At 43.2% G+C, this 997,077-nt stretch overlaps 1 protein-coding gene, 2 non-coding genes and 2 pseudogenes across 4 annotated transcripts; 2 read left to right on the forward strand and 3 right to left on the reverse strand.

Moving 5' to 3' along the window:
- Positions 1–15,079: 15,079 nt before the first annotated feature.
- LOC126162306 (neuromodulin) lies at positions 15,080–957,732 on the reverse strand. 2 transcript variants are annotated; one of them, XM_049918728.1, is made up of 5 exons: positions 957,625–957,732; positions 552,297–552,363; positions 285,244–285,487; positions 78,314–78,435; positions 15,080–17,099 (listed from the first exon to the last, which is right to left on the reverse strand). In XM_049918728.1, the coding sequence occupies exons 3-5, from the start codon at positions 285,476–285,478 to the stop codon at positions 16,944–16,946; spliced, it is 513 nt and encodes a 170-aa protein (XP_049774685.1). In that variant the 5' UTR covers positions 285,479–285,487; positions 552,297–552,363; positions 957,625–957,732; the 3' UTR covers positions 15,080–16,943. The 2 variants fall into 2 exon arrangements, with proteins under 2 accessions (XP_049774685.1, XP_049774686.1); XM_049918729.1 differs by lacking the exons at positions 552,297–552,363; positions 957,625–957,732 and adding an exon at positions 738,038–738,184 and having other exon boundaries at positions 285,244–285,405.
- On the reverse strand, positions 30,472–30,546 carry Trnat-ugu (transfer RNA threonine (anticodon UGU)). Its single transcript has one exon. It is a non-coding gene; the product is annotated as a tRNA-Thr (tRNA).
- Positions 44,487–44,604, reverse strand: LOC126163216 (5S ribosomal RNA; annotated as a pseudogene).
- Trnas-cga (transfer RNA serine (anticodon CGA)) lies at positions 325,722–325,796 on the forward strand. Its single transcript has one exon. It is a non-coding gene; the product is annotated as a tRNA-Ser (tRNA).
- Positions 739,960–740,077, forward strand: LOC126163639 (5S ribosomal RNA; annotated as a pseudogene).
- Positions 957,733–997,077: the final 39,345 nt, after the last annotated feature.

Here is a 997,077-nt window from a genome sequence, read left to right on the forward strand (position 1 = left end):
CTTAGGTTAGTTAGGTTTAAGTAGTTCTAAGTTCTAGGGGACTGATGGCCATAGATGTTAAGTCCCATAGTGCTCAGAGCCATTTGAACAGTGCTTACATGAATAAATATAGTGTCAGGAAGACAATTTCGAACGTTTTTCTCTTCTTTAATGTGTATTTGCACTAGTAATAAGACACATTTGACCTCGTTAATGTAACGTGTTGTTTCTTGATATATTTCGAATAACCAAGCAGAGAAGGTTATGATGCGAAAAGTATGTTTTCGTAATCCATGTAATTTCAATTTTACTGTATTTGAGTTGGTAGCAAATGAAGTTGGAACTCCGAAACCAACGCTTGTGTTTTTGTTGGTACTGCTTCTTGTTCGTTACATTTTCAGCTTTCATCTAGTATTGTACAACATTTTGAATGTTACTTTTGCAAAAAAAGTACCTAAGAGTTCTTTGTTAGCCCACAAACTTGTGCAACGAGGACAGAAGCAAGGCGTGCTATCGATCTTGGGCATGTGGACAAAGTGGACGATTACTGAAATGCCAAAGAAACAAATGCGTGCAGAATAGAGTTCTTGTTTTATTGGTTTATCAGTGCATTAATCTGACTGTAGTTCACACGTCTTCTCACTCTGAAGTTTATCTATGATGTGACACTCAGTGTGTGGCCAACACCAGTAATTTACAGAGTAAAAAACCGATATAATTTTTTAAAACCATTTCCAACTTTGCACAGTGCTATAAATGTGATGAAGGAAATGGTCTCAAACGCTTAGACCCCGTAAAGTGTATATTTTGCTTTAACATGTAAGTAAATATTTTTTTTAGTAATGATATCCTAACCTGTGTAACATTTAGACTTACATTTCCAGCAGTAATCTGTTTGTTTCTTTTCCCAGAATTTTTCCCGTCAGTAATATTGTCAGTTTCTCAGGAATAACCAAACATATCACAACTCATGAGAAACGTTTACAGCTTAGTTGTAAATTTTACTTTGCTGTCTGTCAGGTATTTTGTATCACTCGGTAAATGATCAAAACTTTTGGTTGCAGCATTATGAACCCCTGTTTGTGCTACTGACAACCTTATTGTGGCTTAATAAATATCATGTTTTTCTTCTGATATTGTTATTATGTACATCATTGTCCCTTTTGAACTGTAGTGGATTATTTACAACAAACGTCCTGAGGAAATAACTGTACTGTGAAGCGGATACATTGCTACTTACAAGCCGAGCAGCAGGCAGGCATGACGAAAGGAGTGTTCGCACGAGTTTTCGGCCAAAGCTTTCTTGAGAAAGGAAGCAAAGCGCGCACACACGCACATATTCACACGCACAAAACTGACACACACATGACCACATGTTAAGCCATGATCTTTTTTAAAAGGGAGCAAATGTGAACAATGAATAATTATCGGTGGGAGAAATTTAGAGAATGAAATGATTGCTGCACCAACAATCAGAGCTGTCACGTAGCTGTAGGTTGTGCGGGATCCGAGCAGGAAATTCGATAGTTATTCTCAACGGCCGAAACGGGGCATGGACACATCAGAGTGACGTCACAGGGAAGTATCACCGCGGTGAACCATGTATGTATAAATGCGGTGAACCTAATGTTTTTGGGCTACATGAGATGCAGGACATCGGCTTCAAGTTTGCGACTTAGTGACAACTCCCTTTTTTTATTTACATGGGTATTTGCAAATAAAAAATATCTGTTGCTCCTTTCACGTATTTCGATTTTCATTCTTATCAGCAGTGATTATTCACCATTACTGGTACTAATAAGTAAACGCATAAAAACAATACAAATACGTTTAATATTGAAGTCTCGGTGTACTGAGTAAAGTGAAAACAGCATGCTACAAGACAAATATCGTTCCGTGTTGGCGATATGTGTAGTACGCCATGATATCTCCGTAGACATTACCATTCCGTGTGGAATAAGCATGGTGGTAAAAAAGAGGGGAGGTGGCATTACGCTACAAACTTGAAGCCGACATCCGCCATCTTAACTAACCCAAAACATTAGATTCATCACATTCATACCCCATAATTCACCGCAGTGACACTTCCCCGAGACGTCACTCTGTGTCGTACTGCTAGAGAAAATATGTGTTCAAGAACAGAAAAACGTTCGAAGTTGCCTTCCTGACACTATGTTATTCACGCAAGTTCTACAGTTTTTAGTATTCAAAGTTGTTGCGCGCACACGACAGAAATATTGAGCAAGAAGCACTCGTAAGTACTAGTCTACTAATGTTCTGGACTACTTAAAATAGCGCCCACTCTGGCTTCAAAATAACGTAAAGCGTTAAGGCCACCTCCCTTCCTTTATTACTTCCATGGGAGTAACGATGGAGGTCAAAAAAAGAAGGGAGTTGTCATTTTGTCACAGACTTGAAGCTGACGTCCGCCGCCTTAAGTAGCCGAAAACATGAGGTTCATCGCAGCGAGACGTCCCTGTGACGTCACTCTGACGTGTCCATGGAATGTGATAAATATAGGTCTAAGCCTCACTCTCACTTTTATTAAAGATATTTGCTAAAATCTTCGTGCTACTACACTGTCAAGGAGTTCATCTAAGGGCTTTGACACAAACAAACATATATCTGTGGGCTGTGCTAAGTATTTACCGTTGGCCACGAACACTACGCTGCTGACGTCACACAACCGTGCGCTTTGGGCTGCATTTACCGTAGGCGGCGGACGTGCTCGTGCCTAGTTTCGAACTTGTTGGGTGCTTTGACTGTGTGGAGTCATAGTTGTTTCTTCGCAAATGCCAACCTTGCATTGTTCACGGTATACTAATCGATCCGATCATAATCTACAGTTTAAAGGAATCACACAAATGGTGCCGTTCAAGCAATATTTTCTTTTGTATACATGAATAGTGGCTGCACTTTTCAGTTTTATTGTAGTGGTTTTATTTCTGCCATTTGACTCTAGATTTGCCTTACTTTACTCAACGTTATTTCTTTCTCTTCTTCCCTGTGGTTTTCATTGCCTTCTAAATAGCAAACGCTCCGACATACGAGCCACACTGTATCAACGGTCTCGTCCCCGCACAACACACGGCTACGTAACCGCGCTGATAGGTGGGACAGCATGTCATGCCCTAAAATCCTCCCACCGCTAATTATTCATCGTTCATATTTCCTCCTCAGTTAGAAAGGTTCTGGCTAGGACAGCCGAAGACAGCGGTCATGTGTGTATGAGTTTTCTCTGTATGATTGTGTGAATGTGGATGTGTGCTTTGCTTCCTTTCTGAAGAAGACTTTGGATGAAAACTTATGGGAACATTCTTTTCGTCGTGCGTGCCTGCTGCTCGGCATGTGAATAGCAGTCTATCCCTATCACAGCATAGTTATTCCCTCATGAAGTTTGTTGTAAATAATTTCAAGAGGAACAATGATTTACGTAATTACAATCTCAGGAGAAAAAAATTACATTCATGACGTCACATTAAGATTGTCTGTAGCACTAACAGGGTTTCAGAACTCCCAATCAAAAGTTTTGATCACTTACCCTTTGATATAAAATGCCTGACAGGCACTAAGGTAAAATATGAAACTAAACTGAAAACGTCTCTGTTTGACAGCTCCTTTTATTCCGCAGAAGATTGTCTATTACTGTAATGTTAAATTGTGATGGGTAGGTATTACTGACTAACATCTGTTTTTCTTTAATAAAAAAATGAGAAAAACTAATAAATGATCAGCGTGGAGGCATACATACAAAAGAACCCTGACGACATTTGTAGTGTTTCGGAATATATGTAAACATACCAACTCACCATTGGAAAGCCGTCGAGAAGAGATGTTGTCGTTGTTGTTGTGGTCTTCAGTCATGAGACTGGTTTGACGCAGCTCTCCATGCTACTCTATCCTGTGCAAGCTTCTTCATCTCCTAGTACCTACTGCAACCTACATCCTTCTGAATCTGCTTAGTGTATTCATCTCTTGGTCTCCCCCTACGATTTTTACCCTCCACGCTGCCCTCCAATACTAAATTGGTGAACCCTTGATGCCTCAGAACATGTCCTACCAACCGATCCCTTCTTCTGGTCAAGTTGTGCCACAAACTTCTCTTCTCCCCAATCCTATTCAATACTTCCTCATTAGTTACGTGATCTACCCACCTAATCTTCAACATTCTTCTGTAGCACCACATTTCGAAAGCTTCTATTCTCTTCCTGTCCAAACTATTTACCGTCCATGTTTCACTTCCATACATGGCTACACTCCATACAAATACTTTCAGAAATGACTTCCTGACACTTAAATCTATACTCGATGTTAACAAATTTCTCTTCTTCAGAAACGCTTTCCTTGCCATTGCCAGTCTACATTTTATATCCTCTCTCCTTAGACCATCATCAGTTATTTTGCTCCCCAAGTAGCAAAACTCCTTTACTACTTTAAGTGTCTCATTTCCTAATCTAATACCCTCAACATCACCCGACTTAATTCGACTACATTCCATTATCCTCGTTTTGATTTTGTTGATGTTCATCTTATATCCTCCCTTCAAGACACCATCCATTCCGTTCAACTGCTCTTCCAAGTCCTTTGCTATCTCTGACAGAATTACAGTGTCATCGGCGAACCTCAAAGTTTTTATTTCTTCTCCATGGATTTTAATACCTACTCCGAATTTTTCTTTTGTTTCCTTTACTGCTTGCTCAATGTACAGATTGAATAACATCGGGGAGAGGCTGCAACCCTGTCTCACTCCCTTCCCAACCACTGCTTTCCTTTCATGTCCCTCGACTCTTATAACTGCCATCTGGTTTCTGTACAAATTGTAAATAGCCTTTCGCTCCCTGTATTTTACCCCTGCCACCTTTAGAATTTGAAAGATAGTATTCCAGTCAACATTGTTAAAAGCTTTCTCTATGTCTACAAATGCTAGAAACGTAGGTTTGCCTTTCCTTAATCTTTCTTCTAAGATAAGTCGTAAGGTCAGTATTGCCTCACGTGTTCCAGTATTTCTACGGAATCCAAACTGATCTTCCCCGAGATCGGCTTCTACTAGTTTTTCCATTCGTCTGTAAAGAATTCGTGTTAGTATTTTGCAGCTGTGGCTTATTAAACTGATTATTCGGTAATTTTCACATCTGTCAACACCTGCTTTCTTTGGGATTGGAATTATTATATTCTTCTTGAAGTCTGAGGGTATTTCGCCTGTTTCATACATCTTGCTCACCAGATGGTAGAGTTTTGTCAGGACTGGCTCTCCCAAGGCCGTCAGTAGTTCTAGTGGAATGTTGTCTACTCCCGGGGCCTTGTTTCGACTCAGGTCTGTCAGTGCTCTGTCAAACTCTTTACGCAGTATCGTAGCTCCCATTTCATCTTCATCTACATCCTCTTCCATTTCCATAATATTGTCCTCAAGTACATCGCCCTTGTTTAGACCCTCTATATACTCCTTCCAGCATTCTGGCTCTGAGCACTATGGGACTGAACATCTATGGTCATCAGTCCCCTAGAACTTAGAACTACTTAAACCTAACTAACCTAAGGACAGCACACAACACCCAGCCATCACGAGGCAGAGAAAATCCCTGACCCCGCCGGGAATCGAACCCGGGAACCCGGGCGTGGGAAGCGAGAACGCTACCGCACGACCACGAGATGCGGGCTCCAGCATTCTGCTTTCTCTTGTTTGCTTAGAACTGGGTTTCCATCTGAGCTCTTGATGTTCATACAAGTGGTTCTCTTATCTCCAAAGGTCTCTTTAATTTTCCTGTAGGCAGTATCTATCTTACCCCTAGTGAGATAAGCCTCTACATCCTTACATTTGTCCTCTAGCCATGCCTGCTTAGCCATTTTGCACTTCCTGTCGATCTCATTTATGAGACGTTTGTATTCCTTTTTGCCTGCTCATTTACTGCATTTTTATATTTTCTCCTTTCATCAATTAAATTCAATATTTCTTCTGTTACCCAAGGATTTCTACTAGCCCTCCTCTTTTTACCTACTTCATCCTCTACCGACTTCACTTCTTCATCCCTCAAAGCTACCCATTCTTCTTCTACTGTATTTCTTTCCCCCATTCCTGTCAATTGTTCCCTTATGCTCTCCCTGAAACTCTGTACAACCTCTGGTTCTTTCAGTTTATCCAGGTCCCATCTCCTTAAATTCCCACCTTTTTGCAGTTTCTTCAGTTTTAATCTACAGTTCATAACCAATAGATTGCGGTCAGAGTCCACACTAGCCCCTGGAAATGTCTTACAATTTAAAACCTGGTTCCTAAATCTCTGTCTTACCATTATATAATCTATCTGATACCTTTTAGTATCTCCAGGGTTCTTACATGTATACAACCTTCTATCATGATTCTTAAACCAAGTGTTAGCTATGATTAAGTTGTGCTCTGTGCAAAATTCTACGAGGCGGCTTCCTCTTTCATTTCTTAGCCCCAATCCATATTCACCTAATACGTTTCGTTCTCTCCCTTTTCCTACACTAGAATTCCAGTCACCCATGACTATTAAATTTACGTCTCCCTTCACTATCTGAATAATTTCTTTTATTTCATCATACATTTCTTCAATTTCTTCGTCATCTGCAGAGCTAGTTGGCATATAAACTTGTACTACTGTAGTAGGTGTGGGCTTCGTATGTATCTTGGCCACAATAATGCGTTCACTATGCTGTTTATAGTAGCTTACCCGCATTCCTATTTTCCTATTCATTATTAAACCTACTCCTGCATTACCCCTATTTGACTTTGTGTTTATAACCCTGTAGTCACCTGACCAGAAGTCGTGTTCCTCCTGCCACCGAACTTCACTAATTCCCACTATATCTAACTTTAACCTATCCATTTCCCTTTTTAAATTTTCTAACCTACCTGCCCGATTAAGGGATCTGACATTCCACGCTCCGATCCGTAGAACGTCAGTTTTCCTTCTCCTGATAACGACATCCTCTTGAGTAGTCCCCGCCCGGAGATCCGAATGGGGGACTATTTTACCTCCGGAATATTTTACCCAAGAGGACGCCATCATCATTTAATCATACAGTAAAGCTGCATGCCCTCGGGAAAAATTACAGCCGTAGTTTCCCCTTGCTTTCAGCCGTTCGCAGTACCAGCACAGCAAGGCTGTTTTGGTTATTGTTACAAGGCCATATCAGTCAATCATCCAGACTGTTGCCCTTGCAACTACTGAAAAGGCTGCTGCCCCTCTTCAGGAACCACACGTTTGTCTAGCATCTCAACAGATACCCCTCCGTTGTAGTTGCACCTAAGGCTATCTGTATCGCTGAGGCACGCAAGCCTCCCCACCAACGGCAAGGTCCATGGTTCACAGGGGGGGGGGGGGGGGAGAAGAGACGCTCGTGAGTAAATGGATAAGGATAAGTGTAGTGGGAGAGGGAAACTGTGCGTTTCCTTTCTTGTATGCAGTGGATGTGGAGCAGTGGTGGAGCTGGCGAGAAGGGGACCAGTAAAAATGGTATTAAATCCACTGGTCGTCCGAGAGTCATTTGTGCCATGGTGCAGCAAGTGCCTGCGTCCGAGAACCATGGAGTAAACGACGCCGCAAAAACAGTGTAATGAACAATTGAAGAGTTGGTTTTCTGGTTTTTCTCTCAAGTCATACAGTATGCATGTACGCACGTTTGAAAGTACTCAAGAGAGTGGTGTTACCGCAGCAATTGTTAGTTGTGTTGTGAAAAGAAATAATGAAAACGTCGGGCCAAATAGACCCCTGTTTGTGAGAAGTGTGGCTATTTATTTAGTAGCGTAGTGGAGATAACTTGTGGAAGCATTCCAGGGATCTTCACCGCAATTGGATCGACAGGGTGGTGGCACGGAAGGATCCGGACCACCAAAAAACTGCTCTGAGAAGAGAGGATAAAGGTAATATTACTTTCATCTGGCGGTGTATTGGGGTCGGCAAAATACTGCCATATTATATCGGCCAGGGACACAACTTCCCGCTAGTGCTGGTATAAGACCTACCACAAATCTTACAAAACAAACAACATCCCACATTACATAATGAGTCGTTCCATAGCATTAAGATTTACCTTGTAAATGATAAATGGAGCATGATACTAACTAACTAGCTAACTAACTATTGGTGTATCAAAAAGCATCGTATAGGCTTATATACTTCGAAAACTTCAAAATGAAATTCAAAAGTAAAACCAGTCAGATGATCAAAGTAAACGTCATTACATGTCTCTTACGTACATTCCATGTCTCGTTATTCCTGAAAAACTGACAAGAGTTACTGGCGATAAATATTCCGAGAAAAAAACAAATGGTCTACTGTTTAAAAGGTAGGCATACATGTTACATAGGTCAGACTACCCTTACTAAATATGACTCCCATACATGTTAAAGCAAACTATCCATTCTAAAGGGTCTATGCGTTTGACATCATTCTCTTAATCAGTTTTATAGCGCTGGACAATGCTGGAACATATTTAAAAAAATTTTTTTTTACCCTTTAAAGTGCCACACACTGAATGACATATCTTAGGGAAGATTTCAAAGTGAGAAGATGTTTAAACTACATTGAGACAAATGCACTGGAAATCTAATAAAACAAGAACTCTACTCTGCATGAAGGTATACCTCTATGCAGTTCTGTTTGACAGTTTAATAATCGTTCACTTTTTTGACATGCACAAGGTACAATAGCATTCCTTGCTTCTTTCCTCATTGTACACGTTTATAAGCTAACGAAGCACACGTAGATCCGTTCCTTGCAAACGTGAATACTAAAAATGTTGTGCATACGAGTTGAAAGCTGAAAATGTAACGAACAAATAAGTATTGGTTTCGGAGTTCCATCTTTATTTTGTTATCGACACATATGGAGTAAAAGTGGAATTAAATGGATTACGAAAGCATATTTTTCACACCACTTCCTTCTCTTCTTTGTTTTTCGAAATGTATCAACAAAAAAATAAGTTATATTAACGAGGCAAAATGTCTCGTATTACTAGAGCAAACACGCGTTCAAGAACAGAAAAACTTCCGAAATTGCCTTTCTGACACTACGTTATTCATGTAAGCACTGTAATATTATGTATTGAAAACACGTGTTGCACGCACACGACACAAAAATGAGCAAGAAGCAATCGTAAACAGTAGTCTGCTAATGTTTTGGGCTACTTAAAATGGAGGCAGACGGCACCCACTCTGGTTTCGAAACAACGTAGAGCATCAAGTCTATAGTGCCAGCTCCCTTCTTTTTTTACGTCCATGGGAGTATCAGCAACAGGGACAGCAGTAAGCACATTCTAACATAACAGTCGCGACACTTCGTCTAGGTTTTGCTACTCCCGGCAACACCACCGTCCCAAGCGACCAGTAAGCGACGTTTCTGAGTACGTTATAGGATGAGTGCGAATACTAACTTTTATGCTGATTTACAAACATAATTCTTACAATAGGGAGTGTATGTAGTGACATAAAAATCGACAATAACTAAAAAGTTACGTCACATTATTTACTGTCTTAAGCACTGGGAGATACGAAACCGTGAATTAAAAGGCAGTTTATTGATGATTCTCTTGTAACGTACAGACATTTCCTGAGGAATGTCGTTTTGTTTTAATAACAAAAAATTGCTGGTAAACACCAGAAGTCCTGACCTTTTACGAAAAGAAGCTGTATCTCTATCCCATAAAGTAGAGTTTTGTTCCCTACATTTTGAATCAAATGAGTGAATGTGGAACGTAGGAAACCTACATGGAAGGTAATATCTACATTATTTAACTTATCAAATATCCTATCACAACTGTAGCGTAAGGGAAAACTACACATAGGTAACAGTAAATCGTCAAAAGTAATAAAGCTGTTTCCCAACACAGTAGAAACCAATTCCACAATTGTTGCTAAATGTGGGCCACAAACGGCAATAATCTTTCACACATTCTGTTTTGAAGCAAAAGTAATTACAAAAAAAAAAAAAATGGTTCAAATGGCTCTGAGCACTATGGGACTTAACATCTATGGTCATCAGTCCCCCAGAACTTAGAACGACTTAAACCTAACGACAGCACACAACACCCAGCCATCACGAGGCAGAGAAAATCCCTCACCCCGCCGGGAATCGAACCCGGGAACCCGGGCGTGGGAAGCGAGAACGCTACCGCACGACCACGAGATGCGGGCAAAGTAATTACATTTACAAAAATATTCGTGTATTAAAAAGTCCAATGAACTGTAAGAAAGGGTGAATCGATGGAATCCATAATTTTTTTAATTATCAAGGAAAGTGCTAATGATAATAACAACAGACAAGAACAGAAATATATGCTTCTCATGCATGAAATGTGTTTATATTCTCTTGCTTTCAACGGAATAGGATGCAAATATAGACATATTTGAAAGCATTTCTTCATGAGTTAGTTGTAGCTTATGTCACTGAATCATTGTGATTCGGTTGTTTTTATAAGTACTTCGCGATAATTCATGCCTCTTGGTAATTTACTAACGCATGGAACGCAAAAATATAACATCTGTTTCTTTAAGTAAGTAGAACATAATTAAAAACAAACTCTATCCTTATGACGCATGTGACCGTTTGCTTTCTCGACTCTTGAAGCGCTAGCGTTGCTCCACCTGTCAAACGGTAACAAATTTCGCTCTAGAGAGTGTCGTGACTGTATTTATTAGACTGTGGTAGTAACTCCGACTGGGAAATTTGTTCATGTCACGATTAAAAGTTGAACCGTATTAGTAGAGTGTAAAATGAATAGATCTTTACTCAGACGAATCAGTAAAGATTTTGACTGTGAATGTGGAATGTGAACAGCTTCCTTCTTTCTCTCTTCATATTTTTGTCTCACCGTTGTTCGTAGTCAGGAATCATAATAGCTGTTCGAGACCATATTCTGAAGCACATAGTTACTGTATGAGAGGTAAGCGAATTTGTACGAGTGTTCAGTAGATTTAGTATGTACTTTGCAGTATTTGCATGTATTCACTGAATTTCGGGGACGGACTACTAAACACTATACAAAGTGATTCTGAACCCTGCAAACAAATTTTCAGAAGTTGTTCAGAAATGTTTAGTTAGTGACATGATGTGAGGAATTTATGGTTACTGAAATTTCTTCAGACTCGTTGTTGCCGTCTTGTATGATAATGATTCAATAATTACCGAAAGACGAAACGGCACTGACTGGCATAAATTCTTTTATTTTTCTACGACACCAGCGGTGCCGAACTAGTATACCAAAATCAATAGACAGTAGTGTAGTGCATAGTTAGAACTGAGTATGATCTACTCGGTTGGCTGTTATTTGATCCTGAATACTCGCACATAGGGAATCCACAACTGTCGGTATCTGTTTTATTAAACGGCAACTCCGGTTGCAATACACTGTGTTCATTTACGTCTCTGGTCCAGGTCTCTAGGCTGTTATCAACTGGTCTGTTATTTATCATAACAGAAAATCTGTCATTACTCGGCTAGTGCTCAGGAAACACAACTGTCCCTTAATTATGCACATCCAATCTGATATCGGCGACTACCCGAAGAAATACAATATTTCATGGCACCCACGGTCGATCTGTAAAATCGTTATAATCGTTTGGTGGCTATATTTCCCGACAGGCTAAAGACGTCGTCCAATCAGCATTTATTGGACGTGTAGTCCTATATTTTCGGGAAATTGAGCCACACACCATTCTCGAATTTAAATGTTGTCAACATAACATGGCATGTAGAAACTTACAACGCGATTTTAGGGACCACGAAAACTTACAGCGGTGTGGAACTATTAACTAGTCGTGGCGATGTCACTTTGATATCTCGGTCACTAAATATTAGGTGCGGCGCGGGAACCGCTTTATTTAAAAAAAAAAATCATAAATCAGGAAGTATTAGAGACATCAATTTAATTTTTTCTTTACAAAGAGTAAGATCTGAAGTTTTTTCCCATTAAGTATTGAAAATGATATCTTGAAGGTGGCCTCCGTTCTGCTCAATGCATTTGGAGAGTCGAAATTGGAAGTTTCGGTCCACTGTTTCCAACATGTCTCTGTCGATGTAGGCAACAGCAACATGAATATTGTTCCGTAGCTCAGCCAGGGTCTGCGGACGATTGGTATATACCAAGGATTTGAGATAGCCTCATAAGAAAAAATCACATGGCGCTAAATCTGGCGAGCGTGCTGGCCGCTGGAGATCGCCTCTCAAAGAGATGAGACGATCGGGAAAGTGTTCGCACAACATGATCATCGATGTTCGTGCCGTGTGAACTGTGGCGCCATCTTGTTGGAACCAATCACCTACATCCATTTCTTCAAGTTCTGGAAAAAAACTGTTCAATCATCTGAACCTAATGTTCAGAGGTGGCGGTCACTGCCTTATCGTTCTCTTCGAAGAACCATGGGCCAATAATGCTAACTTCAGATAATGCAAAAAAATGGTTCAAATGGCTCTGAGCACTATGGGACTTAACATCTGTGGTCATCAGTCCCCTAGACTTAGAACTACTTAAACCTAAGGACATCACACACATCCATGCCCGAGGCAGGATTCGAACCTGCGACCGTAGCGGTCGCGCGGTTCCGGACTGAAGCGCCTAGAACCGCTCGGCCACCACGGCCGGCTCAGATAATGCACACCAGTCACAAGTTCTGTATGCACGGGCTGCTCATGAAGTTATCGGGGTTTCGTGCGGCCCCAATACCGCATATTTTGTTTATTTACGCAGCCAGACAAATGAAAATGTGCCACGTTGCTGAAGAACATTAAGGCGTCACGAGGCAGCTCATCGATCAAGGCTTCACACGGATTGTTTCGTGAAACAACATGACGTGGCTGAAGTGTGTGCACCACTGACAGTTTATATGGATGAAATTTCAACTCTCCATGAACTCTCGTCTCACTGTGCGTTCAGAAATTGCAAGGACAGCTGCATATTTGCTTGCAGATCGCTTGGGGGTATTCAGAATCGACATCTTTATCCTCTCGATGTTTTCAGCCGCCGTTCTGGTGGTTCTTGAAGGTACTGGTTTCTTTTTCTGCACACTCTCAGTATCCACAAAGTTATCTACCCACATAACAATTGATTTCCCATCAGGAACACGACCTGCAGGCGCGATGTTGAACTGTTTCCTGAATGCACGCTGAGTTCTGATGACCGAGTGTGCATTCGAAAAGTAGGCCGCAACGGTGAACTCGTGGAACTCTCTTGCCCACTGCATGATCGCTGCTAAGCTAACCTTAAAAAAGTTAAGTCTCGCACTTTTTATTGCACTAGAATCTTCCCAACAATGAGTAACAGCCGCTGTGTGCCGCGCGTTTCAAATGAGGAAGTTCCCGCGCCGCACCCTGTATCATGGGGCCAGCTTCTTTTTGGGTCATATAAAGAATCTTGTCTGCAGTCTGGAACCAACAACAGCGTACACTAGGCTTCTGGGACTGTCACAGCCACTGAAGTCTTGCTTCATTCTACTGGGACAGTGTCGCTGTACTGTCTGCCGTGAGCAGATGGTTGACGTCGTGAACGGTTGTTTTAAAGAGATAGTTCACCGTAGTGCAGACTAGTGACAGATCGGCCGTTAAAAAGTACTGAGAAAATCCGAATTTGCTATAACTGATGGTTTTTGAATTACTCGTAGTTTGTATTGAAAATTTTTGTTTTCTGTTCTGTACATGTGATATTACAATCGTCAGGAAGTAGTAAAGAGATTATTGATTGATTTGTTAATGACGAAATCTAGCTGCCACAATCCTGAAATTTATTACATATCAAACACATCGACAGCCAATTACTCTGAGTGGAGCCGAGGGGCATATCAGCCCTGCAGATATCGCTGAAAAAACCGTGAAAGTTTACAGTGGAATTAATATCCCTACTGCAACTGTTGCACTACAAATGACAATTGGATTTCTGTTCTTTGCATATTAACACCGATAACCGATAGTGCGGTAGACATTCTTTCTCTCCTTCCTTCTTTTCCTCTTTACTGTTGCAGCTCCCCCATTCCTCCCCCTCTTTTCGATCACATGGAGCTGTGACAAAACATATCCCTCATGATACAGGCGCTACCACATGACGTAATTAAATGCGCGGCAAAGTCACTGACTATCAATGGTTCGTGAACTAAACGATTATTGCCTTTCGGCAGGTATGGGCGAGCTCATCAAGGCGAGCTACTGATACTGATCTTAACTGAGGGATGATGGAAACTGCTGGCGGGTGTGATCAGTGAGTAATATTGGTTTAGAACTACGAAACAAGCGCGCTGAAACAGGAGGCAAACCAAACGTTTGTTCACATTCGATTTTGAGAGTTCCATCAGCTATCATTCTTCAGAAGACAGAATGATTTCCAAAGTCCGGAAATCTGATGCATCGATCTGGCGTACAGCTTGAGTAATCATGGCTTCGGAAATGAAGACAGTGACGATTTTCCTTAGGGAACGACCATAACAAATAAGTACAAAGTGAACACAAGGTCGCAGATTGACGGGATTCTTCTTAGTGTGTGTGTGTGTGTGTGTGTGTTTGTGAATTTCTAAGGTTAGTTATAATCCGTTAGTGACGCAGCATGTGAAGATTGCTGTGTGTGGACGGGTTTCTCCTGTAACCGAAACTGCAGATCTGAAGATGGTTCTAGACGAACCGAAACCGGTCATGTGAATAAACATTTTTGCAATCAAAACGGATTATAACTAACATTGTATAACCAGTGATTGCGGTATGACATCAGACATTAAGTCTGTTTTTGCAGAATTTCTAAGGGACCAAACTGCTGAGGTCATCGGTCCCTACACTTACACACTAACTTTAACTTATGCTAAGAACAATAAACAAACCCATGCCCGAGGGGGGACTCGAACCTCCGAGGGGGAGGGCCGCCATGGGTAGGTAATGAAATGACTTAGACAGCCATTAGGAAATCCTAATGCTAAAATTTCAGAGAGGTGAAACTTATCGTAACTTTACCATCGTAAATGTAACTTTGCGAGTGCCTAGTGATTAATTTTAGACATTTTATCGGGTTGTCAAGAAGATAAATATGTGCATTTCCGCTAGAAAGCTAGAAACCAGAATGTGAGGAACAGCTGCAGGAAGCTTTAACGTGAAATGATACGCATTAAGATTTATAATAATGTTTATTTACTTTATTTGTGTATTACAAAGAACAACATTAATCTCCAAATTGTTCAAAGACATAATATTTCATACCTTGTATACTGCCTGTTGCATGATTTAATTCCTGCTTTTCTCCCCTATCGTATAGTGATGTGATAAAGCATAATGAAAGACACAACACTTGTTACTTTAACTTTCAATAGAATTAAAATTCGACTAACAATATTATTAGTTCTGCAATATTAACATTAGGAAATTAATCTTATGAATAGCAATCATGGATATCTCGAAAGTTTATTAACTTCACTGTTTATTCAACGGTTTTCAAAAATTCTTACAACTCATTCTTTATTCTGCACATTTGCCTCATTAGCCTTCTATGTAGCCCTAAGCTATAATGCGTTATAAGAACGAACGGAACGAGTCAAGTAAAATATTTATTATCCAACTTATTAGAGCTATTCGAAATCTTTATACTTTTTACCTGCTGCTGCTTAGGTGCCAAACGAGTCCGTGAATTTATGAACATCTTTCTGATAGAGAAGTATTGAACAGCCTCCTTTCGTATTTGTTCTTGATTTCTGTTTTTTCATGTAAATAGCGTTCATTTATTCCATTGAAGAAAGAGAAACTGCTGTACAAGCCTCTATAAGCGCCGAAGGAGCAAACCAGAAGATTTAGAAATGCTCTAGAAGCACAAAGAAATGTAGTCGATAGTACAGAGTCATTAGAGATTTATAGATCTATGTTATTTGTTACAGTACATGAGAAATGTCTTACTTTTTTTAATATTGATGAATGAAGTTTAAGTTTATTGTATATAAATAACAAGTAGATTGTGTCGTGTAACGCACTCTTCCCTTCTTGAGCAAGTGCATAGTGTTTGTTCTGTGGTTTAGATAAATAAATGTATCTGAAGTATTCCTGTTCACGTAGGTACATTGGGGTTTCTGTATTTTTACTGGCACTCTAGTATTTTCTGCGAGGGCAATACGAATTGGAGGCCGGAGTTGCAGGCGTCTCGACCACCAATTAGCATAGCCCCGTAATGGTGGAGAACTAAAGAAACAAGGAACGAGCGTTACTATTTGAGTTATTGATAGCTGTTTAATTTTTTGTGCTACTTCGAATGACGGGTGCGACTGTGGGCGGACACCCAATCGAGGGAAGAGCATGCTCCATGACGAAAAGAAGTGACTTTTAGATGAAATTGGGATGGGTTAGTAAATAATACACAAGGAGGAGGCCCCGCTGCTGCCTCGAAATACTCGTCTCCGCTACCGACCTTACACTTAGGAAAACGTCGGAAAGATTTGGCGCCTGATACAAAATAAACTACTTCTCCATTTCAATTCCTTGACATTCAGAGATATTAGTCACTGCTGTTTTCCATTCACTACCAAACTTGGGCAGTATTCTAATATCTTTAATGACGAACGAGAGGTTTCACAAAAAATATTGTCCTGTATTGCATATTTGATCCTATATTGAGACTGTAGTTGGAAATGAAACAATGTTGATAACATATTGAGTGGGTCGTTATGAAAGACCCAGCTTCTGTATGCGTTCTTCATATGACAGTGTTACTGACGGCTGTGAATGGGTGTGTAGATTGGTTCTGCGATGCTCCCGCTTTAGGCTCGAGATTCGTGACTGAGAGTGACTCGACGTGAGTTGGCAGTATCTCGTTCGCCAGCTTCCGGGCGCTCGGTGCGGACCTGTGGGGGAGTCTGGAGGTAGCGGAGGCGGTGCGGCGGCGCCGGGCGGCGACCGCGAACAGGTAACAAGCGGTCACCAGCCGGCGCGGCGGCGGTGGTGGGGGCGGGGGCGGCAGCTGCGGGGGCGGCGGGCGGCGCGGGGGCGGCGCGCTCACTGCGAGGCGCCGCCGGAGTCGCCGGCCTTGCCGTCGTCGCCGCCCTCTTTCGGGTCTCCCTCCTTGCGGGCCTTGTGGCCGCGGAACGACGCCTGGATCTTGGAGGCCGCCTTGTGCAGCTCCGGGTCCGTCAGGTCGATGTCCACCTCCTCCTGTCGACAAACCGGCACCTGTGTTACTACCTCCAGTATTAGTCAGAATTTAAGAGTTCTGGATGACTTGAGATCAAATGAAGCAGAAGGGACAGATAATATTCCAACGGAATTTTTAAAACCGTTGGGGTGAATGTCTTTCACAGAAATTTAGATCAAGCAAAGGCCTTTTACAGGGCTGTCCCATGTCACCATCATTATTTAAAATCTATATAGATATTAGCCTTAGAACATGGTCTCGTAAATGTAATAGTATGGGATTAGAAATAAGAGATGGAGTTTACCTACATCATTTATTATTTGCTGATGATCAAGTAGTCGTAGCACAAGATGGGGAGGATGCTAACTATATTTGCAATCAACTAGCAGTAGCATACAAAACTTGGGGTTTGTAGATTAATTACCAAAAAACAAAATACTTGACTAATGATTCAGATGAGCTATACATTGAAGGAAAAAAAATCAAAAAGATCCATTTTAGAAATCGAGGGAAAATCAGAGTCAGAAATCAATAAAAGAATTAGTAGCGGACGGAGGGTTATTGGGATGCTTAACTCAGTCTTATGGAGCAGGAATGTAATGAACAGAACTAAAAAATTAATATACAAATCCATATTAGAGAGTGTGGTTCTGTATGGAACGGAGACCTGGACAATTAACATGAAGCACATTAAAAAATTACAAGCTCTAGAGATGGACTTTTGGAGAAGATCGGCAAGAATCTCCAGGAAAGAAAAGATATGGAACACCGAAGTAATAAGGAGAATGGAAATAAAAGAAAGAATATATGAGGTAATGGATAGGAAGAAATTACAGTGGTACGGGCATGTACGACGAATGGAGAAAACCAGAATACCAAAATTGATACTGGAGTGGAAACCGGAGGGGAGAAGAAGAATAGGACGACCCATGACCACCTGGCTCCAGAATGTACAGCACACAATGAGGATAATGGGCGCAGAGGAAGAGGACACACAAGATCGAAACACCTGGAGGAATATTTTGAGAATATAGTTTAAGAACTTTTATTGTTTGTATTGTAATTTCCAAGTAAATTATTATGTTGGAGGTAAGCCGCTGTAATGAGTAAAAGCTCAAAATAATAAAAAAAAATTTTTTTAACCTTTGGGGTGAATGTCAAACAAAGGACTATTCCACTAGGTTTTTAGAATCTATGGCCCTGGAGCTATACCATCAGACTTTCGGGAAAATATCGTCCACACAATCCCAAAGACAGCAAGGCCAGGTAAGTTCGAGACCTAGCACACAATCAGCTTAATACACTACTGGTCAATAAAATTGCTACACGAAGAAGAAATGCAGATGATAAACGGGTATTCATTAGACAAATATATTATACTAGAACTGACATGTAATTACATTTTCACGCAATTTGGGTGCAAAGATCCTGAGAAATCAGTACCCAGAACAACCACCTCTGGCCGTAATAACGGCATTGATACGCCTGGGCATTGAGTCAAACAGAGCTTGGATGGCGTGTACAGGTACAGTTGCCCATGCAGCTTCAACACGATACCATAGTTCATCAAGAGTAGTGACTGGCATATTATGACGAGCCAGTTGCTCGGCCACCATTGACCAGACGTTCTCAATTGGTGAGAGATCAGGAGAATGTGCTGGCCAGGGCAGCAGTCGAATATTTTCTATATCCAGAAAGGCCCGTACAGGACCTGCAACATGCGGTCGTGCATTATCCTCCTGAAATGTAGGGTTCCGTAGGGATCGAAGGAGGGGTAGAGCCATGGGTCATAACACATCTGAAATGTAACGTCCACTGTTCACAGTGCCGTCAGTGCTAACAAGAGGTGACCGAGACGTGTAACCAATGGCACCCCATACCATCACGACGGGTGATACGCCAGTATGGCGATGGTGAATACCCGCTGCCAATGTGCGTTCACCGCAATGTCGCCAAACACGGACGCGACCATCATGATGCTGTAAACAGAACCTGGATTCATCCAAAAAAATGACGTTTTGCTATTCGTGCACCCAGGTTCGTCGTTGAGTACACCATCGAAGACGTTCCTGTCTGTGATGCAGCGTCAGGGGTAACCGCAGCCATGGTCTCCGAGTTGATAGTCCATACTGCTGCAAACGTCGTCGAACTGTTCGTGCAGATGGTTGTTGTCTTGCAAACGTCCCCATCTGTTGACTCAGGGATCGAGACATGGCTGCACACCCATCCGCTGCAGCCATGTGGATAAGATGCCTGTCATCTCGACTGCTAGTGATACGAGGCAGTTGGGATCCAGCACGGAGTTGCGTGTTGCCCCCCTGAACCCACCGATTCCATATTCTGCTAACAGTCATTGGATCTCGGCCAACGCGAGCAGCAATGTCGCGATACGATAAAATGCAATCGCGATAGGCTACAATCCGACCTTTATCAAAGTCGGAAACGTGATGGTACGCGAGGCATCACAACAACGTTTCACCAGGCAACGCCGGTCAGCTGCTGTTTGTGTATGAGAATTCGGTTGGAAACTTTCCTCATGTCAGCACGTTGTAGGCGCCAACCTTGTGTGCATGCTCTGAAAAGCTAATCATTTGCATATCAGAGCATATTCTTCCTGTCGGTTAAATTTCGCGTCTGCAGCACGTCATTTTCGTTGTGTAGAAATTTTAATGGCCAGCAGTGTATTTCATGCATCCTAGTCGCTGACAAGAATAATGTAGAAAAGTGTGGAAAAGAAAATGGAGACTTTGGTAAACGACGATCAGTTCGGCGTGAGGAAAGACACCAGAGAGGCAGTTCTGACGTAGGGAATCGACCTAGAAAAACCATTCGACAATATAAACGGGTGTAGGACGATCGAAATTCGCAGGCGAACATGTGTAAGCTATGAGAAAAGACGCATAATCTTTACCACCATATAAAGAGACAGATCGTTGTTTAACTTTGTTAACAAGAGTTTGGAAAGGTTCTTGACTGATTTTCTTCAGATATTTACACAATCCTCTAATAGACATTTTGACAGACATTGCTTATATACATTTTTCATATATATAATACATAAACGTATGTAATACAAAAGATGGAAACGTTGTTAGCAAAAGTCTACAAAAGTGCTTGACTGATTTACTAAGAATTCGTATACGATGCTCCAGTAAATATATTCATACTAAAATAAGCTACATATGTTTTTAACAATTTTCAGTTTCTTTGTTAAACCTAACTGGGAAAAAGAAAATACTGTGCTGTGAAAACGTACAGTTTCAAATGGTTCAAATGGCTCTGAGCACTATGGGACTTATCTTCTGAGGTCATCAGTCCCCTAGAATTTAGAACTACTTAAATCTAACTAACCTAAGGACATCACACACATCCATGCCCGAGGCAGGATTCGAACCTGCGACCGTAGCGGTCGCGCGGTTCCAGACTGTAGCGCCTAGAACCGCTTGGCCACCACGGCCGGCGTACAGTTTCATTAACATTATCGCAGTCAGTTTTAATTGCGATAGTAGGACATTTAAACTATTAGACGAATAGTTTCTCTCAAACATATTCATTCTCCTTATATAGAATTTTAAATAATCATTGTATACACAATAATGTGCCGTTTTGTTTTTTTCCTTCACAACTGGTTTTAATGCAAAACATAAAAGTAGTTTCTTTGGTTTATTGGTTAATGTTTATAATACTATTATGGAATATGAATAGTCCGAAGCTTTGTAATCCTAAACGTTCGCAGATTAAAACTACGCAAAATACTGTCATTGCAGTACTATTCCCACAGATGTAGCAGCTGTAGAGGCCTCTCTCATATACGGCATAACAATGATATCAACCATGTTCCCATTCATTTTAAGCGAATTCAATTCCAGGTCGAGGTTGCATTTGCAGATAAATGTAAACAAGGCTTGAGGTCAGAGAGAATGTGGAAGAAGAGTTGGACAGTGGGAGTGGGGGGGGGGGGGGGGGGGAAGGAGAGGCAATGGAGTGGAAGGAGGAGACTGCCAAAGAGAAGGGGAGGAGGAAATGGAAAGACGGGGGGAGGAAGTTATGGACAGAGAGAGAGGACAGAAGGAGATTAGGTTCAAATGGCTCTGAGCACAGTGGGACTTAACATCTGTGGTCATCAGTCCCCTAGAACTTAGAACTACTTAAACCTAACTAACCTAAGGACTTCACGCACATCCATGCCCAAGGCAGGATTCGAACCTGCGACCGTAGCGGTCCCGCGGTTCCAGACTGAAGCGCCTAGAACCGCACGGCCACAACGGCCGGCGAAGGAGATTAGGATGTATATCCAGTTCCGCTAGTATAGAGCAGTACAAGAACCAAGAGGAAAAAATAAAAATGGAAGGCCAAGAACGCATTACTCTGATACAAAAGGGTGCAAGGTGGGGATGGAATCTTTCGCCCCTACTGTTCAATCTATACATCGAAAAAGCAATGACGTAAATAAAAGGAAGGTTCAATAGTAGGGTTAAAATACATGGTCATAGGATACCAATGATAGGATTTGCTGATGACACTGCAATGCTCAGCAAAATTAAGGAAGTGTTGCAAGATCTATTGAATGGAATAATCAGATTAAGAGTACACACTAAAGAATAAACCTAAGAAAGACGAAATTCATAAGAAGTACCAGAAATAAGATTAGTAACAAACACTCAATAAAATTCTTCTGGGTTTGAGGCCGCATTGTCAATTATAAAATTCCGGCGTTTCGGTGACTGTTGTCAAGGCGCCTTCCTCAGGGTGTATTGCTGATTGCAACTGAGGAAGGCGCCTTGGCAACAGTCGTCGAAACGTCGGAATTTTATAGTTGAAATGCGGCCTCAAACCCAGAAGAATTTTACTTACTGTGACAACGGCCGCGGAAGCCTACGTTTACATTAGTAAAAAACATAACACAAAAAAGGGGCCACAAAGTGAAGGAATCCCGATACCTTGGAAGGAAAATTACATGCGATGAACGAAGAAAGGAGGACATGAAAAGCAGACTAGCACAAGCAAAGAGGGCATTTGTGACCAAGAGAAGTCTGCTGTAAGAAATACAGGACTTATTTTGAGGAAGAAATTTCTGGGAATGTACGTTTGGAGCGCAGCGTTGTATGGAGGCGACTCATGAACTATGGAAAACACAAAATGAAGAGAAGCGTTCGAGATGTGACGGTGTACAGGAATGTTGAGCATCAGGTGGACTGATAAGAAAAGCAATGAGCAGGTTCTCAGCCGAATTGGCGAGGAGAGGAACATCTCGAAAACACTTACAAGAAGAAGAGACAGCCAAGTAGAATAGTAGAATACATGTTAAGATTTCAAGGAGTGACTTCCGTGGTACCAGAGGGAGCTATAGAGGGTTATAAACTGTAGGGGAAGAGAGATTTGAATAGATCCAGCAAATAATAGAAGACGTGGGGTGCAAATGCTACTCTGAGATGATGTGGTTGACAGGTGAGGGATTTATGGCTGGCCGCATCAAAGCACTTAGAAGAATGATGATAAAAAATTATTACTGTTGTATTATTAACTTGTCGCTTCATCATAACTTACAAGAAACTGCAATACAGGTAAAAAATCATCTGGAAAGCACTTGTAAAAAAAAAAAAAAGGTGGAAGTACCTTCGTTACGCAGTTGTTTTAAGAACTATAAAAGCAACAAACTTTCCACAAGTTAGACTACTTCATAATTAATGTGAAATAAAGGTGTAGTGTACTCTCATCATTATCAGTATTTCCGTTAGCACCGAGACTGCCAACTAATTGCACTGAATTCTGCAAAATGAGCGTATACAGTGGAGCGCGAAATTAAGGACGAAAGTAACGTGCGCATGATGTGTCACTGTAAAGTAGGGGTAGTCAATTTTTTTACGTACCGTCGGCTTTTGTCTCTCTGTTAGTAGTAAAATTTTCTAACCATCCGGCAGCTCCACAGTAATGCTATTTAGAAAACAAGGAAGTAGCTTTCCTTTATAAAACTTATAAAGCAGATATGCAGCATATTAAAACATGTAATAAAAATGGCTTACCAATTACTTTGTCTAAATTTTATGAAAACCTAATGAAAATATCTTTAACTCCCAACCACCTTCCATCCACCATTAAAGCTGGAACGTCCACTAATGGTCGTTAAGAAGCAGGTTGACTAACACTGCTGTAAGGCAATATAGTTCGATGAAACTTGGACTGCCGGCGGGAGTGGCCGAGCGGTTCTAGGCGCTTCAGTCTGGAACCGCACGACCGCTACGGTCGCAGGTTCGAATCCTGCCTCGGGCGTGGATGTGTGTGATGGCCTTAGGTTAGTTCGGTTTAAGTAGTTCTACGTTCTAGGGGACTGATGATCTCCGATGTAAAGTCCCATAGTGCTCAGAGCCATTTGAACCAAACTTGGACTATACATAGAAAGAACTACTGCAGTAAAGCACAGAAGCTAGCTGAAAGGAGTACGCAATGAGGCGAACAGAAATGACACTTTTATTCAAAGATAATAATTACAACGAAGTTACCGCGATATATGATTGTCACCTGGACATCACAAAAGGCGGCAACAGTTCCTAACAGTGTATGTGACCGCCATGGACGGCAGTACACAAGGCCGGTGAGGAGTTGTTGATGTAGGGCTTTCCATTCCCCCACCAGTGTTGTTGGCAACAGCTGGATGGTTGTCAGTGCATGCAGATGTGTTGCAGTACGTCTCCCCAACAGATCTCACACTTGATAGATGGGGTTCAAGTCCAGGGACGGGCAGGCCAGTTCATGCGCCGAATATCGTCCATTGCAAGAACTCCACTTACGTAGTTAGAGGCGGTCACGCGTTTCCATTCATAAAAATGAAGTCATAATCGCACATGGGGAAGGAGTACATCATCACAATAGCGTCGACCGGTGAGCGTACCGTGTTCATAGATTTTGAGGTCAGTACGTACTTGCATGTTCATGCCTCCCAAACCGTAACACCTAGACCACCAAAAGGAAAATGTTCAACAATATTTCCGGATGCATTACGTGTTGCCACCTCTCGCCATAGTAGGATGCGTCCAGCATTATCGACCACGATAATTTTGGAGATCCATAAAAACACTCCTGAAAGGAAGCGCATGGGGAAGCAGTACAGTGTGAGAATAACGTTGACTGGTGAGTGTGCCATGTTCAATGATTTGGAGGTCAGTACGTCGTTACAACATAACGCCTCCCCACATCCAACACGTGGACCTCCAGAATGATCGTGGTCGATAATGCTGGACGTATCCTAGTATGGCGAGAAGTAGGAACACGTAATGCATCCGGAAATATCGTTGAACATTTTCCTTTTGGAGGTCTAGATGTTATGGTTTGGGAGGCATAAACATGCATGTACGTGCTGACCTCAAAATCTTTGAACACGGTACGGTCACTGGTCAACGTTATTGTGATGATTGTTTGTGATGATGTACTCCTTCCACATGTGTGACTCTGACTTCATTTTTATGAATGAAAATGCATGACCGCATCGAACTACAGAGGTACAGGAGGTCTTGCAACGAGAGAATATTCGCCAAATGGACTGGCCTGCCCGTTTCGTCTTCTTACGAGGGTGAGTCAAATGAAAACCTTAAATTTGTAATAACAAATCGAAATTTCACGCCGTTATCCTGTAAGTTGGTAAGCGTGCTACAAACAGCGTGCAGAACGGCCTGTACGTGGCAGCATAATGCAGATGCACACACACCGTCGCAGTATCAGTATAAAGATGGCCGCCCCACTTGCGACTTGCACCAGGGAAGAACAGCGTTCTGTTATTCAGTTTTTGCGTAGTGAAGGTGTGAAACCTATTGAAATTCATCGACGAATGAAGGTTCAGTATGGTGATGCATGTTTGTCACAGCAGCAAGTCTACGAATGGAGTAGGAAGTTCGCAAATGGTGTGACTTCAGTTCAAATGGCTCTGAGCACTATGGGACTTAACATCTGTGGTCATCAGTCCCCTAGAACTTAGAACTACTTAAACCTAACTAACCTAAGGACATCACACACATCCATGCCCGAAGCAGGATTCGAACCTGCGACCTTCGCGGTCACGCGGTTCCAGACTGAAGCGCCTAGAACCGCACGGCCACACAGGCCGGCCGTGTGTGACTTCAATGGAAGATGCTCCTCGTCCAGGTCAGGCACAACGAGTTGTGACCCCACAGAACATTGCAGCAGTTGAAGCAATAGTGAAGGGAAACCGCCGAGTGACAACGAATCACATTGGAGCATGTTTACAGATTAGTCATGGGTCAGCACACCACATTGTGCATGATATGCTCCAGTTTCACAAATTGCCTGCAAGATGGGTGCCACTTCAGCTGACTCCTGAAATGAGAGAACGACGTGTTGATGCTTGGATGCTTCCTAGCAAGTATCGTTACTGGGGACGAAACCTGGCTTCACTTCCACCAACCGGAAACGAAGAGAGCGAGCAAGGGATGGCGCCATTCCTCATCACGAAGTGATTTCCGTATGTTTGGACCACTCAAAGACGCAAAGGGAGGCAGAGGTACGCCACGCGCGGACTACCAAAAGAATTTTTTTCTAAAGGAAAAAAGGAAAGCAGTCTCACATATGCGGATGACTTGGTTGTGATGGCAGATTCGATTGAAAGTTTGCAAAGTAATATTTCAGAGCAAGATCAGAAATGTAAGGACTATGGTATGAAGATTAGCATCTCCAAAACAAAAGTAATGTCAGTGGGAAAGAAATATAAACGGATTGAGTGCCAAATAGGAGGAACAAAGTTAGACAGGTGGACGGGTTCAAGTACTTAGGATGCATATTCTCACAGGATGGCAACATAGTGAAAGAACTGGAAGCGAGGTGTAGCAAAGCTAATGCAGTGAGCGCTCAGCTACGATCTACTCTCTTCTGCAAGAAGGCAGTCAGTACCAAGACTAAGTTATCTGTGCACCGTTCAATCTTTCGACCAACTTTGTTGTATGGGAGCGAAAGGTGGGTGGATTCAGATTACCTTATTAATAAGGTTGAGGTTACGGATATGAAAGTAGCTAGGATGATTGCGGGTACTAGTAGATGGGAACAATGGCAGGAGGGTGTGCACAATGAGGAAATCAAAGAAAAACTGGGAATGAACTCTATAGATGTAGCAGTCATGGCGAACAGGCTTAGATGGTGGGGTCATGTTACACGCATGGGAGAAGCAAGGTTACCCAAGAGACTCATGGGTTCAGCAGTAGAGGGTAGGAGGAGTCGGGGTAGACCAAGGAGAAGGTACTTGGATTCGGTTAAGACCGATTTTGAAGTAATAGGCTTAACATCAGAAGCGGCACCAATGTTAGCACTGAATAGGGGATCATGGAGGAATTTTATAAGGGGGACTAGGGGTAGCGTCTTTAATTCATAATCAAAACGTCTTCGGTCCCGGGTTCGATCCCCGCCACTGATAAATTTTGATAAATAATCAGCCTTGGCGGCCGAAGACTTTCGGCATAAGAAGTCAGCCTCATTCTGCCAACGGCCTTGTCAAAGAGGGCGGAGGAGCGGATAGAGGTTCAGGGCACTCTCTTGTCCTAGGGGTGGGAAATTGCCCCTAAAGGCGGAAGAATCAGCAATGATCAACGACATGAGGATGCAGAAGGCAATGGAAACCACTGCATTAAAGACACGTAACGTGTATCCACAGGACATGTGGCCTGTAATTGAAGAAGTATCATGATGATCTCTCCATTGGCAAAAGATTCCGGAATAGTCCCCTATTCGGATCTCCGGGAGGGGACTGCCGAGGGGGAGGTTACCATGAGAAAAAGATTGAATAATCAACGAAAGGATAACGTTCTACGAGTCGGGGCGAGGCATGTCAGAAGCTTGAACGTGGTAGGGAACTAGAAAATCTGAAAAGGGAAACGCAAAGGCTCAATCTAGATATAGTAGGGATCAGTGAAGTGAAGTAGAAGGAAGACAAGGATTTCTGGTCAGATGAGTATTGGGTAATATCAACAGCAGCAGAAAATGGTATAACAGGTGTAGGATTCGTTATGAATAGGAAGGTAGGGCAGAGGGTGTGTTACTGTGAACAGTTCAGTTCAGCGACCGGGTTGTTCTAATCAGAATCGACAGCAGACCAACACCGACAACGATAGTTCAGGTATACATGCCGACGTCGCAAGCTGAAGATGAACAGATAGAGAAAGTGTATGAGGATATTGAAAGGGTAATGCAGTATGTAAAGGGGGACGAAAATCTAATAATCATGGGCGACTGGAATGCAGTTGTAGGGGAAGGAGTAGAAGAAAAGGTTACAGGAGAATATGGGCTTGGGACAAGAAATGAAAGAGGAGAAAGACTAATTGAGTTCTGTAACAAGTTTCAGCTAGCGAATACCCTGTTCAAGAGTCACAAGAGGAGGAGGTATACTTGGAAAAGGCCGGGAGATACGGGAAGATTTCAATTAGATTACACCATGGTCAGACAGAGATTCCGAAATCAGATACTGGATTGTAAGGCGTACCCAGAAACAAATATAGACTCAGATCACAATATAGTAGTGATGAAGAGTAGGTTGAAGTTCAAGACATTAGTCAGGAAGAATCAATACGCAAAGAAGTGGGATACGGAAGTACTAAGGAATGACGAGATACGTTTGAAGTTCTCTAACGCTATAGATACAGCAGTAAGGAATAGCGCAGTAGGCACTACAGTTGAAGAGGAATGGACATCTCTAAAAAGGGCCATCACAGAAGTTGGGAAGGAAAACATAGGTACAAAGAAGGTAGCTGCGAAGAAACCATGGGTAACAGAAGAAATACTTCAGTTGATTGATGAAAGGAGGAAGTACAAACATGTTCCGGGAAAATCAGGAATATAGAAATACAAATCGCTGAGGAATGAAATAAATAGGAAGTGCAGGGATGCTAAGACGAAATGGCTGCAGGAAAAATGTGAAGACATCGAAAAAGATATGATTGTCGGAAGGACAGACTCAGCATACAGGAAAGTCAAAACAACCTTTGGTGACATTAAAAGCAACGGTGGTAACATTAAGAGTGCAACGGGAATTCCACTGTTAAATGCAGAGGAGAGAGCAGATAGGTGGAAAGAATACATTGAAAGCCTCTATGAGGGTGAAGATTTGTTTGATGTGATAGAAGAAGAAACAGGAGTCGATTTAGAAGAGATAGGGGATCCAGTATTAGAATCGGAATTTAAAAGAGCTTTGGAGGACTTACGGTCAAATAAGGCAGAAGGGATAGATAACATTCCATCAGAATTTCTAAAATCATTGGGGGAAGCGGCAACAAAACGACTATTCACGTTGGTGTGTAGAATATATGAGTCTGGCGATATACCATCTGACTTTCGGAAAAGCATCATCCACACAATTCCTAAGACGGCAAGAGCTGACAAGTGCGAGAATTATCGCACAATCAGCTTAACAGCTCATGCATCGAAGCTGCTTACAAGAATAATACACAGAAGAATGGAAAAGAAAATTTAGAATGCGCTAGGTGACGATCAGTTTGGCTTTAGGAAAAGTAAAGGGACGAGAGAGGCAATTCTGACGTTACGGCTAATAATGGAAGCAAGGCTAAAGAAAAATCAAGTCACTTTCATAGGATTTGTCGACCTGGAAAAAGCGTGCGACAATATAAAATGGGCAAGCTGTTCGAGATTCTGAAAAAAGTAGGGGTAAGCTATGGGGAGAGACGGGTCATATACAATACGTACAACAACCAAGAGGGAATAATATGAGTGGACGATCAAGAACGAAGTGCTCGTATTAAGAAGGGTGTAAGACAAGGCTGTAGCCTTTCGCCCCTACTCTTCAATCTGTACATCGAGGAAGTAATGATGGAAATAAAAGAGAGGTTCAGGAGTGGAATTAAAATACAAGGTGAAAGGATATCAATGATACGATTCGCTGATGACATTGCTATCCTGAGTGAAAGTGAAGAAGAATTAAATGATCTGCTGAACGGAATGAAGTCTAATGAGTACACAGTATGGTTTGAGAATAAATCGGAGAAAGACGAAGGTAATGAGAAGTGGTAGAAATGAGAACAGCGAGAAACTTAACATCAGGATTGATGGTCACGAAGTCAATGAAGTTAAGGAATTTTGCTACCTAGGCAGTAAAATAACCAATGACGGACGGAGCAAGGAGGACATCAAAATCAGACTCACTATGGCAAAAAAGGCATTTCTGGCCAAGAGAAGTCTACTAATATCAAATACCGGCCTTAATTTGAGGAAGAAATTTCTGAGGATGTACGTCTGGAGTACAGCATTGTATGGTAGTGAAACATGGACTGTGGGAAAACCGGAACAGAAGAGAATCGAAGCATTTGAGATGTGGTGCTATAGACGAAAGTTGAAAATTAGGTGGACTGCTAAGGTAAGGAATGAGGGGGTTCTACGCAGAATTGGAGAGGAAAGGAATATGTGGAAAACACTAATAAGGAGAAGGGACAGGATGATAGGACATCTGCTAAGACATGAGGGAATGACTTCCATGGTACTAGAGGGAGCTGTAGAGGGCAAAAACTGTAGAGGAAGACAGAGATTGGAATACGTCAAGCAAATAATTGAGGACGTAGGTTGCAAGTGCTACTCTGTCCAGTAGACTGATGAAAAAAAAAAATGCTCCAGACTGAACGTTGAAAGGCATAATCAGTCTTAAATGATGATGATGAGGAATTTATGCACTTTGTAAGCGCTGGAGGACTTGGATTGAGCGCGGGGGCGATTATGTTGAAAAGTGATACAGCTTTCTACCACTTCTGCACAATAAATAATAATTAAAAATATTTAAGGTTTTCATTTGACTCACCCTCGTAAATCGCATCGACTACGTGTGGAATGCATTGGGAAGAAGTACTGCAGCTCGTTTACATGCACCAACGATGACACAACAGCTTCAAGGATGCTGGTGGAGGAATGGAACGGCCTACTTCAAGAACCGGTTACCAGCCTTGTGTGCAGCATGTGAGCACGATGCAGAGCATGCGCTGCCGTTAGTGGTCCTCACACAAACTAGTGAGAACTGTGTCCCGCCTTTTTGAATGTCCAAAGACCATCATAAATCACAGTAACTTCAGTTTAGTTATTATCTTTGAGTAAAAGTGTCATCTCTGTTCGACTGATTGTGTATGTCTTTCAGTTACCTTCTGTGCTATACCGTAGCAGTTCTTTCTACGCATGGTCTTAGTTTCAACGATCTACGTTATTTGGCAGTGACATATCATGTGGAAGTTGCTGAAGTCCTTTAGCTTTATATATACTAAGATGGTATCTGTTCTTTCGGATAGAACACAACAGATACCATCGGTGACCATGCAGCTCCTTAGAATGAAATTACAATGAAATGAACACCCTTAGCTGCTTACAGGCGTTGCCATACGTCAACGGGGACAGATGAAAAATGTGTGTCCCGACCGGGACTCGAACCCGGGATCTCCTGCTTACATGACAGACGCTCTATCCATCTGAGCCACCGAGGGCACAGAGAATAGCGCAAGTGCAGGGACTTATCTCTGGCACGCCTCCCGCGAAACCCACATTCTCAAAGTATTGCCCCGCACTACATTCGTAGTGCCCCCGCCCATTATACTCATTACTCGCGGCGCGTTGCCGATTCCCATAACAGTTCGGGCACTGTGCATTCGCACAGAAGAAGATGGTCAAGTGGCCGGTGAGCCTTAACTATATGTATACTAAGATGGTATCTGTTCTTCCCTCAAGCAAACTTTATGCAAATATTTGGCATTCTAACGACGAACCACAAACGGAATACGCAGCTGAAGAAAGTTTGCTGGAATGATTGATAAACACTGCTGGCCATTAAAATTGCTACACCACGAAGATAGCGTGCTACAGACGCGAAATTTAACCGACAGGAAGAGATGATGTGATACGTAAATGATTAGCTTTTCAGAGCGTTCACACAAGGTTGGGGCCGGTGGCGACACCTACAACATGCTGGCATGAGGAAAGTTTCCAACCGAATTCTCATACACAAACAGCAGTTGACCGGCGTTGCCTGGTGAAACGTTTTTGTGATGCCTCGCGTAAGAAGGAGAAATGCGTACCATCACGTTTCCGACTTTGATAAAGGTCGGATTGTAGCCTATCGCGATTGCAGTTTATCGTATCGCGACATTGCTGCTCGCGTTGGTCGAGATCCAATGACTGTTAGCAGAATATGGAATCGGTGGGTTCAGGGGGGCAACACGCAACTCCGTGCTGGATCCCAACTGCCTCGTATCACTAGCAGTCGAGATGACAGGCATCTTATCCACATGGCTGCAACGGATGGGTGTGCAGCCATGTCTCGATCCCTGAGTCAACAGATGGGGACGTTTGCAATACAACCACCATCTGCACGAACAGTTCGACGACGTTTGCAGCAGTATGGACTATCAACCCGGAGACCATGGCTGCGGTTACCCCTGACGCTGCATCACAGACAGGAACGCCTTCGATGGTGTACTCAACGACGAACCTGGTTGCACGAATAGCAAAACGTCATTTTTTTGGGATGAATCCAGGTTCTGTTTACAGCATCATGATGGTCGTGTCCGTGTGTGGCGACATTGCGGTGAACGCACATTGGCAGCGGGTATTCACCATCGCCATACTGGCGTATCACCCGTCGTGATGGTATGGGGTGCCATTGGTTACACGTCTCGGTCACCTCTTGTTAGCACTGACGGCACTGTGAACAGTGGACGTTACATTTCAGATGTGTTATGACCCGTGGCTCTACCCTTCATTCGATCCCTACGAAACCCTACATTTCAGCAGGATAATGCACGACCGCATGTTGCAGGTCCTGTACGGGCATTTCTGGCTACAGAAAATGTTCGAATGCTGCCCTGGCCAGCACATTCTCCTGATCTCTCACCAATTGAAAACGTCTGACCAGTGGTGGCCGAGCAACTGGCTCGTCACAATACGCGTCACTACTCTTGATGAACTGTGGTATCGTGTTGAAGTTGCATGTGCAACTGTACCTGTACACGCCATCCAAGCTCTGCTTGAATCAATGCCCAGGCGTATCAAGGCCGTTATTACGGCCACAGGTGGTTGTTCTGGGTACTGATTTCTCAGGATCTTTGCACCCAAATTGGGTGAAAATGTAATCACATGTCAGTTCTAGTATAATATATTTGTCCAATGAATACCCGTTTATCACCTGCATTTATTCTCAGTGTAGCAATTTTATGGCCAGTAGTGTATTAATGACTGTTTTTGGATACAAAATAGCACTCCTGCGTTATTAAGAAATACGATGCAGTGTTCCGTCGGACATACATACATATTGAAAGGAACAGGAAATGTAGCGACTACAGCAGCCAAATAATGTAGGAAATGTATTAGCAATTGCGACTATGAACCACCATCGGTTGTGTATTGGAAAGAGGATAATGAAAATTTGTGCCGGACGTGGACACGAACACGGATTTCCCGCTTTTCGCGAGCAGTCGCCTTAACCGCTTCGGCTATCTGCACACGAATCCCGGCCATGCCTAAACTTCCACACGTCGTCGTTCATGTGTCACAAACTGCACTCGTCAGTTGCAAAGGAAGGACATATTTCTGAGAGCTGAGGACCTGCTATTGGCGAAAAATACGAAATAGCAGTCCCTGTTTTCTGAAAAAGTACGATGCAATGTTCCTTCGGACATGCATGTTATAGGTGAATAAATACTAATCAGCAGTACCTGTGTTATTCAGAATGGAGATGTCACTACCAGCCGTGATGGGACTCCTGGAGTCATAATGTGGGGAGACATCGGGTAACACTGCTGTGCCTTTCCAAAACATTGGAAGAATTGAACTTCTCGTCAGGTAGCCGCCATACCCACCAACGATAGTCAACCAGTGTAAAGCAGAACCACGATTCATTAGTGAAGAGAATGCAGCTCCATTCGTCTGCTGACTATGCTTTATAGCAACGGTACCACTCAACACACAGTCGTTTATGCTGTGTTCACGGCTGCCTACACGTGGGACGGTAATTGCCTAGCCCAGCTGTTGCTAGTCTCCAGCGAATCGTGCAGTATAAGGCAGAATGTTGCAGCGTGTCCATTACTTGTTTTCGGATGGCAGGCGCAGATGGGGTTACGAAGTGTACTGTGCATAATTGGTGGTCCTCTCTTGTGGTTGTCAGATGTGGTCGACCGACATCTTGACGACAAATATGTCTGTCCTCACGTTCCCATGCAGTTCAAGATCAAGTCACTGTGACATCCGTTGCCCCACAGATCTAGATACCGACGATTGGACCAGCTGCCCAAAAGGAAACCCATAATGAGGTTTCTTCCAAACTCTGTAAGGTGCTGACAACGCTGTATCACAAGTACACGGCATCTCTGTGTCATTCACAGTAATCACGTAAAATCTGACACTGTTCACGCCACTTGTACTGGATGTAATGGATATAAGTGAGATATTTTTATACGTAGTACCTTAATGTGTAAAAACCATCAGTGTGTTCGTAACACCATAGTAAGACATTATGTTTTTGTTTTCTTCTTATTAATTATGCTTTGCATGAAGTGTATTTTCTTTAATATGTGCTCTTTGATATGTTGTACTATGTTTTATCTTTACTGGTTAATTGCTTTGGTTGTATTTAGAAATGGATGATTTTGGTTAAATAATTTTGTATTGATTTGTTAATATGGGTAAATGCAATGTTTGCTTATAAATGTTTACTTGCTACTTTGTAACTGCTGATGCTCTTGGTTCATGTTATGGTAAAAGATGGAGTGGTTCCCCTCTAAAACGGAAGTTATTTAGCGCTCGCAAATTGCGGTTGTTGCGAGTGAAAAGGTGGACCTGAGAGTCAGTCGGAAGCTAGCTACCGGACAGTTGGCAGCTAGTGATTGAGAGGTACATTGTGAAGGTTCCGAGTGAGGCTTTTAGTGCTTGGATTTATTACGTCAAAGCCTCGGGTGGATGAATGGATTTAATACAATGTTCTGTGGCCTGAAAGTATTATAAAATCTGATGATCGTCGCCATGAAGAAAATAACAGAACATTTCAATTCCAACGGCAAGTCCATCTGCCGTTATATACCGCCACCAGTATTGCGCAATCATTGTAACAGAGAGGAGGAATCATAGTTTGTAAAGTGATGGATCAGCACATTAGTATGTGCAAATACAAGGTAACTCATACCAAAATTTATGTACCTTACTTGATTTGTGCCTCATCGTATTACCTCTCAGGATCCTCTCCGTTTGAACAATGATTTCCGAGTGTCCAGACTGTGAGAAATGATAATCAAAAAGAAAGACAATTATTTGATTAATTTTGTTTGAAACTGAGTGAAAAAGGCTATCAAAAATTACTGTGAATTTTGTTAAAGTTGAGGAGGAAGTAAGTGTAGCTTTTGTGAAAGCCTCCCAGTGATTGAAGTAATTCATTTTAAAGATTTGTGGAATTTTGAAATTACTTGCTTAGCTTCTGGTTTCAAAAGTAAAGAATCATGATGATAACTAATAGACAACAATCCAATTTGAGGTTAGCTTTAAAGAAATGTTCTTAGAGATTCGTTTGAAATGCAATATCTGGTGAACATATTTACTGTAAAATCTGTTATAAAAATGCATACAAGGTGAGTCAATATTTCAAAAGGAGAATTCCAAAAGTTGGCATTCTTTAAATTATTTATGGAACTGTGTAAGTTTGTTTTACAACAGTGGTCAAGATTAAGGGCTCCCCATTGAAAACTGTCAAAAATACAGGGCTATTACAAATGATTGAAGCGATTTCATAAATTCACTGTAGCTCCATTCATTGACATATGGTCACGACACACTACAGATACGTAGAAAAACTCATAAAGTTTTGTTCGGCTGAAGCCGCACTTCGGGTTTCTGCCGCCAGAGCGCTCGAGTGCGCAGTGAGACAAAATGGCGACAGGAGCTGAGATGTACTCACATCAGTCAGTCATAACAGTGCAACGACACTTCAGGACGAAGTTCAACAAAGATCCACCAACTGCTAACTCCATTCGGCGATGGTATGCGCAGTTTAAAGCTTCTGCATGCCTCTGTAAAGGGAAATGAACGGGTCGGCCTGCAGTGAGCGAAGAAACGGTTGAACGCGTGCGGGCAAGTTTCACGCGTAGCCCGCGGAAGTCGACGAATAAAGCAAGCAGGGAGCTAAACGTACCACAGCCGACGGTTTGGAAAATCTTACGGAAAAGGCTAAAGCAGAAGCCTTACCGTTTACAATTGCTACAAGCCCTGACACCCAATGACAAAGTCAAACGCTTTGAATATTCGGCGCGGTTGCAACAGCTCATGGAAGAGGATGCGTTCAGTGCGAAACTCGTTTTCAGTGATGTTATGTGAAAGATTCTGTGTTTAAACCTCCTCTGCCAAGAAACGTGCCAGAACTGCGAGCTCGCATCAACGATGCTTTCGAACTCATTGATTGGGACATGCTGCACAGTAGTGAGTTTTAAACAGTAGTTTTACTGACAACATGACTCGTGCATGTGATGTGATTTATATGTATTTAACGATGCTGATGCTGATTCCGCATTTTACAGTTGACTATGCCACTATGGCTGCAGTGCATTAGGACTTTGATTTTATGAGACAGATCTGATGATGGTCATTAAAGACCGAAACCGGTAATCTGTTAAACAGAAAAGATTGTGACCATAGACGTAAATTAAAGGAAATATTCTCACTGTTCTTGAAATTTATGTTGAGTTTTATGCACATGGCGTGCTGAAACGTATAATATCAGTTTATGAGCACCCACTTGACCGTTTTTTTCTCACTGAAGGCAAAGTTACTATGGACAACATTATCCATGAATACATTTACTTCTTTGCTTTTAAAGAAAAGTGTGAATATTTATGCAAGTGAAATTAAATTGAATTTGTGCTGTGTAGAAAATTTCTGACAAAATAAGACTAGACCCATGCCCAATTTCCAGTTTAGTATTGGATTGAGTTTATTGTGCTGATGAAGTTACTCAGGTTTGACAAAGTATTTGCAATTGGTGACTGTAACAGTGTCTTTTGTGTTTATGAGGACAGGCATCTTTTACAATAACTGTTAGTATCTCCTTTACCACTTTTTTTGCTTGTGATTGGGTTCATTGCACTTTCGTAGGAAAGAAGTATAGGCTGTGTTTTTCCACTAAAACTGTTTACTTTTTCTTTAAAACAAATGTTACATATCTCTATGCCTAATTAGGCTGGCGACCGTATTCTATTTCATTTGAGCAAGTGTGATTAGTTAAAACAGTTTCTAAATTGGATCAGCTACCTTCAGTGTGTTTACGTAACTTCAATTTCATGTCCGATAAGCAAAACCCTTTAGGCGTTTCACGGTCAATTCTGCAAAAATCCTCACAGAGGGTAACATTATTTTTTGTATACTGCATCTAAATACCATAATTGGTTACAAATATAGTAGCAGTACACAAACGGTGCGGTGTATAGTGTTATACGTGGCTTTTCCCGTGATAGGACTATTTGTTCTGTTAGGGCATAGTGCGTAATAAACCATATTTGATAAATGATAGGACACGTTTAGGCAGTTAATGTTAAATGTTGATTGTTTTATCTGTGTGTCGAACAGTCTTCCCACAAACCCTAAGACCTGATGTTTTCTGCACCGTCGTACTACACCACTAAGTATCAGCTTAAACTAATCGTTTTCATCCACGTGTCCACACTTCAACACCTGACGTGCTGGCTAGGGTAAAATAAGGATTGATGGCTTGCTCTTGTCACATGTACTTAAAAACATACGACTTGTAAAGGCTACAATTGTTAATGTGCAAATGACGTAAACGCTGAAGTAATGTTCTTCAGTACACCGTCCTTAGTCACCAGTAGAAGTATCTGGACTTATATCCCTAACACCCTGTGTACCATATGACTTGTGGCAAAAATAAAACACAAGAACAATACTAACACACTCTGGTGCCACAGTGAGTTGAAACTCTAATGTGGTCGGCAGATACTAAGGGTTAGTTCAGCCGTATAAACAGAAACGGTATTCTTCTCTGAGCACAGTGGTCACTTACCTTCCAATGTGCGTAAGCTGCGTTTTGTTGGTGTAGGTGCGTGCAAAAGGAGCGTGCGCGACTTTGTGTGTGTGTGTGTTTTTCTAGCGTAGTGTCTAGTTTCCGCTTTTTTTCGTACAAAATGGAGAGTGTGAAACATGGTGTAGGCCACAGCCGACTCCTTACAAATAGTGCCCTGGGGACCCCTAAGCTAAATTTCTCATCCGAGAGCTGGATTGACGTCAGTAGTGTCGCAAGCCCTGACTTCACGACACACTGCGGAGACGTTTAGGATTTGATCCAGGACTTTACTCCAATACATCTCCTGCCTTTACCGGCAACACAGTGGTGGTGAAAAAACTACCAAGATTTGAACCGGCTACTCTGAGCCGAGAGCCGCCGCACAGGGCATGCGTTAGCGTATTCAATAATAACTGAAAAGTGCCTGCATTATGTGCACGCGATCATAAATAGCTATCGAGAATATGTAACCGTATTATTGAGAAACATCAGTAATAATGTGATATTTAAAATACCAGATTGAATTGTGCCTCTCATTTATACACGTGTTAAGTTCCGCTACACTTCCAGTATTTATAAACAGTATTTCGCAGTTAGAGCGCATCAGAGTTCACCCGCTTAATAATGGATGATCAATGGTACTGTCTGGACTACAAACGTAATTAACTGCGTAATGGAACTGTAATCATTTTAAAACATACATTCAACTGGTTAATTTCATGGAAGCGTTATTAGATTATACGGAAGTGTTTTTCCGAGCTTCTAGAACGTTATTCGAAAAGTCGCCCTACTACATATGTACTTCGCACTTTCAGTTACGACCTGTTGCACTGCGGACAGTGACTGCAGCCTGTGTAACTTAGAAATATAAATGAGGCAAATAAGCCTTGTGTCATGTTGCGTTTAGATACTAACGAACATATGGTCACCCCACGCAGCTATCAATTCCTAATGAACCCTGTTCGGCTGTAGAAAACACGGTTTAATGTTTTAATAGAACAGTAACCATACCATTCACGCCAGTCGCTTACTGTTTTTAAAGAAAATACATTTCTGTGGGAATGCGTCTAGAGTGAAAATGACAATTATAGGCCGGCCGGAGTGGCCGAGCGGTTCTAGGCGCTACAGTCCGGAACCGCGCGACCGCTACGGTCGCAGGTTCGAATCCTGCCTCGGGCATGGATGTGTGTAATGTCCTTAGGCTAGTTAGGTTTAAGTAGTTCTAAGTTCTAGGGGACTGATGACCTCAGCAGTTAAGTCCCATAGTGCTCAGAGCCATTTGAACCATTTTGACAATTATCGCGAACCATGTAGGAGTGTAAAAGGACCGTTACTGTTCGTTCTATACAGTAATTAGCCGACAGTACCGGTGCTAGCTACAATCTTATACACAAAGATGGTACAGATATTAATCATTAAATTCTATCGTCCGGCCGCGGTGGTCTAGCGGTTCTAGGCGCTCAGTCCGGAACCGCGGGACTGCTACGGTCGCAGGTTTGAATCCTGCCTCGGGCATGGATGTGTGTGATGTCCTTAGGTTAGTTAGGTTTAAGTAGTTCTAAGTTCTAGGGGACTGATGACCACAGATGTTAAGTCCCATAGTGCTCAGAGCCATTTGAACCATTTAAATTCTATCCAGCAAAAATTTTAATAATACCCCGTTACGAAATATGACTCTGACGCGGGCATTGACAACATGTTCTTAAAGCAGATAAATTGAAAGATATGCACTTCAGGAAGCGTAAAAGTGTATTATACTATGACTACCGGTTTAATGATTCACAGTTACCTAGCCAGTCATGAATTGCAGGTATTTGGTACTAACGATGAGTAGGAGTACACTAATTTGCCGTAACATCATGACCATTTACGTAATACCATGTTGATCCACCTTTGAAAAGCAGTACAGCAACAGTTCAGTGTGACGTACCTTAGGTAAGTCCTTGGTGGGTTGTCGGAGGTATGACGCACCAGATGTCTACACAGAGGTCATGCAATTCCGATAAGTTAAGAATGGGTAGTTTGTGGACGCGGAATTGGCGCCCGATAGCTTCACAGATGTGTTTCATTGCTTCCATATCAGGCAAATTTGGTGGACAAGACCTCAACGTGAGTTCACTATCATACTCCTCAAAGCACCATTGCAAGACTCTGTACTGGTGACACGGACAGTTATCCTGCTGCAAGATGTCATTGCTCTCGGGAAACACATCAAGCATGGAGGATCACAGGTTAACTTTCACGTAGTCCACAGCTGCAGTGGTGTCTTCGATAACTGCCATAGGTCCCATGAAAGCCCAGCTGAATGTCTTCCACAGCATACTACTGCCCCCATCCAGCTGCATCCCAGGCGCGGTGCTTGTTTCGAGCAGTCGTTCGTCTGGATGACGGCGTATCCGGACACGCCCATCAACCTGGTGTAAGAACAAGTGTGATTCCTCATTCATTAGAGTAGTGGTCTCATGTTGGTTCTGTGAACTTTCTGCCAACACTTAAGGGTAAGTCATGTAGATGCAGAAGAAATTAACAGGTAAGAGGCCGTTCACTGTGTCCAATGCTTATTATACGATGACGACTTTCATCATAATTCTGTGGGGCCAGTTTGATAAGTGCCAGCAGAATAACGGTGACGTTAATCGCCTTGGGTCTAGATAAGATTTTGCTTTGGATATATCACAGCTATTTTTTTGTCGGCAATGGTGAAGATGAGCTTAACCAAAGAATTTTGCAACGTAAGTCACAAAAATGTATAGGCTCAGTTTCAGGCTTGATGGCTAGTAACAGAAGGACAAGCAGATATCAAGTAATATGACCTGTTAGACGTGGTTACTCTTAGCAGTGTTACAATACAACTATTCTTGGTAAATTTATTCAACAAAATCCTACGTATAAATTTTGGTGTCAGAAGAATGTTTTGCAGACGGTATGTCGAACTTTGAACTTATACCAAAAGTTAAGTTTTTGAAGATATGTGCACTAACAAAATTATGTTACTTTTATGAGCGGTGGTTTGGAAGACACGTAGTTAGCGTGTGTAAGAAAGTATGTTACTTGACCAATATACTTCCATCAGCATAACATGTCAGCCGCCGAATTAACGAAAGAGTGGAATGGTACATGTGGAAAGAGGAAATTTTCAGGGACAACTTAAACACATAAAGCCTTCCAGAGGAGATATGTGAAATGTAGAGCTTTACTAGTGAAGAACATGTTAAATGGCTTGAGGAAACACATGACATCGTATATGATAAAATTACTAAAACCCGAAGATTTTGAGACTCCGGTTCACTTGAAAAATGTAATTACAAACTGAAACATTTCCTAGTGTTCGTTACTGAGTCCTTTTACCTGAAATAGGAAAACAACACAACTACAACGTGACTGAGACGTAAAGCCCACTGACGTATCAGGAACACACAAAAATGACCTAGACTGAAATACGAAAAGCTGCGTACAATATTCTTTGGAAGAAGATTCCCAAGGGTGCACTACATAGCTTTGTTAGAAGGAAATGATATAAAGCGATAAATAATATACCAACTAATTGAAAACCTAGACTCCGATAAAAGTTCAGAATGTCAAAACGAAGGTTCCTCAAAACAAATTCATTTACAACGAATCGGCATAAACATGAAACTGGACTAAAAAGGCAGAGTTTCTGCAATTGAACTCTCCGGCGCTAAAAGCATAAAAACAGGATTGTTCTGTGCTCACCAAGTCGAATATGTGGCCCTGTACTTCTAAAAGAATATACATCACTTGTCAATATACATCACTTGTCTCCTAAATCAATAACAGTATACTTTCAAAGAAAATTATAAAACAGTGCGACTTCGGAACGTACTTACAAATAAACTTTCTTACTTCGAAGAGCAAAAATACTTGAGGACTTCAGAAAGGAAATGTGGCAGGTCCAGTAAATTTTATTGAAAGTTGCATTACACTTCAGGATGACACAGATACAGTGATACAGTGCTTGATTAGAAGTATCCGGGCACATATATTTAATACGGAATTGACCACTGGATGTCGCTACAGATGATCCTTGGCGTATAAAAGGCGGACGGGGGAGGGGGGGGGGATGATATTGTGCCGTCGTTAGAGAAACAGTAACAACATAATGGGTCGCTCAGGAGACTAAACGTTGGACGTCACCTGAGTAACAGATCCACCGGGGACATCTCAACCCTTCTGAAGCTGCCCAAGTTGACTGTTGTTTATGAGACTGTGAAGCAGCAACGCGAAGGAACAACGACAGCTTAGCCAAGGCCTGTCAGATCTCGCGTACAGAGCGGACCAGGGACCGGCGAGCACTACGGAGGTTGGTTGTAAAATACCTCATGAAATCAGCGGAAGGAATCGCTGGTAAGTTTCAAAGTGATACCAGAAATCCAGCTAGTACGATGACTGTGCTTAAGAAGTTAAAAAGAATGGGGTATAAATGATCGAGTAGCTTCTCATAAGCCACACACCTTCGTATGCAGTTCTAAGCGATGATTGAGGAGATGTAAAGAGCGACGCCACTGGACAGGCGGATGGATGGAAACGAGTGATCTGGAGTGAACAATCACGCTATACCTCGTGGCAATCCGGTGGAAGGGTTTGGTTTGGCGAATGTCTTTAGAATGTTACTTGCCGTCAGGCGTAGTGGCAACAATAAAGTACAGCGGAGGTGGTGTTACGATATGGGTGTAGTCCCCCTATTGCGCTTAAGAAAACTGTAAACACGGAATGATGTGGACACATTTTACAGCAGAGGAACAGCTTGGAGACGATGACTATTTGCAACAACATTACGCCCTATCGTAAAGTAGCATCTGTGAGGCAATTGTTCGTGACAGTAACATTCCAGAAATGAACTGCATGTCAAGAGTCCCGACTTGAGCCCAATGGAACACCTTTGGGGATAAGTTCAAACACGTCCGCCGCTCGTGGTCTCGCGGTAGCGTTCTCGCTTCCCGAGCACGGGGTCCCGGGTTCGATTCCCGGCGGGGTCAGGGATTTTCACCTGCCTCGAGATGACTGGGTGTTTGTGTTGTCCTCATCATTTCATCATCATCCAGGAAAATGGCGAAATTGGACTGAGCAAAGATTGGATAATTGTACGGGCGCTGATAACCACGCAGTTGAGCGCCCCACAAACCAAACATCATCATCAAGTTCAGACACCAGCGTCCAACGTCACCACATTCTCTGGTTTCGGCTGTCATTCCTCCACAGACATTGAGACTCCTCACTGAAAGTGTCCTCAGCAGAGTTAGAGCCGTCATAAAGCCGAAGGATGGACACGCTTCATGTTAATACAGGTATTCGTTAATAAGTACCCGGACACTGTTGATTACACAGTATTAGTTGTATAAACTTAATTAATGTGTGCTTTTACGCATCAGTGATGCTGGATTACGAGGCGGTGCAATAAAAAGAAAGAACATCGATAAAGTGATTCATTTCAATGAGACTTTTTCACTACGTTTCTCAAGAATTCATTGTGCATTTTCGAAATATGTTACCACCAATTTTATCTACATCAACATCAAGACTTGATAGTCTGCTGAAAAGTACATGGTTAAGTGTTTGCACTTTCGGTCCTGATCATTTACATGTAAAGTAGGAGAAAAACCACTTTTTTACGCGTCATATACGAGCGACACAGCAGAAGAGCTTCGCAGTCTGGGTGATATGCGGGCTTCCTGATTCACCCAACACCGTCTCGACCCCTTTTTCCCGAAAGATTCCTGTTTCATTTACCTTAACATCCTTGTTACACTGTCTTAAAGGATACATCAATATATTACGGTAACAGGAACTCCTCCCTGTTTTAGTTCAACGTAGCTGCTTTTTAAATTCTCCAAACTTTTGACTTCTATTCTAGAATTGTTGATACCAATGCCTTGTGTTCGCTGTCCTTTACAGATGAAATGCTCTTTGCACTAAACCCACTAACAAGTTCAAATGGTTCAAATGGCTCTGAGCACTATGTGATTTACATTTGAGGTCATCAGTCCCCGAGAACTTAGAGCTACTTAAACCTAACTAACCTAAGGACATCACACGCACCCATGCCCGAGGCAGGATTCGAACCTGCAACCGTAGCGGTCGCTCGGTTCCAGACTGAAGCGCCTAGAACCGCTCGGCCACAACGGCCGGCCCATTAACAAGTCTGAGTTTTCATTCGCATTCCATCCTACGGATTTTATGCGTTCTTTCTATTACTGGTTGCTTCATAGCACTGTGTCTAAATGTTTAAACAACATAACAGGCCCCAAGAGTTCGCCACTAATCTTCTAATAGAAACTTTTGTGTTCTCTCCCTTCGTTAAGCGCATTGTCTTTCGTTTAGCCACATTTAAAGGGAGCTGTTATCTTATGGACCAAGTGGAAATATTGTATAAGTCGTTCTGAAGTTCTTTATCATAGTCCAGCGAGGATACTTTCCTGTGGACCACACGATCGCCATCATACAATTTGAGAGTTCTGCTGCCCCTGTCTCATAATTATGTATACTGAGTAAATTAGCAGGTTCGTTAAGATTCCCTGGGCCGATACGATATCACTTTCGTTTACGTGTTCCATAGATCATCTTAACGATAAACGTTATAGCGTGGAACGTTTCAATATAAAGAAACATATATAATTCAAAAAATGAGAAAAATATTTGTGACTACATGGTGGACATTTACAGGTGGTTTGTGGAAAAATAGTTTAATATTTCGATTAAAGGATTCCTCTATGACATAGAAGGGGTTCTACATCTGAAAACACTTGTATTATCTGCCACATGTTTTATTTCCTTGAGTACATTGTAAAAGAGATTTATGGTTGCATGTTTCACCCATTTTTGAGCCAAATTTAGATTCATTGAAGGGTAATGCAGGTCATTATTTATTCTAGTGTTGTACTTGTGAATATTTCGGTTACTCTCAAACTCAGATGGATTGTCGATGGTGAATTTGATTAGTGAATAAATATAGTGCGAGGCTGTTTTAAGAGATGCGTGCAAGATGTACGTGTGTGAATTCCCCACAAATAATTGTAATTCCTCTCTTTTGTGCAATGAATACTTGTCGCCTAAGTAAGGAATTACCTCAGTAAATTATCCCATAAGACATCAGAGAATGAAAATATGCAAAATATTTTAACTTGCTGACTTCTATAACCTCATGAACTGAACTCTGTCCGAACAGGCCAGGAAAGGCCCAGCGGAGCCGACCGGCCGCCGTGTCATCCTCAGATCATAGGAGTCACTGGATGCGGATATGAAGGGGCATGTGATGAGCACACCGCTCCCCGGCCGTATCTCAGTTTCCGAAAGCGGAGCTGCTATTTCTCTGTCAAGGAGCTCCTCAGTTTTGCCTCACAAGGGCTGAGTACATCCCGCTTGCCACCAGCACTAGGCAGACCGGACGGTCACCCATCCAAGTGCTAGCCCAGCCCGACAGCGCTTGACTTCGGTGAACTGACGGGAACCGGTGTTACCACTGCGACAAGGCCGGTGGCTCTATAACCCCATAGTTGGCATTTATTGCTTAGCTAAAAGTAGCCGAACATAAACGCTTTAGCAGTTGTACTATACGGTTTCTCCACTTTAGTTTTTCATCAATTTCTGTTGAACATTCACTATTCAGTATAACGTAGTGGTGCTTAATAGTCAAAATTTTATCACGCAAATCACATAGACTGTCTGATAAAAGAAATCTGGACACTCCTATGAAAAGTGGGACTGTCCACTAGATGCCACGAGAGATGGACCTGCCAATATAAAGGAGACGGGGAGTATTGTGTTTGTGTTGCCGGCAGAGAAACTCCAACGGTAGGGTAGAGAGGGTCGCTCAGAAGTCCTCCGTGACTTCGAAAGAGGACTAGTTTTCGGATCTAAAGATACAGCAGGGATATTTCAACCCTTCTAAAGCTGTCAAAGCCGACTGTTGATGTGATTGTGAAATGGAAACGCAAAAGGCAACCACAGCCAAACTATGGCCAGGCGGACCTCATATAACGGCAGAGAGGGGCCACCTAGCATCGCACTACATCAGCGGAAGTAATCACTCGTTAGTTCCAAACTGCTAACAGCAGTTCAGCTAGCACAATGATTATGTGACTGGGGTTAAAAACAGCAGGGTACAATGATCGAGTGGCTCCTCATAAGCCGCATGCATATTTAGTGGATGCTAAGGTGAGGTAAAGACCGACGCTACTGGACAGTGGATAACTGGAAACGAATGATTTGGAGTGATGGGCCCCTCAATGTGCTTCACAAAACGCTAAATGCGTAAGGATACGAAAACATTTTACAACATTGTGTAGTAGAGTAGAGGAACTGCTGAGAGACGATGACTAATTGTAATGACAGTGAGAACAACCGTAAATCAGCACGTGTGCGGCTACAGTTTATGGACAATAACATTCCTGAAGTGGATTAGCCTGCCCAGAATCCCGACCTGAACCCTGTGAGTTACAAAGTCGACTTCAAATCTCAGCGTCCAACTGCACTACGTTCTCTGGTTACGGGTTCTGAAGAAGAATGGGCTGCCACTCATCCACAGACATTCAGCTACCTCACTGAATGAGTCCCCAGCAGAGTTCAAGCCATCACAAAGGAACAAGTTGAACACACCCCACATTAACGTCCACTAATCGACGTCTGGATACCTTTGATTAATTGTAATTCAGAAGATACGCCATATGTTGGGTTCTTGGTTATTAGTCGTCATTAAGGTACAGTGAGGAGAGCCTTTCGGAATACTAGGAAGTTGAAACCTAATTTGTTCACCTTCACCTGCTGTTTGCAAGACGTCGTATGTGAGAAAAAAATGCCGCGATTCATGCGAGTAGCTTTCTCTGAACCAAGGCAGACTGTTTGAGACATACATGGTTTTTAACTATATATGAAGGTAGTAACTGTTCCCGAAAGAAGAGATACCGTTGATGACAGTGCAGCTTCTCTAGAATGAGATGATAATTAAACCGACACCTTAGCTGCAAACAGGCGTTGATATACATCATTGGGGACATGTTGAAAATGAGTGCCCCGACCGGAACCTGAACCCACGATCTGCTGCTCACATGGCAGACGCTCTATCCATCTGAGCCACCGAGGGCACAGAGGATAGTGCGCCTGCAGGGACTTATCCTTTGCACGCTTCCCGTGAGACCCACATTCCCAACACGTCCACACCACTACAATGATGTATATCAACGCCTGTTTGCAACTAGGGTGTCGATTTAATTATCATCTCATTCTAGAGAAGCTGTACGGTCATCAATGGTACCTGTTCTTTCGGGAACAGATACTGCCTTCATATATAGTTAAAAAATATGGCTACCCGGCCACTGACCTTCTTGTGCGAGCGCGCACACTATGCCCCAACTCGTACGGGACTTGGTAGATTAATCTGCCACGAGTAATGAATGCGATGGGCAAACATCTATAAGCGCTCTTCGAATGTAGTGGTGTGGACATGTTAGGAATGTGGGTCTCACGGGGAGAGTGCAAGGGTAAGTCTCTGCAGGTGCACTATCCTCTGTGCCCTCTGTGGCTCAGATGGATAGAGCGTATGCCATGTAAGCAGGAGATCCCGGTTTCGAGTCCCGGCTTGAGCAGACGTTTTCAACATGTCCCCAATGATGTATATTAACGCCTGTTTGCAGCTAGGGTGTCGATTTAATTATCATCTCATACATGGTTTTCCCAGAGTTGCAGAAGGCCTATCCCAGTATAACACTTTCTGGGGTGAGGGAAGCAATCAAAAACCAGAACATGTATAAATGTTGGAAAGCCGTATCCAGAATATACGTGTCGTGTTAAACTTGGGAATTTGCTATGACATAAACTTAAGGTTAACAAAGGACTGAGACAATGATGCTGCTTAGCGCCTACCCTCTTTAAAATATTTTTGAACAAAGCACTGAAAAACTGGAAAAGGAAATACAAAAACATGGGCATTTGAGTAGGTGATGACATCCTGTTCTCCCTAAATTTCGCCGACAGTCAGGTCATCTTCGCCGAGGAAGAAGAGGATGTATGTTATACGTTAAGAACGCTTAAAGAAGAATATGAGTACTGGGGCATGAAAATTAACTTTACAAAGACTAAATTAATGGTTGCCGAAGGTATACAAAGGGATCTTACTATATATGATGGATGTATTGTAAAGTGTAGTTGACCATATAACTATTTATGGACAGTTATTACGGATGAAGATGGAAGCAACGAGGAAATAATGCATACAACAGGAAAGGGATAGATGGTAATTAAGCTGTTACACTCCATTACTTGCAATAAAACGTCAAATACATGAAAAGGAAGATATACGAAACTACAGTTGAGACCATTGCTCTTTGTGGTGCTGAACTGTGAGAAGTCTCCAGGGTTAATGAGAAGACATTTAAGGCAATAGAAATGAAGTTTTGGAGACGAAGATGTGAGGTAACAGGAGAGACGAAATAAGATATGAAATGCATCGAGACCAGATGGGAGTTGAAAAAGATATTGTAGACACAACTGAAAATAAACGGCTAATATGGCATGGACATCTTAGAAGAATGCAAGAGGAAAGATGGCCTTCTAAAATGGCGATGGAAGCCTCCACGAGACAGAAAAAGAGGAAGATGCCGGCCAGATTGGAACTATGACGTGAGGCACGCGATGCAGGACAGGGCCATGCAAGAAGAGGAGTGGTAGGATAGAATTACAGGAGGTGGAAACAAGGATGCAAGATACGCCGCACGATGTAGAAAACTCGCAGAAAGAAGATAAGCTATATGACAAAAGTTTCTTTTTCTCCAGGAATGTCAAAATGTTCGAACTTAGAAAGTGTTATAAGATCCTGCAATGTTTTTAAACAAGGAAGTATTCAGAAGTTGCGCACTAATCGTGGATATTTGGTGAATCGACGTACAGCTCTGGATGTCAGTAGTCCATAATCGGATCCTCCAAACCACTAACCAGTGTGGTTAAGACAGTGAACCTATTGCATCACTGAATTTGTTACTTGCTTTGAACAGTGAGACCGGCATCGTTAAGTTACTGCAGTAATGGGCCATACCAATCTGCTTGGTGTCGAAGCTTTAAACGTGAACAGAGTTTGTTAACAGCTTGATACCAAATTAATATTGCTTCCACTGAACGAAAGAAAAAAACTGCTTATCTCCTCCCTATTCACCGTCAGAAGATGAGCCTGCGCGCAGCTTGATTTCACTATTGGGTGAATTTGAGACAGCTGTGGCCACAGTGATTCCTGCCATGCCACGTGGCCCGTATGCGGTAGCCACGCGACCGGCTGCGCACGTGAGTTATTGTAACGACTGGTGGCAAACCGGCCGAATGCCGGCCGTGAGTGATGATGTGCTACTGAATAAGCAAGCGGATCCACGCTCTTCCGCGAATCTAGGACCACACAGCGGGTAAATATGAGCTGCTCGCGTACATCGTGCCATTATAAATCAAAGCATTGCGGATCAAATTAACGGTGTGAGTAATGAGGGCAGTTACAAATATTTCTGAAGCTCGCAGCATGACGAGGTGTATTGCTACAACGCAGAAAATGTTTATGCATTATAAAATGAGAAGCTAGCCTAGCTACGGAAAATAAATGATCTCCAGTGAAGAACCCCTGATTCGGAAGTGGTTTAAATATGAGCGTTCATATAAACCCTAGCTTACTACAGGAGTCTCATAACCTGTTATTAAAAAGGAAAGAGAATCCCATCTATAAAAAATTACATTACTTTTATTTACATTTTGTTAAAAATAATCTACGTTTATATTTCGGAACACATCTTGCGAATCGTGGCGGAAGTTACTTGTAGTACCACTCCCCCCCCCCCCTCCCCCAAACTTCCATATTTCCATTAGCGAGTAGATGCGTGAGAAGAAGGACTTGACGTTGACGACTTGACAAATCTTTCATGATAACCATCACCCAGACTGCTGCGAGCTTTCAGTTTCTGCTTCTATAACATCACTAGACTTTATTGCGTTTCTTACTGCAGTAAATATGCCACCACCATTGGCTTTCAGCCTATCATTAAAATATTTTTCCAATCGAAATTTAGTATTTTGCTGCTATTCACTGCCGGTTTCAGCCAGTTTTCTGTCCCTAATACCAAATAGGCATTGTTACCGTTATCGTTACCTTTAACTAACTTTGGCATATTTCCATGGATGCTATTGTAGTTTGCTAATGCCGTATCTTCCTGATCTGTAAAGAATGATGTTCTCTTCCGAAAGTAACATGGATGCACTTATCGGATTGCGGTAGATGATTCAACACTGACTATGGAGAGGTTCTAGACTTACGAAACGTGAGGTCGTAGAGTTCCTATTTCCCTCCACCTCCCCCCTCCCCACCCTCCCCTCCAGTTTGTGGCGCTTGGGATGTCACCCAATAGGTACTGTTTCCAGTTAGTCATAGACCTAAAAAGTTTGCTTCGAATACTTCCAGATGTTACAGACTTGTATAGAAAAAGACATAGATTTAGCTGCTTGAAAAAGAACCTGTCGTAGCCCTGCGGAGCGACCATTTTATACTACATGGTATTTTAATACATTGATATTGATGACTTAAAAACGGTTATCAATAGTTTGGATGTTGCTACGAGCGACGCTCACGCAGTTTGAAACGTGTCGTGAAATATACTCGTAATGTCCAGAAGCTAACTTATAATAGCTAAAACTTTTTTGTGCGTTACTGGAAATATAAACTGTTGACAGAAAAAGTCAGCAAGCGCCTACACTGGTGTTTAAAATTAAAGCAAGAAACCGCTATTTCCCCATCCTATGTCTAATTCATAATATATTCATATAAACTCTCAACACATGTACGTACGATCGTGTTCTGCACGCAAGATGACATTGTGGTCACCGGACAACCATGCTAGCGATGACATTAGGGTACCTATCAAACCGGTTGGTGTTTGCCGGGTAGCCCCACATCCACAATTGCTCTGTACACAGCCACAGACGGTGCAGTACGGCACAGAGAAGACGCCTGCTAGACTGTCTGTGGTGGGTGGGCATTGGAAGAATGGAAGCAGCCAGTCGCAAACTGATGTGGCCCAATGGCCTAATGTGAATCGTTCTGTTGCTTCTCGGATGTGGTTGTAAGGTGACGGGTGAGCCGTGGCGCCCCGGAATTGTTTTAAGTTCAGAGTTGGCGGGCACCTCTCGGACCGCTCGGCAAGGCGCGTGATGCCGCACAACGGCCGGACCACGTGACCCATTGAGCACGTGGCTGGGAATTCCTTGCGGACGCTGTGTCGATGAAAGAGACTTACACGCCGAGAGAGCCAAAGATGGCGGACTTGGTGAGACCATAATGGCAGACATTTCACAGTTCATATAGAAATTAATAGTAGCCAGATGAATCGTGATACCTCAAAAAGAAACATTTATATTACTATTATATGCACGACGATTCTGATGGTGTAATCAGATTTCCAATATCTTTATTAGTTTAAAGTTTAGTATCTGAAGGTAAATTATACAAGTAACACCCAGCAACGAATTTCCAAAATCTAAACGTTTCATCAGATTTTGTCGATCGACGTGTCTTTAGAAAGCTATTAGTGTAAACCTAAATTGGTATAAATTACAGGCGAATGGAAGATTGATCGCATAGTACCACTACTAAAGCCAGGGAAGGACCATCGCCAGTTGCAAAACCATCGGCCCACCAGCCTCCTGCCAAAGTACTGGGACGATCATACTTCCACTACTCCGTCCAGCCATCACCGAAGGGAATTTGATACGCTCAGACTAGTTCACGTTTCAGCCACTCTTGTAGTTGGAACTCCAGGTCGTCCGGATTATCATATGATCATTGCGAACTATACAGTGGCTGCCTTTCTCTATGCTGAGGAGGCATATGATCGGGTATGGAAAAATAAGCTCCTCACCAAACTGCATGACGTCGCGGCCATCCTGGACTACTGCACGAAGATTATTGAAAGCTGTCTTCACGGTAGGCGCTGCTTTGTCCGAATGGACGGACAGTGGCCCAGTTTCAACAACTGCCGAAGGGCATCCTTCAAGGTTCTGTCCCGTCCCCAATTCAATTCGTCTTGTACGTGAATGACCTACTGTTACTTCCACAAGTCGTCCTTGCACAGTCGTGGACGATACGGAGATCCTTACCAGCAGCCACATTGTCAATGTAGCAGTACATGAGTTATTGGAGGTGAAAGTGGCCGATGACTATCGATCGCGTCAGACCATAAGTACTCCACAGTTACACGAAAAAACGGTAGCAGCATGCTTTTAATATATTTATTCATCTATGTCTTTGTTTATATCCGATATAGACTATGTCCGACCCCCATCCAGTGGTTGGCATCATCAAAGAAGTGCTGCAACTTCTATGCCCACCTGTAAAATACTCGTAGACCACGAGCTGGGATCAGTACCAGGCGTTCCTTAGCAACAATGTTCGCCCCACAACAGACGTATCGGCAACAGTCCTCATACAAAAAACCATCTTCGCATTGACTGAAAAAATCCATAGTGGCTGCTGTCGGGCTACGGCCACATCTGAGCGACGGGCGTTATACAGTGAAAAGTTTCCACCGTTGCTCCAGGACTTGAAGAACCTTAAAAACAGGATGCGAAAACGCTGGCAGCTGAACCGCAACCTCGAGGACCGCCGAAAACTTAAGCCTCTATATAGTTGAACTCCCTAAGAAAAGTGGGAAGATACGATGTCTGCTGTCGCCTTACACAGCAAGCATGAATGGGGCCTGGTCCGGACCCTCTGAAATCCAAGAACACCAAAAGTGGCGCTTCGAGAAACGGCGGGCCATTGCTTTACCCATTAAGCTAGGCAGAATTTTTTTGCCACGACGTTTGCGGCGCAATAAGTCTTAGCATATGAGATCGCCCCGGAAAGGAGGAGATAAGAATACGACGCCAGGCTGATGGAAAGACAGACGGAACCACTACAAACGACACCGGCGGAGGTTCGGTCGATTGTTCGACGACTCGGCAACTACTGAAACCCCCGACCGTACGAGTAGTCGAAGTTGTTGCGCAAACCACAGGTGTTGATATCCCGCTTTTTTTAACAGTTGCCTCCCTGTAGGGTACTTCCCGTCCGAATGGAAGATTGATCGCATAGTACCACTACTAAAGCCAGGGAAGGACCATCGCCAGTTGCAAAACCATCGGCCCACCAGCCTCTTGCCAACACTCTCCAAAGTACTGGGACGATCATACTCCCACGACTTCGTCCAGCCATCACCGAAGGGAATTTGATACGCTCAGACTAGTTCACCTTTCAGCCACTCTTGTAGTTGGAACTCCAGGTCGTCCGGATTATCATATGATCCTTGCGAACTATACAGTGGCTGCCTTTCTCTATGCTGAGGAGGCATATGATCGGGTATGGAAAAATAAGCTCCTCACCAAACTGCATGACGTCGCGGCCATCCTGACTACTGCACGAAGATTATTGAAAGCTGTCTTCAAGGTAGGCGCTGCTTTGTCCGAATGGACGGACGGTGACCCAGTTTCAACAACTGCCGAAGGGCATCCTTCAAGGTTCTCTTCCGTCCCCAATTCAATTCGTCTTGTACGTGAATGGCCTACTGTTACTTCCACAAGTCGTCCTTGCACAGTCGTGGACGATACAGAGATCCTTACCAGCAGCCACATTGTCAATGTAGCAGTACGGCTCCTCCAACATGAGATTCTAGTTACTGAGTTATGGACAGCAGCAAATCGCATTACCCGGAATGTAGAGATGACGCGGGCCATTATGTTTGCTCCCCATCGATCCGAACTCAGAGACTGTCTCACACAGCACAACATTGCACTCCCTTGGACAAAGCAGGTGAAATACCTTGGAGTGGTACTGGACCAGAAACTCTTCTTCAAGCACCATGTTGAGGGAAAACTAACAGGACCTTGCACCTGTTTTACCAATTATACACACTGCTGTCCAATCAATATTCGAACGTGAGGATCAAACTAAGCCTCTACCAAACAACGATCCCACCTTCAGTCATATGGATGCTGCTCCTGGGGCATCACCTGTGAAAGCAATCTCAAACTGCTGCAGGTTATTCGAAACCGATGCCTGCGTTAACCCTTGGAGTGCCTAGGTGGGCAAGGATCAGGGATCTCCATCAGGAACTCCACATGAAGACCATCAGGGAAGCAATCGTATCAACCACTCAAAACAAGCCGTTACCATTGAAGCACTAAGTCCCACTATGAGATATCTTGTTTACGTGGGGTCTGGGGTGGCATCGCATCAGAGTCCCTGCGCCATCATCGAGGCACCCCAATGATATAACAAAGTAACGTAAAAAGATAATGTAACGTCGTGTGACAGTAATGTAAGGCCAAGTGAAACACTATGTGACATTAAATGAAGTGTAATAAAGTAACCAACTCCTTAGGAGGTTAAAACGACCTAATGCTCACACCCTTCTTTTGAAAAAAAAAAAAAAAAAGGTTCAAATGGCTCTGAGCACTATGGGACTTAACTTCTGAGGTCATCAGTCCCCTAGAACTTAGAACTACTTAAACCTAACAAGCCTAAAGCCATCACATACATCCATGCCCGAGGCAGGATTCGAACCTGCGACCGTAGCGGTCGCGCGGTTCCAGACTGAAGTGCCTAGAACCGCTTGCCAACCCGGCCGGCCACTATTTGCACCTAGGAAGTCCGGCCACGAGATTGTAATATTTCTGTGAAATCGCCTGAAAAAAAAAAGGAAGAAGAGTCCGTCCTTGTCCCGTATGGCAAATGTTGCAAACGACAACACACTGGTTTGTTATCCACAGAGTTTCTGCTGCCACGAGAAGAGCGAAATCCGTTACCAGCAGAGCGCACTTCCACGATCACTTCGCTGCGATCGCGGGCACTATTTTTTTACGACGTGCCACCACGTCTCCACTGGCGCACAACATAACCAACTTAACAATTGCCACATTGCATTCGTCATCAGCACGTTGTGTAATAGTATGAGATCCCTTTGGGCACAAAACACGATCACCTCTGGTACGTATTACTTGTCATCTGGACATCAGGCATTACTTTAATGAGTTAAGGCTGGTGAGTGTACGCAATTTTAAAGGTATTTGTAACGCTAGCTTTCAACAAGATAACGGTAGACATATTTTGCCTTTGTTATACTACTCTAAATGGCTCTGAGCACTATGGGACTTAACATCTATGGTCATCAGTCCCCTAGAACTTAGAACTACTTAAACCTAACTAACCTAAGGACAGCACACAACACCCAGCCATCACGAGGCAGAGAAAATCCCTGACCCCGCCGGGAATCGAACCCGGGAACCCATTATACTACTCTGCCCTGTTACACAGAGTATTCCACTACTGCTCTGATCAGCACTCTGCACATTCTCTAGAGCTTTCACCCATTGTACACATCTGGTTCAGATGGCTTTGAGCACTATGGGACTTAACTGCTGAGGTCATCACTCCTCTAGAAATTAGAACTACTTAAACCTAACTAACCTAAGGACATCACACACATCCATGCCCAAGGCAGGATTCGAACCTGCGACCGTAGCGGTCGCGCAGTTCCGGACTGAAGCGCCTAGAACCGGTCGGCCACACCGGCCGGCACACATCTAGTCATGGGTTCATGAGTTGGTAAGAGACGGGCACGTCACCGCTACGATTGTTGACCTGTAGCAGAGAGTTGGGACAGCGAGCTGAACTGAGCTTGTATGACATACACGGATACGTCGCCAAGTATCTGTGCCTGTCATTAAAGCTCAGTTCGAGTCGATGGGCAGCTGGATAGGAGACGTTGTTAGCGCCAGAGATGGCAATCGTATGTATTAAGCTTCACACCATGTATAATCACAAGTCAGTTACAAATTTAAGAATTTGTTGTTCCAACTACACTTTCCTAGTGTTACAATTTAAAAGCCTACAGTGCACTTCCTGCTTCTTGGATTTGATATCTTCATCCTATGTGGGCACAGCTAGGATAACAAGGAAAGCAAATGGGGTGAACTCATCATTATGTTAAAATTTTGTTAAGAAATGAAGAAATGTTAGAAAAGGTGGGGGAGAATAGGAGACAATGCAGTAGCATGAAATTCCTTTACTCACTACTGGACATTCCTTGCTACCACGGTACTGACTGTTCTAGATTCTCCTTTGATTCCGCTGGAAATTCAGGCTGGGCAGCCGTCGCTATAACAGATTTGTTTGGCCGCTCTCTTCGCTCTAGTGGACGCCGTTTGACCTAACGACCGAGAGCGAAAGCGTCGACATATTCCTGCGTGCAGCTCTGGCCCGAACACGTAGACTGAGCGGAATTCTCTTTCCATCTGGTGCTTTGCGAGACGTGGTGGCGACATGGGGACGGAATTAAAACCTGGGCGGCGCGGCGGTGTTACAAAAACTTGCCGGGCTCATTTCAATTTGGCCGGTTTTAATAACGCAGCGCCTACTGCCGGATGAATGCGAGCCTACGTGGTGCGGCTGACAGCCTCGTGACGCAGATGTGTCCAAGTCCTGCCCTGCCCCCAATAGCGGGGCCTCGTCTCCCCTCCTTTCACTTTTTTCGTTGCCGCTACTCTGTACGTGCGCTGTGAAAAAGCTCGCAGTCAGCGAACTTCTTGCAAAAGAAAGCTGCTCCTACGCTGTGGTACATAACCTGTTTAAAGATTTAAACACGAATGGTTAATCGAGAAGGGTATGAAAAAAATCATTAAAGCAAGACTTTGTATCCCGTCGAACGCAGCCACACGCCAACGAGTGTGAACTTAACTTAATCGAAACTTCCTCGAGTATTTAAAATATTTTCCACACCGGGACTCGAACCGGGACCTTTCCCTTCCGTGACGGGTGCTCGAAAATTTACTTCCGCCATGATCTCTTTTCACACCTTCCGAACTTCGCAGAGCACATTCTCCGTACCTTGCTGTACTGGCAATCCTGGAAGAAATTACACTGGAGAGAAATGTCTTAGCCACAGGCTAGGAGATTGTTTAGAGAAGTAATTTTCAGTCTGCAGCAGAGTCCGGTAGGTTTTAATCTGCCAGCAAATTTCAAGTCAGCGCAAACTCTGCTGCATAGATAAAATTTATTCTGGAAACAATTCCCTAGGTAGTGGCTTAACAGATTCTCTGCATTATTCTTTCTTCCAGTAGTACTATTCCCGCAAGATATGCAGGAGAACTTTTGTGGAGTTTGTGAGGCAGGAGAAGTTCTGTCGGAAGTTCAGCAGGTCATGAGTCGTTTGGCAGCGGAGGCACGAGCCCACACGCAAATCCGCAGTGTGCCCCAGTCGACATCGCTGGCGTGGTATATCAAAGGCGCTTGCATTAGATAGTTTGAGGAAGCGCTCTTCAGAGACTCTGATACTGTATATAATGAAATAACGTCGCAACCGAATAAGAAGGATACACTGGCATTTGTCTTTGAATGAAGCTCCGCACGGTTAGTGTATTGTGTTATTGCAACATGATTACAACTATCTGTGCAGGCAACTTAGTGGTATAAGTGCAGGTCTGTTGATGACTGAACTGCATTACATCGGTATTTCCTTCACTTGCTGACTAATAACTATATATATTATGAGTAGTATGTTTTTAGGTGGTTAGTACCTCCAAGTATATAAGGAAAGAGGAAGCCATTAATGTTTATTTTCCCCTGGCAGTAGGTCAGATATTGAACTGTGGTCACATGGACGTAAAACGGTTAGTCTGTACTAGCAGGCGTAGTCCACATCGCGGTGTAGTTACGACCGAGCAGAAAACATACTAAACGCAGTAAAAAAAAACAAAAAACAAAAAACACTGTAATGGGTACGTATTAATGTAGTAATGATCACAATATCTTTACCAATACCCGTAACACCCTGTATAGTGAGAATTTACATACCTATTGCATCAAATATTGTCTTTGTTAAATTAAAGAACACAGAGATGTGCGACATAATTCTGAACTGCGTACAGCAAAAACAAAAATAAATAAATAAACACCAGTTTGGACACCATTATGGTTTGTATCAGTGTGATAATGGACCCTGTCATAAAGCAGCACCTGTGAAGCAATTGCTTTTTGGACAATATAGTTGTTGAAATGGACTGGTCCGCCACCAGTCCCGCTCTGAATACAATTCATCACCTCTGGAATGAGTCAGAACGCTGACTTCGCTCCAGCCCCAAACGTTCAACATCACTACCTTCACTGGTTGAGGAAGACCGGGCTGCCATTCCTCCACAGACACTGAGACACGTCGTTGAAAGTGTCCCGAACAGACTCCAAGCCATCGTAAAGGCGAAGGGAGGACGCTCCCATGCTAGTGGCCACTAACGGGTGTCCGGATACTTTCGATCAGACAGCGTATATTAGGAGGCAGTGGTCCACTTCCTTTATTCTTTCTACATTTCTGTTGACGTTGTCGTCCTTTGAGCTGTTTCATTGTTTTACTTCTTTCTCATTCTTATTTCTAGACGAGAAACATAAGAAGTTAATAACAAGGTAACAGCAACATGTGAAATAATTCCACTAAAAATACAGTAGCGCTCAAAAGTATTTTGACAAACATGTTAAGTGGATTAATTACAAACAAGTACGCAACACGAAAATCAGTAATTTATTTCATTGATGGATATTCAATGTTCTACGGAATAGTGACCAAGTAACCCTTTTTCGCAACATAATAGAGAGTAATTTTTTAATGAGGACAATGGTGGAGCAAAATTATTTTGACATTGTTTAAAAAACATTTTTAACACATATTTATCATCTACCGCAAAAAGAAAATCAATATTTAGTGGAATATCCCTTGGCTTTTATGACAGCCTCACACCGCGCCTGCATTGTGTCGATCAACTTTTGGAATCGATCCATCGGAATTTTATCCCACTCATTTTTGAGAGCTTCAAAAAAAGCGTCTTTGGTCGAATAATTTTTCATTCTTATTCTGCGATCCAACTGCTTCCACAGATGTTACAGAAATTGACCACTCCAAAACCTTGACTTTTTTGCGTTTTAAAAACCACGAATGTAGTTAGATTTGTGCTGGGATCGTTATCTTATTGAAAATATCATTCAGCTGGCGTTTGAGTGTTCAGCGTCGTTTGAGTCTTCAATACTTGTTCGTAAACGAACCGATCCATATTACCTTCAATTCGAACTAACGTTCCGGTTCCAGAGCGTGAAAGACATCCCCAAACCATCCAACTGCCACCTCCATATTTGACCGTGGGAATCTGGTACCGAAAGTCATATCTTTTATTTACAGGACGTCGAACATACTTGATACCGTCAGATGACATTAAATTAAATTTGCTCTCCTCACTCCACAGAATTTTAGACTAGTCTGAACTTGACCATGATTTGTGAAGTACTGAAAACGGAAGTCGGGACTTCCTGTTTTTCGTAGATACTAAAGGCCTTTTCGTCGGTTTTCGTCGATGTACTCCAAAGAATTTGAAGCGTCTTTTGACAATGGAAACGTGAATGTCGACGTTGTCTTTTCCATTCAATTCTCTTTGTATCATTACAGCCGACTTGCGAACATCACTTGTTGATTACTTTTTATGATAAGATCGACTTTAGGAAACGTTTTTTTCTTGGACGTCCCTTGAAATGCTTTTTTTCGACAGTCTTTAGTTTATTATACAGTTTTTTCCATGTACTAACGAGCTGACGAGACACTTTAAAAACATGAGCAACTTCGGTTTGTTTCAGTCCTTGCTTTAGAGCATTTATCACGGCGTTTCTAAAGTAATTGGAATATTCCTTACGCTTCGGTGTACTGAAGTACTCGCTGTAAGTAAATATCAGTACAAATCAAAACTAACAAGCAAGTAACTACCACGAATTCACGGAGCAAACTGCGTATCAAAATACTTTTCAGCTCGCTGAAAGTGACATTCGTCCGGCAGCGCAAAGTGTAAACAAACAACTCGCAACCTGACACGTTGAAATAATCGCTGTTAATGCTCTCCACTATACTCAAGATACTACCAGATAGTGTTTTATTTTAAGAGATATAATAACGAGTTTTATGTTGCCAAAATACTTTTGAGCGCTACTGTAAACCTTACTTTTTATTGTGGCTCATTATTGCAAGATTGCAACTGAAACGCTCGAAGTTGTCCTTGTATTTTCAGTTTTGCTGTGATTTATGGTGTTAAGGTGTGAGTACTAGTAATATTCTTGGCCAAGATGAGCTTTCCTGTTGGTTGAAGAGGATGCAGAGCCCACAAGAACCTAAAAATACCTACTATTTTCTTTATATTGGTTAAACGTTCTATTGGCTATACAAGTTTCTGTCCCGTTCATTGCCAACTTTCGTATTCATCACAACGCAGTAGCATTGTATAGCGCCTTATTAATCACAACGAGTAACCTTTGATGAGAGGCAGAGAACTGTTTCGCGTAGTTTGCTGTTTGTGGGAATATTTCAGTCAGCTGCCTGTGTCATTGAAATAATGCAGAATTCATCCAGGCATTGTTGACATCCTGGCTTCACAACTTAAAAACTAGTACACCATCTGCTCGTCAGGGATTTTATTTGCGGGCTTCCTCTGCTATCAGGTGATACACAAAACCTTACGATACGTTTTCTACTAGCTAAAACAGAGGGCGTTTTTCAACAGAGGAGCACCACACGCGCAGGTAATTAGTGGATCCTCTCACCTGTCTAAAACGTGTCAAAAGGATTTATTCATGAACGTTACGAAGATTTTGTCGACTGTAGCTTATTGCCTCCACTTCAATAGATTAACGGATCGTCGACAGCGATATCATGGAAATGGCGAGTTGGCTCATTTGGAAAAGAAATGATTAAGGATTCCGAGACTGCCTAATAAAAATACCGAGCATTTGAACCATTCTCTTTCAAGAAGTAAGTTCCGAGCCCAAGCACTAAAAGAAATATTTCGTACTTTATTCACCTATCTCCCAGTTTATGCGTTTTAAATAATACGTAATTAACATTAACACTTATGAAGAAAATTTGTTAAATGAAACTAGCTACCCTAATCTGAATAGACAATACGAAGTGATTTCTCCCCAAGCTATTAAGTATAGCTGTTATGAAAGACACTTTTATGTGCCAACCGTACGCCGCTAAAATCTTTATTGTGCAGCAACTAGTATAGACAGTATATTATTGAACGGCACTTTAGAATTTTACAAAGGTGCACACTAAGTGTTCATAGTTCTAAAATATGTATATAGCACAAACCAGATTTATAACACAGTTTAAAATTATGGACATGTAGCACACATCATTTTAAAATTCTAAAGTCTGACCAACAATGGCATACTGTCGATACTACTTGCTGTACAATAAAGAGTTAAGTAAGATGCGGTGGAGAAAAAATAAAAATGTCTCCCAAGGTTCTATAATTCCAGTAATTTCACAAGAGCAAGGTGCGAAAGTGGAAGAAACTAGTATGGCACTAATGGCTGGGCCGCGCGGTTAGAGGCATCATGTCACGGACTGCGCTGCCCCTCCCGTCGGAGGTTCGAGTCCTCCCTCGGGCATGTTTGTGTGTGCGTGTGTGTGATTTTACTAGCATAAGTTAATTTAAGTAGTGTGTGAGTTTCGGGACCTATGACCTCACCTGTTGGGTCCCTTAGGAACTCACTCACACACGCACGCACACACACACTGCTGGCTGGGAGACCCTGAAGCGCAGGCTCAGTAGCGAAGTTGGAAAGGTTATTCTGTTCTTCGCGCCCAGTGAGCCCTTTCCTTGGCTAAGTGTAAGAGTTGTGTGGTTGAGTTTCTCTGGTAAGTGAAGGTAACTGCAGTGTGTGTGTGTGTGTGTGTGTGTGTGTGTGTGTGTGTGTGTAAACGTTTTTGTTGGTTGATGGTGAGAGAACGGAGAGGATGAAACACGATGCTGGCACAGCTCACTTCTTTTGTGGTACCAAAGGGGCTGCCTATCATCTTAAAATTGCCATCCGATGCATCCTATGGACGGATCATCATCAACAGTGTTAGATGCCATCACCTCATGAGACACTGTGGGCAGGTTTGGGATTTAATCGAGGACAACGGCTCAAAGACTGATGATCATTGACTTTGCGTCGCTACCCGTTATCTCCTTTGCCCTAGAGGCAAAGGGAAGGCAGTGAATAGCACATGACGAGCCCCAGTGGTTACCAATCCAAGTACTGGCCACACCCGAAGTTACTTAACGTCGGTGATGTGACGAGAACTGATGTCTTCAACGTGGGAAAGCCATTGGCACAAGGGTAAAGTGAAAAGTCCGCAGTGAAAAACGTTTATTGGCTGAAACACGGTATCGCTTTTCAAGTGAGTATGCCTGATCCAACGTTCCAGGGACCTGATCCACCCCTGCAGAGTGCACTTGTAAAGTCTGCTAAATATTCATCCATAGGTGCACAACTTCTTTGTTCGGCTCAACATACACTCCTGGAAATGGAAAAAAGAACACATTGACACCGGTGTGTCAGACCCACCATACTTGCTCCGGACACTGCGAGAGGGCTGTACAAGCAATGATCACACGCACGGCACAGCGGACACACCAGGAACCGCGGTGTTGGCCGTCGAATGGCGCTAGCTGCGCAGCATTTGTGCACCGCCGCCGTCAGTGTCAGCCAGTTTGCCGTGGCATACGGAGCTCCATCGCAGTCTTTAACACTGGTAGCATGCCGCGACAGCGTGGACGTGAACCGTATGTGCAGCTGACGGACTTTGAGCGAGGGCGTATAGTGGGCATGCGGGAGGCCGGGTGGACGTACCGCCGAATTGCTCAACACGTGGGGCGTGAGGTCTCCACAGTACATCGATGTTGTCGCCAGTGGTCGAAGGAAGGTGCACGTGCCCGACGACCTGGGACCGGACCGCAGCGACGCACGGATGCACGCGAAGACCGTAGGATCCTACGCAGTGCCGTAGGGGACCGCACCGCCACTTCCCAGCAAATTAGGGACACTGTTGCTCCTGGGGTATCGGCGAGGACCATTCGCAACCGTCTCCAGGCGTGAATGGAGGGACGAATGTAGACGTGTCGTCTTCAGCGATGAGAGTCGCTTCTGCCTTGGTGCCAACGATGGTCGTATGCGTGTTTGGCGCCGTGCAGGTGAGCGCCACAATCAGGACTGCATACGACCGAGGCACACAGGGCCAACACCCGGCATCATGGTGTGGGGTGCGATCTCCTACACTGGCCGTACACCACTGGTGATCGTCGAGGGGACACTGAATAGTGCACGGTACATCCAAACCGTCATCGAACCCATCGTTCTACCATTCCTAGACCGGCAAGGGAACTTGCTGTTCCAACAGGACAATGCACGTCCGCATGTATCCCGTGCCACCCAACGTGCTCTAGAAGGTGTAAGTCAACTACCCTGGCCAGCAAGATCTCCGGATCTGTCCCCCATTGAGCATGTTTGGGACTGGATGAAGCGTCGTCTCACGCGGTCTGCACGTCCAGCACGAACGCTGGTCCAACTGAGGCGCCAGGTGGAAATGGCATGGCAAGCCGTTCCACAGGACTACATCCAGCATCTCTACGATCGTCTCCATGGGAGAATAGCAGCCTGCATTGCTGCGAAAGGTGGATATACACTGTACTAGTGCCGACATTGTGCATGCTCTGTTGCCTGTGTCTATGTGCCTGTGGTTCTGTCAGTGTGATCATGTGATGTATCTGACCCCAGGAATGTGTCAATAAAGTTTCCCCTTCCTGGGACAATGAATTCACGGTGTTCTTATTTCAATTTCCAGGAGTGTATTTTACAGACGCAGAGGTTTTTAGATGTGAGAATAAGTGGAAGTCAACTGGGGGATCCAAATCCAACGGACTTTCCAACAAATCGCATCTCAAAATCACTCAGTTTCTTTTCGCCATTGTCATAAAGAAAGACGATGTTTTTCGTAATGGAACCCAGGCATCCTTTCAGCAGGTTACATGAGTTCTAATTGTAGAAATGGCCTTAGCAAATACAGCCTGCCGAAATTACAAATGACCAACAAACACAGGGCATCACTAAAAGTGTTGCTCCTGAAATCTTTGCTTAACTGTAGTGTAAATGTTGAATAGGAAATGCATATCATAGGACGGATCTTCATCGAGTCTTAGAGGTGAGTGACAGCCTAAGACACTGAAGAGTACAAACAATGTGCAAATGAGGAAGTGGGATGTCGGAAAAATAAGATGAGATGATGCGAAGCGAAAAAATCCCCGAAACAGTTTTTACTAAGCCCACAGGCTAGTTCAGCAGAATTGGACTGGAATATAAAAAAGAAGAAAATCTTTAAGTGTGAAGACACTATAATCTCTGCAGTATTAAAAATAAAGGTGTAGTTAGGGAATACTCCGGTTCAGAGGTAAAAGAAGAAAATACGAGAGTGCAAATGATAAGGTACGATGGGTGGAAGTAAGACCAGAATAAATGAAACGGACGTGTAAAAATACTGAAAAATAAGTTCATAAGACAGACGGAAGATGAATGTGAGAAATTTTAGTGTAACTCAAAGGAATGGAAAGTTCTGGCGTGTAAAGGAGAAAACTCTTTCAAACGTAGGAGGAAGAGCAGGTAGACAACAGGAGAACATCAAAAGCTTGTTCGATGAGGGAAAGCTGTCTTGCAGCGTAATCGACGATAAGGCGGAAATGAAAGAAAGAGGTGACCTATAAATACGGTTAGTTTTTGACTGGCCTAAATGAACTGATCTGAAACACGTCAGCAGGAATCGGAGGGGACACTTTAGTAATTACTAAAGTCAGTGCGTACAAATTGTCTGGAATAGGTAAAGCATAAAATCTCCAGAAAAGCACTATCAACCATAGAAAAGTCACGAGCGAATCAATATGACATTTCTCTCTTTTTTAACATTGCGATGTATAGAACAAGAAAAAGAAAACTTGGAGAGGTACTCAACAAAGTCACTTCGGATCTAGGAAACATAATGTAAGGAAGAAGAAAAAAGGGAAGAATGCTTAATTAATTTATGGATGTAAATGAAGTTTCAGCACTAAGATGAAACTTTAAGCTCATCTGAAGGGAAAGACAAGGAACCAGCAAACAATTTTTCAATATTTTTAGCAGATGCAGTAGCAAACTAAGATAAATTACTTCTAGCCCAATGATTAAGCAGTAGTTGGAGGCAATATCAATTGTTACACGCAGACGAATTTTCAGTTTAGTTAGCTTAGTTTAGTAATTTAAGTGGCGCATGCGCCATTTGTGCCATACATCGTAATGGCGAGGAACATGTCAGTTTATGGCTGATTAACATAATTTGTATTTCAATGAGGCTGCACTCTGACTACATACGAATTAGTTAATGTTGTGGTAACAAATATTTAGTTAAATCACAGTGGAGTATAATTTTTTTCTTGTACGTAACCTGCAGGTTCTGAATGAATATTTGCATGTGGAATAAAACTTGGCCCAGATAAATATTTTTTAAAAGTTTGCAAATTGATCTTCGTTATAAAGAGGTAAAGGGCACGACGGTTCCACAGGTTAGTGGCGGTAACCCTACAGCGTCTGTTCCACATGTTAGTGGCGGCTGATCTATAAAACTCAGAAGTGGAACTCTGAGCTTAATCAGACTGAAATCTCAATTTCAGTCACAAACCCAGTCCAAATAAATCAACATGGATACAGCACCTTCAAAGAAAACAGTGGGTCAAATCCCACGGTTGAAAAACCGCAAGTGGTCTATTCGGATTCTGGGAAGACCACAGAAGTGTGCATGGAGGTAAATCGGAGTACCTCAAAACCCCGTAATAACAAAATCAAACCAAAATCTAGAATTTGGCTAATGAAATTTAATGTAAATTCTCTCCTAAAAATGGGTAAACTAAAAAATATCCTGGACAAATCCAGAGAACGTAATATCAAAATTATTGTATTTCAGACATCACGATATACAGATGAAAATCCTTTTGATTCAGAAGGATACAGGATATACAAAGGAAAACCTGGCAAACGAGCCATGGGAAATTGTCCAGAATTTGGAACTGGATTTGTAGTAGATACATCAATACTTGATTCAGGCCGGCCGCGGTGGTCTAGCGGTTCTGGCGCTGCAGTCCGGAACCGCAGGACTGCTACGGTCGCAGGTTCGAATCCTGCCTCGGGCATGGGTGTGTGTGATGTCCATAGGTTAGTTACGTTTAAGTAGTTCTAAGTTCTAGGGGACTTATGACCTAAGATGTTGAGTCCCATAGTGCTCAGAGCCATTTTTTTTAACTTGATTCAGTCTCGACTTTAAAAATCTTACTCGGGTCGGCTCTCCATGATGACAATAAGATCAGCTAATAAGATATACACCCTAATCAACGGACATGCACCAACTAACATCACTAACAAAAACAAAGTAGAAGAAGTAGAAGAATTCTGTAACCAAGTAGATAATATTCTCCAAAAAAATCCCAAATAACCATGTCAGAATCCTTATGGGCGATTTCAATGCACAAATCGGTAAAGAAAAGAAATATCGATATTGGGTAGGTAAATGGTCAGGGCGTACACAGACCAACCGGAATGGCATGCGACTCATTGAAATCTGCAAAAACCACGACCCATTTTTCAAATCAACATTTTTCAAGAAAAGAGACTCGAAAACGAGAACTTGGATCTCACCTAATCCATTACTAGGGGAATATCAGTTGGACCATGTAATGATCTCCCGCGTAAATACAGTAGAAATCATGAAACTTAAGTCCTTAATGGACTAGATCTAGAATCCGACCATTACCCAACAAAATTCTCCCTAGATGTCATTCCAGAAAAAAGAAAATTCTCTAAGAAATCTCTACACCGTAAATATGATATACAAAAGGTAAATGGTAATGAACAATTTACAAAAGAAACACAAAATTTAAAACCACAAAATTGGCAACAACTGCAAGCAGGACTTTTAAAAGCAGCTGAAACTGTAGCACCGCAAACAAGAACACTTAAGCACCCATGGTGGACAGATGAGTGTGACCAACTGATAAATCTCAGACAACAGACGTGGCAAAATTGGTTGTGCAACAAAAATCAAAAAACCCTGGAAGATCTCAAAGATACCAGGAAAACAATCACAAAAGCAATACGAACAGTCCATAAACAACAGGAAGACAAAAAACTGGAAGACATAGAAAATGATTTCAAGAAAAACAATTCCCGAAATTTCTACAGAGTATTCAAACAAAAATTAACAAAGTACTCTCCTCCATCACTCCAATTCAAAAATAAACATGGAGAAATTGACCATACCAACACCGAAAACTGTGAAATTCTTGCAAAATACTTTTCTAAATTACTGAATTGTGAAAAGCCTGCAGAAAAATTTGAGTTCCATCACACACAACAAAACCCAGACTCAAAGCCACCAAGTTTACAGGAGATTAAAGAGATAATTCAGTCACTGAAAAATAACAAAGCATCAGGAGAAGACCAAATCATCGCAGAATTATGAAAAAATGCAAGAGAAAATCTTATTGCAAAACTCAAAGAAATTATACATGAAATCTGGAAAACTGAAAAAATTCCCACAGATTGGAAGACAGCAATCATACACCCTCCGTACAAAAAAGGAAGTAAAACAGACCCCAACAACTATCGTGGAATCTCTTTATTGTCAATAACATACAAAATTCTGTCTAAAGCCCTATTAAACCGAGCAGAACATCACCTGGATTCAAAACTAGGCGAATACCAAGGTGGATTCAGAAAAAGTCGATCATGTGTAGAACAAATCCTTAACTTGAAAAACTCAATGAAATATTTTCATAGTACTTCAAACAATAGTTATGTCATCACGTCTGTCGACTTTAAAAAAGCATATGACAGTATAGACCGAGAATCCCTTTTTGAAGTATTAGCAGAATTTGGACTAGATTAAAAGACAACAAACATCGCAAAGAAACACTCACGGAGACCAAATCCAAAGTAAAATTTATGGGAGAAGTGAGTACAGAATTTGAAATAGACACAGGAGTACGACAAGGGGATGTACTGTCCCCAGTGCTCTTCAGTTGTGCTCTTGAAAAAGTTGTTAGAGAATGGAGAAAAGCAGGTGCACCAGCACACAGACTGGGACCAAGACGTAAGGGCATAGAATTACACTGTTTAGCATTTGCTGATGACATGGCACTGACCGCACAAGACATTACCGATGCACAGAAACAGCTAGAAATATTACAAGAGCAGGCAGCTAAAATAGGATTACAAATTTCATTTGAAAAAACAAAATTTATGACTGACATCAAAGATGCACCTTCTGATCTCAAAATTGGTAATAACTATATATCTCGAGTAAAAGAATTTAAATATTTAGGTGAATGGATTGCAGAAAATTGTAATGAAAAGAAATCTGATAGATCAAGAGTCCAGAAAATGGAGACGGCGTTTCAATTAACAAAAAACATTTACAACGAAAAGAGTCTCTCGTGGAACTGCAAAATACGACACTACACAACAGTAATTAAACCCGAAGCTCTCTACGCATCTGAGACACTGAACCTTCAACACAGAACACTAAAAGAGGAATCAGAAGTGAAAGAACGTAAAATAATGAGGAAAATCCTAGGACTAAGATGATGGTGTGCATTATCCAAAGCTCAATCCATAAATATATAAAAATATCTCCAAAATAACAGACACAATGCGCATGAGAAGAATCCAATTCATGGGGCATTTAGAAAGAATGGACTCAAACAGGTTAACGCACAAAATCCATACATTTTTAAAGAAGAAAACTACAAGACCGAACTGGTACAAACAGACAGAAAAAGGCCTGAGAGAATTAGGGTCTCCAAATCTACACGATAGAAATTAAATCAGAAAAATCACAAACATACGGGGTTTTGAGGAAGAAGAGAGAAAAACTAACCGACATACGCGGTCTACGCAACGAAAGCTAGCCCATTCGTTGTTTATGAAGGAATACTTGGCGAAAAGGAAGGGCAATAAATGTTGATTACGCGTGGTCCTAAGTGATCCATCCGCGAAGAAGAAGAAGAAGAAGGCTATTTTATCTTATTTTGAGATGAATTCATTTTTAAACAGTAATAAAGGCTTTTTCTCCGAGTTTTGTACGCATGGATTTAATTTTCCCCTCAGAACAGAAGGCCTTAATTGTAGCGTGCGTGGTGTGGCCTGTGTCGAAACTTGTAATTTCGTGTCTAATCTGTTGGATGGATCTACAACGAGGATCGAGTCTGACTACGAGTAGTCAGGGCGTAAACTCCTCCTTCGAAGTTAATTTCAATGCCTAAGGTGAGGGGTCACTACTGTGTTGGAAAAACGAAGTGACTTTTTTTAAAAAACTTTCATACTGAAGTAAATTTGTATTCATCCATGCTGTATGGAATTTGTCAATTACAAAAATTATTTTATAAATTTTCAGCCCCAATCACTTTTATTTAGCAATATTTATTAGCAAGACGCATTTCGGCAGTACGCTGCCCTCCTAAGGTGCTTTTCTTGCACATTCCTTAGGAGCGTCATGAGATCCATTTCGTGGATGTGACAGTGAGTTTACGTACCGAAAATCGTCCCTGTCCAGAAAGATTTATATATTTTAGTGTGCACCATTATATGTTTCGTATGTTTGAATAATGTCGGTGATTCTAGAATGAGGTACTGGCGGCAGTGAAGCTGTGAGGGCAGTTCCTGCTTGGTTGGCTCAGTGGGTAGAGCACTTGCCCACGAAACGCAAAGGTCCTGTGTTCGAGTGTCGGTCCTGTACACAGTTTTAATCTGTCATTAAGTTTCAATGTCGGTGATGTTTTTATTTACGTCTTTTTGTCGAATACAGCCTTGTATGGGACACAGAGCACAAGAACAAACACCACATCACTTCATGCTTTCACGTACAGTAGTTTCCATTCCAAAGATAGTTATCTGTTAAAACTTATTTCAATTTCTATGGAAGCGTATAGACTAAGAATACAGACTTTTTTTATATAATCATATTTATGTCGTTACATACATTCCACAGTATAACTGTTTAGTATTTATTGGTCTGTTCAGTATTTTTTTCTTTACGAGATAATTTATAAATCAGTTTTTATGGACTTGAACAAAGTTCGTTTCTACATATAATTGTATGCATCTGGTGACGGCAGCATGTTGTCGAATCGTGTCGTTCCAATAAACATTCGTAAATGAATGTAGTGTTATTTTATACACACTATTTTGCCATAAACTATAGACCTATGTAGTAGACGAATTGTTGAATACTGTTTAGGAACACAGTTTTACTTCGAAAAGTCTCATGCACCAATCTGTATAATGCGGTGAAAATGCCACAGGTAACACCTCTGAAGCACCACTACTACATAGATGAGCTCGCACAAGTAGTAGAAATATTAATACTTCTGGCTATGCGATGATCCCGCACATAGCTGAAATACTAGAATTAGGACACCACGAAATTTCCATTAAAACGACTGGCTAGGTCATATTAACTATTATAATGCTCGTCGTTAATATAACAAATTTCATAACTGTCATAAACTTATAGGCAGTCTACTGTCAGTAAAACGTTGCATAGATAAAGGAAGGTAGACTTGAACAACAGCCAGAGGTATAGATCCGCACTAGGGCTGTATTTAATGATTTATAGACTGGACCAGTAATTCCAAAGAAGATAGGCGTTCGCGGGTGCGAATATTCCCGTGACACCAGTTTTGTAAGACATGGTTTCAAAGTATTGACGCCAGTTATTTACAGAAGACTGGAAGAACCTGTAGAAGCCGAACTCTGAGAAAATCAGTTTGGGTTAGGGAGAAATGTAGGAAAACGCGAGGCAGCATTGACACAACGACTTATCTTAGGAGATAGATTGAAGAAAGGCAAACCTCTATTTATAGCATTTGTAGATTTTTATATAGCTTTCGACAATGTTGACTGGCATACACACTTCGATATTCTGAAGGTAGCAGGGATAAAATAGAGGGAACGAAGGGTTATATACAACTTGTAGAGAAACAAGGCTGCAGTTATAACTGTCGAGGGAGGTGATAGAGAAACAGTAGTTGACAAGGGAGTGAGAAATTTGAAATTTGTGTCGGCCGCGGTGGCCGTGCGGTTCTAGCCGCTTCAGTCCGGAACCGCGAGACTGCTACGGTCGCAAGTTCGAATCCTGCCTCGGGCATGGATGTGTGTGATTTCCTTATGTTAGTTAGGTTTAAGAAGTTCTAAGTTCTAGGGGACTGATGACCTCAGATGTTAAGTCCCATAGTGCTCAGAGCCATTTTTTGAAATTTGTGCTAAGGTCTTATAGGACCAAATTGCTGAGGTCATTGGTCTATCAGCTTACACACTACTTGATCTAACTTAACTAACTTACGCTATGGACAACACACACACCCATGCCCGAGGGAGGGCTCGAACCTCCGACGGGGGTAGCCGCGCGGACCGTGACAAGACGCCCCAGACGGCGCGGTTACCCCGCGCAGCTGACAAGGATGTGAGACAGGGATATAGCCTATCTGCGATGTTGTTCAACCTTTACATTGAACAAGCAGTAGCGGAAACCAAGGCGAAATTTGGAAAGTGAATTAAAACCTACGGAGAAGAAATGAAAACATTGAGGTTTGACGACGAGATTGTAATTCTATAAGAGCAGCAAAGGGCTCGTAAGACGGAATGGATAACCTCTTGTAAACAGTTTATAAGATAACAAAAAAAGTAAAAAAGGCAATGGAATTTTATATAATGGAATCAGGTGATGCTGAGGAAATTAGATTAGGAAACGACTTAATGGATGTAGCAGATGAGCTACTTGGGCAGCAGAATAATTGATCATGAAAAAGTAGGGAGGAAATAAAGTGCATACTGGCAATAGCGAAAAAAGCATTCTTAAAAAGACAAATTGTTAACCCAGAATATAAGTTTAAGTGTTAGGAAATCTTTTCTGGAAAATAGACGATAAACAGTAAAGATAAGAAGGGAATATAAACTTTTAAAATGTGGTACTACAGAAGAATATTGAAGACTAAATAGATAGATTGATAGATAGGTTGGAGAGAAGAGCGGCTGGTAGATAGTTTAGTGCAGGAAGCACGTTTAAAGGAAAGTAGGTTGCAGTAGTTTCATAGAGGAGGAGGAGGAGATTAGTGTTTAACGTCCCGTCGACAACGAGGTCATTAGAGACGGAGCGCAAGCTCGGGTGAGGGAAGGATGGGGAAGGAAATCGGCCGTGCCCTTTCAAAGGAACCATCCCGGCATTTGCCTGAAGCGATTTAGGGAAATCACGGAAAACCTAAATCAGGATGGTCGGAGACGGGATAGTTTCATAGAGACGAGGAGGATTGAACAGGATAGACTATCTTGAAGGGGTGCATCGTCTTCGGAGTCAAGATTACATCAACAACACTAACAACAACAACAATAGACCAAACTTGAGAGTCGGCAAGGACAGCATCTCAGCGCGCATGAACTGATCTTGTCGCAGTCGTAGACAGCGTCATCGTGTGTAAGGGTGGATTATCTCGTCTAATTATGTTGTACACTTTCACTTCAGTACATGGAGATTGTGTCAATTTCGTCACTTTCCAGTGAATTTAACCAATCACTGTCAGGTATTTCTTATTGCAAATTAATTTAAATAGTTGCAATTGGATATTTAACCGACTTTCATCTCTTGCCAAGATTTCAGCTAAGCAACATTAAGCGATTCCTCTCACAAGAAAATTGAGCGTTTTCATCCCTTGCTTCATCTCTAAAGGGGGTTGTGTAAGCCTCTTGCGGCTTGTTAATTAACTCTCTTCTACAGCCACAGCAGCTTGGGAGACCTTGTAGGCCTTCGACAGCGACTTTAATTAATTTTTAGGTAAATATCAAATGTGAGTAACTCATTTCATTACTCTGACTGGCTCAACTGTCTGATGCCGCCACTGCAAGAATTCTCTCCGTAATATTTCATTTCATTGACTGGTGAAGTCGATGAAACCATTATTTTGCTGAAACCAGAAGCGGTCTAAATAGTATCAAACTTCCATAACATACGAAGTAGAGTAAGAAATGGGATTAATTCTTGTTAAAGCGTGGAAACGTATGAGTAGACTCATCTGCACAGCACACCTGCGGAGTCATAAAGACGTGCTGAGGACAGCCAATTTTTTCCTACCCACGCTCATTTTGCTACTTTTTTTTGCCTACACTAAAAAGTATCGCTAAAGGCCACTGTCCCAGGGTGGCGTAGTGGTTAGGGCATCTGCCTAGTGAGCAGCAGACCTGGGTTTGAAACCTGGACTTGGTACAAATTTTCATTCGTCGCTTCAGTCTGTACATATATCTTACTTCTTAGTCTTAATGTTCTATTTTTTCGTAAATTTCTATTTTACACATAGAAATGAAATTGAGTTTCATGTATTAAATGCAAAAAGTATCAAAGTATCATTCTACGAAACAATGTACAAATAAAAAGTCGAAATTTTGATAATACCAACTATCTTACCGTCTGGATAGTAAGTTACAAGTTAAATGGCTGGAAATACGATGGCGGAAGTGATACATCGTGAAGCACTAATCCGATTTTATCAAACGTCGTGGAGATCATCATCACCTAAAGCGTATTAAATGATTAAACTTTCATTTGAGTCTCAACTGATCTCCATTATCATCATCAGTATGAGATGTGACTTCTGCGGGAACGAACAGAATCTTGTATTCCTTATGGCGGTGAATCCAACAGCCCCTAAATGTCATCGTCAGTCTCTTGTCATGACTGAAACGTTGATGGAGATTGATGGTTGGAGGCTGGTATGAAAGTATACAATAATTTATCCATTTTACTTGCTGTTGAGCTCCGTGACTATGGATGGCATTATTTTGAAAAATACAGCAACCAGTCGGTTTTTTATTATTTTATCCACAATTGCGGAACTTTTTTTACACTAGCTGTTCTAGGTTTCAAAATATTACGTACTGGTGGCAAACGAAAAATTTGTGCCGGACCACGATCCGAAGCCGGATTTCCCGCTTGTAGCGAGTGGTCGCTTTGGCCACTTCGGCCATCCGAGCACACTTCAAGGACCAACCCAAACTTCCACATGTCTTACTACGACCCTATCTCTCGCAATTTTTACTTAGATTACCGTCACAGGGTTTCAAGGAGACAAACGTATTCAGTGTTAGTATTAGGATCATCATTTTGCCCGTAGAAGCTTGTAATTCTTAGACCTATTTTTAACAGTGTTTGAAGAAACAGACGTTGATGACTATCTTGCACCGGTACTAAACTTGTGAAATTTATTCATAACTGCCGAATGTTATTGGCATTAGCTGCATTAAGTACGAAGATGTTATTCAGTTGGCGTAACACATTTGAATCTTCATTAAGTACGTCGTTAAATCATTGAGAGCAGTTTGGGTGCTACAGCTGGCCTGTGCAAAATTAATAATTTTGTTTAGCTACTACTCTTCGCGAGTTATATATTTACGAGATATTATTGGTTAGGTGTTCTCACTTTATACTCTGCTTGTTGTTCTGATTTTCGCGGTCACAGATGTGTCACAAAAAGTTTTTTACTAGTATCTTCCACATAAACAGCCCAGTAGCCGCCATGTCGCTGACTAACATCTTTGTTAACGTCGGAAAATTATATCTGTTCTCAAAATTATATTTCATTTACGTGCTCTGAAAGTACTATTCTAGTGTAAACTTCTGTACGACTAAAAAGTGAAAAACTGAAATTGTTTAACATGTAAGTAAAATAAAGCTTTGACCATAGATATAATTTTCCGATGCAAACGAAGATGTCAGTCGGCAACGTGGAGGATACTGCGCGTTTTCGGGCAACATACAAATGAGAAAGTGTTTGTTTCACATCTACAAAGGTAAAAATTGGAATAACAACAGGCGGAGTAAGAAGAAGTAGTAGTAGTGGTAGTAGTAGTAGTAGTAGTAGTAGTAGTAGTAGCGGCAGCTTTGTTCATCCATAGATCTCTTTTCACAAGGATATAGGACATGTCAAAGTATATACAAGCCTAGACCAATTTAAAATAAACTAATTTGTATACACATACACACAGACTTGTAGTTAGAGACAATCATTGATATACTCCTGGTATAGAATGTTGAGCTCAGAAAGAGGAAGAGGTGTTAGTATTGTGCTACTCATAGCTTGGGGGTAAGTTTGTCCAGAAAAGGAAAAAGGAAGGAAAGAAACACAGTGTGAAGGTGTTGTGTGGAATGCTGCATGTTTTATAATCATTATTATTATTTATTTGTATAACTTTTTTTAAACAAACCCCTACTCTGTTTTGTCTAAATAATCCTTCAATGTATCAAATATATTGCATAACAGGTACCTTTTAGCTGACTTTTTAAATAAGTCTATTTTTGCAATTTCTTTAATCTCGTTTTGTAATTTTTGTACAGTTCTATTCCTTGGTAGAAAATGCTGTTTTGAGTTTTATGTCTATTTTTTCTTGGTAAATGTAAGTTGAGTCTAGCTCTTGTTCCATGGTCATGGACAGAGCTATTAGTGCAGTAATTACCAATGTTATTTTTGATGTGTACAACTGACTGGTAAATGTATTCACAAAGAGCAGTTAAAATCCCCAGTGTTTTGAACAGATCTTTACAATGAGCTAGACTACTATTTCTGGTTATTATTCTTATGGCTCTTTTCTGAAAATCATATTTTGCGCATTTGTTCTCCAAAAAAGAGTGCCATAGCTAAGAACTGAGTGTACATATGAATAGTATGTAACTAAAAGACACTGCATGTTACACACTGATGATAGAACTCTGAGGGCATAACATGCTGATGACATTCTGTTTGCAAGTACCTTTGTGTGTTCACACCACTTCAACTGAGAATCAGTATTCATTCCTAGAAATTTAGCAGTTGTTACGCACTCTATCTTCATGGCATTAATTTTCTCCATCAAGTTACCTTCTATTCAGAAAGCTGTTACACTCAGCGACTGTTATATTGACTTGTAAATTATAGATTGCAGCGATCAGTCGTCCTTATTAAATTTTATTGTGCACATCTAGATTTCGGCTAGCTTCTAGATTGCAGCGATCAGTCGTCCTTTTTAAATTTTATTGTGCAGATCTAGATTTCGGCTAGCTTCTAGCCGAAATATAGATCTGCACAAAAAAATTTAAAAAGGACGACTGGTCACTGCAATCTATAATTTACAAAGTAATTTTTTTAATGATCAATGTCACTTTATTGCTTATTGACCAATTGTAAACTTCCTTGAGAGCTTCGTTTGCTTTGCTTTCTGTGCAAGGAGTTCTCTTGTTTTCTCAGTGACTATAATATTGCTGTCATTAGCGAAGAGAAGTTTTTCACCATGAGTAACACTACTCGGAAAGTCATTGATGTATATCAGGAATAGTATTGGTCCTAATATGCTACCTTGTGGAACCCCTATATTAATGTATTTTGGTTCTTAAACTTCCTGGCATATTAAAACTGTGTACCGGACCGAGACTCGAAGTCGGGACCTTTGCCTTTCGCGGGCAAGTATTCTACCATCTGAGCTACCCAAGCACGACTCACACCCCGTCGTCACAGATTTACTTCTGCCACTGCCTCGTCTCCTACCTTCCAAACTTTATAGAAGCTCTCCCGCGAACCTGCAGAACTAGCACTCCTGAAAGAAAGTATATTGCGGAGACATGGCTTAGCCACAGCCTGGGGGATGTTTCCAGAATGGGATTTTCACTCTGCAGCCGAGTGTGCGCTGATATGGTTCTGATAAGTGTTTTACTAAATGTTTAGATCTATTTGAAGTGTGTGTTATCTCTGCTCTTTGTACCCTGTCTGCTAGGTATGATCGAAACCAGTCATTAATTACCCCTCTTATTCCTTATGCTTCTAATTTATTTAATAGAATCTTGTGGTCGACTGCATCAAAGGCCTTAGGAAGACCCAAAAATATGCCTGTGACACACTCATCTTTGTCAAAAGCATCAAGTACAGCTTTTGTAAATTATACTATGGCTGACACCGTATTTTTGCCACCTCGGAAACCAAACTGTGATTCGCTGAAAAGATTGTATTTCTTCAGGTAATTCATTAATCTGTCTTTCATAGTTGCTTATATTATTTTTGAAAATGGTGGCAGCAGGGAAATTGGCCGGTAATTTTCTATGTCTTCACCTAACCAGTAACGTATCGTAAATAACAACTCGCGAATTGTAGTTGTTAAAAAAAGGTATTGTTAATTTTGCACAGGCCAGCAGCAGCATTCAAAGTGATGACGATGTATTTACACAAGATTCAAATATGTATTAAGCAAAATGAAGATGAGTGAAAGCCCGAAATACCTACTGGTGTAAACAAAAGAACATTAAAAGGGGCTGGTTGCTGTATTTATTAAAATAATTAAAATATACGTATTCCCTTTACATCCGAGTCATGATCTATGGTTGACAAATCAGAGGAACAGGGGGCAGCTTAAGAATTCGCCCGTTCCTCAAGTCGATTTTCGTCTGAACTGCATTGTGGAGTCTTGCATTATCTTTCTGGAATATGCCAGTTTGTACCATGACAGCAGGACTGTATCATTCCAGCCACATAATGGCGAGCGTCAACCTCCCTTCAACAGTTACCAGTCCAGTAGCAATCTGCACCATGATTCTAGTAGTTGGAAAGGTTCGACCGAGCTGCTCACAACCTTTCACTGGGCAGTCTATGGACACATTGGTATCGAATCGACCACCAGAAAGAGAATCGAGAGTTATCGCTGAATACCACAGAATGCCAATCAATGTCCCAGTTGACCCTGGCTCTATATTATGGGAACGTCTGTTGTCTGTTTAACAGTCTCAACGGTAAACTACGCATCACAGCCCAAGATATCAGTCGAACTTCCACTAGTATTTTCCCGACGCTTCGTGATGACTCTCTGTGAACCCTACCTGAGTTTAGAGAATATAAATCATCAGTTCACAGAGCCAGTCAAAAAATTCTACGATCTTCTCGTGGTATAGGCCTGTTTTCTTGCCACACAGTTGTCCTGGGTCCTTCTTGTCAACACCCGTTCTGCAGTCATTGTACAACGGCCAACTGCCTGCGAATCTGTCATTGTGATGCTCCCATGCATTTTATGACAATGAACCGACCTTTCTGAAAGTCCGAAAGGTAAGTTGCATGCGCCGGTCTCCCGGAAAGTTGTGTTGCAATCTTCACCTGTAAAGTTCCAATAATGTTAGACACACACAGTGATGTGCTCACGTCATTCTCCATCTGTAGAAATGGCTCTTTTCTGTACTGAAAATAAGTTGTCTTTGTAGACAACATATCGAGCATCAGTTCCGTAGTGTTCGGTCAGAGTGCTCGTGTTTGACACTTTCCGTTTCGAAATGAAAATTAAAGCACCTACAGTCGTCTCTTATGCCTTCAATTTATTTGCGAAACCGGTTTCAGTGTTTCATTACACCATCTTCAGGCCCTTGCCCAACGTAAACTGGGAGGAATCCAGTCTCGTGTGCAATCATAACAGGAGCCTGTCCTCCTGACAGTCATCAGTTAATAATCGAAGGGGTAGTGTCTTGCAAACCAGAGATCTACGGACATCGATTATTTAATATTGGCTCCTGTTATGATTGCACACGAGATTGGATTCCTTCCAAATTCGCCGGCCCGAGTGGGCGAGCGGTTCTAGGCGCTACAGTCTGGAGCCGCGCGACCGCTACGGTCGCAGGTTCGAATCCTGCCTCGGGCATGGATGTGTATGATGTCCTTAGGTTAGTTAGGTTTAAGTAGTTCTAAGTTCTAGGGGACTGATGACCTCAGAAGTTAAGTCCCATAGTGCTCAGAGCCATTTTGAACCTTCCAATTTACGGTGGTCAAGGGGTCCGAAGCTGGTGTAAAGGAACACCGAAACTGGTTGCATAAATAAATGAAATGCAAAAGCGACGGTTGCAGGTGTTAATTTCCATTTCAGACTTGACAGCCGAAGTCCCTGTAACCAGCTAGTACAAGGATAGACAAATATTTCTGTTACATCCTTCAGTTTAAGTGAAAATAGATTTTCTACAAACTTAGTTTCCCAAAAGGAACCAAAACTGTAGGGACTCTACTAAACGATTAGAAAATTTCTTTAGAACTGTATCACTGACCAAGAAATGAAATAAGTAATTTTTTTTTTTTTTTTTTTTTTTTTTTTTTTTTTTTTTTTTTTACAGTCTGCACTCGCATATGTAACGAAACTACTTGTTACGGACTAGTAGACGCACAAAGACGCAGCGTATTGATCCGTGTTTTAGTCTGGCGCGGTGGACATAGTGGTGAAACACGTACCTTGGCGTCTAGTTTCTCCATCTCCTTGCTGAGGTCCTCAGCGGTTTTCTCCTTTGGAGTTGTCTTCCGGGCCATGTGACCTCTGAACTGCGCCTGGATCTTGGTAGCCGCATTGCAGAGTTCTGGAAACAAGAGAGAACAACTCTGAGCAGGGCGTGTAGTTTAGTGGGCCGACCGCTGCGAGCAGCGCCTTCAGCAGGGTGGTATATGAGTGCTGGCTGCGTACTGCCGCGTCGCAGGGGGCCATGAGAAGGCTGCGGAGGAGGCAGAGGGCGTGGCCAAGCACAACCACCGCTCTGCACAGCGGGTGGGGGGTTCTTCCTGGCCATTAGTTCTGTAAGCAGCGGCGGCGCGTCACCGGGGACAGCGCTCTGATTATGGGGTGGGTGATCATCCACAGGGGCCAAGAGTCGCGGCCGTTATCGCAGCCTTCACAATGAGAAATTTTTTTATGCTCACAAGGACTTCTTACTACCTTACACTGTTGTGCGGGCCATAAAGTGAAGCACACTACTAACATAAACAAATATTACAGAACACAAATATTATTTGTGCCACGACATACTCTAAACAACATGAAACTTTTAAAACATGTGCCGCGCGGGATTAGCCGAGCGATCTCAGGCGCTGCAGTCTGGACTGTGTGACTGGTACCGGCGGAGGTTCGAGTCCTCCCTCGGGCATGGGTGTATGTATTTGTCCTTAGGATAACTTAGGTTAAGTAGTGTATAAGGTTAGGGACTGATGACCTTAACAGTTAAGTCCCATACGATTTCACACATTTTTTAAAAAACATGTGCATATTTGGCATCAAAACATACTCCAGATCAGCCAAACTACTCGTATAGCACAACAAAAAATCCGTACAAAATATCCGAACAGATATGCGAGTATATTGAAGATTTTCTTGCGAGTGGAACCTAGTACGTCGTTCTTCTTAACGGGGAGACATCGTGAGAAGCGAAGGTACTGTCTGGCGTACCTCATGGTATTATGTGATAGGGCCACTGCTGTCCACTATGTACAGGGTGAAACCGCATTATACCGACAAAATTCCAGATGTTGTTCAGGGATATTACAGAGTATGTTGGTACAAGGAACCCGTGCTCACTGGTTGCTCGTTACAGAGCAATTGCATTTCGAAATAGATCCGCATTCTGTGACTATGCCTTGACGTCAGCTGTTGGCCACACATGAAAATTTGTGTCAGACCGGGATCCGAAACCGGATTTCCCGTTTATCGCAAACAGTCACCCTAGCCACATCGGCTGTACGAGTACGCCTCCAGGACCGTTCTCGGATAGCCGAAGTGGCTAAGGCAAGCGCTCACAGCAAGAAGGAAATCCGGGTTCGAGTCCCGGTCAAACACAAATTTTCATTGTCGCAAACAACTGACGTCAAGGCATAATCGCAGAATGCGGATCTATTTCGTAATGTTTACCACAGCTGTAATCATCAGTGACAGTGCCTGTTCCGCCAGGCATGTATGCGTGTCTGAAATACATTGTACTGTGAAGACAGAGACGCTTCTTTTCACTCACTCATTATTCTCCGAAATCAAAAAAGAATGTCCTCGGTCCATGCATCCGTAATTACGTCTTTTAGTCTGTTCGCTTATTTTTTGTTTGTTTTCCTTCCTCCTCTGGTAATCACCAACATTCATCTCTCCGTGACATGCTAAGGAATCATCACTTTTTACATGGTTTTTGCATTAAACATCACACTGCGGTACACCATCTTTCCAAAAGGTTTCGAGATTGGATGAATAAAAAAATAGAGAAAAGTTTGTATGGTGGTTTTTATGCTTTAGGTGCTATGCACATTATCCCCTCACTACGTTCATACAACCATGTGAAACTGACCCTTAATGTGACTTCCTGCACTCCGTCGTTTTGTGGTAGATTCGCATTGATAATACCAAGTCTCTTCACGCTAATAATTTTTTTCAGGAAAGATATGTCCGCTGTTTGCATTTCAGTCAAGTCACGAGTCGTTGTTTCCCTTTGAGAGCCGGAGCGTGCGGGACCATATTTGTACACACTTTTCTCTTCTTCAAAACGTTCTGGACAGCGTCTTGAACGCCTGATTTAGAGATGATGCTCCATTGCGATTTGGACACAACAACGTTGACACACTACGGCCGCACGTCCACTAGTTAATACTGCCTACTCATATTGATTGATCGAATGCACACCTGTTGTTCACAGCAGTGATTCAAGCAGGCACCGCACTTATTGTGTTGATGTCGCTTTACGCCAGGATTAAAATCAGATTCGAAACTTTTCTGACGAACGGTGTAAATCAATACTGACAATATACACTACTCGTAAACTTACCTATTCAGACTCAGTGTAAGCTTCATTTTGAAAACTTTAAATAGTTTACGAATAGCTTTCTAAGTTAGGTTTACTCTTCCGTTTCCTTTCGTGTCAGTCCAGCTGGTGTTTTCAACTTCCACAAACATAAAAACTTTTCGACTGGTTCTGTTTAGTTGTTAATTGGCACTTTCATATTTGCGACTCGCCCAGGCTTCGTATGGGTAGCAGTTAGTATCTACGGCTGGTCTACTTCTCTGGCGTGCAGGTAATAAACCGTCAAAATACCTACACTAGTTTCTGAGATCAGTCTTCACATACACAGAAAAACGTGGAGGGGGGACTTCAATTTAGAAATATGTAAAGAAACATTTCCTGGCTCGATCGCAAAATATTTTTATCATCGGTTTCAAAACCTTATGCACAATGAACATTACAGCGTTATATATGCTAGCCATGAAATACATATGAAGGGCTATTTCAATAGTGGTATAAGTCCATTTTTGTTCATATTGAGATACAGAACCCTAAAGTTAAATGAGCGCTGAAAAATCTGCAATTGAGGTACCAGAAATATTCAAGCATATGGCTTGTTGCTGGAGATGAACCTTTCTTTCTGTTCGTTTGGCTCATTAATTTCAGAACATTATAGACAGAAAAGTGGAGGTAATGGACTTGTACCACTATTGAAATAAACGCTTAATATATGAATTGCCCTCATGTATCTTCAAAACCGTCTAAAGAGTCAGATGAAGGTATACCGATAGAAACATATTAGTACTGTTATATGTGGTAAACTTGTGTTTTTGTTTTTCTGTTTAAAATACGTTTTGTAATTAAAATCATAAAACATTTGGTGGAAGAGTTTTGCTAAACAGGCCGGACAGAAGTGAACTCTGTATATTTTTTGCTGTACTTCAATTATTCTCGCCATTCCGCGGCGTCGTTTTTTGTATGGCTATTGTAGAGTAGGCAAACCTACGTTTCTAGCAATTGTAGACTTAGAGAAAGCTTTTGACAATGTTGACTGGAATACTCTCTTTCAAATTCTAAAGGTAGCAGGGGTAAAATACAGGGAGCGAAAGGCTATTTACAATTTGTACAGAAACCAGATGGCAGTTATAAGAGTGAAAGGGAAGCAGTGGTCGGGAAGGGAGTGAGACAGGGTTTTAGCCTCTCCCCGATGTTATTCAATCTATATATTGAGCAAGCAGTAAAGGAAACAAAAGAAAAATTCGGAGTACGTATTAAAATCCAGGGAGAAAAAATAAAAACTTTGAGGTTCGCTGATGACACTGTAATTCTGTCAGAGACAGCAAAGGACTTGGAAGAGCAGTTGAACGGAATGGACATTGTCTTGAAAGGAGGATATAAGATGAACATCAACAAAAGCAAAACGAGGATAATGGAATGTAGTCGAATTAAGTCGGGCGATGCTGAGGGAATTAGATTAGGAAATGAGACACTTAAAGTAGTAAAGGAGTTTTGCTATTTGGGGAGCAAAATAACTAATGATGGTCGAAATAAAGAGGATAATAAATGTAGACTGGCAATGGCAAGGAAAGCGTTTTTGAAGAAGAGAAACTTGTTAACATCGAGTATAGATTTAAGTGTCAGGAAGTCATTTCTGAAAGTATTTGTATGGAGTGTAGCCATGTATGGAAGTGAAACATGGACAATAAATAGTTTGGACAAGAAGAGAATAGAAGCTTTCGAAATGTGGTGCTACAGAAGAATGTTGAAGATTAGGTGGGTAGATCACGTATCTAATGAGGAGGTTTTGAATAGGACTGGGGAGAAGAGAAGTTTGTGGCACAACTTGACTAGAAGAAGGGATCGGTTGGTAGGACATGTTCTGAGGCATCAAGAGATCACCAATTTAGTATTGGAGGGCAGCGTGGAGGGTAAAAATCGTAGAGGGAGACCAAGAGATGGATACACTAAGCAGATTCAGAAGGATGTAGGTTGCAGTAGGTACTGGGAGATGAAGAAGCTTGCACAGGATAGATTAGCATGGAGAGCTGCATCAAAATAGTCTCAGGACTGAAGACCACAACAACAACAACAACATTGTACAGTACGACCACGTGTTCCTGTGTACCCAAACTTCAGATAAAATATAAGATACTTTTTTGAAATGTGTAAGTGGAATTTAGTTGCAGTAAGAAACCTGATTATGTTCCATGATAACAATTCCTTTGTTATTTAATCAATATCGCTAAGCAGAACTACCATGAGATCGAGTTGTGAATAATTTCCTTTCATTTCTTAGACATTTTTTTTACGTAAGAATTGGGGTGGTAGTCGCTTCAGTGACTTGATTAATATTGTTCCTCACGATATTAATAGACAGTAACCTGATAATTAGGCGAATACGTCATCTGTAGCTTTTGACAGTAATCATTAATTTTAGTTATTTACATTTTTTGCTCAGGTTTGACGTCTTTTAACGTTACTCTCGGCCTTCACGAAATTGCTTAATAATCTGTATTTTTATTTTCGATGACGTACTGGGAAAGTATTCTTAGTAGTAATATCTCAGGCCTTTCTCTTGTACTGTTGTATAAATTCTTGAGGGAAATGCTTTAAGACACACAAAATGCTTGTCTATGAACAGCACTCATTGTGAATTCCGGCTTTATAAGCAACACATTTTCTTTTGATCAACTTAATTATACATTATTTTCATCTTACGGCGACTGATTTTCAGGCCTGCTTCCAAATTTTTCTTCTACGTTATTCCAGCAGTTACTGAAGCTTATCTGCATCAATGGTAAACACAAATCTATTAACAAAACGGAAGTGATTCTGATATGTTCCGCGGAAGTATGTTCCTTCTTTGTCTTCTCAGTTTAACGGTATGAAAACTACTTTTACGGCTCTGACCACTGGTTATTCGAAAGAAATCCAGAACTGTCATATCTCGTACTATTATATTATTATTTGATAAACTGCAATTACTTTAATTTATTTGTTCTGTTTGGTCCTCCTCAAGTCAAATTTCTAATTTTTTCTGGAATAATGGATTTAAGATAAAACATGTTATTCTTCTCGACAGTTTCTGCTAATGTATGACCTTCGTCACTTATTGTTTCTCTGAGACGAATCGTCTGCACTTTTTGTTTTTGCTTTCACATTAAAATACCACTTCGTCATCATGTAATGGGATTTGTTTCATGTATCAGTTTCTATAACTAATTTCTAGCAGATCGTAGGAACGAAATGATTCATACGTGTGTGATACTATTCGTATGTGAGTTCATTTCCAGTGATTGGTGTAGGCACCGTATACGATTTTGTTCCACAACGGCAGTTTTTGAGAAAGGAAAGCACACCGCTTCTACCTGAAGAGGCCTCTCTGGAAGCTCCCCATTAGCTGCTAGTTGGCAAATGGCTTGGCAGTCTTCTTAAGCTCTTAAACCCTAGGCTGTAAACTTGGGGCACGGGGAACATCAGTTACCGAAGAATGACAGCGCAGGGTGGAACACCTACACTAAAGACGCGAGTAGATGGGAACCTTTCCCATTACCAGAAGCACGACATAGCCAGACTTGTAAATTACTATTGCATAATGTTTATTAGCGAATTTGTTTCACGGATAGAGAAACTGGCACCAAGGAGACTTAGTATAGGCCAAGAGTTAACATTATATGGGACATCTTCAAACGGGAGACAGGACAGGCAGTCAGTGTACAAGATTCTATAACAATTAAACTAAATGACAGTGTTGTGACTGATAATTCACAAGTTGCAGTTGCTTTTAACAACTACTTTTTAAATATATCAGTAAACATAGAAATAAATTGTTAAGTTGAAAAAGCAAGAGGATATATTAAAATATCATTCCACAAAACTTAACGCAACCAGAAGTAGTACTAACATCCTTCAATGAAATTAATAAATTCTAAAATTCTAAAAAACGAAATCTCTTGAGGGGTTGACGGCATTGCAAACAGACTCCTGAAAAGTCGTTCCAGCTTAATAATGTCCTTAATGACATAAACAATGCATTACTGGCACAGGGAATTTTTCCAGGCAGGTTAAAATGTGCAGTTATTAAATCACTTCATAGGAAAGGGATAAGACTGACTTAAGCAATTATCGTCCAGTTTCCTTACTGACATATTTTTCCAAAATATTCGAAAAAGTAGTGTACTCGAGGGTACTCACAAACTTAATTTACTTAGCATATCAAAATTTGGATTCCAGAAAGGTTGCTCGACTGAGAATGCTATTTATATTCATTCATCAAATAGTACAGGCCTTAAATAATAATAAATTACCCTTTGTTATTTTTTGTGATCTTTTCAAAGTGTTGATTGTTTAGATCATGATACTCTCTAAGAAAAATTCAAGTTTTGCGCAATTGATCGCTTGGTGCACAGCTGGTTTGAATCATACTTGACAAGAAGAATGAAAAACGTTGTGCTGAATAATTTAGTGGCGGGAAGTTAGAAAATTTTAGTGACTGGGGAAAAAGAAATCACTAAGGGAATCCCACAGGGTTCAATTTTGGGCCCGCTCCTATTCCTCATATATATGAATGGCCTTCCACGTAACAACAAACAAGCAAAATTCGTACTTTTTTCAGACGATACTAGTGTTACAACAAATCCTTTCAGAGATAAAGCTAGAGAAGAGTTTGTGAATGATATTTTGTAAACAATTACAAGTGGTTCTCTGAAAATGGGCTGTACTTAATTTTGAAAAAAAAACACACTTAATTCACTTCTGTAAAACAAATAGTCATACCAACTATTGATGAAGCATACGAGCAAGAGTCAGTAAGTAGGGTAGAATGCTCCAAATTTTTGGGTGTACATATTGATGAAAACCTGAACTGGAAGAAGCATATTACTTAGCGTCTGAAATAATTAAGTTCAGTGACTTTCGCTCTTCGTATAACTGCTAATCTTGGAAACAAACGTATCAACCTCCTGACACATTTTGCATATTTCCATTTCATAATGTCGGGGGTAACTCATCACGTAGAAAGAAAGTACTGGAAGGTACCTCTTCGAGGAGCTAGGAATTTTACCTGCGCCTCCACAATATCTACATTCGCTAATGAACTTCGCCATTAATAATCCACCACAGTTTGAGAGGAAGAGTGATGTACATACGTACACCACTAGAGGAAAAAATGTCGCTGCATTAGAAGGACTAAAGATAGTAATATGTTAAGTGATGGATTATTAATGACGAACTTCATTAGCAAATATAGATATTGTGACGACACAGGTAAAATGCCTAGCTCCTCGAAATCCATGGGCGAACATCACATATTATTCTTACTGCTCAATTTTGTGTATATATATTCCCGTAAATTGACCCGTTCCAAGTCATTTCGATAAAAGAATCGTTCAAATGATCTATGGACATGTAACTAACGAACTAACTAAGAGATTAACATGCTCCTTTGGCTGGAAAATGTACCGTAGAACGGGCGAACCAACGGCAGTAAGCCACAGAAAAGAAGAGCAAAGGTAGGAAATCACTTGGTGAGAGAGCTCAGTTCTGACTTCCAGAGGGTTTTACTGTTGTATAGATGAGAAACAAGTCAAACATTTGAACCATACTGGGATAAAACAGATGTGGCGATTTGCAACTACATCTACATACATACTCCGCAAGGTGCGTGGCGGCGGATACCCTGTACCACTCCTAGTTGCTTCCTTTCCTGTGCCACTTCGAAACACACCGAAGGAAAAAAGGCTGTGTATATACCTCCGAACGAGTTCAGTTTCTGTTATCTTATTTTTGTGATCCTTACGCGAAATGTTCGTTGGTGGCAGTAGAATAGTTCTGCAGTCACCTTCGAATGGCGGGCCTCTAGGTTTTTTCAACAGTGCTTCTCGAGAAAAACGTCGCCTTCTGTGCAGGGATTCCCATTTGAGTTCTCAAAGCATCTCCGTAACATTTGGCTATTGATCGAACCTACAAATAACAAATCTAGGAGCCCGTCTCTGAGATGCTTCGATGTCTTCCTTTAATCCGACGTGGTGAGGATACCAAACACACGAGCAGTACTCAAGAATGGGCCGCACAAGTGTTCTATACGCGGTCTCCTTTGCAGATGAACCACATTTTCCAAAACTTCTCCCAATAAGCCGGAGTCGAATTTTCGCTTTCCCTACTACATTCCTTACGTTCTCGTTCCCTTTCATATCGCTTCGCAACGTTGCGCCTAGATATTTAATCCACGTGACTACGTCAAGTTGCACACTACGAATGTTTTATTCAAACACTATCCGATTGTTTTTCCTACTCATCTGCATTAACTTATTTTTTTTTCTACATTCAGAACTAGCTGCCACCAACTTGAATTGTATCCTCCACCACTCATTAAAAGACGACACCTTTCCGTACTCTACACCATCATCAGTCAACAGCCGTAGATTGCTTCTCACCCTGTCCGTCAGATCATTTATGTATATAGATAAGAACGGTCCTTTCTTGGAGCCTTCCTGACGACATTCTTGTCTCTGATGAACACTTGTCGTCGAGGACAATGTAATGGGTTTTGTTACTTAAGAAGTCTTCCTGTCACTCACATGTCTGGGAATCTACTCCGTATGCTCGTATCTTTGTTAACAGTCTGCAGTGGGGCACAGTGTCAAACGTTTTCCGAAAATCTACGATTATGAAGTATGTCTGTTGCCGTTGATCGATGGTTTGCATGATGTTATGTGAGAAAAGGGCAAGCTGAGTTTCACACGAGCAATGCTTTCTAAATCCTTGCTGCTTTGTGGACAAAAGTTTTCCATCTCAACGAAATTCATTGTATTTGGACATTTATTGAACTTTATTTCAACTATTATATTTGAGCTTTTTTCCAGCGCTTGGGACTTTGCGCTGGGTGAGAGATTCACAATAAATACAACCTAAATAAGGAGTAAAACCAAACTGGCAGTCCATACGGACCTGGCGATTTACTTTTTTGAACCCTTTTAGTTGCTTCTCTACGCTAGGGATGTCTATTACTGTGTCCTCCATACGGGAGTCTGTGAAATACTCTAACGATGGTATGTTTCTACGATCCTCCTGTGTGAACGATTTTTTGAACGTGAAATTTAAAACTTCAGCTTTCCTTTTGCTCTCTTCTATTGGCACAACATGTTGGTCAGCGGGTGACTGGATAGAAGCCTTTTAAGTAGGATCAGAATTTTCGCGGGTTCTTGGGCAGAACTTTTGCTAAGGTATGACAGTGGCAGTTGTCTGTATGCTTCGTGCGTCGGTCTTTTTACAGACGCGCCAATGTTTGCACCTTTTGCAAAATGGCTCCGAGCACTATGGGACTTAACATCTGAGGTCATTAGTCCCCTAGAACTTAGAACTACTTAAACCTAACTAACCTAAGGACATCACACACATCCATGCCGGAGGCAGGATTCGAACCTGCGACCGTATCAGTCGCGCGGTTCCGGACTGAAGCGCACCTTTTGCCTATCGTCTTATACACTTTCCCCGTTGGACCGAGTGCAACAGTCTTTGCTCCCTCGGCATTTTCCAGATTTTGTTAATAAACAATGGTGGGTCTTTCCCGTCCTTTATCCGCTTATTCGGCAGATACTTCTCCAGAGCACCATTTACAATACGTTTCAACTTTCCCCTAATTCCTCTACGTCCATCATAGTGGAACTAAATGCTGTGCCATCGTTATCTATGTGGGATGCTGACAACTGTTGTCTGCTCTTTCTAGCAAAAATTCTCTCCTAGCCTTCTCGATTGGTTTATTAATTTTAGTATTGATTGTCACTATGATGACATCATGATCACTAATCCTGGTTTCTTTACTGACACCTGAGGCATAGCGCCTCTACATCGTCCCTCTTGAGATGGGAGATCTGTGAACAGGCGTGCACTATGAGTCACGCGCAAGATAGGTGGCGTCAGTTGGCTCGAGTAAATGTAGTGTCTATGCGGTATGAAAGAGGTCACTAGCGATGGACACTGTCTGAAATGCAGTCAGTTAACTGCTACTATTATTATGTCTAGTTATGAGAGTGAATGAAGGTGTGAATGTGAAATGCAGTTTTATGTTAAGATTTTATACTATACAGTGAAGTAATTGGCCACTTGAGGAACAACCGGGAATGACGTGTGTGTTAGTTATTCGTACCGGGGAATTTGTTATAAACTATTTCGTCAGTTTTGGTAGTGGGGAAATGATATAATGATTTCGGAAAGTAGTTTTGTTAAGAGGGAATTAATTTTATATTTTTGGCTTTCAGAATTTATTTATGGTAATTTACTGTTCTGATTCAGTGACGTATTTTGGTTGGTTCTGTATATATTCGCGGGATTGAGCGGGCTTGCTGCTGCTTTCCTATTAGCTGTGATGTTTCTCTGCCAATCGTAAATGTGAAATTCACAACTTTTGGTGATGTTTAAAATAACTAAATACCACGTGGCGTGTTGCTTGATCGAGAACTTGAAAATTACGTTCCGTGAATCTGATAGCATAGATCATAATTACTATAGACTGGCTACGGTTATGAATGAGGTGTGCAGGTGAACTTTTCGGACTTTATAAAGCTTAGAGTAAGACTTGGTAGTGACTGGTGTATGCAGGTTTATCGTAATAGAGTGAAATACTGTGCGGATAAATACTTTCATTTAACTATTCCTTGCACCGAAAAAACAACTTTAGTGCGGCTTGAGGTTATGACGTGTACAGCCGTTTTTAATAGCTTTTTCCGGAAGAGAACTGCATGTCAGAAGCTTCAGGGAGGCGTGTGTGTAAGAAGAGATTCACCACCAGGTGAGTGAAACTGAAATGCACTGCGCCGATAAGTCAGGCCCGCTTGTAAGTACAGGGTTTAAAATATTTCCGTTGCGTGTGGGTTGTCTGTCTGTTCATGACAGTTTTCGGAAAATACGTTCAAAAATACTTCAGAAGGCTACCTGCCCGTACCTCCTGCAATGAATCCATAGACGTCCCAGTCTGTACTCGGTAGGTAACTAGCTTCCAACTAATATTGGACGAGCTGGGTATTTCCTGCGCTCCTGTGCACAGACTTTCTCACACTGTCACGGCGGAACCGCGTGGCAGGAAAAAGCATCCAATAGTTAGCTTGATTTCACCCTGACCTTTACACGCTCGCAGATAGCTTCACAGTCACACTCAAATTCGACCTCAATACAGAGTCTGCTTTTGTCGACTGTAATGAACACTCCTTGTCCTACGGCGTCTAATCTGTCTTTCTGATAAACGTTCCATGACGCGTTAAATGCAAAACATCAAAGGTGAGGTAATGTTCACACTGCAGGAAGAATATCTGATATAGAAGGCCATACGTAAAAATAAAAGTACGTTCAGTGATCAAAAGAGATATGACAGAAGACAGTATTCAAACTAACTCACAATTTGCCATAAACAAAAAGAAAAAAAATTACACACACACATGCAGTGCCTCACTACCCAACCTCCCTCCATTCCCACCCCAACATTCCACTCTTCTCTCATCCTCTACAACTCCCACGATCCCAGCTCTGAATTACGTGAGCAACAAGATGGTGTGGTACAGCGGTCTATAGATTATGCGTAGTGAAATGTTTAAATGCGAGCTATTAAGCGGAAGAAACCCGTGCCATATTCATCTGGTACATACAGAAATCATCTAGATATACGAAAGGACATAAAAATGAATGTAAGTGCAGAGTACATGACCATATAGTTGTAAGTAGTTAAGTAATTAAATGAACTGCCATGAATCACTAAAGTACATCGTATCAAATTATGTATAATTTTCTTTTATATTAGAGACCACTGAATGTACCTAACATGGATAGGTGAAACATATTTGGTACACGAAAAAAAACATTTAGTTGCACGAAACGGAATTTTTCCTGATCTATATGACAAAGCATAACTGAAGTTGCAGCTGAAGAAAAATCGCTGCAAATATTTACAATATTAGTTGCTAACTTTCATTCCTATTGATAGGATTCACGTAGATCCTTATTTTATAATGCTCTTCCAAAAGCCTTCGTTTCGTCGCAGCAACTTTGTGTTCTCAAAATCGAACGTACATTCTTCATTTAAGCTGCCTTCTGCCACTGCTGATTTCTCTGTTCTAGACGTGCACACGTATTAGCCCACGTATTGGCGGACACATTCACTTGGTGCTTCGTGTCCGTGGTTCGCTAAATTTCAGTGAGTTCTTCCCAGAGCCAAGAATACGCCAGCGGAGAAATGCTCGTTACAGGAGCACAGAAAAGGCGAATATGCTCCCGCTTAAAAGACTGACTGAAAACTGGGATTCCAGCTGCCTCATTCTACCTTCCTCAGCACCTTTAAAAATGTTTGTATGCGAATATACTCGTGCTCATTTTTACAAACAGCTTACCTCTCATTGCCACAAGCCCTGCCCAAGTCGCTTCAATCCCACTTGCCCATTCTCTCTCAGTCATTCAGCCCAACTCATTGTCATTATCTCTTTGTGTCTCTAACATTGTCTCTTGTCTCACAGCCACAGTCTCCTTCGTCGTATACTATTACTACTGTCGCCTCTCATTGCTACCTCCATTTTGCTCTCTTTTACTGCTACTATCTCATTCATTCCTTCCTTCCCATTGCTGTTGTCTCTTCTCACTGCCCTTATCTTTCTCTTCCTCGTTGTCATTGGGATAGACTGTGTCCCTGATTATCATTGGCTCTTACCCACTTCCATTTTCTCCTTCTCTTTATTCCTCACCCTCTGACACTGTTTACTTGACACTTTTTCTAGCAGTGTTCTGTCACTGTCACCTGTTTTCCACTGCTACTGAGTTCCTCTCTTTCCCTTACACTGCCATTGTCTCCTTCGCTCTTCCATCCATTTTCTACTATCTTCCAGTATTTATTACTTTCCCGTGTCTTTCCCTCTGCCACTGTCTTCTTCTGTCTCAGCATAAAAAAACGCGAATATGTTCGCCTGTCACAATTTTTCGGTACGATTTAAAAGAGCTGAGGTAGGTAGAATGAGGTAGCTGGTACGCCACTTTCTACTCAGAGCCTTTTAAACAGGAGCATATTCGTCTTCTTCATGCTTCAATAGGAGTATTTTTCCATTGGTTCCCTTATTTTCGCCGCTACAGCAAGGCATGTCACTCATATGAACTTAATGATACAGTCAAATGTTGATAGTTTCTTACGTGAAACTTAAATAGCGCCAAACTAATTTTGCACCACAGACCAGATTTTACGTGCACAAAAGTCTTGCATGTATTTCAGTACTACAACATGTGGTTCCCAGAACCCTTCTTATGATATCCGAAAGACTTTAACGCATTTTTCCGTGCTACGTCGCTTATAAATGGGTTTCCGTCTCACATCGGATTTTAGGCGCATGTTTTACTTGTAAAAGTAGGGTAACTTTGAACCTCTGACGTCAGAAACGGAAAAAGATATCAAGAAAATTTTCAAAGTCGTTAGAGATTGGGATGTTAGGAACAAATCGCAAAAATTTCAGTCATACGCTGTTGATAGCCCTCTTGGAATCTGCTGCTCGATTTTAGTACCCAAAAACCATGTTTTTGAGGTGTTTCTCGATAGCAGATAAAGATTTTTGAAGACAGGAAGATATCACATCTTCACTTTTTTTCCTATTTTCTCAGGAACCTCTCATGAACTAAACTGTGCCGCCATAAGCTCATTTGCAAAAAAAAAAAAAAAAAAAAAAAAGTTCCGTTTGACTAAACTTGTGGAAGCGTGCAGTAGTCTTTGGCCCTGCACTGCAGGATTTTTACAATGAGACGATCCTTCTGCTGCGTATAAAAATGGACCCTCGCCCAAGGGCTGTGCAGAACACTTGACCCCACGCTTCTGTCACCAGCAAAACCCGGGTGAGAATCCCAGAAACATTCCGTTTTTATGCGATGCGTTTTGGAACAGATTAACAGCACATGCTATCGCTTGCTTACCCATTTTGTCTCCTTTGATTTTGGTGGGAACACTATATTGCTATCACATCTGCCAAGTAGCCTCGCAATGCAAGACAAGAGTGACCCCTCACAGGCAAGAAAAACGAGTCCCTTGTCTCCGTCCTCTTATTCCTGATTTCCTGCACCTGCTCCTTCCTTGAATGCACTTCTAATCCGGGCATCAATGGCCCCACTTTGACGGAATATTTACCCAGCTGTAGTAGCTCCACAGGGACGCTTTCCCTGTCACGCGCCGTACGGACCAGGGTGGATAGCACTACAATTCTCCGCGCCGGATGCTGGGAGTTCAATTCATGAACGTACATGTCTATGTGGATGAACTTCCAAGAGACTGCATAGCTTAGTACACCATCAGCCTTCTTCCATATACAATATCCAAGAAAGGACAACGTCGATTCTCTTCTAGTTACAATGATTTGCTATTTTATCTACTTTTTTCAATAGTTATTACTATCCTAAATGTAATTATCTAGCTCTGTGGTCACATATCCACGGAGTAGGCTGATTTCCGGTTCTACTACAAGACCATCTACTACCAGTTACTAGCGCAACACGCAATTTTTCTAATATAGTAATAAATGCGCATAATGTTGTAAATGAGTCCATCGTCATTATTCGTTATAAAAAAACAGTATATTAAAAAGGGAAAGCTTGATCAAAGGCCCTGTAGCGGATGTCTTCAGATGTCTCACAACTGACGGCTAGGGAGCTGTGGCGGAAAAATAAAATAAAAAGCGTGTTTGTACCCTCTATACATGTCATATTTCCTGGTCCACAAATAAATGCTATGAACTGCAATGAAATAGCAAGCGTAGCATCATTTTATGCAGAATGAAATCAGTCGACCGCTGGCTGTGTGCTATTGAGACCAACCATCATATGTTTCTTCCCCTTCAGTTTGAAGCACATATTGTTTTTCTCTGTCTTTGGTATACTCATGACAAAATTCGACATTACGAGACCAATTTCTTTAGGACTGACTCTTGGCTCAATTATGCCCCAAAACGCATATTTTAACGTCACTCGCTAAAAAATGAGCATATTTTGTTTAGTTTTTTTCGCATGGGTATTGATGCATTTAACGTTCTTATAATAAATTGAAAAATATACAGATTTTGTTTAGAATATGCGCGATGATTTCCAGACTACAAGCAAAGCATGACCAGCATTTGTTCGGAACACTCTGTACATCGCTCTGCAAGAGCTGTGTTAATATGTCCTCTCATGCTTTTCTGAAGTCCCGAAAGATCCGTGCTGACGTCCTCTGCGCAGTATGTCTTCTTAGGATGAGGGCTTCCAAGTTAAGCGAACGAGATTCAAGCCTTGCTCAGTTTCATTCCACTCCGTTTAAGCATCAGCATTTCAAAGTATCAGCAAAGGAGCGGTTCAGAACAGCGTTCTCTCTGTGTATAAATTCAGCAGTCACGACAAAACAAAAAAACTGAAGAATCGATTCACTGTATTTGACAAGTACCGTTGCCATGTATGTGACACTGTTGCTAAGATTTGCATGCTCTTCTTAGGTTTTTTATGATACTATCCTATACCAAAATTCAACGTCCAGTGTACTGTCAATTTTCAATGTGATTAAATTATGTTTCACGTTTCAGCTTCCTCTAGCGTCCAGAATAACTCCTTACATTGCACTGACGCGTCACACTACCGGCAGGACTAATAAAATGGTTCAAATGGCTCTGAACACTATGGGACTTAACATCTGAGGTCATCAGTCCCCTAGACTTAGAACTACTTAAACCTAACTAACCTAAGGACATCACACACATCCATGCCCGAGGCAGGATTCGAACCTGCGACCGTAGCAGCAGCGGGGTTCCGGACTGAAGTGGCTAGAACCGATCGGTCACAGCGGCCGGCGCAGGCCTAAGAGCGATGTAATGACATGGAGGAGTGAGAGACGCAGCAGAATGCACAAGATGGACTCCCGAGAATGGAACCCGACGTAATATGGTTGTCATCCAGAAATGGTTCTGGAGGGCAGAGTGTGCCTGAAACACAAGCAATGTTGGAATCTATTTGAGCGGCAGTAGCAGAATGTTTCTTTTGGCCTGCTGGCGATGACCCACTGTGGAAACAGCAGCTTTGTCCAGTCGTGATGTTACACTTCTTGAATATCTTCAACTGTTCTCGAGGTAGAACACAGATTTGGAACATATGCGATTTCAGTTTTCTCGGCGTACTCCACAGATGAATTCTTCTCGGGTTACCAGTCGAGTGGTGGCGTCGTCTTGTCGCAACGTTTCAATGACGCCACCACTTGGCTGATAACCCGCGAAGAATTCATCAGATTTGGAACATCTTAAGCCGACCCATTACACTTCCATGATCGTAATGATACGGATGACGGGGCGTAGAAGTCTTTCAACTATCGTTAGACGTATGTTACCGTACGCGATAATTACGCAGCTACTGATCTCACAGAAAATCCAGCGAAGCTTTGGTCTGATGTTAAGCTAGTAAACAGATCAGTGGCACCTATCGACACTGTAATGGCATCGGAACAAAGGACGACAGAGAGATGGCTGAAATTCTGAATTCCTTTTTGTAAAACTGTCTCGCTAGGGAAGAACTTACTACAAATACTTCTTTCAATCGGAGCACGATTAACAAAATAACAGACAGGATCATTCAACAGTGGAAGGACGACCAGAGTTGGTGGCATACTAAAACGATTCTACTTATAGAAAGAACTTGCTGCTCTTCTAGCGACAGTCTACTATATGTCACTGGAGGTATGACGTGTGACTGGAAAAATGCACTGGTCATTTAAGTTTTCAAGAATGGTCGTCGAATAGCACTATTTTGCCTATACCGCTGACATGTCATTTGTGGAATTTTAGAGCACATTTAATACACTCATATTAAGGCGTCTATCTCCTTTGTTGGAATCAACTGGGATTCCGCAAACAATGGTCAGGTGAAATCCAGACCTCTCTGTTCGGCCAGGGAATCTAGACGGCATTAGATACCGACCCCCAGATTGATGTTGTGCTCCTTGACTTCCGTCATTGTCGCCTATCGAACGAGATGCGAGCGTACCAGCCTTGTGACTCGATTCATGAGTTTCTAACGAACAGAACACAGAATATAATTTTAACGGAGATAAATCTTCGGACGTAAAAGTAACTCCGGATGTACTGCTAGGGAGTCTTATAGGTCCATTAATGAACACGGTGCATATAAATAACCTAGTAGATAGCTTTGGAATCGCCACGAGATGGTTCGCGAATCATACAGAAGTAGCACCGCCAGAAAATTGTTGCGAGTTGGATTCTAGGCCATACGGGGCTTCACCAACAATAGTTCCTCAAGTGCACCATTTGCAACTGGTACGCGATTGGACGAAGCGGCAGTGATAGACAAAGTGCCCGCTGCAACACTCTACTAGGCGGCTTGCGGACTATAGATGTACATATAAATATAAACAGTGGAGAAAAAAATCGTGATTTTTAAATTTCATTTAGGAACGCATTTAAAAGATATTTTTCTCATAGAAATAACAGACATCACCCATAATGTCAATAAAGTGGTTACTTGCCATTCTTTCTTAACACGATTTCCAGATGAATGATATCGACTGACACTGGTTATTTCATTTACTAATATAGTCAAGTGATATTTATCTCTCAAAAATATGCGGTTTCATCCAGCAGCAGCCATCATAATATCAACGATGTATAAGGGACAGTCAAATGAAAACGAGACAGATGGAAAAAGTAACAAAACTGCTTATTATTTCAAAAGCAATCGCGATAACTTTAATACATTTATTCTACCGTGAGACAAGACGGTCAATGGCTTCATGGTAAGATGTTTGCCGTCGCCTATGCAAGCATTATTGTACTAAAGAGTGTACCTCTTCGTCCAAAGCAAATAGACACCACGAATGTCTTTCTTCAGGGCTTCAAAAATATGTAAACCGCATAGGGAGAGATCGGGACTGTGCAGAAGATATGTAAGAGCTTCCCAGTAAAACTTCTGCAGCGTAATCGAAACAACAGGCACGCCAGCTCCGGGAAAGTCATGATGACCAAATAACGTAATAAATCGCAGAGAGTAGTTTCGAGCCTCATTATCAAATGATTCAATAATCTGTGCAATAACACACATTACGACAGCCATTACTATGATGTACGCTTCAGCAGACATCAACTGCAATGCCGGAAATGTGGTTACTGAGATTTACTACGGAAGTGACTACTTTTTGGCCGGCCTGGGTGGCCGAGCGGTTCTAGGCGCTGCAGTCTGGAAGCGCGCGACGGTCGCAGGTTCGAATCCTGCCTCGGGCATGGATGTGTGTGATGTCCTTAGGTTAGTTGGGTTTAAGTAGTTCTAAGTTCTAGGGGACTGATGACCTCAGAAGTTGAGTCCCATAGTGCTCAGAGCCATTTGAACCATTTTTTTTACTGCTTTTTGGCAATGTGTTCTGAGATGGCCGATGTCAGCTGAAAGTGGTTATTTCTGAAAAATATCTTTTTAAAATGCTCTGTAACTGATTCGTTTCACCATTGAAAGGCTCTCGTGACCGTAGAGCAAATACTGTCTGTAGCAGATTTTTGCTGCTAAGTCAGTTGTATTAGCGCATTTCGGTGTGTCGTTGGTTCAGACCACTTTTCCTTGCCCTCTACCATGTACGTTGCTGAAATACTGCGATCAGTGTGAAATATTATTCAGCTTCAGGGACAATAAAAGTGTAGTATTCTGCAGCACAATGATCTGAGGCGATACATATCTCTCCGCATGGACAGCAATTCCGATTTTCATGGCGAGTTGGTGGCCTAATCAGGCAAACAGAGAGATACTGTATCAAGCAAGGGCCGACAGCATGTCTCAAACGAATACGACTGCTGCTTACATGTACGTCGTTTAGCAGGAGGGCGACGCACTTTACATTTATAAACTAAGTTTTAAAAAGTTCAAATCTTCTTTTCCCAACTATATGTGCGTCGAACTAAGTTTGTAAAAAGTTCAAATCTTCTTTTCCCAACTGTATGTGCGTCGATTATTTGTATCCAGTTTATATTTAGTGAAATAAAAATTAATTACACAGTATTAATCTTTTTCAACAATTTGTATTAGACATTGTAAGCGTTTACAGTATCGTTCGAAAGACTCAAATCGATCTTTCTTGAGACAGAACGTATCATTTTCACTTCTTGACCCAAAGATTTAGTTTCCCTCTGGGCAGAGATTAAGCTCCCGCCAAACTGTTCCATAAGGTGGAGAGGTATCTGGCAGCAGTGCTCCCACTCTCCTGCCGGTTTCAGGTATGTGTGGCCCTCGCCTTTGATGTCATGTGCTTTGACTTTTGCGTTACGTGGCTGCCTCTGTGCGTGCTTGTGCGTCTCCTGTGTCAAGGGCTTTGGTTGGCAGAGCAGCTTCCAGTCTTTGTGACCCTTTGCCGCTGTCCGGCTCATCGGCCTGACCTTCTGTCACGTGACCTATCAAGCTGCGTGTATAGTTATTCCCGTCCAGGCACCCTCAGATTGACTGGTACGAGATGTCATTGGCTGTCTTCTCCAGCTTACTTTTTAACAGTACTTGGTAGATCCGTCTAAAAATGAAACGGGGAGTTTCTGAAGTGCGAGTGCTATTCATACATTCGACTGACTATTAAAATAAATAAATAAATTTTTGTACACGATCTGTAATTGCATGTTGACATTATTTCTCCACTCAGTCGCATCCAAATTTAGACAACTTTCGCCTCGTGAGAGAGGCTTCCTTATTCTTTCGTCACCATACACAAAACTTACGGTATCATGACCTCTCTGTGAAAATGTTATGGGTGGTTGTTCATGAAATCTGAGGACATCTTCACATAGTTCGGAAATTATTAACCGACGTATCTCACATTCGGTTTCACCACCAAGTTCAGCAGTTACATCTGACTGTCTTCCTCAACCACATTCTTCATGCACATATATGCGACCAGCCTTGAATTTTGTGCACCACTCCCTCATAACATTACCACTCATAGCCCTATCCCAATACACATTACACAGTGAATTTACCTTATTTGAAAACTGTTTTCCCCAAAAACTAATCCAGATTAAACCAAAGTCTACAACGAAACCATAAATTACTCGAGGAATGAAGGTATCTCGTCTCACAAAAAATGAACTATATCTGTTAGTCACAAACAGCTCTGGTGTTGATGCTATAGCTGATTACAAGACGTAGTACAAAATATTAAAATTATTAATACGGATATTAAAGCAAATTAATTACGAGAGTAAGATTATCACGACAGATAATTAAATAACAACAGTTTGGGATGTAGTGAAGACTGGTAGAACCAGATATGAATAGAAGCAGGTAGCGTATGATATATTGGTAACAGATGTGAGCGGTGTTGCAAAACTTTTTAACAAACGCCGGCCGTTGTGGCCGAGCGGTTCTAGGCCCTTCAGTCCGGAACCACGCGACTGCTACGGTCGCAGGTTCGAATCCTGCCTCGCGCATGGGTGTGTGTGATGTCCTTAGGTTACTTAGATTTAAGTAGTTCTTAGTTCTAGGGGACTGACAACCTCCCATAGTGCTCAGAGTCATTTGAACCATTTTGAACAAATGTTTCATAGCAGCTACTGAAAATGTCGGCTGTCAGCTTCAACAGTTGCTGTCATAATATATCTCAGCTCAATCATTACTAATAACTTCAGTAATATGAATATGAACCTCATCACAGCAGCAGAAGTGATGTCCACCATAAAATCCGTAAAATCCAAACACCCTAGTGGTTATGATATAATATCAACGAAGTTAATCGAAGAGTGCGCTTGTGAGTTTAGTACCAACATATTAAGCTATGTGTTTAATCAGCCTTAAAACTAGCATCTTAGGCCGGTCACCGACATACTCGGCGTGGTTGCTGCTAAGGGCACCGTGTATCGACAACCGCATCACAGTACAGGTATGCGTCTTAGCTGGTGACGCTGCCTCTCAGTTCTCTCCCTTTTGACTCTACATTATTCTGAAGTACCTCTCTGGCCGCTACTAATCTATAAATTGCACCCTCTCTTCCTCTACAATTTCACTGACTGAGCAAGTAACACTCACTCAGATATACTGTTCGTATCTAAATCGTCTCTCTAGTAAGATTGCTAATCTGGTTCTTTTTGACCGCGACACCATGCTGGCCTTTGCTCTCGATCTTGAGGCTTACCAGGCAAAAACTGGCAACTGTTATCAGCAGCCTGTAGCAATGATTACATTAAACAACGCTGTACCAATTGAGGTAGTCTGCATTCCTATCGTTCCAAACGTTTTCTAAAATCTGGAAATCCCCGAGATATTTAGCATCTGCTTTCGCCATACTCGATACGTAGCGTACCAGCGATCGCATGCTCTCTAATAAAATCTATATTTTTACGATAACTCTTCCCAACATGGGACACATATACAACCCAGGATCCTACATGAAACCACTGTAAACACAAACTGACTTACCCCTGCTGGTATTATAAAGTTCCCTATACTTATACCCCAAATGATGTCTACATTATAAATGGTATTTCTAAGTCCTTACGAGAAACGACTAGGGATGATAAATAACGCCATGCGAAAACAGTTTTGTTCGAGGTAAAATGTTGAATAAGAGGTTGTGAAGTTGGGTCTTTTACTATATTTCCCTGTCTGTACAAGTTTCATAAATAATTTATGTCCTGTATCATCGCATAAACGTATTGCAAAAAAATTAAGTATAGTAAGGAAAAGTGGTAAACGGGGGGGAAAAAGGTCATTAATTGCTGTAGATCTAGGATAATTTATAGCATAATAACAAAATAATAACTGATAGTTTCTACCAGTTCACCTAGAAATGAAATAATCTTTTTATTTATAGTAGACGAACAGAACACATCTACTTTATAAAGCTTATTTAAGTTGGTGCTCAGAAAATTCTTTAGTGATTATACTTATTTCGACTGTATAGCTGTTCCCAATATCCCATAAATCTTCCTTGGAATATAGCTGCGTCAAAGTTCACTGGGAATCAACTTTCATTGGGGACTGTACAAGGTGGCAGCCAGTCAAGGAATATTTAGGGGATTGGCTTCAAAAATTTATTTCAAAAGTCTCAGTCAAATCTTTATCCACAACTCAAGTGTTTTGTCAGCATCTTGTCTTTTAAAGTGATCCAGAGTAATGAAATCAACCCAGAGACTAAATATTTCAATGACTGCTTTTATGAATTATATTTTACTCAACTCCCCTTAAGCAGCTAAACTTCCCATTTTGAATTGTGTATACGTATTAATTTTTCACACTCTTTTTTAATCTTAATATCAGAACTACTTATTGAAGTGGTAAATCTACTAATATTTCACGAGTTGTTATTTTATTGCTACTGTATTCCACAGTTATTGTGGTAGGGTATAAACTCCTGGCACTGTGTTTGTAGCCAGGAATTAGAAATTTTTCCGTTATTCTGAACGGGGGATATGCTGCTTAATATCAGAAAAGATTTTGTACGTCCGTATTTTAACACAGGTTAACGTTGATAAGGTTTCCATGCTTTTTATTGTACAGTAATTCTTGGACTTACTAATTTTTTCTTTATTTTACAGAAATTTTCTTAATATGTTGCACTCTTTGGAACTTTGTGCAACTATTACCTGTAACAAATGCACATAATCCAGTTCTAACACACGTCGGATGTTAACTTTATGCATTGAGTAGATTTATTATGTTTGTCAACGAATACACTGATTTTCAGAGAATTGCGTATTTTACCATGCTTATGACACATATTTTGGTATTTGTTACATTACGCAGCAAAGATATTAATAATTTCTAGGCAACACAAACAACAACACATTTCAAGGGGCACCTGTAAGACTCTAAAAGATCAGAACTGGTTAAGTCTGGCCAGTATCTACTCGTTTACTACACCGAGTTTAGTACTGTAAATCGTAAACTATTGAAAGACTTTTTTGAGTTATCAAAATTCATTCCATTATTGTACTGCAATCATTCATTTACATTTATGACTATATTCTTTACTAAGAATATTACATCCTTTGGACAGTTAATGCTTTACTATTTACTTATGAAATCTGATAAACTTGACTAGATTCAAGTCTGCTGCCACGTATACTAAATGAAATATTGTAACAGATTTCTCCAACAGCATTAAAAGCCCTACAAGGACAAACCGTCTTTCTGCGTAGTGGATGACGCCCTGTTGTAAACAATGTGTGTCCTCACTCCTCCGGAAGGAGGAAGGAATGTACAAGGTGGCAGCCGGTCAATGAACAGGAAATTGATTAAAAAAATTGTTTCAAAGGCCTCAATCAAATCCTTACAAGTTTTCTGCTAGCGTAACTTCAGCCATGCCTGCATGACACGAGCTGCCAGCCTTTCAAAATGGAGGCATTTCTGTCCACTTAAAGCTGCTAACAAGAGACGCCTTGAACCAACTGATGAAGTTGCCACTGAATTCACGCCATCGTCTTCGCCCATAGAGTGCTTGGGAGGCAGGTAGGCAGGGAGGCAGGTATAGGCTCTGGAGGGTTCTGCGTGAGTAGAAGACAGTTGCTTCTCTCTCTTGTGAGCCAGATCTCTAGTAGAATAGATGTCTTTCTTGGGAGACAGCCGCTGTCTCTGGGCCCCACGACCGGCCACAAACAGATCTTAACATGAACCGCCTCCCCTCCCATTTTCCACTTCTTTTAGTTGTTCAGCCTCCTAGACTGGCAACTTCCTACCCTTGGTGCGCCCCATCTATCCCATACACTGAAATATATTCTCTTTATCTGACCTAATTTCCTGTTCTATCATTTAATGTCAGCCCTGAACGTCCAACTGAAAAGTCCTGACCGCTTGACCATATGTAGATTGTAATCAGAAGCAGATTGCAACAATCTTCCCCTCTCTGCATCTGTACAGGACTGTAGAAATAATTCTGTAGTAGAAGCCTCACTTGATAAAATGTTGACTACCAGTATGTTTTGACACAGCTATCGACCAAAGGAATATTTATGGTCCATTGAGAATGACTTCACAGTCGAAACATATATAACAACTAAATAATTTTATGAACAATGACTAAAATAAACTGTACAGTGAAAACGAATGTGCTCACTGATGCTTTCAGCCAGTAACGTGACAAATGAGAATAAAGCAAAGATCTTCGTTTTCCAGCACTTACAGTAATAAATTCTATAGTCTCAGATTACGTGACATTCATGACATTCACAAGGAGAAGAGACAGTTAATAAAATTATTTTTAGATTCAGATTCGCTTGTTGCATTACACGATTTCCAACACAAAAGAAGTATCCAATAAAAAAAAATCTCAGTGATTTTGGAGTTACACATGATCTACAACACTCGGAAAACGATACAAGGAGAGAAACAATTAAAAGTTTCCTTCCATTCAGACTGTCCAGTCACATTAATGTGACCACCTGTCAAAAGTCTAACTAACCACCTTTTGCAGTGCGGACCGCTTGCAGGAAGAGAGTCAATGAGTTCTGGAAAGTACTGAGGTGGATGGGGAGCCATGGCCACTAGTTATGTGGCCAGCTGCGCTAGGTTTCTGGGTTGAGGATCCTTGGCGTGAACAGCCCGATCGAGGAGGTCCCACATATTCTTGGTTGGGTATAAATCCGGGGAATTTGATGGCCAGGGGAGTATGGAAAACTCATCCTGGTGCTCTTTGAACCACGCACGTACCCTGCGACTGTGTCACATGTTGCACTGTCCTACTAGTAGGTGTCACCATGTATAGCAAAATCAAACTGCATGTAGGTGCGGACGTGATCCCCAAAGATATATGCATATTTGTTTTGATCCATTGTGTCTTTCAGAACGTCGAGATCACCCAGAGAGTGCCGCGAAAACATTCCCCAGATCATAAGGCTCCTCTGCCGACCTGGACCCTTCCGACGATTGTTGCAGGCTATTTCTTTCCAGGTCTTTCACATCGTACACAGCCCAGCGGCCATCTGTCAGATAGTACAGAAGGTGGTAGATCTGAAAACGCCACCTGTCGCCACTCAATGGACGCCCAATTGCGATACTGGCGTGAAAATTCCAGCCTTGAATAGCAGTCATCATGGATGCATAAACCAGGCGCCTGCTGCAGAGGCTGTTCGCTGAACAGTCGTTGACAAGACACTGTTGGTAGCCCCTGGGCGGTCAGTTTCTCAACTGTTGCACGTTCATTCGCCCGTACAGCCGTCGTTTATCCCTGTCATCTGTGTCCCGTGGTGCACCACAGTTGCGTCACTTCGGTTCCGAGAGTTCCGCAAACCGCACAGAAAACTGGAATAGAGATAAAAATAAACATAATTTCCACCCTTTTTATTGCTCATGAAAACCACACATTGCATGTTGTACCACCATACAGCGTGTAAGTAGGCTGTTTATGTGTTCTTATTGGCAACGTTACGTAGCGCTCTGTGTGCTAGTTTGCATTGATGTCTGCCATTGTAGTGTTAGGCAGCGGCAGCAGGATGTGAACAGCGCGTAGCGTTGCACAGTTGGAGGTGAGCCGCCAGCAGTGGTGGATGTGGGGAGAGAGATGGCGGAAGTTTTGAAATTGAACTGCTATATATATTATGACTATTAAGGTAAATACATTGTTTGTTCTCTATTAATATCTTTCATTTGCTAACTATCCCCATCTGTAAAATTTTTTGTGGGGAGCGTGGGGGCTATGTAAGTAGGCTGTTTATGTTTTCTTATTGGCAACGTTACGTAGCGCTCTGTGTGCTAGTTTGCATTGTTGTCTGCCATTGTAGTGTTAGGCAGCGGCAGCTGGATGTGAACAGCGCGTAGCGTTGCACAGTTGGAGGTGAGCCGCCAGCAGTGGTGGATGTGGGGAGAGAGATGGCGGAAGTTTTGAAATTGAACTGCTATATATATTATGACTATTAAGGTAAATACATTGTTTGTTCTCTATTAATATCTTTCATTTGCTAACTATCCCTATCTGTAAAATTTTTTGTGGGGAGCGTGGGGGCTATGTAAGTAGGCTGTTTATGTTTTCTTATTGGCAACGTTACGTAGCGCTCTGTGTGCTAGTTTGCATTGTTGTCTGCCATTGTAGTGTTAGGCAGCGGCAGCTGGATGTGAACAGCGCGTAGCGTTGCACAGTTGGAGGTGAGCCGCCAGCAGTGGTGGATGTGGGGAGAGAGATGGCGGTAGTTTTGAAATTGAATTGCTATATATATTATGACTATTAAGGTAAATACATTGTTTGTTCTCTATTAATATCTTTCATTTGCTAACTATCCCTATCTGTAAAAATTTTTGTGGGGAGCGTTGGGGCTATGTAAGTAGGCTGTTTATGTTTTCTTATTGGCAACGTTACGTAGCGCTCTGTGTGCTAGTTTGCATTGTTGTCTGCCATTGTAGTGTTAGGCAGCGGCAGCTGGATGTGAACAGCGCGTAGCGTTGCACAGTTGGAGGTGAGCCGCCAGCAGTGGTGGATGTGGGGAGAGAGATGGCGGAAGTTTTGAAATTGAACTGCTATATATATTATGATTATTAAGGTAAATACAGTGTTTGTTCTCTATTAAAATCTTTCATTTGCTAACTATCCCTATCAGTAGTTAGTGACTTCCGTAGTTTGAATCTTTTATTTAGCTGGCAGTAGTGGCGCTCGCCGTACTGCAGTAGTTCGAGTAAGGGAGATTTTTGTGAGGTAAGTGATTTGTGAAAGGTATAGTTTAATGTTACTCAGGGCCATTCTTTTGCAGGGATCTTTGATAGTCAGATTGCGTTGCGCTAAAAATATTGTGTGTCAGTTTAAGCACAGTCGTGTATAAGTTGCTCAAAGGGGACGTTTCAAGCGAGACGTTCGGAAGTGGTGGTCCAGTTGCTGCACACACCTGTACCTCTAATAACCAACAGCACGTCCTTTTGCATTGATGCATGCCTGTATTCGTCGTGGCATACTATCCACAAGTTCATCAAGGCACTGTTGGTCCAGATTGTCCTTCTCCTCAACGGCGATTCGGCTTAGATCCCTCAGAGTGGTTGGTGTTAGATAGGTTTCATGTCTGGAAAACATGCTGGCCACTCTAGTCGAGCGTTGTCGTTATCCTGAAGGAAGTCTTTCACAAGATGTGCACGAAGGGGGCCCGAATTGTCGTCCATGAAGACGAATGCCTCGCTAATATGCTGCCGATATGGTTGCACTATCGGACGGAGGATGGCATTCACGTATCACACAGCCGTAACGGCGCCTTCCATGACCACCAACGGCGTACGTTGGCTCCACTTAATGCCACCCCAAAACAGCAGGGAACCTCCACTTTGTTGCACTCGCTGTACAGTATGCCTAAGGCGTTCAGCCTGACGGGGTTGCCTCCAAACACGTCTCCGACGATTGTCTGGTTGAAAGCATATGTGACACTCATCGGTGAAGAGAACGTGATGACAATCCTGAGCGGTCCATTCGGCATGTTGTTAGGCCCATCTGTACCGCGCTGAATGGTGTCGTGGTAGTGAAGATGGACCTCGCCATGAACGTCGGGAGTGAAGTTGTGCATCATGCAGCCTATTGCGCACAGTTTCAGTCGTAACACTACGTCCTGTGGCTGCACGAAAAACATTATTCAACGTGGTGGCGTTGCTCTCAGGGTTCCTCTGAGCCATAATCTGTAGGTAGCGGTCATCCACTACAGTAGTTGGCCCTTGGGCGGCATTAGCGAGGCATGTCATCGACACTTCCTGCCTCTATGTATCTCCTCCATGTCCGAACGACATCGCTTTGGTTCACTTCGAGACGGCTGGACACTTCCCTTGTTGAGAGGCCTTCCCGGCACAAAGTAACAATGCGGACGTGATCGAACCGCGGTATTGACCGTCTAGGCGTCGTTGAACTACAGCCAACACGAGCCGTGTACCTCCTTCCTGGTGAAATGACTGGAACTGATCGGCTATCGGACTCCCTCCGTCTAATAGGCGCTGCTCATGCGTCGTTGTTTACATCTTTGGTCGGGTTTAGTGACATCTCTGAACAATCAAAGGGACTGTGTGATTCAATATCCACAGTCAACGCCTGTCTTCAGGATTTGTGGGACCTGGTGTAATGCAAAACTTGTTTTCATATGTGTATAACCATGGCAGCACGCGAACAGTTTACAGACCTAGCATACACACTTGTTGGTCCGAAAAGCAATGATCTTCCTCACTTGGACATCAGATAAATCGCTTCGTTTCCGCATTACGACAACGACCGCAGTGTTGTCCACGCGCCCCCTTTTGACAACAACTGCACTGTTGTTTACGGCCCCCTACATGCTTTATATACCGTGGACTGCTAGTGGTGCCACCTGCCGTCTGCGAGTGGTTATTGCACGTTGATGTCGAACATAGCCGGTGATCTGACTGGACCGTGTGCATGTGGTTAGCATACATTTCAAATAGAAACAAATGAAAAACAAACTGTGAGGTGCAGAGTGAAACATTCGTAGTTTTATTGTTCCTGTACGTGGAGCTACACGCCGAGCACACAACAGAAAACATGTTATATTATTCAGCAACAAGCTCTAACAGAAACGGTATCGATTTCCAAGCAGCTACTGAATAACTGAACTACATGAAACAGGAGGATAACAGCACCAGAGGCTTTCCAGGGAGCGGTAACTAATGTAGACGAACTCTCTAGATATATTTGTTTGCAACGTAATGCCGCAAAGACGCCTTTTTCACTCTTTTACAGGGCTGAACCCTAGGACATGATCTCAGTAGCGCTGATTGTTCTACACTATCTGATGAAAATTATCTGGACACCCATTTGTATTGCGTTGTTGATCACTAGGTGTCACGAGAGTCAGACCCATTAGTGTAAAAGGAGCCAGCAAGTTATGTGCTGTCAGTAAAAGCAATAATAGCAGAATGGTCGGTCACGAGAGCTCAGTGACTTAGAAGGTGGGCTAGTAATTTTATGCCACGTGAGTAACAGATCCTTCACGGATATTCCACTCCTAAGTCGACATTTGGTGAGGTGACTGCGAAGTGGACACGCGAAGGAACAACCAGAGGTAAACCTAGACAAGGCAGACGTCTTGTAATAAGGGACAGATACCGTCGAGCGTTGCGAAGGATAGTTGTAAAAAAAAAAATCTGAAACAGTGGAAGGAAACACTCTCAATTCCAAAATGCTGCCAGCAATCCAGGTAACACAATGACGGTGTTTAGGCGATGCCACGGGGCTCCTCGTAAGCCACACATATCTGAAGTCAATGTTAAACGAAGCGACACTTGTGGTGGTGTAAAAAGCGCAACCACTGGAAAAGAGTGATTTGGAGTGACGAATCACGCTGTACCCTATGGCTATCTGACGGAAGGGTCTGGGTTTGTCGAATGCCTGGACAACATCCTGTGCCATCACGTATGGTGCCAACAGTGAAGTATGGGGGATGTGATGTTACGATATGGGTGTATTTCTTTGGTTGGGGTCTAGTATGAGCATATTGTGGATTGCGTACAACACAGGAAGAGCTCAGAGACGTTGACTGTTCGCATCACTATGACACATTCCTGAAATGAACTGAATGGCTGAGAGCCTCGACCTGAACGTAATGGAACACCTTTGGGATAGAATGTCAAGTTTGCTCCAGACTCCAACTTCATTGTCTTCTCCGGTTTCGGCCCTTGAGAAAGAATGGACTGTCATTTCTCCACATTCATACAACTCACTGAAAGTGTCTCAAACAGCGTTCAGGCAGTCACAAAGGCACAGGGTGGACATACCTTATACTAATGCCCAATATCAGTGTCCAATAACGGGAGTCCGGATACTTTTCGGGAAAGTAAGGTTTAACATACCATCGATGACAAAATAATTTGATATTGAGTGCAAGTCCGAATAGCGTAAAGGGCACACGAACCTTGCAGCGTCATTTTCCAACTAAGCATCCAGCAGTTCAGCTTTACCAAGGAAACCTAGGAAAACCTATACATTTCTGGACGAGAAATTGATGCAGACTCCTCTAGAGTGAGAGTCGAGTGCCTTAAATGCTGCCTCAGTCGGTAGCAACATCGAGATTGCATAATATAAAAGTGGTGAAGGGAATTCCTCTCAGATGAAGCCTGCTTAATAGGAAACAACGAGCAGGATGAGAGGGAAGACAGGAGCCAAGTGGATTGGACAGAGGAAGGATTACTCGGATTTAGGGACGGAAAAAAAGCTGGAGAAATACATCTACATCTACATCTACATCTACATGACTACTCTGTAATTCACAATTCCGTCTTTATAAACGAAAGACAGCGACAGCTGTTAAATGATCCTTTATTAAAACGACCGGTTTCGCAGCTTATAGACGCATCCTCAGGTTTTCACCTGAGTAGAAAAATGGGGAGAAAATAATATAAACAGTATAATCCAAATTAAAAGAGTCCCTTGCCATCTGGAGATAGTCAATTCCATAGTTCGGCGATTTCATTACTTGAATACCGGTCATTCGACGGACGTTTTATTTTCATTTGACTGAGAATGTGGGTCGTCAACTTAAACGTGGTCTGGATTTTATATGAATTGACTGAGTACTCTCTTCAGTTATTTATTACATTCTATTTTAAATTGAGGTGTAGACAGTATTGCTTATTTTGTCCCCCAAGTTTTTGTACTCAGATGTAAATCTGAGGACGCCGCCATAAGCTACGGGATCGGTTGCTTCATTAAGGGATCATTTAGCAGCTTCCGTGGTTCTTCATTTACCATGATGTATTTCCAGAGCTATAGCTGCCTCTAATACAAAGTGTTTTGCAATCACGGTTAAGTGCCTGGTAGAGGGTATGTGCAAGTATACCAATATTCCAGAGATCAGTGACAGAGGATGCAGGAAAAAGATAGAGAATCACCAGTGGAGGATTCAAGAGGAGGTCATACAGAAGCTGTCGGAGCAGGAACGGAGCAGAAGAAGGGAAAGGATGAAGAGGTTCTGGGAGGAGAAGACGAAAATGAAATCAATGAAGGCGCTACCCTCGTCCAACAGAGGTCGTAACAACAGAAGATAAGAAACGCTTTTTCAGCTTACAGAATAGCGCTCGTCCAAACTCATCTGGAGGGAAAATTTGAGGACTACCTATGTTTCCTTGTTTTGGCAGAGAAAATGGGGCTGACGACTCCTAGCGCCCATTTTCTCTGGAGTTTCGTCAGTTATTTGCCATTTCGTCTCTGCATTATGTAGCTAGACTCAATCCAAATAAATGCTCCTCATTACTTCTTTCATGCGACATCCACTGTCAACAGAGAACGTCGATTTGTTTCCTATTAAAAACGAAATTTTCTAAAAATTGTAAATACATGTGCCCATTCGAGAGAGTGCTTCCAGATTTGTCTAGTACGATATTCGGTTTGGCGATATTTATTAATATAAAATGATCAGCCAGAACATTGGGACCACCGACCTACTATCGATATAAACTCGTCCAGGAGATAGCAGCGTCACCTGGCAAGGACTGACTGCTAATCACACAAACGTACGGTGCATGTAGTATCAGTGAGAGTGTTGCCCGTGTGTAGAATGGAGAAAGTGGGCTTTCTGTCTGAGTTTGACAGAGGGCAGATTGTGCTGATCCGGAGGCTCGGCACGAGCATTTCGTAAACTGTACGACTTGTCGGATGTTCGAGGAGTGCTGTAGCGAGTGCCTCCAACACATGGTGAAACCCATGTGAAACCACGTCTAGACGTCGTGGGGTTTGGCGACCATCTCTCATTACAGATGTCGGACGTCGTAGTATGGGCAGAGTGGTAATACAGGACAGGCAGCGAACTGTGGCGGAACTAACATCAGACTTTAATGCTGGACAGTGAACAAGTGTGTCTGAAAACACAGTCCACCGAACATTTCTAATGATGGGTTTCCGCAGCCAACGACCCATGCACGTGCCAATGTTGACACCACGACGTCGGCAACTATGACTATAATGAACACGTGACCATTGGCACTGGACTTTGGCGCAGTGGCGCACAATCTGACGAATCCCGATAACTTCTTTATCCTGACGATGGGAGGACGCGAATCCGTTACCTTCCAGGACAACAGCTGCTTCACACCTGTACTGCGGGACGGAGGCTGGCGGCGTCTCCGTTATGCTCTGTTGGGAACATTCACATGGGCATCCATGGGTCCAGTAGAGCTTGTGCAAGACACCATGACGGCCAAGGAATATCGTACCCTGATTGCAGACCACGTACACCTCTTCATGAGGATCGTGTTTACCGAAGGCAGTGGCATTTTTCGACAAAATAATGCATCATGTCACAAGGCCAGGAGTGTGATGGAGTGGTTCGAGGAGCAGAGTGTTGAGTTCCAGTTGATGTACTGGCCCTCCAACTCGTCAGATCTGAACCCTATCGTACAAAGATGGGATGTGATTGAACGTGGCATCAGATCTCATGCCCCCCTCCCTATCGGTATTTACTGGATTTAGGTGACTTTTGTGTGCAGATGCAGTGCCAACTCTCTCCAGCGACCTATCAAGGCCTCATTGCTCCCATACCACGGCTCATCGCTGCTGTTAGCCTTACCAAAACTGGACATACCGGCTATTATGTAGGTGGTCATAATGTTCTGGCTGATCAATGTATGTATTAATATGGACAGTCAAATACGAGGAACTTGCTCCGTCTGACATGCCGTCATTCCCTGCACTGACTGTTACCCCCATGCAGCAGCGCTGATCTGCCGTTGCTGGAGTACTGGTTATTCGATATATGCAATTCAGAGGCAACCGCATATTTCATTTACAATGTATTTATGAAAATGTATTGATAAGACAGACGGGCTTAAAATACAAAAACATCAAAATATGAACTGAACAGAAATTTATCATGAGATTTGATTTAAGGTTTACAACTCTGGACTTAGGTAATATTTTGTAACTTCTTGGCGCTTTTGTATCGTCGTTTTAACAGTTTAAATGTCGTCTTTTAGATTACACAAATACCAGTACGGAGATATTCCGACCTTGTACATCGAGTGTGATACTTCAGTTGCTTTAGAAAGCTTTTGAAACGGTCGGAAAGTAAGTTAAGCAATGCTGACATATCAGGGGTGTCGGGATTATAGCAAGGAAGGTATATTCCACATAACCTATTATGTCGCTGCGAATAACAGATGTTTCTGACTTCCAATGTATGTTTGTAACACTGGGCATGCTTTATTAATGGGTTTACAAATACAAACACCTGAACCGTAGGAAAAAATCTGAGAAAATAAAAAGAGGAATAAAAGATCAATATGGAAGGAGAGGGATAATTTCGAGCAGTTTTATGTGGTAGTCAAAAGTGTCCGCTGTATTACATAAAAAGCTACTTTCATTAGACAAAAATTAAGTTTATAGTGAAGAAAGGGTCTTCCTTCTGAAGCAATGGATTAATTATAGTGCGAGGACCCACGTCGCTATTTGATTTAAAACAAGAGCGGAGAAAGAGACAGAATTTTGAGTTTCAGTCGGTGAAATGGCAGAAACATCCTGAAAACTTTGTAGTGCCACGAACGCTGGAGGTAAAGGGATGAGTGACTGCAATCATATATGCAATAGATCCACACTTTCTCTTTGCAGACCTTAATGTCGGTTCGTGTCGATGTCCTTCAGCTGAACGAATTTGTCTTGTGAGACCGATGTGCACTACATAATGCGAACTCCCCGAATCTGAATATCATAGATGATGTCTCTGGAGGAAGGCGGGAGACAAATGCTCTGCAACAGGCACCACGAAACACTTGTTCATACACTCACTACTGTTCTTTATCGTGAATGGGAGTTCTTAAGTCGTGTTACTGAAAGCTAGATCGTTGCCCAGACAAGGAAGCTGTGTTCTCTGTAAAGGTTTCTTCTGTGGAAGAGGGTTACTTGTTCTGACGCTTTGCTTTTTCAAATAAAATTTCACGCTTCTACAACTTTTAGAATTACATTTTTTTATTTTATTTATTTATTTATTTATTTATTTTTTTTTTTACCGAGCGAGATGGCGCAGTGGTTAGCACACTGGAAGAACGACGGTTCAATCCCGCGTCCGGCCATCCTGATTTAGGTTTTCCGTGATTTCCCTAAATCGTTCCAGGCAAATGCCGGGATGGTTCCTTTCAAAGGGCACGGCAGACTTCCTTCCCCATCCTTCCTTAATCCTATGATAACCTCACTGTTTGGTCTCTTCCCCGAAACAACCAACCAACATGTTTTTTTGTACCTTGTTATATTCTACAGGTGTTACGATTTTCTTTTACCCTATTTCCAAACACCTCTGATGTAATATTCAGCAAATGTGCCCTTCTTATTTTAATTAATGATTAACCTTTGTTTACTACTGTAAGTAGGCTGTTTATGTTATCTTTATGTAAGTAGGCTGTTTATGTTTTCTTATTGGCAACGTTACGCAGCGCTCTATATGAAAATCACTGGCTGTGCTGTGTGCAGTCTGTGGCTAGTTTGCATTGTTGTCTGCCATTGTAGTGTTGGGCAGCGGCAGCTGGATGTGAACAGCGCGTAGCGTTGGGCAGTTGGAGTTGAGCCGCCAGCAGTGGTGGATGTGGGGAGAGAGATGGCGGAGTTTTGTAATTTATCATGAACTGCTATATATATTATGACTATTAAGGTAAATACATTGTTTGTTCTGTATTAATATCTTTCATTTGCTAACTATCCCTATCAGTAGTTAGTGCCTTCCGTAGTTTGAATCTTTTATTTAGTTGGCAGTAGTGGTGCTCGCTGTATTGCAGTAGTTCGAGTAATGAAGATTTTTGTGAGGTAAGTGATTTCTGAACGGTGTAGTTTAATGTTACTCAGGGCCATTCTTTTGCAGGGATCTTTGATAGTCAGATTGCGTTGCGCTAAAAATATTGTGTGTCACTTTAGTGAATGTTTGAGTACGTTCAGTTTTGCTCAGCTGTTTGAAAAGCAAATAGTGTAAGAGGTTTATCTGCACAGTCGTGTATAATTGTTCTAAGGGGACGTTTCACTACTACAGTAGACTGTCAGCCTTTACAGAAATGCGAGGGTGTCAATAAATAAGTCGCAAACGCCAGAATACCACATAACGTTTTAAATTTCGTGCCTATTTGTATTTAGAATGTGGCAGCACCTGTGGCGTGGAAGGTAGCCAGTACACAGTATTCCGCGGCCAATGGTTAATTATATGCAATGAGACCAAGATGGCAGGTGTGCTATGAGTGTCTAGCCGACTAGATCAACCTGATTTTTGTGAGTCGAGGGCCCGCTCACAGATCACGTCCGTAGCGAAATTCATCCCGTATATCGTTAGAAATATATGTATTTCATGGAAATTTGTGTTCAGTAGCATACGAGAATTCAGCAAGGCAAAGAAATGTCACAAAAAGTACCGTTCTGGCTACCGTGGCTATCCGGTGATGGTACATTGTTTCCCGGTCTAGGGGTATTTCGCTACCCAAGGTACATATCGGTTTTGTGGGTTGCAGCAGTTTAAGGAACCGAATAAACTTGTTACATCCCGAGAGGTCGCTCGTCAGATGCGAACGCTACCACAAGATTCTATGCTGCAGGCCTGCAGGCTTTTCACGCTTTGTCGAACCATGGGATAAGTGTTTAAGTATGTGTAGTATGTTATAAAGAAAAATCAATTTCAGGCTGGCAAACGCGGCTGTGATGTCTCTATCCCAGTTTGCGATTTATTTATTGACTCAAGGTCGTGTATGTAAGAATCTCACTGCGTTGCCTCACTGACAGACAGTCTGTTATGAATGTTAAAATGTAGGCTCTACCGCATTGACAATACAGAAGAAAAGATAGTTAGTTGTGCCTACATTTTAACACTGAGCTTAACAACCACCAAGTCGTATCCATCATGAATAAAATCGAGGCTGTTGTGAAACAAGAATTAATTCCCTGTGCGAGATTATTTACCTTACTGACTTGCATCTATAAAACTTATGATTGCATCATCGGTAGAGAAAATAGATTTACAGATATCAATTACTGTTAATGGGAAATTATTTATACGTCTTAGCAGAAGAGTTGGACCGAGTATGGAATCCTGAGCGACGAATACCCACGACATACCTCCAAACACACGCAAGTACAAGCAGACAATGCCAGAGCCGGAAAATGGCTCGGATACTATTACGGTAGTGCGTCAAGCTGGCATTGGCGAGCCGCACTGTGCTATTGTGCGGTTGAACACTGCCGGACAAACGGGCGCTGATGCGGCCGCAGCTGGTCCGTGGTCGAAGCCCGAGCAGCCACGAATTTACCGGCTGCGGTTTCAGAATGTGCGGCCCGGCGAGATACGAACGGTCTCTGTGCTACGAGACTGGAAACTGTGCAGATTACGGCGTTGCACAAAATTTCTTTCTCTGTTACTAAAAAAAGTGTCTTCACCGACACTGCTAGCAATGAAAACGAATTTGACACCACACAGCAATCGGTCATTACCGGACTCTGCGATAGTAATGACGACTAATTCATAGTGTCAGTGTAGGACGTGTATTAAGACATCAGGGATTAACTTCCGTTGTACTTGACAGCAGCAGGGTATAAAAATTTTGAAAAAAGGTAGAGATGGAATAAGAGAGGCAGTTAAACAGTTTTAATTAGCATCTCGGAAAAATAAAGGAAATTAATTTTTGTTCGTTTGCAGGCACATGTGTGCAGTGTTGGCATATACAGATATCCCCGTGCCACAGTGCTACAAAACGCCGCTAGAGAAGAGAAGAAAAAGGCAGAAGATGCCAAAGACTGTTGATAAAGCGGAATATCGAGAGCTAATTCGTTTTCGAGAGCACGGAAATGTTTCAACCTTGTCAGGCCACTCCAATTGAGTTACTTAGCTGACTGTATTGGCAGGAAACAGCTGCAACATTTCCACTCGTGCCGAAACCAAATTTGCGCACGATATTAAGCTTTTCAGCAGGCTACGCCATTTTGTTTTGACTTTCCTAGCAGCGTGACATGGCGTTGTGGCGCTACTGCACACGTGTGTCTGCAGACAAACAAAAATTACGTAACTTTATTTTTTCTACGTGATAATTAAAACTTCATCGATAAAGAATTGAGGACACTGAGTGGTACTGTTATCAATACTCTGAGATGCACTTCACGGTGTTTTGGCATAGTATGAATGTACATGAAGAGATTTTCGCAGAATAGCAAATCGCGGTGGCCAAGAAAAAGAAAAGCATTATCACAGACTGTATCTAAGCATGCTAATATCCTAATGCAAAGTATAAGAATGTACTCAAAGACTTCTTTCCGTTGACTGGTCATAAATATTTTTCAGAAGTGCAAATTAATTACAAATGGCTCTGAGCACTATGGGACTTAACTTCTGAGGTCATCAGTCCCCTAGAACTTAGAAATACTTAAACCTAGCTAACCTAAGGACATCACACACATCCATGCCCGAGGCAGGATTCGAACCAACGACCGTAGCGGTCGCGCGGTTCCAGACTGAAGTGCCTAGAAATGCTCGGCCGGCAAATAATTACATGTAGCTACTGTTTTGTAGAGAGAACAGTCCTGTATTTATTTGTTCAGCATATGGTACTAAGTATAAGTATTTTTATACTGAATTACGTTACACTAATTCTAAACACTTAATACTTACTAATCAGATAAATTATATGTTCCAGAGACATCTTAAGTCTCAACTTTACCTATAATAATGAATACTAGCCAAAGCAATGAACTGAAATTTGCAGCCGGCCGCTCTGGCGAGCGGTTCTAGGCGCTTCAGACCGTAACCGCGCTGCTGCTACGGTCGCAGGTTCGAATCCTGCCTCGGGCATGGATGTGTGTAATGTCCTTAGGCTAGTTAGGTTTAAGTAGTTCTAAGTCAAGGGGACTGATGACCTCAGATGTTAAGTCCCATAGTGCTCAGAGCCGTTTGAACCACTTTGAAATTTGTATGAAGACCAGGATTCGAACCTGGTCTCCCCCCCCCCCCCCACTAGGCAGATGTGCTAAGGTGCTATTGTAATGTTTGAAAGCCTCTATAATGCTGATACGAGTTAAGAAAGGGGACATCAAGACGGGCTGAGGTGTGAATTGAAGTTTGTATTAGGGAGCTGAACGTCCTAGGGTAATCCGTGCAATAGTGTTAGCCGCAGAGGTTCATACAGCTACCTACTGACAGGAGACCTGAGTTCAAAAGCTGGTTTTGGTGCATATTTTAATTTATTACTTCAGCCTGCATTCATTATCTTACTTAACAATTAATCAGAGGCAAACTTCTTATATAAACGTATTGATGATATTTGAGGTTGCTTTCGGAAATCTCTGAAAACATCGCTTTATATCCTTTGGCACTGCAGCATTCCCTGATGTACTGGACTGTCTGCTTACATGCGCCACACTCGCATCCTGGTGAAGACAGTGTTCCCGATTTAAAAAGTGAATCTACACGCCTTCCGTGTCCCTTTATAAGTCGGCTGAGGATTGACAATATCTTGAGGGTGTGATCAAACCCAGACACTGTCTGAGTAATAGAGGGTAATAAATGGCAGGTTGATGGGCTTTTTGGAACCATTCTATTCTCTAGGAATTGGCGATGTTAACGTCAGTGGGACTGCAAGTGCAAGAGGAGGATTTCTTGGACAAAGTGTGCTGATTCTGGGATCAGAATGTCAGAATGTTCCGGTATCCCAGGGTTTGCTGGTATCCTGTCGTATTCCTTGATCAAGGCTTCTTCTCCTTGCAGATTTGGGGGTAGTACGTGACTCAGGACAGGCAGACAGATGGTGGGAATAAACTTAACTGTTCCCTGAAATATACACATAGTGTTATTAAGTTGGGCATAAATACGGTTTACACGAGCGCTGTTCAACCGTGCCAGAACTCCATCGTCGAGTATAGCAACCTCAGTGCCAAAGCCCACAGAATTGTCGCTGATGATCCTCATGTGGTACCACAAAGTTTTTGAACTAGATTAGTTCTTTTAAGCTTAGCGGCAGTTTTTCCGAGCTGCGCGATGAAAGACGAGAGTTCTATCTAGAGGGCACCCAGATATGTTACCTCCTGTTTTTGGTTAAGGCGCACGTCATCGAAAATGGTCCACATCTCTACGAGATTATCTGTCAATAAGACGGAAACGAGTCGCTTCTGTTTTAGCAGCTCTAGGTCTGAAGCTCTATCTTCGGAAGTATTCTGCCACAATAGAAACATCAGACGTCAGGATTTCCACCTTGCTTCAGAAAGAGTATGCATTGTGACTATGGTCCTACCACCAGCATAACCATACTCTTCTGGCACATCGACAATATAGAGGCTAAAGTGCAGAGGGGATAATACTGAACTTTGAGGTAAACCATTTTGGAGGAATTTCTGGGAACTGGATTTGTTTCCGAAGATGAGCTGAAATTCTCTGTCACCAATCATATTTGTAACTATTTGGCATGGGATTATCTTCATAAGTTTGTAGAGTAGGCTTTGTTTCAGAAGGCTGCTGATAAATCATTGAAAGCCAAATATATCTCACCTTCCTCTGAAAGCCTGCTTCAGTGTAATGTAAGAGCCAATGACTGGTCTTCACAGCATCGGTGAGTAAAGTTTGAACAGTCTGAGGAGATACTCGTTCTAGAAGTTTATATACCACACTAAGCAGTGCTTTGCGAAAGATCTCTGGAGTTATATGGCTTTAGGAGAGCAATTATGTTGTCACTTTTAAATTCTTGGGGAATGTTTCTTGTCTTTAAAAACAAGGTGAAAAATTTTACTAAGCACGTCTTCCTGTGGCTACAGTGGATGGAATAGTAGTGACTGGTATACGACCAGAGCTCGTACAGGCTGTCGGAGAGGGAGAGAGAGAGAGAGTCGATAGCAGGAGGGGCAAGGCGCACTGTCTTCTATACCTATTACTCAGTAATCCGTAATATATTGGTTGGCTCTTCTGGCAAAGGTCGCTCACAATGAACTACATCATGATGCACAACGCCTCTTTTGTATCATCTGCCACATGAATTGGATGAGCATTTCCGTGACACTTTCGCTTCTCCTTCGACCTTCTAACGAATCTATGTTTGCACATTTAATAGCGACCAGGTCGCGAGCACCCGATGCGTGGGATACTTCATTTCTGAGGCCCTGAAGACACAAGCTTTTTAGACACCGACTAATTGGAGTATCTCGATTTCAGGAATACCGCCGGCGCCAAACTGTGGGATGGCGACAGAGCTCGCAGTCCGCCACCGTGGTGTGCAACAACTGATTAGGAGGGCAACAGGGCAGCAGATCACTTCTCAGTTAATTATTTGACAACTAAAAAAACAACACACCAACGACCTTGAGGGTTCTGTCAGATCACCGAAGTTATCTACCGCCGGGCGTGGCTAGCAGTTGGGTAGGTGACAATCCGGGTCTGCCTTGCACTGTTGGCAAGCGACTTGCCCTCAGCCCTTTTAAGGCGAACTGAAGAGCTGCTTGACTGAGAAGTAGCAGCTCCGGTCACGAAAAGTGACAATGGCCGGGAGAGTTGAGTTTCTGCCCCACTTCCCTCCCTATCCACATCCAATGACGCCTTAGGGCTGAGGATGACTCGGCGGTGAGTCTGTGCCGTTGGGCCTTCTGAGGCTTGTTCGAAAGAAGAGAGATAGCAACGAAAATAAAAACAGACTATCCAGATCCACCTTCACGTTATGAGGTATAGAAGTGGACGCTCCATGCATGTCCCTCTTCTGAGTGCAAACCACAGGGTACGCAGGTTAGCATAAACGTGGGAGTTTCGCCGTTAGACTATCGAAAAATCGGACGAATGAATCGCACGATACACATTGGTACATGCCGAAGCATGTGGAAGTATATCGAAAAGCACTGGGAACTGTATTCTTATGTGGTGGATATTTACACGCGAAGAAATGAGGTCTAGACACGTCTACCAGAGTCACTCGTAGTAGAATGATATAGAAACCTGATATCTCATTACGTGAATCCGTTGGTTCACGTTGAGCACGCTCCTGGCAATGCACCAGTCTACTATTGAACTGCGCCAGACTGGCCTTCTCCCTTTTCCACGTTACCTGATCTTAATTCTGTTCACCTTATCTGGGACGCCATCGCGCCCAATGCCTCAAATTTAATTGTCCATAAGTGTACTAAATGTTCACTTTCAGGAGACTCTTAGCCCGGTGGCGGAATGTGGTAGCTGTTTCGATAGAAGTCGAATGGCCCCGGTCTGTACCGACAGCTTTCATGGCGCAGCCAATCTAGTCAACCTTAGCTAGAAAACAACACAGCGTTCAGTGCGTCTACGTACTTTTAAACAACACACGGATTTAAAGATCACAGCAATGTTTTATTTAACTGAGTTTGAAACTAATTTTATTGATACGTTCATTAAACATACTCTTTGCGCGCCGTATTCACAGTTAAAGTTGGTAGCGACCGAAAGAAAACGAATATCGTTCCAAAGTCGTAAAGGGTCTTCCGAGGTCTGTCGCAACAGCTACTCCCGTCAGGCACCGCGCCGACAGTCTACTTAGAGTGAACAATTAATAGATACAGATTATGTACGATCTCTGTTATTACTTACGTTTTAAGAAGTTGCTGGTTCTACTGATACAAGTCTAGACAACACCAGTTGTATCGTTAATAGGCAGCCGCTCTACACACATCAGAAGGCAATAAGTCGGGATGTGCGATATTCGAGTATTATTTCACAAATTATCTTCCCGCACACCATAAACAGAACAGGAAGCGAGGAAATGAAATGATTGTGGTACATTATGTATCCATAACTATGTACCGTGCGATGGTTTGCGAAGTCCAGGACCGGTTCAAATGACTAACCCCCAGTCATCACTACGCTATTTTACATTAGAATTGCTTCCTGTCTGTTCCTAATTTTGATCAGTTTTAATTCTCAGTAAATCGTGTTCAGTACAACGTTTAGTTCTTGCTGTGGTAAACCACACAAAGCAGACGACAATCCACATTAACGGGCACAGGACCGTTTCAACACCAAAATGCCAGAGATGGTTCATTTTATAACCGACTTCAAATCAATGCAATGAAATAACAATAAAACGAAGATAATTGTCGGTTGTCAAGAAATTTTCCTATTCATGATTCTACAGAAACCACTACAATATTAGATTCATTGGTTGTTTCTTACGATTTCGTTTGCTTTCACTGTTTCTGAATAGAGTGTATAAGACTCTATTTAATGATTCTTTTGTTTGGTAATTATTTAACAGTTGTAAATAAACTAATATAAAACATACAGTTTATACGACGGATCTAAAAACACACAACAAATAACAACAGTAGCTACTAAAAGTTCTTAACAGGCAAGTCGAATCATTTCATTGTCACACGTTGTGTTTCCAGGAACTTACAGCTTACGTAGGCAAATAGCACTATAAAAAAAGCAAAGCTAATGGCGTTACCCGTATACGAACTCAACCTAATTTCACATGTACCATTAAAACAGTATTATACAAAGAGATACAGGAAACAAGAGCCTTACGTTTAAGTTGAGAAACGAGCAGAGAGGGCGCCTCTCACTCACTACGTGCAAATACTGCGAAAGAGCCAGAAATGAGCGGCCACTTGGGTGCACTTGTAACTAAATTACTCTGTTCGTCTGGGTCGCCAAGAGGATAATACTCAGAGCTCACATAGCTGCATTGCTGAAATAACATACTGCTGAGAGCTACTTAAAATATACACGTCCAGAACATTTTTATAACAGCGAATCCTCTTCCGATGGCTTTTTGCTACCCATGTGCATCAAGTAGAAATATGATCTTTACTCCTGTTGGGCGTAGAGGACTGGCCTTGAAACGTAGACGGATCTTGCAACAGGAATTTAATATCCGCCTCTTCGCCGAACGGTCGCAAGAAGTGACATAGTGGATGCCCCAGGCATGTGGGGCGCATCAATATTCACAGCGCGCGGACAAGCACGTGACGGGGCGCATTCCACCGTACCTGCCAATGCGAGGACCTGCTGCGCCGCAGTTCTCTCGCTTTGTGTTTCTGTCTCCCACCTGTCCTTCTCCCGTTCACCATTCAGGTACTCCCTCATTCACTAGGGCGCACAAGCACCTGCGTCAACCCACTAGCCCGCCCACTTACCTACTAGCACGCACAATAATATCTAGGTTTATACAGTTTACTGGTAATATTTTAGACAAATAACTTGTGATGTCGCACCCTCAGTGATACCATCATCATCATCATCATCATCATCATCATCATCATTTAAGACTGATTATGCCTTAAGCGTTCAGTCTGGAGCATAGCCCCCTTATAAAATTCCTCCATGATCCCCTATTCAGTGCTAACATTGGTGCCTCCTCTGATGTTAAACCTCTTACTTCAAAATCATTCTTAACCGAATCCAGGTACCTTCTCCTTGGTCTGCCCCGACTCCTCCTACCCTTTACTGCTGAACCCATGAGTCTCTTAGGTAACCTTGCTTCTGCCATGCGTGTAACATGACCCCACCATCTAAGCCTGTTCGCCCTGACTGCTACGTCTATAGAGTTCATTCCCAGTTTTTCTTTGATTTCCTCATTGTGGACACCCTCCTGCCATTGTTCCCATCTACTAGTACCTGCAATCATCCTAGCTACTTCCATATCCGTAACCTCAACCTTGTTGATAAGGTAACCTGAATCCACGCAGCTTTCGCTCCCATACAACAAAGTTGGTCGAAAGATTGAACAGTGCACAGATAACTTAGTCTTGGTACTGACTTCCTTCTTGCAGAAGAGAGTAGATCGTAGCTGAGCGCTCACTGCATTAGCTTTGCTACACCTCACTTCCAGTTCTTTTACTATGTTGCCATCCTGTGAGAATATGCAACCTAAGTACTTGAAACCGTCCACCTGTTCTAACTTTGTTTCTCCTATTTGGCACTCAATCCGTTTATATTTATTTCCCACTGACATTACTTTCGTTTTGGAGATGCTAATCTTCATACCATAGTCCTTACATTGCTGATCTATCTCTGAAATATTACTTTGCAAACTTTCAATCGAATCTGCCATCACAACTAAGTCATCCGCATATGCGAGACTGCTTATTTTGTGTTCACATATCTTAATCTCACCCAGCCAGTCTATTGTTTTCAACATATGATCCATAAATAATATGAACAACAGTGGAGACAGGTTGCAACCTTGCCTTACCCCTGAAACTACTCTGAACCATGAACTCAATTTACCGTCAACTCTAACTGCTGCCTGACTATCCATGTAAAGACCCTTAATTGCTTGCAAAAGTTTGCCTCCTATTCCATAATCTCGTAGAACAGACAGTGATACCAATAATAATTTATCACTCCTTTCGAAGGCATGCTGAAAGCTAATACCTCCGAATCTTTCATGTGAAAACTCTTGAAGCTTTTCAAGTAAAACAAAAGTTATTAACATTCTTCATCTTTATTCTTAGTGTCTACATGTTTGCATCTCTCTGCCGCTAGAGGGCTCCGAGTTGTAGCGTTTATCATGACGGTCTGTAACGTAACTATGGAGATGGTTGAGAAACAACGTACTTTAAGCGAGTTTCGAATCCGAAAAGTTCATCGATACAGAGAGCACCCCTCTCTTTCAGAACGAAAATGTCAGACCACACACTAACGCTCCGACATCTGTAACAGTCCGGCGCCACGGGTTCACCGTCATCGGTCATCCTCCACACACTACCGAGTTCGTCTCATCCGATTTTCATCTGTTACTAAAACTTAAAGAACATTTTCGTTGACTGCACTTTGATAGTGACGAAGCGGTGCAAGCAGAGGTGATGTTGTGACTCCGTCAACAAGTCAAACATTCTATAGTGACGGTATCGACAAACTGCCCTCTCGTTGGGAGATATGTATTCGTCGCCAGAGTGACTATACTGAGAAATAAAGACAGAGACATTAAGAATAAAGATGTAGAATGTTGATATCGTTGGTTTTATTTAAAAAGCTTTAAGTGTTTTCAGATAAAAAATTCGAAGCCGTTACTTTTCAGAACGCCCTTGTAGATTAAAGAATATGAAGCACTTCGAGCTAATAATTAATTCAGAAACTTTGGTAATTTCTGAGTGTGCAAATTTGAATATCAGTTTTATGCATAATGGAAGCGGGACCGAGAGTTGGTAAATAGATAATGCGATTCTTCAATTTCTCCAGACGTATTTTATGACGAAATAAATCTCGGGTGAACAGCCTGGTATGAGTGTGCATAGGATACAATATTTCGGCAATCGACCACGTTGCCATCATCAGGTGCGCTGATGTACTGACCGGCGATGGACCGGCGCCATGTGTATTTAGGAAAATACCCTTCCCGCTCCACCCTCAGGCGCTTCCTATGCCTGAGAAGCGCCTGGGGGAGGAGCGGGAGGGGGATTGTCCTATATATATACATGGCGCCGGTCCATCGCCGGTCAGTACATCAGCGCACCTGATGATGGCAACGTGGTCGATTGCCGAAATATTGTGTCCTATGCACACTCATACCAGGCCATTCACCCGAGATTTATTTCTTCAAATAGATAATAATTATACCTAAGTGTAGCGGTATTTTTCCCTGAGTTTCATGGGTCATTACCTAGTTGCATTAATAAATTATTAATTAGCGCTAATATGGTCATTTCTTACAAAACCAAGTGTTTGCAGGAACTTGAACACTTCCATGTGCAGGAATTCACCAGTAAGGTTAAATTGGCCGTTAGGAGATGCCAGTGCTTGGAAACTTAACGTCCAAGAATTCTCCTTCCAGAACTGCTGCAAAAGATATAGGGTGGCCATGAACAGTAGTGCCACTTTCGTCTGTTGACTGTTTTCTTCGGTAGACGAGGTTATAAATAGCACCCATAGCGATCACTCGCCCTCAGTGTTTGAATTGCTAGGAAGAAGTCAGCATGCATTTCCGCACTGGGTACAGGACCCTCCAAGGCATATGGTTTCGGGAGATATGGTTATTTTGCTGGATGATCGGACGGGGTTCTAGTCCTAGTCCTCCTGAGTGTAAGCCCAGTGTCTTACCACTGCGCTCATCTCTCTCGGTGAATACATTCATTTAACGGCCACAGATTCTCACTTATGGAGTGTTAACAGTAGTAAAAACCGCTCTTTAAACCCCTCATTCTCTTAGTTACGCTTACTGTTACATACAGCTGGTCATGTCCAGATCCTCTTTCTTCCAGAAGACTGCACTGTCGATAGTGGCGGTAGCACTTTGAGTCGCATGTTTAACACGCTGAGTGCCGCACGCTTAGTGGAGATTGTTTCACCTCCAGGTGTGAGGCTCTGCTGTGGCCGGCGGCGACCTCACGACAAACAGCGTGTTAATTGATAGTGAAGATGCCACGAGCTGTGAATTATTTCAATATTTTTGCTCACAGATTCCACCCTCAACGGCCGTAATACCCTTCAGTTCTACAACTGTCCATACCACAAGGTGATAATCATGTTACAAAGACTTCAAGAGCTTGACGAACTCCAGTTGATATCGCTACGGTCGCAGGTTCGAATCATGCCTCGGGCATGGATGTGTGTGATGTCCTTAGGTTAGTTAGGTTTAAGTAGTTCTAAGTTATAGGGGACTGATGACCTCAGAAGTTAAGTCCCATAGTGCTCAGAGCCATTTGAACCATTTTGAACCAGTTGATATCCCAGCCTTAAATCTCGTTTGATCTGGTAGTCAAATCTATGAGCAGACACTGTGGTACAGTCTACATCTACATCTACATACATTAACCGCAAGTCACCATACAGTGCATGGCGGAGGGTACCTGGTACCACTACTAGTCATTTCATTTCCTTTTCCACTCGCAAATAGAACGAGGGAAAAACGACAGCCTATAAACCTCCGTAGGAGCATTAATTTCTTTCATCTTATCTTCGTGGCCCTTCGGTAAATGAACGTCGGCGACAGTAGAACTGATCTAAAAACGGCCTGAAACTCCATTTCTATAAATTTCTGCAATAATATCTCGAGAAAAGAGCGTCAACTTGCCTCCAGAGATTTCCGTTTGAGTGCACGAAGCATCTCCGTGACACTCGTGTGCTGATCGAAGCTAACGGTAATAAATCTAGCAAGACGCCTCTGAATTCCTTCGATGTCTTCATTTAATCCAATCTAATGAGAATCTCAAACAGTCGAGCGGTACTTAAGAGTGTCGCCTCCTTTATAGACGAGCCACACTTTCCCAAAACTTTCCTGATAAAACAAGGTCGAACACTACCAGCTTGATGTGCTCATCCCATTTAATATCACTTTTGCAACGTCACGCCTAGCTACTTAATGGCTGTGACTGTGTCAAACAGCACACTGCTAATGCTGTATTAGAACGTTACAGGATTGTTTTTTCTACTCACCCGGATTAACTTACGTTTTTCCACATTTAGAGCAAGCTGTTATGCGTCATATCAGCTAGAAATTGTGTCTAAGTCAGCTTATACCCTCCTACAATCAGTTAACGATACCTTCCCATACACCGTTCCTTTTCCTGTCTTCTATTGGCACCCCAGACTGGCCGAAGAGTGACTGGATAGAAGCCTTCGACCTGTATTGTGATTCAGCGTACGACGAGAATTTTCTCAGGTTCTTGTCTAGATCTTCTCTAAGGTACGATGATAGTAACTGTGTGCCAGTGGAGATTTGCACGTTATTTTTGAACCGAGAGTTCAACAATCTCTGTTTCATCAGCATTTTCCGTATTTTGTTATTAAACAACGGAGGATCTTTCCTGTCCTTAATCCACGTACTTGGTACATAAGTCTTTAGAGCGTGATTTAAACAGGCCATGTACCAAGTACTAGTGATACTAACTTCACAAGGAAGTGCAAAAGGATGAAGGTGCTTGTTGCCATAAGGGAAAAGTGAGAGTAAACTCGAATGGAATATATAAACGACATTGTCAATAATGAACGGCGGAAGATGGTCTTCGACTGCAGTGCTCCGTTTTTGTGGATCACCTCGTGTCAGTCACAAATCTAAAGTCTCTAGATCTTGAAATGCGTGAAGATTGATATAATAAGTTTGTGGCTGGTTACAGAAATGTTTATTCTAACTAAGAGTGCGTTTTCACAAACTTTTAGACGTTCTCACAACCGTTGGGAAATGGTAAAGATTGTGTAGACTATGTTTTATATCACGACATATCCAGAGCAACAGCACACAGTGTCTAGCTGCGTAGGCATTCGCTGATAAATACACCGCCATCCATAAATGATGGTGGACAATGGAAAGGAAATACACCATAAAATAGCGTTTTATTGTTTTCTACGAGGGAGAGTCAAATGAAAACCTTAAATATTTTTTAAAAATTTATTTATTGTGCAGAAGTGGTACAAAGCTGTATCACTTTTCAACATAATATCCCCTACGCTCAATGCAAGTCCTCCAGCGCTTACAAAGTGCATAAAGTCCTTTAGAAAAAATTTCTTTTGATAGTCCGGGCAACCACTCATGCACCGCGTGGCGTACCTCTTCATCATAACGGAACTTCTTTCCTCCCATTGCGTCTTTGAGTGGTCCAAACATATGGAAATCACTTGGGGCAAGGTCTGGTGAGTATGGTGGATGAGGAAGACACTAAAAATGCAGGTCTGACATTGTTGCAACTGATGTAAGGGCAGTGTGGAGCCTTGCATTGTCATGTTGCTAAAGGACACCTGCTGACAGCAATCCACGTCGCTTTGATTTGATTTCAGGCCGCAGATGATTTTTTAGGATATCTGTGCATGATGCACTGGTGACAGTGGCCGCTCTAGACATGTAACGCTCCAAAATGACGCCTTTTTCGTCCCAAAAGAGAGTCAGCATAACCTTCCCTGCTGATGGTTCTGTTCGAAACCTCTTTGGTTTTGGTGATGAGGAATGCGTCATTCCTTGCTCGCTCTCTTCGCTTCTGGTTGCTGGAAGTGAACCCAGATTTCGTCCCCAGTAACCATTCTTACAAGGAAGCCATCACCAAGTGCCGAAGAAGTTCTTCAAAACTATCAACATGCAGTTCTCTCATTTCAGGAGTCAGCTGCCGTGACACCCATCTTGCAGACACTTTGTGAAACTGGAGCACATCATGCACATTGTAGTGTGCTGACACATGACTAATCTGTAAGCATGCTGCAATGTCATTCAGAGTCACTCGGCGGTTTTTCTTCACTATGGCTTCAACTGATGCAATGTTCTGTGGAGTCACAACTCGTTGTGCCTGACCCCGAGGAGCATCTTCCACTGAAGTCACACCATTTGCGAACTTCCTACTCCATTCGTAGACTTGCTGCTGTGACAAAGATGCAACCGACCGGTGTGGCCGAGTGGTTCTAGGCGCTTCAGTCTGGAAACGCGCGACCGCTACGGTCACAGGTTCGAATCCTGCCTCTGGCATGGATGTCTGTGAAGTCCTTAGGTTAGTTAGGTTTAAGTAGTTCTAAGTTCTAGGGGACTGATGACCTCAGATGTTAAGTCCCATAGTGCTCAGAGCCATTTGAACAAACATGCATCACCGTACTGAACGTTTATTCGTTGATGAATTTCAATAGGTTTCACACCCTCACTAAGCAAAAACCAAATAACAGAACGCTGTTCGCCCCTGGTGAAAGTCGCAAGGGGGGCGGCCATCTTTATACTGATACTGCGACGGTGTGTACATGTGCACTATGCTGCCACCTACAGGCCATTCTGCACTCTGTTTGTAGAACGCTTGCCAACTTACAGGATAATGGCGCGAAATTTCGATTTATTATTACAAATTTAAGGTTTTCATTTGACTCACCCTCGTAGATGTTTATTAAGCTCAAACAATGGCTAAGTAAACGCAAGTATTAAATTTTAGATTCCTCAAAATAGCCACGTTTTGCTTCAAACGCTGCATGCGATGGGTCAGTTAGTCCAGGGTTTCAGTTGGAATTTGTCTCCTTTCTTGCTGCAGGACCTGCCACAAGTCCATCGACTCGTGATTGCCCGTTTTCAGATCCTTCTGTCCAACTCATCCCGTAGTAGCTCCATTGGGTTACAATCAGGGAACTGGGAAGGCCATTGAATGTTTTTCAAAGTTTTCTGAAGCTCAAGAGGATTCACGTTGTTCTGACATAATGCGGATGGCTATTACAAGTCGTTGTGTTGCTGCAAGACAAACCCTTTACCAATCGGACGCAAACCAGATGTCGTGGCATGACACTGAAAAATGCCATAATAATCTTGTTGGTTCATTTTTCCATGTACTTTCACCAAATCTCCGACTTTATTCCTTCCAAAAGATCCTCATCACTATCACGACCCCCCCCCCCCCTCCCCTCCATGCTTCACAGTTGGAAATACACCGCGAGGATACAAGCGTTCGTGGAGTAAACGGCTTACGAACTGATGGCGTTTACTTCCAAACACTTCGAACTTGGTTTCGTCAGTGAATAAGACTCTTTCCCAGTCCCCCGCTGTCCATTGTTGGTGTGTCGTTGTCCACCGTGGAGGTTGTTTTCTGCCAGGCGCCGTGTCACTGTTGGCTCACTCAGTGGTGTATTCCTTGTCGGGTATAGTTCGAGTCACCGACAGTTTTGAATCTATTACGTTTACTGGTCGCTACCAAATCCTTTTCCCGACGTTCTGATATTTTTCTGGGCGCTCTTGAGCGACTACGATCATTATAGAAGCCTGCATCTCGATGCCAGTGTATGGTCTTGAAAACTCCGCCTGTGGAAATCTTCAATTTCTTTGATATTTGTTGGACACTATTGCCCTCTAAGTCCAAAGTGATTTTCTTTACCCATGAGTCATAAGGAATCCGGCACTTCGGGGTCATTTACAGATACTTTCGCTGCGTATGCTACCTTCTTTGGCGGCGTGTCTTAACTTCACACGAACTGAACTACAACTGTACGGAGCTGTAAACAACGTACCTCTACGCACTCGTGCCGTCTGCTAGCGCCACCTGGCGTGTCTAGAGGAACTGCTTGAACGAGGAAGTCAGTTTATATAAAAGTGAGCAGTACTAATATGTGTGTATATGTACCACAGTTATGTGTACAATACCGTAAGAGTCATTGTTGATCGATGCTTGAGCATACTATTCTGTGTTTTAACGAATGTATCATACACCACTCCCATCTTGCTCCTTTGTAAACCGCAGCGTGATGCTTCCAAACTCATGGAGGGTAGTGTATGAGCCAGCGACCTCTGCATCGGCGTCCGTGGCGGCAGTTACGCGTTGTTTCAGCAGAGCCCCGCTAACGAGTGTGTTCTGAGCTGCCGGTTGCGAGACCGCCGGTGCTAATAGGAGCACGGGAAGCGAGGCGAGGCGGCCCGCCAGTGTGGATTGTGCCTCTGGGGACGCCGGCCGCCTCATACGCCTGCCCGGGAAGGCAAAGTACGACGGGGGCAGACACTAGTTTGACGTTCCGCATAGGGTGTGCGAGTTCAAACGTCGGACTGGAGTATGTCACTAGCACTTCTGCGACCGCCTGTAAGTGAGCTAGCTGCGACGCTTAAATTCTTACGTTACCCGCCGTTGCAATGACATCGCAAGAAGGAAATATTTACACTAATCTCTCAGTATATTCACTTTCTTTTGCCAGGATGGTAATACGATTTATGAGCATGTATTAAGACACACGTAAGTATCAGCGTTACATTCTGTAGATATTTCTATTGCGAAAATCGTGTTATCTATGGGACGATAGGTGCAGTGCGTTTTTATCACGTCATTACCAAATGGTTGAAATGCCTCTGAGCACTATGGGGCTTAACTTCTGAGGTCATCAGTCCCCTAGAACTTAGAACTACCTAAACCTAACTAACCTAAGGACAGCACACACATCCATGCCCGAGGCAGGATTCGAACCTACGACCGTAGCGGTCGCGCGGTTCCAGACTGTAGCGCCGGCCGTCATTAACACAGTGTTTTTCTTTCCGGAGGCATATTTATCAACTCTAAAGGTCACTACCACACAATTTAGTTAAATATACAGGGTGAGGCAGCTAAGTGTCATAACACCCCTTGTACCTCCCCAACCATAATAGATACAAAGATGCCGTTTGGACAGTGAATTGCAGGGACAGGGGCTAATTGAATACATCACATTTAATGTTTGGGCTATTTTTCATTACAGAGAAATGAGGCCATCTTTGGTTTTTAAAAATGGCACCCTATGTTAAATTTTAGCGTAACATGATGGGCTTAAAAAGACGGTTTCAAATATGTGTCTATCACAATATTCAAGCGAATAGTTTTTGAGACTCAGATATGTTCCCGTATCGTATTCGTCCTTCGAAGCGGCGTTGTCCAATGCGACCTTTCCTGTTGACCACTGAGGAACTTAACAGGGAAGGTGTTGTTTTCATGCTTCTCGATAACGCCGCAAGGTGACGCACGAACTACCTGGAGTGAAGGGTATAAATGTGCTGCTTGGTTAATGAGACATCTCATTTCCGTCACAGCTTTCTTGGAGCAGACATGTACACCAACGAAGAAAAGTTAGATATGCTTCTAGTGTACGGTGAAAGCAGAAGATATGCTGTTAGAGTAATAAAGCGATATGGAGAGGTGTATCCTGATTGTGAGCGTCCTACGCGCCAGCTTCTTGCATGTATTTGCAAGAAACTACTTGAATCGGGATCACGGATCGCCATACCCAGAAGACAAGGCAAAAGAGCTGAACTGGCGAGGTACATGAAGAGGGCGTTCTAGTGTTGGCTCATAACGACCCTACTGTTTCGTCGCGACGCATCGCCTCGGAATGTGGTATAAGTCAGAGAAGTGTTCTACGCATATTGCACCGTCTCCGACAGGTACAGCATCGGCAACGGTGGAGTTTTAACGTGTGGGGCGGCATCGCCGGAAATGTCATTGTGGTGCCGTACGTCATTCCGAGTATACTAAATGGCAATAACTGTGCACAGTTCCTGCGAAACATTTTGCTGGAAGAGGTACCACTAACTACGCATCAGTGCATGTGGTTCTAACATGACGGCTGTTCTGCTCACTCTTCCCGTGTGGCTACAGAGCTGTTAAATGAAAAAGTTCCCGAATTGTTGGATAGGACGACGTGCTGAAGTGAAGTGGCCAGCCCGATCTCCTGACTTGGCCCCTCTTGAATTTTTTCCTTTGGGAGCAATCAAACATAAAGTTTATGCTGAAATACCAACTACGCCAGACGATATGAAGTAACGTATCATCGAAGCGTGCGCTGATATCTCACGTGACACACTCGCAGCTGTTCACAAATCATTCGAACGGCGACTACAAATGTGCATTGCAGCAGAGGGGAAGCTTTTTGAGCACATACTTCAGTAAAGATTTGTATCACGTACTGTATCTATTTTGCACCTTTGTGTGTATTTGCTTCGTATTGTGATCAATAGGAAATATTTGCAAATAAAAAACAAATACGTACGAAATAACTGTGGCCAATAAGAGCCTCCTCATTTACATTTGTATTTCTGTTACTTAAAATGTATTAATATCTTGTAGTATTTTAATACTGTATGTTGTCTTCTATTTTGGTATCACAGTTGTCAAATAACTGAATATTATTTGGGCGACATCATCAGTTAATTTTTGGGCAAAATATCGCAGTATGTTATTACCATTGTCGGTTAAATGGGCGTGTTTGTGTAACGACGAACTTGCGACGTTTGACTTGTACTCTACACAACAGGAAAGGTCGCATTGGACAATGCCGCTTCGGAGGACGAACACGATACGAGAACATATCTGTGTCTCAAAAACTATTCGCGTAAATATTATGATATACACATATTTGAAACCGTCTTTTTAAGCCAATCATGTTACGCTAAAATTTAACATAGGATTCCATTTAAAAAGCCAAAGTAGGCCTCATACCTCTGTAATAAAAAATAGCACAAGCATGAAATGTGAGGTATTCAATTAGCCCCTGTCCCTGCAATTCACTGTCCAAACGGCATCTTTGTATCTGTGATTCTTCAATTTTTCTAGGCGTATTTTATGACGAAATAAATCTCAGTTGAACAGCCTGGTATGAGTGTGCATAGGACACAATATTTCGGCAATCGAGCACGTTGCCATCATCAGGCACCCGAGATTTATTTCGTCATCTTTGTATCTATTACGGTTGGGAAGATACAAGGGGTGTTATGACTTAGCTGCCTCACCCTGTATATAAACACACTGTTCGGTACAGTAAAACAAAGAAACACGAGTAACAGTACGCCCTGAAGAAGTGAAAGCGAAAAGTATCGGAATACTTCGGTATATTATTCGAAACTTTAGAGAAACGTTTCCTTAACAGCTTTTCCGAGATAATGAAGGTTAATCTCATGCAGTGCGGATCATTGGGGCATGTGAATAACGTAAGTTAAAGTTTATGGTTCAAATGGCTCTGAGCACTATGGGACGCAACATCTTAGGTCATAAGTCCCCTAGAACTTAGAACTACTTAAACCTAACTAACCTAAGGACATCACACACACCCATGCCCGAGGCAGGATTCGAACCTGCGACCGTAGCAGTCCCGCGGTTCCGGACTGCAGCGCCAGAACCGCACGGCTACCGTGGCCGGTAGTTAAAGTTTAAGTCTCACTGGCGTCGAGGGTGTTAGAGAAAACGCTGCAGTACGACTGGCCAAGGATTTGTAAGAAATACATTTCTTTGAAGAGCAGTCCATCTGCGACAAGTTACGTAGGGAAATCAAGGCAATGACCGACGGGACTTTGAAACCCATCCCTTCTGTACTTGTATGTTAGTCAGTACACCACTTCGTTCAATGCGTATCTAAACTGTCCAGTCACATTAATGTTATCACCTGTCAATAGCCCGAATAACCACCGTTTGCAGAGTGGGCGTGCAGGAACTGTATCAGCGAGGTTTTGAAAGGTGCCGACAGGGATGTGGACTCCATTGCTGCAACCAGCTGCACTAGGTTGCTCGGCTGAGGATCCATGGCATAAAAAGCTCGATCGAGACGGTCCCGCAGATTCTCGACTCGGTTAAAAACAGGGGGGTTTGATGGCCAGGGGAGTACGGAAACTCGTTGCGGTGCTCTTCGAAACAAGCACGTAGTCAGCGAGCTGTGTGATTCGTTGCATTGTCCTCCGACCTGGATCCTTGCAGGAAGTTTGTTTTCAAACGTTTCACGACGTAAACGCCAACGGCTATCAGCCCGATGGAGCATAAAACGTGATTCACGTGAGAAGACCACGTTCGCCAATCAGTGGATGCAGGTTTCTGCCTTCGTCGCCGATGAGCAGCAGTCAGCATGGGTGCATGAACCAGGCGTATAATGCAGAGGCCGATACACGGTAACCTTCCTCAACGTTCACTGATCAGGCGCTGTTGGTAGCCCTGTGGTTCATCTGGGCCCTCAGTTGCTCAACAGTTGCATGTCTGTTGGCCCATACAGGTCTCTGGAATCGTCGTTCATCCCTGTCAAAATAGCCCATGGTGCAACACAGTCGCCTCGGTATCGGCTTTCTAAAGCGCCATTTTGCTCTGCACTGCCCTCCAAATTTTTTTTTTCTGTATTGCATTTCTGTAAAATGGCGGAAAGTTGTGGAATTTAAAATATAAGCAACACTGCGGTGACGATGCGAATGAAGACACAAAGGTGACAGGGATAGCCGGCCGGAGTAGCCGTGCGGTTCTAGGTGCTACGGTCTGGAGCCGAGCGACCGCTACGGTCGCAGGTTCGAATCCTGCCTCGGGCATGGATGTGTGTGATGTCCTTAGGTTAGTTAGGTTTAATTAGTTCTAAGTTCTAGGCGGCTGATGACCTCAGAAGTTAAGTCGCATAGTGCTCAGAGGCATTTGAACCATTTTAGACTGGGATAATTAAAAAAAAAAACATGGCGACAGTGTGGTTTCTGTTCGCACGAGATAAAAACACAACTAGCGACAGGATGGTGGTTGTTTGCAACACTGATAGAGGACGCACAACACTGAACATTCACTTATAGCAGCACTATATACAAGACATGGCGGCTGATGAGGGGGGCGGGGACCCGGACCTATGAGGGGGAAAAAGGGGGGGGGAGAGAGGAAAAGAAAAAAAGGGGAAGCCGATGAAGGGAGGGAACATAGAAAAGGGGGGTCTGGGCAGACGCGAGAAGGAGTGGGAAAGGCAGTAAGGCAGTGGAGGGGAGAGCAAAAAGGACTCGTGGGAGATAAGGGTGGCAGAGAGAGGGTATGCGGGGAGAAAACAGGATGAAAGAGGGGGGGAGAGGGAGCCTGAGAAAAGGACAGAGGAAGAGAGGGGGAGGTGAGGATCAGAGTTGATAGGAGGGATAAATGGAGGGAGAGAGGGCATCATCCGGGAGGGGGAGTCGATGGAAGCCACCTTGGGAAAGGAGATGAAGGGTGTAGAGGTGGAGGGTAGGGGGGACACAACGGTGAAGGCGTGCAGAGGGTGGAGTTTAGAGAGGAGAGGAGCAACGAGGGAATGGGGGGATCAAGGTACTGGGAGGTGTAGAGGACACGGATATGTTCGAGGAATAGGAGCAGATGGGGAAAAGGAATCAGGTCGTATGCTCTCCAGAGAAATCTGTTCTTATAAATCCTTGTCCAGGTACGCATGTATGCTTTAACCATGGCAGTGCACGAACAGTTTACAAAAATAGCCGTTTCAGAAATGCTTCCACCCTTGGCTCGAAAGCTAATTATAAAGCCCTTTGGATATCATCGCTCTTTTCTCGCACTACGACAACGACTGCACTGTTTTCCACTTCCCCATACACGCTTTATATACCATGCATTGCTACTGATGCCATCTGCTGTCTGTGAGTGGTTAACGCACTTTGACTTCGGACATAGGTAGTGGTCACATTAATGTCACTGGACTGTGTGTGAACACAAGTACATCAGTGCCGAAATTTTGAAATATTCCGAATGATCACTGTAGGTAACTTACTTTATAACAGAAGTTTCATTCAGGACAGGGGTCGACAACTGCGAATCTTTCTCATGTTGCCTGCAGAGCCATCACTGTTTTGGTGATGATAGACAGTGCAAACACACAAGAAATTTTGTGTGTCTTTCGTTGAAGAAAATGCGTTTAAAACTGCCATTTAGAAAGGGTTTCCGGTAGTTGTATGTGGTCGGTGTCTTACAGTTTTAATACATCTATCTACATCTACATCTACATCTATACTCCGCGAGCCACCTTACGGTGTGTGGCGGAGGGTACTTATTGTACCACTATCTGATCCCCCCTTCCCTGTTCCATTCACGAATTGTGCGTGGGAAGAACGACTGCTTGTAAGTCTCCGTATTTGCTCTAATTTCTCGGATCTTTTCGTTGTGATCATTACGCGAGATATATGTGGGCGGTAGTAATATGTTGCCCATCTCTTCCCGGAATGTGCTCTCTCGTAATTTCGATAATAAACCTCTCCGTATTGCGTAACGCCTTTCTTGAAGTGTCCGCCACTGGAGCTTGTTCAGCATCTACGTAACGCTCTCGCGCTGACTAAATGTCCCCATGACGAATCGCGCTGCTTTTCGCTGGATCATGTCTATCTCTTCTATTAATCCAACCTGGTAAGGGTCCCATACTGATGAGCAATACTCAAGAATCGGACGAACAAACGTTTTGTAAGCTACTTCTTTCGTCGATGAGTCACATTTTCTTAGAATTCTTCCTATGAATCTCAACCTGGCGCCTGCTTTTCCCACTATTTGTTTTATGTGATCATTCCACTTCAGATCGCTCCGGATAGTAACTCCTAAGTATTTTACGGTCGTTACCGCTTCCAATGATTTACCACCTATGGCATAATCGTACTGGAATGGATTTCTGCCCCTATGTATGCGCATTATATTACATTTATCTACGTTTAGGGAAAGCTGCCAGCTGTCGCACCATGCATTAATCCTCTGCAGGTCTTCCTGGAGTACGTACGAGTCTTCTGATGTTGCTACTTTCTTGTAGACAACCGTGTCATCTGCAAATAGCCTCACGGAGCTACCGATGTTGTCAACTAAGTCATTTATGTATATTGTAAACAATAAAGGTCCTATCACGCTTCCTTGCGGTACTCCCGAAATTACCTCTACATCTGCAGATTTTGAACCGTTAAGAATGACATGTTGTGTTCTTTCTTCTAGGAAATCCTGAATCCAATCACAAACCTGGTCCGATATTCCGTAAGCTCGTATTTTTTTCACTAAACGTAAGTGCGGAACCGTATCCAATGCCTTCCTGAAGTCCAGGAATACGGCATCAATCTGCTCGCCAGTGTCTACGGCACTGTGAATTTCTTGGGCAAATAGGGCGAGCTGAGTTTCACATGATCTCTGTTTGCGGAATCCATGTTGGTTATGATGAAGGAGATTTGTATTATCTAAGAACGTCATAATACGAGAACACAAAACATGTTCCATTATTCTACAACAGATTGACGTAAGCGAAATAGGCCTATAATTATTCGCATCTGATTTATGGCCCTTCTTGAAAATGGGAACGACCTGCGCTTTCTTCCAGTCGCTAGGTACTTTACGTTCTTCCAGCGATCTACGATAAATTGCTGATAGAAAGGGGGCAAGTTCTTTAGCATAATCACTGTAGAATCTTAAGGGTATCTCGTCTGGTCCGGATGCTTTTCCGCTACTAAGTGATAGCAGTTGTTTTTCAATTCCGATATCGTTTATTTCAATATTTTCCATTTTGGCGTCCGTGCGACGGCTGAAGTCAGGGACCGTGTTACGATTTTCCGCAGTGAAACAGTTTCGGAACACTGAATTCAGTATTTCTGCCTTTCTTCGGTCGTCCTCTGTTTCGGTGCCATCGTGGTCAACGAGTGACTGAATAGGGGATTTAGATCCGCTTACCGATTTTACATATGACCAAAACTTTTTAGGGTTCTTGTTTAGATTGTTTGCCAATGTTTTATGTTCGAATTCGTTGAATGCTTCTCTCATTGCTCTCTTTACGCTCTTTTTCGCTTCGTTCAGCTTTTCCTTATCAGCTATGATTCGACTACTCTTAAACCTATGATGAAGCTTTCTTTGTTTCCGTAGTACCTTTCGTACATGATTGTTATACCACGGTGGATCTTTCCCCTCGCTTTGGACCTTAGTCGGTACGAACTTATCTAAGGCGTACTGGACGATGTTTCTGAATTTTTTCCATTTTTGTTCCACATCCTCTTCCTCAGAAATGAACGTTTGATGGTGGTCACTCAGATATTCTGCGATTTGTGCCCTATCACTCTTGTTAAGCAAATATATTTTCCTTCCTTTCTTGGCATTTCTTATTACACTTGTAGTCATTGATGCAACCACTGACTTATGATCACTGATACCCTCTTCTACATTCACGGAGTCGAAAAGTTCCGGTCTATTTGTTGCTATGAGGTCTAAAACGTTAGCTTCACGAGTTGGTTCTCTAACTATCTGCTCGAAGTTAATAATAACTAAGCGCAGAGAGGAAACATCACTTTTGATCTTACGGTGGTGGTGTTAATGAGCGGTTGTCTAAGTCACTAATGCATCTCATGTCCTGTAAGGTCGTGTATGAAACCCAGTTCTTCCTGAGCAGCGTACGACATCGGAAGTCGAAGAGCGACGTAAGTGGCGTGATCGGTAGAGATAAGTCTCGTTAAAGGTAAAACTTAACTATCGAACTGTCATCTGTCAATGGTAAAATTTATTTATCGATTCTGTGCCGTCACTGTCTATATTTCAGTAAGTTTCGTGGTTTATTCTTTTCCGATAAAGTTGTCCCTCGTTTAGTATTTCGATGGCTTCTCTATACATCCTTGGATATTAGTTTATGATTGTGGGTAAAAGTTTGGTTTCGGAAAACTTCACTTAATGGTTTCCTGACTGCAGAGCGATTTCTGCTGCAGCTAATTTTTCTACTTTCCCTTGTCGTCAAAGAGTTTTGTGGTCCTTCAGACGAGTATTCACGCTTCTCCTTGTAGTTTCATTGTTTGCAGTTTCATTGTAGACCTTTCCACACTTACATGAAATCTTACATACTCTGCATGCCGACAGAGAAGAACGTTTGCTCTCATTTCCTTTGTTGGTCTACAACCGGTCTGATGCTATGTTCCTGTAAAATGTACTTGATCAGTTACTTTTTTTAAAATGAAATAGCACAATTTTTCTTCCTTTTATTATTTTCTCTTTCTCTCTTTTTCAATGCCCAACGTTCACAGCCGTACAGAAAAACACTGCATATGAAGAATTTAACCGATCTTCTCCTTTACTTCAACCCCGCCTTTCCTACATACTCATTTCTTTCATTTGAAAGCTACCTTTACCATTGCAGTTCTTGACCGTTTTCTTTTTCACTCGCCCAGTTATCTATTAGCATACTGTGTAGCATGTTCTATTTGACCCACCTTGTTTTCACTTTTATAACTTCTTTGTTACGTTCTCTCATTACCTCAGTTTTCTTTGTGTTGCTTTTCAACTGTGCACATGCAGTCCTTAAAGGTTTGAGAGGTTTTTTTTTGCTACAGAGTTATTGTTTTATCTGCAAGCAACATTATGTAATCAGCAAATCTGGTACAGTTCGTCCTTCAGCTTCCAATGCTTGCTCCTTCCTTCTGTACCCCTTGACTATCAAGTCTTTGATTATATGGTAAACAGAGTTGGTGAAAGACAATAAGGCTGTCTTCCTCCTCTCCCGACTCTAAATAAGTGGGTCACGTCCTTTCTTAAATTCACGGTTGCTTTCTTCTTTGTGTGTATCTTTTTAATTAGTCTCTTGTCCTTCAAGTTCATCTTCTTCAATTTTAGTATGTCCAACATCTTGTCCCATTTTTCTCCGACAAAGTCCTTTTCTGGATCTATGAAGAATGAACTAATTCTTTTCCCTCTTTCTATACATCTTTCAGCAACCATTGTAATAAGTCCAGTAGCATCTCTTGTACCTCTCCCATTTCTGGAACCATAGTGCTCCTCTCGTACGTTTTCTTTCATTGTATGTACCCGTTTACAGTTCAATATCCTGAGCAAAGTTTTGGCAACATAAGAGTCTATATGTTTAGTTCTGTTTTCTGTACGTTTCTTGGTACCCGATTTTTTGGAGATTTTTAGCTGTCACTTGCTTGACCACTTTCGTATATCACCGTGAAAAAACCTGTCATTTCTGCTATGCCTTTTTTATCCAATACTAAAATTATTCTGTAGGAAGACCATACAATTCAGCAATTTGCCTATCTTCCACAAGTCGTCCGTATAGCCTTACCATCTGTTACTTCTTCCTTCCTCTTACCATTTTCATCCTCTATTTCTCTTTCCCTACAATTCATTGTTCAGTTATCCGAAAGGACTCTGCATACCTCCTTACAAAGTAGGTCATATTACTCTTCTGTGTCCATGTCTTCTAAATCATCTCATTCTTTTAACAACTGCCCTTCGCTTTTTATATTCTGCTTCTCAACTGATTATTTAGAGTTTTGTGCATTGTCTGACTAATCTCGTCTCCTTTATTTTTGTTTGCTTCTTTTTTTCATTTTTTTTGTCATCTGTGTTGTTACTCATGGTGCCTTTAGTCTTTTCCCTCGGAAGCATCATATTTCATTTTCTGGTGTTTTGGTTACTGCATTTTTCTACGTTTGTCCATGGACCCTACAAAAGCGTCTTTTCTTCAGGTTTCAGTGTTTTTCCTCCAACTGCTCTGCAATAATCATAAACCCTGGGCTAGTTTTAATCAACAATGTTGTTATTATTATATTTGAATAATTACAGTGACCAGTAGCTACACCAGTACAGTAGTAGAAGTTGAAATATTCGTTACACATAGCGAAAATGATAACGTCTGTGTCAAAGACTTCTGACAAAACAGAAATGAAAGACAAGTGCAGACTCCTCGGTGAACAACACATCCTACACCGTTCTGTCCTATTCAGTGTGTGTGTCCGCTGTCAGAGGGGTGGAGCACAGCACAACTGCCAGCCAAACAGAGATGCAGAACATCTTGCCCCGCGAAGTCGGTGACTTGTTCACATTAGACGCTGAAAAAAAAAAAAAAAAAAAAAAAAAAAAAAAAAAAAAAAGTTCAAATGGCTCTGAGCACTATGGGACTCAACTGCTGAGGTCATCAGTTCCCTAGAACTTAGAACTACTTAAACCTAACTAACCTAAGGGCATCACACACATCTGCCCGAGGCAGGATTCGAACCTGCGACCGTAGTGGTCTCGCGGTTCCAGACTGTAGCGCCTAGAACCGCACGGCCACTCTGGCCGGCGTTAGACGCTGCAAACCACCGGCAATCAGCAGTGATCAACTAAAATATATCTGGCTAGCGGTAGGCTTTTTTGAGAAGTATTTGAAACTGTCTGGGGCAACGAAGGCTACCAGCAAATTTACAATACGGGAAGTGGAGAGAGACTTTTTTCGTTCGTTGGAAAGCTGAATGCACTTCTATCGGATAATAGGTCCCAGGTCATTCCTAAGTTGTGAGAGAACATCGTTCAGAGTTCAGAAGTCAAACACATCAGAATCTCGGTACATCATCCGGCGAGTAACACCACAGAACGCTGCATGCGAGTGCTAGGAAGGCTTTGCAGGACGTATTACGGCCACAAACACATGACATGGGCACAGTACGTCGTAGTTTTTGAGGATGTAATGAACAGTACGAAAAGCTGTGCGCCATGATGCACTAAACAAATGGCAGCTAATATGACATATATGGTAGTGTAGGTTTCGTCCGGGAAGGTGATTACAACTCAGAAGCGGAATATACTGATCGGAGAGCACACAGGAGACAAGGCGGGCGACTGGGTCATGGAAAATCACGAAAAAATCTACATCTACATCTATATGATTACTCTGCAATTCACATTTAAGTGCTTGGCAGAGGGTTCATCGAACCACAATCATACTATCTCCCTACCATTCCACTCCCGAACAGCGCGCGGGAAAAACGAATACCTAAACCTTTCTGTTCGAGCTCTGATTTCTCTTATTTTATTTTCATGATCATTCCTACCTATGTAGGTTGGGCTCAACAAAACATTTTCGCATTCGGAAGAGAAAGTTGGTGACTGAAATAATTGGTCTGTGGATTATTTGTTTACACTGGGAAAGTCTGTCAACAAGGCAGGACCTGTGATGGCCAGCGGAAGTCTGCCTACGTACGGCCTGTAAGTCGCTTCTAAATGTGTTTGAAAAATGTTCGTGTGACGCATGTACAAATACCTACGTGTATTCCAGGGCTTACTTAAATTCCCGGAACACTTTTTTATAGACTAACGTTGAACTGTTGAACTGCAGCGTGCTGTAGACACACAGTAAATACTTGCGTGATTTCGTGGACATGCAGTATATTTTCTAAGTGCATTTAATAGACCTGTGATTATTTCAGTGGCACACCACGAGTGGTTAGAACTTTATCTTTCAAAGATTTGCAAGTCTAACTCGTGCACTAACCTGTTGGACATGTCAATCTGCTATTATACTTCCCGACTGCATAAAGTTGTGAAATAAACAATTTAATTAGTAAACTATGACCACTTTTTCCTGCCTGCAATTTAATTAATTTACTTGGAATTTCAGAACAGTACTTAGGCGACGTCTTCGGTGTGGTCATGTCCTGTTCACATAAGAAGCCAACTTCAAGGCATCATACACTTTATTTAGCTCACCTATACATTTTGTACACAATATCCCTGTCGTACTTATCCTGCAGAAGGCACTTACAGTGCAGTATTAGGAGTCACGGTATGCTGTGTTAGATGAACTGATCCGCAATACGAAATGAATCGTGATTCTCTGTGTGCGAGGGTGGATGGACAGTGGATGACACAGTGAGGGGATGGGAGGGAAGGGAAGAGAAGTAGGGAGGGGAACAGGGAGAAATGGATTAGGTGAAGGAGAAGGGAAAGAGGAGAGGTAGAGAGAGGAAGGAGGAAGAGGGAGAGGGGAGAGGGTGGAAGACAGGGAGGGGGAGGGAAGAAGAGGGTCGAGTAGGAGAAGACTAAGGGATAGAGAAGAAGGAGGGGGACAGAGAATGAGACACACAGAGAGAGAGAGAGAGAGAGAGAGAGAGGGGGGGGGGAGGAGGGAGAGAGAGAAGGCTGGGAGCTTCAGCGATGTTACACACAAATAAAGCATCAGAAACACTGCGATTATTCGGTCATACTTTCCGACTTGCCCCCGTAGATAACATTTGCTTGTTTAGAATTTTAGAAACATGAAGGAAAGTGTTTGTTTCTTTAAGTGCTGCGTGCATCAATCTGGATGCAAAAAATTCTTCGGCCACATCTGTTCGGAAAAATTCGTGGCAATGGTCAGCTGATCAGCACCAATAAAAGACTCGGTTGCGAGGCCAATTTTTTCTTCATCACCCAATCTCACTCCTGGGTTCATTCTCAGGAGTAGGTTTTCTTCGTATGACTGAACATAGTATATAGTGGACAGTTATCTGGAGGAACAGTGAGTGTTGAAGCTGTAGGAAAAATCGATTTGCATTTGTAGTTTAAGAGCAAGAGTATTCTAGAGTCCGGTAACTCTCATTTACCGATGAACAGATGGGCCTGAGTTTCTTAATAATACGTGTTTCCGATTGCCGTACATGGTGGAAGCCGCCGTCGCGCCCGACTGGCTATAAATCGCAGCAGCCCTGGCGCGTGTGGCCGGGCTTACGTGGGCGGGCGCAGCAGCGCCCTCCAGCTTATAGCTGAGCCGGTCGTAAAGCAGAGCGCCTCCAGGCCAGCCAACAGCGAGGCGACAAAACTGAGTAACGGCACAACTCCGTACTACTGTGCGCCAGGTGCTCACCGTTTCGACTGCGGCGAACCCGGTTTCATTGCAATCGCTGTTACGTATAAATAAGACCTCACAAGTGACGACTGTGACGTTTAAGTGCTGGTTAGAATATTTAGGTGTGAAGTTTCCAATGATCGTAAGCCTACTTAGGATGTAAATAACTAATATCCTATAAAATTTGGCAGGCATAATTAGCATCAGTAGCTTTCATATAGTTTGTGTCTGAAATTGCTAGTTCATTCTTTCGTGTATTTAATAGTTTGCCATGTTATTTTAAATTAATGGACCATTTAATATACATTGATGAACCAAAACATTATACCCACTTGCTTAATGACTTGTTTGTCAGTGTTCGGAACGAAATACATCCCTGATTCTGCGTATCAGGGATCCGACAGTTCGTTGGTGGGTTTGTGGAGGTATGTGGCATTAGATGTGTGGTATCGATAACTACGAAGCCAGGGCATAGGTGCAAGTTCTTAAGTTGGCACTACGACAGACACCGACGACAGCGCCCTCTAGCCGGCGCTGTGGAGCTCTACGAGCTCCGCTCCAGATTCAACCCATTTGATCACGAGGAGAATGCCTGGAAACATCGCTTCATCTTCAGAGGGTTTTGGCTTGCTATTGAGATTTTGTACTACTTACGACGGGTATACGGTTTCGCACCTACGGGCTCTTCAGTTGCAAAGTTACGTATGTCACTGACTAATATTTTCTGTTAAATGAACTTTCACGTAAAAAGCTGTACCGAGAATCTTACCTCACCTGCTCCTACTCACTTCCTACATTCGGCCCCTACCCATTCAGTTTACCCACGCGCCGCCTTCCACGGGGGACAGCAAAAGATGTCTACGCATTAAGTCAGATAATTCGCGTAAATAACGGGCGCTGTTTGGCGTACGAGGTGATGGCGCCCGATAGCGACCCACATGGGTTCCATAGGATTTACATCAGGCGAATTTGGTGGCGGAGACATCAATGTGAGTTCACTATAATGTTCCTTAAACTACTGTAGCACGGTTGTGGGTCCGAACAACGGCGATTATAGTGCTGAAAGATTGCATCGCCGTCGGGGAGACATCAAAAAAGGATGAAACTGGTTCGCAGCTGTCAGCGTGTCTTTGATTACTAACACAGGTCCCCTGCAAGCGCAGGAGAATGTCTCTCATAGCGTAATACTACTCCCAGAAACCTGCGTCCGTGGCGCGCTACAGGTTTCGAGCCGCCATTCACCTCGATGGCGGCATTTGTGAAGACGACAATCGACCTAGTGCAGCAAAAATGAAGATTAATCCGCGGAGCCGACACGTTTCCATTGATCGACAGTCGAATCCCGATTGTTCCGTGCCCACTGCAATCGTAACTGACGATGTTAGCGGGTCTACATGTGAACACGTGGAAATGGTCTGCAGCGGAGCTCCACGTTCAATAATATACAATGAACGGTGTCCTCTGAAACACTTGTGTGTGCTCCAGCATTGTGCTCTTTCGTCAGAGATGCCACAGATCCCACTTATCTTACTTTACGGAAGAGACAAGCCTCCGAACCCCAAGTTCCTTGAAGAGTCGTGGACGTCCAACCAATTACCGCCTAGGGGTAATTTCACTGTCGTTCTACCAATTTCCGTAGATGCTCACCACAGCAGCACGTGTACATTTGACCAGCTTCACCGTTTTCGAGATTCTCGCTCACAGGCTCTGTGTGAAAGTCGCTTATCTCAATGGATTTCCCCTTCGCTAGGGTGTCCCTCGTCCGTGTCTGCTCCGCTTACGTACTTCCGTTACCGCGTCAAGTGCCCGCTACGCCACTAGGAGCCAACCAACATCGCGGTGGACGGAGGTCAAAATGATTTGGCTTATCAGTGTAGGCCCAAAAATAACATTTCCAAAAATAAACAAACATCAGTTTAAAAGTGGTTCGGAGAGAGGTATCCGAAATTTCAATGATAAATTTTACACTACTGGGCATTATAATTGCTACACCACGAAGATGACGTGCTACAGATACGAAATTTAACCGACAGGAAGAAGATGCTTAGATATGGAAATAATTAGCTTTTCAGAGCATTCACACAGGGTTCGCACCGGTGGCGACACCTACAACATGCTGACATGAGGAAAGTTTCCAACCGATTTATCATACACAAACAGCAGTTGACCGGCGTTGTCTGGTGAAACGTTGTTGTGATGCCTTGTGTAAGGAGGAGAAATGCGCACCATCACGTTTCCGACTTTGATAAAGGTCGGATTGTAGCCTATCGCGATTGCGGTTTATCGTATAGCGACATTGCTGCTCGCGTTGGTCGAGATCCAATGACTGTTAGCAGAATATGGACTCGGTGGGTTCAGGAGGGTAATATGGTATGCCGTGCTGGATCCCAACGGCCTCGTATCACTAGCAGTCGAGATGACAGGCATCTTATCCGCATGGCTGTAACGGATCGTGCAGCCACGTCTCGATACCTGAGTCAACAGATGGGGACGTTTCCAAGACAACAACCATCTGCACGAACAGTTCGACGAGAATATGGACTCGGTGGGTTCAGGATGGTAATATGGTATGCCGTGCTGGATCCCAACGGCCTCGTATCACTAGCAGTCGAGATGACAGGCATCTTATCCGCATGGCTGTAACGGATCGTGCAGCCACGTCTCGATACCTGAGTCAACAGATGGGGACGTTTCCAAGACAACAACCATCTGCACGAACAGTTCGACGACGGTTGCAGCAGCATGGACTATCAGCTCGGAGACCATGGCTGCGGTTACCCTTGACGCTGCATCACAGACAGGAGCGCCTGCGATGGTGTACTCAACGACGAACCTGGGTGCACGAATGGCACGTCATTTTTTCGCATGAATCCAGGTTCTGTTTACAGCAATATGATAGTCGCATCCGTGTTTGGCGACATCGTGGTGAACGCATATTGGAAGCGTGTATTCGTCGTCGCCATACTGGCGTATCACCCGGCGTGATGGTATGGGGTGCCATTGGTTACACGTCTCGGTCACCTCTTGTTCGCATTGACGGCACTTTAAACAGTGGACGTTATATTTTAGATGTGTTACGACCCGTGGCTCTACCCTTCATTCGATCCCTGCGAAACCCTACATTTCAGCAGGATAATGCACGACCGCATGTTGCAGATCCTGTACGGGCCTTTCTGGATACTGAAAATGTTCGACTGCTGCCCTGGCCAGCACATTCTCCACATCTCTCACCAATTGAAAACGTCTGGTCAGTGGTGGCCGAGCAACTGGCTCGTCACAATACGCCAGTCACTACTCGTGATGAACTGTGGTCTCGTGTTGAAGGTGCATGGGCAGCTGTACCTGTACACGCCATCCAACCTCTGTTTGACTCAATGCCCAGGCGTATCAAGGCCGTTATTACGGCCAGAGGTGGTTGTTCTGGGTACTGATTTCTCAGAATCTATGCACCCAAATTGCATGAAAATGTAATCACATGTCTCTTCTAGTATAATATATTTGTGCAATGAATACCCGTTTATCATCAGCATTTCTTCTTGGTGTAGCAGTTTTAATGGCCAGTAGTGTAATTACACGAGACCGTTGGTGTGAACAACGTCGTTCCATATGGTGGCGCTATCGACCTGTAATAACCGCTCATAATGTTCTTGAGTACGTGTTGAAGAAAGCACTGTTGGATTTGCACTATAATTTACACGCTAATTTGGCCATCATGTATATTCTGCGACATCGAGCCACTCTCAGTGGGAGATCAAGTAGCAAAGTAGTTACAATTACAGCACTCGAGAGATTACCTATTGCAGAAAGTAGTGATGACGCGATTGCAGATGACTGTGCAGGCTACAGTCTGAAAACGTCAGATAAACGGCAGTTTTCGGTGCAAATTGGCTGGTCATATCCTTAATAGACGAGTATTTACGAAATGGTTCATGAAGTATGACTTAGCTAAATTTTATTTATCAGGGAAATTCAGTACACACGGTGCCTTAGTATAGGACAGAATGTGAATACCAAAAATAAACGTGTTACTTACCGTAAATTGTGTCTGGCCCATTACAAAACAGGCGTACCTGGACGTGATGAAATTTTGTCTTCTTTTTCTTCCACCAAACGGTAGACACAATGATCATATGCTACAGTTTGTACTTGGTCTGATAACATTCGTTCTGCCTCTTAGGCTGCAACGAAACATTCCTTAAGGTAACTGCACGTCGATCACACTCTGTAAATCTTTTACCATTCATTTCTCTGATCTACAATAGTTTCCTCTACGCTATTGATATTCAGGCAACGGCCTTTCCGCAGTGGATACACCGGTTCCCGTGAGATCACCGCAGTTAAGCGCTGTCGGGCGTGGTCGGCACTTTGATAGGTGACCATCCAGGCCGCAATGCGCTGTTGCCATTTTTCGGGGTGCACTCAACCTCGTGATGCCAATTGAGGAGCTACTCGACCGAACAGTAGCGGCTTCGGTCAAGAATACCACCATAACGACCGAGAGAGCGGTGTGCTGACCCCACGCCCCTCCTATCCGCATCCTCATCTGAGGATGACACGGCGTTCGGATGGTCCCGGTAGGCCACTCGTGGCCTGAAGACGGAGTGCTTTATTGATGTTCAGTTACTGTCGCTACCACAATATTACCACTGTATGTGTGTTGCTTTTGTCCTGTTCTTTTGCAGCTTCTTATTCACTGTAATATAGGATATTCGTGTCAACTATAGTGCTGTAAAACGAAATTAATGTGTCTTTGATGTAGAAAATACCCAACGAAAGAACCACAGCGGCTGATTTTTCCTGCATTGTTCTTTCATACAACTAGTATCGAGCCGTGGCTCAATTTCAAATAATTCACCAGAACAAGGAGCTGTATCGATAATTCAGTTGTGATATGAGCTCCACCGGACAAAAATTAGTCACCGCAGTGCACACGCACAGATGAATCGTTAAACCTTTACAGATGGCGCAGCGATCGAGTCACGTGGTCCACCGCGTGCACTGTCTCTATGTTAGCATAACGCAGTAGCGATCAGTGATGTTTCAAGCGGCCATTGTACCAAAAAAATGAATAATTGTGAGAGTCATGTTGGCTGTGTCCTCGCTCACACGATGTGCGAAGTCGCTGATGTTGTTGGTGTTTCGTAGCGGACCGTTCAACGTGTGTACAGGCAGTGATGTAACACATGGGGACACGAAACGCAACTCCAGAATTTTTTTTAAAAAAGATAGACTTGACTAAGAGGGACAGAAGACGCATTTCATGGCTTATGAACCAAAATCGCTTCCAACCCCGACAGGAATTGTTGCAGGCAGTGAATTTAGGTTTATCCGAAAGAACATTGCGACAGCAACTGCATGCAATGAACGTTTGGAGTCAATCACCTCGCAAGAGGCCATTCCTCACACATGCACATAAAGACGACAATAGCAAAGTTCATCAGGCTGGGAGAATATGTGACTGGTTTTCTTAACACTCCCCTACCCTATAACATCTCGACTGGCCTGCAAAATCATCTGACGTGAACCCTTAGACTTACAGAATACGTGGGAGATGTTGAAACATCTGGTAAAATTCCGACATCAGCATACCCTCAATTTGGTGGAACGCTTGCTCAAATCCTCAGAGAGTGGGTTAACCTGGGTGCGACATAGCTGCACAACATTGTGGATTCGCTTCATAAACTAAAATAGGCGGTTATGAAATCCTGGGCCGGAATTACACGGTATTAAATGATGCTTGTAATGATTTTTCTAGGGGTGACTGATTTTTCGTCAGGTGAACCTAGTATGTTTCGCGCTGTTAATGTATATGTGATATGAGCTTTCAACAATCATAACACCACGTAAAATCATGGGATTTTCTCCTTCACAACACAGATACAAATATCCCAACTTATAGCCAGTATCTACATACTAAGTGAATCAAAACACAAACCTAAATTATTCTTGGACTATAGTGGGCTCAAGGCTCAGTATACATTATACTGACGAGGCAGTGGCTTTTAATACAGAGATTTTAAGTTTACAAATATGTACAAGCTACACTATAATATCTGTGAGGTACTAACTCTCAGCCAAGTCGATAGTTTGGTCTCGTGATCGACCGTAGAGAACATGTCTTGCACAAGCCTACCGTGCTTTCCGAATGTCTGAGAGTGTGGCTTCTTCTCATTGTATTTCGACTAGAACCAAATTTATATCCCAAAACTTTCAGCCATATTGCCAGAATTGAGAAAAACGATATCGCCATACCCATTGAAGTTCAAAATGGTTCAAATGGCTCTGAGCACTATGGGACTTAAGATAGGAGATCATCAGTCCCCTAGATTTAGAACTACTTAAACCTAACTAACCTAAGGACATCACACACATCCATGTAGCGGTCGCGCGCGGTTCCAGACTGAAGCGCCTAGACCGCTCGGCCACAACGGCCGGCTACCCAGTGAGGAAATCACATCAGAGATGCCTGAGGGTGTCAAGTGAGAACGTGCTTATCACAAGGAAATTTTCGTATTTCATGTAACCTCACACAGTTGTACACGACATTATTTTAATTTAATATGTAATGTGACTAACTTCAGCATACGTTTCGGTGCGTACGAGCTCTCAACACGACAGGTTTAATAAATTTTGTGCCTCGAATATCCGCACTTTATTGTCGATAATCAATGGATAAGTAGTTCAGCAACTTTTGGAAATGCGTGCTTAATCGGTTAATTTCTTTGCTTTCAGCATACTGCAGTAAATGATTAAGTAGAAAAACTTATTTTTGCATTTGTCATTTAACTGATATACTTTTCACTGTTAACTATCTTAAATGCTAATTTTAGTTTGCATTCCAGCAGTAGCCTCATTGCTGTCACATGTAAACAAACAGAGGTGAATTAATACAGCGCACGTTCCTGATTTAATTATTCCCATGTCCCAGTGTGCTCTTCATCTTGCTTATGCAAGCTCAGTCGCGCGCTGCTAGTAGTGAACAGATGGATAATATATTTTTGGTCATACAGGTAATGCTCCTAAAGCAAAATTTTTAGACTGAATTATGAATTGCTTTCCCGATGTGTAAATTGCAAGTTGTCGATCTTTACGCTTCTGATTTTACATAATTATTCTTACGTTCAGACTTACGTTTCCAATCAGTATGAAAATCAGTGTACTAGATAAGCGAGTATTTATCATTAAGTGGTACTGAGTATGAAGTTTCTCTCGACGACACTCTTGTAAAAAAATTTCTCGCTAGCCTTACCAAACCAAATTATAATAAAATTATTTTCTGCAGTTTGACGTGGCAAAGGATCGTGATAACTTTACGCATTAAATTATATTATTAAATACTGGCATAAGCTTCAGTTACTTCGCTAAAGATTACTAATAATGCGTAATAAAGGTGCACCACAATAATTGCTGTGCGTGCTTCAAAACTATTACCAAAATGTTCATTGCTTTTGTCCAGTATTTATATGGGGCTTTAATTTTATGCTGCTAGTGATATTGTCCATAGGGATTAGATTCATGTTATCGTCTTGTTTAGGTACTTCTAATTTTATTAGCTACATTCCTCCGAGAGTATAGATCATAAGGTATACCGATAGTCGGGCAGTAAACCCGCCTACAAATTAGCTGCTTGAGTAGCTATTTGGTTTTTTGACAAAATCTTTGGTAATCCACTCCAACAGCTACTAGTGGTAAAATCGTAGAATGATACCAACGGCATATAATTAGTATATTCTGTATTATGTGTTATAGGAGAACACTGCGATCGTGCAGCATACACATAGGCTCACATAGAATGCTTGCAACGTTGGGGAAAGTAGGAAAGTTTCTCAGTTACAGTGGCTGAATGGGCATGCGACAAGAGCTGCGTGCAAGTGGAAGGCGCATCGTTTCTGTTACGTACCGATTCTGCTGTTCCATCCGAGAGATTTCGGTCTCGTCTTACGTGGCACGCCTTTCAGCAGGTGATATGTTGGGAAAGGTAATGGCCTGAAGCGAAAAACTCCTCTAAAGTAGTATCAAAGACTTGCACTACATATAAACTATAGAGCAAACCTAACTGTTGAGGTTCTGTTTTTGTTAGAGTTAGTTGGAGGATATTTGAAAATGTAAACCACTACAATTTCAGTCAAAAACTAAAGTTGGTATTGGTATGGAATATTTAATAAGCTGACTGGACAGAAGATTAGCTGTCTCTTTAAAAGAAGAAGCTGCTCGTTTTGGAACGCTCTAGTGATGTACAACTGGAACTAATGGCTGTCATGTGACCCTGCACAGTAAGACATGGCAGTGGTGTGGCGTGAAACTGCCAGTCGGTTGTAACAAGTCAGCGCATTAATGGAGGTCCACGTGGAGACGTGACAGAACGGCAAAAAGGGTCTGCGTGTTGGGCGCCATGCGATGAATGACATTTCCCGATTTGCTACTGTTTCAACGTGTCCATAAGAAATATTGCACCGGATGCAGCCATGTACACGTTGTTAGAGCTGTTTGTAATCAGTCCTACCCGAGAAGGGCGGAGAAGAGCCATCGAAGGTGCTGCTGTTGACACTGTGACCATAATGGCGTTGAAATGGAGGACGACACAGAAAAGGCCAAAATACTAAACGTCTTTTTCCAAAACTGTTTCACTGAGGAAGATCACACTTTAAATCGCCGCACGAACGAGACAATGGCTGACATCGAAATAAATTACCATGGGATAGAAAAGCAACTCATATCGTACGGTAGAGGAAAGGCCACTAGACCTGACGGGTTATCTGTACGATCTTGCATAGAATATGCGAAAGAACTCGCCTCGCTTCTAGCAGCGTTGTACCGTGGGTCTCTGGAGCAGGGAAGTGTCCCTGATGATTAAAAAAAAAAAGAAAAGCATACTCATTGCTGTTTTAGATTAGGGTCGTCGAATAGACGCACAAAACTATGCTCGCCTGTTTGTAGGAACTAACATGGATTTGGAAATACAACGATAGTGTCAAATCCAGCGCGATCTGTTCGGCCGTGAGACCTAGAAGGCGGTAGACACACCGGCACAAAGATAGATGCCGTGTTCACTGAATTCCGTAAGGCATTCGATACGGTTCCGGACTGCCGCCTAATGAACAAAGTACGAGCGTGCGGAATATCAGACCAGCTGTGTGACTGGATCGAACGGTTTCCAGCATACGGAACACAGTATGTCATTCTCAGTGGTGAGAATTCTTCAGACGTAAAAGTGACTTCCGACATATCCCAAGGGACTGTTATCGGACCATTAATTTTCATAATATATATATATACTCCTGGAAATTGAAATAAGAACACCGTGAATTCATTGTCCCAGGAAGAAGAAACTTTATTGACACATTCCTGGGGTCAGATACATCACATGATCACACTGACAGAACCACAGGCACATAGACACAGGCAACAGAGCATGCACAATGTCGGCACTAGTACAGTGTATATCCACCTTTCGCAGCAATGCAGGCTGCTATTCTCCCATGGAGACGATCGTAGAGATGCTGGATGTAGTCCTGTGGAACGGCTTGCCATGCCATTTCCACCTGGCGCCTCAGTTGGACCAGCGTTCGTGCTGGACGTGCAGACCGCGTGAGACGACGCTTCATCCAGTCCCAAACATGGTCAATGGGTGACAGATCCGGAGATCTCGCTGGCCAGGATAGTTGACTTACACCTTCTAGAGCACGTTGGGTGGCACGGGATACATGCGGACGTGCGTTGTCCTGTTGGAACAGCAAGTTCCCTTGCCGGTCTAGGAATGGTAGAACGATGGGTTCGATGACGGTTTGGATGTACCGTGCACTATTCAGTGTCCCCTCGACGATCACCAGTGGTGTACGGCCAGTGTAGAAGATCGCTCCTCACACCATGATGCCGGGTGTTGGCCCTGTGTGCCTCGGTCGTATGCAGTCCTGATTGTGGCGCTCACCTGCACGGCGTCAAACACGCATACGACCATCATTGGCACCAAGGCAGAAGCGACTCTCATCGCTGAAGACGACACGTCTCCATTCGTCCCTCCATTCACGCCTGTCGCGACACCACTGGAGGCGGGCTGCACGATGTTGGGGCGTGAGCGGAAGACGGCCTAACGGTGTGCGGGACCGTAGCCCAGCTTCATGGAGACGGTTGCGAATGGTCCTCGCCGATACCCCAGGAGCAACAGTGTCCCTAATTTGCTGGGAAGTGGCGGTGCGGTCCCCTACGGCACTGCGTAGGATCCTACGGTCTTGGCGTGCATCCGTGCGTCGCTGCGGTCCGGTCCCAGGTCGACGGGCACGTGCACCTTCCGCCGACCACTGGCGACAACATCGATGTACTGTGGAGACCTCACGCCCCACGTGTTGAGCAATTCGGCGGTACGTCCACCCGGCCTCCCGCATGCCCACTATACGCCCTCGCTCAAAGTCCGTCAACTGCACATACGGTTCACGTCCACGCTGTCGCGGCATGCTACCAGTGTTAAAGACTGCGATGGAGCTCCGTATGCCACGGCAAACTGGCTGACACTGACGGCGGCGGTGCACAAATGCTGCGCAGCTAGCGCCATTCGACGGCCAACACCGCGGTTCCTGGTGTGTCCGCTGTGCCGTGCGTGTGATCATTGCTTGTACAGCCCTCTCGCAGTGTCCGGAGCAAGTATGGTGGGTCTGACACACCGGTGTCAATGTGTTCTTTTTTCCATTTCCAGGAGTGTATATGACGCTGTAGACAACATCGTAAGTCCCACGAGACTTTTCGTGGATGATGTTGTTGTAAACAGAGAAGGCGCAACGCTTCAATGTTGTAGCGAAATGCTGAGGATCGACGCTTGGTGCAGGTAGTGGCAGTCGGTCATCTAAGTAAACAAATGCAACGTATTGCGTGTATATAGACAGAAAGGCCGATTATTGTATGCCTATAGGACTGAAATAAATTTCGCTACTAATAGCGAATATTCTGTTCAAGAATCACAAGAGAAGTTGGAATACTTGGAAAAGGCCAGGAGATACGGGAAGATTTCAATTAGATTATATCATGGTCAGGCAGAGGTTCCGAAATCAGATAATGGGTTGTAAAGGTATCTAGGAGCAAGTAAAGATTCAGATCACAGTTTATTATTGATAAAGAGTTGGCTGAAGCTTTAGAGACTAGTCAGGAAGAATCAATGCACGAAAAAGTGGGATACGAAGTGCTAAGGAATTAAGAGATGTGGTTGAAGTTCTATGAGGCTATAGATACTGCGGTAAGGAATAGCTCAGGAGGCTGTTCAGTTGAAGGGGACTGGACATCAGTAAAAAGGGCAGAAACAGAAGTAGGAAAGAAAAACGTTGGTACAAAGAAGGTAAATACGAGGAAACCATGGGTAACAGAAGACAAACTTCAGTTCACCGATGAGAGAATGAAGTGATAAAATGTTCAGGGAAATACAGGAGTACAGTAATACAGTTCGCTGAGGAATGAAATAAACAGGAAGTGCGGGGAAGCTAAGACGAAATGGCTGCATAAATAACGCGAAGAAATCGAAAAAGATATTGTTGTCGGAAGGGCTGACTCAGCATACAGGAAAGTCAAAACAACCTTGAGTGACATTAAAATCAAGGTTGTTAACATTAAGAGTGCAACGGGAATTCCACTGTTAAATGCAGGGGAGAGAGCGGATAGGTGGAAATAGTATGCTGAAGGCCTGCAAAATGGTTCAAGTCATACCTCGCTAACAGGAAACAAAGGGTGTCAGTGCAAGGGACTAGTGAATTAAGTCATCATCAGAATGGGGAGAAATTACATGTGGTGTCCCACAAGGATCCATCTAAGGGCCTTTGCTTTTTCTTGTGTACATTAATGATCTCTCATCAGTTACACTGCCAGAAGCAGAGTTCATTTTGTTTGCAGATGACACAAGTATTGCAATAAATAGTATGTCGAGTGTAGTTCTAGAAAGATCTGCTAATGATATTTTCATGGATATTAATAAATGGTTTAAAGCCAACTCACTGACATTAAACTTCGATAAGACTCACTATATGCAATTCAGAACCTGTAAGAGGTTTCCACCCAGCGTATGCATAAAGTACGAAGAAGAGCAGATAGAAGAGGTTGACAGTCTTAAATTCCTGGGATTACAACTTATAATAAATTCAGTTGGGAGGAGCACACCACAGAACTGCAGAAACGCCTTAACAAATCTGTATTTGCAATTCGAGTGCTAGCAGACATAGGCGACATAAAAGTGAAAAAGCTTGCATACTTTGCCTGATTTCATTCCATAATGTCGTATGGTATAATATTTTGGGGTAACTCTTCAAGTCAAACAAAAGTTTTCAGAGTCCAAAAGTGTGTAATACGTATTATTTGTGGAGTAAACTCACGGACGTCTTGTAGAAACCTCTTCAAAGAACTGGGTGTACTAACTACTGCCTCTCAGCATATTTACTCCTTAATGAAATTTGTCCTAAATAATATATCTCTTTTTCCAACAAACAGCTCAGTTCATATATACAATACCAGGAACAAAAATGATATGCACAAGGACTTAAAAGCACTTACTTTAGTTCAAAAAGGGGTCCACTACTCAGGAACACTCATCTTCAATAATTTGCCAGCAAACATAAAAAATTTAGTTGCAAATAAAGATCAGTTTAAAAGGAGCCTGAAAGACTTACTAGTGGCAAACTCCTTCTACTCCATTGACGAATTTTTTAATAGAAACAAATGATGTATTGTATATATTCATACTATTAGTATTGTTATTTCAGCTTTAAACAAAAAAAAAGTGACATGTTCCACATCCACGAGGATCTCTTCAACACGGATCTATGGAACGAAAAACTAATCTAATCTAATCTAGAGGGAAGACTTGTCTCATGAGGTGATAGAAGATGAAACAGTAGTATTTGAATCAGAATTTAAAAGAGCATCGGAAGAATTAAGATCCAGTGAGGCAGAACGGATAGATAACATTCCATTAATACTTCCAAAATCATTGAGAGAAGTGGCAACAAAACGACTACTCATGTTGGTGTGTAGGATTTATGAGTCTGGCGATATACCATCCGACTTTCGGATGACATCATACACACAATTACCAAGATTGTAAAAACCGACAAGTGTGAGAATTATCGCACAGTCAGCTTAACAGCTCATGCATCCAAGCTGCTGACAAGAATAGTACACAGAAGAATAGGAGAGAAACTTAGGGATCTGTTAGACGACGATCAATTTGGCTTTAGGAATGGTAAAGGCACCAGAGAGGCAGTTCTGACGTTGCGGTTTATAATGAAAGCAAGATTAAAGAAAAAATCAGACACGTCATAGGATTGGACTACATGGAAAAAGCATTCGGCAATGTAAAATAGTGCAAGATCTATCTACCATCTACATCTACATCCATACTCCACAAGCCATCTGACGGTGGCGGAGGATACCTTGAGTACCTCTATTGGTTCTCCCTTCTATTTCAGTCTCGTATTGTTCGTGGAAAGAAAGACTGTCGGTATGCCTCCGTGTGGGCTCTAATCTCTCTGATTATATCCTCATGGTCTCTTCACGAGATATACGTAGGAGGGAGCAACATACTGCTTGACTCCTCGGTGAAGGTGTGTTCTCGAAACTTCAACAAAAGCCCGTGCGGAGCTACTGAGCGTCTCTCTTGCAGAGTCTTCCACTGGAGTTTATCTATCACCTCCGTAACGCTTTCGCGATTACTAAATGATCCTGTAACGAAGCGCGCTGGTCTCCGTTGGATCTTCTCTATCTCTTCTATCAAACCTATCTGGTACGGATCTCACACCGGTGAGCAGTATTCAAGCAGTGGGCGAACAAGTGTACTGTAACCTACTTCCTTTGTTTTCAGACTGCATTTCCTTAGGATTCTTCCAATGAATCTCAGTCTGGCATCTGCTTTACCGACGATTAATTTTATATGGTCATTCCATTTTAAATCACTCCTAATGCCTACTCCCAATTAGTTTATGGAATTAAATGCTTCCATTTACTGACCTGCTATATTGTAGTTAAATGATGAAGGATGTTTTTCTATGTATTCGCAGCACATTACACTTGTCTACATTGAGATTCAATTACTATTCCCTGCACCATGCGTCAATTCGTTGCAGATCCTCCCGCATTACAGTACAATTTTCCACTATTACAACCTCTCGATATACTACAACATCATCCGCAAAAAGACTCAGTGAACTTCCGATGCTATCCACGGTCATTTACATATATATTGTGAATAGCAACGGTCCTATGACACTCCCCTGCGGCACGCCTGAAATCACTCTTACTTCGGAAGACTTCTCCCCATTGAGAATGACAATGAGATGTTCGAAATTCTGAGAAAAACAGGGGTGAGCTATAGGGAGAGACGAATAATATGCAGTATGTACAAGAGCTAAGAGGGAACAATAAGAGTGGAAGACGAAGAATTGAAATGTTCGGATTAAAAAGGGTGTAAGACAGGGATGTATCTTAAATCTGTTAAGACATCACGGAATAACTTCAGTGGCGCTATAGGGAGCTGTAGAGGGTATAAACTGTAGAGGAATACTGAGATTGAAAAACATCCAGTGAGTGCTACGCTGAGATGAAGACGTCGGCACAGGAGAGGAATTCCTGGTGGGCGGCATCACACCAATTAAAAGACTGATGAAAAAAAAGGAACGATTGCAGAATAATCACTGGACGCCTTCACATAGTATCTAGGAGTATGCGATTTAAATTGGAACAGTCACAGGACAGGCAGGCGCCACACTGAGACTCATTGGAAGAATCCTCAGGAAATGTAGTACACTAAGTAAGGAGGTGGCTTACAAAATCCTCGTTCGACGAATGTTTGATTATTGCTCGTCAGTATGGGATCCGTACCAGATAAGATTGATAATAGTCATACAGAAGATCCAAATGAGAGCAGCGCGTGCCGCTACAGAGTCATTTAATAAGCACGAAAGCGTCACAGGAATGATCAAGAAACTCCAGTAGACGTTGCAAGAGAGACGTTCTGCATCACGGCGTGGTTCACTGTAAAAAGTTCCAAGAGCGTACGTTGCTAGAAGAATCAACAAATATATTGCTTCCTCCTAAGTATATGTAGTGGAAAGACCACTAAGATAAAATTAGAGACATTTAAGCCCACCCGGAGGCTCACTGACTATTTTTCTTCCGGGGAACTATTCGCAACTGGAATAGAAAAAGGGCGGGAAGTGACAGCGTTACACACTGTACCCTCCGCCACACACATCAAGGTGGCTTGAGAAACTGTCGATGACAATCCGTTTCAAATCGATCATAATTGCTAATTTCTATTAAAGCAATTACATGTCAACTGGTTTCTGAGCGGGTAGTACGAATGCAATGGACGTTTGGAGTCGGGTCCCTCGCAGCGATACATAAAGATGCAAGCCCTCAGTGGGACAAACGACACAAACTCTACACGACGAGCCGCAATTTCACCTCTTCAAAACGACAAGTGCACCGACCGTCCAACGAGACGACCAACTTGCAGTGTGTTGTGATGGCAGAGGTGGGCCTGTGATAGTTTGAGGGTGCTTATCGCACCATGACTTGGGCCCACTAATTCAGGTGAACCAGCAGGTTTATTCCAACATACTCGCTGACAGAGTGTTGCACTTTCTTCTACAAATCCATGATGAAATGCTCTGGACACTCCCGTCTTCCAAAATGCGGACGATAGTGTTCAGAGGGCTTTACGAATACGTTCCTGGTTTTAAACACGACTATCATCCAATCTTAGTCCCATAGAAAATATGTGGTACTATTTGGAACAGCGGGTGAACAGGCAACATCCAACAGTGTAGAAGCTCTACGGGATCTTCTGGGTAAGGCACACCTGATGAAACTTGTGGACTATCAAGCCTGGAGTCAGTGTTACTCTGTATTAATGTGCTTACTAAGTGAGACCATTTTTTTTTTCTCAGGCGTGTTTATTACTTTGACATAAAGCCTTTTCTTTCCTCTTAACTGAGCTATATACCAGCCATAAGCAATAGTTTAACCGGAGTTTTTAAACATCGATAATGTGTATGGAATAATATTCATATAATTAACACACACTGAAATATTACGTACCTATTTTAAAATTTGCAATTTATAAAACTCGATAAAATTCATGAGATTTTATGAAATTTCTGATATTCCCTGAGATTTCCCCGATTTTTTGGTCTAAAACGTAATTCTCTGAGAATTCCGCGTTTTCCAGAAGAATCGCCATGCTGCCCATTACTTATCGATTGCATTGGAAGGAAATGTTAGTGGTTTAACGCCCGTCGACGACGAGACACAAGCTTGGACTGTGGAGAATTGGGGAAGGCAATTGTTCTTTGTCTTGGGAAGTTAATAAAAACCACGGAAAATCTAAATCTAGATGGCTGGATATGGACTTTAACTTCCTCTCTAATGCGAGGCTACATAACCACTGTGTTATCCCATGTGATGGAGACGATCAAATTCTGCTGTTGACTGCCTAATGACTGTTAAAACCACCATCACATAAAGTTATTTCCAACTCGTTATATCGACAAAGGACGTTGATCTTCATCTATAGCGATCTTTGACAGCTCTGTAGACTGCCGTATCGGAATAGGACGCCGTTTCTACGGCAACTCTCGCTGTATCTTTGCGAGGGGCATCTTCCTGTCCATTTAGCAACCTTTGGTGCATCTTCGCAGAATAGACGTTAGAACGCAGCATAAGTTTACCTGATCTTAAACCAAGTAACTTTTATAATTTATATTTTATGATGAATAATCATTTATAATGATGTTACGATGTAATAAAACTATAACGCACTTTTTAATCTACTTCTTGCGCTTACGTAATCATAGTCGTCTTTCTGATTGGCTATCAATGATGTCATACTCAGAACTGTGGGCGTGACCAAACGTATTTAATAACCGTTGCCTCCTTGTTCGATTAGCAGTTATTCCAGCGTCATGGGTCGGCGCAACTTGCTCCACTTGAAACGTCCCCTTAGCACAATTATACACGACTGTGCTTAAACTGACACACAATATTTTTAGCGCAACGCAATCTGACTTTCAATAATCCCTACAAAAGAATGGCCCTGACTAACATTAACCTATACCTTTCACAAGTCACTTACCTCACAAAAATCTTCATTACTCGAACTACTGCAATACAGCGAGCGCCACTACTGCCAGCTAAATAAAAAATTCAAACTGCGGAAGGCACTAACTACTGATAGGCATAGTTAGCAAATGAAAGATTTTAATAGAGAACAAACAATGTATTTACCTCAATAGTGTTCAAAAGTCATAATGTATATAGCAGTTCATGATATCCAGCATCACAAATTTCAAAACTCCGCCATCTCTCTCCTCACATCCACCACTGCTGGCGGCTCACCTCCAACAGCGCAACGCTACGTGCTGTTAACATCCAGCTGCCCAACACTACAATGGCAGACAACAATGCTAACTAGCCACAGACTGCACACAGCACAGCCAGTGATTTTCATACAGAGCGCTACGTAACGTTGCCAATAAGAAAATATAAACAGCCTACTTACATACTGAGTCCACCCATCGTTCTGGGTATATTTATTTATTAGTTCTACATTTTGTTACATATACTTACTATTATAACGATCCCTCTATCCGGTAATATGCTTTTTCAGAGTCTGAAGACGGTTCTTAAGTAGAGTAGAAACCGGTCACTCCAATAAAAATAAAAATTTGTGATCAAGACTGTTTTTAATCTTTAAATTTTAATTTTAACGATCGCTGATCTTTTCAAAAATTTCAAATTCTGCTGGATGAAAGCAAATAAAACAATCTACAATGAAGTGGACATGGTCTCTGATGTCTTACACAACGAAAGATCCTAGTGATTGAGGCAGTGGACCTACATGCGAGAAGAACGGACTTCAGATTCCCGTCCAGCTCTCGTGATGCAGGGTTTCAGGTGAGGGGCAGGATTATTCGTTAAAGTTAACGACGGGTCGATTTTCTCGTTCATTCTTGTCAAGTTGGGTTCTTGTTCCGTCTTTAACAACTTCCAAGTCGATGAGACGTTTAGTCATAACCTCCCAGCCTTCCAGTTGATAGCCCCTGGGGAACTCTGCAGCAATAATGAAAACCAGGACTAGGACTTGAGTGCTCCTTGTCGAAGCTAGTCTGGCGCCACGGAGACTGTTGGAGGGGAGGGGGGAGGTTGCCGCAAGAGGCGGGCAGATCTGCTCTGCGGGTCCCTAATCCACTTAGTGTCGACCACTCAGAGAGCCACAACGGCAGGCGGTGGAGATGAGCAGGCCGGCTGCCGGCAGCGGCGAATACTCGCCCAGCCATAACTCGATAAAGCGGATGAGCCCGAGGCAGGCCAGCGCGAATCCGAGATAGCAGCTGCGCCTTCAGTTTATCGCTCGCTGCACCCTAATGGTGTCCATGCGTCCAGATAGCTGCTTCTGAGTTCATGAAGAGGAAAGAACAGTTTCATCACGAAGAAATGTCTCTATGCTGCTTGCCCTGAATAGACTTTGGGTACGTATAAAGGTGTTTACGTTTGGAGTTCAAAAATGGTTCAAATGGCTCTGAGTACTATGGGACTTAACTGCTGAGGCCATCAGTCCCCTAGAACTTAGAACTACTTAAACCTAACTAACCTAAGGACGCCCGAGGCAGTATTCGAACCTGCGACCGTAGCGGTCGCGCGGTTCCAGACTGTAGCGCCTAGAAGTTTGGAGTTCCACCAGTACTTCATTGCAGGAGCTTAACTCTACGTAAAAGTATATCAGATATGTCTTCCATGTGGCGGCACTAATTGAGATGGGGCAGCCTTTAAAAATAAAGCTACGTTATTAATTTTCAATTTGTGTGCAAGTACAGGGTTATTACAAATGATTGAAGCGATTTCACAGCTCTACAATAACTTTATTTCTTGAGATATTTTCACAATGCTTTGCACACACATACAAAAACTCAAAAAGTTTTTTTAGGCATTCACAAATGTTCGATATGTGCCCCTTTAGTGATTCGGCAGACATCAAGCCGATAATCGAGTTCCTCCGACACTCGGCGCAGCATGTCCCCATCAATGAGTTCGAAAGCATCGTTGATGCGAGCTCGCAGTTCTGGCACGTTTCTTGGTAGAGGAGGTTTAAACACTGAATCTTTCACATAGCCCCACAGAAAGAAATCGCATGGGGTTAAGTCGGGAGAGCGTGGAGGCCATGAGATGAATTGCTGATCATGATCTCCACCACGACCGATCCATTGGTTTTCCAATCTCCTGTTTCAGAAATGCCGAACATCATGATGGAAGTGCAGTGGAGCACCATCCTGTTGAAAGATGAAGTCGGCGCTGTCGGTCTCCAGTTGTGGCATGAGCCAATTTTCCGCGGGCTACGCGTGAAACTTGCCCGCACGCGTTCAACCGTTTCTTCGCTCACTGCAGGCCGACCCGTTGATTTCCCCTTACAAAGGCATCAAGAAGCTTTAAACTGCGCATACCATCGCCGAATGGAGTTAGCAGTTGGTGGATCTTTGTTGAACTTCATCCTGAAGTGTCGTTGCACTGTTATGACTGACTGATGTGAGTGCATTTCAAGCACGACATACGCTTTGTCGGCTCCTGTCGCCATTTTGTCTCACTGCGCTCTCGAGCGCTCTGACGGCAGAAACCTGAAGTGCGGCTTCAGCCGAACAAAACTTTATGAGTTTTTCTACGTATCTGTAGTGTGTCGTGACAATATGTCAATGAATGGAGCTACAGTGAATTTATGAAATCGCTTCAATCATTTGTAATAGCCCTGTACATTGGTATATTCGTGAGGCAAATTGTCATCATCTTGTAGTCTTACCGTTACCTGTACAAATAACACCACGGTAGCTGCAGCTCCTTCGAATCTGACTGAAAAGTCGCTGTTTGGAAATGATACAGTGCACACCAAGATTACAGTTGCAACACTTTAATTGCACTTTTATTACTGAACGAACAAATTTTTTTGCCAGATTGAGTCCCATCTACTTAAATTATGCACGGATTATCGGCTAGTCAGATACTACTCTGGTTGATGATCTATAACCTAACAGTGAAGTAATTATCAACAAAAATTCACGCGTGACAAACGAGTAGTGAACAGTTACTGACGGAAGTTCTTACATCACTGACCTTGAAGTCTACCAGTCGTATCAATACGAAAAGGATGTGCACAGTAATTATCATTTGGAAACAATACACTTCATAGCCTGATCCTGTTGTCCCAGTTTGCAGTAAATATTATTGGAAGATCAACGCAGTCCATGAATTAATAAAAAGTGCAAAGTCGATAATTAAAAACAGTCACTGACTCATGGACGAACTCCCGGACATGAAATTTAGATAAATCACGGTACTTTTTTCGACTGGTAATGTGTACTACATCGTCTGCTGTACATTTCCCCCTATTGGTGCACACTGGTCTTGCTACTGTCAAACTAACCGCAGACTGACTTAAGACGGCTTACGGCAACCTTCTTTTGTAAGTTTGGAATAATTAGAACTGATTTTAGCTATTGTTGTTTCCTGGCTTTTCATTAATTACAATAAAAGATTTACATTTATGAGTAACTGAGCAGTCGGGGGATATTCGTTTCAGCTAGTACTTTTAGATATGATGATAATTTCTATTCAGTTACGCCGGCTAGTTGGCCTAATATGGAATTCTATTTCAGAAACAATGTATTTATGAAGGAAATTAATTATCCTAAAACTTATAACTTGCAAAAGTTGATAACATATTTTCGTCATTGGCTGTAGGGATACTTCACTTATTTACATATCTTTTTGATCTCCTTTATCAGAGAGTCAGTAATGTCTGTATACGGGTGTAAAAGGAAATGTCCCGCCTGCCTGACTATCTGACACATCATTGCCCAGTCCAATCCGATAAGGATAGAAATTTTGAGGTGTTGATCTTATACTTCAGGCGTCGTTTAAGAAGGGATTTTTCGAAATTTCACTCTTAAGGGGTTAAATGGGAGATGAAAGGTTTTTTGAAAATGTCTCACTGTTAAGTCAGTCTTCAAGCTTATCTACGGAAACTGGGTTTTCGTTTCAATTTAGAAACAAAAAAATACTTGTTTCAGCATTTGTGGAGATTCAACCACTAAGGGAGGTAAAACTATGGCTGAAATTTTTCTTGGAAATAAATAGTTATTAAAACAACTACTGAAACATTTTTAAGCCTGTATCTATAAAAATTGGTATTTAACTCCTCGGTTACAAATAAAAAGTACGTATTCCAGTATTTTTCGAAACTGAACTCCCTAAGGATGTCAAATAGGGCATGAAAAGGTTTGCGAAAATATTTAATTGTGAAAGCACTTTTAAAGCTAAATGTATAAAAATCTGTATTTCCCTTCTCTGTTAGAAATGAAAAAATATGAGTTTCATTGCTTTTGGAACTTCATACCCTAAGGGGATTAAATAGGGAATGTACATTTTTAAGATAATATTTATTTTAAAGCTAAAACTACGGAAATTGGTACTTCACTCCTCGGCTAGATGTTGTTGTTGCGGTCTTCAGTCCAGAGACTGGTTTGATGCAGCTCTCCATGCATCTCCCAGTACCTACTGAAACCTGCATCCTTCTGAATCTGTTTATTGTATTCATCTCTTGGTCTCCCTCTACGAATTTCACCCTTCACGCTGCCCTCCAATACTAAATTGGTGATCCCTTGATGTCTCAGAATATGCCCTACCAACCGATCCCTTCTTCTAGTCAAGATGTGCAAATTTATCTTCTCTCCAATTCTATTCAGTACCTTCTCATTAGTTATTTGATCTGCCCATCTAATATTCAGAATTCTTCTGTAGCACCACATTTCGAATGCTTCTATTCTCTTCTTGTCCAAACTATTCATCGTCCACGTATCACTTCCATACATGGCTACACTCCATACAAATACTTTTAGAAACGACTTCCTGACACTTGAATCTATACTCGATGTTAACAAATTTCTTTTCTTTGAAACGCTTTCCTTGCCATTGCCAGTCTACATTTTATATCCTCTCTACTTCGACCATCATCAGTTATTTTGCTCCCCAAATAGCAAAACTCCTTTACTAATTTTAGTGTCTCATTTCCTAATCATCACCCGAGTTAACTCGACTACATTCCATTATCCTCGTTTTGCTTTTGTTGATGTTCATCTTATATCCTCCTTTGAAGACACTGTCCATTCCGTTCAACTGCTCTTCCAAGTCCTTTGCTGTCTCTGACAGAATTACAATGTCATCGGCGAACCTTAAAGTTTTTATTTCTTCTCCATGGATTTTAATACCTACCCCGAATTTTTCTTTTGTTTCCTTAATGCCTGCTCAATAGACAGATTGAATAGCACCGGGGAGAGACTACAACCCTGTCTCACTCCCTTCCCAACCACTGCTTCCCTTTCATGCCCCTCGACTGTTATAACTGCCATCTGGTTTCTGTACAAATAGTAAATAGCCTTTCGCTCCCTGTATTTTACCCCTGCCACCCTCAGAATTTGAAAGAGAGTATTCCAGTCAACATTGTCAAAAGCTCTCTCTAAGTCTACAAATGCTAGAAAGGTAGGTTTGCCTTTCCTTAATCTATTTTCTAAGATAAGTCGTAGGGTCAGTATTGCCTCATGTGTTCCAACATTTCTACGGAATCCAAACTGATCTTCCCCGAGTTCGGCTTCTACCAGATTTTCCATTCGTCTGTAAAGAATTCTTGTTAGTATTTCGCAGCCATGACTTATTAAACTGATAGTTTGGTAATTTTCACCTCTGTCAACACCTGCTTTCTATGAGATTGGAATTATTATATTCTTCTTGAAGTCTGAGGGTATTTCGCCTGTCTCATACATCTTGCTCACTAGATGGTAGAGTTTTGTTAGGCCTGGCTCTCCCAAGGCTGTCATTAGTACTAATGGGATGTTGTCTACTCCCGGCGCCTTGTTTCGACTTAGGTCTTTCAGTGCTCTGTCAAACTCCTCACGCAGTATTGTATCTCCTATTTCATCTTCAGCTACATTCTCTTCCATTTCTATAATATTGTCCTCAAGAACATCGCCCTTGTATAGACCCTCTATATACTCCTTCCACCTTTCTGCTTTCCCTTCTTTGCTTATTACTGGATTTCCACATGAGCTCTTGATATTCATGAAAGTCGTTCTCTTTTCTCCAAAGATCTCTTTAATTTTTCTGTAGGCAGTATCTATCTTACCCCTAGTGATATGCGCCTCTACATCCTTACATTTGTCCTGTAGCCATCCCTGCTTAGCCATTTTGCACTTCCGGTCGATCTTATTTTTGAGACGTTTGTATTCTTTTATGCCTGCTTCATTTACTGCATTTTTGTATTTTCTCCTTTCATCAACTAAATTCAATATATCTTCTGTTACCCAAGGATTTCTGTTAGCCCTCGTCATTTTACCTACTTGATCCTCTGCTACCTCCACTATTTCATCTCTCAAAGCTACCCATTCTTCTTCTACTGTATTTCTTTCCCTCATTCCTGTCAATCGTTCCCTAATGCTCTCCCTGAAGCTCTCTACAACCTCTGTTTCTTTCAGTTTATCCAGGTCCCGTCTCCTCAATTTACCACCTTATTGCAGTTTCTTCAGTTTTAATCTACAGTTCATAACCAATAGATTGCGGTCAGAGTCCACACCAGCCCCTGGAAATGTCTTACAATTTAAAACCTGGTTCCTGAATCTCTGTCTCACCATTATATACTCTGTCTGATACCTTCCAGTGTTAGCTATGATTAAGTTATGCTCTGTGCAAAATTCTACAAGGCGGCTTCCTCTTTCATTCCTTACTCCCATTCCATATTTCCCTACTAATTTTCATTCTCTTCCTTTTCCTACTGTCGAGTTCCAGTCACCCATGACTATTAAAATTTCGGCTCCCTTCACTATCTGAATAATTTCTTTTATCTCGTCATACATTTCATCAATGTCTTCGTCATCTGCGGAGCTAGTTGGCATATAAACTTGTACTACTGTGTTAGGCGTGGGCTTCGTATCTGTCTTGACCACAATAATGCATTCACTGTGCTGCTTGTATTAGCTTACCCGCATTCCTATTTTGTTATTCATTATTAAACCCACTCCTGCATTACCTCTATTTGATTTTGCATTTATAACCCTGTATTCACCTGACCAAAAGTCTTGTTCCTCCTGCCACCGAACTTCACTAATTCCCACTATATCTAACTTTAACCTATCCATTTCCCTTTTTAAATTTTCTTACCTATCTGCTCTATTAAGGGATTTGACATTCCACGCTCCGATCCGTAGAGCGCCAGTTTTCTTTCTCCTGATAACAGCGACCTGAGTAGTCCCCGCCCGGAGATCCGAATGGGTGACTATTTTACCTCCGGAATATTTTACCCAAGAGGACGCCATAATTTATCCATACAGTAATGCTGCGTGTTCTCGGGAAAAATTATGGCCGTAGTTTCCCCTTGCTTTCAGCTGTTCGCAGTACCAACACAGCAAGGCCGTTTTGGTTAGTGTTACAAGGCCAGATCAGTCAATCATCCAGACTGTTGTCCCTGCAACTACTGAAAAGGCTGCTGCCTCTCTTCAGGAACCACTCGTTTGACTGGTCTCTCAACAGATACCCCTCCGTTGTGGTTGCACCTAAGGCACGGCTATCTGTGTCGCTGAGGCACACAAGCCTCCCCACCAACGGCAAGGTCCATGGTTCATGGGGGAGGCTCGGTTAGATATAAAGAAATATGTGTTAGGGGATGAAAGGTTCTATGCAGATATCTCCACAAGAACGCAAAAGACATGATGAACAAGAACATTGGACTCCTGCTGCTAGACCCGCGTTTTGCTCAGAAGTGTGTTCGGGGAAGACTATGAAAAAGACCATGAGCATGAAACGCTTGGATGATGTTGCAGTTTGTGAATAACATAAATATACGATTAAAGAAAAGCAAATTATCTGTGCAATCCATACAGTCTACGCGAGCGAAACAGGGGGCGCTAAGCTAGTCACATATATGTTTAAAAACGAAAAAGACAACAAAATCTGAAATTACTGGTGTTTTGTGATTAGCACGGTTCTTAGGCAAACTAACTGTGTCGATGGATTCTAAATAACCAAAAGAAGGTAACAGAGAATAAAGTCAAGTTGGTTAAGCCCTGGTTCAATATTCGAAATTTTTTGATATTGTGCACATGTCCTATAACTGACAGTATTGAAAATAACATGAATTAAGAAAAAAAAATAGTAATAAATTTGGGGTGAGAGAAAAACATTGTAACTGGAAAGAATACACCTGCTTTCTTACACCCTCACCACAAACGTAACACGCCGCTAGAGGACCTAAAAGAACATGGCGAAACCCGCTGTTGAAGCAGTGATGTGTTTTCTGCATTTTAACAGGAATAACGTTGCAGAGCTGCACCGTGGTTCGAAATCCACGTTAAATTGTGGATCCCACTATGACGGGATTGGTAAATCTGTTCAAAGGTCGGAGGAAAGCAACGGTATACCACCTCCAACGGACAGTGCCTAATAAAGCAATGTGGTGTTCAAAATAATCTTAGGACTGACGACTGCTTAATGTTGCAATAATCTAGTCTGTTTTGGGTAGTGTACGGTAACAACGCACCGACGCAGTGGTAAGTTGCCTCAGACAATTACAGTGCAATCACAGAAATCTGAAAGACGAAGAGCGAAGTAGCAGACCATCGCTCTGAGAAGAATCGGAAATTGCTGTACAAATGGAGGCTCTGTCGTTTGGAACGGGCAGACTATCTCAGGAGCAAATTACCGAAATTTCCCGAAGAGATTGGGGGAGGATGTCAAGACAGTAGTGCCACGGGAGGCTACTTAAAGTGTTGTTTTTCCCTTTGCGGCAACGCCCCCAGCTCATTTCGTGCAGAACAGTCAATGCTGCTGCTTTTGACTGTGAAATATTGCCTCATCTCTCTCCCCTCCCCGGCAACTTCTGACACGCCAACTCAGTGACTGAAACGTTTCCCGAACAGCCAGAATGTACATTTCTACTCAAGGTGTCCGCAAGATATCCATAGTCAGAAAAATGTCCCATTGAAGGGTGAATATGTAGAGTAGGTTTTCCCGAACTTTGATAGAACACTTGGAGGAACCTAGAACTGTGATGGAACACCTTGTTTATTTAGAACGTTAAATATTTAAAAAAAAAAGAAAAAACTTATTTTATTCCGTGATTAATTTTAAATCATAACTATTAACACAGATCATAATTAAATTAAAAAATTAATTAATATCGTCAAAGGTCAAAAAATACGCCATGTTTTTGATAATTTTTCACGAAGCAGTATTCTCTTCCTGCAGAACACCAGCGTTACTCGGAGCAGAGTTCGGGAAACCCTGAGGTAGAAGACCGCACTATCGTCAAGTTTCAAGGTCGCAGCTCGATTATTTCGAGATGATAATTAAAACTGTATGAGTATTGCTCTACGTACGATGTAATTAAATTGCATCTGTTTGTGTGACTGAACAGTTGTGGCTCGAACAAAACGGCTTTGTGTGAATGATCAGTTACAGCTCCAATAAAATAGCAGTGTGAGTGACAGCTGTCAGTGACAGTGGCGGTGTTGCTGGCTGTTACACAGCCACTGTACTCAGGCGGTCCGTGTTTGGTTTACCAAGCGAGGTAGCGCAGTGGTTAACGTACTGGACTCGCATTCGGGAGGACGACGGTTCAAATCCTTATCCCGCCATCCACATGAGGTTTTGTATGATTTCCCTAAATCGCTCTAAGCAATTACCGGGATGATTCCTTTGAAAGGGCACGGCGCTCTCCTTCCCCATCTATTCCTAGTTCGAGGTTGTAGTCCGCCTCTAATGACCTTTACATCGATAGGACGTTAAACACTAGTCTTCCTTCCTTCTTCCGCGTTTAGTTCTTTGTCCTCCACTACGTGCAGCCTGCTTTATTTGACAACGCTAAGCGCGTACTTGCAAAGCAGGCAACACAGCGAGCACATGATACCCAAGAAACGGTTATGACTGGATAACGCCTGGCCCCTATCATTCCATTCACTGAAAATTTGTTTTAATCAAATTATCTGTAATTTTGCCTCAACAGTAGTCTGGTTTGATGTGGCTCGCCACTATTTCACCTCTTGTGCTAACCTCTTCATCTCCGAGTGGCACTTCCACGCAACGTCCTCATTTATAAGTTGGATATATTGCTATTTCCGCCTTCCCCTACAGTTTTTTCTCTCTGCACCCACCTCTAGTACGAAGGAAGTTATCCCATGATGTATTAGCACATGTCGTGTCATACAGTCTCTTCTTATTCTTAGTGTTTTCAACATAATTCTTTCCTCGCCGTTTCTACAGAGAACCTCCTCATTCCTTATGTTATTCTTACCATCTAATTTTCAACATCCGTCTTTAGCACCATATCCCACATAAGCACTCCTCCGAATTCTTCAAAGTCCGTGGATCACATGCATACAGTGCTGTACTCCAGACTTTGGCGGGGCGCGTCGTTCTCTCACTATTCATTAAACAATCAGTCCATCTGCCTGGATAGGTTTCGGTTGTCTGCTCCTTCACTCTGCGATAGTAGATACTGGTTTAGCTGACAAAAGGCAGCGTTGACGAAAAATCGACTAAATACCTATCGCGCAAAGGCCACGTAACTCTTGTTCATGGGTAGCAGCTGAAAGTTAGTTGACTATAGAGTGTTCAGAATTCTTGCGTGACTCGTTTGAAAAATGTGTAAAATTTCCTGTAAGCTGGTTTATTGTCTTTAAAACAAGGAAAACGGCTGCCAAGTCCGCATTTAATACCCCAACATCAGTTACAGGATGCCACTGAGTATCTCTGTTACAAGTTCACACCCAAATGCAACCAGAAGATATTTAGTCCGACACGAAATTTTAAACGTTCCAAACAGTCACTAACCCACTACTACTTGCGAGCTAACACACTCAGTCGTTCAGTAGGCTTCTTGTAGAGAAGTGGTCGCGATAGTGTCTCGTATTGTAGAGTTTATATATGACACGAAAGGTTCACACGCGAACATCTCATAAAATAAACCACTCACTAGGCTCAAACTTTCAGAAAGTAAACAATACTGTTGTCGCCTTTCGTCAACGACACGAGAAGTGCTCAAACCTGCGGAGCCTTTGACCAGTGCGGTTTAACACAGGTGTTTACCAGAAGACGGCTTCCGAGCGACTCTCTCGACTCATGGATCTGAGGCACAAAGCCATACTCAAAGGCGCGGAAAATAATGAATCCCTACTGGCTAGTATGTTGAGTAGCCAACCCGATCTTCTCGAGCACTTCTATATTCGCGATATTTCTCATGCCAGCCAATCAGATTATCATGAGTAATTTAGACTAGAAATCTCGTAATTTCGAAAGTAAATAAAATTTCATTAAAACAAAATTCGATTCCTTTCCATAAAATAAATTACTAATAAATTTAACACTCGACGCCCCTTGTGGCTGCCTTTTACAAAATAAAACTCACTCGGACATACGTCACAAATTCCCCTATTGCACAACAAATTTGTCACGGATACATTTATAAAGTTTTTATAACATACCCCGTTCTCACTCTACATATGCCCTCCATTCACTCCCACAGTCCCTCCGAAACAGTCACACAATCAAAAAACTCATTATCATCATCATCATCATTTAAGACTGATTGTGCCTTTCAGCGTTCAGTCTGGAGCATAGTCCCCCTTATACAGTTCCTCCATGATCCCCTGTTCAGTGCTAACATTGGTGCCTCTTCTGATGTTAAACCTATTACTTCAAAATCATTCATAACCGAATCCAGGTACCTTCTCCTCGGTCTGCCCCGACTCCTCCTACTGCTGAACCCATGAGTCTCTTGGGTAACCTTGCTTCTCCCATGCGTGTAACATGACCCCACCATCTAAGCCTGTTCGCCCTGACTGCTACATCTATAGAGTTCATTCCCAGTTTTTCTTTGATTTCCTCATTGTGGACACCCTCCTGCCATTGTTCCCATCTACTAGTACCTGCAATCATCCTAGCTACTTTCATATCCGTAACCTCAACCTTGTTGATAAGGTAACCTGAATCCACCCAGCTTTCGCTCCCATACAACAAAGTTGGTCGAAAGATTGAACGGTGCACAGCTAACTTAGTCTTGGTACTGACTTCCTTCTTGCAGAAGAGAGGAGATCGTAGCTGAGCGCTCACTGCATTAGCTTTGCTACACCTCCCTTCCAGTTCTTTCAAAAAACTATGAAACAATAATTGTACAAAGTACTTTTAATTATATCAGAAATCTGTAGTAATGAAACTGAAGAAAATTCCAGAAAATTAAAGTATATGAACCTATACTCTTGGTTGCAGTTTCAACTGATACTACGGATGAATACATTACAGTCCCTAATTCGGTTTCACAATGCCAGCACGATTATTGTGTGATTTAGGGAAAATTTATATCTCCGGAAGTACTGAATTTATTGATTATCTTGCAGACACACCAGATAATCAGTCTCTGATAGCTACTGAAAGCTATGTCTAACGTTGGCGACAGATTAAGCAAAGGATACAGCGCGAGGGGAATGGACATCCGGCGAGGATTTTGTTGAACCCGGCGTCATTTAAGCTCTTCAGTCCCGCGCTATCATCATGTACGATACCTCCAGGTTTTATTTTTTGCTCGAGCGTATACGCAGCAGATCGTTCTTAGCCTGTGATAACATATAAAAAAATAGGCATCACACTTGCCGAAAATCACTTGTTCGTCGTTCTGCCAACCGCCAGGAGGTGGTAGCACTGATCAGAAACTTAGAATTTTTCAACTGCGCAGCATGTCTCGGTTAAACAAACGTACGGGTTTCATTGCAAGTTTGTATTTTTACCCATCTGGGAAATTGCAATGAATACGGGAAATACTGTATTTAATGCTTACAGTCAGTTTTTATCGTAAAAAAGGAACCCTTTTAGCATTACTTTATCGTCCGTCTGTCTGTCCGACAGTTAAAAAGCTATTTCTCACAAACACGTAGACGTATCGGTTTGAAAATTACACACACTAAGCTCTATGGTTCCTCGTCGGTGTAATAAATGTAAGTCTTTAAGATAGTGTAATCAAAAGTACAGCTCTTATGTCACATATTTTAATAATCGCAAACTCACTTGTCAAAACCTATTTCCCGCTGCCATAGCATCATGACATCTGTCAGAACAAGTAAAGAAAAAAAAATCAGAAATTCTTAATTTGTAATTATATCACACAAAAACTATTTCTTTATCATATTTTATCCGATTTCAACTTGGAAATAAAACATTTCCCAAAGTTTTGGAATCCCGGGACCCATATCTCGCCAGTAACAATGTCGATAACAGACAAAAATCGTCGAGAGTCTCTATACGTAATTAAGTTTGTACGAAACCCTCAGAGCGCAATCCCTACGCACACCTGGCCAAGATTTTTATAACAGAGAAACTTGAAATTGCATGGTTGTACGAATAATTGTCCAGTTTAAGTCACAAGGTATAGTGTATGATAACATCCATAAAAAATTCACTACGGTTTCAAAAATGTATTGGAGATCACTTGTTGCTAACTATCGTTAACACAAAGCAATTAACAGAAATGTAGCTCTCGTGCAAGCTTAAATACACTCCTGGAAATAGAAATAAGAACACCGTGAATTCATTGTCCCAGGAAGGGGAAACTTTATTGACACATTCCTGGGGTCAGATACATCACATGATCACACTGACAGAACCACAGGCACATAGACACAGGCAACAGAGCATGCACAATGTCGGCACTAGTACAGTGTATATCCACCTTTCGCAGCAATGCAGGCTGCTATTCTCCCATGGAGACGATCGTAGAGATGCTGGATGTAGTCCTGTGGAACGGCTTGCCATGCCATTTCCACCTGGCGCCTCAGTTGCACCAGCGTTCGTGCTGGACGTGCAGACCGCGTGAGACGACGCTTCAACCAGTCCCAAACATGCTCAATGGGGGACAGATCCGGAGATCTTGCTGGCCAGGGTAGTTGACTTACACCTTCTAGAGCACGTTGGGTGGCACGGGATACATGCGGACGTGCATTGTCCTGTTGGAACAGCAAGTTCCCTTGCCGGTCTAGGAATGGTAGAACGATGGGTTCGATGACGGTTTGGATGTACCGTGCACTATTCAGTGTCCCCTCGACGATCACCAGTGGTGTATGGCCAGTGTAGGAGATCGCTCCCCACACCATGATGCCGGATGTTGGCCCTGTGTGCCTCGGTCGTATGCAGTCCTGATTGTGGCGCTCACCTGCACGGTGCCAAACACGCATACGACCATCATTGGCACCAAGGCAGAAGCGACTCTCATCGCTGAAGACGACACGTCTCCATTCGTCCCTCCATTCACGCCTGTCGCGACACCACTGGAGGCGGGCTGCACGATGTTGGGGCGTGAGCGGAAGACGGCCTAACGGTGTGCGGGACCGTAGCCCAGCTTCATGGAAACGGTTGCGAATGGTCCTCGCCGATACCCCAGGAGCAACAGTGTCCCTAATTTGCTGGGAAGTGGCGGTGCGGTCCCCTACGGCACTGCGTAGGATCCTACGGTCTTGGCGTGCATCCGTGCATCGCTGCGGTCCGGTCCCAGGTCGACGGGCACGTGCACCTTCCGCCGACCACTGGCGACAACATCGATGTACTGTGGAGACCTCACGCCCCGCGTGTTGAGCAATTCGGCGGTACGTCCACCCGGCCTCCCGCATGCCCACTATACGCCCTCGCTCAAAGTCCGTCAACTGCACATACGGTTCACGTCCACGCTGTCGCGGCATGCTACCAGTGTTAAAGACTGCGATGGAGCTCCGTATGCCACGGCAAACTGGCTGACACTGACGGCGGCGGTGCACAAATGCTGCGCAGCTAGCGCCATTCGACGGCCAACACCGCGGTTCCTGGTGTGTCCGCTGTGCCGTGCGTGTGATCATTGCTTGTACAGCCCTCTCGCAGTGTCCGGAGCAAGTATGGTGGGTCTGACACACCGGTGTCAATGTGTTCTTTTTTCCATTTCCAGGAGTGTATAAGCTTAGGACTGACGTAGTAGGACGTAGGAATAACGCCAGTCGTATCCAAGCTTTGACTGAAACAAGTGAGAAAAAGTCGAAAGCGACGGAAAGTGACATAACATGGCCTAAATACCGACTTCCTGAGAACCATGGAGGACTTTATGCACTCGCGGACGCACACTCAGCACAGCCGCCAGCCGTCGTGCTGTATACACTGTGTCGGCCGCCTGTAATGTCCCGTAGTTGCTGCACACTTTACGTAAAGGCCACTCTACGTGTCTACCCGAAAATTACTCGCGCGATTCAGCTCACACCGCGATATTTAGGAGAGGAGGTTCAAATGGCTCTGAGCACTATGGGACTTAACTTCTGTGGTCATCAGTCCCCTAGAACTTAGAACTACTTAAACCTAACTAACCTAAGGACATCACACACATCCATGCCCGAGGCAGGATTCGAACCTGCGACCGTAGCGGTCGCGCGGTTCCAGACTGTAGCGCCTAGAACCGCTCGGCCACACCGGCCGGCTTAGGAGAGGAGGGAAAGCAAACATTCGGCAAATATAAAAGGGGCCAATTACAATCTTTCCCATCTGAAGTGAATCTTCTATCCTCGTCTCAATCTATATCTAGCTCTCCCGTCCTCCATCCCCACACTTTTGCGAGCGTTACTTCCGCGTCAAAAGGGAGAACGTGAAACTAGTTAAATTTTGAAACGTCCAGTCATTGCGTCCCTGTGCCTCATACTTCGCATTCTTCGTCTTTTCCAGAACAGCGCCCGGCCGTAGGTAGGGGCGACCGGTGTGTATGAAACACACCAATCACAACAGCTTTCTAAGGCAGTGTCTAACTGTCTCTTTCCCGTCCTTCTTCCTCTTTCAAGTCCAAAACTGGTTTGTCTACCGAGTAGTAGGGAGTAATTTTCCTTAGAATTCCAACACGTCAGTGATTCTCTCCTTGGCGATACCACGTCTTGTCATCTTCCTCACCCATAGGCCTCTCCCTCACCACCAAAGTAGCTCAGGTGGCGGGTAGAGACTTTCATTAAAGTTTGCCGTCTTGCTCACGCGAGGCGCGTTTTTTTCACCCTCAAAGTAACGTAAAGTTTCGGGGTGGGGGAAGTTTTCGTTACCATTTGAAAATCAAATCGTCGTTCCAGCCTTTACAGTATTTTTCTATCCTCTGCCACAATGATGCATTATATTCTACCTGCCCACTCAATCGTGTAACTGCAGTCCACATGTAGTGAGGAATACAGGAAATTAGCTGTAATAAAACGCTTACATGTCCCATATTCCTTCCACAAAGCTGTTGGTGCATGGGAAACAAGTCGCGTGGCCAGGATGAGGCACAGACGATACATCTCCTTAATCAGTAAGACAGTGGCTAACCGTTACCTTTCAATGTGAGTAATGTCGGACACCGGTAGCTGAGTGGTCAGTGCTACAGAATGTCAATCCTAAGGGCCCGGGTTCGACTCTCGGCTGGGTCGGAGTTTTTCTCCGCTTAGGAACTGGGTGTTGTGTGGTTCTAATCATCATCATTTCATCCCCAACGACGCGCAAGTCGCCGAAGTGGCGACAAATCTAAAGAGTTGCACCCGGCGAACGGTCTACCCGACGGGAGGCCCTAGTCACACGACAGTAGTGGTAGTAGTAGTATGAGTGATTGTTCAAAAGTTTGAGTTATGTACCAGAGATTTATATACAGGATGGTTATAGTTGCCGGCCGCGGTGGTCTCGCGGTTCTAGGCGCTCAGTCCGGAACCGCTCGACTGCTACGGTCGCAGGTTCGAATCCTGCCTCGGGCATGGATGTGTGTGATGTCCTTAGGTTAGTTAGGTTTAAGTAGTTCTAAGTACTAGGGGACTGATGACCACAGCTGTTAAGTCCCACAGTGCTCAGAGCCATTTGAACCATTTTTTTGATGGTTATAGTTAAACTTTCGCTACTTGATCCAGTGTAGACGGAAAACTATCTATCGTATGGGCACCAAACTTTATAGGAATGACGTTCAGATTAAGCGCTGCAGGATTTCGGTTGTCAACAGTGTTACTGTCATGATTTTCCGTTACATGCTGGTACTGTTACGTCGACGTAGTTTAGAAACAAAAGCATCAGTGTTGCTGACAGTCATGTGGGTCTGGACTAAGTAAGCAGGGCCTTACTCGTAAAGCTGTTTTATCAAAACAACAGCAGTAGTGCTGCTGCTCTACGTGGGAATCGACGCATAACAGGAATACGGAGAGGTCCTATTTCACCACCGCATTAACTAGCGATTTTGGGAATTGTTCCTGGGAGAGGCCGACGGTCCAATTGCGACACTAATTATTGAAGAAGTTACTGTTGCCATGGCTAAGAGTGCTGGACGCAATGTGCGATCTTCAAGCAGTGCACGAAATGTACACTGTTCGAAAAGTGCACCGAACAATCTCTAGTGCGGTTCGAGGCTGTCGTGGAAACAGATAGTCGTCATACTGAGCAACAGTTGTAGCCTGGAATGTAAAGACAATAAGCAGTTAACAAATGATACCTATTAAGTGGAAATTAAAATAAGTTTCTTTCTACAATTTATGCGTTATTTCTCTTCGCATGTCCTTAAAAATGTTTCCAAGAAGTTTTATTGCCTTACGATCTCTCGTTTTTCATAGAGGTCCTCTCAAATACCGAAAGTTTAACTACAACCACCGTGTATTATAAAGCTGTGAATAAAGCACTGAGAAATGAAAATGATTTTCATAGCCAGATGGTACTTTTTCAAATTATAATTTTAATTAATATTGTGTTTATACTGGTTGCTGGTGAGTAGGAAAGTTAGTTATTAGTATTTTATTAATGATCTCATTCATAAGCAGCCATATCACAGCCATCACAGTCGCTCAAGAAAGTTATAATTAAGCTTTGTTTAATCAGAATCGGACGATGACTCTCCTTGTCGGTAGTCTCGATGATTCGAAGCGATCTGCAATCCTCTGCAAATAAAATGTCTTGGTTTTCTTGCGTTGCGTAGTCAGTCGGGAAACCTCAATCAAGCGGAAAGTTTGCTTTGATATAGTTTAATTATCCGATGAAATAATGGAGCTCTTGGATCTAATAATTGCAGGTTCGTTTCCAATTCATCGGAAATTCCCAACGTTCCCAACGAAACGACACCTCCGTGAAAGTTTCCAATTAGAGAATACATATATAATGAAATTTTTTACACACCTTTGATGTAAATGCTCAGTATATATTTTATTGAGTAGCATACAATATATTTTGAATCTATTTCTTCCAGTAGCCTCGATAGCAAAATTACAATTATTCAATGCGGCTATTCGTCACGGATAAGATCCTAGAAGTCCTCTCAACACACCAGCGAGAATATTACAAAGAATAATTATGCGCTCATGGAATAGTAATAGTACTGTACTAACTTCTCATGGTTGGGAGTCACAGTCATATAATATTTATTAAGACATCATAGTCGTCGTTGACTGTATAAAATATTTATTGTTACTATTGCAATTTCGGCCTTGTGACAATTTTCAAGTAACACTGCAAAGTTACATTCTGTCAGAATATAAAACTATCGTCGTCAAAATGCAGCCTTTTGACTGTGAGAGTCCCACAAGATCTGATGAGTACGACACTTATTACATCGTAATATGTTGTTAAATAGATACCTAACTGTCGATGTTACCATCGTTCTAATAATCTATCACACATACTAGTTCAGGTGCACTAGCTCCACATGTTGTCAGTGCACCTGAACTTGTATGTGTGATAGATTATTAGAACGATGGTAACATCGACAGTTCAGTATATATTTAACAGCATATTACGATGTAATAAGTGTTGTACTCATCAGATCTTGTGGGACTCCCACAGTCAAAAGGCTGCATTTTGACGACGACATGTACATAATTTTATATTCTGACAGAATGTAACTTTGCAGTGTTACTTGAAAATGGCCATAAGGCCGAAATTGCAATAGTAACAATAAATATTTTATACAGCCAACGGCGACTATGATGTCTTTTAAGAAGTACTGTACTACTTTGCGCATCGATTCTGTGAGTATATAGATAGTCAAATACGAAACGTAATTCACTCATAGAATTGTGCAGGGATAATTCAAATGGTTCAAATGGCTCTGAGCACTATGGGACTTAACAGCTGTGGTCATCAGTCCCCTAGAACTTAGAACTACTTAAAACTAACTAATCTAAGGACATCACACACATCCATGCCCGAGGCAGGATTCGAACCTGCGACCGTAGCAGACTGCGCGCCTAGAACCGCGAGACCACCGCGGTCGGCAGGGATAATTAGTAGAATAGAAAGAGATATCACAAAATTCGTTGTCAGGTACTAGTTTTATCAGTTAACCTTTTCAGGCTGCTTGAAGACAATGGTGATCAGTTTTGAGTAAAGATGGCTACTCGTCTCTTAGCTATTAGTGAGTCAACAATGGTTCTTGCACATTAATGTCATGCTTTTAGTGATCCCATTTACTGAAATGCTTCTGATCTCAGTTAATTCCGTCTGATCTTAATACTTAATTTAACGTAAGTCATAACAGAAAAGCGTACGTGTGGATTATGTTCTTGTCCGTAGATATCTTGACTGAACTAAATTACATTTTATTCAGTTTGTCGATATTATTCTAGCCAACTAAATGACTCACAGTCACTTCACGCTGAACTACTGACGGTTATCATTTTCGCATTAATTCGTCAGAGGAGCTCACACTGAGTACGCGTTGTCACTTACGGCAGGTTCTCCTCTCTAACACGAACTTACTATCGATCAGAAGACGAACACCAGCAAAAGGAAAAGGCGAGAATATTTTGCGCTTTTGTGCCAGAACAGCGAGGAGCGCATTGTCAGGCGACGTTTTGCCGGTAATCGTGGCGCGGACGTACAGACAATAGCCGTAACAAATGCTTCGAGGCGCCTCCGCTGAACAAAAGCGCCCCGAATCCTGACCCTGCCGCGTAGCAAAATACGGCGAAAAGATACCGAGCGCAGGGCGCCACGCACAATACAAACGCTGCCCTGTTACTGGCAGCCGTCGAGCCTGTCTTATTGGCTTTCAATTCCGGTTACGGAATTTATTTAGAAAGTGAAATTTCCGATGTTCGTTTCGATTCTTGTAGTCAACTAATTTTAAATGCACACTAGATTTAATTCGAAGCAGTATCAGAATTCTGCATGTATGACGTTAACTTCCAAGAGTGGTGAACCACTCCACATTCTGTCAAAAAGATACATGTACTCTTAATGAAATGCTACAAGTCAATTAATTATTAGGTATTCAGTATTCATTAGTTTAGAAAATAATTTCGGGAGAGTTTGCCTGTTATGATGACGACGAACGAGTCGTAGCCATTGTTGACTGGTGGTCAATGCTAAATAGAAACATATAAATCACAGCAGGTTTGGCAGTAACGTCGATAAGGTGCTGGCTGTATGGGGTGGATCTGCAACGACTAAAATAATTAGAAGTCGTTAGTAAAAAATAATATATATTGTACTTAACTGGTTGTACAGGATTCTTTTTTGCTGCATACATATAATTATAAACAGACAGCGCGCCTTGTTAGAGGTTGCTTCCTATCTGCTGAAGGCTATGCTACTTTACTACTTGACGTCCCGAGCAACAGTGGACGAGAGCTCGCTAGAAACTTGATACAACTAGCGGCGCTGGTCGCGACTCGCGGGTCCAACGATAATAATACGGACCACGGTCGATAACTGCAACACCTACTGTGGTATCGAACGTTGATACCACATTGCCGCTTAGGTGGGAGTATAAATGGCTTAGCTGCTGGACACTGACTATCAGATTGGACATACATGCTGCTTGTTACTTGTTCGCCTAATGGTGGGTAAATATAGTACGAGTATCACTTGTCTCGTCCCAATTATCACAGAATGGCAGGAGAAACAGCTGACTGTATGATTTCTCATATGAAGGAAATCTCTGGCTTTGCCGCTGAGGTATATTTTTTTCTAGTTAGGCCCCACAGACTCTATAAATTCGAAGGAGGACACTATTTCACCAGCCTGCGTTTAAAATATTTTATTTAGTAATTTATTGTTTACTTATTGGAATATTTTGGGTGCAAATAAGATATTTTGCACAAAAGTTGGAGGAATAATGTCCTCCTTCGTAAGCTACTGGCCATTAAAATTGCTACACCACGAAGATGACGTGCTACAGACGCGAAATTTAACCGACAGGAAGATGATGCTGTGATATGCAAATGATTAGCTTTTCAGAGCATTCACATAAGGTCGGCGCCGATGGCGACACCTACAACGTGCTGACACGAGGAAAGTTTTCAGCCTATTTCTCATACACAAACAGCAGTTGACCGGCGTTGCCTGGTGAAACGCTGTTGTGATGCCTCGTGTAAGGAAGAGAAATACGTACCATCACGTTTCCGACTTTGTTAAAGGTCGGATTGTAACCTATCGCGATTGCGGTTTATAGTATCACGACATTGCTGCTCGCGTTGGTTGAGATCCAATGACTGTTAGCAGAATATGGAATCTGTGGGTTCAGGAGGGTAATACGGAACGCCGTGCTAGATCCCAACGGCCTCGAATCACTAGCAGTCGAGATGACAGGCATCTTATCCGCACGGCTGTAACGCATCGTGCAGCCACGTCTCTAACACTGAGTGAACAGATGGGGACGTTTGCAAGACAACAACCATCTGTACGAACAGTTCGACGACGTTTGCAGCAGCATGGACTATCAGCTTGGACACCATGGCTGCGATTACCCTTGACGCTGCATCACAGACAGGAGCGCCTGTGATGGTCTACTCAACGACGAACCTGGGTGCACGAATGGCAAAACATCATTTTTTCGAATGAATCCAGGTTATGTTCACAGCATCATGATGGTCGCATCCGTGTTTGGCGACATCGCGGTGAACGCACATTGGAAGCGTGTATTCGTCATCGCCATACTGGTGTGTCACCCGGAGTGATGGTATGTGGTGCCATTGGTTACAGGTCTCGGTCACCTCTTGTTCGCATTGACGGCGCTTTGAACAGTGGACGTTACATTTTAGATCTATTACGACCCGTGGCTCTACCCTTCATTCGATCCCTGCGAAACCCTACATTTCAGCAGGATAATGCACGACCGCATATTGCAGGTCCTGCACTGGCCTTTCTGGATACAGAAAATGTTCGACTGCTGCCCCAGCCAGCACATTCTCCAGACCTCTCAACAACTGAAAACGTCTGGTCAATGGTGGCCGAGCAACTGTGGTATCGTTCTGAAGCTACATGGGGAGCTGTACTTGTACACGCCATCCAAGCTCTGTTTGACTCAATGCCCAGGCGTATCAATGCCGTTATTACGTCCAGATGTGGTTGTTCTGGGTACTGATTTCTCAGGATCTATGCACCCAAATTGCGTGAAAATGTAATCACATGTCAGTTCTAGTATAATATAGTTGTCCAATGAATACCCGTTTATCATCTGCATTTCTTCTTGGTGTAGCAATTTTATTGGCCAATAGTGTATTTTTCCAGTAGCTTCCGCAAGATCATACAGCACTAATGGAAGTGCTATAGTTGTTGTGTTCGTAAGTGCTAAGACTGGTCTGATGCAGCTCTCCTCGCTAATCTGTTCCGTGCACGTCATCATCTCTGCACTCCTATATCCACTTGAACTTGCCTGCTCCATTCATCTCTTGATCTTCCTCTACAGTTTTTGACCCCTCGCACTTCCCTCCATTACGAAACTGACGGTATCTTGATGCCTCAACAAGTGTTCTATCAGCCGGCTCCTTCTTTTAGTCGAGACATAAATTTATTTTCTGCCTTATTCAAGTTCCTTTTCATTTGTTACTTGATCTACACATTTAATCTACTGCGTTCATCTGAAGCAACTCATTCTCTTCCGGTCTGAACTTTTCATCATCCACGTTTCACTTCCGCGCGAGGTTACATTCCAGACAAATAATTTTAAAATATTCTTCCTAAACCTTAAATTAATGTTCGATTTTAACATATATCTCTTTTCCAGAAAAGCCTTTCTTATAGCCAATTTAGTTTGACCATTGTCAATTATTTTACACGAAATATATTCGCAGTTGCGAATATAATCAATCATGAACTGCATAAGTGAATGACGACAATGAAAATTTGTGCCGTGCAAGGCCTCGAAGCGGGAGATTGCTTTATACGCCTTAACCGCTGTGGCTAACCCTGCACGACTCACGGCCGGACCAAAACTTCCATATTTCGTCGTTCCTACACCCAACCTGTATTCGTACACACATTATGTAATTCCCCCACAGAGCAGGACATTTTAACTGGAAGCCACTGCCCGGTTCAGCGGATAAATACCGGGATAAATACGATACTGCAGTGTCTGCGTTGTTAAGAAGAACGATGTGATGTTACATGCGTGTTGGAATTACATCAGAGAAAGTGGTACATTACTAAAAAGTGTAAAATAAAGTAATATGCAATAACCATAATGAACTTTTAATCCATATGTATATTATCATAACAGGTTGATGTATGTGTGTATGTCTGTTTCACATCTCCTTCCAGACGCTGGACTTGGTACACATAACCCTTCCTGTACGGCAACAATCACTGTGAGGGTAAGAATCATCTACCTATCATAGCTTAGGAGATATGACATCTTAAACAATAGATACATGAGAAACTGCCGCATGATGCATGACGTTTTAATGCATTTATTCTTTACTGCTAAGACGCTCCTACAGTCGAGTCAACTTAAGAAACTCCCTGAAGGCCGGCAGGGTTTTTCAGAGCTTTCAACTGCGAGCCGCGCGGGATTAGCCGAGCGGTCTAGGCGCTGCAGTCGTGAACCTAGCGGCTGGTCCCGGCGGAGGTTCGAGTCCTCCCTCAGGCATGGGTGTGTGTGTTTGTCCGTAGGATAATTTAGGTTAAGTAGTGTGTAAGCTTAGGGACTGATGACCTTAGCAGTTAAGTCCTACAAGACTTCGCACACATTTGAACATTTTTCAACTGTGAAGCGCAAACAGAGTAGGCGAATACAATAACCACCACATCGCCTTTTCCCGAAAGTGGAATCACAACTTACTTTACTACAAAACCACGATTCGCCAAATCTTCGCGATGGCACGAGGCTGTGTGCTAAGAAGATGTTGGGTTGTGTACTTGAGGGTATCATTTTAAAAGGAAAGAGAGAGAGAATAAAATTCTGCACATCTCATGGATGCCCCTTACTCCGACAGATGTCGCCTTGCCACTCAAGAGACTGCAGTCACCAGTGGGACTTGCATTTGCCAAAGTCACAGGGACATTCTATCGAATACTGCGGAGTGGATTTGACACTGGTAGGACAACTTTATGTCAATGGTGGGCTCACCCAAGAATCCATGCATCGTAGCTCCTGGATATACAACTAAAAATATTGTTTATAATCAATTTCCGAGTTAAATAAACATTACAGAGAATTTGTATTTTGCATACTATGTTTCTTAATTTGGATATTGTACTTATACATTTGTAAATTATGCATATTTCTTTGTACGACTGTTTAATAATTTCAGAAGTGTTTTCACGAATACATGGAAATGAAATTTTTTCAATATTACACTACAAACAGTATTCATTTTTGGTTTCGATTCTAACAGGAAGTTGGCAAAATGAACGCCCTGGCAGTGCAGGTTTGTCAGCTATTGTTAGTGTAAAGAAGGCAAATGAAGTGAGGTCTTCGTCATGCGTAATGCCAATCTTATAAAATAACGATTGAAATAAAATCAGTAATATTTCACCTACTGTGATACATGGTTTGTTCACACTATGCCAAATAATTGCTTCTAAATAAATATTGGTACTGATTTCGTTTTCTTCGTATTTAACGTAATCAGCGCGAGCATGTGACACTATTAGCTGCGTTTGCTTTATGCAGGGTAATTTTTTTTCTACCGTGTACAAGCTCTAGGGGTTGATCGATGGGAGGTCTAATGCATTTATGTCCCGAAATGCATGGTTTACATGCTAGGGACCATTTATTCAATCATACATTGTTACAGAGACTGCGGTCTAATACGCGCTGTACCATGCGGCCACAGTTACAGTACGTGTTGAAAATGGGTTCCATGTGCCTCAACGCATGCTTGTACGCGCCATAGCATCTTCTGTTTCACACGTTCACATTGGCCAGGCTGCATCCGAACCGTGTAAAAGGCAGCATGAAAACGCTACTCCAGTGTCTCCGTATCTGGAATTGTCTCTGCATACACAATACTTTTGAGATGGTCCCATAACCAGAAAGTGCACAGGTTGAGATCCGGTGAACGAGCGGGACATGCAGTAGACCCACTCGTCCGATATATCGACCAGGGAAGACACGATAGAGTTGCGTCCAGACGTTAACGACGAAGTGGCCTGCAGCACCATCACGATGCAGCCACATAACCCTTCGAATCATCAATGGCACTTCTTCCAGAATGGGAGACAAAGTCACCCGCAAGAAACGCCGATACTTCCTGCCTGGTAGGTGACACGGTCGCCAATTATCCCGGCAGACACATTCCGCTGCACCGATGCTGATGGTTCGCTGTCACCATACCATGGAGGTTCTGCACACCATCCCACAAATAACTGTTATGAAAGTTGAAGATACCACTTCGCGCAAAGGTGGCCTCGGAATCGTTGGTGATGAAACCAGTGACAAAACTGCTCCCGATGTGGAAAGTCTGTCGCCAGTAAGCCCTGCATACACTCTAAGTGAGAAGGGTAGTAACAGTTGTCATGGAGAATGTTTCACACGGTCGTCTTGCTTACTCTGTACTGGCGGACCAGCTCCTGGAACTGATACAGCGGTCGCCTTCCACAGTGTTAATCACATTTTCCTCCAAGTCTGGTGTCCGAATGTTTCGGGTACGTCCTTAATGATTTCTTCCTTTCTGCGACCCTGTCTCAGCAGACGGCGAAACACTGTTGCAAGCATTGAATACTGTGGTTGTTATCGGCGGGGATAGGTCTCCGGATACAACCTTGGTGCCCACCGCCCGTTGCGATTTGCCTTTCCGTAAATAAACGCCATGTCGGCAAGCTCTCGATTCGAATACGGATCCATTGTGTACAACGCTGTATCACATCTACTACAAGCAAGAGAAGCGAATCGGACACAACATTACCAAGTACTATGACAGGAGAGGGCTCTAGGGATGACGTCTGAGGAACAATACCACCCTCTAGGAGAAAGCTATGATTACTGTAACTGTGGGTACATGGTACAGCTTTTATTAGACCGCGGTCCTTGCAACGATGTATGATTGAATAAATGGTTACTAATATGGAAATCAAGCATTTCCGGACATAAGTTCATTAGACACTTCTTGTTCCGTATCCCTCATCAATCAATCCCTACAGTTTGTACACAATCGAAAAACTCACCCTGTATGCATACTGCAAAAAAGAAACTAATCCAATGGTTGTATGAAGTGGTTTGAGTAAGTTAAGGAAAACTCTAAAGGAGCAGCGGGAACTCAGTGAAATAACCGCATCCAAGGCAGCAGGACCAATGTGTCTGGAGGCCCCCGATCTGAAGCACTGGAACAGAGTTCACTTAATACTGTTAGAACAACTGAGAACCTACCTTAAGCAGAACTAAGGGCTCCGTTTTTTTAACATGTCATCAACGGCAAGTCCTACTTGGTCCCTTGGGTCTGGTTGCAATGATGTATAAGTTATTGTCACTCTCAAATACGACTGCGCCATTTTTGAATTTTACGTATTTTCTTGCTAAACCGCTTCTCCGCTTACATTATTTTTCATCGCTATCAACGCAAAAGGTTCATCTAGGTACACGTCGATGCATCAATAGTTATAGGTATTCGATTTAATGCGTGATTGTTTTTGTATTGGAATAGACGTTACATAGCGTTGTGTAGCTGTGAACGTCTGTTACCAAAACACGTACATTATTAGCTACAGTCTCATTAATAAAATTCTCCTTAAAAATGAACTGAGAAGTTAATGATTTCCTTTCTTTTTTTTTAAAAGGATAAAGTATCGACTATAAATGACAGAGTTTACAAAGTTTGATGCTATATTGCGGCCTATGCTAAAACACAATGCGTGTTTTGCAGGAGCGTCTCGATTTACAATATTACATTTGTTTAGTTCTTTTATTGACAATTTGAGCTTCCCAATACGAGAACATTCTGTGAAACTGTTTGCTCACACCCTTGCGGTGGATGTCCTCTGAGGCTTTCCTGCCCAAACTGTGAAAAACTGTACCAAAGGATTTAATATTTGAGAAGAACATTACCAAAGCAATTAAAAACAGGGTAGTGCATTGTAATACATATATTTGTTGCAGTGATGTACAAAACGCAAGAACTTTTGAGTCCTGTCAGGTTATATTCATCGCAACCGATTGGGTTATTTACTTACTGCGTTACAAATATAAGTTTACATTCACTAAAACAATTCGAAATCACGTTGTAAAGACAAAAACACTCATAATAATGTCCTTTCACTTGAGCAGGGCACTCAGATCCTGTGCCGAAATGAACAACAGTGGTACAACAGTCTGACCTTTTTTCTGTTTTCTGTGGGTACCGAACTATTATTATGAAAGATTTTTCCGTAGTATAGCCTACTGGGTGCTAGTGCATGAATTCTACTACACGCTGTTTTATGGTTCTAGAAAGTGGACGGGACTTTTAAGTCCCGTCGGGCAGGAAAGGATTAAAAGAACAAAATATATTGCATATTGTATACTTGCCCTAGATCTAAGATACATAAAGGAATCATGCTTCAACTTCGTAGGGAATAATACGTTTTGTATCTAGTGAATTTTCTTTGCTGAACACAGATAGCATGTTACTGATTTGCGTTATGTATATGTAGAACCTTTTCAATTTTTTATTTGCTATACGGTCCCTTTCTAAACGTTTTCCAAACGTTAGCTTAAATTGGAGCATTTATTAAATTTCAAATTTGGAAATTTTTGGTAAGTTCCTATGGGATCAAACTGCTGAGCTCATCGCTCCTTAGGCTTACACACTCCTTAATCTAACTTAAACTTACGCTAAGGACAACACACATACCCATGCCCGTGGGAGGACTCGAACCTCCGACGGGGGAAGCCGCGCGAACCGTGGCAAGGCGCCTGGGCTAGTGCGGCTATCCCGCGAGACTTTTAGATTGCAGTTTCTTATTGTAGTTACCAACATATCCCCATACGAAAGAGATTTGGAAAAATTTATTCGCTCTTTTTTTTCCTCTCTTTGAATGAACTGCTCATACTGTGCGAGTTATTTGAGAACTTAGTGACAGAACGCATGCCATAACAAATATTATTGTTTACATTACTTCAGTTCCTTTTCGGAATTCAGAATAGAACTGCAAGCTGCACGACGACTCCCATAGAACAATGAAATGGTTTTGATCGCATATGCGAAAAGTGGCAATTGTCACTAAACAAAGAAAAGTGCGAGGTCATCCACATGCGTACCAAAAGAAATCCGACAAATTTTTGGTATACGATAAATCGCACAAATCTAAGGGCTGTTCAAAAAGAGCTCTGAGCACTATGGGACTTAACTTCTGAGGTCATCAGTCCCCTAGAACTTAGAACTACTTAAACCTAACTAACCTAAGGACATCACACACACCCATGCCCGAGACAGGATTCGAACCAGCGACCGTAGCGGTCGCGCGGCTCCAGACTGTGGCGCCTAGAACCGCTGGGCCACCACGGCCGGCTCTAAGAACTGTCAACTCGACTAAATACCCAGGAATTACAATTACGAGCAACTTAAATTGGAAAGACCACATAGATAATTTCGTGGGGAAGGCGAAACGAAGACCGCGCTTTGTTGACAGAACACTTAGAAGATGCAACAAACCCACTAAAGAGACAGCCTACATTACACCTCTCCGTCCTCTGCTGGAATATTGCTGCGTGATGTGGGATCCTTACCAGGTGGGACTGAAAGAGGACATCGAAAAAGTGCAAAGAAGGGCAGCCCGTTTCGTGTTATCACGCAATAGGTGTGAGAGGTCACTGATATGATACGCGAGTTGGGGTGGCAGTCACTGAAACAAAGGCGGTTATCTTTGCGACGAAATCTATTTACGAAATTTCAATCACCAACTTTCTCTTCCGAATGCGAAAATATTTTGTTGACACCCACCTATATAGGGAGAAATGATCATCATAATAAAGTAAGAGAAATCAGTGCTCGAACGGAAAGATTTAGGTGTTCCTTTTTCCCACGCGCCATTCGAGAGTGGAATGGTAGAGAAGTACTATGAAAATGGTTCGATGAATCCGCTGCCAGGCACTTAAGTGTGAATTGTAGAGTAACCATGTAGATGTAGATGTAGATGTAGATGTAGATGTAGATGAATGTTTGTACGTTCTACTTTTTAATGAAATAGCTTCCATTATTGTGGGAGTTTTGTGCATCAGGAATATAGCCAGTGGTGTTGTATGGATGTTCAATATATTAAGTGCAATTTAAATGAATTTGTTAGTCAGTTTTCGACGATCGCCCAGGTACCAATTCAGCATTAAAATCACCAAGCTGTCACTTTTATATTTGTTCCAATGCACAGACGATCAATTCAGTTATTACCTCGTTCTCATAAATTTCACAGATTAGATAGTAATTGTCTACTACTGTTCTGTTTTGCGCCTACATGAAAGGAATGATTGTCTCACTAGCACACAGGGAGATCATTTCCATTCGATTCGTGTTTTATAAACATCTTTTGTCATTGGGATACGGATTACAAGTAAAAGAAAACGGCCTATAAAAAGTGAAAAATGTTTCAAAGAGCACAACCCAAATGTCGGTTACATTGCGTTATTGCTAGAATTAGACATTAGAAATTATTTGTAGATGACTTGTTGTCATTAGACTGCTAAGGACATTTTTCAGTTTGCAACAGGAAAATCGTATAATGGAACGTTGATTTGCCGCATCCAATGTTCATTGTCATCATAAAATCACTCATTTAAAGCGTCTGATGTAGATAACCAGAAATCCAGACTCCCAGTTTGGTGTTAAATATAAATTTACTCTGTCCAGAAGCATAGTTTCAGTACCGTTTCCTTATAGTGGCCATCGCTTAAGTTGTTTTTGTTGGAAACGTCTCCACGAATAAATTTAAGATATGAACGAAGTGAGACAAAAATTGGTTGTGGCATAATTAAAAACACAATCAATAAGCTACTGCAGTTAGTTTTCCTGCTGAACGGTTTTAGGCTTCAAATGTTATTTCAGACAACTATCTTTACCTCGTCTGTCTCTTAAGTATTACTTTCGTCTCGATAGGACCCGATGGTTAAGAGAAGTCACACGAGTATTCTTTACAAATTATTCTTATTGAATTACCGCAACTGCTTGCGCTTACTAATATCGTCATCATCATTTAAATTAAAGCTGGGACGATGTGTGCAACATCCGTCAGGAAGTTGTGTGGATTTTGTTCAGTATTTTCTCTTATTTTGGCTATCTATATACTGTGCATCTAGTGTCAGGTACGGGGAGGTGGGGGGAGGGGTGAAGTTTGGAAAACTGTCAAGCTTGTGTAGAAGATCCATGGTCATTAATCAGGGTCTGGCCCATCTCCCTGACTACGAAATGATCGCTTTGCACGTTAAGCTGTACGGGCAGGTCTCTGACAACTCCGGTCGACGACAAAGGTGATGGCATGTTATTATAGGCTTCGGGAAGTGCACACACTTCCCAACAAAAAGTGAAGCTACCAGAAGACATGATCGGATGTCAGTGTAACTTCGTACACGCACACATCATATGCGGGCATGTACATGATGAGAGTTGCAGTTCTCTGTGAAAGCTAGAACGACCACGAGAGTTCATTAGTGTCATTCGTGGTTAGTGTTGTTACCAGGACTGGTATAATATATAAGAGGTTTGAACTGCATCGGGTATTTAGTGATCACTGATAAGAGCACGTATATTGCGCATATTCGTGTGAGACGGCGTTACCACAATCTGACAATTCGAAAGTGGCCTCACTGTGGATCTTCATGCGGTCGACCGGTCGAATCGTGCAGTATCCAGACTCGTGGGGCATTCTGACGTGTCGGTAGCCCATTGGTGGACTGCATGAGAATGTCAGGGGAGTCATACTCGTCGAAGTTCTGGGCGACCCCTTATGAGCACCAGAACGGAGGATCCTCTTACTGTGCACCACCCACATTATAGCCTAATCACAGCAGCGACCGCCATCCGAGAACAAGTTATGGACTTATCATTATTGTTTATTTTATTTGCTGCCATTTACAAACGACCTGCCACATACATAGTTACTAAGACAGGTCGTGTTTTCACAATATTAACGTGTACTTACCCAGTTTATTAGATTTATTATTATTTTAACAAAATTTAAAAGCATTGCAGCTTGAAATAGAGTGGAAAAGGACTAGTTAGGAACGAGGAATGCTTAAAATTAACGATTTATTTATTAATAAAATAGGAAAATAGGAAGATAGAAAAGTTGAGATTTATAGAGCGCCACCACCCATGCTACCCAGGAGCGAGCACATAACTGAGCTCCTCCCTCCTGGGCAGCAACCTCCCGATCAAGTACTAGTCGCCGTCCAAGGGCGAGTGCTTCAGCAATATTTTGAGCCTCTCGCCCTCAGATAACGTGATTCTACATGTTGTTTAGATTTCCCTACACGACAGTATGTGCTGTCCTCTATTTCTCCACTTCTAGTACGGTCTAATATTATTTCCTGGTGACCATTTGTTTTCGTGAGACTCTGGTGGTATTCTATGTTCATCTGTCTTTGCCTCTGTCTCCGTCGTCTGATCTGCTACCGCCGTTACTGTCATCTGTATCACTAGTATTGTCTGTGACGTCATTTTCCGCTTGTGTTTGTTGTTACCTGTACTATTATTGCTGCAAATAATCTTTATGCAGCCTCTAGATTTTCTTTTTGCACAATCATTGAGATCGTTCCACAGCGTCTGGTCTCTACGTTATTCTCTCATGTCGTCGTGTGAGTACGATAGTCGTCTTTCCCTTGACGTTATGGGTCCCTCTCTTTCTCTTCACGGGTACAATCAGCCTCCCGTCCGAGATTTACAAGCTACAAAGCCAAAGGCTGGCTAAGAAATGAACCATGCCGCAGCTGGGATTGACATGTTTCATCTTCAATAGCCAGCGAATGCTGGGGAAGAATGCATATGCCCTACGAGCCTTTTACCACGAATTCACTCACCAGCTTTTGAGCTCTCGAGTTCTGTATTTCGTACTATAAGAGGTCTCTCAGTGCCGTGGACTGAATTTTACGTATTTTCTTGCTAAACCGCTTCTCCACTTACATTATTTTTCATTTCGCGCCACTGGTCGGAAACAAGCATCAGCAGGACAAGGGAATTACTGTTTCATGCGTAGGCTGCTGACTGGGAAACATGCACTCCTGATTAACGGCGTCGCGTTGTGTTCAGCGATGAATCGCAATTCTTCACTACCTCAGATGACCTAGTATGGTGCCGACCGGGGAGCAGACTCATCTTCCAGCGTTTTGCCGAGGTACAGCGGAGTTACTCATGGTGTGTGGAGCCATCGGGTGTGACTTCGGTTCACGGCTGGTAGTGACTGAGGGAACTGTCAAGGCACAACGGTACGTCACTAACGTACTGCGTCCTCATGTGTTACCTGTCATGGGACAGCACTTGGTGCCATTCTTCAACAGGACAGTGGTCGTCTACACGTGGCAAGTGTCTAGATGAACCGTCTACAGTAGCCCCGTGCTCAACAAGATGCTCGGATATGTCCCAGACAGAACATGTATGGTGCCAGACCAGACGACAAATTGTTCAAATGGCTCTAAGCACTGTGGGACTTAACATCTGAGGTCATCAGTTCCCTAGACTTAGAGCTACGTAAACCTAATTAACCTAAGGACATCACACACATCCATGCTCGAGGCAGGATTCGAATCTGCGACCGTAGCAGTAGCGCGGTTCCGGACTGAAGTGCCTAGAACCGCTCGGGCACAGCGGCCGGCATCTTGAATATCAAGGACCAGTTATAACAATTGTAGGAGTTGATAAAACGGCTTTATAAACGCTTTCCAACCAAATCAGTGGATTCATCCAGGCCAGAGCGGGTGTAACGGCATACTGCCAAGGTTTTTGTAAATTTGACTCTTTTTTTGAACCATATACCCTCTCTCACTGTGAAGTTACATCTCGTTACCTGCTTCACTTCTGAAGTGCTTCACATTTTTTATCAGGCAATATATTTCAGTCGTTTGCAATTCCTTTTTTTACCTGAAATGCGATATACAGGATGTAACAGAACTGTAATAGCGAGGGGTGATGGAAGTTGTCTAAAGGACACAACAGCTTTTCTTCAGTGTAGTTATGACGGGCATGGCCAGGTTTGACGGCATCTCATGTCCTGGAAACTTTCGGGTGTATTGTTACTTCTGCTTCCTGTATGTCAGTGTTCAAACGCAAACATTTGTTGCCGAAGGGAAGATCTAGCGGCAGGCGCTGAGCCATAAAATTTCGTCGCTCTATAGCGTCGTTGAGTTACGGCTCTGGATGTGGTTTACTATTGTCACCTTGGTTGTCAAGACACCGTCCATGAAATTTCCACTGTTACTTTGCTATGCCATGCAAATTTATAAAGAAGTTAACCAGCACCTCATAGCCTTTAACGTCTATAGTTGTTGCCACTATGTGAATCCAACACTGATTAACAGAAAAAAAATGCATTGAACATCGCAGTTTGTGTTGAGGACGTTCCTGGAATTACTCCGTATCCAAGGAGCGGATTTCTACCGTCGAGGAGTTGAACGTCTCGTAGAACGTTCCGACCTCTGAATTACAAGAGAGTTGGTGACTAAGTCACTTTGAAGAGCAGTGCAGCATTCACTAAAAGTTACTTGACCTGCCATAAAAATGTGTACCTTACTTTCTTGAAGCCCCTAGTAGTACCTTTATGCGACACTGACTGCGTCTTGCCATGTTTTGCATTTTACAAACCTGAACAGAAGCATCCTCTTAGGATGGCACAATGTGACGTTACTATTCGAAATTATCTCAAATGGAATGATCAGATTACACAAGTAACGGGTAAAGTGAACTCTAGATTGCGGTTTATTGGTAGACTCCTGAAGCGATGCAGTCCTTCAACAAAGGAAATAGCTTACAATACGTTAGTTCGTCCAGTCTTGGAGTATTGTTCTACTGTATGGGACCCTTAGCAGTTGTGTCTGATTCAAGAGATTGAGAAGGTCCAAAGAAGAGCGGCAAGATTCGTGACTGGTACATTTCGACATCGCGAGAGCGTTACAAATCTCGTAGAAAGTTTGAAGTGGGACACACTTGCAGGTAGATGACGTGCTAAACGGAAGGGACTGCTCACTAAATTCCAAAACACGATCTTCGCCGAGGATGTATTACCATCAACTTTCAAATCGCGCAATGATCACCATTCAAAGATAAGGGAAATAAGAGCTCGTACTGAGGCGTTCAGACAGTCGTTTCTCCCTCGCGCGATCCGCGAGTGGAACAGTGGGGAGGGGGGAGGGAGGGAGGGAGGGGGAAATATGACTTTGGCGCGAATTGTGCCCTCCGCCACACACCGCTTGGTGGCTAGCGGATTATATATGTAGACGTAGATGTACATCCCTGGATATGAAAAAGAATAGATGTTTCCATAACAGACGGACCTGAATTTTCATAGTTTTGTGAGGTAATGCTTGGAAACCTGTGGTCGGGTTTACAGGCGTCGCAGAGTTTACCTCAAGAGGTAAGTTTGTCGAAGAAATATATCTCCCTTACCACATAACTCTCCGGCTTGTGTGTGAGCAGACGGCGTATGAAATGTGTCAATATTTCAGAGCGCCGCCTCGCGCACAAAGGTCTGAAAAATTCGGCAAGTCGAGATAATATGTTCTTATGCGCTTCATTAACTGGGGCGCGTGGAGTTTTCGGAGCGACTGCATACGGAAGCAGCGTATGCGAATATTGCGGCGATGCATATCTCGGCGGGGCAGCAGCGCGGACGTCGCGACCAGGAAGCCTTATTTTACAGGCCGTCCTGGAAGCTATTTCCAGCCATGATTAATGGCCGCAAGTTCGACCTCCTCGTGAGCCCGCCGCCAGCCATCGGGCTGCAGTCGCGAACATTAAAGATGATGGAGATGTTTCTTTAAGCCGGTTTTTGTTTTGGAATCGCAGTAGTTGCACAGTTGCCGCGATACAACAGAGTTTATGGCCGCCGTTATTACCACCCGGTTATCTCATTCCCGGCAGAACTTCTCTATTGCTGTTTACTGTACTGCATAATTGGGCACGGTGTTGCTTTAGCAACTGCAATCCCCCTAGCAATAATAACTGACAGAAATGTTGTTCCTGCTTTTTGGATAATGCGCTACATTGTCGCGAGATAAGCCACAAGTGCAAAATTTCAGAAATTTTTATTTTCACGGTCTCAGTTGCATGTATTATGATGACTAGTTTCTATTATTAAGCGACCAATTCCAGGTGGAGCGGTCAGTCAAAACCTTTTAAATAAGTCAGCCAAAAGTTATACGGCAAAAGAATATATATCACACTAGCCCCTAATTCCCGATGGCAGCTTCTCGTGGTACACAAAATATTGCTTGTTCTTTCCACTGAATGACTTGAGTACACAGTATGTTAAAAGATAATATTCCATATTTTGAGACTTGGTAGTATAGACAAAAGAAAATAAAATGCCCAGTAAACATAGGCTCTAAAATCAATACCTTAAGAGCCAAGAGCACTTCTTCATCTTTGCTACTGTGAAACACATCTCTTCCAGTGCAAGATCTTTGCTATTGTGTGCAGTCTCCAAAATGCTGAATAAGTCGTTGAGGAAAAAGTCGTTGGCTGGATGCAAGCTGACTTTATACTTCCAATGTTACGCGTTTTGGACATTGCCGTCATTAGACAACTGCAGAAAACAAGATGAAAATACGTAGCTATATACAAAATAAAAATGAATTACGAAACCAAGATAATCGGGCACATAAAAATATATTGCAGTATATTAGAGATAAACAGATGAAAAATGCAATCGTGGCCCAGGCATATCATACCTGTTCATCTCCAGTCTTGGTCACGTAGTTGGTACTATGGATGTTTTATGTGTTCTTTTTTCTGCTTGATAAACCAAAACGGTGTGTTTCCTGTTAGTGTAAAGTCTTCTCTCTGTAATGGTGGCATGTATGCATGTTAATAAGAATTTTTCGAAGGTATGTAAACTAATGCGCGCATAGTGTACATCTTGTCACTAACATACGAATTTGTACACATGATAAATTCACTTTGTAAATGCTTTAGTTTTGGTACTTTGTAGGCCTGATGATGCCAACAAGATTCTGTCGGATCCGGTCAGTGTAAATAAAAATACCAAGCAGTCTATCCTGCAGAAGATTTTCCTATTCAGCATGAGCATTTTCTGAGTCTGCTTATGATCGTTACTACTCCAACACGTAACTTTAATATCTATGAGCGTCATGATGTTCCACGGTATGTGTCTTCTAATAACTTGTAATATATTTTTATGTGTCCGATTATCTCAGTTTCGTAATTTATTTTTATTTTATGTATAGTTATGTATTTTTATCTTGTTTTCTGCAGATATCTGATGATGGCAATGTCCGAAACGCGTAACACTGGAACAATAAAGTCAGCTTGGAACATACAGTCAACTTGCATCCAGTCAATAACTTTTTCCTCAGTGACCTATTTAGCATTTTGCAGACTGCAGATATTTTTCAACAAAGCCGCATACCTCCTTCGTGACTTAATGTCGCAGCTATGTGTTTTTCCTATTATTCGGAACGGCCTACAGAATGCGGGAAACAGATTAGAACACATTGCTCACCTAGAGGAGGTACCCTTCCAGCAACGGCTAGAGATGTGGTTCATGGATGATGGAGCATCAGGCCTTTTTTTCTGAAATTCGATTTAACGAATTGGTCAAAGAGGTCCAGTAGGTTGGGCAGCTTGTTCTCCCGAACTTAATCTCTTGGATTTTTGGTTGTAGGAACATTTGAAATCTTCAGTGTATGAGAGCCCCGTTGATGATGTACACATATTACAGGAGCACGTCACAATGTCTACGAGCGCACCCGGGACCAGGCTAGAGTTTTTCAGGGAGTGCGCTATTCCCCAAGATGTCGGACAGAAGCGCGCTACTATGAATGGATGTCGTTCTTAGCGTCTACATTAGCGACGGCTCACAAGTATGTAATAGCAAGCAGAATACATTATCAGCTTTGCTGTTTCACAGTAACGGAATAAGGTGTTTTCATTTATTTGCTCATTTATTTACTGCATTCTGTAGATCGTTCGTAATAGCAAAGAACTTGTAGTAGAAGAAATGTGTTTCACAATAGCGAAGATGTACTAGTGCTTAAGCTCTAGACGTATGCGTTTTAGAGCCCATGTTTACTGGAATGAGCAACTAATCATCCTACCCGTTAGGCTCTTACCACGCGACCATCTAATCCAGATCTATTTTTCGATTTCTGGAACCTTATGTATTTTTAACTACGACTGCATCATCCACAACATCAGTACACTTATTACGTCGAACTAATAACTTTTACATCTATAGAGACTTTCAAAATTATTGACAAGGAACGCAAATTACAAGATAAATCTGACTACGTGGATGTATATGTGAGAATCGGGGTAACATTATGACGTTGGTAAAGCAGAATCACGTAGAAAAAAAGTCTAGGTGTGCAGTGTGTCCGAGTGTTCGTCAAACCAGGAACGCAGGCATGCAGACATCCTGGTTCACCCTCGCAGTATCTTGAATGAGTGGGTCTCCAAGCGATGGTACGAGAAACATCTCAAAACATCACAGAATCACCTTCGGCCTGAACTTCACCCACCATATGCCACGGGTTAATGCGTCTTTGGGTTGTCGGTGCACTGGACACCTTCCACCATTTGAAAAAAGAGACATAAACGCAACTCGTCGATCAGCACTACATGCATCCATTCAGTTACTGTGAACTTTGTGTGTAGTCTGACAAACTGAAGACGTGCGGCTGTATACGCTGATGTGATTAATGAACTTTTGCGAGGTACTGGACCCGTGAGTTGCACTGCGTGCAGTTCCGCTTCGTTATGTTTGCTCGGATGCTGGTTGAGATCGCTGTTTTCACGCAATGTTGGTACTACACCGTTCTCTGTAGACACGTTGGACATTCCGCGTTAATATACGAACAAGTCGGGCAACTTCACTCCAGTTGTGGTCATGGGCGCGTTAACCCTAACAATATCAACAATTGTAAAAAAAAATTAAATTTTAAATTTTTCATAAAATTAACCTTTAAAATCATCGTAAGCAACGAATATAAGAAGAAATTGTCAAGGAGCACACAGTCGATTGTTTTAAAGATGTGGTCTCACTTTGGAACCACTGGAACATACAATTTTCAACAACCCATCATTTCATGAGATATATTTCAAAGAAATTTCGCATTTTTCATAGACACAAGCCCATATCTCGAAACTTCCATGAACTCATAATGCTTAAATTAACCTATAATCCTAAATAATAACCAAAAATGTGCCTAAAATTTATAAAATTTATATAAAAATTACCTACTGCTCCACTGGTTTCATTTCGAACTTACAGCATTAGTGCAAACCCTAATTTACCTTACAGTAACTTCAGGTATACTTATTTTCACTGTGAATGATATCCGTAATATGATTACTGTAATAATAAGATACACACATGTCGCAACTTTCAATAATCATGCAGCACTACTTCGCGCTGTTACTTTGAAGGCTCTAAGTGACTTATGGAATGCACTACCTTCGCAGAAGTACAGCACTGTATCACTAGATGTCTCTGTCTTGCAATAGTTTCGGTGGTTTCACGCGAAAGGCAATGGTACTTCATAAAAAAATAGTGGTTTCAGGCAGAAGCCATTGGTACTCAAATAAACACGAAAGTTTCTTTAGGCCAGTTTCTCACGTCTACATGTCAACTCATTCAAGCAAACGATCCATACAACCGACTGGCACATACAGTCCACTTCACTGTCTTGCCTTAGCCGGCCGAAGTGGCCGAGCGGTTCTAGGTGCTACAGTCTGGAACCGCGCGACCGCTACGGTCGCAGGTTCGAATCCTGCCTCGGGCATGGAGGTGTGTTATGTCCTTAGGTTAAAGTAGTTCTAAGTTCTAGGGGACTGATGACCTCAGAAGTTAAGTCCTATAGTGCTCAGAGCCATTTTTGTCTTGCCTTACGACAATACTGGAGGATAATAAGACTTTTTGGTACCCTAAATCTAACCATTTACAGCCCCCAAAAGCGACCTTTTAAGCGTCCTTTTAAGAATGTGATTAATATTTTGTCCGATGCTCTTACAATTCTAATTTAGCTTTGCCGTGCATTAAAACTGCTGTAGTCAACAAGCTATGTCTGACTCTCATTCCCAGTCATGACTTCTATGCCCTCACTGGAAATATACTCGTGTACAGTTGATGTAATCTGGAAACGGGAACCAAACTATCCGAATCCCGGTCGTGGTTCTCCCTTATTTTCAGCTGCATTCTGTCGTAAAAAAAAACAACATATGGCTTAGTTGATAAGATGGTAGGTCTTCGAAACTGTTCACAATCATTTATCCTCCTTGTAAAAGGTATTATACCGACGAAATTGCGATTAGATCCACGGAGTGTTGGGATAATAAGCAGTATTAACGGAAAAATTAGATATTAGTAGAAATATCACTATGTGAATGAAAGGATGAGCAGCTGAAGTAGTACTTAGAAACAGCAGTCATCTGTCAAGTAAACTGAAGCCAACTGACAGCGTTGTTGCGGCTGTTAATGGCGACATATCACAGAACTACTACGTGATTCATGACGTGATTGTGCAGTGAGTGGCAGGTACGCGACAGTAATTCATTTGATGAACTTCGAGAATCTCCAACTTGTGTTTCATCAGTCAGCAAAGGAGTTCTAGGTTGAAGTTAAAAACAAAATGAGGAGAAAACTATGACAAAACATGACGTATTACACGAGGGCCAACTTTCATAACGTGTATTAAATAAAATAATAGTCGTAATAGATGTCATCCATCGCAAATTACGCTATAGAATGAAAATATAATTGAAAATAAATATGTAGAAGCGTATACCAACAAACAGAGAGAGGAGAGTTACGAAACGTCAGTTACATGGTGAGACGAATTTTAATGCTTGATTAATGATATCAGCCTGCGTACATGCCTTCATTAACAGTTGTGTATTCCTTCGGTTTTGCACTCCTGACGTGTCAGGAAATTTAAAGAGGCAATTTGCTTTAAAAAATCTGAAAAATATCTCAGTCGTAGTCACGCTTTATTGTAGATTAGTACAAAAAAAATGTGCTGCAGTCGTAGCGTGTGGGTTGCGATTGAGTGCTATTCACTCGTTCCCGTGTTCAGCTCACAGTTGCTTTGTGTAGTTCATTAAAAACAAATAAACGCTTACTGAAACGTAAATAATTCTGGAAGCTCTCTAATGGTAAATGAAATGCTGATAATACTGAATTACGTACCAACAACCCACACTTCTGCCCGGATGTTTTGTGAGAGCTGCACTTTTATAATCTCTGAAATATGAGTGGAAACAAAGCGTGGACCCTTCGATGGCGATTATTGGAAAACGATATCGCGCTCCGTCGCTTTGATGGGGCGTGGACTCGATATTAGTTCCAAACCGCTGCTTTATTGAAGAACGGATAAGAACAGTCAATAGTTACAAACGTAGAACATCTGACAGCGAGTTCCAGAATGCAGAGACTTCTTAAATATTTCCAGGAGGCAGGCGGTGGGGAATTTACGGAATGCAGGGGAAGCAGACGCATTCTTGCAGCTGAGCCGAGAGGGGAGATGATTTCAGGAGAAAGAAAAATAAATAAAAAAACTGACAAGTGGTGCAGGTGTTATAGATAGAATTCAGAAAAATATCCGAAAATGAACAGAAGAAAATTGATGGTTCCATATTTATTAAAATCTTACATCAGCAATTAATGAAATTCGAAATTTTGATTTTATTTCATTATTGCATGTTTATAGATTTCTGTCATTACGTTGGTGAGGATGATGTGTAATGAATGACCAGAGAATAGCTCCGACTTGTACGAGATGGTATTAATATTTATTAAGTTAGTTATGTCAGAAATTCCTATGAAATTGAGAAAGAGAAAGTGAAACGCTAGCATTGCGACTATGAATGTTTGTAAGCTAAGGAAATATAAATTTGCGAGAGTGGAGAGACAAAGAATTGTGCGGCCACCAAAATGACCCTTAAGCTGCAACTGGCTCAGCATCGATGCAAATCTGGATTCCACCTCATGACTGGTATGGATGGACTAATTTCGAAGAAAGGATTTAACACAATATAAGATTGAGGTGGGTGGGTAAGGAAGTCGGTAGTGTCTTTTTTTCGAAGGAACCAACACGGCGTTCCCGCTAAGTGGAGTAAGGAAACCGCTGAAGACCTCCATGGATAGCTGGCACGAATTGCACGAAATTAAGGAATAACAACACACGACGGACGAAGCGTGGATGACATAGAAAGCAGAGTATCAAAGCAAAGAGGCCATTCCTGGCCAAAAGAAGTCTGCTAGTTAGACATCGGCATTCATCTGAGACAGAAATTTCTGTAAATCTACGGCTGGAGAACAGCATTGTGTGGTAGTGAATCGTGGACTCTGGGGCGACGGAAAAAGTAGAGAATCGAAGCATATGAGATGTGGTGCTATAAAATGATGTTGAAAATGATGTGCGCTGATGAGATAAGGAATGAGGAGATTCTCCGCAGAATCGTCGAAGAAAGGAACAGATTGAAAACACTAACAAGAAGAAGAGACAGGGTGATAAGACATGTGTTAAGACATCAGAGAAATACTCCCATGGTACTAACGAGAGCTGTAGAAGATGAAAACTGTAGGAGGAGGCAGAGATGGCAATATATCCAACATACAAATTAGGTGATTAGGACGTAGGTTGTAGTAGCTACTCTGAAGTGAAGGGAATGGCACAGGAGAGCAATTGTGGCGGGTCGCATCGAACCAGTCAGACGACTGATATCTATCTACATCTACCTTTAAGTGATTACTTGGCTATTCACTATTAAGTGCCTGGCAGAGAGTGCAATGAACCACCTTCTAGCTGTTTCTCTACCGTTCCACTCTCGAAAGGCGTGCGGGAAAAACGAGCACTTAAATTTTTCTGTGCGAGCTCTGATTTCTCTTATTTTATCGTGATGATCATTTCTCCCTGTGTAGGTGGGTGCCAACAGAATGTTTTTGCAATCGGAGGAGAAAACTGGTGATTGAAATTCCAAGAAAAAATCCTGTCGCAACGATAAACGCCTTTGTTTTAACGATTGCCACTCCGATTCACGTATCACGTCTGTGGCATTATCTCCCCTATTTCGCGATAATACAAAACGAGCCGCCCTTATTTGAACTTTTTCAATATCATCCGTCAGTCCCACCTGATACGCATCCCACTCCGCACGGCAATACTCCAGAATAGGGCGGACAAGTGTAGTGCAAGCAGTCTCTTTAGTAGATCTGTTGCACTTTCTAAGTGTTCTGCCAATGAATCGCAGTCTTTGGTTTGCTCTGCTCACAACATTATCTATGTGATCGTTCCAATTTAGGTTATTTGTAATTGTAATCCTTAAGTATTTAGTTGAATTTACAGCATTCAGATCTGTGTGACTTATCGCGTAATCTAATTTAGCGGTTTTCCTTTAGTACTCATGTGAATAACTTCTCACTTTTCTTTATTCAGGGTCAATTGCCACTTTTCACACCACACAGATATCTTCCCTAAATCATTTTGCAGTTCATTTTGGTCATCTGATGACTTTACAAGACAGTAAATGACAGTATCATCTGCAAATAATCTAAGAGGGCTACTCAGATTGTCTCCTGTGTCGTTAATATAGACCAGGAACAATAGAGGGCCTATAACACTTCCTTGGGGAACGCCGGATATTACTTCTGTTTCACTCGATGACTTTCCGTCTATTTCTACGAACTGTGACCTTTCTGACAGGAAATCACGAATCCAGTCACACAACTGAGGCGATATCCCATAGGCACACAGTTTGGTTAGAAGACGCATGTGAGGAATGGAGTCGAAAGCCTTCTGAAAATCTAAAAATATGAAGTCAATTTGACATCCCCCGTCGATAGCACTCATTACGACATGAGTATTAAGAGCTAGTTGTGTTCCGAAAGAACGATATTTCTGAATCCGTGCTGACTATGTGTCAATAAATCGTTTTCTTTGAGGTACTTCATTATGTTCGAATACAGTATATGTTCCAAAACCCTACTTCAAATGGACGTTAGTGATATGGGCCTGTAATTCAGCGGATTACTCCTATTTCCCTTTCTGGGTATTGGTGTGACTTGAGAAACTTTCCAGTCTTTAGGTACGGATCTTTCTGTGAGAGAGCGGTTGTATATAATTGCTAAATATGGAGCTATTGCATCTGCATGGTCTGAAAGGAACCTATCTGGTATACCATCTGGACGGGAAACATTGATTTAAGCTGCTTTGCTACACCGAGGATATCTACTTCTATGTTTCTCATCTTGGCAATTGTTTTTGATTGGAATTCAAGAATACTTACTTCGTCTTCTTTGGTGAAGGAGTTTTGACTTCACCGTTGTAATAACCCAGTGAAGGTATTGATTGCGTCTTGCCACTGGTGTACTTTATATATGACCAGAATCTCTTTGGGTTATCTGCCAGATTCCGAGACAGAGTTTTGTTATGGAAATTATTAAAAGCATCTCGAATAGAAACACTCGCTATATTTCGAACTTCTGCAAAACTTTCCCAATCTTCGTGATTTTGCGTTCTTTTAAATGCGGCATGCTCTTTTCGTTGCTTCTGCAAGAGCGATCTGACCCGTTTATTGTACCATGGGGGATCAGTACCATCACTTATTAATTTATGTGGTATATATATCTCTCAATTGCAGCCGATACTATCTCTTTGAAATCATTCCACATCTTTTATATGTTTACGCGATGGGATCGGAAGGAGTGGAGACTGTCTCTTTAAAAGGTGTTAAAGCATATTTATCAGCTTTTTTAAATAGATCTACTTTGCATTTCTTTTTTATGGTTGTGGGTGTTATGATATTCAGCCCAGCAGCAACGGCCTTGTGGTCGCTAATCCCTGTATTCGTCATGATGCTCCCTGTTTGTCCAGGATTATTTGTTGCTAAGAGGTCAAGTATGCTTTCGCAGACATTTACGCTTAGAGTAGACTCATGAACTAATTGGGTGTGAAATGTGTGTGAAATGGTTCAAATGGCTCTGAGCACTATGGGACTTAACATCTATGGTCATCAGTCCCCTGGAACTTAGAACTACTTAAACCTAACTAACCTAAGGACAGCACACAACACCCAGTCATCACGAGGCAGAGAAATGTGTGTGAAATATTATGGGACTTAACTGCTAAGATCATCAGTCCGTAAGCTTACACACTACTTAACCTAAATTATCCTAAGGACAAACACACATACCAATGCCCGAGAGAGGACTCGAACCTCGGCCAGGACCAGCCGAACAGTCCATGACTGCAGCGCCTGAGACCGCTCGGCTAATCCCGCGCGGCTATGAACTAATTGTTCAAAATAATTTTCTCAGAAAGCATGCATTACAATTTCGGATGACGTTTTATGCCTGCCGCCGGCTTTAAACGTATAATTTTTCCAGCATATCGAGGGTAGATTGAAATCCCACCGACTGTCTTAATTGTATGAGTGGGGTACCTATTTGAAATGAGACTCAGGTTTTCTCTGTACCGCTCAGCAACTATATATTCTGAGTCGGGGGGTCGGTAAAACCATCTAATTAATAGTTTAGTCCGATTGTTAAGTATAACCTCTACCCATACTACACTACTGGCCATTAAAATTTCTACACCAAGAAGAAATGCAGATGATAAACGGGTATTCATTGGACAAATATATTATACTAGAAATGACATGTGATTACATTTTCACGCAGTTTGGGTGCATAGATCCTGAGAAATCAGTACCCAGAACAACTACCTCTGGCCGTAATAACGGCGTTGATACGCCTGGGCATTGAGTCAAACAGAGCTTGGATGGCGTGAACAGGTACAGCTGGATTCATCCGAAAAAATGACGTTTTGCCATTCGTGCACCCAGGTTCGTTGTTGAGTACACCATCGCAGGCGCTCCTGCTTGTGATGCAGCGTCAAGGGTAACCCTAGCCATGGTCTCGGAGCTGATAGTCCATGCTGCAGTAAACGTCGTCGAACTGTTCGTGCAGATGGTTGTTGTCTTGCAAACGTCCCCATCTGTTGACTCAGGGATCGAGACGTGGCTGCACGATCCGTTGCAGCCATGCGGATAAGATGCCTGTCATCTCGACTGCTAGTGATACGAGGCCGTTGGGATCCAGCAACGCGTTCCCTATTACCCCCCTGAACCCACCGATTCCAAATTCTGCTAACAGTCATTGTATCTCGGCCAACGCGAGCAGCAATGTCGCGATACGATAAACCACAATCGCGATAGGCTGCAATCCGACCTTTATCAAAGTCGGAAACGTGATGGTACGCATTTCTCCTCCTTACACGAGGCATCACAACGACGCCGGTCAACTGCTGTTTGTGTATGATAAATCGGTTGGAAACATTCCTCATGTCAGTACGTTGTAGGTTTCGCCATTGGCACCAACCTTGTGTGAATGCTCTGAAAAGCTAATCATTTGCATATCTCAGCATCTTCTTCCTGTTGGTTAAATTTCGCTTCTGTAGAACTACACCTTCGTGGTGTAGTAATTTTAATGGCCAGTAGTACATTTCGCAGGAACTGTCTACTTCAATTTCACTACAGGGCAAACTACTTCTGACAGCAATAAATACTCCACCACCAACTTTATTTAATCTGTCCTTTCTGAACACTGTTAAATCGTTTGCAAAAATTTCGGCTGAATTTATTTCCGGCTTTAGCCAGCTTTCTGTACCTGTAAGTATTTGAGGTACAGTGCTTTCTATTAAGGCTTGGAGCGCTTTCTTTCCCAACACAGCTACCAAAATTTACAGCTACAATACCGATCGTTTGCACAACTACCTTCTTGTGTTTTACTTGCCCCCTTTTAGACGGACACTATTTCTGTGGTTTCCTGAGACCCTCTAACCTAAAAAATCGCCCAGTTCCTTCCACACGGCCCACGCTACCCGTGTAGCCGCGTCTTGTGTGTAGTGGACTCCTGACCTATTAAACGGAACCCGAAAACCCGCCACCCGACGGCGCACGTGAAGGATTCTGCAGCTACACGGTCACAGACCGGCCTGAGCCTCGGATTCAGATCCTCCACTCCGCTCTGCGCCAAAGGATCACAGTCGGTTCTGTCGACGATGCTGCAGAAGGTGAGCTCCGCCTTAATCTCGGAAGCAAGACTGGCAGAAGAGATAACTGTACGGCGATGGGAAGATACAATTTACAGCAATAGGGTCAACCTCTGAGACGTTTGTGCCTCTTAGTGCGTCTCGTTCACGGTAATCCAGGTTCATACCTTTAACTAACGATCCGAAGACCGTGTTCCGGATTTACTCAAGTCACCAGATTTTGAATGAAAATCATCCGCTGTGGCGGCTGAATACTTTCGGTGTAAGGGGTCTCCCTTGTCTGTCAAAAACTTTGTCTAACGAGCAGTTGATTTCACCGTGAAGAGACTGTTAAACGAGCTGTTCGTTCTTCTCTAGCTCATCTCGTACATGCATCGATCTGCTTGTAGCATAACATGTATTCTTCTGCCCAAGAGACTCTGACGCTCCCACGCTTATGTGCTGTTTATCAATACTGATTGCTCGGTGTGCCCAGGGGGAGTTGTAGGGTACTGCGGCTCGAACACGTTACTAATACCATCATGGCTTCGGTTACTTGAAAACAAATGAACATTTCTGCTACGTTTACGGAAACTACGAAAAACGATAATCAGTATTCCTGGTTGTCTTATACATACTACGTTCCATAAATAATGCAACATACACTCCTGGAAATGGAAAAAAGAACACATTGACACCGGTGTGTCAGACCCACCATACTTGCTCCGGACACTGCGAGAGGGCTGTACAAGCAATGATCACACGCACGGCACAGCGGACACACCAGGAACCGCGGTGTTGGCCGTCGAATGCCGCTAGCTGCGCAGCATTTGTGCACCGCCGCCGTCAGTGTCAGCCAGTTTGCCGTGGCATACGGAGCTCCATCGCAGTCTTTAACACTGGTAGCATGCCGCGACAGCGTGGACGTGAACCGTATGTGCAGTTGACGGACTTTGAGCGAGGGCGTATAGTGGGCATGCGGGAGGCCGGGTGGACGTACCGCCGAATTGCTCAACACGTGGGGCGTGAGGTCTCCACAGTACATCGATGTTGTCGCCAGTGGTCGGCGGAAGGTGCACGTGCCCGTCGACCTGGGACCGGACCGCAGCGACGCACGGATGCACGCCAAGACCGTAGGATCCTACGCAGTGCAGTAGGGGACCGCACCGCCACTTCCCAGCAAATTAGGGACACTGTTGCTCCTGGGGTATCGGCGAGCACCATTCGCAACCGTCTCCATGAAGCTGGGCTACGGTCCCGCACACCGTTAGGCCGTCTTCCGCTCACGCCCCAACATCGTGCAGCCCGCCTCCAGTGGTGTCGCGACAGGCGTGAATGGAGGGACGAATGGAGACGTGTCGTCTTCAGCGATGAGAGTCGCTTCTGCCTTGGTGCCAATGATGGTCGTATGCGTGTTTGGCGCCGTGCAGGTGAGCGCCACAATCAGGACTGCGTACGACCGAGGTCACACAGGGCCAACACCCGGCATCATGGTGTGGGGAGCGATCTCCTACACTGGCCGTACACCACTGGTGATCGTCGAGGGGACACTGAATAGTGCACGGTACATCCAAACCGTCATCGAACCCATCGTTCTACCATTTCTAGACCGGCAAGGGAACTTGCTGTTCCAACAGGACAATGCACGTCCGCATGTATCCCGTGCCACCCAACGTGCTGTAGAAGGTGTAAGTCAACTACCCTGGCCAGCAAGATCTCCGGATCTGTCCCCCATTGAGCATGTTTGGGACTGGATGAAGCGTCGTCTCACGCGGTCTGCACGTCCAGCACGAACGCTGGTCCAACTGAGGCGCCAGGTGGAAATGGCATGGCAAGCCGTTCCACAGGATCGTCTCCATGGAAGAATAGCAGCCTGCATTGCTGCGAAAGGTGGATATACACTGTACTAGTGCCGACATTGTGCATGCTCTGTTGCCTGTGTCTATGTGCCTGTGGTTTTGTCAGTGTGATCATGTGATGTATCTGATCCCAGGAATGTGTCAATAAAGTTTCCCCTTCCTGGGACAATGAATTCACGGTGTTCTTATTTCAATTTCCAGGAGTGTATTTTTTTCGGCCAGTTTCGGTTGGAAAAATGCAGAATTTTTTGTGGGACATCGTGGTATATTCCCGCTTCAGCTTCTACGGATTTATGAAATTCCGGTAGTTGGCGGTGCTATAACGTAGGCTTCGAAACCGCGTCTGTAACGGAGATGCGTTCCGAATAGACAGCTGCCGTTGAGGTTCTTTTGACGGAAAACCAGAGCACCGCAGATGTTCATAGGCGCTTGCAGTATGTCTACGGCGACCTGTCTGTAAACGAAAACATGGTGAATCGTTGGGCGAGGCGTGTGTCATCATCACAACGAGGTCGCGTAAACCTGTCAGATCTCCCTCGTGCTGGCCGACAGCACACAGTTGTGTCTGCTACAGTGTCGGATCGTGTGAAAAAACTGAAAATGCTAACTAACTTTTTCTCCATGACAATGCAAGGCCTCACAAAAGTCTGCGCACCTGAGAGGAGCTCACAACACTTCATTAGATTGTTACTCCTCATCCACCTACAGCTTGGGTGAGGGATGCACTCCATGGAAAACAGTACGTCGATGACTGGAAGATTACTAATACAGCAAGACGTTGCCTCCGACTTCGAATAGTAGAGTGGTTACATTGAACGGCAATTATGTTGAAAAATAGGGTTTTGTAGGCAAAACAGTGGGAAATAATATGGTGTTTCGGAATGCTGAATAGAACCAACCAGCTTTCAGAAAAAAGTGCTGCATTACTTTTTTGAATGCCCCTCGTATATTCTTAAGTATGTTTGTGACTCGAAATATGTAGTTCTTAATAGCTGAGAATCTACATTTAAGTCTGGCTGCTGCAACAAAATTTCCTGCATGATTTGAACGGCATAAGAATTTTCAGAAATAAACTGTCATCATGATAATAAAAGTGGAACAAGCTCTACAGATTTTAAAATTTTGGAAGGAAGGTTTTACCTCCTTTATTTTATTTTTTTTTTTAATTTCTTCAGTAAGTGCTTAATCCAATGAAAATGGAAGAAACTGAAATCCCTTGCAATGAAGGAAAAATCCGGTGAAACTGATATATATGCTTTTATAACCACTTCACTGCAAGCTTTGGAAATTGAATTTCATATATGAAATTTTATCACAACTGGGCATATTTTTCAGTGTGAGCAGTTATTTACTATATGAAGCTCTAGGATTACTGCAATGTCCCGCCAATCAAAGAAGTTTTGACACTGAATTAATAAAAAAAATCGAGAATCGTTAAGATGGTGGTTTAAATGCTTCAGGTCTTTTACATAGTCTCCCCCTCACTTGAGTACGTCACACAGAACGTTCATACAACCAGGTAAAACTGTCTGAAAAGTCCTTCTTCGGGAAGTTGTTCAACTTGCTCGTCGCCTTGGCTTGAATGTAGATTATGTCCTCAAAGCATTCACCCTTCAGGTGAATATCTGCAGAATCTCGTTTCGCGTTAGGTCAGCAGCGATGATCCTGTCCGCCTGCTTAGCTCGGTGGTAACGTGCTTGCCTCCCATGCACTGGGCTCGCGTTCGATTCCCGGCCGGGTCGGAGATTTTTCTCCGCTGGGGGACTGGGTGTTGTGTTGTCCTCATCATAATTTCATCTTCACCATCGGCCGCAAGTCGCCCAATGTGGCGCTGACTGAAACTAGACTTGCACTTGGCAGCCGAACCCGACTGGGACATCACAGCCAACAATGCCATACGATCATTTCATTTTCAGTGATGATACCTACCTTCGTTCCTTGTGACCAATTTTTTCAGGAAAGAACTGCTTGCAGTTGGCATTTCATTCAAGTCGTGGCAGGGGTCCGTGCGTTGTTGTTTTTGCTCGGGAATAAAAGAGTACGAAACAAACTTTACACAAACTTTTTTCTTCTTCAAAACGTTGTGAAGAATGTCCTGAGCACTTTTTTCTTTTTCCAGAGGTTGCTCCACTGCGGTTTGTGACACAAAAATGTGGACAGGCTACGGCCACATGTCCACTAGTTAACACTGCCTTCTCGCAACTGGTTGGTCAAATGCACATTTGTTGTTTACAGAAGTTTGACAAACTGCCTATTGGCTTCTGTCTCGGGTTCTTCGGCCGACGTTCATCTAATGATTTTTCTGACGTTTCTGGCTGGCATTGTCAAAGCTTCACCTCCATTGCCGGTGGTGAACTGTTCAAGCGGCCACCGTAATTACTGCGCTGACATCGCTTATACGCCAGGAATAGTCAGTGTCGGAATTTATTGGCCGTACTATGTGCATTTTTAGAAGTTTCGAAAGCAATCACTGCCAAAAAATTTCCTGTCAGATTAGAAGAAACAGCACGCAAGAAACCCCTTTATCACTCAGAGAAAGGATTCAAACGTCAGCAAGAAAGTAATAATCTTATCGTTGTTCTCTTCCGTTTTTCTGCAATAAGTTCAAAATAAACATGCATTTCAGCTCACACGAACTTAAACAACGTTTATTTGATCTGGGTTAGCTTTCAAGTTTGACGTGCTTTTCGTACACCGCTACGGTCGCAGGTTCGAATCCTGCCTCGGGCATGGATGTGTGTGATGTCCATAGATTAGTTAGGTTTAACTAGTTCTAAGTTCTAGGGGACTAATGACCTCAGAAGTTGAGTCCCATAGTGCTCAGAGCCATTTTTTCGTACAGTACCAGGAATAAACTTCTGGTCTCGTTAAATAAATTGGCATTCTCCTGTGAAGCTGGTAGTTCCATTGAAATCTGTGCTTTCATCAGAATGTCTTTTCGTGAGAACGGATGCATATTGCAGCAAGTACTTTAAGACGCAATAAATCTCTCGAACAGATTACGGAACTGTGGAATGCTGAGGCCAGTTATCTTTAGCGGAAACCAGCAGCTACTATCGACGGTAGCCAATCTGCAGTATACCATTATCTTACAAAGATAGAGCCCTGAGGACCTAATACAGTGTATATACGAGTCATTGATCTGGTGAAATTACAATAGCTTGCTTGTTTTGCGACTGAGATCTACAATGGCTATCGAAAAATGAAAAAGTCAAAACGAACACAATTAATACGAATGCACACTACCCCTATCTGTGTTGTGTCACGGAAGGTATCCTCTACTTGCTGGTGTATCATCGTGGCGTGTACGATCAGAAATGTGACTGCATGAAAAAAGTCGTTTCTCATAGCCCGATTATTATGCCATATTGCAACTCTCTTGATGATTTTGGGACCGTAGACGTCGGCGAGTCTTACTCGTACATGATTTCATAATTAAATTTCGTTTGACGGCTCTTTACTGAGTTACCTTGTAGTGGGACTGACCTTCGTAAACGCCATATTTCTGTAGTCTTAATCACTTATTGATAGTACATTGTTTGCACGCACCGTTGTTCCTAAGTGTTGGCATTTTCACAAACGTTAGCACGCTATTACACTACTGGTCATTAAAATTGCTACACCACGAAGATGACGTGCTACAGACGCGAAATTTAACCGACAGGAAGAAGATGCTTTGATATGCAAATGATTAACTTTTCAGAGCATTCACACAAGTTTGGTGCCGGTGGCGACACCTACGACGTGCTGACATGAGGAAAGCTTCCAACCGATTTCTCATACACAGACAGCAGTTGACCGGCGTTGCCTGGGGAAACGTTGTTGTGATGCCTCGTGTAAGGAGGAGAAATGCGTACCATCACGTTTCCCACTTTGACAGAGATTGTAGCCTATCGCGATTGTGGTTCATCGTATCACGACATTGCTGCTCGTGTTGGTCGAGATCCAATGACTGTTAGCAGAATATGGAATCGGTTGGTTCAGGAGGGCAATACGGAACGCCGTGCTGGATCCCAACGGCCTCGTATCACTAGCATCTGCATGAACAGTTCGACGACGTTTGCAGCAGCATGGACTATCAGCTCGGAGACCATGGCTGCGATTACCCTTGACGCTGCACCACAGACAGGAGCGCCTGCGATGGTGTACTCAACGACGAACCTGGATGCACGAATGGCAAAAAGTCATTTTTTCGGATGAATCCAGGTTCTGTTTACAGCATCATGATGGTCGAATCCGTGTTTGGCGACATCGCGGTGAACGGACATTGGAAGTGTGTATTCGTCATAGCCATACTGGCGTATCACCCGGCGTGATGGTATGGAGTGCCATTGGTTACAGGTCTCGGTCACCTCTTGTTCGCATTGACGGCACTTTGAACAGTGGACGTTACATTTGAGATGTGTTACGACCCGTGGCTCTACCCTTCATTCCATCCCTGCGAAACCCTACATTTCAGTGTCGTCGTAACTGCCGCCTGCTTCACGTCTGCTGTGCAGCGAGCTAACTTAATTTAAGTATTAACTGTATTTTTCTTACTTGTCACTTCTTCTTCCGCGTGTATTTGCTTTTAGGAAGCTTTAATTTTCGAGTGCTCTTAATAGTGTTCCATAGATTTCGTGTTTGTTTTGAATACAGTCAGAGAGAGTCCCTTTAGTCAGCCATAGTGCCAGTAGTGTCAGTGTCGTCGTAACTGCCGCCTGCTTCACGTCTGCTGTGCAGCGAGCTACCTTAATTTAAGTATTAACTGTATTTTTCTTACTTGTCACTTCTTCTTCCGTGTGTATTTGCTTTTAGGAAGCTTTATTTTTCGAGTGCTCTTAAGTGTTCCATAGATTTCGTGTTTGTTTTGAATACAGTAAGAGAGAGTCCCTGTAGTCAACCATAGTGCCAGTAGTGCTAGAGTTTGTTTTCAATACAGTCCAGAGACAGGTAGCGCTATTTTCATTGTTTTCTACAAGAAGGGGCTAGCAACCACAGTTTAGTGAATAAGCAGCCGCCTTTAGTGAATTAGCAGTCTAGTTAAAGGTTGATTAACTCCCTTCAGTAAATTGTTTCCTTAGGATGGATAGGATGTGTGACTGCTGTGTACGGACGCAGGAGGAGCTGGCCACTGTTCGCGAACAGCTGAGCGTGTTGATGGCCGCGGTCAGCCATCTTCAGGCTGCTGCCTCGGAGTGTAGCGGCAGTGGGGAGTCTGGTGCGTCGCAGGGTACACCCCAGGTGTTACATGCTTCACCCACTGTCCCTGCTGTCGAGACATCTTCGCGGGTACCGGGCGCGGTTGGGCCACCCTCTCCCCAAGGGGAGTGGCGGGTTCAGCGGGGTTCGCGGCGCACGAGGCGGAAGGTCAATGTGAAGGCTGGCCGTGTGGCATCGCCCGCTCTGCCTGTGAGGGGACATGTGGCTGCTCCTTCAGCAAGGTCCGAGCAGGCACACGGGGGGAGGGGTTTATTAGTTATTGGGAGCTCCAACGTTAGGCGGGTGATGGAGCCCCTTAGGGAAATAGCGAGAAGGTCGGGGGAGAAGGCCAGTGTTCACTCTGTCTGCTTGCCGGGGGGTCTCATCCGAGATGTGGAGGAGGCCCTACCAGCGGCGATAGAGAGCACTGGGTGCACCCGACTGCAAATTGTTGCTCATGTCGGCACCAATGACTCCTGCCGTCTGGGTTCAGAGGTCATCCTCAGTTCGTACAGGCGGTTGGCGGAATTGGTGAAGGCGGAAAGCCTCGCTCGCGGGGTGGAATCAGAGCTAACTATTTGTAGTATCGTTCCCAGAACCGATCGCGGTCCTCTGGTTTGGAGCCGAGTGGAAGGCTTAAACCAGAGGCTCAGACGATTCTGCGGAGATCTGGGGTGCAAATTTCTCGACCTCCGCTATCGGGTGGAGAAATGTAGGGTCCCCCTGAATAGGTCAGGCGTGCACTACACGCCGGAAGCGGCTACAAGGGTAGCGGAGTACGTGTGGAGTGCACATGGGGGTTTTTTAGGTTAGAGAATCCCCTCCCTAGGCCCGACAACACGCCTCCTGAGACGCGGCAAGATAGGAGTAGGCAAAATGCAACAGGGAATAACAATATTAATGTGCTAATAGTAAACTGCAGGAGCGTCTATAGAAAGGTCCCAGAACTGCTCTCATTAATAAACGATCACAACGCCCATATAGTACTAGGGACAGAAAGTTGGCTGAAACCAGACGTAAACAGTAACGAAATCCTAAACTCAGATTGGAATGTATACCGCAGAGACAGGCTGAACAGTGAAGGGGGAGGCGTGTTTATAGCGGTAAGAAGTACAATAGTATCGAAGGAAATTGACGGAGATCCGAAATGTGAAATGATTTGGGTGAAGGTCGCGGTTAAAGCAGGCTCAGACATGGTAATTGGATGTCTCTATAGGCCCCCTGGCTCAGCAGCTGTTGTGGCTGAGCACCTGAAGGATAATTTGGAAAATATTTCGAGTAGATTTCCCCACCATGTTATAGTTCTGGGTGGAGATTTTAATTTGCCGGATATAGACTGGGAGACTCAGACGTTCATAACGGGTGGCAGGGACAAAGAATCCAGTGAAATTTTTTTAAGTGCTTTATCGGAAAACTACCTTGAGCTGTTAAACAGAGAACCGACTCGTGGCGATAACATATTAGACCTTCTGTTGACAAACAGACCCGAACTATTTGAAAAAGTTAACGCAGAACAGGGAATCAGTGATCATAAAGCGGTTACGGCATCGATGATTTCAGCCGTGAATAGGAATATTAAAAAGGGTAGGAAGATTTTTCTGTTTAGAAAAAGTGACAAAAAGCAGATTTCAGAGTACCTGTTGGCTCAACACAAAAGTTTTGTCTCAAGTACTGATAGTGTTGAGGATCAGTGGACAAAGTTCAAAACCATCGTACAATATGCGTTAGATGAGTATGTGCCAAGCAAGATCGTAAGAGATGGAAAAGAGCCACCGTGGTTCAACAACCGAGTTAGAAAACTGCTGCGGAAGCAAAGGGAACTCCACAGCAAACATAAACAAATCCTAAGAAATTTTGGTCTTATGTCAAAGCGGTAGGTGGATCAAAACAAAATGTCCAGACACTCTGTGACCAAAATGGTACTGAAACAGAGGATGACAGACTAAAGGCCGAGATACTAAATGTCTTTTTCCAAAGTTGTTTCACAGAGGAAGATTGCACTATAGTTCCTTCTCTAGATCGTCGCACAGATGACAAAATGGTAGATATCGAAATAGACGACAGAGGGATAGAGAAGCAATTAAAATCGCTCAAAAGAGGAAAGGCCTCTGGACCTGATGGGATACCAGTTCAATTTTACACAGAGTACGCGAAGGAACTTGCCCCCCTTCTTGCAGCGGTGTACCGTAGGTCTCTAGAAGAGCGTAGCGTTCCAAAGGATTGGAAAAGGGCACAGGTCATCCCCGTTTTCAAGAAGGGACGTCGAACAGATGTGCAGAACTATAGACCTATATCTCTAACGTCGATCAGTTGTAGAATTTTGGAACACGTATTGTGTTCGAGTATAATGACTTTTCTGGAGACTAGAAATCTACTCTGTAGGAATCAGCATGGGTTTCGAAAAAGACGGTCATGTGAAACCCAGCTCGCGCTATTCGTCCACGAGACTCAGAGGGCCATAGACACGGGTTCACAGGTAGATGCCGTGTTTCTTGACTTCCGCAAGGCGTTCGATACAGTTCCCCACAGTCGTTTATTGAACAAAGTAAGAGCATATGGACTATCAGACCAATTGTGTGATTGGAATGAGGAGTTCCTAGATAAAAGGACGCAGCATGTTATTCTCAATGGAGAGAAGTCTTCCGAAGTAAGAGTAATTTCAGGTGTGCCGCAGGGGAGTGTCATAGGACCGTTGCTGTTCACAATATACATAAATGACCTGGTGGATGACATCGGAAGTTCACTGAGGCTTTTTGCAGATGATGCTGTGGTGTATCGAGAGGTTGTAACAATGGAAAATTGTACTGAAATGCAGGAGGATCTGCAGCGAATTGACGCATGGTGCAGGGAATGGCAACTGAATCTCAATGTAGACAAGTGTAATGTGCTGCGGATACACAGAAAGATAGATCCTTTATCATTTAGCTACAAAATAGCAGGTCAGCAACTGGAAGCAGTTAATACCATAAATTATCTGGGAGTACGCATTAGGAGTGATTTAAAATGGAATGATCATATAATGTTGATTGTCGGTGAAGCAGATGCCAGACTGAGATTCATTGGAAGAATCCTAAGGAAATGCAATCCGAAAACAAAGGAAGTAGGTTACAGTACGCTTGTTCGCCCACTGCTTGAATACTGCTCAGCAGTGTGGGATCCGTACCAGATAGGGTTGATACAAGACATAGAGAAGATCCAACGGAGAGCAGTGCGCTTCGTTACAGGATCATTTAGTAATCGCGAAAGCGTTACGGAGATGATAGATAAACTCCAGTGGAAGACTCTGCAGGAGAGACGCTCAGTAGCTCGGTACGGGCTTTTGTCAAAGTTTCGAGAACATACCTTCACCGAAGAGTCAAGCAGTATATTGCTCCCTCCTACGTATATCTCGCGAAGAGACCATGAGGATAAAATCAGAGAGATTAGAGCCCACACAGAGGCATACCGACAATCCTTCTTTCCACGAACAATACGAGACTGGAATAGAAGGGAGAACCGATAGAGGTACTGAAGGTACCCTCCGCCACACACCGTCAGGTGGCTTGCGGAGTATGGATGTAGATGTAGATGTTCAGCAGGATAATGCACGACTGCATGTTGCAGGTCCTGTACGGGCATTTCTGAATACAGAAAATGTTAGACTGCTGCCATGGCCAGCAGATGCTCCAGATCTCTCACCAACTGAAAACGTCTGGTCAATGGTGGCCGAGCAACTGGCTCGTCACAATACGCCAGTCACTACTCTTGATGAACTGTGGTCTCGTGTTGAATCTGCATGGGCAGCTGTACCTGTACACGCCATCCAAGCTCTGTTTGACTCAATGCCCAGGCGTATCAATGCCGTTATTACGGCCAGAGGTGGTTGTTCTGGGTACTGATTTCTCAGGATCTATGCACCCAAATTGCGTGAAAATGTAATCACATGTCAGTTCTAGTATAATATATTTGTCCAATGAAGACCCGTTTATCATCTGCATTTCTTCTTGGTGTAGAAATTTTAATGGCCAGTAGTGTATATTAGTTTCAGGTTTCAGCGTAGATAACTACTTTTTAGTTCGTGCTTTTTCCTGTTTTGTCATTTGAAGAAGGAACATCTGAGATGGAACGTTACGAGAAGCTCTGCCACGAAGCAGAAGAATCCTGTAGCTATTTTTTTTTTTTGTTCACAAATGACAAAAAGTCTCGGATGAAACACGAATGCTATAGAAAAGCTGTGAAACAATATGGACATACAGCCAATTACTGGACCATCCGAGGCAGCCAACATTTAGCCCCAAAAATATTCGAAGAAACAGTCGATTGACGGCGGGGAAAGGTAGTTTAAGAGACTTTGGCAAAGAAATGTAACAGTAGAGGCGTATCGTAGCGACACGCTCCTCTTAATAATGGCAAGTAAAAGGGATAAAAGGTCCATTTGATGTGTGCCTGGCTATTTCCGGATGCTTTTTGACGAGTATCCGCAGAGCTGGCGCACAAAGGGGCGAGGCGCCTAGATGTTGTCGGTAATGAGTAAGCAAGCGGGCGGATTAGCCTGCGCGCGTCGCCCCACTGCAGAGGGCGCCTCACTGCTGCACCGCTTTCCAGCGCGTGCCTCTTGTCAGAGGGCGACTCTGCTCCAGAGTCCAAAGAATTTAATTTCAGCGCAGCCGGCGTCTGCTCCCTACGGTTGCCAGCATCCAGCCGGCGCCTCCACCCTAATCTGACGACTGCACGCCTGTAGCACACAGTGCTCTCTTCTCAGAATTGCTAAATTAATGATATAGTCTCTCTCTCTCTCTCTCTCTCTCTCTCTCTCTCTCTCTCTCTCCCCTTCAGGTGCCCCAGCCATTAAGGGTCCTTAAAATCCTACTCACACCAATAACAAAGGCCGACGAAAAATTTTTTTGAAAACTTTTTTTTTTACTTAGACAGCTGATCTTTATAGATTTTTATGAGTCTAATCCAAATCTAGCCTTATTTTTTTTTGTATCACCCATAGTTTTCGAGCAGTATGCTTTTTATTATATAGTATGAAAATCCTATGCTATACAGTAAACAGAGGTGTGTTTTAATCACAAATTCACCATAAATATAACAAAAACTGTCAGCAGAGTTTTACAACCACAATTAGACGCTGTACTGAGCACATGTACAGAAAATGGGAAAGTGAGGTTAGGTTGACTGCAAACAAAACACCATCTGTTAACACAAAAATAGAATCGACCTTTTTTGCCAGCAAATGTTTTTCAGCAGTGCTGCCAACGTCATCTACATTCATTACACCTCCTTTTTAAATTATTTTAACTATAAAAAAACTGTTAAATTCTCTAAAAATGGCCTAGTTTAATAAATTTAACTGTAAAATGTGAAGAAATGATAGGTGATACAGTTTTTTAAGTATTATATTTGGATTTCTCATCCTAAAAAACATAAGAATAAAGTATCTTCAGCAAATAGTTTTTCCATCGTTGGCTTGAGTAACCTTCGTCAACCATTTTCAAGCAGCTGCCTCCTCCTCTTCATCATCATCATTATCTGCATCATCGTCATAAGTTTTGTGGTGTGTTAGCAGGTCCTTTTATCTGCATCATCGTCATCAGTTTTGTGGTGTGTTAGCAGGTCCTTTGTATCCCTGGCGGTCCACCGCTTTCTAATGTATGTGCTACCGCCCAGCAGAGAATCTGAAATCTTTTCCTCCCTCGCCGCATCTTCCCTTCCACGTGTTTCTGTTTTATTTCTTTTTGTCCCTCCTTTTCCCATTCTTTGCCATGTCCTTATCTCAGAAGCTTTCAGCCTTTCACTGTCTTTATTCTTCAATGTCCACGTTTCAGGAGGTCACTCCATGCAAAACATTTTAGTCTTTTCCCATATTTCTGCAGAAAACGGTCCTTTTCTAACATAATGTCTGTTTCACCGTTGCTTTTGGTGTCTATCTGTTCCCTTTACTCCTTTAACAGAATACATATAAATGTTGCAAATATTTTATTGGCCAAGGATCCATATCCCATCTTCATATAGAATCGTTTCTCTTGTTGACAACATTTAGTTCAGAGAGAGTACTTAAAGATATAGAGAGGATACTCAAAGATGTAGAGGTTGTGCAAAAATCGCATAGCAGACCAAGTTTTGTCTCTTGTGGGATGATCTTTTTCTCTAAATAGGAATTCTTCGCTGGTCTGTTGTTGGGTGTTTTTTTGCTACATGTGAATTCTTCGCCATTGATGTTTTCTTCATCTTAGCGCGTATGACAGGGAACAGAGTTGCATAACGTATCAACACGCAACTGGCGATTTAGCACTGGAGAAACCTGGTCTGCCACAGAATGGGAAGGCGAGCTGGAAAACCGATTGCTTGAAATGCTGACGAACACGACGAAATCAGATACTAAATTTATGATTGGTTGAAAAGGGTTATAATTCAAGATTGTCACGAATTGCTGTTGAAATAAATATCAAATACCGATTCCGGTCAACTGATGACTTCAGGTATAACAAAATTATTTTAGGAGCTTGTATTATAAAAGTTCTTACTGTGGCATCAAATGAAATAGAAACCATCCTTCGTCGCACCTGCCAAGATTAGAATGAAATATATTATCAACACTGCGTTTAACTCTTGAAGGCAGTGACGAAGTATGGTTTTCATTTTATTTGAGACTACGGTAACAGTACTGCTGTACGAGCTGCTGCTGTAAACAATTTTATGAAGCGTGAGGATGAGCACATGATCGACACAGGTATCCGCAGGTTCATATGAATTTTTCACAGTTATCTAATAACTGTTTGGCACCACCTGGACGAAATATGACTGGATCATTCGTCGTTCTGGCTTGTGCGACCCAGAGTTTAGGTGAGAAGTAACTGGACGGATTTTTCTCTGTTGGAAACCTGTAAGTACAGGGGTCCGTGGAGCAGGAAGACGAAGCAGAAGACGGTAGCAAACCAAGTGAGATCGGCAGCTAGAGCTAGCCACTGAGCTCCGAGAGCGGCTGATAGTCGCAGTATTCGGCGCTCTTCTTAATGGACCACCGTTTGCACCTGACGCGAAGTTACACCACAGCACCAGACGTTACTTTCTTAACCCTCAACACGAGATCGACATGGTGGCGATGCGGGCTAGGTTTTTGTTTAGTTTGGACAATTGTTATCAATCTTGCATCCAAGTAGCATGCTTTTATTTTTCTTTATTCAATACTGCGTTTTCGTTTCATATATTTAGGCGTGTACACTGGAGTCCATAAATATAAACTTCATATATAATAAATTTGATGCCAGTTCGTGAAACAGTTGATTCCTCACGGAGTATATGTTGTTTTAAATTACTTGCATATAAGTATACATTCAATTTGATTACACCCGCATTTGAGCCCTGCACATAAAAGGCATAGCACCAACCTAAGATCATCCGACTGACTGATGCGCCTTGCTAAGCAACTTCTCCCCTCCCGTTTTCGTCTTATCAAAAATGTCACCAAGTATCATCGTCATATTTATAAACAACGTAGATGCCAATCAACTATAACATAAATCGCAAGCAACTTGCCTCATTCACATTAAATCTTAATATCTCATTCATTTCATCGTTTATTAGTTTCAAAGCATTTATCTTTCATGTCATTTCCAGAGTTTTGTAATTATTAAATATTTATTCAATTTGCTGAAGAACAGAAATTCTGTATTGCTACTAGACCCGCCCCCCTCCCTTGAAAGGGTGGAAAGAAGATGGTAAAACAGCAAGGGAGCTCTCCGCATTCTACGGCCAAAACCTGAGGAGAGTGGACTTACCCTGCGCTTGGTGCCTGTATCTGTCCCCACTGATATCACCTGTCCTCAGTCTAATACGAAGAATTTACACCATCGTGACTTTCTCTGTATGTTTTCTTGGTTCAACAGTTGCGTGTCTGCTACGGAAATAGATGACGGATGAACGGAGTTCGAAAAGCGTACCAGGAATTCCGAGGTCACTCCACTAGCACAGTAACACTTATACTTCCATTTGTCCATTACTCTCATACCTGAAATACAGTAAACTCCTGTGTTTTTCCTTTAGTTGTAGCATGCATCTTTTCATTAGATACGATTCGGTACCATGACAACGATATTTGTGTTTTACAGGTGTGATGAGCTCGATACGTTACACCACAATTTAAATGGTGAGTGATCTATTTTATTAGTATTCTTATTTACTTTTTTTTATCCAGTCATGAAAAAGCTTTATAACACTACGGCAACAAATTCGGCTCACGTGTAATACGGTGATGCTATCCATGACGATTTTTAGATCATGTGCTGCAATTGTTTAAAGGCTACGTAAGGACGCGTATGGCTTTACTTTAAGGGGCAGTCAAATAGAGTAACTAAGTAAGTACGTAAGCCAAGAGTTTATTATTTCAAAAGTAATCGCCATACGCCATAGCTGTTAATACATTTATGCCACTGTAAGACAAGACGGTCAGTGCCTCCATGGAAAACAGTTTGCGGTTGAGTACGGAACCATGATTGTACCCAGGGTGCAAAAATGCCATCAAATCGATGGCCTCGAATGCCTTCCTCCATGGCTCCAAAAATGCAGAACTCGCATGGGGAGAGATCGGGGCTATATGGAGGATGTGTAGGGGTTCCCCAGCGGCACTTTTGCAGCGTATTCGAAAGAACATTGGCAACCTGAGGGCCCGCCCACATTTTTTATTTCAACACCCCTTATATATTCTGGGACGCCTGTTTGAGAGCGCTGTCGACAGCCAGACATCTTTGGGGCTGGGGATGGTGATGAGCATTTATTACTACAATGACTTATTTTACATTAAGACATAATGTAAAGAGCTAAAATCTTTAATCAATCATTAAGTTGAAACAAGACATACCTTTTGCGTTCTGTAATGACTAATAGCGGTAAGAATCCTAATCCATAGACCGTATGGAAATGAGAATCTTTGCGAAGAAACGCGCCATTGTTCTCGCGAAACTCTGCTGTGTAAATTTAGAGAACGTGTATTCCAGAAAGTTTGAGCGACAACTCTGCTGCCGTTAAACTGTATTTCACACAGTGATTATGAGCTCAAGATAATAAAACAAGTGTACGTATTGCTTAATACGCAATTTGAATAGGACAGGTTACTCTACCTGATCAAAAGTATCCAGTCCCCTACAATATGCGATCAAAAGTATTCGGACACCTGGCAGAAAATGCCTTACAAGTTCTTGACGCCCTCCATCGGTAATGCTGAAATTCAGTGTGGTGTTGGGCCACCCTTAACCTTGATGACAGCTTCCACTCTCGCAGGCATACGTTCAGTCAGGTACTGGAATGTTTCTTGGGGAACGACAGCCCATTCTTCGCGGAGTGCTGCAATAAGGAGAGGTATCGATGTCGGTCGGTGAGGCCTGGCACCAAGTCGGCGTTACAAAACATCCCAAAGATGTTCTATAGGATTCAGGTCAGGACTCTGTGCAGGCCAGTGCCTTACAGGGATATTATTATCGTGTAACTACTCCGCCACAGGCCGTACATTATGAACAGGTGCTCGATCGTGTTGAAAGATGGAATCGCCATCCCCGAATTGCTCTTCAACAGTGGGAAGCAAGAAGGTGCTTAAAACATCAATGTAGGCCTCTGCTGTGATAATGCCACGCAGAACAACGAGGGTGCAAGTCCCTTCCATTAAAAAAACGGCCACACCATAACCCCACCGCCTCCGAATTTTAATGTTGGCACTACACACGCTGGCAGATGACGTTCACCGTGCATTCGCCATACTCACGCCCTGCCTTCGGATCGCCTCATTCTGTACCGTGATTCGTCACTCCACACAAAGTTTTTCCACTGTTCAATCGTCCAATGTTTACGCTCCTTACAACAGGCGAGGCGTCGTTTGGCATTTACCAGTGTGATGTGTGGCTTATGAGCAACCGCTCACCTCCCGCCTAACTGTCACAGTACTTGCAGTGGATCCTGATGCATTTTGGAATTCCTGTGTGATGTCAACCTACTACACATTACGACCCTCTTCAACCGTCGGCGGTCTCTGTCAGTCAACAAACGAGGTCGGCCTGTACATTTTTGTGCTGTACGTGTTCCTTCACGGTTCCACTTCACTATCACATCGGAAACAATGGATCTAGGGATGTTTAGCGGTATGGAAATCTCGCGTGCAGACGTATGACACAAGTGACACCCAATCACCAAACCACGTTCGAAGTCCGTGAGTTCCGCGGAGCGCCCCATTCTGCTCTCTCACGATGTGTAATGACTACTGAGGTCGCTGATATGGCGTACCTGGCAGTAGGTGGCAGCACAATGCACCTAGTATGAAAAACGTATGTTTTTGGGGGTGTCCATATACTTTTCATCATATAGTGTATTAGTGGACATTAATATGCGATTCGTCCACCTTTAGCTCTTTTGACGTCTTGAAATCTGCTGAGGGCACTTTCAACGACGTGTTTGAATGCCTGTGGAGCAATGACAGCCCATTGTTCCTGAAGATGCGAAACCAGAGAAGATAGTGTGGTTTTGGAGACTGGGCTCTCGAGCGGTGTCGACATTGTAGTTCATCTCAGAGGTGTTCCATTGGGTTCAGGTCGGAACTCTGTGGATACCACTCCATTTCAGGAATGGTAGTGTCCTCAGACCTTGCCTCACAGAATCTGCATTATCACAGGGTGCATCATCATAGTGAAACAATCATCGTCTCTGAACTATTTCTCTGCCTACCCCCTAGTTTTGCATATCTGATAAGAGTAAAATGTTCTAACCGCCCACCAGTTCCACAATAATGGTGATTTATAAAGTAGGGAAGTAACATTTCCTCGTAAAATTTATAAAGTAGAGTTACAGCAAATTTAAAGCACGTAATAATAATTAGTTACCAAACACTTTATGTCAAAATTTTATGAAAACCTAAGGAAAATATTTTTAAAATCCATGTCGCCTGCCGCCCACTATGAAAGCAGGAACACCCGCAAGTGGACTGTAGGGATCAGGTTGACTACCACTGCTCCACTGGAAGCAATACACAACGCTGTAAAATGTGTTCGTATCCTTCCGCATTTAGTGTTTTCTTAAGCGCAATAAGAGGACCAAACCCTAACATCGAAAAACACCCCCTACCGTAACACCACCTCCTCTGTTCTTCGCTGTTGGCACTCCACATTATAGCGGGTACGTTCTCCAGGCATTCGTCAAACCCAAACCCGTCCATCTTATTGCCAGACGGTATAGCGTGATTCGTCACAACATCCGTTTCCAGACATAATCTGTCCTATAGCGTCGCTCTTTACATCACAGCAGTCGTCGTGTAACACTGCTACACAAATGTGTGGCTTATGAGGAACTGATCGACCATTGCGCCCCATTCCTTTTAACTCCGTACGCACAGCCATTGTGCTAGCTGGACTGCTGGTAGCACTCTGGAACTCTCAAGTGATTACTTCTGATGATTTCATGAGATTTTCTACAACCCCCCTCGCAATGCTAGATAGAATCGTCAGGAAATTGGGCTCAAATTCGAAGTAAAACCGCAATTTATGAGTCTCTTCATCAGCAACGTTTCCCGTCGAATGCTTGGTTATGGTACTACTTGATAGTGTCACTGGGACACACATCCTTCCAAGAAACCTTGATGACCGAGGGTATCTTCCATTTCTGTGGTCTATCTTCGAGGATTGCTCGATTAAGTTCTCCTTGCGCAATACTGAGAAATATGGTGCACGCATGTCCGGTTAACCATGTATTTTGCTACTGATTTAAGACGACCTCTGAATAAGCTAAGTTGTCCAAGATGAATAGGTCGAGTAGTCAGTATCTTAGTGTCCCAGACTACCTGACAATGCTCTGGATTTTTCCGAGGGTTGTCATCTCATAAGTGAAGTAATCGTGTTGCACTCTAGTTTATTCGGTTGACGAACTGGGTCAGAGAATCGTACAGTCTTGCCAAGCTGCAAGAGATGATCCGAGTTTGTTTGGAGGAATTCATAAGTAACTACAGAAACCAATTCAGTATTGTGAGGACGACACGTCAAACAACTCCTTTAACAGTTACCAATATACAACAAATTGTAGCGTGTAATCTGCTGAGATAGTACTGTGTTTCTTGTTAAGGGTGAAATTTCAACAGTTGGGCTTTATCTCGCAAACGGCTCGTTTCAGGACTTGCGTTTACTGGAATGTTTTCATTTTTGTTAACAAGTACGTTCGCCGATGTCAGTTTTTGATATTATGTCAGTTTTTGATATTGCGACAGAGCCTGTGTGAGTACACTGCCATCGCCCAGAAGACATGATCGGATTTGACTGTTACTTGTTACTTTGAACACGTATACACAGTCGGGGGGGGGGGGGAGGGGGGGGTGCGTGAAAGATCAGATTTGCAATCCTCTGACAAGTAGAATGACCACCGGAGTGCGTTAGTAGGGTACATACGAGGCAATAAGAGCGTCAGATGTTCACTGTCCACTATGAAGGGCACCAGAGTTGCTTACGTGCATGAGACAGCGTTATCAAGTATAATCGATTCGGCCGTCTGGCCAAGTTGTAGAATATCTAGCTTTGTGGGGCACTCAGATGTGGCAATGACATGATGAGGACTGCATGGGGACGTGAGGGCAGAAATACTCGTCGTCAAGAATCCGGATGGCGGCTTCTGATGACTGCAAGGAATGGTAGCCGTATTGTGCACCAAGCACACCCTAAATTCTTCAATCTCCGCCTGCCATATGAGAACAAGTAATGGAGTACATGTATGCTAGTGGCCATTAAAATTGCTACACCACTAAGATGACGTGCTACAGACGCGAAATTTAACTGACAGGAAGAAGATGCTGTGATATGCAAATGATTAGCTTTTCAGAGTATTCACACAAGGTCGGCGCTGGTGGCGATGCCTACAACGTGCTGACATGAGGGAAGTTTCCAACCGATTTCTCCTACACGACCGGCGTTGCCTGGTGAAACGTTGTTGTGATGCTTCGGTAAGGAGGAGAAATGCATGCCATCACGTTTCCGACTTTGATAAAGGTCGGATTGTAGCCTATCGTGATTGCGGTTTATCGTATCGCGACATTGCTGCTCGCGTTGGTCGAGATCCAATGACTGTTAGCAGAATATGGAGTCGGTGGGTTCAGGAGGGTAATACGGAACGCCGTGCTGGATCCCAACGGCTTCGTATTACTAGCAGTCGAGATGACAGGCATCTTATCCGTATGGCTGTAACGGATCGTGCAGCCACATCTCGATCCCTGAGTCAACAGATTGCGACGTTTGCAAGACAACCACCATCTGCACGAACAGTTCGACTACGTTTGCAGCAGCATGGACTATCAGCTCAGCGACCATGGCTGCGGTTACCCTTGACGCTGCATCACAGACAGGAGCGCCTGCGGTGGTATACTCAACGACGAACCTGGGTGCACGAATGGCAAAACGTCAATTTTTCGGATGAATCCAGGTTCTATTTACAGCATCATGATCGTCGCATCCGTGTTTGGCGACATCGCGGTGAACGCACATTGGAAGCGTGTATTCGTCATCGCCATACTGGCGTACCACCCGGCGCGATGGTATGGGGTGCCATTGGTTACACATCTCGGTCACCTCTTGTTCGCATTGACGGTACATTGAACAGTGGACGTTACATTTCAGATATGTTACGACCCGTGGCTCTACCGTTCATTCGATCCCTGCGAAACCCTACATTTCAGCAGGATAATGCACGACCGCATGATGCAGGTCCTGTACGGGCCTTTCTGGATACAGAAAATGTTCGACTGCTGCCCTGGCCGGCACATTCTCCAGATCTCTCACCAACTGAAAACGTCTGGCCAATGGTGCCCGAGCAACTGGCTCGTCACAATACGCCAGTCACTACTCTTGATGAACTGTGGTATCGTGTTGAAGCTGCGTGGGCAGCTGTACCTGTACACGCCATCCAAGCTCTGTTTGACTCAATGCCAAGGCGTATCAAGGCCGTTATTACGGCCAGAGGTGGTTGTTCTGGGTAGTGATTTCTGTGGATCTATGCACCCAAATTACGTGAAAATATAATCACATGTCAGTTCTAGTACAATATATTTGTTTAATGAATACCCATTTATCATCTGTATTTCTTCTTGGTGTTGCAATTTTAATGACCAGTAGTGTAACATTCTGTGTCGTCCCAAACCAAAGGTCGGAGACTAACAGGAACCGTGCTAGCGATTTACCGTCGTTAACATTACAACATACATGGCTGTATTGAGAGTGGTATTGTGACAGGAAGGCTTGGGCTGTTCATGAATGGCGTCGTATTGTATTTAGCGCTACAAATAATTCAATATCTTCTCTTGCTGATAGCACGGGTAATGGAACGGATGAAGTTAAACAGAAGGCCGAAATTCGAAACATAGCTTTCAAAAACTCGTTTGCGGTAGAGGACTGCAGCACCATTCCCCCTTTCAACTATCGAAGAAACCCAAGGATGGCTGACACTGTGTTTAGTGTATCTGGGATCGTAAAAAAGATCCTTAGACGCCAGGAAGGCATCTGGCCCAGATTTTATGCCCGTAAGATTTTATGTTGACTATGCTACAATTATAGCACCATTCTTATTCATCACCTATCAGATATCATTGGAACAACGGAAAGTTCCACGGGACTGGAAGAAGGCCCAGGTCATAGGAATCTATAAAAAGGGTAGAAAATTGGATGCACTTAATTACCGGCCAATTTCACTGATGTCGAATTGTTGTACAATAATGGAACATATTTTGTGTTCAGACATGATGACGTTTCTAGGCTCCGAGAAGCTCATCTGCGGAAAACAGCATGGTTTTGGGCCACAGTGGCCATGCGAGACACAGCTGGCCCTCTTTGTGCATGATATACAACAGGCTCTAGATACCGGCTCCCATGCTGATTTCATATTTCTCGACTTTCGAAAGGCGCTCGACTCAGTTCCACATTGTCGCTTTCTCCATAAAGAGCACGCTTACGATCTATCCGATGACACATGCGGTTGGGTAGAAAGTTTTCTAACAGACAGAGAGCAGTATGTCGTTCTGAATGCGGTGACTTCAACAGAAACGAGAGTATCATCAGTTGCGCCCCAGGGTATCGTGGTAGGTCTGCTGCTTTTTACAATTTACATAAACGATCTGGTTGAATGACCTCAGATGTTAAGTCCCATAGTGCTCAGAGCCATTTGTAATGACTGGCAGTTATCTCTCGATTTTAGTAAGTGTAACCTACTGCGTATTATAAAGCGAAAATCCCCATTAATGTACGAGTCTTTGGAAGCGGTTACATCCGTCAGGTAACTGAGTGTGACTATTCAAATTCATCTCAAATGGAACGATCAGATTACACAAGTAATGGGTAAGGCGAACTGTAGATTTCAGTTTATTGGTAGAATCCTGAAGCGATGCAGTCCTTCAACAAAGGAAATTGTTTACAATACTTTAGTTCCTCCGGTCTAACAGTACTGTTCGTCTGTATGGGACCCTTACCAGTTGGGTCTGATTCAAGAGATTGGGAAGGTCCAAAGAAGAGCGGCAATATTCGTGACTGGTATATTTCGACATCGCGAGAGCGTTACAAATCTCTTAGAAAGTTTGAAGTGGGACACACTTGCAGATAGATTACGCGCTAAACGGAAGGGGCTGCTCACTAAATTCCGAAATCCGATCTTCAGCGAGGATGTAGAGCATATATTATTACCACCAACTTTCAAATCGCGCGATGATCACCATTCAAAGATAAGGGAAATTAGAGCTCGTACTGAGGCGGTCGTACAATTATTTTTCCCTCGCGCGATCCGCGAGTGGAACAGAGAGGGGAAATATGACTTTGGCGCGAATAGTGCCCTCCGCCACACCGCTTGGTGGCTAGCGGAGTATATATGTAGATATGTAACAATGATTCGCCGTTCTGCACCATCATGGGTGACCATTATCGGCGAGTATGGCAGCAGCTCGTGGGAGGTACCGTTCTTTCAGTGCTTTGGAGACGTGTAGCGGTGTTATTCCTTGCCTGACGATGTGGAGAGCTACTGGCTATGATTTTATGTCACGGCTGGTGGTCATCGAGGGAACTCTGACAGCGTCGTGGTACTTCACGGACCTTATGTCCTTTTGTGTTACCTCTCGTGCGACATTATTTTGATGCCGTTTTCCAAAAGGACATTAGTCTCTATGAACTGTCTGTGTGATATTGAGGTTCTGCTGTGGTGTACAAGATCCCCAGATTTCTCCCCGACAGAACATTTATGAGACCAGCTCGGACGTGAGCTCCCTCGCAGAGTCAGGATATCGAGGAACAATTATAACACTTGTGAGGCAGACTGGCCCACGACAGGATACAACGTTTTATGTCATCATTCCCAACCCAGTCAATTCATGCATCCAGACCAGAGGGAGTGTAACGTCATAATGTGGGCCCACGCTGCCAAATTCCTTGTAAATTTCACTTTTTTCTTAATCTATGAAGGAGTATCACAAACTGTCTCGACCTGCGAAGTTTCGTTATGTATTCCCCTTCCCTTCTAAATGCTTCGCTTTTTTGTCGGGGACGGAACCCCTGTTCACAGAACAATACTGTTCGGGAACAACAGCATATGAACACGCTCTGATCATGTGACGGTCTGCCACTCTCAGCAGGCACTAGGACAGCCGGCGAGCTACTAGCCGACTCTCTCTCTCTCTCTCTCTCTCTCTCTCACACACACACACACACACATCCAGTGAGAGGCTTTCAATTTGGTGGCGGTGCCGCGTCGCCAGCTCGCTGGCGCTCCGCCCTGCGACTGCCTCCTTCCCCCCCTTATCCCCCACCCCTCCCCATCAAGCCACTCTGCTTGCCTTCCCAAGGCGCTCGGCTCGCAGCACGCGCGCGGCTCGCTGTCGGAATCCATCCGCCTGCAGGCGGGGCTGTGGCGCAAAGGAAGCGATGCGACGCGACGGCTGCGGGGTGGGAGCCCGTCTGACAGAAGACGCCGGGGAGTGCCGCGCTCCCCCTCCCCGCATACCCCTGGCCGAGTTAAACTTGCACAGCACGCAAAGTAGATTACGGCACGCGCTGCGACTCTTCTACCGTCGTCTTGTATTCGCTCTCAAACGTCGAAAGTTTGCCTTCCCTCCTTCCTATGTGTCTCCAATTCCAATGGAATTCCGATCACTTATTTTTCTGGTCTTTTGATGTACGTATTACAAGGTCAAATTAATGAAATAAGAGATAGAAATACAAAAAAACACAGTGAAAGGTCTCTGTTGGATTCCTTTCATCTTAATTTCTTAAATCTGTTGTCATTTACAGCATACATTCCACTTCTTAATTTACTGTGGTGTTTCTGACTCTATCTGGGAGGAGACTGATCAGTGGAACGTGTTACTTTTACACATAATCAAGAACGATCTGTCACACTACTACAATTTAAAAAACAGTTTATATGTAATTCATGTCACACAGCCTCATAGGGAACCTACATGCGCTTTCTTTTATATACAGTCGTCCCACTTCCCTCCTGTGTGAAAGGATGAATGGGCAAATGTATTTCTAGTTGCATGCTTGATGGTAGCAGACAAGCCTGTCTGCTAGAGAACAGTAGGACCAACGTCGGAACAGGTAGCTACGCTTTCTAAAACCAAAGAGGTTTCTATTCTTAGTATGGTCCTGTCCGTCCCTTGTCATATTGGTATAGGAAGCTGCCTCTCTGGTCACTTCCGTTTCTATCTGTGAAGCACCCTCGGTCGGGGCCCATGCCAGTGGGTCTGCGGCGAGTGTCTGAAGTGGTAAGATCTCCGGCTAAGCATGTCTCTGCTAAGTCCGTAGGACAATGGATTTCTTAAGTTCAGCCTAATTGGAAATTTAATCACCTTTGTTTCAGGTTTAGATCTAAAATATCCTATGTTATCTTAAATTGCAACACAGTGTAATTCGAGTGTGAAGTTCAGAATATCTTCCAGTAGTTGCTTAGTCACTATTTGTGAGCAAAGTGGAACCACGTGTTGATGATCCGTAACTCTAACTAAGATCATCAATCTTAAATGCGAATGTGCGTGAGATCATAACGTCTCGTCTTGACAATATTTTTCAATATAGCAACTTCTCTTTATGTTCAACCCACGTGGAGTGTACTTTGTGAGACCAGTACTACGTGCTTATATAATTATTTGACCCATCAGGTTAATAGTATGACAATAGTAACCAGTTCGATGTTTCTCTTTTCGATGTAATTTATTTTAATTCTCAAAATTATTGTGGAGTTACACTCTTTGTGTAAACCAAGTTGACCACGTGAAGCATGTGGTGTAATCATCAAAGTAGCCCTCAGCTATTCTTTTCGAGAAGATTTCACAGACAATTAGTATGAATTTAGTATACCAGTGTGTGATAATTTAATGACAGACAGGATTGCGCTATGACCGTAACTTCTTTGGGTGAAAATTGAATCGGTTGGTTGTGGTTAATTTCCTCTTGCATATGTTTCAACGTTCTTCGTGTGTTATTTTATGAATGCAGTGCTGTATGCAGTCTCCGAATCTTGGCTCCATTTTTGATGTGTTCCTTAAGATTACAAACTCACATTTTCACAATCCTAAATAAGGCACCAGTTTAGTTATGAATCAAGTTTAATATGCTGAAATTTTAACGATACGATGATCAATGTTAAAATAAATGTCTAAATATAAACTGATTTATTTCTTTTTATTTAAATTCTATTTTTATATATATCACCGGTTGTCGTAAGATGACTATTAAAATATTATAATTAATGAAAGTCTGGTTGGCAATTTGGTAAACTAGACTGGATACCTGGTGATTGGTTGTTGCGGGGAAGGAGACCAGACAGCGTGGTCATCGGTCTCATCGGATTAGGGAAGGATGGGGAAGGAAGTCGGCCGTGCCCTTTCAGAGGAACCATCCCGGCATTTGCCTGGAGTGATTTAGGGAAATCACGGAAAACCTAAATCAGGATGGCCGGACGCGGGATTGAACCGTCGTCCTCCCGAATGCGAGTCCAGTGTCTAACCACTGCGCCACCTCGCTCGGTCGATACCTGGTGAAACAGTTGCTCAGTAATGCAAGGATAACTTCCCCAGATAGCTCACAGCTTTTAACCCGCTTTTATTATCTTGAATATCAGCACCGCTTTCAGAACAAATTAATGCATCAACATTACAACAGTATTAGTTACATGTTATAAGTGTTCAACATAGCTTCTTTTTCAAGCAATGTAAGTACGTCTACTTTCGGGTTTCGCTTAAAAAATCTTCAGTCTGAATACATAACCGTTCACGCACTACTTTTTAATTTTTGCACATTGTCCGTACATGTTTGTATCCGCCGCGCAGCCGATCGCATGAAGGAAGCCTGTAGCGTGCCTTCCACGGAGAATATTCGGTACGATGAACCCTGATTTTGGTGCGGCGCACGCAGCGAAGGGCACAGTCAGTCGAGTGGGACTCGACAGTGGGGTGCACGGAGAGTGAGGTCGTGGCCTTCAAAGAGAGGAGCTGTTTCTGAAAGCCACGAGTCGAAGCTGTTGGACGGAGGGGCTTTAAGCCGTCTGTCTTTAATGAAAATTTGGTGCGGTGGAGCACAAGAGTGGACAGCACCATTTGTGATAGTTGTCTAAGCAATGTGGCGAACTTTATGTGTTCAGCAGCAGTGAATTATAAGGTAGTATATTGTGAATGTATCCTGATTTTCGTTTGGATTGCACTTCGACAACATTGCACTTCGAATAGGAGATATCGACTGAAGTTATATTTTGAATACCATTGGCCGTTTCGGGTTCAGTTGCCACCTGTAATTTGAAAGTTTTGGCTCCCTCTGGTATATACCGTGGCTCGCTACAATGATAGTGTGTACACTGTGTTGCATCTTGAAGGTGAACCTGTTGGCACGTCGTTTCAGTTTAGCAACTGCATGCCCCGCTTGACTGTGATGTAACATAATGAGTCATTGGCTAGTATTGAATAGCTGTGGGCAAGCTAGTTATTTGGCAAAGAAGGAAAGCTCCTGGGTAGTCGAACTTCTTACGTTGTGAAACACGTTTTCTTTTTCGATACGTGTTAAGAAGTACAAATGTGTTTACTGATGGAATAAGCCAGTTCACGCATATTAACAACATATACAGACACCCTGTTTTCAGTTGCTATGTTCTAAAACTTGATAAAACGGTGTAATGTTTTGAATAATTGCTTCGATACAGTGTCAGACCCATCTTAGGCGTCGGCCGGTGTGGCCGTGCGGTTCTAGGTGCTTCAGTCTGAAACCGCGTGACCGCTACGGTCGCAGGTTCGAATCCTTCCTCGGGCATGGATGTGTGTGATGTTCTTAGGTTAGTTAGGTTTAATTAGTTCTAAGTTCTAGGCGACTGATGACCTCAGAAATTAAGTTGCATAGTGCTCAGAGCCATTTTGAACCCATCTCAGAAGAAAAGAAATACTGTTCGCCATTCAGGGTGATCCCGCGCCAAGACTTCGGTTGTTGTTCAGAAATATTTTCTAGTATTTTGTTATGACATTCTCTGATGGCTCGTTACAAATTATCTTCTCCTTTTCTTCTTCTTCTACTTTTGCGTTTTCCCGTTTTCTCCAGCGTCGTCATTGTTATATGGGTTCAGGCAATGTTAGTACTAGATGGTGGTGGCATATCCTTCCTTACACCACGACTCCCACAGAATCTGTGCACCCCATCTGTCTGTATCAATTGTAAATCGATGTTCAAGTGTGTTTCCTACGCAGGTGCGGTCAACTCAAACCGTCCGCCCACTACACCAATTTAAACTTGAGCAACTTGTAACTGTGTCCTGTATCTTATATCTTCTGAAGGATTTAACCTCCTATATGTTATTACCTGACATTTAATTATACCGTATCGTACCAAGAACGATGCCTGTTTGACAAATCTTCAATGCACCATTGCCACGAAATTGCATACTTTCATAATACGAGTAATAATAACAAAATAACCAAAGACGAGAATTCTTCAGTCATCTATATGACGTTTTTCGTCATTGTATTACAATAAACGCTACCATATCTACGCGTTTACGGAAGATCCTCAGTGGACTGGTGTTTTGGAAAAGCTTATAGTCATAGGACGAAAGATATAACACACACATAAAAAACAGTTTTGCATCACTCCGGTGCTCCGATTTTCTGAAGATAGACGTTGATTGTGAATATTGTATCACAGACACAGTCCTTTTGACTGGTCAGAGATGTCACTAAACTCACCCAAAGATGTAAACAACCATGTATGAGCAGCGCCTATTAGACGGAGGGAGTCCGACAGCCGATCATTTCCAGCCATTCCACCAGGAACGAGGTACACGGCTCGTGTTGTATGTAGTTCAACCGTGCCTGAACAGTCAATACCGCTGTTGAAAGCGTCCGCGTTGCTACTTCGTGCCAGGAAGGGCTCTCAACAAGGGAAGTGTCCAGGCGTCTCGGAGTGAACCAAGGCGTTGTAGTTCGGTCATGGAGGAGATACAGAGACACAGGAACTGTCGATGACGTGCCTCACTCAGGCCGCCAAGGGCCACAACTGCGGTGGAAGGCCGTTACCTACGGATTATGGCTCGGACGAACCCTGATAGCAACGCCACGGTGTTGGATAATGCTTTTCGTGCAGCCACAGGACGTCGTGTTACGACTCAAACTGTGCGCAATAGGCTGCATGATGCGCAACTTCGTTCCCGACGTCCATGGCGAGGTCCATCTTTGCAACCAGACCATGCAACGCGGTAGAGATGGGCCCAACAACATGCAGAATGGACCGCTCAGGATTGGCATCACGTTCTCTTCACCGATGAGTGTCGCATATGCCTTCAACCAGACAATCGTCGGAGACATGTTTGGAGGCAACGCGGTCAGGCTGAACGCCTTCGACACACTACCCACTGAGTGCAGAAAGCTGGAGGTTTCCAGCTGCTTTGGGGTGGCATTATGTGGGGCCGACGTAAGCTGCTGGTGGTCATGAAAGGCGCCGTAACGGCTGTACGATACTTTAATGCCATCCTCCGACCGATAGTGCAACCATATCGGCAGCATATTGGCGAAGCATTCGTCGCCATGGACGACAATTCGCGCCCCCATCGTGCACATCTTGTGAATGACTTTCTTCAGGATAACAACACCGCTCGACTAGAGTGGCCAGAATGTTCTCCAGGTATGAACGCTATCGAACATGCCTGGGATAGATTGAAAAGGGCTGTTTATGGATGACCGTACCGACCAACCACTATAAGGGATCTACGCCTAATCGCCGTTGAGGATTGGGACAATCTGGACCAATGGTGCATTGATGAACTTGTGAATAGTATGCGGCGACGATACAGGCATGCATCAATGCAAGAGTACGTGCTGTTGGGTATTAGAGGACCGGCGTGTACAGCAATTTGGACCACGACCTCTGAAGGTCTCGCTGTATGGTGGTACAACATGAAATGTGCGGTTTTGATGAGGAATGTAAAGGGCGGGACCGAGCGAGGTGGCGCAGTGGTTAGCACACTGTACTCGCATTCGGGAGGACGACGGTTCAATCCCGCGTCCGGCCATCCTGATTTAGGTTTTCCGTGATTTCCCTAGATCACTCCAGGCAAATGCCGGGATGCTTCCTTTGAAAGGGCACGGCCGACTTCCTTCCCCATCCTTCCCTCAGAGGCCGTGGCCCAGCCGCGTCAGACGCCGGGGAGACAGTCGCCCGCTTCCCGATCGAAAGCTCTTCAGCCGGACGAGCACTTGCCGGCTGGCTGGTGGCTGGGGAGGGGAGAGGCCGAACACAGTGGAACCCTAGCGCTGGGCTGGGCTGCCGCGGCCATCTCTCCCCAGGCGCCACGCGCCTTCCTCTGTCCCTCCCACCTCGTTGTCGCCCGCAGCCGAAGGGGCTCCGCTCGCAAACGCGACGTGGAGTCGCTGCAGTTCTTGACGTAAATCTCTTGGCACTAGTCTGACAATGTTGTCTTTGCTAATACTTATGGTGGCTGCATTACTGTTGGGTATTCACTTACAAATGAGTATATTTTCTGTCAAGGAGGTTTCAAATGGCTGACGGCTGGTCTCACGTCAGATAAATTTGAACACAACGGTCCCAAGTACAGCACACGAAGGAGGGACACTTTCATTTAGTGTTATCGCGCGCCGTGTGAATGTTTATGATTGGTGGTGCGCAACACTCGGTCTCTCGGCAGTTGTGTCTGATAGCTCGGGCGCACCGTTGTCTGTGTGGCGAAAACCTGCAGGCTGACAGTTTGGTTTCAGCTGAAAACGAAGAGCTTCACGGAAATAACACTGAAAAAATGTTCTCGTCATTTGGTCAAAATGCTACGAGTTTTCGACCAAGCAAACCCAGGCCATTGTCAAGTGGAATGAATGCAGACGGGTGATTGGTACGCCCGTATGCAGGGAGGTCAGTAAAGATCTCAAAAGCTTGTAAGGGTGTTATAGGTACGTTGTCCTGGGAAATAATTGTTAAAAAAATAGTGTGTTGCGCCGTTTCCAAGTCAATTACCATTGAAGTCAGCCAATCAGGTCGTTGCGCGCGCAAATTCAAGAGGCCCGCCCGATAAAATTACTGTCGTTTGGTCTCAGAGAATAGATGGTAGAGCACGAGATTGCTCAAACCTTTGGCTCAGGTTCTATCGGTACCACCGTCCCATGTCCAATTTTTGTATCGCTCCCTTGTCCGATTTTAGGAAACCATACGAAGAACACACTTACAAAAGTGAGCTTCAAACACGTTTTACACGAATAACTCAAAAATCGTATCCTGGAGCAAAATTTAACTACAGTAAAGTTCCTGCAATTTTTTTCTGTAGGGCTAATAGCTTGCACATAGCGAGTAAGAGATTACGAAAATCTCGCAGGTGGTTTTTGAAGGAATTGATTGGATAAAAGCCATCGGTACGAGTAGCAGAATCACTCACTATATTGGGTTCTGGAGTTGGTACTCACATTCACACTCACTTGGTTCTGTAGTATTTGTCACCATCAGCATGTTAATGAGTGTGTAATTTATTTCATGCATACCTTGATTAGTTTGTTATTTCTGGTCGACAGGAGGTAATTTGCCACTTCCCCTCAAAGATTCCTCACCTCGAAGTATCTTTAAAATAAGTGAGATGTAGATGGATAATAGAACGCCATTACTCTTCTTTGTTTCATTCCAGTCTATAGCGAGTTAGTATCGAGCCACAAAGCTGATGCACCTAATCGTGGTAATATACAATTATGAATACATGTTGACTAATAGCGAACAATACGATTATGAGAATATACGCGTGGCCAGGATGAGATTTTCACTCTGCAGCGGAGTGTGCGCTGATATGAAACTTCCTGGTAGATTAAAACTGTGTGCCGGACCGAGACTCGAACTCGGAACCTTTGCCTTTCGCGGGCAAGTGCTCTACCAACCGAGCTACTCAAACACGACTCAGGCCCCGTCCTCACAGTCTCACTTGTGCCAGTACCTCGTCTCGTACCTTCCAAACTTTACAGAAGCTCTCCTGCGAAACATGCAGAACTAGCACTACTGAAAGAAAGGATACTGCGGAGACATCGCTAAGCCACAACCTGGGGGATATTTCCAGAATGAGATTTTCACTCTACTGTGGAGTGTGCGCTGATATGAAACTTCAGAATTTACGCGTATTCTGGGGAAAATGAGCTCATATCTGTCCGGATTTATAACTTTCCTAAACCTCTCCAGTCGCATACCATAGTCGTTCAAGAAAGCCTTTGTCGATTTCCGGACAATCTCTGAAATCTAGACGGGACAAACACTCCTACATACATTAATAGTATCAGATAAATAATTTAGAACCTTACAATGGTAACACTGTAGCGTATAGAAAACAGGTACATCTTCGAGGAATACAGACTATATCATCGCCATATCACTAGAGACAACAGCCTGCTGTTATGGTAAGAACGTTTTTGATCCTAATGGCCTTTCAAACATTTCCACATGTGAGATATACTTCTTTAGCTATTGAAATTGCCGTGATGTTTGTTGACCCAATTACGAGAGATGAGTCCAAGATACTTGAAATGAAGGTGCTCAGAAAAGGAGCCAGTATTCTTAGGTTTCCCCGGATGGAGTCAATGGAAACTGCCTTGTCGTGAGGTGCCATTAGGGGTGTGTGTTTAGCGAAAGAGAGGGCAGAACCACTGGAAACGCTCATTTTTACGACACAAGGCAAACCAGTCAATCTGTAACGACAATGCAGATTGGCTATAACTCCGAATGTTAAACCATTTACGACGGCTGCTCTCGTATCAAGAGTTTTGGGATCTGTGGAACAGCTGTGAAATTTTATTGGGTGTGGAGAAGAGAGATCATCTGGAATTCTGTCGGAAAGTGTTGTGGCCACATATGCAGTTTAGATTTTGTAAGGCAAGAGTTAGTTTTCGGGTGCAGTCGTACGTGGCGTTGTAGTTTTAGTGTAGCAAGTGAACCTGAAGGTCTTACCAAGAGTCCAAGGAACGTCAACTAGTGTATGAGGGAGGAAGTGGCGACGGAGCAGGAGAGCGTGGGGGGTGGGAGTTGTCGCATGCCAAATGATACGTCGGTTATGTGGGAAAATGGAGGTGAGGGCGCTAAATGATAAATGAGTTGTGCGGAAAAATGTTCTTCAACCGACGCTTTCAATGCCAAGAAAAGTTCTGTGATGTCCAACCCAGGTGCACCGTTGGTTACAGCTTTATCATAACTTACTGTTGCATGAGAAACTATTGATAAGTTATTTATCTTCCGTTGAGTGGACGTTCCGTTGACAGCAAACAAATTGTAACCCTTATTTACTCCATGTATGGTTCAAAATGGTTCTGAGCACTATGGGACTTAATTTCTGAGGTCATCAGCCTCCTAGAACTTAGAACTACTTAAACCTAACTAACCTAAGAACATCACACACATCTATGCCCGAGGCAGGATTCGAACCTGCGACCGTAGCGGTCGCGCGGTTCCAGACTGTAGCGCCTAGAACCGCTCGGCCACCCCGGCCGGCTACTCCATGTATATTCAGTTTAATGCTCTCTTGTACAAATGAAATATTGGTGAAATTTATTTATAAAATTTTGTACCCTACCGAAAACGATTTTCCAATTGAGCTAGAAGGGAATTCAAAAACTAAGAAATACAATGGCTTTCCTTATCAATGACGTATTTGTTAGTAGTCTCGATGAATGTAAATGATTTTAAAATATTGCTTATTCCATACTGCTGGCCGACTGAGTGGCGGTGTTAGTGGATGTTCCTGCCGAAGACTTGTACGTCGACGTATTTGATTGATGAGGTAATGTATCAGCTTCTGCTAGCAGGGCAGATAGCCGCTGGGATCCCAAGTAGGTCAGCCGTGGGTAATATGCAGGCCACACGGCTCCAATGAAGCCTCGTAAAAGCGGGTGCATTGAACCTGATGCTGTAAGCGAAGCCTGCTCGCGGCACTAAGTTTTGTTTGGTCGATATATGGCTCGTGAGGCAGCAGTCACTCTCGAACAAATAAGGGATTATGTGTTGGCATATACACATGAGTCCTCCCGCGACGTTTTTCTGTCTGTATGTGAAGGTTAACTACTATACGGACTTTGATACGATTTCCACTTGTAGATGACTGATTCACCAGGAAGGGTTGCGTATATACACTGAAATGACTAAAGACATGGGATAGTGACATGCACATATACATATGGCGGCAGTATCGCGCACACGAGACATAAAAGAGCAGTACATTGGCGGAGATGTCATTTGTGCTCAGGTGATTCATGTGAAAAGGTATCCGACGTTATTGCTGCTGTACGACGAGAATTAACAGACTTTGAAGGTAAAATGGTAGATAGAGCTAGACGCATGGGGCATTCTATTTCGGAAATCGTTAGGGAATTCAGACCAGATCCACAGTGTCAAAAATGTGCCGAGATACCACATTTCAGACATTACCTCTCCCCACAGACTATGCAGTGGCCGACGGACTTCACTTAACGACCGAGAGCAGCGGAGTTTGGGGGTGTGTGTGTGTCGTCCTTAGCGTAAGTTAGTTTAAGTTAGATTAAGTAGTGTGTAAGCCTACGGACCGAAGACCTCAGCAGTTTGATCCATAGAAACTTACCACAAATATTGTTTCGATTGTCGTGATTCATGATTTTATTGCTCAGCTGTTGGAGTCCATCCATCGAGACAACCTGTTCGCCAACATATGTTGTCAGGTTGTCAGAATGATCTAATTCGTTGTGGAACCAGTTGCCAAATTGTGACCCGCAAACAGAAAAGTAACACAAATTTCGGGAAGTTTACTGATGATAACAATTTGATATTATTTTAAAAGACTCACACACCTGCTGAACCACTATAAATGTATCGCTGCCAGAGCAAAATTGGAACTCACGAATGAGAATTAAAAAGTTGAAATTTAGTGTTCCCGATAATACGAAATATGTAAAGCTTCGCATTCCTTGCAGATCGGCTTTAACACTGCAGTGCCCCGCTAAACCAAGCCTTGTGCGACGAATCAACTTTAACACCATATCTTCACCAAACGAAATCGATAGAAACTTGGATATCTAGCAGAGTCTTTCGGTATACTAGCATTCATTTGATGCTTTGACAAACTGCGTAGTGTTAAAAAGACAAGAAAGAAAGGAAACGGGCTTTACGTAGAAGGAAGCTCATGGTCGATCATATGTAATCGTTTAGAATTGTAAGTGTGACTAAAGTTAGTCAGCGTCTAATCTTAGTCACGACTCACAAGATTGGTTACAATAGGTCCATCGGGATGTAAAGAGTTGTTATTAAAACTTTCGCCACTTGAGAGAGCTCCGATGAAAAGCGAGTAATCGAAGAACAATGAATTTTTATGGAAACTCTTACAAGAACACCAACACAGCTTCCAGCTGTTTACAGACCGTGGCCAATTCCCCCTAGATTCAAACACAACGGTCGCAGTCCCTATCCATCATTAATCAATGTTCGTCTATCCCACAAATAATATAACAGTAGCCCAAGCAGTCTTAAGGGCTGCTGCTACTCTACCTCTGGTTTATTCTACACATCAAAGCTGATACAGGTGCAGTAAAACTCACGCATAAGCTAAGAATATGGTAATATAAACTAGTCAACACAGTTGAATACACATATACAATTCACTGGTTCAAAAAATCACATGAGACCAAAAACCAAACTAAATCCTGTGTATAAAGAAAAACTACTGCCGCTCCTGGTGCATCCACTGGACTCTGCGGCCTCGACTGCACCGGCTGTTGTATGTTCTCAGCGTCGAGAGGTGAGTTAAATGTTTTAAAATTTTAAACATAGATATGCTCCAGTAACGGTGCACCTGGAAACTTGGCGGAATTGGATAATAACAGCCAACCCGTTACAGAATTAAAGTTTTACTAACCTCTTACCACGGTTTCGACAAATATAAATTTGTCTTCTTCAGAAGGAAAATGGACTAGTAAACTCGCGTATTGACAACAACGTATGTTGGAGCCCAAAGGCTCTTGCCTGCTACTTCCTTTATGCATTCTAACTATTGAAAGTTTGAAGTGGGACGCACTTGTAGATAGACGGCGCGCTAAGCAGAAGGAGCTGCTCACTAAATTCCGAAATCCGACCTTCACCGAGGATGTAGAGCATATATCATTACCACCAACTTTCAAATCGCGCAATGATCACGATTCAAAGATAAGGGAAATAAGATCTCGTACTGAGGCGTTCAGACAGTCGTTCTTCCCTCGCGCGATCCGCGAGTGGAACAGAGAGGGGCAAATATGACTTTGGCTGTAATTGTGCCCTCCGCCACACACCGCTTGGTGGCTAACGGAGTATATATGTAGACGTAGATATAGATGATAATTGTGGTCGACATGCATATTGTATTAGACATGAGCCTCGTGGCTCCAACATCTGTTGTTGTCAGTATGTGATTCTTCTAGTCCATTTTCCTTCTGAAGAACACAAATTTATATTTGTCGAAACCATGGCAAAAGACCTTTAATACTGCTACGGGAGAGATGTTATTTTCCAGTCTTATCAAGTTACACGTTTGACTGTTTGCCGAGGCAAAGTACAATGTACCAATCACGATGGAGGAATTTTGTGAAGTTCGAGACAGGTCAACTTCAGAGGTGAATTTATGATTAAATATTTATCATTATGCTGTTCACAGTTTGTGGAAAAAATTTCGGGCTTCCAGTTGGATCTACCTAGGACGGATCAGGTCTAGGCAGCACGCAGGTGAATACTTGCGGTTGTGTACTCGAAGGACGGCGATTGCGACTCCATCTGTGTAATGGAATGGAAAAAAATGAAGCCCTGTAGGTTAGGATATGACGTTTAATCTTCAGGTCATTAGAGACGGAGTCAAGGCTGAGATTAGCGAAGAAGGGGAATGAATTCAGTCATCTATTTCTCAAATAGGATGAAGAAAACGAACGACACAGTTAAATAAGGAGAGCCAGACGGTTTTCAGCAGACTGCTACTCCCGAATGCAAATCGGGAGTTCTGACCACAGCGGTACTTACTCAATTACTGGACAGGGACAGAACAGGGATTATGCAGTGTGCGCATCAGCTGCGGACCTGTGGAGGACAGTCCTGATGACGGATGGGCCTTGGTTCAGCACACAGAGTGGCTGCAGTCGCGAGGACGGATGTCATCCATCATCCGTTTCGTCTGACGCGGCACTGTCCGTCTAGTTCATGGAGCTGCACGAGGACACTGTGTGGAAGTCACTTCACGGATCAATAAAGGTAATATCCTCTTTGTACATACTTGAGTCGGTATCGTACCATAGACAGTGCGTATTTGAGTCGCCAGTTAGCTCACCCAATATACACTGAAGCGCCAAAGAAATTTGTATAGGTAGGCGTATTCAAATACAGAGATATGTAAACAAATAGAATACGGCACTGCGGTCGGCAACGCCTGCTACAATGGCAGGTTATCAACATTTAAGTGAGTTTGAAAGTGATATTATAGTCTGCGCAGGAGCGACGGGACACAGCACCTCCAAGGTAGCGATGAAGTGGCGATTTTCACGTACAACCATTTCACGAGGGTACCGTGGATATCAGGAACCCGGTAAAACATCAAATCTCCGATATCACTGCGGCTGGAAAAAGATCCTGCAAGAACGAGACCAACGACGACTGAAGAGAATCGTTCAACGTGACAGAAGTGCAACCCTTCCGCAAATTACTGCAGATTTCAGTGCTGAGCCATCAACAAGAGTCAGCATGCAAACCATTCAACGAAACATCATCGATATGAGTTTTCGGAGCCGAAGGTCCACTCGTGTACCCCTGATGTTTGAACGACACAAAGCTTTATGTCTGATATTGGACTGTTGAAGACTGGAAACATGTTTCCTGGTCGGACGAGTCTCGTTTCAAATTGTATTGAGCGGATGGACGAAATGGCTCTGAGCACTATGGGACTTAACTGCTGAGGTCATCAGTCCCCTAGAACTTCGAACTACTTAAACCTAACTAACCTAAGGACATCACACACATACATGCCCGAGGCAGGATTCGAACCTGCGACCGTAGCGGTCTCGCGGTTCCAGACTGAAGCGCCTAGAACCGCTCGGCCACTCCGGCCGGCGCGAATGGACGTGTACGGGTATGGAGACAACGTCACAAATCCATGGACCCTGCGTGTCAGCAGAGGACTGTTCAAGCTGGTGGAGACTCTGTAACAGTATGGGGCGAGTGCACTTGGAGTGGTATGGGAACCCTGATACTTGTAGATACGACTCTGACAGGTAGCACGTACGTAAGCATCCTGTCTGAACTCCTGCATCCGTTCATGTCCACTGCGCATTCCGATGGACCTGGGCAACTCCAACAGGACAATGCGACACACCAAACGTCCGAAACAGCTACAGAGTCGCTGCAGGAACAAACTTCTGAGTTGTAACACTTCCGCTGGCCACCGAACCCTCCAGACATGAACATTATTAAGCATATCTGGGATTCCGTGCAACGTGATGTTCAGAAAAGACTTTCACCCCCCGATCCTCTTACGGATTTATGGACTACTCCAGACATTAGGAGAATCCACGCCACGTCGTGTTGCGGCGCTTCTCAGTGCTCGCAGGGTCCCTACACGAAGTTAGACAGATGTACCAGTTTTTTTGGCTCTTCAGTGCAAAACCACCTGAGAATGTTTACGATGTTCTTGGGCATCGTTTTCTGCGACGCAGAGAAAAAGCTCTGGCCGTTTAAAACGAAGCGTCGTGCCGCTACTCGAATACGGAACCTTGCTTTTCGCGGGTAATGCTCTTACCTACTAAGCTATCCAGAGCCTCCTTAACAACTTATCTTACTCCTGTACTTTTCTCCTACTTACAAACTTAACAGAACGTTTCTGGCATGGGACTCCTGGAAGAGATGATACTGTAAAAAAACAGACTACAACCTCGGGGATGATTTCCAGAACGAATGCTTCATTCTGCAGCGAAGTGTGTTCTGTTTTGAACCTGACTGGTTATAAGATTGGTGTTTACTTTCTGCGAAGAGCATAAACACTCTCATTAACTGTAGCAAACATAGATACATGTACTGAATTCGCCGGCCGGTGTGGCCTAGGGGTTCTAGGCCCTTCAGTCTGGAACCGTGCGACCGCTACGGTCGCAGGTTCGAATCCTGCCTCGAGCATGGATGTGTGTGATTTCTTTAGGTTAGTTATGTTTAAGTAGTTCTAAGTTCTAAGGGACTGATGACCTCAGCTGTTAAGTCCCATGGTGCTCAGAGCCATTTGTACTGAATTCTTGCACGGGAAAATCTCGCACTGCAATGTAATGCCTAACTCGCACTTCCTTTCTTCTATTTTTCAAACATGGATTCATATCCCGAGGTGCGTTTATGTCTTTCCATTATTCTATGTCATATTATAAATTTTACATAAGGATTATCGGATGTGAGCCACAACGTTCGTCACAACTCTTTTGTTTCCTTTTTGCGCTATGATGATTTAGGCTCTACTGACATTTTCAGGTAAATCGTTATTATCCTACGCAATATGGATGTTTATCACAGTATAATAATGAACCACCTGAAAATGGCTACAGGGCATAATTCGTAACACTGTCCAAATGAAACAGATGAATAAAAAGGTGAAATAGTAGTCATTGAGACATACACTAAGACCAAGAAAAAACGATGCACCCCAAAAGAATCGGTAGATGTGATGAACAGAAAAACAAATGATTACAATTTCAGAAAAATTGGATGATGTATTCAAGAGAAATAGCTTCAGAAACAGAAAGTCAATAACGCGTCGATGGAGTCAATAACGCGTTTGTCGATCTCTGGCCCTTGTAAAAGCCGTTATTCTCAAAAAATTATCAAATGTGTGTGAAATCTTATGGGACTTAACTGCTAAGGTCATCAGTCCCTAAGCTTACACACGACTTAACCAAAATTATCCTAAGGACAAACACACACACTCATGCCCGCGGGAGGACTCGAACCTCCGCCGGGACCAACCGCACAGTCCATGACTGCAGCGCCTAAGACCGCTCGGCTAATCCCGCGCGGCGCCGTTATTCTGTTTCGTATTGATTCATAGAATTGTTGGATATCCTCCTGAGGGATATCGTGCCAAATTCTGTGCAGTTGGCGCGTTATATCGTCAAAATCCCGAGCCGGTTTGAGGGCCGTGCCCATAAAGCTGGGCAATATAGGGTTTATCAAGCATGAACACAAGCAGTAGACACTTTCCCCGCGTGCTGGTGGGCATTACCTAGCTGAAATGTAAGCCCAGGATGGCTTTCCTTGAAGGGCAACGGTACGTCGACGTGTCGCCGTGCTGTAAGGATGCCGCGGATGACAACCAAAAAGATCCTTCTATGAAGAGTAATGGCACCCCAGAACATCACTCTTGGTTGTAGGGCTGTACGGCGGACTTCATTCAAGTTGGTATTTGACTCCTGTTTGAAGCGTCTGCAGGCACATCTCCGCTGGTTGTCGCGGCTCAAATCGAAGAGGGACACATCAATGAAGACAATTCTACTCCAGTCAGTGAGATTCCAGGCCGACGCCGTTTTTGGGGAAGCCCAGGACAGGTGTGGGATACCAACCTGACGGTAGTCCACCATACGGCCTGACAAACAAGTGTGATAATCTGGGGTGCCATTTATTTTCATAGCAGGACCGGTCTGGCTGTCATCGGGCGCTCTTTTACAGCTCACCGGTACGTAGAGCATATCCTACGCTCTATTTTGTTACCTTTCATGGCAAGTCATCGTGGCCTCACTTTTCATGACACATGACTAGTGTTTGTACGGTACGGCTTCGTGCTTGCCAAACCCTACCTTGACCAGAAAGCTCGCCGGATCTCTCACCAATTGAGAACTTTTGGAGCATTATGGGCACGGCTCTCCAGACAGCTTGGGATCTTGACCTTCTAATTAAACCATTTGGACAGAATTCGGTACGATATCCCCCAGGACAACATCCAACAACTCTGTCAATCAATGCTTGCATAGGGTCAGAGGTGGACCAACGAGGTATCGACTTGCTTAATTTGTGAACTATCTCTTGAATGAATCATCCAGTTATTCTGAAATTGTAATCATTTGTTTGTCTGTACATGTACATCACATCTATCGATTACTACCAATTCGGAAAATCCCTGACGGGTGCATCCTTTTTTGTCTAAGAGTGAAACATTAAGCCTACTTCGCAACCAGCTGAAAAGAGTGCACTACAGAAATTGACAAATTTGCCAGAAGAGCTCCCCTGAATATACTCTAAATGGGAGGTTTTTATTGCTAAGTACTGAACTTTATATTTTGCTCGGAACCTATTTGTGGATTTGATAATCTCTGGTCGTGAGGCGTTAGAATTTCTGATGTCAGTTTCTACTGAAAGCTGAAAGTTCTTACCCAAACGTCCGTCTGGGTTTCATTACATTATGTTTCCTTCATATGTAGGTGTTTATTGGTGTAATCGCTGAATTTGTGACGTCTGCTTGACGACTTGCAATCATTTGAGCACCAGAGACATAATTCCAGTCACTTCTCTGTCTCCTGTGAGTGCACTTTTCGTATTCACAAATTTATTGATAAAAATTTATCTGTTAGTATGACCCTTTGATAATAGGAATTAACGTCTGATGTGCATTTCAGTGTGTTTGCAGAGGTTTCCTTTAGTTGCTGAAAATAATCTTAGAATTTTAAAGAACACTAGAGGATATTTGTCTGGTGCATTATGTAGACCGTGCAGTCTGCTGTTACGTGGCCTTGGCATATTTCTATTATCTATCTCAGAAGGTTTTTCAGTCTGGAAAATTTCTCCATGGAGAATCTTTCAATCAGGAAAAAACAAAGCGCATTCTAATTCGGCACCTCATTTGCTGTGCATGATTTTGAGCATCATTGAATGGCGCGTCAAATGTTTCTCTAACATATTTTATTTTTTACTTTTAGATAAACCATTTCAGAAAATATTTTACTTTGTTTTTTTCAATTTTTTTCGTCAGATAATGCAATACGTCGATGGAGTTGACGTTCCAATGGGGAAGTTAGCCCACAGTATCTGTTGTTTGTAGCTTAGGCCGAAGGTGAGAGCGTGATGTTTTAGAGGGTTTTTGCGTATCATGACCGTAGTCCACCGAGAACATGAACCATAACGTTATATTTTCGGTGTGCAGACTTTATCCTCCCGTACTTCTTCAGGATGAGCATGGTGTGGACACTCTTGTCATCCAAGATGTAAACAGTCACGTTCTCGGTTTGACGTATAGTATGGTAGTCAATCGCACCTCGCATTGTTAATCCCATATAAAATGTTCGGGACTATTTGGAACAATAGGTGAAACGAATCAGTCAATAACCCAGCAATCTGGCGGCTCTAGGGGCTCTAATATTCTTGCGCGGCCTGAGTTTGATTTGGCATATCTGGAGAAACTTGTGGAATGTCTGCCTATCCGAAGTGACGTCACCAAACGAGGTGTTAGTTTGATGTATGTTGGGTAGGTGGGGGGAGGGGGGGGAAGCTAATTTTGTGATCGGTATGAATGAGTAGTAAACTATCACATATACAGTAAAATTTATTTCGAATATCAATTATCAATTTTCAAATTTTCCGCAATAAGATGGCCATAAACTCTAAAGTCTTGGTAAAATCATTGTGACGAAGTGGAGGCTTCACTTTTAATTGAAAGCGTTCGACTATTTCGATTATATCAGTGCATTTTTTGTGTAGTTTGCACATCAGCGTCATTAACCGCAGCTTTCATCGTATTGTAGGAAAGTTAAAAACGGGCGCTTGACTTCCAAAATAGGTCGTTCGATAAATTTTGCTGTGCTTGTGAAACTGTATGACATACTAGCACCAATTTATGTTCTACACTTAAGGGCTATGATTTGTGTCTTTTATGACTACAGCACATTCGATCAACACCGACGGAGGAGTTTTGGTCAGGACGGGTTACATACATTGCGGATACAGACGCGGGGCTGACGAGATCGTCGATAGGCAGTAAAGCGATTCCAGTGTCTAGGTTTTTCCTCAGGACGCACAGCAATTTGTGAACTGGAATCGCTCGCCTTGGTGTACCAACTTCAAGACTGGATGTGATGGATGTGACATAAACTAGACAGAGAGAGAGAGAGAGAGAGAGAGAGAGAGAGAGAGAGAGAGAGAGAGGTGCGTAAGGTACTTTTATGTATAAAGTAGTGTATAATCTAAGGCAAGTTTTTTGATCATTGATACTCTGCTGGGACCTATTCAGTGTAAGTAGGCATGGAATCACAGCCGTCTTGCTAAATTTTTCAGGTTTTGTAAATAACTTTAGTCGGTAGCCAATACGGTTCGTATAACAAACCAACGACAGAGTTGCTCCTCGTTTCTAAGCTGAGATCTAGGTCATTTAGATTACATTTCTGAACAACTGATACGCAGCGCAAGACGGTATGAACTAAGTAAAACGAATATTTTGTTACACTGTTGTTTAGACAACAAAGAATTTATCAGCAAAAGAAAAGCTGGTTAAAAAGGTTTCGAGATTTATAACTTTTTGTGCTGACCCTTAGTGGAGGCCTAGGAAATTAAAGCACTATGAATAATTTTGTATGGTACTTCGACAGCAGAAAATTTTGCTTTAACACTCGCTGAATTGTCACCAGGGAGAAAATTCCGATTTCAATGATAACCACATGAGTTGACCTTAAAAATCGTGAATCAATCTGTTGATTTTCGATTTCTGCTATAGAATCGAAACATAAAGCAGGCACTCACTTCTGGCCAAATAAGTCAGTCCAACAAAAAATCTGTGCATTTCAATTACATATAGCTGGCGTGCGCAGTAATTACATATAGCTGGCGTAGGCAGTAACATTTTCGTATGAAAGTTTTGTCTCACTCGAGTGTGCATTTGTATTGATAGCGCTCAGCGTCTATCACTGTCACCATGAGTTTACATTCCGGCTTTGCAAAAGCAATCTCAGTGTACACAGTTGTTCTATTTGAAATATCCGTTTGTGTTATGTAGTATTCATTTTTCTGTATCGAGGGCGTGTACGAGCTGGTTCTTCTAGTACCAGAACGATGTTGCGTTGTAAATAAACACTATCGCTACGCCGGCCGCGGTGGCCGAGCGGTTCTAGGCGCTTCAGTCCGGAACCGCGCGACTGCTACGATCGCAGGTTCGAATCCTGCCAGGGGCATGGATGTTTGTGATGTCCTTAGGTTAGTTAGGTTTAAGTAGTTCTAAGTTCTAGGGGACTGATGACCTCAGATGTTAAGTCCCATAGTGCTCAGAGCCACTATCGCTACGATAATGATGGAAGGTGAAGAATTGAATTAAAATTTGTGCCACGGCCGGGACTCGCACCTGGGTTCGATTCCCGGCCGTGGAACAAATTTTAATTCAGTTCTTCACCTTCCATCATTATCGTAGATAAAGATGAGACTTAAAGGTCTCGGGGAAAATGATAATTATAAGGTCTATAAAAACACCATCGCATATTTGAATGTAAATATAGCTGCATTTCATGTTCTGGTTTCTCACCAAAAAACTTTGAAAGAACAATTTACCGAGACGGCGTAAAATCGAAAGGGAAATAACACAAACTGTTTCCATGAGTTTCGAATTCTTCTGCGGACATAGCTGTGGCTTTGGAAGACTTATAATCAAACATGACGGAAGGAAAAATATCATTACTTCGGATTTATAAAATATTTGGAGTCATAACCAAACGATTATTCGGGTTTATGTGTCTGGAGAGACAGTAACGGTTTTTCGGAGAACTTCATCAACACATTCCAAAAGATAGCAAGGCTAGTTGAATGTGACAGCTGTCGTATTATCACATTGATAGCTCATTATATGGTTTGCCAGAAGAAGAAGAAGAAGAAGAAGAAGAAGAAAACCACAAAACAATGGAACAGAAAACTGAAGATCAGTTGAATGATTATCTTAAGAAAGGCAAATGCACCTGAGAGGCAATTATGACGTTTAGTTTCATAATGGAAGTAATACTTATTTGTAGGATCAGTCGATCTAAAAGAAAAAGATTTAGTCAATATAACATGATTGAACTCTTCAGAAAAATAGGTACATGAATCAAAAGGGAACACGAAAAATCGAATATCGGTAGAGAAGTGCTCAGGTTTAAAGGAACGGACGGTAGGGATGCAGTCTCAGTTCTCCATTGCTCAACCCTTGTACATAAGAATAAACGAAGGAGAGGAAATGCATGCCTGAAGCAACATTGCATCATTCTCCTTAACGACGCAAGCACAGCAATACCGTATTCATCCCTCGATACCAGGCAGCGACTTTCAATTAAAATGTCCTCCACTATATGTGAATTACATAACGTGCGTACGAGTACATGTTGTGGCGCAGAATCGACGACATATGGAAGTTTGTGAAGATTGTATCTGTTCTTTCTGACATGTCCGAAAGAACAGATACCATCTTCATATAGTTAAGGCTAACCAGCCATTGACCTTCTTCTTCTGTGCTGGATGCACACGCATTCCCCGAACTCTTACGGGACTCGGTAAGATTGTCTGCCGCGAGTAATGAGTGTAATGAGTAGGGGCACTACGAATGTAGTGTGTGGACATTAAGTTGGGAATGTGAGTCTCACAAGGAGCGTGCAAGGGATAAATCCCTACAGTCGCAGTATCCTCTGTGCCGTCGGTGGCACAGATGGCTACCGAGCGAGGTGGCGCAGTGGCTAGCACACTGGACTCGCATTCGGGAGGCCGAGGTTCAATCCCGCGACCGGCCGTCCTGGTTTAGGTTTTCCGTGATTTCCATAAATCGCTCCAGGCAAATGCCGGGATGGTTCCTTCGAAAGGGCACGGCCGACTTCCTTTCCCGTCCTTCCCTTACTCGATGAGACCGGCGACCTCGCTGTTTGGTCTGTTCCCTCAAACAACCCAACCCTGCCGGCACGGTAGCTCAGCGTGTTCAGTCAGAGTGCTGGTTGGCCTCTGTAATAAAAAAAACTTGAACGGATATCATGTGACGTCCGCAACGACCAAACACAACGATCAACAATGAACAAAATGAAAAAAAAAAAAAACAAGATGGAGAGAGGATCTGCCATGTAAGCAGGAGATCCCGAGTTCGAGTCCCGGTCGGGGCGCACATTTTCAAGTGTCCCCGTTGATGTATATCAACGCCTGTCGACAGATTAGGGTCTTGTTTTAATTATCATTTCATTATGGAAGTACGTGTCTGGCCGTGGGTCTTGAACGGATAGCCAAAGCGGTTAAGGCGGCCGCACGCATAAAGCCGGAAATCCGGGTCCGAGCCCCAATCCGGCACAAATTTTTGCAGTCGTCATTCCGTTATACAGGTGGTAGTTGTTGATATTCGCAACTGATAAGACATTTCATGTAAATAAAATAACTGATTAGGAATGCAATAACAATTCAAAGAGAAAGGATGTCAACTACATTACTATCCCATATAAAAGTATGACAGAATTACAGACCTACTGAATGGAATGGACAGTCTACTGAGCACAGAATACGGACAGAGATTAAACTGTAGTAAGACGAAGATACTGAAGAATAGGATTAGCGATAAACGTAGCATCAAAAGTGGGGATCACGTAGTAGAGAAGCTCAAGGAATTGTGCTACCTCGGGAGCTCGATGAAGTATAATCGACAAGGCCAAGAGGCCTTCAGAAACAGACTAAGCACATTCAAAAAGAACGTTTTTGTCCAAAAGTTGTCTGTCAGTATCAGAGGTCTTACCGTAGGAAAGAAATTTCTGAAAGTTTATTTCTGGAGGACGTCATTGTCGAAGTGAATCTCGGACTGCCGGAAAAGAAAATTGCCATGTATGACTTGTGGTGTTACATAAAAATGCAGGAAATATGATTAACCACTGGAGCGATGAGAAAAGGAATACATTGAAAACTCTAGAAGAGCGGACAGGATGATATGACATGTATCAGTAAATAACTACCACTGTGCTGTAGGGTGGCATAAATGGTTCAAATGGCTCTGAGCACTATGGGACTTAACAGCTGTGGTCATCAGTCCCCTAGAACGTAGAACTACTTAAACCTAACCAACCTAAGGAAATCACACACATCCATGCCCGAGGCAGGATTCGAACCTGCGACCGTAACAGTCGCGCGGTTCCGGACTGCGCGCCTAGAACCGCGAGACCACCGCGGCCGGCTAGGGTGGCATAGAGGACGACAGCATCACGGGAATATATTCGACGAAGAACTGAATACATTGGCTGTAAGTGCTGCTATGATGTCAAGAGATTACCACAGAGTAAGAAATCGTGCCGCGCCGCTTTAAACCAGCCAGAAGACTGATTCTGCCATCAAGTTAAACTTGCGCGCTGCGACCAGTTTGCTTGGATTGTAGACGTCATTGAGTAATCTTATTCAGTGTAGCGCCTTATTGGTTTCGGTGTACCGTGGAGTGCGTTCCACGAGGGGTCGCCACATGGTAATATTGGGACACTGTAGCCCTTTAGGTTGTGTAATGGAACAGAACTGCAAACTAAGAATACCACGACTCTCAATACAAGCTATCGTGATTGCTGTAAAATATGTTGTGAACTCTGGTTCACAGGTGGAATGTATAGTCAAACACTTACATGTGACTATAAATGACATGAAATCGTAATAGTAGTCCGCTGTCATTATCACCAGTCAGATAATTATTCGTCTTAATCGCTATTTTTATTAAAAGTTATGCACCTTACTGCGTTTCGGCCACAGCCATCATCAGAATCACATTTAAAATCTGGATACACTATATTGTTCAATGCTCATCTACAAGGGGCGTTCAATAAGTAATGCAACACATCCTGTTTTGTCACCCAGTTTCGTTTGAAAAAATGAAGAATTTGTTGTGAAACGTCGTGGTATATTCCCGCTTCACTCCCTATACGAGGTGCATTCAAGTTCTAAGGCCTCCGAGTTTTTTTTTTCCGTACTGGAAAGAAATAGAAACATGCGCATTGTTTTAAAATGAGGCCGCGTTCATTGTCAATACGTCCCAGAGATGGCAGCACTGTACGGCAGATGGAATTTTACCGACAGCGACGAGAATGAGAACTCTTTTAAATACTTAAAATGGCGACGTTTTCCTTACTTGGACAGCGTGCAATCATTCGTTTTCTGAATTTGCGTGGTGTGAAACCAATTGAAATTCATCGACAGTTGAAGGAGACATGTGGTGATCGAGTTATGAATGTGTCGAAAGTGCGTTCGTGGGTGCGACAGTTTAATGAAGGCAGAACATCGTGTGACAACAAACCGAAACAACCTCGGGCTCGCACAAGCCGATCTGACGACATGATCGAGAAAGTGGAGAGAATTGTTTTGGGGGATCGCCGAATGACTGTTGAACAGATCGCCTCCAGAGTTGGCATTTCTGTGGGTTCTGTGCACACAACCCTTCATGACGACCTGAAAATGCGAAAAGCGTCATCCAGGTGGGTGCCACGAATGCTGACGGACGACCACATGGCTGCCCGTGTGGCATGTTGCTAAGCAATGATGACGCGCAACGACAGCATGAATAGGACTTCCTTTTCGTCGTTTGTGACAATGGATAAGACGTGGATGCCATTTTTCAATCCAGAAACAAAGCGCCAGTCAGATCAATGGAAGCACACAGATTCACCGCCACCAAAAAAAATTTCGGGTAACCGCCAATGCTGAAAAAATGATGGTGTCCATGTTCTGGGACAGCGAGGGCGTAATCCTTACCCATTACGTTCCAAAGGGCACTACGGTAACAGGTGCATCCTACGAAAATGTTTTGAAGAACAAATTCCTTCCTGCACTGCAACAAAAACGTCCGGGAAGGGCTGTGCGTGTGCTGTTTCACCAAGACAACGCACCCGCACATCTAGCTAACGTTACGCAACAGTTTCTTCGTGATAACAACTTTGAAGTGATTCCTCATGCTCCCTACTCACCTGACCTGGCTCCTAGTGACTTTTGGCTTTTTCCAACATGAAAGACACTCTCCGTGGCCGCACATTCACCAGCCGTGCTGCTATTGCCTCAGCGATTTTCCAGTGGTCAAAACAGACTCCTAAAGAAGCCTTCGCCGCTGCCATGGAATCATGGCGTCAGCGTTGTGAAAAATGTGTACGTCTGCAGGGCGATTACGCCGAGAAGTAAAGCCAGTTTCTTCGATTTCGGGTGAGTAGTTAATTAGAAAAAAAATCGGAGGCCTTAGAACTTGAATGCACCTCGTAGTTTCATGGAGTTCCGATAGGAGATGGCGCTATAGGTAGCCTTCAGAATGGCGTCTGTTAGGGGGATGCTTTCCAAGCAGAGAGCTGTCACTGAGTTGCTTTTGTCAAAAAACCAGAGCATCGCAGGTATTCATAGCAGTTTGCGGAATGTCTACGGAGACCTGGCAGTGTCTTTCGGCGAGGCGTCTGTAATCATTGCAACAAGGTCGCGCAAACCTGTCCGATCTCCCGAGTGTCGGGCGGCCGCGCACAACTGTGATACCTGCAGTGTTGGAACGTGCGGACACTCTCATTCAAGGTGATGGAAGAAGCGCAACCAAACGTCTCACTGCCCTACCGGACATCTCTGTTGGTAGTACTGACGCACTCGTCCACTAATTGGGGTACTCAAATGCGTGTGCACGCTGGATTCCTTGCCACCTAACAGAAGGTCATAAAGAGTAACGAAGGACCATGTGTGCAGAATTGCTTCCACGTTAGAAGTCCCCACTCTTCCGAAAAAATGTTCAGACCCTCACCCGCAATTGGTCAAGTCATGGCGACAGTCTTCTGGTATTCTGAAGGGCTTATTCTGTTTAATGTCCTCCCTCAGGGTGCAATGATCAGCACTGGTATGTATTATGCTACACTCAGGAAATTGAAGAAACGACTTCAATGTGCTCGTCGCCACAAAAATGGAAACGAACTTCTCCATGCTAACGCAAGGCCTCACACAATTCGGCACAGACGAGAGGAGTTCATAAAACTTCAATGGACGGATCTCGTTCCTTCAGACTCTCACCTATTCGGCATGATAAAGGATCTACTCCGTGGGAAGCACTACGTGAATGAAGGGTTGATTATCGATGCGTCAAGATGTGTGTAGAGTGATACCATGCGGACATTTAGGCCCTCCCACTAAGGTGGCCTAAGGCCGTCGGATTGAACGGAGATTATCTTGAAAACTGGGGTTTGCAGAGACAAGAGTGAGCAATAATATGGTGTACTGAATAAAATTAACCTGCTTTCAGAAAAATATGTGCTGCGTTACTTATTGAACGACCCTCGTAACTCATGAGAATTGACAAGACTGGTATATCGAGGTTTAAATGTGACACATCAAATGAATTCGCAATTGCGAATAGAACTACCACCAGCTGTAGAATGGAATGACGACAATGAAAATTTGTGCCGCACCGGGACTCGAGCCCGGATTTCCCACTTATCGCGCGCGGTCGCCTCACCATTTGGCTTTCCGCGCACGGCCCGCGGCCAGACCCAAACTTCCGTCTGTCGTCAACCTTGCGGATTTCCCGGGTTCGAGTCCCGGTCCGGCACAAATTTTCATTGCCCTCATTCCATTCTACAGCTAATGGTAGCTCTTATCAGCAACCGCGAATTCATTTGATGTGGTTCGTAACAGCTGTGGTCGCCGCAGTGCTTGTTCCTTTGGACATGCATGCATGACCAAAACAACTTCTTTGCATCGTAACCAGAACAACACAGGCAGTGCTATATCGTATTTAAAATGTGATTCTGAGGATCGCTGTGGCCGAAACACATTAAGTGTACAACTTAAAAAAATAGCAATAAAGAGGAAAGTTATATTGACTACTGATATGTGACCAAAAGATATGGGTGCCAGAGTTGCTTTTTGTATTTGGGTCGGTGGGATGCGCCGCAAGGCGTCGCCCACTGGCTGACGCTGTTTGTGGGGGGGGGGGGGGGGTCAACAGCCTAGCAGATCTTGTGCGCCTAACAAACGCCAGTTTCTGCCAGAAACTTGGCTACGAACCGCAGTTCTGCATTTAGGTTGTGTATGTGCGACGTACTGTATTAAAGACAAAAGGGAAAGAGATTCCGTCTTTCCTGAGGTCATCTGTGAAACTTAGCTGCTTTTTACAAACTCAAGTTACGTCACTCGTAAATTGTATTGAAGGTAAGAACTACGTGGAATGACGTATCGATCCCTGATTGGATCGCACGGCATTGTGACTCTAAGTGCACGTTGCTGCGACAGGTGCCGTCCAGCTAGGATGATAAGAAGCAATGATTGCCAAACAGATACCGAACGTCGCCAGGATTTATGTGGCAACACGGACGTCACTGATTTCGCCACTGGAACTGTTTTGTTACTTTACCGTTACCAATCATTCGCTTATGCGTTCGCTGTGTAGATGTGTAGTACGTTTGCAAAGTGAGGTGCAAGTTTCAGCGCGTAGCCGTAAGCGCTGTCACTTGTCTTCGCTCCACTTCCTACTGTCTTTTCTTTGTCCCTCCTCCCCGAAAAATATCGATATGGGTTAGAAAAGTTTCCGGGAGTATACTGCCGTCCTGGCATTTCTGTTGATTTTACTTATGGGAAGCAAATGACCCGTGTCTCCCTGTTTGTACACCGCGGTTAAAGCTGATATTCAGAGCTAAGGAAGGCTCAAACGTTCACGCAATCAAAACTGAAGGAGCTTTGTAATTCAGCAGATGAGCAATAATAGAACATTTTACGTCTTATAAATCACATGAGAATACATTAATATTGAAAGTAGAACTATGGCTGCTATTTCACTACAGTATTTCCAGATATTTTCTTCGCGAACGGTTTCGCAGCCATAATAGAGTATAATAATTGAAAGAAGTCATTATCCGCTTCTGCTGTAAAATGTTTATTGCAATGTGCTGTCCGCAAATTTCGAAAATAATGTCATTTCAAAGAGAGTACCTGGTAATGTATCGTGAATAGATGTGGTAGAAAGCATTGTTTGATGGCTTAGTTTACCGAGTTTGGCGAAACATGCGCGGGCCTTCTGGCCGAAGGCTTCAGAATTCTGAAGAGTGAGTTATAGGGTAAGAACACAAGTGGAGACGCATGCAGAAACAAAGGACGAGGTGCCTTCTATACCTAACCCCCCAGCCGCCAGTTTCGCTGTTCTTAGTATAGGCTGACTGGGACAGCTTTAATGAAAGCACTATAAAGCTGATTCAAGATTTTTTTCCGGTTGGGAGCCCCGTAGAGTCCTTGAGATACAGCTCCCACTGATGTTCTTCCACATGTTGGGTGCGGTGTTGTGGGTGCGTACGTCGCACGACAGGGCACAGTTGCGAAGATATAGGTGAGTGTCCACTGTGACTGCAGGGCATACCAGATCTCGGCCAGCTACTTTCAGTGGCTCGTGGGTTCCACGCGCCTATGAACTGTACGACATGCCATGAAGTATGATCGCATTTGGTGGATCTAATTCAACTGGTCATGTAGTTTCCTCGGATTTATATTTACATTTATGAAACCTGCTTTCAATTTTCTAATTTTAATATTTTCATATTTAATATTCCTCTTTGATTCCCCTCCCCCCTTTTCCCCTCCCCTTTTTTCGTATTTTATTCTGCTTATACCTTTTTAAGTATCTTGTTCTTTCAGGTTATGTACGTAATGCTGAGTGCAGTTCTACGTATTTCTGTATATATTCATTATCTAACGGTTTGCGATCCAATTCCTTGCTTTCCTCGTATTGCTTCTTCCATCCGTTTCTAATTTATTTACATAGTATGTTTTGCCATTCATGGCAACTGTCACTAGTAGTCGTTACTTCTTAGGTTATAATTACCACTGCCCCCCTCCCATCTTCTTGCTAGTATTTTAATCTTCTTATGTTTTCTTTCATATTAGCTACGTGCTTATTAATACGGCTCTACGTATTTATGCCTTTTTTACATTAACGTGTTTTACGAAATGTATTGGCTATATGTGGGATGTTTATTTTAACTGAAGAGATTGAAATATTTCAAAAACAACACATCGGATAAAGAAAAACGTTATAATTCCAATTTGTTTGTCTTGGGGGAGTACATAAAATGATTCCACACTCGACGCGCCACCCCACCCCATGCCTGGGTAGCGGCGGGCGACTTTGGAATCTTCAATGGGAACCCCCATTTTTTTATTGCAGATTACGATTAAACGGTAAAATCTATATATGTTTCGTCTGAAGCATTTTCTTCGTTTTGGTACAGGTGGCACTGTAATCGGAGAAATAGAAGCGGGAGCACGGTCGTAATTTACGACATGCTACTCAATGGCTGTTGACTATCCAATAGCACGTGGGACTCCACCTCAGTGCTGCGACAGGCGAGTACTTCATACCTTCTAATTGGACACTTCATTCGGAAGGTTGTATTCCTCCGACGTCGAACAGGGGACTACTCGACACCCCACCACGGCCGTGCAGCGAACTATGGCATATCAAAACAGGCAGTACACTAAGACTGCAGCTCACGCTACGTGCGGACGTAGAAGAGATGAACAGATGGCGGCTCTAAACAGTACATTTTTTTCTTCCTTTATTGAATTTCAATTCCCCCCCCCCCTCCCGAAGGGGGTGGGCTGGCAGCAGCTTAGTACGCTGCTCTTCAGCCTACAGAATTTTTATAACATAAGAAGATAAGAAACAATAAAAGCAGGCGATAAAACGGTGACTTAAATTGTAAAATGGCGGAAAATTGTGGAAAGTTAAAACATAAAACAAAGGGTGGGCGATGCTAATAAAATACACAGGAAGCAGACAGGTAAAATAGTAGACAGACAATTAAAAAAAACGGCGACAGTCTGGTTCCTGTTCGCGAGAGATATAAAAATCACAACCAGCGACAGTATGATGTCCGTTCACAACACTTAGGAAAAGATGCACAACATTTAACAATCACTGGAAACACTGCACTAAAAAGTCAGCACGAAGATGACACGCCACAGCCAAGGGAAGATGGAGGGGGGGGGGGAGAGGGGAGACCTTGACAAATGAGGGGGAAAAAGGTGGGAGGAGAGGTAAAACGAAAGGGGGGAACTGACAGAGGGAGAGGACTCATAAGGGAGGGGGGTGGGGGCGCAGGCAGATGCGAGACGTAATGGGGAAAGGCAGAGGAGGGAAATGCAAAAGGACTCGGGTGAGAGAATGGAGAAAAAGAGAGAGAGGGTAGGCAGGGAAAAAACAGGATAGAAGGGGGGGCGAGAGGGAGCCCAGGAAACGAACAGAAGAAGGGAGGGAGAGGTGAGGATCAGGGTTGATAAGAGGGATAAATGGAGGGAGAGAGGGCATCATCCGGGAGGGGGAGTTGACGGAAGCCACCTTGGGAAAGGAGATGAAAGGTGTAGAGATGGAGGTTAGGGGTGGACACAACAGTGAAAGCGCGGCAGAGGGCGGGGGTTAAACAGTTTACTTGCGCAGTATTTATGACCTGCACAGCCACCTGTCATTTGGAGAACAGACGTGCAAGTGGACGAATGCTGAAACCGTAGACGAAAAAACTGAAATGATCCTGATTTACGAAGACTGTAGGGGAAATGTCGAGGCTGCTGTTGCCCTGTGCGCTGAGCGTTTTCCAGAGAAAGATCACTCTCGTTCGTTCTTTTACTAGGGTGTGAACGCTTTTGTCTGATGGCAGCGTGCAGACTGGCAAAAGAAACGAACCAAACTTGTTACAGGAGAAGCCAACGAAATAGCTGTAATACTGGCAGTCCACCAAAACCGACATACACACATCAAAAGAAGTTTTCCATCACCTCAGTTCCGAGAGCTCCGGAACCTGTACAGAAAATTGGAATAGAGATCAACATAAACATCATTTCCTCCCTTTTTATTGGTCATGAAAACCACACATTGCATGCTGTACCACCATACAGCGATACCTTCAGAGGTTGTGGTCCAGATTGCTTTACACACTGGTACCTCTGATACCCAACAGGACGTCCTCTTGCATTGATGCAAGCCTATATTCGTCGTGGCATACTATCCACAAGTTCATCAAGACAGTGTTGGTCCAGATTGTCCCCTCTCCTCAACGGCGATTCGATGACGATCCCTCAGAGTGGTTGGTGGGTCACGTCGTCCATAAAAGCCCTTATCAATCTATCCTAGGCGTGTTCGAAAGGGTTCATGTCTCGAGAACATGCTGGCCACTCTAATCGAGCGATGTCGTTACCCTGAAGGAAGTCATTAAAGGGATGCACGATGGGGGCGCCAATTGTCGTGCACGAAGACGAATGCCTAGCCAATGTGCTGCCGATATGATTACACTATCGGTCGGAGGATGGCATTCACGTATCGAACTACGGTGCCTTCCATGACCACCAGCAGCGTACGTCAGCCCCACATAATGCCACCCCAAAACAGCAGGAAACTTACACCTTGCTGCACTCCCTGGACAGTGTGTCTAAGGGGTTCAGACTGACCGGCGTGCCTCCAAACACGTCGCTGGCGATTGTCAGGTTGAAGGCATATGCAACACTCATCGGTGAAGAGAACTTGATGCCAATCCTGAGCGGTCCATTTGGCATGTTTTTGCGCCCATCTGTTCCGCGCTGCATGGTGTCGTGGTTGTAAAGATGGACCTCGCCATGGACGTCAGGAGTTAAGTTGCGCATCATGCAGCGTATTGCGCACAGTTTGAGTCGTAACACGACGTCCTGTGGCTGCACGAAAAGCATTATTAGCATTATTCAACATGATGGCGTTGCTGTTAGGGTTCTTCCGAGCCATAATCGGTAGGTAACGGCCATCCACTGTAGTAGTAGCCGTTGGGGGGCCTGAGCAAGGCATGTCATCGACTGTTCCTGTCTCTCTTTATCTCCTCCATGTCCGAAAAACATCGCTTTGGTTCACTCCGAGACGCCTGGACACTTCCTTCTTGTGAGCCCTTCCTGACACAAAGTAACAACGTGGACGCGATGGAACCGCGGTATTGACCGTCTAGGCATAGTTGAACTACAGACAACAAGAGCCGTGTACCTCCTTCCTGGTGGAATGACTGGAACTGATCAGCTGTCGGACTCCCTCCGTCTAATAGGCGATGCTCATGCATAGTTGTTTACGTCTTTGGTCTGGTTTAGTGACATCTCTGAACAGTCAAAGGGACTGTGTCTGTGATACAATATCCACAGTCAACGCCTATCTTCAGGAGTTCTGGGAACCGGGTGATGCAAAACTTTTTGATGTGTGTATAAACGACCACCATTTACATCGCGATTCCAGTAGGTCTGTAGGTAGTATTGTCACAATACTGCATCGTCATAAGTATCATCCATACCATGTGTCACTGGATCACGAACTTCATGGCACCGATTTCCATAAGTGCATAGTGTTTTGTGAATGGACACGTAAACAAATGTAAACGAGCCCATGTTCTTTGCCGAGATACTATTTTCCGATGAGCCTACATTCACAAACCATGGTAGCGTTAACAGGCATAACATGCATTAGTAGAGTGTAGACAATCCTCACTGGTTACTGTAAGTTGACCATCAACGTCCTTGATCGATTAACGTGGGGTGTGGCATCATAAGGAACAAACTCATTGGGCCGTATTTTTTTGACAGACGTTGAATAGACGCAGATATCGAGTGTTTTTGGAACAGGAACTACAGGTACCAATGCAGCATGTTGCCCTAGTCGGTCGACAACGCATGAAGTATCAGCATAACCGTTGACAACCGCATTACGCAGTTGAAGCACGAGAGGATTAGACCGTTTTTACACTGGCAGGTGGATCGGCAGAGGTTGTCCTATTAATTAGCCAGCTAGTTCGCTGGATTTGACGTCGCTGGATTTCTTTCTACGTGTGTATTTAAAAGATAAGGTGTACCAGCAAGTACCAACAGCCTGTGAACGCTTGGTCGATCGGATCAGATCCCCTGTGCTGACATTCCTGCAGATATGCTTCAGTACGGTCATTTGTAAAGTGGATCACTAAGTATATTGAAGCTGACAGTACTAAGTTTAGTAAAGTTTTGTAAAAGTATAGTAGCGATACCCCGAGCCACGGCCACAGTGGGGCGTCGAGTAGTCCCATCTTCGATATGTCAGAGGAATGCAGTGTTGCGAGAGGGGTTCCCAATTAGAAGTTATGAAATACCGGCCTGTCTTACCCTCGCATGCAGGTGGGGTCCCACGTGCCACTGGATATTCTGGGACCAGTGAGCAGCGTTACGATTGTGTACCCGTTTCTATTCCTTCGATTACAGCGCCATGTGTTGCGAAACGAAGGAAATGCTACAGACAAAACATATGAAGATTTTGCCGTTGAACCGTAATCTGCAATAAAAAAAAACTGGTGTTCACATTGAAGATACAAACAAATTGGAACTGTAAGTTTTTTGATTTGGTATGTAGTTCTCGAGATACTTTAAAGTCTTCAGTTAAAAAATGAACTCCCGGTATAATGTTACTTAACACGTTTCCACATTTATTTACAAGCTCTTCTCACGCTGTTTTACGCAGGCTTATGCAAATAATTAGCACTTTTTATCTGAGCATGCTTGTTCTTTAAATACCATATGACTTTAACGCCCACCTTTTCCCTACCCCTCCCCATTTTTGCTGTTTTCATTATTTTCATTCTGTTTTAATTTTATCTTCTAACCGTTTTATTTGTTGAATCAGGCATCTGTTGCTCAGGGCAGCTATGTGCATACTTTGTTCGCGTAGTAAGCGCCACCTACCAAGCTTGACCTATCGCCAGTGCTGGCACATCTTAGTAAGTCGGTTCCTCTCATAGCCTTTGTAAGTGCCACAGTAACTGTGTGCTCTATCCAACTTCACGTGCGTTTTATTTTAAAGTTTTGCAACGAAGCCATACAGCATTGCGCTCTACTTTAGTTATGCTTTTTAATTGTTGATATTTGTGGGTGGCGTGCACAGAGTTCTAGACAAGAGCCTTATGACTTCAGCATCAGCCGGCCGCTGTGGCCGAGCGCTTCTAGGTGCTTCAGTCCGGAACCGCGCTGCTGCTACGGTCGCAGGTTCGAATCCTGCCTCGGGCATGGTGTGTGATGTCCTTAGGTTATTTAGGTTTAAGTAGTTCTAAGTTCTAGGGGACTGATGACCACAGATGTTAAGTCCTCAGATGTTAAGTGCTCAGAGCCATTTGAACCACTTTTTCTTGTACCTGTTGTTGTTGTTGTTGTTGTGGTCTTCAGTCCTGAGACTGGTTTGATGCAGCTCTCCATGCTACTCTATCCTGTGCAAGCTTCTTCATCTCCCAGTACCTACTGCAACCTACATCCTTCAGAATCTGCTTAGTGTATTCATCTCTTGGTCTCCCCCCTACGATTTTTACCCTCCACGCTGCCCTCCAATACTAAATTGGTGGTCCCTTGATGCCTCAGAACATGTCCTACCAACCGATCCCTTCTTCTGGTCAAGTTGTGCCACAAACTTCTCTTCTCCCCAATCCTATTCAATACTTCCTCATTAGTTATGTGATCTACCCATCTAATCTTCAGCATTCTTCTGTAGCACCACATTTCGAAAGCTTCTATTCTCTTCTTGTCCAAACTATTTATCGTCCATGTTTCACTTCCATACATGGCTACATTCCATACAAATACTTTCAAAATGACTTCCTGACACTTAAATCTATACTCGATGTTAACAAATTTCTCTTCTTCAGAAACGCTTTCCTTGCCATTGCCAGTCTACATTTTATATCCTCTCTACTTCGACCATCATCAGCAAAAGTCCTTTACTACTTTAAGTGTCTCATTTCCTAATCTAATTCCCTCAGCATCACCCGACTTAATTCCACTACATAACATTATCCTCGTTTTGCTTTTGTTGATGTTCATCTTATATCCTCCCTTCAAGATACCATCCATTCCGTTCAACTGCTCTTCCAAGTCCTTTGCTGCCTCTGACAGAATTACAATGTCATCGGCAAACCTCAAAGTTTTTATTTCTTCTCCATGGATTTTAATACCTACTCCGAAATTTTCTTTTGTTTCTTTTACTGCTTGCTCAATATACAGATTGAATAACATCGGGGAGAGGCTACAACCCTGTCTTACTCCCTTCCCCACCGCTGCTTCCCTTTCATGTCCCTCGACTCTTATTACTGCCATCTGGTTTCTGTACAAATTGTAAATAGCCTTTCGCTCCCTGTATTTTACCCCTGTCACCTTTAGAATTTGAAAGAGAGTATTCCAGTCAACATTGTCAAAAGCTTTCTCTAAGTCTACAAATGCTAGAAACGTAGGTTTGCCTTTCCTTAATCTTTCTTCTAAGATAAGTCGTAAGGTCAGTATTGCCTCACGTGTTCCAGTATTTCTACGGAATCCAAACTGATCCTCCCCGAGGTTGGCTTCTACTAGTTTTTCCATTCGTCTGTAAAGAATTCGTGTTAGTATTTTGCAGCTGTGGCTTATTAAACTGATTGTTCGGTAATTTTCACATCTGTCAACACCTGCTTTCTTTGGGATTGGAATTATTATATTCTTCTTGAAGTCTGAGGGTATTTCACCCGTCTCATACATCTTGCTCACCAGATGGTAGAGTTTTGTCAGGACTGGCTCTCCCAAGGCCGTCAGTAGTTCCAATGGAATGTAGTCTACTCCGGGGGCCTTGTTTCGACTCAGGTCTTTCAGTGCTCTGTCAAACTCTTCACGCAGTATCGTATCTCCCATTTCATCTTCATCTACATCCTCTTCCCTTTCTATAGTATTGTCCTCAAGTACATCGCCCTTGTATAGACCCTCTATATACTCCTTCCACCTTTCTGCTTTCCCTTCTTTGCTTAGAACTGGGTTTCCATCTGAGCTCTTGATATTCATACAAGTGGTTCTCTTATCTCCAAAGGTCTCTTTAATTTTCCTGTAGGCAGTATCTATCTTACCCCTAGTGAGATAAGTCTCTACATCCTTACATTTGTTCTCTAGCCATCCCTGCTTAGCCATTTTGCACTTTCTGTCGATCTCATTTTTGAGACGTTTGTATTCCTTTTTGCCTGCTTCATTTACTGCATTTTTATATTTTCTCCTTTCATCAATTAAATTCAATATTTCTTCTGTTACCCAAGGATTTCTACTAGCCCTCGTCTTTTTACCTACTTGATCCTCTGCTGCCTTCACTACTTCATCCCTCAAAGCTACCCATTCCTCTTCTACTGTATTTCTTTCCCCCATTCCTGTCAATCATTCCCTAACGCTCTCCCTGAAGCTCTCTACAACCTCTGGTTCTTTCAGTTTATCCAGGTCCCGTCTCCTCAATTTACCACCTTTATGCAGTTTCTTCAGTTTTAATCTACAGTTCATAACCAATAGATTGCGGTCAGAGTCCACACCAGCCCCTGGAAATGTCATACAATTTAAAACCTGGTTCCTAAATCTCTGTCTTACCATTATATAATCTATCTGATACCTTTTAGTATCTCCAGGGTTCTTCCATGTATACAACCTTCTATCATGATTCTTAAACCAAGTGTTAGCTATGATTAAGTTGTGCTCTGTGCAAAATTCTACCAGGCGGCTTCCTCTTTCATTTCTTAGCCCCAATCCATATTCACCTACTACGTTTCCTTCTCTCCCTTTTCCTACACTCGAATTCCAGTCACCCATGACTATTAAATTTTCGTCTCCCTTCACAATCTGAATAATTTCTTTTATTTCATCATACATTTCTTCAATTTCTTCGTCATCTGCAGAGCTAGTTGGCATATAAACTTGTACTACTGTAGTAGGTGTGGGCTTCGTATCTATCTTGGCCACAATAATGCGTTCACTATGCTGTTTGCAGTAGCTTACCCGCATTCCTGTTTTCCTATTCATTATTAAACCTACTCCTGCATTACCCCTATTTGACTTTGTGTTTATAACCCTGTAGTCACCTGACCAGAAGTCTTGTTCCTCCTGCCATCGAACTTCACTAATTCCCACTATATCTAACTTTAATCTATCCATTTCCCTTTTTAAATTTTCTAACCTACCTGCCCGATTAAGGGATCTGACATTCCACGCTCCGATCCGTAGAACGCCAGTTTTCTTTCTCCTGATAACGACATCCTCTTGAGTAGTCCCCGCCCGGAGATCCGAATGGGGGACTATTTTACCTCCGGAATATTTTACCCAAGAGGACGCCATCATCGTTTAATCATACAGTAAAGCTGCATGCCCTCGGGAAAAATTACGGCCGTAGTTTCCTCTTGCTTTCAGCCGTTCGCAGTACCAGCACAGCAAGGCCGTTTTGGTTATTGTTACACGGCCAGATCAGTCAATCATTCAGACTGTTGCCCTTGCAACTACTGAAAAGGCTGCTGCCCCTCTTCAGGAACCACACGTTTGTCTGACCTCTCAACAGATACCCCTCCGTTGTGGTTGTACCTACGGTACGGCTATCTGTATCGCTGAGGCACGCAAGCCTCCCCACCAACGGCAAGGTTGCAAATGAAACGTTTCTGGTTTTCATTGTGGTTTCCATTTTGCGACCGATCGGAACTTACTTTCTGTACAACCCTCGTATATTTGTGTAAACTATGGTAAGGGGCTAATAAACCTTTAATTTGCAACTCTCTGGCTGTTATTTCCAGTGGTATCATGTTTTCGTCATGGAGTATTATCGGTGCGATATGACATGCTGTCAAGATCAAGTTTCTAGTGAACTTCCCGATATTCGTAAACTGAAGTTGTTAGGTTGCCGTATAATCTTCGGTGGGTCGTCTTTTGTTGTGGCCGTTAGTCCCGACCGCTGGCTGCGCGGCCATCAGGCAACACGTAAAGCCATATCCGGAGCGGGCAGGCTGACGTGAAAGCAATCGCAAGGCGCTGCGCTGCGCTGCGCGGCGGCAGACGAAGACTGATGGCGGCGGAGCTGGACGTCATACAGGCAGCGCCCGGACCTGCCGTGCTAGACTGATGGCGCTGCGCCTGCAGCGGCAGATAACGCAGGCGGGGCCGGCGCTGTCCGTCTCAAAGCCGCCGGCACACGGAACGTGCATTCGAGCGTTGAGCGTGCCGAATTCTTTTTTTTCCTGTATCGTATTTCAATTCCCAGTCGGGGCGGGCTGGCAGCAGCATATGCGCTGCTCTTCAGCCGAAAGACATAGAACAAACAATAGAAGACATTTAAAAAAATAACAAAGGAGAAAACATGGTGAACATAGATACAAGAAAGGGGGAACATCATGGAAGACAATAGACAAAAAAGGGGGCGACTGTAAAATGGAGATAAAAACCGTAAAAAAGTAGCACACACAAAAAACACACACTGGGACAATTAAAAGAAACAAGGCGCAGTATGACTTGAGCATAAAAGTATCAATGGATGGCGTAACACATAATAAACACTGACAGTAACACTAAACACACGGACAGCACACAATTAAAATCGCACCTCTCGATGCACAGGAGAAGCAGCACTAAACACAACACTGACGTGGCACGATGATCAAAACGGAGGATCTGTCAGGCGTAAGGAGATGAGGGAGAAGGGAAAAAGGGAGGGAGGGGAAGAGAGGGGGGATGGGCGGTGGTTGCGCCAGAGAGGGCCAGGTAGGGAGGGACGTGGGAGGGAAAGAGGCAAAGATGGGGCAGAGGCTCAGAGGGGGGGGAGGAGGAAAATCCGCTCGAGGGAGGAGGGTAGAGGAAAAAAGGGGGCCCTGGGGAGGGGGGAACAAGGCCAGGTTATAGTTGAAAGGAAGGGTATATGTCACAGCGAAGTTCATCATCTGGGAGGGGGAGGTGCTGGAAATTGCACTGATGAAGGAGATGGAGGGTGTGGAGGTGTAGAGAGCGAGGGATACAGCGATAGAGGGACAGCAACGGGTGGGGGGTGGAGAGGAAGGAGGAAACCACTGGGTGGGGGGGATCAAGCTTACGGACAATGTAAAGGATGCGGAGATGTTGGAGGAACAGGGGGAGGTGGGGGAAGGGGATGAGTTCATACAGGAGCCGTTTGGGGGAAGGAAGGTGGATATGAAAGGCAAGGTGGAGTGCATGGCGTTCAAGGATTTGGAGGGCCTTGTAAAAGCAGGTGGGTGCGGAGATCCAGGCAATGCTGGCATAACAGGATAGGACGAATGAGGGATTTGTAGGTGTGGAGGATGGTGGAAGGATGCAATCCCCATGTCTGGCCAGACAGGAGTTTCAGGAGGTGGAGGTGGGAATGGGCTTTCTGCTGAATGGTCTGGATGTGAAGGGTCCAGGTGAGGTGACGGTCGAGGGTGAGGCCAAGGTTTCTCAGGGTGAGGCGAGTTGGATTGGACGACCATAAAGGGTGAGGTAGAAATTATGGAGACGGAAGGAGTGGGTGGTGCGACCTATAATGATTGCCTGGGTTTTGGAGGGGTTGAGACAGAGGAACCACTGGTTACACCAAGTGGTGAACTGGTTAAAGTGGGTTTGGAGGGTGCGTTGGGACCGTTGAAGGGTAGGATAGAGAGCCAGGAAGGCGGTGTCATCAGGTTGAGCGTGCCGAGAGATGCCCACCAGAAATACGGGCCTCGCAACGAGTTTGTGACGTCACACCAATCGGCTTGTCCATCACACTTCGCGAACTCTCGGCTCCGAGCAGGGCCCATGGGAAAAAAATATGTAATTGAAAATATACTAACTAAAGGTCTTAGCTTTGTCGTTTGTTGTCGAGACCTCTCATGCATTTAAACGCGCAGTCGAGAATTATTAAACTTGTCTGAAATAGTTACTTACTCCTCTCCGAAGACGGCTGTTGGCACTCATAAGACCTGCAGTGTCACGTGCTGTGACGCACGCGCCATGGCCTATGTTTCTCGTGGGTGTCGGTGCCGAGTTTCTGACGTCATATCGTAGGCAAAGCACGTTGCGGAGTCGTTCGGAACCTGCAGAGCAATATCTGGCATGTCAGATATTCTAAACGTGGGTTGGCACTTGGAGCAATGAGATAGAATTACGCCACCTATGCCAAATGATGCCATCACTCTTCAGTACAAAGTCGTGACGGCCCATGTTGGGTTCCAGTTGAAACTCTCATGAACGTATGCCTTTTGTAAGCAGCAGTGAGTTGAAGATCTCTCGAAAACCAGTCGTTAATTGTACTATTTACTGTAATAAAATGATGGGAACGTCGTCTTCGTGGTTAAATAATTACTGTAACTTTCGTATTATGGTAGTATTATTGAGGATCCATCGGAAACACACTGTACTTGTTACAGTTTGTTCTCTTAGTTGATGCATAAGTTAGTAGTATTTTTGTTTCGCTTGTTGGTACTCCGGTTGATATTAGTTTATTTATCGACTGTCATTTTTATTTGTAGTTCACTGTTGCTATTTTAGTTTACGTACTGTCATTTTGTCACTTGTAGATAATGAGCGGAGCTGTGGACGTTAGAAAATGGAGTGACAAGTGGAGAAATCGGAACATTACCGACATATTTTCCTCTCTGAGTTCCGTAGAGGGGTAACAGCAGCGGAGGCAGTCACAAACATTTGCGTCCTGTATGTGGAGAATACAACTGGACAGAGCACGGCAAGAAAATGGTTTTTTCGTTTTGAGGAGGATTTTTTTGACATTAGTGACTCTTCACATTCAGGAAGACTTTCTGGGTTTGATGTAGATCGTTTAAATTTCTTAATCCACAATTATCCACGTCAGTGTACTCGAGAACTGGCAAATATGATGAACTGTGATCATTCCGCCATCGTGGGACATCTAGGCGCAACGGGGAAGGTTGAAAACTCTGGCCTATGGGTACCGCATGCTCTAAACCAAAATCACAGAAAAATCAATGGTTGACCATATTTGCACCTCCGCTTTGTCGTCATTAATTGGCTCGTGAACAGCACCGACCATTCCTATCTTATGTCGTCAGTGGTGTGTAGAATTGGTGTCTTTATGCTAACATAAGGAACAGTAAGCCCAAACACCCCGTTTATAGCCCTGCGCGCATTCACAGAATATAATGCTATGCATCTGGTGGAACAACAACGGTGTGTCGTGCTTCTAATTTCTTCCTCAAGGTGTAACAATCGGAGCTGACATCTACTGTTAAAAACTGAGACGTCTTGCAGACGCAATCCAAGAACAATGACCAGGAATACTTCTTGAACTGATGGTGCTCCACGATAACGTCAGTCTACATTCCGCTAGACTGACGAAAAACAGTATACAGGAGTTGAGAAATCATGCATCACTCACCTTATTCACCTGTCCTTATGCCCTGAGATGTTTTTCTTTTCCGCTCTCCATGGAAGAACCACCAAGGTACTTTCCTTTCGAATGGAAATGCGCTTCGAACATGGCTCGACGACTTCTCCGCCTCAAAACCAGGTAATTTCTACAGTAGCGGAATCGGAAAGTTATCCCAACGTTGGCACACTGTTGCGAAGGAGAATATATTATTGGTAAATAAAGTCGCCGTTATGCAACAACCCAATAATTAAAAGTCAGTTAGTAACATATCTGCTGGAAAGGCTTTTAAGAGACGTTAAGATGGAAAGGATGATGGTGAGTTATTCATGGTCGGTGTAGCGTAATCAATAAATGCGCAGACTTCTAAGGTAATCGGGGACGTGTTGTTGGTTCGTGTCTCGCTAGTCCCAAATATGATTTTACTAACTTTCGTGTTTTCTAATAGGTTCTGATAATTTTTTATTAGTGTAATAAAATTATGTTATATAATATTCGATGTTATGTGAATATATGTCGATGGGGACCGTCGGGTGGACAGTTCGCCGGGTGCAAGTCTTTCGATTTGACGCCACTTCGGCGACTTGCGCGTCGATGGGGATGAAATGATGATGATTGGGACAACACAACACTCAGTCCCTAAGCGGAGAAAATCTCCGTCCCAGCAGGGAATTGAACCCGAGCCCTTAGGATTGACATTCTGTCGCGCTGACCACTCAGCTACCGGGGGCGGACTTTCTGAGAAGTGAGTGTGTTCGACTGGCTGTATCAACAAGACAGGTTCTACAACTTGCAGTAATATATTTTGCACGTTGTTGTTTCAAGTTTTGTATTTCATGCGTTGTAAACATTCTACTACTGATTAGCAACAGTGATATAGGAAGAATAACCTTAGGGTTTTAATTAAAAAATGAGAATGATGAAATAATTCTTATCTGCAGCATTATCGTAAATTACCATCGCACACTTTGTAGTGGGAATTCTATAAGCCGTTGTCCTTATTGACTTGACATGGTATGTTCCTTTTTACCTGATAACAAATTCATGGATTTGAAGCTTTTATTTATGTGTACTACACGCAGAAAAACATGAGTAGCATATGGGAAAGGGAGCAAATGTTCGCTTTACGACCCGGATACAGCCGACGACTGCCACTGTAGAGCGCTGCGAAGCGTATACCCTGTTGAGGCACACAAAACGAACGCGCAAGTCGCATCGTTCAGCAGAACGTTAAATTTGGCACACTCAAAGTCCGTGTGCCAAAGGCTTAAGGGTCTATTCAGAAGGGAAGGTCTCTGTATCGCGGTCTTGGTGGACACCGCCCTCACGCCACTGGCTCCGCAATTCTTCTCGTAAAAGAGAAAAAGTGTCAATGCTGTCGATATCCAAACCGCAAATAGTGGGCGAGGGATAACAAATGGCTTTTATATTCCCAGATTTTCGAAAGGCGATCGATGCCATATGGAAGAGGCGTATGGATTGAAAGAGGGTAGTCAAAGTTTCAATTATGATATCGAAAAAATAAAGTTACGTAATTAATTTTTGTTTTGTTTGCAGGTACATTTCTGGAGTCTTGGTACACAGTGAAATCCTCTTGTCTCAAGGTATCGTAGCACATCGGCAGAGGAAAAATGTGAAAATCAATCATGGGTTAGTTTTTAACATCTTCCACGACATTTTGAACACGGCAACGATCGCGTCCTGCTGGATTCCGCGACTGCTCATTGGTCACATCCATTGACAAAGGCCACCGAACCGAGATACCAGCGGAAACATTACGCTTTTCCAGATGAATTATTTAGCCGCCTCATAACCAAGGACGAATGCCGCGTCTATTACTATGTCCCCGATGCATACAGTGGAAACACGCAGATTCACCACCACCGAAAAAGTCGAAGTCCCAACCATCATTGGCAAGGTGATGGTCTGTTTTGGAAATGGTGTGGTGTGGTGCTGACAGATTATGCTAACAAGCAGCAAACTGCCACAGTTGGCGTCATCGAAATTTGCTTACGAGGGTACGGAATTCTGTCAGTCGAAACGTCATTGGAAACTGTTGCTCCACGACAACATCTTAGTTCATTCTACAACACACATGCTACTTCTGTGTGCTATTAAATTTTGCTTTACGCCTGCATTCTGCTGACATGGGGCCTAATGACTTAATCCTCTTTTCTCGGACGAAGAAAGCATTCCATGCCAGGCATTTCCAGGATGATGTAGAGGTCATTTTCGATGTGGAACCTTTCATAAACAGTCAAAGTGCAAACGTTCTCAGTTAAGTCATTATTAGGAGAAATGTGTCACACTGAAGGGCGAATCTGATTGAGGTGATAATTAAATTTTTTGACTACACTTCATATAATAGCAAATAAATTGCTTGGTTGAAGCAGTTTTGACTGATAGAACGCAATATATTACACTCTGTTGTGCGTGCTTATTGGAAAGCAGCAATGGGAATGGCTGAGCATCTTCACGAAACGTCGAGGGCGTTCCGCCGAACAAATTAGAAGGGCATTTTTAGGAGTAATGTCTCCGAGTTTTTATGAGTAAACTGATAAAGGTTTTTAAATAGAACAAACTTTATTAACATTCTACGTTCCTGCATATTTATTTGTCAACATAGTCACTCTGTCGATGAGCACATTTCTCCCAACGAGAGACCAGGTTGTTGATGCTGTCACTGTGGAATGTATGACTTTGTTGACAGAGCTACAACCTCACCTCTGCTTGCACCGCTTCACCACTATGACAGTGAAGTCCTCGAAAGTGTTCTTCAAATTCTGCGAACAGACGAAAATCGGATGGACCCAAGTCGATACTGTACGAAGGACGATAGATGACGGTGAACCACAGACGTCGGGTTATTGCAAATGTCACAGCGCTCGTGTGTGATCTGGCATTGTCTTGATCAAGAACAGGATCTTCTCAAATTCGAAACTTGATTACAGGGCGCTGTTTCTCTCTCACCGAATAGTTACGCACCCCCATGTTATACTCTACAGTTCGACGGCCTCTGGTGGCAGATGTCTGCAGCAGTGATCTCTATGCTACCTGGATATTGAACTTCAGCCATTCTATCGTGCCAGCCATAGATGCTCATATTTAGTTTCTTGCCAAACTACAACATGGCTGCTCGGAAATGTCACTAGAACACGAAAAGAAAATACTTTTCAATTCCTCTTCCTCATAAGCCTATTACTTCATATGTTGACATAAAGTTCAAAACAAGAAATCAGTCTGCAATTTTTGTCGGGTTATCACTGTTAGCATTCAACCGCGATTCTTATACATATATTTTAACAACGCGTTTCAAGAGACAATGCTCCCATCATCAGGTTGTAAAATCTATGTCATGAAATTAAACGGACTAAAAAGACAAAATACCATCACAAATAGTTGGGAAGTCCATATAGTAAAACAGAATTAAAAGTATATTGGACTGTGGGTCATCGTCTTACATTGAAGTTTTTGACACAAGTCGATGGCCGTTCCATAGCTACCAAATATGCTGTCGCACTGTGCCGGCTCGGGAGCTGTTATGGAGTAGCTATGGGACGGCCATCGACTTGTGTCAACAACTTCAATGTAAGACGAGGACCCACAGTCCAATATACTTTTAATTCTGATTTACTATATGGACTTCCCAACTATTTGTGATGGTATTTTGTCTATTTAGTCCGTTTAATTTCATGACATAGATTTTACAACCTGATGATGGGAGCATTGTCTCTTGAAACGCGTTGTTAAAATATATGTATAAGAATCGCGGTTGAATGCTAACAGTGATAACCAGTATAACGACAACTGCTACCTCGACTCGATAATGGACTATATTAAATTCTTTGTCTCATGCAGACCGATGGAAATTTGTTTGCCAAACTACAATATAGCGGACGATACAAAGACGTGTATTTGCAGACACGCTGCAGTTCTATATTCAGAGACCAGACTTCTACATCCAGGTTGTATAGAGATCACTGGTCTGCAGATACGGAGACATGAAATATAAAGGTGTTGAACGGTTATAACGTTTATTTTATTTAAAAAGGCATTAATTTTCAGCACTCCCTAGTGTCGCTGAAACGTTGCTAGTAATTTTTGTACGTTTCGTCCTCGTCGATCAGTCATTCCAGGTTCAGTTTTACTCGCAATCAGTGTCTGCGGTGTAGCGTGGGAACCAGTGCCCCCACTGGCATATGGAGGCAGACTGCTGTTATTGCATGGCGCTCCGAACCACTTCTGGGCCAGTGTTAAAGAGGTGTCGTATAGGTTTAATCCAAAGACACACTGTCCAGTGAGTGCAGCAAGGTGGATGTTCCCTACTGTTTTTGTGTGGCATTATGTGGGGCCGACGTACGCCACTGGTGGTCATGGAAAGCGCCGTAACGGCTGTACGATACGTGAATGCCATCCTCTGACGTGTTAGGAGCGGCCTTGGAAAGAAGGACGAGAAAACTCGTTTCGCCATTTAGCACCTCAGACCGGTACGTCAGTAGCATGTATTCACTGAGCTCACCAATTCAGAGACTGTTGCTCGATGTCACCATTACAATTGACTACTGCAGTCAGCGCATGAAGGGGACGTTGTTTCTGATTTTTTTCCTGGTGAGACATGACTGCATTCAGAGTGATTCAGCTGCACCTACCGAAGTCGTTTTATGCAACCCGCAATGTTATACCTGGCGTTCAAGAAGCACAAGCAGTATTTTCATATTTTCTCACTCGCTAAGTCCACAGTAAGTGCAACATGAAATATTGTCTCGACCTTTTTCTATCAAACCAGAACTTCTGATAAGTATGCGAGCAATATACTACAACTGTTTTGATATAAATTCCTGCATGCTGTGTCCATTTGAGTCTCTTATTATTTATTGATTTCACATTTACTTCATCACTATTTGCGCACTGGGGTGGTGGGAATGTGAGGATAGCAAAACGTCAATGAGTCCTGAGTTTAGAAACAGTGGACTTGACACAAAGAAGACAGATAATGGAGAGAGAAAATGAAAGATATGTTGAAAACACGTGCGGAACCCAGGAATGACTTGATTTTACGTTTGAGATATAAACGTTTGGTCTAGAAGGTTTAAGAGGGACCGCCAAAAAATAAACGCTGATACGCATCGTAAAAAAACAAGACTTCCTGTATAGAGAAACACTAAAACGATGTATATCTCAGCACAGTTCACTTCGTAATGAGAAAGAGGAGCTCGTGTGTAAGTAAATTGGCTCAGCATTTACTGTGAAGCATACAGAAGAGGAAAGCAAATAGAATTAATACAACAAAATAAACTTTATGCTTAAAAATTGTTTCTACCTATTGTGACGAAATATATCACGGAAAACAAATCCGATAACGAGAAAAATACAATGTTTTATTTCCTATTGGAGAAGCGTACGGTAATAATCTTGTGAGTATTTGTACATCATTAGATGGTTATAAACAATGACAAGTTTAGCAACGATACTGGGTTAATATATTCAGGCAAAGTCGTTGAGTCATCATTTGGAGAATATGGAAGCGGTTTTAGGTACTCAGATACATTATTTTCCGAATTAGGAATTAGAATGGGATGAAGTTTCCCCCTCTCCTATCGTGTCCGTTGGAGGAGAAAAAGGTACGTAATGCGCTTTCCGTACAAGGAGCGACATTGTACTTATGAATAAGCGAAATTTTTACGGGCTTGTCCAGACACTATTACCTAGCTGTTATAAATGTGAGAGATGTTTGAATAGCTAATCATAAAAGAAATTTCCTTTGCAATCAGATCTTTCCATTTTACTGCATGTTTCCTGCAGTTTATAGGAGAGCAATTGTCGCAGTGTTTTTTCTGAAACAGTGTGCCTGGATTGATAAAATGCGTCGTCCTAGAGCAGTCCGAGTGCCAGGCTGCTAAGACGTTTGGAAGCATTATTGCGGTGCAGTGGTCTGTGCAATCTTTTTTTGGCAACAGTTAGAAGCACTGCTTCAGGGATTTAAGGCCGAGTGGCTAACGGCTCTAAGAGGCAATAAATACAACCGACAAATACTGCCGTCGATGCCAGTGGCAGTAAATCTGTGAGTCTAAAGAGCCCTTCAGATGGGTCGAGAGCCTCGGCTCCTCGTGAATGGTCTGAGGAGACCTGAACGTGACGTTTCTATCTCACAAAAAGGTAGCGGAGATCTCCATAGTTGTGAGAAAAAATATTTCCTGAATTTTATCAAACGGCCGAAATGTGTCATTTTGTCCAGATATTGTGTATGGTTGGGGTACAGTCTACTAAGGTGCTGTGTTCGATGTACAACGGTTAACTCAGATTTTTCTACTATGGGAAAGTGTGGGACAGGGTTAATTCAGTTTCGTGATAGCAAATGAGGAACTAGGTGACTAAATATGCAGCGACATTGAAACCTAAGCGGCCGACGTCCCCTCAGATTTTAAGAGGTTTGTACCATATGGGCAGCCATAGGACTTTAATTTGTATGAGAACTACTCGAAAAGCATCTTTCACTATTTAGTAAGAAATATGAAAAACATGAAACGACTGTTTTCCATACACATATTCTGTTTCTACATCTACATCCATACTCCGCAAGCCACCTGACGGTGTGTGGTGGAGGGTACCTTCAGTACCTCTATCGGTTCTCCCTTCTATTCCAGTCTCGTATTGTTCGTGGAAAGAAGGATTGTCGGTATGCCTCTGTGTGGGCTCTAATCTCTCTGATTTTATCCTCATGGTCTCTTCGCGAGATATACGTAGGAGGGAGCAATATACTGCTTGACTCTTCGGTGAAGGTTTGTTCTCGAAACTTTGACAAAAGCCCGTACCGAGCTACTGAGCGTCTCTCCTGCAGAGTCTTCCACTGGAGTTTATCTATCATCTCTTGCTATACACATGGCATGGAAGGCGCCATAACAGCTGTGAATGCTATCCTCCGACCGATAGTGCAACCGTATCGGCAGCATATTGTCTTCGTGGACAGCAATTCGCGCCCCCATCGTGCACATCATGTGAATGACTTCCTTCAGGATAACGATATCGCTCGACTAGAGTGGCCAGCTTGTTCTCCAGACATGAAACCTATCAAACATGTCTGGGATAGAATGAAATTTTCACTCTACAGCGGAGTGTGCGCTAATATGAAACTTCCTGGCAGATTAAAACTGTGTGCCGGACAACGAGGTACTGCAAAAGTAAAGCTGTGAGGACGGGGCGTGAGTCGTGCTTGGGTAGCTCAGTTGGTAGAGTACTTCCCCGCGAAAGGCAAAAGTCCTGAGTTCGAGTCTCTCGGTCCGGCGCACAGTTTTAATCTGCTAGGAAGTTTCGTGCCTGGGATAGATTGAAAAGGGCTGTTTATGGACGACGTGGCCCACCAACCATTCTGAGGTATCTACGCCGAATCGCCGTTGAGGAGTGGGATAATCTGGACCGACAGTGCCTTGATGAACTTGTGGATAGTATGCCACGACGAACACAGGCTTGCATCAATGCAAGAGGACGTTCTGTTGGGTATAAGAGGTACCGGTGTGTACAGCAATCTGGACCACCACCTCTGTAGGTCTCGGAACAACATGCAGTGTGTGGTTTTCGTGAGCAATAAGGGCGGAAATGATGTTTATGTTGACCTCTATTCCAATTTTCTGTACAGATTCCGGAACTCTCGGAACCGTGGTGATGCCAAACTTTTCTTGATTGGTATGTATGAGCGAGGACAGCTCTAAGCACTTTCAGTGCGGATGCACTAGATCTTCGGAACGCCTGCGGGGTTTAGCGTATGCTACGAGCACTGCGGTTAATGGAAGTGGGGGCGATACTTGTGGCTGACAGGTTGAGAATTCGGGTAGGGCGGGAGCGTGTCCCGATAGCGGAGGCAGTGAAGGCAACCGTTCTAGAGGAGCGTGGCTTTCGGGTTCGAGTTACGGTCCGGAACAAATTTTCAGTTTTCACCTTTGATTTATTTTAATGCCTGTAGGAGGTGGCTGAAACCCTGTTTTGTAATAAAGGTCCAATAACAGTCACTTGGAGTTCGGCCTGTTACTCGTACATCTGACGATTTTCCTCCGTTAAAAACGACACGCTGTATTTTATTTTCTAGGAATTCTTTAATCTAATCCCAAAGCCGGACTGATAATCCATATGCTCGAGGTTTCTTTTTTTCTTTAAGTAACCGTGCGAAACTGTATCAAACGACTTCCGGAACGAAGAATGAGGACAGAAGTGAGATAATTCCGTAATTCTACTATTTTCTCCGTTTAATTCACTTTTTGGAAAATTTTCTCGATGACTAGAGACAGTTGTCCACCCTGTAGGCGATCGAGCACATCACTTCATCCGTAGCGGAAAATGCTGTATAATTGGGTCACAGCAGTGTTACTCGTAACACTGTCTCCATAAATTGACCGAGGATGTCTGACGATATTTTCTTCTTCGTCCGCAGTACACCTGTCTTCGTGTCATAGCTTAATAGTAATCTTCCCTTTCAGGTTGCTGGTTACATACGGATCATAACTGCATTTTAAAGTACAATTCGTCTTGTTGTGTACTCTCCCCCCTATAGTATGCCAGCAAAAACTACATTTCGAAATGACCTCGTAGGTATGGAATTTATTTAGTAACGATGCGTCAAACCACGCACTTACAGCGCCACGAAACTGTGACATCACACATCCAAGGTTATATCACGGGCATAGATTTGACTTAATGGAGGGTTGAGCTATACAAGTAACAATCATTAAGAATCATCTGAAAAGGCTTTCTAATATCATCAGCTGCACCAGACTGGGTTCTGAGTCAAGAAGTTCGTGACATGAACTATAAAGGTAACGACTAGGAACAAGAGGAAAGATGTACCGGTGACATTAGTTAATTGGTTACTATTGTTACGATGTATTTAAATAGCAAATACAAAAAGACGGTAAGTATTTGTTCACGGCATACAGGATACACTGAAAAGGTATATTCTTTGAAACGTTACACACTTTCTACCCAATTGCAGTCTCAGTGAAGAACAGTAGGTTGATCACTTGAAATATCAATGCACTTAAACTTTTGCTTTGTATCTGCTAATAAGAAAGTGCCGAATCTATTAAATAAATTTTGACATTGTACATAATTGAAAATTAACGACGTAGACGTCAATGACGATTTCAGCAACGTGTGCAATTGTACATGTTTGGTAGAGTGGAGGATAACTTTTACAGAACTGTTCAATTTGTTTCGTATTATTTCGTATCTGATTCCAGTGCGAATGTGTGTGGTGGTGCTGAATTGGAAGGCAAATTGCATTTCCAGCCGCACTGTGCAGTATAACAAGTGACATTTGCAATAAAAGAAAATATTTCTGGTGGAACACAGAAAGTTATGCATATTAGCGGTTTTGCGGGCTGCATTAAGTAAATTTTTAACGTTATTGAAAGCAACTAGTTGCATTAATTCTCAAACTCGCTGCATACGAACGTGAACGCTAAAATTTTCTTGACATTTTCGATATGTTAAAACGCAAGTCCTGATTATAAAGACCTACCAAAAATTTCAAACATATAAAAACAACTTCAAGCACGTTGTTAGTTTATAATGATGTAATGAAACAGCTACCTACACAGAGAATGTCTGCATAGGCCCAGTGAGACTGTCAAACATATACGTAGGCTCCCGCGTCTGGTGTCAGACTATGCCCTGAAGAAGACAACAGGGGCGAAACGTCAGTTCTTTTAGTATTTTAGCATATTAAGTATTTTATAAGATGACATGGCAGTACACCTACAAATATTTTAATGAGATTCCAAAAATACAGTTAAGGTATAACCTCCATGAGGAGCAGTTCGCAATAATAAGAGCGACGTCCGTAGAAAATGTTTTCAAGTAAACCGTTTTGTAATGCATGACACAGCAGTTTCGGTAAATAAATGCTTATGTGCAACACAAAATAACAAAATATAACTTTTAATATTATTTGGTTCAAAAGGAAGTATACAAGATAACGGTATAAATAGAGAAACTTCATCAATAAAACGGTGTGGACTCGAACCCAGAATCAGGCTCTTTTGAGAGGAATTCTCTCGCGCATAAGTTATCCAAGTAAGAATCACGACTCGCCCTCACAACTTCGATACTCCCGTGTCGTACATTCCAAAATTCATCTAAGCGCTCTTGCATACTCTGTTGGGCTTGTTCTTCTGGAAGAAAGGGTATTACGGAAAAACAGTCACAGTGCAGGAATTGTTTGGAGACTAAATCTTTCACTCTGAGTCAGAGGAAGAATATCTTTGCGGACTTGAGATGTTACGCTGTAAAAAACAAATAGACTGCACACTAGTCTTTCCGTTTATCCTACACACACTCATGTTTCACAGTGTCGAGAACGAAATTCGTAAGAAGGAATTTTCTTTCTACCACAATTAGCATTGGAGTTAATACGAAATTGTGAAAATCAAAATATTGAAGCAATACGCGATCTGTCACAAGGTTCACAGTGTGGAAGTGTCATTTTGTAGAAATACTCTCATTATTACGCTTTTTGTTCGGAATCACAATTCGAATGAGGGATTTTTCACATCTCTGAGAGTGCACAAAACACTCATTTCGATAAATTCAGACGTTTTAAAGAGCCGAGATATGTCACTACGTCGTGGAGGTACAGCGTAAAGCGTTATAAAAGATGTTAAACGAGGAGCAGTGAATATTTTAGGAACAAGAGGTAGACTAATTAGAATAGAACATACCATAAAACCATTTGTGACCAGACGAAACTACTTTCGTCCGATCATAATCCGGTCATAACTGTGAATCCTTTGATTGCTCTGGGAGAAAACTCATCAAACTAGAACACAGGTCATTTTATTACATAAATGAGTGAAAGATTTACTTAACTTTGACACATTTCTTTGCGAAAGAAGTAATGGATAATTTACAACTGTCACTGATGAGCAAAGCATCACTTGATATACTTATTAACAAACTGTTCTCTTCCAGTACAAAATACAACATTTACCAAAGTACATTTTATCAGTAACCTTAACAACTGATACTGTCCTACATGATGCTGTTGCCATCTGTAGTTGAGGTCTCGGTCAGGAGCAGAGCTCTTGCATGCTCTAGACTATACTGACCTCAGTGCCAGGGCGCTGCTACACTGAGAGGAGGGCGTGCCTTCTGGAGTGTCTCCCGTTGGTTGTTACGGGTTGCAGCGAGTTCTCACTAATGTCTGTGGTATCGATTCGCGATGCCGACTTTGGTGTGGTACCGCGAACTAGAGACGATGCCACAAACATGGTTAACGTCATTGGTTTCAGAGATACAGTTGAACACAGAGATTTTTTTCGTTTTGCATGATGGTACTCCAGTTGCTGTGAGTTTATTTATCTAGTGTCATTTCCGTCAAGCAGTACTTGACTATAACTGAATTTTTGAATTCCGATTGTTGTTGGCCAATTCAGCTGTATCGTTTGAGCATGCCAAACGTGTTTTCAGATGGTATGCTGATATGACATTGTGTATTGGTTTTGTAATGGAATCGCTGCCGCCGCTGCTTGTAGCGAATACCATAACCGCAGAATGGTTCAAATGGTTCAAATGGCTCTAAGCACTATGAGACTTAACAGCTAAGGTCATGTCCCCTAAACTTAGAACTACTTAAATCTAACTAACCTAAGGACATCACACACATCCATGCCCAAGGCAGGATTCGAACCTGCGACCGTAGCAACAGCGCGGCTCCGGACTGGAGCGCCTAGAACCGCACGACCACCGCGGCCGGCGCAGAATGCCAGATTCAAGACTCTTTACCCATGTTTTCACTAAACGGTATGAGACTAGTGGAGTAGTCAGCCACCATAAATCATATGAATGAGCAAATGAACAGTGTGTGATTCAAATGCAAGTCATTATGAAGTTGGGAGAACTTAGTCGTTCAAAAGGCACATGCATAATTTGTATCCGCATCGGTGTTACAAACGGAATAATATGGCAGATATGCTCGCCTTTATGTATGCAAGAATGAAAAAAAAATTCTCTAATTTATATAATCAATGGATATGACTGTGTATCTAGCCACTGTGGTCAGTGTTGAATGAAACTTTTATGGGGCCTTTACCTTCTCCTAGTATCTATGAAGAAACTGGAGCCGGAAAGTATAAAACTGACTCTACTGGCAATTGCATAATAATCATATGCATCTGTCCCAACGTAGGTTGAGGCAGTTTTGGACAGCTGTGTCACTGACATGTATAACAGCTCGATGAAACTTGGACCATAAATAGAAAGAACCGATACCGTGTGGTAGAGAAGTTAACGAACGTAATATGCAATGAGACGAGCGGAAATGACAGTTTTATTCAAAGACGATAATTACATTTACGTCACCGCGATTTATTATGATCCCCTAGACATTACAAAAGATGAGACATTGTGATTAATTGGATGTGCTATCACCACGTTAGGCAGCGCATGCTCTGTAGCGTGCTCCAATGCTGGCCACAAGCTCGATAAGGGGTTCTGGTGGTTGGGCGTTCCAGTTCTCTACCGGCGCGGTTGGCTGCTGGATAGTCGTTGGTGCACGTGGATGTTCTGCTATACGTCTCCTCAACGCATTCCGTACGTTCTCGGTGGGATTTAAGTCGGGGGAACGGGCAGGACAGTTGATTCGCCAATATTGTTTCTTTCCAAGAGTTCGTTCACCTGCTTTGTTCAAAGCGGTCACGGCACCATCATCCTTAAAATGAAGTCAGGGCGGAATACGCCCCTGAAGAGACGCATATGGGGAGGAGGAGTGCAGCATCGCGATAAAATTAGCCGTTGAGTGTACCGCTTTCAAAAATTCAGTAAGCCCTATCAAAACTATGCCTTCCCATACCATACTATCTGGACTTTCAAAACGATCGCGTTCGACAAAGCTGGACGAATCTTTGAACGTGACACACTCACTGGTCAACGTTATTGTGACAATGCACTCCTTCCCCGTGCGCGTCTTTTCGGGAGTTCATTAGGCCCTGACTTGATTTCTACGTTTGACAACGCGCGACTGCACTGAAATGCACAGATTTCGGAGCTCTTGAAACGAGGGGATATTCGGCGAATGAGCTGACCTGCCCATTCTCCCGACTTAAGTCCGATCGACCACTTGTGGACTGCGTCGGTGAGACGTATTTCAGCATGACCACATGCACCAACGACTATTCAGCACTTGTCACCCTCTTTGTTGGAGGAACAGAACCCCGTACCACAAGAACTCCTTACCAACCTTCTGGCCAATATTCAACGAAACATCATTGATATGGCCGTCGGAGCCGAAGGCCAACTGGTGTACCCTTGATGACTGCACGAGAAAAAGCTTTATGCCTCGCTTGGGCCCTTCAACAGCGACTAGAAAGATGTTGCCTGGTCGGACAAGTCTCGTTTCAACTTGTATCGAGCAGGTGGACGTGTACAGGTATGGTGACAACCTCAAGAACCCATGGATCCTGCGTGTCAGCAGGGGACTGTTAAAGCTGGTGGAGGCTCTGTAATTGCGTCGTGTGTGTGTAGTTGGAGTGATATGGGACACCTTATACGTCTAGATATGAGTCTGATAGGTGACACGTACGTAAGAATCGTCTATGATCATCTGCATCCATTCATGTCCACTGTGCATTCCGACGGACTTGGGCAATTCCAGCAGGACAATGCTACACCCTACGTCCAGAATTATTACAGAGTGGCTCCAGGAACGCTTTTCTGAGTTTAAACACTTCCGCTGGCCACCAGACTCCCCAGACATGAACGGTTTTGAGTATATCTGGGAAGCCTTGCAGCGTGCTGTTCAGAGGAGATCTCCACCCCTCGTGTTCTTACGGATTTATGGATAGCCCTGCAGGATTAATTGTGTCAGTTCCCTCCTGCAGTACTTCAGACATTAGTCGAGTCCATTCCACGTCGTGTTGCGCCATTTCTGCGTGCTCGCGGGGGTCCTACACAATGTTAGGGAGGTGTACCTGTTTCTTTGGGTCTTCAGTTTATACATGGTCCAAGTTGCATCGAGCTGTTACCTGGCAGTGACACATCATGCGAAAGTCACTTTGGTCTCTGAGTTGTGCACACCGGCGTACAGCGCTGAGCGGCGCGCGCCTACCTTTGTCGTCTGCGCGGAACTCGGCAGCGAGCTCGGCCTCGGTGGGCTCGTTCTGGTCCTGCGCGTCGCCGGCGCGCATCGTCTTGCGCGTCTTGTGGCCGCGGAACACTGCCTGGATCTTGGTGGCCGCCCGCTGCGCCTCGGGGTCGTTGGGGTCGATTCCTGCGACAGCACACACACAGGCGTCAGCCGCGCTGGAGATGGCGCGGTACACCGACCAGAACACCGTCACCATGGCGCGCCCCTGCAAGACCACACAAGGCACACGGGCAGGCCGGCCGGCGGAGGAGCGGGTGCCGCACGCATGCTCCAAGCGCCAAGCTCCAAGCGGCGTGCACGGGCCAGCTCACCCGCCAAGCGAGCGCTGCAGCCTACTGTGCCAGCACTCACCTGCGCCCACTCACTGAAATCCTGTCGTGCGAGTCTACGCACACAGTGCCTGAAATTGACTGGGATGTACCTCAGCAATCATACGATTATTAGGCGATCATCAAGGATGTGTCGTTATCAACAGAAACGAAATGAATTTTTGGTGTTCCCCACGGTATCGTGGTAGGACCAATACTGTTCGTATCATAGTAATGATACACCATGCAAATTAACATTCACGTTCACATTCTCGCTGATGCTTGAAAAATACATAAGGTGTTTCTGGAGGAATACATAATGTGTGTGTGTGTGTGTGTGTGTGTGTGTGTTTCCCACCTCTCCTCCTAAACTACTGGGCCGACTTCAACCAAACTTGGTACACGTATCCCTTACTGGGCGGGGAGGGGGTAAAAGTAATCTACCTATCGTAGTTCAGTAGATATGACGTCAAAAACGATGAGATGCGTGAGAAACTGCCGAATCATGTATTATGTATAAATTTATTGCTTCTGTGCTACTAATACTATTCATAATAAATTTCGCAGACAGGATCCACATATGCCGCGAAATGCACCTGCAAAATTATATCATATTCCAGGAGATATGACTTATAAACACTGATATGTGTGAAAAACTGCTGCATTGTGCATGACGTTAAAATTTATTACTTCTTTGCTACTAGCTCTATTCGCAACAAATTTTGGAGACACTTTCTATATACGCCACCGAATGTATCTGCCAATGTAAAACAGATCACGTGATATGATGTCATAGCATTGAAATGCATGAAAAAAATGCCCCATCGTGGATGACTTTCAAATTTATTACTTCTTTGCTGCTAACCATATTCGCAACATATTTCACAGATGATGATAATCATGAAATCCCATACTCCTTGACAGAGCGTAGGGGAACGATGCGGGAGATCCTCACCGCCATACTAGGCAAGGTCCTAGTGGAGGTGGTTTGCCATTGCCTTCCTCCGACCGTAATGGGGATGAATGATGATGATGATGATGAAGACGACACAACAACACCCAGTCATCTCGAGGCAGGTGAAAATCCCTGACCCCGCCGGGAATCGAACCCGGGACCCCGTGCTCTGGAAGCGAGAACGCTACCGCGAGACCACGAGTTGCGGACATTTCACAGATAGTAACCACATATGCCACTGAACGTACGTACAGTAATGCAGGGTGTATCAAAAAGAATCATCTGATTTTTAAAAAAATCATAAGTATTGTAGTATTTGAGATATGTGCGTGAACAACGTACTGTTGGAAAGAGCAAACTGTCAAGTTTTACATGGTTCCCGCTACGTAGCAGCAGGGTGTGCCCACTTCAGTTCTAGTAAAAGTGGCGTTGGGATAACAGAAAGCATTTTGCGTTCTACGTTTTGCGCAGTGCGGGTCAGTAATAACCCTTCAGCGTGATTTTCGCACTAGCATAGAGCATTAGACGATGGCATGAATAATTCCGAGAAACAGGTTGTTTGCGTAAAGGCAAATCGCCGAGCCGTCCCCTAATGTCTGACAGAAGACGTCGAACGCATCCGCCATACTTTCACAAGGAATTCACAGAAATCCGTTCGCCGTGCATGGCCCCAATGTCCGTCTGGCGTGCGTTGCGTCGACGTTTACACATGAAACCATAGAAAATTCAGCTACTGCAAGCTCTTCGTCAAGATGACAAACAACAGCGTGTGGAGCTCTGTAATTTCGTTCTTGGCGAGATTGAGGATAACAGTTTTCTTCCACACTTAGTGCTTAATGACGAGGCAACATTCCATTTAAATGGAAAGGTGAACCGTCATAATGTGAGAATAAGGGATACGGAACAACCACACGAATTTGTACAACATGAGAAGGACTCTCCAAAATTTAGAGTGTTTTGTGCAGTTTCACTGGAAAAGGTGTAGTCCATTTTTCTTTGCCGAGAACGCTGTTACAGGAAGCACGTTTCTCGATATGCTTGAGAACTTCCTTTTCCCACAGTTGGACACTGATTCAAACGACTTCATTTGTCACCAGGACCGAGCACTGGCATCTGGTAATGCGAGAATTTTTAAATCTAAGGCTTATTGAACGATGGATCGGTCGCACTGGACAAAAGATTCAACCTTACATTACTGGCCTCCAAAGCACCGGACCTGATTGTATGTGACCATTTCTTGTGGAGGTTTATAAAAGACTGTTTATGTACCTCTGTCACCAATAACAATGAATCACATAACAGCAGCTGTGGAAGCTCAAGACATTCTCGGTGCAGTGTGGGAACAATCTGAATACCGCATTGACATATTCCGTGCATCTCAAGGGAGGCATATTGAATAGCTATGAAAGGTATGAAAAAAAACTTTTCCCGTTCATCAAAAAACAAAATTCATTGTGTATGTCCATTAGGTTAAGAAATATAGAACTGCCAAATCGGATGACTCTTTTTGTATACCCTGTATATCAGTGTATGACACATAGTTCAAGAGATATGATATCAGAAAAGTTGAGATGCGTGAAAAAATGCCGCATCATCCATGAAGGTTTCATGCTGCTTGCTACTAACTCACTCCTACAGTGGAGTCATCTTAAGGAAATCCCTCATACCTGGCAGCGCTTTTGACAGCTTTCATCTGCGAAGTGCAAACGGCTGTAGGCGGGAACGATAGCCGTCTATAAAGCTATGAAGAGGCGTTGCCGTAGAGAGGTTTACAAAATCGTTTTATTGGCACACAAAGCATCTGCGCCCAGGGTACAGAAACTGTGCAGGGTACCGCACTTATACATTTGAACATTATGCATAATCTTTGTATGACTGCTTCAAAATTTCAAAGGTATTTTCACGAATACATGGAAATGAAATTTTTTTGATATCACGTTACAAACACAGTTCATATTTTGTTTCCGTTCCTAATAGAAAATTCGTAAAGCATAGCCGCAGAATGCCGAGTTTGTCAGCTAGTAGCAAATATTTTAGGAGGTGACTACGAGGTGATAGCATAAACTAATTCGAATATAAAGATTTCAAATAACTCGTGGGCAATTTTTACTGGTTACAGAGATACAGCTGGTTAAATACACAAGTATTCATTTACGGAACTGATTCTCCTATTGTTATGATTTTATTTACCTATTGTCGTTTTTATGAAGTACCTGAATTGGCAGACCCTTGAAGACAGACGTCAGTTCGCCGGCGAAAGCCTGCTTACAAAGAATGAACAACTTGTATTAGCCGTAGGTTCTAGAGATATTCTTTAGACTAGGGGTGTTCAACCAGCGGCCCAAGGGCCGCATGCGGCCCAAAGCATCAGTATGCCCCAAGAAGTTAGCATCTATCAAACGATCGGTAAAACAGAAGAAAATGGAAAAATGGTTCTTAAAATTCTGTTTATGTAAAGTAATGATACGTGGAACATCTTCAATTTGAAACTCCCGCTGCACTATGCTATTCTCTCGATGGTCCATCTCATTGTTAGCATTGCTGCCCGTACTGTACTTGGATCCCACAGTCTCGTCGTTATAATCAGCCAATCAGTTAGATGCGCTGGTTTATTGTCTTATGGCAACTTCTGTGGCAACTGCGAACCGAGAGTTGAGACGTATAATGTAAGTAATTTGTGGAAATACAAGGAAATTCTGCCTTAATTCTGCTGAAATGTATAAAGAGCCTTCTTCACTGGAGTTCCGATCACCGTAAGTCAGTAGACGTTAGAAATCCTCATGTGGCTCGAATCTAGTTTTTTTGCTAGTGTGAAGTATGTTATGTGCGCCCCAAAAGTTCTCCTTACCTCCAGTGTATCTCAGGTAAGGAAAAATGTTGGGCGCCCCTGCTTTAGACCCTTAACTAACACTCCCGTGCGGTCCGCGAAGACACTACTAATTAGAGTGTGCATAGAAGCATTTAAACAGTTACCATTCCGACGTACCGTACGCGATTAGAATGAAAGGAAACGCTACCCTGTCTGTGACAGAGGGTACTCTGCATTGCACTACTTTCCAGTGGTTTGCAAACTATCCATGAAAACGCAGCAGTAGATGTGAATGCACGAGTTTCCTTGTTCCATTACTGGCCTGCAGTGGTACAATGATCACTATTCTTAAATGTACATTCAAGAAGAACTTACATTCAGCAATGAATTTAAATATCACAGCAAAAGAAAGCAAAAGATCGTCAATTAGAAATATGGAGATGCTTTACAAATTAACTACGAACGTATACTATGAAGCGGATTGTCAAGTCAGTCAATATGTTTATAATCACACGACCGGCTAGAGAAAATTTAGACTAAAGGTCTGAAACATTGAAGACAGAGAAAGATAGGCAAGTTCCCAGAAAAGTGCTAGCATCATCAGAAGAGAATGATGAATGCAGGGCATAAATTAATGAACGAGTTCATGAAGGAAAACAGATTAGGTTTTTCCTAAATACAGGACAAAAACTAATGAAGGAATGAACTACGGGATATAAGGGTTATCCTGAATACAGGGCATAATAAATGAATAAAGGAAAGTAGATTAGAATTGTCTTGAACACAACGCTTAAAATAATGAATGGAGGAAGCAAGGAAGGATGCGGAGTAGCAGATTAGGGTTATCTTCCCACCGCCGTAGAAGTCATTAGTGACTGTGTGCGACCGTGTCCATTCCAATGAAATAAATCCGGCGTTTGCCTTAAATGATGTAGGGAAATTAGGGAAAACCGCAACGTGTATAGCTGGTCAGGGATTTAAATCGACGCGACTCCATCATGGTAACCACTGCGTCCGCTCAATTAAACTAATGAACATCTGCATAAGAAACGGGCCGTGTCGAAGATAATCAAGCTAATTATGATCGAAGCCAATTAAGCTAATTATGACTTCAGGCTACTGGACATGGGGCGGAAGGGGTAGGTAGAATCAACTACTGGGGAACTACAACCCAGTCTTGTGTGTTGATATAAACTGTGCTATGCATTCTGCATGACAAAAGGCGCCAATGACATCTCAGTTAAAAAGAAATGATGTCATTGATTTGGGAAGACATGTTTTTGCCTGCAGCGAGTAACAGAATCAAAAACTTTATTTTTCCGTACTGCCCTATGGATTTATCGACAGTGACACCCGCAAGGAATTCGCAACACTACTGCGTACTTGAGGTTATTATGACGGACAGGGGTTCCCGACCTGTACTCGGCTGGGTAGTGAAACGTATTATCTGCTAGACGAATCGCTTTTCTGCCTGCTGTGTTCACTGTAATCTTTTTACTGGGGCTTCGAAGGGCTGGTATAAGTTCTAACTGGCACTGTAGTGGCCTGATGAGGTTTAAATGCAGCGTACATTACTCATAAGGTTGACGTAAGATTTGCCGTGATCATGGTGGCAACAGTAAGGTGCCACATTTTGATGTTTACCTGTTAGTTAAATGAAGACCGCATCCCTTTCAATTATTTCTTCCAAAATGACAGATCTTGCGTCCTCTGGACGAAAGCAGTGATTGCTGTTGTGCGTAACATTTGACAGCAGTCAAAAGTTGGGGATAATCCGTTAAGACACCATATTGAGACCACACTGAAAACCAACGGAACCGCATGGAACTGCGAATAGAGCATCGGGTAACACCACAAATACTGTCTGGCCGATATGAGTGTTGTAATGGCACTCATATCTCACACATTCTGAAACTCATCCACTCCTCGGTAAGGAAAATCTCAGCTGTTACACGGGCTCCTGGAAATGTTACACGCTGTTAGGAGGGAAGTGACTTTTTTCGATGAGGTTGGTCTTTGCAATGTTTGAATTATGTTCAGCATTAATTCCTATCATCAAATTTTATTTCACATTTTATAATCTCTGTGCAGCACTGACATTTTACCCCTATACTATCTTTTTTCAGTGTCAAGTTAACAGTGGTGAATCGTCTTAGCACATGTTCTATTAATGAATTCCTCGCTACAGTAAAGTGTTCGTAGACGTCATTCCTTGACTCTTTTTCTCTGTCTTTCCCTCAGTTACTTTCTTGCAGGTATTTTAGGGAACACACAAGTACTGTATTTCCGTCCATACCAGCAGGTTCTACGCATTGTCGCGCGGGGTAGCCGCGCGGTCTATGGTGTCTCGTCACGGTTCGCGCAGCTGCCCCCGTCGGAGGTTCGAGTCCTCCCTCGGGCATGGGTGTGTGTGTTGTCCTCAGCATAAGTTAGAATAAGTAGTGTGTAAGCCTAGGGACCGATGAGCTCAGCAGTTTGGTCCCATAGTCCTTACCATAAAAAAGAGTCTACGCATTGTGGGAGATCTGATTAGATTTCAGGTACTTATTAATTTTTCTCTGGAAGCAGCAGTCAAAATAGACTTCTTACTAGTAGGGACAGACAAGGAGTAGAATATGTCAAATAATCTGGCAAATTAGATGCAGTAGCAAGAACGATATGAAAGTAGCTGTAGAAAGAGGTGGAAGACTTCACAGTACCGGAAAAGCTGAAACCAAACTTGATAAATGAGTATAGTCACATATATCTTTTGCGTTGAAAAACTTGAGTTGGCAGACGAAGGCTTAAGGTACCACGCAAACCAACAAAGAAAATTGTGAGGATCGTTCTTCAGGAACGTATCATAAGTCTTCTGCGCATCTCTCCTGGGTAAAAGCTCACACACCGGGATATGTGGTAGAGATAAAAGTATTCATTAGAAACAACTTTCTGCTTTTTGAAGAGTATAGCTGAAGAAAAAAAAATTGGAGCATAAGCCATATGGCAACTTTGAGTTGTAGCAATTTAATAATGATCAGAATGGCACGGGTAAAAAAAAAATAGACGAGCGCAGTTTGTTCAATTATTGTAATTCATAATGGGTAAGGGCTCCGGTCGGTGCAAGAATCTAGAACAGTAAAAAAGTTCTCTTCGTTATTCTTTGCTGTAATATCAAGAACTGATTAAGTAACGTCAGACTGAAGTTATTAGGTAACTTTTGTTCATTTACGTTGAATTCAAGCTTTGAGCGAAAATAAATATGCGTTCCAGGCATGGTGGGTAGTGCTGATGGTATTAATCATATTGCTTGGCGGATATAGCTGCCACTGTTTATCTCTTAACGGGCGCCTTATCTCATGAACCGTGATATCAGTTTTTATAATGGACGAACAAACACCACCTGGATCACAATTCCTTTTGACAGTGATTACTGGTTTCGATCTGTCCAGCATGTCATCTACAGATCTAACTTGGGAAAAAGAATAAATAAGCGTCAACATAATAGTTTCATAAGTGTAGCATTACAAATAATATCATCAATGGTAAGACAAATGATATTAAAACACCTTGAAGCAATTCATACCTGGTGCCGCAACGTGCGGTTCGTCAGCGGTCGTAAGAATGACTAACATAAATAATATGCAGGACACAGTGGGGAAAAAACAGCATGGTCAGCCACGTCACATGTGCGCACGTTTTTGGACAGTACATTGACGCGGTGTAAATGAGATTCTTGCATACAAAAATAATTAATAAAATTAAAAAATACGTCGCCTAATATATGATATACTAATGTATTATATACTATAAGGTGAAAGGTAAAATACAAATGTTGTAAACAACATCAGTATATCGTACATTGTCGTGATTGTTTATATAATTCTTAAAACAGTGTGAAATACTCTAACACATCTAATTTGCGTTATTTGAGTTCCTTATTGTTAAAGGGGAAGCAGTGGTTGGGAAGGGGATGAGACAGGGTTGTAGCCTTTCCCCGATGTTATTTAATCTGTACGTTGAGCAAGCAGTAAAGGAAACAAAAGAAAAATTCGGAGTAGGAATTAAAATCCATGGAGAAGAAGTTAAATCTTTGAGGTTCGCCGATGACATTGTAATTCTTTCAAAAATGGTTCAAATGGCTCTGAGCACTATGGGACTTAACATCTATGGTCATCAGTCCCCTAGAACTTAGAACTACTTAAACCTAACTAACCCAAGGACATCACACAACACCCAGCCATCACGAGGCAGAGAAAATCCCTGACCCCGCCGGGAATCGAGCCCGGGAACCCGGGCGTGGGAAGCGAGAACGCTACCGCACGACCACGAGATGCGGGCAATTCTTTCAGAGACAGCAAAGGACTTGGAAGAGCAGCTGAACGGAATGGACAGTGTCTTGAAAGGAGGATATAAGATGAACATCAACAAAAGCAAACCGAGGGTAATGGAATGTAGTCGAATGCAATCCGGTGATGCTGAGGGAATTAGATTAGGAAATGAGACGCTTAAAGTAGAAAAATGAGGTTTGCTATTTGCGGAGCAAAATAACTGATGATGGTCGAAGTAGAGAGGATATAAAATGTAGACTGGCAATGGCAAGGAAAGTGTTTCTGAAGAAGAGAAATTTGTTAACATCGAGTGTAGATTTAAGTCGTTTCTGAAAGTATTTGTATGGAGTGTAGCCATGTATGGAAGTGAAACGTGGAAGATAAATAGTTTAAAAAAGAAGAGAATAGAAGCTTTCGAAATGTGGTGCTACAGAAGAATGTTGAAGATTAAGTGGGTAGATCACATAACTAATGTGGAGGTATAGAATAGAATTGGGCAGAAGAGAAATTTGTGGCACAACTTGACTAGAAGAAGGGATCGGTTGGTAGGACATGTTCTGAGGCATCAGGTGATCACCAATTTAGTATTTGAGGGCAGCGTGGAGGGTAAAAATCGTAGAGGGAGACCAAGAGATGAATACACTAAACAGATTCAGAAGTATGTAGTTTGCAGTAGGTACTGGGAGATGATGAATATTGTACAGGATAGAGCAGCAAGGAGAGCTGCATCAAACCAGTCTCTGGACTGAAGACCACAACAAGAACATTGTTAAAACACAACTGCAAGAACTTGCCATTCATTTACTAAAACGACTGAGCGCTATTATTTTAAGATGCAAGTGGAGAAGAAATCTCGTTACAAAAGCAACAATACTTTTATCAAACGCTATTACTACATACTAAGGAGGGAGTTGTATTATAATACAGTGCAGGAAGTTACTATGGCACGTGGCGTTCCCTAGTGGCCATATATGAAGGCTTCAGAATGATCCTACATCCGGAAATAGTTGTCAATAAATATTTTATTCTCTACCAACTTAGGATGATAAACTTGAAAGTATTTAGTTCTTGAGTAGAAAAATATTTCCTACTTCATAAAATATAAAAGTTATGACAACAGTCTCCACTTCCAACCTCTCATTCAGAGATTCTAGTAAATACTTAGGTACGGAAGCATTTTCTACTTTAGATTTTAAATGTCGATGATTCGTATCCTAGTCCCGCATTACATTGGACCGGAATAAAATAGAGACTACAGATTTACAGAGGGATGTGCGACAATTTTCTCATCAAGTGTAAACAGCGCAGTGCAAAATACCTGAATCATCACAGGGTCCTCGTCTCTGAGCCTTTAGAAATTCGCTACAAATGGTGCGAAGTGCCTGAGATGAGTCCTACCGCGGGTGCAACGTAATACAATAAGCCAGGTGACAGCCAATTAAATTTTCTTGGTGGTGCGCAGGGACACTAATGACTCATTTGCATTGCGTATGCGAAGTGCCACAGAAGGGCTGCTTGTGGAATTGGTTGTAGAGCTTCGAGAGTAACGAGGGCGGTGAGCGACGCAGGTCACAAGCGCCGTGTGAAGGATCGCAGCCGAGGCAGAGGCAGAGGTGCTTCGAACCGGTCCCCCCCCCCCCCCTCCCGCGCCCCTTTCCCGTACTGCGCCACGATCTGAGCCGCCGCCCTCACCCCCCTTTGCAATTACCTGCTACTCCCTGCGGAGCGGGCCCCGGGCGATTCTGTTACGTTTATCTTCCTCGGACTGGCTGTATGACGGTAAAAAGAAAAAAAGAGAAGTGTGGCGCGTTTTCGCAGCCGTTTGCTCCTAACTGCAGATACGAATGCGCCAGCGGTATACCTGGCAGTACTGTATAAACAAGGGCACCCGCGAGTACGTAATGCGGCCACGCCATTTCTTCCGCGCTGTTTCAGCGGCAGCTCGTTATACGCCGCCTAAATGACACCGAAAAAGTCTATCTCAACATAGTCCTCACATAGTGTGTTTGAACAGTGTTCATGTTGCGAAACAAATAGACTGTAATAACGAACTACCCCCGTGGCTTTTTATGAGTGTCAGTCGATATTAATATTATTAAATTCTATGAGAATGAAACTTTTACACGTTTAGCTTGCGTTCGCTATCTCTTCCATTTACGGCCATTGAACCGGTTACGGTTTTGCAGCACCCTGTTAGACTGCTGACTTTCTTATGTGGCTTTGTCTATTTTTTCATCTATATCTGCATCTACATTCGTACTCTGCAAGCCACCAAACGAGGCATAGTGGAGGGTATAATTTACCACTGCTGGTCATTCCCTTTTCGGTTTCACTCGCAAGAGCGTCGAACCCTCTCATCTCATTGCAGTCCTTAGGCTAAATGTACATAGGTGGCAGCAGAATCGTTCTGCAGTCGGTGGCAAATATCGGCCCCCTAAACATTCTCAATCCTGTTCCGCGAGAAGAACGTGGCGTTCCCTCCACGGATTCTCATTTGGATTCACGAAGTATCTTTGTAGTACCCGCGTTTTTATCGAAGCTACCGACAGAAAAGCTTTGAATTTCTGCAACGACTTCCGTTAATCCGACGTTGTGGATACCCCAAACCCCCAAACACTCGAGCAGTACTCAAGAATGGGTCACGCAAGCTTTCTATACATGGTGTGCGTTATAGATGAACTTCACTTCCCTTGAGTTCTTGCAATAAACCTAATTCGACCATTCGCCTTCCTTACTACCGACCTTAAGTGTTTATTCCTTTTTTATATCACTCTGAGACGTTACGCCTAGATATTTAATCTATATGACTGTGAAGTAGAGCACCACTGATCCTGTATTCGAATATTACAGAATTATTTTTCCTATGTACCTACATTAAAATACTTTTTCTAAATTTAGCGAAAGCTCCCATTCATCACATCAAACACAAATTCAGTCCAAGTCATCCTATATTCTACCACGGTCACTCAACAACCAAATTTTCCCGAACACTACAGTGGCATCATACCAACCCCGCGGTGGACGAACTGGGCGTCTTTTGAGTAGATGCATGAACCGATCCAATTTTACACATGTTCATATGGCCAGAAGCGCTTCGTCAGCGGGGTCATCTGCCATTTATTGAAAAAGTTGGTAGTCAGAGGGAGCAATGTCTGGAGAATTCGACGAGTGGTGCAGGACTTCACATTTCAGTTTCCAAGTACGTTTTGAGGGGTTTTGCAACATGGAGTTGAACAGTGTCATACTGCAAAACCACCCTTTCATGTCCATCGCTGTGTTTTGGCCGCTTGTCTTTCAGTGTTCGGCTCAAACGCATCAGTTGCTTTCGACTTTCGATAAAGATCTCCTGTAACAGTTTATGCCGGTTTCAGTAGCTTCGAAAACCTCCTCTCTTTGACATTCACGCCGGTCTTCAACGTCAAAATCACCGTCCTTGAAGCATTGTACCATTCTCTGCACGTTCTTTCACTAATAGGCGCCTCAACATACGTCTTACCCAGCATTTTATGAGCCTCAGCATCAAATTTCGTCATGTTAAAGCAGAAAATTAAAACTTCCGCAAATGATGAGAACTCGGCTCTAGCTGGTATATCCTATCGAGAATCGCTTTATAATGGAACCACAAAGCGGTTAATATTTTGAGGACGATATGTTTATAAGCGCTTAAGCTTATTGTATGATACGACCTGCAACCACTTGCCGCTACTGCAGTCTATTGCAAAACGGCGGAAGAAAAATTGTAGACCTAATACATAAAATGTTGCTTTAGTTGGGTGCGGAAATCACCGCACTAAATCACAGTAAAGCTTAAAGTAGAATCTGAATCCTACTCCTAAGCGTCTGATGTCGCTCGATTTCGGTGTCTAACTCGAGTCTGTAACTTTAACAGTGTACCAGGAAGAATTTCTCGGTCTGACGCAGAAATGAGGTTCTTTTCAATGAGAACGTTTTTGTTATGCTGATGCTGTGGCGCTAGAGCCTCTAAGACTTGCCTCAGTTAAATGTGTGGCGTCTGGAACTGGTCGCATTTCAATGAAGCTAGGAAGGGTTGCCCAAATATCTGGAGGTGGGGTGTGGGTGGCATTGCCTATCCTGGAGTAGTGGAGAGAGGTGCTTGTTCCACATGAGCAGAAAATTGGCCGCAGTTGTTTCGATAGCTTTTAACGTGATTCAGCGGACGCTGTTACCCGAACAGCTACAATCAGACTTGAGTAGTTGTTATTGCATAATGGCTATACGAGTTTGGGCACTGTGATTGATGTTCCTAAAATTTAGATTACAGCTGACTTTGAAGTGTGCAGTAAACGGATGTACGTCATTTTTAACTGTGCCCGCCTGTAAATGAACCACATTTGCAGTATTATAAACTGCTAAAGATAGCCGATGAGACTGGCGGACTTTCTGCGAGGATTCGTGCTATTTCGGGATTCTCACAGCACGGCAGGATTCTTGCAGTTCATGTTGCTCTGTGACGTAAGTCAAACGCCAACTTGCTATAAGAAATAGTTTCTAACATACGACATTCTCAAGTAGTGTCGTCTGTGATTTATCTAAACGATCAAATTACAAATACGAGGGATTTTAAAAATTATTTATATAGATCGGTTTGTCAGCGACGAAAATTATTAGGAGCTAGCTCCTTAATTTTGAACAGTTTCGAAATGGGTGACTCGAATGAACTGTGGCTATACTGCTTCTGAAGAACGTCGCCATAAATGACGTCACAAAACAGTAAACGCAATTGAAATCTAGGGAACAGGCAATGTAGAATTGGGCTATCGGTGACTAGGTGCAGGAAACAGCTGGAACCATAGGCCTATCAGAGCTACAAGAAAGCTTTGTACGGCATAAGCGCTACAATTGTTCATAGCTGAATAACTGAAAGTAAGAAAATTGAGTTTGCAGCATAGTTTGAACAATTTTAAGAACACAGGAATATATTTTGTGTTGTAAAATTCACTGTCTATTAGCCGTGGTTTCACCCCTTCAACCATAAAGGAACCAGCAGTAACAGAAATTGATGAAAGCCGAGGTTTGTTTCACCTGTTGGAGAGACTGTAGCTATTTCTTGGTACGCAAATGATTCTCGTTACTAAATGCTTTGGAAGGAGTAAAAAAGGCTCTTGAATTGTACTCAAGTCTTTAGGCCAACTGATTCAAAAATTACGCGAGAAGCGGACTGATATACAAAAAGAAAGTAATTTCTCGTGCTGATAATGCACCTTCACATATAGGTGCTTTGTGAATAATAAAAAATGAGGAATTTAAAGTATGGACTGTTAACTTACTAATCTACTCCTCGGATTTGGTGCCCTTTGGCTGTCAGCTGTTCCCACAATTAAAGATTTTTCTTGCTGTAAACGGCATTGAATCAAGTAGAGAAGTTTCAACAGTATTGTGGGATGAAACTATTCGCCAGAAAGTAGAGTGCTAGAAGACGAAAAAAATTAAATTTCTCATCTTAAAGTGACCCACCAATGCCATTTAGAGAAACTTTCACCCTGCCATATGCGATTTTTAACCTCTCATGTGCTAATCCTTCATGCTTAGCATTAGATTCACTGCTGGACATACGACAAGACAAATGTGGAGGTGGTACTTGAGGCTGCCTCCGTTATCCTAGATCAACAATTCGTCGTCAACCCCGGCGTGTATATGTTTGTGTGTGTGTGTGTGTGTGTGTGTGTGTGTGTGTGTGTGTTCGTGTCTGTCGCGCGAGCGCGCACAAGAGAGAGAGAGAGAGAGAGAGAGAGAGAGAGAGAGAGAGAGAGAGAGAACGTACGTTCTAAATTTCTCACTGGATATGACCCACAACAGATGCACGTCATCACACACTGGCATTTACTGTAATTCATAATCGGAATACGATCATAACAGACCATTCCCGATTTTTCGTCATAGTTTTTTATTTCTTGCAACTTCAGGGTAGATCTAATTCTGTAGTACCTAATTATTACTAAGTTTTGTAACAGCCTCGATATTTGCGGTCTTTCCACGGGGGCTGAAGCAAGGAATCGAGGGCTCACGTGCCTTACTGCCAACGCTGACGGTGCTGTGTCAGCGCTGATGTTGAAACGCTTTCGAGGCAACCAATGAACTTTCCCCAGTCAGATCGTGCGAGTCTTAACTCAAGCAGTGTGGAAGAATACTCGCGCTCTGTGGTAATGGCTTCGGCACGCAGCCGACCGATCTAGGAGAGAATGAAATTTTCTCATGTCCTCTCCTACTTAGGGCCCCTGTATCCCTTTTTGCAATAATCCACTTTGGTGTCATATATTCCTGACATTGTCAGTCTGAGGGCGATCTACAGTGTATGATAATCAAGAAAACTTCATAAGCGAAGATCGTAAAAAGCTTGCTGTTTCATTCGATTCACAAATTTCGATCATACGTGCGTACACGATATCTGTTCTGACTAAGCGATCCGCATGTCTAACTACCAAAAGGAGACACACCCCCAATCTGCGGGGAACTTCCTGACATGTTGATGGCAATCATACTGTTTGGCAATCTCGCTACTTTGTACTTTAACTAAGCAATAATTATATTCTAAGACTAAGCAAAATCCTGCTCATCAGATAGTGGAGATAATGAGGATCGTCTCGTCTTTGAATATAGGAGGAATACTAAAAGTAAAGATATCAACAATGCGAAGGTTGACTTGAACACCACAACGTGCTTTACTAGCCATGGTCCTACAAGAGATAGTATGTCGATACCTTCACTGGATCTTTAAACTGATTTTCTTAGCCAGTTATAGGGGACCTGTTGTTTAACGTGGACTTAGAACCATGGTGTAACAGCATTTTTGACATTATAAATTATGGCCAGAGGAAAAAAGTGGTAAGTGGCAGATAATAGTCCTATGACTGACGGCGATCAAACCGAAGGCCTTTGAATCCATAGTTTTCTACTCTTCCACTGGGCCGCGCAAATATCAATATAGAAGAGTATGAGATAAGCGATTTAGACTTTAAACAAAAATGAAATCATTTGCAATGAAAAGATTAGTGCCTGAAGTGCACAACATTTAATAGGGAAATGACTGCAGCCATTATACGCAGCAGATCTTCCGGTAACGAAATGCCTACTTCTGAAGCGCATATGTGAATTTTTCACGGAAGTATTGTTCTTTAAAGTTTCACTACAAAACCTTCAAATGCGATATGTAAGGTGTACCTACATTCTATGAAACACGATTGCAATTAGCAGAGACTTCTACACAAGATTGGAAGCTGCGGTGCATGAATGAGTCTGTTTTATCGTCAGATGATTAAAATAACCGAAGGAAATTATTACGGTGTGCAGACCTATATGCTTTTAAAGTTTTGTCAGACATCTGCATGTAGCGGTTTTCGTCAGAGTAGCAAGGAGATGAGTTGTGGAAGTAAAGTTGGATTTCACAGTCTGCGCTAAGTTCCTAACAAGTAGCCAATTAATAAAGTTTGAAATTTTAGTCTGAAACGGTTCGTATTAATATGCCGACTAATTTCATTAGACTTCAGTGAGGTGGAAATAATGGCGGGGAAGGGTCTGGGGTAGGGAAAGAGGATCTTGGTTATGCTTCAGATCAGCGGTGTACAGACTGTCTAGTATCGCAGACCGCAAACCATTACGCTGAGACAAAGAAATGGCCGCAAAAACTGTTTCACAAATATTCATTTTATTTAACAAATATAATTGCAACAAGATATATTTACAGAAACATATCGTACACTGCAGGCTCACGAGCAGCTCTGATTGTCGCTATTCCATTGTTGCCCGAGTGCAGTTAAAAAATAGAGTAACGTAAACGAGTTATCCTTCCCATCTATGCTCCCCATCCCTAATGTTAGCTAGACTGGCGTGGCTCAAAAGAAGTAAGTTTCCTTTCCGGGAGTAATGAAACACAAGTAAAAAAAAATACAAAAAGGAACAGAGAGGGACGAACGGCCACCAGATTAGTGGCTACCGAAGTCTGTGCAGCCTTGCTTTAGATAGTACTGCATAGCCTAGTGGACATGGTACGGATAAACGTACGTCTTCGAGCGAATACTCTGTAAACTATCTTGATGTCTTACCGTCTCAGTGACTTAAAGTGAAGCAGCCTGCAACTAAAAATTGATATATATTGCAAAGCGTGTAGAAAACAATGTTCTAGCTTCGCAGGAAAGGATAAAGAAATGAAATTAATACGCAGAACAATTTCCGAAAACTGATTTATAATGAGCAAATAGTGTCAGCCAACATCACTTTCCTTAGATTTCCAGGAAAAAGTTCAATATGATGGTACCATATCAGAGTATGTAATGCTATGTTACTTTGATAATATGAAGTTTATTCTGTATATTATGCTATTACGTCTTTCTTTTCCCCTAGCGTTCATCCAATCTAGTGCAGTGTCCGTTTTTTCAGGACTGGGCAAACATTAGTTTATTATGTGTCTTTGTAACCGGATGCCTTTCCTGAGAACAATAATCAAGCTAGCCCAGGAGTAAAGAAGTCGTGTGTGCAATCTTTAAATCTTGTAAATTTTGTTAAGTGTCAATATAATTGTTGTGTTTGTCATCGTGCCATTGGTGTAGCCACAATAGTAACACCTGTTCCCATAGATCAGCGATGGTAAGTGCTGTTGGGCTTGGGTGGGTGGTCATCCAGGTCTAGCAAGCCGCGCTGAAGCATGGCCCATTCTGAGGTCAACTGAGGAGCTACTTGATTTAGAAGTAACGACTCCAGTCACGAAAATTGACAACGGCTGGGAGAGCGGTGTGCTGACCACACGCCCCTCCATATCTGCATTTGGCGACGCATATTCCCTGAGGACGAAACGGCTATTGGTCGGTCCCGTTAGGCCTTCCGAGACTAGTTCAGACGAAGTTTACTTTTGTAGTTAGTGTCTCGCCCTATTTTGATAGCTAGTCTATCGTATACTTCGGGGCGGAATTTGAGGACTAGGCCAGCATTTGCCTCAAAGAACGGCCTGAAAACCGCTCTCAGACTGGACGATGTATGAGCCCATTGTCGTTTATCGGCCGTGCTGATTCGATTTGGGTCTGGCTCACCTCTCTGTTTTGAAAACTAGAGCGCTGTGCATTACACCGTTCGAGCAGGCAATCGTGTGGATTTGATTTGGTTGTATGTCGTGTATACGTTTTCTGTAAAATATAAACATGGTTGTCATACCCCTTTTCCTTCTAACAAATTAAATTTGCCTTAAACTAAACTCAGCTAAGAGAAGTGGCAGGTACGGGGTACCATGGCTGTTCCCACTGAAAAGGATCCCTCAGTCTCCTACTCATATTGTTGTTTCACCTCGACCGAAATACTGATGGCTTAGGAACTTGCATGTGGCAGTCGGGTTTCCGACATTACTCATGGTGCACCAGCTTTCTAGGTTCGAAAAGTTAGAGAGGTGATAAAACATCAGCAGTTTTCTGCTTACAGAGCATCAGTTGTCTATAAAATTGCACATATAAAACAGTACAAAGTTAGTCATAAGTGCCTTTAGGATTTCAGAAGCAGACTGTGCAAGAGCTACAAGACTTACAGAAAACAGACACACATCAGTAGACAAAGCATCACCCCAAGTTCTTAACTCGCATCACAGGTGCTCCATATGGGCACCGTTTGTGACTTGGAAAACGTCAATACGTGTATACGACTCATTTAAGTCACTGCTTCTGCTGCCTGGGAAGGTGCAACGAGAGTAGTGCCCTCTGGAAGTGTGTTCATTGGGTTGCCTATCTGCCAGTGTGAACTGCCTTGATGCGACAGTACGGAGCGGATGATTTGTTAACATATTCCGACACGCCTCGCCTCCCCTGCCCCCTTCCCCCTAGTGGTGCACTCAGCAGCTACATCACGACACATACGATGATTCGAAACTTGGAAGGACGATCGTACACACGAATATATGTCATTTCATAGCTTTCCGTTAGCTATGAAAGTTTGCAGGTTGTTATGAACATGAATATTCACGGTAGAATCAGGTTAATGTGACCACCGTCAGTCTTCAACGGCAGCATGAAACAATCACGGAGGTGGAAGCGTAGTAGTGGAGCGTATCTAAAGCGTGTCAGGAGGATGCAGTCGTTGTAATGAGGCCGAAACGCAGCGATTTAACTGACATCCAAGAAGATATTTCATTGGCATTTGGGCAACATAGGAAGCATTTCTGAAATTGCTAAGTCTGTAAACTGTTCACCTGCCGCCGTGGTTCAAGTATACTGTGGATGGCAAAATGGCACCATCGAAAATCAGCGCCGAGGCAACTGTGTTGAACCAGGGCTCATAGATAATGGGGTCAACAACGGCCGAGGAGACATGCACGGGAGAATGGACGTGCAGCTGTTGAGCAAGTAGCCGCCCAGATGAGTCAAGGGGCTACCGACAGTGTCTCCTCAACGACCGTCCAGCGAACGTTGCTGCATATGGGCCTCGCGTCAGACGCCTGGTTCATGCACCCTGTAGACTGCTATTCATCGGCGACAAAGGCAGGAGTTTGCATGCCAGTACCGTGACTGGACGTCCACTGAACGGTGACCGTCGGTCTCAGCGGGAAAATCACGTTTTTTCTCCTTCGGGAAGATGGCCGTTGGTGCGTATACATCTACATCTACATCTACATCTACGTCCATACTCCGCAAGCCACCTGACGATGTGTGGCGGAGGGTACCTTCAGTACCTCTATCGGTTCTCCCTTCTATTCCAGTCTCGTATTGTTCGTGGAAAGAAGGATTGTCGGTATGCCTCTGTGTGGGCTCTAATCTCTCTGATTTTATCCTCATGGTCTCTTCGCGAGATATACGTAGGAGGGAGCAATATACTGCTTGACTCTTCGGTGAAGGTATGTTCTCGAAACTTCAATAAAAGCCCGTACCGAGCTACTGAGCGCCTCTCCTGCAGAGTCTTCCACTGGAGTTTATCTATCATCTCTGTAACGCTTTCGCGATTACTAAATGATCATGTAACGAAGCGCGCTGCTCTCCGTTGGATCTTCTCTATGTCTTGTATCAACCCTATCTGGTACGGATCCCACACTGCTGAGCAGTATTCAAGCAGTGGGCGAACAAGCGTACTGTAACCTACTTCCTTTGTTTTCGGATTGCATTTCCTTAGGATTCTTCCAATGAATCTCAGTCTGGCATCTGCTTTACCGACGATCAACATTATATGATCATTCCATTTTAAATCACTCCTAATGCGTACTCCCAGATAATTTATGGTATTAACTGCTTCCAGTTGCTGACCTGCTATTTTATAGCTAAATGATAAAGGATCTATCTTTCTGTATATTCGTAGCACATTACACTTGTCTACATTGAGATTCAATTGCCATTCCCTGCACCATGCGTCAATTCGCTGCAGATCCTCCTGCATTTCAATACAATTTTCCATTGTTACAACCTCTCGGTACACCACAGCATCATCTGCAAAAAGCCTCAGTGAACTTCCGATGTCATCCACCAGGTCATTTATGTATATTGTGAATAGCAACGGTCCTATGACACTCCCCTGCGGCACACCTGAAATCACTCTTACTTCGGAAGACTTCTCTCCATTGAGAATAACATGCTGCGTTCTGTTATCTAGGAACTCCTCAATCCAATCACACAATTGGTCTGATATTCCATATGCTCTTACTTTGTTCATTAAACGACTGTGGGGAACTGTATCGAACGCCTTGCGGAAGTCAAGAAACACGGCATCTACCTGTGAACCCGTGTCTATGGCCCTCTGAGTCTCGTGGACGAATAGCGCGAGCTGGGTTTCACATGACCGTCTTTTTCGAAACCCATGCTGATTCCTACAGAGTAGATTTCTAGTCTCCAGAAAAGTCATTATACTCGAACACAATACGTGTTCCAAAATTCTGCAACTGATCGACGTTAGAGATATAGCGTGAAAACAACTTGCTACAATCGTCCGAAAGGTCCAGGGGAGTGTTGCGGTCTGTGGAACGTTTTCGTGGCATTCCCTGAGTGATCTCGTCATTTTGGAGGGCACAATATATCAACAAAAGTACGCATCTATCGCTGGGGACCACGTCCACCCAGTACGTGCAGTTTGTTTTCCCCTCGGCACGATGGCATCTACCAGTAGCACAATGCGAACTGTCACACAGCTCGCAGTGTACACGTGTGGTTCGAAGAGCACCACGGTGAGTTTGCCGTTCTCCATTCGCCGTATTTAAGCCCTATCCAGACTCTGTGAGACCACCTCGATAGAGATGTACGCATGTTTGATCGTCAACCGAGAAATCTCGGGCAGCTGGCCACGGCACGGAGTCGGCATGGCTCCACATCCCTGTCGGTACCTTCCAGAGCCACACAGATCATTTTCCTGCACGTCTTGCAATGGGCTGTGCTGCAAAAGGTGGCTATTCAGGCTTTTGTCAGTTGGTCATATTGATGTGAGTGGACATTGTATGTTGTTGTGAACGAGACAGAACCTGTGACAGAGTGAAATCTTTTGGATGTTTGACATACATCAATGGCTACCCAAAGTGTTAAAAAATTTTCTTGTAACGTCTCTAGGAGCTTGTAATATTTCATCGGGTGCTCACTAACATAGAAATGTTTTCCGCAGTTGATTTTGTTAACTTTGAGCTGAAATGCGGTGTTCAAGACTTATTCAATTCTTGTATGGGTTAATGGACTCTTTAATATTTTCTGCAGTGAATTTAACACCGCGTGTGAATAGAGCGTCTAACTATTTTCGAAAGGTACCGTACTCTTAACTCGAGCACTGCACTGTAGATGAAAAGGAAAACATTCCAACCTGTACTTGCACTCACTGCGTATAAAAAGGTGTCAAATAAACAATTTTTTTAGTAATGTGTAGTCACACGGCGTTGAGGGCGATTGTTTTCCGGCAGTCTTATCCTATCCCAATTTAAACAACTTTCTAGAAACGGTTGATCAATAATCTGGAGATGTTCAAATATGTGCCCCCCCCCCCCTTGACATATACGAAGTCAGCGAACACTTTATTCAGCCCATTCTTCAACGGTTATTTGCTATTACACAGTCACATATGTAAAACGTCAGCCATTTATCGCCCTCTTCTGGGTACAGGAATTTCCAGACTTGACATTACGATATTCATTTTTCACATCCTAGATTGTCCTGCTTATTTTCCTATGCCGTCAGTCCATTTCCCATTAGGTCACCTTCCATGCTGTTCCTTGTCGGAAGGCACTCAACACAGAATATTTTTTGTACAATCCCACTATTTCGATTCGCTACATGTGCACCCCATCTCCATTCGACATTTTATTCGTAGAAGTCTGTATCACATCCTCAACTCTGGCCTTTTTTTTCGATTTATTACTTTTCCTGTTCCCTCTTGTTAGGCCAAATATACATCTTTCAATTGCTCGTCGGCAACCACTTTTTATTTTTATTTTTTTACTGTTCGTGTATGTAACATCCATGTTGCACTTATGTTGATGCTGGCTGGATACACCGGTTAAAAATTTTAAAACCTTAAAAATTTTACGTTTAAGGCACATTCCGAATTTACATCTGCATACGGAATTCATTTTCCCAAACGAACTGTAAGCTATTTTTACCTTCCAGTTTATATGTTTACGTGTCTATCTGCTAGTTGTATTCTGTTCTCCTAAGTATACGAATTGAACTAATGTAACTATAATTTCGGGATTAATATTTACTAGTTTCTTATGAGCGTATTGATTGCACACTATTTTGGTCTTACTGTATTTATCTTCTGTTCTAGTGTCATATTTTTTTCCGTTCTTCTTCTCCCACGGAGTATCTCTCTTTCCAGTATAACACTGTATTTGTTATACCATGAGTTCAGTTCTTTCTAATTTAGTGTGTAGTTTCATTTTGCATCTTATTAGCCCGTAATCACTAGAGGCCCTAAACTGGTTTAAGACCGACACATCTCGCACGATTTATTTGTTATTTTAACAGTATACACTATCATTTTTAACTCCGTTTTGTCCTTTCCATGTGAATTTGCTGCATGGATTTTTCATGGACAACGTGTTGATGAAGTACTGTACGTCGTCTCAGCGAATTTCATTAACCTGTCTCCATTATAGGTCGTGGTACTGAATCCGAAGTTCTGTACTGTAGAATTTTTTTAGACCGCTTCTAACAAATCTTGTAACTCCTCAAAAAAGATCGCCAGCTTTTTCACTTCTACGCTTTTGTTTGTTGTTGCAAAATCCCGATTTCTATGGTGGTACATGTACTTATACGGGTAAAATGTTGAAATGAGAGTTCGATGTCCTTTGCACGCATGGGCTCATCTATAGTCACAGAAATCGGCATTGTAACCAAGCACGTTCCCGCATCAGAATTTGTAACTCTGATTAAAATCGATTTCCGCTAGTCGTGTGCCGACTGCGGAGCAAATAATTGCACAGGGGAGACTCTCCATTTGTCAGAGCTGGCAAGAGCGAGGACGTGATCTCGGTGCAGAGCACTGCTCAGTGCTAGGGGCACTGACAGCACTTGTTGCTGGTGTTCTTATCGGGCTGTGCGCAACTAGACTTTGTAATGCGAGCTACGAGCAACTTGTGCACTTCTACAGCTATGCTTTAGGACAAAAACTTTTGCATTTCTAACCTAGCGTAGAGGTACTGTTTGTGGGAATCGTCCAATAAAATGTACAAAATCCGTGAGTGGAATATGACCAATATCTACATCGTGAACACCATCAAGAGAAACCTCAAAACTCATGTGATTTGTAGAATGACAAAGAAATGTAACTGAATTGTAATGACAGATGCGTACATTAATCAGTCATGTACATCCCGTCAGCAAAGTCGAGGCAGCTAACGAAATTCTACACGATGATATTTAATTCTCTTGTGACATAGTCTTTATCTTAGAATAGGACTTACATCCAACGTCCTTAATTACTTGTCAGATGTATGCCAGTCTCTGTCTCCCCCTGACGTTTCTACCCGACACAACTCCCTCAGGTACCATGGAAGTTATTCCCTGATGCCTCAACATATGTCTATCATCTCGTCCATTCTTCTTGTCAGTATTTCCATATGATTCTTTATCCATCGACTCTACGGAGAATCTACCAATCCACCAAATATTTAACATCCTTTATAGCACTATGTCACAAACGATTTCATTTTCTTCTTCTCCAGGCTGCTAATATCAGACACAAAAAACTTACTTAACAGTTTATTTTCTGGCACAGACGGAAAATATTTCACAGAAATAACCAATTACACCCCACTTTGGCCTTCTTCCGATCATGTTGCGTAGCCACATTGTAACAACACTAAAGCTTTAAGCAACATTCTGTCAGTTGTTACTTTATTTTCTTCGTTATGAGGAAAATGTAATTTATTCCAACAGAATATAGTATTCCGATCTTCTCTCCATTATCCTCACTGTTTCAGATTAGTAGATATGATTTTAGTTTCGAAAGCGATGATAACTTCACGCATGGCTCTCGCTACGTTCATTTTGTTCGTCGACAAGGCTTTGCCACGTTTAAATCATATCCCTCATAAATTTTTTAGGCGGAAACTAGTCTAAGGCATATCGTACAATACACTTTAACGTAATCTACTTATATTCAGTATCAAGAGCTTACATCGATCATCGTATCATTATGAAGAGCATCAATTTACGTCATGACACTAGTGTGGTAATATGTAAAAGTTAACTCTTTTCCTACCATCGGGACGTATGTCTCCCATGAAAGGTTATCACAGAACAGTGAGAGTTGGCTGCATGTTTTTTTCTATATGTCATTGTCCCATTGGCAAAGGGAAGACTGCTAATGGTCTGCAAGATTCATTCACCCCTGTAGGCTGAATATGTATACACATTATGCGCTCCATACTGTTCAAATGTGTGTGAAATCTTATGGGACTTAACTGCTAAGGTCATCAGTCCGTAAGCTTACACACTACTTAACCTAAATTATCCTAAGGACAAACACACACACCCATGCCCGAGGGAGGACTCGAACCTCTGCCGGGACTAACCGCACAGTCCATGAGTGCAGCGCCCTCAGAACCGCTCGGCTAATCCCGCGCGGCGCTCTGTACTGTAGCATCGAGTTTGTTCACTCCTGCAGAAAGGCATCCCAGTGAACAATTTGCAAAATGGGTTGCTGTACTGCCTTCTCGAATAATTCGTTCAGTGAACTACATTCACTTAATGATACACTGTCCAGTCACGCTAAAGTTAACGTCTGTAACAGGTCTGAATGGCCACCTTTTGCAACGAGATCAGCAGGAAAAGAGTCAATGAGGATCTGGAAGGTACCGACAGAGACATAAAGCCATGCCGACACCAGTGCTGTGGCCAGCTCAGCTACATTTCTCCGTTGAGAACGCATGGGGCGAACAGCCCAATCGAGGTTGTCCAGGATTCTCAATTCAGTGTAAAAGCAGAGAATTTGGTGGGCATGGGAGTGCGGTAAACTCGTGGTGCTGCTCTTCGAAGCACGCATGTACACTGTCAGATGTGTGACACGGTGCATTTTTCTGCTGGTAGACGCCATCGTGCCGAGGAAAATCGAACTGCATGTAGAGTTGGACGTGGTCCCCAATGTTACCTGCATAGTGTGCCTTCCAGAGTAATGGGACCACCCAGGGAATGCCACAAAAACCGTAACCCTCGCTACTCCGTCATGGACCCTCCCGACAATTGTTGCAGGGTGTTTGATTTCAGGCGTTTCACGTAGTACATGCCGAGGGCCATCTGTCCGATGGAGCATAAAACGCGGTTCATCCGAAAAGGACACCTGTCGCCACTCAGTGGACGTGCAGTTACGGTACTGGCGTTTAAATTCCAGCCTTCGTCGCCGATGAAGAGCAGTCAGCATGGGTGCATGAACCAGGCGCCTGCCGCGGAGGCCCAGACGCAGCAACGTTTGCTTAACGGTCGTTAAAGAGACACTGTTCAAAGCCTGTTGCTCCATCGCATCAACAGTTGCATCTGTCTTCCCCCGTACACATCTCCGCAGCCGTCATTCACCCATGTCATATACGGCATGGCCCGTGGTGGGCCACAAATGCCTCAGCCCCGGTTTTGGATCCATTTTTCCTTGTACGGTATGCTTTAAGCAAAGAGACACGCGGACAGTTTAAAAACTTAGCCGTTTCGGATATGCTTCTGCCCTTTGCCCGAAAGCCAATGATGCTGTCCTTTTGGACTCCGGTAATTCACTCCGATTGCGCATAACAACGACTGCATTGTTTTCCGCTTCCTGCAACCCCCGCACCTCCCCCTCGCCCGACCGTCCTCTGCTACTTCTGGCACATGCCATCTGTCAACTGCGCGGACATCAGCGCCCGTACAAAGTCCCAATTTTTACACAGTACAATTTTATCGCAGTCCAGCGTAGCCAGCCAGCTATGGTGGCCGAGCAGTACTAGGCGCTTCAGTCTGCTACGGTTGCAGGTTCGAATCCTGCCTCAGGCATGGATGTGTGTGATATTCTTAGGTTGGTTAGGTTTAAGTAGTTCTAAGTTCTAGGGGACTGATGACCTCGGAAGTTCAGTCCCATAGTGCTCAGAGCCATTTGAGCCAGTGTAGCCACTGTCACGGATGATGATGATGATGATGATGATGATGATGATGATGATGATCATGATGAAATGATGAGGACAACAAAAACACCCAGTCCCAGGGCAGAGAAAATCCCCAACGCGGCCGGGAATCGAAACCGAGACCCCGTGATCCAGAGGCAGCAATGCTAGCCACTAGAACACGAGCTGTGGACATAGGCGGTAGTCACATTAATATGACTGTAAGGTGTCAGGCAAATCCAACACCTTCCATGAAAACCCTGACATGATAGCAAATCCAGCAGTATGTCACATAGCTCCGAATAAATCCTGACATTAAAATAACCAAAGTAATACGATCAACGAGTGAGCAAATGGAATACCACAGACTAACACAAGAACGCCTAATTGCATGTCATACCTCCCCACCGTGAAACAGACGCAGTTCCGAGGGAAGAAACGAGAACAGAAGCCGAGAGCAGAACCGTGTTGAGCTAGAAGGCTCTAGGATAAGGGCGATATGGGAGACCGCCAGGACCACCCCCCAGGCCATGTTAAAAGATAGAGCCCTCCAGAAGAACAGAATAGATCTTACGATAACACTAAATGGGCCACACCAGCTGCAAGTTTTAGCGTGAGACTTTTTCGCGTCGCTGTTACGTTGCAAACGTTAAAAACATTGCCCCACCACGAAAAGTATAACGTTTCTCATTGGATAGACAGAATTTTTGTAGGCGGAGCTTAAGGTTAACATTGAGACCCTGATTGGTCAGTTGAAAACACAGCCAGATAGCTTTTTTTAAACCAACTTCGGTAAATTGTAGTAAGGAGAAGTTAGGAGAGAGTTGCTTCCGAGACGGCGAGGTGTGGAGCTGCGCCACCCGCTGCCCCCTGACGCTGCCTAACCAACGACAAGATAAAGAATGCACGCGATGCCGCATAACAGCGCATAAAGCTTCACTCAGAACTGCAGAAGTCTCATCTGTTACACCCCCTTTTTTGTTATACTAGTGTCGATCGTCAATTAAAGCTCATGGTGTTCACATTTGCTACGTAAGTTAAAATCTGAAACGCGATGATTTTTCTGTTATATAATTATTGAGAAGCCACATTAGCCACTGTAATTTACGACAAGTTACATAATTAATTAAAGATAATTGAGGGTCACTGTAGACCATTTTGATAGTTTTCTCTTTTATGAAACTTAACTTAAATCTAGATTGTAGATGTGATATGGCATAGGTCATCCTTCGATCCACTGCAGAACTTGGAAACCCATTCTGGGAATATTCGTTTACATTTTTGTTGAACGCAGTTGGTTTTTATCATCCTGTATTAAAATATTTCCTTTTATCAATAGTGCAATTTATAAACAATGTTTTGTGAGTAGAATAAAATTTCCAATGGTAAAGTTAACAGCTTTTTCGACGTTATTTTACCAGCTAACTAAAAATAGGAAAGCCTTGAACCTCTTCCACTAAATTTAGTTAGTATTAAGATTCTTTTACAGGGAGTGCAATGGAGCTGACGCTGAAATCATTAAGTATTTGATTATATCATAGCTAGTCTCACTGAACTCTTCTGAACTCTACATACCATCTGTGGTCTGGCGTCTCCTTACCAGCAACAGGTCCCAGGTTCAAACTAGTCAATTCCCTAAAAAACACACTCAGAGCGTCGTTGCGCGAAAGTGGTAGGGAGACACGACTTAGAACAAACAGACACCACGCAGAATGTTAGATGACTAGATTGTGTATCTACGGCGCCACAAAGTTGCCCTTGCGGAGCACCTGCGATGCGAGTTAAAAAATTCGAGAGATGCTCTATTCACTGCTGTTTGTCTGTTTTCTGTATATCTTGTGGCTTTTGTGCAGTCATCTTCTGTAATGTCCGCCCCCGGTAGATGAGTGGACAGCGCGACAGAATGTCAGTCTTAAGGGCCCGGGTTTGATTCCCGGCTGGGTCGGAGATTTTCTTCACTCAGGGACTGGGTGTTGTGTTCTTCCAATCATCATCATTTCATCCCCATCGACGCGCAAGTCGCCGAAGTGGCGTCATATCGAAAGACTTGCATCCGGCGAACGGTCATCCCGACGGGAGGCCCTAGTCAGGCGACATTTATTTATGTTCTGTAATTCTGGAGGCCTGCATCTCGTGGTGGTGCGGTAGCGTTCTCGCTTCCCACGCCCGGATTCCCGGGTTCGATTCCCGGCGGGGTCAGGGATTTTCTCTGCCTCGTGATGGCTGGGTGTTGTGTGCTGTCCTTAGGTTAGTTAGGTTTAAGTAGTTCTAAGTTCGGGACTGATGACCATAGATGTTAAGTCCCATAGTGCTCAGAGCCATTTGAACCATTTAATCCTGGAGGTACTTATGAATAACCCTGTATGTACTCCCCTTCCCGCGTTAAAAAAAGAAACGTCGAGAAATGTTTTTTCGTATTGCTTGTTCTAAGCATTACATTAATAAAAAATGACCGTGCATTAATGTCTTCCACTCCGATAAAAGAAGTTGGTTGTGAAAGGGTTAAAGGAAAGGGGAATCACAGTTTCCGTTTCCACTGTGAGGACATCAACTAACGGAGTCCTTTTTTAATTGATATCTTGTTACCTCACGAAAATCCTTAGTTTTCTAATGATATACAGATAACGGAATAGGTCGTCGCCTTAGATTGACCAGATGCAACAGACGGGGAAGGGCCACTCTAACGCATGCCGTAGTCACGCAAGAAATTGCTGCTGGAGCCAGTGAGCGGCAAACTTAGTGTATGCAAAATCATTTTATGACTTAAAATTTGGATCGTATATATCTCTGCGGGCTCGGAAATGAATTGCTAGAGATGCCGTAGTCACGCAAGAAATTGCTGCTGGAGCCAGTGAGCGGCAAACTTAGTGTATGCAAAATCATTTTATGACTTAAAATTTGGATCGTATATATCTCTGCGGGCTCGGAAATGAATTGCTAGAGATTGAGCGGATCTACATTTCCGCGTTTATGAAGACTCCCGTTGCGAATAAACCTAAAACAGATCTCGCACGGTTACGAGCGACGCACAAGTTTGCTCGGAGAACCAGCAGTGCTATCGACTTGCAGAAATGGCCCGCAGCAGTCGGTAGCGCGAGGCAGAAGTTGCGGGTGTTCGGGTAGGCGGGCTGCCCGGGACGCGGTGTCAGGGCTCGTGGCGGCGGACGCGACAGCCCGACCGGAGCGGGGCGGGGCGGCAGCTCGAGTGGCAAACGCGCCGCCCCCGGCAACTCATTACTGCGGTGCGACACGCACAGATTGCGGCGCGCGCCGGGCTGCCAGCGCTCGCCAGCCGACACGTCGTCGCTAGGCACTCGCTACAGAAAACCGTCGCGACACGATGCAGAGTGCGTCTCCAGGCCGTGAGCGACGTTCCGAGATAGCGGAGTGCAGCGTCGCGCGGAGTCACGCATGCGTAGAGAGCCTATGTGAATCACTTACCGCAGAAAGGCAACTGGTCCGAAATTTATAACTTTCTTTTTTTTTGACAGTTACCGTTGTGACAAAAGGAAACCCCACCGCATACCGTTTGATTTAGTGGTAAGATAGCCCAGTGGATAGCCCGTCAAAGACTGTGCGCAAATGATGCATGAAAACAGGAAGAAGGTGTACTGAACTGTGAAAAAAAGCAAAATAGGAACACTGAACGGTCCGAAAGCTGAGAGGTGCCGGGATGGAGAAGAGTTTGTACCTCTTTAATTCAGACGAATTTTGCTTGAGAACTGGACACGCACTCGACCCCTTTCTTACATACCACCTAACTGATTATGTGCGCAACGGTAATGGAAGAAAATGGTGGTGGACCCTGTTACTTGGTAAAATAAGGAGTGCACACTCACAATAATTTAATAAAAATCGTAATCTACTCAGAAAAAAAGAGAACTTTATCGTAATAAGCAACAGGAAATGGGATTTAGCCTATATCTACGAAACGGTATGCGGATTAAATATAACAATGAGATTTCAGTATTTTAAACATAGCTGCGCAACAGCAACGGTTCCACGTAATAAGACTAAAAACAGCCGACCAGTTGCAATGGATAAAGAAATCTTTACCTAGGTTTCAACAGATTTAAATCTGTCTTCTTCAGAAGGCGGCAATTTTACATTAATCTGGACTGATGTATCATCGTCGTTTTTACAAATATCTGCATAGATCCATTTGTCCAAATTAAAATATAGCCCTGAAAATAGGGTTTGTCCTGTAAATAAAAATTAGTACATGGATGTTGCAGAGCTCACAAGCGTAAACGACGATGATACATCAGTCCAGATTAATGTTAAATTGCCGCCTTCTGAAGAAGACAGATTCAAATCTGTTGAAACCTAGGTAAAGATTTCTTTATCCATTGCTACTGGTCGGCTGTTTTTAGTCTTACAATGAGATTTATTATATATCAGAACATAACTGTACATGACTGGCGATACACACAGTAGGTTAAAGTATAGAGTATACTGAAATATTATGAGAATAAGAGTTGGCTCGAGAATAAGCGGCTCCTACTCTCTGTGAGGCAATAGATTGACGACAATGACTGGAGGTCCTAATGAATCAAATATTAATCTTCCGACTATATAGCAGAATCGCAATTAGCACTGAGAGCTCAAATGGGATCACATGGAGAAACACGTAAGGTGGACTTTTAGCAAAGCGAACGCGCGTGCTGCTGAGGGATTCAGTATAAAATTGATAAAGTTCTACAATGCTGGAGCAGCAAAATACTGTACCAGTACTGAAATCTGCAGCACGTCGTCGGTAGGCAGCGTACTGATGATGTAGGCGCCGACTTCTGCCGTGCAGCAACTCTGTGTCAACCCCTGGCCGCGAAGGCTGTCCGAGAATTCTAAGTTCTACCGAAAACGAACGACCAAGTCACAAGCCCGTCCGACTCCGACGAAGATCAGATCCCGAATCCCACTCTGTGATGCGATGCCAGCAGCGAAGCCAGCATTGCTCAACTCCCTACTCTCCTTGAAAACTGCGAATCAGCATTCAGTTCTGATTCCAAAATACCCCCACACTGTCTCAGAACATCATTCGCACCAATAGCGACCGTTCCCTCCGATTTCGAGCAGGGCGTTATGACGTCAACTAGCCTCAGTTTAAGTTGACCAATGATGCCTCTGCTATTTAGCTCAGGGCACTGAACTTGCCGTTTGATCAGCTACGAAAACAACATGACTAGATCACCGGCCATCCGGTGCCAGGAATCTTCGTTCCGGACGCGCCGGAACGGTAAACACGTAGACTGCGGCGACACTCAGACGTCTCCCAGGTCGTTTCGCCTTGTATACAATAGGCGAAACTCGACCGACGTCAGTCATTCCGCCAGGCGCTGAAGCCTGTCGTACGAACCCCTTAGAATGCAGGGCAGTGCAGCTCCCAACCGGAAACGCAGTGTGCCGCGTCCTACGATGCTCGCCTCGCCCAGGCCACTCACGGAAGTAAAAAAAAACATGTTTAGGAATCAAATGAAAAGTATTTTTTGAGCTCTCAGTACAAATACTCTCATTACGATAACCGTATTCAGTCTGTTACTATCGCGCAATGACATAGAACGTTAATAAAATTGATAAAAATGAGAGGAGACATGCGAAAGAGGGCATGGAACCTCTCAAAGCAACTGCCTCAAAGAGCAGTGTTCAACAGTAACGGCCTCGTGGGTGAGTGGTCATGGTATTGGAGTGCCAAGCGGGTGACCCGCGTCCAAAACTCCCTCGTGCCATTTATTTTTTAAAAAATTTCTTTTTACAACATTATGAACTGTCCGTTCCATCATTCAAATGTTTGCTCTCTTTCTGTAGTCTTGGCAGTTGTCATATAGTACATTGATTCTACACACATAAAAAAAAGTTTTGCAACACCCCGGTTCCCGGAACTCCTGAAGACACACGCTGACTGTGGACCGCTACGGTCGCAGTTCGAATCCTGCCTCGGGCATGGATGTGTGTGATGTCCTTAGGTTAGTTAGGTTTAAGTAGTTCTAAGTTTTAGGCGACTGATGACCTCAGAAGTTACGTCGCATAGTGCTCAGAGCTATTTTTGAGTAATTATACCGAGGTTCGGAACCACTGTTGTAGACCGATTTTAATGCTCCAAATACCTACTCCGTGGTATAATTACTTTCAGGTAAAAGTACAGATAGTGGTGCACTCTTGAATCTCCTCTGTCGGTTCATTTTACGTAATTTAACATTTGTGAAAGAATAGTGTTGTAAGTCGAAAGCGCGGCGATGATTGTCGCAGTAGACTTTCACAGTAACGAATTAAAAGCCATTCTTTTAACCAGCAGCAGTATTTAGTTACCGCGCTAGAGGAACGTTGAGCTCCATGCAACGGGAAACGTGCATCCAGTTCCGATCAGCCTGTCCGCCATTCCCAGGATAATCCAAGTTTCCTCAGACTGTTTCTACCGTTGATTCATTGTCCACTAATTGATGTGCAAACTCTAGTATTATGACTGAAAATAGTCCAAAAATACCGCTGTAACATTCCACTGGGATCCGAACCGCACAATAACCCTGGGTTCGGTGTGGGGCGGCGGTGAGGTGGGTGGACTGCTGTGGGCTGTTGTGGGGTTGTGAACCACTGAGGGCTACGGCGGGACGAAGCCTCCCCGTGGTTTTTAAGTCCTCAGTTCAATACACACAATACACAATGTACAATGGCAGCAACCTGGACAGAGGTCCCATTCTTCCAATGTTTTGGAGAGGCATAGCGGTGTTACACCTATCGCCATAGTGTGGGTCATCATCAAGTATGACTTTAGATAAAGGCTGTTAGTGAACGAGGGAATATTGCTTGAGCCACTGTCACTGAAATTATTGTTTTATTAGGTTTTCTCTACATGATTGATTAATGACATACTTCCGGGTGTTCTGGCGAATTGTTATTTCCGTTTAATGCACATAACAGGCAAACTCTCAGCACCTACTGTGCGTAAAATGGAAATAACATCTCGCCAAAACACCTGGAAGCACAACATTAACTGAAATTAATTTAGTGCGTAACACACTGCGTCTCGTACATTTAATGTAGTATGGAAGAATGTGGTTAGGTGACTAAGTGGTATAGTTTCCGTCTAACAGCCTATGGATGCGAATTCAAACCTTAGTCAGATCAACTTTTTTTCCCAAATTGGGCTTGCTTCATCTCTCGTAGTGATCTGTTAATGCAAACAATTTAATTTGTTTCGTGTGATATATGTCTGTAGTAATACATTCGATTTACAGAGCACACACTTTTAATGTACAGACGGTTTTTTACATGCTATTTTTTGCCGTTCAAGGGGTATATTATTAGTTACGGAACAGGGTCAACGAATGTAAATCAGAAGATTGGAATTTTGCTATTGTGCACAATGTGGATAATCAGTTACAAGCATTACTGTCGCTGTCTTAGTGTAGAAAGTATAAATGTTTTCTTCTAAAAAATTAGCTACTGTTAAATGTTTCTTTCCGGCTTTTTGTGTTATTTTTTCCACATAACAGTGCTGAAAAAGTAGAAGAGAAACCTATTACGTGCAGAATGACTCGTTGAAAAAATATTACGCTGTGACGACAAAAATATATTCAAACCTCAGAGGCTACTGACTACAAGGATGAACATTCCAGCAATAAAAACTGAAATGGCTTCCTAATGTTTGAAATACATCAAAAGAAACTTTATCTGGTCGATTCCAGTCATTTCCTTAATGTCTAGAAAACTATAAAAATGACTAATATTTCATTATTTTTGGCGTTCGTCTAACCTATGAACTGCTTCTCACTTGACTGTCCCGCATGCTATACAATAAAAGTATAGCTGTAAGTGATACTCGCCTTAGCTACGTACAAAATAACAAGTTGCAAGCTATGATTTGGTGTCACTTGTCAAATCAATGTGCTGTTATAGTCTACGGACGACCGAGTTTCAGGAAAGAAAGGAAAAAAAAGGCCGCAACATGTTTGGCCACTCTCTATTTATATATAAACACTCTGCGGATGAGTACTTCGGATCGTAATGATGGAACAAATTTCCTGACATAGTTTGTCTGACAATAGAAGAAGGGGTGGCTAGTGCACTGTGCGCATGTGTATGATTCTACGTGTTAATCTGTATACACTGCGAACCTCTGAGGACTGCACGGCAGATGGTACTTAGCGTGGTACCTAATGTTAATGTTTCTCCCCATTTACATCGCTTATGCAACGCTGCAATAATGACTATTTAAACTCTTCCGTCCGTGCTGTAATTAGTGTAATCTTGACTTCACGGTCTGTACGGGAGAGATAAGTGGGGACCTCAAAAATATCTCCAAATTTTTACTTAATACTGGTTCACGCAATTTGCAAGCAGACTTTCGGGGGTAATTTGCACCTTGAAAACAGTATCAGTAGGAATTTCTCAACTTCTCTGCGTCGCTCTACCATGAGAGAAACAAATCTGTAACCATTCGTGCCGCTAATTTTTTTTTACTTTCAGTGTCCTATTTGTCCTGTATGGTATGGGTCCACGCACTTGAGCAATATTTATAAGCCGGAAGCACAAGTGATGTGTATGCAGTCTCCTTTGTAATCGGACTGCATTGTACCTGTACATTTCACTTACCTTACCTGTGACTGAGCCTATGTGATCTTTTCATTGAAGCTGCGTTCATAGGATACTACTCTTTTTCGTTTTGTGTAATTCGAAATTTTATATTTCTACAAATTTAAAGCAAGCTACCAACCTTTTCATAATTTTGCAGTCTTATAAAGAAGTTTGTAAAGTCTGACATTATTATCTAAATAACGCTATAAAATCCATTGTAAAGTATGATCGTTTTACTAATGGAGTAGGCTCTCCATGTATATGTATTGTGTGGGCTTTAACATTTTTAAACAGTGCATTGCTTTGTTATGAATTTTCTGAGGCGATTTATATTTCAGCTTGTTTACAGATATGAAGATGGTTGTTATACGCAACCGAAATTAGTTATCATGTTTTAATAGTTCAATGTAAATCGCATTCTAGGCAGTACGTTTTTTGTTTAATTTTTTTTTTCAAATTTGAATAATTTTAAATATGTGATTGGATAATTGTGAATTTTTTTTCAGTGAGTACTTAACTGTAGATAACCACATCATTTGTGAAAAGTCTGCGGTTACTATTATGCCAGGTAGTTAATAGGTAATATGAACATAAAGGTGTTTCGATACATTTCCATGTCGCTGCCACTGATGAGTACGGAATCGAAGGAAAGAAGGAAGATTAGAGTTTAACGTCCCGTTGACAAAAATGGTTCAAATGGCTCTGAGCACTATGGGACTAAACTTCTGAGGTCATCAGTCCCCTAGAACTTAGAACTACTTAAACCTAACCAACCTAAGGACATCACACACATCCATGCATGAGGCAGGATTCGAACCTGCGACCGCAGCGGTCGCGCGGTTCCAGACTGTAGCGCCTAGAACCTCTCGGCCACTCCGGCCGGCGTCCCGTTGACGTCTAAGACTTCAGAGAGCTCAAACTCGGATGAAGGATGGGAATGGGCCGTGCCCTTTTCAAAGGAACCTTCCCGGAATTTGCCTTTGACGATTTAGGGAAACTATGTTAAATCTAAATTTCAAAAGTTGAATGGATATTTGAACCGCTGTCCTCGCCAAGTCTGCTGTCTAACAAAGGCAGCACCTAGCTGGCTGGAATGATACAGAATACGTGAAACATTATGGCGGCTCATAGCTACTTCTCTCGATCAGCACCAGGATGGCCACCGTACTTGTGTCTTCATCCAATGTACGGATCTTGTTCTGAGTGCATGAGACACATAGGAAGCAAGATGAGCTAGTTTTCGGGAAGGGAGTCTGTTGTGGATTGGCAAGAGAGCCAACCCAGTATATTTGAGGAAGCCGAAAGGCACGCGTTTTAGCTCACGCAGGCTGGCGTGAGGTCTGGAACAGGACAAGGAAATTAGACTGTAGAAAAAGGACGTAGCTGTGGAATACTTAACTTTAATCCATACATGGTGAACATCGATTTTGACGGTACATGTGTTAAGCATCAATAGTAACTGGTAATGGCGCCTTGCTAGGTCGTAGCAAATGACGTAGCTGAAGGCTATGCTAACTACCGTCTCGGCAAATGAGAGCGTATTTTGTCAGTGAACCATCGCTAGCAAAGTCGGCTGTACAACTGGGGCGAGTGCTAGGAAGTGTCTCTAGACCTGCAGTGTGGCGGCGCTTGGTCTGCAATCACTGATAGTGGCGACACGCGGGTCCGACGTATACTAACGGACCGCGGCCGATTTAAAGGCTACCACCTAGCAAGTGTGGTGTCTGTCGGTGACACCACAGAGTCTATGTCCAGCAAGCTAGGTATATTTCTCCTTGTTTCTCTAAACGAGTAAGGCGAATGCTTGGATGTTTCCTTTGAAAAGCCCAGTTATCTTTTGCTTAAGGCCTTTTCGATCAGAGCTAGGCTTCTGGTTCTATTGAACTCATCGTCAGCGGAAAACTGAAAGCGAATCTTTCGTCTTGTGTTGCTTGCATGAGACTCTGCTTAAGAGTTTGGAATGTAATCAAGGCTAATTATCTTCGTCTGCGTAAGGTTCGTACTACGTGAAACATTGAAAAAAAATTATTGTCGCCTTTGACCTTAAAAAGTTCAAATGGTTCAAATGGCTCTGAGCACTATGGGACTTAACATCTGAGGTCATCAGTCCCCTAGAACTTAGAACTACTTAAACCTAACTAACCTAAGGACATCATACATATCCATGCCCGATGCAGGATTCGAACCTGCGACCGTAGCAGTCGCGCGGTTCCGGACTTAAGCGCCTAGAACCGCCCGGCCACCGCGGCCGTCCCTTAAAAAGTATTTTATTTACAAACTGCATGAGAGTTCCTCTTGAAAATGGCTGAAGGATGAAACTGGAAACTTCGAGTTAGCGTCTTTTTTCTTTTTTACGTCCTCAGCTAATTGCCACTTGCTGGGTGTATTTCAGTCTATGTTTTCCTCTACAGTTTTTACCTTCTACAGCTCCCTTCAGTACCATGGAAGTTATTCCCTGATGTCTTAACTGATGTTCTACCTCTCTGTCGCTTCCTCTTGTCAGTGTTTTTCAGATATTACTTTCCTCGCCGATTCTCCGGAGAACCTCCTCATTCCTTACCTTATCAGTCCACCTAATTTTCATCATCCTTGTGACGGTTCGATTCTGGCGCCCGCGGCCGCCTCTTTGAATTCCCGCCGAGTGGCGGCCCGGGATTGGCCGCGCCCGTGCTGATGGCAGTGTGCGGGCAGAACCTTCCGGAGTGGGACGACAAAAACTCCTCGCTGCGACAGAGACGGCTGATGAAGAGCGGCTGCAGTCTTTGTCCTGGTGATCCGTTGGACAGGTCGTGGAACATGGTCGATCAACCGGAGGTTGCAAGCCGTTGTTGGACCGAGTGGGCATGAAGAATTTTATGTAGGGGCCCGCTGGAACTACTACATACCGCCAGTCGCCGAGTTGTGGATTCTGAGCGACGTTAAACAGCCACATAATAAAAAAAAGTGGTGATGGTCGAGCGTTTGTGGATTCGTGTGGCCGTTACAGCGTGTAAAAGAGCATTTCTGGCTCACACGACTGGGTGACTAGGTTGTAGTGAAGTACAGGGTGATTCAAAAAGAATACCACAACTTTAGGAATTTAAAACTCTGCAACGACAAAAGGCAGAGCTAAGCACTATCTGTCGGCGAATTAAGGGAGCTATAATGTTTCATTTAGTTGTACATTTGTTCGCTTGAGGCGCTGTTGACTAGGCGTCAGCGTCAGTTGATGCTAAGATGGCGACCGCTCAACAGAAAGCTTTTTGTGTTATTGAGTATGGCAGAAGTCAATCGACGACAGTTGTTCAGCGTGCATTTCGAATGAAGTATGGTGTTAAACCTCCCGATAGGTGGTGTATTAAACATTGGTATAAACAGTTTACAGAGAATGGACCCGAGGCGATGGATCGGCCGCCAGACAGCCCGTGACAGAGCACTTCATCACTGGCCTCCAAGAAGCCCTGATCTTACCCCCTGCGATTTTTTCTTATGGGGGTATGTTAAGGATATGGTGTTTCGGCCACCTCTCCCAGCCACCATTGATGATTTGAAACGAGAAATAACAGCAGCTATCCAAACTGTTACGCCTGATATGCTACAGAGAGTGTGGAACGAGTTGGAGTATCGGGTTGATATTGCTCGAGTGCCTGGAGGGGGCCATATTGAACATCTCTGAACTTGTTTTTGAGTGAAAAAAAACCTTTTTAAATACTCTTTGTAATGATGTATAACAGAAGGTTATATTATGTTTCTTTCATTAAATACACATTTTTAAAGTTGTGGTATTCTTTTTGAATCACCCTGTACATTAGTGGTGCGCATCGTGGTTGTTGTATTGAACCACGCGGTTTTGGATGCGCATGATTGCCTTGACCAATAAGCAAATTTATTAAATTATTTTGAGTATTTTGTATATTGTTATTTATTTGATTATTGTTAAAAAAGGTGTCGTTCACATTTTGGAAGGACTGCTGCATATTGGTAACGTTAACGTGTGAGCTATCAATACAAAGTAGTAATGGACTTGTCTATTGTGTAAGGATTACTTGTGGTCATTTTAATATTGTTGATTCTGAAATACTGGACAGTGAACTCAGCGCGTAAATTTAAAACTTTCTTGTTAATTGCTGGTGAGCCCTGTGCGATTTCCGTCTGCCATGTTAGTTAATGGGATTTGTTCCTTATGTAAAGATTGTCTGTGCACGTTTTAAAATTGTTCATTCTAAATGCAGGACGGTGAGCCCAGTACATAATCTGAAAGTTGTTTTGGTTGATTCCAAGGTAATGTCATGGTGGTTCATTAGCTGCTGTCTTAATATTAGATGTTTCTTTAAGGTATAAAGGGAATGAAAGTATAAATTAAAATTTTAACTGCTCGTGGATCTTAAAATTGTATTTAAAAATTGTATCATAAAATTGTTTTATCAGTTCTTTTGTAAGGCTAAATGGGGGTTCACCTCATGACTTCTGTTGAAATATTTGTGTGTAATTAAAGCATGAAATTTTTTGTCACTGAATTTTCATTCTGTATGTCTGTTAACCCCAGCACCACCACTCCATTGCTGCGTCACAATCCTCCTGTAACACCACGTCTCAAATGCTTCGATTGTCTTCTTACCCGCAGTCCATGTTTCACTACCATACAGTGCTGTGCACCAAACGTACATTCTTAAAAATTTCTTCCTCAAATGAAGGCCTGTGTTTGGTACTAATAGACTTCTCTTGAACAGGAATGGCCTTTTTGCCAACGCTAGTCTACTTTTCATGTCATACTTGCTCCGAGAGTCATAGGTTATTTTGCTGTCTAGGTAGCAGAACTCCTCAACTTCATCTACTTCGTGATCACCTGTCCTGATGTTAAGTTCCTCGCTGTTCTCATTTCTGCCACTTCTCATTACCTTCGTGTTTATTTGATTTACTCTCGATCCACATTCTGTACTTATTAGACTGTTCATTACATTCCGCAGGTTCTTTTTCACTTCCACTAACCATAACAATGTCATCAGCGAATCTTATCGCAGATATCCTTTCACCTTGAACTTTGGATCCATCCTTGAATCTTTCTTTCATATCCGTAATTTTTTAAAAAAAAAGGAAACAAAAACTCACAAAAACGTGTTTTTGAAAGTAAACACCGAATGAAGCTAGATTTATGAAAGGAGTTTTCAATTTATCGGAAGAAGCCATTTTTATTTCTTTGAATCTCTTTAAACCAATCCCGCGCATTCAGTTCACGTAAGATCGAATTCTACGTGCTACATGTTGCTGGGCTTTAAACAATCATATCTCGACAACGGACAAAGTTATCGACGTTATCCATTTATTTACCTTCGTATAGAAGTAGCGCTCATCAAAAGCCTCCCAGAAAAACTCGTTTTTTTTTTTTTTGCACGTAAAATCCAACCGAAGCAAGATTTTTCAAACTGTTGAAATGACTGTTTTCTCATGTAAAATCCGAACGATGATGACGGATTCTGCACTTAAAATCCGAACAGTGCACATACAAATGTTGCCATTAGCTGAGCATTAGTTTTGCCGGCCGGTGTGGCCGAACGGTTCTAGGCGCTTCAGTCTGGAACCGCATGACCGCTACTACCGCAGGTTCGAACCCTGCCTCTGGCATGGATGTGTGTGATGTCCTTAGGTTAGTTAGGTTTAATTAGTTCCAAGTTCTAGGCGACTGATGACCTCAGAAGTTAAGTCGCATAGTGATCAGAGCCATTTGAGCATTAGTTTCAGCCCAATTAAAATCTTTTGCGAGAAAGAATAAATATAGAATGAGATTTTCACTCTGCAGCGGAGTGTGCGCTGATATGAAACTTCCTGGCGGATTAAAACTGTGTGCCGGACCGAGACTCGAACTCGGGACCTTTGCCTTTCGCGGGCAAGTGCTCTACCAACCTGCGAACCAGGAGAGCTTCTGTAAAGTTTGGAAGGTAGGAGACGAGGTACTGGCGGAAGTAAAGCTGTGAGGACGGGGCGTGAGTCGTGCTTGGGTAGCTCAGTTGGTAGAGCACTTGCCCGCGAAAGGCAAAGGTCCCGAGTTCGAGTCTCGGTCCGGCAAACGGTTTTAATCTGCCAGGAAGTTTGAAGAATTAATATGTTCGAACAATTTGCCTGGCCGCCAGCTCCGACTTGTCGTTCAAATCTTGCTTGATATATTTCAACATAGTTACAGTAAGACAAATGTTCGAGTGGCTATACAAATGATCATTGGTCTGGGCCAAATCAAAAGTTTTACCACATGTTCCTAGCTCAAATAGGAACCGAGCACCAGGACACCCGAATCCGTAGTCTGCGTGCTGTCTTTAGAGCCATATGTTACAACCCGAGCGCTGTAGCGGTACCTCATGAGCATAATCAACGGACCTTTATTGCATTTCATTAAGGGTACTGTACTGCACCATACCAGTAAGTTCTTAACATTTGCGAAACTATTGCTACCTCCACATTATTATACAAAGAATAAATATGAACACAGACTACGATATGAAAATTAAGTTAGTTGGTTGGTTATTGATTTGGGGGAGAGAGACCAAATAGCGAGATCATCGGTCCCATCGGGTTAGGGAAGGCTGGGGAAGGAAGTTTCAAAGGAACCATCCAGGCACTTGCCTGAAGCGATTTAGGAAAATCACGGAAAACCTAAATTGGGATGGCCGGACGTGGTTTGAACCGGTAAAGGAACACATGTAAATTAAATAACGAAAGATTACTCAACCAGCCAAAGAAATTGTTAAATTAAAAAGAGGAGAAAAATAGTCCTCCCGAATGCGAGTCCATTGTGCTAACCACTGCGCCACCTCGCTCGGTTTAAAATTAAGTATTTGTATGAAAAAGGGTAGTGGTACTGAGCTCCACTAATCCTCCATTACGCCCGGGTTCCCGGGTTCGATTCCCGGCGGGGTCAGGGATTTTCTCTGCCTCGTGATGGCTGGGTGTTGTGTGCTGTCCTTAGGTTAGTTAGGTTTAAGTAGTTCTAAGTTCTAGGGGACTTATGACCACAGCAGTTGAGTCCCATAGTGCTCAGAGCCATTTGAACCAATCCTCCATTATATGACGCTACAAGGCTTGCCTGACCACTTGTAGACTGCCTGGTGAGCGTTGCCACAGTCTGCTACTTGTCGCCTGTTTGTTTTGGCATAAAACTTCTTAACTCATCTCTTAGAACTGTGGTCTATTGCTGAAAGTTTGCCCCGGCTGTGATAAAACAAAGTCAGCTTTAAATATACTGAGTCGTAGCGATGTTTTTTATTGTAAATGTAGGTATCTTGCTCAGCGTATTGGGTACACTTCATTTAGATCCACAGGCATGAACTGGAGCTCTGCCGCGGCACGGCTTCCTGGCTGAGAAGTTGTCGAAACGTCAGCTGCACCCTGCGGCTGAGGGCGTGTTGCTGCCGCTTTCGCCTCTGCGGATTTGGCAGCAGCTGGATGTAATTCCTCGGAAACACACGAGAGAAACATACTGGAATAATGCCAGAGTCAGCTCAGAACACCGCAATGGTGCGGGGGCAGAAACACAGGCAGTTGAGTTTTGTCATGTTCGTCAGCATGTGGATATATTGTCTCTCTTTCGGTTACAAGAGACAAAAGTGAAGAAAGATATTCAACGTAGCTTTTTATTTTATGTCACACTGTACTGAACTGTCTTCAGTCTTAGTCCTGAGTAGCATAATAATCTTTTGTGAAGCTAAGCAAAGTTCTTAATGGTTAGCACACACTGCGAATTTAAGGAATTACTGGATATTTGAAAGTTTACATTTTAGGTCAGTTTAGCTTACTTGGCTGATTCCGTTATATCTCACTCTAGCAATGATATTAATAAATAATTAGCTTTCAGTACACCATATTTCTTTTCATAATCTTCTTACCTGGGTTCATGATCAATTTATAGAAACTTTTAGTAGTCACTGTGACAAAAATGTTTTTCTTGTTACTTTTGTAGAATTTTAGAAATAATAGAACTTTATGAGAAAGCTTGGGTTTTATTTGATTTTTTACAAAGTCGTTTCTATTTACGAAGGATCACAAAGACAAGTGTTATAAGAAACGAAAAGCCGATATCTAAAAGTGGATCACTGAAAAATGTTGGGTTTAATAAAATTATTTTATTGTGTATTTATCATTCGTGCCACACTGCTAATCATCTTTTTCTTAATTTCTGTTTGCTACTTCTTGTGTTAGTCAGGAAGTTTTCATTGTTTTAGTACCTCGTCCGTTACGTAATTGTGAAACGCTCTTGTAAAGAACATTTCCCGAAAGCTGTCTTCCGTTTTGAATCATACAAAAGTTTCTAGACGCATTTTCTCTGTAAAATATCTCTTTTATTATTTTCATACATTTTGTGCTACACTGAATGAGCTACACAAAGAGAACTTTGTTAATACTAGTTTGATATATCAAGTAACAGCGCATTTCTGCTTTCCTTAAAAACAGTACAGTTTTCGAGCTGAGTGCTCACGGTGTATCGTCTCATAACATGCTGTGGACACTGCCTCGTTTCTTGTAGACATAAAATCACAATGTCGATGAACTCAGTCAAATGGAAACGTTGTTCCTTGGTACTTCACAAGACATTAAAAACTTCACATATTGAGGTCAGTATAACCTCTCATGTAATGGTGCTGTAACTTGGTAAAGAACGTTCAGATAAAGTTACATTTAGTTGCATATTTAAACACGGCAACACAACTGCCTATTGCAAATTTTACTCTAGTTAGCTTATTGTTTTTTTGTGTTCTAGCCTGAAAGGAACCACAGGTATTAAACGTATTCTTCTCAGCGCAATATCCTTCATTTGAGCACTAAGAATGTCTTTCGTTTCTTCATTCATTTAACTCCCAATTCAGGGTTTATCATTTCAGTTATTAGGCACTCGATAGAACCTGTTACTTTTAGGGAGGTCTTGGTGTTGTCACACCGGTCCCGAAGTTTAAATGTTTTGCATCTTTTCGATCTTAGTATCTCTGCTCAGTATTCTTCGTTTCGTCTCTGCAGGTAGCGTCGAAGATTTTTAGGTTGCCCATTCTAACTAAGTTTTTCTCATAGCTGCCATGGTACTATCGGGGTGAGTCGCTAATCCTTTGTACTTTCTCATTCAAGTGGTTCAAATGGCTCTGAGCACTATGGGACTTAACATTTGAGGTCATCAGTCCCCTAGAGCTCAGAACTACTTAAACCTAACTAACCTAAGGACATCACACATATCCATGCCAGAGGCAGGATTCGAACCTGCGACCGATTTTATCACTCCATAGTACTGAATAGAATTGGGGAGAAGATGAATTTGTGGCACAACTTGACTAGAAGAAGGGATTGGTTGGTAGGACATGTTCTGAGGCATCAAGGAATCGCCAATTTAGTATTGGAGGGCAGCGTGGAGGGTAAAAATCGTAGAGGGAGACCAAGAGATGAATACACTAAGCAGATTCCGAAGGATGTAGGTTGCAGTAGGTACTTCGAGATGAAGAAGCTTGCACAGGATAGGGTAATATGGAGAGCTGTACCAAACTAGTCTCTGGACTGAAGACCACAACAACGACAAGAACAACTATCATATTCTTTGATAGATGCTGAATTTCGCCCTGAATTATTTTGTCGTTCAGTTTTCTAAGAGTACCATTTTGAGGTCATGTAGGGATATTTGGGGACAAATGTTATGCAAGTAGTCACTACAGTATTGCATTTTGTCTGTAACTTAAAAACGAGAGAAATATAGATTTCCATACGCTCTTACAAAGTCCTTAATCTGTTACCAGTGTGGTCCACTGTTAACAGCGACATGCCATTACTAACCCATTGGCTGCTGTACCACCGAGCCACTTCATGCAATGAAAAGAAGCCCAAATAGATACTATTCTCAGGTGAGAAAATCTTTTCGATGACGACATAATGCACCCAAACTCTTAATAACTTCGACATTTCCATGTCACATTATACGATCAGTTGTGATTTACCATTTATTAATGACTTTTAGGATGTTCAGTTTGGAAAGCAAAAGGTTGCTACAAACCGATGCTGTTGAGCGCGTATGGGATATTTACATGGGAATGTGCGTGCCTTGAGTAGGATTTCGACCGATCTCTGTTAGCCGGGCAAACTGAGCAATGAAAGCGTTTGATTCTGAACGTTTCACGGTTCCTTGCCTAGCGAAAGTTATAACAGCCCCTGCCATCACCCAGGCGAATAAGGTAATTACCACATATACAGCGTAAAATCTACGGTTATGTCGGAATATTAACATTGCAGCCTTTACCTGTTTTCTGTTATTTTGACGCGTTTTCTGAGTGGGTAATACATTTGATGATAAGAGATGTGTGCGTGACTAAACAGCAAAACCTTGTTCATACGCCTGTAGTTCTCTGTTCTGAATATGTAGTTACATCACATGTTTGTTAGACATGCGGTGTACTCTTAGCAATATTGTCCAATGAAAAATTCCGTGGTATGGATGATCTTATGCACTCGTCAAACAATAAATCATAGACTCTTATGCGCAAAAATACTCTTACTGTGGTATTAATTTAGTTTTTCTGACAAGCAGTTGGCGGTTTAGAAGCTAACTGGGGAAGCTATCTGCCGTTCCTTTTCTGTTGTATAACTCTGCTGCTTTAATTAGTTGGTAAATTAATATATGTGTACCGAATAAAGAAGAAGTGCTTGACTGTAAAATTATACGCCAGAGCAAAGTAGTTTGGCTCGAGATGAATTTCAGAAAAAACGCCTGTGACATATTTACGTATGAGAATATTACGGACCAACTTAGGCAAAATTTATACGTAATTAAAAATCTCTATTCTCAGGAGCTTAGTATTATATATCCGGCTACTTCTTTGCCTTTCTCGTTCTCAACAGCTATAGACGACAATGGTGAACTATATTTGTCTAAACCTTTTCTGTTCCCCTTTAAAACCGACTTTGGCAGTTGTCCCTTGCCTTTTCTAATCATTTGTTCCGAATCGTGTGGCCCAAAATAAGGGAAATTAATTTTTTCCCCGTTCGATACATATGTATAGTTATTCGTTTCATCTTTGCCTACAACCTTCAGATACATTATTTCGTGATGGAATTTCTCTCGAAGGTGAGAGAATAGTCAATTATTCGAACGTTAATTTTCAATGGAAACGTCGTCCATATTGCTTTTGTAAAAAAATGCGTTTTAGTAGAATTCCTACCTTCTTTCAAGAATTCACCGTCTCTCTCAGCTTTTCTTAAATGTCAGACTGTAATGAAGAGAATGTAACAATCTACTTAGTGCGCCATTATCAATTATGACGACAAGCTACGTTCGCAGGATGGCATTCAGACAATTTCACGTAGAATTAACGGATAAAAATTGCCAGTAATGATCCTTAATGCATTTTTTGGGTTAGGTCTATATGAATGTTAAATCAATCTTACGGATAGAAATCTGGTATGATATGGTACTTCTTGCTTTCACAGAATGAAGGCTTTCACAACCGGATGACATAGCTGTGGTAAACCTTTCGGGATGTGAGGTCGTGGTTCAAGAAACTCTTCTGTTCCCGAAGCTTCGTTCAGGACTGCGCAGGACATCTTCAGAGGAGTTTATCCGCTGAGTCTTGCCGACTGACTGGTCGAACGAGCGTGGTGGCGGAGTGGTTAGAAAAATTGACTCGCATTCGAGAGGACGACGGTTCAAACCCGCGTCCGGCCATCCTGATTTACGTTTTCCGTGATTTCCCTAAATCGCTTCAGGGAAATGCCAGGATGATTCCTTAGAAAAGGCATGACCGACTTCCTTTCCCATCCTTCTCTAATCCGATGAGACCGAGGACCTTGCAGTTTGGTCTCCTCCCCAAATCAAATCAACCCAACCCAACCCAAATGACTGGTCGAACGTCCGAAAGCGACACCTGGACGCTGAAATAAAACATTTGCAGCAAGCCTTCGAGAAAAATGGCTACTCAGGGAAAGAGGTAAAGAGAATTTTGCTACCAAGGAACAGAAGACCGAAGGACAAGGATGAACCACAACGACAGAAAAATACAGTTACTCTACATTTTATTAAAAATGTAAAGGATCAAATAGGTAAGCTTTTACAGAAACATGACTTCAGACTGGTCTTTAGACCAACAAAGAAAATAAGTCAAGTAATCCAATCTGTGAAGAATAAACGCCCTCCTCTGTCGACATGTGGTGTATGCAAAATTCCGTGTACGGTTGGTAAAGTTTATATGGGAACTACCAAGAGGAGCGTAAATACTCGGCTAAAAGAGCACAAAAGTCTGTGCCGACTAGGAAAAATAGAGAAATCAGCTGTTGCAGAGCATGCTCTCCAGTCAGGAAACAACGAAGGAAGTTTTCCGAAACAGAAATTTTATCTACAACCTCAAATTATTATCCACGACTATGTAGAAAAGCCATTGAAATTTATAAGCATAAGGATATTTTTAACAGAATAGAGGAGGCAATGAAACTTAGCGTCATATGGACAGTAGCTCTGCAGAATCGCTAGACAATTTCATCTTTGACAAGATTGCAATTGATAGTTAAGTTTTATCTTTGGGAAGGATTATCTCAGCTCATCAGTGTTTCTTTCCACGCCCCCCTTTCCTGCAGTATATATGTCATCTCGGACGTCCGACCAGTCAGTCGGCAAGACTTAGCGGAGGAACGCCTCTGAAGATGTGCAGCGCAGTCCTGGACGAAAGGCCAGGAACAGAAGAGTTTCTTGAACCACGACCTCACATCCCGAAAGGTTTACCAGCAACTTCTTGCCTTGTTGCAGCAGGCATATCACATTTAAAGCACTAAAGAAGAAAGAAATTTCTAATAACTAGACCTGCACTCTACCAAAACTACGGTTTGGTAGTTTTGGCACACTATATAAACGACATAGTAAGTGGTAGGATTAGTGGCAGTATTGGTAGAATTCATAGATTCGTAGGGAAAGAAACATAAATGTGTACGAGAAAAAATGAGAGCAGACGATTTCTCTTCGCTTTTTTATTTGTTTTGATGTTTTTTTTTGCTTATAATTAGCACCGCAAATCGTGCAGTGTTAGTCTTTACACAATATAAATTTCATTTTATAAGTTTTATAAGTTATAAAATTAATTGATCACATAACTTTTGCGCTTTCACGTGAACAAAGCAATTACTTCTGATTCAAGTATAGTTTACATGCAGACACATACACACACACACACACACACACACACACACACACACAGAGAGAGAGAGAGAGAGAGAGAGAGAGAGAGAGAGAGAGAGAGAGAGAGAGAGAGAGAGAGAGGGAGAGAGAGAGAGAGAGAGAGCGAGCGAGAGAGAGGGAGAGACATTTTATACTCAGTAGAATGGTCGACATGATCAAAGGTAAGAATTGGCTCAAATGGTACTGAGCACTATGGGACTTAACATCTGAGGTCATCAGTCCCCTAGACTTACAACTACTTCAACCTAACTAACCTAAGGACATCACACACATCCATTCCCAAGGCAGGATTCGAACCTGCGACCGTAGCAGCAGCGCGGTTCCGGACTGAAGCGCCTAGAACCGCTCGGCCACAACGGCGAGCAGGTAAGAATTTGCTGTTGTTATTTATAAATGCGAAGGTTGTTTATGAATAACAGAAACAATTTATGTATAAGTTCGACTAAGTACTGATGCGATTTATGATATATTTTGTGTTTTTACATCTTTTATTTTACCTTTTTGTTGAGGAAATTGCTTTTCCGAGCGCTATATCGTAAATCTGTATTGTTTTCTTTATTACAGTATCCCTCTGTTTCACGTTACAAATCAACAATTTTCGTATAAAACCTGAGTTAAACATTGACAATTTCAGTTTTGATACAAATACTGATTATTCTTCAGTAATAACCAAGAGGATAACTATGTAGAACAAAAATGTTCCGTAGGTTATCCTGCCCTTTATATATCCTCACTGAGTTTCTGGATGGTTCACCGCTACACGGTCCATCGCTTCCAGTTTCTAGAGCGATCTAGTAAGACACTAATCGCATATGTAAAAAAAGCGACCATTACCAACTAACGACAGATAGGTATACAACTCACTCAGTGTACAGGTACCAGCGTACGACCGTAACTGAAGAAAACTACTAGGAAAACTACTTTTGTCTACGCTTACGTATGGTAGTCTACAGAAACCTACGGTAGTTTTACAGTTCTAGTAATAGCACCTTCAACTGCTCTAATGCGCTATTAAGCATTCCAGAAACTTTACAGCGTGGAATAATGTCACGACAACAATAAAAGTTTTGTAGTGCAGTGAAGTGGCTGTTTGTTTGTGCTGTAACGCGAAATTGATTCCGTGGGGCCACTTGGGTCCCTACTGCAGCGAGCAGCCTTTAATGTCGACCGGTGATCCCACAGGGGCCGAAAGTTTTTGAGTGGCCATACTGCAGAACTGCGCGCTGACGGGCTAATGTATAAAATAACACTAAAGGTTAATCTAGGCGCTGAACTATCCTTTAAAGAACTGCCTGGGGGCAGATTTCTTTGCATTCTTAAAGGCCGCTGTTAAGAACGCCGGCGCAGTAGCGCCAAACGGTGCTCCGGAAGAACTTCGCCCTTTCTTCCAGAATGAGATACGCCACTTGCAAATCAATCTCTCGGAAACTTTCGCCCTAGAAACGAGTTTCCGCTTCTTCAGTGCGTTATCTGTTGTCGGTACCAGTACCTTCTTTCGCGGTGCTTAGATGACCTTATAATGATACTTGAATTACGTAACCATTACGGCACCTCACCTCAACCTCTCGATACCAGCAATATTCTACTGTGTTTCTGTAAAATAGTTAACATATTTCTGTGACAACATTCAGATCTGATTTCATTAATGTAGAGGTACTTTGATACATCGATGTGTTTATATTGCAATGATATTACTCTTATGTGTATTCTTTCATTTGTCACTATGATCTTTGACATACTTGTAACTCTGATTTTTGGGCGCGTAAGCGGTTATTAAAGAGTCAAGTTTTGGTCGTCATGTTGAAAAGACGCAAATTGTAGTCAGTTTATGAAATGTGAACTTCAACAGTGAGGAAGATATTTTCAAGTATGTTGTATATTGTGAAATGATGTTGCAACAAAAGTAATAATAAAGAAGTGTAACTTAAATTTGGTGTGATGATTACTTTTTTACATCACCATTGTTCTAACTTGCAAAAGTTTAATCTTCAAGAATGGTTTATGAAACACATCTATAAAACTTTTGAATATCGCAGAATAACACCTAAGTCTCTTTGCATCCGAGCTTGGAATCATCACTACCTAGATTTTCGACGATTGAGCCATGAGTTCACAAGGAGACCAGCGTGGGAAACACGAAAAGATGATTGCCTAGTTTATCCATTATTTCAAGAAATGACTTTATTAACTGTGCTGTAATGATACCTGCCACATAATATAACTTTGTTGTTGCCCGAAAATGCACTATTTAGCAGCGTGAGAAACACTAAAATCATAATTAATTTTTTACCTTTGTTGTGGTAGGGTTGTTAGAACCTGAAGGGCCCACCAATAACAAGAGGAAAGAGTGTAAGGGATTCTGTAGGTGACAAAGCACTGTCATCGTGTGAGTACAAGGAGGACTCTGTATCAGTTGATACGCTGTTGCAACAGTTGTCATCCATGCAACAAGGGCATGATTTTGCTGCATAACAAAACGCTTTACCGTAGTATACGTTCGGTACAGAAAGAGAAAGTAGTACAAGTAGTACAGTGAACAGCGTAACAAGAAATATCGCAGGCTGAACTTGAGGGACAGTAAGTCGTTCGGTAATATAGCTCAGTATGAATCGCTTAAATTCATCGGACGGGTGTGTAAGACTAACCTCCAATACATAACCACCTTCGCCGCGCGGGATTAGCCGAGCGGTCTGAAGGAGCTGCAGTCACGGACTGTGCGGCTGATCCTGGCGGAGGTTCGAGTCCTCCCTCGGGCGTAGGTGTGTTTGTTCGTTCTTAGGATAATTTAGGTTAAGTAGTGTGTAAGCTTAGGGACTGATAACCTTAGTAGTTAAGTCCTATAAGATTTCACGCACATCTGAACATTTTTTACATAACCACCTTCTTCATTGACGGTACCGCAGCTGTTCAAATGGCTCTGAGCACTAATGTGGCATTTTTCCACTCAGACTGTTATGTATTTACATTTTTCCTTCCTTTCACAACCTGTTTCGATATCCTAAAGCAGTATCTAGTGGCTGGCTGTACAGAAAAGCGCATTATATAAAAATCAGAAAAAGCTTTGCCTCACCCCGGTTCCCAGAACTCCCGAAGATAGACGCTGACTGTGGATATTGTATCACAGACACAGTCTCTTTGACTGATCAGAGATGCCACTAAACCCACCCAAAGATGTAAACAACCTTGCATGAACAGCGCCTATTAGTCGGAGGAGGGTCCGACAGCCGGGCAGTTCCAGTCATTCCACCAGGAAGGAGATGGTCGGCTCGTGTTATCTGTAGTTCAAGCGTGCCTAGACGGTCAATACCGCGGTTAGATAGCGTCCGCATTGTTACTTTGTGCCAGGATGGGCTATCAACAAGGTAAGTGTCCAGGCGTCTCTGAGTGAACCAAAGCGATGTTGTTAAGTCTTGGAGGAGGTACAGAGAGACAGGAACTGTCGATGATATGCCTTGCTCTGGCCGCCCAAGGGCTACTATCTACGGATTATGCTCAAAGGAACCCTGACAGCAACGCCACAGTGTTGAATAATGCTTTTCGTGCAGCCACAGGACGTCGTGTTACGACTCAAACTGTGCGCAACAGGCCGCACGATGCGGAACTTCACTCCCGACGTCCATGGCGAGGTCCATCTTGGCGGCTACGATACCATGCAGCGCGCTACAGATGGGCCCAACAACATGCCGAGTGAACTACTCAGGATTGGCATCATGTTCTCTTCACTGATGAGTGTTGCATATGCCTTTAACCAGACAATCGTCTGAGTTGTGTTTGGAGGCAACCCGTTCATCCTGAACCCCTTAGACACACTGTCTAGCGAGTAGTAAAGTGGAGGTACCCTGCTGTTTTTGGATGGCATTATGTGCAGCCGACTTCCGCCGCTCGTGGTCATGGAAGGTGCCGTAGTGGCTTGACGACCCGTGAATGCCATCCTCCGACCGATAGTGCAACAACATCGACAGCATATAGGCGAGGCATTCGTCTTCATGGACGACATTTCGCGCCCCCATGGTGCATATCTTGTGAATGACTTCCCTCAGGATAACGACATCGCTCGACTAGAGTGGCCAGCATGTTCTCCAGACATCGAACATGCCTGGGATAGATTGAAAAGGGCTATTTATGGACGACCCACCAACCACTCTGAGGGATCTACGCCGAATCGCTGTTGAGGAGATGGGACAATCTGGACCAACAATGAATCAGTGAACTTGTGGATAGTATGCCACGACGAATATAGGCATGCATCAATGCAAGAGGACGTACTACTCGGTATCAGAGGTACAGCAATCTGGACCATCAACTCTGAAGGTCTCGCTGTATGGTGGTTTTCAGAAGCAATAAATAGTGCAGAGATGATGTTTATGTTGATCGCTATTCCAATTTTCTGTACAGGTTCCGAAACTCTCGGAACCGAGGTGATGCAAAATTTGTTTTGATGTGTGTATTGCCGCTACGGAATGGCAACACAATACTTCGAAGGAAAATTAACGGTAGCGTATTACCTAGAAAAGTTTTCATATGTATAAAAATGGCAGCGTTTATACATTTTGTGTTGCTATTCGCTTTGGATAACAGACTTCACTTTTCGTTATGAATTGGCAGTCATGTGATGCACATTAGGTGGTATACGTGCAGGGATATAAAGTTGACCAAACGGAGCTGTAAGTGAGGGAAATCTGACAGTTAGAGCTTTTTAAATAAAAAAAAAACGTTGTTGACATTCACATCCTTATTCTTGCTGTCTCTCAACATAGTCACTCTGGCGACGAACATATTTTTTCCAACGAGAGGTCAGTTTTTTGATAGTCACTGTAGAAATTTTGGCTTTGTTGACGGTCTACAACCTCACCTCTGCTTACACCTCTTCATGACTATTAAAGTACTCGAATTTATTCTTTTAGTTTTGAAAACAGATGAAAATCGGATGGGGCCAAGTCGTCTGGACTGTACGGAGCTCTGGTACAGAACGCTGTTTCTCACGCATCGACACTGATAACGTTACACATATAAGGTGTTCGAAACACAGAGAAGAATGGGGTAAAAAGAAGACGACCTCGTTTTACTAAGATGCTAAACTGCACCTTACAGTCGTTGTTGAGCATGAATTACAAGTAGTTTGCTGCAGTATGGAATAAAATTTCTTACTTTTGTATTTTGCATCAATAATTCATCAGGGGAGCTTCTTAATTGTTCAGAAGTTCCCTTGAGCAACAAATATCTACACGACATAATGGAATTCCGCGTGCTGAACAATCCCTGTGGTTGAGCATGAGGACAATGTACCATCGTTAAGGTCTAAGTAAAGCATAAAGGAAACAGGGAAAGTGGAAACGGTAATACATACTTGGCACCTCTGGAGGAGCACTGACGTATCATCATGTTTTATGTTTCGTGGTTCTACTGCATTTGTCTCGAAAGAGAATACTCATAGAGAACATACTCGCTCACTTCGGTGAATTGCTGCTCAGCAGTCACAACCTACTACTCATAGTCGATAACGTTACGGCGCTGCAAGTGTCCGACATCGGGATTCCGACATACTCCATTTAGACTGCCAACGAGTCACCAATTTTAATTGTCTTATTAAAAAGGAACTAAAAAAGGATCATTAGCGTATTTGGGAAAGAACATGGAATACTCGTTCTAGGTGTGTTTGAGTGAAAGATTGTGGAGTTACGAAACCTGGACACTTGAAGTGATTTATGAAAATTAAAAACAGCTCCTGGTACCAGAAGTACCCTCCGCTGCATAACATTAGATGGCTTGTGAAGTACAGATCTAAACGTAGATGGATGTGGAGTAGTAACTGAGATATTTGGCTACGATTCCCACACTTCGTGATTTAGTTTCCTCGCAGTCCCCTATCTCTGTTCAGCTGAATATCGGTTTCTTGTCCAAAGGTATTTTCGGTTCCCTCCCCCGTCCACTTCTATCTGAATCAACAATTCAACTTCGATGGTTGTTCACTTCGGAAGAAAAGAACAAAGAAGTCTGAATCAAGATAACAGACTGGGAAATACACTCCTGGAAATTGAAATAAGAACACCGTGAATTCATTGTCCCAGGAAGGGGAAACTTTATTGACACATTCCTGGGGTCAGATACATCACATGATCACACTGACAGAACCACGGGCACATAGACACAGGCACAAGAGCATGCACAATGTCGGCACTAGTACAGTGTATATCCACCTTTCGCAGCAATGCAGGCTGCTATTCTCCCATGGAGACGATCGTAGAGATGCTGGATGTAGTCCTGTGGAACGGCTTGCCATGCCATTTCCACCTGGCGCCTCAGTTGGACCAGCGTTCGTGCTGGACGTGCAGACCGCGTGAGACGACGCTTCATCCAGTCCCAAACATGCTCAATGGGGGACAGATCCGGAGATCTTGCTGGCCAGGGTAGTTGACTTACACCTTCTAGAGCACGTTGGGTGGCACGGGATACATGCGGACGTGCATTGACCTATTGGAACAGCAAGTTCCCTTGCCGGTCTAGGAATGGTAGAACGATGGGTTCGATGACGGTTTGGATGTACCGTGCACTATTCAGTGTCCCCTCGACGATCACCAGTGGTGTACGGCCAGTGTAGGAGATCGCTCCCCACACCATGATGCCGGGTGTTGGCCCTGTGTGCCTCGGTCGTATGCAGTCCTGATTGTGGCGCTCACCTGCACGGCGCCAAACACGCATACGACCATCATTGGCACCAAGGCAGAAGCGACTCTCATCGCTGAAGACGACACGTCTCCATTCGTCCCTCCATTCACGCCTGTCGCGACACCACTGGAGGCGGGCTGCACGATGTTGGGGCGTGAGCGGAAGACGGCCTAACGGTGTGCGGGACCGTAGCCCAGCTTCATGGAGACGGTTGCGAATGGTCCTCGCCGATACCCCAGGAGCAACAGTGTCCCTAATTTGCTGCGAAGTGGCGGTGCGGTCCCCTACGGCACTGCGTAGGATCCTACGGTCTTGGCGTGCATCCGTGCGTCGCTGCGGTCCGGTCCCAGGTCGACGGGCACGTGCACCTTCCGCCGACCACTGGCGACAACATCGATGTACTGTGGAGACCTCACGCCCCACGTGTTGAGCAATTCGGCGGTACGTCCACCCGGCCTCCCGCATGCCCACTATACGCCCTCGCTCAAAGTCCGTCAACTGCACATACGGTTCACGTCCACGCTGTCGCGGCATGCTACCAGTGTTAAAGAGTGCGATGGAGCTCCGTATGCCACGGCAAACTGGCTGACACTGACGGCGGCGGTGCACAAATGCTGCGCAGCTAGCGCCATTCGACGGCCAACACCGCGGTTCCTGGTGTGTCCGCTGTGCCGTGCGTGTGATCATTGCTTGTACAGCCCTCTCGCAGTGTCCGGAGCAAGTATGGTGGGTCTGACACACCGGTGTCAATGTGTTCTTTTTTCCATTTCCCGGAGTGTAGTAGTTAAAATTGGTTGTCACTGAACATAGCCCTACGTTCGTTCGCTACACTAGTGTCCTATCCGAAAACATCACGTAGGATTTCCATTCTGATTCTAAAAAGTGGACTGCTATTCGCCCCCAGACAGAACTCATTTAAGGCAGTAACGTCAAAGCAACGCCTTCCGCCATGCTCACTCGGAAGCGAGGAACAGCGTTTGGCGCTATGAAGCCGATTTTATTTGGATGCGAGCGAGAACACCTGCTACTCCGGAGAGCCCTATGTGCTTGCTACATTGGGCAATCAGCAAAACAGTTTTTGACTCAAATAACCAGTCCAGTGTAATTACCTCAGCCAGTGTTTTCACAGAGGCTACAACGCGAAGCTCGAATACGGCGCCACTGTAGTGGAGGTAGCCTTTAATTATTGGCAAACAGACCTCCACCAACAGGCGACTGGCGGCTGCCGACGTCACCGTAAACTGCCATTTAATCCGACTCTCTGATCTCCACGGAATGTATAATAACCTTGGCTTGTTATTTTAACCAGAAATTAACTGTACTGGTGCTTACAGAGTTTATGAAAAGGTGTAAGGTTTCTAGCTTATTTTTGGTATTCACGAAAAGCGATGTAAGCTCTATTTTCATGCGGTGGGTCATATTTCATACGTATCCTGAATATTTTCCAGACAGAGGTTTTTGATAGTCGATATGTTACGCCATAGGGGTTCTGAGTGCAAGCACTATGTTCTTTGCTTGTCAGTAGTGTCATCGTTGCAGTAAGCATTCTAAGAGAAGCTACTGAAAGAGTCGGGTGTTGGCTCCACTACTGCGATCCAGAAATAGCTTATACAGCAGAGAGGCAATGCTGAATTATGGTTTGGTGAAGAGTAATTTCGGAAGCGATGATGTCCAGGTACAGCTGTTGCTGTATCGCTTGCTTGGCGTAGTTATGATGTGAGTGAATAACGGAAGGTTTTATTGGAATTTCTCTTTATTTGTTTGGTTAGTTGGCTTCGTTGTGCAGATGAGAATAATTAAAGTCTTTAATTCACATGGCTTGCACTCAGATGTGACCACCCCTTTACCATTTCCAGTAATCAGTTCAGAGAAATTTTTATTATAAAGGATAGTTTTTATAAAGATCATCGTAATGAATGACTATCAGTTTTCATAATATCATTTTTAAAGGATGAATTATTTTGTCATTTAGCAAATTCAGATTCCATCACCATCTCATCACGAAAGAATGTTCGTATTCGCAGGTTATATGTCTCGCCGCACTGCACTCTGCGGAACACAGTAAGACTGACTCATAAGGTGCTTGGAATAGTTGCACGTCATTGCGTTATACTGCGCAAGGCTTTTCTTTCCTATTTAGCTTGGATGCTGCTGCGCTGAATATGTTATGTTCATTAATTCGAGCAGTACCGAGTGTCCGTTGCCACAGGTAAGCCAATAAAAATGGTTAGAGCCTGTTTTATATTGCATTTATATTACAATTAGATCATACAGTTAGCTTTGCTCTTTGAAATTCGTTATCGGTTCAGTTTGGGCAAATTCAGTTCAGATTTCACTTCACATGCACACAGTTCTATTTCCACAGTGAAATGTTACATTTGCGTGTGCATCATTCTTTTTTCAGAATTTTGTTCAGTCGGATTATGTACGTCAATTCACAGTGTATCTTCATAGAAACATTTTGGTAGTTTATTCTTTTAAAACTCGATTAGTAATTTTATAGAACATTTTTATTCTGTTAATTTGTGTGTTAGATTTGCGAGTCGTGTATTACGACGTCACGCATTTTAGCACTGCTCACTCCTTCGCAATACGTAGTTTTACAGGGTAGCTTATTTAGTTTACAGTTTTGGTTTTCTAATTATTTTGCAACGTTAGTAAAAAAATGCAGTTATACAGTTTAAGTTTGAGCGATTTTTTTAATCTGTTAGTGTTCTCATAATTACACCACTTGTATTGCTGAGGATTACAACACGGACAGACGAGTGTAAAGAATAGTAGTTCGTCTCGTTACAGTTTTAGTTCACAAGATTAAACACGGAAAAGTTAAAAAGGTCCAGAGATTTCATCGCAGTTTTTAAGAAATCAACTACAGCTCTCTTTAGTATCTGCACAGGCGTGATAACGCCGTTTGACAACACGTTCGGTGCGCATAAATCGTGGCTCGATAACAGCCGGGGAGCCAAACCCGTGAAAGGCAAAAGAACTCACGTAGAGACGTGCACAGGAAGGACAGAACCCACGCGGACTGGTATTCTGGTAACGGCTAAGCACTCGGCACAGCGCACGGCACGATACGCACTCTAAGGTCTGCCGTAGTCTACGACAAACAGTCTTGAAATTCTATAGGGCAAAAAAAAAAAAAAAAAAAAGGAACCATTGGACAGGTGAAAAGATGCTAGTGCTTCCTGTAAGACAAATTAACAATATAAATGTAATATTTTGACTAAAGTTCAGTCTTGATCACACCATTTATGTTTTAATGATATAGGTAACCGGTTTCGGTTCTTTTTACAAAACCATCATCAAACCCACGGCTCCCTTAGGATGGTAGGCGGAGCTCTCCTCGCTGCTACGCAGTCAACTGTAGTTGATCACTGTTTTCCAAAAATGTTTACCAAAATAATATAAATGTAGATCAGATGTGGCCTGAATTCAACGAAATAGTATCGGCAGTACTTGAGAGATTTATACCAAATAAATTAACAACTTACGGAGCTGGTCCTCATTGGTACACAAAACGGATCAGAATTCTGTTGTATAAACAACGAAATAAACATTCCAAACTTAAACAGACGCAAAATCCCCAAAATTGATGATCTTTTATAGAAGCTCGAAATTTAGCGCGGACTTCAGTGAGGGATGCTTATAATAGTTTCCACAACGAAACTTTATCTCGAAACCTGGCAGAAAATCCAAAGAGATTTTGATCGTATGTGAAGTATGCTAGCAGCAAGGCACAATCAATACCTTCTCTGCGCGATAGCATTGGAGATACTAGACGACAGTGCTGCCAAAACACCGTTACTAAACACAGCCTTCCGAAATTCCTTAACGAAAGAAGACGTACTAAATATTCCAGAATTCGAATCAAGAACAGCTGCCAACATGAGTAACGTAGAAGTAAATATCCTCGGAGTAGTGAAGCAACTTAAATCACTCAATAACAAGTCTTCTGGCCCAGACTGTATACCAATCAGGTTCCTTTCAGAGTACGCTGATGCATTAAGTACATACTTAACAATCATATACAACCGTTCGATCGACGAAAGATCCGTACCCAAAGCCTGGAAAATTGCACAGGTCATATCGATATTCAAGAAAGGTAGTAGGAGTAATCCATTAAATTACAGGCCCTTATCATTGACGTCGATATGCAGCAAGATTTTAGAAATAAATTGTCTTCGAACATTGTGAATTACCTCGATGGAAACTGTCTATTGACATACACTCAACATGGAACAAGAAAACATCGTTCTTGTGAAACCCAACTAGCTTTTTACTCGCATGAAGTGTTGAGCGCTATTGACAATGGATTTCAGATTGATTCTGTATTTATGGATTTCCGGAAGGCTTTTGACACTGTACCATACAAGCGTCTTGTAGTGAAATTGCTTGCTTATGGAATATCGTTTCTGTTATGTGACTGGATTCGTAATTTCCTGTCAGAGAGGTCACAGTTCGTAGTAATTGACGGAAAGTCATCGAGTAAAACAGAAGTGATTTCTGGCGTTCCCTAAGGTAGTGTTATAGGCCATTTGCTGTTCCTTATCTACATAAACGATTTGGGAGGCAATCTGAGCAGCCGTCTTACGTTGTTTGAAGATGACGCTGTCGTTTATCGACTAATAAAGTCATCGGAAGATCAAAACAAATTGCAAAACGATTAGAAAAGATATCTGAATGGTGCGAAAAGTGGCAGTTGACCCTAAATAACGAAAAGTGTGAGGTCATCCACATGAGTGCTAACAGGAATTCGTTAAACTTCGGTTACACGATAAATGAGTCTAATCTAAAAGCCGGCCGTTATGGCCGAGCGGTTCTAGGCGCTTCAGTCTGGAATCTCGCGACCGCTACGGTCGCAGGTTCGAATCCTGCCTCGGGCGTGGATGTGTGTGATGTCCTTAGGTTAGTTAGGTTTAAGTAGTTCTTTTTTCTAGGGGACTGATGACCTCAGATGTTAAGTCCCATAGTGCTCAGAGCCGTTTGAACCATCTAATCTAAAGGCCGTAAATTCAACTAAATACATAGGAATTACAATTAGGAACAACTTAAATTGAAAGGAACACATATAAAACGTTATGGGGAAGGCTAACCAAAGACTGCATTTTATTGGCTTGACACTTAGAAAACGTAACAGATCTACTAAGGAGATTGTCTACACTACGCTTGTACGTCCTCTTTTAGAATACTGCTGCGCGGTGTGGGATCCCTACCAGATAGGATTGACAGAGTACGTAGAAAAAATTTAAATAAGGGCAGCACGTTTTGTATTATCGCAAAATAGGGGAGAGACAGTCACTGAAATGATACAAGGATTCGGAGTGGACATCAGTAAAACAATGGTGTTTTTCGTTGCGGCGGAAGCTTCTCACGAAATTCCAATCACCAACTTTCTCCTCCGCATGGGAGAATATTTTGCTGATACTGACCTGCATATGGAAAAATGATCACCATGATAAAATAAGGGAAATCAGAGCTCGTACGAAAAGATATAGGTGTTCGTTCTTTCCGCGCGCTGCACGAGATTGGAATAATAGAAAATCGTGAAGGTGGTTCAATGAACCCTCTGCCAGTCACTTAAATGTGATTTGCAGAGTATCCATGTAGATGTAGATGTAGATGTAGATGCAGATGCAGAAGCAGAAGCGGCTGGCTTGTAGTAACAGAAGGATGGAGTGATATAAACGGGGAAATTGATATGTTTAATGGAGTGACTTGTGTATTTTCCAGTCACTTAACATGCTGATGACTTTTCCAAAACGAATAGGAAAATATAATGAAACCAATGCCCCGTCTCCTTTTAATGTCCACACTAACTAATAGAATCTCAGTGCAATGTAATATTCACTGTTCACAGCAGCAGAATCATAATCATACCATCGGCAATTTGTTAGGTCGAGTTAATGAATTGTGATCGGATGTTTTCAAGTTCAAGTGGAACTGTGCTTGGCACGTACTTTGTGGTGCTTCCCGCTTATTGTAGTTGGTTTCACGAGTTTCTTTGGAGATTTTCGAATTTCTTTTAATACTCAGAAATTAGGCACGATTTTTACATTCTTAGAGATGAACTCCATTTACTTAAATTATGTCAATACGGATACCTAAAATTAGGTGATACAATCGATAGATCTCCTTCTTTTCTCGGTTTCTAAGCCAATCTAGATACAGTGAATAAGTTTGATAACAAAGATACAGGTATTTTAAACTCAACAATGTGAAGTCCAGTCAGCGAACACACGTTATTCGTGGCAGCACATATCGCAGTTGTCCAAATATTGTTCAAAATCTTACATATCCTATCAGGACGAAGTTTGAGGGTTATACAGGTATCACGGTAGAAGATTTGGAAAAAAAATTAATTGCATTCACTAGCAATATAGAAATGACAATTTAGGGCTACACTTGAAAAATTAGAAATGTAGTGCGTTATTAATGGTTACAATTTCTGCGTCCTTACAGTGTCTGCATCCTCACAAGACGACGCCCTTGAGACATGTGTGCATGTCTGAAGAAACAGACATTGTCACTGAAGATTACAGCTTCTGCATTTGAGAATGATAGAAGCTGAAGGAATGAATTAAAATTCGTGCCTAGGCCAGGACTTGAACCCAGGTCTTCTGCTTAGTAGGCAGACCCACTACAGCAAAATGGCATGGTGGCTGTCACAGCTGTACGGACTACCCTGTTCCAATATGAAACTTCAGTTCACATCTTGATTTTCTCCTTCTTAAATCACCAGTATTGCCAGGGCTTTCTGGTATTGTAATAGCAGCCCAGCTTTGTACATAATAGGGAAATACTGTATCTCTGTTTCTATCCTGATCAAAAATAAACTTGAGATTCAACACGTCTCCAGGAAAAAGTAACCCCATCACATGACGGCTGTGGTAAATAATACGGAATAGATGCGTATTCTATAAGTGTGCATTGGAGTCAGCTGTTTGTGACACATGAAAATTTGTGCCGTCCCAGGATTCGAACTCGGATTTCCCGCTTGTCACGAGCGGTCGCCTTGAGCACTTTGTCTGCCCAAGCACGCCTCCAGCACCGAGCCGAACTTGCGTATATTAAATTCTCACAACCCTTATGCTCGCACATTTCATAATTCGCGGATAGGAAGACAAATATTATATCGCCATTTTAGCCCGCCAAGGCATGGATACATCTCTGATGGTTACAATATCTGTATTTACACAGTGTCTGCATCTTTCATGTGTCGCCAGTATCTGACATCAATGCGTACTCGCGGAATGCGAATATGTTTCGTAATATTTACCACAGCTGTAATCGTAGGTGGCAGTCTCTGTTCCTTCAGACATGCATGCGTATCTGAAGGGCATTGTATTGAAAAGATGCAGACACTGTACAAATACAGGCATTGTAACGATTGATGATGTATCAATGCGTCGACGGGATGAAATGACAATATTTGTTTCCCTGTGCGAGGATCATGAATTTTGTGACTATAAGGGTTGTGACTACGGGACATACAGAAGTGAGGATAAGTCCTGGAGGTGTTCTAGGATAGCCTAAGTGATTAAGGCAGCCGCTTGCGGTAAGCGGTCTGGCAAAAATTTTCGTTTGTCGCAAACGACGTGAGTGCATAGTCGCAGAGTACAAACCTATTTCGTCTGGCAAATTTAGCGCACGAATACAGAGAGAAGAAACGATTGGACATGTTTGGAAGCATTCGTAAGCCGTAAGAGCGACCTCTTTGTTGTGGGAGTCAAAGCAACTCACCACTGCTTGAGAAGTCGCGGATATGACACTTGCTATAGCGCAAGTACATACCAATTTATGAAGGCGTGAACGTCTCTGTGACTCCTCCCCCTTCCCTAACAACCTGTCAGAGTACGGCAGGCTGTCAGTAGGAGGGGTAAGGGTTGAGAGTCAAGGAAAGACAGGAGGGGGCAGGAGGTGGCTGCCTCGTGGTGGCACGTGCCGGTCCGCGTTTTATGTTCCTTCATTAGCGCTTACCAGGCTTCGCAAACGACGGCCTGCCGTGAAATGAATAAGTGTTTGCCAAGCCTGCCAACAGCAGCGGACAAAAGGCACGTCGCTCATGCCGAGGTCGCTATCGACTGACACGCTGTCAAAGAACGCGCCCACGTGCCTGCGTGCTACGCTGGCTTCTGTGGCCCGCAAATGAAGTTTAAAATAATGTCCCATTACACTAAAGATTGCGAACGATATACGCTATGTATGGGAAGTTAAATTTCAGTTTATTGGATTTATTGAACACATCTGAAGCCCAAGTCGCTCTTCATTGTGACTAAAAATAGCAAAGCGTTACAATTTTCTCTAAACACAATATAAACGTATCTAGAAACAGATGAGCAAACAGTTCCGCATAACTTTTTTTTTCTTTCATTTATTCGCTTTCTGGACGTGTCAATTCAGCCATCTCAAGGGTAGAATGTCAGTTACGACGACCCTGATGTGAGACCACAACACACAGTCCCCGAGCGCATAAAATCGTCGACCATACCGGGAATCGAACGCGCACCCCTTCGCGTGACATTCCGCGGCGCTGACCGCGCAGCTACCGAACCAGACGAAACTAGAAGTGTAGTCCATGAAAGAATATTTAATTTTGAACAAGTATATTATTTTCCTTGTCTGGTTCTTACAGATGCCAAGGTAGCAAATACGTACTAAAAGTAACTATTTTTTAAAATTTTAATCATTATTTTTTAAACCAAACAAGGTCATCATCTTTCTCCTCATATTTTCTGTCACTTTTAAAAGGTTTTCACCATTTTTGCACGTCCTCATCGTTCTGCAACTTTTTAAAATACCCTTCCGATAGAACTGAGTGCCAACTTCCCCAAAAAATTGACGCACTCCTTACTGAAGTTTCTCACCCTCTCTTAGTCTTGGTTTCGCATCTGTTCCTTAACAGGACAGAAAAGCTGGTAGTTGGAGGGTGCCAAGTCGGGATTGTAGAGTGGACGTGGAAGAGTATCCCAACCAAATGTGCTGATCTTCTCTACAGTGACACGAGTAACATGTGGTCATGCATTATCCTGTTGAAGGATGATCTTCTTCCCAGGGCGTTTACCACTCAGTGCACGATGGAGGTTCAAAAGTGTTTCCATATAATGGCCAGCTTTATGATTTACCTACGTTCATAAGAAAATCGATCAGAATGTTTTCTTGTTGTGTTCCTTGGAGGCAGTTCGTGTGCGGCCCTTACGAGGCTCATCTTCGATACTCGAGTTTCCAACATTGAAGTGTTTCATTCATCTCCTAACGCTTCTGCAAACATATCCAGTACTTTTTTTCTGGGGGAACGTTGGGGGATGCGTACCCCTAAACTTTCTCGTCGACAAAATAATTTTTTTACGATGTTGAGAACTTGGAAGAGTGCCAAAGATTTATTTCACGGACGTAAATTTGTTATTTCATTTTTTCGTGTTTGTAAATGCAATACGATCGATAGCAGTGCAGTTTTTGGTGGGAAAAACGATGTCATTGACTGTTTCAAGCATTTTGAAGCTGCGGCAACTGTTCTCGACAACTGAATCGCTGGCAGCCAGTTCAACAAGCATGTAGTACCCTCGCCTACTAATAGTGGGCGATGGTACTGCTAAACGGATATGCGTACGCTCAAACGCCGAGCTACCGATAGATGTCTCTACGGTCCAGCTACATGATGATGATGATGACGTCATGGCTAAAAGCAGACGGGTGGTATCCCATGCTTCAGTTATAAGTAATTTTCACTGCATCATATCCAATGTAGGAGTACCCTAAAACTTTTTTTAGAGCACTGGACATATCCATAGATACGATGAAGTCTGCGGTGAATTTCAGCTGCGCATTTTCTCCCTTCAACAAGGAATTAAATAACAGCACGCTGTCGAAAAGAAACATTTGTTTCGACCAGTTTGGAAGTACTGCTTCTGGTCACGTGATTGACAAAAATGACGTCACAGCATGGCAACATGTGCCGTAAACACAGTAAATTAGGAACCAGGAGTCATTTTATTACATCGTTGCAATTGGAATTTTATCATTGTGTTGCTGACGACTTTCAGTATGGGCCTCGTAAAAATTTTCGTCCCTTAGGCTTGAAATGAGACTGCTATCAGCTGCCGTTTTTTTTCTAAGCGACGACTTTCCTCATATATCCTCGGCCAAAGTACGTATGTAAACTGAGAATCATTAATGACGTAAAATTATTCTTTTCTTGGGATGGCTCCTATTGTGGGTTAGTTTACGCTTAATCTTATTCTTTTATTTATGAACTGTCGCAGTTGTTGCTCCAACCATGAAGGTTTTCGAGTATTAGTATTAAATTCAACATATGCAAACTGAAATGTACGGCTAATAATTCAAGTAATTAAGAGAAAAGTTTTGCTGGCAAAGAGTCTGCAATCGGAAGTGTTGTCCGCCGAGCGAATATTCGTCAGAAATACGGCAATTGTATGTAAGAATAAGTGGCCCAAATTATGCATTATTTTGTGCTGCACGTTGCTGGCCAACCTGTCATGTCTGATATCATTGGTAAATGAGGAAGATTGCGGTTTAAGAAACATGAGTTACAAGCAGATTTCGTGGGCTCGTCAATCGCGATTTCCGGACTCCCTCATTTTGCGAATGATAAATGTGGTCATATGTACGTACCTCGAGATTTAGACCTGATGACCTGATTATTCACTATGATTTTCAACAATCTTCTCACTGATATGACCTGCTATGATATCCTCTTCTGTACCAGCCTTTTATTCTAAGAGTAACACTGATGGACAACGCCCTCAATGATTTGTTGTATATATTCCAACCACTTCCTTCCCCTCAGTTTTGTCTTCTGCGACTTCCTCTAGAAACATTAATTCTCGGTATTTTCACACGTCTTCCTTTCCTCGCCGGATCTGCACTGGACCTCTTCATTTCTTACCAGTCCATTTTATTTTCAGCGCTTTTCTGTAACAGCACATTTCAAACTTTTCGATTCTCTCCTTGCCTGGTTCATTTCCATAATATGCTGAGCTCCAGATGTGCATTTTCAGAAATATATGCCTCAAAGAAAGGTCAATGTTTGATACTAGTATATGACCTGTTGCCATGAGTGCTCCCTTTTCCTGTGCTTCGTCCGTCATACGTCACTTTGCCTGGAAGCAGCAGAATTCCTCCGCTTCAGCTTCTACGTCCCCAGTTTTAAACTTACTTGATCTCTAATCTCATGTCCACTACTCCTTATCATTTTCGTCTGTCTTTGGCCTATTAACATTCTGCATGGTTAAAGACTTTTCTTGCAAATTGTGTTGACGGCAGTGGACCTAAACGAGATGAAGGAAGACCGGCGTTTAACGTACAGCCGACGGCTGTGTCATCAGAGACAAAACACAGTTGTGTAAGAATGGAGTAGGAACATCACCGTTCGGTTTCGAAGGAACCATCCAAGCATTAGCCTTCATTGACTTAGGAAGTTCACGGAAAACTGAGATCTCTATGGCCGGTTGAGAATTTGAACTGCTGTTCTCCGGATCAGAAATCCAGCGCTGGTTCGCTCGGTCATTCCATTTGAATTATCCAACATCACGTTCAGCTGATAATTAGTCACTCCGATGGTCGAGCCTTCCTGATGCGGATTATGACGTCGAGTTTAATAAAATACTCAATTTTCTAATACTGTGCCTAAACAATCTCGGATTGTACTAATGCAAGCTTCGCGTTTGTAAAGTGAAACGCTCATTTATCGATCGCTCAGTTTATATTGACTTACGCACAGTGTACCGACAACTTTATCACTGGAGAGGTGGCTGCCGTTCGGATCCATTAGCGCTTTGACGTAAGGCGCCGAAGTTCTCTCGACTAGACGCAACGTTCCACTGTAATCCGATTAAAATTTAGTTGACTCTTCTCGCGTTGGAGCTCCGTTGTGCTAAACAGTGCTCTCAACGTCACACACTGGACGATCCACCGTTGGCAAGGCGCAACACCAAAGCGGCATTGAACTTGCAAGTTTTGAGTAGTTTGGCAAACACGCGTAATCCTTTATGGAACACTGCTGGCGGCCCATTTATGCACCGGAGCTGGCACATCTTTCCTTTGTTTCATCCTGCTCTCGTTTTCCGAGCCTTAACCTGACACAGGTGAAAGTGAATGTGGCAATGTCGCATCGGCACGTGACAAAAGCCACATGGCAAGTAGTTTTCATCACAATAAACACTGAAGAGCCAAAGAAACTGGCACAACGGACTAATATCGTGTAGGGCTCCCCGAGAGCATGCAAAAGTGCTGTAACACGACGTGGCCTGGGCTCGTCTTATGTCTGAAGTAGTGCTGGAGGGAACTGACACCAAGAATCCCGCAGGGCGGTCCATAAATCCGTAAGAGTACGAAGGGATGGAGATGTCTCCTGAACAGCACGTTGCAAGGCATCCCAGATATGTTTAATAATGCTCATGTCTGGGGAGTTTCGTGGCCAGCGAAAGGTTTGAACACAAAATGATGTTCCTGGAGCCACTCTGTAGCAATTCTGGACATGTGGGGTATCGCATTGTCCTGCTGGAATCGCCCAAGTCCGTCGGAATGCACAATGGACATGAATGGATGCAGGTGATCAAGCAGGATGCTTACGTACATATCACCTGTCAGACTCGTATCTAGATGTATCAGGGAACCTATATCACTCCACCCGCATACGCCTCACACCACTGCAGTGTCTCCCCCAGCTTGAACAGTCCCCTGCTGACATGCAGGGTCCATGGATTCATGAGGTTGTCTCCATACCCGTAAACGTCCATCCGCTCGATACAATTTGAAACGAGACTCGTCCGACCAGACGACGTTTCCAGTCATCATCAGTCTAATGTCGGTGTTGACGGGCCCATCAAGGGGTACACGAGTGGGCCTTCGGCTCCGAAAGCCGCTATCGATGATGTTTCGTTGGATGATTCGCACTTTAATACTTGTTGAGGGCCCAGCACTGAAATCTGCAGCAATTTACGGATGGGTTGCACTTCTGTCACTTTGAACGATTCTCTTCAGTCGTTACTCGTCCCGTTCTTGGAGGATCTTTCTCCGGCCGCTGTAATGTCAGAGATTTGATGTTTTGCCAGATTCCTGATATTCACGGTACATTCGTGAAATGGTACACTCGTAGCGGTCGCGCGGTTCAAGACTGTAGCGCCTAGAACCGCTCGACCACTCCGTCCGGCGAATCGGGTAATAGGACACATGCTGAGGCATCCATAGGTCATCATTTTGGTAATGGAGCAAAGTGTGTGTGTGTTTGCGTGTGTGTGTGTATTATGATGAAAGGGGAGTGTCGGTTTGAGGAGGTGAAAATTGTAAAAGGAAACCAAGGCTTGACTGCAGTCACCAAGTCAGTATCAGTGTAAGAAGCACTTGTTTCACAGAGATGAAGAGGCTTGCACGGGGCAGAACAGTTTGGAGAGCTGCATCAAAGCATTCTTCCGACGAATGAGTATATTAAGGACACTAAAAAGTCCCATACATTTTCCGTAACCGCTTTATAGAGCAGTCTTTCTCTGAAAGGTTCATACTAGTTCTTTCGCGTAGCGTTTGAATGTTTTCATTATTTGTTATTGCTCATACCAGAAAAAAATCTTGTTCCGTGTGCAAAAAATACGTAATCAGTGACATGTGCAACGAGATGTGTAAAAGAGGAGTTTACAGTCTTTCCATTAATCGTCTAAAATCGCTGTTAGAGTACAAGTTGAGTTAGTGAAGCTACCCGCCAAGTTTTAGATGGACGGTCCACCGGGGAGTTTGTGCAGCACTCCGGATGCACGGCGCAGCTAGCAGCGAGGAAGAAACAAGAGCACTGAGTGGCGCTGGTAGCCCGCGAGAGGAGCGCCGCGTTAAAGTTCATCGGGACACCCTAACAACGGGATAACTTATTCAGCAGCATGGGACGGGGAATGCGCGGCGCGGGAAGTTGGCGACACTCGCTGCCGGCGCGGCGGGTCGCCTGTTTACAAGGGGCGAGTGGGCTGGGAGCCGGGGGTAGAACTGGCCGCTAGGAGACTGGACTATGTTCCGGAGCTTTCCGGAGAACTGCAAAGGCAATGTCCCCGGCCAACACTGTAGGTCACATTGCGGCTACCTCGACTCTCCAGCCGATACTCGCCAGATGTCCACCAGTCTAGGTAGCCTTTTCTTTTTCTACTGAGCGCCGCTTACAGTTATTTGTTCGTTCACGGCCGGCCGAAGTGGCCGTGCGGTTAAAGGCGCTGCAGTCTGGAACCGCAAGACCGCTACGGTCGCAGGTTCGAATCCTGCCTCGGGCATGGATGTTTGTGATGTCCTTAGGTTAGTTAGGTTTAAGTAGTTCTAAGTTCTAGGGGACTAATGACCTCAGCAGTTGAGTCCCATAGTGCTCAGAGCCATTTGAACCATTTTTTTGTTCGTTCACCATGACCACATTAATGTCTTCGTCAGTGGATACAGTGTAAAGTAACGGTATAAAGCCGCTAAATTATAGCGAAACATGAGGGACGATAGGTCATTCGCACGTGGGGAAAATATAGAGTGGCCTTAATGCTGATCCTTGAGGGTCACCTGACGTTATGTTCCTCCATTGGTTTTTATCCCTTTGTTACCATACTTTCCAGGTCGTAATAAAAAATCCAGGTTTAATTTCGATATTTTGCGATATAGATAGTGACGAAGGGTTTACTCAAGCCGAAAAAATGCTACCAAGAATGAAACTACATAAATCACCATCTATCAGTTGTATAATAATTAATAGGGAAAAGTGACATTGATGAAAACATACGATAACATAAGCAAAAATCTTTTTGTAAACGTGGGTCCACAGGTGAGCCGTTTGCAAAATATTTTCGAATGCGTGGAAACAAACTACCGCTTTGTTCACTAAATGGTTCAAATGGCTCTGAGCACTATGGGACTCAACTGCTGAGGTCATTAGTCCCCTAGAACTTAGAACTACTTAAACCTAACTAACCTAAGGACATCACAAACATCCATGCCCGAGGCAGGATTCGAACCTGCGACCGTAGCGGTCTTGCGGTTCCAGACTGCAGCGCCTTTAACCGCACGGCCACTTCGGCCGGCCTTTGTTCACTATCAACTGTTGTTCTGGTTAGTAAAAATGTGTCTGAAATGTAAACTTTTCATCAAGGTTCCCATCTACTATTGCGCTCAAATTTAACCCACGGCCATCTTAACAAGAGCTACAATACACTTGCATGAATGTTACAATTTATTGTTCACTCGTACCTCTTAAGCAAGTGTTCCACATATTGTTGTCACGTTTGGCGGCAATTCCGCTCTCGCTTTGGTAATAAGTTACGAATTTTCCGAACAACTCCCCCATCATCTTGTAAATCTTGACAACACTGTACAGTTCGTTGCTCCAGAGCTTCAACCATATCAAGAGGTGCGATGTGTGTTTTACTTTAGAGATAAACCCAGACAGTAAAATCTAGAAGAATGATGTCAGGAGGAGGAGGAGATTAGTTTTTAACGTCCCGTCGACAACGAGGTCATTAGAGACGGAGCACAAGCTCGGACAACAGAAGGATGGGGAAGGAAATCGGCCGTTCCCTGTCAAAGGAATCATCGCGGCATTTGCCTCAAGGGATTTAGAGAAATCACGGAAAATCGAAATCCGGATGCGAGTCCGGCGTGCCAACCACTGCGGCACCACGCTCGATAATGACGTCAAGTGATCTTGGAAGACAAGGTTAAGATCCTACTTGAGCTATCGTTCTTGGACCACACTGGCGCACTGCATCAACAGGAAAATGGACCTACGCCTCATTATGATTGGTAGTTTAGCAGGGTTCTGAGATTGGCTAACGGTCCGGAAAACTGTTTTATTCGGCCAGGAAGTGCGAGAATTATTGCACAAACAGATAAACACCTCATGCAGTTAAGTTTCTGACAAGAACAATATACAAAAGAATGGAAAAGAAAATTGAGGATGTGTTATATGACGATCAGTTTGGCTTTATAAAAGGTAAAGGAACCAGATAAGCTGTTCTGACTTTGCAGTTGATAATGGAAACAATACTAAAGAAAAATTAAAAAACGTTCATAGGATTTGCAGACCTCGAAAGTGTTCAACAATGTCAAATAGTGCATGATTTTCGAAATTCTGCGAAAGATAGGGGTAAGTTATAAGGAAAGACGGGTGATATACTACATGTAAAAGAGCCGAGACGGAGAAATAAGAGTGGAAGACCAAGAACGAAGTGCTCGAATTAAAAAGGGTGTAAGACGAGATGCAGCTTTCCGCCACTACTGTTCAGTCTAAATGGTTCAAATGGCTCTGAGAACAATGGGACTTAACATCTGAGGTCATCAGTCCACTGGAACTTAGAACTACTTAAACCTAACTAACGTAAAGACATCACACACATCCATGCCCGAGGCAGGATTTGAACCTGCGACCATAGCGGTCTCGCGGTTCCAGACTGGAGCGCCTAGAACCGGTGGGCCACAACGGCCGGCAACTGTTCAGTCTATACATCGAAGAAGCAATTACTGAAATAAAATAAAAGGTTCAAGAGAGGAACTAAAATTCAAGGTGGAAGGATATCAACGTTAAGATTCCCTGATGACTTTGGTGTCTTCAGTGAAAGTGAAGAATAATTTTAGGATTTGCTGAATGCAATAAACAGCATAATGAGTACTGATCGAAAGTAAATCGAAGAAAGGGTAAAGTAATTGGCAGTAACAGAAAGGAGAACAGTGAGAAACTCAACATCAGAACTGGGGGTCAGGATGTAGACGAAGTTGAGGAATTTTGCTTGCTGGACAGCAGACTAACCCATGATGGACGGAGCAAGGAAGACGTCAAAACCAGAATTGAACTGGCAAAAAGGACATTCCTTTTCAAGAGAAATCAACTAGTAACAAACATAGATCTTAATTTGAGGAAGAAATTTCGGGGGATATACGTTTGGAGCACAGCATTGTATGGTAGTGAAACATGGACTGGTGGAAAACCGGAACAGAAGAGAATCGAAGCATTTGAGACGAGGTGCAACTGACGAATGTTGAAAATTAGGTAGACTGGTAAAATAAGGAATGAGGAAGTTCTCCGTAGAACAGGCGTGGAAGCGAATGTATGGAAAACACACTGATAAGAAGAAGGAACAGGACGATACAACCATTTAGACATCAGAGAATAGCTTCCACGGTATTAGAGAGAGCTGTAGAGGGTAAAAACTGTAGAAGAAGACAAAGACTAGAGTAAATCTAGCAAATAATTGAGATCTCAGATTGCAATCGCTACACTAATATGAAAAGTTGGCACAGGAGTGGAATTCGTGGCGGGCGGTATCAAACCAGTCAGAAGACTGGTTAATAAAAAATAGTTTTCCAATTGGTGATACGAAAAGAGACAAATGTTCGTAACTTTAGTACGATACTAAGAGAACCTTGGTTTCTTAAATGACGCTAGTACATATGTGATGGAGAGATTTTATACGCAACTTCTTGAAATAAAACTTTCAGCGAAAGGTGAGGGTTGCAAGATATGGAAACCAGTATTGTGTTTACTGAATAAGTTGCTCCCTGGTGTTCAATAATTAAATCTCAAATAAGAAAAATTGTAGAAATTTAGTGCCTCAGAAAGATTTTTAAATAAAACCAACGTTATTAACATTTTATTTCTTTATTCTTCATGTTCTCATACTTCCAGCCGTCTGCTGCTAGGGCCCTCTGTTGTAGCGTGTAACATGGCGGTGTGTCACCTAACTACATCGGTGTGTGAGAAACAGTGTGCTGTTATCAAGGACATCGACTTATGAAGCACCTTCTCCTTCAGCATGTCAATGCCAGACCATACACGAGCGTTGCGTTATCTTCAACAATCCGACGCCTTACGTTCAGTGTCATCGATCATCCCCAGTACAGTCCTGAGGTGGCCCCATACGATTTTAATGTTCGTAAAACTTAAAGAACACCCTTTGGGGTGTCCGCGGCTCGTGTTCTTGCGGTAGCGTTCTCGCTTCCCGCGCACGGGGTCCCGGGTTCGATTCCAGGGCCGGGTCAGGGATTTTCTCTGCCTCGAGATCACTGGGTGTTGTGTGTCTTTTATCATCATTTCATCCTCGTTCACTCGCAAGTCGCCGTAGTGGCGTTAAAGAGCTTGTGGAGCGGCGGCCGAACCGTCCCGCGAGCGGTCTCCTGGCCACAATGCCATACGCTCATTATTCATTATTATTTGGGGACTTCACTTTGGTACTGGTGAACCGGTGCACGCTTAGCCCCGTCAATAAAGTCAAACAATCTATAGTGACGGTACCAACAAACTAGTCTCTCGTTGTGGGATCAATATGGTCGTCCTTACGTGACATATTGAGAAATGAATACGTAGACATGTAGAATAAAGATGTACAATATTCTCACGCAAAAAATTCGGAGACATTACATTTCAACACGTCCAGTATCAATACCTGAAAACATTCACTCCAGTTTACTCACAGCCCTATTTCATACACTCCTGGAAATTGAAATAAGAACACCGTGAATTCATTGTCCCAGGAAGGGGAAACTTTATTGACACATTCCTGGGGTCAGATACATCACATGATCACACTGACAGAACCACAGGCAACAGAGCATGCACAATGTCGGCACTAGTACAGTGTATATCCACCTTTCGCAGCAATGCAGGCTGCTATTCTCCCATGGAGACGATCGTAGAGATGCTGGATGTAGTCCTGTGGAACGGCTTGTCATGCCATTTCCACCTGGCGCCTCAGTTGGACCAGCGTTCGTGCTGGACGTGCAGACCGCGTGAGACGACGCTTCATCCAGTCCCAAACATGCTCAATGGGGGACAGATCCGGAGATCTTGCTGGCCAGGATAGTTGACTTACACCTTCTAGAGCACGTTGGGTGGCACGGGATACATGCGGACGTGCATTGTCCTGTTGGAACAGCAAGTTCCCTTGCCGGTCTAGGAATGGTAGAACGATGGGTTCGATGACGGTTTGGATGTACCGTGCACTATTCAGTGTCCCCTCGACGATCACCAGTGGTGTACGGCCAGTGTAGGAAATCGCTCCCCACACCATGATGCCGGGTGTTGGCCCTGTGTGCCTCGGTCGTATGCAGTCCTGATTATGGCGCTCACCTGCACGGCGCCAAACACGCATACGACCATAATTGGCACCAAGGCAGAAGCGACTCTCATCGCTGAAGACGACACGTCTCCATTCGTCCCTCCATTCACGCCTGTCGCGACACCACTGGAGGCGGGCTGCACGATGTTGGGGCATGAGCGGAAGACGGCCTAACGGTGTGCGGGACGGTAGCCCAGCTTCATGGAGACGGTTGTGAATGGTCCTCGCCGATACCCCAGGAGCAACAGTGTCCCTAATTTGCTGGGAAGTGGCGGTGCGATCCCCTACGGCACTGCGTAGGATCCTACGGTCTTGGCGTGCATCCGTGCGTCGCTGCGGTCCGGTCCCAGGTCGACGGGCACGTGCACCTTCCGCCGACCACTGGCGACAACATCGATGTACTGTGGAGACCTCACGCCCCACGTGTTGAGCAATTGGGCGGTACGTCCACCCGGCCTCCCGCATGCCCACTATACGCCCTCGCTCAAAGTCCGTCAACTGCACATACGGTTCACGTCCACGCTGTCGCGGCATGCTACCAGTGTTAAAGACTGCGATGGAGCTCCGTATGCCACGGCAAACTGGCTGACACTGACGGCGGCGGTGCACAAATGCTGCGCAGCTAGCGCCATTCGACGGCCAACACCGCGGTTCCTGGTGTGTCCGCTGTGCCGTGCGTGTGATCATTGCTTGTACAGCCCTCTCGCAGTGTCCGGAGCAAGTATGGTGGGTCTGACACACCGGTGTCAATGTGTTCTTTTTCCCATTTCCAGGAGTGTATCTACAGATGTTTGAAACATCCAAGCTACTTGCGCCAATAGATAAGCAACCTCATATGTTAATTTCCTGTGGGATTTCATTGCATGTGCAAAGGAAGAAAATTAACCGGCACAGTCACTTCGACTTTGGAAGGGTCTTCAGAACGTGAAAACCCTTTAGCACCACAGCTAATTTTTTTTGTTGCCTTTTTTACAGCAGTTGACTACAGTTTGCCACAGGATATTGGACGCAGAACAGCGGTGAAGTCGAAAAGGTGGTGGATAAAATCACTGTATCCCTGTGGCAATCGGAAGTTTTAATTTCGTTTCATTTAATGGAAGTCGCCCTCCGTAGGGAGGGCTTCGATCAATGAAAGGATTATGCAGACGAGCCTCGTTATTGCTTCCCATCTCAGCCGTACTGGGGGCGCTGCACGGCGGCGCGGTGCTACTGGCTCTTTGATGTGAGCTGTAATGAACTCGGTCACTGGTTTCGCTCCGCAGTTTCCTCCCGGAATGAAAGGTCGCTTCTCGCCACTTTGTGGAAAATGCGGCACATTTATGGTCGTTAGATTCCAGCGCACCTCGACCAGCGTAATACTCTTGCATTTGGACAGATAAGCAGGAAAGATAGGTCGCTCATTGTTGTTCGTGTCATAGACCCCAGACATGTATTTAATGACAAGTATCACAACAGAGGTTATCCACTACGCCCCAATACATGAAATGTGGATTTTTCTGTCACTATTCCTGAAACAGGGTGAATAGACCGATCATTGGCATATGAACATCTTTGTAGTAACAGAACCCCGCAGTCGTAAGATAACCTTTTGCCTTTGTCTCCTTCGTGTGCTTCTACGTATAACACGCGGCTTGTCTGCTTCGTGGCGCCGACCGGGGTGCCCGAGCGGTTCTCGGCGCTACAGTCTGGAACTGCGTGACCGCTAAGGTCGCAGGTTCGAATCCTGCCTCGGGCATGGATGTGTGTGATGTCCTTAGGTTAGTTAGGTTTAAGTAGTTCTAAGTTCTAGGGGACTGATGACCTCAGCAGTTAATTCCCATAGTGCTCAGAGCTATTTATTTATTTATTTATTTATTTTTGCTTCGTGGCACCAGCAACGTCAGGCAGGGAACACAAGAACACAACCACAGACTCCGCTCAAATGGCAATTATCGTGCTGATTACTATTGTGTCGTGTTGGATGATTGTTTCGTTTTCAAACATTTTTTCAATCGAACCACCTTGTAGCTCACAGCGGCGAAGTTGGTAACTGTTTGGTCGATCGTGTAAGAGACGGAGGATGACTCTTTTGGAGCACCACATCCTGGCCCTAAAACCGTTTTGCCTTTGTTTACCCATAAATATACAAGAAAATCAGGTATTTCGTATCACTTCCAGAAAGTTAATATTTCATGTAGTTTATTCCTTGGTCATGTGTACAGAACACGCTGTCTGTACTTCAGATCTAAAGCTTGACCTTAGTTGACCGCCGATTTTTGTAAAATAATTGTCCTAGCTTGCTTTTACTGCTTTGTTATGAGTAATTCCGATATGAAGTCCTCGACTGTAAATAATTGAAAGGGACAAATTCGTTGTTTTGAGAAATACACGTAAAGTTTCAATTAACGCTCATGAATACGATGTTTCAAGCACATCCATCGCGATTTTTAATACAGATAAATCGTTGTTTTCAAGTGTCAAGTGACGACACATTTTTAAAATGGTAATTTCTATAACATTCTTAAAAATTTGTGAACGGGTAGTTTATATCGTTTACTTGCAAACTGAGGACACTTTACATGGTTTAGTATGGAATTATCATTGTCTACTTGCTGGGCGAGTTAACGTAACAATACTGCGAAGCTTGCCAAAAATACTATTTTAAAAGCCCCGAATTGTTTCAGTTTGTTTGCAGTACCAGTTGGTGCAATGGTAAAGCATTTCCACAAGCTATGCACAGCAAATTTTTCTTCGTGTTTCACCCTTTTGTTCATGTGATGCAAATATCAGCTAACTCAGATCAGACCAGGACAAGTACAAGTGGTAATATCACACTTAAGAGTTTCAAGGGGTTTTCGAGCGAACTGACGTGGCACAGAACAGTCTCACCAGTTCATATCAAACATGTTCATTTCGGTTCATGTCAAGAATATAAACAGTCCAGTACAAAATACAACCAGTTTTTCAACGAAAGGCTTTGTAATGGCCTTTTGTTTCATGGACAACAGCATTATCATGCTGTTGTACGAAAGCATCAAGTGCTTTGGGAATGTTTTCACAAACTTCAGAATTCCCAGAATGAATCTTTCCCTCTGCAGCAGAGTGTGCGCTATTTTGAACCTGACAGATCAAAACTCTGTACCAGACCTGGACTCGAATGCAGAACCTCAATTTTTAGGAGAAATGCTAGCATGCTTTGTTGGAATTTAGAGAGCGAAAAAGAGCTCCTCTCACTGACACATTAGGTACCATGATGCATAGATCCACAAAGATTCTGCTTCTGTTCGTTTTCTTAAATCTGAGACTCTTCCTCTTCTTTCATCCTTCTATCTGCACTCTTTTCATAGATCTAATATCCATTTTCGGTTGAGAGTACGGGTCTTTCTACTTCTGCAAGATCTGCTGGTCAACAATGTTGAGTTCCTTGACTTCTAAGTTAATATCTTCTGTAACTTTGATAATGCTTTTTGCCGTATCACTGTAGTAGAGACGATTACACACGTCACTAAATCGAACAGTAATCAAACTGCAGACACTTTCAGCCAAAGATTAAGTGCAATGAATAGTGCAGATAATAGTCCCAATCCACGGCTAAAATTTCAGCGAGCTGTCATATCTGTTGAATAGAGGAGCAGAACGCAGATCTAACAATAGAGATAGTGCGGGAACGAGGCCTGTTAATTCCCGTCTTAAAATTCTCAGATATAAGTGTTCAAGCGTACAGATTACCAACACGTAAACATTTTCCTGTGGAGAAGTACTGACACAACAAAAGAAATAAAACAAGAATATTACCACCTAGTAACCTCGAAGGTTGCACTATGCGGGATTATATTAATAAAAATGGTGCAAATGGCTCTAAGCACTTTGGGGCTTAACATCTGAGGTCATCAGTCCCCTAGACTTAGAACTACTTAAACCTAACCAAGCTAAGGACATCACACACATCCATCCCCGAGGCATGATTCGAACCTACGACCGTAGCAGCAGCAGCGCGGTTCCGGACTGAAGCGCCTAGAAACCGCTCGGCCACAGCGGCCGACATATTAATAAGATCCGAAACGACATATAGAAATTGTCATTTCAGGTGAGGCGTTAATAACCTCAGAATGAAGTGTCAGCCTAGAGGTGTTATATAGCACAACTAAAAAAGAAAAAAAAAAACTTTGATCGTGGGAGTAACGAGTCCAGCTTTTGAGTAAGATGAACGAAAGCACAAACATGACATGCAGGAAATCAATAATCACAATCTATCCAACTCAGGCACACAGGGGATACTTTACGGCCAGGTCAGAAGCCAGGGAGGTCCTCATTAGTTCAGCTTTTGCTACGAACACCCGTGTTTCCCTCTCTCACCCCTCACATTTCGAAATGTAATTGGAAATTTCTAATTCCCTTACACTCGTGAAGCGCATGATTGTGTGTATGCAGCAGTGGTAGTAAAAAATTTATTCTTGGAGAACCTAGTGAGGCGTGGGAATTAGTATGCATGAGCACTGTCCGTCAGACCAAGCAAGGACCAAGATGCAAAGCGGTGCTTTGGCCCCTGGCGGGCCTGCAACCCGCGCGCCGCTGTAGCAGAATTAAGCTCGGCATACCGTATGCTGCCGGCTAGTTGCTCGTTAATGCGCCACGTAACCCCACCTCACCTCACCTCACCACAACTTCATCCTAGTCCTTTTACGCCTGCTACTGACGAGATGCGCCGCCCAGGAGACTTCGCTATATGCGTTGTGCAACGCCATCTCAAGCATGCAGGTTGCAAGTCGATTACTGAGCGGTTTCTCGTGCTTCTTTCTCTGTCTTTAAGCAAATGTATGTTACTCACATATATACACACATTACACAACCCAACGTACATTGCAATAAACATTATTTGAAGTATATTAAATCCAACATCACATAATGAACTTAAAACATATTAGGTCCAAAATCATTTAATGCAACAACATTTATCTTTATAGCAATTTCCATTAGAATACTATTAACAAGATAATACGTGGAGGGTACGTCAAAGCACTAGTAACGATTTTATGTCATACTACATCTACATATCGCGTGAGGGAAAAACTGCCTCTGTATTTGGGGGTGTCTTGGCACTCTGTGGTTCACTGCTCTCTGATTGTACGCGTATATTTAGTAACGTTTAAAAGATCTGTAGCTGGTAATTAAATACCCTGGTCCCCCTTATGTTATTGTCAAGATCCTTACTTGACGTTGACACATACGATGGTGGCAGCAGAACGTCAGCACATTTATTCAGTTCTTTAGCGTTATCCGAAAGGTTGCTCAACAACTACGTCGTCTTTTTTCAATGGATTTCCAATTAAGTTCTCCAGACAATCTTGCCACATTTTACTGGTGGATATACCAACTTGTTACAATCCTAACAGCGCCTGTCTGAACCCATTTGATATCTGTATACTTGATAAGGACTATCAACAGTACAACAGTATTCTAGAATTGGTCGCACCAGCGTCTAGTATGCAGTTCCCGCTACAGTTGCACCACATTTACCAAGAACTCTTCCAACAAATATATGTCTTCCAGTCGGCTTCCCAATTACTGATTTTAAGTGTTCCTCGAATTACTTATATTTCCTTAGTGGTAACCCTGAATACTTACAGGGTGTGATTTACTGGATGTTCACTACTAGTCTTGTAATACAACACTATCGGGTTCTTCTTATTATTGCAATAATTATCTTGTATTTATCCACATTTAAAGACAAATGCCATTCATTACACCAACTGCAAATTTGGTCCATGTCTTTCTCCATTTACTTATGATCGTCCAAAGACGATACTCTCCTAAAGGCAGTAGAACCGTTAGCGAACAGTCTGATAGTGCTGCTGATCGTACCTGAGAAACTATTTATGCTATCGGAGTAGATCCTAAATCGCTTTAAAGTATACTTTAGTTTCTGGTGAACATTCACCGTCAGTATAATGTACTGGGATCTGCAGAGGGGCGATCATGAATTTGCCGTCCGAAGTCCATAGAATCCAGAATCGGTGTGCCAATCAGGCAAAATCGCTCTGAGTGTTAAGGCAAGCACCCCACCGACGCACCACATTGAACATACCCGTTTGGTAAAACACGGGTCCTTCTGCATGAAGACGTCCAAACCGACCTGCTGCATATCGTCGTCCGACATGAATCTTCTATCCGTCAAGACCTTTTTTAAGGGTGCTCGTGTGTCTCCCACTTCAGTTGGAGTAACTTCTACGTTACAGCATTTGCGATATGGGGACTTGGGTAATCATGAAGCAGCACCACCCCTTCTCCACAACGGTTGTTTTCGACATACATGCTGTCCCACACACATTTTTCATTCTGCAATGGCTGTCTATCGGTGTGTGTCCTTCGGCAGCCAAGAAAACAGGACGTTGATTCTGTTTGGATGCATTTGGTAATAAGGTCGACATAGTTAATGTTTCCGCATTACCGCACGCGTTTAGGGAAGACACGAATGATACACTAATCCCTTGCCTGCTTGTCGGTGCTTATATACCTGCATCAGAGTCGCGCTACGTTGCATATACGCCACATCAACACCCTTAAACGGTAAATTTACGATCGCTCCTTACAACAAGTTGAGGCGCATCTAAAAGGGAGCAATGTCAAACTGCCATATTTGTACTAGACGACTGCCTCTGCATAGCGCGAGAGCTCAGCAAGCGTCACATGGCGTCAAGCATACTAAGCGCAAGCAGTTAGGTCTGTGCAGCCCGTGAAACATAATGTGCGTGCCGATTCTCGTCAAAGGGCAATCGACTAATGCGTAAACATAAACAAAACATTGACGCAGATGCCAGCGACATTTATGCTCAACGGAAGCAGCAACTAGCTCAAACGCGTTCTTGACGGAGACGGAATTATTGCCATGGCTCGTCTGAGATTATGCAGCGAGAGCGCTGGGGGTTTCGACGTAGTTATCGCTGGAGGAAAGCTGCAGGTACACTATTTCAAAACACAAGGTATTTTTTAAAGATAAGTCAGATTTTGTGTCTTTACATGAGTGGGTAGAAATCCTGGGAAAATTTGAACTCTGTGACTCTCAATGCATAACCTGGCTCCAGTTGCGAGTTCTTGGTAGGTATCACCTTCGTGCAGCTAGCGTGCTCGTTCATTATCCAGCCTGCGTCGAGTGAACATCAACAAAGGGCGTTTTGTATTCTCCGATTCAACAGATGCAATTCAGTTACAACTGTGCGGCGTGAGTGTCGTCACGATTACAACATATTGATTTTCCACTGCACCACTGGCCTCAAAGGTCCCTTCATCTCAGGGTACGTCATTTTTTTGTGAGCGTTTGTGATACTGCATTGTAGCAGCAGAAAGCACTGTACAGACATGCTCACAAAAGCGTGGGACGAGTCTGACTGTCGCCTGGAAGTCTGTGGGTCTAATGAACGTCGCATTGTACTTTTTGCAAGCTGACTGAAAACTTTGATTCTAAACGTAACTATAAAAAATACTCCGAAGTTGAATGTCTATGCATGTAAAAAATGGGCCCTTATAAAATGAAAGGTTCTCTTGGATATGAAAGCTTTGTAACCCTATAAGTAAGTTAATACTCAACTCACTTTTCTGTCCTCATTGGTGTAGAAGTTATAGTATTGTGAAATCAGGTCGATCTTTTGGAAACACCCTGCATTGTTGGCATTGGGAAATATTAGCGTAAATTCGCATGTTCATAAGTCGTAAGAACAAAAATATTGCTTACCGATGATTACTGTGGACGATCACAATATGTGTAGTAAATCTTAAGTCTTTAACTGTGATTTCGTCATGTGAACGAGTACGTTACATTGCCGTATCGGCAAAACTACCGATCACCTAAATGAAACAACGTCGATGGCCTTCTCGAGTTTCTATTACAACCCTTTCAAGTTCCTAATACATCAAAACATATCAACACTAATGTTGATTATATATATTTTACCGTGTGCACGGCCTTTTCGCCAGCCTTGTATAGTTACTTATTTTATGTAGCTTGGTGTTAGCCACGTCAATTGTCAACGAAATGTTTGTAGAAGTTTTATCCTATTACACGAGGGGCGTGTTGAAAATTAACGGCTCGAAATTTTTTGTGTGAAAACTCTTAAAGATTTTAAATTAAACCAACTTTATTAACATACTACTTCTTCGTTCTCCATGTCTACGTATTTGCAGTTGTATGCCGCTAGGGAGTTCTGAATTGTAGCGTGTCCTATGGAAGTGTGTACCTTTACCATGTCGTTGCCTGAGAAGCAGAGGGCTGTAATTGAGTTTCGAATTGGAAGAGCTCGTCCACACACGGATCACCTTCTCCTTCAGAATGACAATACCAGACCACACACTAGCGCTGCGACATCTGCAAACATCCGATGGCTTAGGTTAACTGTCATCAATCATCCTCCATACTGTCCCGACTTGGCCCAATCCGATTTTCATGTTTCCAAACTTAAAGAACGCCTTCAAGGACTCCACTTTGATAGTGATGAAGCGGTGCAAGCAGCTGTGAGGTTGTGGCCCCCTCAATCAAGTCAAACATTTTACAGTTACGGTATCAACAAACTGGTTCCTCGGTGGGAGAAATGTTTTCATCGTCAGTGTGACTATATTGAGAAATGAATATGTAGATATGAAGACTAAAGATACAAAATTTTAATGAAGTTTGTTTTATTTAAAGAGTTAAGAGTTTTCACATAAAAAAGGCCGAAACATTGCTTTTCAGAGGGCCTTCGTATGTTACTTGATTATGAGCCTTATCTGTTCAACTAGGTTCAGGACGCAGTGGTATGGAGCTCAGAACATAACAAAAAAACAAATTCCTTATAATATCTGCTCGTGACGTAGACATGCCTAGGTTTCTTTGCCTTAACTATTTCTGACAATTCTCTCATAACTTCCCTTTTTGAGATATTGTTTTCTTAAAGCCCTACAGAGTATTTTCTTTTCGCGAAGCATAGTTTGGAGCTGTATTTTAATGCACTGTATATGTGAAGGATTGCGAAGTGCAACAATTCATCTGCACAAAAGACTAGCGATTTATCGTTAATGGAATGACTTAATTTGTACTGTTCATCTCATAAGACTTCTGCAGCGGAATACTGCGGCCTTTTATGCAAGTTTTCTACTCTGAGATCGGTTTACTAACGGTGATTTCCTTAGAAGTATGTCCTATCTGCTTAAGTACGTAAACACATAAAAGATCTACAGAGCACATGAATATCAGCTGCGCTGCAGGCAATGCCTGCCTCTCGCAAGGGTGCAAGTTATTCACCCAGTCCCTGACCTTGGGCTCTAGCACGGCTAGTTACAGTACTTCTATCGCTAAAGATACGTCAGATATGCAACAACGCACCACATTCGGGTACACGGCCAGTGAGCATGATACTAGTGCGGCAGATAACGTCAAAAAATCCGAGACTGCTTTTCAGATTCAGGACAGATTAACTGATCATTAACAAGGACAATGTTAGCGCAGCCATTCAAAAACATGTAACCGAATGGAAGATATATCACGACTTGTGCCACGCAAATTTCTTGTGTGTGCAAGGCAAGTGGATCGCAACTATTAGAGATTTCGTTCAGAGGTGTGACTGAGAGCCATATATCATCTATCAACAGTGATGATAGGATCTGGTGTTACACTGGTAAATGGAAATGTCGTGTGGCTAGGACCTCCCGTCGGGTGGACCGTTCACTTGGTGCACGTCTTTCGATTTGACGCGACTACGGCGACCTGCGCGTCGATGGGGATGAAATGATGATGATTAGGACAACACAACACCCAGTCCCTGAGCGGAGAAAATCTCCGACCCATCCGGGAATCGAACCCGGGCCCTTAGGATTGACAGTCTGTCACGCTGACCACTCAGCTGCCGGGGCGGACAGTTACACTGGTAATATTTGCCTTAGTGACGCTACGAGTTGGATCTACAGCAAGCTACGCAACCACAATGCAAGTGGACACAGCTGTCTGAACCAGATTTCTACGGATAAACACACACGAGTATCAATATTTCTGTCAGTTAAGTAACAATACTTTCAGGAGCTTTGCAGATCCTGAAAAAGTATAACGCGTCTGACGTTTACTCTTTCAGTGCATTTGGCAGAGATTACCATTACCTTCTAATACTCACATTTTTTTGTCAGTGTCACAGGCATCCTCTTCCAGAAATGCTAAACGTTTCAAATGTCAGTAGTAAAATCTCAACAAAAGATAGTGACGTAGGACTGGAACAAAAGGATTATTTGGCTGCAACGTCGTGTCGACGAGATCAGTACAGACGAAGCACAATCTCTAATTCGCCAAGTTTGGGGAAAAAAGTGGTCTATGACTTTTTCAAGGTAATCAACCCCGAATTCACCTGAGACAGTATAGGAAAACGGTGGCTTACATCCAAGTTAACATGTTTGGATCAAAGAAGCCATTGTGGTCTGGGAAACTATAGAAAATGCGTTAAACAGGACTGCTAAAAGAGAAATAAAACGAAGTCGTCCACCCGAAACGTGTAAAGTAGGGCTCTGAAAGAATGTCGGCATATATCGCAAGAAACAGACAGTATTAAATAAGAGAGCGGAAGTAAGAGCCGGTGACAGCCGTAACGGGAGTACGACGATAGTAATCTTGCTGTTGAGTTTTATTCCTACTTTTATATGTTTCATCAACCAGAAGACTATAGTGGCTATAAACACAATGTAGTGTGACTGTTGGTGAGGAAATCCTTTGTTCTTAGACACTGAACTAGAATTTTTATGCCAATCGCACCGCTGGAGTCTTCCTTCGCTAAATGTAAATATTATCTCGTAATTGTCACCAACAAGCAAGACAATGCACTGTTAAGGTCTAGATTTACTGAGAGGAATGGTGTTCCTAATTGTAATTCCCATGTATTTAGTTGAATTTACGGCCTTTAGATTAGATGGTTCAAACGGCTCTGAGCACTATGGGACTTAACATCTGAGGTCATCAGTCCCCTAGAAAATAGAACTACTTAAACCTAACTAACCTAAGGACATCACACACATCCGTGCCCGAGGCAGGATTCGAACCTGCGACCGTAGCGGTCACGCGGTTCCAGACTGTAGCGCCTAGAACCGCACGGCCACACCGCCCGACATTCGTTAACGCTGCTGGTATTTCAATGAAGGGGTGTTCGACTTGAAAGGTTCCTTCACTAGTATGGACGATTCAGTGTCGGCGACTGTATTACACTTACAGAGAATGTGACGTTTTGCATTTGTGATTAGATGGCGGTGACAGCAGGGAAAGACGATGATCCAAGTCGGCACATAGCCTGAAAACATTAGTTGGCCCGGAAGTTTTGGAAAATTTGTTTACTGGTCATAGTCCTATTGTAAATGACTGTCATTATTTGACCTGAAATTTGCCAGCCGGAGTGGCCAAGCGGTACTAGGCATTTCAGCCTGGAACCGCGCTACCGCTACGGTCGCAGGTTCGAATCCTGCCTCGGGCATGGATGTGTGTGATGTCGTTAGGTTAGTTAGGTTTAAGTAGTTCTAAGTTCTAGGGGACTGATGACCTCAGCTGTTAAGTCCCATAGTGCTCAGAGCCATTTGAACCATTTTAACCTGAAATTTGGCTTACGCAGCCAGTTAGAGGAGGAGCTAATGCTTAAACTTTACGATTATAAAAAGCATTATCAGACGAGGAAATTAAGTTATGTGCAAGGTAAAACAGTAGGATCATCCTAGAAGCGAACATTGGGTGCTTGAATTATTCTGTGTCACTTCCCTGCATAACCATTTTCTATTGATGATAAAAATAATGTCGCAAATTATGTCGACTATCGCGGTTTGTAGCTTTTACAGTTTATTCGAAGTGATTTCTCTATTCATAACTGCTGTTGAAAATTATTATTCCTAATTATTACTGATAACTATTATTCATAAGCATTGTTGATAACTATTGTTCATAAAAATTGTTCATAACTATTTTGTAAAAGTTGCACATTAACTTATGACAGTTATGTTGAATATACAGCAAATAATCGTTTTAAATTGTGTTAGTAAGACTGCTGCTGTTAAAATAAATATTTTGAAATTGTATTCAGTCGCAATTCGGCCCCCTGTATCAAGTTTGGTTGCGCAGTTTTTTTCGCATGCAACACAGCACCATCTTTTCCTCGACTCGCAGTTACTCACCTTAACGGCAATCAGACTGGGAAGCTGATCACTTGTCTTTGTACCAATGCCATCCACCCTCATTCAGGTGAGAGGTACAACGGTTATCGATCGACACACCATATTTTTTTCAGGAAATTAGCGCCACACAGTGTCGTTTATTAGGGACGCATGGTATAAATAACAATCTGAGTTGCAGTTTCATTTTCCAGCACTGTCCAAGCTGGCTGGCCGGCGATTCTGAAGTGGAGTATATGAAGCCATTAAGCGCAACAGTTACGTCGCTGTCGCTTTATAATGGTGGACGTTACGAAACACTGTAATTCGAGCACAGGATTAGCGGCTAAATGTGCAGCACGGGTGTATCGCGCGGGCGAGGAGCCGCGTCGTGCTTTCCAGTCGCGTACTCCTTAACGCCGACGGCGCGTGGCCCTCCAACATCTGTCCCGGACTGCAATAACGGCGGTCGTGTCCCGGCCAAGGCCGCTTATTGGACCCGCGCGCTACGCCGCGTTTCTTCCGGTAGCCGCTTTGCACGGACCGAGGGTTTCCGCTGCAGCCCGCCGACGTAATAAGCGCACAAAGCGCCGCTCGCTGCCTTTGCAGAAAAGCTTGATAAAAGGCTCCTCCTGGCCTCCAGAGCACCCATTTTCTTCCACCGGAGTGTGAAAGATATCTTCCGTAACATCGCGACAGAATCGAGCCCAGTAATATTTCTTCGCTCTTACGACATTACAACTACATGTCTGTTAGATTAAATCAATATTCTCACAAGCGGGGACATTTTCGCGAATAAAACAGTGACCCGTATATACAATAAGTTTCCTTTAATTTACGTCTATGGTCACAAACTGTTTTTAACAGATTACCGGTTTCGGTGTATAATGACCATCATCAGATCTGCAGCAAAAAAATGGGAAAAAACATAAATACACTCGCAGATTGTCTACAGGTTAAAAACAATAAACAGACCATAATGAAAAGTACTACTGACCAATACATGCATTTGTGCGCTTTAAGTATGAAGAGGCATACCTGTTTTATAAAAACGAAGTCCTAATGTACTGCAGCCACAGTGGCATCGTCAAATGTTAAATGCAAAATCAAAACGCAGAAGTGGTGCAACACCCCGTGGCACGGACTGGACTAATGCCTGAACCAGTGCTGGAGGGGACTGACACAATGAATCCTACAAGGCTGTCCAAAAATCAGTAAGAGTACGAGGGCGTGGAGATCTCTTCTCAACAGCTCGTTGCAAGGAATCTCAGATATGCTCAATAATGTTCCTGTCTGGGGAGTTTGGTGGCGAGCGGAAGGGTTTAAACTCAGAAGAGCGTTCCTGGAGCCACTCTGTAGCAATTCGGGGCGTGTGAGGTGTCACATTGACCAGCTGGAACTGCCCAAGTCTACCGGAATGCACAATGGACACGAATGGATGCAGGTGATCAGATTGGATGCTTACGTACGTACCACCTGCCAGACTCGTATCTAGACGTATGAGGGCTCCCATATCGCTCGAACTGCACACACCTCACGCTATTATAGAGCCTCCACCAGCTTGAATAGTCTCCTGCTTATGTGCGGGGGACTATGAATTCATGACGTTGCCTCCACAGCCGTACAAGTTCATCCGCTCGATACAATTTGAAACAGGACTCGTCCGACCATGAAGCATGTTTCCAGCCATCAACAGTCCAATTTCGGTGTAGACGTGCCCAGGCGAGGCGTAAAGCTTTGTGTCGTGCAGTCATCAAGGATAGACGAGTGGACATTCGGCTCCGAAACCCCATACCGATGATGTTTCATTGTATGGTTTGCATGCTGACACTTGTTGATGGCCCAGAATTGAAATATGCAACAATATGAGGAAGGGTTGCACTTGTGTCACGTTGAACGATTCTCTTCCGTTGCCGTTGGTCCCGTTCTTGTAGGATCTTTTTTCGGCCTCAGCGATGTCGAAGATTTGATGTGTTAGCGGACTCCTGATATTCACGGTACACTAGTGAAATAATCGTACGGTAAAATCTCCACTTCATCGATAACTCCCCACCGCTTGTGCGTCGTCTATAACACCACGTTCAAACTCACTCAAATCTCTTTAACCTGGCATTGTAGCAGCAGTAATCGATCTACAAACTTCGGCAGACACTTTTTGTCTTATATAGGCGTTGCCGACCTCAGCGCCGTATTCTGCCTGTTTACGTATTTCTGTATTTGAATACGCGTGCCTATACCAGCTTCGTTGGCGCTTCAGTGTATGAAGCATGAAGCGATTAAGAGTTGTTAATTCAGAGATTCATTGTAAAAATGTTTATTCGCTGTGAAATATTATATGCACCTCATTTACCTAAGGTCGCCAACGTCTTTAGATTTGCATTTACAGGGTATTACAAAAAGGTACCAACAAACTTTCAGGAAACATTCCTCACACACACAGAAAGAAAATATGTTATGTGGACTTGTGTCCGGAAACGCTTACTTTCCATGTTAGAGCTCATTTTATTACTTCTCTTCAAATCACATTAATCATGGAATGTAAACACACAGCAACAGAACGTACCAGCGTGACTTCAAACACTTTGTTACAGGAAATGTTCAAAATGTCCTCCGTTAGCGAGGATACATGCATCCACCCTCCGTCGCATGGAATCCCTGATGCGCTGATGCAGCCCTGGAGAATGGCGTATTGTATCACAGCCGTCCACAATACGAGCACGAAGAGTCTCTACATTTGGTACCGGGGTTGCGTAGACAAGCTTTCAAATGCCCCCATAAATGAAAGTCAAGAGAGTTGAGGTCAGGAGAGCGTGGAGGCCATGGAATTGGTCCGCCTCTACCAATCCATCGGTCACCGAATCTGTTGTTGAGGAGCGTACGAACACTTCGACTGAAATGTGCAGGAGCTCCATAGTGCATGAACCACATGTTGTGTCGTACTTGAAAAGGCACATGTTCTAGCGGCACAGGTAGAGTATCCCGTATGAAATCATGATAACGTGCTCCATTGAGCGTAGGTGGAAGTACATGGGGCCCAATCAAGACATCACCATCAATGCCTGCCCAAACGTTCACAGAAAATCTGTGTTGATGACGTGATTGCACAATTTCGTGCGGATTCTCGTCAGCTCACACATTTTGATTGTGAAAATAACGTTGGAATGAAGCCTCATCCGTAAAGAGAACATTTGCACTGAAATGAGGATTGACACATCGTTGGATGAACCATTCGCAGAAGTGCAGCCGTGGAGGCCAACCAGCTGCTGATAGTGCATGCACACGCTGTACATGGTACGGAAACAACTGGTTCTCCCGTAGCACACTCCATACTGAAGAAACTAAAATGAGCTCTAACATGGAAATTAAGCGTTTCCGGACACATGTCCACATAACATCTTTTCTTTATTTGTGTGTGGGGAATGTTTCCTGAAAGTTTGGCCGTACCTTTTTGTAACATCCTGTATATTTAATGTGAGGTGCTGTCGAATCTCAAAGAAATGTAACAATGTAACTTGGCCACCTTTAAGATTGTCTGACACTCCACCACGTATTCTGAACAAAGGCAATGCCAGCATCAGCCGTCGAAATTCCCAGTCCTGGGATTTACCCGCTTCCGGCGATGCGCTCGTTCTCTCTGCACCTGAGCCCACCTGGGGCGGAAACGGTTAACTAGCCGCGGTGCGCCTTATGGCCTGGGCCTGCCAGCGTTCGGCCGTGCAACAAATTCATGTCTAAGTCTGCAGGCTTTCTGGGCCGTTGTCACTAAAGTTAAAATCTTCTGGATTATTAGGCCGTGTCATGTTTCTTCTAAAATGATCGACGTTTCGACGCCTCTGTTGGGATGTTCCTCAGGATCTTCTGGTGTCCACTACTGCTAGAACACTAGCAGTAGTGGGCACCAGAAGATCCTGATGAATATCCCAGCAGGGAGGTCGAAACATCGATCGCTTTAGTAGAAACATGACGCGGCTTAATAACCCAGAAAATTTTAACTTCAAATTCATGTCTCCTCAATACCAGACCCAGGTGGACGAATATCTCATCCATATATTCATAACTTTACAACTTACGAGGCGCTGGCTTCTGTAACTCAGAGCAAGGTGGTGGTTCCGTTTGATATGGGTGCTTATCGGTTGCTACTGTCCCGTTTTAAGACGCCCAGCCTTCTAACAGCTACCATAATCCGCGATGTAATCCCTGTCGTCCACACTATCTTTCTTTACCACAGTTTGTTAGTTGGGTATTTGTCCGAATCACGGTACCCACTGATAGGGGGCGTGTGAAAGAACAGTGCCTCCACGGCCTCCAAGATGGAATGTCATGTCTCAATCAAATATACTGATTTCAAGTATCTTATCCATCTTCGATACGACTTGCACGTCTACGGTCAATTTGGGTCCACCGGTCATCTGTCACATTCTCTTGTTAGCAGCAATAGGAGCGTTTTCGTCCCTGCACGGCAGCTGCCTATTGTTCATGAGTTTAGTACAGTTTGTATAATGTTTACTGTGTTCATTACATCAAAAACGATGTTCTTATGACTAAAACGAGACTCTCGGGTTTCCAGCCGTATGAGTTCGTGGAAATCACACGACGTTTTTATGAGAGCCACTCCCATCATCATCCCCAGAAGATAATAGGACTGACACTCATCGAAACGTCGCGTAATTTCCACGAAACCCGAGAGTATTAGTTCAACGTGCCGAGTAAAATACCTAGATCATATTCTTCTAATTGCTTCTAGTCCTCCAGATTCAGTGTCTATAACAATCTGTATGTACTAGCTGCGTCTATATCACGATATTTAATATGTTGTGTCATTCCTCGGGTATTACATTAAAGTAAAACTTTCATCATAATGCTATATGACCCTGGTTAACTCACGAAGAACCACGCTTCCGCTAGCGAAGAAATTCTGAGGTAGTCACTGCTATCAGAATAATGAAATGAGTGGCCGAAAACTGACGGCAATGGTTGTCGCATTTTCGTATTTTAAGACGTGCCGTGTATGACACGCTTTTGTTCCAGCTATATGTCGCAAGTGTAGACACGATATCTGAGCAAACTGTTAGCGACAGGTCGTAAGCTAAACGGCTTTGAACCTGTAATGACAATCGGTGCAAGACGTCTGGAGTATAGTAAATCGGAGATTACAGGAGGATTTGGCTTTTCGAGGTCAAAAATGTATAGGGCGGGTCTGTATTGTGGCATACGCTTACACGTTGCTTAACACCCCCCCCCCCCCCCCCCCCCACACACACACCCTCCACCCATCTCATCTCAGCCAGCAAAATTCGAATGGAAGTTACGTTGGCTCCGAAGTGGGGCGATTCACAGTCTATCGTAAGTCAAATAGTCAACGATTTGTGTACGGGGTCACACAGTTCTACCAGGTTTATACGGGGATAAATGCACCGCAGCACTTCAGCAGCTGGCGATCAACTCGTATAATAATGCTTTCTAATGGCCTTTTTGCCGTTCAGAGTGTTTAACAGAGTTTGTTGAAGGAAACCATGTTACCCGCATGAAGAGCCGGCAACAGTCAGGAACACTGTGCTGAATTTCAAACCACGTTCCTCTCTTTTGGACGTGCAATCCTTGGCCACTAAGATACTTGACTCACCACACAAGCCTCCTTTATCTTCTTAAATGTTTTCTTCTTACATATTTCACTGTAGACTGCAGAAGGTATGTCTGTAAACCAGCAATGCGTACACAGAAATCGTTCACTGATAATTTGCTCAAAACCGAGAATGACAAAACTAGTTTTGACTGAACACAATTAAACATTCAGAGACGTATGTCATTGCTTAACTCTTTCTTTACTTTTTCAATATAGCTATTTAAGTGCTTTTATAGAGAAAAAAATTGGAAAATAAATGTTGATTTTAGTTTCCTTCCTCCCAACCGAACTTGCTTCCTCAGCCCCTTCCACCGAGCACGTGCATAGACGCGCACTTTAAACCCTCCTCTTTCATTCTCTTTCTATCTGTCTCACTCACCCCCTATCCTCCATCCCCCTTCATCTCCCTAAAACACACACACACACACACACACACACACACGGCTTGTTAGCGTGAGATAGCGCGCACATATCGCAAATCCAGACTGTGTGACAGTAAGGGCAGGCTGTCGCTGTTAATCAGGATATTAGCCCAGAAAAGCAAACAAGTGAAAGCGACAGGGATGGGATGGCTAACAAATGAGGATCAACTGAAATGCGCTGCACTGCTGCTTACTACTGAAGACTACCCTGAAATTATCTCTGCCAGCCAGCTATGAATGTGATAAAGAGAAGGGTGGCGGATGTATGATGCAGGAGGGAATTCTCCTTTTGTGTGTGTGTGTGTGTGTGTGTGTGTGAGAGAGAGAGAGAGAGAGAGAGAGAGAGAGAGAGGGAGACACTGTAGAATGCATCAACTGTTGAACACCAAAACCGTAAATTACGCGTACTAGCCTTTCGCTCATTATTCTTACTTCTTCGGAAAATGCTGCTCAATGAAGTTACAGATTTTCCACGGATATGGTTGTATTATCAAGTAGGCTTTTGTCGTGTTGGTTTAACGATCAGCCTGATATAAGGAATTGATTTGTCTGTACGGTCATTAAAAGTGCTCGTGTTGTGTGCGTATTTCTCTCAAATGAATAAACTGTAATAGGAAGATTTGTCGCTAAAAGAAATACTTCGAAAGTTTTCATAAGTCCAACAACGAGTTGGTATCAGTATCAGCAAGTCAATATATTTGTAATTCCATTAATTAAGGTCTTCGCCACACTTGGAAATAATATTTTCAGTAGTGATTAATTTCGTACATTTTCGTTCATTCTCATGCCATTACAAGCATTAAAAGTTACATTGTTATCAACAAAACATGAAGTACAACATTGTCAAACATTTCATGTTCAGAGGCTACAGCAGAGCAATGAATGTTCTATGACATACCTACGTGTGTAATGTTTTAACTTTAGATCAATATAATAACTGTTATTTGACTGCAATACAATTATCTTGATACATTAAATTTCGATAGGCATCGTTAGTTGTTTGTACCTAAAAATTTGACAGATACCTTCAGTTGTTTTTATATGTGTGTATGTTCTGTTTCTCAGAGATCATAATGTTCCCTCTAAATACATAGGTAATGTAAAGCTAAAGGTCTCGCATTATTTTTTAAATTACTGATTTTTCATAAAGTAACTACCTTTTTGAATTCGGTTCGAGTTTGAACACAGTAATTGTTTTGCTCTTTTTAAAAATATTCATGATTCAGAAAGGCTTTTAGCTCATTACATATCAGTAATTTACAAAACAGCGCGAGACATTTATCAATACAGTATCTACGTATTTAATTGTAACATTGTGATATCTGAGAGACAGAACATAGGCCTATGAACACGAAATAAACAGCTGAAGGCGCCTGTCACATTTTTACTTATAAACAACTAAAGGCGCGTATCGAATTTTGAGTTTATCAGGACAATCGTAATACAGTTAAATAACACTTGTTATATTGATCTGATGTTAAAAGAAATGTATTATGTACAGCGAAATATTATAAATGCAAGTGTTCCATAAAAGATTCATTCCACTACTGTAATCTGTGCATACAAAATGTTTGAAAACGTTGTAATTCATGTTTTCTTAATAACATTGTGCCTTTTAATGTAGGTTATGGTTTGAGAATGAAGGGAAATATTCGAAACTAGTGACTAATGAAAATATTATTTGTAACTCTTATGGAAACCTTAATAAATAAATTATTTCCAAAGTTTTTGAAAAGGTATAAAAAATCTTCTCCTCTTTGAACATTTACAAATCGCTGACTGAAATTAAGCATGAGTATACCCCATACAGCTTTTGAAGACGTTCCACATGAAAGCCGTCATACAACTGCAACCAGAGACATAAAGTGACACAGTATGGTATTAAACGTATCAGTGATAACTGACGCCATAGGAATTTCGGAAAAGTAATGAAGTTTTTTGCAAGACAGGCACACCACCTGTAGAATTCCGTACATAAGACCGCTGGGTTCCACGACTGCTTTCACCCATTCAAGAAGCCCGCCAAACAGAGGCAGTAGCAGCGGTGTGTGGCTAATCCGAATGACTTGGCCACAGAATCACTATGGACAAGTGTTGGGTGTATAATTATGACCTGGAGACAAATGAAAAATCCAAGGAGTGTAAACACTGACTCACCACCGGTGAAAAAGGGAAAGACCCAAACATCGTCGAGCAAGGTGTTGCGCAGTATTATTATTATTATTATTTTTAATGGCATGGTGCGGTGCTAACAAGTGGAATCAGAACCATACTATCAAAATTTCCTGACGAGTTTACGGGTGACTGACAAGACCAAGTATCGCGGAAAGCTGTCCAAAGGGGTGTTTTTGCACATTATACAATCATACATGCTGCTTCTTTGGGCTATCGAATTTTGCCTCCTCAATTTACAGCCGGTGTCTGCTTCCTCTTTCCTTGGAAGAAAAAACTATTGTGTAGGTGGCAGATCTAAAATACGACGGGGTGATTTTCGTGGTGGAACGTTCCATAAACAATGGAAACACAGACCTCTACAATCTAGGTCTTCGTCATCCATCACTGTGAAAAATGTGTCACATTCAAGGAGGCGTATGTAGAGGAGTTTCATAGACGCAGATTGATTTTTTGTGTAATCTGTCGGTAGACTGAAGAGCGACCAGCGCTTATGGTGGGGGGGAAGTGGATTTTTCCGGACTGCCTCTACAACTGCCGCACAGGGCGACTAATAATCCATTTCTTGTCTAGCAGGGGAGTACAGCTTGCGGTGATTTACTTAGATTATCGTTTCTTTTCTTAATTACACTACTTGAAAACTGCGAAGTACCCAGAAGGCATGGTCGAATGATGAGTAACTTCGTACAAGCACACACCATCGTCGAGCATGTAAATGGTTGGGTGTTGCAATTCTCAGATGGAGCGGCCACTATAGTGCGTTAGTGTTCTTACCAGGGTTGGTAGGACATGTAAGGACCGCGTCAGATGTCGAGTGATAGCTGCGAAGGACACGGAGACGCTACGTACGCGAATGAGACAGCATTATCAGCAGTCTGAAAAGAGACCTAATTGTGCGTCTCGATTTGGCCGGCTGATCGGAGAGTGCAATAGCCAGATTTGTGGGGCATTCGGTCGTGTCAGTCATCCGACATCGGACTGCACGTGAACGTGAGGGCAGACAGACTCGATGACACGGTTTCGGGCGACCACCCCAAGGGAGATCGCCCTATTGTGCACCAAGTACATCCTAACCCCTTCATATTTGCACCTGCTATGCAGTAAAAAGTAACGGACTCCCTGCAACATTCTGTATCATCCTCCACCTTTCGTCGGAGACTACCAGCCGCCGCACCAGGGCAATACTATCCCATGCGTAGGTTGCAGTTAACACAACACAAACGGGTGCGTTTGGATTGGTGCCATGACCTGAAGCGTGGATTGCTGCTGAATGGTATCTCATTGTGTTCAGCGATGAGTCGCTCTTCTAATATTTTGGAAAGGCACACTGGTATTACTCCTGATGTCATTGTGTGAGGAGTCATTGGGTATTAGTTCAGGTTTTGCAGACGTTCGAAATACAGCGCTTGCTTCAATGTGAGATGCCTTTAACAATTTCCACAACGAAACTCTGTCTCGGAATCTGACAGAAAAACTCAAAGAGATTCTAGTCGTACATAAAACACACCAATACCTTCACTGCGCGATAACAACGGTGAAGTCACTGATGACAGTGCCACTAAAACAGAGTTATTAAACTTCACCAAAGAAGACGAAGTAAATATTCCTGAATTCCAATAAAGAACAACTGCCAAGATGAGAAACATAGAAGTGGATATCTTTGGTGGAGAAAAGCAGCTTAAATAACTTGATAAAGGCAAGACCTCCAGTCCAGATTGTATACCAGTCAGGTTGCTTTCAGAGTATGCTGATACAATAGCTCCATATTTAGCAATTATATACAACCGCTCGCTCACAGAAAGATCCTTACCTAAAGACTGGAAAATTGCTCAAGTCACACCAATATCCAAAAATGGAAATAGGAGTAATCCGCTGAATTACAGGCCCGTATCATTAACGTCGATTTGGAGTAGGGTTTTGGAACATATACTGTGTTCGAACATTATGAAGTACCTCGAAGAAATCGATTTATCGACACATAGTCAGCACAGATTCAGAAAAATATCGTTCTTGTGAAACACAACTAGCTCTTAATACTCATGAAGTAATAAGTGCTATCTACAGATGATGGCAAATTGATTCCATATTTTTAGATTTCCAGAAGGCTTTCGACACCGCTCCTCACAAGCGTCTTCTAACCAAACTGCGTGTCTATGGAATATCATGCTACTGGATTCGTGATTTCCTATCAGAAAGGTCACAGTTCTTACAAGAGAACCTCCCCATCGCACCCCCCTGAGATTTGGTTATAAGTTGGCACAGTTGATAGGCCTTGAAAAACTGAACACAGATCAATCGAGAAAACAGGAAGAAGTTGTGTGGCACTATGAAAAAAATAAGCAAAATATACAAACTGAGTAGTCCATGCACAAGATAGACAACATCATGGAGAAAGTGAGCTCAGGATCGCCGTGGTCCCGTGGTTAGCGTCAGCAGCTGCCGAACGGGAGGTCCTTGGTTCAAGTCTTCCCTCGAGTGAAAAGTTTACTTTCTTTATTTTCTCATAGTTATGATCTGTCTATTCGTTCATTGACCTCTCTGTTCACTGTAATAAGTTTAGTGTCTGTGTTTTGCGACCGTGCGATTAGTAGACAAAAGGACGTGCCTCTCCAATGGGAACCGAAAACATTTGATCGCAAGGTCATAGGTCAACCGATTCCTCCACAGGAAAACACGTCTGACATATTCTATACGCGTCACATGACAGGAATACGTCGTCAACCCACCTAACTTGTACACTTGACGAATGGTTAAAAGGATTCTTGTACCTTGCCCGATTTAGTTTTTCTTGTGGATGTGATAATCACTCCCAAAAAGTGATGAAAACATAAGAGTTTGTCACGTAAACTGAAAATAAAAAATTAAACTTTTCACTCGAGGGAAGACTTGCACCAAGGACCTCTCGTTTCGCAGCTGCTCACGCTAACCACGAGACCACGGCGCTCCTGAGTTCAGGTTGTCCTTGATGTTGCCTATCTTCCACATGGACTACTCAGTTTGTATATTTTGCTTATTTTTTCATAGTTCCACATAACTTCTTCCTGTTTTCTCGGTTGATCTGTGTTCAGTTTTTCAAGGCCTATCCACTGTGCCAACTTATAACTAAATCTGAGGGGGGTGCGATGAGGAGGTTCCCTTGTTAGTAATAGACGGAAAGTCATCGAGTAAAACAGAAGTAATATGGGGCGTTCCCCAAGGAAGTGTTATAGGCCCTCTATTGCTCCTGACCTATATTAACGACATAGGAGACAATCTGAGTAGTCCTATTAAATTGTTTTCAGATGATGCCGTCATTTACCGTCTTGTAAAGTCATCAGAAGACCAAAAGGAATTGAAAAATGATTTAGATATCTGTATGGTACGAAAAGTGGCAATTGACCCTGAATAAAGGGAAGTGTGAAGTTATTCACATGAGTACTAAAAGAATTCCGCTAAATTTCAATTACATGCTAAGTCACCCAAATCTGAAGGCTGTAACTTCAACTAAATACTTAGGGATTACAATTACAAATAACCTAAATTGGAACGATCACATAGATAATGTTGCGGGTGGAGCAAAACCAAAGACTGCGATTCATTGGTAGAACACATAGAAGATGGAGCAGGTCAACTAAAGAGACTGCTTACACCACGCTTGTCCGTCCTATTCTGGAGTACTGCTGTGCGGTATGAGATCCGCATCAGTTGGGACTGACGAATGACACCGAAAAAGTTTTGTATTATCGCGAAATAGGGGAGATAGTGCCGCAGACATGATACGTGAATTGGAGTGGCAATCATTAACACAAAGGCGTTTTTCGTTGCGACGGGATCTTCTCATGAAATTTCTATCACCAGTTTTCTCCTCCGATTGCGAAAACGTTCTGTTGGCACCAACCTACATAGGTAGAAATTATCATGACGATAAAATAAGAGAAATCAGGGCTCGCACAGAAAAATTTAATGCTCGTCTTTCCGTGCGCCTTTCGAGAGTGGAACGGTAGAGAGACAGCTTGAAGATGATTCATTGAACCCTCTGCCAGGCACTTTACTGTGAATAGCAGAGTATTGACATAAATGCAGATGTAGATTTAGGTCAGGACTGGTTGTGACTGAACGTACTCTGACGGGACAACAGTACTTTGCTTTCTCGTCTGTTATTTATCGCCGGCCGGTGTGACCGTGCGGTTCTAGGCGCTTCCGTCTGGAACCGCGTGACCGCTACGGCCGCAGGTTCGAATCCTGCCTCGGGCATGGATGTGTGTGATGTCCTTAGGTTAGTTAGGTTTAAGTAGTTCTAAGTTCTAGGGGACTGGCGACCACAGATATTAAGTCCCATAGTGCTCAGAGCCATTTGAACCATTTTTTTAATTATTTATCATGCGACAGTATTGTGATGCCATTTCCAATAAGACAATGCTCTTCCACACATGGCACGTGTTTCTGTGAACTGCCTCAGTGATGCTGAGGTACTGACGTGGCCACAAGATCCCCAGATCTGTCCCTGATAGAACATGCATGGATAAGCTGGGACGTGAAACTTGTCTCATTGTTAATATCGAGGACGTCAAGGATCAGTTACAACAGTTGTGCTCCAGCTTGCCTCAGGAGAGGCTACAGGGCTTGATGACAACCTTCCCAACGGAATCAGTGCATGAAAGCAGGCCAGAGAGAATCCGACTTCGCACTGATGAGTGGGCTCATGTTGCCAAGTTCTTTGTAAATTTGACTCTTCTGTTGTCGCTGAAATAACATTACCTTGCCTCTCAGCTCGTGAAGTTTAATCTGGTTTGCTTCTCCCCTTCTGCGTGCTTCACTTTCTTAGTCAGGCAGTGTATATGAGTTACTAATTTCTATATTTCGTGTAGTATTGACGCATTTAATCGGAAATAAACGGTGCTCGGGAGCGTGTGCGCCTTGCTTCACTTCTGATTCGTAAAAAGCGCTGCTGAAGGGTGGGTTTAAAGTTTGAAACAGCCTGTAGGTGCTCCTTGTGTCGCAGTGAGAGTGAGTGGGGACTCGTCTGCTCGCTCCTCGGTTTAACAACAGACTATACATGTATCCCTTTTTTAGTGCAGTACCGGCACAATCCAGTGTGTTGGGCGCTGCTGTGAGACGAGGTGTTCATGTAGTGCCGTACGTTGCTCCCACAGTGGAGGGAGGGACAGTGGGCCGGCGCGTGTTGGCGGTGCGTGCGTGTGACACAGGTGTTGCGACACCCTCCCCCGCCCCCCCTCATGCTGGCCACCCCTCTCTGCCCTTGGCGCCGCGTCATTAGTCAGGCGCCGTGCCGGCTCATTAATTAGTGACCGAAGGCGCGGGTGGGGCGGGGTCCACCGTGAAAGGCCTTTGTCGCCCGGCGGTCTGCGGCAGACAGGGCAGCATGGGACAGGACAGGACAGCACCGGCTACTCGCTACTCACGGGACAGCACGGAAGCGCAAGCGTCCGCGAAGAAAAACCACTGCCGTCTTGTAGAATTTCCATTTGACAGTTGTTACAGGCGTTCTGAAGAAAGACATCGTTTCCACATGGCTGTTACTTGAAAATAGTGGTTACGTAGGCTTTCCCGGCGTAATAAGGATGATTTGGGGCTTAAGAAACCCGGGGTGTGCAAAATTCCGTGTCAATGTGGGAAAGCTTACATTGGCCGTTCTATTCGCACAGTGCATGACAGATGTGTGGAACATCGCCGTCATACGAGGCTACAACAGCCGAAAAAATCGGCGGTAGCAGTACACTGCCTAAATGAGGGACACAATATGAAATTTGAGGAAACTGTTGTGGTTGCCAACATTTAACCGTGATGGGCTGTATTATCTCGCATCAAAACTGAACGTTCTTCGGTGCTGCCTTGATTGCGATATATCGTTGCCAGCAGTGTTTCACTAAGGGCGGCGCCACCTCCCTGTTTTGGAAGGCAGAAACCGTGATGGACTGTATTATCTCGCATCAAAACTGAACGTTCTTCGGTGCGGCCTTGATTGCGATATATCGTTGCCAGCAGTGTTTCACTAAGGGCGGCGCTACCTCCCTGTTTTGGAAGGCAGAAACCGTGACGGGCGGCGAATTCGCCGTGTACTGAACGGTGGCCTACAAAGGACGTCGATTTGCAACCTGGCGTCAGTTCTCAGCGGGACTCATCAGCAGAAGCAGCATGTTCTTGAAGATGGCAACCAGCTGGATCGCCGGAATATAGAGTCAAGTTGATTTTAGGATCCGGCAGCAAACCCGAAGAGACTTTCAAGACTTGAAAATAGTATCTTACTGAGCACTGCTAGTAAGTGTGGATCTTCGCACTTTTTCAACTGCACAATATTTTGGATATTATTTAAAACAAAAATCGCAAGCAATGTACAGTTATGCATAGCATGGCTGTCAATCTACACAGTCTCGGAATACGTATCTATAGATAACAGATATAGACAGCCGTTAGCACTTCCACCAAATGTGACTCGTTTTGTACAAGGTACAAGGGCACTGTAGCCACATCTGTTACGAATTCGATGATGAACAAAGCTCTAGATAGGTAGTAGTGCTTAAGAAAGCGCAATTTGAAAATAACAGCCTACTTCAACATCTGCAGGTAAGTGACTACTCCAAAATTCACACTTAAGTGCTGACAGAAGATTCATCGAGCCACTTTCACGTTATTTACTTAGTGTCCGACTCTCGAACAGCGTGTGGTGAATACGAGCACGTACATCTTTCCGTGCATGCTGTGATTTCTCTTATTTTATTGCGATAATCATGTTTCCCTAAGTGTATCGGAGTGAACAAAATACTTTAGCATTCGGAGGAGAAAGCTGGTGATTAAAATTTTGCGAAAATTATCTCGCTACTACCAAAGACGCCTTCGTTTTAATGATAGCCACCCTAACTTGCGTATCATATCTGTGACACACTCTGCCCTTTTTCGGGAAAATACAAAACGAACTACGATTCTTTGACATTTTTCGATGTCCTCTGTCAATTTTATCTAGTAAGGATCCCATGCCGTGCAACAGTACTTCAGAAGAGGACGGACAAGCGTGGTGTAGGCAGCCTCTTTACTAGATTTGCATCATATTCTTTCTGCCAATAAAACGCAGTCTTTGCCTCGTCTGTAACACAACGTTATCTATGTGATGGTTCCAATCTAAGTTTTCTTAATTGTAAGTCCTAGGTGTTTCGTTAAATCGACGATCTTTAAATTTGTGTGTTTTACTGTGTAAACAAAATTTCCGAAGTTTAACGGATTCCTTTTAGCGTTCATGTGGAGGAGTACTTTTTATTGTTTAGGTCAACTGCAACTTTTCACACCATACAGATATTTTATGCGAATCGTTTTGAAATTAATTTCGAATTTCTGATGACTTTGCTAGACAGTAAACGACAGCTTCATCTGAGACCTCCTGATATTGTCTCGAGCCCCGTGGAAACGATGCCATTTTTAAGATTTGTCAAGGCTGCGGTGCTCCTCCCCCCCCCCCCTCAAAAAAAGTCAAATTACAGCAATGAAAGATAAAATACGGCCATAACTGACTTAGGTAGTTACTTCCATAAATATAAAATAATTAGGAGTGGATTCCCTTGTTAAATGCAGGGGAGAGAGTGGATAGGTGGAAAGAATACACTGAAAGCCTCTATGAGGGGGAAGATTTGTCTTATGTGCTAGAAATAGATACAGGAGTCGATTTAAAAGAGATAGGGGATCCATTATTAGAATCAGAATTTAAGAGGGCTTTGGAGGACTTGAGATCAAATAAGTCAGAAGGGATAGATAACATTTCATCATAATTTCTAAAATCATTGGGGGAAGTGGCATCAAAACGACTATTCACGTTGGTGTGTAGAATGTACGAGTCTGGCGACGTACCATCTGACTTTCGCAAAAACTTCATCCACACAGTTCCGAAGACGGCAAGAAGTGACAAGTGCGAGAATTATCGCACAATCAGCTTAACAGCTCAAGCATCCAAGTTGCTTACAAGTATGGAAAAGAAAATTGAGAATGCGTTAAATTACGATCAGTTTGGCTTTAGGAAAGGTGAAGGTACGAGAGAGGCAATTCTGGTGATGCGGTTAATAATGGAAGCAAGAATAAAGAAAAATCAAGGCACATTCATGGGATTTGTCGGCTTGGAAAAAGCGATCGACAGTGTAAAATGGTGCAAGATGTTCGAAATTCGGAAAAAAATTGAGTTAAGCTATAGGGAGAGACGGGTCATATACAAAATGTGCAACAGCCAAAGGAGAATAACAAGAATGGACGACCAAGAACGAAGTGCCCGTATTAAAAAGGGTGTAAGACAAGGATGTAGCCTTTCGCTCTTACTGTTCAATCTGTACATCGAGGAAGCAATGATGGAAACAAAAGAAAGGTTCAGGACTGGAATTAAAATTCAAGATGAAAGGATATCAATGATACGATTCACTGATGACATTGCTATCTTGAGTGAAAGAGAATTACATGATCTGCTGTACGGAATCAACAGTACAGTGAGTACAGAGAATGGACTGAGAGTAAATCGAAGAAAGACGAAGGTAATGAGAAGTGGTAGAAAAGAGAACAGCAAGAAACTTAACATCAGGATTGATGGTCACGAAGTAGATGAAGTTAAGGAATTCTGCTACCTTGGCAGTAAAATAACCAATGACGGACGGAACAAGGAGGACATCAAAAGCAGACTAGCAATGGCAAAAAGGGCATTCCTGCCCAAGAAAAGTCTGCTAATATCAAATATCGGCATTAATTTGAGTAAAAAATTTCTGAGGTTACGCGTCTGGAGTATAGCATTGTATGGTAGTGAAACATGGACTGTGAGAAAACCGGATCAGAAGAGAATCGAAGTATTTGAGATGTGGTGCTACAGTCGAATGTTGAAAATTAGGTGGACTGATAAGGTAAGGAATGAGAAGGTTCTGCGCAGAATCGGAGAGGAAAGGAATATGCGGAAAACACTGATAAGAAGGGACAGGATGGTAGGACGTCTGTTAAGACATGAGGGAATGACTTCTGCGGTACTAGAGGGAGCTGTAGAGGGCAAAAACTGTGGAGGAAGAGAGAGATTGGAATACATTCAGCAAATAGTTGAGGACGTAGGTTGCAAGTGGTACTCTGAGATGAAGAGGTTAGCACAGAAGAGGAATTCGTGGTGGACCGCATCAAACCAGTCTGCAGACTGATGACCAAAAAAGAAAATGAGTGGATAAAAATGGCACCAGGGAATTGGGGGGTAAGTAAACGTGAATAAATTTTACAGAATAGCAATATAAAAAAAATGAAACATAATAATTTAAACGCCAATTGCGTCTGTGAAGATGATGCCTCACCAGCTCGTGACTATTTAGAAAACCGTCGGAGCTCAGTCGCCAAGAGCTGCCAATAAATAATTCTTTATTCAAATGAGATTAATCCTCAGATTATCATAAGGTATCTTAAAGTTCTGTATAACAGTGTGTATGGCAATATTAAAACTGTGGGATCAAATAACATCAAATGCGTTGTGTGCCGTTGTTGTCAATAGTAATAAATTTTATTTGCAAAAACGACTATGGGCCCTTTTCAAGAATTCATTACTCTATCGTATGTCAGAGTGGAAAAGAAAGCGTGGTCTGAAAGTCCTCAGTGGTCTCATAAGTAACGTTGCTTCATATTTCTTCTAGCTATTTGCTATGAACGGCATTTTCTGTTAGCAATACTGAATTCAATGTGGAGACATCGTTTTCAGACAACGCTCGAAGTCAGTCGCTTAACGAGAGGATGTTTTCTAGAAGGTTATAGAGTCATATACAAGTACCATAAGCTGAAGTCTTTCTCCCGGAACTGCTCACACATGCAGATTAGTGGCAGATACATTCAGAAAACAAACTCCTTTTGGCACTCCTATCCTGACGGAATCCACGCTGAAAGAAACCACCAGAAATCTCGAAATTAGTGGCGCATTTCTGTGCTGCCCATGTTGTCGGAAATAAGGCATATCTGGCAGCAAATACACTACTGGCCATTAAAATTGCTACACCAAGAAGAAATGCAGATGATAAACAGGTATTCTTTGGACAAATATATTATACGAGAACTGACATGTGATTACATTTTCTCGCAATTTGGGTGCATAGATCCTGAGAAATCAGTACCCAGAACAACCACCTTGATACGCCTGGGCATTGAGTCAAACAGAGCTTGGATGGCGTGTACAGGTACAGCTGTCCATCCAGTTTCAACATGATACCACCGTTCATCAAGAGCAGTGACTGGCGTATTGTGACGAGCCAGTTGCTCGGCCACCATTGACCAGACATTTTCAATTGGTGAGAGATCTGGAGAATGTGCTGGACAGGGCAGCAGTCGAATGTTTTCTGTATCCAGAAAGGCCCGTACAGGACCTGCAACATGCGGTCGTGCATTATCCTGCTGAAATGTAGGGTTTCGCAGGGATCGAATGAAGGGTAGAGCCACGGGTCGTAACACATCTAAAATGTAACGTCCACTGTTCAAAGTGCCGTCAATGCGAACAAGAGGTGACCGAGACGTGTAACCAATGGTACCCCATACCATCACGCCGGGTGATGCTCCAGTATGGCGATGACGAACACACGCTTCCAATGTGCGTGTACCGCGATTTCGCCAAACACGAATGCGACCATCATGATGTTGTAAACAGAACCCGGATTCATCCGAAAAAATGACGTTTTGCCATTCGTGCACCCAGGTTCGTCGTTGAGTACACCATCGCAGGCGTTCCTGTCTGTGATGCAGCGTCAAGGGTAACCACAGCCATGGTCTGATAGTCCATGCTGCTGCAAACGTCGTTGAACTGTTCTTGCAGATGGTTGTTGTCTTGCAAACGTCCCCATCGACTCAGTGATCGAGACGTGGCTGCACGATCCGTTACAGCCATGCGGATAAGATGCCTGTCATCTCGACTGCTAGTGATTCGAGGCCATTGGGATCCAGCACGGCGTTCCGTGTTACCCTCCCGAACCCTCCGATTCCATATTCTGCTAACAGTCATTGGATCTCGATCAACGCGAGCAGCAGTGTCGCGATACGGAAACGTGATGGCACGCATTTCTCCTCCTTACACGAGGCATCACAACAACGTTTCACCAGGCAACGCCCGTCAACTGCTGTTTGTGTATGAGAAATCGGTTGGAAACTTTCCTCATGTCAGCACGTTGTAGGTGTCGCCACCGGCGCCAACCTTGTGTGAATGCTTTGAAAAGCTAATCGTTTGCACAACACAGCATCTTCTTCCTGTCGGTTAAATTTCGCGTCTGTAGCACCTCATCTTCATGGTGTAGCAATTTTAATGGCCAGTAGTGTATATCGTAGTAGTCAGTCGTTTGTACTAGGAGTCAGTTCGATTAACTGAACTGACACAGTCTGGTGTAGTGCGCCCACAGATGCTCGAAGCAATTTCGTATTCTGAAAACGGCGGCCACGTCCACTCGTTGGTGTTTAGCCGGTGGAGGCAGGCAGAACGAACTTGGAGACGTATGGAGTCGGCTGGGCGCACTGCTTAACGACCCGAAGAGAGCCGGAGAAATCCCCAAATGAGAAGAGGAGCAGCCGAGGAGCTCGGCTGTGAGCACGTCGTTAGCCGCACAAAGGGATCCGCCAGGGGAATGTATAAGGCAGACGTGCCACCCCTGGGCTCCCAGACCGTCGTCTTCTCATACGTATTGTATTCGCCACGCGCCACCCATTCTTCCCAGCCAGTGTAAAGGATATACTGAACAGCACAAGAAGCCGAGACGTTGTGCTGGACAAAATAATGTATTTAGAAACAGTGTCTAAACAAACCTGCAGTTTTTCAGAAGACAGCATAACTTGTCATATTTCTGACAGACTTAGGTATTACTTAAAAAATTTTACATTTTAAGTATTTCAGTTTAAAATCCAGTAATTCAATCGTTTGCTCCAGTCAGTGATGAATTCGTGAATATTCACCAAAAGGTTCTTACCTTTGTCGGAGATATCGGCTCACTATTATGCACTAGACTAATCTGGTGCGTCGATGGTGCCGGCCCAAATTTTTCGGTGATGGATGTGGCATACGTTGCTGGGATATACGCGTGAGAAAGTACCTCGTGTACTTACTTATCCTTAAAAGATAAAGACTTTGACGCCCTTTTTTACATCTGAACAAGGTTTTACACACACGGTGCAGTTTACATCACAGCGTGACGATCCGTTTCGAGACAGCGTTTATTATTCATCGCAGTTAACCGTAGCTATGCAACTAAAGAGGTAGCATATTATTTGCCTAATTGTGCAGTTCCATAAACGGAGGGTATTTATTCAGTACATTAGTTGTATATGTGTAATATGTATGTGAAATGTTGTACAGCGTGATTCAAATGAAGGAGTTGATAGAGGAGTCAAAATACAACAACTTTGTTAAAGTAATCCTGAGCCAGTGAAAACACTGGAATGTCTGTAACAACAAATAAACACATCTTAAACTCAGTTCGACAATGATACTGTGTTGTTTCTGTGTGTTTACTGCTAGATGCAACCAAACAGAGCACCTGCAAGTACGTGGCGTACTCAGTGCCACATGTCCCAGATGCTGGATCGGAAGGAAGTGTGCAATTGCGTAGGTACCTCGTGTCCATGATCTGATGCCTCTTAATTGTTTTTTGAAGGAAAATAAAATACCTGGTGTACTTCATAAAGATCGCTGCAAAGAAACGCGTCTCCACATGATACTTACAGCGTCCGATGAGGTTCGTGCAAAGACTGGTATGCATGGTAGAGTGCTCCAGAATTTTCTGCGAAGATTTGGTGCCCATATGGGGTGCGATTTTCAACACCTGTAAGGTGCAGTAATGTGCAATAGACTATCTTATCTTTGCTGACCTTAAGGCGCCTTTGCATTGACCGTCCTCTCTGTTCCTGACATTCCAGTACTTTCATTGCCGCAGGTTTACATCCAAGATTTATAAGGAGCAGTCCAACGACAACCAGACAGATAGGGAAAAAAGCGGAAGTAAATCGTTTATTAAGAACGGCCAGTAAAGTTATATTAAAATTATTTCATTAAAACAGTATAGCTCACGTGTTAGTTGCATATATTTCTTTTGGTGACCAGTTTCGGTCTTTTATGATGCCGTCTTCAGACCATTTTTCACTCCTTTCTGACAGCAGGAGCCGATGTAATGGTCTCCAGAGTGGCCTGCTGCACGCCACCGGCTCCTGCTGTCACCAAGGGGTAGAAAATGGTCTGAAGATGGTCTGATAAAAGACCGAAACCGGTCATCACACGAAATACAATTTATGTGCAGTCTAATGAAATTAAATTCTTTATTTCAAAAGTAATCACCATACCTGTTAATAAATTATCGCACTGTGAGACAACGGTCCATGGCTTCATGGAAAACTATTTGCGGTTGCCTACGGAACCGATATTATATCCAGGCGTGCTCCTTTTCGTCCGAAGTAAACCAAACGTCACGAATGTCTTCCTTGAATGCTCCAAAAATATGGAAATCGCATGGGGAGAATTCGGAACCTATGGAGAATGTGTGGGCGGACCCACGCGTTGCCAAGGTTGTTTCGACTACGCTGCAGAAGTTTGGCTGGAAAGCCCTTACACATCCTTCACTCACTCTCGATATCTGCCCACGTGTTTGAGGCCCTGAAGAAAGATATTCATGACCTCCGATTTGCTTCGGATGAAGGTGTGCTCGCCAGGGTGAAATCGCGTTTCCGTTGGCAACCGCAAACATTTTTATCTGTAGGCATTGACTGTGTTGTCTGTAAGTAGGCTGTTTATATTTTCTTATTGGCAACGTTACGTAGCGCTCTGTATGAAAATCTTACCTTTTTTCATTTTCTCTTTTTCATTTTACTGCCCTTACATACTACTAATCGAACGCTGAATCCACTATCAATAGCGGGTAGCCTCCAGGGGCAACAAAATTTTTCAGTGTTCCGCGTAGTTTCTGACCGAATTAAAAAAAAATGCTGTCAAAGTCTACTCTTTAAGAGGCATCATCTTAAAGTTTAACATAATAAAACAAGTATTACAGTTAGAAACAGGATGTTTGCCTTGACACAGAGTAACCGACGGGACGTAAATACCCGGAAGTTATCCATCCGGTATGCGAGATGAGAGCACTTAGCGACTTCTAACATATTGTTAAGATATAAATACATCTTAACGAGACTAATTGTTGCTTCGTGTTTAGTTATTAATTCATTCCCCCCATGGGCGCCATGCGGAGATGGCCAGAAGTGCGTGTTTGTCGATTGTGGGAGGGCAGACTTAATTTGGAGCGTAGCTTAACTACGAAGGACGGGGGTAAGGAACCATTACTACTGTGCTTGTAACTGTTGTGGTCATTAATTTCGACGAGAGGCAAGAATACCTTCAGTCGGGGGTGTTAGTCGATATTGCTGAGTAATCGATGGTAGCGTACGCCTGGAGAGGGTGCAAGATTTTGTAAGGTGTCAGGCAAATCCAACACCTTCCATGTAAACCCTGACATGATAAGCAAATCCAGTAGTATGACACATAGCTCCGAATAAATCATGACATTAAATTAACCAAACTAATACAAGTAACTAGTGAGCAAATGGAATACCACAGACTAACACAAGAATGCTTAAATGCATGTCATACCTTCCCACCGTGAGACAGACGCAGTTCCGAGGGGAGAAACGAGAACAGAAGCCGAGAGCAGAACCGTGTTAAGCTGAAAGGCCCTACGATAAGGGACGGACACCCACGTCGCCAGCTAACCGCTAGGACCACACCCCAGCCGCAAGTTTTAGCGTGAGACTCTTTCGCGTCTCTGTTACGTAAGGACCACCCCCCAGCCCATGTTAAAAGATAGAGCCTTCCAGAAGAACAGTATAGATCTTACGATAACACTAAAAAGGATCACACCAGCTGCAAGTTTTAGCGTGAGACTTTTTCGCGTCTCTGTTACGTTGCAAACTTTAAAACATTGCCCCACCACGAAAAGTATAACATTTCTCATTGGATAGACAGAATTTTTGTAGGCGGAGCTTAAGATTAACATTTGAGACCCTGATTGGTCAGATGAAAACACAGCCAGATAGTTTTTTTAAACCAACTTCGGTAAATTGTAGTAAGGAGAAGTTAGGAGAGAGTTGCTTCCGAGATGGCGAGGTGAGCGGAGCTGTGCTGCTCGCCGCCCCCTGACGAACACCGACAAGGTAATGAACGCACGCGATGCCGCATAACAGCGCATAAAGCTTCACTCAAAACTGCAGAAGTCTCATCTGTTACACCCCTTTTTGCGTAATACTAGTGTCGATTGTCAATTAAAGCTCATGGTGTTCACATTTGCCACTTGAAGTAAAAATCTGAAACGCGATGATTTTTCTGTTATATAGTTATTGAGAAGCCACATCAACCACTGTAATTTACGACAAGTTAGATAAGTAGTTAAAGATAATTGAGGGTCACTGTAGACCATTTTGATAGTTTTCTCTTTTGTGAAACTTAATTTAAACCTAGATTATAGATGTGATATGGCATAGGTCATCCTTAGATCCATTGTAGAACTTGGAAACCCATTCAGGGAATATTCGTTCACATTTTTGTTGAACGCAGTTGGTTTTTACCATCCTGTATTAAAACATTTCCTTTTATCAATGCCGGCTGAAGTGGACGTGCGGTTCTAGGCACTGCAGTCTGGAACCGCGAGACCGCGAGACCGCTACGGTCGCAGGTTCGAATCCTGCCTCGGGCATGGTTGTGTGTGATGTCCTTAGGTTAGTTAGGTTTGACTAGTTCTGAGTTCTAGGGGACTAATGACCTCATAAGTTGAGTCCCATAGTGCTCAGAGCCATTTGCACCATTGAACCTTTTATCAATAGTGCAATTTATAAACAATGTTTTGTGAGTAGAATAAAATTTCCAATGGTAAACTTAACTGCTTTTTCGACGTTATTTTACCAGCTGACTAAAAATAGGAAATCCTTGAACCCCTTCGACTAAGTTTAGTTAGTATTAAGTTTCTTTTACAGGGAGTGCAGTGGAGGTGACGCTGAAATCATTAAGTATTTGGTTATATCATCGCTAGTCTCACTGAACTCTTCTGAATTCTACATGTCATGTGTGGTCTGGCGTCTCCTTACCAGCAAGAGGTCCCAGGTTCAAACTAGTCAATTCCCTAAAAAAATGCTCAGAGCGTCGTTGCGCGAAAGTGGTAGGGAGACACGATATAGAACAACAGACATCATGCAGAATGTTAGAAAATGGCGACCCTGCCAGGATGGTAAAATACCATGATTGAAGGTCGACCACATGCCTAACTATGTCAGAAAAATATCCTGTTGAAAAATTTTCGTAGTAAAAAAAATTTTTTTTTCCTAAAGTTTTAAATACTCGAAAACAGTAGCTGCAGTGATAGATAGTAAGAAAGTGTCAGAGACAATAGCATAATTAAGTTGTGAAGCCCGCATCTCGTGGTCGTGCGGTAGCGTTCTCGCTTCCCACGCCCGGGTTCCCGGGTTCGATTCCCGGCGGGGTCAGGGATTTTCTCTGCCTCGTGATGGCTGGGTGTTGTGTGCTGTCCTTAGGTTAGTTAGGTTTAAGTAGTTCTAAGTTCTAGGGGACTGATGACCATAGATGTTAAGTCCCATAGTGCTCAGAGCCATTTGAACCATTTTTTTAAGTTGTGAATTTTAATATTGTTAGAATTAAGTCTTCTCCTCAATGCAAGCGCACAGGTGGCGGATACATCGTTGAAAAGTTGGTTCTGACCCAACAAGTAAGTGAATGGATTGTCAGTCTTGGTAGTGTCAAGTCGTGTGAATAAAAAGTTTATGAAACACGTGAGATCGTATGAGCGCATGTTGACTCGAAGTAGGGCGCGTGAATTGCTTTTAAAACAGAAAATAAGGGATTCGGAAAGATTAGCAATGGCAGATCGAGACCTTGACCGAATTGAGGTAGAGACCCAGCATGAAAATGGACAGAGAATATAGGACAGTACAACAGACAATGCAATATCGCGAGAAATAGGACATATAACGCACCATAACGAGGATAATGTACGCCAAGGCATAGAAAACGTAAGTCAGCATACGACAGAGGAGCAGGAAAGTAGAGAGACAGTCGATGAGGATTCGAACTTGCTTCTTGAATACGTAGAACCCATAGTACAAGTAATCAGAGCTCCCTCACCACAGAGTACAAGGAATGCGAGCAGAAACGTGTCACCGCACAGTTCAATGCAATCGGTTGCAAACCAACAATTGGGCGAAAACACAGAGCGTAGGACGTCGGAAGAAAACTCAATAGGACCCACCAATCTGGCAGAATTACTACAACAAACTACGGAAACCATGAGAAGACAAAATAAAGACATAGCGAACCAAATTCAAATTCAGAATGCAGAAACCACGAGACAAATGCGTGAGATTAAAGAACAAAACGAAAAAAAATCAGTTACACCTAAGTCATATTGAAGACGAGGCAAAAGAATCTCGAGAAATGATAGGAAACTTAATAACAGGTTACAATCAATTGAGAACAGACATTGACAAGGTACAAGTGGACGTACAAACATTGCGTAATGACGCTCAGGACGAGATCAAAACATTACGTAACAACACCCAGGGAGAAGTCAAGAAACTAGAGAAACAGATAAACGTAATTACTAGACAAGCAGCAGGTACAGCGCATGAAATTGTTGAAAACAGTGTGTTACACAAACGTATCACAAAAGCAGCGCTGAAAAGATATGATAACCGCATAGTCAAAATAGAAGCGCAAACGAAGCGACAATTTCAGAAATTGCGAACAGAGTTGTTGCAAACCATTGAAGAGCGTAGTGAACAGGACCGAACAAGCACAGAGTCTGCAACCACATCCGTATCTGTAACAGCACCGGAAAAACAAGCAATTAACGAAGATATCATGCATTTGCGATTCCAATCACAGGCGGAATGTAACATACGTGACAATGGAAAGCCAGGTCGCGAAGAGTACAGTGCAATGCATTCAGCTACACGTTCACAACCGATGGAAGAAAATTATTGCGTACGACTCCAACGATACTACGCAAGGGTAGGCGAAAGTTACAGTGGACAATATCCAATGGATCTACCACAACCGGAAAGAACGACGGGAGAAATGATCAGAAACAAAAGTGGCGAAGAATCGCGAATTTCATATGGAACTATGACGAAGTACGACAACGATCATTTCCTCACAGTCAGAAAATTTTAACACTTTCGAGAAGGAAACTCATTACATCGACGAACTTTTATTGATCAATTCCGAGTAGGATTACCAGAACACTGGACGCTAGCACACAAATTAGACTTTATATGTGCACACATGTCAGGAACAGTCGCAGAAACCATGCAGAATGTTGCAGCGACATGCCGATCGTACGAATTATTACAGAACCCATATTTTGAAAATTCAAGAGAGAAGAGTCCCGTGAAATTTTTCGAATTAATGTCAAAGAAAAATCAATGCTTATATGTACCATACAGTGACGGAGAGTTGATTACATTATGCGCGATGAAGCTACCATTGAAATACCAGCAATCATTAGTAGGTCGCGGAGGCAATGACGTCGAAGCATTTAAAGGTATTCTAAGGGAACTAGAGTTTATATTTTCGGAAGATGACGCAAGAAAAAGACGAGGCGCACGTGAAAACGAAAGCAAAAAAAAATGGTTCAAATGGCTCTGAGCACTATGGGACTCAACATCTTAGGTCATAAGTCCCCTAGAACTTAGAACTACTTAAACCTAACTAACCTAAGGACATCACACACACCCATGCCCGAGGCAGGATTCGAACCTGCGACCGTAGCAGTCCCGCGGTTCCGGACTGCAGCGCCAGAACCGCTAGACCACCGCGGCCGGCCAAACGAAAGCAAAAAGCAGTGGAATCCACAAGACACAGTTCGAAGAAACAATAATTACGAACCATGTGATAACTTCGCACCAAGAAACGACAATAGATTTCAACAAAGAACCGGTTATGGACTTAGAAGAGAATATGGCAATAACTATAATTCACCCAGGAACGGCAACAACTATTACAGAGGGAATAACGACAACCGGAACGGGTACTGGAGAACCAATAGACCGACAAATTATCAACAAAGAAACCACTGTCAACAAGCTGAACAAGAAAAGAGAATAGGAAGGCGCACCAAGGACTGTTTTATTCTCTGAATACTTGGAAGATGCAACAAATGCACTAAAGAGACTGCCTACACTATACCTGTCCGTCCTCCTATGGCATACTGCTATTTAGTGTGGATTCCTTACTAGATGGGATTGACGGGAGACATCTAAAAAGTTCATAGAAGAGCAGCTAGTTTTGGATTGCCCCGAAATAGGGGTGAGAGTGTCAGGATATGTACAGGAGTTCGGTGGCAATCATTAACATTAAGGCGTTTTCCGCTGCGGTGAGAACTTGTCATTAAATTTGTCATCATCTTACTCATCCAAATACCAATATATTTTATTCGACCAACGTAAAGAGAAATGACAATCGTAGTAAAATAAGAGGAATCAGAGCTCAAACCACAAAAAAAAGGTGTTTATTTTTCTCACGAGCTCTGAAAGTCGAACGGTCGATAAATATTCTGAAAGGAATACCATGAACCCTCTGCTAAGTAAAATGTGTCCATAAAGATCACAACTTTTGACATGTCTGCCGTTTCTGTCCTCGTATGTGGACACCAATGACTACTGCACAAAAAATTCCATTTTTTTTCTTTATGATTAGTAATGGATTGAGTAATGCAACGAATGACTATGGTGAGACAGTGTGAAATATGAGAAAACTGGCTGGTTGTTGACGGTATACCTTGAGGGGTTTCTCGTGTTAGTCTTTCTCTGGAAAACATTGTCATCGTGAGCTGTAAGTCCGGTGAAATATGTTCGCTGACGTTCAGAACAATGTGATATATCCAAACAAGCGATCGGCGAATTCTGAAAGATCTGCATCTATAAAATCGATCAGACACAAAAACTGAAGCCAAACGTTCACGAAAAGTGCCGAATATTTACTTGCGAAACAGACGGCGGACAACAGTTTCATCAAGAAAATAATGTTCATTGATGAGGCTTACTTTCTGTTCACCAGCTTCGTGAACAAGCTAAATTACAGGATTTTGTGCACAGAAAACCCTCCAATAATTATGGTGAAATCATTAAATCCACTGCGAGTGACGGTGTGGTGTGGTATTTGGTTTGAGGTCGTAATTGGGCGCTACTTCGTCAATAGTGGAAGCGGATACGCATTAACATGGGTGGCGAACGCTGCCGCAATGAGTTGAGAGGGCTTTTGTGGCCTGAACTGGATCATGTGAATGCTGAAGAGGTTTGATTTCAGCTCGATGGTGCAAATAGTCACACATCAATTACAACAACTGACCTGTTACGAGAGTGTTTCTCTGATTGGGTGATTTCCCGCAATAATGACTTGAATTGGACACCCTTATCTTGTGATTTGACATAGTGTGACTTCCTTTCGGTGGGGATATTTGAAATCTCATGCGTACGTCAACAAACCGGGATCACCTCCAGAGCTCAATATTGGAATTCAGCGTGTAACTCCAGAACTAGATTCGCAAGTCTACCGAAAAATTAAGCAAAAATCATCGAAAGAACGGCAGTGCGCCTGCAGAGTAGTAGAATGAATTTGAGAATGATTTATTTTACGTAATCAGAGGTAGCATACACTGAATATACAAATTACTTAATCTTATAAATAAATTTGAGTGTTATTATGAATTTTTTGTTGCGTTCTTTATAGGATTCTCTCTACTTAAGTGAGAATTGCAGATCTGTTACGCTGAAATGAAGACGATAGATGGTAAGCGACAGGAATGGGATACTGACTCAGATCAACTTAACGGTTGTTGACCTATACAATAACATTGCAAATGAATATCAGTTGTTCAGATGTGCTGTTATTACTTCAACGGTGCACAGTGCATATGCAATAACCGTTTTTATATATGCATGAGTTTGTTTGGAATTTAGTTCACCGAGAACTGTCTTCGCATTCCGCGTCTTCCGACAGTTCGCTAAGTGTCGCTTCAGGAGTTTCGTTTCGAGACGCCGGGGCACAGTGGCATCTCAACTATCCTTAGAATCCACGAGGAATGTTTAAGCGAATCTCTGCAGTGGCCGCAACATTCCTTTGTAGTTTGAATTGGCACAAGAGCTTACTGCTGTTAAAGTACTTCCATATCTAGAACGGTAGCAACTTTTGGTCTGGAATATTTTTGAGTCTGGATAGTTGACATTTACTACTTTAATCTTTACAGAATGAATGAATTGCAAAAGTATGTCTTGCTGAGTTAACTACGTCAAACGACTAATAAACATACGTCCAGAAAGAAAACAATGGTTTCCCCGAAACGACGTACGCCCAAGTGCAGGCACGTCAATGCTAAAACACAGTTAATTGTGAAAGCTTTATTTGTTTTGAAAGGCTGCAAATGAGGGCGTAAATTACAAAGTGATAAACTACCCTCGTTTGATTTTAGCATCATTCTGTAACGCTAACTGCTGGCCAATAGCGTGAACAACACTTATATCGGTCGCGACTCGCCAAATTATGGTCTCCCAGGTTCCCAGACCTGAACCCTGCCAGTCCTGAACTCCAGGAGGATGGTTGTCACTGATTCGGAACTCATCTGGGCAGCGAAAAGGAGACATACTGATGCCCGCCTTCACATAAACTGCGGCCATGAGGAGCACTTTTTGTAAAGCGTTTGTCCTCAAGTGCACATCTGCAGTTTGGAACCTCGCGTACACTGTTATAACGTATTCATGTACTCAGTAGTATTTCGTCAATTTAACATAACACATATAAGGAAAATCTATATTGCTAACACTTAATATTCCCAAAAAATTCCTGAAATATAAAAAGAAACAAAGGTCAGGACAAGAATGAAACAACAATGTTCTTATGACACAACAACAGTGAGATAACATGTACTAACACAAAAAAATTGCATACTGACGTAGCACATCAAATGGTTCAAATGGCTCTAAGCACTAAGGGACTTAAGCATCTGAGGTCATCAGTCCCCTAGACTTAGAACTACTTAAACTTAACTAACCTAAGGACATCACACACATCTATACCCGAGGCAGGATTCCAACCTGCGACTGTAGCAGCAGCGCGGTTCCGGACTGAAGCGCCTAGAACCGCTCGGTCACAGCGGCCGGCAGAGAACATTATCTGCGTGCGATAATAGGATGACGGTTGGTGAGATCTTAGACGAGTATAAGATCTTATGAACCAGAACCGGCCAGTGCATGTTAAACGCCTCACGAACCGGATGTCTGGGCCAGGGGTCGGCCTGTCTCTGCTTTTCTCGGTACGTCTCGGAAGTACTCAGTGAAGCGTGACATTTTGTTTAGTACTGCGGTGTGGCATTTTTCGGTCGGCACAACTCTCTTCAGTAGAATCGTGGTGTCATCAGAAAACCAAAAGGAATTACAAAATGATTTAGACATGATATCTGCATGGTGAAAAAAGAGTAATTGACCCTGAACAATAAAGTGTGTGTTCCTTAATATGATAACTAAAATATTCCCTTTGGTTTCGTTTCCCCGATAATTCATATAAATATAAAGATTGTCGATTCGAATAAATGTCTAGTGGTTACAATTGCGAACAACTACATTGCAACCAAACCATAGAACATGTAATGGAAATGCGAACCTTCAGATGCCAAGCCTGGAGATGCTTGATTAACGAAAGAAATAGAATGCACTGCCCTCACTTTTTCCTTATTAGTAGATAAAGACAATGTCACTTGTCTGTCCGCTGACCGTGTAGACATCAGACTGCTTTTCCTACTAAAGGTGCTTCAATTATAAGAAAAAATAACGTGCAGAAAGAACAAGGGAGAAATTACAGATAGGTAACAGACAGTCAATTTTAAATAAATGATAATATGTTGTCCGTTAACACACAGTGAATGTGAGCTAGTCCTAGTGTATGGACTGAGATAAATCAACCCAAAATTGTGGGTTACTCGACACGTCACTGAAGGACAATAAAAACACATGGGGAAACAGTAAGGCACAAATGAAAGCTCATCCAGTCCCTAGGGAGTTGTATTTGGAGAAATTTAACCGAAGTCTCGGTGGAGAACATCACGATAGAAGGTAACACACCATGAGACGTTACGGATATGAGAACAAAGGCAGGAGCAGCACAACAAATCTTACGCTTCAGCATTCATGAAATCGCACTGTGAGGGTAACTGCGGGACAAAAACGTCGGAAGTAGTAATGAACATTGTGAGGCGCAGCATACTAACTAAAACTGACTTCGTACAAAGCTGCTTCCAGGGTGATGGAAGGCAACACATTTTCAATAAGATAGTGGCAAGTCCTGCACTGCTACAAGTGACAATGTGATACTGCAACGGAATGTGGACCAGAGAGCGTCTATCCGTGTGTTTGTAAACTCGGACGCAGCACTGCCGCGTGCCTCCTCTTAGAGAAAATCATTCCTGTAGACAAACTGACTGGGGGTGGCAGTGAAGACGATTTTCGCTGCTTCTGGTCACAGGGATGTCTCGCCGTTATGGCGTTTAGGTTGGTTAATCTGTTGTGGCGCCAGGTCAATGGACATAGGAGCAATTGGTTTCCAAATGCCACTACGTTTCCGGAGCTGAACTCTGAACCTAACAGTCCCGAATTTCTACTGATTTTCGCCATCTTCTGGCTTTCTGAATTAATTGATCGGTGAACACGAAAATTAATCTGCCCCCGAAATTCGATGCTCCTCTACATCTAGCAAGCTATGTTGATTTCTGATGGCCCCGTAAAATTAATTTTAATGCGTAAACTGACCGATTAACTTTATCGACTTTAATTAATAAAATAATATGCCGTGATTACTATCGCTGAGATTGTGATTCAGTATACAGAATCACTCCACAATTAAAGTCTCTTGCTATGTAAGACTCTGGCCTGGTCAACTTTTGAGACTTCGCCACACGTTTTATATGTCTCAGAAAAGTTTCAACGTCACAAACCAAAGACTGCTTGTATTTTCAGAACAGTGAGAAGAAGCAACAGATCTGCTAAAGACCCTACCTACATACTCTATGCTAGTTCGTCCTATTATGGAGTGTTGCTGCCCATATGGGATCTACTAACAGATAGGACGAGGGCAGTGAGAAATTTCAAAGATGGGCAACTAGTTTTGTATTATTACGATATAGAGTTGAGTATGTCACAGATGTGATTCTGGAATTGGTCTGTGAATCATTCGGAGAAATGCTGTTTTCGGTGCGTCGAGATATTTTCACATTTGTTTTTCCTCCCACTCCTTCCTACATACGGAGAAATGACAGTCGAAATAAAATAAGACATATCAAAGCTGCCATTGAAAGGAGTTGGCTCTTCTCACGTGCCGTTCGCCAGTGGAACGTTCGAGAAATATTGTGAGAGTGACTCTGTGAACATCTGCCGAACACTTAAGTGTACATTGCATAGTAGTCTTGTAGGCGTAGAAGGTAGAAGGAGGAGGAGGAAGAAGAAGAAGAAGAAGAAGTAGACGAAGAAAGTTAATGTGTCTTTTCATCATTGTGTTTCGTTTTATTAGGAATTTCATTAGTCTACGTTATTCGGATTTTCAGTATTTTGTGAGATCTGAAATAGAATTGCACATTATAGCAACCTTCTGAGTTTGGGTGGAGTATACAGACCCATCTCATTGAGGACTGGAGGTATCTGAAGGTGGATGCTGCACCGAAAGTTTGAATGTTGCATCTTTATACTGCGAATCGCAGTGAGGAAAGCTTTTATCGCTGCACCTCGCTTCCTGACATGCGATCTCAAAAAATTACGTTGAAATTAAGCCTTTTGGAGAGCATGTGCAGATAATCACACATAGAACCTCCTAATAATCAGACATGAAAATACAAGAAGGAATATGTGTGAAATACGATGACTTCTACTAAACATGTTGGACATTCAGGCTTCTGCCATCAAGGAAAAGAAATGTAGGAAGTCACGTGACCAGTGCACCTCGTGTAAAAACACGGAGATGCAAATCCGTGTGATGGAAATGATATGCACATATAGAAATATGAGAAGGATCGACGGAAAAGACCTAGTGATATGGAAAGAAATTGTCTTTGCTAGAGAAGGGAAACCAGGGATGAAATTGGAGAATACTCAGTATTGTAGAACACTGAGTACAATCTCGTTTATTGAAACTGAACTACACTTCTCGAACAATCACTATATACACACAAAAACAATTAACTTGTAGACAACCATTCATCAAGAGCGTTGTTGTGGTCCGTCGGAGCTGGTCATAGCTCGACGAGGAACTTGCTGTACTGCTGCTGCGGTGGCCTTATAAAGCCGGCGGAGGTCGGCAGATTACTCCAACTTTACCTGTATCTGTGAGGCGACCTCTGCAGAAAAAGGTTCGCATTAGTTTCTAGCAAGTTCTGTTTGTTTTGAGGAATTGTTTTCCTCTTGGTTGCGCCTGCAAGTGCTTGTGTATGTTATATGGTACACTGGGGTGTCTTGAGTGTAGTCTGCCTGGCAGGGGCCGCCTGTGGCAGACGTAACAGAAATCATCTGCACAGATTGGTGCAATCAAACGGGGACATTTGGAACTGTTCCCTCACAGGCGGCTCCCTGTCACGCTGCAATGCACGAAGACAGCGCAGGCAAACCTCCTATCTACTGCTAGATACAGGATCAAGTTCTTCCATACTGAAACTACACTGCGACGAGCTGCCAATGGTCAGTTGCAGTAAGAAAGCAGCCCCTAATTTGAGTAAGCTGGTGACGTTTGTTGGTCCCTTATGAAGGTATAGGATGTCGACCGACCAAAGATGGTTGATTTTAACATAGAGAGTGTTATGTGTACAAGTCAGATATTTTTATTGGTGACTGTGGACAGTGTACTGAACAACATTACATCAGTACTTACTTCGTTTGTAAACTAATAATTATAGCTATTATTAGAAACACGTTTTTAGGTTGGTTAGTAGTACGAAGTACATGTGGGAAGGGCAAGCCATTAATGCTTGTTTTCCCATGGGCAGCAGGTCAGGTGTAGAAGTGAAGGCCGGTGGATACTAAACGGTTAATTTATGCTGACGGGTGTAGTCCACTTAGTGGTGTAGTTATGACAGTGCAGAAAAGATCAGACAGTAAATTATGTCACGTGTTTGTGGGAAGAGCGTTAGGCGCTAAGAAATAACAAACACAGTGAAATTGGCATACGTTAAGGTACCAATCAGCAGGGTATCTGCACTTATAACACCTGTATTTTACAGCATAGGTTTATTAAACTAAAAGATTAGACGAAAAGGCGGCGAATGAGGGCGAACTTTCTGGGAGCTGTGCAGAACTGCTATCATATCAGGTACTGCTGCTGCTGCGTCCTGTTTTCGATTTACGCCAAAGATAACGATGCATGATACCTCGCACTAGTATAACCACACCTTGCATGCACTGTCGCAGCTAGCAGGCCGCTACTGCCCTTACTACCCGTCCTACTGTCGCAGAGTTTTTTTTTTCCATTGGCGATTGACTTGGACTTTTTTCCCTCTGCCCTTACAAACCGCTACCCTTCGATCGCTTTCGTCCACTTTCTACCTCCTGATGGATCATGTCAAAGAGTAATCCTACCCAGACGCATGGACTACATAACAGCCCGCATCCTGTGACTCCTGATTCGAAAACTAACATGTTATACGGAGGTGACAGTAGAGCTTATAGTTTGGTCGCCGCGTCGGCGTGGATTTTGAGGGGCCCCATCTTTTGCATATATATATATATATATATACATAAAAAGCTCTCGATTCTAGCTGAGCCCCATCGGCAGCTGTGGACGTCCGCCGCACCCTCTCGTACAAAGTGATACTAACGGCCGGCTGGCCGCGCCCTCTCGCCTGCTGCTCAGAGCGCGTGTCACGCCTCCTCCCCCGCGCTCTTTCCCGTCGCTAACCCAAACAAATGGCGGCGCCGGAGCGGCGCGCCTCTCTGGGGAAAGTCGCGGGGCAGATACCGCCGCCTGTAGCGCCGCAGGGTCCCTTACGGCGGGCCGCCCGACCAGCGGGACCGCTAAATAAGCGACGACTCCCAGGGCCGCGCTCTCAGCCTCTCACCAGCTCTCCCAGGGCGCAGACGTCGCTACCGCCGTTACAACGGAACCGCTTCCGCTTCCCCATTCACGCCGAATGAATAACTTAAAACCGTTCCTCAGTTCCAAACTACATGATAATATTGCGCATAATTTCGCTAGTTTGTGTGTACTACTACAACAGACCTCCAATAAATGTAGCTTTGTTCTTCAACTACTTACCGCCTCGTAAACAGATAGTAGCACTATTGGTTCATTATATCCTGCTACTTATGACCAGCAGTATATAATTGGCGAATTGGTTGATATGAAGATTATACAACGTGAAGTACAAGATGCGAAGAAATCTAAGCAGTAACAACATATAAGCTATCGAGAAAGATATTACAGGGATACTGGGAGACATTAAGACAGCTGTTTTCATTGCGTCCATAGTTGACATGAAAATTAAGAAGTGTATGACTGAAACGTTGTTCGCGAATTACTGGTGAGTATTTGAAGGGCCACTAAATTAAGAGTTACCAGCAAAATGAAGCATGTAAAGGAGTATGTGAACTGTTCAAAAATGGCTCTGAGCGCTATGGGACTTAACATCTGAGGTCATCAGTCCCCTAGAACTTAGAACTACTTAAACCTAACTAACCTAAGGACATCACACACATCCCCGAGGCAGGATTCGAACCTGCGACCGTAGCGGTCGCGCGGTTCCAGACTGAAGCGCCTTTAACCGCTCCGCCACACCGGCCGGCTATGTGAACTGTTCTCAAGATAGGAACACCCATATATCATCTAAGACGTCGAATAAAAATTGGTACAGAAAGAGAACGAAAACAACAAACTTACTAAGGACAATAAAGATTAAACCATGCTACAGAATATCCATACATCAGCAAATATAGAACTTCAGAAATGTGCGAATAGTTGCCTCACATTCTCCTCGACGATATTCCAATACCATTTCAAAAAACAGCAAGAACTTGGTTGTGACTGTGGATGAGCATCTTAACCTGCACAAAATAATGTCGCCACATGCAGGAAGACTTCGGTTTGCCTCTATGCTCTCAAAAAGTTTCGGAATGTCTCCACAGAATGTGAAACGTAAACTCGCGCAAATACTTGTTCTACCGGGCCTCCACCGTTGAAATCAACACGAAACGAATACTGAAAATACGAGGTGGTTAGAATTAGCCATGAGCGCTTTTCCTAAGAGGCGATCAAAAACTTTTCATTTGAGGACGTTTCTGTGGTGTATATGAAACGTAGTGCGACTCAGATGCCGGTATATAGCCACCGAAGTGTCGCCAAGGGATTAGTGTGGCATTCGTGTCTTCCCGACTTGCGTGCGGTAAATGCGGAAACACGAACTGTGGCGACGTCATGAGCAAATGAGTCCAAATAGGACCAACGTGCTCTTACTCATTTCTTGGCTGCCGAAGGATAAACACCGGGCAATGAGGTATGTGTATGGGGGAGCATGTCTCTCGAAAACCAACACTGTGGTATGGTACGCCAAGTTCAGTGCTGGTTGCGGTTCAACGTAAGACGCCGGTCGGTATGGAGGACCAGTCTCATCCATTACGGAAAAGTGGGAGACATTCGAGCACCCGCCATATAGTCCTGACCTCTCGAAATGCGATTATTAAGCCTTAGATTTCTTTAAAAAAAGGCCTTAGTCAACGATTCCTGGCTGTGCAGCAGGTAGTTACGGACTTCTTAACGCAGGAGGGTACGCTGTTATAACAAACAGGTGTCTTCAGCCTGGTGAATTTGTGGTATGATTGCCTTAGTGCACACGGTGATTCCGCGTGTTTGGCATACCGGTTCTGGACTGTGCGGCCTTCGAACGTAGGACCATGTCAATGGTTCATTCACCCAGTTACGGTAGCATTGACCAGTCAAGTTACATGACTGCCATATCCTGTGTCTACATTATTTCTCGTAAAATCTATTAATTGTTATACTTATCGTGAAAGAATGCGTATTGTATGTGTGTGGCTGTGTGTGGAGAGGAGGGGGTAGTTTATCTGAATTATTACAGTTGTGTTGGGTTGGGTTCTTTGGGGAAGGGGACCAGACAGCGAGGTCACCAGTCTCATCGGATTAGGGAGGGATGGGGAAGGAAGTCGGCCGTGCCCTTTCAGAGGAACCATCCCGGAATTTGCCTGGAGTGATTTAGGGAAACCACGGAAAACCTAAATCAGGATGGGCGGAAGCGGGATTGAACCGTCGTCCTCCCGAATGCGAGTCCAGTGTCTAACCACTGCGCCACCTCGCTCGGTTTTTATTACAATTGTCAATTTCTAAACGTAGTGTAACATGCTTATCACACTGAATATAATGTATGATATGTACGAGCAGAGTGCCTGGTTAGATGTAAGAGAGTGTCTGATTTTGTTGTGTTAAATAAATAAGTAAAATCGAAAATGAAAATGCTTTGCGAGCTATGTTACTGTATGTGGCGACGAATCCTCGAACCACCCATTATCATTTCCCTTCTTGTCTGTTTCATTCGCTAATGGTGTGTGGGAAGGAGGTCATTGTGCCTTTGCACTGACTCTAATTTCATTCTCTCGTCGTCATATGTCGATGTACGTGAGAGGAGGTAACATGTTGTCCAGTTCTTGTTGAAAAATGCGCTACCAGATTTTCTACAGTAAACTTTTCCCTGCTGCACAACACTTCTTCTGTAGGGTCTGCTAGTGGAATCTGCTGAGTTTCTCTGTAACACTCTCGCGCTGACTAGACCATCCCGTGACGAAACTTGCCGATTTTTGTTGGATATTCTCTATCTCTTCAGGTAATCCAAGGTGATATGCGTCCCAGACTGATGAGCAATACTGAAGACTCGGTTGGCCATCTGCATTTCTTTCGTGGATGAAATGCACTTCCTTTAGATTCTTCCAACAAATCTCAGCTTGACTTCTGCTTTTCCGACTATTACTCGTAATTTATATGAACATTAAAATTTATGTCGCACCAGACAGCATTGACGGTGTTTGATAGTTGGTAAAGTTTCCAGTAATTAATTTCCAATACCGGGGGTAATCGAACTGTAATGGATCTCTTTGCCTCTTTATCCACAACACGTTACATTTATTTACGTTTAGGGTCTACTGCCAGTACTTCGCACCTAACACTGATGATCCGCAGTACCTGCACCAATCGTTGATGATTCGCAGTACCTGCACCAATCACTGATGATCCGCATGTCTTCTCACATTTCGCTACAGTCTTTCGGCGTCGCATCCTATCTGTAGACAAGAGTATCGTCATCGAATAGTCTCACGGAGCTTACGTTATCAGAACTTTAATTCATACAGTAAATCGTAAACCCCCTATAATTCTCGGGGCACTCCCAAAATTACCTTTACCTCTACACTTCATTCCGTTAAGAAAATCCTTCTGAGATACATCCATAATGTTGAGTGTTGCTTACATGCAGAGTTGCGAAGATAAAAACATGACAGAACCTGACTTACAACACACCAAAACCTGCATTCTGCACACCGCCGTCTGCGGATGCAATTCTGTGAATGGTCCCAACAGCAAGAGAAAGCCAGCTTCACGAACACTGTAATATGGTCGGATGAAGAAGCGTTCACTCGTGAGGATGTCTTCAATGTGCGCATTGCTCACAATTGGTGTGGGTTTAAGCCCCACGTCATCCGCGACCGTGGATACCAAGTTGGCTTTGGCATCAACGTCTGAGCCAGAATACTGAGGGACAGGAGTTTGGGTCCCTACGTGTTTCCTGATCGGTTGACTGCACGAAGGTAGGATGCATTCCTCTCAAACTATTTGCCTGATACCCTGGAAGGTGTTCATGTTCGGCAGAGCTTATAGTTCCAAGATGATGGTGTACCTCCATACTTTAGAATTAATTTGCGACGGTATTTAGACGGAACATTTCCAGGGAAACGGCTCGGACGCGGAGATCCCGTTGTTTGGCCTCCGCATTCACCTGAACTAAATTCCCTGGATTTATTACTGTGCGAACACTTTAAGGATCAGGTGTATTCTACTCAGTCGACAGATGTGGAAGAACTGGTAGCACGCGTTCATGCTACGCTTGTATCTATGGATGCAGCCATGTTGCGAAGAGTCCAGAGCTGTATGATCAAGCGGGTCGCGCAATGTTTTGACACGCAGGTGGTCGCTTTAAGCATCTGCTCTGAGGACAACGTGTTTTTTTGTAAACGTCATGCGGTCATTAACATGTATATTATTATTGTCACAGGTTGCTAATGTGTTACACCTGAGCGGACGTACTGCATGTAGTATAAATGAGTAATGGATACTAAGTTATTTAACTGTGCAGTTATCTTTAGCGTCTCGAAATTGATATTCTTTTTGTACTTATTCTATCCTATGACAGATTATTTGTTTCGACTTGTCTCATCACGTTTTTTGTTATGTTCACCGTTACGGAACACTGTACTCTGTAAATGTCGGACACGTGTGGCTTAAGAAACTGTGTATACTACAGAATTATATAGCAGAATGAAAGTGGCGAATAAAAACAAATACGCCCCGACTCAGAATCGAACATTTGACCTCCTGATAACCACTGCCCCAGATAACCACTGCACCAACTGCATAACATTACTTGTGTCTGTTGACGGAGGTTGTTACCGTACGCGTGATTACAGTGTTGCTAGATAGGCAAACTTGAACGTCCTTGTGCTGCCGGAAATATGCCCAGGTCGAAATTTTGTGAGACATTTTTGTATTGTTAGCACGCAAGGAATCGCACTGCGAAGTCCAAGTGCTCGAATCTTTCTTCCCTCTGTACACAGACGATGTCATAAGGACATGGCAGAATAAAGTAGTGCAGCATAATGAGCTTTATGATAAATTTATACAGTGTGTTCGGAAATTCCCAACTTCTAGGACTTCTAGGTGGGCGTGAGTACAGAATATTTTGAATAGGAACCCATGTCCGAAAAAGTACTGTTTCCGTATCACAGTCGTTTGAAAACATGTTTGCAAGGCAGGTATGCAACAGTGAGTGTTAGAGCAATATGGTTGAGTTCAGGCTTCCAGAATACACCGACAGAATCCTTCTGAATGACGAAGCCTACGGTAATGAAAGAGCTGCTCGTCACCGTTATCAAGATCGTATCCATCCCATACCTTTTTCGCCACAATTACGCAACGACCTCGAGAAGTGGTACCTCCAGCGTCAGCAGGCGTGACTGTGGTGCTCCAAGGAGGCGCCGCACACCCGAATTGGAAGAGGTCGTACAGCATCACGCGGAAAAAAAACCGCCAACGCGTACGCGAGCAATATTTTTGGCTGTTAATGAGTGGAACTGTGAGACAAGTGATGTACTGGGTCAAGCTTAGTCCATTACTTCCGAGAGTGGTCGTAGCACAGAAACGGTACGTTTCCGGACATGGGTTCCAATTCAAAATATTATCTACTCACCCTCCTCTACAAGCCCTAGAAATTTGTAAGGATAATTCCGAACACCCTGTAAATATAATGAAGAACAATGGTAGGGGTGTAGTCCATGCTCGTGCGGCACGTCAATCCGAGGCACACAACTGCGTTGCTAAGCTGCCTGTACTTCTTGGTGTATAGCCTCCACAATAGGTTTCTCAGTACCTGGAGTACGGCGAGTCGGTAGACGGCCTCTGTGACGCGATGGTGGAAGCAGAGAACCTGTCTCTCGCAGGCGATGCTCCAGACGACGAAACACATTTTTATCTGGATGAGCCGGGCGACGTGGCCGTGCGGTTCTAGGCGCTACAATCTGGAGCCGAGGTAGAGGCCCGGTAGAACAAGTATTTGCGCGAGTTTACGTTTCACATTCTGTGGAGACATCGCGAAACTTTTTGAGAGCATAGAGGCAAACCGAAGTCTTCCTGCATGTGGCGACATTATTTTGTGCAGGTTAAGATGCTCATCCACAGTCACAACCAAGTTCTTGCTGTTTTTTGAAATGGTATTGGAACATCGTCGAGGAGAATGTGAGGCAACTATTCGCACATTTCTGAAGTTCTATATTTGCTGATGTATGGATAATCTGTAGCATGGTTTAATCTTTATTGTCCTTAGTAAGTTTGTTGTTTTCGTTCTCTTTCTGTACCAAGTTTTATTCGACGTCTTAGATGATATATGGCTGTTCCTATCTTGAGAACAGTTCACATAGCCGGCCGGTGTGGCCAAGCGGTTAAAGGTGCTTCAGTCTGGAACCGCGCGACCGCTACGGTCGCAGGTTCGAATCCTGCCTCGGGAATGTGTGTGATGTCCTTAGGTTGGTTAGGTTTAATTAGTTCTAAGTTCTAGGCGACTAATGACCTAAGATGTTAAGTCGCATAATGCTCAGAGCCATTTGAACCATATCTGGATGACGTCGACCAGGATATCTAGGAGCATATCCACGAGCGGCAACACCAGGCCAGTTCTCAGATGCACCAATGACCAGAAGCATATCCACATATTCATCGTTTGTGTATGCCATACGTCTGACACACTGTTTTTGAATAACACAATAAGAAAATACGAAATCTGTACGTATTTACAAGGAGTCTGTCACGGGCGCGTTACTCTGCCGGCAATTACTCCCTGTCTGGTAAACAGAGTATACAATATAAACACGTCATTAGTCGCAGCGGGCTGTTCCACGTAACAAGCATCAGCTTTTGTTAAGGATGATTCATCCCGACACTGCTAATTGTGGAACGTTCGTTTTCGAATTACACCGTTTCCATAACGGTAAAGGCGTGATGTTTCCAATTTCCATCGATAATAATAATAATAATGATAACAATAATAGTAATGCATGGAAATACTTCCTAAGCAGCTTGCGCTTATCAGACTCAATGTTCCATGGTGATAATACATTCAAACGGTAACCGAGTTTGGATATTGTTTGCAAAGCACGTTGCTAGCTCCACCGGTGACGTAAGTTCCTAACGAAATATATTTTGGACCTGAACGTGGCAAGAATAATATTTGGTATACAGGAAAGAGGTTTGGAATCTATTGGACGCTGTGGTGCATCCACGACGTGCAAAAAGCTCCTTTAAAAGCTGAGCAATAAAAACGATTGTACTTCTATTTCTGTGTTCCTACTACGTAAGCGCAGACTGTAATCGCTGTATGACGATTAAGGTGCCAGATACCGTACCACGCAGACTACATTTTGCTAATAAAAACAAATACGCTTCGACCCCGAATAGAATCCTCGACCTCCTGCAAGCTAACCGAAAACGCTATCCACTGCACCAGCTTCACAGCACTAATTCAAAATGGTTCAAATGGCTCTGAACACTATAGGACTTCCAGAATGAGATTTTCACTCTGCAGCGGAGTGTGAGCTGATATGAAACTTCCTGGCAGATTAAAACTGTGTGCCCGACCGAGACTCGAACTAGGGACCTTTGCCTTTCGCGGGCAAGTGCTCTCATTCTGGAAACATCCCCCAGGCTGTGGGTAAGCCATGTCTCCGCAATATCCTTTCTTTCAGGAGTGCTAATTCTGCAAGGTTCGCAGGAGAGCTTCTGTAAAGTTTGGAAGGTAGGGGACGAGGTACTGGCAGAAGTAAAGCTGTGAGTACCGGGCGTGAGTCGTGATTCGGTAGCTCAGTTGGTAGAGCACTTGCCCGCGAAAGGCAAAGGTCCCGAGTTCGAGTCTCGGTCGGGCACACAGTTTTAATCTGCCAGGAAGTTTCACTATAGGACTTACCATATGAGGTCATCAGTCCCCTAGAACTTAGAACTACTTAAACCTAACTAACCTAAGGACATCACACACATCCATGCCCGAGGCAGGATTCAAACCTGCGACCGTAGCGGTCGCGCGGTTCCAGACTGAAGTGCCTAGAACCGCTCAGCCATAGCGGCCGGCCACAGTCAGATATGCTGACGGAGGTAGTAACCGACATGTTATTAAGTGTTTCCAGACTCCCAGTCTTAACGTCCATTTTCTGCCAGAAATACATGTAGGACGAAGTTTTGTGACAGACATTTTTGTACTGCTAGTACTTGAGGAATCGCACTACGAAATCCAAGTGCGCGGGTTTTTCTTCACCGTATGTATTAAACAATGTGGGTGGCAAAGGACATACTTGATAGATGTTTCTCGCAAACAGACTTCGTTTTTGTACTTTGATTTTGTTGTGTACATACATACTTTGAATTACACTTATTAGACGGTGGGGTATGCCAGTCTTTCCTAAAATTTCCCATAGTTTAATTCTCTCAACCTCATCAAAAGCTTTCTCATAGTCAGTCAAGGGTGTCTAAGCTGGGTTTTTTCAGTCTGTTAAATTATTGATAAATACAGAGAATACAATTAGCCTACATTATTCTATGTAATGATAAAATACATTGTGAACGGATTCTAACCGGTACACGGCTACACAATAACAGAGAAAGCGTACTGGGGACGCGGCCTTTCACCTTGCCGCTATAGATAGCGGTTTCGCCGATGCCGGAGGCCTGCCATCGTGTGTTCGTTGCCCTCGTTAGGTTGACAGATCCAGTATTGGGGGCTTTCAGCCCCACACGGCGCACAGCGCTCGCCGATAAATGGGCCTCCTGGAAGCTCATAGAGCGGCTGCCGGCCGTGCCCTTTCAAGCGCCCCAAGGATTATTGATGTTCCTGCCACCTCGCTGCGATGCTTTTAGAAGATTAAACTCTCGGCCGCGATACGAAATGCAGGCCTGAATCGGAATAACATTCAATCAATGAGCTTCTATTAATAGGTGCTCATACGAAGGCGGACGAGACATTCAATAATCTCTCCCGCGCAGTAAAATTCAACATTTCTGGTAGCTACATTACAGAGGTACACATGTCGAAAACACGGGCAGCACACCGCTGAAATGCGAGCAGTACAGGAGAAGTAACCTGACTGTCGACAGAGCCGTTCCTCATTTCCCCGAAGTTTTTTGCGTCGCAGAACCTTACATTCTTGTCATTAGTTCGGATTGGAACGTTGTGACCCAAGTTCGTTCGACGTCCTTCAATACTGAGTCAGGAAAAGGTTTGTTTTCTCAGCGTATAGGCCGCACCTACTATTGTAGTGCTTTTGTTAGTGTCTGGCTGGTTAGAAAAATAAGACATCAGACATTCGCCGCGCGGTTTGAGGTGCCTTGCCACGGTTCACGCTGCTCCCCTCGTCGGAGATTCGAGTCCTCCCTCGGGCAAAATGTGTGTGTGAATTACTACGGGACCAAACTGCTGAGGTCGTCGGTTCCTAGACTTACACAGTACTTAAACTAACTTATGCTAAGAACAAAACACACCCATGCCCGAGGGAGGACTCGGACCTTTGGCGGGAGGGGCCACGCAATTCGTGACGAGGCACCTCAAACCGAGCGGCCACTCCACGCGGCTCCTCCCTCGGGCATGGGTTTGTGTGTTGGCCTTAGTGCAAATTAGTTTAAGTTAGATTAAATAGTGTGTAAGCCTAGGGAGTGATAACCTCAGCGGTTTGATCCCATAGGAACTTACCACAAATTTCCAAATTAGCACATCAGACATTAATAGATAGCCAGAGGACTAACTTAGAGCAAAGCTAAAAGCGTCAAGGTTCTGACCGTGAACCTACGACGCCTGCCCTGTCTATTCTCCCACACTGTTATATGATTTCATTCCTTCCAAAATATTCTAATAATAATGAAGAGGTTGAAATATATGAAGACTTTTGTACGACGCTGTTGATTTTATTCAGCCTTAAATTCATTAAAACGTCCCCACTAGTTCAGACTGCATTCACACTACAATTGCAGTCACCCATTTATCAAGAGCTTGTACGAGCTGCGTAGTATGCAGACTGCTAATATGGTCACAGTTGAAGGGGTTTAACTAGAAACCACTATTCCTTCATTTATTAATCGACTTTTACGCGTTTCTCGGTGTTACCCATCATCAGAATCCTAGTTCAGGTAAAAACTAGAGGATTACCTGACTGACTGCAACGAACATAAGCAGACTGACTTGCTAGTTGCAAGGAAACAAAGTAATCCTCTAATTTTTATCTGAACTAGGATTCTGACCATGGCCAACGCCGAAAAACGGGTACATATCGATTAATAAATGAAGGAGTAGTGGTTTCTAGTTTTCTCTGGCTGACAATTCCTTCATGTGCGACCAGTTCAGCAAATTTCAGACTACGCAAATTATTCACCATGGTCGCCTCCTCATGGCAGCTTCTATGGCACACGTTTTGAGCCGGTATAAGTTTACCGTTGCCGGTTCATTACTGTTCGACAGCGGTTTTAATTTCGTAACAATTCTCTAAAAAACAAAATTTAAATCTGACTTCAAAAGTATCACTTTTATTTTTTACGAGGTGCATTCAAGTTCTAAGGCCTCCGATTTTTTTCTCCGGACGGGAAAGAGATAGAAACACGCGCATTGTTTTAAAATGAGGCCGCGTTCATTGTCAATATGTCCCAGAGATGGCAGCACCATACGGCAAATGGAATTTTACCGCCAGCGGCGAGAATGAGAACTGTTTTAAATACTTAAAATGGCGACGTTTTCCTTACTTGAACAGCGTGCAATCATTCGTTTTCTGAATTTGCGTGGTGTGAAACCAATTGTAATTCATCGACAGTTGAAGGAGACATGTGGTGATGGAGTTATGGATGTGTTGAAAGTGCGTTCGTGGGTGCGACAGTTTAATGAAGGCAGAACATCGTGTGACAACAAACCGAAACAACCTCGGGCTCGCACAAGCCGGTCTGACGACATGATCGAGAAAGTGGAGAGAATTGTTTTGGGGGATCGCCGAATGACTGTTGAACAGATCGCCTCCAGAGTTGGCATTTCTGTGGGTTCTGTGCACACAATCCTGCATGACGACCTGAAAATGCGAAAAGTGTCATTCAGGTGGGTGCCACGAATGCCGACGGACGACCACATGGCTGCCTGTGTGGCATGTTGCCAAGCAATGTTGACGCGCAACGACAGCATGAATGGGACTTTATTTTCCTCGGTTGTGACAATGGATGAGACGTGGATGCCATTTTTAAATCCAGAAACAAAGCGCCAGTCAGCTCAATGGAAGCACACAGATTCACCGCCACCAAACAAATTTCGGATAACCGCCAGTGCTGAAAAAATGATGGTGTTCATGTTCTGGGACAGCGAGGGCGTAATCCTTACCCATTGCGTTCCAAAGGGCACTACGGTAACAGGTGCATCCTACGAAAATGTTTTGAAGAACAAATTCCTTCCTGCACTGCAACAAAAACGTCCGGGAAGGGCTGCGCGTGTGCTGTTTCACCAAGACAACGCACCCGCACATAGAGCTAACGTTACGCAACAGTTTCTTCGTGATAACAACTTTGAAGTGATTCCTCATGCTCCCTACTCACCTGACCTAGCTCCTAGTGACTTTTGGCTTTTTCCAACAGTGAAAGACACTCTCCGTGGCCGCACATTCACCAGCCGTGCTGCTATTGCCTCAGCGATTTTCCAGTGGTCAAAACAGACTCCTAAAGAAGCTTTCGCCGCTGCCATGGAATCATGGCGTCAGCGTTGTGAAAAATGTGTACGTCTGCAGGGCGATTACGTCGAGAAGTAACGCCAGTTTCATCAATTTCGGGTGAGTAGTTAGTTAGAAAAGAAATCGGAGGCCTTAGAACTTGAATGCACCTCGTACTCACACTCGCGATCTGCTCTGCAGTCATGTTCCACCTCTACTGACAATATTCCCCAGTATCTTTTTCAAGCGCGATGCGAGGAGCACGAGCTCCGCTAAGCCGCCCTGCAGGCTTCCTCAGACTCGACTGACTCACTCCGTCACACCAAAAAATCTCTAGGCGCCAATCACTCACTGCTAGAACGATGGGGCATCCCCGTCAGCGATGCCGCTGCAATTTAGCAAAAGACGTTAGCCGTAGATTCGTTTCATCAGGTGTAGGATCAATATCTGTGTCCCTACAAGCGTAGTGCATCGAGCGCGTATCTTTGTCCAGACGGATGGCGCAACAACTCGCAAGACCTACTGCCAATGTGACGTCGTTTTGGAGTCACACGCAATAACGACAATCGATGCGGCAGGTTGTGACGTAGCAAATTATTACGAGTTGTCACTTTGCATTAAAAACGTAGCTTGCCAGGAGGAGCGATGTCGGTTCTCGTGGTCGCACAGCTGACGCTGGCTACTGGGCCGGGCGAGCGGTGTATTTGATTAACGCTTCTTGGAATGCGTTACACATACTCTCTGTGAATCTGAAGAAATACTATTAAACATTAATCGATCGTTTTCATACTTAGTGCATAAAATTTTATGAATAAAAAAACTATACTGCTAAAATTTCAAATCAATAATTCCAATACTTTCGGATATACAAATTTTTACCTAAGACACATAATACCTGCGCTGGCATTGTGAAACTTAATTGTTGACTGTAATGTATTCATCTATAACATCAATTAAAACTACAAGCAAGAGTATAGGTTCATATAATCTAATTTCCTGGAATTTTCTTTAGTTTCGTTGCCGCAGATTAATTAACAGTACATTGGAAAATTGTTATTTCATTGTGTTTTGGCTGTGTGAGTACTTTTTGGAGAGACAGAGAAAGTGAATGGAGGACATACGTAAACTTTGAAAGTGATATTTTGTTAAAACTATGTAAATGTAAGCGTGAGAAGGTTGTTGTGTAATGGGGGAATTTGTGACGTATATCCGAGTTAGCTAGATTTTGGAAAGGGCAGCCAGAAGGGGCGTTGAGTATTAAATTTATTAGTAATTTATTTGGTGGAAAGGATCATATTTTGTTCTCTATTAAATTTTATATAGTTTCGGAATTACGACATTTCCAGTCAAAATTACGTGTGGTAATCTGATTAGCTGACGTTAGAAGTACCGCGAGTGTAAAAGTGCTCGATAAAATCCGCTTAAAATACTAGCCAGTAGGAATTCAGTATTTCCCGCTCATTTCAGTAAGCTTTATGCACATTAGATCTATGTGTCGAGTTAGTCGTTGGGAGCCGTCTCCTCGTAAACACCTATGTTAAATCGCCCTGATCAAATTTGTACCAAAACGAAGAAATATGCACATTTGATCGGTTATCGTATAGTTGATTATTAAGTGACTGCAGTGTTGAGTATTTTGAGAAAGTTTGAGCTTTGTGAGTGATTTATCTTAGGAGACCTCGCGTGTGAACATTTCAAGTCGTACAAACTTCGCATTGCGTGTTTCGTGCAAATTACGACACATTATGGCGAGCACTTCTGTACAAAAAGACTACTGAACGACTGTGTTAACTCGCTGTCCTGGGTCAGTGATTCTTCATGACGTTTAAAATATCTGGTTCAAATGGCTCTGAGCACTATGGGACTTAACATCTATGGTCATCAGTCCCCTAGAACTTACAACTACTTAAACCTAACTAACCTAAGGACATCACACAACACCCAGCCATCACGAGGCAGAGAAAATCCCTGACCCCGCCGGGAATCGAACCCGGGAACCCGGGCGTGGGAAGCGAGAACGCTACCGCACGACCACGAGATGCGGGCATTTAAAATATCTTCTGGCTGCTTTTTTGTGTGAACTTGTTACAGAGACACTCAGTAACATTACACATTTAGTGTCAGGATATTAAAAACGGACTTGATAGCTATTTTATGTGTTTTAAAGTCGATAAACCAGCTTACAAGAAATTTTAGACATTTTTCAAACGAGTCATGCAAGAATCCCCGAACGTCCGGTGGTTTAGCTAACTCTCAGACACTGCCCAGGACTGGAGTTATCGGGCCTTTGCGTCTTAGGTAGTTAACTGACTTTACGTCGACGCTGCTTTTATCGGGTAAAACCGGTATCTACCATAGCAGAGTGAAGGGATAGACAACCTGAAACCTATCCAGGTAGGTGGACTGATTGATAAATGGATAGTGAGAGAGCAACTCACATCGTTGCAAGGAGCCATATTGATTTCGGCATTTTTAAGTGTTTTGCATTGTAGCTTGTAGTATACCGCTTCAAGGCAATGGCGCATTGAAATTTTATCACAAACATGTCACCATTATCATGAAATGACAGTTAATAACGCATGAAGAGATGCTGTGATAATCGACACAGGAGAAAAATGTTCAAATGTATGTGCATTCCTAAGGGACCAAACTGCTGAGGTCATCGATCCCTAGACTTACACACTACTTACACTAACTTATGCTAAGAACAATACACACACACACACACACACACACACACACACACACACACACACACACACACACACACACACATGCCCGAGGGAGGACTCGAACCTCCGGCGACAGCGGCCGCGGAATCCGGTACATGGCGGGTGAAACCGCGCGGCTACTACGCGCGGCACACAGGAGATTTAACTCCCATGGCCTAGCCCTAGCGTATTGGATGTTTTCGTGGTTTACGGAGTCCAAAGATTCGGTATGCATCCTGCTAAACGCTATTTTTATCATCTTTGCGCTGTCAGCACGTTGTAGGACTTTCTTACGAATGCAATACAAGTAAGTTCTGCAATATTCGATGTTATTTACATTTCCTTCTGATTAAAGAACGAAGGGTGACATTAATATTTGCCCATTTACTTTCGAATACGTGGCAGTTTTCGAGTGTCTGGGTATGCAGGAACCTAAGTGGACAACTTAAACGGCAGCGAGTGAAACGAGAAGCAATGACATTAACATTATTCCTCCTCACAATTACTTGGAATGTGAAACTTCCTGGCAGATTAAAACTGTGTACAGGACCTTTGCCCTCCGCGGGCAAGTGCTCTACCAAATGAGCCACCCAAGCACGACTCACGCCCCGTCCTCACAGCTTTAATTCCGCCACTACCTCGTCTCCTACAGTCTCGGTCCGGCACACAGTTTTAATCTTCCAGGAAGTTTCATATCAGCGCTCACTCTGCTGTAGAGTGAAAATTTCATTCTATTTGGAATGTTCATATCTTAGTGTACGCAAGGATCTCGAAGAGAGAGATACTTCACATTTTGCAACCTAAGGCGCTTATGGTTGGTATATTTCTGCCGCTAACGAACACGGCCGGCCGGAGTGGCCGAGCGGTTCTAGGCACTACAGTCTGGAACCGCGCGACCTCTACGGTCGCAGGTTCGAATCCTGCCTCGGGCATGGATGTGTATGATGTCCTTAGGTTGGTTAGGTTTAAGTAGTTCTAAGTTCTAGGGGACTGATGACCACAGCAGTTAAGTCCCATAGTGCTCAGAGCCATTTTGAACCATTTTTAACGAACACGTGAGCTGTTATCCGTGCGAAAGAGACCCGCACCAAGTACTAACGAAGGTCGATATTAGGTCACTTGTAAACACACAGGACTTGTAGTATTCGAGGGAAGTGTGGAAGGAGACACTGCCGGTGCTGCTGCTACTTGCCAGCAACAGTTCCCGCTTTCCCACAACGAGCCGCAGCCATTTCGCCGCAGACGAACCGCCGCCACTGTCTGCGCTGCGGCTGCCGACTGCGGCCTGGGCGACAAAGGTTCGCAATCAGCTCCTCTGGAGAGGCGGAGGGCCGGAAATTCGACAGTCTGAGCCCGGCGCGCGCCGTGCGAATGCCAAAGCAGGCGCCGGTTGATAACCAGCGGCGGACGTGGGCTGCCTGGGCAAGGGCCGGTGGGGGGCAGACGCCGCACTTCTCTCTCTGTGCCGACGAGGCGCCGTCACCGGCGGTGCGTTATGCGTATCGTTAACGGGCACTCGCGCCATCCGGTTTGAGCGTCAAGGCGCAGCTTCGCATGTATAAAATCAATACCTTTGGAGCGTTGTAGAGGTGATAGAACTGTTACAAAGCAGCTATGCGACGTCATGGCAGTGAAGAGATGTGAAGGTGGTTTGATAAGTCTGGTAAAAAAAAAAACGCATAGAGGGATAAACACTTGGTCCAGCGATCCTCCAGCTTTTCCATTCCGTCGGAATAATAGGTTCTGTCAAACTCTGCAAAATACTCGTTGGGTGCAACTATTGCTTCTTTATTTGATGCTAATTTCTCCCTATCAAGCGTAAGTTTCAAGTTAGGTTCAATGGCTCTAAGCATTATGGGACTTAACATCTGAGATCATCAGTCCCCTAGACTTAGAACTACTTAAACCTAACTAACCTAAGGACATCACACACATTCATGCCCGAGGCAGGATTCGAACCCGCGACCGTAGCGTTCGCCCGGTTCCAGACTGAAGTGCCTACAATCGCTCGGCCACAGCGGCCGGCTTCAAGTTAGGGAACAGGAAGAAATTACTTTGGTCTAACTCTGGTGAGTAGGATGGATAAAAAACCAATCAAAAGCCCAATTCATGCTCTTTTTTCAATGTTATCGCTGACGTGTGGGATGGTGTATTATCCTGGTCGAAAAACACTTTTCTGCGTGCCAACCTTACTCTTTTTTTCAGCCAACGCAAGTTTCAAACGATCCAACATTGAAGCATAATAGGGTCCAGTTATGGTTCTTCCTTTTTCCAAGTATTCTGTGAGGATTATTCCTTGGTATCGCCCCGCCTCCCCCAAAAAAGTAGCCATCACTTTACCAGCTGACAAACGGTCTTTGCCTTCTTCGGTGCACGTTCACCAGCCTCCGTCTATTGTTATGATTGCCGTTTTGACTCCGGTCAGTAATGAACGATCCAGGATTCATCAGCAGCCGCAAATATGCGCAACAAATCTTCATATTGCGACTAAGCATAGCCAGACTTTGTGTTGAAATACTGAGCCGGATGCGCTGTTGTTCGAGTGTGAGCAATCGCGGCACCCACCTTGCACACAGCTTTTTAAAGCCAATTTTCCTTCACGCTATTATGCTCTCGCTCAGTTGAGGTGCCTACAGCCTGAACAATTCAAGGAATTCTTATTTGGCGTTCTTACATTACAGTATCATTGATTCTGTCAATGGTTTCCTTTGTGGTGTCCTCAATTGGACGACCGGAGAGCCCTTTGTCTTTAGTATTTGTGCGACCACGTTTAAATTCATTAATCCAAAAGTAAATGATCTTCAACTGATGATGCAAAGCCCGCGTGAACTTCATCCAATTCTGTTTTGACTTGTGCGGTAGTCCAACCCTTCAATTGAATATATTTAGTAACAGCACGGAACTCGCATTTCTCCATTTTCAATGGCAGTCGACACACCTGACCAATTCAGTAGGCTGCCAACAATGAATGAACTATACGCTGTACATTGTTGAACTCCTTTATATCATCCTTGGAATAATCAAATTACCAACCATGAAGGCGCGACAAAAATGTTCCGTTCTGTCACGTAAATTATCAAACACAAGCACAGTAAATCATATGGAATCAACGCAATAATATGGGTAGACTAAAGAAGTCACGGAAACGAGTTCTTGGACGTACCCATGATTATTGCACGTATCAACGAGGACTGTCCAACGTGTCTACTAATACGGTGTACCACGCGCACCCATGTAGCAGAGTATACCAAGAATGATCCCAAGAAGATTCTAACCGACAAGGAAAGAAGACAAGTGATTTGGAGGAGGGGACCAAACAGCGACGTCATCGGTCCCGTCGGATGATCAAAGGAACCATCTCGGCATTTGCCTGCGGGTATTTAGGAAAATCACGGGCAACCTAAATCAGGAGGGTAGGAAGCGGGTTTGAACCGTCGTCATCCCGAGTGCGGCTCAAGCGAGGTGGCGGAGTGATTAGCACACTGGACTCGCATTCGGAAAAACGACGGTTCAAACCCGCGTCATGCCATCCTCATTTAGGTTTTCCCTGATTTCCCTAAGTCGTTTCAGGCAAATGCCGCAATCGTTCCTTTCAAAGTGCACGGCCGAGTTCCTTCCCCATCCTTCTCTAATCCGACGGAACTGATGACCTCGCTGTTTGGTCCCTTCCCCCAAATCCCCTCCCGAAAATCAACCAACCAACCAGCCTGAATGCGATTCCAATGTGCTAATCATTGCTTGACTTTGCTCGGTATGTTTCCTTTGGGGGACTACTTAATTTCCTGGTACGCTTATTACGGAAACTTTAGTTTTGATACTTCCTGTCATTGGTTATTTTATACAAGCGCACTGTTCATATAGGTAGAAGTACAACTGATCAACAACCATTTGTGATCAATTATATAATAGCCGGCCGGTGTGACCGTGCGGTTCTAGGTGCTTCAGTCTGGAACCGCGCGACCGCTACGATCGCAGGCTCGAATCCTGCCTCGGGCATGGATGTGTGTGATGTCCTTAGGTTAGTTGGGTTAAGTAGTTCTAAGTTCTACGGGACTGATGACCTCAGATGTTAAGTCCCATAGTGCTCAGAGCCATTAATATAATATTGTAGGTACATTAAGCGACATATGTGAATACTGTCTGCGAAATTTATTGCGAATAGAGTGAGTGGCAAAGAAGTAGTAAACTTAAACGTCATGCATCATGCGGCAATTTTTGACCCATCACATTGTTTATGACGTCATATCTCTTGAACCATTTGTCGTATAATGTTATAATTTTGAGGGTACATTCAGTGTTACATGTATGTATCGCGAATGCAGTTAGTAGTAAAGCAATTATAAATTATAGCATCATGCCTCATCGTGTACTTCCACTGCATGAACAGCGGTAAATTAGTAAGCGATCAGCTTTTTCATAACTTTTCAGGGCTAGTCAGCAAGAAAAAATTTCGTAAACGTTTGAAATTATGTTTAAAAAAATTGGTCAAATGGCTCTGAGCACTATGCGACTTAACTTCTGAGGTCATCAGTCGCCTAGAACTTAGAACTAATTAAACCTAACTTACCTAAGGACATCACACACATCCATGCTCGAAGCAGGATTCGAACCTGCGACCGTAGCGGTCACTCGGTTCCAGACTGTAGCGCCTAGAACCGCACGGCCACTCCGGGCGGCTTATGTTTAAAGTTTGTTGCATGGCGCTATGGGCCGCGGTGGTCTAGCGGTTCTAGCGCTGCAGTCCGGAACCGCGGGACTGCTACGGTCGCAGGTTCGAATCCTGCCTCGGGCATGGGTGTGTGTGATGTCCTTAGGTTAGTTAGGTTTAAGTAGTTCTAAGTTCTAGGGGACTTATGACCTAAGATGTTGAGTCCCATAGTGCTCAGAGCCATTTTTTTTTGAGCCATGGCGCTATGCTCTCTCATTCTTAAATCCTTTGTGAATAGAGTCAGGGAATTCACGCGTCGCCTGCTATCCAAATTTTCCACCTCCACCACACCCCATTGATAGGTAAGTGGTTCTTCCAGCCAGAGAGCGATTTTTGCCAGACAGTAAGGTACATACGTTCGTACCAAGTTTGGTTGAAATCGGTCCTCTGATTTAGGATGAGGTTTGGAATGTACGCAGACACACACACACACACACACACACACACACACACACACAGACACACACACACACACACACACACACACACACACACACACACACACACATATATATATATATATATATATATATATATATATATATATATATATATATATATATATGATGAGCCAAAACATTATGGCCACCTGCTTAATACTTTGCTTGTCCGTCTTTGGAACTAAATACATCTCTGATTCTGCGCATCAGTGATCCGAAAGTTTGTTCCTAGGTTTATGGATATATGTGGCATTAGATGTCATGTAATTCGCAGAAATAACGGGTGACTGAAATGTGTATGCGACGATGGCGCCCATTAGCGTCCCTTATGGGTTCTATATGATTTTCATCAGGCGAATCTGGTCGCCGAGACACCAACGTGAGTTCACTATAATGCTCGTCAGACCACTGTAGCACGGATCTGGCTCCGAGACACAGACAATGGTGATATCGCCATCGGGGAAGACATCAAGCTTGAAGGGATGCAGATGATCTGCAGCTCAGCGTGTCTTCGAATACTACTAAATATCCCATGGCCCCAACAAAGCGCAGGACAACGTCTCCTGCAGTATAATACTGCCGGCCGCGGTGGTCTAGTGGTTCTAGGCGCGCAGTCCGGAACCGCGCGGCTGCTACGGTCGCAGGTTCGAATCCTGCCTCGGGCATGGATGTGTGTGATGTCCTTAGGTTAGTTAGGTTTAAGTAGTTCTAAGTTCTAGGGGACTGATGACCACAGCAGTTAAGTCCCACAGTGCTCAGAGCCATCTGAACCATTTGAAGTATAATACTGCTGCCACCAGCCTGCGCTGCACGTTTCGAGCCGCCGTTCACCTCGATGACGGTGTTTGTCCAGACGACCATCGGTCTAGTGGAGTAAAAATGTGATTCACCTGAAGAGCTGACACGTTCACATTGATCGACTGTCGAATCCCGATGGTCCCGTGCCTACTGCAATCGTAGTTCCACGATGTCGTGGGGCCGACATGTGAACACGCAGGGGTGGTCTGCTGTGGAGCTCCATGTTCAACAATGTACGATGAACGGCGTGCTCCGAAACGTGCGTGCAGCAGCATTGTCCTCCTTCGGCAGAGATGCCATAAATCACCATCTGTCCATTTACAGAGCAGACAAGTCTCAAGATTCCACGATCCGGGAAGAGTCGTAGACGTCCAACCATTTAGTGCCTAGTGGTAGTTTCACTGTCCTCCTACCTCTTTCTATAGATGCTCACGACAGTAGCACGTAACATTCGACCAGTTTCACCGTTTTCGAGATGCTCGTTCACAGGCTCCGCGTAATAATAATCTGGCCTTTGTCAAAGGATTTCCCCATTTCCTGCCTGTATCTTCGCTAGGGTGACTCCCCTTCCGTGTCTGCTCCGTTTACTTTCGTTTGTTACCGCAACGCCACCGGGCCGCATCCAACGTCGCCGCAGGCAGTGGTCATAATGTTTTAGCTTGCCAGTGTACATTTTTATAGTACGTATGGATTAGGTACTATATGTGTAAAATTATCAGCTACATTAGCAGGGTACACCTGAAGCAAAGCAAGCGCTGTATCATGTGTGAGATACAGAGGCGAGTAGTGTGCCGGGACTTTTACCACAGTTCACTGCTAGTAGCTCCACGCTACCTTAAAGCGTCTGCGCGTAACGCACAAGTATTTCACCACAATTAAGTATGAAATTACAAACCAAAATTTATGTTTAAAACTTTGTTAAAATATAGTTTAGTGCTATAATGTTCCAAATACCAAGTCCTGATGTTCTAGACTTAACATTTTAAGTAAAAATGCCGTTCTAAGAGAAAAATTAGTGGCGCTAAATGATGAAGGTACAAAGCCAGAATTTGGTCAGAAGGTGCAGTTTCGAACTCATAAGTAAGTGGTGCAGGTTTCCAAAACCATAAAACAAAAATTAACGCCGGAATCCTCGTTAGGAAAAATCAAAAGCGCTAAATAATGGACTTAGAAACATGAAAATTTGTTTTATGCTTAAGTTCACCCCAAAAATAATAGATGAGAGGCCACGTTAAGCTACCTCTTATAATGTTTGAGTAATTAAGTAAAAATCAATTTTGTAACTAAAATGTATCTAATTGTTGTAGATTAAGTACCTGTAATAGGGAATTTTGGTTAAAGTGGATGATAAAAGATACCAAGTGATAGAGTTATACCAAATTTAAGAGCTGTAGTATTAATAACTGGTGACAAAAGTTCTAGTAAAGGTATGTTTCAGAGGTAACGATCTACTGTTAGTTCCGCTATAAAAATTTTGGAAGGCAACGTTTTCATTCTAGCAAGCTGAAACTTTTTCTATGCTTTCAAACAACTTAACTGAATACAAATAAAAATTAAGAGGTTTCTGAAGTAATTTGTAACCATATTATTAAAGTTTATGTGCCCGCGAAAGCGGTCGTTCGGAGGCTGCTGAAATATGGAGATAGCCGTAGACAACAGATGTTCCCTCGGCCGTCCGCTCCGGCACCTATATAAATATAGCCCGCGAGGCAGTAGAGAAGTTCACTTCGCATTCAGCTACTGTAAAATCCGTATCTGTTAAACGTCGATCGCGCTCTGCCTCGAGCCGAACTGTGCCAAAGCGCGTATTTTGCAGTAAAAACGGATAGTGAACTCGCAAGGACTGTACACCATCGTAGATAGCTTAGAATTCGCCAAAGTAACGGTTAGTGTGCCGTCCGTATGAATTACAGTTCCGTGTTGCAAGTGGTGACTTTATTTCCACTTTTATGGCGAGTATTTATTCTTAACATTTATTGCAAACTTTCATTTGAGTAATTTTCTCAGGGTGGAAGCCAATCTGGTAGGAACGTACCGTAGAGGACCCCTCTGAACTTCTAAATGTGCTGTTATAATAGAAAGACTTGGTTTCAGTTGGCAATAGTGGATTTCCAAGTGTTGTATGTGAGGAACTTTACATAATATAAATTTTCACTGGAATTGTATACTTTTATTTGAAATCATAGTACTGATTCCGCAAAGAAATATGAGAATAGAAACTTTTCTTTCAGTAGGCTGGACCAGAATGTGGCCGTACAGACTGGAAACTAAGGTCAGTATGTTTCCCTTCGCTTTCTGGGTGACCACTAAATTGGTTGCCAGGCTCGCATGATTAAGACGGCATTTAAACAAAGTTTTATGCGCCACCCCCACACACTGTTCCTACCATACAGTAAACAAGAGGTAAATCAGTTTCCTTAGACAATTTTGCTGCTTTTCGCAGGGTATTATGCGTATCAGAATGATCAAAGAGGACCTAATAAGTATTTGTTGATGTCAACGACCTCATCTGCCTGTTACATTTAAATAATGGAGGGCTGTAGGGCTTGTAAAATGGAAAGTAGATGCTAGGTTAGAACGTTTTTACGATGCATGTAAATGTGCCAAAGAGCGTCGGCGTTGCACGGCTCAGCTGCTGAATCAATTCTATCGCCACGAATCTTCTCCTGCATGCACAGGCTTATCTGTGGAAGGGGTCTTTTACAGTACTGAATATGTATGCCAATTAAGGCAACGACAATTGTGAGAGATACTGTATGCCCATTTCATACCAGAAAAGGGAATAAGCGGAGACGCTCCTAAAATAAACATTGGAGATCAGTAATTATGAGAAATGCTAATTTTATAGGCAATCTGAGTTCATGAGCTGAAAATTCAGTCTTTGCTGCTTCTAGGGCGTAGGGTGGTAGATAGTGTAGTGAAAGGGAAGGTTTTGTCTTCTCCCTCGGCGGCATTCATAGACTCGCTGAGGCTGAGTCTTCTCTTTTTCTTTCCCCTCACGGCCGTCCCCATGCAGTCCATACCGCGACATTACATCTTCCTCATCTATAGGCTTTTTTGCCGTTGACTTAGAAAATTTTTTTACTTCACTATTGCAGTTTCGGCCTCTGGGACATAATGAAGTGGTACTGAAAAAAATTTTTCTTCAGCACATGTCAGACTTTTGAAATCTTCTGACACTGTACAAATCGTTGTCAAAGTTGTCCGCCCCCAGTAGCTGAGTGGTCAACACGACAGACTGTCAATCATAAGGGCCCGGGTGCGATTCCAGGCTGCGACGGAGATTTTCTCCGTTCCGTGACTGGGCGTTGTGTTGTCCAAATCATCATCATTTCATCCCCACCGACGTGCAAGTCACCGAAGTGGCGTCAAAACGAAAGACTTGCACCCGGCGAACTGTCTACCCGACAGGAGGCCCTAGTCACACGACATTTACGTTATCGTCGAAGCTGAATAAAATATTCTCGGACTTCTTGCCCCGTCAGTTCAGTGTAAAAGTTCGAGCTTTCGACGATTACTTCCATCGTATTCGTCAGCAATAACTGTCTGTCAAAACTGCTGCTGCGGTGACCTCATATAGCCCATAGACGGCTTCTGATTGGTCGGTGATAACGTAATGCTGTCGCAGATGGTGCCAACGTCTGCGTTGGTGGTGCCACAGCTCCCGTCGTAGCGCAAACATTGCGACGAGTATCTCTGACTCTCTGTATCGAGAGCTTGCTTCCGTGCACCGCTAAGATTACACACGCAGTCACGGTTGAAGATTTTCTCACACAATTTTTATGAAAGGTTTCGAGGACCTTGTATTAAATTTGGCTCTCCTTCGCCCATCTTCATTTTATTGTTGTACTGACGACACATTAATGGTATAGCCACACGATGTATGAGCTCTTGAGAACTTCCATGCACCCAAACATTCATTTCACTAGCGAGACAGAGAAAGAAGTAAGGCTCTCGTTTCTAGATGTTTTGGTGCAATGGAAGCCTCGGCTACTCAGAATACCGCAACCTGATGCACACTGGTTTATATATTAACGCCCAGATTTTTCACCATCCAATACAGAAGAGAATAGTTTCAAATACGATGGTACGCAGAGCAAAAATTGTTTGACGAAGAGCACGTGGATTCCGAGAATTAGTGTTTCGAAAGATCTGCTGTGCGTCACGTGATATGAATTTATCGTTCTCCGAGGACAAACGTAAAAATGTTGAACATTCACGTGATAACCCACCCATTGGATGCTTCGTTTCTGCGACACTAATCCCAGCAAAATAGCCAGAGTACTGGGAAGCCGAGGTATCAGATCTGCAGGGTGTTACAAAAAGGTACGGCCAGACTTTCAGGAAACATTCCTCACACACAACTAAAGAAAAGATGTTATGTGAACATGTGTCCGGAAACGCTTAATTTCCTTGTTAGAGCTCATTTTAGTTTCGTTCTTCCACCTACGCTCAATGGAGCACGTTATCATAATTTCATACGGGATACTCCACCTGTGCTGCTGGAACATGTGCCTTTACAAGTACGACACAACATGTGGTTCATGCACAATGGAGCTCCTGCACATTTCAGTCGAAGTGTTCGAACGCTTCTCAACAACAGATTCTGTGACCGATGGATTGGTAGAGGCGGACCAATTCCATGGCCTCCACGCTCTCCTGACCTCAACCCTCTTGACTTTCATTTATGGGGGCATTTGAAACCTCTTGTCTACGCAACCCCGGTACGAAATGCAGAGACTCTTCGTGCTCGTATTGTGGACGGCTGTGATACAATACGCCATTCTCCAGGGCTGCATCAGCGCATCAGGGATTCCATGCGACGGAGGGTGGATGCATGTATCCTCGCTAACGGAGGAGAGGCCGGTGTGGCCGAGCGGTTCTAGGCGCTTCAGTCTGGAACCGCGCTGCTGCTACGGTCGCGGGTTCGAATCCTGCATCGGGCATGGATGTGTGTGATGTCCTTATGTTAGTTAGGTTTAACTAGTTCTAAGTCTAGGGGACTGATGACCTCAGATGTTAAGTCCAATAGTGCTTAGAGCTATTTGAACCATTTGAACACAACAGGTTTTTTTAATCTGTAATCTGCATTATCCCTTTATTCTCTTGTATGGCTTTGGATATGACAGTAGTAGTCATTAATTTTCTCGTTTTTTTCTTCTTTCTGTCAGCTTTACGGCAATTTTTCTTGCTATACATTTAAATGTATTTTCATGTCTACTGCGATTCAGCTACAAGACATTCGTTTGTCAACAAAAAGTATGATCTCCATTATCGCACATATTTAATTATTCTATTTAATCACTATGGGTCCACAGCTCGTGGTCTCGCTTCCCGAGCACAGGGTCCCGGGTTCGATTCCAGGCGGGGTCAGGGATATTCACTTGCCCCGAGATGACAGCGTGTTGTTGTGTCGGCTTCATCATCATCATTTATCCCCTTTATGGTCGGAGGAAGGCAACGGCAAACCACCTCCATTAGGACCTTGCCTAGTTCGGCGGGGCGGGTCTCCCGCATCGTTCCCCTACGCTCTGTCAAGAAGCACGGGACTCCATATTTTTTTAATCACTATGGCATCAACAGGGAGAAACCTACATAAGACCACAACAGCAACTAAACCTCTCCAAAGGCTGCTGTAGATAATTGCGTTCTTTGTGCTTGATGTTTTTATTGCATGATATTTTTATTGAACACTAGTTGCTCTGATCAGGAAATACATCTGTAGCTTCTAGTCAAGAGTTATTTCGGTGTGCACCACAAATTTCAAATAATGTTAATAGAAGTCTATAGCATTATTTATTTCTTAAATCTGACATGTTATCAATAAACAGACATAATTTTTGAACAATAATTCCTTGAATAACTACATTGTACCAATTCATAAATTTTAAGTTTGTCAAAGAAATATACAAGTATCTTCCAATGTTCAGGTATAATTAAGTAGTCAAGATGTGTTTCGCTGTTTCGTTTTCAATGAAACCTTTTTACCCAAACCGACTTCAAAAGGTTGTATATGTTTTTAAGATCACCACAACAATTCGGTTTTCTAAACCTGTCTCCTAAAACAAGAGCGGTGAGCTGTATTTACGCTGTAGCTGAAGACATAAACACTTTTAGATTATTAACTTCCCATAGTTGGGGTTCACAGTCATGAGGAATTTTTTGAAAGACTTCATGCCCACCGTTAACTGTAGACATTTATTTGCTTCACTTCAGCATTACGATTTAGGCCTTTGGGCGGTTGTCAAGTGGTACTGCAAAAGATTTTGCTTCATTACACGCCAAACTTTTAAAATCTTTCTACATATGTACATGGCATCGTGAAAGCTAAGCCATTCCACCGTGGGAATACAGGAAGGGCTTTGACGAAGAGAATGAAGTCGTTCGCGACGGCTCTGTTGTACAAAACATTCTCAGACTTCTTGTCGCGTCAGTTCAGCGTGAAACCTCGAACTTTCGACGACTACATCCGTCGTCTGTCTTAATCAGGATCAACTAACTGTCAAAACTGTTGCTGTCGTTGTCTCATATAGCCCATAGACGACTTCTGATTGGTCGGTGATACGTAATGCTGCCGCATATGGTGTCAAATTCTGCGCTGGTGGCGCCACGCTCCTTTTGTAGCGTAAATATTGCGGCGAATATCCCTAATGTGTAAGAAACTATCAGCCTCAATTGCGGTAATGGAACCAACCTTTACCTAGGTCTCAGCCCAAATAATTGAACCTTCTTCAGAAGATATGCATGAATCTATAATTTGTCTAAGAGGGCATGGTCTAGAAATAGCCTGAATTATTTCTAGACCATGCCGTCTTAGACAAATTATAGATTCAGGCATATATTCTGAAGAAGGCTCAATTATTTGGGCTGAAACCTAGGTAAAGGTTAGTTTCATTACCGCAATCGAGGCTGATAGTTTCTTATATATTAGATTATCACGATTGCTGACTGGGCTGCAATGTTGAAAGTCTCTTCTCTGTATCGAGAGCTCCCTTACATGCATCGCTAAGATTATATTCGTCGTCAAGGTTGAATATCTTCTCACACGCCCGCAGCTCGTGGTCGTGCGGTAGCGTTCTTGCTTCCCACGCCCGGGTTCCCGGGTTCGATTCCCGGCAGGGATTTTCTCTGCCTCGTGATGGCTGGGTGTTGTGTGATGTCCTTAGGTTAGTTAGGTTTAAGTAGTTCTAAGTTCTAGGGGACTGATGACCATAGATGTTAAGTCCCATAGTGCTCAGAGCCATTTTTCTCTTCTCACACATTCTAATTTCTAGAGCCTGCTTGGTTACGTGTCCCAGTATGTAGAAGCCTGGGAGGAAACTTTTTTCGTGAAACAGTATTTTGTATTTTTTTATGAGGCAATGTTCAACAACTGCGTGTTTCTCCAGCTCTCGATCTCCTTTGATGTTCTGCACAGATGTCGAAAACAGTGCGGGTGGACTGACCGATGTAACTGCTTCCTCATTCACGAGGAATATTGTAAATGCCAGGGATCCTGAGGCTGAGACTGTCCTTCGCAGGGCGTAGTATCTCTTCTAGGACACCGGAAAATACATTGGCGGAAAACAGTCCCAACACCAAAACATAATGAAATAGAGTAATGAAATTTCGGTAACAGATTTCTCTAGACACCATCTTTACGTGATCAACAACGCAACGTAAGCGAAAGATGAGCTGTTGCAAAAGTTGAAATGCTGGTACTTTAATAAGCGGTGTAACCGCTAGGATGTTGAATGCAAGCGTTCAAACGGGCAAGCATTTTGTTCTACAGGTGCCAGACGTCACTCTGTGGGATGGAGTTCCGTGCCTGTTGCACTTGGTCGGACAGTACAGGGAAGGATAATGCTGTTTGTGGATGACGCTGTTTGGCTTCCGATGTTGTCCCGTATGTGCTCTATTAGAGACAGATCTGGTGATCGAGCAGGCCAAGGCAACATGTCGACACTCTTTAGACCATTTTGGGTTACAACAGTAGTATGTGGGCTAGCGTTATCCAGCTGGAAAACATCCCCTGGAATGCTGTTACTGTACGGCAGTACAGCAGGGCGACTCACCAGATTGACGAACAGTTTTGCAGTCAGTGTGCTTGGGGTAACCACTCCATACGATAAAACCACGAGAAGGTTCAGTGTGACTAGCGCGCAGATAATTTGGCTGCAGGTCCTCAATTAAGGTTTAATCTCAGCTTATTTTCTGCGCTCGTTTGTTTATCTCAGTCAAGAGGTCTTCTAATTCTTTCTCATTTTCATTTTGACAGAGTGAATCTTATCATCGATAACCTTTCAGTCTGAATTTTAATCTCTCTGCTGAACCAATACTTTATATTCGTTTTCACTTATTCGATATACGGGTTCAACGTACGTCGTTCTTTGTCTTCTATTCTTATTGGTCCGTCTTGGTTCTTGTACCTGTTGCATATTATTCACCTTTCCCTGTAGCTTATACAATTTTTCTGAGAATTTAAAACATCTTGTATCATTTTAACTTATGGAACGATTTTTTTAATATTTTTTTTATTTTTATTTATTTTTCTATTTTTTTACTTCGACAAATTCTATGAAGGTATTTAGATTTATCTTGAGTAGGGCTCTGTTACGAAGTACAGTGTCAGAATTGCCTCTCTGTGCCTCTACCATTCCTAAAGCCAAAACAATCGCAATTAACAAAACCCTTATTTTCTTTTCCATGCCGCGTGGGATTCGCCGAGCGGTCTAAGGCGCTGCCGCCGTGGACCGTGCGGCTGGTCCCGGCGGAGTTTCGAGTCCTCCCTCGGGCATGGGTGTGTGTGTTTGTCGTTAGGATAATTTAGGTTAAGTAGTATGTAAGCTTAGGGACTGATCACCTTAGCAGTTAAGTCCCATAAGATTACACACACATTTGAACTTTTTTTTCTTTTCCGTTCTTCTGTGTATTATTTAATTACTAAATTCATTAGAAACGGAAAAGATTAACAAATCATTAACCTTCTGTGAAATATAAATAGACGTATGTAATTTATAGGTCCCGTAAAAGCTAAATTTGAATAGATAGACTGGTTTCGATGCCTGCTCCTTCCGAACATCGCTGCATTGTTTTTGCGGCTGTGCCAGCTTTGAGATTCTGACGGTCATTTGCAGAAATTATTGCAGCTGTTTTCATTGGCCGTCCTTTTTCTTCCACGTGATTATTCCAAAGTAGGTGGATGCAAAAGTGAGGATAGATAAATAAATATACAAGGAAGAATTACTTGCACTGTCTCCTTAAAAAGCATCAGTACTTAAGCTCTATTTCATTAAAGTTATGTCGTTTAAAGGATTCGAGTGAATGAAGATACTGAAAGTATGCTCTGGCTGTATATTTGAATTTAGTAATGAATATTACTGATTTCGTTAAGTTCAATCCTTCTATCGTTTGGGACAATGAATGAGGGTTGTTTATTTTTCTTTTATTGTTTTCATGATTTTTCTGACAAGTTATTATTTGTAGACTTCTTGTAGAGCTTTTCGTTGTTTGTGTGTCCTCGAAACGCCTCGATAGCGCATATATTGTTCTTCCATTTGTGCTTAGTAGACATATTTTTTGTCTGTCCTGAGTGTGTCTGTAACACTTAACAGTTCATAGTGATACGAAGGAAGGAAAGGAGGAGCTTATTTAAGTTGTCTTGTGAGCGTCATAAGTAGGCGGAGCATAGGTCAGTCGCGATATAGGCCATGTGGCCTCTTACGACAACAAGTCGTAATAATTTAGCGAAATAATTTAGCGATTGCTTGGGTCACTTAAATTAGAATTTCCATCTGTAATGTATACAACACCCGTCCTGTGGTTCTACATGGCTATAGCGACATTTATGACTAAATCTCTCTGAAATCTGCCATGCTCACTCACACAACTTCTACAACAAAGCTGCTACGCAACAAAATCAATAAACAGCCTCGCTCCCTCCCACCGTCTCTCCTCTCTGCCTTCCTCTGCCACCCTTTTTCCTCTCTCTCTCTCTCTCTCTCTCTCTCTCTCTCTCCCTCCACACCCCGTCCCTCCAGTATTTGTTCGATGTTTTCGATGGTGGGGAAGTTGATGTTACGATAAAGAAGTCACTTTTCTGTTTGATGGATGAAATGAATCAAATCTCCGTCCTACTATCTGTTGTGTGTGTTTGTTCGTTGGTGTATCTCTCTTTATTCTCTCTCCGTAGCTCGGACAGTGCTTCTCCTCTTGCATATTCCCTTGTCCATTTAGATGTTACAAGAGCCACGCGAACACACGTTTCGAGATAGAGACCAAAGTATGAACGAGTCTACAATTAAATGAGATTAGGAAAATACACTCCTGGAAATTGAAATAAGAACACCGTGAATTCATTGTCCCAGGAAGGGGAAACTTTATTGACACATTCCTGGGGTCAGATACATCACATGATCACACTGACAGAACCACAGGCAAATAGACACAGGCAACAGAGCATGCACAATGTCGGCACTAGTACAGTGTATATCCACCTTTCGCAGCAATGCAGGCTGCTATTCTCCCATAGAGACAATCGTTGAGATGCTGGATGTAGTCCTGTGGAACGGCTTGCCATGCCATTTCCACCTGGCGCCTCAGTTGGACCAGAGTTCGTGCTGGACGTGCAGACCGCGTGAGACGACTTTCATCCAGTCTCAAACATGCTCAATGGGGGACACATCCGGAGACCTTGCTAGCCAGGGTAGTTGACTTACACCTTCTAGAGCACGTTGGGTGGCACGGGATACATGCGGACGTGCATTGTCCTATTGGAACAGCAAGTTCCCTTGCCGGTCTAGGAATGGTAGAACGATGGGTTCGATGACGGTTTGGATGTACCGTGCACTATTCAGTGTCCCCTCGACGATCACCAGTGGTGTACGGCCAGTGTAGGAGATCGCTCCCCACACCATGATGCCAGGTGTTGGCCCTGTGTGCCTCGGTCGTATGCAGTCCTGATTGTGGCGCTCACCTGCACGGCGCCAAACACGCATACGACCATCATTGGCACCAAGGCAGAAGCGACTCTCATCGCTGAAGACGACACGTCTCCATTCGTCCCTCCATTCACGCCTGTCGCGACACCACTGGAGGCGGGCTGCACGATGTTGGGGCGTGAGCGGAAGACGGCCTAACGGTGTGCGGGACCGTAGCCCAGCTTCATGGAGACGGTTGCAAATGGTCCTCGCCGATACCCCAGGAGCAACAGTGTCCCTAATTTGCTGGGAAGTGGCGGTGCGGTCCCCTACGGCACTGCGTAGGATCCTACGGTCTTGGCGTGCATCCGTGCGTCGCTGCGGTCCGGTTCCAGGTCGACGGGCACGTGCACCTTCCGCCGACCACTGGAGACAACATCGATGTACTGTGGAGACCTCACGCCCCACGTGTTGAGAAATTCGGCGGTACGTCCACCCGGCCTCCCGCATGCCCACTATACGCCCTCGCTCAAAGTCCGTCAACTGCACATACGGTTCACGTCCACGCTGTCGCGGCATGCTACCAGTGTTAAAGACTGCGATGGAGCTCCGTATTCCACGGCAAACTGGCTGACACTGACGGCGGTGGTGCACAAATGCTGCGCAGCTAGCGCCATTCGACGGCCAACACCGCTGTTCCTGGTGTGTCCGCTGTGCCGTGCGTGTGATCATTGCTTGTACAGCCCTCTCGCAGTGTCCGGAGCAAGTATGGTGGGTCTGACACACCGCTGTCAATGTGTTCTTTTTTCCATTTCCAGGAGTGTATCTGTATCATAGATAGACATGATGGTTTGTTTCTGCAAAGGGTACATGAGATGTTGCTGGAGAATAAGACTGTGCGACACAGAATTACGGAACGCGATGTATATAGGCAAGCAAAGTAGGCTGACGTTTTAGTTTTTCCCGTTTATGCATATGCGGTAGAAAGGAAAACGGGCACAAATGCAGAACGGTCCTCGTGTGAAGTAGAACGTATTTCCTTCCAATTGGGCAGCCCGGTGCAGGCAGGAGGCAGTATACGAAAATACGGAAAAACTCCCATTCATAGCCGTAAATTTCACCTAATTTCGCTTTGGTATTAAGTATATTACAATCCACGGCGGTTGTGCAGCTTAGTAATAGGCGCTCATTATGAAGTGTCGTTATCGAGCACGCAACTGTAGAAATAGGAGAAATTCTTCTTGCTGTTCTGAACTCCGTAGCGGAGCTTTTGCTGCAGTCTAGCGCTGTCAGCGGCTTTGGCGCCTCAGGCAAAGTTCAGCACGCCGACTCGTGGCGCTAGGAGCTTATCTCCGACCGCTTCATCCTCCAGGGACCCCCGCGCTCCGGGCGAATTTTCCGTAACTGGACGTGACTAGCTTAGACAGTGGAAGTACTGGCGTTTCTGGGAGAGACGTGTGGAATGAGATTCGGGTGTGCACTGAAAGGAAAGAAGTAGAGCGATGGGAAGAAATCAATGTTCCGGAGTAACTTATTGCTTTCAAATAAGGAAGAATACTACTATAAAATGGTTCAAATGGTTCTGAGCACTATGGGACTCAACTTCTGAGGTCATTAGTCCCCTAGAACTTAGAACTAGTTAAACCTAACTAACCTAAGTACATCACAAACATCCATGCCCGAGGCAGGATTCGAACCTGCGACCGTAGCTGCCTTGCGGTTCCAGACTGCAGCGCCTTTAACCGCACGGCCACTTCGGCCGGCCAATAGTGCTATAAATTTGTCGAGGAGAATAATACGGGAATGTAGTAGAAAGTATCAGTTTGTCGCTGTTTTCTCTGTTAGCGACAAACAGAGATCAGTCATAAACTGGCAATATGCAATTAGTGGAACGTTCATAAAAATGGTTCAAATGGCTCTGAGCACTATGCGACTTAACTTCTGAGGTCATCAGTCTTCTAGAACTTAGAACTAATTAAACCTAACTAACCTAAGGACATCACACTCATCCATGCCCGAGGCAGGATTCGAACCTGCGACCGTAGCGGTCGATCGGCTCCAGACTGTAGCGCCTAGAACCGCACGGCCACTCCGGCCGGCGCATGTTCATAAAACAGGATATTTTCCCGTAATATTAATGAGAACAACCGTACAGCATTTGGAGAGTGTTTAAGTGAATCTATATGGCTGGTAGGAGCAATAGAGACATCTTGGATTTTACGCTTGGGTCCTAATAGATATGAAATGAAATGATCGGATGGCATTGCTGGCCGGGAGGCCCTATCCCGGGAAGTTCGGCCGCCGGGTACGAGTCTTAGTACAGTCGACGCCACATTATGCGACTCGAATGTCTGTGATGCGGATGAAATAATGATTAGGAAACACAACACCCAGTCCACGAGCGGAGAAAATCTCCAGCCCGGCCGGGAATTGAACCCGGGCCCTCTGCACGGGAGGCAAGCGCGTAACCACTCAGCTAAGCAGGTGGACACCTAATATCTATGTTTTAACGTCTTGGAAGAATTTCAGATATATGGGTATCACCTGAAAGAATAAGATAAAATAATCTCAAGTGAGGCTTCTAGAGTTGGGTGTACTGCAACAATTTTGACGTCTTCTCGTCATAAAGAAGAATTTAAGCCTTTTGACTCAAAAGTTAAATTAAAAAATTTATTAAGAGACAGTTGATTTCTCGTCAAGCCCTCGGATGGCGCCGTCAGCTGCAACTCTCCAGCTTTGTGGCAGCACCACTCGCCGGAAGATGACTTTAGCAGATCGCCGCATTTTCTGGCAGCGTGTCTGAGCGGCACGTCGGCCGCAGTCACACTGAACCCATTGTACGCAACAGAAAACGCATCTTAGACATCCTCTAGTGAAAACTGCGTGCGAGCAATGTTTTAATTTATTTATGAATTTTAATAAGATGTTACCTGCATCACTGTTAGTTGCATCATCTAAATTCTTCCTAGTTTTAAATCGTATGACATCTTTAGCACATCATCTTCCTTACATTTTAATAGCGTACAGTGTCAGCGCCTCTGCTCTCCCCCTTCCACTTTCCTCCATTCCTAACCATAATTCATGTCGCATGGTCCTGCATTATGTGTAATGAGCATAGTAAAATACTGGAAGTCATGGAACGTTATCACAAGTGTACTCTGGTGTGGTTTCTTGTAAGTTAGAGTTTGACTACGTGCTTTTTAAACAATTTTACTCTTTCACAACTCGTGATTAATCAGGTACAATTTTAAGAACGGTAAATTTAAAAAAATTTCGATCTCTGTTCCATTATAAGCCCAGTCACAAATAATAAAGCATTATTAATCAGGTAATTAATTAAGGTCAACGGTGACCGTCTTCAGACCTAAGAGTAATAAACACACAGAGGTAACTCCATGCACAATGTTTACACTTTACATAAAATGCAGAATCAGAAATTATTATTAGCAAACATGACAACATTCCCGCACCTGAGTAAATCCAGCATACTCCACAATTCGTGACACTTTGTATACAAGAGGTGATTCAGCTGCCCCCACCGATGTCGTTTTATGCAACCTGCTTTATGTCTGTTGGGGTTGTTGGGGGTTGTTGTAGAAGAGGAGACCAGACAGCGAGGTCATCAGTCTCAACCGATTAGGGAAGGACGGTGAAGGAAGTCGGCCGTGCCCTTTCAAACGAACCATCCCGGCATTTTCCCTGGAGCGTTTTAGGCAAATCACACAAAACCAAAATCAGGATGGCCGTACGGGGCATTCAACCGTCGTCCTCCCGAATGCGAGTCCAGTGTGCTAACCACTGCGCCACCTCGCTCGGTTTTATGTCTGTATCAGTAACATTGTCCAGACAGGTGATAGCCACATAATCGATGTAAATTCCTCTCTCAGTGCTTTGGACGACTGTTACTCTAAAAAATATAAGTGAGGATTGGCCACGAGCTACATGGTATTTTTGGACAACAATATATCGTACTTCTGCCACAATTATCCATATGTCTTCAATCTTTCTTTGAGTAACTAGCTGTATAATCATACAGGGTTTGTACGTCTCTGTAAGCTTATTCCATTTAAAACACTTAATATTTCATAAATGGTTCAGATATGTTGCCTTATAAAGCGCGTATCACCATCGGAAAAAATGAAATTAGCAGGAGATTTCAAAATGGGAATCGTAGCGGTAATAACTTTCTGCTATGTAGTCCAATGAAAAGAGTAATATATGACTCGCTGCGCTGATGCGCTTAAGTAGTTTCGTAAACAAAATTTGTACAATGGGCCTAAGATGACTTTGTATTGTATTGTATGGAACTGGGGGCCTAGAGTCTTCGTCTCCGCCGTAACCCGCAGTGGTACACAACCCCACAACAGGCTACAACAGTCCACTCACCCCTCCGCCGCCCCACACCGAAACCAGGACCGTCTCACACCAGACAAGTGTAACCCCAATGTTTGCGTGGTAGAGTAATTATGGTGTACGCGTACGAGGGAGAAAGGTTTTGCGCAACAGTCACCGACATATTGTTACTGAGGCGCAATAAGGGGAACCAGCCCGCATTCACCGAGATAGATGGAAAACCGCCTTAAAAACCATCCACAGACTGGCCGGCACAGCGGGCCTCGACACAAATCCTCCGGGCGGATTCGTGCCGGGGACCGACATGCCTTCCCGCCCGGAAAGCAGTGCGTTAGAATGGTTCAAATGGCTCTGAGCACTATGGGACTTAACATCTATGGTCATCAGTCCCCTAGAACTCAGAACTACTTAAACCTAACTAACCTAAGGACATCACACAACACCCAGTCATCACGAGGCAGAGAAAATCCCTGATCGCGCCGGGAATCGAACCCGGGAACCCGGGCGTGGGAAGCGAAAACGCTACCGCACGACCACGAGATGCGTACGCAGTGCGTTAGACCGCACGGTTAACCGGGCGGACTTGTCTTTGTACACTTCATCAATTATTCTGCGACATTTGTTGCTTCATTTGGTGCTTCACATTTCCAGATCGATCTGGCCAACATTGGTCTGTAAAGTGGGGTTGCATAAAACGACATCGGTAGGGGCAACTGAATCACCCTGCAGAGGGCTCTGTCAAGCTAATGAGCCGTACAAGCTTCTGTAGTTGTGTATCCTAAGTACTGGGTGATTATGATTAAAGTGCAGCTACTCGCTGAGGTCCAGTGTGGACTGTAATTATCGTGTGGCAGCGAAACGTGGTAGATATACTAATGCGTTAATGCGGAACCGATTTACGCTGGAATAAAAATCATGTCCACCTGTGACCATCAGGTGCAACTCTGGCGCCGTACATTCTTTGTATGACGGTATGACACATGCGCCGTTATTGACGAGTCATAACGTGAGTGAACAGTATGGGTATCGAAAAAAAACCGTGCTCTGTTAGTGGAACTGTTTTATGCGAATGGCAGCAGTTACAGTGATACATTGAGAGAGCATCGCCGACTGAAAGGTCAGATGAGAGGCCCGATGTCGACGAGTGGTTTAAAGATGATGGTAATGAAACTCGGAAACACGGGTGAGCTTGGTGTGGCACTTAGAAGAGGGGGGCGTCCTATGCCGGTGGAAGTTACTGACGAGGTTGCTGTTGCCGTAAATGAGCACGCAGCACGCGTCCCGGGTAGTTCTCGTGCAATGTCACGTGACTTGTCCATCCCATCCTCAACAGCACGGAGGGTTTTGCGATCTATTTTACAATAGCCCACGTGCAAGATCCAGACAGTGCAGCGGCTAAAGCCTCATGATCCGCAGCAACGTTCTGAATTTGCTCTTCAATTTCTGGTAAGAGTCGAAGTTGATGACATGTGGTCGGGCAATGTTCCACGGTGTGACGAGGCCCATTTTACTGGCTGCAGAGAATCTACAGAATTGCCGAATTTCGGGTACTGTTAAACCACGTGTTGTGCACAGAGAGCCGCTGCATTCGTCACACCTGACTGAGTTTAAAAACTCGGATTTCTCAAAAACTCGGATTTCTCAAAAACAGTCAAAGTGGCGTCTCTCTTTATACATACAAGGTGACAACTGTCACGGTCCGTTCTTCTATGAAGACGATGCACCCAGAAGGCCTGTCAAGTGTGCGTGACGTCTGCACATTATCGAGACCTTGTTCGGCATGCGATTCCTGCAGCTGGAGAGCGTTACTGTGTGGAAACCACTGTTTTCAGGCATTTGGCAAGACCTCACCTCATGTTGCTCGCACGGTGAGAGATCTGCTTAATGCATCCTTCAATGAACGTGTTATCTCCAGAAGTTTTCCTGCTGCAAGATCACCTGATCTGAATCCACGTGACTTTTTATTCTGAGGATATCTAAAAGAAAGCGTTTGCCAGGGACATGTTCGGCCAATAGCTGATCAGAGGCCAATATACAGGAACACGTATACAGAATGCTCCGGTATTGGTGCAAGCAGCTGTTGATCAAGTCGTTTTACATTTGAAGCATATCGTCCAAGTCTCCAGTGCTCATACTGAACAAATGGTGTAAGTGGAAGTTAATAATAAAATCAGTATTATGCTTTTGTCATTTGTTTGACCTTTCCTGCCCATGTCCCTTTGCCAATACAATATACAGAGGGGTCCAAAAAAAAGTATCCACTGTTTAAAAGTCCATAACTGGCAAACTAATTGACGGAGTTGTCTCATCTCTGGTAGTGTAATTTTTTGTAGTTCCGGCAACCGCCACACAAGCGTTGTATTGCGTCGTTTTGTTTTGTCGGATGACAGTCGCCAGATAGTCAGTGTTTTGTTCTTAGTTGCACCTAGTTACTCGAGTAAACATGGCTGGCGGAAGGCTAACATTCGATGAAAGGAAGTCAATTTTGAAGTGGTATTTTAACATTAATGAGGTTCAACGGCAATGGTGAAATGAGTATCAAACAGAGCCACCGACACGTTTAACGATTCGTCGCATTAGAGACAAATTTGAAGCCGAAGGCTGTGTTAAAGATGTACACAAACAACGATCTGGACGACCTGTAACAGTAACAAGTCCAGCTAACTCCCGTCGTGTGTTACAACAATTTACTTGCTCACCACAGAAGTCTGTGACACAGTGTGCCCGTGAAACTGGAGTGAGTCGCTCAAGTGTTCAGCGAATTTTGAAGACAGCAAAGTGAAAGTGCTACATCCCACGATTGCTACACGCAGTGAACGAGGACGACCCAGATCGTGGAATGGAGTACTGCGAGTGGTTTACTAACATGGTGCGCAACGTTGAAGAGTTTGCAGAGATGACTGTGTGGTCAAACTCAGTGGTACAGTAAATCACCACAATTGCATCTACTGGGCCGCCGAAAATCCGAACGTCCATGTAGGCAAAGCCGTGAATTTTCCAGGAGTAAATGTATGGTGTGGGTTGTCTTACCGGGGCTTGATTGGGCCATTCGTCTTTGACGGCACAGTTACTGCTGAGGTGTACCTTCAGAAGCTTCAGACATCCATTTTGCCTGCCATCCGAGACTTGTATGGAGACGGAAGAGTTTACTTTCAACAAGATGGTGCCACAACCCACTACCAAAATCGTGTTAGGGGGCATCTCAAGGAAAATCTACCAGGAAGATGGATAGGCCGTAGAGGTGCTGTGGAGTATCCACCACGTTCCACAGACCTAACTCCTCTGGGCTTTTACCTATGGGGAACACTAAAGGACGTCGTTTATCGAAAAAAGCCACGCACATCGGATGAACTTGGAGAATCCATCGTACATTCATGTGCAAATATCCAACTGAACACGTTGCAGTCAGTAGTTCGTACCGCAGTTCAGTGGCATCGTTTGTGTGTGGAAGTTAATGGTGACAATTTCGCACACCTACAGTGATATCTTTAAGTTGGACTTTAAGCTACACTTTCACCAAAAATGAGACAACTCCGTCAATTAGTTTGCAAGTTATGGACTTTTAAACAGTGGATACTTTTTTTTGGACCCGTCTGTACATATCCTTGCTTTCACAGCACTAAGTTTACACCTAGCTTTTTTTCAGCGTAAGTCTGTTCCACATTAACGCATTAGCATATCTGTAAGCTTTCACCGCCGTGAGATAATTGCTGTCCACAGAGGACCTGTGTGAGTAGCTGCACTTCTTGTTGTAAGCACTCAGTACAAAGCATGCGAGTCCTCTGAAAACGGCGTTCGATGTGTGTAATCTTGCAGTCGCGTTGCTAATTTAGGGGAACCACCGTGAAATGCGTCCAGTACGTGGACTGTAACACGAGTACTCGCTAACTGCCCCTCGCGGGCTGTCCTGTCGGCGGCTGGCGGTTCCACAGCCGGGATCCATTTTACATGAGGTGCCCAGCGTTCGCTCTCCCCACCCCCCTGTCGGCGCCACAGCGGCCGCTTTTGCTGGCTGCCAGCACTCCAGCCCCCTCCAGAGCTAACAGGATGACGTTGCCTGCTGCTATTGGTTTTGACAATAGAGCTCCTGCATGAATGGGCAGGCCGGCCGGCCTGCCTAAGGCTGGACCACCTCGGCGCTCAGCGGCTTTGCGAGCGAACTGCAATCGCCACTCTTTTGCAGGTAACAGAGTTCAGGCATTTGCTTCTTTCGTAAAGTCGTGGAACTTTTACTCGTGTTGACATACTTTTTTTATTAACAGACAGTTACTGAGTGGTTTAGTGTATCATGACTCCAAACTACTCATTATTTAGACTAGTAGCTCACAAATTAGAGGTACTTACCCCTTGGGTGGGTGAGGCAGGGGGGGGGGGGGGAGAGGTATGGAGGAGGCGGGGCGGAAATATTACCTTTTTCGTTGTGGTAAACACAAAACGCATTCCTCTATATTGAAATTAAATTCTTTAAAAATTTTGTTTTAATTAGCGTTTGATGCTCTTGGACAATTATAAGTACATGATGACCTGAAAATCAATTAACATTTGAATATGCACTAATTAACGGAATACTGTAGACAGAAAGATGAAGCTTCACACACACATGTCTGGAATGACATCCCCATGTCATTCCAGACATGAGTGTCAAGCAGTGCAAAAGCCGACCAAGAGATGGCGCTGGACACCAACACGTCAGTGACACCGCATGAGAAACGTCAGCGCAATGAGGGTGAGGTTCGCCAACATGTTACAAAATCGCTTCACCCCTAGACTGACTGATAAACATCTGTTGGTGGGATCTGTTGCGCACATCATTTGGTGAGGATTGCATGTTGAGCCGCCACCTCGGTCATACTTGGCCTTCCAGGTCTCAAATGGTTCAAATGGCTCTGAGCACTATGGGACTTAACATTTGAGGTCATCATTCCTATAGACTTAGAACTACTTAAACCTAACTAACCTAAGGACATCACATACATCCATGCCCGAGGCACGATTCGAACCTGCGACGTAGCAGCAGCGCGGTTCCGTATTGAAGCGCCTAGAACCGCTCGGCCACATTGGCCAGCCTCCCAGGTCTCCAGACTTCAATCCGTGTGATTATTAATTGCGGGCTTACCTGAAGTCACAAGCTTATCGCGTTTGTCCGATCTCATTATGCATGGTAAAAAACGACATCTGACGCCAAATTCACATCGTGCCTACTGATATGCTGTACAGTGCTGTTCACAACTTTGTCCCTCAGCTACAGATGTGGTTGATGAATGTCGGTCGAGTTGTTGAGCATTAGTTAAAAAGATCATATCTTTGCTAAAAATCAATTGTTATACTAATTCTGGCTTTTGTATCATATGAAGCGCCATCTATTATCATTTTGTGCATTTTTTTTTGGTGTCAATAAAACCCCACCTCATTTCAAAGCATGTGTATCAGTTTTTTACCTTTCTACCTACATTATTATGTGACGTATTGAATTTTCAAATTTAACGGACTTTTGGGTCACTCTGTTCATTAAAAATATTACAGACAAAGTTGGGTCACTCTGTTCATTAAAAATATTACAGACAAAGAAATCATAAGCAAGTAGTTAAATAAAGGAAAAAATAATAGATGAACTGGTAAGATTAATACCGACAGGCATTAGCATAAGTGCAGGCACCGACTAGAGCTGTAGGCAATGAGCAATCTCCTGTGTATTCGGAGTTAATATCCCCACAAGTCGCCGCCAAAGGGCTGTGGACATTCTTTGAGTTTCCCGGAATAAACTCTTGATTTAGCTGTATTTCAAATACTGTAATCGTCAGAAGTGCTGCTTCTGTGTTCGCAAACTCGGGAAATAACATAAATTGTCAAAGGCAGAGGCCGCGCTTTGCAGACACGGTACATAGCGTAAACCAGAAACTTTCAAAAGAATGTTCTGGATGCCGTGAGATGTTCGGTGGAATACAAGGCGGCCTAACATGCAGAGCAGCGTGTAACCCCCAGCTGTGCTGCCCGTCTGTCTGTGTATTTCAGAACGCTTCTGAATTCAGACAGCAGTTAGTTCCAAGATCAGTTTCAGCCACGGACCGATTAAATGTATTACATCTTCATTTACATTCTTACCTTAGTCGTGAATCAATTAAGTGCATCTTTTAGTGAATTAAAACCTTATATCAAACCTAGTTTTTGTGTTGAAGCACCTTCAGGCTTTTTAAATTTCCAGCCTAGTTATCATATCAAAATTTTTACTTCAGCCTTGTGCATGTCGCTACTGCTGGACGATCCCGTATCTGTTTGCTTACTTCCTGAAACTGCTCGCAAAAAAAAAAAAAAAGTTCAAATGTGTGTGAAATCTTCTAGGACTTAATTGCTAAGGTCATCAGTCCCTAAGCTTACACAATACTTAACCTAAATTATCCTGAGGACAAACACACACACACCCAAACCCGAGGGAGGACTCGAACCTCCGCCGGGAACAGCCGCACAGTCCATGACTGCAGCGCCCCAGACCGCTCGGGTAATCCCACGCGGCTCGCAGAAAGTAATCAGTGATATGTGTTACGTTGTTTGGCTAAGGTTAGCTAAGTGATGCAACACAGTATGTAGGTTTTCCAAACACGCAATTTCTTTGGCACCAGCTTTGTACAGTTCTACCAAGGATCTGGCAAAAGCATGTAATGGGCAGTTCTGGAAGATGCGTCTCTGCCATCTCGCTGCAGTCGAATCCTGGAGAGCCCCGACAACCCCAGTTGTAGTGAGTAGCATCTGTTCTCTCTGTCCCACATCTGATTCGATTCGTTGATGCACGGTGAAACGAGGGATATTAAAACCTGGGTACTTTGGATTTCTGTTGCATGGTGTTACATTTTCTCTCAACAATACCCGCTAACAGTAGATTACGTTATTGTTGCTAGGCTCGAAAGCTGCAACTTATGATTTTATTATTCTTGGTATTAGCTTTCACGTTTTGAAATTCTCGTCTAATACACATACGTTCACTGTGATCATTTCTGTAAAACAATAAACTCGTAGCCAAGATCGCAGGAATTCTTTTTATTCCATGATTACCGGTTTCGGCGAAACTAAAGCCACTATCATCGGATCTTAGGACACATACGGGTTACAACATCAAGGCAAACAATGGTGATATTAATAGTTACCTATAACATGCAGGCCTTACAGAACTGTCGCAAGTAGCACATAGGCTACTTATGACAATTTTGTGAGGCCTGCGTGTTATATGCAACTATTAATATCACTATTGTTTGCCTTGATGTTGTAACCTGTATGTGATATAAGATCCGATGATGGCGGATTTAGTTTCGTCGCAACCGGTAATCATGGAATAGAGTTCCTGCGATCTAGGCTACCAGTTTATTGTTTTACAAGCATCTAGATCGCTCCCACATAAGCACAATGTCCTCCCTACAAAGTGAACAATTCTTCTGCCCCTGGGAAACTTGTGTATTTGGTGACTCGATTTCGACATTTATAAATTTGTGAGACGCGGTTTCTGGCCGTTCTGAATACATAAATTGAATAGCGTATGGGAAATGTGTACAATACCAAGGGAGAATAATAAGAATGGAAGACCAAACACGATAGGCACGAATAAATAAGGGTGCAAGACAGACATGTAGTCCTTCACCCTTACTGTTCAATTTATACGTCGAAGAATTAATGACGGAAATAACAGAAAGGTTCAAGAGTGGGATTAAGATTCAAGGTGAAAGGACATCTGGGTTAAGATTCACTGACGGCATTACTATCCTCAGTGAAATTGAAGAAGAATTGCAGGATCTGTTGAATGGAATGAACAGTCTAATGACTACAGAATATGCACTGAGAGTAAACCAAAGAAAGACGAAAGTAATGAGAAGTATCAGAGATGAGAACAGAGAGAAACTTAGCATAATTATTAGCAGTCAGAAAGTACTAGAAGTTAAGGAATTCTGCTACCTAAGTAGCAAAATAACCAAGGACGGACGGAGCAAGGAGATAAACTCCAGACTAGACTGGCAAAAAGGGCATACCTCGCCTAGAGAAGTCTACTAGCGTCAAACATAGGCCGTAATTTAAGGAAGAAATTTCTGAGAACAGCGTTGTATGGTAGTGAGACATGGGCTGTAGGAAAATCGGAACAGAAGAGAATCGAAACATTTGAGATGTTATACTACAGAAGAACGTTGAAAATTAGGTAGACTGACAAAAAATAATGAAGAGATGCTGTATAGAATCGGTGAGGAGAGAAATCCGTGGAAAACCGTGACATGAAGAAGGGACAGGATGATAGGGCGTTTGATATGATATCAAGGAATAAATTCCACAGTACTAGAGAGAGCTATAGAGAGTAAAAACTGCAGAGGAAGACAGATATTGGGATACATCCAGCAAATAATTGAGGATATTAGTTGCAAGTGCTATTCTGAGATGAAAATGTTGGCACAGGAGAGGGATTCGGGGCTGGCCGCGTCAAACCAGTCAGAAGACAAATGGCAAAAGAAAAGAGGTAAGTCAAGAGCGGCTAGAAGCTAGTTTCAAAGAAGGCGCGAAGCGATTCCAGGCACAGACGTGTATACAGAGACTAAAAAGTCTATAGAAATATGGCACAATATTATGCCTAATACGGTGTAGGAAACGCTTTGGCATTCCATACAGCTTCCAGTCGTCTCGGAACATATAAATATGGTATGGTCTTAAAAGGAAGTCTATACCATTCTTCCTGCGAAATGGTGGCAAATAGAGGTTATGAAGTGTGTAAGTGGACATCACGCGCCCTTCTCTCCAAAGTACACCATAAAGATCCAATAATATTGAGATCTGGTGATTGTGGTGAGCATGAGAAATGCGATTATTCATCCTCGTGTTCACAAAACCAATCCTGCACGGCGCGAGCCGTGTGAACTGAGGTCCTGTCGTCTCGCAACACAGAATCACCAGTGGAGACAAAACGTATCACCATCAGATGCACATGATCAGCCAAAATGGTCACATAGTCTTTGACAGTAACGCGACCATTCAGAGCAACCACGGGGCCCATGGAACACCACAATACGGCTGCCCAAATCATGACCGAACCTCCGCCAAAAGTCGGAAACAGTGTGAAGCTAGACTCATCGAAAATTGATATTCTTCCATTGCTCCATAGTCCCAGTCTTATGGCTTCGGCAACAGGTTTTCCTGTTACGATCATTTGCACCTGACGAGTGTGTTTGAAATTCCAGCTTGCCCCTCAATTCCCTGCTTATGGAGCTCTCTTCGTGTTGCTTTCGTGCTGACATCGTTCGCGAGTCACTTCTGCAATGATTTCTGCAGCTCTCGTCCCCTGGTTTATCGTCACAATCCTCTTCAGTGACAGTCTGTCACCACCACTCAACATACACTTCCGTTCGCATTGTGATTTAGCGGATGATCGTTTTCCACTTTCAATGTTTGAGGTATAAATCTTCGATATGTAGCTTCTTGAAACATCAAGCACTTCGGCTTCCTTGGTTACGGAAACACTCACCGTACGAGCACCAACAATTTGCCCACGTTCTATTTCATTTAGCTCTGACATAAGGCACTGACAACTACACAAGCACTCGTCTGACCACGAGTGACGCAACATATTGAGGACAGTGCACAGGTTCTCTTCGTGCTCAAATAAAGCAGCGCAATCTCCTGGCCTACCGCCTGCAATATGCTCAAGCACGCATTTCTCGCAGTGTTTCCACATTTTTGTCCAACCTATTTAACTCGCGAAGAGGTATCAAGTAGATTTGCCTGTTCGCCAAGCAAACACATTTTCGATAAGTGCAGCGGCAGATATTACAATGCAACAGCTCTCTGTATAGGTTATATACTGCTTAAGTTTAACATAAGTAACATTAGATAATGTTGTATACATGGATGAATCCTGGAGATACTAAAAGGTATCAGATAGATTATATAATGGTAAGACAGATTTAGTAACCAGGTTTTACATTGTAAGACATTTCCAGAAGCAGATGTGGACTCTGACCACAAACTATTGGTTATGAACTGAATATTAAAACTGAAGAAACTGCAAAAAGGTGGGAATTTAAGGAGATGAGACGTGGATAAACTGAAAGAACCAGAGGTTGTAGAGAGTTTCAGGGAGAGTATAAGGGAACAGTTGACAGGAATGGGGGAAAGAAATACAATAGAAGAAGAGGGATGAAGTAGTGTAGGCAGCAGAGGATCAAGTAGGTAAAAAGACCAGGGCTAGTAGAAATCCTTGGGTAACAGAAGAAATATTGAATTTAATTGATGAAAGGAGAAAATATAAAAACGCAGTAAATGAAGCAGGCAAAAAGGAATACAAATGTCTCATAAATGAGATCGACAGGAAGTGCAAAATGGTTAAGCAGTGATGACTAGAGGACAAATGTGAGGATGTAGAGACTTAACTCACTAGGGGTAAGATAGATACTGCCTACAGGAAAATTAAAGAGACGTTTGGAGAAAAGAGAGACACTTGTATGAATATCAAGAGCCCAGATGGAAACTCATTTCTAAGCAAAGAAGGGAAAGCAGAAAGGAGGGAGTATATAGAGGGTCTATACAAGGGCGATGTCCTTGACGAAAATATTATGGAAATGGAAGAGGATGTAAAAAAATGGTTCAAATAACTCTGAGCACTATGGGACTTAACAGCTGTGGTCATCAGTCCCCTAGAACTTAGAACTACTTAAAACTAACTAACCTAAGGACATCACACACATCCAAGCCCGAGGCAGGATTCGAACCTGCGACCGTAGCAGTCGCGCGGTTCCGGACTGCGCGCCTAGAACCGCGAGAGCTCCGCGGCCGGCGAAGAGGATGTAGATGAAGATGAAATGGGAGGTACGATACTTCGTGAAGAGTTTGACAGAGCACTGAAAGACCTGAGTCGAAACAAGGCCACAGGAGTAGACAACATTCCATTGGAACTACTGACGGCCTTGGAAGAGCCAGTCCTGACAAAACTCTACCATCTGGTGAGCAAGATGTATGAGACAGGCGAAATACCCACAGACTTCAAGAAGAATATAGTAATTCCAATCCCAAAGAAAGCAGGTGTTGACAGATGTGAAAATTACCGAACAATCAGTTTAATAAGCCACATCTGTAAAATACTAACGCGAATTCTTTACAGACGAATGGAAAAACTGGTAGAAGCTGACCTCTGGGAAGATCAGTTTGCATTCCGTAGAAATGTTGGAACACGTGAGGCAATACTGACCCTACGACTTATCTTAGAAAATAGATTAAGGAAAGGCAAACCTACGTTTATAGCATTTGTAGGCTTAGAGAAAGCTTTAGACAATGTTGACTGGAATACTCTATTTCAAATTCTAAAGGTGGCAGGGGTAAAATACAGGGAGCGAAAGGCTATTTACAATTTGTACAGAAACCAGATGGCAGTTATGAAGAGTCGAGGGGCATGAAAGGGAAGTAGTGGTTGGGAAGGGAGAGAGACAGGGTTGTAGCCTCTCCCCGATGTTATTCAATCTGTATATTGAGCAAGCAGTAAAGGAAACAAAAGAAAAATTCGGAGTAGGTATTAAAATTCGTGGTGAATAAGAGAAATTTGTTAACATCGAGTATAGATTTAAGTGTCAGGAAGTCGTTTCTGAAAGTATTTGTATGGAGTGTAGCCATGTATGGAAGTGAAACATGGACGATAAATAGTTTGGACAAGACGATAATAGAAGCTTTTGAAATGTGGTGCTACAGAAGAATGCTGAAGATCAGATGGGTAGATCACATAGCCAATGAGGAGGTATCGAATAGAATTGGGGAGAAGAGGAGTTTGTGGGACAACTAGACAAGAAGAAGGAGCCGGTTGGTAGGACATGTTCTGAGGCATGAAGGGATCACAAATTTAGCATTGGAGGGCAGCGTGGAGGGTAAAAATCGTACAGGGAGACCAAGAGATGAATACACTAAGCAGGTTCAGAAGAAGCTTGCACAGGATAGAGAAGCATGGAGAGCTGCATCAAAGCAGTCTCAGGACTGAAGACCACAACAACAACAACTATGTGAATGTTCGTAGTTCACCTGAATAAACCGAGTATTTTAACGAAAAACTAATATCACCATCGAAAGGCTGGTGAAATTATAATTCTTGTGTGAATTTAATGTAATTTATACTGAAGCGCCAAAGAAACTTGTGTAGACATGCGTATTCAAATAAAGAGCTATGTAAACATGCAGAATACGGCGCTGCGGTCGGCAACGCTTATATACGACAACAAGTGTCTGGCGCAGTTGTTAGATCGGTTACTGTTCATACAATGGCAGATTATCAAGATTTTAGTTTGAACATGGTGCTATAGTCGGTGAACGATCGATGGTACACAGAATCTCCGGGGTAGCGATGAAGTGGGGATTTTCCCGAACGACCGCTTCAGGAGTGTAACGTGAATATTAGGAATCCGGTAACACATCAAATCTCCGAATCGCTGCGGCCGTTCGTAGATCCTGCAAGAACTGGACCAACGACAACTGAAGAGAGTCGTTCAACTTGACAGAAGTGCAACCGTTCCGCAAACTGCTGCAGATTTCAGTGCAGGGCCATCAGCAAGTGTCAGCGCACGAACCATTCAACGAAGCATCATCGATAGGGGCTTTCGGAGCCGAAGGTCCACTCGTGCATCCTTGAGGACTGCACTACACAAAGCTTTACTCCTCACCTGGGTCCGTCAACACCGACGCTCGACTGTTGATGACTGGAAACATGTGTCTGACCGGACGAATCTCGTTTCAAATTGTATTGAGCAGATGGACGTGTACGGGTATGGAGACAACATCACGAATCCATGAACCCCGCATGTCAGCAGAGGGCCCTTCGAGCTGATGGTGGATCTGTGACGATGTGGGGCGTGTGCAGTTGGAGTGATATGCGACCCTTGATACGTCTAGATACGACTCTGACAGGTGACACATACGTAATGATCCTGTCTGATTACATGCATCCATTCATATCCATTGTGCATTCCGACGTACTTGGGCAATTTCAGAAGGACAATGCGACACCCCACTAGTCCACAATTGCTACAGAGTGGCCCCAGGAACACTCTTCTGAATTTAAACTCTTCCACTGGCCATCAAATTCCCCAGACATGAACATTATTGAGCATATCTGGGATGTCTTGCAACGTTCTGTTCAGAAGAGACCTACATCCCCTCGTACTCTTACCGATTTGTGGACAGCTCTGCAGAATTCATGGTGTCAATTCCCTCCAGCATTACTTCAGACGTTAGTCGAGTCCAAGCCACGTCGTGTTGCGGCACTTCCGCGTGCTCGCGGATGCCCTACACAATATTAGGGAGGTGTACCATATTCTTTGGCTCTTCAGTGTATACTCGTCGTGGACGTACAATCAGGGAGACATGAAGTTTAGTGATAAAAAGCCCATGAAACCGGTATTTTTTAGGTGTCAAAGGAGTCGGAGTCCAAGCTTGAGTGATACAAAGTGTTCATAAGTGGATGTTACGTAATAATATGTATATTGTATGTAATTTTGTGGTCTCTTTCATCGACATAAAGTTGTTATGTAAGGTCAGCTGCCACGTTGGCCTTGTTAAGCTGGCAGTGCGAGATCGGTGATTCAAGAGGTGCGTTGATGAGAGGCGTTTTGTTTGCGATTGAAATGTTACAATTATTTCCGTGCGACAATTTATGCAAATGTTTGGGAACTTACAGTTTTCGACAGTCGTATTCGTGGAATGTCTATGTACAGGGCAGCGTGGTTAAGCACTTGCAAAGTTTCTTTGAAAAGTTACCCACAACCTTTTTTTTTTTTAACTTTTTGAACAGCAACGTGTCGTGCCAACTTAGTGCATTCTTTACCGAGCTCGTGGATGAATCTGACGGTAGAGCAACAATATCGAGCGAAGATGCAATAAACATTTTAATTACTGCACAGTACCCAGCCTGTGCTAAAGCCAGTTTTTCATTTCTCCAAACGCAATCGTACCTTCAGTTAAGTGAAAAAGCAAGTGGTAAAAGCAGTCAGAGTAGCCGTATGCATGCAAAATAGTGTAAGGAGGGTCAAATTTTCGAAAACCGAGGAGGAAATTGAGCCGTGTGACTAGATCAGCGATATTCCCGCCGCCGGTATGGGTCATCTTTCCGGCGGTGTGCGCAGAGCGCGCGGTGGCGCTACCTAAGGGGCCGATAGGAGAGCGAGGGGTGAGCTCTAGCGTACTTGCTTTGGAACGCCCAGCAGTAACGTCGTTTGGGAAGTCGGGCGGACAGTACGGGCGGCGTGCGAGGCAGCAGGAAGAGCACATCTACAAGGGGCTGTTTACCCCGGTGACGGCGCCGTAGTAAATATCGCCGGCGTGGAAGCAGTCACGTTACTGGGAAGCCGTTGGTGTATTTCGCTTCCTGCATGTCTCCTGGCACCGGGATCTGCGGCGGCTGGCTTCGTCGAACAAGCAAGAGAGTAAGGGCCTTGCTTGTGCTGTAAATTGTGGCCGGAATCGACTACTGGGTTCAGTGCTGTTGGCTTCATTTTCTTGGCCGGCCGTTGCTACTCCTACAGAGTCTGCCCTCGAATGTGTTCATTTCAACTTTCTTAGTACGCAAGGTTCTAGTGAGAACTGTATGTGATATGATGATTAACATTTACTAGGGCCTGGAGTGCTGATACATTCTGTTTGTAGGTTGCTACTGTCAGTGTTAACCGCCATTGAAAGTAGTTTGGCTGGTCCTTCTCTATGTGCCGCCTGGTTATTGTATTTTTATCACACGACGGAGTTAAGCTGGCCAATTGCTGTAGATATACATGGATAAAATTTTTCCTGGATATATTTTGGTGCGAATTGCAATAAAATTACTGTTATGTTTCTGTCTGAAGTGATAGTGTGTCTGAGAGACACGTATCCAATTCTAAATGAGTAGTTTCTTACAAGTTACTGAGAGGCCAGTTGTTATTGTGTGTTTAAATAGTTTGAAACTGATTCTATTAATGAAAGGTCAAGAATTCCTTCAATGACAGTATGTGTATATGGTAATTTATTTTGATTTAATCACAAATTTAAGTGTGGCTATTAGCTGTAGGTCGCCTTGTGTTTTTCGTCGTGGGGGGGGGGGGGGGGGAGGCACGCTAGTTACTTGCATTTGATTTTGTTTTGTCGGGACTTCTGCTGTTTGTCTTGGTAGCGTGTGCGGGGTCCTGGGTTGCGTCCTGCTTGTGCTATTGTGTATTTTCCGCCCCCTTTGCCCGCGCGTACCAACTGGCCGTGTATAACTGGCCTTACGCACATTCGTACTGCTTAGCTGATGTTCATTAAGAGGTTGATTAATTCTACAGATAATGTGCTGTAATGAATTATTGTGTTTCTAGTTACTTAAGGCAGATGTCAGTCTGTTGTAGATACCGACTAGTTCTGGGATTTTTCGTGCCTATTCGTGACCATTGCTGCTCCCGTTTGGAGGTCTATGACGAGTCTTTATTGGAAACAGCTGAGTGGGCGGGCGTCCGATTCTGAAGGTAGTTTGTTGAACCCCACGAGGTTGCTTGGTCACATGACATTTTATATTTTACATCCTACATTGTAGGGTGCCTTCTATTAAAATAACGTGGTTGCGTGCCATGGTATCTGAATCGTTGTTGCCTGTGCTTGAACTACTTTGGTAATACCAATCGCTGCAGTAACGAAAGCCTACATATCCTCGTTAAATATTAGTAAATTGTTCTTCAGGTTGATCATAGTTTTGAATAAATAATTTTAACTCATTTCTCTAAATGTTTAATAGGCCATAAGTGCCATGGTTTATGAATGTTTAAACTTTGAAACAACTTGATCTCACCTAAAGGGTAATTTTAAAAATGCGTTGATGGTTTTATTTGTTATTTGCCTTGTTTAAATGTGCAAAATAAATGTTCAGTGCAACTGTTGATGGTGATTGCCTGATGTGTCACTTGGTCCAGTCCTACCACCCCACAGCCTATTGTGCTGAGCTTGTGTTGTTGTATAAAGGTCGAATTCCACACAGTGCTGACAGATCAAAAATTAAAATATACAAATCAACGGTGTGTCCTGTTATGACATATGCAGCAGAAACTAGAGAGGAATCGGGAAAGATAAGGCAAAAGTTAATGACAATGGAAACGAAGATATTAAGACATGTATCATAAGGGATCAGGGTGAAATAGATATAAGATATAGATAAGTGGGTGAAGACAAGAAGAAGAAATGGGAAGGATGAACCCCACAAGAAAAATGAAAATCCCAAGAGATGCGACAACAGTTGGTCCATTACATCAACCGATTGAGACCGACATTACTAGCCAACAGAAGATCCTTCATGCGGTTTAGTCAAGTTATAACAAATTGAAGATTAGTAACAGGGTAATACGATAGGTGTGTGGCTATCCCCTCTGCAATTACAAACTCAGGTAATTTATTTAAGCCATTTTACATATGGAGAGTGTTCAAAGAAAGAGTTATTACACAATAAGTTTAGTGCAGGAGCGGAACCTAGAGGCAGGCCATTTTTCAGTTTGTCGAATTTTTTTTCAATATGTTCAAAGTAAACAAGTGGTTATTCAGCATATCGTCTAATGCACTCAGGTGACAAGAGTCATGGGACAGCAATATGCACATGCAGAGATCGCGGTAGTATCCTGTATACAAAGTATAAAACGGCAGTGCGTTGGCGGAGCTGTCATTTGTACTCAGGTGATTCTTGTGGAAAGGTTAAAAGACTCTGAACGCAGAGTGGTAGTTGGAGTTAGACGCATGGGACGCTCCATTTCGGGAATCGTTAGGGAATTTAGTATTCCGGGCTCCATAGCGTCAACAGTGTGCCGAAAATACCAGATTGCAGGCATTATCTCTCACCACCGACAAGGCAGTGACCGACGGACTTCACTTAACGGTCGAGAGCAGCGGCGTTTGCGTAGAGTTGTCAGTGCTAGCAGACAAACAACCATGCGTGAAATAACCGCATAAATGTATGTGGGAAGTACAACGAACGTATCCGTTAGACCAGTGTAGCGAAATCTGGTGTTTAAAGGGCTGTGGCAGCAGAGGACCGAAGCAAGTGCATTTGATAACAGCACGATATCACCTGGAGCGCTTCTTCTGGGTTCATGACCATATCGTTTGGACCCTAGACGGCTGGAAAACGGTGGCCGGTCACATGAGCCTCGATTTAAGATGGTAAGAGCTGATGGTGGGGTTCGAGTGTGGCGGAAACCCCACGAAGCCATGGACCCAAATTGTCAACAAGGCACTGCGCAAACTGGTGGTGGCTAGTTAGTAGTGTGGGCTGTATTTACTTGGATTGAACTGGGTCCTATGGTCCAACTGAACTGATAATTAACTGGAAATGTTTGTTAGACTACTTGGAGGCCATTTTCAGCCTTTCATTGACCTCATGTTCCCAAACATGTGAGCCTGCCGGTGTGGCCGTGCGGTTTTAGGCGCTTCAGTCTGGACCCGCGTGACCGCTACGGTCACATGTTCGAATCCTGCCTCGGGCATGGATGTGCGTGATGTCCTTAGGTTAGTTAGGTTTAAGTAGTTCTAAGTTCTAGGGGACTGATGACCTTAGAAGTTAAGTCCCATAGTGCTCAGAGCCATTTGAACATTTGAAACAAACACGTGACCAGGCCAAAAATTGTTCGCGATTGGTTTGAAGGACATTCTGGACAATTGGAGCGAATGATTTGGTCAACCAGGATGGCCTGACATGAATCCCATAGAACATTTATGGGACATATTCGAGAGGTGAGTTCGTGAATGGAATCCTGCACCGGCATCACTTTGCAACTGTGGACGGCTATAGAGGCAGAATGGCTCAATATTTCTGCAAGGGACTTCGAATGACTTGTTGAGACCGTGCCATGTCGAAATGCTGGACTAAGGCAGACAAAAGGTACGACACGGTATCTGGAGGTACCCCATAACATGTGTCATCTCAGTATAAGTCGCGCACTTATCCGCCTCGACAAATAGTTCGTCAATATTTGCAGCAACCTTGTTTGTTTCATGCCGAGATAGAATGTGAAAGAAGGCCACGATGGACCCACAGTGAAGTTATTCATGTCGTTTGTTCTGGAACCATATACGTTACGTGCTAGTAGTACTAGTAGTAGTACTAGCAGAAGAAGAAGAAGAAGAAGAAGAAGAAGAAGCAGAGGAAAGGAAGGCAGAAACTGCGCGTCGGCTTCCTGCGGTCCCTCGGTCCACACCTGGTGCTCACACGTGGCCGCACTCGCGTCCCTTGTGCGGCTTTAAAAGCCCCCGGGCCTCGGGGCGGCGCAGTTTGCTTTACGGCGACAGCTCGCGCCGGTAACAGCCCCGCACGGCCGCAGCCACCGCCGCTGCCGCCGCCTCCACGGCCTCGCGGAGAGAGATACTGCTGCGTGGCGTAGCCGAGGCCGCGGCCGCCTCCCTGGGCGCTGTAAAAATATACGTCGGCGCTCCGCGGCGCGCCACGGCACCGCGCGTATCTTTTTATTCCCTCTCGTCATCTCGAGGTAAGTGCCGCCTGCAACACAGCGGCCTCGCGCAGTTCGCACCGCGGCCGGCTCCTCCTTCCGCTTCCCCGGTGTCCTCCCTAGGGCGTTACGAACGAACTCGTGTCCTCTGTAATGGTAACATTACTCCGAGGTCGAATGTCTGCCCTGCCCTACATCACTGTCGATCCCAGTTTCAGCGCATACACAGCTATGAAAACAGTCGTTGGACTCTGGACATCCATCGTAAGCCTGAGGGTTTTGTTTAAAAACGCTCTGTGTAGAAACGAGGAGGAATCCACATGACTAAACCGGTCCGTGCCAAGTAACAAGTAATCTGATCAGTTCTGCGTTCTGAGGGCCTCTCATTTACGAAGGAAATTAGAGACAAAAGGGATACCATAAAACCTTTAGGGTCAAAATTGTACAGGATGTATGAATGTCTATTGTCTGTTCTTTCAAACACTTCGAAAGAACAGACACCACGCATTCCTATAACTGATTCGCCTAGATGGGCAAAGAATCCACCTTGCGGGTGGACTGTTACGCCTGACCTCATACGGGAATCTCCAAGCAGCGATCATGGAGGACATAGAGAGGGATTTTGTTCGAATAAAATGAGCCGTGGTGGCATTCTGATGACAATTTCTGCCCAGTAGTGCATTCAGTTATAATATAATCCTTATCAATTGATTCTCTGACGTCCATTTCGAATTAAGCGAATTAATACTGACACGAATCAGAAAACCTGTATACTAGGTTACACAAGTACTAATTTATGTTCGGAATTCGCGATGGATTGCCAATACGATGTAGGACACCACCACAAAACGCAACGAATACAACAACGAACTGCACAGGACACTCGAGATAAAAATAATAGGTATTTGTAAACAAAACTGGTACTGCGCATGCGCAACTTCTGCGATTTGTCCATCTTTGGCGTTAGTCTATCAAATCCACTTTCTTACGATGATCAAAACATTCTCCGTCTAATAAGAGTGATTTTAAAACTTTTCTAGAAGATATTTTTGAGCAACATGGGATTTAAGATACCCTATTTTAACCTTTTTAAAAAATCGCCAATTTTGTAAAGAAACAAAGAGCAAGCAACACCGAATCACGAATTTTAAAAGAACACCTTGTAGTCATACTGTGCATCAAATTTGACATTTATTGCTCAATTATTTAAGGAGCTATGTAACTCTGAACTTTAACTTTTTTTAGGGTGCTAATTTCTTTGGCACAGTTTATCTACTTATGGCGCACACGGAAATAATAATAATCATCACCATTAAATAGAGCGCAGACAGTTGTACAAGCTAGCTAAGTTTCATGTTTTTAAATAAAATACCAAGAGATATATTAGGTCTCAAAGTTGGTGAAAAGTCAGTGTCGTACTGTACGTGGTCAGGGTATGGGGTCAAACAAACGGCTGTACCTCAGCAAGTATTCCACTGGAGAATCTAAAACTTAACCAAAGTTCGTTTCAGAACTAGACCACTTGACATGGAATGACCCAACATCCATACGGTTTGGACCAGCGTCCAGCGTCTGAACATCAGTAGACAGCCTGGTCAGTTCCGGACCTGAAGCTGCGGCACCACTGGTAACCACGAAGATGGAATAGATGAAAAGAGGAAAAAAAGCAACAGTACGTGAGGAAATACGAAAGAGAACCAAACTATGGCGTAAACTTAGGGGAATAATGAGCAGCTCTGCCAGTATTGCAGTCAGTCAGTCAGTCAGCCAGCGGATGGATCAGTCGCTTCCATAACTTCGACATTACGACTTCGTTGTGTAAGTATTGGACACCGGATCGCACTGTGCACCCGCACTCTGTGCAGGCTTGCAGGCTTATGATTATGGGATTGAGTAGAAACTTTTCGGAACACGTGACGCTCCGCTAACTTTGCATTCGTTTGTATATGCAAACCGTTCTTTTCAGAAATAATGGTTTGCACATCGCTGTATTGTTGTTCTATTAAACAGCCGGTTTCGGTCAGAAACGATCCATCCTCAGTTCTTACGTGATGGTCCGTTTGTGAATGAAACTGCCTGTCAATAAAGTGACAATGCAGCTGAAGGTTAATTCGTCATCTCCCGAAAATAATCTGAACTGCTCTTGGTTTTTGTCAATAAACGGTATGCACTGCCATCCCCAGCACTATAATTACCGATTTACCGTGAAGAATGCGCAGATTACACCAGGGTGTCAGACCCAGAAAAAAAGAGCAGGTCGATCGGGACTTCATGGTACGTTGACAGGGAATGCTATTTCGAAACTGAGTAACTACTACGTCAGAATGGAAAAGAGAGTCTGTGTTCAATGTAGCTAACGTCCCGTGTATTCGCTCCTCTCTGTTCCTACAGATCACCTGCCCATATCTGTGATATGAATGTAACAGGTGTGAGGAGCCTAGTTTCTTCAACGACGTAAAGGCAGAACACAGAGATTTTAACTGTTCACCAACCTTGTGTGGTCCGCAGATGTCCTTGCGTAGACGCTGTACTCAGGGTGTTGTTTCCAGTTTTTTGATGTGAGACTGAAATAACGCTCCCAACATTACTAACTGAGAAGTCAAATTTCAAAACAGATGCGAGCAGCTTTTATTACTCGAATCAAGTAGAACATGGAGTCGTCAACGGCTAAGAAGCGGTATAATGACGTTAAGCCTACAATGTCACACGTATCAGAGTTCCACTACATAACAACGGAAATGTGCGCAAAATACTTTACATGAGTGACGTGAACAAAAGAAATAAACTTCCTATTTATACAACCCACTACGCATTGCTGACAGAGATGATAATGATGATGATAATGTCCTATACTCCGAGGAGCGTAGGGGACCGTGCGGCAGACCGGCACCGCCGTACTAGGCAAGGTCCTAGCGGAAGTGGTTTGCCATTGCCTTCCTCCGACCGTAATGAGGTTGAATGATGAAGACGCAACAACACCCAGTCATCTCGAGGCAGGAAAAATCCCTGACCCCGCCGGGAAGCGAGAACGCTTCCGCAAGACCACGAGCTGCGGACTCACTAAGTGCTACTGGACGATAAAAAGTTCCAGTTTGAGAACGTTGCTGCAGTATACATGCATCGTTACGCGACTCCGATATAGGCAGTGCATTAGTGTGGCTTCTGTATCTCCCCGAAAGCTTACGATAAATGCGGAAACATGAACTACGGCGACGTTATCACCAATGCGACCAAACAGGACCAACGTGGTGTTATTCTTTGCTTGGCTGCCGAAGGACAAACACTGCTAGACATCCATCAGAAATGGAGAATTTGTATGGGACAGCATGTCTGTTGACACCCACGGTTGTGGAACGGTCAAGTTCCGTACTGATCGTGGTTCGACACGACGCCGTGCGATCTGGGACGCCAGTCTCATCCTCTACGGACAACTCAAGTGGGAGACACTCGAGCCCGCCGGCCAGTGTGACCGAGAAGTTCTAGGCGCTACAGTCTGGAACCGCGTGACCGCTACGGTCGCAGGTTCGAATCCTGCCTCGGGCATGGATGTGTGTGATGTCCTTAGGTTAGTTAGGTTTAAGTCGTTCTAAGTTTCTAGGGGACTGATGACCTCAGATGTTATGTCCCATAGTGCTCAGAGCCATTTGAACCATTTGAACAATCCATCCCCCGCGCCATGGTTCTGATCTCTCCCCATGCGATTATCACGCCTTGTGTTCGTGAGAATAGGTCTTTGAAGTATGAAGGTGCATCGGTAGACCGAGTATAGTGGGCAGGGGCACTACTAGTGTGTGGACAGTAAGTTGGAAATGTGGGTCTCACGGGGAGCGTGCCACAGATAAGTCCGTGCAGTCGCACTATCCTCTGTGTCCTCGATGGCTCAGTCAGTCTGCCTTCGGCAGGGCAACAGAGGGGACGCGTACGCGTTGACTTCGTGCGGGGCGCGAGCTCGCCTTGTTTACATTCTGACGGCCGTTGCTTAAGTGCCGGCTTACCTTGTACGATCCATGGCGAACCGTTACCGTAAATCAACACTCCGATTTACTTTTTGCAACGATTATGCCCGACCCAAGGCACTCGAGGTGGAGCGTTTTCTGCGAGAGGAAGTGAAAATCCCGGCGACCGATATTATCGGCATACATTTGTCAATCGTGAGCAGCACGGTCTATGTGAAAATCATTAACGACGCGGCGTGCGAACGCATACTACGGAGACCAAACAAGGGCATTGCTGATGGCAATGTGGGGGAGGTAACCGTCGACCACGCAGGCTTAGGTATACGAACGACACGCATTTTCGAATTGCCATTCGAACTTCCTGCTGAGGAAGTCGTCGCGGCACTACGCCCATACGGTACAGTCTATGGCCACACTGGACACAGTTTCGGACGTATCCTGTTTTAAATGGGGTCCGACAGGTCACCATTGATCTCCGAAGCCACGTCGCGTCCTACTTACAGATCGGCGGATGCCGTGCAATAATTATATACGACGGCCAGCCTCGGACCTGTTCCGGGTGCGGCAAAGAAGGCCACCTTAGATCCGAATGACTACAAAGGCGTATTACGCAACTTCCAGCTGCCGAAGAACCACCCACGTCGCAACCTACAGTGCTACCGGTGACCTATGCCGCTGCTCTAGCTTCTCCTACCGCTTTGCAACGTCGCCCGGTCACCGCAAACGATGCCACCAACGAGCCCGAGCAGACACTGACGGAGAGCGCCTCGGACGGCCCGCCACCTCGGCCGGCCATCGACGCCGCTGCGACGATGCCGACGCAACCGGACGCTGACCCTGACCTCGGAAATATGATGGAGATCGACTCGCTCATCATTCCTACAGTGGCCTTTCTGCCAGAACGACGCGACTCCGTTCCGTCGTCGGACACGGAGGGTCGCACAAGGAAACAACGTTCTCCGAAACGTCGCAAGCGAAGACGTCGCACAGTTTACGGCCAAGAGCAGACGTTACAAGTCGAGGAGGACGTAACCGTCGACCAGCACGAGGCCTCAGAACCCGCTACTGCTGACGAAGACGTTATGAGCGCGGAGACATCTATCGGTGTGCCTGCGCTGACGCTGAACTCAATCAGGAACGTATCACAGGCGCCACTACACCACGCATCATTACAACATCTTCTGCAGACAAAATGGAAGATACACCAGTGTCCGCTTCCACGGCGTGGCACGAGGAGGAGGTCGAGGAGCGGGACCCGTTACGGGACCCTGCGCCGCCACGGCCGCACCACTAATCATGCTCTCCCCAGACTCCCCTGCGGGCCAGCGGGATAACGGTCCGCTGCGACGCCCACACCCTTGCGCGGACAGCAGAGTGGACCAGCCTCCAGCAATCCGACACCAGGCCTACAGGATAGCAACCATCAACACCAACAACATCCGTTCCAGGGTGAAAATCCGCCTTACGCAGGAGATGTTCTGGGCTTCGGATAATGATTTCGCCCTTCTGCAGGAAGTTCACTTGGCAAGTCTCCCGGATATCAATGGCTATACCGCCCATGCCTCCGCGAGTGATCCTATGGGCCGCGGAGTTGCCATCTACGTCCGCCACGGGATTTCTGTGACCGATGTCGCCTTCCTCGGGGCACGGCACTCATTGCCATGGGGACACACATCATTAACGTCTACGCTCCCTCAGGCACCGACCGACGGCATGAAAGAGCCCAGTTTTATTCCGAGGAAATCGCTCCCCTGTATTTAGGGCTTTATGACCATTGCCTACTAGGAGGTGATTTTAACTGCGATCTGCATCCTAAAGATCAGATTCCCCACTGTACTACATGCCAAGAACTACGTATAGTGGTGCGAGACCTCCTGCTTCACGATACCTGGGAAGTTCAACACGGCGACCGTTCTGGCCATACCTTTCTTACCAGTGTATTCCGCAAGCCGACTAGACCGGGTCTATGTCTCACAAACTCTTAGATCTGCGATACGGGGTGCGAACGCTGGCCGCTGGCCTTTTCCGACCATTGCACTTACATCTGTACGGTCCTCCTTGCGCCGCAATCGGTATGGCGCAGCCGTGCGCCATGGAAACTCAATACTTCACACTTGCATGACCTGGCGTGTCGCCAACAACTCACTGAAACGTGAACAGCCTGCGAACGACGCCTTCCCCGCTACCACTCGACATTCACATGGTGGTTGGACTGCTCCAAGCCGGCGATCCGGAGGACACTAATGAGATACGGGAAGGACATGGCCGACTGGCATCGCACCACTGTTGATTTCTATTATGCGATTCTCCGAGATCTGGATGCTCAACCGCCAACCCCGGACAACCAGTGGGAACGGCAAAGAACTAAGGCGAAGATAATTGCGCTGGCACGCCGGAAACTGCAAGGGGTCGTGATACGGACGCGACGCCACGATCATGCGGATTTAGAAATTCCATCCATGCATCATATAGTGTCCGACAAACGACGGCGTCGTCGGCAGATCATCAGCACTTTGACCACGCCTCATGGCACGCAGGTGACCACTCAGAATGACATCGTCCTCGCTTTCGTCGAGCACTACCGTCGTACTTATAGTGAAGAAGGCGCTGAAACTGCAGCAGACGACTCCATTTTGCATTACGTCACGCGCACCCTCCCCCACACGGACACGGATGCTTTGACAGTGGCGGTCACGCTAGACGAAGTCAACAACGCAATCGCCAAGGGTGCTGTCAACAGATCGCCCGGCATTGACGGCTTACCGATTGAGTTTTACCGTACCTTTCGGGACCTCATGGCACCATGGTGGACGACTAAGTATCAAGAACTGATGACATCTGACCAAGCAATCCCACCCGCCTTTGCTGAGGGCACCATCATACCAGTCCACAAACCAGCCCGTGGTTATGGTCACGAGTTACAGACCGCTCACCCTACTCAATGCCGATTACAAGATTTTCGCGCGCTTACTGGCAATGCGGCTCCGAACAATACTCCCTCATATCCTCTCGCCAGAGCAAACGACGCCTGGAGGACAGGTTAACATACAGACGGCCACAGCGGAATGCCGCGACTTAATTGCGATGGCGGCGGCCTGCAGACTCCGTGCAGCGGTCGTCGCTATAGACTTCGGCAGCACCTTCGATAAAGTGCGTCATCGTTTCCTGTTTTCGGTGGCAGCCCGAATGGGCATCCCCCCTCCGTTTCTCGACGTCATCCGGCGTCTTTACGACAGTGACAGTTCACGTGTCCAAGTCAATGGACGTTTAGCAGGGCCGGTACATATCTGCCGTTCCATACCGTAGGGGTGCCCCCTCTCTACCCTCCTGTATGCCATTGCCCTTGAGCCCCTTATTGGGGGCTTGACGACCAAGCTCTCTGGCCTCACCCTACGCCAACACACTTTTCGCTGTTGGGCATATGCTGATGACCTCCTCCTCCTCATTCGTTCCGGCTCTGAGATTCGAGAAGTCCTCGAATTGATTACCCGTTATGGGTCTGCCGCTGGCAGTGCCATGAATGTCGCCAAATCTTCTGCAATGCACACTGGACGAGGCCTCCAGGAGGGTGAAGTGGCACCCCTGCCGCTTGTGCCGACTTCCCGGTACCTGGGCATTACCTTCACCCACACGGACACACGCACAACGGCAACGAATTTCCGTCGCCTGTTACACGTCATCCGCAACGACGTCCGCCAGAACCTCTTGCGCTGCCAGGACACACTTCAACGGGTTGAGTTTCTTAATCTTTATGTGGCATCAAAATTGGTTCACATCGCGCAAGTTCTCCCTCTGCCAACTGCAACTGGGCGCAACCTTCAGGTGGCTTTTGGCTATTATCTCATGGCTGGTTCAATGTTTAAAGTCCGTTATGAGACACTTACCTTGCCCACACGGTATGGTGGCGTCGGGCTCGTCAATGTCCGTATGCGAGCTGCAGCCTTGTACATGAGTACCATGAGAAAACAGTGGATGGGCCAGGGTACATCTCTAACACGCAGCTTGCTTGAGGTCCTCCTACCTGCTTCCACCTCACCACCGGTGTCTGTCGGCCATATCGTGCGTCATTTGTCCCATATTTCGACCTTTTTCGTCGACTACAGTTACATACATACCAGACTCCCAGATACACGCCCACCCAGGACTAAGGATTTTTACAGCCTGTTGCTGCGCTGTGTTCCCCGGAATGTGATGGAGACCAAACATCCCTCCATCCAGTGGCCCATAGTGTGGACTACCGTCCACCAGCCCTTCCTCCCTACGAACGTCCGGGCACTATGGTATCACATTGTCAACAGGAAATTTGCCACGAAGCAGCGACTGCACAACATTGGCTTGTCAGAATCCCCTCTTTGTCTCCTTTGCCAGCAACTGGACACCGATGAACACCGTCTGACATGCGCCTCATCGCAAGATGTACGGCGCTCCGTGCAGCAAATCATTACCTGCTATCTCCGGGTGCCACCAGACACAATCGAACCTCGAATGTTACCCGGAGGACAGACATTTTCCTGCCGCCAAATTTCATGCTATTACGTGGGTCAAAGGGTGGGCGGTCGCCTATCTCTTTCATGAGGGACCTAAATCCCGCCTCGACTTCTGGACCTATTTACGAACAGCCCATACAGCTCTCGAAAACACGCCCCGTTACCGAACATTATTTGCTAACTACCTTCGAGCGGTCTTTGTTAGACCTCCACTGAGTTGGGGGGTGCCTGGCTCAGAGGGCACCTACCCCTCCTCCCCCGGCGGTGTCTTTCAACCGCGTACGATCTATTCTATTTCTGACCTCCGCGGATGGGAGAGCGCGTCGCAGACTGCGCGGATTTTATTTCTTTTTGCTTTTCATTTTTCCTTTCTTTTTCTGTAACCAGAATTTACATTTCTTTTCTCTTTCGCCGATATGCTCACATAATTTCATGATATTAGTGAATATTACAAAAACACATGCAAATAAATAAATAACAACGCCTTCCACTACTGTTGATTCCTGTGTCTCCCATTCCCCTAAGCACCACAGGCTCGGTGGTGGTGAGGAGGACACTTTGACCAGGCCTCGGGTTTCGACCCCTGCCCACTTTGCCCCCCGAGCCCCCACCGGCCCACCACATAACTAAAGAAAAAGAAAATAAAAGGAAGTTGGTAGAGTACTTGCTCGCGAAAGGCAAGGGTAAAAAAAATAAAAAAATACAAAAAATACAAAAAACATATAAATACAAGTAAAAAAAGTCGGATAGAGAGTGTGCCATGTAAGCAGGAGATCCTGGGTTCGAGTCCCGGTCGGGACACACATTTTTAACTGTCCCCGTTGATATTTATCAACGCCTGTAAACAACTAATGGTTAGGATTTCATTGTAATTTCAGGTCTTTGAAGAGTCGGTGAGTCCTGTCGGACGAGGCTGTGCAGCCTCCGATTAGGGACTTCTTCGCGCATCAGGACCCGCTGTTTTACCAAACGAGTGTCTTCAACCTGGTGCATTGGTCTGATGATTGCGATGCTCACGGCTTTTTTACGTGACTGAAGTACCGATGCTTGACTGTACGGCTTTACAAAGTAAACTGAGATAGTAAATGTCCGGTCTTCCGCCTACGACCGTACCATATAGCCGCTCCATATGTGTGCACTCACTCGACCCTTCTCCTTGACGACTACTCTAGTCAGCCCGAAACACCTCGTTGGGTCCGCAGTGTTGGTGCGGGCCGAAGGCTCGTGAAGTGCTTCGTCTGCATTTCTTAACGCTAAACTTGTTACAGAAAACCGATTACGAAAAGAATCTGAATACTGTGTGTGACAGGTTACTATCGATAATCGCTGTGATATTTGTCAGCCAAATCTGAAGCACTTACCTTCAAGAAATATAAATAAATGTGTCTGGACCTCACTCCAGTCTTACGTCATATCTCAGCTATTATTTCCTTTCATAATTGCTAACAAGGAGACCAAACGGCAGTCAGATTTCTGTAACATTTTTAATGTTAAGGGTACGTGAAGTTCAGAGGTCAAGTATTAATCCCACTAAATAGCGCGGTGCAACTCTCAAAATTCTCGGGAAAATCGACTTTGAAGTATTCCGAGCGTCTTTAATTCACCAAATCTACAACGATTTTTTGTCGTACAACTTGGCTCTATGGCAGAATACTCGCTGCCAAGTGAGCGGTTTGGGTTAGATTAGTAGATGATGCACATTTTTAAACATAGGCGCGTCTGTTAGGAGCATTTCCGTGAAATGTAAACTACTTTAAGATTAAGAATAAAGTCGCTAGCGATCAAGATTGGTAACTACTCAGTCGCCTGTACGACTCACTGCCGTCATTTTTTCTTTATTTTTTTAATTCAGTTCGAATACCCATATCATTTAAATATAAAAGTCATCAAATACTGGGTAATTAACAGATATCTATTAGTCATTATTTAAAAGAAATGCATGTAGTACTATTTATAGTTAAATATCGTATACAAAGTTACAGTTTTACTTGAAAATATATATTCTTAACTATCGATATCTTGTAAAAGATTTATAAGAAAAAACCGCAAATAATTTTTTTATCTTTATATACTTTACACTTCACAGAAATTCTCGTGGAAGATGAACCTTTGTTTAAAATTTGCATTCGCCTGAATGGAACGCAAGCGCCCCCCCCTCCCCCCCGCCCACACACACACACAGGCACACATGGTAAAAAAGCATTTCAGCGATCACATGGACCATGCAAAAGAAATAAACCTAATTTCAGAGATTTAAAATTTTTTAGATTTACATCGAACTGCTTTGATCGACTGATATTTGAGCTTTGAACTTCACATACCATCGATATAAAAAGTACTGAAATTTGTTTTCTGTGGGGTCTTCTTGTGAGGTTTGGGAGTCAGTGTACAGCTGTCATAGCCAGAACTGTTACATAGCCAGAAGTGTTACAGTTTGAGTGTTTTCCTTCGATTCCATTCGCCTGACTGGATGACAGTTACGACACTGAGTACTAAACAGAGCAGCGTTGTTTGTAAAACGGAGTAGCAGGAGGCTCGTTAGCGACTGCGACGGTTAATGGGCGCAGCATGCGTGGCGAGACAGCCGGGCAGTGCCTCGAGGGAGGCAGGGCAGCCGCGCGGCGGCGCCCGCAGCGCCCTAAGTGGCTGCACTAAGGGCCCAGACTCGGCCTCCGCCTGGCCAGCCTGCAGGCCACCATCCGGGGGTCGATACGACGCCTACGCCGCCCGGACACCACCTGCTCCTGCTGCTGCTGGCCAGGGGGGACGCCGCTGCGCCGCCGCCGTTCTAAGCGCGGCACACCTCTCGGTCTCATACTGCCAGCAGAGTATCGGGTCAACCGAAGCTACTGATACCGGATGTGAGCTACCAGCTTCGTCATTTGAGGTAATGATGTCGTGGTGTGTGACTAATGCATGCGCAAACAGCAAGAGAATAAATCATTGGCCGTTGTTTTGCCACTGTATTGAAGATAGATAGCCACATTAGTTATTGAAATATGGTTGTGGCAACTTACCGTAGTCTGAGGTGTAAGTTGGGCTGAAAAGTGTCAATACGAGTATGGTTGAGAGTTGTGGTGAGGAGCCAGACGAAGTGTGTCTGATTGTCAGAGAGAGAAGGAGGAGACTAATAGAATTGGAATGAATATGAAGTGTCGGCAGACGTGCCAACACTGTTTCGTTGGAGGAGACCGAAATGCACGCTATAAGCTCACGCAGGCTGGCGTGAAGTCTGAAACAGGATACGTAATGAAAGCTATAAAGAAAAGTACGTAGCTTCTGGAATACTTAACTTTAATCCACATTTGTAGAACATCGCTCTTGATGATACAGTAATAGAATCTCAATATAAATTGAATACGGCGCCTTGCTAGGTCGTAGCAAATGTAGCTGAAGGCTATGCTAACTATCGTCTCGGCAAATGAGAGCGTAGTTGTCAGTGAACCATGGCTAGCAACGTCGGCTGTACAACTGGGCTGAGTGCTAGTACGTCTCTCTAGACCTGCCGTGTGGTGGCGCTCGGTCTGCAATTACTGACAGTGGCGACACGCGGGTCCGTCATATACTAGCGGACCGCGGCCGATTTAAAAGCTACCACCTAGCAAGTGTGGTGTCTGGCGGTGACACCACCGAATACATACACGAGCTACACTCCTGGAAATGGAAAAAAGAACACATTGACACCGGAGTGTCAGACCCACCATACTTGCTCCGGACACTGCGAGAGGGCTGTACAAGCAATGATCACACGCACGGCACAGTGGACACACCAGGAACCGCGGTGTTGGCCGTCGAATGGCGCTAGCTGCGCAGCATTTGTGCACCGCCGCCGTCAGTGTCAGCCAGTTTGCCGTGGCATACGGAGCTCCATCGCAGTCTTTAACACTGGTAGCATGCCGCGACAGCGTGGACGTGAACCGTATGTGCAGTTGACGGACTTTGAGCGAGGGCGTATAGTGGGCATGCGAGAGGCCGGGTGGACGTACCGCCGAATTGCTCAACACGTGGGGCGTGAGGTCTCCACAGTACATCGATGTTGTCGCCAGTGGTCGGCGGAAGGTGCCCGTGCCCGTCGACCTGGGACCGGACCGCAGCGACGCACGGATGCACGCCAAGACCGTAGGATCCTACGCAGTGCCGTAGGGGACCGCACCGCCACTTCCCAGCAAATTAGGGACACTGTTGCTCCTGGGGTATCGGCGAGGACCATTCGCAACCGTCTCCATGAAGCTGGGCTACGGTCCCGCACACCGTTAGGCCGTCTTCCGCTCACGCCCCAACATCGTGCAGCCCGCCTCCAGTGGTGTCGCGACAGGCGTGAATGGAGGGACGAATGGAGACGTGTCGTCTTCAGCGATGAGAGTCGCTTCTGCCTTGGTGCCAATGATGGTCGTATGCGTGTTTGGCGCCGTGCAGGTGAGCGCCATAATCAGGACTGCATACGACGGAGGCACACAGGGCCAACACCCGGCATCATGGTGTGGGGAGCGATCTACTACACTGGCCGTACACCACTGGTGATCGTCGAGGGGACACTGAATAGTGCACGGTACATCCAAACCGTCATCGAACCCATCGTTCTACCATTCCTAGACCGGCAAGGGAACTTGCTGTTCCAACAGGACAATGCACGTCCCCATGTATCCCGTGCCACCCAACGTGCTCTAGAAGGTGTAAGTCAACTACCCTGGCCAGCAAGATCTCCGGATCTGTCCCCCATTGAGCATGTTTGGGACTGGATGAAGCGTCGTCTCACGCGGTCTGCACGTCCAGCACGATCGCTGGTCCAACTGAGGCGCCAGGTGGAAATGGCATGGCAAGCCGTTCCACAGGACTACATCCAGCATATCTACGATCGTCTCCATGGGAGAATAGCAGCCTGCATTGCTGTGAAAGGTGGATATACACTGTACTAGTGCCGACATTGTGCATGCTCTGTTGCCTGTGTCTATGTGCCTGTGGTTCGGTCAGTGTGATCATGTGATGTATCTGACCCCAGGAATGTGTCAATAAAGTTTCCCCTTCCTGGGACAATGAATTCACGGTGTTCTTATTTCAATTTCCAGGAGTGTATATTGGGTACTGAGCTAGTGGTTGAGAAAATTCAGTATGAGAGCCATGTACATTGTGATAGTGCGTGCCACAACTGAAGATACGCCCTTGCAGAGGTGGTAGTATAGAATAAAACAAAAAAGTGTGTACTAACAAGGGCTCTAAAATGCATTCCTTGAGAGCTATGCGCAATTTCTCAGTGAGGTGAATGTGTTTCACAAGATCAACAAGTGCTCACAGCTCTTAAGGTATGGATTTTAGAGCCCGTGTTTAATAAACACTTTTTTCTTGGTTTGGTCCATACTAGCTTCTCCGAAACTTGCCTGCCGTACAGCCTCAGTAACAAAAATACCGGGGCATGTATTTTACCGTAAGAGGTATCAAAAGCGTTCTTCCTTTATAACAATTCGGTCTTTTACGGACCAGGGTCTGTACCTCAGATTGATAGATTTACTATCTCCCATGATCTCTAAAAGTTTCTAACATCGTCGCGAAATCACCCTGTATATTATGCGCAATATTGCGCAGTATTTTGTGGACCGCTTGAAGATGAGCTACACGTAGAACGTATTCAGCCCAAATAAGAAAATAAATAGCACTTTTTGTGAAAATACAACTTGCAATTTTCACTTCCCTCCACATTTCGGCATTAACAATGTGAAGCTATACTGTCACCCGTGTGCTCATTGCAGACCTCTGCTACATCTGCATCTACATACAGGGTGTTTCAAAAATGACCGGTATATTTGAAACGGCAATAAAAACTAAACGAGCAGCGATAGAAATACACCGTTTGTTGCAATATGCTTGGGACAATAGTACATTTTCAGGCGGACAAACTTTCGAAATGACAGTAGTTACAATTTTCAACAACAGATGGCGCTGCAAGTGATGTGAAAGATATAGAAGACAACGCAGTCTGTGGGTGCGCCATTCTGTACGTCGTCTTTCTGCTGTAGGCGTGTGCTGTTCACAACGTGCAAGTGTGCTGTGGACAACATGGTTTATTCTTTAGAACAGAGGATTTTTCTGGTGTTGGAATTCCACCGCCTAGAACACAGTGTTGTTGCAACAAGACGAAGTTTTCAACGGAGGTTTAATGTAACCAAAGGACCGAAAAGCGATAGAATAAAGGATCTGTTTGAAAAATTTCAACGGACTGGGAACGTGACGGATGAACGTGCTGGAAAGGTAGGGCGACCGCGTACGGCAACCACAGAGGGCAACGCGCAGCTAGTGCAGCAGGTGATCCAACAGCGGCCTCGGGTTTCCGTTCGCCGTGTTGCAGCTGCGGTCCAAATGACGCCAACGTCCACGTATCGTCTCATGCGCCGGAGTTTACACCTCTATCCATACAAAATTCAAACGCGGCAACCCCTCAGCGCCACTACCATTGCTGCACGAGAGACATTCGCTAACGATATAGTGCACAGGATTGATGACGGCGATATGCATGTGGGCAGCATTTGGTTTAGTGACGAAGCTTATTTTTACCTGGACGGCTTCGTCAATAAACAGAACTGGCGCATATGGGGAACCGAAAAGCCCCATGTTGCAGTCCCATCGTCCCTGCATCCTCAAAAAGTACTGGTCTGGGCCGCCATTTCTTCCAAAGGAATCATTGGCCCACTTTTCAGATCCGAAACGATTACTGCATCACGCTATCTGGACATTCTTCGTGAATTTGTGGCGGTACAAACTGCCTTAGACGACACTGCGAACACCTCGTGGTTTATGCAAGATGGTGCCCGGCCACATCGCACGGCCGACGTCTTTAATTTCCTGAATGAATATTTCAATGATCGTGTGATTGCTTTGGGCTATCCGAAACATACAGGAGGAGGCGTGGATTGGCCTCCCTATTCGCCAGACATGAACCCCTGTGACGTCTTTCTGTGGGGACACTTGAAAGACCAGGTGTACCGCCAGAATCCAGAAACAATTGAACAGCTGAAGCAGTACATCTCATCTGCATGTGAAGCCATTCCGCCAGACACGTTGTCAAAGGTTTCGGGTAATTTCATTCAGAGACTACGCCATATTATTGCTACGCATGGTGGATATGTGGAAAATATTGTACTATAGAGTTTCCCAGACCGCAGCGCCATCTGTTGTTCACAATTGTAACTACTGTAATTTCGAAAGTTTGTCTGCCTGAAAATGTACTGTTGTCCCAAGCATATTGCAACAAACGGTGTATTTCTATCGCTGCTCGTTTAGTTTTTATTACAGTTTCAAATATACAGGTCATTTTTGAAACACCCTGTATATACTCCAGAAGTCAATGTGCAATGCGAGGTGAAGGGTAGAAGTCATCAGTATTACAGATTAGCCTTCCTGTTCCATGAGGGTAACAACCGAAGGTAAAATGACTGACTGTACGCCGTTGTACAAGCCCTAAACACTATTATCTTCGTGGTCCTTACGCGCAATGTACTTTGGTGGCAGCGGAATCTTTCTGCAGTCAACTTTTAAGTGTAGGTTCACTAAATTTTCTCAATAATCTTACGCGAAAAGAGTGCCGCCTTACCCCCTGGAATTCCCATTTGAGGTCACAAAGCACCTCCGTAAAACTTGGGCGTTGATTTAACTTATCGGAAACAAATCTAGCAGCACGCCTCTGGATTTCTTCGATTTATTCCTTTAGTCGGACCTAGAAGCGTCGAGCTAATGTTCTTTACCCCGTTTCTTTTACAGGTGAGCCACAGTTTCCTTAAAGTCACAAAAAAAAAAACTGAACTCCCTACAACCGTACTGACGTGCTCGCTCCACTTCATATGGCTTTGCAACGTTACTTCTAGATTTTTAACCGATGTATGTGTCAAGCAGCAGACTACTAGCCCTGTATTCAAACATTACAGGACTGTTTCTCCGACTCATCTGCATTGACTTCCATTTTCCTACATATAGAGCGAGCTGCTATTCATCACACTATCTAGAAATTTTTGTCATAGTCATCCTGTATCCTTCTATACTCACTCAACGACGACGCATTCCTGTAGACAACAGCGCCGTAGGCGAACAGACGTAAATTGCTGTTAACCCCACACATCAGATCATTTATGCATATAGAGAATAAGAGTGGGCCTATCACGCTTCCTGGGGCGTTCCTGACAACATCCTTGCCTCTGATTCACACTCGTCGTCGTGGACAACATTCTGGATCCTACTACTTAAGAGCGGTTCTAGGCGCTTCAGTCTGGAACCGCGCGACCGCTGCAGTCGCAGGTTCGAATCCTGCTTCGGGCATGGATGTGTGTGATGTCCTTAGGTTAGTTAGATTTAAGTAGTTCTAGGTTCTAGGGGACTGATGACCACAGCTGTTAAGTCTGATAGTGCTCAGATCCATTTGAACCATTTAAGAAGTTTTCTAGACACTCAACATAACTCGGAACTTATTCCGTACGCTCGTACCTTCGTTAACAGCCTGCAACGTGGCACCGTGTCAAAAGCTTTCCGGAAACCTTTGAATGTGGAATCTACCTTTCTCCCTTCATCCATCATTCACAGGTGTGAGAAAAGGGCAAGCAGAGTTTCACGCGAGCTATGCTTTCTGAACGTGGACAGAAGCTTTTCTTTCTAAAGGAAATTTATTATATTCATATGCTCAAGAATTCAGCAGCAGACCTATGTTAAGTTATTGGTCTGCACCTGCGATCTATGTCAGTTACTTTGCTCGTTTTTTAGTTTAAAATGTACGTTATTTGTGTTTACGTGAGGATGATACTGTGTAGACAGCAGTGTCATGGTTCGCAGCGATAGCTAGAGAAGGTGCACACAGCCAGGCAGTCTCTAGCCGTGGAAATTCTGAGCAGTCGCAATATAAACAGTGCTCATACACGGAAACCTGCTAATGCTTCGGCCACGCTATTGACTTGTTCATCACTGTGTTGTCCATCTTATCTGTATTCTAGTTAATACAACACAAGTTGCTAGCGTGCAAGAAAACAAGATCTTACAGCAGATACTTTTCTATGGTAGGGGGTTCGCTTCATGCTACTTCAGATATTGGGCATTGGACTTGTTTTAGTGAGTGAAACACATGGTATGGGGGAACATGGGTTACGGTGGCGTCATGGAGGAGGTGGTGGGGAGAATCTCTCGTCCATTGCTCAAAGGACGTGTTGCGTGACTGCGACAGTTGACCCTGCCAGAAGTACGCTTACAACCTCTCTCTTGTAAGGGAGGTTTCTTTACGCCCCAGCTTCTATGTCATTACGTGGATTTAATTTGCAGCCGGTGTTTCCTCACGGGCGACTTGGCATAATGGCGCGCAGGCGGGCGAAGGAGATTCCGCCCTGGGCTGGGCTGACGGCGACAAAAAGGATCCGTTAATCTACCCCCCCCCCCCTCGCGTCCCTCCCCTATGAAGGCAGGCAGTCCTTTTGTGCCGCAGTTAGCACTCTCGACTGCAGAGCAAGCGGCGCTGCGATATTTTTGTCACACGTCGAGGAAGTGCAAACGTTGAGAAGCGTCGCTCTAAGGCGGTAAATATCGCCTTCACGTGCAGGTGACGCCAACCACCCCCCCTCCCCCCACCCCCCCTTAAACCAGTCTTCGACCCTTTCCGATGCCTTCAGAAAACTCTCCGAGGCTGGAAAAAGCTGCAGCGTGGTACGAAAGCCAAAATATTGAACTGCTGCATCGGATGTGGGACCTCAAACCTATGCTAAACTGAAAATACACAGGAATCAAAGAAAACTGTTACAGGAGTAGGTGGGAAGGGAATAGATTTGCAATTGGCGTACTTAAAGCAACGTACTTATGATCTTCTGTGGTTCTATAACAATAAAACTGTTTTCTGCGAATGACAAGCAATGTAAAATGCCATAACGCAATTAAAGAAGGGGAGAGGGCGGTGAAGGGGTAAACAAGATTAAGCATGACATCCTGAAGAACACTGTAAAACTATTTGTAATCTTCTGACTGCAAATGCTTCGTAAAATGACAACCTCAAATAAAAAAACGGGGAAGCCGGCTGGGGTCTCCGAGCGGTTCTAGGCGCTACAGTCTGGAACCGCGTGACCGCTACGGTCGCAAATTCGAATTCTGCCTCGGGCATGGATGTGTGTAATGTCCTTAGGTTAGTTAGGTTTAAGTAGTTCTAAGTTCTAGGGGACTGATGACCTCAGAAGTTAAGTCCCATAGTTCTCAGAGCCATTTGAACCATTTTGAAAAAACAGGAAAGCGTTTTGGAACAGCTATAGTAGCGCTGTTGTCGAGAGTTCTTTTTCCGAGAGTATGTCATAATGTTATACCTATTTCTGTAAGAGTTTTCTTTCATTCCTGGAGTAAAAGAAAAAAGACACGTGATGTAAGTAAAAGGAAGCAAGTAATGTTAGTTAGCACAATTTCCCATGTACCATTATCAGTAATACTGTACCGGTTTTCATACGATTGTATTTTGGATGGTGATTTAGTTATACTGATGCTTGATGGTTAACTTTCCAATCTTTGGGTACGGATATTTCATCGAGCGAACGGTTGTATATGATTGTTAAGTATGGGGCTATTGTATCTGCATACTCTGAAAGTAACCTAACCGGTATACAGTCTGGACCGGAAGGTAATCAAACTGGGATGCTTACCATATACTGCCTGTATTAGATAGACAATCTGGGATGGTTGCCATATACACTGCTACCCTAAATTAAAGCAACAAACGGAAATTGTGCAAGCTTGCGTTCATTTTGCAAAATCTTGAAGATCGGCGATCATTTACAGAAGCTCGAAATTTAGCGCGGACTTCAATGCGAGATCTTACAATAGTTTCCACAATGAAACTTCGACTCGAAACCTAACAGAGAATTCAGAGATTCTGGTCGTATGTGAAGTATGCTAGCGGCAAGACATAATAAATGCCTTCTCTGAGCGATAGCAATGGAAATAATATCGACGACAGTGCTGCCAAAGCAGAGTTATTAAACACAGCCTTCTGAAATTCGTTTACCATAGAAGTAAATATTCCAGAATTCGAATCAAGAACAGCTGTCAACATGAGTAACGTAGAAGTAGATATCCTCGGAGTAGTGAAACAACTTAAATCGCTTAGCAAAAGCAAGTCTTCCGGTCCAGACTGTATACCAGTTAGGTTCCTCTCAGAGTAAGCAGATACAATAGCCCCATACTTAACAATCATATACAATCGTTCACTCGATGAAAGATCCGTACCCAAAGACTGGGAAGTTGCAAAGTGCACACTAATATTCAAGAAAGGTAGTAGGAGTAACCCAATAAATTACAGGCCCATATCACTAACATCGATATGTAGCAGGATTCTGGAACATATATTGTGTTGGAACATTATGAATTACCTCGAAGAAAATGGTCTACTGACACACAGTCAACATGGGCTTAGAAAACATCGTTCTTTATTCGCATGAAATGTTGAGTGTTATTGACAAGGGATTTCAAATTCCGTAGTTCTAGATTTCCAGAAGGCTCTTGACACGGTATCACATAAGCGGTTTGTAGTGAAATTGCGTGCTTATGGAATATCGTCTCAGTTATGTGACTGGATTCGTGATTTCCTGTCAGAGAGGTTACAGTTTGTAGTAACTGATGCAAAGTCGTCGAGTAAAACAGAAGTGATTTCTGGCGTTCCCCAAGGTAGTGTTATAGTGTTACGTATATAAACGATTTATGTATATAAACGATTTAGGAGACAATCTGAGCAGCCGTCTTCGGTTTATCGACTAGTAAAGTCATCAGAAGATCAAAACGAATTGCAAAACGATTTAGAAAAGATATATGTATGGTGGGAAAATTGGCAATTGACACCGAATAAAGAAATTTGTGAAGTCATCCACATGAGTGCTAAAAGAAAATAATGTTAAACTTCCGTTACACCATAAATCAGTCAAATCTAAAGGCCGTAAATTCAACTAATTACCTAGGAATTACAATGACGAACAGCTTAAATTGGAAGGAACACGTAGAAAATGTCGTGGAGAAGGCTAACCAAAGACTGCGTTTTATTGACAGGACACTTACAAAGTAAAATAGATCTACTAAAGAGACTGCCAACATTAAGCTTGTCCGCCATTTTTAGATTATTATTGCGGTGTGTGAGATCCTTAAAAAAATAAACAATTGCTGGAGTACATCGAGATAGTTCAGGGAAGGGCAGCACGTTTTGCATTATCGCGAAATAGGGGAGAGAGTGTCACTGAAATGATACAAGGTTTCGGAGTGGACATCAGTAAAACAAAGGCATTTTTCGTTGAGGCGGAATCTTCTCACGAAATTTCAATCACCAACTTTCTCCTCGGAATGTGAAAACCTTTTGTTGACGCCGACTTACATAGGGAGAAACGATCACCACAATAAAATAAAGGAAATCAGAGATTGCACCGAAACATATAGGTGTCAGTTTTTTCCGCCCGCCTTATTCAATTGGAATAATAGAGAAGTAGGTGGTTCAATGAACCCTCTGCCAGGCACATAAATGTGATTTGCGGAGTATCCATGCAGATGTAAATACAAACAGGTGATAGTAAAGGATGCAGAACATAGACAACTGCAACGTTCATAACGGTAGACAAAAATCTTCGTTTTCCACACACGTTCCGAAAACTGTTTAATGTGCTCAGCATGGGGTGTTACCACCTCTGGCAGCAGTACAGACCTGACAAAGACGGGACATGCTGTGAGTGATGTCATCAATCTCATGTTGAGGCAATAACGCCCATTCTTCCTGCAGAGATGCTGGCAAGTCTTGGAGAGTGGTCGGTGGATGCTGACGTTACACATCCTATGTCCCTAGCGCATCCCAGACGTGCTCTATGGGATTCAAATCGGGAGAGTGAGCAGCCCACTCCATGCAAGTAGTATATTCCGTTTACAAGAAAACACCAACCATCCGTGCTCTACAAGGTCGAGTGTTATCGGCCATCAATACGAGGTCTGGGCCCACACCACCTCGCAATAACCGCACTTGAGGTCCCAAGACCTCGTCGCAATATCTGGCAGCAGTTAAACCTTGTCGATTCACCCGTACAGTTTCATGAAAAGGCATTCAAGTGGTCAACATAATCCCTGCCCATACCATTAGGCATACTCCTCGATATTGCTCTCTTTCCACAATTTGTGTTCCACGTTCCCTTGAAATGCGAGTGCGTCGACCAAAACGGGACTCATCTGTGAAAAGATCATTGGTCACTGTTCGACTGCCCAGGTGGTATGTTGACGGCTCCACTCTAGACTTTCCCTTATGTGAAGAAGCGTCAGAGGTACACAAACAGCAGGTCTCCCACAATAAAGGCCACTCTAGCCTTCAGTACAGCGTTTGCCTCGCTACAACACGTCCAGTTGGTGCTGCGAGGTAAGATGCCAGTTGTTGCGCAGTACTGGGGCGGTACCGTCGTGTCCTTACAGTCAAGTAAGGTTTCTCTCTTTCTGATGTCACACGTAGTCGGCACTCTAGAAATTGTCGCCAAATCCGAAAAGCAACAGGACGATTCACATCAGTTTGCGACTGTCCTGCTTCCATTCTTCGTGTGACTCTCCACTGCAGAGGGTCTGGTAGGCATCTTCTGTGTGCCATACTGCACCCTCTTGGACTGTGTACACCACGACTGTGAATGTGGGACGACCCGATAAATACTGCCACGTTTTATGGGTGCTCTGACGTGATCGATGGCGTGGTCGTCCGTTGAACAGAATGCCATATTCCGTGCAGATCACGATTGTACGGACTGTTGTCATTTTTTATGACGATATCATGAATTAGACACAGGGCGGGGAAATAGCGGTTCGTCGCTTTAATTTTGGACACCAGTGTTCTATTGATGGACATGATGTATGGGGTTCCAACATTGTGCCTTCTCAAACTGTTTATATAGACTACATGCATTTGATCACATTGGCGGAAATAGCAATGCGTGGGCGCCAAATGTTCCTCATAAGTGAATGTTGCGTGTCTCAGCTGGTATTTGTAGACATTGCAAATTCTTATAAAACGGTTTTATGAAATTTTACTGATGCTAGCAATTTATACGCCGTAAGTTGTAAAAGAAATTGTCTGTTAACAGACGATTGGGCTCATGTATCGTAGCGCCAGTCAGCGTGCTCTTCCAGTGTAATATTTTCGACCACTGAAAAAATCTGTTGCGCATTCTTTTGTAAGGAAGTACCTTTTTGTAAAACACCGCAAAGCGATATCAATGAACTGTTCACTGATGAAATTGTTTTATGCGATGTAATGCTGAAAACTTAGTTGTAATCAAAAAATGCAGCGTGTACGACGTATATAGCGCCGTCTAGCGGTTTAGTCCTCTTGTCTTCCAATTTGTCCCTTGGTAACAGTTTGCACTTGTCTCGTGATTGAAAAAGTTAATGAGGTGCAATGTATCTGACGAACCATTTTATATGACTGACATAACACTGGTAAGTTAGAAAGACATTTTCTACTCCTTGTACTATGTCTATAATCAGTGGTGAAGTGTAACATATTTCTACATCTTGTGATACCAGTTTTGTGTTGTGTTTCAGAGCCTTTGAAAATGACGAGATATCTAAATACGTAAGGTGATTTCGTAAATAATAAAAAGTGTGACCAAGACATAAGAAAAGTTATTAAAGTGCATCCAAATCGCTGCTTCGTGTCCTAGCATTTTCATGTCAATTGCACCAAATAATCTTGTATTTTGTGTCCACTCAGGACCCTCTTCTCCTTTATTATTGTTTTTTGAAATTTGCTTCTGATGTTAATTTTCAGCATAGACTGTTACTTTCCCTGGTCATCTTCAAGAGGTTAGATCTATATTATTTGGCCATTAGTTTTATTTTGTTAGGTGATCTGCAAAAGTAGAGTTTGTACATTCTCTGAATACATGTGCCATTGTTGATAATTAACTAGTCGTATATCCGTTGTAAAAGTTCCTCTACGAAGTTTGTTGATTGGTGCTGCCGTCATATGCCATTCAAATCCCGGAGACAAGTTGAGCACTGCAGTGGTTCTGATACATTCCCCCACGGGGAGACGTATTTGTATTGGGAGTGTACACCTGTGCAATGATACAGACATAGTGGAAGCCGAAGTTTCCGCATGTGGAAGAACGTTGATTATTTGAATCATCGTACCAGACTATATACTTAGGCATTAACTTAGTCGGCTCAGTTAACTGCATCATCACCTATCACTGGCACATTTTCCTGCTTCAAGAAATTCTTTGTGCTACGTTGACTGTAAGAAGGAAAATAAGTAAATTACGTGCACTAACATGCAGTTGGGTAAGAATTCTTTACCTCTGCTGATTCCTACCTTCCAAGAGTAAAACTTAAATATTTTCTGTACTCTCATCATATCGAGCGTTTAGTCGTGATCCGAATGTCACGAGAACCCATGATTAACGCGTAAAAATAAATGCATTTCGCTACATTGCATCTAAAGCTTTTACGATATTTCCAAAACAATTTGACCTGTAAAGCGTCGTGCTATTCCAGCCATGGATTCAGTCATCATCATGAAGAGCATCTCAGAAATGTGAAAGACCTCATTTAAAGGTACTGTGTGTTTTTGCGTGGATCGAGACAGTTACCCGTAACTCGAAATGGAGAACGCCTGTCCGGAGATAGTGAACGCAAAGCGGAGTTGTTTGGCGGGTTGCCTCAAGACGACAATCCAGGCGCTATCATTAGCCTTTGTAAGCCTCCTGCGAACTGGTAGCGATAATAGCGAGACTATTTCTCGCAAGATATTACACCATTAAATTGTCTGCTGATTGAGTATTACGAGAAGATCGGTTTTGTCTTCATTCGTTCCTTCACGAGTAAGCAATGAAACCATTCATATATGTCTAATACTCTGTTAAGGATATGATTGCAAATGTAGATCATTATACAAGACAGTGAAGTTCTCTCTCTGGGTTGGATTATTTTTATTTTATTTGTTATTAAGGTGCAGAGTGTTTCAGATTTCGGAACGCTATATCTTCCATACCTATATTAACGAAGACAGAAACTTGGGGTAAAATTTAATTTACGGATGGGACTACAAAGTATTTACTTTCGGAAGATTCGTACTTTCACGAAGAGTCTGGGCTAATGTAACCATTGCTGTTAATTTGCAGCGACGTAGTTCACTGTCGAAATGGAAGCCATGCCAAGTCTCTCTTTATTTTAATTTTTTATTTTAAAGTGAGATGAAGCAAACTTTCGAGCAATTCTCACCATATTGGGATTGGAATTTCTTAAAGTTACAATACTTTGCTAATTCTTCGTTAAAATTATTTCGTATTACTTTCAACATTAGAGGTAATTTTTATTTCGTCTTGTTTTATATTTTTCCGTCGTCGGATGTTGGTCTTGTAATTGGTCCTTGTGTGTTTATTGCACATGAACTTGCGAATCCATTTTTGCAAAAAGAGGAATTTAGAGGACGACACGAGAGCTGCTTTCTTTGTTCTTCAAGCGTTGTTCATTAAATCAACGTTCACTATTTTCTGTTATTAAATGACGTCAATTATGTTGCATAATCTCGTATCTAGATAAATGCTGGCACACGCAGACGACGAATTAAAATTGCCTGTGATAATTGCATTCGTATTATTCATTTATGGTAATGAAGATAATCATAGAAGCTATAATTATCTTCATTACCACAAATGAATAATACGAATGCGATTATTAAACCGCAGATGAAGAAAGAAAGTATATCATCCTGTCGTAAACTGGCACGAGGATGTAATATTCGAAATCGTATTACTACAATTGTTACAAATATCTCTCACGCATGTTAAACATGATAGCAGGTCAACATCAGCAAAAGCTCTTTACGCTGCATCTTGAAACTTTATACTGCTTATCGAACCTTTCTGGAGCTTTACAGTATTTCATTGGAGTCCAATATTTCGGCGAATCCGTTTCTTCTCGTTGAATGCCTAGAGAAGGGATACAGCGGCGACGTGCCTGGAAAATTTGATTAGCCTCCATGTTTGCACGAAGTGGAAAAAAGATTGGCAGCGCATCCTATTGGAAGACTGCGAAAAAAATAAAAGAAACACCGATTGTCGATGTCTGAAAGAAACAACACGGATGGATACTTGGCCGTGTGTGTGACGTGATACATAAGTGAACCAAAATAAAGAAAGAAAGAAGACATGGTACAGATTGTAAGATATAACGTTGCGAAAGAAAACAGAATGAGTTTCACGAATCATTAACTTCAAAAGTGAGTGATAGATTGCTGCAAATAATAATTTTCTACGAAACCAAAACGTACTTCCTAGATGCTTGTAAAGCGTCCATCCATACTTCCTATAAATTAGATGATTGCTAACGGTCAGAAAGTAGAGGTAATGGTGTTATTCGGTTATGAGTAGTGACTGGATGAACTGGCATACAGGTTGAAAAGAGAGAGCAGATAACTGTGAACCTGTGCCTCGTACCTGCACAACGTTCCTGGTTGGATTTCAAAACAGTCTGATTCTGTTACAGCTTCGTAAATGATAGGATACATATGGTTTATACTCAATAATTGCAACGAATGTAAATTTCAATTACTGTCACTGTTTATTAGAGAAGAATTTCATGCTAGTAACACTTTAGTCCGCACTCACACTTGTCATTTCCTTTACAATACTATTCAGTTCATGTTGATGCCAGCCTCAGAACGCACAGCGACACACATAAGTGCGCTATTAAAATACATTTTATTCTCTTCCGGGACAATTGAAAATATGGTCCCAGAAATAAATTAAAATACTTCCAATCTCCCGGTTAGGACAAAGTTTTATGGGAGGATTCTCGTTGAAAATTGTAAGCCCGTCCTACCTAGTCTCAATCGCGAATCCATCTGTCCTTCTAACAGCTCGCTTTTCATTGGCTGAAAAATACCGAGAGCCTAAAATGGGCCCGATGTAAAACCGCCCGCTGTGCTCATAGGAATGAAATATAAAAAAGCACAAAATAAATTAATTCTGGATGCGAGACAGACCAGTTACACAAGACACACACACAAAATTTTAATTTTTGTTCTGGGACAGTAGTCTACAATTCCCAAAAATAAATCATCCTGTTCTGATGAGTTGGAAAAGAGAGACAAAAAAAAAAAAAATAAAAAAAAAAAAAAATAAATAAAATAAAATAAAAGAAATAAAAAGACAACGGAAACTTCAGAAGGAAAATGAAGAAACCCAATTAGATTCACATGAAAGACGGTAAATAAATATAAACACTACAGTAACCAGCCACTCCACAGAACAGTGAAATATGTAACTAAAGCCCTAGAATATAAATATAAGGAACATGTAGCAAACAGTTACTTCACGAGGCAGTGAACTTTGGCAACATACAGAACTGCAGCATTTTTAATAACAAGATATAAAACTTTTTTTTTTAAACGTGCATTAAAGGAAATATATATATTGAAACTGCAAAATGAAATTGCAATAAAATAAATGTGCACAGGCTATACGACTGAACAGAGCAAGAGGCAGCTCTCAAGCGACGCGCATTCTCCCTCGGGGATGGGAGTGAAAAGATTTTTAAAATGTTAAAACAATATCATTCTGGAACCCGATCTCAAATATTTAAAATTGAGTCTCTGCCTGTTGCGATATTTGGCTGAACGGGACAAAATTTGCTCTACAACAGACTGTCTACGTCTCAGGAGTAGGGAATCAAAAAGAGATATGCAGAAAGAAAAAAATCTGGAAATTGCTTAAGTTAAGGTGACACATTTTATATGACAATTACTGTTTCCCATCATGCACACGCCCGTTTGGTCTTAAACACTCAACCTCTTAAATCCAAACGCTACTTACCTGATGACATTTTACACTACCTTTTCCCCTGAATTATTTAATTAATCTTCTGCTTTTTGTCGGATTTCCACTTATTACCTCCATCGCTGTTTATCTCACTTTTAATAATCAAAGTAGTCGGTATAACTTCGTTCCACTCAAGATTTTGCCTGGTTCTCCTCGCGACGCGACCTGCTGGCCCACTTTATCGTTCTCGACTCCCCCACTCGCAGCTGACTTGAAACCGTACGCGCGCTTGAAACGGATTCGACAAAACCCTACGAACGTCCCGACCGTAGTCATGAGTACTCTCACCTGCAAAAGTGAAAAAAACTTACAAATCATTTTTCTATCAACTTCACCGAAACGAAATATTCAAAGGGATATGTAGGCAGCGAAAAAACTGCTAACATGTAGTGGGAGTTCTATCTCATTTTAAGACCACTGGTACATCGTTATAGCTTGACAGCATTCATGTTCACAATGCACTTCAACGCATTTTGAAATTCGAGACTCTCGTCAGTACTCTGTTAAAATTTCAATCATCGAGACGAAACTACTATAAAAACGCACAGTAGTAACTTTCATAGTTCTTGATAAGATAAGCTGGAAACGATCGCTATATCACAAGTAACTACTCCAATACAGCCACCGTCAAGCTGAGCGAAGCATCATCCAACACCTGTTGTCGTCCTAGGTGCCGCAATAATCACTCATCTGCCACCGGTCTATAAATCCTGGAAACTTTATACTATATGTTGTATTTTAACTACTTGTATGCTATGTTTCTGGGACAGAGATGAATGTTTTTTAGGTAAGTATGAGAACGTGCTTAAACAAAACTATTGCTGCCCAGTTAATCCGATCTGTTGATTTCGTATGAGTCTGGTTCGCCTCGAAGTGCCGCAAGCCAACGAGTTGCAAGGTGTTCTGTTGTGATTCTTTGTGTTGTGCATTTTGCATTATTTCTTTAAGACTTCGAAGCTGGAGAGTTACTGTTTTTGCTAGAGACTACAACAAGTAGGAATAGAAGTCCAATGATAGCAGTTGCTGACAGTTTTAATGAATTTAATGAAAGGTATTCTGGAAAAATCTGCTTTATTTGATTGGAGAACAACCGGTTTCGACCTAATTCATCATTATCAAGTATCTGAATACAGAAAAACAAATATTAGTACAAAACTTCATTTTAGTTATTCTATGAAACAAATAACAAATCAGTCACAGAGTGAAGGACATTTACGTTCCGAACTATCAAGTGCGTTTCGTGTACTTACATTAGTGAACAATTGTCATTGTCAAATAACTTAAATCTAAATTCAGCAAATATTCAGGGTTTTTATTATTTTTATTAAAAAAGAAATTCCTCCAACTGTACTTAAGATTTTTTATTTACTTCACTACTAGTGTCGACGTTGCGTCAACGTCATCTTCAGGCCCTATATAACAACACCATACATAAAACAAACAATGTGAGTAATCAGTAGTCTGTGAGCTAGTGTACAAAATAAATATATTATAAACATGTTATATATAGGGTGAATTCATTAAAAGTAGTTACATTTCGTTCATTTTCACTAAGATGCAATTTACCTTGACATTAACAATTTTTATGGTACAAACAAGTACCAATGATGTTAAATATACACGGTTATTTCCGTTATAGATCAATACCAGACATTAGAATAAAAATTGGGGTATATATAAGTATAGGTGGCATGCCATTACTCTTAGAGATAGTAATACAGGAATGAAACAGTACTAAAATAGTTTTAAAAACGAATAATAATACCGTAAAAAGTCTTCTTTGTGTGCGCAGTTTAACTAACAGGAAGGAAAATATGCATTGTCAATCAGACATATGTAAGGTATGATTCCATTGTTTGCAAGATTAAATATGGATGTACGAAGAATATTCAGGGTGGTTAGAAACAGTCAGAGAAAATTGTAATGCTGTTGCAGGGTAGGTTGTGTTGAGAAGCAATTGCTAAGAAAGAAATCGGATACTATGCGCCGTTTGCGAATTAATTTCCATTGAAGATAGGCAGCCATGCCGTTGTGAGCACAAATTCAAGCGGCCCGCCAATGAAGGTATCGTCAAATGTGTTTGTTGTTTGGTTTCCTAAAACCGAAAAGAGAGCGATACAAAAATTGGACTTTGGATGGTAGTAAGCATCGAACCCGAATGAAAGGCTAAGGAGTCTCGTGCACTATCATCTACGCTATGGGATCGACTAACACTAATTGTATCTGAATGATTAGAATTAGCACGATACCGGATCAGCTTCATCAATGCAGATTAATTCGTTTCTAATTTTTTGTTAACAATTATTTCTCAGCTCAACCCATCCTGCAACACTCTTACAAACTTTTCAGACTGTTTTCTAACCATCATGTATAAAACGACGTAACGAGGAAGTACACATCGTAATTCCAAACAAGCTCTCTATGTGACTCATGTGTGAACTTTGGTTTCACTCATGAGGGCTACCATTGACTTCTGTTTCCAGAAATGCAGCAAAATTTGTTTTATCAGCCTGTTATCAGTCAGTCAGTAGACATGTCCAAAGAATGGTAACCTTCGCTTTGTCATTACTGTACATACATTTTTATGTATTTTGGTAAGTCCACATCTACATTTACATCTAAATCTACATCTACATCGATACTCCGTATTCCACCTCACGGCGCATGGAGGAGGGTATCCCGTACCACTACTAGTCATTTACTTTCCTGTTAAATTCCCAAAATGAGCGAGGAAAACGACTATTCATATGCCTCCGTATGAGCTGTAATTTATCGTATGTTATCTTCGAGGTCCTTACTCGCTGTGTTTGGTGAAGGAAATCTAATCGTTCCGCAGTCAGCTTCAAATGCCGGTTCTCTAAATTTTCTCAATAGTGTTCCTCGAAAATAATGTTGCCTTCCCTCCAGGAATTCCCATTTCAGTTCACTAAGCATCTCCGTAATATCTGCATGTTGTTAGAACCTACCAGTAACAAATCTTGTCATTTGTGCGTTCTCTTTTGCAACGACAGTGCAACAACCTCTGCTTCCTCAGCAGTTTCCACACCTCGTTATTAAATCATGGTGGGTCTTTTCCATCCTTAATCCACTCACTAGGCACATAATTCTCCAGACTACCATTTATAATCTGCTTCAACTTTGCCAGTGATTACTCTCGTCCATCTTAATGGAACCAAGAGATGTCAGTTCACTGTCTAAGTGGGATGCTAACAACTACTTATCTGCCCTTTCGAGCAGAAACAGTCTCTGAGCTTTCTTAACTGGTTTATTAACTTTGGTGACCATAATTGCTGTAATGACATCAGGGTCGCTAATCCCCCACCGAGCGAGGTGGCGCAGTGGTTAGCACACTGGACTCGCATTCGGGAGGACGACGGTTCAATCCCGCGCCCGGTCATCCTGATTTAGGTTTTCCGTGATTTCCCCAAATCGCTCCAGGCAAATGCCGGGATGGTTCCTCTGAAAGGACACGGCCGACTTCCTTCCCAGTCTTTCCCTGATCCGACGAGACCGATGACCTCGCAGTTTGGTCTCTTCCCACAAACAACCCAACCCAACCGCATCGCTAATCCCCTTTTCTATACTGACTCTGTCGATAAGGTCCGGCCTATTTGTAGCTACAAGATCTGAGATAGTTCCATTGCTCAAGACAGTTTTAAGAAAACGTGTTCAAAAGTACTTCACATGAATATTTGTCTTTGCCCCCTACAATGAATCCATAGACATCCCAGTCTACACTCGGTAGGTTAAGATCGTCTCCAACTAGTAATGTATGATCTTCTGATCATAGACATTCTTTGAATGGCTCTAGAACTGTCACATCAGAATCGGACGGCCGATAAAAACACTCAGCAATTAAGTTGGTTTCACCTAGGCCTGTTATTCGCGACGAGATAACCTCACTGTCACCGTAAACTTCGACTTCAACACGAGAAACTATTTTTGTCAGCTGCAATGAAGACTTCCCCTCCTATGGCGTCTAATCTCTCTTTCCGATAGTGGCCGAGCGGTTCTAGGCGCTACAGTCTGGAACCGCGCTACCGCTACGGTCGCAGGTTCGAATCCTGCCTCGGGCATGGATGTGTGTGATGTCCTTAGGTTAGTTAGGTTTGAAGTTCTTAGTTCCAGGCGACTGATGACCTCAGAAGTTAAGTCGCATTGTGCTCAGAGCCATTTGAACCATTTTTCTATTTCCGACATATGTATCATGACTCGGTAAATATCGCGAGTTTTTCACTTCATGTTTCAGCCATCTCTTGGTCCCAAGAATAATTTGAGCGCTAGAACTTTCCTGGAGGGCAGTAAAGGCGGGAACTTTGTTACGAATACTTCAACAGTTTATTGATAAAATTTTGACAGTCAAAGTTTCTTTGCTCTGAACACAGTCTGACGCCCGTTGCTGCGTATCGACTGGCGAGTGTTCATGAGAGTACCTGATCTACGGCCTAGCCTAAGAAACCCTCATGTGCACTTCACAAGTAGTCTGCTACTTGAGGATTTGCTTCCTTCGTGTAGTTCATCCCTGACGTATCAAGTGGAGTCCTACAAATCCCCAGCCGATAACGCAGGTCTAGAAAGCTGCAGTCCAATCATTACTTCTCTTCTTCAACCATCTGTAGTTTTGTATTGGACCCATTATTTTTTGTAATAAAATATCTTTCATGTACCTCGCTCCTGTGCAGCCTATTGTTCAACTTGAAGCATACCCATTAATGTTTGTAATACGATCATACCACTGTGCTGTAGTTTTTTATATTTGTACTTAATAACATGCATTTCTTTTGGTGGCTATTTTTAGGTATGGATGCTAAAAAGTTTTTTTATGATTTTGGAGTTACGTAGAATTATTTTTTGTTGTTGACAATGACACTTGTGGAGGTATGAGATTTTATGCGACTACATAGAAAGCAGCTGTTTGCCTGTAAAGTTATTGTCGTATCCAGTCAGAGTAATTTGAAATACTTTACTTTTCTCATACAGTAGCTTAAGCGACGTTTCGTATTTATGAATACTCTTCTCGATTCAGGCACTTTATAACAATCAAGAAAGTTGAAAGTTTTCTGCACCAATGAATTCAAGTAATCTTAAGTGTACACCTCGGCGAATTTTTTTCAGTATGCCGCTCACTGAAGTAGGGAGTAAGTACGTACGGTGGAACTAGTCACGCTGAGGGACGTGTCAAAAGTACACTGTGGGCCAGAAGTGTAGTTTCCGGCATCAGGAGCGCTGTAGCAGCGGACATCTCGTGCGAGATTCGCGGGGCGGCTGCCCCCGCTGCAGGGAGCACGTCCGTGATCGATTGATTGGTTGGACGCTCGAAACGGTGCGCGCTCTGCGAGGGCTTAAAAATAAACCTGCACGCCGGGAGTGCTGGGGGAGGGGGTGGGTGAGAGTGTAGCGAGGACCCTCTCAGGCGGGGGACTGAGGGCTGCCGCCACAGGAAATACAGGGCGCTGTCGCTGCTGTGCTGGAACTACAGAGGCGTGCGCTCATCCGTCACTGCAGCGTTACCAACAAGAGAACAGGTGAACGGGGCGTAGCCAACAGTGACCGGGAAAGGGAAACTGAACCTAGGAAAAAATTTCGGCACCCGGAATCACATACCAACCTGCCAAAAAGACGGACTATCAAATATGTGTATAGAAAAACCCACAATATGTAAAGGATGTTGGATAGCAGCAAACGATTAAGTGAGGACGCCATTAACACTGCTTCATGTTGCTAAATAACAATAATTCATTTGTTAGAGAGTTTATTAGCACGTTTCTGCCCATCATCAGAAACGAAACTAATTCATAATATAAAGTCAAGTGGTTACTCTAGGACTGATACCTGATGTTAATAGAGTTACTCTGGTGCATAGTCATTGCTCCTAATAAGCCTGCAACCTAAAATACATTCCAGTTACACAGGCAGCCTCGTTTTTGGCAGAAGACATTTGGTGGCGCCGCAGTAAGCTGGACCATTAGACGGTGACCGAAGCGCCATCAGAGGTCGCCGGCACCACGGATCTGTTTCTTAAGCCAGCCACGTGATAGGAAGCAAGACACTGTATCCTGGCACAGAGGACAGCGCACGGATCCTGGACAGCGAGTTACTGCCGACAGGAAGACTCTTGATTTCGTGATACTTCTGTGATTCCCAGTTGTACGGCCTTACTTGGAGTTTAGACTAACTGTACCCTACCGGCATGTGTTGTCAGATTTAGCATTTATATCGGAATTTGTCATTATCCTAAATGTGTTATAAACTTTGAAAGATATAATTATTTCTCTAACTGACTCATAAGTCTACTTCGGCAACTTTTATCTGAATTTATGATCAGAGATTTTTTTCCTGTCTTTTAGAGGCAAGGCTTTGTTTTCCTCATTATCAGACAGTTGGACTATTTTTGTATTCTACTCAGAAGACTTCATTTGTGTTTTTCCTTTACGAAGATTGTTCAGAAGTATAAAACTTTGTTTTCTCCTTCCAAGACTGTTTGTGCTTAACCATATTCCAAAGATTTCTCATTATGAAGCTGAATTGCGTTTCTCTTTACTCAAATAAACTTGGTTCATTTGTTTTTACCTGGAAGTTTTACTTGTGTACAGCCTACGGCGGACACTTTAGTTACTACTGTATTAAATTGGTTTCTGTTATTCAGGTCATACGCCATGCCCGAAACGTGTCAATAAACTTTTTACAGCAAGCGGATTCTTGTTACCTGGCGATCTGAATCAGTGTTAAGAGCATGCTTGTTTAATGGTCGTAGGCCTCCCGCGAGATCTTGTGTCGAAGGTTAAACCAATGCCAAATGTACCCAAAGCCGTTTGCCTTGAAATCTCAGAACTGTTTCATCTTTCACAACGAAACCAACATGATCTGCAGCCTCTCCATCCCAGCACTCATCTACCTTCTCCCACCTCTTATCCTGGGAAACTTTTGGACAAAAATTGGTTTAGTTGCTTGGATATACATGCCATACTATTTTTTTTAATGCTCTATCTGTAATATGTGTCGTTCGTTCTCATAAAGCTGGTCGAAGAATCTACACTAATGAGTCAAAGCTTGACCATGATCGTCAGCTTAATAGCTTTGCAACGCTGTACATCAGCGATTCTCTGTTAAGTGGATTCGACAAGTCCTTGGCAGTTTTTCGGAAATATGCGGCACCAGATAGATGTCTACGCACAGGTCACACATCTGGTTAATATTACGGGCCGGTAGTTTATGGACGCTGAACAATCGGCCGATAGTGTCCCAAAGGTGTTCCACTGGCTTCAGCTCAGGTCAATTTAAAGGGCAAAACGTCAGCGTAAATTCACTGACATGCTTCTGAAACCAAAGTGGAACGATTTTGGACCTCTGAAAAGTCCAATTATCCTGCTGGAAGATGCCATCACCATCGCGCAATCAACAGAGAAGGAATACACGTGGTCCACAGTAATGTTCATGTGGTCCACATCTGTCATGCCCCCAACAGCCTGACTCTATGACGCGATGTAGCTATTTGCCCGGATGACAGTGTACCAGGACACGACCATTGTCCTGGCGTAACAAGCAACATGACTCATCCGACCAGGCCACACGTTTCCTCTGAACCATGGTCCAGTCTCGATTATCCCGTGCCCACTGCAGTCGTAGCTGACGATGTTGTTGGGTCAAACTGGGAACATACAGGTGTCGAATGCTGCGGATCATCATGTTCAACAATGTACACTGAACCGTTTCTTGTGAAACTCTTGTGGCTGTACGAATAATCTGCACGAACAATCCTGCTTTACAGTGCGGTCGTACAACACCTTGGGACCCACCCATGATTTCACCATCCTTCAGCCACTTCCCTTAGGTTCTCGCGACCGTAACACTCTTAACAGCCGAACAGCTTCATCCTTTCCGATATGTCCGTTCCCAGGTGCGGGACCTTGACACTCGCCCTTTGTCAAAGTTGCTTACGTCATTTAATTGCCCTGTTTCCGATCCGTGTTGTTGCTAGAATGATTCCCCATTCATCCTGCTCCGCTTATGTACTCTCCTTACTACGTCACGTGCCCGCATTCAGTCTTATTGTGGGCGTTGATCATAATGTCAGAAGAAATATTGTCTCCATTAATAAAATACGAATAAATATATTTAATATCTTGTGATAACATACAAAAGAAGCCGAACAGTTATAAAACGCTTGAACTATTCATAAGGACGCAAAATATAAAAGACGAAAGCACGATATTAAAGTTTAGGCTTAATTTTGTTGTAGGTGGAGTTGTAATTGTTAGCAAAGAAAACAGTCAAATGGTTCAAATGGCTCTGAGCACTATGGGACTTAACATCTATGGTCATCAGTCCCCTAGAACTTAGAACTACTTAAACCTAACTAACCTAAGGACAGCACACAACACCCAGTCATCACGAGGCAGAGAAAATCCCTGACCCCGCAGGGAACCGAACCCGGAACCCGGGCGTGGAAAGCGAGAAGAAAACAGTCAAAGCACTGGGAAGAACGTTTTTAGAGTTGCCTAAGTAGGTAAAATCAGGAAGTCAGGTGTCGTACTGGCGGAGTACGAGTTAAGATGCAGGAAAACAAAAACAAACGAAAGAACAACCCACGAAGTGTGATTCAGAAAGACTACCAACCTATTTAGTGTGAAAATACGCGCCTAACAGACATAGAAGGGTATTGTAACAAGTAATATATTGCCTAACACGAAAAGTGAAGAATAACCACGTTGACGGTATTACGTCCTTAACCTCTGAGCGCAGCAGATGGAAAGTTAATGTTCTTCGGGAAGTATTTTCTTTTCGGTTGGTGGCACAGTCTTGTGACCTGTCGTCGTGGGTTTAACCTCGGGTAGTATTTTACTGGACAGATGCAATATTGGACAGCGTCACTGATGATTAACTAGGTCGGAAGTCTGTTAGCGTTGCTGTGTTTCTTAAATAAGTAGAGCAGACCTAATAAGAAACTGATTAGTCAGTCATGGCCACAACTTCATCCTCAAGTCCATCGCCAGTGACGGAACTTCAGCAGCGTTCTAGAATATGTACGCTTCTGTGCTACTGCACTCCATTCCGAAAACTGCGTGTTGTGTACGCTGGCACATTTCAGAAAACAATTTGCAAGCAAGAGCTGTTGGCAAGTCCTAACTAGCGTACAGGTTGTTTCGAAGTTTCTAGAGGCGTTGAACTCAAAGCAGAAGCTAACGCTAAATAGTGATACGAGCGTGCTACATCTTACTTGTTACCATTTTTTCCTATTAAATCGTCCGCGCCTGTACTTTATTACCCATTGATGAAAGGTGTAACTTTTCTTCTCACGATTTTAATGTATGCAGTTGGGGTTATAAATTGTAATAAAGTACATAGTGAGAGCACTAAGGTGGATGTTTCTGCAATTGCCAATATGAAAATATTGTACTCTACTGGACATTAAAATTGCTACACCAAGAAGAAATGCAGATGATGAACGAGTATTCATTGGACAGATATACTAGAACTGACATGTGATTACATTTTCACGCAATTTGGGCGCATAGATCCTGAGAAATCAGTACCCAGAACAACCACCTCCCACTGTAATAACGGCCTTGATACGCCTGGGCATTGAGTCAAACAGAGCTTGGATGGCGTGTACAGGTACAGCAGCCCATGCAGCTTCAGCACGATACCACAGTTCATCAAGAGTAGTGACTGGCGTATTGTGACGAGCCAGTTACTCGGCCACCATTGACCATACGTTTTCAATTGGTGAGAGATCTGGAGAATGTGCTATGGCAAGGGCAGCAATCGAACATTTTCTGTATCCAGAACGGCCCGTACAGGACCTGCAACATGCGGTCGTACATTATCCTGCTGAAATGTAGGGTTTCGCAGGGATCGAATGAAGGGTAGAGCCACGGGTCGTAACACATCTGAAATGTAAGTCCATCGCAGGCGCTCCTGTCTGTGATGCCGCGTCAAGGGTAACCGTAGTCATGGTCTCCGAGCTGATAGTCCATGCTGCTGCAAATGTCGTGGAACTGTACATGCAGATGGTTTTTGTCTTGCAAACGTCCCCATCTGTTGACTCAGGGATCGAGACGTGGCTGCACGATCCGTTACAGCCATGTGGATAAGATGCCTGTCATCTCCACTGCTAGTGATACGAGGCCGTTGGGATCCAGCACGGCGTTCCGTATTACCCTCCTGAACCCACCGATTCCATATTCTGCTAACAGTCATTGGATCTCGACCAACGCGAGCAGCAATGTCGCGATACGATAAACCACAATCGCGATAGGCTACAATCCGACCTTTATCAAAGTCGGAAACGTGATGGTACGCATTTCTCCTCCTTTCAAGAGGCATCACAACAACGTTTCACCAGACAACGCCGGTCAACTGCTGTTTGTGTATGAGAAATTGGTTGGAAACTTTCCTCATGTCAGCGCGTTGTAGGTGTCGCCACCGGCGCCAACCTTGTGTGAATGCTCTGAAGAGCTAATGATTTGTATATCACAGCATCTTCTACCTGTCGGCTAAATTTCGCGTCTGTAGCACGTCATCTTCGTGGTGAAGGAATTTTAATGGCCAGTAGTGTATTTATTGCTTCCCATTTCGGACGTGTAGCTCCTTGTTCTCGTGGCAAAATGTAATAAGTCGCTAATAGTTCTTGTTAACTGAAAAACCGTCTAATGTACTTGGTTATACTGTTGCCTAACTTTTAATCTGTGGCGTTCATCTAAATCATTGACATTTTAAATACCTTCAACTTCAAAAGGGTTTTTTGAATTTCTCTTTTAACTCCCATGCCCACAGCTGTTTCTTTCTTTTTTTTTTTTTGTTTTTTTTTTTTTTTTTTTTTTTTGTTTGGTGAAAGAGAAGTTTCGCTGTCTCACAATGCATCCACAACTTTCTTAACTTCGAAACGGCTCTTGAATGCGCATAATGAAGCCAAGATCTCTAAATCGGATTTATGCTTACAGAAGCACAAGTAAGCTTGTTTCCACTTCTTTCAGTAAACGGTTTCGTTTCTCATGCGTGTAGTGTAAGTTACAATATTACAGACGTAGCATGTGTTCGAAATAGAAAAATACTTGTTTTGGATACATAATAAAAAATTAGAAAAAATAGAAAAACAATTGTTTTAGATACAAATCTTGTTGGACAATGAGAAGCCATATGTGCCTTTTGGGGCTATTTTCAAGAGAACTTTCCAAAAAAGGGTCTTAGCGGACACAGTCTATTATTTACATTGTACTCAGTATTAAGGTCTTCCATTTTGTCATCAACTTAGCAGCTTCTGTCTGAATGTCACGGTTAAAAATATTGTTTCGTAAGAGGCTAAAACCCGTTTCGTTCCGTTCCATTGTGTGATAAACTTTTAAAACTGTTCTATAGTGGCATGGAATCGAATTTGGTCCTGTATGTTACAATCACACGAGCTGAGCTCTCGACTACGTAGACGGTCTGTACAGCGTGATCTTGGAGGGGCTGGGTTGTGTGGGGGAAGAGACCAAACAACGAGGTCAGCGTTCTCATCGGATTAGGGAAGGACGGGGAAGGAAGTCGGCCGTGCCCTTTCAAAGGAACCATCCCAGCATTTGCCTGGAGCGATTTAGGGAAATCAAGGAAATCCTAAATTAGGATAGGACTGAACCTTCGTCCTCCCGAATGCCCGTCATCTTGGTTAACGGAGAAAATACGTTATCTTTTGGTTGGCAATGATTGCTTTAATCAGACTTGGTTGTATAGGGTGACTTTACTAAAACAGGGACGTATCGCAGGAAACGATCCTTGAGAGTATAAGGAGCAAAAAAGGTCATATGGATATAAGGTCGAAAATGCAGTGCGGGGGTGAAGATGACAGATCTTTGACAGCGTAGATTTCGATGGTTGAAAGCTCAGATGAGAATACGCTAGGCAAGTGTGTATTAGTGTTTTAGCTCCTCACTCAATAGGGCTGCAATGTTGTCCATGACGACATGACACGCGTCCACTCCAGAATCGGCAACAGAAGAGAAACGGATGTCCTCTAGTACCGATACGTGAGTGCACCGCTGTCATGGACAGCATTACTGCGCTCTTTAGTGTGGGGCTGAAACATTAGTACAGACAAAACATTCTTACTTGCCTGGCGTATTCTCATCTTTTCTTTCAATCATTGAAACCTATATTGTCAAAGACTTTTTATGTTCAAATTTAAGTGGGTGTGCTTCCTTTGGAAATCATTTTCGACCATATGTCCGTATGGCCTTTCAAACACCTTTTTTTTTCTCAAGGATCTTTTTCTGCAGTTTGTGCCAATTTTAGTAAAAATACCCTGTATAACGCTGTATGATTAGTGTACACATTGTCACCAACCTAGATAACATTTTCCAGCAAAGAAAAAGACAATGTACTCTTGTTCGCGTATGTATGAGTTATATGGTTGCGTCATAACTCTCCACGACATGTGATTGTCAGACGCCACGCCAATAAAGCCGTTAATGGGACAACAGGGAACGCCAGCTGGCGGCGATATCACACATTTATAGGTATTTAATCCGGAATGCTCATGTTACCGCCCGAAAAGTGTAGGCCAATCTCTAATGGGTATCAGAAAATTGAATATTGAACCCACAAGCGCCTGCAAGCAACGCGTTTAGGCACACTTGGGATCTGCCTGTGGATTCTGGCAGAAGAGAGACTAGTAAAAATTCGCATCTCTACTGCCATGAGTGAGTCTCAAGAGACTGAATAATCTGAACAGATTAGACGACCAGGCGATGTGAATACAATGCGTTGTAGTCACAAACATTCTAATAATACGAAACTTCCTGGCAAATTAAAACTGTGTGCCGGACCGAGACTCGAACTCGGAACTTTTGCCTTTCGCGGGCAAGTGCTCTACCATTTGAGCTAAACGAACGCGACTCACGACCCGTCCTCAGAGCTTTAATTCCACCAGTAACTCGTCTCCTTCCTTTCAAACTTCACAGAAGCTCTCCTGCAGAGCTTGATACCTCCATTTCGTCGATTGCGACAAGAATGGTTGTCACATGATCTTAAGACGGAATGTGTTATAGTACAGATTAGTCATCAGTGAGCACATTTTTACTGGCCCGAATGAGAATGTAACACGTCCTTAGTATTTCTTTTTCAATAATCAGTGTTCTGACAGCTTAGATGCAGCACGCCACAGATTCTTCTCCTTTCTATCCTCTTCATCTGAAAGTGGCACTTGCACCTTACGTCCTTCATTATTTGCTGTTTGTATTCAAATCTCTGTCCTCCTATCAAGTTTCCACCCTCTAAAATTCCCTCTGGTACCACGAGGTTATTCCCTGATACCTTAACATGTTTCCTATCGATCTGTTCCTTCTTCTTTTCAAGTTTTTCCATATGTTCTTCCCTTCGCCGATTCTGTGGGGAATCTCCTCATTCCTTTTCATATCAGTCCAACATTCTTTGTAGCACCACATTGCAAATGCTTCAATTCTACTATCTTCCGGTCTGCCTACTGTCTAAGATTCACTACCATACAATGGTGCGTTCCAAATATACACTCTCAGAAATTTCTTCCTCAGATTAAGGCCAATGTTTAATAGCACCAGACGTCTTTTTAGCTGAAATGCCCTCCCTGCCTGTACTAGTCTGATTTTTATGTCGTCCTCACTTCGCCGCGGTGGTCTTGCGGTGCTAGGCGCTCAGTCCGGAACCGCGCGACTGCTACGGTCGCAGGTTCGAATCCTGCCTCGGGTATGGATGTGTGTGATGTCCTTAGGTTAGTTAGGTTAAAGTAGTTCTAAGTTCTCGGGGACTGATGACCACAGATGTTAAGTCCCATAGTGCTCAGAGCCATTTTTTTGAACCATCCTCGCTTCGTCCGTCATAGGTTACTTTGCTTCCTCAATTTCGTCTTCTTCGTGATCCCCAATTTTTATGTCAATTTTATACAATTCTCATTTCTGCTATATCTCCTTCGTTTCTCTTTTTTTCTGTTTATTTTTAACCCATATTCTGTACTCATTAGACTGTTCGTTCCATTCAATAGAGCCTGTAATTCTTCTTCAGAGTCATTGAAAATAGCAATGTCATCAGCGAAACTTATCAATGACATCCTTTCAAACTTAATCTTAAATCTACTCTTGAAAATTTCTTTTATTTCCGCCATTACTTCTGCGATGTATGTATGGATTGAACAGTAGGGGCGAAAGACTGCACCCCTGTCTTTTTAATTCAAGCACTCCTTGCTTTGTTTTCCAATCTTATTGTTCCCTCTTCGCTCTTGAACATATTGGATATTACCCATCTTTCCCCGTAGATTACCCCTATTTTTCCCAGAATGTCGAACACCTTGCACCATTTTACATTGTCGACGATTGCTACGAGCGCGTCTTCATTTTTCTTCAGACTCCGGGCTTCCATTATCAAGTTGCAACTTGAGTACCGCCTCTCTGGTGCCTTTACATTTCCTAAAGCCAAACTGATCGTCATCCTCTGGGTAGGCCTACTAAAGTGTGACTCCGTAACGAGACAAAAAATGTAAATGTCTTGGATTTCGCAGCAAAACAACCACTTCTAGTACTGTCTTATTTTTTCTGCTTATTAGAAAGTGTGACTGTATAACCTTCGCAGGGGTATATTCTGATGTGTGTATCACTGCTAGCAATATTTAGCCCAGTATCAAGCATATTATGCATAACAGCTGTCTCTCCTCTTATTTGTTAGTGCACTTCATTGTTTGTTGCAGTAACTTTAAATGACTTTAAATGAAAATGCTGACACGAGAGCAGGGCGTGGTAAATAGGACAGTGTTGCCAATGTTTCAGTCGTTCGTGACGGTTTCTTGTAACGTTGATCCACAGAATATATGTGCATTTGTCGTACACAAGTACTTTAATTGTTTAAAAAAATGTGGATCTGCCCATCAGTTCCTAGCAGCGTTTTAAATCAGTTCCGTACAGTAATTCTGTATGCGTTTAGATTTATAAGTGCCAGTTTTCAAGGGCGCATGTACTGCACTCGTTTTCATTGACGGCGGTTAATGTTATAACATGGCGTTACCAAAGTAAATTAATGTAGGAGTAGTCTCATAACATTCCGAAACCGTTATACAAATAATAACTTGGTAGCTGCTTGTTGGGAAAGTATTTACACTCCTCATGGTATTGTTATTTTCTGGTAATGCCTGTCTTTACGGCAATTTGATCTTCACGCGTCATAATAATCTCTCAGCCACCAAAGTTTTTTTTTTTATTCAGATTAAGTTATCTGTCTATCTTGCACGGTGTTCACAGTAAAATTTTATTAATTTAATACCAAATAGCGACTGACAAATACAAAGCGCGAACCTTTCAGAGGTAGCCATTACAGGCACTGTAATTACAATTTAGAATTTTACAATGTATGTAAAAAGATTTTGTAGTAGAGTGCTCCGAGCGCGGACGAGTAATCGGACGACCGACAACGGGAAATTGATTTTCGCAGACGCAGTTCGCGAGGCGCATCACCGTAAAAGAGTCATTACCTCTGGACAGCACTGTGTACTGTAACTCCACTCCATTCACGACCACTTAGCGGCTCGAGTGCGGCCGTATCGCGTTCTGGGACGAAATAATAGCAGCCGTAACAGCATCTGCTGGGCCGAATGCTGCTCACCCTGGTGCAATAGTAGACAGCAACGTGTCGTCGAACGCGTATCTACCTCTGAATCATTGGACATCAACTAAAATGAAATCAGCCTAATATAAACGTCCCAGCTAACAATATGATATTGCAGGGAATCGTTATACAACGTTTGTTAACATGTATGTATTTTCTCGTATCTTTCGCAACGTTTACAGGAAGTGTTTGAAAATTAACTGTGTAAAACAATCCGTGATGGAATTCCGATATAGATCCCAAGCAATACCGATGGTGCCCATGAAAACATCACACATAGGTATATAGTTCTCAGCGCATTTGTTTCACAACGTAGTGGAAATCGTACGGTAGTTTCTTGGATGCAGGATGGATAACGACTTAACTCAAGTGTATAAATAGACTTACTTTTCTTTGATTAAGAAAAGGCAAACCTACGTTTCTAGCATTTGTAGATTTAGAGAAAGCTTTTGACAATGTTAACTGGAATACTCTCTCTCAAATTCTGAAGCTGGTAGGGGTAAAATGCAGGGAGCGAAAGGCTATTTACAGTTTGTACAGAAACCAAATGGCAGTTACAAGAGTCGAGGGGCATGTAAGGGAAGCAGTGGTTGGGAAGGGAGTGAGACAGGGTTGTAGACTCTCCCCGATGTTATTAAATCTGTATATTGAGCAAGCAGTAAAGGAAACAAAAGAAAAATTCGGAGTAGGTATTAAAATCCATGGAGAAGAAATAAAAACTTTGAGGTTAGCCGATGACATTGTAATTCTGTCAGAGACAGCAAAGGACTTGGAAGAGCAGTTGAACGGAATGGACAGTGTCTTGAAAGGAGGATATAAGACGAACATCAGCAAACGCAAAACGAGGATAATGGAATGTAGTCGAATTAAATCGGGTGATGCTGAGGGAATTAGATTAGGAAATGAGACACCTAAAGTAGTAAAGGAGTTTTGCTATTTAGGAAGTAAAATAACTGATCATGGTCGAAGTAGAGAGGATATATAATGTAGACTGGCAGTGGCAAGGAAAGCGTTTCTGAAGAAGTGAAATTTGTTAACATCGAGTATTGATTTAAGTGTCAGGAACTCATTTCTGAAAGTATTTGTATGGAGTGTAGCCATGTATGTTAGTGAAACCTGGACGATAAATAGTTTGGACAAGAAGAGAATAGAAGCTTTCGAAATGTGGTGCTAGAGAAGAATGCTGAAGATTAGATGGGTAGATCACATAACTAATGAGGAGGTATTGAATAGAAATGGGGAGGAGTTTGTGGCACAACTTGACAAAAAAAAGGAACCGGTTGGTAGGACATGTTTTGAGGCATCAAGGGATCACCAATTTAGCATTGGAGGGCAGCGTGGAGGGTAAAAATCGTAGAGGGAGACCAAGAGATGAATACACTAAGCAGATTCAGAAGGATGTAGGTTGCAGTAAGTACTGGGAGATGAAGAAGCTTGCACCGGCTAGAGTAGCATAGTAGCATGGAGAGCTGCATCAGACCAGTCTCAGGACTGAAGACCACATCTGCATCTACATCTACATAATTACTCTGCAATTCACATTTAAGTGCTTGGCAGAGGGTTCATCGAACCACAATCTCCCTCCCATTCCACTCCAGAACAGCGCACGGGAAAACGAACACGTAAACCTTTGTGTTAGAGCTCTGATTTCTCTTATTTTATTTTGATGATCATGCCTACATATGTAGGTTGGGCTCAACAAAATATTTTCGCATTCTGAAGAGAAAGTTGGTGACTGAAATTTCGTAAATATATCTCGCCGCGACGAAAAACGTCTTTGCTTTAATGACTTCCATCCCAACTCGCGTATCATATCTGCCACACTCTCTCCCATATTACGTGATAATACAAAACGAGCTGCCTTTTTTGCACCCTATCGATGTCCTTCGTCAATCCCACCTGGTAAGGATCCCACACCGCGCAGCAATATTCTAACAGAGGACGAACGAGTGTAGTGTAAGCTGTCTCTTTAGTTGACTTGTTGCATCTTCTAAGTGTCCTGCCAATGAAACGCAACCTTTGGCTCGCCTTCACCACAATATTATCTATGTGGTCTTTCCAACTGAAGTTGTTCGTAATTTTTACACCCAGGTACTTAGTTGAATTGACGCTACTATGCTTCTCCAACAACAACAACAACAACGACTTTGCGGAACTATTCATTGTATTATATATTGTTTATCTTTAACTGTTAATTTACACGTATTACAAAAAATGTGATGCACCCCGAAGGGTGAGAGGATATGTGGTGTTATTGCAGCGATCACAAAATGTAATAAAATTTTCGAAGAACTTGGTAGTATGAGCCCCGTTGTAGTACGACCCTGCAACTACTCTGGTGTGGATGCATGCACTGACTCGGTAGGGAAAGTTCTCGTACTTCATTATATCCTTCCTCGAGGAAGCAAAGTGCCCTCAGTTAACTGGTCCATTATATCCAGGATGCTGGTACTTGGACGGAGGTCCGAGCTGGAGCCACACAAGGCCTATTGATGAGAGATCTGGGGGCCTTGCTGACAACCAGAGCACCTCAATATCACGCGGATAGTTCATAGGGACACGCGCCATGTGTGGATGGGCATTATCTTGTTGAAAGAATGACATGACGTTACCATCGCATGATAGTCAACAGATGAGAACGCGGGATATCCGTGATACGCTCCAGCCAGAACTCCCTCAAACATTAGCAGATGTGTTCTGAAGGCGTAACTGCTGGTTCCCCAAAGGGGTAACGCTACTATGCTTCTCCAAAACATTGGAAGAATGGGATCTCTCCCAGGTCGCCGCTTTCACCGACGATGGTCATCGTGAGCGTGCAGAAGCATTTCCATCGCTGAATACAATCCGACGCCATTCGCCAGCAGTCCGTGCTTCCTAGTCATGGCATCACTGCGGGCGCAGACCAATGTGTTGTGGACTTAATGACAGCCTGCGACGGTGGTTACCCAGTAGAGCTGCTAATAATCATCGACAGACACTGAATGTTACAGGGGCTTCTTTACGTGCTCTCACACGGAAGGTGTAAATGTGAAAGGGTTACGATGTACTTAGTGCGCAATACGGCGATTCTACCTTAAAGCGGTCAGATGTAGTCGACCGGACCCTTCACGACAAGTATGCCTGTCCCCACATCCCCATGCAGTCTAATATCGAGTTACTGGCACATCCATATGCCCCAAAATCTGGAAATTGCACAATTCGACCAATCGGTCAAACGGAAACCCGCAATGATGCCACTTTAAAACGCTGTCAGGTGCTGATAACGCTGTCTCAGACTAGTACGTAGCATCTCCGTGTCCTTAATCCTCACTCAACATCTGACTCTGTTCACGCCCTGTACACGAATAACAGTAATATACTCCGGTGCCCATTTTCCTGCCGCATAGAACTGAAAAAAAATTGTTCAAATGGCTCTGAGCACTATGGGACTTAACTGCTGAGGTGATCAGTCCCCTAGAACTTAGAACTACTTAAACCTAACCAACCTAAGGACATCACACACATCCATGCCCGAGGCAGGATTCGAACCTGCGACCGTAGCGGTCGCGCGGCTCCAGACTAGAACTGCAACTCTAATCCTTTACGTGTACAAAATTGATATCCGACGACGTGTTCTCGGTGTTTCACTTTTTCTGTCAGGCAGTTGTAACACTCCAATTATAGAACCCATAATGAACACCCTTTTGTTGCAAAAGAAAATAGAAAAATCATTCATAATATCAGTGATGACAGCTACTGACAAAAAAATTTACACTCTTGACAGTTTGATTAATAAGAATCTTATGTAGATACTAATGCTTATCACAAAGAAAGAACGGAATGAAAGAATACCATGTGATACGGAAAAGAAACTTTAAAGAAAGAATTCAAAAAAATATTATTTACGAAGGTTAAAGCCTAGACCGTAAATTGACCAAAGGTAACATTTATCCTAGAAGAGAGCTGTAGCCGTATCGAGCTGTAAGTTCGCTGTGACTACAATGTGACTTGGCAATGGAGATGTTAATTTCGCTTGTCTATTGTACTCTTGTAATAGTAGTACGCATGTTAAGCGCTACTGGATTGTTTTAAAACCGATCTGAAATGTAAAAGTTTTACGGTTGTAAGTATTAGTCAGAAGTCGGACTGAATTAAAATCATCTTCACCGTTTAGACAGATAACGGGATAGTTGATATATGTGACAGAAAAATGTGTGATTGCTGATTTATGATGGGACTTAGCCTTCGTGATACTTAATAGTCACGAACATCAAACGATACAGAAAGAGACAGATCGCCGACATAAACTCAATTATTAGACTTGAGTAGGCAACAGATAAACGCACTCACGAAGAACTTACACATTGCGCCGTGTTGTCAGAAGCTGTCGTCAAAGTCGGAATTGCTGAAGCTAACAGACGCCTTTCCCTGAATGAAAAATCAGTGTGTGTGGTCAGTGTAGGGACAAATAATTAAGAAGAACAATAACCTTTAATTTAACTTTAATTCTTCGTGTCGCATACATCATTTAATGGACATTAAAGTCTATTTGTGGAATTAACTGATTCTTCGGACAACATAAAAGTGAAAATTGATTTAGTGACAACTTAACTGTAAACAGCAGTAAGTTTACACCGAAATACGGCGCATTCCGAACATTGCTCAACGGTATGTTATCTCTGGAATTACGTCGTGTAGTTGTTGAATACGCGACGTAGCGACGCCTTGACGACGGAATAATAATTAACAACTCAATATCCTCGCAAAAATCGTGATGTGACATCGGCTTCGGTGATGCATTTATGATTCAAGTCATTATATTTTCAACGTTTGAATACCCATTCTCAAACCGGACATAAGAACTACAGTCAGCAAGTTCGCGTAAACTGAAAAGTCTCTCGCGAACACCCAAAGGACTTTTGGTTATTATTTCAGATCAAGGGAGTCATCGCGTTGTCGAGTGGTGCAGTCGCTATACTTATAAGTGCAGAAGATCGATAGACATCGAACACCATTTCTTTAATTACAAGCAAGGGCGGCGCACACACTCTGGTGTGCTGCTCCATCGAGACGTTGATGTCAATTTTGAGAGACAGTATCTGAAAAATAACCTAAACGCGCGAGGAGTTTGTTTTTATAATAGTTACAGATTGGCGTTGTCGTGATCGACGGACGCCGTTCCACGTCATCTCGACGGAGACAACCATCACCATCGAGCCGAGACAAAACGAGACGTCACTCATTATATAATTCTTGCAACATTTTTCACGACGAGATCTCATTAGCATTCTATTTATTCTATTATAATGTGCTATCTTCAGTCACTTTATCCCCCGATTAGGTAGTACACTCATACCGTCATACTTATACTTCGTTTAATTTTTACCTCATATTTGTCCCTACAGATGAAGCTAACTCAACGGCATATACAGAATGTATCGACAAAAGCCAATTCTTCAGTATTGTTTCTGTACTGTTTCAGATCATTTCTGATTCTAAATTCCACTTTGTTCGAATTGTAAAAATTTTTGTTGTGGTTAACGAACGATGCGCACACAGATCCTGGATTGCATTCTATGGGTTATATGTTACAGTCGTTTTGTGACTTATCTGCACTCTTTAAAATGCCTGAGACAGATCATTAAAGCCAGTTCTTCTGCGAGTGTTGCGTTTACACCCAGACACCAGAACAAATGAGCACCATTTTGAGTAAAATCGTTTTTGGCATTATATCGGGTCATTTATGACACAAACAGGCCCATTGAAAATCCTTTGTTTTGACAATATTTGCTTTACAGACACCAGCACTTGAAATATACGCACCTATATGGAAAATATTTAGAAATCTGACACGAACTGAGATACTACTAGATAACAAACAAGAGAACAGCTGCTTATGGAAGAAACTAGATATGTGAAACTTCGTCTTATCGTAACGTATCGAATATTCCAATAACTTAGGGGAATGCAGCCAGATTAAGGTCCTCGATAACCGCCGGTGTTTCAAAAGGTGAACATCCCCACATATTAAAGGTACAAATGAAACGAGAGATCGCTGTTTGTGGCAACTATAGTATAACCCTCAGTTGACGACAATGTATATCAGAAGTCCAAACATGGTATATGCAGAAAGACAATATCCACTATAAACAACTAGTGGCACAACGTGGTCAAGGATAACAGCGTCAGACCTTAAGATATTGAGGTATGAATTAACAACGAGTGAGGACGTAGTGCTAATTCTAAGAGGGAGAGAGAGAGAGAGAGAGAGAGAGAGAGAGAGAGAGAGAGAGAGAGAGAGAGAGTGAATTCCTCAACATAACCCCCAAGGAGTGCTTAGATCCATTGCGCTATAGTCTTCGCCCACTCCTTGGCTGGAAACCACTACTATTTCGGCAGGTTGGAGGCTGAGGAACTAGTGTGCCGTCGTCAGATCCAATAAATATTTTTCTTTTATTCCTCTGAATTCCTCTTTTGGCCATGTCTTCCATGGTGGCTGGTGGCTTCACAAGACAGAGTGGAATCTGCTGAATCCAAAGGCACGCTCAGGACTCCCGAAGATAGCTGCATCAGCCGTGAGCATAGGCTGGTAACACGGAGTGTGGTGGGTTGCCTGCACATTGGTTCGGAAGGCGCTTCACGTCTGCTGGTCTGCTACGGATGAGACTAACCGCAGCACATGTGTGTGTGCCTCCCACGCCATCCTGAGAGTACTCTGCCCTTTCCGGTCACTGCCTGTGTTGTCCCATCGGATGGACTGCGATGTCAGATGCTTTGATATGCTGAATGCTGATCCTGACCCACCAGTTCCGCAGTTGGTCTGACCCAATTGATACTGAAGTTTCAGAGCAGTTAGTGCCCTGAAATGGAACAGTGTTAGTAGATTCGTTGACTACTCATCAGTGGCGACTTCAGTACTGGATGTTAAGTGATAGGCATCTGGGGTTACACATCAGCGGTCATCAAATCAGACACCAAGAGTATGACCAAGACTGGAACAATCTAACACAAGATGTTACTGTAGAATAATCAGAGAATCGAGGGTGAACGACATGAACACCGCTGATGCCACTGATCGACTGTCTCTAGGCTAGTGGGGTGGAGTATTTATGGCATTGAGAAGCGGTTTTTCTGTACGACGTCATTTGTAATGACCGAATCAGTTTCGCTCATTAGGAGTTTTGCTGTAATATCTTAATCAGTTTGTTTCAGAAACATAACTGATCCGTAAAATCCCTGATAGGTGTTGTTGAGTTGTACCTAGTGCTTCGTACACAATACACTACCGCCCATTAAAATTGCTACACCACGAAGATGACGTGCTATAGACACGAAATGTAATCGACAGGAAGAAGATGCTGTGATATGCAAATGTTAAGCTTTTCAAGGCATTCACACAAGGTTGGCGCCGGTGGCAACACCTACAACGCGCTGACATGAGGAAACTTTCCAACCGATTTCTCATACACAAACAGCAGTTGAGCGGCGTTGCCTGGTGAAACGTTACTGTGACGCCTCGTGAAAGGAGGAGAAATGCGTACCATCACTTTTCCGACTTTGATAAAGGTCGGAAGTTGCCTATCGCGATTGTGGTTTATCGTATCGCAACATTGCTGCTCGCGTTGGTCGAGATACAATGAGTGTTAGCAGAATATGGAATCGGTGGGTTCAGGAGGGTAATACGGAACGCCGTGCTGGATCCCAACGGCCTCGTATCACTAGCAGTCGAGATGACAGGCATCTTACCCACATGGCTGTAACGGATCGTGCAGCCACGTATCGATCCCTGAGCCAAGACATGTCGACGTTTGCAAAACAACAACCATCTGCACGAACAGTTCGACGACGTTTGCAGCAGCATGGACTATCAGCTCGGAGACCATGGCAGCGGTTACCCTTGGCGTTGCATGACAGGCAGGAGCGCCTGCGATGGTGTACTCAACGACGAACCTGGGTGCACTAATGGCAAAACATCATTTTTTCGGATGAATCCAGGTTCTGTTTACAGCACATTGGAAGCGTGTATTCGTCATCGTCATACTGGCGTATCACCCGGCGTGATGGTATGGGGTGGCATTGGTTACACGTCTCGGTCACCTCTTGTTCGCATTGACGGCACTTTGAACAGTGGACGTTACATTTCAAATGTGTTACGACCCGTGGCTCTACCCTCCATTCGATCCCTGCGAAACCCTATATTTCAGCAGGATAATGCACCACCCCATGTTTAAGGTCCTGTACGGGTCTTTCTGGATACAGAAAATGGTCGACTGCTGCCCTGGCCAGCACATGCTCCAGATCTCTCACCAATTGAAAACGTCTGGTCAATGGTGGCCGAGCAACTGGCTCGTCACAATACGCCAGTCACTACTCTTGATGAACAGTGGTATCGTGTTGAAGCGGCATGGGCAGCTGAATCCGTACACGCCATTCAAGCTTTGTTTGACTCAATGCCCAGGAGTATCAAGTCCGTTATTACGGTCAAAGGTGGTTGTTCTGGGTACTGATTTCTGAGGATCTATGCACCTGAATTGCGTGAAAATGTAATGACATGTCAGTTCTAGTATAATATATTTGTCCAATGAATACTCGTTTATCATCTGCATTTCTTCTTGGTGTAGCAATTTTAATGGCCGGTAGTGTATTATGAGAATAGCGGAGGATGTTGGTCTGCACCTGTCTTACATTTTACCGCTGAGCTCGCTTGCACTCACACACAGAAGAATGTCGCACTCTTGGTGACCAATTAACCACGTCAAAATATTTACGCCTAGCGGCTGGCTTGCGTTGGTACTTCGGTGTGCTTGAGCAATGTCTGACTGTGGGGGCTTAGAAAAGTTTAGTCTTCCACGTTCCCTTACTATATTGATGTGTAACAGCACGTACAGTGCCTGGTTTTGCTGTGGCAGCAGCGCAGCAGATTACGAACGGCGTGTCAGAAGGCCCGCCCCTCCCACTCCCACTCTCGCACGCTGAACACAGCTGAGTACGACATGCGAGGTGCAACGGCCGCTGCAGCCGCCATCAGCGTTTGCTCGCACAGGGGACCGCGTCCGGGCCATACGTTTGCGTTATCTCGGGTAATTCCTGTCCGACAGCGACGCGGCGCGCTACTCAGTTGCGGGTAATTGTATACGGCTAAATCTCCCGGCTCTGCGAGACTCTCTCCTGGCTCGCGTTCTCTGTGTCTGCATTACGGCAGACTTACTGCAAGTTACCGAGTTTCGCGGAACGCAGTTTAGTAATCAATGGAGCAGCTGCCGAAGCTAAGCTTCTGTACCTGACAGCTGTTGTGATATGAGACATCATAGTCCAGGGAACTTGTGCTTCGTGGTACAGTTCACCGTATCACTTCACAGTCTAAGCCATACTGATATTTTTGCAGAAACTTTTTATTGAAATTATTTTAAACTGCTAGGAAGTTTCAGATCAGCGCACACTCCAATGCAGAGTGAAAATCTCATTCTGGAAACTTTTATTATTTACACAAACAGAAAAAGTGACGAAAGACTTTTTCCACATGAACCTGTAGCAAAGATAAATGTCACTTATTTCTCTTTTTACGAAGTATCACTGGCACTTATGGGTTACCAAAAATCACAGAAGCACGTACACGTGCACGTGCTTGCTGTTCAGTATTACTCGTTTTTAAGCACCAATATTTGTCATTATTCTGCATATTATGCATATTGCCAACTAATACACTACTGGCCCTTAGAATTGCTACACCAAGAAGAAATGCAGATGATAAACGGGTAGTCATTGGACAAATGTATTATACTAGATCACACATGTAATTACATTTTCACGCAATTTGGGTGCAGAGATCCTGAAAAATCCGTACCCAGAACAACCACCTCTGGCCGTAAGAACGGCCTTGGTACGCCTGGGCATCGAGCCAAACAGAGCTTGGATAGCGTGTACAGATACAGATGCCCATGCAGCTTCAACACGATTCCACAGTTCATCAAGAGTAGCGACTGGCGTATTGTGACGAGCCAGTTGCTCGGTCACCATTGACCAGACGTTTTCAATTGGTGAGAGATCTGAATAATGTGCTGGCTAGGGCAGCAGTCGAACATTTTCTGTATCCAGAAAGGCCCGTACAGGACCTGCAATATGCGGTCGTTCATTATCCTGCTGAAATGTAGGGTTTCGCAGGGATCGAATGAAGTGTAGAGCCACGGGTTGTAACACATCTCAAATGTAACGTCCACAGTTAAAAGGGCCGTCAGTGCGAACAAGAGGTGAGCGAGACGTGCAACCAATAGCACCCCATACTATCACGCCGGGTGATACGCCAGAATGGCAATACGAATACTCGCTTCCAATGTGCGTTCACCGCGATGTCGCCAAACACGGATCCGACTATCGTGATGCTGTAAACAGAACCCGGATTCATCCGAAAAAATGACGTTTTGCCATTCGTGCACCCAGGTTAGTCGTTGAGTACATCATCGCAGGCGCTCCTGTCTGTGATGCCGCGTCAAGGGTAACCGTAGCCATGGTCTCCGAGTTGATAGTCCATACTGCTGCAAACGTCGTCGAACTGTTCGTGCAGATGGTTGTCGTCTTGGAAACGTCCCCATCTGTTGACTCAGGGATCGAGACGTGGCTGCACGATCCGTTGCAGCCATGCGGATAAGACACCAGTCATCTCGACTGCTAGTGATACGAGGCCGTTGGGATCCAACACGACGTTCCGTATTACCCTCCTGAGCCCACCGATTCCATATTCTGTTAACAGTCATTGGATCTTGACCAACGCGAGCAGCAATGTCGCGATACGATACACAGCAAACGCGATAGGCTACAATACGACCTTTATCAAAGTCGGAAACGTGATGGCACGCATTTCTCCTCCTTATACGAGGCGTCACAACAACGTTTCACCAGGCATCGTCGGTCAACTGCTGTTTATGTATGGGAAATCTGTTGGAAAGTTTCCTCATGTCAGCACATTGTAGGTGTCGCCACCGGCGCCAACCTTGTGTGAATGCTCTGAAAAGCTAATCATTTGCATATCACAGCATCTTCTTCCTGTCGGTTAAATTTCGCGTTTGTAGCACGTCATCTTCATGGTGTAGCAATTTTAATGGCCAGTAGTGTAATTGACTTGAGCTGAGTCCACGTATATATACTGAGGTGACAAATGCATGGGCTAGCAATATGCTCGTATACAGATGGCGATAGTATCACATACACGAGGACACGAGGATTAAAGGAAGTGCTTTGGCAGAGCTGTTATTTGTACACAAGTGATTCACTTGAAAGGTTTCCAATGTAATTAATGCAGTGCGACGGGAATTAAATGGCTTCCCAAGCAGAATGGTAGTCGCAACTAGACGCGTGGGACAGTCCATTTCGGAGATCGTTAGGAAATTCAATATTTCCAGATCCACAGTGTCAAGAACGTGCCGAGAATACCAGATTTCAGGTATTATATCTCACCACGAACAAGCAATGACCGACGGTCTCCACTTAACGACCGAGAGCAGTGGGATCTCCGTAGAGCTGGCAGTGCTAAAAGACATGCAACACTGCGTCGAATAACTGCAGAAAACAATGTGAGACGTACGCCGAACGTATCCCTTAGGAGAGTGCGCCGAAATTTGGCGTTAATTGGCTGTGGCAACAAACGACCGACGCGAGTGCCTTTGATAACAGCACGACATCGCCTGGAGCGCCTCTCCTGGGCTCCTGACCATATCGGTTGGAGGCCACACACCTGAAAACTGTAGCTTATCAGATGAGCCCCGGTGTCAGTTGGTAATAGCTGATGGCAGGGTTTGAGTGTGGTGCAGACCCCACGAAATCATGGACCCAAGTTGTCAACAATGCACTGTGCAAGCTGGTGGTGGCTCCATAATGGTGTGGGTTGTATTTACATGAAATAGACTGGGGCCTCTGGTCCAACTGAGCCAATCATTGACTGAAAAGTGTTATGTTCGGCTACATGGAGACAATTTTCATCCATTCATGGGATTCATTTTCGCAAACGAATGTCATGCCACCTAACCACAACTGTTCGCGAGTGGTTTGAGTAACATTCTCCACAATTAGACCGAATGATTTGCCCAGCCATATCGCTCACCATGAATGCTATCAAAAATTTATGGGACATAATCGGGAGGTCAATTCGTGCAAAAAGTCTTGCACTGGCAACAATTACGCAACTATTGACGGCTATAGGAGCAGCACAGCTCAATATTTCTGCAGGGGACTTCCAACGACTTCTTGAGTCCATGTCACGTCGAGCTGGTGCACTACGCCGCTCCAGCACGATATTAGGAAGTATCCCATGATGTTTGTAACCTCAGTGTACATACAGAGAACCTCACTGAAATTAGCTACATGTATGCAACCGTTTTCTGCAATACTGGATTGTGTATAATCGCCAGAAATAATGCCTTAGTACTGAGTACTAATTGAATATCAGGTTTGTGCACTTCCCCTGAAGTAAGTATGCATAATGGCGAGTAATTAATATTGCAATTACGGCCTGGCAGTTCTGTGTTACTCCTACTGTGGATAGGATTGGAAGACGAAAAATTGCAGCAGATACAAGCTGTTACAAGATACATGCTAATAAGTGGTATTCCTCTGTTAATGTAGCGACCGTAATCACAGTTTCCTAACATATTCCTACTGGCGACGCGAAAGTCATTCTCATGGAAGAACGGTAACTGTTCATTGTCAATTGACTTCTTCTAAAAAGCAATCTGCAGTGTAAATTTTCCCTTCATCATTACAGTTTTCGTCAGTTCTACATCAGGTGCCGTTGTACACAGTTCTAATCTTTCCAATTTAGCGTAATCAATACGTTGAAACTTCCCCTTTGTATGTAAAGAATGACAGTGCTGGAAAAACTCTTACGTTATTTGATTTTCAAACAGCTGAGCAGAACTGAACGTACTCAGACAGTTCTTTCTTTACTTATTCTGATCATCACTAAACTGGCACACAATATTTTTAGCGCAAAGCAATCTGACTTTCAATAATCCCTACAAAAGAATTGCCCTGACTAACAATAACCTATACCTTTCATGAATCACTTACCTCACAAAAATCTTCGTTACTCGAACTACTGCAATACATCGAGCCCCAATACTGCCACCTAAATAAAAGATTCTAACTACTGAAGGCACTAACTACCGATAGGCATAGTTAGCAAATGAAAGATTTTGGTAGAGAACAAACAATGTATTTACCTTAATAGCGTTCAAAAGTCATAGTATATATATCAGTTCATGACATCCAGTCTTTCAAATTCCTTTTTCTGGCGGACACACGTCCAGATCGTCCACTCCTAGTAACCGCTCAAACCTCTGGCATCTCTCTCCTACATCCACCACTGCTGGCGGCTCACCTCCAACAGCCCAACGCTAAAAGCTGTTCACATCCAACAGCCCGACACTACACTAGCGAATATTCCAGCAATGAGTCCAACCAGCCACAGACTGCACACAGCGCAGTCTGCGATTTTCATACAGAGCACTGCGTGGCGTTACCAACATACGAGCCTAAACAGCCTACTTACAACGTCCACCGATCGTGAAAATCTGTTTTCCATATTGTAATCTTTGTATCTCTTTACAATGTATGCTTCTTCACCTTTCAGTGCTGATAAATGTGCTCCTGGACCCTTTTTCCCACATACTACAGACTTACCCTTCTTCTAATAAGGTATTTTCGAAAGCTCTCGTCATTGTTCATTCTCTCTTCGTACTTTCTTCTTCCACTTAAAATTTTACTTACTTTTGCAAGACTGTCTTACAGATGGTCTAGTTTCTTCTTCTTCGTCGTCGTTCACAGGGTTGTATTTCATTTCAGGTGTGCTGATTCGAAAACGTTGGCAGTATTTAATAGAAGTCTTTTTTTTAAATTTTATTTTGAAGAAAGTTGCCTTGCTTTTAGATGCTTCCCTGTACTTCCGCCATGTTATTACGTACTCTTATTAGAAAAATGGAATAATATTTATTCTGTTGTGCGTTCAATTTCTCATCTCTGTCAATTTTTACCATTGTTTTATATTCCCATGGAAATTTCATTCAACATGTTTCATTTTCTTCCAGTTCTATTTATTTTTCTTCGTCACAGAAGTTAGACAACATTTTGTACAAGATGAAAAACACGCATCACGTTCTTCACAACACGAGTTTATTTTTCTTAATTTTTCCATTTTCATTACCCCGACTTGGATTTTAAAGATTGAACCTCGTTTTACATATTTTGTTCCCATTCGATCTTTAACACGTCATGTAATATCACGACCTCTCTAAAATGAAGCTGGCAGCCTTTGTAACCACATCTCTAACAATAATATTCTTGTCATAGTTTTGATATGGTCTTCCTTCCGAAGACTGCTTTGGCGCAGTTCCTCGCGCTATTCTGTGGAAGCCTCTCCATCTCTGCGTAACTACTGCAGCCTACCTCCATCAGAACCTGCCTACTACAGTCTAGCCTTGGTCTCCGTCTACATTTTCACCACTCACACCTCCTTCCATTACCAAACTGACGATCCCATGATGGCTCAGAATGTGTCCTATCACGGAGCCCTTCTTTTACTGAAGCTGTGCCATAAATTTCATTTGACTAATTCAATTCAGTACCTCCTCGTTAGTTAAACTACTCGTCTAATCTACAACAGTCATCTTCAGCACCACATTTCAACACCTTCTATTCTTACTTGTCAGAACTGTTTATTATCCATGCATCATTTCCGTACAAGGCTACATCCCTCACAAATGCCTAAAGAAAATACTTCCTATCACTTAAATTCGTATTTCATGTTAACAAATTTCGGTTTTTAAGAACCGCTTATCTTGCTGTTGGCAGTTTGCATTTTATATCTTCTCTACTTCGGCCATCGTCATTATTTTGCTTCCACAACAGCATCATTCGCTTTTATTTAACTACATTTCATTACCATTATTTTATTTTTGTTGATGTTCATCTAATAATCTCTTTTCAAAACACTACCCATCCCATTCAGTTGATCCTACAAGTCCTTTGCCGTCTCTGACAAAATTAAAATGTCATCGGTAAACTTCATAGTTTTTAGTTATTATCCCAGAAATTTCAATCATTTTCCAACTTTCCAAATTTATCCTTAGTTTCCTATACCGCTTGCCCAGTGTATAAACTGAACAAGATTGTGGATAGGTTAACATCCTGTAGCGGTCTTTCTCAACTACTGCCTTCATTTCACTGCTCTTCCAAGTCCTTTGCTGTCTCTGACTGCTTCCTGGTTTCTGTATAAGTTGTAAATAACATTTTAAACGGTTCAAATGGCTCTGAGCCCTATGGGACTTAACATCTGAGGTCATCAGTCCCCCAGAATTTCTCGTGTGTGTGTCAGTCCCCCAGAACTTAGAACTACTTAAACCTAACTAACGTAAGGACATCACACACATCCATGCCCCAGGCCGGATTCGAACCTGCGACCGTAGCGGTCCGCGGTTACAGACTGTAGCGCCTAGAACCGCTCGCCCACTCCGGCCGGCGCATCATTACAAACAAATAATTCTTCTTTTCTTCACAGGTGTGGCTTGTAACATCCAGGGCAGGCAGTTGCATTTTCTTGACGTCCTACAATCGTACACATTTTCTCAAAATAGGGACGCCTTTCTAGGCCTCAATTTCACTTACGCTTCTCCTGGCCTTACCTGGTCTAAACTACATGAGGCTTATGTTTCTTCAACCATAGCCACTGTACTCTGAATGTGTTTAGATTTGCTGTTTTTATGTTAAAATCTGTTGCTTTCCTGAAATCTAAGAAGTCACATGCAGTCATGTCACTGAAGATAATTGGCTTTATTTGTGTTGATTGCTGTATCATGCCCTTTACCTCTACTGGATCAATACATTCGATAACTTAGGAATAAACTTTCTGTCCAGTTATAGTGTAGGTTAGCGATCAGTAATGAGACTTGCCTCCTCTGCTGGACGCGCTTTTCAGGAATACTTTTATTACCATAACTTATGTATTAATTTTTCAGCTTTTTTCTCATTGCTGCTACGGTACTTTCTCCTTTAATTTGTCGTATCATTCCACTCACTAACTTACAAACTCCTGCTGCCTCCGACACCTTATCTAACGGTAAGTAGTAAGTACGCGGAACATAGAGCCTTTCAGATGGTAACAGCAGTGGCTGCTAAGCCGGACTGAAGGGCCTAGAACCGCTCGGCCACAACGGCCGCCAATAACATTTCGCTTACTGCAACTGACCGCTGCCATCTTCAGAATTTCTAAGATGTATTCCACTCAAAACATTTCTCTAAATCAATTACCATAAATATAAGTTTGCCTTTCTTAAGTCTATTTCCTAAATTGAATCATAGGATCAGTATTGCCTCACGTGCTCCTACATTTCTCCAGAACCCAAACAGATCTTCCCCGAGTTGGGTGTTTATCAATTTCTCCAATCTTATGTAAACAATTCTTGTCAATATTTCGGAACAATGACTTCTTAAATCGACAGTTTGGTAATATTCGCATGTGTCAGCATCTTCTTTCTTTGGTATTCGTATTATTATGTTCTTCTTGAAGACTGACGGCATTTCGTCAGTATCATGTATCCTGTATACCAGCTAGATTAGTCTTGTCATGGCCGGCTGTCCCAAGGATCTCAGTAATTGTGAGGGAATGTAGTCTACTCGAGGCGACTTGTTTCGACTTAGGCCTTTCAGTACTCTGTCAGATTCTTCTCAGAAACTGATGTCTCCCACCTCATCTTCATCTACTTCTTCTTCCCTTTCTATATGTCTTCAGCTATGTTTGTCTTATATAGACACTCTATATTTCTTCCATCTTTTAGCTTTCACCTCTTCAATTAGTATGGGCTTGCCATCGTAACTGTTTAGTATTCATACTGGTGCTACACTTTTCTTCAAACCTTTCTTTAATTTTCCTGTGGGCGTCACATATCTTTGCTCTAGTCATGCATGCTTCTACAGGGTTGTATTGTTCATTTTGCTCAGCCGTTTTGCACTTCTTGTCCGTTTCATGTCTTTAGATATCAGTATTCCATTTTGCGTGCTTCATTCGCATAATTCTTTTATATTTTCTGCTTTTATTAATTAGGAAAACGCGCACATTATCTCCCAAAACGTACATTAAATCGTAATACGCACGTAAACCTTCAATCGTTCCGTATGGGTACTCCCAGAGACTTTTTCCAGTGAACGAGAAAAGTGGTATGATGGTCAATACACTGGACATGCTTTTCGGAGGAAAGTGGTTAAAATCCTCGCCGAGCATTTTGAGTTGAGGCAAATGACCGTATGTTTCCTATGTAAAAGGAACGCTCAGATTATTTTCCCGCTCTCCTCAAATCACAGTATGTGTTTGTGGTCAACGGTACGGATAACCCCTCTTACAGTGCCTGGTTGCTGATTGTGTATTTAAACGATATTGAATATATTAGTATATAACGCGAATTACGTGTAGAGGCTCTACTGAAATTTCTTGAACCAGTCGCTGATCGAGTAAAAGTCTTCCCGCATACTGTAGCAATGCTTTAAAAGATGCCAGGTCATTGTAGAGCTGCATATGTTCCCAGCACCAGGTTATATGTGAAATAGTGACGGAATCTGTTGCATTCATTATGGGAATTAAACAAAATGCCTTTAACTCGCTTTGCAAAGAATGAGAGAAACGACGGCCAAATGAAAGATCTGTGTAGCACCAGTGTTGTTGGACTTTGATAGAACTATGATCACTCAGTTCAGAGATTCTCGTGTGCCTCTGGCCCTTAATGGTGTGTAAAGATCTTTAACGAAATATCTGACGATCTCCTCATCCTGAACGAGCACGCAGGTCAGTTGCAATAAAGGAATAATTGTCTGTACATTTCCTTCAGAAAATCAGAAAATCCTTGTTGTGTCCAAGTCACTTACAATTCCAGATTATGACTGTATTACTGTGCAAGGATATTCACAGGAAACACTGCATATGATGAGCGCTCGTAGCCGATGTTTTTGTGATGGTCGTATTTTCGACAGTCACTCTACTCATCTATCCTCCATTCGTTCCCACGTGTGTACATGCTCAGAAGATAGTGACATCTTCCAGACAAATTAAACTATAATTAAACAAAACTGTGTACCACAAATTTTTACGACTATACTGTTGTCTGTAGTTAACTACAGTGAGCTACATATATTAGAAAATGAGAAATGAGATTTGACGACGACGTTAGGATGTCTTTCCGATTGTAAAACCAAATTTGTATGCACTCATGTTTATTAATAAATACCCACAAAAATTATTTTCTTCGATTGTCACCTCTACGCAGTTCTGTACAGACGAGCCAGACAGCTGATGTTGCATTAGTCTCGATGCATCTAACTACAGCAGCTCTGAAACACTCTTGTATCGGGTTCCAAAAGCTTGTCCTTTAAAAAAAAGATAATTTCCTACGTTTCGTCATCACATCCATCCATCAGGAATCTTCGGACGAGCTGGTGGCGTCATTATTCACTATGAGATCATCAAATGAATCATACTGGCTGTGGCAGAATTGCGGGTTAGTGGCGTCATAATTATTCAGTGACGATCATTCTGTGCTGTATAGTTATCACCACAACCAATGAAGCTACTGTACGTAAGGCAGTTCTGTCGACTTAAGAATATTCCAACTTTTCGCTATGCACAGATTATATCATTATGCATCACTAACTGGAAGAAGCAAACAAAGAGAGAATTTTCAAATAATTTAACTACCTATTGACTACGGGGTCATAGAAGATACAGCACACGCTTGGACAGGACAAGGATGGGTAGCAAAATCTACCACATTCATTTCGAAGGAACTATCCCTGTATTTGCCTTTAAGATATTTAACAAAACTACGCAAAATCTGCTCCTGATTATGTGACAGTGACTTAAATGGCTCTATTCCCGAAAAGAAATCCCATGCCTTCGTTCGACTGCAACAGTGATAATCCAATAAAATAATGCAGTTGTTCGATGAGTCACAGTGCTGCAAAACAAGAAAAATCTGCAACGAATGTCTTCGTTTGTTACAATGCAGAGCGAAATCATTGGGCTGCATTCCATTCATATCGAAAGGGAGATGGTTGTGGTCTTAATTATGAACAGAAATCCGCTGGCGGTGATTAATCCTTGAAATATTCAAGGCCTCTATAACAACAAGCGGACAGTTAATTGGATCGTATCCGCAATGACGGGCAGATCCATCAGCTATTTCGGTTATTGGTCACGTGAATACCGTATCGTGAACCATACCTCGGATCTGTAAGCGGAGCAACTTCTGAAAACCATTGATAAGTTACTGACTACATACCAAGTGAACTAAATCCTTAGTACTGCCACATATAAATATCGCTGATATATTTCAGTTTCTTCCTCTGCAGTAATCCACTTTTGTTACGGTATGCAGTGTCAACATACAAAATTCGGACTGCAAGGTAATTTGCGGCATGAACTATATTTAAGTTCGTTCTTAAATAAAAATATCTCTCATTGCAAATTATAGTGTATAAGGGAGGTTGTACCATACGACGTATCTTATTAGTATTTAATAACTGGGGCTGTTTCGATAAATAAGCCAGTTTTTTACTAAAGTATCGCAATAACGAAGTGTGTTAAGACAGGTGAAGTTTGTCTGTGATATGCTATGCTTAAGACTGCAAGTTTTCTCGATAAATTTCACTGATGAAATCTCATGTTGTCTGACGAGTAACAACGTGGTCTTGACGCAATATTTCGACAATTTTCTTACTCCCTTTCTTCCGGACATTGTCTTCGGAATCAGTGAGCCCAATGCAACACCTTTGCCATTGTTACCCTTCATGGCGAGAGCTTCTAGTATGGTGCAGTGAAAAAAAATCTTTGCTGAGAGAAGTGAACGAAGAACGTAATTAAGAAACAAAAGGAAACACATTTTTGAATTAAGGAACCATGTGTACAAGTGAGTCGGTAAACAACAACCTTATTTCTTGTTAAATGGGCTGGCTGTCGAAACTTGTATTTAAGTGAAGATGTTTTATGATATGCCAACTACCCTACACAAGAATTTTGTGAGATATACGTTTACATTGATCTAAGGACCGTCCGCCTCGCGCAGTGTTTCAGCCCCGATTTTGAGATATGAGATCCATTACCTGCAATTCTTGAAGCTGGATAAGTTGCTCCTTTGCTGATAAACATTGTCTCGATACTTACATACTATTCACCTCCCTATTCGCGCTTCCACTACTTCGTGCTAGTGTCACTAAGAGTAAGTAGCGGAAACGTCAGTGGTACAGTATAGCACCTTAAAATCTGAAGACATCTTTGTCTTATGTACACTTAGTTTCTCCTCTTGTACCCAGTAATCAGTGAAATATAGTATGTAATTAATATATGATGCTACGCAGCAGATGACTGAGTAGTCGCTTGAAAATGATCGCGTCAAAATGTTAATTTTAGAGCTACGTGCGCATTAAGAATCGTCTCTATGAACTGCTGTCAAAATAGCAACTGTCTCTATTGTAGAATATAGGACACATAATTATACGTGGAACCCAATCAGAGGAGCAAACGAAAAACTTTCTTTCCAGAACGAATTTTCACTCCGCAGCAGAATATGTTCCAATGGCCTTGCCGCAGCAGTAACGCCGGTTCCCCATCAGATCACCGAAGTTAAGCTCTGTCTGACTTCTATCACTTGGGTGGGTGACTGTCCCGTTTACCGGGCGTTGTTGGAAAGCGGGTGCACTCAGCTCTCGTGAGATTATTTGAAGAGCTACTTGTCTAAGAAGTGGCGACTCTGGTCGCGAAAACTAACAACGGCTGGGAGAGTGGCGTGCTGACCACATCCCCCCCCCCCCCTCCATATCCGCATGTAGTGATACCTGTCGGCTGAGGATGACACGGCGGTCGGCCGATAGCGTAGGGTCTTTCGGGACCTGTTCCCATAGAGGGCAGAGTACCGGGTGATCAAAAAGTCAGTATGAATTTGAAAACTTAATAAACCACGGAATAATGTAGATAGAGAGGCAAAAATTGACGCACATGCTTGGAATGACATGGGGTTTTATTAGAACCACCCCATATTGCTAGACGCGTGAAAGATCTCTTGCGCGCGTCGTTTGGTGATGATCGTGTGCTCAGCCGCCACTTTCGTCATGCTTGGCCTCCCAGGTCCCCAGACGTCAGTCCGTGCGATTATTGGCTTTGGGGTTACCTGTAGTCGCAAGTGTATCGTAATCGACCGACATCTCTAGGGATGCTGAAGGACAACATCCGACGCCAATGCCTCACCATAACTCCGGACATGCTTTAACATGCTTTACAGTGCTGTTCACAACATTATTCTTCGACTACAGCTATTGTTGAGGAATGATGGTGTACATATTGAGCATTTCCTGTAAAGATCATCATCTTTGCTTTGTCTTACTTTCTTATGCTAATTATTGCTATTCTGATCAATGAAGCGCCATTTGTCAGAAATTTTTTGAACTTTTGTATTTTTTGGTTCTAATAAAACCCCATGTCATTCAAAGCTTGTGTGTCAATTTGTACCTCTTTATCTACATTATTCAGTGATTTATACAGTTTTCAAATATATACTGACTTTTTGATCACCTGGTATATGCAATTTTGAAACCTCCAGGCAGATTAGAACTTTTTGCTGACGGAGATTAAAACTTTTTCCTGAATCGCGACTTGAACCGGTAACCTAATAAGGATTCAGGTTCTAGTTCCGGTCCGGTGCATAGTTATACTCTGCCAGGAAGTTTCTTCTTTGTTTGGCTCTTTCACGTTTCTGTATTTGATGCAATCTGTTCGTTAACGAACGCTAGTAGGATGGCACGTTACTCGGACGTAGTGTCTTCATTCTGCAAGTCGAAAAATTGTATCAGTAAGACCAGTAGCGTAGCGGCAGAGGGAACACACACATACTTGTAGGACGATGTCGTCTACATGACCTAGTTGCACATTTTATTCACGTGGTGCCCTCAGCTTATATGTTTGAAATGTATTTGAAAAAAAGTAATGTTTCCCAATCCACAAGTTACTGGTGAGAAAAGAATGCTTTGTTCGTTCACTACCCATTCCATACGAAAAGGACTTAGGTAGCGAACACGAACGAAATAATTACAGAGGGAATATCGGGACACCCCACAACGTAAGAGATTATGCACTGCACTCCGTCTTCAGCCCACGAGTGGCCTACCGGGACCATCCGACCGTCGTGTCATCCTCAGAGGTGGTTGCGGATAGGAGGGACATGCGATCAGCACACCGCTCTCCCGGTCGTTATGATGGTATTCTTGACCGAAGCCGCTACTATTGGGTCGAGTAGCTCCTCAAGTGGCATCACGAGGCTGAGTGCACCCCGAAAAATGGAAACAGCGCATGGCGGCTGGATGGTTACCCATCCAAGTGCCGGCCACGCCCAACAGCGCTTAACTTCGGTGATCTCACGGGAACCGGTGTATCCACTGCGGCAAGGCCGTTACCAACGTAAGAGATTACCATGTCTTAATTATCTGTGAGTACATTTTCCACTATACATTATGTTTAGAAAAGTGTCTCCTATTCTTATGTGCCATTCAGATCAACGATAGCTGTGTATGTTGCACTACAGGATGCGCTGACTGTGGTTACCAATCTTTATTACATGTCCTTTAGCTACCTCACTTAAAGAATGACAACCTCGACTGGTGTCCTCGATTTTATTTTCACCCATGGGACACACACCTGAGACCTAATGGTGCTGTCCTCGACTTCTTCGACCGATCTGTTGCTCAAAAAATTATAGAAACTGTAGCGTGAGTCATAAAAAATGGAGTTGTGCCCAAACACTGTCTTTTAGCAGAGGGGGGGGGGGGGGAACCTTCTCTAATAGAGTGGTTGATTGGTTGCGTGGAAAATGGAGATAACCAGTTCCTGCCAATCAGTCTAGTGCAGTATGTGGACCTTTGAGTCCGTCACATGTCCTGTTCACACACTGATATTAAGACCAAACTAATCCCTCGTTTTCGCCACCACTCGAAGATTTTAATGTGCCCACAGGTGCCAACAGGAAATTTTTTTGTAACTGCTTATTTTGACTCTGAGTGAATCTCTCGCCATCTGTAAGTATAACTCAAGCCGTGAAAGGGGGATCTTTAGCAGTTAGCCTTCATTACAACTGCAGTCCGACTATGACTCAAATCAGTGGTGCAGTCACTGGAATATACGTAGGAGCAGACATGACCTTCAACAGGTAGACGGCCTATACCACTGAGTACTGTCAATTCTCTATATACGTTACCTGATAAACAGTTATTATGGGGTGTGGACATTATTATGGGATGTGGCCACGGCTCGCCTTTATGAATTCCACCCCTGGTAGCTGAGTGGTCAGCGAGACGGAATGTCATACCTCACGGCCCGGGTTCGATTCCCGGCTGGATGGGAGATTTTCTCCGCTCAGAGATTGGGTGTTGTGTTGTCCTTATCATCATCATTTCATCCTCATCGACACGCAAGTCGCCGAAGTGGCGTCAATTCGAAAGACTTGCACCAGGCGAACGATCTACCCGAGGAATCCCTAGCCACACAGCCTTCATGAAAGGTTGAACTCTGCTGGGACACTTTCAAAGAGGTTTATGAATGTCTGTGGAGGAATAGCAGCCCACTCTTACGCAAGAGTAGAAACCAGATAAGGTAATAATTTTGGATACCGGGATCTGCAGCGAAGTCGACGTTGTAACTTATCCCGAGGTGTTCCATTGATATAAGAATGGAACTCTGGGTAGGCCAGTCCATTTCAGGAATGTTACTGTCCACAAAGATTTGCATCTCAGATGTTGCTTTATCACAAGGTGCATTGTCATGCAATCACATCGTATCCGGTTTCTCTGCTGTACACAGTACACAGTTCTATAAAAGGCGTTCATATCTTTCCGCATTTAGCATTTCCTTGAGCTAAGTAACGGGAGCACTCCCACCATACCGTAACACTAACTCCTCCATACTTCACTGTTGCCACTAAACATGACGGCAGGTATAGATCTCCAGACATACCCCAAACCAAAACCGTTCCATCGGACTGCCGCAGGGTTTGACGTGATTCATCATTCCACATCGCTCGGTTCCAGTCACCCACTGTCCAATGCCGTCGCTCTATAGACCACCTCAAGCGTCACTTAGCACTTTCTGCGGAAATATGTGGCTCAAGAGGCGCTGCTAGATCACTGTACTCCATCTTTCTTAACTCCCTGCGCGGAATCATTATGCTAGCTGGACTACTGGCAGCACTTTGGAACTCACGAGTGATTCCTTCAGCTGATGTCATGCGATTTTTTATCACCGTCCTCCGCACTGCTCTATGGTCACTGTCCATCGCTACATGGGGTCCACGTGGTCGTGGTTTGGTAGAGGTTGTTCCGTCGCATTTCCACTTTACAGTCACATGATGAACAGTCAACTTCGCCATCTTTACAAAGATCGAAATGTCCCTGATGGATTATTGTTACTCAAGTGATATCCAATGGCTGATCCACGTCTCAGGCCACTGATCTTCCCTGACTGACCGATTTTACCGCCGTCACCACTACTACTACTACTCCTACTACTACTACTACTATTACTATCACTATCACCACTACTCTCCTCACTATACTATACTCCCCATATCATTTCATAGTGTGTAGTCCGCATCGTGACATTTGGTGTTCAACTCCACATTACACTGCAGTGTCTGGATGCATTTTATCAGATAGTGTACGTAGTCTGGCTCATAGGTCAACAATTACTTATTTCCGGACAAACTTACCTCTTTATATACTGCCGGTCATTGATTTTGCAACAGCATGAACTTGAACTTGGCACGTAGCAAACGTCAAACTTTCATAAAGTCTGCTACATGTTTGGATATGCAAATTATTAGCATTGATATGGCACAGGGTGGTGGGTACAGTAAGTAGAAAGGTACTGGATCGTAAATAGCAACGACAAATCTTTTTCTTCTTCGCGACTGGATCACTGAGGGCCACGCGTAATCAACATTTGTTGGCCTTCCTTTTCACCCAGTATTCCTTCATAAACAACGAATGGGCTAGCTTTCGTTGCGTAGGCCACGTATGTCGGTTAGTTTTTCTCTCTTCTTCCTCAAAACCCCGTGTGTTTGTGATTTTTCTGATCTCATTTCTATCATGTAGATTTGGAGACCCTAATTCTCTCAGGTCTTTTTCCGTCTGTTTGTACCAGTTCGGTCTTGTTCTTTAAAAATTTATGATTTTGTGCGTTAACCTGTTTGAGTCCATTCTTTCTATGTGTCCCATGAATTGGATTCTTTTCATGCACATTGTGTCTGTTATTTTGGAGATATTTTTATATATTTCTGCATTGGGTTTTGGATAATGCACACCATCTTTAGTTCTTGGTCCTAGGATTTTCCTCATTATTTTACGTTCTTTCACTTCTAATTCCTCTTTTAGTGTTCTGTGTTGAAGGTTTAGTGTCTCAGATGCGTAGAGAGCTTCGGGTTTAATTACTGTTGTATAGTGTCGTATTTTGCACTTCCACGAGAGACTCTTTTTGTTGTAAATGTTTTTTGCTAACTGAAACGCCGTCTCCATTTTCTGGACTCTTGATCTGACAGATTTCTTTTCATTACAATTTTCTGCAATCCATTCACCTAAATATTTAAATTCTTTTACTCGAGAGATGTAGTTATTACCAATTTTGAGATCAGAAGGTGCATCTTTGATGTCAGTCATAAATTTTGTTTTTTCAAATGACATTTGTAATCCTATTTTAGCTGCCTGCTCTTGTAATAATTCTAGCTGTTTCTGTGCATCGGTAATGTCTTGTGCGATCAGTGCCATGTCATCAGCAAATGCTAAACAGTCTAATTCTATGCACTTACGTCTTGGTCCCAGTCTGTGTGCTGGTGCACCTGCTTTTCCCCATTATCTAACAACTTTTTCAAGATCACAATTGAAGAGCACTGGGGACAGTACATCCCCTTGTCGTACTCCTGTGTCTATTTCAAATTCTGTGCTCAATTCTCCCATAAATTTTACTTTGGATTTGGTCTCCGTGAGTGTTTCTTTTATGATGTTTGTTGTCTTTTGATCTATTCCAAATTCTGCTAATACTTCAAAAAGGGATTCTCGGTCTATACTGTCATATGCTTTTTTAAAGTCGACAAACGTGATGACATAACTTTCGTTTGAAGTACTATGTAAATATTTCATTGAGTTTTTCAAGTTAACCCGTCCACGGTGGCCGAGCGGTTCTAAGCTCTACAGTCTGGAACCGCGCGACCGCTACGGTCGCAGGTTCGAATCCTGCCTCGTGCATGGATGTTTGTGATGTCCCTAGGTTAGTTAGGTTTAAGTAGTTCTAAGTTCTATGGGACTGATGATCTCAGCTGTTAAGTCCCATAGTGCTCAGAGCCATTTGAACCATTTTTCAAGTTAAGGATTTGTTCTACGCATGATCGACCTTTTCTGAACCCACCAAATCTTCATTAAACAATAAAAAAAATCTTTTTCTTTTATCAAAACATTTATCACTCTAATCCGTGGAAACAGTACTAAATTACAAGAGGTCCAGACAATTGACCTTTAAGTCTATCACAGGCTAGCATATATGAATACTCCAAAGTTCAGACTCGACTTAAATAAAACGGACATTTACTCTAAGAAATTTCAAAGGTACAGTTTAGCAAAACTTAACGTACGTCGCCTTGGAAAAACACAAGACGTTTCTTACTCTGAATAAAAGACGTAATACACATATACGTAACGTATGCTGCCTTTAAGAAAACATAAATTTACTTGAACAGATTCCACAGATATGATACAGCTTAGAAGTGACATATGCAATTTTTATGAAAACAAACGTATTTTTAACAGAATTCGAAGATATAATATATGTTAGACAATATGTACGTCTCCTCAGAACTTAGAAAATACAACACCTTCAATTAAAACAATCCCAAATTATTTACAAGCTGGACGTGAGATGCGACCCATGTAAAGGAAATAAGTGTTCCTTTGCTTGAACAATTTATACCAGTGTCAGGTGTGAAAAATAATGAACTCTGACCGCGCTCAACGGAATGGGATAAGAAATATTTAAGTCAAGGCTACTTACGAAACAAATAATAATAGTACAGTGCAAGACAAACATAGGGGCAATTACCACCCCTCCACACAGGGGCCATGGAAAAGAAGCTTAATATCAGGTTGGTTGGTTGATTAGGGGGACGGGAACAAACAGCGAGGTCATCGGTCCCCACCCGATTAGGGAACGATGGGAAAGGAAGTCAGCAGTGCCATTTTAAAGGAACCATCCCGGCATTTGCCTGAAGCGATTTAGGGAAATCAAGGAAAACCTAAATTAGGATGGCCAGAGGCGCGTTTGAACCGTCGTCCTTCCGAATGCGAGTCCATTGTACTAACCATAGGGACAGTTACGTCAGTGGTGTTACTAAACAAAAGGTAATAGCTTTGATTAAGGCGTAAGTTTATAAAACTGTGGAGGTAAGATGGGCTACTGCTGGGATATTACCTTAAGACAAGATACTAAAACTTGAAAACAATGCTACCAAAGAGACCCCGACCTTCAACAAGCCGGTATACAAGCGCTTTAATTATACTATAGTTGCCGACCGAGGTGGCCGAGCGGTTCTAGGTGCTACAGTCTGGAAACATGTGACCGCTACGGTCGCAGGTTCGAATCCTGCCTCGGGCATGGATGTGTGTGATGTCCTTAGGTTAGTTAGGTTTAAGTAGTTCGAAGTTCTAGGGGACTGATGATCCTAGCAGTTAAGTCCAATAGTGCTCAGAGCCATTTGCACCATTTTATACTGTAGTTGTCGATATCAGTGACGACACAATACTCCGCTACACAAGGCAGAATGGCGCACATGGTAATCAAATTTAAACTGAGCGACTAACAAACTGTCGCCTGGCCTCAACTGACTCTCATTAGCTTATAAGTGTGCTTCCACACGAAGTGGAATTCACAGAAAATTACAGTAATTAAGTAAAATACGAAGAACAAAAACAATCACATGATGAAGATGATCATGATGATATTTGGTTTTTGGGGCGCTGAACTGCGCGGTTATCAGCGCCTGTACAAAGTCACAATCTTTACACAGCCTGGTGTAGCCACTTTCACAAATGATCATCAAATAATGAGAACAGCACAAACACCCAGTCCGTGGGCAGCGAAAATCCCCGACCCAGCCGGAAATCGAACCCGGGATACCATCACCTGAGAATCGGAAGCATTGAAATTAGTACACACAGTCCTGTGCGAATTTACAGTCATTGCAACTGCGTCTCAGCATCAGACCTCATGCTTTCAGAAAAAAAAATTAAAAGTGCGTCACCTGAGAGTTGTAACGACGGTTAGAAACCGTCACGAAATATCTCAACACTAAACTATAATCAAGAAACGCCTCTAAGACCAAAATAAATTCAAACTTTTTGTATACGGTAATGATGGGTGCTATACACGAGCTACAGCAGAAATAAGATTTGTCTCATCTAGGTTAATGAGCACTACTTGCACATAAATCGTGTGTCTCAGAATATCTGACAACACAGACACACACACGCAAGCAAAGTAAATAATAAGGTACAATAGCAGCCACAATAAGGTACAATAGCAGCCACTCTGGCAGACGCACTGACACTAGGCAATCCTCACTATTGCGACGCTGTTTGTGAACAGTAAAGCGAGCGTATCCCACGGGCTTGACAACTGTGTATTTCAAAAAGCGAGCTTCTCGCGAATCTTTCAATACCACAAATGAGTAAGTAACCAGATAGGCCACAGCTTCTGTGAATGCTAACAGAACAAGTGCCTCAACCCCATTCCGTACAAACATCGGATGCCGCCGCCAGCACTCATCAGCCAAGTTCACTACAGCAGCAGAGCAGAGCTACTCGGCACACACCCAGCCCACTACTCCAACCCGTGAACACCGTCTCTTCGCATTGCTCGCGAAGGCCGTTCCTACCTCACCCCTCCCACCGGCGCTACCTCCAGCGGTTTACCCGCCACCAGAGACGCTTGTTGCGGCGGTTCTATCGAAACAGGCGAATAAGTAGTCGATACACCCGCCACGTCAAGCATTTCAACACAACTGCACGAAGTCGGTAGGAGTAACTCCATCTACAGTCCATGTATAAGGAAAGATTACGTGCGGGTTTATCATTCACTATTAAAAGCCGTATTAGTCAGAGGATTATATTCAGCTTTGAGTAAGGAGGAGGAACGTTTACCAGCATGTGCTGGATTTCGATGGCGGCAGGAACGTGGCCTGTCGGGATTGCAATTTATCCTTTCGCGTTATTGTTGCTCGCGTTGCTCGTTATGCCAAGAATACCATGCGAATGTGGGATCAGTGTATTACGGAGGATCATAATCAGCGTCAAGGGGGTTTTCCACGGCCTCACGCGAGTAGCGCCCGAGAGGACAGGAATACTGTCCGCTCAGCTCTGCGGGATATTATAACCGCGTTACATATCTGGAGTCACGCAGCTGATTTGTTTGCAGCAAGAAAGATATCCACCCGAAGAGTGAAAAGACGTCTGGAGCTCCGTGTAGCATCAGTACAGAGACTTGTGGGGCGTCCATTGATGTATCAACAGAAGGAGGCGCGCTGACAATGGTGTTCCCATATAGAGCACAGGCCTTACCTGTTGTACCACATCGTCTTTTAAGATCATTCGTTTCTGAGTCTAACATTATGCTGTACGTGTGGACTCTCTAAGGAGAATGAACGTTGTCAGATTACACTCATAAGAGTCATATGGGCCCTGGACCTGGGATGGTGGTATGCCATTGCACAAACTACGATCATCTCTTGCTCGCGTAGCTGGTAATTTAGACAGCAGTCGTTAAATTGATTATGTGTCAAGGTCGACGGCTGTCTCCTATCTTCGAGATCTTTGTGACATTGTCTTTCAACAAGATAGCGCGAGACCGTGTGTTGTCGGTACTGTTCTGACCTACCTTGATTCAGAGGGTTGCGACGGTAAGCTCATTCTAGAGATCTCTCAAGCACTGAAGACATCTGGTAATGGGCCGCAGAGAGAGTGGCACGCCATCATTCACCTGCCACTGATATTGGTGTTCCTGGCATAGAGCTGATGCTGCATAGAATGATGTATCAGTATCTGTCTTCCTACCTGCTTCGACTCGTTGCCGAGCCTAGACAGAGGAGGGGGCAGCTCTGTGTGTTACATTTCCACCCTGAATATTTCCAGAATATCTACAAAAGGAATCGAGATTTCTTCCTGCTACAGTAAATGCGCACAAGAAGCGAAATATTATTTTCTGTCGTCCTGGTACTGCAATTGTAATGTCCCGCCGTGTAGTACTAGCTCCTGTACAACTACCTCCTACAAATTACGGGCAATATAACAAATAAAGGACAGATTGGTCGAAAATGTTGCCGTTACCACTTACTTTCCTGAATATCATCTGTGACGCTTCGCTATATCTCCCATCCATGAGCCTTTTTTATTCCCTCCTACTAAGTAATAAGGTTAAGGCGATGTGAGAAAAAAATGTTGCTGACCCGACAGAATTACGCTACAAGTGGGAGATAAACCTTGTATTAGGTTTTTGTGAAGTAACGAGCCACTATATTGAAGAAACTTAAATCACTTCATAAAAGTAAGTCTTCTGGTCCAGACTGTATACTAAATATGCACACTCTGAAAGGATTTCGGAGTGTGCTGATGCAATAGCTCCATACTTAACAGCCATATACTACCGCTCGCTCGAGGAAAGATCCGTAACAATAGACAGGAAAGTTGCACACGTCACACTAATATTCCAGAGAGGCAATAGGAGTCATCCACAAAACTACAGACTCATATCGTTAATGTCGATATGAAGCAGAATTTTAGGACATTTACTGGTTTCGAAAATTATGAATTACCTCGAAGAGAACGATCCTTTGACACAGTCAACACGGATTTAGAAAAAATCGTTCTTGTGAACACAACTAGCCATTTACTCAGACGAGGTGTTGAGGTATTGATAGGAGATGTCAAATTGGATTCCGTATTTCTAGATTTCCATAAGGCTTTTGACACCGTACCTCACAAGTGGCTTGTAATCAAAGTGTGTGCTTAGGGAACATTGTCTGAGTTATGCGATTGGATTCGTGATTTCCTATCAGAGGGGTCACAGTTTGTAATAACTGATGGAAAGTCTTCGAGTAAAACGGAATTGATTTCTGGCATTCCCCAATGAAGTGTTATAGCCCTACTGCTCTTCCTTATCTGTATAAACGATCTAGGAGACAATCTGACAGCCGTCTTAAGTTGTTTACAGCTGATGCTGTCGTTTATAGTCTAGTAAAGTTATCAGAAGATCAAAATAAATTGCAAAAAGAATTAGATAAGACATATGTATGGTGGGAAAATTGGAAACTTGACCATAAATAATGAAAAGTGTGAGGTCATACACATTAGCGCTAAAAGAAATCCGTTAAACCTCGGTTGCACGATATATCAATTAAATATAAAGGGCGTAAATTCAGCTAAGTACTTAGGAATTGGATTTACGAACAACTTAAATTGGAAAGAACACACAGAAAATGTTATGGGGAAGGTGAACCAAAGACTGCGTTTTATTGGCAGAACACTTGGAAGATGCAGCAAATCTACTAAAAAAAATTGCCCACAGTATTCTTGTCCGTCCTCTTTCGGAGTACTGCTGCGCGGTGTGGGATCGTTGCCAGATAGGATTAACGGAGTACATCGGGAAGGTTCAAAGAAGAGCAGCCAATTTTGTATTATTGAGAAATAGGGGAGAAACTGTAACGGACATAACACAGGCTCTGGAGTGGACATATTTAAAACAAAGTCGTTTGTCGTTGCGGCGGCATCTTCTCACGAAATTTCAATCACCAACTTTGTCTTTCGAATACGAAAATATTTTGTTGACGCTAATCTACATAGGGAGGAACGATCATCATACTCAGAGCTCGCACGGAAAGATATCGGTGTTCGTTTATTCTGCGCGCTGTTCGAGATTGGAATAATAGAGAATTATTGTGAAGCTGGTTCGATGAACCCTCTGCCTTGCACTTGGGTGTGATTTGCCGAGTATCTATGTAGAAGTAGATATAGATATACCGTGTTTTTATATCGGACTAAAAAATGTAAAATAATTTGTCCTAACACCATACAGACTTCAAATGACATGCAGATAGTTATGAAACTTTGTGATTGTGAATTTTTAATAGCTGTGGAAATAGTGTAAGATTTGCAATTAAAAATGTAGAGCGCATGCAACAGTTAATACTTAAGAAGTGAAATATTCATGCATCAGCTATGTATCACAAATGCTCCATGTTTTCGTTATAAATCTCACAAGTATTTTCCTAGCTATTAGAAATTCAAAATCACAAATATTCAGAGCCATCTATGTAGAGGTCTGGAATCGGTATGGTGGTAGGAGAAATTGTTTCTACTTTTTAGTCCGATATGAAAATGTCATAGATAAACATTTATTTTTTCAAAATAATTATTTCCTGCTCTTTAGTCTCGTGTGTGTGAAATTTCTGAATAGATTCCAAATGTTTTGATGAGATTACAACAGAGAGAGACATGCGGTAAATTTGATGGTTATCTCAGTTTCTCTTCACCTGACTCAACCAATATATTGCTTCGTATTACATACATCTTGCGAACTGACCCGAAAATTGAGTCAGAGGGATTAGAGCTCACACAGGGGCTTACCAGCAACTGTTCTTCCTACGAACCATTCTGGACTTGTACAGACAAATGAGAAATTGCTGTGCTACACAAAGTACCCTCCGCTATACATCTGACAAAAAAGCGAGTTAATATTGTATTGTTCTGACCTATGTTGAAAGTCTCTAGCTCAGCCGGCCGGTGTGGTCGAGCGGTTCTAGGCGCTGCAGTCTGGAACCGCTGCTGCTGCAACGGTCGCAGGTTCGAATCCTGCCTTGGGCATGGATGTGTGTGATGTCCTTAGGTTAGTTAAGTTTAAGTAGTTTCTAAGTCTAGAGGACTGATGACCTCAGAAGTTAAGTCCCATAGTGCTCAGAGCCATTTTTTTCTCTAGCTCATCGGGAATTTAGTTTAAAATCAACTGCAAAATTTGCATAGAACAAATAGATAGACTGGCAAGTGAGCGAATTAATAAAACCATATTAAAATAACTCGTCCACACCATAGTTTGTTCACATTGCTCTAGGCCTCCTTGAATTATGCTTAAACTACGAGGCGCCAAAGAAACTATTATAGGTAGACCCTATGTTTATTCAAATAATACACTGACATGTAAATAGGCAGAATATGGTGCTTGTGTCTGCAAGGTCTATATAAGACTACAAGCGTTTGGCGTAGTTGTTAGATCGGTTACTGCTACTACAATGGCAGGTTATCAAGAGTCAAGTGAGTTTGAACGTAGTGTTACATTCGGCGCACGAGCGATGGGACATAGAGTCTCCGAGGTAAAGAAGAAGTGGGGATTTTCCCTTCGATCATTGAACCGTGAATATCAAGAGTCCGGTAAAACATCAAATCTCCGACATCGCTGCGACCGGAAAAAATTCCTATAAGAACTGGAACAACGACGACTGAAGAGAATCGTTCAACATGACTGAAGTGCAACTCTTTCGTAATACAATGATGGACTATCAACAAGTGTCAGCGTGCGAACTATTCAACGAAACATCATCGATATAGGCTTTCGGAGCAGAAGGCCGACTCGCGTTGAAACGTCCCCTTAGAAAAATTTATGAATGACTGTGCTGCTAAACCTCTTACATTGTTTGATTTTCAAACAGCTGAGCAGAACTGAACGTACTCAGACATTTCTCTCTTTACATATTCTGATCATCACTAAACTGACACACAATATTTTTTGCGCAACGAAATCTGACTTTCAATAATTCCCTACAAAAGAATGGCCCTGACTAACAATAACCTATACCTTTCATGAATCACTTACGTCACAAAAATCTTCGTTATTCGAACTACTGCAATACAGCGAGCGCCAATACTGACAGCTAAATAAAAGATTCTAACTACTGAAGGCACTAACTACTGACAGCCATAGTTAGCAAATGAAAGATTTTGATAGTGAACAAACAATGTATTTATCTTAATAATGTTCAAAAGTCATCATATATATCAGTTCATGATATCCAGTATTACAAATTTACTCTTTCTGATGGACATACGTCCAGATCGTCCGCTCTCAAAATTCTGCCATCTCTCTCCCCACATCCACCACTGCTGGCGGCTCACCTCCAACTGCGCAACGCTACGCGCTGTTCACATCCAACAGCCCGACACTACACTAGCAAATATTCCAACAATGCAAATCAGCCACAGACTGCACACAGCACAGCCAGTGATTTTCATGTAGAGCGCTACGTGGCGTTACCAACATAAAAACCAGACAGTCTACTTACAGCGTACCCTTCGTGACTGTACGACACAAAGCTTTGTGTCTCGCCTGGCCCGGTAAACACCGACACTGGACTGTTGATAACTGGGTAACATGTTTCCTGGTCGGACGAGTCTCGTTTCAAATTGCATCGAGCAGATGGACGTGTACGGGTGTGGAAACAAACCCATGAATCCATGGACCGTGCATATCAGCAGGGGACTGTTCAAGCTGGTGGAGGCTCTGTAATCGTTAGGGGCGTGTGCAGTTGAAGTGATATGGGACCCCTGATACGTCTAGATACGACACATACAGGTGGCACGTACGTAAACTTTCTTTCTGATCACCTGCGTCCTTTCACGTCCACTGTACATTCCGACGGACATGGGCAATTCCAGCAGGACAACGCGACACCCCAAACGTCCAGAATTGCTACAAAGTGGCTCCAGAAACACTCTTCTGGGTTTAAACACTTCCGCTGGTCACCAACCTCCCCAGACATTATTGGGCATATCTGGGATGCCTTCCAAAGTGCTGTTCAGAAGAGATCTCCACCCCCTCGTATTCTTACGAATTTATGGACAGACCTGCAAGGTTCATTGTGTCAGTTCCCTCCAGCACTACTTCAGAAGTTAGTCGAGTCATGCCCCGCCGTGTTGCGGCATTTCGGTGTGCTCGCGTGAGCCCTACACGATATTAGGCAGGTGTATCTTTTCTTTGCCTCTACAGAGTATGTTCACCCCTTTTACTGCCACCGTTAGCTGTAGGGGTGCTTGGAGGCGGATTCTTACTGCCACAGCATTTTTTCCCAGTTTTCGAGTGATAGGTGTGCCCGTTCTGGTAGAAATTACTTCAGTCGTTGTACAATTACACCTATAAACAGTGCGTTGTCACAGACACTTTCTGCAACAGGCAATTTAAGCGCCTTGCGCCTGTAAGAGCTGTGACACAATATCCCAAGCACAGCCATCGTGCAGGAACTCCAACTGGACAGGCGGTACTCTGCGTTATGCTCCTTTGTTACTCGTCTTAAAGTCCATCCCATCGCCTATCGGAGGTACCGTAGGTGGTTCTCACTCTCACACTGTTGTACTGACGTGCAGGTCTGAGCTATGCGTAAAATTTCAAGTCACTAGCTCATCGGAAAGCTAGTTTAAAATTAGCTGCTTCAAAATTCGTAAGTGTCCTTATGCATAAGAATTTAAACTGGAAAAAGCACATTTTGGAACTCCCGAAACAATGTAGTTCAGCTACATTTGCGCTTAGAATCATCGCAAATCTTGGAAATGGAAAAATCAGTGCGTTGACATGTTTTGCATATTTTCATTCAGTAATGCCATATGGAATAATGGGGTAAGAAAGAAAGTCTTCATTGCTGAAACCCATGCGCTGAGAACAATATATGGTGCTTATCCAGTCATCTTTTAGACATCTGTTTAAGAAATTGGGCATTGTGCCAATTACTTCAGAGTATACTTATTCCTTCCTGAAGGTTGTTGTTTGTTGCAAATAATCTTCTGCATTTCAAAATGAACAATGATGCACATAAATACAATACCAGAAGATATTCATTATACTCCATGTTTTTGATGTCTTCAGCATAAAAAGTGGTGCAGAATACTGCAACAAAATTTTTTGTCCACTTATCTACTGATACGAATTGTCCGACGGACAAGAAACTAAAATCTGAAAACAGGCTGAAAAAGTTTCTCCTTGACACATGCTTCTATTCCGTAGAAGAATTTCTGTTACTGTAATGTGTGAAAGGTGGAGGGTGGGAATTGAAGACCTGAAATAAAAAGGGCTCTAAGTGTAAAAATCACGAATTTGAAGAAAATGTCTTAAGTATACTTGGTAGTTAATGGTCGTTATTGTGCTGTTATTGTGTTTTATTTGAAAGCTAAGCATAGTATGAATGTAGTTTACAAATTAATTTACAAACATTGTATTGTGATTGTATGGAAAACTTACTGAAAGTGGAAATGCAATGAAAAGTTTTAAGTGCCAGAGTTCAATAGGTAGCAAAAAGATAATAAAAGTTCATTCTGCTTTTGTAAAACTATATGTCGTCATTATTTTCGGGTACTACATCATTACAAAAAAATGTTTCAAATGGCTCTCAGCACTATGGGACTTTTCTGAAGTCATCATCAGTCCCCTAGAACTTAGAACTACTTAAACCTAACTAACCTAAGGACATCACACACATACATGCCCGAGGCCGGATTCGAACCTGCGACCGTAGCGGTCGCGCGGTTCCAGACTGTAGCGCCTAGAAACACTCCGGCCGGCGCATCATTACAAACAAATAATTCTTCTTGTCTTCACAGGTGTGGCTTGTAACATCCAGGGCAGGCAGTTGAATTTTCTTGACGTCCTATAATCGTACAAATTTTCTGAAAATAGGGACGCCTTTCTAGGCCTCAATTTCACTTACGCTTCTCCTGGCCTTACCTGGTCTTAACTACATGAGGCTTATGTTTCTTCAACCATAGCCTCTATACTCTGAATGTGTTTAGATTTGCTGTGTTTATGTTAAAATCTGTTGCCTTCCTGAAATCTAAGAAGTCACATGCAGTCATGTCACTGAAGATACTTGGCTTTATTTGTGTTGATTGCTGTATCATGCCTTTTACCTCTACTGGATCAATATATTCGATAACTTAGGAATAAACTTTCTGTCCAGTTATGGTGTAGGTTAGCGATCAGTAATGAGACTTGCCTCCTCTGCTGGACGCGCTTTTCAGGAATACTTTTATTACCATAACTTATGTATTAATTTTTCAGCTTTTTTCTCATTGCTGCTACGGTACCTTCTCCTTTAATTTGTCGTATCATTCCACTCACTATCTTACAAACTCCTGCTGCCTCCGACACCTTATCTAACAGTAAGTAGTAAGTACGCGGAACATAGAGCATTTCAGATGGTAACAGCAGTGGCTGCTAAGCTACATACGATCTGTTGATTGTATTTGGTACTATATTTTCATTCGTGGCAGTTTGAGTCTTTTATATGTTATTGGGCTTGGACTGTAGATCCCATTTCGCACAAAACCTCAGAACTGCTCATTACGACACTTAGAGCATATCTTATTTCAAGTCTTCAATTACTAATTCAGATGTAAATAAAAAACAGATAAATTAGATAATTGCAGAAGTTGAAGAAACAAATTAAAATTTATGCCAGGGCCGAGACTCAAACCCACGTCTCCTGTTTACTAGGCAGATGTACTATCCATTAAACCACTGTAGTAGTATAACTAACTCACTTGCATGGATTACCTTAGTCCAGTGCCCCTCCCCCCCCCCCCTACTTCTCCTGCTATGGTGATGTAACGTCTAGCATATCTGTCCAGTAAGCAGGAGATCCAGGTTCAAGTCTTGGCTGTGGCACAAATTTTAATTCACTTCCTTAGCTTCTGTCATTATCGAAGATAAACTTAACATTCATGTGTCTCAAGGAAAATGTAATTCTATCAGGTCAATAGAAGACTTATAAATGCTCAGCATGTAGCCATGTTTACAAACTGATTTGTGATGTGAATGTAAAATGACTCATTCCACATCATAACGATTTATCATGCAAAATGATCGGTGTCACATGAAACTTACTAGTTGCAAAATTTGTACCGAACAGACAGAAAAGAGAGCGACCTAATTGAGCCATTGATGCCGTGTGTTCTTTGGCATTTTGTCACAATTGAGTGGTGTCTTATTTCTCCCTGAGTTACTACCATAACGAACTGCTGATTTGCCTCCATCAGTGACAGCAGCAGCGCTTATCGATACTAGTACTGTTGTACCACCTTTGCTGTGAGCGCTATATTTCCGTGTGGTGGCGTGTGTGGCAGTGGGTCGGTTGGGACAGAGCAGCGAGGAAGTCTCCGCGGCACGAGGTCAGACCGGGACAGCTGGCAGCGTTCATTCGTGGTCAGATTGTGAGGCGCTAACTGCGAGAGCTACAGAGTTCGTTGACCACCGAACCTGAAATTAAGTGATCAGTTATACTGTTATGAAACCTCAACTGCTATGACATCTCTTCATTCATTGCCGGTTGTTGCTTCCTGGGTCGTTCCGGTTAGCAGCAACGTATGGTGTGCTGAAGTCGGCGAAATTTTTCAGCCGTCTTCCTGTATGGCTCTGAGCACTATGAGACTTAACTTCTAAGGTCATCAGTCCCCCAGAACTAAGAACTACTTAAACCTAACTAACCTAAGGACATCACACACATCCATGCCCGAGGCAGGATTCGAACCTGCGACAGTAGCGGCCGCGCGGTTCCAGACTGTAGCGCCTTTAACCGCTTGGCCACCACGACCGGCTCTTCCTGTATGCTCTTTAACTTATAAATTGGTTGTTAATTATCAGTGAAATGCACCGGCAGTATTTTCGGCCTTGTAGCCATTGATGCCCCAGTTACCTGCACTGGTCGTTAGCGTAGTTTTCCGGTAGCGTGTTTTCCTCACTGTGTTGATTGGTTCAAATCGCTCTGAGCACTATGGGACATAACTGCTGAGGTCATCTGTCCCCTAGAACTTAGAACTACTTAAACCTAACTAACCTAAGGACATCACACACATCCATGCTCGAGGCAGGATTCGAACCTGCGACCGTACTGGTCGCGCGGTTCCAGACTGTAGCGCCTAGAACCGCTCGGCCACCCCGGCCGGCGCTGTGCTAATGCTGTCCGGCACGGCGTGTATTTCGACAGCCTTTTAGTTGTTGGTTTGTACTTTTTTCTTAGTCTGGTTATTGTCCCTTGGCTGTCTTCAGACGCCAATTTTGAAGACGTAGTGCTGCTGGTATCTTCGTCCTCGGCTGATGCCTTCTGTTGTTGTGCCGTTGGTCAGGCAGAAGGGAATTGATTAGGTTGTTGTCGGTCCTTCAGCCGTCCCTGGGTCGGGTTGCCATCGGATTATTCAACCTTACTCTTGGCTGCCTGTCTCACTTCACCTTACATTAGAAGAGCCTCGTCAGGCCGACCCTTGGAACACTTCTGAGCACCACTGTTCTGTTGGTCTTAGATTGTGATTTTCATTTTAGTCTGAAGTACTGAACAAGGCTTCAGCTGTCTATTAATTTAGTTTTTTTTAATTTTAAGATAAGGCCTTCAGCTGACTTAAATTAAAATTTGAAGATTGATTTGTGTAAAAACTAAATTTTGAGAGTTTGTTCTATCTGAAATTCTTGTTCCCTGAGTTGTTCAGTGTCCAGTGTGTGGCATTCAGCTGAGCTTCTACGTGAAATATTTTTAAGATATGGCCTTCAGCCATCTTAAATTAAAATTTGAAGATTCATTTGTTTAAAACGATTATTTTTTAAAAAATTGCTCTATCTGAAATTATTGTTATCCAGGCATTAAATCCTGAGTTGTTCAATGTCTTGTGTGTGGCCTTCAGCCGAGTATTTATGTGAAAATTTTTAATTAAGGCCTTCAGCCGCGTTTATTCTTTAAAGCAATTTTTTATAACTTGTGTTCAGGCCTTCAGCCATTCTTGTTTTTGGTGTGGTTTTGAGCCTTCATCGGAGGAGGTATCTCAAGTTTTCTTAACTAGGCCTTCAGCCATATTGTTGTATTTTGATCTTTTAAGGCAATGTGTAATTAAGTGGTACTTAGGAAAATAAAAGTTTGTGTGTTTTGTGCAACTGACAGTAACTGGTTGCGGCCCTGCTCCACAACAATAACCTGATCCGCTCTATCCTGCGAAACCAAATTTCACTAATAAAAGTGTTGCAATGACGCGTAATTTGTAACACATTAGTAAACGCGCTACTAATTTAATTCGGACAGCACGCGTGTGCGTACGAGGTGGTCTTGTTTAGAGTGAAGGACAAAGGGGTGGCTAATGCGCGTCGCACCGGGTCGTACATCACGCGACGGGGCAGCGGCTGCCGGCCGCCGCCTGGCCCGCGCTTTGTGCCGCGGGCCGCCCCGTCCCTGCAAAGCGCCGGATGTAACAAACGGCTGCGGCGCCTCATTAACAACTTGCTCGCAATTCCCGCCGTCGAGGAGCGACCATTAATGAAGCCAGCCGGTCGCGCGGCCCAGTGGCGGCGGGGGCGGCGGCGGCGGCGCCCGTACAGGCGAATTCACTGCAACTCCTCGCGTGCGCGTGCCTACCGCCACCCCTTTAATCCTCAGCCTCCCCGTAATGAGTTCAAAAACGCTCTCGCCTGTTCACTACGATGACTCCGTATAGCTCTGACGGCGCTTTGGTCTGCGGCCTCTTATCGAGGTGCGGTAATTTCCTAAAGCAGCATTTGCGGTGTCTTCCAGTATAATTTATTACAGCCGTTCTCGACCTGAAAGCATTAATGTAGCATATCGTACGTGCAGCACGTCTTTCGGATCCTAAACATAAGTATCTGAATGCAATTAGGTGGATAAAAGTCATCGGATGCCTCCTAATATCGTGTCGGACTGCCTTTTACCCGGTGTACTACAGCAACGGATATGGCATGGGCTCAACAAGTCGTTGGAAGTCCCTCGCATAAATATTGAGCTATGCTGGCTCTGTAGCCATCTATAATTGCGAAATTGTTTCCGCTGCAGGATTCTGTGCACGAACGGATCTCTCGATTATATCCCTTAACTATTTTATGTGATTCATGTCAGGCCATCTGGGTGGCCAAATCATTCGCTCTAATTGTCCAGAATGTTCTTTAAAAGAGTGGCGAACAATTGCGGCCCGGTGACATGGTACATTGCCATTCATAAAAAATCCATCGTAATTTGGGAACAAGCAGTCTATGAATAGATGCAAATGGTCTCCAATGGCACGAATATCCAGAGGACGCAGTCTATTCCACTTAAACACAGCCCACACCATTATGGAGCCACTACCAGCTTGCCCAGTGCCTTGTTGATAACTTGCGTCAATGGCTTCGTGGGGTCTACGCCGCGCTCGCACCCTACGATCAGCTCTTACCATCTGAAATCGGAACTCATGCGACTAGGCCACGGTTTTTCAGACGTCTAGGGTCTAACTGAAATGGCCACGAGTGCAGGAGAGGCGCTGCGGGCGATGTCGTGCTTCTCCAGTGAAGTACATCCACCGCTTCAGGTTCTGTCGTCGCCGTGTCATTCCGCTGTCTTCCACGTCGGATACAGTAGTTGAAACCAGGAGCTATGTCTTCCTTTAAGTTCTGAGTACGTCATACGTGTGTCTCATCCCGCTAAAGGTCTATTCCGTGAGCGGGTGGCAATAATTCAGTTGTTTCAATTGTTCGGCGGAAACTCCTTTTTGAGTTCAAACTGGGAAGCTGTTCTTCAATTTATAACATGAAATGTCTAAGGCCATATTTCTCATTTTCTTCTAAACTTTTGACTGGGCAGTGTTAGGATTTGTTCTAGCGGCAGGTTCTTCCACCGCCAGGACAACAAATAAGAGCCCACGACTATAGAGGCAGTTCTGCCACGTAGGCTAGTCCTGAAAGTCTGGAAAGTGAAATTCCGGACGGCTCGGATAGAAGACAGATGTATAATGAGGTGACAACAGTCAAGGGATAGCGATGTGCACATATATCGACGGCGATAATGTTAATAAAATAGCAAATTTCAGGTATTACTTCTCATCACGGACAATGCAGTGGCTGACCACCTTCACTTAACGACCGAGAGCAGCGGCCTTTGCGTAGAGTTATAAGTGCTAAAAGAAAAGCAACAATGCGTGAAATAGCCGCAGGAACCAGTGTGGGACGTATGACGGAAGTAACCGTTAGGACAGTGCGGCGAAATTTGGGGTTAATGGGCTATGGCAACAGAGGACCACGGTCAGAACAGTGCTCTGTGTGGTTGTGAATGCATTATGTCGGAGCTAAGTGAGTTATAAGGTGGGCAAAATGATTGTGCTCGTATGGTGGGCGCTTCCGTAACCAAGGAAGCCGAAGTGATTGGTTTTTCGAGAAGCACTGTATGGATAATTTGCATAGCACACAGGGAGACCGGAAAAATATCACCCACTAAGGCACACTGCGGGTGACTCTGCGTGTGGGGTGATAGTGACATATTGTCTTTGAAGAGGATTATGTCGGAAAAAAGAAGACGACGGCAGGTAAAGTCACTGCAGAACCGAATGTTACACTCACGAACCCTGTAAGCACCAAAAAACGAAAGGAGTCCACGAGCAGGGAATTGCGCGGTGAGCTGGAATAGGGAAACGCGATGCCGAAACCGTAGAACCTGGACTACCGAACAGTGGATGAAAGTCATTTTGTCGGATGAGTCTTGTTTCACACAGATCTTAGTCGAGTTTTCGTTCCAAGTGTGAAACATGATATAATGTCAGTGATGATTTGGGTAGCGATATCGTGGTATTCCATGGGCCTCACGGGTTTTCTGCAAGGTCGCATTACAGCCAAGCATTATTTTACTATTTTGGCTGATCAGGTCCATCTCTTGGTACAGTGTTTGTTCCCCAAGGGTGATGCTATGTTCCAAGATACCTGGGCCCTGTTTTATGGGCACAAGGGCTGAACAGTCTCATCTTCTTTGGTCAACAGTCACCAGATCTCAGAATGATTGAGCCTTTGTGGTCTGCTTTGGAGAGAAGGGTGTGTGATCGCTATCTATCTTCATATTAATAACTTCAACGCGCAACTATTTTGCAGGAAGAATAGTATAAGATTCCCTTGATAATCATTCAGGGCCTATATCCATCCATTCCGAGATGACTAGAAGATCTTTCGAATGTCAACGGTTTTTCTACACCGTGTACGCATGGCAATGTGTTTTAGGTTTTTCATATTTTATGTCCACCCCATACAGGTTAGTTGATACTTGAAATAATGTTGTGTCTGCATCAAGATAGCTTCTTGAAGAATCGAATGAAGCTGTAGTTGATTATTTCTTCACACTTCTTCATTCCTTGTATCTGATGGGAAAAATAAATGAAAGAACGGAGATTGAGTTATGACGTCTCGCCGATGACAACAACATCGGGATATAAAGTCGAAGATGACGAGGAAAAAAATTGGACGTGCATTTTTCAAAGGAAGCTTCGGCCATAGTCTATTCAAAGAGAGACAATGGAAAATCTTAATCTGGATGGTGAGGTTGGGAGTTCAGACATGGTCTTCTTGAGCGGAAGTCCAATGTCTCCCAACTGCTTCAGCTTGCTGAGTTCAACAAAACTCATAGCTATTGTAGGAAATTGCTGCTCTGAATTTGTGTTGCAATAATAGCAATTAATTCGGCCGATGGAGTTTAGTTACCTTGCTTGAAATCAACTGTCTACTGTTACGATTTCAGAGATGTTATTATTTGGTGATGTCATGGCTTTGTGTTCCAGAGTAACATCGTTTCAGCTGCGCAGGAGCTTGGAAGTTCTCCAGATGAAATACTGGTAGTGTTCCATGTCTGCATGGTGAGCGTGCAACTGTTGCAGTGCTACCGAGGACTTCCGTCTATTTTTTAGTTTCAGGTTAGTTTCTTGTTTATCACCTTTTAAATTTATGTTTTGAATTTATCGGTATTATCCAAATCTCAGAGAGTTTTGTTTCAGTCTCTGTTTCATTTTTATCTTAGCCGTCTTTCAATGGTGGCGTTTCATTTTTCGTAACTGGCACGTTGACAAGGTTCTAAAATGCATCCATGTCCTCATTATTTTATCTGCGTCCATGTCCTCATTATTTTATCGCAGAAGGTGGTACTTCTCACAACATCAATAGACTATATTAGTCTTGTTACTTTTTTGAGTCTATAATATTTAGCAAATGGTAAGACTAAAATTACAAGCACTTACTCGCTCCTTTGGATAAATAGAAGTCGCCGAAATTCCAGATCCCTTCCATATGAAACTGGCACTAACGTATTCACAGAGAGAGTATTCGATGGATCATTTGTCTGTAAGAATGATCAATACAGCTAACGCACGCTACTTGGGCAAATGTTTGCAGTGATATTGTGTGTCAGCAAGAAGAAGCTGGAAGAAATTCCATAACTATACGGCGGAAATATGCACGTTGAAAAAAAAAAAAAAAAAGGCGCTATACATCATGGTCCGGCTTTACAATATCATACGTGCAACATATTAAGTGAGAGCATACGACTACGTTACTGATGATGGGTTTATTAAACGGAGATGTAAAGTTCACATACGATATTCACGTTCGAGGAAGACAGAAAACGTACTGTCTTGGGATTTCTTCCTATCCAATTCTTTCATTTCTATGACGGGGCATTACAACTTTAAACTATTCAAAAATTCACCACTAATTCAAAACACAGCTGATACACCCAAGAGCTCTTTACTTGTCAAGCTGTTTTATTCCAGGCAAAGCATAGAGTCCGATGTGTCACTGTTCAAAGCTGATTTCTGAACCAGCACCTGGCTTAGTGACAAAATTAAGTGCTTAGGGAGGTGGTATTGCTACTTATAGTTCAACTTTTGGATCCTTCCTTTCGCTCACAATTATCTAGTTACAAGGATATTTTCTCATTCTGCTCGACGATTCTGGGATACAAGCAACGAGAGAGTGGTTCGATGTAAATTTCATTGGACACCAAATTTGTTGGTAAGTTTCTCACATACCAGTCAGCTCATAAAAAAAGGCGGCAGTGCAAACTACAACACATTGTAAAATATTTTAGCTGAACGATGCCAGTACAGTGCAGTCAGAGGAATCAATGAATTCAGAAAAGATTAAATTGCGGCTGCGTGTTCCCCACAATCAACGGGAACGAGGCAAGGGCTTAAAATGTGAAAGTGTCAACACAGAGTTAGACATAATTTAGCTCAAATGTGTGTGAATTCCTAACTGCTGACGTCATCGGTCCCTAGACTTACACACTACTTAAACTACCTCAAACGAACACACACACACACACACACACACACACACACACACACACGCACACACACACACAAACACCCTCCCATGCCCGAGGGAGGATTCGAACCTCCGGTGGGAGGGTCTGCGCTATTCGCCTCTAACCGTGCGGCCACTCCGCGCGGCCATAATTTCGTTCTTAATTTCCTTGGCATCTGAGTGTGAAACACGCTGACAGAATGTCTGGATGACCCCTTTTGCATTTCTGTAGCATACAACGTGTATCCCTAAACACAGAAACCTCAAATACGGATTCAGTCCACACTGCAGAAACTGAAGTTCACTTCTCACTAACGGTGCCCTACAGTCATATAATATTGCCTCTGTCCTCTGGTTCCGTTTTTATTAAATTGTGTAACTAGTTGGTTTTGTAATTAGTTTTTATGAAATCCCATGAGCTGACAATGTCAATGGAATATATAAATGTATGCAAAAGTTAATCACAAGTCTGACAGTGTACTGGTATTTGACAAACATTAATTAAATTTTATAGATGTGACGAAAGAGCTCGTCTGTTCGAAGTATCACAGCCTTTAGGAGCAGTTGGAGCTACAAGTTTACGTCCTTCTCTTTCTTTCTGTTCCGTTCTGTGCAGGCTATTACATACGTTTCACTCATCAGGACTCTACTCAATTCACATCCGCAAATATGAGTCACATTTGATATGTGTACGTCACCCAGAAGGAGATCGCCAACGTGGTGATCGAAGAGTTATTACGGAGACAGTAGATAACGTTTTGATAAAAATGCATACTTTGGATGTAAAAAGCTTAACTTCGATCTGACGGCAACCAGTGTTACCACTGCCCGTGTACTCTCGTATCTCCCGCTTGGTCTCTTAACAAATGACTTCTCCACGAATATTCTTGAAATCACTTGATGTAAAATCACTTTATGTTGCTCATTCTTATCTGATAACGTGCCCTTTGAAGTCTTATGCAATTCATTGTGCTCATTATCGTGTCTTGTTGTGATAGAATGTGAATTCTGTGTTGTGTCTTGTCCCCAGCTTTGTGATTCATTATTATAGTTTAGAATAAAGATTTTTCTATAAAATATGTTCTCAAATTCTTGTAACTGGTGTTCCTCCATTTTAGTTAAACACCAAGATTCTGATCAATAGATTAGGACTGGTCAGATAATTGTGTCATCTAACTTCATTTCAGTCTTCTCAGTAAGTAGTTTAGGCACAAAAAGTTTTTTTAGAGTCTAGTAGGCTCTATTAGCATTTTTCCGTATCTTCTACTTTTTATGATATTGTTCATTTACTTTTGGCCTAGAAATTTGAACTGTTCCACGCCTTCGAATTTATGGTTGCCGAATATTAGATATGACTGGTTGTCTTTTTCATCTGTACATCTTTGAACTCTTATCTATTTTGTTTCCTGATTATTTACTTTTAGGCCAAGTTTGGATGCTTCTTCTACGAGCTCCACAAATAACTGCTAACCTCTACTTCACTTTATCCAGTGGGCACTATATCATCTGCATATGTTAAAAGCCTAACTTCAATTTTTTGAGGATCCCAGTAGGTATTAGTTTGAGATTCCTCTTAACTCTTTCCAAGGCTGCATTAAAGAGAAGAGGGGACAGGGAATTTCCCTATCTTAGTCCATTTTTAAAATGGTCAGATTTTATTCCATTTATCAAAAACCTGTTTATGTTATCAACAATGAACATTTTGTAAATATTTATAAATTTAATTGGAAATCCCAAATCTGTCATTACATTCCACAGACTTTGTATGTCAATGGAGTCATGAGATTTCATAAAATCGATGAACATGTAATGTATTTTCTGTTTGTATTCCCATGATTTTTCGTTTATTACTCTGATTACAAATGTATTACCAGCAGTGCATGTATTTCTGCGGAAGCCATTTTCGTAATCTTATAGGCTGTGTTTGTTAGTGTATCTCCATATAGTTTCTGAAGTCTTCCCTGTCTCCTTTTTTAAGTATCAGGAATATTAATGATTATATTCTATTGGTGCGCTCTCCATTTCTGAGATTACCTTTATCACATGATACAAACATTTATGCAGTGCTTCAGCTTCATATTTTAGTATCTCAGCCGGAATTCCGTCACTCCCAGTTGTCTTTTTTTTTTTTGCCGTACATACCTTTTCTCGCCTTACGTTTTTAATTAAAACCTCTTTTAATCTTGTTGACTGTGCCATACTTTTTTGGAACGCTATTAATTTGATGATATTCGTCAATAGGTTCACTCTGTTGCGTTAGGTATAACGTAGATGATGTTTTAAAGGTAAACTACCTTGCTCTTTTTGCGCTTAAATGTGGAATCCATTCATATTGCTCTATTTTGTTTTGCTATAGATGGATATTTCTGAAACGGCATTGATATTATTTACTTGTGGTTAAATCTATTCGATTTATTTGAAAGATATTGTCTGTATTCGATATGGACGTTTCAAGAAAACGATAGCAGCCCTTATTAGAAGCCGGCCGGGGTGGCCGAGCGGTTCTAGGCGCTACTGCCTGGAACCTCGCGACCGGTCCTGTCGCAAGTTCGAATCCTGCCTCGGGCATGGATGTGTGTGATGTCCTTAGGTTAGTTAGGTTTAAGTAGTTCTAAGTTCTAGGGGACTGATGACCTCAGAAGTTAAGTCCCATAGTGCTCAGAGCCATTTGAACCATTTTTTTGAATCTGAGAACTAGCCTGGTGTTGCCGCTCGTGGATATGCTTCTAGATATCTAGATATTCGAATGACCAGATAAGTGTCAAACCAAATATAAAAGAGCACAATGTGGTGACTGTTACGGATGTGGTGCCTTTTGCAGACAATTCTGGCCTGAACATGGACAGAAGCATGACACGGGCCGTGTTCATGTCAGAGGGAACGTCCGGGGGGATGAAGGGGTGAGGGGTGATGAGAGGGGCAGGAGTTGTGGCGACGTGACAGGGCATCGATGATTATAAAACCGCTGCTGTGTTCCGCTCTTGTGACCCGCTTAAAGCGTAGGTTTCAATATAGCCAGCATTTGCAATGACTAAAAAAGTCACTCTCCAGACTGTTTTGATGCTGTCCAGCCTTTCCTGTGTCAGTCTCTAGATCTGAGCATAACGCTTTCAGTGATAGTATGGTAGATTCATTGACCGCTTCCTCATACCGAGCAGTGTGCCTCAGGAGACGGTTTGCGAAACCCCGAATTTGTGAGCCAGCTACAGTACCGAGCTGACCATCTGCTAGATGTGTGATCTACAGCAACTCTTGAGGTATGGATTTTAATGTAGCTACAGGGGCACTCTGACGTGTCAACGTGCCAGAGTAACAGTTTGTATAAAATGCCTGACGATAAATTTGTTACATATGTATCAATCTAACCCCTGTACAGTGCTTGAAACACGATACCTCGCATAATTATTACCCGGTCCTGTTTCCATTCGCGTGTAGTGGGTGTATATAATGATCATATGACTTTACATCCGACCAAACTTTCCTTACACAGTACACCAAGAAGGCTGGTTCTCTAAATTTATGCTGCAGGATGTCACGAGAATAACCTTGCTTTCAACGATTCTCTTTACGTTACTCGAACAAAACCTGTTGCACTTTTGTATGGGTTACATCGACTTGTTACGGGCAGTGAGTTTCTGGATTCTGTACCGTCTTTAATCAACACACGATCAGTGTCAGGAATACTAGAAAAGCATTCTAGAAAATACAGCACTGAAGGCTCTTATCTGGTGTCCTTAACAGAGGCACACTACGTTCCCGCAATCTCCCCAAGATATCTGCATGCCGTTTGCTAACAACACTACTGCTGTAGTATCTTCGGTCCATTTCACATAATTTCGTAGAGTTCTCGCAACGAAGACATGAAATTCACGATAAATGCGCATTTTTGCCCCCTTAGTTCTGAGCTAGGTGGGTGTGTCAATCGTTAAATATCTTATTTCAGAGATTAAATCTCCAACTAGTTATATTTATAGCGTTTGACTGTTTGTGGTCGACTTCTAAGCAAAAAAGGCTTCATTCTAAATCAGACAGCGTAGTAATTGATGTATTATAAATTCGAAAGTGTATCGGATCATCGTGAGGCATCATCATTTTGCATGGTACCGTTTCCATAGTGTAACTGTGGCTAACATAAGCAGGTGGATGACAATTTGTCCTTCTTCCAATTTTGAATCCATGTAAAAGAACAAAGACAGATAATCTACAGTAGAAAATATCATTTCATTCAGATTCAACAGCTACTGCCTCGAACAAATGCTGGTGCACAGTTTAATTGTGTTTTTTTTTATAAACAGCTGCGCTGTGGAATAAAATTGAAGCAATGTGCAGAATGCTTGTGCAAGAGCACGGAAAGCCATATGCTGATGTGAAATACATAGACGCTAACAGAAAATGTCTTACGGGTTTCAAGGACGAGACTTCTTCGAATCAGCTGCAACCGGGCGACCTCTCTTCCTCAGTAACTCACCTGCAAACAAAGATGGGATACTAGTTAATCTTCAGTAAACGTAAAAACCCACGTGCGCAAATGCATATTGCAGCACTTACGCTGCGAAGGGAATTTAAACAAATATAGAAACTTAAAACATAACAGAAAGTAGTGCTACTCTTATAATACTCCACATACATTACATTAACAAATTCTCTAACTTAGAACAATACCGCAATAAGAGTCGCAAATATGTAGGCGGCAGCAACCGCATCGTATCAGCAGATATTTCGAATGCTTTTGTGATACTTATCAGCCGACGCATTGGCGAAACGAAATGTAGGAAGAGACTGCCTGAAGGGTGAAGGACAGTACAAAACGTTACGCATTACGATTATCTCTTTGTCGAAAACTAAAGCCTAGTGACCAGAACACTTTTACAAGAGTTACTTTTGAACGATCAACAATCAGTGTGTTATCACGCAGCAAAATAGGTTGGCCATCGGGTGTAACACCACCCTTTCCAGAAGTCAGTAGTGTAATCGTAAGGGGACCTCAAATTTCGTGCTGCTGCTGTTGTGTAGAATCAATAATCAGGTTTTGATCTTCGCCCTTCTGCAGGATTGTAATTATTAGTACCACATTCATCATCATCATCATTGTCCTTATCATTGCCATTAGTATTACTAGTATTATTACCCATTTTTGCCCTTAAGACAGTGTTTAACTCGAATGTTATGATTATTCAATTTTTTCTCGTTTCCTTCCTGTTTTCCTCTACCCAAAAGCTCATCATTCTTCGACTTTGTTCCTATTTACTTTGCTCCGTCAATCTTATCCGTGTTTGCTTTTTTTCTTTTACTTCAAATTTTGTGTCCAAACCTATGTTTCTGAATTTGTCTTTTTCATTTATCGATTCCGTTCTGATTACTGCTCCTTTTAGGTATTCTTCTGTTTCTTGAAACCAACTGGCTTTGTTGATTGAGCTGTTTCCTACATTAAAAATCCTCTTTGTGAGTCTGTTGCTGTTCATTCTATATGTGTGTCCGTAGAATATTAGTTGGCGTTTTCTGACCATGTCTGTGAGTCTGTGTGTGCGTTCGTATAAATCTTTGGTTGGTCTCTTCACCCATATAACATCCCTGTGTACTGCCAAAAAAAAAAATTTGTGAGGATTTTACGTTCAGTATTTCCTGTTTCTGTGATGCCTGATGCTCCGCCTTAGTCGCTTCTGATACGCAGAATGCTACTGGTAGTAGGCAGTGTTAACAGGTTTCTCTTATTGTAATGTGTCCATGTCAGATTGTAGGCTTCGTGAAGTTTTTCTGTTCGTTCTATGTTGCACGCCTTGTACGTATATGCCAAGATAGTTGAATTTTTTTCCACTCTGTTAATCTCTCCGTGTTTTGTGTGGATGACTTGTGTGTTGTTGATCTTTCTGTGTATTGATTTTTCTGTGATGTCAGTATATCTGTATTGGCAGAGATTTTATGTAAATATTTCAGTGCTTCTCGTCTATTGTTGCTGAGTATTTCCAGGTCATCTGCAAATGCCAAGCATTTTATGATTGTGTTGTTTGTGAACATATTCTTCCGAACTGAGCGCCTTTTTGTTTTTCTTCCCACTGTCTGATAATTTTGTCCGATATCATTTAGAATTGAAGCGGTGAGAGACCATCAATTATCTGACCCCTGAATGTATTTCGAATGGTGCTGAGACTTCTCCCATAAATTTTATTTTGGATGTGGTGTCTGTGAGTGTCCGTTGCAGAAGTGACATAGTTTTTTTCTGTCTACTGCATATTCGTCTAGTGTGTCAAAGAGAGTTTGCCAGCCTTTGAGTTGCAGGACTTCTTAAAACTGTTACTATTATTATCTGTAGGAGTCAGAGCCAACCCACACGAATGAGCTCACAACAGATGTTAACGCCAGTTTCATCACACTTACCACCACAAGTAATCCTCATTAATCTAAGAACTGTCGCATCTAGTGTGCATCTACTGCACATAATCGGAATCAAGAAAAATTTCCATATATTACATATGCTTTACGGGAAGCAAGTAAAATAAAACAAATTGTAACAAATTAACATGGAATTGAACTTCTCCCCATTGATGTAGTAAGTAATCATGTTGACATTTCAGCTACAGTAATGACCGACAAACATTTCCCTGTTAAGGGTCTACATAGTGTGTTTATAGCTAATAAGAGAGTATTTTCAAATGTTTTTCATTCCAGTCTTTGATCGTAATATGAATTAGATGATGACCGGTTTCAGTCCGTAATGATCATCCTCAGATCTTTTTTACACCATGTCCTAAAGTGATAAGGCCATAATGGCATCGTCAAAACATATAAATATAATGAGTTTTGACGATGCCATTATGGCCTTACATTTTAGGACATGGTGTAAAAAAGATCTGAGGATGGTCATTACGGACTGAAACCGGTCATCGTCTAAAGAATTCATATTGTGATCAAAGACTGGAATAAAAAACAGTTGACAGTATTGGATCACTGTTTGTATACGCGACCATGTTGCAGTTGGTGAGAGAATATTCTATTTGCAGAAAATCTTTTGTATGTTGTTGGAGTACGTTTAGGATGGAGACAGCACTCTTTTGAGCAATATTTTATGTAACAATTCCTCTTCCGTAATTCTCATCATAATCAGGAAAAATGGTTTGTAGCATTTCCTTCACTTCAGGGCTGTACCAAACATTCGATATTTAATCAATAGTGACAAAGGGTTTTATTCAAGTAACAAACAGCACACGAAGAACCTTAATGTTTTGTAATTGCTGTACGACGATCCAAGTACAAGGGAGACGGTTCGTTCAGAGTTTAACATTTGTTCGAAGTTGATATCATAAGAGAATCTGCACTTGTTCAACTGGAGCAGGGTCGAGAAAGTTAGGGGATTTAGCAAAACTGCGAAAACATAAATCTGGATGTCCTAAGGAGATTCCCCACATTCAGAAACGCCCTTAAACGCTAAGCGAGCATTAGGTTTCATAACGATGTTACTGCGTAGGAACTTCATGCTAGAAGCAATGGTGTATTACAATATTCAGTACACACTTGGGTAGAGAATGTGTAGACTGTGGAAGTTCCGGAGGCAGCCGAAGTCCAGTGTTGCTGTATTACGAGGCCAGTGAGAATGGACGAATTTATCGCAGAGTGAATTGCCGCGCTGCTGCAGAATGCATGCGAGGGCCGGCGCCTCCTTAGTACTGTGGGGGCCCTGGGCGCCTGCCAGCCAGGGGCCATTAAGCGCGCGGTTTACTGTCGCGACCGCCGCCATGTGCGTTGTGCGCTACTGTGCGGTAGCGTCCACCCGCAAGTTGTCGCTCGCCAAGCGGCAAGGCTGCGCTGGCAAATGGGTTCCCCAGCGCTCGCGAGGCCGTTAGCCCCACAGCCGAGATGAGCGCGTCGTTACACACATCAGGACTTGTTCGAGAAAGGGGAGATTTATGGTACCTTAGATATGCCAAATTTAAGCGAAAAGGACAGAGAGAGCAAAGGACTTGGAAGAGCAGTTGAACGGAATGGACAGTGTCTTGAAAGGCGGATATAAGATGAACATCAACAAAAGCAAAATGAGGGTAATGGAATGTAGTCGAATTAAGTCGGGTGACGCTGAAGGAATTAGATTAGGAAATGAGACACTTAAAGTAGTAAAGGAGTTTTGCTGTTTGGGGAGCAAAATAACTGATGATGGTCGAAGTAGAGAGGATATAAAATGTAGACTGGCAATGGCAAGGAAAGCGTTTCTGAAGAAGAGAAATTTGTTAACATCGAGTATTGATTTAAGTGTCAGGAACTCATCTCTGAAAGTATTTTTATGGAGTGTAGCCATGTATGGAAGTGAAACGTGGACGATAAATGGTTTGGACAAGAAGTGAATAGAAGCTTTTGAAATGTGGTGCTACAGAAGAATGCTGAAGATTAGATGGGTAGATCACATAACTAATGAGGAAGTATTGAATAGGATTGGGGAGAAGAGGAGTTTGTGGCACAACTTGACCAGAAGAAGGGATCGGTTGGTAGGACATGTTCTGAGGCATCAAGGGATCACCAATTTAGTATTGGAGATCAGGATGGAGGGTAAAAATCGTAGGGGGAGACCAAGAGATGAATACACTAAACAGATTCAGAAGGATGTAGGTTGCAGTAGGTACTGGGAGATGAAGAAGCTTGCACAGGATAGAGTAGCATGGAGAGCTGCATCAAACCAGTCTCAGGACTGAAGACCACAACAACAACAACAACGGGCACTGATGACCGCGCAGTTGAGCGTCCCACAAACCAAACATCATTATCAGCACAAACAACGATGTCGTCAGGAGTGCCCCGGGGAAGTGTGATAGGTTCGCTCTTATTCTGTATATACATAAATGATCTGACGGATGGCGTGAACACCACGTTACGGCTGCCCGCTGGTGTGCGGGAAGGTGTCGTTGACTGATTGTAGGAGGATATAAGCTGACTTAGACACAATTTCTAGCTGGTATGATGCATGACAGCTTGCTCTAAATATGGAAAAACGTAAGTTAATCCGGCTGAGTAGAAAAAACAATCCTGTAACGTTCTAATACAGCATTAGCAGTGTGCTATTTGACACAGTCACAGCGATTAAGTACCTAGGCGTGACATTGCAAAAGTGATATTAAATGGGATGAGCACATCAGGCTGGTAGTGTTCGACCTCGTTTTATCAGAAAATTTTTTGGGAAAGTGTGGCTCGTCTATGAAGGAGGCGGCATATAGGACGCCAGTGCGACCCACTCTTAAGTACAGTTCGAGTGTTTGAGATCACCACTAGGTTGGATTAAATGAAGACATCTAAGGAATCCAGAGGCGTGTTGCTAGATTTATTACCGGTAGCTTCGATCAGCACACGAGTGTGAACTCAAATAGAAATCTCTGGAGGCAAGATGATGCTCTTTTCTCGAGGCATTATTGCAGAAATTTATAGAAATGGGGTTTCAGGCCGTTTTTAGATCAGTTCTACTGTCGCCGACGTACATTTGCCGAGGGGCCACTAAGATAAGATGACAGAAAGTAAAACTCCTCCTGTCGTTTCTCCCTCCTTCTGTTTGCGAGTGGAAAAGGAAAGGAAATGACTAGTAGTGGTACCAGGTGCCAACAAGCGAAAGCAATGTCGCCTTTGCTCAAGTCATACTCATTTGAGTTTCACAACATTTGCATGTTGTTCAAACCTACCGGTAACAAATCTAGGAGCCCATCTATGAACTGAATTTTAATATTTTCAACATTTCGCGGTCCTGTCAGCAACTGTATAAATATTAATTTTAAATTAACAACAGCCGCAGTTGCAAAGTTTACCTAGATTTACCTACACTACTGGAAATTGAAATAAGAACACCGTGAATTCATTGTCCCAGGAAGGGGAAACTTTATTGACACATTCCTGGGGTCAGATACATTACATGATCACACTGACAGAACCACAGGCACATAGACACAGGCAACAGAGCATGCACAATGTCGGCACTAGTACAGTGTGTATCCACCTTTCGCAGCAATGCAGGCTGCTATTCTCCCATGGAGACGATCTTAGAGATGCTGGATGTAGTCCTGTGGAACGGCTTGCCATGCCATTTCCACCTAGCGCCTCAGTTGGACCAGCGTTCGTGCTGGACGTGCAGACCGCGTGATACGACGCTTCATCCAGTCCCAAACATGCTCAATGCGGGACAGATCCGGAGATCTTGCTGGCCAGGGTAGTTGACTTACACCTTCTAGAGCACGTTTGGTGGCACGGGATACATGCGGACGTGCATTGTCCTGTTGGAACAGCAAGTTCCCTTGCCGGTCTAGGAATGGTAGAACGATGGGTTCGATGACGGTTTGGATGTACCGTGCACTATTCAGTGTCCCCTCGACGATCACCAGTGGTGTACGGCCAGTGTAGGAGATCGCTCCCCACACCATGATGCCGGGTGTTGGCCCTGTGTGCCTCGGTCGTATGCAGTCCTGATTGTGGCGGTCACCTGCACGGCGCCAAACACGCATACGAACATCATTGGCACCAAGGCAGAAGCGACTCTCATCGCTGAAGACGACACGTCTCCATTCGTCCCTCCATTCACGCCTGTCGCGACACCACTGGAGGCGGGCTGCACGATGTTGGGGCGTGAGCGGAAGACGGCCTAACGGTGTGCGGGACCGTAGCCCAGCTTCATGGAGACGGTTGCGAATGGTCCTCGCCGATACCCCAGGAGCAACAGTGTCCCTAATTTGCTGGGAAGTGGCGGTGCGGTCCCCTACGGCACTGCGTAGGATCCTACGGTCTTGGCGTGCATCCGTGCGTCGCTGCGGTCCGGTCCCAGGTCGACGGGCACGTGCACCTTCCGCCGACCACTGGCGACAACATCGATGTACTGTGGAGACCTCACGCCCCACGTGTTGAGCAATTCGGCGGTACGTCCACCCGGCCTCCCGCATGCCCACTATACGCCCTCGCTCAAAGTCCGTCAACTGCACATACGGTTCACGTCCACGCTGTCGCGGCATGCTACCAGTGATAAAGACTGCGATGGAGCTCCGTATGCCACGGCAAACTGGCTGACACTGACGGCGGCGGTGCACAAATGCTGCGCAGCTAGCGCCATTCGACGGCCAACACCGCGGTTCCTGGTGTGTCCGCTGTGCCGTGCGTGTGATCATTGCTTGTACAGCCCTCTCGCAGTGTCCGGAGCAAGTATGGTGGGTCTGACACACCGGTGTCAATGTGTTCTTTTTTCCATTTCCAGGAGTGTAGTTTTCAGTTGGGATAACCCAACCTTCTTCAGAGTAAAATGAATTACGATTTGTCCATAATGGACAACGCAAAAACTAAAACCTATAATGTAGTAATACATCGTCATATTGCAATAACCTATCTAGGAAACAGCCTCGGCCCCCACTTCGCGACCGCAGCACGGCAGCAACGGATGATGTACTGGAAGTGGCTATAGCCTCGAGAGCGCATGCGCGATAGTGTGTCATGCGTACTTGTTCCTTTTATTCTGAAGAAGGTTCTTTTATCCCAGCTGAAACCTAGGTAAATCTAGGTAAACATTACAACCGAGGCTGTTGTTAATTTAAAATTAACATCTCTGAACTGCTTCGACGTCTTACTTAAATCCGACATGGTGCGGATCCCGAACAGTCGAACAGTACTCAACAACTTGTCTTTGGTGAACACTTGCTGTCGGGCCCCTCACATATCTGGCAAACTATTCTGTATACTTGTGCCTTCGTTAACAGTCGGCAGTGTCGCATCGTGTGAAAAACTTCATGGAAATCTAGAAATATGGAATTCGCTTGTAGCCCTACATCCATAGTTCGCGGGATATCGTATGAGAAAAGTGCAAGCTGGGTTTCGCACGAACAGTATTCTCTAAATACGTCTGATTTGTGAACAACAACTTTTCTGTCTCAAGGAAATTTATTATATTCGAATTGAGAATATGTTCAAGCATTCTGCAGTTAACCGATGTTAAGGATATTGTCCTGTAATTTTGGAGGTCTCGCGCTGGGCGAGAAAGTTGCGATAAATGCAAGCTAAACAAAGGGCCAATGCTATAGAGTACGGTTTGTAAAGCTTAATTGGGATACCGTTAGGTTCCGGCGATGTATTATCTTTCAACTGTTTCAGCTTTCTCTACGCCAGGGATGCTTATTACACTGTTGTCCACACGAAACTGTGTGCGATGGTCAGATGACGGTATGTTCGTATGATTATGCTGCGTGAACGATGCAGCAGGAAAGGGAATGAATATTAGTGGTTCAGGGTAAACTCCGCCAGGCACCATACCGTGGATTGCGGAGTATGTATGTAGAGGTAGATGAAAGATTGATCCTCTAGAAACAACCAAAATTTTAAAAGATTTTGTATGTCCATTCTTCTGATTGGAGACTGAGGGACGTAGGCCGTTCACTTCAGTAATGAAATGGAAAACCTACAGCCGCCGTTACTATGTCATTTATTATATGGCTACCAGTTCCGGTGCTTCAGCAGACAGTCTTCAGTGAAGGCCTGAATAAGGTGCAGTAAAACACCGAAACTGGTAGCCATATAATAAATAACATCGTAAGGACGGCTGTAGGTATTCCATTTTATTACACATATTTTTAAAACGTCATTCCGTTACAGCCTGTATAAGCAGCAATACAGTTATTGATAGTTTGGCAGCACCTGTACTCGTATTTGTGATCGAGTGATGGAAGCGGGAGTGGAGAGGAGGAGTGATCGATAAAAAAAAGTCGTCCGAATGATCGAGAGCGACAGCCGCGGAGCGCTTGATAGAGGACGCATATATCTGCGCATGAAATCGGCTCGATGCGCCCTCGCGATGCGGCTGTTCGCGCTCCAGCGACGACAGACCGCCGGCTGCGGCCACCGTGACGTGATGGCTGCACGGCAGAGGGCGGTCTGCGCAGATACCGATGTTGCCGATCCTGACCTTGCCCCACAGAGGCGCCAGCAAAAATGCACTGGCGAACGGCGCTCAAGCAAAGGAAGTGTCCTAGGAGCCGCTATTACTTTCTATACACGTAAACGATCTGGAGGAAAGGATGCGCATCAATCTGCGGTTGTATGCTGAGGATGCTGTGGTGGACGGGAAGGTGTCGAAAGAGGCAGGGAGAGGCTAGATGACTTGGACAGAATTCCTAGTTGGTGTTATGAATGGCAGAAAAATTGTAGAAAAATGCAAGTTAATGTGGATAGATAGGAAAAACAAGCATGTAATGTTCGGATACAGCATTAGTAATGGTCTGCTTGACGTTTAAATATCTGGGCGTAACGTTGCAAAGCGATGTGAAATGGAACTTGCATATGAGCACTGTGAATGGCCGACTTTCGTTCATAAGGACAATTTTAAGAAAGTGTGGCTCATCTGTAAAGGGGACTGCATATGGGACGCTTGAGTGTTTGAGATCCCCACCAGGTCGGATTGAAGGAAGACATCGAAGCAATTCAGAGGCGGGATGACAGATACACTAGCATCCAAAATCAAATCAACACTATTGCCCCGTCATGTGTCTAAATCACGATATAATCATACAGACTGCCAACAGACGTCGGTACGATCATGTTCTGCACAGAAGATGGCAATACAATCAACAGACAACTATGACGTCGGAGCACCTATCAAATGGGGTAGTCTTTGCCAGGTAGTCCCATATCACATCCGCAATCGCTGTGTACACAGTGTCACAGACGGTGCAGTATAACACAGAGATGACGCCTAACAGACTCTTTGTGGTGGAGAGCCATAGAAAAAATGGAAACAGGACAATCGCAAATTGTTATGTCCGAATGGTTTATCTGACTCGTTTTGTTGTTATTCGGATGAGGTGACGGTTTATAGAGACCAAACCTGTATCCTGAAGACCAGAACAGTGCCGACCACCACTGACATCCAAAGCAGAGGGCCGCCATTTGGCTGTAAGAGCACGACGGGACAGCCTTCGTACTGCACGGACAACTGGCATCTGACCTCGCAGCATCCACTGGACGTGTTGTATCGAGGCGAACGGTGTACAGCAGGCTTAGGCAGAATGACACTTATTGTTGGGAGACCTGCTGCATGTGTACCTCTGATGCCTCTGCGGAGAAGAGGACGTCTAGAGTGGAGTCGACGATATGCCACCTAGACGATCGAGCAGAGGTCAATGTTGCTTTCACAGATGGATATCGGTTTTATCTCGAGAGTGATTCTCAACGATTTGTAACTGGAGAGAACGTGGGACTCACTTTTGGGACCCAAACGTTTTGGAAATAGACCGGTATCGAGGAGAATCCCTAATGGTGCGGGCAGGGATTATGTCGACCACACACACACCTCTTCATGAAATTATACTGGTGAAGTGGCAAGGTTTAACGGCTGTCAGGTATCGTGACGAGACCTGGGGATCTCATGTGCGGTTGTTGCGAGTTGATGTGGGCCCTGACTTTGTTTTGATGGACAATAATGCACGACCACGTACAGCAGGGTGGTTGATGTTTTCTTGGAAACGAGAGGCATTACACGCACGGCGTGGGCTGCTCGCTATCCCGATTTGAATCCTATAGGGCATGTCTAAGATGCAATAGGGAGACGAGTTACTACATTTCAGAACCCACCAACTACTATACAAGACTTGCGAGCAGCTCTGCAGGAAGAATGGGCGTTATTGCCTCAACATGAGACTGGTGACATCATTCACAGAATGCCCCCTCGTTGTCAGGCCTTTATTGCTGCCAGACGTAGTGACACCCTGCCACACGTGGTCACACCCCATACTGAGCACATTAACCAGCTGTCGGAATGTGTGTGCAAATCCTTCCAGTTGAAAAAAAAAACAAAAAAAAAAAACGAAGGGCATTATTGTCTATCGTTATGCATGTTGCAACTGTTTACGTTCTGTGTTCTTTACATTTTTTCCACTCTAGTGTCATCTGTTTATACTGTTTTGTGGAAATATAAAGGCAAATTTCCGTTTGTTGCTTTAATTTAGGACACCAGTGTATGGTACCGGTAGGTTCGGACAACACGGAGATGCTTTGGAGACTCAAATGGGAATACCTGGAGGTAAGGCTATGTTCTTTTCGAGGGAAAATATCGGAAAAATTTAGAGAACCAGCATTTGAAGCTGCCGTCAATATACATTTCGCCTAAGGATCATGACGATAAGATATGAGAAATCAGGATTCATATCGAAGCATATAGACAGTCGTTGGCTTGCTCGCTCTGTGTGTGGAACAGGAAAGGAAACGACCGTGGTGGTACAGGTACCCTATGGCACTGAACGTGCTGTGGCTTGCGGACTATGTATATAGATGTTGATATTATCCGTTTGTTTTCGGTTTATGTTATAGCTATGTGTGCTTAGAGTACTGATGTGACGTCCCAAAATGAATACAACGCGTCGCGTAAATAAGTTGTCTCACCACGTTACAAACAATTTTATACATATGTGGTGTCTGTTATTTCGGTCGAAGAACCTCAAATTCCTACGGAATCAGAGATCGCTGTGAGTATTAAGGATAATGGACAGGGGCACTGCATTAGTAGTATATGAGTTAGTTGCTAATTTTGGTCGGACAGGGATCGTGTCCGGATGACCGAGGCAGTAAAAAACCGTTTGCGAGAAACTGAAAAATCCAGGTTCGATCCCCGTTCCGGTACAAATTTTCAACTTTCCCCACTGATTTAGTTCAGTTCCAACTAGCAGCTAGCGTCGTTATTCCTTTGATTAGTATAAGTGTTACGCTGAAAACAAATGAAAAATATCGTAAATTGTGGTTTTTTATACATAGAGAATTAATGAGAAAATTTTATTAGTGTTTTAGAAAGTTAAGATCAAGGAAGGAGCACGCGAATTGTCAGCCTTCATTAATGATGCAACAGATCTGGATTACGCGTCCTGAATGCTAACAACTGCCCACGTCGTCAAATTTGGCCGTCGTAAAATCAACAGACGGCCGTTACAAACAATCAGTCATGTTTGAAACGTGCAAATATCGCTGTTCCTTTGCTTTCTTTATAGTCCGAACTCAGGACCGGAATGGGTTTATAGGTTTGGAGTCGACTGGATGAGTTGGTTGGCGATATATGGACATCTAAATGGTAACAGGGAAGCATTCTGTGTTTGGGTGGGTGGGGGGGGGGGGAGGCGCGTAAATTGTGTACACCTTTCTGTGTTCGTTGCAAAAATACATACTCGTAAGTGTGCGGCCCCAAGGCTCACGTGGAAGGAAAGGGCGGTGCGTAGTACCGCTAGTCTAAGAAGCAGAGTCTGAGCTTCGACAGGTGGTCCTGGCACACTGTGCTGAGAGGTAACAAACTTTGTTGTTCACGACGTGAGCGGGAAAAAACCAAAGGTGTGTTTACCTGAAAACCTCCGGAGCGGAACTCTTCAGAAACTTAATTTCCATGTTACGTAACAGAGTTATAGAAAATGAGATTACATTGTTTCGAGGAGAAAATTTCAGCGACTATTTGAGACTGTTCACGCGACAAATATTAATGGAGATACGGTGCAAATTAAGAGTGAAATCTTTTACAACCTTTAAAAGTCAAATGGCATTTACAGTGTTAACAATTATTATGTGTGGCAAATTTGCAAACGAAGTCAGAATCCTGATTACGTTACAGCTGTAGTAATTATGACTACAACATACGATAAGCACACTAATTACCTTCATGGTTTTCCTTTTTTCGTTTGATAAGCGCTGCAAGAGATTGAATGCATATGTGAGGACTCAAAGAGACCGGCTTTTAAATTCCTATCTTTTCGCATGTAAACTGTGTATTAACTAAGCGGTAATTCTGAATAGTGGGCTATTTTAATAATTTTGATAGAATGTTTGAATGAGAAGCAGTGGTGGGTAGGTTGATCGGTTATTTAAGGCACCGCGCAGAAACGCTGATGGACATTCTGTTCCAGCGTCGTGTTGAGAGGACATAATTGGCGTTGACGCTCGTAGGCCTCGGGACATTGTTCCTTGAACGGTGTGGAACGGTGGACTAACACCAGAATTTGAAAAATTCACGATACCTCAGGGTTAGATTTGTTGTCATTCTGCTTTTTTAGAGGATGAAATAGCGAAAATCTTTGTTAATGAAGCTATTCTAACTTGCAGTTATTGGTAGTTTGGTGACATTGTCGGTTTTATAATTTTTTCAGATAAGTGGCTGAGTTTATCGAACAACTTGAGGCACGTGGAATTAAGTGTTCAGCTGTAGTATTAAAACTAATAGACTTGAAGGGTTAACTGAAGAGATAGATCATATACGCAAATATAAGCATGTGTGTAAAGCGGAATATGTTAAGTGATCCATTAACCCATATTAATTCCAATTTTATAAGGCCATCGTTAGGAGTGAACGTTACTGTATACCAAAACAAAAATATTTGAATTCAGTACTTTCACGACTATTCCAAACAAATACTACTTGAACATCAGAATTTAGAGACTGAACTGGTCCGGATTTCTCTTAATTTGAAAAGGAATCTGAAATATGATCCCCTCTTAGAAATTTGCGACAAGTCATCGCTCACTCAAGATCGTGCATCAGCCTCATATTCTACAGGTAAACTCGATAGAAACATTAATTCAGATGTGAGCACCTTGGTATTTCGAGACGGTCACCTTCCACCAGTTACGCCGCTGACGAGAGGTGTAAGTTCGCAGACTGTGTGATGGCTATTGTTTTCACTCTCTACCTTTAGTTCATCCCTAAATAAACACAACAGCACATCGTATAAACGGTCACAATTGTCCAACTCACTACATACACTGGCAAAACAACTGGCCCCTCTGTTCCAGCCGCAGGTGGGGAAGACTGACACATACGTAAAAAGACTCAGGACATTTTCTAGAGAACCTGCAGAAAGGATACATCAGTAACATTACGAATTGTGAAAAAAAATGTCTTCCATGTTTGTTACATTTCTGATTTGACTTTACAGAAAATATGGTACTCTCGACCGACATTGCAGTATTTACCACGGTCTAATAATTTATTTCAACAATATATCTACAACTGTGAAATGATGACGACGGTGACCTGTTTATGACAATGACCTAATATGTCTTCTAGAAAAACTGTTGGAAGGATTATTTTTGTTTCCTTGTGTAACTAAATTTTTTTTGCTGATCCCATTCTTTTCCGTCTGCTCTGATGTAGCGTTCAAATCACATGAAGACTGTTTTCCGCAATGAGGCGCGTTACAACGAAATTTAAAAATCGTAAACTTTACGCTCTGAAACATGCTCAATACGAACCTTCGTAGATCACAATAGTCATTAATATGCGCAGCCTGATGGTCTGATAAAAGTAGGGAAGGACGGAATCCGACATTAATGGGCCGTGATTAACATTCAGGCCGGCGCGGCGCTGCGGGCGCCAGGCTGCGTTATTACCTTCTCTCATCCGGTCCCGCGGAATAATGAAAGAAGGAAATCCTGAAAGTCGGGAGACATAAAAAAAGTACTTCCCTTCCTATTGCTATGAATCGCAAAAAGTTGAATACCAATGCGGAGTGAAATCGCAGTAAGAATTTCTTTTATCCAAATAACCTACTGCAGAATTTTCAGCGGCCAAAATTCTTGTAAGGTTACTGGATGTCATAAATTGCGCTGTCCAGTGCTTTAGTAAAAAAAAGAGGTTCAATATTTTTTTTATTACAACCATGATTAGTGAACTCCTAGACGATCCGCATTCTGTCTAAAGTAGCTGGAAGATCGAACTCCATATCTGATGGCACGTGATAACAAATTCGAGAAATTGCTAGCGGGATATTTTATTGGATGATCTCTGATAGATAGAACCAGAGTGAAAGTTTGCTAGCTATCTTGAGTGACGATGTGCAACTTTTGGGTGTGTCCATACTGAAATCTCTACAGGTTGTGTAATGTAGTGATTTAAGCAAGGAGCTGACGAATATAAGCTATAAGAAAAAGTTGTTTACTGAACTGGCACTCTAAGCCGTCGCCAGCAACTGCACGGCCCGGACGTAAATTGCAGAGAACATTTCAGTTTAATACAACAGAATGTAGTCCCTTCCGTTCAAAGACTTCAATAAATAAACTCGCAACCAAGTGAAGAAAGAAGAATCTCATTAGTGACACCATGGTGTTATTAAAAATATTCATTCAGTAAGGGGCGAAAGAATTTGATGAAATAGTAATGTGATATCGACATCGAAATGGTGACAAAAGTTGGTGGACACCTATAGCCTTCGAAAGTCGTAGTTGATTAGAGTGCGCAAAAATTAGAGCAGTAAGTGGTTAAATTTGGTGGATTACACACAAAAGTATTTCCTTTTTAGTAGCAAGCTGTGTCTGTTCGTATCGTGAATTTCTCCCTCTAATCCTGACAAGGCAAACTCTCCACCGCAACCCCCTCAGATTTAGTGGTAAGTTGGGCCTTTGGGAAACCCATCAAAAACTGAACACAGATCAGGCATGAAAACAGGAAGAGGGTGTCCTGAATAGTGGGAAAAAGAAGCAAGAAAGAAACAGTGAGCCATCCAAACGTATTATGTACAATATCGAGGAACATTATCAACCTTAGCGTCGTGGTTTTGTGGTCACGGTGTTAAATTGCGAAGGGGCAGATCCGGGTTTGAAATCTCTTTTGTGCCCCATGTATTTTTTTTTTTTTTTTTTACAAAATTACGAACTGTCCGTCCTGTCATCGACGTGTCTGTTGTTGAACCCAGGATTGTGTATGTGTCGTGGTGTAATGCCTGTCTGCAACAGCGACATGTAACGAAGGGACCTCCAGACGTACGTACCTCCAATTTCTTCTAGACAGGTGTCACATGTTATGTCTCTTCCGCTTCGTTTTGCAAGTTTTGACTCTTGATTTCCATCGTCGTAACATAGCTCACTCCCGTTTATTTGCTGTTTTTATTTCTGTGAGAGGTCTATGCGGCATCTCACCTGCTCTCACTATTCATCACAGAATATGAGTCATGTGGTAAGAATCAGAAATGGAAGCAACAGATAAACAGGTGTGAACTATCTTACGACGAAGGATTTCAAGAGTCAAACTTACTACGCCTCTTGCGTTCCGATTTGCATGTGGTACCTGCGTAGAACAAAGAGTAGGTACGTACGTCTGGAGATCCGTTCGTTACATGTCGCTGTTGTAAGCGGACATTACGTCACGACACTTACACAAATATGAATACAGCGAAGAGGCACGTTAATGACTGGATGGATAGTTCATAATTTTGTGAAAAAACTATATGAGTCACGAGGGAGATTTGAACCCGGATCTCCCTCTTCGCAGTCCAACACCGTGACCACACATCCACGACGCTACCGTCAATCACGTTCCTCGGCATTGTACATGTTAAATTTGGATGGTTCACCGTCTCTATTTTGCTTCTTTTTCCCACAGATCAGTATACCTTCTTCCTGTTTTCATGTCTGATATGCATTCAGTTTTTGATGGGCTGATCAATGAGCCAACTTACCACTAAATCTGAGGGGTTGCGATTGGGTGCTTCCCTTGTGAATTAAGATAATGGACGTTATTTGAGCGTTCACGGGCACCACAGCGTTAGTCTTATCTGTACGTCTCCTATCCTCACCTTGAAGCGAGAGATATGAAGCTTCCGTAACACATATTGCCATGTTTCCCCACAAACTGGAATTGTGTTGCAATATACGAGGTAATACGTTCTTCAATTAGTTACGTATTAGGAACAGTCAAATGAAAACGAGACAGTTCGAGATAAAGTGAGCAAAACGTTTATTATTTCAAAAGAAATCCCTATATCGGTTAATACATTTATTCCACTGTTGATGGGCCTACATGCTGAAAAGGTTTTTGACTGTGCTGCAGAAGTTTCGCTGGGAAACTCTTACTCATCCTCTACAGAGTTCCGATCTGTCTCCATGCGGCTTCCATATTTTTGGAGCACTGAAGAAAGACGTTTGTAGCCGTCGATTTGCTTCGTATGGAGAGGTGCGTGCCTGTGTGCAATCAAGGTTCCTTAGCCCGCCGCAGACATGTTTCCGTGAAGGCATTGACCGTCTTGCCTCACAATGAAATGCGATGCCATTGTTTTTTTTTTCCTACTTGGATTTCACTATGGATCTTCGTGTTAAATAGTCTACATTTTGTAGGGCGCTGTTACATAGCAGTGGGGAGAGTCCATCTCCTTGTCACGCACCAGTTTTTATCTCAAACTGGTCGGAGGGTTGTGCCATGAATTTGATTTTGGACTACATGTTCGTAAGGGTTCTTTGATTAGATTTCTGGTTTTGTTATCTAGGATTAATGTTTTTAGTACAGAGATGAGAGATTCCCGGTCTATTGAGTCGTATGCCCTCTTAAAGTCAATGAAAGTGGTAACATTTGATTTTGCTCTTGATTTTTGATAGGGCATGAGTTTTCTGAGGTTTAGGATTTGTTCTGGACAGGAATTTTCTTTCTTGAAACCTGCTTGGTATTCTCCAAGTTGATGGTCTCATTGTGGTTCTTCTTTTTTTTTTTAATTATGTTATTTATTCATTTTTGTAATGTGGGAAATTTTTCTAGCCTCATATTTTAGTAATGAGATTTCTCTACCTGCAACCATTCCAACCCCTTGTTTGCCGCGCGGGATTAGCTCATCGGTCTGAGACGCTGCAGTCATGGACTGTGCAGCTGATCCCGGCGGAGGTTCGAGTCCTCCCTCGGGCATGAGTGTTTCTGTTTGTCCTTAGTATAATTTAGGTTAAGTAGTGTGTAAGCTTAGGGACTGATGACCTCAGCAGTTAAGTCCCATAAGATTTCACACAAATTTGAAAATTTTCAACCTCTTGTTCAGAGGGTTCAGGTGGGTCTGCAGCATATGGTCTCCAATAGAGGCGAAGCAACGCACAAGGACAGAACAGCGTAGAGGGTGAGACGGCAGGGACGCGCGTGTACGTGTGTGCGTATATGCGCCCGCCTCTGGGGCGAGTCCTGCTGAATTAGTGAGCAGCGCGCGCTCCGCGGCTGAAACATTCAGCGCCGCACTGCAGCCGCCGCACCCGCCTCGCCGCCGCCCGAGGCCGCTCCAATCTGAGCGCGCGGCCGCGGGCCCGCGTCAGGGAGGGCGCCACCCGCTGCTGTGCGTCACACCGGCCTTGCATAGGTGCTGCCTTCTACGTTCCAATTCACGAACGTTACTGAACTGCCCATCACGACGTCACTGGCACACACCGAGAGTCGCTTTAAGTTAGTTCATTAGTTGAGATTGCAACACTCCACTCTAATCCACACGTGCAAAACGTTGCCTCACTATGCGCTACCCTACAACAATGTTACAAGAATATCTTTTCCACTCATGTGCTTTCACTCACTCCAAATCCTTGAGCGCTATGGGCTCAGTCCAGTTTTCCTCATTCGCATACCTTCTCCAACATGTGGCTCCTGCAATCTCATCGAATTCCTACCTCTTCTCACCCAGATACTACGTATTATAATCCGTAACACTGCCATTGTTTCTTCTCTGATCACTAATTACGGTATGTTGCGCGCCTATACCAATACATTCCATCGAACCTACACCCAAACACTTTTCATATCCTGTTCCAACGCTATTCAATGGGCTCCCTCTTTAGACAATGCATCTGCCCTAATATTTATCCATCCTACCAACTTTAACTCTTTCCCACCTATTCCGCTCCACATCAGGGAACTCTGCCATCCATCCCCTCTCCCGTTTGTAGTATTACCAGTATACTCACCAGACTCCTCCTCACTTGCTGTCTTCCCACTATCGACCCAAACACGTACCTTCATCCCCGTAGATGCTGCCTAACCGTCAACTATATCTACACACAGACACACACACACACACACACACACACACACACACACACACACATTTCAGGCATATAAAACATCTTTTCCGTCCCCAAAATCCCCCCCCCCGTCCCATCTCCAACCCCACTGAAACTCCATCAACATTTTAATGAAAGTACTGTTTCCCTTGCCGGCCGCGGTGGCCGAGCGGTTCTAGGCGCTTCAGTCTGGAACCGCGCGACTGCTACGGTCGCAGGTTCGAATCCTGCCTTGAGCATGGATGTGTGTGATGTCCTTAGGTTAGTTAGGTTTAAGTAGTTCTAAGTCTACGGGACTGATGACCTAAGATGTTAAGTCCCATAATGCTCAGAGCCATTTGAACCATTTGAACTGTGTCCCTTTTTAATGGCCTTCGTTGTTTCTGCAAAGTGTTTTAAATATATATTTTTATCTTTAACTTTTAGTCTTTCTATTACAACTTAAAGAATAAAGAAAATCGACATCCTAAATTTTTGTCAATATCAACAAAATTCATCTTTTTATATATTTAATTTTTTAACCAAATTTCCTTCGTCTTTGTTTGTACTCTAAAGCTTTTGGCTGAAGAGCGGTTTGTTGTGCCACTGGAGGCGCAATCTCTCGCCCATATGGAACGAGAGCGAAGAAATAACAATAAATAAAAAGGGACTACTTGAATTAGACGCATATACAGGGTATAACAATGTACGGCACAAATTGCAAGACACATTCCTCACACGTAGACGAAGAAATTATGCTTATGAATATGGATCTGGAAACGCTTGGTTTCTATGTTAGAGCTCATTTTCTCCAAGTCATTAGCCATGGGAAGCACACAAGAACAAAACGTTACAATCATGGGGAACATGCACTCTTGGTGCCGTCTGTTTACGTTGTGCATCGCCAGTGTTTTGTTATACACATCCTTGTTGACTTGCGGCGTACGTCATTGCTTTTTTACAGACAACATCAACAGCTCCAGCGATCAGTACGACCGTTGCAAGCACACCAGGTCCCGTTTCCCCACAGTCCATGTTTCACTACAATGCAATGTCCGCCCCCGGTAGCTGAGTGGTGCCGGCACGGTAGCTCAGCGTGTTCGGTCAGAGAGCTGGTTGGCCTTTGTAATAAAAAACTGAGTGAAAGCATCAACAAAGAACTTGAACGGATGTCATGTGACGTCCTCAACGACCAAACACAACGATCAACAACGAATAAAATGAAAAAAAAAAGTGGTCAGCGCGAGAGAATGTCAATCCTAAAGGCCCAGGTTCTTCTCCACTCAGGGACAGGGTGTTATGTTGTCCTAATCGTCATCATTTCATCCCCATCGACGCCCAAGTCACCGAAGTGGCGTCAAATCGAAGGACTTGCACCCGGCGAACGGACTACCCGACGGGAGTCCCTAGTCCCACGACACGACTACCATACAATGCTGTGCAACAAACATACAATCTCAGAAACTTCTTCTTCAAATTAAGGCCTAAGTTTGATACTAGCTGACTTCGCTTGGCCAGAAATGCCCTCTTTGCCAGTGCTAGACTACTTTTTATGTCCTCCGTGCTCCGTCCATCATGGGCTATTTTGCTGCTTAGGCAGCAGAATTCCTTAACTTCCTCTACTTCGAGGTCGCCAATTCTGATGTTGAGAGTCCCGCTGTGTTCATTTCTGCTACTTTTATTACTTTCGTCGACTTACACTCAATCCATATCCTATACTCTTCAGGCTATCGTTTATCAGTCCTAATACCCTAAATCGAGCTATCATATAATTATGCCGTCATAATGACCAATCTCTGTCTCAGTTATTAACTGATGTATACATACATTAATCCTCGACCTGTTAATCTATTCAGCAGAAATTTGGGAAACACTGTGCTATTTGTGCTTTGTCGAAGTTTCACGCGAATAATGCTTTAGTAATATATATTGCTGATGCTTTGCAATTCACGCTCATTCTCTGCGGTCGTCACTGAAATCACACCAATTTTGCCAATGGAGAACGAAAGGCAGGATCTGGTGGAAGCGTAATAATAAGCGAGCGCCTTCCATTAAAAAGAGCACTGCTTGCATGACGAGTACACATCATTAGCAATAAAGCGTTGCTCGGTATCGCGAGGCCGATTATGATCAAGCGGTGCAGTACTCCAAGTAAACGAGGAGCGAAACAATAATTTATGACGATTCCAACAGAGTGCCAGCTACCGATCTGTGTCACTACAAACTGAGTTAAGAAGAGATGAGAGTAATTACAGTTCCATCACAAATATGAGCACGATCCATTACGATTAAATTTCAGCGAGAGTGCCCATTTCTCTCTTCTGCAGTACAGATTTGTCCAAACAGTGGAACTCTTGCACTTACCATGCACCTTCTATAGATAGTAGAGGATGGTGGTAATTATTTGCGTGTATCATGTTTCAAATTTTATTCGGTACGTTTTCCGTTTTGAAGTACGAGCGGCTGCGCCCTAAATTCTACCTTTTTTCTATGAAACTGTTCAGATACAGCGACTATTAAACGTAAATGAAATAGCAGCTTACCTTTGTAAGAAGCCACTAGAGCGTTAAATATAAACTGTCTGTGCTTAGTAACGTGTATTCATACGCTCAAGTCTCAATTGAATTTCCATGTAAATCTCTCAGCAGCAACGTTACAACTTCAGGTGTATAGCAAAAATCTTAGAACGGCTACGTATTACTTATTTAACTGTTACTAGACTCTTTCAGGGAGGATGAAACTGGTAATTGATTCTGGTTGCTGAAACAAGACATTACCGATTATTCACATTTCACAGCAGGCATATATTTTTCTCGTTATATTAATAATTTGTTTTTTAACTTTCCTCACTCAGATGAGACCAAAAGCATTAGACTTTTTTTTACTAAATTTTGGAATAAACGACGATTGCTTTAATTGTAAAGAATATTACTTACTGATTTACTGACGAGGGTATACAAATGTTTTAGACATCTAATTTTAAATAATAGTTCGTAAAGATACTGGAGAAGAAGCCGTAGAGTTGATAGTGTGCTTCTACGTAGGCTTCACTCTAGGTCTCTCCATTGTCTCGTTTCCAACACAAGAATAGATCTAAAGAAACAAGTGTTTTCATTCATTGCTCATGATCGCTACTGCCAAGAATAGCTCATAAAGAAAACTACACCTTGAAAAATGACACAATTATTGGCGACTTGTTTATGTTAACAAATAACGAAGACACCACAAGACAGTAATGGTGTCGTTGTTGTGGTCTTCAGTCCTGAGACTGGTTTGATGCAGCTCTCCATGCTACTCTATCCTGTGCAAGCTTCTTCATCTCCCAGTACCTACTGCAACCTACATCCTCCTGAATCTGCTTAGTGTATTCATCTCTTGGTCTCCCCCTACGATTTTTACCCTCCACGCTGCCCTCCAATACTAAATTGGTGATCCCTTGATGCCTCAGAACATGTCCTACCAACCGACCCCTTCTTCTGGTCAAGTAGTGCCACAAACTTCTCTTCTCCCCAATCCTATTAAATACTTCCTCATTAGTTATGTGATCTACCCATCTAATCTTCATCATTCTTCTGTAGCACCACATTTCGAAAGCTTCTATTCTCTTCTTGTCCAAACTATTTACCGTCCATGTATCACTTCCATACATGGCTACACTCCATACAAATACTTTCAGAAATGACTTCCTGACACTTAAATCTATACTCGATGTTAACAAATTTCTCTTCTTCAGAAACGCTTTCCTTGCCATTGCCAGTCTACATTCTATATCCTCTCTCCTTAGACCATCATCAGTTATTTTGCTCCCCAAATAGCAAAACTCCTTTACTACTTTAGGTGTCTAATTTCCTAATCTAATTCCCTCAGCATCACCCGATATAATTCGACTACATTCCATTATCCTTGTTTTGCTTTTGTTGATGTTCATCTTATATCCTCCCTTCAAGACACTATCCATTCCGTTCAACTGCTCTTCCAAGTCCTTTGCTGTCTCTGACAGAATTACAATGTCATCGGCGAACCTCAAAGTTTTTATTTCTTCTCCATGGATTTTAATGCGTACTCCGAACTTTTCTTTTGTTTCCTTTACTGCTTGCTCAATATACAGATTGAATAACATCGGGGAGAGGCTACAACCCTGTCTTACTCCCTTCCCAACCACTGCTTCCCTTTCATGTCCCTCGACTCTTATAACTGCCATCTGGTTTCTGTACAAATTGTAAATAGCCTTTCGCTCCCTGTATTTTACCCCTGCTACCTTTAGAATCTGAAAGAGAGTATTCCAGTCAACATTGTCAAAAGCTTTCTCTAAGTCTACAAATGCTAGAAACATAGGTTTGCCTTTCCTTAATCTTTCTTCTAAGATAAGTCGAAAGGTCAGTATTGCCTCACGTGTTCCAGTATTTCTACGGAATCCAAACTGATCTTCCCCGAGGTCGGCTTCTACTAGTTTTTCCATTCCTCTGTAAAGAATACGTGTTAGTATTTTGCAGCTGTGGCTTATTAAACTGATTGTTCGGTAATTTTCACATCTGTCAACACCTGCTTTCTTTGGGATTGGAATTATTATATTCTTCTTGAAGTCTGAGGGTATTTCGCCTGTTTCATACATCTTGCTCACCAGATGGTAGAGTTTTGTCAGGACTGGCTCTCCCAAGGCTGTCAGTAGTTCCAATGGAATGTTGTCTACTCCGGGGGCCTTGTTTCGACTCAGGTCTTTCAGTGCTCTGTCAAACTCTTCACGCAGTATCGTATCTCCCATTTCATCTTCATCTACATCCTCTTCCATTTCCATAATACTGTCCTCAAGTACATCGCCCTTGTATAGACCCTCTATATACTCCTTCCACCTTCCTGCTTTCCCTTCTTTGCTTAGAACTGGGTTTCCATCTAGGCTCTTGATGTTCATACAAGTGGTTCTCTTATCTCCAAAGGTCTCTTTAATTTTCCTGTAGGCAGTATCTATCTTACCCCTAGTGAGATAAGCCTCTACATCCTTACATTTGTCATTTTTGAGACGTTTGTATTCCTTTTTGCCTGCTTCATTTACTGCATTTTTATATTTTCTCCTTTCATCAATTAAATTCAATATTTCCTCTGTTACCCAAGGATTTCTACTAGCCCTCGTCTTTTTACCTACTTGATCCTCTGCTGCCTTCACTACTTCATCCCTCAAAGCTACCCATTCTTCTTCTACCGTATTTCTTTCCCCCATTCCTGTCAATTGTTCCCTTATGCTCACCCTGAAACTCTGTACAACCTCTGGTTTAGTCAGTTTATCCAGGTCCCATCTCCTTAAATTCCCACCTTTTTGCAGTTTCTTCTGTTTTACAGGTCATAACCAATAGATTGTAGTCAGAGTACACATCTGCCCCTGGAAATGTCTTACAATTTAAAACCTGGTTCCTAAATCTCTGTCTTACCATTATATAATCTGATACCTTTTAGTATCTCCAGGGTTCTTCCATGTATACAACCTTCTATCATGATTCTTAAACCAAGTGTTAGCTATGATTAAATTGTGCTCTGTGCAAAATTCTACCAGGTGGCTTCCTCTTTCATTTCTTAGCCCCAATCCATATTCACCTACTATGTTTCCTTCTCTCCCTTTTCCTACACTCGAATTCCAGTCACCCATGACTATTAAATTTTCGTCTCCCTTCACTATCTGAATAATTTCTTTTATTTCATGGTACATTTCTTCAATTTCTTCGTCATCTGCAGAGCTAGTTGGCATATAAACTTGTACTACTGTAGTAGGTGTGGGCTTCGTATCTATCTTGGCCACAATAATGCGTTCACTATGCTGTTTGTAGTAGCTTACCCGCATTCCTATTTTCCTATTCATTATTAAACCTACTCCTGCATTACCCCTATTTGACTTTGTGTTTATAACCCTGTAGTCAGCTGACCAGAAGTATTGTTCCTCCTTCCACCGAACCTCACTAATTCCCACTATATCTAACTTTAACCTATCCATTTCCCTTTTTAAATTTTCTAACCTACCTGCCCGAATAAGGGATCTGACATTCCACGCTCCGATCCGTAGAACGCCAGTTTTCTTTCTCCTGATAACGACATCCTCTTGAGTAGTCCCTGCCCGGAGATCCGAATGGGGGACTATTTTAGCTCCGGAATATTTTACCCAAGAGGACGCCATCATCGTTTAATCATACAGTAAAGTTGCATGCCCTCGGGAAGAAACTAGGGCCGTAGTTTCCCCTTGCTTTCAGCCGTTCGCAGTACCAGCAAAGCAAGGCCGTTTTGGTTATTGTTACAAGGCCAGATCAGTCAATCATCCAGCCCGTTGCCCCTGCAACTACTGAAAAGGCTGCTGCCCCTCTTCAGGAACCACACGTTTGTCTGGCCTCTCAACAGATACCCCTCCGTTGTGGTTGTACCTACGGTACGGCTATCTGTATCGCTGAGGGGTGCAAGCCTCCCCACCAACGGCAAGGTCCATGGTTCATGGGGAGGGGGGGGGGGACAGTAATGGTTGAAGAACTTACCACAGTAATGGTAAGTTCTTCAATTACTCCCAATTTGAATATATTAGTAACAGAATACGGTTTCACAATGCCTTATTTGAATACTATCGTTATTACCAAACCAATAAATTGCACTAAATAATAAGGAATACTTTAATCATAGTCGAGAACGAGGTAATTAAAAACGGCCTTTACTAACTTTGTAAGGTGTGATTAACGGCCGGACGCTGTGGCCGAGTGGCTCTGGGCGTTTTAGTCCGGAACCGCGCGACTGATACGGTCACAGGTTCGAATCCTGCCTCGAGCATGGATGTGTGGGATGTCCTTAGGTTAGTTAGATTTAAGTACTTCTAAGTTCTATGGGACTGATGACCTCAGATGTTAAGTCTGATAGTGCTTAGAGCCATTTGAACCATTTGTGATTAACGGATGGTAAATGTTCTCTAAGGACATGTTTGGAAGTGACTGATGACCTTGTAGTTTAATCCATTTCTCTCCAAACCAACTAACTAACCAACATGTTTGGAACAAGCCCACTTGAATACTACCCTTAGTATTAAATAATGAGTTTCACTATCTTAAAGGGAACACTTTAACTGTAATGAAGTAAATCAAATCATAAAATGACAACGCATACCTCATCCACCGCAGCTTCTAAATTAAAAATCTTATTGTTAATGAGTCAAGAAGGGAGCTCATTTCCAAAACATCCGTACCCGGTATTCAAGTGACCAGCTACGAAAGCACAACGGGTCCTCGACTTAAATCCCATCGAGGAAGTGTCAGATGCGTTGAGGAGAGGTATTGCAGCGCTTCCAATCCACCGACAACCGTCCAGCAGCTGTCAACCTCGCTCTTGCAGGAATGGAACGCCCAACCCCAAGGCTTCCTTACCAACTTTTAGCTATTATGGGACATTATGGGACGCACCCTATTAAGAACCATATCCTGCCACAGATTCATCATGAACCGCGGTGACTTTAGCCTAGTTATTTTCTAAAATAAAAGTGTCATTTCTGTTCGTCTCATTGCGTATTTCTTTCAATTACTTTCTGCGCTATACAATGGCAGTTCTGTCGATGTATGATCCGACCTTCACCGAGCTACTAGGGGCGTTTGACAAGTCCTTGCGAAGTCCGAGAGATGGCACCATCGGTGCGTATCGAGGTCATGTTTAGTTAGTAGCATCTTTGGAAAGAACGCACACCAAGTTTCAGTCATATTGGTCTATTTCTTTCTGTTTGGGATTCATGTGAATCAAGGAAGTCGAGTGATTGTCAAAAAAATGGACGAAAAGGAAATTCGTGTGGTGATTAATCATTACTTTATGAAAGGCAAAACGCCTCAGGAGACTAAAGAGAAGCTTCATAAACATCTTGGATTAGAACAGTTTATAAGTGGTTTCAAAATTTTCGGAGTGGCCATATGGGCACAAATGATGCTGAACTTTCTGGAAGCCATGTGGAGGTTACGACTGCAGAAAGCATTGATAAAATACATGATGTGGTGATGGATGACAGAAGAGTTAAGGTGCATGAGATTGCTAGCACTGTGGGTATCTCGAATGAACGGGTGCAACATATTTCGCATAAACATTTAGACATGAGAAAGTTATCCGCAAGATGGGTTCCACAATTGCTCACGCTTGATCAAAAACGGAATCGTGTGAAGTGTTGCAAGGATGGCCTGCAGCTGTTCAGGAAGAATCCGGAGAACTTTAAGCGTCGTTTCGTCACTGTGGATGAAACATGGATACATTACAATACTCCTGAGACCAAAGAACAATCTAAACAATGGGTTACCAACGAAGAATCTGCACCAAAGAAAGGCGAAGACCATTCTTTCGGCCGGAAAGGTTATGGCGACTGTCTTTAGGGAATTGCAAGGGATAATCCTCATCGACTGTCTGGAAAAGGGTAAAACTGTGACAGGTGCATATTATTCATAGTTATTGGATCGTTTGAAAATCGAGCTGTAATAAGAACGTAGGCGATTGGATCGCAAAAAAGTTCTTTTCCATCAGGACAATGCACCAGCACACACCTCAGCAGTTGTGATCGCAAAATTAATAGAAATAGGATTCCAACTCGTTTCTCATCCCCCTTATTCTCCAGACTTGACTCCCTCGGACTACTGATTGTTCCCCAATTTGAAGAAATGGCTGGCGGGATAAAGATTTTATTCAAACGAGAAGGTGATTGCAGCAATTAATAGCTATTTTGCAGACTTGGACAATTACTATTATTTGGAAGGGATCAACAAATTAGAACAGCGTTTGACGAAGTGTATGAGTCTAAAAGGAGAGTATGTCGAAAAACAAAAATGGTTTACCCCAAACACATAAGTAGTTTTTATTCTTGCACGAACTTTTCAAACGCCCCTCGTATATTACTTGGCAGTGACACATCTTTCGAAAGATGCTTTCGTCTTGCACACCAGGCAACAGTGCAGATGGGACCAATGTGGGGAAGAATAGTAAGAAATAATATGGTGGGAGCAGTAGATGAGAGGCAAGGAGTAAACAGAAACAGAAAGGAATGAGAAAAGTATGGATAGTTTACAGTGTAACAGAGATACTGGTTCCCTATTGCACGATAAACATATGGGATATGCCAAGACCGAAGCTACCTCGATGATAACACATCTTTCATCTCTTCTTGAATGGAGGCTGGTTTTGGATTTGACGGAGGCTGAAGGTAATTTGTCCAGTTGTATGACTGAAACGGAAGAGGAGAAAGATTTTGTGTTATGCAAATGTACAGCTAAGTTGTTACACGTGTCCAATCTGGTATTGGACTTATACTGAAGTTTTACAGTAAGAAAAGAAAAAAAAATATATAGCACCTACTTAGAACAATTATAACACACCAGTATCTACAAAAATCATAAGTAACACTGATGTTTCAATAAGTGTTACGTTGGTTGCTCTGCTAAAATTTGCAAGAATCTTGGAAATTGGAGATTCTGACTGAATCCCAAGTAACATCTCCAACAAAGCTGTGACACATGTTTTCCGATTTATTTGTAACACTGAAGGATTTCCAACTGAAGAGCAAATATGTCTCACATTTCATTTTGCCGATGGAGTGGAGTGTACGATCGGGGCGCCCAAAGAAGATGTGGGAGATACGTCATAATATTTTTTGGCGCTCTTCTGTTCACTCTGCAGGTTTAATGAGGAGTCAGGTAGGAACCTGCGTCCCATGAAATATTTATTCGTCTCAGGTGACACCGCTTTGTCTGCAGAGTGCTTTTTATGTCAACAGTAGTGACGTCAGGAAACAGCACACAGCTGATTCACCGGGAGAAGAAAAATGCTTTGCTTTACTTTCAGGAAAGGCACATATTTCTTTATATGCTTTCCCGTTGAATTATTGTGTATGATGTAGTAACAAGCTCTGTTGACAAATGCGAAAATATGTGATAACTTAGTACTCATAATGGAATGGATGAAGCCCCAAGTTTTTCATTGTACATCTCCTAAGTCACAGCCTTCTAAACTTCATTTTTCTTCCTCTCTACTTAGATTATCAGTCCCACAAACACTACACACTACTCTTTAACGTCAAAAGCTCTTTTAGTTTATTAGACATTGGAAGGTCTCATAGCAATGTGAAATTGTTTAACACCTCTGCCGTTTGAAAGATTTTTCCAACAGTAACATGGTTGGTTTTGGTTAGCCATCCGTTTCAGATCTCAGTTCACCAACATGTTTTGAAGTATATATCCCAAAATAACGCCGACCCGTAAAGCATTTTTGGCATTTTTAACAACGTGACGTAAACTACAAACTTAACTTGGAAAACAATCTGAAAAGAGTCCGAACGCCAGAAAACTGTTGAAATCAATCATACCCTTCATAAAAGTCCAACGAATTAGGCATTCCTAATAAACCGATTGCCATAGTGAAAGCTATTGTGGGAAACCCCCAGAGTCAAATTGCAATACAGAATATGTTATCAATTGTGATCACAAAAAAAATGGATTAAGACAGGGAGACGCATTATACTGCCTTCTGTTTAATATAGCCGTGGAAAAGGTTATAAGAGATGCGGGCATCAGTAAAAGAGGGATTGTCCTGTACAAATCAGTTCAGGTGCTGGCATATGCAGATAATATTGATATAATTGCAAGAACGCAAAGAGCAATGAAAGAAGCCTTTACAGATCTTGAAAGAGCTGCTAGAAAATGGAGGTAAAACTAAGAAAGATTATCCAAATTAGATACTGTCCATAGAAATTGGTCCATATAAGTTCGATGACGTGTGTAGTTTCACTTATTTCGGATTAGTAGCATACTATGAGAACAATATCAGCTCTGAAATCTAAATACAAACATTTTCCGCCAACAAGTGCTACCATTGAAACGTCCCCTTAAGAACAATTATACACGACTGTGCTTAACCTGACACACAATATTATTTAGCGCAACGCAATCTGACTTTCAAAAATCCCTACAAAAGAATGGCCCTGACTAACATTAAACTATACCTTTCACAAATAAATTACCTCACAAAAATCTTCATTACTCGAACTACTGCAATACAGCGAGCGCCACTATTGCCAGCTAAATAAAAGATTCAAACTACAGAAGGCACTAGCTACTGATAGGGATAGTTAGCAAATGAAAGATTTTAATGGAGAACAAACAATGTATTTACCTTAATAGTCATAATATATATAGCAGTTCATGACAAATTACAAAACTCCGCCATCTCTCTCCCCACATCCACCACTGCTTTGCATTGTTGTCTGTCATTGTAGTGTTTGGCAGCGGCAGCTGGATGTGAACAGCGCGTAGCATTGCGCAGTTGGAGGTGAGCCGCCAGCAGTGGTGGATGTGGGGAGAGAGATGGCGGAGTTTTGTAATTTGTCATGAACTGCTATATATATTATGACTATTAAGGTAAATACATTGTTTGTTCTCCATTAAAATCTTTCATTTGCTAACTATCCCTATCCGTAGCTAGTGCCTTCTGTAGTTTGAATCTTTTATTTAGCTGGCAATAGTGGCGCTCGCTGTATTGCAGTAGTTCGAGTAATGAAGATTTTTGTGAGGTAAGTTATTTGTGAAAGGTATAGTTTAATGTTAGTCAGGGCCATTCTTTTGTAGGGATTTTTGAAAGTCAGATTGCATTGCGCTAAATAATATTGTGTGTCAGGTTAAGCACAGTCGTGTATAATTGTTCTTAAGGGGACGTTTCATACCATGACCGCAGAAAACATTTGAAATCTAAGCTGCTCTTTAGGAAAGCTGAAGTTATGACGTATAAAGTTCTAGTACGGCCGGTGCCAACATACGGTGCTGAAACACAGAGATTAAAAAATTGATGAAAACCAGCTAGGCATATTTGAAAGATAGATCGTGATACAAATTTTTGAGCCAACGAAGGAAAATGGTGCCTGGAGGAGGAGACTCAACTATGAATTATATAATTGTATAACAACTATGAATTATGTAATCTGTATAATTAACCAGACATTGTTAGCTACATTAAAATGCAGAGAATGGGTAGGGCATGTACTGAGAGCAAACGACAAAATGATTAAGAAGATTCCCAGCTCTGTGCCTGAAGGAAACAGTAGAGTTGGAAGACCAAAGTGAAAGTGTGAATAAGGAGTAAGAGAGGCCATAAGGAAAACTGGAATTCAAAATTGGTGGAGTTCGGCAGTAAACAGGGAAGCATGAGGTAATCTTCCACAGAAGGCCAAGGCTCACAAAAAGCTGTTGTGCCAATTACGATGACGATAATGATGCTTGGCTAATGTAGGTCAACGTTATATTAAGATACTTAGATGAAATTGTAGCTGAAGTAGAAATTTCTTGGTGTGCACAATTTAGCGCATTATCCCGAATGACGGATCATGCAAGTATTGTATGGAATATGTTTCCGAATCGCTTCATTTTGAGTTGCCATGGCTAATGAAACAGTCGGCTCATAAGGTCATTATTTGACTGAAACGAAGGCTGCTATCGTATTGGCCGTCGGTTTGACACTGGGATGTGGAGTTGAAAATTAGGTGATCTGATAAGATAAGGAATGAGGAGGTTCTCCGCGGACTCTGCGAGGAGAGGGACATACGGAAACCTTAACAAGAAGGGACAGGGTGGTAGCACACCTTTTAAGATATCAGCGAATAGCATCCATGATACTAGAGAGATCTGTAGAGGGTGAAAACTGTAGAGGAAGATAGATACTGGAATACATCCAGCAAATAGTTGAGGGCGTAGGCTGCAGGCGCTACTCTGAGATGACGAGGTTGGCAAGAAGAGGCAACGTCGAACCAGTAGTAAGACTTACGATTTAAAAAAAAAAGATGTGCTGAGTAGTTAGTATATTTCTTTATACTCTGTTTTCTTTCATTATGTACAGAGGAAACTCCGATCAGTGAAATGTTAAATCATAATTTGCTGAGAGGTGTCTTAGTTTGTCTGTATGCAGGTATTACGTATTTTCCAGAGGGTGTAACGTATTCGATGAGTTCCTGACACGTACAGGCGTTTTATGTCTCTTCCTGTTCCTTGTGTCTTAGAAGTATAACCACGTTTCCATTTTCACTTTTCTCTATTAGCTCGCTAAAACTTGTTCAGTTTAATCTCTTAGACTATTGATATACGATCATGACTCCAAATAGTACTGCATACACTGTAGTACTTCATCTCAGTATTTCCATTCGTTGTCAGTGCTGAAATGTATACGCAGGTATGAATACGTGAAATAGTAGTAAACGGTACAAGATTCCCAATTAGATAGCTAACTGGTTAAACCAACACGGAAGTTCACAACGGTCGTCCAACTCACCGCTCTTGCTGCCAAGCAGTGAATATATACAACTGGAATTAGCAGTGCTTATGGGACAATATGCACTTCAGAGAGATGAAAATGCGGAAGTAATGTCAGAATGTTAGAAATGTAGTATTGGTGATAATCTGGAATACCTACTCGTAAAGTTAGTAGCGTACAATAATGATCAAGCAGCAGTATGAGTGCGATTTTAAGTAAAAGACTCGTTTTTAGGACTGCGCGTATTGGAATAACAACCCGTAAAGAATACCTAAAGTCAACTCCATAAATAGATACAGATTTCCCTTCAGATCTGAAAAATAACTACGAGAAAATAATAAGTGAAGGATTCAAAATAATTCTTAATATAAAGAGTGGAAAGAAAATATCGGTATTGTCACTATAGTGTGGAGCTGACCAGTTTAACTGCATTATGACTGGAAGGAAAATACACTAACACTAGCGAGTAAGTGTTAGCCACAAATATTGGGCAATTTTTTTTTCTTTAGTGAAGGCTTCAACGTGCGCGTATTTTCAAAAGCACAAAATTTAGCACGTTTTTTATTTGAAATATCATTTTTTGAAGTCTTTGTTTAACGGTATAGAAAGAGCGGTGTTTGTACAGAAGTTCACACGTGTTCTTTCGCTCTTTGTTTATCAGAGCAAAATGCGATATCTGGTTAATAGGAAGTTCTGGACGGCAAAATGTACTCAAAACACAATGACAATGGCATTCGTCTTATAAATCATTATTTTATTAATTTTATCTGATCATGTTCTTGTTTTCGTTCTCATTATCAACACCAATTGCTTGTTAACGACATCAATGTCACCGACTTTTCGTCTGTGCCTAGGCTACAGGCAAATGAAGTTCACTTTTATTGGATACTATCTTGTTTCGGTTACGAAGTTTGCTCCTGAGCAGCAATAGAATTTATGTTAAGATTCAGACACGATTCTCAGGAAAGCACGCATAATTCTTCACGATTTACATCGCGAAATATGACTACAATTTCTTTCACTAATTGCATATCCGTTTCAATATTCCAGCTCAAAATAAATTTGGAAATGTTACGCTGTGGAAGTTAGCTTTGCAGAAATCTTGGTGGTATATATTTACTTTAGATATGAGTACTGCTACGACGACCATGCTGAAAATTAGACTAACGCATTATGCTATGCGAAAAACAGGATAGCTTTCCTAGAAAACTATTTAGTGAAAGCTGACTCTTTCGCAAGCACTTAAATTGAAGTTCCATCACTCCGTTTAAAATGGACGACTGCGTAATCATCCGAGGACAATTTTTTTTTAAATTTTAATGGTCATATTGTAGTATGTGTAAACTATCGTTTTTTTAAATAAACAATTATGCGCACAATTTGGTATTCGAATTTTTGATTTAGTTTTAAGTATTTTTGATGTTAATTGACAGCTTCAGGGACAGAGCAGTGTTCCAGAGTATCCCAATTTCTGCCCTGCTGGCGGACGTGAGTCGGTAACTACCACGGATCTTTCTAGAATCATACATTTTATTGCTGCTCTAAGTCGTAGTCGCTCCCTGCAGTTCATAAATGGCTACTCTTACACAGGAGCAGCGCCAAGGCTGGCCAAAACTGCGACAAAAATAAAATGCAGTGTCAACGCTTACGGATCCTTTCACCATCTACATACACACTTTGCAAATCACAGCAGAGAATATGACACAGGGTATTATGTAGCATCATCAGTACTCTCTTGAATCGTTACTCTAAGCAGAAAATACAAATATTACTGAGCACTATGGGACTTAACATCTGAGGCCATCAGTCCCCTAGAACTTAGAAATACTTAAACCAAACTAACCTAAGGACATCACACACATTCATGTCCGAGGCAGGATTCGAACCTCCGACCGTAGTGGTCGCGTGGTTCCAGACTGAAGCGCCTAGAACCGCTCAGCCACACCGGCCGGCATACACGGTAAAAGCTGTAAAATTTTTCAGCGGAATTCATGCAATGTATACATACTCATACTAATGATTACTCGTATACAATGTCAGGTATTACAAGTTAAGATAAAAGAGAGGGAAGTAACCGACATAGAATAATAATAATAAAAAAAACATTAACGGAGTAGCATTTGGACTACCAATTGCAGATCACTTACAAAAAGAGTGAGATATTCACTATATGACAGACTAAAATCTCCACTCTAAAAGCGTAACTTCATTATAAAGTACGTACTATACCCTCCTCATCGTCAGCTAAGACAGAGGTTCAAATGGTTCAAATGGCTCTGAGCACTATGGGAATTAACATCTGAGGTCATCAGTTCCCTAGAACTTAGAACTACTTAAACCTAACTAACCTAAGGACATCGCACACATCCATGCCCGAGGCAGGATTCGAACCTGCGACCGTAGCAGTAGCGCGGTTCCGGACTGAAGCGCCTAGAACCGCTCGGCCACATTGGCCGGAAATATTGAATTCACAAACGATTTCCGAAATGGTTCTAGTTCAAACTACCATTCCGCGTTCAAAGTCTGATAATTCCCATCGTGCGGTCATGACGTCGGAAACCTTTTCACAAGAATCACCTGAGTACAAATGACAGCTCCGCCAATGCATTGCTCTTTTATATGTTGTGTATGCAAAACTACCGCCATCTGTAAATTTGCATATCGCTGTCCCACGAGTTTGTCACCTAAGTGTATACTGTAATACCTCCGCCAATGACCCCTTTCGCCGACTCCCAGCGCCAGCGGCGCAGCACGAGGGGAATGTCGGACCTCATACAGCGGCCGACAGAGACGCAGACACGGGGGCACTCTGCAACCACTCAGGGGTAGACTGACGGATGCCCTCGGCTCGCCTAAGAATGGACACCTTGCGAAGAACCTGGCAGAAAACTGGAAAATATACCGACAATTCGTGAACCCTTGCAAACACTAAGAAGGATCGTAGAGACAAAAGCACCAAGGATTCGCACAGAAGGCATGTGAAACTATGGAAGTGGGGAAGAGGAGTCAGCCTGTTTAAAAATAAATTTGTCGGAGTGTAAGAAAGTTGCTCATAAATCACGAATGTCAGCAGATTCTTAGACGAAAAACAAACATTAGACTGTGTAGGCTTCACGTACACAGAGCCATTACATAAAAAGCGTTGTGTGGCTGCATTCACAGCAACTAAAGAATGTGGAAAACTTTGGGACAATGTGCAACCAACGCTGGGAACAGCCTCGACAGTGAATACGTGAGAAAGACGCCAGTTCCCGGGTCACACAGAAGCCCAAGCAATATATAAAATTTCCATCCTGCACTGGGAGGCGTGGTCACGGGATGGGCGGCACTCGCAAATTTAATCCGCCAGTGACTACGCCAAGAGGAGAAAAGTTCTATGAGTCTTGTGTCTTGTCGTAAGGAGAGTACTGCGAAGTGAAGCTACTGTCGAGATGAACGAGAAAGCAAGAGGACATGGGCGCTCTTCCATCCATCGCCTACGTAGTCTGCTCCCTTTGAAACTGATCATTTTTCACATCCTAATGTTCATTGTCACTTTGTAACTTATTCGGCTACTGTTCCATGTTAAATGGATGGATCGTTAGTGCTTGGGAATGAAGCACTAGACTGAGAATTACAATTGTCTAATTCCGGCCCAGACGTCTTGATATCGCTGTTTCGGCTACGGCAATTCACGGTGAGCAGTGAAAGCGGAGATCATTCCAGGGGCCTCGCCGATGGGTGGTGCCGACCTGGTGCCGTTGCTGCTAGGCGACGCCCCGTACCAACCTGGAGTCTGTCGCCATCACCACAACAAATGACAACGAAGAATGGTGAGATGATTCATTCCCCTCGCGTTGCTCTTAATAACTACGTCGTGTCCACACCGAGTCAAATGGGCCCTGACGGTCGTACCTTAAAAAACGTAAATATTTCGCGTTTTAATCGTCTAATTAATCAGTTAAATTCGCGTGACAATAAGCTTTTCCTGCTTGATTTTGAAGTGCCTGACGTAGGCGGTGCACAAGTAAACAGACCAAGTGTAAGTGAAAGAACAAAGTATGTTCGAATGGAAAGAAACAAAATTTAACTTAATCATGATAAATCTTGGGAATCACGAAACCAAATCATTTGGTTAAGCACAGTCTTTCAAATCTTAGTAGAAAAAAAACCTCCGTAAAGAAAAAATGAAAATGAATTCTTCTGAGTAGAACAGAAAAATAGTTCAGCTATCTAGTAACGAGGCAAATAAAGTGTTGTACCCAGCCTTGGCTCTAAAATATAGGAAAACATTTATGATAGTACGTTCTTACCACACTTCAGATAAACATTGGCGGAATGAAGTTCTTGAGTCACTTAAAGAAAAAAGTACGTCTGTTCAAAGTTCACAACACATTTAGGATAATGACGAAGTCCGATATAAATGCTAAATCTGACAATAACAACCGGTAGGGAACAGTTGGAGTGTAAGTTTCAAAGAAGAATGTTCTATGTACGACGAGGCCGTGGAACAGACAATCACGGAAATATTATGAAACCATGAATCAGTGTTTCTGTGACGGGTGCGCCCTCTCTAGGGAGGCCACGCTGCAGAACACAGGGGGAGGAGGCTGGCTCGGGCGGCGACTGCAGTGTGGCGGTGACCCCGGAGTGAGCTCCTGATTGTCGAAATGCAATAAGCATTCGGCGCCTGGCCCAAGAAGCTCGCTTGGCGGGGACTCATCGCCCAGGGTTTACTAGCCGCCCTACGTACAGACCTCGCTGCCAGGATACGCTCAGTTTTGCTTCCTGTCAGGTGGCTGGCGTAAGGAAGAGGTCCGTGGAGTCAGAAGTCCCTGCTGGCACCTCGGTCGCCGCCCAGTTGTCGAGTGTGCAGCGGCACTCTTTTGTAAGGATGCTGACTGCTTGCAAAACAGGCATGTAGTTTGGGTTGCAGGCTGTTTAGGCGCAGGTCCTTCCCCTTAGCAGAGTTTATAATCGCGGTAGTCAATTCTTGGCTTCTGCGGGGCGATTTCATAAGTAATCTGCATGCCATTTCATATCAGAGACAAGATTTTTGTGTTCACTAAATTTGGCGCCCAGCATGGGGCAATGGTAATCTGCACGGTCACACAGTTTTGAAGGCTTTATTACAAAAATTATACACCGCGTTACGATGCTACACTACTCGCCACTGAAATTGCTACACCAAGAAGAAATGCGGATGATAAACGGGTATTCATTGTACAAATATATTACACTAGAACTGACATGTAATTACATTTTCACGCAATTTTGGTGCATAGATCCTGAGAAATCAGGACCCAGAACAACCACCTCTGGCCATAATAACGGTCTTGATACGCCTGGGCATTGAGTCAAACAGAGATTGGATGGCGTGTACACGTACAGCTGCCCATGCAGCTTCAACACGATACCACAGTTCATCAAGAGTAGTGACTGGCGTATTGTGACGAGCCAGTTGCTCGGCCACCATTCACCAGACGTTTTCAATGGGTGAGAGATCTGATGAATGTGCTGGCCAGGGCAGCAGTCGAAGATTTTCTGTATCCAGAAAGGCCCGTACAGGACCTGCAACATGCGGTCGTGCACTATCCTGCTGAAATGTAGGGTTTAGCAGGGATCGAATGAAGGGTAGAGCTATGGGTCGTAACACATCTGAAATGTAACGTCCACTGTTCTAAGTGCCGTCAATGAGAACAAGAAGTGACCGAGACGTGTAACCAATGGCACCCCATACCATCACGCCGGTATGGCAATGACGAATAAACGCTTCCAATGTGCATTCATCGCGATGTCGCCAAACCCGGATACGACCATCATGATGCTGTAAACAGAACGTGGATTCATCCGAAAAAATGACGTTTTGCCATCGTGCATCCAGGTTCGTCATTGAGTACACCATTGCAGGCGCTCCTGTCTGTGATGCAGCGTCAAGCGTAACCGCAGCCATGGTCCCCTAGCTGATAGTCCATGCTGCTGCTAACGTCTTCGAACTGTTCGTGGAGATGGTTGTTGCAAAGGTCCCCATGTGTTGTGTCAGGGTTCGAGACGTGGCTGCACGATCCGTTACAGCCATGCGGATAAGATGCCTGTCATCTCGACTGCTAGTGATACGAGGCCGTTGGGATCCAGCACGGCGTTCCGTATTAACCTCCTGAACCCACCGATGCCATATTCTGCTAACAGTCATTGGATCTCGACGAACGCGAGCAGCAATGTCGCGATACGATAACCCACAATCGCGATAGGTTACAATCCGACCTTTATCGAAGTCGGAAACGTGATGGTACTCATTTCTCCTCCTTACACGGGGCATCACAACAACGTTTCGCCAGGCAACGCCGGTCAACTGCTGTTTGTGTATGAGATATCGGTTGGAAACTTTCCTCATGTCAGCACTTTGCAGGTCTCGCCACCGGCACCAACCTTGAGTGAATGCTCTGAAAAGCTAATCATTTGCATATCACAGCATCTTCTTCCTGTCGGTTGAATTTAGCGTCTGTAGCACGTCATCTTCGTGGTGTAGCAATGTTAATGGCCAGTAGTGTATTAATCGTGGGCAGTGGTTGTAATGTTCCGAATCATAAGTGTATGTGCATATCGGAAGCATAAGGCGAAAAGCCTGTGATAATCCAGTAACGACAGAATGAGTAAAGTCACAGAGCATTTACATACACCGACGCGTTTGAGGAGAACTGCGAGGCGAGCAGCAGCCACTGCGGCTGAATCCCCGCCGGACCCGTGCGCTGCACCACGCGGCGCTGCCTGGCGTCGCCGCCTGGAAGCAATTAACGGCGGCTGGAGGCGCCCACGGCGGCGGCGTTCGGTAATTGCGCGTCGCGTGGCGCGCCGGCTGTAACTCGCGCTAAGTCTGGCCTCGCCGCGCCGCGCCGCAATTTCCGTCCGCCGTGCCGTGCCCTGCCCTGCCCTGCCCGGGGCCCAATATCCCGCACTCCCAGACGTCGATGCCGGCTCGCGGGCCGCGTTTGCGTCGCCATTCCGCCTCATTAGCCCCAATCCGGCACCCGCCCGCAGCTGAATAGCAAACCAGGTAGGTGGCGGTAGCAGCGACGCCGCCTTCCACTGTGCTCGCCTTCCTTTTCGAGTCTTTCCACAGGTTTGACGCGGCCAGCCAACAATTATTCTTACGTGCCGACCTCTTCATATCGGCGCAGCACTTGCAACCCACAACCTACAGTTTTTACACTTTACAGTTCCCTGTAGTAACATGGAAGTTATTTCCTTATGTCCTATTACCTGATGCCTTTCCATTTTTCTTAATATTCTATCCATTTGTCCCTCCTTCCTGTCAGTGACTTCCACATCTTCCTTTCCTCGTCAATTCTGCATTCGCCATTCCTTAATTTACACCACTGGCCATTAAAATTGCTACACCACGAAGACGGCGTTCTACAGACGCGAAATTTAACCGACAGGAAGAAGATGCTTTGATATGCTAATTATTAGCTTTTCAGAGCATTCACACTAGGTTGGTTCCGGTGGCGACACCTACAACGTGCTGATATAAGGAAAGTTTCCAACCGATTTCTCATACACAAACAGCAGTTGACCGACGTTGCCTGGTGAAACGTTGTTGTGATGCCTCGTGTAAATGCGTGCCTCGTGAGAAATGCGTACCATAACGTTTCCGACTTTGATAAAGGTCGGATTGTAGCCTATCGCGATTGCGGTTTATCGTATCGTGACATTGCTGCTCGCGTTAGCCGAGATCCAATGACTGTTAGCAGAATATGGAATCGGTGGGTTCAGGGGGGAAATCTACATCTACATTTATACTCCGCAAGCCACCAAACGGTGTGTGGCAGAGGGCACTTTACGTGCCACTGTTATTACCTCCCTTTCCTGTTCCAGTCGCGTATGGTTCGCGGGAAGAACGACTGTCTGAAAGCCTCCGTGCGCGCTCGAATCTCTCTAATATCACATTCGTGATCTCCTCGGAGGTATAAGTAGGGGGAAGCAATATATTCGATACCTCATCCAGAAACGCACCCTCTCGAAACCTGGCGAGCAAGCTACACCGCGATGCAGAGCGCCTCTCTTGCAGAGTCTGCCACTTGAGTTTGTTAAACATCTCCGTAACGCTATCACGGTTACCAAATAACCCTGTGACGAAACGCGCCGCTCTTCTTTGGATCTTCTCTATCTCCTCCGTCAACCCGATCTGGTACGGATCCCGCACTGATGAGCAATACTCAAGTATAGGTCGAACGAGTGTTTTGTAAGCCACCTCCTTTGTTGATGGACTACTTTTTCTAAGGACTCTCCCAATGAGTCTCAACCTGGTACCCGCCTTACCAACAATTAATTTTATATGATCATTCCACTTCAAATCGTTCCGCACGCATACTCCCAGATATTTTACAGAAGTAACTGATACCAGTGTTTGTTCCGCTATCATATAATCATACAATAAAGGAGCCTTCTTTCTATGTATTCGCAATACATTACATTTGTCTATGTTAAGGGTCAGTTGCCACTCCCTGCACCAAGTGCCTATCCGCTGCAGATATTCCTGCATTTCGCTACAATTTTCTAATGCTGCAACTTCTCTGTATACTACAGCATCATCCGCGAAAAGCCGCATGGAACTTCCGACACTATCTACTAGGTCATTTATATATATTGTGAAAAGCAATGGTCCCATAACACTCCCCAGTGGCACGCCAGAGGTTACTTTAACGTCTGTAGACGTCTCTCCATTGATAAGAACATGCTGTGTTCTGTTTGCTAAAAACTCTTCAATCCAGCCACACAGCTGGGCTGATATTCCGTAGGCTCTTACTTTGTTTATCAGGCGACAGTGCGGAACTGTATCGAACGCCTTCCGGAAGTCAAGAAAAATAGCATCTACCTGGGAGCCTGTATCTAATATTTTCTGGGTGTCATGAACAAATAAAGCGAGTTGGGTCTCACACGATCGCTGTTTCCGGAATCCATGTTGATTCCTACATAGTAGATTCTGGGTTTCCAAAAACGACATGATACTCGAGCAAAAAACATGTTCTAAAATTCTACAACAGATCGACGTTAGAGATACAGGTCTATAGTTTCGCGCATCTGCTCGACGACCCTTCTTGAAGACTGGGACTACCTGTGCTCTTTTCCAATCATTTGGAACCTTTCGTTCCTCTAGAGACTTGCGGTACACGGCTGTTAGAAGGGGGGCAATTTCTTTCGCGTACTCTGTGTAGAATCGAATTGGTATCCCGTCAGGTTCAGTGGACTTCCTCTGTTGAGTGATTGCAGTTGCTTTTTCCTTGGACACTTATTTCGATGTCAGCCATTTTTTCTTTTGTGCGAGGATTTAGAGAAGGAACTGCAGTGCGGTCTTCCTCTGTGAAACAGCTTTGGAAAGAAGTGTTTAGTATTTCAGCTTTACGCGTGTCATCCTCTGTTTCAATGCCTTCATCATCCCGGAGTGTCTGGATATGCTGTTTCGAGCCACTTACTGATTTAACGTAAGACCAGAACTTCCTAGGATTTTCTGTCAAGTCGGAACATTGAATTTTACTTTCGAATTTACTGAACGCTTCACGCATAGCCCTCCTTACGCTAACTTTGACATCGTTTAGCTTCTGTTTGTCTGAGAGGTTTTGGCTGCGTTTAAACTTGGAGTGAAGCTCTCTTTGCTTTCGCAGTAGTTTCCTAACTTTGTTGTTGTACCACGTTGGGTTTTCCCGTCCCTCACAGTTTTACTCGGCACGTACCTGTCTAAAACGCATTTTGCGATTGCCTTGAACTTTTTCCATAAACACTCAACATTGTCAGTGTCGAAACAGAAATTTTCGTTTTGATCTGTTAGGTAGTCTGAAATCTGCCTTCTATTACTCTTGCTAAACAGATAAACCTTCCTCCCTTTTTTTATATTCCTATTAACTTCCATATTCACGGATGCTGCAACGGCCTTATGATCACTGATTCCCTGTTCTGCACATACAGAGTCGAAAAGTTCGGGTCTGTTTGTTATCAGTAGGTCCAAGATGTTATCTCCACGAGTCGGTTCTCTGTTTAATTGCTCGAGGTAATTTTCGGATAGTGCACTCAGTATAATGTCACTCGATGCTCTGTCCCTACCACCCGTCCTAAACATCTGAGTGTCCCAGTCTATATCTGGTAAATTGAAATCTCCACCTAAGACTATAACATGCTGAGAAAATTTATGTGAAATGTATTCCAAATTTTCTCTCAGTTGTTCTGCCACTAATGCTGCTGAGTCGAGAGGTCGGTAAAAGGAGCCAATTATTAACCTAGCTCGGTTGTTGAGTGTAACCTCCACCCATAGTAATTCACAGGAACGTCGTGCTGGATCCCAACGGCCTCGTATCACTAACAGTCGAGATGACAGACATCTTATCCGGAAGGTTGTAAAGGATCGTGCAGCCACGTCTCGACCCCTGAGTCAACAGATGGGGACGTTTGCAAGACAACAACCATCTGTGCGAGCAGTTCGACGACGTTTGCAGCAGCATGGACTATCAGCTCGGAGACCATGGTTGCGGTTACCCTTAACGCTGCATCGCTGACAAGAGCGCCTGCCATGGTGTAATCGACGACGAACCCGGGTGCATGAATGGCAAAACGTAATTTTTTCGGAAGAATCCACGTTCTGTTTACAGCATCATGATGGTCGCATCCGTGTTTGGCGACATCGCGGTGAACGCACATTGGAAGCGTGTATTCGTCATCGCCATAACTGCGTATCATCCGGCGTGATGGTATGGGGTGCCATTGGTTACACGTCTCCGTCACCTCTTGTTCGCATTGACAGCACTTTAAACAGTGGACGTTACATTTTAGATATGTTACGACCCATAGCTCTACCCTTCATTCGATCCCTGCGAAACCCTACGTTTCAGCAGGATAATGCACGACTTTATGTTGCAGGTCCTGTACGGGTCTTTCTGGATACAGAAAATGTTCGACTGCTGCCCTGGCCAGCACATTCTCCAGATCTCTCACCAACTGAAAACGTCTGGTCAATGGTGGCCGAGCAACTGGCTCGTCACAATGCGGCAGTCACTACTCTTGATGAACTGTGGTATCGTGTTGAAGCTGCATGTGCAGCTGTACCTGTACACGCCATCCAAGATCTGTTTGACGCAATGCCCAGGCGTATCAAGGCCGTTATCACGGCCTGAGGTGGTTGTTCTGGTTACTGATTTCTCAGTGTCTATGCTCCCAAATTGCGTGAAAATGTAATCACATGTCAGTATAATATATTTGTCTAATTAATACCCGTTTATCATTTGTATTTGTTCTTGGTGTAGCAATTTTAATGACCGGTAGTGTATGTCTACCAAATTTTCCACATCCTTCTATAGCACCACATCTCGAAAGCTTCTATTTTCCAGTTTGCCGACAGTCCATCACTCACTATCATAAACTGCTATGCTCCAGACGTACTGTAACGGTGTATCGCTTTGAGAAAGTGTGAGGATGCGTTCTCTACTGGACGTGGGTCGAGGTGCGGACGATGTAGGCAGCCACTCGTTGCTGAAACCGTCAATAAACATACGCGAACGTAGAACAGTGTATCTGCAGCAGACAGACATAGACGGTGCGCGGCGACGAGTTAGGCGGCGGCCAGAGCTAGGCGAGCCTAGCAGGTCTACCCAGGCGATGAATACGGAACTTCAGGCCACCGGCGGCGGCCGTTAGTGGGTTGCTGTGCAGGCAATCCGGGCTCAGGCAGTGAGACGGCGGTCGCTGCTACAGCCCCGGAGGTGGAAAACGTAGTTGCACCATTAATTCAGTGACGACTGGCACGGGCTGTACTTCATAGTGCGGCACAACGGTGCCGACGATGATGGGCTGGACTTCGGATTTAAATAGTGCTACCCAGGGCTGAGTTTGCGCAAGAGCTTTGTTTCTGTTTCTGGAGTCTCTGAACGACAGTGGTCTCGATGGAAGTTGAATACCATAGCAGTATGCTATGAACTAAATTCCGAAATGACTAGTGTCTACGGACAGTCAATGAGCGTGGATGTGCTCATTACCTGTAGATGTGCTGTTGCAAGTCGGAGGATACGGATTTTCATAGTGTACTCACTATCAGTAGGCTTGTATGTGCAGTACGGGAGAAGAACAGGGGCTGGACAAAAATGTGAAAACACCAAAACCACTATATATCATCACTCCTAATATGGTGTAGGAAACCCGTCAGCTTTCCAAACAGTTTCCAGTCGTGTCGAAATGGTTAAATACAGGTACTGTAAATAGTGGCAATTTCACGTACCGATGATGGAGGTGAATAGCGATTAAGTACACTTCTCTCCAAAGCAGACTACAAAGGCTGAATAATACTGAGATATGATATCGGCCAATGAAGATGGGACAATTCATTCTTGTACTCGTAATACCAGACCTGTACGATGTGTGCTGTATGAACAACGGCCCTGTCGTTTTGGAACACAGCTTCACCGTTAGTGTGTCATGGAATGGACATGGCCAGCAAAAACGATCGAATAATTCTTCGCAGTAATGCAGTAACCACGGTGTCCATGGAACACCACGATATGGCTGTCGAAATCGTCAGCGAACCTCCACCACGTTACACTCTCGGAACGTAAGCTCGCCCAGAAATTGGAAACAGTGTGCAACAAGACCAAATGACGTTCTTCAGTTGCTCCACATTCGAGATGTTCTGGTTTTGGGCAGCTTGTTTTCCCGTTAAGGGCATTAGCGTCATTGATGGTTGACTCTGGAATTCCAACTCGCCTTCCAATTCCTTGCTTATGGAGCTTCCTTCGTAGTGCTTTGGTATTGGTAAGATTCACGAATGCGACATTCAGTTCTAAAGTGACTGCTGCAGTTACAGTCCTCTTATTTTCTGCCACAATCCTCTTGACCGCCCCCAGTAGCAACAGAATGTCAATCCTAAGGGCCCGGGATCGATTCCCGGCTGGGTCGGATATTTTCTCCGCTCAGGTACTGGGTGTTGTGTTGTGTTTTCCTAATCATCATCATTTCATTCCCATCGAGGCGCAAGTCGCCGATGTGGCGTCCAACCGAAAGACTTGCACCCGGCGAACGGTGTACCCGTCGGGAGGCCCTAGTCACACGACATTTACAATCCTCTTCAGTGACCGTCTGTCACGATCACTCAACACACATAGTCGGCTTCGCTGTGTCTTAGCGGACAACTTTTTTCATTTTCCATGAATGTGTTGTAAATCTTTGACACAGCGCGTCGTGAAACACCAAACAGTTCGATTGCCGTGGTTACAGAAATACCCACCATACGAGCATCAAGAATTTGACAGTTATAATTCACTTACCACCGACACACTGCACGAAAAACTACACAGAACGGTGTTCTGACTACGGCTGACACTTACAACGTCTGGATCACGTTGCACGGGTGCCGTTCGTAAATACAACAGCGCAACCTGCCGGCTAGGTTAGCATCTGCATCTACGTTCAAGCATGCATTTCTCGCGTGTTGCTGGAAGTAAGCACCAAGTAACGTGGCGTACCTCCTCACATGACGTTATCCAATAATTCGCGAAAAGTAGCAATGGTAGACGGGTGGGTAGCTTTCTCTGGGATTCCGCTGCACAGTTTCCACGAAGTAGACACGCATACGACATGAAGTGTGACTGCAGGAAAGCAGACTACCAAGAACCTTTATAACAGTAATAACAATCATGCAGAGAAAGTATTTTGGGAAGTGTACGAGCCGTTCGTAATTTCGTGTTTCATTATTATTAAAGAATATGTTTCATCTGCTTCCATTCCTCGGAATTAACGCGTATTATGTAGAGAAAACTCCGTTTAAATTGGAGTCTCGTCCAGTTCAAAACTCTTTAAACTCAGAAATGGAGTTTCGTCTGCAGTTGCACCGAGAGGACACACCCACACACACTGTATTATTGTACCAATTTGCTGGCAAAATGATTTACCTGCAATAAGTTGAAGGGCGTGTGCCGCCTGTGCTTTGCAAATGGCGTAAAAGGAATACCATTTTAGGAAAGCCTAACGTCACTGTTACTTTTAAAGATCAGAGTTGACTTACCTTCCTTGATGCTCTGAGGTAGATAAAAGTTGATGTACTTCATAAAATAGCAAGATAACACCAACAGTCTAAAGATAAAAACAGTTACTGATAAGGACTCAAGGAGACGGCGTAAGACAGTGAAATATACATCTATATCGGTGTACAACGATACATGATTAGCGCCTCTTTCGTCTGGAACAGTAAAATATTCGAGAATGTCTATGTCTATGTTGCAAGGTTGCCCTTGACTTCGCAGTTCAGACAATGTGTATAACGGATTCTGTATGTTCGTCATACTTAGCTGTCACAAGGTTTTCCTTCTGAAAATCAGCCTTGCTATTTGGGAATTCAAGGTTGGTAATGTTATCAGCCTTGATTAGATGACAGCAAAATGTAAACAAAAACGAAGTGACCAATTAGCTCAATATACATGTTTTGTCTGAAGACACAGTGGGTACTTCCGCTTCGTTAAAACATTCCCAGAACATCGACACAGCGTCCACCAGCTTATCAGTCCTTTTGGATCCCATCAGAACATTTTCTCAGGTCTCGAATAAAAGGGATTCGTTACCATACAATGGAGCGTCTTTGACCACTGCCACATTACACCTTTGTATGCATTTGTTAACAACGACCTCATACTTGGATCTCTCGTCAAATGTCCAATTTATGTAATTTCATTAAAAAATTTCATTTGGAAAGGAGTCGGAAAGGACCACACGAATCAGAAATTTCTTCCTCGTAGTAGAACGATCTGTAGAAAAGATACAAACTGTAGGTCGATGTCCGTCATAATCATCCTTGGACTTCAATTTTGAAGTGCTTTCTTCGTAGTGTCTTGCTCCTAAACATAAAGCCGCAATTTCGTTCTGTTGCACATACGGGAGCGGAGCGGAACTGGGTTCCAACATGTGCAGACTGGCCTTTTAAAACTTTTGTTTGGTACCCAAGCAATTAAATAAAAATTCAGAACCCCGAAAAAATTAAGCATTCATTTAAACCATCAATCAAATCTTTACCGCCACTATTAATGTTTTGTGTACAATGGGTAACCTGAATTAATTTTATCTTCTCAAGTCAACGCCACGGTACAATCAAAGCAAGTGGAAATCTTAGTTGCATACAACGTAATGGTGTATGGACGTCGTCGGAATCACGCGGACACAAGTAATACAAATGATATCACAACAGGCTCATCTGAAAGGGAAACTATGTTAAAACCTGACCATGGAAATATTTAACAACTCCCTTTTTTCATAGTGCCGGCACCTACCCCTGTAATTACCGTGTAGCAAAACCATAAAATTAGAGATTTCCCAGTTAAGGACTGGTGTATAAAAGTGTAAAGTTGAATTCCGGCCATTACGCTAGATACCAATGAATTAATCAGTAATCTGAAACCTAAGCTTTATTAACATTTACAACATTCATCAAATGACATAAGTGTGCCCATAAGTGGCAGCGCTAGATTCCAGCTTCTAGGCACAGTTTTCAATAGCCGCTTGCAGCACAGTAACTAACAGTTTGGCGAAAGAACAAGCAGTGATCGGGTGAACTCACTCAGCTTTATTGAAATAATACTACAGGTCTGATGCTAGCTTATCTTAACCTAAGTGCTTGCGTGCGCATGGAAGAGGTGTTGGCCAACTTTTGCAGGATGAACTAGGATCAGAATACCAGGTCACCAATTTTTTTAAACCTAGTGCTGGTCTGGAGCAGGTGACAGAAGATTTAGGATCACTTTGCAAAGATTTCACTAAGGAAGACACTGTGGTTATAGTGGGTGGGGCAGGTAACGGTATTGACAGAGATCCTGGGTACAGTATAGAGTGTGACCTGTCGAAGATTGTGTCAGCATCGAAGCATACTAGTGTTGAATTTGTATCTGTTCTTGGACGCCATGACCGACCTCATTTGAATTCTTCTGTCAAGAGAGTTAATTTGGAGCTGGAACGGCTGCTTATGTCGGGTGCAGGGTCACACATTGATGTGGTTCCTGTTGATTCTCTCAGTAGGTGGGATTATACTAGGCATGGCCTTCACCTCAACAGGAAGGGGAAGGGTAAATTGGCTGGGGAAATAGCAGGAAAGTTAAAGGGGGGAGGCACTGTCAGGAGTGGTAAAATACCAGTGGTTATAGGGTTCAGAAAAGACCCTTTTTTAGGGTAGGGAGGACAGAAAGAAAGCAAATTTTAAGAGAGGTTAGAACTGAGACAAACCTTAAGTTTGAGAAAGAAATCAAAAAACATAATTCCAGCTTACTACATCAGCATAAACAGCTATTGGTTAAGAATTTTCAACAGTCAGCAGACATTATAACGCCAGCAAATTTTAACTCAGTCAATGTGAAATGTCAGCTATCTTTATTGCATCAAAATATTCGAGGACTGAGAAATAAAATTAATGAATTAACTATCTGCATAGATAAATTAGAGTCTTCAAACCCAGCTGACATAATCTGCCTCTCTGAACATCATGTGACCACTGGTATAGACTTTTAAGTGTTACAAGGTTTAGGTTAGCATCTCACTTTTGTAGATCAGAAATGGAGAAAGGAGGTGTTGCCACATTCATTAGGAACTGTCATAAATTTAAGAACATAGACATTCATAAATTTTGCCTAGAACAGCATATGACAGCATGTGCAACAGAATTAGAATTTCACAAAAAATCCTTCATAATATTAAGTGTATATCGAGCACCTGCAGGTAACTTAAATCTGTTTGTAAACCACCTTGAAGCTGTACTGGCCCATTTAACAACCAAAAACAAAGAAATAGTGGTTGCTGGTGATTTCAATGTAGATTTCCTTAAAGACTCTCCCAATAAGAACTTATTTGAGTTAGTAACACTATCATTCAACTTAATTCCCACTGTAAAGTTCCCCACTAGGATAGCCACTTGCTCACAAACAGCCATTGATAATATCTTTATAGAAAAGTCCAATGAACAAAATTATATTACAAAGCCAATAGCCAATGGCCTCCCCGACCAAGACATGCAGTTCCTTCTGTTAAATGTTAATACTGAACAGGATATAAAATCTGTTAAATCTGAGCTCAAGAGGGTAATCAATAAGCCAAAAATTGATTATTTTAGGACACTCCTCAGAGACATTCACTGGACTGATGTTTACAGTGCTCATGGCATGAATGAAAAATATGAAACTTTTGCTAATAAAGTGCTTACCTTATTCGAACACTATTTTCCCCCAAAATTTACCAAGGTTAGAGAAAAGTCTACAAAAAAGCTATTGATTACTTGAGGAATAGGGGTATCTTGTAAGACAAAAAGAAAACTGTATCTGTCAATCCGAAACAGTTCCGATGTTGATGCTATAGCACATTACAAGAAATACTGCAAAATATTAAAGACTGTAATACTGATGTCAAAGTAAATATATTACAAGGAAAAGATAGTCATATCAGATAACAAAATAAAGACACTATGGGATATAGTGAAGGAGGAAACCGGTAGAACCAGACATGAAGAGGAACAAATAGCATTCAGAGTAAATGATACATCGGTGACAGATGTGTATAGTGTTGCAGAACTTTTTAATCAAGATTTTATAACTGTTACTGAAAAGATGGGGTTGTCAGGTTCGGTAGATGCTGCTATGGAATACCTCAGACCAGAAATTTCAAGCAACTTCCATAATATGAATTTGACCCTTACTACAACAACAGAAATAATGACCATCATAAAATCTTTAAAATCAAAAACATCTAGTGGGTATGACGAAATATCAACAAAGTTAATTAAAGAATGTGATTCTGAGCTAAGTAACATATTAAGCTATCTGTGTAACCAGTCATTTATCAGTGGAATATTTCCTGAATGTCTGAAATATGCTGAAGTTAAGCCACTGTTTAAGAAAGGATATAAAGAAATAGCATCAAATTTCCGTCCAATTTCACTGTTGCCAGTATTCTCAAAAATTTTCGAAAAAGTAATGTACAGTCGACTTTATAACCATCTTATCTCAAATAACATACTGTCAAAGTCACAGTTTGGATTTCTAAAAGGTTCTGATATTGACAACGCTATCTACACTTACAGTGAAAATGTACTTAATTCATTAGACAAAAAATTGCAGGCACGTGGTATATTTTGTGATCTGTCAAAGGCATTTGACTGTGTAAATCACAATATCCTTTTAAGTAAATTAGAGTATTATAGTGTAACGGTAAATGCTGCAAAATGGTTCAAATCTTATATCTCTGGCAGGAAACAAAGGGTGTTGTTAGGAAAGACACATGTATCAAGGTATCAGGCGTCATCCAACTGGGAACTAATTACATGTGGGGTCCCACAAGGTTCCATTTTGGGGCCCTTACTTTTTCTTGTGTATATCAATGACCTTTCATCAGTAACATTACCAGATGCCAAGTTCGTTTTGTTTGCTGATGATACAAACATTGCAATAAATAGCAAATCAAGCATAGTCTTAGAAAGATCGGCTAATTAAATATTTGTGGACATTAATCACTGGTTCCTAGCCAATTCTTTGTCACTAAACTTTGAAGAAAAAAAAACACACTATATGTAGTTCAGAACTTGTAAGGGGTGTCCCACGAGTATATGTCTAACATACGATGACAAGAAGATAGAAGAAGTGGTGTTAAATTCTTGGGATTACAGCTTGATAATAAATTCAACTGGGGGAGCACACCACAGAACTGCTGACGCGTCTTAACAAATCTCTGTTTGCAATGCGAATTTTGTCAGACATAGGGGATATGAAAATGAAAAAGCTGGCATACTATGCTTACTTTCATTCCATAATGTCATATGGGATTATTTTCTGGGGTAATTCATCAAGCCAAGCTAAAGTTTTCCAGACACAAAAACGTGCAGTGAGAGTTATATGTGGAGTGAACTCAAGAACATCTTGCAGAAGCCTGTTTAGGGAACAGGGATACTAACTACTGCTTCCCAATATATTTATTCCTTAATGAAATTTGTCATTAAAAATATATCACTTTTTCAAACCAACAGCTCAATTCATGGAATCAAAACTAGAAATAAGAATAATCTTCACAAGGATTTAAACTTAGTCTTGTACAAAAAGGTGTGCATTATTCAGGAACACACATTTTCAATAACTTGCGAACAGCCATAAAAAGCTTAACAACCAATGAAATTCAGTATAAGAGAAGCCTAAAGGATTTATTGGTGGCCAACTCCTTTTACTCCATTGATGAATTTCTCAGTAAAACCAACTGATATATATACACTCCTGGAAATTGAAATAAGAACACCGTGAATTCATTGTCCCAGGAAGGGGAAACTTTATTGACACATTCCTGGGGTCAGATACATCACATGATCACACTGACAGAACCACAGGCACATAGACACAGGCAACAGAGCATGCACAATGTCGGCACTAGTACAGTGTATATCCACCTTTCGCAGCAATGCAGGCTGCTATTCTCCCATGGAGACGATCGTAGAGATGCTGGATGTAGTCCTGTGGAACGGCTTGCCATGCCATTTCCACCTGGCGCCTCAGTTGGACCAGCGTTCGTGCTGGACGTGCAGACCGCGTGAGACGACGCTTCATCCAGTCCCAAACATGCTCAATGGGGGACAGATCCGGAGATCTTGCTGGCCAGGGTAGTTGACTTACACCTTCTAGAGCACGTTGGGTGGCACGGGATACATGCGGACGTGCATTGTCCTGTTGGAACAGCAAGTTCCCTTGCCGGTCTAGGAATGGTAGAACGATGGGTTCGATGACGGTTTGGATGTACCGTGCACTATTCAGTGTCCCCTCGACGATCACCAGTGGTGTACGGCCAGTGTAGGAGATCGCTCCCCACACCATGATGCCGGGTGTTGGCCCTGTGTGCCTCGGTCGTATGCAGTCCTGATTGTGGCGCTCACCTGCACGGCGCCAAACACGCATACGACCATCATTGGCACCAAGGCAGAAGCGACTCTCATCGCTGAAGACGACACGTCTCCATTCGTCCCTCCATTCACGCCTGTCGCGACACCACTGGAGGCGGGCTGCACGATGTTGGGGCGTGAGCGGAAGACGGCCTAACGGTGTGCGGGACCGTAGCCCAGCTTCATGGAGACGGTTGCGAATGGTCCTCGCCGATACCCCAGGAGCAACAGTGTCCCTAATTTGCTGGAAAGTGGCGGTGCGGTCCCCTACGGCACTGCGTAGGATCCTACGGTCTTGGCGTGCATCCGTGCGTCGCTGCGGTCCGGTCCCAGGTCGACGGGCACGTGCACCTTCCGCCGACCACTGGCGACAACATCGATGTACTGTGGAGACCTCACGCCCCACGTGTTGAGCAATTCGGCGGTACGTCCACCCGGCCTCCCGCATGCCCACTATACGCCCTCGCTCAAAGTCCGTCAACTGCACATACGGTTCACGTCCACGCTGTCGCGGCATGCTACCAGTGTTAAAGACTGCGATGGAGCTCCGTATGCCACGGCAAACTGGCTGACACTGACGGCGGCGGTGCACAAATGCTGCGCAGCTAGCGCCATTCGATGGCCAACACCGCGGTTCCTGGTGTGTCCGCTGTGCCGTGCGTGTGATCATTGCTTGTACAGCCCTCTCGCAGTGTCCGGAGCAAGTATGGTGGGTCTGACACACCGGTGTCAATGTGTTCTTTTTTCCATTTCCAGGAGTGTATGTATAACTTCTGCGCAATTTCAGTGCATTAATATGTTCATTGTAAATGTGTGTGTATGTGTGTGTGTGTAAATACAATCTAACTTCTGCACCATTTCAGTGCAGTAATGTGTTCATTGTAAATAAGTATTATAGTAGTTGTATTACATTTTTATTACCGTATAAATAAATAAATAACCTTGTTGTTTTTCTGTTATGTTCCACATCCTGGAGGACCTCCTCACTACGGATCAATTGGAATGAAAGTAAATCTAATCTAATCTAATCTAATCATAGCAGACCGGCAATGCGGCCCCCAGCACCACAGTAATAGCACGTGCTAGCCCCAACGAACTAGAGTAATACAAGAACGTACAGAGATTAAGCCCGCTGTCTGAAAGCACTCACAATTAACGTTGAGAAACTTCATTAATGACAACTTGGTGCTCAACACAAGTTACTTACGGTGGCTCCGCACCGATAAGAATTCACAGAACGTCTGAGAAGGCCAGCCAAGGGATAGTAAACAGCTATAATGGTCACCACCAACATGATGATGCACTGTTGCCGTACACTTTCAATGAATCAGCATGGACTACTGAAGCATTGTTCTTAATTCAAATGGACAAAACTAATTACCACTCGGTGCCTCACTTTATGAATGGGTTATGCGATCTTGTTTTGGTTTCTCTAGCGGCGTGCTACGGCAATATGGGTCGTGCATTTCAGGGTGTACCATAGCTGCAGACATATATGTGGGAACTAACAAAAATTAATTACACAGTTACATTAATTACACAATTCTGACTACCTTACCTTTCGCATGGTAAGTTGTCTGACCATAAGAATATTCAAAGAAACAATCTACTAGTGTCGATGTAAGGTGCTAGTTGCGGAGCAAAGATGGACCCAGAAACAATCTACTAGTGTCGATGTAAGGTGCTAGTTGCGGAGCAAAGATGGACCCATACCTGAACAAAATGGTTGAAATGGCTCTGAGCACTACGGGACTTAACATCTGAGGTCATCAGTCCCCTAGAACTTAGAACTACTTAAACCTAACTAACCTAAGGACATCACACACATCCAAGCCCGAGGGAGGATTCGAACCTGCGACCGTAGCGGTCGCGCGGTTCCAAACTGTAGCGCCTAGAACCGCTCGGCCACTCCGGCCGGATATACCTGAACAAACTCATAACTAAGTTACAGAAAATATTGGATGGCGCCCCAAGTTTAAGACGACCTTAAAATCAATAAGTGCGGCGGGAATGGGACTATCGGGGCCATTTTAGCTCCATCCGAGTGTGACACCCAGGAAGCGAAGTGGTGGTCGCTTTATTGACGAAAGCGAAGTTGGCCAAGTTTCCAGCGGGCAAATAGCAGGCCAAACTCAATTACAGCAAGTGGCCCGCCGCAGGCTCTGTTCTGTCTGGGGGCTGGGGCTGCCGCTGCCGCTGCCGCTGCCACTGCTACTGGCGCTCGGCTACGGCACCGCTGCTAGGATGTGCAAGCATCGCATCGTCAGTACAGCAAGTGTTCCCGCCCCATAGATATAACGACTTTACCCTCCAAGAGTCGAAAGCACCGTACTGGCCACAAGATAAACCGTATTTCTTATCCAAATTGCATCCTCGAAAAGTTAGGGTGTGTTCAATATCTGCTACCCTGTCTTTTTATACATCCTTACTGAAAAAAAAGTGCTCATTTGAAACGACACAGCTAGCAGCTCTAACCGAAACTAACGGCAAGGTATTTTATTACGTAACAATGCAAACTTTTACCGGTATTTTATTGCCTCGAACATTGTGTAGGTCCACCAGTATTGTTTCATTAGCTTATAAGTTAGTTTAGATTGGATACTATTAAGATGGTGATTGTGATGTTTTGTTTGTGGGGCGCTCAACTACGCGGTCATCAGCGCCCGTACAAAGTTCCAATTTTTACACAGTCCAATTATTTTACACAGACCAATCAAACCACTCTCACGAATGATGATGATGGATACTGGTAAGAAGGCCCGACATATGCCGATATGAACGACCATATTGAGCGAATAGCGTCATGAAGCCAACGAATTCGGCGCAGTTACGATACAAACCTCAAACTTGCAGTTGTGCGTTGTACCAAACTCACAACCAACAGAGACCAGAAGAAAGTGTGGACTGGAAAAATCTATACTGTGCGACGTTGGGTTGTTTCAGAGGACAGTGGAAGAAGGTACGAAACTTTCTGCAAGATTAAAACTTTGCGCCGGACTGAAACTCAAAATCGGGACCTTTACCTTTCGCGGCCAAGTGCTCTACCGACTGAGCTACCCAAACACGACTCAGGAAAACTGCAAGTTTTGCAGAAGAACTTCTGTGAGGTTTGGAAGGTAGGAGATGAGGTACTGGAGGAAGTAAAGATGAGAGGTAGAGCACTTTCAGCGAAAGACGTAGGTTCCAGTTTTGTGTTTTAATCTGCCAGGAAGTTTCACATCAGCGCACACTCTCCTACAGAGTTAAAATTTTCTTCTGGAAGAAGGTAGTTTTATCCAGAAAAACGTCCTGGGAACCGAACCTGGTAAGTATCCGGAACCTGAAGCTAAAGTTCTTTCCTATCTGCAAGTTAGGAGGAAAGAAAGGATGCCTAACTTGCAACAAATAATCAACTGAAGGACTTGGATATCAAAACAGTCTTTAAACATGCGACAAGGAGAATTCCGTGTGAGTGTGTCGTCTGTTTTTGCTAAGAAATTGCCATGATCTCCGACGAAGTACTACACTAGCATAGGTAATGCTAACAGATTTCGGAGAGAAACTGATTAGCTCTGAGTGGTAAGTCATCCAGTTGCGAAGACGTCACTCATACCCTTTTCATCAACCTGGAAATGCTGGCGAAAATCCAGTATTTTTGGACATTGAGAAGAATACTGCAGCACACACGCAAGGCGAAAAACGTATCCCATTAAAAGCAACCGGGAATGAGAATCGAGTAACTGTAATGTTAGCTGCCACAGTCAAAAGGTAAAAGTTACCCCATTATCTCATTCTTTAGAGAAAAATCATGTCCACAGAAAACTTTCCTTCACACTCAGTGACTCGCCGCCAAGAAAAGGGCTACATGACAACGCAACTGATTGCTGATTGGTTGTCTACTGCTTGGAATCGCAGACTGGGGTACTTCTTGCAAAGGAAGCCATGCTACTTTTGGGTGCTTTAAAGTGACATCTAACCGCTGAACTAAATGATAAACTTCGTGCACAAAGAGGTAGACATTGTAATACCGGAGGAATGACTTAAAACCACAGTTGTTAGACGTCACCAAAAACAAGCCGTTCAAGATCGACCTCCAAAGAATATATATTTAGATCGACTCCTGGAAGAAGACCTTACACCACTGGTAAGATTAAGAAACCGTCAGGCATTCTTCTGTGTGAATGAATTCTTGCTTCATGGTCCTCGATATCACAGCCCATCATCAACAGTTTCAAGAAAAGCTGCATATCGAATGTCTTGAATGGCAGCGAGGGTGTCGTACTGCGGGAAGAGAATAAAAAAGTGATCGGACTGAGAATAAAGAAGTGAATACGGGTGCTGATAGTGACGAGAGTGAAGTAGAAAAAACATGGCTCCCGTATGTTACGTGCTAACACGGGGTGTTCAAAAAGTCTCTCCGCAGTGCCGTATGATCTTAGCCACGCGTGCCGTATGCCGCAGTGAATATACCGAAATGAAACTCAGTGAAATACAAGTTATTAATTTATTGAATATTCATTTTTACTTACAAAGTTTCACATTAAATGATGAAAGTGTCCCCCCCCCCCCCCTGTTGTTGAATACACAATTCAATTCGTCTAATCATGTTTCCAAACACAAGCTGTAACATTTCTTCTGTAACGAAGGAGTAAAATTGCATATTGCAGTTTTCAATTCATCGATAGATTTTGGACGGTTTTTATTGACAGTTGCTTTCGCTGCACTCCAGAAGAAAATGTCAGGTGGTGTTAGGTCAGGCGATCGTGAAGGTCGAAGACCTTGTGAAATTATGCCATCAACAAAAACATCAGCAAGCACTGACATTGAAACGCGAGGTGTATGCGCGGTTGCACCATCTTGCTGAAAATAACCGCTCAGTATTTCACTTAACACAAGTTTTCCTATGAATGGGTACAGAATATCACTGCAGTATCGTTGTGTGTTTATTGTTTCGTTGAAAAATATAGGACTCACAATCCCACGTCTAGAAATTGCAACCCACACTTCTATTTTCACCGAATGAAGTGGTTCCTCATGAATACACAATGGATTTGCAGTACTCCGCATACGAGAATTTTGCGAGTTCATGCACCCGGATAAATGAAACCACGCCTCATCAGTGAAAAACGTTTCATTAAGAATATCCCTTCCATTTTGTTGAACGACATTTTTGAACCATTGACCATTATGCAGTCTCTTGCCATAATCAGTATTTTTCGGTTCTTGCACGACTGTCACGTTGTATGGGATAAGTTCTAATTTTGTCCTTACAGCTGTATGGGCCGTTCCGACACTAACATCGGTTTCCTGAGCGAGTTTTCTTACTGACTTTTTCGGACTCATGGACATTTTATCGGAAATATCGAGTAGTATATCCTCAGACAAAACGCTATGACGACCACATCTCGGTGCATCTGTCACTGAACCCGTACTTCGAAATTTGTTAATCGAATCTCCCACAGTATCGCGATGTGGGAGTGTTGTATTCGAGAAAACTGAATTAAATGTTTGACGAACTGAAACTGTGTATTTAACGCCAGCTTTGAACACTTGTTCGACTAAAAACACGCATGGTTAGCATCTTAGCAGTGACAAAAACGAAACAAACGAATAAAGGAACTAAACTTTCACGTCAACACGTAACGGCACACACCAACGATACTACTGACGCTGGCTGAGATAAACGAAACAGTGGAATGTTGGGGGAGTCCACTTGAAGGGAAGTAACGCAGGCAGGCGAACAGTCATACGGCACGTGCGGATAACAATCATACAGCACTGCGGAGAGACTTTTTGAACACCCAGTATATTTTATCATATTTGAGAACAAATGTTAACTGTGCATTCCTACATATGACGTTTGAAGTACAAACAAATTTCTGTTAATTTTTGTCCCCACAATCAGTGTGCAGGTTATTTCCGCGCTTTTTTTTTTTAATTTCTTCCTCACAATTTAGGTTGCTGCTTATGTACGGTAGCATATTATTATCGTCCCAGTACAATATTAATGAGAAACTCACTTTCTTTGATCTAATGTAATAAAGGGAGCCGTGAAATTTTTTCGAACGTTGTGGAGGAAAGGATCCTACTTTGACGCTAGACAAAGGTAATAAGGGCCATGTACAAAGAGTCAGAAACGGACGTTGTCAGAAAGAACGTTTTTAAGAGCGTGTTTCGACGTTTGACTACAATGTATTATTATCAACATTACGAATCCTTATAGTGACCTTGATTAGAGCTAAACGGCTTGTACGAGTAGGTCGCTTCGCTTGGATAGATAAATCCATGGATTTCAAAAGCCATGGACATTTTTGTCCCTGCGGAAGAAGAGCGCTAGGCAGACCAAATAAAAGGAGAGAGGAATCCATGAGAACTTTCTGCAGATAGGAGCAGAGGACGATTGGCATTAGAAAGAAGGAAATATGAAGATGGACAAAAATATGGAAACATCCCGAGAATGGGAGATGCTAGCCAAGTCTGCAGGGGGCGCTGTTCTATTTCATGACGAGCGGCACGTGTTCAGTGTCCTGAACACGCAGCAAGTGTCAGCCGTTTCTTGGGCCTCATGCTTACTCTCACAGGTTGCATTACTGCCAATGGTTATGTGACCATTTGTCCCCATTGGTGTTCGAAGACAGGACGCCTGTTCAAAAAGCTCGTATCGTGCAGGACTGGTTTTCCGAGCACGAGGATGAAGTGTCTCATCTCCCCTGGCCACTATAGTTTGCAAAGTGCAATATCACTAAGCGTTTGTGGTCTACTTTCCGAAGAAGGTTCAAAAATGGCTCTGAGCACTATGGGACTTAACATCTATGGTCATCAGTCCCCTAGAACTTAGAACTACTTAAACCTAACTAACCTAAGGACATCACACAACACCCAGTCATCTCCGGGAGAAGGGTGCGTTATCGCTGTCTACCTCCACTTTCGTTACCTACCGTTGCCAGTATTTTTCAGGAAGAGTGGTATAAAAATCCCTTGCAAACCATGCTGGACCTTAATTACCCATTCCGAGACGATCGGAGGCTGTTTCAGATTCCAACGGTTTTGTTACACCATATTAGGCATGGTAAAGTGTATTTGGTGCTTCTATATTTTTTCACACCCCTTGCAGAATCCTTTGGAAGACGTGCCTTGCAACTGCGCGCTGTCGTCCCTGCCTTATCGCGTAGAGTAAGTAAGCTAGGTAGTTGAGGTTAAAAAAAATTATGGAAGCGGTCACGTTGGAACCTATTACATGCAATTAATGGCTTAGTTATTCCATATCTTTTATGTCGATGTGAGGTTGAGCTATAACTACCTCACATAAAAACTGAGTTTGGACGCTTAGCAGTTAATGAGAAACAGCTGTTAACGACATAATTTCTGAAACTCAAGTATATGAAGGTTGCGAAGTTATCCGCATCGATGTATTTAGGTAGTAAGACGCACGTCGTATATGACGCAGTTACTGCGTGTTAACGGGTTTTTCTGGATAAGGCGGTACGTGCTACGCGCGCTACGACGTCGTTATTGCAGCTCCAGGCGAGATAAGATACGGCTTTCGGCGCGCGGTCAGTGCCGGCCGAAACCGCGAGGGTGTCACCACAGGAGACGAGCCACGTCGCGCAGGGCCGCCGTGTGCACGCACGTAAGTCACTCACACAGGTCAGCCAGCCGTCGCGTGGCGCGAGAGTACTCCTAGGACTCAAAACACACCACCGTCTGGCAAAATCTGTTCCGAGGCATTGGAGTATCCAGTTCAGAGCCTTTTTTCTGGAAAGCATCGTTGTTGTCAGTCCTATCTCCATTTTTGTGATGGAGTGGTGCTTGTATACTCTGTCTTAGTGTCTCATGAAAAAGATTGAGCTTCCTAATCCTTTGTCTGCTGCCCCGGCTTCGCACGCGTAGAAATGCAGCTGCATCAACATTGGTATTCTGCAAGCGTCAGAAGTAGAAGGTACACAGAGCCTTTAGAACCATAAGTTCAACCCACTGGGTGCAGGAACACAGTGGCGGGTATTATTCTGTATGTGAGAAAGTTTATCAAGTTGTTCGTCATTTGGGTTACCTAATTTCTCTGCCTACTAGCTTAATACATTGCTCTGCTTATATGTACAGGAGTATAGCATTATTTTTATCGGCGTCTGTGTATGTACTTGTTGTATGACGATGATAGGATAGGTAAATTTTATTAAACAGTACACTATACTACGGAAAAAAAGATGATTGCGGTTTTAAAGTCCGAACCTCGAGATTTCTAAAAACAAAGCACAAGCTCAGTGAGGAAAATCTAGCATTCTCGTAAGTCAACTGCTAATCCAACAAAAGTCCTAATCTGGACCTGGGGATTTGGAACTCATTACACCCGAATACTATATCAGAACCCTACGCTCACCGTCACTTCACTCTGTATACCTTAGTAAGTACGCCAGCTGTGCTTACTGTTACTCCTCTTGAAGTTCACTTGCATTTTCCAATAATTGATCTTATTACTTTGCAATGAAGTGCGATGCAGATATTGTCTAATCCTTAATCCTCGAGTGAATGTCGTGAAGCATTCACGTGGATGCTGTAATATTAAGGTAGGGCATCATTTTTGTCTTTGGCGTACCAAGTGCAAATCTGTAAGGTGTGGCACTGATGTGCAGGCTCGGGAATTTGTTATGTTAAGAATACTTGTCAATAAGAGAGGAATCTCCGAATTAACTTTCACTTCCTCAGGAGGGGTCACCATCAGTAGAGTCGTATACACTGACTACTCTTCCTTCTCATACTTTGCCGGCCCCTGGTGGCCGAGCGGTTCTAGGCGCTTCAGTCTGGAACCGCGCGACCGCTACGGTCGCAGGTTCGAATCCTGCCTCGGGCATGGATGTGTGTGATGTCCTTAGGTTAGTTAGGTTTAAGTAGTTCTAAGTTCTAGGGGACTAATGACCACAGCTGTTAAGTCCCATAGTGCTCAGAGCCATTTGAACCAACCTTCTCACACTTTCTCATATTACGATCTATCTGAGCCTTACAAATTCTATCCAAAAATTTGTATTCACACTGACGAGTATTACGCACGTCTGTGTTGTGGGAGATAGTTAGCACCAGCTGCCGATGGACTGTATTTTCTGTGTTGACTAAGAGGTGGGTGTAACAGGTACGCCAGTTTACTTTGTGTGCCTACAGCGCTTTGTGGCGGCGGCTTATCAGAGGCACAGTTCCGGAGCGCCGGCTCGACACTGATAACGCTCACTGATAACGGTCGCTCCGTTTATGAGGCGCCGTTTAACTTCTTTGCTGTGGGGGAAGAAAAAAAAATGGAACACGTCTATCGCAGTCAAGATAACTGCCGCGATAAGTTTCCAATACATCCAGGCAAACAGCCACGTCTCTTCTGCCTTTTTTTTGGTGCTCCTTAAGTGTTACAAAGCGAATGATACGTATCCGACAGCAAGCACTGTACAGGATGATTCGAAAGGTTGCGCACAAATTGAAGAGCAGATAGAGGAGCTGAAATACAACAACTTTGGAATAGGCACTTATGGCCACGGAAGTAATCCCGAGCTAGCAAAAGCTTTGGAGTGTCAGGAATGACAGAGATAATCAATGCACATTGGGGTCTAAACACGTTACACGCAGAGGCTGAATAGTGTACAAGCCTCAGAAATAGAAATACTAATACGTAGAAAGGGCCTGTTGGGTGGACAGTTCTGCAGATATAAAATAAGGGTAGACAGGTGCACATCAGGTTGTGGTCTTTTTTAACTAATGGCTTTGTAAACTGCAAGACCAGGTGTCGGAAGCTATGGAGTTTTGTGATATATTGTCGCTCCCGAATGTGCGCATTACGAATTGATGAAACCATCATTTGTATTGAGAACTCATCAACAAGAGCAGTGCGCAACACTTGTGCCTGCTTCTGTCACATACATCACTGTAATGTTGACATGTCAACTGACTCAGTGGGGCAAATGCAAATGACGCAGGGAGTGCTATGTATGCAGTTCATACAGACGAACGCCTACTGGAAGCTGTCGTTATGGTTTACAAATATATTCAGTGACTCAAATTAAGAAAACAGCAAACAAGAAAACATTTTCACAATGTTTAAGGTTTCATTGCAATAATAATGAAGGTCGAACATTCAAATAAGTTAGAAATGCTTTACGATCGGAGTGTTTCTACCATTGTCAGCTATGTGCCCTTTCACTAAACTTACCACACAGTATTCTGAAATACTATGATAGAGGCTATCAGGCTATATGCCTTATTAAACAACAATGGGTGTGTCAGCACATAGCTGACCATGGTTAAAGCATTCTGATCGTAAAGTATTTCTAGTATATTTGAATGTCCGACCTTAAACTCTCCAACTGCCGAATCTGGGGGGGGGGGGGGGGGGGCAATGTCTTTATTTCCCACAGTTATCATCCGCAAACAGGTAGCATTGGACATCGAATTTGATCCGAAAACTCACTGATAAAATTTTTTCGTAATTTACAGATTTCCTGTTAAAACCGACTGCAAAGAAGAAAACGAAATAACACATTGTTTAGTATACAATTGTTGCATGCAATTATATGTAAGAAGAAACAACTATATATGAGAAACAATTTCTCTAATGATTTAAATGCCCCGCTATCGTAGTTAAAGCAGACTACGAGAAAGAAAACGAAACATAACATTTTTACAGCATGCTCAGCATTTTATTTCTCGCCGTCGGTTTTAACAGAAAACATATATAATGTTGTTCAAAAAATATATAGTCAATGTCCGTCCGAATGTTTGTGAGAATATCGTGTAAAAATTAGAACTAAATCGATCAAGAACTTTTTGACTTCTGGAAGTACAGATAAAAGTTACTGTGTCAATAAAAATAGGTTCTTATGTATGTGAATTTCAATACTTTCCAACTTACGCAACTTATTCAGGTTTTGTATAAATTACTGCTTTCGCACATAAGTATACCAAGTACAAATTTTAATTAACTGATACGATTAATTAATGCAATTTAAAGTGTCCATCAACATGTGCCAATGCCGCCATGGTTGACTGAGCGTGGTACAAATATCGTAGCATTTTCACACGCAGGGCACTTACATGAATGGATAATCAGCTACATCTAATTCTACTCATGGCTCCCAAAAACAAACAAAATCATATCAGTCTTGATCAGGTTCGGTTCTCATGCGTCGAAGTTTTCGCTATAGTGTACGTAGATGTGTACAGATAATGCTTTACGACACCTGATTCGTACATGGGAACAGTGAGAGGTTTTCCGGTAAAACGTAAAGGGGGGCAGGCCAGTCTAAGTTCATGGTGTAAGTTTCTAACGCCTGTCGTGGGCGAACATGGAAAATTGTGATGGCGAAACAGCTGATTTGAGATCACGGAGGATGTATAAAGTACTTAACCTAAAAACAACTTTCACATACTTGATGTCAGAGTGCAATCAAACTGTATTTTTGGAGAAAACCAGTACGTTTGGAGGGGAAAGTACACACAAACATGTATTAAATAATTCAACACACAGTTCTCATTTTCTGTTTTTCGCGTACCTTCCAGTACCTGTTATTGATATACACACCACTTCAGATAAGATGTTTCTCTCTGTAAGTTACAAAATAATAATTGAAAGAAATATTTATTTCGCTGTTTTCAGAGAAGTAAACAATGAGGTTTGTTAAACATGTAATTTTTCAAACAGAATATTATTATTTTTAGTATGTCTCGCCAAAATATCATTTGCGAACAATTGATAAACGAAAACACAAACACATAAAAGACGCAAAAGTCGCTCACTTAGAGAGACCGGATGCAAATCTCACTCAGTCTAGAAATTTTGGAAATTAAGAAACAGATATGCGTATTCTCACGTTTATTAACGAACGAACAAACTCAGTTCACTAATTCACCCCTTTTCAATATTACTGCAATCCTACAAAGAAGAAGAACGTTGGTGCCTTCATTCACATAACAAAAAAATTCATTTCTGTGCATAGTTCTACCACAATATATGCTTACTCGCGGTTATTGTAAATGCTGTCGTAATGAATTTTGTAAATCTATATGTACTTTTGTCAAAACTTCAACAGAGATAACTTCTGTAGTTTAAGTCAAGAATAACTAGATTAAAAAAGTTGCCCGTGGTCTAGGGGGCTTAGCTATGTCAGAGATTCCTTCCCAACAACACGACTACCGACGACGCGAGACGTATACCATCTCTTACTGCGCCGGTGTCCCAGGAATACCCTGGAAAAGAAGTACCCAGACAAGAACTGGCGACAGATATGGCGCGTTATACGGAACGTTTACCTCCCAACGTCGGTACGCTCAACATGGTATGTGGTGATAAATAGGAAGTTCGCAACGAATCAACGGCGGCACGCGATTCATTTGGCAGACACTCCACTATGTTTAGGCTGCGCAACAGTGGACACTGATGAACATCGTTTAGCATGTAGTGGGACGGCTCCAGTGTGGCAGTTGACACAACAGATATTGGCGTTCCTGTTACGCTCCGCCCCTCACACAATTTCATCAGACACACTTTTTTTCCCCCAAGAATCTTATTTCCCGGTCCAAAAAACCAATGCAGTGACATGGGTGCGGGGAATGGTGGTGGGCTACGTGTATAACGAATCGGAAAAGGACAAAATTGATTTTTGGCATTTTCTCTTGGATGGGCACACGAAGCTGCAACAGCATAAGAAATATAGGCAAGACTTCGCTAATTACTTGCGACTTACATTTACCGACCCGCCGGCCAGATGGGGTGTGACGGGTGAGAGATGAGATAGACGAAGAAGCCGAGATTGACATCGATCACACTTACGGACCCTTAGTTAATTTCGAGAAGACGACCCAGTCTTACACCAACGTCTGGAGAACGAGTCGATAGATGGCTCTCTTGCTCTATCGAACGTCGGGTCGTGAGCAGGTGTCGCCCCCGACACGAATTTCATTTCATTGCTACAGGAGCATGTTTCTTTTGCATTTGTACTATCCGCAATGTCTTCATGTCTTTCATTTGAGCATTTTCAGTTTTATTAATTTCCTTAATTAATTAATTTTCTAATTAGCCACTTTTGTCAACATATGGAATTTGTAGACACTATTTATGCGATAGTACAACAACATGTATGTCAGCAAAGGTGGTAAGCCTGACATAAAAAAAAAAAAAAAAAAAAAAAGTTGCTAGAGCACTAGCCCGCGAAAGGCAAAGGAAAAAAAAAAACGAAAAAAAAAGGCGGTTAAGGCGACCGCTCGCGTAAAGCTGGTAAAGCTGGAAGTCCCGTTTCGAGTCTCGATCTGGCAAAAATTTTAATTGTCGTCATTCCAATAAAAAAAAAAAAAAGAAAAAAAGATGGTAGAGCACTTGCCCGCGAAAGGCAAAGGTCCCGAGTTCGAGTCTCGGTCCGGCACACAGTTTTAATCTGCCAGGAACTTTCATTGTGAGTACATCTACCATTCCCCAGGTGGGATCAAAATAGACGTCGTCTTTCCAGGCGTAATGATTTTTTTCAGCAGTGTACATTAGCTAGCAGTGACACAACATGCCAAAAAAAAAAAAAGGGGTAGCGTCTCTGATTCATAAGCAAAACGTTTTCGGTCCCGTGTTCGATCCCCGCCACTGCTTAAATTTTGATAAATAATCAGCATTGGCGGCCGAAGACTTCCGGCCTAAGAAGTCAGCCTCATTCTGCCAACGGCCTTGTCAAAGATTGCGGAGGAGCGGATAGAGGATGGGAAATTGCCCCTAAAGGCGGAAGAAACAGCAATTATCAACGACATGAGAATGCAGAAGGCAATGGAAACCACTGCATTAAAGACACGTAACGTGTATCCACAGGACATGTGGACTGTAATTGAAGAAGTGTCATGATGATCTCTCCATTGGCAAAAGATTCCGGAATAGTCCCCCATTCGGATCTCCGGGAGGGGACTGCCAAGGGGGAGGTTACCATGAGAAAAAGATTGAATAATCTACGAAAGGGTAACGTTCTACGAGTCGGGGCGTGGAATGTCAGAAGCTTGAACGTGGTAGGGAAACTAGAAAATCTGAAAAGGGAAATGCAAAGGCTCAATCTAGATATAGTAGGGGTCAGTGAAGTGAAGTGGAAGGAAGACAAGGAAGGATTTCTGGTCAGATGAGTATCGGGTAATATCAACAGCAGCAGAAAATGGTATAACAGGTGTAGGATTCGTTATGAGTAGGAAGGTAGGGCAGAGGGTGTGTTACTGTGAACAGTTCAGTGACCGGGTTGTTCTAATCAGAATCGACAGCAGACCAACACCGACAACGATAGTTCAGGTATACATGCCGACGTCGCAAGCTGAAGATGGACAGATAGAGAAAGTGTATGAGGATATTGAAAGGGTAATGCAGTATGTAAAGGGGGACGAAAATCTAATAGTCATGGGCGACTGGAATGCAGTTGTAGGGGAAGGAGTAGAAGAAAAGGTTACAGGAGAATATGGGCTTGGGACAAGGAATGAAAGAGGAGAAAGACTAATTAATTTCTGTAATAAGTTTCAGCTAGTAACAGCGAATACGCTGTTCAAGAAGAATCACAAGAGGAGGAGGTATACTTGGAAAAGGCCGGGAGATACGGGAAGATTTCAATTAGATTACATCATGGTCAGACAGAGATTCCGAAATCAGATACTGGATTGTAAGGCGTACCAAGGAGCAGATATAGACTCAGCTCACAATATAGTAGTGATAAAGAGTAGGCTGAAGTTCAAGACATTAGTCAGGAAGAATCAATACGCAAAGAAGTGGGATACGGAAGTACTAAGGAATGACGAGATACGTTTGAAGTTCTCTAACGCTATAGATACAGCAATAAGGAATAGCGCAGTAGGCAGTACAGTTGAAGAGGAATGGACATCTCTAAAAAGGGCCATCACAGAAGTACAAACACGTTCCGGGAAAATCAGGAATACAGAAATACAGGTCGCTGAGGAATGAAATAAATAGGAAGTGCAAGGAAGCTAAGACGAAATGGCTGCAGGAAAAATGTGAAGACATCGTAAAAGATATGATTGTCGGAAGGACAGACTCAGCATACAGGAAAGTCAAAACAACCTTTGGTGACATTAAAAGCAACGGTGGTAACATTAAGAGTGCAACGGGAATTCCACTGTTAAATGCAGAGGAGAGAGCAGATAGGTGGAAAGAATACATTGAAAGCCTCTATGAGGGTGAAGATTTGTCTGATGTGATAGAAGAAGAAACAGGAGTCGATTTAGAAGAGATAGGGGATCCAGTTTTAGAATCGGAATTTAAAAGAGCTTTGGAGGACTTACGGTCAAATAAGGCAGAAGGGATAGATAAAATTCCATCAGAATTTCTAAAATCATTGTGTAGAATATATGAGTCTGGCGATATACCATGTGACTTTCGGAAAAGCATCATCCACAAAATTCCGAAGACGGCAAGAGCTGACAAGTGCGAGAATTATCGCACAATCAGCTTAACAGCTCATGCATCGAAGCTGTTGACAAGAATAATATACAGAAGAATGGAAAAGAAAATTGAGAATGCGCAGGGTGACGATCAGTTTGGCTTTAGGAAAAGTAAAGGGACGAGAGAGGCAATTCTGACGTTACGGCTAGTAATGGAAGCGAGGCTACAGAAAAATCAAGACATTTTCATAGGATTTGTCGACCTGGAAAAAGCGTTCGACAATATAAAATGGTGCAAGCTGTTCGAGATTCTGAAAAAAGTAGGGGTAAGCTATAGGGAGAGACGGGTTATCTACAATATGTACAACAACCAAGAGGGAATAATAAGAGTGGACGATCAAGAACGAAGTGCTCGTATTAAGAAGGGTGTAAGACAAGGCTGTAGCCTTTCGCCCCTACTCTTCAATCTGTACGTCGAGGAAGCACTGATGGAAATAAAAGAAAGGTTCAGGAGTGGAATTAAAATACAAGGTGAAAGCATATCAATGATACGATTCGCTGATGACATTGCTATCCTGAGTGAAAGTGAAGAAGAATTAAATGATCTGCTGAACGGAATGAACAGTCTAATGAGTACACAGTATGGTTTGAGAGTAAATCGGAGAAAGACGAAGGTAATGAGAAGTAGTAGAAATGAGAACAGCGAGAAACTTAACATCAGGATTGATGGTCACGAAGTCAATGAAGTTAAGGAATTCTGCTACCTAGGCAGTAAAATAACCAATGACGGACGGAGCAAGGAGGACATCAAAAGCAGACTCGCTATGGCAAAAAAGGCATTTCTGGCCAAGAGAAGTCTACTAATATCAAATACCGGCCTTAATTTGAGGAATAAATTTCTGAGGATGTACGTCTGGAGTACAGCATTCTATGGTAGTGAAACCTGGACTGTGGGGAAACCGGAACAGAAGAGAATCGAAGCATTTGAGATGTTGTGCTATAGACGAATGTTGAAAATTAGGTGGACTGATAAGGTAAGGAATGAGGAGGTTCTACGCAGAATCGGAGAGGAAAGGAATATGTGGAAAACACTGATAAGGAGAAGGTACAGGATGATAGGACATCTGCTAAGACATGAGGGAATGACTTCCATGGTACTAGAGGGAACTGTAGAGGGCAAAAACTGTGGAGGAAGACAGAGATTGGAATACGTCAAGCAAATAATTGAGGACGTAGGTTGCAAGTGCTACTCTGAGATGAAGAGGTTAGCACAGGAAAGGAATTCGTGGCGGGCCGCATCAAACCAGTCAGTAGACTGATAACAAAAAAATGTACTAGAGTCAACTCAATGCTGAACCAATTAAACTGAAACGAAAATGTATTTAATTATATAGAATATAATTTCAAAGTCAATACTATTTTTCTGACATGTAGTTGATGTATTTAACCTACTGTTTGTAAATACATTGAAATTAAATTTCTGTCAAATTTAGTTATGTAACTAGAGCTTTTCAGAGTTTTAGGGTTGTGTGCAACATGCTATATACAGGGTGTTACAAAAAGGTACAGCCAAACTTTCAGGAAGTATTCCTCACACAAATAGAAAGAAAATATGTTATGTGGACATGTGTCCGGAAACGCTTACTTTCCATGTTAGAGCTCATTTTATTACTTCTCTTCAAATCACATTAATCATGGAATGAAAACACACAGCAACAGAACGTACCAGCGTGACTTCAAACACTTTCTTACAGGAAATGTTCAAAATGTCCTCCGTTAGTGAGGATACATGCATCCACCCTCCGTCACATGGAATCCCTGATGCGTTGATGCAGCCCTGGAGAATGGCGTATTGTATCACAGCCGTCCACAATACGAGCACGAAGAGTCTCTACATTTGGTACCGGGGTTGCGTACACAAGAGCTTTCAAATGCCCCCACAAATGAAAGTCAAGAGGGTTGAGGTCAGGAGAGCGTGGAGGCCATGGAATTGGTCCGCCTCTACCAATCCATCGGTCACCGAATCTGTTTTGAGAAGCGTTCGAACACTTCGACTGAAATGTGCAGGAGCTCCATCGTGCATGAACCACATGTTGTGTGGGGAAGGCACATGTTCTAGCAGCACAGGTAGAGTATCCCGTATGAAATCATGGCGGTGAATCGAGGAAGTACAGTACATACTGACGAAACTAAAATGAGCTCTAACATGGAAATTAAGCGTTTCCTGACACATGTCCACATAACATCTTTTCTTTATTTGTGTGTGAGGAATGTTTCCTGAAAGTTTGGCCGTAGCTTTTTGTAACACCCTGTATAAGCGTCTGTGTTCATATTTTCTAGAGGTGAAATGTTGGCTCAAGTAAGGTCTTCTAAAGAGTGTCCGTTTTCATGAATACACAAGACAATGCACCTTCTGGAAGAACTGAAGATGACATGTTAAGTTTCTTGCGTAAAAGAGCGACAAGTTTCCTTGATGTACATTATATGAAGTCATCTGGAGCAGTGTTAAATCGGGTTATGATGCGGATCATAGCTGAAGACCAAGGTGTTCTTAATATCTTTCACGAATCTGTCGTTGAGTTCTTGCACATCATCATGGGCAGAACGAGCTAGGTGACCATTGTACTAAATCCATGTGCAGGCCTGTAATGTGCAGACCAGGGATGTCCAAGAATTTATCACATGAGGAGGGCTCTGGCTCGCGCGTGCCTTACCTCTCTCACCTGGCTGCACACTCTCCCCCACCGTCCCCCCCGCCCCCTCTCCCGCTGTCAGAGTTCGAGGAGGGGTAAGAGGAGGAAACTGCGAACGAGCCGCATTCGGATGACAATACAGTCGCACTGTATATGAGCTGGTTTCATATTTCATGTTTCTCAAAAGCATATACCACAAACAAATCAATTTTTCAGTATTATATGCTTATTTTTGGTGTGCTGATGACATACTATGTCTTTTATCTGGTGCGAACTCTGTATACTGACACACGCAGACATTTTCACGTACTTTCGGATCCAGGTTGTCATGTTATCGTGGCTTATTTAGTTTAATAATCGAAAAAAAGCCTTTTACACACCTTTGTTCATTGAAATATTTCATCACGTTTGCACCCTCATTATGGAGACGTGGGAACTCTACCTGAGGAAAGCAACATAGACGTCCTGGACAGTTTTAACGTAAAAGAATGACTTGTAAATGGGAATTAAATTGCACCTGAATCAGTTCCGTCTGAACATGCACAGGGGTGCTTTCAGTTGAAACGGCAACTGACAGTCGAATAATGGGTGCAAATTCAGAAAACGTGGAATCAATACCACCAATTTACTCGGTAAATTTAGTACAAAGTGTTTCTTGATGTACAAAACGGCGACTCCTGTCTGTTGTAGTTGTCATTGCTCTTTCATTGTCAACTAAATCTTTAATATTCTTTCTCCATGGCGTTGTAATGCCACTCCATACCAAACTTTCGGCACTCGTTTTTGCGACTGTATATTTCATAATAGGTATTAAGTATTATTATTCTGCTTTACTGTAGTTCGAGACATTTTTAAAGGCTTGTGGTGACGCGTGCTAGACTGCCCCTTCCTGTGCAAATGTGAACGCATGTGAACTTCTTTTAAATCACGAACAAACAGCGAAGGGTAAATAGCGCTGGAAGCACGATTCTGCCGAACTGAAGAAAGTCGTGCCGACCAAGAAAACGTCGCACCGTAGTGCTAAATGAAATATCGTGCTGCACCGAGTACTTCCGAGATGTACCAAGCAAAGCCGAGACAGCCAAAACATCGTCCCGCACATTGTGCTCACGTATATTTGGCAAGCTGTAGCCGCCCCTGATTTGTTATAACCTTTTTCCAGGAGAGTACTGCTCGATAAATCTGACCCGTCAAAGCATCAACGAAGTGGTTTGGATCGACTACCAAATATTTTTTACACTAACTGATAAACCTTTATTTACATCTATCACTGGCACCAACGTACTTCCTACCAAAACCTTTCTAATTCAATGCTTTACATAGTTTCAAAAGTTTCCAATAAGTAACAATTTTAAGCTGCCACACCAACCAATACTCGACAGAGACTATACTCAGCAATCTCAAAACGTAACTGGCCGACGCTGCTGCTCTTCACAGCTTGAAATGCGTCCGCCATTTTCTGCCCTATTCGTTTCATGTCAGTCAGTTTCGGCCACCATTTAAGATTAACTCTGCCGTAATTTCGATGGAAGATCAAGGATGTAACAGAAATAACTACGACATAATAAGTAAATAGCAGCCGCATTTCACCTTTTTTTGTAAATGGCGATGCAGCGGCAGTATTAGTTTTACTTAAGCAATGAAAGCTTCCACTATACAGCTGGGTGAGTTTGGTTTTGCATTTGGTCGATTAATTTCGGAGGTGCTTGGAGTGTGGAAGGCCTTTATTTGGCTAGTTGCCGTCTCGACCCACGGTGTGGGGATTTTTTTTACACGTTAAGGATTTTAGGACAACAGCGACTTCCGAAGGGGAACTCTCCGCTCACTTTGTTTAGATGGCAAATGTAAGGTGCCGTACAGGAACGCGACATGACAGAGGTCCGCTTGTGTCTTTCACGCTCCAGAGTTTCTCGACTGAGCAAATTTAAGCAGACATTCCTCGCCTATGCCGCTAGACAGGTGACATGACTGCACCGGGTCTGTTAGTTATGGGCTCCCTGCCCGACATTCCGTTTGACCAGCTGTTTTGAAATAATCTTAAGAGGGGGAGAACGGGAGTGTGATTTTTTTCTGCTCTGTTTGGGGGACAACGAGTAACGTGGTTCATTGGGTGCTGATATTGCTGGCGTTTATTTGTCTGGAGCATAACCGAGGAGAGGGGGTTTCGGAAGGAAAATTTCCCTCGTTTTTTTTTCTTTTTTTTCCCACGGGCACGACAACAGGAGGGTTAGTCAAAGTTTTTCGGCACTCTGCGGAAAACAGGGGAGAGATTTGGACGCGCTGCTCTATGGTCAAATGGAAGAGATGCGGGCACACTACTCTGCGGCAAAAGGGGAGAGATACTGACATTCCATGGCCGAACTGCGGAGATGGACGCTTCATTTTGAATACAGCTCAGGTGGTCGGTAAGCGCTGCTTCGCTTTGGTATTTGATTTGAAGCGGAAGTTGGAATGATGTAGTTTGAAAAGGGCGTCGATTGTTTCTCAGGTTCTCATAGCGACGTTTGATTTGATTAGCGCCGTTTTGTCCGCCCCGATAACTGAGTGGTCAGCGTGATGGGTTGCCGTCCTACGGGTCCGGGTTCGATTCCCGGCTAGGTCGGAGATTTTCTCCGCGCAGCGACTGGGTGTTGTGTTGTCTTCATCATCATCATTTCATCCCCATCCGGCGCGCAGGTCGCCCATTGTGGCGTCGAATGTAATAAGACCTGCACCAAGGCGGCCGGACCTGCCCCGTAAGGCTACGATTAGCTTTTCATGTGCTTCGCAGTTCAATAGTTGTTTTGTCCGTATTTCTCCCTGTATCCTAACGACAAATCCATTTCAACCTCTTTTGTTTTTGTTATTGGATTGGTGCATAAGTTCGTAGGAATTTTACGTAAGTTTTATAAACAAAACTAATACACACAAGCGTCAAATTTGGATAAATTTCCGAGTTTTCGGTGACTGCTTCCAACGTTGTTGCCAGGAGCTACCTCTCTAACTGTCTGTCGAGAAACTGGCGGTGCTCCCACTTTTGTGCCTGGCTGACAACTTCAACAAAGACACTGACTATGTACTCTATGTACTTAGCGTTGCATGGAGGCGTGGACTTGTCTAAGAAAGAGCACAGAGGAAGACTTCTCATAGTTTATCGCCAGATGTAGGCCTTAAGTCGCCGCGCTGCAGCTGCACCAGACAGCAAGCCGAGACGCAACATACGGACGCTTGGGTGCGTCACCTCAACATGCACGATCTCTGTGATGCAATGTAGTCAATCAGATGTCGTCTTCTGGGTATAAAAGTGATAGCTTCGCCAGTTTCACGACACAGATTTATCCCCTGACAACGATGGCGGTGGAGGCAGTCAACGAAAGTCTGGGAATTTATCCGACGAGGCAAGTTAACCGAAAAGTTTTTATCCATGTTACTGTTGCCTGTAAGATGGACCTTCCACAGCGATCCATGCTGTATTCGTTGGTGGGAGTCTACAGCGGAGTCGGTTACAATTGGCATCATCGGTATCTTAGTGAAATGGTAGATTTCTGTTAACCACGATATTTCTGTATTCGATCGTGAGAGAATTTATGGGTCGTAGTTGAGAGGATCGAATGTTGTTTGGTTTTAGTAGCAGTTATATAGGGGTTGCTTTGATAGCACCAGCAGTCATGTTTGGGCCTTCTTCCTCTGCTTCTTCTTCTCTTTTTTTCCTCCTCTCTCATGTACAGCCCTTTCTCAGCCTGTTGCAGCCATGTTTGGTTTTTTTTTAATGGTCTTCCAATGCATCTGTTACCTTGCGGAATATATAGCCAAAAATGCAGTGATAATCTTCACTCTTCGCAACACAATGGGGTATCCATATTCGACCATTTTTTTCGACATTTTCGTTTATATGAAATATTTTCTTCTTTAATCTAATTTTGCGTATTCCGCTGTATGAAGAATTTCGTTTCGTTCTCCTGTAATCTTATTTGCCTGCGAAAGGCAAAGGTCCCGATTTCGAGACTCGGTCCGGCACACTGTTTTAATCTGCCAGGAAGTTTCAATCTTATTTTAGTTTTACCCACGACTCACTACCTTACAGCAATGTAGGTACCGATGTAACTTAATAAAATGTAAGATAAATTTCTGTTGTTTTTTTTATTTTTAAGTGGTCTGCTAATGGTACTATTTAGACAATTGAACTCAATTTTATCTTTTTTATCTAGGTCTCCTCTGTACGTTAGCATGGTGCCTAAAAATTTAAATGTATCCACATGATCAATTAATTTGTCTTCTAGTACTATTTTGTCGTTACTAGCTCTTTCCCCCAGAAAACCACAGCTTTTGTTTATTTCAATTGATATCGACATGTTATACAGGGTGAAAAGTATTTAAACCGACAAACTCTGCGAGGTTGTAGGGGACATCAAAACAAATATTTTCCCCTAATGTCATTTTTTCCTATGAGGACTATTTAAATCGGTGGAGGCCGTATTACGCTCTTCAGTTGTAGACAACTGCTGTCCACCAGTGTAGTAGTGCAATGTCTCTGTTTACTAATGGAGCGATACACCTGGAGTGATTACACTGATATGGTTGGTGCGTACTACGTAGCGCACCACAACGGACGAGCTGCACAGCGGGTTTATGAACAACAATATCCTAATCGCCGTATCCCGCATCAAAATGGTTCAAATGGCTCTGAGCACTATGGGACTTAACATCTGTGGTCATCGGTCCCCTAGAACTTAGAACTACTTAAACCTAACTAACCTAAGGACAGCACACAACACCCAGCCATCACGAGGCAGAGAAAATCCCTGACCCCGCCGGGAATCGAACCCGGGAACCCGGTATCCCGCATCATACGACCTTTGCTGCTTTGTACCAACGTCTGCGTGAGACCGGGTAATTTAGCAGATTACCTGGACAGAGACGCCGTCGCACTGTAAGAACGCTGCAATTTGAGGAAGCTGTCTTGCAGCATGTGGATCGGGATCCTTCAATCAGCACTCGTGCAGTTGCACATAACATGGGGACGAATCAGAAAAATGTAAGAACAGTCCTTCGAGAGCAATTGTTACGTCCATTTCACTTACAGCTTGTCCATAACCTGGAACCAGTTGATTATCCACCCAGAGCACAGTTTTGACAGTGGTACCTGGAACAGTGTGAAATGCATCCTACATTTCCATCTTCTGTGTTGTTCACCGATGAAGCAACGTTCGGGCGTGATGGAGTCTTCAACATGCACAATTCGCATGTTTGTAGTAGGGATAACCCACATGCCACAGTTACTAGCGCTCATCAAGTGCGGTTCTTCGTTAATGTGAGAGTCGGTGTTGTTGGGGACTGTTTAATTGGGCCGTATCTGCTACCTAGGCCATTAAATGGCAGGCACTACTACAATTTTCTAGCCAGAGTATTGCCAGTGTTGCTGGAAGACGTCCGGCTCAAAAAATGGTTCAAATGGCTCTGAGCACTATGGGACGTAACATCTATGGTCATCAGTCCCCTAGAACTTAGAACTACTTAAACCTAACTAACCTAAGGACATCACACAACACCCAGTCATCACGAGGCAGAGAAACTCCCTGACCCCGACGTCCCGCTCCCTACAAGACGACGCATGTGGTTCCAACATGACGGGGCGCCGCCACATTTCAGTCGTCGTGTGCGTCGATTCCTGGACCGACGGTTCCCATAAACGTGGATTGGCAGAGGTGGTCCTGTACCATGACCTGCTCGAGCCCCAGATTTGTCCGCTCTGGACGTTTTTGTTTGGGGAGAGATACGCAACCTTGTTTACGCAACTCCTGTTGCATCGGAAGAGGATCTGGTTGCCCGGATAGTAGCAGCAGCAGCAGCAACAATTCGGGATACTCCTGGGGTTTTTGCCGTGTCAGACAGAACATGATCCGACGGTGTAACCGTTGTTTACGTGTCAATGGGGGCATTTTTTGAAAATCTAATGTAATTGAACTTGGGCTGTGTTAATGTGTTGCCTGTTTGTTATAAAAAATGGAAAAGTGTTTGTTGGTTTCATTAATTTGACACCAGAGAACTCTTCCTCTACTGGTCGCAATACTCTGAATAGGAAAAAATGACATTAGGGAAATATATTTGTTTTGATGTCCCCTACAACCTCCAGAGTTTGTCGGTTTAAATACTTTTGACCCTGTATATCTGACACATTTTATGTGGTTGATAGATAGCTTTCTGTGGCACATTTTCACTGTTCAAGCCTAAAAACTGAACATCTGCAAATAGCATCTTCATTAAATAATGTTTTGATTGGAATCGTATGTGTAATTCAGTAGCTTCATTTTCCATCGCCGTACAGTTGCCTCAATGTGAATGATAAAGAACAGTTGCGAAAGACTGGAACCTTGTCGAAATCTGTTATTTTCTCATTTTTCTGGATTTTTGCATTATCGTAGCACTTCTGAATTACACTATAAGATCGGCTGGTTCATCTCTTCTTCCCTACACCTCTCATAATAATGGTCTATTCACTTTATAGAAGGCTTTTATACATTGTGTTCCAGGAGGAATTGACAGTATGCAGGGATAGGACAGGAACAGTCATTCGTAGCAAAAAAGTGTAGTAAACATGGACCCTAGAATGAATACCTTATGAGTTATGAGCACTTCATCTTCGAAACTGCGAAAAAGATCTTTTGTACTAGAAGCTATTTGGGTTGGGTTGAGTTGTTTGGGGAAGGAGACCAGACAGCGAGGTCATCGGTCTCATCGGATTAGGGAAGGACGGGGAAGGAAGTCGGCCGTGGCATTTCAAAGGAACCATTCCGGTATTTGCCTGGAACGATTTAGGGAATACGCGGAAAACCTAAATCAGGATGACCGGACGCGGGAGAAGCTATTTGCTTTCCATGTTTAGGGAAGAGGTACTATGGACCAAAAGAAGAAAAAATTGTCTAGTAAACCTGAGCTGTAAACTTCTTACCTTAAGAGCTATGAGCGACTGGTGAGATGCATTTCATAGTCGCGAAGATTAATAAGTGTTAAAAGCTCTTAAGGTGTACATTTTAGAACCCATGTTTGCTGGACATTTTTTGTTCTTTTGGTCCAGATTACTCCGTCTCAAAATATGGAGAGCAAAGAGCTTGCAGTAGAAGAGATTTATTTCACAGTATCTAAGATGAAAAAGTATTCACAGGTGTTAAGGTGATCACTATACTTTCTTGCTTCGAATGTCCATTTCCGTCATGTCTCCTGGGACACCTTGTGTAGCCTATGAAAACGATCTGTTGTTGTTGTTGTGTTCTTCAGTCCTGAGACTGGTTTGATGCAGCTTTCCATGCTACTCTATCCTGTGCAAGCTTCTTCATCTCCCAGTACCTGCTGCAGCCTACATCCTTCTGAATCTGCTTAGTGTATTCATCTCTTGGTCTCCCTCTACGATTTTTACCCTCCACGTTGCCCTCCAGTACTAAATTAGTGATCCCTTGATGCCTCAGAATATGCCCTACCAACCGATCCCTTCTTCTAGCCAAGTTGTGCCACAAACGCCTCTTCTCCCCAATTCTATTCAATACCTCCTCATTCGTTATGTGATCTACCCATCTAATCTTCAGCATTCTTCTGTAGCTCCATATTTAGAAAGCTTCTGTTCTCTTCTTGTCTAAACTATTTATCGTCCATGTTTCACTTCCATACATGGCTACACTCCATACAAATACTTTCAGAAACGACTTCCTGACATTTAAATCAATACTCGATGTTAACAAATTCCTCTTCTTTAGAAACGATTTCCTAGGCATTGCCAGTCTACATTTTATATCCTCTCTACTTCCACCATCATCAGTTACTTTGCTCCCCAAATAGCAAAACTCCTTCACTACTTTAAGTGTCTCATCTCCTAATCTAATTCCCTCAGCGTCACCTGACTTAATTCGACTACATTCCATTATCCTCGTTTTGCTTTTGTTGATATTCATCTTATACCCTCCTTTCCAGGCACTGTCCATTCCCTTCAACTGCTCTTCCAAGTCCTTTGCAGCCTCTGACTGAATTAAAATCTCATCGGCGAACCTTGTGTAGCGTATGAAAACGATCTATGTTTCTTTATTGTATTCCTTGTGTTGCTCTGTAATTTGTTGTAGTGTTAATGTATTATTACTTGTTGCTATATGTTTGGATAAGGAATAGAAAGAAGAAATACATTTGTGTTTGGCAGGAGGCGGAGTTTTAAATATCAAAATAGATGCAGATGTCTTTGAGATAAACCGAGACGTCTTTCTGTTGGACAGGCAGAGACAGACTGGGAACGATGAGTCGGCAGGCGTACCCGGCGGAGGCTGCGGCTCCAGGGACGCCCAGGTACCGGAGGGCCAACCTCGCGGTGGCGGCCGACCGCGCCAACTGGCCGCAGCCTCCGCCGCCGCAGCCCCAGCACTCCAAGAAGTCCGAACTCATTCTGGCGGCCATCTCGGCGGCGAGCATGAAGATCAGCCAGAAGCGCGTCCACCCTGCCACCCCGCAGGTGGAGCGCCAGCAACTGCAGGGGAAGGCGGCGCCCGCCGACGTGCGCGTCAGCGAGGAAGAGGTGCTGTCGGTGCTGGAGTGTCCCGTGTGCTTCGAGTACATGGAGGCGCCCATCTACATGTGCGCCAACGGGCACAACGTGTGCGCCGTGTGCCTGCCGCGCTGCCGTGGCGCCTGCCCCTCGTGCCGCGGGGCGCTGTCGGCGGCGGCGGCGCGCAACCTGGCGCTGGAGCGCCTCGCCGCCTCCGCGGCCGGCAGCCCCTGCCGCAACGCCTTCGCGGGCTGCCCCGAGCGCCGCCTCAAAGCGTCGGCGCGCGCGGCGCACGAGTCTTCCTGCCCTTTCGAGCCGCTGCCCTGCGCTCTCGGGTGCGGCTGGCGCGGCGCCAACACCTCGCAGCAGCTGCGCGCGCACGTGCTGGCCGCGCACGCGCGCAGCGCCACCACCGTCCCCGACAGCGACGACTCCGGGCGCCCCCTGAGCGCCGTCCAGCTGGGCATCTCCCAGGCGGGCTGCTTCCGCAGCGGCGACCACGTCTTCTTCGCCTTCGAGCACACGTTCGCCTACGTGAAGCGCTTCAGCGTGGAGGACCGCCGCCTGTCGCTGGCCGTGCGCTTCTTCGGCGCCGCCGAGGCGGCCTGCCGGTTCCGGTACGAGCTGTGCCTGCAGAAGGGGCGCGACGGCGACGATTACGAGTGCACCACTTTCTCGCGGGCGGTGCACCACTGGTCCAACGACCTGTCCACTGTGATGGAGATGAAGAGGTGCATCGTTGTCGACTTCGAGACTCTGGTCTCTTTCGGCAAGGGAACGAGGACCTTTAAAATTGTGAAAATTCCAGAGAAATGTCAGGTGGCAGAAGAACGAGGTGTGTACCGTACGGAACTTGAGCCGAAGACCAAGGTTAACACACCATAATTTCAAATCTCTAGGTGAAAAAACTCAGTCTTTTTCTAGTTAAAGTTCTCAATGTATGTTAAATAGAAAAAAATGTAAGATGTTGTGATAAACAGTGAGTGAAAATATATTTAACGGTTGATAAAAACCATTATTTTATTTAGAAAACGATTAAAATAATTCAATTTGTTTGCCTTCAAATCGAAAGAAGAACAAAAAAATTTTCACAATAAACTTCAGCGAGATAGCATTTAGTTAACAATAATCAGTGAATCTACTGCGCGTCTTTCAGAGATGCTATGAATACGAATACAATGTTCATTTTCTCGATTAGCCGACACGTTATTAAGGTTAAATTAACTAATGCTCATTAATTTGTTTCTTTCTGGCGGCGGAAGTTTTATACCAAATAAAAAGATCGCTGGGGTTTTTGTATTTTGTCTTACCAAACCTTGCATTGTGCAGAAACTAGCTGATGCATATACTAAGCGAATTACTTCTGAACTCTTAGGTGTTCAACGTTTACTGTACATGTATAGTTGCGTTAACTATGGAGAGTGAGTCACATAAAACGTTGAGACCCTCTATATTTTGTGAACACTTCAAGATAACGGAATGAGTTTTTCGGAAAATGGTAGTAGGCGGAGGAGAACGCAGTTTTGCAGAATGGTTTTTGTTGCTCGGTTAATACTCCTTTCGAACTCTTATCAGCTGTGATACATTTTTAGAATAAAATTTTATGCTTCTTTTAACTTCGGAATGTCATTAATGAGGAAAAAAAACTGCGGTCGCTTCACATTTTCGGTTGATACGTGCGTCTCTTCCTACTATCATTTGCCGAAAACCTCGCTTCGATATCTTGAACCTTTCACAATATAAAAGGTGTTAACGTGTTACGGGACACATCTTGTATGTGACTGTATTTTCCGGAAGCGAAAGTCATTTATTTTCCAAAAGTCATGCCACATTTAACAACAAGGATCTCTTCTCTATTTAAAGTTGCTTGCTCGCGTCTGTCTTCATTCGAGGTATGATCGAAACGTAACGGAATTTTTTTCTTGATGTATTTTTATTTATTCGTCAACGTGAAATTTCTCCTCAGTTATAATACACTTATGCCAGCGCTTTTTCGAATCTTGGCAACACTTCTGGAACTCACTTTTCGTTATAGTGTTCAGCTCCTTCAGCGATATTGTTTTTGTTTCATCAGTGCTGTCAAAACGACATCCCTTTATGGTTCTCTTCAGCCTCGGGAATAGAATGAAGTCGCAGGGGCTATGTCTGGCAACATAACCGTTTTTTTTTCTTTTGCCAAAAAATCACTAACAAGCATTATGGTATGTACGGGAGCATTACCATATTGCAATTTTCCACGTGCGATTTTGCCAAAGTTCTGGTTGTTTTCTTCAGATTCCTTCACGCAAAAGGCGCGTAACTTGCAGTTCCTTATTTACGACCACAAGGCAGGAACTCATGATGCATTATCTCATTGTAATCAAATAAAGCAGCGAGAGGAACCTTCACATGTGATCGAAGTTGTCGAACTTTTTTCGGTCTTTGCTTTTCAGGCAGTTTCCATGGAGACGGTTGGTCCTTGGTTTCGACGTCATATCCGTATTTCGTCACCTGTTATAACCTTCTCTAGAAGTTCTGGATTTTTGGCGACTTCATTTAGCGGTTCTAGGCGCTTCAGTCTGGAACCGCGCGACCGCTGCGGCAGCAGGTTCAAATCCTGCCTCGGGCATGGATGTGTGTGATGTCCTTAGGTTAGTTAGGTGTAGGTAGTTCTAAGTTCTAGGAGACTGGTGACCTCAGATGTTAAGTCCCATAGTGCTCAGAGCCATTTGAACCATTATTTCATTCAGCGATTCCTGAGTGATGTCTGCGCGACGTTGTTTCTGCTCCAAATTCAGCAATTCGAAACGAAGTTTACTGCTACACGTTTCATGCCAAAGACATCCAAAGAAATTGCTTGGCATGAGCCAGAGAATATGCTGACATCAGCAACCTCTCTGATGGAGATTCGGTGATATTTCAGAACCATTTTCTTCATTTCTTCCACATCGTCGTCAGTAATAGATGTGCTGTGGCGTCCAGGGCCATCGTTGTCATAAACGTCTTCTTGACCCTTTTTGAAACGTTTATACCCTTCGTAAACTCTAGTAGATTCGCCAAAAGGCACAGTCAACATTTCGAATGCTGTGCTGGACTTCATTTTATATTTCAAGCAAAATATAATGCAATCTCTTTGACTCTTCTTTTTCGTAAGCGAAAATTCGCCGAACACTCGAAAACTCGTATAGCCTTTTCGACTGACAACAATAAACTAAATATTTAAAACAGCTGAAAATGCCAACATACATAAGAAAAATGTGTACCAACCAGATAAAAAAAAGAAATTTTCAAAATCGGATATATAAAGCCCACGAAATTAAAAAGTTCCCGTTACCTTTTGATCACACCTGGTATATAGGCTAATCTCAGGAACTTTTGTAGGGATTTTGATCCTCTTTTGATTAATAGAGACACTGCTTTACGAGGAAGGTTTTTGTATATAACATATAACTATTTTGTACAAAGTGTCTGAACTACACTGAAGAGCCAAAGAAACTGGTACACTTGTCTAATATTGCGTAGAGCCCCCACGAGCATGCACAAGTGCCGCAGCACGACGTGGCATGGACGCGACTAATGTCTGAAGTAGTGCTGGAGGGAACTGACAACATGAATCCTGCAGGGCTACCCATAAATCCGTAAGAGTAGAGGGGGTGGAGATCTCGTCTGAACAGCACGTTACAAGGCAATAATGTTCATTTATGTATGGGGAGTTTGGTGGGCAGCGGAAATGTTTAACCTTAGAAGAGTGTCACTGGAGCCACTCTGTAGCAATTCTGAACGTGTGGGGTGTCGTACTCTCCTGCTGGAATTTCCCAAATCCGTCGGAATGCACAATGGACATGTCACCTGTCAGTGTCGTATCTAGACGTATCAGGGGCTCCACATCGCTCAAACTGCACACGTTCCACACCATTACAGAGCCTCTACCGGCTTTAACAGTCCCCTGCCGACATGCAGCGTCCATGGATTCAGGATCTTATTTCCATATCCGTACACGTCACAAAAAAATCCGCTCCATACAATTTGAAACGAGACTCGAACGACCAGGCTACATGTTTCCAGTCATCAACAATCCAATGTCAGTGTTGAGGGGCCCATTCGAAGCGTAAAGCTTTGTGTCGTGCAGTCTTCAAGGTTACACGGGTGGACCTTCGGCTCCGAAAGCTCATATCGATGATGTTTCGTTGAATGGTTCGCACGCTGGCACTTGTTGATGAACCAGTATTGAAATCTGCAGCAGTCTGCACTTCTGTCACGTTGAACGATTCTCTTCAGTCGTATTTGGTCCCGTTCTTGCAGGATCTTTTTCCGGTCGCAGCGATGTCGGAGATTTAATGTTTTACCGGAGTCCTGATATTCACGGTACACTCGCGAAATGGTCAAACGGGAAAATACCCACTTCAGCACTGCCTGGGAGATGCTGTGTCCCATTGCTAGTGCGCCGACTATAACACTACGTTCAAACACACTTAAATATTGATAACCTACCATTGTAGCAGCAGTAACAGATCTACCAACTGCGCCAGCCACTTGTTGTTTTATATAGGCGCTGTCGACCGCAGCGCCGTATCTGCCTGTTTAGATATCTGTATTTGAATACGCATGCCTGTAACAGTTTCTTTGGCGCTTCAGTGTATGATGAATTAAAGTTGTTTTATGATGCCATTGCCATTTAGCAAACAAATGCCATAAATCGAAAGAGCAACCGTGTCTTAAGAACGCAGCAACTGCTATATAATTTTCACCTAGTGTAATGGTCTTGTGGTAGTGTGGCTGGAAACCGAAAAATTGCGGGAAGGATGGATGGGTCACGTTTTTCACTGTGCCGTTTAGCCTAGCATTTACCTCTCAGTGATGTGGAGGTGGAGAAATGCATTTCGAAATACGACGACAATTTCAGACTGCCAGTTTCTGCAGCCCTCACATTAGCAATCGCAATTTACACTCTTAATTCATGGCTAATTTTACTAACATTGGGCAGTGAGTTACTGTGAAGTATCGTAATAAATCTGATCAATAACGAAAAGATACGTCTCATCACCAGGCTGTCATGTGAGACTTGCAATTTGAAGTAATTTAATATTTTAACCAGAAGTTTCCATGAAATTATTTGAGGACAACTGTATGGCGAAAACAATGTGACTCTAAAATATGTGGTGTTTTGTTTTTATGCTACTAGTGAAACGTTTTCCGAGAAGCTGCTTCTGCAATTTTGCTTTGTTTACGTACAGTACTTCCGTTCGGCAGCGCAGCAGATAACTCAGCTTCGATCTTTCAGCCTTCCTGGAATCAAAATTAGATATGGAGAGAATTCTTTGCGAGTTACGGCAAATACGTCTGCAGTAAACAGCCCACGACATATAATTGTGGGAATGAGTCTCAACAATGCATCATGGTGCGTACTCAGCTTCACAAGATCAGTGCAGTAGCAAGAGCTAAACATGTACGTCACGCGTGTTTTTTTCTTATTTTTTCATTTATTTGTGCCAACTCAGCTAGGCTTCGATACATACTGAATCACTCAATCTCTCTCTCTCTCTCTCTCTCTCTCTCTCTCTCTCTCACACACACACACACACACACACATACACACACACACACGGAAGATTCGTATACAATATTGTTACTTCGGGTGTAAACAGATTACGTACATCACGATGTGCTCCCATCATCGGCACGATATATTAATTTAGTATGGAAGAGACAACATTCATGCCCTCCAGACAAATTTACTGTCGTGTGCTGCTTACAGCGCTTAAGTTATATGAAAATGATGCTATTATGTTACTTAACGTTGTTATCTGAAATTTACTCGTAACTCGACGCAATGGCCCACCAACAATATACACCAACAACGCTCCACAAGTAGTATGGCAGCAGGTACTTAATGTTACCTGTGCGAAGCCGGGTCGGATGGCTAGTTACTAATAAATGCATAGGGAAGTTTCCGCGAACTGATATGGCTTACCAATTAAAAACAATCTCACTCTAAATTAAGCGAGTACACGGTTATGACTGGCAAAAATTAAGAAATGAAAATTTTTCCTTTGTTAACGGCGGTGTCTTCTAAATTCAACCACATCTCTGGTCGTTATACGCCTCACTTGAACGGTGTTTTCATTAACACTAAAAATTACGGAAGTTTTTAGTATTTAACAAAATGTCCGAGAAGGAGCTAGAAAAAAGATCGCTATATGTAGGCTTTGGTTAAAACGCAGGTAAATAACAAAAGATTCAATATTGTTCCGTTAAAAACATAGAAAATGAATCTAATTTTGCTCTGTTATTTCGTGCGGTAACTGCCGTACGTAGCTAAATGGCTTGGTTGAATTATTTGTCGTCCAGTGCAGATATACAGGGTGATCAGACACAGTCAGAAAAGTTTGTAAGGGAGTTGCATTACAAGTTGGGCTGTTAAATAATTTTTAAGAAAAGAATTCGATATTTTGCGCCGTTTCCGAGTTAATTGACACCGAAGTTAGCGAATCAGGCCGTTGAGCGTGCAAATTCAAGCGACCCCGCTAGAGACAATGTCACTGAATGTGCGCTTCGTTTGGTTTCCTAAAACCGACCAAGAGAGCGTGGAATGGTAGTAAGCATCGAACCCGAGCCAATGGCTGAGCAGTCTCCTGTGCTAACATCTACACTATGACGACAACTGTCACTAACTGTGTCTACGAAATGCAGTGCGTGTGCTATTCTGATTACGATGCAAAGTCCGTTTGGACATGCTTGCATGTGCAAACGAACTTTGCATCGTAATCAGAATAGAACACGCACTGCAATATCGTATTTCTCTGCTGATACCGGGAAAGCGAATTTCAGGTACAACGTCTGATCTGTACGGGAATATACATAATGGATGTACGAGTACAGGTCGTAGACGCATGATTGACGACATGTGGAAGTCTGTGTCTGGCGGTGGGTCGTGCACGGATAGCCAAATGGTAAGCCGACCGCTCGCGATAAGCAGGAAATTCGGGTTCGAGTCCCGGCCCGGCACAAATTTTCGTTGTCAGTCCATTCTACAGCCGATGGTTGTCTTTATTAGCAATTGCGAATACATTTAATGTACTAACTCTATCTGGTGGGCCGCTTGAATTCGCGCGCAACGGCCTGATTAACTGCAATGCTAATTAATGCGCAAACGGCGCAACGTGTCGAAGTTTTTTCTCAACAAGTATTTCTCAGCACAGCCTAACGTGCAACACTCTTACAAGCTTTTCACACCGTTTCCGACCAACATGTGTATTTGTTGTTAAGGCAGTGGTGCGTACTTGGAGTGGCACGGTTATTCTCTTGCGTCTATCAAACACAAGTGAGTATTCGCTGTGTCTGTCTTACTGCGCAGAGATTAATGATGCAGAATGCTTGTCGCTGTGAAATTCATCGAAATTAATCTCCCGTTTTCACATTTCGCATTGCAAGTAAACTACGTACGGCGCTAAATTTTACTTATCTCCGACAGAGCGCTACTATAGGAATATAATTAATTCGTGGACAGCATTCAAATTATATCTGACGAAATACTTGTACTCCCTTGTCACGACTTCATATGGACCAAAAGCGAGGGCTACGATGCGTAATAATGTGATTTTACAGTGAGATTAAAAACATTTACAGTTTCATTAGTAGGTGCTGTTTTGTAATTACGATTCCCCACGACGCAAACTGTTTTCATAAATAGTATCGTTTCAAAATAAAGAGACATTAATACAACATTACTAGTTCGGTATTTATAAGCGTCCTACTGCATTTTGAATCATACGTTGTAGGTTTTATGCTTTTATGCGCTTTCGCATCACCCTACTGCGAGAGGTATTGGCTGGGAGTACTGGCTTTCACCTGAATGAATCTTTTATCCGTCAGCAGCAAAAGGCCCTCCGGAGAACGTCCCTGAGGCGTACGTTGATGCGCCGATGTGACGTGACAGGCACTGCAACGCACATGCGAGACTGAGTGCGCTTTCCCGCAAAGTGCGACCATACAGGTCGCACACCACAAAGTAGGTGGCAGCAGATTTCCTGTGTACTTTATTATTCTAACTGTACCACCAACGAAAAGCTGAAAATGACTAACGGAAGCTAACATAATACTTTTTACAGCAATGTTCACGAAAATTACGCCGCTCTACGTCAGAACAGTTGAACAAACGAGTGCATCTTTGCTGGCTAATTCACAGCTCTGCGTTAGTATTCTCTCTGTCTTTAAAGTTGACATCTCCAGTGAAATACCCAGTGGAAAGATACTGCACTAGTATACAGTGGAAGGGGAGACGGGGGACAGGGGAGCAGGATAATAATCCCCGTTTGGCCATCCAGATTTAGATTTTTCGTAGTTTCCCTAAATTGCTTAGAGCAAATACCGGGATGGTTTCTTTGAAACTGACACCGCCGACTTCTTTCTTCTTCCTCCCTCGTGCTTGGCCTTTAATGACGTCGTTCTCGATTCGAAATTAAAGTGTAATTTTCCTTTCTTCAAAGTGTCTCACAGTGACTAAGAGAAGCTGTATCAATATAGCTGCAGAGATACTGGTGCATTGAAGATATGAAGCCAGGCATTAGAGGTCAGCGGAAGGCAAAGGTAAAGGTCTGTTTTCATCATTAATGTAATCTGTAAAGAAGTTTCATAAGAGTGTACATTTCCATTTTGATTAAATTACCAGTACCGTATATCCCCAGTATAAACAGCGAATGTATCGAAAGATGTCTTCTGAGGCACCACATCTGAAGTCATTTGAATATGTCAGCTGTAATATTTATAAAATTCAATAACATAAACACAGCGAGACGCAAGAATTTTTAGCATATTGCAGCCCCTCCAGCAACTGTAATAGACTAATATATTGAAAAATCCGCCTCAGTTGCGAAAATTTTCTGGTCTTTACCCAGGTTTCGGCTGGAATAACCTAGCCTTCTTCAGAAGTATAAAATTACTATAACATGGCAGAGTAAGGAACAGTCAACATTAAAGATTAAAACCTATAGTACCGTGGTACCATGTCAAATTAAAACTACTTAACTCAAGTCCAGCCCCGGCATCAGTCCACCACGCGGTCGGTTGGCACCAGCAACTACGTTGACACTGACCGTTGCACGCGGAATTGCCTGAGTACATAGCAACTCGTGCGTGTGCGCATACGGAGAGTCAAGCTGTATATCATTGGCTGTCTGTATATCACGTGTTGGGAGCTGATAACCGTAATTGTAAGCAAACTAAGCGTTATGTAGATGAAGTCCCTATGTGTATTAACTATACGCAAATTGTATTAAATGGAAGGAAATTTGCTTGGTTGGGTATATAAAGTTTAAGAATTACCTTTACGACTTTATGCACATATGGTCATCGTGTGAAGTATCCCCACCGAACATGACTAATAACGCGCACCTTACTTGTCTCACTTATTTAAAACCTTAATCCTTATCTATGATTTAATTAGGGTGTAACTGGGCGTACAACGCCCCTGTCATCACACTTAACAACTATTGACCGACATAGGTCGAGTATATTAATTAAAGTGTGGCGGAGGGTACAACGTCTCCGTCATCACGTTTATGTGCTATTGACCGACATAGGTCAAGTATACTAAAATATAGACCTACGATGCACGTTAGACGGGAAACATTTTTTGCTTCTGAAGAAGGCTAGATTATTCTAGCCGAAACCTGGGTAAAGACCAGAAAATTTTCGCAACTGAGGTGGATTTTTCAATATAACAGCGAGATGCGTCATTTGGCATTCTTGTAGTGCGGTACATCTTCCTCAAGCGAAAGGAAGGAAGGCTATTTTGTTTAATTTTATCCATATTTGGCAGCTTCAAACGTGACTGTATTCAGTAAACTGGAGGTATGAATTGAAAAACGTCTTCAGTCACAACTTTCCGTGTTTTATTAAGTACACGATGCATTGCGGACCCCGTGGGTCCATCTTCAGGTGTAATTCGTCTTAATACATGCTTTATTTTTTCTCTTGAATGAGGCGAAATGCATATTCCTGTCACGAAAAGGTTTGATTAGGTTATGAATTTCGTAAGACGAACGCGGAAAATATATGTGAAATAGTGGAAAAGATGAACAGTGTCAACTTACCAAATAATTCAAGAGAAGCGTTTTTAACGTTTTAGCACCAGCATACATCTTTGCTCTGTCTCCATCACGAAGTGATGTGTATGAAAACGATGGAGAAAAGAACATATTTATCTCGTACATTTAAAATGTGTTCCAAGTTGGAAACTAAGTATTTATCTGGATTTTTAACGGATAAAATTATTTCTACGCTCAATGGCGTTACATTCGCGAAGAACCTCGAGCTTTCGGCGACTTGCATCATCTGCATATTTTGACAACGGTGGTGCAAATATCAGAGATATTGAGTTTCTACGTGGTTTGAGCACTGGAAGAATTTGTGTAAAGATGCCGTCGAAAAAGAAGTCTTCAAAGCTATGTTTTCATGTTTCATTTATGCTGCAGAGTATTTGCTTTACTTTGACTAATTTTCATCATATTCAAGACAAGGACACTAACTGTCGCATGGAAGTAGCAAATGAAACAAAATTTTTGTAGATTTTCTACATGAAAAACTCTAGTAAGGTGACTAAATTCACTAGTACAAAATACTGTTTGTTAATGAAGGCATTAATAAACTCGGAATGAATGAATATATGAAGGTATGAATGAGAATTATACATACCATATCTTAAAACGATCAATTCCTTTCCTTTTTCTCTTTCATGCCCATTTATTCCAAGGCCCCGGAGATACAGCCTGTAAATAATACGTAGTATAACAGCCGTATTCGACTGGTATCAATGTGTTAGCTCTATAGATCGTCAATTGATCCCTGAGGCAAGTCGCGGCCACATAATCAAACAATTATTCAAACTGATGGATGTCATTTTCCTTTGTCGAAATGTCCATAACGCTGTTGTCCACAGCAGTGACACATGTAGGTTTCGCGTCTTCCTTTCTTATTACCGATGTCCTCTTGATCAAAACGAACAAGAAATTGTGCGTTGGTTGACCTAAGCAAATGGAACAACGATGTTGTTTTTCTCGTCCAGTTAATTGATGTGGATACTGGAATGCCGACGAGGCTCACCGGCGATTTTCTGCTCGGAGGGGCAACCGATTGATCTCTGTGATTGGCCGCACTGCCGGAGGGAACAAACACTGAGCTTTCTCTAGCTCTCTCTCTCTCTCTCTCTCTCTCTCTCTTTCTGCTCCCTTCTGCTGCCTCTTCCAGAGGGACGAAAGACCGCGCTTCTCTTAGCGGCCGAATGTTTCACGAACCAGGCAGTAGAGTTCCATGGTCACGGACAAGCATGACCAAATCATCTAGTATGGCAACTGCGTGTGTTGGTAATTGCAAAATAATTCCAATAACAGCACCTTCCTTAGAAGGTTATTAAAAGTCCGATTCTCGTATGATGTTGAATTAACAGTTACAATTTCACAGTTTAGTGTTATTCGACGATGATGATGAGGCATTAAAAAATGGCCTGAGAGGTGGTTCATCTGATTTATCTACAGCAAGCTCCTTCAGTGCTTAATCGAATAACACAGGTAATCCTAAATATCGGAAAGTGCTATTTACAGAACATACCACATGCCACATTGCAGTACTCACTTATTTGCGCCATTAGTCTTCGACTTTATGATTAGTTTAATGCGGCCCTCCCTAAATTCCTCCCATGTGCTATCCTTTTCATCTCGGAGGAGCGTATGCATCCTACATCTTCAATTATTTGCTGGTTGTACGTCAGTTTTTGTCTTCCTCTACAGTTTTTACCTTCTACAGCTTCCTCTAGTACATACTTCCAAATTGTGTTCCAGGAGGAGAGTAAGTGCTCTGCAATAAAAAACTATTAATAACGTAGCTTTTCTTCTTTTCGACATTTTTTCATATTTTTTAAAATTTTATTATGATTTTTGACCTATTAGCTACGATTTAAAATGGAAACTTTTCTTATTTTAAAAAAAATATTATCCTTCAAAATAAACAAGTTTTTCATGTAATTACCAGAAGTTTCAATGTACCATAAGAGGAAAAGTTTGGGAACTCCTACTCTAATGCCTCTGAAATTATTCCCTAATGTCTTAACAGGTGTTCCGCACCCTGTTCAAATGGTTCAAATGGTTCTAAGCACTATGGGACTTAACATCTGAGGTCATCAGCCCCTAGACTTAGAATTACTTAAACCTAACTAACCTAAGGACATCACACATATCCATACCCGAGGCAGGATTCGAACCAGCGACCGTAGCAGCAGCGCAGTTCTGGACTGAAGCGCCTAGAACCGATCGTCCACAGCGGACGGCCCCACCACCCTGTCTCTGCTTTTTGTCAATGCTTTCTATATACTCTTTTCCTCGCCATTCCTGCGGAGAACCACCTCACACTTATCAGTGCATCTAATTTTCAACATTCTTCTGTAGCACCACACATCTCAGATGCTTCGATTCTCTTCTGCTCCGGTTATCACAAAGTCCGCTTCTCATTGCCATACAGTGCTGTAAACGTACATTCTCAGAAACTTCTTCCTCAACTTATGACCTATGTTTGATACTAGCAGACTTCTCTTGGCCAGGAATACCCTCTTTGCCAGTGCTAGTCCGTTTTAAGTCCTCCTTGTTCCGTTCACCATGTGTTATTTTGCTCCCTAGCTAGCAAAATGCCATGACGTCTTCTTCGTGATCATCAATCCGTATGTTAAGTTCTCATTTCTGCTACTTCTCATTACTTTCGTCTTTCTTCGTTTTACTCTGAATTCGTATTATATACTCATTACGCTTTTCATTCCATTCAACAGATCCTGTAATTCTTCCTCACTTTCACTGAGGACAGCAATATCATCAGCGAATTTTAAGTCTTCTCTTAAAAAATGTTCAAATGTGTGTGAAATCTTATGGGACTTAACTACTAAGGTCATCAGTCCCTAAACTTACACACTACTTAACCTAAATTATCCTAAGGACAAACACACACACCCATGCCCGAGGGAGGACTCGAACCTCCTCCGGGACCAGCCGCACAGTCCATGACTGCAGCGCCTTAGACCGCTCGGCTAATCCCGCACGGCTCTTCTCTTAAATCTTTCTTTAATTTTGTCATTGTTGGATGTGTAGGGTGAACAGTTGGGGTGAAAGACTGCATCCCTGTCTTACGCTCTTTTTAATTCGAGGGTTTCGTTCTTGGTCTTCCATTCTTATTGTTCTCTCTTGGCTCTTGTACGTGTTGCATATTACCCGTCTTTTCCTATAGCTTAGCCCTGATTTTCTCAGAATTTCGAACATCGTGGACCATTTTACATTGTCGAGCGCTTTTTCCAGGTCGACAAATCGTATGAAAGTGTCTTGATTTTTCTTCAGCCTTGGTTTCATTATCAACCGGAACGTGAGAACTGCCTCTCTAGTGCCTTTACCTTTCCTAAAGCCAAACTCATCGTCAACTAACAGATTGTCAGTTTTCTTTTCCATTCATCTGCGTAGTATTTTTGGCAGCAGCTTTGATATATGAGATTTTAAGCTGACTGTGCAATAATTCTCACACTTGTCGGCTCTTGCTGTCTTCGGAATTGTGTGGAAGATGTTTTTCCGAAAGTCAGATGGTATATCGCTAGTCTCATACATTCTACCTACCAACATCAATAGTCGTTCTGTTGCCGCTTACCCCAATGATTTTAGAAATGTTATTTAGCCCTTGTGCCTTATTTGATCGTCAGTCTTCCGAAGCTCTTTTAAATTTTAATTGTAATACCGGTCCTCTGCGTCATCTCTGTCGACTCCAATTTCTTTTTCTAGTATTCTAGTCAATTTCTCCCCATCATAGAAGCCTTCAGTGGAATCTTTCCAACTATCCGCTCTCTCTGTCCACTTAACAGTGGAATTTCAATTACACTCTTACTGTTGCCGCCCTTGGTTTTAATTTCACCGAAGGATCTTTTGACTTTTCTATGTTCTGTGTCAGTCCTTCTGACAATCATTTCTTTTTCGATTTCTTCACATTTTTCATGCAGCCATTTCATCTTTTCCATGCACTTCCTAATTATTTCATTCCTAAGTGACTTGTATTTCTGAATTCCTGAATTTCACTGATCATAGTTATACTTCCTCCTTTCGTCGATCAACTGAAGCATTTCTTCGGTTACCCACGGATTCTCTGCAGTTACCTTCCTTGTATCTACACTTTTCTCTCCAACTTGTGTGATCGTCCTTCTTAGGTATGTCCATTCCTCTTCATCTGAAATGCGTACTGAGATATTCATCATCGTAGTATCTACAGTATTAGTGAACTTCAAGCGTGTATGTTCATTTATTAGTAGTTCCGTATCTCACTTCTTTGCTTTTTGATTGTTCATAACTAGTCTCTTGAAGTACATCCTACTGTATATTGTTGTGGACTCACACGTTACTCGCCAGAAGTACGGGTTGGAAATTATCAAGTTATCCCAGGGAAAGAGCTACGAGCCGGCCGATATGGCCGAGCGGTTCTAGGCGCTTCAGTCTGGAACCGAGAGACCGCTACGGTCGCAGGTTCGAATCCTGCCTCAGGCTTGGATGTGTTTGATGTCGTTAGGTTAGTTAGGTTTAAGTAGTTCTAAGTTCTAGGGGACTGATGACCTCAGATGTCCAGTCCGATAGTGCTCAGAGCCATTTGAACCATTTGAAAGAGCTACGATATTATATATAAACAACAAATAGTCAGCGTACTTTTCAGACAGCTAGTCCCCACATTTACCTGAATTTGGACTGGGAAGCAATGGAAGAACATTTCAGAGGTGTCCGAAATGGCACTGGGGCCCGCATCACTTTCCGGCGGTAAAACACGAGTCACATGCATAATATTGTACTCCAAACGAAGATACTGGTTCTAATTGTAACAGATTATTCAGGTCTCGTTTTTTTAGTTTTCTAGAAGTCGACAAACTATACACGAATAATCCGCATATCGGACATTCGGGTGCTTCCAATACTTCATAAATAAATGACCCCGGCTGTTTCTCTGTCTCTATTTATGGACACATTACAGCACGTTTCTAACATATCACTATGATTATGGTTTCTGTGAACTGTGCTGATGAACTATGCTACTTAGGTGTTCAGCCACCTCTGGAGAGTATGTCAAGATCAGCGTGTGAATACTTCAGTCATCTGCCTTTCCCTGGCACTGGCAAAAGTACGGTAGAGAGGGCCTGTAAGTTGTAGGCTGATCGTCAGTCTGTCGGCTTTGTTGCCACGTTGCTCCCCCAGGAGAATATATGCCAAGCAGATTCGAATGGGGAGTCAGTCCAGTAGCGATGTAGGTCGCAAATGGGAAAATCCACTGACGTAAGCGACTCTGACCTGGAACGGCGCCTGGGAACGAGCATGTCTTACACGGGGAAGCCAATCAGCTGTTCACGTGCTACCATCGTGAACATCTATGGGAAGCGGATGAAGGACGGTGAACCCACGAGTATGCGACAATGTGTTGAACGTCCACCACTCATCACAGAACGTGGAGATCGGAGCTTTGCCCGCTTTGTGAAACAAGATAGGCGGCGATGTACAGAGTGATTTAAAAAAAGTCTGAAAACTGACATGACATATCGGGTATACGACAAGGATCAGTAATCACGTAGGAAGCGGAGATCGCAAAGGCATTGCAGTTTTTTAGTCACAAGATACAAATTGACACCCTTTAAAGGAGATAGCGAAAGCTTTGTCCAGATGCATCGGGACACGCCTGACGTCGTCGCTGCATTGAACGGCGCACCCTCTCAAAAATACCTGGTTATCTCGAAGACATCCTACTGCCGCAACAATCCTGTCCACTACGTCCTTCGGCGATGTAATAGGTGTTTCATACGTAAGACTCTTCAGGTACCTCCACAGGAAAAAAAATGGATATCGTGGTGGCGATGTGACTGGCCCACCACGTTCAGTCCAGTGGCCGGGGAATGTTTCCTGCAGATGTGCCCTCACGTATCTACTGAAGCGTGGGGAGGGGGGGGGGGGGTCGTCGTTCTCATAATGAATGCGGCTACGCGGCTACGTATAGGCATGGAAACATAATTGCGAATGTCAGGCAGAACGCCTAGCCGGAATACGGGACATGTGCGACCATCAAGTCAGTCCGAGAGAATGTACATCTCAATTAAACAGTCCCCGACGATGCCAGCCCACGTGTTAAGGGGAAATTTATTTTACGAGGCGTGCATGCTGGTAGCATGTGGGTTCACAACTGCCCACGTATGCAGGTTGTGAACATTCATCATATCCTCGAATCAGACCGCAGTCTCATCGGTGAAGTTTCGGTCTGCAGCGGATTCCTACGGAAATAACCGCACGAATCTCATGTGCTTGTCGAAGTTCTTCCGTTGCAATGAATGAATCTGTTGTAAATGAAACGGTTGCAGTCCTACAATGCGCAGAATGGAGGATTGGGGGATATCAGTGGCGCGGGATATTTGTACCTGTTGACGTTGTCCGCTGCACGCTTTCGAAATCGCTTTCTTCAGCCGCAACTGTTGTTCGTCGGCGACCAGCATCCGGCTTGTGCACATGAAACGAGCTTGTTCCGCACAATCAGCGATGCAGGGTGGCGAATAATGTGTGGCACGGCGCCTTTCTATCAGGATATGTTACTCTCAATGCTTCCAAGGCGTGAATGGCGACTGTTTCCAAGCGCTCCGCCCATTTGTGTAGCAACGTCGTCTCGTGATCGTAGCGTCTTCTCGTGGCGTTTGCGGCCCCCGTTTCCTGTGTGATTACTGAGCCTTGTTATACAGACGATGTGCCATGTCAGTTCTTTTACTCACCCTGTGTAGCTGATCTGACGACAGAAATTAGTGCTGGTGCTTCCACAAGAATATCGGAACACTCCATTCAGCGTACACTGCTGGTGCTTCCACAAGAGTTTCGGAACACTCCTTTCAGCGCACACTGCTGGTGCTTCCACAAGAGTTTCGAAACACTCCTTTCAGCGCACACTGCTGGTGCTTTCACAAGAGTTTCGGAACACTCCATTCAGTGCACACTGCTGGTGCTTCCACATGAGTTTCGGAGCACTCCTTTCAGAGCACACTGCTGGTGCTTCCACAAGAGTTTCGGAACACTTCATTCAACGGACACTGCTGGTGCTTCCACAAGAGTTTCGGAACACTCCTTTCAGCGCACATTGCTGGTGCTTCCACATGAGTTTCGGAACACTCCTTTCAGCGCACACTGCTGGTGCTTCCACATGAGTTTCGGAACACTCCTTGCAGCGCACACTGCTGGTGCTTCCACAAGAGTTTCGGAACACTCCATTCAGCGCACACTGCTGGTGGTTCCACAAGAGTTTCGGAACACTCCTTTCAGCGCACACTGCTGGTGCTTCCACAAGAGTTTCGGAACACTCCTTTCAGCGCACACTGCTGGTGCTTCCACAAGAGTTTCGGAACACTCCTTTCAGCGCACACTGCTGGTGCTTCCACAATAGTTTCGGAACACTCCTTTCAGCGCACACTGCTGGTGCTTCCACATGAGTTTCGGAACACTCCTTTCAGCGCACACTGCTGGTGCTTCCACAAGAGTTTCGGAACACTCCATTCAGCGCACACTGCTGGTGCTTCCACAAGAGTTTCGGAACACTCCTTTCAGCACACACTGCTGGTGCTTCCACAAGAGTTTCGGAACACTCCTTTCAGCGCACACTGCTGGTGCTTCCACAAGAGTTTCGGAACACTCCTTTCAGCGCACACTGCTGGTGCTTCCACAAGAGTTTCGGAACACTCCTTTCAGCGCACACTGCTAGTGCTTCCACAATAGTTTCGGAACACTCCTTTCAGCGCACACTGCTGGTGCTTCCACATGAGTTTCGGAACACTCCTTTCAGCGCACACTGCTGGTGCTTCCACAAGAGTTTCGGAACACTCCATTCAGCGCACACTGCTGGTGCTTCCACAAGAGTTTCGGAACACTCCTTTCAGCACACACTGCTGGTGCTTCCACAAGAGTTTCGGAACACTCCTTTCAGCGCACACTGCTGGTGCTTCCACAAGAGTTTCGGAACACTCCATTCAGCACACACTGCTGGTGCTTCCACAAGAGTTTCGGAACACTCCTTTCAGCGCACACTGCTGGTGCTTCCACAAGAGTTTCGGAACACTCCTTTCAGCGCACACTGCTGGTGCTTCCACAAGAGTTTCGGAACACTCCATTCAGCGCACACTGCTGGTGGTTCCACAAGAGTTTCGGAACACTCCTTTCAGCGCACACTGCTGGTGGTTCCACAAGAGTTTCGGAACACTCCTTTCAGCACACACTGCTGGTGCTTCCACAAGAGTTTCGGAACACTCCATTCAGCGCACACTGTTGAACATAGGGCTCCGCAGCAGACGACCCTTAGCATCACCATGGTGACCTAACGACATTGTCGATTTCAACTGCATGGGATCATCCAGATTGGACCGTGAATCAAATAAAAACTGTCTCCTGGTCGGATGAACCACGTTTATGTTACATCAGGTCGATGGGCGTGCCGGATACGACGTCATCCAGACGAACACCTCCTCGAAACACGGACCGCGATACGGACATTCACATGGGCTTCCCGTGGGACCTGAGATGGTAATCAAATTCACCACAGCAGCTGTGAACTACGAGTACGTGACCATCACTGCAAATCACTTGTACCCCTTCAAGCTTGATGTCTTACCCGACGGCGAGGGAACCTTCCAGCCGTGTCACAAGCCTAAAATCTTGCTACAGTGGTTTAGGAGCATGCTTGTGAGCTCAGGTTCATTGGGAGGCTACCGGGTGTTGCCTACGCACCCAAAAACCATTCGTAATTCACGGGAACTGCGTTATCTGTGCCTAAACATCTGGAGCCACACATACCTGGATTCCTACAAAGGACTTGGCGAATACATTCCATGCAGAATCGCTGCTGTATTTCATTCCAGCAGTGGACGTTGACGGCAGAGTTAAATGACGAATTTACTTGTACTAGACGCCGCACTTTTATCATTGCCACGTAAGTTGTTCTAAATGATTTTATGGCACATGAAGTTGATTGAATTTGAAACCAGTTATGAATGAAGAATTATTTATCAGCAGCTCTTGGTGGTTAAATTACGTTTATCTGGTCGTCAGTGTTTTGTGCACCTGCGCTGTCACTACAGTTCGGGCCGTGCGATTTAATTTACTTGGCATTTGACCTCGAGCAGACAGCGACCGGGCAGCGGGGCCGCTGTATGACGACAGCAGTCAGCTCGGGCCAGGCCAGTGCTGTCGCTGCTAGAGTACAGCTTATTTTTCTGCCTCTTTTAATACATGGCGATAAAACAAATATCTCACTAGACTAATTTAGGATCGCTCTATCCAATAGGCACCTAAAATTCCGCTTCAGAAACCGACGCTTTCCGTCGACACTGTATGTTACATGAAAGACGCTATGAGCACTACTTGTTTGGGCTGCCTCCAGATACATACTGCAAAAACGAAATTACAAATAACTGCGGATACACCAGAGAAAATGCACCTGGGGAGTCATTGAAAGGACACCCTGTATATTAGAATAGCTGTTTGACAAGAACCATGTTACTGGTACTGTTTTTTATCAGCGTAACAGTTTGCTAATTTTAGCGCATTTATATTTAATGCAGCTTCGAGAGTTTAAGTGTCTGGTGACAGGGTAGCATGTCCGTATATATTGGAGGGGCAGCGACAGTAAGATTTTTATGTCGGCAGAGAGCACACATGTCCGTGTCGTATGTGGTATGAGGAGGAATATGCGTCATTCTGTGTAGACAAAAAGGCCACACATGTTAGCGAAAAACATCTGAGTCTGTACAATCGAGAGTTTTCATTCAAAGTGGTACTTTTATATTTAATTTCTGAGTGAAAGCTCAGCTCTGATAGGTAAAATTTAACGTGAGCTACAAATGGTCGACTGAAAATTTCCCGCAGTGTGGGTTATCGCAAACAGATATCAAAAATTTTCCTCGTTGTTTGCTATTTAGAATTTTGATCGAGTAAAACTACTTCAGACGCACTTCAGACGTTGCTGGAGCTGAGCTTGGGGCATTACTGGCGACTATCGTGGCAACTAAAGCTAGTTGTTTACGTCAAGACAGCACTTTGTTCTTTGCACAAGGATAAAAGTAAACGGTGGCGCCGCAAGATGGTTTCTGAAGCCTTTGTTCTCTTCAGCGATGATACAGAATGCAGGCTGGTGCTGATTTTGGGTAGTGATATCACAATAATAAAACGGACAATAATGCGAGCTATGCAAATTCAATTCTCATTCAAGCGACGCCAATAACTGTCCCCAGCTGTTATAAATCCAATAATGATTGCGAAATGTGAGTGCCCATAAAAAAAGTGAGAACAGGATATTGAATCATGTAATTGAGAGTGTCTAGACTCGGTTAATGTTTATGAGTAACTGTCCTGACTTACGAAGAATGATAATAACAACCTATGATGCATTTGTAGGAGAAATCTGCAGCAATGGAGGGACTTGATTCGCAGTGAGGAGAGAGAGAAGTGTGTTATTGTCATCCATATCCAGAGATTTACTTCACAAGTCATCGTAAAGTCATGGACAAAGCGAAAAATCTAATTCACGGTAGATACCCTGACGTCGCATTAAATGTCACGATCCTCATGCGAGATGTGCGATAGAGGCAGTGGAATTGCTCAATGCTTGCTGCTCCGCCTACTTGAGAGGCACTAAAAATTTATGAAATAATTTTTACTGCTTCAGTCACTTTCTGCTGATATTTATTAGCACGACGTGTTTTGCCCATCAGGTACATCACACTTATATTTACGTTAATCCGAAATGTGATGAGCTTCACTTGGTGGGAGTACCGGTGAGATTCTTCTGTACCGGAATTTAAAAAATTTCTAAATTTGTTGTAAGTTCCAGAGGGACCAAACTGATGAGGTCATCGGTTCTTAGGCTTACACTCTACTTAATCTATCTTAAGCTAACTTACCCTAAGGACAACACACACACCCATGCCGGATGGAGGACTTGAATCTCCAACGGGGAGAGTCGCGCGAACCGTGGCAAGGCGCCTAAAACCAAGCGGCACGCTGTGCGGCGTACTGGAATTTAACGTTATATAGAAAGATTCATTTAACGTAATGTATAGCTTAAGTGAGTTTTATGTTTAAACCATTTAACTGTTGCTTTTACTTACGTTTTAATTGGAAATTAATTCGTCTCACACATTTACAGCAAAAAGTAAGTAAATACATTAATGAAATGATTAAAAATACAATTCACTTAAAGTATACGCTGAAATAAAAAGACCTTCCTGCACAGGGTTAAATTTCGGTACATAATCTCACTGGAGCATCCAGCAAATAATCGTCACCACACATCAGATTAGTGTACATGTAACTGTAATGCACCTGATGATGGGCAATCGCGCCGTGCTAATAAATATTAGTAAAAAGTGACTGAAGTAGTAAAAATTATTTCATACATTTATAATGCTATCGCTGACCTCAACCGATTCCATAAAGCATGTACAAATTTAATGAAGAAAAGTGTTGGAGTTTGTAGAAATAACGCAGTTCCCACCCCCCACCCCAACAAATCGAAGCCTTTCATTATCCTTCCGTGCTGCTAATTTCCAGACATCGTCCCAGAATGTTTAAACGATGTGAGGGGTTTCAGATGTTTAAAATTACTATTGTTATGTCATTCTTTTCCTTTGTTGTAAATGTTATCCTGCCTTTGTCAACTCTTATTGGGAGCCATCGTTCAGCTCACTCAATATGAAAATTGTCTTAAGTCCTTCTTCTTTTCCGTCTTTCGTCACAATCGGCCAGGCTCTAAATAATACTTTCCTGTAGGCTGCAGCATCGTCGACGAATGCTGTTATAGCGCATCTGACCGTGTCTGACAAACCTGTTTAGTGAGTATGATGGTAGTCCCGTCACCCTGTCCTTGCCCTTATGTCAACTAGTATCTGTCCGCTATAATGCGCTGCAATGTTCTTGTACAATTTTTTTGAACCAATATCATTTCCGTGAAGTTGTTCTCAGTGACTGCATTTGTTTGTGTGCTGACGACGTCGTACAATCTCGGTCGCCTTTCTAAAATCTAAGAAGGCGATATCTACATTTTCACCTAATATGCTACTAGTATTTAAGGTATAGCGTGTTGGAAAAGAAGCAAGCGGTTTCTTGTAAATTTGTGCTGATTATTTGACAAACCTTTTTCTTTCCTGAAACGTCGTAATATTCGAAAATAGAAAGTTCCACAGAAATGAGCGTGAGATCGGTTGTGCCTCAATGAAGCGTAATAGGATGCTACATAACTTTTTACAGAAAGGATCAGCAGCATTTTATAATTTTTCCCCGAAGATGCTGTTGTGTACTACGTGGGACGATCGCAAGGAGTTGTGGAAATAGTTGGTCAAAATTTCCGCTTGACGTAAGGTAAGGTGTAAGGTGTAATGTGCACGTAAATATAAGATGATGCCTATAACGCAGAGCAAGAACCGATAGTTCCCGATTATAAAGTTTGTGGGGAACATCTTGCACGCAACATCGTATACGTTTTCCGAGGTAGTACTAACAAGCACCTCTCAGGAGACAACGCCTTAGAGTAGCACTGTCCGTGAGGGCGAAAAGGTTTGCGTGCTCCATTGTAGCAAAGGGTCACGTCGGCGAAAAATTCTACCGGCAGGGCCTCCCAAACCGGATGGGACTCAGCAGAGGAGCCAGACGAAGTGTGTCCCACCTGTAAATACCACTCCAGTGCAATAAATGCTCAAAATGATGAACGTCAACCTCAATGCATTTGGCAATACGTGTAGCAACATTCCTCTCAACAGCGAGAAGTTCGCCTTCCGTAATGTTCGCACATGCATTGACAATGTGCTGACGCATGTTGCCAGGCGTTGTCGGTGGATCATGATAGCAAATATCCTTCAACTTTCTCCACAGAAGGAAATCCGGGGACGTTAGATCGGTGAACGCGCGGGCCATGGTATGGTGCTTCGACGACCAATCCACCTGTCCTGAAATATGCTATTCAATACCACTTCAACCGCACGCGAGCTTTGTGCCGGACATCCATCATGTTGGAAGTACATCGCCATTCTGTCCTGCAGTGAAATATCTTGTAGTAACATCGGTAGAACATTACGTAGGAAATAAGCATACATTGTACCATTTAGATTGCCATCGATAAAATGGGGGCCAATTATCCTTCCTCCCATAATGCCGCACCATACATTAACCCGCCAAGGTCACTGATGTTCCGCTTGTCGCAGCCATCGCGGATTTTCCGTTGCCCAATAGTGCATATTATGCCGGTTTACGTTACCGCTGTTGGTGAGTGACGCTTCGTCGCTAAATAGAACGCGTTCAAAGAATCTGTCATCGTCCCGTAATTTCTCTTGTGACCAGTGGCAGAACTGTACACGACGTTCGAAGTCGTCGCCATGCAATTCCTGGTGCATAGAAATATGGTACGGGTGCAATCGATGTTGATGTAGCATTCTCAACACCGACGTTTTTGAGATTCCCGATTCTCGCGCAATTTGTCTGCTACTGATGTGCGGATTAGCCACGACAGCAGCTAAAACACCTACTTGGGCATCATCATTTGTTGCAGGTCATGGTTGACGTTTCACATGTGGCTGAACACTTCCTGTTTCCTTAAATAACGTAACTATCCGGCGAACGGTCCGGACACTTGGATGATGTCGTCCAGGATACCGAGAAGCATACATAGCACACGCCCGTTGGGCATTTTGATCACAATAGCCACACATCAACACGATATCGACCTTTTCCGCAATTGGTAAACGGTCCATGTTAATACCGTTAATACCGTCCGTATTGGCGGAATGTTACGTGATACCACGTACTTATACGTTTGTGTCTATTACAGCGCCATCTATCACAAAGCGAAAAAAGTGGTCCAACTAAAACATTCATATTTTTTTACGTACTACACGAACATGTAATAAAAAATGGGGGTTCCTATTTTAAAAAACGCACTTCATATCTGTTTGACTTATGGCAGCGCCATCTAGCTGGCCAACCATAGCGCCATCTGGTTTCCCCCTTCAAGCTAGATGAGTTTCGTTCTTTGTAGTTTTTTCGTTTGATGCTTATTTAGTGAGATATTTGGCCCGGTCACTATCAATGGACCATCCTATACATATACTAAGAAGCGATAAGAAATGGACGATCACGTCAAATCATTATTAGGGGAGGTAAATGGAAGACGGATATGTTGAAAGGGTTATGAATAAATGCAATGTGTCTCTGAAGGAAATCGCATACAGAACGACTAATTCCATAGTATTGCTCTAATGTGGAGCCGTCATCAAGACTCGCGTTGTTAGGAATGTAACAGGTCAGTAACTACAAATGAGCTCCTCGTTCAGGAGGATTACTACCGGCTGCCGTGTCATCTTCTGCCTTGCGGCGTAATGCAGATGCGCTATATAGGGCATGTAGTAGATTTTCCAGACCGTCGAGCCGCTACTATTCGGCCAAGTAGCCCTTCAACTGACTGTTTCCACAAAGGAAACATCCTTGGCAGTGCCAGAAATCAAACCCGGATTCTCCACATGACAGCCATCTACGCTCACCAATCAGTTGCGGAAGCTGACTTAACGGTTCGGTAACCCATACGTAAATTTAATGAAAAAGCTTGGGCAACGTGTATAGGGATCCTCGGAAGAAAGACGACGTAGGTTTTGCGACATCCTGTAGCGTGAATTTTAGGAACACGTATTCGAAGAAGTCTTTGCAACCACTATATTGCCACCAACAAATACGACGCATAGGGATAATGAGAATGAGATTTGGGCGCGTACAGTGGTATAGAGACGGTGTGTTTGGCCTGACTCAGTACGCAATGGAACACCTTGCACGGTACAGTGGTCTGCGGAGTACATACTCGTATGGGGATGTAGATGTAGAATATGCTCTAGGAGCCTGGAACAGATGGACATACGGTGAATTTCAACGATTTACCACAGTATAGTGCTTGGACTGCATGCTTGTAAGGGAACAAGTATAGTAGGTGAATTCCCCTACTTGCTGTCAGTGGTGAGTGCGATGGATCTTGGAAAGAGACGACAGCTTGGTTTCCACCGAAGAAATTCACCGCGCTGCGAGCCACGACCCAGAATAGAGCCCGTGGCGCGTGTACCGGCACGCCGGGGTGACGCAACGCTCGCCGCGGACGATTCTGGCTGCGGTTTTTACGCCCGCAAACCGGTTGGACGAGGCGCTGCTCAAGTGTTGCGCTTGCCTCGCAGCTCGCCTATTCTCATCACCCGAGACTAACGCGAGCGCCAGTGCCTTCTCGTGCAACGTGGTACAGCTATGTGCACTGGGGCAGCAATGGTTTTGTCTGTTATTCTGACATTACACAGCTTGGTTGCACAACTGCTGTTTTCATGAGATTGAAAATGTTTTTATTTGAAAAGTGCTAAAAAGACTCCAGTTTATTTTTTTAAATAGTTTGTCACTGACTTACGACTGGTTTCGACTGTAACGGTTATGTTTACGCCACTGTACTGTACCATGTTTCTAAGTCTGCGATGTACTAGGAAAGGTATCATGTGTGCTTATACGAACAAGCTACTTGATGTAGAATTTTCTGGAACAGATTCGTAATGGCCAGAGCCGGTAAGTGGTGAAAATATGGAAATGATTTTCTCTGGAAGTAAAAATGTGTGAATCAGCTTTCCTTTGCGTCGCAAGAAAAGGTTAGACCATATTACACGCTAATTTCAAAACGTAACGCCGCTTCACCTGAAAATAGTGTTCCAGTCAAAACAAATAAGTTATTAATAAATCGTTTTTAGTCACCGGAGGTATTTTCTTAATGCCGTCCTGACAAATGTGTCACGTAAAGGAAGCGACGACAGGGTCACTGACAAGAATTCATCTCACAAGAGGAAAAACAGATTTACTGCAACGCATCGTTGAGAAAATCGCAGCCACCCAGTTCCTGAATACTAAGGTGAAAGGAATTTAAAGCCAAACTGTGAACCATTGCAGTCTGTAACTTGAAATATGTGGAACAAATAATTAGTTTTTTTTTGTTTTGGCGCTATCAGTCCGGAACCGCTCTGCTGCTACGGTCGCAGGCTCGAATCCTGCCTCGGGCATGGATGTGTGTGATGTCCTTAGGTTAGTTAGGTTTAAGTAGTTCTAAGTCTAGGGGACTGATGGCCTCAGATGTTAAGTCCCATAGTGCTTAGAGCCATTTGAACCATTTGTTATAGGGCTATATCGCAATACTACTGTCTGCAGATTCCAAATATACAGGGTGTTTCGCAATGACGTTTTAAAAATTTGGGGACAGGTGTCTTACACCAAAACAAGAAAAGAATGTCTAGTAAACATAGTCCATAAAGTGCGTACCTTGGGAGCTAAGAGGAACACGCCTCTTCCATTTAACAAGTGGTCATAACTCTAAAGGTATGCACTTAAGAGCACATGTTTAATGGAGTTTGATTTATTTTTCTGGTGTAAGTAACCTGTCCCCAAAGTTTTGAAACGTCATTCTGAAACACCCTGTGCATCCAGTTCTGCGGCCTAAGCATTGATTGTGAGTCACGTTCAAGTTCTATTGACGGAAGTTTGTATGTTTTTTGTCTTCCTTTAAACACGAAGATCAAGGAACAAGAAGGAAATGTATATGCGACTCTAAATCAGAAGAGTGATCTTTAAAGTCGAGAGTTAAATTCTCCAGTGTCCTTAGGAAATGGCAAGTGATACTATCTCAAGCTTACCGATTATCTGGACACGTTACGAGGAAATAGGCAAAGCACAGGAATCTGATTACTGACGTTTTTTTCTGATGTAATGTTAGTATTGCATTTATAGGTCTCCTGCCGTGTGACGAATTCATCTTCCAACACAACTTGAAATCTCACCGAAGTGTCTTCTTCAGGCATTCCGACCGACTGCCTAAGGAGCGTTGGCTATCTGTGCTCTAGTGAGATTCTTAATTGATGAAGGCCTTGTTGTAAATTATTGATGCTACGTCAGTCGCTTATTTTACTGCTCTGCTTTGGGTACACTTTTCGCGCTGTCACTTCAACGTACTTCCGTTGGAAAGTAAATATTGACTAGTAGCCATCGTCATTGACTGTGGTGATTTTGTAAATACGGAACATATGTAAATGCAGTAATATCCGTCAACTAGAATTTAACACGGTAAGTACACGTACGACACGACTTTGGTAAGGCCAAGTGGTATGATAAAAGCTTCAACTTAGAGAACTTCTCTTAATCCAATACTCATATGAAAGAGGAGAAGATGGTTGCTGTGCGTGACGGCCGCTTTCTGCGCTGTCCATATCAAACTGTGCAGTAACTGTCTTCAATGAACTTGTCATCCACAGGGATGACAAAATCTAACCTTTCTTCTTCCAAATGTCTACACATCAAAGATAATCGTGCCCCTTTCTTACAACTCGGATGATTACTACCTGAATGTGAACACATCATTATTTAATACTGGCATGATTAAAGGCAATGTTTTGAAATTTTACAGGTGTTTATAACTCTCACGTTAGAGCCCATGGTTACTAGACATTTTTTTCTTGTTTTGGTGTAAGGAATCTGTCCCCAAATTTTTAAAATGTCATTCTGAAACACGCTGTAGATTTTAAAACCATAAACTGTAGTATTGTGACATAGCGCTATAAAATTTTCTTTTCAGCTTTTTACTTGGAGCGGTTGTTTAACAATACTCAGCAGTACGCACCAGAAAGTTGCATCACTGTGCGCAACATTCTGTGCAGTGGTTGATGTAATGGGTCGTTCCTTTATTCGCATAAGAAATTACGCTCTTTGCATAGTTTCTCTCCCTGTCGGCAGTAAACCCAACGCGGCTTCACTCCACACGGGCTTTTGTGACAGCGATCTCTAAGTCGCAGCGTGACCTGCGGCAGCCTAGGACAAGGGTCCTGGGGGCGGACGTCATTTGTCTCTGGTAGGCTGGGATTATGTGCTGCACCCTCCTTCGATACCGGCGCGCAGGCTTATGTGACGAGGTCTTAAGGTAAATCCTAGCCTACGGCTCAGCCTTCCTACCTCAGGACAAATCCCGCTACTTTGGCGAGAAAACGGAGTATCCTTGTTACTCGCTCTTACGTCCCTTGTGCCTTGTTCTCTCCTCTGTTAAAATGTCTGACCCACTTTCAGGTCCGCAGAAGAGATGATCTACCGAAACGGGGGGGAAATCAGGAGTTAGGAAGCGCTTTCGTAGCAGAAAACTGCAGTTATGTCCGGGTTTAAGTTAATCCTCCCTTAATTGTTTATATCTGACATCGACTACTGAGAGTGCTAAAACAGTGAATAAGGCACTTGAAGCGCAGTCTAAATGAACAGATTCCTACACCGTCCAGCTATACAGGGCGTTCCAAAAAGAATGATCCGATTTTAAATAGAATTATTTATCAGGAAGAAGGGCTTAACACAAAGAAATTGCATACTAAATTACTCAGAAAAGACAGAAGTTTATAAAAATCTATCATAAATGTTCAATATGCCCTCAATTGGCTGCACGGACGACATCTAGCCGATAGCCGAATTCATCCGAAACTGAGCGTAAGGTGTCTTTTATCACTGAAGCTACTCAGCTGATATTCTGGTTTTTAGTTCATCAATGTCACGAGGTAAGGGAGGAACGTAAACACATTGTTTAACGTATCCACACAGGAAGAAACCTCTTGGTGTTAAGTCAGGGGACCCAGGAGGCCAAGAGTGTAAAGCCTGGTCTAGTGGACCTGTACGCTCTATCCAACGTTGAGGCACGTTGGCATTGAGGAAACTGCGTACGTTGTTGTGCCAGTACGGTGGTGCTCCATCTTGCTGATAGATGAAAGTATCAGAGTCAAATTGTGGGAATAAGCAGTTCTGTACCATTGCAAGATATGATTGTCCTGTTACGGTGTATTCCTCAAACCTTGCTTAGCGAAACAGCACAAAAAAACATTCACTTCTGGTGAATCACGTTCGTGTTCAATTGTTTCATGAGGATTTTCGAGTCCCCATATGCGCACATTATGACGGTGAACCTTACCGCTAATATGGAAAGTTGCCTCATCGCTGAATGTCAACCGTGACAAAGTGTCATCATCCATGTTTTCTAGAATAGCACTGCTAAAGTCCTCTCGCTTCACTTTGTCATTATCTCGAAGAGATTGTACCAGTTGTAATCGGTATGGTTTGAGGGCTAAACGACGCCGTAACACACGCCACACTGTCATGCGCGGAAACGCAAGTTCTCGGCTAGCACGACGCGTAGACTTGCGGGGCTCCGCTCAAATGCTCGTCGGATTTGTTCCACTGTTTGCTCAGGAACACGTGGCCGGCCAGGACTTTTGCCTTTACAGAGGCACCCTGTTTCTTCAAACTGTTCATACCAACGTCGAATGTTCTTTGGTGATGGTGCTTTAGCACGAAATCGAATATGAAACGCCCTCTCAACTGCGGTCACTGATTGAGTGCGACTAAACTCATTAACACAACACGCCTTCTCTTGCGTGGACGCCATATTGCGCGAGACTGGCTGCACGCTCCACGTCAGCGCTCGTAGTGACATCTAGCGGATTTTTCTGAAACTCTAGACCATGCCGATTCCACCTACAGTGTTGATAGACTTGGCCACTGTTCTTATGTTTCGATACAGTGTATCGATACGTGGAACTGTTTCAGTGTTTCAGAACGGCTGTGGTTCACTGTTTCGAAACAGTGGTGTTTCAGTCCGCTCCTGTCTCGGATAACCGCACCAGATTCGATCTCGAGCCAGACACAGAAACTGTATCGTTGTTTCAAAATAAGGCTGTTTCAGTCCACCTGCGCTTGGAACGGACTAATTGTGTCGAAACAGTGATGTTTCATTCCGCTCTGTGTCGTACGAGATTCGGGCTCGGCACAGATACTGAAACACAACATAACACTTCATGAAACACTTTCAAAAGTGTCGAAATCTTTTTGACAAGAAATAGCATGAAGCTTAAGATATCCGAAAATAAAGCTTCGTTTCTAGCTGACTGTCCTATTACGAAATGGCGTAACATCTGCTTTATAAACACTAACCGAACAATAAAACAACGTATACTATTCAAATTCAAAATAATAAATATGCGAAAATCATTCGATTAAATTACACTTTTTTTATAACATACACTTCTCTTTTCATGTACAGTAATCGTATTAAGAAACGCAAGTAAGCCTACAACATTTTGAATAAAAAAAGGTATAGGCTGACAGTTATTAGACATATACATAAATTTGATCTAGGTATAATTGCGAGCAATCTGTTTGACATATCACTGATATTGTAATTGTGAACGGAAAGGGCTGGGAAGCATGGTGACTTTATACTAACGGTTCGTAACACCTTGAAAGACAAAATTATTTCTGTTATATTTTGTTATTTATTCGAATTATTTGGCGTTTTTTGTGAGTCTATAGTCACTGCTCCTATTATCCACAATGATTCCCTTTGTTTACATGGAGATTAGGAGGATGAGTATATTACCCATACTAACGGAATGTGGGAATCCCAGTAGCATATCCGTTGTTTCTGCAGTTTGCTCCCACCTCCAGTTCCGTTCGTGGTGGTTCTTCTGTCTTCAGCTACGGCTGTCCTCAGCCAATTGAAAAGTATGAAAGTCACACAACACGAAAGCAGCGCATTTGCTGCAGGTATTACGAAACTGCCGAGACGCCCAAGTGATAGTTTCATACTTTCTACGAAATGATTAGCGCTCTCGCACCTCATTTGTGTTTAGGAGGGAGGAGGAGATTGGTGTTTAACGTCCCGTCGACAACGAGGTCATTAGAGACGGAGCGCAAGCTCGGGTGAGGGAAGGATGGGGAAGGAAATCGGCCGTGCCCTTTGAAAGGAACCATCCCGGCATTTGCCTGAAGCGATTTAGGGAAATCACGGAAAACCTAAATCAGGATGGCCGGAGACGGGATTGAACCGTCGTCCTCCCGAATGCGAGTCCAGTGTGCTAACCACTGCGCCACCTCGCTCGGTTCATTTGTGTTTATATGGACATACTTATACAGTAGACATTCAAGATGATAAAATGTGTAGGTTTATCAGATTACAAAACACAAACTGTTTCACTGTTTCGAAACAGCGTATCGAAACATTACATTGTACTGTTTCACTTGTTTCGAAACAGTTAAGTGTTTCAGTTTGTCCATCTCTAGTGTGTAAACTTTTAGATGGTAGACCTCTCCCTAGTCCTGAATCGGTAGAAGTCGGTAAACGTCGGGAGGCTTCGGTAGGCACGCAGTTTCGACTGCTACCAACATTACGTAGCTGACTGTGTTGTACAAGGTAGCCATTGTCGTCTGCTTCGTTATTGTTTTGCGCTGTACTGTTCTGCGTGTTTTTATTGTCCAGTTGTGCTAAACATTATCAAAATGAGTGAAGAGGCAGTTGCTGGCCCATCTCGGGAGTCGCCAAGAACCCCTACCGGTAGGCCTACGGTTAGAAGGAAACCAGTATTACGTAGCGATGCTCGCAAAATTATATTGAGTGTGATTGAACGCTGCGAAAGGGAAAGGGAGCAGAAAAAATTGCTTCACCCCATTTACAAATCTTCAGTGAGAGGTGCTACATACACAGGACAAAGCATGCATAGCACTGGAAGATTCAAACAGTTTTCCAAGAATCATCCTGGCGTATCACCACAAACGCCTGGCAAGAAAAGGTGAGTTTCCATTTCAGATATTTTGTTCGCGATCACTTTGAAGGAGCCTCCTATTTCGTCCGAATTTCCTTATATTTCATTTTTCCTTGCTGCTGTATTGCTTTGTATGGAAACACCACTGGTTACTGTATTATTTCGAAACACATTCATATTACAGTACATATCCAAATTCAAAAACATACATGCAGTGCAGAAGGCATTTTCTTATAAATCTTTCTCTCTCTTTTGACTTAGGAAAAGAAGTGGAGAAATCGAAGTAATGATCGATGCTTTCAACCAGCGTGTCATTCGCGACACGATAGCGGAATTTTATTCAGTGCGGAAGATTGTGCCGAGCCTGCGAACACTGCTTCCAGTTTTGCACGACAAAATAGGTTGGAAGTAGAGTATTGACTCGTTGAGAAAAGTACTTTTGTCTATGGGATTCATATGGCGTAAGGTGGAAAACAAGAGGAATATGTTGTTAGAACGTCCAGACATTGTGCACTGTCGATCTCGTTTCATTGTTGACATGAAGAACTTCAGGGCAGCAGACAGAGAAATATTTTATCTCGATGAATCGTGGATCGATAATAACTTAACGTTTAATAAATGTTGGCAGAGGAAAGGTGACTTACGTGAAGAGTGTGTCGTTGGTGTCACTACATGGGGGAGCGCATAGTAGACAAACATACATACATTCATTTTTATATATAAAGATTTTAATGTACATGACGACTTCAGTTTCGTTTACCAACAACATTTAAAGCGAGTTTTACTTCCAAGCCTTTCGTCTGCTTTCGTGTAAGCATGACGCGCAATTTGTAGTGCCAGCACTGCAACTGGTAGGCGTGCCTTGTCCCCTCCTCAACGGCTCCTCTCCCCTCGCCAGCCAATGCTTGCTTCCTCCTTTCCCCGCACTCCCTTCGCAACTCTGCCGTCTTACAGTTAACACACTGTAGCGCTGTTTTAGTTACCTAGTGACATTTGTCTCAATATTATTACAAGTTAAAATCGAGTTCTTTTTGGGACACCCTATATTAATGCGACTACCGCTTATTTTCGATTTCAAGTTGCAATCACCACTCACAGACGGCAGCTGGCAGCACTAGCAGTGGATGGTGTAGAAGGCGTGCCGTGGGAATGTGGATACCAGTACAGTCGCTATCGTGATGCAGAAACGGAGCGATTCACCTGACGTCCAAAAGGGCGTGACCATTGCCTTTAGGGCCAAGGGTGGAAGCATTTTCGAAACAACTAAGTTTGTAAACAATTCGGTTGCAGCCTTGGTTACAATATACCGTGCATTGCAAAATGGCGGCACCAAAGCAACTGCGTTGCGCCGCGGGCCATAGGTGACAGGGGGTGATCGACTGCTGCAGAGATGTGAAGGGCGAATAGACGTGCAACTGCGTGTGGGCCTCCGCAGCAGGCGCCTGGCTCATGCACCAGTGCTGACTGGTGTTCATCGGCGACGAAGGCTGGAATTTGCACGCCAGTGCCTGTAACTGAACGTCAACTGAGTGGCGATAGGTGGTCTTTTCAGATGAATCACATTTTATACTCCACCGGACAGATGGCCGTTGGCGTGCAAGGCGTAAAACAACTCAAAGCAAACGCCTCGCGTTATGGTCTGGGGAATGTTTTCGTGGCATTCTGTGTGTGATCTCGTCATTCTAGAAGGCACAGTGTATCAAGAAAAGTATGCCCCTATTCTTGGGGACCACGTCCACCCGTACATGCCATCTTATTTTCCTCGGCACGATAGCATCTACCAGCAGGACAACGCAACGTGGCACCCAGTTCGCAGTGTACGTGTGTGATTCTAAGAGCCTCGCGCCAATGCTTCTTCACCGTGCAACCTAGTGAGCTGGCTACGGCACGGCTTCAAATCCCTGTCGCTACCTTCCAGTACCTCACTGATTCTCCTCCCGTACGTCTTGCAGCGGTCTGCACTGAAGAAGGTGGTTATTTAGGCTTTTGACGGGTGGTCGCGTTAATGTGATTGGACAGTGTACTTCCCATCCGATCATACTGGCAAAATTCCTTTGGTTTCCCTGATCCATAGCATTCGTCCGAACTGATTTTTTTGTACCGAGACAACACCCCATTGCCTCCCACATTACATTTATAGCCTTTTCGCCAATGACATACGTGTGGACGGGACGTTGTAATGTAGCAGTTCTCTGGTTATTATTTCTGCGTAAAAAGATCACATTGTGCTTGAAGAATGACACAGCCATATCTGCCGAAGGCTTGCAATCAATGCATTATATTCAAGCAGTCACAGATCAGAAGAAGAACAGGAAGAAGTGAAAATAACTGTGAGAAGCTTCATCTTGTTTGTGATTGTACTGTGCGATAACACGTCCGCCCACTCAGGAAAGTCTGTGTTTTAATCATCAAATCCCTTTTTAGAGTCCCAGTTCACAAATAGGTGCAACAAGAGTTGCAGATGTAATTATCTGCATCTTTCGACAAGTATTTAGGCCAGTCTGATTCTCTCAATACGTTAGGTTTTAATTTAAGATTTTAAAATTTTGTTCATGACTGGATCAGCAAACCTAGAACGAAATCTTCTTGGAGAAATAGTAAACAGCTAATCAGTTGCAAACTGGAAGGTGTATCAAAATCGCTTTACCGTAGTTCCAACGGTTATAAAATCTTCTTCTTCAGAAGGAAATATAGACAACTAGATTACTTGTTGTGGAAGAGGTGCGTTAAAATAAGCCGAAGGGCGTCAGTCAAATATAAAATTTCACGAGCATAATGAATTAAAACATACGCAACATGGTTGTTGACATGGTATTTCCTCACCAATGCACTAGCTGTACATTGGTGAGGAAATACCATACGACAGTAACAGTCTTGCTCATGTTTTAATTTATCATAGTGGTGAAATTCTACATTTGACTGACGCCTTTGGCTTATTTTAACGTACCTCTGCCACAACGTGTAGTCCAGTTGTCCATATTTCCTTCTGCAGAAGACGTTTTGTAACCGTTGAAACCATGGTGAAGGGGTTTTAAAACGTCTTCCAATTTGCAACTAATTATCTGCTTACTGTTTCTATAAAATAATTTAAGATTTTTGTCTCCAATCTAGCTCCATTTAAAGCGAGACATTCTTACATGAAACTAAGATATTTCTCTTAAATATTTTGAACACTTCATTCTGCCATTGTAAGGTGTGCAGCAGTACGAAATAAACTCTGTAGCGTGCATAAACACAACAGAAAACTGATAATGCAGAATGAGCCAAAACTAAAGAAATTCCCGGCGAACATAAAGCCAAACGTGGTACGTACTGAAGGGAAGGAAATACAAGCCAGTGTTGCGCTGGGGGTATCATGTTTCTTGCGACGGACAGATGGAATGGGAGAAGCCATAATATAAGCTCATGGAATATGCATGCGGCCTGCGGCAGTGGAATTGGCAGCGCCCTTGGGAGCTCTACAGTGCGGACGGTGCACGCATTTCGACAGCATATATGAACAGAAAGAGAATTATGAAGGAAATGTAACACAGAAGAGGCGTTGCTCGCGGGGACTATAATTCGAAAACTTCAGAGCTAGTTGAGAGGTACAACTTACAGTGGGCAGAATGTCAATACTTTATCTTCGAACTATATCTCTGAAATAGACCAACCTCATTTATTTTTCAACCTGTTACTGTTTGACTAAACAAAACTGAAGTGCTGCAGTGGTTAAGAGACTGTGCTTATATTTGAGAGGAATGGGCCTTTTAAGCATCGCCAAATATAAAACCTGTGTCATAGATACACTAAATTTAGTTAAAGAGCAATATCTGTTCTTCTGGTGTTCCCGAATGTACGCTAATAAATGCAGAATGATAAGTTAACGTATTGTATCATAACTCAACTGAATACCAATGATGAATAAATTATTAATACTAATGTTGAATAAATTATTTGAGATTTTTTAAACAGGTTTCAGAGGCACAACACAGCATAACATTACCTTAACCAAACTGGTATGAGACTAGCGAAAAGTCAACGATAGGTAATTATATTGATCCGTTCTGTTTCAGTTTTTATTTTGTTTTGTTTTAGGGCGCAAAAAACAACTGGGGTCATACATGCCCCAGTTTAAACTAGAGAACATGAACACAGAGAGGAGTTACTGGACTATACGTCAGTCCCAATGGATAGAATAGGAGACAGCTAAAAACAAGCACGTGGAAAAACGGCTGTAAAAACGCCATACAGAAATGGAGGTCCAAAACTAAAAATTAAGTGGGCTTCGCCATATTGCTTCGGCGGATAAAAAGTAAATCGCGGTCGACAGCCCGCGCGTCATTCGCTATAACTGCTGATAAATCAGGTGGCAGACCCAAGCTGAAATGTAATTTGTTAAAAAAGGGCATTCTAGCAGGAAGTGGTGGTTAGTTAACATTTGGGCGCAATGTGTACAAAGAGGTGCGGTAACGCCACTTAGCAAATAACGACGACTAAAAAGGCAGTGCCCAATACGCAGCCGAGTTAAAATAATCTCCTCCCGGCGGGAGGGCCAAGAGGAGGTCATCGAAGGCGTTGGGAGAGGCTTAAGAAGCCGAAGCTTATTCCTGTGGAGGGAGGACCATTGGCGATGCCAAAGGGGCACCACCTCCTGACAGACGGCAACGCAGAGATCATCGGAAGGAATAGAGGTACTCGCGGGCTGAGGTACGAGGACTGCAGCCTTGGCAGCAACGCCAGTAGCCTCGTTTCTTGGCAGACCGACATGACCAGGGACCCACAGAAACATGACACTGGCTCCACGACGAATGAGCAAGTGACAGTTTTCCTGGACCCAATGCAAAAGTGGTGAGCAGAGTACAGCGTACATAGACTTTGGAGGGCACCGAGTGAGTCTGAGCTGAGGACACAATTGGAAAGGCCGTGTCGCCGGATATACTCCGCGGCCTGATACAAGGCGAAGAGCTCGGCTGTAAATACTGAGGAATGTGCCGGAAGCCGATATCGAAAGACACGGGTGCCAATGACGAAGGCACACCCGACCCCACGTTCAGTCGGAGAACCATCTGTATAGACAAAGGTACTATCGCGAAGTTCCATGCGAAGGTCGTGAAATTGGAGGCGATAGATCGAGGCTGGAGTAGTGTCCTTAGGAAGCAAATGAAGGCCAAGGGTAACATGAGCCGCTTCACGAAGCCAAGGTGGTGAAGGGTTCACACCCACTGGGAAAGTTGGAAGTAGTGTGAAGTTAAGCCGCCGTAGGAAGTGAAGAATGCAGACTCCAGGAGGTAACAGAGAAGAGGGACGAGCCCCATACTGACAATCAAAGGAATCAGCAAAGAAGGAGGCATAGGAGGGGTGGCCAGGCTTGGCTGACAAACGGCATGCATACCTGCTAAGGAGAAGGGCAGTGGTTGCTCAGTAGCTTCAGCAAACAGACTCTCTGCCGGGCTGGTGTAAATGGCGCCCGTGGCCAAACGGATGACATGATGGTGAGTAGTGTTGAGACGGCGTAAGAGGGATGTGCGTGCAGACGCATAAACAAAGCACCCATAGTTGAGTTTCGAACGGACAAGGGACCGGTACAGACGGAGAAGGGTGGGTCGATCGGCACGAAAACGGTTTATATGACACCAGAAGGAACAACAAACTTCACTATCACAATAAAATGACCGACCGGTGAAAAAAAAGGAAGTATGTAACTACCTCGGTATAAACGTTGCTGAAAAGCAAAACTTTCATGCACATGTAGAAATAGCTTGCCAGAGAGGCATTACAACTCTTAACAAAGTAGTAATATTTGGCCAAAGAAGTTTTCAGCTGCCACTACTCGCAATAAGAAAGTATCACGTCGCAGTCTTAATGCAATTGTGGGCTACGGGTCGAGCGTCTGGGCTCATAGAGCCAGAAAGGTAATTACAGTACAGGCTAAGAGCGAGCACAGAGAAGTGTACATCTGCACCTGGCAGATGAATATAGAACATCGCCGACTCAGGTACTGCTAGTGATATTGGACTTGCTATTTGTAGACGTAGTCGTACGAAAGAGAGGTGCATAATATTGGCTCAAGAAGCCCGAATAAGGATAGGTAAATGAGTCCTGGCCACCAGAGCCGAATGGAATAAGGACTAAGGGCATGTATTGATATACATTGAAGCGCCAAAGTAAGTGGTATAGGCATGCGTATTCACATACAGAGACACATAAAAAGGCAGAATACGGTGCTGCAATCCGCAACACCTGTGTGAGACAAGTGTCTGGCGCAGTTGTTAGATCGGTTACTGCTGCTACTATGGCAGATTATTAAGATTTAAGTGAGTCTGAACTTGGTGTTATAGTCAGCGCACGAACGATGGGACATAGCATCTCCGAGGTAACGATGAATAGGGGATTTTCCCGTACGACCATTTCACGAGTGTACATCAGGAATCCTGTAAAACAGGAAATCTTCGACATAATTGCGGCCGGAAGAAGATCCTGCAGGAACGGGACCAACGAAGAGTGAAGAGAATCGTTCAACGTGACAGAAGTGCAACCCTTCCGGAAATTGCTGCAGATTTTAATGTTGGTCTATCAACAAGTGTTAGCGTGCGAACCATTCAACGAAAGACATTGGTATGGGCCTTCGGAGCCGAAGGCCCACATGTGTACCCTTGACAACGCATGGCAAAAAACTTTACGCCTCGCCTGGCCCCGTCAACACCGACAATGGACTGTTGATGACTGGAAACATGTTGCCTGGTCGGACGAGTCTCGTTTCAAATTGTATCGAGCGGATGGACGTGTACGGGTATGGAGACGTCCTCATGAATCCATGGATCCTGCATGTCAGCAATGGACTTTTCAAGCTGGTGGAGGATCTGTAATGGTGTAAGGCGTGTGCAGTTGGAGTGATATGGGACCAGTGATACTTCTACATACGATTCTGACGGTCGACACGTACTTAAGCATTCTGTCTCATCACCTGTATCCATTCATATCCATTATGCATTCCGACGGAAAAAAATGGTTCAAATGGCTCTAGGCACTATGGGACTTAAAATCGGAGGTCATCATTCCCCTAGACTGAGAACTACGTAAACGTAACTAACGTAAAGACATCGCACACATCCATGCCCGAGGCAGGATTCGAACCTGCGACCGTAACAGCCGCGTATGGTTCCGGACTGAAGCACCTAGAACCGCTGGGTCACCGCGGCCGGCGTTCCGATGGACTTGGGCAATTCCAGCAGGACAATGCGATACTCCATACATCCTGCATTGCTGCAGAGTGGCTCCAGGAACAGTCTTCTGGGGTTAAACACTTCGGCTGACCACCAAACTCCCCAGATATCAACCTTATTGAGTATATCTGTGATGCCTTGCAGGGTGCTATTCAGAAAAGATTTCATTCCTAATATAACTCATTTATGGACAGCCCTGCAGGATTCATGGTGTCAATTCTCTCCAGCACTACTTCAGACATTAGTCGACTCCATGCCATGTCGTGTTGCGACCCTTCTGCGTGCTCGTGGGGATCCTACACGATATTAAGCAGGTGTACCAGTTTCTTTGGCTCTTCAGGGTACAATGGTGGAAACAGGAAGGAGAATCTACCAGTTCCTTCCTAACATAAAAGAAAGATCAAGAATTCCATGTTTTCTTCCGACCAAGGGAGCTATACGCTACCTGTCTTGACGGGGTCTATATCCCAGCCACTTACTGGAAATACAACACATCACATGTACTTGTGAATGTGGAGCAATCGGCATCACTGACCACATCGTCACACAAGATATTACAGGCTAGGAAGGAAACGCATTTGATAATACATAATAAGGAATGAGAACTATAGGATAAGCTGAACTCTCTGACAGCTAAAATATCAGCTTATGAATTGCAAGCCTGCATTCTGAGAGACAACCGTGAAGAAGCGATACATCCTAACAGAGAGAGGCACCAAGGCAGAACTTCCACCTACAACAACCTTCCCGAAGCTGTGAGTAGAAGTGGCTCGGGGAGCACCAGGAAGTGTTTCTTGATATCTTGACAGCCATCTCCCCATCTCTACACTTTGGGTGGCAAAGCGGCTCAGCCCCTGTGAATCCTGAATTCTATCTCAGCGCATTGGGGGCTAACCATGCAGACAACTGTGAAATCTAACCTCATTGTGATACCAAGAGCAGTAGTGTAGTGTAGTGTAGTGTAGTGTAGTGTAGCGTAGTGCTGTGCAGTATAGAGTTATACACTGAGGTGACAAAAGTCAGAGGTACTTCTGAACATCGTGTCGGGCGTAGTGCAGCAACCGGACGTGGCGTGGACTCAACAAGTCTTTCGAAGGCCCCTGCAGAAATACTGAGCCACGCTGCCTCTGTAGTAGTTCATAATTACGAAAGCGTTACCGGTGCAGGATTTTGTATACGAATTGACCTCTTGATTATGTCCAATCAATGTTCAATGGGACTGTTGTCGAGCGATCTTGGTGGCCAAATCATTCACTCTAATTCTCCAGAATGTTCTTCGAACCAACCGCGAACAACTGTACCGGCGACACACCGCATTGTCATCAAAAAACGTTCCGTTGTTGCTTGGGCACATGAAGTTCGCGAACGGTTTCAGAGGCTTCAGATGGTCTCAGAGTAGCTGAACGTAACCATTTCCAGTCAATGCACGGTTCAGATGGACCAGAGGACCAACTCCATTCCTTGTAAACACAGCCTATTTCGTCAAGCAAACACCGCCAGCTTGCACAGTGCATTGTTGACAACTTGGGTCCATGGCTTCGTGGGGACTGCACCACACTCGAACCATACCATCAACTCTTAGCAACTGCAATCGGGACGCATCTGATCAGGCCAAGTTTTTCCTGTCGCCTAGGATCAGACTGATATGGTCACGAGCCCGAAAGAGGCGGTGAAGGCGAGTTCGAGCTGCTAGGAAAGGCAATCGCGTCGTTGGTCTGCTTCAATAGTCCATTAACTCCCCATTTTACCGCACTGTCGTAATGGATACGTTCGTCGTACGTCCCACATTGATTTCTGCGGTGTTGTTTGTCTGTTGGCACTGTCAACTCCCAGCGAGCTCCACTGCTCTCGGTCGTTAAGTGAAAGCCGTTGGCCACTTCGTCGTTCGCAGTAAGAGGCAATGCCTGAAACTGGTGCTCACGGCACTCTATTGGCACCGTGGATCTCGGAATACTGAACTGCCTAACAATCTCTGAAATGGAATGTCCCATGCGTCTAGCTCCACCTACCATTCCGCGTTCAAAGTCTGTTAATTCTTGTCGTGCGCCCGTAATCAAGTGAGAAACCTTTTCAACTGAATCACCTGAGAACAGCTGACAGCTCCACCAGTGAAGTACCCTTTTATACCTTGTATACGCGATACTACTAACGTTATCTGTATATGTGTGTATCGCTAGCTCATGGCCCTTGTCACTTTAGTGTATAGGGATGTAGTACAGAATTATAAATTACAGGCCGGCCGGAGTGGGCGAGCGGTTCTAGGCGCTACAGTCTGGAGCCGCGCGGCCGCTACGGTCGCAGGTTCGAATCCTGCCTCGGGCATGGATGTGTGTGATGTCCTTAGGTTAGTTAGGTTTAAGTAGTTCTAAGTTCTAGGGGACTGATGACCTCAGAAGTTAAGTCCCATAGTGCTCAGAGCCATTTTTTATAAATTACAAAATTTGTGATCCAGCAATGCAGCATAGTGTAGCAGATCAGTGGCATGTGCCTTCTTGATTAAAGATGAACATGTATCTGTCCGCAAATACATTAATTAGTAGGGGTAAAAACGCTATATGTCTGTCGTATAGTCTTTCAAATCGGAGTATTTCATCCTAGTCGTCCATTCTTATTTTTCCTTTTCTGTTCTTGTACATACTGCATATTACCTATATTTCCCTACTGCATACATCCATCTTCGTGAGAATTTCGAACGCGTGGTAGTATTTTGCATGTTTAACGCTTTTTGTAGGTCTGCAAATCCATGGTTAAACGCCGTCAGAGCTACCATTTCGTGCCTTCATCTTTCCTAGAGACAAACGTATCGCGGGACTGCTACGGTCGCAGGTTCGAATCCTGCCTTGGGCATGGGTGTGTGTGATGTCCTTAGGTTAGTTAGGTTTAAGTAGTTCTAAGTTCTAGGGGACTTATGACCTAAGATGTTGAGTCCCATAGTGCTCACAGCCATTTGAACCATTTGAACAAACGTATCGCCACCTACATTTACGTCTACATCAATACTCCGCAAGCCACATGACGGTGTGTGGCGGAGGGTACCTTGAGTACCTCTATAGGTTCTCCCTTCTACTCCAGTCTCGCATTGTTCGTGGAAAGAAAGATTGTCGGTATGCCTCTGTGTGGGCTCTAATCTCTCTGATTTTATTCTGATGGTCTCTTCGCGAGATATACTTAGGAGGGAGCAATATACTCAATATAGTGCTTGACTCCTCGGTGAAGGTATTTTCTAGAAACTTCAAGAAAAGCCCGTAGCAAGCTACTAACGAGCGTCTCTCTTGCAGAGTCTTCCACTGGAGTTTATCTATCATCTCCGTAACGCTTTCGCGATTACTAAATGATCCTGTAACGAAGCGCGCTGCTCTCCGTTGGATCTTCTCTATCTCTTCTATCAAACTTATCTGGTTCGGATCCCACACCGGTGAGCAGTATTCAAGCAGTGGGCGAACAAGTGTACTGTAACCTACTTCCTTTGTTTTCGGACTGCATTTACGTAGGATTCTACCAATGAATCTCAGTCTGGCATCTGCTTTACCGACGATCAACGTTATATGATCATTCCATTTTAAACCACTCCTAATGCCTGCTCCCAGATAATTTATGGAATTAACTGCTTCCAGTTGCTGAACTGCTATATTGTAGCTAAATGATAAAGGATCTTTCTTTCTGTGTATTTGCAGCACACTACACTTGTCTACATTGAGATTCAATTGCCATCCCCTGCACCATGCGTCAATTCGTTGCAGATTCTCCTGCATTTCAGTACAATTTTCCATTGTTATAACCTCATGGTATACTACAGCATCATCCGCAAAAAGCCTCAGTGAACTTCCGATGTTATCTAAAAGGTAATTTATGTATATTGTGAATAGCAACGGTCCTACGACACTCCCCTGCGGCACACCTGAAATCACTCTTACTTCGGAAGACTTCTCTCCATTGAGAAAGACGTGCTGTGTTCTGTTATCTAGGAACTCTTCAATCCAATCACACAATTGATCTGATAGTCCATCTGCTCTTACTTTGTTCATTAAACGACTATGGGGAACTGTATCAAACGCCTTGCGGAAGTCAAGAGACACGGTATCTACCTGGGAACCCGTGTCTATGACCCTCCGAGCCTCGTGGACGAATAGCGCGAGCTAGGTTTCACAAGATTGTTTTTTTCGAAAACCATGCTGATTCCTACAGAGTAGATTTCTAGTCTCCAGATAAGTCATTATACTTGAACATAATACGTGTTCCAAAATTCTACAACTGTTCGACGTTAGAGATATAGGTCTATATTTCTGCACATCTGTTCGAAGTCCCTTCTTGAAAACGGGGATGACCTGTGCCCTTTTCCAATCTTTTGTAACGCTAAGCTGTTCTAGAGACGTACGGTACACCACTGCAAGAAGGGGGGAAAGTTCCATCGCGTACTCTGTGTAAAATCGAACTGGCATCCCATCAGGTGCAGCGGTCTTTTCTCTTTTGAGCGATTTTAATTGTTTCTCTATCCCTCTGTCATCTATTTCGATATCCACCATTTTGTCATCTGTGCGACAATCAAGAGAAGGAACTACAGTGCAGTCTTCCTCTGTGAAACAGCTTTGGAAAAAGACATTTAGTATTTCAGCCTTTAGTCTGTCATCCTCTATTTCAGCACCATTTTGGTCACAGAGTGTCTGGACACTTTATGATCGCTGATTCCCTGTTTTGCGCTAACTGTTTCAAATAGTGCGGGTCTGTTTCCACCAGAAAGGCTAATATGTTATCGCCAAGAGTCGGTTCTCTGTTTAACTGCTCAAGGTAGTTTTCAGATAATGCACTTAAAAAAAATTCACTGGATTCTTTGTCCCTGTCACCCGTTATAAACGTTAGAGTCTACCAGTCTATATCTGGTAAATTAAAATCTACTCCCCATGTAGTATTAAAAATCAAATAAAGTATTCAAATCACAAAACCAGCGACCGCATACGAAGGGACAATCGCTAGGAAAGTGGCAGGAGAGAACTAAAACGTCTGGCCCAAGTGAAGGCTTTATTCGGGGAGACAGCTTCATGTGACAAGAGAAGCTACGCACCGATTATCGTTGGCGCCCTGAGTGAGCTCGCTTGCGAGGCACTCTAATGAGCGCAACTCAGCGACACGAAACGAAACGTGACGTGACGAGACGTAACGACGTCACCGGAAGCCAGGGCCGAGCGCCGGGGCCTGTGTTCACGGTGATAAGCGGCCGGCAGGTCCGGCGGGCCAGTGTCTGCGTAAAAGGCGACTCGTTGCGCGCAGGGGCGGGCTTTCCGGTCACACGGGGCGGCTATCAGCCGCATACGGCAGCCAGGTCACGTCGCGATACGGGTAGCCATCAGGACGTCCGTTTCCAGCGCCTCCCTTTCTCTTTAAACACCCAGCCTTTCCTTCCTTCTTTCTTCTCTTTTCTAAACGTGGGTTTCACCATCCTCCTTACCCACCACCCACCCAAACACATCAGTATCATCTGCTCGAAAGTATCTCTATGTAATGCGGAATTGACCATTATATGTCACGAGAGGCGAACCCGCCAGTGTAAAAGAAAATGGGGAGTATTTTGTGGTCAGTAACGAAGCAGTAACGGCAGAATGGGACAGTTACGGGAGTTCGTTACCTTGATCGTGGACTAGCCATGGGACATAAAGCGGCCCAAGTCGACAGGTGGTGATGTGGCTGTACAGTTGAAAGACAAGGAGACACCGACAGCGAAGCCACGACTAGGCACACCTCAGAGATCTACGAGTATAGCGGAGGGTGGTTGTAGAAAAATCGCGTGAAAGCAGTGGAAAGAATCCCTCGTGAGTTCCAAAGTGCTTCAAGCAGTCCAGCTAACACAATGGCCGTGCGCAGAGAGTTAAAAAGATTGGGATATAAAGGTTGAGCAGCTCCTTATATGCCATGCTTTCCTGTTGTCTGTGCTAAGCGACGCTTTAAGTTCTGTAAAGAGTGACGCCATTGGACGATGGATAAATGTAGATTTGGATTGGCGAATCACGCTGTAGCCAGTGGCATTTCGAAGCAATGATTTGAACATGTTATTTTACATTGCGGTCAACCGCAGCCAAATTTCCACACTCTAACCGAAATGATCCAAACCGGCTGCAAAATAGTTTTGTTCAAAGTCACGATCGGTTTTGCGTCGATTGAAGACGCTTCCTCGAGCGAAAGAGGTTCTTTTTAACAACTCATAGAAGAGGGCCTTTTTGCCACTCCACATCAATCACATTATAAACATACAGCGCCCTAAACGGGCAGTCCACTGTTAAAATGGCGGAGATAGCGCAACCGTGCTATAAGCAGGAACGTGGTTGAGCGGCAGTAGGCAAGGCAATACTGGACTCGCATTCGGGAGGACGACGGTTCAATCCCGCGTCCGGCCATCCTGATTTAGGTTTTCCGTGATTTCCCTAAATCACTCCAGGCAAATGCCGGGATGGCTCCTTTGAAAGGGCACGGCCAACTTCCTTCCCTAATCCGATGAGACCGATGACCTCGCTGTTTGGTCTCTTCCCCCAAAACAACCCACCCCCAAGGCAATACTGTCCACTCTCCAATGCGGGAGATGTTCACCACGGAAGACGATCTCTCTCACCTGAGGATGCATCTTCAGTTTTTCAATTGACACGAAACGGTTCGTAATTTTGAATAAAAATATTTTACAGTCAGTGTGGATCATATCAGTCAAAATGTGGAATGACTTGTGTTTGGCGAACGCCTGGAAAACGTTATCTGCCACCATGCGTAGTGTCAACAGTGAACTACAGAGGAGTTGCTGTTATGGTATGGAAGTGGTTTTCAAATTAGGGCGCGGCCCCCTTATTGCGCTTAAGAAAACGCTAAATGTGGCAGGATATGAACCCATTATTATTATTGTGTACTGTGTACGTTCGAGGAATAAATCGTAGACAATGATTAATTGTATCAACAAGACAGTGTACCCTGTCATTAAGCTGATTCTGTGAGGCAACGGTCTGTGGACTACGTTACTGAAATGGAGTAGCCTTTTCAGAGTCCCGATCTGAACTCAATGGAAGACGTTTGGGATGAGAGCGACTTCGCTCCAGATCCCAGCGTTCAACATCGGTGCCCTCACTGATTTCGGCTCTTGAGGAATAATGGGCTTGCCTTCCTTCTCAGATATGAAACCACCTCGTTGCCACAATACCAGGAGATTTTAAGCTGTCATAAAAGCGAAGGGTGAACACCGTATTTACGTCCACTACGAGGTTTCCGGATACATTTGCTAAGATTGTGTACACTGGTGAGCCGAAATGTGCTAAAAGGGTGCTGGCCCCGTCTTTCGAACGAAATACTGTACTAGTCTGTGCGTAATGGAATTCTGAAAGTCCTTGGGTAACTTTTCAGAGGTATGACGAAACATTTGTCTGTGCATAGGTCACATAATTCCCGTAAAGAGTGGGCCGGTGGATTCTGGATGCAGAGATGGCGCCTGACAGCGTTCCCTACGTCTTCCATCGGGTCAAAATCAAGCAAATTTCGTGGCCAAGACATCAAAGTGAGTTTAGTATCATCATCCTTATACCATTCTAGCATGAGTGTCTCTTCATGGGAGAGATATCCTTCCAGAAAACGCCATCGCAGTGGGGTAAGACATGAAGCATAAAAGGGTGCAATCATGTTGTAATCCACATATGTCATGGTGTTCTCGACTACTACCAAAGGCCCCATGGAAGCCCAGATTAATAACCCCGGCATCATAATACTGCCCGCATTGCCCTGCGTCCGAAGGGTAGTGTACGTTTCGAGCAGCTGTTTATCTAGATGACGGCATATCCTGAAACGACCATCGACTTGGTATACTAAGAAATGTGATTTGTCTGAGCCAGCGACATTTTTCCATTGATTGACGGTCCAGTCAAGATGACCTCGTACGCAATACAACCGTAGTTGACGATGCCGTTAGGTGAACATGAAAAAACGTGGAGGTCGTCTGCTGTGGAGCTCCGTGTTCCCCAAGTACGCTGAACATTGTGTTCCGAAATATTTGTACTTGCAGAAGCAGATACGCGAGAGATAGGGTTCTATTCTGTTTTAGATGTTGTGTAATGAGGTACCGATGTCCATCACCTTGTCACTTACTCAAGGTTTCAACGTCCACTTTCCGTAGAATCTCACGAGACTTGCACGGGAAAATGTTCGTTCCCAGGCGCCGGTCCATAACAATCTGTCCTTTGCCAAAATCACTGATGTCAATAGATTTCCCCATGTGCGGCTCGCATCGTCACAGAAATGGTTCCACTTTCGCCTGTGGTCTCTGCTGTCCTATACCTTGCTTACCACGTTGCATGCCAGCAACGCCGTTAGGTGGCATCCAGACTAACGAGGGGCAGCGGTCAATGTTTTGTGGCTCCTCATTGTATACACTCCGTAAGCTACTGCAACGTACTAATATTATAGATTTTCTATGTTACTTTTTCCCTTATTGGGCTAGGAGAAACTACTGTATTTCTCTGTATGTGCGAGAAAGTCTCTTCTCTTACTCTCGAGATCCCTGCGCAAAGCATATGAGTGACCTTGGCAGCAGAATGACGGCACAGTCTCCCTCGAAATCAGGTTCTTTAAACTTTGCTCAGAATAGTTTCGCGAGATCTGTGTCCTGTTTCTTCCAAGGGTTCCCATTGAAGTTGCCCTTGAATATCAACTACACAGTTGCGTTTCTGAATTCGTACAGTATCCATCGTCATGTTGCTTATTCAGTACTCCAAACGCTGCAGCAACGCTCCGAGAGTGATCATACTGATGCCTTATATCCAGTTTACTTTAAACATATGCTGTACTTATCTTACAATCCTTCCAATGAATCTACAGCTTCCACTCGCCTTCTCTAAAACTGATTTTACGTTATGATTCTTTTACTAACGCTTGAAAAACCATAAAATTTCTTACTTACCAGAAAACCGTTTTCTAGAGGATACGGTTATCCTTAGTTGTACTTTATAGAATAAACATGCATTTGGTCAATGCAGAAGAAACGAAGTGTACTATCGTGGCGCAAAAGCCATGAGTTGTTTCGCCGCGAATCTGTATTGTGTTTTCAGGATTGCTTCACGCAAAAGGCGTTGAACTTGTGAGTAATACGTTCTATTAATTATCTGACCTTGTTGAAGGAACTGATGGCACACTATGTCGTTAAAATAAAACAGCACAGTGACCATTACCTTCAGAGTTGATCGCCCTTGTCGAATCTTTATCGGTCTCGGAATGCACTCACTGGGGCGATGTAGCCTAAGTTACGACGTCATATCTGTAAACCGATATTTCATTACCTGCTATAACACGTTTCAGTAGTTCTGTATCGTTACTGACTACAGCTATCGATTCCTGAACCATTTTAATTTGCCATTGCTGCTGTTCGAGTCAACGATTTGGAACACGTTTCATACCGAAAACATCCGACTAAATATCATGGTACCAAACAAGAGATGTGCCAAAATCTTCAATGACTTCTCGGATTGTGATTCGGCGATCACTCACTTCTTTCACTTATTCCACGTTGTGCGGGTATTTTCAGAATGCTAGGCATGTTCGATCGCCTGCACGGCCGTTTTCGAACTCCTTTCACCACTCGTAAATCTTTCTTTCCGTCGTAGAAGACTCACAAGAAACAATATTTAACATTTCTCAAACTTTGCTGCGTTTTATTCCGTTCTTACAGAGAAATTTTTTACAAGTGCTCTGATCAATTTTTATACAGAATGGTTCAAATGGCTCTGAGAACTATGGGACTTAACATCTGAGGTCATCAGTCCCCTAGAACTTAGAACTACTTAAACCTAACTAACCTAAGGACATCACACACACCCATGCCCGAGGCAGGATTCGAACCTGCGACCGTAGCGGTCGCGCGGTTCCAGACTGAAGCGCCTAGAACCCCTCGGCCACACCGGCCGGCTTTTATACAAAGTAAATAATCGCCGATACTAGCAAAATACACGTAACCTATACAACAGCCGATAAGCGACCAAATATCCGATTAGGATATATTGTACACATTCTTTTCATATATGTTTACTAATGCAAGAAAGATCCTTCGAATCGGACTAATATAACACGCGAAATTACAAAATTCCCGATATCTTTTGAGCGCACGTCGTATGTGTCTTGGTCCAAGCAAAACATTTACGTGAGAGGATGGAAGTTCTTTATGTTTTGAGAGTAACATGGACACTGAGGCACGCAAACAAAGACTATGGTTTAAGGCTTCGTTGACGACACACAGAGAACTTCAGGGAAAGGGTGGCCAAGGAGTTCAGCCGCATCCTTTTCGAAGGAATCGTCTTGGGCTTGAGAGGTTTAGGGAATCTATGTGGAACTCGAATATGGGTAGCTGACGGGGATATGAACTACCGTCTACCCGATCGGAGAGAGTTGCATAGGTCGCTTCAGATCACAAAGATGACCACTAGTATAAAAATTTCGAGCTCATGCGTTGGTCCGATATGCAGTTTTAATAATAAGTAAGTTTGAAATCAGGACAGTGCTGTTCCGACAGGTTCAGTGATTCGCATTGGTAAAAAAAGTATCGGAACATTAAAATTTTTTAAGTGTTGATATTTTGAACCAATTCCTGAGCAACGAAATGATTATCCAGGATTATCATGGATGCTGAGGGCGTATCCGAAATCACTTCATACTGGATGCGAGCTAAAGCAGGAGGTTTCAGTTGGATTCAGAACTAAGAAGGAATGATACAATTGTATTTAAACTGAGGTGACAAAATCATGGGGAACTCCTAATATCGTGTAGGACCTCTGTTTGCCCAACGTAGTGCAGCAAATCGACGTGGCATGGACTCAACAAGTCGTTGGAAGTTCTCTGCAGAAATACTGTGCCAGGCTGCCGCTATAGCCACGAACTGACCCCTCGATTGGTTGGGTTGGGGTGTTTGGGGTAGGACACCAGACAGCGAGGTCATCGGTCTCATTGGATTAGGCAAAGAAGGGCAAGGAAGTCGGCCGTGCCCTTTCAAAGGAACCATCCCCGCATTTTCCTGGAGTGATTTAGGAAAATCACGGAAAACCTAAATGAGGATGGCCGGACGCGGGATTGAACCGTCGTCCTCCCGAATGCGAGTCCAGTGTCTAACCACTGCGCCACCTCTCTCGGAGACCCCTCGATTATGTCCCATAAATGTCCGACGGGTCTCATGTCGGGCGATCTGGGTGGCCTAATCATTCGCTCGAATTGTCCAGAAGTTCTTCAAACCAATCTCAAACAATTGTGGCCCGGTGGCATGGCGCACTGTCATCCATTTATTCCATCGCTGAATGGCTGCAAATGATCTCCAACTAGCCGAACATAACCATTTCCAGTCAATGATCGGTTCAGTTGCACCACATGAACCAATCCATTCCATATAAACACTGCCATCCGACTGCGGAGCCACCACCAGCTTGCACAGTGCCTTGTTGACACTTGGGTCCTTGGATTCGTGAGGTCTGCTCCATCCTAGAACCCTACCAGCAGCTCTTCCCAACTGAAATCGGTACTCATCTGATCAGGCCATGGTTCTCCAGTCGTCCAGGATCCAAACGATATGGTCATGAGCCCAGGACCTCTGCAGGCGATGTAATGCTGTTAACAAAGACACTCGCGACAGTCGTCTGCTGCCATAGCCCATTAAAGCTAAAATTTCGCCGCACTGTCATAAAGGGCGCGTTCGTCGTACGTCCTACACTGACTTCTGCGTGTATTTCATGCAGTGTTCCTCAACTGTTAGCACTCGGTCGTTAAGAGAATGCCGTCGCCCACTGCGTCGTCAATGTACAAATGACAGCTCCGTCAATGCACTGTCCTTTTAAACCTTGTGTAAGGCTTACTACCATCATTTTTGTGTGTTTATGTCGCTAGCCCAAGACTACTAGAGACCTGAAGAATGCAATATCGGAGGCGTTACGGGCACGGGACGCGGTAAGGAAATCAAATAAGTGGAGCTGAGACGAATGAGGAACCATTCTAGCGGTTATATTGGCCGCAGATACACTGAAATAACAGCCGTGGCAAAGGGTAGATAGTTAAGACCCAGAGTCTGGGAGGGAGAATCTAGGAAACGGCAAAACTGGTCAGCTGTTCGCTTACTACAATCATGAAGCTGAAAGACGGTGAAATCATTAATAGACAACAAGGTATTGGACGTCCACGCCTCATCACAGAACGTGGCACTCAGAACATCGATTCTGTGGAAAAATTCCTCGTTTCTTAACAATCCTTTCAATTTCCGGTATCTTCCTATAACACCACCATACAAACTCTTGGATTTTCCGACTTTGTGTTTTTCCAGATGTTGGTGCCAAACTGATTCGAATAAAGATTAACGATTTTTAATTAAACATCATTATCATGAGTGACATTTTGGTATCAATATGACATGCCCACAACCTTAGTGGAAATCCACTTTGGAACAGGGCCCCGCTTCATACTCTATAAAGCGCAACATTTAATTATAGCGGTCGTTATTCATCGTATAATCGATAAATCGGGCGCAAATTCCAGGAGCGGCGCCACCTGATTAAGGGACTGCTAGCTGCTGCAGCTCTTTAAACTTTCATGAACGTCTCCTGGGGCAGTAAAGTCAACGATGTCGCTTTAAATCGTAACAAGCCGTCGTTAGCAAGGCGTACGTGCACGCCGTGCATAAACAGACCGAGGGAGTTAGATCACGTCGATAACTCAATAAACTCGCTAACTTTTGTGCCTGCACGCTGGGAGGTTTCGCAAGAGCGCTGCTTTCGTCGATCAGTACATTGGAACATAATTTTTTACAGTTAACGAAGTTATAGCATAAGAGCATGCTAACGCTACGGGTCATACTTTTTCCTGTTTTTCTTCACACATTATCTACTGTGGTCTAAATAAATGTTGCATATTTATTTACTGTCAGTGAGATGGTAGAAAACAAAACTGATATTGGTCTGTCAGGTACAGTCACGAGAAAACAAGAATAAGGAAGATAAACACATTTCCACTTGACAAATACAAACAAAAACGGAAAAGCAAAACCTTACAAAAGATTCCACTGCAAAAACTACAGTTTCGTCCCACTGTCATCTCGTAAAACACACTGTTTATGAGCCAACTAGCTCTCCTCGTAAAGGGAGACACTTTTTGGTGAGGTTAGGTATACTCCTTAGCAAATTGTCCAGATAGGTCTGTGGGGTACTGTCCCGTTTCTCCACAGAGGCCTCTATGATGCCCTGTGAGACCACTGGTGGGACAGGACGATTGCAAATTGCTCATGCATTGTCAATGCAGCTGAAGGCTGGAGGATATGGAGGTCACTCCATCCAACTAATTTTATGCTGCACTACGGAGGTGTTCACAAGATTGTGACAATGGGGGCGTGCACTGTTGTCCATCAACGTGAATCCCTCTTCAAGATGTTCACAAAATGGAGCCACAATACCTGCGGGGATGTCGCCCGACACTTCACAACAGTCATCCTCCCATGTACTGACACCAGGGGCTGTCCTGCGGCCATACATTCTTCCATCCTGAAGTGTGGCTGAAACCCGTTGATAAGGGTGGCGGTCTAAGATACCATTAGGGTGAGAACTTTGTGTTCGTTGTGTCCACTCACAACATCAGTATTGTCAGGGTGGGCACCGATACGGGTGTTGTGTCCCATTGATGCCTTGTCCAGAAGTAGTGCTTTCATTTTTCATTTCCAAGAGACACGAGCTCCATACGACACGAGCCCCTCTCTGACAATTTAGAGAAGGAGCCTTGAGTGGTATTCTGCCACGTAATCTCTGCTCATTGAGCTTATTTCGCATTGTTTTTTTTGACATTTGCACTACTGTAGCTGTTTTGAAATGCCGCCTCAAATGTCCAGCATTGTGTCGAGAGTTTCTGCAAGCTTTTATACGCAGATATCGGTCATGCACACCTGTTTTTTTTTTCTTCCGCGGCCAATCCTGCAACGATCCTCAACTGATCCTATCGCTAGAAACTTGTTCCAGATTCTAGACATATCAGTTTGATTCACAGCGACATTTTTTGTGGCTTCCACCTGTCTCATTCTCTGCACCATGAGAGAGAGCACATACTGCCCCCCCCCCCCTCCCCCGCTCCCCCCAGTGAAAGCATGGACAATTTCCGCTAGAATTACATTACAAACAAGCAGATGTACTGATACCATAAACTAATACCACAACGTTCATTATTAAATATTCAATATTAAGTACCTAACATTTACTTTGACCACAGTATTATTCTTCTCATCGACCAATATCTTGAGTTGTAGTCGCTCTCAAAGCAGACTGCAGACTTCTCTCAGTGTTATAGCATAATGTATGACCGAATTCGTTGTAGAACAGCCTCGAGGAATAGCCAAAGTTGGTGTAGTCCCGGATGCTGAAAATATTTTGTATCGGTAAACGAAAATATTTGATTTTTCACTGTCACTTAGCTGCTTGTTATATTACTGTAGTTCATTGCCTTCTGAAACTGCCAATACAAAGCTTTCACAGGACGAAAGAAAAAGCGGATGACGGAAAGGAGAGGAAGATTGTAAAACGGGTGCAACAGGCATCTTGGAACGGGAAGAGGACTTCGGCGACTTCTATGTTACCCTTTGTTACTTCTTTTGCGGAGTCTTTTAAAGATCTCCGTCATAAAAAAGAAATAAACAAGTTCACAGCGTTTCCCTCTAAGCTAGTGGTAGTTTCGTTGAACGATGACTCCCTTCAATTCCAATCTATGCTATACTCTTTAATTGTTAATAAGTTCGAGAATTCAATAAAGAGGCGACAAATCGTGCTTACCTTCCTTCTTATGTGTTAGTCTGAGCCAGAACTAACAGTAACAGGCGTCAACTACCATTCACATTATTATTTATTGCCAGGTCTCAACTTCTATGTGCAGGTTTAAATAGCGAGGTAACAATGCTCTATATGTTAAAACACGAGGTTACAAACGTCTTCCACAAGTAAAAGGAACAGAGTTTGTGCAAAAGAAAGAAGATAGCAAACAAATATTTCCCTGTTTTAACTACTGAGACGTATTTGACACTTGGATGGAAATTCTTTCGACTCTGTAGGGGGCGCAACGTGTTTTATCTGACCATTTATGCACGGTACTGTGATATTTCAGAGTGGCATAAATACTAGTACTGTTTTTTACGAAAATATAGCTCAATATCTGATAGATTTGACTTCCGAGCATATATACAGCGTGTCGCAAACCTTTAGGACAGAAATTATAAAGAGGGAAAAGGACTGAAAACCGAGCACTTTGAGGTAAAAAACCAGCGGTCCAAAAGAGATGGTGTTGAAGGAGTTATGAGTGTAAGGCACTTTTTTGCTTACCTTTCTGCTTATGTATCTGTATCGACTTTACGGGCAGTACTTTGGGAAACAATACAGTCGACTTTGACGTTTGCACGATGGAGTTAATCACTGTTTACAACGGGGGTGCTCAGCCTTTTTGGACTTGAGATGCCTTATGTGCAATTTAGTCCATTTAGGGATCTACTGGCTTAAAAGTTAATAAAGTTTAGCACAAAACAACATTGTAGCCAAAATTAACCATTTTAATTACATAAGATACATAAAAGGTAATCTTCTCTCCATCAAAAAAATGTAGGCTTACTACTCAGTTTTCAAGATATTACATATTTGAAAAAAAAATAAAAAATAAATACAAAATCTACCATCAAAAATGTTGAGAAAGGTGTAGTGAGACACTTTGCGTAAAAATAGCAAATTTATTATAATCTGGTGAACATTTTCTCACAGTCAACCATACACAGTCTGAAAGGTAAGGATTATTCAGTTTATGTTTAAACTTACATCTCACAGTGTTCATCGTTGAAAACGATACCTCACATAGATAATTAGATTAAAAAAACTATAAAATATGCGATGCCACTTTTATAATGTTAGGGTACGTCTTTAAACTCACTGATTTCCAGAAGTTATCTTCGTTGTAGTATGACTTCAAAGAAATGTCATTTTGAAATAGAGTTATTTCCTCCATGGTGCACATTGTTGTTTCGTGGAAACTCAAAAAGATAGATTTGTGTTACCTACTGGAGGTGGAGACTGTCTCCGCACTCCCCTCTCGTGCACACAACCACACCGCACTTTATCATGTAACACCTAGCGCTCTTTCCACCGCGCTCACTACGCCACAAGTTAGGGTCCGCGAGCCTCACCGTGCAAAAGGAAAGACTGTTGCTTGGCTCGAGCGGGCGATGAAATGCGGATGGAGACGAAAGAGGTGGAGACAGGGTTGTCAGATTTACCGCCTTCAAATAATGGGAAACACTCATTGTCGACAAACTGGTGTTTTACGAAAACTGCTCATTTAGACTGGATTAGGACAGAGGTTTTGGAAGAGCGGCTCATAAAACCATGGGGATCGACCGATCGTTCTCCATCGGTGGACAGAGCAGCCCTAGTTCACAATTTGGGTTTCAAAGACGGAGCATTAATCGTTGCAATAAACTGACTTGCATTTAATGTATAGTGCAGCCGGATGTTGTGGCCGAAGGGACGAACGAATGAAAATAGAAACGTTTCGTGATAGGTGTCATCCTAACTGGAAGAAATTCAATTTGAATAGGCACGTGCATAAAATTGTTTTTGCAGAAAACTAGCAAGATTTTGATAAAAAGTGGTTTGCTTGGTCGAATTAGCAGAGGTGATATTTAGTTTGGGAGAACATCGAACAATGAATACTCGTCAAGTTGCCTGTGGAGAACATACACTATGTGATCCAAAGTATCCCGACATCTGGCTCAAAATGACTTAGAGGTTCGTAATGCTTCGTAATGCTGGAATTCAATATGGTGTTGGCTCACCCTTAGCCTTGATGACAGCTTCCGCTACAGCAGGCATACGTTCAGTCAGGTGCTGGAAGGTTTCTTGGGGAATGGCAGCCCATTCTTCACGGAGTGCTGCACTGAAGAGAGCTATCGATGTTAGTCGGTGAAGCCTGGCACGAAGTCGGCGTTCCAAAACATCCCAAAGGTGTTCTACAGGATTCAGGTCAGGACTCTGTGTAGGCCAGTCAATTACAGGGATGTTATTGTCGTGTAACCACTCCGCCACAGGTCGTGCATTATGAACAGGTGCTCGAGCGTGTTGAAAGACGCAATCGCCATCCCCGAATTGTTCTTCAACAGTGGGAAGCAAGAAGGTGCTTAAAACATCAATGTATGCCTGTGCTGTGGTAGTGCCACGCAAAATAACAAGGGGTGTAAGACCCTTCCATGAAAAACACGACCACAACATAACACCACCGCCTCCGAATTTTACTGTTGAGACTACACACGCTGGCAGATGACGTTCACCGGGCGTTCGCCATATCCACACCCCGCCATCGGATCACCACTTTGTGTACCGTGATTCGTCACTCCTCACAACGTTTTCCCACTGTTTAAACGTCCAATGTTTACACTCCTTTCACCAAGCGAGGCGTCGTTTGGTATTTCCCGGGCGTTGTGTGGCTTATAAACAGCCGCTCGACCATGAAATCCAAGTTTTCTCACCTCTCGCCTAACTGCCATAGCACTTGTAGTGGATCCTGATGCAGTTTGGAATTCCTGTGTGATGGTCTGGATAGATGTCTGGCTATTACACGTTACGACCCTCTTCAACTGTCGGCTTTCTCTCTCCGTCAAAAGGCGAGGTCTTAGCGTTATGGGACTTAACATCTATGGTCATCAGTCCCCTATAACTTAGAACTACTTAAACCTAACTAACCTAAGGACATCACACAACACCCAGTCATCACGAGGCAGAGAAAATCCCTGACCCCGCCGGGAATCGAACCCGGGAACCCGGGCGCGGGAAGCGAGAACGCTACCGCACGACCACGACCTGCGGACAAAGGCGCGGTCGGCCTGTACGCTTTAGTGCTGTACGTATCCCTTCACGTTTCCACTTCACTATCACATCGGTAACGGTGGACCTAGGGATATTTAGGAGTGTGGAAATCTCGCGTACAGACGTATGACACAAGTGGCACCTAGTCATCTAACCACGTTGAAGTCCTTGAGTTCCACGGAGCACCAAATTCTGCTCTCGCACGATGTCTATTGGCTGTTGAGGTCGCTGATATGCAATACCTGGAATAGATGGCAGCACAATGCACCTGATACGAAAAATGTGAGTTTTTTTTTGGGTGCGGATACTTTTGATCACATCGTGTACCTCGAAGAATACAGCGTCGAGAGGACTGGTGGAGCAGTATTATTTACGTACTATAGCAAACAATGAACGCAAGCAACGGACCCAAATGAATTTCAACCCATAGCTCAGTTGTATAAAGTGATTGTCGTGCGCAAACATTGTGACCGATGTTAGTTGCTCTCGAGAAGTTGCTATTAGCTTACGGTTTGCAAGTTGGTTATCTAATTGGGATTGAGCTACTACTGTATAAAGAACCATTGTATTTCCACTATATACACATCGTTGAAAATGTACTTCTACGCATTAATAATGGCTTAGCGTGGCACTGAAGTTGTTATTACATAATAATACTCATTTCTTCCGGCATGAAGTCTGTAGCTGTTTCTCTTTTTCTGTCGCTTGCCAGCTAACGTCTTCGTTTGAGCATGACTGTTGCATCATATACTATCGACTATTTATCTTACGTACTCTTATCTAGGACTGCTTCTGTGTTTTTTTGCAGTTGCGTCCGTTCGGATAGTTCGGCTGCGAATCATGTCGTCACAAATACACAACTATTCACCTATTTAAATAATAATTATTTGTGTAAGAATAATCTTTCGTCGATATAGTAGATATCGTTATCCAAGTGTTGTCCAGTCAAGGCTTGCAGCATTTGTATTATTCTCTACTGCGAGGCAAAAAGACCTGTGATCACTCGCGTTGGTCTGTATTGTACACGATCGATGCTCTCAGTTGAACTGCGCGCTTGAGCACTACACCAATACAAGCCTAGAGTGTTTTGTCAACAATCTCTCTCATAAGAAGAAAAACTGTGTTGCCACGTTATCTTACCGTTAAGCAGAAGCCTGTCACTCTTGCAACAGTTTCGATTGTTGTCTTACATATTGTCATTACTAGATACGACGTAGCGACTGTTAGGGACTCATTAATTCCGCAGTCAAAAGCACCGCGTTTCGTGAAGTGCACAGTCTTTATTATCCGTATGTCAAAAGCTTTTTGCCAGTTCAAGAAAGAGAAACGTTTTTCCTCACATCTGGTTGCCTGTTCCTGCCTTTTAATAATGACAGCAACATAGACGGTGGTATAACACTAACACTAGCCACCAAGCCATTAGCATATATTGTAAACAGTGATAGCCAGTTTGATCCACAAAGACTGTACAATTACTGATAACAGGATTTTATTACATCTTGCTGTTGGCAAAAACCAGATACAGATCCGTTTTCAAGTACTCTTGCTGGTTAATACATGACCATAAAAGTACGTTATGCAACATTCAGAAGGTAAAGCGGTACTAACCACATGTAATCAACCACATTTTTTGAAACAAACGGTAAAGATTACAAAAAACTAAATTTTTCCAAAAGAAAAGAAACGGCCAAACACACTTTCCTCAATCATACGAAGTATATAGTGTCTAGATGACTTTCCGACTGGGATTACGTACAGCGTTCCGCTGTTAAAAAGTTTTCAGTCGATTTTAATAGCTGGACAGACATCCCTTGCAAGAGTATATAATTATGCAGGAGCCGATGTTGTACTGAACAAAGTCCGAAGTTCTGGAAACGCTAGGTTTACCTGACTACGTCTGATTATCTCTGTTGACGGCTTTTAGTACGTCATGTGACAAGAACGTATATTGAGTTTCACGAGATTGGTATTTCCGAAATATGATTGGCAGGGACAAGTTCGTTATCAGGTCATTGTGTTTGAGCCCACATATGTTATATAGTTATCTAGGAAACAGAGACAGATTATACAGGCCGGCAGAGCGATCAGTTCAGTTCTCCTGCCTTTCTTTGTTACTGAATTTGCCCCTCGATCTTTTCCCATCATTGATCTCACGAACGCGAAACAGATTTTTGTTTTCGTTTGAGCTATTGGGATTAGTGCGCTACATAATCTCTAGATGATTCATTCTAATACGAGGGTTAGTCACAGGGCTTTAATCATCACATCGAGAAAGTAAAGTTATCTATTAATTTTGTGTTCGTTTGCTGATACATATCTGTAGCCCTGGAAACCACTGAAGTGTCTGTGCCACAGTACCGCGGCACGCCGCTAGACGGGTCGAGACTCAACTGGCGCAGCGCATTGATAAAATGGAGTATCGTCTTGTAATTCGTTATCTGTATTTGCAGGGAAACAACGCTGCGAAAATGGAATCCGAGTGGTGAGTTAGAGGATGGAAATGGCAACAATCCACCATCACATGGCACCATAGTCATGTGGCACAGAATTTCCCAGTGGGGTAAAACAAGTGTGAATGAAGAAGAATGACAGACCATCTCTCTGTGAAGATCTCGGAACTGCAAGAGAAGTGGACGCCCTCTGCCCTAGAACCGATGTATCACAATTGAGGAAATATTGGAAAAGCGAAAATCAATCAGCTTTCAACATTTCCCTACCGAGGTAGCAGCAGGAAATATTACAGCTCTCTGAGGCCAATACAGATGACTTCTTCAGTAGCTTAATCAGCATGGACAGTGATGCATCACTACGACCGAAGGACAAAGGAGCAAAACAAAGAGTGAAAAATTCACTGTTATAGTGTGGTTCTGGCATTATGCCTGTTAAAGGAGGCTACAGGAGGCTGGCTAGACGAAGCATCACAGGTAGCCGCTAAGGGATGATAAATGGAGCGAGTACAAGTCCAGTGCTGAGGGTTGCATACATCAGAACTAAAGGCGCCGCTACTACGTCAGTGCTACACTGGCCTCTTTTACAGTTCTGCGAGTGTGACGAGTCTGAGAACAGAGCTGTGTGGTCGCTTCCGACTCGTCGACTGGTTCCATTACTGAAGCGTGCAGCAACGTGCATACCTGCAAGAGCTATGAGCACTTGTTCATCTTCGATACTGTGAAACACATACATTTTACTGAGCAAGTGCTAAATAGTTCTTAAGGCATGCATTTTAGAGCCTACGTTTACCTGCCATTTTTGCTTCGAATGGCCATTTCCGTCACATCCCTGAATATTGACCATTCCTTCTGGGACATCCCACACAAGTTTCTTCATGAATCAGTCTATCAAGTTTTGAGTGGCACCTACACCACTCCTCCTTTTCTGCCAAACCGCAGGCCAGTTTACAAGGATTCAACTCATTAATGTCGTAATGCCACCCAACTGAGTCGGAACCATCAAACAATGTTTTATTAAATAAGCTACAGAAGAAATGATGGGTCACTAACTTATGAACAAGCTCATTCTCGGTACAAAAATAAACGTCTAATTTCTTCACTTATGATGCAAACACTCACTGATTACCTTTTCAGCAGCTATCTACAGCCCTTTAAAATGATATTCCATTAAAAGAAACCTGTATTTACTTGGATATGCCGATAGATAATGAATCGTTTCATATTAATTCGTGCAGCTAGAAACAGTCTTCTAAAGAAACTTCTATGGCTATCCAAGGTAGAATACTATGCACAACGTTAATGGGACGAGACTACTAAAGTGTATTAACACGCCACAAGCGTCAGTCTGTTAATTCTTTTTGCAATGATAACTTCCGTTTCTGTAGGCTAATAGCGAAATGTGTAGCATGTAATTCCTGCCTCCGATATTTCGAAGACAACAGTAAATTTATTGCAATATTTAACCACTAGCAGAGAGCATATACTAAAATACGTTTACATCACCATGAAAAACTTTTATTGAAATATTCACACACACACACACACACACACACACACACATACACGAGCGCACTTATTTATATTGGGTGTCGCAGGAGGAATCGTTAGTATTCAGGGGTGTGACAAATGGTCATTCGAAGTTTAAAAAGTCAAGTAAACATCGGCTCTGAAATTTATACCTCAAGAAAATGGTTCAAATGGCTCTGAGCACTATGGGACTTAACATCTGAGGTCATCAGTCCCCTAGAACTTAGAACTACTTAAACTTAACTAACCTAAGGACATCACATACATCCATGCCCGAGGCAGGATTCGAACCTGCGACCGTAGCGGTCGCGCGGTTCCAGACTGAAGCGCCTAGAGCCGCTCGGCCACATCGGCCGGCTATACCTTAAGAGCTATGAGCACTGCTTCATCTTCCATATTATGAAACAAATCTCTTTTACTGCATGCTCTTTGCTTCCCATATTTTGAAATGTGGTATATGTGCCAAAACAAGAAAAAAAGTCCGGTAGGCATTGGCTCAACGTGCATACCTGAAGAGCTATGAGCACTTGTTCATCTTCGATACTGTGAAACACATACATTTTACTGAGCAAGTGCTTATAGTTCTTAAGGCATGCATTTTAGAGTCTATGTTTACCTGAATTTTTTGCTTCGAATGGCCATTTCTGTCACATTCCTGAATATTGAACATTCCTTCTGGAACATCCCACACAATTTTCTTCGTGAATCAGTCTATCAGTTAGTCAGAACTGTATCTAAATCGCTACAGTAGTTGACATGTGGCAAAATGTGGCATGGGCTTTAATTTATAGTACGTACAGATAACCGCCACGTCGCGAGTCCTATATTGTACTAGCTCTCATTTCCAGGCTGGTATAGCACACTTGTGCCCTATAACAGACTCAAGTGAAGAGTTTTCTGTTAAATGGGCAACGACGGTGACTCGCAAGTCGAATATTCGTTTATTCGGCTACGGCAAGTACGGAGATGACGTCACAGGGCGCGAGGCAAGTTGACGGGTGTGTGATTTGTTTCCACGACAATGTCCTAGCTCTTTCTGCTTTGGACACCGTGAGACACGTTGTTTCTTTGGGTTACCAAAGGTCATATTCCTGCACTGTAGTTCCTTCTCTAGATTGTCGCACAGATGACAAAATGGCAGATATTGAAATAGATGACAGAGGGATAGAGAAACAATTAAAATCGCTCAAAAAAGGAAAGGCCGCTGCACCTGATGGGATACCAGTTCGATTTTACACAGAGTACGCGAAGGAACTTTCCTCCCTCCTTGCAGCGGTGTACCGTAGGTCTCTAGAAGAGCGTAGTGTTCCAAAGAATTGGAAAAGGGCACAGGTCATCCCTGTTTTCAAGAAGGGTCGTCGAACAGATGTGCAGAAATATAGACCTATATCTCTAACGTCGATCAGTTGTAAAATTTTGGAACACTTATTATGTTCAAGTATAATGTCGATTCTGGAGACTAGACATCTGCTCTGTAGGAATCAGCATGGGTTTCGAAAAAGACGATCGTGTGAAACCCAGCTCGCGCTATTCGTCCACGAGGCTCAGAGGGCTATAGTCATGGCTTCCCAGGTAGATGCCGTGTTTCTTGACATCCGCAAGGCATTAGATACAGTTCCCCATAGTCGTTTAATGAACAAAGTAAGAACATATGGACTATCAGATCAATTGTGTGATTGGATTGAAGAGTTACTAGATAACAGAACGCACCACGTCACTCTCAATGGAGAGAAGTCTTCCGAAGTAAGAGTGATTTCAGGTGTGCCGCAGGGGAGTGTTGTAGGACCGTTGCTATTCACAATATACATACATGACCTTGTGGATAACATCGGAATTTCACAGAGGCTTTTTGCGGATGCTGCTGTAGCACATCGAGAGGTTATAACAATGGAAATTTGTACTGAAATGCAGGAGGATCTGCAGCGAATTGAAGCATGGTGCAGGGGATGGCAATTGAATCTCAATGTAGACAAGTGTAGTGTGCTGCGAATACACAGAAAGAAAGATCATTTATCATTTAGCTACAATATAGCAGGTCAGCAACTGGAAGCACTTAATTCCATAAATTATCTGGGAGTAGGCATTAGGAGTGGTTTAAAATGGAATGATCATATAACGTTGATCGTCGGTAAAGCAGATGCCAGACTGAGATTCATTGGTAGAATCCTAAGGAAATGCAATCCGAAAACAAAGGAAGGAGGTTACAGTTCGCTTGTTCGCCCACTGCTTGAATACTGCTCACCGGTGTGGGGTCTGTACCAGATAGGGTTGATACTAGAGACAGAGAAGATCCAACAGAGAGCAGAGCGCTTCGTTACAGGATCATTTAGTAATCGCGAAAGCGTTACGTAGATGATAGATAAATTCCAGTGGAAGACTCTGCAGGAGAGACGCTCAGTAGCTCGTTACGGGCTTTTGTTGAAGTTTCGAGAACATACCTTCATCGAGGAGTCAAGCAGTATATTGCTCCCTCCTATGTATATCTCGCGAAGAGACCATGAGTATAAAATCAGAGAGACTAGAGCCCACACAGAGGCATACCGACAATCTTTCTTTCCACAAACAATACGAGACTGGAATAGAAGGGAGAACCGATAGAGGTAGTCAAAGTACCCTCCACCACACAGTCAGGTGGCTTGCGGAGTGTAGATGTAGATGTACCCGCCTCCTCCCCCTTTGTCGAGACATAGCACCTAGTGACGCTTTCCTCGATCCTCGGATGAAGAAACCATTGCGTGGTAAATATTTCCGGAATGGAAACGTCTTTTTCGAAATCGAACATTCCTTCCACAGCCAAAAAGTTGGCTTACACGGCCAAGGTCCCGGCAAAGTCACACATCGTTGGGAAAAATACGATAACTGAAACTTTATGAATCCACTCGCAACAGTACCAGTGGAGGAAGCAGAGCCATATGCTGTCAGAGGTCAAAAGCGGCATGAAGAGACGGGAGCAACTGTACGTGTCCCCATGTGACAGCAGCTCGTGGGAAGGCCATTGAGCGCGCAGCCGGCGGCCGGGTCAGCAGAAGTGGGTCACGGAGCAGCCGCGCCGCCGCCGCCACCGCCGCAGGCCACAGCAGAGCCAGCCCGTGCCCGCGGGCGGCGCTCACTGCTGACGTCGCGGCGGATGCGGCCTCTCGCTTCCTGCCGTGTCAGCCGGGCAGTCTCCTGCGCGCCGCCGTTACGCAACGCGGTGTTTACTCTCGTCAGTTCGCGGCCGCCGATACTGTGCGTGCCACAGTGGCGCGGGTGGCAGGTGTCCATCTGCAGGGTGAATTCGTGGGAATGAAACACCCTTGCGTTTTGCGCATCGTCGCCGTGCGCCCGTGCTTGCCTCACACGCAAATGGAGACACACGTGTAGGTGATACAAGCCTCTTTCCAAAAGTATGCACATGAGTGATTACATTGACACCTAAAGCAAAACACGCACGCTACTTCAGCTGATTTGATGAGTTTTTATTTCCTCGGTCCAAGCCCATTAACGTGACCACTTCCCATGTTTGACGTCAATTTACTTAACCACTCACAAACGGTATGTGGCACCACTAGCATTGGAGGCTCTATAAAGCCTGTCTGGGGGGGGGGGGGGGGACGCGAAAACAATGCAGTGGCTCTCGCGACGCGGAAACGGGGCGATTTACTGCCATCCAAAAGGGCATTGGCTGTAGGGCCGCGGGTGGAAACATTTTCGAAACAGCTTAGTATGTAAACTGTTCGCAAGCCGCCTTCGTTAAAGTATACAGTGCATAGCAAGTTATCGCTACCAAAAACGACACTGAGGCAACTGTGATGCATCACGCTCCATAGGTGATAGGGGCGAACGACGGCTGCGAGTATGTGTATTGGCGAAAAGACGTGCAACTGGCAGCTCAGATGAAGCAAGGGGCTACCAAGAGTGTCTCCTAAAGGACTGTTCAGTGAATGTTGCTGCGTATGGGTCTCTGCAGCAGATTGTCGTGTCATGACATAGGTGGGAGAGGGAAAGGAGGGGTTACTGATCAGTCTGCGCTCCTGAGCGGTACAGAGCAGAAGGAAGGACAATTCACAGTGAATGCATTTCATTGTTTTCTTCTATCTGGTACAGGCATTTACTAGAAATGCAGGTGGTGAGGCTCGGTATGGAACTCGTTGTGGAGACTCTTGGACAAACAGGGTTTTGAAATAGTTGTTTATTACAGACAGGACTAACTAATACGCTGGAGGCTAGTTCTAGGGTTAGAAAAAGCATGAATAACACTGTTACAACAGAAGCCAGTGCAGAAGTCCCAAGAGTGGATGCTAACCACAGGAGCAAACATTAGCAGCATCTTAAGGCAACAACTGAGCTGCAAAACAAAACATACTGAATGGGACACTGTTCACTGAGGCACTCCAAGTGAGAAAGCAGACTTACGCGGAGCTGGACCGAGGCTGGCGTCGAAGGACGCGGATTCGGCGCCCAGATCGTCTGACTGAGAACTCTGCCAAAATTCGGAATCTAGGGATTTTAAAGAGTCTCGTGGAGGCACTGTTTTTCCCACTTAAAGCCACCCAGCCAATCCCGGAGGTCTCTAGCAGGCGCCTGCCAATCACAGTTTAGTTAGGTCCCCTCTGCTGCTCCTAAGGCGGGGATGTTAATGAAGTTGCACTAACTAAGTCCGTATTTGGTATCATCATTGTTCAGCTGAAAGCTAAACGTAACTGCTCTGCCAAGTAAGGCTTGCAAAATTATTGTTATACGTCATTTAGCGCTGCCCCTCGGGCTCCCAGGAGTAGGGACTCCTGGATCAACACTTTTTAGCGTTTTCGCTCCCTTTCTAACCCTTGTCAGTCTACTGACATTGCTGTTGTCGGAACTGGTATGAAGCAGGTTTTATACGCTAGTACGTGCCTGTTGGTTACAAAGTTCTACGGTGGCAACCTACCACAGCGTCTAGACGACATACGAAGTTACATGTTAATTCCTTGAAGAGTAACTAACGCCCTGGGACCACGTCTGGGGGCGCCTGCATTTTCGCAAGGCTCTCCCCTTACGGTTTACTTCATGTAACGATATCTCTCCTAGTTTCGTCTCCCCTCAGCATCGTCTCTGCTTCCGCGCCTTGGAGCGCCTGTCCTCCTTTCTCACAGGCCTCAAGATAACGCTACAGTAGCAAGGAATAATCAATGTATCACGAGATGCCTGTTTCATGCACCCATGATGACTGCTGTGCATCGGCAACGAAGGGTGGAATTTGCATGCCAGTACCGCAACTGAGTGGCGAGAGGTGGTCTTTTCAGTTGAATCATGTTTTATGCTCCATCAGACAGATGGACGTCGGCGTATACGGCGTTAAACGTCTGAAGGCAAGTGAAGAGGTAGCGTTATGGTCAGGGAAACGTTTTAGTAGCATTTCATGGGTGATATCGTTATTCTGGAAGGCACGATGAATGACCAAAAATATGGTTCTATCCTTGGAGACCATCTACCCTCTCATGCAGTTTGTTTTTCCTCGTCATGATGGCATCTACCAGCAAAACAATACAATGTGCCGCACAGCTCCCAAGGCACGTGCTTGGTTTGGAGAGCACTATGGTGAGTTTACCGTACTCCCCTGGTCACCAGTCTGCCAGGATTTAAACCAAATCGGGAATCTGTGAGACCACGTTAATCGGGTTGTTTGCACCATGGATCCTCAACCGAGAAACCTAGAGCAGCTGGTCATGGCATTGAAGTCGGAACGGCTCCACACCCGTATCGGTACCTTCAAAAAATCTTATTGACTCTCTTATTGCACGTATCGCAGCGGACTGCCTTGCAAATGTTGTTATTCAGCGAATGTGGTTATTCAGGCTTTCGACAGGCCACATTTATGTGCCAGGACATGTAGTTTTGGCGTCTGTTGTACGTATCTAATTTGAGTCGCTTTCATTTGCCTGCTATCTTTTTAATCTATCTTCCATTTTCTTTTCAATGGAGTTTTTAGTATACACCAGAGTGTAATAAACAACATTTGACTGAGGTACATCAGCTTTAAACAGAAAATGAACCGCCAAGTCCTTGTTAGTCACCTGTGGGAACGCTTCCTCGTACTAAAAGCGATTGGCAATCCGGATGTGTAGGGTAGAGCACTATTTCCCATCGGAGAGATGTTATGGTGTAAACTTTTACTGACAGAGTGGACATATCGTCAGATGGATTACTGCACCAGGAACACAAATTCGTATGAAAATTTTTTTCTCTAACATAGCGGGGGAAGGAGAGCAACTAACCTTCTTAGAGGTGTGCGACCATACTGGAACCACCTCAAGGAGGAAGGTTTGTTAGGGAAACAACGCGAATCGTCATGCTGCAGGACAAGACCATGAGAACGCTTGCTGCAGGTTTGTATGTGGAAATCCGTTCACATAGACTGAAAGATGCATCTTGGAAAGAGAATAAAGGGGAGAACTGGGAAGGACGAGTTGTCTATTAGATGGTGCTGATATATTGTTGGAAATGATACACGAAAATAGAATTTCAACGTTGTGGAAGCGCACGATATGGATCAAAACCAGCGACCCGGAGAGTGAAGATCGTCTTAAAGCGCTGTGGGTTGTATAGAGCTGGTACCAGACGCTCATGTGACCGTTTACCGTAGACGTAAGTTCCAGTCGATTCTATGGAAACAGTGCAGCAAGATGGGAAGACGAAGAGACGTGACAGAATGGCAGTAGGAAGACATCAGGCTCGGATGTGCCACATCCACATCGCGAATCGTGCTGTCCGATTTGTTCTAACAGTGCGGACTGCAGCGGGTTGGCAAAAATGTGGAAACACCACCAACACAAGACAGTAGCGTGCCTACTACGGTGTAGGAAAGTCGTTACCATTTGAAACAGCTTTCAGTCGTCTCGTAATGGATGAATACTTGTAGGATCTTCAGAGGAATCTTATGCAATTCTTCGTGCAAAATACTGGCAAGTTCAGGCAACGATGATGGAGCTGGATAATGATCTCGCGCCCTTCTCTCCAAAGTAGACTACAAAAGCTCAATAATTGTCTGAAACTTCCTGGCAGATTAAAACTGTGTGCCGGACCGAGACTCGAACTCGGGACCTTTGCCTTTCGCGGGCAAGTGCTCTGCCATCTGAGCTACCCAAGCACGACTTACGACCCGTCCTCACAGCTTCAAGTCTGCGAGTACCTCGTCTCCTACCTTTCTGTGAGGACGGGTCCTGAGTCATGCTTGGGTAGCTCAGATGGTAGAGCACTTGCCCGCGAAAGGCAAAGGTTCGGATTTATAGTCTCGGTCCGGCACACAGTTTTAATCTGCCAGGAAATTTCATATCAGCGCACACTCCGCTTCAGAGTGAAAATCTCATTCTGGAAATAATTTTCTGATCTGGTGACTGTGGTAACCGGGCGGGATGCGACAGTTCATCCTTGCGTACACAAAACCAGTCGGACGCTGCAAGATGAGTGGTCAGGGGCGCTGTCGCCTTCGAACGAGGCATCGTCTCTGGCAAACAAAGGTAGTACCACGGGATGGACCTGATTAGCGTTATGGTCACACAGATCTTGACAGCAATCCGACCTTGCAAAGTAACAGTGGGACGCCGTGATGTGGCTCTCCAAATCATCACCAAAATTCCGCCATGTTTAACTCTTTGGACGTGAACTCGGTTACAAGTTGAAATCAGTGAAAAACAAGATTCAGTTTCCATATTTTGTCGTCTTTCGTGTCAAACGCGAGTAATTTACTATTCGAAGTTATGGGACGTGAGGCAAGGGTATTGGTTGCAGAAAGATCCTACCCAACAGGAAATGGAGACGAATGTCACGCCTTATCAACAATATTGCTTTTCAAAAATGTCAGTTACCTAGAGATCGTTGGGAACGGAGCTGAAAGTAACGAGATTTTTGTAGCTGGCTTCATCGCAAAACTTGATTCCTCACAGCAGGACAGAAAACTACAAGTATTCAACGGCCAAACAACGGAGAAGCTGGACATTAGCTTTCAAAGGATTTCATCTTGCTCTCATCTGTTAGAATTTTAGTTTACGATTGTAATTCCAGCAGTGCGCCATTTTGAAGCGTATTCTAAATTTGGCCGTATTTACTGTTAGTCCCACTACGCTGTATTATGTTTGGTAGTTGGTTGAAAATGTCTTAATACAAAACTGCTGTGATGCGGTGTGAGTTCAAAATGGCTCTGAGCACTATGGGACTTAACATCTGAAGTCATCAGTCGCCTAGAACTTAGAACTACTTAAACCTAACTAACCTAAGGACATCACACACGTCCATGCCCGATGTACGATTCGAACCTGCCCATCGTAGCGGTCGCTCGGTTCCAGACTGAAGCGCCTAGAACCGCTCGGTCACACCGGCCGGCGAGGATATTAGTGTTTATCGTGCTGTCGATAACGATGACATTAGAGACGAGAAGACGAGCACAAGCTCGGATTAGGCAAGGATGGGGAAAGAAATCGGCCGTGGTCTTTCAAAGTAACCAACGCGGCATTTGCATTAAGCGATTCGAGGAAATCACAGAAAACCCATATCAGGATGGCCGGACGCGGTGGTTAGCCGTCGTCCTCCCGAATCAGTTAACTTCTGAGATACCTTGCTCGGTAAACTGCAACGGTAGAATAAAATTCTAACAGCTGAAAGCATGATGAAATCCTTTAAAAAATTTATAAATGCTGTGGACACGTATTAGAAGAAAATAATGGACAGTAGGTGACAGGAGGTAAGTGGTCTGGGCCGATGAGTCGTAATTTTGTCGTTCTTAAAATGATGCAACACTTCAAGTGCAACAAGTGTCCAACAACGTGTATAATTCTCAGTGGATGGAGGAGTAGTACTCGCCATGAGTGGCTGTGTGTTGTTGTGACGATGTTTTTGGTACAGTGACTTGAACTCTCACACAGTTCAACACAGTGCTGTGGACACTACCAAGATGACAATAGCTGCGTTCACAGATCTGCAGGCGTACGTTTACGGTAGTTCAAGGACACCCTCTTCCTCTCCGAATTGAGGCCGTTATCGAGGCTAAAGGCACAGTTACACGGAATTGGACTGATGTCTCCCAGTGGTAATTATTTGTCCAGTGCGCCTAGTCTGAGAAAGAACTAATTAGTGTCAGAGACGGTATGGAATGACGACAGCTCCATGTTCCTAGAAAGGTGCGGACTGCGAAGTATGGGGTCCATTGCACACTTTCTCGGTTGTTTCCTGCGGCAGCTGACTACACAGTCGCTGCATGACGGCACAGCAATCGACAGCCCACCAGCGCAGTCTCACCCTGTCGCATCAGAGGCGCCGCCCCGCACGCAGCGAAGTGACGGTAGGGCGAGTACACATTGGAGTGGCGCTAAGCCCTCCACTCCGGCACAGTGGCGGCCCTCTTGTCTTTGCGGGCAGCAGCTGGTTTGGGATGGCGCGCTGATGAGGTCAACAGCCGTGCTGCTCCCGTCCAACGCGCGTGTTTACGCGACCGCCTCTGTGGACGCGCCGGCAATTGAGTCAGAGTCGGAATTCCTCTGTCTGAGGGAGAATGTGCATGAGGGGAGATGAGGGAAGGGGAGGGGACGGGCGTGCAGATGCGGGGGCCTGTTTGCTGCGGCGGGAACTTAATTGGACGACGGTTGTCGGGCGCAACAGCACGAGCTGTGTGTATGGTGGGGCTAATTAACTCCAAGCAGCACATACCGTCTCTGGTCTTGACAGACAGAAATATTTTTGCGTTCTTTGGTGCGAAAGGTAGACAATCCCATGTGATACGGTTTTCCGGTTCAAATGAATAGGACCTGTGTAAAAGCTTCCGATTACATAACCAGACATTCACATATACTGTGGAAGATAGTTTGAAAAAGAGTTATCCGCGGAATATTTGAATCAAGTCAACATTTTTTTTTTGACGGAAAACAAACTAATATGATCGCATTACTAAGGAACTGTTTTCGTGGTGGAGAATAAATACTAGTTACTCCGTTGTGATTTCTATACCCAAGTAGTTGCATGGGCCCGCCCGGTTAGCCGTGCGATATAACGCACGGCTTTCCGGGCGGGAAGGAGCGCCTGGTCCCCGGCACCAATCCGCCCGGCGGGCTTGTGTCGAAGTCCGGTGAGCCGGCCAGTCTGTGGATGGTTTTTGGGCGGTTTTCCATCTGCCACGGCGAATCCGGGCTGGTTCCCCTTATTGCGCCTCAGCTATTATGTCGGCGATTGCTGCGCAAAGAAGTTCTCCACGTACGCGTACACCACCATTACTCTACCACTCAAACATAGGGGCTACACTCGTCTGGTGTGAGACGTTCCTTGGGGAGGGGGGGGGGGGAATACACCGGGGGCCGAATGCACAATAACCCTGGGTTCGGTGTGGGGCGGCAGAGTGGTGAAGTGGACTGCGGTAGTCGTCGTGGGGTTTTGGACCACTGAGGATGCGGCGAGAACGGAGCCTCTCCGTCGTTTCTAGGCCCCCGGTTAACATACGATACAATAGCTGCATTGTTATTAACTTTGTATTGTTCAGGCAGAGGAAGTAAGACAGGGCGTATTGAGAACTCTGCGAAAAGCAAAACCACAGCAGAACAACATGTCAGCGGAGAAGAAAATCTGTTGATGAGAATGAGCGCATCGTGGCCACCAGAGCGAAAAAACACATCAGACGAATTCGCAACTGTGAATAATGACTACCATCAGCTGTAGAATGGAATGACGACAATGAAAATTTGTGCCGGACCGGGACTCGAACCCAGATTTCCCGCTTATCGCGATAAGCTTATCGCGGGTTCGAGTCCCGGTATGGCACAAATTTTCATTGTCGTCATTCCATTCTACAGCCGATGGTAGTCATTATTCGCAATTGCGAATTCGTCTGATGTGTCTCGTAACGGCTGTGGTCGCCGCAGTGCATCGTCATCAGAATAATACAGGCACTGCAATATCGTAGGGCGAAAAAAGGAAATGCAACTACTGTTTCGGGCACAGTTGAATACACAAGAAGACGAAAAAACTTTTGGCAGAGTCAGTGGGCAGACCAAGAGGATCGTATCAAAACTGAAAAATCTCTTATCAGGCTTAAGAATGGATAACTCTATTAGTAAGAATCGGACGCCACGTTCATCTCTGTCGCCCAGAACGTATGGTCTACCGAAGGTTCACAGTGAAGCATGTCGGCTCTGACCTATAGCGAACGGGATTAGTTCTTCAACGTACTTTGTAGCTAGTCTTTTATTGAGTAAACTGGAGCATCTTGTCGGTACAACGAATTCTCTTGTGGAGGATTCGAAATATTTTTGGGGAAAACTATGCTCAGCGGTGATTACTATGTCAAATCTTTATTTACTGACAACGCAGTAACAGTACAAACATCGAATAATGTGAGTAATTTTAATGGAGATGACGGTAATTTTTATTTGATTATTTTGATCGCAAAGTTTTTTGATTAGAGCTACCGGTGTCAGCTATGCTGTAGCCATCTTCAGAAGCCATAATATATTGCTAGCTACAACATTAAGAGATTAAACACAAATGACAGAAGTCAGAACAAACACACGATATACCTCTCATTGTGCTGCACTGCAACGAGTCATAAATGTAAAAATGAGTCAAAACTCTCAAGCATACTTAAACCAGTTATACTTAGGATGCAAAGCTATACTAGTGGTCGTTAATGCAAGCATGACAGACATAAAATCATACAAGTAATTAAAATGGAAGTTCATTTAACAATACAGTTCTTTAAAAAATTCTCAGTTGTAGATTTTTTAAGGTAATATTTTTTTTAAAAAGTGTTTAACTAGATGAAAAACGTATTCGTCTTCTGACAGTTTAAAACGTGTCACAGCTTAACAAAATGTTCAAAAAATAAATACTGATTCAGAAATATTTCTAAAATTGAATTCATTATGATGATTAAAATTTGTTTTGTACTGTTCGTTACTTTCCAGTTCAAATTTTATCTAGAACAATAAGTAATAAATATGAGAATGGAACGGGAGCGGACGTAAAATACCGAAAAGAAGTAAATTACAAGAGTGTTTCAATGTAATAAAAGAAAGATAACATAATTTATTGTGGGAAGGTTGTGAAGTGCAGTGGTCGTTGCTAGATAGCAAATGTTATTCGTGGTTCCATACAACTTTCTCTTGCGTACAGTTCTTGTGAGCTGTTCAAGATGGTGGACGTTCCTGCAGGGGGGCGCTTCTCACTAGGCATTCAAATGTCAAGAAATAAGTTCTTCAAATGTTTCCAAATAAACGTTTTGGTTAGTCTTAACGAGCAAAGTGTCTTCAAACAAAATTTTTTATTTCGAATTGTTTGATAAAATATTTGCTGTAAAAGCGAAGTTTTGAAACAGATGAAAATCGGATGGGGCCAAGTGGAAAATGTATGGAGGATGAACGATGACAATGAACCCAAGGCGACGGATCGATGCAGACGTCGCAGCGCCCGTGTACGTGGTCTGTGATTGTCAGGCTGGAGGGGAGGCTGCTCCATGTGTGGACAAACTCTTCGAATTTGGAACACGAGTACAGGACACTGTTTCTCAAGCAGCGACACAGCTACCTTACACACCGCTACGTTACACGCTACCATGGAGGTAAGAATACAGGGAGACGCCGTGACGTCACAGCTGTGAAGCTATGTGAAGCCGAGGGTAGCCATCTCAATCCGACCAAAACATTGCTGCTGTAAGCTTGTGTGCATAGGCTTGTCGCTCGCTTTTGGAAGGATTTTGCGCTGTTATGGTGACTTTTGTGGTGTTCGGATGTACGAATCGTTCTGATTGTGATGCGAAATCGAAGGGAATAACATTTCATGTGTAAGTTGTCTCGTTAAGTGTGATTTTACAACTTCATTGTGAATGAACGTGTGCTACATCGGTACTTGTACTATAGCGTGTTTTTCTCCTGTATGATTTTAGGTTTCCTAAAAATGAAAGTCGGAAAGCTCTGTGGGAGAATGCCGTGAGGAGGAAGAATTGGCGTGCGTCTAAATGGAGCACTATATGTTCTCAGCATTTCTGAGAAGAGGACATAGACCGAACTTCCCTTTCAACAGTAAGGCTCCGAGAAAATGCTGTACCATCAGTTTTCCCTACACACCCAAAACATTTGCAAAAGGTATGTTAATTCAAAGAATTAAATTCTTAGTTTTCAAGTTCACGTTTCAGTATAATACGTACGTATCGTCGATAATCGAAGTGTTGAGTAACTCACTTTGTCTTCATCATGTACCAAATTAAAAGCTAACACTACATTAACTGGCGTGAAGTATAGGCCTAAACAGGACACTGTGTAGATTTGCCATTCTATGTACCGTATTTCAGTAAATATTGGTGGTAATGAACAGTGTTTCCCAGTAGTGTAACGTAACTGACATGACCCAGCACGTATTACAAACAAGATGTATTTCTGGGGCTTTGGAGGGAGGGTATAGCTAACTTAGTTTTCAGTTTCTATTATTTAGTCTGTGATACACGTTTATTACTGAATTAACAAAATTGTATCGTTTACATTGAAGGTTAGCTATTCGTAATATTACATTAAAAACTATTTTTAATCAGAAGAAACGCGGAATTTTGCCTTTACGAGATTTTATTTTAAACAAAAACTTTGAAACAACCAATCTGATGACGTTACATGCGTATATGGTGCAATTAGTGACTGTAATACACGCAGCGCTACATTGGCAATGTTTTGGTCAGAGTGTCATGGCAGCGAGCCACGCCCCATGGCTTCAAAACGTAGTACGGCTGGGATACGTAGCGCCATCTCCCCTTATTCTTACCTCCATGCACGCTACAATTCGGAGCCATCTAGCGGCAGAAGGCTGCAAGTACCGTATATAGACTTGAAGAATGAAGACGTGAAATGTTAATAACGTTCATTTTGTTTAAAAAAGCTGTAGTAGTTTTCACAGAAAAAAAATAGGAGGCGTTACTTTTCAATACGTCCTCGTGTAAGTGAACGCGACACTGTCTTTCAGCACTGCATCCAAGGAAACTAGAGAAATTCTGCAGAACATACCAGCAGAGGGGTTGAAACTTGGTGCAATCAAAGATGTTGTTTTCGATATTCTCGTAGCAGATATTACAGTTCACTGTCATTATTAGACACATATGCACGCTACAGTTACGGAAATCTTTTGTGTTTTCTGAAATGAGAACTCCTTGTGCTTTAAAAACGGCATGGCTTACGCAATGAATGCCAAGGATATCAATCTTAAATCGTCATGTGGCGTACTGAAAAAAGGGGAATAAAAACAGTGGTGGCCAAAACATATTCCTATTCTCAGCATTTTTCTTATTTAAGACCGCGGCCGCTTCTTTGCCTTACTGTCCCGATCCTTGCAAGCAAGGCCAACACTGTGGACGTAGCGCTAACGACGCCCACAATAGCACTCTTACTGGAAAGTAGCGCGAATGAAGAGGTCTTTCAAGGAGAAAACAAAGGGGCCAGTGACTGTCGGCGGTAAGTCTTCCGCCTCCACTGAAAACGACATAGCGTGAGGCGTGATGAAACACGCGGTGCTGTCGTGTGTGTCACCGTTGCGCTATGACGGCAGGGCTAAAGCAAGTCCTGACGTCGCTTGGCTCCGACGGAGCACTCTTCCTCGAGAGCATAGTTCACTCTGCGGTCGATAGTTACAAGCAGGAAGGAAACTTTTCTGCTTGATCTGATCTTCAGAGCTGGTGCAATGTTCAACATCAGATTCTCGCAGCTCAAATCTTGATCCAGTTGGTTATGCAGGTAAATTCCATCAGGAAAAAGCGTGAGTTACAGTATGTGCAAGAACACCGTTATTTCCGTTGGAGCAAGTACTGCAAACGTTATGTCGGAAAACTGCGGAAGCGTAAATTATTAGATGATTTCTTGCGTTAGTGTGTCCAGATCATTTTCGTCAAATAACTTCTGTAGCTTGTGGGTAAAGCGATGATGTTCTATGTTTATAAATAGCGAAATATGAAAGGAACCTGAGACACATGTTACGGCACAAAATTGTATAGGTTTGACAACTGCAGTGTCTAATGGTGCAAAGATTTTAACATTCATACAGGGACACATACCCGCTCTTTGTAGCAACGGATAAATTGTATTCATACATTGTTCTAAACATAGAAGTAGAAGTCTCTCCAAATACTTTTATTAGGGTTGTACGAAAACTGCTTGAAAACATAAAAAATTATACATTTGCAATGGAAAGAAACAGAAACACTGAATGTAGCCAAGGCAGACACGCAGAACCATCTGCGAAGGAACAAAATCTTTCAAACCCGGAAGTTGTGACTTCGAAGCTATAGCGTTATTTAAAGTACTTACTAAACACTACATTGTCAATAATGGCGTCACCACGCAACAAAGACAACAACAATCAATGTCGTTCTCTATACGCCTTTGTATATCGGTGATTCAGTCGAAAGGAATAGTAAATGAGAAATCACGTTTTCAACAAATTAGGTGTTTCGCATGAATTGTTATGCCGTCGCTCAGACCGTATTGTTACATTTAATGAAAATTGATATTTTAGTGATAAAACCGAGTGAAGTACGTGTAAGAGTTGCCAAACATTTATGTATACAAATTTTCTGGAAGTGTAGTTTGAAGGAAGTTTGTGTGCCAAGCAATCTCGTTTTCTCACGAAAAGCAGATTGCTGTTTGATCTTACTTACTTACAAAAGTGGTCCCTTAGGTATGAAAAGCTACGAAAACTTGGGCTCACAGCTATCCGAAATGCGGCCAAGTAACTAACAGGGACGTATTTTAAACCTTAAAGAACAATAACTTCCTCCAAATTGCAATACGTCAACAACTGGTGCAGAAGCTCATCATTCAAGGAGGCAGCAACCAAAAGTCGGGTACCACTTACCACTTAAAGTAAAAATCTCAATCAAAAATCAGTCTCTATCTCCAAATACATATATAAATATTGATATTGTTTTTAAAAAAAGTAATTTTTATAAGGCGTTGCGTATCACTGAGAGCTTTCCTACTAAAATTCCGAGACACTTCATTCCAGGTAGAGTCAGACAACACATTACTTCCTTCCACATGCATCTCGTAAAATGACGACGACGAGAAAATTTGAGAAGTTGGCGCTAATACAGAGGCTTATCGACAATCGTTCTTCCCACATGCCATTCACGAGTGAAACAGAGAAGAAGGGGTCAGTAAGTGGTAGCAGAAGTGTCCTCCGTCACACAGCGTCAGGTGGCTGGCGCAGATTAATGTAGGTTCATAAAAACCGAAGTAAGATAGGGGGGGTCAGGGTGTCCTAGTGACGTACAAAGATTGCAGCTGTCGCTTGCAGAGTGTGTGTTCAGTTGAACACATTCCATGTGATAATTGAACGCCATGTAAGTCGCAGGGTTAATTGTCTTGCGCCAAACGGAGAGGAGCTTTCGCAGTGCTGCTGCGAAGCTGAGTGCGTCACTGTACGCCAGTCGGGCGTTGTGAAATCGTCACAGTCGGACAGGTCCGCGAACAAAGGAACTTCCTCGGGAAACTACACACCCACGCGATGACTGACATCATACAGTGCCTTTTCTGTGGAGTTGTACGACTACCGGAGAAGGAACCGAAAGGTGCCTGTCAGCAGGACCATGCTGTCCGATCTAATTGCACGAAATAATTAGGACAATTGAAATTGCGATTAATGTCTTGCCCAAATGCGTTATTCGGTGTGACAACATTACGCAACGACCTGCTTATAATGCCTTACATGAAGTGAAAACATGACCCTGAAGTCTACGCTTTTCACAGACGTATTAATAAATAAGCAGATAAGTTTGTAGAGGCTGAGATGTTGCCCAGCAAGGCGCAAGTTTCAGTGATGGTTCAGCGTGATGACAGCATTCAGGGCCGTACGGAGTTGTTTGTTGACAATGGACGCCCTAAAACCGAAGAGTACACTGTACATTTAGCCCTTTAGGATAAGTTGTTCGCACTGAATTCCATCTCAAGTTCGATAAAGCCAATACATTTTTGAGCAAACTGGACAACTGTCAGTATCACCAAGTACATGTGGTCCCGGGTTCGATTCCCGGCCGGGTTGGGGATTTTCTCCACCCGGGCACTGAGCGCTCGTGTTTTACTTATCGTTTTATCATCATTCGTGAAGATGGTGGACTGTACAAAAATTGGGAATTTGTATGGGCGCTGATAACAGCGCAGTTGAGCGCCCCACAAACCAATCATCATCATCATCATCATCATCATCATCATCAAGTACGAGTGAAACGTGCTTTACATGTGAGTTAACAGTCCCCCTTGCTTCAGCAAGAACTGTAAAATTTTGTGATTGGCGAATGCGGACCGAACATACAGTGAAAACACAGAAGAATAGTAGAGAGTGTGTGAGTCAAGCTGTGCTAAATCTAGAGGACGGCCTCCACTATAATGAAGCGTTGTAACTCTAATAAAAGCCCTCCTGTACACGCAGTTTGGTCTTGACTTCAATGAAGAAACTAGACGAGGAATCAATGATGTTTATGTGGGTACATTTCTAGGGATATGTAGTTAATAATTGTTTTATGTAGTGCAGTATAGATGCAGTAAAGGTTGTACAAAGCTACGTATACAAAATTTTAGAGTAGTTAGAAGTGATAAAAAAGAAGCTTCTTATGTGTCAAAAATTATCACAGTGCACCGCTTCCGCGCTAAAGGTCTATGAAGTTTTTGATGATAGTGATTTTCAGAGACGATGGTTAAACTTTCTAGTAATGGGGGACGTGAATCATATGGTGTGTGGGACCCTATCCGTTTAGCTGAAACTGCAGCCAATATTTGCGAAACATCTTGTTGGTTTGAGAGTGTTAGACAGTCCTTAGCACGTAGAAGCCAGTTGTACATTAATATAGGCGGACGACATATTCAGCAACATCTCTAACACAATAATTGTCCTATAGAAGTTTGAACATCTTGGAACACCATCACAATTGTCGATGTCTCTATGGACTCCTAATGGGGAAACGGTGCATCTGTGACATTTTTCTCACGTTTATTTTTGTCCCCTGTAAACACTCTACAATTTTATACACGTACTGCATATGCAATGTATATGTTCGGCTAACAGTCTTAAACAGTGCGTGGGAAACCAACAACAAGCCCAGGTGATGCGGCTGCGTGATAACTACTTCAAAAGAACAAGGTAGTATTTTCGCGAGGCTTCCGCATGTGCGTGCGGGTCGTGCCGGTACAGCAGGTGCGCGGCGTGCCGGCCTCGCGTGCGGCGTTGCCGCCGCGGATCAGTGGAGGCTGCGGTGCAGACCGCGGGGCACGCATGCATGCGTGTCGTGACGCGCCGCCCGTTGACCGCACTGCTCCGGCCTGCCCTGGTAATGCGAGTGCCACAGGACGCCAACTATGCGGCCCGCTCGTACGCACTGGCACTTTTAGTGTATACAGCTGCAGTGGCACTTCAGTTACGTATTAACAGTTGCGAGCACTGTTGACCCAGTTCTTGCAGCTCAGTGTGAATGACATGAGACACAATACAACAATACCCATAGTGCTTTAGATGAACTCTTTGTTTACCAGAAAGATTACTCCAAACAAAATCCTTTGAAGAGTGAACAGGTAACACGTCAGCCTCAGTTGCAAATAGAAACCAATCTTTACCCACGTTTCAGCCAAAATAATTTGGCCTTCTTCAGAAGCCAATGACACTAAACTATTGCATGCCAAAGTCTGGCCATGTCAAGTATAAAACTGCAGCACCGTAGTAATCAGTCAAAAATCTGCATTACTTGGGCTGAAGAGAAACAGCAGACCCCACTGCGGGGACGAGGTCGGTAGGACGCGAGAGCTGCGGCAGAACTAAACGCGGCGAGCAGCTGTGTACTGAGCATCGCTGATGGTGCTTCTTGCTCATCGAGCGTGGAAATATAGATACATAACAGTAGCTATCTTACGTAAGGAATTGGATTAATGTAACCAAGTTTGTGGCACAACTTGACTAGAAGAAGGGATCGGTTGGTAGGACATATTCTGAGGCATCAAGGGATCTCCAATTTAGTATTGGAGGGCAGCGTGGAGGGTAAAAATCGTAGAGGGAGACCAAGAGATGAATACACTAAGCAGATTCAGAAGGATGTAGGCTGCAGTAGGTACTGGGAGATGAAGAAGCTTGCACTGGATGGAGTAGCATGGAGAACTGCATCAAACCAGTCTCAGGACTGAAGACCACAACAACAACAACAACAACAACAACAACCATTAAAATCTTTAATGGCGTAATACGTAAAAGAGTTTACTTCTGAGGAGAACGATACCCCTAGATTCGGAGACCGTAAGAAAGATAAGCTATTACTCGGCAAAATTATTCCTCAATTTTGAATACATTGGTCAAACTTTATCTGGTTAAATAATAAACGTATGAGTGGCTATTCACAGGAATGATCTGTAATATCGTGGGGAGTAAATCAGTATGATTATGCATCAATAAAGGCAACAGCAACTAAAAACTTAAAAGTAGATGAATTTGAATTAATATAGCATTAGTAACAGTAATGAAGATAGCATTAACAGTTAGAAACTGGCAGAACATACAAGTAGTAACTTAACATGATCTAACACGTTAATCGTGGTAGTACAACTATATGTCCGAAAGAACAGATACCATCTCCATATAGTTAAGGCTAACCGGCCATTGACCTTCATCTTCCGTGCGGATGCACACACTTTGCCCGAAGTCTTACGGGACTCGGTAAGATTGTCTACCGCGAGTAATGAGTGTAGTGGGCAGGGGCACTACACATGCAGTGTGTGGACATTAAGTTCGGAATGTGGGTCTCACGGGTAGCGTTCAAGGGATAAATCCCTGCAGTCGTACTGTCCTCTGTGCCCGCAGATGGACAGAGAGTCTGCCATGAGAGCAGGAGTTCCGGTCGGGGCACACATTTTCAGCTGTCCACGTTGATGTATATCAACGCGTGTCGACAGCTTAGGGTCTTGATTTAATTATCATTTCATTCTAGAGAGCTGCATGGTCACCGATGGTATGTCCGAAAGAACGGAGACCATCTCCATATGGGTATAGATTGGTTTCTATTTGCAACTGAGGCTAACGTGTTACATGTTCAATTATCACAGTTGCTGACAGGGCTGCACAATCTTAAAAATTCCTTGGAAGAGTCACGCTAGCTGATCAGAAGTATCTGGGCTCCTATTAGTGTGACCGCCATTCGTCTTCATTCCGCCTTGTACTCTGCTCGGTACACTCTCAGTGAGGTGTCTGAATGAGTACAGCAGTCCATTCTTCCCCAAGAGCTGAATCCAGAGATGGTAGTGATGTCGGGGTCTGAAGCTAAGTCGACATTCTATCTCCCCCATAGGTTTTCTTTAGTCGGGACTCAGGGCAGACCAGTCTATTTCAGGGACGATATTGTACAAAAACTATTGCCTCACAGATGTGCTTTATGTAAGGGCGCCGTGTCATACTGATACAGTCATCGTTTCCGATCTCTTCATCGATTGAACGCAGTTTGCAGTGCTGCAGAATGTGTGAATTTCCTTTCGAGTTCCGGGTTTTCTTCAGCGGAATGAAAATGAAATGTCACGTGGCTAGGGCCTCCCGTCGGGTAGACCAGTCGCCTGCTGCAAGTCTTTTTAGTTGACGTCACTTCGGCCGATGGGGATGATATGATGATGAAGACACCACAACACCCAGTCCCTGAGCGAAGAAAATCTCCGACCCAGCCGGGAATCGAATCCGGGCCCCCTAGTACAGCATTCCATCGCGCTGATCACTCAGCTACCGAGGCTGAGTTTGGCGCAATAAGGCGACAGCATCCTAGCCACGAAAAGCACCCGGAGTCCATAGCACCACCTCCTCCGTATTTCACTGTTGGCACCATAAGGTGGGAGGTAGCGTTCTTCGGGTTTCACCATACTCAAACCTTTCCATCGGATTGCCACAGGGTTTGGCGTGTTACATCTTTCCAAATAACTCATTTCTAGTAATCCACTGTCCCGTGGTATCGCTTTTTACACCTGATTAAGCACTTAGCACTGGCTACACAAATGTGTGGCTTATGAGGAGCTGCTCGCCTATTGCACTCCAATCTTTCTTAAAATCCTCTAAGCATATGGTGTTAGCTGGATTGCTGGCAACACTTTGAAAATCACGAGTGATTTTTTCTTCTGACTTCATTCGACTTTTTTAGAACCACACAGCGTAATGTCGATCGTCCCTGTCTATCAGGGAATTAAGCCACCTTAATCTTCGTTTAGCTGTTGTTGTTCATCCGCGTTTCCACGACTCGACCACAACAGTCGACTTGGCATTCACGGTCGATATTTTACTCAAGTGACAATTTCCTTGGCGAAAATCCGCAATCACTGCTTGTAAAATAAGACTCTGTGAAGTCGCAAATTAATTTCGCTCATGTAACAACAGGTCAGGATAGTTGATATTGAATTGAAACATATCACTTCAAAAATTAAATCAACGAATACTGACAATAAAAATCTGATCTAATGACTGATGACGCCCGAAATCACTGAGCTTTTCTGACTGACCCATTTTGCTGTTACTGCTTCTCTACTGCAACACAACAGTCTCTGCCTCATCGTGACATCTAGTAGTCAACTCCTCATTACATAATGACGCCCAGATACTTTTTTCATTAAGTGTATGTATTTTAATTTGGTACTTAAAACATTTTCCTTCCATCATCAAGATGCAAGTGGCGTGAATGAGACAAGATCTGGGGCGCTGCAGTTCTTTCCTTTATTTGCTTATGACGTTGGAACGCTTGCTAAAATATCGAAACCACAGCATTAAATGTAAAGGCAAGGGTATGTATTACCCCACATAGGAATCGCCTGGCGGAATGGACGGAGCGGGGGATGCATCCTGAGTCAGTAAGGGTTCGGTTGTCTTGTGTGGAACAAATCGGATCTTACCACGAAGGTCGATGTTGGGTTAAATGAAATATGATGACTAATCCCAGTACACAGGAGCTACAACAAAAAGTGACAATAGTGAATAAGCTGCCAAGTAGTGAAGCAAAGCAGCTTGATAACGGCAAGTGTGGTATTCCCTTACCTTCCCTCAGGCTGAGAACCGAGACAGCCTATAGTCGTCACGGGGTTAGAAGTTACCTGACAGTTCGCAGCGTTGTTGCCAGCTTTCATCTGCGAAACGCTAACGGCTGTAGGCGAAACCAGTAACAGTCTACAGAGCTGTGACAACAACGAGGCGTTGCCATAGAGACGCTTACAAAATCGCGTAAGTTTTTGGCGGAGGGGGCCCGCGAATCTGTGTGCCCAGCCCACTGCACCTGTCAGTGATCATCTTACGCCGATTAAATTACAGCACCTATATGAGGACTCACATTTTGTCCCGTAATCATAAAGTAGATTCGCTGTCTTTACGATGAGAAAACATTTACTTCTGGGAAATTTAGGTTGAGAAACGAACTACAGAACTATGTTATTTGATGTATTACAAAGGGAATATTTTGAACATCAATGAAAAATACAAAATACTGTAACCATTTCGAAGTACACCTCACAATAAACCCGTAACTCACTACCCCCCCCCCCCCCCCCACCCGTCCGAACCTAAAAATCGAATTCCCATATTTCTAATGTTGTACCTCCCGAATTGTGTGTCGCTCAATGACATAATTTTGCAGTTACATTCAGTGATATATGTGGATAATGTCTGCAGAATCTATTGGGAACAGAGTTAGAAGTAAAAAAGGAACAAATTAAAACGTCGTGCCTGGTGAACTGCGAAAATTTAGCAAGCGTTAAACTTCTTTCCTTTCATTATTTGTGTGTGTGTGTGTGTGTGTGTGTGTGTGTGTGTGTGTGCGCGCGCTCGCCTGTGTGTATATAGGGGAAGGAGGAATCAGCGAGAAGAAGTGTCGAAAAGGCTTGAAATTATTGGAAGTTGCTAATAGTGGATGAATGTAGTCTGAGTAATTTGTGCTCCATAAGTTAAGCTGCCTGAAGATATACACAAAGTTTCCAAGTTTAATACTTGTCTCTTTGCGTTAAGCTTTTACCACATGATTTTACCTCTTAATTTGTAGATTTCAAAACGGTAAATAATTATATGAAATAATTACAATCAAAATGTTTAGGCTCCGGAAATCGTTAGATACGCAGCCTGAACTAAAACTGGTCACATAATTTTATGTTTAAAATAATTGATATTCGTAGTGGTCATGATGAAGTCTAATGTAAAACAAAGTAAGAATTTGCTTTGCTATCTCCAATACACAAACATGTAGTAATGGTTCAAATGGCTCTGAGCACTATGGGACTCAACTGCTGTGGTCATAAGTCCCCTAGAACTTAGAACTACTTAAACCTAACTAACCGAAGGACATCACACACATCCATGCCCGAGGCAGGATTCGAACCTGCGACCGTAGCGGTCGCGCGGGGTCCAGACTGTAGCGCCTTTAACCGCTCGGCCACTCCGGCCGGCAAACATGTAGTATTCAAAACAGAAATATAAAGTGCCCTTATGCTTGAAGAAAAGAAACGTTTATCCATCAATCCTGCGTCTTAGTATTCACTATTGACAGAACAAAATAATAATTTGATGTGTTAAAAAAAATTAAAAATACATAATACGATTAAAAAATATTAAATTTATGTGTCCCTTATTCTAATTACTCTCGTAATCTCAATTTATTTAGCAAAAAATAAATACATTAAAAAATACTTATGCAGATATTCAGAAATTGTACTGATGTCTATGGAACTGGTGACAATTTTGGGAAACCTTGACCATCTGGAGAGGAGGGACTACAAAAGACAGATAAATATGTGTTTCCGTTACCTCCTCTAAATTACTACGAAACAAAATACACAAAAAAGCTTTAAGATTTGTCAGTTGGCTTAGTTGGTTACGCACACCAGATCGAGAAACCTTTCGTTCCATATTTATTGGGAGCATGAGATTTTATTCAAAACCTCCAGTCTGCACATCAACAAAATGTATTTTTACGAATAGCAGCAGAAACAATTAAATTAGTTGTTTCGAACTAATGATTGAGAAATGGTTTATTTGAACAAGGTTGGCGAGTGTATCAGTCAGGGGACGAAACTCGTGGCATACCTCCTAATATTGTGTTGGAACTCCTTTCAACGGCCGTATTACAGAAATTCGATGTGGCGTGGACTCAACAAGTAGTAGAAAGTCCCCTGTAGAAATATTGAGCCATGCTGCCTGTATAAGCCTTTCATAACTGCGAAAGTGTTGCCGTTGCATTATTTTGTGCACCAACTGACCTGTCGATTAAGTGGCATAAATGTTCGATGAGATACATGACGGGCAACCTGGATGGGCAAATCATTCACTTGAAATGTCCAGAATGCTCTTCAGAGCAATCGCGAACAGTTGTGGCCTGGTGGCATGATGCATTGTTATCCATAAAAATTCCATCGTTGTTTAGAAAAAAGAGGCCCATGAATGGCTGAAAATGGTCCCCAAGTAGCTGAACAGAACCATTTCCAGTCAATGATCTGTTCAGCTGGACCAGAGGAGCCAGTCCATTCCATGTGAACAAAAGCCCACACCATTCTGGGCCGCAATCGAACCCTACTGTGAGCTCTTTCCAAGTGAAATCTAGACGCATATGACCAAACCACGATTTTCCAGTGGTGTAGGTTCAACTGGTTGGTCACGAGCCCAAGAGAGGTGGTGCAGGCGATGTCGTGCTTTTAACAAAGGCACCAGCGTCGTCGTCTGCTGCCATAGCCCACTAACGCCAAATTTCGTCGCACTGTGCTAACGGGTACGTTCGTTGTACATCCCACATTGATCTCTGCGGTATTTCAAGCAGTGTTCTTGCCTGGTAGCACCGAAAACTCCACGCAAACGCAGCTACTCTATGTCGTTAAGTGAAGGCTGTCGGTCACTGCGTTGTCCGTGGTGAGAGGTAATGCCTGAAATTTGGTACTCTCGGCACACTCTTGACACGGTGGATCTCGGAATATTGAATTCCCTATGATACGTCCGTTAAACCCGCAGGGCAGAACAGGTGGTTAGGATTGTGGAAAGGGTCAAATAAGGTGTCGGTCAGGTTCACTCAAAATTGTAATTTATTGTTATTTAATAACACCTTTAAACCAAAACGGCACATAGCTGAACCTTTAGAACTACGAGGTTCAGAAAGGGAATTATTTCAGCCTGAAGCCCTCCAAACGAGAAATCTTAAAGCAACAAGATAAATCTCAAGTGGTAAAAACATGCAGTTAAAATTGTAAATTATATATATATTCACACAGCGAGGCTGAGAGCCTCAATGCAAGGGTAGGGTGAATAGACAAACATAAACAAGATGCAATACAAATGGCTGAAGGCCCCCTATAAAATTTTCAAGATTTTAAAATAAATTACCATAACTGTTTTTTTGGGAATAAGGAATTACGTGGCTGAAGGCCCACGACAGTAAAGAAAACGGCACTCAGAAGCCTCCAGGGAGGTCGGTCTACCCGTGTTCACTTAGGTGAGAGAAGTGGTGAGCCCAACTACACTTGATCCATCGGAAGCCAACCAGCGGACAGCCACGGACCGACCGACAAAACGACTTGCTTGCCACCAAATGGTACAAGAGAACTCAGACACGAAAAGTTACGAACGTGATTATCCACAATGAAATATGTATTAAGCTGTCAAAACTACACACCATGTTGGACAGTGACAACAGGTGAGAAAAGGACGCTGTCTGAAATTACGTTAGTGGCCAGGGGAGGTAACCGGAACAGTAACGGCCACAAGGCAGAAAATCCAGCTGGTACACTAGAATTTGAAATACGGTGATATAGTTAACTTCACCCAAAAGGAACACTGCCTGAATTTACGTCAGTGGACATGGGAGGTAACCAGAACACTAACGGTCACAAGGCAGAAAATTCTTCTGGTCCACTTGAATTGTAGTCAACCAAAGTAGTTAATTGCACCGCATGGCGGCTAAGTTTCAGCCATAGAAACACTCGGTGTTGCTGACAGGAAAACCTCCCAAACAGCGAACCACCTAAACGAACCACACAACATGAATGGACGTGGCTTGGGCAGTTGAAACCACTACTCAACTTTTACGTCCTGGGTCGGTGAACCACGAAGCTCGTAGTGATCGGACAGCTCCACACATACTCCCGACACTGCGCAGGGACTGCCAGCGGACCCAGCCGACTGCACCGCGCGGAGATATCCTCCCTGGTCCGCAGCAACCGACCGACACGCTGCAGACACCCCCCCCCCCCCCCCAGCCGGAAACTATATGCACAAAACCAAAGATTGTACACGGTGCTAATATCGATGCACATCGCTGCTGCCACACGTAGAAAGAAGAATAACCACGACGTAACCGCAACAAGGGCGGGAAACCAAACGCAGATAGACAGCGAAGTTCACGAAAACGCATAGCTAGGAGTGAGCACGGCTCACCCTAACGATTTACAAAATAGAATGTCCCGTGCATCTCACTCCGGCTACCATTGAAAGTCTATTAATTCCCATCATGCGAGATTAATCACGTCGGAAATGTTTTCACACGAATCACCGGAGTACAAATGACAGCTTCCCCAATGCACTGCTCTTTTATACCCCGTGTACGTGATACTATCGCCATCTGTATACGTGCATATCGCTATCCCATGACTTTTGTCCCTCAGAGTATATAGGGTAGCTCTCCTAAAAGTTGTCAGGCGCATTCCTCTGGTGTTTCCGCAGCTATTTGCAAATCTGCATTTTCGGTTTTGCAATGTGTAGCTAAAATCAGGCCAAACGATACAGATTTATATATCAGAAAATTTTTGAAGCGTCCTGTAACAATGGGAAGAAAATGGGTAAAGATGTTTTGAGATTTTTGGTAACGTTAAGCAATAACTTGTCTTTATGTAGTGGTATAGACTGAGTTCTTTCACATGTCAAAAACAGACAGTGGCTGAAGTATTTAGTGTTAGAAGCAATAAACTTTACTAAACTGAACCATTTGCATAACCTCTAAGAACGTCTTTTTCAGCAGGACACGATACATTAGTAAAATCCGCATAAGAGTACGATGTGGATCCGAAAACCGTTACGCCAGCAGGTAAACAAATCAGCACCGTCTGTCGGGCCTTAGATATACAAGTGTTTTATCTTAATCGTTGAGCTACTTCGCTGCGTATCGCGAATAGGAACTTTTTTCTGCTACGCCTAGTTTGCGCCTCTCTGGAAACTACTCTGCCATACGCAGGCGAAAGCGAAGGGGTCCTGTTAGGGAACGGCCGGCGCTGCCTGCGCGAGTGTGTGGTGGACGCTGCCGGCGCCCGGCCTCGCCCGGGGCCAAGGTCGCCCGCCAGCCAGCAACGGCGCCGCCGCAGCTCCAAATGGCGAGCAGGCAGGCAGGCAGGCAAGCAGGCAGGCAGGCATACCGGCTCAGGCCCGCCGGTCTACGCTCCTTCTTATCGACTGCCGCCGTGTGGAAAGCGTAGGGAGACTGCGCCACTCGTTAGTTTTTCGTTTAGTTCCAGAAATAAATTTTCTTTTCTGAAGGCCGCATCGTTTATCGTGGCCATGGGTCGTGCACGGCTAGTCGAAGCAGGTGAGGCCACCGCTTGCGTAAAGGGTTAAATCCGGGTTGGAGTCCCGCTACGGCACAAATTTTGACTGTCGTCTTTCGCTTATGCGGTTGATGGTTGTTCGTTTAGCAAAAGCGAATGCATTTCGTGTATTTCATAACGGCTGTAGTCGCCACAGTGCCTATGTCTTCGGATATACACAAATTTTCTGCTCACTGTCGCCGTCTTTCACAATGGACAGTAAATGAGATACACAGGGATGTCCAAAGGAACATTGCATCGTTTTCCTTAACAACACAGGCACTTCAATATCGAAAGATACATTTGTCCGTACAGATACAAGACAATGGAAGTTCCTGTTTAATTGTTGTTTATCTTTTGTTATTTATGACCAGCTTCTCAAGACACCGTTGTAGCATCCAGTGAGGTGCCAATAAGGAAAAATGACACTCACCTGGAGTTTGTCCCACAAGTGGTAAAATTGGTTATTGAGGGTCAGTTCGAGGCGTCACGCATCACTGAAGACAATTCTACCCAAATAAATGAGTTTCCAGGCCGAAGACATGTCTGGAGACGCCCCGGACAGCGGGGGAATACCAGGCTGACTGACGTCCGCCATACATCTCGACAACCATGCGTAATGGTCTGGAGCTCCATGTCTGTTCGCAGCAGGACCACTTTGGTGGTCTTCCGCAGCACCCTTACAGCACAGTGACAAGTCGACTATATTCTACGCTGCATTTTGTTGCCCTTCACGGCAAGTCATCCTGGGTTTACATTTTAGCAAGGTAAAGGCCGCTCGCAAAGGGCAAGAGTTTCTACTGCTTTTCTCCGTGGTTGCCAAACCCTGACTTGGCGGTCAAGACCACCCGACCTCTCCGCAACTGACAAGGCTTGAAGCATTATGGACAGCGCCCTCCAACCAACTCGGGATTTTGACGACTTGACGAGCCAGTTGGACAGAATTTGGCGCGATATCCCCCGGGAGGACATCCAACAATTCTATCAGTCAGTGCCAAACGGAATAATTGCTAGCATAAAGGCCAGACATGGACTAAAGCTTTATTGACTTGCTCAATTTGTGACTTTCTTTATCTTGAAAAACACACCCAATCTTGTGAAATTGTAATCATTTGTTTGTATGTATATGTATATTACAGCTATCAATTTCCTTCCCATTTGAATAAATTCTTCATGTTGCGTCTTTTTTGTCTTAGAGTGTACTTTTCACTATAGTAATTTTTCCAGTAAGTCTTTTAAGCTATTTTGCAGAGTGACTGGCCTGATCGTGTACTTCAGCTGTTGCCGGCAGGCTGAAAATCTAGCAAGTAGGCTCAAAATGGTTCAAATGGCTCTGAGCACTATGGGACTTAACTTCTGAGGTCATCAGTCCCCTAGAACTTAGAACTACTTAAACCTAACTAACCTAAGGACATCACACACATCCATGCCCGAGGCAGGATTCGAACCTGCGACCGTAGCGGTCGTGCGGTTCCAGTCTGCAGCGCCTAGAACGGCTCGGCCACCCCGGTCCGCTAGCAAGTAGGAGCTACTACAAGTTGAAGGCTGCTGTGGTTAGTCTGGCACACTAAAAAGTGGATATGCTTTCATCCTGTCTATTTTGCTTGTATGTGACATTTTGCCATACGTTATACAACTTTTTTTATTGATTCACTGCCGCAGTGCTTCTCGATGGACAATTAATAAGCTACACAAGGATATTCACTGTCATAATAATAATAAGTTAGTAGTAGTAGTAGTAGTAGTATTAGTAGTACTAGTAGTAGTAGTTGCTGTTGTTGCAGCGTATCTCATAAGTGGTATGCTACGTAGTATTTCTTTATCAGAACTTGGTGACATGTCTGTAATACACACACCAAAAACAGTTTTGTACCACCTCGTTCCGAGAGTTCCGGAACCTGTACAGAAAATTGGACTAGAGTTCAACATAAACATCATTTCCATCCGTTTTTTGCTCCTGAAGACCATTGCATGTTGTACCACCGTACAGCGAGACCTTCAGATGTAGTGATCCAGATTGCTGTACACACCGGTACCTCTAATACGCAGTAGCACGTCCTTTTGCATTGATGCATGCCAGTATTTGTTGTGGCATACTATCCACAAGTTCATCAAGGCACTGTTGGTCCAGATTGTCCCACTCCTCAACGGCGATCGCTCAGAATGGTTGATGAGTCATATCGTCCATAAACAGCCCTTTTTCAATCTATCACAGGCATGTTGGATAGGGTTCATGTCTGGAGAACATGCTGGCCACTGTTGTCGAGCGGTGTCGTTATCCTGGAGGAAGTCATTCACAAGATGTGCACGATGGGGGCGCGAATTGTCGTCCATGAAGATTAACGCCTCGCCAATACGGTGCCGATATGGTTGCACTATCGGTCGGAGGAATGCATTCACGTATCGTACAACCGTTATAGCGCCTTCCATGACCACCAGCAGTGAACGTTGGCCCCACATAAAGGCACCCCAAAACAGCAGGGGACCTCCACCTTGCTGCACTCGCTGTATAGTGTGTCTAAGGCGTTCAGCCAGACCGGGTTGCCTTCAAACACGTCTCCGACGGTTGTCTGGTTGAAGGCATATGCGGCACTCATCAGTGAAGAGAACGTGATGCTAATCCTGAGAGGTCCATTCGGCATGTTGTTGGGCCCATTTGTACCGTGCTGCATGGTGTCGTGGTTGCAAAGATGGACCTCGCCATGAACGTCGGGACTGAAGTTGCGCATCATGCAGCCTAATGCGCACAGTTTGAGTCGTAACACGACGTCCTGTGGTTGCACGAAAAGCATTGTTCAACATGGTGGCATTGCTGTCAGGGTTCCTCCGAGCCATAATCCGTGGTTAGAGGTCATCCACTGCAGTAGTAGCCCTTGGGCGGCCTGAGCGAGGCATGTCACCGACAGTTCTTGTCTCTCTGTATCTCCTCCATGTCCGAACAACACAACCTTGGTTCACTCCGAGACGCCTGGACACTTCCCTTGTTGAGAGCCATTCCTGCCACAAAGTGACAATGCGGACGCGATCGAACCGTGGTATTGACCGTCTAGGCATGGTTGAACTACAGGCAACACGAGCCGTGCACTTCCTTCAAGGTGGAATGAGTGGAACTGATCGGCTGTCGGAACCACTCCGTCTAATAGGCACTGCGCATGCATGGTTGTTTACATCTTTGGGTGGATTTAGTAACTTCTCTGAACAGTCATAAGGACTGTTGTCTGTGATACAGTATCCACAGTCAACGTCAATCTTCAGGAGTTCTGGGAAGCGGGGTGATGCAATATGTGTGTATAAGATGGCGACACAACCGAAGCTGCGATGATTCCAAAATAAAAGAAATTTTAATCGAACAAATGAGAGCTAGTCGATGTGACGCAGCATGTGAAAGTTGCTGGATTTGGACGGGTTACTCCTGTAACTGAAATATCAGATCTGAAGATGGTTCTGAATGAACCGAAACCGGTCATATGAATAAAAAAAATTGCAATTAAGACGGATTTTAAGTAACATTATAAAATCACTGATTGCTGTTATCCCATAAGACATTATGTCTGTTTTTGCAAAGTATCGCCGGCCGCTGGTGGCCGAGCGGTTCTAGGCGCTTCAGTCTGGAACGGCGCGACCCTACGGTCGCAGGTTCGAATCCTGCCTCGGGTATGGATGTGTGTGATGTCCTTAGGTTAGTTAGGTTTAAGTTGTTCTAAGTTCTAGGGGACTGATGACCTCCGATGTTAAGTCCCATAGTGCTCAGAGCGATTTGAACCATTTCTTTTTTGCAAAGTATCGTGACCTACATTCCGGTGACACGTGAGCAGGGACAGCCTAATGGCTCTCCCACGTCTGTCAGTCTGCGAAAGTATATAAACTCGAGCAGACAGTCTGAATGGCCGTTCATCAGGGTGGAAGAAGAATACTGGGACAGCACTTTGCAGCCGAGAGACGCGTGCGGTGCTAGGTGCGTGGCACGGACTTGTACCTGGAGATGTGACGAGAAAATTTACGAGCGGCGGTCTTTGTGCTACCACGATAAGAGGCGGCGGCTGCGCACGCTGGCGTGCCGCGGTGCGGCCTCGCGTGAGCCCAGCCGCTGCCCGCTGCCCCCTGCTGGCCCCTCTTCTCGCGTGTCGCCACCTCCACCTCCACCTCCACCTCCACCAGCAGCCGCCGTGACGCGGGCCGGTGTCACGGCTCGCTGTGCCCAGCGCAGCGTAACGGACCACCCAGCACTGCTGCTCTCCAAACTGCGCCGCTGCACTGAAGCCGCCCGCTTCGTGCTAAGACCAACCCGCTAGCTTCTCGACCTCTTGCAGTCGTTTCACGTCGCAGCCTTGTTTTGCTCCTGGTCTCCCACTGAGAGTTCAAAAGTCACCAAAAATGCTACTGCGTGATCATTAATCTTTGCTCGAGAGACCGACATTGAAACGTGGGACTTAGGGAATGCAGGAAAAGGTGTGGACGGGGTCTAATGAGTTACCGTTGGTTGCACCGTAAACACGTACATTTTATTTAAGGAAATTATTTTTTTAAAACAATCATTTAAAAAAAAATAATTTCACTGTAACACAAGCGCCGACCGCTGTGGCCGAGCGGTTCTATGCGCTTCAGTCCGGGACCGCGCTGCTCCTACGGTCGCAGGTTCGAATCCTGCCTCGGGCATGGATGTGTGTGATGTCCTTAGGTTAGTTGGGTTTAACCGTTTCAGACCTGAATTTTTTTGGGAGAAAGGAAAATTTTTCTTTATGCTCTAATGCTCTTAGTTGATTTTTTAATGATTTTAGATGCAAGATTTATACACATACGTAATCATCTTCAAAATATGCTTTGCACACATGTCTTCTTTTTTGGGACTAAAATAATTAATTTTGAAATATTCACTGTTATAATAAATAAACTGATCATTCAGTAATTACCAAGCAAAATAACAATAATAATAATGTTCAACTATTCAGTGGAATATAACTAACCAACCAGTTCCGTGTATTCTGGCATCCACAAGCTACTGCCACATTCACTTTTTGATATCTTTATAGTTATGCCCAACAGGCAGCACCACTTGAGCGTAGTGAAAAGACTGAACATTCACAAAAGTGTACGTGAGGTTTCTATTTAGGAAAAATATTCCTGTTGTTGCTAATACACAACAAACCCTTAATGTACACAATTGTAGCCGGGGGGTCTGGAAGGGTTAAGTAGTTCTAAGTCTAGGGGACTGATAACCTCAAATGCTAAGTCCCATAGTGCGTAGAGCCATTTGAACCATTTGCAACACAAGCTACACTGGCGGCTGAGGGCCTTATTAAGAAAGAATTCAAAATTATTTGTCGGCTGAAGGCCACCAGCAATAAGAATAATTTAAACAAAATATTTAATTTTTAGACCAAATAAAGAAGGGAGTGATCCACAGACAGTGCTCCAAGGATCGACCTGAGAAAAGTCCCTACAGCTGCGTGAGTGGTGAGACAGGCAGCCAAGAGTTATCCTCACGTAATAGGATGGCAACTCAAACTAGGGACAGTTTAAACGCTGATCAGTCCTCTTACCAAATCCACCTAACGTGTGATAACCAGTACAACGATAGGATAATTCAAGCGAGGGCGAAGTGATAGACATCACTGCGTCTTCAGGATCCGGTCCTTAAAACATCGAAAGGCAGAAGGAACAACCACAACCAAGGCAGACAAAATAAACCACAATCCACACCGCAATCAAGGAAGCTGTCGAACTACACGTCATGCCGGACAGCATCGGCAAGACCAGGAAAAGTACACTGCCGCAAAAATACGCTAATCTTCAGGGCAAGTAACTGGGGCCTTAGCGGCCACTAGGCAGTAAAATACTGCTGGTTGCACTTCACCAAATAATAACACAAAATTCAAAACTTAACAACAGGCAGTAGAAGACGGCTAATGGATTCTGCCAACTCGACACGCTCCAAAAAAATGGCTCTGAGCACTATGGGACTCAACTTCTGAGGTTATTAGTCCCCCAGAACTTAGAACTAGTTAAACCTAACTAACCTAAGGACATCACAAAGATCCATGCCCGAGGCAGGATTCGAACCTGCGACCGTAGCGGTCTCGCGGTTCCAGACTGCAGGACACGCTCCACTTGCTGCTGTTCGTCTCACGGCGACCCTCGAGCAGCAACGCACAAACAAACGGCGTGATCACAGAAATGGAGGTTCCACTACTGGATTAATGTTCACTCAACTCAACGTGCTGGTTCTAGTGAATAATGTGGTTGTGGCTCTCGCAACTACAGCCCCTCGATCCGGTAATGCCTACGTGCCGCCAGCGGTCCCGGCATGTCCTGGCACTGCCTGACCTCTCTGCTGCTCCGTCCCAACCGAACTATCGACACACCAGACCCGGAAAACACTTCACGTCCTTCCAAAGATAGTACGGGTACTAGATATCGATAAACGCTGCTGCTGCCGCCATTCACGGACAGACAACGCTAGCAAACGTAGTGGCGCCAGTAAACAGAAGAAGAAAACGAGACGCCACTATCCCTACTACACGATGCCAACCTACCAACGGCACCAACATGAGCCGCACGCGACTCAGACATATTATGAAAGAATACAATCCCAGTACTTGAAAATTCTGGTAAAACGAAACAAACTGAAACACTGTATGGCATTGAAAGGGTGTGTAACACAGGGGTGAACCAAAATATGGAAACAACAAAAACACAAAACATTACCATGCCTGAATGAGATTTTCACTCTGCAGCAGAGTGTGGCTGATATGAAACTTCCTGGCAGATTAAAAGTGTATGTTGGACCGAGACTCTAACTCAGGACGTTTGCCTTTCGCGAGAAAGCGCTCTACCCAAGCACGACTCACGACCCGTCATCACAGCTTCAATTCTGCCACACTTGCCCGCGAAATGCAAAGGTCCCGACTTCGAGTCTCGGTCCGGCACACAGTTTTAATCTGCCTGGAACTTTCATTACCATTCCTAATAAAAAGTACGAAACCCATTGGTATTCTAAACTGCTCCAGTCGTCCTCGAATGGATGAATAGGGTTTTCAAGGGAATCTTATGCCATTATTCCTGCAAAATAGTGGAAATTTTAGGAAGCGATGATGGAGGTGGATAGCAATCTCGCACACTTGTCTTCAAAGTAGACCACAAAGGTTCAGTAATAATGAGATCTGGTGACTGTGCTGGCCACTAGAAATGCGTCAGTGCATCCTTGTGCTCACAAAACCAGTTCTGGACGATGCGAGCTTTGCCAACAGGGGCCCTGTCCTTTTGGAGCACAGTTACTCTACTGTGAAACAAATACTGTACCGCGGGATGGACCTGATCAGCCAAAATGGTCACATAATAGTTGGCAGCAAGACGACATTGTAGAGTACTCCTGCGGCCCATGGAGTATCACGATGTGGCTGCCCAAATCATCAACCAAATCCGCGCCATGTTTCTCTCTTTGCACATGAACTCGGCCAGAAGTTGCGAATAGTGTGAAACGAAACTCTTCAGACTAAATGACTTTCTTCCATTGCTGCACATTTCACGTTTTATGGCTTCGGCACAACATTTTCCTGTTATGGAGAGTTCCATCACTGACGTATGGCTTTGGAATTCCAGCTCGCCCTGTAATTTTCTGCTTATGGATATCCCTTCTTTTTTTGGTGCTGACTGAGTTCGTGAGTGCTACATTCAGTTTCTGCAGCTGCTTTTGAAGTTTTAGTGCTATTATTTTTCGTCTCAATCCTCTTCAATGGCCGTTTGTCGCGATCACTCAATACACACTTTCATCCGCGTTGTGACTTATCGGATGAAGTTATTCCACTTTTCTTTTTCGGTATGAATCTTTGATGCGATGCCCTTTGAAACAGTAACCACTTCAGTGCCCTTGGTTACGGAAACACCCACCATACGAGAACCAACAATTTTCCTCCATTCGATTTCACTTGCCTCCGACAAGATGCAGTCACAACTATACAGAACACTATTCTGACCTCGACTCACACCTGAAATGTGTTGAGGACGTTACGTAAATATCGTTCGCGGTCAAATACCAACAGCTCAAACGTCAGACTTTGCTAACATCTGTATTTGTGTTCAAGTATGCATTTCTTCCTGTGTTTCCGTATTATTGTCCAATCCTGTACTTAACAGCGAAAACTGACACGGATGCAAGTATACAACAGAGCCAAAACCCTTAAGTAAACATGGACTCTTAAACGAGCCGTTTGAGAGGTAACCGCGAACATGTGGCTAAGAGCTGCCATTGACTTTGGAAGGAGATATTTCCGTAGTTAGTATAGATTTCTTTGACATGTAATCTTTTCGATTAGGTCAAAATGTTATTGGGCTCGGATTTCAGCTACGGCCAGTGATTGGGCAACACGTTAGACGCACGATGAAGGAACGGTAGATTTTTCTTCTCACAAAGAATCTTACTAACAGTCGTTCTTCCCGCGAACCATTTACGACTGGAACAGGAAAGGGGTAAGTGATAGTCGTACGTCAAGTATGCACCATCACCGACCTTAAGGTGGTTTGCAGAGCGATGATATAGATCTAATGCAGGATAACGTCCATAGCATCAATGTGGTCCAAGGTGGATAAGTCCCCAAGCGGCTGTACCTTGGCCTCCAGTATCACCCGATCTCACTCTTTTGCATTCTTCTGTCAGGCGTCATATCAAAAGTGGTGCGTACAGTACTCCCAGCGATAGGGCTGGAGAATCTGAGTAACAAATTGTGTAGTCCTGTTCAGATTTGCGAGGTGATCCGGGAGGTATTTGGAATGATTAAAAACTCAGTGAAGGGACGAATGCTGCGATGCATCCAAATGGATGAACCACACTTGGAACACGTCCTTTAATAGGTCCGAGTGTACAATAAATTGTAGCGTGTTGAAATACTGTTTCTTACTAGCGTAGGATATTGGTGAAATTTAGCCCAATTACTCGTAGATGGGGACTTCATGGGAACGCTTACATTTCATTACATTTATACTACCTAGAACAATATTACTTGCTGAAATCAGTGGCGTCTCGCAATCATACACCCACAGCTACTTCAGAACTAGCCCATGTGTTGACTAACGTCTGCTGGGACTTCTTACTTTCAATAACGTGTACTTTCGTCTGCTCAGTTTTCGTTATTAACGTGGAGCCTAGAGCATTCATCCCTGAACCAAGTTTTATCTACACACTGTACAGTGTACACTACTTCCGAGTCAGTGTAAGACGGGGGTACATTCCAGCATAGTTTATGTACACTTAAGCCGGCCGCGGTGGCCGTGAGGTTCTGGCGCTGCAGTCCGGTACCGCGGGACTGCTACGGTCGCAGGTTCGAATCCTGCCTCGGGCATGGGTGTGTGTGATGTCCTTAGGTTAGTTAGGTTTAAGTAGTTCTAAGTTCTAGGGGACTTATGACCTAAGATGTTGAGTCCCATAGTACTCAGAGCCATTTTATGTACACTTAAGGCACAGACATACGCACACAGTGGAAGAGGCAGGTGGTAGGTGGCGCTGCGTTGTCGCAAAGATGACTCCAATACCTGCAAGTCGCCCCTGATGCGACTGTCGATTACATGATAACTAGGGGAGGAGTGTGGTAGTGGCGGTGGCTATGGAAGTGGACAAAATCCTTGAGAGCGTACTGGGTAAAACGGAAGAGCACATCTTCCAGACGTTGTGGCAACGGCAGCAGAGTTACTTGAATAGTGATCTTTATGAGTCCTGGATCATTCATTAACACCAGAGGTGCATGCCGCGGATGTCCACACTATGATGTTCGAGTTGCTCCAAATGTAATTCACTCTCCTCGTCGACGTCACGCTATCGAATGTGTGTTTGTTTTGTTTGTTATCAGTCTTCTGAGTGGTTTATGCGGCCTGTCACGAATTCTTCTCCTATGCCAACCTCTTCATCTCAGAGTAGCACTTGCACCTTACATCCTCAATTGTTTGCTGGATGTATCCCAACTCTGTCTTCCTCTACAGTTTTTACCCTGACAGTTCCCTCTAGTAGCATGTAAGTTATTCCCTGATGTCTTAACTGACCTCCTATCATCCTGTCCCTTCTCTTGTCAGTTTTTTATATAAATGCCTTTCCTCGCCAGTTCTACAGAGGACCCCCCCTCATTCCTTATCATATCAGTCCACCTAATTTTCAACATTCGTCTGTAGCACACCATCTCAAATGCTTCAATTCTCTTCTGTTCCGGTTTTCCGACAGTCCATGTTTTATTACCATACAATACTGTGCTCCGAACGTACTTTCTTAGAAATCTCTTCCTCTAATTAAGGTCTATGTTTGATACTAGTAGACTTCCCCTGGCCAGGAACGCTTTTTGTCAGGGCTAGACCGTTTTTTATGTCCTCGTTGCTCCCTCCGTCATTGGTTACTTTGCTGACTAGATAGCAGAATTCCTTAACTTCATCTATTTTATGACCGCCAATTGATAAGTTTCTCGCTGTTCTCATTTCTGCTATTTCTAATTACTTTCGTCTTCCTTCGCTTCACTCTAAATCCATATTCTGTACTCATCAGAACTCTCATTCCATTCACACCCATTGTAATCTTTGCACTTCGTTGTTGGTCCCCATTTCTATAGCTTACTCTTGGTTCTGGCGCATACTGTATATTATCCGTCATTCCCTATGGCTTACTCCTATTTTGCTAAGAATTTCGAACATCTTGCACCATTTTACATTAACGAACGCTTTTTCCAGGTCGAAAATCCTATGAATGTGTCTTGATTTTTCCTAAGTCTTACTTTCATTATCATGTACACGGCAGCGTTGCCTTGGTACATTTACCTTTCTTAAATACAGACTTGTCATTATCCAACAGATCCGAAGTTTCCTTTTTCAATCTTCCACATATATATTATTCCAGTCAGCAGTTGGGATACATGAGATTACAAGCTGATTCTGCGATAGTTCTCGCACTTTTCCGATAATCTAATGCGCTGTCTCCAGACTCATAGATGCTACACACCAACTGCAACAGTCGCTTCGTTGCGATATTCCCCAATGAGTGCAGAAATTCTAAAGAGATATTGTCTATCCCATCTCCATTATTTAATCGCGAGTCTTCCAAAGCTCTGTTAAGCTCTGTCGATTCCCATTTCATCCTCAATCACATCATTGCACAATTCCTCACCCTTGTTGACGCCTTCAACGTACTCTTTCGAACTATATGCTATCTCCTCTACGTGTAACAGCAGAATTCCCATTGCACTCTTAATGTTGCCTGTCTTGCTTCCAATAGAACCGAAGGTTTTTCTGACTTTTCTATTGCTGAGTCAGTTCTTCCTAAGACTTTTTCGTTTTCGATTTCTTCCAATTTTTCCTGCAGCCATTTCGCTTTTGCTATTATTTTACCCCTCAGTGACTTATGTTCCTGTATTGCTGAACTTCCCTGAGCATTTTTGTACTTTTTTCTTTAGCCTATCAATTGAAGGATTCTTCTTTGCAGTTACCTTCCTTGTTCCTACATTTTTCTGTCCATCTTCTGTGGTTGTCCGTTTCAGAGATGTCCATTACTCTTCAACTGATCTGCTCACTGCGGTATTTGATACTACAGTCTCTATAGCCTTAGAGAACTTTAAACCGATGCCATAATTATTCAGTACTTCTTATCCAATTTTTTCCACATTAATATTTTCGTATGAATCTCTCAAAGTTCATTCCATTCTTCATCATTACTAAATTTTGATCTGAGCCTATATCTGCTTCTCGAAATGCCTTACTGTCGAGTACCTTATTTCGAAATATTTTCCTGACCAGGATGTATTCCAGGTGGAATTTTCTGTATCTCCAGGCCTTTTCGAAGTACACTTGCTTATTTTGTGATTTTTCAACAGTGCGTTCGCTATTATTAGCTGTAATTTATTGCAGAAATTAAAATTTCTCCTCTCTCATTCCTATTACCAATCCGATTCTCGCCCTTCATTCATTCTCCTATTCTTTCCACTACTGACACTTTCCAGCACCCCATGATTATTAAATTACATCTTATTTTACACACTGAATTACACTTTAAATATCGTCATATACTTCCTCTCTCTCTTCATCTCGTTCTTGTGACGTCGGCATGCGTAGCTGAACCGTTGTTGTTGGTGACGTTGGTTTGTTGTTCAGTGGGATGAGAACAACCATATATCTGACTTGCTTGCAGTAACTCACTCTCTGCCCAACTTTTCAATTCATAACGAATCCTACTCCTTCTAAACCAATTTCTGCTGCTGATATTATCCTATATTCGAACGACCAGAAATCTTTTCCATTTCATTTAATTGAACTATAGATAGATTGAGACTCTGCATGTCTCTTTACATTTTTCAGCTTCTCTACGAAGTTCAAACTTCTGATATTCCACGCTTCGACTCGTACTATGGCGTCCTTTCGTTAGCTGTCCAATTTTCTTATTAAGATTAGCTCCGCCTTGGCAGTCCCCTCCCGGAGATTCAAGTGAGGGACTAATCAGGCATCTATTGCCAATGGAGAGATCATAGTGCCACTTTTTCAATTACAGACCATATGACCTGCAGGTACACATTGTATGTCTTTAATGCATCCTCAGAACCATTGCTGATTCTTCGACCGTTATGGGGTAGTCTCCAAACTCAAGAACAAGACGTTGCTCTGTACCCTCGTCGCTCATCCACTCGCTTTGAAAAGGTCGTTGGCCCAACGACGGTGACTCCTTATACAGGAATCTTCGGCCGCCATTGCTGAGATTATTATTCAGAATTTAAGCAATGGCCGGATTCAATCCAAGGACGAAGGATTACTTGTCAAGACGCTACTCGTAGACCATGGGTCACTATGGACGTACTATATGGTAAACTGTCGTGCGAGTACGCTCAAACGTCTGGTACACTTGTTTTTCGAAGCATGGCGACAATCAGTACGCATGATTTATCAGTATGGAATGTAGAGGGCAGAGCCTCCCTAGTCATCAAGTGCCACAACAATCAGCGACTCGAAAAATGTCACTAGCTTCTGCTAGAGAATGCAACACACTACGCTGAGACAAATGGGTTTTAACGATGGCTGCTAACATTATCTTTAATTTGTTGCTTCCCAACACTCCCCGCCCATACTGGCTAGCCCAATTCGGCTGATACAATTCTCAATAACTAGTGACAGTTTAAAACGTTTCCTCATGGCTTCATAGGATCTGAGTTTTGGCATCCGACTCCTTGTTTTCATTAGACTTTGGTCGTTAGTTGCTCCGAAATTTCTATAACGCTACAGAAACACAAATGTTTAAATTAATAGATTTTATTTCTGCTATTTCTTGCAACATCTCTGAAGTACACTAAGTAGTGTTCTTAATACGAATATAAATGTGACCGGACCGCCTTTGTTTGAACGATAAAATCGTCATAATCAATACGTAAGCCACATTTAACCTCGTGTGTGTGTGTGTGTGTGTGTTGCACAGTATATTGTGCAGCGCTTTGACTAATGAGCGTATTACGTAATACTTTCCATTCTTCCTCTTCAGGTGCTCTGCCAATAGTGATATCCCGAAATGTACCATTTGTTTATAAGCTCCTAATTTATCTCATGAGAGGGTCTATCGCGAAACACGTTGTCGTTTATGAGCTTTTAGAATCATGTGGTTCGACCTTTCATTTGGTTGACTACAGAACACCGACCCCTAACTACGCATTAGCTTCCTCTATCAGATATCTTCCTTCATAGAGCGTAGCCTTTATTGTGAATTATCAAGTCTAGCATATAGCACTGAACTGCACAAACTTTCAGTTCTGTACTTGTCTAAGCTATGACAAAAGTAAGAAAAAGCTATGGTGTTACGGATTCCGCGCATTTTATGACCTGTTCTCTTTTCTTTAACTATATACTCGTAATAGTAGGAAAAAAATTTTTCACACATTTTAGTTTAGAAATATTGTTTGTTTAGAAATTTACTATTCGCTTTAGTTTGAAACAAGGATTTGTGTGCATTTTGTCACAAACGTGACTACGCGCGTGTCATTCTAGACCTCAGTATTTCCCAACACCGTACTATTTTTTGCAAGCTTTCATTATTTCGCATTTCTACGGAAAAACTAATGTGAAGCAATTTAATTGCATCAGTCAATATCGAGGCCACTACAAACAGCTTTGTAAAATAACCATTTTTACTTGGTGATTAGTTGCGTAATGCGTGACTGGCTCTTACTTGTGTAGCACATCACATTAAGTTATCTCTTTCACTCCTAAAGGGTAAGTTATCAACCAGGGCGAGCTCATTTCGAGCCAGAAAAGTGGGTTTCACTCGTTACACGCCAAGGACGTGTAAGGATGCAGTCTCCTTCAGTCTACCGATATGATTATGTAATTTTGGAAGTCTAATTTTGCGCGTCTCTCAATTCATTCGATGCTTATTGTCAAGTCTACTCGACAGAGATTCAAACGCAGGAGCGCTACTCTAGAATTGTTCGCACTATCATCTTGTACGCGGTTTCGTTTACAAATGCACTGCTCTGAGAATCCTCTCAGTTTAATTAGGGCTTCGTCTTCCATTTATCTTCGCTGCTACTGATTTCATGTGCTCTTCCCCTTTGAAATTACTTCGAAATATTACCTGTAGAAAGTAAACTATGCCACAAGTTTCAGATACCTACGTATAATCTTAAAATAGCACATTATCTGGATCTTTTTCTCTTAAGGGCATATCTAGCACTTATCCACATAGAAAAATAGATTATATTTTGTGCACTAAATGTACTGCCTAAAGCAATTTAACTTTTGTAATAACTACCCTTCGATAATATTTTCCTGTGAACAAAAGCACTGCTGACTGATTAATCGTTCACTTGTGTTGACAACACCAGAGATCCTACAACATTTCAATTTGACACATTGCATCCTCTCGCTGGTACAGCCATTACTACAATAGTACCCCGATTCTGCCTTACAAGTTCAGAACAGTATAGTTTTGGCCTATTTTGGGGCTGACTGTAACCCTGCTAGTTTAGAAATATGCTGGTTCATTTGCGCATGTTGAATACCATTGTATGTGTTATTCTTTGCTACACTACAATCTTGTAGATACCGTACTAGAAGTATACGTGTATGGGCACAGATACTGAGGGGTCAATATTTTGTTTTCGTAGCGAGCTCGGCCAACCGAGTCTAGCGCTGTGCTCGCTGTTCTACCATTCATCAGGCACTCGGCATGAGTCATTTAGCTTGCAGAGTGGGAAGGGGTGGGGTGCAGTGCGCTAATGTAGTCGTGATAAATGGCCCGCTGCTGTTCTTTCTCATGTAGCTGGACGTTAACTTCCGGTTCCTCTGCTGTCTCTCTAGACGGCCGGCAGTATGCTCCAAGTAACATGAGCAACACCGTTCTCATTTCGACAGAGAAGAGTAGAAAAAAATCACAAAAGTGCGTCACTAATTTAGTTGCGCGAGTCACGTCGGAAAGAGTGCTGCCGCTTGGCTAGCAACAGATGAAAAACATTGGAGATAAGTTTCCTGTGCGATCTACAGGCATTCAGTTTGCCTCGTAGTCACCATTTTCCAGGAGCTTCCACTACCATAGAAAAACCTTCATTCAGGCCTCTGCGTAAAACACGGTACTTGGAATATCGGACACCAAATGTTCAAAACGGTGAGAAGCACACTGTTTCTTAAGGTGGAGGAAGAGGTGTCGAAATTCTGAGTCGTCTGGACAGAGCGGAGGAGCATGTAAGCGTGTACTCAGTTTTCTCAGTGTTATCAGTTTTCCACTGCTATCGTTCTGAATGGTACGTCTCAGTTTCCTACAATGCAGATGTTATTGATGTGGCAGGCCGTACAAAGTCCACCAATAACACACATTTCCAATCCATAATTACAGATTCTTTTATTCTTCCCGCAAATGTACATGTGTTAACTTATTTCTTATTTGTCTTCTATGAACTTCAGTGATGCCATTTGTTATGCGGACTCCAGAGTCCTGTTTCAGCAACAGCTAAAGTATCTTCGCTTGCTATTAGCATTTTAATTGCTGTTCCTAAGTCCACGCACGGCCATCGTTTATTTTCCAAAGACTTCCGCTTTCACTCACACAGAGAAAGCAGCAACACTCTCCCTACCTCTACGCAAACCAAAGTGATCTCTGTAGTCCAAAATGATCTCTGGTGGAACTACATTTTCCCGACAATAAGTTGATTCTTCTCAGATGCACCTGGAGCATTTCAGTTTCAACGAAATTTGCACACTGGAGTCGATTGTTAGTGTTTGGTTCATAGTGAATGCGTCATAGCTGGTTCCATTACTACGAGGTGAGCAGAAAACATAAGACTCTTCTTTCGCAGTATCAAGAGTGTCAGTGGTATTACTTGTGAATGGGTCGTTTTGAAGTGTATTATTGTTTCAGTTTCTACATGAAATGATTCCTAATATGTGCTACTATTACCATAACATGTGGTGATTTTTTTTTTGTACTTCTACTTTACACATTTATACATTGAACAGCGCCGGCCGGTGTGGCCGAACGGTTCTAGCTCCTTCAGTCTGGAACCGCGCGAGCGCTACGGTCGCAGATTCGAATCCTACCTCGGGCATGGATGTGTGTGAAGTCCTTAGGTTAGTTAGGTTTAATTAGTTCTAAGTTCTAGGGGACTGATGACCTCAGATGTTAAGTCCCATAGTGCTCAGAGCCATTTGAACCATTGAACAGCTTCGGATGCTCGCAAGCCACAAATTGGTTCCACCATGCATCTCAAGCCGACAAGAGTCAAGGATGAAACCCAACGACCTCAGTATCAAGCGACACTTTTCTTCTGAACGCCAAATAAATAATCAGTGAAATCGAATCTTTCTAAATTATCAAAACAGCGTTCATTCTTGGTGGAAATGATCCATTAATTTGTTTCATACTAGTTTCCGTGCGTTTTATACTGCTGAATGCGAAATTAACGCGTTGTACCAGATGGGATATTTGTGATACAAAAACGAGTCAACAGCCAACGAACACTGTTATTTAAGTAGAATACGCCATATTATCAAAGCTGCAACACCTACAACGCAATGCATACATACTTCTTCACAAAATTTGAACGATGAGATGAAGATTGGTCGATAAACAAAACTGGATGAAGCTATTTTAAATGTTGTACAAAAGTAAGTGTGATAACATTCTGCAGCGTTTTGTGTTCAGTGCTGTTCTGAAGAAAATATAAAGCTATAGTAGTAAGTGCCATATTTTAAAAAATAAAGGCTTAAAAATATTCGTCATAAAAATATACCAGAATGTCGCACGAAGGATTGGTTCTTATTTTCGCACATTTTGCCATTAGGGTTTATTTAATCTCGTTGTGAATAAGCACTGCTTACAACACGTGAGACAATTTCATGTAGTGCAGTCCAGCGTTTCAGTCCTTGTTGCAGATGTCCATCGTCAGACTAAGACGTACACAAAAAAATTCAGTCGGTTGCGAATTATTTGAGGCCACGAGGCACTTCAGCATTCCAGCAGTATTCAATGAAATTGTAGATCCTGTTAGATCTGGTGAACTGACTCAAAGGCAACGACGATGGCAGTCTGGCATGACGCTGGTTACTGAAAGCCTAATTCTGAAACCGATATTAAGATAGATGCAGTAGTTCCGACGATCTGTTTGCGAATAAACGTAATGAACATGTAGAAGACGTATAACGACTGCAAACATGTAACAGAACAATATTAATTCAAATGTTTCTTTTTATTGCTTTCTTGGGTATAGCACTGCGAGACCTGTCCCATATTGACCCATAGTAGCAGCCTGTTCGGCATTCGCCTCATACCAGGTGGAACGAGAGCTTCACGTTTTATGGATGCACTTTTTATCATACTGTGCCGTTATGTCGTAACACAACATGCACTTATTAGCATCATTTACGCTGTTTTCGTAGGATTAGCTAGTACAGCTCATGTGTATCAAACAGTTCTTGTTTTAGCATGACCATGCTTCTCAGATGCCATTGGGTACCTACCGTATAAGCCTATGAAGAGAGAGAAAGTGATTCTAATAAATGGGTACTGTTTACGTCACAAGCAGACATGCAACACGAGATGCTGCTTTCTCGTGACTTACGAGTAGCACTTTGTGTTTTTGTTTACATTTAAATACTTTGCTGTGTAATATGACTTCACTGTCGTTACAGTGTACTTGCAGCATTGGTAGACTCTACCCATTTACTGCTAAACAAGGAAAGACTGGAGAAACAGCACACAGACAGATTCAGTAGATGAAGATAGATGAGGGTGACACAGTCGCTGCAAAGGTGACACCGATCCAGTGTTATGGAATTTTTCAAATACCACAACAGTTTCCTATGCAACTATTTGCGATCTGCGACTGTGTGGTATATATAAAAGCTCAAGCTAGGATGGATTTTATTGTATCATATAGCTTGTAACTATGTTTCAGTTTAAGGTAAACAAGTAAAGCACCAGATGATGCGTTCTGATTCACACATAAAAATCTTTAAAAAATTGAATTAATAATGTGATATGAAGAAGAGGAGAACATCAGGTTTCTGCATGCAGACAGATCACTAAGACAATACTCAAGAAAGGCTTGAAATTCAGTGGTTATGTTTGTGGAACGAACAGTAATAGACTCGCCAGAAGACTATTCACCATCACTAACTGAAATAAATTCAGCTGGTTATAACGTTCACATGAACAACACAGAAGGAAATACAATATACAAAGTACTTTATGTTCTGTGCGTCTGCTGCTGTTGTGACGCTTGATATTAAGAAGAATGTCGCTGACAGGTGGTAAATACACAACGGTTTCGCGGCCTTGACTCGCGTCATCTGGTGCAGTTTTAAAACGTCATAGGTATACCCACGCTCCTAGTCAAGATATATTATACATTATATTGGCAAACGAAGAGTGACAAAGATGTAATCCAGTGAAGTCGCCTATGCTGGCCAGTTGTACTCTTCCCAACATCGGGTTGCCCAGCCATCACACCAAGGCAGAGCAATTTTAAAACAAGGGTCTATAATGACATGATAAACGCAACAGCAATGTAATGTAGACAATATTCATTGAATAATATAACTTGACTAGCAGCGATGGGTATACGTATGACCTTTTGAAACCGTAGCACCTGATGATGATACTTTTTGGTGCGAAATCTGATTTTATCGGTAAAAAAAATTTACCAGGTGTCAGTGCAATTCTTCTTAACATCATGTGAAGCATGCATTCACAGAGAGGCTTAAAAAAAGGAAAAGAAAGTGTCAGAAGAACGAAAAAAGAAAACTACTGAAACTGCAGAGATTTTGGGAGGATTAGAAGGCAGACAACTATCAAGCCAACGATAGAGTTCGGAAGCGCTTCTTGAGTGGGCAAAAATGAAGACAGAATGAAGAAGCATATTATGTGACAGGTTGTGACAATAAATGTAAAGTGACATTTTCGTGACAGCCACGGACAGTCAAGACTGAAAAATGAGTTTCAGATGTTTAAGAGAGAAAGCAGTTTTAGAGGAAGCGGCCACAGCGCGTTGTTTACCGTAAGCGGACGACATGTTGCTGCGGGCGTCGACCAAGCTGAGTCTGCGTGCTCGCTGGAAGAGTGTATCTGCTGCCGCTTCTTCCGCCTCGTGCCACAATAAACGCTCGACTGCCGGCCGAAATGTCGGCGGCCGCTGGTGGGCACTGTGCGTCGCGCGGGTTGCATAACTGCAGAGCTGGGCTACGCCACGCCTACGAGTCAGGCAGGCACAAGGCCGCCGCCGGTGGCGCAGCAGGGACCGACGCAAGCTTTTCAGCCGCTGCTCTGTCAGTTCCGCTTCGGCTTTATATCCAGCGGAAGCTAAAGCGGAAAGTGTCGCACAATCCGCTTAGCAACTCGTGCGTTTAACTTGCTGACATCTACAGCTACATGACTACTTTGCAATTCACACTTAAATGTTTGCTGAAGGGTCAGTAGATTCACTGTCATACTATTTCCCTACCATTACACTCTCGAATAGCACTTAAATGTTTCCGTGAGGGCTCTGTTTCGCTCATGACGATGGTCATTTCTCCGTATATAGTTGACAGTCAACAAAATACTAGGTGAACCAGGATTCCACCGAAGGACTTTCAAAAATGGTTCAAATGGCTCTGAGCACTATGGGACCAACTGCTGTGGTCATAAGTCCCCTAGAACTTAGAACTACTTAAACCTAACTAACCTAAAGACATCACACACATCCATGCCCGAGGCAGGATTCGAACCTGCGACCGTAGCGGTCGTCCGGTTCCAGACTGTAGCGCCTTTAACCGCTCGGCCACTCCGGCCGGCGAAGGACTTTCAAAAGCGGTCGTATGGACCATCATAACAAAAGTCCGTTAAATATGAAGTCTAAAATGAATACCTTAAGAGCTATGAGCGCTTGTTCATTTTCCCTACTGTGATAAACACCTGAAAGCTCTATGCTTCCCACATTTTGAGATGTGGTAGTATGGAGCAAAAAACAGGCAAAAAAAAAGTCCCGTAGACGTGGACTGTGATTGCTACACCAAACCGATAATCATATCAGTGACACTCTCTCAACTATTTAATTATCATACAAAATGCAGGAGGATCTGCAGCGAATTGACGAATGGTGCAGGGAATGGCAATTGAATCTCAATGTAGACAAGTGTAATGTGCTGCGAATATATAGAAAGAAAGACCCCTTATCATTTAGCTACAATATAGCAGGTCAGCAACTTGAAGCACTTAATTCCATAAATTATCTGGTAGTACGCATTAGCAGTGATTTAAAATGGAATGATCATATAAAGTTGATCGTCGGTAAAGCAGATGCCAGACTATGATTCATTGGAAGACTCCTAAGGAAACGCAGTCCGAAAACAAAGGAAGTAGGTTACAGTACGCTTGTTCGCCCGCTGCTTGAATACTGCTCAGCAGTGTAGGATCCGTACCAGATAGGGTTGATAGAAGAGATAGAGAAGATCCAACGGAGAGCAGCGCGCTTCGTTACAGGATCATTTAGTAATCGCGAAAGCGTTACGGAAATGGTAAATAAACTCCAGTTGAAGACTCTGCAGGAGAGACGCTCAGTAGCTCGGTACGGGCTTTTGTTGAAGTTTCGAGAACATACCTTCACCGAGGAGTCAAGCAGTATATTGCTCGCTCATACGTATATCTCGCGAAGAGACCATGAGGATAAAATCAGAGAGATTAGAGCCCACACAGAGGCATACCGACAATCCTTCTTTCCACGAACAATACGAGACTGGAATAGGAGGGAGAACAGATAGAGGTACACAAAGTACCCTCCGCCACACACCGTCAGGTGGCTTGCGGAGTATGGATGTAGATGCTGATGTAGATGTAGAAATGAGCCTGCTTCCCCTTAACTTCTTTGACATAACCTGAATCCTTTTGGACTACATGGAGAAGAATGAAAAATAAAATTGAGGTGCTGTGAACTAACAAACGACAACGGCCTTGTCGCAGTGGTAATACCGGTTCCCGTCAGATCACCGAAGTTAAGTGCTGTCGGGCTGGGCTAGCACTTGGATGGGTGACCATCCGGTCTGCCGAGCGCTGTTGCCAAGCGGGGTGCACTCAGCCCTTGTGAGGCAAACTGAGGAGCTACTTGATTAAGAAAGTAGCGGCTCCGGTCTCATAAACTGACATACGGCCGGGAGAGCGGTGTGCTGACCACATGCCCCTCCATATCTGTATCCAATGACATCTGTGGGCTGAGAATGATACGGCGACCGGTCGGTACCGTTGGGCCCTCCAAGTCTTGTTCGGAGGGAGAGTAACTAACAAACAGTTTAGCCTTCGGAAAGGCAAATGCACAACAGATGCAATTCTAGCGTTGCGCTAAATGGAGGCAAGATTCATAGGATTTGCCGATCCAGAGTAGAGTAGAGCAAACGTTAGGCAACGCAAAATGATGCAAGACGTTCGAAGTCCTAAAAAAAGAAAAAAACAATGCTTTAGCGAAAGCTATATGGAAAGGATGGGTACTATACAGTTCGTACAGAAACAAAGAGTGAACAATATTAATTGACGCTCTAGAGAGAAGTACTCGGATTAAAAAGTGCGTAAGGCAGGGACACAATATTTCTCCACTACTATTCAACCTATACAACCAAAAACTAATGATGGAAACAAAAGGAATCTTGTAGTGCTATTAAAATTCCAGAAGAAAGGATATCAGTGATGATTCGCTGGTGCCAGAAGAACAGCGACTTGTTGAACGGAATTAACAGTCTAATGAGCGCATACTATGGACTGAGAGTGAACCGAAGGAAGGCAAAAGTAATGAGGAGTAGCAGAAATGAGATTAGTGATAAACTTAACATAAAAACTTAGAACACGAAGTAGACGAAACTGAAGGACTGCTACGTTGGAAGCAACGTAACACATGACGAAGCATGGACGATATAAAAAGCAGATTAGGACAGGCATATTGTGCTAAACTAAGTATTAGCGTCAAACATCTGCTTGAATTTGGGGAATAAATGTATGAGAATGCGCGCCTAGGGCACAGCAATGTGTGGAAGTGAAGTATGGAATACAAGAAAGTCGGAAAAGAAGGAAAATGAAATTTTTGAATATACATTTAAAACAGAACGCTAAAAATAAGTGGACATAAGAAATGACATCCTTCGCAGAATGAGCGAAGAAAGGACTTTATCGAAAGCACTGACAAGAAGGAAGAAAAGAATGATGGGATACGTGTTAAATTGTCGGAGAATAATTTTCTTGGAGACCCACGACATCGTGAAACTAGAGTGAAATTTTCACTATACAGCGGAGTGTGCGCTGATATGAAACTTCCTGGCAGATTAAAACTGTGTGCCGGACCGATACTCGAACTCGGGACCTTTGCCTAAGTGAAAATTTCATTCTACACTCCTGGAAATGGAAAAAAGAACACATTGACACCGGTGTGTCAGACCCACCATACTTGCTCCGGACACTGCGAGAGGGCTGTACAAGCAATGATCACACGCACGGCACAGCGGACACACCAGGAACCGCGGTGTTGGCCGTCGAATGGCGCTAGCTGCGCAGCATTTGTGCACCGCCGCCGTCAGTGTCAGCCAGTTTGCCGTGGCATACGGAGCTCCATCGCAGTCTTTAACACTGGTAGCATGCCGCGACAGCGTGGACGTGAACCGTATGTGCAGTTGACGGACTTTGAGCGAGGGCGTATAGTGGGCATGCGGGAGGCCGGGTGGACGTACCGCCGAATTGCTCAACACGTGGGGCGTGAGGTCTCCACAGTACATCGATGTTGTCGCCAGTGGTCGGCGGAAGGTGCACGTGCCCGTCGACCTGGGACCGGAGCGCAGCGACGCACGGATGCACGCCAAGACCGTAGGATCCTACGCAGTGCCGTAGGGGACCGCACCGCCACTTCCCAGCAAATTAGGGACACTGTTGCTCCTGGGGTATCGGCGAGGACCATTCGCAACCGTCTCCATGAAGCTGGGCTACGGTCCCGCACACCGCTAGGCCGTCTTCCGCTCACGCCCCAACATCGTGCAGCCCGCCTCCAGTGGTGTCGCGACAGGCGTGAATGGAGGGACGAATGGAGACGTGTCGTCTTCAGCGATGAGAGTCGCTTCTGCCTTGGTGCCAATGATAGTCGTATGCGTGTTTGGCGCCGTGCAGGTGAGCGCCACAATCAGGACTGCATACGACCGAGGCACACAGGGCCAACACCCGGCATCATGGTGTGGGGAGCGATCTCCTACACTGGCCGTACACCACTGGTGATCGTCGAGGGGACACTGAATAGTGCACGGTACATCCAAACTGTCATCGAACCCATCGTTCTACCATTCCTAGACCGGCAAGGGAACTTGCTGTTCCAACAGGACAATGCACGTCCGCATGTATCCCGTGCCACCCAACGTGCTCTAGAAGGTGTAAGTCAACTACCCTGGCCAGCAAGATCTCCGGATGTGTCCCCCATTGAGCATGTTTGGGACTGGATGAAGCGTCGTCTCACGCGGTCTGCACGTCCAGCACGAACGCTGGTCCAACTGAGGCGCCAGGTGGAAATGGCATGGCAAGCCGTTCCACAGGACTACATCCAGCATCTCTACGATCGTCTCCATGGGAGAATAGCAGCCTGCATTGCTGCGAAAGGTGGATATACACTGTACTAGTGCCGACATTGTGCATGCTCTGTTGCCTGTGTCTATGTGCCTGTGGTTCTGTCAGTGTGATCATGTGATGTATCTGACCCCAGGAATGTGTCAATAAAGTTTCCCCTTCCTGGGACAATGAATTCACGGTGTTCTTATTTCAATTTCCAGGAGTGTAGAAACATCCCCCAGGCTGTGGCTAAGCCATGTTTCCGCAACATCCTTTCTTCCAGAAGTGCTAGTTCTGCAAGTTTCGCAGGAGAGCTTCTGTGAAGTTTGGAAGGTAGGAGGCGAGGTACTGGCGGAATTTAAGCTGTGAGGACGGGGCGTGAGTCATGCTTGGGTATCTCAGTTGGTAGAGCACTTGTCTGCGAATGGCAAAGGTCCCGAGTTCGAGTCTCGGTCCGGCACACAGTTTTAATCTGCCAGGAAGTTTTCATCGTGAAACTAGTTTGCCTGTTACTGCTTATTACGCATCAGTAGCGATGTGCAGTTGCAGATCACAGATAAAGTTATGTTCGAGGATATAGGAAATAGTGGTGAAAGTAAATACATAAAACTGCAACCAGTCGCTTTTTTGAATAGTTATTTATATACACAAAACGGCAACCAATCACTTTTTTGTGTAATTATTATTCAATGAACCGGTTTTCGAACTTCAGGTTCATCTTCAGACGGTTTCTGGATGTTACGTCACTGTTTATAGCATAATGCCGGGTCTGGCTCAGTGACAAGAACATGGAATAATAAATAACTATTGAAGACAATGACCGGTTCCAGTTTTATGTATTTATATTCAGTTAACAGTGACGGGTTCTGAAATATCCGTAATGGATAAGCTTAATCTAGTAGTGGAAGGTTTGTACTAAGAGATTTTTGTAGTTATTTAAATTGTGCTATTCCTTTAGCTTATCGCATGATTAGGAAGTAGCTGCAGTGGCACTTGTTAAATATATTTAATGTGAAAGGTATTTATAAAACGAATAAGGTAATTAATAAAAAATACCGCATGCAAACACGGAGAAATCGTAAAAACCAACAGAGTCCAGTCGTAGTATAGCTTCTGCTGGTTTTTAGTTCATCATGTAACGACATTTGACTTACCGATTATAACATTTAAAGTGCTCGTAAAATTTACCTGCCATCTGTAGGAAAAGAAGATTAGAAATGTAGATTTTGTATACATTTCGTTTAGATGTACCTACATCGACAGTTGTTTTCATTATGCAGCCGATCTTACTTCTGGTAGAAGTAATATCTGGCGTTCCCGAAGGAGATGTAGGCCCCCTGCAGTTCCCGATCTTTAGGAGAAATTCTGAGTAGCCCTCCTGGATTGTACGCAGATGATGTCATTTACTGTCTTGTAAAGTTATCAGATGATCGAAACGAGTTGCAAAATGATTTAGACAAGATATTTGTTTGGTGCAAAAAGTGGCAATTGACCCTAAATAATGAAAAGTGGGAAGTCATCCACGTGAGTACTGAAAGGAAACCGCTATATCACACAAATATAAAGGCTGTAAACTCAGCTACATACGTAGGGATTACAGTTACGAATAATCTGAACAGGAACGATCGCGTGGATAATATTGTGGGGAAGAAACCCAATGACTACAATTTATTGGCAGAACACTTACAAATATAGCAAACCATCCCGACACTTGCCTGAAACGATTTAGGGAAATCACGGAAAACCTAAATCAGGATGGCCGGAGACGTGTCTGAACCGTCGTCCTCCCGAATGCGAGTCCAGTGTGCTAACCACTGCGCCACCTCGCTCGGTGCAGTACTGTTGCGCCGTGCAGGATCGGCGACAGAGGAGATCGACGGAGGACGTTGAAAAAGTTCAAAGAAGGCAGCTCGTTTTGAATTATAGCGAAATAGGGGAGAGAGTGGCGCGGATATGATACACGAATTCGTGCGGTAGTTATTAAAACAGGCGTTTCTCGTTGCGGTAGGACCTTCTCATGAAATTACCATCACCAACTTTCTCCTCAGAGAGTGAACTACATAGGAGCAATGCTCATCATAATAAAGTAAGAGGGATCAAAGCTCGCACGGAAAGATTTAAATGTTCGTTTTTCCTGCGCGCTTTTAGAGAAGAACGGTTGGGAAACAGCTTGACGGTAGTTCGATGAACCCTCTGCCAGGCACTTATTTTGAATTGCAGAATTATCATGTAGATGCAGCTGGTCGTAATGGTGAGTTGTGTCGATCCATATAGACTGATGAGACGAAAGACCACGACCACTGCCCACAGAGATACTGTATGCCGCGGTAGAGGTGTTGCAGGCACTTTGGTACGGCAAGGAAAGTACACAAGCGGAGCAGAGGCGAGTGGGGAAACACGGAGCCACTCTAACGAAGATACGGGGCGCAAATGGGGAAATCCACTGACGAAGGGAACATTGATAAGGCATGGCACGTGGAAACGAACGAATTGGTAACGGAAAAGCCAGTCGGCTGTTCGCGTGCCACAGTCACGAACGTCTATGAAATGTGGTTTCAGGACGGTAAACCACGAGTAGGCGACAAGGTGTTGGACCAGTCTCACCACTCAACGTGATGGTCGGAGGCTCATCCGCTCTGTAAAGCGTGATAGGCGGCGATCCGTGGCTAATTTGACGACGGAGTAGACCGCTGGTACAAGCGCAAGTGTTTCTGAGCACACTGTTCAGCGTACGTTGTTGAAGCTAACGCTCTGCAGTAGCCATGATTAACGAACGACACCGTCTGTTACGATTGCAGTGGTCACGGGGTCATAGAGACTGGACCGTGGATCAACAGAAACCTGTGACCTGCCGCGCGGGATTAGCCGAGCGGTGTAGGGCGCTGCAGTCGTAGTCTGTGCGGCTGATCGCGGCGGAGGTTCGAGTCCTCCCTCGGGCATGGGTGTGTGTGTTTGTCTTTAGGATAATTTAGGTTAAGTAGTGTGTAAGCTTAGGGACTGATGCCCTTAGCAGTTCAAGTGGCTCTGAGCACTATGGGACTTAACTTCTGAGGTCATCAGTCCCCTAGCACTTAGAACTACTTAAACCTAACTAACATAAGAACATCACACACATCCATGCCCGATGCAGGATTCGAACCTGCGACCGTAGCGGTCGCGCGGTTTCTTGACTGTAGCGCCTAGAACCGCTTGGCCACCCCGGCCGGCCCTTAGCAGTTAAGTCCCATAAGATTTCACACACATTTGAACATTTTTCTTAACCTGTCACCTGGTTGGATCAATTATGTTTCTTCTTCCAGCAGGTCAGTGGTCGTGAACAGATATAAGGTCATCCAGGTGAACGGTTGCTCAAAACATCCACCGCACCGCGATCGAGGACTGGAGGGTGCAGTATTATGCCATTATGAGCACCAGGGCTTTTATCAGAACTGTGGTACTAATCGAAGGCACAATAACAGCTGTCAACTACGTCAATATCACTGTAGACCAGCTGCGTCCTTCCATGCTTGATGTGTTACTCGATTTCGGTGCACCTTCAGGTCTCAAGAAACTACACGGCTCCAGGGATCTTTTCAAGTCTCAAGCATCTGTGATGTTTGTATGCAGTCTGAAGATACGAATGAATTTTTCACTGAGACTGGGATTGAACCCGGGTAGATGCTCTGAATACGCCACTCTGGCACAGTGGCTTTACACAACTACGTCGACTACCTTCTCAATGCAAACTCCCATTCACGCATAAGTCCACTTGGCATTCTCCCTAAATGGGAGTCTGGATTGGGGAGGGAGGAATTCTAGGCAGTCTGTGCAGCTGTGCCAAGTCACTGTGCCAGGGTGGCGTAGTGGTTAGCCCATCCAACCAGTGAGTAGAAGACCGAGTTTCAAATCCTGGCATTGGTACAGATTTTCGTTCGTCGCTTCAGTCTGCATACAGTGACCCTCGGGTGTTCCAGCAGAGTAGCTGTCCGTGTAATAATGCCAAAATCGCACTACAGTAGTTTGGAGTGCATTATAGTGAACTAACATTGATGTCTCGATAACCGAATACACCTGTCATGAATCCCATTGAATGATCGTGCCCCGTAATTTAAGGGAACTGCATGACCTATGCATAGACTGTTGCCACTTGTCACCAAAAATATACCGAATGCTTGTCGGATCCATACCATTGAGAAACGCTGCTCTATTGCATTCCAAACGTTGACCAATATGCTATTAAACAGGTGGGTTATCATTTACGTCCAAGGCGAACTTTTTCATCCACGAGTGGTTGTTGCGAGGCCCGTTTAGAGCTCTCCTTACTCTCTGAGGAGAAATAGTGAAATTCCCAACTGGCTACACAGACTTATGCAGGAAATAGAGGATACCGTTCGAATACTGGTTTCCTTCGGTTTCTCCAAATGCACATATTTTGACAATCATTGTAACTTGAAGCTTTCGCAGAATACTCAATAAATACAAACCACCACCCCACAGATCTTGAAATTGGTGCACATACCGTGAAACACAGTAACAGTTTACACAGAAAAATAACAACAAAATTATTACATATAAAAGTTACAGTGGAAGGCACAAACGTAATAAATGAAAACACAACTCTTCGCAACAACACACTGTTTACTGGTTTAAGAGAACTGGTACACGACACAGAATAGAAATAAAACACACACACAATTATGTAACTATCTGGTCTGTGGGTATACGAGTGTGTGTGGTGTCACACACACACACACACACACACACACACACACACACACACACACACAAAATTATGTAACTATCTGGTCTGTGAGTAGACTAGTGTGTCTGGTGCCTGTGGCGATAAGATGTTTTGCTGCCTTTCACCTTTCCCCGTCAGACAGGAAGTTGCTCTCACCAGGTGATCTGCCGCCCCTGGAACGTTAAGACGTTGGACGCCTTCTCTCTGCAGGTGTTTCGTAGCCTAATTGAAAACCTCATTTAATAACTATGGCCCAGTGAGGGAGTTACAAAGCGTGATAGACTGTATAGAGGCAAAATAGGCACATATTTTGCATTAAGTCATACGAATAGGAGGTAGGTCTATTACAAGTTTTCTAACATGCACCCTTTAATCTGAGAGATTTGGAACGAAGCCACCTTGCTGTAGGACAAGGAATAATACATGGAATCACATAAAAAAAACCTTACGGTAAATGGTAATAGGTCCGGTCCTAGAGAGAGAGCGAGGAGTTGTTGAACGAGAGAATGATAAGACGCTAGCCATGAGATCTGAATTACGAAAACAAGTGTAGGGCTCGAACGAAAAAGCTTACCCCATTACATTTTGTGAGGTCGCGTTGCCGGGTGCCCATAGTGCAAACGGTGCAATGGCACACTAGCAACCAACGTGACTGCTGCAAGTTTCCGAATGAGTACCACGTTAACCTACACTGACGGCCGTAACGCTAGGCTGATCGCAGGGTACTAAGATACATGGTTTGTATCACAAAATGACGGCAAATTCCGAACTCCTACTGTCCGCGATGTGAAGTGCCTGAGATCAGCAACCGAAAATCCCCGCTGCGTCGCTGTCGCTCGTATCTGTAAACTCGGGTATCGAACCGTGGTGTGAAATCAACAAGTAGGTCCACGCAGCAATTGTGACAGGAGGAGGGAACGAACTGTACGTGCACCTTCGCCGCGGCGGGCTGCCGGGCCCTCTCGGACTCTGAGGTTGCGACACCTCTTTGAGCGCGAATTCTCCAAACCAGAAATAATGGTAATCCTACACTACTGCGTGGCTTTAGCTTATATTGAAATGTACCGGCCAAAAACTGTAGAGGAAATTCACCTTTCTGAGCATTTTACACCTTAAACAAATGGAGAATATGAGAATTCCTTCTTCTATTGGATAGTGTTCCATATGGGAAATCCCTCGGTGATACTAATTGGTGGGAGAAAATTAATATAACGACATAAAACGATTAATTCAGTTTGATAAGTTGCTTATAAATAATGCGATCAGTCCCAGATTATTACCAGTGATTTCCGAAAATTGTTGGCAGCTGGAATCTGTGGTCGAAATTATCAAATTAATTTTATTTTTCCACCTTTCTTTCTGATATGGACTGGCTGATATAGCCGTTATAGGAGCGCTATGCGCGTTGTATGTCTTCAAAAAATCTTTCCGTTTCAACCACTCTCCCATCACCCACAGAGACCTAATTAAGGAATAGAAGTACACAGAACTCCCGCTACAGCTGTTAAAACCTTTTCGTGATCAATCTCGCGACACAGATAGTGTAACGTTTTGAATTACTACAGGCGTTATGTTCTTCTGTGTTTTTTGAGCCGCCACAAGCAGACCAAAGAAAGTGAGTACATGACAAATTATGTTACAACCTAGTCCCCAACAAAATGCTATCCATAATACTACATCTACATCTACATTTATACTCCGCAAATCACACTCAGGTGTATGGCAGAGGGTTCATCGAACTGCCTTCAGAATAATTATTGTTCCAATCTCTAACAGCGCACGAACAACCATATCTTTCCGTGTGAGCTCTGATTTCCGTTATTTTATTATGGTGACCGTTCTTACCTATGTAGGGCGGAGTCAAAAATATATTTTCGCATTCAGGGAAGAAAGTAGGTGATTGAAATTTCGTGAGAAGATTGCGCCGCAACGAAAACTACCTTTCAGATGGTTCAAATGGCTCTGCGCACTATGGGACTTAACATCTGAGGTCATCAGTCCCCTAGAGCTTAGAGCTACTTAAACCTAACTAACCTAAGGACATCACACACATACATGCCCGAGGCTGGATTCGAACCTGCGACCGTAGCAGTCGCGCGGTTCCGGACTGAAGCGCCTTGCACCGCTCGGCCACCGCGGCCGGCGAAAAACGCCTTTGTTTTAATGATGTTCACCCCAAATCCTGTGTCATGTCAGTGGCATCGCTCCTCTATTTCGCAATGCTACAAAAGTGCTGCTCTTCTTTTAACTTTCTCGATGTAGTCCGTTAATCCTGCCTGGTAAGGATCCCAGACCGCGCAGCAGATCTGTTACATTTTTTGTTACATTTTCTAAGTGTTCTGCTAATAAAACACTGTCTTTGTTTTGCCTTACCCACAACATTTTCTATGTGTTCTTTCCTGTTTTAGTTGTTCGTAATTGTAATCCCAAGGTATTTAGTTGAATTTATAATCTTTAGATTTGACTGATTTATTGTGTAATCGCAGTTTAACGGAATCCTTTTAGCACTCACGTGGATGACGTCACTATTTTCATTATTTAGGGCAACTGCCATATTTCGCACCATGAAGATATCTTTTATAAATCTTTTTGCAATTATTTGATCCTTTGATGACGTTACTAGACGATAAACGACAGCATCGTCTGCAAACAACCTAAGACGGCTGCTCAGATTGTCTACTAAAACATTAATGTAGTTAAGGAACAGCAGAGGGCCTGTGACACTATCAGGGGCAACGCCAGAAATCACTTCTGTTTTGCTCGATGACTTTCCGTCAGTTACCACGAACTGTGAGCTCTCTGACAGGAAATCACGAATCCAGTCACATAAATGAGACGATATTCCATAAGCCACTTGTGTGGTACAGTGTCAGAAGCGTTCTGGAATTCTAGAAATCCGCCATCAATTTGAAATCCCTTGTCAGTAGCACTCAACACTACGTATGTGTAAAGAGCGCGTATTTCGCAACAACTATGTTTTCTTAATTCGTGTTGACTGTGTATCAATAGACCGTTCTCGTAGAGGTAATTGATAATGTTCGAACACAACATATGCTTCAAAATCCTGCTGCATATCGACTATATTGATAAGGGTCTGTAAGTTAGTGGCTTACTCCTGCTACCTTTCTTGAATATTGGCGTCACTTGTGCAACTTTCCAGTCTTTCTGTATGGGTCTTCCGTCGAGCGAGTGGTTATACGTGATTGTTATTGCTATTGCATCAGGATACTCTGAATGGAACCTAACTGGTACACATCTTGGACCGAAAGAGTCGGTTTTGTTAACTGATTTAAGTTGCTTCAGTACTCCGAGGATGTTTACTTCTAGGTTACTCATGTTTGCAGCTGTTCTTGATTCGAGGCAATGCCTATTAGTAGCCGGCCGTAGTGGCGGAGCGGTTCTAGGCGCTACAGTCTGGAACCGCGCGAACGCTACGTTCGCAGGTGCGAAGCCTGCCTCGGGCATGGATGGTTGTGATGTCCTTAGGTTAGTTAGGTTTAAGTAGTTCTGAGTTCTAGGGGACGAATGACCTCAGAAGTTAAGTCCCTTAGTGCTCAGAACCGTTTGGACCCATTCGTATATCGTTGACCTACGTAAGATCACATTTTCATACATCTTGTTAATAACAGCCACCGATACAGTTGCAGATGACAATGAGGAGGTATTGAATAGAATTGGGGAGAAGAGAAGTTTGTGGCACAACTTGACTAGAAGAACGGATCGGTTGGTAGGACATGTTCTGAGACATCAAGGGATCACCAATTTAGTACTGGAGGGCAGCGTGGAGGGTAAAAATCGTAGAGGGAGACCAAGAGATGAATACACTAAGCAGATTCAGAAGGATGTAGGCTGCAGTAGGTACTGGGAGATGAAGAAGCTTGCACAGGATAGAGTATCATGGAGAGCTGCATCAAACCAGTCTCAGGACTGAAGACCATAACAACAGCAGATGACATACTGTATGCCTAAAAACGGCAATAAACATAGAAAAGATGCTGGAAAGAAACGGCAGTAAACATAGAAGCCATGCAGCGAGTCAAATGTAAAAAGATTTTATAAAAAAGGTATTCACACAGTGCATTATTTGGAATAGAACACATGTAACATTGTGTTTGTAACATTCCGAAACGGTGATAATTTCGCATGCTTTGGAGTAAAGAGACTCATTCATAACGAAGATATTTTCATTGAAACTAACAATAAACTAAGCAAAAGTCTTTTGCATCAAGGCGGAGATACAGTCCCATCTTCTTCTTCTTCTTATTTTTCTGCTTTTACTACCTTATTGGTCCACGCCAATCAATCATTTCCTGGTCTTCTTCTTCAATAAGTATTCATTTCCAGTTGTCCAGTACCTTTTCATTCATTCCGATTTTTGTTGTTGTTCTTCATCCATGAAAACCCCTTTTATTCTTGTTAGTCCCTTTTTCGTTTAAATATTATGTTTTCATTTTCTTTAAAGTTTCTGTTTTATTTTACAAATCGTCCAAGTTTTCCCGAGTGCATGCAGCTTTACTGTATGGTAAAATGATGATAGGTCCTCTGGAGTAAAATATTCCGGAGGGACAATAGTCCCCCATTATGATCTCCGGGCAGGGGACTACTCAGGAGGACGTCGTTATCAGGAAAAAGAAAACTAGCATTCTACGAATCGGAGAGTGGAATATCAGATCCCTTAAACTGGCAGGTAAGTTAGAAAATTTAAAAAGGGAAATGGATAGGTTAAAGCTAGATATAGTGAGAATTAGTGAAGTTCGGTGGCAAGAGAAACAATACTTCTGGTCAGTTGAACATAGGGTTATAAATACAAAATCAAATAGGGGTAATGCAGGAGTAGGAGTAATAGTAAATAAAAAAACAGAAGCGTGGGTAAGCCACTACGATCAGCACAATGAACGCATTATTGTAGCAAAGATAGGCACGAAGCCCCGCGTACCACAGTAGTACAAGTTTATATGGCAACTAGCTCCACAGATGGCGAGCAGATTGAAGAAATGTATAATGAGATAAAATAAATTATTCAGATAGTGAAAGGAGACGAAATTTAATTGTCATGGGGGACTGGAAAAAGAAGAGAAGGAAAAGTAGTAGGTGAATATGGAATGGGGGTAAGGAATGAAAGAGGAAGCCGCCTGGTAGAATTTTGCACAGAGCATAACTTAATCATAGCTGCCACTTGGTTTTAGAATCATGAATGAAAGTTGCATACGTCAAGAGGCCTGGAGACACTGGAAAGTTTCAGATAGATTATGTAATGGTGAGACAGAGATTTAGGAAGCATATTTTGAAAGACATTTCCGGCGGCAAATGTGGATTCTGACCACAATCTTTTGGTTATGAGCTGTAGATTAAAACCGAAGAAACTGCAAAAAGATGGGACCTGGGACCTAAGATCTGGATAAAATGAACGAATCAGAAGTTGTAGAGAGTTTCAGAGGGAGCATTAGGGAACGATTGACAAGAACTGGTGAAAGAAACACAGTAAAAGATGAATGGGTACCTTTGATAGATGAATTAGTGAAGGTAGCAGAGGATCAAGTAGGTAAAAAGACGAGGTCTAGTAGAAATCCTTGGATAACTGAAGAGATACTGAATTTAATAGATGAAAGGAGAAAATATAATAATGCAGTAAATGAAGCAGGCAAAAAGGAATAGAAACGTCTCGAAAATGAGATCGACAAGAAGGGAAAAATGGCTAAGCAGGGATGGCTCGAGGACAAATGTAAGGATGAAGAGGCATATATCATTAGGGGTAAGATAGATACTGCCTACAGGAAAATTAAAGAGACCTTTGGAGAAAAGAGAATCACTTGTATGAATATCAAGAGTTCAGACAGAAAACCAGTTCTAAGCGAAGAAGGGAAGGCAGAAAGATGGAAGAAGTATTTAGAGGTTCTATACAAGGGTGATGTACTTGAGGGCAATATTATGGAAATAGAAGAGGACGTAAAATGAAGATGAAATGGGAGATATGATACTGCGTGAAGAGTTTGACAGAGCACTGAAAGACCTAAGTCGAAGTCGAAACAAGGTCCAGGGAGTAGATAACATTCCATTAGAACTACTGATAGCCTTTGGAGTGCCAGCCCTGACAAAACTCTGCTATCTGGTGAGCAAGATATATGAGACAGGCGAAATACCCTCAGTCTTCAAGAAGAATATAATAATTCCAGTTCCAAAGAAAGCAAGTGTTGACAGGTGTGAAAGCAACGGAACTATCTGTTTAATAAGTCACAGTTGCAAAATACTAACACGAATTCTTTACAGACGATTGGAAAAACTGGTAGAAGCCGACCTAGAGGAAGATCAATTTGGATTCCGTAGAAATGTTGGAACACATCAGACAATACTGACCGTACGACTTATCTCAGAAGATAGACTAAGGAAAGGCAAACCTACGTTTCTAGCATTTGTAGACTTAGAGAAAGCTTTTGACAATGTTAACTGCAATACTCTCTTTCAAATTCTGAAGGTGGCAGTGGTAAAATACAGGGAGCGAAAGGCTATTTACAATTTGTTCAGAAACCAGATGGGAGTTATAAGAGTCGAGGGGTACGAAAGGATGCAGTAGGCGAGAAGGGAGCGAGATAGGCTTGTAGCCTACCTCCGATGTTATTGAAACTGTATATTAAGCAAGCAGTAAAGGAAATAAACAAAAAATTTGGAGTAGGAATTAAAATTCGTGGAGGAGAGGTTCGCCGACGACATTGGAATTCTGTCAGAGACAGGAAAGGACCTGGAAGAGCAGTTGCACGGAATGGACAGTGTCTTTAGAGGAGGATATAAGATGGACATCGACAAAAGCAAAACGAGGATAACGAAATATGGTCGAATTAAATCAGGTGATGCTGAGGGAATTAGATTAGTAAATGAGACACTTAAAGTGGTAGATGCGTTTTGTTATTTGGGGAGCAAAATAATTGATGATGGTCGAAGTAGAGAGGATATAAAATGTAGACTGGCAATGGCAAGGAAAGCGTTTCTGAAGAACAGAAATTTGTTAACATCGAGTATAGATTTAAGGGTCAAGAAGTCTTTTTTGAAAGTATTCGTATGGAGTGTAGCTATGTATGGAAGTGAAATATGGACGATAAATAGTTTAGACAAGAATAGAATAGAAGCTTTCGAAATGTGATGCTACAGAAGAACGCTAAAGATTAGATGGGTAGATCACGTAACTAATGGGAAGGTACCGAATAGAATTGGGAGAGAACGGGAATTTGTGGCACAACTTGAGTAGAAGAATGGATCGGTTGGTAGAACACGTTCTGAGGCACCAAGGGATTATCAATTTAGTATTGGAGGGAAGCGCAGAGGGCTAAAAATCGTAGAGATGCTGTAGTTGTTCGGAGATGAAGAGGCTTGCACTTGAGCACTGGGTAGAGTAGCATGAAGAGCTGTTTCAAAGCAGTCCCTGAACTGAAGACCACCACCACCATAACAACAACAACATTAACCGGTTTTGGTCAATGATGCTTATTTTCAGATCATATCTCGTAGTTGCTGAGTAACCAGAGTTAATGGAACTTTAAATTTACTTTATATCAGTTCACTGACAGCGATAAGACTGGTTACTTTGTAACTACGACATATGAACTAGAGATGGGTGACATTACCAGAAACCGGTCATTTTGAAATAAGAACAGCGATCGACCGACAGAAAATAAGCCAATTCTATGTAAATAAGGATTATGAGTAACTACCTGTGACATATGTCCAGATTTGATGTTTTACAAGACTTATCGATGGTGTAAAACAATAATGAACAATTAGGACGACGGTAAATCAAGATGATCTTCTCTGTACTCTCAGAACTGTATCATGATCATGCTATAATAATTACCTTCATATTTTATATCTCAAGTCATCATCCCTTATTCTCAACACATACTGAATGTACAGTGACGAATGACGTGTCGTTATAACGGTTTCTTAAGAGCTTCTGTAACCGCAAGCCGATTTCTTGTAAAATGTTAACATAAAAGGGACTTTTAACTATCACAGGTCAAAGCGCATGATGGATGCCCAGCTTCATACCCTTATTTTATGGAGCTAACTTTTTTTTTGTGAGTTATCAGTCTTCTGACTGGTTTGATGCGTCCCGCCACGAAGTCCTTTCCTGTGCCAAACTTTTCATCTCAGAGTAGCACTTGCAATCTACGTCCTCAATTATTTGCTCGATGTATCCCAATATCTGTCTTCCACTTCAGTTTTTACACTCTACAGCTCCCTCTAGCACCAGGGAAGTTATTCCCTGATGTTTTAAATGATGTCTTATCATCCTGTCCCTTCTTCTTGTGTTTTCCATATATTCCTTTCCTCACTGTTTCTGCGGAGGACCTCCTCATTCCCTACTTTATTAGTGTACAGAATTTTCAACATTCTTCTGTAGCACCGAAGTCCATGTCTCACTGCCATACACTACTGCGCTCCATAGGTACATTCTAAATTTCTTCCTCTAATTGGTCCATATTTGATACTACTAGACTTCTTTTGACCAAGAACGTCTGTTTTACTTGTGCTGGTCTGTTTTCTATTTCCTCCTTACTCCGTCCGTCGTGAGTTATTCTGATGCCTACGTAGGGGGATTCTCTGACTTCAATTACTCCATGATCACCAATCTTGATGTTGAGTTTCTCGCTAGTCTCATTTCTGCTACTTTTCATTACTTTTGTGTTTCTTCTATTCACTCTCAGTCCATATTCTGTACTCATTAGGCTGTTCATTTTATTCACAAGATCCTGTAATTCTTCTTCACTTTCATTGAGGATTGCAATGTCGACAGTCAATTTTATCGTTGATGTCCTTTCACCTTAATTCCACCCTCGAACCTCCCCTTTATTTCCGTCTTTGCTTCTTTGATGTTTAGATTGAACAGTATGGGCGAAAGCCCACATCCCTGTCATACATCGTTTATAATCCGAGTATTTCGTTCTTGGTCTTCCATTCTTATTATACCCTCTTGGTTTTGTACCTACTGTATATTGGCCACCTTTCCCTCTAGCTTACGCCTATTATTCTCAGAATTTCGAACATCTTGCGCCATTTGACTCTGTGGAACGCTTTTTCCAAGTCGACAACTCCTATGAACATGTCTTGATTTTTCTTTAGTTTTGCTTCCATTATCCACCGCAACGTTGGAACTGCCTCTCTAGTGCCTTTACCTTTCACCATATAATACATCCTCAGTTTTCTTTTCCACTCTGCTGCCAATTCGTCTTGTCAGTAACTTGAATGCATGAGACTATTTAAGCCGATTGTACGACAATTCTCGCACTTGTCGGCTCTTGGAGTCTTCGGAATTTTGTGGATGATGTTTCTCCGAAAGTCAGATAGTACATCGCCAGACTCATACATTCTACACACCAACGTGAACAGTCGTTTTGTTGCCACTTTCTCCAGTACTGGATCTCCCATAACTTTTATATAGATTCCCGTTTCTTCTTCTATCACGTCATCTGGCATGTCTTCCCCCTCACAGAGAACTTCTGTGTACTCTTTACACCTATCCGCTTTGTCCTCTGCGTTTAATAGTGGAATTCCCATTGAACTGTTAATTTTAACAGCCTTGCTTATAATTTAACCGAAGGTTCTTTTGACTTTTCTGTTTGCTGAGTCAGTTCTTCGGCAATCATTCCTTTTTCGATTTTTTCACATTTTTCACGCAGCCATTTCACCTTAGTTTTCTTGCACTTCCTGTTTATTTCATTCTTAAATGGCTTGTATTACTGTGTTCCTGAATTTTCCTGAATATTTTTTTACTTCCCGCTTTCACCGATCAACTGAAGTATTTCTTCTGTTACCCATCGTTTCTTCGCAATTACCTTCCTTGTACCTATGTTTTTCTTACCAACTTCTGTGATTGTCCTTGTTAGCAATGTACATTCGTCTACAACTAAACTGCCTACTGAGCTATCCTTATCACAGTATCTATAGCGTCGTACCACTTCTTGCGCATCTCTTCATTCCTTAGTAATTCCGTACCCCACTTCTTTCTTCCTGACTCTTATACTTCAGCCTGCTCTTCATCACTACTGAATTCTAATCTGAGTCTGTAACTGCTTCTGGGTACGCCTTACAATCCATTATCTGATACCGACATCTCTGCATGACCAAGACACAATCCCGGCCTTTTCTAGTATACCTCCTCCTCTTGTGATTCTCGAATAGAGTATTCACTATTACTAACTGGAACTCATGGCATAACTCGGTTATCCTTTCTCATTCCTACATGCAAGCCTGTATTTTCCTGTAACCCTTTCTTTTACTTATTCCCCTACAACCGTATTCCAAACACCGATGACTATTACATTTTCATCTCCCTTCACGTGCTAAATTATCTACTCATTATCCTCATTTATTTATAGGTTAATTTATTAATCATGAATAAGTGACTCCGTTTGATATTAATTTACTAAAAATACAGTTGTATTTGTTTTAAAGTACTTGTTAACTGGATAATTTGTGTACAGCACCATCATTGATAATAAATGTGATCACTGTGGTAGTCCATTATTTCTGCCCGTCTTACAAGTTGATTTTTCTAAACGAACATACTTTCCCAAATGACAAACATATTTGTTACTGTTGCTTGGAATTATGATTTACCTATTGCTACTACGGGCTAATGTGCTTACAAAACATACAAAATGCAATTAGAATTTCAGAATACAGTTAGAGGTTATTCTGGTCCTAGTGATATACCAGGTAAGCCGCGAACACTACGTTCTAGCTCATACATTTCGCATTTGTTTACTTCTTTGTATTTTATGTTAGTATTTACCATTAAACTTCTCTTCAAAAACAGGTAAATGTAAATATTCCTGCTGAAAGTTAGAAACTGCAAGCAATACTAGGTGGAAATGTATGTGCAAGGGTGCATCATAAATTCACGATTGTTATTTCACGTCATTCGGTTCATTTTTAAATGATATTTTTCCTTAGTTCCCATAGTTACCCTTATCCTAACGACTGCGCTTATTCCAGATATTGTCATTATTTGAAACTATAAAAGTGTGAAAGTTTCGTAGGGTCCCCTGGTTGTATTAACATATCGAACTTTGTGTGTTACCCGTGGTAACGTAGGCATGAATTATATATTATTCGTAACTGATATAATTTTTTTAATACTACTAGTTTTGGCTTAGGTTAGTCATTGTCAAATGCATTATGTGATATTATGCCACTTCTTCCACAGGATTTTAATGTATGAAAAATACTTAATACATAGCAAAACCATATGCAAGGTACTGCTTTGGCTACCATGTTAGTAACAGCATATAGTATATTTGAAGACTAAACTACACGAAAACCGATAATATTTATACAGGATGATTTTTTTGGCACGGTCAGTTAACCGAGAGGAAGAACAGAAGTTTCAGAATTACCATCATTTGTAGCTTGGTTGGCCGCTAAATCTATTCGTGCACTGTGTGACCAGTTTGCTTCGTCCAGTCAAAGCAGCTGTTGTCTCGTATATCCTTTATGATATCGTTTGAATATCGCAATTTTATGTTACTCTGTTTTGTCTCTTGTGAGTCGCAGAAAAACAAGGACAGATCTATAAATATTGGTTTACTTGAAAAAAAATTACGATACAAACATTTCTGTTAGTTTCAGTTTCATCCATATTTAATTTGATTTTTGTGTAGACATGTAAAAGTTAGCCATTGTAAGAAGAACAACTGAAATAACTTCGTTACTACACATCTCTCTTTGACCCTGCAGACATCGTCTGAATTTATTCATTCTGGAGTCGTTCTATTAGTTCAGGTATGTTCTGTATTGAATGATATGTTTTCCGATTTCTGACCCAGTCATCGATTATATCTGGCGCAGAATGGAGTCATCAACTATGCTAGAAATGCGAAAACATATCAGAAAGTCACACCACGAACGCCGGAGAAAATACAATTTTCTATGTTATTCAGTTGCAGCTAGATATGTTTCCATAAGTCTTGTTACTATTTTCTCTGATTTTGTCAGTGACATCTGTTAAAAAAATATTGTGTAAATAATGAAAGAAAATTTAACTCATGTGCAACCTGTAAATATACGACACTTCTGGCGGTAATAAAATATTTCTGTTTTTGGTGACGGCAATCGCTATTTAGTAGGTATATTTACAGCGTTCTACTTCATTCATCATGTGGCAATAACAATTTTTAGACAGCATTTTATTGTAAAATAGTGCCCGCTCTATTTCTGTTATTGTAATGTTTGATTAGACAATAATTGCTGGTTTGTGCAGACACCAGTTATTGCTGAGGGCAGTTATTGTTCACACTAAAATAAACAGATGGAAATGTTTGTATTGTAAATATTATTCCTGTCAGTTCTTCCCAGTTTCTCCCCAGACGAGGCACTCTGCACTCATAACAAAATAAAACAGCACCAACGTGCATTGTCTCCATTCGACGCAGCTGATCAATACGTTAACGACAGATTATGAAACAAGAAATACAAGCTTGGCATACCGTGTCGTAACTGCTGCTGCATATTATTCGTTGATTATGAAGTTGTTTATTGGTTCCAATTTTGTCTTAGATCTGTGCTACTAAACAGTCTTGTAAAGTACGAACACAGACTGTTCAAGTGAACCAAAACTACCTATAATTAATTTAGAGAAAATCTGAAAAATATCGTAAACAAAAAAATCCTAAAATTTACTTGCTGGTTACTTCTCCTGCGAATTAAGTACCATGTTATAAGTACTTTAATTCTTCCGCTGCATCATACTGATACAGATCGGGAAGCACTTATTTATAATCTTATAAGTAATTCGGCTAATGTTTCAGGACATGTAGAATAATTTATTTCCCTTTTTTCTGTAGTAACTTCAGATAAAAAACAGTACATCGTGTTAGAAAAAAATTAGAGGCAGTTGAAGTACTATAAGTGCTGTACTTTCGTCAAAGATTTAATTTGAAATACCGTAACATCAAACGACACGCATCCGCATCATTCGCCACCTGATCTGCAGGAAGACAGATCCACGGCCACAGCTGACGGAAATTTTTAATTAAGTGCATTGATACCGTCAGCGGTATGCGAGCAGCAGCGAAGGAAATCGAGTCCCTTTGTCGACCTGCAGAAGTATGGCAGTCACTGGACAGATCATTTACTCGAGCAGCATGTAACAACGGTTTTCTTGCGCCAATATCGAAGCACTGAAAGTATCTTTTTAAGCGGCAGTACTGTGGAATTAACAACAAAATGTCACCATCCTTCCTGTAATCGTCTGGAAATTTCGTACGGGCTACAAACACCGGTGTCAAATCAGAATGTGCCAGCGAATCACCAACATGTGTCATTACTTCAGGTTAAGTATACATCCGATAACTTAGCACTCATTTGCCTTAGTACGGTTCGATTCTTGGCGTGGTCAGGGATTTTCTCTGCCTCGTGATGATTGGGTGTTGTGTGATGTCCTTAGGTTAGTTAGGTGTAAGTAGTTTTAAGTTCTAGGGAACTGATGACCATAGATGTTAAGTCCCATAGTGCTCAGAGCCATTTGAGAGCCTTAGTACGTAAGAGTATCGACCTATTTCCCAACGTTGCACGTGTGTTTGAGCGCTATCGTATAAACTGTTGCTATGCGATGCAACAACACGCGCTCTGATATCATTATATGGGTCAACGACTCCTCGTCAGCTCACTGATGCATGTTTCACTCAGAGGTCTTTTCAGTGGTCCAAAGGCAGATTTAGAAGCAGTAATTTATACAAGGTACGGTTTACCACATGTAGACCCCATTTATTATAGAGCTTATTACAGAAATAGCGAAGATAATTATAACCTTCGAACAAGCCGCCTTATCCGGGTAGAGAGTTACTTTCGAAACCATTTTCACCTCATCATTACAGTTCATGAAGATTTGTTTGCTCCCCGAAGCTTTCATTTCACCAATTAATAGAAGGGTTCCACATAATTGTTTACTTATATTTACTGTACTATAAACAAGCAATAGAAAGGTAGACGTTAATCTGCTATCATCTTTAAGCCACTTTAGGAAGCCGTGTAAGCATCTGCGCTTGCTACTACGAATCTAAGTTCATCTTGACAGTTTTACAGGAGGGATGCAGTGTATTTATAGTTTCAGTGCTGAAAAGTGGTTCTCAAAATTTTCTAATCTGGTTTCCGCGAGTGTCCGTCACTTACTTTCACAGCGCTTCTGTTACAATAATAAATAATGAGCACAATATTGTGTATGTTGTGCACTGTTTATAGAATTGTCTATTCTATTTTTTCATCTCTTATATATGAAATACCTCTTCCAACTATTCATCAGGACTGTTGACTCGTATTACATTTACTTTATTGTCATTGTTAATTTCATTTAAAATTTTTATGTAGGCACTGTTATGAACATTAGTGTTAATATATTTATAGCTTGTTCCTTTATATTTATAAGGAGCAGTCAAACAATTTCGTTCTGCGGTCGTTGTTGCAGAGCATATGCAACGTAGTGTGACTTCGATACGGGTATATAATCACCGACATTTAGACAAGGAATTAATGTGGCGTACGCGTCTTTCCGACGTGCGTGAGGTAAATGCGTAAACGTGAAACTTTTACGACTTCATTAATTAAAACTTTCGAGCTAAGAGGCCGAGGTGGAACAGAGGAAATTCTTCCTCCTGACGTTTTGTTGCTTGCAGTTGGCAACGAAACGTTGGGAGGAATAATTTCTACTGTTAGACCACGGCCTCTTAGCCCGGATGTTTTTACTAATAAAGACGGCGGCCGTGAAAGCCTACACGTTATGGATATGGCAACTTTATTATCAACTGCGTCCGTACAGGTCCTACGTGATGTTATTTTCTAGGTCGCCGAAGGATAAACACCGGTAGACATTCATCGGGGCATGAAGAACGTGTGTCGGACAGCACGTCTGTGGAAAACCGCCGCTGTGGGCAAGGGGTGCTGCTACTTCATGATGGCGCACGTCTAAATCAAATGGTTCTGAGCACTATGTGACTTAACATCTGAGGTCATCAGTCCCCTAGAACTTAGAACTACTTAAACCTAACTAACCTAAGGACATCACACACATCCATGCCCGAGGCAGGATTCGAAACTGCGACCGTAGCAGTCGCGCAGTTCCGGACTGAAGCGCCTAGAAACACTCGGCCACCGCGGCCTGCATTGCGCACGTCTCCAAATCGTAAATGTCGTAACTCAGAAGTTACGCCGACCCAAGTGGGATACACTGGAACACCCGTCCTACAGTAATGATCTTTCCCCACGCGATAATCACGCCTTCAGTCACTTAAAATCAGCATTGAAGGGACGACGATTTGAGTCGGACGACGATGTCAGCAGGCAGTTATGGACTTCTTAATGCAGCAGGACACGGTGTTCTACCAAACAGGTGTCCTCAACGTGGTTCGTCGGTGGAATCATTGCCTCGGTACGTATGACTATTTTGCCAGATTGGCATACCGACTTTGGACTGTACGGCCTTCGAGCGTAAGCCTTTTGATCGGCAATTTTATCTACTTTTTATGTATAACATTTTTAATTACATTAGCTCTGCACTGTCAAAATGACATTTATACTGTGTTCGGGCTTCACTGTCGTTGTGTAGCTTCTTTTTCTGTGTTGTTCTTGAATATTGTACTCTCATGAGTGTTGAATCGCCTTCGTTGACGATAGTCAGTTAAATGCTTGCCTTGTAAGCCGAAGAACGATTAACAAAATAAATTAATGCTGTAGGACACATACAACGTTGTGCCTCCCGTTTATAATTACGACGTTGTTCCACCAAGAAGCGACGAAAGAATCAGTTAGCTTCCGTTACACTGTCCCAGTGATCCAGCGAGCCTAAATACACTGTTGACGCTTAACGTATTTTGACACGAACTTAGACCAAGAGCTATACATGGGCTATTGAACATGACTTTGAAGCTGGTTTATACACTGAAATGTTTTCTACAGGTATCTGCCTGTGCCAAATTTGAATGTTAAAAGTAGTATGCCCACTGCTCCTCTCCTTCTGTAATGTGGCAAAAAGTGATTCCGTTATTCATCACAGAGGAGAATCGTTTCCAGTTTTTGAGTGTGAATCCAGCATACTACATATATTGTCCCAACAGTTGACTGTTGCCTGTTTATCGGTTTACCGTACTAGCTTCTTGCCTTTATTATAGTAACAGACATATTTTGGAAGATTTACAATCTCTTTCATCACAAGCGAGAATGCGACGATACCGGCCTATAATCATCTCCTGCGAGCACCACCAGGTCTCTTTTAATAACCTAAAAGCCGCAGCCGCTGCCAGTGTTTCCCCGCACAGGGAGCTCATTCTCCTCCAAAGAATGTGCCGTCTTTCTTTGTCAACACGAGAAACTGGTGCGAGGTTGCTTCTGCAGAAACACTGCCCTCTGTGTACACAGTGCTCTGCTTAAATTATTATTGTTTTACTTTCGGAAATGGCAAAGAGAAGTTTGTCTGCGAGCTAATAAATAAACAACGACAAATTTAACAGCAGTTGGTAGTTAATTTGTATCTTGAAAAGAGGCAATGACGTAAAATGTGTTTACGGGTACATTACTCTCAGAGTAAATTTGTAATTTGAGGATTTATAGTATAAGTTAAAATAGGCAAAAGAGTTTTCCATAAGAGTTTACAAATCTGCGATTTTTTTATTTCGTTGTGAATACTGTCGTATATAGTGATACGAGTCAAGTGAATGTTATACTGTGATCTGATTAATTTGTATTTTAATCCTCACAGCATTCCATAAAATAATTGCTCTTGCTGTCAGTTTGTCTTGCATGCTTGTGCCTTCGTCCTGTCTGTCCGTTATTTTATTGCTGCTTGACGAGTCTTGCGATCTTTGATGTTCTCCAATATTGTCGAGAAATATAGATAAAGACGAGCTATTTGCTTTAGTTACTGTTTGGTTCGTCTCTGGCTTTTACTGTAAATACATGGGATTCCCAATAAAGATCGAAAGGCCGACAACACAGATTTCTCGATAGAACTGTTTGCCTTTTTTAATAGAGCAAGTGATGCTCTTAACTAAATTAGCTTATAACAACATGTAATCTCCAGAATGAGATTTTCACTCTGCAGCGGAGTGTACGCTGATATGAAACTTCCTGGCAGATTAAAACTGTGTGCCGGACCGAGTGTCGAACTCGGGACCTTTGCCTTTCGCGGGCAAGTGCTCTACCAACTGAGCTACCCAAGCACGACCAACGCGCCGTCCTCACAGCTTTACTTCTACCAGTACCTCGTCTTCTACCTTCCAAACTTTACAGAAGCTCTCCTGCGAACATTTAACATTTAATCTGTAAGAAGTGGCTGTTTTTATGACTTAACACCACGTGTTCTTGTCCACAGAATACTTTTTAACACCATATGTCGCCAGTAACACAGTCTAAAGAGTCCACTGATGCAACAGTAATAATTCATTACAGCTTCAAAATGTTTCATTTTAGAACGATGCAAACCGGATATTTCTCTCAACGCTATTTTCTTAAGACAGAAGGACAGTGTAATTAATTCTGGAAGCTTGATGAACACCTATGTTTTCTGTAACGTGGAATGAAATAAAGAGGTTACGGATAACTACTGGGAAGTTAATGCACATATACCGCTACACACTCATTTGTCTGACAAAGCAAATGCACGCAATGACACACTTGCCACCTCGGCATTACTAAACATTTTGCAGTTATAATTAAGTTAGTAGTCTACTTTATACATTTGCATGTGTTACGTCGGCATGTGGTAAGCGCTGACTTTATGTTCTACGTCAATAACGCACCACGAACGTTGGCATAACCCAGTTAGCTGGTATGAACACGTGAAAAAGAAAAAATATTCACTGTTGACCTAGCTAGGGGAGGGTAAGTGGCGCCGCACACCCGCGAGCGGCTTGGGTCACATTCGTGCAGTACATTCCAACGAGAAAGTACATGCGACACTCTTGGTAGCGTTGTGTGCGACGCAGGACGACGGGAAGTTTCGATATACAGCCCCATAAAATATTTAATCTGTTTTAAGTAAGAAGTGGCTGTTTTCATAACTTAACACCAGTCATTTCGCAGGGAGAATGAGTTCTTTCGTCTTGCATCATTGCTTGATAATGAATATTATGACTGCAATTTCAGTTATGTCTCGCTATAGAAACATAGCACATAGTAATTCTCAAACTTTGTATACGCACGTACTTGAAAATGGAAATCTGCCGAAACAACTATCGTAATAATAAATAAATGTTTTAAGCAGTGATACTGGAACCTTACTTACAATGTCCTTTACTAACATATATTTCACTGCAGGCTCAGTTATCAAAAACTAACGACATCACTGTCATATGAAACATTGAGGAATATACTGCGTTTTATATGCCTCAAATTAAAAATCATGTACATTACAGAAAGCATAAGATACAACAGAAAATGCTTACACCACAACGTTATTCCATCTTATATGCATATAAGAATAACTGCTAAATCAAATATCGTGCAACGTGTCAAGAAGTAGGCTGCAAAAACGTGGATCAAGCAAGAAACAATCGATGAAATTCGACATAAAAATATTAAGCGAAGAACTGTACTTAGCACATCTACAAACAAGGAAGTCGGTATATTCTGTGATATTTGATAATATTTTTAAATGTAGAGGTTATTGTATTATATATCCTATAGCAAAAAATATGTTCGACGTATCCATAACATAAACTTCACCAACCTCACACATAACAAAAATAGCACAAAAATTAAAATATAATATATAATCTCTCTTTCACTTCTTACACACGAGTAAAAATAACTAATGAGCATCCAATTCACAAATTCAGAAACAAATTTACTAGAAAAATAATTCAAACATAACATCCAGCCTAAAATTCATAGCAGTTCTATTAAACATTTCATAGCCAACACAAAAAACAGCAATTGATCGTGCAGAATTACCTACAAGGAAACAAAATGAACTCACTGTCAAAATAGCAAAAATAATAGCTAATCAACTAAAAAACAATACACCCACGATAAATCAAACCACAGAACTTAAAACACTTAACAGTATAAATCAAAAACTACTAAATAAACAAGCTATGGCTATAAAATCCGACCAAAATACAGCGTAGTCATAATAAACCAGAATGATTATACAAACCAAATCTTAAACTTCTTTGATGAAAATAATATAAGAGATATTACCCAAAGCCCAACAAACAAATACGCTGCGCAAATTAAAAAAAAAATGTATCAAGAACTGCAATGTACTATTAACAGTTTGCGAAAAGAAATCAACAATTGTATAGAACTCTCATACAATAATCTTAAGAGCCATGTCTAATATACACAAACCTCCAATTCCTGTATGTCCTGTAGTAAATTGTATAAAATGTCCAACATATAAAATAACCAAAAAGTTAAATAAAATTCTAACAAAATCATAGCCCGCATCTCGTGGTCGTGCGGTAGCGTTCTCGCTTCCCACGCCCGGGTTCCCGGGTTCGATTCCCGGCGGGGTCAGGGATTTTCTCTGCCTCGTGATGGCTGGGTGTTGTGTGCTGTCCTTAGGTTAGTTAGGTTTAAGTAGTTCTAAGTTCTAGGGGACTGATGACCATAGCTGTTATGTCCCATAGTGCTCAGAGCCATTTGAACCATTTTTTTTAACAAAATCATACACCTTTAACAAAAAATATACCGTAATATATCAGCGAAATTAGCTGATACATTGAAAACGTAACTAACACACCAAACTCTACATTTATTTCACTAGATACCACAAGCCTATATACCAACTTTCCGACAAAGGAATCAATAGATATCATAAACGAAAACCTCCTAAAACAAGAAAAATTTGTCACAGAAACAAATGAAATTAATGATCTCCTCAAAACCATCTTATCACAGAACTATTTCGAATTCAATAACAAAGCTATAGACAAAAATATTTAGCTGTGAAGCTGCATAGCCAGTACACTAGCAGACATCTTTCTAATTGCTCTCAAAGAAAAACTACTCACCTCCAATTCTACAAAAAATTATTTACTGCTATAGATATGTGGACGTCACACTAATGCAACCAGCGACGACAACCTAAAAATTTATCACATTTTTAACAACCTACACCCTAACATAAAATTTACTATTGAGATGGAAACGAATAATTCATCAAATTATTTGGGCGTAATTATTAGAAAAAAACACTAAACACAACTTTGAAATGTACGGAAAGCCTACCAACACCATACTGTATCATGTCATCCTACTTCACATGAACTTGTGTATTTCAACTCTGTGACCAACAGATTAATAAATTTGCTACTAAATAAAGAACCAATCGATAAAGAACTTTGCGGCGACGCGGTTCTTTCCGTCCCTTTACGACGGACCTGCACCTACCTGTGAACATTGTCTCAGCAGATCATCAGCAGGAAAGCCGAGTGAAATCTACGGTACTTCGACGTGAACCAGGCTGCAATTAAAGTCACTAACCTACGTTTCGGGAGAAACACGAAATGAAAGGTTGGAAATTTTGTCCTCAATTAATATATTCTGAAACTTAGGTGAACAAGTATCACTGCCAAGCCCGTGCAAGTCTTAACACAGTCACTCACAATCCCTTTCACTCACGTTAGTAAGTTTATGGTGTTGCATTTCCCGAAAACATAATAGCGGCAAAATACGGATTGTTTTTGATTGAGAATGCTCGCCAAATATTAAGTCTGTCGGTACCAAATGCAGTCACAGTTTTTAGCCACCGACCTGCTCAATACGCCACGCGGAATATATGTCTTTTCTCGTCACAAAATTCACTTAAAAATTCCAAAATTTTTACACACACATCTGAATAATTATGCCGTCACTTTCCAACATTTTTGATGTATAAAACACTGCTAGATCCGGCAACTTATCATTTCTGTCGGAACTACTACTACCCTCGTCTGATCTGTTTCATGGCTAGGCTCCGATTCCTCTCTAGATTACTCTCAGTCTTCTCTACCAGCAGAGAAAGGCGCGCGAAGAATATTGCTTTACCACTGGTCAGTTTACTTAACAGCCAATAGCAAAACAACATTCTCCCGTGTCAGTCCGCGCTTTTCATTCATAACCAATCGCAAAATAGTAAACCTAACGACTGAACTTTTTACCGACGTAAATATCTAATATGCTGAAGTTTTGTTAATGCATAAAGTTATTTACTATTGTTATTTATACCTGAATTAACTTTCCCTTTACCATAAACTTACTTTACAAATCTATTCCATAAAAATCCCCTTTGTTCATATCCCACTCTAAATCCTACTACATAACTCGTTAAACAATGATCTTCATATTAACCTTAAACCACACTCACGCATGATTCATACTGCTAAAACACCTTTATAACAATTTACCTACACAAAAAGTCACAATAAAACTTTATGAAAATACTAGAACAGTTTGTGAAAAACATTCTATTACTTTACTGCACTCTAGTAGGCACAATCGAAACTAAATCAGTCCCCTATCCAATATTGTCCTCTATCGGCTGATACATAAACTACGTGCGCATCCAGTCTCGCGTCACCATCTGTCACTATCCAGCTCTGAAACAAATCTCCCACTTAACCGCCTCCAAGGCAGGATCGGTACATGGCGCTACGTCTCAACTTGAAATACTACAATATATAGATTAAAAAACAACTTTGACCCTAAAATTGTCACCCAGTTATATAACAAACGAATAAAACCAAAATAAGACACACTACACACAGACATCCACCTACTTAGAGAAGACAGGACACAGACTACATTTAAATATGTACCCATATTATATTTAATTAACATTTCCAACAAAATTAACGCACTTTTCAAAAAGAACATAATTAAATTGGCTTTTTGCACTAACAGCTGTTTAAGAAGGAAACTACTTCGCAACCACCAGAAATTCCCACTACTCAGAACCAGGAATTTACAAAATCACATGCAGTAGCTGCAGTAAATTCCACATCAGTCAGATAGGACGTAATTTCACCACACAATGCCATGGAAACGTAAGAGTCAGTGAAACAACCAATCAAGTTTCTATTTACATCTAAAAAACGAAAACCACTCAGAACAAAACATCGAAATGCTCTAACAATATTACATAAAACTCCAAAAGGATTGGAAAAGAATATTTTGGAAGGACCTTAGATACATACTCACACATAAATATCCGAAGGAAATTTTTAATAAACACAACGATTTCAAACACAAAAATTATTTAGATAACTTTATTGGCTTAATCGGCAATGGTTGAGAGCGAAGGAGTGGATACAAATGCTAGAGATGCCTAAAGAAGTCGTCATCTCTGACCAAAGTCTGTTCTTACGCAAGTGTGGTGTCAACTTTCTTAAATTACGCTACATATTTTTTGATTTTACACTAAAATGTCACGCACTGCTGTACGAAACCCAACAGCATAAAATCAACGGGACACCGAAATTTCTTGATTTTCACATGAAATATAGCAAACATAGTCCCGCTAAATTATTTATACGTCGGAACAACGTTGACGTAAGTTGATAACCACAGATAGGATACACATGCTTGAAATACTTAAAGATATAATCCCTCTGACCACAGTTTTTAATATGTAATTATAAATAATCCATGGTGTGAACTATCAAAAAGTTACAGAAAATATTTACAATATCACATCAAAATATTACGCCACGCTGTATAAAACAGCACATAATCGAGGTGAAATCGATATTTTAGAATTTCACGTGAAATATAACGAGAACAGTCACCAGATGCAGTCACTCCAGATATTATATATGTCAGGACAACGTATACGTAAGTCTCACTCTTACTTACATAATTTAGAAATATAAAAATTAATTACAACATAGCTCTTTGTGTAATTCGTTACTATAACTGCAATTTCAGTTGCATCTCAATAATTCACGAAATTATTCACTTATAAAAAGTCTAAAATTCCCATAGAACCATAGGACATTGAAGTCTCAAACATTGTATACGCAGGTACTTGAGTGTAATAATCAATAAATGTTGTAAGCAGTGATACTCGAACCTTACTTAAAATTGCTTCATTGAAAGTTGTCCCTAGCAGAGTTGAAACTGTCGTAAAGGCGAAGCCTCGACGCACCTAATATTAATGTCTGCGAAGGTGTCCATATACTTTTGATAAGACAGTGTATATAATCATCTCATACATCAGTATAATAACGTAATTTACGCTAAATCCTGGTTTTAATTAAACTCTGCCTACAACACTGCTCCCTCCCTGATCGTACAAAAGAGGTACAGAGTTAGGGTTACTTACGCCACCCCCTATTAATTAATATTACTGTACGTCTTGCGTTGGTTACCTTAAGTTGTGTGGTTACGCTAGTTGTTTACAATGTCCATTTCCTTTCTCCATACATAGTCTTTTGTCTCCTGGTTGACGGAACTTCGCCCACCGACGTGTTATGTTGCCATGCACAACAATCTCTAGTTTCAATTGTTGAAACACCGGCGTCTGTCGATGAGGACGTCTGGCTGCACTCCTGTAACTTATTTGAACAATATTTTTATTGCATGCTTCTGCTGAATAGACACTTTATTTGCTTCAGATGCACTGCCGCAAAAGATAATTCAATAAACCAACAGGGAGCGCAAATATATAAAAACATGAGACGTTAACTACACAACATTTTAATTGCTCGTTCTTCGATAAATACGAAAGTTAACAATCGTTTCTTTGCGTAGTCTTTCCTGTAGGTGTATGCTATGCTACTGAACGGCTGTCCCGATTCATGAGACTTGGTGCGACGGTTCTTGGTGCACGGATCCTGTTGTAGGTTGCCTCTCTAAAGGCTTTCATGGGGAACACAAATTCGTTTTTCAATTTTTCATGTCACTGTTGACCTAATTTAAATTCTCAAATCATCATCATCATCATCATCATTTAAGACTGATTATGCCTTTCAGCATTCAGTCTGAGCATAGTCCCCCTTATAAAATTCCTCCATGATCCCCTATTCAGTGCTAACATTGGTGCCTCTTCTCATGTTAAGCCTATTACTTCAAAATCATTCTTAACCGAATCCAGGTACCTTCTCCTTGGTCTAGCCCAACTCCTCCTACCCTCTTGCTTCTCCCATGCGTGTAACATGCCCCCACCATCTAAGCCTGTTCGCCCTGACCGCTAAATCTGTAGAGTTAATTTCCAGTTTTTCTTTGATTTCCTCATTGTGGACACCCTCCTGCCTTTGTTCCCATCTACTAGTACCTGCAATCATCCTAGCTACTTTCATATCCGGTAACCTCAACCTTATTGATAAGGTAACCTGAATCCACCCAGCTTTCGCTCCCATACAACAAAGTTGGTCGAAAGATTGAACGGTGCACAGATAACTTGGTCTTGGTACTGACTTCCTTCTTGCAGAAGAGAGTAGATCGTAGCTGAGCGCTCACTGCATTAGCTTTGCTACACCTCGCTTCCAGTTCTTTCACTATGTTGCCATCCTGTGAGAATATGCATCCTAAGTACTTGAAACCGTCCACCTCTTCTAACTTTGTTCCTCCTATTTGGCACTCAGTGCGTTTATATCTCTTTCCCACTGATATTACTTTCGTTTTGGAGATGCTAATCTTCATACCATAGTCCTTAAATTTCTGATCTAGCTCTGAAATATTACTTTTCAAACTTTCAATCGAATCTGCCATCACATTTAAGTCATCCGCATATGCGAGACTGCTTATTTTGTGTTCACATATCTTAATATCACCCAGCCAGTCAATTGTTTTTAACATATGATCCATAAATAATATGAACATAAGTGGAGACAGGTTGCAGCCTTGTCTTACCCCTGAAACTACTGTGAACCATGAACTCAATTTACCGTCAACTCTAACTGTTGCCTGACTATCTATGTATAGACCTTTAATTGCTTGCAAAATTTTGCCTCCTATTCCATAATCTCGTAGAATAGACAATAACTTCCTCCTAGGAACACGGTCATATGCCTTTTCTAGATCTATAAAGCATAGATACAATTCCCTGTTCCACTCGTAGCACTTCTCCATTATTTGCCGTAAGCGAAAGATCTGGTCCTCTCAACCTGTAAGAGGCTTAAATCCACACTGATTTTCATCCAATTTGTTCTCAACTAATGCTCGCACTTTCCTTTCAACAATACCTGAGAAGAGATACCTCTGTAGTTGTTACAATCTTTTCTGTTTCCATGTTTAAACTGCTTTCGTCCAGTCTGATGGAAAGTGTCCCGACTACCACACCATTTCAGTTATCCTGTGTAGCCATTTAAGACCTGACATTCCACTTTATTTGATGAGTTCCGACTTAATTTCATCCACCCCAGCAGCTCATTCTCAAAATGGTGCCATAATCTACTCATTAAGAGGTATTGTTTAATCTCATAAGGGATTAACACAGTAAGAGAAGTATTACAGTAAGAAATTGTGAATATGTCTTGAGGCGCGTAACTCGCGGCGCGCCAGTTACCCAGCTGTGGAATGCAGTATGTGATAAGGAGAGTACTTAGCGTCTTCCAATAAACTTTGAATATCATTTCAACCGTTTCGTAAACTTATTCCCTGTTACATGCTTAAGGTCAAATCGTTAACACATTTGTAAAGTAATCAGATGTTTGGAGCTGTTTTATACGTGGGAGTTCGGTTCTTTAATGATTAGGGAATTGACTTATACCTTCTATTCCTCGAGATAATATTACCTTTCATTAGTTTCCTACTGAAGTACCTCATACCCTCGCCCTTCCAGCTGTCTTACTACCACAAGATGTAAACAAAATTGGTCCTAGAAATTCTCGTTAGCTTCTGTATAGAATCGTACTTTAATTTGTCAAGTCACTACCGGTTTCAGTACGGAGTACAATCATAGGCAGTTGCCGGATGCACTTACTTGGCTAAGCGTGTTTGAAGGCTGCTGGTCAGTCCACCTTGGTAGCTGCGCAGTCAGCGCAACAGATTGCTAACCGAAGTTTCCCGGGTTCGGTTCCAGACCGGGTAGAAGAATTTCTGCACTCGGGGACTGGGTACTATCTTTAGCTTAGAACCGTCATAATTGACATTACACTGTTGAGATGGCTGCAGGTGGACGAACGCTTAAAGCTAATAAAAACTTTTAAAAAAATTGCTTGCCATGCGATGGACTGGTGATTGATTGTACTTCGTACCAAAAACAGTAACGATTTGCCAGACTGAAAATGCGACTGTAGACTGACTGGCAGTACGACAGTATGTCGGGAGTATGTGAAATTGTCTGCTGAAGGTTTCGTGCCGTGATATACGAGCCAGCACTGCGAAATGTACTGCGAGCTCACAGCCGAATATAGCGGGCGCAGCAATTGGCGGAGTCGTGGCCAGAACGAGGTGAGCGCGTCGCGGCTGATGGGAACTATTCCGGCTGCACACAAAGGCGCGGCGCGGCCTACGCCGCTGCGCTTCCCCGCATTCCGGAGTCAGCCAGTGCAGCCCAGCCGCCACAGCCAGTCATTTCTCAGGCTTCCTCTCACAAAGACGGCGGTCGATAACCAATCTCAAAAGTCCCAAAAGGAAACGTAACTAGCTCCCACCAATCGACTTCCATAGTCACTTTGTCCGACGGCGCTCAGCGTGCAGCAGACGTCTATAAAAAAAGAGTTGTCGCAGTGGACCAATCTAGCTCACCTCATTAAGATATCGGAGGTTGTTTCGTAGAAACCAGAAAAAAATATCTCACTCTACTCCAAACGGTTTTATGCAACAGGCTAGCTGACAGACTAAAACAGTTTGCTGGATCTAATCTTGACCCGTTGAGGGGCGTAGAATGGGCTTTTGACTTCTACGTTGGGCCGCGCAACTGAATATTTCTGATACTGATGAGTGCCGACAACAAGCCCTGGACCATCTGGAATAGTTACTGACCAACATCCCGTACAATGCGTTCTCCGTGACTGGAACAGTATTTAATAAGCAAAAACCACCCCCTACATCAGCTACTACCCTGTAACACCGCCTCGAAGTTTGATGGCCTCGATTCGGCGAACAAGTGCCGACAAGTATCTTCAGGTGTTCTGTATCCAGCTGAAGCCGCTCACTGATGATTAAATGACGTTGAAATGTCAGATTGCGGTGACAATGATTGCAATATTTCGAGTCGTGGTCTAGGCGTAGCGTTCTTGATTCGTAATTAAAACGTCCTGGTTCCTGGGTTTGAGCCTAGCCACTGCTTCAATACTGAATCAAAGTCAGCAGCAACGACGGCCGAGGATTTCCGGCATAAAAAGCTACCCTCGTTCTGCCAACGGCCTTGTCAAAGAGGATGGAGGAGCGGACAGAGGTTCAGGGCACTCTCTTGCCCTTGGGGAGGGAAAGTGCCCTTAAAAGGCGAAAGGATGAGCAGTGACCAACGGCACCAGGATGCAGAAGGCAGTAGAAGGCACGAGGATGCAGGAGGCAATAGAAACCAGTGTATTAGAGACGTGTAATCTGCTTCCATAGGGCATGTGGCCTGTAATTCAAAGTGTCATGATGATCTTTCCATTGGCAAAAAAATGCAGATTAGTCTCTCATTCTGATCTCTTAGAGGGGCCTACACAGACTGCAAAACCAACGAAAGGGTAACGATCTACGAGTCGAGGCTTCGAATTTCTTAAGTTTGGACGTAGTAGGAGAGCTAAATAAACTGAAAATGAAAATGCAAAGGCTCGATATAGATACAATCGAGGTCAGAGCAGTGAAATAGAAAGAAGAAAATGAGTTGTGGTCAAACGAGTATAGAGAAATATCAACAGCAGCAGTATACGGTATAAGAGTTCTTGATTGATTCTTAATGGCTGCAGGATCGAAACAGTGTCTGTTCCTTTATATAGTATATAATTATAGTGAAGATGCCCAATTTAACACTTCAATACGAATGCAAACAATCCGTTTACTCTTACGGTTATCGGCGAAACGAGTAATGATGATAATTGGCAAGGGGCACTAATCAGTAATGTGTGGATAAGTTGAGAATTTAGATCTGACGGGAGGCCAAGAAGAGAATTTTTCTATCGAACATGAGTTGAAAGTAGATGAGTTTTTAAGAGAGAAAGATGGTCAGATCACAGAAAAGTAGAGACAGAGTTAAAAAGGGCGATGTCATAAACATTACTGATGTTTATGAAGAGCAAAGCACTTCAGTACAGGCAATCAAGAGTGATTTAGGACAAATACAGAATATACTAATGGAAGAGTTGTCTCAGTGAAAGAACTGTGAATAAACTCAGTTCAGTACTGAAATGGATAATATCGAAAACGAATGGAATGCGGTGAAGGAACAAGTTATGATTGGTACAGTCCATGTAGTTAAGTTTACATAAGTAAGCTCACAGTGCTGATAACTCTGGAAAGATTTTCTTCTTTTTGTCTTGCTGCATTTTCTTGTCACTCCGGTGGTTAGTTGTTCTCCTCCAATCCACTATCTGCACTGATGTGTGTAATTATGTGAGCTATTGTTTTGGATGATAACAATAATAAGTACAATCAGACACATTGTCTTGTGGCTTTTACTTACCTGTGACTAATGGTATATTTGTAATTTAACAGTTCATATTTTGGAAGAGTTGGTGAGCTTTGTGACTAATGGTGTATTTGTATTTTAACAGTTCATATTTTGGAAGAGTTGGTGAGCTTTTTAATAACTATAATTAGCCAACCTGAACGTAATCAGCTTAGCTGCCATTATGGCTATTACATCGAGATAAATAATATTTGCAGTAATTATACAGAACTTGCTTGCTTTTTTTTCTTTAAAAAAATCACGATGTCCGATACAACTGTGGAAACACCAATGGCACAAATAAAATATTTAAAGTTCACGTTAGCATAATAATTAAAAAGCCAGCTACTTCTAAAACACAACATTTCGTGTTTTTCATTTAACACTTTATCTGGGCCGTAATTGTTACATTTCAGTTACAATAAACAACAACTTTCATAAACCTCAGCACATATACATAACTCTTAATAAGTCCCTAGCTGCAAGCAGGCGTTGATATACTTTATTAGGGACATGTTGAAAATGTGTGCCCCGACCGGGACTCGAACCCGGTCGGGGCACACATTTTCAACATGTCCCCAATAAAGTATATCAACGCCTGCTTGCAGCTAGGGTGTATATTTAATTATCATTTCATTTCTAGCAAAGCTGCATGATCATTGACGGTAACTGTTCTTTCGGGAACAGATACTACCGTCATATATAGTTCTTAATAAGTCACAATTTTTTATTCTTGTCAATGTTAATTAGCAGTTAGAGTGAATAACCAAGGAAGGAAGCGTTCCTGTTGATTTATTACATTCATGGTTATTTTTATTACATTCGTGTAGATCCTGATCAGGGATAGAATATAGCTGTTAAATTATTGTTAGTACAGCTAGCAGAGTGATTTAAGCATGTTTTAGGTGCCGCCTTCAGTATTCCATTTCAGATTGATTTTCACCTATGTCATTGTTAAGGGGCAACGTGCATCGCCGGCAGCTGACGATTACGTAGCTTACTGGGCTGTAGTGGTATTCTGCGCATCGACACTTGTACGGCTCCAAGTCGCAGTGGTTGCTGCCACGGTCGACGACAGACGCTGGTGGCTACGTGTCACGTGGCTACTTCAGCGTCACGCCGCGGTAGCGCTGTTTGCTTACGCGTTTCCTTTTGTTTGCTGCTGAGCGTCGTGCGCTCTCTAAGCCCATCTCTGATATCAGCTGAGTGTGGAACACCATTACACAAGTGTAACAGGGAAAAGGGACGGCTTGTGGCAGCGGTAACCGCGGCTCATGCAATATACACTACTATCCATTAAAATCGCTACACACAGAAGAAATGCAGATGATAAATGGGTATTCATTGGACAAATATATTATACTATAACTGACATGTGATTACATTTTCACGCAATTTGGATGCATAGATCTTGAGAAATCAGTACCCAGAACAACCACCTCTGGCTGTAATAAAGACTTTGATACGCCTGGGCATTGAGTCAAAGAGAGCTTGAATGGCATGTACAGGTACAGCTGCCCATGCAGCTTCAACACGATACCACAGTTCATCAAGAGTAGTGACTGGCGTATTGTGACGTGCCAGTTGCTCGGCCACCATTGACCAGACGTTTTCAATTGGTGAGAGATCTGGAGAATGTGGTGGCCAGGGCGGCACTTGAACATTTTCTGTATCCAGAATGGCCAATACAGGACCTGCAACATGCGGTCGTGCATTATCCTGCTGAAATGTAGGGTTTCACAGGGATCGAATGAAGGGTAGAGCCACGGGTCGTAACACATCTGAACTGTAGCGTCCACTGCTCAAGACGTCAAAGCGAACAAGAGGTGACCGAGACGTGTAACCAATGGCACCCCATACCATCACGCCGGGTGATACGACAGTATGGCGATGACGAATACACGCTTCCAATGTGCATTCACCACGATGTCGCCAACCACGGATGCGACCATCATGATGCTGTAAACAGAACCTGGATCCACCTGAAAAAATGACGTTTTGCCATTCTTGTACCGACGTTCGTCGTTGAGTACACCATCGCAGGCGCTCCTGTGATGCAGTGTCAAGGATAACCGCAACCATGGTCTTGAGTTGATAGTCCATGCTGCTGCAAACGTCATCCAACTGTTCATGCAGATGTTTGTTGTTTTGCAAATGTCCCCATCTGTTGACTCAGGGGTTGAGAATTGGCTGCACGATCCGTTACATCCATGCGGATAAGATGCCTGTCATCTCGACTGCTAGTGATACGAGGCCGCTGGGATCCAACACGGCGTTCCATATTACCCTCCTGAACCCACCGATTCCATATTCTGCTAACAGTCATTGGATCTCGACCAACGTGAGCAGTAATTTCGTGATACGATAAACCGCAATTGCGATAGGCTACAATCCGGCCTTTATCAAAGTCGAAGACGTGATGGTACGCACTTCTCCTCCTTACACGCGGCATCACAACAACAACCACCAGGCAACGCTGGTCAACTGCTGTTTATGTATGAGAAATCGGTTGGAAACTTTCCTCATGTCAGCACGTTGTAGGTGTCGCCACTGGCACCAACCTTGTGTGAATGCTCTGAATAGCTAATCATTTGCATATCACAGCATCTTCCTCATGTCGGTTAAATTTCGCGATTGCAGCACGTCATCTTCGTGGTGTAGCAATTTTAATGGCCAGTTGTGTATTACACAGGGCATTTCTTTCAAAGTGTTCCCACCGGAGGTAGTTTTGTCCAAAAGTAGAAGAGCAGTTTGTATAACCATTGTATATCCTCTTAGATGTATTGAAGCATTGTTGTTGTTTGGTGCCACAACACAAATGAAGCTTCCTTGTTTCTCGCTGCCCTTAGCTTTATACAAGACTCTGTGTTTTCAATTTAGCAATATATTTCCATTTTAACTTCTCGTAATATCTGTACAAGTCAGATGAGTGGTGGCTGATCAGGCAAATGTGTATCAATGTTCGTTTTCCATTGTTGGCCGTGTAAGAACCGTTTTATCACAGACCAATAAAATTCGATCGAATTTGTGCGTGTTGCTTTCACTTGCAGTTCAAAGTTAAATTCTCTAAAATGAATCGTGATAACGTGGACTTTTTATCACAAGCCAGAATGCTTTACAAGTAAACAAAATGGTATCGAATGTTAAGATAATATTGGGGAATTTAAGAAACATTTGGAAGAAACAGAAACAGTTGTGTAAGTTACACACGAAAATGAAGAGTACCCACGGCAAGTCAGTACTAAGCAAAGAAAACAACTCTGAGAGATTAAGGAATTTTATATATATATATACACTCCTGGAAATGGAAAAAAGAACACATTGACACCGGTGTGTCAGACCCACCATACTTGCTCCGGACACTGCGAGAGGACTGTACAAACAATGATCACACGCACGGCACAGCGGACACACCAGGAACCGCGGTGTTGGCCGTCGAATGGCGCTAGCTGCGCAGCATTTGTGCACCGCCGCCGTCAGTGTCAGCCAGTTTGCCGTGGCATACGGAGCTCCATCGCAGTCTTTAACACTGGTAGCATGCCGCGACAGCGTGGACGTGAACCGTATGTGCAGTTGACGGACTTTGAGCGAGGGCGTATAGTGGGCATGCGGGAGGCCGGGTGGACGTACCGCCGAATTGCTCAACACGTGGGGCGTGAGGTCTCCACAGTACATCGATGTTGTCGCCAGTGGTCGGCGGAAGGTGCACGTGCCCGTCGACCTGGGACCGGACCGCAGCGACGCACGGATGCACGCCAAGACCGTAGGATCCTACGCAGTGCCGTAGGGGACCGCACCGCCACTTCCCAGCAAATTAGGGACACTGTTGCTCCTGGGGTATCGGCGAGGACCATTCGCAACCGTCTCCATGAAGCTGGGCTACGGTCCCGCACACCGTTAGGCCGTCTTCCGCTCACGCCCCAACATCGTGCAGCCCGCCTCCAGTGGTGTCGCGACAGGCGTGAATGGAGGGACGAATGGAGACGTGTCGTCTTCAGCGATGAGAGTCGCTTCTGCCTTGGTGCCAATGATGGTCGTATGCGTGTTTGGCGCCGTGCAGGTGAGCGCCACAATCAGGACTGCATACGACCGAGCCACACAGGGCCAACACCCGGCATCATGGTGTGGGGAGCGATCTCCTACACTGGCCGTACACCACTGGTGATCGTCGAGGGGACACTGAATAGTGCATGGTACATCCAAACCGTCATCGAACCCATCGTTCTACCATTCCTAGACCGGCAAGGGAACTTGCTGTTCCAACAGGACAATGCACGTCCGCATGTATCCCGTGCCACCCAACGTGCTCTAGAAGGTGTAAGTCAACTACCCTGGCCAGCAAGATCTCCGGATCTGTCCCCCATTGAGCATGTTTGGGACTGGATGAAGCGTCGTCTCACGCGGTCTGCACGTCCAGCACGAACGCTGGTCCAACTGAGGCGCCAGGTGGAAATGGCATGGCAAGCCGTTCCACAGGACTACATCCAGCATCTCTACGATCGTCTCCATGGGAGAATAGCAGCCTGCATTGCTGCGAAAGGTGGATATACACTGTACTAATGCCGACATTGTGCATGCTCTGTTGCCTGAGTCTATGTGCCTGTGGTTCTGTCAGTGTGATCATGTGATGTATCTGACCCCAGGAATGTGTCAATAAAGTTTCCCCTTCCTGGGACAATGAATTCACGGTGTTCTTATTTCAATTTCCAGGAGTGTATATATATGAGACGACCGAGATACCCTCGGAATTCAGGAAGGAAATAATAATCCCAGTTTCAAAAAGGGCGGTTAGTGACATGTATGATTTACCGACTCATCAGCTGAATAAGTCATAGTTGCAAAATACTGACCCGAATTACTTACAGACTGCTACGGTCGCAGGTTCGAATCCTGACTCGGGCATGGGTGTGTGTGATGTCCTTAGGTTAGTTAGGTTTAAGTAGTTCTAAGTTCTAGGGGACTTATGACCTCAGATGTTGAGTCCCATAGTGCTCAGAGCCATTTGAACCATTTTTGAATTACTTACAGCAGAACAGAAAACTGGAGGAAGCTATCCTCAGGTAAAATCAGTTTGGGTCCTGGAGAAATGTAGGAACACACGAGGCAATACTGACCCTATTGGATTTGTAGGTTTAGAGAAAGCTTTTGACAATGTTGACTCAGAGAACTTTGGAAAATGTTGACTCTTATACACTCTTTGAAATTCTGAAGCTAGCAGGGGTAAAATACAGGGAGCGAAATGTTAAATGCAACTTGTACAGAAACCGGATGAGAGTTATAAGAGTCGGCGGGAATGAAATTGAAGCAATTCTTGAGAAGGGAGTAAGACAGGGTTGTAGCTTATACCCAATATTATTGAGTCTCTACGTTCAGCAAACAATGGAGGTAAGTAAGGATAAACTTGGAAAGGAAATTAAAGTTCAAAGAAAAGACACAAAAACTTTTAAGGTTTGGATACAGCATTGTAACTGTGCAAGGTCAGCGAATGACTTAGAGGTTCAAATGGCTCTGAGCACTGTGGGACTCAACAGCTGTGGTCATAAGTCCCCTAGAACTTAGAACTACTTAAGCCTAACTAACCTATGGACATCACACAGATCCATGCCCGAGGCAGGATTCGAACCTGCGACCGTAGCAGTCGTGCGGTTTCAGACTGTAGCGCCTTTAACCGCTCGGCCACTGCGGCCGGCGAACGACTTGGAGGGGCAAGTGAAAGGAACGGGTAGAGACTGGAAAAGAGGTTACCGAATAAATACACTGTCCAGTCACATTGATGTTAAGACCTGTAAAAAGCCTGTATAACCAAATTTTGCAGCGCGGATCCTTTCTTGACGTGCAGGCAGAGGGTCAGTGAGGTTCTGGAAGGTACCGACAGGAATGTGGAGCCATACTGATTTCAGTGTCGCGGCCATCTGCGCTAGGTTTATCCATGGCACGAACACTACGATCGAGGTTTAACTACAGATTTTTGACTGGGTTTAAATCCAGATGTGGTTCAAATGGCTCTGAGCACTATGGGACTTAACATCTATGGTCATCAGTCCCTAGAACTTAGAACTACTTAAACCTAACTGACCTAAGGACATCACACAACAGCCAGTCTAAATCCGGAGAGTATGGTGGCCGAGGGAGAATAGGAAACCACGCACGCACACTGCGGGCTGTGTGACACGTTGCACTATCCTGCTGGCACGTTATATCGTGCCGAGGAAAAACAGCATACTCGTAGGATTGGGCACGATCGCCAAGTATAGGTGCATACCTGTGTGGATCCTTCAAGAAAGAGATCACCCAAGGAATGCCACGAAAATATTCCTCAGACCATAATGCGTCCTTCTTGTTTGCTTTCAGACGTTTTACGCTGTACACTAGGTCTGTTTATAAAGCAACGACAATTTTTAACGCAACTAGTATGCTATTTCTTCGCATCGGCATTCTTCAAAAATAGTTGCTGAAAATGATGAACGAAAAGCTAAATGGCGAGGTTGGTCCTTGCGGTAGGTGGAGACATGTGAGGGGATATACTGGCGTAATCGGCTCTCGGCGCTGCCAGCAGAAACTGCAACGTTTAAGTCCACCAAGCAATTTTTACGCTACACCTGCTAGGTCCCTAGCGTTTTCAGAAATTAAAAAACGGGGAAATCGACATGAAGTGTTCCGGAAAACTCCAGTGTGTGACGAAACCGTACGACAGACCCATCGAACATCGTTTATCGAGCCACTCACATGCAGTTATCATTGTTAGCAAAGTGGTTATCCCAAATCATGAAAGTGCATTGTTTTCCTTTCAATTCTTGCTGCAAGGAGGATAAGCAGGCTGCTGGCTTGTTGATGAACAGAATATCTAATAATAAATCAATACTTAAATATACAATATACAGCTCTAAAGCTGGTGGCATATTTACAATGTGACGCTCATACTTTTTTTTTTGACAGTACGTTGATTTTTTTCCGTCGATATATCGATATATTGATAATGTTTTCGATATTTGGAGAGACTACAATGATACTTTTCAAAATATCGATTAATCGGATTCCCGATATTTTGAAAAAATCAACACTCTTCCGAACGCGCCAACGGCCATCCCTCTGGTGGAGCACGAAACGTGATTTTTCTGGAAAAGTCATCTGTCGTCACTCGGTGGACGTTCAGTTGCGGTATTTGTGGGCAGATTCGAGCCTTTGTCGCTGACGGACAGCAGTCAACAAGGATGATGCATAAACCAGAGGGACTGCTGCGCAGGCGCATGGGCGGCACTGTCCGCTGAATGGTCGTTGAAGAGACATTGTTGATAGCTCCTGGGGTCATCTGGGCGGTCAGTGCTCGACAGATACAGATCTATCCTCCTGTCCGCACCTCCACAGACGTCGTCCATCGCTGTCATTTATGACGCTTGGTGCACCACAGTTGCCTCAGCGCCCGTTTTGGATAGCGCCACGTTGCCATACACGGTATACTTTAACCACGGCGGCACTCGAACAGTTTTTCATCGTAGCCGTACCGGAAATGCTTCCATCCTTGGCCTGAAAGCCATTGATCATACCCGTTTGGACGTAAGACGAACAGCTCCGTTTCCGCATTCCGGCAACGACTGCACTGTTTCCCACGTCCCCCCGACACGTTTTATATACCCTCCAACGCTAATTCTGCCACCTGCCGTCTGTGAAAGGCTGTTGTTCAGTGCCGTCGGATGTAGGCTGTAGTCACATTAATGTGGCTGTGTGTCAGCAGTAGTGAACAACATTAATTAATCTAGTCCAATGAAATCAGGCAGTACTGTGGAAATCAGAGCTATACAATTTAGGCATCAAAATAACTCATAGCCAAAACAGAGAGAATATTGCAGAATGACAGTCGGAAGAAAAGAGTTTTCGATATAATAATAATGTTGTGTGACGAGGGCCTCCCGTCGCGTAGGCCTTTCGCCTGGTGCAAGTCGTTCGATTTGACGCCACTTCGGCGACATGCGCGTCGATAGAGATGAAATGATGATGATTAGGACAACACAACACCCAGTCCCTGAGCGGAGAAAATCTCCGACCCAGCCGGGAATCTAACCCGGGCCCTTAGGATTGACATTCTGTTGCGCTGACCACTTTTTTTTAATCATTTTGTTCGTTGTCATTCGTTGCATCTGCTCGGTGCGGACGTCGCAAGACACCCGTTTCAGTTCGTCGTTGATCCATTAACTCAGTTTATTTTTATTACAGAGGGCAGGTAACCCTCTGACCGTACACGCTGACCTACCGTGCCAGCTTCACTCAGCTACCGGGGGCGGGCAGAGTTTTCGATGAGGAGAGTGGAATATAAATTTCAGTGCTGCCAAGTCTTTTCTGAATGCACTGGTCTGGAGCGTGGCCTGTATGAACCTGAAACGTGGACGATAAATAGTTTTAACAAAACGCGTCTGGAAGCTTTTGAACTGAAGTGCCAACCAAGAATGCTGAAGATTAGATGGGTAGATCGTGCACTTGAAGTGGTAGGGAATTGAGAGAAAAGAAATGGGGAGAAAGTGGAGAAAAATTTATGGCACAACTTGAGTAAAAGAAGGAATCGATTGATAGGACACATCTTGCGTCATCAAGCGAAATTCAGTTCGGTAATTGAAGGAAGTGCGTGGCAGGGGGTGGGGTAAAAAGTGTAGAGTGAGACGAAGGTCCGAATACAGCAAGCAGGTTCAAATGGATGTTGTCTGCTGTTCAAATGGCTGTAAGCACTATGGGACTTACCAGCTCAGATGAGTCCCGTAGACTTAGAACTACTTAAACCTGAGTACTCTAAGGACATCACACACATCCATTCCCGAGGCAGGATTCGAACCTGCGACTGGAGCAGCAGCGCGGTTCCGGACTGAAGCGCCTAGAACCGCTCGGCCACAGCGGCCGGCGTTGTCTGCTGTACTTAAGCAAATACTAAGAGGAACGCACAGAACAATCGTTGAGAGCTGCATCGAAGCAGTATTCGTGCTGAAGACCACAACAACGATGTTAAGAATTACGCATTTAAATGCTCTGTTTAACTGCCCAAGCTGCATTTCATTCATTCGCCAACCGTCAACAAGCGTACGTGCCAGCTTGCCAAAATTCTCGTCTAATGACGGGAATCTCTCGCAGGGATCGTAAAGTCGTCCCCCATCAAAGCGTACGACTAGGAAACGCGTTCCGCTCTTCCGCAACCGGCCTTATAAACTTTACGAGAGTACTTCGCGCGCCGAAGCCAGAGCGGAAATAAAGCTTGCAGTTTCCATTGGAGTATGGCGGCGGCCGTCAGAAGCAATGGCACGTCATAAAGCAGGCGCAGCCTCCGGACGTGGGTCGCGACAAACGCGCCGCTCTGCTCGACCCTGTCCGTGGAGCGAAGCGAGGCGAGGCAGCGCGGAGCCAGCACGCCCAGCTCGGGCGCGGCTGGCTGGCTCATTGTAGGCCCGCCCCGTGGCCCGTAACTCCGCGGGGAGCGCAGCTGCGCTTGTAAAACATTTACGGCGGGGCGGACGTGAAGGAGCTGTTCCCGGTTCTTTGTATTCATTGCAAAGTAGCAGAGAATATCGGGCCGGAGCGGATGGCGGCGCGGCGTGCGTTCCACGTGAATAGCAGCGCCGTCCGTTCGATATACCTGTGTATTTTGTGGACCGAAAATGCGACGGGCACCCCGGGGAAATGGGTCCTACGGTATGCTTCACGGAGGAAACACGAGAGTGATGTCTGAAAAATACGCCACCTAATAAGTTCACGGTGCGACACCACTATTACGACCGACAAATTTATGGCCGCCTGTGTGCGCTCGAGACAGTAAAATTACTTCATGTGAGCTACTTTGCCATGTTGTAAAGTAAACAAAGCAACGTTTCGACTGCTGTTCGAGCCAACACCTTTCCGAACGACCTCTACAGCTACATATAATGTGGTATCTTTTCAGCTGTGCTGATTAGGTAGCATGATCGAGGGACAGAGAAATAACTTATTAATTTTAATTTTAAAAACCAACAGCCTCAGTTGCTAAGTACTCAATTTGTCTTCATGTAGGTGATCCATAAACACTGAGTACCCCTTTGCCGCCACATTATCACCTACTTTAGTCTTTTCTTTAACTCAAGACCATTACTTCGTCATGAATCTCAATCAGGCACGTGCATTGGTTTAAACTACTGGCCATTAAAATTGCTACACCACGAAGATGACGTGCCACAGACGCGAAATTTAACCGACAGGAAGAAGATGCTGTGATATGCAAGTGATTAGCTTTTCAGAGCATTCACACAAGGTTGGCACCGGTGGTGACGTCTACAACGTGCTGACATGAGGAAAGTTTACAACCGATTTCTCATACACAAACAGCAGTTGACCGGCGTTGCCTGGTGAAACGTTGTTATGATGCCTCGTGTAAGGAGGAGAAATGCGTATCATCACGTTTCCGACACTGATAAAAGTCGGATTGTAGCCTATCGCGATTGCGGTTTATCGTATCGCGACATTGCTGCTCGCGTTGGTCGAGATCCAATGACTGTTAGCAGAATATGGAATCGGTGGGTTCAGGAAGGCAATACGGAACGCCGTGCTGGATCCCAACGGCCTCGTATCACTAGCAGTCGAGATAACAGGCATCTTATCCGCATGGCTGTAACGGATCGTGCAGCCACGTCTCGATCCCTGAGTCAACAGATGGGGACGTTTGCAAGACAACAACCTTCTGAATGAACAGTTCGATGACGTTTGCAGCAGCATGGACTATCAACTCAGAGACCATGGCTGCGGTTACCCTTGACGCTGCATCACAGACAGGAGCGCCTGCGATGGTGTACTCGACGACGAACCTGGGTGCACGAATGGCAAAACGTCATTTTTTTCGAATGAATCCAGGTTCTGTTTACAGCATCATGATGGTCGCATCCGTGTTTGGCGACATCGTGGTGAACGCACATTGGAAGCCTATATTCGTCAGCGTCATACTGTCGTATCACCCGGCGTGATGAATGGGGTGCCATTGGTTAAGCGTCTCGGTCACCTCCTGTTCGCATTGACGGCATCCTGAGCAGTGGACGTTACATTTCAGATGTGTTACGACCCGTGGCTCTACCCTTCATTCGATCCCTGTGAAACCCTACATTTCAGCAGGATAATGCACGACCCATGTGCATGTTGCAGATCCTATACAGGCCTTTTTGGATACAGAAAATGTTCGACTGCTGCCCTGGCCAGCACATTCTCCAGATCTCTCACCAACTGAACACGTCTGGTCAATGGTAGCCGAGTATCTGGCTCGTCACAATGCGCCAGTCATTACTCTTGATGAACTGTGCTATCTTGTTGAAGCTGCATGGGCAACTGTACCTGTAAACGCCATTCAAGCTCTGTTTGGCTCAATGCCCAGGCGTATCAAGGCCATTATTACGGCCAGAGGTGGTTGTTCTGGGTACTGATTTCTCAGGATCTATGCACCCAAATTGCGAGAAAATGTAATCACATGTCAGTTCTAGTATAATATATTTGTCCAATGAATACCCGTTTATCATCTGCATTTCTTCTTGGTGTAGCAATTTTAATGGCCAGTAGTGTATTTTGACTTGATTCTAGACCGTTTCACGTCAAATATACTTATCTTCAATAATGACCATCTACTTTATATGGCCCGTATTGCCAGACGTTACAGATTAGATGTAGACTTGTTCATAAGTTCATTGATGACCATTTGTCTGCTAAGTCAATAGGATATTCATGCGGTGTAACCATAGGTAAGTAAATGCTTAACATTTACGTCTCAAAAATTTTTTAGAGCTAGTCATAATAATGATGATGTTGGCTTATATTATCCTTCCCACTCCTAAGTTCTTTTTAGGTGATTAAACTTCGTGCTTAAGCACAAAATGTTCCTAGGCAGGCCATAAGTTGTAAGCACGTGATGTATTCCTCATATCATGACCAACGAATACTTCATAAATGTTAAGACAGTCGATCTAATTACGTTCTGCACAGGATCACATATACCCCCTTTTCCTCAGTTGTACCTTTCTTTTATTTCACTAGTAAAGTCAAGATCGGGAGTTAGCTCGCGTCTTGTCCCAACAAGTACCCATCACACAGTTTACGAGCAGGCTCAAGGTATTGTGTCCGCCTAGGCGGGTCTCATTACGCTACGGTCAGTTTCAGTACAGCACTCGTGGCTGCCGCCTCGCGGTCGCGAAGTGGGACAGAGGCAGTTTTTACAGTCTGACGATAATTTATGGATTTGTAGTTTTAGCTTGAAGATGTCCACTATGGACAAACGGTAGTTACTTTTATCCTGAAGAAGGCTGGGTTATCCCGACTGAAACCTAGGTAAATCTAGGTAAACTTTGCAACTGAGGCTGTTGGTTTTTAAAATTAAAATTAATATTTATACAGTTGCTGACAGGGTCGCGAAATGTTGAAAATATTGAAGATAACTTATTACAGATTGTCTTGGGCTGCACTTTCTGATGTTGATTTCTCGCACAATATATGTGTTCAATTTCGGAATACACGTTTCATCAGCAGACGTATCTCGGAAACGAATCACATCTACATCGATTCAGTAAAATACGTCAGCGCATGGATTGCTGATCACCGTTGGTATACTGCCATACCACTTTACCATATAGGAAAATAACGTGAATTAATGCGGAAACTTTTCTGTTAGTTCTCTATAACACATACGTAAGCCAAACTGACCAGAGGGTGAAGAGGGAGAGGGTGAGGGAGAAGCAGAAATAGGGGGACCAAATAAAACAGCAGTTTCGGCTGGTAGGCTCCATGGCCAGTTTAAGTAAAAAAAAAGTTATTTGCATAACTTCGGGTGGATCTACAATCGTGGTAAACTGGTATGGCAGGAAATCTCGTAGACAGGGCAACCACAAATGAGACTGCAGATTAAGAAGCGGCTTCAGCTGTATTTAATCTTTTTATTATCAGATCACAATCTGTTTCTTCGTAGTGAAAACCACATCCTTTGGTGACATCTGCATAACAATGAATCACGAGTGCTCGGAGTATTTCGCGGCGGCGTGTCTGAATAAACTCATTGCAGCAGTTCGTCATCACATGAACGGTGTCCAACTCAACATTAAATTTACCACCGAGATGGAGAAGGATGGCAAGCTTACATGTTTTAGTTGAGCCGAAGGCAGGAATCGTGCTTGGTCATTTAGTGTACAGGAAGCCAACGCACACTGACCAACACTTTCGCGCCGATAGATTTGACTATCCGAACACAAGAAAGCACTCCTCAACTCATTAGTACACAAAGCAAATATTATTTCTGACGACGACCACTATCGTCTAAATGGTTCAAATGGCTCTGAGCACTATGGGACTCAACATCTTAGGTCATAAGTCCCATAGAACTTATAACTACTTAAACCTAACTAACCTAAGGACATCACACACACCCATGCCCGAGGCAGGATTCGAACCTGCGACCGTAGCAGCCACTACCGTCTGAGCAGCAGCATTTGAGACAGGTATTCAGAGAGAATGGCTACAGCAAGAGAGACATGCTAAACGCTTTCAGGTGCCACCCACGAAGGAAGCCTTGTGAATCGGCGGAAGAGGCAAAGCTGGCTTCGTTCATGCCATACAGTGCGGCAACGAGCAGCGAGCTAGGACGTGTGCTGCAGAGACAATATACTACGCTCAAAGACGGCATTCCTCTTTGTGTTCCCGGTGTGTATTGGGTCTCTTGAGATGTAGCAACATCTATATAAGTCAAATAACTCGCACCGTTGCGGAACGTTGTACCGAGCACAAGCGACATACAAGGTTAGCCAGTGAAACGGGCAGATTGGAGATGGCCTTGACAGTTGGAATGCGAGTGGTTGGGGTAATGGTGGCCGGCTCCGTTCTACCTGCATGTCCCGCCATTTAGTTGCGATGGATCGCTGGAAGCGTTAACATCGCGGCTACGCGTTTAAAGCGTATTATACGAATGGTGAGAGTTTGGTGAAAACGCGACGTGCTTTTCGACGCCATTTCAACATACCACGCAACAGGCCTGTGCCCCCGGATAACGCAATTCGCTCGTGGATAAACAACCTTGAACAAACCGGATCAAAGTCTAAAAAACGAGGTGGGAGTGCAAAAACCGTTCGAACCCCTCAAAACATCGCTGCTGTTCAACAGGCAATGCTCAGAACTCCACTCCGATCTGCCAAACAACATGCTCTACGTCTTGGAATAAGTAACACTTCGGTGTGAAGGATTCTTCGTCAAGATTTACATTTTCACCCATACAAAATAAGGATTGTGCAATCTCTCAAACCAAGTGACTACCAGAAACAATTACAATTTTGTGAGGAAATGGCCAGAAGACTTGAAGAAAGTGACGACCAAGTAAACCACTTGTGGATGAGCGATGAGGCGAATTTCCACCTCTCTGGTTTTGTTAACAAACAAAACTTCAGATACTGGTAATAGGAAAACCCAGGCGCACTTCATGAAACGCCTCTTCATGCTCAAAAAGTGACGGTTTGGTGCGCAATGTCGGCAAGAGGAATCATAAGCCCATTTTCTTCGAGGATATCAATGGAAGTGCTGTGACTGTTAACTCTGTGCATTACGTTGCAATGATCCAGAACTTTCTTACGCCAGAACTCGCCCGTTTTCCAGTGAATGAACACACAATGTTCCAACAAGATGGGGCAACAAGCCACACTGCAAGAGATGCCATGAATGCTGGGAATGCTTTATTTCCAGGCGGTGTCATTTCTCGAAAAGGGGATATCCCTTGGCCTCCTAAGTCTCCAGATTTGACAACCTTCGACATTTTTTTTGGGTTACTTAAAAAGTAATAGTTTTTCAGAACGATCCACCCAGAACTATCCCAGCCCTAAAACAACGAATTCGGGACGAAATTGAAGGAATACCGTCAACATGCTGCAAAATGTCATGTGAGACTTCCAGGCCCGGCTGCAGAAGTGCATAGATTGCAATGGAGGACATTTGGCAGTTGTTCTATTCAAAAAATAATTTTTTCACTTATTTTACAGTAAATGATTACCTTTGTACTGTATATTTATAACCATTAAATTAAAAAAAAATTTCTTAAAGAATTAGTTACTGATTTAAATCTTCTCGTTTCACTGGCTAACCCTGTATTAAACAAAGGGTGCATGACAAGTCAGCCATAGCAGAGTATTACCAGGAAAACGAACACAATATACAGTTTGAAAAGACGAGAATCTTGGCTGATGCATCAGCATACTCGAATTCCATTATAAAGAAGGCAGCTGATATTGGAACGAACAGAACACTTTTAACAGGGACAGGAGATATACACTTCGTAGGGCATGGGAGTGGTCTTTGGATGTCGCAAAAAAGCTGGAGCAATAGTTTCAAATGTACTTTCGTGAAGTCACTAGATTCATCGAAAGCTGGACTGGAAGTTCATTAACATGTATAACTTCACTACAGATTGCGTCGCCAGGATTATTAGAATACCAGCAGCGAAGAGCCGTAAGACATGACAAATGAGCACAACGTCCACATTGGGAGCTGTGTTATGGAAGCAGCCGGAATAAGCTACACTTCCCGAGCTCACTTTATTAGCTCGTAAAAATGCATGTATATTAGGTCTCACTCCTCGTGTGAGTGATAGGTTAATTATAAATCTTTGGTTGTGGCTACACCAGGAAAAGAATCAGAAGTGATCTTGCAGAGGGAAACATCCAGGATTCTTCTGAAGCTATTCATGGAAAAAAGAGATACTGTAAACCACCAAGATAGCACAGAGCTGGAACCCGCTGATCTTGAATAAGAGGCTGGTGCCTTAAAGTCTGCACTACGTGTCTTGCTTACCGCATTGGTCAGCTGACTACCTCCCGTTGGTTCGAAAAGTTTATACGAGAGTCTCCACGCCACTAATACTCCGATGTCAGCTGTTCATATTGTACTGTACTGAAATGTGACTGAGCATCTAAGCTCATACGTGATCACCCAACCTAAAATTCTTACCTCACCTATCGAAAGGTTAATAAGTGGCATATTATAATGATAAATAATCCTTATTTCCGTTCCAGATGAGCTGTTCGTAGCCTCTAGCTCGATCGCTGGTGATTTAAGGCTCATTATTGAATAAAATGACAAACATTCTCTGACCGTCTAGAAATTCTTCTCTTTGTACAGTGTTAAAACTGTTTTATTGCGTGACTAGACACAGTGTTAAAAGTGTCTTATCGGGTGACTAAGCGCCCTGCAGCCGAGGCAGCACGGCACAAAATCTCACTTCGTGAACGTGTCACTAATAGGAAGCGCCAATGCTAACCACTTTTTTTTTAAATTTCATTTATTTCGTTACAGTTCGTTGCCTTTGTTCGGGGCGGACGTCCCACGGCATCCGTTCAAGTCCATCGTTGATACATTCACTCAGAGGGCAGCTAACCTTCTGAACACGCTGAGCTGCAAACCACTTGACCACCAGCAACTCTAACGGCCGGCACCTGTGCAGTTTACTACTTGGAAATTATGTTGTTTTAATGGCCTACTAAAAATGTACAGAGTTGTAAGTAAATAAGTAAATCTGCGATCCCAACGTCGTGATTCCCCCCCCCCCCCCCCTCCTCTTGTAAATACCTATTTGTATTACTAAACTTTCCATACACTCTGTGTCCTATAGTGTTGCCAGATCTTCTATAAACCAACACATCTAGGAACGGGAGACCGACCTCACTCTCAACCTACAAGGAAAAATTAATTTTCGGGTGAATTCCATTTACGAAATTGTGGAACACATGAAGCTATTCTTCGTTGTGCGGCCATATAACAAATGTGTCAACAACATAGCGGAGCCAACAGGGAAGGCTTCAAAGGAGCACTATGACAGTTTATCCAAAGAAGGGCTTTTAAGCGAAATGTTAATTATGCTAATAGGAAGGACGAGAAACCGCCTTCTCAATCTGTTAAGGTACCGTTTCTCTCTGGCATCACTGACCGCATAAGCAAAATTCTAAGGAAAAACTGGTACTCAGACCACTTTCTTCAGTCACAACAAAGTAAAAGACTTTTCTCCTACGGAAACGGATGCAGGAAAGTGTAAATAGGTGAAACGGGAAGGACTGTTGAAGAACAAATTAAGGTACGCGAACACCACACGCGGCTGAAGCAAAGTATGAAGTAGAGGAACAACATGAGTAATGTGGCCTTGACGTAGGTTTCAATAGCGTTCCTTGTGCTGGCTACGGAATCCAACATCTAAAGAAGAAAACTGCGAGCGACGATTGAAATTTCTAAGAAGGCAAATAACTTCATTAGAGAGGATGGCTATAGGCCTCCGTCATCAAGGAAGTGAATATGCCCTGCAAGCCACCTCTACTGATAATAACATTTTGGATAAACATTCCCCCTTTCATGATCTGCTCGTCTCGCTTCTAAGCAATGATGTGGGCCCAGCAATAGCAGCAGGAGGAAGTTTAATCAGTAACTCTTTTCCAGCATAAGTGCGGGAAAAATCCCTTTCTAACCAATGACTTGGCCAACCTATGGTAGCCACAGGAATTTTAGCCAATAACCTACTTCAGCATTAGCGCAGGAAAACTTCTCTTACTATCCAGTGACGATGGCTCACCAATGGCAGCCCAAAATTTTTACCCAATAATCCCACTCCTCCGGCACAAGCGCAACACTCATCTCTTAAAGTGTTCAATCTGCAGTGGACACCACAAGATCGTGCAGAAGATCTCAGTAGAGGAGTTGAAAGGTTGATTATATGAAGAAATATAACGCGGCCTAACAATTCAGAAGATTTTAACTCCATAGATAGACCCGTTTCATCCATTTTTCATGCACACAAAACGGTTCTAGAGAAGTCTCTGATGTTCGAGTTTCTTGTAAAAACATATATTATATTTTGTAGAGACTGGGGAGGGCAGTCTTAAACATCACGAGATAAGACAATATAAATGAAAATAGAGCGCTTCGTGTAAGGCAGGATGAATCGGACACAACTAATTATTCCTCAAGCAGCTTTATTTCTTGGAATTAGGTAGCTCTTGAGATACAACTGTACGTACGTGTGGGCTGCTGAAAGGTTTCGAATCCATGACTCGCTCAAAATCCAAAATCGCTTTAGTAACATATCGTCCATTGCCATCAGAGCGCAATATTTGATCAGGGTCAATGTGAATGACTGCTGGTCCTTGGTCAAGATTTGACAAAACTGCGCTTCAGACTAATGTGAATAAATACAGTGTTGTTCCTAAGTTCCTCCAGCGTTTTAGAATACGACGGCGCGAATACTACAAGACTTAAAACAATTACCCACAGCTATAGATATCGCATCTCTCCAAGTTTGGATTCGTAAGTGCCGTGGCGTAGCTGCTTATCACACTATAAGGAGGCGGCTGTGTCCTTTGACGTGTATATACTTTCTGTACATCGTGTTTCTGAAACGCCAGAGGCACATATGAATAGACTTGTATGTGTATTACACATTTTCGGAGCGGCTATGTTTTTAAACTGTTCGCGTGCCGCCGTGGTCAAAGTATACCTTGAGTGGCAAAATGGCGCTATCCAAATCCGGCGCCGAGGCAGCTGTAGTTCAGCACGGGCCATAAAAGACAGGGGTGAACGACGATTTCGGAGGTGCGTACAGGCGAACAGAGGTGCAACTGTTCATTGTCTGACCGCTCAGATGACAACTTTCAGCGAACGTTGGTGCGTATGGGCCTCCGCACCAAGCGCTTGGAACATGCACTGACTGCTGGCTGGAATTTGCACGCCAGTATCGCACCTGGACGTCCACTGGGTGGTGACAGGTAGCCTTTACAGAAATCATATTTTATGCTCCATCGGACAGATGGCCATTGGCGCGCACGGAGTGGAACGTCTGAAAAAAAAAACACCCTGAAACAATCGTCGGAAGGGCCAGGCCGGAAGAGGGAACTTTATGGTCTGGGAATGTTTTCGAGTCATTTCCAGAATGAGCTGTATCAACACCAGTATGCATCTACCTTGGTTGGCTGGTTGATTTGGGGGAGGGAACCAAAGAGAAGTCATCGGTCCAATGGATTAGGGAAGAATGGGGAAGGAAATCGGCCTTCCCTGTCAAAGAAAAAAAAATGAAATAATCGTACAGCATTGTTGTCCGGGAGGCCCCGCCCGTTGAAGTTCGGCATCCGTGTCGCAAGTCTTATTGCATGTGACGTCACATTGGACGACTTGAGCATCAATGATGATGAGAAGATGATGAGAGCCACACAACACCCAGTCCAAGGGAGGACAAAATCTCCAATCCAGCCGGGAATCAAACCTGGGCACGCTGCATGGCAGGCAAGCACGTTACCACTCAACTAAGCAGGCGGACCTTGTCAAAAGAATCATCCAGGCATTTTGCTGAAGCGATTTAGGGAAACCTAAATCAGGATGACGTCGCCCGCTCATCTATCCTTAGGAACCATATTTTATCCCTGTATGGAATTTGCTTTCATTTGGCGCGATGGCATCTACCAGCAGGGTAACGCAATATGTCACACAGCTCGCAATGTACGTGCGAGGTTCTAAGAGCACAACATGAGTTTACGGTTCTGCCTTGTCCACCAAACTCCACCGATTTAAATCCAACCTAAAATCTGTGGGACCATCTCGAATGAAATGTTCGCGCCATGGATCCTCAGCGCAGCTGGTCATGTCACTGGTGACACCATGGCTCCGCATCCCTGTCGGTACCTTCCAGAATCTCACTGACTCTTCTGCATGGCACGCAGCTGTCCAGGCTGCACAAGTTGACTACTCAGGCTTATGACAGCTGATCCCATTAATGTGACTGGCCAGTGCATAAACACGTGGAGTTAGCAGGAGGTCTCGTGACTCATGTTTCAGTGACCACAGATATTGTTAACCAAGTGCCATGAATCATTCGTGAAGTCCTACATTCGAAGGAGTGTTACTACGAAAAGTATACTGAATCCAAACGCTGTATTTAATATTTTACTTCCTCGTGTTATTTGACTTTTATTGGAAATTTTCCTTATCTAAGAAGTATTGCTTGTTTCTCTTGCTTTCAACGACATAAACTCAAAGTAGTTAAATAATTATTAACTAGAATCTATTGTCTTTTTTATGTAGTAATTTCTGATTGTCTCTGCGCCCTGTAAAACAGCGATCCCGCGGTTTGGAATGGCGGAATATTAGAAAAATCATTAACTGACTACATCGCTGCACACAATTTCCACGGGAAGATATGAAAAGAATAGTACTTTACAGCGGCGATTTCTGGTACCTGTTCGAGAAAAATAGAGAAATTACGAGTATCACGTGGAGCCATATGCATAATTTAATGAAAACTGAAAATCATAAAATTCAGTTTCCATCATCTACTGTGACGAGTGGGTCGGTTCCTAAAAAACGAATATCTACGAAGGGATCGTTTGTCGTCATTTGAAACACCGTTATTTGAAGCCTCACAGAAGCATAGAGCTCCGGCCAGTGTTACACGCATGTGCACAAAGCTGTGACGTATTTGTTGCCACGGGCGGGAGCAGAAATTGTCCGGCGATACTATGGCGTTTGGAGCGTTATCCGCCGCGCCAAAGGGCATGCATAACGCCAGTGCTGCTGCTGTACCGCCCAGCCAGATGACGGATGCTTCAGGAAGAATAAACGCCGCTGCAGGCAAATGTTTGCTCTGGGCGTAACACCAGTGATCTGTGCGCGCCATTCGGTCCCCCGTTCTTTGTTTCACTGCCCGAGTTTGGGCGTTTCTCGCCGCTCCGTTTCCAGCTGCGTGACGATCAAACGGACCATCGCACATTGTGACGTGACGCATACAATCTAAGCCATGTTAATCATAGGAACTGTGGTGCCACCCCGATATGATAACGTCTAACTGGATGGTATGCACGTCTGAAAAATTTCCTGCAGCTATTTACCTTATCTGTTTTTAGTTATACCTGACAAACTAAGTCACACAGGCAATATTTTCAAATCGTTTTGTAACTGAAAGTCTAAGCTGAGTGTTTGTTGCTGACAGGGCAGTCAATAATTATTAGTAGAATTTTTATGAACAATACAGTGCTGCCATCTCGATACAGCATACCTATTAAGTTTCTACGATGTGCTTGCGTTACGTTAATGTATGACGATGGGCTTCCGCAGAATTTTATGCAGTAGGGGGCCATATTTTAGAACTGCCTTTTTTGATATCAGAAAACTTGAGAAATTGCTATTGATCATCAACAAAAATAGCTACGAAAAACCCTACGGATTAAACCTCGCCAAAGTGAGAAAACAGGAAATAAACTTTAAAAAATCTTATTCAACTTATGTTACCTATAAACTGTGTGGTTAGAGAAACTAGTATCTGATCATATCAATGATTTTATTGTATTATTTGCATGTCTTCTATTTTTTAAAGGTAACATGCATAACTAAAGTTTGATGAAAAGTGTTTTCAGAGCTACATTTTTTGTGTTTTATGGTAGAGAGTAGCTCGGGTCAGCATCGGACGAAATGAGCATGGAAAACCTCTAAGAACAATCAGAAATTGCCAGTATTATTGACTGCTTAACGACCTTGGAGTGAACCAAGATGGGCCTTACCACTCTCCCATCACCATCCACCCCAGTTTGACAAACTGTTGTGCAACTATGCTGCCTGGACAGCTGAGTACGTAATTCCGAGACTGCATTTTGTGCTGAGTTGAGCTCTAAGGTGTTTAAAGGTGTCCCATTTCTTGAAGAGCAGATCTTTTCGACCTCGATTTTTCCCTTTCTTTCCTCTCTACTACGCAGAAAGCGGTATTTTCTCTTTTCTGTTGATGTATGTGGCACATTCATGAAATAAACTCATCTTTGGTGTAGTAAGATCGTTTTCTTCTGATACTAGTACATTCGCTGTGCAGTTAAAAAACTCATTGTGGTATCACAAAGCCGTGATGGTTCTTCTTAACCCACAGGCAAATGAAAACTATTGTTGAGGTTAAGTGGTGTAGCAGGAGAACAGGATGTCATTATTGAAATTAGGGACCGATGTTGGGCAGGGTACTCAGCCACGTATATTTCACGCTGGAAATATGATAGGCATTGGGGCGCCAGCGTTCTGGAATGATACTTTTCCGGAGCATGATGATGACTGTTTGAAGAAGAGACAGAAATTTGGGGACTATATTTTCGCAATATTCTGTAAATCTTCACATCCTTCATCAATGGAAAACAGCGCCAAAATCATCGTCGCACATGATTTCCTATGTACAGTGGGTGTGACAGTTGTGTTCCCCAGATTACAGCGCGGTCAGCTACCCTCTCCTACCAATTGCCCCCATTGCCCCCCCCCCCTCCACCCTTATTGCCGACGCATATGTGTATACCACAGCTCCGAGGTTTCTCCTTGTTTATGAAATCTACGCAACACGATGAATGAATGAATGGAATTGCATATCTATTTCAAAGCGCATATGGATGGGTACTGAATTTTTAAGAACTATCAGACTAGCCAATTGCGGGATATGAAACATTGTCAACGAGACAGTTTTATAGATACTCCAAACTAAACGAAAAACATTGCAGTACGTAGGGTTCATTATAGTATATTTAAAATAATGGTAAAAGTGAGAGCGACGGATTTTTAGATCAACAGCGTGCTGTTGGCTATTAATGAGACAGAGGCGATCATGATCACAAAATACTCAGTTATTGGTGCATTCTCACGTCGATCGTTTCATCGCTAAAAATGCACGAGATCCATCGAAATATCTACCCACACATTCTATTGCTCAGATTCCTATCCCTCAGACTTAGAACCAGGTGATTTTCTTCAGCTTTCGGAACTTTCTGAAATGCACAGGAAGTACTTGAGACTACTCACGGGTGATGATGTAAGTCGCAAAGCCAGAAAACGCAGAAATATTTTCAGACGACAGACGGTGTAAAGACCGTGGGTTATGAATCACCATACAAAAATATACTGTACGTTATAAGTGGGACGATCCACTATTGTTGAACTACACTACTGACGATCGACCTCTGGAAACAGAACTATATCTAACAGTACGCAACTGCAGCGATTTAAAGTGGGAAGACCATATTAAACTGAGGAAGATCGTACTATGGATCTTCATTTAAGCCCTCGCACGGACATCGAAATCACAGCTACCAAAATAAGTGACCACTAGGTAGAAGAGCAACTGGAATAGATCAGCAGAGGAAAGACGACTGGATCTAATGTGGTACCAATGCGATTATACAAAGAGAATGATAAAGAAGTTACTCCTCTACTTGCAGCAATGTACCGGGTGATCAAAAAATCAGTATAAATTTGAAAACTGAATAAATCACGGAATAATGTAGATAGAGAGGTACAAATTGACACACATGCTTGGAATGACATGGGGTTTTATTAGAACAAAAAAAAAATACAAAAGTTCAAAAAATGTCCGACAGATGGCGCTTCATCTGATCAGAATAGCAATAATTAGCATAACAAAGTAAGACAAAGCAAAGATGATGTTCTTTACAGGAAATGCTCAATATGTCCACCACCATTCCTCAACAATAGCTGTAGTCGAGGAATAACGTTGTGAACAACACTGTAAAGCATGTCAGGCGTTATGGTGAGGCATTGGCGTCGGATGTTGTCTTTCAGCATCCCTAGAGATGTCGGTCGATCACGATACACTTGCGACTTCAGGTAACCACAAAGCCAATAATCGCACGAACTGAGGTCTGGGGACCTGGGAGGCCAAGCATGACGAAAGTGGCGGCTGAGCACACGATCATCACCAAACGACGCGCGCAAGAGATCTTTCACGCGTCTAGCAATATGGGTTAGAGCGCCATCCTCCATAAACATCGTACGTTCCAGCAGGTGTTTATCAGCCAGGCTGGGGATGATGCGATTCTGTAACATATCGGCGTACCTCTCACCCGTCACGGTAGCAAACCAGAATCACGCATTTCCTCGAAGAAAAAAGACCCGATAACGGTAGATGTGGTAAATCCAACACAAACCGTGACTTTCTCGTCGTGCAATGGAGTTTCCACGACAGTTCTAGGATTTTCGGTAGCCCAAATTCTGCAGTTGTGGGCGTTGGCAGACACTCGGAGCGTGAAATGAGCTTCGTCGGTCCACAACACGTTACTCAACCAATCGTCATTTTCCACCATCTTTTGAAACGCCCACACCGCAAATGCCCTCAGCTTCACTAAATTGCCAGGTAACAGTTCATGATTCCGATGGATTTTGTACGGATAGCATCGGAGGGTTCGCCTAAGTGCCAACCTAACAGTAGTGTATGGAATGCCGGTGCGACGTGCGACTGCACGAGCGCTGACTTCCCCGTGCATAGACGAACACGCTACAGTCTCTATTTGCCGGCCGGAGTGGCAGTGCGGTTCTAGGCGCTATAGTCTGGAGCCGCAAGACCGCTACAGGCGCAGGTTCGAATGCCGTCTCGGGCACGGATGTGTGTGTTGTCCCTAGGTTAGTTAGGTTTAAGTAGTTCTAAGTTCTAGGGGACTGATGACCTCAGAAGTTGAGTCCCATATTGCTCAGAGCCATTTGCACCATTTTGAACAGTCTCTATTTCTTCCTGAACTGTCTCAGCAGCATTACGCCTTGTGATCGGTCGGCCACGACGGAGTCTATCGTCTAAACAACCTGTGGCTTTGAACTTCGAAATCATTCTCGCCACAGCTGCATTTGTCAACGGACCTTTACCCGATTGAATCCCCTTCCTATGGCGATAGGATCGTAACGCTGAACTTGCACATTCCCCATTCTGATAATACAGCTTCACTAAAAGCGCCTTTTCAGATAACGTCAATATGCTGCGACTGCTGGCGCATCTGATCCTCTCTCTTATTACAGCTCCTTTTATACACGATTGTCATGTGCAGTCACTGACGTTTTGCTGCCCAGCGCCGTCTGTCGGACATTTTGTGAACTTGGTTTTTTTTGTTCTAATAAATCCACGTGTCATTCCAAGCATGTGTGTCAATTTTTACCTCTCTATCTACATTATTCCGTGGTTTATTAAGTTTTCAAATTTATACTGATTTTTGATCACCCGGTACTATAGGTCGGTGGAGAGGCGAAGCGTTCCTAGTGATTGTCAAAAAACGCAGGTTATTCCAGTTTTCAGAAGGGGTTGTCGAACAGATTACAAAACTGTAGCTTCTATATATCTGACGTCGGTCTGTTGCAGAGTTTTGGAACATTTTCCGGCCACATGTTGTGAAATTCCGAAGACATGAAAATCTCCCACGTAAGAATCATAATAGATTCCGAAAACAATAGCGTGAAACTCAGCTCGCTCTGCTCGTCCACGGGACCCAGAAATAAGTAGATGGCAGCGCCCACGTTGATGCTGTGGTCTTTAAATTCCGGATGGCGTTCGATATAGTTCTGCAGTGCCGCCTAATGAACAAGATAACAGCATACGGAATACCAGATTGAAGAGTATGAGCAAACAGAACACAGCGTGTTATGCCCTCTAAAGAGAAATCTTCAGAAGTAAAAGTAACTTAGGCATAACCCAACAGAGTATTATAGGACCATTACTTTTCACGTGGTATATAAATAATCTAATGAATAAAATCGGAAGTCCCATGAGGCTTTTCGGGGAAAATGCTGTTATAGACAGAGAAGTCTCAACGCTAGAAAATTATATTGAAATGCAAGAAGACATGCAGAGGGTCGAGACTGGTAGTTGACTACCAACATAAACAAATGTAACAAAATTGCCAAGAATAGACTTATTATTGTACATAAAACTGCAGAATACTCAGTGGAAGCAGTCATATCCGTAGATGGATGGGTGGAGTAACTAAGAGCGAAGCGATTTTAAACTGGAACGGTCACGTAAAACCAATAGCATGAAAATTTCAGAAAGACTTATTGGAAGAATCCTCAGGAAGTGTAGTCCACTCACAAAGGAACCAGCTTAAAAAATCCTCGTTCTAACCATAATTTTAATACTGTTCATCAGTCTGTGTTCCGTACCAAACAGCACTGATAGAAGAAATAGAGACGATCCAAAAAAGAGCATCACTTTCCGTAACAGAATCATTTAGTAAATGGAAAAACGTCACTGAATTACTCAGCTAATTCCACCAAAGCGCAGTGTGGTTTCCTACTTTCGTAGGAGAATAAATTATTATTTGAACGACAACATACTGTTTCTTGCCGACCGGAGTGGCCGAGCGGTTCTAGGCGCTACAGTCTGGAAGCGCGCGACAGCTACGGTCGCAGGTTCGAATCCTGCCTCGGGCATGGATGTGTGTGATGTCCTTAGGTTACTTAGGTTTAAGTAGTTCTAAGTTCTAGGGGACTGCTGACCTCAGATGTTAAGTCCCACAGTGCTCAGAGCCATTTGAACCATTGTTTTATTGTTTCTTCCTAGATATATTTTGAGGATAAAGCAATTATGGAAATCTAGATATTCGAGCTCACACGAAAGCTTACGAGCAACTGCTCTCCCAGGAACCTTTTGCGACTGGACATAAGGTGAATCGTGGAGTACAGGTGTACATATTTTCTGGGCTCTGAATGAGCAGGGCAGAACAGGGAACGAAATTCTTTTCTGAGAAAATAAAAATAATCTTCAATGTCTTTGGACCGTAACACAGAACTCAGTGAAAATTGTGATAGTAGTAACAGTGAAGAGTATGTTTTGCTACCAAACCTTATCACTCCACACTCTTAGTTCCCAATGTCTATCCCACCCTGACGCATCACTACTGAAACTGGCTTTCTCCAAAGCCTACTGAGTATAGTTCCTACTAACTGCTATCAAAACACTGAATTCCATTCTTAGCCACCTCGTTAGACTTTTCTAGCATTGGAAAGCGTGCAGCAAGTTCCACAAAAGAGTTCCTTGAGAAAATGGCTGGTGAAATTGACATGCAAGCCGCCCATACCAACATACCAACTTCAAATGAAAGGATTTCCCACCCAGTCTGGAAGCCAAGCAATATTTTCATTGTTGCTGTTTTACCTGGGAGGCCAGTTCACAACTTTGCTCTCCTGTAGGATATCACGCCATTATAAATTATCAGCTCCTACGCATGTGAAGTTGGCAGAATCGGGATCGCCATTTTCTGACTAAATGTAGTTGGCTCAAATGGCTCTGAGCACTATGCGACTTAACTTCTAAGGTCATCAGTCGCCTAGAGCTTAGAACTACTTAAACCTAACTAACCTAAGGACATCACACACATCCATGCCCAAGGCAGGATTCGAACCTGCGACCGTAGCGGTCGCTCGGTTCCAGGCTGTAGCGCCTAGAACCGCACGGCTACTCCGGCCGGCACTAAATGTAGTAATGAAACAATTAACGTGAATATTTCTAGCGCCAACACCGTAACACTAGTGGAACATTTTATACACTTCTGTATCTTCGTTGCATGTTCGCAGCACTCAGCAAAGAAAATGTTAGCTGCCTGAGAATCTGAACGATAGCTCAGCTGGTGTTTCTATGTATTTCGCCAGTATAGAATTCACCCAAGAATTTTCCCGCACGTGCAATGAGAAATGTAATCGAAAGAGTTATAAATCTGTATTAAATTTTGGTTATTGCAATATTCGTGCTGTGCCTCTATTGTGATTGAAATTTATTTTTCGCCGAGCTTTGGTGGCCGTGTCATGTGACAGCGGCGAGCTTTGTTTTCGTTTTATTCAAATACCACGAATACCTCTCTGAAAAAGATAATATTGTCTGCAGCCGGCAAAATTCAGTTTGTGAGGAACACGAACTGAAGCAAAACATGCAGCGTGTTTGAGCTACAAACTTCTCTTTGCTTATGCAGTGAGCTCGAGTCTTGCAGTTCTGTTAACCGTGTGTGCTGTTTAATTACGTTTATGAAACAGACATAATTCGTTTAAATATTTTGTTAGTTATTCACTCCTATTTGTCTTTTTCGGCTGAATGAAGAATTTAGTGAGACGGGAGCAAACTTTGCTCTAAATATCATTCGAATAGCACGCTCTGCTGGCACTTAAGTTATATCAAAGACTTATTTACGTTTTCGTGACAGATTCAGGACACCCACTGCGATTGATCTTCGTACAGTGTGTCGTAGTGTTCATTCCACGTTATAGTCATCTTACAACAGTTGTTTGAACTTCATGCACCTAGCCACAATTCCTGTACGTTATTATTGGTACCGTACTAGAAAACTGCCGATCGATTCATCACGTCGTCCTGCCCCAGTCTATAGTCTATATTAACATGAGCTTCTAGTGAGAGGTTGATTGTAACACCACATAACCAAGTAACATATGCAGATTCACATATTACTTATAAAGTTCGAGGTAACCACAAAATCCTAACAAAAAATATGATTTGTAACCGTTTGTCTACAGAAACCATCACTTCCCATGCGTGTTGATGTAGGTGGTTCAGATGCTAAAAAGAATTAGTAACATTTAGTCCTTATTTGTTTTCAGTGCTTCACTTTGTGTAAAGATCTGTTTATTCCTAAGCAGTTATTTGTAGGTATAAAGAAAGAAAAAGGCGATATACGATCCCAGAAACTAAGGTCCTCAGTTTTCTTTAGCCTTTACTCTGGCGTACTGTCCAGTCACTGCATTCAGATTTATATTTCCTGGAATGAGGAGCGCCGTCAGAGGTTAAAAGAAAACTCATTCTCTGAGAAACTTACTACTTTCGAAACACATAGTCTACAAGCCAAGGATGACTAATACGGGGAAATGCAACGGCTAAATTAACTGCGGCATGGTAGCAAAACTTTTACGTGGTAATTTCGGTTCATACATAGTGGGAACGAAAAAGATTCACTCGATGAAATAGAAAATTACGTAACTGAACTGTGAGAACAATGCTTACAGCTGATCAGAGCACCACAAACATAGAAGCAAGATTCATTTACAGAAGCGAAACGTTGATCCAATGATAACAAAATAATGTAACAGAAAACGTGAATCTCTCAGAAAAACTATGATGACATGTGATACAGTATTTATTTTTTCGATTATGTTCATTTACAGTTTCGATTCGGAAAGAACGTTCCCAGAATCGTCAGAGAGAAGTGTGTGATGTGTTTCATAATACAAAATGTTACACGCTCACTGGGTGATTTAAAATAAAATTACCTATGAGCAAATATGGTGTCATCCGTAATGAAAACAGAATGTTTGGATTGAGTGCAGGCTCTGTGTCATTTCAGCACTGCGAGACGTAGTATGGTACGACGCGTTGTCGAGTTGGCGTTATGAACTGTGTGATGCATTAAGTTTTGTCATTAGTCGTCTGCAGTCTGTCTTACGACATTCTTATGCCAGTATAGCTCGCCTTTTTAACTACCTGCCCCATCGAGCACAATTGTTGGTATCATTGCTGTTCAGCAGTATCATAATGAATTGCTGGTTTAACATAATTATTTGTACCTCAAGCTTACAATGCGAGGTCACATACTGACAGTGTTTTACACTGCGTCTCTATTTCGTAATTTCATCCTGTTTGTTGGGGAAACTGGCTATGCAGTATGCTGTGGCGCCCTAAACATCAGGCGCCAACGGCACCACGCACAACGTCTAAGTTGTCTGGGTTGCCACGAGCTTCGCCCTTACGGAGCGGACGCTGCAGGAAATCTGAGTTTCGGATCCCTGCGGCCTTACCAGCAAATGGCGACAACAGCGTTCTGGCCAGGTCACCAGGCAGCGCGCACGGCGACGGAAGACGTCGTTGGCGTACCGCACCTCTTCCTGCTTGCGCAGTGTCACGTGCCGAAAATAGGTCCACACGTATCCTTCCGCAGGGCAGCTATTTACACCAGCGCAGTTAGCAAGGCAGTTCCATCGCAGCGAGCAACCTATAACAGAACTCCAGCAATGCCTCGTTATGGACTTCGTCACCGTCTTACAGGACAGCATGCCGCCTCCTCCGTCTGGACTCTGAACGTGATCGGCGACGTGCTAGCTGTGGCTTGGTATAACTTCTACTGTTTTTACTTTACCGACAAGTAGTGCCAAGATCTTACTTCGTGCTTTTAACTTCACCGGAAGTAAAAATTTTCTATACTGTTTAATTGTCGGAATTTCTCTTGTGAAGTACGGTTAGAAGATATTTTGAAAGTGTTTGCTTGTGGGTTAAGTTAGAGTGGAGAATTTATTTAATTTAAAAACCATGAATTAAGGAATTTGTTTTACGTTGATCGTTAACTTTATTCAGACTTCGCGATTTTGTTCACCTTTAAAGTGTTGTCGTCTCTCTTATCAACTACTTATATTCACACGTTGAGGAAATTTATTATAGGTTCTTTTCAGTAGGTTTAATATTTTTGCTATTATAGAATTATTGTTTATTTTTCACTTTATGGCTTAAAGGAACTTTATTACCATAATACACTGAAGACTTCGTTAAACTGATGTTCGAGAAATAAACTTGTTACATTGTGACTACTTGTTTCTCTAGTAGATGTCTCCATGGTACCGGATATATCACAATGACTATCAGAAAGAACGCTGTTAAACGCTTCAAAATCCAGATCTGCAGGTAATATCACAGGTCAGAAGAAAGTAAAATAATCTTCCCATATAACGTTCGTTTTTTCTTTATTTAAGTAACAAAAACTGCAGTGCGTGTGCCCACCTGATGTTCTGTAGTGGTTAATCATTCACACAAAGATAGAGTGTAACGCCTAGTACCGCTGATATTGATGAATGAGTCTTTACACGTGAATGCGTTCTTATTGTTGAAACAGTTTCAAACTTTTTTCTGTGAAAAGAATATTAATGTAAGCGAGGACATATTCTGATGGAAAGACTATGAAATCAGGATGGAAAAATATGCCAGAACGTTAGAAACAATAACGGAAAGAGAAAAATGTTAAACAGGCGATCAAAATAAATCAGTGTCAAGGTTTCCTAAGAAATTAAAATGGGCACGAGATTCAAGTGAAAGGAAAAAAGATCACAATGTAATGTCCAGTCGACGTCATGATCTCTGGGACCAAGTTAGCCACGCTCTTTCCAAATAAATTATCTCTGTATTTCCCTTAAGAGATGTAATGAAACTAACTCTTTAATTAGGCAGATAACACATCTAATAGTGCTTCTGAATATATTTGGTTCTCACATAGACTGGAGCGGTGTGGGTCCGCAGTTGCATAAATTTGAACACGTGGAAAGCAATAGTTTTCAGACCACTGCCTTTATTATCTCGTCTTCAAAAATATAACGTTTAGCGGATAGTAACTAACAAGAGACGCATTTGATTATGAAAATTATATTCTGAAAATGTACAACTTCTCTGAATTAAAATGTTTGCATGCTGTGAACTATAGCTGGACTGGTTTCTTATCTTCGTATGTCTGTGCTGTCGTCTGAGCAACGGAAGTGGTGTAATTATGGAACGCCGAGTCACCAAACTATCTGAAACTGTATTTTAGTTAACTTCTATCAAAACGTAGAACTATATAATATAGAGGCTGTAGTGTGAAATTCCATATTCTGGAAGACAGTAAACAGTGCTACAAAGCAAGACGTCACGCTACGTTACTTGCAGTTTCAACACACAGAACTAACAGAGTAAAAATGCTATATTAAATTACAGAACGAATTTCAAAGCAATAAATAACCCAAAATGTTTCTCTGAAAACGTCCTGTAATTCTACACGTAATCTGACTAAAAAAATGTCCAAACACTGCATGATACACGCGCAAGTGTAACACTGCACTGTGAGAATATAACTGTCAGCGTAAGAAATGAGATCTGAAGTGAACATTATCTAATGTGACCCTGACATTAATTTTGAAATGTAACACCTAACTATGAATGATATTATTTTGAACGTAATGTAACCGGCCCTAACAAAGTTTCACGGCTTACCTGTGACAACGGAAACTCAGTACTGAGCGAAGTAACGAAGATAAATAAAACGGTCAGCTGAAGGAAAGAAAGAAAGCGCTGTACAGTGCAATGTGAGGACATGCAGCTATGCTAAGCTGGTTACGATTCAGTCTTAGCCACTGCGTCACGTTCAGTGAAATGAAACAACACATAATCAGAAAATAGATTTTCGTAAAGAGACAGTGAATGCCTTAAAACTCAACAAATAATTGAAAAGTAAACAAATCTTTAAAAAATTATATTATAAATACTGAAAACTCAGTCCTTAGCAATGAAAATGATCTTTACAAAAATTACCCTCTCTATGACAAATATTATTTTTAAACTGTTGAAATGAATGCAAGCCATCTTAACGGATTACATTAGCATACTAACTAATCCAAACCAATAAAGAAAAATTAATTCTAAAACTTTCCGTTCTCCAGCCACATCATAAATTATGGGCAAGCAAGCAGTGCAGCGACAACAGTACCTGGAAATCTTCACCTATCAAATTAATCATTACCAAATCATATTTGCAAAATTCAACATCCTATGTGTCTCTATCTCTGTGGTCTGAAAGCTATTCCCAAACCACTCAGTAGTGTGACCAATATCCGACCCACTCAACAGCTTCATTTACAATGCTATAGCAACGACAATGCTACTAGCAACCAAAGATAACGTTACTTATAGTCAGAACCTCCATGCCGTAACATATCGACTATTGAAAACTGCTGTTTGAAAAATATCCGCTATACAGACTGGAGTATGACACATCGAATGAAAACGCAATTTACGTTACCTTCGTTGATTACCAGGAATAAACTACAAACCTTACAAATGGTTCAGCCATATCATATAAGAGAATCAAGGCAAGTATTTTTAAATTATTGTTTCCTGTTTACCAAATGTATAGCAAATTTCTATTGTTTCATCAAGCGCTAGACGTATAACATGTTTCAAGAATCGATTTCTTGCTTCTGAATCATGTAGGATTGTGTGAAGAGCTTGGTACAAAGCCAGGAGTCGTCTCCCCCCCCCCCCCCCCAAACCTTTCCCCACAATTCAGTTTCTCCGTCCGCAATGATTCTCCAATGACCGCGGTATAACGGTACTTAACCCAAATGTCCCGACCATCTGCTCATAATACATTCGCTTGTTCGATGCAGATCTGCTGCCATCAGGTATCTCGGAGGTCGCCGAAAGACGTGCACGCCGTTGGGAAATGTCCTCCAACTCCGTGTCTGAGGGGACTCCCTTGGCGTCGTCAGCAGTGCACGGCGGCCGAACACAGCGGGCAGACACGACGCCGCCCGACGTGACACGACGTGCCGGCGACAAAAGCGTAATTAGCGAGCTGCCTTAATTAGGCCAAGCCGACCGTAGACGGAGCCGTAGCCGTCACAGCAGGGTCTAGGAGGATGGCTAAATAACCCGTCCCCCAACACGGACGACCTTTATCTAGTCAGCCGCCTGGTATCATTCTTACTGACAATGGCGGGATCTGTGTATCGTGAATTACAGGACTGGCCGAAAGTAATGCGGAGACAGTGGTTCGAAGAACGCTAAGGAAACTTCCTGGTACGTCAAATTAAAATTGTATGCACGAGCATGGTTCGAATCTGGGACGTTTGATTCCTGAGGTTAGTGCTCTATCGAGTAAGCTAGCCAAGCACGACTCACGAAAAGCCCTCACAGATCTGGAAACACTACGAAAAATGTGAAGGATGTTGCGTGACATTTTATTGAGAGAAAGAGAGGAAGTAAGTGGAAGATTGTATTAATAACACTCCAGATATCTACATAGGTTGCCCAGAAAATAATGCACCGCATTTTTTTCTCAGCCGGAAACAATGCAATGAATGTGAAACGTTAAGTATGTATTATTTGGAGTCTCCTGATTGAGCACGCCAAGTTTTCTTCACTTCCGACAGATAGCGTAGCTGCAGGACAGTTTCAAAATGGCGTCTGTAGATGATGTTCGTTACAAGCAACGTGCCGTCATTTAATTTCTCACTCTAGAGAAAGAAGCTGTGGGGAATATTCACAAAACCTTATCCAAAGTCTAGCAGTTAGTCGCTGGGCACGGAGTGTGAGGTCACCAGAAGCAGGTTCGGCGGAGCTCCACGATTTGCAGCGGTCGGGGAGACCATCCATGGCTGTCACACCTGACAGCCCTCACCTAGCCCCCTGGGACTTACACTTGTTTGGATCATTAAAGGAGACCATTCAGGGAAGACATTTTGAGGACATGAGGAGCTGATTCACACAGTGAATCACCAGGACAAGGATTGGTACCTACAGAGCGTAGCGCCCTTGTTTCGTGCTGGAGGAGGGCCATAGAATGGGACGGAGATTACGTGGAAAAATAGGGTGTGCAGATAAAACACCATTCTTTCATGTGTGTTATTCTCATTCTGTTCGATAAAGGATTGTTGAAGAAAAAAATGCGGTGCATTACTTTCTGGACAACCCTCGTAGAAGAAAGGTTTTTAATGAACTTCTATGTATTTCAGATTGAAGCTATCCTCTTGATACACATTTTATTTTGAGCCCTCAATCGTTGTCTAATAGAAATCAGTCGGAAACAGGAATGTTGTGTTGATAAATACATGCGATCACTTAATATGATATTGTGAAGCAAGTTGTAACACTATGAAATTCATAATGTTACAGAAAATCTTTACTTGAAATGAATATGTTCGGAAGCGGAGAAGGCATATGATCAACGTTTTATGCACTTGTTTGTTGTGGTGATAAGTGCTTATAACTCAATAGTAAAAACGAAATAATTTGAGAAAAAAGTAATTTAAAATTTAACTGCTATAGTTATTCAAGCTATAAGGTTTATAAGTAATTCCCATTTATTTATCAATAAAACTGTGTTAAAACGAAATTGTTCATTCACGACGGAGAAACTCAAATAAAATTTTTGAATCCAGCTTTCACTCTCAAATACACAAAGATTCATCAAAAACGATTTTTCGAATAGCTGACGGATTCATCAGTAAAAATATTTTTAAAAACTCAGTCTGTGCAACGTTCCGTTGCATTTCGTCTTATAGATGTCTCTGACAATGACAGGTGTCGCAAGTTGTAGTGATAAGCAGCCGTAGTGACACAGAGCAAATCCCTGGAACTACTTGAGAAGCTCTGAGAGAGCGTTCGGATCAGACGCTACTATTATAAGACAAAAGAAAGCCATAAACACATTTTATCAGTCCGTTGAAAGTCCAGAGGAAGGACAACATGACAATGAATTTGCTTTTAGATGTAATTTGCAAACAACCGTTTCCTTGAACTCTTTTTCGTCCTTCGCTTGTTATTCTTAGCTCCACGTAGAACGCCTCACAAGGATATGTTTAATTAACATAAGAGATATAACTTCGAGCCTGTTATAAAGTTTCGCCAATTGGCAAAATTTTAAATACTAGTACGGACCGAAGAGAGGTTGACATTTTTGTCTAGTAGCTGTTGAAGCATCTCGTCTGGAATATATACAAGCTAGCACAAACAGCTTTTGTCTCTCTGCGAATGGGTATTCTAAAGCAAACAGAGATCCACTTGTACATGCTTTGCAATGGAGGTTGTGGTGACACACTGATGCATAGCTGCGCCAGAGATCTAGAATAGGTTTGTGCATGGCAGTTCGGCAGCAAGTTGACGTATCCAGTGAATGTGAATACAAAATGAACTTGGCTGAAGGGTAACAGGTAAGTTATGAGTTGGTGAAGACAGTGAATACAACTACCATATTTTATACTGTAGCACATACTATATCACTTTGCGGTATCTTATACGGTATCATGTCCAACGAGTATGTGTGATGCGAAGCTGTTTGTGTTCAGACAATTTACCTTATTGCCAAAAGACTTTTCTCGTAGTCAGTATTATTTCTAGTGTAAGTTTTTGTAAAACTTGTGATTTCAATTAACAGAGACATATCTCGTTAAAGTTTAATGTCGTATGCACTGATGAGCCAAACTGTATTTTGGTTATAATTTAAACTTTCGCTACTTGAGAGTGCCCGCCCGTAGAAAGGGAGTGATCGTAGCACAATCAAACTTTATGGAAACACTTGTAAGGACTTGCGGAGGGAAATACCGTATAAACCAAATAAATATGAAAGATTCCACTTGAGAGGCTAACATTTGCTAGCTGCGTACTATGTTTACGTTTCGCGTTACAAATGTTGCTCAGTGTGACGACCATTTACAACTTCGATAGCCTCGCAACGCACTAGAGATACCATTTCACAATTGTTTGCAGCACTTTTCGAACCTGGACTATGGACGCAGCCTGTTCACTGCTTGAAGATCGCCCATTGCATCCGGCATTGTCAGTAATGGCATCAATAACTTCTTCGTGGACGAGCGGTTCTAGGCGCTTCAGTCTGGAACCGCGCGACCACTACGGTCGCAGGTTCGTATCCTGCCTCGGGGATGGATGTGTGATGTCCTTAGGTTAGTTAGGTTTAAGTAGCATTCTGAAACGCATTCTTCAGCTCTACAAATCCTACGAACGTGTCTTGATTTTTCTTTAGTCTTGCCTCTGGTGCCTTTACCTTTCCTGAAGCCAAACTGATCGTCATTTAAAACACCCTCATTTTTCTTAACAAATGTCCTATGTTATTTCCTGTATACTATTCTTGGCAGCAACTTGGATGAATGAGCTGTTAAGAGCTGATTGTGCGATAATTCTCGCATTTTTTCTGCTGCTGTTGATCTTACCATATACCAATCGGACCAGAAATCCGTGTCTTCTTTCCACTTCGCCTCACTGATCCCTACTATATCTGGATTGAGCCTTTGCATTTCCCATTTAAGATTTTCTAGCTTTCACACCACATTCAAGATTCTGATATTCCACGGCCCGACTCGTAGAACTTTATCCTTTAGTTGGTTATTCAATCTGTTTTCTCATGGCCCCTCTCCCTTGGCAGTCCTCTCTCGGAGATTCGAATGGTGGACTATTCTGGAATCTTTTAGCAATGGAGAAATCATCATGACACTTTTTCAATTACAGGCCACATTCACTGTGGATATACGTTATGTGCCTTTCATGCAGTGAATTCCATTGCCTTCTGCATCCTCATACCGTTAATCATTGCTGATTCCTCCGCTTTTGTGGGCAGTTTCTCACCCCCAGGACAAGAGTGTGCTCTGACCCTCTGTCCACTTCTCCGCCCTCTTTGACAGGGCCGTTCTCCGAATGAGAGCAACTTCCTATGCCGGAACTCTTCGATCGGCAATGCTGATTATCAATCAAAATTCAAGCGGTAGCGGATTTGGACCTGGGACCTAGGACGCTACCTCTAGACCAAGGGTGCAAGCAGCTGTCGATTTCGTGAAAACTATTGTGAACCACCATCACCCCTACATGTCTTAGGTCTTTCCAGACGGCGATGTCATATTCCAGCAGGTAACTATCGTGTCACAATGCCACAATGCCACAATGTGCTATAGTGTCCTCACGAGTTTGATTTGGTATCTTTGCCACCAAATTCGCCTGTTCTAAACTCTACGTAACATTTCTAGGATGCTACTGAGCGCTCGCTCCGAGCCCAAAAACGCCTAGCCGTTAATTTTCCCGATTTATGTGAACTGTGCGTAGACATCTGGAGCGTTTTGCTCCTGGGTGATGTCTTCTGACACGTTTCACGCAGCCGTCACGAATTCCTCTCCTGTGACATCCTCTGCATTTCTGAGTAAGGTTTGCACCCAACGTCCTTGACTATCTGGTGGATATATTCCAATCTGTGTCTTTGCCCACAGTTTTAACACTCTGTAGCACCCTCAAGCATCAAGGAAGTTAGTGATTGATATCTGTGTCCTATGATTCTGCCCCTTCATCGTGTCGGTCTTTTCCATATGTTCGCCGATTCTGTGGAGATCTCGTTAATTTCTTACCTGATCAGTCCATCCAATTTTCAAGTTCCTTCTACAGCACATTTTAAACGCTTCGACTCTAATTTCTGGGTTTCCCATAGTTTATTCGTTCCCATGTAATTCTATGCTACCAACACTACTTCTTTTGGCGAGGAATACTCTCTTTGCTTCTGACTTATACCTCCTGAAACGCAGCAAGGAAACGTCGAGTGCAGGCTGCAAAGAATCGCCACTGTAAGACGTTTCATGGGTAAACCAACACGCTATTAAAAAGGCTGTCATAGTGTTTAGGCTCATTAGTGTATATTTACGTAACGTATGAGGGGAATTCATATATTGTTAGTTATCACTTCACATGAAAAGTTACATAATGAATTTTTTGTCTGGAGACACATGTCTGCAGTTCTGATACACACTGGAATCAACGGGCCACATTAACGTAGCAGGTCGCTGGAGAAACCAAAACAAAATGCCGGAGTCCATCCCCTCTTTATCGGTGGATTACCACGATATAGACTTCAACGTAATGTATAGTCGATGTCTGTCTAGTAAACGTTTACTTACCGACGGTGATATTACTAAGTCGTCTAAGCCATGAAATTGCGCGAAGTGCAGTTACGCCGGGCCTTCTTTTATGGCCACCATCATTACAAATCATCTACCACATTCACCAGTACCATTACCACATACTTTTACCGTTCAAAAGCGATGCGTAGCACTACCGTTACTTTAAATAGCAGTAAATTTATGAGCAAAATTGGTTTGCATTGAGCCCTTGTTTTGTCTCAGTCTGTACCCCTCATGGTGCCCATGTAGAAATGTGTCATGTTGGTCTGAATGTTTAGTGACTTGCCTGCACTGTGTACACTGACAAAGGCAGACAAAATGTTGACTACTCTCGTCTGAATTGGAAGGGGAAGGGGGCGGGGCAACAATTGCAACATAGCAGCGCATCACACCTGAACGTTTTTCTCGACGATATCATTTGGTTGGAAGATGGTGCCGAATTATCAGCACAGCAGCCTTTACCGGGCGCCCGCGTCTGCCTGACGCGGAATTAATAGCGTAATTGCCGAGTTTTCCGTGAAATGAGCGCATTTACGCCCCTACCTCGCTTCCCCCTCGCTTTGCTCTGAAAATTTACGCAGCTCATAACGACATCCCCATTAGGTTCCAGGGGAAATCTTGGGAAGGAGCATCCATCTTGGCACCAGGATTATCATGCTTATGTCTGCAGCAGATAGAGAATTGTGGAGCTAACCTTACTGTTACCCATTATCTACTAAGGTTTTCAGATCACTCTCACCGCTGCACAACTCACAGAGTTACGTACCTGACGTCACTGGTACTCACTGCCTCTTCCCTACCCTGTTGTTTGCACGGATAGTACGCCCTTTCTTTAATAGCTGCACGGACCCTGTGAGACCTGGCACTCTGGATCTGAATTCTTCCAACGGTTCCCACGTAAGTTCCACTGCGCTTCAGCCCAACCCGACTGAAACACTTCCACTATTTTTGTACTTTCAACACTGAAGCACGGTCATCAATTGTTCGGTCTGATTAAAGACGAGGAAAGAGGGAATGATGGAAGTATATAAGAAACTATCAGCCTCGATTGTGGTAATGAAATTAACCTTTACCTAGGTTTCAGCCCAAATAATTTAGCCTTCTTCAGAAGACATACCTGAATCTATAATTTGTCTAAAAGGGCATGGTCTAGAAATAAAACCAGAACAGCCTTAATGTGATTACGCCTATTCAGGATGTTTTAGTTTTATTTGAAAACTATGCACTCTTAGACAAATTATAGATTCGGCTATATCTTCTGAAGAAGGCTCAATTATTTGGGCTGAAACCTAGGTAAAGGTTGGTTTCATTACCGCAATCGAGGCTGATAGTTTCTTATATAATTCCACCATTCCCTCTTTCCTCGTCTTTAATAAGACCAAACTGAAGCTGATCGAAAGTAAAAATAAGCTATTGGAGAGTTCTGAACGGGGTTGCAATATCTCGCGTAAAGTTTAAAAGCCTTTCATTTGTCGTCCTTTCAATGAAATTTATGTTTGGCTTACAAGGCAACAGCCTTCTCAGGTGCTGAAACGTTTTGAGATTGACAATATGCGCTTTATAAAGAGGTAACATACAGGCTGTGAACACCTATTTACGCAGACTACTTTCCTCTATTAGAATATTTAATAGATGTGACTATATAATAGGTCGTTACACCATATATCTTGCATAGACGCTGTAATGAAGACATTTCATACATAAGTGATATCCAATAAAGGAAATATGGTTGAAAGTTTGTGTGAAGCTTACCGACTTTCCCTGTGGCACTCGTCAGTAATATTTAAATCCACGAATCAGTGTCATCAACGATAAAGATGCTACAGCTTGCTTCTAAACTAGACAAATCTGTCATCTTTGCATTAGTCACATTCTATTTCTGAGGAAATAATACATATCATCATGTATTTGCTCTAATATAACTTTTATTCTTTTAGATTGCGAGTTTCTAAAACGATATGACCACTTTCGATTGTGTTAAAAATCGTCTTCAGATCTAAAATGGAAAAAAAATTGTCGTACAAAATTCTACCTACTTACAAAATGTGGACTACAATATAAAAAGGATAGGAAATGACAAAGAGCATATCATGAAATGTCGTTGTAGAGTGTAACACGTCACACGTTGTACGCCTAAGTACTGAGTTATTGAAAATACTGTCTGTTTCGTAAAGCTGCTATTAAACAAATGTGCTTCTGCCAGAGAGCATCAGTGTATGGACAATTACAAAATAGAAAGCATATTTTAAACAAATTTGAACCACTGATTGGCGACTCCATGGAGCGCTGTGTGCACAACGACCATATATGTTAAATTAAAAGAAAGGTCAGCGTTGGCCGTAATATTGATGTTTTATTGATAGCAGAATCGATTTTCGATCACATAGTGATCGTCTTAAGTGCTGTACAAATTAAACTCAGCCACTGGTATCAAGTTATCAATAACCAAAACTGAGAAGCGCTTCTCAGTTTTGGTTATTGATAACTTGATACCAGTGGCTGAGTTTAATTTGTACAGAACTGAAGATGATCACTATGTGATCGAAAATCGATTCTGCTATCAATAAAACATCAATATTACGGCCAACGCTGATGTTCCCTTTAATTTAAATTTGAACCATATACAAAAAAAAAATATTGGCAGGTTAAATGATGGTAGTAAGAGCGTCCAAGAACTAAAAATAATAAAATGCGAGGAGAGAATATCAGAAGGTAAAACAACAATTTAAATGAGCAGGCTGCTAAATGATACTGGGAGGTGTTTCTTAGCACATTACGAAGTAATTTAACAAGTAAAATGCAAGCTGCAAGAATGAACATTGCACCATCAAAAACTTCATCGCACGTCAGTAAATTCGAAATAATTTAACAAATAAATTGCAAAATACGGAAAGACACAGAGCCATCGTTGCAACATCGATGAGGAGGCATTGTAGTACAGGTTCCCCTGCACTCGTGAACTGTGCATCAGCGACTGGCGTAGAACTTTTTATGACCAATATTTTGTTCTATTTTAGATCTGAAGTTAATTGTTAGCACAATCTAAACCCGTCGTATCGTTTTATAAACTTGTGATCTAGACAGATAGAAGTTATATTCAGAATTAAGACCATTTTTCATGACCTTGATAGGCCTTATAATTGCTCTAAGATGACTTTGTGGCAGGATATGCGCTGGCGAAAGTACCAGTCTGCATCTGTCTGCAAAGCCCATCGTTTGAGTTTATTAGTTTTGTAGCTATCGGGCTCGAGTAAGGGAATTCTACAGAGAGAACATGCTTCCTTACTATATAAACCTGACGATGAGCCAAATAAGATCACGTGTGTCTTACACTTTTCAAACATTAAAATTCCACAGTTATAAAAATGGGGAAATGTCTCTTTGAAGCAATAACTATTCAAATTGCTTCGTTTTACTGCCCTTTTGATGCGTAACACACTCCTTTAACAGTGCCTAGGCTCGTCCATTCGTATATTCACAGTTAATCTCTTTTCATGCTACAGTAGTTATTGCTGCATTCCATTTTCACATTACTTTAACAGGTTATCAGTGTTACCGGAATCTGTTTCGTATCTGCTTTAAAAGCAATATGTTCCGGTAACGAAGTTACTAACCAACAACCACAATACCTTTTCGTCTACAACTTTTTAACTCCGCGCACCTTTCTACGAATAAACCGAATCTCAAGATATTGTTACCCTACGATCCGACGTAACACTTCTAACTCATAATCATACTCTTCAGCAAATTCTTCCCACCATTTACGCGCGATGCGGCTGCACGCTAACGCCGCGAGCTTAACCATAACCATCACACTCGGCTCACGAAACTGCGCGTGACCAATAGCGCTTGGGCGTTATTGCCGTTAATAGCAAGACAATTCAGCCTCCAGAGAAGAGGCGCGCTCGGCTTCGGAAATTCCTGAAACCAGTGTTGAACAAGGAGTACGATTTACTGTGTCATTACACCACACAGCACTGTTCCTTGTTTTTAAATCCGAAGACTGGTTTGATGCAGCTCTCCATGTTTCTCTATCCTCTACAAGGCTCTTCATCTCTCAATAACTACTGCAACCTACACACTTCTGAATATGTTCCTTATACAGTGATCGGCCAGAACATTATGACCACCTACCTAGTAGCCCGTATGTCCACCTTTGGCACAGATAACAGCGACGACGCGAGGTGGCGTGGAAGCAACGAGTCTTTGGTAGGTCGCTGGAGGGAGTTGGTACCATATCTGCAGACAAAAGTCACCTAATTTCCCGTAAATTCTGGGGGAGAGGGTGGGGGCGATAGGTCTGACGCAACGTTCAGTCACATTCCAGATGTATTCGATCAGGTTCAGATGTAGCGAGTTGGGGGGAGGGGGGGGGGAGCACAGTGGACTCGTCAGTGTCCCTCGAACCAGAAACCGACACAATCATCGGGAAATTTGATCGTCATGAAGGAGTGTACGTTGTCTACAACCAGTGTACGATACTCCTTGGCTGTCTTGGTGCTTGCAGGAGTTCCGCTTAGCCCATGGATGCCCGCGTGAATGTTTCGCAGAGCGTAGTGGAATAGCTGCCAGATTGCCCCCGTCCCGCAGTACAGGTGTCAAGGAGCTGTTCCCCTAGAAGACGACGGATTCGCTGCAGCCCATCGGCATGACAGATGAGATATCGGGATTTATCGGACCTTGGAACTCTCTGCCACTGAACCAATGTCCAGTGCTGATGGTCACTTGCCCCATTTCGGTCGTAGTTGCCGATGTCGTGGTGTTAATATTGGCACATGAATAGGTTGTCAGCTGCAGAGACCGACGGTTAGGAGTATTCAGTGCACTGTGTGTCCAGACACACTCGTTCTCCACTCAGCATTAAACTCTGATGTTAGTTCAATCACAATTCGCCGGTTGTCCTGTTTAACCAGTCTGTAACGAGGGGTGGCCGACCAACTGGTTTCACCTTGGTTTTGCAATGCGTTGAAGACACTCACCCAGGCATTCCTCGAACACCCGACAAATCGTGCAGTTTCCGAAATGCTCGTGTCGAGGCTCCGGGCCATCATATGTTCCCTCGGTCAATCTCAGATCGCACGCCTTCCCCGTACTAGACACGGACAACACGCTCACTGATATTACCTGCACCGTGCGTTTGTCTGACTAGCAGTCATTCCTAGCCAGGTGGCACCGCTATCACCTGGACGGGATTATATGGATTGTACGTCGGTAGTCATGATGTTCTGGCTATTTCCACGCGACCCTCTGCGACTTTTACTCACACACACTTACCTCCAGTATTAAATTTGTGAGCCCTTGATGTCTCAGAATGCGTCATATCAACCGATCCCTCATTTTAGTCAAATTATGCCGCGAATTTCTTGTCTCCCAAATTCTATTCAATACCTCTTGATTAGCTAAGCGATTTACCCATCTAATCTCCAGTATTCTTCTGTAACTCCACATTTCAAAAGCCCGAATTCCTTTCCTGTATAAACCGTTCATCGTCCATGTTGCCGGCCGGTGTGGCCGAGCGGTTCTAGGCGCTACAGTCTGGAACCGCGCGACCACTGCGGTCGCAGGTTCGAATCCTGCCTCGGGCGTGGATGTGTGTGATGTCCTTAGGATAGTTAGGTTTAAGTAGTTCTAAGTTCTAGGGGACTGATGACCTTAGCAGTTAAGTCCCATAGTGCTCAGAGCCATTTGAACCATTTTTTTCGTCCATGTTTCACTTCCATACATGGCTACACTCTATAACCCCTCAGAGAAGACTTCCTAACAGTTAAAATTATATTTGATATTAACAAATTTCTCTTGTTTAGAAACATTTTTCTGCCTTTGCCTGTCTGCATTTTATATACCCTCTACTGTTCCCATCAGCAGTCATTTTTCTGCCCGAATAGCAAAACTCATCCAATAGTTTTAGCGTCTCGTTTCCTAATTTAATTCTCTCGGTATCAACTGATTTAATTCGACCACATTCCGTTATCCTCCTTTCTCTTTTGTTGATATTCATCTTATGTCCTCGTTTCAAGACCGCTTCCATTCCTTTCAACTGCTCCTTCAAGTCCTTTTCTGTCTCTGACAGAATTACAGCGTCGTCGGCAATTTTCAGAGTTTTTATCTCTCCTCCCTGAACTTTAATTCCTACTCTCAATTTTTCCTTGGTTTCCTTTAATGTTTTCTCAGTGTACAAATTGAATAACATTGGGGATGGGTTACAACTATGTCTCACTCCCTTCTCAACCAGAGCTTCCGATTCATGCCCCTCGACTCCCACACTTGCTGTCTGGGTACAAGCTGTAAATAGCCTTTGCAAGGCTTCTACCTTTTTCCACGTTTCTGAAATAACCCGCTTTCAGCTGCATATAAACTTTTACAGGAATACGACCCGTTTCGTGATTTCAAATAACGACTTTAGGTGTTCATACTTCAGGAAACCATTTAAGCCATGACAGGGGAAGGAAAGGAATTCAACCTTCTCAAAATAAAATACTATTGCCCGCTACGAGTAGGGCGTCGTATATCCAAACTGACCAGTTGAGAAACTGACATCTTAAAAGCGGGTGTACTTCACACAGTAAGTGGCGGATAGAAACCCTCCAACCGCCTCGTCAAGCAGGACCACAGTAAAAGTTTGTATAAAGCTGAAAGTGGTTTATTTCAGAAACATGGATTACTTTTGCTGCGGTTGCCCTCAACAGAAAACTGTTTGTTCTACCGTCTTGTTGGTACCCAAGAAAAGTGATTTAAACTCCATCTTCACCCGATGTGTCACACTTCATATCTGTATACCGGATATTTTTCAGACAGAGGTTTTCAATAGTCGATATATTACGCACAAAATTCTGAGTACAAGCAATGTGATCTTTGTGGACTGGTTGCTGTAGCAGGCTAAGACAAGCTAGTGAATGAATCAGGCATTGGTCATGCTGCTGAGTGGTTTGGAAATAACTTGCAGAGCACAGCGATGAAGACAGTGAGGATGTTGATTTCGGAAGTATGGTTTTCTAAAAATTAATTTGATAAGTGAAGATTTCCTGGTACTGTTGTTGCTGCACTGCTTGCTTGCGCATAATGTATGATGTGTTTGGGAAACGGAAAGTTTTTGTAGGATTTTTCTTTATTTGTTCGGATTAGTTACTTTCCTTGCTTAGACGTCTGCCTCGATAGCTGAGTGGCAGTCTGCCTTCGGCGGTGCTACGGCACGGACGTCTGTTTACGTCCCTGCCGGAGAAGTTCGCGCTCGCGCGGTTGTTTACCTCGTCGGCGTACTAGTGCGTTTAGACGACTCGATATAGAATGGCACATGCATACCGAAAGTCGACTCTTAAGATTAGTTTTTCGAATGAATATGCGCGACCGAAAGCGTACGAAATAGAAAGGTTCCTACGAGACGAAGTTAAACTTGACTACAACGAACTTATCGGAATCCACCTCTCCATAGTGAGCAGTGTTGTTTACGTCAAGCTGATTAACGACGCAGTATGTGACAGAATCATCCGAGATACTAAACATGGACTCAAATTTTGTCACTCTGATGGACATGTTGGAGAAGTAACTATTGATCATGCAGGACTGGGCTTACGGAACATACGTATTTTCGAACTTCCCTTCGAGGTTCCGTCTGACTTGGTCGTTGACGCCTTACGCCCATATGGAAGAGTGCTTAGCCACGTTGAGGAAAAATGGTCCAACTTCACGACTTACCCCGTTCTCAATGGGGTGCGTCAAATCAGAATAGAACTGACACGACATGTACCCTCGTACTTGTTCATCGGCGGATGCAGAGCTATAGTCATCTACGATGGACAACCCAAAACATGCTCAGGCTGTGGGAAAGAGGGCCACGTCCGTTCCGAATGTATGCAGCGGAGGATAGTGCAAGTTCCAAACGGCGAACCCGTACCTCCGTCCACGTTGACGCCGCTGCCACTAACGTATGCGGACGCATTTCGAACGGATCCCATCCCGAAGAATGACCAGCTACAGAATCCTGACAGTTTACGGCAACCGACTGCGGCAGAGACCGCCTCCAGTGACGAAACGACGCACACCTCTGCCGCTCCGGCGCCGACGACGCACTTAACCGAGCGGAAAGGATCGGTAGGAGAAATGGAAATTGATCCTGCTGTTGTGCCGACAGCTGCTTTCGTCCCTGAGCACCGGGAGTCACTTCCGCACTCGGATATGGAGGCGCACACGCGCAAACAACGATCACCGAAGCGCCACAAGAAACGACGGCTCGCGCCGTCGGATACCTGCTTACTGCAGTCCACGTCAGACGGACTTGGGTGTAACGTCGATGCAGTGCATCCGGATGCGCAACGGGAGGATCTACCTCCCACACAGCAGTACGACGCGAATCATGCTACGCAGGGGTTGAATACAGACACACCGGACGGAAAGCCGACGGACGGAGTCCCTCCACCCACCGCAGCAACGCCACCGCCTTCGGTCAGCCCGGCCGGAGAGACACGACGGGAGCTGGACCTCCAGCACAGGAACTGGGCCGACGAATCCGATACTGACCCCCACACCGACGACGCACCCGGAATGGTGAGTGCTGCGTCCACCGGATGTTAACCGCGCAGAAGATGCAGACTGACGCACAGACAGCATGTCACCGGGCAGCAGCACACAAATTAACATAAGCGTTCATGTGCGCTTTACGCACTGCGGAACAGCGGCAGGCATATCGAACAGCCTCTATTAATATTAATACGATCAGAACGCCTGTCAAATTGCAATTATTACGAGACATGTTGCATGCGTCAGACGTCGACATCGTTCTGCTGCAGGAAGTATGTGTTGAGAGCTTCCCCGACCTCTATGAGTACGATACGTACATTACACCTACTACCGACGGCGGCAGCGGAACAGCGATACTTCTACATAGCGGCATAGTAGCTGAGGACGTGGTGTACCTGCCGTCAGCGCGAGGACTAGCGCTCACAGTGTTGGGAGTACGGGTCGTTAACATTTACGCACCGTCGGGGTCAGACAGACGGCGCGACCGATCCCGATTTTACGCAGAGGAGATTGCAACACTATTCTTAGGTCGGTATGAACATGTCTTATTTGGAGGCGACTTCAACTGCGTGCGCGCACCAAAAGATCAACACCCCCGTTACACTTCATGCCCGGAGCTGCGGCAACTCATACTGGACATGAATCTCATTGATACATGGGAGCAGATACATGGCGACAGACGTGGATACACCTACGTCACGAGTCACTCTGCAAGTCGTCTCGATCGCATTTACGTAACCCGTCGTCTCGAACCTGCGATCCTCGATGCGGAATTGTGGCCTGTCGCCTTTTCAGATCACATAGCATATATATGCACGGTCTCCCTGAGTCGTCAACAGGTGTGGAGGAGTCGCCGTGTTTGGAAACTGAATACAGCACACCTTAGGGAACCTGAGTGCAGACGCTTAGTCGAAGACACTTGGCATGTCTGTGAACGACGCCTCCCGACATATCCGACGACGTTGCAGTTGTGGCTGGAATGCGTTAAGCCTGCATTGCGCCGAGCGTTAATTGCATACGGAAGAGAGCAGATGATGTGGAGGCGGTACACGACGGAATTTTATTTCACGATGCTCCGCGAACTATCTGTACAAGCACCTTCACAGGAGCGTCGTGCCGGTATAAAACGAGCACAGGCCCAAATAATTTCCATAACGCGCCGCCGACTGGAGGGTGTCGCAATCCGTGCAAGGGCCTTTGAACGAGTCCGTGGAGAATCCCCGTCGATGTATCACGTTATTAGAGAAAAACAACGTAGCCGCAGAACCTTAATATGACGGTCGTACTGCCAGATGGTCGCCGCATGACAACGCAAAAAGACATTGCCAACGCTTTCGTGGAACACTACGGTCATCTCTATGAAGAAGCGGAACACGATCAGGCAGCCTTTCATGAGGTCCGACGAACGCTCTCCGCGTGTCTCGATGAGTCGGCCAACCTGGAGTTAACAGGTGAAATCACAGTTGACGACGTAATGGAAGCGATTGATAAGGGAGCGTCGCACAAATCACCGGGGCCCGACGGGTTTCCGTTGGAGTTCTATCGTACATTTAAAGATCTCATGATTCCACGATGGACTGCCATGTACGGCGAATTGATGTCTCCCAACGTGCCTCTTCCACCCTCCTTCGTGGAAGGAATGATCATCCCCATCCACAAACCATCTGGCGGCACAGGGATACAGGCCTACCGGCCACTGACCCTTCTTAATTGCGACTACAAGATCTACGCCAGGATACTTGCAGCACGCTTTAAACGCGTAATACGACAAGTGATTTCACTCGACCAAACCCAGCTAGGAGGAGCTAGCAATATACAAACGGCACTCAGCGACTACCGCGATGTTATCGCACTGGCATCAACATGTCGTCTCAGGGGTGTATTGGTATCGATAGACTTCGATCGCGCATTTGACAGGCTGAGTCATGCTTATCTCACGGACGTGATGATGAAAATGAAGTTTCCGGAAAGTTTTGTCACCGTCGTCATGCGACTACTCCACGGAGCCGCATCCAAAGTGCTCATCAATGGACGCTTGGTGGGGCCCATCACCATCTCACGATCGGTCAGACAAGGGTGCCCGCTGTCAACGATATTGTATGCCATCGCTGTCGAGCCGCTGCTTTGCGGGCTCCGGAATCGACTCCAAGGAATGACGATAAGGCACACCAAGTTTGTATGCCGAACCTACGCAGATGACCTAGTGTTTTTAGCAAGGTCAGGCGACGAGGCAGGAGCGGCCTTGCATTGGATTAATTTGTATTGTATGGCTACGGGAAGTCGCCTGAACATGGCAAAGTCGGGAGCGATGAACATCGGGAGAGGACTCCCAACAGGAAGTGTAGCACCATTACAGCCGATCAACAAGATGAAATGCCTAGGAATTATCTTCACTACCGACGTTCGACGCACGGTGGCACTGAGTTACAGAAATCTTCTGCAAACAATTCGTGCGAGTGTCCGAAGTCACAGGTTAAGGGCACTGGATATGATACAACGGGTCACCTTTGCCAACACTTATCTAGCCTCTCGCATCCCCCACCTGGCACAAGTTCTTCCTATGCCGGTGGTGTTGGCCCGCCGAATCCTGACGGCACTCGGATATTTTGTGAGCACAGGTCTGCTTTTTAAGGTAGGGTACGACACCCTCACCCTTCCTCGTAGTCGTGGAGGTCTTGGACTAGTCCACGTACGCGACCGAGCAGTGGCTATTTATGTAACCACAATGATAAAGATGTGGACACGACACCAGACAAGTCTGACGGGCAGCTTGATAGACGAACTCGCTCCACCTTCTCTTTCGGCTCCGGTAACGGTGGCTCACATCTCACCATCGCTTGCCCATATGCGAACCTTCTTTGTGGAACACAGTTATGTACATATGGAACTACCGACTACCAGGACGGCAACGGCACGTGATATATATCACATCTTCACTCGACGACGGCCGAATAATCCCGTAGAGCGCCGCCAACCAACAGCTACGTGGTCAGTGGTATGGCGTACAGTGCACCACCCACACCTCGATACGGGAACGCGCGCATTGTGGTATCAGGTGGTAAATGGGAAATACGTGACTCGTTCCAGGTTGCATACAATTCATATGGCGGACGAGCCACTGTGTCCGCAGTGCAATGTTATAGACACTGAGGAGCATCGCCTGATATGCGGTCCTTCGGCGGACGTCTGGTGTTTGGTCAAAAAAATGATCGCCTTCCTCCTTCGGGTGGGGCCGCAAACAATAGAACCACGCACACTACTTCTCCCAGATAGGACGTATTATCCCCGAACGAAGACAAACGCAGTGACTTGGATTCGAGGTTTGACTGTGCGTTATCTTTTCCGAGACGGCAGTAAGAATGTGCTTGACTTTTGGGCCTTACTACAGGAACATCACTCACAGCTTATGAGACATCCGAGATATCAAACATATTACGCAAATTTTTTAGGGAGTGCCTTGCTTGATCCCCCACCCAGTAGGGGTGTCTATAAGTATCAGAACAAGAAAGGACCAGGACAGTGGAGAGGATCCACAAACACACGTGAAGACGTACCCGACACCAACGCGAGGTGTGACGGGATTAGCGAGGTACGCGCCTAAAAGAGGAACGTAGACCGTTATTGTTTGTACTGCCAGAAGCAGGATATTTTATTTATTTTTTTCACTATTATGTTAAAAAAATCCACTTATTTACGTTTCCCAGAAACATTTTCTTTTATAGTCATCGTCTTATATATTAAAAAAAATGCTAGAAGCAGTTTATGTTTGTTATTGTACAAAAAAAAAAAAAAGTTCTGCACTTTCGTACCGCAGGTCCCGGGTTCAATGCCGCTCGGAATCAAATATTTTTATTTTTTCTTTTCACTTTTATTTATCTTGTATGCAAATATTATTTATGTATTTGTATAGATGTATGACATTTAAGATGAAAAAAACGCAAACGTTAAAAAAAAAAAAAAGAAGTTGGTAGAGCACTTGCCCGCGAAAGGCAAAGGTCCCGAGTTCGAGTCTCGATAAAAAAAAAAAAGTGAAAGTGGTTAGCGCGACGGAATGTCATGCAAAGGGGCCCGAGTTCGATTCCCAGTTGGGTCGGAGATTTTCTCCGCTCTGGGACTGAGTGTTCTGTTGTATTCATCATCTTCTCATCCCCATCGATGCGCAAATCGCCGAAGTGGCGGCAACTAAAAAGACTTTCACCAGGCGGCCGGCAGGCCCTAGCCACACATTTCATTGCTTAGACGTGATAAACTAAATTCATGGCAGAGTCCTATTTTGTAATAAGAAATTATTTTTCTAATATATCTTTGTAATCATCAAAGAAAAACTTTTAATATTAAATTCACCATCTTCTAACGAATTTTATTAATCGATTGTGTGTGTTGCTGATTTCCACTTTGCGGAACACACTGACTGAAGCATGTTCTGCTTAGCACAGTTACACGTCCTTGCATTGCACTGCACAGGGCTTTCTTTCTTATTTAGCTGGTTCACTGCTGTGCTCCATTTTCTTATGTTCATCACTTTGAGCAGTACGAGTTTCCATTGCCACAGGTAAGCCATGAAAATTTGTTAGGGCTAGTTGAGTCACTATCAGAACATAGCAAGATCATTTACAGTTAGCACTGCATTTCGAAATTATCAGGTTAAATGTAGATAAAGTTCATTTCAGATTTCATTTCATATGTAGATAGTTGTGTTCCTGCCATATAGTGTTATATCTGCGTGTGTATCATTTAATGTTTGAAATTTTGTTTGTTTGTGTATTCTAATTAAGTTGGTAGAAGCTAATTGGAATATAGGTGAACAGTTATACAGTTGCAGATATTGAGGCTACTCATCTAATCAGATAGCATTTCTGTAATTACATTGCTTGAATTGTTCAGGATCACAGCTCAGCAGACACACAGAGTCTAACATAGGAAACCAGTCCACTCCTCGTTTAGTTCACCAAAATAACAATTTTTATTCAGAAAAGTTACACCTTTCACCCAATGAATATTACTTCTGCTTTCTTTCAGAATTTCAGACAGTATTCCAGTTCGACATTGCCAAAAGCTTTAACTAAGTCTACAAATGCTGTATCATCTGATAAATAGCACTTTGCGGTTATGTTCACATATAATGGGTATTAATAATTCCATTTGGCATCGATGACTATCATCAATGTCAATAAGTGACGTGACCTTCATGAACACAAATACACATTTGTATTCGTTGTGGGATGGAAGCAAACAGCCTCCAGGTATCATGTTGAGGAATTTATGGCCGTGTCCATTCATTAAGACTTCTGTTGGGACGAATGCCTCTCCTGCGCTAACCTCTCACCTCAGAGTACTTCTTGCACCCTTCATCCTCAATGTTGAACGTATTCCCACAGAATTTTTACCCTATACAGTCCGCCTGTCCGCCTGCTTAGCATAGTGGTGATGTGCTTGCTTATCATGCAGCAGACCTGGGTTCAATTCCCGGCCGGGTTAGAGATTTTCTCTGGCCAGTCAGCTGGGTGTTGTGTTGTCCTCGTCAACATCTTATCATCACCAATGCGCAAGTCGCCCAATTTGGCGTCAACTAAAATAAGACTTTGTAATGCCACAACGAAGCATAGCCAAGGCGCAGCAGTTGAATAAGTGAATGCTCATGCCATCTGTTGGATAGTTGCACAAACAAAAGCACAGGTGCTTCCGCCTGGCGGCAGTCAAATGAAATAGCGCTACGAGTAAGACAGTACCTGAATAGTGCTGAGCTCAGACGACGAAATAAAGAAGCTTTAAACTAGGATAATATTATTACGTATAGTAAAAATATTAATTTAATATATATATATATATATATATATATATATATATATATATATATATATATATATATAATGATTGTAATTGAATATGGTAATGTTGTGGTACGTCCATTTGTAAATAGAGAAATTGGCATAGTGTAAATTAATGTTTAAATGTGAGGGAAATCCCCGAGAACGCGGACAATGCAGGTTGGCGCGTGAATTTGGCAGTAGAGAGAGATGTGTTCTGGAACTGTTCAGATGCAGAACAGAGATTATGCGGCGCGAGAGTGACGGTTTAAGTACGGTACGGTAACGTTGCTTATAGACAGTTAAAAGTGAGCTTACAACAAAATCGAACTGGATTTATGGTGTGTCAGCAGGTCAAATGGACAATAAGGCTTGCAGGATGCAAGATTTCGACGGAGACGGCTTGTGAGCGATATAGTTGCTGATCCCGCTCAAAAAGCACATGCCACGCCTTGTGGAAGTTTGCGTAATTTACGACGGACTGCAACGACCAGCAGCAAGGTATGAAGTGACCAGTGTGTGCACCTGATGTTGCAATGTGATCTTACTATCATATGAGATCCATTGATGAGCTCACGCCAGCACAAACAACGAACTAGTAGTTATCGTACGACAGTGTTTTTATGAACAGTGCATTCTATGCCGCCACCATAACAAGTACATTTATCCGTAGCGAACCAGTTTATGTATTTATCAAGTCAAGTTCTCTACAGTGTAATGTCTGAGTGAAATAATAATTTTGTGATTCAAAGTGCATTCCACGAGTGTCATCAATTATTTACAGAAAATACTTCATTATTATCCCAAATCCATCACTGTGTGTGCAGCAATACCAGGAAAAAGGCTATATTACGTGAGTATTGGCGTATTAATGCAACAAGAGGATATAATCGGAGTTAACGCCGAAAATTTCCAACAAACGCCGGATTATACAAATGACAGAAGACGCCAGGTACTGTGCCACATTAATTACAGTTCAACTTGATGTGGTGGCTTTTCAGTACATTATCAACGTAAAAACTCATTCAGTTTCATTAGAACAAAATGATTCTAAAGTAATGTTTTTAACATCTCTAGTAACCATCAGTTCTATAGTGTTCATTGATTATTCAATTACAGAATTTATTGCCACCACAGTAGTCATTGTACCTTCAGTACAATGCAAATTCAGTAACATTAAAATCATTACTGACAGTTGGTGTAGATCAATCTAACTTACAGCAAGTTCAAGTGTTTATCATATGTGTGTGTATATTGTGTTACGTAAATGTTGTTCGCCTGCTAGGCGTGATTAACGTACACCAGTTAGTGCATTCTGTTCAGTCACTTCAAAGAGGTTATTTTTGTTAAAGAAAATCAAAATTCATTTAACATTCGATTTCTTGTACACCATCGCCAATATTTATTCAGTAATTCCGTGTATTAGTCTGAACTACATAGCGAAGCTATTCAAGCTTATTACACGCGATAGCCGCTTTCCAGACGTCCGATGCCGCATGGTCTAAAAATATTACAGTACATTCGGATAGTGGCATCGCAACTTGCACTCGGCGGCTGAACTTCCCCGGGCGGGGCCTCTCGGCCAACAATGCCACCTGATTTTTTCATTTCATATACTCTCTGCAGATCCCTCTAGTACCGTGTAAAGTGTTCCCTCATCTATTGACATATGTCCCATAATCCTGACCCTGCTCATTGTCAGCGTTTTCTATGTGTTCCTTTCTTAGCCGAATTTGAGGAGAACCTTATTTCTTATCTTATCAGTCCACCTAACTTTCAAACGTTTGCTGTAACACCAACTCTCAAATTTTACGATCTCTTCTGTATACGTTTTCGCCTCAGATTCCAATTACGTTTTTTGAATGACAATTCAGAGGTCGAACAAGTCAGCCAACTATTTGTACATTCCCCCAGGCGATTGTGGTATGAACTGCAGTGCGAAATGTTGAATTATTGTGATGTAAATTGCCGTTTGGTATCCTGGTTATGAAGGGTATCACAACAGGGTTTACCCATGTTACCACATATAGATGAGCGTTCAGCCTCAGCAAATCAGCCCTGTTATGGCCTCCAACAGCTCTTTACACCATGACTCCAGGAGTTTGAGAGGTATGTGTTTTGAGAATCTCTGGTCCCTCTGACCACTGACCATGTCGTCACACTGGTATCGATATGACCTCCACAAAAGAAAGCGAAACTCACCGAAGAACAACACAGAGAGCCGTTCAATGTCCAGCTTAACTCTGGCTCTACACTTCGCATGGTGTCATCGGTAAACGAAGAATGATGACCGAGATATCAGTCTAGCTTTTAGTACTCTGCTCCAGACTTTTCTTGGTGACCGCATCTAACCTCTGCCTAGGATTTCAGTTGTTGTCATATGTTTATTCCTCGGAACCTGTCGAACACTCTTGCAATCTTCTCGTGGTGTATTCCATCTGGAACGGCGCATGCCTGTCTTCTTGCTGCACTTTTCCACTTGTTCTGCAGTCATTGCACTACAGACCACTATGGGGGATCTGTTGGTATGACGCTCCTGTACCCTTCATGTCAATAATTCGAGTTTTCTCAAAGTCCAAATGATGATGATGAGGTGCACGAGCATATTTTTGAGCGTTCTTAAGATTTCCAGTAACGTGAGACACACCATTCTCTATCCGTAAGAATGTTTTCTCGAATACTGAAAATATTGAAAAACAAGCTAGCATGAGTATGAAATTTTACTCACCATATCCCGCTGGCTTAGGGTGGTTAACAAGCAAACCTGTGAATGAGGTGGACACCCAGCTCAGCGCTGCTATGGGGATTGTAACTAGATGTAAAAAGACTACCCCACTACGTTAGTCCGCCGCTCGTGGTCTCGCGGTAGCGTTCTCGCTTCCCGAGCACGGGGTCCCGGGTTCGATTCCCGGCGGGGACCTGCCTCGAGATGACTGGGTGTTTGTGTTGTCCTCATCATTTCATCATCATCCAGGAAAGTGGCGAAATTGGACTGAGCAAAGGTTGGGAAATTGTACGGGCGCTGATAACCACGCAGTTGAGCGCCCCACAAAACCAAACATCATCATCATCCCCACTACGTTAACTTCAAGCACTCAGCCACATAGTCACACCGTCACTGAAACAGGAAGCTTTGGTGAAGTAATATGCAAAAATAATGAATAATCTTCAACTTTCCATCCATGGCGACTTCCCACTTTTGGAAACAACTAAACTTCACTCCATCCATAATACCCCCTATTACACTGGCCCAACAACTGGTAGCTACTAACTTCAGCAGGGATTCTAAACGGCCCGAGAGCTGAAGTGATAGTAACCCCCTTCTCCCCGCTGGAAACTATCAATCCAATAGAAAAGCCTAAGGGCTTTGAACTTCCATGACAGATATGGAAAAACCTAAATAGACTCAGAACGGAACGCGGCATGTGTGCACAGAATCTCAAGTGGGAAAAACTACCCAGCCCTAGCTGTGATTGTGGGGCTGCAGATTAGATTGTCCATCACACCGCCCAGAACTGTGAACTGAGACCCTATCGGAGTAACAAGGTTGACTTCTTCCATGTCTCACTGTCCTGCTTCGAACGTATCGCCCATCTTGACGTCATAATATGAAGTTACAAATTAACACAATTTATCTGCTGCCATGTTTTGTGTAACTGTCTTATTGTATTCTATAGTTTATCTTATTTTTCTGCATCCTTCTTTGTTTTATTTTATAGTGTATTTTATCACTGATCGTATTACAAATGTATGAAATGTGTACAGCACCACACACTAAATAAATGAATAATAATACTTTCTAGATGGAGATATTGTAACAATAATTAGTAAATAGGATAACTACGCTATTTCTTCTCTGTAAAGAGGTAAACAAAGAAAACATGAAGAAAAAGGTGGGAAACAAAGCGCTCGGTATTTTGTGCTGCGCGGTGTGCCTCGCAGCCGGCTTTCCGACGGCAAAGTTTCGTCTGGCGGCCACAAACATGGCTTTCATGAAAAATGGGACTTCATTAAGGAACATTGTGGTTTGACTCCGGTAGCATCGTGTTGAGCGTGCATTGCAGAGTCGCTCTCCCGCATACAAATTCGGAAACACTACTGCCCTACACGTAGGAGGACAGAGAAATAGACACGCGAAGCACGTAGCACTAATTAAGCCTCGTTATGAATTCGCAGGACGCATGCGAGTTAACTTGAACACGACGGGTATAGGTGGGGTTGCTGCTCTTGCCTTTTCGTGTGTAAGGTACAGGAGCACGTGTTTGGAAGATATGGCTTCAGCAGAAGATGTGTAAGTATAGGTGCACCAACCGACGTGTCATTTACAGAATGTTAGCCGTATCTTGAGGAAGTAAGAAATAACTAGAGCTGTTCTGTGAGTTAAGCTGTCTGTGATGAACTAGTGACGTATAAAGGAGGGATGGTGTCCGAACTGCACTGCATTTCCAGAACATCTGCAAATGAAGAAACATGAAACATATCTCTCGACCTCTCGTAACGATTTTTTTTTTTGGTGTCTCGATTTCTTGCGTCTGGTTTTATCTACATCTGTATTCCGCCAGCCACCTTATGGTGTGAGGCAGATGGTACTTCCAGTACCACTTCTTGCCCCCCACCCTACCCCGCGCCCACGGTTCCATTCGCGCATGGCACTTGGGAAAAATAATTGCCACTAAACAGCCATATTAGCTCTTTTTCCTCGGATTTTGTAGTTACGGTCATTTCGCGAGGCATATGTGCGAGACACTAATATGTTGCTGCTATTTGCATCAGTAACGAACAAAAACTTTACGTGTCTGCGAAAACTGAACCGCAAACTACACCTTTCTACCTATCCCCACTTCTGAAACACACGAGATCAAAGTTTTAAATATAGTTTTGGAACACCCTGTATATAATCGTAGCTCTGTATTGACACACGCTGAAAGGCAGTGACGGCACATTTAAAAGTCACAATCATTCCTGAGCAAGTTTAGAACCCCGACCTACATTTTCCAAGGCAGCAACGTTATCTCTAAGCCACTAATGCCGCGAAATGATGTAAGACCTTCGGTAAAAGAAATATTCACTTATTTTCAGATGACCGTTTTGTCATTGGCTCAAGCGCTTGTCTTCAAATGTCAGGAACTTCGGCACAATAGCTTATGTGTACACCGAAACAGTGGCGTATTTCGCCGCGCGCGATGTTTGCTATCTGACGGGGAAGTCTCCCATTTTTATGGTGCTAGGCGGAGCCGCTGAAAATCGATTCCACGCTCAACTTCTGGGAACAGTTATCGCTCCGCACATCAGCGAAAGTAAGACGTATGGCGCCATTTCTCCACCAAAGTGCGACGTAATCGGCATTCGCGTGGGAAACTTCGAAGCTGCGTCATACCGACGTCTGTCACAGGTGCAGGGATTGAAAAATGTCCTTCAGCTGTTCGGAAAACATTCCTAACATGATGCTCTTTCTCAACGATAGCTTTTACCGGAAAACGTGCGAAAGTCTTCATTCTCTATGTTTCCTACGTTTTGTGATAAAAGTTTTTGAAGAAGAATGTAAGGCTTATACGGCTAATGACATCAGAAAATTTAATCCAAAACATGTATTTGATAATAATCTGGTTTCGATTCTTGCACGAACCGTTCAAAGTTAGAAAAGCTTGTTTTCAACAAAGTGATAGTACGCAAAAGGCTATCAATAGTAATCGTAACTTATACATCTGCCGAAGTATTGAAGAAGATACTTCTTCTAATGGAAGGCTGTGGTCAATATTAGTGACTTTGTTTCGTTCTCGATGTACACTGACTTAGGTTTACATTGAATACTTCTGTATAGACACTGTCTAACAAAATGGAATGGGACTGAGCTAGATGACACTCACCTTGAGCTTGCGCATTTTCTGGCTACCTTAGCGAAATGTTTCACTGTCTTCATTAATAAGCGCCATATTATTTTTCAAAAATTAAAGAACTTTGTTAAACATATGTGGCTCGATTTGTTGATTCAGTATACTGACTGGACGTTAAGTGATTAGAGAAATGCTCAAGCTATTTCGAAACTCAGTAATTTTCTCCCATTGCGCCGCAGAAGTTTGAAAATTGGCGAAGAGGTGCCTCCAAACTCCCTCTGTAACGGCGCAGAAACGTGGCTCCCTGAGACATGTCCTGCGATGCTTGAAACAGCAAGGTGTCGACACATGCGAAGAAGAGCTCAGAGCGCAGAAGTTCATGTGAGCTGTCAGGTGGGTTAAGGATGTGACACTGACATAAAATTTCACCACAATTCTACCCGACACCAAGGTGGACTTGCCACGCGATGGGAAGGTCGTCACAGTCCCTCTTACCCACATTTTACCCCTTCGTTGGACTCCTCTCCGATGGAGGTTGGAAGCGCGGCACCTGGCGTTGAAATCACGCAGGACTGTTACGGGTGGTGGAGAAAAAGGTTTTGAACACATCGCCGCCGCTCTGGACCGTACCAAATGGCCTCAGGAGTTGACAAAGAGTTTCAATGAAAACACTCCTTCCTTACGGGCGTTCTTACACATTTCGTGCTCGGAAACGACAGTTTGCAGTGACATGTACAACAGGACGACGTTCTTGTCAAATGTGCCACCACTGAGATCCCATGGACTATTCAGCCCGTTTCTAAGAGCTTTTCAGGACTAAAACACCATTGAATGTGACCTCACCCCTTTGGAGTCGAACGTGTTCACATGTTTTACTTTCGTATACAGGGTGGGACCACTAGGGACTATTTAAAACCATTCGACGAAGTTTGAACGTGATCTGAAGCAGAAATGGGTAGTTATTAATCGCTTCTCTTCCACTCCCTCCGAAGTCGTGTGCATGAGGGGAGATGCAATATTTAAAGGCACTTGAATAAAAGTCCGACTAAGATCACCCAGTTCGGTAACACCACCACTGCCACTTGCCCACCTATCTAGGGCACATCAGAAATTTGTCTGTACAAAGACATCCGTCTACCGATTTCTACCCGCTTGCCAGACAGCCAACCCCGTCGACACCCCTCTGCGGCAAGAAGGTTCTGGTGCGGAGCGGATTGCTTGTTCCGCCTGCAGGTAGGGGTCGGTGAATGAATAAAAATTCTCTACAGGGATATTTTTAAAGTGCTCAACAAATATGTTCGATGACAGCAAAGGTATTGTCAAATTTGGGGGGAGGAGGGGTTAGTGAGACCTTTCGCCGTTTCATTCACGGAGATTTAAATGCCGCATAACCCCACAAACACACGACCTACGACGACGCGCAAAAGGACGTATGAGGAAACATAACCACCCATTTCTCATTCAGATGAGGTTAAAATCTCATCGAATAATTTTGTACAATCCCTAGTGGTTCCACCCTGAATACCAAAGAAGAATTTGTGGTCACAATAAACTCCAAAGGTGTGAGATCAAATTCACTGGGGCTTCAGCACTGCGATGTTCTTAGAAAAGCTGTTAAGAATGTCGTCCTGTTGAACATCGCACTGCAAACTGTTGTATTCGATCACGAAATATGTGAACAACGAACGCCTCTAGGAAAGGGGTGCTTTCAAGAACGCCATTTATGCCACATCTTGAAGCCTTTTTGTGTCGTTCATGAGTTATGATGTGTTCGATATGTTTTCCTCGGCCACCCATAACAAACCCATGTGATAACGCCAAGCGCCGCGGTTCTGATCTCCGTCACAGCGGCGTCAAACGAAGGGGTGAAATGTGAGTAAGGTGGAGTGTGGCGACCTTCCCACCGTGTGACACGTTCACGGTGGTGTCGAGCAGAATTGTAATAAACTTTGTCGTCAATGTGACGTCATTAATCCACATTACATCTCACATGAACTTATGAGCTCTGGCCTATTTTTAGCATGTGTCGACACCTTGCTGCTTCAAGCTTCAGCCAGCACAAGGGTGACGTCACTTAGAGCTCGCTGTTGTACCGTCACAGAGGAAGTTAGTAGGCACCTTTGTGACGAGTTCAAATGGTTCAAATGGCTCTGAGCACTATGGGACTTAACATCTGGGGTCATCAGTCCCCTAGAACTTAGAACTACTTAAACCTAACTAACCTAAGGACATCACACCCATCCATGCCCGAGGCAGGATTCGAACCTGCGACCGTAGCAGTCGCGCGGTACCGGACCTAAGTGCCTAGAACCGCTCGGCCACCGCGGCCGGCTTTGTGACGAGTGTCTAGCTACTGTGTCGCAATGGGAGACAGTTACAGGGTTTCAAATAAGTGCTCCTTTAATTGTGCAGCGCAGTGTAGTGACACACTTTATGTGAATAGCTCGCGTAGCTTAAAAATGTGTCACAAATGGAGTAGTAGTATTATCAATATCAGCTTTCACCGTCTGATGCAACGAAGCATTCAACAGTCCTGTGGACGCAAGTTTCATGGCGCGGGAAATTGTGTATTGATAATATTTTGTGCTTTCCAATCCCGTATCGGGTATATCGATGCTATAATCTCACTGGAACAACAAAAATCGGCCCTTTTATTTACGTCATTGTACAGAAAATTTTTAGATGTTAATTTCACAAGATTAGTCTGTCACGTGCACAGTAGTGTGGCGCTTGCTCACGCTTGTATTTAAATAAGTCGTTCTACTCGAAGTATTATTCGTTTATTCACTGATCAAGCGAGATTTAAAGGCTAAAATAGCACCAGTTGGGATCTTATGTGACTTATACAGAGCATGAATAGTTCATTACTGTTTGAGAAACTGGACACGGGCGTCTATGTTAAGGCATACAAACAATCCTCAGATGGGCGTTATAAAATCTACAGGTCACACTATACAAGATCCCACCATGGAATCTTCGTTTCATGTTATATGTGAAGAATATACCACGTAATTAGAATTAAGTGGAAGGATTGGGTTTATTTTTGCAGATACAGGGTAAAATAAAACACTAACAGAAGAATAATCGATCGAGAAAACAGGAAACTATATTTCAACGTGACTTGGGTACAGGTTTTACAGAAGTAGGGCTATCTTAGACTAGACAAGCACAACCCATTGTAGTTTTATGCTGGGAAAAGATAAAAATGAGAACATCATTAATGGATCAATCGAAGTAATCTAAACAAATTAAGTGTAAAAACTACGCTGTAAAATAAAAATTTACCCATGTGTCTCGCATTTCTTAGGAAACACTACTCACACTTTACAACTTAAGAAGAGCAGCCGTGTCATCGAATCCTCAATATGTGGTTCATAAGACAGTCGTTAATGTTCCTGCGATCATAGGCTGACGTATTAGCTTCGGAACCAGGAGACAATCACGGATGATGTAATCATGTCGTCCGAATTGACACGTCGGAGCATGCTTTGATAATTCCTGGTGACGATGCGACACGCTTTCCAATATGGCGTAGTTCAGGCAGATGGGAGAAATATTGTCCTGTGAATATGTTTAACGGCACAAAATGGGGACCTGAATACGTTTCACGTCGTCTCTCACCGGTGAATGATACCGTAACTTACAGTCCAATTAGGTAAATACGTTGCCTGCAGCATCCCGCAGGCAACCAACGCCACGACCAAAGCCACGCATCGTCGCTTCTGTCGATTTGTGTCAGAATGGCTTGAGGAACATTTCACGTATGTGAGGGTGCTTACCATACGAACGGAATTCTACAGAGCAAATCTGGAACGTCATGCTACCATCTCTCGATGCCATCACCAGACCGAAAACGGACGCTACATGCCACTAGGTTACTCATCATCATAGACAAAGTAAATCCTGTATTATCAACATTTGCTGCCTGCTGAAGATGAAATGTAGGGAAAGTTGTTAATTTCATTTTAGTAAGAAGGAAACAGATACCAATGACTCTATATAATGGCTTTACGTGACCCTTACCAAACGGCAGAGAAATAAGTTCAAGAGTGTTTATGTATTGTATGTAACTTAATTTATATACTTTAGTCATACTTTTCATACGCTTTTATGTGTGTTCCTTGCTGCCAGCAAAAAAACATGACTATGTACATAAATGAGATTCATCTACTGTAAATTAACAGTTTGTCCATCTGTATTTATAATTATAATATACAACATGTACACTTTTGGACATGTCACGGCATTGTGCCTCTGTGAAGAAGATACTGAATCTTCTAAACCAAGTACTTTTTTCTAATACACTTCTTACACTTCAAATACATATTTGAATATGTTCTAATGATTTGTAATATCCAAAATTTTGTAGGCTTCTGAAGGTAAGATTAATCCCTTAAAGCCGGTAAAGCGAAATAAGACTAATTGTGCAGCTGACGAATTTTGTTCTGAAAGAACGTACGTAAGTGTATTCACAGGAATTGTGGATTTAAGATTCTATATAGCTAGTGGGTATTCATACAGGGTATTTCAAAAAGGACTTAACAACTTTAAAAATTCGTATAAGTTTATTGAGAGAAGATACAGAGCTGCGTTTAGTATTATTTTTTAGGGGAACAGATCAAGATTTTTTACCGTAAACTAAAGACGTATGTGGCTTCCGGTGGTTATCCTGCACACATTCCATTGGAAGTCAATTTATTCCCAATCTCGCTGTAGCATTGCAGGTGTAGCACGCTCAGTGGCCGCGTAAATTCTTGCGCTAGATTCAGGTAGAGAAGCCGGCACAGGAGGTACAAACAGGATATCCTTGTTGAATCCCCATAAAAAGAAAATCGAGTGGTGTCATGTCTGGGGCATGTGGGGGCGATAGAATTGGCGCATCACGGCCGATCCATTGATCTGGAACGCAACCACTGAGAAAATCCCGGACATCAGCCAGGTAGTGGGGTGGTGCAGAATCTTGCATGAAGTAAACATTTCGTTCTTGGTCATCCTCATCGATCTGTAATATAAACAATTGTTGTAACATATCCAGGTTCACTATACTGTTGATGGTTCTGTCACGGATAAAAATGGGCCGTACACTTTATTCGTGCTCAATGCACGAAAAACTTTCAGTCTAGGGCTATCACGAGCATGCTGCAATGTTTGATGTGGATTTTCACTGCCCCATATCCTACTGTGTTAACTTTGCTACTTAAGTGAAAAGCCGACTCGTCAGAAAAGATGATTTTGTTCAAGAAGTGTTCATTCTCATGTAATCGATTTAACATATCCGTTCTTGCGAGCATTTTATCAGTGTCTTTTATTGCTTGTACGATGGTCAATCTACACCGTTTCAAATGCAAACAGTTCTCAAGGTACGCCAAACAGTCGTATGTGGGATTTGCAGTTCACGAGATTCACGCCATATCGATTCCGTAGGGCTGTTGTCAAAACGTTGTCTCACTCGCTAACGACGTCGTCAGATGTGCTTGGACGACCTGATGATTTCCCGTGTCTTACCGAGCACCGTTTCTACAAAACATTTATGCCATTCATAAATTGTAGGAGTACTAGAAGGATCTTTAGCGTACTTGGAACGGAAATTACGCTGATTTGTTGTCACCGACTTCGATTCTTCAAACAAAAACACACAACCAGCACGCTCGGGTCCAGTGAAGGCGGCCATCTTTAACGCAATTGCCGTTAGCGGTCCTTACGGTGCGATTCGACACTAGTGAACATGCGAGAGAAAACTTGATGTATTTCCATACAAATTGACACTACAGTCACCTCTGTGGGTACTACGAATTAATTTATATTAATTTTCAAAGTTGTAAAGTCCTATTTGAAACACCCTGTATAAAATCATGTCAAATCTCAGACTGAAGACTTGATGAGCTCTGCTGGTAAGGTTGATCCCAGGTTTTGCGGCTTAGAAGTACTCAGAAGTGGCCGAGACTGCTCTGGGCATAGCTCTGATGAGATTTAGCACTGACTATGTGTCTCACCAAACTGTTAGTGCTCTGGTATACTAGCGTACGCTGGGTAGGGTCCGTGCTGCCACATGCAACTGAACGAGCTAGTTTTGGAACACAATTATGAAATTCGTGAACAAAATTATTATAGAGGAGCGATGGAATTAATTGCTACTGCATCTGGGATTCATAGAGTGTGAGAAAGCTTAGGACGAAATCTGTGAAACATGACTTCAAAAATATGTTCAAATGTGTGTGAAATCTTATGGGACTTAACTGCTAAGGTCATCAGTCCCTAAGCTCACACACTACTTAACCTAAATTATCCTAAGGACAAACACACACACCCATGCCTGAGGGAGGACTCAAACCACCGCCGGGACCAGGCACACAGTCCATGACTGCAGCGCCTTAGACCGCTCGGCTAATCAGCGCTTATTTGACTTCGATTCAAAGTCTGCGAGTATAATACATTAGGATTTTGAAAAGTTCGTTTCCGATGTGATTACAGAGGATAACTTGATAACTTACAATCAGTGTTCACTAGTGGCAATATAATTTTTAAAGAGAAAATTATTCACAAATTAAAGAAGACTGCGGTGGGCAGGGCGCGTGGTCAGAATGGAAGAAGATAGAGCATGTAAGAGGATTTTTGATGGCAAGGCTAGAGGATGGAGAAGACATGAAAAAGCTGGGTGTCAGAAGACGGAGACGGAAAGCCATGGATCGGATAGAATGGCAGGATACTGTGATGCAGGCCAAGGCCCTTCAAGGCTGCAGAGCCGAGGAGTAAGTAAGTAAGTAAAGGTTTCCGAGCTAGCAATGGAGAGCTGCATTTGGCGAATTACTACGAAAGACAGGAACATGCAAACTGCTCTGGTAACACCCCTTAGTATAAGATGTAATAAACATTACACTGGAAATGAAATGTGGCGCATGGGACATGTAGCTAGGTGAACGGATGGTAGACATACAAGCGTAACTCTGCCCATTATTCCAAGAGATCAGAAAATAATTAGACAAGGAGAATACTGAAGTTGGATGGATGAGACTGGATGACGTGTAGGAGCTTCTTGGATGTAAACAGCTCCCAGCTGTAATGAATGGGAAACTCTACAGAGGGTCTTAAACGAGCATTCGATGTCTAACGGCTGCTGCTTATGCGGATGATGATTTGTATTTGCTGAAGAGAAAATGAGTAGCTGTATAATAAGACACAGAGTTCCACAATTTTTCCACCTTTAAACTGTCTAATAAGTATTTAATTAATATCGTTTTAAAATCATTTTAACTATCTCAGTTTCAATCAGCTTGGTTAGTTTTTGCTGAAACATGGATAGCTTACACAATTTTCTTGCTGGGAAAACAAATTTAGATCAAAGAAACAAAAGAAAATCACTAAACTACATTAAATTTTGGTATGTACCTTGCACAGGCAATGTAAGTCCTTAATAAGAACTCGACATTAAAAAGAAAACAGCCTACCAAAGTTAATAATCATTGTAGCTGTGAAATAAATCGTGGGTTAATGCAGTGAGTCAGGAGGTGTGCGAAAAGAATTAAGATTAGTTACACTGCTTATAAAACTTGGAAACATTAAGACCTCTGCAGAGGGAGCAGCAGAAGACGACCTACATGCATATTGGAAGATAAAGCCCGCATTTAAAGTTTTAATTAAGTGTTACTTATCTTCGCCGTCCCAGATGGGAATCAGTTGTTAGTCTTACGCCCGAGCTTTGTTTCATTGTGCATTTGTCACTGCCAGTGGAAGCCTTTCATTATCTCTTATCTCAAAACTGCCCTAAACCTTAGTCTTGTTTAATGAACAGAGCAAATTCATCTTTCCATTATCTGTGTAAAGAGACTGTTAACAAAGGAAAGACTACGGAACAACTCGAAGAAAAAAAATAACGGACAAAGCTAAACATATAGAAAAAGTCTGCAGCCATCCCCGTATCGTAACCGTATCCTTGTTGCTATGCGAGATCGTCAGTCTTCAATAAAGAAATCACAAAACAATTCCACTTTGCCCACACACACGTAGCGATGTTATGGTACAATGGGCCGTAAGTGCTGAAGTGGTTGTGAAAAAATCCTAACTTCATTGAAAACGAGTCCTATGTGACACTGTTAATAGATTTTCAACCTATCGGAGGTAATAGAAATTTTTATCCGTAAGACCAACAAAACACAGAATGCTGTTAATTATCAGTCTGAACAGGCAAATCAGTTTTAATGAGGATCATCAAAAGCGTTTTCAGTGCACGAGTAACTATGTGCATGAATAAAATTAATTTATCTTTTGTCTAAAATAGTAACTACTGAATTACAGCCACTGATATTCAAGTGATACAAAAAGAAATAAGTACTGTAAGTAAATACTCCAACTGTATGTTAATAAATCATGTATTGTGATATATCTGTTTCACTGATCAGTTTAAAATGCGTACAAAGTCAGTTAAAGTATTCGGGAATGAAAGTACCTCGGGCTTCAACAGAAATGCTTAAAGCAGGAGGAGAATTAGTACACAAAGAACTTGCAAAATTTTTCACAGAATACCTGCGAAGGAAAACAGATCCTCAAGACAGGAACAACGGTGAAACTATTCTACTTCATAAGTGTACTGAAATTTCAAATTTGAGTTTACATAAGCTGATAATCTGCTTTTACATTAGCTTCTATAAATCGCTTCTCTACTTAAAGATCTGATCATAACTGGTGCAGAAACGCGTCATAAAAGTGGTTAGTAACTGTATATGATCTAGAAATTTTTATATGAGGGCTAATAAATACCACTGATCTCTTCTATGATTTTTTTATCCTGTGTAGTAACCTTGCTGGGATCCTACGATGTATAGGGTGGTTAATGGAACTTTCGCTACCTCAGAGGTCCTCCACGAAAAACGAGTGGTCGTAGACTATGAAATTTTGGGAAAACATTTGTAAGGACATGCGGATGAGAAGTAACGAATAAATCGTCGAGAGAAACAGGTTTTAATTTCCACATGGAAGGGAAACTTTAGATAACTGCTTACCATTTTTACGTCTCAGGTTACAAACTTTGCTCAATGTGACAACCCCCTGCATCTGCGACAGCCTGGAACCACCATAAAGATTCCTCTGCTGCTGCCCGAAACACCTCAGTTGGGATGCTGGCTACGTCCCTCGCTACGCTCATCTTCAGCCTCTAATATGTGTTAGTGTCCCGTTGATAAATCCTGTCCTTCAACTAACTTCACACCCGGAAATCACATGGATTCAAATCCGGTTACACTCGTCAAATGTGTTACGGAGTAACCCAGTGGTCTCACGAGCTACGTAAGGTGAAGTTGTAATGTCCCCACAGAAAATACCCTCTACCACGCACCAATTAATCATTTTCAATCAAACCATCCACATTCATTCACTTTGGAAAAGTTATCTGATCTGATTTTCTCGTAATATATGCGGCGACAGCTCGACGACGCCAAAGTATTTTCTAGTGCGTTTATTCTTTGAAATAACAGAGATGCATATATGCATTCTCCATGGTTGTTAGAGTGGTAACTAGGAGAGCTTCAGGAGTATCTGTTGAGGGATTGACGTGTTTCTGAGAGATACATATTCTGCTTTTCTTCTCGCTAAAGCGAGCCAAATAACATTTGCGCCACTAGCGGTTTGTTTGAAGAGAAAGAGACGAAAAGGAAAATAATTAAGGCGTGGAATCACCGGAGATCTGGACATGTAATGGAGATGGATTTAATACACAATTTCCTTCATAAATAAAGTTTGTGACTTTTTTGTTCTGGAGTGAATGAACGAATGAGTTTTTTCTGAATCATTTGATGATCACTTTGGCCCTGTAATTAGTGGGGAAGTTTCAGCTGTGTCGAAGAGAGCCCGCAATTACTGAGTCTGTGTTAAATCGTCCAAAAAGGCTTCGTACACATCTGGAATTCGCAATCTTTCGTAAAAGGAACAAATTGTCCAAACGATTGATTCTCCCGACTGACTGCAGTGTTTAACAGTAATAATAAATTTAAAGATCTCTTACAGCAAGCCAGCCGGTGATTACCAAGACGAAGAACTCCACCAAAGATTCTATTTGGCTGATTTCACGTAATGAAATATTATATTAAAAAGTGTACACAGATAAAGGAGAGAAAGAGAGAGAGCGAATGAAAATAGCGATAATACTAATAATCCTCCATTAGTCTAATTTTTCACCTGTCTTATCACGGATCAGCCAAGAACTGGGAGAGCCTTACTTTACTGTATAGATTTATGTGTGAAGGTGAAAGGATCTTAAAGGCAACAGATACACGTCTATACAGACAATACATTACACAGAGATAGCGGCTAACTGCATTCATCATCTATTCTTAGATAAAGAGACGGCAACTTATCATCCGAACATTAAAATGTTAAAGAGTTCCACCGTGCTTCAAAATAGTTGAGTCCAAAGCACTTCTCCCGTAGAGTAGGGGTCACATCTTGGCGAAGCTTATCACAGTAATGTATGTCATTCACGCTGCATGTCCTTAGTTCCGGTATCGGCACCTAACGGCAAGTCATGGTAACAATACCAGTAATCACGCAAATTCTGCCGCGCATAGAGTGAACATCACTCTTATAAAGTTGAGTACTCATATGGTAAATAGTTTTCTGTCACCCTGGAGCAAACAGCGAAAGTTTAATTATAACCACTCTGCGTGTATCGTGGGTTATTGTATCCTGTGATGTAGACTTTGTGTTGTTAAGAGCACGCGAAGAGAGGTGCGGCTTACCTTAATTTCCCTACAAGACATAGACACTATTTTCCTGTCGTCTACAATCCATGATACATTATATAGTCCATTTAACATTAACAGTTTCTTTGAGTTTATCGATTATAAAATGTTGTTCGCCACCACTTGCCCGTCTGATAATCCAATTTGATGATGAAATTTTATGCTACCAAGATTCAGACCGCTGCTTACATACCAAGCTCCGCATCAAGGTGCGTGCAACATTATCTAATTATACAAAGCAAAATTTCAAATAGCCCCATGAGTTTCGACCACTTGGCAAAGTTAAATTATGCCCGCGGAGACGGAAATCAACAACTAGACATCACATTTGATTACATAGGCCTTTGAGATAAACGCCAACCGACACCGCTCCGAAAGCGGCCGTTAAACAAACGCGGAAGCGTTTCACGGGAAGGCAGGCTTTGTTACGCAGTTATGTCACTGATTCTGACAGCAGTTTATGCTGATTGCATTCTTCTGGAAACCACATCTCGCGGTGAAACCTGTCATATTTTTGGACATGGCGTACATGCCAATCATATCGGTGCTGGGAAATTTGGTTGCAAATCACAGGTACACGATTCGCGTTGCCCCGCCGCAAATGTCAGATTCCCTGCCCAATGCTTGTTTCTGTTACAGGATGAAAATGTCATGGGAAGTATCGGGCCACTGTAACAGCAACGATAACCCACATGAAATTACAAATTTTGTTCTTGCAATATGCAGGGTAATCCCTTGATGATATTACAAACTTTCAGGAAAGATCGAGAAGAGTAAATGTATTAAATTGAGGTAAGGGTCCCTGGCCTGGAAACTGCCAAGTTAAAAGTTACAAGCTAAAATCATTCTCATACCTCTGATAATAGAGTAAGTGTACCGGTACTGCTGTTACTTACACTGTAGGACAGGCAACTTTCACAGGTGGTTCTGTAGACCACAACAAGTCCGGAAACATGGGCTCTAAAATTCATACATTAAGAGCTATGAGCACTTGCTAATCTTGGCTACTGTGAAACGCACCTCTTCTACAGGCGAAGTGTCATTAGCTCTTAAGTACGCATTTTAGAGCCCGTATTTACTAGACTTTTTTTCTTGTTTCACTCCATACTACGTCCTTCAAAAACATGTAAACCAAGGAAGAGATGTCTTCGCCTCTCAAAAGGGCGATATGTGAAGCTATCAATAATTTCCGTAGGAAAATAGAATCGCAGAACCAGTCCCAAAAACCTAAGGGAAGTCGAGCACATCCGCAGGATGTCAGTGGCACTGTGCAAACACTCGAGGACAAGGCAGACATCAGAGTAGAAAGTAATTAAGCAAATGCAAAAATGTTGAATTTATTTAGAAATATTTTTCACAAAGGGAGCTCAAGGTATGTTACCGTCATACTATGACTTACCAGTGCAGTGGTGAGTGACCTGGTAATCAGTCCCAGTGATGTTAAAAGGAAACTGAAATCGCTGAAACTCATTCATGTCTGAGGTACCGAAGTGGTTCTGGACAGAATTTTCAATCGAATTACTGGTAGCTTCACTCGTAATTTACCGCTTAGCCTTTGATGGAAAAGAATCCTCAGCTATTGGAAAACAAAAGTTAAAAATCCATGTTTGTGCACTGCCGCAACATCCACTAAATCATCATCCGTATAACGTGATCCAGTAAAGTACTAACATAAATTACCTTTGGCCGTGTTGCGGCGGACTTTCTGTGAAAGTTAACAAAACCGAAAAACTGCAGGGATAGATTCCTGAGTGGAAATTGAGGAAAAAAGGTCCTTATAACAAGTGTCGGGAAATGCCTCGTTGCCGCGGTAGATGACGCTGACAAATGAAAGTTCCTCTGACCATGTGCTACATGTTCCTTGTGTTTTGCAGCCTGTGCGATTGGCGCAACGTACTATAAGCAGCAGAACTGTCCGGTATTCATGTTGGGAACAAGCCGAGATGGTGATTGTATACTGCCAAGCAGATGGAAACTGTCCAGAGGCAGCATGGGTATACCAGGACAAGTATCCTGAAAGACACCAACCACGTCACACATTTCAAGCTCTTTTTCGGCGTTTTTATGATCATGGTTTTTTTCAGACAGAAGAACATGGAGGGGGGGCGTTCACTGAGCGTGCACCAGATTTGGACGACAGGGTTCAGCTTCTCGATCGTTTCCATTTGCTTGGGCGTACACAGACACCATCTCTGCTTGTTCTCGACATGAATACCGGACCATTCTGCTGCTTAAGTACGCTGCGTCACACATACAGTCTCCAACACACAAGGGACACACAGCACTTGGTCAGAGGAACTTTCATTCGTCAGCGCCGTCTACAGTGACAACAGTGCATTTTCAGGCACGTGTTCATAGGTGGTTTTGCCTCCATTTCCTGTCAGAAATCAGTCCCTGAGGTTTGACTGTCTTATTAATTTTCAACCTGTTCGAACACTCAATTATATTCCCTCTGCTGAGGAGCGGGCTGGCAGCCATCAAGTCGGCGCTTCTCTGCCTTTCGGCTACGTAATTTTAAATCTTCATACAAAATAACTGAGCTGCTTGAACAAAGTGGGAGATGTTTAATACAAGATGATGGTGAGGTGATGTACAACCATTATGTAATAAGGAAGATGTACACTGAAGAGCCAAAGAAACCTGCCTAATATCGTGTAAGGCCCCTGCGAGCAAGCAGAAGTGCCGCAACATGACGTGGCACAGACTCGACAAATATCTGAAGTAGCGATGGAGGTAATTGATCCATGAATCCTGCAATGCTGGCCATAAATTCGTTAAAGTACGAGGGGTGGAGATCTCTTGTGAAGAGCACGTTGCACAGCATCTCAGGTATGATCAATAATGTTCATTTCTGGGGATTTTTGTCGCCAGCGGAAGTGTTTAAACTCAGAAGAGTGTTCCTGGAGCCACTCTGTAACAGTTCTGGACGTGTGAGGTGTCGCATTGCCCTGTTGGAGTTGCCCAAGTCTCTCAGAATGCACAATGGACATGAATGGGTGCAAGTGATCAGAGAGGATGCTTATGTACATATCATCTGAGTCGTATCCAGACGTATCAGGGGTCCAATATCATTCCAACTGCACACGCCCCACACCATTACAGAGCCTCCACTGGCTTGAGGAATACCCTGTGACATGCAGGGTCCAAGGATTCATGAGGTTGTCTCCATACCCGTACTCGTCCATCCGCTCGATACAATCTGAAACGAGACTCGTCCGATCAGGCAAAATGTTTCCAGTCATCAACGGTCCAATGTCGGTTGTGACGAGCCCAGGCGAGGCGTAAAGCTTTGAGTCGTGCAGTCATCAAGGGTACACGAGTGGGCCTATATAGATGATGTTTCGTTGAATAGTTCGCACGCAGACACTTGTTGAGGCCCAGCACTGATATCTGCAGCAATTAGCGGAAGTGTTGCACTTCTGTGCCAGTCGGTGTGGCGGTGCAGTTCTAGGCGCTTCAGTCTGGAACCGCGTGACCGCTACGGTCGCAAGCTCGGATCCTGCCTCGGACATGGATGTGTGTGATGTCCTTAGGCTAGTTAGGTTTAAGTAGTTCTAAGTTCTAGAGGACTGATGACCACAGATGTTAAGTCCCATAGTGCTCAGAGCCATTTGAACCATTTTTTTGCACTTGTCACGTTCAACGATTCTCTTCAGTCGTCGATGGTCCCTTTATTGCAGGATGTTTTTCGGGCCGCTGCAATGTCGGGGATTTCATGTTTTATCGGATTCCTGATATTCACGGTATACTCGTGAAATGGTCGTACGGAAAATCTCCACTTCATTGCTACCTCGGAAATGCTGTGTCCAATCGCTCATGCGCCCACGATAACAGTTTTCTGACTGGTTTGGTGCGATCCGCCATGAATCCCTCTCCTGCGCCAACCTCTTCATTTCAGAACAGCGTGTGCTCCCTTAGTCCTGAGTTATTTGCTGTACGTATTCCGGTCTCTTTCTTCCCCTACAGTTCTTACACTCCAAAGCTCCCTCCAGTACCATGGGGGTTACGCCTTGATGCCTTAACTCATCCTATCAGTATTTCCCGTTTGTTCGTTTCTTCACCGATTCTGCGGAGTCCACCATTAATAACGTAATGTACTGAAACACTCACCACTCCTAGCTAAAACAATCTACGCCTGATGAAAGCCGCTGCAATGTGACTGAAACGTTTACTATTTTGGTATTCTAGTATTGTAAGTGTAAGATAATACTGCACTACAGCCAGAAGAATTCGAGATTGGTGCAGCCTGCTGATTTTTATTTATAACACCGGTCACTACAGGTATTCTTTTGTGTGTGTGTGTGTGTGTGTGTGTGTGTGTGTGTTTGTGTGTGTGTGTGTGTAACTGAACCACAGAACTACCGTCGTATCTATTGGTAGACGAATCTCGGAACACATTCTGAATGCAAACACACTAATCTTCCATATGGTAACCAGCAGGAATTATGAGAACATCAATCTTTCTTAAACTCAACTCGTGCTCCTCACGCCATATCTCAATAGAATGCATAGCGGAAACCGTGTTCATTCAAAAAAATGTTAATTCCTTGTAACAAGACTGTTTCTCAATAGCATGCGTAGCGGAAACCATGTTTATTCAGAAAGCTGTTAATTCCTTGTAACAAGACTGTTTTTGCCCATGTTATATATTAATGACTAATTGAAATCTCAGGCTTTTTTACAGATGAGATTTTATGTAGGAGAATATTCTATCCCATAAAAATGTAGATATTGTAACATTATGTGATTGCCTTATCATTTTAAAGCATTCACTAATCGAGCAGTCGCTCGGCAACAGCTACAGTTAGCAAATAATGTTGCAGAAATGTAAAAGGTGAACGACCTGTGACGTAACTTGTTTATTGTCGAAGCGCCGTCAGATATGCAGTGAGTTATTGACTTTGAAAACCGCGGCGCGAAAAACGGACAGAAGAAGAACACTTTTACACTTTTTTTTTTTTTTTTTATGTACGAGATATACTCGATGAACAGTTACTCATTTTTTTTCTCTTGTCTCTTGTAACTTGTGTCGGACGTGCATGTCTTGCCGCCGTATTATTATTGTTAAAAATCATATTATTTTAGTGTAAAGTAAAAGTGCAATACTAAAAGTGCAATACTGTATAGCAGTAGATTTATTGTGCGACGTGTATCTGAAAACGTCAAAGGAATTATTTTCATTACGAGAAGTGCCAGTCAACACGGCATCCATGTTAAATCCTTCATTGCAGTGTAAGTTCATCTATAAATTGCCATAAATTCAGCGTTAAATGGAACTGGTGTAAGGACTATTTATTTATTATAGAATCTATGTCTCACTCTTTCATGAAGGTATTTAATTTTCTTCATGTTTCTGCCAAATAGAGAGTTCACAGTCACGAATTCTTTCGTCGAAATCGGACGGAAGTTGCATGCGGCGAAATATTTTCTCCGCGTCATATTCTACTGGTAAATGCATGATAAACTACGGTCCCTTAGGAAATTCATGTTGAGCTATCCAAAAACAATTATATTTTGAATATGCATTTACTCTCCTCTGCAATGCAACTTCTGACTGATCAGACGATCCAACAAGAAACAGCCGCACACGGTCGGAGTTCGCAAATATATTTCCACCGCTGATTATAGCTACATGTTACAGCACAAAAGTAAACATATTGTTATAATTAGCGACTACGAACGGGGACATTTATAACTGAATGTTTATGAATACACATTATGTAAACATATCGTTATAATATATAAGGCTCATCTAATACCATGACTGGTATATAGCTGGTTACGAAGAGGAATGTAGAACTGTGCATTTCACGAGACACAGAATTAGAGAGTGAAAAACCCCTTAATCCTTTTTATGAACTTAACTTCAGTAAAATGTACTAAAAGTAAAAACAACCATCTGACGTTGGTTTAACAAACATTCAGATGTAGGAAGCGGTTTCATTGCGCAACGATGAATGAAAACGTGTGCTTAAATAAACATTTAGATGAATGCAGTATTACGATTACAGCCTCTGTCTAGTGCTGAGACGAAACAAGGGCTGTATTATTGTAAGAGGTATAAAGGCGAGCGAGTGTGCTGAGGCTTACCCCAGTTCACTGCTACCAGTTCAACGTCATCATAACGCACCTGTATTTAACGTACGAAGGATTTCACCATAATTCAGGAGTGAAATTAAAAATTAAATAACCCTTCCAAACTCAGTCAGCGTATGCTTAGGTATATTAATGTTAATATTGTAAAGTCTCACACTGATCTCACGAATATGTCTGGGAAAATATACAATCTCAAGAAAAAATAAGTGAAGACAAAAAATAAAATGTATGCTACAAATGTAATACAAATGTATGCTACAGTTAAAATTATTTTGGGTACAATCGGCATTTTTAGGAAAAATTGAAGACGCTAAATATTAGATTCAGAAAGATGAAAACTTGTATGTAGCCTCCGTTTCATGTACAAACATTAACTATGTGACGCTAATGAGCTCCCTTTATTAATTCTCAAGTTATTTATTAAAAACTAGATTTGGAACAAAAACGTCCTTATTGATGGTAGATTAAGTATCATTTGTATTTGTAATAGATCGTTCTAATTACAGCATTCGATTACAGGAACACAGCTGTACCAAGATTCAAGAATGTATTGTAAATAAGTGTTGTTACAAGGAATCATAAAGAGGCAGTTCAGAGGTCATTTTCTACCGTCGATTCAGTTGTAAAAATTCTAGCTGGCAAAGTTTAAATGCAGTCGAGCAAAGACTTTTTCCGTAACTAAAGCAAACTTTATTTATATAAAAATTAGGAAGATAGTAAATTTTTAAACGGCAGGGCTCTTAATTAATACTTGTCCATGTGCCTAGGGCGACTGGCAGCAGATGTTCCGTTTGGCGGTTCGCTACGCCCGTGTATCAACACAACCAGAGAGGCAGTAGGAGGAGATACTTTTGCATTTGCAGTAGATCTCAATCTCTTGGCGTCAGCCAAATGCTTGCGGCGGTAGCGCCTCGGATGATGTCTGAGCTCGGCAGACTTGTGGACGATCTCGGTAAAAATCGGTAGCGAACTCGCAAAGACTGTACATCGTCCAGGATCGCTTAGATTTCACGGAAGTAACTTTTTGTGTGCTGGGCGTAATTTTGACGAAACCACGTGGCGAATGGCGAGATTATTTTCCATTTTTAAGGCGAGCAATTAACGTTTGCTGAAGAGAAGTCAGGGCGACAAACCATTTTACTTGGAACTTCCCATAGAGGTCGCCTCTGAACTGTTAATAGTGTGTTTCCGATAGGGATATTATTATTGTCATTAGGGATATTGGTATACTTGGTGCTTGCGAACATTTACAGAATATATCGAACAGTCAAAACTCAAAAAATTATATTTACAGTCATAGTCCCCGACCCCACTGAATAAATAGCAAGTACGAACATTTTCTTTTTGTGAAAACAAAGAGTAATGTTGACTTGCATACTGGAAATAAAGACCAGTGTGTTCTCCATCGCTTTCTGGGTGACCGCAAAAATAGTTTTCAGACTCTTGTAAACGGCGAAGGTAGATGTAAGGCATGCACACACAATTTAAGTGCCATTTCATAACGACATAACCGAATCAAACGACCATTCGGTAATTTACCTGCCGCCCCTCAGCGCCACCAGTAAGAATAGTTATGACGTTGCTTGTAGGCAGATCAAGTGCAATGAGGAAGTGAGATATTTTGTATTCATAGAAAAGCATGAAATTTCGTAGTCACGGTGAACATACTCTGGATCAGCATGAAGTCCCGTCAACAGTGACTTACCTTACTTGCCGTAATATGCATGCAAAGAGTTCAGAATTTTTCTGCTGTTGGAAGATTTTTTCAGTAATAATCCCGCTAAAGACAGGATGTACGTGACATCTTGTTCTCAGATTAAATTTTGCTTCACGTGAAGTATAACAGCAAATGGAAAGAGCTAAGAAATTGAGAGACTTTTATAGAAGACTGTGGGAGGGCATAAATCGAAAGCACTTTAGAATAACACTGGGCGACAATGAAAATGTTTCGGGCTTAAAAATAGTAAATTTACATGTATTGTCATCTGCTGAATTCAAAAATCACCATAAAATGACAGATTAGCTCTTGTTTTGAAGATAAAGTGACATTTAATTTTTTTAGAGTGAAGATTTAAAATTTGGGGGATTTTTTTATGTTGGCACACCTGTCAAATAAAAAAACACAAATGCTCTTCATCTGTTTGTAAGTCATAAATATAGATACTGTTGCTGTGACTGTGAATTACATGTAGTTTCTACTCAAATTAATGCAAAATTTCTGGTTCGCGAGTGCTTTTTTAGTGGAAAATTTGTAAAAATCCCACGAAAATGTGTAAATATGGTGAATAACTTGTGTTGTATTTGTGGTGAAATAGCATTTTCCTCACAGAAACGCAATCTGATTCCTCTTGTAAAGAATGCCTATCATTATTATTTCGGTATGAAAGTAGGGGACCAGGATAAGTCATGGGCTCCACATATATGTGTTAACGCATGTTCAGTTACACTGCGAGAATGGTTGAAAAAGAAGAAACGATCTATGGCTTTCGCTGTGCCTATGATTTGGCGGGAGCCTACAAACCATACAGATGACTGCTATTTCTGCCTGACTCCTCCTATAAAGGTAGGATTGTCTATGAAGAAAAGAAGAACAGTTGAGTACCCGAATCTTCCATCTGCTATTCGACCCATTCCACATTCGGATAGTTTACCAGTTCCTCCTCTACCCGAAAATTGAGTGTTTGAAGTAGAAAATGAAGACAGTGTGGAACAAGAAGAACCAAACAAGCCTTCCACATCCCATGATCCTGATTTTGAGGGAAAAGATGATAAACCGCACAGATTGAGTCAAGCGGAATTGAGTGATCTCATTAGAGACCTTGTCCTGTCAAAGGAGAATGCAGACATTCTTGGGTCTCGACTACAGCAATGGAATCTTCTCCAAATTGATGTGAGAATCTCACAGTACAGAAAACGTCACATGGAACTGCTTCCCTTTTTTGAGAAGAAAAATAATCTTGTTGTTTGCTGCAATATTAATCACTTGATGAAATCTTTGAATTTGAACCATGATCCAACTGAATGGAGGCTATTCATAGACTCCTCCAAGCTTAGTTTGAAAGCTGTGTTACTTCACAACGGGAACCTTCTTTCATCTATTCCTGTTGGTCATGCTGTTCACATGAAGGAGACAAATGCAAAAGTCACTGCTCTCCTGGACTCAATTAAATATCATGAACACAAAAGGAAAATCTGTGGTGATCTAAAAGTCATTGCCACACTTTTAGGAATGCAACTGGGTTACACAAAGCGTTGCTGCTTCTTACGTACGTGGGACAGTAGAGATAGGAAATTGCATTATATTAAAGAAGACTGGCCTGCAAGAAATCATCACCCTAGCGAGAAAAATGTCGTTGTGAAGCCTCTTGTGTACCCAAAAGACGTTCTTCTTCCACCCCTGCATATCAAGCTGGGTTTGATGAAAAACTTTGTCAGAGCTATGAACTGAGAAGGACGGGCCTTTAAGTACATAAGAGGGAAATTTTCGAAATTAAGTGATGCAAAAGTTCAGGAAGACATTTTTGTCGGACCACAAATAAGATAACTTGTAAAGGATCATGAATTTCACCAAGTTGTGAAGGGGAAAGAAAAGGAAGTTTGGGAAGCCTTCAAAGGATTTTTAGGCAACAAAAGAGGTGACAACTACAAGCATTTGGTGACAGTGCTCCTGTAAAAATACCGTAAACTTGGATGCAACATGTCCTTAAAGATCCATTTTCTCCACTCCCTCCTAGACTTTTTCCCTCCTAGTTGTGGAGCTGTTAGAGATGAACATGGTGAAAGATTCCATCAGGACATTTCTGCTATGGAACAAAGATATCAGGGCCGTTGGAATGAAGTAATGCTTGCGGATTGCTGTTGGTCTTTGTGTATGGATTCTGCGGAACTCCATTACAAGAGGCAAGCTAAAAGACTACGAAGTCATAGGCCACCACATGATTCTCATCAGACACGACCATTTACGAAGTATTTTTCCAGCAATTTAGAACTCTTAGCATGTAATTACCAGTTTAAAAAATCAAATGCACTTCCATTGTTGTTAGAATGTATGTAATTAAAATGTATCCTTTTTCTCTCAATCCGTTAATATGTAATACTTCCACCTTGTGTATATCAAAGAAACTAGAGCTAATAAAAATTTTTCATTGTCATATTTGTTTTTCTCAACCCAAGATTAGTAGGTATTGTCTCATGAAATGCTCGAAACATTAAAAAAATACTTTGTTGTTGCCCAGTGTAATGACTCGTTATTATTAATGAACTGTATAAGCGATGGTAACAACAAAATTATCTTTGTCCTGTGATGGCCTAAGTGGAGTACAATAAATTCCACTGCAAATGGGAATAAGAACGAAAGGAAACTCCCTGCATTGTAGAATACCTGGAGAAATATTAAAATATTGGAAAGGTAATGAATGCCACGCCATACTCTCATGGATAGACGACTGACATAGCAATGGTTTCCCGTGTACACGGAACAAGTATCTTTCTTTGAACAACGAATAGTGAGCCTGGACCCGATGGAATGTACATCTATAGCCTGAAATAATTGCGAACGAAATATTACGCCCAGCTGCCCTAGTGTAATCATATTACAGCATGGAGATGACTATCGAAACATAATATCGACATACTACACTCAGCATCTTCAAGGTGCAAATGGCTTCAACGGTTCCAGAAAAACAAGCCAGTCCCGAACTGCGTGAAAAGTCAGCGCGCGAAAAGTAACCGAGTCTTTGTCTAACGTTTACATGGGCATGCTTCGTCCGACATTTGCTGCACAGACACGTGACAGGTCAGTCAGCTATGTTTCCAATGGTATCGACTAAAGATATACCTTCACTTCGCCAACCAAAGATTGTAGTACGCCCAGCAGTCCAGAACCCGCATATCGAATACCTCTGCAGTACTTTAGCGATACACAAAGTGCGGAAAAGTAAGTGTTTTGAAAGACAACTTTTAATGAACGTCTGCCAACCACAACTTGTAAGTCAAGTCAAACAAATATTTGGAAATAACAATATGCAATAGCACGAAAAAGAACGATCACATTCGCTCAGTTCTAGATAAATCATATCATAGGCTACCATCCACTGGTGGGCACTGGAGAAATGCAATTTCTCTACAAAAGATATTGTACATAAGACACCTGACTGCCAGTAACCGAATATTACTCAATTGTATGAAACCTATATTAGGCCGGAATAATAGGGACACCGAGTGGATATGCAGAAAGGCGAGGCAAAAGTAATTGCATGTCTGACTTGCGAGAGGAGTTAAAATTTTGAAAAAGCTTAACTAGAGGATAGTCGAAGGGAAACTGCGAACATCTAGCAAGAGCTTATTCAGGAATCTTCTAGAACCCGCCTTTAGGGTTTAAATGTATTCTCCAGGCCCTAACGTATCGATCCCTATACAAATACATTGTTCCAAGGATAAAAGTTTAATATACTATACAATAAAAGGAACCCTCTGCCATTCGTAGATCTAAAAAGGTAATAATAATTTAATCTTTGCCCTTTAATCTTGTAGTTGCCTTTCAGGTTATGTATTTAGGAACAGTAACTCGACTTAAAGGATCTGATAAAAAGCGTTAAGCAGGCAACTGAGACAACTGAGACAACTTAATTTAGCTTTGGAATCTAGAGAAGATGATACTAGTTACATTTAGATTTGAGGTGTCGATCTCCGAGAATCGCACTGATTTACAAACCTCCGTACAGCGCTATTCCAGGTAGTTTTCTTATCAAAGGAAGTGTATTTGCAGTCCATCAGCTGCATGAAAGGTCTTTGTGATCACGTTCAGCTACAGAGCAGATTCAGCACTATACACTGTCAATTATTTTTTCGTAACTGAGTTGGAGAACAGTGGTCTTACCCTAGGACAATGTGCTTGGTCACTCGTCTACCGGAGCAACGTATTTTATATTTGTTTTCCTCTCTTTACCAAAGACGGCTCTGAGGCTCTGAGGGGAGACATATTCGCCAAAAACGAGTATTGCGTGGAGCTAGATGCGTTTTAAATGTGTACGTAACAATGCATATCTATTCAAAATAGTATCAAAGAACAAAAAATTGTTATGTTGCTGGATCACATGGGTGGATTTCAGTGGAGTTTATCGACAAAATACATATTTGGTTTTGCAAGAAATGTTAATTACTGTCTTTTTTACCCGGTTTTCAGTTTACCTTTATAAAAGAAAAGTAGTCAGATGCGAGTAGGACTCTCAGTCTGAGCGTTCTGTACAAAGTTAATCATGCTTATAGACAGTTCGTTCATTTTCCTCTTGTTTACATTGACACTGGAAGGATATCGGTCCCGGGAATTCCAAGTCTTTCGAGAATGTTTTAGTTTTAAGTTTGAACTCGGATAACAGGTGATAAAAGAAATATTTTTGTGATATAATTACAAATTAGCAATTTTCTGGTTTGTTCCTTTACTTTTATTGTGACATCTTGCTTCCATAATTCTAGGTCAACGGGACATTGGTCTCGATGATCGAGTTTTTGAGTTTTGCAATATGTAAGGTAAATAGCCGTATCGTTTGCTTTGACTTGGAAGTTTACATTTACTACACTGCCAAGGGCCTATAGAACTCAGTATGTGACACAAATTTTAACTTGATACGTCTGAAAGCTCCTGAGTAAAATGGGTCTTAACAGACGGACAGACAATCAGACAGACGAGCGGACGACAAAGTGGTCCTGATAAGGGTTCCTTTTGCATTATGGATGACTTTATTACCGACTGAGCCACGGAACGCTTAAAAGCAGCTCTTCCATCACTATGACGAAAAAGCGTGACACATCAACACTACAGTGTTTTTAATAAAGCTATTAGCAACAGTTCGACTGAAAGTATAAAATTTGAATTTAAGCCAACAAATATTAGTTAAATGTGCAAACATAATATTTATTTTTGTGATCTTCAGTTCACAAAAAACTACGACGAGAATTCTATTGGGTTTGTTTTCGAAGACTGGTACAACAAATTTGACTAGGATAAAGGAAAAACTTGTCACTACTTAATTTTTCAAGCAAATATAGAAATATTACCAGCCGTAACCATTCATATGTCCATTAAGAAGCACGCAGAAATTGCCTGTAGAGCAGCTGGAAGAAAATAAACGAAGAAAATGCTGTCAGCCCTTCATCGAAAAATTCTGTGCCCCTACGAAAGAGAGCTATGTATTGACACTATTAGACGAAAAATTACCAGGGCATGAAATTTCGGATCTGGCTCGCAGATGTTTCAAAACAAAATAGTAATTCACTTGACGTTTCTAACTTCTTTTATTGAGCGATTCTTCAGTTTGTGTCACGACACTCAGTGAAACAGTTTCCACATGTTGAGGTCCTGACATATTTCGGAATAAGAATAAAGACACTTGGCAGCAATCCCCAAAAACACGATATATTTTCAAAAATATCTGAGTATAAGTTCATGAATTTGTTATACGCTGAGCCCAAACTAAATCTATGTCAAGAAAAAAGTTATTTAAACAGTTTTGTTAACCTTTTATTCCATTATTAAACGAGAATAAAATCTATACCAGGTATTGTATACCACAATGTAAACCAATTCAATGGTTAATAAGCATCTTTTTTTTTGTTTCTTGGGAAAGATCAGTTCTTTACATTGGAAGCATTCTGACTTATCGTGCAACAGAATTAGGAAAAAGGAAGGAGTAAGTTGCGGTAAAATTACCACTGCAAAAACGCCTCCATACATTACGGCCATCCATCAGGGAAGGATCTCTGCGTAAAAGGGCGTCGCATAGAGAATAAGCCCTGTGCTCTAATCAGCAGCAAGAACGAATACAAATTCTTTCGAGACACTTTTAATCTTGCAAAGTTCCGTCGACAATGTCCAGTGAGACCATCTATCTTCCTCTACGTCACGAAGAACGTGGGGAAGCCATTATGAATTCAGAACACCCTGGTTATTAATGGCTGAAGTATGAAGTTATTTACGAAATCAATGTAAAGTTTGATGGAAAGTTAAATTGAGTATGTTTCATTTCTACTGCAACGCAACGAAAATATTCTCGAATGATCTATGTGATGTGAAGAAGTAACATATACTTATCAAAAACGAAAAACTCACAGGCGATAAAAATAAATAGCGCTCGTTCAGAGAATGAATCACGTAGGCGTGAACCGGCGAAGTTGAATCAAACCGACTTCCATTGTCCTTTATGTAAATATCACACGCAATACAATGATCACTCGACATGCATTATGTAAAAATCACATAAATAAGATCATATGCGGTTACACACTTACTGCTTCTAATACCGTACTTTTAAAGCATCAAGTTGTCAGTTTCTCCAGTCCTTCGCCGTTTTAATGCTTTCGGAGTTACAAATCTTGTTAAACAGCAAACCCAAGAGCAGCTTTCACCAACTAGTTAAGAAGTAGTAGTACTTCTAACTGGAAAAAGGAAGGACTCAAATTGGAGTGTCAACCAGAGAAGAAGGTAGCTGGTAAACATTTGTGCTATATTGATGTATTATCGAGATATAAGAATATTCTGATAGCACACATGAAAATCGTCAGATGTTGACGACCACGAAACGGAGGATTCTTGAAGTCAAATAAACGATGTAGTTTTCAATACATATACTAGTGGAAAATTCAGCAGTATCTCAAACTAAAGAAAAAACGGGCTCGTTAAATGCTCCTGTATTAAGAGTTCATTTGATGGAAAGGGGACCACTTCGTTTCTCCTATTGGTAATCACTTAGTAGCTCAATTAGGGAATTTGTATATCACATTTATTTCAAAGTAATGCAAATTTTTTTCTGAGATAGAAACGAAGGCTAAATAAAAGAATAGTGGCAGGAAAGACTCTTCTTCAGAATAATACCCTAGGTGCAGCTGCCTCTCTAAGGCTTTTTCCCCCCAAAGCGTTGTATTTTCGTAGATGAACTCATTTTTAATTAATCATCTGTTGTGTACCTGGATTTGCTGGTACTAAAAAATGGCTACTGCGAAAGTTTTTCCCAAGTAGGTGTCAGTGAATGTGCTAACAATACAAGGCGAAATACCAGTTTCACAAACATAATCTTATATTGTTGTATTTATTTTTGTGGTACATTAAAGAAATGCTTTCAAGTACATACTGGTACATTTGCTCGCCGTTTACGACCTATAACAAGGGCGCTCAAAGATTGGGTTATGCTGAAATACTGAGATCTGGATTTGGCTAACGCCTTCAAAAAGCCAAAAGTTATAATATCGGGTACTTATTCGAAGTACAACTCGATTTTTTGCTCTCATATTTATTCATCCAAACCATAAAAGTTACTATACCTGCTGTTTCAAACTGCCGCATGCGATTACACAGTAGTGGATCCTCTACTACACGAGCGACGACAGAAAATTGGGGTGAATTTTAACTCACATACAGGACTGTAAAGTTTCTTTATTTAAAAGAACCATCAGATTTCACAAGCACACCTTAAAACCTAGGATTTACACTCTAAGAAGGGAAAAAAGAAAGAAAGAGAATAAAAAAAGACGCACTGCGAAGGACTTATCCGAATGGGATTTTTAGGTTAGAGGGACCCCCCCCCCCCCTGGGCGAAACGATAAAATACCTGACGGCTTACCAGAGAGGACATTATGATCGTTGATAAATAACGTCCGTCCTCAGAGACCAAAAACAGGAAAAGTTAACGTAATATTGGTAAACTGCAGGAGTATCCAGGGCAAGGTTCCTGAATTAGTATCTCTTATTGAAGGAAATAGTGCGCATATAGTATTAGGAACGGAAAGTTGGTTAAAACCGGAAGTGAACAGTAACGAAATCCTAGACACAGAATGGAATATATACCGCAAGGATAGGATAAACGCCAATGGTGGAGGAGTATTTATAGCAGTAAAGAATTCAATAATATCCAGTGAAGTTATTAGCGAATGCGAATGTGAAATAATCTGGGTTAAGCTAAGTATCAAAGGTGGGTCAGATATGATAGTCGGATGCTTCTATAGACCACCTGCATCAGCAACCGTAGTAGTTGAGCGCCTCAGAGAGAACCTGCAGAACGTCGTGAAGAAGTTTCGTGATCATACTATTGTAATAGGGGGAGACTTCAATCTACCAGGTATAGAATGGGATAGTCACACAATCAGAACTGGAGCCAGGGACAGAGACTCTTGTGACATTATCCTGACTGCCTTGTCCGAGAATTACTTCGAGCAGATAGTTAGAGAACCAACTCGTGAAGCTAACGTTTTAGACCTCATAGCAACAAATAGACCGGAACTTTTCGACTCCGTGAATGTAGAAGAGGGTATCAATGATCATAAGTCAGTGGTTGCATCAATGACTACAAGTGTAATAAGAAATGCCAAGAAAGGAAGGAAAATATATTTGCTTGACAAGAGTGATAGGGCACAAATCGCAGAATATCTGAGTGCCCACCATCAAACGTTCATTTCTGAGGAAGAGGGTGTGGAACAAAAATGGAAAAAATTCAGAAACATCGTCCAGTACGCCTTAGATAAGTTCGTACCGACTAAGGTCCAAAGCGAGGGGAAAGATCCACCGTGGTATAACAATCATGTACGAAAGGTACTACGGAAACAAAGAAAGCTTCATCATAGGTTTAAGAGTAGTCGAATCATAGCTGATAAGGAAAAGCTGAACGAAGCGAAAAAGAGCGTAAAGAGAGCAATGAGAGAAGCATTCAACGAATTCGAACGTAAAACATTGGCAAAAAATCTAAACAAGAACCCTAAAAAGTTTTGGTCATATGTAAAATCGGTAAGCGGATCTAAATCCCCTATTCAGTCACTCGTTGACCACGATGGCACCGAAACAGAGGACGACCGAAGAAAGGCAGAAATACTGAATTCAGTGTTCCGAAACTGTTTCACTGCGGAAAATCGTAACACGGTCCCTGACTTCAGCCGTCGCACGGACGCCAAAATGGAAAATATTGAAATAAACGATATCGGAATTGAAAAACAACTGCTATCACTTAGTAGCGGAAAAGCATCCGGACCAGACGAGATACCCTTAAGATTCTACAGTGATTATGCTAAAGAACTTGCCCCCTTTCTATCAGCAATTTATCGTAGATCGCTGGAAGAACGTAAAGTACCTAGCGACTGGAAGAAAGCGCAGGTCGTTCCCATTTTCAAGAAGGGTCATAAATCAGATGCGAATAATTATAGGCCTATTTCGCTTACGTCAATCTGTTGTAGAATAATGGAACATGTTTTGTGTTCTCGTATTATGACGTTCTTAGATAATACAAATCTCCTTCATCATAACCAACATGGATTCCACAAACAGAGATCATGTGAAACTCAGCTCGCCCTATTTGCCCAAGAAATTCACAGTGCCGTAGACACTGGCGAGCAGATTGATGCCGTATTCCTGGACTTCAGGAAGGCATTTGATACGGTTCCGCACTTACGTTTAGTGAAAAAAAATACGAGCTTACGGAATATCGGACCAGGTTTGTGATTGGATTCAGGATTTCCTAGAAGAAAGAACACAACATGTCATTCTTAACGGTTCAAAATCTGCAGATGTAGAGGTAATTTCGGGAGTACCGCAAGGAAGCGTGATAGGACCTTTATTGTTTACAATATACATAAATGACTTAGTTGACAACATCGGTAGCTCCGTGAGGCTATTTGCGGATGACACGGTTGTCTACAGGAAGGTAGCAACATCAGAAGACTCGTACGTACTCCAGGAAGACCTGCAGAGGATTAATGCATGGTGCGACAGCTGGCAGCTTTCCCTAAACGTAGATAAATGTAATATAATGCGCATACATAGGGGCAGAAATCCATTCCAGTACGATTATGCCATAGGTGGTAAATCATTGGAAGCGGTAACGACCGTAAAATACTTAGGAGTTACTATCCGGAGCGATCTGAAGTGGAATGATCACATAAAACAAATAGTGGGAAAAGCAGGCGCCAGGTTGAGGTTCATAGGAAGAATTCTAAGAAAATGTGACTCATCGACGAAAGAAGTAGCTTACAAAACGCTTGTTCGTCCGATTCTTGAGTATTGCTCATCAGTATGGGACCCTTACCAGGTTGGATTAATAGAAGAGATAGACATGATCCAGCGAAAAGCAGCGCGATTCGTCATGGGGACATTTAGTCAGCGCGAGAGCGTTACGGAGATGCTGAACAAGCTCCAGTGGCGGACACTTCAAGAAAGGCGTTACGCAATACGGAGAGGTTTATTATCGAAATTACGAGAGAGCACATTCCGGGAAGAGATGGGCAACATATTACTACCGCCCACATATATCTCGCGTAATGATCACAACGAAAAGATCCGAGAAATTAGAGCAAATACGGAGACTTACAAGCAGTCGTTCTTCCCACGCACAATTCGTGAATGGAACAGGGAAGGGGGGATCAGATAGTGGTACAATAAGTACCCTCCGCCACACACCGTAAGGTGGCTCGCGGAGTATAGATGTAGATGTAGAAATCGGTAGATGCGATGTACATGTACAAACAAACAAACAAATGATTACAATTTCAGAAAAATTGGATGATTTATTCAAGGAAGGAGCTTCTCAATTTGGACGATAATGCGTTGGTCCACGTCTGCCTCTTATACAAGCAGTTGTTCGGCTTGGCATTGACTGATACTATCTCCACACCGATTTGCAACCAGCACCGATAATTCTCTTTCGGCAAATGCCGAAATGGTGTGAACGTTTGGTAATTTGAGCATATACGATCACTTGTTGGAAATATTTTTTTCGAGAAAAATATTTTGTCACCAATTTGAATGATTAACCACGCCAGTATCCGCCTAGACGAAAGTGGGGAAACTATCTAAAACCACACTCCGATAGTCAGCAGAAACGACAGAAAGACTACAGACTGGTTTCACTTGAAGGAATTGAAAGCTTGATAATCCAATCTACATGTAAAAGTACAACTGACTAAATGGACTGTTTTCATTCGGTTGTTCCCAAACTAACCTGCACCAGGCAGACTTCCGCCGTTAACCATAAGAACCGGCGACTTAGAAACTGAACCATGGTAAACTCTTGGTTTCGATGTTTAAGTTGGAAAGTCACCGCATGTTTCTGTCTTCATTCATGTAAAAAATGTAGTGTCCTGAAATCGGACCAATCTTTTTTAAGAATACTGTACTCAATGTAACCTCCATAAAAATAGACAACGAAACGAAACTGAACAAGGAATTAAACTGAAAGGAAAAGCACAGCAATGAAAATGAAGTAAATGTGGCCAGCTTACCTCTTAAAAACAAGAAGAGCCATCGATCCTGAAAACGTACTAAAATCGTCTCTCTTTGGAGCAGAGATGGCACAAAGGAAAAATCCTTTTATCTACGCAGCATATTCTTGCAATAAAGCAAAGTATTTACAATTTCATATAGAGGTTCGAGCAACACACGATTCGACTCTACTGCTGAATCATACCTCTTGTATGGCCCATACACCTTTTTACTAATCCACCTATAGCGGGTCCCACAGATTAACAATGGGCCTACTGTACAGTTTAGCAGTTTCACATTCATATGCAACAGCTTGAGATGCGAGTCACGTTAAGGAAATAGTGTGAAGAAAGGAAAGTGTAGGATCACTTCATAAACCAACAATGATTTCGAACCATTCTCCCTCAAAACTGTGGCAGAATACAGAAGACTGCTGGGCTGACTCCTTTGTACAGGATAAGTTTTAAATGTGGCATACTCAAACCAATGTGACATAAGCACCGCAGAGATTGCACGTACCGGCACGTTAGGAATGCACGCCTCATACGACAGTATCCCATTCAGTGTCACATCGATAGAGAAAAAAGGAGAAAGGGGAAGAAAAATAAACTTCCAGACTAAAAATTCTGTAGATGTGCATCTTCCATATGGGCTTCCGTACTTATGATCGAAGTCGTAGCACATGTTGTGTATTTCCGTGCATAAAGTGCTGCAGAAACATGAGTGATTCACTTTGGACAGCGATCTGCTTTATGCTTTCTTTAATTTAGAAACTCCCAGCAATATTTCACGTCTTAGATGTAGTTTATTTTAAAGGATCATGAGCAATTGAGTTAATATAAATAGCAGTGTGTGGCACCACCTTTTGCCATGATAATGGCTGTGACTTGTTATGATATGGCCCCCAAGTGGCACCAGAAATGACCGGACGGTATTTCGATCCACGACCGCTCAAACTGCTGTCCATAAGAGTATTGTTTTTTTACGAAATGCTTGACTTGAAGCTGCCCGTTTGTCCTACACTATCACTACCAGTTTCGATCAATAACCACCATCAGGGTATCTATGCACAGCAAACAAATAAGAAAAAATCCAGGAATGCATAGAGCACAATCCCATCTACATAAGATTGTACAGTCTTGTAGTTAATAAGATTCATTTACAGGGTGTAACGGGTATAGGTGCAATTATTTTTATGTGTGGTACCTTAATATATATACACTCATCAGTATGTTGGTTACTTGTCTGCGTCGACTGTCTTCGCACAAACACATTGTAAACTTTACGACCTGGTCATTCTGTACGGTCGTAGCTGGCGCGTGAAGTGAAGAACTCCGGGTAGTGTACACTATCCGTTTTGCATCCACGCGTCTACACTTTAATATCAGATATGCTACCGTAGAAAAGAAAAAGAACATTAACGGCTTCCTTGCGCCACATGTACTTAGAGGTACAACCCAACCTAAAAACATACGACTTGCAGTACCTATAGTCGGCCTCTGTGACCGAGCGGTTCTAGGCGCTTCAGTCCGGAACGGCGCTGCTGCCACGGTCGCAGGTTCGAATCCTGCCTCGGGCATGGATGTTTGTGATGTACTTGGGTTAGTTAGGTGTAAGTAGTTCTCAGTCAAGGGGACTAATGACCTCAGATGTTAAGTCCCATAGTGCTTAGAGCCATTTGAACCCTTTTTTTGTAATAGCTATAATTCTTAGTTCGCAGATGCCGTAAATACTGATGTAATGTTGTTCAGTAAACCGTCCTCAGTAACATCCTGAATAACACGTGTCAGTCATGTCACATGAACATGTCAGTATTATTAATACGGCCCCATCTGAACTGCAGAACATCAAAAGAACAACCAGATGTCCACACACAACAGATGCTGAGTCAGATGTGAAAGTATTGATATAACTGGTCGTTAGCGAATTGTAAACAACTCAGAGAGTAAGCGATCGTAGATGCGTGTATGGAAAGCAAAACAAAGCAAAGATATAGCGAATGTTGCTTCATACATTTATTGTTTAAAGTTATACGACTGTTAGAAAAAAAGACAGACTAACCACAGAAATAGGATAAATATTTACTACAAATCACTGAAATATTAGGAGTTGGGTCGGAGGTGCGTGCATGTTGCTACATCCTTAACAAATGTACTTCATTTCCCCCGTAATCTACTCGATAAAATTAAAGTCAGCCACACGACTTCCCTAATACTGATTTAATGTGTTACTTCCATTTGAAGTCGCTTCGTTGTTCCCCGTGAGGTATTTCTTAAAGTTAACACTGGCATTAATGATAGTTAAGGAGGATTATCATCTATACCATTAATAACCCGCCAGGTTAGCAGAGAGCACCACTGCGCTGCTTCCTGGACTCGGGTAGGCGCGCCGGACCCGGATCGAATATGCCCGCCGGATTAACGACGAGAGCCGGTGTGCCGGCCAGCCTGGATGTGGTTTTTAGGCGGTTCTCCACATCCCTCTAGGTGAATACCGGACTGGTCCCCACATCCCACCTCAGTAACACGACTCGCAGACATTCGACACACATCCGCACTTCTCCATGATTTACACTAGATGCAGACAGGTGGGGTACTCTGATTCCGTCCCGGGGGGGGGGGGGGGGGGGCGGATGGGGTGGCGGCAGGAAGGGGCATCCGGCCACCCCTTCAAATTAACATGCCAAATCCGATTTAACTACGTCAACCCCGCGTACAATGCGGGACAAAGGCGCAAGCGATAGAATCATCTATACCATTAGTAGAAACACTATCTACAACATCCCTTTGCAATACTTTTGCTGGTCATTTCACCTTAACATAATTTGACATGAAGAGTATGCTGTGGACTTAGAAGTGGTTTAAGGTTTAACAACTGAAAATGTTAAACTCTCTTTCTTCTGTGAGATACTGGACGGATTAAACAAGATGATGCTAACACTAGGCATCTCCTTTGATTTAACTAAGGCGTTTGATTGTGTTGCCCACAAAATTTTACTGTAGAAGTTGGACTGTTACGGAATAAGGACAGCAGCTCACAACTTGTTCCTCTCGTACTTTAAGAGTGGACAGAGGGATTGGCAATTTGCCAACACTGTAATCACATGTACGGTAACTACATCTATCAGCATGTATCTGTAGTGCTGTGCAGTTAGTGGCTTTGGATTAACACAGGAGGTCGACATATCGATTCTGCGTCGGGGCGCAATTGTTCTTATTTGCTAAACGTAGTCAGCGTTGTACGGTATCTGGTGTATTAACCGTCATACAGAGATTACATTTTGTCTTCTACAGAACTTTTTAACTTACATATTACGAACATAGAAATGGAAGTACAATCGTTTTCATTGGTCAGCTTTTAAAGAAGCGTTTTACACATCTCGGATGGCAATTGTTTTGCACCGCTTCATCTACTACATTCCAAACCTGTCATCTGTGTACCCTCCTCCAGTGGTCCCATCAATTAATATCAACTATTATTCTTGCCACGTTCAGGTCCACTACATTTCGTTGGGATTTTGCGTGACCAGTAGGACTAACAATGTGCTTTGCAAATAATTTCCAAACTCGGTTACTATCTGTGTGTATTATCACCATGGAACCACTAATTATTTCTTGCACCACTGAGTTTGATCAAAGCATGATGTTTAGTATTTCCATGCGTTACTGTTGTTACAATCGATGGAAATGTCTTCAAAAATGTTCAAATGTGTGTGAAATCTTAAGGGACTTAACTGTTACGGTCATCAGTCCCTAAGCTTACACACTACTTAACCCAAATTATCCTAAGGACAAACCCATGCCCGAGGGAGGACTCGAACCTCCACCGGCACCAACCGCACGATGGAAATGTGGAAACATCACGTCCAATACCGTAAGGGAAACAGTGTATTTCGAAAACGAACATTTCACAATTAGCAGCGTCGGGATGAATCATACAGAACAAAAGCTGCAAGAGAGGTGATGCGCGTTAGGTCCAACAGCCTGCTGTGACTAATGACATGTTTATACGTATGCGCTGATCACAGACATGGACTAGCTGCTAACGGATTAGCGCGCCCGTGACAGGCTCCATGTACATCCATACACTTGTCGTATTTTCATCTTGTGTTATTCTAAAACAGTTTGGCACACGTATGACATACGCTGACCATAAATATGTCGAATATCTTCTGGTCCTTGGCGCATCTGATAATCGGGCTGGTGTTGCCGCTCTTGAACATGCTGCTAGATATCCTGGTCGCCGTCATCCGGATAAAAATGTGTCTTCTTCCGCCATCGCGTGACAAAGGTCGTTCACGGACACGCCGTACTCCAGATATTGAGGAAGCTGATCTGGAGGTCATACAATAAGAGCCCCACCGTATCAGCTGCGTGTCTCGCAATGCGCGGTCGTTCACATTCTGCAAGAGCATGGGCTGCATCACTTGCATCTTGCTGACCGCCGTCTGCGGATGCAGAGCCTTGACTCGTGAGGGTGTCTTCAATATGCACAACGCCCACCATTGGTGTGACGTTAACCAGCACGTCACCCGCGACCGTGGGTATCAAGCTCGTTTTGGCATCAACGCCTCGTCCGGAGTACTTGGAGCCAGGTGTTTGCCTGACCAGTTGACTGCACGAAGGTATACGCAATACTCTCAAACTATTTGCCTGACGCACTGGAAGATTTTCCACATCACGTTCGACACAGGTTACGGTTCCAACATGAAGGTGCACCTCCACACTTTGGAATTAATGATCGACGGTATTTAGAGGAACATTCCCAGGGAAGTGGCTCGGACGGCGAGATCCAGTTGTGTTACGGCCTCCGCATTCACCTGACGTGAACTTCCTGGATTTCTTCCTGCGGGGACACTTGAAGGAGCACGTGTATTCTGCGCTGCCGACACATGTAGATATCAAAGAACTGTGACTGACGCCCGAACAACAGGGACTTACATGTATTGAGAATAGGAAATAGTGCACTGATAATGGCTAGCTACTAGCAGAAATCTGGATTTGCGTAATAAAATCTAAAAAAGGACGACAGATTGCTGCACTCTATAACGTATAAAACATGTTGTTGTTGTTGTGGTTGTTGTTGTGGTCTTCAGTCCTGAGACTGGTTTGATGCAGCTCTCCATGCTACTGTATCCTGTGAAAGCTTCTTTAACTCGCAGTACCTACTGCAACCTACATCCTGTTGAATCTGCTTAGTGTATTCATCTCTTGGTCTCCCTCTACGGTTTTCATCCTCCACGCTGCCCTCGAATACTAAATTGGTGATCCCTTGATGCCTCAGAATACGTCCTACCAACCGATCCCTTCTTGTAGTCAAGTTGTGCCACAAACTCCTCTTCTTCCCAATTCTATTCAATACCTCCTCATTAGTTATGTGATCTACCCATCTATTCTTCAGCATTCTTCTGTAGCACCACATTTCGAAAGATTCTATTCTCTTCTAAAGCTGCATGCCTTCGGGAAAAATTATGGCTGTAGTTTCCCCTTGCTTTCAGCCGTTCGTAGTACCAGCACAGAAAGGCCGTTTTGGTTAGTGTTACAAGGCCAGATCAGCCAATCATCTAGACTGTTGCCCTGCAACTACTGAAAAGGCTGCTGCCCCTCTTCAGGAACCACACGTTTGTCTGGCCTCTCAACAGATACCCCTCCGTTGTGGTTTCACCTACGGTACGGCTATCTGTATCGCTGAGGCACGCAAGGCTCCCCACCAACGGCAAGGTCCATCGTTCATGTGCTCTTGTATCTGAGGAGGCCTCCATGTTGCGAAGAGTCACACCTGTAGGGCCCAGCGGGTCGCGCAAAGTTTTGACTTGCGGAGGATTGGGGAGGGGGGGGGTCGCTTTGAGCATCTGCTCTAAGAACAACGTGTTCGTTTGCAGACTTTATGCGGTCGTTAACATGCACAATACTATTGTCACTAGTTGCTAATATGTTACATCTGAGCGGACGTTCTGCATGTAGTATAAATGACTAACAGATGATGAGTTATTTAACTGTGGAATCATCTTTAGCATCTCGAAACTGACATTGTTTTTATAGCTGTTCTGTCCTATGAAAGGTCGTTTGTTTCAACAATATGTTTCTGATTTGTCTGACCACGTTTTTGCCAATTTCATTCTGCCAGAAAATTCTATAATGTGCACCGTTTCTTAAGCCAAGCGTATCCGACATTTACAGGGTACAGTGTTTTGTAACGGTATATATAGATACTGATGAGGCACTACGATCACTTACTTAATAGCTGATCACAGATCCTGCGTACCGGGGATCCGACAGATTGTTGGTAGGTTTGTGGAGGTATGTGGCAATAGATGTCTATGCACAGTTAATGTAATTCGCGTAAATAACGGCCTGCTGATTTACGTACGCGGTGTAGGAGCCCGACAGCGATACAGATGCGTTCTATAGTATTTACATCAGCGATTTTGGTCGTCGAGACATAAACTTGAGTTCACTATAATGTTTTTCCAACACTGTAGCGCGGTTCTGGCTCCCAGACACGGACAGTTACACTGTTAAAAAATGACTTCGCTGGTGAGGAAGAGGTTCAGCATAAAGGGATACAGGTGGGTGCGTCTTCGATTACTAACACAGATCCTCTGCAGGTGCAGGAGAATGTCTCCCACAGCATAATACTGCTCCTGCCAGCCTGCGTCCGTGGTGCGCTGCGCGTATCGAGCCGCCGTTCACCTCGATGACGGCGTTTGTGGAGACAAAAAATGGTTCAAATGGCTCTGAGCACTATGGGACTTAACATCTGAGGTCATCAGTCCCCTAGAACTTAGAACTACTTAAACCTAAGTAACCTAAGGACATGGCACACATCCAGGCCCGAGGCAGGATTCGAACCTGCGACCGTAGCGGTCACGCGGTTCCAGACTGAAGCGCGTAGAACCGCACGGCTTTTTAGTTTTATTATTTGTCTTCACTTATTTTTTCTTGAGATTGTATATTTTCCCAGACATATTCGTGAGATCAGTGTGAGACTTTACAATGTTAACATTAATATACCTAAGCATACGCTGACTGAGTTTGGAAGGGTTCTTTAATTTTTAATTTCACTCCTGAATTATGGTGCAATCCTTCGTACCTTAAATACAGGTGCGTTATGATGACGTTGAACTGGTAGCAGTGAACTGGGGTAAGCCTCAGCACACTCGCTCGCCTTTGTACCTCTTACAATAATACAGCCCTTGATTCGTCTCAGCACTAGACAGAGGCTGTAATCGTAATACTGCATTCATCTAAATGTTTATTTAAGCACACTTTTTCATTCATCGTTGCGCAATGAAACCGCTTCCTACATCTGAATGTTTGTTAAACCAACGTCAGATGGTTGTTTTTACTTTTAGTACATTTTACTGAAGTTAAGTTCATAAAAAGGATTAAGGGGTTTTTCACTCTCTAATTCTGTGTCTCGTGAAATGCACAGTTCTACATTTCTCTTCGTAACCAGATATATACCAGTCATGGTATCAGATGAGCCTTATACACTCCTGGAAATGGAAAAAAGAACACATTGACACCGGTGTGTCAGACCCACCATACTTGCTCCGGACACTGCGAGAGGGCTGTACAAGCAATGATCACACGCACGGCACAGCGGACACACCAGGAACCGCGGTGTTGGCCGTCGAATGGCGCTAGCTGCGCAGCATTTGTGCACCGCCGCCGTCAGTGTCAGCCAGTTTTCCGTGGCATACGGAGCTCCATCGCAGTCTTTAACACTGGTAGCATGCCGCGACAGCGTGGACGTGAACCGTATGTGCAGTTGACGGACTTTGAGCGAGGGCGTATAGTGGGCATGTGGGAGGCCGGGTGGACGTACCGCCGAATTGCTCAACACGTGGGGCGTGAGGTCTCCACAGTACATCGATGTTGTCGCCAGTGGTCGGCGGAAGGTGCACGTGCCCGTCGACCTGGGACCGGACCGCAGCGACGCACGGATGCACGCCAAGACCGTAGGATCCTACGCAGTGCCGTAGGGGACCGCACCGCCACTTCCCAGCAAATTAGGGACACTGTTGCTCCTGGGGTATCAGCGAGGACCATTCGCAACCGTCTCCATGAAGCTGGGCTACGGTCCCGCACACCGTTAGGCCGTCTTCCGCTCACGCCCCAACATCGTGCAGCCCGCCTCCAGTGGTGTCGCGACAGGCGTGAATGGAGGGACGAATAGAGACGTGTCGTCTTCAGCGATGAGAGTCGCTTCTGCCTTGGTGCCAATGATGGTCGTATGCGTGTTTGGCGCCGTGCAGGTGAGCGCCACAATCAGGACTGCATACGACCGAGGCACACAGGGCAAACACCCGGCATCATGATGGTGTGGGGAGCGATCTCCTACACTGGCCGTACACCACTGGTGATCGTCGAGGGGACACTGAATAGTGCACGGTACATCCAAACCGTCATCGAACCCATCGTTCTACCATTCCTAGACCGGCAAGGGAACGTGCTGTTCCAACAGGACAATGCACGTCCGCATGTATCCCGTGCCACCCAACGTGCTCTAGAAGGTGTAAGTCAACTACCCTGGCCAGCAAGATCTCCGGATCTGTCCCCCATTGAGCATGTTTGGGACTGGATGAAGCGTCGTCTCACGCGGTCTGCACGTCCAGCACGAACGCTGGTCCAACTGAGGCGCCAGGTGGAAATGGCATGGCAAGCCGTTCCACAGGACTACATCCAGCATCTCTACGATCGTCTCCATGGGAGAATAGCAGCCTGCATTGCTGCGAAAGGTGGATATACACTGTACTAGTGCCGACATTGTGCATGCTCTGTTGCCTGTGTCTATGTGCCTATGGTTCTGTCAGTGTGATCATGTGATGTATCTGACCCCAGGAATGTGTCAATAAAGTTTCCCCTTCCTGGGACAATGCATTCACGGTGTTCTTATTTCAATTTCCAGGAGTGTATATGACATGTCTTCTAAAATATTTCATGTTGTTGGTGACACTAGCTCGGTAGTGAAGGATGCTGAGTACAACACAGCGTATCAAACAGAGCAGTTCAAGACATTTCATGGCTTGTAGAAAATAAGTGATGGTCCATCACGAAAATTAGTCTACTGTGCTTATTTCTCTTCGCTTATCATCTAAAGTGTTATGTCCCCCATTCACAAAGGGTAGTTTTAGCTCATAAGTAGGCAGTTCGAGCAATATGTGGGTGTAAATTCGCAGCCGGCCGGAGTGGCCGTGCAGCTCTAGGCGCTACAGTTTGGAACCGAGCAGCCGCTACGGTCGCAGGTTCGAATCCTGCCTCGGGCATGGATGTGTGTGATGTCCTTAGGTTAGTTAGGTTTAATTAGTTCTAAGTTCTAGGCGACTGGACCTCAGAAGTTAAGTCGCATAGTGCTGAGAGCCATTAGAACCATTTTTGTAAATTCGTAAACCTCTTCTCAACCGTTGTTCAGAAGCCTGGGAATCCTAACGTAAGCCTCTCAGTACATATTTTCTTTAATTTCATATGTTTTTATCAATGTGATCTTGTTCCCAAGAATTATCAACTTCCAACCATTTAACACTAGGCAGAAATCCGACCTGCATTTGGATCGCACCTCCTAGACTCTTGTTCAGAATGGTGTGCAGTATTGTGCTGCATCCATTTTCAGTAAGTTACCACAAGAATTAAAATGGCAGTAATCCTCGCATTTTCTTCATGGCTCCCTACTATTCTGTCAGAGATCTACCGGAAGAAACTTAAGCGAGTACCTGTGCTATATCGTTGGATATGCTAACATATACTCAGCACCTTGTCGTCAGCATAGGATTGGTGTAAGTTTTTTTGACATATTTTCAAATTTTACGTGCTGATTCGTTTCATGACGACGAAGATGCTCCTCAGACTGGTCTTACGGATCTAGCGGTGTAAAATAAATATAAATGAAAACTACATCCATGCGAAAATTGGTTCTAGTTTAATAAGCTTCATAGCAGTTAAAAGTTGTATTACACAATGTGACTCTCTGAGCTCGTTGCTTTTTAATGTACTCCTAGACGAGATGAAAAGGAAGGTATTGGCTGGTAGTCGTTATAGAGTGGGGGACGAAGAAATAAAAATCTTTTGTTAAGCTGACGATGCAGTTCTGCTGGTAAAACGTGAAGATAATCTGCAGAAAATGAAGATAACCTGCAGAAACATTTACATATATTTATTGTGGGAGCCAGAAACCTAAATATGGTCATATCCATTCAAAAACCAAAATGTATGATCACATCTGTGGAACAATTTACGTGGGAACTGGAACTCGATGGAAAAATTATTCAACTGGTAATGACATTTGCTTGGTATTGAACTATCAAGAAGTGGAAATGTTGGACAGGAAGTTGGAGAACAAGTAGCAAAACCAAATAAAGTGGCAGCATTTTTAAATGATACTATTTGGAAAAGCAATCACATAGGAAAACATACAAAGGTAAGAATATACAAAATAATGGTGATAGCAAATATGACACACACAGTTGAAACAAGACCAGAAGCTTCACAAACAAAAAACTTTAGGAAACCACGGAAATGTTAAGGATTACAGGGAAGACACTGCGAAACAGAGCCGGTCGGAGTGACCGAGCGGTTCTAGGCGCTACAGTCTGCAACCACGCGACCGCTACGGTCGCAGGTTCGAATCCTGCCTCGGGCATGGATGCGTGTGATGTCCTTAGGTTAGTTAGGTTTAAGTAGTTCTAACTTATAGGGGACTGATGACCTCAGTAGTTAAGTCCTATAGTGCTCAGATCCATTTGAACCACTTTTGAACTGCGAAATAGAGAAGTGAACGCATCAGAAAAAGATGTAAAGTGCACTCCATTAGTGAATGGGTTCATAAGAGAAAGCATGAATCGAACGAACACTTAGACAGGGTTGATGAAAATGGTAAGAAATAAATTCCCTGATGGTAAAAGAAATACTGACCGTCCAAGGAAAAGATGGCGCGACAACCTCAGGGTAGACTGAGGGGTACTGAGGGAAATAGGCTTTAGCCTAGGAAGAAGAAGAAGAAGAAGAAGAAGAAGAAGGAAACGACAGGATCTTCAGCTGGAAATAGATTGCTTGTCTCGTACTATCTCGTTGTGTATATTGAGGATATTAGTGGTCTTATCGTTCTTCCTTGAGGAACACCTGATGTTAGTTTTTTGTTTTCTAATATGGTTGAACATTCGCAGTACGATATAAAGCATTTCTATACCTTATTACCGACACTAAATTACGACCACGTTATTGCTGTACACACGTGCTGCGTTTTGAGGATACCAGAAGTGCAGGCCGCAGCAGGGCGGGTTTCCCGGGCGCGCGCTGCAGAGGAGTCAGCGTTAGCTGCTTCTCTCTGTCTTTCTGTTGTCATCGCGGCGTGGCGCCATTATGGCTGGAGAGACCGCCCCCGGACCAGCGGGCACAATGCAGCGCTGCTCCGCTCTTGTCCGTTAGCGCCTCGTATTGTCCTCCACGTACTTACCGGCAATTTGCATTCTTCTTTATTCATAATAGAGCAACGCGCTCGACTCTCAAAGAAAATGAGCTGCGTCTTATACCCTAGCGAACGTGCCGCCCAGCCAGGTGCGTGTTCAACGGCAGTGTCGCTCTGAAACCAAAGCAGATTAAGGCACGTACTAACAAATTTTGTCTGTCCTGTACACAATACGAAATGGCTCTTGGCTGTGACGCAGTTTCCAATTAACACGTTCGTAGATTGGTCACATGTCTTGAGATATGCCATAGCTCCCAAAGGCTCCAGCCACATAAGCTCTGTCGGATAAGACAAGTCACCCCGTGGAAAGATCACACCAGTCGTTTTGGAGCGTTGTAAATGGTATGAATTCGAAAAACCGACCGTTTAAAACCGATACCGGTATTTTAAATCTGAGTAACAGGACTTTTTCGGAATTTGTTTGTGCTCAGTTGTAACAGGTGTTTTTAATTTTAACTAACCTCCGAGTAAAAAAGTCAAAACGTCAATTAACCATAGCTGCAGTGCTAAAATTTTTAGTTCTCAAATAAACCCTCTATATAAAAAGGAGTAATATTTATTGGCGAAATTTTGCATTGGTTTGAAGTATTGTGCTATTATAGAATATGGGCAAAGCACTCAGTGCTATTTTAATAATAAACTGACAGAAACGAGCAACAAACAAATGGCATAAAAATTTATACAGCATAGCTGAGACACCAACGTCCCTGTTGCCTGTATCGTGGCTTAAGGTACGCGTGTACTTGCGCCCCCCACCTGGCCTATACGGGACTTTCTCGCAGTCGTCGACGGTCATCCATTGTCTCGCAGCCCTAGTCTGAAAATATTTTTACGAAGTGACATAGTAATGATGTACAGTGATTCATTTACTTTAAAATATTAGAGACATGTCTACTATTTCTATGAAACAACAAAAGAGGAAGGTACCAGTAAGTAATAGTGAAACTTCCTGGCAGATTAAAACTGTGTGCCCGACCGAGACTCGAACTCGGGTCCTTTGCCTTTCGCGGGCAAGTGCTCTACCAACTGAGCTACCGAAGCACGACTCACGCCCAGTACTCACAGCTTTACTTCTGCCAGTACCTCGTCTCCTACCTTCCAAACTTTACAGAAGCTCTCCTGCGAACCTTGCAGAACTAGCATAAGTAATAGTAATAAATACTTAACAACAATTCATTCATACCATACAATGAAAATATAAAGTAGCTAATAGATGACGGTATAATATGCCTTCATCTATTTGTAATTAGGGTAATTAGCCTCATCCTAACCTTCTCCCCAAGGTACCGATACCCCTCCAGGGCATCTTGGGGTTTGAATGGCGGAGGTTGAGCCGTGGCGGCTATGTACCTTATCAAGTTCTGCTCCGGTTTGGCATCATTGACTCGATAGTGCGGAATAATTTCCGGTGGCGCCAAAGGTGCTCACTCGCAGAAAGAGGGAAGGTAGGTAGAATGGCAGTGTGAGTCGATGTCGTCTGACGTGGAGATGAAACGCTCCCTTCGGAGGTGATTAACTTGCCAGAGTTTGAGGCGTCTCTCGGCAGTGTGAGCTAGTGTGTTCAGATACTGGCGTTCTGCAGACACAGTCAGCTGCCTCTGGACAGCGTCACGAGCCTGGTTTGCATCGACTACGATGCCTGTTCTGAAGCTCAGCGTGTGTTAGGAGGAGCATGGAGTTCTGATTGCAGAGACGATTTGTAATTGATTTACCTCTTTGGAACCAATGGACGGTACCCTTACCTTTTCAGTTAAGTAATTTCGCACGTGCTTCTCGGTTTCTGATTTTTCCTTTCTTTGGGTATGAATCGTTAGTTCTCAAGTATAGGACCGATTCTAAAATACAACTGTGGCATGAGCTAGTAGGTAGCACCTTAGCGTTTCAGCTGCCCGATTAATAACTGTTTTCTTATTGTAAAAAATTTGCGACAGCTGTTAGAATATTTTGCTTAGATTGGTGAATACTAATAAGTTATGTGAGCCGTCTGCTTCATAATTGTTTTCCTATAAAAAAAAAAGCTGTGATGGCTCTTAGAATATTGTTAGTTTTTTTTTTTTTTTTTTTTTTTTTTTTTTGTGGAAATCTGGTATGCTAAGAATTGATTTGGGGCTATCTGCGTAATAACTGTTTATTGGTAATTTAAAATTGTGGCAGCTCTCAGAATATTTTCCTAATTATACTAATGTACAGGAAAGGGTCATATGAGTTGCCTGCATAATTACTGTTTATTACTTTTAAAATTGTGGCACCTGTTCCAATCATTCAATAATTCAGTAAAGGAAACTATATTTAAAGGGCAGTGAATGCTGCAGCAACTGTGTGGGGCTCCAGTTCTTCCATTAGGATGATTTAATCCTACGATTCTACTCGAAACCCACTCAACGACAATCGGTTTCAAACCCGACAGGAATTGCCGATATTAGTGTTCGCATCTCAACCAAGTTCCAAGTGAACATTGTGAAGGAAACTGCAAGCAATAGATTTCTGGAGTAGTGTATCTCGGACAAGGCCGTTGCTCGCAACTGCACGAAAGGCTGCACATCTTCAATGGGCCAAACGACACGGAAGCATGACAGAAGCTGAGCAGACGCGTCTAGTGTAGTTCAATGAATCTCGATTTTGTCTGTTTACGAAAGAAACACAGACGGATCAACGAGGTCTTTAATTCGCAGCGTGTGGAAGTGTAGTTCAGGAAGCAGGGAATCATGTATCGTTTTGGGAGTGTTTCTCGTAGCATATTTAGTCCAACTCGTCCAGGTTTCCTTGAATGCTGAGCGTATGTTGTCCTTTCTTCTTCATCGTAATGATGAGTATGCTGCGGTCATTCCTGTCTTTCAAGATGAGAATAGTCATGTTCACAGGGCTGCATGCATACATTCTTATTTCTCGTGCAGTCAAACATTATATTGCTCATCGACTGGTTCCTCAAATCACCAAATATTAAACGCACAGAAAATATCTGGAACTATTTGGATCAGAGACAGCAAAGGTTTATGGAGAGCAGTTGAACGGAACGGAAAGCGTCATAAAAAGAGGATGTAGGATGAACATCAATAAAAGCAAAAGAACGATAGTGGAAATGCGATGCTGAGGGAATTATATTAGGAAACGAGGCACTAAAAGTAGCAGAGGAGTTTTGCTATTCGGGCAGCGATATAACTGATGATGGGCGCGGTAGGGAGGTATCAAATGTAGACTGATAATGGCAGGAAAAACGTTTCTAAAGAAGAGAAATTTGTTAATAGCAAATACAAATTTAAGTGCTAGGAAGTATTTTCTGAAGGTACTTGTAGTGTAGCCATGTAGGCGTCTTGAAGTGAAACACTGACGAGGCTTTTGACCCGGCCGGAGTGGCCGAGCGGTTCTAGGCGTTACAGTCTGGAACCGCGTGACCACTACGGTCGCAGGTTCGAATCCTGCCCCGGGCATGGATGTGTGTGACGTCCTTAGGTTAGTTAGGTTTAAGTAGTTCTAAGTTCTAGGGGACTGATGACCTCAGAAGTTAAGTCCCATAGTGCTCAGAGCCATTTTTGAGGCTTTTGAAATATGGTGTTACAGATGAATGCTGATGTTTAGATGGGTGGAGCGCATAACTAATGAGGAGGTACTGAATAGAATTGCGGAGAAAATAAATTTCTGACACAACTTAGCTAAAACAGGTGAACGGTTGACAGAACACTTTCTGACACATCAAGGTATCACTAAATTAGCATTGAAGGGAAATGCGTGGAATAAAAATTATAGAGAGAGACAAAGACATGAATACGGTAAGCAGATTCAGAAGGATGTAGATTGCGGAACAACAACATTTGGATCACCGGGGGGAAGTCAACAACCAACATCCTCGCAATTGGGTAGCTCTACAGATTCTAATCGTAAATGAGTGGCTTCAAGTGCTTATGTCATACCTGAGGAACCACGTGGACTCTTTTCCTCTGCGAACTGAGACCACTGTGAAGGCCGGAGGTGGCACTCCACGGTATTAGAGTCATGTCTCCTAGGGGCGACTTTTGTCCGGTGTGTTTATACCCCACGTCCATTTTGGTAACGTCTAAAGCTCATGTTCCGTGTACAAACCAAGGAGAACGTCTAACAGCATTTCGTCACATCGCCCGCCAATATTAAACGCATGCAAAACCGTTCGCCAGGAACCCGCCAACTTCCCAACTATGAGTGTATCATGTGGTATACACCACTTCAAAGAATTTTTTCTCAGATTCGCTAATATCACTTCTGACCTCGAATATCAATCCTTACTAATTTGATTTCGCTCTATCGACTAAACTCAGAAAATTACGCTCTGAAGTTTTTGATAGGAACCAAAATACTCACTTGTCGCCTAATGGAACACTCCACAAAAAGCTTTGGGTGGACTGTTTCCATCTACACATCGCAAAAACTAAATTGAGAATAAAACTCAGAAAGCAAGTAGTCCTTATAGCGCCGTACTTTTACGTTTCAGCATAAGAAAATTGTGGAGCAGCACGTAGATTCGGAATTATATCCCTCGACACAGAGCAAGAATGTTATGGCAAAAATTAGTTAAGAAACAACAGAAGCTACGTATGTAAGCGTTCTTTACAATTCTTCGTTTCTTGGGCCATGTTGTCCGTAGTTGCTTTACAATTACTGAGGGTATTTTCCTTCCGTCGTTACAACCAAACGAAAATGCGCATTTTTCTCATCAGTTATCTTTCGCTTTATTGAGGTGAAGAAGTATAAAAGCAAACAGTAAACAGTGGTGTACGAAAAAGTGTGCTGTGTAAGACGTAGTTCTGCAGAGCAATGAAAAATCAGACTAAAAGTATCAGTGTCTAATGAAGAAAGACGCCAAAGACGTGTTAGCAGATGGTATTTCCTAATGTAGACGAGAAACCAAGCAGAAATTACCATTACTGATGATGCTTTACCTCATTAAAGCGAAACGCACCTGTTGAGGCAAACACGCGTTTTCTTGTTGTTGTAACGACGGAATCAAAATGCCCTCAGATGTTTTACAATATTTCTTCAGAAAAAATGCAGTAGTACAAGAGTCATTTAAATAATCAAGGAGTGGCTCATATGCACAGCTAAATGAAGAAACGCAGTAAATAGTACCGCTTCTTTTTTGGGATGCCACTGTAAACTGTTGACACGCATTTAGTCACGAAACTTTGCGATCTGCTATGTAGAGGTTACTCAACAGTCCTAAATAGTTCTGTACTGTACTAATGAATGAAGAGACACACTTGAAATTCTCTGAGGCTATAGATACTGCGATAAGGAATAATTCAGTATGCATTTCATTTGAAGAGTAATGGACATCTCTAAAAGGGGCCATCACAGATGTTGGACAGGTAAAGATAGGTAGATGGACGATACCTTGGGTAACGGAAGAAATACTTCAATTGATCAACGAAGGAAGTAAGTAAAATGTTCAGGGAAAGACATGAATACAGCTATACAAATCACTTAGGAATAAAATAAAACAGGAGTACATGGGAGCCAAGGCGGAATGGCGGCAATAAAAGCGTGAAGAAAACGTAAAAGAAATGATTATTGGAAGAACTGATTTAGCAATAGATACGTCAAAGCAAACTTCGATGTTATTTAAAGCAAGAGCGTCAACATCAAGAGTAAATGGGAATAGCGCTGTTGAGCATAGAGGAGAGACTGAATAAATGGACAGAGTAAACTGAAGTCCGCTGCGAGAGGGATGACTTGTTTGGTGATGTGGTTGAGGAAGAAATGGGAGTCGAAATGAAAGACGTCGGGGATCCAACATTAGAGTCGGAGTATAACTGAGCTTTAAAAGACTTCAGATTAAAAACGCAGAAGGGGTAGACAACATTCTTCCGGATTTTCTGGAATCATTTGTGGTTGTGGCACCCAAGCGGCTATTCGTACTGATGTGTAGAATCAATGAATCAGGAGTAATATTCTGGAGACATACCTCCAGACTTTCGGAAAATTTATCATCCATACTATTCCGAAGATAGCAAGGGCAGTTAAATGCCATAATTATCGTACATGCAGTGATAATGTACAGAAGAACGAAGGAAGGAAGATTGGTGTTTAATCCCGTCGACATCGAGGTCACTAGAAACCGACAGAAGAATGCAGGATTTGTTATATGGCGACAGTTTGGCCTTAGGAAATGTTCTGATGTTGCTCTTACAATGGAAGCAATGCTTGCGAAAAATCAGGACACCTTCACAGGATCTATCGACCTACAGAAAGTGCTCGACGATGGACAATAGTGCAAGATGTTCGAAATTCTCAGAAAATTTAGAAAAACGGATAATATACGACGAATTTAAGAACCAATATGAAACAATAAGAATGTATGATCAACAACGGAGTGTTGGGTTTAAAGAATGAATCAAGCAAGGATTTATCTTTCGACCTACTGTTCAGTCTGTACATCGAAAGGCAATCACGGAAACAAACGTTAGGTTCAGAAGTGCAATTAAAATTTAGGTACAAAGAATATCAACGATGCTGATATTCTCAGTGAGCGCGAGAAAGAATTACACGAAACAGTGAATGGAATGAAGTCTAATGAGCACAAAATACGAAGTGACGGCAAACTGAAGATAGACGAAAGTAATGAGGAGTAGCTGAAATGACGTAAGCTTAGTGTCAAAGTCGGTGACCACGGAGCAGAATAAGTGAAGGAATTCTACTACCTTTGAAGCAATGTAACACAATACAGACGAAGCAAGGAGGGCATAAAAACTGACTAGCTCAGAGAAAGAGGACATTCTTGGGCAAAAGAAGTCTACTAGTATCAAACATCGGTCGTAATAAGAGGAAGAAAATTTTGAGAATGCACAACACTGTAATAACTATGGAGAAACCGAAAAAGAAGAAAATCGAAGAGTCTGAGATTTGATGCTGTAGAAGGATGTTGAAAGAGGTGGACATATAAGGTAAGGAATGAGATTTCCTGCAAGTTGGGGAGGAGGGAAATATGTTGGAAACACTAACAAGAGGAAGGGATAGGATGATAGGACCAGTGTTAAGACACTAGGGAATAATCTTTATGGTACTGGAGAGTGCTGTAGGAGTATATACTGTAGGGAAAGATCGTGATTGGAGTACATCCAGAATAGCATAAAAGTGTTCGTTACCTAGAAGGTAGACGTAATCGTCACAGAAAAGTCTTAAACAAGATAAAGCTCTTAGAAACGGCATGAAGTACCAAGAAGTTCAATGGATTTCCAGCAGCCGAGAGGTGCTTTTGTAACTTTTATTACGCGGTACAGTCTCTGCAAAAGCTGTAATTTATTAGACAGGTGTGTCATTGCATTTAGTTGCTACGGAACCTGTACCCACAAGTTCCGTAGCAACTATATGCAATGACACACCTGTCTAATACATTACTGCTTTTGCAGAGACCGTACCGAGTAATGAAAGTTACATAAGCTAAAAGCTTAAGCCACACAGGCGCATGTACTCTGTCAGCTGCACAGAGCAGTAGCATAAATTAACTAAGAATTTATGACTAAACATGTCGTGGAAGCAGACCAAATCGTACGATGCTGAAGTAAGTGGTGTGCCCGTATAGGGCAATGCGTGCTCAATAGAAATGTTTGCTAGTTACGAGGGTAGAAGTGAACGACCGATAGAAATTATGTAGCGCAGGAAGGACACGATTTCTTTTTGTCGAACTGATTCTTCCTGACTAGTCCCTTAAACTTCAGCCTTTTCTTCATCATTCCTAATTGTGATCTGAGTCTTGATCTGCTTCTGGGTACGTCTTACAATCCAATATCAGATTTCAGATTCTCTGTCTGATCATGATGTAATCCAAGTGGAATATTCCCGTATCTTCAGGCCTTTTGCAAGTGTACCTCCTCCTCTTGTGATTTTTGAACAGTATATTCGCTATTACGAGCTGCAATTAATTGCAGAACTTTATCGATCTCCTTTCTCATTGCTACTACGAAACCCCTCTCTCTCTCTCTTCATCTGCATGAGAGGTAGCATGTATGCCTGAATTATGATTATTGGCGTTGGTATGCAGTCGATTCTGATGAGGATAATTTCATCACTGAACTGGTCAGATTAACTATCCTGTGTCCTACTTTCCTATTCATAACGAAATCTGCTCATGTTAAACCATTTTCTGCTGCTATTGATATTACCATTTATTCACCGACCACAAATCTTTATCGTCTTTCCATTTCATTTTACTATATCTAGGTTGTAGCCCGCCAAGTCGGCCGTGCGGTCTAACGCACGGCTTTCCGGGTGGGAAGGAGCGCCTGGTCCCCGGCACGAATCCGCCCGGCGGACTTCTGTCGAGGTCCGGTGAGCCGGCCAGTCTGTGGATGGTTTTTAGGTGGTTTTCCATCTGCCACGGCGAATGCGGACTGGGTCCCCTTATTCCGCCTCAGCTACACTATGTCGGCGATGGCTGCGCAAACAAGTTTTCCTCGTACGTGTGCACCACCATTACTCTACTACGCAAACATAGGGATTACACTCGTCTGGTGTGAGACGTTCCCTGGGGGGTCCACCGGGAGCCGAATCGCACAATAGCCCTGGGTTCGGTGTGGGGTGGCGGAGGGGTGAAGTGGACTGCGGTAGTCGTCGTGGGGTTGTGGACCACTTCGGCTGCGGCGGGGACGGAGCCTCTCCGTCTTTTCTAGGCCCCCGGTTCACATACAATACATACATACAATATTTAGGTTGTGCTGTAGTATTTCTTTTTGCAGAATTTCTAGATTTCTTACAACATTCAGAACTTCTGACATTCCAGTCTCCTACTCGTAGAGTATTTACCTTTCTTTGGTTAATCAGTTTTTTTCTCACGGCCACCTCCCCCTTGGCAGTCCCCTTCCCGATATTCAAATGGGGGCTGTTCTCGAATCTTTTTCCGTAGGAGAGATTACGATAACACATTTTCTACTACAGGTCACGGGTTCTGTGTATACACTTTTTTTTGATGCGATAGCCTTCTGTGGCCTCATACTGTTGATCACTACTGAATATTCCGCCTTTCTAGGGGCTGTGTACCACCCGAAGGGCAAGAGCGTTGCCTGAACCTCTGTCCGCACACCCGTTCTGTATGAGAAGACCGTTGAGACCACTAGACTGACCCGTTATGTCTGACGTCTGCGGCAGCCATTGCCGATGACTTTATTCATAATTTAAGCAGTGGTCTGGATGGAAAGCAGGACCCAGGACGTTTAGATTGCAAGCCTGAGAAGCTACTCGTAGACCATGGTGACCACCATACTTACACGGAGCTCTAATACAATATTTAAACATATAGGTCTCTGCATATTTCATTAAATGTTGAATCTTGTGATGTGTCTACAACATACGATTAACAGAAACAGAATAAACATTTTTACTTAACCAGATTTGTTTCTCGGCTCCGCTGACAGTTATACTGATGGCAGCTGCTCCTGATTATTGAAGGCAATCTGAACAGCAATCCTCCACATCCGGGAAGTTCAGGGTTCGGAATACAGACACTCCTTCGGACAACAACAGATGTCTTATTTCAACTGTATATTAATGGACCACAGGTGGAGTGAGTTCAGAAAGTCTTCTTCACTGTGCGACGATCACCACTCTTCCTTGCTCAGAATATTCTCTAAACAATTCGCCCATCGGACGTAGTCAAAGACTGCGAGCAATTCTGTAATCCCAATAATTTGCCATGTAGCTAGTCCGTGGTTTAAGGCCTCGCTCCTTTGTATTCTGCAAGCTTTAACGTGTGTCAAGAAGTGACATGCATTTCATTCCACAATAAAAGGCTCAGTTTGAGCACGAGACACAATGTTAGTCATTAGGAACTGACCCAGTCCGATAACACAAAGGCTGAAGTTTAGTCTCATCCGTAAACACGAATTTTGATACGAATTCTGTTTGCTGCAGTGTCCCCGAAGTTCATTTCAGTGTTCTGCCCTTTCAGACTTCCCTTATCGCGTCTGAATCGCTACTTCACTAAGGTGATTGAAAGCAAGATTTTTGACAGTTTTACGACACCAGAATAACAGCACAACCCGATCTCTGTATTCGACTGGTAATCTAACGCCAATAGAAACCAGAAGTTGCAAAAAGAAGTTGCTTTCTAGCGGAAAAGAACTTGAAATCTTCATACTGCTGTCCTGAATGCTGTTGTGTTGTCCTCAACTGTCTGTCAGTTAAGTGGGATTCACAACGTACTGTCACCTCTCCCGTAACAGATACACAACTTCGTTTGAATGAACTAAATTTGGCTTTTTGTTTAAACAAAGAAAACTTTGTGACAAATTACTAGTTAGTTTGTTTGAAGAATATATGAACTTTTCTTTATTTTCCCACAACCGAATTGATTTTAATCAACATTGTTCCTCCAGCATACAACCGTGAATCTATTTTTACCAAATATTCTGAAATGTAGCCTATATATGCCACGCATGAGTAGATAACTTTTTAATTGTGTTAGCCCGCCGTTCTATATTCCCGCTCCAGTCTGTTTTCTAGTGGCGTCCGCATTACATAGCCGAATTAACCGAATGGGACCAAAATCTGATTAACGAGCTACTGCGCTGAGTTTCTATCAGTGATCAGATTACCTCGATTTCCTCTTTCTCGTAACTGTGGCGTGTAGGTATGGAAATGAGTAATTTAGAGCTGTGAATTTATGGTACGTCTAAGCTTGTAGAGAGCGTGCAATGTACGAGTAGGCAGTTCAGTTACACGTGAACAATCGAATCACATTTTGATAAATTTGTTGGGAGTTCGTAAGACCTAAATTAGATAGGTGCAGCAGTATTTGAATTAGCTGTCACTATTTATTCGTTATTTAACTTTTTACAGTGCTGACATCAACATTTTTGTCTATTAGGGCTATTCGTGACCATTGAAAGTGTAAATTTATAGATGCAGAGATCCTGGTAAGGTTTCTTTATGTATTTTTATCCCTGCATTGGCTGTGCGGTTACGAGTTTTTTTGTAGTGTATAACAGAAATCGCAAGAGTTGGAACACAACTGAATATTTGAAACGATAATTTTCTCTATAACCACACATATGGATTCCGTTTTAAAATTGTAACTGCAGTAGTTTCTGTGTTACTTTTGTTACGTACTTGTACTGAAATTAGTTTCTTGTCTGTCTACCTTATACTTGCAGAAGAGCTGTTTTCCAAAATACACTGACGGAGAAAACCGCAGCACCAAAAAGTGATTAATGTGACAATATAGTTAAGTGAGCAACACTGCAAGATCACAATTTAATGCAGCGCGAGATAATCAATTGGAAGTGTGAAATGCTAGTACATTAGTAACCATTATAACCGACAGAACGTTGAAAGCAAGCAAGCAAAAGTGATTCATTGTACAGGTGCCGCATGTCAGTTTGGGTTGGAGTTCCATGTCTATTGCACTTGGACTTTCAATACAGAAACGTTTAACGCTGTTTGTGGACCACGATGGAGTTGTCATCCGATGATGTCCCATAAGTGCTCTATTGGATATCTGGAGATGTGGTGATCGACCAAGGCAGCATGTCAACACTCTGTAGAGCATATTGGGTTACAACAGTGGTACACGGATGAGCGTTATCTTGTTGGAATACATCCCCTGGAATGCTATTCATGAACGGCAGCACAAAGGTCGGATCACCAGACTGATGTACAATTTTGCGGGCGTGGTGCGTGGGATAACCACGAGAATGCTCCTGCTGTAATACGAAATCGCACCCCTGGCCATAACTCTAGGTGTAAGCCTGCTGTGTCTAGCACGCAGACAAGTTGGTTACGAGCCCTCAACTGGCCTCCTCCCACCCAAAACACAGCCTTCACTGGCACCGAGGAAGGACCGCTTTCATCAGAAAAAACAACAGTCCTCCGCCCTGCCCTCCAGTGATCTCTCGCTTGACACCACTGAAGTTGCAAATAGCGCTGGTTTGGGATCAGTGGAACGCACGCTACAGGGCGTCTGGCTCGGATCTGTCTTTGAAGTAACCGATTTGTAACAGTTTGTTGTGTCGCTGCGGTGCCAACTGCTACTCGTTGCTGCAGAGGCAGTACGATGCGCCAGAGCCAAACGCCGAACACGGTTGTCTTCTCTCTCGGTGATGCCAAGTGGCCGTCAGCGCCCGTGACCACCGCTGTCGCCATGTACAGGGGCCACATTCCTGTCAAATCTTTCTGCGCTATCGCAAAAGGAACGTTCATCTTCTCGTCGTCCTATTACACGATCTCGTTCAAACTCAGTGAGGTGCTGATAGTGGCGCATTTGTCCCCTTAAATCCATTCTTCACCATCATCAACGCACAACGTCCAATCTCAAAGGTTATTAACACCTATTTCCGTTACAGCTTGTTTTTGTTTTTGTTTTTTTAAAGCAAACCTGATTTGCGTCCTCATAGTGATGCCGCTAGCGCTATTCTTACGCGACCTGCACGAAATCTAAATAGACCTCTTCTTTCGGATGTAACTTCATGTCGCACAGTTTCTTCTTGGTGTTTCGAATTTTATTTTATTTTTTACCATTAGCGAATATTAAAATCTCCATATTTTATAGGTAGTTTGTGCGTTAATGGAACTATTTTACCTCTGTGAAACATTAAAAACTAAATACGTAATCGTCAGGAATGGCAATGACATTCATCCTGAACGCTATGGTAAAATGGTTATATATAGAACCCGTAAAACGTATTCAAATGACAATTCACACAACATTGCCCAAAACAAGGAATTAGAGTAACAGACACTAGACAAACGAAACTGTTTAAGTTTATTCAGTAAAAAAAAGAAAGATTGATAGGGAATATGGAAATATGACTAGAAATAGGTGCCCTACATAGTGGGCTGCGTCTTGGCGTGCTTTCACCGGGATGGCTTAACAGCTCTGTTGATAGTTGGTGGAAGGAACGAAGACAAAGCTTAACGTTCAGCCATCGTAACTTCACTAGAACCGACGCTCGGGCGTCTTGGCGCCACACTTTTTTTTTCAAATGGACGTTCCCTACCAGCTACCACTACCAGCAATTCTGTCGATGACACTGTCCATCTTCACCAATAATGTGATAAACAGAACAACGACTTGAAGCATTTCTTACGGGCGATATTAAATAGCGGTGAAGATCCTCCAATATAACGCATTCTACAACTACATGACTACTCTGCAATTAACACTAAAGCGACCGAGTGAGGTGGCACAGTGGTTAGACACTGGACTCGCATTCGGGAGGACGACGGTTCCATCCCGCGTCCGGCCATCCTGATTTAGGTTTTCCGTGATTTCCCTAAATCGCTCCAGGCAAATGCTGGGATGGTTCCTTTCAAAGGGCACGGCCAACCTCCTTCCCTGTCCTTCCCTAATCCGATGAGACTGATGACCTCGCTGTCTGCTCTCCTTCCCCAAAAAACCCAACCCAACACTAAAGCGCCTGGCATAGGGTTCTTCGAACCACCTTCAGACTATTTCTCTGCCATTCGACTCTCTATCAGCACGTGAGAAAAACGTACACTTACAACGAAGTATTAGAAATTTTCTCGCTTTTTCCTTTTTTAGTAAAACCATTTTATTTTAGGGCAAATTTAATAGCCTGATTATACATGAGATGACGAAAAAACACATGTATATAAGACATGCAGTAAGAGTGCGTGAAGTTTGGAGTAATTAGTTTAGAAAATGTTATCGTTGTAAAACAATATCCATCTTCTATCTGGCATACTTCACTTCTTACTTCTCTCTTCGCCTTTCCTTCTCCTAGTTGCGACCTTTTAAGGCGTACGTTTCAATGTAAGTTTAGTTCAGTGAGAATAACACTAAATATTGCTGAAACCTTGTGTTATGCTATTTTATGTTGCATAACTAAAGCCATTGGCATATTATTGACAAGTTTTACAGTGGAAGTGCGGGTGAGTGTAATCATATGAAGGCTAATAACCAGCTTCCACAATGTCAGTTTAGCCATAATTACGTCTGTCTTACTGAGATCGCTACAAATTGTAGCCGGCCGGAGTGGCCGTGCGGTTCTTGGCACTACAGTCTGTAGCCGAGCGACCGTTACGGTCGCAAGTTCGAATCCTGCCTAAGTTCTACGCGACTGATGATCTCAGAAGTTAAGTCGCAGTGCTCAGAGCCATTTGAACCATTTGAACAAATTGTAGTAACAGTTCTGAACCTGGCAGTTTTTTAATTTACTACGTCTGATTTGCTAATGAGCACAGTATTTACGCACTTGACACATTCAAAGCTGATATGGTCGTGCAAATGAGAAACCAAGTCAGGTATTCGCGAAACCTTAATATTTCGGACAAATTAATATGTCTATTCGTCAATTTAACTCTCCAGTAGAATTAAACTGGCGGCCACTCATAGGACTAACGAAATAGGTAGTTAATATGCTGTCTATACGTGTAAGGTCTAAGGCGCTGCAGTCATGGACTGTGCGGCCGGTCCCAGCGGAGTTTCGAGTCCTCCCTCGGGCATGGGTGTGTGTGTTTGTCCTTAGGATAATTTAGGTTAAGTAGTGTGTAAGCTTAGGAACAGTCCCATAAGATTTCACACGCATTTGAACATATACGTATAATTTTATTTCCGTGCAGTATTTAACAACCAAGCTGCGATTCTTTGAAAGAGTGGAAACTTCTGTATAAATGTACAGAATTTAGTTTTTCAAATCCAGTGACCTAAAATGTACATGTATAAAACCGCAAGAAATAAATACTGATAAATTACTTCATAGTCATCATCCTTAACGACTACAACATGAGGTAAGGCAATATCTCACACATTCTGTCTAATTCTGATTTCTATATGTGTATAACTGTTTATTTTGGGCTATACAAAAAAGAAAATTTAGTTAATATAAAAATTCGTAATTCTTACGTAATTATTACGTCTTTGTAAAAGAGCCACAAGAAATATAACCACAATTAGGTGCGTGCAGTTTGTAGTAGCGATTAGCATTTGTCTTACAGAGAAAGTTGATTGAGCTATGATGACACGTTGTGTGCAAATATCATCTCGGAATTGTTTTTGCACATACTGCATTACGATAAACAATAGATTGGACAAATTGCATTGCACATTAGAATGGTGATAGTCCGCCAGCATTTTAGAATGATAGCTTCCTCACAAACAGACACGAGTCTAATCAGACACCAGAAGGGGAATTAGCAAAATGTTCAAATGTGTGTGAAATCTTATGGGACTTAACTGCTAAGTTCATCAGTCCCTAAGCTTACACACTACTTAACCTAAATTATCCTAAGTACAAACACACACACCCATGCCCGAGAGAGGAGTCGAACCTCCACCGGGACCAGCAGCACAGTCCATTACTGGGTAATTAGCCACTGAAATTTTAAATAACACTACAGCAGCGACGATTGAAGTTATATCGCCGGGTAGAGACGAGAATACTGCTGAGCCTGTTAGTGTTGCAACAGATCCTGTTATGCAACTATTCCTGGAACTAAAAAATGACATGACTACCGTGAAACAGGAAATAGGTACTGTGAATCATGAAGTAGGTACTACGAAACAGCAACAAGATAGCGTATCTAGTCAAGTAGCACAAATTAATAAACAGGTCAAAAATCAGACCGATCTTTTAAAACCCGAGGTTACTAGACACTTGACCAACGTGTTGCAAGCTGGTCTAGAAATTATAACAAGCGAGATTATGGGCTTACCATACATCATCGATGGTAGTCCTGAATCTGTAGAGAAACTGAGTGTAAACATTTGTACTTTGCAAGTAGAGCAAAAAAATTTGAAATTCACCCTTAACACTTACTAATCCAAGTATATTTCCACTGATCACGAAAAAAAATTAGGTGAATTTTTAAAGGAAAGGACGAATAAACTACAGAAAATGTGATACACAGAAATTCAAAAATCTGTGCAAAAAAAACTATTACCAAAGTGTATTCCGAACAGAACACTTAGTACAAGCTGTTAGAGGTGAACTGGCACACATACAGGAGGACTTGACACAAAATTTGCCTAAATGATCGGGAAAAAGTCCCTAAACGCCTTAATAATGAGATAGGTAACATAGAAAAGGAATTAAAACCATTAAAAAGACACGTTGAGAATGACACATTCCAGGCGGCTCAGGGAGTTTATCATATAGTTCATCAGATGTTTATCATAGCCCAGTACTCAATGAAATTACTTACGTTAATTAAATGCATTGTAGTGATATGTAGCCATACAACCATACGACTAGGACTACAGTTATTCTGCCAGACAAAAACCTACTCGAATACAAGTGACTTCGAAAGTTCACCTTAATGACAAGTAGCAATAATGACAATGAAGGAATATACAACAGCTGCGGTGCGAGGTATCTCTCGCAGCAGCAAGTTTTGTTGGCCCAGTACGTCACAAGACGAAGACGTCAATTCGGTGACGCGAGAGACCACGCGGCCGCTACGTTTTGCTCGACACGCAGAGCGCGGCCTTGTATCAATAAAGATGGAGACGTCATTTCGTTGACGCCAGCCATGATGCAGCCGCTGCGATATACACGACATGCAGAGTGCCGCCCACCTGGTATCAATAAAATAAGACGGACGGAAACCCAGACGCTTACCGCCCTCCACAGTATGACACACTACACAGAGTATGACATATTACACAAGCTATAAAACATTACATAAACAACTAGAGTAGGTGGGGAAAATTTAATTTCAAATCCGTTAACTGTTGAAATATCCCACTACCAGAAATATTAAAGACTGTATTCGCAGAGTGACCTTAAGAAATATTTTCATCCATTACAGAAGTATAAAGTGAACAACGGGGTCAGAAACTACAATAGTCTTTATATGGGGTCATATTTATTACTTGTTCAGTTAGGTGCCGCTGTATGCCTTCAAATTGCGGCTGAACTAATGCAAAAATGAAAGTGAACAGCCATTGTCCTACTCTTGTGAAATGAGTGACGTCGTACGTTGCCTCTGAGATACTTTACCTATGTTCTACTAAATGAATCTTAATGCTATTTTATAAGTGACTAGAGTACATTGATGGATAGTTACTGTTACTCAGTAGGTACGATCTGTTGGGGTAAGTAAGGATAGGTATACGACCGTAAGTTTGTAAAAAGGAATCAAGTATTTAGGCGTGGGTTGGTAGAGAATATTCGGAAGGAACGAATGGATCGACATTCCAGAAATAATGTAATTAAACGAATGAACATGTAAAATGTAGTAAAACAGTTACTGTCTCATGTAGAACAGAAAATGTTATCTACGAGTTTATACGTTAACTAAAATATAAACATTGTGCCTTTCCGCAGTGTTTTTTACGATAAAATAGCGCTCTCCCTACAAGTTGTATCTGAGGTGAAACGGAAGATGTAGCATTTCCCGTTGTGTAGCGGTTATTACGTCTGCCTAAGGCACAGGGGGTCCCCGTTTCGATTGTGGGCGGACACACTTTTGCATCGCTACCGCTGTCTCAGAGGTATGAACGAATAAGTAATGTGGTAATAAATGCCTGTACGGATCTAAGTTTAACTTTTTTAACTGATAAAATAAAGACGAACAGTCTAAAGCCTTAATCAGGAACCTTCAAATGTTTTTCATTTAAAGCCTCTTTTCGATAATATTACATTTATACACTGTAAATTGAAGCAAGCTTCTCACCAAGTAATAGTAAAAGTATGGAACCAAGATCAGTGGGAGTAATTTAATTAAAGGAATACGATCTTGTAGTAATATGATGGTCTCTTTTACTGATGTATATATATGTAATTACCTCATTTAAAAGATCAAAACTGAAGAAGTATTTGTAATGAGCCCTGACAATAAACCATTTGTATTAATAATGTAATTAGAATGTACAGCGATTTCATTCCTCAAAGTCGCTGAGAATGAGATGTACTCCTCCTAGAAGGATAAAACAATAGTACTCTAGGCTAAGAACTTAGAAAGACCTTGTTCTACTGACAATCTTGGCCGCAATGAAATAACATAGAGGTACTTTGTCTGGCTAATCTAACCATCAACCCTTCTGATGCTTCTGACTAAATTTTGAAGTTGCAGAATTTAGAGCACAAGATAATTCGACTGGGCCTATTTTTCCTATTCTCATGAAATTTTGCAATATATGTGTTGGTAAGTGAGTAGTCTCATATAAAATAGTTATTAGAACATCATCTGATATGTCAAAAGAAAAGGAACAAAGTAATAGCTTTAAAATGCCATAAAATAAATAAGAAATGTACACTTCTAGTAATGTACACCGCTAGTTTTTCTAGGACAAATAAGTAACTGAGAAGTGCTCTAGAATTCTATGTAAAAGTCTCTATTTTTCCTATTCTCATGAAATTTTGCAATATATGTGTTGGTAAGTGAGTAGTCTCATATAAAATAGTTATTAGAACATCATCTGATATGTCAAAAGAAAAGGAACAAAGTAATAGCTTTAAAATGCCATAAAATAAATAAGAAATGTACACTTCTAGTAATGTACACCGCTAGTTTTTCCAGGACAAATAAGAAACTGAGAAGTGCTCTAGAATTCTATGTAAAAGTCTCAAATAAAGAAAATTTACTTCTACTTTATCTTTCCGTAAGTTCCGCGATCAGAATTTTCATTCATTGCCTATCTTGTCGAGGCCTATTTTTTGCTCACAAAGGTGCTTCTAATGGTTTCGTTTGCCGAGTGGCCATTTATTGTCGTCACTTTTCAGTGACTGAATGTCTTACTAAGTTAGTTGATGAGGACACTATACGTGCTAAACTGCGTTCCCGTCTGAGCAGAACTTCTTCTCCTATCACTCTAACGATCTCAACGCATAGAAAAACAAAGCTGTAAATATATAAAGTAGAATCCGACGTCGGGAAAGATCAATTTGGATTCCGTGGAAACGTTGGAACACGTGAGGCAATACTGATCCTACGACTTATCTTAGAAGCTAAGTTAAAGAAAAGGCAAACCTACGTTTCAAGGATTTGCGGACTTAGAGAAAGGTTCTGACAATGTTGACTGGAATACTCTCTTTCAAATTCTGAATGTGGCAGGGGTAAAATTCAGAGAGAAAAAGGCTATTTACAATTTGTACAGAAACCAGAAGGCAGTTATAAGAGTCGAGTGGCACGAAATGGAAGCAATGTTTGAGAAGAGACAGACAGGGTTGTAGCCTATCCCCGATGTTATTCAGTCTGAACATTGAACAAGCAGTAAAGGAAACAAAATAAAATTTGGAGTAGGAATTAAAATGCATGAAGAAGAAAAAAACTTTAAAGTTTGGCGATGAGTTATAATTCCGTCAGAGACAGCAAAGGACTTGAAATAAAAGTTGAACGGAATGGACAGTGTCTTGAAAGGAGGATATCAGATGAACATCAACAAAAGCAAAACGAGGATAATGGAATGCAGTCGAATTAAATCGAGCGATCCTGAGGGAATTAGATTAGGAAATGAGATAAAGTAGTAAATGAGTTTTGCTATTTGGGGAGCAAAATAACTGATGATGGTCGATGTAGAGAGGATATAAAATGTAGACTGGCGATGGCAAGGAAAGTGTTTTTGAAGAAGAGAGTTATGTTAACATCGAGTATCAATTTAAATGTGAGGAATTCCTTTTTGAAAGTATTTGCATGGAGTGTAGCCCTGTAGAGAAGTGAAACATGAACGATATACAGTTTGCCGGCCGGAGTGGCCGTGCGGTTCTAGGCGCTACAGTCTGGAACCGCGCGACCGCTACGGTAGCAGGTTCGAATCCTGCCTCGGGCATGGATGTGTGTGATGTCCTTAGGTTAGTTAGGTTTAAGTAGTTCTAAGTTCTAGGGGACTGATGACCTCAGCAGTTAAGTCCCATAGGGCTCAGAGCCATTTGAACCATTTGATATACAAAATTGTTCAAATGGCACTGAGCGCTATGCGACTTAACTTTTGAGGTCATCAGTCGCCTACAACAGAACTAATTAAACCTAACTAACCTAAGGACATCACACACATCCATGCTCGAGGCAGGATTCGAACCTGCGACCGTAGCGGTCGCTCGGTCCCAGACTGCAGCGCCTAGAACCGCTCGGCCACTCCGGCCGGCATTTGATATACAGTTTAGACAAGAACATAAGTTTTTGAGATATGGTGCTACAGAAAAATTCTGAAGATTAGATGGGTAGAACACGTAACTAATGAGGAGGTACGGAACAGAATTGGGGAGAGAAGGAAATTGTGGCACAACTTGACTAGAAGAAGTGATCGGTTGGTTGGACACGCTATGAGTTATCAAGGGGTCATCATTTAGTACTAGAGAGAGACATGGGGGGTAAAAATCGTAGAGGGAAATCAAGATATGCATACACTAAGCAGATTAAATAGGATGTAGGTTGCAGTTTGTTACTCGTAGATGAAGACGCTTGCACAGGATAGAGTAGCATGGAGAGCTGCAGCAAACCAGTCTTTGGACTGAAGACCACAGGACTGAAGACTGAAGAACAACAACAAATATATAAAATTTTGTAACTTAATGTAAAAGTATCAGATGAAATTTTGGTTAAATAGTAGTTAACCATTCTTGAGCGAGGCCTAAACATGTATGAAATGTCATGTAAATAAGGGTAGGAGGAAAGAATTTTTTTTTATTCAGTCTTGCCAACTAATTGCGTTTGCATCTAAGACTGTTCGTGATGGATAAAAAGCGAAACGGTGGCAATGCAAAGTGACTGTGTCGTACTCGTGAATACGAAAGTTCATTTCACTTATCAGTGTCGGGACATAAAGAACCATCGCTTCGTTCAGTCAATAACGCCAAATACTAGGAATTGCTTGTGATACACACTTCTTGAACGCTCACTAAGTCTACGGCATGTGTGTATTCGCCAGTCAGTGTGGCAACGTGGCGCAATTCAAACAGCTGGATACCCGGTGCGGTGACGTACGACTCAGTTGTTCTCGGTGTTATTATTTAGGCCCGTATTGATAACGTTCAACGGACAAGTAAAGCGCGTTTTTAAAATGACAAAACGTCGTACAAGGACACTGAATGCTACGCCTATGTTTAGTTATCTGTAGACCGAAGATCCACTAATGAAAATGAATTACAACTTCTCGAATCCTGTCATAAACGGCCTCATGGTGTCCTGTCCAGTAATTCCGGAAACACCTTCTCGGATGGTCCTGGCTTCGATGGCGCGTTCAGAGACATCACGCCAACGCGTCTGCAGTCCTACACATCTGCTCCGTCATCTGCATCGCACACGGCACAGGCCATATCCAGGTGAAGCTCCCATTAAAAATTCACTTAAATGTTGCGTCTGATGAGTTTTCATCCCAATCTTTTAAGGAAAAGACTAACACACTAACGAAGCCACTTGTGTTTAGGTGCTACAAGTTGAGTAATTGAGGAACTAAGTGTAGTGTACAACTATTACTTACGGTAATTGTGTAATTGATATGACTCTTGAAGATATAAAAACCATTAAGACAGTTGACAACTCAGTGGAGAATAGTATTATCTTTTAACCATATGTAATTCATCAATGCGTCGTGTGATTAAGCAAGTAGCGCAATACTTTATTTCTGTGGACAAATGGTTCAAATGGCTCTGAGCACTATGGGACTTAACATCTGAAATCATCAATCCCCTAGAACTTAGAACTACTTAAACCTAACTAACCTAAGGACATCACACACATCCATACCCGAGGCAGGATTCGATCCTGCGACCGTAACGGTCGCGCGGTTCTAGACTGAAGCGTCTAGAATCGCTCGGCCACACCGGCCGGCTTTTCTGCGGACAGATCAACATCTATTTGAGCTTCTGCTCTTTTTAACACACGAAATATTGATTTGAAATTAACGGAAGACTTTTGAGTTTGATTTCATCAGGTAAAAATGATCTTTTTCTTGCCTGTCAAAGGGAGCTGTATAATGGCACACTAGAAAGTTTCCCTTTTTCTATATGTTTGTATAAAACTGTTTTATTTTGAAGCAAATATAACAATTTGACCATAAATGTGTTACTTGCGGTGAAGAAAAACCACATGCATGTAAAACATGCAGTCATAATGCATAAGGCCTGGAGTAATCAGTTTAGAAAATGTTATTGTTATGGAACAATATCCGTCTTTTGCCTGACACATTTGTTGCTTCTCTCGTCACCTTTCCTCCTCCCAGCTGCGACCTATTAATACATGTGTATCAATGTAAGTTTAGTTCAGTGATGACAATACTCAATTGTGCCCAAACCTTGTCATGTTATATTATTTTCTGCAGGTAGTAACCTTGGTGAGTTACTGACACGTTTTACAATGGAAGTGCTGGTGAGTCTGATTGTACGAAGGCGAATAACAGACTAGCACGATGTCTGTTTAGCGACCATTACGACGGCTGCCTTACTGAGATCGGTACGAATTGTGATAATAATTCAGAACCTGCCTGCTATTTAATTTGTGAATTCCGACTTGCTAGTGTGAACAATTTTGGCGCACTTGAGAAATTCGAATCTGACACGGTCGCGAAGGTAAGAAACAAAACTATTTATTCCTATTTCATGCAGATTAATATTTCTGTTCATTGGTAATTTAAGTCTCCAATTAAAATTAAACACTTAAAATTTTCTGTACGATATCTGACCTCTTATTTTATTATGATAATCATTCCTTCCTGTGTAGGTTAGATATAGTAAAATATCTTTACATTCAGAGGAGAAAGTGGGTGACTGAAATTTCGTGAAAAGATCTCGCATTTTTCTATGCATGAGCTTCCTTTCAATACAAAATAAAGGAAAAACGAAATTAAAAGGAAAATGAAAGAAAAAGAGAGGGCACATGCTAACGGAAAAGTGATCATAAACGAAATAACGGAACATATTCAGGACGTCACACACAACGCAAAAACCGCTAAACACATGGTCCTTCAACGTCTTTGCACCAAACGTTTATCTGTGAAACGTCATGGGAAGCAACTTTTATTCTAGGCAAATTATTCACTGACGCTTTCCTGAGACGCCATATTTTATACTTGGTTATACTCCTGAGAGGAGACAGCGATAAGGCATTCTGTGGTGTTCGCACGTTGTGTGTGTTGCCTATAATACAGTCATCTGCTCCACGTGAAAGGAGGTGGGCCGAGCTCCGCTTAAACACACTCTTCTTAAAGTTGCCTTGTTTACTGTGGAGGATAGTCTGCAGATGCACCGCACTTAGTTGGTAGATCCTGTTGGTTGGGGAAATCTCGGTGTCTCAGGGCCGGCGAACTCAATACAACGACACCTATCTGCATGGAGAACGTCGGTAAACATTTTGCCTCTAACGAAAGTTGTTACTTATGACGTGATCAATGAAGCCTAGACACTTGATGCAATGGCTTTGAAACGCCCTGTATACATCGAGGTATCTAAAATGGTTATGGGCAAATACACTGACTGAAAAAAATCACAACACCAAGAAGGAATCGTGCGCCATCAACGAAAGTTAGTAGGCATGCTTATACATCTCAAAGATGATGTCTGTTCTCATACGGCGCCAGTCGCATGAGAGTGGCGCTAGTAACGCCTCTATGAGAATCCAAAACAGATTTGATTTAAGTACACGCTGTAACGGTCGTGGACGTAGACGGGGTGAGTTTATGTTAGTCAAGAATGTCTTTGAGGCGATAAAGACGCCATCACCGTCACCTCACTGAATTTGAACGAGGTCGTATCTCAGGGTATACCAAAGCTGGATATTCCTTCTGCAATATTGCAGGAAGACTTTTCAGGAATTCAGCCACTGTACATGACTGCTGGCAGCGGCGGTCACGAGTATGTACAACTGTAAGGAGACCAGATTCCAGATTGCCACGTGGCACTAGTGAGAGGGTAGACCAGTGTATGGCTCTGACACTGCAGCAGCAACTTGAGCAACAATTGGCTCCACAGTGACACAACGATTTGCTACAAATCGGTTACTTCAAAATGGCTCTGAGCACTATGGGACTTAACATCTGAGGTCATCAGCCCCCTACAACTTAGAACTACCTGAACCTAACTAACCTAAGGACATCACACACATCCACGCCCGAGGCAGGATCCCAAACCACAACCATTTGCGACTTCAGTGGTGTCACGCGAGAGCTCATTAGAGGGCTGGGTGGAGGTCTGTTAGGTTTCCTGATGAAAGCTGTTTCTGCCTGGATGCCATTGATGGCAGTGTGCTGGTTAGAAGGAGGCCAGTTGAGAACCTGAAACCACCTATCTACATGTTAGTCACACATGACCTACACCTGGACTTATTTTCTGGGGTGCGATATCGTATGACAGGAGGTGCGCTCTGAGCACCTTGACTACAAAATTGTACGTCCAACTGGGGATTCGACCTGTTGTGCTGCCATTCAGAATTCCAGGGAGTGTTTTCGAACAGAATAAAGCTCGCCCACATAACGCTGTTGTAACCTAACGTGGTCCACTGAGTGTGCACAACAGCGAAACTAGTTGCCAATAAAACCAATACCTTAATACACCTGGAGGAATTACGTAATTTTTAACATATATTATACCAGCTGACGTCCCAAGTCGTTTGTTTTAATTTTGGATACATGAAGTACAAAAGGCGTGGGATCCCATCTCACGTACTAAAATCCTGTACCTGTACAACACAATGTGTGCACGTTTGCATGCTTGCCTTCGACATTCTGGAGGCTACTTTGGTTATTAATGTACCAACATTTCGCATTTGCAGTGGCTAATTTCGCGCCTACGTTAATTTGCGATCTTGTAATGTTATTCATCTAAACTGTGACCTAGACAAATGTATTCCAGAAATTTAATTACTCTGCATTACTTATTTTTGGATGCTGTGATTTTTTCCCTTCTGTGTAATATTACGCAGAGATTGTGTTGTATACCTGATAGATGTAACTGTATTTACGTTGCTTATATATACACTGTACTATTCCAGTGTTATGTAGCTGCATCCTCAGATGTCCACATCGACCGAGTTGTGCAACCCCAAAATTGCTAAGATATGATATATATGAACATAATTCAGGCAACTTAGAATATCCTAAACATGTATTGTAAATAAATACCGCTAAATAGCCATGAGGGTTAAGCAAGAAGGCATATAACTTTTTTTTTATATGTAGGTATGAAGACACATTTATAAATCTTTCATGGACCACTGTACACTTGAAGTTTCCCACAGATAATATTAATACAATTTATATTTTATTTTAAATATTTTGCCATAATAAGCATATCTGAGCAGAGTGTGATACAGAATTTAACGGAGCTGTGCGGACTAAATTAGAGAATGTTGTAAATTCGAAAGGGTGGTAAAAGGCGTCTTGTAGGACTGAAATATCTCAGTTTTCGTCATCCCCATATTTGCTACCACAGTTCCTAAAAATACTTGCCTGTTGACATTGACAAGTGTCATAATGCAATACTACTCGTTCGTAGAGCTAATTAATGACATAAAAAAAGAACATAGTTTTCCTTTTTTAATCATCCTTTTTTGAATATCTCAGAGTTGCAAATGTTAAATATGCGCGTTCGCATACACCGGAAATTTTTTTTCCAGACGTGTTGCGTTGTTTCTAAAATGTTAGGAATATCGATGTTCAGTACGTCTCATTATAAAATAGAGGTCAGGCAGCAATCGCACTTAACTGTCAAAAAAGAATTCGCTCAGCAGAATCCTACGCCTTAGAAAGAGGACCAGGATTTGTAGCAAAGCCCCTGAAACAAGAGCCCCTGACACCTCATATTCGCTGGCACTAGAGGCTGCCACACGTACACCCACACAGACACACGCACACACACACACACACACACATACACACACACACACAGAGAGAGAGAGAGAGAGGGGGGGGGGGGAGAGAGAGAGAGAGAGAGATATTTCAGCAGAAGGGAGCGCCGCGCAGTGCACCTGACGTCAGCAACGGGCGCAAGGATATAAATATGCCGGGAGACAGTCGATCAGCTGCCGGTGGGGGCTGGGACTGACAGCTGGCGACTCACACGCAGACCTGCAGTGGTTTCACCAACAGCGTGTGCTTCTCTACATCGTTGCCCCGTAGGGCAAAAAATATCTTTATTCTAGTTCGACCAGTAAGTTCATTCTATCGGAAACTGAACGTACATTGGTTCTCCTGTCCTTTTAACAATTCTAACTCCGCTATAACCTATCAGTTTAGTATCAGGATTGCTTAATTCGGAATTATTAATGAATTGTTGATAAATCACTTGTTTAAGTGTAGTTACAGCTAACGAAAATTTGAATTAATTGCACGTCTGCTCCTAGCATTCCATTTTGTAACATTCCTGGCTTCTCAAAGTCCATTTTGTAGTACAGGGTTATTACAAATGATTGAAGCAATTTCACAGCTCTACAATAACTTTATTATTTGAGATATTTTCACAATGCTTTGCACACACATACAAAAACTCAAAAAGTTTTTTTAGGCATTCACAAATGTTCGATATGTGCCCCTTTAGTGATTCGGCAGACATCAAGCCGATAATCAAGTTCCTCTCACACTCGGCGCAGCATGTCCCCATCAATGAGTTCGAAAGCACTGTTGATGCGATCTCGCAGTTCTGGCACGTTTCTTGGTAGAGGAGGTTTAAACACTGAATCTTTCACATCACTATGCGTGAAACTTGCCCGCACGCGTTCAACCGTTTCTTCGCTCACTGCAGGCCGACCCATTGATTTCCCCTTTCAGAGGCATCCAGAAGCTTTAAACTGCGCATACCATCGCCGAATGGAGTTAGCAGTGGGTGGATCTTTGTTGAACTTCGTCCTGAAGTGTCGTTGCACTGTTATGACTGACTGATGTGAGAGCATTTCAAGCACGACATACGCTTTCTCGGCTCCTGTCGCCATTTTGTCTCACTGTGCTCTCGAGCGCTCTGGCGGCAGAAACCTGAAGTGCGGCTTCAGTCCAACAAAACTTTATGAGTTTTTCTACGTATCTGCAGTGTCTCGTGACCATATGTCAATGAATGGAGCTACAGTGAATTTATGAAATCGCTTCAATCATTTGTAATAGCCCTGTATTTTGGTTGCAGTAACAGACATGTTACACTGCAAGGCAGGCGGTTCGTTCGTTGCCTGTTACCAGCTAGGTAGGATACTGTCACGAACGATGTTCAGTGTGGGAACCACGGTCGACGCTGTCACTGTCCAGAAGCATAGTAGGAAGCGAATGTAACGACTGTAAGTATCGTGGTTTCAAATTAATACCAATGAACAAAGCCAAAATCATTTTGAACACAAAACAAGGAAGATTAGGGTTCAACGTCGCGTCGATGACGAGGTCATTGGAATAGAAATTCCACCTGAGGACTGATGCGGGAGGAAGTCAAGCACTTTCGAAGGAGCCGTCCTGGCATTCACTCTATTTCATTAAATTACAGAAAACCTAAACGCGGTAGAGATTTTAATCACCGTGCCCTCGATACGAGTTTTGTGTCCGAGCACTGCAACACTTCACTCGGTCACACACAATGAAAGTCCAAGTACAGAAAGGGACGTGTTGCCCGCGTCCCCTGCTACACACACAATACCATCGACACCGCCTGACGCAATCTCTGTGTCGCTGGAGTGGTGGGATTTTGGACAAGTCTTTCACACGCGCCCGCTTGACACTCTGGTGCCGTTATTGCTAATGAAACTAGGATGCACTGCTGATTCTCTTGAGACACTGTATAATTACTTCATTGAGAGAGCTGCTACCGGGAAATGGTCACGTACGCGATAATTTTTTGTTAATAAGCACGTTTAGCTGAAACTGGCAGTTAGAAATTTCGTGTAGCCATGACGCTACATATCGGCCAGTTCTCTGATAACCGTAGTAGCCGTAGTACAGTTACTTACTTGTTCCTATAGCTAGCGTTGAGAGTGACACTTCTTGTTTACAATCACATATGGGTTGTTGTCGATGTCAATCACTTTGTATTAACACACAAGTTTTTTGTGTCGGAATTTGAACATTGGATCAATGTATGGTCAATGACGTAAAAATGGCAACCTTTTGCTTTAGTATGCACTTGCCTGTGCAATCCAGCTTAATAAGAGCGACTCAGCTCAAGAGATTATGACGATGTGTAATGTCTGGTGGCTGATACCGAAGAAAATAATAACTACAATGATCTGAAGTTGCATCGTCAATGAACTGAAACTAGTCATCAATCAAGATACTTTTCCGATCTTGACTTAGGACTGCTAATCCACACATTTTAACGTAGAGATCTCTTGTCTCCATAATTGACAATGACACGTAACAACAAAATTAAATGTTTTGCGTCGTATTTATGTAAACGTAGCTATTGGAATGAGATCGTCTGATAATAGTACAGCAGAAGTATTCTAAAGTGGTGCATCTCGAGTCTAATGAGGTTCAAAAGAGTGACCAGCTATCAAGTTAATGTTTCCTGGCTTAAAATTTTCTGAATCACGTAAAACGATTGACTGGAACTATATCGTCTCTCTCACTCTCTCTCTCTCTCTCTCTCTCTCTCTCTCTCTCTCTCTCCCTCCCCATCTCTCTTCCTTTTTTATTATGAAAGTGCTTCGATTTTTTTAATGTACATGTGGTCGGGATTGTTGAAAAAAAATTAGAGGATATTTAATATACTGTTGGCATAGCGAATATTCTGCACGCTCGTAAATGAAGCTTACATACAACACACGCCGACGAAAATAGAGGTTGCTACGCGGACACAAATATTAGTAAAAATAGGTGCAGTTTTGCTTGTAATTGTTTAATTACGTTATCTAAACTCGCGGTCGATTCTAAGATAATCAGAAGTAGCATGAAACTATTGCTGTTATTACCCGTTAGACTAATTGTTGTTGCGAAGAGAGAGATTATATGAAGGGCTTATTTCAATAGTGGTACAAGTCCATTACCTCTACTTTTCTGTCTATAGTGCTTCTGAAATTAATGAGCCAAACAAACAGAAAGAAAGGTTCATCCCTAGGAAGAAGCGATATGCTTGAATATTTCTGGTATTTCAACTGCAGATTTTTCGGCGCTCTTTTAACTTTAGGACTCTGTATCTCAATATGCCCCCCCCATGAATCATGGACCTTGCCGTTGGTGGGGAGGCTTGCGTGCCTCAACGATACAGATAGTCGTACCGTAGGTGCAACCACAACGGAGGGGTACCTGTTGAGCGGCCAGACAAACGTATGGTTCCTGAAGAGGGGCAGCAGCCTTTTCAGTAGTTGCAGGGGTAACAGTCTGGATGATTGACTGATCTGGCCCTGTAAAACTAACCAAAACGGCCTTGCTGTTGTGGTACTGCGAGCGGCTGAAAGCAAGGGGAAACTACAGCCGTAATTTTTCCCGAGGGCATGCAGCTTTACTGTATGATTAAATGGTGATGGCGTCCTCTTGGGTAAAATATTCCGGAGGTAAAATAGTCCCCCATTCGGATCTCCGGGCGGGGGCTTCTTAAGAGGAGGTCGTTATCAGGAGAAAGAAAGCTGGCGTTCTACGGATCGGAGCATGGAATGTCAGATCCCTTAATCAGGCAGGTAGGTTAGAAAATTTAAAAAGGGAAATGGATAGGTTAAAGTTAGATATAGTGGGAATTAGTGAAGTTCGGTGGCAGGAGGAACAAGACTTTTGGTCAGATGAATACAGGGTTATAAATAGAAAATCAAATAGGGGTAATGCAGGAGTAGGTTTATGATGAATAAAAAATAGGAGTGCGGGTAAGCTGCTACAAACAGCATAGTGAACGCATTATTGTGTCCAAGATAGACACGAAGCCCAAACCTACTACAGTAGTGCAAGTTTATATGCCAACTAGCTCTGCAGATGATGAGGAAATTGATGAAATGTATGATGAGATAAAAGAAATTATTGAGGTAGTCAAGGGAGACGAAAATTTAATAGTCATGGGAGACTAGAATTCGACAGTAGGAAAAGGAAGAGAAGGAAACGTAGTAGGTGAATATGGATTGGGGCTAAGAAATGAAAGAGGAAGCCACCTGGTAGAATTTTGCACAGAGCATAACTTAACCATAGCTAACACTTGGTTCAAGAATCATGAAAGAAGGTTGTATACATGGAAGGACCCTAGGGATACTAAAAAGTTTCAGATAGATTATAGAATGGTAAGACAGAGATTTAGGAACCAGATTTTAAATTGTAAGACATTTCCAGGGGTAGATGTGGATGGTTCAAATGGTTCAAATGGCTCTGAGCACCATGGGACTAACCATCTGTGGTCATCAGTCCCCTAGAACTTAGAACTACTTAAACCTAACTAACCTAAGGACATCACACACATCCATGCCCGAGGCAGGATTCGAACCTGCGACCGTAGCAGTCGCGTGGGGTAGATGTGGACTCTGACCACAATCTATTGGTTATGAACTGTAGATTAAAACTGAAGAAACTGCAAGAAGCTGGGAATTTAAGGAGATGGGACCTGGATAAACTGAAAGAACCAGAGGTTGTGCAGAGTTTCAGGGAGAGCATAAGGGAACAATTGACAGGAATGGGGGAAAGAAATACAGTAGAAGAAGAATAGGTAGCTTTGAGGAATGAAATAGTGAAGGCAGCAGAGGATCAATTAGGTAAAAAGACGAGGGCTAGTAGTAATCCTTGGGTAACAGAAGAGATACTGAATTTAATTGATGAAAGGAGAAAATACAAAAATGCAGTAAGTGAAGGAGGCAAAAAGGAATACAAACGTCTCAAAAATGAGATTGACAGGAAGTGCAAAATGGCTAAGCAGGGATGGCCAGAGGACAAATGTAAGGATGTAGAGGCTTATCTCACAAGGGGTAAGACATATACTTCCTACAGGAAAATTAAAGAGACCTTTGGAGAAAAGAGGCCAGAGGACAAATGTAAAGGATGTAGAGGCTTATCTCACAAGGGGTAAGACATATACTTCCTACAGGAAAATTAAAGAGACCTTTGGAGAAAAGAGAACCACTTGCATGAATATCAAGAGCTCAGATGGGAACCCTGTTCTAAGCAAAGAAGGGAAAGCAGAAAGGTGGAAGGAGTGTATAGAGGGTCTATACAGGTGCGATGTTCTTGAGGAAAATATTATGGAAATGGAAGACTAGGTAGATGAAGATGAAATGGGAGATATGATACTGCGTGAAGTGTTTGACAGAGCACTGAAAGACCTAAGTCGAAACAAGGCCCTGGGAGTAGACAACATTCCATTAGAACTACTGACAGCCTTGGGAGAGCCAGTCCTGACAAAACTCTACCATCTGGTGAGCAAGATGTATGAGACAGGCGAAGTTCCCTCAGACTTAAAGAAGAATATAATAATTCCAATCCCAAAGAAAGCAGGCGTTGACAGATGTGAAAATTACCGAACTCTCAGTTTAATAAGTCACAGCTGCAAAATACTAACGCGAATTCTTTACAGACGAATGGAAAAACTGGTAGAAGCCGACCTCGGGGAAGATCAGTTTGGATTCCGTAGAAATGTTGGAACACGTGAGGCAATACTGACCCTACAACTTATCTTAGAAGAAAGATTAAGGAAAGGCAAACCTACGTTTCTAGCATTTGCAGACTTAGAGAAAGCTTTTGACAATGTTGACTGGAATATTTTCTTTCAAATTATGAAGGTGCTGAAGGTGGCAGGGGTAAAATACAGGGAGCTAAAGGCTATTTACAATTTGTACAGAAACCAGATGGCAGCCTAAGAGTCATGGGGCATGAAAGGAAAGCAGTGGCTTGGAAGGGAGTGTGACAGGGTTGTTGCCTCTCGTCGATGCTATTCAATCTGTATATTGAGCAAGCAGTAAAGGAAACAAAAGAAAAGTTCGGAGTAGGTATTAAAATCCATGGAAAAGAAATAAACACTTTGAGGTTCGCCGATGACATTGTAATTCTGTCAGAGACAGCAAAGGACTTGGAAGACCAGTTGAACGGAATGGACGGTGTCTTGAAAGGAGGGTATAAGATGAACGTCAACAAAAGCAAAAAGAGGATAATGGAATGTAGTCGAATTAAGTCGGGTGATGCTGAGGGAATTAGATTAGGGAATGAGACACTTACAGTAGTAAAGGAGTTTTGCTATTTGGGGAGCAAAATAACTGATGATGGTCGAAGTAGAGAGGATATAAAATGTAGACTGGCAATGGCAAGGAAAGCGTTTCTGAAGAAGAGAAATTTGTTAATATCGAGTATTGATTTAAGTGTCAGGAAGTCGTTTCTGAAAGTATTTGTATGGAGTGTAGCCATGTATGGAAGTGAAACATGGACGATATATAGTTTAGACAAGAAGAGAATAGAAGCTTTCGAAATGTGGTGCTACAGAAGAATGCTGAAGATTAGATCACATAACTAATGAGGAGGTATTGAATAGAATTGGGGAGAAGAGGAGTTTGTGGCACAACTTGACTAGAAGAAGGGATCGGTTGGTAGGACATGTTCTGAGGCATCAAGGGATCACCAATTTAGTACTGGAGGGCAGCGTGGAGGGAGACCAAGAGATGAATACACTAAGCAGATTCAGAAGGATGTAGGCTGCAGTAGGTACTGGGAGATGAAGAAGCTTGCGCAGGATAGAGTAGCGTGGAGAGCTGCATCAAACCAGTCTCAGGACTGAAGACAACAACACTACATCAATCTTCATATATTTAATTTCCACTTTAACCAAACACAAGACTTGATTGTTCTTTTGCAAAGCGAAATAGCAACTTAACTTCTGCAAATGAAACAAAGACTGCTCTGTGTGCATTCGCGCCAAAACGGTTACAAGTAAGTCAAAGATTATGACAGTCTCACAGAAATGACTACACACAAGAACCATATCACTGTAATATATCGATACATCGGAGTACCTATACATTAATAAAACCAAATGTGAATATTGTCACAAAAATATGTCTGTTACTTCGCAGAAAAGTAGTACGATATTACTGGTATCGAGAACTGGGGTTAGAGTGCCGTAATGGTCACGTAAATAAAGAACCATTACAAACTATATCGTCTCTCTCTCTCTCTCTCTCTCTCTCTCTCTCTCTCTCTCTCTCTCTCTCTCCCCTTTATATTATGATAGTGCTTCGATTTTTTAATGTACGATTGTACGATGTGGTCGGGTGCGATGTGGTCGGGATTGTTGGAAAAAAATTAGAGGATATTTAATATACTGTTGGCGTAGCGTATATTCGCACGCTCGTAAATGAAGCTTACATACAATAGACACCAACGAAAATCGAGGTTGCTATGCAGGCACAGATATTAGCAAAAATCGGTGCAGTTTTGCTTGTAATGGTTTAATTAAGTTATCTAAACTCTCGGCCAGCTCGAAAATAATCAGAAGTAGCATGAAGCTATTAATGTTATTACCCGTTAAACTAATTGTTGCAGAGAGAGAGACTGTATAAAGGGCTTATTTCAATAGTGGTACAAGTCCATTACCTCCACTTTTCTGTCTATAATGCTCCTGAAATTAATGAGCCAAACAAACAGATGAAAGGTTCATCCCTAGGAAGAAGCGATATGCTTGAATATTTCTGGTATCTCAACTGCAGATTTTTCAGCGCTGATTGAACTTTAGGACTCTGTATCTCAATATGAACAAAAATGGACTTGTACCACTATTGAAATAAGTCGTTCATATAAACACCGACGTAGCATAAGGATTTCTACTCACGGTAAATGATTTTAGGTGAGAGAAAATTGGCTTCATTTTAGGTCGAGCATTTCCTTGACAGAAATAAATTTAATCATAAACTCAAAGATATCGTAAGGCATACATGAGCCTTGCTGACTACTGCAGTTTAATCTGTCTATGCAATATCGCAAAAATTCTGATAAAATGAACTTGCAAATATTAATACTTGAAAATTACTACCAGTATTCGAAGAATTTATAATGTTAACTTGACGGTGAAGCCCAATATTTAATATTTAATTATCTATTACGTAATGGCTGCCTGTGCGAAATTACAACAAAAGAAAGCCAGATGGGCAATCTTCTACACAAATCACTTTAAATAATATTTTCAGTAAAATATTTCCACAGGGAGCGAGAGGTTTTGCATAATAATAGCAGAAATTCACTTTTTAACCTAGTATTATAAAATGTAATAGGTACATCATATACTTACAGCGTCAGAAGAACTAAGCGACTTAATTCTTCAACAGCGCAGGCAAAAGTAGCAGTCGTCCTTTGAAAGAAGTCTTTTTTAACCTTAATAAGATAAGATATCCATGGTTACAAAGAATATCTATACACTTTATAGTTGCTCTTTGATACTAAAATACATAAATTAACACAAAAAATATCATACTGACGAGTTGAAGGTTTTATGCTATCTGTCGTATTAGCCACGGTTTCTAGCGACAGAAATACTCTTAGTTTCGTAGCTTTTTTAGGCTTGACACTTACAGGTCTGTTATAGGTTTAGTTTAATTTTTATTGGGCTTTCCAGGAGACGACACAGAACGTATCTTTGAAAACGGGTAGGGCAGATTTCCTTCCACACCTCTGAGCAATTCTAGCAAGAGTTCCGTCTGTAATTATCTCGTCATTGACAACACATTAAACTTGTCATTCTCCTTTCGGACAATATTACGTCTCAACGCGGCCCTCCGCCCCTTGCTGCATGTTGATAGGCAACCTACCATACCAGAAAGTCGTCGGGGTTGCTGCCACATCTGGCGTCAGTGTTCCCACTTGGAACGCTCAACATACACGACTTTTTCATGGAGAGTTATAAAATGTTCTTGGTTGCATTACATATGTTCATACATATGTACAGTACGAACAAAAGTCATACTGATGTCACCATGTTACTTTCACAAATGTTTCTACGTTACTATGGTGTTGCTTGGCAAGTGTAACTAAGAACATTTTATAACTCTCCATGAAAAAGTCGTGTATTATGTTCAGCTTTGTGCACGTTTATTTATTTTAGACAGATTTCCAAACAATAGACGCGGTCAGATGGGGTGCACACAAATCAGTACCGCGGCGGGGTGTGGGGAGTGGAGGGGGTTGGGGAAGGGTCAGGTAGGGCATTTGGTCCCCCTCTACCACTACGTGAAATTGAAAATGGGAATGCTATCACTCTCTACCATTAATGTTGCCAGTTCCAGATTAAGATACCCACACCATGAAGATATCAGATAAGGCCAAGAAGAAGGAAGACAAACTACTATAATAGCGAAATTAATTACGTGCAATTACATTTCCGACGATAAATTCTCAGAGTTCCACACTTTTTCTTATTGTTTCATTCCTAATTTTCGAATGATGGCATTCCAGTTTTCAATTTTATATTACAAAATTTGGAAGTGTCATATATGTTGCTCGGAATTGGTATTTGACTTGTATTATATATATGCCAAAAATTATAGAAAAGTAAAACTTCCATCCACTTTTAGACTTCACATTTACACAACTGGTTGGTAGGTTTTGTTAAATTTTTTATTGGACCTTCCAGGAGACGACACAGAATGTACGTTTGAAAGAGGTAAAGCAGATTTCCTTCCACCCCAAGTAAAAATACGGCAACCGTTTCGGGGCGGAACACTCTCATCGTTAATCTGGCGGGTGGATTCGAGTCGGGGTCTGCGCGCCTCACCGAACACAAAAAACGGCGTGATAACACGTGCGGCTAACCGGATAGCTCATTTACAGTTTCGTAATACTCACAAGAAAGTATAAACGTAAAATCGAAGATTTGCGCTTAACGTCCCGCCAACGGCGAGTTCCTCAAGAGATAGAGCAAAATCGAGTCCGTTGTTTCAGATTCCCACCGAATGCGATGTCGTTGCGTCACCTGCTGTGGTACAAGTTATCGAGTTGTTTGATTGAACATTGCTCTCGTATTTAATTACAGGCACTGAAGACATTTTCGTAGGGCACCCTACGAGAGGACGTCACTGTCGTGTTTCAGGGTGAGCCCCCCGGCTGACTATTCCTGTTTCCTCATTAGCTACTGGAGCCCTCGTATCGCAGCGACCTGGACGCTGCTGGCCGGCGCGCAGCGGCTGCTGTGGCAGCCCGTCGTTAGCAGAGCGACAGCGCTCCCCTCCCCCCGCCTCCCCCCCAGGGGCTAATTGCGCCGTCGACGGCAGCCTCGCCATTGTGCTGGCAGTTAGCACCAGACCGGTGCGGCGCGGCCGAGTGTACGGCAGCTGGTACCAACAGCATTCCTCACCTGCACCTGGTAATCTGACAACACTTGATTCCAGAGATTGCTATCTTTGTGACAACACGCCCCCGTCCTACTTCTTTTCTAGTCACAACTGTATCACCCACACATGCTCCGGACGTAGTTACATTTCGGCCTTATTTCAAGAAGAAAAAGTCCTCGGTTTGACAGTGGAAGTGTTCATTAACCTTTTCGTGGGCAAAATTTTTGAGCAATTTTTTTAATGAATGGAGAGCAGATAGTGGTTATCAGATAGGTATATTTATCATACAGAATATCAAATTTGCTCCAACTGAAAAAGTGAGGTCACACAACAAGGTGGGAAGTATTCTTCCCACTGCCCTTCCTTGGAGTTAAATGACAAAAACAACTTTTTCAATATATGTCATATTTATTTGGTAAATTTACTCCTCTTGTTACAATGATTGTTCACAATTACTTGTCATGAAATTTCCTGAAACATGGGTCTATGCAAAGTGGTATATGACAATATGTACAAACACAGCGAGTGCTCTTTTCCGCAGCATCGGTACTACAATGACAGCACGTCCAGTAGGTTTCTCCTAAAATAGGTTGATGCTCCCCTACAGCCACGTGACGAAAATCGTCAGGTACTTTACCCCTTTTTGCCAGAAAGACAGATTTTTGTCCACGCCTTTTTTGGGATGAGAAGCCAGCGATCAATTGTCTGGCTAGATGGATCCTGTATGTGAGCTGATCATGCTGTTCACTGTCTCTTTTACTTATTTTCCACGGGATAAAACTGTTCACTGCAGCAACGTCCACCAGGAAAAAAAATATTCTGCGCCACCATTTTACAGAACGTCTGCCAACAGCATACCTTTCTCGTAATTGATCAAACTTATCGACACCACCCATTATTTTGTTGTATTCTGCCACAACTTCAGGACAAGAAATCTCTGTACTAGTACCATCCTTGTTTTTCCTTTTCACTGTGGCTGTTTCTCATGGGTCATGAATTGAGGACAGGAAAGTGACTGGACGGTTATCCATCCATTTTAGTGCAGAAATGACTCCTTTTGTTTCAAACTGGAATTCTGCTCGTTCCAATTTTACGTTTTCCTTCACAAATTTGGGTAAATCAAAAGTATTTACCTTATACTGTAGTTTTGAGGAAAAAATCACAAAAGGTCACGCAAACAGCACTGAAAGGCTCCTCTACAGAGCAACACTCAGCTATACAATTCCTCTGCCCGAAGGTACAGCAAAAACGGCGGGAACTTCCGACTGGAAGTAGTACCCTGTACTGTTCAGTGGGTGGTAGCACCGTACAGAGGTGGGAACTGTGAATCCCACGGGGCTAGGAGCGAGTTCTTTGTAGTGGGAAGCATGTTTCCCACGGCTCACGAAAGGGTTAAATAAAAGATATCTTTCAGAACAGAAACAGTCTGTTGCGAAATTATTTACTGTCAAGACGCGTTTCATCCTTTTGGGGCATCATCAGTTTGTGTAAAAGCAACTGGATACGTGATCCATCAGCCACAAAGCCACACATAATAGACACCAAGGTAACCGGGTATATAACCCATTCGTCACGAGACATCTAAGCCATACTATAGACCTTCAGCACACCAGCCGGCTCCGCTGCGGCAGTACTAGATAGGGTCACGCTTACAAAACAGCGCTACTTATCTTTCACTATAGTGGTCCCTTATATCAATGAGGAATGTGCAACGCTATGCAACCAGTATATAACGTACCTGAACTACGTTTACAGAACGCCTACAAAATTCCAGTACGAAGACGCAACAATTTACGAGTCGGAGCGTAGAATGTCACATGTCTGATAGTGGTAGGAAAGCTAGAAAAAATCTGAAAATGCAAATGTGAAGGCTCAGTGTGGATATAGTGAAGAGGAATGAAAAAAGGGTAAGGATGTCTGGTCAGGCGAATATACAGTAACACCAATAGCAGCCGAAAATTGTCTAACAGGAGTAGGATTCGTTATGAATAGTAAGGTACATCAGACAGTGCGTTAGTTTGAACAATTAAGTGACGCGATTATTGTTGTCAGAATCGACAGGAAACCAACGGCAGCAACAATAGTTCAGGTACACAGAGTGTCCCAGAAATTTTGTGACAGACTTCGAGGGGTTATACTGAATGTCTTGAGGAACAAATCTAGAGCAGGAATCTGTGTCCCGAAACATCTAACGACGCCACAGAGCCTCGTAGTTTTCGGCACGTATGCCTGCCATTATACCATCCCTTCGGCAACAAACGTGACTTTGTACGCTGACGGACTTCAGACGGAACGTCTTGCATTGTTGTTTCTCAGTGATCCCGACCGATAGTCACAATGGCCAATAGAAAAGATGGAGCTAGATACTGCGTAGAAACGCCTATCCTCTATGAATGCTATGCCCTGGTGCCTGTGATGACGACGATTTCAGAAACAGATTTCTATACGCAGTTTATTTTTCTCTTGGAACCCTCTAAAATCTACAATGCCTTTCGGTATACAGGACAAAAATAAACTGCTGATGGAAACCCGTGTCCAAAACCGGCATCTACCAAGACAACAGAGCATCGTATTCATAGTAGACACAGAATAACAAACAACAGTGCGAGACGTCACGCTTACCGTCCGTCAGCGCACAGTCACGTTTGCTGCAGAAGGGCTGGCCTAGTGGCCCGCCCTGGCGCCTATAACTTCGACGCTCTTGTAGCGCCATTGGATGACGTGACCGGCCACAGTTTCCTGTCCTAGATTCGTTCTTTAAGACAGACTCTAAAACCCCTCAAAGTGTGTTACAACATTTCTGGGACACACTTTATACGTCAGCGTCAGAAGCATATGATGGAGAGTATTTGATAGCATTAAAGAGATAACTCGATGAGTAAAGGGAGATGATAGCTTAACAATCATGAAAGATTGTAAAGGTGGGACAGGGGAAGAAATTTCAAACGAAACGGTGGAATAACATAGGTTCAGTAGTAGAAATGAAGGAGAAGAAAGGCTAATGGAGTTCTGCAGCAAATTCAGCTGATAACAGTGAATACACAATTCAAAATCACAAGTAGAGGGCGTATACTTCGTAAAGGCCAGGAGATGTGGGAAATTATCAGCTGGGTGAGACACAGATAGTGACTGGTAAAGAATACCCAGTATTAGATATAAACCCAGACCACAATTTAGTAAAGATGAACATAGCCTACAGCTAAAAGAATCACCAGGAAGAACGAACTTGAGATACTGAGGTACTGAGCTATGATGAGGTGTTTGAAGTCCTTTGAGGATGTATATGCTGCTATGATACCGCAGCAAGTAGCTCAGTTGAACAGGAATGGATATCCCTAAAATGAGGGAAATAAAGGAGATGGGAAGACAGATGTTGATACAAAGAATGTAATGTTTAAGAAATCTGGGGTAACAAACGAAATTCTTCAATCGTTCAGCGTAAAAACAAAGTATAAGAATGTTGAGGAAAAGACACGAATACAGCAATGAAAGTTACTTATGATTGAATTAGGCAGATGAAGGACTCTTAAGCAAAACGGCTGCACGAAAAATGCTAAGAAATCGAAAAAGAATTGTTCGGCGCAAGGACTTATTCAGGACATGGAAAAATCAAAACAAACTATAGAGATAATCAAGGGCATCAACATTAAGAATGAGGGCGGAATATATATAGAGGAGAGAGCGGATAGGTGGAAAACATACACTCAAGACGTCTACGAGGAGGAGGAACAGTCAGATGAAATGATGAAATGGAAGTCGACGTGGGAGACAGCGTGAAACAAATCTAATGGACTGGTACACTCGTTTTAATCGGATCCAGTGTTAAATTTGTAAGAACTGTGATAAAATAAGACAAAAGCATAAATAATACCCACGGAATTTTTTTAATCATTGGCGGAAGTGGCAATCATATGACAATCCAAGTTGGTGTGTAGAATCTAGGATATTTGAGATGTACCACTAGGCTTTCGGGCGTGACACACAAGCAGATTAACACTTCATGCACCCAAGTCACTGGTAAGAATAATATACGGGAGAATGAAAACTAAAAATTCTATGAGCGACGTATAGTTTGATTATAGAAAAGGTAAATGCATCAGAGAGGCAGTTCCGACATTGCGCAAAATCAAGACACTTCATAGGGTTTGTTGACCTAGGCAACGCGTTCGACGATGTAGAAGAGTGCAAGATGTTTGAAATTCTCAGAAAAGTAGGTGTAAGCTGTATGAAAAGACGGGTAAAATAGGTGGATGATCGAAAACGTTGTGGCCACTGCCAACAGCGAGACTGAATGCCTCCTGGTGGTGTTGCAGATACGTGACGCAGTATTGAAAGATTGTAAGTGGGAGAGAGACGAATAGCGAGGATAGGGGCTGTAATGTGGAAACCCACTTATATAAGCGGTTCTGACTAAGTGCACATTGTTGTGGTGCTGCGGCTGGAAACGAGACTCTCTAATGTGAGTGAATTCTAAGGGACCATGCTGCTGAATTCATCAGTCCCTACACTTACACACTACTTGAACTTATACGAGGGTCACTCTAAAAGAAATGCACACTATATTTTTACATCCATCTTTTATTCTACATGTTTGAAAGTTTTACAATGTGTAGATACATCCTTTACAAACAATATTTTCATTTCTTCGCATACTTTCCATTCCTCTCAACTGCCTTACGCCATCTTGGAACCAGCACCTGTATACCTGCACGGTAAAATTTTGGACCAACCTGTTAGAGCCACTGTTTGGCAGCGTGCGCAAGGGAGTCATGACTGACATGTCAACGTGCATTGTCGTGCAACAGCAAAATATCCTGCTTTTGCCGATGTGATCGAACACGACTCAGTCGAGCTTTACGTTTCTTCAGTGTCATCACATATGCATCAGAATTTATGATGGTTCCACTTGGCATGAAGTCCACAAGCAAGAGTCCTTTGGAATCGAAAAACACCGTAGCCATAACTTTTCCAGCAGAATGTGTGGTTTTGAATCTTTTTTTGGGTGAATTTGCATGATGTCACTCCGTTGATTGCCTCTTCGTCTTTGGTAAAAAATGATGGAGCCACGTTTCATCACCTGTCACAATTCTTCCAAGAAATTCATTTCCACCATCCTCGTACTGTTCCAAAAGTTCACTGCATAGCGTTTTTCTTGTTTCTTTGTGAGCCACTGTCAACCTCCTGGGAACCCACCTAGCACAAACCTTTTTTAACGCCAACACTTTCAGTATTCCGCAAACACTTCCTTCCCCTATCCCAACGTAGCGTGACAATTCGTTCACGGTGTACAGTATATAGAATACCCAAGAACGAACAATACGAATGTGAGAGCGAGATCAAAGTTCTCATATTGACTATTACATAATGTAAAGTTCCTTATGTTCCCCACATGTACCGCACTCCATTTTAAATAAATAAATAGGATCTCATCCGGTTTTCCTAATAAATGCCCCTGCTCCCTCCTTCCCATATTTTACAGTAGCTAGATTTTGCCATTGAATGTCATGCGCTGTGCAACTTGATGGCTTGTTAAAGCATTGTTCCTATTATTCTCAAGTATCTGGTGTAAATATTTGTTGGGAAAGTTATACAGATCGAATTATATATTTCACAGCATATAGTCTGGTTAAAGATGTACTGCATTCGTTCCGCAAACTGTAATGTAAATGTAATGACGGTTTGGATACTGCAGACATTTTCGGTTGCTGACAGAGATCCTTATTATCACCCTTTAAGTGCACTAATTTTTTGTAAGTTAATGTACCATATATTAGTTGCTTCTATATATTACTGTCCCTGTTATAGTATTCTATGTAACTGTAGCAAAATAATACACTTACTTGTAATAAGTGCTCACATGTCAAATGCCTGTTGTCATAGGTATTTTCATACTGTTGCTAGCCGGCCGGAGTGGCCGTGCGGTTCTAGTCGCTACAGTCTGGAACCGCGAGACCGTTGCGGTCGCAGGCTCGAATCCTGCCTCGGGCATGGATGTGTGTGGTATCCTTAGGTTAGTTAGGTTTAAGTAGTTCTAAGTTCTAGGGGACTGATGACCTCAGAAGTTAAGTCCCATAGTGCTCAGAGCCATTTGAACCATTTGAACCATGCTGTTGCTGATGCCGCATAATGGCAGAGGCTATTCACATTATGCACTGTCTGAGGCAGTTTTGGCACTAATGATGTAATGCAATGATTATAATTGAAACATTCTGTGTATCGTTGTTCATGGTACATTAGCTTCACTGCGTCAGTGTTATGTATATCTCTCTGTTTCGTCTTACATTGTATTCTTATGTCACAGATCTGATGATGGGGTAATCTGAAACGTGAAGAGAAGTTGAAAATTAAAAAAAATAGTGACCATCACAAATGAAAAGTCAATGGTGCGAACATGGTCGCATATATCTCAAACACTTCTTATTTATGATGAAACGCGTATATTGCTGAAAAAAGATTTCGTCATTTTGGCTGTTCTGAGTTCCATGTATTTGTCCACGTCTTACACAATTTTGTTTGTTAAACGGAAGAATTGGGAGAGGAGAATGATTTATCCTCTGATTTGGTACGGCCCGCCATGTTTTCTATTTGGTCTGTGTTTTCAATATCTGTTTTCCACTCTAAATTTGTTTCTTTAGTACCTCGAAAATTATTCCTTGTTTTCTTCATGCATATCTTATCATATTTTCTCTTCTTATAGTTTTTTGGAATAATCCTTTGCTCGACGATTTGAGAGAAACCGTGCTTCATTGCAGGCCACCTAATTTTCAGCATTCTTCCTTCTCTGGTACCACAAGCGCTTCAGTTCTTTTCCTATTTGGTTTTACGGAAGCCGTTTTGCCAGGCAAAAGCTTTTACCATCAAGAAACAATAAGTGCATAAATCAAAAAGAAGTGAATATGAATAACATGCTTTTACAAAGTTGGAGGCGTCTTGTACTTTGTCACCGACATTAGACAGACCTAATAAGATAAGCAGAGTATAAACATGCTGTTTCTTGGTCAGATATTGTGAACATTTTTATGAGTACGTATTTTGTGATGCACCGTGTCAGCACTGTTTATATACTAAGATCTATAACAACCCTACCTTAGCAACTATACGTATTTACTTAAGAAGTCCGAAATCTCAGATAAACTGACAAATACTGAAAGCATGTAATTGGTTATGACGGTACTCGCATAATAGGCAAGTGATAAATTCTCCGTAAAAGCAAATACAGACGCATTCCCGGCTTTTTAAAGCACAAACGTTGAAGACAAAGCTGATAAAAGAATTTCCAAATAGTTGCTGTAGATTCCTGCAAACAATACGTAATCTCATGGGTGACAGCTTACTGGAAGGGTTCGTTGGCTAAGTGCACATCGTTTAACTAACGATGTTCAAATCAGTTGAAGGACACACAAAGTTCTGTATGTATGATATAATCTGTCACTTTCGTAATTTTTAGTTAAGAAGTTCATTGTAGCTGTATTATAATTTGAATCTATAATCAAATTTTGGGTCCCATTGTGCAACCACCTTCTTCCCTTTACGTTGCATTTACTTGTGCTTGGTTTTAATGTTTTCATGACTGCTTTTAATTTTGCTAGGATTACTCTTGCTTAGTGATGTGGCCCGGGCAAATGCCCAGTGGGCGGGACATTTATAAGTGGGCATTTGCCTGGCAATTTTCCCAAATCAGTTTTAAAAGCGCAAAATCTGGGCAGTTATAAAAAAAATACTTCTCAAGTTTTTACTGCTGGAATGTAGAATTTACCAATTAAAATAAGGAAATGGGTGATACCCCCGATATTAAAAGTTAATAAATGTTCGCTCTTGCCTTTATTACTAAGAACGAAAGGAAAGAAGAGAGAAGCATGCTTTTTTTATTAGCATTCAAACTTTCTGTACCAAGGAAGGGCACGTGTTGCTGACAGCTGCTTATCATTTATGATGAACTTTTTATTTTTACCAGTTTTCACTCTCGGTCTCTCTCTCTCTCTCTTACACATACACACACACACACACACACACATTTACAAACTGCTTTGAATAGCTGTGTAGTGACAAGCCGGAATAAAAAAAACATTGTCTTTAGGTCATCGCTTTGTTATTTAACACACTTTATAATCCATGTCAAATTCCTGAATATTATTGAAGAATGATTATTGATAACAAAATTATTACTGAATGTGTTAAACAGCTGCCATGTGTTTCTTGATGGTAAAGGTATTCTTAAATGTGTAATTGTTTTCTGTGAAAAAAGAAAAAAATGGTTTATTGTCAAATGTAGCGACTTTAGAGACAGACTGTAGTTTTGTATTTTGCTTCTTTCTTTATCTACTTTCGTATGATTGCAAGTACTGTGTAGATAAAATGAGAACACTGCCATAAAAAAGATTTAATAACAAAGAATCGATGCCCATGACTCTGGATTAGTTCGATTCCGGTATTAATCTATACCTAGAGAACCCGCGATTCTTGTAATTGTGTAATCGGGATCGGTACATACACATCCCTAACAAAAATCTTATTGATAAATTCAAATTCCAGTGATTCTAAGCAAACATCAATGCTGCTGCTATTACTGAAAATAGGTAGTAGATGAAATTTTGAGTGAGTGGCTGGTAATGTCAGGTAATTCAAGCAATTCTGTGAATTATTTAGTTAACTGGAATTGGCAACGCAGGTGTGACCGTCTGACAATCATTCAAGCCTATGTGGTTGAGTGAGAGGCACTATAACTTCGTCTTTGTGTTGTTTATAGTGTTGTAAACAATAGGCTATTGAACATTTGCAGGATGGTTGAGAAAAATGGACCTATTTGAAATTTTTTCAATTTAAAAGGAAAAGGAGTGTCTTGTAAATATTGTTTTAAGGAATACAAACAGTTACATTCCAACAAAATCGAAAAGCGTATCAAAGTGTTTAAAGTGCCCTCAGAATTTGAAAGAAGTGCTTGGGTTAGGTATGGTGGTTGATTGAGGACAGCTTTTTAATTTTTTTTTACAGTAGTATATTATGAGTAAAAATACTACATGCAGGTTAGCTACTTAATATAAACGGTCCTTTATTTCAAAAATTATTTTTAAACTTGAGTGTCGTTTTCTTTCTTTGTTATGTACTAACCAAAATTATGTCTCCAGTCCAATTTATTTCCATTAATAACTCTCCCCTAACTCTCAAGCGGCTTTTTTAACTTGGGTACCCAACCAGTGAAGAAGCATTGTTGCAAGACACAGTTTCCAATACAAAATATTAGCTCACAATTCTTTTATAAGCATCGATTATCAAGAAACCTTTAAAATGTATGAACGCCTGCGCATTTCTGAATTTTGGGCATTTTCCTCGGCATTTATCCTGGTCATCTGCCCCAACTTATAAATGCCAATGCATTTTACACCAATAATCTTGCTTGGTATTAATGTTGTCACGATTGCTGTGGTTAAAGTAATTTTTACCAATTATCGAAAATCTTGCCAAAAATTTTCAAAAATTTCCTAACATATTTCATGACGATTTTTGGTTAAGTAATGTCTTGGTTACACATCAGACCTGGTTCCTAACATAAATAAATAACACAGAACATTCACAGTTTGCGTATTGATTGGTGAACATAAAAGTGTTTTATCAAGCGTTAAATGAAGGATCCATTAACATGGTAATAAGTAATATTACGAAGGTGATGCATATGAGAAATGAAGCTTATGAGTGGATTAAATAGAAAAGGGACCGATAATGTTGAAAGTAACGTTTTTTTTTTCAGAAACGACAAAAACATCATCTTGTTTTAACTTGTACACAGAAATTTATGTTCGCAATTCCAGTTGTAATTTGGCTCAACTTTGTGTTCCATCGTCCACCGTTTTTAAGTTGTGCAGTGCACTGTTTTTAAACTGAACTTCGTTTTGTCGAATTTTTAACCCCAACTAGTTTCGTGGATATAAATTAGCAATTAGTGCCAGTATTTATTTCGGAGGCTATGAATCTGGAGCTTAACTCTCGGGTACCCCGTCGGTAAAGTTTTTTAATTAAAGGGAGTACACTGAAGATGCCAGCTCGTGCGTCTCAAACCTTTTAAGAAATGAACACGAAGTGCTGGAACATTAAACTTCAGTCAGCTATTTAGCGATCTAAGCGGGAACGACTTCCGTCGGGTCGTTATTCGGTAAAATACAATCTAGCAAGCGGAGATGGGGTGGGGAGAATCGACTTCTATGTGACACAACGCCAAGAATATTTCCATCGACACACCGTCAAAAGTACTTGCTATGCTGTTTTTGCTTTGATGTTGACAAAATGTTGAAAGAATTTAGCAAAGCTATGTTACGATTGCATCCAAGATACTATGCTGAAGGTAACTAATTTTGGTGGAATGCTATTAAAGCCTCTTCACTTTGCTTGTGTTCTAGTTAGAAATATATTTCACCTGGGCAAAGGCTCCTACTACTGCTAATACTAAGTATTTGCCTAATGGTGCACACATACACAAAAACATTCATCGTAATTAGTACGACGATGGATACAGAGAAGAATATAAGTGCAATATGAGAATCTAAGCCCATAAGAATAATAAATAATAATGCAAAGGTGAGAGCGGATAGGTGGAAAGAGTACATTGAAGGCCTCTATGAGGGGAAGATTTGTCCGATGCGATAGAAGAAGAAACAAGAGTCAATTTAGAAGAGATAGGGGATTCAGTATTAGAATTAGAATTTAAGAGAGCTCTGAAATGATATTTAATATTTGCATTTAACAGTGGGATTCCCATTGCACTCTTAATGTTACCATCCTTATTTTTAATTTCACCGAATGCTGTACTGACTTTTCTGTTTGCTCAGTCAGTCCTTCCAACCATCATTTATTTTTCGATTTCTTCACATTTTTCCTGTTAGTTGACGATCAGTTTGGCTTTAGGAAAGGCAAAGCCACCAGAGAGGCAATTCTGACGTTGCAGCTGATAATGTAAGCAAGCCTAAAGAGAAATCAAGACACGTTTATATGATTTGTCAACCTGGAAAGATCGCTCGATTGTGTAAAATGGTGCAAGATATTCGAAATACTTAGAAAAATAGGGGTAAGCTATAGGGAGAGACGGGTCATATACAAAGTGTACAGGAGCCAGGAAGGAATAATAAAAGTGGACGACCAAGAACGAAGCGCTCGGATGAAAAAAGCTGTAAGACCTGGAATGTAGTCTTTCACCTCTACATCGAAGAAGCAATGACAGATATAAAAGAAAGTGAAAGTGAAAGGATATCAATCATACGTTTCGCTGATGACATTGCTATCCTGAGTGAAAGTGAATAAGAATTACATGATCTGCTGAATCGAATGAGCAATATAATGAGTACAGAATATGGACTGAGAGTAAATCGAAGAAATACGAAAGTAATGAGAAGTAGTAGAAATGAGAACAGCTAGAAACTAAACATCAGGATTGATGGTCACGAAGTAGATGAAGTTAAGGAATTCCTCTACCTAGGCTGCAAAATAACCAATGACGGACGGAGCAAGGAGGACATCAAAAGCAGGCTAACACTGGCAAAAAAGCGTTCCTGACCAAGAGAAGTCTAACTAGTATCTAACACAGGCCTTTATTTGAGAAAGAAATTTCTGAGAAAGTACGTTTGGAGCACAGGATTGTATGATACTGAAATATGGGCTGTGGGAAAATCGGAACAGAAGAGAATCGAAGCATTTGAGACGTGGTGCAACGGGCGAATGTTGAAAATTAGGTGGATTGACAGGATAAGGAATGAGGAAGTTTTGCGCAGAATCGGGGAGGAAAGGAATATGTGGAAAACACTGACAAGTAGATGGGGCAGGATGACAGGACATCTGTTAAGACATCAGGGAATGACTTCCATGGTACTAGGGGTAGCCGTAGAAGGCAAAAACTGTAGAGGAAGAGAGAGAGTGGAATACATTCAGCAAATAATTGAGGATGCAGGTTGCAAGTGCTACTCTGAGATGAAGAGGTTGGCACAGAAGAGGAATTCGTGGTGGGCCGCATCAATCCGGTCACAAGACTGATGACTCAAAAGAAAATATATATATATATATATATATATATATATATATATATATATATAAAATAAAAACATTAACGAGTGCAACAGGAAATGGAATGACTAGCAGGGGTACAAGGGGCTCCACACAATGCACCGTCTAATGGTTTACAGAATATGTATGTAGATGATACTATGTACCTGGTGGTTATAACTGAAGTGCAGCTACTCAGTGAGGTCCAGTGTTGGCTGTAATTATCGTATGGCAGGGAAACTTGGTAGATATGCTAATGCTCTAATGCGGAACCGATATACGCTGGAAAAAAATAGTTCCATTTATTTCCAGCAAGTGAAAATCTGGCGCTGTACCGCTGTAGATCATTTGTATGACACTATGACATTCAGGCTGTCATATGACAAGCCATAACGTGAGTGAACAGTATGGTTACCGAGAAGAGAGAAACTGTTTTATGTGAACGGCAGCAATTATAGTGCTGCACTGATAGAGTACCGCCGACTGAAAGCTATGAGGAGAGGCGCGATATCATCAAATAGTTTAGAGAAGATGGTAATGAAATTCGTATACGAAGCTGAGCTTGGAAGAAGGGTTCGTATCCTGGTGGAAGTTACTGACGAGGTTGCTGTTGCTGTAACTGACCACGCAGCACGAACTCCAGGTAGGTCTATTGCTCGTCCAGAATCAGAAATTTTGTCCATCCCATGGTCGACAGTAAGGAAAGCTTTATTATCCATTTTACACTGGTTCAGGCAGAAAATCAATACGATGCAGCTACTGAATCCTGATAGTGTTCTAAATTTTGTCTTCGGTTTCCGGCGCGGATCGAATTTGATTTTTGGCGGTATAATATTCTATGGAGTAACGAGGCACATTCCACACTACAGGTGTAGTGAACACACGGAAACTGTCGATATTAGGGTACTGTTAAACCGTGTGTTGTCCATGAAGAGCCATTGCATTCGCGTCTGTAACTGTATGGTATGGATTTACAAGCACCTGTATTCTCGGCGCGTTCTTCTTTGAAGAGAAGACACCCATTGTGTCTGTCTGATGTACCGTGACATTTGCACGTTATCGAGACCTCCATACACAGCATTTGATTCCTGCTTTAGAAGAGGGCAATTGTGTGAAAACCATCGTTTTCATGCAAGATGGGACAACACCTCATGTCGCTTGCCCACTAAAAGATCTGCTTAACACAACAGCCCACCTTCTTCAGAGGTTTCCAGACCCATGACCTTCAAGATCACCTGATCTGAATCCATGTGTGTTTTGGCTCTGAGGATGTCTAAAAGACCGTAATTACCAGGGATACTTTCGGTATGTACTTGATCTGAAGGCCAGTAAACAGAAACACGTTGCACAGATTCCACGGGAGCTGCTGCAAACAACTGTACGTCGCGTCATATTGTGGATGCAACGTCTAGTCGACTTCTCCTGTGCTCTTATTGGACAAATTGTGTAAACGGCGATTTAGAATAAAATCAATGTTACGCCTTTCTGACTTTTTTTACCTTTTCTGCTCACGACCAGTTCCTAATCCGTTACATATGGAACATTGCTATACATATTTCTTGCATTCGCAGTGCCAAATTTGCACCTGGTGGTCAAAATTGGAACTAAATTTTTTTCAGCGTATATTGGTTCCTTATTAACTAATTACAGCCCACACTGTACCTCCGCAGCGCTTTAACTATAACCACTCGATATGTGTGTAGGTGATATTCTGAAAATTGAATGAGTTCGTGCCTAGTTTCCAATGTCTGGTTATTTCTACCACGACTTGTTCTTTAGTTAATTCCTCTGTTGTGCCGCCGGCGACCACGCGCGGTGCCTTGCAAGCCTCTGTTTAGCACCTGCCGCCAGCGGCGCCAAATTAGATTTCCGTGTGCGGTCGCCGCTGCCGGTTAATCTCCTTTACATAAACCCGGCAGCGCGCCGGCCCGTCTGGGACGCTGTCAGTGTCGCCGTTAAGACGTGGCGCGGGGCGGGGCAGAGCCGCGGCAGGAAGCTAGAAGCCGGCCGGGGACACGAGAGCCTGCCCAGGGCGCGCCGCCGCTCGCAGGGCTGCAGCAGACCAGATCTCCAGAGAGTCGACAACTCTGTAGTAGAACAACAAAATGCGTCGGAAGCAAGTCCGAAAACCGAGAACAAAAATTAAAAATACAGGCTGAACATTAATAAAATCGACCAACTGCAGTGACGGATTCCTGACTGGAAATGAAGGGAAAAAAAGCGTATGAACACGTGTCCGGAAATGCATCGTTGCCGCGGTAGATGGCGCTGACGAATGAAAGTTCGTCTCACCACGTGCCGTGTGTTCCTTGTGTGTTGCTGACTGTGATTCACACAGCGCAGTGTAAGTAGCAGAGTGTGTACCCGCTAGGGTAGCCGAAAAAAAAAAAAAAAAAGAAAACGCGCTAACGCGCTGCTTCGACTCGGATAGGCGCGCCGGCCCCAGATCGAATCCACCCGGCGGCTTAACGACGAGGGCCGGTGTGCCGGCCAGCCTGGATGTGTTTTTTACGCGGTTTTCCACATCCCGCTAGGTGAATACCGCGCTGGTCCCCACGTTCCGCATCAGTTACACGCGTCGCAGACATTTGAAACACTTCCGCACTCTTTCACGATTTACTCTGGATGCAGACAGTTGGGGTACACTGATTCCGTGCTGGGGGGGTATGGGGTGGCGGCAGGAAGGGCATCCGGCCATCACTAAAACTGCCAAATCTGTTGTAACCACGCCGACCCTGCGATCGCTGCGGGACTATGGCGTAAACGAAAGAAAGTGTTGGTAGCAGAATGGTCCAGTATTCATGTCGTGAACAAGCCGAGATGGCGTTTGTGGACAGCCGAGCAGATGGAAACGGCCGAGAGGCAGTATGGCTATACCAGAACAGGTACCTCTCCTGTACATTCATCTGTCTGGAAGGACCCTCGATCACACTAACGTCCGGAAAGCGCTTGAAATGTTGTGTGATGCGTTTGGCATAGTGAGGGCACTTGATTTGGTATAGCAGTGAGGCATCTCGACCGTTTCCTTCTGTTTGGCCGTACACAAACACCGCCTCGGCTTGTTCACTACATGAATACAGGACCCTTCTGCTGCGCATAGTACCCTGCGTCAATCACGCAGCCTGCAACACACAAGGAACACACGGCACATGGCCAAAGGAACTTAAATTCGTCAGCGTCATCTACCGTAGCAGCGATTGATTCCCAGACACACTTACGATCATTTTTCCTCCATTCCCGGTCAGGAATCCGTCTCTGCAGTTTGTGGATTTTATTAGTACTCACCCTGTAAGTGTGTGTGTTTAAAAATTATACCGTCGTTTGCATACACATTAACCACGTCACAAGCCTGTTTACGTATCACATCTTCTTGTGCAAGAATTGGAGTGTGTCATTCCTTTTCCATTAAGACTATATGCGCCGTTCTTACAGTTCGTATCTCTGTAATACGGTGTAAAACGGACTCTGATGGAAGTAATCGACTAATAGCTTCTAGCTATCGTAATTAGGCTGTGCGAACGTGCAAAACTGTATACTCACAGTACACCGTAGCAGCTGTTGAGCAAACCACATGCATCAGTTACGGCACAAAACACATTTCGCTATTATGAAACGAAATTTCTCAGTAGTTCAGCTACAGTGTTTGCAGACCCTTCGCTGCAGACCCTGAGGAGTGAGTTTCCTATTTTAAACAGAACGTTACCCATTAGTCAGAAACTCAGCTTTTCGTTGCCAAACACGCCTCCTAACCTTCCTTATCATTCTAAAGAACATAGCGCAGTCGGTTATTTAATCAAGTAATCGAGTTGGAGATTAGTTGAAAATGGTCTCAAAACATGTGCTGGAGAAGATTGTGGTAATTCCTGCCTGCACAATTTAAACTATATCTCAGACAGATGCAATCACAAGAACAAACGAGTGTCATGGTGTCGCTTTAAAGAGCAGTACTCGTGAACACAGCAGCGTTTTGTTGTCTGTCACATTCTTTCAGTCAGTAGCGAAAGTTTGAAACAGAAAACATTAAGAAATTTAATTTCAGAACTTTGAATTCAGTGATTTTTTTTTTTTTTTTTTTTTTGATGAGAATGTGGCCATGTCAATGGGAGGGGCAGTAACTGGGATAAAGTTATACTCCTTCATTTACGCAAGAAACAAAAGACAGTATAACGAACCAAAGAAGCAGCGAGTCAATAATCAACTTTTTCTAGCGGCACTAAAAGGACAAGGTAGATTAGTGAGGACACATGCTCTCTAACAAACACGAGAAATTGTATAGATTTGGATTTATAAAGCGGTCATGGAGGCTTCAGTGCTCTACTCCCTTACGTGAAAGTACTAGTCAACCAGAACAACAAGCTCTTGAACAGTGTAACGACATTGGAAAATGCATCACAATGAAATGAAAATAAGCAAAGTGCTTCTTACAACAAGATAAATTCATTGCAAGGTGTGTATTTTTCCTAAGCCTCACAGATTAACAATACTAGCTGTAAAGTCATATGTAGTGATTTATATGATTATTTTACCTGTACAAATTGATGCATATTATCGTGACACTGACCACGAGCAACCATTTAAAACGGACTCTTGACAGATTTGGCATCATGATTACAAATCTGATCACACTCAGATGATGACATTTGTCTTCTTGGGAATAATGTATCGTAATGTGCCATGCCCCAGGGCTGTAACTGCCCACGAACCGATTCAGTTGCATGATAAAAGCATCAATATATCTCCCTCGCATGAAGTTCGATTTATCTTAATCTCTCTGAGCATCTGTAGGATAAACTCGTTGATTTTGTTCGTTGTATGAATTCGTCACCTCTCACAGTTCAGTAGCTAAGGGAAGCAGTGTAGACAGTATGTCCACAGATATTCGCAGAGACTGATCTGCTCAGGTCATTTGGAGCTCATCTTCTTACTGTATGGTTAATACTCATGAGCTTACGGAAGAGTGCCTCTTGATTGCCAAGTGGTGCCGGGAAGATTGAGAAACTATTATTGGGTCGTGCATTATTATACTGCCTAGATTTTTACAAGACTATTAGCTACTCTATTAGATCAGTAGTGTCATTTAAGAAAACATGTGGCGATGGGACTGTAACAAATCTGTCCGTTAAAGAGAACGATGTTCATCGTAGTACTACAGTATCTGACGCCATCTTAATTCACAGTCAAGTCATGACACAAAGAGGTTGTCGATATCAATACGGCCACAGTCAGCGAGTAGTTCGTTCTGCTAAGAATGCTATCGCTATCTCACCTGTAACTATCTTGACCCCAGATATTTACTGGGTGAGTGCGCTCGAAAACGTGCTGGTATATTTATTCTGAAGGAAAGTGTTTGTGATATCTAATGTAAGACGTAGAGTTGCTAGTGTCCCGCAGGCATTTAGTAACGCTGACGTCACGGGCCGTCTGCCGAAGCATTAAGGGCGAGGGAAGCCCCGGTCGCAGGCCACGGCGCACTTGTAAGCCTTGCTGCCTAGCAGCAGGCGGCGCGCCGGGAACACAGCCAGTCTCTCTGTGACTGCTTCATCCCAAGGTTGCGCGGGCCCCAATCTACGTCGCTGTGATACCTCTGGTACTCACTCCTTCCCGTGCCTCAGATACATCAAACCCGTAGTCAAGTGATGCCCTTTAGAAGGATTCTCGTCCAGACATATGCAGTTCAGGAAGATCTTGCCAAAGGCCTAATCTGTCGCAGTTCCACTGAGCCGCAAGTGGTTAATGCAAAAGTAGTTGCAGAAGGAATGGCCGAGCATCGCAGAGTTGACAGAGTCCGCGGTTCAGAGAGTGACATCGTTCAGAACCAACTGCTAGAGACGATTCGTAAATGGTAAGGAACGCATGAATTCTCCTGAATGTGTCACCGGAAAATCATTGTTTCCAATTTTTCACAACTCCCAGTGCCCAGTACAATACGTTTTAGGGACGACAGGATATCTCTCTGAGACAGAGGCTGATAATACAGTGTAACATAAGAATGTACAGCCACGACACTCTTGGTGTTAAAGTTGTTATGGTTTGAAAGTTGGAGAGACACTAGCGCCCCAAGTGGCGAGATACCCAGCCATAAGATTAATGTTTCTTTTTAATTATTTTTCTCTTTAGTTTTCCAAACAATTACTGTATATTTATATCCCAGTCATTACTGAGCTACCAACAGACGCGAATGATAGTAAAATAGATACGAAAAGAAGCAAATATTACATATTTAATTAAACAATTCACAACTTGAAGAATTACTTTCAAAATTATAGTTGCAACTAACCGCGTTGAAAGCATTGTATTATAAACAGGGTATTTCAGGCATGGGAATTTCTGTTGCTGTCTCTTGTGATTGTAATAGGCAATATCATTGACATAGCAATTTTGCATGGAGTCTAACGATTCACAGATCCTTAGCCCACATTTGACATTCAAATGCACGAATGCTTTTGTAAATTTCATTAATTTTATCCAAAAGAATCCTGCGTTGAACATTCTACGATTTGTGGCTCTAACAGTTGAGGCTCTTTGTGGTTGCATTATAATAACAACTGCGTAATTGGTTTCTTCCGCATTCTAAAATAGTTTTATTGCTTTTGACGTTTTACCATCATGTCTGTGCGGTTTTACCTTTAGCTACAGTTGTGGTACCTGATTTGGTACATTAAATAATGTAAGTACTTACATCCATCATACATCGAATGGTTTAACTGGAAGTGTTGCGAAGAAAACTTCACGATATTGCGTGGATATACGTCTACCGGCAAAATCTCATGCCCTCTGCTGCTTATTAGCCATTTACTACTGTTAAAAGGGAAAAACATTTTCACTAAAAGTAGTGCGGTAGCCGCGTGGTCTGGGGGCCTTGCCACGGTTCGCGCGGCTTACTCCGTTGGAAGTTCGAGTCCTCCCTTGGGCATGAGTGTGTGTGTGTTGTCCTTAGTGTAAGTTAGTTTAAGTTAGATTAAGAAGTGTATAAGCTTAGGGACCGATGACCTCAGCAGTTTGGTCCCATAGAACTTACGACAAATTTCCAAATGTCTGCTGCAGGTTACAAGGGAAAAAATAGACTATCGTTTAATGTAACTTCCTGGCAGACTAAAACTTTACAGTCACGACACTCTTGGTGCTTAGCCCCAGGCTGTGGCTAAGCCATGTCTCCGCTATATCCTTTCTTTCAGGAGTGCTAGTTCTGCAAGGTTCGCAAGAGAGCATCTGTAAAGTTTGGAAAGTAGACGAGGTACTGGCAGAAGTAAAACTGTGAGGACGGCGCGTGAGTCGTGCTTGGGTAGCTCAGATGGTAGAGCACTCACCCGCGAAAGGCAAAGGTCCCGAGTTTGAGTCTCGGTCCGGCACAGTTTTAATCTGCCAGGAAGTTTCATATCAGCGCACACTCCACTGCAGAGTGAAAATCTCATTCAGGATACTGTATGTTTATAAAACACAATCGGATACTTTATACCTTACACCACTGCCTCATGGACTGTTACCTTTAACCCCTCACGGAGTTGTGAGTGAGTGATCACAAAAATGGTTCAAATGGCTCTGAGCACTATGGGACTCAACTGCTGGAGTGATCACAGAAAACGACTATAATAGTAATTTGTAGTTGTCAGTTCTGAAAGGGGGTTTTTCCTGAAGGTCAATAATGACCCATAGGTACATAATGTCGTACGCTGCTATAGATCAGGAATAATCAAAACATATTTTACACTTATCAGTGTATACTAATAGAAATTTGATCCTTATCAGTACGAATAACATCCTGAGTTAAATGTTCTCTTACAGAAACAGGTACAGTTGTCCACATTTGCTGCTGTGGCACAGGCTGTTTTAGAATTGCCATATTTCTGCAGTTAAAACCTTGCAATAAATCGATGAAATTTCAGTCGTCTATGTACGCTACTAGTGAACTGACAAACAATGAAGAATTCATGACTGCGACGGCAACTAGCCGCATCGGAATGGGAATATAGCATTTTTTGCCTCTAGTTTGTCTGCTCCAGTACATCGGCTGCACTGATGTAGAATGTTTGGCTCACCAATCTCAATATTCTGTTTAGTAGCGACTGAATATCAGAGTGCTTATTGAATGCGATGTACTCCAATGTCATTAGACAGCAGTGTAACAACGCTGTTGTCATTCCATTCTACGGCTCATACTTCAGCTTTAGTGTCCAGCCTGTTGTCATATAATCCTCTGGGTTGCTTTTTGCAAAACTTGACCTTCATTAGTGGACATTTGTCTACACTCTAATTTTCACGTTGTTATTGAGGATGTAAAAAGAAGTCACAGTACACAGAAAACTGTGGGTCTTTATTGTATTTAACAGTTTCATAACAACATGTCCTCCAAGGCCTGTACCTCGTGCTCTAGATTGTCCCCTATACAAGTCACCGTACAAACAGTATCCCAAACGAGTTGATACCACTGGTGCTTTGAAACCAAAACAGATCTGCTTTCCATGAGTATGCCTTTTACAGTCGTTACGTCCATAATAGGGTATCACTGATTCGTCAATAGTAAACTTTTTCTCACTGGAAGCATAAGTGAGAATTTTTTGTTTATAAGTTTGCAGAATGAAGGAATTTTAGCCATTTTATCACCTGTGCTAACTGGTTATTTTCGATAAAAAATACCTAAATACATGGGGGGCAAATACAAGTGGTACGGAGAACAGAGTTCCAGGGTACAAAGAAACACAGCAGAGGAACGGAAATAAAGTACTAACCTGGCTACAGCAGATGTTGAAAGTGACCACCAATTACCTCTTAGCACTTTGGGGCCCTGGTCTGCAAGTTGCTGAAGGCGGATCGAAGCTGGACGGCTGCAGTTGCTGTAGTCTAATCCGAAATGTTCTGCTGCAGTTTTTGAAGACTATGAGGATTGTTTCGATACATGTACTTGAAGGCTCCCCACACAATCTCACGCTGGCTGATCAGGTGACCTGGCTGGCCAGTTAGGGCCGCGATCAGACTGACCTCTGCTAACAACTCTGTCAGCAGTGAAGATGTGCAAATTGGCTTTAAGGTTCGGCTGGCTGCATGGACAGTTGGCTCCTTCCTGCTGCAACTAACTGTAGGCCTTTTCGTACTCCATTAATGCTGCCACAAATGGTTTGAAAATGTCTGGGCCACTTTTAATTGCCGTACCCTGTATCTCTTCGAACCGTTTACGTTGCAACGACTTGATCATTGAAACTCTGTGAGTATCTTTGTTGAACTCCTAATACAGGCGACGTCTCGGTAAAAGCGCGTAACCGCTGAGAATCATTGTACTTAGAAAATAGCACATTTGACACCCTAAAGTCACAAACTAGTGTTATTTTTTCAACGTCATACTTTACCGCGTGCCTTAAAGTCTGTCGAAAAACGTCTTCTTGAAAAATCTCAAAGAATTTGATTGTTTCATTATCTTTATTGAGTGTAAGCACTACTCGCGGAGGCGGTGGCGACCATTCGTCATGCTGAAGAAACATATCTCTCTTTATCCATTTGCATAGCCTGACGCTGCTCTGTTTTCCAAGTCATAAAGAAGGTCCACCAGAATCATTGTTAGCCGTGTCGCACTGACCCGCCGAGCGAGAATATTGATGAAACGATAATGCTGCTGTCATGACCTACGTGAAGTGGTCTCAAATGTAGTTGCAGTGGGTTCACAGATTTAAGAACTACTAGTACGACTGACTTCATTGGTCACTGTGACGTCATCATCGTCTTCCCGTTGTAACACTAACATCTCGGCTGGAGCGGGTAAATCATTTCGGTTCAATCTATTTACGCTGCCGTAATCTTTTTCTCCAGGGTCGCTGTCTGATGTCGTACCTCCGTCGAAATCTCATTCTGGAAAAGTCCCACAGACTGTGGCTAAGCCATGTCTCCGCAATATCCTTTCTTTCAGGAGTGCTAGTTCTGCAAGGTTTGCAGGAGAGCTTCTGTAAAGTTTGGAAGGTAGCAGACGAGGTACTGGCAGAAGTAAAGCTGTGAGGACGGGGCGTGAGTCGTGCTTGGGTAGCTCAGATGGTAGAGCACTTTCCCGCGAAAGGCAAAGGTCCCGAGTTCGAGTGTCGGTCCGGCACACAGTTTTAATCTGCCAGGAAGTTTCATACTGTATCGTCATTGTGGTCAAGCAGGATGATACAGCGAACACATCTGGATGACATTGCGTGAGTGAAAGTTATTTGCAGTTTAGAAGCTGACGATAATCAAAGCAATGCCGTTCAAGGAGAAATGCGGAGGAAATTCCAGAACGGAGGAAACGTGCCACATGCTACAGCTCAGGAGCAGGAAGGTTTCATATGTTATGTGTATGAAGACGTCCAAACAGAATAGCACCTGTCCTGGTTAGGGACTTCGCGGCAGTGTTGTTGTCCGTGGCATCACCTGGTTGAGATCACGTAAGACGCCCCATGTATTTCCTAAGGGTAATGTGATGGTTTCGGTCATTACGGATTCTCATCTTGCTACGAGATTTATACTTTTCTCGTGGCTGATTCATTACAGTGCCGGACGATAATGGATTGCCGTGTTAGACGAATAGATACAATATGAAGCGACGAAATACCCAGATTAGTTAAGTCGCTTTCAGACTTAGATCTGATTGAAAATACAGGAGGTGCTTCAGGCCGAAGGACTGCAGTCCTAAAATCACCACAACTCGTATTTTAGAGTACGGCAACTCAAATACCCATTTAACCATCCAGATTTAGGTTTTGCGTAGTCCATTAAATCCCTTAAGGTAAAGGCCGGCATTGTTCCTTCACCATCATCACTTCGTCCCTTATGATCTCTTCGTCGACGGGCAGAAAGCTATAATCTTCCTTTTTTTGTAACGATATGCAAGGAAATCACAACTCGTATCGTTGTTCCGTATGGTACCGACGTAATAGATACAGCCATGGACACAGCCATGGAAACCCATGCCTCACGAGCCTAACTTCTCCACACCTTTCATCTGTTTCACTGTGCCATACATTACGATGACACCAAGGCACCTAAGAGCACACATTGTCTACATCAATCATGTCACTTATGGACATGGTTGTAAATTAAATACTAGATGTTCCCAAGGATATCGAATATTGGGTAATAAAATACTGTTAACATTAAGGCAGCTCAGGTTGACCAAACCAGAAATTCATTAATAAAATAGACTTTTGCTCAAGTGAAACGAGATAAAAAATGTTACTGTGTACCTGATCGGAGTTTGCATTCCATTTGTAATTGACTATGGTGTTAAATTCCATCATATGTTCATGTGACAAGTACACGTGTAGTCATATCAAACAGTTGTTCCTCTTAGGACCGTTATTATTGAAAGTTAATGGTACCTGACAGATAAAAGTGATAATACCTGATGGATAAAAGTGAATTAGTTGACATTTACACATACAGACTAGTATAGAAGATATCAGATGACAGCAATGACAGCAATATAATGTGTATGTCTTCGGTACATTCATATTTGCGTGTGATCAAAGCCACATTTCAAGCTTGTAACTTCAAAGTAACGGATTTGCGCTTCATTTCTGTTTGGTTTTTAGTACGACGAAAAACTTACTGGTAGACTACAGCTGCGTGTCTGAGGGTGCCCCAAAAAGGAATCTTGTCCTTATACGGGCAATGCGGATATGGGAAAGTACAATTACACAACATTAAGCCATTTTCGTTTATAAGATTGAGCAACTGAAAACACATGAGGTAACGTAAACTGACTTCCGAACGGAGCGCGTTTGCTGGTAAAAACTTGCAGCAGGACAGTGCAAGAAACCTCGTTTTACCGAGAGAACTACATAGTTTCGTTCAGTACAGTCTGATGCATAAAAGTTGAACAGAGGTTTTATTTATCCCGTCTTATCAACAGTGGTCAGAGATTATTGGAGGCGATATTCATAGCGCGGTGTGATATCATACGTATTATCCCAACCATAAATAACGGCAGCAACAAGATTCCTTTTCTTTGTATGCTGCGTGCATGGCCTGATTTCGCCAAGTATTGGATCTTGGCTGCTACCCCAGCCACCCGTCTCTTTGACTTGTAAATATTATACGACGCACGGGAGGCCGAAGGCGATGCAAATGCAGGCCGCAGACACGCAGTTGGCGTGCACGGGTTGCGTTCGGCTTGAAAAGAAAACTCAACCTCAGGGCAATCTGTGCGTAGACAGAATGGCGTTGACCTTCTAGAGTAGTTCAGTGCGAACTGGTAATAAGACTGTTACTTTTATAAATCAAAAGCCGCCTAACAAAACCCTGGAAGAAATGAGATTCAGATGAGAGGAATACCCTATGCTTTCCATTTTAAATTAGTCTCAGAACACAATTATTGCAAAAAAACGATGGTTACAACAGCGTGTTACAACAGTACATTGAGTATGAGGGAATATCGTTGTCAAAATTATCAGAATTACTTATTTAAGATGTGTCAGAGACTATCATGCTTGATGAGCAGTGGTATTTTCGTTCCTAAATTGAAGAGAATTTCGCTGTTTCGATTAACAGTTGGTAGATCCTGTTGTAGGATACAGAATGTAGTTCCAGAACAATCTCTCTCTGTCGTAGAAAGCATTATTAATCAATAACGTACATGTCCGCCCCTGGTAGCTGCCTGGTCAGCGCGACGGAATGTCATACCTAACGGCCCGGGTTCGATTCCCGGATGGGTCGGAGATTTTCTCCGCTCAGGGATTGGGTGTTGTGTTGTACTTATCATCATCGTTTCATCCCCATCGACACGCAAGTCGCCGAAGTGCCGTCAACCCGAAAGACTTGCACCAGGCGAACGGTCTACCCTACGGGAGGCCCTGCCCACGTGGCATTTCCATTTTCAGTAACGTAGACTACATGGTGTAGGATAAAACTACTCTCAAAAACTTCTAATACACGAACAAAGTACTTAGGACCGTGTACGTGAAACCAAGTTGTTTCTATAGGGGATGTGATTATTGAAGTTTAATCGCTCATGGCTGGCATATAAATATGACATCTCGCTGAGATTCAAGTGCTGATTAGTAACATTGTTCACGGCCACGTGATTCCAATATTTACTGAGAGGTGGATCAGAAGAGGAAGCCAGTATTTACTGAGAGGTGAATCAGAAGAGGAAGCCCTGTTGCCCGCATCTCGTGGTCGTGCGGTAGCGTTCTCGCTTCCCACGCCCGGGTTCCCGGGTTCGATTCCCGGCGGGGTCCGGGATTTTCTCTGCCTCGTGATGGCTGGGTGTTGTGTGCTGTCCTTAGGTTAGTTAGGTTTAAGTAGTTCTAAGTTCTAGGGAACATATGACGACAGCAGTTGAGTCCCATAGTGCTCAGAGCCATTTTTGAAGCCATGTTAGACGGTAATCTAAATTTGGTTTATTGACAATCTGCGAGGAAGACCTCGTGGCCTGCATTTAGGCGGCGTTATAAATTGTAAAATAACTGCGAGGAATCACAAGTTCGAATATAAGTTCTTAACAAGTCGACCTTCACTGTGATGGCTCAGAGTGGAAGTAACGATCATTATTGGCTAAAACTAAAGAACGTATCATAGACACCAAGGCCTTTAGCTGGAGATGCATGGCAAAGGATATTCCGTGTAGTACTCAACTGAAAACTAACTCTTTCCAAATACGAAGTAAACGCCGCATTCACCGCCACATATCACTCGCTCGGTAATATGACAACATAGAGGCTATTAATCAGTCTATCTTCTCACGTTTCATCTGGAAGTACAATGGCACGCAACAGTTTAGTATTATTAAAACCGTTTATTCTGATCCTTTCCCCGCTGACTTGAAGATTATACGCACTGTACTGTATCCATTTTACAATTGGTGGTGGTGCTGCCCTCCGTGGGATCAGCGTAGCGTTCCCCATAGAAAAGCGTACGCTATGGCTTTGTGCACCAAATCTGGCAGTGGTGTGGGTTGTAATGGTACCGGTGCTGTGTGTCATTGCGTGGCCATACGGAGACTGAATTCAGATGGGCACATAGTATGATTTACCTGAACCAAAAATCCATAATATTTTACAATCCGCTCAAGATATTGAAAAGAATGTTCCGGAAAATGGTTATAGGAAAAGGAGGGGGCGGGGGATCATGTTCGTGTGTGCTTAACAGTTTTAACTTTTTTAGCTAAATGTAAAAGCAATTTTTAACAGGTTGAAATTGTTGACAAGAAAAGTTGCAAATGTAACAGCACAACGTCTGAGAACTCGGCATATACAAGTTTTCAGTTCCACTTTCTTATGCACGGAGCAATGTGCCGGCATAACTGTTAGAAAATTTTAATACGGCTGAAACTTGGTGCATTATTGTACTCTTATTTTCTACGTGTCATTAAACATCATTAACAGTTTACCTCCTTCCGTACATAAAGCTAAAGAACGTTCTGTTTCTCGATACGTAAAAAAATTTACGAATAATGATCAAATGGAATAATAACATCTTGGGTTATTGTTTGTTAAAGCTGACGCTTCGGTATACTGAACCAGTTATCAAATATTTAAGATCTGTATTACATGATCACAGTGTATCGATACGGACTTGTGGTAGCAAATGACTACTTGTTGTAGGGGACAAATCCAGCTGTCTCACTGTTTTAACTTTAGAATTTTCCGGCTTGATCACGAGAATGGAAGAACAATTACATTTCGGTGACAAAATTTCGTAGATCTGAGAGGTTGTGTTCTAGAAGTCATTAGAGAGGTTGACAGCATTTAGACACTGAAATCGATAACATTTTCTTCAGTTCTTGCGACCTCGACGAAAAGTTTAGAACCTGTGTAGCTAGTCAAACGCAGGTGCTGCTCAATACTTCGGCTAAAACTTCACTGTGAGTTACGGACACGAAATCGCGCTGTACACAATCGCAGTTGGTGGAAAAGTACATGAGGCGAACAGCGCCGTCGCCTCGTTCCCGTCGTTCAATTGATCGCTTACACGCGGGGGACACGGGTGCGGCTGCTTTTCTTCGCTCATCGCCGTGTTTTCCCAGCAAACACCGTGCGAGCGAGCAAAATGTCCGACTGTTTTCACAGGAAATGACGAGCCAACGTGCTGGCCGCTCAGGTAGAGCCAGTCCGTTCCTGTAGGCGCTGTAAGGCCACCAGTATTTTCCGCCACTGACGTAGGCCACAAAAGTTCCGTCATGTTCAACTCCACAGACTTTCAGCGGAACCGAACAACCTGAGGCAGACTGGTATTTCGTTCTACAAGCTACGCCGAAATATTCGGTGGTTGAAGGAAATGAAGCATTCCTATAAAAAAATGGAATTACGCTTTTCTGGGGTGTTTTACAACAATAGCTGCTTTCTACCGTGAACGGTATTCATGAAGTTGTAATTATCGCCTCGAATAAATAAATTGCGTAATTATTTTTGTGTGTCTGCAGATACATGTCTGCAGCGACCACATCACAATAAAACAAGACGCCCCTAGAGACTCCATGTAGCCAGATTTCAGGAAAGCATTATACACGTGTCCCACTGCGGACTGTTGACGAAGGTCTGAACATACAGTTTAGATTTCCAGATAATGTGAGTGGCTGGGAGACGGCGACGGTTAACCGAAGACAAGGGTATCGAAAGCAGTGCCCCAGGGGTGATAGCACCGGTTTTATTCCCAATGCACTTAAATGATCCGACGAACAGGATGGGCTGCAGTGGTGTACGGGTAGGTGACTTTAGGAACATAAAAGACGACTGAGACAAAATTTCTAGTTATTGTGATGAAATGATCAAATTACAAAAATGGAAACAAACAGTAAAAAAAAAGAAAACATTAGGGAACTTTACCTAGACGTAAATGGGTATAGGAAGGGCTTCAGGGCTAGGACAAATGCACTTCGAGGGGATGATGGGGGAATACTGACAGACACCAGTGCTATATTAAGTAAATGGAGGACGCACTTTGAGCATCTATTAAATGTACATTAGGAAGCAGGAAATGAGCAGGCGTACGAAATATGTACAACAGGACCCCAGATACCTGAGCCAACGTTAAAGGAAGTAAGAGATGCAATCAACAAATTGAAAAACCATAAAGCACCAGGATCAGATTGCATAACTGCAGAATTAGTTAAAAATGGGGGACAGAAATTGGTGGAAGTAGTCCACAAAGTGATAACTAAAGTATGGAACTCAGAGATGATACCTGAAGAGTGGCAGGAGTCGATTCTGATCCCAATTTTTAAGAACGGAGACAAAATGGATTGTAGTAATTATACAGGGATATCGCTATTACCAGTATGTTTCAAAATTTTCTCGAATATTCTGCTAAGCAGGCTTACACCATATGCAGATGAAATTGTGGGGATTACCAAGTCGGCTTTCGGAGGAACAGATCAACTATAGACCAAATATTCACCCTGTGTCAAATTTTGGAAAAGAAATGGGAATACAATAAACCAGTTCATAATCTTTTCATAGATTTTACAAAAGCATATGATTTAGTATTGCAATCAAAATTGTACATTATTCTTTTGGAGCTTGAAACACCAAAGAAGTATGTTAGACTTATAGAAGCGAGTATGAAAAACACAAAAGGTAGAGTATGCGTGGGGAAAATGGAGTCAGAAGAATTTGTAATAAAGAACGGACTTAAGCAGGGAGATGCCCTGTCTCCGCTACTTTTTAATTTAGTCCTAGAATATATTGTACGAATGGCAGCAGATAATTCAGAGGGTGTGGAGTTAAATGGAAATATTAAGATATTAGGGTATGCAGATGATCTAAACATCATTAGCGAAAGGAAAGAATCTGTAACAGCAAATGCGAATGCGTTAATCAAGGCTAGTGAAGATGTAGGTCTAAGGATAAGTGAAGACAAAACTAAATACCTGGTTACTACTAGAATGCCAACAGCAGAAGATCAGGAAATGTTAAGAGTTGGAGACATGCAATTTGAAAAAGTGAACACCTTTAAGTACCTAGGTGTGGACATCACTTCGGGAAATGAGATTGAATCCGAACTGAAGAAGAGATTACGGGCGGGAAATGGGTGCTACTTCTCACTGAATAGATTGCTTTCATCACGGATATTGTCTAGGTATTTAAAGATTACAATATACAAAGCTATTATTCTACCAGTTATGCTGTATGGGTGTGAGACTTGATCTCTCACTGTACAAAATGAAAAACCGTTTTGAGTATTTGAAAACAAAATGTTGAGGAAAATTTTCGGAGCAAAAAGGGATGACATTAGCGGAGAGTGGCGAAAACTGCGTAACGAAGAGCTTCACGAACTCTATTCAAGCCCTGACATAATCAGTATTATTAAATAACGTAGGCTGCTATGGGCGGGTCACGTAGCTCGAATGGATGAGGGCAGGGCAGCGCGCAGAGTACTGGTAGGGCACCTAGAGGGAAAACGTCCTGTGGGGAGACCGAGGCGTAGATGGGAGGACAATGTGAAGGCTGATTTAAGGAGCCTAGGTATTGAAGGTGAATGGAAGGAAATAGCCCAAGACACGGACAGGTGGAGAAAATACGTTGCTGCGGTAATGGACTCTCGAGTCCGGTATGACCAGTAAGAAAGCAAGTGTGATGAATACCAGCTAGCTCTAAACGTCGAAAAATGTAAATTAATGCGGGTGAGTAAGATATACCTACTTGCAACTTTAGACTACAGCTTCAGTTGGGTGCAGCTGCCGGCCGCGGTGGCCGTGCGGTTCGAGGCGCTGCAGTCCGGAACCGCGGGACTGCTACGGTCGCAGGTTCGAATCCTGCCTCGGGCATGGATGTGTGTGATGTCCTTAGGTTAGTTAGGTTTAAGTAGTTCTAAGTTCTAGGGGACTGTTGAACATAGATGTAGCACTTCCCATTCACATCCTCATTTATTTGCTGGATGTATTTCAATCTCTGTCTTCCTCTGCAGTTTTTGCCTCTACAGTTCACTCAAGTACCATGGAAGTTATTCCCTGATGTCTTAATGTATGTCCCAACAACCTGTCCCTTCTCCTTGTCATGTTTTCTACATATTCCTTTCCTCTCCGATTCTGCGCAGGACTTCCTCATTCCTTACGTTATCAGTCCACATAATTTTCAACATGCGCCTGTAGCACCAGATCTCAAATACTTCGATTCTCTTCTTTCTGCTTTTCCCATAGTCCATGTTTCACTAGCATACAATGCTATGCTCCGAACATACATTCTCAGAAATTTCTTTCTCCAATGAAGACCTATATTTCATGCTAGCAGACTTCTCTTAGCCAGGAATGCACTTACTACCGCTGCTGCCTACTTTTAATGTCACCCTTTCTCCGTCCGTCATTGGTTTATTTGCTGTCTAGGTAGCAGAATTCCTTAACTTCGTCTACTTCGTGACCTTTAATCCTGATGTTAAATATCTCGGTGTTCGCATTTCTGTTATTTCTTATTACTTTCGTCTTTCTTCGATTTACTTTCAGTCCATATTCTCTACTCATTGCACTGTTGAATCCATTCAGTAGATCATGTAATTCTTCATCAGTTTCACTCGGGATAGCAATGTCATGAGGGCATCATAGTGCTGATACGCTTTCATCCTGAATTTTAATTCCACTCCATAACGTTTCTTTTATTTCCATCATTGCTTCTTCGATGTATACATTGAACAATAGGGGCGAAAGACCACATCACTGACTTAAAGCCTTTTTAAACCTGGCACTTCGTTCTTGGTCGTGCACTCTTATCATTCCCTCTTGGCTCTTGTGCATATTGATTATTATCTATCTCTTTCTATAGCTTACACCTATTTTTCTGAGTATTTCGAATATCTTGCACCATTTTACATTGTGTGACACATTTTACGGGACGACAATCGTATTAACGATCTTGATTTTCCTCTAGTCTTGCTCCCATCATCAACCGCAACTTTTGATTTGTTTCCCTGGTACCTTTACCATCCCCAAAGCAAAAATGATCGTCATCTAACACATCCTCAATTGTCTTTCCATTCTTTTGTATATTATTTTTGGCAGCAACTTGAATATATGAGCTATTAAGCTGATTGTGCGCTAATTCTCGCGCTTGTCAGCTCTTGCAGTCTTCGGAATTTCATGGAAGATATTTTTCCGAAAGTTAGATGATATGCCGCCAGACTCATAGATTCTGCACACCAACCTGAATAGTCGTCTGGCTGACACTTCACCCAGATGATTTTAGAAATTCTGTTGGAATGTTATCTACACCTTCTGCTTTATTTGACCTTAAGTACTCCAAAGCTCTTTTATTCTGATTCTAATACTGGATCCCTTATCTCTTCTAAATCGACTCCTGTTTCTTCTTCTACAACATCAGGCAAATTTTTTCTCCCTCATAGAGGTCGTCAGTGTACTCCTTCCACCTATCCGCTCTCTCCTCTGCATTTAACACTGGAACTCCCGTTGCACACTTAGTGTTTCTACACCTGGTTTTAATTTCACAAAAGGTTGTTTTGAGTCTTCAATATGCAGAGCCAGTCATTCCGACAGTCATTTCTTTTTCGATTTCTTTACATTTCTCATGCAACCATTTCGTCTTATCTTCTCTGCACTTCCTATTTATTTAATTATTTCAATTTCCCTGAATATTTTTGTACTTACTTCTTTCATCCCTCAACTGAAGTATTTCTTGTGTTACCCATGGTTTCTTCACAGCTACCTTCTTTGTATCTACGTTTTCGTTCCCAACTTCTGTGATGACCCATTTTAGAGATGTTCATTCCTCTTCAACTGTAATGCCTACTGAGCTATTCCTTATTGCTGCATCTATAGTCTTAGAGAACTTCAAACGTATCTCGTCAGTATTTAGTACTTCCGTAATCCACTTCTTTGCCTAATGTCTTAAACTTCAGGCTACTCTTCATCATTACTATATTGTGATATGAAGCTAGGTGTGCTCCTGGGTACACCTTAAAATCCAGTATCTGATTGCGGAATCTCTGTCTGACCATGATTTAATCTAACTGAAACCTTCCCGTCTCACCCGGCCTTTTCCGAGTATACATCCTCATCTTGTGGTTATTGAACAGAGTATTCGCCATTATTAGCTGAAATTTATTATAAACCTGAATTTGCCTTTCTCCTCTCTCATTCCTTGTCCGAAGCCCACATTCTCCTGCAACGTTTTCTTCTACCCTCCTCCTCTTGTGGTTATCGAACAGCTATTATCAGCTGTCGGTAACAATGTAGACTGCACGAAGAAGGTCTCTGCATTGTGCTACCACGTAGTGTTCGAATTCTGACCTATCCGTACGCGAAGTCAGCGTCTTATGTTTTACTGTTCTGAGTGGCTAAATCAGACCACACAATTGCTTATTAAACTTTCAAAAGAAAGTTGTTGAAATTGCGGACAAAATCGTTCTTCCAGTTATTTCTGATGGGCGTGACGAATACATTCGTGTTGTACCAGGAGACATGGAATGTGGGTAAAAGGCAGAAGACCACTCAGTCCCAATTTCGTGTACAGTTAGGGCATTCTTGAGCAGCAAGTCAAGAGATTCATTCTTCTCCAGTTTCTGCGCCGAGCCAACTTAGAGGACGCCTTTTTGCAGGAAATAAAACACATACTGAGAAAAAATCGTACCGGAAACGTGTCTGCAAAAGTGTGCTCCGATGTGAGTAAGAGCCTAAAGGAAAAAGCGTGCCAAAAAGAAACTTCCTGACAGTGTCTAAATTGTAATCTCTTTATATACGTGAGTGTTAGAAAAAATAGCACACACATATCAGTTATTATGTGTAAGAACGTCCATGCCGAATTTATTCGGAATAAAAACACGTTTCCGTAAAGAGAGTAGTATATCTGCTAAAACTATTTCATAATCCACATTTCGCGAATATTTAAAACAGATTTCATCGTTTCAAATGACACATCATACGAATATATTACATTCATAGTTACAATGTTATGACGGTCGGAAGATGCGTGCAAAGCGGCCGTCCACGTGCTCCAACCAAGGTCATTATGGCCCATCTCGAAAGCGTCAAGACGCGTCACAAATATTATTTGTCGAGTCAATCCAGGTTCATACATCGATATCGAAAATTTTCTTCAAGTACATGCCTTTTGATGTGAAAGAAATTGCTCGAGACATTAAATTAATCTCAGAACAATCTTAATTGCGTTACTCCATAGTTACGTAGCCTGTGCTGCCTAATGTCAAATATACGACGCATACTGCCCCAATATAAAAATCTCTGTGGCCCAAAAGCACGCTTTATATCCTTCCTACCGAAAGAGAAACAAAGTAGTATGGGCGACTTGTGGTATAACTGGAGAATGTTATATACGACTTACAAACCAATAAAGAAAATTCTTTGTTGCTCATTTTGTATAATTGTACTTAGGTTCTCTCTTATTTCGTGTTTAATTTATCCTCGAAAATTTAATTAAAGAAGTATGTGTAACATTTTTGTTTTTCTTTCTTTTAAGACCCATTTCTGCGGTTTCCTACAAGCGCTAGACGTGTGCTCTCATTTTGCGTGTTAATGAACACGTTTAGAGGCTCACAGATGCGAGAACTAATTATTTCCTCATTAGCAACTAAGGGCGCATTTTTCCTCTTAATTTCATTTTATTACCTACGTTCAGTGTATGGCAATGGTGGAGAGGGCGGATTTCCGGCCACCCCTGGTCCAGCCGCCAGCTGCCGGCAACTTCCTCTGCGGCAGAACAGTCCACCGAGCGGCCATTCGCCCAGGCAAAACTTTGCACCGATGCGGCTTCTTCCAGGAAAAGGCCGAAGTTTCGCCGTTGAGGGTGGCGACTCAGATAGCTCGACAGCACTACGTTTCAGAGAAGCTACGGTACGCTTACATTTCACCGAAAACAGGAACTCCGTCCGCTGTTATCTCGAGTCGTAAATAACGTATTTCAGTTGTTGAACTTCCTGCTTGCGTCTCAGTAAACGAAATTTTAAGTAACAATCCATTGTTGGTTGTAGCGCCATCATCCATATTTACCACTGAACTTACTGCTCCTGGGGACGAAAAGTTAAGCTGAGTTTCACAAACAGGAAGGTATCATCTCCCCATGTAATGTTGTTGTATCACAACTGCAAGTGTCGTTCAGTTTACTTCCTTCCTCACGTGATATACTGAGAACTATGGATGAAGGGCAACTTCGGTTTATTGGGGGAATTTTGGGACAGAGTGGTTCACTTGTGAAGGAGACCGCTAATAGGACGCTGGTGCGACCTATTCTTGAGTACTGCATGAGTGTTTGGGATCTGTACCAAGTCGGTTTGAAGGAAGACATCAAAGCAATTCGGCCGCATGCTGCTAGATTCGTTACCGGTAGGTTAGAACAACATGTAAGTTGTGACACAGATGCTCCGGGAATTCAAATGGGAATCCCTGGAGGGAAGGCGACATTCTTTTCGAGAAACACTATTGAGAAAATTTGGAGAACCCGCATTTGAAGCTGACCCTCCTAACGAATCTACTCCCGCGCGTAGGGACCAGGAACATAAGATACGAGAAGCGTACAGACAGTCGGTTTTCCCTCGCTATATTTGCGAATGGAAAAGGAGGAAAAATGACAAGTAGTGGTACAGGGTGGCTTGCGGAGTATCTATGTAGACGAAGATATAGATTTATTTGCATGTTCCGTGCATAATATCTATGACAGCTCCCCATCTTGTGGAGTGCCATTTTCAAATATCATAATTTACAGTGAAAACATGACTACTGCTGACAATTCACATAATTTGACTTTTACTTTAAGGAACAGTACAGCAGGCCAAGACCCTAAGGATAACGATGTTGTTGTTTACTTTAATTTTAAACTGCATCTCAAATTACTAAATTTACTTCAATCACACATAAATTTTTCAAACAGAAATAGTTTCAGTTGCCCTAAAAACTCTTTCTGTTGTTTGCCATTTGCTGGTATCGACAAGGCAGAGAGAGTGGCTCCACACTTTGCTCCTTCTTGTGCAATAGTAAAGTTGCGTGAAGCGATTTGTGTATTTACATAGGGACTTCAGGAAATAAGCTACACATCTCGCCCCACCTTAAGACCACTTCATAGAGCAAGGGTGGCCAAGAATTCGACTTGTGACCTGTGTTCTGGCACGAGTGAGAGTGAAGAAGGAGAAAGGGGGAAACTGCGAATGTGCTGCATTTAAATGGCAGTGCGGTCGCACTACATACGATTGGGTTTTATACTTCACATTTCTCAACAATTTAGATCTTAAATGAAACAAACTTTAAGTATTAATTAATTATTTGCCGCGCTCACAATACATAACATAATTTTTATGTGGGACATACTCTTTCCTTGTGGACAGATGTAGAAATTTTCACAAATTTTTGAAGTCAGATTGCCACATAATAGAGACCTATTTAGCTTAAAAAAAGTTTTGGAAGAGGGTCTTTCATACACGTACATTGATGGAAACACTTAAGCAAATTAGTAACTTCATTGTGGAGACATGGAAACTCTGACTGAGGAAAACAATGTAGACATGGTATTACATTGCAGATCAATCAATGCTCATGCACAGGAGCGCTTTCAACTGAAACTGTAAACGACGTCAAAAATAGATGGAAAAGAGAGGTAAGACTGGGTGTGTCTTCAAAATGTTTAGAAAACTATCCTTGTAATTCTTTCGAGCCCACAGTGAATTCTTTCTTTAATACCGGTGAGCTTAAGAAACTGAATCGTATTTGTCATAATTTGCCCCTTCTACAATGCGATTTTCTTTATAAATGCATCCCCATCAAATCAGAAATAACTTGTTTCTGACCTTGCAAAGTCTTACTCAGGGCATTGTGCAGTCAAGTACATTAAAATGCGAGGTGTGTACGCCATTCCTCAGGTTACAATTTTAGTTCCTGCACCCCTTTTTTCTTCGAAAATTCAACAATGGCCGATTTTAAATACACTCCTGGAAATGGAAAAAAGAACACATTGACACCAGTGTGTCAGACCCACCATACTTGCTCCGGACACTGCGAGAGGGCTGTACAAGCAATGATCACACGCACGGCACAGCGGACACACCAGGAACCGCGGTGTTGGCCGTCGAATGGCGCTAGCTGCGCAGCATTTGTGCACCGCCGCCGTCAGTGTCAGCCAGTTTGCCGTGGCATACGGAGCTCCATCGCAGTCTTTAACACTGGTAGCATGCCGCGACAGCGTGGACGTGAACCGTATGTGCAGCTGACGGACTTTGAGCGAGGGCGTATAGTGGGCATGCGCGAGGCCGGGTGGACGTACCGCCGAATTGCTCAACACGTGGGGCGTGAGGTCTCCACAGTACATCGATGTTGTCGCCAGTGGTCGGCGGAAGGTGCACGTGCCAGTCGACCTGGGACCGGACCGCAGCGACGCACGGATGCACGCCAAGACCGTAGGATCCTACGCAGTGCCGTAGGGGACCGCACCGCCACTTCCCAGCAAATTAGGGACACTGTTGCTCCTGGGGTATCGGCGAGGACCATTCGCAACCGTCTCCATGAAGCTGGGCTACGGTCCCGCACACCGTTAGGCCGTCTTCCGCTCACGCCCCAACATCGTGCAGCCCGCCTCCAGTGGTGTCGCGACAGGCGTGAATGGAGGGACGAATGGAGACGTGTCGTCTTCAGCGATGAGAGTCGCTTCTGCCTTGGTGCCAATGATGGTCATATGCGTGTTTGGCGCCGTGCAGGTGAGCGCCACAATCAGGACTGCATACGACCGAGGCACACAGGGCCAACACCCGGCATCATGGTGTGGGGAGCGATCTCCTACACTGGCCGTACACCACTGGTGATCGTCGAGGGGACACTGAATAGTGCACGGTACATCCAAACGGTCATCGAACCCATCGTTCTACCATTTCTAGACCGGCAAGGGAACTTGCTGTTCCAACAGGACAATGCACGTCCGCATGTATCCCGTGCCACCCAACGTGCTCTAGAAGGTGTAAGTCAACTACCCTGGCCAGCAAGATCTCCGTATCTGTCCCCCATTGAGCATGTTTGGGACTGGATGAAGCGTCGTCTCACGCGGTCTGCACGTCCAGCACGAACGCTGGTCCAACTGAGGCGCCAGGTGGAAATGGCATGGCAAGCCGTTCCACAGGACTACATCCAGCATCTCTACGATCGTCTCCATGGGAGAATAGCAGCCTGCATTGCTGCGAAAGGTGGATATACACTGTACTAGTGCCGACATTGTGCATGCTCTGTTGCCTGTGTCTATGTGCCTGTGGTTCTGTCAGTGTGATCATGTGATTTATCTGACCCCAGGAATGTGTCAATAAAGTTTCCCCTTCCTGGGACAATGAATTCACGGTGTTCTTATTTCAATTTCCAGGAGTGTAGAAAAGTCGTTCCAGGCAAATTCCTTGACTTAACGAACGTACTTTGCAATAATATTCAAAGTCTCCACACTCTTCGTCCAGTTCCATCGAAAACTGTTGCAACTGAGAGTCGAGTAATGTGGGAAACTTAGAAATGTTACTGTATGTACCACCAACTTTTTCACGTGCTACTTGCCTATAAATTTAGGACAAATTGCGTTTCAAATTTTTTTCAGTTATCATACGATACACAAGTAAGTGATTATTAATGGCACAATTTTACACATGAACGCAACATAGTAAACCTTATCACAAATATTCGGAATAGACTGTGCAACTGTCGTGAACCAGAGTCAAAAATGTAAATGGCCCCACATGGTAAAACAAGCCTCGTGCGTTATGTGTATGACGTTTCTGATTGAAGCTGATTGTAGTTTGTTACCGAACTGTATGGGACATCAGTTGTTTCGAACACCACTGTGATGCAGATAGGATGGTGTTGTTTCGCTTAATGGAGAATATTCCTGAACTTCATGAGGCCGTTTCATGTTCCTTTAAACTGAGAATTATGGACACTACCTTTAAAATATAAATAAAGGACTTAGTTATTTTACAGATAATGAAATCTAAATAGATACATTTTCAAAGGAATTTAGTTTACAACGATATCTTTCTTGGTTTATATTTGCAACACTTTTGCATAATGTTATGCAATAACTTCAATTTCAGTAGAGAGTTAGACGGACGGAATTACAGCATATACCACGTCAAGACGCACAGTTTTATTAAGAGTCGTGTATTACGTTTCCAGAAAAACTAGGTGAAAACAGAATGTCTTCTGGTTCGTTTAACATGGTGGAATACATATGTCAAACAATCTTGGAAAATCACTAATACTCGTAGTTTATTTTAATTCCTACTCTGTGTCAATATGAACATCCCCGTCAAAATAATGTCTGCAGATGCATTCAGTATGCTTGAAACTCAACAAAGATGAAAAAGTACACTAGTGGCCATTAAAATTGCTACACCACGAAGATAAGGTGCTACAGACGCGAAATTTAACCGACAGGAAGAAGATGCTGTGATATGCAAATGATTAGCTTTTCAGAGCATTCACACAATGTTGGCGCCGGTGGCGACACCTACAACGTGCTGACATGAGGAAAGTTTTCAATCGTTTTCTCTTACACAAACAGCAGCTGACCGGCGTTGCCTGGTGAAACGTTGTTATGATGCCTCGTGTAAGGAGGAGAAATGCGTACCATCACGTTTCCGACTGTGATAAAGGTCGGGTTATAGCCTATCGCGATTGCGGTTTATCGTATCGCGACATTGCTGCCCGCGTTGGTCGAGATCCAAAGACTGTTACGACGAACCTGAGTGCACGAATGGCAAAACGTCATTTTTTTGGATGAATCCAGGTTCTGTTTACAGCATCATGATGGTCGCACCCGTGTTTGGCGTCATCGCGGTGAACGCAAATTGGAAGCGTGTATTCGTCGTCGCCGTACTGGCGTATCATCCGGCGTGATGGTATGGGGTGCCATTGGTTACACGTCTCGGTCACCTCTTGTTCGTACTGACGGCACTTTGAACAGTGGACGTTGCATTTCAGATGTGTTACGACCCGCGGCTCTACCCTTCATTCGATCCCTGCGAAACCCTGCAGGATAATGCACGACCGCATGTTGCAGGTCCCGTACGGGCCTTTCTGGATACAGAAAATGTTCGACTGCTGCCCTAGCCAGCACATTCTCCGGATCTCTCACCATCTGAAAACGTGTGGTCAATGGTGGCCGAGAAACTGGCTCGTCACAATACGCCAGGCACTACTCTTGATGAACTGTGGTATGGTGTTGAAGCTGCATGGGCAGCTGTACCTGTACACCCCATCCAAGCTCAATGTCCAGGCGTATCAAGGCCGTTATCGCGGCCAGAGGTGGTTTTTCTGGGTACTGATTTCTCAGGATCTATGCACCCAAATTGCGTCAAAATGTAATCACATGTCAGTTCTAGTATAATATATTTGTCTAATGAATACCCGTTTATCATCTGCATTTGTTATTGGTGTAGCAATTTTAATGGCCAGTAGTGTAATTAAAAGCTTTTGTGCATTACTGACTTCTGAACTACTTTTATCTTGAATTTAGCTTGAAGTTTCATACTTTTATCTTAATTACTCAAACTTTCTGCTAAGCCTGTAATATTCCATCCGCGTGAAACGTACTGACAGTGTGTTATTTTTGTTATTTCTCATCTACGAAAACAGTACTTTCGGGAAGTAAAGAACCACACGAGTTTCTTAGTGAGTGGAAAAATCTTGTTCAAAGTGTACGTTCCTTTAATATAATCAATATTCAGTAAAGGAAAAAATATACTCTTAGAAGTGGATGACACACTGGAATGAGACAGACAACTGTAAAAATTAAATTCTTTCCTTGTTTCTGGTACAAATCGTATGTTTCCTTGTTGAAGTTAGTGTTACAAAAACTTGTTAAATATTTTCCATTCTGACAAATGTTTGATAACAGACTTTCTCATTAATGTCGTTTTCCGTTTCTAAAATTTCCGCCACTTCAAAAAAAGGCTGATAATAATACTAGGACTAAAAATTTTTTAGTATGTCCTTCCAGGTCTTAACATTCGCGAAAAAAGGAGTCGGATACGTTGCTACATGTATGTTTAGAACTTGTCTTGGAGAGTAAAATTAATCGTGACTAACTTGTGAAGTTATAGGTGAACTATAGATCTTTCCGCTGAAAAATTCATTCTACTCCATTGAAGAGCACCTGCGAGTACATACAGCTTTAATACTAACGCATTAAGTTACATTATAATTAACATTATCATTCTGATACCATAATATTTAATAAATTTGTCATAATGCTGCGTTACACATAAAGTATATGTTTTCCGTGTACTTCTTGAATGGAGATGGTGCCCTTGTCATTGAATGGACGTTAAAGTTTGATCTTCTTTTCTTCTATTTCTTCAGATTAGACGACTCAGAGGCACTTGTAGGTCTACGGTTCGTAAGTTCCTTCACGCTTAACAAACTCTGGTCTGCATTACAGAACAAAAGATAACAGGTATCTTTCCTCTAAAATGCGTAGAATTTCGCTACATAAGTTGTCGAATTATGTTTCTTTAGTGGTTTTTGCGTATTTATTCCCTTTCCAGCTATTTCTGTTGTATTGAAATATAAGAGACGTGTTACTGCGTGCACGAGTAATATCGTCCGCTAAAATTCGATAATAATGTAATTTAAGTTGCGCCAGCTCTGCTGGAAGATTAACACGTTTGTATAAAAATTAAATCTCTTCAATGGCTCTACGAGAATAAGGTCTTTATGAATTGTCAGTATTTCATAAACCTGCCACTGGAATGGAGACAACATGACTGTCCTTTTAATCAGCAGATTTATCTCTCTCGCACCAAATTTTCGTATATTTCCACATTTTGTTGCTGTTCAGCTGTTCGCACCGACATACTTTTCATAATTCAAATTCTCTAATTGACCAACGAGTTAAGTACCATAGAACTTCCAGAGCAGCTGACAGTTCCCACAAACGATTAGAACTTGCAGTTACTGCTGAGCAGGAAACGTTTGAATAGAATCCCAGTTATTCTGCTGCAGGGAGAAATACACTCCTGGAAATGGAAAAAAGAACACATTGACACCGGTGTGTCAGACCCACCATACTTGCTCCGGACACTGCGAGAGGGCTGTACAAGCAATGATCACACGCACGGCACAGCGGACACACCAGGAACCGCGGTGTTGGCCGTCGAATGGAGCTAGCTGCGCAGCATTTGTGCACCGCCGCCGTCAGTGTCAGCCAGTTTGCCGTGGCATACGGAGCTCCATCGCAGTCTTTAACACTGGTAGCATGCCGCGACAGCGTGGACGTGAACCGTATGTGCAGTTGACGGACTTTGAGCGAGGGCGTATAGTGGGCATGCGGGAGGCCGGGTGGACGTACCGCCGAATTGCTCAACACGTGGGGCGTGAGGTCTCCACAGTACATCGATGTTGTCGCCAGTGGTCGGCGGAAGGTGCACGTGCCCGTCGACCTGGGAAGGGACCGCAGCGACGCACGGATGCACGCCAAGACCGTAGGATCCTACGCAGTGCCGTAGGGGACCGCACCGCCACTTCCCAGCAAATTAGGGACACTGTTGCTCCTGGGGTATCGGCGAGGACCATTCGCAACCGTCTCCATGAAGCTGGGCTACGGTCCCGCACACCGTTAGGCCGTCTTCCGCTCACGCCCCAACATCGTGCAGCCCGCCCCCAGTGGTGTCGCGACAGGCGTGAATGGAGGGACGAATGGAGACGTGTCGTCTTCAGCGATGAGAGTCGCTTCTGCCTTGGTGCCAATGATGGTCGTATGCGTGTTTGGCGCCGTGCAGGTGAGCGCCACAATCAGGACTGCATACGACCGAGGCACACAGGGCCAACACCCGGCATCATGGTGTGGGGAGCGATCTCCTACACTGGCCGTACACCACTGGTGATCGTCGAGGGGACACTGAATAGTGCACGGTACATCCAAACCGTCATCGAACCCATCGTTCTACCATTCCTAGACCAGCAAGGGAACTTGCTGTTCGAACAGGACAATGCACGTCCGCATGTATCCCGTGCCACCCAACGTGCTCTAGAAGGTGTAAGTCAACTACCCTGGCCAGCAAGATCTCCGGATCTGTCCCCCATTGAGAATGTTTGGGACTGGATGAAGCGTCGTCTCACGCGGTCTGCACGTCCAGCACGAACGCTGGTCCAACTGAGGCGCCAGGTGGAAATGGCATGGCAAGCCGTTCCACAGGACTACATCTAGCATCTCTACGATCGTCTCCATGGGAGAATAGCAGCCTGCATTGCTGCGAAAGGTGGATATACACTGTACTAGTGCCGACATGGTACATGCTCTGTTGCCTGTGTCTATGTGCCTGTGGTTCTGTCAGTGTGATCATGTGATGTATCTGACCCCAGGAATGTGTCAATAAAGTTTCCCCTTCCTAGGACAATGAATTCACAGTGTTCTTATTTCAATTTCCAGGAGTGTATGTGAGAGTGTGTGTTCCATTTTGTTGCGTCTGCTGAGTAAATGAGAAGTAGTGATTCACTGGAACCCTCATAATTATTATATTTGTAACTAACTAGTTAATGCGACAACAATGCCCACTGCTAAAGAATGCAAGTAAATGTTTAGTATGGGTTCTCACGCTGACGATTCGCATCCTAATTCACATTACAACAGCGGTTTATATTGGCCCCTGTCACTTGGTGGCAGACGTCAAAATAATAGTTCGTCAGGAAATTGGAAGCTCGGGAAAAATGAATAAACTGTTTCATATGTTTGTTGCTGTAGCTCGGAAACGGTTTCTGTTCAAATCATTATCTAGCCAAAGCAATCTACGTGCTTTGACGGACCGTAAGAGGAACATTCAGATACTTTGTACGAATACTTCATTACGTGTTACAGGCGCGCCCTTTGGAAATCGATGTACAGTGACAGCGCGGCTGCGGAAGCATGGATTTTTAACGTCACATCGACGACTTCATTAGAGACGGCGCTCTAGCTTTACTGGGCAAGCACGGAAGAAGGGCAGACTGCCGCCATGGTGTAGCGTGTGTGCCGGCTGCCTCCAGAAAACTACGACAAAACTAAACTTGAAAGGCTGGCTGCTGGTTTTAAATCTGTTTTTTACAAATAAGAGTCAAGCCCCAATTACACTCACAAGAATCAATATTTTATTTGAAAAAACACAGCCTTGCGGGCCTAAATTTAGATTTAACTACACAAATAGCTTTTGGTATATTTGAGGCCAAATTTTCTATATGGTGGTGAATTATGATTTATCTGGTCCATACCTAAAACGAAAACCTACAAAGTTTGCTTATGAGGTATGTCGTTTGTGTAATATGTGAATCAAATTTGGAAGTAGAGAGGGGAATTATATGCATTCTGATTCCGTAATGCAGGCATTTCGTATCTTCTCTGGCATCTGAGGAAATTCTTCTAATCCTTTCTGACAAAATTCGTGCATTTAAGTTTTAGTTTCAGACTTCTACATTTATTAAAATAAATAAGAAATAATATTTTCTTTATCGGAGAGGGAAGTAGTAGGAGCCATACAGAAAAACTAGGTGAAAAAATGAAAGAAATGAAATTATGAAGAGGGAGAAAGGTGATAAGAGAAAGATATTTTTTCTGCGCTGTAAATATTTTCATAAATTCTTTTCTCTCTTACTTACCATGAAAACTACGTTTAGTACTAAAGTTCCTAGTTCAATGACATAATAATCTGTGGGAAGCTTAGTTCGAAATTTCCCAGTTTAAGGAGATATTATCTGTGGGAAGTCTGTACCCGCCTACAGCCACTAAGAAATGGCCGTGGTCAACCATGTTAGCGACTGTTCCTCCATACATGTTGGGGCGTGGCTTCTTCTGCAAGTCGAACTTCATAGCGTTTCTTATTCTATACTCCACGAGCTATAAACGACATGTACATTGCTCCAATCTGTAACATAGTATCTGTCATAAGCAGCTCTTTCCTTTAAAGAAATTTAACACAGAAATATTTCCTGAAGCATCTAGAAAATGGCAGCCACAGGATGGACAACATTTTCAATACACATTATAATGATGAAAAGTCGATGTTGAAATAATACGCTACATCTCTCTCGGCTATTTCTGTCAATTTTATACATTTTGCTGATACTAAACTCCTTATTAAAGGACTGACTTTTACACAAAAAAGCAATCCTCGACGTATTTTCCATATGTTTGCTGCTTATGATGCGATAACTACTTTTATGCGAGGAAGTAAGCATTGCTCAGCAAATATTTTCATTGAATATACGGTTTGAAGCACGCCGGTAACTAAAGTACTTGCAGTTGCACATTAGATTAGACTTGAAAATGATTACGCCTTTTAAAGAAACTGCATGAAGGTAGAACCTAAAGAAATTAATAAGACTTTTATACCAAATAATCGACTTGCAATATATCCGTCTTTTAAATAAAGTTTGCAGCAGCAATAATATATTTCCAAGACCAATTTAATTGACTGTGATCAAAAACTTGTACGTCTCTCACTAAAGAGACCGCATGTTACTTTTTTCCAAAGGTCGACTCTGTTTCATAAAGACACGAGAACGAAAACTGGTGATAAAACAACATACCAGGGCTTCACTTATTTCTACCAAACCAGTTAATGTGTTTCCCTTATCAAGGTGATGAACAACTGAAGCCATTTGCCACGAGACATTACTTCCGCAATCCAGAATACTGCACATGATTAACCTCGACATGAAAGAGCAACTTCTCTTTGTAGCTTGCAAACCAGCAGTTCCGGTTTATTTTGGTTACCACTGGCACATACAAGTGACATTCAGGCGTAGTTCTCGAACCACGGGAATACCTTCCAACATATTTATTTCTACCGTCACAGATGGGTTTATAAGCATCATAGTGTTTCACCATAAAAATATTTTTATTTACTAATAAAATAATCTGTGGGGCGACTACATTAAGCCCATTAAAGCAGAATTTAAGATTCAGGACTGACATTCCAAGAGCGGAGTTCAAATCCATACCTCAAACTCCTGATTTAGGTTGCCCGTAAATCGATTCTGGCCTGTGCCAGAATGGTATCGCCCACAAGGCTACGACCAAATTTCTTTCACTCATTTGCCCAGCTGAGAGCTAGTACCCTGTCTATAATGATCTTTCTGGCCACGAACGTTAAAATTTAACCTTATTTGTGTTCTAATTACCACAAACTCACGACGTAAGGAGTGTTAAAGATAACTGTCGCACCGATATGTAGGACGTTAGAGACGCAGTAGAAACTCGGCCTGGATAAAAGTTGATATGGGAATCAGCACTGACCTTCGCTTCAGATGGTTTGAGAAAACTACGGCGGACCTACATCAGCATTGTCGACGGGAATTGTAACTCGTCTGTCCCAGAATATGATTCTCACATCATAACTAATGTTCTACCTCATTTACTTTACCACTTCTGGTTGTTTCCGTAGGAACAAGTACTAACCATAGGGTATGTTCCTTGAAACTTCCCGGAGAATTTGTTATCGACTCAGCTTCCAGGCAAACATTTGGGTAATGGTTAATACTTGTTACTACACTTTGGCCAAAGACCTTCCACTCGTTGTCAAGACGAATCAGTCACAGACACGCCATAACAGTGGTTGTTTGTATACGAACGGAGGTGTCGGAACGGTTACAAGTGAGAATGCTCGAAATCTGACAGGCCATAAATCGTATTGAAAACAGTTAAACGGTGTTACATGCTTGCAATTCCAAAATTACTTCTGATGGAATGTACCGGTTCTTAAAACTTGATAAGCTTCTTTCAACTATTTTTAATTCCAAGCTGCAGTTTCTACATTCCCAGTAAATGTCTTAGGCCGCACGACTGTTTCCTCGTGAATTATTACGTAATAATTGCTATTCCTCTGTAACGTAATGTTAGAGCGGAATAGTGCTCGTAAAGTGTTGCGCTAGGCAGAGCCGTTTGCGAGACCAAGAGTGGACAGTGGTTGCAGGGAGGTAGCCAGCAGCCAGCAGCAGTACTCACGGGGGCGGCGGCGGCGCTGGTGGCGGCGTCTGGCGGCGGCGTCGCTGAGCGGGCGGTACGGGCGTCGCGGCGCGAGTGTCCGGGCCCCGGGGCACAGTGAGGCTGAGGCTGCGGCGTCGCGCCGCCCCGCCCCTCCGCCGCTCGCCCCTTCCCTCCCCCACCACTCCCCTCCCCTCCCAGCCACCGCGCCTCCGACGCCACCCCCACCATGCGACGCTTGCCGTCCAGCGCCACGCCTGCACATCTGCTGATACCGTGGTTGACCTTTGTCTCCCTAAACCGATCTCATTCTCACGCAAAGGTCTCGCGACCGACTGCCCGGCTGCCTATCTTGTCAGCAGTAGTCACTCGGCCGATTTTGGAAGCAGCTGGAGCTTCATGCATACGTATCTCCGCTGAGGCCGTCGTGTGCACTTACGTCTCAAAAAAACTCAGAAAGAAAATTACCCGGAATTAGCAGAACGTCCTCACATTTCTAGCCCCATGAAGAATTTACTTTGCAGCAGCTTTTTATCGAGTATACATTTTCTTCTTGGCCAATTTCGGTTGAAAACGTGCGGAATTTATTGTGAGACATCGTGGAATTATCCGATTCAGCTGCTACGGTTTCATGAAGTTCCGTTTGGCGGCTGCGCTGTACGTAGCCTTCAGAATTGCGTCTGAGGTGCGTGCGTAGCACAGAACTGTCACTGAGTTCCTTTTGCCGGAAGACCAGAGCATCGTAGATATTCAAAGGCGCTTGCAGAATGTCTACGGAGGTCTGGCTGTGAACAAAAACACGGCAAATCGTTGGGCGAAGCATTTGTTATCATCGCAAGAACGTTGCGCATACCTGTCGGACCTTTCGTACTCTGGTGGCAGCACAAGCTGTAACGCCTGTAATGTTGGAACGTGCGGACACTCTCATTCGAGATATCGACGGATCACAGTCAAACACCTCGCTGCACAACTGGACGTCTGTGACAACGTAAACCCTAACACTATGTCTGCGCTGCCGAGAGGACTTCATGGAACTTCATTCGACTGTTCTTCCTCATCCATCCTACAGCTCGGATATCGCAACTTCGGACTCCCATCTGTTTGGCGCAACGGGCGATGCACTCCGTAGGAAGCAGTACAAAAAAATGGATGATGTGGAGAGGTACATATGCAGTAAGACGGTGGCCGGCCGGTCACACACGACTGTGGCTCCTGCAATGCTGGAACGTGCGGACACTCTCATTCGAGTTGGTCGGCAGATCACAACCAAACACCTCACTGCACAGATGGACATCTTTCACAATCCTGGGCCCCAAAAAAGTTTACTGATCCGGGGGGAGCTCACAAAACAACATTGGATTACTCTTCATTCTCCCTACTGCCTGATCTCGTACCTTCCGATTTCTATGTGTTTAGCCCAATAAAGGATGCACTCTGCGGGAAGGAGTACGAGGATGATCAGGAGGTTACTGATGCAGCAAGTAGTTGGCCCTGACGTCAATCAGTAGATTGGTACCACGCTGGCATACAGGCACTCCCAGTATGTGGCGTCACAGTCGTATTGAACAGAGAGTAAGTTTGAAAAACAGGGTTTTGCAGTCATAGAGTGGGGAATAGTGTGGTGTATTTGAATCCTGAGTAAATACAACATGCTTTCAGAAAAGAAAAATGTGGTGCATTACTTATTGGACGCCCTTCTTATCATGTCAGGTGATATCACTTAGTATGAGGAGCTATCACAACTGTGATGATACATGTCAAATGATGAAAAATATGATGGCCAGATGGGGATAAGTTTTAATGTTAGATTTAAAGGCTTGCAGTCCCGTTTTTTTTGTTTTGTAAGAGATCTTCTTATCTTCCAATGCTTTCCCACATGCATGCACCTGTTTAGTTTGGCCCTTGCCGTTGCTCTTCACTGAGCCGTGGTAAAAAAAAAAAAAATGCTGTTTTGAAGAGCACGCCGCAGCGCGTTGTGTGAAGCAGTCGCCCTCCGTTTCTGGCGATGGCGCCGCTGTGGCAATCGCAGCTTTGGTGTCTCCCTCTGGCGGGAAAGGGGACAGGTTGCCTGTTCACGTGAATTTAAGGGGCGCTGTCAACTCGGAGTGAGGCTAGGTCAGTCTCGCGTCACCAGTTGCTGGTTTGTCTCTCGTTCGCATTTGTGCGGCAGTTAGTGTCTGTCTGTCGTTTGGATCAAACTTTAAGCCAGAAAATGAGAATCTTGCCACTCCGCCAGTAACAGAACTCAGCTAGTGGTCTCCCGGTCGGGGCTGAGTTCCAGCATCTGAGTCTCCGCGTTAGGCCGCCAGTCTGCTCGAGTTGCTAGGGCAACGGTCATTGGCGGTTGGATCGGTCGGTTGGTCGGTTGCGCACTGAGACACGAGATGACGTGTCCGCCTTGAGCGTCGGCGCATGTGAGGTCCCCACGTGAGTCTAGTGGGCCGCGCCGTATAGAAAGGGGTAGTGGCTTCGCGGTTGACACAACAGGAGTGAAACCACGACATCGGGCTGGCCGGGGCGAGCTGTGACGCCGTGAGACGGGAGATCAGCGCGCCTTCCTGCGTCCGTTGAAGCGGCTGGCAGCGGACGGTTCGGGAGAGCGTTGGGGGTGCTGCGCCAGGTCTTCGTCAGAAATCGCAATTTATTAGAAGTTAAGTGGTTGGAGATATGTTGTTTCATTTACTTGTTAAATTCTACTAGTTTTCTTGGTGAGGTCACCAGCCACTTGTTTTGGGGTCGTCCCACCACTCTTCTCCTTTTTCCCACCCGCGGGAAGGTGGTTATTTGTGAATTGGGTGGTCCGTTTTTCCCTTGTGGAGTTGGGGAGGGTTAGAGCAATCTCTGATTCGGGTTGTTCAGTAATCTCCCTGTCAATCTTCAATACGTTAATAGCTGCCTCTGTCATGTTTGTCGGATTCGGTGTTAACGAATTTATAGAATTAAGATGTAAAGGCCGAATTCCTGAAATATGTTTTTATCTTGCCTACCATCTTGCGAGGCGGTATATGTGTAATGTAGAGCGTGTTGTACATTTTATGTAAGTCTGAATTTCATGGGTTTTATTTAAATAGTCATTTTTATAAAGTTGCCACCCTTCCACCGTAAGAGTCCTTTTAAAAACAAACTGCACTTTCGGTGGCAAATAATTTCTTAGTGTGTGTGTTTGTACCATTTCCATCCCTCTTACGGGGTGCATAGTTAATGTGTTTGCGTGAGTTGTTAAAATTTTTAGTTTAAAGTAATCTTGTTTGTTGCAGATTTACACCAGTGTAGTCTTTCAGAGGTTGTTGTGTGCGATCGTGACTACGGCCGTGTTGAAAGGGAGCGGCAAGCTTCTCAGCCCGTAGGCTCATACTGTCAATATTCTTTCTGCCTCTAAATAAAATTGTAACTAGATATTTCGAGGGTGCTTTTCTGCTTATAAATTTTAAATCTGGTTTTGAAAAGGTTTTTAGGAATAAAATTCCCATTTGTTAAAGGTGATTTAATTTTCATCAGTTACTCCCTGGCAACTACTTGCACGCTCACCTAGTGTGATTAAATGTGTTAATGTTCTTGATGAATCGCTAGTAAATAAAGTAAATTCTTTAAGAAACGATTTTGAAAGTAAATTCACGGTTCACACGTTTGTGAATGGCCTCTGTTCCATTATGTCGGTTCCCCTGGTTCTGCGATGCACTGCTGTGCGTCCCCGCCTGGACGGGACCGGCTTAGGCAGTCTGCGTTATACTAGCGGTGGCTAGCCCCTGCAACTGAGAAGACGTGCCGTGTAAGTCCACTAAGCTTGGTTAAGCTATGGTTTCCTATCAACGTTTTATGATGCCGGTTCCTATTCGTTTTTGTTTCGAGGGTTACGTCTTTCTCTAGTTCCACTAGCTATTTTGTTCAGGATGGCTGTGTACTTCTGACGCCAGTGTTTTGCAGCAAGATACCGGTCTCCTATTACTTATCCTTACGAAGATTTTAAGGACATATCTATTGAAAGGTCCGCATACCTCACTTGCTAATCAGCATTATATTAATTCAGTAGTTCCTGTTTTAAAATAATTCTAATTAAGATTTTGGTATCTTCTTTATGCCATTTGTTTGTTACCTGAAGATGTGACTAAAATTTCATGAAGTTAGTCCTCATTAGTAAACCATTGTACGCAGAAGTTACGGTTTTCATCACATGATTTTTTTTTTAATTTCCATTCCAAGTGGGTAGGGCGAACTGTTTTATATCTCGGCCTACATTTTACGCTCATGTTTTCCCCCAGATCCCAATGTGCTGGAGTTGGAGCAGTGGAATACAATGGAATAATAACAGATTTATGCTTCTGTCATTTACCTTTAATCCAGGAGGAAAATCTCCAATACACAGTGAGACGATGTGTAATCGATTCCAGCCATTGTTTTGTTCCCCTCGCGCACTGTTTCGCTCCCCGATAGGTGGCGAGTGTTGCGCCCCCTAAACGTGGCGGGACGAGACACAGATCGTCTGGAGAGAGTGCAGTTGTGGACGGCCAGGCGAGTGTCACCAAGCAACTTGCTGCGCTCCGCTCTGTTATTGGTTTACGAATGGGCCTAGATGGCGTGGCGCAAAAGTCTGTCTAATGATAGCCTAATGATAGTGACAGACAGCAGTCGAAGTGGAGCAATGTGTATGGATGCATATGTAACGACAGCTGTGTTGGCAATGTGGTGTCTGGAAAGTACATCGGCAGAAGTGTACTTTTCTCAGTGTGAAGTGTTATTTATCGGCCCTGCGTGAGCTTGTACTGGGACACGCCGTACCCTGTGAAAGTAAGCTACATGCTGCATCGAACTGAGACGGCGGTTGTAACCGCACTGGGCGGTGGCACTGAGTAGCATGCAAAATGTATTTGCTATGGATGCTATGCGCGTAAAGGCAAACTTCAGTATGAAATTATAAGGGTGAGCATCTGCAAGTCTATGAAATGAACGTTACTCCTTGCTCCGTGGTTTGTGCGTATGTCCAACTGCAATGACCCTTATTAGTTTTAAGTTTGTACGTATATCTTCTGTGCTACGTTTATTAGCCGATTTGATGACTACATTTAAAACAGAGTTTTGCTATTACACGTTGTTTTTTAAAGTTTAAACCGTTTTTTAGTGGTTTAGACTTTAAGAAGTGTTTTAAACGATGCAGTGATTTATTAAAAGAGACTGTCAATTGATTACCCCAGAGTAGAATCATCAGCTAATTAACTGAAGGCAGTGATGGTTCGTGAACTGTTGTGGCACTGGATGGTTACCGCTGGTGATTGATTTCTTGAACTCAAATTAACATTTGAGTCGTTATTGCGGCATCATTCAACAGATGCCGTATATTTTAAGGCTTTGTTATAAGGAAATGTAAAGCTCCTTTAACAGGTGCTAGAGTTTAAGTCCATTAGGTGTTTATTCCGATTTCCGAGCTCGGGGCGATTTTCAACCCTTGATAGTGTGGGCTTTAAAATAATTGTGCTCTAGTCGTTATACGTATGTTCGTTTCAAGTTTTAGAAGATACTTGTGCTGCCCCGTAACCGGACTGTTCATATTAATGCATGCGTCCGCTGTCGGCATAATATAGGCCCTGGAGGCATGTTGTGCCCGTCTCTTGTAACAGATGGGTGAACAGTCTTGCAATTAATGATGTTTTTAATTACGGCTATTTAGTATAAGTAAAGCCTTGTAATAAAATATTGTGAATTTAAAAATGTATTGTCTTTCAGTTATTTTCCTTGCACTCCCGTGTTAGAATGTAATCTGTCCATTCTCATGTGATTGTCCTTAAGCTGTATTCGTTTGTCTGAACTGCTAAGCTGATAGAGAGGCACAATAAAGTCTTAAAAGCCGGCCGCGGTGGCCGAGCGGTTCTAGGCGCTTCAAGAAATCCTGCCTCGGGCTTGGATGTGCGATGTCCTTAGGTTAGTTAGGTTTAAGTAGTTCTAAGTTCAAGGGGACTGATGACCTCATAAGTTGCCTCATAGTGCCCAGAGCCATTTGAGCCAAAGTCTTAAAACGATAAAGGATGACAGCCAAAACCGTTTTAGGATAAAAATTCATTAAGTCTTGACCAAGGTTTCGGCATATATAAATATACCTTCATCAGAAGTAAAAAATCTAAAATTACATCATGCAATGGAGATTAATAAAAGAATTGTGCCAAAGGCGTCGCCAATAATCAAGGCATCATCTCCATTTGTACAACATGACTATAGGCACAGGGTCAATGCGAACAGTTTAGGACCAGTACTTCACCTACCATGAACTAGGCGAAACCTTGGTCAAAAATTTTAATTAATTTTTATCCTGCAACTGTTTTGGCTGTCAACCTTTATCGTGAAGAATTTCAACAGTTGCTGTTTCAGCCATGTTTACAATCTTGAAAGTCGTAAAACTTTTTTCGACGGGGAGGGAGGGGGGAAGGGGGGAGGAAGAGGGGCAGTTTAACACTGAAACATCAGCCTGATATTTATGAAAGTCTGTGGAGATGTTTATCCTGTAAAGGATGTTGGTTATGCTTTCATTCCATCAAGGTCCCAGATGTAGCTTCCATTGGCACAAATACACTCTAGTATTCGTTATGACATGGAAGCAAACAGCCGGTGAATTTCATTTTGATCGATTTCTTGCCATGCCTGAAACACATGCTCTGGCATTTCATGAAGAGGTCTGGCTGGCGCGTAGTTTCAAATTGAAGTCTTGCGATCGCATCCCACATGTGCTCTGTTAGTGATAAATCAGAGAAATGTGTAGGCCAGTGGTGTGTACTGCAGTATGGGAGTATTACGCTGTCTTGTTGCAATACATTTGGTACCCTAATCATGAAAGGTATGGCAACAGTGTTAACCATTCATGATACACATTGGCGAATATTCAGCCTATCTTGAACAATTACCACACGTCCACTTCTAATTTCCGACACCTCCTCACACCACGATCACAGAATTTGGTGATGCATAGGTCTTGAGAACAGCTTCTAGGCCTTCTACGCCGGTGTCCATCAGACCGTCACAATAACACGCGGATCTCGTCGATGAACACCCCGGAACGCCACTCAACATCTAAGTTGACTCTGGCTCTTTACCACGCGTCTATAATTCGTGGTATCGTGTAAGGAGTACAGGACACATGGCCACACGCGACTGCAAACTAGCTGTCAGTAATCTGTCTCCAACACTATTCAGCAGGGACAGTCGGGCACAATTCCACTGTACTCGTGGTGTAGAGCTGCTGGACGTACTTGCGCCTAGTCTCGTACTCACTCAAACGTTGTCCTGAATCTGTCCCGTCACCAGACGTTATTGAGTCAGTATGCTACAGCCAAATGTATGTGTGATCTATTGTTTATAAAGCTCCTACATCTCTCACGCCAGTGATTAGACATTTCTCAAAGTTCGAAATATGATGACAAGCTGCACGTACATTTCGTATGCCCACAGCCTGTATAGTGACTGTAAAAAAAAAATAAAAAAATGTATCGACGAAGAGCATCTGACTAACGCCAAGAACGAACGCCGGCCGGAGTGGCCGAGCGGTTAAAGGCGCTACAGTCTGGAACCGCACGACCGCTACGGTCGCAGGTTCGATCCTGCCTCGGGCATGGATGTGTGTGATGTCCTTAGGTTAGTTAAGTTTAAGTAGTTCTTAGTTCTAGGGGACTTATGACCACAGCAGTTGAGTCCCATAGTGCTCAGAGCCATTTGAACCGTTTTTAACGCAAGAACGGCTTGTCAGACAACATTACAAACATTGCGCAACGGTCCACTCTATCAGTATTTTAGAAATTTTCTGGTGTGGCTCGATCAATAGACAACCACTGAGGCTACTAAAGGACAGTTCCTATCCTTGTATATAAACGAACACCGTCCGAACAGACATAGAAGGCCCAACGGTACCAAACGGCAGCCCTTAGGCGTCACTGGATACGGATACAGAGGGGCATCTGGTCAGCATACCGCTGCCCCGCCCGTTGTCAGTTTTCGTGACCGATGTCGCTACTTCTCAGTCAAGTATCTCCTCAATTGGCCTCGCAAGGGCTGAGTGCACCCCGCTTGCCAACAGTGCACTTCATATCGGAACGGTGACCCATCTATATCCGTTCATATGAGAATAAAGATTTAAACCACAGGTAGACTCAATCATACAGGGACTGACAATGTCACACCACCTGCAGAACTCGGCAGGCGCAGCTTCGTCGTTCGGCAACATGACTTGCGTTATTTTTATAAAATTGTCCTAACATACATCTGTAACTCCTCATAGACATCGTACATCATCACAAAATATTTAATGATTATTACTTTAGAAAAGGGGTAAGATGGGAACGCAAGTCTGACCAAGGTAAAGAGATTTGAAAGCTAAAATAAATTTCTGGTTTATTAGAATAATTACAACAAACCATCTTATAAATTAATACAATTATATTTGTCTCGATTACTGATTCAGCAATATTAAGAAAATACAGAAATATTGGGTCGGTGCATAAGTTCGTGGCGTTTTATAATAAGTTTAATAAACACAACAGACACACATAATCAATAACACATTCTACTTAGCTGTTTACAAGTCCGCCAACACCGGGGAAACTTTAACGATTTCGCAACTGTAGAAATCTCGTGGTTTTATGGCGAAGAACTCGCCGAGCCATGTTCGCAGTGCATATTCATGCGGAAAGGAAGTTCTTTGAAGGATGTTCGATAGAGAGCTGGAAAGGTGAAAGTCTAAGGGCGCAAGACCTGGTGAATGAGGGGGGAGTGGAATGACTTCCCAATCCAACTTCTGTATAGTGTTTTTTGTCAGTGTAGCAGAGTTTGGGAGGTCGCTAACATGGAGTGGGTCTTCCTGGTCGTTGTTCTTTGATTGCGGCTACAAGTCGTCTGAGTGTTGACAATAAATGTCAGTAGCGTGATTACACCTAGGGGAGGCAATTCGTAGTACACCACAGCGTCGCTGTTCCACCAGATGCATTACATTATCTTTTGTGGATGCGCGCAGGTCTTTGTACTGGGAGTTGCTACTTGGTTTGGGCTGAACTATTCCTTTGTGTTCCGTATGTCAGCATAGACACGATTTTTCGTCACCAGTAACGATACAGGAACGGGGTCCCGGGTTCAATTCCCGGCGGAGTCAGGGATTTTCACCTGCCTGGAGATGACTGGGTGTGTTGTCCCTATCATTTCATCATCATTCATGAAAGTGGCAGATTGGACTGAGCAAAGGTTGGGAATTTTTACGAGCGCTGATAACCGTGCAGTCGAGCGCCCCACAAACCAAACATCATCGATACAGGACAGGAATGTTTGGCGTTGTTCACTAACCAACTGACTATGACCAAGCAGAGATGTACATATCCACACCTGCAGAGTTTCGTGATACTAAGAGCATGAGATACACACACACACCCAGTTTTTGAAGCTTCCCCACTGCATGCAAACGTCACACAATGGTGGAATGATCCCATTTCGTCACATTTGCCAGTTCTTGAGTACACTGACATCATTGTGGACTAATACGTTTAAACCACCTTCATCAAACCCCGGAGGTTTCCTAAACGTGGAGAGTCACTAATGTGCCGTGCTCTGTCCAAATACATTATCCCCTTATATGGTGCAAATATTTCTGGCTGTCTTCGCTGCTGTCTTCTCTATTGAACTCAGAGGAATATGTCAGAAAAGTTCCGATTCTCCACTCGGCACTTAATTTTCTAGCGTCCACACTTCCACTCACTATTTCCAAATGTCAAAATGACGAAATGTAAACTCAAATAGCAACAGTGAACTACAAGTAAGAAATGACAATCCATAAATGAACCCGTGTCAACCGGAACCCCAACATGCAAAAGAAAACGCTTCGAACTTATGCACCAACCTAATATTTGCCATCTGTTTTGAGAATGAAAACAATAATTTACTAACTTGTCATCGTGAATTAAACTGCAGACGCGAACGTAAGTAGTACTGAATTTTTGGGTCAGCTTATTAGCCATTCTGATACGTGATTTGTCATAAAACCCAATCAGTCACACTGCCACTAGACACGCGGCAAACCATAAGAATAATGGAAGTAGCAACGCCTTACGTCGGATCGCTGAGCAGAACGCATAGCGAGGGGAAGATGTGCTTGTCAAAATCAATTCATGCACTTTATCTTTTCAGATTAGTGGCAACAGTATTAGCAGGCCAATATTCTTCATTTCAATTTAGTGGTAAAAGAATTATCAGACCATACCTCGTCTGATACAAACTACCTCCAACCAGCGTCTTCCGGATCAGCACTGCATACTCGTACCAACTCAAAACAACATTCAGTTCACGCACAAAACTGCTCAGCACCAATTAACTCATAATAACGTGCACTGCACAACATGGCAAGTCCACTTAGGACCGAACACATCTGACAAGAGAGTGCCTCAGTACAAGTGCTTCCCTATAACTGCTTCTTTACCTTCCTTTAAATACGGCGCGCTCAAGTGACACCACAAGTTGCTAGGTGTTTATTGGCTGAGAAACTCACTCCAAAGATCGTCAGTGAAACCTAAATACTGCCCATGTTGTAGAAAGATATCGAAAGCGACTAGCAAGCTGTCAGAAAATATACCAAAAGATCGTCTTAATCGATATGCAAAAAAACATGATCGAAATGAAGGGTGCCTGAATTAATAGAAACCTGTCAAGTGTTGTTCGTTACCTGTACCTGAAATTTTCCAGTAATGTTACACCCACAGTGTTATCCATCTGTTGGAGTGAATTTTCTTCTGTAATGGAAATATTCCTGCATCAGGATGAATATGTAATCCGCATGTCGAACAGGAGTGTAAATATTGAGTATCAGCTTGGCAGCGCTGGATCAAAGAGTTCAGGGTGTAATAATTCTCCATTTCTGCCGCAATGCATTTTTTCATTTATTGTATCTTACATCGATCACTTCTCTTTCTACGACAGGATTCAGCTATGATCTACGGCCACCTTCAAATCAGTGTTGCAGCGTACGAAGATCCTCATAAACCCCAGGTTTCGAAGTGAGGATTTAACTGGTTTCGCTTTGTTACTAGGCCAACCTTGTCTCGGTAAAAAATTATGGCAGCCTTGTGTATGATGTGTAGCTGTGTGTGCGTGCAAAAGTAGAAAGTGGGTGACTTGTTCTACGGATGTGTGTACCCATCAGTCAGCCGGACGAACGAATAATCCGTTGCGCCTGCCTCTCCGATTGATTGTTGGACAAGTCACTAAAAAAAGTGAGAACAAAAAAGGGAAAAAATCAAGATGGAAGATCGGTTTTAACATCCCGTCACTAAAAAGATGAGACAGTCCCGAGGATGAGGTTTGTTACGTTGGGGGAGGGAGCCTGTGGAAGGAATCAGGTCTTTTTGTGAAGTAACTCTTCCGGTATTTACCCTTATCTATATGACGAAACCATAGGAAAGATACATTTGGATCGCTGTATCCTCGTACTTCCGAAAGCAGGCTACATCTACACCTTCAACTACACTCTGAAAAACACTGTGAAGTGCACGGCAGAGTGTACATCCCATTGTACACTGTTTTTACGTATCCGTAATCTGCAACCGCGCGACCGCTACGGTCGCAAGTTCGAATCTTGCCCGGGCATGGATGTGTGTGATGTCTTTAGGTTAGTTAGGTTTAAGTAGTTCTGAGTTCTAGGGGACTGATGACCTCAGTAGTGAAGTCCCATAGTGCTCAGAGCCATTTGAACCATTTTTATCGGTAATTAATCTGTTGTCGAATGAAGAAAGTACTGTAATACTTCCTTTCCGTGTTTTCCGCTACCTCCTCAACACTATTAAGTTACAGTTCAACCCCGCTGTGAGCTGCAAGCCGTGTTGACGATTTTTTTTTCTCAATATTCGCAAGATGTGTAATATTTTCTTAAAAATTTTGAAAAATTAATTTTTAAATTTATCTTTCAAGCTTAAACATTGCGGCCTTCAGCCTTTAAAAGATTATGGTAATATCTTTTAAAATTTTGAAGCTTAATTGTGGCCTTCAGCCATTGGTATTGCACCTTGCATATGTGTGTTCGATCTGCTTAGCCTTAAGGCTTTCCACGTAGCCGTGATAAATTTTTTATCTTATTTGATTTGCCTCTTTAATTGTATTTTAATCTTGTTGACGATTTACGATTTCTTTTTGTTAAACATTCTGGCCTTCCGCCTTTAAAAGTCTATGGTAATATATTCTAAAATTTTGAAATTTAATTGTGGCTCACAGCCATTTGTATTGCACTTTGCATATGTTCGCTGTTTTTAATTATTTTATGCTATCTTAATTGTATTTTTAATCTGTTGATTTGTTAAGATTTCTTGATTGGAGGCCGTCAGCCGTGAAAGAGCTGCATTGGGTAAAGGTTCGGCTATGTGCCGTTTTGGTTGTAAAGGATATTAAATTATAATGAATTACAATTAGGAGAAACTGACCGCAACCTTTGGCCCTTTCCCCAATCCTATTACCTGTTCTGCCCAGCAGGTTTAGCGGGCGTATCAGGTTGTTTTGATTTTCCTGTATGCTGAGTCTGTCCTTCCGACAGTAATTTCTTTTTCGATTTCTTCACATTTTTCGTGTAGCCATTTCGTCCTAGCTTCCCTGCACTTACTATTTATTTCATTCCTCAGGGTCTTGTATTTCTGAGTTTCCCGGAAGATTTTTGCACTTTATGTATTACGAAATCTAGAATTTCCCGTTCTGTAGCCCTGTACTGAGGTAAGAAAATTTCTGTAGAAGATGAAACTTTGGCAGGCCGCACTCTTATTCTTTCTTGATAAGTAATTTGTATATTTTAATTATCCACTGACGGACGAGAATTTGAAATAATTAAAACTTTTTGTTGATTCATTTGAGTATACAGGGTGTACAAAAGTTTAAGTGCAGTGCATCAAGGTAAAACTTCAGAGATCCTATTTTCCAAGAAAATTCAACCTGTATATTGCTTTCTCTTACACATATCTCTCGGAAGGTCGTGAGGGTAGAATTAGAGAGATTCGAGTTCAAGCAGAACAATCTTCCTTCACATACTCCATGTGCAACTGGAACAGGAAAGTAGGAAGATGATCATAGTACATAAAGTATCCACCCCACATCACAGGGTGGCTTGCATACTACAGATGTAGATGTAGAATCATAATTTATACGCATGGATGAAGATACTAACATGAGTACTAGATGAACATGAAGCAATAATGGTCTGAAAGGTATATTCAGCTGTTGACATAGGCAACTTACATCTTATAATAACAACATAAGCTCACAGAGCTCGTTAGAAGTGACAGCCACCAGTCTCAGCAGAAGGAGTTCAACATAATTCATTGACAGCTACGGGCTCGAAATCATATGCATTCACTGCCTGCACAGATTGCTTATGAAAAGGTACAGCTGCCGCTTCATCAAGCTACTCTCACTCGTCTGAACTGTATACTGCACTGGCCGTTTGACGAGTAATTATTCACGAATCCTCTCCCACAATGTCAATCATCATCTTGTCCAATTCCAGAGAGCGAACAATTCTTTCCTGACCAGCTGTCCGTGCCTTGGGCGGCGCAGTTTCCGGTAAGCTGCTGTTCCCCACTATAATCAGAATGGTGTGTGGTGCGAAACGTCTTTCTACAAGCGTCTGGATACCACATCCTGGTACACCATACATTAAGTGCACGTTTTCAAATTCTTGTAACGAATAAGCTTTCGTCTTGCCCTCCCGGTTAGCCGAGCGATCTAACACACGACTTTCCGGATCGGGAAGGAGCGCCTGGTCCCGGCACAAATCCACCCGGCGGTCTTGTGTCGAGGTCCGGTGAGCCAGCCAGTCTGTGGATGGTTTTTAGGCGGTTTTCCATCAGCCTTGGTGAATGCGGGCTGGTTCCCCTTATTCCGCCTCGGCTACACTATGTCGGAGATTGCTGCGCAAACAAGTTCTCCACGTACACGTACACTACCATTCCTCTACTACGCAAACATATGGGTTACACTCGTCTGGTGTGAGATGTTCCCTGGGGGTTCCATCGGAGGCCGAACCACACAATAACCCTGGGTTCGGTGTGGAGCGGTGGAGGGTGGAGTGGACTGCGGTAGTCGTCGTGGGGTTGTGGACCGCTGCGGCTGCGGCGGGGACGGAGCCTCTCCGTCGTGTCTAGGTCCCCGGTCAACATACAACATACCACATACAAGGTTGCGTCTTTGAGAACCACCCACGAACTGTAAACAACAGTAAACTGCACCGCCGACGCGTCATAAACGATTGCGCATCGCTTATCGGTGCGACAAACAGTTGTTTCCTATGAAACATAAGCAGTTTACAGATACGTGACACATAAGCACTGCTATCTGTTAGCACCTGAACACATTTTTTCGGGGCATTGCCTGCTTACTTCAAAATATTCAATTTCATATCCTCAAGCGTCTGTGTAATATTTATCACAAACATTTTGGGTACACAGTGTAACAGTGCTTGTGGAATTTTGTTTTGTTTAACTATAGAAGCTAAAAGAATAAATCTCCTGGAGCGATTTTATATAGCAGAAAGAAAAAAAAAACATTGTGGTGTACTTAATCCGCAGTATTCACATATGCGACACCTTTGAGAATGGATATGAATGTATTTTTTTGTTTGTAAAGAACAGAAGGAATCACCAGGAGGAATTTCAAAATGGAAAAAAAATCTATACAGTCCGTAATTCTGTAATTTCTACTGTACTCCAACTGCAAAAACCAATGCCTTTCTTCTTCGATGCACCATTATTTTAAAATGCAATTTGAATGAAATTGATGTGGAGCACCCTCTGTATCAGAGTATACATATAACCGGATAGCTATATCATTCTCCTTACATATGGTGATCAAAGAGGACCCTTCGTTCCAAACTTACCAAAACAAATCATTTCACGTATAAAAAAGTATTATTTCGATTTAGGTATTTCATTTTTTATTTCATTACTGAATGTACTGACTCCATCATTTGAGTGCTGAAAGGTGATTTTATCGAAATAATCTGTAACATTATTGTATCAAAAGACCGTGATTCAGATGTTATAATGATAAATGTTTTACCTACATGCTGTAGTTGATAAACGTAAGTACATTATGCTATTTGAATATGTAAGTGTAAATAAGCCACTTCCTCCTTGGAGTACGGTACCACTAATTGTTGTGTGTATCAGAAATACTAAGTGTTTACGTGTTGCGTGAAAACTATGTCCACAGAAAATAATATATAGAGTGTGTGTATGTCTCTAGTACATACAATGTACACTGATGGGCCAAAACATTAGGTCCACAGCCCACAGCGAGGTTGAATGCCTCCTGGTGGTGTTACGTGCACGCGATGCAGCAAGGAAAAAATGTAAGCGGAAGAGAAGTGATTATAGCGAAGATACGGGCCGCAAATGCGAAATCCCCTGATATAAGTGGTTTTGACAAAGGGCACATTGTTGTGGTCCTGCTGCTGGAAACGAGAATCTCTGAAACAGCGAAGCTGGTCGCTTGTTGGCGTTCTGCTGTCGTGAGCAGCTATGAAAAGTGGTTGAAGGATGGTGAAACAACGAGTAGGCCGCATTGTATTGGACGACCACGTCTCATCACAAAACTCAGAGATCGGAGGATCCTCCACTGTGTAATCCAGGACAGGCCAGTATAGGCAGCAGTCAGAGGGAGATCTGACGACAGAGTACAACGCTGATTCAGGCACAAGTGTTTCGGAGCACACCGTCTGATGCCCATTCTTGAACATGGAGCTCAGCATCACACGACCCTTACGTTTTCCAACGACATACTCAGTTAAGATTGCAGTGGGCACAGCGTTACTGAGTTTTCACCGTGGATAACAGAAACCTGTCGCCTGTCGAATGAATCGCATTTCTTGTAACGCCAAGTTGACGGTTGGGTCCTCATACGCCGTCATGCAGGCGAATGCCTGCACGATACATTCACCGCGCCACAGATTAAGGCCGGTGAATGCAGAATTATACTTGGGCGTACATTGAGTTGAGCTTGCATGGGATCCGTGGAAGTAATCGGAGGCATAATGACAGCAGCGAACTACGTGAACATTATTGCGGACCACCTGCTTTACTTCATGCTTGAAGTCTCCTCCTGCGGCGATGACGCCTTCCTGCAGGTTAGCTGTCGTGCTGCAAGGGCAGAATCGTGCTGCAGTGGTTTGAGGGGCATGGTAGTGAACTGACATTGATGTCTCGGCCAAGAAATGCGCCTGATCTGTACCCACTGGAACACATAGGGCTCCAGCTGCGGCCCCGTAAATCACCATCCCGTAATTTGTGGGAATTGCTCGACCTGTGCATTGTCAGTTGGTGCTGAATACTTCTGAAATCCTGTCAAAGACTCGTATAGTCAGTGCCAAGCAAAATCTCTGTTGTTATGTGTTTGAAAAGTGGAACAATACGCTATTAAACAGTTGATCATAATGTTTCAGCTCATCGTTTCTTGCAGATTACTCTGATGAATTCAATTTACTATTTCAATTTCTTGAATGAATGCTATCTTATTTCGTTTTTATTTCTCCACGAAGTGTTCGTCTGACCTGAGTATGGAAGTTAAGAAGTAAACAGAATGACGGAAGGGGCAAGATCTCCTAGTCCGTGGAACTTCGGTCAATTTTAGAATAAAATTGTAAGTAATGCAATCGTCAAATTAGGTGTTTGTGTGTCTATCGTCTCTTTGTGTAGCGCACTACTGTGTTCTCTTGGGAAAGACGCACGCATCTGCCTCCCCAGAGAATAGAGTACAGATAATTCAGGCTATGGCAGGAACTACCTGCGATTGTGATAAGTTACACCGTTCGTTTTACTGGCTGTCGCTCTGTTCCAGCAACAAGTAGTTCGTCACCAAATTCGTAGAAGACGTCGCTGAGAAGAGCTGCAAACAACATTGCACACCAATTCTCCGGGTGTTGTTTCTCCGAGAGAAACGCTGCTACAGCGTACCTGCTCTGGTCTCACAAAAGACTGTGAAAGACGTTATTGGTAGCCAAGGGGAGCGGTACTTCCAAAAATAGGAGAGGCGTTTAGACGATTTGAACTGTCACGTGACAAAAATTGAAAAGATAGGAACAAAAGCTACTGGTCAACAACACACAAATATTTTGAATATTGAACGCAAATCGACAATGACAAAACGTGCCTAATGGGCCCCTTATACGGGAGTACCCATGCTGATATACGCTCAGAAGGAGAAGATTATGTGGTATACTTGCAGTTCCACACACACAGTCCGGTTACCTTCGATTTCGTAACTATTAATTAGACTGGATCTGTACATAGTGTATGAACATACATCTGTCATCATGACCCACGCCTTTGTCTGGCAGCAGACTTTTAACAGTCTGCATTAACCCAGACCTAGGGCTACACTTCATACAAGGCCCAATACTGGTAATTGTCAACCTAATACACGAACATATTATGAATTCATCATTTTTGAGTTTGTTATTCATTAAGCGTTAGGTAATATGGAGTCAGAACCTGTTTTGATATTAACGTATGGTCGTAAGTCTCTATTATGCCAATGGGTTTAACGCAGCTCCTATTGCAGTAAGGGTATGTCACAACTAACGTGGTGTCACTATATATGGTTATATAAAACTAAATATAATGGAGACAGACCGCTTCACAATACTGTCCTTGATTCCATGCAAGTAGCCCTCTCACCGTATCTTCTTGTATTTTAATATGAACACAGTTTAAATCTTTTGCAGGGTGCGTGACCATTTTTTGTTGTAAATGACGCTTATAAACATAATGTGCGAGCTGATTCTAACATCTAGTCGCTGACTGTTTTAAATAGTCTAGGTGTATTTCGTGTAAATCTATAACGCAAAGTTAGAAATTATGAATCACATTTACCTCTTTCTTAATGTTTAGCTATTAATACAAACAGATGTTCTTAAGTGATAAATGCACGTTTCGTTATGTTTCGTTCAGAATTGTTACCTTATAACTGTGCTGCGCTACGCCTATTTAAATTCCGCAAGCAGAAGTGAATGATTGGCGACTCCATGGAGTGTTCTGTGCACCACGATCAAATAGTGGATAGAATTGGAAGTAAAATCAGCATTGGCAGTATTTTGTTGTTTTATTGTCACAAAATCGAGTTTTGGTCACTTAGCGACCATCCTCAGTGCTGTAATATACAATTAAAATTGGTAGGCACTGGTATCAAGCTATAACCACAAGCTTAGAGCGATCACATAATCTCAATCGCTTTAAGCTTGTGGTTATAGCTTGATACCAGTGCCTACCAATTTTAATTGTATATTAGAGCACTGAGGATAGTCACTAAGTGACCGAAAATCGATTTTGCTGACAATAAAACAGCAAAATACGGACAAAGCTGATTTTCCTTCCAATTCTAGAAGTGAATGAGTTAAACATTTGAGTTGAAACCATCGAAGAACGGAAATGGTACGTTTCTGGACATGGTTTTCTATTTGGAATATTATACATTCACTCCATTCTACATGTCCTAGAAGTTCAGAACGGGAATTTACGAATACCCTGTACAGTCCGTTTGACAACTTTCTGGCAGTGTGCCGCCAGCTGTCAACGTGAAAACAGCAGGCAATATCCTATGAGTAAAATGTATTTTGGCAGGAACTTTTCCGCGTGTTTGGTACAATCATGGTTATCTTGTATAACGTACAACGTTACACTAAAGCGTCTTCTTCAATGAGATATGTTGACGTTGGATTTTCCATAAGCTTTTCCCCTTATGTCACAGTTATTTACAAATATGTCCGTAACTAAATGACAGTGCACTATATACAGTGGCACAGTAGTCCTCGTATGTAGTTGGCACGTAATACGTGTATAACAATTTCTTCTGTACAAAGAATGCCGTGCGGAGCGGCCGCGCAGTGTGAGGCGCCGTGTCACGGATTGCGCGGCCCTCCCACCGAAGGCTCGAGGCCTCCCTCGGGCATGGCTCTGTTCAAATGGCTCTGAGCACTGTGGGACTTAACATCTGGGGTCATCAGTCCCCTAGGATGAAGTAAAAATTTTGCTCTTCAGTGGCATTCGTCTAAATCATCGAGTAATCGTTAGAAAATTGAACTTCTTTACACCTCATAAACAAAATGACACCATCAGTTTCATACACTACGAATTTATAAAGAATTCAGTATTTGGTGTGTGAACAATAACCTAGAATGCTTTCCCTTGTTTGACATTGTGAGCGTATCATGCACACGACAACGTTTGTTTATTCTTCTTTTTATTTTTGTATTATTGTGCTACGCTCCCTGCACTAGGTCCGCACTGACGCAAATCGAGTGATAGAGCTGACTATTGTTGCTGTCTAACTTGCAGATAATATCGTATTTTTTTGCGTTGTTTTGGCAAAAGATTGTTTTTATTGTTGTTGCCCATTAAATCAATATGCCAAAACCTTGGTTCTCCTGTTCCATTAATGCGTTCATCGATTTTTAACAGAAAGGTGATAAGGCCGTGTGGAACGCCTTACTTGAAAATATCAACTGCAAATGTAACTGGCGGAATACAGGTATGCGCGGACCGAGCGAGGTGGCGCAGTGGTTAGCACACTGTACTCGCATTCGGGAGGACGACGTTTAAATCCCACGTCCGGCCATCCCGATTTAGGTTTTCCGTGATTTCCCTAAATCGATTCAGGTAAATGCCGGGATGGTACTTTTGAAAGGGCACGGCCGACTTCCTTCCCGATCCTTCCCTAAACCAATGAGACCGGTAACCTCGCCGTTTGGTCTTTTCCCCAAACAACCCAACCCCAACAGGTACGCGAGATCTAGTCATACCGGCGACAAGCTGATGCGTGCGTCCACTCCTTGCTGATCAGCGTCACCGCAGCCTGTCAAATCTTATCTGACTTACCTAGTTTGCATTCGTTCTGACGCTGCACTCCAACTGGTAATACATATTCAACCTCGGATTTGAGAAGCCCAGGGAGAAATGTTGTTTGTTCAGCAGAGTAAGAAACCAACGCGTCTGGTGAAAGCAGACAATATTCTGTAGCTTGTGGCTTCCAATTAAGTTGGATACATTAGTAATTATTTGCAAATCAAAAATCAATATGAAACGCACCAGTATTCACGGGGGTTTCACGGAAGTCACTAACTGCAAGTAATTGCCTTCACAACTCAACATTGACGAAGTAACGACCTCGCAAACGAAACGCCAGGATAGTTCTGATGCTGATTAGCACCGGAAGCACCCAAAATTCTCCTCTGCTATGAAAATTTCACTCGCAATCGTGATCGGGAGGTCATCAGCGATTATTTATTTCAGCACTGAATATGCACGGAGTAAGACAGTAAGCGTAAGTCACGCATGCCAGTACTGATGTGAGAAATGATGTAATAGCATGACATAAACTTTGTTCCTACGATCCACACCCGTCTAAATCTGAAGTTACTGTAACAGCCAAACGTATAACATTAAAGCACCAATTAAAGTTACTTCTTGTTCGACACAAATAACACCCGACACGATCTTCTCCTATTTACAAAGTTTTATTCGAATGCTGACGCGCAATTACCTGAATTCTGATGCCCTACTCAGTTTCGAGTCACATAACTCGTGATCTAAGCATCGTGATGCGGTCTTTACCAAACAACTGCTAAAGTATGTATTTAGAAGATGTTCTGCCATCTATTATCTTTATTTTCGACTTAATACAGTGTAACGTTATCTCTTCGAAATGAGCGTGAGCAGTGAGATAGCACATCCCTGCCGCTCGCTCAACGTCTACACGGAAATTCCTTTCGCCACTCCAGTACCAGCCTCTAACAGTCATAAATCAGTTCCTTAATCTTCAATTAGTACTGATTGCAATGGGTACGAGATTTCATAAGTGACGCTACACGCTATGCCGACACACAGGAAGATCGGTCGGGGTGATGCACGGTGCAGCGTGTTCCTCTTGTTCCTTCTCGTAGTCAAAACAAATGGCATGCTTGGAACAAGAGTACCATAAGGCTGTTTAGCCAAGAGTCCTGTAGTCTCAGCTATACTCCATGTCTTCCAAGCCAAAATGTTAGCATCTGGAAATGCTTCAAGGCCACCATAATCTGCTTGATTGCCCCATACAACAGCAAGTGTCAACCAGGTACTACCTCCAAACACTGCTTGTACATCACAGGTAAAGTTCAGATGGAGTCCACGAAAAACATTTGGACCCCCAATCAATTGCTGTTTGTTAAACTGCCCAGCCAAGTCAATATCAATGGCGATACGCAGCTACACTGCGCCGCCAGCGACGACGGTAACCACGTCGCAGAGGCATTGCTGTGGCACGTTAACACAAGTGAACGTAGCAAGCCAACGCCCAGCGAGACACCCAGAGCTATGCTTTTAATAAAAAAAAGGGAAGGAGATAAGGAAAAGAGATAAGGAAAGGACAGAACACACTTTATTGCCTATAATAAATCATACAATCACCGTTGATCTTTATTTTACAATTGCCATTGCCACTTGTGTTAAGCTGGCGACGCAGTGTACCTGTGTATCGCAGTTTGAAGGCCATTGATATTGACTTGGCTGGGCAGTTTAATAAACAGCAATTGATTGGAAGTCCAAATGTTTTTCGTGGACTCCATCTTAACTTTACCTGTGATGTACAAGCAGTGTTTGGAGGTAGTACCTGGTTGACACTTGCTGTTGTATGGGACCATTTCCAGATGCTAACATTTTGGCTTGGAAGACATGGAGTATAGCTGAGACTACAGGACTCTTGGCTAAACAGCCTTATGGTACTCTTGTTACAAGCATGCCATTTGTTTTGACTACGAGAAGGAAGAAGAAGTTAAATGCTGATGAGTACCTCTTTATATGGGCGAAAGTCGGCAATGGCAATTGTAAAATAAAGATCAACGGTGATTGTATGATTTATTATAGGCAATAAAGTGTGTTCTGTACTTTCCTTATCTCCTTCCCTTTTTTTATTACAAAAATCTAACCACTTTTTGTTTTGGTGGCCGTGTCGCTCTTGGTTGCACGCTAGGCGGGTGACCTTGAACGGGACTTAGCCGCTGGACGAGGCTGCCGGGCAACACGGGCCCTAGTATTACATCTTCTCGTCAAGAGCTTGGGACGAGCGATGGGCGATGGAACTAGCAGTGTACCGGGTGATTATCGGCTGCAACTGGACGCAGTTGTCGTAGCAGCTTAGCGGTCATCAAACGCTTAACGGCCCGCGCCCTGCTCGCCGATAGCGCGAGTCAGCTACGACACTGGCTTCCATGCAATATGATTTGCTTCCACCCACTGGCCTCACCAACAGTGATCTATTGCTGTTTGCCAGTTCCGTCAGGCAATCGCTAACAGAGCACTGAATGGAATGACAGCTCATTTCTGAGTGCGAAGCATCACTGGCGTTCTGCGTTTCGCTCAGAACCAGAATCAGACTCGGATGCCAACGTAATACAAAGTTATAGTTATCTGACACTGTCCGCAGGGGATCGATCTCTGAATTTGAATAATGTAATCTTCTAACTAGAGGATTTTATTTTCCCAGATCACAATAACCATATATACAGGCGGCTAGTTTCAACAAATTAAATTGCTATAAACGAATCTAAAAAAAAGTATTAAAATCCTTTTTACAGTATAATAATCGTTTTTCTTTATAAAATGTTCAACTGTGTGTGAATTCCTAAGGGATCAAACTGTTGAGGTCATCGGTCCCTGGACTTACACACTACTTAAACAAACGTATGCTAAGAACAACACACACACACCCATGCGGTGTGGCCGAGCGGTTCTAGGCGTTTCAGTCTGGAACCGCGCGACCGTTACGGTCGCAGGTTCGAATCCTGCCTTGGGCATGGATGTGTGTGATCTCCTTAGGTTAGTTAGGTTTAATTAGTTTTAAATCCTAGGTGAATGATGACCCCAGATGTTAAGAAAACCATGTAGAATATCTCATTTGAAGTTGTCTCTTTTACATGGGAGTGTGTGTTCAAAACCATGCGATCCACGAAATTCCGAACTGTTGCAACATGATTAATTTTTCTTCGCCACTCACCTCGTTTGCTCCAGTCCCTGAATTGATTTCACAGCACTGTGTATCCTCATGTGTCGACTTGTTTCGACTTTGCTTTCATGAGACCGACTTTTGTCATAAAAGCGATTTGGCGCCCATCAAACCTCGGCAAAAAATAACACTGAACCATCCAGTTTCATAACTCATTATTCAATAATCCTGTACATATTCTGCCGGCCGGTGTGGCCGAGCGGTTCTAGGCGCTTCAGTCCGGAACCGCGCTGGTGCTACGGTCGCAGGTTCGAATCTTGCCTCGGGCATGGATATGTGTGATGTCCTTAGGTTAACTAGGCCTAAGTAGTTCTAAGTCTAGGACTGATGACCTCAGATGGTAAGTCCCATAGTGCTTAGAGCCATTTTTTGTACATATTCTACGCTAATCGTTGGACAATCTGGTCATACAACGCCAGTAATTGTGTCCATGATGAATTTTGATTTATGGGCATTAGGTCGTGGTGAAAGGCATATTTCTCTGCCTAGCGCTTCGTCTCCTAATGATGTTGTGTACAAAGCTAGAGGTACGCAACAAATACTGAGAGAGGCCGGCACCACACAGGAGGCACGACCCCTCGCCTGGCTTCCCTCAGTGCCACGCAGCGGTCTCCAGGTGGCGCTGACAAGCCCGGACCTCTTACTGCCTCTGCACCACTTCCTTCAGTGTGTTGTATACGTCAGCCGAAAGTGTGAACAGCCAGCCAGGGGCCCTCTCACCCGAGGACTACATGGCTTACGCCTCATACTGACGAACATGGAAATACTTCCACCGACCGACACCAAAACACGATGCAGCGAGGGCACTCACCAAGTTACAAACAGTACGACAGCTCAGTGCCTGCAGTCAGCCAAGTAAAGCACTCTAAAGACTACCTTCCGATTTATCAAATGCTATTTATGGACAACTACAACCAGTAAGAGAGCGTCTGCACATTACTATTAGGTATAGTTACAGTACATAGATAGCCAAGAGACAGCAGAGTTATTTACATATCGTTATATTAGGTTTAAGACATCAAGTGCCGTGCATCATACTGTAGCTGCTGCACCAAGGCTTAAAGAATAAGATAAATATAAAACTTGTATTCCAATAAATGTTTAATTGTTGTATTTTGTTATTTAATCTTTCTGACAACGAAGAAAGATTAAATAGCAGTGTCGGCAACCAATATCACATCAGTGCTTCGAAGATGCGTAAAACACAGGTGACAATTTTTATGAAGACTACGCTCCGACTGTCTACAGGAGGCGACCCAACTGCCGCTAGATGCGGCGGGATGCAACGATGTATTCTCCTCTGCAAGACACTATACCCTGGCGCCCAGTGGTATTTTCAGTTGGCGACTTACCATCCAAAATAAACAACACTATAAGCGTCCTACAAAAAACTTCACGTATCAAATACTTTGTGTGTTACGTTAGTGAGCAACAAGTTCCGATATGAAAGAAAATTAAAATTTTATTTGAGGAGTTACACGTTTGCGACAGCTGTACAAATTTATTCTTTATTTTCTACCGGTTTCGGTGATTTCAATCTTGCCACATATTTGTTAATTATATTACATAATTTAAAATCAATGGAGTAAATGTTGTGTAAAAATATTATGTATGATAGCATCACCCATGACTGCATGTTAATATTAAAAAACGAATAATTGGCTCTGAATGGCTCAAATGGCTCTGAGCACTATGGGACTCAACTTCTAAGGTCATCAGTTCCCTAGAACAGAACTACTTAAACCTAACTAACCTAAGGACATCACACACATCCATGCCCGAGGCAGGATTCGAACCTGCGACCGTAGCGGTCGCGCGGTTCCAGACTGTAGCGCCTTTAACCGCTTGGCCACCCCGGCCGGCAACGAATAATTCTTTGATGGCGTTATTGCTACAGATGCGCCTAAATATGTCTGGCTGAAAGTAAATGGACAAAACTGTTCTGTTGCAGTCGACGAAATAACAATGTTTTAATACACAACAAATAAAAATTTAAAGTGGTAAGTTTCTGTGAACAAAAGAATGTATTTTTGCTTGCTATTGATTACGATAATAATTCTGAACAGTTCAGTACTTCCCTAATTCAGCTACTACTAACAGATATTAATAGCTGACTCCAATAAAACGTGAGACACTGATCTAATGGTTAGTATCGACCAGAGTTAAAAGCATTAGGAAAACGGGTGACTACGTTCGTGGATCCAGATGTTTATGAATGTGGTACTTTTTCATACCTCCCTTTTCATGTACCGTAGTTCAGTCGTATATAATAAGATTTCCTGCCAAGAATTAAGACTGAAACCTGTTTCAAACTGCCGTTCAGGCGTCGGCGACATCCTTGAGTTCTTCCCGTGAAAGACGAAATATGTGTTTTCGGCCACTTAAGAGTATAGACAGTACCAACAGTCATTAGTAGAGACAACGGTACAAGGATTGATCCTGACTCTGAACTACCTCAGTGACCTGGTACAATAGATCGGTAGGCCTCTTGAGGATGAGTGACACCGACGCACTAGTAGATTCGTTTGGGTAAGAGGGGCTGTACTCATGTCATTAAAAATCATTGTTATATGCTTGCAGCAAGACCTGCAGATAAATCGCTCCTGGTAAAAAGAACCGTTAGCTCACCCAGAACAAACAAAATATATGTAATGTTTTTCAATACACTGAGGTTACAAACGTCGTTGGATACCCTAAATATTGTGTTGGGTATCCCTTTTCACGGCATTGTGCGGCACCTCAAGTTGGCATGGATCAATAAGTCGCAGGAAGCTCTCTTCAGAAATAACGAGCCATGCTGCCTCTATATCCGTCCATAATTGCGGAATTATTGCCTGTGACTGACTTTATGCACGAACTGATCTCACGATTATATCCCATAAATGATCGTGGGATTCATTGGCGATCGGGGATGCAAAATCATTCACTCTAACTGTTGAGAATCTTCTTCAAACCAATCGCGAACAGTTCTGTCTCCGTGACATGACATCGTCATTTGGAAACGCGAACTCCATGTATGGCTACAAATAGTCTCCAAGTACCCGAAAATAATGATTTCCGCTAAATGATCGGTTCAGTTGGACCAGAGGACCCAGATCATTCCATGAGAACAGGGCCCACGGCATTATGGAGCCACCATCAGCTTTCACAGCGTCTTGTTAACTACTTGGCTCCATGGCTTTGTGCGGTCTGCGCCACACTCGAGCCCTACCATCAGCTCTTATGAAATCGGGACGCATCTGACAAGACCACGGTTTTCCACCCATGTATTGTCCAACCGATATGGTCACGGTCTCAAGAGAGGCGCTGCAGGTGATGTACCATTAGCACAGGTACTTGCGTCGTTCCTATGCTGCCATAGCCCGTTAACGACACATTTCACTGAGGGGTTTTTTTACGTTTTAAATGACGTTGGTAAATTCGGCCTTGAGCTAAGAAAAGTTGGCCGTTTATCTCAGGGGCAGGAAGCCAAATAGCGCAGCCACTGAGGGGTAAGAGGAAGTGAGAGAATGAACTTTTTGTATTAAATATCTTCCAGTACTGACAACTTAGGGTCGTGCGCGACTCGTGCCCATCAGATGCTACGGCATAAATTTTGACACGGAAGTAACACGCGTAAGAGAATGCGCATTACGGTGATGGTCCTTTTCAAATGCGATACTTATTTGTAGCAAGATTAATGCTCTTGTAATAAAAGCAATGAAAAATTTGTGATCGTGTGTGACATTTTATAATACATTTGAATATAAGTGCAGTTACTGTTATTAATCAATTAATCATCCGCTCACTCAAACATGACAACTATTCACAAGGAAATTGTAGTGTTAGAACTTAGTGGCCTTTGAGGCTGACAGAAATTTGAAACTGAAAACAGTCGACACGAAGCGTTCCGAACGGTGCCGACTTTTGAGCATTAGCACTTGTAGCCCAGCGGCCAACCCCCCATGAACCATGGACCTTGCCGTTGGTGGGGAGGCTTGCGTGCCTCATACAGATAGCCATACGGTAGGTGCGACCACGATGGAGGGGTATCTGCTGAGAAGCCAGACAAACGTGTGCTTCCTGTAGAGAGGCAGCAACCTTTTCAGTGGTTCCCGGGGCAACAGTCTGGAAGACTGACTGATCTCACCTTGTAACACTAACCAAAACGGCATTGCTGTGCTGGTACTCCGAACGGCTGAAAGAAAGGGGGAACTACGGCTGTAATTTTTTCCTATGGCATGCAGCTTTACGGTATGATTAAATGATGATGGCGTCCTCTTGGGTAAAATATTCCCGAAGTAAAATAGTTCCGCATTCGGATCTCTGGGCGGGGACTACTCAGGAGGACATCGTTATCAGGAGAAAGAAAACTGGCGTTCTATGGATCAGAGGGTGGAATGTCAGATAGGAAATGGATAGCTTTAAGTTAGATATAGTGGAATTAGTGAAGTTCGGTGGCAGGAGTAACAAGACTTCTGGTCAGGTAAAACAGGGCTATAAATACAAAATCAAGGAGGGGTAATGCTGGAGTAGGTATTATAATGAATAAAAGGAGTGCTGGTAAGCTACTACAAACAGCATAGTGAACGCCTTATTGTGGTCAAGATAGACACGAAGCCTCGGCCTACCACAGCAGTACAAGTTTATATGCCAGCTAACTCTGCAGATGACGAAGAGATCGATGAAATGTATGATGAGATAAAAGAAATTATTCAGATATTGAAGGGACACGAAAATTTAATTCTCATGGGTGACTAGAATTCGACAGTAGGAAAAGGAAGAGAAGGAATGGGGGTAAGAAATGAAAGAGGAAGCCGCCTGGTAGCATTCTGCACAGAGCATAACTTAATCATAGCTAACACTTGTTTCACGAACCATGAAAGAAGGTTGTATACATGGAAGACGCCTGGAGATACTGGAAGGTTTCAGGTAGATTATATAATGGTAAGACAGCGATTTAGGTACCAGGTTTTAAACTGTAAGACATTTCCAGGGGCAGATGTGGACTCTGACCACAATCTATTGGTTATGAACTGTAGATTAAAACTGAAGAAACTGCAAAAAGGTGGGAATTTAAGGAGATGGGACCTGGATAAACTGACTAAACCAGAGGTTGTACAGAGTTTCAGGGAGAGCATAAGGGAAAAATTGACAGGAATGGGGGAAAGAAATACAGTAGAATAAGAATGGATAGCTTTGAGGGATGAAGTAGTGAGGGCAGCAGAGGATCAAGTAGGTAAAAAGACGAGGGCTGGTAGAAATCCTTGGGTAACAGAAGAAATATTGAATTTAAGTCATGAAAGGAGAAAATATAAAAATTCAACAAATGAAGCAGGCAAAAAGGAGTACAAACGTCTCAAAAATGAGATTGACAGGAAGTGCAAAATGGCTAAGCAGGGATGGCTAGAGGACAAATGTAAGGATTTAGAGGTATATCTCACTAGTGGCAAGATAGATACTGCCTAAGGCAAAATTAAAGAGACCTTTAGAGAAAAGAGAACCACTTGCATGAATATCAAGAGCTCAGATGGAAACCCAGTTCTAAGCAAAGAAGGGAATGCAGAAAGGTGGAAGGTGTATATAGAGGGTCTATACAAGGGCGATGTACTTGAGGACAATATTATGGAAATGGAAGAGGATGTAGATGAAGATGAAATGGGAGATATGATACTGCGTGAAGAGTTTGACAGAGCACTGAAAGACCTGTGTCGAAACAAGGCCCCGGGATTAGACAACATTCCATTAGAATGACTGACGGCGTTGGGAGTGCCAGCCCTGACAAAACTCTACCATCTGGTGAGCAAGATGTATGAGACAGACGAAATACCCTCAGACTTCAAGAAGAATATAATAATTCCAATCCCAAAAAAAGCAGGTGTTGGCAGATGTGAAAATTACCGAACTATCAGTTTAATGAGTCACGGCTGCAAAATACTAATTCGAATTCTTTACAGACGAATGGAAAAAGTGGTAGAAGCCGACCTCGGGGAAGATCAGTTTGGATTCCGCAGAAATATTGGAACACGTGAGGCAATACTGACCTTACGACTTATCTTAGAAGATAGATTAACGAAAGGTAAATCTAATTCTCTACCATTTGTAGACTTAGAGAAAACTTTTGACAATGTTGACTGGAATACTCTCTTTCAAATTCTGAGGGTGGCAGGGGTAAAATACAGGGAGCGAAAGGCTATTTACTATTTGTACAGAAACCAGATGGCAGTTATAACAGTCGAGGGGCATGAAAGGGAAGCAGTGGTTGGGAAAGGAGTGAGACAGGGTTGAAGCCTATCCCCGATGTTATTCAATCTGTATATTGAGCAAGCAGTAAAGGAAACAAAAGAAAAATGCGGATTAGGTATTAAAATCCACGGAGAAGGAATAAAAACATTGTGGTTCGCCGATGGCATTGTAATAGTGTCAGAGTCAGAAAAGGACTTGGAAGAGCAGTTGAACGGAATGGACAGTGTCTTGAAAGGAGAATGTAAGATGAACATCAACAAAAGCAAAACGAGAATAATGGAATGTAGTCGAACTAAGTCGGGTGACGCTGAGGGAATTAGGAAATGAGCACTTAAAGTAGTAAATGAGTTTTGCTAGTTGGGGGATGATAGTCTAAGTCGATAGGATATAAAATGTAGTCTGACAATGGCAGGGAAAGCATTTGTGAAGAAGGGAAATTTTTTAACATCGAGTATTGATTTAAGTGTCAGGAAGTCGTTTCTGAAAGTATTTGTATGGAGTGTAGCCATGTATGGAAGAGAAACATGGACGATAAATAGTTTGGACAAGAAGAGAATAGAATCTTTCGAAATGTGGTGCTACAGAAAAATGCCGAAGATTACATGGGGAGATCACATAACTAATGAGGAGGTATTAAATAGAGTAGGGGAGACGATAAATTTGTGGCGCGACTAGAGGAAGGGATCGGTTGGTAGGACATGTTCTGAGGCATGAAGGGATAATCCATTTAGTATTAGAAGGCAGCGTGGAGGGTAATAATCGTAGAGGGAGACCAAGAGATGGATACACTAAGTAGATTTAGAAGTGTGTAGGTTACAATAGTTACTCGGAGATGGAAAAGCTTGCACAGGATAGAGTAGCATGGAGAGCTGCATCACACCAGTCTCCGGACTGAAGACCACGACAACAACTACTGTAATTTGTCTATTGGGGGCTCATAGCATACTAATTTATACAGATTGCCAATGAATAAGGTCGCACATGCGCGTACCAGTGGTGCCGCCACAAAGTATCATTATTGGCCCTTAAGCAAAAAAGATTGGCGACCACCGATCTAGACTTTGGGGTCCTGTACTACGCTGCTGTAACACAACTATCCCACTGATTTTATGCTGTACCACATCACACATTTACAGAGGAGCGTTCTTGAAAATGTCTCCGCAGAAGCATATGGGTTTCCGTCGGAACACCGGAAAACACGACTCTCCTCACTGGTACTTTGCAGTTAGGAACTCGTTTATTCTCTACAAGCAGCAACGGCTTACGGCTTACGGAAAAATCCGTAACAGAATAGAATTTGTAAATACGTGTTGGATGATTAATGATGCGATGGGATTGGCCAGAAAACGTAAACTGGAGAACAACTTCACGACTTCAGCTTCAAAATAAAAACACAGCTGTTACATAAACCCATAGCAACTGGAATACCAATACGCAAAATGACAATTTAGCCATGTAATCAGTTGTATCTCTGTAACCAATAAAGAATGGACACTAACGGAATTTTTTATTCGGTTTAGTCTATATTACCACCTTCTAAAATATTTACAATTCTTCCTGAACTAGCCTGTATGTCATTTGGATACTATAGCTTTTATATACATCACGCAAACGAAATATAAGCCTGCTTATATTTGCGAAACAAGGAATTGAAAGCCAAAGAATGAAATGAAACTGACACGCGCAGATATTACAGCTGAAACCCTCTAGAGCACTCTAGAGAAAAATTCACAGTCCTCTAAACCAACTTAAAAACCTTTTGCGGGTGGGTTTTACATAGGAAACTTTCTGTGTAGTTTACACCATGAATATGCTGAATAACTGCTGCAGTATTCCTACCTCTATCTTTTCCCAGGAACATGGCGCCGCGAAGCTGAGTGGTACTGCATACATGGTTACACGTCACTGCTTCAAAAGTTTGCTTAAGATTCTTTGATAACTAAAGAGTAATGGCTGGAGATCATGGACGTATTGTTTTACGACGTCACAAATAGACGAGGAATCCAAAGACTCTGATTAATTCCGTTTCTTCATTTTGTACGGACTGCGTAAATTAATTACAAACTGAAATCAGTGAACTTCCGTCTAACATGAAATATTTTTTAATTTCCTGTCATGGACGTATTGTGAGACGTATGTAGAGGGAAGTAATGTTATACGTGACAAGTGACTCTTTTTGAAATGTGCGTTCATGGAATTTTAACTACAAACGTCTCTTGTAGCTTTTGCTTCTGGGGTTGGGTAAATATCTACGAGATGCCCTGGCGCTCACTTAACGAACCTAGGGCGAAAGGACCTGCTTGCAATGACTTTTCTTTATATTCTCTATTAACTCTACATGCTAGGTCTCCCTGATGTTAGTGTTCATGAATCGGTTGAACGAGGATTTTGACAACCTCCTTGTACGTCCTGTTTTCAGAGCTACTAGGATTTCTTGTTTAATTTATGGGCATGCGATTTCCCTACGTATCATTAGCGAAAATCCTCATGGAGCTTCTGTTACTTCCTATCACATGTGTATATTATAAATCAGAACTCACTGATTCACATGTTGTTTAGGGATATTTTTCATTTTAGTTCTGGCTTATTACGGGAAGAATTCCCCTGCGTAAGCGAATGCCACGTATTTCTCACAACTATGTGTATTTCATATATATTTAATATTCTTCACATACCTTTGTACACATTCAGTTTTTTTTTTGAGAGATGAAAGAAAGAAAACTGCAGGAATTATTTTGCGTTTCCATAGTATAATGCAAGCAAAAATATTCAAATGCAAATCCAATTTGTAGCAGATTTTTAAGTTGGTTTATTGGATTTCATTACCTGTGAACGTTTCTCTAGCGCACTCTACAGCGTTTCGTCTGTGGTATTTGGACGTGTATCAGTTTCATTAATTATTTATTCTTTGCCTTCGATTTCTTATTGTTACAGACGTAGGCAAGTTGCATCAAACCGAATACGTTTTGAAATTGGAAATTCGTGGTAAGGTCTTATGGGACCAAACTGCTGAGGTTATCGGTCCCTAAGCTTATGCACTACTTAAACTAACTTACGTTAAAGACAACACACACACACACACACCCATGCCCGAAGGAGGACTCGAACCTCCGACTAGGGGGGGAGGGGGGAGGGGGGAGGGGGGAGGGGGGAGGGGGGAGGGAGTGAGCCATGCAGACCTGACTAGACGCCGTAGACCACGCACGCGGCTACGCCGCCCGGCTCCGAATAAGTTTGCTGTACGTATTTTAACAATGAAATAATTACTGGAAGCATTGGTGTAAGAGTGGTGTGTACGTCAGTGAAACATTTCCTTTCTTTCATGACATGGCAACTACTTTTCAGTTGTGCTGTGTAACTTATGTTGTCTATAAACAAGGTGTTGCAGACTGCTGTCTGACCGCGGGCTTGCGTATTGATTTCGATATAGCATGAGCTGGACGAACATAGCGACTTTGAAATCAACGTCGTGAGAGAAAAGGCATAATGTGTGATTCTTGAAGTGTGTACAGTAGACATAATTAAAAGAAATATACTCGTATCGTTACGACAAGATCTAATCTTGATCAATATCAGAGATTCCTGAACTGCAGGGAAAGGCAGGCTAAATATATGGAAAATGAAATATCAGTTATCTGTAAATCGTTCCAAAATACTAATTATTGTATTTACCTACAGTCGGTATACCTGTCCTTAGCAGTTCTGTTAACGTTAAGCATCATAACAGGGTGGGAGTCACTAGTCCAATTACGCAAAGTGCGTCAATGCATACACAACTGACTGATAATAGATTGTGAATTCATTTAATAAAGCTGTCAGTTGCGTAAAGTTGTAGACTCGACGTTTATTCAGATGCACTCCCTCTTCCCGCCCCCGCCCCCGACCTCCCGCCTAAACAGGGATAATGAAGGATTGTGGTGCCATACTCACGAGGAAAGCTGATGTCACCAGTTATTAATTGGTGTAATTACGGATTAACATGCCTTCGATGCTTGCAATGATATTAATTACTTTTGGCCATAATTATATTAGTGATTTTATGTGTGTTCAAGGAGGAACGAGAGATAAATAGACGGTAATGATGCCACAGTATAGAGGAACTCTCCGTAATTTTTGCTAGTTGTACCTGCAATTAATGCAGAAGTCGTTCATTTTCGCCAAGATGGCGTTGCAAGGGAGCCCTATGTGACACTTTTTGACGTCTTTCATGTAGGAATACTCCAGAGAGGTGCCAGAGAAGAGGGTCTGAATGTTAAAAGAAGTCAGTGTGTGTCAAGCTCATGCAAGTAAACAACCTCCCTTAAACCGTATAGATGAAGGAGTTAGGTTGGCTATGAAAATTTCAAGTAGTGCCTTCTGCGCAGGCGACAGTTTTTTTCGAAACCGAGGTGTTAAGTAGTCCAATAGCAAGAGCTCTTTACCGCTGGGACCAGAGGTCTTCTGCCGTCAAGGCGAGTTTCCTTGGCTGGTTCAGTCAGTCTCCTGACCACATGGTCCTACAGGTTACTTCGTTTAGTTCGAGTGTTACGGGCGCCAGTAGGGTCGGTGAAAGATTACTGGTTAGTTAGAGAAACTATTAGCGATCTAACTGCGCGCTAATTGTAACAATCCCCTCATCAGGAATTACGATGCCACTCGTGATTGCGATCGCATCCGTTCCACAGACACCTCCATGTCGTCGCTAAGGAAATCGGCTGCGTTCTACTGTCTCGTTCCAGCAATTACGTGTTTTATTTTTTATTTTATGTCCTCTTATTACATGTCAGTACAGCTTGTACTTTGTTGACGGAGTATTGTCTACCGTCCCGGTTATTTTATTGTAACAAAGCAGTTTTTCCTCCATATCAGTGCCCTTTTTACCTCATTCAGTCTGTGAGCTCCATTGTTAACAAATTTCTGGGCTTTTATAAAAGTATACACATTACTTGAATCAATGGTGGATTCAATTCAAGTAGAGTTGTGGTGTCTCCTTTCGTCCTTAGTCTCTCAACCGTTATTTTGTAGATGCCATCGAATCACGCCCGTACCAGCTTCAGCTGCAGTCAGGGCAAAGAGTCGTGTAGTGGGTGCTGGTCCTCAAACCACGGAGCTAGGAACGCGGTTTCACCTTTACACAACCTCACCTCTATTTCTGTCTCATTCTGTTTATCATCTCTCTTACCAAAATTACGGAGATACCAGAAATTTTATTTCCATATTCAAATTTTACCCACAAAGCATTCTAAAGTTATTATATATTTGCTGAAAGAACTTGGTATAATTATTTTCAAATAACTTCCGGGAATTCAGCCAGGTAACACTTTCAGCGACCGCCGATATTTCGGCGGGAGAACACCCCGCCATTTTCAAGGCTAACTGCTTGTTGGAAGTGTTTCCCACGTAAGGAAAAAAGGCAGTAGACTTCGGTGTCGACTCAGAATCATCATCAATCACCCGATGTACAGTTGGTTGATAGCGCAAGGCACGTTCAATCTGTCTATGACTATAACCATTTTGACGAAACGTAACTTCAAGATGGGACAGCTCAGCTGGCAAAGTCTCAGCGTCGGAAACGACATGTGCCCTGTGTACCAAGGTACGAAGTACCCCTTCATGCTGAGCCGGATGGTGACAACTATTAGCCTGTAAGTACAATTCGGTATTAGTACGTTTCCTGTAGACTGCATGTCCCAATGATCCATCATCCTTCCTCCTAACCAACACGTCAAGAAAGGGAAGGCAACCATCCTCTTCCACCTCCATTGTAAAACGAATGTTCGGTTGGATCGAGTTCAGATGTTCTAGAAAGGCATTCAAATTCTCCCTACCATGAGGGCAAAAGAACAAAGGTATCGTCAACATAATTATGTTTCATGTCAAATTAGAGTTACAAAAAGAGTTATATACAAACGATCTTTGTATACAAAGGCGATATGCCTTCAAACAAAAGCAATAGATAAAATTAATGTTATTCGTCTATGAGATATTCTATGTTTCTCTACAACTTCGACTGTGTGTTACTAAGGCGTCTAATCAAAGTCAGGCACTGTCGCATCATTGTTAACGGTCGCCTATATGAGTACTGGCAGTGGAGTTTATGGTGGAAATGGGATGATGTGTGCAACATGATCATATGTCTTACAGGCTATTAGTTACGCTGGCTTTATTCTTTGCATCGACTACACCACTTCTCTTTTAAGTACCTTCGCCGCTGTATGCAAATAAAAGCGCTTATACGATAATGAGAGCTAGTTTCCCGTTGACATGCATAGTTTACTAACAGGTACAATGCGAGACATCACAGGTGATTCAAAAGCATGTTGTAGGTCGATGTTCCATGTCTTGAGGCCTAACAGCATATTTCTGAAAGCGAAATTAACAACTATATGAGTCTAATTCGTTATAGCTTATGGCCTGCAGCGTTAGAAATCGCAAGCAGAAGCTACTACGCCCAAACAGCGTAATGTGATCTTCCACTTAAAACAGAACATTTGTAAAGAATAAAGAGGTCACACAGGATTCTTCCGTTTCTGTGTTAGGTCTCGAGTATTCATACGTTAGTTTTCTCTCTCATATCTAAATAAAGGAAACTCTAACGATACGATAACATCAAGCTCTAGTCACGTACTGAAGACAACCTATGTGTCTCAGTGTGACATTAGATTTCAGGAGTAGCTATTAAAGGTCGAACTCGCGTAGGAGCAAACAGTGTGTTTGCAAACCTATCGCACAGCTACATAGTGAATTTGTACGCCTCGTGACTAAGTTTAGACTTAGCTTGTCTACATCTACACGTACATCTACATCCATACTCCGCAAGCCACCTGACGGTGTGTGGTGGAGGGCACCTTGAGTACCTCTATCGGTACTCCCTTCTATTCCAGTCTCGTATTGTTCGTGGAAAGAAGGATTGTCGGTATGCCTCTCTGTGGGCTCTAATCTCTCTGATTTTATCCTCATGGTCTCTTCGCGAGATATACGTAGGAGGGAGCAATATACTGCTTGAATCCTCGGTGAAGGTATGTTCTCGAAGCTTCAACAAAAGTCCGTACCGAGCTACTGAGCGTCTCTCCTGCAGAGTCTTCCACTGGAGTTCATCTATCATCTCCGTAACGCTTTCGCGATTACTAAATGATCCTGTAACGAAGCGCGCTGCTCTCCGTTGGATCTTCTCTACCTCTTCTATCAACCCTATCTGGTACGGATCCCACATTGCCGAGCAGTATTCAAGCAGTGGGCGAACACGCGTACTGTAACCTACTTCCTTTGTTTTCTGATTGCATTTCGTTAGGATTATTCCAATGAATCTCAGTCTGGCATCTGCTTTAACGACGATCAACTTTGTGATCATTCCATTTCAAATCACTCTTAATGCGTACTCGCAGATAATTTATGGAATTAACTGCTTCCAGTTACTGACCTGCTATATTGTAGCTAAATGATAAGGGATCTTTCTTTCTATGTATTTGCAGCACATTACACTTGTCTACATTGAGATTCAATTGCCATTCCTTGCACCATGCGTCAATTCGCTGCAGATCCTCCTGCATTTCAGTACAATTTTCCATTGTTACAACCTCTCGATATACCACAGCATCATCCGCAAAAAGCCTCAGTGAACTTCCGATGTCATCCACAAGGCCATTTATGTATATTGTGAGTAGCAACGGTCCTACGACACTCCCCTGCGGCACACCTGAAATCACTCTTACTTCGGAAGACTTCTCTCCATTGAGAATGACATGCTGCGTTCTGTTATCTAGGAACTCTTCAATCCAATCACACAATTGGTCTGATAGTCCATATGCTCTTACTTTGTTCATTAAACGACTGTGGGGTACTGTATCGAACGCCTTGCGGAAGTCAAGAAACACGGCATCTACTTGGGAACCCGTGTCTATGGCCCTGTGAGTCTCGTGGACGAATAGCGCGAGCTGGGTTTCACACGATCGTCTTTTTCGAAACCCATGCTGATTCCTACAGAGTAGATTTCTAGCCTCCAGAAAAGTCATTATACTCGAACATAATACGTGTTCCAAAACTCTATAACTGATCGTCGTTAGAGATATGGGTCTAGAGCTCTGCACATATGTTCGACTCCCTTCTTGAAAACGGGGATGACCTGTGCCTTTTTTCCAATCCTTTGGAACGCTATGCTCTTCTAGAGACCTACGGTACACTGCTGCAAGAAGGGAGGCAAGTTCCTTTGCGTACTCTGTGTAAAATCGAACTGGTATCCCATCAGGTCCAGCGGCCTTTCCTCTTTTGAGCGATTTTAATTGTTTCTCAATCCCTCTGTCTTCTATTTCGATATCTACCATTTTGTCATCTGTGCAACAATCTAGAGAAGGAACTACAGTGCAGTATTCCTCTGTGAAACAACTTTGGAAAAAGACATTTAGTATTTCGGCCATTGGTCTGTCATCCTCTGTTTCAGTACCACTTTGGTCACAGAGTGTCTGGATATTTTGTTTTGATCCACCTACCGCTTTGACATAAGACTAAAATTTCTTAAGATTTTCTGCCAAGTCAGTACATAGAACTTTACTTTCGAATTCACTGAACGCCTCTCGCATAGCCCTCCTCACACTAAAATTCGCTTCGCATAATTTTTGTCTGTCTGCAAGGCTTTGGCTATTTTTGTTTGCTGTGAAGTTCCCTTTGCTTCTGCAGCAGTTTTCTAACTCGGTTGTTGTACCACGGTGGCTCTTCTCGATCTCTTACGATCTTGCTTCGCACATACTCATCTAACGCATATTGTACGATGGTTTTGAATTTTGTCCGCTGATCCTCAACACTATCTGTACTTGAGACAAAACTTTTGTGTTGAGTCGTCAGGTACTCTGAAATCTGCTTTTTGTCACTTTTGTTAAACAGACAAATCTTCCTACCTTTTTAATATTTCTATTTACGGCTGAAATCATCGATGCAGTAATCGCTTTATGATCGCTGATTCCCTGTTCTGCGTAAAATGTTTCAAATAGTTCGGGTCTGTTTGTTACCAGAAAGTCTAATATGTTATCGCCACGAGTCGGTTCTTTATCTGCTCAAGGTAGTTTTCAGATAAAGCACTTAAAAAATTTCACTGGATTTTTTGTCCCTGCCACCCGTTATGAACCTTTGACTCTCCCAGTCTATATCCGGCAAATTAAAATCTCCACCCAGAACTACAACATAGTGGGGAAATCTACTCGAAATATTTTCCGAATTTCTAGAATTAAATTTTTACTCTACAGCGGAGTGTGCGCTGATATGAAACTTCCTGGCAGATTAAAACTGTCCGCGAAAGGCAAAGGTCCCGAGTTCGAGTCTCGGTCCGGCACACAGTTTTAATCTGCCAGGAAATTTCATATAAGCTCACTCTCCGCTGTAGAGTGACAATTTCATTCTAGAAACATCCCCCAGGCTGTGGCTAAGCCATCTCACCGCAATATCCTTTCTTCCAGGAGTGCTAGTTCTGCAAGGTTCGCGGGAGAGCTTCTGTGAATTTTGGAAGGTAGAAGACGAGGTACTGGCGGAATTAAAGCTGTGAGGACGGGTCATGAGTCGTGCTTGGGTAGCTCAGTTGGTAGAGCACTTGCCCGCGAAAGGCAAAGGTCCCGAGTTGGAGTCTCGGTCCGGCACACAGTTTGAATCTGCCAGGAAGTTTCATTTTCCAAATTATCCTTCAGGAGCTCAGCCACAACAGCTGCTGAGTCAGGGGGCCTATAGAGACATTCAATTATCACGTCTGAACCTGCTTTATCCGTGACCTTCAACTCAAATTATTTCACATTTCGGATCTCCGTCAATTTCCTTCGATACTATTGCACTTCTTATCGCTATAAATACGCCTCCCCCTTCACTATCCAGCCTGTCTCTGCGGTATACATTCCAATCTCAGTTCAGAATTTCATTACTGTTTACATCTGGTTTCAGCTAACTTTCTGTCCCTAGTACCATGTGGGCATTGTGACCGTTTATTAATGAGAGCAGTTCTGGGATCTTTCTATAGACGCTCCTGCAGTTTACTATTAACACATTAATATTGTTATTCCCTGTTGCATTTTGCCTACTTCTACCTTGCCGCGTCTCAGGAGGCGTCTTATCGGGCCTTAGGAGGGAATTCTCTAACCTAAAAAACCCACATGTCCACTCCACACGTACTCCGCTACCCTTGTAGCCGCTTCCTGCGTGTAGTGCACGCCTGACCTATTCAGGGGGACCCTACATTTCTCCACCCGATACCGGAGGTCGAGAAATTAGCACCCCAGA

Source organism: Schistocerca cancellata, chromosome 2 (assembly GCF_023864275.1).
Source record: "Schistocerca cancellata isolate TAMUIC-IGC-003103 chromosome 2, iqSchCanc2.1, whole genome shotgun sequence".
NCBI classification, from domain to species: domain Eukaryota; kingdom Metazoa; phylum Arthropoda; class Insecta; order Orthoptera; family Acrididae; genus Schistocerca; species Schistocerca cancellata.

Excerpts from the sequence above, each read along its gene's own strand:
- LOC126162306 (XM_049918728.1), bottom strand. The coding sequence starts at position 285,478 with ATGGTGACGGTGTTCTGGTCGGTGTACCGCGCCATCTCCAGCGCGGCT. Across the intron at positions 78,436-285,243 it reads GTTCCGCGCAGACGACAAAG|AACTCTGCAATGCGGCTACC; the intron begins GTAGGCGCGCGC and ends TCTTGTTTCCAG. Across the intron at positions 17,100-78,313 it reads TGGAGAAACTAGACGCCAAG|GAGGAGGTGGACATCGACCT; the intron begins GTACGTGTTTCA and ends GTTTGTCGACAG.